Source organism: Cervus elaphus, chromosome 12 (assembly GCF_910594005.1).
Source record: "Cervus elaphus chromosome 12, mCerEla1.1, whole genome shotgun sequence".
NCBI classification, from domain to species: domain Eukaryota; kingdom Metazoa; phylum Chordata; class Mammalia; order Artiodactyla; family Cervidae; genus Cervus; species Cervus elaphus.
Genome location: NC_057826.1, coordinates 51,078,275 through 52,231,707, shown reverse-complemented (window position 1 = coordinate 52,231,707; position 1,153,433 = coordinate 51,078,275). Strand labels below are relative to the sequence as shown.

General features: G+C 41.1%; 3 protein-coding genes and 3 long non-coding RNA genes across 17 annotated transcripts; 4 read left to right on the top strand and 2 right to left on the bottom strand.

Annotated features, from left to right (window-relative positions):
• The first annotated feature begins 238,868 nt into the window (after positions 1-238,868).
• RORA (RAR related orphan receptor A) lies at positions 238,869-1,018,136 on the top strand. 8 transcript variants are annotated; one of them, XM_043918825.1, is made up of 12 exons: positions 238,912-239,130; positions 396,769-396,822; positions 821,503-821,532; positions 971,686-971,771; positions 991,717-991,858; positions 994,441-994,836; positions 1,000,952-1,001,073; positions 1,002,668-1,002,800; positions 1,004,427-1,004,534; positions 1,005,985-1,006,095; positions 1,007,039-1,007,151; positions 1,008,784-1,018,136. In XM_043918825.1, exons 1-12 carry the CDS (start codon positions 238,965-238,967, stop codon positions 1,008,946-1,008,948), a joined length of 1,626 nt encoding a protein of 541 aa, XP_043774760.1. In that variant the 5' UTR covers positions 238,912-238,964; the 3' UTR covers positions 1,008,949-1,018,136. The 8 variants fall into 8 exon arrangements, with proteins under 8 accessions (XP_043774761.1, XP_043774760.1, XP_043774762.1 ...); XM_043918827.1 differs by lacking the exon at positions 238,912-239,130 and adding an exon at positions 354,797-354,839; XM_043918826.1 differs by lacking the exon at positions 396,769-396,822 and having other exon boundaries at positions 238,869-239,130.
• Positions 296,820-307,349, bottom strand: LOC122704318. Its single transcript, XR_006343836.1, has 3 exons — positions 307,216-307,349; positions 301,960-302,044; positions 296,820-296,985 (listed from the first exon to the last, which is right to left on the bottom strand). It is a non-coding gene; the product is annotated as an uncharacterized LOC122704318 (long non-coding RNA).
• Positions 859,795-871,496, bottom strand: LOC122704316. 4 transcript variants are annotated; one of them, XR_006343835.1, is made up of 7 exons: positions 871,262-871,496; positions 869,790-870,035; positions 867,024-867,100; positions 862,733-862,837; positions 862,357-862,482; positions 861,052-861,159; positions 859,846-859,927 (listed from the first exon to the last, which is right to left on the bottom strand). It is a non-coding gene; the product is annotated as an uncharacterized LOC122704316 (long non-coding RNA). The 4 variants fall into 4 exon arrangements; XR_006343833.1 differs by lacking the exon at positions 861,052-861,159 and having other exon boundaries at positions 859,796-859,927; XR_006343832.1 differs by lacking the exons at positions 861,052-861,159; positions 862,357-862,482 and having other exon boundaries at positions 859,795-859,927.
• LOC122704319 lies at positions 989,009-990,981 on the top strand. Its single transcript, XR_006343837.1, has 2 exons — positions 989,009-989,059; positions 990,469-990,981. It is a non-coding gene; the product is annotated as an uncharacterized LOC122704319 (long non-coding RNA).
• A 4,376-nt stretch (positions 1,018,137-1,022,512) lies between the features above and the next one.
• ICE2 (interactor of little elongation complex ELL subunit 2) lies at positions 1,022,513-1,083,496 on the top strand. Of its 2 annotated transcripts, none has more exons than XM_043920413.1 (16): positions 1,022,513-1,022,814; positions 1,023,811-1,023,945; positions 1,026,036-1,026,140; positions 1,031,780-1,032,041; positions 1,032,915-1,033,034; positions 1,042,481-1,042,618; positions 1,043,226-1,043,342; positions 1,043,522-1,043,681; positions 1,044,631-1,044,812; positions 1,052,241-1,053,240; positions 1,053,932-1,054,107; positions 1,059,163-1,059,292; positions 1,075,340-1,075,424; positions 1,076,892-1,076,942; positions 1,079,397-1,079,655; positions 1,081,346-1,083,496. In XM_043920413.1, the coding sequence occupies exons 2-16, from the start codon at positions 1,023,905-1,023,907 to the stop codon at positions 1,081,466-1,081,468; spliced, it is 2,949 nt and encodes a 982-aa protein (XP_043776348.1). In that variant the 5' UTR covers positions 1,022,513-1,022,814; positions 1,023,811-1,023,904; the 3' UTR covers positions 1,081,469-1,083,496. The 2 variants fall into 2 exon arrangements, with proteins under 2 accessions (XP_043776348.1, XP_043776347.1); XM_043920412.1 differs by having other exon boundaries at positions 1,022,514-1,022,871.
• Positions 1,083,497-1,109,683: 26,187 nt separating this feature from the next.
• Positions 1,109,684-1,152,617, top strand: ANXA2 (annexin A2). The gene is made up of 13 exons (XM_043918960.1): positions 1,109,684-1,109,835; positions 1,120,813-1,120,871; positions 1,124,145-1,124,244; positions 1,137,959-1,138,053; positions 1,141,256-1,141,369; positions 1,144,480-1,144,570; positions 1,145,493-1,145,572; positions 1,146,910-1,146,969; positions 1,148,618-1,148,711; positions 1,149,275-1,149,370; positions 1,149,793-1,149,851; positions 1,151,128-1,151,250; positions 1,152,243-1,152,617. Exons 2-13 carry the CDS (start codon positions 1,120,824-1,120,826, stop codon positions 1,152,300-1,152,302), a joined length of 1,020 nt encoding a protein of 339 aa, XP_043774895.1. The 5' UTR covers positions 1,109,684-1,109,835; positions 1,120,813-1,120,823; the 3' UTR covers positions 1,152,303-1,152,617.
• Positions 1,152,618-1,153,433: the final 816 nt, after the last annotated feature.

The window sequence follows — 1,153,433 nt, the reverse complement described above, 5'->3', positions numbered from 1 at the left end:
GCTTGAGCCCCAACCCCACCCCAGAACTCCAGAGAACACTGGTACCTTGGGAGTGTACCAGTCATCCTGCCTGGAAGCAACTGGAAAATTCCTTTTTTTATCCTATTAGTCACTGACTGGAGGCCATCATCCCTCCTTGTTGAATTCTTGATCTTAAGATATCTTATCACCAAATGGGTGTGCCCTAGGTTTTTAATGACTTTTTAAAACATGATAGTATTTTTCCTTTGTTCCAGGTTTTCTTAGAATTTTATTTAGTCATGTAAATATTCTGAATTTTATAAAATGTATTGTCTGTATCTGTTAAGATGATTCTGTATCTTTTCTTCTTTAAGTTGTTAATGAAGATTAGTAGTTTTTCTTCTGCTAAACTACCCTTGCATTTCAAAGATAATCCCTTCCTAGGTAGAATATATTATTTGTCAGGATGCTCACATTCTGTTTGAAATTTATGTATCTGTTGCCATAACTAAGTTTAGCTTATTTGATATTGAGATTGTACGTGATTCATCAAATTTACAATAGAACAGTTTTTATAACATTGGGATTATCTGTGTATTAGTTTCTTGAGGCTGCCTTAACAAATTATCACGGGCTCGGTGGGTTAAAACAATAAAAATGTATTCTTTTATAGTTCTAGAAACTGGAAGCCCAACATCAAGGTGTCAGCAGGGCCATGCTCCCTACAGAGGCCCTAGGGAATAGTCTTTGTCTCCTCCAGCTTCCGATGGCTTTTGGCGCATCACTCTAGTCTGCCTCCAGGGTCACTGTCCTCCTCCTGTTCTGTCTGTGCCTCTCTGCTCTGTGTAGCTCACTTAGGACATGCTATTGGATTTAGGGTCCACCTGGATACTCTAGGACACTGCATCTCAGAAGCCTTAACTTAATTACATCTGCAAAGGTTGTTTGCTCAAATAAAGTTAGTATTCACAAGTGCCAGTAAATTGATGTGACCATAACTTTTGAGGAGGTCACCATTCAACCCACTACAGTCTGTTTCTTGAAAGTTTAGTAGGTTTCATCTCTAATATCATTCACTCCTGGAGTGTGTGTGCTGCGCTGAGCTGCTCCATTCGTGTCCAACTCTTTGTGATCCCATGGACTATAGCCCACCAGGCTCCTCTGTCCATGGGATTTCTCAAGCAAGAATACTGGAGTGGGTTGGCATTTTCTGGAGGGTGCTTTGAAGTTAAAGTTTTGAATACTGATTGAACTTCTTTAATAATTTTAGGTTGATTCATGACTTCTTCTTGTGTCTGTTTGATGCTTAATTTTTTAACCTTAAAAGATAAAGGTAACACCATACCTTTTATTTGTTCATTTCATTTATTTTCTATATCCCAAATAGAATATAATTTATTTTCTATCTCCCAAATAGAATATAATTTCAGTATAATTTTTTAACCTTAAAAGATAAGGTAGCACCATACCTTTTATTTGTTCATCTTATTTATTTTCTATCTCCCAAATAGAATATAATTTCAGTAAGAGCAGAGATTTTGATCCATTTGGATCACTATGAATCCCTAGTACCTGTGACAGTCATGAAATATTTGCTTAATGAATAAACCAAAATTTGACTAAAATTTTGTCTCTCCCATTGTTTTCTTTTCTATTAATTTCTGCTCTTTATTAATTCTTCTTTATTTTCCCTGAATTTCAGTACTTTTTCTACTTGTTTTAACTTTTTATGTTGAATACTTAAGTCATTAATTTTTTATCTTTCTTCATTTCTAATATAAGCATTAACGATAAGCATTTTTTCTCTTTGGGGAATTTTCATTGCCATTCAGTTCTAGATGTTTTATAGTTTCTTTATGATTTCCTCTTTCATCCATGAATAATTTAATAATGTGTAGATTATTTTTAGGGCTTTTAAAGTGAAACAGCCATTATTTTGCTGTTGATTTACAATTTTATTGTACTTTGGTGGAATTATGTTCCTCATAATATTAACTTGCTGAAATTGGTTGAGACCTAGTATCATGTAGACTTTGCAAACATGCCACTTTTGTGGTATGGCATTTCTGGTATTACAGATAAGGTGGATTCTTCTGTTATTGTCTGCCCTCACTAGCCACAAGTTCTATATCTGTGGATTCAATCAATTGTGGATGGAAATTCAGCTGGTTATATGTGCAGACACAGAGCCCACGAAAATGGAGGATCGGCCGTGTTCTGTTCTCCCTGAGCTGGGGCGTATGATTCTCTTTAATAACAACATTTGGTTTTCAAGCCTTATGAACGTTGCCTCTTTTTTTTTTTAGGTGTTATGTGTTTATTTTAAAGACAATAGTCATTAACTATAAATGCCATGATTTTGTCTCTAGAATAATGCAATGTGTTTTATTTAATGTTTTTTTAATTAATAAATTAATTTTAATTGGAGGATAATTACTTTACAATATTCTGATTGTTTTGCCGTACATCAACAAGGATCAGCCACAGGTATACAGGTGTCACCCCAATCTTGAACCCCTCCTCCCACCTGCCTCCCCACCCTGTCCTTCTGGGTTGTCCCAGAGCACCGGCTTTGGATGCCTTATTTCATGCATCGAATTTGCACTGGTCATCTGTTTTACACGTGGTAATGTACATGTTTCAACGCTATTCTCTCAAATCATCCCACCCTCTCCTTCTCCCACTGAGTCCAAAAGTCTGTTCTTTACCATCTGCATCTCCTTTGCTACCCTGCATGTAGGATCATCAGTACTATCTTTCTAGATTCCATATACATGCATCAATATACAGTATTTGTTTTTCTCTTTCTGACTTACTTCACTCTGTATAATCGGCTCCAGGTTCATCCACCTGGTTAGAACTGACTCAGATGCCTTCTTTTTTATAGCTGAGTAATATTCCATTGTGTATATGTACCACAACTTCCTTATCCATTCATCAGCTAATGGACATCTAGGTTGCTTCCATGTCCTAGCCATTGTAAATAGTGCTGCAATGAACATCGGAGTACATGTGTCTCTTTCAGTTCTGATTTCTTCGGGTATATGCTCAGCAGTGGAAATGCTGGGTTGTATGGGAGTTCTATTCCCAGTTTTTAAAGGAATCTCCACATTGTTCTCCATAGTGGCTATACCAGTTTGCATTCCCATCAATAGTGTAAGGGTTCCCTTTTCTCCACACCCTCTCCAGCACTTATTGTTTATAGACTTTTCAATGACAGCCAGTCTAACCAGTGTGAGATGATACCTCATAGTTGTTTTGATTTGCATTTCTCTAACAACGAGTGATATTGAGCATCTTTTCCTCTGCTTATTAGTCATCTGTATGTCTTCTTTGGAGAAATGTCTGTTTAGTTCTTTGGCCCACTTTTTGATTGGGTTGTTTGTTTTTCTGGTATTGAGCTGCAAGAGCTGCTCTTCTCCTCACATGAAGTTGTCTTCCTAGCAACATGGTGATTGTGTTGCAATCTATCAAAATCCACTGACTTTCATAAAAATATGTATTTTTGCAATATACACAAAAATTATAGTGGAATATTGCTCATCAGGCTATTCATAACAATGGTATTAGATACTACGTCAAAGTATGAAACTTATATTTTTGGAAAAAAGTATCTTAGTATTTTTTTTTAAATATTGTGAAACATCCAAAATGTTTTCCCTTACTGTGTCAGTTGAAAAAGCTCTTATAAACATTTCCTCTACTTGATAAAACTAATGAGTTAAAAGTGAAAAAAAATAGCCTTTTCAAATGTATATAATGCTCTAACTTTTGAAAAGTTTATTTTAAGCAAAAACCTTTTTTTTAAACATTCTTTTCAGGGAGAAAGAGATTTTCATTCTGAAATGAGAATTTTTAACCTAAAAGAACATTTCCTTCAATTTAAAAAATATTTTTGTCAATCTGAGAGTTACAATGAAATGTCCAAAAAATTAAACCTCAAAAATGTCAGCAGCACCTAGAAACCCAAAACGCATTGCATATTTATGTCATGTGTTATGAGATCCAAGATAGTACAGGCAAGCCTCAACTCAGAAAAAAAATGATGCATTATAGAAGTTTTCCTTCAAATAAACCAGTTTTTGGAGCTTGACCCACAGTGGTCCTCAAATAATGCTACAGAAATGGAGTGAGGTCCTAGGATAGCCTTATCCCTGATGATCTGTTAAAACCAAAGGCACTAGGAATGTAAGATAGTATTGTGTAATCACTGATAAAATTATGTTTCTAAAAGGATGTGTAGAGGTGCAGCTTGGAATGTCAGACATCCGTCTCCCCATTCAGTCAAGATATAGAGCCTCCCCTCCTCTGTCCGCCTCAGCCTCAAGCTGGCAGTGGAAGACTGCTGAGTGCAGTTATAGGAACAGAGTTTGCTTGGGAGCCTGAACCATTGCAAATGAAATACCTTTCCTAGCCCTGACTCCAATACCCTTCCCTCTTCTTACACCATTGTGTGTACTCATCATGAATTGAAGGGAAAGCACTGGACTGAAAGTAGCAATGGAAATCAGGAGAAGGGCAACTGCCTCGTGGCTGGAATCTCTCCTCTGCCCTTTCCCCCTGGTCCAGTCTTGGTTTTCAGAGCCCTCTCCCGATCAAAAGAGCCTCCCCTTGAATAGACTCCTACACTGTTCCTGGACCAGATGATTTCGAGCTCTTTGAGATTTAATTCTCTATGAGTTTACTTCTACCAGCTTGTTTTTGTGAGTCCTTGATTGCCAGATTTGTGAGAATCAGACTTTATCCAGTTCAGCCTAATGCCCTTGATTCTAGGATCTGTCCCAAGGAGAGCAGCTAGTCCAGGGTTTGGTCAAACACTGGAGTAAGTTTTCCTTCTTTAACTTGGAATGCTAATTTCTTAACCTAAAAAATAGCTCAAAATTTTGGGTGAAGTATGGATGCGCTATATTTTATTCCTAGATCCCTCTATTACCCAGGTCTGATATAAAATAGTGGTTATATTAGTTGACAAATCATTGGCTACTAGTAACAGAAAATCTGACTGCTGTTGTTTTCACAAATAGAGGTTTGTTTTTCTCAAGTAAGTAGTCCAGGGTAGACATCTGCTGGTGTTGGTTCAGCTGCTCCATCATGCCATTGGGGATCTGGGCTTTTTCGCCTCCATGCCCCATAGTGTATTGGATTTTAGGTCTCATACTTCTCAACCCTGTTCACAAATGACCACCCTAAGGTCCATTCATTCCAAGGCAGCATGCTCATCCAAACCCATCATTGCCTGCCATCCAGTATACCACAATGATCTCCAACCCATCTCTGCTTCCACTCTGCCACCACCCCCAACTCCATTCTCCATGTCACAGCCAAGATGGTCTTTCTAAAAATAAAATCAGATTCTATTTTTCCCAGTAGAATTAGAGGAAACCCAAACAAGCTGCAAGGTTCTAGGGCAGCAGTCCCCAACATTTTTGGCACCAGAGACTGATTTTGTGGAAGACAACTTTTCCACAGACCAGGAGATATGGTTTCGAGATGATTCAAGTGCATTACACTTATTGTGTGCTTTATTTCTATTATTATTGCATCAGTTCCATACAGATCATCAGGCATTAAATAACCCCCTATTCTAGGGGCTCTGATCACTGCCCCCTTTGCTCCTCATCTTCTGTCCTTCATCCTCTCTCTCTCCTTAAACTCAGTTGCCCTGCTTTCTTGCTGTTCCTCAGAAATATGCTGCTTATCATCACTCTAGGCACTTTGTACTTCCTGTTTGCATGGAATGTTTTATTGCTTCTTGTTTTCCATAACTCTGCTCGAAGACCAAATGCTCAGTGAAACCCTCCCTGACTACCCAAAATAAATTAGCTATTCCCTCTGCCCTCTCCCCACTCCCCCAGTTATTCCCTTTTTCAATTACACCATGGCTACTCCATGATTCTTGCTCCTGGTTGCAGGTCTGAATCACTTGGGAAACCTTAAAAAATACTACATTCAGTCCCTATTTCATAATTCAGGTTTAATTGGTCTGGGATGGCCCCCAAGCACTGGTATTATTTTTAAAGCATCTCACGTGATTCTCTTGTGCAGTTGTGATTGAGAATTACTGGGCCACACGGTTAAAGGTAAGAAAATGTGAACATAATTTTGGATAATACTGAATTTTTTTTCTCGATATGCCTTAACTTGATGAGGTGGAATTAGGATAATACTCATTCTTGGTATATATTCCCTATACCATCTGGTGAGTAGTTGTATTTGATTGATCCTTAAGGTAAAGATTTACTTTGTTGGAAAAAAAAATGAGAAAATACTGTTTGCTCTGTGTGTGTCTGTGTGTGTGTCTGTGTGTGCCTGCATGCATGTGCACTTTCTCAGAGTGTGGTTTCTCAGTTTAGCTTGCCCTCTACACCCCCTCCACTAACTGCATTGGAGTTGTCTGTCAGTTTTGGGGAGATGGACTGTGGAGGCAGGGACCTCAGGGGGTTCTCGGCAAGCCTGGAGCCGGCCCGAGTGGTCTATAAGAGGGAAGGCACGGGTCAGAGGCTGACAGATGGTCTTTCTGCCACACGGATGGCAGGCAGATGGCTCTGACAGTTTGGACAAGGCCACCACTTTGGGCTGCTAAGGCGGAGCTCTGAAAAGATGCTTGAAGAAGCTGCCTGTGACAATCTTCTCTCTTGCCCTGAGCAGACATTGAGCCTGAAGACTCACAGGAGGTGGGGAGGGGGAAGAGAAACCAGAAAATGAGGACGATTGAGAGACTATGGCTTGCTTGCTCTGTGAAGGCAGCTCTCTGCTCCCCTTCTCCTTCCCATCGCGGGCGTGGGGGAGAGAGCAGCTTTGGAGGCAGGACAAGAGAGGTTACGTGCACAGATGTCCTTGTGCAGTTGCCTAAGTCAGTTCTGGGTAACCTTCCAAGGGTACCAACATCTCATTCCTGTGTGCTCATAATGCTTGAATCTAACTCAAAGCATTGGCTTGTTGGGACCATACATTGGTACCATACTCAGGGTGAGGCCTGGCCCCCAGTAAGAACTCTCAGCAAGTGGGCTCTGACTTATGTAGGGTGCTAAGTCACTACAGTCATGTCTGACTCTTTGCAACCCCATGGACTAGAGCCTGCCAGGCTCCTCTGTCCATGGAATTCTCTCAGGCAAGAATACTGAAGTGGGTTGCCACTTCCTTCTCCAGGGGATCTTCCCGACCCAGGGGTCGAACCCTCATCTCTTATGTCTCCTGCAATGGCAGGCAGTTTCTTTACCACTAGCACCACCTGGGTTTAAAAGGAAGTAAACTAAATCATGGCTTCCTTATTAACACATCTGATGGCTTTACTTCTTTGTGACTCCAGTCTTCTCTCCACCATATGCTCCTATTTTCAGTTACCAATAGGGTCCACTTTTACTGAAGGAAGGTAGAGTGCCCCGAGAAGGGAGTGGCATGAAAAGTGAGAGACTAATCCCATGTTTACTGCTAATTAGTAATTACCTCTACTAATCCCATGAGGCTTCGGGGCAATACTTAAACCTCTTCAATGATTGTTTGCACCCGCCCAGTTATCTCCTCAAGGGCCCAGAAGAAGGTCTTTATGACTCTCCCACTTTGTTAAGAGACATTTGGGAATGGCCATTGTAGTAAGCACGCCTGTCCTCTTTTCCCCAAACACTGGTTTTGTAAGGCCTCTTGGCACAGAACTCCAGCAGACATTTAATTAACATAAAACACTGTATAACACCATCAAGACAGTAGCTAGATTGGGAAGCTGGCAATTCCCCAACCCTGTGTGGTCAAGTTCTCAGACTCAAGTCCGTCCTTCAACTTGCTTACAGTGGTTGGAGATGCAGGAGGTCTCTTATCCTGAGCGGTTGCCTCTGAAGTTCCTCCACCAGCCTTTTCCAGTGTGGACTTCTGGGGTAGAAGTTGGGGGCACTGCTTCACCCTCTTCTCCCACCTATCTTTTGGGACTCACCATCTCTTTTGCAGCCACTGGGTCACCCAGCTCTAGACTGGAGGACTTCTCCAAACTGTAGGTCTGGTTCAGGACTCTCATGAGCTTTGGAGTCTCATCACCTGTCCTAATTTAGGTCAGTGTGTCTTCTTCAAAGTACACTCTAAGTCCTCACTCTCTAGCTTTCCCCCTTGATGTGACCAGAGCTTGACAGCCCCTTTGGAGGCCTTCATGTCACACCTAATTTGCATACCATACCTTTTCCTCCAATTAACTGGATCATCTCCATTTTAACTCATATTACATGGAAAAAAGAATATGTTCTATTACTAGACAAAATGTAATTAAGCACTTGCTGTTTGTCCAACAACTAAAAACCAAAAGGCTGAATAAGGTGTGGTCCTTCTCACTGAAAGGATATAGTCTGATGAGATGCCTCATACATATACCTCACTTTAATGCCACAAAGAACTCTGGAAGCAGAGACAATGGGTTAAGTGCTGTGCTAGTCAAGAGTGGCATGTGGAATCAGAGGACAGAAAAGGATAGTGAAAGCAGCAGTTTTAGCCAAGTTTCTCTCATGGCCCCACCCTGCCTTCTTCCTTGCTCCAGGTGCAGGTCTCAGGGCTCACAGATGCGTGGAGTTGAATGATTGGGGGTACTGAGAAGGGCTTTCATAGAATCACCCTCTGTGGCCTGGCCTAGATCTGAGATGTCAGCATTTGAGATTTGTTTTAATTGTCATTATTTAGGGCGCCAGCACATTAAGCCTAGAATATGTCATTTAGGATTAATTTATCCTACTTTTCTCCTTTGGTTCCTCTTTGGTCATTCTTTACTCCTTCTAGGAGTGTCTGACAAACTCTGATTGGGAGGTAGAGTTGTGCATAGAGGTACTTAGGATTAGACCTACATGTGGGCAAATTGCCTTTTCTCCTTAAAAGGCCAAGAAAGGGGCTTCCCTTGTGGCTCAGCTGGTAAAGAATCCGCCTGCAATGTAGGATACCTGGCTTCCATCCCTGGGTTGGGAAGGTCCCCTGGAGAAGGGAAAGACTACCCACTCTAGTATTCTGGCCTAGAGATTTCCATGGGCTGTATAGTCCATGGGGTCGCAAAGAAATGGACACAACTGAGCAACTTTCACTTTCACTTTAGCCAAGAAAATTGCTTGATTTTCCAGAAGTTACTTGATTAGAAAACCAATGACTGGGGTGGAGGTGGGAATGGTGGGTAAGGGAGAAAACACAGCAGATGGAAGCACAAAGTCAAAGCCAGAAATAGTAGCATTTACTAAGGCCATTTCAACAACAAGGATGGACCTGGAGATTGTCATCCTAAGTGAGGTCGAAGACAAATACCATCTAATGACACACGTAGAATCTAAAATACAATACAAATGAGCTTATTTATGAAACAGAAATAGACTCACAGACATAGAAAACAAATTTATGGATATGAAAGGGGAAAGTTGGAGGGAGGATACATTAGGGGTTTGGGATTAGCAGATGTAAACTACTATAAACAAAATAAATAAAAAGCAAAGTACTACTGTATAGCACCAAGAACTATTCAATATCTTATAAGAAACTATAATGGAAAATAATATTAAAAAGTATATATATATACACACACACATATATATAACTATAACTATACATGTATATATTCCTGGAGTAAGAAATGACCCTGGAAAATTCCATGGACAGAGGAGCCTGGTGGGATACAGTCCGTGGGGTTGCAAAGATTTGGACACAACTGAGTGACTGAACATGCACATATATTATTCTTGCCTGGGAGAATCCCATGGACAGAGGAGCCTGGTGGGCTCTTCTATGTGGTTGCAAAAAGTCAGACACAACTTAGTGACTCAACCACCACTACCATATAACACACACAAATAACTGAATCACTTTGCTCTATACCAAAAATTAAGATAAAATCAACCATACTTCAATTAAGAAAAAAAAAAGGATTGAAATTCATGGGTCTAAGAGAGCATTTTATTTTGGAAATAAATATGAATGTGCTAAAAAGAAAAGAAATTGGTAGCATTGACAAAGACAGTATAATGTAGAAGGGAAATGATGACTTTGAGTTTTAGGAGTCCTGGGCCCAGGTCCTTGTGTAACTACTCACTGATTTATGGTTTTCTCTGAGCTTTAGTTCCCTCCCCTGCACTGTCTATCTTTCAGCTTTGTTTTGCAGGTCCCACTCTATACTGTTTTATAATGTCCATAGTTTGGTTAGATAAGCCAGGTTATTTGACACAGATCCTATTCCAAGTGTGATCCATGGACCAACAGCATGAACTTTACCTGGGTGCTTGTGAAAAAGGCAAACACCTGGGCCCCACCCCAGACCTAGTAAGAAATTGGACTGTATTTTAACAAGATCTAGTGATTTATTTTTGAACGTTGCAGGTTGAGAAGTCCTCATTGAGACCACTAGATCTCAAATGTGGTGGTACATTAAAAATCACTTAGGGAATGTTCAAAATACTGGAGGTCAAAATTCCTTTCCCAGAAATCCTCATGAAATTAGTATGGAGGTCAACTTAGGCATCAAGGTTTCTAAAAGCTCCCCAAGGTGATTTTCACATGAAACACATTTTGAGAATCAAGGCTCTCAACCAGTGCTTCTCAAACCATCTCTGATGAATGACCATTTTGCTTGTTAATTTCCAATCCATCTGGTTGTAAAATTAAGAAGTGTCCCAGGCCTTGAATATAGCAGGAAAGTCAAATTGGTATAAAGATGAATAAACTCTTACTCTCAATTTGTTCCTTCACTTGTCACAAACCTGTGACAGAGAGTTCCTGGGCCAACAGTGGTCTCTGGGTCATACTTGGACTGAGATACACTGCAGACTGGGCCACCGTTCACCCCAGTTAGGCAGCCAACCCCACCCACCCATTCCATCCCCTCTGATCCCTTCTTCTAGGTCTGAGGATGGAGTAGATTATTTTATTGAACACACAGTTATATGGCACTTATTTTGTACTAAGTACTGTTGTGTTTTACATGTTTCTACTAATTTTAGTATTAAACTTAATTATCATTACCCTCTTCCCTTTTGTGGGAGCAGAAATAGGCATTGGAAAGTTAACTTTGCCCAAGGTCACAGAGATGGTAGGTAGCAGAGGCAGGTTGTCCAGCTCTTAATCACTGTGCTGTCTCACTAACAGGTGCTTGTAGGAGAAAGGTCTAGTCTCCCACACACACCATACCTCATCGGTCATATGTCCTGTTCCCTTGACCCTTAAATGTTTCTGAGTCCCATCCCTCCATCTCCCTTTGTTCATCCTCTTCCCACTTGTTGCCTCCATCCAGATTCTCAACACCTCTCTCCTGCACCATTACTATAATCTCATCTCTCATCTTCAAAAGTATCCTCTGAACCTTCATCAGGTTATCTTTTTCAAATGCAAAGCTGAGCAGGTTCTAAATTCTTTAATAGATCTAAGTCAGTTAAGCTTATCTTCCTAAGTTCTGCAGAGCAGCCACTGTGCAATAGGGCGCTGCCTGTCCAGCTTCTTTCTTGTCCCTTCCCCTCCTCTCACTCCAGCCACACAGAATCAACCACAGTGGTCACGGACTTTGCCTCAGCCACTCACACATCAGGTCTTTTGTGTATTTGGTTTCCTGGATGGATGTCCTCTGTCTGAGGCTAACTCATCCTTCAAGGTGTAGCTCAAGTATTGCCTCCCCTAGCAAGTCTCTCCTGAACATCTCCTGCCAGTACCACACCACTCCTGGTGTCTTATCATTCCCTCTTCATGCTTCTCCCATCACATTTGAGACACTGTAGCCTGGTTCCTGGCTTCTGTGTTAGCATTCCTCTTGATTGTGACCTCCTTGGCTTTGTACTTTAAAACTGGTACAAATTTAGAATCTTAAAAAGTATTCACAATTTAGTTGGAGTGAATGAGTGAGTGAGTGACTGCAAGCAGAACCACTATACCTCTTTAGAGACACAACAGGCGCTCTTCTTGTTCTTTTTCTATCTTACTCCACTGTCTTGCACCCCCACTGCCCTCTGCCTTTGAATAGGAAAGCTCTGTGTCCTCATTTTGACCTTGCCAAAGCTCTTCAGACTGTCAGCTTAGGAAGTCTGCCCCTTTCTCCTGAAAGCATCAGCTGTTGGGCGGCCAGCACCAAACAGTGGTCTCACTTCCTCTTATCGCTTCCTTGCTCTCTGTGCCCTGGAGAGAATATTAAATGTTTACACAAAGTATATGCTAAAATATTCATGAATATATTCAGAAGATTTTTTTGGTTAAGTCCCCTTTGTCTGAAAATAGAACAACAAGAGACAAATAGACGAACGTCACACACAACAGTGTGGAGAGAAATACACAGTAAGCAGTTAGATGCAATCGATCACTTTGCACTAGGTTAGCTAAAGACCAGTCTTAAAACATACCTGAACGTCCAAGGAGAGACATCCCCCTGTTGTTGGAGTAGAATGCTTTTGAATGAACGTCTGCCTTTTGCCTTCAGGACCATGAGTCACAAGGTTGTTCTGCCTTTTTCCCCACCTTTTAAATATCTGTTCATTATCCCTTGAGGTGACCAGATTTTAAAGAACCTGGAGAGTTGGGTCAATCTGGATGGCTTTGCCCTGGTGCTGTGGCTTTGTGGGCTGTGGCAAGCCCCCAGGGCAGGCAGCTAAGTGTGATCATGACTGGTGCTATAAGGTAGCCTTAGAGGGAAGCAGGACTGGGCAGCCTCACTTAAACAGGAGGGAGGGTTCTCTGTCCTTTTGAGCCTCTTACCTGTGTTGCCCATCTCACTGGTGTCCACAGAGGAACTCAGTTCCTTCATTAAGACCTTCCCAGCCAGCCTGGTCCACAGGTGTGTTGCACACTTCTAGCCTCCTATGTTATCACCTTTTCTGTTCATTTCCTTCCGTCCACCCTTCCTTCCTTCTTTACCTTCCTTCCTTCTTTCATTTTTTTCCTCCCTTCCTCTGCCCATCTTTTCTTCCCTCTGTGAAGAATCATCTTATCATTGCCAAACCTGGAACAGTAGTTATGTAATAGCTATGGCACCATTTATTAAAGGGTATGGAAGTTATGCTTAAATGAGATCTATAGCTCGTTGCGCACTAAGTTACAGCTCTTTTTCTGGGGCTAATATGGTGATACAATAAAAAGATAACTGTTCTAAAGTAAAACTCAGGCTTTGGGGAATGGACTGATGTCAGACCTGGGGCCAAGTAGCCACAGTATGAGGGCTAGGTCACAAACAGAGAGGGACAAGGGTGGTGTTTTCCCCAAAGAGTGAGGATTTTTTCACTGTATTTCATCCTGGAAGGACAGTCCCAGGGCACAAAATGAGGACTTGAGAGGCAGAACTTAGGCTGACCCGAAGATGACAAATGTCCCCTTTCCCAATGCAGAACTTGCGTCAGCCCAGATTATAAGGCCAAAAGCATTTTCTTCAATGGTGAGCGAGCTGCCCCTGGCCGACCCCATAAGAGGTCATGATATTGCTGTTACAGTGCCATCAATGTCTGTGATATTGCTCTGTGTTCAGTACATCCATTTTTCTTCTGTTCACCTCTCACTTGAGGCTACCATTAGTCTCTGTGATGTGTGGAAAGCTAGGGGGATATCAGTATCCACATCTGGGGTGTGGAGTAGGGGAGGACAGAGTCCTTTCCCTGAGACAGGGCTGGGGGTGGAAGCAGCTCTGTCGTGCTCAGCAGGGCCTGGTCTCAGCAGAGCCATGGAAGCCAGTTAGTGGGTGGTGAGACAAGGAGTCCAGAGAAAGAATTTAAATGTTCACATCCTGAGCAATGAGAGGTCTAGACAAACTCTGACACAACTGTGGGCCTCTGAGGAGGCTGACTTCCAATGCAGCATCATCAGGGGCTGCACCTCCATTATTTGTGGCCAGTGTAGACTTGACCTTGGATAACAATGACTCCAGTTTGAAGGAAGACAGAACCTAACACCTGGGATAGATTCTTGGTCTTTAGGTTAGGCAGATTCCAGATCTCTTAATATTCTGCTACATTAATAATGATTTCCACAAGTTACAAAGTGTCTCTGAGAACTAGTGCATTCTCAGTAACATAGCAATTAGTATAATAAGTAAGAAGTCTCATTAGTATTAACAGAAATAAGAGCAAAAAAAGCAAAATAACTGCAGTGACTTATATGTACTGTTAGATGATCTAATGATCATGATTGCTAGTTTCTATTCCCTTATATCCAAAATGGCAGCAGAAGGACAGTGACAAGCATATCCAGTCATATTACTTTTCACAGTGTTTGTACAAATTTCACAAGCTTCAGTAGAAGGAGTCCAGGTAACTGCTGCTAATAGCCAAAATCTGTGTGAGAGGTGTCTTCTCTGCCATTGTACTTGCAAATCATACCATTTAAGCAAGTGCTTAGCTCCCATGCTAATTGTGGCACCTATTTCTAAGCCTACCTAGAGAAGCAGGCAATTTGGTACAGAAGATCTCCTATTTCAAAGGTCTAGAGGCTGAGGATACTGAGAATACCCCTGAACTCTGGAGCCTAATGACCAAGACAGCATTTCAACTTTGCTATGGCAGAAGTACAGATAATGTCTTAGGGAAGATATGGCAGAAGCATGGATAATGTTTTCTGGAAGTAGCAGCAGCAGCAGAGAAGGGAGCAGGATAGCCAGAAAGCTTCCTAGAAAAGATAGCACCTGGGCAGAATCTTGAAGGGAAAAAAGAGAGCTGAGCAAATGAAGAAGGGATAGGGTATTATGTAGGTAGGGAGATGTACTGAGTAGGGAAACAGAGATGGAAGAACTGAGTATATGCAGATGAATAATGTTTCTGGAGAATAAAATTCAAAGGATGAGGTGAGGGGAAGAGAGGGTTAGGTGTTAAAAGGAGCCAGGTCATAGAAAATCTTAAATTCCATGTTAAGGAACTAGTACTCTCATCCATAGCCAGTAACCACCAAAGCATGTTTAGCAAGGAAGGAGCATGACCAGAATGAAGTACTGAATCTAAAAAGCAACATGTGGCCTGGAAGAAACACAACTGGAAAACAAGTTAGGATAAAGCTGCTATTGTGGGGATGGGGATCGAGAGCAGGGGTCTACAACTCTTTAGGAACTAAAACAAGGACTGCATGACTGACAGAAGGTCACAGGAGCAAGGCTGGAAAACAGAGAAGGCCAGGAAGGCCTCGGAGGTCCTACCTGCCTGGAGTCAGTAAAAGTTCACTGTAAGGAGGAACTGAGGCACGGGGACTAAACTTACTTCTCAAATTTGTTAAAGGTGGTCCTTGTGCTTGGAACACCTGAACTCAAGAGGACAGCTCTCCTCTCCTCTTCCCACTACGTAAGACAAAGGAAAATAAGAAGTGGCACCTTTTTAAAATAAATTGAACCTCTGTGGTCTGTAACCTGTAAGATCACGGGCTGTGTGTTCAGAGTATCCCACACCTTCCATTTACTTTAATTTTCTTTTTTATTATTTATATATATTTGGCTGCATGCTGGGTCTTCGTTGCGGTGCACAGGCTTGTCGTTGTGCTGGCCTCTCCTATTCTGGAACACGGGCTCTAGGGCACACAGGCTCAGTAGTTGTGGTACACAGGTTTAGCTGCCCTGAGGCATGTGGGATCTTCCTGGACCAGGGATCGAACCCATGTCCCCTGCCCTGCCAGGCATTTTCTTAACCACTGGACCACCAGGGAAATCCCAAAGGTAATTTTCATCTTAATTTTTTTTTCAACACATAAGCTGCACAAGCATTTATAGGAAGGATATTATTTTATAGCCAAAACATGAGTGAAAGAAAAAGAGGAGAAAGAAGGGAAGAAAACTGAACCTGAGTCTGCTTAGAATGTTGTTATTGTTGTTCAGTTGCCAAGTCATGTCCAACTCTTTGTGATCCCATGGACTGCAGCACTCCAGGCTTGCCTGTCCTTCACTGTCTCCCAGAGTTTGCTCAAACTCATGTCCATTGAGTTGGTGATGCTATCTACTCATCTTATCCTCTGTCTCCCCCTTCTCCTCCAGCCCAAATCTTTCCCAGCATCAGAGTCTTTTCCAATGAGTCTGCTCTTTGCCTCAGGTGGTCAAAGTATTGGAGCTTCAGCTTCAGCATCAGTTCTTCCAATGAATATTCAGGGTTGATTTCCTTTAGGATTGACTGGTTTGATTCCTTGCAGTCTAAGGGACTCTCAAGAGTCTTCTCCAGCACCACAGTTTGAAAGCATCAATTCTTCAGTGCTCAGGGTTCTTTATGGTCCAAATCTCATATAATGAGGATACTACTACTTATTTTCCTAGTCATGGCCAGCCCTCTTCTAGAACCAGCTTTCCCCACTGAGCTGGCAAGCTGGCAAGCTGGTTGGTCATAGTGCAGAACAGTCAGTGGGCCACATTTTACCAGCAAACATGGTCCACTGTGCCCAAAAGGGTGAAGCTCTCTGCTCTCCTCCTGCCCTGCACCTGAGTTGTTAAGGTGAGACCACTCCCCAGAGATGTTATCTCCCTCTTTCTTTTTTTCCATGTGGTGCCCATTGATGAGTGGCTGTCTCCCTCCCTCTTCCCAGCCTCACTTTGTCCATTTTGGACCTTAAAAGTTTTTTTTTTTTAACGCATTATATCAAATTTACCACTGTATGAATGGAAATTAAGACTTTTTGTAGTTTTTATATGTTGTAATATTTCTTCAAATAAATCTCTTGTATAAAAAAAGCCCAGTGAAGCACAATGGCCTCCTAGTTGAGATTTGGGGTGTGGGCATAGAGATGGGGAGAGTGGTGGTTGCTTATGTACTTTAGTTTCAAGTCCACGCCACATGCTGCAAGAAGGGTTTTTATCAGCATTTTAGTTTGGGGGCTGGACTCTTGCACAGCTATTAATAAAGTGGCACCTTTGTTTCCATTCTGTTATTGTACCTTGTGTACATAACACTCTTGGGAAAGGGGTGTGAGGGTGGAGAGAATGGGAAAGAGTGGTTTTCAGGCCAGGATATAACTATTCCTGGGTCTCTCCGTGGTCAAAATCACAATGTTGTGGGCAAACCTGAATATCAGTTTGTAATGATTATAAAAAGGAAACCTGTCCCAGCAAGGATGAACACCACTCTGGACTTGAGGTTTCCCTTGGGGCTCAGAAGGTAAAGAATCCGCCTGCAATGCAGGAGACCCAAGGTTGGTCACTGGATTGGGAAGATCCTCTGGAGAAGGAGATGGCAACCGACTCCAGTATTCTTGCCTGGAGAATTCCATAGACAGAGGAGCCTGGTGAGCGATAGTCCATGGGGTCACAAAAGAGTCAGAAATGACTGAGCAACTAACACTCTCTGAGGTTTGGAGATGCAACTTTCCTTTGAGATCAGAGGCTATGGCCCTTTTTGATGTTTACAATTATCTGTCATTCTCCCTTTGGCCTGTAAAGTCCCAGGCCGTATGCTGCTTGATGCCATGGTCTGATTTTAAAACCATTTTACTCAAGGAAATTATGTTGGGGGATTAAAAGTGATGACCAATCTTAGCTATTTTATTAGACCTTGAATATAATAAAGGTGACCTACACAAATCCTTTGAGGAAGGAGAGCAGTAAACAGTATAAGAATAAAGAGAGACAGAGCAAGTCCATGTGTTGCCTGCCCATTATGTGCTAGGCACAGTGTTGTTATAATATTTGCATCATTTCCTTTGTTAAGAATTAATGGGTATGTGCTTTGCACTTCACACAGCACCGTATACTGACATCAAGTATACCTATTATAGTAGAGGGGAAAGCAGGGATTCTAGTGGAAAAGACTCAACTTTACATCCCAGCTCTGTACCCACTAGTGATGTGACCCTGAGCTGCTTCCTCATCTTTCTGGATATCTCCATCCTCACAGGTAAAGACTAAATAGGGGATGACGGTATCTATCATGACTGTGATAATATCTGCAAAAGAACTTTATAAACTAGAAACAGTGAAGCATTGTAGAACTCAGAGATTGTTATTTTAGGTCCTTTGTATGTGTGTGCTTGGGGGTTGGGCTGGCCCTGTGAACTGACGTCTGATGAAGACACATGTGGGGAGAGACCACGTAGAACCATGCAGTCTGCAGGGTCCTCAGAGGATTCCTATCAGTGTTTTCAGCTGAGATGAGCACTCTGGCCTTGTAAACTGGATTTTGCTAAGTCATTTAGGATTTACATGCCTGCCAAGGAGGTGCCGGAGGAGCGTAGCTTGCTGTGCTGCTCTTGTGAGTGTGAACTACACTTCTCAGGTACGACAGGGCTGGCAGGACTATTATAATATTTGGTGTGATGTTGCCTTCTATTATCACCATCTTACCCTCTCCTCTTTCCCCAAGCTGTGAGAACGGGAGAGGTGCTATATGGTTCATATGACTGGGCTGTATTTGCAGGTTTGGAGAAAAGATAGCTACATGCATTGTACCTTAATAAATTGCCTTTTGTGTTGTGAGAGTCCCTTATTCAGAGTTTGGTGGTACCGGACCACCCACACTTTACCAGAAATTGGAATATGTGTTTGGGACTCCCCCGCCCGCCCCCCCCTCCCCGCCCGCATCTTTGGTCTTCAGTAGATATTCAATACATGTTGAATAATGTTTTCTTAGATTTAGTCAGTTCACCACTCAAAGAGCTACCCAAACACTGAGGAATTGACCCCACTGTTGCAGTAAATCATCAGTCAGTAGGTATTGGCGATGCTGAGTGTGGTAGCTAATCTCAACAGAAGGCCTCAAACCAGTGGTTCTCACTCCTGTTAGCACAGTAGACTTACCTGGGGAGCTTTGGGGACAATCACAGTGCCTTGGCTTCTTCCTAGAGAGTCTGATTTAATTGATCTGGGAGGACTCTAAAAATTTATGTCTTAAGTAATTCACTGATACCGAAGGCTTGGTTTTACTTTGAGTAGAGTCGGAACATTGTCTATGAATTAGAATCACCTGGGAAACCTGGATAAGTACTGTTGCCTGGGTCCCACTCTCAGGGGTTCTGATTGTGGCCTGAGTATCAGGATTTTTCGTAAAGCTCCCTGCTTATCTCTCATGGAGCCAAGGTTGAGAACCAGTGGCTTAAGAGAAAGATAGAAGCATCCTTTCTTACAAACATACAGCTCATAATTAACACAGTCCAATTTAAATAAGATGCATAGGGTTATTCCTATACTGTTTGTTGTTTAACATTCTCTGTTGTACATTTTATTAAAATTTTTCTAATCAGATATCTCATTCTTTTGCATAAATCCTAGCCCTGAATATAATCTTAGACCTGAATAAGTTGCTTCTTTCTTAACTTAAATCTTGGTTCAGACACTTGCTGAGATGACTCATGATTTTTTCTTGGCCAGTTTGTTGTCAAAAGTCTCTGGAAATATATCCTCAACCTTCTGCCCCCTTTTTCTTGCTTCATCCATAAAGAGCCTCTGCCCGCTCTCCATATGGGTTTATAGAGCTCTTCAAAGGTTCCTTTTACTCTGCCTTTCTGAGTATGTTAGGACAATTAACTCTTCCTCTCACCTTCCAGAATTCCCTCTCTCCATCCAGCTAGGACAGATGGTTCCCAGCCATATACATTCTGGTTTCAGCTTTTAAGTTCAACCTCAAATCCTGTCTGGATTTCACTTAAGATGTAATGACTATATAGATCAATTTTGAAGAGAATTACTTTGGAAGAGAATTAATATCTTTGCTATATCAAGTGTTCCCATCTATGAAGACCATGTACTTCTTTAATTTAGATTTTTTAATGCCATTCAATAAAGTTTTATAATCTTCTCTGAAAGATCCTGAACATGTTTCATTAGATAGATTCCTAAGTTGTTAAGGCATTAACTATATCTTTTAAAAAAATTATTTGTTTCTAGTATATGATTTCCGTATATTGATTTTTTAAACCTGGCAAACTTCCTATACTTTTAATAATTCAAGTAATTTATTTGGAGAGTCCTTTGAATTTTCTAAGTATGGAAACATAATTCAGAACAAAAAAAAAAGACAGTTTTATTTCTTCATTGAAAATGATGCTGTTTCTTTTTCTTCTCTTGCTGTGTTGGTTAAGATCTCCAATAAAAATACCCAGTGGAAGTGGGAATGGAGGCATGTTTCTTTCTCCCTGTCTCAAAGGGAAACTATTCAACTGTCATCTATGTTATTTGCTGCAGATTTTTAAACAATATTTTGTAGACTTCCTTTATTAGTTAAAGGATGTTCCCTTTTTTATCTAATATGGTAAATTGCATGATTATTCTTGATTTTTCACCTTTCCCTGTGTTTGACTTCTATCACATGACATTGCAGTTCCTCCCACTTGAGGTGGCATTTCCCCATGCCCAGGGATTTTGGGCTTGACTGTGTGATTACTTTGGCCAGTAGAATGTCGGTAGAAATGTCTATGTGCCAGTTCCAAGCCTCAGTTCAGTTCAGTTCAGTCTCTCAGTCATGTCTGACTCTTTGAGACCCCATGAACCGCAGGACACCAGGCCTCCCTGTCCATCACCAACTCCCAGAATCTACTCAAACTCATGTCCATTGAGTTGGTGATGCCATCTAACCATCTCATCCTCTGTTGTCCCCTTCTCCTCCTGCCTTCAATCTTTCCCAACATCAGGGTCTTTTCAAATGAGTCAGCTCTTCGCATCAGGTGGTCAAAATATTAGAGTTTCAGCTTTAACATTAGTCCTTCCAATGAACACCCAGGACCAATCTCCCTTAGGATGGACTGGTTGGATCTCCTTGCAGTCCAAGGGACTCTCAAGAGTCTTCTCCAACACCACAATTTAAAAGCATCAATTCTTCGGCACTCAGCTTTCTTCACAGTCCAACTCTCACATCCATACACGACCACTGGAAAAACCATAGCCTTGACTAGACAGACCTTTGTTAGCAAAGTAATGTCTCTGCTTTTTAATATGCTGTCTAGGTCGGTCATAACTTTCCTTCCAAGGAGTAACCATCTTTTAATTTCATGGCTGCAATCACCATCTGCAGCGATTTTGGAGCCCAAAATAATAAAGTCAGCCACTGTTTCCACTGTTTCCCATTTGCCATGAAGTGACGGGACCGGATGCCATGATCTTAGTTTTCTGAATGTTGAACTTTAAGCCAACTATTTCACTCTCTTCTTTCACTTTCATCAAGAGGCTCTCTAATTCTCCTTCACTTTCTGCCATAAGGGTGGTGTCATCTGCATATCTGAGGTTGTTGATATTTCTCCCAGCAATCTTGATTGCAGTTGTGCTTCTTCCAGCCCAGCATTTCTCATGATGTACTCTGCATATAAGTTAAATAAGCAGGGTAAGTTAAATATACAGCCTTGATGTACTCCTTTTCCTATTTGGAACCAGTCTGTTGTTCCACGTCCAGTTCTAACTGTTGCTTCCTGACCTGCATATAGGTTTCTCAAGAGGCAGGTCAGGTGGCCTGGTATTCCCATCTCTTTCAGAATTTTCCACAGTTTATTGTGATCCACACAGTCAAAGGCTTTGGCATAGTCTAGGCATTGGGAATTAACCTGTGTTTCTATTTACTCTTTCGTTGCTTCTCCTATCACAAGAAAACACACCCACGATAGCCTATTAGTCCAAATATGGACAGACTTGAACCTACCTAAAACTCAAAACCAAGCCTAGATTAATACATATAGATTAGCCAATGAGCGGGTAACCTGGCATTTTGTTACATTGCATTATTGTGTCAGTAGTTCACCAATATAGCTATCTAATCTGCTAATAACTTTTTAAAGTCACAAATGAATTTTGAATTGTATCAAAGCTTGTCACTTTCTCTATTGAAATGAGTATTTTTTCCCTTTAATCTATTAATGTGGTGATTACATTAATTTGTTTTCCTAATGTAAATCAGTCTTGCATTTCTGGAATAAATCCTATTTGGTCATAATATATTCTAGTTTTTATGAATTTCTTGACTTGGTTGGTTAATTTTGTTTAGGACTTTTGCGTCAATGTTTATGAATGAGATTCCCTGAAACTTTCTTAATTGTCCTTGTCAATATGGGTAGCAAGGTTGCAGTAGCCTTATAGAATAAAGGATGGGTATCACTCCCTCTTTTTCTGTTCTTTGGAAGGGATCATATAAAATTGAAATAATCTTTCCTTAAATATTTCAGAACTTGCAGGTGAAGAAACTGGGCCTAAAATTTTCTTTATGGGAAGAATTTTGACTTTTACTTTAGTTTTATTTATGGCTATACAAATATTCAGGTCTATTGCTTATTGTTGAATCAATTTTAGTGATATACTTTTTCTAGGAATTTGTTGATTTTATCTAAATTATTCATAATATTTGTTTATCTATTTGATGTCTACAGAAATTATTGTGTTCTTCATTTCATTTCAGATAATGATTATGTATAGCTTTTTATTATAACTTTGATCAATCTCATCTTAAAGTTTTTTAAGCTATAATATCAGCTTTTTAAATAATAAACCTTTGACTTTGTTGTTTTTCTCTCTTGTGTGTTCTTTCTCAGTTTTATTCATTTCTATTCTTGTCTTTACTATTCTTCCCTTCTATTATATCTGCATAATTAGTACTTTTAAATTTGTTGAGAATGGCTTTATGGCTCAATATAGAGTAAATTGTTCATATTCTGTCTACCTTTAAATAATGTACAGTATGCAGTTGCTGGGTGTTGTGTCTATATTTGTCACTTAATCCAAGTCTGCTGTACAAATCTTCTTCATCTTTATCAGATTGTTGTTGTTTTTGCTATAAGTTACACCTACAATGGGGCAACTCTGGTAGCTCAGCTGGTAAAGAATCCACCTGAAATCCAACCTGGTTCAATTCCTGGTTTGGGAAGATCCTCTGAAGAAGGGATAGGCTACTCACTCCAGTATTCTTGGGCTTTCCTGATGGCTCAGTGGGTGAAGAATCCGCCTGCAATGAAGAAGAGCTGGGTTTGATCCCTGGGTTAGGAAGATCCCCTGGAGGAGGGCATGGCAATCAACTTCAATATTCTTGCCTAGAGAATTCCCATGGACAGAGGAGCCTGGAGGGCTATAGTCCATGGTGTCACAAAAAGTTGGACACAACTGAGTGACAAGCACAAGCACACCTACAATGATTGTGGATTTTTCTCTTTCTCCTGGTAGTTCTGTAAATTTTTTCTTTATATAGGCACTATGGATTTCAAATCAGTATATTTCCCTGGTTAATACAACATTTTGTCTTTATGAAGTTGTCTTCTTTATCTTTAGCGTTTTTTTTCTTTTGACTTTTGGTCCATTTGTTCTGATATTAATGTAGTTACATTTGCAGTCTTTTGATTAGAATTTGTCTGGTATGTTATTTTCCATCCTTTTACTTTTAACCATTCTGTAGTTATATGTTGTAGGTGTATATCTCGTAAATAGTATATGGTTAACTTTTTAAAATTCCTTCTGATATTTTGCCTTTTATTTGATACATTTGTCCATTCATATGTAATGAAATTGCCAATATATTTATATTTACCATCATAGTTTGTGATTTCTTTTTTACTCTCCCTTATAACTTTCTTTATCTGTTAATTATTTTTATCTTATTCAAGGTTTTTCCATGACTACTTTGAAATTTATGTTCTGTAGCCCCCTTTAGAAGCTAAAGTTAATATTTTATCCTGGGGGAAACTTTATCTTGGGGAAAGCCCCAAGATAAGAAATTTAGAAGAGTTAAACTCCGTATCTACCCACTACCTAACTTATATGTGTTTACTGTTGTTGTTATTGTCCTTAGTTGTGTCCGACTCTTACCCTGGCAAAAATGCTGGGGTGAATTGCCATTTCCTCCTCTGGGTGATCTTCCCGACCCAGAGATTAAACCTAAGTCTCCCACATTGGCAGGTGGATTCTTTACCACTGAGCCACCTGAGAAACCCATGCACTTGCTATAATGTGTTCTAATTCAGTCTTAAAGAAAAAAAACAGAACTCTCAGTAAATGTATTATTTAGGTAATGCTTGGGCTTCCCTGATGGTTCAGATGGTCCAAGAATCTGCCTGTAATGCAGGAGAGCTGGGTTCAATCCCTGCGTCAGGAAGATCTCCTGGAGAAAGAAGTGACTCCAGTAGTCTTGCCTGGAGAATCCCATAGACAGAGGAGCCTGGAAGGCTACAGTCTATGGGGTCGCAAAGAGTCAGACATGACTGAGTGACTAACACACACACACACACAGATTATAACAAGTAAATCCTGAAATCTGGGTAGTTATACTATGAAAGCATATTTCATACTCATGTTCCAGGCCATTAGGAAATATTTCTGGTTGGCTACTTTCGATGTCATCATCCAAGGATTTAGGCTCCTTCTATCCTATGGCTCCACCCTCTTTTTCATCTTTTGATCACTCTCCATTAAGTCAGCAAATGGGATAAGATATACCCAATTCTTTACCACCTTATACCAGAAGTAACCTGTATCATTTTTGCTCAAATGCTGTTGACCAAAATGCAGTCATGTGCCCATATGTAATTGTGCTTAATTCAGGCTCCTCATGAGATAATAAAAAGAACAGTGGTAACTACTTCACAGCATTTTGTGAACATAAATCTCAGTATATGGCTTAGTATCTAGTAAATGCTCAATGTGTCAGGTACTCTATTAAGTGCATAGTTTTTATCATTGGGTATAATTCTCACAGTAACTTGTAACATAGGAGCTAATTCATTCCATCATCAGATGAAGCAGCTAAAGTTTCAGATGAAGTGACTCTGTCATCTGAAAAGTAGCCTGTAGCTACTTAACTCCTACTTATTTTCTGCTCTTATTTTCACATCTAAAGTGCGCTATTTGAACGTGTATGAGCCATCTTGCATGTCTCTCTACTTGTTCCAAGTGAATTGATGCTGTTTCTCCAAAGAGATGATAACTTCCTGATGGCGTGTAACATGACTTACACTTGATTTATGATCTCCAAACTGAAAGCTCAGAATACTGAACACAGAAACGTCTTAATGCCTATTGTTGGTAATGCCCAAGACTCTTTGTTTTTTTTTTAATCTTCACAATTTTTATCATAGCTAAGCAATTAAAGCATACCCCATAAATTATGTTGATTGATGGATAAGTGTATCTTTATATGCAGGATTTGCAAAATGGCAAGGTGGCCAGAAATAGAATGGACTAGACTAACATTGAGCTACTTATGGGGTTTTGTATTTTAATTTCTTGGGCTTTACCTTTCTCATCTGTCAAATCAGATGTCTGAACTCAATATCATAAGTCTCTTTTACCTCTAAAATTCCATAATTTTGTGGAATTTGGAGATAACAAATATATTGAGTTCTTACATGATTAATTCACTTTATCCTTGCAACAAACATTGGTAAATAGCTTTTATCCCAGCTTTATAGATGAGGAAATCTGGAGTTCAGAGAGCTGAATAACTTGTATAAGGTCACACAGTTACTAAATGGAAGAACTGGAATTCATGCCTGAGTCCCATAGAAACCAGAGCACACATTCTCCCTTCTTTACCACTCAGCCTCCTAAAAACCTCTGCCTTAGCAGTAATAGAAGATTTTTATCAGATTTCTTTTAACTGCTTTTCCTCTAAATGGACTGTCTCAAGCCTAACCATGTCAGAGAAAATCCTAAGGCTGTTAGATCAGAAATCAGTCGCTGGCAGCTCCTCTTTGCAAGGTGCGTGTTTGGCTCACTTTAATTTGTCATTCATTAAGCCTGGAGGAATGGGAGGAGAGACATCTTTGACTTTGCAGGAGCCAGAAGAACAAAGTTATTACCCATACTCAATGTAAGCAGTTGGGTTTCGTTTGGGTTTGAGACTCTGGCAAAAGTTCAAAGCTTTCCATTTTCTGTGAAGCCATTGCCCATTCCTGTCAGGAGATCAGTAAATTTTGAAAGAGATTCTAGAGCTGATGGATGAGTCACAGATGCCCTGCCTCCATAGAGCCTTGCTTGCACAAATAAAATGACCAGATAAGATCCCGTGGTTTCTTTGTGCTGCATGGATGTTTGCCATCAAACATGACATAGAACTGGGCTCTTCGTGCCAATGGATGAGAGGACAGAAAATTATAAAAGGGACACTTAGAGCAGTCTCCAGCGGATCACCTGAGACTTTGGTCTGACTGTGTTTTGTGATATTGTCAAGTGTTACCAAAGAATCAAGGGTGTGTCAGGCACAGCTCAGGGGAGTAGGTAAGGATGTGAGATTTGGCCCAGACTGCCTGGGGTGGAACTCTCATTCTGCCATCTACTCATGAACTTGACCAAGTTAACTAACCCTATTAGATTAGGTTTCAGTTTCCTCATCTATAAAATAGGATGAGATCAGTAGGATGAGTATGGTAAAATAACATATATGAAGAAATTAGCACAATTCCTAGAATGCAGTAAACACTCTGTATATTGTAGAATATTTTTTTTAATGTTAAAATATGTTTTCAAAGCCTTGATTTTCTTTATCTTTTCAGCTGAGGGAACTTAGGCCCAGGCAAGTGAAATAAACAGGCCCTTCATTTCACAAGTAATGCAGAGGAAGAGGGGAACCTATGTTTCTTGACAAATGAAATATAGGTGTCAAGAAGTCTTCTCTATTTCTTTTTTTTAATTAATTTATTCTAATTGGAAGCTAATTACTTTACAATATTGTAATGGTTTTTGCCATACATTGACATGAATCAGCCATGGTGTGCATGTGTTCCCCATCCTGAACCCCCCTCCCACCTCCCTCCCCATCCCATCCCTCAGTGTCATCCCAGTGCACCAGCCCTGAGCACCCTGTCTCATGCATCAAACCAGGATTGGTGATCTATCTCACATATGATAATATACATGGTTCAATGCTATTCTCTCAAATCATCCCACACTCTCCTTCTCCCACTGAGTCCAAAAATTGGTTCTTTACATCTGCGTCTCTTTTGCTGTCTCGTATATAGGGTCATCGTTACCTTTCTAAATTCCATATATATGTGTTAATATACTGTATTGGTGTTTTTCTTTCTGACTTACTTCACTCTGTATAATAGGCTCCAGTTTCATCCACCTCATTAGAACTGATTCAAATGCATTCTTTTTAATAGCTCAATAATATTCCATTGTGTATATGTACCACAGCTTTCTTATCCATTCATCTGCCAATGGACATCTAGGTTGCTTCCATGTCCTGGCTATTGTAAACAGTGCTGCGATGAACATTGCGGTACATGTGTCTCTTTCAATTCTGATTTCCTCGGTGTGTATGTCCAGCAGTGGGATTGCTGGGTCATATGGCAGTTCTATTTCCAGTTTTTTAAGGAATCTCCACACTGTTCTCCATAGTGGCTGTACTAGTTTGCATTCCCACCAACAGTGTAAGAGGGTTCCCTTTTCTCCACACCCTCTCCAGCATTTATTGCTTGTAGATTTTTTTTATAGCAGCCATTCTGACTGGCGTGAGATGGTACCTCATTGTGGTTTTGATTTGCATTTCTCTGATAATGAGTGATGTTGAGCATCTTTTCATGTGTTTGTTAGCCATCTGTATGTATTTTGGAGAAATGTCTGTTAAGTTCTTTGGCCCATTTTTTGATTGGGTCATTTTTTTTCTCCAGAATTGAGCTGCAGGAGCTGCTTGTATATTTTTGAGATTAATTCTTTGTCAGTTGCTTTGTTTGCTATTATTTTCTCTCATTCTGAAGGCTTTCTTTTCACTTTGTTTATAGTTCCCTTCGTTGTGCAAAAGCTTTTAAGTTTAATTAGGTCCCATTTGTTTATTTTTGCTTTTATTTCCATTGCTCTGGGAGATTGGTCAGAGAGGATATCTTGCTGTGATTTATGTCAGAGAGTGTTTTGCCTATGTTCTCCTCTAGGAGTTTTGTAGTTTCTGGTCTTACATTTAGATCTTTCATTCCATTTTGAGTTTATTTTTGTGTATGATGTTAGAAAGTGTTCTAGTTTCATTCTTTTACAAGTGGTTGACCAGTTTTCCCAGCACCACTTGTTAAATAGGTTGTCTTTTTCCATTGTATATTCTTGCCTCCTTTGTCAAAGATAAGGTGTCCATAGGTTCGTGGATTTATCTCTGGGCTTTCTATTTTGTTCCATTGACCTATTTTTCTGTCTTTGTGCTAGTACCATACTGTCTTGATGACTGTAGCTTTGTAGTATAGTCTGAAATCAAGCAGATTTTCCTACAGTTCCATTCTTCTTTCTCAAGATTACTTTGACTATTCAAGGTTTTTTTTGTATTTCCATACAAATTGTGAGATTATTTGTTCTAGTTCAGTGAAAAATACCATTGGTAGCTTGACAGGGATTGTATTGAATCTATAGATTGCTTTGGGTAGTATACTCATTTTCACTATACTGATTCTTCCGATCCATGAACACGGTATACTTCTCCATCTGTATGTATCATCTTTGATTTCTTTCATCAGTGTTTTATAGTTTTCTATATATAGGTTTTTGTTTCTTTCTTTTTTTTTTTTTGTACTTACAAGCTATTTATTTTTATTTTTTATTTTTTTTATTATTATTTTTTTTTTCCAGTGGGTTTTGTCATACATTGATATGAATCAGCCATGGATTTACATGTATTCCCAATCCCGATCCCCCCTCCCACCTCCCTCTCCACCCGATTCCTCTGGGTCTTCCCAGCGCACCAGGCCTGAGCACTTGTCTCATGCATCCCACCTGGGCTGGTGATCTGTTTCACCATAGATAGTATACATGCTGTTCTTTTGAAATATCCCACCCTCACATTCTCCCACAAAGTTCAAAAGTCTGTTCTTGTATTTCTGTGTCTCTTTTTCTGTTTTGCATATAGGGTTATCGTTATCACCTTTCTAAATTCCATATATATGTGTTAGTATGCTGTAATGTTCTTTATCTTTCTGGCTTACTTCACTCTGTATAATGGGCTCCAGCTTCATCCATCTCATTAGGACTGGTTCAAATGAATTCTTTTTAATGGCTGAGTAATATTCCATGGTGTATATGTACCACAGCTTCCTTATCCATTCATCTGCTGATGGGCATCTAGGTTGCTTCCATGTCCTGGCTATTATAAACAGTGCTGCGATGAACATTGGGGTGCACGTGTCTCTTTCAGATCTGGTTTCCTCAGTGTGTATGCCCAGAAGTGGGATTGCTGGGTCATATGGCAGTTCTATTTCCAGTTTTTTAAGAAATCTCCACACTGTTTTCCATAGCGGCTGTACTAGTTTGCATTCCCACCAACAGTGTAAGAGGGTTCCCTTTTCTCCACACCCTTTCCAGCATTTATTACTTGTAGACTTTTGGATAGCAGCCATCCTGACTGGCGTGTAATGGTACCTCATTGTGGTTTTGATTTGCATTTCTCTAATAATGAGTGATGTTGAGCATCTTTTCATGTGTTTGTTAGCCATCTGTATGTCTTCTTTGGAGAAATGTCTGTTTAGTTCTTTGGCCCATTTTTTGATTGGGTCATTTATTTTTCTGGAATTGAGCTGCAGGAGTTGCTTGTATATTTTTGAGATTAATCCTTTGTCCGTTTCTTTATTTGCTATTATTTTCTCCCAATCTGAGGGCTGTCTTTTCACGTTGCTTATAGTTTCCTTTGTAGTGCAAAAGCTTTTAAGTTTCATTAGGTCCCATTTGTTTAGTTTTGCTTTTATTTCCAATATTCTGGGAGGTGGGTCATAGAGGATCTTGCTGTGATTTATGTCGGAGAGTGTTTTGCCTATGTTCTCCTCTAGGAGTTTTATAGTTTCTGGTCTTACATTTAGATCTTTAATCCATTTTGAGTTTATTTTTGTGTATGGTGTTAGAAAGTGTTCTAGTTTCATTCTTTTACAAGTGGTTGACCAGTTTTCCCAGCACCACTTGTTAAAGAGGTTGTCTTTTTTCCATTGTATATCCTTGCCTCCTTTGTCAAAGATAAGGTGTCCATAGGTTCGTGGATTTATCTCTGGGCTTTCTATTCTGTTCCATTGATCTATATTTCTGTCTTTGTGCCAGTACCATACTGTCTTGATGACTGTGGCTTTGTAGTAGAGTCTGAAGTCAGGCAGGTTGATTCCTCCAGTTCCATTCTTCTTTCTCAAGATTATTTTGGCTATTCGAGGTTTTTTGTATTTCCATACAAATTGTGAAATTATTTGTTCTAGTTCTGTGAAAAATACCGTTGGTAGCTTGATAGGGATTGCATTGAATCTATAGACTGCTTTGGGTAGAATAGCCATTTTGACAATATTGATTCTTCCAATCCATGAACACGGTATGTTTCTCCATCTGTTTGTGTCCTCTTTGATTTCTTTCATCAGTGTTTTATAGTTTTTTAATGTATAGGTCCTTTGTTTCTTTAGGTAGATATACTCCTAAGTATTTTATTCATTTTGTTGCAGTGGTGAATGGTATTGTTTCCTTAATTTCTCTTTCTGTTTTTTCATTGTTAGTATATAGGAATGCAAGGGATTTCTGTGTGTTAATTTATATCCTGCAACTTGACTATATTCATTGATTAGCTCTAGTAATTTTCTGGTAGAGTCTTTAGGGTTTTCTATATAGAGGATCATGTCATCTGCAAACAGTGAGAGTTTTACTTCTTCTTTTCCTATCTGGATTCCTTTTACTTCTTTTTCTGCTCTGATTGCTGTGGCCAGAACTTCCAACACTATGTTGAATAGTAGTGGTGAGAGTGGGCACCCTTGTCTTGTTCCTGATTTCAGGGGAAATGCCTTCAATTTTTCACCATTGAGGGTGATGCTTGCTGTGGGTTTGTCATATATAGCTTTTATTATGTTGAGGTATGTTCCTTCTATTCCTGCTTTTTGGAGAGTTTTAATCATAAATGAGTGTTGAATTTTGTCAAAGGCTTTCTCTGCATCTATTGAGATAATCATATGGTTTTTATCTTTCAATTTGTTAATGTGGTGTATTACATTGATTGATTTGCGGATATTAAAGAATCCTTGCATTCCTGGGATAAAGCCCACTTGGTCATGGTGTCTGATTTTTTTAATATGTTGTTGGATTCTGTTTGCTAGAATTTTGTTAAGGATTTTTGCATCTATGTTCATCAGTGATATTGGCCTGTAGTTTTCTTTTTTTGTGGCATCTTTGTCTGGTTTTGGAATTAGGGTGATGGTGGCCTCATAGAATGAGTTTGGAAGCTTACCTTCATCTGCAATTTTCTGGAAGAGTTTGAGTAAGATAGGTGTTAGCTCTTCTCTAAATTTTTGGTAGAATTCAGCTGTGAAGCCATCTGGTCCTGGGCTTTTGTTTGCTGGAAGATTTTTGATGACAGTTTCGATTTCCTTGCTTGTGATGGGTCTGTTAAGATCTTCTATTTCTTCCTGGTTCAGTTTTGGAAAGTTATACTTTTCTAAGAATTTGTCCATTTCATCCAAGTTGTCCATTTTATTGGCATAGAGCTGCTGGTAGTAGTCTCTTATGATCCTTTGTATTTCAGTGTTGTCTGTTGTGATCTCTCCATTTTCATTTCTAATTTTGTTAATTTGGTTTTTCTCTCTTTGTTTCTTAATGAGTCTTGCTAATGGTTTGTCAATTTTGTTTATTTTTTCAAAAAACCAGCTTTTAGCTTTGTTGATTTTTGCTATGGTCTCTTTAGTTTCTTTTGCATTTATTTCCGCCCTGATTTTTAAGATTTCTTTCCTTCTGCTAACTCTGGGGTTCTTCATTTCTTCCTTCTCTAATTGCTTTAGGTGTAGAGTTAGGTTATTTATTTGGTTTTTTTCTTGTTTCTTGATGTAAGCCTGTAATGCTATGAACCTTCCCCTTAGCACTGCTTTTACAGTGTCCCATAGGTTTTGGGTTGTTGTGTTTTCATTTTCATTCATTTCTATACATATTTTGATTTCTTTTTTGATTTCTTCTATGATTTGTTGGTTATTCAGAAGCGTGTTATTTAGCCTCCAGGTGTTTGAAGTTTTAACAATTTTTTTCCTGTAATTGAGATCTAATCTTACTGCACTGTGGTCAGAAAAGATGACTGGAATGATTTCAATTTTTTTGAATTTTCCAAGACCAGATTTATGGCCCAGGATGTGATCTATTCTGGAGAAGGTTCCGTGTGCACTTGAGAAAAAGGTGAAGTTGATTGTTTTGGGGTGAAATGTCCTATAGATATCAATTAGGTCTAGCTGGTCCATTGTGTCATTTAAGGTTTGTGTTTCCTTGTTAATTTTCTGTTTAGTTGATCTATCCATAGTTGTGAGTGGGGTATTAAAGTCTCCCACTATTATTGTGTTACTATTAATTTCCTCTTTCATACTCGTTAGCATTTGCCATACATATTGCGGTGCTCCTATGTTGGGTGCATATATATTTATAATTGTTATATCTTCTTCTTGGATTGATCCTTTGATGATTATGTAGTGTCCTTCTTTGTCTCTTTTCACAGCCTTTATTTTAAAGTCTATTTTATCTGATATGAGTATTGCGACTCCTGCTTTCTTTTGGTCTCCGTTTGCATGAAATATTTTTTTCCAGCCCTTCACTTTTAGTCTGTATGTGTCTCTTGTTTTGAGGTGGGTCTCTTGTAGACAGCATATATAGGGGTCTTGTTTTTGTATCCATTCAGCCAATCTTTGTCTTTTGGTTGGGGCATTCAACCCATTTACATTTAGGGTAATTATTGATAGGTGTGGTCCCGTTGCCATTTACTTTGTTGTTTTGGGTTCACGTTTATACAGCCTTTCTGTTTTTCCTGTCTAGAGAAGATCCTTTAGCATTTGTTGAAGAGCTGGTTTGGTGGTGCTGAATTCTCTCAGCTTTTGCTTATCTGTAAAGCTTTTGAATTCTCCTTCATATCTGAATGAGATCCTTGCTGGATACAGTAATCTAGGTTGTAGGTTATTCTCTTTCATTACTTTCAGTACGTCCTGCCATTCCCTTCTGGCCTGGAGGGTTTCTATTGATAGATCAGCTGTTATCCTTATGGGAATCCCTTTGTGTGTTATTTGTTGTTTTTCCCTTGCTGCTTTTAATATTTGTTCTTTGTGTTTGATCTTTGTTAATTTGATTAATATGTGTCTTGGGGTGTTTCGCCTTGGGTTTATCCTGTTTGGGACTCTCTGGGTTTCTTGGATTTGGGTGGCTATTTCCTTCCCCATTTTAGGGAAGTTTTCAACTATTATCTCCTCGAGTATTTTCTCATGGCCTTTCTTTTTGTCTTCTTCTTCTGGAACTCCTATGATTCGAATGTTGGGGCGTTTCACATTGTCCCAGAGGTCCCTGAGATTGTCCTCATTTCTTTTGATCCTTTTTTCTTTTTTCCTCTCTGCTTCATTTATTTCCACCATTTTATCTTCTACCTCACTTATCCTATCTTCTGCCTCCGTTATTCTACTCTTGGTTCCCTCCAAAGTGTTTTTGATCTCATTCATTGCATTATTCATTTTTAATTGACTCTTTTTTATTTCTTCCAGGTCTTTATTAAACAGTTCTTGAATCTTTTCAATCTTTGTTTCCAGGCTATTTATCTGTAACTCCATTTTGTTTTCAAGATTTTGGATCATTTTTATTATCATTATTCTAAATTCTTTTTCAGGTAGATTCCCTATCTCCTCCTCTTTTGTTTGACTTGGTGGGCATTTTTCATGTTCCTTTACCTGTTGGGTATTTCTTTGCCTTTTCATCTTGTTTAGATTGCTGTATCTGGAGTGGGCTTTCTGTATTCTGGAGGTCTGTGGTTCCTTTTTATTGTGGAGGATTAACCCAGTGGGTGGGGTTAGACAATTGGCTTGTCAAGATTTCCTGGTTAGGGGAGCTTGCGTCAGTGTTCTGGTGCGTGGAACTTGATTTCTTTTCTTTGGAGAGCAATGGAGTGCCCAGTAATGAGTTTTGAGATGGGTCTATGTGTTAGGTGTGTCCTTGGGCAGCCTGTATGTTGATGTTCAGGGCTATGTTCCTGCGTTGCTGGAGAATTTGCGTGGTATGTCTTGCTCTAAAACTTATTGGCTCTTGGGTGGTGGTTGGTTTCAGTGTAGGTATGGAGGCTTTTGGACGGTCACTTATTACTTAAAGTTCCATGTAGTCAGGAGTTTTCTGGTGTTCTCAGGTTTTGGGCTTAAGTCTCCTGCCTCTGGATTTCAGTTTTATTCTTCCTGTAGTCTCAGGACTTCTCCAACTATACAGCCCTGATAAGAAAACTTCTAGGTTAATGGCTAAAAATTCTCCCCCGTTAGGGACACCCAGAGAGGTTCACAGAGTTACATGAAGAAGAGGAGAGGGAGGAGGGAGATAGAGATGAACAGGAGGAGAAAAAGGGGGACTCAAGAGGAGAGAGACAGATCTACGCAGCTGTCTGTTCCCAGAGTGTTCTCCGTAGCCCAGTCACCTACAAGGATTCACAGAATTGGATTGGGAAGAGAAGGGGAAAGGAGGAAATAGAGGTGTTCTGAGGTAGAAAACAGAGAGTCAAGATTGGGAGAGAATAATCTTCGGTTTAAAAATAGGGCTTCTCTTCTTTTTTTTTTGTAAGGTTATAGTGTATTGAAAATGAAAATTAAGGAGTAGTAGAGGAGTACTAGAGGACTTTAAAAGAAATAAGAGAAAAAGAAAAATAGAAAATAGAAGAGAAAAAGGAAAGAAAAAAAAGAAAGAAAAAAAAAAGAAAAAAGAAAAAAAAAATTTTTTTTTCCCCCCTAACTAAAAAAATCGTAAAAGTCTCCTTTCGAAGACAATGGGCTGCTTTTCTGGGCGCCTGATGACCTCAGCTAGCGATCCGAAGTTGTTTTGCGAAGTTTGCTCTACGTTCAGTTATTCTTTTGATGAATTTGTAGGAGAGAAAGTGGTCTCCCCATCCTACTCCTCCGCCATCTTGGCTCAGGTTTTTGTTTCTTTAGGTAGGTTTATTCCTAAGTATTTTATTCTTTTCATTGCAATGGTGAATGGAATTGTTTCCTTAATTTCTCTTTCTGTTCTCTCATTGTTAATGTATAAGAATGCAAGGGATTTCTGTGTATTAATTTTATATCCTGCAATTTAACTATATTCATTGATTAACTCTAGCAATTTTCTGGTGGAGTCTCTAGGGTTTTCTATGTAGAGGACCAGGTCATGTGCAAACAGTGAGAATTTTACTTCTTCTTTTCCAGTCTGGATTCCTTTTATTTCTTTTTCTTCTCTGACTGCTGTGGCTAAAACTTCCAAAACTATGTTGAATAGTAGTGATGAGAGTGAACACCCTTGTCTTGTTCCTAACTTTTGGGGAAATGCTTTCAATTTTTCACCATTGAGGATAATGTTTGTTGTGGGTTTATCATATAGGGCTTTTATTATGTTGAGGTATATTCCTTCTACGCCTGCTTTCTGGAGGGTTTTTTTTTTTTTTTTTTTTTTAAATCATGAATGGATGTTGAATTTTGTGAAAGGCTTTCTCTGCATCTATTGAGATAAACATATGGTTTTTATCTTTCAATTTGTTAATGAGGTGTATCACATTGATTGATTTGCAAATGTTGAAGAATCCTTGCATCCCTGGGATAAAGCCCACTTGGTCATGATGTATAATCTTTTTAATATGTTGTTGGATTCTGTTTGCTAGAATTTTGTTAAGGATTTTTGCGTCTATGTTCATCAGTGATATTGGCCTGTAGTTTTCTTTTTTTGTGGCATCTTTGTCTGGTTTTGGCATTAGGGTGATGGTGGCCTCATAGAATGAGTTTGGAAGTTTACCTTCCTCTGCACTTTTCTGGAAGAGTTTGAGAAGGATAGGTGATATCTCTTCTCTAAATTTTTGGTAGAATTCAGCTGTGAAGCCGTCTGGTCCTGGGCTTTTGTTTGTTAGAAGATTTCTGATTACTGTTTCAATTTCCATGCTTGTGATGGGTCTGTTAAGTTTATCTATTTCTTCCTGAAGAAATCTCCTCTATTTCTTGATGGAACTATCTGGAGAACCTTACAGCTTCTTCTCTTCTTCTGGCCTGAGATGAACAGGAAGTGGGGGGGGGGGTTTGAAGAGCCAGATAACCCTGAGTGTCTTCAAGCTGTTGGAGGTCTCTGTCAGGCTGGGCCAGGTCACACTAGGAGCTTCTTACTCTTTGTGGAACTTGAAGTTATGACTTCATACTGGTTTGTTTCGTTATTTTGGCAGACATCTAAGCTGTAAAAAGTTTCTGAGGGAACTTTGGGAGAGAGAAAACCTCTTTTTGGTTTGTCCCTGGCCTTTAGCAGTCTGGCTAGGATTTCAGGTAGCTGACATTTTCAACCTGGAGCAGACCTAAGTGGCAAGTTGATTTTGCACTGAGAGAAATTTCCTTTAGTTGTCAAAACTTCACAGAAACTAGAAATTGTCTTAAAGTTTCACTGAAGTATCAGAGGAAATGCCATCAAAATCTAAATTTTATAAAACAACAAAAATAATATTAATGAAGAAATTTCACATGTTGGATTTGTTTTCAGACTGTCTCATTATAGCCTGAGGTGCCAATGGAGTAAAAGGTTCCTGGCTAAAAGTACTAGCTCTTTGCCATCAGATTTGATTGCAAAGAAGGGGCACCACTGATTGCCATAAAGCAGTTCTGTCTTCCTGTGAATGACCTCTCAAGCCAATATCCCCTTTACTTAAATTTAATGTTGGGGCTGCCATATAACTTCCAGAAAAAACACAAGATCTTTATTTATCAAAATGCTGTTCCCATGAACTACAAGAAATACAGTGATGCTATACATTACAACTTGTACTTTAGATTAGATTTATATAGCTTTATTAGTTGTGATATCTGTGTGTACACCAAATATATCCCTTGTGTGTGTTTTATCTGTGTTACCACAATGGTCACTGCAGATGAATTAATTATTGATTCAATAAATGAGTGTTAAGAGCTTACTATATGCCAGGCACACTTCTAATCTGCTGCTATTTTTGTTTTCTAGATAATCATGTCCCTAAAACATCTTCCACACTATCAACTGACAAGAATTGAGAGAGGACATTAAACTCATTTTAAGGAGACTTGGTAGAAATAGTCTCCCCTGAAAGCTCATGCTTCCATTTATCAAGATATGTTCCTTGAAATGATAAGAACATTATACGTCCAAAGCAAATGCCTCCTCATAAGGAGAAATCAAAGAGGACTTGCTTGTCCAAGGTAGAAACAACCAGATTTCTACTGATTAGCTGAAATTAAGGTATTCAGGTCGTGATATTAATACTGTAATTTTTCAAAAGGAACTCACTGATTCAGATATCTAAGACTGCTTTTAAGGGAATTTGATCTTCAAATGAACTGGTAAATAGTTCTTCTGTAGTGGAACTCTAACTTGTATACTGAAATATGTATCAGCTATTTAAAAAAATGATTTCTGTGTTTGATTAGATTTTAAAGTTTTTTTGAAAACAAAACTGTCAAACATTCTTTACCTTAAAAGAATACTGTGGGATAAAAGATAAATAATTGCTAAATAAAATATTCTGGCTTATCACATTATATGCTTTAAATATATGTATTAAGAATAATTAATAGAGCTTTTGTTATGTACCATGCACAGGTGCTGAATTCCTTGGATTAATAACTTCATGTAATCCTCATAATATCACAATGAAATGGATGCTACCATTATTCCTTCTTAGTAGATGATAAAAGTTAGGGATAGAGAAGATAGGTAGCTTACCCACAGTTATGTAGCTGGTCAAGTGATAAGACCAGATAAATGATAAGCTGGTCAATCTGTGTCCAGAGCCTGCCCTCTCCAGAAGCATCAGAATGGAGCAGAGGAACATGGGCCTTGCAAACAGAAAACATCTCAGGTTAGAATTCTGACTCCACCACTTACAGGCTGTGTGACCTTGGATCACACTGTATATTTAGCACTGCTATGTTGCAGACTGCTTGGCTGGTAGACAACACTATATTGATTAGGAATCATGCCAGTTGAGTCACTGTGTGGTGTGGCATACAAGATACCTATATTAACTCATCAATAGGTTAATACAGTACAGGGATGTACTGGTAAATGTGGAGCCACAAGCCCTCCAGGGAAAAGAGCTTCCTAATTGATTAGGTGGTGTTTGCCTCTTTCTGCAGTGTAAATACTCCCCTATTACTGATTTCAGGATAAGATTACTAAATGCTGAATTGGAAGGAGATTCATACAATCACATCCTCCAAGCTGATATAAGCTGGCTCCAGAACACCACTAAAGGAGACTCATTCTCGTATGCAACACCAGGTAAGCATTTAGTGCATGATTGTTCAGATCTTGGGAGTGAGTGAGAAGATCAGGATATCAGGCAAATAACAGTATGGCAATGATGCAGTTTTCTTAAATGCCTGAAAGGAGGTTCATCATAGCCTTGATATAGGGAAAAAAAAAAAAAAAACTTGGACACAACTCAGAGACAAAAAGTAGGGGATTAGGAGATACTACACTGCAGTGCTAAAGTACTCAAAACGTTCACCAGAGTGAATTTGGATCAATGAAGATTATATTTTTACTGCAATTAAGGGCCATACTGTCACGGATACATTCAACCAGTGGAATCCTGTTTTGGGTGGGCATGTAGCCTAGAAATAGAAAGAAACAGCATTTTAAACTTGGGAGGAGTAGCATAATGCTAAGCCTAGGCCAGAGAAAGATTTAGTGTTTATTGTAAAGTAAGTCAACTTGTCCTATTGGCAATACAAAGATGTTATATGGCAATTAATAATGTTAAGTGTTACACGGTAGTAAAGTGGGGCTACATAAATATTGCAAAGCTCTTAGCACAGTGCCTAGCACATATTAAGTGTTCAGTATCCATTGGCTGTAATTATTATTGTGATCAATTACAGAGTACCATATTATAGAATGATCATTAAACTTTTATAGATGATTATTGACATGAAAAGATAGTCACAGTTTATTTTAACATGAAAATGGTTTTATCGTATTTCTGGAAAATATATATAAATATAGTGTTTTTGATAATAGAGAAATGCCTGAAATTTCATAAGTGATTCTTTATGGATGGCATGATATTGCATTATTTTAATCTCTTTGTTGTGTTTGTGAAGATATGCACAATATTCTACAATGAATTTTTCTTCTTGTTATTATTATAAATGCTTTATTTAAATTAAGAAACAAAGCATGCCTGTATAAGTATTTCTTTCCTTGTTTCTTTGGAAGAAAAATCAATACTTGTTTTGTGGTTCAACACCAGACAATCTGGCAAATCTTTTCCTTGCTAGTTTTGTTGAATAGTAGATTGGTTAATATCTAGATGGAGAACTTGGATATTTCGAGTCACATACTGCCCCATGAACCTGCATGGCTAAAAAAGAGAGCAAGCCCAGAGAATGGAATATGTAGCTAGGAAAAACTTAAGGAATCACCTCAGGTCCTTTGTCTGTTTTTTATTCTTAACTATGTTAAGAATAAATATGAAGATATTTGAAGTAGATTTTAGATCACATATACAGTGTGGCAGTCTCGGTCTTTTAGTTGGCATGTTTAGCGCATTTACATTTAATAAAAGTATTAGTATATATTTAGGTTTAAATTTATCATCTTGCTATTTCTTTCCTATTTGTCCCATTTGTTATTGTTCCTTTCCTTTTTCCTGCCTTCTTTTGCTAAGAAACAATTGATTGAATTGCTTAGCAATTCCATTTTGTCTCCACTATTGGCTAATCAGCTGTATATGTCTTTTTCTCTTTTTTATTTGATTGGTTGCTCTAGGGTTTATAATATCTATTTTTATTTATATATGCATATCACAATCTAATTTATACTTCATTATGGAAGGAATCATAAGTCTCATATCCTTTCTAGAGCACAGGTAATAAGTAAGTTGATTAGAATTAAAGGGTGAGGTATAACAAAAATACAAATAATGAATCTTTATGTGAGATAGTGTATAGGTCTGCTTTTCATTGTAGGAGTATCTGAGTAGATTTTATTATTAGATATTTTATATCCTTTTGTTCTAGAGTTCTAGAGAAGCAGCACAATATAATAGAAAGAAAATGTACTTTGGAATCAGGCCATCTAAGGTTAAATATTCTGGGCCCCACTGCTTTCTGTTGTGTGACTTTAGACAGATTACTTAAAATGTGTGAACCTCTTTGCAAAAAGTGGGTAATAATACCATCCTTCAGGAAACTTATGGGGATTAAATGTCATCATATATGTAAATGCTTTAGTAGCAGTAGAGCACATGCTTAGTTAGTGGTAGTAGTTTTCAATTAGGAAAATGTGTTTGTGTTCATTTAGTTATTTTTAAATAGCTTCTTTTTGTCAAATTCATCTTGGAGTCAAAATGAATTTTTATTTCTCTTAAGTGTTCTCCACCTCCACCCCTCCACCCCCAAAATCAGGCTTCATATCTGGTTCTGACACTTCATTATTTGAAGTCAGGTAAATCACAGAACCTCAAGTCTTTGCTTCTACCTCCATGACATGGAGATAATTTTGTCATAATATTTTCAAAAAGTGATTGTGAGAATCAGTAGATACCTCTTTTAAAAATAGTGATACCAATAATACATCTTTATCAAAATAAAAGGCACTATTAAGACTTTGATGATGATGATAATGATGATAAATACTGGAGATATGGAATGTTCCCCTAATGATCTTGAAAAGTTGAGATCATGTCTAGTAATAATGGGTAGCATGTCATTACCAGATGAGGGGCATAAACAGAAAGTGCTAAAATATTTCAGGGAAAGAAGTCTGTGGACTGAAAGGATTAGAAAGTGCTTCCATCTTGGTGAAGGGGAACATGACCAGGTCATAAAGATGGGTAAAAGTCGTGTGAGTAAAGCAGAGAGAGGAAGGAGAGGCCAGGTGGAGGAGGACTACAGCCAAGGGTTGGTGTGAGCAATGTGGAAGCTGATGTGCTTATCCCAGAATGTAGATTCCACCAGTGCAATTGGAATATGGTTTTATAGTGGGAAACAGGGCCAGACCGGTCCACTAAGGCCTTGAATTCTCACTGAGGAATCAAAACATTTTTCTGTAAGCTAAGTGTTTTGGGAATGGAGGAGGATAGATATGGATTGGTACTACATGAGGGAAGGAGTGTTAAACTTAATCAGACCCCATTTTTGTCATTTCTGTTAAGGTATCTTTTAGCCATGAGTGTCATTCCATTCAACTAACATCTTGCAACTTACAAATATGTTTTGGTAAATGTAGTAATTTTCCAGGAATATGGCAAAACATTTTTATATAACCCTGTTTATCTGGAGTAGTCAACTAGTTTTAAACTAAATATGCATATTTTATATAATAAGAGAATGTTATGCAGAGAGCAGTATGTCTCTAAACAACATTTGTTCCACTTCATTGGAAACATTACATGAGCACAACACACTCTTTCAAAATTGAATATGGAACCTGAGAGTTAGAAGACATTTTTCTTTCAAGGCTACCTTCCCATAAACTCCGGGCACTGAAAATGGATTATTCCAGAACAGGGTTTGGGTTCTTATTTAAGAGACAATCCATAGGCTTTCACTTTGGCTCTTTCCAATCTGTGGCTTTTTTGTCCTGTTCTTTATTGACGAGTTTCCTCCTCATAAGGGAAAATGTGGGTAGCAAAGTTTTGCAGGTGAAGTAAAAGTTATTTTTAGCCTTTTTTTATAAGCTACTGGGGAAAAATTGCATTTCATTTACCATATGTCATAATGGCTGTAGATAGAATGGAAAACTATTGGACCTGAGGAACGTGAAAATCCAGGCCAGTAACATAAATGTTGTCAATCCCAAAACACTCAAGGACAGTACTCACTAGAATAATTATTTTACTTAAGCTATGACTAGGTTGGTTAAGTTGGCAGGCTTGAATTGAGTTGAAATTTATTTCAGTGTTAAAAAACATTCAGGCAGGCTGATGGAATTAACTAGTTATTTGACTAAATTGACTCCTAGTGTGAAGTAACTAGTCAATTTAATCAAAATGTTCCGACTGACTGTGCATACAAAGGTAAACACAGACACTTGAATGTGCTCTCCTGGCTATTCTTTATTAAATGAAATAACAAATGTTAAGAGTTTTATAAAAGATAATATGAATAGCAGATGACATAAAATGGGACAGAAAGCAAGCAGTTTCTGCCCTGGGATTAGCACTCAGAAATCTCACTCACAGAGTTTGGATCCTCTAAATATATTTGCCAGATTACTGCTTAAACTCACAATCCATACTGGGTCTTCCTGACTGTATCTGCTAGGATATTTCTGGTCATTCTCTGTAAAGCCAGAATGTTTTGAGGATCTACTCTGTTCTGTGCATGGCTTTACTCATATGAAGATTACATTTCCACTTAAAGGGAAAAAATGTACAATCAGATCATCTATAACATGCTCTAACAATGGACCAAAATATTTTCTGCCTGGAATGTATCATTGCCAAATTTTTGTGTCATGGGAAGAAAGGATAGAGGGAGGGAGGGAAGGAAGGAAAAAGAAAAGAAAGACATTGCATATTAGAGAAAAATTATCAAATGGAATTTGCATCATATAAAATTAGTAGTAAATTGAACCAGGTTAAACTACAGAAACAGCTCCCTTCTAACCTTAAGAACCTCTGGGTCTCAAAAGCAAAATCACTTCTTAGCATCCTCTTTCCTCCCTCTTTTGTAACATTTTATTAAGATGCTGTGGTACTTCTTTTTAAAGAAAAGGACAGATTTTTAAAGATGCAGGATATATTCAGTAGCATGCAGGACTCTAGAAATAGGAATTCTGAATGCTAAGCTTGAATGTTACTGTCTTTGGGGAAATGGGTTCAGATGATGAGTCCTCCTTATTGTGGAGAAAGAGAAAAGTTGAATAGTTTGAAGACTTCTTAGCAGTGAAACTTGACTCTGAAGAGTCTTTGAGGTGAGTGAAATGAATCAGAAACGTATGGATTACATTTCACTTCAAGTGCCTCAGGGCTCAGAGTGTTTGGCTAAGTACATTTTAGGTTTTTCCCAATACAGAATTGAAAAAATACGATTGCCTGAAGCAGTTTCCCAAGCCCAACTTGTACTAGGATTCAGCTCAAGGAACGTCTTGCCCCTCTTCCATTAGAAATGCAAATGATCCTCAAGCATCAAATTTTTCAGAATGCTCTCAGGGAATGCCTGGCTGATCTGCAGGAGGCGGCTCCATAGATGGCATCATTATGAGAAGAAAAGGGGAGAAGAAAGAGAAACAGAAAAAAAAAGTCCTCTCTTCAGCTATCCAGATGAGTTATCAGATTCAATAGAATCTTCTCCTTTGTGCTAAGCAATTATTTGTGTTCTTTCTAGTTGCCTCTTATTCTGATCAAAGACAATACAATTTTGGGTGAACCTCTGGGTGTGAATGAGGTCATTAGGTTGTCTCCAGGGAAGGTCACTAGAAAAATCTGGTCCAGAGGATCACACCAGAAACCTCTCAGACCCCCCAAAAGAGAAGCTAGTAGAATTGCTAAAATGAGTACAGGATACATATTTCTTCCATACTAGTAGAGCATTTATGATATTGGGGCTAGATTACAGCTGATTAACCTAGGACTCAAATAATAAAGATGATGATAATGTCAGATAATTTACTTACTATGAGTAATCTGATTTTGATCAGTTTTATGACCTCATCCCTAGACATTCTGATTTCATTTTCCGGAATAGGGTATGGATATTTAGTGTCCAGGATAGAAGATATGCACCAGAAAATGCCTTTCATGACTGTTTGGAGTAGCGCTCTTTTTGAAATTAAAAAACTTAATAGTTCAAATGTTCCTAAGCAGCAAAATGGAAAAATAAACTGTACTATTTTGTACTATGACATACAATGGAAATTCTCTGCAGCAGTATAATGGACTCTAGACACAAGTTATGAACACATAAACATGGCAGTATCTTAGAATCACATGGAGTGGATGCTCCCACTGAAACTATTCCTTTTGCCTCTGGAGACCAGATGTAGCTATCATTGCTGCCACCTCCCATCATTAAGACAAATGTCTGCTGTCCTTGAGGGGAGGCGTCTGATTGACAAGCCCGCCCCTCTTTCAAGCCTGGTAAAGCAAATCTCTGTCACTTTCAAATTCTCTAGTGGTAGGTAGAAGAAGGTCTAGATTGTGAGGTAGGAAATTCCCACAATAGAGAAAGGAAGATTGGAGGCTAGGAAACTGAAAAAAATACCAACCATTACTATAAACTCCAAGAGAAAGACATGAGACAAGAGAAGCAGGAGTGACTCAGGATACCAGTGAAGCCACTAAGTCTAAGTAAGCTATATTTGATGTTTTGAAAATGTTAGTAACACACTAGAATTTAACTTGTAGATAGTATCTTATAGGAGATAAGGAAGAGATGGGGAATTAAACATCATAAATCTTTTGTCCAATTTTGGAAAATGATAGAGATAATGATTAACTCTAAAATTGACAGAAAATTATATATTTCTATTTTTATAAATATATATATATATATATATATTTCTGTCCAAATATAACATTTAAAAATGTAAGGATGGAGGGAAAGGAGTGAATAGATAGAGCACTGAGGATTTTTAGGGCAGTGCTTTGTATAATGCCAAAATTTTGAAGACACCATTAGATGTCCAAACTCATGGAAGTATAGTGTGAAGAGTGAACCATGATGTAAAAACTATGGACTTTGGATGACTGTGATGTGATAGGGTAGTTTCATCAGTTATACCAAATGTACCACTCTGGTGGGGGATGTTGATGATGCGGGAGGCTGTGCTTGTGTGGGGGCAGGGAGTATATGGGAAATCTTTATATTTTTCCTTCAACTTTGCACCAAACTTTAAATGGAATCTTAAAAAATTGTAACAATAATTTCTTGGGGGTAATAATTAGAATGGGCCGCAAGAACAGCTTCAGAGGTGCTGCTAACATTGTATGCTAATTACATCACTGTGTAAAAATATATCAAGCTGTATGCTTGTGATAAATTTTGCTTCAATAAAGGTTTTTAAATATATTTTATGAAAGAACAATATGCATTCATATTTAAAAAAACACACATTTATGAAAGTAAAGACATAGAGTAAATAGTAATAGTAGTCTCCCTATACCTCAGACCCACAGTGTTCTATGTCCCCTACCTAGAGGCAATGCTGTAATAATTTCTTCTAAATCCTTCCTGAGATACTTTAGAATTGTGTGTATTCCTGTTTGTGTGTATGCTTGTACTTATGATATATATATATATATATATATACACACACACACACACATATATTTACATAAATATATGTTCATGTGTATTTCCCCCTCTTTTACATAATCAGTACACTATTATATTCTACATGGTGTTCTCCGTCATGCCAATTGGGTTGATAGCCCCTCGTTTTTAAGGACTACACAGAAATCATGGATTCTATTGTATGTTAGACTGTTCTGTATCCAGTCTATGGCTACTGAAAGTCATACAGCAGAGAATGTTTGTATAAATATGTCACAGTATAAATGTATGAATATATATTAGCATGCATATATGTATGAATATATGTACATATGCATGTGAAATTGCTAGATCAAATGGTAGATGTGTTTCTAATTTTGATTTCACCAAAATACTCCCTGAAAGTGTTGTATCATTTATATTTTACCAATGAGTGAAAATACTGTTCCTCCCTGTCTTTACCAGCATAATATATTGTCAGGGTTTTTCAACATAGCCAATCTGACAAATGAAAAGTGCCACTTGGTAATTTTAATTTGCCTTTATTCAACTAGCTAAATTTAGTAGTCGTTAGAGCTTTTTTCATGTGTTTAATAGTCATTTGTATTTTTTGTATATTCTGTTTTGCTCATTTTTATAGTGAGTTGTCATTTCTTTATTAGTTTTTATTATGATAAAATATACATAACATTTACCATTTTAACTATTCTTAAGTATATAATTCAGTGGCTTTGAGTGCTTTCATATTGTTATGCAACCATCAGTACTGTCTAGCTCCAGAACTTATTCATCATCCCGAGCTAAAACTCTGTACCCATTAAACAGTAACTCCCCATTTCCTTATTAATTTTATGAGTCCTTTATATATTAAGATAATCCATGATTTATCATTTAAATCCTCTTCATAACCCTCTGAAGTAGGTAGATGTTTGCTTAATTCATTCCAGTCTGACTTTTACCCTCAGTACTCAACTATATCTGTTCTTACCAAGGTTGTCAGTGACCTTCATATTGCTAGATCCTATCATCAATTTCATTTCTCTTCTTGCCCTATGAGCAGAATTTGACACAATTGATAACGTCTTACTGTAAAACTTTTTACACTAAAACTCCAAGGTGCCACAATCTCATGGTTTTGCTTTTATTTTTTTGCTACTCTATCTCAGTCTTCTTTATCAGCTTTTCTCCAAGTTTTCTTATCTTTGGAGAGGCCCAAGTATCAGTACTTAACATTGCTTCTTGTCTATCCTCACTCCTTTTGTGATTTCTTCAAGTCTTATGGCTTATGTAGCATCTGTATGCTAATGACTGCCATATTTATAACCCCACCCCAGATCTCTATCCTGAATTTCACATTTTTATGTTTAACTGCTCCTCAATATTTTTACACAAATACTTATTATTAAATACGTCAAAACTAACAAGTTCAAATTGAATTTGTAGATTATAGCTTCTAATCATAGTAGAACAACTTGGTTGGACTATCCCTCCAATAAATAGGAATTTAGCACTGTGGACAAAATATTTTTAAAACATATTTAAAAGTACTATAGAGCAAGCAATGTAGAAAGAATCTGTAGGGAAGTAATTCCTTGAAAAAATAGAAATTATTTATGGTAATGTGTACATTTTTGTGACTGTTTGCCTGAGGGCACTCCCTGATCCACATGAGGCAGAACTAGAGGAAGTAATAGGTTTGCTGAATTGAGGTGTCAGAGGACAGAGTTTTGGGCTAGCAGAATAACTTGAAAATTAAAGGTGGGAGAAATACTACAAAACAGGGGCTGCAGAGGGATCCAACCCCCAAAATATGAACATAACTCTTAGAGTCCTTGAGTAATCACTGAATTGTGAGTGTTATCTGAATATTCCAGGGGCCTTGCAGAAAGAGCATATGAAGGCTAAAAGAACTGAGAGGAAATCTCAGTGCTTCCCACGACAGGAAAGACAGTTTGGGGTTTGAGTCAACACCCTTCATAGGGAGATAATGGAATCCAAGTTTCTATAACTTGCTGCACACTGTCCAGCATTCAGTTAAAAAAAAAAAAAGAAAATACTATATAGACGAAGAGACAGAGAATTCAAACCCAGTTCAGGGAAAAAAGCAATCTGTGTAAATGACCCAGAGATTCTTCAGATGTTGAAATTAGTAGATAAGAACTTTAAAGCTGATGTTATATGTATATTTCAAGGAAATAAAGAAAGCTATATTTGTAATGAATAAACATGAGAAATCTGGCAGAGTAATTAAAACTTTAAGAGAATGCAACAATTGAAATTAAAATTCTGCAAGATGAGTTTTAAAGCATATTGCAGATGGTAGAAAAAGAGTGAATTTGATGATGGATCAGTAGAAGTTAACCAGTTTAAAAAAGAAAGAGAAGCATGTAAGCAGTTTACTTCATTAACCTATAAGAATATATCAAGCAGTGTAATATATGTATAATTGCAAACCCAAAAAGAAAGCAAAATGGTACAGAAAAAAAATTTGAAGAAATAGTGGCAGAAATTTTCTGAAACTTGGTGAAAAAAAAAAAAACACTAAAATTTCAGATCCAACAAGCTTGGTTACAATGGAAATTAGGGAATATTTTGAATTAAATGATAATAAAGCACAACATGTGAAATGTGTGAAGTACAGTTAGAACAGTGATTAGAGAGCCATCTGTGACTGTAAATGCTATTTTTAGAAAGTTTTAAAATTAATTATCCGACTTTCCACTTTAGTGAGCTAGAAAAATAAGAGCAAATTAAACCCAATGTAGTAGAATGAAAGAAATAATGAATACAGAAATGAATGAATTTGTAAATAGAGGAAGAATTTAATGTCAATTGTGTTTCTACATACTAGCAACAAATTAATATTACTCATTTATAATATCTTTCAAAAATACAGATTTAGGAATAATTTTTATGTGAAAGACTCATATTCTGCAGACCATAACTCAGAGAAATTATTGAAGACCTAAACAAATGAAGAAATATACCATATTCATGAATTAGAATACTTAATATTACAAAAATAACCTTTCTCCTCAAATTGAGCTGCAGATACTACACAATCCCAGTCAGAATCATTAGAATTCCTTATAAGAATTTAAAAGCTAATCTTAAATTTTATACAGAAATGCAAACAACCTTGATAAGCTGAAAAAAAGGAATAATAAAGTTTAAGAACTTTTATTCTCTGATCTCAAGACTTTTTTTTAATAAAACTGTATACTTTTTTTTTTTTAATAAAACTGTAGTAGGCAAGGCAGTATAGCATTAGGTATAGAAAGACAGATAGATAAGGACAAAAAGAGGACCTTAACCATTACTTCATATCAACTAAAAGATCCATTTGCAAAGAAACATAAAATCTAAAATTATAAAATCTTGGAAGAAATTATAAGAGTGTATCTTTGTTATCTAGTATCAACTTTTTCTAGGGTTGGTCAAAGATTTCTTAGAAAAGACAAGGAAAACAATTACCATAAAACATCAACAGCAGAAAAGATAAATTAGACCACATCAAAACTGACAACATTTGTTCATCATAAAAGAACATTAAGGAAATTAGCAAAGAAGCCACAGATTAAAGGGGAATGTTTTTAAAAATACATCAGGCAAAACGTACTCTACAATCAAAAGGCAAGCAAACTGATAAAATATAAATACATGAATAGACGCTTACCTAAAGAAAATCCAGGAATTATCAACAAGCACATGAAAAAGTGATAACATCATTATTCAGTAAAAAAATACAAATAAGTCCACTGTGGGGTATGCATTATCTACCTTTAAAATGGTGAAGATTTAAGAGACTATCATGCTTGTTGGTGGGGTATAAGGTTATATAACCTCTTATTTTTTAAAGGTCTGGTAATTTCTTTAAATATCTGTGACCCTATGGTCCAATAATTCCACTTCTATTCTAGTATTTACCCAAGAAATAAAAGCATATATTCACAGAGTCTTGTCTAAGACTGTTAATAGAATCTCCATCTATAATATCTCCAAACTAGGATCAGCCCAAATTTCCTTCAACAGAATGAGGATATGCAAAGAAATGCTATGGGGCAATAAAATTTGGTATATTCATATATTTATGCCATGGAATATTATTTAGCAATAAAGTAGAACAAATGAATGAATGATGCAACAACGTGGATGAATGGATCTGAGACACAATGGTGAGCAAAAGAAGCCAAAAGAGATCTAAATGGTTCCATTCATATAGGCAAAGTAATTCTATTCTGGGGAAGGAAAAAAAAAACATGGAACAGTGGTTGCCTCTGGTAACTGTGGCTCAGACAGTAAAGCGTCTGCCTACAATGCAGGAAACCTGGGTTCGATCCCTGGGTCAGAAAGAAACCCTGGAGAAGGAAATGGCAACCCACTCCAGTACTCTTGCCTGGAAAATCCCAAGGATGGAGGAGTCTGGTAGGCTACAGTCCATGGGGTCGCAAAGAGTCAGACACGACTGAGCGACTTCACTTCACTTCACTTCACTGGTAACTGAGAAGATATAAGGGGAAACTTTATTGGGTGATGGATATGTCTCATATCTTGACAGGGGTTTGGTTTACACAGCTGTATTTTTTTTTTTTTTTGGCCAAATCTCCTCAAATTATGTAGTTTAGATTTATACATTTGAGTATACATAAATTTGGGCTTCCCTAGTGGCTCAGTGGTAAATAATCTGCCTGCCAAGGCAAGAGACATGGGTTTAATCCCTGGGTGGAGAAAATCCCCTGGAGAAGGCAATGGCAACCCACTCCAGTATTCTTGCCTGGGAAATCCCATGGACAGAGGAGCCTGGTGGGCTACAGTCCCTGGGGTCATGACTTAATGACTACACAGCAAAAAAAATATGTAAATTTTAGATTAAGAAAAAATGTAAATTAATATTACACTCAAATTACTAGGTGTTCTTTTCATCCTTCTGTGTATTCCAAGCTTACATAAATGAGCAAATATGTTGAAGATAAGGAAGTTAGCTTTCTCACAGTTGGGGAGGGATTAAAATCAGGGGAAGGAAACGGCAAGTATATACGGTGCTTCTGGATTGAAATATTAGTATAAAGTCATGGCTTTTAAGGCAGGTATATAGATAAATAGATGGATAGATGAAAGAAAGAGACTGAGAAATATTTATCTATAAGACAGACTTTATATATATATATATATATATATATACACATAAATATACATGATATATACATCTCTGTGTCATAAATATTGACACATACTGCCCAGCTCTATTTGCTTAGAGAATCCAGAACCAATTGCACATCATCAGTAAGAATAAATATACCAGGTGTCCAGATATTGGTTTCTGCCCCAATACCTTTCTCTCATATACCCATATGGCTTATTCCCCTCCATCCTTCAAGTATTTTCTTATATGTCTTCTCACTGAAGCTTAAGTTGATCTATTCTATGTAAAATTGCAACTTTTCATCCAATCTACTCTTCTCATCCACCATCCTTGATTTTTGTCCACAGTGCTTTTGTATCATTCTCTAACATGCTGATTGATTAATCAATTTTATTTTCTTGCTTCCTACTAGAGCGTGAACTCCTGGAGGGCAGGGATTTTGGTTTATTGCTAATTCTCTAGCACCTAGAATGGAATCTGGCACATACTAGGTACTCAGTAAGTATTTGTTGAATAAATGAATGTCTGACCACATTATCAGAAACAAGGTTTAAATTCATGGCCAATCAGTAACAGAGGTAGAATGTGACCTTGTCTTATATTAACTGCAGGGTTCGTTACACAAAATGCCTTTATCATATGAAAGATCTGTGATGTGAAACCAAATGTGATTCTACCTTGTAAGCACTCAATCCTCTGTGGTACCTAAGGTAAATTTTGCTGGCTTCCTAGTTCAGCCCAGGATAAGGTTAGGCCAGTTAGACTAAACTCAAGGGCTATACTCAAAATCCTTTTGTTCTGAATATTCATTTAGGTTAAAAAAGAGAGACCAGGCCTTTGAGGTATGGTGGCACCTACCTAATGTCCTTACCCTGGGATTCAGATTTTCTCTGCCCCAGGAATTGCTAAGGCTTCAGGTCCTGTGTGTGTTCTTTTTTTATTTGCACACAGTTACCAATAACTGGTAAGAGAGTGTTCATGTGAAATCCTAAGAAATGTGTCCATGTAAGGGAGAAAAGGGAATGAAAGGAAAAAAGAAATGAAGAAGAAACAAAAATTAGCATCAAAAGAAACAGCTGCATGTTTGGCAACTGATGATTTTTTTTTTCTTTTTTAAATTAATTTTTTATTGAAGAATAATTGCTATATAGAACTTTGCTGTTTTCTGTCAAACCTCAACATGAATCAGGCATAGTTATACTGAAACTTTTGAAACTTCCTCCCATCTCCTTCCCAATCCCACCCCCCTAGGTTGATACAGAGCCCCTGTTTGAGTTTCTTGAGCCACAGAGCAAATTCCCGTTGACTATCTATTTTACATATTGTAATGTAAGTTTCCATGCTACTCTTTCCATATATCTCACCCTCTCCTCACCTCTCCCCATGTCCATAAGTCTATTCTCTATGTCTGTTTCTCCACTGTTGCCCTGCAAATAAATTCTTCAGTACCATTTTTCTAGATTCCGTATATATGTGTTAGAATATGGCATTTATCTTTCTCTTTCTGACTCACTTCACTCTGTATGATAGGTTCTAGGTTCATGATGATTGTTTTTTAAGAAAAAAAATATGTATACTTTATCTGATATTAGTTCCTAAAAAGGTAACTTGAAACAGCTGGATTTCTCCTTAGCAGAAGCACAAAGCTATAGACAACAGTAAGCAGCTAAAGCAACAAAAGAGGAAAAGCTCTGTCTGGACATTTTGGCTTAAAGTAATTGAAAGTTTAAAGAGGAAAAAGAGAATATGACAGTTTAGGTATCACTCAAGTCTGTCCAAATGCAAATATGTACCTAGAGGCCCAGTTCCTTTAGATTCCTCAGTCTACTAGGTTCTGAAGGGGCTGCTAATTATACAATTTATTCCTTGGTCATTGGTAGACATGTGACCCTCACCTGGCTGATCTTAATACCAAGAGCCTTTGATCATGGTGAGGGGCTTAGGAATGACCTCATGCCCTAAAGGGCAGGATTTTTTATAGATTACATGCAGAGACTAAGTGAGATAAATCTTCATTTTCTCCTGCACTTCCCAAGCTGGGATGGCATAAGCCTACCTTTATTAGTGGCTGTGGTCTCCTCTTCTTGTCAATGGAAAAAGCCTGTGGGCAGCAAAAACAAATGAAGGCAAAAGCCAGTATGAACAAAAAGAGGAAGAAATAGAGAAGCCAGGTTCACTACCTGAATTCCTGGGAGCCTTCAAAACTCTTCCTACTCCAGGACTTCCTGATCATGTGGATTGTTTCTAGCTACTTGCTGCAAAGAGAGTCCAGACAAACAGACCCACCCTTCAAAAATGCCATTTGTCTATTTGTCAAATGATTCTTGACACTATACTAAGCACTGTAAAAAGGAAAAAACTGCCATGAACCCAGTCTTTGAGAGTTGAAAACATAAAATATGCTCTTGGGAATACCAGACCACCTTACCTGCCTCCTGTGAAACCTGCATTCAGGTCAAGAAGCAACAGTTAGAACCAGACATGGAACAACAGACTGGTTCAAAATTGGGAAAGGAGTATGTCAAGTCTGTATATTGTCTCCCAGCTTATTTAACTTATATACAGAGTACATCATGAGAAATACTGGGCTGGATGAAGCACGTGCTGGAATCAAGATTGCCGGGAGAAATATCAATAATCTCAGATATGCAGATGACACCACCCTTATGGTGGAAACAAAGAGGAACTAAAGACCTTCTTGATGGTGAAAGAGGAGAGTGAAAAGTCTGACTTAAAACTCAGCATTCAAAAAACTAAGATCATGGCATCCAGTCCCATCACTTCATGGCAAATAGATGGGGAAACAATGAAAACAATGACAGACTTTATTTTTGTGGGCTCCAAAATCACAGTAGATGGTGACTGCAGCCATGAAATTAAAAGACACTTGTTCCTTGGAAGAAAAGCTATGATAAAGCTAGACAGCATATTAAAAAGCAGAGATATGACTTTTCTGCAAAAGGTCCAACAAAGTTTGACTATACTTTGTCAACAAAGTATAGTCAAAGCTATGGTTTTTCCAGTAGTCATGTATGGATCTGAGAGTTGGACCATAAAGAAGGCTGAGAGTCAAAGAACTGATGCTTTTTAACTGTGATGTTAGAAAAGACTCTTGAGAGTCCCTTAGACAGCAAACAAGTCAATGCTAAAGGAAATCAACCCTGAATATTCATTGGAAGGATTGATGCTGAAACTGAAGCTCCAATACTTTGGCCACCTGATGTGAAGAGCTGACTTGTTAGAAAAGACCCAGGTGCTGGCAAATACTGAAGGCAGGAGAAGGGGACGACAGAGGATGAGATGGTTGGATGGCATCACTGACACATGGACATGAGTTTGAGCAAGCTCTGGGAGATAGTGAAGGACAGGGAAGCCTATAGTTCATGGGATTTCAAAGAGTCGGACATGACCAAGTAACTGAACAATAACTGTTGAGATTCTAAGAATTCCCCCAATGTGGTTTAGTATACCTCGGGGTGGTTTTTCATTGAGCCATGCCTAGACATTGGTTGAACTCAGGTAGGCTCAGGAATAAGACCTGTTGATTCTCAGCAACATAGTTAGGTAAGAGAAGGAAATTGTGATGAGACCAAGTCCTGGGGAATTTCTGAACTACAGGGATGACTCTGAGCTGAGCAATCAGGAGACAAGCTAAGAGCGCTGGATTTAGGCCAGTCACAGAATCGAAGGAGATCCAATATGAGAGTGAGACAAAGGGTCAGAGTGAATGAATCTGCAAGTCATAAGAGGTAGGGGAATTACAATTCTAGGTGATTGATCCATGGGAGGGATATTGTCAGCCTGTGGCCCGAAGTGTGGGAGGAGGTACCGAGTTATATTGGTCAGAGTCCAGTGGAGTTCCAGCCTAATAGGTTGCAGTTCTTTGGGGATCTGGTTTGCCTTTTCTGTGTGGACAAGTTCCTATTAACCTATCACTCAAGGTCCATGCAAGAACCCAGAATTCAGAATTCACTGTGAGCCCTAAGTCTTCACCCAAAACAGCCTGGAGAGGATGAGTCATATGATGAGTGTAAGCTGCAGTCCTAGAAAGGGTCCAGGACAAGCCAGAAACCAAAGTTCAACATTCACTTCTAGGGGAAACCCAGAACTGGAAATGAAAGACCAGACAAAGTGATTCAAGACTGAAGAACCCAAGGAACAAAGTAGGAGACAGGAGAGGTGATGAGAACAAAGCGAATGCTTTTACGAAGGCTTCACAAAGGCAGCTGCAGTGCTCCCAAATTGTTTTTACTAATGGAATAACAAGTGGGGCATGACTTGGAGACTGAACAACAATAAGTGGGTTGTGGGAGATGGTGGACACCAAAGGCAGAACCACTGACACATGGTGAGCAAACAGTGGGCTCTGGGAAAGGCAGCGTTCAGTTGGTACACAGGTTGTTTGGGCCCCATCCTGGGTACTGTTGGGGTGGTGTAGTGAAACTATTTACTGGGCTTATAGTCATGTCCCAAGAATGGCAGGATCCTATTCTCTTATCTGCCATATTCATTCCAATAGGAGAGAGAGGTACAATGGGTCTGAGCAGACTGCCTGTACTCAAATGCTCAGTTCCCTGCTAACTATCTCTATGACTTTAAACAAGTTATTTAATCCCTACTCCTTCATTTCCTCATCTGTAAAAAGGAAAATGTCTTGATACTACTGCATAGGATTATTAGAATTGTCTCATTAATACACATTAAACACTTAAAAACTGTCCCTAACAAGTATTAAGCACTCACTTAATGTTAGCAATTATTACTATCTCTCAAGAGAGAAATGCATAGAAACAGTTAGCAAATGGGAAACCAAGGACCTCTTTGCTTTTAACTTGCATGAGTATCTAATAAGCCCAATGCAGAGCATATGATTGGAGTTTAAAATCTGAGGGGATCTTTGCTACTCCCTAAAGCTTAAATCCAAATCTTGGATCTTAACAGTGTCTGGCCTGGCTTATTATTAGAAACTAAAGCAATGACCATTGTGCTTGGGAGTGTGTGAATAAAGAAGAATCTACTTATTCACCAGCTACAGTGACAAGAAGACAGCAGAACAGGGAATGATGATGCTCCTAGTAAATGCACCTCAATGAATGCCCCAGGCTCCTCCCCAGTCATACAATAGCATATTTCCCTACCTAAACAGGAAAATGGGAGTGGGCTGGTCATAGGGAGTAGAGCTGAGTCTCTGTTGAAAGGACTGAGGCAGGTGCTTCCACACTTATCCAGCCACTCGTAATACGGATATCCAGTAATATGGATATCTACTCGTAATATGGATATCCAGCCACTCGTAATAAAGCTACTTTTAGAACCCTCAGGCTGGTGGGTCTGAGCTTATTTGAAAAATCCTGTCTCCCACTTTCAGGATTTGCTCAGGACTGGCCAGAATAAGAAGCAACACATCCCGTGCATGGCTAACTGGGCATGGTAATTGACTGAAACTTGACTCTTAACCATACTTGTATAATTTTTGAGAAGCAAAGTGTACAAACATGAGTTGATACGTCACATAATAATGAGTTTAATAATGAGTTTATACTGATTACTTTTCATTTCCATCTTTTAAAGAAGCCATTTTATTTTATTACTGGCTGACTTGATTAAAGCCGTTTAAGAGGTGTGAACAGGTTGTCTTTCAGTGCGAGGTCCTGCGGTGCTCTTTCAACAACTCCTCCCCGGCCTTCAGCGCTGCTACAGGCTGCTTTCACAGTTTCTGATGATACTGAAGGCAGTCCCCCGTGCAGGAGTTGTATAGAGATATGACATATCCTTGTGTGCACCGTAATTTAAAAGGATGAAAATACACAGAAATGTATGAGGAAATATTAAGGATATTGTACACAATTAATATTTATGTATATTATGAGATGGCGGCATCTACAAGAAGGTAGATGTTACCTGGGAAGGGTTGTTGATCCCACTTTCTCTTCATTTTTGGTATATTGGATTCTATAGATAAGATATGTGGCAAGCCTCCTATAGTGAAATATTGCTGCTAAATCTATGAGAGCAGAAATTTTGTTTTTCCTTTCTCACTTCTCTCTCACCCCAGAATAGTCTCTTCTGCTTTGGTACAGACAAATTTCACAGAATCACAGCGTTTATGGTCTGGAAGCAGTCTCTTTGCTCATCATTCTTTTTCTGATACAGATTTCCCTCCTAGAACAATGTTTCTTTTCCTTAAAATACATCCTTTAGATATTCCTTGAGTATACATCTGTTGTTGGTAAACTCCAACTTTGTTTGTCTAAAAATGTTTTTGTTTCATTTTCATTTTGGAAAGATCATTTTCCTGGGTATATATGTGTAGGTGGTTATTTTCCCTCAGAATTTTGAAAATATAATTTCACTGTATTTGAATTTTGTATTGCTGTAAGGAATCTGATGTGAGTCCAATTGTTTTTTCTTTGGAGATAATCTTTTCTAAAACACTGTTTTTTACATTTTATTTATCTTCTTTATCCTATAATTTTGTTTACAGATAGAGATTTCTTTTCTGTTTCATATTTATTATGGTTCTTCTCTCTGAGAATTTGTGATTATTATCATTTCTGAAAAATTTTTGTTATATTTCAGATATTATTCTTCCCACTTTCTCTGGTCTTTTCTTCTGGAATTTTGATTAAATATTTTCTCTTTCAACTGTCCATATTCTATTACACTTTGATCTTTCCCCTTAAATAGTAATTGCTTCAGTATACAGTATGTAAGAAGCAGTTTCCTTAGAGTTATTCTTCAGTTCACTAAGTCTCCCTATAAGTCTCCCTTTAACTCTGCCCATTCTGTTATTCAGTGCATCTATTGATTTTTAATTTTAAAAGTTATGTGAATTTTTTATTCATAGACATATTTTTATTTGATTTATCTCAAAATGTGCTTATAGTTTTCTTAATATATTGTTCCTTGATCATATTTTCAATTTCCTCCTTTACTTCTTTACATGCCAATTGTATACTCCTTCTCTGGCAGTTCCTTCCTGAAGTCCATGGAAACCTACATCTTTTGTTTGTAGTTTTGCTGAATCTTACTCATTTGAATTGGTTTCTCAAGGTTTTGTCATTTTGGTTTCTCAACTCCGATTCGTTTCAGTAATACCTGTATGAATTCTCCAAAGTTCACTTCAAGGATGATTCTTTACAGGAATAATTTGATCTTCTTTCTGCCAGGCACTTTTTCCATGATCACTGTAAGTTAATTTGGGACTGAGGCTTCCTAAGTCACCTTCATAGTATAGAAATACATGTAAACACAGAATTCTCCAGACAGACTTCTTTCCTCACAAGAGCTTACATCCAGATTAACAGGCTTCTCCTCTTCCCAGCAGAGTAATGTTTTCTACCCACCCTTTCACTGAAGTTAAACTCCCTTTAAAGCTCTTGATTCTATATAGGAGTCCTAATTTCAGCTCCTGTCTTACATAGCCCCAGGGTTTGTCTCATGTCCTCATATGCATCCTTTAAATCACACTGAGTCACGGGGACCAGAAAAGGCCCAGAGAACAGTGTCAGTCTATTATACTTGATTCCCATTCCTTACTAGTTTTTGGTCCCTAAGGATTTCCCTTACTTTGTTGTAAATGTGGCCAAACCTTTAAATGTCTTTGTTATATTTTATTCTGTGCTCCTAAGTGTTTTGAAACAGGAGAGTTTTTCAAGCTATTTAGTTCTTTTTTTTTTTTTTTTTCATTTATTTTTATTAGTTGGAGGATAATTACTTTACAATATTGTGGTGGGTTTTGTCATACATTGACATGAATCAGCCATGGATTTACATGTATTCCCCATCCTGATCCTCCCTCCCACCTCCCTCTCTACCCAATCCCTCTGGGTCTTTCTTAATAATTCCCTGATAGGAGTTGCAGGGTTAACTTAGGTTAGTCTGTTCTTTATCACAACACAACTCTTATTTCAAATGACTTGTTAAATTAGTATGTTTAAATAAATAAAATAAAAGCAGAACTTCTCTGGCTATAGCTGGGCAAGACTTCTTGGACTTTTTCTTACTGTTCATGACAGCATCTACAGTACCTGCTAGGGCTGGTAGAACTACACAGATCATATAGGACTTCTCTCTTAGACTGTGTCCATGCCACAAACTGAGATGGGTTAAGATGATAAAGTGAGGTAGGATCTCTCTATTGAGGCATTTGGCTTCCTATTTATAAATACAAATGGGACTTATACCTAAGCTTACAGTTAATGTATTTATGTGATTCTATTAAATTTAAATGCAGGTTTACCTTGATTTCTGAAATAATTATGCTGATGAAAAATTTAATGTAAATCAAACCCTCCATTCCCACTTACTTTCATTGTAGTATCAGAGCTACATTACCACGGGAAAATTAGTATGGCCCCGGGACCCAAAACTACCTTAAAGAATGCAGAGAATCTATTATAAGTACTTAATAATTGGAAAAAAAAACAATCCTTTATAATAAAATATTATCTCTTAATAAAATATTAAGCAAAAAATGGAACATCGTAAATTAGATTTTAAATGAGATATGGAAGAAGGAAGCTCCGTTTCATTAATCAAGCACTCCAGGCTTTAAAAGTTATGTTTATTATATCCACAAACCCAAGACATTCACAGAAGGCTGAGTTAAGGATGTCTTCCCTGATTGTTTCTGGTTCATACTTTTCCCAGATGTGTTAGGAGAGTTAAATGTAATGGAGTAAAAAGCTAGTCACAGACGCAGACAGGCTTAGATTTCTGTAACCAAGAATCTCTGTTGGTGTGAAGCCCCACACTTTATCTTCTGGCCACAGTTGCAGGCAATACCTTGTGGTGGCTGACTTCAGAAGTCAGATCCAGAAAGATTTGTGATCTGGAAGCTTGGAGAAGTGGACTTGGGTGGAAAGACCACATGGCTTGGAGATTTGTTTGCTTCCCCAGCAGTACAATGAGAGCAAAGGAAAAACAGGAAAGTGAGGCCCGAAAGAGGGAAGGGAAACACAACAAAGAAAAACACAAGCGGAAGATGCAAAAAACAAAGTGCCTTTACTCAAATGAGCAGTCAGATTTGAGAAAGGGCATTGGTATGTGTCTGCTGCTCTGAACTCCCTCCCCCAGTGGCCTGTGTTCTCTGCATTTTGTGGTATGTCCTGTCTTCCTTACTCAACTAAATTTCTTAAGAGTGGAGCATAAATAACAATTGTTATATTTCTGTAACACTTTGTTTATAATTAGATTCTCTCTTACATTATCTCACTTATTATTCAAATTAAGGAAGGCATTTATTAAGATCATCTCCATTTTATAACTGGTGAAACTGAGTTTCAAAAAACATTAAGAGATTTGCCCAGGATCACATAGCTAGTAAATTATAAAGCCAGGAGTCAGACCAAAGTTCTTTGACCAACTTTCCTGTATTTGTCCTCCTAAACCTATGCCCATGTCCAGTTCACCTCTGTATCATTTATCACATCTTGTGTAGGACTTCACACAGTGAAGATGCTTATTTAGTGAAGGAATAAGTGTTTCTGGAAGGAAACAAGCTTCCTGTTGAGATAAGTTGGAGGAATCTTTTGAAGCAGTCATGTTTATATTATATCATGTCTAATTTGATCTGGTTGTACTTCATCTAATATCTTATATTGTGGTTATTTGTATAGCCATGATTTTCAAAAAAATTTCCAGACCTTTCTCCCACATGGGAGGGGTCCTTTCTAAGAATACAGCCTCTTTCTGTAATAACTTACACTTTATGATCTCTTCTCTGGGCACTGCAGTTGGCTTACACCATTGGGAGTGATGATTAAACTGCTAGAACTAACTAAACCATCCACCAGAGGCCAGGACAGTGCTTGGAGTTTTAGAGGCTTCATATCATTTAATCCCCTCAAAATATCATCATTTGAGAAAGAATTATAATCAACAAGACTCAGAGACATTGCCCAGATTAAGTAATTTTCCCAAGATGATTGTACAGATAAGTGAGAAAGTGGGGATGCAAACTGAGGTTGACCTCATTTAGCAAACATTTAAGGCAAACCCACGCTCTCCTAGTAGGCTAAAATGCCAAGTACTGCCTCTAAGGAGTTTTCCTTTTTCAGTATACTGATGAGGCAGACAAGCAAAGAGATAGAGTATTGCAGTGCTGTGTGGCAAAGGCTATTTGAGAACCAAGCCTGATGTGAAGTAGGAGGGGGTTTTGAGGAATATCCAAAGAAGACTTGAGGGTCAGGAAGCCTTTGAAAAAAAGACTATCTTGAACTAACTCTAGGGATTTGAAGTTAGTAATATACAAGATAGAGCAAAGTACATTAAAGGCAGGGAATATAATATACATAATATACATGACATTTATGTATATGTTTATATTATATATATATATATATATATATGAAAGGACATTGAAACATCACAGGTTCTTTGACATGATGTCTATGCCATGGTAGTATCATAAATAATAAACAAGTGAATAGATGGATGTTTGTTCTACTCAGACAACTGTCAAGAGAGCCAGAAATTAAGAGGGTGTGTGGTCTAGTGAAGGTAAAGAAGGGAGGAAAACTTTGTGCATCAAGCTTAAAAGTTTGAATTTGATCCTGAAAATAATACAAAACCATTGGAAAATTTTTGATACAAGAGGATTGAAGGGGAGTGATATGAGATCTAAGTTTGGGAAACATCACTCTTATAGAGAGCTATGTACAGGCCATAACTGAAGAACACTGAAACTCTAAGCAAGGAAAAATTTTGGAAACTCCTGTAATAATAGCACAGGAAGATGTTGTAAGAGGCTAGACTGAAGCAGTAATAGTGAAAATGGATGGGATGGGGCTAACTTAAAAACTTAAGAGCAGAGAATCTATATAAAGTTTGGGGGAATGACTGGATTTGAAGATGACCTGCTGGTGATCTTCTCTCTTAATGAATTTAGAAGTCATGTGATTTAGGAGAGGGGAGTGGATTGTTACACTTAGTAATGAATATGTGGAATTTTAATCATGAATTAGGATGAGATCACCAGGAGACAGGAATGGAGATCCAAGGGTACAGCCCCAAGGAACACTGACTATAAGAGACAAGAAGAGCCCAAAATGAACCTGAGAGTAATAATACAGAGGAGGAGCAAAAGTAAGGAGGAGGGAGAGAAAGGTTGTTTGGAAACAAAACCCGAGAGGTGTGGTTACGCCTCTCAAATGTCAGAGAGAAAACACTTGAAACAAGGACACAAAGATGTTGTGTGGACTTCAAGACAAGGTGACTCCAGAAGGGATGACATCAGGATGAAGGCGTAAACCCCCCATGCAGAGGGTTGTAGGACAATGTGAAGAGTAGGCAGTGGTAAGCATTCTTTCAAGAAGCTTGTCTGTGGAGGGAAGAACTGACAGGGCAGTATCAGAAGGAAGATCAGATGTATGTGTTGTGAATATTTGCTCCTAGTCTGAGGCTTATTGGTCTATTTTCTGAATCATGTCTTTTGATGAGCTGACATTTTTAATTTAGATGGAGTCCAATATATCTTTTTTTCTTTTCCTTTATGGTTAGTGTTCTCTATGTTCTCTCAATGAAATCTTTACCTAGCCCCAAGGTTATTATGGTAATCTCCTCTGTTTACTTCTAGAAGTATTATAGTTTTAACTCTGTTTATATTTATGACCCATTGTCTGTTAATTCTTGTGTATAGTGGAGGTAGGCATTGAGGCTCATTTTTTCCTATGAGTATGCAATGGTTCTAGCATTCACTTTTGAAACTACTTTCTTTCCTCATTGAATTGCTTTGGTCCCTTGTCAAAATTTATTTGACTGCATAAGCATTGGTTTGTTTCTACCCTCTGTATCCTAGTTCATTAATCTGCCTGCTTATCCATTTGTCAATACTCTATTCTCTTAATTAACATATCATCTTGGCTTCAATTATTCAGTTTTTAAGTAACCAGTTAGTTCAATTGACTCACCATAATTATGGAGACCTTTGCCATTGTTTTGTTTTTTCATTCATTTGTTTTTTTCATTTATTCAATATAGATTTATGGCATGCCAACACTTTAACAGACACTGTGGTTGGAAAACAGCAATAAATTAAGTAAATGTAATTCCTATCTTAAAGAACTACCATAGTGTCCCTAGGGAGACACTTAAAGAAACAATTTTTATACATTATAATAAAAGCAATCACTTAGTCAATAAATATTTATTGAGCATATACATATTAAACTTGGCAGGGTGGGTTACTGAGCTCATGTCAAATTTCAGCTTTGCAAATGCAAGTGTGAGCTGCTTTTCCTAACCTCATGTCACCCACATACTATCTTTTCCAAGGTACACCTTCACTGCTAATTAGTTGGATCCTTCTCATTTGAACATTTTCCTACCATAATAATATGAATAGTGATACCTTATATTTGTGTGGTGCTTTCAACTTTTCAAAGTGGTTTTACATCCATGATCTTGTTTTTCTTTTTATTGTACATTTTTCCTATGAGTTAGGTAGAGAAAATATGATTAGCTTTATTTGATGGAGACAAGTAGATCACAGAAGTGTTAAGTGATTTTCTCACCATCACACAGCGAGGGCTACAAGCCTTCCCCTATTCACCCCCTCAAATCCCTTTCTGCTTCTTTCCCATTGCTCTCTCTTTTCAGCATCTTATCAGTACACACTATACCGGGAAGGCTTCCAATTTCAGGTACCACTTCTGGGATCCCAGTTAAGCTGCCACAATGGTACCTTATGCTGAAAGACTACAATAGATTGTCAGTGTTATCTTCAAGTGCTGACGGAGATTTATGAATGGGGATGGAGAAAAGAATCATGATCATTTTCACTATTACAATTGCCCGCAGAAGATGTATAAAATGTCTGACACTTTCTTCATCCTTTTTGCCAGGCATCAGCTGTCAGGGGAAGGTCGTCCCTTCCCACCCAGCTTTGAAATGAAGTGATAAATGTGTCAGAAAGCTCATGCCAGGTGCAGTCTTCAGCCTTGTAAACAGTTTTCATTGATACATTCAAGTTTGCTTTCTTTTCTTGAGCCTTCATAAAGCTGCTTGAGAAACAGCACTGTCACTGATAAATGTCTCCTTTATTGTGGGACTTTTATGGATATAGACTTATTTTTTAAAAAATTTAATTGTTTAAGTGTCTGGATATCTTGCATCTTATTTGACAATATGCTGTCCAGGGTGTCAGGGCAATTGCTTTTACATGAAGAAATGTACCCCAGAATTCTGAATTTTCATGGGCTTATTCTCTTCTTCCATCCCCCCTTCTTTTCCACCTCCAATAGCTTACAAAAAAAAAAAAAAAACCTTATCAAGTCTCTAAAGACGTGGAAATACTAAATGCATATTTTTTTAAACCAGGATTTTTAGGTCAGTTTATTTTTTTCAGTGTTTAATGCAGAAAAGGGCCCCATTTTGCATTCCCGTTGGCAATGTAGACAGAGTGAAGAGTGTGTAATTGGGATCACGGCAGGAAGTGTGCTAGGGACTGAGAAAGTTTTGCAAAATTAAACTATCTAGAGGATACAGGGAAGAAAAGGACGAATATCTCTTTGGGCAGAATACAGGATATAGGACGTGCCCACTTTTCAAGAGAAGATGAAAGGGATGCATTAGCCTATAAAATAAGAAAACAAAAAATGCTGGCAGAAACAGAACATGAAATGATCAATTTAGTCTAGGTCTCCTATTATTATTATTGTTTTGTTAAATCATATATTGTCCAACCAAGTCAAAGAGAGAGTAAAGTCGAAGCTGGATCAGAATTTTGCACCAAACGTTCATCTACAGTGCTCTGACACTCTCAGTTTCTTAGTCATCCAAACTCATCTTCTTGGGCTCCACTGATGGATAAGTCAAGAGGAGCAGAGACTAAATGATTTACCCAAGGTTATAGAGATGGAGACTGTCCAAGCAAGAAGCTAAGTCTCTTATTTATTTTTGGCTGCACTGGGTCTTCATTGCTCTGTGTGAGGGCTTCCTCTAGTTGCGGCGAGTAGGGACTACTCTCTTCTCTACGACTTGTCACCACAATGACAAGCGTGTGTGCTTCTCATTGTGGCGGCTGCTCTTGTTGCAGAGCATGGATTTCAGTAGTTGCAGCACACAGGCTCCAGGCACGCAGGCTTCAGTGGTTGTGGCATGTGAGTTTCGTTGCCCCTTGGCTTGTGGAATCTTGCCAGACTGGGGATCAAACCTGTTTCCCCTGCATTGGCAGGTGGATTCTTTACCACTGACCACCAGGGAAGTCCTAGTCTTTTTTCTTAATTGGTGTGTAATTGCTTTACAATGTTGTGTTAGTTTCTGCTGTCCAACCGTGTGAATCAGCTGTGTGTATACATGTATCCTCTCCCTCTCGAGCCTTCCTCCCACTCAGGCCGATCATCCCAGCCCTCTAGGTCATCACAGAGCTCCAAGCTGAGCTCCCTGTGCCTTACAGTGGCTCCCCACTAGCTAATTATCTTACACATGGTAGTATATTTATGTTACTGCTCGTCTCTCAATTCATCCCGGAAACTACGTCTTTTTGAGTAGTTCCTACTCTTCTCCATCCTTATCTAGTCTGTTACAGTGTCCTGACAGTTTTTCTGCTTCTGTGTTCTCATCCCTACTACCCCCATGCTTACCAAGTCTCTCCTCACTTTAAGATTTTTCATTCTCACTTTACCTCTAAGCTTTTTCATTCTAGCCTCCTCCTGTCTTATGTGTCCTGAACTCTGACCTTCAGAAACCTGGTTCTAACCATGTTCTACCCAGGCATGCCTGCTCTCCCCAGGCTGCCTCTTTCTCAGTGCCAATCAAAATCCCTATAAATCCTTATGTATTCATTTCCTGTGGCAGTGATAGCAAAGTACTGCAAACTTGGCAGTTTAAGACAATAGAAATGTATTGCCTCACAGTTCTGGAGGCTAGAAGTCCAAAATCAAGATGTCTATGGGGCCAGGCTCCCTCTGAATCTTTCCTTGACTCCTCCTTTAGGCATTCTTTGACTTGCAACTGCCTCGTTTCAATCTCTGTCTCTGTCTTCCCATGGTGCTCTCCCTGTGTGTGTCTGTTTTGACATGGCCATCTTCTTATAAGGACATGAGTCAGGTTGAATTAGGGCCCAACCTTCTCCTGTAGGACCTCATCTTAACTAATTATATCTGCAATGACTCTGCTTCCGAATAAGGTCAATGAGCTATTTCCAAATAATGTCAAATTCTTAGCTATCGAAAGTTAGACCTTCAGTGTATCTTTCTTTCTTTCTTTCTTTCTTTTTTTTTTTTTTGGTGGCACCTGGGAGTGCACTTTTCAACCTGTAACATATTCTTAAAATGACCACATCCAACGTAGCTAGTTTTAAATCCCAAGTCTCCCAATATGTAACCTCAGTCTGGTTCCAAGTGTGCAATACAGACAAGTCCAGTGATAGCACCACCATGAAGGAGAAAAGGCTGAGTCCTGAGGAGAGCATCTGCCTGAGAAGAAAGTTTATTCAAGGCCTCACAAGGCATAACACCTGGAAGGAATTGTGGTCAAGGGGACCCTAAAATTGCTGGAAAGGACTACAGACTCTCCTTTGTCCAAGACCAACCATATTCATTCCCACTTTTGGGATTGATTTATTCTGTTTCTTCCCATCCACTCTGCTTACCCTTCAAAGTCCTATCCATTCCAGAAAATTATTTGCACAGTCCAAATTTCTTGGAAGCTTCTGGACAACAACGCAATCTTCATTATTCTTATTCTCCAGCCCTCATGGGACCTGCAGCCTGCATACCATAACTTTGCACTTAACTATGTACTGCTCATCACCATTTGTACCAGATCTGACCATTCATTCTCTGTCCCCCAGAGGACTAAGACCTGGGATGAACACTTGGAACGCTGGAATTCTTTAGGGCTAGCAAAAGCTGACACACTATCTATTTCCTGACTCCTTAAACTGTGCTGAGAGGTGCCATGAGGATGGGTGTGGTGAGAGGGGATGTTAGGGGACGAGCTGCTAAGCCAGCCACTCTTGTTCAACTCATCATCCTTCTTTGATCCGTATTTTTAATTGGGGAGAGCTATATAGACATCATTTGGGTTTGAAGGAGTTCTCCAGCTAAGTAAAAGTTTGAAAGCACAAATCTAATTTAGTTTCCTCATTTTGTAGGCAACTAAACGGACATGCAGACGGACTGAATGTCCCCTCCACCACGACATAGCTAGTTTGAGAGCTAAACATTCTTTCTACTAGGAATATACCTACTTCACCTAGTATAATTCTCATAACAAACTTGGAGAACATGTTGTTATTATTTCTCTTTCAAAGTTAACAGAATTTAATACAAAATAAAATCCAGATGATTTTCTCAAACTGTGACAGTTAGCAGGGGTGGGATTATATCACCAAGTGCCTGGTCATTCCACTGAACTGCATTGTCTCAGAAGAATCAGGAACTCTTGGGGCTAAACCATGACGATCATTTAGCTGAACCAGTTTTATGATGTTTGCTGCAGACCTCTAATCGTAAACTCGTTAATGTGTCACAATGTATGACACATTAAGGGCTCAGTGAAAATTGATTTAAATTGTTGGTCATTTGGTCATATGTTATATATGAATTTTATATATTCAACTTTGTAATAAAAGTGATAATCTGTTTCTCTATATCCATGGTATGACTGGGATATAATAGGTTCTTATTTACTGCATAATCCTGCTGAAATTGTGCCATGACGAGGCTTTTAATCTATTGGTATCTTCTTTTTCTCATGTATTACATGGAAAAACTTCAGTATTCATTCAAATTCCCTCTTTTCTGTGCCTCATGATTTTCAAACATGACTGACTCCTTCTAAAAGCAACACCATAAATGCTCTTGGGAAGCTGTTTCAGTTCTTCTGTGGAAGCCCCTTTATAATCCCGGGAAGCTAAATTAGGTCACAATAACCTAAGGATCTGCAGTGGTCCTGCTTTTTGTGGCCTCAGGCAAGAGGCCTTCTCTGGTAACAAATAGGGATACCTAATCTCTCTTTCCCCCTGAACAGCATGACCCTGAACACAAGATGCTGTAGGAAGGTGGTACATAAGAAAACTGAGGAAAGGATCTTTTAAGTTTCAAGTGGCTGTTAAATATTTTACTTTTGCAAGCCTTTAAAGTTGCCACAGGTGCTAGCTGGTGTCTCTTCGTGTTAGTTATGGATGACATAAAACTGTCTGGCCAATGAAAATTTAAAGGATGCTTTCATTCTTGTCTATCCCAGGTAATAAATTCTTCTCAGCTCAGTAAGCATACAAACATTTCTGAATTCTGATGATGTACTATGTGCTGCAGTTTTTGAATACAGGGAGAGGTAGAAATTTGTCTCCAAAGCATCCATTTAGAAAAAGTGAAAGACTAGCATGAGCCCAGTGGTGTTGACTTGGAATCGGAGGTATCAGTATGAACTCATGGTTTTGTAATATATATACAAAATGATAAATACAAAAATAATTGTTACTTGAGTTATAATAATTACTTGAGTTATTAGCACTTGAATTAATAAACAGGTATGTATTTCCTACTTCTGTCCAGTGAGAGGACCTAGAAGAAATGGCATTCCAACAACCATGATCACATCTAGTGCCCAGATTTTGGTTTCTAAATACCATTCTCCAAAAAATAGGAACCTGGGCTTCTTGGAGAAGTGATTGGTTCCAGGGCTGGGGCAGGGAAAACACAAGATGAGCCTGGAATATCTGTGGTGCCATAAGTAAGAAGGATGGAGGCTTGCTGAGAAGGCAGGAAGCGCTCAGTGGCCAATCTGAACAATAAAAGATAATGTCAGCACAATTTGAACAATAAAAAACAATGCTAGCATTGGATTAGAACCCAATAAACAACTATTTGCGAGTCTATGTTAATACAATTTAAAAATCAAATAAGTAAATACATGGGGAAGAAGGGGCATTTTTCCTTACAGAAGAATTCCCATTCATCATCATTAAAAAGTGTGCCAAATATGAAATCTACATTAGAACTCCATAGTAATAATTGTTTGAGGCAAGATCCACCAATGGATGCTAGAATTAGTGGACCAAAGTTTGAGAAGAAACAGGATATTTGTATAGTCTAAAAGTATCTCACCCAAGATGTTAATTTATTATAAAGAGAAAAACGGTAACTTTACAGTGGTGTTATTCTGCAGGCATCAGGTATTATTCTGCTCACCTTTTGGTCAAGGTCAGCTTTGACACTGTGTATCCCTGGTATGGTGCACTTTGATGCACTTCGCAAAATAGCAAGATTTGGCACCTCTTGCCATAATGTATGACTTCATTCTAATCATGATATCTCATCAAATAAACAACAAATTGCAGGACAGTCTAAAAACTCACTGACCAGTACTTTTTAAAAGTGTCAAGGTCATGAAAGACAAGGGAGGTTTGAAGAATTCACAAGATTGAGGGAGGCTAAGGAGCCGTGATAACTAAATGCAACCTGGGTTCCTGGGTTGGATTCTGAAACAGAAAAAAGACTGTTAAAGGAAATACTGGTGAAATCCACATGAAGTCTGGAGTTAGTTAAATGTACTGTGCCAATGCTAATTTCCTAGTTTCAATCATTGTACAGTAATTATTTAAGATGTTAATGTTATGAAACTGGGTGAAGTGTATATGGGAGCTCCCTGTGCTATTTTTGCAACTGTTCTGAAAATATATAATTATTTCAAAATAAAAAATGTAAATGATAAGTATGCATCCAGCTAGGACATTTTCTATCACAGTGAAATTTGATTAATTGCAGCCAACTAACTGAAACCTTAAAGCATTCAAAAGCATCTTCTGTCACTTCTGTATTTAGCAAAATAAACAAATAAATAAAACCTAGCAAATAAGTTACCTATGATTTATTCAGAAATGTCAAGGGAAAGCCTGAAGTTAGTGTAGCTTCAGCATAGTCTGTAGTCCTGGATTCTTGGGTAAGTCCCATCTCAGCTCCTGATCTAGCCTCTTCCTCTCGGCGTTAGCTTACTCTCCAGTTGCTGAACTGGTTTCTGAACCCTTCAGACACTCTCTCATCTGCACTTTCTCCATGCTTTCCTCACCTGAGAACTGCTTTTCCCCTTCATTTATGCACTGGCTTTGGGATCAGCCAGAGCTTGGTGTGAATGATAGATGGGCCTGTCATAAATTAGTTATACAAGTCTAAGTGAGTTACTTAACTCTCTGAACATTAGTTTCCTCATCCATAGAACGTTGGCACAAACCCTCACCTGCCTGTATTTTAAGGTGTTGAGCTCAGTGACTGATTTCCATAGACACTCTATAATGTGAGCCCTGCAGTTGGTATTATCAGTGGAAGGTTCACATGGGTTTCCTTTCCTGCAAAGTCCTTAACTGATTAATTTATTCATGTATTCATTAAACAAAAGTCTACTGAAATCTACCCTGTGCCAGACCTTAGCGATACAGCAGTGCAGACAGGCACAGCTTCCAAAGGTTAACATGGGAGGCGTAAACAAGTCATCCCAAGGGGGAGAAGTGCTAGGAGAGGGGTTATGTTGGTTTTGAAACATGTTGTAATCTCTTTGGCTAGAATCAGTTACTCCTTTCTCTGTTTTCAGACAGCAAAGACAGATTCTTGATATTCACTGATTTTCTCTGGATAAGCAGGAGTGAGGGAAGGTAAAATTAAGATAGATTACATGTAACTATTTAAGAAACATAGACTTCTCCAGAAAACTTCATTTCAATGGAAAGCTCCACTTTCCATTCATCATGTCCTAATTAACTGAAAATTAACTTTAATTCCTTATCAGTGCTTCTCACTTGTTTTATGCATTCAACTGAAATCTCTCGGGGCCCTAGTTTGGATCAGGTACTTTGTTGGACTTCAGCCTCAATGAACTCTCTGGCCAATGGTTAACATAAGGGAACATAAATATTACAATACAGTGTGACAAGTTAAAACCCAAAGGCATGAACATTAAATTCTGCCTTGAGAGAGAGGTCAGAGAAAGCTTAACCAAGGAGGTGATACTCATCTGGGTCTAAAGTAATAGACTACTTTCTGTGAAGAAGACCAGGATATCCTTCTCTATTCTTATGTGAAAGGGTAGAGAAGGTACCACAGCACAGGGGAAAATCCCTAAATAGTCAGTAGTATGTTCCCAGACCAGTAATTTATCATTTTACTTCTGTCCCACTGGATTTTGTAGGCTAGGAGGCAAGGGCCAGCTGGGGCTCTGAGAAGGAGTACACTTGATGTTATATGCCAACTGTCCTCAGAGCTAAATTTAGGCCAGGCAGCAGTATTTATGTTCATCAAGTTTGCAGTCATTCTGGGTGATTCTATTCTTTGTTTAAGTGTTAAGTTTCTTTTGATTAATATCTGCTTATGAGTCACTTCCCAAGCTGTATCTGTTCATACTCGTCATATCTCTTTCAGTCATTTCCAAACACCTCCCTGCATCTCAGATGCCTCTCTGTTGTGGGTGTTTTTGCAGAGAGCACGTCCTGCCCCAAAGCTCAGGCTCCCATGTGTGCCACCAAATATATCGGCAACCGACCCAGAATGAGCTTAGACATTCCTGCCTAGAGGGCAGCATCAAACCCCCGGGGATGGTTGCCAGAGTTTCCATAAACCTTGTTTCCTGGAAGAGTCAGGCAGTGGGATGTGCCAGAAAGGGGGCATTTATGCTGCACCTGGAATCTTCTTCTGAGTCTACTTTTTAAGGGTATACAGCAGGGATGCTACCACTGGGGTTGTAGAAAGAGCTATAACCCTGGCGTCAGATGATCTGGATTAAGCTCCAGTTCTGTCTCTTGTTAGCCTTGTGTGTGTGTGCCCTCAGGTCCTCGGTTGTGTCCAACTCTTTGTGACCACACAGACAGTAGTCCACGAGGCTGCTCTGTCCATGAGACTTCCCAGGCAAGAAATACTGGAGTGGGTTGCCATTTCCCACTTCAGGAGATCTTCCCCAACCAGGGATCGAACCTGTGTCTTTTGCATCTCCTCCATTGGCAGGTGGGTTCTTTATCAGTATGCCATATGGGAAGCCTGTGATTTAGCTTTAACCTCTCTCAATGTCAATATCCCTTTCTGTTAAATGGGCATAATAAAAGTTGATCATGCCTTCTTCTTGTGAAAGTCTGATGAGATAATGAATGTGAAAGCTCTGTAAACCACAAAACATTGTGCAAGTTTGAGCAAGGTATTCATTCCCATGATAACCCTAAATAATTCTGAATATAATGGAATGATTCTTTGTTGACATTTTCAGATTTAAAAATTAATCACTGCCATTTTTCAGAAAGCTTATTATGGTTATCATACATTATTGGAGTAAAGAAGCTATCATTTATCTGAGTTTTTCTAGATATATGAATTTTTAATGTGTATAGTTAGTTTGTCATATACTTCAAAACCACCATCAAAATGTTAGCAAGAGATGATGCATTTATGTCCCTCCCACCATTGAAATCAGAGCAAGAAAAATACTAAGAAGGAATATCTTGTGCTAAGAACTTAGGCCCCAGGGAAGGTGGGGGAGGGAAGGACCATGCAATTTGGATCCTGGCTTATCTTGGTCACAGCTGGTTGACCTAGGCCTCAGCTCCTCATGGGAATAATGACATCTCCTTCATAGGCTAGAATGAATGTTAAACAAAATAATGCATGTGGAAAATTCTTTTCCACACCTCAGTTCAGCACCTCAGATAAACTATAGTTACTATCATTAAGTGAGAGATCTTGTATTCTTTTTTAGACTGACATGAATCAATCACATCTCTGGGCAGCGATGTGTGTCTGACAGTGTTCCGTGTTGTAACACATTAGAACATAATGGAAAAGACTATGAATTACAGTCACAATTCTTGAATTCAACTCCTCGTACCAGCTCAGTGACCTAGAGCAAGATAACCTCTCTGTGCCATGGTTTCTCTTTTCTAAAATGGAAATGATAATTGCCTCAACTTCACAGGAATATGATGAAGGGAAAATGATTAAGATAATGAATGAAAGACTTGGTGTGTAAAGGTCAATTCTTATTATTATGTATTTTGTGTGCCCCGTATTTCAAAAGAGCACTTTCTTTCATGATCAGAGTGAAGACATGACGAAGGAAACCCCTAAATACTGTTAATGGATAGCAGCCCCACCCTCTGCTGCCCACCTTAGAAGATATTTTTCTGTCATCGGGTTTATTTATGCTGGCTTTTCTTTTGGAAGAGCTTGGTCTTCCCCGTATCTCTATCTGCACCATAACTGGCTGCAACATCCAAAGGCAAGATTGGCTTTTTCTTGGAAGCCTACTGTCCTAGGAGGACACATCCTAAACTAGAAAGGCTTGTTTATAGCTTGCTTATCATGTTTTAGGAACCACTCTTGTGGATGATGGGACACTGGCCTGGGAGTTGCCAGGTTCTGACCTCAGCTTTTCCACTAACTCCACTGTGGCCTTGAGCAAGTCTTTCCAGCTCCCTAGCTCCCATGGTCCTCCAGTGTGCACTAAAGAAAAGATTCTCAGTTTAAAGAAATGTTCCAATTACCAAAATACTTCCTTTCTGCATTCTTTATGTTTAAAATGTTATTTGTAATTTCTAAAACAAAACAGAAAAAAGATGGTGGGTGTAGTTGATAGGTTATTTAGGGATCGTTTGTTTTGATGCCCATTTAGAGGCAGAATTCAAGGTGGCAGTTCTCTCTTGCTACACATTTGTGCTTCTTAAACCCCAATCTGAAAACCACTGCATTAGATGAGAGATGGAGGCTGGCAGAAGTCCCTCAGGGATGACTGATAATTGAGACACCCCCCTTCCACAAGCCCACCAAAAGGAAGGATGTTTGGGGGTTCCACCTTGCTGTTTTTCATTAGGAAGGTTTAGATTCTCAAGTGCATTGCAGAATTGTTATTTCCTGGGAACAAAGTGAACAAATACAAAATGTTTAATGAACAGCTACAAAAGTAGATTGTTGCTTTCCATTTTCCTTTCTCTTTCCTCTTGGTACCATATCCTTCATCATCTGCTTCTGCATTGATCTGTCTCCTCTTTCTCCCATCTAACTAAAAGCACCTTCCTTTGGGGCAAAGATCATAAGTTACTCCTGTCCATGTTCCTAGTGACTAGTATCTAACTGTGCACATTATAAACACTTAATAAATTCAGTTGAATGACTGATGGGTGGATGGATGAGTGCTAAGATACTTCCAGCCTGCATATTCTAAGTCCTATAGCAAAATATTGTCTAATTTACTTTTTCCATTACTTCTGGCAGAGTCTCCTAGCATATGGACAGAATTAAAGTGTAATTTATTAAATATTGACACATGTCCTTTCTCTTTCCCTTTATTCCTTCCTTCAGTCTATAGCAGCACTGGATACATGTGATTGAATAAGATGCACATAGTCCCTGCCTTCAAAGACCTTACAGTCTGGTTAAGGTGACAGATAATCACAACATACAGTGGTGATTACAACTCTAGATAGCAGGGAAGCAGAATGCATGAGGCAGAGGGAAAATGCAAGCTTCCTAAGATGGAAAACTTTGAAAGTCCAGCCAAGATCTATGTGTCTTCATTCCAAGGGTTAAAGTAAGCTATGTCATAGACTCCTCAAGTGCTTCTCCTGAGACCATCCCTACTTAAATTCATTTCTGCCAATCATACTGTCCTACTTGTACAAACTTGCTCAGGTATTCGCTTATCTCAGTAACAGATTCTTCTACCCTCTCCTCCAAGTTCTGCCATCTTATTTTTATCCTCCTAGATCACACTTCCTTCTTCATCTGACTCACCATCATATTGTTTAACTCCTTCGCTAGCCACCCTCCCTCATTTCTCTCTCCATTTTCTAGTGTTGAGATTTTCTGCTTGTATAGCTGGCCTTTCCACCACTGGCCCCGTTAGCTAATGAAAGGTACTGGATTTTAGAGAAAAAGCCTGAGCTTTGAAGATAGACAGACTTGAATTTGAAGTCTAGCTTCATTAACTAACAGTTATGTGACCTTGGGTACATGTCAGTAATGCCCAGAGAAGTCAAATAAAATGAGGAAATTGAGTTTCAGAAAAATGTCTCTTAACTGTTTTCATTCTATCTTGATCGACTCTATTCCTTTTATGATAATAGCACTGAGGATATGTTAGGTACTTTTATAAACGCCTTACATGTATTCACCCAAATTCCTTACAGTATTCCTACAAAATGAAGTCATAATCCTTATTCTCATCTCTCCTCCACCTTACATAAGAGAACACAGATGCACAGGAAGATGTGGTATGTGCCCAAGTTGCAACAGCTTGTGAAAGTCAGAAGCCTGATTTAAACATGGGCATTTCACTCCACACCATGCACTCTGGCATTCCCTTATTCCCAGTTGTATTTCTCAGTTTTCTCACCTATAAAATGAGACTAATAATACACACTTCATTTTAATAAGAATTAAATAAAGTAATGTATAGAAAGGGCTTCCCTGGTCGCTCAATGGTAAAGAATCTGTCTGCCAACGCAGAAGACACGGGTTGGATCCCTCGGTTGGGAAGATCCCCTGGAGAGAGAAATGGCAATCCACTCCAGCATTCTTGCCTGGGCAATCCCATGGACAGAGGAGCCTGGCAGGCTACCGTCTAAGGATCGCAAAAGATTTGGACTTGACTTAGTGACTAAACAATAACAACAGTGCCTAGAAAATACCTATGTTCTGCCTGCTGTGTGGATCAACTGATAAAGAATCCATCTGTAATGCAGGAGACTGGGGTTCAATTCCTGGGTCGGGAAAATCTCCTGGAGAAGGAAATGGCAACTCACTCCAGTATTCTTGCCTGGACAATCCCATGGACAGAGGAGCCTGGTGGGCTACAGTCCATGGGGTTGCAAGAGTAGGACATGACTTATTGGCTACACCACCACCACCACCACCAAACAAATGTCAGTTACAACCCCATGGACTATAGACCACCAGTCTCCTCTGTCCATGGGATTTCCCAGGCAAGAATACTGGAGTGGGTTGCCATTTCCTTCTCCAGGGATTTATTTTAAAAAAATAATGTGTTCCTTTATTTAAAAAGAATACATTCTATGATTTTATATTTGTCTTCATTTTGTTATGATATACCCACTATATTCTACCTATTCTTCATGTAGCATAAATATACAAAATATATCATGCTTTTCCTTTTATATTCTATCTTCCCTATTCAGTCATCAAGTCTTCTAACTGCTAACTCCATAGCCTTCATTTAACAAGTGATTTGCATCAGTGTAAACATGTATGTAGTTCAAGAAGGCAAATGGTACTAAAAGATTTATCCTAAAAATATCAGTACCCTGCACTCTCTGCCCCACATTTAAATTCTGCTCCTAAGAGGCAGCTACTTTCAACTTTTTCTTAGTCTTTTTCCTTGAGTTTCCCTCTGTATTTTAAAACAATATATTTATGTTCTATATACTCTGCCTGCCATGTGGCTCAGTCAGTAAAGAATCTGCCTACAATGCAGGAGACCACCTGTAATTCAGGAGACTGGGGTTCTATCCCTGGGTCGGAAAGATCTCGTGGAGAAGGAAATGGCAACCCACTCCCGTGTTCTTGCCTGGGAAATGCCATGGACAGAGGAGTGTAATGAGCTATATCCCATGGGATCTTGTGAGTAGGACATGACTCAGCAACTAAACCACCACCACCATGCTCTATATGTTGATTTTTAATTTTATTGAAAGGTGATGTTTCTATTGACATCTTATAATGGAAGATGAGGGTTTAACAACCACCACCACCACTGCCATCCACATATACAGCTGTCCCACCATTTAAATTACATCACAATTTTGAAAGAAGTAATGTCTGATCTCTATATCATTATGAACACTGAATCAGACAAATAATGTGTATATGTGTACCTTATATATCATGTATGTATACATATATAATGTGTGTATATATGTACATGTGTATGTGTGTGTGTGTGTGTGCGCACGCGCGTATGTATCAGAGCTTAACCAAGTAGTAGAGTATGATTACGTTTAGATTCTCATTCATATTCTTCTTTTTCCCAGAATTTATAATTCCCTATAGATTTCCTGGTCTCATTATTGAATCGTCTCATACAGGGAGACCTCAAACTTTAACAGAAGGGAACATGTACTCTACCTGACTCCTAGCTTCCAGTCTGGAGCATCATCCTCCCTTTTCTGTGCCTTTTGTTCCCAGGTTTGGACCTTCTCTGGTTCCATGTATTCACAGAATAGACCCCTGATTCCTTTGGGGTGGAAGGGTGATAGAGATTTGTCTGTATGGGTTCAGAGAGAGGTGAGGGTTCCTTTAAATTAGTGATTCTCAACTGGGGTTCTCAAGGGAGGGGGCAGATTTTGCACCTGAAGGGATATTTGCCAATGTCTGGAGACTGGTTTGGTTGTCACAACTGGAGAAGGGATTGCTGCTGGCATCTAGCAAATAGAGGCCAAGAATGTTACTCTACATCTTATGATGCAAGACAGCCCCCAAACAAACAATTTCTCTTGCTCCAAATGTCATAGAGCCAAGGTTGAGAAACTATGCTTTTGACAGGATTTCCAGCAGTCATCCTGTTTGCAGCCTCTCTGCTATCTCCAGAGAACTTGGCATCTCTAATTCCTGATATTTTCTGAGATATGCAGATGACACCACCCTTATGGCAGAAAGTGAAAAAGAATTAAAGAACCTCTTGATGAAAGTGAAAGAGGAGACTGAAAAAGTTGGCTTAAAGCTCAACATTCAGAAAACTAAGATCATGGCATCTGATTCCATCACTTCATGGCAAATAGATGAGGAAACAATGGAAACAGTGACAGACTTTACTTTTGGGGTGCTCCAAAATCACTGTAGATGGTGATTGCAGCCATGAAATTAAAAGACGCTTACTCCTTGGAAGAAAAGTTGTGACAAACCTAGACAGCATATTAAAAAGCAGAGACATTACTTTGCCAACAAAGATCCATCTAGTCAAAGCTATGGTTTTTCCAGTGGTCATGTATGGATGTGAGAGTTGGACTATAAAGAAAGCTGAGCACTGAAGAATTGATGCTTTTGAGCTGTGGTGTTGGAGAAGACTCTCGAGAATCCCTTGGACTGCAAGGAGATCCAACCAGTCCATCCTAAAGGAGATCAGTCCTGGGTGTTCATTGGAAGGACTGATGCTGAAGCTGAAACTACAATACTTTGGCCAGCTCATGCAAAGAGTTGGCTCATTAGAAAAGACCCTGATGCTGGAAAATATTGAGGGCAGGAAGAGAAGGGGACGACAGAGGATGAGATGCCTGGATGGCATCACCGACTCGATGGATATGGGTTTGAGTAAACTCCGGAAGTTGGTGATGGACAGGGAGGCCTGGTGTGCTGTGATTCATGGAGTCGCAAAGAATCGAACATGACTGACCAATTGAACTGAACTGAACTGAACTGAAAGACATACCAGCACCAAACCAAAGCTTCCTCTATGATACAATGCAAGAAAATACTGAATGAAAGTTGAAAAGAAAATTAGTGTATTTACTGTGTGTTTCAACATACTCAGATGTTTCCAGGTCCCATATGAGCAGCGTTAGGCCTCTGCTCCTTTGGATGGCCCTAGCCTAGTCCAAAATTCTCTTTATTCTTCAGATGATGAGTTGAAGGATGAGGGGGAAATACCCTCCCCAGCCTTCTCAGCTGGGTAACAGCAGTGCCGATGCCTACTTCCTGGTCTCCAGACCCCCAATCTGTGCTTTCTCTCCTGCACACATCTAACATCCCACCAAAGTACAAGCATTAATAAGACAGAGTTGAAAGAACTGAGTAACCAGATGTGAAGTCAAAACTTCTCTTCCCCCTCTTCCTGTCAAATATGCAGTAAGGCAGAAGGATTGTCAAATTTTCGTGCATGTATCATGGAAGCTCACTTTGTTCCCTCTTCCTTTGGACCATTTTTCAGTTAAGGGTTGTTTTCCGTTTGAAAATATGTTTTAGCTACTTTTTCACAACATTATCCACACTCTACAGAAAGAAAGCTTATTAAAAGTTAAAAGGAGCACAGAAAATAGCACTTACATGAACAAAAGAATGCATATGGTAGAAAAACTGAGAATCGTGCCTTTATTAATTAAATGACAGTATTACAGTTTCTGTTTTCATATACATTTTTAACCTGGCAGATTTAGAAATAGATACTGAACAGCCATGGACCTGAAAATATAAATCATATTTTGGCTTGGGGTTTCAAGAAAAATAAAGAGAGGAAAGCTTATATGAAGCCTAATTAATTCAATTCACTCTATCTACAATAGAAATTCTCACAAAGAAACAAAACCAAGGAAACAGTGATTCCCCCAAATTCCTAGGCTCCTTTATTTCTCCAGTCTTTATTTCCAGATGCATTTCAAGGCCAACTTCACTTCCACAATTAGGCTTATTTTTGTTAATTAGGATGCCCCATAATATGGGAGGCTAGGGAGTCAACCAGTTATTGAACATGTTTTTGTATAATGCAAGTGGATGTTTTTTGTTTTTCTCTTAATGAGGTGGAATTCATCTAAAAATGTTACTCCCTATGTATTTTACATGTCTTTCTTTATTTGCTAGTCACATCAACTGTAATAGATAAAGTGTTGACATATTAGTCATGGTTCTTACACCTCCCCAGGTCCCTTTTTATCTTCACACATGGCGCCCTCCCTGGCCAGGCAAGCAGGGCTATGCTGCTCTTTGCACAGAAGTGGCCCCTTACTGAAGAAGGTGGTCATTTGACCTGAGACAGGCCTCTCACCAGTGTCACCACCCAGTGACCTGCTGTGAAGGACTTTCTCCAACTGGGTTGATGATAATAAGCTAATTCAATCAGACTGTCTCCTTTGTCGAATTGGCATTCATAAAACAGAGCTGCAAGAGACACGCGGCAATGGAAATGCTTTGCAAGAGAAGTTGTTTGGGCCATTAGAAAGGAGTGGAGAGATTCATGGGCCTGATTCTGATAGGTTTTCCACTTCCAGGCTAATCTGCTTGTATTTTCTAGGGTGGTCCAAGGGAATTTTGTTGCCTCATTAACAAGTAGGTAATTAGAAGGCCCATTTTATAGATGAGAACACTGAGGCTGTGAGGTAGGCTATAAACGTCACTCATATAATTCAAATTCAGGCCTGTCTTTGTCCTAGTCTGGTGCTCCATTCCCACGCTGCTTCCCCAGATTCATCATCAGAGAACCCCCTAGCACAAGATCTCACACAAGTCCAAAAACATTCACAAGAAGGGACAAGAGACCTCAATGAGCCCTATCTTCAAAATACATCCTCATCTTTCTACTTCTTTCTCTCTTTTTCCCTCTCACTCCCTCAGTTCTGACCTGGTCCCCTTGTCTTACTCTTAAAACAAGTAGACCTAACTGAACTCTTAGTTCCAGCTTCTTTCTGCCCTCATCGAAGCCCTTTCCACATGGCAGCCAAAGTGATTTTCTCAGATTGATTTTTCTCATCTGCTTCAAGATGATGGACCGAATGCAGCCCCTCACCCGCTTCTCTTCCTAAATCCCATCAGGCTTAGGAATCATTGAATGCAGCACACTTATCAAGTGTTGAGAATGGGAAGAGAGTTGATTTATCCATAGCAGAGATTTTGATGATTTTCTAGAGGACAGTAATGGAGGTGGAATCAAGTTAACTGATAAACCACGGAGAAGGGAGACCCAAGTCAGAAAGGATGTAATGGGGGGGGGGGGGGCTGTTCTATGTGCAGAGCTCCAGAGTGGCTCTGGGACAGGAGGCAGTACACAGAATTCCCACTGAGGACAGAGACCTAGAGAGGAAGCCGGTCCCAATAAGTCTGTGTTGAGTGCTTCCTTGGGTCTAATGCTCAACATGGTTTTTCATTCATAAATACAGTAGGATGACCAAGGATCACCAGAACTGAGGCAGCCCAATAGCAAGAAGATGGACATACACATCCAATCACCTAGGGGGTAAAAGAGAATTCAGGAAGTGAAGCAAACTTTTAAAACATTTTTACTAGTGTCCCTGGAGAGATTTAAGAATATATTTTCCCTATAAAGCAATAATAGGCCACTATGAAAAGAAGCAGTCAAAGAACAAGAAAGAATTCATGGAAAGAAAAAATATATGTATTTGCTTGCCAGTAAATTCATTTAAAAGTGACTAAAAAACCCAAACCCGTCTAGTCAAAGCTTTGATTTTTCCAGTAGTCATGTATGGATGTGAGAGTTGGACTATAAAGAAAGCTGAGTGCCTAAGAATTGATGCTTTTGAACTGTGGTGTTAGAGAAAACTCTTGAGAGTCTCTTGGACAGTAAGGAGGTACCACCAGTCCATCCTAAGGAAATCAGTCCTGAATATTCACTGGAAGGACTGATGCTGAAGCTGAAACTCCGATACTTTGACCACCTGATGTGAAGAACTGACTCATTCGAAAAGACCCTGATGCTGGGAATGATTGAAGGCGGGAAGAGAAGAGGACGAAGGAGGACAAGATGATTGGATGGCATCACCGACTCAATGGACATGAGTTTGAGTAAACTCTGAAAGTTGGTGATGGACAGGGAGGCCTGGTGTACTGCAGTTCATGGGGTTGCAAAGAGTCAGACATGACTGAGTGACTGAACTGAACTGACTGAAAAAACATGGAGGAGTTTTTCTAAACATGGAGCAAGAAAAACAAAATGTAGAAAAAAGAGAAGGGGAAAAATATGAGATGCAGAAGATCAACCAAGAAGGGCTAAACATCCATCCAAAGAAAGAATGTTTTAGATGCCCAAAGAGAAAGCAGAAACAAAGAGAAAATATATTCTTGGAAATAAAAATAATATTAAAACTAAAGACTCAATAGATGAGATAAACTTTAGACTGGACACAGTTTAAGGAAAAACTAACGAAAGAGCAAAATGAAGAAGTACTAAACAGATGAAAAAGATGCTCAGCTTCACTAGTTATCAGGGACTTGCAGACTGAAAGAGTGGATTCTATTTCACATCTCTTTGGTTGGCAAAATTTTCAAAATCTTAAAATGCTAAGTGTGGGTAAAGATGTGAATAGAAATGGGGAATCTCATCTATTGCTGAAGAGTACAAATTGGCACCACCTCGTGATTAAATATTTAGCAAGATCAAGTGAAGATATAGATGCATAGATTCAGAAAACTGGCAATTTCACTACTTAGCATCCTAGAGGGAATTTCACACATGTGCACAGGGAGATATTTATAAGAAGGCCTATTGCAGCATTGTTTGTGGTAACTAAAAATTGAAAACAACTTTAATACACGTCAACATAGGAGATAAATTTAGATATAGCCATACTGTTGAATGCTTTAAAATACTGAAAAAGAATGAATTATCCATGTATCAACACGAATAAATCTCAAAAACTCTGTTGAAATGTGCAGTATATAAATTTGGGAAAAAATGTGCAAAGCAGTTCTATATATTGTTTAAGACATGTATGTATAGTAAAACTATGAAAGAGAATGAAAACACCAAATTCACAATGGCTTGCCTCTGGAGAGGAAGGGAGGAGAATGGTGTTAAGAAAATGTTACTCAGAGCATTTCAATATCTATAGTTTAAAAAAAAATTGTGGAAAATTTCAAACATACACAAAAAAAGAAAAAAATAGTAAAACATACCCCCATGTACCTAACACCCAGCTTCAGTGATTATCAAATAATCATCACTTGGCCAATCTTATTCATTTTCCCTCCATATGCATCCACATATTTTTCTTGAATTAAAAAAAAGTATATCAGACACCATGCTGTTTTACCCATTAATATTTTAGTAAGCACCTGTAACAAATGAGGACATATAAAAAGTATAATTACTATATCATTATTATATTTATCAAAATTATCAGTAATTTCTGTAGTGAGTTGAATAATAGTTCCCCTAAATATAGCCATGGCTTAATTTGCAGAATCTGTGTCTATGTTACCTTGCATGGCGAAAGGAACTTCACAGGTATGACGAAGTTAATGCTGTAGCAATGGGGAGAGTGTCCTTAATTATCCAGGTTAGTTGAATGGAGTCACAAGGATAAATATAAGAGGGAGGCAGAAGTGTCAGAGTAGGTGATAGGAGTAGAAAGCAGAGTGAGCTTTGAAGATGCTACACTGCTGGCTTTGGAGGTGGAGGAAGGAGACATGAGCCAAGGCATGCAGGTGGCCTCTTGAAGCTACAGAAATCAAGGAAGAGATTCTTTCCTAGAATCTCCAAAACGAACACAGCCCCACTGACCCCTTGATTTTGCCCAAGGAAAGCCATTTCAGATTTCTGATTTATAGGAGATATAAGATCATAAGTTTGTGGTAAGCCACTAAGTTTGTGAAAAGCAGCAGAAAGAGGAAACAAATGCAATTCCTTAATATCATCAAGCAATCAATAGTTAAATTTCCCAACTGTCTTGGAAATATTTCATTACATTATTTGTGCTGGTACTTCAACAAAAGAACTAATTTAGGTATCAGAAGCCAGGATTTGTTATTATATGGCTTTGGGCAAATCATTTACCTTTTAGTTTTTGTTTCTGGGTTTATATTTTAATGTTTAATGAGTATTTAATCAGCATTCCTATCATAGGGAAGAAATTACCAAATGTAAACATACTTTAAAAAGGTTAAAATACTATGTACTGATAAGGCAATTGAATCAGCCGAATGAGATTTATTGAGCAACAATTGTGCAGGATGCTTCCAAGCATAGGTAGGACACCAGTATGAAAGGGATTGATTCCTGGCCACAGAGGGTTTCCTGTCTAGTTGTGAAAAGCATCTTAATGTCGATGGAGGCCATATGAAATAGTAGGCACCCCAAGATCTGAGTCAGACAGACCTAGGTAAAAACCCAATCCAATTCCCAGCTTGGCCAGGTGCTCTTGGAAAAGTTACTTAAGCTCCAAAGACTCTTATGTCCTTCAGAGAGTTGATAGGGTGATTAAAGGAGTTAAGCCCTGTAAAGCTCTGAGCAGGTAAAAAATGCTCCAGGTGAGCTGATTTCCTTCTCAGGTATCTTAGCAGCAAGATAAGCATCACTCAGTCTAGATTCATGACTCAGCAGCATGAAACTATCTAAAGGATGTCCATGCTGAGGTTGGACAACCCAGAGAAGGTGAGACCCTTGTTAGGGGGAAGCCCCAAAAAATCAGTGACTTAATAAAGATTGTAGGATTTGACCCAAGCCTTCCCAGGTATGAACCGTGCAGATAGGGAGCCATTCCAGGTGGGAGAGGACAGGGAGGGGAGGCAGGCTCACATTAGGAGTCAGACAGCAAGGAGATGGTGTCAGTGGCAGGGGAGATATACAAAGGACAATAATGGAAGACAAGATGGGGAGGGAAGCTTGCAGTCAGATTATGGGAAGTTCTTGATTAACCCATCTTTTGTAGTCATAGCACCTACAAGGTGCCATTCATCATGAACCCTTTTCTTTCTCGCTCCTACTACTTTTTCAAAGCACCTTGAACTCGGCTTTGTCTTGCCTTTTGGAATTCTATAGCTTAAAAAATAAATAAACCTAGTACAAGCAAAATTCATAAATCCCAGACTATGGCATCGTGACAGGGCAGAGCACACGGAAGCTGCTGCCAGAAGCCATTTCACAATTCCTGCTCTGAACCTTCCATTAATCCCCACGGTTTCCATTTAATTTGGAGGCCTGTACAGAATGTCCCACTCAGAATTGCTTGCTGTCTTATTCACCTTCATCTCCAAGTTCCTGTTTGACCCTTACATCAGCATATATTACCCAGCCCCATACCCTTCATGGTTTTTTTTGAGGGGAATGACTCCAAATGAAGCCGTTCCTGGGTCATGAGCCCAAAAGAAGTTCGGTGAGCAGATACATGAAAGGGGAATTGTTTCAGTGTGAAGTGCTTGTTTCTTTTCTCCTTGCTGGTGGTAGGTTAGGAGGCTAGGAGGAAATTGTGCTGTTGGTTCAGCAAACAGAAATCCCCTGTGTATTTCAGACAGAATGACATTTAATATAGGAGAAGGACTTATCAGATCAGGGGGAGGGCTGGAAAAGTGGGCTCTAGACTGACCATGCTCCTGATGACTCCCAGAGCACTGCAGAACTGACCCGCCAAGGGAGTCGCCTCCTGTTTCCCCAATTAGGCGGCTGTCCTTGGAGCTGAGGACCACTGCAGGGTCACCAAGAGCCCTGGATAGACAGTCACAGCTATAGCTACCATCCAGTTCTATAACCGACTCCTAGCTCCACCCCTCACCAGTGTGTGATTCTGGGCCACATGTGTAATTCTCTGAGCCGCCATTTCGTCTTCTTTAAGATGGATATGAAAATCCAACCCTGATGGTGGTGGTAAATACAAAAAGAGATATGGTAGTGAACGAATCTATCCCCATGGGTTTGAGCTCTTATTGCATTTCAGTCTCTTCTTCTTTCTTCTACTAAGTGCCTCAGAGGGGAAGAAAAAAAAACATTCAGTAGGAGAGTGAAGGGCTTCCTTGGTGGCTCAGTGGTAAAGAATTCATTTGCCATCACAGGAGACATGGGTTCCATCCCTGGGTCAGGAAGATCCCATGGCAACCCACTCCAGTATTCTTGCCAGGAAAATCCCATGGACAGAGGAGCCTGGCAGGGTACAGTCCTGCTGCAGTTGCTGCTGCTAAGTCACTTCAGTCGTGTCCGACTCTGTGTGACCCCACAGATGGCAGCCCACTAGGCTTCTCCGTCCCTGGGATTCTCCAAGCAAGAACACTGGAGTGGGTTGCCATTTCCTTCTCCAATGCATGAAAGGGAAAAGTGAAAGGGAAGTCGCTCAGTCGTGTCCCACTCTTTGCGACCCCATGGACTGTAGTCCACCAGGCTCCTTTGTCCATGGGATTTTCGAGGCAAGAGTATTGGAGCAGGTTGCCATTGCCTTCTCAGGGGGTACAGTCCATGGGGTCACAAAAGAGTTGGCTACAACTGAGAGACTAAACAACAACAAGAGTGAAGTTTAAAGTTTCTGGCTGTTGACTGTGGGAAGAACATTTGAGACAATATCAAATAACAACTGAGAAAAGTTTTAACCTTGCGTTTAAAAAAGTCCACAAGGAAGTCGTCTTAGTTTTAAAAGAAAGTTATAATTCAAATGCATTGTGAAGCCAAAATCGCAGGTGAATGATGACCTTTTCCAGTGTTCTGGAGGAAAGGGTGGCCTCCTATGGACGCTGCTTTGTCATCTTTTGCCCCCATCATCTCCATCCCTTTTCTCAGCTGTACAGAGGAGCTTCTCCAGTGGAGCTCCGAGCAGCCAGTCCTAAGGCTGTGGTTGCCAGCAGCATCCCAGTGTCTATTATTAAGATATCTGCCTGCTCGTTTCTTGCCAGAACAAGTCATGGCCCATCATAATCTTCATGAGTATCTCTTCAAACATGGTCTCTTGACTTCTACTGGTGATCAATCTTCTTAATTCTCTTAACATTTCCTGGGAACTTACACAAGGCCAAACCCTAGGGTGTCTCTGGAGGAAATGAACTAGGATCACTCTTAGACTAGAGAGGGTGGCAGGCATGTTAACAAAGACAGTAATTGAATATAATGAGTGTATAAAGAGAATCAAGATCGGGGTGGTGAGAGGAGATGAGCCCTGACTCTGCCAGGGGAAGTTGGCGATGCTTTCCAGAAGGGCCTTCCCTTCATCACTTTCCCAGCAGTATCCCACTGATTCTGCTTCATCTTCCTTGGACCCTCCCTGCTTCATTTTGGGACCACTGCTCCCCACTTTGCTTCTTCCTTCCTCTCCTTCCTCACCAGTCTCCTTTGCCATCCCTTCCTCTTTGGCTGCAGCTCTAAATGTTAAGCCTCCCCAGGGCCTCTGCTAAACGCAGCTTCTTCTTTCCCTAAAGTTTGTCACCACGTGATTGAATTCACTCCCAAGGGTTTAAATGCCCACTGTGTGCTAACACACTGAACACCTCTTCTGAACTCATACGTCCAACTACCCACTTAGCCTCTCCCCTTAGAGACCTCAAGAATGTCTGGAACTTATATCCAAAACAGAACTTTTGATCCCAAAAGTCCCCCAGCCCAGGTTCTTCCATCTCAGTAATACAACCATATACACTGTCCTTTATTCTCCTAAATATCGCCTTTCTTTCCTCCCATATCCAACCCATTAGCTTGTGGGTGTTCAGACTCTAATCTTTAGCTCTAATCTCTAAATTTAGCCTGTCACGTCTGGCCTTGATTACTGTTACCCTGCCTCCACTTCTGCCCCTTCCAATCCATTCATACCGAGCAATAAACATGATCTGTGAATACTGAAAGCTGTAGAACATCAGTCATCTGCTTAAACCTTCTAGTGATTTCCTGTTGCATTTCAGGTAAAATGCAAATTCCTTCCCTTCCATGGAAGACCCAGTGTGATCTGGCCTATGTCCACATCCCCTGACTCATCTCTCACCATAATACTGGGTGGTATCAGAGAAGTTGCTTCATACCCAGGTCTGGGGATACGGGAGTGCTGACAGGACCCAGTGAGCCAGAAGAAACTTGAGCTCAGGATGAGGGGTGGGGACATGACTACCTGAGCAACAATCAGGTTCCTGACTCCCAATAGTGGTACCATCAGCACATCTGACCAGAAAGACTCAGTGGACCCCAGAGCATGATCCCCAGTCATCAAGAAGGACATGTGTCCGTTCCCAGGAGGCCAGGGCAGACCCAGAAGACAGGCACTCTGCCTCCTATGCCCTGGTACCATGGAAAGAGGAGGTGGAGGAGTATGCTTGCAATTTGAGAAAAGTACAGATGAGAAGTTTAAACTTTGAATGGATTGAACATTTAGAAAGGAGAAACTATTGTAAGTCTTAGCCACTTAAGTGGAAATGCTTTTTTTTCCTTTTGAACTCCATCACTTGGAATGGGACTCCAGAATAAGATGAAGACAATTACAGTAAGTTTTTAAAAGTTCTGTGTTTTGAACACATCTTATTTGTGTTCAAAATGATCTGACCCATTGTAGATATAAATAGAATGATATACATAGATATAAACTGGAAATAAGTCAAGCTAAATGTTAACAATAGTCATTCCTGGGATGTGAGAATAAATATTTTAATTTTTTGATATTTTTTTCTCTTTTCTTATTTTTCTGCAATGAGCATGTGTGACTCAGAATCAGAATAGCACAGTTAACAATTTTTTGAGAGTTCAAGCACTCTTCATCTGTGAAGACTTTCCTGATTCCAAAGGCAACACCTAAGAGCTCCTTCCGTGTCCACCGATAATTATCTGGCTTCCTCACAAGCTTGTGAGCTCTTCAGAGCGGGGGCAGCGTCTCTTCATCTATATATTCCCAGCACCATCTCAAGACATGCAGCCATTGGATATTTAATAAGTATTTCTTAAGAATCCACCCTGGAAGGCTCTTCCTTTTGACTGTAGATATTTCATTTTTAGAATACTTTTGTTCAATTGCTGATTTCTAATAGGAGAATAAACCCTTTGTCAGCAATTAACATTCAGTATGGATTAACTGAACAGGGCTTAGAAAAACAAGACAGTAGACTGTAAATTGGGCTTGTCAAAGAGGAAGCAGAGACAGGGTCAGGGGCCAGTATACCCCATGAATGATGTAATATGGAGGGAGGCAGGACCCAGGCTGGGGAGGTGAGGGAGGCACTTGCTTTGGGCACAGAATTTCAGAGGGCACAAAAATCTCAGTGATCAAGAAATATCGTATTTCAATACCATATTTTAAAAATCTTAATTTATGTTAAAAAATCCATGATAAGCAAAAAATGAAAATTGTTCAATAAAAATAGGATCAGTCTCACTAATTTTTCTTTTTGCCTTGGGCTATAGTGTGGCTCAGTAAAGCACTGCTACTGATTTTGTCTTGACTGAAAATTTTGGTATTTTATTCATCCTGGCATTTTTTTTTACATTAAGTTTAATTTTTAAAATAATATATGAAAATATTTATCTTGATCCTGGGGGTTTTGCCATCACCTTAAGTTTTGCCCTGAGGTGAGTACTTCACTCCCCTTCTCCTAGTACTGACCCTAGGTGATTGTCAGCCATGGGGCTGGAGGGTGGGTGTATGTGAAAAAGCCCACATTCTGGAACAGGAGAAAGGATCTTCCTGGCATAACACCAAGTGTCTCACTCTACTGGAGCTGCCAGAACATATTACCACAGACATGGGGGCTTAAACAACGAAAATGTATGTCCTTCGAGGCTAGAAGTCTGAGATCTGGGTACTGGCATGGTCAAGTTCTTGGAGAATACCCTCTTCCTGGCTTGCAGAGTCACCTTCTCCCTATGTCCCTCATAGTGTAGAGAGAGGGAGAAAGTCTTCTGATGTATCTTCTTGTGCATGCAAGAATACTAGAATGGGTAACTATTTCCTCCCCTAGGGGACCTTCCCAAACAGGGATTGAATACTCATCTCCTCTACCTGCTAACTTAGCAGGTAGATTCTTTACCACTGAGCCATTGGGGAGGTCCCAGTGTTTCTTCTTCTCTTAAGAATTAGTATCTTAATACTAATCCCATCTGTGGGTACTACCCTCATGACCTCATCTTGTTGTTGTTGTTTAGTCACTAAATTGTGTCTGACACAAACCCATGAAGTGCAGCACACCAGACTTTTCTGTTCATCACTATCTCCCTGAGTTTGCTCAAACTCAAGTCCATTGAGTCAGTGATGCCATCCAACCATCTCATCCTCTGTTGTCCTCTTCTCCTCTTGCCCTCAATTTTTCCCAGCATCAGGGTCTTTTCTAATGAATCAGCTCTTCAAATCAGGTGACCAAAATATTGGAGATTCAGCTTCAGCATCAGTTCTTCCAATGAATATTCAGGACTGATTTCCTTTTGGATGGACTGCTTGATCTCCTTGCAGTCCAAGGGACTCTCAAGAGTCTTCTCCAACACCACAGTTCAAAAACATCAATTCTTCAGCACTCAGCCTTCTTCATGGTCCAACTCTCACATCCATACATGACCACTGGAAAAACTATAGCTTTGACTATATGGACCTTTGTCAACGTGGTGATGTCTCTGCTTTTTAATACACTGTCTAGGTTTGTCATAGCTATTCTTCAAAGGAGCAAGTGTCTTTTAATTTTGTGGCTGTAGTCACTGTTCACATTGATTTCAGAGCCCAAGAGAATGAAATCTGACACTGTTTCCACTGTTTCCCCATCTATTTGCCATGAAGTGATAGGACCAGATGCCATGATCTGGTGGAACAGTAGAGTAAGACAATTGGTGTTAATGCCAGTTTTTCGAATGTTGAGTTTTAAGCCAGCTTTTTCACTCTCCTCTTTCACCTTCATCTAGAGGCTTTTTAGTTCCTCTTCAATTTCTGCCATTAAAGTGGTATCATCTATATATCTGAGGTTATTGATATTTCTCCTGGCAATCTTGATTCCAGCTTGTGACTCATCCAACCTAGCATTTCACATGATGTACTCTGCATAGAAGTTAAATAAGTAGGGTGACAATATACAGGCTTGACATACTCCTTTTCTAATTTTGAACCACTCCGTTGTTCTATGTCCAGTTCTAACTGGTGCTTCTTGTCCTGCATACACGTTTCTCAGGAGGCAGATAAGGTGGTCTGGTATTTGCATCTCATTAAGAATATTCCACAGTTTGTTGTGATCCACATAGTCAAAGGCTTTGGCATAGTCAATGAGGCAGAAGAAGATGTTTTTGGGGGGAATTCCCTTGTTTTTTCAATGATCCAACCCATGCTGCCAATTTGATCTCTGGTTCCTCTGCCTTTTCTAAATCCAGCATGTACATCTGGAAGTTCTTAGTTCACGTACTGCTGAAGCCTAGCTTGAAAGATTTTGAACACAATCTTGCTGGCATGTGAAATGAGTGCAACTGTACAGTAACTTGAACTTCCTTTGGCATTGCCTTTCTTTGGGATTGGAATGAAAACTGACCTTTTCCAGGCCTGTGGCCACTGTTTGAGTTTTCCAAATTTGCTGGAATAATGAGGGCAGCACTCTAACAGCGTCAACTTTTAAGACTTGAAATAGTTCAGTGCAATTCTATCACCTCCACTATCTTTGTTGGTAGTAATGCTTCCTAATGCCCACTTGACTTTACTCTCCAAGATGTCTGGCTCTAGGTGAGTTATCACATCATCATGGTTAACTGGGTCACTAAGAGCTTTTTTTGTACAGTTCTTCTGTGTACTCTTACCACCTTTTCTTAATCTCTTCTGCTTCTGTTAGGTCCTTACTGTTTTTATCCTTTATTGTACCTATGTTTGTGTGAAATGTTCCCTTGGTATCTACAATTTTCTTAAAGAGATCTCTAGTCTTTCCCATTCTATTGTTTTCCTCTATTTCTTTGCATTGGTCACTTAAGAAGGTTTTTTGTTTTGTTTTGTTTTGTTTTTATCTTGCCTTGCTGTTCTCTGGAACTCTGCATTCAGTTGGGTGTATCTTTCCCTTTCTCCTTTGCCTTTTGCTTCTCTTCTTTTCTCAGTGATTTGTAAGGCCTCTTCAGACAACTACTTTGTCTTCTTATATATCTTTTTCTTGGGAATGGTTTTGGTCACCACCTCCTGTACATTTTTATGAACCTTAGTCCATAGTTCTTCAGGCACCATGTCTACCAGATCTAGTCCCTTGAATCTATTCATCACCTCCACTGTATAATCATAAGGAATTTGATTTAGACCATACTAGAATGCCCTAGTGGTTTTCCCTACTTTCTTAAATTTGAGCCTGAATTTTTCAATAAGGAGTTGATGATCTAAACCACAGCCAGCTCCAGGTCTTGTTTTTGCTGTCTGTATAGAGCTTCTCCATTTTGACTGCAAAGAATATAATCAATCCGATTTTGGTACCATCTGGTGATGTGCATGTGTAGAGTCGACTTTGGTGTTGTTGGGAGAGAGTGTTTGCTATGACCAGTGCATTCTCTTGGCAAAACTTTGTTAGCCTTTGCTCTGCTTTATTTTGTACTCCAAAGCCAAACTTGCCTGTTATTCCAGGTACTTGACTTCCTACTTTTGCATTCCAGTCCCCTATGATGAAAAGAACATCTTTTTTGGTGTTAGTTCTAGGAGGTTTTGTAGGTCTTCATAGGCTTGTTCAATTTCAGCTTCTTCAGCATTAGAGATTGGATCTAGACTTGGATTACTGTGATGTTGAATGGCTTGCCTTGGAAACAAACCAAGATCATTTTGTCATTTTTGAAATTGCACCCAAGTACTGCATTTTGAACTCTTTTGTTGATTATGAGGGCTACTCCATTTCTTCTAAGGGAATTTTGCCCACAGTAGTAGATATAATGGTCATCTGAATTAAATTCCCCCATTTCAGTCCATTTTAGTTCACTGATTCTGAAAATGTCAATATTCACTCTTGTCATCCGTTTGACCACTTTCAATTTACCTTGATTCATGGACCTAACATTCCAGGTTCGTATGCCATGGTGTTTTTTACAGCATCGGACTTTACTTTCAGATACAACCACAACTGGGCACCATTTCTGCTTTGGCTCAATCTCTTCATTCTTTCTGTAGCTATTTCTTCACTCTTAATATTGGGCACCTACTGACCTGGGGGATTCATCTTTCAGTGTCATATCTTTTTGCCTTTTCATCTTGTTCATGGGGTTCTCAAGACAAGAATATAGAAGTGGTTCTCCAGTGGACCACATTTTGTCAGGCCCTAACTGGCAGGAACATGCCATTCAGCCACTCAGTGTAGCTGGATGACATTCCTGGTGCCGAGGCTGTCCCACTGCTGGTCCTTGTTGAGCATTTAAACCTTCACTGGCTGTCAGGTATCAGTCAACATGCCGCCATGGGTTGAGGCAAAGGCCCTGCTGGAGTGTCTGGGAAGGGGATCCAGGGAAGGCTGGAGCCAATGTTGGATGAAGACCATGAGCAGAGGTCGCCTTGACTTCACAGCTGCAGTTGGCTGTCCCGGAGCTAATCTGCTGCCCATGAGTCACTGTCCACTGTGGAGCTAATCAGCCACCCAAGAGCTGTTGGATTCAATCCACCGTACATTAGAGCTCGTCTAACCCCAGTTATGTTCCAAAGGCCCCACCTCCAAATACCATCCCATCGAGGGTGAGGACTGCAACGTGTAAATTTTGGAGGAACTCATTCAGTCCATAACACCAAGGGTGAGCGTTGTTTTTGACAACAATGCCCAAAATAACAACAGGGATATTAATAATATTAATAGTGTCTTAGAGCATGTCCCAGTTTCACTTCTGTTGTCTCACCTAATCATCATGAAAAGTCTTTGAGGAAGGATGAACAGGTATTATCAGTTTGTTTACAGAATGAGGGAACTTGATGAAGGCCAGTGGTATCTGACTAGTAGGGAATTCTTTGAACTCTGGGCTCCTGATTCCAAAGCAGTGTTCTGTCCACCACTCCAGTACTCTCCCTCCCTCTCCCTTGAATGCAGAAGGACATTTTACTTACTGGGTCCTTTAACCCCTGTTATCTCCTTCATGATTCTGACAACACTGTGAAGTAAGCACAACAGGAATTTTTATACCCATTTTACAGATGAGGACACTGAGTCCAAAAAAGGCATTGCCTTGGTGCAAACCATAGAGCCCCTAAGTAGGAAAGCCAGGTTTCAACCCCTGGTTCTGTGAGCATACCTCTTCCCTAGTAGAGAAGCACCCAGGTCCTCATCCCACCCCATTGTGAAGGATGAGGGGGTCCTGCCTGCTTGTTGGGCCTGTACTGCTGTGATGACAGAAGGCCTTAGAAATCCAGTAAGTGGGAGGGTTTTCCTGCCAAGGCACCACAGGGCAGCATTCGACTTCTTGGAATGATGGAATGTGCTGGCAAGCTCTTCACGTCCAGCTCCAGTCTTTGCTACAAGCCCTGTGATGTTCACAATCCTCCTGTGGGTGAGGACAGTTCCCAGGCTCACAATATGCAGATGGTTCCCAGGACAGGCTGTGGGAACCAGACTCAGTGCCCTCACTTCACCTGCATTGATCAGTTGGTAGCATGCGGGGCTTTCTGAGTCTCCCTTGTACCGTATTTTTCTCAAAACAGTAGATGGACCCCAGTCCCCTCCAGGGACTGTAAAAATGCTGCTGCTGCTAAGTTGCTTCAGTCGTGTCCGACTCTGTGCGACCCCATAGACAGCAGCCCACCAGGCTCCCCCGTCCCTGGGATTCTCCTGGCAAGAACATTGGAGTGGGTTGCCATTTCCTTCTCCAATGCATGAAAGGAAAAATTAAAAGTGAAGTCTCTCAGCCATGTCTGACTCTTAGTATCCCCATGGACTGCAGCCTACCAGGCTCCTCCGTCCATGGGATTTTCCAGGCAAGAATACTGGAGTGGGTTGCCACTGACTTCTCCAAGCACTTGGTAAATGGACCACACATCTTGAAATTCAAATATGGCGACGTGAACAAGGGAAGAGAAATCTGATCCCAGTGAAAGATACAGAACCAAAGAGGAGCCAAACGAAATCCCTTGAGGAAGAATTCAAGGAGTGCTTCATATAGAACTCAGCCCTTTGAAACTCAGGGAATCAATCACTGAAGACCTTCATCCACTTAGTAGAGTAATGATGAGTCTTTAGAAAGAAGGATGTCAGGTAAATGTGTTTGTGGCTCAGAATAAAGAATTAACTTGTGCCAAAAGGTCCAGTGGCTATAGCATTAGCTGTGAATGATTGAGGACAACAGTGTCAGAGGCTGGCAATGTGTTGGAAGCTGCCAATGGGATGAGAACCCAAGGAAAGTTTTATCTCCCTTAGAAAGCATCTATCATGTGAGTAGACTACATTAAATATGAAAATGCCAGTTACTTGCCTCTTCCTCTTCTCATTCTCCTCTTCCTTCCTCCTCTTTCTGTTCTTTTTCTCCTTTTCATTTCTTCTCTTCTTCTTCTTTCCTTCTCCTTTACATTTTTGTATGTCATATTCTTTCTCCCTTTACCTCTTATTTCTTCCCTCTTTCCCTTTGTCTCTCTCCCTCCTCTTTCTAGCTTTCTCTCTCACTGTTCATTCCTGTTTCCACTTCCGCTCCCTCTACCCTTTCCAGCTAGATTTTTCTGCTCCTAAGTGCTTTTGGCTATGTGATCTGGGGTCACCTGGTAACAGAGAAGTCTCCCTGGAAATGAAAAGATTGTACTAGAGGTTTTCTGGCACAGGAAAGGAAAGCATGTATGTTATGTTGCTTGTAAAATTTTCAAACTAGAATGTTTGTTATATAGCCATTAGAAATGATGGCCTTGAAAACTATGAAATGGCATGAAAATAGCTTATCTACTACATTGAAATGAAAATTTCAGGAGGTGAAATCATATGTGTGGCATGATTACAATTGTGTTTAAAATGCAGCCAAAATCTACGCACAAGGAAAACCTGGAGGGAAATAAACCAAAAAGTTGACAACTATCTTCTTAAAGTAGGGTGACTTTAAGTGGTTATTCTCCATGTTTTTATCCCTAACTTTTATTTAGTAAGCACACTTTGCCTTTATAGTGATAAATTAAGCAGTACAGGGAGATCAAACCAGTTAATCCTAAAGGAAATCAGCCCTGAATATTCACTGAAAGGACTGATGCTGAGCTTCTAATACTTTGGCGAGGAGTCAACTCTTTGGAAAAGACCCTCATTCTGGGAAAGACTGAGGGCAGGAGGAGAAGGGGACAGCAGGATGAGCCAGATAGCATCACCAACTCAATGGACGTGAATCTGAGCAAACTCCGGGAGACAGTGAAGGACAGAAAAGCCTGGCCTGCTGCAGTCCATGGATCACAAAGAGTTTGAACTGAACAACTAATGACTGAACAACAACAACAATGATAGTCATGTCAGAAACTTGCCATCAGGGCATGACCACTCTACAGTTTGGGGTCACACCTTGTAATGGGCAGGGCTTGGTGCCAGCTAAGGGAGATGGAGCTACTTATGAAATTTCATACCAGTCCCCACACAATGCATGGCTCCTGTAATGCCACTTGTCTTTTCAGCCTTCGGACAGGAAATTTGTACTGTACTTATTGAGTCCCCCCTACAAGGGAGCACTTATGCTGGAAGCTTCACATACCTTATCATTGCAGCCCTAAGAGAGAGGGGCTATTATCATCCCCCTTCTACACATACAGAAACTGAGACTTGGTAATTGATTCATTCATCATCCCAAAGAAACTCAGTCATAAAATAAACTTTAACTCAGTTTGGTCTGAATTCTGCATTACCCCAAATGATCTCCAGGGAATTCAAGCTTCTGAAAGAAGCAAAGGTGGAGGAAAGTTCCTCAAGGTAGTGAAAAATGAAAGAAACCAGTCAAATTTGGGCTGAGAAAGAAGCTAGCTCATTGTGTAGAGGTAAATTCCCTGAGCATTGCATGATATTAGTTATCACTACTGAGCTAGGATAACTTTTCCCTGACATCTTAGTTCAAACTGTTTATATGTGTAAGCAAACTATTAATTAGGGACCCTAAGAGTTCCACATTCAGGACACAACACCATGCACTGCGAAAGTAGATTTTTTAAAAATGTTTTTTCAATCTATATCATTAATTATGTTTACTTACTACTAAGATAACTTTGTAATATGTCATGAGGAAAATAAAGATATAATATGACATTAACTGCTCATATTTTTATTGGTGTCTGTAACTTTTTATACATGTGTGTATGTGTTTATACAGTTGCAATCATACTTTGTACACTGTTTTTGTTTGTTTTGTCCTAACAGTTGATATATGCTTTCTCATTTCCTATACGTCATAATTTTCAGTATGTACCTAATGTTTCTTGAAATGAATATGCTGCAGTTATCATTGGGCATTTAGGGTTGTTTTAATCATTAGAAATAATGCTGTTATAAATATGTTTTACATATCACTTTTTTCATGTAAATTATTACCTTAGGACAAATTTACAAGAGTCAGATTACTGGTACAAAATGTGTGAAAATAGTAATGATTCTACATATGTGTTGCTGACTTACAATCCGAAAAGGATAGGCCATTATATAGTACCTGGATCTTAGTAAGTACTTAATAAATAGTTAATGAATACATGAATAAATGTCACCAGCAACATATGTAAATATTTTTTGAATATATAAACTATTTAAGCAGAAGAGACCTATCTTTAATTTATTAAATGCATGTAATCTAGTCACATTGGTTGAAACCAGAACTTCTGAGAATCAAATGTTCTCATTTGTTTCAGTTTTTCTAAGCAAAGATTTCCAATAAGGGAATGTTCTTCATCAAACTGATTTGGCGACTTCTGCTAGGGAAAAGGGTGGAGATGAACCCCTTCACTGCATCCACTGGGACTCTGGGACTGGGTTGGAAGCCCTCAGCATTTCCAGGCTCCCTCAACTCTCCAAACTTTCCTATGGCCCCATTGTCTTCCCAGGTCTGTGATTATTTTCCCCATCCCGCAGTACCCTTTGAGTTTAAAGCTTCAGTATCACCAGGTCTCCACTCCTGATTATAGACTTGAGCAGATAGAGAGTAGATCTACCACAAACAACCCAAATGCAGACATCAGAAATGAAGGAATGCATCAGTTAGGACTCAGGATATAAGCCTCAAAACCAATATGTCAATCTGAGAAAAGCTCTAATGAAACAATCACATTATACTCACTCAAAGGGATAGAAAGCCAACAAGAACACAGAGAAGACACCAGTAATGGAATTGCCCTAAAGGCAGCAAAATCATCTGATAGTACTTCTTTGACAGATAATAGGAAAAATAATAAGGGAACTTGCAGGAACAGCAAAAGATAGCACTAAACTTGTAAACATGATAATAGAACCTAAGGCATCCATGACCTTTTCATCAGAGTCAAGAATTAGCTACAGAAGCCTTTGCATATCTGATCCAAATCCCACAAAATGTACAAACATTTGGTAGAATGCAAGAGAACAAGAGACCTGGGCAAAATAATAGGGACTTACAGCCAATGGACAAAAGAGAACCAAGCCCAACAGGGTCAGTGGTGAAGAATGTAAAACAGAAGGGTAGAGGGTGAAAATGAATGGTTCTTATGTGAGGAAAGTGTTTCTCAAGAGCAGTCCTTAAAGATACACCATCGGAAAATGACCGGTCAGAACTGAAACTGAAGGACAAAGACTCTCCTAAGTGATCATATGCAAAAATAAGAATTATGTCAGACTTCACCCATCCACATTTGGCCCAGAGCAAAGGCCCTTGGAGGGACATCCACCCAGAGCGAAGAGAAATAAAGTTTGTACACAAACAGCTTCTTGCCAAAATTATTGTTCTTGTAAGCAGAGAGGATGTTCCAAGACCCACCCACAGGATGTGAAATGATTTGTCAACAAAGTTCCACAGACACAACGATCACTTTAGGAAGCAATGAAGATTTAAAGCTCAACAGAGTATAACATTTTTTTTTCTTAAAGATATCTGCTCTGCAAATTTTGCACGTTTTGTAAGTGTTGGTAATGATAAAAAGGCCTGTGTCAAAACTAGAGGAAGAATGTTTTCAAAGGAGTTGTAATCAGCATGCCCACTGAACTTGGATTTTTTAAAATTAATATGTATTTTATCAAAGTAATAAATGCACATAGCTTGAAAGTCAAATAGTTCTAAAAGGCTTATAACAATTTCTAAGTAATTCCTTGCCCCACCACTCCACATTTTTCCAGTCTCCTTGTTTAGAGGCAACTATTTTGACTTGGGGGGGGTTATCTTTTGGCATTTAAGCATACACATTTCTAAATAATATGCACATATTACTCTCTTTGGATTAATGAATTTTAAGTATTATTTTCTATCTTTCTATTATAGATGAGGACTAAACTTCTTATCTGCTTTTCCTTCCCCATTGCATTTGGCTAAATCAGAATTCAGTATTCCTGTGCTCATGTTTCTGGCTTTGTATTGTAGAATGCATGCATGCTAAGTCACTTCAGTCAGGTCCAACTCTGTGCGACCCTACGGACTGCAGCCTGTCAGGCTCCTCTGTCTGTGGGATTCTCTAGGCAAGAATACTGGAGTAGGTTGCCTTGCCCTCTCCAGGGGATCTTCCCAACCCAGGGACTGAGACTGTGTCTTTTTCATCTCCTGCATTGCAGACAGGTTCTTTACCACTAGTACCACTTGGGAAGCTCCATACTGTAGAATACGACTCTGTATTTGCTGTCTTCCTTGCCCTTTGTCTTTTCTGGAGTGGATTGATCTGTATGTGTGAGTGTGTGTGAGTGTGTGTATTTTCATGTTACTAGTCATCTTTGCACACATTGCTAATTTCCTCCACATTTTCTCAAAGTTTTTCAGTACAACCTTCTACACGGTCAACCACAGCAAGAAATTTAAATATTTGTATTTTTTTGCTTGGGTATATCCATCTAGCATACCTTTATCCTCCTCCTATTGGAGCTAAGTGCTGTCCAGACGAGTGGAACAGTGCCATACTAGAAATTTCTTTTGGTTTTTCTCCTGAGTTGGATTTCCTGCCTTTGAGTTTTTCATGATCCTGGTTAGAAATCTAAAGTTATTCGATTCTTCTTTTGGGGTATTTTTTTATTGTCACCATCAGCTTGGAGGAACTTTTCTTTGAGGCAAACACCCTAAAATGTCACAACAGTATCCATTGGTGAGAACCCAGTCTCTTACACTGCATCCTCCAGGGACCCTTTTAATTTTAATTTGGAGATTCTTGTCCTTCAGTTATAAGAAATATTCAAATCGTATTATTATTTCCTTTCCTACATTTATTCTCTTCTGTATAGACCAACTGTTTTTTTGCACGTTGAAACAAATTGACTCTCTAATTTTAAAAATGTTTTCAAAATTTGCCTTTATTGAGTTTTTTTCATTTCTGCTATTATGTTTCTGATTTCCATGTGTGTTGTATGTGTGTGTGGAGGGAGGATGTTCTAACTGCTCCTTTTACACAGCATTCTGTTGTAGTTTTGTGGATGTACTATCTTTTCTTATTTCTGCCAATGAATGATGATGATTGATGATATGTTTGCTGTTCTCTTCTCCCTGTATAATCTACCTCTTCTGATTTGCATTGTTCTGTTTGTTTGCTTTGATCTCCATCTTCTGTGTTAGAGGCTGTCCTCACATGTTATTATGTGTCTCACATGTTATTAGGCTGTCCTCACTATCTTATTTTTTCATGATTATGGGAAATAAGGTAGTTGATTAAATGTGAGATCCGCGGTAGCATTTTGTGGATGAGCTCTTTAGGTGAACCTCTGATATGATTATTTTTCTGTGTTTTCCCTTGGGCTTGTCACATACTCCAGGGAATACTGTTCCAATACCCTGCCTGGAGGGCAAAATCTGGCTGCCAGCATCCTAAATTGAACTACAGAAGAGTGTTGAAAGTTCTTGGCATTGGGTATATGATTAACCACTCAACACCATCCACTATGCTTGTCTACGCCATGTTTGCAGGTCTTTTAAAAAATCCTTTCCAGAGAGTAAACCTTCAAACATTTCATGAAATGGGAATGGGGAAGGACTTGTCACCCAGGGATGAGGAATAGGGAAGGGAACTCCTTAAAAGAAAAATGCTTTTGACAGTCAAAAACGTTTTTGATTTTACCTTTCTACCTCTTCACTTCCAGTTCCAGAAGCCCTAGTGTTATTAGTTCCTGAGCCTTTTAAAGATTGTACAGTACACCTTTGGTTGGTTGTCAGATTTCCTTACTTCATTTTACAGTTTTATCACAGGTGCTAGATGCGTTATCACTCATCTGCTTGCTTTTCCACCTTCAAACTTTTGAATTATTGTTGCTTCTCCTGTTTTCCCTTCTTCTTAGGTTTATGTATTTTAAAACAATCTATTTGCTCTGTTTTAGTGGATTTTAAGATCAAGTTGAATTACTGTACACATTCAGGAATATGCTGTTTTCAATTTGAGCATTATAAATCTGCCATTTTTATAGGTTAAAAATGGTTGGAAATTGGCAGTTCCATATGATTCAACCTTACCTTATATGTGCCTCATTTTATATATTATTTAAAGATCTCTTTTCAAGTAGTGGGAGAAATTATGGTATATATTAATATATTCCTAAGTTGTGCTTCACCTGAAAACATGAGATCATCCTGAAAAATTGACCTGAGTATTTTTGACTACATGATACCTGCCCACATATTTACTTCCCACTTTAATTGCTTCTTTTCCCAGCAAAAGGATTTCTGTGTTCTTTGCCAGGGTTTGGTGTATTGAAATGAACAATGGTGTTGACATGAAAGGCACGAGTCTTACCTTCAGTATTTGCTCTCTATATAAAATTAGGAGTTCCCCAATCCCCAGAGTTTTCCTTAATAAATCCTTCTGTATTTGGTGTTAGACAGCACTGGTTTTACAAATTTATTAGCTGAATGACTTTGGAGAGTCTTCCTTTCTAAATAGGAGTGATAACATCATGGGAGGACTAAGTGTGACCCTGGAAGTAAAGATCTTAACATTATTACCTGGCATGCAAATAAAGGTCTTAATGTTAGGATTGTCACTGTTAATTGTTAGGAGTATTAATACATGGCAGATTATTAAGTTATACTGATCAATTACATGTTCATTTCCTCTCTCATTACCACTGCTCTAGAAATGTGAGTGTCAAATGAAACAGCATATGTAAAATTTCCACATAAATCCTATCTGTAGTTTGCCATGTATTGCAGACCATTAGTAAATATTTTTCTTTGGATAGTTAACCCAAAGGAAGCTACATGATGTTGAAAGTAAGTGCTGACTGCACCCGCCAATCAGAAAGATGTACTTTCTGTGTCTTTTGTGCCTTTCTGCAGTACCTCCCCAAAACCTCTGGGATCCAGACCAGCAGAAGTGACAAGTTAGGTGCAAACCAAAACTCTTCTAAATCCAAATGTATTTTATTTTTCAAAACTAACATTGGTGTCAAAGGATAATCCTTTCCCCTAAAACTTTTAAGGGATGTAATAATTAAGAGAAAGATAAATATTAGACTTTCTTTTCCAAATGTGAGTTTTCCTGCATATTTTTCAGATAAGACTGACCAAAACATTGTTGGTCAATGTGGCTCTTAGTTTACTACTGAGTGAAACCTACTGTGATCTTGTAAAACTATGTGAGATGTAAGCATATGAAGAAACTGTAGATGGGTCAAAGGATGGACAAATTCCCAGATTGTCTTCCCACTGATTGAGATTATTTCCATGAGAAAGTCTACAACAAGAATGTCTTTTAGCAAATGGATAGAGCAGAATCCAATAGGGAAAGGTCTTAAAAAGAGATGTACTATGAAGTATTATTGCTAGTGACTTGTTAGAAGGAAATGTCTTATAGAGTAAGAGAATAATTCAAACCATCCAATAGTCTAGTTTTAGAATTACAGAACACTATGGTTATAGACTAAGTGACTGAGCACACACATGTACACCATTATAGAATAATTGGAGTGAAGGAGCAAACTAACAGTTATTGAATACCAACTCTTCTTCTCAGCCCTCTGGGAAAGAAAACGTGGGTATTTTATCTGTTAAATAAATGAGTAAGCAGAAGGTCAAGGAGATTAAGTAATAGCCCAAGAACCCCCAGCTCTTTGTGTTGAAGTGGAACTGGAACTCAGGACTATTCAGTTCTAAGGTGTTAGCTTTTTATTCTCTGCTGTGCTTAGTTGCTCAGTCATGTTGGACTCTTTGCAACCTCATGGACTGTAGCCCACCAGGTTCCTCTGTCCATGGAGATTTTCCAGGCAAGAATACTGGAGTGGGTTGCCATGCCTTTCTCCAAGGGATCTTTCCAACCCAGGGATCAAACCCAGGTCTTATGCATTGCAGGTGGATTCTTTACCATTTGAGCCTCAGGGCCTGACATATAATTAAAGGGAAGTGATATACTTCAGGTTTCACTGCTATTTAGTAGTTAAACCAGAACTCAGGTTTCTTGACGCTTAGCTCAGTTCACCATCCTATACTCTGAATTGTCTTTTGCACAAGTCACCCCATAGACTGTCATTTCGTAGATTATTTTGCCAAGTTCATATGCGAAAATGGATTTGTCTTGGTCTCAGGCTCGATCACAGGGTTAGTAGAGAGTAGAAATGAGGCTTGCTATAACTGATGGATGAACCAAGTTCTACCCTGGTAAGAATTCACAGATGACCAGGAGCTTAATCAGCAGAGATTCTTTGTCACTTCTTGGCTTGGTCAATTAGTGGCTATTGAGAGCCATCATCTTGTTACTTCTCAGAAGATGTCTGAGAAGTAATTGAGAGGCTCCATTGTTTGTTTGACTTGACATAGAGAAAACTCATTTGTCTAAAGGAATAATCCTTTTGAGCATGATAATTCAGGCTATCATTCTCTAAATCCACTCTAGTTGTTACAGATTCCACAGGCTTGGCTATGGCAGGAGGACTTTATATGAAACCTCTGAAAGTATTTTAAAGGGACATCTTGATAGCTAATTGCTTTACTTAATGCTAAGGTGTGGGAAATTTTTCTTTTAAGTAATGGAATGTTTTTCATGCTGTGAAAGAATTGCCTTCCTAATGAGCTCCATGTTAAAATATATTGAATATCAACTCTATATGTGTACATATAAATGACAAGAAAAATTATCATCAGGAAAGTTCTTATTAACTTTCTAGAATATTCTAAGGGAAAAGAATAAATTACAGAAAATATTGAACAGACCCATGGAGATTCCTAGCAAATAGGAAGAACATATAATGAAATTGGGCTTGTTTTAATGTTCACTTTAATTTCAACCTTATTTATTGAATTGTTAAAGTTTCAGATGTAACATATATGTTTGTATGTATATTCTGTGTAAAAATTAACTGCAATGCAAGAGAGTTTGGTGAATTCTTATCTCATGGTGGAAAGATTTCAGATTTTAAACTTCTTAGAAAGGTATATGTTGAAATTCATGATTTGCCACTTAGTGGTTGTGTCATCTTTAGTGATAGATGTAAGCATTTTGAGCTATTTCTGGAATCAGGGCAATAATGCCTCCCCATGATTAAGCATCTAAGAGTTTTGGAGTTCTTAGATGAGTGCCTCACACATCGTGTAGATTGTGTTATTGCTTCCAATCCTTCACCCTTTCATGAATTCACATTCCTTGCTATGAATCTTTACAATGCTCTACTGCTGTGAACAGGAGATACTTGCTTATCTCTGGTCTTGAAGGTGGTCCTGTGATATGCTTTGGCCAACAAAATGAGGGCAGATTGAGACATGTACCAGTTCCCACCTGTGGCCTCAAGAAACCTGATATCTTTCTGCTCTGCTCCTGCTCCTCTCACACCACCATGAGAACATGCTGGATTAATCTGCTAGTCTCAGAAGTAGGATAAAAGATGTCTGGAGTGGAATTGTCCTAACAAATGTGCCCAAGCTTAGAGCAGAAGTCCCACCACTCCCCTGCCCCATTGACACATGAGTAAGTCCAACCAGGATGAACAGAGCCAGTTAGATAAGCTCAGCCTACCTTAGCCAACCCCCAGAAGCATTAATTATAGTGATATATGTCATTCATGTATTTATAAAATAAATTGTTTTAAACCACCGAGTATTTGGGTTACAGAGCAATCGCTAACTCATTCATACACTTACAATAGGTACCTAATAAGATCTTTTCTAATCAAATCCAGAGTTTAAAAACCACAGTACATGGATCTCTCAGTGACATGCCTGTTTGTACCAATTTGGCCTCCTTAACAAACTCTGTACTTGCACATCTGAGGCTACAGGCACCCTGCACATTCCCTTTAGCAGCTAAGAGTTGGTCTCCAGTCTCCTCTTTCTCTATTAGGTATCCTCAGATTTATTACTTCATACCTGGATTCTTTCTCTTGGCCCAGCTATGCTGACTAACAGCTTGGTTTCTAATTTCAATTGAGGCTGGACACTCTGACACATAATATTCAGTTTTATGCTAACAGTTTGGGGGTCTTGTCCCACTGTATCCCCATACCCAGCCCAAGCTCTGAGTTCTGACTTTTTTGTCTAGGAGGAAAGACTGAGCAAGAATTACCCACTATGATACTGGCTTAAGCAGCACTCTGTATCTCTTGTTGACTAAGCAGCATTCAGTCAATCAATCACTTGACTAAGCGATTCTTATTGTAGTGTGAGGGAACGACAAGAAATTTTGCAGAATCCTGTCAAAATCCTGCTCTTGGACAAGTGAGAGCCCAGGACACTGGAATCCCAGAAGCTTATACTGGACAGAAGTAAAGTGAGACCAGTCTTCACATTTATAGAAAACAGAAATACAGACGACTCAAGAAACAATAGTGATGGATAAAACTCAAATCAAAAGTCAAGTAGACGGTTCAACCAAAATATCGATACAAAAGACAGACCAGGAGGTGTAATCCAGGAGTAAGGTGATAACTAGGAATCCCCGTCCATGTTAGAGTGAGAAGATTTCCACTAGAGAAGGAAATGGTGCTGGAAAAGATACCTAAATTCTACATGGAGCTCCTGTCTGTGCTCAGTTGTGCGGTCGTGTCTGACTCTGTGATCCCGTGGACTGTAGCCCACCAGGCTCCTCTGTCCACGGTATTTTCCAGACAAGAATACTGGAGTGGATTACCATTTTCTTCCTCCAGAGGATCTTCCCAACTCAGGGATCAAACCCTTGTTTCCTATATTGTCAAGCAGATTCTTTACCACTGAGCCACCTGGGAAGCTAATGGAGCTCCTGAGAACTCTTTTATGGCTAGAGAAAAACTCCCTGGGTGTCACATGACAACTCTGACTGCACCTTCAATGAAATACAAGTCAACTAATCATTGTTGTCAGAAGACGTCTCATGGTTCTTGGGCTTTGCGTAAAATACACATTCAAAAAGCAGGTTTCACCCAACCACCCTTCTCCCAGTTACTTTCAATCATTCCACAGGAGAAGAGAGGAACAGAACAGTTGCCCTAACTCACGACATCCTGGGAATAGCTCAGCTTTCTCCGTTCCCAAGGAGTCCATGGGAATGGGGTAATGTCATTGACAGTGGAGAGGACTGCTATCTATATATGAAGTAAATTGTTTGTCTACCCACGTTCTACGTGTAAGCATAGAATTTTAATACAGAAGTGTGTGTGGTGTGGGAGAAAGAAAACTAGATGACTAACAAGGGATCAATCTTCCAATAGGTTGAATTCATAGAGATCTAGGTGTGGATGTAATTTCAGATGTCTAGTAAATCATATAGCCTTTAAAAATACCTTGCATCTCTGCCTGACATTGTGTCATCAGAGATTCATTTACAGGGTTAAAAGAGTACCTTAAATATTTCTCCAAGAGTACTCTATTATAATAAAGTGGTCCTTGGGAGAGATAAGAATCCACTAGTCATCTAAACTTTAGCGGCAATTAGCTTAATAGAATGAGGTTGGGATAGGCAGGCAGACCTAGTGGAATTTCGTGTGGGTATCATAAGGCCCTAAGCACCGGGCTGTGAAAATGACGGCAGGGTTGGGGCCAGGAGACAAAGAAGGAAGTAGACAAAGTGAGAGAACACACAGAAAGAGAGAAAATTTGCACATACTTAGTAGTTTGAATGTTGGAAACAACTAGAAGGAGAAAGGACAAGCCAGGGTTGTAATGCTAACATCTTTCTCACTGGATCATCTGGGGGACCACCTGAAATAATGTACATAAAGCATCTAGCACAATGCTTGACACATTAGACATCCAATAAGTAACAACTATTGTTACTTTTATTATCTTTTGTTTTCCTAAGGAGAAGCTTGTGTTCTGAAAACAAGTGCCCAGGGACAAGTCAGATCCTCAACCTCTTAACCTTATCTAAGGCCACTTTTCAATTCTTACTCTACCCAGTCCATCTGCTACCAAGCCTGCTGCCCACCTCTCATTTAAGCTCTTTCTCTTCCTTTCCATTTGGATGTACCATCAGGTTCTCTGGTCCTTCTTTCTCATCTGTTTTCTTTTCACTTCCTTTGTTCAGTGTTTACATGGACCTACCACCCTTCCTTTGAGAAGGGCATGTCAACCTACTCCAGTATTCTTGCCTGGAGAATCTCACAGACACAGGAGCCTGGCAGGTTACAGTCCATGGGGTCAAAAAGAGTCAGACACTACTGAAGTGACTTAGCACGCACACACATACACACCCTTTCTAGAATAAACCACCCTTCAGACTCTTCTCCTATATACTGTTACCCTCACACAGACCTTTTTAGTCTGTCTTGGGTTTACAGGAACACCCTTAATGAAAAGCAACTCAGACTTTTAGAAAAACTAAATGTCAGACTTCATACTGCCCCCTTAGGTAGCTGTGTGTGACCATAAGAAATTTATCTCTTAGCTTCAATTTTTTCACCTATAAAACTGGGATAACATTTCCTATCTTGTCTGTTCATTCAGCATTCAATCCATATTTATTGAACAATGATCTCAACAATAAGTACCCTATAGTGAGTAGAAAATAGGCATGATCCTTCTCTCCACAGAGCTTATAGCCCAGAGTGGGAGAAATCAGCTCAGATATGATCAAATAATATAAATAAATAGAATTCAGAGGGGGTAGAGGTAAGTGGAAAGAATTGAGAGAGTAGCATTGACATATATACACTACTATGTATAAAATAGATATCTGGTGGGAAGCTGCTATGTAGCACAGGGAGCTCAACTTGGTCCTCTGTGATGACCTAGAGAGGTGGGATGGAAGTGGGGTTGGAAGGGGTCTCAAGACAGAGGGGATATATGTATACATATGGCTGATTCATATTGTTGTACAGTAGAAACTAATACAACATTGTAAAGCAATTATTGTCCAAAAAAAATTAAAGATAAAATATCAACTGTGGCAAGTGTTATGAAGAAGGGGTGTTGGGCATAGAGTAGAAGGATTTTACGGAGCTATGGAACTGGGAAACATTAGCTTTCCCTGAGGAAGTAAAACTTGAACTAGGATTTGAAGAACTGGCATGAGTAACAGGACAAGAAGTAGGAATAAAACATTCTGGGCAAATAGTGAAAAGTTTTCAATGGTCCTATGTTTATATGGGATATCAACAAAACTTATGTTGAACTGTATGAAAAGGTGGAAGAGTTGAAGGTTTGAGAGTGTTTTTTCTTTCTAGTGGATGAATGGCAGATCCATGCATTGTATAGTTGTTAAAAACGAAAAAGAGTCTAAGACTTTACTTGGTAGCTAACAAGTTAGCCCCCATCAGTTTTATCAATGCTGGCAGAAGACATGAGACTCCTGGGACAGAGACAAGGCCTTTCTTACGCATACCAGAGCCAACAGCATGGATTTAATGCTTTCATCGGTTTTTCTCTTCCCAGTTCCTGCGAGGGGGGGTTCCTGAAGTGGCCCAGGTGAATGCACACAGTGGGTTCTCACAGCTGGGGGTGTCCAAGCTTCAGTGGGGTTTCCCAGGTGGCTCAGTGGCAGAATCTGCCTGCCAGTGCAGGAGCTGCAGGAGATGTAGATTGGATCCCTAGGTGGGGAAGATCCCCTAAAGGAGGGCATGGCAACCCACTCCAGTATTCCTGCTGGGATCATCCCATGGACAGAGGAGCCTGGAGGACTACAGTCTATGGGGTCACAAAGAATCAGACATGACTGAAGTGACTAAACACTCAAACTTAGGTAATGCAAGTCTTTCATAATGAACTCACACAAAGTTGCCATTTGCTCTGGAGGGAGACATTATCTTTATTTTGTCCATTTTGTCCAGACAAAATAAAGATAATGGACAACAAGCAAATCTGCTCCATGTTGCAGAGGTTGGCATTCCAGAAAAAGGCTGAGTGCCTCTGCTCTCAAGATGTGTAGAAACATAGGAGTACCTCTAGGAGGGAATTGACCCCCCGTGGTGCTAAACACTGGAGAAGATTCATGATGCTTTGTGGCTACCATTGGGACTGAGGATCAAACAGCACGGTGTATGCTAAGGGTAAGCGAAGAGAGGAAGTCATGGTAGTGGCTGTCTGGCCTTGGTCAATAGAAGTAGAATTATGATAGTCAGAAGTGAGTCTACCTGAAAATGATGCCTTTTCTCATATCTCTTAATAAGTGGGCAAGAAGCCTTTCTTTGAAAACTTATTATAAAAAAGCTTTGCAAACACACCAAATATCATCAGTGTGACACTAGGTAAATAAATTACCGAATATCCATGCTCTGAGGTACTATGTTAGCCATTAAAAAATAAAGTAGATATATATATGTACTGACATGAAAAATGGTACCTGGATACATTAATATGTGAAAAAAGCAAATAACAATATAATATTTATGTTATTTATATTTGTGTGAGAAACAAAAACAAAATATAAGTGTACCTGTGACTATACGTATGGCTAGGAGATGATCAGAAGTGCTAATTAACTCACCTGGGAATGTGTGTATGGGAGAGGGAGGGCCAAGTAGGGGGTTGTGACCCCCAGGGGGATCATTACATTTCATTTTATATAATTTTGTAGTGTTTGAATCTTTTACAATAAGGATGCTTTTCTAGATAACAGTGAAATGTTAGGCAATGAAATGTAAAGACAAAAAGAAGAATAACTCCACCACCCCTTATATTTGTCAAGTCCAAGTTTGTTCCACATGCACAGTTTGGGCCACAGGATACATTTCCCTTTATTACCACATAGCATTTAAACCCAGGGCTTGAATTTTGCATGTGCCCAAGTACCTTTTAACATTGCCCATGGAAGGATTGTCATTTAAAATATGTTTTGTACTGCTTTTGAAACACATTTAATCTTTTCTCCATTAATCTGCTTTCCCTAAACCTTTCCCTAATTCTTCTCAAGGATTTCCCACCTGCTGTGCAGGATATACAACAGAGTGACTCTAATCATGTTTGGAATTATTTTTATCAATTTAATCCATATTTGGCAGTTATTTCCATTCCCAAGTCTTAGACATTCTAGGCCGTATGCTGATCAACTTCTCAGTGTTACATGACATTGGCAACAGATAAGATAATAAATGGATAATTATCTTCTGAAAAATAATGTTAGCTCTTCACATAGGTTAAGCTGAGCTCTATCGACTGAGTACATTTGAGTCCTTCCAGTTATGGAAGTTCTCTCCAGCCGAAAATAATACTCTTTGACCAGGTTCTATATAGGCTGCGTCTATTTTGAAGTCCTTTTCATGCAGGCTTATGGGTTTATTGTTTTTTGATGCCTGATCCAGTTTGAGATGTTGTGTAGAAAGGGAAGGTCAAGTGTCTCATCATTTGAAATTCTACTTCCTTAGATTTGGCCAGGACTTCCCTTTTGTCCTTGAAGGAGCTGGGCATGGGGGAGCAGCTTCTCCTGGGATTTTTGACCCTGTTGGTTGCAGATGCTGAGTCTGCTGTTTCACTTTGCCCCTCAGAGCCTCTTCATTTCTACAAGACATAGCCATTGGGAGCACACGGGAAAAGCAGAGAAGCCGACATCACAGCCACCAGGCCCTGGGTGGGCCTAGGGCTGCCAGGAGACAAGGAAGACATCGTGGGGTGTGTTGTTTGATTTCTTTTGCTTGTCTGCTTATTTATTATTCTTTTATCACGAGAAGGAACCATGAGATGACACCGAGTGGTTCTGGTAGAAAGCTCTGTGTTTTGAGCCATGGGGTTTATTTCCAGTTTGAACTGCTGTGTGATTTGGACTCTGTCTTCATGGTCTCTGTACACTGTGAATTCCAGCCTTTGCCAACTGGAAACTATATCCACTAGCCTTGTTCTAATGCTGTCATAAAACACTGAAAATCCTTTATATCAGTGAGACCCCACCAGAATGAAATAATTAGTTCCTTTCTATACCCAAAGCTTTAGGGGGCACTAAAGCTGACAATGCCTCTTACCAGCTGTGTGTCTTTGGACAGATAATTAAAACTCTGAAAGCCTTGATTTCTTTGTGGCTATAAAAGGCACTTCCTTCATGAAATCGTTGTGAGAAATAAATGAGATAAAATAAGGAACCCTGAATCCACTCTACCTCTGGACTTCTCATCCTTCAAAATAATTAATGTCCTTACTGTTTAAAACGTGTCACCTGAGGATTCTTCTGCTTGCAAACAGGAGCATCCTGACCAACAGGTCACATCTGATTTTGCTGCTTCCAGTCCCAAGGGTTACCCTTAAACAAGTGTAACCTGGCCCCTCAGGCATCACCCCCGAAACAGTGACCATCCTAGGGGTTATTTTCCTTCTTCCTCTGCCTTCTGACAGTAAACATCTGGTAGCATCTGAAACTTTTCTTTTTAATTCTTAGTTTCCTGAAATCTTGCCCTGTACTTATTGCTTCAAAGAGACAAACTCTTGACTATTTCAACTATTCTACTTGGAGCCCGAATCCTGCGTGCTTACGCTATGGTTGTTTCAGATCTGCCATTTGGCCTCAAACTTCTGTCCTCAGGTTTGCTCCATGGCTACTGCTGTGACTTTCCTGGTGAGGAGCCCCTGCTGGCCATACTTGATTTCTCTGTCAGCAGTACTAAGCCTCTTGCTCCAAGCTGTATAATTTCTCCATGATTCTTCTACATGAAGAAGACACTGCCAGGGAAAAATTAAGTGATTATGTTTCTTTTCCAGTTTCTTTTTCCACTTACAAAATAATGCAATAATATAGATATATGTGTATGAAACACTGAGACCTCAGTTTTCAAAGCTTCCCATTCTTTCCTGATCAATATCAAACTTAGCTGGATATTATGTGAAATGTTCCGTGTGACCCTGAGCATGTGCTTTAAATCTCTATAATTGTTTAGAGTAGAACTTCGGCTTCCCAAGTGGTGCTATGGTAAAGAATGTGCTTGCCAATGCAGGAGACCCGGGTTCAATCCCTGTGTTGGGAAGATCCCCTGGAGAAGGAAATGGCTACCCACTTTAGTATTCTTGCCTGGAAAATTCCATGGACAGAGGAGCCTGGTGGGCTACAGTCCATGGGGTTGCAAAAGAGTCAAACATGACTGAGCACACACCCACACACGTTTCTGTGTGTGGAAATCGTGGTTCAACGCAATTGTTGAGTAAATGAATAGATTTCTCTTGACTAGTATGGTAACTACTAGCCACATATGATTTTTAAATTTAAATTCAGTATACTTTAATAAAATTTAAAATTTCATTTTTAATCACACAACTACCTTTTTAATCACACTTAACCACATTGGAAGGACTGATGCTGAAGCTGAAACTCCAATACTTTGGCCACCTGATGCGAAGAACTGACTCCTTGGAAAAGACCCTGATGCTGGGAAAGATTGAAGGCAGGAAAAGAAGGGGATGACAGAGCATGAGATGGTTGGATGGCATCACTGACTCAATGGACATGAGTTTGAGTAAGCTCTGGGAGTTGGTGATGGACAGGGAAGCCTGGAGGGCTACAGTCCATGGAGTCTCAAAGAGTTGGGCACAACTGAGCATCTGAAATGAACTGAACCACTTTTTTAAGTGTTCAATGTTTACAGTAACCTAGTAGCTACCATATTGGACAGCACAGATTATAGAACCTTTCCATCATCACAGAAAGTTATGTTACATAGTACTATTCTAGGTCTTGAAGTGTCAGATTTTAAAAACTGAGTGTGAATTTTCCAGTTATGAAAGGGATATGAGCTTAAATATGGTGATAACTTATTGACCTTCAGGGTCGCATCTCTGCTCAACATACTAACCATGTGACCTATACAAATAACTTTCTTGAACTTTAGTTATTCCAGAACTACAAAACGGTGATAAAATGCCCACTTCCCTGAGCTGTTGTAAATGAAAGTGCTTTGTAAATAAAAAATTCACATTGAACTTTGGGGGCATTGCACGAGGATGTGAAAGTGGTCACCATGTGTCTTCTGCCAGCTCTTAAAATGGGGGGACAATTTCAAGGCTGACCTTTAAAATAGGTGGGGGTAGTAATGCAGTATTGACCACAGCTCCACTAGAAACTGGAATCAGTCACATGCTATTTTTGTCAGATGCATCATATTGTCAACCTTTCCTCTCTCGACTCAGCTGCATCCAGAAACACACTGGTTGTTTGATCATATTTGAATACATTTTATCCAGAGCCACATCCTTAAAGAGCAATTCTTACCCACATTCTTACCCATCAGTGTCTGAGTAGCACAAAAGGGGGCCCTCCTTTCATTTGGTGGCTGTCACTGACCTTTCAAGACCAAATGCAAAGACTCTGTTCTGCCTTTTGATTCAGAATACAGAGGCCCACCACTCACCCTGGGATGATGCCCTGGTATAGCATCAGTGAGCTGACTCTTAAATAATCTCATCACAAACAGTGTGTAAGCCATTTGCAAAGTCCCACAATTTATGCCATTTTCCCATGGAGGAGGACATTAGAAACTCAGCCCCATTTCATTATCCATTTGAATAACTTTTTCAATTTCGAGCCTGCTGCCTAACCATGAGGGCTGAATTATGACTAGATTCCCCCTCTTGCTCTTACTCTTTCTCCTTGCCTAGTGGGAGCACTAAATAGATAAATAAAAATCACTGCAGAATAATTGTAGGTGCTGTGGGCTAGAAGCCAAACTGGGCTGATCCGCAGCCTCTGAGCCTTGTCTGTCTGGGTCTTTTTTTTTTTTTGGCCCATCATTATAGAGAATTCAATTATAATCTTTCTCCATAAGCACAGTGGAAGTTTGCATACACCAGCCCTGAGGCATTATTTATCATAATGCATTTTGAGAGTGAAAGAAAAAGAGGAAGATGTCTCTGGTTTCCCCTAAAGCTGTATTTTTCATTTGGAGACTTGGTCAAATTTTAGCATTTTTAACCCTCCCCTAAGTCCCTTTCTCATGCAAAAGCTATTTTCAGAGTATCTTCACAAAAGTGCAAGAGGATGGCTTGAATATGCAGGCAAGGCTTATTGGCATTTACTGGGAAGGGTCCCTTACAAAATGCCAAGCAAGCAAAAAGAAATTTAAGCCTGGGGATTTGTCCCTTTCTGTGTAGGATTTGGGGACTGGGGGAACATCTTAGGGAAAGTTTCTACTGAAGGGGAGACAACCATGTCTGTGGGAATCTGCTTTCTCTGATACTATAGCCTGTCCTAATAATGACAGGTATCCCTGAATGCTTCCTCTGGGCCTGGCATGATTCTGAGTGCTGAAAAGGTATTAACCCATTTAAAATTTGTAGAACTCCTTTGAGGAAGATAGTATAATTATTCTCATTTTGTAGAGGCAGACCTAGAGAGGTTTTTTTTTTTTTAACTCAGTCCAGTCATAGAACTAGTAAATGGCAAAGTTGAGACTTAAAGTCTAGATAGTCAGAGCCTGTTTCTTTATTCTTTGTTGATTTGTTGTTGTTATGTTGTTTTATTAAATACTTGCTAAGTTGTGTCTCTTTGTGACCACACGGAATGTAACCTGCCAGGCTCCTCTGTGCGTGGGATTTCTCAAGTAAGAATACAGGAGTAGGTTACTATTTCCTTCTCCAGGGGCTCTTCCTAACCCAGGGATTGAACCTGTGTCTCCTGCTTGGCAGGTGGATTCTTTACCACTTGGGAAGACCTTTATCCTTTATATATACACAAATATTTTATGTTCAAAATAAGAAGGAAATACTCAAAACTACTACAGTTAATCTTGTCTGCATCTTTTAACACAATTTAATCATAGATCAGGGGAGTGTTAAGGGGCTCCAGGGAATTTCTTGCATTTCAAACATATTCCTCCTTTCCTTTATGATGTAGGAGCTAACCAGATTCCTCCTGTAGTCAGGCTCAGTCACCCTTTCAGTAGAATAGCTCCCTTTTTTGCCTGTTGATTCACTGGCTTGAGAATCACAAAATGGCCAGGTGACAATTTCAAGTTTTAGTTTCAAAGAACCATTGCTCTGTCCCATGGGAGAAACGTTCTTCCTTCAGAAAGCTTGTCTTGCAGCAGATCCCTCACTTGTGGGAATGAGACACAAAAATGTTTCTAGCAGATCACTAATAAGAGATGGCTCAGCCATTTCCACCCCTGATTACAGTCCCACAAATCTTGTCAATGGGAGAAGCACTACCACCTATTGGTGGCTGATTTAGAGCACATACTGTCTCCTGTGGAACACTGTCCCAGCCCTGCAAGGTCTTGCTGCTCAGTTGTTACTCTGAGTTTTAAAAACCATCCCACTTTTCTACTAGGCCAGCCACTTTAGGAGGGATTGGAGGAAATATAAGACCATGAGCGTGGGCCCATTTCTGTTTCATTTGCTGTAGAATGAGTTCCTTGATCAGAAGATTGGCTGCGTAGAATGTTACAATAATGAAGAGGGCATTCCCAAGTCAATGGGTGGTGGTTTTGGTAGAAATATTGCAGGTGGGGCTTCTCCGGTGGCTCAGATGGTGAAGAATCTGCCTGCAATGCAGAAGACCTTGGTTCAACTCCTGGGTCAGGAAGATCCCCTGGAGAAGGAAATGGCAACCCACTCCAGTATTCTTGCCTGGAAAATCCCATGGGCAGAGGAGCCTGGAGGGCTGCAGTCCATAGGCTCACAAAGAGTTGGATATGACTGAGCGACTAACTCACACAGGGGAGGAAAATGTAGATTAGAGTGTCTATTCCAATGAGAACACAGCTCTGCTCCTTCCATGCTGGAAGTGTTTCAATACATACAACCAGGTAGCTGAATGACCCCCCTGGGGAAAGATGCCATACCAAGGGCTCAGCAGGCTGTTGGCAGATTGGGCATTCTGTAAGGGCAGAAGCCAGATTGCACTTCCATATTGGAAGTCCATATTACTGAACCCATACATAACCCCTGCCTTGTCACCAGAACTACATTGTGATCCCACTGGGCAAGGATTGAAGTGGCTGAGGAAGTAAACTCACTGGTGTCCACAGGACAGGTTATCTTATCTACCCAGTTAAGTTTATGATAATCCACAGTCATTCTTCAGGATATTTGCGTCTTCTGCATTGTTGAATGAGGCAGTGATAGGAATCACCATCCCTACCTTCTCCAAGTCCTTGATGGTGTTACTAACCTCCATAATCCTTCCAGAAATGTGGTGTTGGTTTTGGCTTAGTATTTTGGTGGACAGAGACAATTTCAGTGGCTTCTACTTGGACATTTTTGCCACAGTAGTTCTCACTCATTGGATAAAGGAGTCAAAATGGAGATTCTCCTAGATTGTGGTACCTCTATTCATACTATTCATTCTAAGCCTAGTTTAATAACCACATTTTCCACTACTATTAATAATCTTTATGAGAACAACCACCACAAATCTCTTTAAGGAGGCTGGATCTCCCTTGCAAATGTATTGTTCACAACCTTGGTAAAAAGAATGTGTTTATAACTCTTCAGGGGATGTGATAAGGAAATGATTGAGCAGGTCTTACCTGATAAACCCACTTGAGCACTCCAGTCTCTCTAAGATTTTAGATAACTTGTTGCTCAGTCTCTCAGTCATGTCCAACTCCTTGCAACCCCATGGACTGCAGCATGCCAGGCCTCCCTGTCCCTCACCATCTCCCAGAGTTTGCCCAAGTTCATGTCCACTGCAATGATGCCATTCAGCCATCTCATTCTCTGACGCCCTCTTCTCCTTCTGCCCTCAATCTTTCCCAGCATCAGGGACTTTTCCAGTGAGTCAGCTGTTTGCATCAGATGGCCAAAATACTGGAGCTTTAGCTTTAGCATCAGTCCTAGATAACTTACTCTGCAGCATACTAGGGAAGTTCTGGGATTTTAACTTCATTTAGTTTTGACTACCTTTAGGTGCAGGTTTCAGTTAACCAAGCAAGCAAACTGTTAAAGCCATTCCTGCCTCCTCAACCTGATACAATGAATCTGAAACCACAACCCTGAGAGTTTGCATCCTAGGTGCCTTGCTGACTTCACCCTATTCCTGGCTCCAGTAGAACTAAAGAGCAAAATACCCGCCAGGAATACCCTCCCCTCCCCAACATCCCCCCCCCCCCAACCCTGCAGTTACCTAAAATGCCGCATGCAATGAGCTTTCAGGCAAAGAAATACCTCTTTGGAAGCATTCGGAAAACTGTTATGTGGGATATAAAACATAAAGATCACTCCAGTAACACTTGGCCTTGCTGAAGGCAAATTCCTGGTCTTGCTTTCAAAATATTTAAAGCCAATGGTAAACTGAATCTAATGCTGCATCAAATTACAGGCCCATATAAACTATTTGAGAGACTGAATAAGTTTCCTCAACTAGTGGCTTTTAGAAACATGCTCTTTTTGGAGAATAAAAGCTGTTTAGGTCAGTCTCTACAATTTTTTGTACACACTGTCTGTCATAGTAGTGGTAGTTAATGCCTCAAATACTTTGCTACTTGAAGAATAGAGTTAGCACAAGTCAACAGTTCCGTGATCACCCCCAAACTTACAGCCAGATCACACAACAGGTGTAGAGGTATTTATGGTCATTCTCCCGTCTTCTCCTGAGCTTCACTTGGCATATGGGTCAGTGAACTTCTCCAAAATGAAGGTCACTAGATAAAGTTGTTGACAGGAGAGAAACCAGAAGGCGAGAGAGAACAAACTAGAAAAACAGCAGTAGTCTTGTAACTGTGGCTAATAAAGCCTTCCTGAGCAGCTCAAGATCTCAGAGCTTATCACACAGGGGAAATAGGAATGAACAAAAGCATGTCTCCTTACTTAATTCAGTCAGTGTAAGTTTGTCTCTGTACCTGATGTGTGCCAAGGAATAGGTTGTTAAGGGCTCAAGGCACCTGGGAAGGGCTACATGTATCATGTAGCTTACTTGACTAGTCTTTAAGAAAAAAAAAAAGAAAGAAAGAAATATACCAGCTAGTTAGGAAAAAACACCCTCACACTCAGGAAGAGCCAGGCATCTGACTACACAAGATAGTACGCAGTCAGCTGCTCAGTGATGTGGTCCTGATTCACTCACCGTGGGAGTCTGGAGGGGAAAGAGATTTGTCTATATATGGGGGAAACTTTGTTGAACAACGTAGGCTTGAAGTGGACACAGAATATTTCCTTTTTAAAAGAAGGATAGCTTTAATAAGGACTCAGAGAAAGAAGAAATATAGAGATAGACAAATATTTGAAGGGTCAAAGAGTGAAAAATGGATGCACTGTGAAATACCTCAATTTCTATGAGCATGACATTTTAAGACAAGGACTGATACCAACACAGCCATTAAAACAAAGTTAATCTTCAGTTTAATGTTCATAAATTAAATAATGACAGCTTTTACATTCAATGATTCTGAGGTTAGTTATCCAGGAAATATTCACCTTCCAAGAGAGAAGATGGCAAAATCTCCTACAGTTATGTACTGTTTACTGTATCCTGTACAGTATGTCCATCATCCTGATTCATAAGGACAATGTGTCCTGTGGGAATCTTGAAAGACTTAGAAACATACACATACACAAACATAGCAAGGGAACTTATTTGGTCCTAATCACACCATCCAGAGATCCCACTTCTTAGTATGTTTTCTTTGTCTTTTCACAAATGTTTACATGTGTGGTTGAAATGATCGCATTGAAATGATGCAATCTCATACTGTACATTTAAACTCATTCATTCTCCTACTCAAATGAAAACCATGTTCAATTCAGATAATGAAAAGTCCTCCAGTCACTGAAAAAAAAAAAAAAAGTTTTTATTTATTTGGCTAAAGTTTCTCTTGGGTTTAGCTGCTCCTTGACACACGGGATCCTAGTTTCCCAACCTGGGATTGAGCCCACTTCGCCTACATTAGAAGGTAGATTCTTAACCACTGGACCATCAGGGAAGGTCCCCCTCCAATCACTTTTGGTCATACAGTGGTTTGGTTCCGTAATTAACATCCAGCCCAGAGTAATAAACTTCAGTCTTTACTTGATGGCAAGCCTCCCCTGCCCGGCCCTCTAGTCTGCCCCATGCAGGTCTGCTGTCTGCTGTGGGAAAGACAACTGGTTCTTCTTTCCTCTCCCGGGGCTTCTACTTCTGTGACTTGCTCACTTGGCTTCTAATTCTACAGAGCTGAAGCATGAGAAGGGAGAAGAGGAAAGGACATAGGAGAATTCTTACTTGACTGGATGCTTAGTACTATCTGGTTGTCTTAAGTATTTAGACACCTTTTTTCTCTCAGAGCACTCCTATGGGGTCTTTTTTTTTTTTTGTGGGGAGGGGTGTTGTGCTTGGAGATCCCCTTCCCCACCCTAATGTTGGGAATTGCTCACTTGTAATCCCATGGACAGTAGTTGATGCCTTTCTCCTGGCTGATCATTTAAAATGCATTTCTGAAGTCAGGAAGAGAAAAACAAATATCATATATTAATGCGAATATATGAAATCTAGAAAAATGGTACAGATGAACCTGTTTGCAGGGCAGGAATAGAGACACAGATGTAGAGAATGGGCCTGTGGACACAGAGGGGAAGGAGAGGTGGGACCCTTGGGAGAGCAGCATTGGCATATATCCGCTACCATGTGGGAAATAAATACCTAGCAGGAAGCTCGGTGCTGTGCTTTCTGACGATCTAGCGGGGTGGGATAGGGTGTGGGAGGGAGGCCCGAGAGGGGGGAGATATATGTATATGAGTAAATTTTACAAATGCCTTCCTGAGCCTCTAAGATCTAGCAGTACATCTCCAGCTTGCTTTGCTGAGGTTCCTTTGTCCCTCCAGGTGGCCCCTCTTGGCCAGGATCTCAGGCAGTAGCTCACCAACTCTCTCTGCCACATGGCCCTCCAATCTGGCCCACAAGAAATAGAACTTCTACCCAGGACAAGAGTGAAATCAACAGCCCCTAGTCCAATTCTGCCAGCTACCTACTCCAGCTTCTGTCTCTCCAGACTTCTCAGGCATGAGTGACACACTCCAGAGGACATATGTTAAGTTCTCTAAACCATCTCATTGAAATCTCTTCCTTGGGCTGAAAAGGGGGAGAGAGAGAGAGAGAGAGATGAGCCTCATAAAACACCAGTAACTCTCTTCCTGTCTAACTAACTCCTCTTTGCATCTATAACTTCAGATTCTTTTTATACTCTTGAGGTGGATGATAGGTTGTATTGCAAGACTGTTCTGTGAACACCTTCTTTGCAGATCCTCCATGGCACTCCCATATCTATCATCTTAGGTTCACAGCTTAAACTGAGACTAATCTAGTTTTCTGTGTATGTATAAGTGGATATGTATATAAACAACATCTGGCTCCCACAAGGGAAGGGTTTGGCTGTGGCAGAGATGAGATAACTGTTCAACCACCATTTCCTCTTCTTCCTACATACACAGTTTAGACAATATTTTCCTCTCCCCTTTCACTTAAGTATTCTCGTGGGAGTGTGGCTCAGTTCTAGCCAAAAGAATATGAGTGAGTATGACGTGTACCTCTTCTAGGTCAGGCCTGTAAAAACATCCTATACAGGCACCCTCTAGACTTTTCCTTTTCCACTGGCTTTTGCAGTAGATACAACCATATTGGAAGCCACATATTAAAAATGATGGTTTTACAAATGGAAAAAGTTCGGGCCCTCAAGTTTTACAGGGAAAAATACTTCTCTCCACTGAGGAACACATACTTATGTTAGACTTTGTGAGGGGGAGAAGGAATTTCTATTGTAATAAGCCATTGAGATTTCCCAGTTGCAACTGTGAGTTTTGCCCTAACAAACCTTTTTAATGTTAGAGGGTTGAAAGTTTCTTCCTGATTTGCATGATCCCTGTATTTATTATTAAATATGTGTGATGCACTTTTGTCACAAATTTTGCAAAAAAAAAAAAAATCCAGCTTGTTGTTTGCATTTAAAATTGTCTTTATATTGAACACCTAAAACATTAAGTTTTACACAGTAGAATCTGGCAATGACTTTTTTATGGTTTGAATCTTTTGCCATTGCTTTTAGAAAGATACTCTTTTTGGTTGTTGTTGGTTTTGCTTTTTAATTTTTAATTGAGGATAATTACTTTAGAATGTTGTGTTGGTTCCTGTCATACAACAACATGAATCAGTCAAAAGCACACATATGTCCTCTCTCTCCAGAACCTCCACCCAACCCCTCACCCCACCTCTCTAGGTTGTCACAGAGCACTGAGCTGAGCTCCCTGTGCTATCTAGCAGCTTCCCACTAGATACCATTTTACACATGGTAGCGTATATATGTCACCACCACTCTCTCATTTCATCCCACCCTCTCCTTCCCTCACTGTGTCCATAGTCTGTTCTTTATGTCTGCATCCCCGTGGATCTGGAAAAATGGTACTGATAGAAAGATATCCTTGATTGTTGGCAATTGTAAATTCAATTGCTGACCTCTCCATTGATATTCTGTTCTACCCAGCAAGTCTTAGTTCCTGGTTTGGAGACTTTTCATCCGGAACTACACTAAGATTTTGAAATGGTCACTTGAAATACTGAGTGAAAAGTTCCCAGCTAAAGAGGGAAACAATATATGCTGTTGAGCCTGGTAAATAAGATTAGTCTTATAGCATTAAAGAAAAAAGTCTTGTCACAATTTACATAAGTAAAGTTCAACTTTAGAGTTTTGCAACTTTGTATCCTCATTCCCATCTCCTGCCAGACATTCAGCAATCCCAAGATAATTCCTGGATGAGTTAGGAATCTTTAAGAACTCTCATTATTCCTAGCCTTTGAGCCATGATTCATGAACCCAAATTCACCTTCTCTTGACCTATATCCTATTTGTTTAGATAACTGCAATGAAAAACAGAATCTGAATATAAGCACTCGCATCTACATTATTATCCCATATCCAAGGTGGCAAAGAATGGGAGAATTTGTGCAACTTTGGGGAGGAGACCCCTAAAATCATGCTACCTCAGGCACTCCCACTTTGTTTATGGGTAGGGCTGACCCTGAGTCAGAAGTAATTAGTGCACTTATTCAGCATCTGATTTGATCACTTCAAAAAAAAAAAAAAGCAACAACAGTCTTTTCAACGGTAAGATTTTCAGTATTGGCACACTCAGGATTTCAGTGAAATACAAGACTTTTTTTAGGGAAAATGTTGCGTGTTGAAGATGTCTGCATTCCCAATACTTAGCACAGTATCTGACATTTAAGAACCATTCAACACACATATGTTCAATGATTGAAAACTTTTACCATAGTAGGACACAGAAAGTGGCTTGGAGGTGTCAGGTACAAGCATACCTGAGAAAGAAGAGAAACTGCAGGGGAAAAAAAATCATGCTTTAGCAATATTTGTTGAACAGAGACATGAGAACTGCAGGAGATTAAAAGCTTAGAATATCAAAACAACAACAAGAAAGAATAGCAAAATGAAGCCAAAGATGTGGTCAGAAATTTCGGTACATCTGAAGAGACAAGGGCTGTCCAAGAAAATGGCACCAGCTCAAAGAACTACTGTTTGTGAAAAACCAAGAAGGAATTCCAAGGGAGAGAGAATCTAGGAGAGACAAGTATGGCAGAAAGCCACTCCCAAAAGTCTCATGGGAAAGAGGCATGTAGATCGGAGCTCCCTCTGATGATGCATTAGCTCAGTTGTTTTGTGCACCCTTAAGTCCTCATGAGGGAAGACATTGATTTATTTTTATTCACCCCCTTACTGAAACACTGTCCTGAGGACTTCCAGAGCTGGGGCAGGAAGAGGAAGAATCTAAAACACTGGAAGGAGACTCCAGATATGGGGAAAGTTGACACCATCCTCCACAAAGTGAAAAGCATAGCCAGACTCCTGACATAAGAATCACAGCCCTGAATGGGGTGAGATCTACCCTGACAATGTGTTTCATATGAAAAAGCAAGCTGTTTGTATGTGTGTAGATGCCTGGCAGATATGCTTGGCATTTAGCAAATCCTCTCCCATTATTTATTACTATCATCTCATGATTTATTAAGTCAGATTAGCATCTCAGATTAGTTTAGCAGTGAACAGGAGTAGGAGGATAAGAGGTCTGGGGAAACTTAACTCCAATAAGGAGCTAAAATACTGGATGGTTAAGGTCTAGAACAGAGGTTCTCCAAGTGTGGACATTTGGACCAGAAGCATCAGCACAACCTGTGCAGTTGTTAGAAATGAAAAAAGTCCGTAAATTTGGGACTTTTTCCTTAGAATAATTTCTCAGAACAGTTATGGTACCAAAATAAATAAACACCTTTAAGGCATGTTACAAGTATTTTTAAACTGCTTTCTAGAAGGATTATATCAATTTACATTTCTATCAGCAATTAATAAGCATTCTACTTTTCCATGACATTTACTTGAATAGTTTCATTATTTTGGTTAGCTTGGGGCAAATATACAGTACAAAAATAGAGGAATGATTTAATTCTCATTCCTGAACTGGAATTTCTTTTATCTCGTCCTTCCTTGTACTTGAAAGTAGACCATGAGTTGAGATATTGCTCATTCATTCCCATCATTAACTAGAACCAGAAACTGGAATTTTCTTATGACATTATTTGCTCAGGAGTCTGAATAAGGCACATCTGATTTAAATCACATCTATGAGTTTAGTTAATTTGGTTCTAAAAAAACTCTTAATAACAACATCACTTAGAAGGTGCTATCAAGGTATGATCCCTGAAGTGTTAAATTGAAGTTTCAGTATGAAGAGAAGAAAAAATAAGAAAAAACAGAGTAAGCCACATTCAGTCTTTATAATTGTTCATAATAATATAGACCTTTTAACTAAGCACTTTGACATCAATTATTTCATTATGCCAACACTATTATTCTAAGTCTTAAGAAGCTAAATAAATCAAAGTTTTTAGAGGTTACATGATTTGCCTAAGCTTACAGAGCTACTTATACCAGAGATTGACCAAAACCCTAGAATTTCTATTCATCCATCCATCCATTCATTGATTAAGTGAATAATATGTATTGAACATGCTATATTTCAGTGCTAAGTCCTGAGACTAGAACATTGAACAAAAATAGAGATAGAAATGGTACTTTCCCACATAAAGCTTGTTATTAGACAAAACGAAACAGACAAGAAAGCATTAAATTACATAATCAATGACATAAATTGTGTAGACTAGAAGAATCCAAAAAAGGGATAAGGCAGAGGAAAAATCTCAAAATCAAATGATAATTAATATTCTTAGAGTGTGTTATGATATCCATAAAACAAGTACAGGATGCTATGAAAAAAGGAATAGAAGATTAAGTGTAAATTCTTAAGGATTGTAACCTGAAAATCAAATTTTTTAAATCAATAAAAATATTGGAAGATACATATTTAGGGGCAATCCCATAGATCATAAAGAAAAAACAATGAGAAAGGTTGATAATCAGCCCAAGAAAAGAGAAGATAATTAGAAAATTGCTACAAGAAGCCCACCATTCAAATAATTTGATTCAATAAAAATTCACCAAATTATGACACATTTCTCCCATTTAAAATAGACTGTTGAGTGAGAGCCCAACACAATGAACAGGAAAAGGCCTACAGCATGGAATTTTCCATTGTGAATTTTAGAACACAGGGGTAGAAGACCCAAAGGTAGACAAAAGATAAACACACACAAAGTAAAAGGAACCAGGATAATTAATTGGACTTTTCGATAGCAACACTGAAAATTAGAATAAAATGGAACTTTGCTTCAAAACTCTGATTGATCATAATTTTTAACATAGAATTATATTCCTAGCTGAACTTTTAACTAAAAGGATGAAAATACAATACATATATTTTCATAATTGTAAGAATTCAAGTAGATATACACTTTCTTTAAAAGCTATTAAAGAATGTCCTTCAGCAAAATACAATTGTAAACCAAGAAAGAGAAAGTAATACAGGAAAGATTTTACTTAACACAGGAAAATGATGAAGAGGAGTCATGAGATGTCACCTGTTCAGAAAAACAAGGATTGATTAAAGCAGGACAGAAGGTTATGGGCATGAAAACTCCAGAGAAAGAAATGGAACTCTTAGATTATCTGATGTGTTTGCTTTTTGGAGAAGGTTATTAAAAAGCCAAATAACTCCTAAAAGACTATTGACTCTGTACATTTACTTCTTACATAAACAATGAAAACACTTTTAAAAGGAAGTAAACATAAGCAATGGCACCCCACTCCAGTACTCTTGCCTGGTAAATCCCATGACGGAGTAGCCTGGTGGGCTGCAGTCCATGGGGTTGCTAAGAGTCAGAAACAACTGAGTGACTTAACTTTCACTTTTCACTTTCATGCATTGGAGAAGGAAATGGCAACCCACTCCAGTATTCTTGCCTGGAGAATCCCAGGGACGGGGGAGCCTGGTGGGCTGCCGTCTATGGGGTCACACAGAGTCGGACATGACTGAAGCGACTTTGCAGCAGCAGCAGCAAACATAAGCAAATGGGCTGGATAAGTTTGCTTAGGGAAAAGGAAAAGCAGCTAAGCCTGAGACCTGAGAACATTCTGAGTCAGAGGTCAGATAAAGGGAGGAGTGGGCGTCATGGGAGCCAGAAGAGAGAGTGTAAGGGAAGGGGTGGTTGGCTACTCAGAAGCTGAACAAGATGAGACTTGAAAGCCATCCGTCTGATTTGGAAAATTGGGTATGCTCATTTCCAGCTGAAATTATTGGCCAAGTTGAAGGGGGCAAAGCCAGAATAAAGTGAGAAAAGTTAGTGTGAAGCCAATGTATGTTGCTTTTGTTTAGTCCTTTAGTTGTGTTTGACTCTTTTTGACCCCATGAACTATAGTCCACCAGGTTCCTCTGTCCGTGGGATTTCCCAGGCAAAAATGCTGGAGTGGGTTGCCATTCCCTACTCCAGGGGGTCTTCCCAACATTTCCTGCATTGGCAGGTGGATTCTTTATCACTGAGCCACCAGGAGAGGCCAATGTACGTACAGACAATTCTATTTGTCTTAGGCTGTGAACTCAAGAAATAGTATATAGAAAGAGAGTCAGTAGATGCTTTTTGTTTTGTTTTCAATAAATTCAGGAGATAATAGAGCGTGTTTGTTTAGTGGTGGGCCTGACCCAGTAAGAGAAGAAGTGATAATGTAGAAAGAGGGAAAACCAAAGTAGGACAATATTTGAGGGGATGGGAGCCCAAGTGCATGTAGAAGGAATTGGACTTTGATAGTCTGATGGGCATTTTTTCCATTCTAACCAGAGCAAAGAAGGAGAAAATGGGCCCCACTGAAGATTGCAGGTTTGGTGAAGTGAAGATGATTTTTCAATTTTATCCATGAAATGAGAAGTCATCATCTGAGACATAGGAAGGAAGGTAGGAAGTTTCAGGAGAGAAAAAGAAGGTATAAAGTTGTATTCTTAGGGAATAGGGAAGTAAGTCAACAAGAGAAAAATACAAGACCTGCTGGGCAGTTTTGAGTGCCCGTTTGAAGCTGGAGCTCATGAATTTAAAGTGGTTCTATAGCTCTCTTGTTTTTTTTCTATACACATTCAGGAGCTCAGGTACAAGTTAAGACAAGGAGAAAGTAGAGTTTACTCATTGCAGGGATCTGGTCTGGTGAATAAGGTGGAGGAAGTGAAGAGCAGAAGTTTTTGCAAGGGAAAGGTTATAGTGAGGGAATGCTAGAATCTAGACTGATGTGCAGAGGGCAATGGCTGACCTCATGGAAAAATGGGGATTGGTAGATGGGATGGCTTTGCCCCTGGGGCCTTGCAGTCTCAAGAGAAAGTAGGCATTTGAATATCAGGACACAATGTAATAATCTTGCTGGAATAGTAGTTGGAAGAATAGGGTTGCATGCTTGTCAAGAGAACCTGTGGGACTTTCCTTCAGGCTGGTGTCCAGGGCAGAGCTGAAAGTGCCAACTTCTGAGTTCCCGTATCCTTCTTTAGAGCCCTGAGAGAAAGAATTTATTTAAAGGAAGGCTGACCTAAAGTTGATTCCCAGTCTCCTCCAACTAAAATGCTGTATGTACTGTAGAAGCCAAGACATAGGCTATCAGAAAGCTAGTGTTTCAGATCCTGGGGCCGCCACTTACAGGGCTGTAAGGCTTCAGGGTAGCCGTGTAATCTTCCTGACCTTGAGAAATATTCCTGGTTTCTAATGCATTTCTTAGAGATCTGATTTTGAGTGAGTAGAATACATGTGTCCCACCATAGAGAAGAGAACATCATACATCATCCCATACATAAGTGAGAGGGTTTCATTATGTCAAACGAGGAACATCCAACCGGCCTTGCTAAATACTTATTGCAAAGAGGAAAAGCTATGGATCAATTACTCTGAAATCAGTAATTTTGGTTGACATTTCCAGTGATAACTGGGTGGTAAATACTAATCCCATAAGATGTGACCATTTAGTTGTTTTTTGCCTGTTCCTCTCACTAGCATGCTTCCTCCAGCTTCAGGGGTTTTGCACTCAGGAAGCTCTTCCCCAGATGCATTCATATTTAGAGTTTCACATTCTACAGGTTTTGTTTGAACAACCAGTTCCTTGGAGACACCTCCCTGATCAACTCTTTGCAGACCATCCCCAGCCCATCACCCTTATTCTCTCTCATAGATACAGTTCATTAGTTTTCTCCTGGCACTTGGCTGTCACCTTTTATAATTATATGCATTTATTTGTGTCAGTTATCATCACATCCCCTCTCTGTTGCCCAAGAGATGGAAGATATTAAATTTATATTGAATGGTTGAAAAATGGAGAATATTGATATCTTGGTCATGATGCCTTATTGTATGATAAAGTGGTTATGAGATTGTTGGGTTTCCCACACTAGTAATTCACCTCTATTTGGGCAGTGATTCTGTGTTTTTTTCTTTAATTTAAAAAAAAATTCTATACAATTTTAAAGGTTACTTTCCATTTTCAGTTATAACAAAATATTAGCTTTTTCTCCATGTTGTGTAATACATCCTTGAGCCTCAGCCTCAATAGTTTATATCTCCTCCGTTCCCACACCTATATTGCCTTTCCCTCCCAGTGGTACCCACTAGTTTGTTCTCTGTATCTGTGAGTCTGCTTCTTTTTTGTTATATCCACTTGGTTGTTGTATTTTTTAGATCTCACATATAAGTGATATCACACTGCATTTATCTTTCTCTGATTTATTTTACTTAACATTATGTCCTTCAAGTCCATCCATGTTGCTGCAAATGGCAAAATATTTTTTGATAGCCAATTAGTATTCTATTGTATATATGTAGCACACCCTCTTTATCCATTCATCCTTGATGGACACTCAGGTTGCTTTCAAATCTTGACAGGTGTAACTAATGCTGCTATGAGTGATCCTGAGTTTTGCTCCCAAGAGTATGCCTAGTATATGACAGGTGCCCCCAAAAATGCATTGGCTAAGTAAATAAATTGATGGATGAATAGATAAATAGGTTTCACAAATCATTTTTCTAGAAGAAATAACATTGCCCAAATATAAGTATTCTATAGATGTTTTGTTCAGATTTTCCTTTAGCCAAGTGAGATCAGTTCCAATGATCGCAAATATTTTTCAGGCTACAACTATCTCATCCTTGTTATATGAAATATTACTTAAGACCACAATCATTCGAAGGAGCACTTTTGAAGAAGAATCCTGTTCTTTCTCAGAATATTCCCTGAAGCTTATTCACCTCAGAGTGGGGCTGAGATGACTTTTATTGAGATTGTGTTCTTGTTAAACAACTGTGCCTAGCTTAGAGAGGTTTCTTGAAGGACACATAATCTTCCATTTCTCCAAGTTATCTGAGATAGAGTTTAGAATTAAACCAGAGCATCAACCCACTCCAGTATTCTCGCCTGGAGAATTCCATGGACAGAGGAGCCAGGTGGGCTACAGTCTCTGGGGTTGTAAAGAGTCGGACACGACTGAGCACACACAGCAGCAGCAGCAACCAACTGCTAGGTACTAGACAATGTTTCATTTGTCCCTGAAGGACTACATTTCTGAATTATGCTTGGTTTTGATGCATTAGCCTCCACTGGGGATCACTGTTGACATAACCCCATGGAAGTCATCCTAGGGTCTATTTTGAGTAACTGTTGAGAAAGTCATTCATTATGGTACATCATATCCCCTCTAGGAAGGGCCATAGGAGATACCCTCACATGATGTGGGTGTGAGGATAACTTTGCTTTCTTTGGAATTTTTTTTTTAATTACATGATTACTGGCTGTCCAATAGTTAAGACTTCACCTTTCAATGCAGGGGACGCAAGTTCAATCCCTGGTCAGGGAACTAAGATACCACATGCCTCATGACCAAAAAAACCAAAACATAAAGCAGAAACAACATTGTAACAAATTCAGTAAAGACTTTGAAAACGGTCCACATCAAAAAAAAACTTTTAAAAAATCACATGATCACTGTGAATTATTCAACTGACCAGATTCCCCTTTTCTTGTTGGCTCCTGGAAAGTGGCTCACTCTGAGCAGGCACACATTCCTCATGTGCTGGTTGAGAGTCTCATTCCTGGTCTCCCTTGTCTGCACCAAGAATTTTCTTCTTGTCCCCCCATTTAAACTTGTGCTTTCTTGTCCTATGTTAAATGTTCTTGAACATTTTTTCAGATTACTGAGGAAAATAAAACATGAATAAGTGAAAATTAATAATAATTTCTATCTTGCTGAGGGCTTCCCTGGTGGCTCAGATGGTAAAGAATCTGCCTGCAATGTGGGAGACCTGGGTTTGATCCCTGGATTGGGAAGATCCCCTGGAGTAGGGAATAGCAACCCACTCCAGTATTCTTGCCTAGAGAATCCCGTGGACAGAGGAGCCTGGTGGGCTGCAGTTCATCTTGCTGAACTATTATAAGAATTACCCATACACAATTTAATATATACACAATTTAAAATGTAAAAGATATTCCGTTAATGATTCTGCTGCCATTACCATTATTGCTGGTGCTGTTGGTGCTGCCCACACTCATCTTAAATTTCCTTACCTTACTAATCAAGCAGTCGCCTGTAGCTTTAAATGGACCCTGGTTGGATTATTGTATTAGTGTCTACCCTCCCGTTCTCCCACACAATTACCCTAATGGCACATACTGGATAACAGCTGGAGAGTATTAGGGATGTCAGTCTGGTTTTAATTTCATTAAGAACTTCTTGAGACTGCTTCACAGATCTGGCCACTAACCACTTAGTGAGAGAAGAGAAGGTACTGAGCTTTGAAAAGAGGTCCTGTTCAGAATCCAGGGAATAATTCGGAAGCACTGGGGGTCAGCTAGGACTTTGCTACCCAAAGTGTGCTCAGCAAGTCAGCAACATCAGCCCCACCTGGGCACTTGTATTCAGGCCTCCTCTAGACTTACTGAATCTGCGTCTGCAATTTAACAAGAGCCCCGGGTGATTTGTATGCACTTTAATGTTTGAGGAGCACTGATCTAGGACAAACTGTGAGGACGGCAGTCCGGGCAGCCTGCATTAGCAGATGGAGAGGTGCCATGCCACCAGCCCACTTGGCAGGATTTCGATGGGATTATGGGAAGCATGCGCACAGGCATCTGAAGAGCGGTTCAGATCCTCACCCTACCACTAGTGTGCTGTGTGACCTCGGACAACTGATTTCACCTTTCAGAACTCCAGTTTCTTCGTCTGTTAAATAGAAATAATCACACACACACCCCTTGGCAGTTTGCTGTGTGGATGGGATGAAATCATGTATGTTAGGATGACCCACATAGAAATCTCAAAGTATGACAGTTTCTAAGCAGTGCCATACAATGACCAGTTACAGTCTTTGCATAAAGGGCACTGGGTTTTGTGAACCATCTCTAGACCACAGGACCTCAAAGGTGGCTGTCTATGGACCAAGGGCCAGAATCACCGCAGGCACTGTCTCTAAGGGTCTAGGGTCCTCTAGACTGTGGGTCCTTTCCCCTGGGGCTTCTCTCCAAGCAAAACTTAGCCAGGACCTTCTTGCTTGATTCTCCGTTAAGGTAAGACCAACTAGGAAGGAGCAGGCCACCCTAAAGAAGAGAAATTATTAGTTCCATTTGATAAACAACAAAAGGGAAATTGGTTGACTCATACCCCACAGCCAACATTCAGAGACTTGGGGTTTGGACACAGCTTTTTCAACCCTGTGCTCTTTCTACCCGCATGATAATTATTGTGAATACATTGAGCCCACCATTATAATTGGGATTTAATTAACACCAGTTGAATAATACTCATTCTAAGGTAGGGTGTCCTCTATAATGCACACCCCAGATACATAGTCTGTTCACACAAAATAAGGGCTCTCTTGTTTAAACACTTTTGTGACTATAAATGGTGTCTCCTTAATTATAACACCCTATAATCCCACTGGCCTTGGGGCTCTAAATCGCTTTTATGGTGCTGCTAATTGCAATTAGGATCTCATCTCACATTGAATGGTCCTTGTCTGTAAGGACAGTGACCAGGGGCTTCCTGGAGTCTACTCTGTGTGATTACTTTGGTAATATTTCACCTGCATCTTCCTGGGCTAAAAAGCACCAACATTTCACATCAGAACCTTGATTTACTAACCATCTGCTCAGAAGGCTGTCATCGACAGGGATGATTTCTTACTCCCTCCAGACTGCAAGACTCTGCCAAGGTTCTAGTGAGTCAAGGCCTGACCTTGAAGGCAAAAAGCATACTGTCCCTCTGTCTTTAATTGGTTTAATTGTCTGCCTGTAAAGTTAGGCAGCAAGCCCTTCTGGTTTTTCTTGCCAAATTTCCTACATGTTGGAGATGTGACTTCAAGGCAGCCTCCTAGGGGGCTCTCTGAGGAATTTCTTCTTTATTGAGACTTTATTGTTAGGATCTTTGATACAATAATCTTTTAGTTGGAAGGAACAGATTCGCTTGATCCCCTGGGAGGGAAAAAGAAGAGATGAAAAGACATATGTGTATGCTAACCCAGGAAAAGTTGAAGTAGGTAATAGCAAAGTCACAAACTCGGCTGTCTTTGGGGAACAACTTTTTCTATCTGTCAGCTATACTTTCCTGAGGACTCTTGCTCTACTTCTTATTTCCATTGTGTTTAGTTGTGATTTCCTCTTAACTTCCTTCCACATCCTACATCATGGCTGACAGGTTGTCTACTCTGCGGGAATTCTTTTACACTCAAGCCTAACTAACTGGCAACATCCTCTCCCATCTCCAAACGGCAAAATTCCTTAAAGAGAAATCAGATAGGCCCAGATGGTTTTCACAGGTCAGGCGTTGAATTGAGTGCCTGCCCAGACTAGCCTGATGATGGCTCCCTCGTCTCCCTCTTCCCGGAGTGACCATGAGTGGGGTAGAGCCTGTAGGACCCATCATGGACTGAACATGAACTTGATATTCCAGGCACATCCTTGTCATTCCAATTCTCTGGTCCATGATTTAGTTGGGGCAGAGCGAGTATGCACAAAGTTACCTCAGCCACAAGTTGCTGTGGCTCAGTCGCTAAGTTGTGTCCGACTCTCGGCAGCCCCATGAACTGCAGCACACCAACCTTCCCTGTTCTTCACTATCTCCTAGAGTTTGCTCAAACTCATGTCCATTGAGTCAGTGATGCCATCCAACCATCTCATCTTCTGTCACCTTTTCTCCTCCTGCCCTCAATCTTTCCCAGAACCAGGGTCTTTTCCTGTGAGTCAGCATTTCACATCAGGTGGCCAAGTATTGGAGCTTCAGCTTCAGCAGCAGTCCTTTCAATGAATATTCAGGGTTGATTTCCTTTAGGATTGACTGGTTTGATCTCCTTGCTGTCCAAGGGACTCTCAAGAGGCTTCTCCAACACCCCAGCTTGAAAGCATCATTTTTTGGTGTGCAGCCTTCTTTACGGTCCAACTCTCACATCCATACATGACTACTGGAAAAACCATAGTTTTGACTATATGCACCTTTGTCAGCAAAGTGTGTCTGAGGCACAAGGAGCACCAAACACGGCAGTAAGGATGACTAGAAGAGAGAGCAAGCACCCAGAAGAAAGGTTATTGCTCAGCTCAATCCCTGGGGCACTCCAGGCCCCTCTGTTTAGACCCTCCAGGCCTGTGTCTTACTGACTTCCTGGCTCTCAGGCTTCTCCTTCTCCTTCCTCTAATTAGTCCCAACTTCTGACTCCATAAACCCAGCCTCAAAGTTTTAGTTCCCAGGTTTTGACTTGTAATTCTTGACCTCTGATGCTTGTCCTCTTATCTAACTTGTTTTCCTTTTCGTATCTTCATTTTGAAAATTCAACTTGAGGATAATATGCTATAGTGTCTACCTCAATTATGGGCATCTAGCACAGGGGTAGTTAGTGGAATGGTGCCCATAAAATAAATTGACTCTTTCCTCTAGAAATAATTTGATTGGGCCATTCACTTCATAGAATATCAAGTAGGCATCAACCTTGAGAAAAAGCATGTATGAAGAAAGATTCTAAAATAGAATATTAAAAAGAATGTGAAATTATTCTTACACTATGGATATTCTTATACAAAATATGAGATATGAGGATCAAGTGAGATGGGAATTTATGAAAGAAAAAACCTAGGGTGTTCACTTTGTACTTTTGTCTAAAAATTCTTCAGAGTTTGGGTTGCTATATTGCTTTTACATTTTGTTTAAAAGAGGGGCAGGGGTGGGATGAGAATGGTGTGAACCTCCAGAACAAGTGATCAGAGGGGGAAAGAAGTCCTTTCTAATTAACTGCCACAGTTGGACATGTGAAGTCAGCCTGCTACTCCCTCTCCATCTCTTGAAAACAGCAGAAATGTTTCGAGGTGCTTTGCCAAAAGTGATCAATAAACTTCCTTTCAGGTCTGCTTTGTCAAAGTAATGATTAAAAGGTGGAGAGTGCTGACCAGAAGTATGAAATTGAGGTTGTGGGTGGGTAATGGAATGAAGGGGGTAGAGTTTGAGGATCAGATCAAAAGAACAGAAGCACTGTGGGTAGGAAGCACCAACAGGATGAAGCAGAATGACCTTCTGGGATGAGGTGTTTGGAGGTGACTCAGATACTCAGAGAAGATAAAGTTGTGGCTGGTCTTTGGGACCCATGTCCCAGAGGCCTGCCTGTTAACCAAGATTCCAAGGTCTGGACAACTAAGTGATAGGAAGCACTCAGAGTGGGGAGGTCAGCCCTCTGGAGCTAATGTTGTCTAGCTACCAGAATTATGAAAGCAGAATTGCCCAGGCATGTGCACCACCAGGACAATTGCCCCAGGCCTCATTACATCAGGATCTCTGCACTTCAGCTTTCCAGCAGGGCACCATGGCGTCGCGTGGTCTAGCTGCCCTGCTCTGAACAGCAGTTAACACAGGGAGAATGTGTTTGTGTGGTACGTACTAATCGGGTCTCTGTTGTGTATAAGTGATGTCAGACTTCCCAGATAGGCTGCTTTTCTGTTTATCAGTGTCATCTGTCTATATTACCATGGACTTCAGGTAGAAGATTTGGGGCCTTGACTGTAACCCCTTTGCAACTTAACAGGAGATGGACAGTGGCTCTTAGGATGAGGATCTCAATAAATTTGAGTTCTATAACCCAACAGATGCCAAAGAAGCATGGATGAAAAGCAAGGTGATAGAGTCACCAGGATGTTGAACCAAGAGTCCAGGAACTATATTCTCTCAGCAGCTCTGCAGCTCACGTGTTGTTTTCATTTGGCAAATCATTTAGCATTTCAGGATCTGAATTCCTCTTCTATCTTATGGGAATAAAACTATTTCAGATTTACATTATGTTAATAATTACTTGATTCAGTCCTATGCTTTTAAACCTGTCAACCCATCCCAGGTCTCCTAGTGAGAACCCAATGATAGTGAGACCCTGAGAGTTTCTTATATGAACTACGGTCTATATCCTGAACTGTCTTATTCTGTCCAGCCTTGCTTTCTAACTGCTCATACCTCAGGTTTTCTTGGCTTCTGCTTCTCGCTTCTCATCAGTGTTGAGATGAGCTTCTTAGGGAAAAAGCCTCCGATTCCAGTATGCCCCTTTGCCATACACCCTCCTCTTGATCTTGGCATTCTTTGAGACTCTCTCCACAGCAGCTTCACCCACTGGACCCTCTCACCATTTTCACTTTATTTCACCCAAGATCCAACAATGAGAACTATATAGTCATTACTTAATGCCCTGTGATTTTATTCAGAGACCTGCCCTTAATCAGAAAGCATGTTGGTGTAAAACAGGGGCTGGGTCTTGCTTTTGCTGTTTAAGAAATATTCCATTTAATATTTCACATAATTGTCCTGACTTGGGAACATATTTTTAAAATATAAATGATAGCAACAACCAAAAACAAGCAAACAAGAATCCTGAAAGAATGAGCAAACACTACTGTAAAGTTCATTTCATGTAAAGTAAGTCCCAAAAGACATGAAAAACTATCCTGTAAACAAAAGAATTTTAGGGACACTATGTTTGAAAAATGCCATATTATGCATGAAAGCACATTAATGGCTCTGAGAAATACTACAGTAAAGAAACCTATTAAATTTGCCTAATCCAGTATTTGCCACATTAATTTGACCAAGAATCCTTTGTTCATAAACATCTATTCATGTATATCATGGCATTGGAGCTAAATGGAACATTTAGGGAAACACCCATTTAGAAAACTGAGACGTCTTTAATGGTCCATATCTATCTATCTATGTATCTATCATCTATCTATCACTATCTTCCTTTCTTCTCTATCTTTATCACATTTATCATTTAATAAACATCCAGTTGTCTGAAGATTGTAATATTTAGTGATCAGAAAAAAAGCTGATGTGGTGCTACACAAATATTGAGAATAGCTTGTGGTGATAGAATGTGTTGCTTAGAAATAACTTAATAGTTACCTGGAGGCATCAAGTCCTAGATATGTGAAGTGTATGAGACACTCTGGGGAAATGATCAAAGAAAGAAAAAGAGAAGACTTTAAGAGGCTTATAATCAAATTGGAAGAAATTATTATCATGTTACATTCAAAATAGTTTGAGGATAACTTTGACAAAACCTGTTAATACCTGAAATAATGTCTATAGAGCTAAGAAAACAGTGGTCAGAGGAAAGTGGAATTGATATAAAAAATAACTGGAATTGGATAATCAGTTAGCAATAGAACTCTGGAAGCCAGAAAACATTTGGGCAAGTCATAAAAAACTTAGCAGACCTGAGAAAACTAATTCTAAACTTGCACAGGAAATTGGCAAGAGTCTGTTTTATTTCACAGAATCTGCAAAATACTCAGGAGTTGATCCCACAGTACCTCAGGAGGTACAGAGTGGAGAAAGGATGGGGGACGTGGAAAGATTAAAATTAAAGATGCTGCGTTGGAAGTCTATGAAGCATTTAGATCTCCAGATCCCCATGCCTACTCCCAAGAGCCCAGAAGATACCCTGCCTTTGCCCCCAACAAAACACTAAAAAAGGATAAAACAGAGTCTCTGGTTTGGGAGAAGTTGACAGTTGAGGATGGGAATACCACAATGAAACTGGGCAGTTTGCAAAACATAGACATATTAAATGGAAAGAGAGCCAGTTCCCCCACCCCTACCCCAATGTTTTGGCAAATCAATAGCAGGGAAGCCAGACAGGTATGATCCAGACAGAACTTAGAAAGGGCCAGTTCTTGGGGATCTGAACAGCCCAAGAAGGGACATCGAAACAAAAAAAATAAAGCAAATTGGCAACAAAGATGCAAGACATCTAGGGAAAGCCTCTAAAGTAGAAATCAAAGGCCAAAATGAATAGAAATAAGCAACTTGAAAAAAAACAGAGATGAAACAGAAGGAAACTTTCAAAATACTATCATCAATGTCCTAAAAGATTAGACGTTACTTCAATCATGAAATAAGAACAGTGTACTATAAGAAGGATCATTCAGAGAACAACTGCCACTACCCCTTGGAAGTTAAATTTAATTAGAAGAAACAAAACAGTTGATAGGCATTTTCAAAGATTAGTGAAGGAAAATTCCTGAAAAAGACAGTAAAAACAAAGAGGAAGATAAAGTAAGAAAATTAGACAACCAGTTCAAGAAGTCCAACATCTAAAAGTTCTAAAAAGAAAGAATAATAAAAATGTGTGGAAAGAAACAATCAATAGAATAAGACAAGAAAATATTCCAGAGATGAAGAACCCAAGTTTCACATTCAAGAAAGTCAAGTGCCCAAAAATGTACACAGCAATAGACCTACACAAAGAAAATCATTCTGAAATTCCAGAACACTCAGCTCCAAGAGAAAAGCATATAAAGTTCTAGGAGGAAAAAACAGGTCACATAGGAATGGCTGTGAGGAATCAGAACAGCTTAAGACTTCTCAGAATTAACATTGGAAAGTCCTAGGCAGTTGAGCAATACCTTCCTTCGAAATTCTAAAGGACTATTGTTTCCAGTCTAGGATTCCATGAGAAGCCAAATTGTCATTCAAGGAAGAGTATAATAAACATTTTCAGTGATACAACATATCAAAATATTTACCTCATGAAAACAGAAAACATGGGATACTAGAAGCAAGTACATCCTCTGAGAGAAAAGGCTTAAAGGGAATCCCCAGGTGAAGGAAGATCCCCAGATGATGGCAGTCCATCTGGGACTAGGTGTGCGGAGCAGTCAGTCTACTTTGGAGCAGTCAGAAGTCTCCCAAAGGGACTTTTCAAAAGATAAACTTGTTAGAATACCTATTGCATCTGAATGGCCTGAAAAGAGATTTAGACAATTGCTGAGTAGTTTAGTTTGGGATTTGAATAAGTGATAAAACATAGAAACTAAGCAAATAAATAAATAAAATTATCATCATTGTTTAAGCACAAGCCACATGATGCAGGCAAGGAAAAACTGTCTCAGTTTTGAACAGCCCTTACATTGTCTTTATAATAAAACACTAGTGTAGTCATATTTAACCAAAATTACCATATGACTTCATTGAGAGGTGGAGAGATGGGAAAAGTACATGTGTATGTGTGTAGGAGCAGAGGAAGGAAAGTAAGGTAAATCCTCTTCCCTTATATTGAGAAATAAATACTTCCTACTAACCCTGAAAAATCATGAGGTAGCAATGCAAGCATATTTGCCAGAAATCTTGAGGAAAACGTCAAAATGATCAGCTGAAATTTTTTGCCCCTGGAGAGAGAAAAATGGTAGTTGTGGGGAGAGGCGCTAGGGTCCAGGGAAACTTTTTTTTGGTAGTAAATCTTAGAGAAAGCATTTTACTCTTAAACACATGTACATTTATAACACACTGTAAGAAAAAAAAAAAACATGGAAAGGTTTTACAGTTCATTTTATAAGGTTATTATTGCCTTGATACATATGAAAATGAATTTAGAGACCAATCTCAGTTACAAGCATAGATACAGAAAGCTCATATAAAATATTAACACATTTAATTTAGCAGCATTTAAAAAATAATATGCCAAATCTAAATATATTTAATCCCAGAAATCAAAAAGCAAAAACACATTAAAAATTGATCAATATAACACACTGAGTTAACAAATGAAAGGGGAAAACATGTGACCATTTAAATAGATTTAGAAAAATCACTTGATAAAATTTAATCTTTATTCAAGACATGGATCCTTAGCAAATTAAATTGTGGATGCAATTTCCTTCATATGATAATAGGTATCTAAAATCTACATCATACATTATATTTAATGAAAAATTTAGAAGCAATTCCATTAAATTGAGAAACATAGCAGGAATATTCACTATAACTACTTCTAAGATTCTAACCATTGCTTTAAGAAAAGAAAAAATCATAAGTATTGGGGGAAAAGGAGAAATGTCTTTATATATAGTGATTGTTTTAATAGGAAGTCCACCAAAATTTACGAAAAACTTTCATAATTAATATAAAACTCAGCATGATATCTGGATATGTTTTTACTATTCAAAAATCATTATTTATATATATACCAAAAATAAACTCTTGAAATGGAAACTAAATTCTTATTCAACAACAGTGACAAATCTCTGAGGCAATTAGTACTAAATCAACAAATATGTGTATTATAGTTCTGGAGAAAATTTCAATAAAAGATTTTCTGATATAATTGAAATTGTATCATCTCTATCACTTGGGTAACTCAGTATCATATATATGTCAGTTCTCATCCAATTTATAAATACAAGAATGTCAATTAAGATCCCAAGAAAGTTTTTTGAACTTGGCAATTTGATACTTAAGTTCATAAAGAAAAGAAAAATGCCTAAAGTAGCCAATACAATTTTGGAAAAAATAACAAGGCTGGGGCTGGTGGCAGTATGTGCCGTGTCAGATACCAAGATGCCTTATAACAGCATACCAAATAATATAATACATTACAGACATAAAGACAGAAAAGCAGACAAGTAAAGCAAATAGAAACAAAGCCATCAAAGATGAAAAATTGATATATAGCAGAGAGAGCATTAAAATCAAGGGGGCAGAAATGGACTATTAAAGCAGGAAGGAATTCCCTGGTGGTCCAGTGGTTAGGACTCCCAGCTTTCACTACTGACGGCCAAGACTCAGTCCCAGAAAAGTTAAAAAAAGGAAAAAACACCAATAGGATGTGGGGACAATTGGCTATCTATATGGAAAAAGATAAAATTGGAAGATTGGAACCCTATCTCACATCATACATAAATATGTTCTAGGTGGTTTAAAGACTTAATTATTGGGGGAGAGGTTCATAAAATACTCTTTATGAAAATGTAGAACATATTATGACTTGGGATAAGAAAGGATTATGTAAACAAGACATAAAATACAATTACATAAGAAATTTTAAATTCTGTTTGACGGTAGACAGAAAAATGAAGAAAACAAAGCCCAGGCTAGGTGACAGTATTTGCAATGCACATAACTTAAAAGGATTGATATCCAAAACCAGTAAAGAACTCTAGAAATAATGTCAAGCAAAAGAATGAGGAAAATGGCAAAAAAAAGTAAAAGTTCAGAAAAGAAGCACCTCAAATGAAAAATAAATAAATGTAGTAACACTTAATAACAATCTGAGGAAATGCCAAATAAGGCAATTAAAGGCCAATTCATGCCAACCAGACCTGCAAATATTAAAGAGCCTTTTGACATCAAATGTTAGCAAGATTTTATGGAAAAGAAGGCTCTCAAGAACTGCTGGTAATAACGCAAATTGATGCTGCCTCTTCTGTGGGCAATTTGAAATATCTAGAAAAGCTGAATATGTATGTGCCTTACATACATTCTAGCTTTCTCACTTTTACTATGTACCCTTGAGAAACAACAACAAATGTATCAAATGAGCCATGCAGAAAACAATGTATATCCAAGCATGGTTTGTGATAGCCAAAAACTGAGATATGATCTAAACTAACAATGGCTGTTACCCTTTGGACAGAAACTTTAAAGCCATGACGTATCTTGTGTGGCTGCATTAAATAACTCCAATATAGTAGCTCAGGAGTTTTATGGTCAGCTATTTCAGGTCTAATGTCATGTGAGCTACACATACTCTACAAACACATGAAAAGATGCTCAACATCACTCATTATTAGAGAAATGCAAATCAAAACCACAATGAGGTACCATTACACATACTCTAAAAGCAAAGCATTTCTATTCCATGTTGCAATTTGGTGATATGGCTGTGTATTCAGTCCTGTCTGATTCTTTGCAACTCTGTGGACTGTAAACCTCCAGACTCCTCTGTCCATGGGATTCTCCAGGCAAGAACACTGAATTAGGTTGCCATTTCCTCCTCCAGGGAAGCGTCTCAACCCAGGTATGGAACCTGCATCTCCTGCATTGGCAGGAGGATTCTTTACCACTGTGTTGCCAATTTGATGTGTGTGTTAATTGCTCAGTCATGTCTGACTCTTTACGACCCATGGACTATAGCCTACCATGCTCCTCTGTCCATGGAATTCTTCAGGCAAGAATACTGGAGTGGGTTGCCAGTTCCTTCTCCAGGGTATCTTCCTGGTCCAGGGATTGAACCCAGGTCTTCCACATTGCAGGCAGATTCTTTACCATCTGAGTCACCAGGGAAGCCTAATATCAAAGGGACAAAGGCATATAATCATTTAGAACAGAGCTCAGACACCTCAGTCATGACAGGTTCAAAGTTTAGTTTTGCTAATTTAACAGAAGACAAATGAATATTTTTGGGTATTAACAAGTGAAGACTGACAACTATGTCAAGCAAATATTTTTTTTATTTTATTTTATTTTTTTTTAGGTTACCTTTTTTTTTTTTAATTTCCATTTTCTTTTTTTTTTTTTTTATTAGTTGGAGGCTAATTACTTCACAACATTTCAGTGGGTTTTGTCATACATTGATATGAATCAGCCATAGATTTACACGTATTCCCCATCCCGATCCCCCCTCCCACCTCCTCTCCACCCAATTCCTCTGGGTCTTCCCAGTGCACCAGGCCCGAGCACTTGTCTCATGCATCCCACCTGGGCTGGTGATCTGTTTCACCATAGATAGTATACATGCTGTTCTTTTGAAACATCCCACCCTCACATTCTCCCACAGGGTTCAAAAGTCTGTTCTGTATTTCTGTGTCTCTTTTTCTGTTTTGCATATAGGGTTATCATTACCATCTTTCTAAATTCCATATATATGTGTTAATATACTGTAATGTTCTTTATCTTTCTGGCTTACTTCACTCTGTATAATGGGCTCCAGTTTCATCCATCTCATTAGGACTGATTCAAACGAATTCTTTTTAACAGCTGAGTAATATTCCATGGTGTATATGTACCACAGCTTCCTTATCCATTCATCTGCTGATGGGCATCTAGGTTGCTTCCATGTCCTGGCTATTATAAACAGTGCTGCAATGAACATTGGGGTGCACGTGTCTCTTTCAGATCTGGTTTCCTCAGTGTGTATGCCCAGAAGTGGGATTGCTGGTTCATATGGCAGGTCTATTTCCAGTTTTTTAACAAATCTCCACACTGTTTTCCATAGTGGCTGTACTAGTTTGCATTCCCACCAACAGTGTAAGAGGGTTCCCTTTTCTCCACACCCTCTCCAGCATTTATTACTTGTAGACTTTTGGATAGCAGCCATCCTGACTGGCGTGAGATGGTACCTCATTGTGGTTTTGATTTGCATTTCTCTGATAATGAGTGATGTTGAGCTTCTTTTCATGTGTTTGTTAGCCATCTGTATGTCTTCTTTGTAGAAATGTCTGTTTAGTTCTTTGGCCCATTTTTTGATTGGGTCATTTATTTTTCTGGAATTGAGCTTCAGGAGTTGCTTGTATATTTTTGAGATTAATCCTTTGTCTGTTTCTTCATTTGCTATTATTTTCTCCCAATCTGAGGGCTGTCTTTTCACCTTACTTATAGTTTCCTTTGTAGTGCAAAAGCTTTTAAGTTTCATTAGGTCCCATTTGTTTATTTTTGCTTTTATTTCCAATATTCTGGGAGGTGGGTGACAAAATTCAACACTCATTTATGATTAAAACTCTCCAGAAAGCAGGAATAGAAGGAACATACCTCAACATAATAAAAGCTATATATGACAAACCCACAGCAAGCATCACCCTCAATGGTGAAAAATTGAAAGCATTTCCCCTGAAATCAGGAACAAGACAAGGGTGCCCACTCTCACCACTACTCTTCAACATAGTGTTGGAAGTTTTGGCCACAGCAATCAGAGCAGAAAAAGAAGTAAAAGGAATCCAGATAGGAAAAGAAGAAGTGAAACTCTCACTGTTTGCAGATGACATGATCCTCTACATAGAAAACCGTAAAAACTCTTCCAGAAAATTACTAGAGCTAATCAATGAATATAGTAAAGTTGCAGGATATAAAATTAACACACAGAAATCCCTTGCATTCCTATATACTAACAATGAAAAAACAGAAAGAGAAATTAAGAAAACAATACCATTCACCATTGCAACAAAAAGAATAAAATACTTAGGAGTATATCTACCTAAAGAAACAAAAGACCTATACATAGAAAACTATAAAACACTGATGAAAGAAATCAAAGAGGACACAAACAGATGGAGAAACATACCGTGTTCATGAATTGGAAGAATCAATATTGTCAAAATGGCTATTCTACCCAAAGCAATCTATAGATTCAATGCAATCCCTATCAAGCTACCAACGGTATTTTTCACAGAACTAGACCAAATAATTTCACAATTTGTACGGAAATACAAAAAACCTCGAATAGCCAAAGTAATCTTGAGAAAGAAGAATGGAACTGGAGGAATCAACCTGCCTGACTTCAGACTCTACTACAAAGCCACAGTCATCAAGACAGTATGGTACTGGCACAAAGACAGAAATATAGATCAATGGAACAGAATAGAAAGCCCAGAGATAAATCCACGAACCTATGGACACCTTATCTTTGACAAAGGAGGCAAGGATATACAATGGAAAAAAGACAACCTCTTTAACAAGTGGTGCTGGGAAAACTGGTCAACCACTTGTAAAAGAATGAAACTAGAACACTTTCTAACACCATACACAAAAATAAACTCAAAATGGATTAAAGATCTAAATGTCAGACCAGAAACTATAAAACTCCTAGAGGAGAACATAGGCAAAACACTCTCCGACATAAATCACAGCAAGATCCTCAAGCAAATATTTATTTGCCAATTGCAAAAAAAAAAAAAAAAGTCTTTTAATTTTGTGCATTTGCTCTTAGTGAGCACCACAGGTTCTACAAGTGTAAATGTGGTTGCAAAGGATCGATACAGGCCGATTCCCTGATGATCAGTGGGCTCCTCTGAACAGTCCCTGGTGGCACATTCTCCTTTGAATGCTCAGTACTTTTGGCAAGAGGCACCACTTAGACCAGGCAGCTGTGCTTTGAAAAGTACTGAACATCTGTCCAAATCATGGCACAAAACCTGCCTGTCCCAAATTGACCTCATTACTCATTTATAAACATATAAATAGATGATGGGGGAAAATCATCCTTGAACTTCACAAGAGACCGTTCATTATGCACCCCATCAGCTCTACTACTGGCTTGCATTTCTGGGGAGACCTGGAGAGCTTTTCAACAGGCAGCCTTAACAAACACCACATTACCACTTTGGATGCAGCATGGACATAACAAGCCTGGAAGAAAAAAAAAAAAAAACAGTCTTTGTCCCTCCTATTCAGAGATGATTCATACATGTAACATGAACACATCATCCAGAGCACTTGTTCTTTGATGCTTATTTCCTGTTTCCTCTTTTAATGAGCAGCCCAGGTTTTCCCTGTGTGCTGTGGGCTTTGTGAGCCCCTAAATGGTTTCTAGGGAGCTGCCAGTAGCATTAGCTAGTTTGGTAAAGCATTTGGACTCTTGCCCACTTTCCACTTCACCTTCAGATGAGGAGGAACCCAGTTGAAAGCCCTGATCAGACTCTGTGCTTCCTGTAGTTTTTCTAAAAGCCCAAGGGCAGCCTGAGAAGGATGAAATGTTTCTGTTCAATTTTCAGATCAAATCCAAGTAACAGGAAATCGGTAATGCCGTTAAGGGTGAGCTGCTTCTTTGTACAAAGGATGCTTTACTTTAGAATTAATTTTTATTCTCTTTCAGATAAAGTCAATAGATCCATTAACAAGTACTAAGGCTTTTATAGATTACCTAGCACAGGCCATTTACAATAAATGGAAAAGAGTATGGACAGCCTACTTCTGAACCCTGCCTCTCTTATTTCCTATTTGGTGTGGTCCTGGACAATTAACTGAATTTCTGTAAGCCTCAGTTTTCTCATCTGCAAAATAAAAATAGTACTAGTAGCTACCTTACAGGGTTGTAAGGATTAAATGAGTTAACACATGCAAAGAGCTGAAAACCGTGTCAAGCACGCAGCAGCTGTTCAATAAACGCTGGCTACCGCGAAAGCCTAGCGCTGTGTTATACATTTGGGGCTAAAAGAAATTATAGAGTACTGCTGCTTCCCTCAAAGGTATTTAATTGAAACAGACAAGTACTATTCATATGAGATAATTAGTGCACAAAGCATTTCCTTTGTCAGCAGCATATGCTAAGGTAACTCCACAGCAGAGTGATGCAGGCTGTTAGGAAAGAAGATTGCATCTGCTCTGCCATTTCCTCCACGTGGTTCTTAAAGAGTTAACAGAAATGAGATCTGGGAGTGATGAACCCCTGAAGCAAGCCTCATAGAGGAGACAGAACTTGACCTGGGACTTGAAGTTTCAGTAAAATACACATGGATGGAAAAGGGATCTGGCAAAGCCACTTTAGAAGGAAGAACTATCTGAGAGAAGAGACAGATGGAGAGAATCTGGCATGGGAGGAGGTGATGAGGCAACCTCCAAAATGAGATTCGGGCCCCCATCACTCTTTGCAGCCCCAGCTCTGAACTGTACACCTGCAATGACTTTGTTCATTGCTTTTCCAACCAGATGTCCCTGTTTCTTTTCATGCTAGTCTCTTTCCCCCTTTTCCTCCTTTCCTTTACCCTATAGATGAGATGCCTCCAGCTCATGACTACAGTTGGAATCTTTCACTAGCTGAACAGCTTCTAGACCTTCTTGTCAAAATCTCTCTCGCTTCAACGTGGTCCCTGGTATCCATTTCCCAAAATGGTGCTCTTGTCAGAATAGAACTTACAGGAAACAGACACACTAGTCAGTGGTATTCATTGTCAGCTGCTTCATGAAGGCACGTTTTAGTAGGAAACCTACCTAAAGTTTTTGTTAGTAGTATGGCCAAGTTATTGCTTAACATCAGTCTCAAATTCTTGTATGGGATTGCTTTATTTATTTTTGGCTGTATTAAGTCTTCATTGCTGCATGCCAGCTTCTCTAGTTGTGGCGAGCGGGGGCTCCTCTCTGGTTGTGGCACTAGGGTTTCTCATTGCAGTGGCTTCTCTTGTTGTGGAGCATGGGCTCTGGTCATGTGGGCCCTCTGTAGCTGTAGCATGTGGCCTCAGTCGTTGTGGCTCCTGGGCTCTAGATCACAGGCTCAGTAGTTGTAGCACACAGACTTTTGTGCTCTGCGGCATGTGAGATCTTCCTGGACCAGGGATTTGAACCCATGTCCTCTGCATCAGCAGAAGGATTCTTAACCACTGGACCACGAAGAAAATCCTACAGGATCACTTTTAATAGATATTATTTAATAATCTCATCACCAAATCCCCAAGTAAAAGATAAATTATCTAGAAGAGAACTTTTCTCCCCCAAAATGAATATCTGAACTAGCCTGAGCTTCCTTCAAAGTTTTCTTTCCCCTAATTTCCTTTCATTGAAATTTTCATGTTTAATATGTATCTTGAGTGAAAACAAACAACAACGACAACAAAAACAACTAGATACTAGATACAGGCAAAGAGAAGAGATGGTATCACAAAGGAAAGGATGATTTCTCTCAGAGATGTCCTAAAAAATGAGCTGGCATTAGGAAACCTGGTAAACAGTGATTCTTCATCTCCAAGTGGGGCTCCTCAGAATCTGCCTCACATCATCATCTGTCATGATTTCCAAATCTAGAGCCTTTGTCACCGGCACCAATAGTAAGGCCTCTGAGTAATAGGGACATTGCTCCTGGTCTCCACTGGGCAAGGTAGATTGTATTCAAGAACTTGCTCATCCTGCAGCCTGTTCCCTGCAGGCTGGTCTGTAGTTTCCAAGCTCCAGGGCTGTGCTTTACAGGAAGCGGTAATGGGGAGAGAGGAAGCACTCCCAATGGGAAGATTTCCCATCTGAAGCCTAGGCTCTTCTTACTTCTTGACAAGGGAAAGAGGTTTTTGTTTTTGGTTTTTTCTGGAGTATAGTTGCTCTCCAATGTGTTAGTTTCTGCTGTACAACGAAGTGAGTCAGCCATATGTATACATATATCCCCTCCCTCTCGGACCTCCCTCGCCACCCCACCCCCTGGGTCATCACTGAGCTGAGCTCCCTGCGCCCTACACTAGTAGCTTCTTACTAGCTATCTGTCTTACACATGGCAGTGCGCATACGTCAACCCTAATCTCCCAAGTCATCTCACGCCCACCTCCCCACGTCCACACGACTCTTCCCCATGTCTGTGGCTCTATTCCTGCTGACAAGGGGATCATTTAAACAGTGCTCCTCTCCCCACTGTGTTGTCAAAATCTGGCCAGAGGCCTTCGAATCGAACAGAATAATTCTGTACAAATGTGTAGCAACCACTGGTTCACTCCTTGGAAATCCAGCGGCCTATGATGTACCAGTAACCAGCCTAGAGAAGAAACAAGTCCAGGCAGCAATAAAAGGGAAGCCACTCTTGCCTTTATATGTTATAAGCCAAAGAATTTTATAGACAAGGTGAAGCAAACCACAAACCTGGCCTTAAGGCAAATATGCAGGTCAAGTGACCAGACCTTGCACATAATTCTGAACTGGTCCACAGACCTCGGAAGGACTAGGTGAAGTCTCGTCTAGTCTGCAGACTGCTTGTCCATATCTTCCCATCTACAGGGACTTGTGCAGTGCCTGGCGCAGTTGAGTATTTGATAAGTTACCAGAGCTTATACATTAATGACTCAGAGCATCTGAAGTCAATGAGAAGAGTGAGAGACTGGGGAATCAGGGCGGTTGGTGGGGCTATGATCATGTCTGTTTTGTTCATCTGGGACAAGATGTGCAGCAGTTGATTTCACAGGCCAGTCTCATTCAGGCAGGAGGGAACTCAGTGGCCCATGATGTGGGGAATCTTCATTTTACTCTGGCCTTGGTTTGAATTGCATGTGCTGATGGGTTAATGTGTGTGATTCCATCAAATGGCTCCTGAATGAGCCTAGCAGAATCTGGAATATACATTTGACACAGATATTTATTCTCTATATATGTGTTACATATCTATGTATGTTTTTTATGGGGAAAATTTCTGTGGACAAATTTCAAGTTTAAAGTTCCTGACGGTCCCTGTGATTAAAATCTCATCTTATTAGCAGAGGAAGGAGGCATCAGATCTAATAAGGGATCTGATTAGAACTGAAGGGCAAAAGACATAAGAAGGAAATTTCAACACTGGAACAAGTTTCCTTTCAGAGCAGATTAATGACTTCAAGGGGGTTTGAGAGAGTCAATTTTTCAAAGGTTTTGTGGTCAAGGGAACCCATGATGTCTGTCTTCATGTCTCTGGTACACAGCGCAGCGGCTGCTACATGAAAGGTCTGAGTGAAATCTTAAGATATTAGAAATATTAATTCTGTCATCCAATCATACCACTAACTCATGAGGAAAGCAAACCCCCAGAAGACTAACTGACACCCTAAATATCTCACACTACGACAGTACCAGACAGAGCCCAGTTCTTTAAATGCCATTTCAGTGCTATTCTTGATAGAGAAGCATTTCACATTTATATTCATAATAATACTCTTGAGGGTTAGATAGACTCACATATTTAAGTGGCTTCTCGAGCTATTTCTGGAACTTCTTGAAAGAAAGGGTTGTTTCAGGACATGGTGAATTGGAACTTTGCCTTTCACCTCCTGCTTCACCATTGTACCACCTTCTCCTCCACAGCAGAGACTGACATGAAAGGATATGAGAAAGGCACACAGTTAATTCACTGCCTCCAAAAGGCTAAAGCCCCCATTAAAAGAATTGAAACTTTAGGAACTCACTTGGGAGAGGGGCTCACTTCCCAATTCACCCTTATGATTGACACACACACGGAGGAGATTCAATCGCGTATTCCACAAGCATGGATGGCATTGCTCATATCCCGAGCACTGGGCACTGTGGATGGTGCTGGAAGGATGTAAAGAAGAAAGGGGTACCAAAGCTGATGAATCCAGAGGAGAGAGAAGACAGATGCTTCCATACACAGAACAGGCACTGAGGGCCAGATAAAGCGCTGGGGAGCTCCAGAGAGGGAAAGATCCTATCTCCTAGGAGGCCATCAGAAAGTCTGCCTGGTTTTTGAAAGATGTGTAAGGATTTGCAGATGTAGTTTCAAGACTGTTCAAGGCAGAGGGGCCTGAGTGGGCTAAGGCACAGTGTTGGAAAGCTCTGAACTGTGTGTGAAATACTAAATCATCCTGTCCATAAGTGTGAGATTCATGAAGGGGAAAAAAACGCAAGCAGAGGTAAATGTTTGCGACTAATGCAAAATTATTGGGACTTTGATACAAAGTGCTTAGAGCATTTAGGGAGTCACTAATGGTTGCTAAGTAGAGCAATGCGATGATTAAGCAGTAGTGTGGCAGTGTTTTGCTGGCAGTATTGCAAAAATTTGGGTAGTGGACACTGTCAAGTTTCTGTCAAGTGCCTGAGTCCCTTAAAACCCTTTTACTATATATCTCTGGGCCCCTTTTCCTAACTTCTATAGGCTTTGCTTCTAATAGCTCACACCTGTAACTTTATTCAGAGACCTGTCTTAGGGCTACAGGAGGAACTTTGACAAAATGAGCTGAGTGCTGAAAGTGCTGGTGAATTGACATCCCTTGGGGCAGCCCTGAGCCAATGATTGACAGTGTAGAGATATGAAAGCTTGACTCCCTTGCTTCCACTCGGCAGGAAATCTGAGGCGTGATGTACATTGCCAGTTCCCTGTGGGAGCAGACAGGAGCTGGACTGTATGTGAAAGCTCATCTTTGCGTGGAGTCTTCCCCTCCCTGTCTTGCTTCCTGCTCTCCCTTCACCAGTTTCTCCAAGAAGCACTTCCTTGGTGAATTATTTGCTTATGAGTCCTCCTCTCATCTTATGGTCTGCTTCTAACGGACAAACAGGTTGAAATAGGAAGAGTGATAAGGTCAGGCCAGGTAGGAAGCCACTGTGAAACTCTAGGCAAGAGATCACAGAGACCTGTGCCAGGACAGTGGCCGTGTGATAAAGGTAGGGAAAGGAAAGGAGAAATAGTCCAGAAACAAACAGACTAGACCCTTAGGTACCTGGGTAGGAGAAATAGACGTCAAATAAGAGCCTATAATCCAATCCTACATAATAGGATTTGTTCAAAGATATGGAGAACCCTGAAAAGAAGGGCATATCTGGAAGAGGAGACTGGTTTAGTTTGGGGAGGTGCCCATGCAGTACTAGAAAGAGAATTCAGTGTGAATTCTGAGCAGCTGAAAGAAAGGGTCAGGGATGGAGATCCTATTTGGGCCATTATCGGCACCAAGCTACTCACGGAAGCCATGAACTAGGAGAAACTTCCAAAGGGAATCTGGGCTTTGTGTCCATCTATGAAGTCCCAGGGAGGAAAACATGGCAAAGTTCTTGGCCTTTGGAAAACAAGTACAACCCCAGAAGTGGGTGTGACTAAGTCTGGGATGGGTCTAAGCTGACTTCTGTCTGTTGAAAAAAACACTCAGTGAGCACCCTGCCCAGGAGGTGACCTCTACTCCTGCAGCTCCGTCTCTCAGAGATGGGTCTGGGAAGCATTCAGGGACCATGGAGAAAAGCCATGACAGTCCTGAGGATGTCGATCGAAAAGCCACATTGTCTATAAAGAGTTCACTGGGGACTTATTCATGAATCTGTTATTTTATTCTAAAGATCTTATCACAGGATGTCAAGGCTGAGAGGTCCTGAGAGATCTTTTAGTTCATTTGGCAGATGAAGAAACAGTTGCATGGTCAGGCTGGATCATGACCAGAGAACTCATGCCTCCTAAGGCCAGTGCTAGGCTTTTTCCTCACTCAAAACAGGGCATACCCCACTCCTGTGTTCTCCATCCCAGTCCTGTCCTGCCATTCATATCCTGGTCAGGGGTGGGAAACTCTCTGCATGGAGTCATTTTTCAAACGAAATGATGTAGCAACTGGAGCATCTTAGTATGTTATGGAACTATTGTTAAGGATTTACTAAGAGGAAGGATGTGAAAATGTAGAAGAGTGCTATTCAAAGGTAGCAATAATGCAAAAGGTATCTATTTTCTGGCTTTGTTCCTATATGATGATTATAGGTGGTGATTAGGATCATGAAATTAAGTGGAGCCACCAGACTTCTGCAGGACATAACACTCTTCCATCCTTTTCATTTACACTGGACTCCAAGCAACCAAATGAACATCATTTGCTTCTATTGAAGGAAAATCATGTTTAAACCAAAGCTCCTAGTTAATTAAGTCAAGTGATTGTGTCTGCCATGAAATAATCAAGCACAAACATGTACTGATCAACAAACATGGGTCACACATTGTATGAGGCTCTGCAGGTAAGAAATGAAGTACCACCCAGGCCCTCAGGAGGTCACAGTCTAGCTGAAGCCAAAACTTGTACAGAAATGACCCAAATATAGTGAAATAAGTGCTCTGATGGAGAATTATTCAAGGACAGTAATGGACAAATAGGAGTGCAGACTCTTACCAGGGAAAGACTTGATTTACAGAGAAGTTGGTGCTTGATGTAGAACTTGGATGAGTTGGAGGTGAGCCAGGTAGGAAAGGAAGGAGATAAAGGACATCATGTTGGGAAAGTCAACAACAGCAAAGGCAGGGAGGTAGGGAAGGCTTTGCTGCTTTCTACAGTTATATGGGATTTCAAAATCAGGCATCTATTGAAATGGAAGGCTAGTGGATGGCAGTGAGCAGCAGCAGTAGTGGGCAAGGTTGGAATGGGAGAAAAGTGCCAAATGACTGAGGACCCTGTAGGCCACAGTGGTTCATCGGCTTTATATACTCCAGGCCAGTAGTTCTCCAAATGTGGTGTCTGGACCAGCAGGATCACCACTACCTGGGAAATATTTAGAAATGCAAATCATCAGGCTCCGACCCAGACCTTTGAGTCAGGAATTCAAAGGGCAGGACCCAGGAATCTGTTTCTTAATAAGAACTTCAGGTGACTCTGATGGATGCCAAAGTTAGAGGACCACTAATCTAGGCACTGAGCAGAGAGAAAAAAGTTGGAAGATGATTTTATGAAGACAAAGAACCATATTCATTTACTGGGGCAAAAAGGAAGGAAGAAAGTGTTGACTGCTCTACAAAAATGCTAGCCCAATCCTCCAGGAGTGCTCAGCTAGAGCCTTCTGGGGTCCTGCCTGTGTCTTTTCAATCGAGTCCTCCTGTCTCATCAGGTAAGTAATCTTGTAGAAACAGCACCTCATTACCCTCCATCAAATGAGTAGTGAGGAAGCACTTTTCATTTAAGAGTTAGATGACTGAAAAGATTTGTCTGGGGCAATCGCAGTGGATGGCAGTGATTTAAGCTAAATTCAGTTCTGGGAGACAGCTGAGCTATGGGACAACCTGTGTAAAGTTTAGACTGAGGTGTCAGCAGGAATGTTGAACAGTGCACTCAAACCCGAAATAGCAGGAATTCAGTGCATTCCCCAATCCTCTTTCAAACCAATTTCTATATTGAATAAAATGGAAGTTTGCGCCTGACCTCTCATCTGAGGGTGACGTCAGGTGGCTCATGACTTGGTTGACTGAAAAAGCAAACAATCACACGCCACTATCACCCTCTCCCCAAAATACTAATGAAAGAAAATGGAAAAATCAGTAGAGAAGCCAAATGATTTATAAAAATCAATTTAAGCAACATGAGATAAGCAGAAAGCTTAAATTTTTAAAAATGCATCAAACAGTTCCAAATGAAATGTAAATATCTTTAAACAAGACTCTGTGTAGCCTTGGGTAATTGCACTGGGCTGATTTTGACCACAAAATCCATGATTAAAATCCAGAACGATCTCCTTGGCCAGAGACACATTATAACAGACCCAGAAGAGGTAAAAGGAGGATCTGAGCATCAATACAGTGAACAAAGGGCTTCCCAGGTGACGCAGAGGTAAAGAATCTGCCTGGCAATGCAGGAGACACAGGAGATGCAGATTCTATCCCTGGGTCAGAAAGGTCCCTTGGAGTAGGAAATGGCAACCCACTCCAGTATTCTTGCCTGGGAAATTCAATGGACAGAGAAGCCTGGTGGGCTCCAGTGGAGTTGCAAAGAGTCAAACCTGATTGAGCAACTAAGCATGCATGCATGCACACACACTGAACAAAGGCTTAGGGAGGATGAATGGACAGGCACAGAAAGAAGCTTGGTTGGTATACATGTTGTAAGTGTCCCCTTTTACCATGACGCACGCTGCCCACAACTCCCTACCCTGACAGCTACCCTGGTGCTAGTATGGAAGCCGGCAGAACACATAGTCAATAGGCAATTACAGTAATCGAATCTTGGAGGAAGCAGCACAAGTGTAAATAGCCTACTCCCAGTTGGCCTGTGATTAACGTGACAACAACTTGGATGCGATGGAAGCACGAATGCCCAGTCACTTGGAATAAAAATGGATAAAAGAGTGTCCTCCTCTATCCATCACACCCAAACTCTCAGTTAGTATCAGCTGGACAGGAAATCTAGGATGGAAGGAATAGCTGGGTACACCTTGAAATATGAAAAGCATATGTTGAGCATCTTTTCGTTCCGCCCATTTTTTGATTAGTTTGTTTTTTTATATTGAGCTGCATGAGGCATTTGTATATTTTGGACATGGTAAAGTAACTATACTCCATAAAATTTTTTTAAAAAAGAAAAACATGTGTTGGAAATACCAAATATTTGCAAAAGATCTCACATATCCATTAATGCACTCAATCCATTATGAAGCAGATGTTAACATGAGCCCTGTTTTATCCCTTTTTGACAAGAACACAGACTCTGAGTGGTTAAACAGCCTTTTCGAACAAACTGGGTAGCAGCACGTCAGATGCGAACCCATGAGTTTTCCAAACTTAGATCTTAAGTTCCTCTAACAACAAGAGTAATATAATTAACTGAGGCCGCAGGGGAGGCAAAGCGATGCATGGGTGTACAATCAAAAGAGATTAATGAAAAGCTTATTAGATCCAACCTTAGGCATTAACCATGGCCTCAAAACTCAACACTACCTCAGTTGCTATGGCTGTCGATCATATGGGTACTCACGTGTGTGGAGACTCTCCTAACCTTGGCTGCTAATGAACCCACCAAGGGAAAAAAGGCTTTTGCCTGCACATTGAGATTCAGGGGACAGTGGCAGCAAACTAAGAGACATGAAGATTTTAAATGTGGTTTGGAAAATGAGGCTTGGTGGAAAAGTTAGGAGAGCTGTTTATGACAAACATAATGGGAGAGAGTCTTCTTACCTCATTTGCCAATAGGATGGGGACTGGGAATTCCCAAGGTCTTGTTTCTAATGAAGCTAATTTTAAGTTACAGAGGAAAAATGGAGGTGATAATTACAGCCCTTGAGGATAAGATCAAGTGTATTGGAACCAGGGCTTCATGTCAGAAATTGGGGAAGAGATGGAAATGTGAGGTATTCTAAGGGGAGAAAAAGTTCTTGGCAGACAGGAAATCTCATGTTCCTGATAGAGGAGAGGCTCTAGATAAAGAAGCCAGGTGTCAGGAATAAGAAGCCCAGGGTGGGCCATGGCTCTGCAGGTGAGGAAGTATGGGGAAGCCATGGGCCAATGATGTCTCCTAAAGCCACTCTGTTTGCACCTACTCTCAGACCTCCTGCTGACACGTGACTGGAGGTGTCATCAAGGAGGGTGAGGACCTCTCCTCACCTGTGAGCTATTAGATCGAGAAGAATTCTTTCAAACTTCCAGAAGCAAGTGCTCCTAGACTCCTTAGAGAAGATGAAGGAGGCTGTGCCTGAGTCTGAGGAGGTCTGAGTACCACCTGATTTTTTTTTGCCTCTTCCATCAACCATCGCTGCCTTGAGAGGATAGTCATATAATGGCTTACAGAGATAGGAAAGACATTCTCTTCATTGGAAGGCAGCCAGTGAATGAGATGTGAAGGAGGGGGATGCCCTAATAATCTGCTTGTGATGGGGGCCAAGAGGACAAAAGCAGGACCAAGTGACAAAAGATGGCCAGGACCTGCCTTCAGTAAGGAGTGTGCTCCAAACTGGAAGCCCTTGGTTTACAAATATGATGAGTCTGGGCATCCACGTGGGAGGGCAAAGGCTAGAGAGAGTTAAATTGGCCTAACTCCTTACCCTTGAGATAAATTCGAGTTGGGAACAATTGAGAGAAAATGTCCGGTGACACTTGGGAGCTCCATGATTCCCATGTCAGGGATGTAAAGACGTGGCCAAGAGGCCAAAGAAGGGTGTTGGGAGAACAGCCGTGTTCAAAGAGGGAGTTTGAGGTGTTGGTTGAGTGTTGTGATGTAACTTCCTTTTCAGTGTCCTCTACAATGTCTTCTAGATTCTTAATTGTTGCTTTTCCACAAATGAGTTATTATTGGGGGTCAGAATCATGTAGAAAATGAACTGAGTGCTGCCAGTTGAAGGAATACAGGAGCCAGTGTTTAGGGTAACAGCCCTCTGGGTTCTACATGCACCACATCCTTTAACATTTTCACAACTCTGTGGAATAGATACTATGATCACCATTTGGAAGTGAGGAAGTTGAACCTGCAGGAGGTCTGAATATTTGCCCAAAAAGCTGAAGCAAAGCTGCACCTAAATCTTAGTGATGCTGAGGCTCACTTGCTTCATTTCTGTGTGAATTGTTGTCACATGTGATCCTCTGCGCCAGCAGCATCAGCCTCACTCTGGAACTCGTTAGAAATGAAAACCCACAGGTCCCGCTCCAGACCTACTGAAGCAGATACTGGGGATGGGACCCAGCATCTGTGCTTTAATAGGCCTTCCAGATGATTCTGTTGCTCACTCAGGGTTGAGGACCATTGATCTGCACTGCGGTGCCTCTCAGAGAGCCCACACAGCTCTTCAGGTCCGATGGGTCTTTGACTCACGGCTGGGGATGTGACAGGCCCCTTGACAGCTCCAGGTGCTTAAGTGAGCAAAGCCTGCAGAAACACAAAATCTGGTCCCTCAGTTGTAAAATGAGATACAGTGAAAGTGAAGTCACTTAGTCGTGTCCGACTCTTTGCAACCCCGTGGACTGTAGCCTACCAGGCTCCTCCGTCCGTGGGATTCTCCAGGCAAGAATACTAGAGTGGGTTACCATTTCCTTCTCCAGGGGATCTTCCCGACCCAGGAATCGAACCTGGGTCTCCCGCATTGGAGGCAGACACTTTAACCTCTGAGCCACCAGGGAAGCCCAAATGAGATACAACCAACCCCAAATCTCAGAGGAACTGATGGGATCCCATGGGTGGGAAATGTGCAGGTGTAATTACAGTTTGAAAGTCAAGGCAACAATGTTAAAAATAAATGTAACCACCTTGCTCCAGCATCACCTCGCCTCCAGGCCACCTCAGCAGTTATCTAGCTTTGGGCAGGACTGTCTGTGTTTTGTTTTGCTGTGTCTATAGACTGTCTGGAAAAATAGGGTCTGTGTGTCTTTCAGAATTGTATATATAATATGTACATATGACTCGGAAAAACACAACTCCAGACTGAGCCACAGAGAAGCAGAAAGTGTGGTGAAATGGCAGTATCTCCTGGCTTCTGAGCTCCAAATTCAAGACCAATCTTGGCAGACCATTCTCTCTGTGTTCTCTGGCAATTCACGTAACCTCTTTGAAAAGTGAGGATTATAGCAACGTCTACTTCTAATAGTTTGTCATAAGAATGAGAGATATTGCACAAGGCAATGTTTTGTAAAATGTAACATTATATGTTGTTATCATTGTTTAGAAAGAGAGTGTGTCATCCACTCTCCTACCCCAACCTTCACAGGTGTGTGCCTCATTCCTTCAAAACTCCCCTGTCCCTGGAGTCAGTGATAGACAATGGGTATTCATTTGCTAAGTGAATCCTTGTGTTCTCTGATCCCTCCGGGATAACACAATGCCCCATGTAAAACACTCTAGGGAGTGCCAGGGCAAGCCCGAGATAGAAGCCTGTTTCAATCCTGGGAGTTTCCTGCAGAGGAGACCCATTGGTTTTTAGGCCACAGAGGGGTACTTGGAAATCATGGAATCCATTCTCATCATCACCTACTGCTTTCTTTATAGATGAAGAAACAGCCCAGAAAGGGAAGTGACCTGCCCAAATAATCTGTTTCTTTATAGCCTCCATTTGAGGGGATGGTCCCCTGGAGGGTGAAAGCACCTGTCTCAGGCTGTGACATGGGGCAAACCCCTCCCCCAGGTACCAACACAGGCCATTTCTCTGGTGCATTTGTACGTGACAAAAATGTACATGACAAAAACCCAGTCCTGGCCAGGGCTTTTTCTAGTTACGTTGTGTAACTAAAGTGTCTGCTAGATTGCAAGTCAATGTAGGGGCTGGGAAAAGAAAAGAAATTTTTGAATGCAGTGCACGTAGAATGGTACTTATAATCTGTGAAAAGCAGCATGGGGATAAAAAGCATGCTAGCCTTGGGAAAACAAAGACAGCGTGAATTTAAATAGTCTTCTTCATCATCGTCATTGTCATCATTAACATTTATTGAGTTCTTACCTAGTGTCAGGTATGATGCCACATACTTTGTATGGATGATCTCATTTCATCCTTCAATGAGTCCAGTGGATTAGATTGAGTAGTTGTTGTTCAGTCGCTCAGTCGTGTCCAACTCTTTGTGACCCCATGAACGGCAGCACACCAGGCCTTCCTGTCCTTCGCCATCTTCTGGAGTTCTCTCAAACTCCATGTCAGAGTAGCACCTCCACTTTGAAGGTGAGAACTGGAGCTTAGGTAGGTAGGGCATGCTTAGGTAAGTGATTTGCCTGGGATCAAGTGAGTTTGCTGTTAACCAAGCAGTCAGACTCCAGAGCTTTAAATCATGCTGCTCTGCTTTCTGAAAGGGCCACTTCTTCCAAGGTGGCGAATTGGGCCAGATTAGTCCACCTCTCTGGTTGTTATCTGAAAACATTCCAATAGTAGTAATCCAGCAACCCCACAGGGTTGTTGTAAGAAGCAAAAAAAGAAAATAAAAATCACTTTGTTGACCTACCACATACAAAATTAATTACTATTATTGCTAGCTTACTTACAAAAAGAATAAAGGACACATTTACTGCAGGATAGCAAAAATGGGAGTAAAGGAACAAGAGTAGTACCAAAAGCCTAGGGTAAGGTGGGTTACCACAATGGAGACATGAACAAAATAGCTTGGCGAAAAGGGAAAACAAGACATTTCATAGTGTTCACTAGCTTATCGAAGAAGGAATGCATCAGGAAAGACCAACCTCTTACACTACATTCTAATTTCTCCTCTTATTACTCTGTAAAGAATACTAAACAACCCAGTAGAGACTGCTTGTGATGACTCTACAAAAATTTCAGGAAAATTTTTTGAATGACCTTATAAAAACCGAGGGCTTAATTATCATTCTAGGAAGGTGTTTCCATAAGTTAAAATATACAGCCAATGCTTGTGTAATTTTTTGCTCCCTTTATAGGGAAATAGAATCTATCTGAAAAAGAGTTTATGATTTGATCTCAGTAACATTAGAAGGATTTTCAATATAGAGCCTTTTCCTCTTGGGACATGGCTCCAAGATTTCTCTAAAACTATTCCATCTTCTACCTCTGGATATACAAATTCTTCTAGACAATTGCTGTTAGCCTTATTAAGAGAGGTGCATAGGGCAGAGAACTCTATTCAATATCCTGTGATAAACCATAATGGAAAAGAATATGAAAAAAGAATATAAGTGTAGAGCTGAATCACTTTGCCGTACAGCAGAAATTAACACAACAGTGTAAGTCATCTATGTTTCAGTGAAAGAGAGGTGCTTGTGGGACCTCATGCAGAGGAGAAAGGTCCAGCCAGTGAAGGCAGTCCAAATGTCAGCACAGGGAAGTGAGATCAGTGAGGCAGATGAGACCAGAAAGAGACAAGGTGTCAGCCCTTGTGCACCCAGGAAGCTGCCAGGTGGAAGAGGGCCTAGGCTTGGTTTCTGTAGCCACAAAGAGCAAGAAAATGAACAAGTGGAAACTATCTATAGATCCATTGGTTTTAGCACAACCTCAGGAATAGTTATTTTGCCTTAGAACTCTTGGGTGGCTTTCCTACTGAGAAGTTAACTTTTATTCTGATTTTCATGGCTATGGCATCTCTGGGGGATTGGATGAGAAAAAGGAAGCTAAACTGGAGGAAACAAAAGCATTTTCTTCGCTTTCTCCTTCTACTGTGACCTTTTGGAAATCGGCGTAGCATGGTATTGAAGGCATGGATTCTGCCGCTTATGTCCTGGATGCATCTCCCGTTTACTGAGAACAATAGTAGCACTCGGGGTAGAACTGGTTGTTTAGCTCCCACCTCAGATCCATTTCCACCCTCTCTGCTGTGCTCAGTACCCGGAGGCTGAAGTTTATGGACTCTATCACCCAGCTAAAGGCCCCCTGAGTTCCACTGGAGTTCAGCCAACAGAAAGTGGGAAGAGAAGGGTCAGGAATATGTATTGCCTTCTGATACTTCCACTCTGCCAACACTTAGTGAGATCCTAATTGGAGTAGTGGTTACAGAAGTTGACAGCCACAGCCCTCATGCCTAGATTCTAAATACACCATTACCTTCCTTGCCCTTTCCAGTTGTTGTGATGAACAGTAATGATGCCCATTTTCTTAGCCTGTGGGTTCTGTGCCATTCTTGGGTGGTTCCCTTAATCCAGATGACATTATCTGCAAGAGTAAATAGCTCTTTTACTTAACTCTCTTCACCCTTTGAATAGGCCGCCTGTTTTCTGGCAGGGACTTGCTTGATCCAGGGTTGTAGGAAAGTTAGTGCCTAACACACAGTAAGTGCTCAATAAATGTTGGCAGTTATTATGAGCAACAACAGTCCAGGCCCAAGGGAAATACAGTTTTTTCTTATCCTCATTGCCCAAGCCATCCCAGAACGTGAAGCTCTGCCTGGTGAACCATTGGGTTCAATGGTAGAAGCAGATTAGCTGAAAAACTGAGGGAGAGAGTTTATCTTAGAGGGAGCAAGTGCTGGAGCCAGAGGATGGGGGAAAGCTGTTGGGAAGGAACCCCCTGGAGCAGTGACTGGCTGAGAGAGACCCTCCGAGACCCAGGTAGGAGGAGGGCACTCTGGGCAGCTGCCCTTGTTTTCTAGGATGGGCTTCTCCCACCACTGGTTCAATGACAGTGTGACTCCTCCCTGCGGTTACTTTAAGGAACCCTAATGGGAGATAGATGAGCTCCAATATCTGTGTTTTGGAAACAGGCTGGGTGTGAGCTGGGGACCCAGGAAAGAGGATACTCCTGACACTTGTGGAAGAATTTCTAACTGTTGGAGTTGGCCCAAGAGAAACTCTGCATTTGTGGAAATGGTTCCCCACCACTAGAAGACCCACTATTTCAGGGTCAGTCAGACTCCTGGGAGCAAGCAGACAACACAAAGTGGGTAATCAGCGCAGTGTTGAACACAGAGGTTATTTGCAAGGTGCAGGCAGGTGGTAGTGGCCGGCAGCTCAGAGCAACTGCCGGCAGTGCATGTTACTTCCCAGCTCTGTCCACATTGACCAACTTCCTGTTGGGAGTTTGACATCTGCAATGATGGAACAGTCACGTCACCATACACTCATTTTAGTTTTTGGAGAGCTGGTTGAGCAGCACATCAGTGTAAGAAGCATCCCAGGGCTATTAATAGCTAAAATGTGTTACCAGTTCTAGGCTTGAGAGAATGAGTGTGTGTGTGTGTGTGTGTGTGAGCACACACGTGCACACGTGCGCTAATTGCCTCAGCTGTGTCCAACTATTTCCTACGCTGTGGACTGTAGCCTGCCAGGTTCCTCTGTTCATGGGATTCTCCAGGCAAGGATACTGGAGTGGGTTGCCATGTCCTGCTCCAGGGGATTTTCTCAAGCCAGTGATGGAACCTGCATCTCTTTTGTCTCCTACATTGGCCAGCAGGTTCTTTACCACTAGCGCCACCTGGGAAGCCCCGAAAGAATGAGGGAAGGTAGCAAATATCAGAGCCTGCAGACAGAGAGCTCTGAAGGCAAGGCCTCTGGACAGGAGCTGAGCTCTTTGGTAGAGAGACAGACGACGTGACCCATGGTTACCCCCAAGGGAAGGAACCAGGGATATACTTACCAAATTAGGCCCTCTTTACTGCATGGTTCCCATTAGCCAAACCCAATGAGAATCAGAAGGCCAGGAAGCCAGTGTCTTGATTTCATACAGACCAAGTGCCTGCAGAGGAGAATGCATTTGGAGGGTGAGCATTGGTGAGCAGATCTGGAGCAAAAACAGAAATCATGCAAGTCCCCTGATAGAGGAAATTCAAGTACTGTGTTGAGAGTGGGGATAGGGGCTTGGACCTGGAATTCTCAGCCACTTGCAACCCAAGAATCTATCATAACAGGGCAGGTTTTCCCAAGGTCCAAGAGTTCAGGCAGGTGCTGAAATGTATGAGATGAAGGGCAGGGTGCCATGGAAGGCGAAGAAGGAACTCCAGCTGGATAGAAACCAATTTGCCTGCCTCAGTCTGGTCCAACGCAGCTCGGCATCCACACTGCAGTTTGATTAAGGACCCTCCCATCTCCGGAAACACGGCCCTTGAGCACTTGGAATTCATAATGAATCCCTTTTCTTTGGCTTCTGTTATTTAGCACATTTCAGACTAGGAAAGAAACATAAACATTTCCATGCCACATCTAATACAATTATAAGGTCATTACACATTCTGTAGCGCAAAACAGCTGTTCCAAAGATTCTTATTAGAGTTTAACAGAGTTTTATTTGTTTGGGACAAAAAAGAATCTTTTAAATTATGATTTAATGAGCCTGTTAAATGTTCATCACCAAGTGGTTACTTACTAAAGCTGTGTGGAGCTTGGCTATTTGAGCTCAGAAGAGGTTAACTGAACTTTTCTCCCCGCCTCAGCCCTGCACACACACATATTCTCTCACACTCACACACACACACACACACATACACAGACACACTCACACATGTGCATGCAGGAATAAATCCACACATTTTGATCTCTTTTTTCCCAAATTATGACTCATTCTTTTGAGGACAAACTTTATACTAAATAGACCTAAACTTAAAATGTCTGTGACTGAGTGGCTTTTAAGTCAAATTCAGGAGTCTTTGTAAAAATACCTTGATTTCTAAAAATTATCTTCCCAGCACATTTGAAGAGGGATGTGTTTGCATTGCAATTTACCAAATGATAAAATGTCTGTTACCAGCACCAGTGTTGTGGGTTCTATATATATATAGGTCCTTGTGGTTTTTATATTATTTCTCACTAGATTGAGAAACTTGACATACCACCCTCTTTCCTGGGGGTTGGGGATAAGAAGGGAGAGGAAGGATTTCGCCTGATGACCTATCAGTGATCTAATACAGATGTGTCATTTTGTCAGCCTGCAATACTGTGGCAGTTAATCCACCAGCGTTTATAATAATTGCTGTACCCTGCAGAAGCCGTACTGTGACACAATGTATCCCTGGAATTCATAAGTAGGTTGTTTAAATGCAAAATAATTATTAAGCACTCATTCTTGGAATTCATCCTGAGATAAGTAGCCCTTAAGAAAATGTCTAATACAAAATGACATTTGGGTTTTAGAATATATAACCTTTTGTATTAATGGTATCCCAAGGTGTTTTACATAGTAATTGGATGGTAGTGTGGTAAGGATTTCAGTAAATGAAATGGCTCTTGGGACTGAAGTAGAGGTTTAGCTATTCTTGGATTTCAAGTTGGATTTCATTGACTATGGGGAGGTGAGGTGGAATGCCAGGCTGTTTAAAAGTAGCCCAAGGCCTTCTTAAAACTTCACTAAAAATAACAGGAAGCAGAAGGGGCCCCAGAGGTAAAGAAGCTGAACCCCTTTGTGAAAGATGGGAGACCTGGGTACAAAGATGAGTTAGTGGTCCACACAGGGCTTGAAACCAGGATCCCTAAACTGAGAGGACCTGAGGCATAATGTTTGTTTGGGGTTCACATTTCTCTCCATCTACTAGGCCCTAACTGGGTAACTCAGAACAAGTTCCTTAATATTGGTGGGACTCCATATTGTCACCCTCAAAATTATAAATAAGTCAATCTGCCAGAGTCAGGGGAGAAGTTAAAACTATATATATGTTATATATATTAGAGAAGGGCATGGCAACCCACTCCAGTATTCTTGCCTGGAGAATCCCATGGACAGAGAAGCTGGGTAGGTCCCAGACCATAGGGTCTCAGAGAGCTGGATACGACTAAAGTGACTTAGCACACACACATAACATATATACATATATATACAAATTCAGTTCCAAGAACACAGTAGATGCTTCATAATGATTTATTATTAATAATCCTTCAAAATGGACTATTATTATAAACCCGCATTGCCGTAAATCTTCCCTGCTCGAACATTTTTGGTATCGATTTGCATCACTTATCATATTAATGCTGTTATGTTTTACAATTACAAGTTATAATTAGGCAAATATGACTCATTCGACTTTCCATGTCCAAGTCTCAGCACTCCACCCGCACATCAAGAAACAAATCAAAATGCAATTAGATGCTGACGGGATGCTAAATAGAAAGTTTGTAATTTATTGTTTCATCAAAGATTACATTGTGCAAGTGGATTGATCTCGTGTCAGTCATGGACGTGTTGAGACTAGATCTACGTCAAGCATGGAGAAGATGAATGTAGATGCTAGCTCGATATGTTTGGTGGGAGAATGTCTTAAATTGCAATGGGTGGGTGTTAAAAAGTACAACCACACAGCAACAGGCTGAGAGACAGCTAGGCATATTTGAACAGACAATACTCTGCATTTCTTGTTTATTAGAATATATGTTTATATATATAAATATCCTTATGGATTGGCCACTGCCACCCACTTTAGATTTTTGGAAGTTCACATGCAATCCTCCTTCAAAAAATAAGAAATATATAATTGCTAATTTACGGAAGAAGTCACAACCAGAGGGTTCTTTGAAATGCCTCGTCTCCCTAGTGTGAGTAAAGTATGATTTGACTTGTTTTAAAATCAATTTACAAGTAAAATTTTCAGGAACACATCTGCTAGGTAAAGCAAGTCCTGCCAGGATCCTGCAATGAAAGTGACAGTGATATGTTCAGTTTTTATAATGGATAAAATTATGTGAGCAGAGAACATAATTATATATTTTAGAAACAACACAGAAATACTTATAAACCTGGGTTTTAAAAAAACACATTTTAAATTTCTAAATCAGTGTATGAAACTATTCAGTATTTACCTATTTCCCTGACTCCGTCACCACTGAGACACCTGGTGCATCATCCCACAAAAGTTATGGGAAACCTACTAATGGCCACACCCTGAAGACTGTAAGAAAAGCCGCCAAGCCTTTGCAAACTGGCGGCCTAAATTAATCCTTGGGCAGCTCTGTGGACTGGAATGTCATTATCCCCATTCTACCGATGAGGAAATTAAGGCTCTGAAAAATGAAGGCATGTATCCAAGCTCACGAGGTTGGAATTCTGAGTTGGCTTCCTACCTAGTTCTTGAAGCACACCACAGCCCCCTCCTCCTACTGCCCTGATTCATAGCAGCATCGTCTCTCACCCCAATTATCACTGCACCTCCTTTGCCAGTCTCTGCCTCCAGCTTCATTCCAGTCCATACATCACAACTCTGACCTCTCAGCTCTCTGCTCAAAACCCTAAGTGGTTTCTCATTACCCACAGATAAAGTCCAAACTCTGTCACATGTATTCAAGAATCTCTACCATCTGTTCCCCATGTACATCTGCCTCTACCCTTATTTTTGCTCCTCCCTGCTTTGCATGTTTCATTCCCAGCCACACAGTCTGACTGTAGGTCTCTGCGAATGCTACATATGTCACCTCATGGCTTGTTCCTATGTCTCTTCTCTCCCCTCCTCCCCTCTTTGTCTAGCTCCCTCCTGCTTTCCCTGGGTATCACCTCCAAGACCCTTCTCTGCCCTCCCCTATGTCCCTGGGTGGATTTTGCTGTGCCTCCTCAGGGCTTTTGTAATCCTTTGTTATGGCCCTCGAAGCATTATTCCACGGCCGTGTGGTTGCCTGGACGTGTCCCTCGAAATCAGAGACTCTGGGATCATCTTTGCCATCCCAGGCCTCACTCAGGGCCTGACCCACACTATGTTCTCAGTAAATATTTGTTGGATGGATAAATACATACATGAATGAGTAGTAAAATGTAGTCCAAGGCTTTTAAATGTAAGTCCAATTCTCTTTTTAATATGACAAAATTTAAGTAACAAAAGACAGCAAGCACCACCACCTGTGCCCACGCCTCATACTCACAGAAGATGCTCACAGACCCAACAGGCATGGGACGTACACACCCAGGACTGGAAAGAAATGGCAATAAAGGGTGCTGTTCAAGGGCTAAGGGATTCCTTGTACACCATTTCCTCAGGAGCTCCAGGGAAGTGTCCCTAGCTTCTGGAGGTGCCCAGCTGTTCCTGGCATTTCCTGATTTGTGGCTGTGTCATGCCAACCTCTGCTTCCAGGATCACATGGTCTTTCCTATGTTCCTCACATGACCTTCTTGTAAGGATACTGGTCATTGCATTTGAGGTCTATCTTGATCCAGAATGACTCATCTTAACTAACTACATCTGCAAATGCCTTATTTTTAAGTAGAGTCATTTACTATTTCATGTTTTGAGGTTCTGGTGGGCATGAATTTGTAGGGGCATCATCCAACCCAGTAACGGCGGTATCTCTCAGCCCTTTCTACAGATGGCTATGTTTACAAAGTGGTCACCAAGACCCTTGTTGAGCCCCCTCCCAAGCCCAGGTTGGAATGTCTGCAGAGCTTAGCTGAACTGGATGTCTTTCCTTTGATCCCCAGTTTTCCTGTAACAGGGATCCCAGTAAATCACACCAGACTTTCTGAATATCAACCCCTCCTTTTTCTGGACTCCAGTCAACTTCCTATTCATTTTATCTGGGTGAGACTCTGAACTACAGTGGCCTCACCCTAATTTGTCTAATGTTACCTTTCATCCTCCTACTGCTCCCTCCCAGACTGGCCCCCATATTCAGAGCCACAAGGACATATCTCCATGGATGAGCTCCCAACCCCTTCCCTGGCTTGCACACCCTGACACTTGACCTTGCCTAGGTTGCAGCTCTGATGGGTTCCCCAGTGCTGGCATTCTCTAGGCTGGCTCACCTCACATCTCATAAAAGCCCTGATTTCTAACAAACAAATATATTTTCCCTGAAGTAATTTTTTCCTTCCCAGTATTGCCCACGACTGTTACAGATCTCATTTATAAACTGAAATAGTTCAGATGACAAGTTCCAAATGTACTAACACTTTAACATCATAACCAGTGAAAAGGGAAAATGTTCGTGGTCATCTTCCTCTCTTTCAGATGTTTTCTGTCAGTCAATCTGCATGCTTCTCTATGGGGCCCCTCTGTAAAATACGTACATAGAGGCAAAGGCAGAGGATTCAGCTCTCTTTGTACAGTCATTGCCAATGTGCTCTACAGGAGACAGATGTGGGTTTCATCTTTCATTAGCACAGTACCTATACTCTTTTAAAAATGGACCTGCTTATGAATGTGAGGTATGAAATCCATCTGAATATACTCTTTGCCTAAAAAAAAAAAAAAAAAAAAAAACAGCAAATTTCACACCAGAAACTTCTTCCTGTATCAGGCAATGGGGTGAGATGAGGTTCTGACAAAAATGGTAGGTATTACATAACACCCCCGTCTTCTTACAGATGCGTGCGCAGCTTTAAAATAGAAACGGGAAAGCGGTGCATTGTCTGCAGAAGCAAACTGTTTGAGGGAGGTTAGCAACATTCCCATTGCCCACGATATGAAGGTAACAAATAAGCAGGAGATGATAAAGATCCCTGTTGGGCATCTCAGAGTGATATCAGAGGAAGGAGGCTAGCTAGCCATCATTTGGGAAACTTTCAGTGGTCAAGAAAGAGCTCTTATCACCTTGAGGGGATCAGCTTGTCCTTGAGTCAGGAGAATCTATCCCTGTGTGCAGAAGATGGTACTTTGTAAATTACACCATCTATAGTGAGATGGTTGGATGGTTTCACCCTTCTCAATGGACATGAGTTTGAGCAAACTCCAAAATCCATGGAGTCTCAGAGTCAGACACAACTGAGTGACTGAACCACAACAACAACAATAGAAAGAGTGTACTGGGTTGATATTGTCCCCTAAAATTTCATATACACCTGGAGCCTCAGGATGTGATCTTATTTGGAAATGGGTCTTTGCATATGTAATCAGTTACAATGAGGTCATACTGGATTAGAGTAAATGCTAAATCCAGTCAGTGGCTGGTGTCCTTATACAAAGCAGTTCACGTGAAGACACACAGGGACAACCAGGAGATGACAGAGTGGAGTAATCCAGCTACAAACCAAGGAATTCCAAGGATTGCTAGGACCCACCAGAAACTAGGGAGCAGCAAGGAAAGATGCTGTTCAAGGGCTAAGGGATTCCTTGTTTTAAGCACCAATTTGTGGTCATTTGTTACTGCAACCAAGGGATACTAATCTACCATCCAACCCATTTTCACAACCAGGTAAGAATAGGCTCTCTTGCTACTTCCCACCCATGCAGATACCTCCCTATGTCACACAAGTGCCCCTCTATTCACCTGTCTGCCTCTTCCATTCCTGCCCACAGGCTCTGGTTCAATGCTCTGGCATTGGCCTGTCTCCTTACCCATCAACTCTACCTTGCTCAAGGCCTCAGCCCTCATCAGGCTAAAATTAACTATTTAAAGGTGTTAAAATAGGTGTTAGCTCTGTTAGCTTTAATAGCTCTGTCAGCTGTTCAGACCGATGACTTGGACCTACTTCTGTCAATTTTGAATCCCCCCTCTAAATATCAACCTCCTGTTATTCCTCCAGAACAGCCCCTGCTCCCCCAGACTTGGGAAGGCTCTGTACTCACAAGAGACACTCATTTAATTTGTGCTAAACGTATGTTACATGTCTGGTGGGTCAACAGCCTAACAAAAGTTGTACAGCTTTTCATATAGCCCCCTGGAGCTTGCGCCAGTGGTGAAATTCAGACCCAAACACACCGTACACATGACATGCGTGTAGAAGGTGGTCTGGCATAGTGGGAAAGAGCCATTACCTCAGAGACCCAAGGTGGAGATCCAAGCTCATTGCCAGGCTTATTCAATTCTCATATTCTCTGGTCAACCTTCTCCTTCCTCCAGTCATTCATCAAGAATTAGTTGCTGAGCATCATGCAAGGATAGGAGCTGAGAATTCAGCAGTGAACAGGGTAGACAAGACCCCAGTTTTCATGGAGATAATTTTTTTTAATTAGGCTTTATTTTTTTAGTGAAGTTTTAGGTTCACAGCAAAATTGAGAGGACGACACAGAGATTCCCCATATGCCCCCTACCCCCACATATATGTAGCCTCTCCTATTTTCAACAACCCCCACTAGACCGGTACATGTGCTACAATCAATGAACCTATATTAATACATCAATATCACCCAAAGTCTATATTTTGCATTTGGGTTCATTTTTGTTGTACATTCTATAGGTTTTGATAAATGTATAATAATATGTATCTATTAAAAGCAGAGACATTACTTTGCTGACAAAAGTCTGTCTAGTCAAAGCTATGGTTTTTCTGGTAGTCATGTATGGATGTGAGAGTGGACTTATAAAGAAAGCTTATAAAAAAGAACCGAAGAATTGGTGCTTTTGAACAGTGGTGTTGGAGAAGATTCTTGAGAGTCCCTTGGGCTGCAAGGAAATCAAACCAGTCAATCCTAAAGGAAGTCAATCTTGAATATTCATTGGAAGGACTGATGCTGAAGCTGAAACTCCAATACTTTGGCCATCTGATGCAAAGAATTGACTAATTGGAAAAGACCCTGATGCTGGGAAAGATTGAAGGCTGGAGGAGAAGGGTATGACAGAGGATAAGATGGTTAGATGGCATCACCAACTTGATGGACATGAGTCTGAGTAAACTCGAGGAGTTGGTGATGGACAGGGAGGCCTGGCGTGCTGCAGTCATGGGGTCGCAAAGAGTTAGACACGACTGAGCAACTGAACTGAACTGATTATGGCATCACACAGAGTGGTTTCACTGCCTTAAAAATCCTCTGTGGTTAGCCTATTCATCCCTCCTTCTCACTAACCCTTGGAAAGCATGGATCTTTTTACCATCTCCATAGTTTTGCTGTTTCTAGAATTTCCTATAGTTGAAATATGTAGCCTTTTTAGATCAGCTTCTTTCACTTAGTAATATGCATTTGTTTCCTCTGTGACTTTTTGTGACTTGATAGCTCATTTCTTTTTAGCTTGGAATAATATTCCATTGTCTAGCTATACCACAGTTATTTATCACCAACTAAAGGACATCCTGGTTGCTTCTAAGTCTTGATGTTTATAAATAAAACTGCTATAAACATCCTTCCATGTGCAGGCTTTTGTGCGGACATAAGTTTTCAACTCTTTTGGATAAATACCAAAGACTACAATTGCTAAAGAGCTTCCCAGGTGGTGCTGGGGTAAAGAATCTGCCTGCCAGTGCAGGAGACATGGGTTCCATCCCTGGGTTGGGAAGATCCCCTGGAGAAGGGCATGGCAACCCATTCTAGTATTCTTGCCTGGAGAATCTCATGGACAGAGGAACCTGGCAGGTACAGTTCATAGGATCACAAAGAGTAGGATACAAATGAAATGACTTAGCACTCACAGTTGCTAGAATGTATGGTAAGAGTATGTTTAGCATTATAAGAAACAGTTAAACTGTCCTTCACAGTGGCTGGACCATTCCATCTTCCCACCAGCAATGAATGAGAGTTCCTGTTGCTCCATATCCTTGCCAGCATTTGGCGTTATCAATGTTCTGGATTTTGTTCATTCTAATAGATTAGTATTTCATTATTGTTTTAACTGGCACTTCTCCAGTGATGTCTCATCTTTTCATAGCAGCTAATATTTTAGCAGCTAATATTTTAGGGTTAGCAACTCAGTTCTCCTCTCTACAGAGCGCAGCATCCTCCAGAAGTTCTGTGCATCACTTTATCATTGTTGTCTCCTGCAGACTGACGGGCTTTGGAGCAGGCCCACCAACTTTCATTTTCTTATTTCCCAGAGCACTTGGCACAGGGTAGGTAGATGCTCAATGATTGTATGTGAGGTGCCTGTATGTTGAATGGTTGAAACTTTGAGCAGTGTGCTGATTCAGAGGATTCATGGCAATGGGCAGGAGCAAAAAGATATGCAGCAGCATCTGTGAAGTCATGAGCAACAGGCATGGATGCCAGTGCTGGATCAAGTGCTGCTCTCAAAGACTGCAGGTTGACTTCTGGCCAGAGCCCTCCTGGAAGTTTCCTTATTCTGCAAGTGCAACTCTTTTCCTCTGCCTGACAGGGGAATGTATTGAGCACTCCCAGATGGGCCTTTCCCCAAACAGTGCCACTGGGGCCCAAATGAATCAAGTAGAAGGAGGGTGAGCAGAGTCAGCAGCGGAAGAAAGTCTTAGCTACAAGGTCAGACCTCATTTGGAAACAAGCACGATAGAAGACAGGCAGTTTTTCTTGGATCCTTGTACAAGGAGAAGGGATATTTCCTTCCTTTGCTGGTGAATACCTTCTCACTACATGACTAAATAATACTCTTGTCAGTTCTATCTCCCATCTGAAATGAGATCCAAGAGAATTCTGGCAAAATTCTGGAACCTGGTGTTGGAAGACTCAGTTCCAGCCTTGCCACCACTCTAGACAATGCCGGTGACCTGGGACTCCTGACTTCTCTGTGCCTCAGTTTCCAGATCAAATAAAGGGGACGTGGTAAAAACTTGCCCTGGGCCTGTGGTCATGAAGCAGGATGGCAATTAACTTGGAGTGCTTTGAAAAACTGTAAAGCAGTCTACAAAAGCAAAGCATTAATGTCTCCCTCTTAGAAGCAAGTTCTTAAAGTGACCCTGGCTTCCTCAACATCCTTTCTCTTCTCCGTCTCTGCTGTAGGAAGCAGCACCTGAATAACAGGAAGAAAACAGCAGAGAATGCAGACTTGCAGGAACCAATGGCCTCTAGGAAAGGAAAGCAGCAGAGAAGCTAGAAAAATGAAGGAATCCGTAGTTCGGCACAAGGTCACTGAGGAATATCTGACCTTGTCACAGTGTTTTGTGTTATTCAAAGTGTATTCCCCACACTGTTTTATTCTCATGAGATTTGATTGACTCTTTCCAGGTCAGATGGACATTCTGTTCCTTTTGAGTGATGAACACACTGAGGCCTAAAGGGGAGAAGTGACTTGTGTGAAGTTTGTAGAAGTCTAGAGTGGAGTGGGAACATTAAAAAAAAAAAAATCTCCTAAATTCCACCCTTGAGTTTCCAATATAGCCCACCATGCTGCAGTATTGGGCAAGAGAGGACACACCTTGGTTCTACAGTCCCTGAACTGAGAAGAATCCTGGGAGACAGCTTTAGCTTCTGGAATCTTCATGAACCACTTTGAGATCATGATGAAGCTCTGTAAACCAACTTCCAGGAAATTGCTTGCCCTTCACTCGAATTCTAACATGCAATTTTAACATACAAATTCAAGGGCTTGCTTGAATATGGAGTTGAGTCTCTCTTCTAGAGTGTACTTGGAAGTATGTTCTGAGCAAAGAGGTGAAACATTTACTGACTGCTTAGGGGATAGGAAAGGGTGTCATTTTGGTTTTCTCTACTTATAATACTTCAACTAACACATACATTTCAAAAAGGAACTGGTTTAGAAAACAGGAAAATAAAAAGTAGACTTTAATCCAAGCAGCCTATCCCAAGAATTGCCAAAACTTTAAAGATACACACCCAATTTTTAAAAGGCTTCAAAGTAGACCCAAAAGGTTATTAGTTTTAGAAATTGCTTCTGTTATTACTATTTCTGCTTTAAAATTATTACTTCTTCTGCAATTTTAGTCACTTTCTTTCCAAGTCTAAAATTTTAGCAAAGTAATGCTAGATAGGGAAATTAAATGTAAAATACTGAAAATTCAAAACTTTGCTCAAGAAAGCATCAGCTGGTGGTTTAAATGGTCAAGAGCTGCTAATAAGAATAGTTCAGTCTCCTGTTTGTAAAGTGAAATCTTGACCAGTTTAGAATGAATTTCGGTTGTGTTCTTTTTCCTACAACTGAGTGTAAATTCTCACAGCCATTCCTTTAAGCCTTGAGTCCAAACATTTCTATACCATTTTATGTATAATCTAAATGTAAATTCATTTTTAGAAAAGCACTGAGGAAAATCCTAGTTCAGTGCTTCTGAGCTTCATAATCAAGTTCATTTAATGTGAGATCTTTTTACTGAGTAGATATTCTTTAAAAACTAGGTATTTAAAAACTCTTGCCCAAAGTTGGGTCATCCACTTTAATGGCTAATGTGCAGCCTCTCCAGACTCTTTCTAGGGTTTCAGTCCTTTCCCTGACACCTGGAGGCATCCCTGAAAACCTTTCCTCAAATTATCTGAAGCTGACATAATTTTTGCCCTTGAAACTTATTCCTCCCCTTCCAGTTCCTACTGAAATCAACATATCCGCCCATAAATACAGCTGACAAGCCCCTAAGATACCTTGAATGCTCCCTGTTCCCCACCCACCCCTGTTCATTCCAGCCAGTTGCCAGGTCCTAAGCTGCCCATCCATACAGCATCTCTCAACTGCCCATCATCTCCATTCTCACAGGTGCTCTCCAAGCTCCAACCTGGACCGATGTTACTAATTTTCCCACATCTGATATCTATGTGCTCTTTCTTAACGCTATGTTTTTGAACAAAGACCCACACTGAATAAATGAACAAAACAGTTCTAATCAAGTCATTCCTCTGTTCAAAACCTTCAAAAACATTCTAAGCTATGTCCAAATTTTTAAATGTGGAATTCAAGGCTCTGCAAGGGCTGGTTTCCACATACATTTGTGGGCTTCTCTTCCTGCTCCCAGTTACACACTCTAGAATCCAGCCACATTTTCCTTGTCTTCTACTCCCTCTAGACTCCAGTCACATTTCCCTGTTTTCTGTGCCATGCTTCTTTCTGCTCCACTCTTTATTAGGACAAGAGTTCAGGAGTCTCGCTGCCTAGTTTTTCAAGCTCAGCCCATTACAAGCTGTTACACTGGGCAAGGCACCTCTCTATGCCTCTTGTTTGTAACAAGCGGATAATATAATATCACAGGCACTGTGAGAATAACTTAAGTGTGTAGAACGCTTAGCAGAGTACCTAGCACACAGGAAGATAGAAATAATTGTCAACTGCTGTTATTATTCCCCCCCCCCATTTATTTTTATCCCAATTTCTATCATTTTTCAATGCCAAAATATGTCACCAATCTCTTGGAGCCTTCTCTTGTCCTCGGAGGATAATGTTTCTCCTATCAACTGTCCCAGTGCACTACTTCTCGATGATGAATATGCCATTCTCTAACTCACATTTATTTGTATCCACACATTATCTCTGCCACCAAATTGTAAATTCCTTTTAAAAGCAGGATTTATTCATTCACTTAATAGCACTTGAGGGCCTGCTATGTGCTGGGCTCTGTGTTAAGCATAAGATCAATATCTCATTCCTCTTTTTATGCTTGCCAGCAGCGAGCACAGTGAGACATAACTGGCACTTAATAAATATTTCTGTCATAAATGGATGATTATGCCCATTCAATTAATGATTTGGTAAGAACATACATGAGCTCTTCCCCCCCAAATTGTGCGAGAATGTGTAAGCCCCAGAAGTGAAACAGGCAACCTATTTTAAGAAAGTTTAAAATCCTATAATCTTAAGAGCTGCTACATTTTTAAAAATATTTTTTAAATTGATCATTTTATTTAACACAATTCCTAGGTCTTTTTAGAACTTAAAAGTATGCACAGGCTTATGAAGTATTATTCAGCAGTAAAAAGAAACAAATTAGTATTACATGCAACATATTGGATGGATCTTGAGGGCATTATGCTAAGTAAAAAAGCCAGATCTCAAAAGGTAACATTTTGTATGATTCCAGTTATGTAACATCTTCAAAATGGCAAAATTATTATCTTGTTAATGATACAATATTTGCATAGATTGTACTTCATTTAAAGTTATTTTAAAATATTTGCTATGTTTCCTGTACTGTACAATATATCCTTGTAGCTTATTCATTATTTTATACACAGTAGTTTATACCTCATAATCTTCTAACCCTATCTTGCTCCTCCCCTTTCCGTCCTCCCATTGATAAAAACTAGTTTGTTCTCTATATTTGTGACTTGTCCCTTTTTTGTTATATTCATTTATTTGTTTTATTTTCTAGATTCCATGAATAAGTAACAGCATACAATATTTGTCTTTCTCTGTCTGACTTGTTTCACTAAGCATCATACCCTCTAGTTCCATCTACATTGTTGCAAATGACAGAATTTCATTCTTTTTTTATGGCTTATATCCTGTTGTATACACACACACACAACATATTCATTATTCATTCATCTGTTGATGGACGTTTAGACTGATTCCACATATTGTTGGTTGTCGTTGTTCAGTCTCTCAGTCGTCTTCAACTCTTTGCGACCTCAGGTACTACAGAACAACAGGCTTCCCTGTCCTTCACCATCTCCCAGAACTTGCTCAAATTCACGTATATGGTGTCAATGGTGCCATCCAACAATCTCATTCTCTGCCCTTCCCCTCCTGCCCTCAATCTTTCCCAGCATCAGGGTCTTTTCAAATGAGTCAGCTCTTCATATCAGATGGCCAAAGTATTGCAGCTTCAGCTTTAGCATCAGCCCTTCCAATGAATATTCAGGATTGACTTCCTTTAGGATTGACTGGTTGGATCTCCTTGCTGTCCAAGGGACTCTCAAGAGTCTTTTCCAGCACCACAATTTAAAAGCATAATTTCTTCAGTACTCAGCCTTCTTTATGGTCCATTTCTTAAATCCATACATGACTACTGGAAAAACCATACTGTGATTGTATGGACCTTTGTCAGCAAAGTGGTGTCTACTTTTTAATACACTATTTAGGTTTGTCAAAGCTTTCCTTCCAAGGAAATTTCATGGCTGCAGTCACTGTCCACAGTGATTTGGGAGCCCAAGAAAATAAAATCTGTCATTGTTTCCACTTTATCACCATCTATTTAACATGAAGTGATTGGACCACATGCCATGGTCTTTGTTTTTAAGCCAGGCTTTTCACTCTCCTCTTTCACCCTCATCGAAAGGCTCTTTAGTTCCTCTTCACTTTCTACCATTTGAGTGGTTATCATCTGCATAGCTGAGGTTGTTGATATTTCTTCAGCAATCTTGATTCAACTTGTGATTCATCCAGCCCAGTGTTTCACATGATGCAATCTGCAAGGAAGTTAAATAAGCAGAGTGACAATATACAGCCTTGACATACTCCTTTCCAATTTTGAAGAAGTCTGTTGTTCCATGTCTGGTTCTAAATGTTGCCTCTTGACCTGCATACAGGTTTCTCAGAAGGCAGGTAGGTAGTTTGGTATCCCCATCTCTTAAGGATTTCCCACAGTTTGTTGTGATCCACACAAAGGCTTTAGTGTAATCAATGAAACAGAAGTAGTTGTATGCAAAGAATGTTCAAACTATTGTACAATTGCACTCATTTCCCATGCTAGCAAGGTAATGCTCAAAATCCTTCAAGCTAGGCTTCAGCAGTATGTGAACAGAGAACTTCCAAATATACAAGCTGAATTTGTAAAAGGCAGAGGAACCAAAGATTAAATTGCCAACATCCTCGGGATCATAGAAGAAGCAAGGGGATTCCAGAGTAGTACCTACTTCTGCTTCATCTATTTTCGTATCTTGGCTATTGTAAATAATGCTTCTGTGAACATTGCAGTGCCGGTCTCTTTTCAAATTAGGGTTTTCATTTTATTTGAATACATACTCAGGAGTGGAATGCTGTTATATGCTAGTTCTATTTTTAGTTTTATGAAGACACTCCATACTACTTTCCATGATGGCTATACTGATTTACATTCCCACCAACAGTGTACAAAGGTTCCCTTTTCTCTGCACCCTCACCAACATTTGTTATCATAGACTTTTTGATGATGGCCATTCTGACAGGTGTGAAGTGCTGTCTCATTGTGGTTTTGACTTGCATTTCTCTGATTATTAGTAATGGTGAGCATCTTTTCATGTGACTGTTGGCCATTTGTATATCTTCTTTGGAAACATGCCAGAATTATTGAGACGGAGCACAGATGAGTGGTCAGAGACTAGAGACAGTGAGAGGGAGGGGGTGGGTTTGACTGTAGAAGGATGCACAAGGGAGATCTTTGTGGTGATGTTCTGTATCTTGACTGGGGTGATGAGTGCAAGAATCTGCGCCTGTGATGAAATGACAGAGCTGCACATACACATTCCAGCACTATCAATTTCCTGGTTTCAGTGTTGTGCTATAGTTACATTACAGTGTGACCACTGGGGGAAACTGGGTAATGGATATGCTCTTCCTCTCTATATAGTCTTTGCAACTTGCTCTGAATCTGTAATTATTTCAAAATTAAACGTTAAAAAGCTATCTTGGTTTAAATTAGGAAGTTGTCTGGCTCTTCTGAGACGTTAAAAGGAATCACCAAGTTTACTAGGGACCCATAGGGCTGGGACCTCATTGGAAGCACCAGAAGCTTCATGGGAGACTCTCCTGTTAGTCCTACTGACCATCAGAGGTACTCATGTTATCACAATACTCTTCTTTGTCCCTTTCACTACTTTCTTTTGGTGCTCATTTTTCAGCTGTATACCTTCTCTTGATCCCTTTACTTTCAACTTTCTGTATGTTTTTAGGTATGTTTCTCATAAAGAGCATTTGTATTTGTTATCAATATAGTTTGAGAATCTGTGCATGTGGAGATATGTTTAATTCATTTACGTAACATATCAGTCAGCCTTTAAGTGGAAAAACAGAACCAGTAGGAGATCTATATTAGGAAATTTGTTACAAGGAATTAAATCAAATTAGATTATTAGAGCTGTTTAGGCAAGTCTGAAATTGTAGGGCAGGCTGTCAGAAAGGGCAGGCTGGAACTTTCTGGCATGAACTGAAGTTACGTCCACAGACTGAATTTCCTTTTCTTTAGAGAAGCTTTAGCTCTGCTCTCAAGACCTTTCAACTGATTGATTCGGATGATCTAAGATAATCCCTTTACTTAAAATCAACTGATTATGGACTTTAATCACATCTACAAAATACCATCATAGCATCATCTGATTAGTGTTTGAGTAGGTGGGGACTGTAGCCTAGTCAAGTTGATAAATAAAACAGGTCTTCACAAATAGTATATTGTCATCATTAATATATTTAAATTAATTCCTATGGCCTTATCTGGATTTTCTCTTTACTAGGTTTTTTTGGTTGCTACTGCTGCTTCTCTTACCCCTCCTCCCCCTCCTTCTTTTCTAATTCCCTGTCTTCTGTTGAACTGTGAGTTTTTCAATTACTTTTCACCATTTTCTAGTTTACAAGCTATAAGTTTTATTCTTTATGTGACTGCCTTTTGTGTTTTTCTAACCAAGTCTTAATCATTTTTATTTCCCCAAACAAAAGTGAGGAAAATAGAATATTCTAAATTATTTCTCAACTACTTTATCCTTAAGAAAATAATTCATGTTTTATAAGACCTTACTTTTAAACTCATATTAGTTGTTATTGCTTTTCACTGCCCAGGGTCTTTTTTTTTTTTTTATGAACATGCTTACTAATATTTTTCTCATCATCACCAGTTAGGTTCCATTTTTCCCTTCTAGATTCTCTTTCCCTCATCAGAAAGTTCTTTCAATAAGTGATGAACTCTCTTTGTATTTCTTAAAATATCTTTATTTCATCTTCACTCTTGAGTGATAATTGAGTGTAAGATTCTGGATTGGCTGTTATATTTTTCCCTTGACACTTTGGAGGCATTTTCTTTTTTCTTCCAGATTACTTTCTGACTGATGAGAAGTCCAATGTCAATTTGATTGTTTTTCCTAATAGATTACCTGTCTTATGGTGGTTTTTAAATTTGTTTTCTTTACATTTGATGTACTGCAGTTTGTCTCTGCCTCTCTGTTTTTCCTGCCCCCCCCCACGCCCCCACCCCAGTTTTCTTCCATTTGGAATTTTGTGTGTGACTTTTTAATCTGAAAACTCACTTCTTAGTAAAAACTTCTCCACCAATATATTTGCATTTACTCCTTTCCTTTTCTCCCCATCTGGGTCTTTAGACACATAATGTGTCCTGCTGTGTGTGCTGTGCTAAGTCACTCCAGTCATGTCTGACTCCTTGCGATCCTATGAACTGCAGCCCATCAGACTCCTCTGTCCATAGGATCCCCCAGGAAAGAATATTGGGTGGGTTGCATGCCCTCCTCCAGGGATCAAACCCATGTCTCTTATGTCTGCTGCATTGGCAGGTAGGTTTTTTTTTTACCACTAGCAACACATAATAGAGTTTCTTATTCTATTCTTCAAATCTCTTATTGCCTTTCTTTTTTTTAAATAATATATCTTTTGAGGTCTCCAAGTCACATTCTTAAATTCATCTTCCAATTTGTTAATTTTTGCTTTGGTCTACTCTGACATGTTCTATTGGATTTTACATCTATGATGGCAATTTTTTTATTTCTAGAATGTATGCTTATTTTCAAGTCTACTTATTCTGTTTTCATGTCTTTTTCTAACTTGAGTTCAGTTGACTCATTCATCTCTTTGATCATTTTTTAACTTAATTATTTTGAAGCTCTTTAGAAACTGCTCTGTTTTCTCTAGTATCTCAACTGAAAATTCTCTCATTTATTGTGTCTGCTGCCTGTCTCTTATGAGAGAGGGCTTCCTGATGTGCTTCATGTCTTTTTACGGTTAGCTCCTTTTCAACAGTTGTTTCCCACAGTAGCTTCTCAGTAGTGCCCTGGATTGTCAAGGTGATCTCATCCAGCACTTAAGCATTTGCCTTTAACAATACCTTCCTGACTTATCAAGTCTGGGACACTTAAAAATTGTTTTATAGTAAAATATTTCAGGCATAAAAAAAGGTATAAAGAATACTATAATTGGTAGCTATAAAGCCTTTATTCAGCTTAAGAAATAAAATATTACAAATACTTTTGAGGCCTCCATGTAGCTTCTTTCAGTGGCAATTTCCTCTCCCCACCTACCTCCAGAAATAAACACTGTGCTGAACTTGGTGATTTTCAGTCCCTCACTTGACTATATATTTCTCCAAATAATATATAGGGTTGATTTACATATTTTTAACTTTATAAAATAGTATTACACAGTATCCTTTTGCTACTTTCACCTTCAATTAAAATTTTTATCTCATTGTTTTAATGATAAATAAATCCCTAGGTTGTTTATTTTCAGTTCAGTCTTATATTCCATGACATGGGTATACTGTAATTTAATTATTCATCCTACTTGCATATTTATGTTTTTCCTATATTTTGCAGTTACCAATAATGCTACTGTCAACTTTCCTATGAAAACCAACTTCTACACACATACAAGAATTTTTCCAGAGAACATCCTCAGGAAAGGAATTGCTTGGATAGTAGAGAATCTGTATGGTCCACTTAAGAGATTTTGTCAAACCGCTCCCTGAAGTTACATATAATTTACCCTCCTGGAGAAGGAAATGGCAACCCACTCCAGTATTCTTGCCTGGAAGATTCCATGGACGGAGGAGCCTGGTAGGCTACAGTCCATGGAGTCGCGAAGAATCGGACACGACTTAGCGACTTCACGTCCACTGAAAGTAACCGTACATTTCCTAACATCTTATTTAATGTTCTATCCCATAAACCTCATAAAGGTGCCTGACCTAACAGAGTTTGTGATGGACAGGGAGGCCTGGTGTGCTGCGATTCATGGGGTCGCAAAGAGTCGGACACGACTGAGCGACTGAACTGAACTGAACTGACACTTATAAATGTCATTTCACCTGGTTCTTCACCTTTACCAATTCCTACAATTATCAGTATATTAATATTTCCTACTCTTGTGTGTTTGAAATCATATCCGCTGGTAATTTTAACTTGTGTTTTATTTCTGTAGTCCCCAATAAGAGAGCCCATCTTTTCACACTTGTACATCCGCCGTTTAGTTTCTGCCTCTTTTTTCGGTTCTTCCCCATTCTTTTTCTTCTAGATTTGGGATGCTTTCAAATTAGCAGGATGCAGATTTCCAGTGGCATACACTGGAAATATCTCCTCCCAGCCTCACTTATCTTTCACTTTTTTAACGGTGAATTTTGATTTACAGAAGTTTTCATTTTAATATAGTCCAAGCTCTCAATCTATTAGTTAAACATGTATGTTGTGTGTGTTAAGTCGCATTCAAATATTTGCAACTCCATGGACTATTACCCACCAGGCTCCTCTGTCGATGGAATTTTCCAGGCAAGAATACAGGGGTGGGTTGCCATTACCTACTCCAGAGGACCTTGTCTTCCCCACCCAGGGATCAAACCTGTGTCTCTTAAATCTCTGTTATTGGTGGGCAGGTCCTTCACCCCTAGAGCCCAGTTTAATATAGTTGTACTTATTTTGCCTAGTTAAAAATCTTTCCACACTTGAATCATAAAATATTTTCCTACTTTTTGTATAATTTTAAAGTTTTGCTATGAAATTCAGCATTTAAATCCACCTGGACTTTATTTCAAGTATGGTGTTTGATAAGACTCAATTTCATCTGTGCATACAAATAAATTATTGTGCCAGTAACTTCAATTACATTTTCATTTTTTCTAACCACTGTCCAGTTCTACCTCTATCATAGATCAAATTTGCTTCATATACAGTTTTCTTCTTGCCTTTTATTCTCTTCCATTGGTGTATCTGTCTTCTCTGTGACAATTCTACAATATTTTATTTATCATAGCCTTATAAAAATATTTGCTGCTTTGATAGAGTAAACCCCATTCAGGGCTTGCCTGACAAATCAGTTGGTAAAGAATCTGCCTGCAATGCAGGAGACCCCGGCTCAATTCCTGGGTCTGGAAGATCCCCTCGAGAAGGGATAGGCTACCCACTGCAGTATTCTTGCTCTGTTCTTGTGGCTCAGTTGGTAAAGAATCTAACCTGCAATGTGGAAGACCTGGGTTCAATTCCTGGGTTGGAAAGATCCCCTGAAGAAGGGAAAGGCTACCCACTACAGTATTGTAGCCTGGAGAATTTCATGGACTGTATAGTCCATGGGGTCGCAAAGAGTCAGACATGACTGAGTGACTTTCACAAATCCCATTCAACCTTCTTCTTCAGAGTTGCCTTAGGTATTTATGGCACATTGCTTTCCCTATAAATTTTAGGGCCAGCTCACCCAGTTCTGTCAAAGAAGAATCCATTTTTATTGGAATCACATTGAAATATTAGTGTAAATTGTGTGTTTTACTCTAATCATACTATTTAAGTATGTACAATAGTATAAATTACAATACTGCATCTTCTAAATTGTTGATACTCGAAGTGTGGTTTGTAGAGAAGCAGCATGGATACTGCCTAGGAACCTGTTAGAAATTTAGAATCTTGAGCCTCACTCCAGATCTGCTGAATCAAGATCTGCATTTTAACAAGATCCTGTGCACATTAAAGTTTGGGAAGCCCTGTTGCAATCCATAAGCAAGGGAACCCTCCCCAATTATTTAAATCTTTATAAATTTGTCCATAAATGCCTCATACCTCTTTTGTTAGGTTTACTGCTAGATACTTTGTTTTACCATCAATGACATACTCTAACTATATTCTATGGGTAGTACAGATGTAGGAATACAGTTGATGTTTGCATATTAAACTTCTGTGAGTTTTGTTTTACTGCCTTATCTGAAAATCCACTAATCATTTCTTCTACTATGTCTCATCCACTACTAAACCAATCTATTCCTTTTAATAGGTGTTATCCTTTTATGTCTAAAATGTTTATATTCCTTTTTTTTTTTTTAACAGATTCTTTGATGCGTTTTCTAATGAAATGCTCTATTTTCCCTTGGTTTTCTTGAGCATACAGTCATACTGTGGTCACTTGCGGGGCACTTTCTACTGTTATATTTTTGACTTTGTTTTTGGTCATTTGACCCTCTTTCTAGACTTCTGTGGTAATTTTTATTGAATGTTGGACATTGTCTATAACAACAAAAAATGTAGAGGCTATGGACTATGTTCTCTTTCTGTGTAGAGGATTTAATTCTTTTCTGGTAAGTGGACAGAGTACAGGCAGATCACTTTAATGAATTGAGGCTGGGCTTCAGGCTTTGTTGGAGAGAAGGGTCTCTATTTTCAATTTGCTTTTACACATAGGGCCCAGCTCTGACTCCTAGAACATACTCTTCAGGTGTCTCAATGGAAAGTCAAGCATGTTAACCAGGACTTCTCCACTTCTGTAAGTCATAGCTCCAAACTCTTTCTTTCCAAACAAAGCCTCTACTCAAGTTCTTTGGTCTCACAGAAGCTGCTGCTCTCTGCTTGGATCCTTGGCACCTTGCCCAAAGCACATATGACTTAGGAGTTGAAAACAACCCTAAAGAAAAGTACCAGGCCTGACTTCTGTATGGTTCCCACTTTGAGATCTGGACTTCTTAAGTCCTGGCCACTTAGGTCATCCAAACTGTCCAGGTCAGTGAAACCATCACAAATCTTTTACTGCTTCCTTTTACTTCTCCTTCTTGCTCCACAAATCAGCAAATTCCCTGAGGAAAACAGGATAATGTGATTATGCCCTCAGGGAGCTTATCTTCTCTTTAAGACCTTGGACTCTTACATCATGTCTATCTTGGCTGATCTCTGATGAATTCAGATAGTTGTTTTTAGTTTTTACCAGTATAATTATTCTTGAATAGTTATTATCGATAGTAGAGTTAGTTTTGTACAATTTTCCCATCATAGACACAAATAGTAGTCACTTTATACAAAATTTTTTTCACTCTATTTTCTAATTTTTTCAGTAAGCACTTGGCTCATTGGTTTTCAGTTTTTTTTTTTAACTTTTTTTCTAATAGGAGAATTTGAGATGTGATGTTTTCATATATATATCATTGTCGCTACACCCCACAAGTTTGTGTGTATATATATGTGTGTGTGTGTGTGTATATATATATATATCACTCCATTAGTACTTGGGTCTAAATATATTTAAATGACCACTATGACTTATTCCTTGACCTATGAATTCTTTGGAAGTGGGGTTTTAATTTCTCAAATATTTTGGATTGTTTATTGTTCTTTTTCTTATTGATTTCCAGGTTATTTGCACTTTGTTCAGAACTGTGATCTCTGTGGTATCATTTCTTTGGTATTTATTGGGGCTTGCTTTATGGCCTTGCTTTGTTAGATAGTATCTTGGTCAGTTTTCACAGAAAATCTAGAAATGTTTGAAAAGAATGTGTTTTCAAGAAAACATCCTATTTTAAGAATTTCATCAAATATTAAATGGAAGATTAAAAGACTGATTACATAAGTGAAAGTTCTTAAATGTTTTTAGAAATATCTATCAATAGTTAACTACTATTTTTGCCATTATCAATTCTAGTTATATGCCACAGAGAAGAAGAGTTGAGATTCCTGAAGGTTAATAAGTCCATTTCAACTCCCCTACAGCTTCAAGTATTATGCCCTGAAAAGAACAGACGCTTAGAAATTTTGAAAGGATCCATATACAGCAAAGAATCCATAGTGAAATTTATAGATTAGCTTTTTAATTGTGTTTGAAAGTTAATACATTTGAGGTATTAGGTCAGGATATTTTGTAAGGGTATTGCTCCCTAGAGTAGAATTCAGACAAATCCAAACATATTTTCAGTTATTGGTAGATACTTAAGCTTTTAATAATGGATTAAAAAAAAAAATCCTTCTCAGAATGAATGATTGTCCTTGATAGCTGAAGTGTAATAAGGCCTTAAATAATACATTAACTAATTGCTTGCTCTTTCTGGTGTTTGCTGTTAATGGTTTTTAATTGTAACATATGAATTTTAGTTCATTCACCCCCAGAAACCAGAAAAAAAAGGAAAGGTAAACATGGTGACTGTTACCAGTTCCAAGAGTCAGTGAGGTACTCTTTACGTTTCACCTTCTTAGATGATATAAATTGAATTCTCTGCATGAGACCTTCAGACAAGTTCTTTACGACAGAAACCCAAAGTGAAAAAGTTGATTGCAGCAGCTTCCCTGGGCAGAGTCTTTCTGAATGACCCACTGCCCAGCATTGTTAGAAACATACTTGTGGAATCTCAGTGTGGTTTTTGGTCCCAGTGGGATATTGTAGGCACAAGCTTTGCCAGCAGGATAAGGGGGCAATCTTAAGATTTCTCCATTATATTTATGAATCTGACCAAAACGTGGGGAACCATCAGGAAAGCTGAGGCTCTAGCCATAATTCATCTGTATTTACCAGTGCCAGTAAGTTATTTCTAGATGGAAATGTCAGAATCCTCATTACTTGGGGAGTGAAGGAGGGCTACTCACCTCCAGCCTTAACTCCACTTGTTTAATCTCCACCCTGGTAAACTCAACCAATACTCTTTTGAATCCAGCAAGTTTTCCCTTCTTCTAGTCATCCTTTGACTTGGTATTAAAACACCATCTATTTCATACCAGTCTCCTACTCAGTGATAAGCAATGCCTCCCCATTGCTTAAAGTCTAAACCCTGCCTTCAGAGCTGTCCACTGTGTGGTTCTGGCTTGGCTCTGATTCTAGTTTCTCTCTCCCATCTCTACTCCCACTGCAGATCCTTGCTCTGACAACCTAGTTTATGTAGAGTCTCAACGTGTTCTATTCATTCCCTCTTGTGTGCCTGGAGCTCCTCTTGCAAAGCCCTCAGCTTTTGAAGGGCCCCACTTGGAACAGTGTGGGATGAAGGAAATTCTTTAGCCATCCAGGTGAGCCAAGTCAATCTAGAATCACCTGCATGGGGATGGGGTGGGGGTGATGATGGTGGGGGTATACTGTCAGCTGTCACTCACATTGGCCTTCTATATCTCTTTCAAATCTAATTCAAATCTCACCTTTCTTGGTCATCTCAGTGGGTTCTCTTTTTCCTCTCAGTGATTTTTAAATCTTAGAAATTTAAGGTAAAACAGATACAAGATAAAAAAAACTTCTATATTGGAAATCAATATATCCCCAACCCAAAAAATATATCAACCCTTCCAGTGGGGGAAAAAAGTCTTTCATATCCTTACTGTTAAATTAGTTTTATGATAATATGTAAAATATACAACCATAAAATGAGGTACAAGTCCTTTCTTTTATATTATATAAAAAAATTATAAGTAAAGCAAAACTTCATAACCAAAATCAGGTTCACAGCATGTATGTCCCTTTGCTGAATTAACTGTAACAGAAAATGTCATATTGCTGAAACTAAATCAGCAACAATATGAACGTGGTTCTGAGTGCCATAGCACAAGTTCTTCTGGGTTCAACTAATAATCTGTCACTTAGCTGTGTCCTCGTGGGCAGATAACTTCTTTGCATGTCAGTGTCCTCATGTGTAAATTGGGTCAGTGACTGTATCATAAAGTTATTATGAGATCAAATATATCTGGAAAATATTTAACTATAGGACATTTGTGAAGTTTTCTGCCTAGTGTCTGACATGTCATGGGTGTTCAGAAGTTAATAACTTTTATTATCATCATTAGATTTACACAACTGTTTGTATTTTATAATTTTAAAAACCTGAGTCTTAGTTAAGTAACTGTCCTTAGGTAATGTGGTGTTGGAGAAGACTCTTGAGAGTCCCTTGGACTGAAAGGAGATCCAACCAGTCCATCCTAAAGGAGATCAGTCCTGGGTGTTCATTGGAAGTGTTGCAGGAAAGGGGACCCCTTCCAGGGCCCAAAACTGGGCTCTTGTCTAACACTTGGAAGTGAATTGTCCGAGGAGACACATGTGCTGACAAAGAGATTTTATTGGGAAAGGGCACCCAGGTGGAGATCAGTAGGGTAAGGGAACCCAGGAGAACAGCTCTGCCGAGTGGCTTGCAGGTTTTATGGTGATGGGATTAGTTTCCGGGTGGTCTTTGGCCAATCATTCTAATTCAGAGTCTTTCCTGGTGGCACCTGCATCGCTCAGCCAAGATGGATGCTAGTGAGAGAGATTCTGGGAAGTGGACAGACACGTGGTGTCTCCTTTCAACCTTTCCTGCACTCTTCCGGTTGGTGGTGGCTTATTAGTTCCGTATTCCTTACCAGGATCTCCTGTCATAAAACAACTCATGGGAATGGTTACTATAGTGCCTGGCCAGGGTGGGCGGTTTCAATCAGTGTGCTTCCCCTAACAGAAGGACTGATGTTGAAGCTGAAACTCCAATACTTTGGCCACCTGATGCAAAGAGCTGACTCATTTGAAAAGACCCTGATGCTGGGAAAGATTGAGGGCAGGAGGAGTTGGGGATGACAGAGGATGAGATGGTTGGATGGCATCACCAACTCAATGGACATGGGTTTGGGTAGACTCCGGGAGTTGGTGATGGACAGGGAAGCCTGGCGTGCTGCAGTTCATGGGGTCGCAAAGAGTCAGACACGACTGAGCGACTGAACTGAACTGAACTGAATGGAAGATTCTTTAAGTCAAAATGCTCTGGTAAGAGCCTATAGTATAGAGAAGAAGCACTGAAAATTTAGGATTCTTTATGGTCATGGGTCAACTCCATTTGGACAATAATCCAAACACTGCAGAATATAATGTTAGCATTGCAAGAATATTTCATTTCATTATTTATTTATTCTCCACCTTGTTCTGCAAAGCCTTTGCAACAGCTTGCATATGTGTAATGCAAAAACATAATAAACTGAAGGGGAAAACAAGATACAGAGAAAACAGAGACTCTAGTAAGAAAGTCAAGGTTAATATCAGTTAGGCATACTCTACATTTCAATGAAGTCACTAAAGGTAATGCAAAAATTTCCAACTTTTCAAGGAACTGAAACATAAGGGATTTTCCTCCTGTGAGTCATCAAATAGGAATACTGTTTGAAAGAGTGACCTTGATTTCCATGTTCTTGCTTAAACTCAATTGTGAGTTTCATGCAAAAGATAGCTGCCTTGTTCCCCTATGTAAGTGAGCAGTATAACGTCAAAGTTACAGTCAGCAGGAACCTATTTCTACAAGATGGCCCAGCCTGGTTTCCAGATGTGGAGGGAGGGCCACCCTTCATGAGACCTCCAGGGACAGTATCCTTTCAACTGAGCTTTAGCCAAATATTCAATAACAGATATTTTTTGGTTGATAAAGATAATAAAAGCAGCTGCATTTTGACTCCTATGGTCAAATCATCAAATGCTCTCTATTTGTTATCTCTGATACTCAAGGACTACCATTTATTTGGTGCTCTCCATGTGGTAGGTATACTCTGGTGGTTTAGATGGTAAAAAATCTGACTGTAATGCAAGAGACCTGGATTCAATTCCTGGATCGGGAAGAACCCCGGGAGAAGGGAATGGCCACCCATTCCAATATTCTTGCCTGGAGAATTCCAAGGGCAGAGAAGCCTGGTAGGTTACAGTCCATGGGGTTGCAAAGAGTCAGACATGACTGAGTGACTTAACACTTTCACTTTTTTTTTTCATGTGGTAGATATGGAACCTATGAATTGTGACTATAAATAGTTCCTGAATTTTATCCTATAACTATCCTGTTTACCATGAGGAAACCAGGACTCAGAGAGGTTATTTAACATATCCAGGGTCATTGAACTAATAAGTAACAAAGCTGGGATTCCGACCTGGGATTCAGGTTCATCTGACCACAAAGCCAATGTTCTTAACCACCATCTCATGGCTGCAGAGCATCAGTTCATCTCAGAGCTGCTGGGGGAAGACAAAAGGGCAGGATCAGGCAATTCAGTCTTGCTTTTGTGTATATGTGCATGCTAAGTCCATTCAGTTGTGTCTGACTCTGTGCGACCCTATAGACTGTAGCCTTCCAGTCGCCTCTTCCATGGGATTCTCCAGACAAGAATACTGAAGTGGGTTGCCATGCCCTCCTCCAGGGGATCTTCCTGATATGCCTAGTGGGTTTTATTATAGTAATGATTACAAACATTTATTGAGCTCTGTTATGTACCAGATGCAATGCTGAGCATTTTAATTTCAGTATCTCATTTTAACCTGTTATTGCCCTGTAAGCTAAGTCCCAATATTATTATCCCTCATTTAGTGGTGAAGAAATTATGAATTGGAAAGATTGTGTGACTTATTCAGAGTCTCAGAGGTAATGGTGCCAGAATTTAAACTCAGGTATAATATTTTTTGGAGCTGGTGTTATTATATTATATTACTGCTTGGAAGTGTACAGAGGGCAGAGAGGAAGGTATTATCATTATAGTTCTTCGTATCTCCGGAGTCATATGGCCGTGCAACTGTGGGTACTCAGAAACTGTTTGTTGACTGAACTACTGCAAACACCATCAACTGTGGGTTGATGGCTATCTGTGAAGGGTCTATATAGAAGGAGATAAAAGGCTATGTGTGCAATGATGCAGATGACAGATGATGGATGGATAGAAAGCAAGAAAGAAAGGAAGGAGGAAAAATAAATATAGGTAGATGATAGATAAAGAAATATAATGAGAGAGAGGAAGAAAAAGGTAAGTTGATAAATAGATTTTCCTGTACATCTCTACTCAAATACCCATTCTTCAGGTGTGTCACCTTCAAAGGAATTGACCACCATAATTATTGGCCAGTTTGCCAAAATAGCATACTCTTGTGGTAAGGTTAAAGAATACAGGTTTTATGTCAGTAGTTTTGAATGGGAAACCTGATCTTTTCCAAGCACAATCCAGTTTTTCGTATTTTTAAATAATGAAGTCATACGGTTAGAAAAAAAAAAAAGAAAATTACATTTAGTGTTCATTTTACCAGGAAATCAGTCTCAATTCTCCACTTCTCTTAGTAAGTATAGACCTGGCCAAGTTGTCCTCAAACACCCTCTCCCACCCCTGAATGCCAGCCGAGCTCCGGGGCAGAAGGTAACAGATTTCCAGAATGAAACCTTTCAGCACCGGCAGCCAATCACGTAGGAGTGAAGGAGGCTCTCTCCTACAACTGAAACCACCGGGGAGTTAGAACAGGAGGCAAGATAATTACCTACCTGGACAGCGGCCAGGGGAGCAGCCCGGCCTCTTGCAAAAATGCCATGGGAAATGTAATGACCACATGTGGTAAGGAGTACCTCGCTTTCTTACCTGATCTGATAAGCAAGGTCAAGGCAGGACACTGATCCCAGGGACAGAAGGGACTGGTATTTATTATTTATCCAACACCAGGCAGCCAGGCAGGTTCTGTGTGATACGGGGATAGGTCTGAGCACTGACCTTAGGGCTTAACATTTTTCTCTGAGGATCTCAATTTCTTGAGTCTAGTGTTTCCCATTTACTTAAGCTGAACCCTGACATCCAGGGGTCTCTAGTGACCTTCATGGAAGTGGGAGGCAAGGCTTCCCAACAGACTTTGGAAGTTCACCCTGACTCCTCACTCGAATTCACCTAAGCTTCTCTTCCTCTGTCCTTCCCATCTCCCTGTTGGTTATCCATCAGGACTGAACTTAGCTATCTCTTCCCTGGCCCCGGGAGTGGACGGGGAACTCCCTTGGGAGATGCATAACATTTTGAAAACATCTTCTGCCACAGCGTGCACCTCACTGAGCTGTGAACTCCTGTCTCTCTAACTGGATTGGAAGTTTCTTGCCATCAGGGACTGTTCAGAATTTTACTCAAAGGCAGGAATCCAGTACCATCTGTTCTTTTATAGCGCGCGGTCTCTGTGACGCACATGAGCTCATACACAGTTATGGTGTCTGTGTCACGTGGAAGTCTCATTGGTTTGTAGGCAGTTCGTCTAACTCTTTAGTCTTGTTCCGCCAGACAGCAGCAGTGCAGACTGAAACAGTGACTCTAGCAAGCCACGAAGGAACACCGTTTTGAACCCCAAGCCAATTCACCTCAGTGTGTAGAACCCCCATTTGTCCCCTCAGAGGGCCTGTAGGTTTCCTGCCAGGATCCTTCCAGCCTCCATACTTCTACTAGGGTCGCTTGCAACAGATTTCAGGACCAGTCAGTCACGGTGTGACTCTCCCTCACTCAGGGTATTCTCTGCCCTCTGAAAGGTAGTGCGTGGCTTGTGTATTTGGCAAGAAGTGCCAAGGAATTAGTGCCCAAGGAGTGATATGCCACCCACCAGGGCCTCACTTGGGGTTGAGTCCCAGTTACCCACCATAGTGGCTCCTTAGTGAGGCCACATAAAAAAGGGAAGTGACTTTCCTCCCTTTCCTGTTTCACTGCTCTCCTCCCGTGTTGTGCTTCCTGAGGTCACCTCTCAGTAAACTCCCTGCATACAGATCCTCATCTCAAGGTCTGTTTGCGGGAAAGCTGAACTACCCCACCTCACTCTTCCTCTTGGCGCCATCTTCATACTGTACTGAGAGTATCTGTAGCAGGACCCTCCATAGCCTTGGCCCTGCCTCCATAACTGAGCAGCCCCACCGCCCTCACACCTCACACGCCCTTCTACCAAGTATTAATAACATCGCCTTTTGAAAACTACTTATTTAATAAGTATTTATTCTAGTTTTTTAAGAAATCTAGCATGTCTTTTTAACTATGCTGTATTTTTTAGAACATGTTTATTTATTGTGACTTGTGTTTATTAATGCTCTGGTTCCAAAATTGCCTAGGTTGTGTATTTGTTTGTTCATTTTCGGCGGCGCTGGGTATTCATTGCTGCCTGCGGGCTTTCTCTGGTTGTAGTGGGTGGGGGCAATTCTCTAGTTGCAGTGCATGGGCTTATTGCAATGGCATCTCTTGCTGTGGGCATGGGCTCTAGGGCACGTGGGCTTCACTAGTTGCAGCACTCGGGCATAGTTACCCCTGAAAATTAGTTGCCCCATGACGTGTGGGATCTTCCTGAAGCAGGGATCAAACCTGTGTCCCCTGTACTGGCACGCAGATTCTTAACCACTGGACCACCAGGAAAGTTCCCAAATCACCTAGGTCTTGAGTGGTCTGTTCTAACTTTATTTTACCTCCAAGTTCTATTTTTTTTTAACAGAATATGAGAGTTTTTTTAGGAATACATGTATTATGTTACAGCATAACCATCTGTGTTTAGCAAGGTGCCTGGCATTCATAAGTTGATCAATAAATGTTTGGTGAATAAATAGACCAATGGCTGCATGAGCATTCTAGTTGTCCCACCTAACTTTGGAGAAACTACAATTTTCCTTGTGACAGAGCCTTCCATTTAAAACTAAGACGCCAATTCATGTGTCCATCAGAATTTTCAGCAATATTTTCATTATAATGATTACCTATCTTATTGGATTTAATTACTTATCATTAAGGTATAAGAAAAAACTTTTAAATGCTTAAACGAGGAGTATATTCAGATGAAAAGACCCTCTCAGAATTTAGATGTGTATAATTCACTATGTCTAGCTACATATTTATTTCTACAGAAGCACCACAACCTATAAATTGGATGGCAGCTATTTTGCTGTCTGAATGTAGGTTGCTCTTATTCCTACTATTTCTAAGTTTTAAAAAATATTTTTCACTGGCAGCATGCTATTATAAAGACTACAGTCAATTTATACAATTTAAATAAATATATTTCAGCAACAAGATTAAAATGATCCACTTAACTCCATATAGCAGTCAATTAATCAGCATGTATGGAATTGATTAAACATATTTTACTTGGAAGAAATGTACTATGAATTATGGGAGGATACACAAAAGTATAAAATGATCATAATTTAGGTTTTTCATGATTGGACTTCAGATATTCTACCCTCTTTTGCCCAGGAGTACATGAGCTGCATGTTGGGATTTGAGTCAGGTGGTACCCATAATAATCAGTATCTTCCATCTTCAAGGGGCTTTTATATACTTAGGAAGATAGACAGTTTCGGGAAGGAAAACAAATGGAGACAGCAGTGCAAGTAATACAGATCCATTTCCTTCAAAAATATGTTCCCCATGTGTCCCAAGTATTCTTTGGGAGATGAGGGGGGAGCTGAGTATGGAAGCCCTAGGATATTTCAGAACTCCACTTTTTTCACATGGGGCTTGTGCATAATATTTATTGTATTTTTTAAAAAGATCCTACTGCTGAGGGGAAAGTTCGGATCCACAAACATAATCAATTAAGAACAAAGAACTGGGAGGAGGGGCTGGAGCTAAGGCTCCCTGTGAACTCCGATTGTGGAGAAGGCCTTTTGAGGGAGAAAGAGTCTTAGGAGGGCCTTGAAGGAAGGGTGAAATTAAGATAAATGAACAGAAGGGAAAATGTTAGGCTAGTAATGAGGCCATCAATATACATACACACAAGGATGTATAGTTGAAATGAACAAGTTAATGCTGCCCTCTTCCCAAATACCAAACCCAAACCTGAAAAACTTGCTGCCTGATATATCTAAATATCCAAAGCTGAATATGTTTAACCTTAATTTTCCATTTTTAAAAAAATTTTTTTTAAAAATTCACCTTGTTTACAATTATCTGAAAGTGATGAGCAAAAAGCATAGTTTGGGGGGATCAGATGTTCCTGGGTTAAAAGCCTGCCTTTGAAATTTGTAAGTACTCAACGTCTTAAGATCTTAGCTTCCTCATTTGTAAAATGTAGAAACACCACCTAATAGGCGGTAAAATTATTCACTCTGCAGAGGGTACAACACAGTGCACACTACTTACTAACTTTTCATGTACTTTTTGAACATGAGTGAAAATAATTTAGCTTAATTTTAATGTTGTAACCAAGTTTTATATCTATAAATTTTTCACTATTCATCATCTGCTAAGTAAGAATAATATGGGCCCTCATGCTTCCTATAATGGAAAGGAGAAGAAAAATACCTCTGCAAAAAATAAAGTGCAAGATAGCATTAAGGCTAGGACTTCTCTGGTGATCCAGTGCTTAAGAATCTACCTTCCAGTGCAGAGGAGTTCAGGTTTGATCCCAGATCAGGGAACTAGGAGCCCACATGCGATTGAACAACTAAGCCTGGGTGCCATGGCTACTGAGCCCCTGCATTCCAGAGCTTACAAGCTGTAGTGAAAGATGCTGCATGATGCAACAAAGACTACAGGTATATATCTAAGATCCATCACAGCCAGATAGGTAGATAGCCTTAAGGCTGTGTGTAGAGGATCAAACAAATGACTGATTTTCCGTGCAGAAACCACCATGCTATTTTAGGCGTCTGTGCATTTGCTCATGCCATTTATTTATTTTATTTTTATTTTTTTTTGTACTTTCTTACCTTCTACTCCTTCTTGCCTAGACCAGAGATTCTCAGATGTTAATGTGTTGCCAGGAATCTAGTTAAAATGCAGATTCTGATTCCCAAGATCTGGAGTTATGCCTGGGATTTGGCATTTCCAAAAGTTTCCAAGTAATGTTTTGTTGCTGGTCTATAGACCACACTTGGAATAACTAAGACCTAGGTACATCCAAAACCCTGCCCTCGGATGAGACCTCCTGTGAGGAAGCATTTCTACCTTGACATTGTCTCAGTGTTTGGTGAAATGCTAAGCAATTAAAGGTTCAAGACAAGTCTTGTGCCATTAGTGTTGCCAGCTAAAATCCAAGGTTCTCAGTTAAATTTGAATTTCAGATAAATAACCCCCCAAATTTAGTATATTGCATGGGACATACTTATGCTAAAAAAGTATTTGTTGTTTATTTGAAATTCAAATATACCTTGGTGTTCTTTATTTTTATTTGCTAAATCTGGCAACCCTACCTACCTCCTACTGCTCCCACCTACTCCCAGCGCCTGCAATTATATTGCTGCTCCTCAGAGTTTTAAACAGACATCCCATAGCAGGTACAGTCTTTTGTCCACTGCAACATGCTAACATGGGGACACTCCTCTGGTTTTTCACTTAACCCACAAGAGGAGCTCATTGTTCACTGGGCATCTGTCTCCCTGTGAGCTCCTTGAGTGTGGACAGCATCTTCACCTGTGTCTCCCCAGTTTCAAGTAGCATGAAAGATGCACAAGAAACGCTTTCCAAATTGAAGTGAGTTAAAAGAACTCATTTTCCAACTCAGCTCCCTTGGGTGATGGCAGAAAATGACTTTGAGCAGAGAATGGAAGGCCTTGAAGCTTTGGGTTCAGAGACAGGGCTGGGGTCTAAGAAAAACACTATAATCCTCCTTTCAGCAAAGATCTTTGTTCTAAAAAGCACATATGCTTTGATTAACCCAATCATGGATTGTTTGTCTACAGATCAGAACCAAGCTGTCTCTTAATTCCAGCTAGGCTAGATATACACTCTACCATCCCCAGGATAAACTGTCCCCACCTCACCCCTCAGCATCTCTCCCAGAGGGTCCTCTGTTCATTATCTCTATCTCCCTCTTTACTTGCCCAAGGACCAAACTCACCTTTACTCCAGATGATATTATGCAATCCCTATTTTTTGCCTCTTCAGTGATCTGTAGGGGAGATTGTCCAGATATTATAGAATCTAAGCAAATTTAAGGACATGAGGACTTTAAATACTTTTGAGGGGTTTGGATAAAGTGGCCTTTACCAGTTCCATTCCATTTGCGTGTTTGAAAGCTAAACATTAAATACCCCTGAGTGTGTCCTGAGACATGTAACCCTTTCCCATCTGTGCAACATTCAGCAGCTGTGTGTCATAGATCTGAGAGCAACTCTGAAGAACCTGTCCTATGAGAGTTTCTGGCACCTAAGTATGAAGATTTAGACAGCTTATATCTGCAGTCAGGGGAATAAAGAAAGAGCCTCTGCTTATCTCTAGAACTTTCTCCATCTTTCAGACAAATGGAGCTCTGACCAGGTCATTGCATGTGACATCTCTGATGTTCAAGGAGGCTGACATAAGCATGATTGCCTCCAAAACCACACAAAGTCATGGAAGGCCCGTCACAAGCAGCAATTTCATTTTAATTCATTATTCAACATTTACTCAAGCTTAGGTTCATTTGGTATATGTAATCACTAGCAAGCCAAGTTTCTTTTATGAAAACTGAGAGTCCAAACACAGAGTAATTACTCTGCAGAGGAAAAAACCACCTTCGGTCAAATAGTGCAACTCTAAATATTGACACTGTATACTTTCTGCCCTGGGTTAACCATGTGGATCCCACTGGCCTCCCTGTGTCATGCTATCTCTGCATACAAAGAAGCAAGGTGTTAGGTATAGGAAAGTGATAGGCAGAGGTTGAAAGTCAGAACAGCAGCCCAGGAGGCAGGAGTAGAATGGTCAGGGCAGTAAGAGGCAAAAAATAAAAGTTGTGGATCACATTTACAAGTTACAGTAGCTATAGCTACTGTAATCCCCTATGCTTATCAACCCCTATGCTCGATGGACATGAGTTTGAGCAAGCTCCAGGAGTTGGTAATGGACAGGGAAACCTGGGGTGCTGCAGTTCATGGGGTCTGAAAGAGTTGGACATGACTGAGTGAACTGACCTGACTGAAGTGCTTTATATATATATATATATATATATATATATATATATAGAGAGAGAGAGAGAGAGAGAGAGAGAGAGAGAGTACTCACAAAAAGTCCTCTAGAAAGTTGCACAATACCCATTTCACCCCATCATCCCTGAGGTTTACCTGAGCAGACCATGCATATCTACAGAACAGAGATCTTCCAATCCCAGGAAATCAACCTTCAACATCCTATTGCTCTGGATATCTCTATCACCTGACCTCCCAAAGTGAATCTCTGTTAGAAATTTGCTTTGTATTTTTTTCCCCTCATAACAATATACACTGAACATACTTTCATGTCAAGAATGTTTCTGTGAGAACTCTGGATCTCTGGCTGAGCTCAGGGTGGAAGTACAGGATCCCTTGTCCCCAGGGCAGGAGTGCCCCTCAGATCATAGACAGGTAGTGACTTTGGGTGAGAACTGTCAGAGGTCTTCAAAACCAATCAATTCAGCCTTTCTTGTTTTAAGAGGTCAAACCCTAAGGGGATATCACTGTGGCAAGAGAATCCCACAGCATTTATTATTCCAAGGAAAAATTTAGTGATCATGTGCTTCAGTCTCCTTATTTTTCCAGTGAAGAAATAGTGTCGGGGATACACAAGGCATACCCAAGCCCACATACCCAGTTAACCTTCAATCTAATCTGTGCCTGGGCTCCACCAGTCTGCCACCTGGCTTATCAGGATCGTCCCCACCTGAGTCTCCCTCACTGCAGGTGGATTTTTTACTGACTGAGCCACCACGGAAGTCCTCTCTCATGAACTCAGTGGTAACTGAAGTGCCAAGCTAGTCTGAGTCTCAAAACTGCCCTGACCAAGAACCTAAAACTATGAACACCCAGCACTCACTTTCATACAGATATGAAAATTCAACCAGTAAACTCACAGCTTGAGTACTGTTTGCTCATTACTGAACAGAGGCTCCCTCTTGCCCCTTAATATCAAGTTTCCATGATACCAGCAACAGTGCTTCTCCAGTCTAGAAAGATGTAGATGCCCCTATTTCCAGGCATGTGGGGCTGTTGAAATGTATGGCTGATAAGGGAAATACCTTCTAGTAGCATAAACACCTACATATTAGAAGACATGCATGGTTGGCTCAGTGGTAAAGAATCTGTCTGCCAATGCAGGAGATGTCGGTTGGATCCCTGGGTCAGGAAGATCCCCTGGAGAGGGAAATGACAACCCATTGCAATATTCTTGCCTGGGAAATCTCATGGACAGAGGAGCCTGGCAGGCTACAGTCAATGGGGTCTCAACAAGTCAAACACAACTTAGCAACTAAACAACAACAACAATGGTTATTATCAATTAGGACGATAAAGATAATGAAATCAAACTTAAGGACATCTAAAAGTCTCATTGCCCAGATATAAACACTGCCAATATTTTGTCTAGGTGTTCTTCTAGGATGTATGTGTGTACATGTGCTTCTCTGTACTTGAATATATTTCTCTTGCAAAAGGAAGATAGAATATGTTATTGATGTTGTTTAGTCACTAAGTCATGTCCAACTCTTTGCAGTTCCATGGACTGTAGCCAGGCTTCTCTGTCCATGGGATTTCCCAGGCAAGAATACTAGAGTGGGCTGCGATTTCCTTCTTCAGGGGATCTTCCTAACCCAGGGATCCAACCCACATCTCCTGCATTGGCAGACAGATTCTTTACCACTGAGCCACCAAGGAAGCTCCAAATAGTATCATACTTACTGCTTAATCATTTTTCAATTAATAATAATAACAGATTTCTCCTTATGTCTCTAAATGAATTTTTAACCTGTTTTGGTGAATGCAGAGCATGGTATTATTACATATTCAGTAGCAAACATATATTGAGCACCTATTTTGCCCCACACAGTAATGCTTGGTACCAAGGATACAGAGTTGAATAAGACACTCAGCACCCCAAACTTCATGGAGACACACCGCAATGCAGTGTACTCAGTCTGCTTCCCAGAACCACCTGGGGCTCTGAAGGTTGAACTTGTAGGCCTGTGTAGCAGGAGCGATAGCTGTCACCCAAGATGTTGAGATAGCAGCCCGAGGACACAGGTACCAAAGGCCAGGAGATCTTTAGAACTGGTTTTGGAAAATGTGACTTTCTCACGTCTCTCCTCTTCTCACCTTCTGACCCTGTTCTTACTATAGAGTCTGATGCATATAAAAAATAAATAAATTCTTATTTATTTATACCCAGTTTGTACCCAATAAATAAATTCTTGTAGAACGTAGTGAATGCAAATTATTGTTATGTGGTATATGAATGTGTTCTCTGCTTTTAACATGTACATTTTAAGATAATTTACTCCCCCACAATGTAATGCTAGCAAGCAGAGAACAGTACACAGAAGGTACCTTGCTGTTCTTTATACTGTACGATACTAGTATTTAATATATTCTATACTCATCTGTTCTGTACTGTACTATGCTAGTATTTAATATGTGCTGTACTCACCTGTTCTGTACCATATACTATGCTAATATTTAATATGTACTATATCTGTTCTTTATACTGTACTATACTAGTATTAAATACGTACTATACTCACCTGTTATTTATGCTGTACTGTATTAGTATTTTATACTCATCTGTTCTGTACTGTACTATACTAGTATTTAACACATACTATACTCATCTATTCTGTACTATACTAAACTAGTATTTAATACGTACTATTCTCGTCTGCTCTGTACTATACTATATTAGTATTTAATACATACTATACTCATCTATTCTATTCTATACTATGCTGTGCTATAATTAGTACCATGTGAATAACTTGTCACATAATTGTACTTTTGACCTAGCAATGAGTCTACAAAAAAAAAAAACAAGAATGCTTTTTCATTCACTACCGTAGGTGGGAAGGATAACATTAGCGCCTTTAAAATATGGGAAAGTGAAGCCTGGAAACATTAGGTAAGTCACTGAATATCCTAAACTAGGAGCTATTAGAACCCGAGTCAGAATACAGGCTATTGCCTTGCTTGTTAGTTTAGCTGCAGAGCATCAGTAACAAAGCAATTAAGTTCAAGCAAAAGCAAGGCGAACATGCTGAAGTGGAGGATGGGAGACAGCAGAACCTCCTCAGTCTATGACAGCAGAGTGAGACTTTTAGAATCACAGTGTAGTGGGTTCAGATCCCAGTGCCAGCACTTACCAGCTCTGATACCATAACAAATTTCTCAGTTTCTGGGACTCAGTTTTGTCATCTTTAAGTAGGAACTTGCAGAGGTATGATGAGGATTAAGGATAATGTGTACAGAAGTGTCTTACATGGGGCCTGTATGTCATAATGCTCAATGTGTATGTGCATGCTAAGTCACGTCAGTCGTGTCCTACTCTTTGTGACCCTGTGGACTGCAGCCCACCAAGCTCCTCTGTCCATGGGATTCTCCAGGCAAGAATATGGGAGTGGGTTGCCATTTTCTACTCCAGGGGATCTTTCCAACCCAGGGATTGAACCTGTGTCTCTTATGTCTCTTGCATTGGCGGGCAGGTTCTTTACCACTAGCACCACCTGGGAAGCCCCATAGTGCTCAATAAGAAGATGCTATTGTTGAGAGCATCATCATCATTATTACTATTAATATTATTATTATTATGGCTTCTGTAAGAGGGAGGATATTCCCTTCTCCAGTCCTTTATTAGAATATTCAAAAGCTGAAGAAGTTTGGAACTGCTCATCTGCCATGGGGCTCTGTTTACATCTTGAATTACTCAAATGAAATGTAAAAACAGCTTCACTGCTTCAGAAAGTGCTCATTACTTTAATTCAAACAGCACAGAGTTCCCCTCAAAATAAATGACTCTGTCCATCTGTTTATTTCCCTCTGCTAAACTGATTTCCTGCTTTTCTTGGGCTGGTGAGAAACATTTCAAAGACAGCTGATGTAAACTAAGTAAGGAAGTCCCTGGCCCACATTACCAGTCTCTGGAGGGTCTCAGACAGCCTGGGCAGAAAGGCAGTCGTACAATATCCAGCCTATATGTTGTGATGTCCATGGTCCATAGGCATTGTCACTCAGAGGTCCACTGCAGTGAAGGATTTGTTGGGATGCCATTTTTTATACCGATTGCACTTTGTATGATCAAATATAATTTTATTTTATCTTTGTAATCCTCTAGATCATGACTGTCATAGAATACCATTTCAATCAAAATCTTGATGATAACATATCATAACTAAATGATTTTGTGTATAAAGACCAGAAAAATAAATTATATGGAATTGATACCTAATTTATTAAATGTATGTGTTAGTATCTTATTAATCTTCTAAGCACTGAAAACTCATCAAAAGACCACTCAGGCATAGGCAATTATTAAATTATCTTCAGTAATTTTCTTATTTTTAGTCAGACAAAACCCATAAATTTTCACATATTTTTCAGTTCTGTCATTATTTGTCAAAACATAATTGATTAAACTGTTCATTAGACAACTGGTGCCTTTAAATATTTGGACTTGTTATATGTGGGCCTCCACTTACATTCATGCCGCAGACCCAGCAAATGTTAGAGACAGGCCTATTCCTGAAGCATAGTGACCACAGGGATTATGTGAGTCCACATGTCTGATGGTACAAGTGCTAGACTAACCAGGAAGACCAAGAGACTTTGGCAGAATAATTGCTTCTTTTATGATTTCTACAAAGAATTGACCCTTCTAATCTTTTTTAAAACTTGAAGAATAATTGATTAACAATATTCTATTAATTTCAGGTGTAGAAACTTATATTGCCTTTCCCTCTTCCTCTCCCCACTGAAAACCACTAGCTTGTTCCCTGTATGTGTGAGTCTGTTTCTGTTTTATTATATCCACTTCTTTACTGAATTTATATCATTTCCACATATAAATGATAACATACAGTATTTGTCTTTCTCTGCCTGACTTATTTCACTAAGAATAATTCCCTCCTGTCCATCCATGTTGTTGCAAATGGCATAATTTTATTCTTTTTAATGAATTACTAGTATTTCACTGTATATATATTTATACACAACATCTTCTTTATCCATTTACCTGTCGATGGACACAGTCATTTTCATATATTGGCCATTGTAAATAATGCTACTATAAACATTGGGATGCATGTCTTTTAATTAATGATTTCATTTTCTTTGTATATATATATGCAAGAGTGAAATTGCTAGATCGTGTGGTAGTTCTCTTTTATTTTTTGAGGAACCTCTACACTGTTTATTTGTGGTCTTTTTGATGATAGTCATTCTGATAGGTGTAAGGTGATATCCCATTGGTTTTGACTTGCATTCTCTCATGATTAGCAGTATTGAGCTTGTTTTTATATGCCTGTTGGCCATCTGTATGTCTTCTTTGGGAAAACGTCCATTCAGGTTGTCTGCCCATTTTATAATCAGGTTGTTTGTTTTTATGATACTAAGTTGTATGAGCTATTTATATTTCTGTGGTCATATCATCTGCAAATATTTTCTCTCATTTAGTATGCTGTCTTTCCATTTTGCTGATGGTTATCTTTGCTGTGCAAAAACTTGTAAGTTTAATCTAAACAATAGAATTTAATAAAATCATGGAAAATATCCATGAAACTAAGAGCTGGTTCTTTGAAAAGATAAACAAAATTGATAAACCTTTAGCCAGACTCATCAAAAAAAGATAGAGATGGCCCAAATCAATAAAATCATAAATGAAAAGAAGTTACATTTGACACCAAAGAAATACAAAAATCATAAGATTTTACTATAAACAACTATATTAATAAAATAGACAACATAGAAGAAATGAGCAAATTTCTAGAATATACAATCTCCCAAGACTAAATGAGGAAGAAATAAAAAATATGTACAGACCAATTACGAGTAATGAAATTGAATCAGTAATGAAAAACAAAAATCTCCCCAAAAGCAAAAATCCAGGCTCACATAGCTTCACAGGTAAATTCTATGAAACATTTAGAGAAGTTCGGTTCAGTTGAGTGACTCAGTTGTCTCTGACTCTTTGGGACCCCATGGACTGCAGCACACCAGGCTTCCCTGTCCATCACCAATACCTGGAGCTTGCTCAAACTCATGTCCATTGAGTTGGTAACGCCATCCAACCATCTCATCCTCTGTCGTCCCTTTCTCCTCCTGCCTTCAATCTTTCCCAGCATCAGGGTCTTTTCCATTGAGTCAGTTCTTCGCATCAGGTGGCCAAAGTATTGGAGTTTCAGCTTCAGCATCAGTCTTTCTAATGAATATTCAGGACTGATTTCTTGAGGACTGACTCACTTAATCTCCTTGCAGTCCAAGGGACTCTCAAGAATCCTGTCCAACACCACAGTTCAAAAGCATCAATTCTTCAGTACTCAGCTTTCTTTATAGTCCAATACATGACTGCTGGAAAAACCATAGTTTTGATTGATCAGACCGCTGTTGGCAAAGTCAAGTCTCTGCTTTTTAATATGCTATCTAGGTTGGTCATAGCTTTTCTTCCAAGGAGAAAGCATCTTTTAATTTCATGGCTGAAGTCACCATCTGCAGTGATTTTGGAGCCCAAAAAAATAAAGTCTGACACTGTTTGCAGTATTTCTCCATCTATTTGCTATGAAGTGATGGGACCAGATGCTATGATCTTTGTTTTCTGAATGTTGAGCTTTAAGCCAACATTTTCACTCTCCTCTTTCACTTTCATCAAGAGGCTCTTTAGTTCTTCTTCACATTCTGCCGTAAGGGTGGCGTCATCTGCATATCTGAGGTTATTGATATTTCTCCCTGCAATCTTGATTCCAGCTTGTGCCTCCTCCAGCCCAGTGTTTCTCATGATGTACTCTGCATATAAATTAAATAAGCAGGGTGACAATATACAGCCTTGACGTACTCCTTTTCCTATTTGGAACCAGTCTGTTGTTCCCTGTCCAGTTCTAACTGTTGCTTCCTGACCTGCATATAGGTTTCTCAAGAGGCAGGTCAGGTGGTCTGGTATTCCATCTCTTTCAGAATTTTCCACAGTTTATTGTGATCCACACAGACAAGGGCTTTGGCATAGTCAATAAAGCAGAAATAGATGTTTTTCTGAAACACTCTTGCTTTTTCGATGATTCAGTGGATGTTGTCAATTTGATCTCTGGTTCCTCTGCCTTTTCTAAAACCAGCTTGGACATCTGGAAGTTCACGGTTCACATATTGTTGAAGCCTGGCTTGGAGAATTTTGAGCATTACTTTGCTAGTGTGTGAGAAGAGTGCAATTGTGCGGTCGTTTGAGCATTCTTTGGCATTGCCTTTCTTAGGGATTGGATGAAAACAAACCTTTTCCAGTCCTGTGGCCACTGCTGAGTTTTCCAAATTTGCTGGCATATTGAATGTAGCACTTTCACAGCATCATCTTTTAGGATTTGAAATAGCTCAACTGGAATTCCATCACCTCCACTAAGTTTGTTTGTAGTGATGCTTCCTAAAGCCCACTTGACTTCACATTGCAGGATGTCTGGCCCTAGGTGAGTTCTCACACCACTGTGATTATCTGGGTCATGAAGATCTCTTTTGTATGGTTCTTCCATGTATTCTTGCTACCTCTTCTTAATATCTTCTGCTTCTGTATTAGGTACATACCATTTCTGTCCTTTATTGAGCCCATCTTTGCATGAAATGTTCCCTTGGTATCTCAAATTTTCTTGAAGAGATCTCTAGTGTTTACCATTCTATTGTTTTCCTCTATTTCTTTGCACTGATCCCTGAGGAAGGCTTTCTGATCTCTCCTTGCTATTCTTTGCAACTCTGCATTGAAATTAATATGTGTTTCCTTTTCTCCTTTGCTTTTGGCTTCTCTTCTTTTCACAGCTATTTGTAAGGCCTCCTCAAACAGTCATTTTGCTTTTTTGCATGTCTTTTTCTTGGGGATGGTCTTGCTCCCTGTCTTCTGTACAATGTCACAAACCTCCGTCCATAGTTCATCAGGCACTCTGTATGTCAGATCTAGTCCCATAAATCTATTTCTCACTTCCACTGTGTAATTGTTAGAGATTTGATTTAGGTCATACCAGAATGGTCTGGTGGTTTTCCCTACTTTCTTCAATTTAAGTCTGAATTTGGCAATAAGGAGTTCATGATCTGAGCCACACAGTCAGCTCCTGCTCTTGTTTTTGCTGACTGTATAGAGCTTCTCCATCTTTGGCTGCAAATAATATAATCAATCTGATTTTGGTGTTGACCATCTGGTGATGTCCATGTGTAGAGTCATCTCTTGTGTTATTGGAAGAGGGTGTTTACTATGACCAGTGCATTCTCTTGACAGAACTCTATTAGCCTTTGCCCTGCTTCATTCTGTACTCTGAGGCCAAATTTGCCTGTTGCTCCAGGTGTTTCTTGACTTCCTACTTTTGCAGTCCAGTCCTCTATAATGAAAAGGACATCTTTTTTGGGTATTAATTCTAGAAGGTCTTGTAGGTCTTCATAGAATCGTTCAACTTCAGCTTCTTCAGCATTACTGGTTGGGGCATAGACTTGGATTACCGTGATATTGAATGGTTTGCCTTGGAGACGAACAGAGATCATTCTGTCATTTTTGAGACTGCATCCAAGTACTGCATTTTGGACTCTTTTGTTGACTATGAGGACTACTCCATTTCTTCTAAGGGATTCTTCTCCACAGTAGTAGATATAATGGTCATCTGAGTTAAATTCACCCATTCCAGTCCATTTTAGTTCGCTGATTCCTAAAATATCTATGTTCACTCTTGCCATCTCCTGTTTGACCACTTCCAATTTGCCTTGATTCATGGATCTAACATTCTAGGTTCCTATGCAATATTGCTCTTTACAGCATTGGACCTTGCTTCCATCACCAGTCACATCTACAACTGGGTGTCGTTTTTGCTTTGGCTCCATCTCGTCATTCTTTCTGGAGTTAGTTCTCCACTGATCTCCAGTAGCATATTGGGCACCTACCAACCTGGGGAGTTCATCTTTCAGTGTCCTATCATTTTGCCTTTTCATACTGTTCATGGGGTTCTCAAGGCAAGAATATGAAGTGGTTTGCCATTCCCTTCTCCCGTGGACCACATTCTGTCAGACTTCTCCACCATGACCCATCCATCTTGATTTTCAGGCAACCTTAAATTCAATGTCATTCTAGATATTTCCTAAATAGTTTAATAGCATGCAGATTTTCTTGTTTAAATTAGGAAAATAATTACCTAAAATCTTACTATTTCCCCAAGTCACTTGTTTTTGTTCCTTTATATGTCCCCTTAATCCATAACATTTGCACTACCAAAAAGAGCAGTATATTTTAAATTCTGACCTGTTTAGAATTTTGTATCCAATTTTTTTCTGCTTAACATTTAGTATAAGTATTTCTTCTTTATTGTTACAGAATCATCATAAATAACTACAGAAATTTTATCAATTTAGTAGACTTTATTTTATGTAATTGTTTTTCTAATGCAAGTTTTAGTTATTTTCAATTCTTCACTATTAAAAAATATTGGCAATATATTATTCTCCCTTTCTCTGACTAGTTTTATTTGGGGGACTTCTTAGCAAAACTCATAGTAATGATGGTGGTAGAATGCTATAATCCATTATGGAAAGCCCTTGGGGAAATTATGTTTTGGAATTCATAATCATTCAGACTTTAGAAAAATCATGTGATGAATATGCTGTGTATCACATAAAGCTTCCAGCAGTGTCTGAAAGCAACACCTCATAATCAGTCTCATTGGTAATTCAGTATTGAGATATATGAGTATTCACTATTTTTTTCAAAATGTTTTTTATTTTTTAGATTTTAGTATTAAGTATTACACCTGATCTATTGTTTTAGCTTTCTTCTTCAGACCACAATTATATTTATGTAGAATCTCCTTTGCCTGACTTCCATTTCAACCAGTTTCTCCCTAACCTGTTTTACTTCTTACTTAGTCTTGCTTTCATTCTCTTGGTAGTTTACCTGCCTACCTTAGTACTCTTAAATTACATTTGTATTTTGATATTATTTTGTCTTTTTCTTCTATTTCATTCCTGAGTTCCATTAACTTGTGTTTAATATTTCCTTTTTCTGTCCATTTGGGTTCTTAGCTTTTGTATTTCTGATTCAAGGTTTCCCCCTACCCATAATCTTGACTGAGGGTATTTAATTCCATTTAGAATGCTGTGTTAAAGTTTTTTTCAGATTTACGTTTCACTGGAGTAGGGGGGATTTTTCAGCAGCCGAAGAATTTTATTCACATCCTTTGACTTTTTGTAGTAACTTTGTATAGAAAGAGTATGTTTTTTTTTTTTTTATTAGTCCTATTGATTTCATGGATAGATTTTCTAGTTAGAGAACAGCTTTCTCTATCAGCTTCATCTTCTTTGGAAAGGTGTTTTCAATGATGATTTTGTTGATGGACAGAGAAGTTCACATTTAGTTTCTGTTTCATTTCTTAAGAATCCTTAATTTTTCTCTTAATTCCTACTTTTTTCATCACTGCATCGCCACTAAGGGATAACACCTTCTCTATATTTACCTACTCTCCCTCCAGAAGCACTATTTTTCCAAGGCTGATACTTCTGATTCTATAACACTCTTAAGCCCCTTCTTCCCAGCCTGGGCTTTGAATGACCAGGTCCTTATCTATGTTCAAATTTTGGCATTTATTGCTATGCTTTCCTTTTTTAAAATATGTTTTTATTTCTTTTTCTACTTTTTAAAAATTTTTGTTTATTATTTATTTTTGGTTGTGTTGGGTCTTTGTTGCTGCAAGCATGCTTTCTCTTGTTGTGGTGAGTGGGAGTTACTCTTCATTTCAGTGCAGGAGCTTCTCATTGCAGTGGCTTCTCTTTCGCAGAACACAGGTTCTAGGTGCACAGGCTTCTGTAGCTACAGCATGCAGGCTCAATAGTTGTGGTGTATAGGCTCAGGATCTGTGGATCATGGGCCCCAGAGCGAGGAGTCTTCATCAGTTGTGGTTCATCAGCTTAGCTGCTCCATGGCATGTGAAATCTTCCTGGACCAGTGATCAAACCTGTGTCCCCTGCATTGGCAGGAGGATTCTTATTCACTGTACTACCAGGGAAGTCCTGTACATTCTTTCTTGTAGGTGATTTTGTCAGATCTTCCTCTGAGTCATCCACTCTTGACTGCTTTTTTCTCACTGAATCTTTTAAGCCTTTCCTCATCCACTCTTTGCATGTACAGGCTTCAGCAGTGGATCGACAGCAAGATCTCTTGGACATTATTTTCCCACTCACAGTTAATTTGAAGGCAGTAGAGTTTTCTTTCTCCTAGCAATGCAGAAGGTGTGTTTTCTTTGGGGGTAGTTTTATTTGTTCTCTTTGTTGGTTTTATGTTTTGGGGAGAAGGAGGAAAAGAAGATTTATAATCAGATGATTACCATTGTTCTGTAAACCTGAATGTCCCACCCTATTCTTTATTTCACACTTTTGAAAGTATATCTTTTTATTTTTTATTGACCCAACAAAGAAGCCTGGTATGCTTTTTAAAGATACAATTTCACATCTCCTGAGCTCATAGCTACACCATGGAGATTGTTTAAATATTCACTCCTGAGGATAGGAAACACCTGCTAGTCAACACTGTTTTCCTTTATATAGAAGCTCCTGGCATGATTGAACATAAATTGTTTCAAAATATAATAAGGTGTTACATAGCAGAGTTATTGTTTGCTTTTGTTATTCAGTTATAATTCATTATTATTTCTAATTTACTAGCCTTATAAGACTTGTCAGCTTTCAGTACTTGAATACATTCGTACAAGTCATAAAATCTCCAAATGTTATCCCAGGCATTTCTGCCCTTCCTCAGCCCAGAAAGGGCAAACAATCTGATGGGGATGCCCCAAGGCTCATAGGCTCCAATTTTCTCTCCTCCTTCACTAAGAATTAATGATATTAATGATTGATTTTTATTAATTTTTATATTAATGATAGTAAGTATTCCTGTTGTAAATTTATTACCAGGAAAAGAGGGACATTCAATTATTATGATCAATGAACATTTCAACTCTCAAGTATATCCCTGAGAAAAGGAGAGTTAGGACCACTGAGGCTCTCAAGGGGAAGGCACTGAAGGGGCTAAAAGCAATAGCAAAAACAATAACAGCAAAAGTAATAGCAATAGCAACAGCAGTAGTACTGTCTACCGTGTTACTGTTCTAATCACAGAATTCCATCCTTTTGACAATCCTATGATTTTTAGTATAGTATAATTATTCCTGTTTTATACACAAGAAAATAGAACTGTAAAGAAGAATCACTTTTCCAAGATACTAAAGAAGTACAGACATGATGGGTATAAATTATCTTACTTAATCCTCAAATACTGTTATGAAGGATTTAGTGTGTTTTCTACTATTTGACAGGTTCCTCAGTGCCTCACTGATAAAGAATCTACCTGTAATACTGGAGAAATGGGAGACATGGGTTTGATCCCTGGGAAATGGTGATCCATTCCAATATTCTTGCCTGGGAAATCCCATGGATAGAAGAGCCTGACGGGCTACAGAGCATAGGGTTCTGAAGAGTCAGACACAACTGAGTGACTGAGCCTGTACTATTTTACAGATAAGAAAATACACACTCAGATAACAAAGTGTCCAACTTAAGAAAGTTTAGAGTAAGGTAAAAACAAAAATAACACAGAGACAAGTTAAAAAAGAAAGAAAAATTAAATGACTCATATTTTCACGCTTTTGTAGTTAGTATTCTCAATGTTTTGCTGTATTCCCTTTCAGCAAATATACAGGTGTATACATGGGATCCTACTAAGTTAATTGTTTGTAAACTGTTTTAATAACTGCATGAAAATTCCTAATGTGCAAGCATTGTTCCTGCAGTTTTCTACTGTTGATCATTTAGGTTTTCTTTTGTGTGTTGGTTTGTAAATATTGCTGTGATGAATATCATAAAGGGCAAAATTTTGCATATGCCTAATTATTTCCTTTGATTTTGATCCTAAGCGTTCATTTCATATTTAAAAGTATTGCATCTTTAAAAGATTTAATACTTAAATCACATTTCTAAAAATCTAACATGTTGCCATTTTATGTCACAGTTTTGAACTTCACTCAATACGTTGAGTTGTGTGATCACAGAACTCTATACATACTTGTGCATTCATACTAGAAATGTGTAACCATGACTAATAATATATTTCCATTGAAATAATTTTAAAAGACCTATCACTGAAAAAAGTAGGCAAACATTTATGTAGATCAGAAATACCCAAAGGCAAATGGCATCTAAAACCTTGATCTTCTATCCTGCTTCCTGAATAGAAACAGAAAAAAGGCAATCAGAGTTCATTCTAGGAGAAAGGAATCAAACACAGCTATTCATGGTTACAGATCATATTTAGTCACTATGTGAGAAAGGTTCTAGGGTAGGGCTCTCCTAGTGAACTGAGGTTGAAAAGGTTTAAGCTCTTATTACCTGGGTCTGCTGAATGACTGCGTAATTAAAGATCTAGTCCCATGGGACAAGAATTTAAGGGTTCCAAATATGAAACCTATTTCTGAATGAGGGACTGTACATTGAGGGCCTCTATGAAGACAACCAAAAAATTAAAAAAAAAACCACCCAGTGGATAAGACTGAAATCAGAGAGAAAAACATAATGAAACTTTCACACAAATGAACTTGCATATAAAAATGTCAAAGTTAATGGGGGAATTTGAGTTGTGAAAGATACCTCATCAACCAAAATAATTTGATTTTGAGGAAATGGATATAAAAAAGGACTCTGAAAGCAATTTCAAAATATATATGTTTGAGATCTATGAAGAGATTAATGAATCAATGACAATCATACATATAGTAAAGAAGTTACAGAAAACAAAGCAGCCAAATAAAAATCCTAGAGGTGAAAAATATAGCCATGGAAAGGAATAACTCATAAGACTTAGAATAAACATCTTTTGACCAACAGAGTTGAAAATAGATTTGATGACTGAAAAGATAATACTGAAGAATTTATCCAGATTACAGAATGTAGAGATAAAGAAAATAAAAAATTTGAAAGAGAATTTAGGAATTATAGATAATAGAATAAGAAATTGTAATATATTTTAGAAGTTCAAGAAAGAAAGGACAGAACTGCAGAAAGGTAGTGTTGAAGAGATATTAGCTCAAAATTTGCAGAATTAAACAAAGATTTCAGTTATCAGAGAAAAAGAACATTGACTTGCACACAGGAAAAAAAATAAAAATGTGAATGAAACTAATGAACCACAGCTTTTCTATTATGGAGTATTTCTATTATTATACATTTACATGCTTTATTTTGTTATTTTGGTCACTGTTACTGGTTTTCTTCCTCTTGAAACAGTTATAAAGTACACATTACTAAGTAATCAAAAAATACCTTGCGATATTCACAACCCAGGGATCGAGCCCAGCTCTCCCGCATTGCAGGCAGACACTTTAACCTCTGAGCCACCAGGGAAGCCCTGATATTCACAGTACAGTGAACTAAATGACAGGAATTTTTCCATACTGAACATGAAAGACTTCAGTATATAGCTGAATTTCTCCAATATTTGGCCACCAAGTACCATCCACTTAAAGGCTATTCTTTAAATCTACATAAAGCCTAGTCTTTACATCTCCAAAAAGACAACTAACTTTAGGTTAATTTTCAAAAGATTCATTATAGATTTTGTAATAAAATATTGACATTTTCCAACTAAAGCATTAACGGTATTTTTATGTCAGTCTCTTGTATGTCAAGTGTATATTGATTGCAGTCTATCACCAGCTTATCTGTACCAAGGCCACTATGAACTTCCCCAGATCTACCCAATCCCACTAAAGAGGCGACTTGCCTTACCTCCTGGCCAGAGTTGCTCTAGCCACAGTTTACTCCATTCCCCAGATTATAAAGCCTAGCTGCTGCCGGCAAGTGCATGGTTAGGGAGCGCCTGTGTATGCTGTCAGTGGACGAGAGGACTCCACACCTGTGTACTGGTTGGAGGGGACCCATGGAGGCTTTGGCCAAAGAAGAGTTGCCACTTTTTAGGTGGACCTCAAAGGCTGGAAGAGGAAAGGCAAAAGGGAACCAGTAGATAAATCTGTCAACACTTCTCCCACTTCCAACCCCCTTTACCTCCCCTACCAGGGGTTGTTCTGAGACATGTTTGTTGCATATGGCCCCAGTGAACACCTGAGATACTTCCCTAAGAATGAACAACTGAGCTGTGTTATGGAATTTAGCCACTTCAGTAATGCACTCCCTTGTATCTACTCTCTCCCCTTCCCTTAATTCCCTTTTTTCCTCACTCTTAATTCCCTGGAATTGTATTTCCCAGTGAAGTGTGAACAGATTATCTTTTTGCCTTAGGCTCTGTTTTCTAGAGAACCTGGTCTAAGAATGTATTAATATCTTGACAGATAACCTGAGCCATAGGCCATATTCTGTATCCAGTCAATTTCTCTTTTTGCTCTTTCTGTTCACTATATTAGAAAATCCAAATTTACAGTCACAGGTTGTCAGGAATGGCAGCAGGTTTTTGGTGGCTCTGACAAATGGTTCTGGATTGAATATGGACATAGAAATTATGAAGAGATTTCCCACTGAAGACTACTTTCATCATTCAGTCAGATGCTAAATCAATGAGCATATCACATTCAAAAGCCAGAAGGTTGAATATTTCAACTTGAGAGATGGCAGCAAATGGATTCCCAATTTTGCTCTCATTGCATTTGATTTTGGAAAGTATGTCTGCATATCCTTATGGTTCACATTCTTTGATGAGTGTAGAAAACCAAGTGATGGAAAATGTCAAAATCTTGGTGGTAATGTTATTTGCACCACACTCTCTTCTTTGTAAGACATCCTAACTTTTATCCTTGATATTAAAAAGCATTTTTTAAAACCTGAAATAATAGGTTTATCTTATTCAAAATGCTTAAATTATTGCTAAGAATCACTATATGATTAAAAACATAAATTCATAAAAATGGTCTTTATGAAAACTATGAGAATCATTATTTTATTTACTTTTATTAGATACATTTAATATGTTATTATGAAAATTTTTCAAACACAGAGAAAAGTTGAAAGATTTGTACTATGAAAACTCATATATTACCCAGATTCTACAGTTAACATTTTACCTTATTTGCTTTGTTATATATGTCTCTCTCTATACACACTTCTATCCATTCCTTAATTCAACTCATTTTTGATACATTTCAAAGTAAATTGCAGCAGCACATTATTAAATGGAGTTCAAAGTTTTGTATAGTTCCTTGTAAAAATGTTTTATTGTATATAATGAATATACAAATCTTTAGTATACTGTTCTATGAGTTTTGACAAATCTAAGCATCTATATTATCCAAAGCTCTATTGATACGTAGAAAAGTACCATCACTCCTGGACATTCTTCATGCCTCTTCCCAGACAGACAGTTTCTACCTCTTTCATTCAGAGACAATCAAGTTCTGATTTTTTTCGCTACAGATTAATATTGCCAGTTTTAGAGCTTCATATAAGTGAAACTATAAAGTATGCACTATGAACTGTTTTTTCCTAAGAACTTTTCCACTCAGCATAATCTTTTAAAGATTCATCAAAGCCATTGGGTACATCAGTAGTCTATTATTTTACATTGCTGTGCTCTGTTGTATTGTGTGAATATACCGTGGTTTATGTAACCATTTTCTTGTTAATGAACATCTGAGCCATTTCTAGTTAGGCAATCTTATGACTAAAGCTCCTATGAACATTCTTGTATCAATCTTCTTGTAGATATATGTTATAATTTTTCTTAGGTAAATATCTAGGAGTAAAATTTCTGGGATATTAGGTCAGTGTATATTTACTTTGATAAGAAAATACCAGACTATTTTCGCAAAATGATTGAAGCACTTTTTACAGGCTACTGACACCATGTGAGAGCCCCTGTTGCTTCAAAGCCTTGCTCACATTTGGTGGCGTCCATCTTTTTAGTTTTGCCATGTTAGCCAGTGTGTAGTGGTGGTATCTTATTATGGTCTCAACTTGTATTTTCTTGATGATGTTAACACATTCCCATGTGCTCATAGCCATTTGTGTTTCATCTTCTGTAGAATATGTGTTCAAATATTTTACTCATATTGGGTGAATTTGTTTCTTTATTATTGGATTATAGAAGTTCTTTATGTATCCCAATGCCAGTTTTCTGTTGGACACATATTTCTGTGAATGTTTTATTCTGTTCTATGTCCTGTCCATTTTCTTAATTGTGTCTACTGATGAAACAGAAGTTTTTTATTGCAATCACATCTAATATATCTTTTTCTTTAAGTTTATAGTTATCGTGTTCTGTGACCTAAGAAAATTTTGCTTACCCCCAAAATCACACAAAAGATATTGTTTTATGTTTTCTGTTGTAAGTTCTAAAATTTTACATTAAACTTATTATCTTGAATTAATTTTAAGGTACTTTTTAAGGGAAGAGTAGAGATTCATGTTTTTCTGAATGAACATCCAGTTTTTCCTTCACCATGTATTGAAAATACTTTGCTTTCTCTACTGGATTGCTTTTTCCATTTGTAAAGGAATCAGTTGACCCTCTATAGAACACTCTACCCAACAACAGCAAAATGTGCATCTTTCTCCAGTGCACAAGGAACATTTTCCAGAGTAGACCATATGCTAGGCCACAAAACTAATTTCAACAAATTTTAAAATGTTGAAATCATGCAAGGTTATATCCTCAAACCACAATGGAATGATATTATAAATCAATTTAAAATGGAATTTGGAGTTTTCAGAAATCTGTGGAAATTAAACAACAGAGTTCTGAATAATCAATGGGTTAGGGAGAAGAAACTGCAAGAAAAATTAGAAAATATTTGAGATAAATCAAAACAGAAACAGCTTTCCAAAACTTACGAGATACAGTGAAATCAGTGCTCAGTCAGAAATTTATAGCTATAAATGCATACATTAAAATAAGAGAAACCTCATTTCAGTAGTCTGACTTTCCACTTTGAGGAACTAGAAAAAGAAGAGCAAGCTAAACTCAAAACAAAAAAATAGAAATGAAATAATAGAGATTAGAGTGGGGGTAAACACTGTAGGGTCGGACACAACTGAAGTGACTTAGCAGCAGCAGCAGCAAACACTGTAGAGAATAGAAAAGCTATTCAGGAAATCTGTAAAGCCAAAAGTTGATTCTTTGAAAAAATCAACAAAATTGGCAAACCTTTATACAGGCTGAACAAGAAAGAAATAACTAAAATCAGAAATGAAAGAGGGGCTCTTACTACTGAATTTACATAAATAAAAGGATTCATAAAATTATTATGCCAATAAATTAATATGCTAATAAAGTAGATAAATGAAATAGACAAATTTCTTGGAATATACAAACTGCCCGAACTTACTCAAACAGAAATAGAAAACCTGAATAGACCAATAGCAAATAAAACGATTGACATAGTAAAAAAAAAAAAAAAAAAACTCCAACAAAGCTATGACCAGGTGATTTCACTGGTAAATTCAACCAAACCTTCAAGAAAGAACTAGCAGCAATCCTCTTCAAACTTTTCTAAAAAAAATAGAAGAGAATACATCTTAACTTATTTTATGAGGCCAGTGCTGTCCTAATACCAAAGACAGACAAACACAAATATAAAAAGAAAACTAAAGGCCATTGTCCCTTGTTAATATAAATGGAAAAATTCTCCACAAAATACTAGCAAACTGAATTCAGCAGCATATTAAAAGGATCTACACCATGACCATGTGAGATTTATTTCAGGAAATCAAGACTGGTTCAACATACAAAAGTTAATCAATACAATATGTGTCATTTTGGTAGAAACCAACACAATATTGTAAAGCAATTATCCTTCAATTGAAAATAAATAAATTTTTTAAAACAAATTAAAGGGAAAAAAAGTGATCATCTCAATAGATTCAGAAAATGTATTTGAGAAAATCCAACACCTCTTCATGATAAAAACACTAACAAACTTGGAATAGAAGGGCAATTCCTCAACTTAATGAAAGGTATCTATGAAAATCCCACAGCTAACACCATATTTAATAATGAAAGACTTCAAGCATTCCTTCCAATGCTACAAACAATTAAAAAAAATGTCAGCTCTTAACACTTCTATTCAAAATCATACTGAAGTTCTAGCCAAGGAAGTTAGGCAATAAAAATATATAAAAGACACCTATTGGAAAGGAAGAAATAAAAACAATCCGTTTGCAGATTGCATAGTCTTATATTTAGAAAATTACAAGAAATCCGGGGGAAAAATGTATTAACACTAATAAATAACTTAAGCAAAGTTGCAAGACACAAGATCCATGTAGAAAATCAGTTGTATTTCTGTATATTAGCAGGAAAACATTAAAAAATGAAGTCAAAGAAATAATTCGATTTATAATGCTATCAGAAAGAATAACCTACTTTGGTATAAGTCTAACCTTTACAGTGGAGACTATAAAATATTGCTGAAAGAAGTTATAGAAGACCTAAATAAATGAAATAATACCCATGAATTGAAAGGCATAGATTATTAAGATGGAAACACTCCTCAAATTCAGTGCATTCCCTTTCAAAATTCCAACTGCATTTTTTGCATAAATGAACAGGCCAATTTTAAAATTTATTTGGAAATATAAGGAACCCCAAGTAGCCAAAATTGTCTTGAAAAAGATTAGCAGATTCATGAAAGGGTTCACACTCCCTGATTTCAAAATTTATTATAAAGACACAGTATTAATAATAAAGACAGTGTACTATTGGCAGAAGGATAGATTTATAGAATGAATATAAGAATAAAATGAAACAGAATTTTTCATTGGAATAGAATTCCAATGAAATAGAAGAGTCTAAAAATAAACCCAGACACCTATGGCCAGTTTATTTTTGACAGTGCCAAAATCATACAGTGGAAGAAAAAATAGTTTTTTCAACAGTGTTCAGACAACTGAATATCCATGCACAAAGGATGAATTTGGAGCCCAATCTCACACCATATGCAAAAATTATCTTAAAATATTGAGGAAAAAACTAAAACTACAAAACTTTCAAAAGAAAATATGGATGTGATTCTTTATAATGTTAAATTAGGCATTGATTTCTTAAGTGGGATACTAACAACACAATCAAAATAAAAATGAGTAAGTTGGACTTCATCAGAATTTAAAACTTTGTGCAACAAAGGTCACTATCAAGAAAATAAAAGACAACCCATAGAACAAGAGAAAATACTTGCAAATCATGTGTGTTAAGGGTCAATCTAACATCCAGAGTATAAAAAGAACTCTTACAATTTAACAATTAAAAGATAAAGTGAAGTGAAGTCGCTCAGTCATGTCCGACTCTTTGCGACCCCATGGACTGTAGCCTACCAGGCTCCTCCCTCCATGGGATTCTCCAGGCAAGAGTACTGGAGTGGGGTGCCATTTTCTTCTCCAGGGGATCTTCCCAACTCAGGGATCGAACCGGTGTCTCCCTCATTCCAGGCAGACACTTTAACCTCTAAGCCACCAGGGAAGCCCTGACCACCTAGTTAAAAATTGCTCAAATAATTTGAACAGACATCTCTTCAAAGGAGGTATACAAATGGCCAATAGGCACATGAAAATATTCTCAACATCATTAGCTGTTATGGAAATGCATAGCAAAGCTACAATGAGATACCATTTCATGTCCACTAGAATGGCTGCCATCATAGTAATTTTTTAATGGAAAAATAAGAAGTATCAGCAAGAATTTGTTGAAACTAGAACTTGCATACACTGTTGCTGGAAATATAAAATGGTATAGCCATTTCCAAATGGAAAACAATTTGGTAGTTTCTCAGACAGTGAGAGTTTCTGTATGATGCAAGAATTCTTCTCTTTAGTTACAATGCAAGAGAATTGAAAATATATGTTCATATAACAGTAAATGTTTATAGCACCATTATTCATAATGGACAAACAATAGGAAAAAAACAAAATGTTCGTCACTGGATGAAAGGATTAATGAAATGTGGTATAGATGTACAGTGGAATATTATCAGCCATAAAGAAAGGAAAAAAGTACTAATATATTCTATCACATGGATGAACCTGGAAGATATTACACTAAGAGAAGCCAGGTCACTAAAGTCCACATTTCATATGATTTCATTTATATGAAACATGCAGAATAGGCCACTCCATAGAGACAGAAACTAGATTAGTGATTCCCGGGGGATAAGGGAGATGGGGACCAGGAGTGAGTGTTAACAAGTACAGGTTTTGTTTTGGAAGACTGAAAATGTTCTGCAATTAGGTATTGGTGATAGTTGCCCAATGTTGCAAAGATACCTTAAAAACCCACACAATTTAAAATTATATATTTTAAAATAAGAAATTATATGTCATGAATTTTCAGTTCAGTTCAGTCGCTCAGTCGTGTCCGACTGACTCTTTGTGACCCCATGGACTGCAGCACACCAGTGTACCCTGTCCATCACCAACTCCTGGAGCTTCCTCAAACTTATGTCCATGGAGTCAGTGATGCCATCCAACCATCACATCCTTTGTCATCCCCTTCTCCTGCCTTCAATCTTTCCCAGCATCAGGGTCTTTTCCAATGAGTTGTTCTTCCCATGAGGTGGCCAAAGGATTGGAGCTTCAGCTTCAGCATCAGCCCTTCCAATAAAATTATGTCATGAATTTTATCTCGATACAAAAAAAGGTTGTGAAAATAAAGAAAATCAGTGAAGACGTAAGTGTGGGCCTATTTCTGGGCTTTCTAGTCCATTCCATTAATCTGCTTGTTTCTTATACCAACACCACCTTATTTTGATTATTGTAGCTTTATTGTAAGCTTTGAAGTTAGAGTAAGTTTTCCAACTTTATTCTTCTTTTTCAAGATGACGTTGGATAGTTTGTGTAACCCTTGCTTTTAGTAACCCAGGTGCATGCCTTTCCATTTCACGGCAAGCATGTATCAGCACAGCACATTCTTGTACCTGCTGTCCATTTCTTAGCATAGCAAATTGAAAAAAAAATGTGCTTTCGTGGCTCTGATTTCCTTATATTCACAGAAGTCAATAGTTCCTTCAATATTTTGTCAAAGTCAAAAGGAACATCATTCACTCCCAATTGCCTTTTTTGAATAATCAGTCTGTGGATTGGTGTTCAGAGAAAAACCTTTGAGTGTCTGTGGTAATACATTTTCTTTTTAAAATTTTTATTCATTTATTACAATTTATTTTTTCATTTTTGGCTGTGCTGGGTCTTCACTGCTGCATTTAGGCTTTCTCTAGTCGCGAGCAGAGATTACTTTCTCGTTATGGTGTGCAGGCTTCTCATTATTACGGAGCATGGGCTCTAGGCACCGGGGCTTCAGTAGTTGTGACTTATGAGCTCTAGAGCATGGGGGGTCAGTAGTTGTGGCATGAGGGCTTAGTTATCCCTCACATAGACGTTCTTCCTGGACCAGGGATCAAACCTGTGTCCCTACATTGGTAGGTGGACTCACACCACTGGACCAGCAGGCAAGTCCAAGGTAGTACAATTTCTTTTGTGAGTACATGCCTGGTGTTCCATCAGTATTTACTACAATGTAGCTTTTCCAGTTTTATCTTAACTCAGAAAATGCTCTTACCTAAACTTTTGTACGTGAATTTGTTAGTGATTCACAAACAAAAGTTTATGTCATAATATGTCAGGACCTGATCTGTACACTTTAGATGGCTGGTTTTTTTCCCCCAATTGTGAGCCTTTGCTTTGTGAGAAAATAATTTTCTTTTACATCGTATGCCACTGTTGTCTTGCCATGTCCATCTTTATCCTTTGATAAAGGAATTTTTCCAATAGCTTATTCTAAGTATAATATTTGTTATATTGGGGATCACTTTATAAGCTTTTCAGGAGTGACACTTGCTCCCTGTTATGCTATAAAGAATATGACTTTGAAGGACACTTCTGTAGTTTGGGTTTCTTCTTTGCCTTTAGCAACAACAAGCATCCGTTTTGTGCTGGAAAACATTATTTTGTGTTTATTATGGAAAATCTAAATGTGTTTACTAGAGAAGTTAGTATGTTTAGAGGTTTTTTAATGTGTTTTCTATCACTATTTGAAAATTTCACATCAGACGAGACATTCAGAATTGAGAGTGAACGGCTGGCTGGCTCAACAAAATCTAATTTTCAGATTCATCACACTTCTCTCCATTATCTTTTTCTTTTTTTGAATGTATGTGAAAAACCATCACACTTTTAGCTATATGAGACTAAAATTTATTGTGTATTTAACATACAGACTCACAGTGTCTGTTTGCACTGGGACTGTTCACTAATCATGTTTTAGACGTTATTTTGAATTCTGTTTTTTCTTTTGTCACCACTCATGCGCTTCAGTCAGTGACTTCTGAATTATTGATCATTTTAATTTACTGGAAATATAATAATAGACTAACAATAATAAAAGCATATTTCATAAACAAATATGATGACATATAAGAGACACAAAAATGTTTTAGCCAATAGTAACTGTGGGTCAAGAAGATCGCCTGGAAGAAGAAATGGCAACTCACTCCAGTATTCTTGCCTGGGAAATTCTATGGACAGAGGAGCCTGGCAGGCTTCCGTCCATGGGGTTGCAAAGAGTTGGACATCACTGGGCACACACATGCACACACTCACACACACATCTGTACCAGTTACCTGAAATTAGCTACAACAGAATAATATAATTCTATTAGTGCATAACCAACATTTAAGAATATAGTGATTCAGATTATAACTCAATTTCTAGAAAATCATAATTAAGCTCATATTTCAAATGTATATTAACAGAATGTTTAAAACCTTTTTCTCTGAAACTGCAAAAGATCTGGAGAACATTTGAGAGATTACCAGAGACCAAGAAGTCCAAGACCCACCTGAGAATACTGGTTTATAGGTTGACTTCTCTATTGAGACACATAATCAAAGTGTTTAAATGTGGTAAACTCACAAGCCTGTCTTTTTTAAATGCTTCACTGATTTGTTACCCAACTTTCCTAACAATCTGTCCCCTTGCTTGTTGAACAAGCTATAGTTCTTAAATACCTCCCAGGCTGCTGAACTTCATGCGTGGCTAAACTCCTGTCCAGAAAGCTTCTATAAACTTATATTTCCTACCAGATATGTGTGAAGAGTCTGTCTCCCCAACTTTTCACCAACTCTGGGTAAAGAGAAGTTGCCTTTCATATTCTAAAGATAGCACTTAACACAAAAAATCAGATGCAGCCCAAATGACTCTTGAAGACCTTTTACATTGTTCATGAAATATGGAGAGATAGGGCCATATCTCCTGTCTCCAGTGCAATAGAGAGCTCAGGCTTATTGAGTAGAATATGGGTTAAAAAAAAATAGCTTTCATTGTGATGTTTTTCTCTCTTTATATCTATTTGCTTTCGACTATATTATTGTTTTGTGCATTGCCCTTTGTCATGTTTTAATTTGAAACTGTCATCTTTTCCTTATATTAAGGATGTGATTACCTTTGTATTATGTCTGTAGTTTGGATATGTTTCCTAATATGCCATCTCTGTGCATGGTGTAGCAAGTGTGTTATACATATGTATGTGTGTGTATGTGTGTTCTGTTTATGACCCTTTCCACTTGTAGATTAAGTATGTAACATCCTAAGGATAATCATAGAACACTTCTATTTTTCATATTTGAATTTTTAATCTTTATGAAATCCCTTTTTATATGTATAGCATGAGGTAAGCATCAAAGTTTACTTTTCCTCAAGAACTTAAACTGTTATCTCCCGGAGGGATATCGGGATATCCTTAAAAGTTCTCTGATATTTTTATATTTTCCTGTTTGGGTTTTCATACAAGACTTTCAGCTGTTAGTAATCTAAAAGATAGGGAAAAAATCAAGACATATTTTTTTCTGTAACACACTTGTGCCCAGGGCTTTTCCTTCCTCTTGGAGGAGAGTGGTGCTACTTCATTGATTTGATTACAAATAAGGCAATGGAGAAAAGAAAGCAAGCTCTTTAATCCTGTGACAAAAGATTTTATTTATCCCTCAAAATCAGTTCTTGCCTTCCTCCTTAGTAGCAGAACTCCCAATTCTTAGCTGACTACATGACCAATCAGAATAAAGACTGTTTAATTACAAACTTCCTGGAAGCTGGGAACTATCTGTTTTTTCTGAAATGTCTTTAAAGGTAGGAAGCATGACCTGTCTTCCCTCTACCTCCTTGTTGCTGGCTAGGATGTGGACATGATGGCAGGAGCTAAAGCAGTAATGTTGAACTCTGTGGCATCATGTTAGAAGAGTCCAGAGCAATCAGACAAAATTAGCCTGAGTCCCTGAATTTGTTGAGCTGGTATTTTAGTCCTGGACTGCCTGCTCCTTCTCTCCAAAACAGAATTAATGTCTAACTAGGGTAAAACATCATTGTTCTGGATTAGATTTCTTTTATATATAGCAGAACTTAATCCTAAATGACATAGAAACATAGAAGAGAGCTTATGTTTCATTCACAGGACACAGCACTGGAGCTGGAACATAGTAAACGCTCAATAAGTGCTTGTAGGAGGCACATATGTCCATTTACAGGCAAGATAATAGTGATTCTGAGAATTTCAGGAGGTTGACATATATACATTTAGTATCTTTCACAATTGGGCATGTGACTTTGAGACTTTAAAGGAAATATTATATCCTCCCAGCCGTGTTTTGCACAATAATCACCTTTCATTGGCAACTCTTTAGAAGGCCCTCTTTTGTTTGACTTTTATTTTCTAAGAATGGGTGAATCTGGGAGTGCTTGCCACCATTTTGATACATTTTTCCCTTGGCTCATACTATAAATGGGGGATGGTGAGTTATCCAGAATAGAGCCCAGCCAAGCTCTGGCACTGTGGTGACAGCTCTTTGCTAGGTTTATGCACCTATTTAATTGCAGTTACATCCTTCTCCGTTCCCTGGGGGCCCATCTTTATGGAGAAATAGGCAGTTGGCCGAGGATGTTGGAAGTGAACATTCTTTGCTAATTATTTAATTTTCGTCTGGCACAAACTAAAGCCTCTTAAGTTTAGTGAGAAATGTAAGTCAATTACCTTCTTTTGCTACCAAGGAGCCTACCACTTAGAACTCAAACAAACACACAGCTCTATTTTTGCCCTTGTCCTCCACCTCAGCCAGTGAAACTGCTTTTTTCTTTTACCTGCTGTTCATGGAATAATGAGAGTGAGCATCTCCAGCTTTCTGCTGTAGATTTGAGGCATCCGTAAAAATGGAGGGTGGACAACAGTACTGGCATCTCACACCACCATTCTTGCATGTACTCACTCCTTCCTTTATTTCATCTCCAGTTTATCAAGCACTGGCTGGGAATATAATACCCACAATAACTCAGCAAGGAAGATGTCAGGAAAGTGGGACTTAGAGAGCTGAAGTTACTCACCCAGCCCCACACAGCTAACAAGTGGCAAAGTTAGGGTTTGCAGACAGTTTGCCTAGGTTCTGATGTTGGCCCCAGACCATGGTTATGTTACCTTTACTGTTAAGAAAGTCTTTACCTTCCTTCTTTTCTTAACATCTCCTATTCACCTTTCAACACACAGCACAGGTGCTGCTTTCTCAGAAAAAAGTGAAAGGGAAAGTGTTAATTGCTCAGTCATGTCCAACTCTTTGCAACCCCATGGACTGTAGCCCACCAGGCTCCTCTGTCCATGGGATTCCCCAGGCAAGAATACTGGAGTGGGTTGTCATCGCCTCTCCAGGGGATCTTCCCAACCCAGTGATTGAACCCGTATCTCCTATATTGCAGGCAAATTCTTTACCATCTGAGCCACCAAGGAACGTGATCCCTAATGCTAGCACGGAGGCTCTCTGTGCTCCTGCAACAATCAGCATGTTTATTTTAAACACTGCATTTACTGTGTGTCATAAATGTTTATATGGATTACCTACTTTAGTTCTCACAAGCCTTCTCAAGGAGGTTACTATGTCTGTGGGCAATTTCTGAAGAGGAAGCTTGAATAAACAGAACTAAGGGTGCAAATCCAGGTCTTTTTGATTCTGGAGCCTGTGCATCATGGTGTACTGTACTACAATGAACTTATTTCTTCAGATGTCCCTCACAACTCAACGTTCCTTAAGACCAGAGACAGTTTGTATTCACTCTGTGCTCTCAGCAGGTAGCTCAGGATGACACAGAACAAGCACTAACTCACCTGATTTAAATCTCCCTTCCTCTCTGCTGGCCCTTGACTGGGTTACTGTTGTAGGAGGTGGGAATTAATTTGTGGGAATAGACATAGTTCCCCCAAAAGTGCACATACCATAAAAAAGAGAGACCTATAGATTCATCTTCCTATGGCATATACATACTCACAACTTGGCTGAACCCTTCTCCAGGTACTCCTAGATATATGACCAAAAATATCTTTCAAGGAAGTTCTCACACAGGATTGCCTCCTATAGTCTGATCATTATTAGCTGGTTTACCAAATATTTCCAGTGCTTCCTTCTGAGAATGTGTTAGGATCTCCCTCCATTGCCCCCTGAGTAAGGCGAGCCCCTGTGACTTGCCCAGGTAGTATAGATGGAGAGCCACATGTTACTTCAGGTGAACGTTTGAAGGGCCCTGACCTGATTTCTCACTGGTCCAGTGACCAGCAGTATTTGAAATGGCATTATAAGGGGTAGCTTCTTACTTCTGACGGACAATGAACAATAGGATGAGCAAGACACAGTTCTTGGTTATTATAAGCTGTTAAGACTGGATAGTTGATTGTATTCACTGTATAACAGTCTATCCTGATGGAGATACTCTTGAAAGTCTTCAGTAAGTGGTTCTTGGCATTTTTATCTTACATTGAGGAATTAGAAAGAGTCATTAAGTTGAGGCCTAACCCCCAAAACTTTAGGCCTACGAGTTTAATGACAGTCATAAAGCTGCAGAAAGTTCTGATTCAGAGAGTATGCCAGTCGTCCTTTCTCATCACCACTGGAGGCAGAGAAGGGTGAAATGAGCCCAATCTGATAGGGTCTAAATTAGATGAGCAGAAATATTCTGAAGGTCAATGGGTGGAAAGATCTTCTGGAACCTCCTTCCTTGTGCTCTTTTGAAATTAACAAACATGACACCATTGCCTGAGACTGGGTGGTGACAGTGTGCTGGGAGGGTGGGGAGAAGCTGCTGCCCTTGAGGAGAGCCTTCTGGCTTTATGATTTCATATCTTCCATCTTGGCTGGTTAGAAGATTCATTTATACATTTAACCAGATTTTTCCCAGGGAGTAAATTCCCCCCCGAGATAAATTAAACACTTTTAGGGATACAGTCAGTCTGTGAGGCCACTCGGGTCCCATTTTGTGCTTTGCAGCAGCAATTTACCAAATGGTACCCTGGTGACTTGAGGAGTGATAGCGCATCTGTAACAGGGCTTCCTTCGCATCCAGGGATGCACTCTCAGAATTCTCCCTGAAATGCATGGACAGCCTAGGGTGGAAAATGGGAAGAGCAAGGCCCCCTGGTTGCTCTTCTGTTTCCATCACACTCTCATGCTGGGCTGCTGTGTCAGTTGGAAATAAGCCAAGGTGAATGAGTGAAGGAGGGAACTCAGCTGAGTATGTGCTGGTTAGAGACACCTCCCTGGGGATCATCTCTTCCTGAGGGGCCTGCTGTACTGCCCAGGACCCCAGATACCAAGGGTTTTTCCTGGACCATGGTCCCAGAGAGATGTCGATGCTTTTGTCCTACCTTCTCTCCAGCGCCCATCAGCATATAACCCTGTTACTTTTCCTTCTTTGAGGATATGAAATTCATTTATTCATTCATTCAACAGTTACCCACTACTTACTATATTCAGCATAAAATCTTAGCTAATTGCACAGTTTCCTGATTGAGATGGATCTGGGTTTAAATCTTGGCTCTACTACATATTAGCCTCCTGTCTCTATGCCTCACTTTGAAGTGAAAGTCACTCAGTTTTGTCCAACTCTTTGTGACCCCACAGACTATACAGCCCATGGAATTCTCCAAGCCACAATACTGGAGTGGGTAGCCTTTCCTTTCTCCAGGGGATCGTCCCAACCCAGGGATCAAACCCAGGTCTCCTGCATTGCAGGAGGATTCTTTAGCAGCTGAGTCACAAAGGAAGTCCAAGAATACTGGAGTGGGTAGCCTGGCCCTTCTCCAGCGGATCTTCCTGAGCCAGGAATCGAACCAGGGTCTCCTGCTTTGCAGGTAGATTCTTTACCAACTGAGCTATCAGGGAACTTTACCCATCTGTAAAATAGGGGTAATAAAATTGCTGCCTTCAGGGCATTACAGTAAGGATTAAGTGAATAAATTTATGTAAAAGGTTTAATAGTGTTGAGCACAGAATAAATATTAATTCTTCTTACTTACCATCTTACCAGTTATTACCAGTATGTGCCAAGCTCCCCTGGTGGCTCAGTGGTAAAGAATCTGCCTGCCAATGCAGGAAACATGGGTTCAATCCCTGGATCAAGAAGATGCCCTGGAGAAGGAAATAGCAACTCACTCCAGTATTCTTGCTGGGAAATACCATGGACAGAGGAGCCTGGCAGTCTATAGTCCCTGGGGTTGCTGAAAGTTGGATATGACTGAATGATTAAACAATACCTATATGTGCCAGGCACTGAAGTACTAGGGATATAAATATAATAAGAACCTGGTTCTTACACTCAAGACACTCACAGTCTAGCGCTGTGCTTCTTGAAGTGTGGTCTGGGACCGCCAGCAGCAGCATCGCCTGGGAACTTGTTAGATAGATGAATTCTCAGACCTCCACCCAGACTTACTGAATCAGAAACTCTAGAGCCCAACAGTCTGTTTTAACAAGCCCTCCAGAGAATTCTGACCCTCACTCAGTGTGAGGGCCTCTGCTTTATATTAGAGGAGTACAGGTATCTTATATCTCCAGAGTACTTAAACTATAGAAAATGTTGTTACATGCTTTTCATGTAACAGTCCTATGAGGAGCAATGGTCATTTCCCCCATTTCCAATTGAGGAGTGGAAGGTTCTGTAGCAGAAATAGCTGGCTCACTAAGCATTTGTGCTTGAGTATCCCTCCCTCAGGAGTTGTGACCTTCCAACAATTTAGAATGACTCTCATTTAGCCTTAGCCAGTTCTGGTACTCCCATTCCCTTTTTCAGTGGTTGGTTTAGGAATGGGCTTGTGATTCAGTCTAGCCAAGAGTCATGAGTGAAAATCTATTCAGAAGTTTCTGGGGGTTGTTCTCTCTTTAAACAAACAAACAAACAAAAAACTCAGAGGACACGATGGCTCTCTTCTCCCAACTGGATATGATTCCTGGAGTAGTCATATTGTCATTAAGAGGTAGGTTGCCTGAGGCTCAAGTTGACATTCAGAAAATGCAGAGTTGGGAGATGGAAAAGCCCTTCTTGATACCACTGAGGGTGGAATTAGCCAAGCCCAGGACCATCCTATCATAAAACCTCTTGTATTATGATACATTTTTATTCTTAAGACATTTCAAGTGTGTTTTCCAGGTTTTGAAACGGAACACAACATGAAGGACCAGAGCAGGAAATAGTGGGATGTTGGGAATTGTAGGGAGGGAGATGCCACCACTCCCCCATCTACTCCCTACCTCACCCTCCTCCAGTCCTTCTCCTTCCCCTTCCCCTCAAGCAATTTGTCCAGGAAATCTGAACCATTCTAGTGGGCAGTGAAGGGAAGTCTGCTGTCATCTAAAGTTGGAAAGGGGGTCAGGGTTGTCACACATCAGCTCTGCCACCCATGTGTTGTATGATCTTGATCATGTTACTTATCTTCTCTCTGTGCTTCAGTTTCCTCAAGTATTACAGGGAATGATAGCAGTAGCTATTCATTGCATCATTATCTGAGAAATATGTATAAAGTACAGCAAGTCTGTTTAAAGAACTTCAAGGCTTAGTGCTCAGTAGCTCTTAGTTGTATAATAATATCCAATATGTGCTGATGAGGTGGATGGGGTGATGATCAAGAAGAAAGACTGGAATCTGGACCCAGATTTTTGAGTTCTTGTTTATGTCAATGAATCCACCCATCTTCCCCCTTTTCTTCTTCATTTCCCCTAGCTCAATATTTAAGGTTGGTTTTTATTTTTCATTTTATTACTGTTTGCATTAGAAAGAAAAGATCGTGTAAAGAACATGGGCATTGCAATTAAACAGACCTAGACTAAGAGTCTGTGCTTACTGAATATTAACTATGGAGCTTCTGGTCAACCCCTCTAAGAATCAGGGCTAAATTTCTCTGGAAAACAGGGATTCTATCACCCAGTTGTTGGCACTGTGATAACATAAGAGATACTCCTTGTATGGTTCAAAACATGTTGACTTTTCCCTGAAGCCACAGCCTAGCACGCATGCAGGAAAGGAGTCCAAGTTGCAACTGTGCCTTCTCTGGGACACCCCTGAGATTGAAGAGTGGCTCTATTTGCCCAAATGGGCCACGTTCAAATTAACTCAAATCCAGTGTGATCATTTGGTTAAAGCTGAGGCTGTCTGCTGACCTTATAGAATCCTATGGTTAATGTGTGGTTGACAATGAATGTAAAATATTGACCCCATTTGGGGCCACACTCATTGGGATCACATTGTGACCCATCTTAAAGGCTCTGTCTGCCCTCAAAGATCCTTCTTGCTCACAGTGAAACCCATGGTGCTCTCAAGTGACCTGTCAGCCAAATGAGAACTTGTCAGCCAGTAAAGTCTGACTTGTTGAACATGGGCCCATGAGGCAGCCTGGGGCAAAGGGGAAGGGGTGCTAAATGGGGAGATAGAGGTCCTGGGTCCTTCTTGCCTTTGACCACCAACTCTGTGAGTGACTTTGGCCAAGTCCACACTGACCTCTCTAGTTTCCTTGCTGACAATTAAGAACTCATCCTGTTCTCTGGGTCCACAGTGTTATTTCTCCATTTGATGAACTTCCTTAGCACCAGAACATTCCACCAGTAACATCTTCCATATTGAACATCTGCTTGTTTCTATCTCTTGTAACATAGCTCCCTCCAACACTGTGTCTTTTGTAGTGCCAAGAATTCTTTAAGCAATTAAATTAAATTGCAGAGGGCCCTTGGATATCATCTAGTTCATCCAATGAGAAAACTGAAACCCAGAGATGTTGAGCAACTTCTCCAAAGCCACACAGACTTTTGGCAGCTGTTTTGACTCCTACCTTCATCCTCCTGCAGTGACAGAGTGGTTTGTGCATGATGATGTATACTTTTGTGTCATTATCCTCACGGAATAAGTGTGAAAGGTAACAGCTGGTAGACCCAAGGCTTTATTTTCTTTATTATGACAACATGTCCCTGGGAAGAAAATATTTGTGGATCTAACTTTTGGATGTGAAGTAAGTGTCAAATTGAAATGTTATTGACTCTATAGTGCTTCCTACTCTGATAAATGTATCCAATATGTTTCCAGTGACTCATCTCCAGGGCGGATGTATCTTTTTTTTCTTCCTTGACACTGACATTTTTGTAGTTTAACACAGCACTCCCCACCCCAAATCTGCACATGCATCTGCAATTAGCCACAGCATTATGGAATTTCGTCCAAAAATTAATAATTTGATTGGTTATTCAAAATCTCAAGTATCTTGACAGCCAGCATTCAATTGAGGGGGAAAATAATATGCAAACCAATGATTTATCTTCTTTTTCCAACAAATGAGCCCATCTATGAGCCAGACAACATATTGAGAAATTATGGGAGGATGCTTTGCTTGATCACTGTTTCTAGATGATCTCTGAAAGATATGAAGAGTTTTCTAAAACTCAGGTTGGTCCTTAAAATATTAGCTTTCTTACACACAGTAAAAGAAAAAAAATTCAGGAAGGGGAGTACATTGCCATATTTTTATTTTCAGAGTGTCATAAAGAGGTTTAGAAAGATCCCAAAATGAAAACTGTGAAATAAAATTAGTGATGAAATAAATGACATGAGTGCTTTAAGAGTAAATATACGCTGAGACCCTTAAGTGGCTAAAACTCTGCTGGGAAGAAGCATAGTTTACAGAAGAGTAAACCTGCTGCTTTTAATTAGCCCCAGGTATCCTCTTTCCAAAATATATGGCAGAAAACAACTCCCTTAGAACAGATCTTTATAAGATCAGTTATAGGGTCCTTTATAACTTCCATGCATTTATAGAACTTTGAATGCCAGAAGGCACAAGAAGAAAGAAAGGAACAAAGAGAAGAGGGAGTGAGGGAGGTAGGGAGGAAGGAAGAGAGGAAGAAAGAAAGAAAATGTAAAACTCTCAATGTACATACATACTGAAAATATGAACATATATGAAAAGTGGGCTTCCCTCGTGGCTCAGATGGTAAAGAATATGCTTGCACTACAGGAAACGCAGGTTCAATCCCTGGGTCTGGAAGATCCGCTGAAGAAGAGAATGGCAACCCACTCCAGTATTCTTGCCTGGAGAATTCCATGGATAGAGGAGCCTGGTGGGCTACAGTCCATGGGGTCGCAAAGAGTCAGACATGACTGAGCGACTAACACACACACACAGACAGACACAGACACATGTAAAGCAAAATGTGTGTGTTATCTACGGAAGCATCCTATGCCTTGAGACTGTACATCCTACCTTCTGATAAGAGCAGGATTCTATACACCTATACACAACTTCTCCAGAAATACAGACATTAACAACTAGCACCCACACCAGTGTTTTCACTTTAATGATAGCTAAGTGACAAACAGACTCATGAGCAATTCATTAGAATTCAATGCTAAGAAAATCTCTGTGATACCTTTTTATGAATTTGACCTGAGGCTGCTCACTGGAGGGAACAGAAATTGCATCTGATACAATAATGTGCTTTAACTGTAAAAAGTTCTTAAAAGACAGGGAGTTCCCAAAATGAATAGGAAAGTGACCTCTCCAAAACAGTGGTCAAATTTTTTTCATTTGTTTTATTGATAGTATTTGGTTTAACACCAGTGTTCTCAGACTTGGCTGAGCAGAGTGGGCTGTTCTTTAGAGTCACCTGGGGAGCTTTTACCACTCCCAGCCTGAGCTGCTCCCCAAACCTATTAAATCAGAATCTCTGAGGATGGGACCCAGGCAGAAGTAATTTTTAAAATTCCCAAGTGATTACAGTGTCCAGCCAAGCTTGAGAACTTCTAGTCTACAGATAAGCCATCTCTGATGATTGAATTATTGGCCCCAGTTGTTCAGTCTCCTACAGTAAGTAGTGCTATACATTTCAGATCCTTGCCCTCGCCTCTTGGTGGGCTGAGGGTACTTCTTCACCCCTTGACTTTGGATTTGGTCATATGACTTGTTTTAGCCAATGGGCTGTTAGCCCATGTGATGCATGCATGTTAGACCTATGCTCGGTTGGGAGGCTTGGTCTCCTGTGCCCTTGCCTTTGAGCAGAGCAGGTCTCAGTCAACCATTGTCCCAAGAGCAATGAGAGATGTGTAGAACAAACCTAAACCCAGTCAGCCACCAGAAGCCAAGGCCAGTTGAACCCCGACATGACTGCAGACATAAGAAGGAGAAAGAAATGTTTGTGTCTGTAAGCCACTGATTTGCAGGGTGCTTTGTTATCCGGCATTGTTGTGAAGTAACAGATATATGTACAATTGAAAAAATTATTTAGTGAGATGGCTAACTAAATTTGGGGGGCAACTACATTTCTTTTGACATGAAATAGAGGATCAACTTAGAACTATTTTTAAAGGAAAGTTTGATCCATAATATCTACTATGATGTAGCTTTTTGGAACAGTGCTCCTGTCTTTGTCACCCTTCTGATCTGTTAAGCAGAAAATATTTCCTGCTGATTTCTTGCTTAGTTTCACACAGGCTCTCCATCTAAACATCTATCTTCACCAGGACAGAACTGGCATTCTGAATCATCAGTACCCCAGGCTACTTTAACAGGTTTTTATTCCCCCCCCCCTTTTTCTTTTTAATTTTAAAATTTAAGCTCTACCCAAGTTTTTGTGGAAAAATGGGGGAAAAAACCCTCTCTGTATAACTATGACCAACATAATGAGCCTGGTATAGATTTAGCTATGGTAAGATTCCTTATGGGGAGCAGGTAGGGGATTCTGTGGTTGTATTGGAGACATAGGCCAAGTTAAGCCCACAGAGGCATGGATGTATTCTCTCACAAGAAGAGCCCTTCTTTAGAATTCATAGTTATTTATGCATGTGCATTTACCAGTTAGGTGGTCTTTGTTTATATATTTTGGAGATTAATTATTTGTTAGTCACATCATTTGCAAATGTCTTCTCCCATTCTGTGGGTTTCCTTTGCTATGCAAAAGCTTTTGAGTGTAGAAAATTCCTACTTCTAACAAATTTCCAGGTGATGATGATGCTGCTGGCCTGGGGACCACCCTTCGAGAACCACTGACTGGAATGCACAGTATGTATCTTTGAGATATATTCTGTTTGGGACATTGCCTTGTACAGAAAAAGATTCTTACATAGTTCCTCAATGGAAAAATACCTGTATATAACATTGAGTAGGTCCACCTGGAGAACAAAAATGTAGTCAGCGGTTTCAATTCTCCTTGCAAAAAGTTCATCTATTCCCACAACCACTTCCTAAATGTGTATTTTTAGTCCTGGCTCCAGGAAAAATAACATGGAAAGCTCCTTTTTCAAAGAAGCCTTCCTTGATTTCTCCAACAGGGGACATTGTCTCTTTCTTTAAAATCCTAGCACTTGATCTGAACCTGTCCCATGGCATTTAATGCTACATAGCTTAGAATTCAGGTGCTGACTGACTTGTCTTGGTTTCTCATAGAGGATATAAAATCTACCTGATTCATCTTAGAATCTCTTACAGCATCTTTCTGTAGTGGGTGTAAAATAAGTATTTATGGCACCTAAAACCTATTAGTGGCTATCCATGTGAAGGTAGCTCAGCAGTTCAAAAGATTAAAACTTGAAATGAAAGGCCTGCACCATCCTTGCCTTGGTGCACCATCCTCCACCATCACTACAATGACCACTAGCTACATATGGCTATTTCAATTTAATTGGCATAAAATAAAATAAAAAAATCCACTTCCAATCTACAGTAATCAAGACAGTGTGGTATTGGTGAAAGAATAGACAAGCAGACCAAGAGAACATAACAGAGAGCCCAGAAAAAGACCCACATAAATTAAGTCAACTGATTTTTAAAAGAGGAGTAAAGACAATACACTGGAGAAAACAGAGTCTTTTTAATAAATGGTGCTTGAACATTTGGACATTTACATGCAAAAATAGAACCTAGACACAGACCTTACAACCTTTCATAAACATTAACTCAAAATGCATCATATTCCTAAATGCATCACACAAAACTATAAAATTCTTAGAAGGTATCAAAGGAGAAAATCTAGATGACCTTGGACACAGTGATAACTTTTTAGATATACCATCACAAGTATGATCCATGAAAGGAAGAATTGATAAACTGGATTTTATTAAAATTAATACTGAAAGATAGTGTCAAGAGAATGAGAAGACTAGCCATAGACTGGGAGGAAATACAGTATTTTTAAAAGACATATCTGATAAGAATGGTATTTAAAATATACAAATAACTTAAAAATCAACAGCAAGAAAACAAACAGCCCACTTAAAAATGGGCAAAAGATCTGAACTGATGCCTCATTAAAGAAAGTATACAGATGGCAAATAAGCATATGAAAAGATGCTCTACATCATATGTCATTAGGGACATGCAAAGTAAAACAACAAGATACCACTACAAGCCTCTTAGAATGGTCAAACTCCAGAATACCAAATACTGGAGAGGGTATAGAGAAACAAGAACTCGAATTCATTGCTGGTGGAAATGTAAAATGGTGTAACACTTTGGGAGACACTCTGGTAATTCCTTACAAAATTCAACATACTCATACCATGCATGCATATTCAGTTGATTCAGTCGTGTCCGACTCTGTGCAGCCCTGTGGACTGTAGCCTGCCAGGTTCCTCTGTCCATGGGATTCTCCAGGCAAGAATAGTAGAGTGGGTTGCCATTCCCTCCTCCAGGGAATCTTCCTTACCCAGGGATTGAACTCACAGAGTCTCCCACATCTTCTGCATGGCAGGTTAATTCTTTACTTCTCAGCCACTCGGGAAGTCCCACTCTTACCATATGGCCCAGCAGTTGGGCCCCTTGGTATTTACACAAAGGAACTGAAAACTCAAGTCCAAGCAAAAATGTCCATGTGAATGTTGAAAGCAGCTTTATTCATAATTGCCAAGACTTGGAAGAAACCAAAATGTCCTTCAGTTGGTGAATGGATAAATGAAAGTGACAGTCACTCAGTCATGTCCAACTCTTTGTGACCCCATGGACTATACAGTCCATGGAATCTTCCAGCCCAGAATACTGGAGTGGGTAGCCTTTCCCTTCTCCAGGGGATCTTCCCAACCTAGGGATTGAACTGGGGTCTCCTGCATTGCAGGCGGATTCTTTACCAACTGAGCTATGAGGGAAGCCCGTGATATATCCAGACATGGAATGCTATTCGATGCTAAAAAGACATCAGCTGTTAAACCATGAAATCACATGGAAGAAACTTAAATGCATATTACCAAGTGATAGAAGCCCATCTGAAAAGGCTACATACCCTGTGACATTTTGGAAAAGGCAAAACTATGGAGACAATAAAAAGATCAATAGTTACTAGAGGTTGGGAGGAGAGAAGGATGAATAATAAGTGGAGCACAGAGGATTTTTAGGGCAGTGAAACTACTCTGTATACTATAATGGTGGATACATATCATTAGACATTTGTCAAAACCCATGGAGTGTACAACACTAATGTAAACTAAGGACTCTGGGTGATAGTGATTTGTCAATATAAAAGTTCATTGATTATAACAAATGTACCACTCTGGTGGGGGATGTTATTGTGGGAGAGGCAGTGAGTGTGTGGGAGCAAGAAGTATATGGAAAATCTCTGTACTTCTTGCTTAATTTTGCTGATCCTAAAACTTCTCTGAAAAAAATAATCTATTTGAAAGGAAAAAAAATATTAGTTCACATTAACCATGTCTCAAGTGCTCAATAGTCACATGTGGCTAGTGCCAATCATATTGGGTAACACAAATACAGTTCTACTGGAAGGACTCCGCTAAGAATTCCCAAGTCACTTTCATCTATCTTATCTGACCCTCACCAACTCTGCTTTAAGTAGTCAAAAAAAAAAGGTAATCAAATTCATTTTATAGAAAGAAAGATGGATCTTTAGAGAAGTTAAATAAATTGCTTCATGGCAAAGTAGAGGAGCCCAATCTATAAAGTATATATGAACCATAAAAGGGTATTTAGAATCTAATATTAAATAGGTATTCAATAAATTGTACTCCTATATTTGTTGATATATTCACAGCTTCTTTATAAAAAAACAAAAATACCTCATCCACTCAGTCAACAAATACTGCAATTACCAATGTGCCAGACACAGAGCTCAGCACTGAGAATGTTCCAGGCAACAAGTGAGCCACAACGCCTGCCTTACAGTCTAGGCTTCTTTCCCCTCATGTTTTCCAAAGCCAGTCAAAGAGAGTAGTGAGCTCAATACCAGTGGGCTCACGGTGGTTCTTTCTCAAACACTGACCCAATACATCACCTCACCTCACCCCACCCAGGGGAAGCTTAGGTGTTTCAGGTTGGAAACGTCAGACTGCAGGACACCTGTTCTTAGGTTCCCTGGCAATTGCATGTGGTCAAGTACCTTTTTTTCTTATCAAAGTCCACAGCCTCAGTCTCAGAAGCGAGCAAAGGGAACATTAGCTGCTCAGGGCAGAACCCTTACTATTTCATTCCCTGAGGGAGATTATTAGCTCTTTTTGCGGTGGTCTCTAGGGCAGCTAGAGCCTTCTCATTGAATGCCAGTTAGTTTTGGTGAGCACATTACTTTCGCTGTAAAACACACTAGTTTTGCTTCTGTTTTGCTTAGCACTCAGCTTAATGCCCTGTGAAAAGCAGGAGCACAATTAACATTTTGTAAAATGACAAGATGGATGCTAACTCTTGACCCAATGGTACCCTCAGATGAAACCTAGCAATTAGTCTAGTTAAATCATTAGAATGCCTACTATGTACCGTATGTTAATATATTCCATACCACCCCTGCCCAGTAGATATATAATGTGAACCACATAGTAATTTTATGTTTTTAGTATGTTTTTAAAAGTTAAAATAGATGAAATAATTTAAATAATATACTTTATTAAACCCAGTATATCCAAACTATTGTGATTTCAACATGCAATCAATATAAAATTATTAATGAGACACTATATTTTTTGTATTCAGTTCAGTCACTCAGTCATGTCCGACTCTTTGAGACCTCATGGACTGCAGCATTCCAGGCTTCCCTGTCCATCAGCAACTCCCCGAGCTTGCTCAAACTCACGTCTATCAAGTCAGTGATGCCATCCAACCATCTCATCTTCTGTCATCCCCTTCTCCTACTGCCTTCAATATTTCAAGCACCAGGGTCTTTTCCAATGAGTTAGCTCTTGGCATCAGATGGCCAAAGTATTAGAGCTTCAGCTTCAGCATCAGTCCTTCCAATGAATATTCAGGACTGATTTCCTTTAGGATTAACTGATTGGATCACCTTGCAGTCCAAGGGACGCTCAAGAGTCTTCTCCAACACCACAGTTCAAAAGAATCAATTCTTTGGCCCTCAGCTTTCTTTATAGCTCAACTCTCACATCGATACATGACTACTGGAAAAACCGTAGTTTTGACTAGATGTACCTTTGTTGGCAAAGTAATGAATGTCTCTGCTTTTTAATATCCTGTCTAGGTTGATCATAGCTTTTCTTCCAAAGAGCAAGCGTCTTTTAATTTCAAGGCTGCCGTCACCATCTGCAGTGATTTTGGAGCCCAAGAAAATAGTCTGTCCCTGTTTCCATTGTTTCCCCATCTATTTGCCATGAAGTGATGGGACCAGATCCTATGATCTTAGTTTTTTGAATGTTTGTACTGTCTCCAAAATCCAATGTAGATTTGTAACATTTATCATATATTACAATTTGAATTAGCCGCATTTCAAGTTCTCAATACCCACATGCAGCCAGTGGTTACTGCATTGAATAGTGAAGTTTTATATAGCTTTTTAAATTAAAGATGTGTAATCAGGGCTTCCCTGGTGGCTCAGATGGTAATCTGCTTGTGATGTAGGAGACCTGGGTTCGATCCCTGGGTTGGGAAAATCCTCTGGAGAAGGGAATGACTACCTACTCCAGTATGCTGGCCTGGAGAATTCCATGGACAGAGGAGCCTGGTGAGCTACAGTCCATGGGGTCACAAAGAGTTGGACATGACTGAGTGACTAACACTAAAAAGAATAATAGCAACATTTTGAGTGGCAAGCATTTTGGAAGGATTTAGAAGGATTGTCTTATCTAACACTCCTAATAACCCTCATCTATAGCTGAGGAAATATCATCATAAAAATGGTGAGTGACATCCTTGTCCACAGTGCTAGTACATGGCAGAGTTGGGTCTTGAATTCAGGTAATCAGAGGATTTCACATCCATAACAGGATGGATTAACTGGGTGGTCTTGAGCAAGTCACTTCCCTGCATTTTGGTTTCCTCTTGTACAAAAGAGGAAGAGAGGTGGAAAGGATTATCCAGAGTGGGTGTTGCAGGCCTTCATCTTCCTTTTTATTTGCAAGCATCTGACAAGACTGGCTCTCCTCTTCCCCTCTAAGGGGACTTGAGATTTACATTGTTCCTTCTCCAGGTTGAACAAAGGGGTCTTCTTAATCTGGACTTTTCTAGTTGGGATGACTCTGACTATAAACCTACAAACCTTGCAGCAGGATGGGGGAGCCCCTACAATCAATGCCGAAGAGCTGCTACATTTTCTTTTGACTTTCTTCTATTTTGAGCATCATGTCCAGCTTCAGTTTCTTGATGCTTTGCTGAAAGGAAGGAAACTTGTTGCCTGGGCACTTGGTTTTAATTTTCTGTCTCCTTTGTTCTTAGGCATGTTGTAGAAAGCTCCCCTCTCCCAAGGAAATTCTATATATTACCATAATTTTCCTTCTCTTTCTCTCCAAGAAACGCAAAGAAAATAACTGTCAACAATTTTTTTGCATATATAAATTTTAACAGCCCATACATGTCAACTAATCTTTTACCCAGGAAAGAAAGGCTTATTTCAAGTGATTGAAAGTTGAAACACTTAGGTTTTCATTCATGTTGTGTAATGGAATCACTGTGTGGACACGCTCCCTTATGATTAAGACAATTTCTCAAATCCACTAACTCTAATGTGTGCCTACTGTGTGCAAGGGTAAACCCCTGTTTTCTAGGAATGGCTCTTCCACCAGGGAGGGTAAGGCAGATGTTCAACCAGCCACAGAACAAGGTAGACCAGGTGCCTTAAGAGGGGTGCAAAGTACTAAGTTCAAATATATAGTTTGGAGTAAATAAAAGTTGTATAGAAGAGTCCCCTCATGGACAAAGGCATGACAATCCACTCTGGAATCGACATTTTGGTTAACCCAATAGAACAGACCTTTAAAGAAATGTAGGGATTCAGTTAACAGAGAAGGCAGAAAGGACATTTCAGGAGAAGTTGTTTTGTTGCTGTTGTTTAGTCTCTAAGTCATGTCTGACTCTTTGTGACCCACTAGGCTCCTCTCTCCATGGAATTTTCCAGGCAAGAATGCTGGAGTGGGTTGCCATTCCCTTTTCCAAGGGATCTTCCAGACCAAGGGATTGAACCTGCATCTCCTGCACTGGCAGGCAGTTTCTTTACCACTGAGCCACCAAGGAAGCGGCAGAAGCAAATGTCTCTGCATGTATCCTGCATCACAAGTAGAAGGAGAGGGAAGTGGCACATGGCCTGGTCTGAGAATTACACATGGATTGCAGGAAGTATGTAAGGATGCTAGGCAGTTTCGCAGACTCCTGGTACCAGCATCCTGCTCCTAGAACACCACCCAAGGGAGACAGCGTTCATCAATCACAGCCCACACCTTCTCAACTGACCTCAGGAGTGCCTCATGAGATGAGATCAATTTGCCATCCCTGGTGCAGGGATAAGTGAGGTAGAATACCTTGTTGACTAGTCAGTGGTTAATTGGATAGGCAATAGGGAGCCATTAAAGCCTTGCAAGCAGGGGAGTGACATGGTGGGAAATGAGTGCTGTAGTTCAGGATAATGAACTTGGCAATGCTTTCTGGGATGGATTAGAATAGTTATAAGAATGAAGGCCAGTTATTTGGAAGGTTATGGTTTAGGCAAGCTATAATGTCTGGAACTGGAGTGATAATGGTAGCTAAAGATAGGAAGGGCAGATAGCACAGAGTTAGAATTGAAAGCACCTGGCAAGTCTGCTGGGCTGTGGAAAGTGAAGGGCAGAAGTGAGAGAGGGGAGTCATAGCCAACTCTCCAGGTTCCCCGTAATGACCTTGGAATAAGAAAAACATAGAGTCATCATGGTGGGGGGAGCCTGTGATTGAAACGGAGGTAGGGGAGTTCCGGTGAGTTTGGTGAGGGCAAGAGGAGTCTGCAAAGAATGGGTTTTAGGCTTCTCTCTTCTACAAAGCATAGATTTTTCTAAGCCATTGCCTCAACTCAGTAGTGCAAAGTAAAATAACCATTTTTAAGCAAACAGTACTGCCCTTTCTCAATGAACAGAATCTAAGGAAAGCTGCCATCTTTCCAAATATTTGGAAAATTGGAAAGCCTTAATTAGTAATCAGGGAAGGGACATGAGGGAAGGAAAGAAATATATTCCTAATCACTGCTTCCCCAATCCAAGTAATTTACACTTTAGTAACAATGATTGACAGTCAAGTAATGTATCTAACTCACTTTTATTTTTCCCTTGAGGAAAGCACTTGAGTTCCCAATTGTTTTAAATTGCAGAAGCAGTAATTGTTTTAGGAAGGCAGGAGAAGCGGCTTTTGGGAGCTGCAGTTTACCGCTGAGGGGAATATGGACTCTATCTTTAACTAAGGTCACTAGGGCCATATTCAGGACAGTCTTTCCTGGGTAAACAGATACTAATCTAGTCAAAGAAGAATAGCAAAGGAATCAATTAAAGGCCCAAGGCAACAGATTTCACCCAAAATGTTAATAAGCTGCTACTGGTAGCTAAAATGAGCCATAGATATTTTCTAAGCTGCTTGCATCCCAAATATAATCATCAGTGAAATTTAATAGGAAAAGTTTTTTTTTCCTCCCAAATATTTAAAAATCAATATGGGGCCATGCATGTGTTTTGACATACTTATTGTCCCAGAGGAACGTGTTCATTAAACTATGCACTTTGATATATTTGTTTACTTAGAAAAGTCAAATGTGACAAGCTGGGTCAAGCGAATCAAGAACTTTCTTAACAGGCTAATGCTAACCTGTTATAAAAGGTGTGAACGCTGCTCTGGAAATCTGTGCTTTGATGTATTGGGAAACCCACACATCTGATTTGGGGGGCAGGGAGAAGGCAATCGTGGCATTGTTTGTAGGCGCCAACAGACAGGCAAAAGCCAGGGTTCCTTGCAGAGACTGGATTAAGGTATCAAAACTGTTCACATCTCATTTACATCACTCCGAAGAGTGGACCACAGGTTTTGCTGATTAACACACAGACCATGGCAAATAGCATTGTGTATCTGAAATCAGACCAAGATCAGTAACGGTAACACAAACCATGTGTGAAGTTGGGCATATGGAGGTTCCTCTTAGGCTATTATCTAACTAGGTTTTTTTTTTTTCTCTTATTTTTGAAAAGTCTTTTTTTCCAAACCAGGAAGTTAGCAAAAAGCAAAATGTTCCCTGATTCCCTCCCCACCCCACCCCCTAAATACACATATTTATGCCATCTTCTGGTATATAACAATATTTTTTGTTGTCAAAATTTGCAAATCTTCTGAAAGAAAGGTGGGGGTATGTGTTAAAAGTGTACTGATTTCATCATTGTCTCTGCAGGCAATAGGAAATGGTAGATTGAGTTCTGAGACAAGAAAATCAAGCTACTACCACCTGAATATTTTCCACTCGTCCAATGTGTACTGTTCCTTCATACTGGAGTTTGGGATCAAAGTAACACTGCTGCAGTTCTTTGCCACCCTTGGGTTTCATTCAGCACCTACTATGTGCTGGGGAATTTCAGTGAAAGCTGGGTGTGCAGAATGATGCCTACAATGATGTGACTTATTAAAAGCTGTTAATTATCTGAATGTTATCATCCAGATGTTATTAACGCCTCTCTAGTATATCTTTTATGGATGAGACTGTACATTTAATAGCAGTAGTACCATGGGAATTGACAATTAGCAGCTACGCATGAGCGAGATGCAGTGTGGCATATTTCATCCAGCTTAGATAGCCATCGACCAAACAGGCCAAAGTTTTCTCCAGTAGAAATTGCCCTGCCAAGTGGTTTCTGGACCCTTCTCGGAGAAAACAGCGAAGAAGCTGAAAGCGACCTCTTCCAACCATACCAGAAATTGGCTCTCCGTGGCAATTCTAAACTGACACAGTTACATCAAAGCGATACGGGAAACCCACTGGACGTCCCATCCCAAAGTAAGAAGTGCCACACCCTCAGTTCTCCCACCCTCTGCCTTTCTGGGGATGTCAGCGCAGGTCGAATTCCTTTTCAGTATCTCCTCAGTCCTGGACTGGGCTGGCGGGGAGCTACCTGCGAGTCCCCAACGTGGATAACCGGATTTGTCTCTTCCCAGGCTGGCTGCTGATGGGGACGAGTTCTGCTCCCGAGAGAGTCCCAGAAGTAGGTACAGAATCAATCTCACCAATCTTAATTGCTGTCCCTGGGCCGAGGAAAGGGGAGGATTGGGGCACCGGAGGCTCTCCCTTCCTCCTCCACTCTTTTCCCCACCTCCCAAAATTGGCAGCCAGTCCTCGCCTCTCGGTCTGGGGTCTGGAGGGTGGGGAATGTGGGTGTGGGGGCCGGCTGGAGAAGCTCTCGCTAGCGCTGCCTGTGGCCAGACCCGCCTCCCATCCCCTCTCGGGCGCACACTCACGTCCACCCAGACACACTCCGCGCACTCCCTTGCGCTCTCGCTCGCCCGCCCGCCGCCGCCTGCTCTCTCCCTTTTGCTCTCCCCGGTCTCCTTCTCCCTTTTTTTTTTTTTTTTTTTTGGTACCATAGAGTTGCTCTGAAAACAGAAGATAGAGGGAGTCTCGGAGCTCGCCATCTCCAGCGATCTCTACATTGGGAAAAAACATGGAGTCAGCTCCGGCAGCCCCCGACCCCGCCGCCAGCGAGCCGGGCAGCAGCGGCTCGGACGCGGCCGCCGGCTCCAGGGAGACCCCGCTGAACCAGGAATCCGCCCGCAAGAGCGAGCCGCCCGCCCCGGTGCGCAGACAGAGCTATTCCAGCACCAGCAGAGGTAGGAGGCTGTGAGAGGGGCTGAGGAGGGGGCGGCGGGAGCCCCGGCGCGGAGCGGGGGGCGGCCGGGAGCGGGCGCCTGGGGCGCGGGGTCGGGGGCCGCGCGCGAGCCGGCCGCGGCGCCCCGAGCTCGGAGCACCCCCTTCCCCTCCCCCCTCCGCCCCCCAGAAATGTTGCAAACTTTTGCAGCCCGTTCTCGGGTTGCGGGAGGAGAGGGGGGCGGGGGAGGCGGCAGGAGGGTTGACAGCCGGCGGGCTCACCCCCTGGCTTTGATTTTTTTCTGCAAGGAGAGGAAGAAAGCCGCGTTGCTCAAATTAAATACTCTCCCCCAAAATACGGAGGACCGGAGAGTGGGGGCCCGGGAAAGAAACTTTTAAAGCGGCAGTGTCCTTTTAAGAAGGGGGAAAAAAAATCCTTTTGATGGCCATCCTCCTCCCCTTTTACCTTTTCTCCTCTTGACAGTTTCGGCCCGGGCAGCCTGCGACGTGGTGGGTTTTCGGCCCCCCGCAGAGGTGAAAGGGGCGTTAGAAGTGAGAGATCGGGGCAGCACCCCCCCGGGGGGTGGAAAGGGAGCGCTTCTGGACTTGGGGCGGGGGAGCGTCGTGGGTACCTTCCCTGGAGCACAGCCATGGATTTGGGATTTGGAGATAGGGCTGGGGGAAGCGGGGTGCGGGCGTGTGAGGTGCTCGCTAAGTTGTCTGGCGGGCGCGGCGAGGGGAGGAGCGCAAGTTTGCAGACCCGGGGTTCGCAGCCCGGCGCCCAGGCTGGCGGGGGGCGTGTGCGCGTCAGCGCGCCCGGGGCGGCGGCGGCGGTCCTGTGGGGCGCTCCACGCGCATTCGGAGTGAGCGTCTGCAAAGGCAAACAAGCAGAAAAAGAAAGATCGCAAGGCACCCAAACTTATTTCTGCCCTGGGAAATCCTTCCCTCGCTAAGCGTTTCTTCAAGAACCTGGGAATGGTCAGTGCGAGTTGAATGCTTGTTAGATAGTGCGATCGATGTCCCCCACCCCGCCCCGGGCAATTTTTCACACACTTCATTTGTAGGATCTGTGTGCGTGTGTTTGTGTTTGTTGGGGGGGGGGGTGGGGGGCGGCTCCATGACCCCTCCTTGCTCTTTTTTCTAATTAAAGTGGAGTATTGGCAAAAGCTCACCCTCTTTCCTCTTTCTTAAAGGTATGGGAACCTGATGTGCGGTTTTTCTCGGGGGGTGGGGTATTATTTGAAAACGCCCAGAGTTTATAAAGAACAGGAGGAAGCTACGGCTTTAATTACTGTTGTAAATAATGTATAAATCACGCCTGTCACTCTGGAGGAAGCCAGCTCGCACGAGCCGCCCAGGGCTGGGGGACAGAGAAGATCTCCAACCCTGGCTTGGGCACTGGCCCAGCGGGCCCCCTCCTCTTGCCACTCAGCTTCAGGCAGAGATGGGGAGAGCTGGGAGAGGCAAGTGGGGGCCCCAGAGCCCTCCTTTCCTCTCATGTTAGAGTTGGAGGTAGGAATATGGCTGATCATGTGCTGGCTGTTTTACAGTATTCCCCCCCGCCCCCCCGCCCCACCTTAGCCACACCCCCTGTCCAGGCGCTTTCCCATTCACGGAATTCGAGTACAGTAAAAGCCATCAGGATGACACACGCTAAAAACATTTAATTAAAGGCGATTTCGGAAGAGCGAACACATCAAACCGCGATTTAAGGGAGAGGGAGGGGGCAGCGAGGGTCGGGAGTACAGGAAGGGGGGGTGGGGCGGGGGGCCGGGACCTGCCGCTAGCTCTGCGAGTTTGTGTGTAGAGAGCTTTTGGCTGCAAAGAGTATATTTAGACCTGAGACGGTGGATTTGGAATGCGAGCGGGTTATGTAACAGGGTTAATCAGAAACACTGGAGAAAATCCCCTTCATGTGTTTCTGAGGCTTTTTTTTTTTTTTGGAAGAGGGGGACATAGTATGTAGGAAGCCGCACTAATTTCTGGTTTGTGCTGCCACCCCCTCTGTCTTAGCCATCCCCCTCCCGTGTGTTATTAGCATCTTCAGGTGTCATTCTTGCCAGAAGGTGTTCTTGCAAGAGATCAGGGTGGCAGGCTGCAGAACCGACTAGCAAATCCGTAACTTGCTGTTCTTGCAAATTATATAACCGATGGGGCTTTCTCCGTACCACCAGCCCCGGAGGCTCAGCAACAAGGGAAGAGGGACAAAGTGCAGATAGGATGCATCTTGTGCAACTGACCTGCTGACCCACATCCCCTTGCCCCCTAGTGGGCCACCCCCAACTCCCTCCTCTTTGAACCCACCTCTTGTCCATCCCTCCAGAGAGTTAATGGGGGGAGGGAGAGGAGGTAAGGCCCAAACACTCAACTCACATCCTGCACGCAGGCACTCGGTTATATAACAGTCTGAATGGAAAAGGAAGGTCAGAGATGGAGGCATCCTTTAGCTAACACAGCAGTAGTAATAGCTTCCAGAAATTATGTGCATTTGCAGACTTTAACCTCAGATGTACCGTCTGCTCCTCGGGGGTACCAATCTTTGTGCATGTGAGCTAGGGAGAAAAAGAGGGAATGTGTAAGTATGCTCAGTAGATGAGAGTGATTTGAAAATGGGAAATGTTTGGGTTTTCAGATGATGTAATGGAATTGGCAGAATATGCAAGTCGGCTCCCAGAGTGTAAGCAGCAAGAAAATTGGAGCTGGCATCCAGTATTAATGTTGCATAAATTACAATATCGGAAAGAAATTAACCTACACACTAGGTGATTACGCCTTTTTAATACTTAAAGCATACAGGCACACAACGCAAAAGGAAAAGCAAACACCATCACCTTAAAATCAGCATTTTCAACCTCTAGGAGGGTTGAGTGGAGTCCTTGGCCTTGGGTGAAGAGAGCCACTATCTGATCTGGGGGATGCTTTCTGGGGAGGTAGCAGGGTTAGCTTCCAGGCAGCCAGTGTTTGCAGTCTGCAGAGATTGTGGTCAGGATTCTCATGACATTGAGGTGACCTCATGAGACGTTACCTACGTAGACTTGAAGCTATTGCTGGATTCCAAACTCCTGGGAATCCACGGGTGAATGGACCGTGCACCGTTAGTGCCTGCACTTCCAAAATCAAATATGTGACTTTATAATCTGAAAGATGGCCTCCCCTTCTTTTTACAACGGGGCAGGGTATGTTAGCATTTTCAGCAGAACTGTTTTGTTTTCTGGGTGCTTTTAATGATGGCTTTTGTTGTTCAGCCCCATCTTTTCAGCCCAGTGAAAGGGAAGAAAGGCAGGAGACAACATGGGAAGTAAGAATGAAGCGGAAGAACCGCAGCGAATCTTTAATTTAACAGGCTTTCAGGGACTTCAGGGAGCCCTGAGCATTGTGACATAACTGTTGTTAAAAACCCTCTTCCAGAATCTCCTTAGTATATGCATGCCAGAAGCTTACACATTCTACCTCCCTAAAGTTATCCTCTGGGGGCTGTGTGCCACACCGCTGGTCTGGAACACCGGTGCTGCAGGTGGATGGCTGTTAGGGCAGGCTGACCTAAGGGAAAAATCGAAGCCAAAAGATGGGATTAACACTGAAAAGCTCAGTTGGGTTGAGATCGAACCCCCTGGAAGCTGAGCTTAGATTGACTTAAAATCAGTTAACAAGTTTAGTTGTAGCCCTGAGGACTTCTAGACCCACAGGAATCTTTGCCTCTCAAAGTACTTCTCCACAATTCACCACTTCAGTCTTGGCTGATTCACTTTCTGGTCGGTGCTCTTGCCTGGCAATTTCGAGCGTTTTCTAGAGATTGATTCTCAGATGAGCTTTTCTTATGTGGACCTGGCTCTCCGCAGTGAACAAATGATGCCCTGTAGTTTGAAAGAGCTACTGGCTGGGATAAAATTCTGTGCCAGGGGGATGGAATAATTATTTTTTAAACGAAGGGACTTTCATTTTCCAGTAAATTGCTCATAAAAACATTTATAATTATACCCTTTAAAAATGTAATAGAATAATTTTAGAAAATACATTTGAGGATGATTATGAAAACCTTTTCTGTTGCTTCCCCCTTCTTTCTTAAAAAGAATTGAATTATTAATCCAGAAGTCAAATCCTGAGTGGCTAAAAACATTTACAGCAGACTTTTTTTTTTAATGTTAGTCACCTGCTGGAATTTTCCAAAATCTTCTGGTGTTAAGAGGAGCCCTTGGCTTTAGAAAACATCTCTGTTTCTGAAACTGAAATATGAAGGCTGCAGGGACGGACCCCACTCACCAAGAGACATTAAGCTTGTGTTTTCAAGTCGGTAGAGCTGGGGGGGTACAGTGTATACTGCTGTTTCTACACCAGACTCCTAAGAGGGACGTAGGGAAGTACGGGATTGTTAATTGCAATAGGTAGTGCCTCCAGATGCAGATGTCTGAAGGTCTTTGGTGACAGCTGAATCATTTTTGAAAGCAAACTGACTCCTGTCCAGAGCTAGCCTTTGGACTGTGAATCAGGCAAGCCCAGGTGTTCTTCTCCACGTGCCATACTCTTTGTCACATCTGAGTTAAGATGCACAGTTTTCTCCTGATTCTTCCTTTCTTACCCTGAGGAAGTTGTGGTGTGATGTCGGAAGACTGACCAAGTTGGGTGTTGCTTAGAACCGTGTTGATGGAGTGTGGTCCATTATAGCATGTACCACTTTTTCTGAGGGTGCTCTCCCCAACCCCCACCATTTTTCCAGTCTCCTTTTAAGCTCATCTATGTATTTCTGTCTGTGGAAGCAAAATACTTAACTACATTTCAAGTATCTGGGGAGAGAGTTGCAATGTGATTGCCTCACATGCAGAATTTTTTATAGAAAATGTCACTGTTCTCAAATGTCGTATCCTCTTTGTCTTGTACAAGCCAGTGTGCAGAGACTCTGAGGTAGACAGCTTCCTTCCTCCTGGAGGGGACCCCTGACCCATTCATCCCAGATTAGAGATAGGTTCCTGTAGAGCAAGAAGAGTCTGCTTTGAAAGGCCTTCAGGTGCCAGAGCGAATACCAAGCTAGAATGTGCAGTACCTTTCTGAAAATGAAGACTGTCTTCTTTGCTGAGAATTTAAGAACAACCTCCTCTCTGCTTCTCTCTGTCTCTCCAAGATGTTCTCCCTTCCATCATTTAAAATAATTTTTTTTTTTAAATGAGGATCTGTTTTATTTTTCCCTTGGTATCTCATTCAGAAGGGCAAGTGTTGATTTGAGATGAGCTGTTAAAAACGTCCACCTATCTTATTAAGCTGTATGTTAAGAAAAGTACAATTGAATCCTTGTGAATTAATGCTTGCCCAGAACTCTCCAGATAGAGTGTTCAAGCATTGATTAAGATACAATAAACCATGATTTTTCTATAAGAGTACCAAGGCATCACTGATGAATTTGTTTTTCCGGCACAGTGAGCAGAAGCATTTTTTGTCTTTTCCTTGTCAGATGTGTTTTGAAAGTGTGCTGGTCCCCTTTCCTGCCCTGGGAAGAACACTGAGGATGTAATTGAATATTTCTTAGTTAGAGATTTGGGGATCCTTAGGGTACTGCAGTGGAAAAGGCAATGGCAACCCACTCCAGTACTCCTGCCTGGAAAATCCCATGGGCAGAGGAGCCTGGTGGGCTGCAGTCCGTGGGGTCACGAATTGTTGGACATGACTGAGCGACTTCACTTTCACGCATTAGAGAAGGAAATGGCAGCTCACTCCAGCGTTCTCGTCTGGAGAATCCCAGGGACGGCGGAGCCTGGTGGGCTGCCATCTATGGGGTCGCACAGAGTCGTACACGACTGAAGCGACTTAGCAGCAGCAGGGTACCACAGGGTCACTGTTCTGAGGATGAGTTCTGATTGTACATTATAGAACTGTAAATGGAGACGGTGTTAGAGATTGGGCTAAATCTGTCCTGATTCGAGCTTGGAAATCTTTTTTTTTTTTTTTGGTTAAATCCTCAATATCTGTCTGTTTTGTTATTTGCCTCCCTTGCTCTCTGAGTTGCAAGTGACAGAATAGAAATTCATGTCAGTTAGTTGATTCTGGTTAGTTGAGGTTTTTACTTTAAAATTTCAATCCAAGTCTGGAATGTTAATTCTTTCTCTAGAAGATGTAAACTCATTCTCAAAAATTTAGGAAAGCTATTGTATTTACAAATAAGTTATGTGCTGTATTATCATAACATGCAGTTTTCCCCTGTGTAATGGTACACAGAAATATCAGCTACTTTTGCTTCTTCCTTATATGTGTTGAAAGGGTTTCATCAACCCTGAAAGTTAGGAAATTCTAGAGTTAGAAGGAAGAGTTTCAAAAATGTCAATAAAGAGCATATAGATTTCCCCAGAGGAAGCTCTCTGTCCAAGCTTAGGCCTTTGTTCACTGGACCAGTGTGGTACCATATCATTAAGAGCTGACTTTCTCAGGGCTGTCCCACCTGACTTAGTGGTCGTCTGTAGTTATCTTGTGATATCTTTGATATCATACTGTTGAAAATTCAGCTTGGGAGTCTTGGTGTTCTTTTGTGACAGCCTTGTTGTTGTTATTACTTTGCTTTTGGAGTGAAGACATCAAGGAGATAGTCTCAAGAAATGGTTAGAAAAATGGAGTGAGGCATAAAGAAGTATAAGTGTACCATAGCCCATGGGTTAGGCAGGCTCCATTCCAGGTCTGGCTCTTACGTACATGCTAGTGTTAAAAGGAATTATAGGTAGCAATTCCCTTGTGTTGGTGGAAGAACATATTTTTTTCCCTAACATAATGTTTATGGCCTCTGCTGACACATCATTATTACAAACCGTCTCATCACATTACGTGCTGTGGCACACTGGCAGTGGCGTGGCCCTGCAGTCTCCTGGTGATTGTCTTGTCCACAGAACGCGGCCTCCGAGTCACTGTCTGTAGGGCCCACAACAATGGAGAGGACAGGTTTCACACAGTCTGAGAAGTGCTGGAGACCTCCAGGCCCTCCCAGGTAGTTGCTACACCCATGTTGCTTTCCCTTGGAGCTCAGTCTGAGGCTGAAAACAAGGAGGAATAATCAAGGTGTTGAGGATTTATAATTGCCAGCCTCCAGTCATCTCTAACAGCGTGATTGGGCATTGGAGTTTTGATCATCAATGATCATGAAGTTTTTGAAAACAATTAGGAAGTGCCTGCATCCGTGAATAGACCATGATAAATGAGGTCCTTTCTGGGTACCAGGAAGGGTACCACCCAGTACAGGATTCTCACGCCTGTGAAAGAGGCAGCACACTGTTAAAAATACCTAGCTTACTTCGGGGGAGGATTTGGCTGAATACTGATGAAGTTTATGAAATATGAATGTTGTGAAGTTGCTGTACGTAAGTGGTAGGCGTGTGTGAAAGAAGTAAGAAGCAATAAAATAGTGTATAAATGACACTCTGAAACTTGATGGACTTGTGTACGTGACAAGAATGGTGATGTTTGGTTCTGTGCCTAATGGGGGAGAATAAACTGGCTTAAAATCTGTATGTCTAACTCAATGTGGGACTAAAAATTAATACATACAGAGTCATTTGACTTATAAGTGAAGGGTGCTACTGAGCAGAAACAGACAGGTTGCAAAGAATAGAGGTGAAACGGAATGGGGGAAAAACAGGAGGGACCAACACTTGAATTTATAATAAAATATGGTAATCACTGTTTTAAATAATCCAGACTATTAATGACTAGGTAGAGAATTGCTGCTAGGTAGAGAATTCGTTATAGCCCAACAAAAAGGTATCGCTGCGAATTTTAGGTTGTGCGCGGAAATCCTCTTGATCCCCAAAGCATAAATGCATGTACCGAGAAGCAGAAATGCACACATTGTAATTTTTTCTGTCTTATCCTGATTAATTGACAGCCGACTGTATGCCTCTTTCCTGAAGGTGACTTTACAATCTCCAGACACAGACATTTCTCTCAGAAGTGGTGTGAAGGAAGGAGAACCACAGACTAAAGTGTGTTTCAGTGGGTGAAGTATTTGGGAGGAGGGAAGATAAGAGTGGTGAAACAGGGGAAGGGGGTCGTGCCTACAGAGATTAAGGATGCTGCCTTTTGGGGGCTGGGGAGTGGGGGCTGCAAACCGAGGAAGGGAATCTCTAGAGGGAAGGAGACTTACGTGCAAAAGAGAATGAAATTAGCATTGACTCTGTAATGGCTGGGAACGTGCCTTTCTAATTTTAAATTATCTTTAACAAGGACGATGAACAGAGGAAAAGTTGACACTTTGAGAAGTTATGACGAACTTGTCGAGAATGCCAATTGACAAAGGCAGGTAAGGGAATACTTGGAGCAACAGAACAAGAAACAGGTCTGAAGGGCAGGCCGATGTGCTTCCGAGTGTGTTAAGGGAATTGGCGGGCGTGTTTATTGACTCTTCTAATTAGTTTTAAAGAAATCTGAAGAAATGGACAGAGACGGAGAAGAGACGCCCTGATGGGATGCCGCCCTTCCAGGAGCAAAGAGACCTGTATCATCCCTTATGATCGATGCCAGTCATGGGGAAGAGTGACCGCTTAAAAGTTAGTGGATTTCTGAGAGTCAAATCAGAGAATAAACAAGGGTATATTTCACACGTTTAAAAACTTTTCAATAAACTGCATTGCTTTTCATTTTCACGGTACAATCATAAAGCCAGTGGATGATGGTAAGAAGGCCACAGGGACAATACAGCATGTACTCCCAGGAACGTTTGCATGACAAGGATAATATGTCTGAAAGGACAGGGCACCTGGAAGGGTGAACTGCCCATAACTCTCAATTGTGCAGGTAATGAAGCAGGGGGAAAGCAAGGCAAATGAAATTCTTTGATAATCAAAGACGATGCTCCTTTCAGTGATCATATTGGTTGACTGATGCTGACAAGGGTGAAATTGCCAGAATTGTATTTTACCATTTCTGGCACTCATGACCCAGTTTGGGTAAGCACGTTTCTACAGAAAGTGCCTCAAGATTGGTGAGCTGCTAAACTTTCTTGAGACCCCCAGGAGAATCAGTAGAACAAATGGGGTACTCCTGAGAGGACTCTAGAAAATTCTAAAGCTTGATTTCTAATCTTGAGCATGAGGGTGCATGTTCACATATATGTAGGGCTCACTCACGAGACTGCCATCGGACATGTTTTATTAGACTAAAGTCTGTTAGAACCAGGAGGGGTCTTAGGAACCATCTCATCTACCCTCTCCTCCCATTTAAACTGGCTCTCACAGAAGTCAGAATGTGCCTGAGGCCCCAGTCCTAGTAGGTAACAAGGCTGTGACTAGAACGCAGATCTTCTTCCTCCCTAGCAATGTTCCTTCCACTTGCATGCTGTGTCAAGATGCTCAGAAGTTCCAGTAAGTTCCTTTCCCCCAGGAGATGCCCCGCTCCAAGGCTATTACAATAGGTATGCAGGTTAACCCAGCCTTAGGTGGAGATACATTTGAAGGTCAGCACACTTTGTCTTGACTGTGCATCAATAGCAGAACATTCTCAGTATTATTATTTTTTAATCCCATTGGGCATTTTTATTATTCTTTAAAAATTAGCTAGTGAGCTTGTGGCTCTGCCAGTAAAGCCATTCGGGAGTATGGTGAAAATTGTGTCTGCATCTCCTGCTCTGACTTAATAGAAAGTAAAATAAGGGACATAGAGTGGGGCATCCTGTCCTTGGAGCCCTTAACCTCTCTGGAGCTGGAAGCAGCCAGCCCCAGCTGTGCAGTGGGGGAGGGCATCTCTCAGCAGCTGTCATCTTTCCTCAAGGCAGAGGGTTTGTCTGGGCCTTTTATGGGGATGCTCCTGAGCAAGTCTGTAAATGGAATACTATGTAGTCAGTAAAACTCACATGGTAGTGGAAGATGCTTGGGATCCTGTGCTTAGTGAAAAGTCACAGCTTTCATAGTAGTGTGCATGGAATGGGATCATTTTTATAAAAATGTGTGTGTGTGTGTGTTTATTAACATATGCCCAAATGTACCTAAATGATGAAATGATAAAGTGGTCATCTCTGGATAGTGGGGTTATCTATGAGTTTCTCTTTCTCTGTGCTCTTCTCTATTTTCCGAGTTTCCTGAATTAATGTGTGTATTATTTTTGTAACTGGAAAAAAAATAAATTAATTTTTTTCAAAAAGATTGTGTGTTCTGAAACTGATGCTACTTTGAGGGAACTGATTCTGAACTTAGTATATTGCAGAGAATTTCATGATGTTTCAGGATGGAGCAAGTTTTCTGGCCCAAAGAGCAGCACCTTTGATGGTTGTATTTAGCCAGGAAAACAGAGGTCATTCAGCTTGAATATGAAAACAAGTGTCCTCGTATTGGAATTCCTTGTCCCTCTAGTACAGTGTCCTTCATGTATTTATTATGAGAAAAACACAGTATATTGAAAGCCAGTACACAGATATATCACATACATCAATAAACTTTTCATATAAATTATCCATTACCTGCTCTGTTATTTTTCCTCTGTTATTTAAAGACAATACAAGTCATGAGCCATCAGATTGGTTTCACAATCTATATGGGTGGCTCCATGAAGTTGAAAACCCATGTCCTTGGCATGAGGCTGAAGCAGCCTTTCTGTGGGCCGTGGCCGGACTGTGGGAGGGAAGAAGGGATGGAGGGAGGGGAAGAAGGAGGGAGGGAGGTTTTCCATAGTCACTGATGTGGGACTCCAAGTGTTACTTTATTATAATTTCAAGGAAGAGTTAAGGGAGGGAAAATAAGGTAAATACTTGTTATTTGTAATCATTCAGGATCTTTATGCCCTTTTAGTGCATGCTCATTAACATCCTATTTCGTTTAGACATGTATCTGTCTAGTCTGGTTCAGCATATAGATTCTGGGAATCCCTTTGCTTGCAGTTTGTCATCACTGTGTACAGGCGCGAGGGTGGTATTCTTTCAATCAACAAAAATTTGCTGAGCACCTTCTCTGTGCCGGACACTGTGCTAAGTAAGCTCTGGGGAGAAAGCAATAGACAAGGGAAGTCAGAACCCCTGCCTTGCTTGATCTTAGGTTCTCCTGGTGACATCATGGTGTAGCCCTTGTCTGGGTCGCCTTTGACCAAAGACTTCTAAGGTTTCTCCTACACATCTGTCTTGACCTCAGCCTCTATTACCTTTATTCCTAGCATGGGCTGGGGCTAAAGAATCTGCCAGCAATGCAGGAGAGCCAGGTTCGATCCCTGGGTTGGGAAGATCCCCTGGAGAAGGGAATGGCAACCCACTCCAGTGTTCTTGCCTGGAGAATCCCATGGACAGAGGAGCCTGGCAGGCTACAGTCCATGGGGTTGCAAAGAGGCAGACACAACTGAGGAACTAACACTTTCACTTTCTTTTTTTGCTAGTATAGGCCCTCCTCCTCCTCTTCCTCTTCTTCCCCATCTGAGTTCCCACTTTTGATCCAATCTCCTTGCTTCCTGAGATCCTACAGTCATTCTGGCTCCTGATAAGACTCACCCTGTCTCTCTTATAGTTCTCCTTTACAATGTTCAGACACATAGATGACCTTGCTCATTCAATCAACATGTCAGATTTTCCTTTGCCAGGTTTCTTTACATTGTCTTCTAGTATTATTTCCTGGGCAAGAGTCAGGTCCTCCCAAGAAGATGAGCTCCATGGTGTATTCTTTCACACCTGCTCAACACCTTGCAAAAAGTAGGTGCTCATAAATTGTGCAGATGGTCTCCCACATTGCCCTGGAGAGCTGTTTGTCATCTCAGAAGATTCAGGTCTGCACTTCCCAGCTCTACAAGCACAGCTTCTGCTTGCTCCTACCTCCAACAGGGTCTTGGGTTTGGACCCAGCCACTCTAGTTTGTCCCACTTCTGTCTCTCTTGGATCCACCAATCCTGCCCTCTGTTGTGGCAGGTCCAGGCCTGCTCCAGTCTAGAGCAACTCAGACCGTGATGAATAGCTTACATGGTTGTTACAAGCCTGCTGGGAATGGGGCCCAGGTGTGCTAACTGTGTGACCTTTGGTAAGTTCATTCACCACTCAGTCTTTTCCTTGTGTCACCTGAAAACTGGGGATGTTAATGATGCCGGCTTCCCAAGGTGCTTGAGAAGCTCACCTATGAGGATGCCCATACAGCTTCTGGCGGGATGCCTGGCTCACACCCAGTGTCACTCTGGTGATGGTGTTGATGGCAGAGCACATCCAGAAGCAGGGCCGCTCCGGCTACCTTTCCCCATCTCCTCCGGAAGTCTGCAGCTCCTTTTGCTTCCTGTTTCTGATTGGTTGCTCTGTGAAATTAATGAGTCCCAGGACGTCAAGGGCCTTTCATTTAACTACCAGTTCTCTCTCCTGGACTGGATCCTATGCCAGTCCTTCAGTTCAGCTGCCATAGGCTAGATCCTGCCAAGTTCAGACGAATCACTTAAGTTCAAGCCCATCAGCCACTTGTTGGGTTTCCCAGGGGTTACACGCCATACTTGCAACTGAACAAGAGGAGAGTCCCACTTCTGCCTGCTTTCCTCCCCTTTGTCCTCCCTATTCCTGTGGTCCTGCTGGCTGCCCCCTCCAACCATTGAGACTGGGGGAGCACCCTCCACCCCACTGTGCTCGGGGTTCTCTCATGTCTCATTTCTCAGCACCCCATCCTTGCCTGCCCTCCCTTCCCCCGTAGTCACTTTCTCCTCCCTGCCAAAAAAATCACATTGGAGAAGCCTGTCTGCAAGGGTTCCATTCAACTTGCTCTACATTAATGCTCCACTATGGTGACCCACTGCTGAGTCTTTCACTTGTAATGTAATCTAATAATTTACATGCACTTTGCAAGCAATACTCTCTGAGACTCACAACCTGCTTGAAATCACTCTGCTGTTAACAGTATTTGAGCTGATGAGAGAGCAGCGTGAGAAAGAGTAGTTATTGGTACTACAATGATGTTGGGTAAATCTGGGAAAATAATGTTAGCACAAGATGAGGGTGTGCTGATGGATTATAATATCCTTTTTTAGAGAATCAATTAAGCTTGCTAAGGGTCTTTGATTGATTTTTGCCTTGTAATTGGACTAGGCTAGGTCAAAGTATGGTGGGGTAGAAGCGTAGGAAGCTAGAGGAAGTGAGTCAGGCATGGAATCCTGTCTTCCTGGGATGCTGTGAAAATGTTTTCGTTTTGATATACTACATGACTTTTACAGAATTAATTGGCACTGTGATTAGGTTGTTTTATTTCTTCACTCAAACATGTTGGAAGCTGATTCTAATATGCAGTAGTAATGAAAATAGAGTAATGCTGTAATAATAGTGCCATTGTAAAGTGAATTACACCATTAAGCATCTATTTTGTCTAATCTGTATTGTGATGGTGTGGGTGATACACACACATACAGACTTAGAGTAGCTGGTCCTTAAGAAGCACACTCTAGCAGAGAAGCCCCGATCCTATAATACTGAACAGTCAGGGAATGAAAATAAACCGTTGTTCAGTGAAAAAGTAAATTTTTATATCTTCAAATATACATACGTATTTACATACACATATACACACACAGGCACATACATATTGTACCAGTCAGGCAGATCAAAAAGAAAATGCATGATTAGCATTAAAGTGCTTGCTTGTGTTGCCTTTTTAACAACTTGGTTGGCTTGCCTGGGGACAGGATCAGTTATGGCTGACCAAGTCAATTATAGTATCAAGGATAGCGTTTGAAAACAAGGCTTCGTGTATTCGTTTCAACCTTTTCATCCTTATTATCATGTCTGAGAGCCTCTATTAATGGACATGTCTCAAGTTGGGGAAAAAGCATTAAGGACCCAAGAACCGCAGTCATTTTATTCTGTCATTCATCTTCCAAGAAAGAACATTGGCCAAACAGCTTCTGCCACAGCAGAAAGATAAAGACATATTTTTATGCCTTAAGTCATAAGCTAACCCTTGAGCAGAAATGAGATCTGTGAAGGCAGCCTCAGATATGGCTGCTCCCAGTGGGGCATGTGAATTTAAAAGTCCCAGGGTGAATTACTCTTCACTTTGGTTCCAGGGACTTTAGCCCTGAACCTGCAGGAGGACTGGCATCACCGGGGAAGTTTGGCAGTAAATGAGCATGGATTTCCAACTGTGTCCAGGGAGGTCCTGAAGACTTACTTGGTTCATCTCCGGACTTTGTTTCTGACTCCATGACCTCCTCTCCGTGTTTTCGTGCAGAGGCCACCTGGAAGGGATTCTGCTGGTGCTCTGCATTTCTCACCTGCCCTCACTCCATTGTTGTGCATCGGCAGCATTGTCAGTCAGCACCCCCACCTGGTGATCTGAAACCCCAGAAACTCCTCATCCGAAGAGTTGAGATTTTATGTGAGCGTGCTCAGTTGCTTCAGTTGTGTCCAACTCTGAGACCCCATGGACTGTAGCCCACCAGGCTCCTCTGTCCATGGAATTCTCCAGGCAAGAATACTGGAGTGGGTAGCCAGTCCCTTCTCAAGGGGATCTACCTGACTCAGGGACTGAACCCAGGTCTCCTGCATTTGCAGGCAGATTCTTACTGTCTGAGCCACCAGGGAATCTGAGATTTTATATGGTTTAAGATATATTTACCTTTCATTATATAATGCTTACTCTGATGATCTAACCAGTCCTTGCTAAAGGAGATCAGTCCTGGGTGTACATTGGAGGACTGATGTTGAAGCTGAAACTCCAATACTTTGGCCACCTGATGCGAAGAGCTGACTCATTTGAAAAGACCCTGATGCTGGGAAAGACTGAGGACAGGAGGAGAGGGGGACAACAGAGGATGAGATGGTTGGATGGCATCACCGACACAATGGCCATGGGTTTGGGTGGACTCCGGGAGTTGGTGATGGACAGGGAGGCCTGGCGTGCTGCAGTTCATGGGATCGCAAAGAGTCAGACATGACTGAGTGACTCAAGTGAACTGAACTGAACTGACGATCAAAGTATCGAAAGCAAATTTTCTTCGTAAATAACTGAGCATTTTCTATATCTCAGATCAACCATGTTGATTTTTAAACTCCATGAACATTTGAGGAAAAAGTATATAGCACCCATGGTTGGAATCTGGATTAAGAAAATAGTAGAGAAAGTTTACTGCAGACTTTGGTAAAAAAAAATACCAGTATCATATTGTTCCCAATAAAATGTTACAATGAAAATTACCATGGTGTTTGACAACATGTTGGTATTAATTGGTCTTGTCCGTTACTATTTCTCAGTAGCAAACACACCCTGGTTTTAGCGTTAATTAGTTACAGTCTTTATTGAAGTCACATTTTGCTGCATCAGCTCAGTTTATCTTCTCATTGGTCTCAGTTCCTGGAGGGCAGTGTTGTAGACTGTCTTGAGTCTTCTGTACATCTCTGTCTCTTATTTGGGCATTCAGTGACTGCCCTCAGGATTCTAGTGATGGTACAGTTTAGAATCAATATGTGAAAAATGAGCCAGCCAAGGCAAAACTGGGATGAGACAAGAAAATCTGATATTCTTTGAAAGCTTCAGATGTTTAAAGGTGATGCAATAAGTTGCCTTCTTTCATTGATGCATCAAGTATTAATTGACCACTTACTCTGTTCCAGATCCCCTCTTGGTCAGTGGAGGTACAGAGTTGAATGAAAGGAACTGATGAGCAGGAAAGACACATTAACTAGTAATTTCAAAAAAAATACAGAGTGCTATAATATTAAAAAAAATTATAATGCACATAAGAGGGCAAAAAGACTTCAAAAAGAATTAGGGAAAACTCACTGAGTGGGTTCATCTGCCTCATTTTTTGAAAAATGGCAAGTGATTTGCCTAGAGGGCAAAATGTGAGCATGCATTTGGGGCCAAGTTTCATGAAGTGCAGGTTCATGGGACATTTAGGTTGGGTGAGTGCAGCTGAGCCTTGCCGAAGCAAGGACCAGGAGATGAAGAAGGAGAAAGAAGGTAGGGACCCAGCTAAACTTTTTGGACCTTTTTCTAGGGCAAAATTTTGAGCAAGTGAAAAATACCTTGTTTCTTTTTGATAGAGTATTTAAGGGCTTCCCTGATGGCTCAGTCTGTAAAGAACCTGCCTGCCAATGCAGGAGACTCAGGTTCGATCCCTAGATCAAGAAGATCCACAGGAGAAGGAAATGGCTACCCACTGTAGTATTCTTGCCTGGAAAATCTCATGGATGGAGCCTGGTGGGCCACAGTCCATAGGGTTGCAAAGGGTTGGACATGACTGAGAGACTGTACACACACACACACACACACACACACACACACACACACACACACACGAGTACTTAAGCCTAAGTATGTTGAAGTTGGGGTGGAGGATTGATGGTGAGAAGGAGCCAAGTCAGGGGATCTCTGGTGATTCTGACGAGACACACTGCAGTCTGGGGCTGGAATGGGGCTCGGAGGTGGGCTCGGAGGTGAAATTGGAGGTGCGTGATAGAAGTAACGACAGCAGTGAGTCAGCCCCAGAGTTGGGTGTGATTATTGGCTGGGGTGGCTTGACGATAGAGGTTCCATTTTGGATGGACTGAGTTGGAGGTGCCGGGGACGTGTCTTCTGGGCAGCTGGAAATGTGGGTCTGGCAGGGAGTATGAGACAACATGTTAGCTGTGGAATTAAACAATCATTTAACCAGGAGGGATAGCTGGGGTGAAGATGTCATGAAGCAGCATTTTTGAAGGTGAAATTTTTACACCAGGTTTTGTTGCTGGATTTTGAAATGCAATACTGAGAAAATAAGCCTAAGGTTCAGGTGGGTATGGCTGAGAAAGTAAAGAGGAGGGATTGGTACAGTGACAGAGAAAAGTATCATAAAAAACTGGCTTTAGACTCAGAAATCCTACACAAGGCATGCACGTACACACACACACACACACACACGCACACACACATCCCCAAACCAAGAATGTCTTTAATTCAGAGTGAGGTTTTAATGTATACTGATGCTCCAGATTGCATTTGAGTTTTATCTGCTTGGGTGGTGGTCTCTTTCCCAACATGTCTAACTGATGATTGTAGATCTGTTGCCCTTTACCCCCACCTTTTAAAAACTTTCTGCACAGCCCAGGATTGATTTATCCTGTCTCTAAAGGGAATCTGCCTCACGCTTGGCAGAACCTCAAGGTTGGGAGAAATAGAATGAATAATCGCTGTGGAGAGGTCTCCACACTGCCCTGGAAGAAAGACTTCATGGGAGAAAAACTTGAAAGAAGGTCTTGAGAAAGAGCATGAGATCTTCAAAGGATGGGTCTAGTCATGGGAAACTTAAGGGAAGATAAGGGAAGATTTTTTATTTTTAAATTGACCATTAAGAGACAGAGAAATGCACAACGCAAGTATTTGTTGGTAAGGAGGTGGTGACAATGTTGATGATTCTAGTGGATTTGCTGGTCTGCATATTGATGGCACTTAGTTTGCAGGGGCCTTTCACATATTCAGTAGCCTCTGAAGGCCTTGGAAAGAAGTTGATAATGTCCCAGACTGTGGACGGACTGAAGAATAAAGAAAGTGAAAGTGAGCTGCTCAGTTGTATCTGACTCTTAGTGACCCCATGGACTGCAGCCTACCAGGCTCCTCCCATGGGATTTTCCAAGCAAGAGTACTGGAGTGGGTTGCCATTGCCTTCTCCAAAATTATAAAAGTGTTGTGTAATTAGGGAGACCTGTTGACTTGGAACAACTCCAAGGAGTGCGACAGGAGGGGGCTTAGCCTGTTGGAAGGGCCCCCTCTTCACCTTCTGATGTGGTGGCTGAGCTCCCATTGTTTTCAGTGAGCTCTAACTAAACACTTTCCCCACAGATACTCTGCTAATATGTCACATGAATTATTTGTGTTATCTCCAAGCTGTGAAATTAGAGTCCTTTCCCCACCGTGCGGTAAGTAGATTAACACGAAAGCCTGTTTTGTATGGTACGGGGGAAACCAAGCCCGTATCAGGAACTGTTTTGTGTGTGTTTGATCTGACAGTGGGGAGGCCTTGGGACGCCGGTGTCTTCTAAGACCTGAAAGCTGAGCTCTGGCTGGACTTTTCTTCAAAGAGGTTTAAATTTTATCCATTGGCACTTATGTGGGGGAAGGAAGGTTTGGAGTGGGTGATTTCTTGGATGAATCTTTTCTTGCTGCTGTTTTCTTCTCAGTCTTTTTAACTTTGCAAGAAAGCCCTTCCAGTTCTACGGGCAGACCCCGTTCAGCACGTTGGTGGCCAAACAGTTCCCTTTTGTTCAGCGAGCGTCCTATTTTGGTTTCTCTTGAAAGGTGCCCTTCGAGACAGCGGAGCCTTTCTTCCGGCTGTTTAGAATCAAGGCCTGAAGAAACCTAAACAGAAATCATTCTCAGCCCAAGCCAAGTGCCTCCTTGGCTTAGTGAGGCTAAACTCACCCACGCAAGATAAAATCTAACCAGCTGGTTACCTGAGACCCACCTTGGGGAGTTCTCCAGCTTGACTTTTCACTTGGCCACCATCCCAAGAGCCAGAGAAAACTGAGGGTCATGGCCTTTCTGTGCAGAGATGCAGGAAGAGAGTTATGGCTCCTGCTGAAGAAGCATAAGTTTGGATTATGTTTTAAAGCAAGGGTCCCTAACCTCTAGGATCTATTGCCTGATGATCTGAGATGGAGCTGATGTAATAATAATAGAAATAAAGTGCACAATAAATGTAATGTGCTTGAATCATCCCCAAACCACACCCCCCCACCCCCGCCCCGCCCTGGTCCTTAGAAGAATTGTCTTCTACAAAATCTGTCCATGGTGCCAAAATGGTTGCTGAAAGGGTCCAATGTCAGCTTTTAAATAGTTGAGGCTCTATAAGCATCCTGAGAAGAAATGGCTCAGAGGAGATCTTTATGACCACAAAACTAGTTGTCTTAGAGTGGTGTAATCTTCCCTCTTTATTACTCACGATTTCAGTGAGTTCATTTTATTCCATTTACTTTTAATTTTTTTCTCAAAGAACGCGATATCCATAACTTTAGCCCACCTTACATATTTCTATTATTCCCAGTTCTGTCTTTTTCTTTCACAAATTAGGTAAACTGTGTCACCTGAGAAAATTAGGGCATACATAGGATTTGCTAGTTTAGAGATTGTGCCGTTTGAGGTTATTTTATTTGCTCCTGTTGTAACAGGTATGGTATTGGGCTCTGTAATAGAGAATATTGTTCCTTCCCCAAAGATTCTCTGCTTTAGGGCTCACAGACCTACTTGTACAAGTACTGCCTTCAGTTTTGGAATTTTTCGACTTTAGGTATCGTCTGGGTCAGTCAGGTGGAATAGGGGAAGACTTTGGGGCTTTGTTAGACAAAGACTGGCTAGACAAGTTTGATCCCTTGGGCCGGTTTGGAGCCTTCTTGAGCCTGAGGTCATTGGTATGTTTAAATTCTGAGCTTCCACTCATACTGGTCAGCACAGTTCTGACCCTCCTCATTAACTGCATATTTTCACCTGTATTTTCAGAGAAGGAGATACCTGCCTCTCGGGGGTACCCCCAGCATCCTGGGCACATCCATCCAGCTGGTCCCAGTGAATACAGACAACTGAAAAGTGAAGTAGTTTGGAGATGGGCATCGTTTTAAGGCTAAAGTCATACATTTTAGAAAGTTAAGGACTGGTTCTGTGACAGGGAAGTTGAGCTAAATATGCAGTTCTATTTTAATTTTCACTTTATGCCAAGGCGAAAGCATTGGGAGATAAGCTATAAATGTATAAGTAAGTCACTGCAAGAATAGCCCCTTGCAAAATGCAAATTTAGGAAGGCTAAATATTTTCTCACGTACTTTAATGCACATGGATAACTAACCTCTGATCGAGTTCCTGAAAAAGGGGTGTTGTATAATCACTTCACCTTGATCACTGTAGTGAATTGTACAGAGGTCTCCACAACTGTAAAGGAAGTATTTGGTTGTCTTAGCTCAGGCTACAGTGACAAAATACCATAGACTGGGTGGCTTAAACCATGTTTATTTTCTCATGGTTCTGCGGCTAAGAAGTTCAGACCCAGGTGCTGGCAGAGTTGGTTTTTAATGAGGGCCTTCTTCCTAGATTATAGAGGGGGCATCTTTTTACAGTATCCTCACATGATGGAGAGAGAAAGTTCTGGTGTCTCTTCCTCTTCTTATAAGGGCACTAATCCCATTGAGGATGCCACCCGCATGACCTCATCTAAACCTGATTACCTCCCAGAGATCTCACTCCTAACATTATCATAGGGGGCAGCGGTTATGGCTTCAACACTTGAATTTGGAGGAGGGGGGGCACATACCTATAGCCTGTAATATTGGTTGACACTTAAAGCTTTCTAATGATTGCCAGGGTGGTCAATTTGTCTCCAAAAGTTGTTTAAAATTCTTAACTTGCTCATTTGTTTGTTTAAGCAGAACCCTATTTTTCTGTGTATGTTTTATCATAGACTGTCTCGTCCTATTCCTGTACTGTTTGAAAGCTACAGTAGGAAAGCCCAAGGTAATCAAGGCTGTGGCATCATTGTTTTAAATTAGTGTGGGTGATTTTTTTTAAATGTAATTCAACAACAAGTCCCTTCCTATTCTGCATAATTGGATCACATTTTAATTTTGTGGCAAATAAAGATCTATTTTACATTTCTATTAGAAAGACAAGTCCCTGTGGCTAGGTCTGAATTAGGATGTTTGCTGTTGGTGGTACTGAAGCAGTGAGAACTTTAGAGTGGATTCAGCTTCTAAAACACACATCTGTGACTCTTTTGGGTTAGGAAAGAATCTTCCTTCTGAAGGTCAGACACTGGCATAGGTTTCACATACAAACAAATATTGAGAAGACGAGAAAATGAAATATACAAGCACTGAAGCAAGCAGAGGATAACTAATTCATAGGTTGTCCAATATTCTCTAGCTTTCCCAAAATGTTGACCTTTGACTCAAAGCACATCTGTCTGACTGGTTATCTGTATGGTTAATGCCTTGGGAGTTTGCATGAAGCAAAATAGTGAAGATAAGTCGGGAATAGTGTACTAGACCAGTCATCAAGAGGCCTGGGTTCTCATTCTAGCTTGACTAGTAATTATGTAAGTGGTTTTGAGCAACCGGTCTTCACCACCACCACCACTTCTCACCCTCCCTAGAGCCCCAGCCCCACCTTCTTCAGGTGAGCTCTGAATGTATCTCAGGGAGGCATGAAGCTACGTGTTCCTGCCAGCGCTGAGATTCTGCAGTGTGACCTTGTGACTAAGACCCAAGTTTTAACGAAATCCAACAACAAATGTATTTTCCCTACTTTTTCCTCCCTTTTACAAACAGTTGAGGCATAATCTACATATCATAAAATTTATCCTTCTTAAGGGTAGTTGAATGATTTTTAGTAAATTTATGCAGTTGTATAACCACCTTCACAATTCAGTTGTGGAACACTTCTGTCACCCCTAAAACACCCCTCATGCCCATGTGTTGTTACTACCCCTTCCTATGGCCCAGGCTAAGGGTCATTTACCTACTTTCTGTCTCTAGAGTTTGTTTTTTCTGGATGTTTATTTAAATGCAATCATATACTATGTGGTCTTTTGTGTCTGACTTACTTTACTTAGTATCATGGTTTTGGAGTTCATCTATGTTGTAGGACATGTTGGTATCTAGGTCCTTTTTATTGCTGAATCCTATTTCATTGTATGGATATACCACATTTTGTTTATGCATTCATCAGTTTGGTAGTTTACTTTTTCTTCCGTTTTTGTCCTCTGGAACACATATTCTCAATGTGCCTTCTCACTGTAGCCTGCTCTGTATGGGGAACTAACAGATCTCTCTTAGCAAAATGCTAATTCTGTATCTCATGTCTTCTTTAGTAGCTGCTGCTGCTGCTAAGTCGCTTCAGTCGTGTACGACTCTGTGCGACCCCATAGATGGCAGCCCACCAGGCTCTTCCGTCCCTGTGATTCTCCAGGCAAGAACACTGGAGTGGGTTACCATTTCCTTCTCCAATGCATGAAAGTGAAAAGTGAAAGTGAAGTCGCTTAGTCGTGTCCTACTCTTCACAACCCCATGGACTGCAGCCTACCAGGCTCCTCCGTCCATAGGATTTTCCAGGCAAGAGTACTGGAGTGGGTTGCTGTTGCCTTCTCTGCTTCTTTAGTAGAAGAGGCCAGAATTTTGTGTTTTAAACCCCTTAAAACCTTCCAAGTCAGTGGACTGATCCTGCTGGGTCCACTGTGATTAAACAACCACATAGTGGTTTAATCACTGTGAAACTGTGATTAAACAACCACATAGTAACTATCAGTAAATGGAAAGCACTAGACCCTTCTTTGTGGTATACAACTAATATAAAGGTACGATGTCCCATTAGAGAACTTGACTCAAATGCTTTCCCAGTGACAGTCTGCTTGTTGTTTTACATGCAGGGTGATGAAATACTTGGAAACAAGAGATAAGAACACTGGCCACTATGTCACTCTCAGCATTTTTCTCTGAAAATCATCAGAATTATTATGAGCAACAAATCCAGAGAGGGAAATACTTGCAGATAAATTCATGCTTTATTCTTTAGCTATGAATCACAAAGACAACTAAGTATAATTGCAGAGGAAAGGTAGATAGAATGAGAAGATACTTGAGTTCAGTATTCAGGCTCTTAATTTCGAGAAAAAAAATGCCATAGGCTAGACAGCTCTAGAGATTTCAATATTTAGTGTTCTTTTTGTGTTGTGAGTGAAGATGGGATGTGTAGGCCATTTGGTAGCCTCTAGCTAATGAAGGGTAAGCCACTTAGTATTCTGGATGCTTCTGAAATGATTCTCCAGTTTGGAGTTTAGGTCTTGAAAAGTGGTTAATCTGTATTTCCATCTTTAGCCGTTCCCAGGTCCATTCAGTTTCATGGACTCCATCTTTGGCCAGTATGTCATGGAGGGTGGAGGGGAGAGCTACTCCCTCTGCCCTTCCCACTTCCAGTGGGGTCAGTGTGTATTGTAGCCATACTCTAGTCTGTTTCAGAAGCTGGACCCATGAGTAGTATGTGTGCATTTGCGTGCACACCTGTGCATGTGTGTATGTATTCATATGTGTATATATACACACACAGAGATTCACACACACATATATTCTTCCAACTGCATAATACTGCTCAGCCTCTGAAAGCCAGCAGCCTGATTCTGTTTTATTTAGCATGCTAATTATAAACAGTATCAGTAATATCTTTTGGAATTTAGATGTTAGACTGTTTACTATTCCCAGAGGTGGAAGTATGTTTAGAGCATCACACCCTGCCTCTTGGGTCCTGGGAAAGCTTTGCTTTGGTTGAATTCATATGATAGGTTGGTGCTGAGAAAGATAAACCAGGACGTTCTTTAGTAGACCTTAGAACCTCCCTTGTGCCGAGTCTGAGCTGTGGTAGCTGTGTGGGCAGAGAAGCCTGCCCAGGGCTGGGTGCTTCCAGACTTTCCTGAGGATGAGCAGGCCCTGGGTATATTGAGCCCAGCCCTTAAACTTCTCTCTGACTCCCTCGGAGACAAGTATTATGATCCCCCATCTTGCAGGTGAGAAGACTGAGGCCTCTGCCAGTGGCTTAGTCAGAGCCCAGAACGTGGACTCTGCCGACCACAGCTCGCCTCCCTTTCCCCTGACTGTGATAAGTGTGTCTAGACCGCAGCCCTGGGACCCCGGGGCCCTCTCCATCTCTGTTTACGTTCCTCTCCATCTGCAAAAGCAGGAGGTTGCAGTCTGGGCCGGCCGAGCTCCTTGAGTTGTGCAGTGTTCAGCCAAGTCAGCTGACCACAGCTGCCCCTAGAAACGGCTCTTTACTCTCTCTTGCCCTCTGGCTGTTCGTTGCTGTGGCAGCTTCTTCATCCTTGTGGTTGCAGGTTTTCCTTTCATTCCTTAGTATCCCGTTGCCCTTCCCAGGCCCAAGGTGGTCCTCCCAGAGAACTCCTTGCAATTTAACTCTTCCTCATTGTCCTAGCTGACTTCTGGCTGACTGGACGGAATGAAGCCCCGGTCTTGATGGAGGAATTCCTGCTTGTGATCCTGACAAGTAACTTTAACGGATTGTTGCGAGCAACCTGATTGTGGCTTGGCAGCCGCATGTGCCGTGGGCTGTGAATATTAAAGATGCTGAGTGTACCATGTGCCAGGACCCATGAACACATCCTCAGAACCCCCCCTGCTCCTTCAGCACCTTGCAGTCCCAACAGGAGCTGCCAGCAGAGAAGCTGCTGAACTTGGCATTGGCTGGGGCATGGTTTTATTCAGCTAGGCTCTTGTGGGCTTGCCGCCCCTGTTATGGAAGCTGTTCATACAAGGAAAAGTCGTAATTATTACCGTAGACCCTTCTCTGGTTCACTGCTTTTGCAAGAAGAGGAAAAACCCAGACTTAATAAAGTTAGTAAGACTTGCCTGGGCTCATATGTGATTTGTTGGTATTTTGGGGCAGGGTTTGGCCCAGTGCAGGGCAAACAACATGAGAACAGCAACGGTGCCGACCGGCACATTGAAGTTTTTAGATCGAAAAGCCTGAACAGAATGTTCAGCTGGAGATGGGGACATATTCTTTTCCTATTTTATCTCTGCCATAAGCCTCAGGGCTGATCGGAAAACACACCCACTGCAGGATGTGGATAGCCAGGATTTTATGTGTATTTCTTAGACCTGTTCATGCACAGTCTCTGGGTCTCTCCTTCCTTCTCTTCCTGCCCCATCTCACTGCCCCTCTCCCCTGCTTTCCTTCTTCCCTTTCTTTCCTTCCCTCCCTTCTTCTTTCTCAGGCTCTTTTGGGTGGAAATCTGAAAGCTGCTCCTCATATTGCTGGTGAGGAAATCGTCTTTCTCCTTATAGAACAGTGCTAACTTCCCTGACATTGACACTAGGGACTTCAGTGATTTTGCAAATGCAAATCTAATATACCACTCCCTTGCTTAAAACCTTTCCTTGAATTCCTATTGCTTTTAAAATAAAATCCAAACCCTTTACCATATCCTAAAAGGGTTCCTGTCTAGCTTTCGAGCTCATCTTGCATCTGTCTCCCCATCATCCCATTCTCCCCACACTCACCTCCATACTCTATTCTCTAGCCGTACTGAACTTTAGGGTTCAAACATGCAGTGTTTACTGCCGCTACCTTCTTTCCCTTATACCTGTATTCTGGCCATTCTATTGGTTTGCCCACTCATTCTTTCATTCAGTAAGTAATTATAGAGCCCCTTTTGGATGCCAGGTACTATTCTGAATCCTCGGGATACAACATTGCAGGCAATCTTCCCTTGTTCTCACAGAGTTTAATGTCCTCCCTTGCTAATCCCATTCATCTGATAGATCTCAGCTTGGATGTGCTTCTTCCTGGAAACTTTCCCTGACCTCTCTCCTCTGGGTTAGATATGCTTCCTTGTCCTTTTAGAGCATCTGTATTTCTCCTGTCAAAGCATTTATCACTCACCTGAATCCAGAGTTTTGAGCACTTAGAGAACAGGGAAGTTCCTTGACCAGGCTGGCACATAGTAGGTGCTCAGTAAAAACCTGTTGAAGAAATGAATGAAGGATGCATTTAACATGGAATGTTCTTAGCGAGGAAAATGTTCTCGCTGCAGTCATTTCAAGCAAAATACATTCTCCATGTTGTCAACAAGTTGGCAGTGGCCTTTGACCAACCACGCTGCTGCTGCTAAGTCGCTTCAGTCGTGTCCGACTCTGTGCGACCCCGTAGACGGCAGCCCACCAAGGCCCCCCCCGTCCCTGGGATTCTCCAGGCAAGAACACTGGAGTGGGTTGCCATTTCCTTCTCCAACCATAGGAGGCACCTATTGTGTGGAGGATGTATTGGCTGTCAGTCAAATTGTTGCTCTTTTATAGGTAATTTGTCTTACCGGTTGCTATTAAGATTTTCTCTGTCTGTGCTATTCAGCAGGGTCACCATGATATGTTTAGGCATGGATTCATGAATTCTTTCTGCTCAGGATTTGGTGTGCTTATTCATTCTGATAATTCTTTCCTTCCCTTCAGGAAAATTCTCAGACTTTGTCTCTTTTCTCTCTTTCTGAAACCCATTTCAGATGTGTGTGAGATCTCGTTTTATCTTCTGTTTCTCGTCTCTCATCTTTTATCTCTGTTTCTCTCTGTTCAGTGTTCTGGGCTGTCTCCTTGCTTTTTTTCTCTGAGTTCACTCCTCTTCTTTGTTCAATTTGTGTCTAAACTACCCATTGAATGTGGTTGTTTAATATGCATGCAAGGAAGTAATTATGGTATTACCTGTGAATACTCGTCTGTAACCATCATCCAGGTTAGGAGTGAGGTCATTGCCTGCTCCCTTGAACAGCTTCTCAGGCAATACTCTCCCAAGGCTCAATGAATGTTCTTTCAACTTTCATCATCGTAGATCAGTTTTGCTTGTACTGAGTTTTGTATGAATGGAAACATACCAGACATACCAAACACATCTTTTTGTCTCACATTCTTTGAGTTTTTGATTTTAAATGACTAATATCTGTCCCTTGCGGAAATGTTTTTAAAATTTGTCTATTTTTTGCCATAGTGGCCTGTCGCTGCATTATTTATCCTCTTTCTTCTTTTTTAACCTCTAGTAAATTCAGAGTTGCTTATTTTATAGAACCTGCTATAACATTCTGTTAAGTTCATATGGTGCTAATTTTTTTAATTTGTGTCTTATGTATAATAGATTTTTTTCTTTATGTACTTGTTGATTGCAAATTCATCTTCAATCAGAATTTTTCATCAGTGAGTCCTGAATATATGGAGCTATAGAAGTGTTCCTATCTTAACAGCACAAGAGTAGTATAAATTCAGAACCTGGATACATTTGCATATTGCATTGGTGTAAGATTTACAACTTCTTATAGGAGACTTTTTTTTGTGACCCACCTGGAACTCTCAGTAGGTGGCAAGTTTCTTTTTCACTTCCCTGGGTCAGGGGTAGAGTTTTTGTAGTGCTTATTTCATGAGTGGGAAGCATTTTATGGATCTCTGTTTTGGTAGAGATCTCAGTTCTAGCTTTTGTTCTGTCACGGGCACAAGGTGACATCTCCTGTCCCTGTGAGGGTGTTAGGACCCCGGCCTCTCTGCCCTTCCCCAGGGCGTGTGTATACAGAGCATGTGTCCCCCCACAACCCAGGCCATCATTGGATCTTGTTGCCATTGCTTTCTGGCTCTAACGTCTTTGCTTTGTGTCTGGCCTCTGTGTCTTACCCGAAGTTTTAGTCTCTGGTAAACTTGCCAAACAGAAGAGATAATTGAGACCTAGCCCAGACCTCCTGAATCTAAATCTTTAGGAGGAGGATCTAAAAACCCTGTGTGTTTCAAATGCTTCCGGTGGCTATTAAAACCAGGCAAGTAGTAGAAATATTACATATGGTTATCTCTCAGGTTCTGTTTAGTTTGTGATGTTATGGGGACCTAGTGGTCCTTTCTCTGCTTCTGTCCATTTTCCTTTCTCTTCTCTCTCATATCACTTCTCTATAAAAGTGGGCCCTAAAATGTCTAATCTGGATATTCAGGCAAAAATGAGTTGGTCTCATTCTATTTTGAGTTACATTAATCTTTCCTGGTCCGTGGCTGGAGGAGGCCCTGTGAGACAGTGGTTCACTGTTTTCTGTCTCTGTCTCATCAAAGATGTAAGGATAACCAAGTGCTGTGCAAACTTCTGAAGAACAGTGGAATTACTAAATACTTTCGTTAATTCAGAAATATTTCCTGGGAAATTTTGAGTTAATATGCAAGGTTTGAAAATCCTTGTGCAGTGAAGTACCCAGAGGACTGAATCTGACTAGAGGCAAATCACTCAATTACTGGCAGGGAATGAAATCATGTTTACAGAGAAACCTTCAGAATCCTACGCGCTCGATTCGTCTCTTTACCTCCTTTTTTCTTTTTGGCTTGCAGCATGATTGCATTATTTTGGGGGCCTGGTTCCAGATTTATCACTTAGTGAGTTATTTTACCTGCCTCTTTCCCTGAGCTTTTCCAGCCACCGTGGCTACTGTGGGGTATATATTTAAAAAAAAAAAAGTCGATAATTCTTTCCCTTTATTTTGGAGAAGTAGCAGGTTCGTGGATGTGCCAACAAATTCACTGAGACTTTGACATTCACAGCATTTAATAAGATTGGTCAACCTGGTCTGACCTTGCTTGGGCACCTGGGTCTGAAGACAATAGCTACCCATCCTTTGAGTTTGCGCTTGGTGCTTGCAAGAAAATGCCTCAGCTCCCAAAACAAAAACCCGAATGTAAATGACGAGGGTGGCATGGAAGATAATAATTGTTGTGAAGCCTTATTTAGAAAAATCATTTATTGTGCCGCTCTAGCTCTGTGAAAAAATATGTAGCTTCTTGTATTTGTTAAAACCAGCCAGTTTCTCCTTTCTGGTCTCAAAACATACTTTGCATTGTTGTTTTTTTTTTTTCCCTGGGACCGTCAATTTAATTCAGGAATGATCTAATTATGAGGCAGTGAATCTAGTCCTCTGGATGATAAGTGTTGACTACCATGGGAGAAGCCCTGGCAGATGGTTAGTTCAGAGTGAATTTACCTTGGGATCGGGGCTTTAGACTGACAGCTTTTTTCACTCAATTAAGTGCAACAACTGCCAAAAGGACAGCATTGAACTTGATGCAAATCACGACTGTCGAAGGCCTTGATAAAGTTTAAGCTGGTGCCCTGAGTCAGCCAAACTTCTTAGGGTGTTTCAAGACGCCACACTGTGAATGGAAAACAAAGCTGGGTGATGCACTACGACCCCCCTCCTTTAAAATGCAGGTATTTATTTCCTTTTCCAGGTCAGCTGCTTTATTTAGGGCCTCTATTTTGGTGTCCTGTCAGTGATTCATTAGGCATCTCCTGCAGTTGGCTTTTGCTCTGGGCCCTGCGGATCCTGCAGTGACTCTGTGTTTCCCTAAGTTAACTTATTACTATTTGGGATGCACAGTGACCCCACTCTCCACAGCCTGCCTACCCTGGATGGCTCTCTGAACACCTGAGAGGTGGGGTCCCCAAAGGAGAGAGACCTTCTCAGTGTGTAGGATGCTTCCATCCGTTGAGAAGGCCTACATAGCTTTCTAGGCCATTCCTCAGTAAGTCAGCTTAGGCCGGAAACCTTGCTTAGTGACTCTCTTGCCTGCCTTCTGCCGGGTGGCGCTCAGCAGTCGCCAGTCTTCAACCGCAATGGACAAATTTGCCTTCTGTCTGTCTCTGTCCGGCTCCCCGAAGAGTCCCCTGACTTAGTGCTCTATTTTCTGTGGTGTCCAAGGTCAGGGCCCATTAAGATGTTTTTGAGTAGTGCAGTGAGAAATTGCTTCCTGCAAGCCACGGTCTGGGGGGTGAGCCTTTCAGAAGGGCTCCTTTGCCCATTCCCACTGCCAGCACCAGGTGTTCGCTCACCCCCCAGCGTTGCCCCAGAGGTGCCCAGGTGCCCGACAGTGCCTCACAGCTTGTTCTGTGTTGTTATTTCTGTTTTACAAGCCTGGGGAATCTGAGCCTGAAATTCCTCAGTCAGGTAGATGCCGTTGTCAGCCTGTTATCAGTTTCCTGATTTACTGTGTAAGCAGTTTTGATCATCCCTGTCATATGTGATTACATTCCCCCCCACTTCCCATAACATCTTGGCGTAATTGGTTTGATAAACCCAACCTCAGTCCAGTAGTTTGGTTGGAATATACTTTCACCTTCTATCTGTGTGACTAAGATGGTTTGGAATTGCTCTGCTCGGAGAAAATCAGGCTTTGAGCACCAGGCCCTTAGCTGCAGGAGCAAAATCACCCTGGACAGGCGGTGCAGGCCTGGGAGAGCTGAGGGCTTCAGTTGAGCTTCAGGACTCGAAATGGAATTTTTCTTTCCTCCCCTGCTTGGGCCAAGAGTGGTATGTGTTTCAGTGTGTGTGTGTGTGTGTGTGTGTGTGTGTGTTCTTCAGCATCCCCAGAGAATATCCCTGTTGTATCTGTATCTGGGACTACTGGACAGATCTTTTTTTCCATATTTCATCTTTCCTAGAAGTTGGATGTGTTTGTTTTTTCATTGATTGGATACTTCCTTTGTTCTAGGAGGAATCAATGAGGAAAAGGAGCTTTCTTTTTTCTTCTTTCTTTTCTCCCCTTCAGTGGTGCTGCTCCTGAGGGCAAAGAAGGAAGAATCAGTATGCTTTGATAGTGGGGCATTTTGGGTTAATTAAGTACCTTGGTTAATTTGGGGTTAAACTGAAATACAGAAGGTACTTGGAGCTCTTTCTTACTAAAGTTAGTTCATCCTGTAGTTTAGCACCCAGCAGCGCTCTAAGGCTTCATGGAGAAGGCAGTTGTAGAATTGAGATGGGAAGAATGAGTAAGATTTGGAGAGGGAAAGATGACCAGGCAGATGAAAGAAGGGTTTTTCTGATTCTAGGGGGCACGGCAGAGGTAGGAGGACTGGAAAACCAGAGTGGGGAAAAGGACAGGCCTGCTGGCATGTGGGTGGAGGAAAAAAGAATAAAGCTGAATCATAGGAATTTGTGTAGAGAGTAAAACTTTTGATTACTTTGGGCTTTGGGCTTTGTGTTTAAGTCTGTAGGCACTTAGGAGCCATGGAAAGTTCTTGAGTGAGGAGTGACATCCTCAGAATTATGCTTCCACGAAGTAAAATATACAGCTGCAGAGAGAGTCATCTTTTCCTTTTAGAGGAAAATATAATGCAGGCCAAAGCTTTATCAATGCTTGAATAGTAATTATTTTAAAGAGTTGTTATTTTAGAATATACCTTTTTTGGGGAGAATATTTCCTTCCAGGACACAAACTTTCCTGGGAGTCATCTTTGAGGGTTTTTGCACAGTCCAGTCTTAGCAGTAGAAGCCAGGTCCCCCTCACTGGCATCTCCCACTAGCATGATTCTGCAGAATCATACTCATTCCTGAATATCCATGATCAGAATGTGTAGCCAATGCAGATGTGCATGGGACAGGGGTGGGAACGTGGATCATTCTTCAGTGGTCATTTGCCCAGTTATTTTCTTAGATCTAAATTTAAAACGGAATGGGAAGATGTTATGATGGTTTATTTCACACAAACTAGACTTAGTGCTTTTAGAAGAATCTGGCTGTGCGCTTATTCCCGGACTGCTTGTCTCTTTATTTAAGATTCTGATATGTTGCTCATCATGACTTTTTTTTCATGACATTAAATTTTAAAGTATTATATTAAAATACTATTTATCTTGATCACTAAGTTTTTTGGCCCCCTTTAAATTTTGTGCCTGAGGTGAGTCTCTTGCTTGCCCTGGCCCTGTTGACTTTACAAAACAGAATGGAAAATCTTCTCCATGCTGTGAGTTTTTTCAGCATCTCTTCCAGTCTACTCTGTCCTTGTAAAATATGCCCCTCACACCACGTGAAACAAACAATAAATAAACCGACACAGCTCTCCAGCCTCCCTTGAACTCCCTGGGGGTGTCTTGTGGCCATGGGGTCTTTCCTGGCCATAGCCCTCAGCATCAGGCTTTGAGCTGTGCAGGGCAAGAACTTCTTATCAGTGGGCACCTCTTTGTCTAGATGGAGTTCACCAAGGCTCTTTGGATGGGGTCCAGGGCAAACCCACTTCATAATGAGTTCTGCTGGGGAGTGAAGAGGCTTGCCAGCATGGTCCAGTGGATTTATCTTTTTTGACATCTTGACAGTTCCCAGTGAATGTCCTTCTCTTGGCCTCACCTGACAGAGCCCAGTTTAGAATGAGAGGTTCCCTGCAGAGTTATTCCTTGTCTGTAATGAATAAAGATCTGCCGATTTAACCAGAGGGAGAAATGATAGATTTGGAAGGGCCTCCCGGAGAGTTAACCCTCATTCTTATTTTGCATTTGACAAACATGCGGTTCAGGGAGAGGGCCCGGCTCCTTCTGAGCCCCATGGCTGGCCTCTCTGGCCCCAGCCTAGAACCCAGGCCACAGTGCCACCCCCTTCAACCTGGGCCGTGCCTTGGCCATGGTGGAGCTCTCGCCTGGGGATGGGGATCCACTTTGTTGTCACTGCAAAGCAACCTGTTATTAAAGCCTCCCCCTGATGCTAGGTTTCAGTGTCTTTCCTTCTGAACTACATCAGGCCTCCTAAGTGCCTTTATTGCCATGTAGGGGGAGAAAAAATGCAAACAGCTTGGTAATTGAACAACCATGCTCTTGTCAGCCCTCGTTGCTTTCCAAGCAGCTATTACAGGGAGCTAGCACCCTGGCATGGCACAGGCTGCCTAGGGTGGCCTTCTCCAGCTGCTCCCTAATCAGCCCTCTATGGTCCACAGGGCAGTGTGGCTTTAAATTTTTGTTGTTTCCTAAGTTCTGCTCTGGCAAGCCAGCTCTGCCTTAAACCTGCAGAGTTAAATTTACCCAGACTGACAACTGTATATGCAGGGTTTAGTTACATAACAGCAGTTGCTGCCTTTCACATCGTGCTAATCCAAACACGGGGCTCAAAGAGACCATGAAAAAGCAACCTTCCGTTTGGTGTGCTCCGTGGGTGACCGGCTTATGTGTCTTTAAATTTTTTTAAGCACTGTAACAATTATCCCATTATCCTGACTTGGGTGCCATTAGGTGACTTTTTGTAATATCTTAATTATTAGGTTAGCAGATGCTGTGTGCACATGTGCAATTTGTTAATTTATGCTGTTTGAAGTGAAATCCAGTTGTTTGCAGCATCTTTCATAATATTATGGCTAACCGAACCAGAGTGCTGCTGGAATTGTAAAGCTCCTCGCAGGGAAAATGTGCGTGTGAAGCTCCGTGTACTCTTTGATCATCGCCTCGTGTGCTCCTGTGTCACTTCCCTGTGGCCCTCACCTCCCCAGCTTTCATCTGGGAAGATCATTAGGGCCCTTGCAACCTGGAGTGGGCTGGTGGACCAGGCGTGGGGTCTTCAGGGCTGCTCCAGCCGGAGAAGGAGGCTTTTCCATCTTTAAGCAGCCTTGGCTCGTTGGGGGACTACTGGGCTGCTTGAGTTGTCACACAGAGACTCAGGGGTACTCAGGACTGGTGACACATGTTACTGCTTGGTTGATGGTCTGATCTTGCCAGATATTCAGCACAAGCTGCTCCTTAACTGTTCAAGTAAGCCCTAAATATTCACTGAAGAAATACTGCTTGTGATGCTAAATAGATGTGATTTAATGGGGCAAAAATACATGACTTTTGGGGGTCATATTTACCTTTGAATTCTGGCTTTTGGCTTACCTACAGTGTGGTCTTGAACAAGTAATTTTATGTCCTTAAGGCTCAATTTCTACAAAGCAATAGAAATATCCATCTGATAGGCATGCTGATTGGGCTTCCTTGGTGGCTCAGCTGGTAAAGAATCCACCTGCAATGCCGGAGACCCCAGTTCGATTCCTGGGTCAGGAAGATCCCCTGGAGAAGGGATGGGCTACTCATTCCAGTATTCTTGGGCTTCCCTGGTGGCTCAGTTGGTAAAGAATCTGCCTGCAATGCAGGAGACCTAAGTTCGATCTCTGGATCAGGACGATCTCCTGGAGAAGGGCATAGCAACACAAGGATTCTCCAGTATCCTTGCCTGGAGAATTCCGTGGACAGAGGAGCCTGGCGGGCTAATCCATGGGGTCCCAAAGAGTCGGACACAGCTGAGCGACTAAGCACAGCACAGGCATTGTGGTCAAGATTATAAAATGGCCAGCAATGTGCTTAGTACATATGAGATGCTCACTAATGTTCAGACTTTCCTTTTAGTTGCTCTTGGACACTCATACAGAATATAAAAGACCTCTGGGGCCTTAGGAGATTACAGTCTCATTGGAGAGGCAAAGCATTGAATGTGTACTGATTTAAATCAAGGTACCAAGTAATTGTTTGAAATCTGTCACAAATAGTCCAGGACTCATTGGCTAAGGGTTGATACAGACCTGAAGTTCACTGAGTTCAAAGGAGGGGCTAGATCACTAGTAAGTTGACGTGCAGGTGTACCTTGACGAGTCTTTGAAGGATGAAAAAAATTTGGGTAGATGGAAAGACCAGTGGAGAATGTGTGGGTGTGGGTGTGGGTGTGGTGGGTGTCATTTGACTATCAGTGGGGGCAAAGAGTGTGTGTAAATGCACAAAGATGAAGAGGCCCAAGGCTGATATGGGCGACAGAAGAATATGCTTTGTCTGGGGCTGATGATTTGAATATGGTTAAAGCGGACTAGAAGATTAGAAATATAGATCTGAACCCCACTGTGCAGAGCTCTGAATACCAAGTTAAGGAAATCAGTGCACTATCTAATGTGGTTTGGTCTGTTTAAACAGGAAAGTCAGGAGACCCCAGCACACCTCTGGGAAGCCCAACAGAGCAGTGAACCTCTAAACAGCGAGTAGACCTCTAGTGGCCGAGAAAGTTACTGCAGAACCTAATGATAAGAATCTTGTTTGACACCTAATTTTCACAAGCTTGGCTATATGGTGAATCGGAAGCAGAATGTAAATAATGTCCAGGCTGACAGCAGTGATGGCTCACAGTCTGAAAACTTGCAGAGTCAAAAGACCTATAGAAAGCAGAGAAAAAAATTATAAAGCAGCCTGGGGATCATCTAGGGATGGCATAAACCCACCTATATACCACTGCAGATCCTAACAAAATCACTGTTTTACCAGAAAAATAATACTTGATGACATAAAATAACAGCATTAACAATTTTATTACTTATAATGACAAAAAAAGACTAATTTTTTTTGACTGGCATAGGGCTAAGCATTTTACTTATTTAATTCTCTTGACACTTAAATGAGAATGATCCTGTTATTATCCTTGTGTTACAGATGTGGAGAATGGAGCTTAGAGAGGTTAATTAACTTGCCCAAGGTCACAACAGTTGGAAAATTGTTATAACCAGAATACAAACCTAGACAGTGTGGCTTTACCTACGCTTTTAACAGATACTCTCTACTTCCTAATAACCTCTAAACCTGAAGTCATGATAAAATAATATTCGGGAAACTCTTTTAATAGCACACTGAAATGTCCAGCGTTTCATCCAAAAATACTAATGGTGAAAAACTAGACTGAGTTTCCGTTATCTGTAAAATCACTTTTGTTGCTTTCTTCAACAATACGGTCTGAGAGATTATTACACGTTTTAAGTCATTGTAAGAAGTATGTGTTGCTTTGCACCTGTTCTCCCCACCCCCTACCCATGTGCATTTTCCTTTCGTCTCTGGGAACTTGGAAGGGCACGGGGTTGTACATCTCTGAACTGTATTCAACTTACCTTCTGCTCTAGAACTTGAAGCAATTTCATTAGTGCTCTCATTGATTCATGTTGGACTTCAGTGTACTTCTCACTGGCCATTCATTATGAGTCTGGCCTGGCTGCCAGGGTGAGTGAAGGGCAGCGGGAGGTGAGCTTTGTAACAGTGCACTCCTCAGGGCTGCGGAGAATTGCTATGAGGCCCCTTTCAACTAAGGCAGTTCTTGAAAACAGGGCATTAGAAGACAGGAAACCCTTCCTATGCCTCAAAGCCGTCCATTTCGGTCAGTGGCTCCAATGACTGATGGTGGTAATGGAGCGTTAAGCTGGGCATCTTGGCATTTGACACTGGCACTACTGTGCAACCTTCGGAAAATTATCAAGCCTCTCTGGTTCTTAGCAGATCTACAACTGTGAAAGTGGAGAATTAATAGATACACATGTAAAGCAATTAACAAAGTGTTTTTCACATTCAAATGGAGCTACTGTTCATACTGGTATTGATCACAATTCTTCTGAGTTCAAAGGAGAAAAAACAAACTCAGGCTAGCCAAAAAAGGAAATTAATGGGCTCATGTAACTAGAAAGTTTAAAGGGAAGATCAGGACAGCCAAAGAGTTTCTGAGTTGGCCTTTCTCTGTTCTCAGGCATTTCCTCTCCAGATCCAAGGAGAAAAGTACAACTTCTTCTCCCCCGGGACTTAGTGAAATCCTTAAAACCATGCTCATTGACTCAGGCTGGGTCATGTGACCCCAACCTGCACCCTCAACAGCCTCAAATGGAGGCTGTATGACCTTCAGCAGCTGTCCTGAGTCCTGTATCTAGCCTTGTGAACACACAGTAGAGTCTACAAATATATTATTGTGTGATGAAAGGATAGAATTTAGATAGGCTGAGCTGGGAGGAAGACAGGTCTATTTCAGGATGATACGAACAAAAATGAAAGGGGTGGGAATTGGCATCATGTGTTTTAAGATTAATCAAAAGACTTATGTTTGGAATACTTGGTTCATCCTGAGAAGGAGGGAAATATAAGGGGGGAGAGAGAATATGCTGTGGTGGGTCTTGACAGCTGGGGTTTTTGTTAATTCTCTTGGTGAGAGTTGCTGAAAGTTTCAACACTAAGGAGTTGTGATAGTAATAGTAACAACTAATATTTGCAGGCAATTCTGTACTGGCCAGTCGCTGCCATAGATACCTTGTCTGTTGGACCTCACAGCAGCCCTGGGAGGCAGGTATAGCTCTCTTTTACAGATGAGAAACTCTGTACTCTGAGATTTTAAGGGGCTTGTTAGAGCTCCGTGAGAGCCAGAGACTTGGAGCTGGGTGGTGATCTGCTCACCAACTCAATCACATATGATGGGTGAGGGACAGGGGTCGGTTTGAATGTGAACTGGGAGTCCCATGTGCCAATCATTCCCTGACTCACTGTTGAGTGCTAAGCAGAGAAAATATTTGTTGCTCAGTTGTGTTGGACTCTTGGTGATCCCGTGGACTATAGCCCACCAGTCACCTCTGTTCATGGAATTCTTCAGGCAAGAATACTGGAGTGGGTAGACATTCCCTTCTCCAGGGGATCTTTCCCTGTGTTGGAACCTGAGTCTCCCGCATTGCAGGCAGATTCTTTACTGTATGAGCCACCAGGAAGGCCACAGACTAACTCACTGCCCAACTGACTTTGAGTCTCAGCGAAGCGAGGAACCACCTTGGGTCCTGTGGGCACCTGTACTTGGGATGCTTCCAAGTAGATAAGACCAGGCTCAGCACTTATCTATGAGCCCCAGTTACTGAGCACAGTCCCCTCTATTTTGTAGCAGGTCTGCCTTTGCAGATGCATGGAGCGCCTGGGGGCCCCAGGTAGGGATAGTAGATCTGTCATCCTTTGCCTCCCATTTGGATTTTCTCTTGGACCAGGGGTCGAGTGGGCTGGAACCCTTGTAGCCTGGCTGGGAAACCGGCAATCCAGAGCAATTTGCCTGGAAGCACAAGCCAGTACAACATGTCACTTTTGAAATAAAACACATTAATTTATAGGATGACTATTTTATGATGAAGAGCAGCCTGTCTAAATGAGAGGAATTAAGGGCCAGTGGTCAGGTCCTCTGTATTATTGACACCACCCTTCTCAATAAATCACAATGGCTGAAACCACAGGTTAGCACTCACTTAAATAGCCGTGTGTTGGTTAAGGATGACCCATGCTAATCTGACCTCTGTCTGTACACAATATACTCTTTGGAGAGCTACCCCCTAAAAGCTGTGCATCTCCCTCGGCTATCACCTCAGTACCTTGTGCACCGTTAAGCAAGGCTGAAATTGAGCCTGGCCTGCAGTAGTGATCTTCATTCCAGGCAGCCTCTTCTACGAGAAGTGAAGCTTGAATGGCAATAGTCGCTGGCATTCAGACCTGATAACACTTTGCAGACCTGATTTTTAAATATTCCTATCACCACCAGGCTTCCAGAACAGAAGCCACACTCACAGAACACGGGGAAGCAGAATTCATGGATGAGCCCATTGGCAGCATGGGTCTTGCTGAAGCTGCCTTCATGGACAGAGCTGTATTTGGGGTTACGAGGGTGGGTCCTTGTGTTGGTGAATGAGTCGTGGCTGCCTGAGTGTCACTTTATTGTGTTTATTGTTTAGAGAGAGAGAGCCTAGATCAGCAGTTACTCTCTCCATTCCCCTGGAAGGGAGGGTAGAAAGGGAAGATGAATATTTTAAAGCTTGACAGCGTGTTCATCTGCACAGCTCTGGTTTTGACTAAAGTGGTTTGGACACAGTCTGAGAAATCCAGTAGCCAGCCTTTTAGTGTCCTGGTACACATCAGTGTGAGCCTGAAAGAGGCTGGGGGGTGGTGTCAAGTACCCATTTCACTTTTCAGAGCCCTAGATCAGAGTGGATCTCTCTTTTTTCTTTCTGATGATATCACGAATTTGTGAAACAGTCATGTAGGTAACAATTAAGGAGTGTGTGCTCTAGGCCCGGAGTGGTACTAGAGGCTTCCTACGTAGTGTTTCCATTCTGCTAAGGGAAGGGCTTCTGTTTCTATTTTTAGGTGAGGAAACAGAGTTTCAGGCTTTGCCCAAAGCCACAGCAGTGGGGCCAGCATTTCAACAAAGGTCTCTTCGACTCTTAAGATTATGTTCCTTCCACTATACAACACTGCTTCCCCAGTGAAAACCCAAATATACAAAATATCTCCCTGACGCATTTAGTCTTTGTTTATAGGCCATTAATTTCTCAACTGAAAGGCCAGAAACTCTAAAAATTACACTGTTATGAGCTACTGAAGAAATTGAGTGTTCGTTTTTCTAAAGAAAGTCAATAGGAAAATAGTATTCTTATATATAATATGAAAGCATTTGTGCTTTATGTAAAAGATATATGAAATTATGCATACACACACACATATATCCAAGCATTCTTTAATATACCCATTGGGTCATATATAGGTTCTTCCTTGAATTCTTTATGTAACCTATCTTTCATGGTTTTATTTTTTAGCAAAAGCATCTTCTGATATTTAAAGGTGGGCTTTACCTTATGCAGAAAATCTCTGTAAAGTTTAATCTGTTTAGTTTTCACGAGACATTATGCTTTCCGTGTACCCTGGGAAATGCTCCAGTTTAGAAAACCTAGTGAAGTTCCTTTTGTTAGTGGCCACCCTTTGCAAGGTGAGGAGGTGTGCTTCCTCAGTTTAGGTCTGAGCACACTGATGTTCTTAAAGCATGACACACTGATTTTTTTTCTTAGCCAAAGTACTAGTTGATGGAGAAAATAATTTTTTTTTATATACATGAGAATGTGCTTCAACAGGCTTTTGGAGTGAGGAGCAGATAAACTTCAAAGTGTATCATGGCCTACAAGACAACATGTATAAATCTAATTTATTCTTTTATTAAGAATTGCAAAATTTCCCATAGTATAGATACATGTTAATTTATTCATCCTTGTTGATGAATATGTATATTGTTTGCAGTGCTTTTTTTTTTTTTTTTCCTTTTTTCCTCTCATTGCAAACAATGCTGGAATAATTACAGATAATAGTTCTATGTTTAGCATTTGCAGCCCCTTTTAGGCTGTATCTCTCCTTCTTACTGGGACCTAGACATTGTGCCAGCCTCATATGGCTCCTTCTTCTACTATCCTTTGAATCATATACTATGGATCTACGAGGAGCTGGGAAGCTAGATAAGAAGGCTAGAGTACATTCTTTCTAAGACAGGACCCAAAGATGCTGAGTGAGAACCTGCAAACACAGCACCTACATATAGATGCTGTGTATTATTTATGTCTACATCCTTTTAAATTCTCTGTTATTAGACCATTAACCCTGGGAAGACAAAGTTCATCTCACATTCACTTTTGAGTCTTTTATAACATCAAGCATGGATGTAACAATTTATTCATTCAAGAAACATTTAAGTATGGCAGAAACCAATACAATATGGTAAATCAATTAACCTCCAATTAAAAATAAATTAAAAAAAGAAACATTTATGTACTGTGTTAACATTGAAGAGTCAAAGAGGAAGAAGATGTGTTTTTTATCCTCAGTTATCACTCAGTAAGTCATCAAGAGAAGCAGGGTCTCCTTACTTGTTTTCTTTCCCCAGAGCTGTATATTTTTTTCATTTTCTATTCAGTTCTAGAAAATCTGAGCCTGGGTTGGTAGTGCCTTTGGTTCTGGAAAGGCTTGTAAAATATTTCCTTTCTCAGTAAGTCCTCCAGATATTCCTTCTTAATATTGATAATGATGATAAGGCATTTTCATACTGACCTATGTTACTCATATGTTAGGAGATGATGTCCTTCTTCATTAAAACTGTTTTGAGCTGCTTGAGGGAATCTTGTAGAGAAGCATGCGCCGAGATGCCCTGTTTGCATATAAGCAGTAGGACCACTTTTACTATCTGCTCTCTTCCCATTGTGGACCCTGTGCTTTGAAAGATTTTGATCGTCTAACTACATTTAATGATCACTTCCCAATATTTGTTAATCAGACAATGGGAGGCATATATTATCAAACTAAGTAGTTGATATGGTTCCAGCCAGGAGATCTGGGTGAATCTGAGCTATTATGGCCAATGCAAATGCCCCTTTTCTATCAGCATTTTGGAAACATTCCATCCAGTTTTGTAGAACTCATTAGAACCTGGGTTCCTGGATCAGGCCCTGCTGTTGTAGAGGAAGAGCCAGCTAACCGCAACCCACAGGTCATACCCAGCCCACCCTCTGCCCTGTAAGGAATAAAGTTTTATTGACACACAGCCATGCCCATTTATTTATATATTGTCTACAAATGCTTTCAAGCTACCAGGGCAGAGTTGAACAGTTGCCACAGATACCCCAGGGTCTGCAAAGACTGAAATATCAGGGTGAGTGGAGGGATAAGTTAGGATCTTGGGATTAACATACACATACTATTGTATATAAAATAGGCAGCCAACAAGTATCTGCTGTATGCCACAGAGGACTCTACTGAGTATTCTGTAATAACCTAGGTGGGAAAAGAATCTGAAAAAGAATGGATAGATGTATAACTGAGTTACTTAGCTATACACCTGAAACTAACACAACATTGTAAATCAACTATATTCCAATAAAATTAAAAAACCATATCTGTGCTAAATTTAAAGCAACAACACTAAAATATTTATTATCTGGCACTGGACAGAAAAAGTTCTGCCATCTCTGGCCTGGTCTAGAGGAAGGCTACTGAGGTGGGTGGTATGGGAAACCTCTCAAAGCATAGGGAGCTTAGGGTTGGGCTACAGGGCAATTGGGGGAGCACTGGGAATGTGTAGGATGCTTAAAGAACAGGCACGGGGGAGAATGCACTGCCCAGAGTCTGCGAGGAACCCTTTCATGAGGCAAAGAAGGAAGGTCTGGAAGGCCTGAGGCAAAGAGCTCTGCTGTATTAGGTGCGTATCTCTGGGAGAAGCTGTTTGGGGACTGTCTTTAAATTCCTGCCTTCAGACCAGCGCAGAGCAAAGTAGAAACCCTGATAGAGTGAGACACTGGGCAGTTCTGCCTTCTCCCTCACAGGATGTTCTCCAGAGCCCCCCAGGGGGCTTCTGGGGAAGCGACCAGATAAACAGCAGCTCTTGCCAGCAGTGCAGGCTTGTAAACTTTTTCTCCTTCCTCTTTATGCCTGCGGTGATAAACATATGCTTTGAAGCATGAGATTTGATTATCCTGTCTTAGCGCTTATAAATACAAATGTGATTAATGGTCATAAAAAGCAGGTTGACAGTGTAAGACTAATTCTCCACAAAGTAGCCCCGCTCTGCTCTCTGGAAACGCTCATTTCTCTCAGGGGCACTTGGAGCAGCATGGATGGCGCAGGTCTGCCCCCGTCTTGTCCCCACCACAGCCCCTCCTCCTGCTCCTGGGGTTCCCCTCAGATGCCCCCATCCTCTCCCTCTTCCTCCTCGATTGTTGAAATTGGTGGATTTTCCCCTAGAGAGCTACCTGAGGTAAGAACCCGAGCCTCTTTGTCACGCCATTAATAGTCCGGAACTCTGCAGAAAGGCATTTGGCTGCGTCCTCTGTTCCCCACTTGGGCCTGGCTGGCCGCCTGTACATGTTGGGGAACAACACAACCTAAATCCGGACAATTTGTATTTTAGTAGCGACGGGGATCTTCGCGCTCTCCCTCTGTCATTTTGCATTAAAGACCTGCCACTAATAAAACTAATTAATAACTGCTGGCTCGGTGTGGAATAGTTGGACTTCTTAAACCTGGCAGGCTGCCACCGCTGCTTTTGAAAGAAGCACTTCATCTCTGTCATGGACAGGATGAATATTTCTCCACACTTCTAATTGGACAAAGTGCCTTTCAAACTCACTGGCATTTTGGAGAGAGCAGAGAAGTAGCTTGTGTGCTCTCTAGACACGATCACCTCTCTCGGCTGCTGCTTCTGAGGTGAGGAGCCAGTTCCTGAGGGAAGCTGACACGGAGGGGCCTGGACGTCCCTTTAGTGACTCCTTCTGACATCACCTCTGACCCCTGACCCCAGAGGGAGGAAGCTTGAAGGGCAAGCACGTGACTCAAGCTCCTCAAACCTGATAGGTGAAGGAGTGGGTAGTTCTTACATTTAGGGAGCAGCACAGTTTCCTCAGGCTTCCCTTGTGGCTCAGCTGGTAAAGAATCCTCCTGCAATGCGGGAGACTTTTGGGTTTGATCCCTGGGTTGAGAAGATCCCCTGGAGAAGGGAAAGGCTACCCACTCCAGTATTCTGGCCTGGAGAATTCCATGAACTGTATAGTCCCTGGAGTCGCAAAGAGTCAGACACAACTGAGCGACTTGCACTTTCACAGTTAACTCACAGGCGTGGAGGACCTTGTGGAAAATACTGATTTCTAGAACCCTCCCTAATCCTCTGAGTCCGAATCTGCAGAGGCCTTGCTAAAGCACTTCCATTTTTAACAAGCTTCCTGACTGTTTCTGATTCACACAGGGGCTGAGGACCACAGGTATAATCCCAGATGCTTTCATCTGCTGGTACAAGATGGTTTTTCTGTCGTTCCCCACCCCAGCACATCTTTTTAAATGACCCCCGTAGGCAGAGCGCTGTGCTGGGAGATATGAGGGAGGGAGGAGCTTACCATCTAGTCAGAGACACAACACATATGCATGTGAAAACTTCAGTGACAAGGGTTAAACAATTACATGAAACAGAAAAATTGTACCCTGGAGACAATTCATAGATGGGCTGTTCTTCATCATGTGGTGGTGGGCCAGCCACAGAGAGAGCTTTAATGTGGAGTCCTGAGTGATTCCGTGTGTTCGTGTTTTCTCCAGGGTGAAGGTTAACCAAGTGCTTTTGAACTGGGCCGCGCAGGGTGTTTAGGAGCTTATCGCTGAGAGAAAGAGAGTGGAACATCCCAGGAGAGGTGAGTGGTAGCAGAGCAGGTCTCAGTCTGAGCCTTCCAAGGAGCTTGTAATGTAAGACACCAGAGGGAGGAGGCAACTGCAGACCATCCTCTGGTGGGGCCCTCAGAGCTGCGGGAGGAGTGGAGATTTTTGCTGTGCCTGAGTCTCAAGTTGGGTGGTCTATAGGGAAACCAGTGAGGCCCCTGTCCCAGGCTGAGCAGGAGATAACAAAGGATGGGATTTGAGCCCTGTCCCTGGATGGAGGGGCGTGTTCATTCAGGTTATTGCAGTGTTTGATCGATAAGGTGAGGTTTTTGCTTGGCGGTGGGGGTCAAGGGAGAGAGACACAATGAAGAATGGAAGATTTCTCACTGAGGAGACCAGTGAGATGGCTGAGCAGCTGGCCTAACGACGAGGAGCCTTCAGAAGGCAGGAGGACAGAAGGCAGAAGGAGTGAGAGGACAAACAGAGGAAGCCCATTCACTCTGTATTCTGGGCTGGCTGAGATGAAGTTTCTGATGAGGAAATTCTGGGTAGATTTATATACTTTTTCTTTATACTATGTTGACCCTGGCATCACTGGACACCTTTTGGGTCTGGTTGCCCAAATCCATTTCCTATCCCTCTTACTGAGCATGAAGACTCACAGGGAAATAAGAAAAGATTGGATCGACAGGTCTGGAGGCTAAGTATCAGTGAGTTGGCTGTAGAGGCTCAGCCGGATCAGAGTCAGCAGATCATCCGTTCATGTCTCACACCCGTGCTGGTGTCTCCAACCTGCCAGCTTGCTGTGGTCGTGAAAAAGACCCTTGGAATGTCTTTGCAGCCCTCGTCCCCTTGTTCTGGGTAACGCCTGCATGGCCTGTGTGTCTGCCATTGCAGTAAATTCCTGGTCAAGAGTCAAGAAATGGGAATAACATTCACTCTTTGATTCAGTAAGCATTTATTGTACCGCTGACTACATACCAAGTACGGTCCTCAGAGTTGAGGGTACACGATAAATAAAGCCAAGTTACTGCTCTCAAGGAGCTCCTGTTATAGTTGGGGAGATGGATGTGTAAATAGGTAATTAACAGATTGTTATGAGTACTGAAGCAAAATTATGTACCAGGTACATAAGTACCACAGAGGTGAAAGTGATTACTTCTGAGGAGGAAGGGGTTAGTCTACAGGAAAGGCTGAGGGGTGGCCAGAGGAGGCTTACTGGAGAAGGTGATGCAAGGCACAAAGTTTGGGAGGATGACTCAACACATTTCCAAACTGAGAAGGAGGTGAAAGGCAGTCTTGTCAAAGAGCAAAGGGGATTTTGAATAGCATTTGCTTTTTAAACATTTAGTGGGTGAGGGCAGTGTACTGTATTAGATGCTGTGAAGCAAGAAGTGTGGTTTTAAATGCAGCTTGTGCATTTTAACTCATGGGATGGGGAAGACTGGGCACAATCATAAAGTACAGCAAAATGTGTGTCTCATCTCATCCAGGGGAAGCAGGTGCATTCACTCATTCATTCCTCTAGCCGACTTTCTGAGCATTTACTTTGTGAAAAACATAGGACATGGGAATGCTCTTAGCAGTGATAAAGATTCTCCCTGGGCTCTGCTCTTAAAACATCATCATTTTTTGAAGATATACAAATAACCCAGAATAAAGGAGAAGGAAAAACTTGTGCCATGTTCTTTGGAAACAAAGAGGGAAGAGTGATTGATTCTAACAAGCGGTTGAGAGGAGGGACCAGAAAGTCATCAGCTATGTCTCCTACCCAGCCATGAGCCACTTTTTTTTTCTTTAACTTTTAATATTTGAAATAATGTTTGATTTGCAGAACTGTTACAAAGATAGTACAAAGAGCTCCTGCCCGCTCCTCAACCAAAGTTAGCAACCTCCACAGCATCCCCATGCTACAGTTACCAAAACTCAGAAATGAGCATTGGCATGATGCCACCATCTAAACGACAGACTTTATTTAGATTTCACCCGGCTTTCCACCAGTCCTTTTTCTGTTCCAAAATCTAATCCAGGATCCCACATTGCATTTTATTGTCTTGTCTCCTTAGTTTCCTTCAGCAAGGACAGTTCCTTGGTTTTCCTTGTTTTTCATAATGTTGGCCCTCATGAAGAGCACTAGTCAGGTACTTTTTAGGATGATGAACCCCAGGTTGGGTGATCTGATGTTTGCTTCTGGCTAAGTGGAGGCTAGGGCTCTGGGGAAGCCTATAGCGGGGCAGTGCCCTTCCTGACACATCAGGGGAACAAGATACCACTTTGCTCCATTTCAGGGAATGTAGATCTTTGTCCTCTAGAGAAGATGAGGTCTACCGTATTCTCCACTGTAAAGTCACTCTTTTCCCGTTTGAACAGTGGACACTTTGGGGAGACACTCTGGGGCTAGACAAACAGCCCGTCTTCCTAAACATCCAGAGGTGTGGCAGCTCTTCAGCCTGGGCTCGGGCTCCCTCTCGCTGCCTCCTCGTAGGATCAGTTCTGCTGCTTCACGGTCATGGTCTGTCTTCCATCATCCCGCAGTCAGCTCGAGGGAATAAACACACATGCTATGGATGTTCCCAGGGTAGTAGTGGCAGGTGGAAAGCATTGCTTTTATTTATGTAGGGAGGAAATGGTGCTTGGGGCTAGCGATTTGTCCAAACACACATTTCCAAATGAGCATCTCTACTTCTTTGTTTGGTATGATGAAATAGTACTGTGTTGCAGGAAGGGCTGTGTTGAGGCCCTGTTTCTGACAGTCCTTAGCTGTGTGACCCCAGGGTAAGGGTTCTCTGGGCCTCAGTTTTCCCAAAGTGGATGGGTTAGATTAGTCACTTTCTGTAATGACTTTCCGCTCTGGCACTCTGGGGTTCCATAGTGAGAGTTCCCCTGGGCTAAAACTCGTAACTCTAATGAGGAAGAAAGAAAACAGATATGGAGAGGGTCCAGTTGTTAGTTAATGTTGGAGTCTCAGATAATTGAGATATCCAGTAAGGGTGGTTTGAAATCAGACTGATGAATGAGAAAGTGCTAATTTCAAAGTCCAGCACAAGGATACATATACAATTATAGAAGGGTGGTTATGAGGATGAATTACGGAGAAGGCAATGGCAACCCACTCCAGTACTCTTGCCTGGCAAATCCCATGGATGGAGGAGCCTGGTGGGCTACAGTCCATGGGGTCGCTAAGAGTCAGATACAACTGAGCAACTTCACTCTCACTTTTCACTTTCATGCACTGGAGAAGGAAATGGCAACCCACTCCAGTGTTCTTACCTGGAGAATCTCAGGGACGGCGGAGCCTGGTGGGCTGCCGTCTTTGGGGTCACACAGGGTCGGACACGGCTGAAGCGACTTAGCACCAGCAGCAGCAGCAGCATGAGGATGAATAGGCTCTTTGTGTTTCAAGACCTTTACTCTGTGTAGCTTTTCATAAGATTAGATGGCCATTAGTTACCCAATCTCAAGTTTCCGCTTAAGTGCTACTGGTTTTGCCCTCACCTTTTGGAGGCATGGAGACATCTCTTCCATATTAGATTCTGGGCAGCATCTTAATTCTTACCATATGGCCACATCCTTAAAGGTAAACATGGAAACAACCTACTTGACCCATTTCTTTGCCAATGCTAACCGTAGGCATACAAATACAAATTCTTTCTTTACTGTACTAATGAAAATGTGTGTTCTTGTGTTCTTTGCTGATGAGTATGCCACTTAAAAGGTGGTGATGAAGCCTGGTTGATTTTAGAGCATGACTTTCCAGGCTTCTTTGATGTCATATAAACATTCAAATAGTTAGATTTCCCCTCTTCTCCAGTCCTTTCCTGTTAAATGACTGTTAGTCACTTTAGCACATCTATGCCTTGTGAGTTTTTACCTTGGTTTGATTTATCTTTTGCAATACTTGCCTATGCCATTTGCAGTTTGTCTCGTTTCAGAAGGGATGAAAAGTTACACTTCCTTCCAGGAGACAGATTTTTAGGAGATGGCTTTCTTTCAGTGGGCACCTGTTCATTCTCAAACATGGCAAGACTAAGCCACCATCACTAAGACACCCATGCTGGATTTCTAGTTGGCTGGAAACAAGTGGAATTTCAAGTAATAACTTCCTTATTATTCTTTTGCCTTGTACTTAATTCTGGTAGTTGTCTTCTGCATCTGTAAGGTGACTGACTAGGGTTTATGTCAGTTTTTAAAGTGTCTACAATGTTTTGGCACCGATAGGTACTGGAACACAAAGGTCGACAGTGCATGAGCTAAGGAGACAGTGAAAATGAGGAATTTCAATAGTATGTGCTACATGCTGCCAGAGACATATGTGCAAGGTACAGAGGTTAGGCAGAGGAAGGAATTTTTAATTTGTTCTGGGAAAGAAGGAAAGGAAAACTTTTGGAGGAGGTGTTGTCTGAAGTGGATTTTGCAAGATGAAGAAGACATTTCCAGGAATAAAAATTGAGAGAGGCACATGAACACTATGGAACCCAAGAAAGTTAACTAACTGGTCCACACAGATGACCCTGTGACCTTGTGGGATCTTAGCACTTGAACCATTCAGAATGTTATGTAGTTTAATTAGTGTGTGTATGAAGTCCCCATAAACCTGTTTGGAAGGACATTGTCTCTGAATTAACAGATGATATTTTTTCCCCTGAAATGAAGAATAGGTGATGATAGGATGGATAAAGGAAATCCACTGATTGTCAGAACCCATCCCCACCATCACCTGCTCTCCTTTCCTTTGTTTGCCTTTACCTGTCTTTGAGCCATGTTTACTAGGGATATTCTGTCTTTGTTTTGGCTCTACACTTTTGTGTTCTTATCATCTTTAAAAAAAAAAAATCATGTTGTAAGCAGGTGCAGAGGCCTGAACGTGGTCATCCCAGGGTCTTTACTGGTCATATTCATATTTTGAACTCTGGAGTCTCTTGCACATTGAAAAATATTCAGAGCCCTTTAATCAGTAAATTTGCCACACATTTGTGTATTGAGAATTTACTATAAGTCAAGAATTGTGCTACTGAATCACTGTCAAACTTGTTGGTTTTGGAATTAATGAGGACCTTCAAGAACTCTTAAAAATTATTGAGGACCTTCAAGAACTTTTGTTTATGTGAATGCTACTTGATATTTGCCATATTAGAACTGGAAATGGAGAAAATTTTAACAGTATATTTATTTTTAAAAAATAAACCCATTGCATAAAGAATAACTGTTTTCCAAAACCAAAACAGAAGAATGGCATTCTTTTGTGTTTTTGTAAATAATCTCTTTTATGTCTGGCTTAATAGAAGACAGCTGGATTGTCAACTCTGCTTCTGAATTCAGTCTGTGGCCATACGCATCATGTAGCCTGTGGAAAACTCTACTTCTGGTGACAAGTATTATGATAAAAATAGTTTTGACCTCATGAGTTTCCTTGAAAGAGTCTTGGGGACCTACAAGGATCCAAGGACCACACCTGTGGGAACTGCTATGCTAAATGATGCCCTTATTCTCCCTAGAGGGGAGATGCTGAAAACTGGAGGTGTTTGAAAAGAATGAGAGGAAGCTAACTAGACTAGTGGTCTCCCATCTACCCTACCCTCCAAAAGAGAAGTCCACGGATAATTCACAAGACTGTTTTTCTGGGTTTAAGTCCACATAAGAAAAGAGACCTCCTATATTTATGTTTTCTTCGTGCCAAAGTGTATGAATGAAGGATAGTTATGGAAAAAATATTAAATAATGTGCCAGGTATATGAAAATGTTTCATCCCATCAAAAGATATTTCAAAAGTTGCATATATTCTAGGCAGTTAGCTACTCAAGGACAGTGCCATTTGTGTGATGTTTCTGCTTATCCGATGTCTCTTGGCAGTTTTCTGTTTGTCAGTTATATGTGGGGTTGTTTTCCATTTAAACTAATTCATAAATCATTTTTTTCCGTCTGGTGGTGGTGTGTTTATTGGTAAGAGGGGTATCATAGTTTGTAGTTTGTTCCTAGAGAGTATCTTTTATCTTTAGGAGTATTTTGGGGCGATGGTTTATTTTAGATGGATGGTTTAGAGTTAAATTAATCAAAATATCAAAAAGCTTTCCAATGTGCTCTAAAAGCATTTGAATAGACACAGTACTATCAGTATTTTTCAATACTTGTGGAAGAAATGGGTATACATATTCCAGATAAAATTGATATGTTTATCTGTACTGTTCAACTCATATAATGGAATTTGATCACTTTTGGATTATATTCTGAAATATTTAGGGCAGAGTATTTAAAATGTTTTAAAAGTTAACTAGAGAGAAAAGATGAAAGACTTAATTTCCTTGGACCTGAATAATTCAAGTTGAAAGCTTCTGTATTCAATTTTCCTTGACTTCTGTTGGTTGGTTTGGGATTTTTCTTGGCCTAGGATTGAATATTTTGCGTCACTTTAGGAAAGGCAGGATGTATCTAGCTTTTGAAGTAAGAACCCAGATTTATAGTTGAATGGCTTTAGAATCAAAGGATTTTGAAAAACACACATTAGGTCCATTGCTCTCTCTCTTTTTTAAAAATACCATTAACAGAGAATCAGAATATTCTAACACACTTTCCAGCGGAGCTCTTGGAAGTTTTTCTTGAGAATAGAGAAATGGAAGGAAAAATTTTTTTCTCTCTCTCTTGCTCTTTCCTTCCTCTTCTTTTTTTTTTTTTCACTTTCTATTTCTTCCTACTTTCTGCTTTTAAAAAATTTCTTTATTCTTTTCTCCTCAGATTTGCAACATTCAGAGGCCCATTAAATTGTAAAACAGTGATGTGTTGGAAACTGGGCCCTGGTGCTGACAGCAGTATTTTTCACATGGTTGTGAACATGTGTGCAACCACAAATTAGTCTTTGGTTTAATTATTTGTAGTAACAATGCAGTGATTTAAGAGTTCTCCTTGCAAAACAAAATCTGGAGTGTGCAGATCACACAAATTGCAAACATATTCAAAGATGTAAAATTTTCTCTAGGGTGAAAAACCCAAGGCTATTAGTATTTTAAAAACAGATTTCTGGAAACACAAGTCCCCACTTACCTGCTTTCCTAATTACATTCTCCACGAAGCCCTCTTTGTGCTCTCCCGGATGCTCTAACCTCAACCCAGGGCAGCAATTTCTCTTCCATTCTGCCACAGGTAGCATTATTCATGGGTGCAGAAGTGTTCTAGACTCAAACGTGAGAACTCCTTCTGTCATTTCACCGCAGGCCTGTTATACACACTGATTGGCTGTGTGGGGATTAAATCTCCTCTGTGTCTTAACCTTCAACCACCAGCATTCATCTGAGGCCAGCTCACTCTGGTCCTTTCTTGTTCACCATCCTCTTCCTCACACCTATGGGAAAAGGTCTTCCACAAACATGTGTAACAAAGAGGTCAAGACAAAGAAAGCAAAAACATTCATAACTTTTGTCCTTCTTTTGATCATATGTGAATGTCCGCCAGAAGTTCAACAGCAACCATAATAGTGTAACCATTTTTTTTTTTTTTTTTTGCCACACCATTCAGCATGTGGGATCTTAGTTTTCTGACCAGGAATTGAACCCATGGCCCAAGGAATCTTAACCACTGGGCTGCCAGGAAGTCCCATATTAACTATTTTTGTTGAGTGCTTATTGTGTGCCAGGCATCGTATTGGGCACTCCATATGTATTATCTCATTTGATTTTGAAAACATAGCTTCTATAGGGTAAGTACTATCATTTTCCCATTTTGCAGATGCAGAAGTATCAGTTCATCCAATTTCATGCCACTCAGTAAGTAGATTTTTAAACAGTAAAAATATTTTATTTTCATAGACTGCATTACTGACACTGCTAGCCATCAGATGTGCCAGGAAATGGAACCTCTCTGAAAACTCAATGAGATCAGGCGAGTTCAGGGTGGTGTAGTCATAGACTCCATATAGACCAGGTTTTCATTTTGATCCATGTAAAACTAAATGAGTTAGAACTAGCCCTGACCCCATACTGGCAGAGTTCATTACTTCAATGGCAGTGGGGTGGCCTGCAGAAGGCACACCCCATGATCAGACTGTCCACCAGTAACAGGATGTCTGAATGTATTTGTGCCCCCTCCTCGCAGTGGAGTGATGTGCATCACTGAGTAAGGAGGAACTAAATCTTGTTGACCCGGGAATATAGTCAACACATTTGCTGTGCTCACTTGCTCAGTCATGTCCGACTCTTCATGACCCTATAGACTGCAGTCTGCCACCCCCCTCAGTCCATGGGATTCTCCAAGCAAGAATACTGGAATGGGTTGCCATTTCTACTTCCGGGGGATCATCCTAACCCAGGGATCAAACCCGGGTCTCCTGCATTGCAGGTGGACTCTTTACCATCTGAGCCACTAGGGAAGCCCCCTAGTTAGCTCTATGACCTGGGCAAATGCCTAACTTCCACAGACCTCAGTTTCCCCCTCTACAAAATGAGAAGGCGAGACTGAGGATGTCTAGAATCTCCCTGGCCCTTCCATTATGTGAAACCTTGTGAGACTCAGTGCTGAACAAGGTTCCAGGTCCCCTTGAGTCCAGGGTTCTCAGCACTGAGGGCATGGCCCTTGCGGCACCTTTAGTTAGAAGTGTGCCTGAGCAGACTCAAACCTTTGCCTGATGAGTCCTGTGACCCTGGCTGGTGAGGTCCCATGATGAAGCTATGTCCTTTGAAAGAGTGTTTTCTAGCCTAGATCCAGAGTCTTTTCTTCCACTAGTATTTTGATGTCACAACTTAATACTCTGAAAAATCATAAGGATGTTTTTATTTAAAAATTAGTAGAGTAGCTAAGAACATGGGCTTTGCAGTAAGGCATATTTGAGCTCAACCTGCAGCATTGCTAACTATGCAGCTGTGGGCAAGTTATTTAACCTCCTGAATTCAGATTTCTCATCTAGAAAATGGTGATCACAATATCTCAGAGGGCTCTGATGAGGATTAGATATTATGTATATAAATACAGGCTTTGGTTCCTGGAACACAGTAGGTGCTCAATAAACGTTAGCTAGAAATCAGTAAATTCTGGCCCCCTAGGGGACAGATGCCAAGTGAAAATGTGGAGTTGGATGGCTGAGGCTTCCTGGGGTCTGGGAAGGTGCAGCTGGGCTCAGGAGATGTTTGCTCTATTTTGGGTGTGAATGAAGTGGTTGATAAAGATGACAAATGCAAACATTAAAACTTTATGTCAGAGTTTATTACGGGAAGTTTTGATCACAGTGAAATACTAGTTCCTGAGACCCATTTGTACATTATTAATCCTGGCTCACATTCTTAAGGGAAAAAATGAACCATCATTTTTTTTTTCTCTGTGTTTAATTCCTGTGTGAGCCCCTCTCCCTTCCCTTTCCTCCTTCCTCCTGTTCCTAGTATAGTAGCTACTCCTGATCTCTGGTGACAAATCAGACCTGCTAATCTTTATTAAGAACCTACTTTGGTCGCTGCCTGTGCTAAGAGCAGGGGGCAGCAAAGAAGGTTAGTGAGAACCAACTCTGTGCTTAAAGAGCTTACTGTCCACTGGGTCAGACTAGGGGGCAGCTCTCCACAGCAGAAGGCAGAATGTGAGCAGGGTGCTGTGGGGGCAGATGGGACCTGACAGCTTCTAACAGGAGACAGCAGGCAAGGTTCCCAGAGGAGGCTTGGGAGCTGAGCCTAGGAAGAAAGGGTGGCACAGGCTGGGGAATGGTCCAGAGCAAAGAACAAAGCTGAGAGAGTAGGCAGTGTGCCTTTTATTAATACATGGTGAGTTGCCCTGGAAGATGAGAGTTACCATGTCTGTGTAGAGTCATGATCAGGATGGAGATGCTGCCCAACCTTATCTGCCTTTAAAGATCTCCTGGTTCTGCTTCACATTCTCACTCCTCTCACTTCTCGTTCCAGACTCTGGATAACATGGTTCTAGAAGATGGATTTGAAGAGATAGCGAGGGCCAGGTTAAGAAGAGCCTTGAACGTCATTCAGAGTTGGGACTTGATTTGTCTTAGATCCCAGGGAAGCAGGCAGTATTTTTAACTAGCTCTTTTTGTGCAAACATAGAAGATGCACGTGGCAAATGATATGTGAATGGTTCCAGGTTAGGGATCCCTCATGGGAGGTCTGGGAGAGATAGGGGTCCACAGAGACTTCACTGGGATCTTCAAACTGTGTTAAAATGTTTCAAAAAATCTAAATCAATTTCTGCATTTATCTTTCCTAAGTTTGTAACTAGTTTATCTAGTCCTTACTTTGGTCTGTGTTAACTTTGGAACTGTGTTAACAAGGTGTGGCAGCTTGTAAGGTAAGGCCACACTGTGCAGTGGTTAAAAGCATGGAGTTCAGAGACAGAGCTGAGTTTCAGACATGTTCCACTGCCTTCCAGCTGCACGATCTCAAGCAAATTACTTCTCCTATGTGATTTTATTCCCTGCATGTAAAAAGGGAAAAACAGTAGTGCCCAGCTCAGAGTCATGGTGAGGATTCCATGAGAGAATGCATGTGCAGGACCTGACATAAAGAATTTTTTTTTTCTTTCTAAGCTCAAAACTGTTATTCATATTAATCTGTCTCATGGAAAGATAATTATATATGACGATCTGTAATTTGTCTAGTAGCAAAACTCAAGGGAAATAAAAATAACAAAGGAGCCTAGAAGGTGAAAAGCCTGGAAAGCTTCTCAAAGGGCTTGTTTGGACACAGCCTGTAGAGCGGAGAGCAAAGATGTAGCTTTTCTGAGCTCCCTGGTTTAGGATGGAAACTCCTTAGAGGACTCTCACATTCAGGCTCACACTGGAGCATGATTTATCCTGGAAATGGTTCTAACGGAAAATAATAGAAAATTACTCGCCAGGAGAAGAATCAAGGGAGAGTGTGTATTTACTTTGGGCGATTTTCCCATTGCACGGGGTTAGCCTGCCAGGAAGTTAAAAATAGTGGTGATAAGCAGTCTGTGAATTGGTCCCTCTTGGGGTGGCAAGGGTCAACAGAAAGTGGACTTGTTCCTCCGGGCTCATGAGAGCTCCACTATACCCCCCTCCAAGTCTGTCTCGAGAGCCCCTCTTGCAGCTTCTTTTGGCTGATCTCCTGCCATGTGCAGACCCTGCCTGACTTCCCCTGCCTGTCTTATCAATTCCTTGGACTCGTTCTCGGCAGCCTATGTTAAACCAGCCCGTTCTGGATGGCCTCATGCTTTAAATATGCTATTTATAACCAGTAATTTATGTTTTCATGATATTTCATGTAGCAGCTGGTCTTTGTGCCACTGTAATAAGGGAATAATGAAATACATGGTGTTTATATGGGTGGCTGTAGTGTTTGGTGTTTTGTGTATGGATTGCTGTTTTAGGAAGCATGTCAAATTGCAAAGGGTCTTTTTTTTCCCCTTAAAGATAAGCCCTAGCATGTTAAATATTCATCTGCCATGTAAGAAAACGACACCATCTTTTCGTTTCCTTCATCCTTATTTTCTCATGGAAATATATTCAGATGTCTGTGATATGTATTGTTCTCATAAAAAGCTCCTCCTTGCAACTGGTCCCCCGAGCAAAGCATAAAAAATTCTTCATCAACAGCTATTCCAAAATAGGCTGATGTGCATGACCTTCAGCCTGGAGGGTCATATCTAAATACCACCATGTATTTGCAAAGCAGAAATAGAGACACAGACACAGAGACTGTTTGTGGGGGGAGGAGGAGGGATTGGGAGATTGGGATTGACATATATACACTATTGATACTATGTATAAAATATATAACTAGTAAGAACCTACTGTATAGCACAGGGAACTCTACTTGGTGCTCTGTGGTGACCAGAATGAAAAGGAAATCCAGAAAAGAGGGGACAGATGTATACGTATAGCTGACTCACTTTACTGTACAGCAGAAATTAACACAATGTTGCAAAGCAACTGTACTCCAATGAAAATTAATAAGAAAAATAAACTAGAGGGCTGGGATGGGGTGGGAGGGGGGAGGAGGTTCAAGAAGGAGGGACATACGTATACCTATGGCTGATGCCTGTTGATATATGGCAGAAGCCGACACAATATTGTAAAGTGATTATCCTCCAATTAAAAATAAATTAATTAAAATGGAGCACACTGGAGAACTTGGCTCCCAAATTCTTCAAGCGCTGGCAAACGTGACTTTGAGATGTGGGTAAGGTGTTGAGGATCTGTGATGCCAAGAACTTCTGCCCTTTTAAGGGCATCTTCCTACTCCCCCGCTGACTCAATTCTCAAAGCTTATCCTTGGTATCTTAGGTTTCATTGTTTGGCTGAGCAGCAGAGACTGTGAGGACCTGCCCAGGCCTCTCTTCTGAAGATGATACAAACCTAAGGCTTTCAGTCAGGGCCACCTGGAGAAGTGGGGGTGGGGAGGCTGCTGATGGAGTGAGCAAGCAGTGTGCTGTGGGTCCCATCCCTTCTGCTGCATGTCTTAGTCAGGTGGCCCTAGCAGGTCTGTGAAAGTAAAAAAGTGGGAAGAGTGAATGGGGGCCAGGGAGCCCGGATCCCACAGACCTGAGCCACTTGTTCTCTCTTAAATTTACCTCCATAGCATCCAGAACAGTGTTTCTCAAAGTGTCAGCCCGGACCACCACCAGCAGCAGCAGGAGCAGCACCTGAGCGTTTATTTGAAATGCAAATTCAGACCTATTGAAGTCTGGGGGTGGGGCCCACAGTCTGGCTTCTCAGCCCCTCCAGGTGATTTTGATCCCTGTTCCTGGGAAAGAGGCGATTGTCCATCTCATCAGAATCACCTGCTCCTCAAAAAAATAACCAAGGCGCCACAGCCCACATCCCCGTGTGCTCATCGCTGGGTGGAGGGCCAAGAGGACACGAGAGAAGCCCTGACCTGCTCTCTGCCCTGAAAAAGCGTGCTGGTTGCCAGCCGGGTCGGCCTTGCAGCATTCTCAGGACCAGACGGCCTGTGAGCCAGTGAGTTACTGGGTCCTGGTGTCTGTGAAAAAGACAGGCTCTTGGGTTGGACCGAAAGGGATTCAAAGCCTCTCCTTGCCAGTTACCAGCTGAATAACCTAAGCAAACTGTGCAGGCAAGTACTACTACGAGGAGTGAAAAATAGTGATATTTAGTGGGTGCCTAGTAAACATTTTTTTTTTTTTTCAAAAAATGAAGGATGAGGGTGTGAAACCAAAGGGAGGTCTCTGGGGCCCCAGTGGTACTTACTGTGGCTTGCATTAAAATTTGACCACATGGTTCCAGTTTACCTGTGTAAGAATGAACAAGGGTTTCCCTCACTCCTGTTGAAGCTACTGTTGCTTTATAGCGATAACCGTGGCTGACATCGTGGACGTTCTTTCAGGGAGCCTGGCAGTGTGCGGGGGACTAGACATGTATTCTCTTCTTACATTTTCATAACATCCTTCTCTTACATAGAGAGGGAGGCACAATAATGACCCTGTGACAATGTTCACCTCCCAATCCCCCGGACACGTGAGTACATTACTTCACAGATGTAGTAAGTTAAGGACCTTGAAGGGGGAATTCTCCTGGATGATGTGGGTGGGCCGAGTATAATCACATGGATCTTGTAAGATGGAGGCGAGAGGTCAGAGTTAGAGAAGGGGAGTGATGTGGGAATTAGAGGGGAGGGGTGAGGAGACAGAGCATGCCCGAACACATGAGCGAGAGGGAGGCAAAAATTTGAAGATGCTACACTGTTGGCTTTGAAGATGACAGGAGCGGCCATGAGGCACACACTGCAGGTGGCCTCTTAGAAGCTGGAAAAGGGAAGAAAATGAACTGTCCCCAGTGCTTCCAGAAGGAACACAGCCTGTCAACGCCTTGCTTTGAGGACTTCTGAGCTCCAGAACTGTAAGTGATACATTTATTATGTTATTTAAGCCACTAAGTGTGTGGTCGTTTGTTCCAGCAGCCATATGAAAATAATGTAGGTAGTCTCACTACTGTGTGCATTTGACAGATGAGGAAACTGGGGATCAGAAAGACAAAGCAGCTCTCCCTGGGTCACTCAGCCAGGGAAGTGGTACGCTGGGGAATCATGCTGAAATCAGGCTCCAGAGCCCATGCTTGCCGCCCTCGTGGTACACACAGCCTCTGCAGGAGGGGGCCTCTGGCACAGTCTGACTGCCCTCTGGGCCCTCTTTTCTATTTTACTTGCTTAGTAGAGTTGGCAGGAAGGTCCACAGCAGACTCAACGCTGGGGTGAAATGAGAGGAATTTTTCTTCCCAAATATGTTGTACCGTGAATGTGAGCCATCTCTCTTTTCTAAGGTGGTTTGTAAGGAAGGCAGTTTCTGGGGGCGGTGTTGAGAGGAAAACAGGAAGGGGCTTTTGCATCCAGTGCAGATCTCTCAGATGATTCAAAAAAGAGCTCCCCCAAAGTGCTTTTTCATGAAAATGGGGACAGGGGAATATAACACTTAAGAAACACTGAAGTGAAGAAAGCCTTGTAAGACTGGAGCAAGCCTGTATGGTGCAGGTCACAGCTGAACGGTGTTGTTCATCTCCCAAATGGAGGGGGCGGAGGGAAGACACTGCCTGTCCTCTCACTTAGTAAGTTTATCCTCTGGGATCAAAGACTCAGGAGCCTGGAGAAGAGGCAGCAAAACTGCCGACCAGGAGGGAAGCTCTGGCCGGAGGAGCTTCTGGTGGAGGATGCCAAGAATAGAGGCATCGTCAGGACCCCCAAGACCCAAGCTCCAGACTGAATTTTTATATATATATATATATTTCAATTTATTTATTTTAAATGAAGGACAGTCACTTCACAAGACTGTGGTGGCCCCTGCCACGCATAATGTTCTTAATATCGAAGGCAAGGGAGAGCCAGAAAGAAGCCCAGACTGTGTTTGAAGCTGTGAACAAGGATGCAGGTGGGAAAAGGCCAGAATGGCGGTGGTTAAGGTAGAAGGCAGTGAACACTGGTGGGTCAGTTCTGTGTTGACAGCTACAGGACCTAGTTACTGGAGTCAGGCCAGCTTCTTCTTTGAGGGTCTTCTGAGGCCCTGCGAGGAAGAATACAGCATTTGCACACATTTCTCTCAGGGAAGAACTAGCAGGATAGAGTCATAGGGAGGCACAGAGAAGAATGGAGGCTGGGATGAGAAAGAAACCACTGACTGAGGTGGACAGGAAAGAAATGACTAGTTACAGAGGCTAACTCTCAGGCAGGTTCTGTGCTAGACGTCATCACTTAAATTCTCTCGTTTAGGCAGTCAGAGATGCTGAGGTGGGTGTTACACTGTTTTGTAGAATGAGGCTCACAGAGGTTCAATCATTTGCCCAAACCCAGAGAGTCCATGCCAGAACCAGGAGTGAAACTTGGTTTTGGTTTTGAGCCCAGTATATTTTCCACCACACTGCATTGACTCCTGGGGGGAATCATAAAATGCCTCATGAGTTATTTAATGACGTGGAAAGCTGTTCAAGAGATATAGCTAAGTGGATAAAGCAGGTTATGTGAGCCAGCTCATATTAACACACATTTATCCTAAAAAGATCGAGATGAGTATGTAACACAGCCTAATGTCGTCAAGTGGATACCTCAGAGTATTGAAGTTGGGGGGGGGTGATTTGTTAAAATTCTTCTTATTGAGTCTATATTTTACAGATTTTCCATGGGAAACATTTAATGTGTTGATAAATACTAACAGCTCTGAGCTTCAGTTGAAAGAATTTGATCTGAGCAAAGGTTTCCAAGTATTTTAGAGGTACCTGAAAGGGGGTGGCCTTTGGGGAGTTTCCAAGCATATCAGAAGAGCAAGAGCAAATGTCGAGAAGCAGGACATGTTAGGACTGTTTTTGTGTCTGTGTGAATGTGCAGGAACCAAGGAATCACATGCGGCTGTAGTAATATGTAATATGTATGTGTAGGGCAATAGTGGGGTTGAGTATGGGTTGTGGAATTAGTGCCACCTTGCAGGGCCTTGAATGCCAGGTTAAGATTTGAAATGCTTTGCTGAAAGTAACAGTTAAACTGTGGCAAGGAATTAAGTGGGGACTTTGTTTTGGAGGTTGCTTTTTTGGTAGAGGAAACCTGGGGGGAGCCCCCTGATCCCAGCACTGCTGGTTCTGGGTTGTGGCACACCATCACCACCTAGTGGTTGCACAGCCAAATTGCAGGGCTAGTGGTCTTAGAGCCCCGATTGTAGAAAAACTGCATCAAAAGCCAGAAATCCTAGTCAAGGTACCTGTATCTCCAAAGAATTCCAAAGGTTTATAAATATCTGTATAAGGCATGGAATATTTTAGTCTTAACCTGGGTATCTCTAATGATGTGGACACTGCTGCTTTGAGTAATTCAAAATTGTTCCAACCCAGCAGATAAAGAACATTTATATCCTCTGGAATATATGAGTATCTGGGTTCAGTTGGAAGTTGAGAACACTTGATAGTTTTGAGACTTGTTATAAAGAATAAGAAACTTTAATTCCTACCAGGTTGACATTTAAGAGACTTAACTGCTCAGTACCAAATGAGCAGTGATTTTCACAGAAGCCCTCATTTCAGCTGATTCCATTGCCTGATTAGATGTCATTGCAACAAGGACTGGATTTTGAACAGAAGAAGAGTTGGAGATGTAGCTGATGTAGTGATTTTTTTTTTTTTTATCAGTATAACCAATTTGAGACATCTTCTGGCAACTAGGACTTTCTCATTCTCTGTTGTAATTCTAAGGAGGGCTGAGCTGAAAGAGTGAGCATAGCTTGGCTCAGATAGTTGTTGTTTCAGTAAGGATGTTAGGGAAGGTGGTTGGGGAGGCATACATGTGATCAAGAAGACGTAGCAAGGAAAAAGTCTTTAGAAAGAAAAAAAAAAAAAACAGAAGACAACTATTTTGGCTTTTAGCTGGCAGAGTAGCTGTGGACAAATGCACACAGAATCTGTCTGCTTTCCATGGAGGCCTCTTTGTGTTGGGATGAGTGCTTTGCAAAGAGTCCTGAAGTCTGGGTGCCAGCTCTGGCTCCACCCCTAATGAGCTCTGTAACTGGGCAAGGTGACTTAAGGCCACGTGTTCCTTAGCTGTAAAACTTGGTTTTTTAATCCATCTCTCTCTTTTTTAATCTCATGCAGTGGTGCTGTGAAGTTCAGTCAAACAACTCTTACAAGGTGATGTAATAGTTATTGGGGATGTGCAGTTTCTTTGAAAAGGCCAAATGCTGTGTAAAGTTTACCTCTGATTCCCTCCCCATTCCTCTTCCTTTCTGCTGCTCCTGCTCCCAGTCTATGTCAGTTCTTATTTCTGCCTCTGGCCCCAGCCCTTTTCTCTAGTCAGATTCAGAAGGTGGACAGGGGAACGTTTTTCTGGCATTCCAAGTTGTCTTATTTCACCTCTTGTCCACCAATGCCTGGTCCTGTGGTGTATATCTAGTAGGAAACTGGCCAGTTTGTCAGGTCCTGAATACTGTCAGTATCAACCTTGTCTCTCTTCACCAGCTTCCTCTGTAACTTCTTAAAGGAAATGGTTCTTTAAAAAGGTTGGTAGGGCCCCAGCCCTTACTTAGCTCTAATCAGGCAGCCCGCCTTTGGTCTGTCTGACATATTGGAGTTTGGAATGGGATTTCTTTGGGGTAAAGATTCTTTGGAAAAAAGAGTCTGAAAATATCAGCATTGACCTTGGTTTAGGATAAAGACCTTGGATCATAACAAAGAGATAAAGGACTAGACTCTGAAGAGGTGGAACAGCTATAAAATGCCACAAATGCCTTGGGAATAAACAGTGGACCTGGGTAGATGTAGCTACTTCAGAATGGTTGAAGGTGGGGCTGTCATTCCAGCAAGAAATAACCCCAAAGGATGAAGGCTGGAGTTGTATATATGATCAGTTTTTCAGTTGATGGTCTTTATCTAAGGTTGGTGAAAAACTGACTTCTGTCACTGGGTCCTTGGTGTGATGTTGACCTGGAGATGCTCCTCTCCAGGTTGGAGCAGCAAGAAGGTGAAAAGAATGAAACTGCATTCTTCCTATAAGACACAAATGCTGTGTTCACAATGACAGCAGTTGATTCTTTGGGGTTTGAGAGTAGAACCTGGGAAGAGAAACTACCTCAAGGTAGGAGCTTTGGGAGTGGGGTAGGTAGTATCGGGCGCAGGGTGACTGGGGACAGAACACCTAGTCTGGCTTGGGAAAGATTCTCTGTTTTAAAACAGCATTGTATTCATTACACATGTGCACTTGGAATTGAGCGGGACTTCTTTGGGGAGCGCTCCTGTTATTTGCAACAGTCTAATTTTTCTGTTATACCTCCATACCTCTCTTTTAATAATTAAAAAAATCAAAATGTGCAGCTTTCAGAGCTTTTGAGCTCTTAAAATGAGAACCTTCTTTAGAATCTGCAGATCTGGGGCAGAGGAATAACTATTCATTTAGGCCTGATAGATTCAGTATTTGGGATTACTGTGTCAGAGGTGGAGCAAAAGTGGTTCCAGCTCTGCTCAGGAGGAGAGAGCTGTCCAGCGCAAGTTCACAGGAGCAAGGAAGGGGCTTGTAGGTATTTGAGTGAGTGCCAGGTAATATCATCATTATAAATCCCTCTTGCCTTTTCATTAAAGCAGGACCTTTCAAGGCAAGGCTGTGTTATCTAGGCTTCTGTTGTTGTTCTTGATAAAAAAGAATGATACCTAATTGTTCAGGAAAAAACAAACATTTTTCCTTTTATTCTAATGGTCCTCCACCCCCCATCCCCTTCTCCCTAATTAGTCTGAAAGAGAGCAGCTTTACCACATAGGAAAATTAGTAGCCTGGCAGCTTTTGGGGTTTGAGGACTGCTGAAAGGCAACAAATATGGGAAATATCTTTAAAAGTGCTGGTGAAACCTTTTCCTCAAAGTCAGAAAAAAGCACACATAAATACATAGTTAAGAATGGACTCCCCACATGTTTTTGATCTGAGAAGTCACTGAGCCATCTGGCTTAACATTGGCTGTTCCAGGGATAGACACGCTGCAGTAAGAGATGAAGTCTCTGATTTTGAGAGCTTGTCAGGGTTTTCCCTTGTTGTTTATTTTGGGCAGACACATGATTAAATTATCCAGAAGTTTATTGAGCCTCAGTAATCTGACTAATTTAGATCAAATTAGTCTGTGTTACCCTGGGCAAGTCACATGATTTCAACCAAGCCTTAGCTTCTCCATGTGAATCAGGGAGATAACCGCCTCTTTTTGAAAGGAAACAATACCTAAAGAGCTTATGGCAATCCTTTGCCTATGAAACGCTCTCTGAAGGATGTTGGATATGATGGTTGGCAGGCTGTGCATTGATTCAAGATGAGAAGGTGACACCAGATTTCCTGCAAGAATTCTGTATAAGTCATCTTTGTTCCAGAGCAAACCTGCAGCTCTAATTTCTCTCCTCCCTAACCAGCTACCATTGATTGTTTAGCTCAATGTGTACCAACATTTCCACACATCTGGACTCAATTTTCTCTCTTCCCTCCACAGCCCCGCTGCTCTGGGAGGAAGTATTGAGCACAAATTGTTCTTACTTTGAAGGTTAGGCTCATGCCTGAGTGTTAGTTGGTGGTGCTTTCTTGCCTTGTCTAACTGTCAGTTTCTAGAACCTTCTACATGCTCTGCCCTGAGGCCTTGATGATTTTTGGAATGATGACTTGCCCCTGAGAAGATCGTAGTAGATGCTCTGGTCTGTGGATTTTGACTTAACCCGGTGCGAACTGGAACATGAATGTTCTTGGTTTCTCCTCCAGGACCTAGGACCCTGGCCTGCTTGATTCCCATGTAACCATCTGTGCTTGGGTAAAATGATACTGAAACAACTGGTGTGTACAAGCATAGACACACAAATAAATGGAGATCCAGATACCTGCAGAAGAAGAAGCAGAATCTGGTAACCCCTCCCCCGCCCGTCCCCCTGCCCCTCTCCCCGGGAATAGACAGAGAGAAGTCCTCATGGGTAGCTATATTGGATGTGATTCTTTGGCTACCTGCAGCCACTGACACTGATTCATGGATGTGTTGACTTACCTGGGCTATATCAGGTCTCAGCACCTTGTGAGCTGTTCTGCCGTGTGCAGCGGGTGACACGCAGATGAGACGGCCCGTTCCAACCCTATTAAATGGAGCATAAGACAGTTCTACATTCTGCCAGATTCCTCAGTGATCATGGGCTTTTGTCTAGTTTTATACTGGAGAAGTATAATGAGGATTGAGTAGTTGGAAACTGGTCACAAAGTAGCTTGTATGCAGCTGAAGGAGCACTGGGCTGTGTGTCTGGAGACCTTGTTAGTGGTCTCAGCTTGTGACTATGGATAAAACACTTAACCTTCGTCTTGGACTTTGGCTTCTTTAGCTCTAAGATGAAGCTGCTGGTCTTGGTGAGCCAGCCCTTGAACTCTAATAATTTATAAAAAATTAATTTGAAATGTCAGGGCTAAAAGAACCCTGGATTACTCTCGTCTTGCCCTCACGTTGCTCAGATTTGGTGGAGTCCCTTACCAAGACCATTGCCTGTGAGCCTGGCGTGGAAGTGCCCTTGTGACTCGAGAAGCAGAAATGCTGCTGCCGGGAGGATCTCCTTCATGAACCGTCCTACACCTGAAGCTGGTCTTCAGGGTGTAGCCTGACAGGCCTTTTGCCAAGACTGGTTTCTATGAAAATACACGCAAATGTGTTCCTTTTTTTTGGCATTACCATTTTTTCACTTCGTTTGGTATAAACACCAAAGTTAGCTGTTAGAAATTATCACCATTGTAATGTGACCTAGATTCAGAGAGTCCACAAAGTGGTCACTGAACACATCTTTCTCTGGGTCTTCTGATGACCCAGGGCACATTGACATGGGGAAAACTACATGTCCATTTCAGAGCAAGTTCATTCAAGCTGTGGGAACTCGTTGTTACACTGTAGAATATTGGCATGTGTACATATGGGGGAAAAGTATATGTCCATTTCAGAACAAGTTCATTATAGTTATAGAAACTCGTTATTACACTGTAGAATATTTTGAAAACCATCCTTAATTTCTTATTATAGGCAAAATATTTGCATATTTTGCAATAGAAAGTGATAAAGTATCCTAGAAATGGCATATTAGTATATGTATAAATTTCTATTTTGTATCTATGTTCAACCTTTTATGTTAAATATTAGAGCTTATCCATTTCCCATATGATTGAAAGTAGTTCAAAAACATAATTTTCAGTGGTTGCATATATCGTCCATAATAGTTTCATAATTCATTAACTGTTGCCACAATGTATCAAAACAGCTTTTTAATTTAGACCTTGCAAAGTTTTTGTTCTAAAGTGGCCTCTGTAGGTAGGAAGACAAATGGTCTTCAGACTAATAGATTTAAGTTCATGTTGATTGTGAGAAGAAATTGCAGGTAATTAACATCTTAAAATTTTCTATTCTAGCCACAATCTAAGATGTTTAAGAATTCATAAGAACTTCTTTTGAAGATTCTATTTTTATCCTTATGTGTGACTAAACACAATAATAGAGTCAAAACAATAAAACATGAAGGAAAGATAGGAAGGAATGAAAAGTGACATTAATGGAATACAGGCTATATGGAGGCACATACATCATCTCATAAGGTTGTCATGACCAGTGAGATAAACGGTACCTTACTTCAAAGAGACAAAACTGAGCTCGAAAAGTTTTGCACTGGCCCAGGTTTATCCAGCTGGAAAGTGGCAAAACCAACATTTGAACCTAGGTCTATCAAATCCAAAATAACAAATTCTCAGGACTTTCTTGGCAGTCCAGTGGTTACGACTCCATGCTTCCACGGCAGGGAATGTGGGTTTGATCCCTGGTTTGGGAACTTAAGATTCCACATGTCAGGCAGCATGAGCAAACCACCTCTGCCCCAGAAAACAAACCAAAATCCCTTATAAAGAAACAAAATACCAAATTCTCCTAAAATGTATTAATGTGAAAGCCTGACTTGAGGTAACTGCTACCTGCTTCAGGGCCCCACATCGCTGCAAATCTGTTGGAGAAACTCAGAAAGACAGCCCCTGCTCTTGAGGATACTTGGCTCCTGAGACCCACTGGGACCTGGGAGGGTGGGGTTCACATGGGATCCAAGTAGATGCTCAGGTTCCAGCATCTCCCCTCCTTTAGCTTCAGTTGGAGCGACCCAGCTTTTCCTAGTATTGCAGACCTGGCTTCTGAGTCAGATGTCCCACCCCCTGCCCCACTTGTGCAGCTGGGCCCTCCTCAAAGCAGCAGAATTCCTGTCCTGGTGTTGGGTGAGGATATGGTTGGCTTTTCAAGCGAACTTGGCTTGAAGCAGATCTGTGCTCCCCCAGTGCAAAGTGGGCATGTTAGAGTGGTACATCCCCTGAAACATCTTCCCCAGATTTCTAATGGAAACTCCCTTCATTGAACAGATTATTGGCTGGGACTCAGTGAAAAAATTTTCTCTTTGTACTAACTCTGTATTTGTGACTTTCACATCTTCATTTATGAAGACAATTATCTTCTTAACCCCCTAAGAGTTCCCACTCAGAGATTTGTCTGTCTTGGCTATGATCAATCATGATGGCTCTAAAATAGCATGCAAGTCTGAAATGCCTCTCTTGCCACTTTTTCTTATCACCTCTGCAGTGTACTTACTTCTCCATTTATTCATCAAGCAGGTACTGAAGACCACCTCAGGACCAGGCCTGGAGCCTGACTGCCTCCTCACCACTGTCTCTTTTCTTACCATTTGTAGAATGCGGTTTTACGAGGGATTTTTTTTTTTAACCTTTATTGAAAGTACTAATAAGGATAAACTTATTTACTGAGTATTAAAGTTCAATAGTAAGACGCCATAGTGTGAAATGTTTCAACATTAAAACAACAGTGCTGTGAAAATAAATTTTAACATAGCATGAACTTGTAAATTATGAAAAAAAAAAAAAGCATCTTTCTCACCTCAGTTACTTTACATATGTTACCTTAGGCTAAAGACCTAGCAAGCTAACATCTATAAACAGGGAACTGCTTTTACTAGTATCGGTAATTAGAGGCAGGTTTATGCAGCTTTGCTGTTTTTTGTTTTAACTTGGTCTTGTCAATTCTTGTATTAGTGCTCCCTGTCACTACCATGAAAGCTTATGTGGTGTGATGCTTTAAGTTTATAAAACTCTCCCATTTAAAAAATCCATCACAACAGCTTTTGAGGTATGTACATACTAGTGTTCCCACTGTACAGACAAGGAAACTGAGGTCACCTCGCCGGTGATCACGGAGAAGGAAATGAATCATTTTCTCAGGGTCCACTACCTCCTAGTTTGATTTTTCAGAATTGGATAGGAATGGTATTTGTTGTTGTTGGGGTATACTTGTCCCCAGAGCCTCACAAATGAAAATCTCAGTAAACAAGTATTCCTGCTTGAATGCACAAATGTTTTTCATTTACAGTAGAGAGCTAAACCTCAAAAAATGAATATGGTGATAGCTAGTATTCTTTATGGACAACTGCTCAAACTAGTGAAATATACATAATATGTCGTTGCCACTGTCCGTTCAAAATACAGTGTGATTGATGTGAAGGTACATTATTACCCTCAGTATGTTGCTGGAATGGATGAATGCAACACTGAGGGGTATTTTGAAACACAATGTGAGGTTTCCTGATTAGAAATGTTCTTGAACTAAAATATCCTCTCAGTGAAAAGCTTTTTTGTGGTTACAAAAAAAGATCAGCATCTCACAGGTTACCCGATTTGCTAATTACTTAGAATTCAGATCAGGTATTTGTGGTGAAATTAGTATGCAAAAACCATCAGTTTTTGACAAGGACTTCTGATGGAAGAAAGAGAGAGCTGTAGGTGATAACGTGGTAAGAAAAAAATGGGGAGTAAATTTTCAGGGTTAAATTTTGTCGTCTAGGTTAGATGATGGCTTAATGTTTTAATCATGGTTTGCCAGAGTAGATGGATACATAGGAAAGGCAAAGCCATTTCTTTATGAGAAGGGTCTCAAAGGCTGGGACTTTTCCTTCTAAAAGACTGGTAACTGAAACTCTTAATTGGGATGAGTTACCCCCTTGCATTTCATGTAGGGAATTTGCCAGAGCTGGTTGGTTTCTAATTAACAAAGGGTAGGAGGTAGTTCTTAATGTATTGACTCAGAGGCCCTGCTTTGCCTATGTTGATTTATATATATTATCTACTGTCTGTATATTTATATGTGAGTTACTCTGTTTTCTTAAGTCTAGTTCTCAAATGACTGAGGCTGAATCCAAGGGAAAAGCCTATGATATTTGGGTCATGTGCTTCCCTTTGTAGCCTCTGTCCTTGGCTACAGGTGCTAATAAAAATATGAGTGCAGTATTAATAGTGTACTTTTTTATTGTGGTCCTCACTGCTCCATCACTGGTTCCATCCTTTAAACACAAGAGACTTTTCGCTTCAGAATGACTCACTCCTAAGAAGGAATGGAGCTCCTTTATTCTCAAGTCTTTCATCAAATATTGTTTTACCTGACATGACAGTTCTTGCAATTATCCAGATGGTGAGCTATTTCTTAGCTTCTTGGAGCCTCAGTTACTACATCTGTAAACTGGGTAGTGGGGGGAAGGGGAATAATGGCACCAACCTCAAAGGATTAGATGAGAAGTGAATCAGTGATATTTGCAAAGCACTAGAAAGGTGGCTGGTATTAATATATAGCAAGGGCCCAAAGACTGTTGATTCAAAAAAGGCAAAGATTGCTGCCCAGAAAGTAATGAGCTTCCTACCTATGTAGACATAAAACAGGTTAAAATAATGTGCCTGTGTGCAATATTATCTACCCTGGAGGGGGAATGGAAGGTTAGCATCCAATGAATGTTCCAGCTTTCCCATCCCCCACCGGTTCTCCGTAGTTGAGAATTCAGGACTTAGAAAAACATCCTGGCTGACTTCCAGGAGAGATGATCCTGCCAGGGAGGAGACTGTCAGACTTTCCTTTAAGCCACGTCAGATGAGCACGTATTCCCCTGCTGTCTGGAGGAGTGGAAAACTCCGCACTGTCACTGCAGGCACTCTGGAGATCAAGTCTGTCAGGATAGAATTGCTCATCCCCTACTCTGGATGAGGGCTTGGTCTCCTAGTCGGCCATGTGATCAGCACTCTGTTGGGGATAGTGGTCCTGCAGCTTCTCCTGAAAGGGAACTGGGGAAGCTCTACGGATCCACATGCAGCTGGAATTGGGCCTTGGCACATTCTCTCATGGATAGCCAGTGGCTCTCATGCTCTCCAGAGGTTGGGGTTTGGGTTCAACCAAGGAACATACACATACCTCCGAGGCCTGATGTTGTAGCTCTTTGCAGCTCCGTGAATTAAGGGATTTTACTGACGTGGGTCTGCAGCGTGTGGTGGTTGGCTGGTGCTGCTTTCATTTTTATCCCTTTGTCCTTCCATGCGTGCATTTACCCATCCATTTATTCAACAGTCCTTTAGTAATAGCCTACTTTGTGGCAGTCACTAGTCTTGGGCTAGTCACTATAAACACTAGTGGGACAGATCTATGTAAAATGAATCACAAGGATTTTATTTCAGCTGTGTGTGCCAGTTACTTTTCATAGTGCCTGGCTCTTGAGGGTAGGTGTGTCCCTTAAATCTTGGCTATTTGAGAGCAATTGGATAAGTATTATAATCAAGCTGCCTGCAAGGTGCTCTGAGAACCAAATATATGGTATTTGTATAGCACAAATACATGATTTTGCCCAGTATTTAACTTTACACTTTGGTTTCATATTCACTATTTTATTTGCTCTACTCAATAATTCTTAGATTAAAAAGTGTGTGTGTGTTTTTTTTTTTTTTTCCTTGATAGATGAAACACCAGGAGCTAACTGAGCTCTCCAGTATCAGACAGTGTTGGTTACTGTGACCAGGATGACCTCTCTCTTGTTTGAAGTCCCTTTTTTGCATTCATGGCATTGCTTATATCAGGCTAAAGAGCTATTTTCTCTCCCAAGAGGTGGTAAGACCCAATGTTTCCAGTGATATCATCTGTTCCCATTTGGCCAAAGTATTTGGTTTTGGTCATTTATTAATCCCATAAACATACTGAGTATATTCCATGTGCCAGGAGCTAACATAAGTCTTGTGTTTTAAGATTTACTCCATGTACCAATGTGGGGTTTTTGTGTGTGTGGGTTTGTTTTTTTGCTTGTTTGTTTCCTGAAGGTGGGAAAAGAATTCTGCCTTGAAAATTTTATTAATTGATCTTATTGACATATAGTTGATTTACAATATTACAATGTTGTGTTCATTTCTACTGTACAGCAGTGATGAGTTAACCATTACTTTGAAAATGTATTAATCGTACTATTGCTGGGGTGATTGGGAAGGGACTTGGGGCTCTGACAGTCCCCAGGTTCTTCATTAAGAACACTCTTCTTCCCATTCATTCCAGAAGACAGAGGGTGTTGAGCCAAATCTCCGCAGGTCATGGTTTACATTCTGGAAGATCGTTTTCAAAAGCAGAGCCTTGCCCTTATATAGCCTTGTTAGGGGTGATCTAGAACAAGCTTATTAAGCTCTCCTCACTCAGCTTTCTCATAATCTGTAAAGTGGAGGGGTCTGGAGGAGTCTCCAGCTCCATGGTCCTCTATAGTTCCAAGCCTTGGCTGTATTTCATGGCCCTAACCTAGAGGATGGTACATAGAATGCCGTCATTCCCAAAATTTTCCTCCTTCCCAAACTGCCTGTACCTCCTAAGGTCTCAGGCTTCCTGTTTGCTTTTCACTCCCACAGATTCCTGCTGGGCTGTTCTCTGGCGCCATCTCTCCCCATCTCTGGGGAACATAATAGACTAGACTCCATGGAGCAGCCTCTTCCATGAGCTAATTTATGACTCATGTGCTGTAGGGGGTTCAGGCCTCTGGGGGGAGAAGGGAGACTTCCCTTTGTTTCTTCCTTTTGCTTGTAAGAAACAACTCAAGGAACCTACTGTCTCTGGCAGACTCCTTTTCTACATAATATTGGACCCTTTGCAAAAATTGCAAAACAGCAACAACAAAAAAACTCTAGAATTATCCTAAACATGGTAACAAGAACAGCTATTTAAACATGTTAATACCTCTCTTGTGACTACCCCCCTTTCTTTTTTAAATCCTCTTTGCTTTGCTTTATACTCTTAAAAAAAAAATGACAAGCAACTGGCTTGTCACCCAATAAAGAGTAGGAACAGCCCTTGACTTTGAGCAGCTCATGAGATTTTTCGTCTGCAAAAGTTTTAGGGAATTTCTTCCAGAAAAGTCATGTGGCGGGTAAATGGTTGCAGCTGGATTGATACTCTGCCTATTGGAGTCCGAGGCATCAGTGGCATCTGTCTCTCTCTAATTGATCCCATTTTCCAGAACACAAAGCCTAGAAGACATACTTGCCCATTCCTACCTTGAAAATGCTAGGGTCACCCTTTACCTTGAGTGTGAGGAGAAGAAAGTCACTCTTTTGAGGTGTCAGAATCTCTGGAACTGCACCAAGTGATTGACCACATTTGCTATATCTAGACGTATCATCAGCCTTTGTCAAGTTTCTGCTGTGGTTGGATAATTAACGTTATTGGAGGAAACAATGAATTTTATCCCCCTCTCACAGCTAACTAGAGTTTGTCAAGCATCACACACAAGTGTATTTTGCTTTATCTTTCCCATTTGAATGATGTCTATTGCCCAAGAGCCTGAGGTTGTAACTCTCCAAACAGCCAGAATCCATTTAAAGAGGAAAAACCAAGCAACTGTTCTAGCTTTGCTCCTTAACTTTTCTCCCTTCTTTCTTTCATTAGAATGGAAACACTTTTGGTGTCTTAAATTGAATCTGGCTGTGTTTACAGTTTACATGACTAAAGAAGAGTTGGTTCCAATATTGAGAACCAGGAAAATGATCATGTCTGTATCATTGATTAGCCCAAAGATCTTGCCTCAGTTGACATCCCCTCCGTAACGGAGGAAGCAGAACCATCATTTTTCATATTTCTCAGTTCACTCTTTACTGTTGGACCAGTGTGTATCTTCTGCCGGAATACATGGCAGACATAATGGATGACATAACCAATGACATTTCCATGCAGGAGACACACCCATGTGGAGGCATAGATAAAGTGGGAATTTTAGCTCCTACATCACTGTATTCTTTCTCATTTGAGAATCCATATCAGAATATAGGGCTGCAAGAGGAGCTTTATTAAGTGATAGCCTTTAGTCCCTTTAATTTTTGTAGGAAACCTTAATTGAATGAAAACTTGAGAAGGTGTCCTGTTCTTAGCTACAAATAGTGAATGACACATCTGGAATGACAGGTCATCTAGAGTCACTGAGAACTATTTCTTTCCATTCCAGAGATTTTCCACTGACCTCTTGCCCAGAAGTTTGGTTGGTAATGGATCACTGTAGTGTGGTTTCTTAGTAATAGTATTTTTCACTTTGAAAACCAGGGCATGAAAAAGCTTATAGGCCTGAGAGTCAGTGCAGCCTGCCTGGTATATATTATATTAGCGATATATTAGTACCTGGCAGATGGCCTCAAGGAAATTTGGTGTAAGCATCAAGTCAGTTTATCTGTGGCTCCTTCCTGTGTTGCCCTAGGTACTGCATGAATGTGTACTCAGTCACGTCCAACTCTTTGCGACCCCATGGACTGTAGTCTACCAGGCTCCTCTGTCCATGGAATTTTTCAGGCAATAATACTGGAGGGGGTTACCATTTCTTCCTCCAGGGGAAGCAATTCCCAGGTGACACAGTGGTAAAGAATCTGCCTGCCAATGCAGGAGACACAAGAGACTCGGATTCCATCCCTGGGTCAGGAAGGTCCCCTGAGTATAATGGCTGAGACTGGCTCTCCAGCCTGGGCCTCCATGTCATTGTGTGTCCTTGCATAACACTCTGCTCCTTAGGGTTCTGAGCAATTGAAGAGGGAGCCCATGCATGAAACTCATGATCCAGAATGCACAAGGTCATTACCAATGCATGTAGCCATAGAGAAGAGTCATGGAGTTTTAGAGCCAGAAGAAAATTTAGAGCTTGTCATGCCCAAATCCCCTCATGCAAATCAATTAACAAAAATTATATAGCCAAACATTCACATCTATGCCCTGTAATTAGTAACTGGAGTTTGAGGTACTCAACAAGGTAATAAAGCCCATTAACAGTCATCAGACCCATGGAGTCTCTTTGGCACAGCTAGTGGGTTAGCAACTGCTTGCTGGATGAAGTAGTTGAAAGGAAGAAAATACTATCTCTCTGGGTGTGTTGAGCCCCATCCAGCCTGGGCCAGTCATGCCCACATGTCCTTTCCTGTAAGAATCAGCAGAATTTCCCTCATTTGTCTGAAGGTTGGAGAAGGATCAAAATCTTGAGAGACAAACCATCCCATCCCACTTAAGGAGTATACCGAGTAAGCTTATTGGAACAGGATATTAACCTGAAATGGGTTTATCATGTGATTTTCCCTGGTTCAAGGACAAACTCCTGGATTTGGTGTTAAGACCCAGCCCCTTGGGGCTCCAGCTTGCCCTTCCAGAGTCCTTTCCCACCCTACATGCCTGCTTCAGGCTGCAGGACTTCTTGTGGATCTTCCAGCCTTCTCTGCCCTCTCATGACGCTCTTTCTGACGGAACTCTGTTAGGAAGCCTTTCCTCCCGTAGTTGACTTGGCTTACTTCTGTTCCCCCTTGAAAGGCCAGTCCAGCTGTGATTTGTCTTCCCCTAAAATGTCAGGGACATCGATGACTCCTCTGTCTGTAGTGCTTTGTCCGTACCCGCCTCTTTGTTGTTGTTTAGTGGCTTAAGTCACGTCTGATTCTTTTGAAACCTCATGGATGGTAGCCCACCAGGCTCCTCTCTCCATAGGATTTCCTGGGCAAGAATACTGGAGTGGGTAACCTTTTCCTTTTCCAGGGGATCTTTCTGACCCAGGGATTGAACCCACGTCTCCTGCATTGGCAGGCAGATTCTTTACCACTGAGCCACTTGGGAAGCCCTGTTACTTCCCCTGACCGTTGCCCATTATCCTATAGTTGACTGTTCTGAGCTGATTGTTCATTTGAAACAGAAGATCAGAGAATCTTTTTCTTCTCCTCGCTTAACCTAGCAAGGCATGTAGGTCCCTAAGAAATACCTGAGTGTGCAGGACAGATGAATAGACACAGGAACTGCCTTCCTGGTTTATCTTTTATTTAAGTGTAGTAAGAGCAGGAAATCTGTCTGGTTTGTTCACTGCTGAATGATGGCCCAGCTTCTCGAATAGTAGTTAGCGCATAGTAGATTTGAATACATATTTGTTGAATGAATGAAACACAATGGAATTTTTTTTCAAAAATTTAACTGAAAAGATAGTAGATTTCTGTTCAAAAGTATGACCGATTTAGAAGAAAATATGTTAGACCTATAGTGATTCTTTTTTTCACAGTGAGTTCACATCTTTGTCATCTTTCTCAAGGACTGCCACTTGCTTCTGGTAGCTTCTTGTCATTCACAGTCAGGCAGGAGCTAATCTGTTTCTCCATGGTAGGAACTGGGGAATCTTTGAGGAAAGGGGAGTTAGGGTCACAGACTTTAGAAAAATGCCCATTTAAAAAATGTTTTTAAAAACTTTATATTGAAGTATAGTTGATTAACAATGTTGTATTAGTTTCGGGTGTGCAGCAAAGTGATCAGTTATCCATATACATGTATCTATTCTTTTTCAAATTCTTTTCCCATTTAGGTTATTGCAGAGTATTGAGCAGAGTTCTCTGTGCTACTTGTAGGTCTTTGTTGATTATCTGTTTTAAATATAGCAGAGTGTACCTGTCAATCCCAAGCTCCCCAAAAGGTTAATTTAAAATGTGTTTATAACACTGACTTCTCTACCACAGCCTTTCCTGGTTTCATTCCCTACTAGGACATTTGAGGGAGCGGGACAGCAAGTATGTGCAGTTGTGTTTAGTTTAGGTATAGAGGAGAGAAGCTACTGAGTTGCAGAAAGTGTTTGGCATAGCACTAGGATTTTCCCCAAGCTACTATGACTGACAGCTTGATGGAGAAAGATGAACAGCTATTTTCACCACCTCTAAAGCAAACTGGGCCTTCTTTACAACATGAACATGGCAAGTGGCAAGACAAGTGCAAGGCACTTGCAAGGTACATGGCAAGACAAGGCAAGAGCAAGTTAGTTGCTCATTCGTGTCCGACTCTTTGTGACCCCTGGACTGTACCCTGCCAGGTTCCTCTGTCCATGGGATTCTCCAGGCAAGAATACTGGAGTGGGTTGCTGTTTCCTTCTCCAGAAATCTTCCCCATCCAGGGATCAAACCCAGGTCTCCTGCATCACAGACAGATTCTTTATGGTCTGAGCCACCAGGGAAGCCCAACTGTCTGCAAATAGCAGACACACAGATTGGAGGGCAGTATCCTGTTTTGTTGGTTGATTTTTGCCTTGCACTGATCATAGTGCTCTGCTTACACTAAGCTATGAATAAATAGGTGTTGTATTTAAAGGAAATGCTTGTTTCATCATCAAAAAAGGTGTTAGATGTTAGATCTTGAAAACTTTCCATTTAAAAATGAAAACGATTTTGCCCAGGAAAGGGAATATTCAGTTCAAGGTGTCACAGATCTCTAGTGGCAGAATCAGAACAGTTATGCAGTACTTAGTGCTTCCCCAATGGGTCAGCAGTAAAGAATCCACCTGCAACGCAGGAGATGCAGATTTGATCCCTGGGTGGGGAAGATCCCCTGGAGGAGGGCATGGCAATCCGCTCCATTATTCTTGCCTTGGAGAATCCCATGGACAGAGGAGGAGCCTGACCTGGCTACAGTCCATAGCGTTGCAAAGAGTCAGACATGACTGAATTAACACACACACATGCAGTACTTATCCTGTGGGATTTAACTGGTGGTGTACTTGGATTGGCAGTCGTGAGATGTGTAGTCATGGGATGCTCTGTATTTTTGAATCCAGGAGTGGTTTGCTACTTTTCATTTACCTACTAAGCTTCTTTTGGTATCCAAATATCCAAATATTATGACTTGATAATTATTAGGAGCACTGTTCCATATCAGTCTTCCCAAAAGAAAGCAGAAGGCACTAATGAACACAAGGGAAATGTTTATATATTCACTTATCCCATTTGATGATGACTTACTAGGTCTACAACACTGTCTTTGGTGTCTAGTGAAAGAGCACTGAATCAGGAGTGTAAAGATCAGGGTGTAGTCCTGACTAAGGCTTAACCACTGTGCATCTTAACCAGCTTGGAGTTTGGTGTTTTCTTGTGGTTCATGGGGTCGCAAAGAGTCAGACACAACTGAGCGACTGAACTGAACTGTCAACATCAGACTTGTTGACATCACAGAATGCTGAAAGTTTCACCTCATGTGTTGTCAATTGGTATTAACTGCCCACAGTGCTGGGTTGAAAGGAAATCTGAGTCCACATTTGGATGTGGAGTAAATGAATGCTATCCATGTTTGGCCAGTGATGTCTGCTGTGGACAGTGGGTAGGAAGTTACAGCATGTGGGCAAATTAATTGTCATCCTGGGTCATGTAATCTGTCAAGTTCTAATGCCTCTATGTTGTGTCTCCATAAAGTTGTCATTGCCTTCCAAGAACTAAAAACCTCTGCAGATAAGTATAGTTGTTTACTTTAATTGAAAAGAAAACCACCAAAGGGCACCTGAAGCAATGTAATGATTACAAATTCCTAAAATTCCTACTTAAAAGTAGAAAAACAACATTTTTTTTTTTTTACAAGCACTTTTTTTTTTTTTTCCTTCAGACCATTGGCCTTAAATAGAACAAACGAAAGTGTAGTTTGCCCTGGCCAATCCTGTTTCCGTGTGTTTTGCTGAAGAGTATTGAAACTAATCCAAATGCATCAGTAGAATTCTTCCTGAGTTACTGTTTACCCTAAATGAAAGTTTAGTCATCTCTGCGTCATTTCAGTGAAAACCTTGAATCTTTAAATAAGTCACATGAAGTTTAAAAATATAAGCAAGAACCTTTTGTATATTTTGGTCTAGGAGACAGATTTTAACTCTAATTTGAAAGTGTGTTTCATTAGGGCTGTTTTCTTTTGACTGTAGGTTTAAATTAAGGTTGTTATACATAATAGTGTTAGCATGGGGATGGCTGAAGGTCATTAAATATGGACCAAATTTGAGATGATCTGTTTTTATGTACATGCTCTCTGTGTATGTTCATCTCTGTGCAAGTAACTCCAAAAGAATTATTTTTTAATTTAAAAAATGTATTTATTTTTAATTGAAGGATAATTGCTTTGCAATATAGGCTTGATTTCTTTTTGGAAGCCTGGGGTCTTCTGCTGTCATATAGAAGTTTCTCTGTAGAAGTTGTTCCTTATTTTGATGAGTTTTTGATGTATTTGTGGGGAAGCAGGCAATCTCCCTGTCTTACTCTTCTGCCATCTTCTTCCACTCTCCAAAAGAATTATTTTAAATTGTATATCCCATTTAGAAGATGGGCAGTTGATATAGATAAGCTTGAAAAGCCCAAGCAGGATCAATCATAAGGCTGGTAAATACTTCACAAGTGATTTTCTAATAGTGTATTTCTTTTACTTCTAAGAAATACGGTAGAATGCCCACCATCAGGTGTGGCTTATTGCTACATAAATTGTAGACTGCCATATGATTTCTCCAAAAATGTAAACTTTAGAGTTAATTTAGAAGGAAGATTTAGTCCTGTTTCTTCACATAAAAGGTTTTACCATGTGTGATGCTTCTAAACTCTTCAAAAGGAGTGATGGTCGTCTTAAAAGCCATGTAATGTTGGCATTAGAAGGACTGTCTTGATTCTTGTCTCTTGGTTTTCTACAAAGGTGAGGCTCTTTGCCTAAGGCTCCCTGGCTAGTTATGGCAGAGCTAGGCATCACACAAGGAACTCTTGACTTCCGGTCCAGTATCTGTTCTTAACTCAAATAGTTAAGAAAATAAAGAGGGTATAAAATAGAGCAAGTCATGTGGATATTATAGAGATGAAATGGGAGTTCTTAGTCAAAGACTCAGCCTTCCCAAGTCGATGCTTTGAAAGCTGCCCTGAAGCTCTCTCCTCTGGGATATTAGTATGTTTGATCATTTCTGATACTAAGAAATAGACAACTTTGTACTAACAGTTGTTTCACTTTCATTGTGGCTCCTTGGAAGTCCCTGGCTGATGTTTGTCTTAAATCTCAACAGTTACTGATCATTTTAAAAACAGTATGTTGACTTCTTCCTTGTGTGGAACTGATTTTCTTTATGGCATATCTTCCCTTTGCTCTAAGCTGCTTCAAACCCTCTCTGGGAGGAAATTAAAAATAAAAAAATAATTTAAAAAAGGAAATAATTTAGAGAGAAGGTATCTTTTTAGCAGCTTGAATAACTTTTAGTCATTGGTGGTGGGGTTCTTTCGATGAGACACTTACCTCAGTGAGCCCTGTGTAGGAGAGAAGGAAGCCTTTGGGGCACCCAGCCTTCAAACCAAAGATAAGTTCCCTCTGTAGATGAAGAGGGACAAGAGGGACCATGGATGGGCAAGCTGGGCACAGCGAGATGTGGAAGAAGACTGTCCAGTGGAGACTCGACCTTATAGCCCCGCAGGTCTTGAGTAACATGCACAGTCACCATAGGCCGGGAATGGGTGAGTTTCTCATGGAAACTGGTGAAGGGGTTATCATCGCTGTGAGTGATAACACACAGTCACCCAACTAGATGAAGTCCTTAACACCTGAGTTACATTAGCTTTTGTAAACTTTAGCATTTGGAATCCCCAAATGTAGCTTCTGTCCATTTGTCAGAAGTATCATCAAGGGGAACAGAGCAAGTTGCCTGATTGGAAGCCACGACAGAGCTGGCAAGGGAATCCCATCTGACAGGCACAAGGAAAGGGGTCTGAAATTGGTGCATCTAGATCAAGTGTATTGTATGCAGGGTTTGTGAGCTTCCTTTGTTTCATCAGCTTTCAAAAGGGATCATGTGGGTAGATTTTTGACCCATGTAGAAGATTACCCAGTCCTCCTTTCCTCTTGGGCTAGTAAGACTTCCTGATTTCATTATGAGTATGTAACTTTAAAGTACATAACTATTGAAGAGGCTTACAAGGACCTTGTAATAATATGGAACATTTGATCAGGGTGTTATCTGCTCTACTTTTTGACCTGAATGAATTGGCCATGAAATTGCAAGAATGCTATAAACATTATTAGGCAGTTCCTCCCACTCTTCTTTTGTTGTTCTCCTTTCTTTATGGGGGTGGTTTGAATTAATTAGGTCTTTTATTAATACTTCAGAGCAGTAGATCAATTGTATTTCATGCCTAGGCTCTGTTCCTGGAGACGAAGGGGAGCTTTTTGATAGTGAGCGAGGTGATGCAGTGACCGAGGTAGCAGGTCACCCTTTCCACGCCTTTGTAGTCTAGTGGACTGCTTTTAATATCTGGGGAAGTGAAACTGCAGGCCGGAAGTCCAGTGTTGACTTCTGAAACCTTCAGTTGGGTGTACCTTAGGCATCAGTAAGTGAACATGCGCAAAGCAGTGCTTGCCATTCACCTCCTCCTCCTCCTCCTGTTTACCTTTATCCCTGAGAGACTAGCATCACCTTCTACCTCTGTATCCTGGTCTGATATTCAGAAATGTGATGCTGCCTCTCTAAGCCTGCACTGCCACCCACCTCTCTGTCCCCGACAGCTGTACCTTGGTCCACACCTTTAGTCCCCTTCTCCCTGGATTGCTATGACAGCCTCCTCGCTGATCTCTGTATCCCCTTCACATCACTTGTCACCTTATTGCCACAGTGATGGCTCCAGGAAACAAATCAGAGACCCTGTCTCTCTTGGTTTAAAATGCTATGGAAGAAAAAAATAATAATTAAAAAAATAAAATCCCCTTGTGGCTCTCTATAACCTTCCTAATAGTGCATATTTCTTAAGGTGTTTCTGAATGAGCTGTCCTTGTTCCTGCTTCTGTTCTATTTCTCACCATTTCCTCCGTATGATATCTAGGCTTTAAGCAGCTTGAGCTTATACAGTGAAGCAAGGAGGTCAAAACTCTGGAAATTGGGGGCACACACATACACGCACACGCACACCCATGCACACACCACACACACATACCTGCACACACATTCTTGCCCACTGACTGATGGCTCCTGTTTTTGAACTGAGATCAGTGTGCCTCCACTCAGGTTACCTGGACTTAGAAACCTGAAAGCAGTGTCACCTGGTTAAGAGAACATACCTGGGTACTCTTCTTACCCTCCTTTGTAGTTTGAGTTACTGATGGAGGGCCCATGTTTCTCTTCAGTTTCATCTTTTTGTCTTTGGTCTCCAAGTCTTCTGTCTTCTGGGAGGGCTGGAGTCAGGACTTCCTGAACCAAAATCAGCCAGCGTCTAGCAAGAGCTGGAAATGCCCAGACTCCTTCTTCAGTGTCCTGTTGTACCCGTTAGGTGACCCTCCTTTTACTTCCCCAAGGGCTGGGGAGGGCGGCTGGGACTTGCTGTGCCCTGGGGACTTGGCTTCCATCAGGAGCTGGAGGAGCCAAGCCCCAGTGGACTGGCCAAGCCCCAGAGAAGGCCATATCATGGCTGCCCAGCCTAGAGGTCCCTTCAATACTCTTCTACCTCCCCGCCACCGCCATCCTCACCGTCCCCTTGGATGGTGAAAGTGTCTGCGGCTCAGGCCATGGCTTTGTGGGTGACTCATGTCAAAGTTCTGGGAAATAAAATAAGACAGCCTGAAAAGGGCCAGAATGCATGAGGCATCTGCCAAAATTGGACCTGTTTTGATGCTTGGCTTGCTCACTGCTCTCCAAGCACTCAGGGGTGGCAGAGGAAATGGAATCAATTTCGTTCCCCCGTGACTGCCCCCTACCACGAATAGCCTGGAGAGGGCTTTCTTGTGAAAACGTCTGCTTCAGCCTTCTGTTTCTGGCCTGTGTTTTATGGTCTCCCCCTACTCGGCTGCTTTTTTACTGCCTCTACCCTGACAAAGCACCAGGTTTATTCTCTTGCTCTGTGTGTCTGCCCGCTTGGGTGTCTAACCAATGTATCAGCTTCAGCTAATACATTAGAATTTGAATAAATGTATAACAGCAGGTAGCAAGTGACTGGTGACAGGGTGACATATTGACTTAATATCTTGTGTAATGTGAGATGAAGGATGTGCCTTTTGGTGTGTATTTTCATTTTAATTATTTTTTGTTGCTTTTCTTAGGCAGACACTTGTAGGCAGTTTTGAGTAATTGTCTGAAATCATTAACATGTTTATTAAATAAGGAAGCAGAGTGCATTATCTAGCGAATCAATTATGTAAATGCACAAAAAGCATAAGGAATCAGTCTTTAACTGTTGCTGAACTGCATCCATTTTCTAAATTATAGCTGAAAGTTGCTGGGTGTACGTGTACATGTATTGGGAAGAGCGGGAGTGTTTAAATCCACCCCCTCCCCCACCCTGAAAGCAGCAGCAATTAATTTATGTTTTTCTTTGGGAGGGGGCATTTCTGAGGTGCAGAAACTAGTAGGGATTTATGTAGATCCTTCGTTTCAATGACAATAGATGGTCGGCGGTGAGAAACAGCAATGTCTATTGAAGGGTCTGGGCCAAATGATAAAAAAGTGTCACTGCAGCAGAAGTGATAGTATTCCTCCTCTGGAAACAACACTATATAGTTCAAAATCCTCAGTATATACATTGAAACCAACCCATTATTCACTCTGATTGCTTATAATTAGAATCCTAAAAAGATGTGTCATTGGTTCAAGTCTAATTTTCAGTAGCATTGGCTATTTTCATTTGGGAAGCAGTTCCCTCCAGCATTCAGGAACTCGGAGTACCCACCATCCCCGAACTCTTTCAATGATCTTGACATGTAAGAATCATCCTTCATTTTGTGCCCTTCTTGTTTTGTTTTGTCTCAGAATTTGGTTCATCTCCCTTCTCTCCTCAGATTGAAATAGCTCACCCAAACATACATGGGTTTCCCTTGTTCAACCTTGAGTTTAGTGACTAACAGGAAAACAATGGTGTTGGACCCCTGCCCTTTCTCTTGGCAAAACACACTTCCTCTAACCCTTCGTCTAATGGCAGTCTGGACAGGAAGACGGGCAGAGATCCACCTACTGTGAATTCTCTTCTAGGGAAAGGTTTAGGAGCAGATGAAAGTGTACCCAAAGGAAACAGTAGGAAGATGAAGACTTGCATTCTAGGATGTGAAATTTTAGCTTCCTCAGCTAGAGAGAGATACTTACCTATTACTGTTTCTCAATTTTGTTTGAGATGAAAATCATACCACTTAAAATCATACCAACCACTTAGGATACCAGTGATTGCTTCTAAAATATTTTAAGAGGCAAAAGAAAAATACTGTGGGAGATAGAAGGATGTCGTGGAAAGAGGTGAATAGCTAGATGTCAACCGGACCTGGCCATTTTGAGTCATTTCATCTTTGTGTGCTCTGCATATCGGTAATGTGGACATGATGAGACGTAACTCATAGTGTTGTAAGAATTAAATTAGAATATATATTAGAGTGCCTATTAGCATAATTAGTGCATAGTATTTCAGTAGCTCAAGTTTGCTTTCCGAAAGTGTTATGAACGATCAGGATTTGCGTTCAGGTAGTGTAGTTTCTTATGAGAAAGTAAATAAAGCTAAAAATTTTAAACGGATTCCCTGCATATAGAAGTAAGTTTACCACAGTGATAGTAAGAGAATCCAGGTGATGTCTGACTATAGTAGCATGGAAACAAAAAGAGGGTTCTTTTAAATGTAGAAATATTTTAATATATAACAATATCTCTTTAGGTAGATACTTAAATTTCATGTTCAGATTTTCTTTTATATCATTACTTTAAAAGTAATACATATACAGGGGGGAAAAATCGGCGTAGTATCAAAAGGTATACAGTGAAACATATCTCCTCTCCTTTTGTTTCTGGATTGAATCCCCAGAAGTAACTAGGGTTCATAGGCTTTGTTCATACTTGGGATATACATATGAATCAATTGCTAAGAGCAGTTGCTAGAAGTGGAGATGCTGGGGCAAAGGATGTGTACATTTTGAATTTAGCAAGTTAGGCCGGATTTTCCTCCAAAGAAGTTTTCCGTCAGTTCAGTTCAATTGCTCAGTTGTGTCTGACTCTTAGTGACCCCATGGACTGCAGCATGCCAGGTTTCCCTGTCCATCACCAACTCCCGGAGCTTACTCAAACTCATGTCCATTGAGATGGTGATGCCATCCAACCATCACATCCTCTGTTGTACCCTTCTCCTCCCACCGTCAATCTTTCCCAGCATCAGGGTCTTTTCCAATGAGTCAGTTCCTTGCATCCGGGTGGCCAAAGTATTTTAGTTTCACCTTCAGCATCAGTCCTTCCAATGAATATTCAGGACTGATTTCCTTGAAGATTGACTGGTTTGATCTCCTTGCTGTCCAAGGGACTCTCAAGAATCTTTTCCAACACCACAGCTCAAAAACATCAATTCTTCAGCGCTCAGCTTTCTTTATGGTCCAACTCTCACATCCATACATGACTACTGGAAAAACTATAGCTTTGACTATTTGGACTTTTGTCGGCAAAGTAGTATCTCTGCTTTTTAATATGCTATTTAGGTTGGCCATAGCTTTTCTTTCAAGGAACAAGCATCTTTTAATTTCATGGCTGCAGTCACCATCTGCAGTGATTTTGGAGCCCCAGAAAATAAAGTCTGTCACTGTTTCCATTGTTTCCCCATCTATTTGCCATGAAATGATGGGACCGGATGCCATGATCTTAGTTTTTTGAATGTTGAGTTTTAAGCCAGCTTTTTCACTCTCCTCTTTTATCAAGAGGCTCTTTAGTTCTTTTTCACTGTCTGCCATAAGGCTGGTGTCATCTGCATATCTGAGTTTCTTGATATTTCACCTGGCAACCTTGATTCCAGCTTGTGCTTCATCCAGCCCAGCATTTTGCATGATGTACTCTGCATATAAGCTAAATAAGCAGAGTGACGATATACAGCTTTGATGTACTCCTTTCCCAATTTGGAACCAATCTGTTGTTCCATGCCCAGTTCTGACTGTTGCTTCTTGACCTGCATACAGGTTTCTTAGGAGGCAGGTCAGGTGGTCTGGTATTCCATCTCTTTAAGAATTTTCCACAATTTGTTGTGATCCACACTGTCAAAGGCTTTGGCATAGTCAATAAAGCAGAAATAGATGTTTTTCTGGAATTCTCCTGCTTTTTTGATGATTGGCAATTTGATCTCTGGTTTCTTTGCCTTTTCTAAATCCAGCTTGAACATCTGGAAGTTCACAGTTCCGGGACTGTTGAAGCCTGGCTTGGAGAATTTTGAGCATTACTTTGTTAGCATGTGAGATGAGTGCAATTGTGCAGTAGTTTGAGCATTGTTCGGCATGGCCTTTCTTTGGGATTGGAATGAAAAATGACCTTTTTCAGTCCTGTGGCCACTGCTGAGTTTTCCAAATTTGCTGGCATATTAAATGCAGCACTTTCACAGCATCATCTTTTAGGATTTGAAATAGCTCAGCTGGAATTCCATCACCTCCACTAGCTTTGTTCCTGTGATGCTCCCTAAGGCCCACTTGATATCGCATTCCAGGATGTCTGGCTCCAGGTGGGTGGTCACACCATTGTGGTTATCTGGGTCATAAAGATCTTTTTTGTATAGTTCTTCTGTGTATTCTTTCCACCTCTTCTTAATATCTTCAGCTTCTGTTAGGTCCATACCATTTCTGTCATTTCTGTGCTCATCTTTGCACAAGAGCTCTTGGGGTTTCCATTCCTCTCACCAGTGTTGTAAGAATATCAATACTGACCACTCTGCATTGGCTGCCATCTACTCTTTACCTCTCTGATAGGAAAAATGGTACTAATTTTAACCTTTTCTTAGTTGTGAATGAAGTTGAGTATCTTCTAGTATGTTTATTAGCCACGTCCTTTGCTTTTGGGGAACTGCATCAGCTGACGAGATCCCCCTAAGCCAGAGGTCTCTCTCCCCTACCCTGGAATATCCATATTCAGCTCTTAGTCAATAAGACTGGAGAGGCCTATCTCCTTTGCTGCCAGTTTGGTATTCCCAGCCCCTGAGCTGTACGTGGAACTAGTGGACGTCTTTGTTGGGATTTCATCACTGCCCAACTTCTTTTGCGTGGTTGTGGTTCCTTCCTTTCCCCAATGGGTGTTGATCCTCAGAACACTTTCCAGTGAGCCCCCTCACCCTATTCTCCATCTCTATCTGCTTCCTAGAGAGCCCAAAATGCAATATAATACTAACTTTATTCCATGGTCTGGGTCCTTTTCTAAAAGATTTGAAGATACTCTATTTAGGAGTAACGAGACATTTGTCTCACTTAAGAGATTTAAGTATTTTTACTTCTTTGTCATTTGCTTTTTTGTTTCTTGTTGCTGCTCTTTGCTTTTTGAACATTTCAAATGCTGATGCAAATTCATCAATTTTCTTTCCCTTTATTTTTAAATTTATGGCATTTGTTTTTTTGTCCCTTGCCTAGGAAGGCCTTCTTATGCTAAGAATATTTTTTTAATGTTCTTTTTTTGTTCTAACAACTTTATTTTTTACATTTACATTTTTGAGCCATCTGGGATTTATTTTGATGTAAGACATGAGAATGGAACCAGCAAAGTTTTTCCCCCTAGGAACTGGCTACTTGTACCCAGGATATTTACTGGGTAATCCATCATTCTCCCACATCTTTAATGCCAACTTTATTATATAATTCTATATGTATTGTCTATTCTGAACTATTCTTATCCCATTTTTCTGATTTTATTTTCTAGCAACAAACTGTTTTAATTACCTTAGCTTCACAGTATGTTTTAATACCCAGTGAGGTTAATAACGATATATTTCATGACAGTTCTTACAGGTGAGTTTTTTATGTGCATTTTAGTATTAACTTGCCAAATTTCAAAAATATTCTTACTAGCATATTTACTGGGGTTGCTTTAAATTTATAAAGTAACTTAGGAAATAACATCTTTATAGTGAGTTTTACATTTGTAAACAGTTTGTCTATTTGTCATCTTACATCTTGCTGTGGGATTTTGATGTTTTTTCTTAGGAATTCTGCACACTTTGAAATTTCTTGAAATTCTGTGTTCTCTTGTACATACTATCTTTCTTTACATTTAATTGACTTCTGTTTTTATAACAAAAGCTGTTACTTGTTATCTAATTTAATAATCATCTAGCTTAAATGTCTTTCAATGGTTTTATTCATTTTTGGTTGATTTTCTTTGATTTTCTAGATTTGTAAATGTATCATCTGCAAAAATAATATTTTTGCCTCTAGTCAACTTTAAGTGTTCGTGACTGTGTTACTTTGCTTGGACTGCCATACAAAATACTGTAGACGAAGGTGCTTAGAAAACAAATTTATATTTCTCAGTACTTGCAGCTGGGAAATCCAAGGTGAGAATGAGAAGAGGAAAAGCAGAGCTCCTGAGGATCTCTGTGTGTGAGGACTAATCTGACTTCATGAGAGCTCCACCAATAGGACCTCATTTTACTTCACCTAAAGCCACACCTGGGGGCTTAGGGCTTTATATGATTTCAGGTAGTGGCACAAACATTCTGCTCACAACAATGACTTTCTCCTAATTGCACTGGCTGGTGCTAATTGGAAAGTATAAAATTATTAATATGGAGTATTGGTAGTGGTGATTCTTGTCTCAGTGAGAGTACTGTTTATGTGCCACCGTTAAGCTTTGTTCTGGCTTTTAAAATATTTTTGTTTGCTTCTTTTTCACATTAAGAAGTGTTTTTAGGAGTGGAAGGGATAAATTAGGAGTTTGGGATGAATAGATACACACTACTATATATGAAATAAACAACAAGACCAACTGTATAACACAGGACCTATTGTATAGTATAGAGAAGTATATTCAATACCTTGTAATCTATAATGGAGAAGAATCTGAAAAAGAATAAATATATGAAAAATGCATAACAAAACCACTTTGCTACACACCTAAAGCTAATACAACATTATGAATCAACTATACTTCAGTTTAAAAAAATTATAAAGTGTTTATAGATTCCTAGTCTGTTAACACATTGGTGACTATAAGTCTTTCAGATGCTTTTTTAGTATCTGTGGAGATGATTATGTGGTTTTTCGCCTTTAACTTCTTGAATTAAGTACTATGAATTATCAAAGTAGTTTTCCTGTTCTTGAAAGAGCTTGGTATCCTTATGCTTAGTCCTATTGGGTCATGGTATGTTATTCTTTCATTGTGCTGGTGGATTCTGTTTGCTAATATTTGAGTTAATATTTTTGCATAATTACGTATAAGTTGGATCTGAATTTTCATTTTTTGGAGTATTTTGTCAGGTTTGAAATCAGTGTTTTGAAAAGATAAATTGAGAGTTTTCCTGAATATATATTTGAGTATTTTAATGTGAATCAGCATTAAACAGTTCATTGTTAGTGTCTTTTTCAGTGCATCTCTAAATATGTTTTGGGAGGAGAGTATTTGACGAGTTATAGTTAATAATTTTCAAGAAGACCCATACTATTCAAGCTGAAGAAGCAAGACGGAAGGCTAACAATTAGGTCCCTCAGTTAGCAAGAGATGCCAGAGAAGATGAGAAGTGCGTGTGTGAGTTCTATGAGAAGGTGCGGAGCTGTGGAAATCAGCCAGAACACTCTGGAAACCCACTGAAAAATCTTGGGAGATATTTAGGGTAACAACACTCAAAAAAAGCCTTTGTAAATTGGTCTGCATTGTGTGCAGTCTGAAATCATAACTCTTTATTCATGTAGTTATCCTGTAGGGAAATGAAGCGTAAGAGTTCCTTTGTGCACCCTGCTTGACAGACCCCCCCATACCCGAGCCTCCTGCCCCTCCCTCATGTAGCCCAGGACCCACCTGGCAGTACTCACCGGCCAGATGCCAGGACTGTCATTTCTCTTTCCCACGAAAACGTGCCCTTTGTGCGACAGCTCCTTACTAAGGATCTATTAGGCCAATCCAAACTCAAGTGCAGATTGGTCATGGTTTGGTTCTGTGTCTGCCAAACATGACCTGTTTGTATTTGACAGGGTGATCTGATAACATTTAAACCCAAGGAGCAGGCAGTGACCTCCCAGGTGGGCTTGCTGGGTCTTTTTGTATGTCTGATGGGACCATGTTCCCAACATCTGACTGACTATTAGGGGTAGGGTCGATCTTAGAAAGTCACATCATCGTACCATCTGATTCAGCCTCAGCAATCTTTGCTCTCCTCCAATAGATTTCTAAAATTAAAATTTTTTTCAAAAATGGCAATTTTTTCCCAGTGTTTTTTCCCCCTCTTTTTCATGCAGGACAGTGAGATTAAACTAGATCATTTTGCTGGTTTTTCAGATTTTTCTTTTGCTCTATGCTAATTCTGAGAAATTGCGTTAGACTTTATAACAGGGCAGAAGATTGCTTAATGACATGTGTATTGGCTTAAACCTGTTCCAGTCACACATAGTTCTGATAAATTCATTCCAAATTCTACATTAATTCCAAATTTAACTGATCATAAAAATTTACTTATAAATTGAAGGACATCATACATAAGACAAATCTATGCACATGGTTTCAACACCAGAAATCAATATGTACTCCTTTCTAAATTATACATCTCTATCTATATATCTGAAATGTGAATACAGCCTTTTGAGATGTGGACAGAACTCTTTGATCAGTTTTTGGCTTTAACAATGACGAGGATTTTTTTTTTTTTTTAAGGGTCCAATTTGCACTTTTCCGTTGTGATACTAACAGATAAGGGTACTGCAAATAGAATGAGAGTTTAGGATTTAGGGTTCTGAAAGGAGGTTTCTTGTGTGAAAAACAGCTTTTCTTGACAGGCTGCTTGTCAAAGTTTTCAGCAGCCTCTCTTTTCATTTATTTATCTGGTTTGAGGGAGTTAGGAAGGTGTTTGGTGTATTTTGTGCTGGCAGCTCACACGTCAAAAACACAAGACTAAAAATATTCCCCAAATATGAATATATAGTAGGGTTTTTTTTTTTGTACAGTAGTTTCTTCTTCTTCCTTTTCTCTCTTCCCCCAGAGAACCAGTGTTAAAACCCTGACCCCTGTGGAAATGCCCCTGAGGTGAACTCCTGTGTCTCTGCTCTGAATTTCCTGGGTCCCCTACCCCTGGCCCCACATTGGCTATTTTTTTTTAAATAAAGGTTTCAGGGTTCTCTATCTGACCAGCTCCACCCCTTCCCCCATGGTTTGAACAATTGCTCATCTTTCCATCTACCACTGCAGCTTAGCTTCCCTGGTTCTACTGCTTTCTATTAAAAGGTAAACTGAGGCCTATTAAATTTGAGTTGATTTGATTAAATTTATTAAATTTGAGTTGATTGATTTGATTGAAAAATAGATTCTAATTTGGTAGTGCCAAACCAGAAGTGGATAGAAGGAAAGCCTACCTGCAGGAGCCAAGAGTATAAGTACTGAAGCCAAAAAAGGCTTGAGTCACATGACTGGCTAGAGCCTCAAGCCTAGTTGGCTGTTTGTAATTGGTCGGCCTTAGCATTTTGTTTTTGTAACTTTGAGACGTTTACAGGCTCGGGTTTGATTTGCTTATGTAGGCTCTCAGGGAATTAGAGCCACTTCAGTATGAAGGCCTTCTTGTTTAATTACCACTATATAAGTCAGACAGAGAAAGACAAGTATCATATGATACTCCTTATATATGAAATCTAAAAAGAAAAAAAAGGATATGAATGAACTTATTTACAAAGCAGAAATAGACTTACAGATGTAGAAAACACATTTATGGCTGTCAAAGGAGAAAGGGATAGGGAAGGATAAATGAGGAGTTTGAAATTAAAAAATATACACTACTGTGTATAAAATAGATAACCAATAAGGCCCTATGGTATAGCACAGGGAATACTACTCAGTAACCAAATGGAAAAGAATCTAGAGAAGAAACGTATATGTGCATATATGGGTATGAACTGAATTACTTTCCTGTACAACAGAAACTAACACAACACTGTAAATCAACTCAATTTCAATAAAAAAAAAATTAAAAACCAACACCCTCAAGGCATTGTCTGAGAGTTCTGGCAGATCACCATTACTGACTGAGGGAGAGCTCACATCCGGGTGGGAACATCGTAGAATGTTTGTTGAAGATGACATTTAAACTGAATCTCTACCATGAGTAGCATTTGGACAGAGAGTTGTCAGTGAGGCACAATTATTTGAGCCGGTCTGTTAAGTACCCCTACCCGGCAACATAATTCCTAGCTTAGTTGAAAAGCACCCAGAACACAGAGGCCTTGAAGGAATCACGGTAATGCTGAAAATTTTAGGGACTCTGCTAGACCTTCTGTCTAAACATGAGACGAGTGAGCTCAGAACCAAGTTTTCTTCCTCTGTCTTTGCATCTTTTGGAAGTGAGCAGATTCTGGTCAAATGAGACAATTGACATGTAGAGGAGCAATTTTCTCTCTCAAAAAATAAGTTCGGCATTGTACATTCAGTGTACCGTGAATGTATATGCATACTGGTGGTTACATTTATAGCAGTACAACTGAGAATGTGCGAATGAAGTCTTGGGAGGTGCCAAATGGTGTCCTCCAGCATACAGCAGAACTTTCCTGGGATGAGAGGAACTTCCATTCAGGTAACAAGGCCGTTCAGTCCAGTTTTTTGAAAATAGTATTTTTAAAGAGAGCCTAGAAAAAAGCTAGAATTTGCGGGGGGGAAAAAAGCTTTTGGGGAGCATTGTTTTTCTTGTGATTTTTTTTTTTTAGGTTGTTTTCTCCCCTCAGGTCATAGGCTGCCCCTGTGTACCAGCCATTATGACAGAACAGCTGGATTTCATCAAGAGAAAAGAGAGCCAGGGGTTTACCTGAAGATCTTGCAGAATCATACTGCTAGGCTTTTTTAAGGGGATCTGCTTCCCTGGGTGAGACTATAGTCCCTTAAAGCTACAGGGCTACCACTGGGCTGCTGACTCAGGTGGTCCCTGCCTTGGTTGCCTTGATGACTTTTTCTCACCTTCAAATCAAAAATCTTTCTATTAATTTATTCATAAGTTGAGATGTTAAAATCCTCTTCTTCCTTTTTCCCCAGTCTGATTCCTTGAATAGGAATGTTTTGTGTTCCTTTATTTGTTGGTGTGTTTGTGTTTTTATTTTGTAAGGAAGTAAAGACTTGCTCTTTGTTTTTTTTTTCCCTAGGCAAATTGACCAGTTCTTCTCATCTATTAGGTTAAACAAATGTTACCCTAACTGCGTTCCATGAAACACTGGTAATCAGTGAGGGCATTAGTGTTATCCTGTGGATAATATATCCGAGTTCAGTTTAGTTTGGGGAAATACTACCTGCCTTATCTCCCCTTGGTTGCTCCTCATTGCACATTAGCATGTGAAAGCCTGACATGTTTGCAGTTAAAAGAAACAATATGTAAAATATGTGGAGTCCAGTATTTGCAGAACTTTTTTTTTTCCCCCTCAGCATGTTTTTTCACTCATAGTACATCTTAATATCCAGGGCACACAAGTGTTCCACACAATAGTCTAGACTGTGCAGAGTAAGACCTTCCCCACATCTTGTGGGAGCTTTTCTATGTGTGGTTCACAAGTTTTTTGCTGGTATAGTAGTTTGATTTTAAGGCATGAGGGGACTTGGATTCCTTGCAATATAAAAGCTCACACATTTTGCAAAAGATTTCCAAAGATCTGTGCTTAAAACAGGCAGCCATTGAAATGTGAACATTTTCAGAGTGGTCTTCTTTGCCCCAGGGAAGTAGTGACAGCCAACCCGAAGCAGTAAGTTTTCATACTGTGTAAAGTCTGCTTGCTCTGAATATTTTTATTCAGATATCATTCAGCTTACACAGAACCATCTAGCTTCATCCCACGTCTATGTGTCATTTTTTTAAAAGTACTTCTGAAAAAAGTGTCTCATGCACATAGATAATTAGTAAAAAAAAAAAAAAGTAAAAATAAATCACATTTAATTAAAAAACCCAAATGAACCTTAAGCACCAAATACATAGGTTTCTCACTTTCTTGGATTGCCAATAATTATCACCTTTGCTCTTGTCCTAATCCAAGCATGCAAATTATCATTTCTTAACCATAAAGATGAATGATACTGCAACAACATGTCGAAATAGAGATGATACTGTATTAAATTCTCCAACATAAACCAAACCCAGAAAACTCCATTATAACCATATGCTCAGGTTAGCAGCTCCTCGTATTTCTCTTTGCAGAAGAAAATTATGTTGTCCTAATGGACAATAACTTTGCAATTTATTTGTTGCTCTTTCAATATTGTTTCCCAGGAAATGGGATATTGAAAGTTATTCATTACTGTTGAGTGGATTTACTCATTGTGTGATATTTATGTCAGAATTGTAACCTGTTACTACCTATTATTTCATCATTAAATTCAGTGCATGAAAAGTATAATTTTATAGCTGTCTATTACTGTGTTAATTTAACTTAATGCAAATTGATTGTTCAGCAAGAGTGGCATTCATTTCAGACACGTTTTAAATTTTAAAAATGGTAAATATATTTGAGCTCTGTTCTGAGCATGGAGAGGAGTTGCGCTGTGTGGTGCTGGAGAGTGTCTGCATTTAGAAGGCCTAGTGTGCTGACAAGAGCAGGGTGGCTCGGCCCTGCAGTCTGATGCCTTTCAGCTGTGAGCTCAGCCAGGCTACAGGCACATGTGTCCGACTCTGTGCGACTCCATGAACCATAGCCTCTTAGACTCCTCTGTCTATGGGATTCTCCAGGCAAGGATACTGGAGTGGGTTGCCATTTCCTTCTCCAGGGGATCTTTCCCACCCAGGGATTGAACCCGGGTCTCCTGCTTTGTAGGCAGATTCTCCACTATCTGAGCCACCAGGCAAGCCCAAGAAAGGAGATATTTAATAAATGAGAACAAGTGTGTATGTGTGAGAGAGAGATAAGAATTTTGTGTGTTCCTTTAGGAAAAATCTTAAAGAAAGATCTTAAAGCGTGTTCCTTTAAGACAGTTACTATTCACAAACACAAAAGGCAGTTGGACCTCATTGTCCAGATTTGGGCCCCTTTCCTTCATTGAGAGAAAACACCTTTGAATGTTAGACCAGGAGCTACTATTGCTTCTGCATTGTATATGCTGTGGATCAAATGAGTGATCAAGAGCCTGCAGAGAAATACAACTGAACAAGTTGGTAGTATTCAGATGACAGATTTAGTGTAAATCTAGGTTTTGTTCAGGGCTTCCCTGGTAGGTCAGTGGTAAAGAATCTGCCTGCCAATGCAGGAGACACAGGTTTGATCCCTGGGTCAGGAAGATTCCCTGGAGAAGGAAACAGCTACCCACTCCAGTGTTCTTGACTGGAAATCCTATGGACGGAGGAACCTGGCAGGCTACAGTCCATGGAAGGGATCACGAAAGAGTCAGACACAACTTAACGACTAAACAACAGGTTTTGTTCAAACCTTATTTTTCATTTATACCGAGAAATGTGGATCATGTTTATCTGGGTCTGAAGAGATACACGCTCCTCCTTTTCACTAGCTTTGGTCTCTGCTCATTGGATGTTAGACCATGCCTGCTTGGCATGGGTGGATGCCTACATGGCAAATCCCAAGAAATAATCTATATGTGAAAATGCAGCCATCTTGACTTTGGCTAAAGTAAATATGACAGTTATGAACCTGATTTTAAGAGCATAAACTTGGGGAAGAGATAATATCCAGTACATGAAAGCACTGTGAATGAAGTTTCAAGTGCTTCACAAGGGCTTTGTGTTATAATAGCCATTGTTGTTGTGACCATCATACTTAATGCCAGTCTCATGTTGGTTGATCAGTACTGGTGTCTCTGAACTGTTTTCAGTTCAGTTCAGTTCAGTTGCTCAGTCATGTCCAACTCTTTGCGACCCCATGAACCGCAGCATGCCAGGCCTCCCTGTCCATTACCAACTTCTGGAGTCCACCCAAACCCATGTCCATTGAGTCTGTGATGCCATCCAACCATCTCATCCTCTGTCATCCCCTTCTCCTCCTGCCCCCAATCCCTCCCAGCATCAGGGTCTTTTCCAATGAGTCAGCTCTTCACATCAGGTGGCCAAAGTATGGGAGTTTCAGCTTCAACATCACTCCTTCCAATGAACACCCAGGACTGATCTCCTTTAGGATGGACTGGATGGATCTCCTTGCAGTCCAAGGGACTCTCAAGAGTCTCCTCCAACACCACAGTTCAAAAGCATCAATTCTTCTGTGCTCAGCTTTCTTTATAGTCCAACTCTCACATCCATACATGACCACTAGAAAAACTATAGCCTTGACTAGACGGGCCTTTGTTGGCAAAGTAATGCCTCTGCTTGGTGTCCCTTAGATTATCCACTTGTCACTTTCAGCTGTCTCTGCATTCACCACCCATGATTCCAATCGTCCTGCTTTACACTTACCTGGTCAAGTACTTGTGCATAAGGGTGTGTTGGTGTGTTGTAGCTACATGGATTTAGTATTTGGTGGTAGATTTTATTTGACTTTTTGAAATGTAGAAATAAAAGTCTGACGCTACAAATGTGAGAATAGCATCAAAGTGTGAGAAAAGCTCTCACACTTAGATATTATTCTCACACTTTGGGGAAAAAATAAGGCTTTATTGGTAGGTTGTGTCTGCACTTGCTGTAAGTGGAATGTATCATATTATTCCTCCAAAGTTATGATATAAACAGATAACAGCACAAAAGTTTTGTTAAAGCAAACATTTAACTAGTACACATGCTAGAAACAAAACCATATAAAGAAGAACAAGAACTGGTTACTGTTAGAAAAAAAGGGAAGGGAGCCTACTTTCTGTGGTTTATAAGGATTCTTGATCTTCAAGAATGGTCCTACCCTCAAGAAATGTACAGCTAAAGTGAGTTCTTCTACTGCTTAAGCACTGAAAGTCTGTATTAGATTCTGATTGAACTATTAAAATCATGGTGCCCCTGACTGAGTTCACTCCCGATTAAAAGGAAGGAAGATACTAATTTTTTAAATTATTTTTTTAACCCCTGGGTAAAGATGCTTGCTCCTTAGAAGAAAAGCTATGACCAATATAGATAGCATATTAAAAAGCAGAGGCATTACTTTGCCAACCAAGGTCTGTATAATCAAAGCTATGGTTTTACCAGTAGTCATGTATGGATGTGAGAGTTGGACCATAAAGAAAGCTGAGCACTAAAGAACTGATGCTTTTGAACTGTGGTGTTGGAGAAGACTCTTGAGAGTCCCTTGGACTGCAAGGAGATCCAACCAATCCGTCCTAAAGGAAATCAGTCCTGAATATTCATTGGAAGGACTAATGCTGAAGCTGAAGCTTCAATACTTTGGCTACCTGATGCAAAGAACTGACCCATTGGAAAAGACTCTGATGGTGAGAAAGATTGAAGGCAGGAGGAGAAAGGCACAACAGAGGATAAGAAGGTTCAATGGCATCACTGACTCGATGGATATGAGTTTAAGCAACCTTCGGAAATTGCTGATGGACAGGGAAGCCTGGAATGCTGCAGTGCATGGAATAGAAAACAGTCAGACACAACTGAGCGACTGAACTGAACTGATTGAGTTTGAACAAAAAAACATTAAACTGGTTTCATAAATAAATGTGTTCTACCTCTGTTTGGGAATTAATGTAAATAAACCACCCATCTTCTCATTTATTTACAATATCTGGTCTGAGTACCAGCTCTGATATCCTTTGACTTTATGTCTGTTCCTAAAAGTGTCCCCATCCTTAATAGCAAGCTAATTATTGACTGTGATGTTGGGAAAGATTGAGTGTAGGAGGAGCAGGGACCGGCAGAGGATGAGATGATTAGATAGCATCATTAACTCAATGGTCATGAGTTTGAGCTAACTCTGGAACATCCAGAAGGACAGGGGAGCCTGGCGTGCTGCAATTCATGGGGTCACAAAGAGTTGGACATGACTTAGTGACTGACAACAGCAATTATTGTTGTGACTTAGTGACTGACAAAAACAACAATTATTAACCAGGATTGTTAACTTTTGTACACACTTTCCAAAACCAAGGAAAGAATGGGATGATTATCTAGATACTGAAGAATAAAAACATGTTCCCCTTGATTAAACAGGTAGTTAAGGTCAAAAGAAGAATTCTTATATGCTTTTCCTAATAGACCAAATAATTGTTTAAATTTTCAACTCTATCACTCTAGGAAAAAATAACCTTACATGGTAAATTCTCTTAATCTCTCAGGACATGGGATGTTGGAAGGAACCATGTTTCTGGAGGTGATAATCAGTGAAGGATGGGAGCTGTTGAAGTGATGTATTGATGAAGGAAATTGCCTGCTCTCCTGAAGGACCGTCAAAACATAGAAACACTCCAGGTGTGATCACACCTGTCAGACACATAGTTATGTTATCTTTCTTGGGCCAAGGACAACCAGAACAGGTCTGAGTGAGGTTTGAAAACTGTGTATTTGGTTATCTAAAAATGAGATGCACATTTACCTTTTTTTAGAAATCAAACTTGAATCGTTGCATACTTGTGTATTTTTCCTACTCAGGGGACTGAGAATGGGAATTCTTGCTCAATTCCTTATGGGTTAATTATCAAGGCTAATAATTACTTAGAGCCTGCTCTGTTCCTGGTACTCTTCTAAGTGACTTATGTGTGTTCTTTTGATGCTGCCGTACGAAGCTGGCGAGGGCCTGTTTCTGTCCTCTGGCCTCATCAATGAAGAAGCAGGGTGCAGTGTTACCAGGGACCTGGTTTTCAAGCACTGTTGTAGCTGCAGGGCCCATACTCTCTGCTAACCCTAGACTAGCTGTTCTTAGATGGGAGAAGTCTTTTTTAGGCCAGCCTGACTAAGAAACTTTTGTATTAACACTATTAACCGTCAATAAGCCCTGAAAGTCCAGCAGACCATTCAGCACTTTGAGAGTGGCCTGGCCAAGCCTGTTCTCAGACTGGAAGATTTCCGAGGGAGGGAAGTAAAGTTTCAATGAGCCGTAAATGTCTAAATGAGGGTGCTAAATGTGGGTGTGAACTGAGAGTTCTAATGCTGAAGAAAAAATCTCAGGGCTGCTCACTTAGTCAACTGTGATTCCAGAAATCCATGATCTCCCTGCCTGAGCCTGCTAGGAGTCAGGAATATCATAAAAGAAACCAGCCAGTGCTTTCGATAAACTGGGCTTCCTCTTTCAGTTGGGTTTTGGTAAGATGTTCACAAGAATTTGCCTTCCTTGGTGAAAATTTCACTGTATTGTGCTGCCCTTAGAATCATTTTCATTGAACCTAGTGATAGAAAAGAAAGAAGGGTAGGTGTTAGAAAAGGTAGGACCAAGGGTTTGTGGCGTGAAGGCAAGTGTTCCCAGACTCTTGGAACTTGCAAGGAACCATTAGTAGGATGCTGTAGAAAACCAGTCCATTTCAACAAATGGCTGATTGATTTCAAGTTGCAGGAGAGCAGAGAAGGTAGGTTTACCTTCTCTGCGTCCATAGATGTAGTCCATAAATGTGACCATAGATGTAGTCATTATCTGAGAGTCCTTCCCTGGGAGCCAATGGACCTTGGGTCTGTCAGGGCTTCCTCTGGCCACTCTGACTTCTGACTCCGCCCTTTTCCTGGCTTGCATGACATCACAGCGCCTGCTGAACTTCCTCTCCCATCAGTCGGTGGCCACTTCCTGGGTTTCTTGCTTGTTACATATGCTTGTCCATTCTTCTTGCTTTGAATCATTTCTGTTTTAGTTTTGTTTCACAGTAAGATGGTTATGTAAACCTGCTGAAAGGGTAAATTTAACTCATTGTACTGTTACTATAATTATTACTGAAGTGAGAGTTAGGCAGTGCCAATTTGTGTTGCTATCCCATAGTAAAAAGGTTCAGGAAGGTGTTCAAAACTGCTTTCTCTTTATAATCCCAGCGGGCATTAGCAGTTGCGGTGCAGAACCTGATATATTATTTGATTGACAGTATTTTGCATACATACTAATAATTTGGAAAGTACTTCAAAAAAAGACAATGTGGGTTTGGGGCTAGGAAACAAAACTGTTTCTTTTATGTATTTCCTAATATTTTCAGTTTTGACGAGTTTGCCTTTTGAAGCATGCTTAGTTACTATCAAACTATTGTGTTCCCATAGTTGGAAAAAATCTAATGAAAAGCAGGCTATTTTTATTAACTGCCAGATTTCACAACAGTGGAGTGTTCCATTTTGATCCAAAGAGATATATAGCAGGATTTATTCAGTGAGTTCTTGGTATTTATAAAAGTGTCACCAGCGAAAACAGCACACATTTATACAGGTCAGTCATATAACTGTACCCGGCACATGACGGTACCAAACGTATGGACTGTGTTTCCCCCGCCAGCAGTGCGATTTGACTTTATTTATAGAACAGTAGGTAAAGCCGATGTTTGTGTTCCTTCAGTTGTTTGCATTTCTGACAGCAGTACTGTTACAGGCGAATGTATCCAAAAGCCAGAGGAAATTCTATTTATGTTTATAATCACTAAAGAACAAGTTCTTAAGTACTGCACTTCATTTTCAAAGAATTATAGCACATTGCAATTTACTTTTTATCATTCATCTTTCAACATTACTTATTGCAGTACCATGAGATTATTAAAGATAATATTAGGAAGAAGGAAAAGCCTGAACTGGAATGTTTGATGCCTATAAAACAGGAACAAAGATGATTATACTTTACTATGGGAGACAATATTTTTTAAACAGCAGCAACAGTCTAACATAGGAGACACTTTGCTGAATTGATTTTGTTTTGCCATGATGATCATTGCAAAATGATCATTATTGATCATTCAAACATCCGTTAAGATATAAAAAAATTAATAGTTTTCTTGTTGACATGTATGTATGCTAGCATTTAATGTGGTTATACTTTGGGGAAATTAAGATGAATTGAATTTCTTTTTCTGGAATGGCGTGGTTTCTGTAAACCACTCTGAATTATGCATTTCACTGAATTTCTACTTCCATTTTATACAGAGAATAGACAGTTAGTGAGCAAAGTACTTCTTTTTTAAAGGCTTGAATGCAAATCTGATTTCTCTTTTGTAAAGAGGGAGGGCAGGAAGGGGAGAGAGAGAGGCGATGGGGAATGCCCAGAGGGACATGAAGTCTGCCCATATGTTCCAGATCCTCTAGTAATCAGGATCTTAGCACCCACCCCCCAGTTCCAGTTCAGTGCTGTTTTTCCAAATGAGAACTTTTCCGTTTGCCAATGATGACATTTTACAGAACAGTAATGACACTTAGAACCATTCAGTGGCAGGAATCAGGAGTTGTGTCTGCTTTCTCTCAATAATCCCATGCTCCTTCCTTCTGACTCTGCTGTGAGCACTGGAACTTCGGCTCAGGCTGTTTGTTTGTACACTGTACAAAAGCGGGACTCGGATTTTCAAATGTTGACTTTCATTGTGTATTTAACGTATTTATATATCAAGTCTTTGGACACCATCTAACAGATAGTAAAGAATATAGCAACATTGGCTATTAATGCTATTATTTTTGTAGCATTAGTAATTTGACTCTGGTTTCTGGATTTTACAATGAATGATCAAAGCCACCCCCATGGCACCCAACACTAAACTGGCTTCCGAAGAGATTGCAGCCGTATTCCCTCCGGAGAAGCTGGAGTCACTGCCCCTACTAGTGCTGCTTCAATCTGCTAGAAGTTTCCTTGACAAAGAGTCTAGATTGACTTCTCCCACATGTGGATTGAAAACTTCAAAGACAATTATATTAACAGATAAATACACAAATAGCGGAAACATTTTGCTGAGACATGAACAGGATCTGGTCCACTGGAAAGTTATTGAAATAGGCCCAAGTAAAAGCAAAGTGGGAATGTTTGAGACTGTCGTGTTCACACCTAATGTTCAAAAGTGGTCTGACCTTGCCACTCAAGCAGAGCATGCTAATTCTTCCCCTAAAACACACTGGTGGGGTAGCTCTGAGATGATTTCTGCTGTGTGTCACTGAATACTGTAGAGGGTTTAGGTAGTGGGTGCATCCTGGGAAATATGTATATGAGCTAAAATTATTTATATGCATGGAGTATTGGGAAATCTTTTATACTGGAGACAAGAGACCTGGGTTTCATCCACTATTGATGAGCTGGGTCTTATTAATACCAGAACTACAGATGTCAGCCTGTTTTCTTTGTTGCTTCTTGAAGCCCTCACTTAGTTTTTTTTTTTTCAATTCATTTCCTAACACTTTATCATGAATATGTTGAAATATACATAAAGCTGAAAGAAATTTGTAGGGAAAAGCCATTGCACAGTAGATTTCAACAGCTGCCATGTCACCAACAACTAATGTATTGAAGATGTATGTTCCAAGTCCTGTGCTAACCCTTGATCTGTATTTTCCTCACTTAATCCTATTGGTGACATTAAAAATAAATTAAACTCCATTTTATAGATGAGGAAATCAGACTGAGAGAGATGCAATTATTTACTCAGAGTACTTTTAGGTATTAAGTGGCAAAATACACAGTTTGAACCCAAGTCTGTTAATTCTAAATTCTGCATTTAACCACCACCCTACTGCCAAAATATCTCACATTGCTAATAACAAAGCTTTCACTTTATTCTTTGATTTTCATAGTCTTGATCTTCAAAGGCATCATAAGACATTGTCCTGGTAGGTCTCCAAGTACCTTCTTTCACCTCCTTGGACCTCTTTTCCCATGTGTAAGATGAGGGGATTGTAGAGGATTTTGAAGCCTCTTCCAGCCTCTTCAGAGATCATGTAGAGACAATTACCATTCCCAATCATCAGATATTTATGTGTATATCATCACTTCCCAGACACATCTGACTTGCTGCCATCGAATGGATGAAGAAACTGTAAAATATCACGCCAGCATTATTGTAAACTAAGATTATTATGCCTCTTCTTCAGACCCATGGAAAAATAGAATTAGGCACTCAGGGTTCAAGAGGTTTCTACAGATACTATCATCTCTCCTACTCTTCATCTTCTTTCTGCTTCCTTTCCTTCCTTCTTGATAAGGGAGACATGATCAGGTCGTAAACTGTCAGAGCATTTTGGAGTTGATAAGCAGACATCTTCAACTTCCTGTTGTCTGCAAACAATATTAAGAAATTTAAAACATCTGAAACTTTGTTAGCTGGCTATGGTTTGGTTACCTGCTTAGCTGGACTCTGAGGACTTTTCAACAAAGAAGGGAGGGAGAGATGGTGGTCTTTTGTCCTTACTGTCTTCTCTGTCTTGAATCTCTGAGCTTCAGACGGATAGGATAAGAAGGTTGAATAAGGAAAGAAGGTCGAATTAGGAAAGAAGGTCGATGGAGGCATTTCTTTCTCTAATCCTTCAGGAAGCCGGTGGGGTAATCAGGTACCCAGAGTTTTTGATCCTTTGATTCATCTGCCATTCATTTTAACCCAAACTTTGCACTTTACCATTTAAAACTCTGTCATGTTTTTTTTTTCTTTTTTCTTTTCTACATGGAGGGAAGTAGAGGGAGGAGAGAACTGAGAAGGCAGCATTGACTATATACCCTATAAACACTATTGAGAGAGCAGCATTGAGTATATGTGTTATACACGCTATTGACTATGTATACACCAGGGAACCCCCAACTATATACACTACCATGTGTAAAGGGGCTTCCTATAGCCCAGATGGTAGAGAATCTGCCTGCAATTCAGGAGACCCAGGTTCAATCCCTGGGTCAGGAAGATCTCCTGGAGAAGGAAATGGCAGCCCACTCCAGTACTCTTGCCTGGAGACTTCCATGGACAAAGGAGCCTGGCAGACTACAGTCCATGGGGTCATGAAGAGTCGGATATGACTGAAGTGACCTTGCACGCACGCACACATGGCTGATTCATATGGTTGTACAGCAGAAACTAACACGATACTGTAAAACAATTATGCTCCAATTAAAAAAGAAATGAAAAAAAAAAAACCTTGTCACATTTTAGTTGTGATAAAATAAGCACACGTAAAACTGACCATTTTAGCTGCTAAAAAATTTGCAGTGCAGTGGCATTAGGTACTTTCACAGTGTTGTGCAAACATCACCACTCTAGTTCCAGAACCTTTGCACCCACCCAAACTGAAACCCTGTCCCCTTTGCAGTCACTCCCAACACTCCCATAATTCCCTCCCTCCAGCCCCTGGCAACCACTAATCTGCTTTCTCTGTGTGTTTGCTTATTCTGAACATTTCATATAAATGGAATTATATAATAAGTGGCCTTTTGTGTCTGGCTTCTTTCACTTGTCATTATTTTCTTAAAAACATGTTATCTTAAATTCCCAGGTAGTTTACTTTTTTCTTAATTTGCCCTCAGATCACACATGGTGCTTGATTTTTTAAAGCCTCTTCAGATACTTGCAGTAATCCACAGAAGAGAAAAATATCTGGGAGTGAAGACCATATCTAGAAATAGGAGATCAAATAAAGAGTAGACATATTTCCATAATGACTTGTAAAACTGCCAAATGCAGATTTTGATTTTCTGCCCAGCTGGAAAGTCATTTAGTGTTAACGAGACATGTGAATTCTTAAATTATTTAAAAAAATATTTTCAGCTATTTTAATTCAGGACACTAAATTGTTATTGTCCAAAGGATTGGGGGCATTCAAAGAAGGTAATGGGACATCAACACATGCCTGTGGTGGCCTGTGTTTCTTTGTGGGTGGCATAGAAGTTAGTGTGTAGGACTGAATGGGTGAGTCTCTTTTCCCGGCCACAGTCTGCTCATGCCCTTGGACTTCACTTATCATTTGGCGTTCTTTCTCTCAGGATGCTTTGCCAATGTTGGCTTGTGCCCTGAGAGAATATATCCCTTGTGATCTGCTTTTATTCCCCTGGAGGAAATTCAGAAAGCATTCTCCTCTCCCCTTTTCAGACAGTTACCACAGCATTCGTATGTGTTCCTGGCAGTTGAGAACCACAGAAAGAACACCTCAGCCCTTCCGTAAAGCTGGAAAGACCAAGGGAGTATATGCAACAAAATTCATTGCACACCCCAGGTTTTCTCTCTCCCAGCATCCCTGAGTTACCTAATGTAATCCACAGCCTCAGAGGCCCGTGCTCATGATATCTGTAATTAAATTCATTTGTATGGGTACCCGGGGAATTCTAGTGATGAGCCCTGTGAGTGGTTAACTACAAACAGAAGCCTGTTGGAATAACAGCATCATTTGGGGTCTTGCATGTTTCATTGAATTGATCTGGAGTTTGTGTGCTGTTGTTTTTCTTTATTTGGAAAAAAATAAAGATTAACTGGCCATCCTCAAGTCAGTTTACCATTTTTTTTCCTTAGTGTTTTTTAGGTGTACACCTGGAAGAGAAAAAAAAAAGCCACACAGCAATCATGATATAGTTCAGAGAAATAAAGAATCAATCCAACTAAAGTAGAAATGACAAGGAAGCTGACTCCTGAAATTGTTTCGGTGTGAAACCAAAAGCATTTTTCCTCCCTTTCCCCTTCCTTTTCTTTCTTTTTTTTCCTTCTGATTTAGAATCCTATGGGTAAGCCTCTTCCACTGACTGCATAATTAGGTAGATTAATTAACACCTGTCCTGTAGCTGTAAGAAGGTGCATATAGTGTAGACCTAGAGTCTACGCCAGACCACTTAAAAAGGAACTGTGGGGGTTCAACTTCTGGCCTTTAGACATTTTCATAAATTAAAAATTTTGAGAGCCAGCCTTAGTGTTCTGTCCTCACTAGAGAGCCGGACAGCTGAATGGAGTTTTGCTGGGTGATTTTCTGGATGGCCCATGTTAACGATGACAAATGAACTTGAAGACAACTGTTGAAAAATACTGGAAGCCTGAGTTCTGTAGTTGTAATGTTCTGTCAAATTAAAGAAAATCAGCCTAAATGCCAGCAGTGCAAATCTTCTAGGAGGCCACTGGAAGGAAATTCTTACATCTTCAGATAGACTGCTTATTTGTTATTGCCATTAATTGGGTATGTAAATCATGTGATGAGAGAAGAAAATCTTGGGAGGTGGAGAAATGACTGTCTATTTCTTGGGATAGGTATTTGCTGAACATTTTAAGTTAGTGAAATGACAAGTTGTTGAAACAAAGGGCGTAGAGGATGTGAAGTCACACAGGGGACATTTTCTTGTGACCCTGATTTTCCTGACTGCACACAAACTCCATCTCTTGATTCCCACCAGTTGAAATGCTGTGTTTAATTTGTTTAATAATATACATGAGGAAGACTTAATATTCCTCCTATGTCATCCTCTGAAGTGAATTGGTAATGGTGTTATTAAAGTTACTCTATCATGAGAAATAAACCAAGTCCTTTTGCTATTGGAGAAAGGCTGCCAGGCATTGTTTACCACATGCTTGGGGTCAGAGGGCAGAGTCAGAAGCACACTTGGAAGCAGTTTGAAGACTGTGACACGCTGCCTTCCAGAGAAGGTCCCTGCTGAATCTTTCCTGGGTAGGTGTCTAATATTGTAATATAATATAATTGGATTTTAATTGCATTCTGATTTTAGTGTGTGTGCTTCTGTTTGCTGCTGCAGAAGGATGATCCTCCAAATGAAATTATACAATACCTCTCCCAGGGCAATTTGTTCTCCACCAAACATATACTGGGAGAATAAAATGCATGCTGTGTTGTTTGCCTTAGTTTATTGACTTAACATCCTAAGTCACTTTATTGTTGTGTATTTTATCTTGTTTTGTGGTTCACCCCAGCTGTATAGGGCTTCCCTGGTAGCTCAGACAGTAAAGAATCTGCTTCCAATGCAGTAGACCTCGGTTTGATCCCTGGGTCAGGAAGATCCCCTGGAGAAGGGAGTGGCAACCCACTCCAGTATTCCTGCCTGGAGAATTCCATGGACAGAGGAGCCTGGTGGGCTATAGTCCATGGGGATCGTGGACAATCGGACACAAATGAATGACTTAACACGTTCACTTTCCAGCCCTACAGCCTGGTGAAGAGAGCATGGGCTTCATTGTGGTCTGTCGAGTTCCAACAGTGATTCTGCTTCTTCCCAGTCTTGAGTCCCTGGACGCAATACTTAGCTTCTTAAAATTTCAGTTTTCTTTTTTTAAACCTGTAAAATGAAGATAAGCAGTTTTTTATCAGGTGTGTGTACATGTCTGTGTGGGGGGGGGCAGGTATGATGATTAAATGAAGTAAGTCATGAAGCTTATGTACTTGGACTAGAAAGTGATTTCTATTAACAAGTAGTAACTTATTAATTACAACTCTCTGGATAATGGTAATTTTCCCATTTAAGCATTCTTCACTGTCTCCATATAGTAATTACTAAAAAAAAAAAAAAAAAAAAAGGAGGGCCTTTGTTGATTCAAAGATAGGGAAAATCAAGGTCTGACTGTTGACTGGAGGTGTGGTTAATGACAATGAAGATTAATTCCTCATAGCTTTTGAAGAGGGAGTTTCTAGAGAAAAGTGACCAGAAATCTTCCCAGCACTCATTTCACAGCTGCAAAGCTATAACTTAATGTAATATGAGACCTCAAAAAATGACACTAATACTGGTGTCAACTGGTATTACAGTATGGTTTCTCAATAGGAAATTTTGCTTTTTTGGTTTCTGTGCTACAGTTCTGTGGCTATTACAATATTCCTCACAATAAATGTGACAATTTTTCACTACCTTTTAGCTAACTGAATTTTTTAAATGTGCTAATGGCACTGATTTTATTCAAATCAAAAGCATTTGCTAGCAGAGCTTGATGGAAAACAGAAATTTTAGGTTCATCCTTGTTGGTAGTTGTGATTCAACTAGGAGGAGAAATGGGGAAGCACAGAAAAAGAAGCAAAAATTTAGCAGTATTTGCTAAAGGAGTCAGAAGCATTGTCAATTAAAAAAACTGCTCATAGAATAATTTGAACTAGTATAATAAAGCTATATTATTCTAATCTAGTTTTTATGAAAGGGAATACTTGGGATCAAATAATAACATATCCATTGTAATCTAATAAATGGAGTAGTTTGATATATAATCGAAATAAGCATGAATTCTAACAAAACTAATAGACTATGCCCTCTTGTTTGAAAACCATTCAGAATAGTGGAATGTACATATCTCGTAATCTCAACTGCTCTGCAGGAAAACAATATCAGCAGTCTTGAATTTTGTAATTTGATAATACCTCTCTACTTGTAATACCAAGAATATTACAAAACTCCATTACTTTACATATAGATGTAGAGTATTTAAAAACATCTTGGCATTTCCTCATCCTTTTTGCTCTCAAAAGGTGTGCTTTTTGCAACTATGTAATAATTGGCTTTTGATAAGAATACTAATGTTAATAAATGTAAAATATGACATTTAGTGGAGAAAAAGAAGTTTTATATTTTATAGCCAATTAATTTTCATACCACCCGTGCTATAATAATAGGAAGAGTTGATAAAGACTTTAAAAAATTTTAAGTCATTTTGATTCTCCTCCACCCTCTGGAGGAGGAAATGGCAACCTACTCCAGTATTCTTACCTGGGAAATCCCATAGACAAAGGAGCCTGGTGAGCTGTAGTCCATGGAGTGGCAAAGAGTTGGACACGACTGAGCACGTACGCAGCTCCTCTGCCAACCCAAACACACCCTTTTAGAGGTGGACTGGGGTGGACTGCGTGAGGAAAGATAACAGTGTCAGCTCCTGCTGTAGATTAGATGCTGGAAAGAAGACCTAAAGATGATAATGGAATAGAAAGGGATTATAGTCTCAGAGTCCTGTGAGGTCAGTGTGGAAGATTAGCAGTCACCTAGTGAAGTGTGATCTCCTTATCAGATGGGGAAACTGAGGCCTAGGGAGGTATACCTTGTTCTTCAGAGTTCTGAGACTCATTCACTGCAGCACCTGGGTTATGATTGAGTTTTTTAATTACTTCTAGGCCAGATTTGAAAAATAATTAGGGAAGAGTGATGCTGATTTTTTTTTTTTTAATAAAGTTAAAAACTGGTTGAACAAGTGCAGAGAATAGGTCACTTGTAGTGACCTGTGTCGGGAACTCCAGGATTTTTCCCTTTTGTGATTCTCTGGCTAGAAAGCCATGGTCAAGTTCGGCCTTCTGCTGTTAGTCTTGCTGAGCTGCTTTATGAAAAGCTGGACGTGTGCAGCCCCTCCAACCTTCACTCTTCAGGGGGCAGAGAGGGTGCTGAATCGGCATTTGAGGCAGGCAGGAGCCTCCCCCACTGCCTCCAACGTGCATGCATTTTGTTCCTGCCTGGAGGTAGACTGCAGTCAGGATCCGCATATATGGGAAACAAAACCTACCAGCATGAATTATTATAAGCTGTACCCACTGGAATATAAAAATAGTATTTTCCTAGTGTTGGCATTATCTCTGAGCCCTGATAAGGGAATGGCTTTAAGGAAAAGGAGCTGATACCTTAATGGTGGGGGTTGCCAGGCTGCATAATTGGCCAAGAGGTGGGAGCCTGGCCTTGGGGAGCAGGGAGGGAAATGTGCTTTGAAGGGAATCAGCAGAGCCCACGTGGTCCTGGCTGCTGAGGGGTAAGGAACCTTGCATGGGCTGCCAAGGGCTGTTCACGTGTACTTAAGGAAGTCTGAGGCCTGATAAGCATTTTATTTAGTAGAAAAAGAAACTTAAAGGACTCAGAAGCAGTCAGTGAATTGTCCCTGCCTTTTCCCCAGCATCCTACCTGGAGATGGCAAGTGGCTGGAAAGGTTGGCCTGGGCATGGAGGGTGTAAAAAGCTTTCTCTCTTCCTGGGTAGAGGTGGGCGGGGGGTAGGGAACATTTGATGTCAGAGGCATGCTTCAAAGTTTCACCTAGGCCAGAGTGTGGGTGCATGCTAAGTCGCTTCAGTCATGTCCGACTCTGTGCAACCCCATGGACTGCAGCCAGCCAGGTTCCTCTGTCCATGGAATTCTCTAGGCAAGAATACTGGAGTGGGTTGCCATTCTCTTCTCCAGAGGATCTTCCCGACCCAGGGATTGAACCAGCGTCTCTTAGGTCTCCTGCATTGGCAGGTGGGTTCTTTACCACTAGCGCCACCTGGGAAGCCCCTAGGCCAGAGTAGTGCTCCTCAGACTTGCCGGCTTATTACAGTTACCCTGGGAAGAGGGGAAGGGGTGGTTAAAAAATCCCATTGCTTAATGCTGCACCCCTGACCAATCAGGAGGGACTAGGGGAGGTGAAGTATCAGCAATTTTTAAAGACCACCTAGGTCCTTTCCATACGGATCTAAGTTTTAAGAGCCAGGGGACAAGAACATTCCTAATCTGTAGATAGTTTTATTTATCTGAGGCATTTGGGGGGCAGAGTGGGAATCTGCTGTTTTGAGCCATAGGAAACTCTTCAGAGGCTCTTCACCTGCAACCTAAAGTGGATTAGACACTGGTCTGCCTCAGGGGAAGGGAGAGGAGGAAGACGACACAGACAAGGCGGCTCCTACCTCCACTATTTAGGGTGGTGCTTCAGCTGTTCTGTTTTGAGGTATAGTTGTCGGTGAGTCAGTAGAAGCTCTGTCCCCAGTGCATGTGTGTGCACACCCACACAGGCAGTAACTGAGCCTTTGGTGTATTAAGAAAAATTCTCATTACCTATATAGGATGCACCCTGCCTCCCCCCATAGTAAAGCAGAGCCAGACAGGGGAGTGGAGCCCCGGGAAAGAAGTTTCATCACGAGTCGATTAAAACTCCAGCCTCCTGACCTGCAATCGTAAGTTCCTGGCCCTGGGAAATAGCTCTCTAATGGGCTTTAGGCAATAAAGCAACAAGGTTGAAATTGAGGTTACATTAAAGCCTAATTTTCTTATGAGGAAAAATGTGCAAATGAATATGAAAGCGATGTGCCTTTGTAATACAGCTTCTTGCCTCTGCCCAAACACCCTTAGCCTTTTGTCTAAGTTTTCTCAGTACAGCATGTGCCTGAAGCAACCCGAATATATTTTACACAGTAATGTGGTCTCCCTTAGCCGAGATGTGGACGGAGAGGGATGCCTTAGTTCCACTTGGGATGAATCGGACCAATGAAGACTGGTGCAGGTAGGGACGTCTGCCTACCAGCCACACACCTAACCTAAGTCCTTTTCTGGATACCAGAGGAGGATTCCAGACACCTGGCTTTAAGATCCACCCCTGACTAGCTCAGGAAAAAAAAGTCACACTGTCTGTGTGAGGGATACCCTCAGTACGGTATTTATAAGATAGCTGGGAAGGATAGAACCACATGGAATGTGAAAATTATGACTTTATTAGATCCAGTTCTGGCCGGGAAGCCAGTTTTGTAATCTTAGGCAACTCATTCCACTGCCCTGAGCCTAGTTTCCTCAGTTTTAAAGTCAGGACTTTGGGATGGACGCTTTTCACTATGTTCTAACTTTCTCTGTGTAGTCCTTATGTCTGGATTCTACAGAGACGGTGGGTGTATAGGTTTCCACATGTGTCCTTTTTCAAGTGCATCTTAGTTCTTGATGCCCCTCCTCACTGTCTGTTATCCATTGCGAAATTGTAGAAATAGAATGGGAAGTGAAGGAATAAGATGGAATGAAGGCAGCCAGAACATTTCAGCTCAAACAGCAGAGCTGGGCTTGAGAAAGAAGGAAGTTGTGTGAATGCAGGGAACTACTGAGATGTCATCTGGAAACACTGTTTATTCTCCTGCAAGCACCAGGAAAAGTGATCCAGAAATACCAAGTGAATATTTTTTCTCTTGCATGTGCTTCTTATTTCCCTGGTGTTTCCAGACTCTGTTAGCCTTTATGCTTAAGCAACCTGTCTTATATTGTCCAGGATTTCATATACACTAGGTAATATTACACTCATCACTTTAAATGCTGCAGTAATGTTCATAACCTGTGGTATGTATATGGATCCTTATTATAACTTGGGCCTTTGTGTGTGTGTGTATAAGAAGTCTTTTTTTTTTTCTTTTCTTTTGGCAGCTACATTGCTAAGGGCTTTGAGGATTTCCTTAATGCCATCACTCCATGGGTGTACGTTCTAAATTGTCATTTTCTGCTTTTGTGCAGTTTTTCCTGTTCCTGTGAGCTTCGTTAGCTGCTCTTGCAGAATATGACTCTTTGAAAGTCTAGATTGCAGGCAGCCCTAGTGTTGCCCAGAGTCTTGTTAGGAGGGTATTTCTTCTTGCCCTTGGCATGGCAGATTGGAGATTCTGGTATAGACTGAAGTTGAAATGAATTGCAGAGATGAGAGCCCCCCACCCCCCCCGACCAAAAACAAAGAGGCATGCAAGTGGCTACGGGCTTCAAGGAGCAATTTAAGCATTGCTGACTTCAGATTTACTGGTTTGCAGAAATAATTCCTATAAGCAGCTAAAAGCTCCTGTTTTAAGTTGTTAGAGCTTGAGTAAGAGAGGGTGATAGGCTCCCTGTCATTTGATGTGTATGTCATTTGATGGTATTTTCTAAATTCCGTTCAGAATAGATGCATGGATCCTTCAGAAAAATTACTCATCCCTGCACCACACAGAGCCCCCGGTTCTGCTTCTTAATGGCTGTGTGCCCTTTGACAAGAGAGTAACTTCTCTGAGCCTCAGTTTCCTCATCTGTAAAAGAGAACTCAACCTATTTATTTTACAAGGTGGTATGAAAGGATTGAAGCTAATGCTTGTTTAAAAAAGATCACTGAAAGGACCCTCAATATATTTTGTTTTTGTTAATTTCTCCCTAGCAGATAGTGAAATATAACTTTTTAATTCCTGTTAAAAAAGATTTGTGACCTTAAAATGAGGGGACTTAAAAAAAAGAAAAAAAAGTCTCCCCCAGGACAAGGATCTTCAATCCTGCTTTTGCATATTCCATTGTGACTTCACTGGGATGTGGGGATTTTAATTGTTTAGGGAGGTGTGATTTAAGACCATATAGTACACAAATCTTTAGGGTATAGTTTGAAGTTTTACGTAGGAACGCAACCATGTGCTACCACCCGTAACACCACATCGGACATTTGACATCTGTATTTTTTTCTCCTGTTGAGTCTAATGGGCAGTCAGGGCTGAGAACCACAGCCCAAGCAGATGGCCACCCACACTGGATCTGACACTAGCTTTTCCTCCCTCCTCAAAATGCCCTGTGTGTTTTCACACCCCTGGGCCCAGGCTCTTTCCTCTCATCATCTGTTTCACAAAACTCTTATTCTTCCCTGACTGGGTGCCCCCAGCAGCCACACCCTCCTCCTTTGTTGCCCCCAGCTCTTTGTGCTACAGAGCGTGTGGGTGGCGCTGGGAGCTAGGAGCTTCTTTAGCACAAAGACTGGATTTCTCTGGCTCTTCATCTCCCCAGGGCAAGCACAACAGAGCATGCGTGGAATACATGCATCAACTCTGGTACTCTCTTCTCATCCTGGCCATTCGCTTCTCAACACAAGAATTAGCAGTGATGGAGGGGGTTCAGGGGACAGGGGCAGTTAAGTCTAATTCTTCTATGTGGAAGCAGCAGTGGGGCAAGCCCTGGTCACGGGCGACTCCTGACGACATCTCTCGGAGCTGTCTTGTCTCTGGACGAGGCCATCGCTAGTCCCTGCACTTTGGTTCATTCTGCCCAGTGGCTGCCCTTCCATCTATGTTCACTGAATCTCCCCAGTTTGTGTTGATGTCTTGTCTTTACAGTGTCTTCCAAGAATCCCAACCCTCCCAGATTTCTTCTTTCTTTTAATTTTATTTCCTCTTGTATTTCAAATCCGTATCGGGGCGCTTATGACAAGCTTGTCAGGTCCACCTTCATCTCAAGTGAAAGATGAACCAAGTCTTAATGCTGTGTTCTGTCTGCCTTGGAAAGAGGTGGAGAAAAGTGTTTCACAGGTATTTGGGATGTTTATAATGTGGATTTTGTTTACTTTCTGATGTGTTTTTATGAACCAAAAAAAAAAAAAAAAAGAGAAAATCACTCTTCCCATTTTTGGCAGGAGTGTCATCCTTGAGAAGAATATGTTATTTAAGGGACTTCCCTGATGGTCCAGTGGTTAAGGCTTCGCCTTCTAATGCAGGGAATGTGGGTTTGAACCAAGACTGCGTAGCTAAGATTCCACATGCGTCAGGGCCAAAAAACAGAAACGTAAAACAGAGGCGATATTGTATCAAATTTAATGAAGACTTTAAAAGTTGTCTGGTCTACATTAAAAAAAAAATCTTCTAAAAAAAGAATATGATTTAAGAAAAATGCCATCTCCCACCATCATCACCCCTTGGGCCTGAGCGGCTTACCTTTTCTCCTTTGCAGTCTTCCCCAGTTCTTGGGGCTCTTTGCCGAAATTTCTTCATCTGTGAAATGGAGATGTAGAGTCCTTTCATTTTAAATCCTCTCTAAATACAGGTAAAATGGAGAAAATCGGCTGAAACTGGGTTTTTAAAAACCCTATTGCAAATCATATTTGGATGTTTTCCTTAACAGCCAGAGATGCCAAAGAACTCATTCATTATGCTGCTGCTTGCTATTTCTCACCATGGAAAATAATCCCAGTCCCGCTCTTTTGTGCTTTAGTTCACAAGGCCCTTTCCCAGGCTTTATCTTACACGAGCCTCACAACTGGCCTGGGATGCCAAGACAGGGCAGATCTTAAGGCTCCGTGGAGGCATCCCCTTCTTTAAAACACCCTGAAACCCTGACATTCTGCCCTCATCACCACCCACTTTTCTTCCTTATACTCTCTGCAGGTCTTGATCAACATACCCACCACATTGTAGCATTATTTGTTTGTGTGTCTCTTTCTCCCCCAGACTGTGGGCTCTTTGAAAGCAGAGACTATCTTCTGTCATCACCAATGCCCAGAGCAGGGTCTTGCTGTCAAATTTAGTATGTCTTAGTTGAATGAAATAATGAAAGAATGAATGAATAAGGTTACAGTTATCAAGTGGAAGAGAAACTAGAATCTTGGCATCCTGAGACCAAGCAATTTGAAGACATTTAACCTATTTCTTTCATATGATTTTGTGGGTGTTTTAGTGCGGAATTTTGAAAAATTTTTGGTTACAATTTGTTTATTGTTGTATTTTGTAGAATCAGTAATTTAGAAGACCTACAGTCTTATTTTGATGGTTCAAAATTTGGAATTTCAAAAGCTTCAGTTCAGTAGCTAAACTGAAATTGACTCTTTTGTCAGAAAATGAGTTTGAAAGATTCGAGTGATTTCAAAATCCATCTTCTTAATGTCTGAGAGAACCTTCCTCAAACACACTTAGCAGTCAAAGCAATTCTATAGGGTATAAACGATGAAGGGATGGCATTTCTATTTCAAATTAAAGTTTGCTAATTCTATAAATGAGAAAGGTTGAAGACTGGATGGCAAAATATTTTTAGCAGGAAAGAATTTACTCTGGTGGCACTCAGGCGTATTAGACATGTTAGACTAATGTACAACAAATTCAGCAACTGATAGGAATAGAAAGAATCTGGAGTAAGATAATGAACTCTTTCTCTGTTAGTATTTACACACTAACATGGAGAAAGGTGTGTGAATATGAACTTAACGAAATCATGGTAGATGCACAGGAGAACAGAACTTTGAATGGTTTTATTTTGGATTTACTTACTGCCATTAACAGAGTCTTTGTGCCTGCAACCTAGTGGGGTTTGATTTTGTTTTAATCTGATTTGTTGGCTGAGGCAGTTATGTTGTTTAAAAAAAAAATGTAACTTTTAGCATCCAGCTGCTCTTCTAAGAATTACCCATCTATGAAGGGAAAAAGTGGAACCATTAACATTTATGAGAAGCAGACTTAACATTATCATAAATTATACAGTAAACTATCTTGGCCTTGGATTGAAAGGTGTGTGTTTGTCTTTGAAGCTGATGTATTTTGACAGCACTCCAGGAGGCAGCTCACTCTGAATAATGGGCAAGATGAGAGCCTCAGAGGGAAGAAATCACTCCCTTTTGTGAGCGTAAGCCAGATAGGGGGTAAATGAACTTCCCCACCTGGACACAGCCCAATTTCAGAAGCACCGATCACACGAGAAGTTAGTGCTCGCAGGGACCTAGGAGCCATGTAGTTATATCTCTTCTGTTTACAAATACAGAATCTCGAGGCTCAGAAAAATCATTCTTTCAGCTTTATCCGGTGTGACAGTGGCAGAGGCCGAAATGGGGCTCACCTAGCGCCCAGAGCCCAATTCTGAATTCCCCGGGGAAACTGTATCCTCACGGGCCTCCAGGGCCTCCTTCATAGAATGAGGGCTTTGTTTGAGCTTCACTTCCCTCCAGCTGGAAAGGTCACATTGCAGTGATGCTTGTCATCAACTGGGTGACTTCTCTGTTTTACTACATCATCGTTATCAGTTCACCTCAAAGGAATGGCCGCTTGGCATGGGGTATCTAAGAATGGGGTGGTAAGGGGTGGTGCTGGTGCTGGGAGGGTTTCAAGAGAAGAGACAAAATGGGGATCCTTTTATTCTGTGGTTATCCTAGAGTTTTCTTTTCTTTAGGCCAGTGGTGCATATGGCCAACCCCTATCCTATAGTGTCTACACCTAAAATGCTACAGTCAGATACACAGTTGGGCAGTAAGTCTGATGCCTTGCTTGGAGGGGGCATCTCTCTGGGGTTCCATATTAATTCACATTTCTGTATCCACCATATTCATTGCAAAGCCATCTTATATCACACTTGAGTGATGACTGCAGACTTATCACTAGTCATCTTGCCTTTCCAATTTATCTGGCCCATTACTGCTAAAATGGTTCATTCTCCATCAAGATAGTGCTTTTGAGAAAGTGTTGAAGGACCAGCAGTGGGTAGCCTACAGAGGCATTTCACTAGTGGTAGGTCTGTATTTTACACTGAGCCACTCAACCAGTTTACCCACACATGGCTCACTCTTCTTCACCCTGCACAAGTAGCTTTCTTCTCTGCCAGCACAGAAGTGAGCTCATGATTCCCCCATCAAGGAAGCCCCTTCATTGATAACTTAATGTCCTTTTGGTTTGTGGGTGGTCCTTGTGGAATAATCACTGCGTAATTCAGTTCTGGAGTCCATGTTCCTTTGGCTTCAGAAAAGTTGTGGTGCTGAAATTGCTTCTTCCTTCCCAGGGTTCTTGGGAGCCCACTTGTCTCCCAAACCATGTGGCGCCTTAATCATGTGGTATTTTTCTTCCTATTGCACTTCTCTTGGGAGGCTGGCTTGCAGAGACTGGTACCCTCTGAGGGAAAACCAGTCCATGCATGTAGCAATGCCATCTCTCTCTAATAAAGAGAAACCTCACTTCACTCCGTAGCCACAAAAATGTGCTCTTGGCTTTGTTGAAGGGTGTCTGTTTTGGAAATTGCATGGTCAGAACCAGCAGAGCCATGGCAGGAAGCCGGGTGGTGCAGTGCATCCAGGATCAAGTGTCCTGTCTTTCAAGTCAGCCAGGCTCCCTTTAAAGCCAGCGGTTTGCCCAGAGATCTTGTGTGGGTTTTCATTTTAAATGGCACCCTTGAATGTGGCTCATATTTGCATTTCATTGGAATATCCGTTACAAAGCCTTCATAGTGGAGCACATCCCAGTTAAAGGGGCAAAATTAAAAGACTTGAAAGCCAGCTCCTTTCTGCACTCTGGAGATATGAAAGAGAGCAGTGTCTTCATGCAGCCAAGCCGGAGATGCCAAACCTGTGGGTGCTGGATCCCCGTGGACCTCAGAGTCTTCACCAGGGATGTGGGAATCTGTATACCTCCCACTACCAAACAGCACCTCCCCACTCACTGCACACACATCTTCTATAGTCTTCTTTGGGAAATAAATGTAGATGGCCTTGTAATTTATAAATATTTGAAGCACGGCTAAATAATTTATGAGCGTTCTCAATTAATGGGCTAAAATAATAACTTTAATGATTTGGAAGTTAACATCATATTTTGATGTCATGAAGGAGTCCTCACACCCTTTGGGAAAAAAGCCAGTGTCCAGAGACCCTGAGGAGTTGTCTGTGGCCATGTCCCAGTGGACATACATTGTCCAGGACTGTAAATCAGAAGGAGTGAACCTGCTAAGTGGGCTTCCTCAGTGGCTCAGTGATAAAGAATCAGCCTGCCAATGCAGGAAACACGGGTTCAATCCCTGGGTCAGGAAGATCCCTTGGAGGAGGAAATGGCAACCCACTCCAGTGTTCTTGCCTGGAGAAGCCCATGGACAGAGGAGTCTAGCAGGTTATGGTGCATGGGGTCGCAAAAGAGTTGGACATGACTTAGCAACTAAGTAACAGCAAAACCTACTTAGGCTAATTGCTGTAACTAGAGCAAGGTGTAGGGATAGTTGTCCTCACAGAAAATCCATTTATTTATATAACAAACTTCCTCCCGGGCAGTGAGGGAGGGGGTGGTTCATGAACCAGCACGTATTCAACCCTTTTATAGGTATAGCATTCTACAGAATTTTTCCTGGAGGAATCACCAGTAAGTTCTTTCAGGTGTTAGAGGTATGTGTTAATGGCTTTTTCTTTTTTTTAATCATGGCAACAACCATTATATTAAATATGGCTGTAGTAAAGAAATTGGAGAAGCCTGCCTAACAGCAGTGCATTTTCCTGCTGAAAATCATATTAATAGTGTTGTCCCCCTCCTATGACACAGACGCCAGTGGAGTCAACTATCTAGTCTTTATCCTCACCTTGTTTTTTAAAGCTGAGACTTACCTGAGCACTAAATGAGTTTGGAAATACATGCCAGCCATGGGATAAAACTGAAATCTCAGGTCTCTGTCACGTTCTCCAGAGCTCACTTGGGTTTTGGGAAGTGGTGACATTGGAGAGGCAGAACCGTGACATCAGTCTCCAGGCGTTTCAAAAAATAAAGGTCTCTCGTTGCTTCTGCGGTGAGACAGATTTTCAGTCTCTGCAGTCAAGTTTAAACCTAGAGCTCTGTTGGCCGCAACGAGAACTCTGTGGAGTGACATTTCTGTTTTAAGGGCTTCTGTGGAGACCGTCTTGCTGGCGTAGGAATTTAGCTTCATGGGGCAGGAAACGGTTTCAGGCCCTGGTGAGTAATGTTCCCCTCTTTTGGATGGAAAAACATTGAAAATCATGATTCTTGGCCATTCAAGAACAGCTATTCGTGGCTACAACGGTTAACTCTGTCTGTAGTTTTGCTTTGGCAATGAAAGCCAATTTACCACAATAACAGGAACTTTGATTTTATGGTGCTTGACATCTTAAAAGTTGCTGAAGTGTCTCCCAAATTGGTAACTGGACCAGACCTTCTTACGTGCAAGGGTCTCAAGAAAAGGTGGAGGTGTATATGTGTGTGTGTATATGAATATATATATGTGTGGATATTTTGACACTATAAATTTTAATTTTAAATGTTATGTTTGGTATTTTAATATATATAAAAATTTAAAGCAGACTCAAGAATTCCCTAGCTAGACATTTTAAGTCTCTGTCTGCAAAGTGCAGACTTGGGAATGTCTGAGCATCATAGGAACCTGCTTTAGGAAGAGCTGACTGTGTTGTTTCAGCCCAATTTTTCCCCCCCAGGATGACTGTGACCTAGGGCCACATGAGTAGCTTGGTCATTTTCACATTATTGTTCTGTTGTGCCAAAGAATGTTCTTTGTGGAAGCAAAGAGCTACCCATAGGATTCTTATGCTCTGCGTTAACTCCTGCCTGTCTTCAGGCTCCAGGTCCACATCCTGGATCCAGAAATTAGGGCCTCTATCCATCTCTTGTTCCCTACCTGCTGTTCCTGGATCTCTTCTTGCCTCTCGGGAGGCCATTGGGCTTAAGATCAAATCATCTATACACATCACATCACACTTAAATAAAAGCAAGTGCAGTGTTTCTGTACTAACTGGTAGGTTGCTGTTTTTGTTCAATTGCCAAATTGTGTCCGACTCTTTGCGACCCCATGGACTGTAGCCCTCCAGGCCCCTCTGTCCATGGGATTTCCCAGGCAAGAATTTTGGAGTGGGTTGCCATTTTCTTCTCCAGGGGATCTTCTGACCCAGGTCTCCTGCATTGGCAGGCAGATTCTTTACCACTGCGCCACCAGGGAAGCCCAACTGGTAGATAGCAGAGTATGTATAGTTTAAGGTTAGATGAATATCTATGTTTAAATAGCTGTTGGCACAACATCTCACCAGCACGAGGTGGCTACTCCGAGCGGGAGCCAGATGCAGCCAGCTCACTGGAGGTTTCAGCAGGTCACTAAGAAGAGGTAGACTGCAGTGGGAATCTTCCTAGACCTGGAGAAACCCGTGCTTGTTGCTCATCTGTTCATTCATCCTTGGGTCCACCTTACCCTTTCAAAAGAACCCCCAGGATAACTTTCTGTCCTTCATTGGAAGAGATTATTGAGTAAACCGACTAAGTCCCAGTGAGGCCCCACCCTCATCCAGTGGGAGGCACAGACTTGGGGCCCATCCGTCCCTGAGTGGCATCTGTCTCCTGCCTGCCCAGGCTGCACCCTTGCCTCCTCCATCTATCTGGGAACCATTTTCACAAGTCAGCGTCCCTGGGGGTCACTGGAAGGAACAAAGAAGATAATTCCCACCATATTCTCAACACAGAGCCCATGTCACAGTACATGTTCTATACATATTTGCCATGATTATAATTATTATTATCCTCTTTGCTTTACAGAGGCTTCAGTACTTGTTGTACCCTATATAAACCCTGTACTTCTGAACCCCAACCTTTCACTTTGCCTCAAGAGGTCTTTTCTCCCAGGTTTGGCCCTGTTCTGTCAGACTCTCCTCAAATGCCACTACCTCCAGGAAGCCTTTAAGGACTGCTCATTGCTTCCTTGTTCCAGCTGAATGTGTGCTCCCTTTCTTGCTTACTCTCTGTCCTGTTGTCTCTTTCTCCTGGGTTCTATGCCAGTTTTCCTTCCCTCAGGCAAGGTTCTCGGTCTCTCTTTGCCTTCAGTCTATAGTGGACTGATAACTTTAATAGGATAAAATTAAAAACAAAGACAATTAAAATAACACAAGCCCCCATTAACTATTAGAGTTATCAGAGGTAAAATTACACTGTCAGATCTATGTGAAAGGTTATAAAGGCTTACTCTCAGATTTTATACTTTTCCTGCTCCAGACTGGTAATGCCCAGGTTGAGGACCTGTGTGGTTCCTGGTACACCAGTGCTCTGAAAAGTGAGGGGTGACATCATCATGCAAACGCTCTGAAAAGTGCATGGTGACATCATCTCTGTCTCTGGTGGCGCTTGTTACTCAGCTGCACGTTGAATCCAGTGACCCCAACCTCCCACACCCAGCAGTAGCTGTCCATAAAGGGCACTTGGTAAATTAGTTGAATTGAATGAATGAATAAATGAATGCACAACATACATTAGTTGAATGAATGAATGGATTGTTCAGAGTATGTTTAAAACTCATAATCCTCAGGAAGAATTTGCTTAATGGCATGCCAAAGGGATTATAATTTTTTTATCTTTGCCTTTTATAAAATTCACCCATTTGCATTGCATATTAAGACTCATTCTTTTTGCTTAGTTTTTAAAATCTTCCATCTCTGATACCTAAGTGGAGATAAGGTTTGTACTTTCCCTAGAATATGGACATACTTGATAATATCCTGAGAAACAAGGCATAGATGAGAATCTTAGTAGAATACTTACCTTGTGCTTTAGTGACAGAATTTCTGAGTTTTTAATGAGTGCTAATTAGAGAACAGAAGGGAGAGATTTTATATATGTGTATATGTCTGTGTGTGTATATATATAAATATTTATTTAATATATGTAACAGACTTGACATGAATAGTCACAACTCAAGAACCATATTGAATTAACAGAGTAAAAAATTACTTTGTATTATAGTATTGCCTTCGATGACCAAATCAATGTTGAATGGAAAAATCTCCCTCCCGAGGTTTTCTCCCTCCTTGAGGAATGCACTCTGGTAATTTTCAGAGATGTGCAAAGGAACCTGTGCTCCAGTTGGCATGGATGTTCTCTGAAAATCTCACTTCCGTCTCAAAAGAAGAAACCCGGCTCAGTCGTTTCCATTAACTACCTAAAGGGACCTCTGAGATTGAGGATGCGTTTGTATACATTCTTCTCAAGAAATGACATACTGCTGTTGTTTCTTACCTTAAAAAAAAAAAACAAAAAAAAAAAACTTAAGACCTGCAAACCAGTCAACTTTCTTCATTTCTTCATTTTACTCTCTTAACTACCCCCAGTTTCACCTCCCCACAGACTCTTCAAGCCCACGATGCTCTCTGCTTCTTTCAGGTTCCATACTACACAGTCATTCAATCCACTAAAGTTTATGGGGGTTTCCTGTGTGTGAAGATGAGACACACAGAAACCAATAGCTTCATACATGCTGTTGACAGTCTGTTGCACAAGTGTTTTCAGCAGTGGTGTCTCTACAGAAAGGAGGTGCAGGGTGCAAAGAGGATGGGGACCATACGGTGGATACTGGTCCGATCGGAAAATGGATTGGTCAGGGAAGGTTGCTCCAGAGAAATGACATTGAACGTCAGACTTAAACAATGGGTGGAAATTAGCCAAGGAATGTGTTAGGGGAAGAGCATTCCAGGACTTAGAAAGGATTCTGTCCTCTAACTATAAACCCTACCAATACATGGAATTTCAAAATTATGAATAAGTTATTGCTCACTAATTGCCTCAGTTGCAGGTTTCTTATTTTCCCATAGAAAATAAATATCAAAGAAATATAGTAAGCCCAGGAGATGATAGAAGAATAAAAGGAAGTAATTCTATTAAAAAGTATAGTAAGCCACTCATTAATATAAGTGTATTTTAATACTTACTATATGACAGGCACTGTAACTGTGCAACAACCATTAGTTAGATATTATAATTGTTCCCATTTATAGATGGAGAAACAGAGGTTTGGGCAGTTGGATAACGTGCCCAAAGTCCCATAACAAATGGATGGAGCCAGGATGGGAAGGTTGGGCGGTTTGTTTTTTTTCCCAGAGTTCAGGTTTTTAATAGCTTTACTGTTCTGCATGTGCTGTAGGCAAAAAACATCTTGTATTTCTTTTTAGGTTTGTAGTTTCTAATGCAGTACTAAGTAAATCAACCCCCAATAAATGCTTACCATTTAATCAGGTTAGATTTAGTTATCCTATTGCCAAGGGGTCTTTATTTAATTGAAAACAAGATGGGCTAGAAGAGGGCTTACCGATTGAACCACGTATTGGCACAGGCAGTGAGCTATTGAGAGATTGAAACCACGGGGTTTCACGTTTCTACTTGGCCACTTTGCTTAACGCCAGAATGAGCTCCGTGGCATTTTTGTGAGAATTCTCACTTATTCTTCAAGCATTCGTTGGGTACCGGGCTTCCCAGGTGGCTCAGTGGCAAAGAATCTGCCTGACAATGCAGGAGTCGGAAGAGATGCAGGTTCGATCTCTGGATCAGTAAGATCCCTGGAGTAGGAAATGGCAACCTGCTCCAGTATCCTTGTCTGGGAAATCCCATGGACAGAGGAGCCTATCAGGCTTCATGGGGTTATAAAGAGTCAGACACGACTGAGCGACTGAGCATACACACATTCGTTGGATAACTGCGATGTGCTCCTCACTGTTCTAAAGTACCGAGAAGCCTACAGTGAATGCAGTCAGCAAACCTGCCCTTGTGGAGCTTACATCCTGATCACCTGGTGATGTATCGTGTCTGTGCTGCCTCTGATTGGTTGTCTATTTCTGTTGTTATGGTGCCACTGTTCAGTGTTTTTCACAGGCAGTATTGGTACATTCCCAATTTTTGGATAAAACAAGTCAAATGAAAGGAGCAAAAGTGGGTTTGTAGATGCTGATGGTAAATGGATCGTATGAGAAGGTGACCATGTTGGTTCTTTCCTGCTCTTCATCATTATCACTGTTGCATTCAACATGCAACACTTGGCCTTGGTTTTTAAGATAGCCAAAGGGTTCTCCTTGGGCCTTAGACTAGTATTTTGAAACTGTGCGTTTTGGTGGTAACAAAGGACTGCATACTTTTCCTGTAAATAGCCAGATAGTGAACATTTTGGGATCTGTGGGCAGTGGGGTCTTTGTTACAATTCTGTCCTTCACTGTAGCAAGAAAGCAGTCATAGATAATACAGGAACAAATGAGCACAGCTGTGTCCCAAGAAAACTTGATTTATAAAAGCAGGCATTCAGCCCACAGTTCATATTTTGACAACCCCTATTCCAGAAGAAAGTGAAAATTCTGATAGTGATGGCATCATGGATGCCATTAGCTTTTTAAGAGAAAAGAAAATGTGAGATTATAATCAAGTAACATCGACTGAGTTCAAATCCACAGGATACTTCTAGGTTTGGATTTATTCAACTCTTGATGGTCTCAGTCTTGTACTCTGCCTGACCTTCTTTCCTGATTGGTTTGAGAATAAGACCAGTACAAGGAAGATGTTTCAAGAACCCGGAAAAGGCATCTTTCCTGGAATAGAATCAGAGTTAAACTGTCCCAGGGGATTTATGTTGGTTATGAGGAAGAATTTTCAGCAGTGAAGGCTTTGCAATAGATTGAAATAGATTACTGAAGTGGGTTGTTGCTGAAACGGCTTTTCCTTCTCTAGATATTTACAATTCTAGATAGGGCCCACTCAGGCAGCTAGTCAACACGATTGTTAATCACTCAATGGTGAAAATGTCTGACTTTCTTCTTATCTGAGATCATTGGTTCCTTATCTGGGCAGAAGGCTGATGGTGGATGAACTTAATGGGTTGTATGTTCTCCCTGAACTTGGGCGATGAACTTTATAATGTTAACATCCTAGTCAGATGAGGTCTCACTAAAGTATATTAAGGGAGAGGAAGCCACTCTGAAATATAGTAAAGGAAGCATTTTCTAATGACTTTCAAGAAATGAAATTTTATTCAAGAGGCCGAAAAGTGCCACAGGGTAATGGGACCATGACCAGCAAACACCTATCCTAGATAAAAGTAAATTTAATTAACATATCAATAGTTCCTAGATCTTAGGTGCTTCCAAAGTGCTGGAGGGTGTTTGACAACTTTTTTCTTCCCTTAAGCTTTTTTGCTTTCTCTTTGAAGAACTATTTTAAACAAAGAGAACCCCTGTTCCAATCTATTTTGATCTCAAGGATGTCTGATTTAATATAATTTTCTCACGTTCCTACCAACTTGCCCAAGGTGAGGAATAATTTATTTTGTTAGAGCAAAAGAACAAAGAACTTTTGGGGAGATGGAGAATAGTGGACTTCCTTAAAAGAATACTGTAGTTCAGTACATATTGGCAAAACTGCCACTTATCATTTTTAAGCCTGTATATTCTTCTGGTCTTACTGGCACTCAGAGGCCTTTTTGAATTTGTTCAAATAGGCAGTCATGCAAAAATAGCTCATATGCTCTATCACTGGTCTCCTGTGTGTTTAGATTTGGTTGATGGGTGTATTAGGAATGAGCAGAGCAGAGGTGATTCCAGCCCATTGGATACAGTAAGTAATTACTTTAGTGATTTTGGAAACGGGGAAATACACGCCCACTTTAGAAATAAATGTAGCCAGGGCCAAGGCGGACAAATGCTGGCTGTTCAGTGACCATGCTCAGAAGATGTGTGTAGGAGGAGAGCAAGTCTTCTACAAAGACTCAGTACCTTCTTCTGGGATTATTAAGACACTAAATGAGTCTGATGAAAGTACCTAGCGCATAGCTGCTTTTCTATAATTTTCCATTCTTATCCTGTCTTTCTGCTTTTAGTTGCTCTTAGGAAGTCTTGTTGGTCAGTAGCTAAGTTGGGTCCGACTCTTTGCAACCCCATGGACTGCGGCACTTCAGGTTCCTCTGTCCTCCCCATCTCCCGAAGCTTGCTCAAATTCATGTCCATTGAGTCGGTGATGCCATCCAACCATCACATCCTCTATTGCTCCCTTCTCCTCCTGCCCTCAATCTTTCCCAGCACCAGGGTCTTTTCAATTGAGTCAGGTCTTTGCATCAGGTGGCCAAAGTATTGGAGCTTCAGCATCAGTCCTTCCAATGACTATCCAGGGTCAATTTCCTTTAGGATTGACTGGTTTGATTTCCTTGCTGAGTCTTGATAGAAAATAGGATTTTGTTGGGCACTTTGGGAAAGAAATCTTTGTAACATGAATTGCTTTGCTACCACAGACAGCATCCCTACCTCTAGGCTCTGTATGACCTCAGTGGAAATGAGCCCATATACCTGTGATGAGGGTTTCCATGTCAGCTAGTGACTATAACCCTTGATTTTCCTGGCAATGAGTTTTGTGTGTGAACTTGACTCATGTTGCTTCTACAGTATGTCAATTTTTAGGCATATGGACTTTGGTTTATGATGGTCTAACCTGAAAAATGAAGGCATTTTTTTACATTGTATAAGGGGGCTGATAGTTACATAGTATCTACTATGTCCCAGGAACTGTGTTGAATGCTTGAAAAAATGTCATTTATCTCTCACAGGGGTATGTTGGTATGACATTTTCCATTTTATAAGAGAGAAGTTCAGGGCATGGAAGTGCCATGTCCATGGTCACACAAAAAATAGTGAAGGCTGAATTTCAATCTAGGACTCTAATCCAGAGTGATGCTCTTCCCACTGGGTTAACCGCCTCCTATGTAATTACATTTTTATGGGTTGATTAGGTTTGAACAGGCAGAAGGGGAGAAAGAGATCAATTCAGACGAGGTACAGTGACCTTGGCAGGAGAAGGATATTCAAGTGATTGATAAGAAATCCACTTGAATTCCTGTGATTTGGTGAGATTACTTCAGACTTTGTGAAATGTCATGGGAGCTACTGCAAGAATAACATGATAAAATAATTAAATACTTACTGAGCACATACTATATGCCAAGTTCTGTGTTAGAGCAAATTATACATTGTTCCTGCTCTCAAGAAACTTATATTCTGGTAGGGAAGATAGAGTTTTATTTAAATAATCTTATAAATGCCATGTATAGTTACCAGCTATGGAACACACTTTAAAATAAATATATAAAACCTATGACACGGTAAATGTGAGTCGTCCCCTGGTCTGAGGAAGTGACTTTTGAGTTGATACCCAAAGGGATGAGAAAGGGTTAAGTAAGTGAGAAGAGGGCCCCAGGCAGAGGACTGGTCTGTGCAAAGGCCCTGGGGCAGATGGAACTCAACCTATTTGAAGAAGTGAGGAAGCAACCTTCTGAGTATGGTGGAAAGGAGAGTGCAATAAGATATGGAGGGAGAGATGAATAAGACCTCCGTCAGGACCTTAGAGACAATTGTAAGGCATCAGTTTTTATCCAGTTAGGCGGTTGTATGCCCCACAGGTGGCAGTGGGTGATGAGCAAGGAGATGGAGGATGAAGATAAAGGTGAAATCTGCTAGTGACTGGACCCTGATACTTCCTCTATTTCAAAAGAGAAGACTGAATGCAGAGGTGCCATCCTCCTGTTGTGTTTGCAAGCTGTTGACACATCCTGGAGAGGTTAAGAGTTTTCAACAGACTTGTCAGACTTTGTGTTCTATGGAAACTGACAGAGCCTACAGGCTGAGGGGCTAATTTTAATAGAAATAACCTAGGTGGGTTTGTTAATTTTCTGCATTCCCTCGATGACCTGTCTGCATAGCGTGAAGGTGCTTTGATGTGACTGGGAGAACAGAAGGATATTTTGTGCATAGCCAACCGTGAGAGGAATGCTGGTTTTGCAATGGAGAAGAACAGAAAGGTGGCAGGTGAGTGGTGAGAAAGGGGGGAGGGGAGGATGAGAACAGGTGTGGCTTTTCCCACCTTCCCAAATGCAGCCTTGTTCTTATGAGATACATCTTCCTTCCTGCGCAGAATTCACTTTTATGAACTCAGGGTGTTCAGAGTTTTAAGGAAATTAAATAAGCTGGTGAACTATTTTGTAATTGGCATAGTGTGAACAACATGGGAGGGGAAGAAATCCTCTTTTATTTCCTCTGGATTCGTTGAGTTGGTTATTGTTCCCCTTTCATTCTGTAAAACTTGCGGTGCTTGCAGAGGGCTTTTTAGGTCCAAGTCCCCGGGCACATTCTGCCCATGTAAATGGACGGGATGGGGTATGGCCTCTCCCCAGCATGCAAATGATCTTGGTGTTGCCTTCGTCCAGTTCTTTGCTGGCCGCGGTGTCTGGGATCTGTTCTGGGGGTGAATTGCCAGGAAAGTGAAAGCGCCATGGGAATTAGAATGGATCCCTGAGCTGCCTGCACCCACTGCCTCCGGGTCTGTAAGCTCCCCTGCAGTGGCCCGCAGAGGCTCCCTGGAGGAGGCAGAGCTGGACACCAGGGAAGGCATGGGTCAGTGCCTTAGTGGTCCTTTCTGTGTTTCTGGTGTCTTGCCAGTGCATTGCATTCAGCTGGATATGAGGGAGGACTCTGCTTCTGAGCGTCTCACCCACCCTGCAAGGGCTTGGAGAAGGCCCTCAACCTGTGGTTGACATCATGTGATGGGAAGTCATTACTCTCTCAGCCCCCAGTGTACTAGGGTGGGGGTTGGAGTGGGCAGAAAGCTCCCCTGCTTCAAGTTCTCATCCAGTTAACTCTCAATTATCCAGCAGCTGATAACCCATGCAATCATGATTCTGGCTCCCCGCTCCCTTCCCCCATGCTCATTGTCCGTCCTCCCCACCCGATTTCGCGGCCCCACCCCCTTTGGGACTGAACCGCGTGCCCCATTCTGCCTTCCTGTGTTTAGCCAGCAGGCTGTTTGCTCCTCCTCTTCCTCCTACTCCAGAGCACCCTATCTCCAATTATCCACCTAAAATTAGTGCAGGGACTTAGAAGTGAGAAAGATGTGAGGGTATTTGAATAGAAATATCATTGATAACCTATGCCAAATACACAGTAGACACTCCATAATTTTTGTCAAGCTTTAGCCCAACTGAACATTCAAAGTTAAGAGACATTGTAAGTCAGAGATCAAGTTGATTCTAAGATAGTGGAATTGGAGTGGGATTCTTGTCTTTCTGGGGCTTTTATCTGGTGGTCCCTTTTAGGAAAGCACGCAGTTCTTTATTGGGAGGAATCTGGTTTTGTAAAAAAATACTGTCACAGAGGAAAGAGCAGTCAAGCAAGGGAAAAGGTAAAAGGACTGTTTGATATTAACGGAAGGAAAAGTGGGGGGCATCTTTCAGAGTAGGAGGTGGCGCTGGAGAAGAGCAGGCTGGGGGCTTGTGAGGACGACCAGTCTGGCGTGAGGATGGAAGAGCACAGCTAGGAAGTGGTGGGTGCGCAGCAGAAAAATTTGGATCAGTCCTCCAGCGAGAAAACAAAACCGTGCTTTTGACAGTAGGGGCCGTATGAAAGGGAAACTGGATATCAAAGGATGTTTTAAGAAGAGCTTTGGATGTCAGGGGAATGGAGCAGAGGGAATAAAGAGCAGCCACTAAAAGCTTGGGAGGCCAGAGGTCCTCAGCTGTAGCCCTGACCGTGGGGGCAGCCAAGGCCAGAACTCACAGTGGGAAGCAGGGCTTTTATTTTGTTATTTTAAAGGAAGGATGTTTACAGGCCACTCCAGGAAGAGGAGAGATTAGGTTTCACTGTCCATGTGACATTGTGTAGTCAGTCATCGGCAGCACTGAGCATGTTGAGTTGGTAGGACTGAGGAAGGGGCTCCTTACCTGGAAACCCCAAGACCACTGTTGACGAGGATGAGCCCAGCTACTTTCTTTAGGGCAGCCAGGACCTGGACCAAGCCATGAGAACTTGTGACGAGGGCTGGGAGAAATGTACGTACTGCTTGTGCAGAACGAGGATCCAGACCTCGGGCTTGTTACCATGCATTCCAACAAACCTCCCATCCCAGGTGTGTGCTTGGAGGGTGGTTTGGGAGTTGGGCCTACTGCCATTGCCCCTGGTGGTCTAAGGTAGCTTTGAGAATGAATAAACCCACAGACACACACTGTCTACTTCACCTCCATATCGAATCCACCCCCCAGGACCTTGGAAGTTACTTCTTCCAACATTCACACCAAACCCACACCCCCCTCCCCACTCTGGTCCAGGCCTGGTCCCCACTGACTCCCAGCCTCTGGCTGAACTCCCATGTTTGCTGTTACTCCCCACCTCTCCCTCCACCAAGACAGAGAAGGGAGAATGTTGTTTCTGAAATGCAGGTCTGGTTCTGTCCCTCTTCTGTTTGGAAGACTTTCTTTAACCTGAGGACAAAATTAGAAACCCTTCAACAGGTTTACAGAAGCCTTGCGTAGATTTTGTTTTGTAATTTTGAAGGAACCTTGTGTTAGTCACTCAATTGTGTCCAGCTCTTTGTGACCCCATAGACTATAGCCCACCAGGCTTCTCTGTCCATGATATTCTCCAGGCAAGAATACTGGAGTAGGTAGCCATTTCTTTCTCCAGTGGATCTTCCTGACCCAGCGATCGAACCCAAGTCTCCTGCATTACAGGCAGATTCTTTATCATCTGAGCCACCAGGGAAGCCCAATTTTAAAGGAAGGAAGGTTATTTACTTGGGAAAAGGAGGAGAGAATAGATTTCCATAGTCATTCCTGCTTCACTGTCCTACTGCTAAATTATAGTCATCCTCACTTGAATGTGTCAAGCTTTTTCCAACCCAGGCCCTTTGGACATGTTGTTGCCAATGCCTAGAAAACTTTTTTCTTATCCTCTCTCCATTTTCTCTCCCCCTGCTGAATTCCTGCTCTTTCTTCCAGTCTCTGAATAGTCTTTTCCTCAGTGTCTCAAGGTGTCTTACTACCTCTACATACCCCTGCTTTTTCCTTCATATGCTTTGTCAAAGTTTGCAGTTGGATTATCATTTGTGTGATTGTTCAGTGTCTTTCTTCTCCATTAACTGTTAACATCCTAAGAGCAGGGGCCGTATCTGTTTCATTCATCTTAGTGTTTCCAGTCCACTTTCAGTGTTGATTACATCAAAGAATGAAGGATTGAATGGATACACTATAGTGGGTTGATCTGTTCCTGTTGGTAATTCCATGTAGATAAATTTAAACAGTTATTAGCTTTTAAATTTGTTCATTCTGCAAATATTTAATGAGTGGTGAGCATGTGCAAGCAAGAATAAGGCCTGCCTGCTTTTTCAAGAGGATTTGGGTGGAAGCAACTATAATAAGCTAATATTCCACACAGTAGGAGAACTGTTTCAGTAGAGTAACAGACAAGATGGCCTGAGAGTGGTCTCCTGTGCCGGGCTTCCGGGTAGACTATTAAGTATATTTTTCTGAAATTAAAGCTGCTAAGAATCCATGTACCAGGAAAGTGATTAACCATTCCCAAATCTCATCAGACAGACATTAACCTAAACTGTAAGGAGTGTAAGATAAGCTGTGATCTAGTTAATTGTAACATGAGGGCACATGTTGGTGACAGATAATGTGGTGGCTGATAAGTAACATTGAGAACAAGAGTCTGGAAGTGCAGGAGTGTGCCATCGCCCTTCACCTTCTGGGGAAGTGGGGACCCTCATTCCAAACGAATGCCTGCTCTCTGGGTACTGGGAGCCCTGCCATGGAGCAAGGGCAAGCCATTCTGCTGCTTTCGTGTGGAACCCCTGTTCTGCCAGCTTTTCAAAAATGCTCTTTCCAGTTGGGAGACATTTAAAAACTGACCCCTCATAACTAGATGTGGCAAGGAGAGGAAAGGGCTGACTTTTGCCTCTTTTAAAACTTTTTTTAACTTTTTGTATTGTATGCACCAGCTCTTTTGAATTATGCTTTATAATTTAGGGTGATTGACCACTTTATTGAGTATATTAAATGTGTTCTCTCCTTTATAGATTATGTATGACAGGAAATAATAGTATGGACTCCAAGTCCATCACTACTAGAACTCTCTTTACTAACTCTAAAAAATGACCTTTAGATAGTTACTCTGAGATTGTCCTGCAAACAGTTCCCTTCACCTAAGGGCAGAAGGCTTTGAACTTTATTTCCTGACTTGATGAGTATTTCATGATAAACCAGTTCTGGCCCATTAACTTCATTTCTCAAAACGCAGGTTTTGAGTGTTTCCTAAAGGAGTTGCCACTAAAAATGGAATGAATTCAACTTGCTAGAAATAAAAATAGATCTGAACAGGGTACACAAACTTGATGAAAATAGTTTTGGAGATTTTTTTTTTCTTTTGATAGGGGATATATGTATGTTTTACTTTCAAAGTCCTAAGTAACATTTTAATAAATAGCAACCAACATATGTCTGATTAACAACAGCCTCATGTCTGATAACTATTAAGAATGCCTGTGAAATATGAGGCTACATCTCTCATTCTCCTTCGATCTTCTCTAATTTATGTAGAAAATTAAACAAGGGAGGCAATGTTCCAAGGAAGCTCTTCTCTCTCCTGTGGGGGATCCAGTGGAGGACAAGATAGACTGTATTTTTGGAAATAATGGAATGAATTCGCCATAGCAGGTTGTTGTGTCCCTGCTGGTGCTTCCATATAGATAAATGTAAGCAGTTGTTACCTATTAAATTTGTTCATTCTACAGACAATTAATGAGTGGTATGAACAAGCCAAGAACAAGGCACTTTTCCTGTATATCTATCTATAGATTACTGTTGTTGCTTAGTCACTGTGTCCAACTCTTTTGTGATCCCATGGGCTGTAGCCCACCAGGCTCCATGGAATTTTCCAGGCAACAGTATTGGAGTGGGTTGCCATTTCCTTCTCCAGGGGATCTGTCTGACCCAGAGGTTGAACCCATTTCTCCTGCCTGGGCAGGAGGATTCTTTACCACTGAGCCACCAGGGGAGCCTATATGCACATAGATGGATGCAAAATGAATCTGCCCAGACCTGCCTGTGCTGGGAGTCTGAGAACCAGAAGCACATTGTAGAATTCCATAGTGGAAGGAATGGTATCTCAGTCAAGGAAACTCTGCAACTCCTACTTCAATTTGAATAACTTGGCAGATAGGAATGATCACTGGGGTGCACAGTATTTAGGTGTGTTCTTGAGGTTTTTAGAATGATTCTTTCATACCTTTTTAAAATCGAGAGGATATGAAAGATAAACTTTCCCAGATGTTTCAGCTAATTGCTCCTTCTAGGTAAAGAATGGCCCCATTTCTTGATCTGTCTGATGATGACTTTTCATTTAGCCCTTTCTGCCATAAACCAACCTAATTTGAAATGAAAAATTTCACTGAAGCATACATAGCCTGCAAACAAATCACAGCCGTGCACCTTTGGAAGGGTTTGGTAGAACCCGTGATTGCATTTTAAACAAAAGACTTGTGATCTTAATTCACAGTTGAAATAACAATTGCTCCTAAGTGGTACTTATTATTTTAAAAAGTTTAGACATTCCAATAACAGTAATCAAGAGGACTTATGTTTGCTTTTTAAAGCAAACACTTGCTTGGTTTAACACTTGCTAGGTTCTTTCCTGACTGTACCAGGAGGGAGGTTTTCCTCCAGTCTTCACCACATTCCCTTGTTGATACGTTTCACTGATGGTCTTTCTAGATAATCAGAGACTTAGAAGTCCTCATGGCTTGGTGTTAAGCACATATGTGCTAAGTCACTTTAGTCATGTCTGACTCTTTGCGAACCAATGGGCTGTAGCCCCCCAGGCTCCTCTGCCCATGGAATTCTCCGGGCAAGAATACTGGAGTGGCTTGCCATGCCCTTCTCCAGGGGATCTTCCTGACCCAGGGGTCAAACCCACATCTCTTACATCTCCCTCATTGGCAGGTTAGGTTGTTAAGCATTGGAGGAGTAATTCTCTTCCAAGACCAACATATCAGCTGGGGGTTAGTATAAGCAAATAGGATTTAAACCAGGCACAGGACTTTGAAGCTTAGTTCCTGGCTGCTCAGGAGATTGTTTGCCTTGGGTATCAGTTTTCTAAACTGTGAAGTAAGAATTAAAATGCCAAGGCATTTTGCACACACTGAGATGACCCTGTATTCGAGAGCTACATCAGTACCCTGGGAATGGAAGGCCAGTAGTGTGTCAGGCTTAATACTTAGTATAGTGCCTTGTGGTTTATGGTAGGTGAAGTGATTTATAGCCCAGATAGAGCTTTAAATGCATATATGTATGTGTGTGGGCATATATATATCCAGGTGAGTTACTCAAGGAAAGCTTTTATGTTTGTCTGTTCTTTCCTACTCTAGTTTAGAACTGTACTTTATCCATTTATTCTAAAGATACTTACTGAGCTCCTACTGTGTGCTCGGCACTGAGGATAAAATTGTCAACAAGACAAAGGCCCTGTCTGTTGGTATTAATCCTCCAGGCAGAGGGGAAGCATCAGTGAAAAGTCCTGGAGGCTGGATGAGCCTGGGGAGCAGGGTGGCTGCAGTGAGGGTAGGGAAGAGGGGGCAGCTGGCACTGAGCTTGGAGAAGGAAGTAAGTTGTGGGACACGCAGGCCTGGGAATTTGGGGGTGAGGGTGTGGATTATATTCCAGGTTGGTGGCAATGTCTTGCATTGACTTTGCATGCAGAAAGTCCTTGAAAGTTGGGATTTTCTAAATATCCCAACCGGACTGGCCAGAAGTCCATAGTGCCAGGACAGCAAAATAGCGGGACAAGGCAGACACCTCTCTAATTCTCCCCCATCCCTGGCTGGTCAGTCTAAACTTTCTGGATTCTGTTTCCATGTTGTTCTTCCCCAAGATCTTCCAGTCATCCTGTTGAAACTATTCCCCCTCCCATTTGCTTGTTTCTTGGCGTGGTGCTCCTCCTGTTCTGCTTTGTTTGAAAGGCGTCGTGTTGGTCTCCCCTGGGAGAGGAGGAGCCTGGAGATGCTAGACTTTATGTCATTCACTTTTTCTCTTGCATCCATTGCCGTGCATGTGTGCCTTCTTCATGGGAAATGCCCAGTAGATATCTATTGAGTTGAAATAAATCTGCATATCAGGCCAGCAAGGGCTAGTTTTCCAAAGCATTGTTTGTGCCAGAGAGAAGCGGATCTAAAACATGAGGGAAAATGTCCTGAGCCCTCACAGAATGGTTCCACTGTTTTGTCTTTGTACTTTAAGGAACTTGTTGGGTCCATAACAGAGTGTTTCATCTACTAGATGGATTTGATTGTGAGGATTGTTAACCTGGACACCTCTATTAAATTTCACTTACAGAATGAGTAAAATAAAAAGGTCTTACTCTATAGCACAGGGAACTATATTCAATATCCTGGAATGAACCATCATGGAAAAGTATATGTAGATGTATAACTGAACCACTTTTACTGTGCACCGAAAATGAATACAACATTGTAAATCATTTTTAACATTGTACTTCATTTTTAAAAAAATTCAACTTAATAGAAATTTTGAAATCCTTTTTAAAATTTGTCAAAAATTTTAAAAAAATCCATTTAGAAAGTTCCAAGCATAATACATATTTGTAAAAATTCAAACTTATAAGAAAATGCATAGGATGGAAAAATTAGAATTAACCTCTCAAATCTGCAGTATCATTTATTATTCTAGGATAATTATAGCTAAGACTTCTCTATTTATTTTTCCATTATTTTCCACATGCTATTCCATTTCCTTTGTCCGTGTCAGTAACATAGACCTGCCTCTATCAATAGACTCTATCGGTGATTGCAGAGTCTTCCCTAATGTGGGCAGATTATTTACACTTCATCCTATTGAGGGCTGTTTAGGTGGTTGCCAATTTCTTGCTATTGCAATGAACTCTTCACACATCCGACTGTGTCACTCAAACGGTCTGTTTTGCTGAGTCAAGCTAGGAGTACAGTCTCCATTTTTTTTTTTCAGCATACATTTTCTGACTACCTGCTGTGTGTCTGGCACTTTGCTTCCAGAGTTTTCCAGACCACACAAAGATAAATTAGACATTGACTGTGCTGTCAAGAAACTCATCGCCTGGTGGGGAGAGCTGACTCTCCACAAGTAATTGTACATGGTGAATGGGAGTGGAGACTAGAGGGTCTTGTGAGGTGTGCGGTTCCCTGCGTGGAGAACAGTCAGACCTGCTAGTGGGTTTCAGGAAAGGCTTTGCCAAGGAGGGGCTGGGCTTTTAAATCAGGTGAGGGGGGTGGAGGTCTGGAGAAGGGCATTTTAGGACAGAGGATAAAACAGTGGTGCAGTTGGGTTGTAGGATGTTGGGGGGGAATCTTGGGGGGATGGGGAAGAGGAGAACGTGGGGGCTGAAGAGATGCCCCGGGACCAAATTGCAGAGTGAATACCCTTACGCTAAGGGGTTTGGAGGAAACCTCTGAATCAGAAAGAATTTGGAGTTTGTTGAGCTTCTTTCTCATTCTACTGTATTCAATGCAAGTATGAAAGACGTTGCTGCATATTCAAATCCATGTTTTAGAAAGTATACTCAGCCGCTAAGTTGTGTCTGGCTCTTTGCAACCCCATGGACTGGAGCCCACCAGGCTCCTCTGTCCATGGGACTTCCCAGGCAAGAATACTGGAGTATTTCCTTCTCCAGGGGAATATTCCTCATCCAGGAATTGAACCCACATCTCCTGCTTGGCAGGCAGATTCTTTACCACTGAGCTCCCAAGAAAGACCCCTTTTAGAAAATAGTTCCCCGCTATTTCAAAGAAGCCTTGATAATAGGCCAGTTTAGGAGTAGACTTGCTGTTACCGTGGGCACTGCTTTTCAGTAGGACAGCCCTGGATTCTGGTAACCCTGCTGTCTCTCTTGCTATCCGCCACTCCCTCCTTCCTCTCCATCTGCTTAGAGTCTGCGTGCAGAGAGGGCGAGCATCTTCTCTGGATCCTACACGTAAATGGATAAGACTGGTCCCTGAGGATGTCAGCCTGCAACCTTTAGAGTGTGAAATCCATTGAAAAAGGAATCAGGCAAAGAAAATCAGAAAGAATGGGGAAAGACTGTTTAGATGGGGTGGTTTATACAATTAGTGGCCTTAATTTTTATTTCCTGGAAAGGGTTTGCGAGAGACATGAAAGGTAAATTCTCCTGTGAAGTGCTTAGAGAATTGCCACTCTATCAGTAGGGAAAGCGCAGACCAGGGCAGAAGTACTGTGAATTTAAAGCACCCTTGGTTTAAATTCCTCAGGTAAGCCCGCTAGTCATGTCTCCCCAGTGCGTGTTTATCCAGATGTCCTTTTGGGATGCGACAGGACTGATTTTTAATGACTCCGAACTGCCTTCCCTAGGCACCCAGAGGCTGCATTTCGCTGACTGTGGAAGCCCTTTGTGTTTGCTCCACGGCTGTTGTGCACGAGGAAGATCCGGCATTCATTCCCTGTCTTGAAGCCTGCCCTTGTCAGTTTCTCCATCTCTGAAATGGGGATTATAACCTCTCTCATAGGTCTGTCTCTGCTGTAACAGATAATTTTTCTTTTATTAAGAAAAATACAGATTTATGGTGTTAAAATATGCACGTCCAAAATAGCTTTCAGCGCTGTTTGGCTGCCTTTGCCTGAATTTCACCATGTCTATAAGTGAGATTCAGCATTTTCTGGTGGACTGTGAATGGATGCTACTAAATGAGCTTGTCAGTCTCTGCTAAAGATCCAAACGTCCTTGGATTCACCCCACAATGCATTGCATCGCATTGCATGCATATGCCAGGGTGCTAGATACAGGATATGACCAGTTTCAGTTTTTCCCTGAAAGCAGCAGCTCCATAAGGGACCCTGGCAGACACAGCCGCTATGCCTCAGAGCCCTATCGAGGTCCTGGGGCCTTGGGCTGTGTCTCGGCCGCAGCCTTCCCCCATGTGTGTGAGTGCCTGGGCAAGGTGCTGCCCCAGGGCTCTCAGCATCTCACCTGCAGAACCCCAGCTCCAGGACTCATCAAGAGGAACCACCTGGTGCCACTCTCACTTCTCCCACGTGTGGACAGATTTGGGGAGTTTTCCTTTGTCGTCCATGATTCATATTTCCAGACCTACTGGTGGTTATACAAGCAGCAGCCGGAAGTCTGATCCAGATGGCTTTGGAGTACATCTTGTCATTCTGAGGACCCAGATCTCTGGTGTGGAAGCTGGGCCAGTTGGGAAGTCTTCCTGAATTGAGGAGAGTACTTGGTGTCCCAGGGGGACTTCAGGGTGGGTTCATTCAGGGTCTCCGTGGGCTGCCTCCAGGGCTGAGAGAGGACAGAAAATGATGCCCCCTAGGGTCCCCCAGCCGCTACTCTGCCGTCTCAAATGAACGTTCTTGTTGCATATCTGATTTGCCTGCCGGTTATGGCCTGTGATTTTAAGGTAAGGGTTCTGCTGCTTTAAAAAATAGTGTTTAAAACCTCCAGTTTTTGTACTCTGTGATTTTGTATCCTTGCACAACCTTGGCGCTGTCTTATCTCATTCTACATGAAATTGGAAAATGCATTTGTCACCAGGGCCCAGCCCCCAGACTGAGTTGATATTTACAAAGTTGCCAGGATTCCTCAGATGGGTAGCCACTGACCTTGTTTAGTTGTATCAAAGTCTTTTGGTTTTGTATATAGCTTATTTTTAAATCATTAGTATGTGTTATGAAAAGCTCTTTATTTCCAGAAAATAAGTCTTTTAAAAGGTAATGCCTTTAAAAAAGAGAGAGAGACAAATACCCTGAAAAGTATATTTTTGGTAATAAATCCCTGTATTTAGCATCTGAAAAATTTCTGGAAACTGCCTTCTATGATCATCTCTGCACATCCCGGTCTTCCTGGCCCTTCAGACCATGTATAGCATTCTGCTACCCGACCCTTCTAGTTTCTCCCTGATGGAGCCAGCTCACTCCTACGCTCTAGACTGCTGGAAGCATTTTTCAAAAACAAGAATCTTTGCAGTGACTCCCCTGATTACAGTTTTGCCCCCAAAGGGTATTCTGTCCATCTGTGTCCTGAATTCTCTGACTCATTCAATAACCTTGATTGAGCATCCATGATGTTTCAGGCAGTGCTAGACCCTCAAGAATCAAGGCTGGTAGGGAAGGAAAAAAAAGAAAGAAAGAAAGAGCCCTCATGGAGATGTAGTGCCTCCTCCCTGGAATTCTTTTCTCTTTTCTGCTTGATGAAGTGTGGGTTTACCTTTTCAGTAACCAGCTCAGATAGCATCTCTAGTGAATTTGTCTCTTCACTTCGGCAGAAGAGCTCCTCTTTCTCATTCCTCAGGCACTTTTCACATATGTCCATTCTCAGTCTTCTACGTCACGACTATTGTAGACAGTTGTCTATTGTATGCACTACACCCCTCAGAGTGCAGCGCGTGACTTATATGTGTCACTGTATCCCCAGCATCTGGTCCAACTGGATACCTGCTAGTTGTTCAAAGCATACTTCCCATTTCTTCCTGATCTTTCCTATCTAAGCTGAAAGTAACTTATTCCTCCCCTTTATGACATGTCTCTTTCTCCATGTTTGCAAGTTATTTGTGTAACTGTTCTCTATTCCCTACTAAAACGTAAGCACCAGAGGGCTGGTCACTTGTCTAATGCATCATTGCATTCCTAATGGAGCCAACAAATAAGATATACTTGGTGCATTTGTGGATCTTATCACAGCTTGTTGGAGAGAGCTGAGGCTGTCACTGAGGAACTCCCTTTCTGAGAAAGTGAGCTGCCTTCCTTGGTTTGCCATCTAGCCAGAGGGTCATCACCTAGGGATGAGGCCTAGAAAAGCCTGGGCTCTGTACTGTTATCTATTCAAATAGACCAGACAAGGGAGTGTATGTTACATGGATTCTGCTTATACCTTGTAGTCACTTGATTAATTAGAGTGTGAGAGATTAAAATATCACTGTAAACTCAATTTGATGGTCTAGATCTTCCTGTGACTTGAAGGTGAATCTCTGCCACATAAATTTACAGGTTTGTTTCTAGGGGCAAGAGTTTACAGTACTTGGAGATCTCCTTGGAAGATACAGAAATCTCAGCATTTTGGCTCACTCACCTAAAGGAAGAGTCACCCCTTTTTCTTAGAGAAATGAAAGCCTCTTCATCCTCTGTCCTTAGGAGAAAAGGCTGGGTCTTTCCAATGAGTATTGCACCTTGAACCTGCCAAGTTCATCAGTGTTAGGTTCCCTCCTGGGCTCAAGTCCTACAGTTGGGGCTTTGGTGAAGTCAAAGCCCTGGACCATGTTGAGCTTTGGTGAAGATCTCAGGCCATCATGGGCCTCATGGGACTTGGCAATGGAAACAGGTAAGTCTGTAGTTCACCCATCACCCCACCCACCACTAAAGTCATCTCTGTTCTCTTCTGGTCTGTGAGTGTGATGGACATTGTTTTACTTTCATTCATCTCTTACCCTGCTCAAACCCTGTTTCATGGATCTCTAGACCTCTGTTGATGGTGAGTGATTGTTGACGGCACATAGTCTACTTAGAGATCTTGTGGAGCAAGAGAGCAGTCATGCCTTGCATGTTCTTCCCCTTCTCAGTTTGTTAGCTTTGGAGATGGCTGTCAAGTTGTCAGACATGATGAGGACAGCTTTGCGACAGTCACCCGCCACCCCCAGGGGTTGATGTGAAATCTGCTTTCCTCAAGAAGAGCTACAACCCTGCATGTCCAGATGATCATTCTTGCTTACTCTTGCCCTACCTGCAGTCACCACTCTACCAAGAAATGTACCATGGTTAGGCCACTCTCAGCTGCCTGTGAACCAACAGCTCAGCCATTGGTGACAGAGACAGAACTGTGTTGCTTGGCCACATCTCCAGGCTTTAGGGGATAATGCTCAGATAACCTGTGTGCCCACATCATTTGCTTGACTCATGCCCTTGATAGACCCATACCTGATGACCTCCTAGTGCTAGACCTTGCTCTGTGTCTTGGGGAAACTGAGTCCAGGATGTTGTCTAATAGCACCTAATGTATTCAAATTAAAAAGAACCCAGTAGGGCTTCCCTGGTGGTCCAGTGGTTAAGAGTTGGCCTTGTAATGCAGTGGACACTGGTTTAATCCCTTGTCCAACAAGATCCCAATGCCGAGGAGCAACTAAGCCCGTGAGCCATAACTGTGGAGCCCATGTGCTGCAACTGCTAAAGCCCGTGCCCTGGAGCCCTTGCTTCACAACAAGAGAAGCCACTGCAGTGAGAAAGTGCATACTGCAGCTAGAGAGTAGCCACCGCTTGCTGCATCTAGAGAAAGCCTGCATGCAGCAGTGGAGGCCCAGCACAGCCATAAACAAACAAATCACTAAAATTACACAACAACAACAACAAAAGCCAGTCCTTTATTTGGAAAAAAAAAAAAAACAGTCATAGGAAAGGAAGTTTCTCTTTCTCATTAAGATTGAGAAAACTACTAGAGATGGAAGAATATTGTCTTTTTTTTTTTTTTTTGTACACTTACCTCTTTGTGGGATAATAGAGAAAATATTGTAACCTCAGTCACAGGAGAGAGCTCTCAGCCATCAGTCTGACCAGAGAGTCCAAGAAAATGAAGGTAGTACTACTTCAGGAAAGAAGTCCAGGAGAACTAGGCAGCACTGTTCACAGTGAGTAAAGATGGCAGTAGGAGACTGGGTCTGGTGGTGGGGGGTGTTTTAAAGGGCAGGAGGACTGGGGGTTAAAAGTCATAGTAGGTCTGCACCTACATCATCATTCCCCTACACAATTGCCTGGCTCCCTCTGGGATGTATCTGGAGAGAGGAGCTGGGGAGAAGCCCCTGAGTCTCTAGATTGAACTCCCTTAGCACATTGCTTTGAAACCTCAGATGGTATCTGCCAACTGGAGGGAGAGAGATTCTGACTGTGGTTAGTACTCACCATTCTTTACACAATGCCAGCACCACCCAGAGCAGTTCAGAACATTTTAATTTCCTCCTAAAATGTGATTTTGTTTTGCACTGTGTAAGCCCATCAGATTGTAGAGATTTAAATAAGTGGAGAATGTTATTTAAGTGGAATCTGGTGGAAGACACACCCAGGGATCATTCTCATTCATATTTTTCCATTTCTTTTGGCAGCAATGATGTGGTATTTCTAGTTTTCATTATTATGTAGTGTTCTGGGGCATATCCTTTGTGGGTTTAGATTCCAGAGTAGCATATCTGATTTATATTTGATAAAGCAGTATTTGCCAAGTAATTTTGCTGAAAAGCAGCCACTTCAGTGAAAAGGAAAGAGCATGCTATAAAAAGAAGAGAGCATGTTATGGAGCTGCAGTCAAGTTCATTGGAATCAAAAGACGTTGGCTACCAAGAAGTCTGGAGACTGATAATTTGTTTGATTAGACTTAAATTTCTATTTTATTTCAGATTTTTTGGATAGTCTGCCAGCCTTTAAGTAAACTGAGTTCCATATTTGCTTATCACCAAGACCCTTAATCATTTCTTTCTTATAGGACTGATCACACCAAGCTAAACAATATAGGTGACTATACATCTTTTGTAACCATGGAAACAATAGTCGATGATTTATTAAACATTCTTTCTCCTAACCCCAAACAATACATTGTGTTGGCACAGGTTCCCTGGAGGATTGGCTTTTGCCTTATTTTACAGACCAACAGTAGCCTTATTTGTCTCTTGGTTTGTTTGATTGTTTGACTATGGTGTTGACTTCTTGAAACGTAAAAGCCCATCCTTGGGATCACCAGGAAGTATTTAAAAGTGTTTCTAAAAAGTATTTCAAATATAATTTTAACCTGTGCCCTTGTATTACAAATAATGAAAAAATGAACCTTTCATTCTCCTTTTGCTTCTGTTGGGTATGGAGCCATAGAAACAGTGCTTGTGGTATTAATAATGGATGGATCAACAGTACCTAGCTAGGTACTCAGCAAAGGTGTGTTGACTCTGCTTTCCTTGAAGCAGTTCTCTTTATGTGAAGTTGCATGTGGGTCAGTAGAGACCATCATGGGAACGCTCCCTAGAGTTAACCTGTTAGGCCTGTCAGACCACGGGGGCTGGGTGGGATCGATAACTCAATCCCAGAACTCTCATCCCAGAGGGCTCTGTGGTGCCCTTTGTCTGGGCACCATCGCTGAGGCCTGCCTCCGGGAAGCAGGAGCCTGCGCACCAAGCCCCAGAGCAGCCTGGGCTTCCTTCATTAAACAAGCTCTTGAATCACGCCCAGGCAAGTGGCAGTTGTAGCAGCGCTGACGGACGCCCATTTTGATGGCAATTTGGCAGGAAGTCAAACTTTGGCCCTAAAGCAGAGGTGGTGCAATTAGACAGCTGAGATGCATTCTCTAAACACACACTTTTAATTGATTTCAGCTTGTTCAGTTCACAAAGATAGAGCTCTGACACATAGCAGCCTTCTTAGAGGGGCTTATTTTTACTTTTCCTTTATTCAGCAGCGTAATTCAGCAGCAACAGAAGCAACAATAATACAGAACTCTAAAGAGCGCGTATTTGGCATGGCTTGGATACAAAAAGTATTATTAAGAACTAATGAGTGAGATAGTTAGATGTTAACCGGAAAAGCATTAATGAGCAGAAGAGAATTCTGGCATAAACATCTGTTTCTGAAGCAGATGTTACCTTGTCAATCTGCTGAAGAAAAGCCTATGGAAATGGAACAGTGGATCATTTTAGGTACGAGGAGGGACAGAGCTATGTTGGAAGGCTTTCAGACGCTGTTTTTGGCTGTTCTGAAACTCACAAATGCTGGTGTGTGTTGAGGCAGTGAATTTTGGGGGTCGTTTTGGGAGTGACAGAAGGTATCAAACAGAGGCATGTTATGTATAGAGGCAGATGACAGCGAGTTGGAGGCCGCTGATGCCTGCTTCACACTGAGAGATTGAGAATTCACATTAATTCAGTAGCCGGTCTCCTGTTCCATCTTGTGTAGTGTACCACAGTCATTCTGATATACACGTACTTGGACTCGTGGCTACTGTCGTTTTCCTGGGCTACAGACTTAAGATCTCTTCTGCCCACCTTCCCCCCTCCACCACCACCACAATTACCTAACTTTCGGCTGACTTGCTGGATAGCTTACTTCTGTAAATGACTAAATGACTGATAATGTTAACACTTTCTGAGAGGAAGCAATGAGTACATTTCAGCAGCTTTCAGTCTTTCATCCAAGAGTCAATAAATGGCAAGATTTTCAAGGATCCCCAGTGAAGGCCTGTTTTTGGGGGGTTTTTTTTGTTTTTTTCCCAGAGCCTTTAAGTGACACTGAGCTGGCAACTGACTCGTTCACATCCACCAAGAGTCAACTTGATTTGCATTACTTTCACTTAGTATCATGGAACAAATTTAGAGCTGGCATGTACTTTTAGGATCATGTCTTGGTCCAAACAATTGAATAGAATAAAAAATAACAAAGGTCCTGAAGGTAATTCACTCAGCATTACCCTGGTGAAAGAGTTAGTCCCCAGAATCCAGGCTGAGGTCGGAAGCTCTCCCCACTTCACCCCATTCTAGGGCAAAACTTCATCCTTTTCTTGCCTATTGAAAGTCAAGAATGGGGAATCTTCTCTTGAGGGAAAAGTAAGTTTTTGGGGAGAAGACCCTGGACTCACCCTATCTGGTGCTCTGAACTGGGAAGTAGGGACCAGGGCTAGTGCGAATTCTGGCCTCTGGGCAATATAATTAGAGGTTGCCTTTGCATGGTTCATTTGTTTATTTCGATCTGCCCTCAGAATGGTCATAGGCATGATAATTGGGGATTTTTTTTTTAAGCATTCATCTTTGGAAAGCTGTGTTTACCACCAGAGTGACGTGGGGTGGCCCCCACCATGGCATACTAGGACCTTGCTGCTTGTTATTGCTGGCGGGCTTCAGAGAAACCCCGCAAATCAATCCTGAGTCTAGGGACCTGAAGTCTGCAGTGACGGTTTTTACTGCAGTTGGATGGGCCTTCCTTCCTTTAAAAAAAAAAAAAAGAGGGTCACTCTAAACCTTTGAAGGATAATTTCTTGATTAGGGGGATCTTCTCCATTTGTGACTATGCCACGGCTTTCTTCCTGGGCTCCACGGGCTTCTGCCTGGAGACTGTTTAGAAGACATCCCCAAGTATGGTCTGCGTATTTAGACATCCCTTCCACCTTGCATGATGTTTATAAAAGATAGAGGTCTCAACCCTGCAGACATGATGATTCATCCCCTTTTCTCCATGTGTGTGTGTATGTGTGCGTGCGTGCGTGTTGTTCATGCCAGAAAGAGCATGAACAAAGCCATAGCTGCAGGAGACAGGATGATTTCCCAAGTTAGCAAGGGCTGTATTCTTCTGCAGACTTCCCTCTCACACAGAATTAAGGAAGGCCTTGGTGAAGAGTAGCCGCTCATCTTTAATGTTTCCCCAGAGCACAGGCATTTACTCATCATCATTAGGGGCTTTTTATTCTCCCTAAGAGAAACTGGCAAAGCTCATCTTAACAGAAAGTTCTAAATTAACTCCCCCCCCCCGCCTTTTTTTTTTTTAAATGCTTGAGGTGCTGATTCATTTGCTTGAAAGAACCTCTGCATCTGTCACATAGCTCCTGGCGAGTCAGAAGTGGGCTTTATGTTGCATTGAGGGGAGGTTTCTTTCACACCCCGTCGGTGTTCGTGCAGGGACAAGTACTGGGCTCACAGTGGATGCACATGGAGCTTGTGTTGGGTCTTAGGCACTGGGGAGGTCCCCCTAAGGGGCTGCCATTTTAAAGGTGTCACTTGTGTTCATGATTCATCGTCTCCCTGACGGCCTTTCTTTCACCTGCCTGACAATGACACAGGAAAATAGGAGATTCAAGCAATGTTGCCATGCCTTTGGGTTTTCTTTCTTAAATGACTCCTTCCATCATTATTCAGTGTTGATGGAAGAAGCTATGGATGGAATTCCTAAAAAAAAAAAACATCTTCTTTCTTGCTTTACAGGGTGGGTGTATGTCCTCCCTGGTGGCTGTGTTGTCCTTTTATAGTTTACTAGCCCATTTTGCTCTCAGGACCCAGCCGTCACCTCCCTTGACCCTTATACCAACTCCCAGAGGTATATGTTACTAACCAGACTTTGAAGGTTATGGAAATTCTAGAAGTTACTCAAGGTCACACTGTTAGTGGGTGATGAAACTAGAGCTTGAACTGAGATCTTTTTCACTGCCAAGGCCATAGTCTTCCCACATGATACAACTGTTTTCCCCCCAAACCCCTGCCACTTCATGCTACACCAGTGCTGAACTCCATGGATATTCTGGAGCACATCAGCATGGTTCTTGCACGTGGGGCTTTGTTCCTGCCTTTTCTTTCATGGGTAGCACTTGCACATGCACGCACACACACAGAGCTTTCTTTGTTTATGCTGCTGAAGCTGATCTCTCAAGTCTTGGCTCAGACATGACCTCCTGTGAGCAGAGTTGCGCAGCTCTTGTCTTGGCCCCTGCTCTTGTCCATGCAGAGCCCCCATGACACTCTGCCTCGCTCTCTGGCGGTTACAGGACTTACCATACCATGCTGTGTATATTGCCTGTACATGTGAGCGCCTTTGAGGTCAAGAACCTTTTCTCGGGGCCTAGTCCAGAACCTGGCACCTACGGGCCTTGCTAACTCACTGCAGATCTGAACTGAAGCAAGTTGATAATGGGAGATTGCAAACCTGTGTGGCATTGATAATTCAGATGGCCTGAACTTGAGGAGCTGACATAGGCTGCATCCTTGAGTGGGTCTGGAAATGGCCCACTAACACAAGACATCTGTGTCTTTCTCCTTTTCAATCACTGTGACAATCTCCACAAGCAAAGGGTTTGAAGAACTATAACATTTATGGCTCCCTGGCCATAAATTCACTGTAGAACACATAAAAAATGCCATTCCCACAGGGTTATGGCAGAGATTCAGTATAGCAAACATCTGCATGTGAGCAGTAAACCTAACCTCTGGTGTGAGGCGCTCGACTCTTATCAACATATATTAACATTAGTGACAATCAAATGTGATTATCTGAGATGGCATTTTATCTGCCAAGTGAAGACTTATGGCTTTAAAAGCCCAATTTGCCTTCCTTCTCCTATGTTGTTTTAATATGACTCGAATCACATGAAGAAATTCATGTTGAGTGTGGCTGTGCTTTATTTTTTGGTGTATCTGGCATAAGTATAAATTTTCAGTCATTAGACTGATTTAGTCTTTCAAAAGTTTGTTCAACAGCTGAGTGAATTTCAAAGCACGGTTATTTTACATTTGAAGACACTCCTAGGAATCAGGAAGAAGTTGTAGACTCTAATAATGGTGGATAGTTTTTTGATTGAACAGGTTTGTAATTAATTTATAAGATAGTTGGAGTATAAATTGCTGTCATTATTATTTTTTTTTCTATTATTTGGAGTTGGCAGAATTTTTTTCTGTAAAGGGCTAAATAGTTAATATTTTAGACTCTTCAGGTCATTATGCTCTCTCAAGTGTGCACTTGTAGACTGACAATAGACAATCCGTAAATAAGAGAATTTGTGTTCCAATAAAACTTGATTTACAAAAGTAGGCAGCAGGCTATAGCTAACCCCTGATTCAAACAAATACAGATTTTTCAAAAAGCTTTTGGGTAGTTGTGGAAACCTTTTCAGACCTTTTGGGAATGGACCTCTTATCTGACTCCCATTCTACTTGGCAATTTCTAAAGTGGCCAAATCAAGTTGTAAGTTACAGTATTAAAAGGTAAATCAAAATTTTATTCTTTATCCTAGTGTCCTGGTTCTTTTTTTTTCACCATGATTCCTAAGATTTATTTGATTTTAGTTCTACAGTTGCATAGGATGCACTCCTCATAACAGCTGCTCACTACAGCGAAAAATTGAAGAGAGGAGAGGACAAACACTGATCTGGTGGCATTACCCTGAGTTCTTTTCTTTAAGTTATCTTTTAAAGTTTTGTCTTAGCATGAGCTCTTGTATTTGAATAAGTAGAGTTTCAGATGAGCAGAAATGTTTAGGCGTCTGAATGCAGGAGCTTAGAATCAGAATTCCTCTTAGACTTAATCCTAGCATCTCTGTGCAGTGCTTTCTCCACTTCACACCAGGCTACATAATTGTAAAAATGGACATACTCTAGCAGGATGTTACAGAGACCTCATGGGTGATGGTTAGGTTGCTGTATGGCAGAAAGGTTTCTGGTTTCACCACATGAAAAGGATTGTAGAGCTAAGAGCAAGGTAAATATCTGGGAGTGTACCTTGTAATACTACTTTTTATATGCTTTGGAGTTATTTTTTATGTGTCTCCAAACAGTGAGTGAGACCACTGCATTTGCATTGACCCTTCCAGGTGACTTATGCAGCTGGCAAAAAATATGACCCAGGATAACAACTTGGCAAGTGGAGCCTATGTAATGTATTCTTATGCCTCCTCCTTTGCTATTTTAAGTTGTTCCCATCTTGTAATTTCACATGGTTTTCAAGTTGCCCTCCCAGGTGTAGTAGCCGCTGCCAGCTAAACGCTAAGCCAGTGGCACTCCTCATCCATATCTCTGCTGCTTATCTTTGCAAATAAGTGATCAAAAGTTGGGACTAAGAGAAAAACGCTAAATGTGGAAGAGACGTGTGACTTTCATCACAGGACCAAGTATTCTGCCTTTTCATGTGCCAGTCCGTGTGGTGATAGACCAGTAGAACATTTGGAAGATAGCTTGGGCCGGTGATTCCCAAAGTGTGGTCCTCAGACTTCTATATCAGTATCATTAGAAAGCATGTTAGAAATGCAAAATCTCAGGCCCTATGGCCAAACTACTAACTTAGAACCTTTGCATGTTGGCCAAGGAATCTGTCTTAATAAGGCCTCCAGCTGATTATTCGGCACAGTCAAGTTTGAGAAGTACTTGATTCACCAATCAGCTCTATCTAGTCTTTTTTTTTTTAACCGTGCCACCTGGCATGTAGGATCTTAGTTCCCTGGTCAGGAATTGAATCTGTGCCCCCTGAAGTGGAAGCATGGAGTCTTAACCACCGGACCACCAAGGAGGTCCCATCTAGCCCATTCTTATGTTTATGGAAATCGATGGCAGCAAACGTGCCACCATAAGCCAGCTAGCTGGGCATGGGGATCTGGTGATCTGATTTCTAGTCGGGCACTCTGATCAGTGACAGTGCCAGTCTCGATGAACTATGAGGAGGCCAAGGGTCCTAAAAAGAGTGATGACATGAGACCAACGTTGATGCCATGGTGGAGGGGTGCTGGAGGCCGGAAGAAATGGGAGATAAATAAACAGTTCCCTGGAACATCCTCGCTGAGCTTAGCAACAAGGGAGGAGGGAGTGAGGTGGGGCGGGAGGAGCCTGGGCTCTCCCGTTACCATCATGTCAGTGCGATCACTGGGAATTACTGTTGAGGATTAAGAGTCACTTGGGGATAATTCAGCCAGGCTGGAGAGGGAAACACACACAGACACACACGCACGCACACACACACACACACACACACAACATAAACAGATTGCTAAAACTCATGGCAGAAAACAAACAGCACAGAGGAAAAAAAATGAGTGGAACTAAAAGGGCCTGAATTTTGAATAGGTGGTAGAGGCTCCCGAATGATCTGTTTCCTAAACACTTTGGGTGAAGTTGTATACACAGTGACTAGAGCAGAGCAGCTGCTTCCCCAACTCGGTGCATTGCTCTGTTGCAGAACTCCTAGCTTCCTTCTCCTCCAGGCATCTGTTACTGAGAACACTTGAAGGTTCTGCCAAGAGAACTCAAACTGGCAAGAGACTACTTGAAATTTAGAAAATCTCTCTCTCTCTCTCTCTCTCTCTCTCTCTCTCACACACACACACACACACACACACTTCTAAAAAGATACAGCAAGTCCCAGAGAAAAGTGTGGGATGTTTCCCAATATCCAGACCTCTCTAAGAAGGGTCAAATACATTATCCTTCTCCTGTGATGACCCTTGCCCTTGAAGAAGGGACCTCAGCAAGTCTGTGCGATGCTTTTCCCAGAGGCTTTGTGATTTTTCTCTCACTTTTTGACTTTGGATCTGCACGGTTGGTCCCTAGAAGGTCTTGCCTTGCAACATGATGCACTTCTTGCAAGCATGGTTAATGGAGTCTAGAAGAATCTTGTGCTTTCCCAATGAACCTGAAAAGAGCTAAATAGACCACAGCTTTCTAAAGTAGAGGAAGGAAATAATTTGTTTGCCTTTACTGAAGTCTTAGCAGAAAATTCGAGTGGAGAAGTGGCCTAGACAATCTCTCTTGGGCCCCATCTGGGTGCGAGAGCGCCCTGAACCCTTGGGTGCCCCTCGTTTCAAGTGGCCAAAGGGAATCATCTCCGTGGTGGAAAGCCTCTTGCCCACTTCCGTCCAGCTGAGCTCCTGGCCTTGAACACTAGTAAAACCAGGAAGGGGCTTTCTGTACAGGTGACTTGGAGGCTTGTGCTGTTAATGTCCCTCTGAGCCAAACAGAAATGACTCTTGAATTATCCTTTAGTTTTGTGTTCTTTATTATGCAGCTTTTGGATTTGATCTAGAGGTCTGTGTACTCCATCTTCTCTCTGTCCTGTTTGTTGAGGCTGATGCATCTTATTTCCTGGGGGTGAGCAATCCCCATAAGGGAGAATATGCTTGGGGCGGGGGGAACTTGGCCAAGGTGTCTTTTTCTTTTTTCTCCCAATTTCCCCTTTAGCATTCGAGTGCTATAGATTCCTTTTCCAGATGAACAAACACTGCAACAGATGTGCCGTCCACAGCGTATTTGGGGGTTATTTGGGTCTGTTCAAATTGGGCTTTTCCTGCACCAGAGGATTTCATGAAATGCATGGGGTTTTTGAACATGGAGAGATTTCCAGCCTCAGACTTAGAGAGGCTAAGAAATGAACTACCCCACTCCAGAATGTCCGTGAGTGTGCACAGCTGTGTTTTGGGGAACAGCTTCAGGCCGAAGTGAAGATGAGGAACAGAGCTCCTCTTTTATCTGGTACCTTCTGGAACTAGACATTTCATAATCTTGATCTTTCTCTTTGGATTCTGCCTGGGATTTATTTTTAATTTATTTGTTTTTTAATTGGAGGAAAATTCTTTACCATGTTGTGTTGGTTTCTGCCATAAAACAAGGCAAATCAGCCATAATTATACATATAGCCCCTCCCTTTTAAGCCTCCGTCCCTCCCCCATCCCACCCCTCTAGGTCATGACAGAGCACCTAGCTGGGCTCTTTGTATTATATACCAACTTGTCAGCAGCTGTCTGTTTTACACATGATAGTGTGTATATGGGAGAAGGCAATGGCAACCTACTCCAGTACTCTAGCCTGGAGAATCCCAGGGACGGGGGAGCCTGGTGGGCTGCCGTCTACAGGGTCACACAGAGTCGGACACGACTGAAGTGACTCAGCAGCAGCAGCAGCAGTGTGTATATGTTGATGCTACTTCCTCCATTTGTCCCACTCTCTCCTTCCCCTGCTGTGTCCACAAGTCCGTCTCTACATCTGTGTCTCCGTTCCTTCCCAGGAAATAGGTTCATCAATACCATTTTTCTAGATTCCATATATATGCATTAATATACAACATTTGTTTTTCTCTGACTTACTTCACTCTGTATAATTGGCTCTAGGTTCATACACCTCACTAGAACTGACACAAGTTCATTTTTTTATGAAAGCCACCTAGATGTCCATCTACAGATGAATGGATAAAGAAGATGTGGCACATATATAGAATGGAATATTACTCTGCCTGGGATTTTGACAACATGGTCACTATGGTTGAAGCTGATTTGACCCATTGAGATGTGGAGGGGATGGGGAGAGAAGCCAGGTCAGGCCTCAGGGACGGGGTGTGAGTCCTGTCTGCCCGTTGTGGACACACAGAGAAAGGATCCCACAGTGAGCCCTCGGGTACCATGCGCAACCTTCAGACTCAGCTTTCACAGTGATTCCTCACCTTTTTGAGAGGGCTGCTTTTGTGGCCTCAGATGCTGGCTTCATGTGGAAAGCTGAAAAGGAAGGTTTTGTTTAGCATGGAGCACTGAAGATGGGGCACACGGCAGGAGTCAGGAGCCTCCCATCTAAACCTGGCTCCATGATTCTCTATGTCATCTTGGGGAATTTATTCAGCCTCCCTTCACCTCCCTTTTCTTGCTGGTCAAATGAAGAGGTTGGATTAGAATTAGTTGTTTTCTAAACTTCTTCTAATGATAATACTTTCTGACTCTTTGAGTCAGTATTAAACTGACCAAGTCAATGATTTGTCTTGAATCATTTCCCTTAGGATTCTAGAATGTCCTAGCCAAAAGAAACCTAAAGAAATCATTGATGGAGATTTATTTATAAGTACGATTTAACATTTTCAAAAACTACCTTGCTGTAACTTTCTCTGAAAGAGCAACCCCATTGACATTTGCCCTTCAATCATGATGAGGAACTGTAAAGATCTCCGTTACTACTGAGACATACAGCACTTTACAAAATTCTGTTACGTCTGATTATCACAGAGCTCTGTGAAGGGACTGTTTGTTATGCCCATGTTTCAGGAATGATTAGTAGGTGGTAAAGCTGAAATCTAAATATGGATCTTTTGGCTCCCAATTCTCTAGAATTTTAGTTATTATTCCCCAGGCTAATTCTAACTAATTATGGATTATAAATTCTGGCTACTCTGTTAATCAAGTTGGTTTTCAGCACCTGCTATGGGCCCCACTCAGTTTTCTTTGGAAAGTAAAATATAACCAACAAAAGTATGGTACACTGAGAAATGATGGAACAAATCAGTTCATCATATTCAATATCTGCAAATATATATGTATTTTTCCATCCTAAATTTGTAAATAATTTGAAAAATGACTCACCTTCCTGCCCTTTTTTTTTTTGTAAGCTGTATCTAGTTCATTTCCTTTTTCCAAATATAAATCCCTAAAGGTTAAGAGTATTCTTATTTTTAAGGCAATTTGGAACAGACAAAGTTAGCCTTTTCAGGTATTTTCATGTAGTCAGGGAAGCTCACCAAGGGAGTGGGGATAAGATGGCCCAGTGCCCTTGGGCCTTTAAAAAACATCTCATGGGGGGTAAATGCTTTGATTCCCAGCAGAGCAGGAGGTAACAAATGTGAGGCTCTCCATGGTGCTTGCCAGAAATATGTATGTTCTGTGGGACAGAACAAGGTACTTTGAAGACTGGAGAATTCATTGGCCCTGTGTTCACTTTATTGCTTTCTTCCTGTGCAAAATGTCTCTGGACCCAGAGGGAGAGGCACCGGCCAGACAGTGAGGCAAATGACAAGTTGACAAAATGGTTGTAATTCTAGAAGCTGCAGTCCTCTCCCCGTCTCTCTATGTAGGGGTGGGGATGAAGCCGAAATCTGAAACGGCTCCCAGGAGAGCAAGAAGATACTGTTACTAATGGTTGGACTGACCTGAATTCTTTCCACATTTATTTGTGCCCCACGTTGGCATAAACATCTTAACTGCATCCACATGAACACCTCTGTTGACCAATGGCGAACTGACTAAGAGAAAGTTGACCAAACCTCCTAACTCTGCCCACCATGGGCAGGAAAAGCAGCTGATGTCGTATCAGAAAGGCCTCAGAGTGACACTGTAAGTGTCTCTACTTATCCAGAGATGTAATGACACCAGGTGTGAGACAGGACAGCAGAATTTGATGCCACACTTGAGCCATGTACTTTTTATTACGGGCAGATTTGTGCAGGTTTAAACATGGTATCTATTTGTGTTCATTCATGCGTCTTCTAAACAAATGGTTGCCGAGCACCTGCTACTGTCCATTATCACACGAGGAGCTGGGAGAGAGCCCCGTGTGTGTGGTCCTGCCTTCCAGTTTCATCCACTCTGGGAGGGGATGTAGGCAGGCATGCAGGGACTCTGAGCGACAGCTGCTGAGTTACGGGTAAGCTCAGGTGCTTGGAGAGCATCAGGGATGACTCATGCCTCTTGTGATGGAGTGGGAGTTTCAGTGAGAAATGGAAAGGGAGGTTCAGGTTGGGCTGAAGGATGAATACAGGTTCACCAAGTGAAGTTTGCAGGAGGTTCAGGGATAGGGAAGGGGGAGTTGAAACCAAGCCAGAGTTCCACACCCTGGAGAAGTAAGAGAGGGAAGCTGTCAGGAACTAAGTGACTTCCTGAGCTACCTGCGATGGGACAGGACCAGCCAGCTCCCTTCTTGCCAACTTTGTGCTGCCCTTAACTTTAATAGTCCTGGCCATGTGCTGGTCATGTGCTGACCCCTTTCTACAAGACTGGCTTCCTCCTTCCTGCCCTGTCATAAGTACTGGCGTCTCCAGTTACAAATATGGACACTGAGTCAGCAAGAGTTCAAGCAACTTGCTCACAGATGCACAGGAAAGAAAGCAACAGAGCCAGGTTTTAGATCAAGTCTGACTCTGAACATGAGCTCTTAGCACCTCCATCCAGAAGTGCCCCAGCCAGAGAAAGGGAAGCCCATGAACCCGATAACCCACATTGTGTTGTCTGAGCATCTCCCCACTCCAGCCCTGAGCCTGCTCTTTGAGGATGAGAAGCAGGGTGATTCTTCAGGTAGCCCTCCTGTGCCTAGGATGGAGCAGGCACCTTTATACCTTCTCAATCAATGCTTGCTAACTGAGGGGCTGCTCTATCTCTTACCCCCCTTTCTGTCCTTCTTGTATGAGTTTGGAAGGAATTCAACAATGACATTTACACTTGGGCCTTTTTTACATAGCTCTTCTGAAACTGGGTACATGACTCATTAGTAGATGAACGAGTGAATGTAGGAGAAATTTAGCCACTGTTAAGAGACCCTTGAAATCTTCATAAACTACTTAGTAATGCAAGTGGCAATATAATTGCTTGAGAGGGAGAGAATGTATCCTGCCACTAGGGAGTTAAAGTCAGGCTTATATCAGGAAAAAAGTTAAACAGACTAGATGAACAATGTAGAACTACATCTGAGATCTGGTAATGAAATAAGTGACTTACGTCTCTTTAATTGATCTATTAATAAATTTCCATTTTATTGCTTTTTTAAAAGGTGAGTACCTTTTATATGAAAATTTGAAGACACCATCTAAATGAATTGGTGGCATCATTTTTGATGTGTAGAATTCAGAAGATCCTTCAAGGTTATTGTCTTAAAATAGTCCTGGATTATAGTTAGGTTTTTTTTTTTTTTTTTTGGTACTAGTCAGGAGGATGATGGTAATACATATGCAGTGAGTTAATAAAGCACATGGGATTTTTAATTTCATATTTGTCCCTACCACCAGAGGAACTTAGGTGAGTTATTGTCACATGGACTCAGGGTTTTCTTGTTTGCTAAATGAGGATAAAACAGCTTACCTTTTAGAATTGTGAAGTGTACAGGTAAGATGTAAAGGGCATCAAGTTCTTTGCCCAACATGTAGTAGATATGTAAGCATTTGACTGTATGAGATAGGTGAGAACACATACCCTCCAGATTGTCAGATTGTCCCCGGGCAGCACGTGCCCCATTTATGGTCATAAATAGATTATAAAAGCTTGGATGCCAAACTCAGAGTTGTGGATTCACGTCACAAGCTTACAGCTATCACTATGACTTCTGTAAACTTATTTACTCTCTCTGCACATCAGTTTTCTTCTCTTTAAAATGGGGATCATGGTTGGAGAGTTACTGTTGGGATTGATTGAGAGAAAGTGTTTAAAGCCCTTAATATGGACTCCATGCATAGTAAGTAATCAATGCTAATTTTTATCACCTACTCTTCTGATTATCCAGGGGTTGCTTTCTAGGAAGTCAGTATCACTCACTTGCTCTCGCCACTGAGGCTTATTTGCAAACAGGGTTGTACTTAAGTGTTATGAGGATGTGACCTAGCCACTCTGTGCAGAGCAGGAGTGGGGGCCCTCCCTCTAACCTCCCCTAGTGCAGGGGATGTAGGTGCAGTGAGTGGGCCGGTTTCCATGGAAGGGTAGAGGAATGGAGGAGCTACCCAGCAGGGAGTGCAAAAGGCCTTTATGGAAAAAAAAGAGATCTCTGGATGGAGTGGGATGAGAGGCTTCAGAGAAGTATTAGGCATTACTGTTTATTTAAGGGGCCTAATGGCACAGAGAAGTTAGAAAAGCACATTTTGGAAAAGGAGATTTCCTTGGAAGGTCTGCTTTCTTCCTAGATGAGCATGTAGGCATGTAGTTGGCAGGAGGTTTCTCAGTTGCTGGCACCCCTTTCCTAGTCCCTGTTGCCATGACCTTGAATGGAATGGCTGGCAAACTGGACAGTATGGGCAGAGAGTCGCTGCCTAAGTCCATAACCCTTTCTAGGTTGATGCATTCCAGAAGGAAGGAAATGATTCAGACTCCTTCAGATGTCATGTATACCTGGGATGTGGATGTGGAGAGATAGGTAAATAGTAAACAACTTAATTCAGAATTCAATTTCTTTAAACAGTGTCATCTTCTTTAGGAATCTGAATTTGCTAGGTCATCTGTAATGGGGATATCCTTCTAATATGACTTCTATTCCATTTTCTTCCCTCTCTTTCTCTCTCTCACCCCCTCCCCACTTAAAAAAATACATCTCCCTTAACCACACTGGTATCATCTACAATGAAAGATGGCTTTGACTGCAGACTGTATATATACCAAGCGGTTCTCAATTCTACCTAGCAGTGTCCTGTGCATGGTGAGCTCTCTGCAGCATTTTCTGTGTTTAAGACATTGCCTCAACAAAATCCGTTTTAGACTTTTCCTTGCCTCTCGGCTGAATTACAGTCACAGTCAATGGCCCACTTGTGTGTAGTTCAAGAAGCAATTAAGGGCTCTTTTCTTTGAACAAGCAAGGGAGGGGGTAGAGAAAAATGATCATTATTCTGATGATTCCTCTGTGTAGCTCAACAGTTCACAGATCTTTGATGCCATGAGTCTCAGCATTTAAACCCATTTCTATCACTGCCTTCTGCAGCCACTTCTGCCTGTCAGAGCGACTCCATGGAGGCCAAGGACTCGCATGTCAGTAGGTCAGAGCCACTCAATATGATGGTAGGATTGTGATTAAACACAGCTGTAACAGCTGCTTAATGATCCTCGGGATCATGATGGTATCACTGAAAATTAGGAAGCACAGTCTTTGGAGACCCCCCAAGGAAACTTGCGGTCGCCACTGCGAGCCTTTTGTTTTATTCTGGGAGAGTTATAGTCAGGACATGGTAGTATTATCTTTCAACGCCTGTCCACATGAACTTTGTCCATGTCTAGCTTCTATGTTTCTAAAGGGCAGAGACTTTTATCTAACTTCTACTGCACTGAGTCTAAAACAAAGCTGAAGAGAGAAGCTGCTTAAATGATTTTGTCAAGATGATCAGTGAATGCCCTCCTGGATGTGTCTCAAGAAGCATTTGGTGTGTGTGGCCCAATAAACCAGGCCCTTGGGAGAGACAACTCACTACATGTCAGTGGTTCTCAGGGTGGCCTCTGCATCACTTGGGAACATGTTAGATGCACATTCTTCTGCCCTACACTGAGAAACTCTGAGGCTCGGGCCTAGCAACCTGTGCACTAACCGGCTTTCCTGTAATTCTGATGCATGCTCATGTATGAGAAGCACAGGTCTGCACCCTTCCTGGCCTTAAATACCTCTGCAGACTTTCTTCTGTGCAAAGGAGACTTAGAATACCAGCAAGACTAGAAGGGTGAGAACTGAGCTTCCTAGAGACGAGGACCAACTTTGATATAGCCTTCCAGGGTGTCAACATGATGACTTCTGCCTTCGGATGTTTTAGGGCTGCCTGGAAGCCCAGTATAGTTCCACAGAACCATATAGGTGAAACTGGAGGTTTCTTGCCTTGAAGAGAATGTCTTCTTGCTTCTCCACTGGGTATGCATGTTGAGGTAGAGAAGGGCACTGATTTCTTGTTCAAAACCAGAGCAGCAGTGGTGTGAAGAGAGAGGGAGGTTTAGATGTGAAAGACTTGGGTCAAGGAACTGCCCTGCTCTGGGAGCTTGGGGACCCTGGGAAAATCCATTAACCTCACTAAATTCAGGTGGACCTGAGTTTGCTCATCTCAAAGCCAGAGCTAATTATATCTGCCCTATCTGTTTCATAGGACGTTCTGCTCAATTGAGAGACAGGTCAAGATGGGATTTCGCCCAAACTCACTCACTTCACTCAAACAGACTCCAAGATGAAGGTGCCCTGCCAGCAAAAATCAGAGTTCAGTGGGGACAGAGCACTTTGTTAGTTTATTATACAGATATATTTACATATACACATACACACACTGTAGGGCTTTTCTGGTAAGGGGTGATAAAGACAAGGCTGAATCATGTTAATCTAAGTGAGTCTTCCCATCTCCATTTTGTGGTCAGACTCCCCATCCCAATACCTACCCACCCAGCTCAGGCATGAGCAGCTGCAACCCCAAGTCTGTGACCAGTGTCAGCGTGTGAATACCAGATATAGGCAGGAACCTGAATTGAGTCTTCTCCATAGATGCCAGTAAGAGAGGGAGGTGAGCCTAGGAGGCTGTGTGAGAGGACAACAGTTTTGCCATTGTGATCATGTCCAGTGACAGCCAGGCTCTAACCCATCACACTGGGCATGCCCCCATTACAGAACCAAATTTGAATCTGCTTCTCCAACAGGCAGCAAAGCCAAGCTACTGTTGCCACGTTGTGGTGAAGGAAAATATACTATTTATTACAGGGCACCAAGCAAGGAGAATGGGCAGCTCATGCTCAAATGACCCAAACTCCCTGGTGGAAGGACTTTTAATGGAAAAGAATGTGTGTGTTTATATATATGTATGTGTGTGTATATATATATGTATAAAATGTATATATATTACATGCCAGGCACATACATGTTTGAAGAACATCTTAAGACTTCCTCTAGCTATGATTCCACAGGACCATCTCTTTTTACTAAATCAGAAGTGACATGTTACACAGTGATAGTCTATTAAGTCTCTCTTAAAACCTCCCTTCAAGGTGACTTTGAAGAGTAGAGACACTCTTAAGCCTGCTATCTGAGGTTATTGAGATATGATGGAGAGAACCTCCACCCCCCACCCCCAACCTGCTGCCCAATTCCTAAGGTTCTCAGACAGTCTCAGCTCATGGTGTCTTTGTGTCTCAGTAAATTTTTCACTCCCTAGACAAAGAGAAATAGCAACAGTTCCATATATTAATAGTTTCAACTTACTAGTAGCAGTGTCTGCTACTGATAGAGACTACCCTTGACTTTTAAAAATATCCCATGGCTTTCCTGTGAGTTAGCTGTAGGCCACAGCTTGGGAACCACAGCCTCTACCTCACCTGAAGCAAAGGAGAAGAGACTTCAACATTGAGAAGCATCCCAGGACTCTACCACCTTTATGACATTTATCTGAAATAGTCCAGTAGATAATGAGAATTTTTACCCATTCCTCATGGGAAGAAAGTTAGTTTGGTGGAAAGGTGATTTTGATAAATTATAAGCAACTGGTAGACCCGATCTGTTTCTTTAAAGATATTTCAATACCAGAATCAATCCCAGGTCAAGAATTCCTTTGGACCCATTTGTAGATGTGCTGCTTTAGTTTAGAAGCAGTGGTTTCTTTTTGGAGTAACAGAATAATTGCCTGTATCTCATGTCTATTTCCACATCCGTATCACTCATTTATACCTTTGACTACTTCAGGGCAGAGTCTGGAAAGAGTAGGTGCTCAATGTATATTTTCAAATTACATTACTCTTTTTTATGAATGACTTTTAGATCAAAGTGTGTTGGCATGACTGTGGAGGTCCTGGTGGAGCTTGCTTTGCTTCCCATGGTAATAGCAAGCAAAGGGAATGCAGAGTCTTAGCCACTGGACCGCCAGGTCTGGTGTGAAGTCGCTCAGTCATGTCTGATTCTTTGTGAGCCCATGGACTGTAGCCCACCAGGCTCTTCTATCCATGGAATTCTCCAGGCAATAATACTTCAGTGGGTTGCCATTCCCTTCTCCAAGTCCCTTAATATTTGCTTTAAGTTGGATACCTGACAAATTGGGATGAGAGCTTTTCTTGGGGCTCTCCATATGTCCGTTTCCCTTTATCCCCTAGGCCCAGTATCCTTGAAACTCCCTTGGGTTAAGAGAAGTTACTAGCCCTAACGTAAACAGTGGTGCCATTTGTAGGCAGTTCATGCCATTTGAGAAATTTGAAGCACTGACCTGTGCCCAACAGTGCTGCTAGGTGGTTGCAGCTGCAAGGCTGTGCCTAGACAACATTTAATATCCATTCCAACCCTGAGAGAGTCTAGGCATCTGAGATGTGAGCTGTTCATAATCCTACAGGGTCAGTGAATATCTTGGTTTTAAATAACAGGAGCAGTAAGGAAGCTTGTTGTGATAAATGGTGCACCTGCACACTGCCTTCAGCCTTGCCTTAGAATCAAACAAGTCTTTTAGCATATGAATCTAAGAAAGCTGTTCAGAGGGCCATTTATAGCATAGAAGCAATGGGGAAGATACCGTTTCCAGGTCTCTGCCAGTTGTAGTTCAGAGCACAGGTGATCTGCCTACTTGGTTTCAACTCCTTTTCTGCAATGAGTTAAGAAAAGATGCCTTCGATGGTGGAGAGAAGTGGATAGGAAGCCATACCTTTATAAAAGTCTTCCATTCATTTGCTGCAGAACCACTTTGGGCCTGCCCAGACGTAGATTCCTGGAACTCCAATGGAATGAAAACACTGAACATGTAACATTATTCCAAGACTTTTACTATGGTCCATACCCTGTTTTGAGGACATTATGTGTATTAACTCATTTAATCCTCAAAATAGTGTTAGAACCAAAAAGAAAGATGCTGCTTCTGTGATCTTTAGGTCCTCTTTGAGGTCATATGGTAGCCTGAGGTAGATATAGAACTTGACCCTATGTTAGTTCACAAAAATACTATTTCCAGGAGCAGAGCACACCTTATAAAGTAGATACTATTGATAAGAAAGTAAAAACAATATCACTTACTTTTTATTAATCTAAATGTGCAGAGAAAAGACCCCATCTTGTACAAAACTTCATTCAGGTTCTTTTAAGATTCAGTTCTTTATGTTAAATGGTCAGCCTTTTAGGAGGGATTTATTTGAAGGTCCTAGATGTATGTAGTTCTTGGGATGGATGATTTCTTCATCCAGCACTTAAAGTTAAAATCTTTCTACTCTAATGAATCATAGAGTAGTTTGAAATATGGAAATGTGAGTGATTTTGCTCCTATCACTGGGGTATTACCCTGTGTTCTAAAATCATATCATAAAAACATAAACTTACTACTCTAATCTTGTAGGGTTATCCATGCCAGTGTCCAGTGAGGGAACTGAGAGAAGGCGGCATGATCCAGGTAATGATATTTTTTCATGAAAAGCAAGAAATGGAAATGTTTTGGCTTTCTTTCAATAACATGTAATTTGTAATGTTCTTCCCCTCATTTATAATCCTATCTGTGTATAAATAGTAATTTGCTCTTATAAACATGTACTGTAGTAAGAGTTCTGTGGGGAGCAGTTGGTGTTCATTATCTGTGACATCATGAGCATTTAAAAAACAATAATTATAAATATCCTCTAGAGTGAAAAAAAAATAGTGGAAAGAATTGGAGAGTCTGTCTAGAGACTTTCTTATTGCTCTGTTTCGTCCTGCCTCCACCCCAATTACTTTGAGTTTGGAGTTGCTTAAATCCTACAAAACTCAATGTAGGTGTTACCTACTGCAAAGGTCGGAGAATGTTATGGTTTGAAGAACAGTATTTAGTAACATGACTTCTTTATATCTGAAATAAGTTGCTGTTGTTAATGTTGGCCTTCCAATTCTGAAATCCAAAGAATAAGCTGAGGTTCCTTTGCCTGACACAGTAAATTGTGGTTTGTTTGTTTGCTTTCCTTTGTTTTTTAAATCCAAGGATATACCAATGGAATGAAGGTTTGTATTTCTCTGAAAGGTCCGAGTTACAGGGAAACAGTTAATTCTAGTAATAGAGATTAGTCTATGAAACACAAGCAAAAGGATCCGTGTATCAAAGGCATACTTCAGTTTCATAAAACTTACAGAGTGGCATTTCAACAGAGGAGACCATTAGAGTACTAATGGGATGCTTAGAAAGGAAAGGAGCAAAATTAGAGTGGAATCTGAATATATGAACCACTTACGTTCTTAAAGTCCCATTTGTACCCAGTTTTTTGTAACTTGGAATGTATTCCCCTGTAGGAACTATATTTTGCTTGCTTTGGGGGCTCCCTAGCTAGCTTATGAAAATCTATGTTAAACATAATGTAATAACATGGTTTTTTAGAAAGTGAACCAAATTAGATATCAGGTGGCCTTGGGTTTGAGTGCAGACTGGAGCAAACTCTTTCTATGGCCTTAGGCAGGTCCCTAAACCGTTTAGTGCTTTTGCACATACATAAAACTCTAATGCTGAAACCCAGTATTGGATATAGGGTAAACATTCAACAAATGTTTGCTGAATGAGTGAACAAATGAGTAAGCCTATATTTTATTTCTGTGGGGAAAAAAATCCATCCAAAGGATGTCAGACTTTTACAGCTTCTATGGTATCACTGTGGAGATTGCAGACCAAGTACAAAACTGGAAACTTCTTAAGGCCTTTCATAGCCACTTATGTAGTGTCGAGGTCACCTCTGTGTGCCTGGTGGCTGGCTATCTAGCCCTGCCAGCTCCAGAGGCAAGGCCAAAGCTTCATGAAAACCTTAACAGTCTCCCATACGAGGAGAGGAGGCATGGAAGGGGTGTGGTGGCCATTTGTATATTTGACTCAAGAACAAGTTGCATGTTTGCAAATCAAGGACTTGGTGTTTACTTCTCCCTTTGTGAAATGTGGCAAAAGTATTAAAAAATGTCTTGATTAGAAAATATATTAAATATATATTTTGATGGGAGCAATGCATTTAAAATAATGAGAAGGAAGAAAAACACTTAAGAAAAATGAAATGCGTAGTGTTATACCCAAAAAGGAGCAAAAAGACACAAGGTACTCTAGACTTGGAGGCAGCTCATTCTGATTTTGGGAATGGACTTTCGGTTTATTTTAATGTAACCCCTGCTTTTCTAATTATAGTCATTTGTTCTCAAACAGGCACTGGTAGAAGCAGTTTTAAATCTATTTTCTATTTCAGTAGGCATACCTTCTGAAAAACCCCTAAAATTTCAAGAGGAGCTTTTTCTTCCTTTCTTTTTCTTAAGCAATTGCTGTGTTTTTTTGTTTTTTGTTTTTTTTTTGAGCTCCAAGGGCTGACAGCTGTTCTAGTCTTGCTTGGGGATTTTTTCACAATGTGGATTAATCAATGTTATGAACTGGGTCCGTGGGGTTTTGGGAATGTAATTGGTTTCAGATGACACTTTGCTAGTCAATCTGTGAAACAGCCGAATGTTGACACAGCTGAACAATTCCAGCTGTTTCCACTCGCCCCTTCCTCTTTCCTTGGACGCTGCATGCATCCTCTGCCTTTATTTGTGTCTGCCCTCTCTCATTGTGACTTTGCTAAACTAATTTGTTATCCTTTCTGAAATTTCTTTTTGCTTTTCTCTTCTTTGGGATATCAGGGCTCCCCCTTTATTATAGCCTCCACCCAATTTTATTTTGCAAAACTACTTTCTTGGCTTGCATAGTTTTTTAAGGAAATAATAGTTTTACCACTTAAGTTCGTTCCCTTTTATTTGTGGTGATCCCCTAGTTTGTTTATATAAAGGTGCAGAGCACCAATTTAGGCTTTGTACAAGTGCTTGGATTCTGTGAATATTTGGTTTCACAATTGCTTGATCAACCTTTATTTTTAATTACAAGAGACATTTCCATTGAATAAACAATACAAACCATTAGCTTCATTCAATGCATAGTGATATTTGCTACCGTATATCCTTCTGAAACTATGAGAAAAGATTCAGGTGTCGGTATTGATGCTAGAAAGATGCATGATTAGAAGGGAGGAATCCAAAAAGGACCGACCCTGAATTATGTACATTATATTAACAGTTTATATACTGTCAGGGGAAACGGTTTGTAAATTGCTTTCAGTGGTTTTTCATTATCAGACTAATTTCTCTTTGTTTTTTCAAGAGTACTTGTTTCTGCATCTTACTCAGTAGGGGAAAGTCTTTAACTATTTGGGTGCCCAATATAGTTTTGTAACTTTATATAATCTTTGTTACAATGGGCTCTAAATCCAGGGCTAAGTGAGCTAAACCAAAGAATAGGGCTGCACAGATAGATACATGTTTGAGTGTGGTCATTCCCAAAAGCTAAGACTCTTGATGAGGGTGAGGTAATTTCATTTTTCCCAGAAAGGTCTGTATTGACTGAATGAATGACTCAGGCTTACAGGACAATGGGCAGCACCTACTCTGCCTTCCTTGCAGACTTAAATGCACAGCACAATTAAATACTCCTAAATCGGAGTCAAGTCTAAGATGTCAGAACCTGGAACAATTGAGCAATTGTCATGAGAATTTGGTGAATAAATGCAATTGACATAGCACATTTTTCCAGATATGTCCTCCTCTTACAATTGTTAATGAACATGGTATCAGAGGAAACAGTCTCAAGGGTGGAGATTATCTCAGAGACAGGAAACAATGGATAGATAGAGAATGTCATTTCTTTGAATGAAGACTATAAACAGTACAGGCCTCTAGACGCTGGTCCATTTGTTCGCTTTTATGTAATCTTGTGTGTAGTGAAACTTCTGGATGTAATAGTGAAATACTGATCTGACATGAGCCACGTGTGCAGAAAAGAAGCAAAAGAGCATCTGTATAAACAAAGCACATGGAAAAAATAACTCAAATTGCACTTGGAGAGGTGAGCAGCCAGAATTATAGATGATAACCCAGCAAATGGGTTTATATGTTACTGGGGTTACATTACATGGGGTTACATGTAATGGGTTTACATGGACAGTTCTCTGAAGACTGACAAAATTGTGGTTATGGTCCAAAAGGCAGGCTGGGTGTAATTGTGGAGGGTGTTGGAATCAAAATCAAAAGCATGTCTCAGGCCATTTATACTGTGATCTGCAGCTGGACCAATATACCCTAAGAACAACCTAATGAATCCAAGAAAGGTTTGGGAAGGGATAAAGGAGCTAAGGGATTTTAGATATACTGCAAGAGCAAACAGATGTATATGGTACCCTTCATCTAAGAAGTTGAGAATGGATAGGATGAAGGTTTCTAAAATGATAGAGGTTCAGGCACTGCTCCCAAGTTGGTTTAAATATTAGAAATTTCTACAGTTCCACTTCTGTGCCAGGGAAGGGGATGGACAGATGGTGTGTTAGTTTTTCTTGCTACCTGATGACGAGGGGAAGTGCAGAAGCCTCAGTTTCGGTGGTGATGGTTGCTCAGGCACTCACATGGTCTCCCCAAAGCTACTCAAAATGAATCTTAGAGTGCTTTTCGCAGAGGGCATCACTGATGTCAAGAATCTGGGGAGGCTGTGCAAATGGCACATCACGGGGCTCCACAGTAGACCTGCAGAATCAGTATGGAGGGAGAGGGTCTGCATTTTTAACAAGCTCCCTAGGTGAATCTTGAATCCTCCAAAGTTTAAAAACCATAAAGTCTGCACTAGGATTTTAGGCTAAGCGGGAAGTACCAGGTTACAGCACAGGTGTAATGGGATATAGCTCCCCAGTTTAATATAAAGCCAATAAGAACGGGCAATGTAAATGTGCCCTTTGTATTGCCAGGTATTACAAAAATAAAGAGCTGTTCAAATATTTGGTGCTAAGAAGGTGCAGACTCAAATTACCTGGACAGCATTCCTAGGTGGAAACTGGGACTCCAAGGAATGAGAGTTGTTTTTCTTTGTGATTTGATGTGCCTTAGTGCCTTTCCTTTCGGAATGTGATTGCATAATTGTACACAGGCACTCCCTCCCTTGAGGCAGAGGGCTAATTACATAACACAGCCAATAGGCCCCATCACACTGTCCTCTAATTATGGTTTATGAAATGTACTGAGTTGACCTTTGCCATCACAGCTGCCCTGAAGGTTGACTCCAGGATATTATGGCTGGAAGGGGTTTGAGACATTATCCAGCAATAACTCTACCAAAGCTTATTCTGAAGCTAGTGGAAGGCCCAATACAGAAAGGTAGTTTAGGACCAGGACCAGAAGCTGACTTTCCCAGTGTTTTCCATAGTTTAACATCTAGGCCAACATGTTCTTACTTTATTTTGCAATTTCGTTGTTGTTTTGTTGTTGTTTAGGCACTAAATCGTGTCCAGCTCTTTTGCCATCCCATGGACTGTGGCCACCAGGCTCCTCTGTCCATGGCATTTCTCAGGCAAGAATACTGGAGTGGGTTGCCATTTCCTTCTCCAGGGGATTTTCACAGACCAGGGATCGAACCTACGCCTCCTGAATTGGCAGGTGTATTCTTTACCACTGAGCAACCAAAGAAGCAATACTGGCTTATTTTTTACTGTTCTCATAGGAAACTCAGTTTGGAATCACCTAGGATTCTTAAGTTAAAAAGGTATCATTTAATGTTCCTACTCTTTTATACTCATAATAGTTAATATTTATTGATCGCATGCCATGTGCCAGACAGTGCATTAAACACTTGATATACATTAACCATCTCAGCCTCTCAGCAGGCCCATGAAGGTGAAGATCCCCATTTTAAAGAGGAGGCTTTTGAAATATTGAAGATTTTCCAAGGACATACAACTGGTAAATAGGAGACCAAAGATTTCAATCAGGCCAGTCTGATTCCAGGTTATTATTTTATTTTACCGAACTATTAGTTGACTATGTTGATGTACAAAAATTCTCTTTTGTACAAATACAAGGCCAGGGAACATTATCTGAATTACTCTTTACAGTTAGATAATACAACATAAAGTGTGCTCAACATTTACACCAGGTTCTGAATGACACAACTTTTGCATTATCAGGTTACACTGATAGAGTGTAAATACTCTAGTGTTGTCTCATGGGGCTGTGGCTGTCTTCTCCCTGCCTCTTTCCATGCCCATCTTTCTTTTTTTTTTTTTTTTCTGCACAAAGGTTTCTTTTTATTCATAACATTATTATTTAAGTCAATAAATTTTTAAGGATTTTCACACGTCCTGATTCTTTCCACTGCCAGTCACCATAGTTCCTCCAAAGTTGTCACCTTCAAGGCAGCCCTACAAAAAGTTCTGCTCAATCCACAGCTGTGATGCCACAGCTGTTTTAGTTGCATGCCCATCTTTCTTAACAAGCTTCCTTTTTGTGAAATAAGATAACCCATGATGAAGGGACTCTTTTTTTCTGTGGACCTTGAATTTCTATTTAGGGACAATCGCAGCTCCACACGTGAAGGCATTGGATACTATACTCGTCAGTCTCTAAGGGGAGCTTTGTTGTTGGCAGCACTATTGAATGGTGTGTCGTGATTGGTGGGCTTTGCGTGGCCATCCTGGTGCTCACAGATGTGTCCCATGGGTCAGCAAGCACACCGATGAACATGTTTGATCTGAGTGCCCACTCCTGACCTTTTTACATTACGGTCTGTTTGTGGATCTTTGTCTCGGGTGAGATACCCAAGCTTTGTAAATTCTGTTGCATTCAGATGATTGTGATAAATCAGAAGAGTCCAGTATGGAAGGAGAACTCACTCGAAGTGGGATGCCTTGTTTTACTTCATCACAGGCTTTTCGAAGGGAGCGTGTCCTTGGACCTTGGTAGTCGGCGTAGAAACACTCACCCTCAAGGACGGAGACTATTTCCCTGTGGACACAGAACTCCTATCCCTGCCCTACGTATGAGGGAGATGAAAGGGGATGCCGCTGTCATCACACCAGGTGCAATGCCGTGGGGGCACCAAATGCACAACTACACACGTGAAATGCACCTACTGCCTGCAAATGCCTGGAGGCTGCTCATCAAAGAAGCAGTGGTCACAAACATGCAGAGCCTTTATCCAGGCTCTTCCCTCTGCCTGAAGTGCCCTCTTGGGTCTTCTCTATTGGGTTTACTCCTTTTTTCAACACTCTGCTCCAGGTCTCCTCCTCTGAGACCTCTCCCCTGCCTCCATCCCGGCCAGCACAGCCCCTCCCCGCTGCTCTGTGCTGACCTTGGTCAGCTTCTGCAGCATGCTGGTTTAGAGTGGTTCATATTCTTAAGCAGACCTTATTTTCAGGACTCCCAGAGGCCTCTCCAGGGGAACACCAGTCCAGGGAAATGCCCCTGGACTCCAGCCAAGGGAGCAGAAGTAATGACTTTTCTTTCTTTCATTGGTATCTGGGCCACTCGGTTGGGTATAGAGATGGGGATCATCAGCATGACTGGCTGGGAGCCACTGCATGTCTCTCCTGAGGCTTTTATCACTCAAACCTCACACCTTTTATCAGAAAGTAAAAGGGGTGCTTATTCTGATTTGTAAGTTCCGCATGAGGTGAATCAACTGTGCCGCGCCGTCGAGAAGTGGGAAGTCCGTAAGAACAGGAGGCCTTAGGGAAATAGAACTGGATCTTGAGGAAAGGATTGAGAAAGACACAAGAAGTGGGAAGCATGGCCCAAGGTTTGGCCAAACACAACAGCAGAAGTGCTGTGTGGGCAAGTGACCCTGTCCCTGTTGTTGCCGTGGCGTTACCCTGGTGCCATGTCAGGAGTTAGGAACTAAGACCCAGTGAAGAGGGGACAGTGCCCTTGGTGCAGGGTGCTGGCTTCACTTCTAGTATTTCTATGTAACTCATTAACATTTATTTATTTAGTGTTGGGCTTCCCTGATAGCTCAGTTAGTAAAGAACCTGCCTGTAGTGCAGGAGACCTGGGTTCGATTCCTGGGTTGGGAAGATCCCCTGCAGAAGGAAATGGCAACCCACTCCTGTATTCTTGCCTGGATAATCCTATGGACAGAGGAGCCTGGTGGGCTACAGTCCGTGGAGTCACAATAGTCAGACATGACTTAGCGACTGAACCACCAACAGCATTTATTGAGCACATACTGTATGCAGGGTGCTGTTGCAGTGATGCATAATGCCTTACTCTTTGTAGTCCCCTTCTGCGCAGCAGCTAAAGCAGTAGCTTAAATTTCCTTTAAACTCTTGAAATTTAGAGAAAGGCTATGTAAATTTGAATTATTTTCAATATAAGTGGGATGAATAAATCATAAAGGGCTTGTGCATAGGAAAGAACCTTAGTCAGAGAACTACATGTTAGAGTGAGGAATGAGACAAGAAGGCTGTGTACCAGGTGCCACCCACACCCAATAACATCAAGCATGCCGCCTATCCTCACACGAGAAATATGCCTGCTACCCGCACTTTGACTTCACTTCTTGCCTTGTCCTTCAATGCCAAATTCTGGGTTGGGGGCAAAAAACAGCACCTCATTCCTCATAAAGACTTTGGGGATACCTGCCTTTAAATTCAGGCTGGATATTTACATTGTCTAGGATGCTGGATTTTAGCCATTTTGCTTATTTTAATAAAAAGAGTTAGGTGATATGACCACTGATGCATCCTGTTTCTCCCATAGGCTATTGGGATGGAAAAGTGGAAACTCCAGAGACAGAGTCCCCGCTTTCCCTGAGTAGCTGAGCAGTCTCTGACCAAGGGAGGTGATAGCCACTGGGGATGGGATTTCCCCACTTCCCCCCCTGCCGTGGGTCTCAGGGTCTCCACACTGCCTCCTGTCCTGAGGAGTAGGGGAAGGCCCTTCTCAAGTGCTTGCTGTTAGGGTGGGTTGTCATGGCAACCACTTGGGACTGGGCCAGGGAGAAGGGGCTCCTACAGTGCATTGACGTAGACAGAACACCATGGGGAGGGGAAGGGGGCCAGGAGAACAGTGAGACAGGGTTCTGGATGCCAGAGGACCAGCGAACATGATCATTACGTGCTCACTTGACAGAGCATGATGCCAGCTATGGTAGGGGGGCAAGCCTGGGAAAGGTGAAATTTGCCTCTCCCTGCAAGGAATTAGTTTATAGTCTCTTCACTCACCAAGTATTTATGGGGTACCTCTCTGGAGCTATAGTCTGCAATAGATGATTTGGATTAATCAGATAATAGTAGAGACATCTGCCTCCTTCTGCCTCCGTGGAACTAATCATTGGGTGGCACTTATCAGAAGGGCATTGTTTTTTTTTCCAAATGCAGAAGGGTTTTTGATCCATCTTGTATATTTTATGGACTGGATTATTGAATGTAACCAAATCCCCTTCTCTTGATTAGAGTTATTGGCTGCTCAAACAGGAGCTTTGTGACTACTTTAATTTTTCTCTTTGATACCATCTGTCCTTGGCTCAGCTTTTCGACTGATCTCTATTAAGTTAAGTTAAGTGAAAATCGCTCAGTCGTGTCTGACTCTTTGCGACCCTGTGGACTATACGGTCCATGGAATTCTCCAGGCCAGAATACTGGAGTCGGTAGCCTTTCCCTTCTCCAGGGGATCTTCCCAACTCAGGGATCGAACCCAGGTCTCCCACATTGCAGGAGGATTCTTTCATCTGAGCCACATGGGAAGCCTTATTAGGGAGGGGACAGGTAAAGAAAATTGCGATGAAGAATCTTTTATTATATGCCATAGGTAGTAGGACATCCTGAGCCCTGATTTTCCTATGAAGGAAAGGTTTCTGTTGATAGAAATCAGAATAACATATCTCAAAGCAGATATTGAATGGAGTAAGGAAGGTAACTGCAAATTTCCGTTCCTCCAGATTCAAACATGTAATTGCTCATACAATGGTCTTGTAGTAAACTGGCACATTTGAATAACTCTTTGGTGGGTTTCTCTGGTAGCTCAGTGGTAAAGAATCCACCTGCCAATGCAGGAGTCATAGGTTCAATTCCTGATCTGGGAAGATTCCACATGCTGGGGAAAAACTAAGCCTGTGAACCACAACTACTGAGCCTGTGCTCCAGAGCCCGGGAGCCACAACTACTAAGCCCACATGCTGCCCTCGTCGAGCCCGTGCTCCGAATCGAGAGAAGCCACCACCAGGAGAAGCCCACACACAACTAGAGAGTAGCCCCCTGCTTGCTGCAACTAGAGAAAGCCTGCACAGCAATGAAGGCCCACCACAGCCAAAAATAAATGAATAAAAATGAATAACTCTTTGGCAGGCAGGGAATCAGAAAGTGAACTATCCTTCAAGGCATGAGAAATAGGATTTATAGCTGAGTCAGCGTCACTCTGAGGTATGCAGTGAACATCTTCTGAGGTCCAGGGGTTCAGGGGGCCTGCATGTTAAGTATTTCCTTCCATAGGCATGAATCTTGGTTGTTCTGACTTCCTTAAAAGAACTAGATTATCTATCTTTTCCTGCTGCCAAGGTGGAGGCACCCTTGAGGTTCAGTTACTGGCTTTTTCATCTCCTCTGTGTTCCTCCAGGAGAGGGGTGTGTCCTGATAGCCAGAACATTCATCTGCACCTTAGAAAACAAAGGATGCCCCTGGTAGACATTAGGAAGGAAGATGCAGGAGTAACTGGATATTTCTAGTCGGGAGAAGGCCCACAGTTATGAAAGAAGTCAGAGACAGCCTCTCTATCCCCAGCACCATTAGTCATGTCTATGGAGATGCTTCATCACCAGAAACTCACCTAATTTTTGACAACTTCATCATTCTCCAAAACAGAGCCTCCCTGTACTTGCTAATATTTTTTGAACATCTGAACTCTTTTGTGTCAGATGCTGTGCTTCCAAAACTTGGAACAGATGAAGGCAAGTAAGATGCAGGCCTTGTCCTTGTCTAGATTATTGTCTAACGGACAACACTGACTAATGATTATGCAAGGGGATTTATCTGGTTAAAATACAAAGTGATAGACCCTGAAGTCAGGGCCCAGTGACCATGAACTCTGTGTTTCTGTGCTGTCATTGTTCTTCTGGTCTCCTCGGTGTAGCCACCCAGTTATCCACAATTTTGTCTTCTCTTCCCAGTCTCACCCTTTGATATTCTATTCGTCTGCAACCTTTCCGACTTTCCTAAGATCACCCACCTGGCTCTCTTCTGCGACTGCCTGAACCAGGGCTTTTCTCCCACTTCCTGCATCCTGTTCCTTGATTCCTGCCCTTGGACCAACTCCCTTCACATCCATCCCAGACTTGGCAACAAGAGTAATGTGCCTTCAGATATGTCCTTCCTCCTGAACTTTCGTCCTGCACATTTAGCCATTTAGCAAATGGTTAAGAGGTGCTTAGGAGCCCTGGAAGCTCCCTGTGGCTTTGGGGATGAACTCTGAACCTTAGCCCAACCTCCTGTCTGGCCACACTGTGCCTGTCTGACCTTCATCTCACCTCTCTAAAAACAGACCCTCCAGGCAATGCTTTTTCCTTCCTCAGACCTTGTCCTCTCCTCCTCGGTTCTTGCTCTGTTTCCCACCAGGGCACCAGATCTGCGCCCCTGCTCCCCCCACTGCCACAGCCTACCCACCCACCCCCCCAAGCATGGTCCAGTTGAAATTCTCCTCTGTGAGGCCTCCCTGCCTGCTCCAGTCTTAAGGGAGCAGAACTAAAAAACAGAAAACACACTATCCAGTCAGGAACAGACCACCCTCATGTAAGAAGTGCCCATGAAACCCTTAGTACCTAAATCTGTGACTGAATCTCTCCTTAAACTTTGTTCAGAACTAATCAAGCATCCTTCAAGTTTCCCCATCCATGGTGGTCTATTTTAACTAGTGTTTTGGTTCGATCCATGAATGAAGAGAGAAATTTTCAGAACTGTAGAGTCCCAAATGTCTATTATTAGCCTAATGACTGCTCTGTCAGTGATGGATCCTGAAGGTGACCTTGAACAAAGATCAATATCTTTTGTGTGGTTTCTTCTGTGTTTCTGGTATTAAGGAAAGTGAAAGGGAAGAGAAACTGGAGGTTTCTACATGTGTGTGACTCACTGTGGCCCTTAGACACTAACTATGGGGATGCAAGAACACGAGTATCTTAGAGATGAGCATAATTATTTGTTCTTTCATTATTATATGACAGTGTTATGAGCTGATTCCAGATTTCATGTGCTTTCATTTTTCAAATGCTTCTTGACATCTGAAGAAATGCTGAAGGCACTTGCCTTCCCAACAGAAAATACTAAACATCATTCTGAAAACTGCCAGCAGAAAGATTAAGGTAGAGTGTGTAGGGGTTCGAAGTCACATGTCCATGTATTTCTGCGTTTGGGGGCTTGGCAGTCAGAAATAATGTTCTTTGTCTTTCATCCTGTCTTTCCCTTTTTTACCTAAATGTTAAAAAGCCAAGCATAATGAAGTGCATAAGATTGAAGTAGAAGTGGCTTGAAATACCTTCCTTTTGTGTGGAGGATCCGGCGAAGTTGCTTAGGCTTCCTTCCTCTTTGCTTCGCGCCTGCCGAGACTAAGGAGACCTGGCAGCTAGAGATACCCTTGGGTGTTCAGGGAGATGGTTGGAGGCAGGCGCCTTTGATGTGCTCACCTACCAAAAATGTCACATCACCACTGCTTCTGTTGTTTCACATTCAATGTGAAAGACTCGCTAAAAGGTTAATTTCCAGTCTTGTCAAGTATAGATTATTAAAGGCATTTTTGCTTTTTTGTGACATACCTGGAAAAGTCAGGGGGCACGAGGGAAGGCAGATGTAAAGGTGGAGCAGGCCAAGTGCTGTCAGAAGCCCTTTGGATGCCCACGTCAGGGGACCTTTATCTCCACACAGCAGAAGTAGTGACTGATGACTCTCTTGCAGGAGGAAACAGGAGGAGTGACTGCCTTTCTTCATGGTTGTTGTTCGTTGTTCAACCACTAAGTCCCGTCCAACTCTTTGCAGTCCCCTGGACTGCAGCACACTGGTCTTCCCAGTCCTTCACTATCTCCTGGAGTGTGTTCAACTCATGTCCATTGAAGCAGTGATGTCATCTGACCATCTCATCCTCTGTTACCCCCTTCTCCTCCTGCCCTTAATCTTTCCCAGTTTCAGGGTCTTTTCCAGTGAGTTCAGCTCTTTGCATCAGGTGGCCAAAATATTGGAGCGTCAGCATCAGTCCTTTCAATGAGTATTCAGGATTGATTTCCTTTTGGATGGACTGGTTTGATCGCCTTGCTGTCCAAGGGACCCTCAAAAGTCTTCTCCAGCCCCACAATTCAAAAGCATTGATTCTTCGGCGTTCAGCCTTCTTTATGGTCCAACTCTCACACCCGTAAATGACTCCTGGAAAAACCATAGCTTGACTAGACAGACCTTTGCTGGAAAAGTGATGTCTCTGCTTTTTAATACACTGTCTAGGTTCATCATAGATTTAGGCCTAATCTCTTAATAGGACTGGTTTTGGTAACTATTTGTCATTCTTTGTCTTTACTCTGGTGTACAGATTGCCCATATTTTTTTTAAAAAAAAGATTTTTATGTTTCTATTTGTTTTTATTTCTAGGACCGTGTTTAAATGACAAAAACACCAGATTGAAAGACGGTCCATCTGGTATCTTTGGCTTTCAGAAAAGCCAGTTTGAATCACATCATAGTTGATCCAATGGCTGGAAAACACATATTTACTCAAAATATGGTTAATTCAATGTCTCTGAGTAATCCTAGAGTTTGTTGTCTTGGATGGATCAGGCTTTAATTTCTCCCCTTCTTGTCTTCAGTTTGAGAGTCATTATGAATGATGAAAGGAACATGGGATTCAGAGAGACCCAGATAGAAGTTCTGGCTTTTCTATGTGAGATCTTTTACCCTTGGGCAAGACACTTTTTCTCTCTGAACCTTGTTTTCTTCATTTGATACAAGGCTGTTGATACCTACTATAGGATTTAGCTAAATCAGAAAACTCATATAAAAGTGTCTAATGTAGGAGCCAACAAGTTAGTAGCTTACTGTCCAAAACTGGCCTCCATTTTCTTGATTAGTTCTTTTATGTTTCTGTTTTCCTTCTTAGTATTTTTCTTTTCCTTTACTTTTTTCCCAAAGGTAGTAGGAGTATATGAATCTTTTAATGCAATTACCTTGGTAACATTAATTGAATATTTGTTGTTTGTTATAAACAGTATGATTTTCTGAGACATTGTATTTGAAGTACACTTTTTAATAACAGTGCAATTATCTTGAACTTGAAGTTTGGAGTTAGGGCTTCCATAAAGGAATACTTCCTGTCAAGAGGCATTTACTTTACTAGATACAGAAGGGAGGAAGAATGCCCTGATGTTAATTATTTAAAGCCACTTTTTCTAAAAAACATTTCCCAAACCCTAATGATTCTATTTGTTGCCTATAGACATTAGCAGTGCTATTCTACACTGTCATTGACGTGGTTCTAAAAATATAGGAGGGGATGTTCTGATGGGTGGTAATATTTCAGGATGATCCAACTTTTCTGCCTGTGTACTTTATTTAAATATTGTTTTTAAACACCAGCTAGAATCTTTGAAGCAGCCTTTTTCTTTCTGAATTTATTTTTTATGGTGGACCTAATAGTGGCCTAGCAGATGACCTGAATATCTGAAAATACTGTAAGAAGCTGAAACACCTGCATGTATTGCCAGGGACAAGGTAGGGGAGTAAGTAGGCAAAGATGTGTTCTTCGGGAAATGAAGCGATTTTCTGCTGAATAGTGTTAGGTCCTCTATAAACAGAAGCTGCAAAATAAATATTAATCCTCACAGTGGCTCTGGTCACTCAGGGAAGCCATGATTGCTTCAGGAACTGCTCTGAGGAACAATGAAGGAAAATTTGAATGAAAACCAACCCAGAAAACATACTAAAACCCACCATATTAAATTTTACTACAGAAAGGGTAAATTCAGATTTCCAGTCTTTAAGGTTTTTTGCTTTGTTTTTAATTAATTTTTATTGGATTATAGTTGCTTTTACAATGTTGTGTTAGTTTCTACTATACAGCAAAATGAATCAGCTGTCTGTGTACATATATCCACCCTTTTTTGACTTCCAATTTTTTAAAAAGAGAACTGGGAAGGAGAAGAGAAAGTTTAGGATGATCAGGGTGGCACAGATAACTGAATGAACTCAGATAAAGTGCAAGACCATGAAGACTGTGTCTCTGTGTGTGTGTGTGTGTGTTTTTAACATTGAAGTATAGTTGATTTCTCAAGCAGTCGGACACAACTGAAGTAACTCAGCGCAATGCACATAGTTGATTTACAGTGCCTCACATATACAGCAAAGTTTTTCAGTTATATGTAAGAATCTGAAAAAAAAATTTAGGTATTATTTTTCAGATATTTTTCCATTTTAGGTTATTACAAGATATGGACTATACGGTTCCCTGTGCCAAGGACCATAACTGATATGGAAGAAAGTTCATAGGCGAGTCAGCCATTACTTAACAGTACAGCCCAGAGACTTTGGCCTTTTTCATAAACAGTGCGTTGTTTGATGATATCATTTTCCCATACTTGTGCTTCAAAGTTTCTCAAAAATAGATTATTTAAAATAATTACTAAGAAATATATAAGCACTCTGGAGGGACTCTGTTGGAACACTGAGTATTGACTAGAGCCTAATTCAGAAGGGCAGCTGTTTGTTCCTTTGTTTTTAAGATTTGATTGAACGTGTTACAGTGTCGCCTTTGTTTTATGTTTCGGTTTTTTTGACCATGAAGCATGTGGGATCTTAGCTTCCCTGCTGGGTATGGAACCCATACCCTCTGCGTTGGAAGGCAAAGTCTTTACCACTGGACCATCAGGGAAGTCCCGGGGCAGCTGTTTCTTAAGTCTCGGTGGGATGAGAAAGACAAGGTCTGGGCGTTCTCATCGTGATCCCGGGCCCCTAGCCTTGTCCACATTACCCTTCGTTTCCCTCTCTGTGAGGAGACGCTAGATATCATTTGAGGCATTTCAGAAATAGAATATGGCTGTGCCAGGTGATGAAGGTGGACTCTTCTGCGTCTAAGGGAGGATAGTTGTTTAGAAAGCAGAAGTTCTTTTCAGTTGCTTTCAGGGACTCCAAGGAGACAACCCACTCGAGTATTCTCGTTTGGAAAATTCCTTGGACGGAGGAGCCTGGTAGGCCTGTAGTCCATAGGGTCTCAAAGAGTCGTGCACAAGTGAGCACACGCGCGTGCACACACAAGGAGACAACATAGCTCATGGTTATTTTTTGCTTCCTATGTTACTCTTTCTATTCCTCACCTGATAATAACACATGTCCTCTTGTCTTCAGGGGAAACTATATACATGTAAAAGCAACAATTAACTATGAAGATGCTAAGTCCATCCTAAACCTTGCCATTTGTTCATCACCATCCCTTTCGCTTTTTTTTTTTTTTTTTTGCCTTCATGCTCAACCCAAGTGGGTTTGCTTGCAACAAACTGCAGATTTCCAAGTCACACCTACCACCCAGCAGCTCTGGGATAAAAATGTCATGTCGTCTATTTTACCTTGAAAGGATTCCTTTTAAAGAAATAATTTTGCAGGAAGCAGAACAACTCAAGCAGGCTGTTCCCTACTCTCCCTTTTCTATAAGTTTTGAAATTTTTTGTAGAAGGAAACCTTCCCCAAGGATGCAGTAGGTATATTATGCTCTGGGAGTATTGAGGGCACAAATGGGATTTAAGCAGGCTCCACTGCCGTGCAGATTGAGGAGTGCCTTGAAGGAGCACATTTGTCTGAACACATGCCCGACTCTTATTCTACTTGTTTTCTGGCTGCAAAAATAACCATCAGCTGTGTTGTCTCCCCATAGCCCTTCCAAAAGGGAGAAGCAAGAATTTTGTTTCCAAGAGCCATTCTCAAAGGCGGTACATCCAGCTTTGTTGCGGGGACTCTTCCCCAGACTCAAACTTCAGAGCCACCTGTGATGGGAGATCCAGGACAGCCCTCCATGGGTCTGTCCATGTGTAACTGCCCAGGGTCTGCGTGGTGGCCATCATGAAGCTGTGTTCCCAGCAATGACGCCTCTCGCTGAGCCTTCTCTGAAGCAGAGGGGTCACCTGTGCACAGAGAATCTGTGTCCTTTTTGTCAGCGTGAGTCGGTAGGCCACCGTCGAGTCTTGGGGGGGAAGGGGGCAAAAGCCAGATTTTTGTGTCCAAAAAAGAATGTTTTCACAGCTGACAGCTGTATGCAGAGAGCAACAGTCTACTTCGATGAGCATTTTAAAATATGAGGATTTGAGATTATTGGCTTTGGATGAAAACCAAGTGATCTGGGACTAAGTGATTGAGTAATTCCAATTGCGTGTCTCTTCCTGACAACACAGGTATGATGATTCCAAGGACAAAAGCAGGGGTGATAGACCTGGATAAACCTTTGATCGTATAAAAGAAATGAATGAGCATGAATATTAAAATTATTTTTCTCTAGGATGCTTTATTTATACCATGCTACCATTTATTCCCCAAAAGACACTTTGGAAGGGGAATTAGACAAAAAGATGTTCCTTCTGTAATCCTGGACCAGATTCACAACTAGGTAAGTGGGATACAAACTGGGCATTTTTGTGCAGGGCACAGCATAACCAGCCACACACGGCACACTGTCTGGAGCTTTCATCTCTCTTCCCTATTGAGCTTTATGTACATCTTTTGTGCTTTTGTGTTGATGAACTGTACAGAGACCATCAAGAATGTCCCAGAGTAGAAACAATCAGAAAGAGAATCAGCTACCCTGTCTCAAAACACACGCCTAGAGTGTCTGGGATGGTTCCCACAGAATTGATGATGATGTGTAGAAATGGGCTGTCTTTGATCTACTGAAGCAAATCCGTTTTCAGGAACTGCAATCTGATAAATGTCATTCATCCTTCATTTCTCTCCTGGACTGATGTTTTCCTTCCTTATGGAAAACACACAGTCATAGCTTATTATCTCAGCATCATATGATACTAGAACCACTATTTGAAAGCTGTGTTAGTGCTACTGCTGCAGTTTACTGTATTTTGCAGGATGAAAAACATGCATGAAGCTTGGCCATCCAGATTTCGAGAATTCTAGCTGTGTGGTAGACTTCTTACAAGGAATCTGAAATGAAAGGGAGAGGAAAAGTATGGTTTGGCCAGAGTTTCTCCTAAACCTTAGTGAGGCTCAAAATATCTTGCCCTCTGCCACTAGGTTTGGTGGAGGAGTGGTCTCATTTTATGAAAACACTGATGCTTCTCTGCATGCGAAAGCTACATGCACATGGAACTAACAGCCAGGACCTCTGACTCTTGCCAGTCTGGAACAGTGGTCAAATCCTCACCACCTATCCTGTGTCTTTTCTCTTTCTGACTGCAGACGATAGCATTTTTGTATAGTTTAGAAAGCAAATGCTGTATACATAAGACTTTGAGGCTGTACAATCAGGAAAACAGGGTGTTGCAGCCAAATTCATATACAGGGGATGATCTTCTTTCTCCGTTGAAGGGCAGGATGGGAGTGTGTGTGTGTGCGTGTGTGTGCTGTAAATTCCTTGGTAATTTGTGCTACAAAACTGGGCTGCTCCCTGTTAGCAGGAAGTCAATCACATCCTCTGAGCTTTGCAGGGAATGGCTAATGCAGCCACAAGGAATGTTTCAAAGTCAAGATGAGGCTTCGGACTCCTTTGCATGTGGAAGTGTTGGCCAGAAGTAGCAAATGCCAGGCCTCCCAGAAGCTTTTCCAGCTCTGTTCGGGATGAGAACAGTACATGCAAGCATCACTAGGTGGCATAGCTGCCCTGGTGTATTATTCTTGTGGAGCCTAGCTTGTAACTGCGGTGGGATGCTTCGATGCTATACCTGATAGGATACCTATCCAGAGGCATCAATACAATTCATTCGGGTCAAGCAGAAGAGTCCATTAGCAGCGGATCACTGGATTGACCCCAAGTCAAAGAGAAGCTATGGTTTAGGAATCCTAAGTGTAAGCATCTGCACGCCACCATTCATCCTGCTCAGGCTGCTGCTGAAACAAAGTCACTGCGAGAGCTCAGGCTTTCTAGTTCATGACCAGTATGCCCCCCAAGACTATGTCTCTGCTTCATCCTTGCCAGCTCATACCTGACCCCCACACATACGGTATGTATGCATTCATACATATATCCTCCACTTTGAAGTGATCAGGGAGATTTTAGGAAAAACTACACGTATACATACATACGTATACACATGTGGGCTTCCCTGGTGGCTCAGACGGGAAAGAGTCCACCTGCAGTGCAAGAGACACAGGTTCAGTCCCCGAGTTGGGAAGATCCTCTGGAGAAGGGCATGGCAACCCACTCCAGTGTTCTTGCCTGGGAAATCCCATGGACAGAGGAGCCTGGCAGGCTACAGTCCGTGGGGTTGCAAAGAGTTGGACACAACTGAGTGACTAACACTTTCATTTCACATGTGTATAATCAGGTGTGTTTAGGTATGGTAATGAGCATTATGACCTTAAAAGACTCGAATCAGTATACAACAAATCCATTTGATTTGACCACTAACCCATTTCCCTGAACCACACTTTTACCATCCTTATAGTTGGGGTCAGAAAACTGCCACCACCCATGGGTCCAACCTGGCCACTGCCTGTTACGTGGTACTGGAACAGAGCCAGCCTCATTGTTCTGTTCATTGTCAGTGGCTTCTTTCACAGAAGAGCAGAGCTGAGCACTGACACAGGCACACATGATTCATAAAGCCTGAAATATTTTCTCTCCGGTCCTTGACTGAAAGCATAGCTAACTCCTGCCCTCTAGATAACAGTTTGGGAAACCCATTTCATTCCTAGGATCAATATTTCTAACAAATTTCTTTTTTTTTTTTTCCATTTATTTTTATTAGTTGGAGGCTAATTACTTTACAGTATTGTAGTGGTTTTTGCCATATATTGACATGAATCAGCCATGGATTTACATGTGTTCCCCATCCTGAACCCCCCTCCCACCTTCTAACAAATTTCTTAAGTCAACGTTAAGACACTTCCCGTGGCTAGTAAAATTTGTTTAACAACTATAGTAAATAACTTCCTTGTTGACAATGAAAGCATTTTGACAATAACATGGGACGGCACTAGGCCATTGTCTCTGTCTTTAAGGAGCTTACACACTAGGTTGGAGGGCATATATGTAAGAAAGAGCGCAAGGCACAGACCAGTGGGTGTTCTCAACAGTAAGAGGAGGCAACCTGGCATAATGGAAAGAATGCAGGAGGGTGAATCAGGGAAATGATCACAGAATTTAAGCCAAAATTTGGAGTTTAGTTTGAGCTGTAACACTTTAGCCTGTGATAACAATGCCGCTAAGTCACTTCAGTCGTGTCCGACTCTGTGCGACCCCATAGACGGCAGGCCACCAGGCTCCGCTGTCCCTGGGATCCTCCAGGCAGGAACACTGGAGTGGGTTGCTATTTCCTTCTCTGTGATAACAATAAAACCTACTTTTTATCAAGCACTTGTTATGTGCCAGGAACTCTCCCAACTGATTGACATTGTTTAAATTTCTTTTAGTATTTATCACAGTGGTATAGTGATCCCAGGTTATCATTGAGGAAACAAGGTTTCAGGTTAACTAGCTTATGAAAGCAAAGCGTATACCTAGGAAGTGATGAACAAGGACCAAATCAGGAATGTGTGACAAGTGACCACTCTGTTAGAGTGGCTATCCCATACAGATATTGCTTAACCTCAGCACTTCCCTGGGGTGGCAGTTGTCCCAACACACCTTGCTCACACACATGCTGCAGCATTCCATGTGCTTAGAGCTCTGACACTCTGCTCTGAACAACCACAAAGCAGACACCACGGCCCCTCAGGTGGGAGGAAGGTTACTGAGCAGTTAATGCAGATGGACTGCCTCTGAGTTGGGTATTAAAGGATAAAGGAAGGAAGGGAGGAATGAGGTATTTAGGGTAGGTAGAAAGTGATGGTGCCATGCGATCAACTTTGAAGGCATTAGAAAGGTTTGGGGGGAAAAACAATACATATTAGTAGTATTAAGCTACTACTTAATTAGTAGTATTAAGCTACATACACACAGTATATACGTATATATACTGATTCAAGTCTTCTAAACTTCACAACACCTACTACCATATTAAGAGCTCTGAAGAGTCCTGTAGTTAAACACTATTCACTGTGATAACCTCCAGCTTCCCTTCTTCTGTGAGCACAGAATGCCTTTTTCATAGGATGTCACTTAATTAACCTCGTATCTACCAATATGTCCTGCATGACCAGCTGGAAATGCTGAATTTCTTGGTGTTGACTCACTACAGTCAAACCCACTGTATCTTTTATTGGTAGAGTATTTGCCTTTACAGAAGTGTTACTTTCATTGGAGGCCTTGGACCTGTATGCTGACTGATTTCTACAATTCCGTATTTGTCCACCAAAAGAAGTTAGCATCTCATCCAAGACGGGCCAGATGCACTAAATCTGAATGGGAGGATGCCGGAGTAGGGGATATGGCTGTACACTCCCTGTGTTGAGCTCCAGCATTAAGTGGGAGTTCTTAGAAGCTGTGTGGTTTGATACATCTGTCTCCTTGGCTGCTATGCCAGCTTTTCATGACAGTGCTCTTCATCATCTGAAACACGTAATTGCTTTTGACGACAACAAGAGAATTGTGGCGAGAGAACTCTCCGTAGTCTCCAAAAACACTGCGTTGCCAGTATTTCAGGTCCAGTCAACTTCAGCAGATGTGGTGTTTCAGACCCAAAGGAGTATGCAAGGGGCCACCTTGGAGTGGCTGCCTCCATAGGCGTCTCTTTTCCTAGTAAGGATTTATAGATGGAGATTGATCCACCATACAAAAACATGATGGAAACTGGAAGGGGAAGTTGATGTGGAGAAAGGGGTTCAAAAGTGATTCTGTGTTTTGCAGCAGATGACCCTTGGCTGCACCTGCAGCTAGAAAAGGGTCTGGTCTCCCGTTAAGCTTCAGGATACGGTGTGTGCTGTGAGTCTTAAGTAGAAGAAACTGTAAATAGTAAGGCCAAAACTCACTCTCACCACCAGCCACTATTTAAAACCTGCGTTAGGCCTCCCACACAGATGAGAATTGTTTGAGGGGACTGTGTGGGTTTTGCTGCAGTTGACGTCAAAATCTCCTTGTGTCCTGAGCTGATGAAATTTCTAAAAGCCCGCAGATCGTCTCTGTTGAGGAGAATAACCAGAAACAGGCAGGCTGCTCAGCCCTGATGCTCCCAGGGCTTTTGGGGCAAAGGCCACTATGAGGTCTGGGATGTGGGCAAGAGGGGAGCAGCTCCCCCAAAGAAAGGGATCTTATCCTCCTCTCTGTATGACCCTTCACAGAAGGCAGAGACCCCATGTCAGAAGATGTCTCCGCCTTCCTCTGTTCCCAGGTCTGGCTGAGCTAGCGACCTCCCTGGAGGCCTGGCTGATGGGAAGGAGGAAACCAGGATGAAGTCTTCAGCTCTCATTTGCTAGGGGAACATGTGCGCTCAGACCAATGGAACTGGGTGACCTCGGAGCAAGTTCTCACAGTCTTGTGGATGACAACAAGTGGAACAGACCTGCATATGATTTAACCAGTGATACCGTCATAATCTGACTTTAAAGTGCTCTTGGTGTTATTTATTTTTTAATACAGTTTACAAGGAAGACTTCATGAAGGATGCTGATTTTAAATGCACTATGTCAGATGAAGCTCAGCTCCATTTTGAACACGTAGATCACACATTCTATTTGGATGCTGGTATCCCCTTTTAGGCCAGTGCTCATTTCCAAAGCCATGTCTACATCTCTGGTTACATAAATACATGCATCAGTTCTACTGCTTGGAGAATTTTAAAGTCCCTCATTTTGTTACCTTGAGAATAAGCATTTTGGTTAAGATGGTCCATCCTGGCAAATGGGTCTGCAAGAAATGCCAAATTAATGACTCGATTCTCTATTTATAGTTGGGGAAACCACAGCAGAAAGTTGTGGCCAACTTTACTTTTCTTTCCAAGTCTATTCAGGATATGGACAGCTATGGGGCAACAATGGAGTGGGATATTTTATGTACTATCAGACATACAAAAAAGGAAAAATATAACACTGTCATTCTTGGCAAAGAGCAATGCAGTGAAAGGAAAGCGATGCCTGTGAATTTGTCACTGGATTTTTCCTTGACCACTTTGAACACCCTCATTCTGATTTATTTCTCAAGGACACAGTGAGAGACACTCCACGGAGAGGTTCCTGTTGCCCTTTGGAGAAGGTGGGGAATGCATTGGAGGCTGTATTACAGGCTCTCTAAAGGAACTTCTGTGATCTTACTGCGTTTTATTCCTTCTTGGAGAAACCCAAGCCTTGCTATTTTCCTCTTCAGAAATGAGTATAGAGTGAGAAAAGTAGTCTTCCTCTGGAAATCCTTCAGAAGTCAGGGGGCAGAAGTCTATCCCCTGATCATCCTGGGTTATTTCCTAGTCCTGTGGGGGGCAGATTCTGGAGGGGGACCCAGGCCATGGCCACATGCCTCTCTGTGAAGAGAGGGTTCAGATTGTGGACATGAGGATATAGAGAACCCCTTGACGCCTGGCATCATAGAAGATCCTCCCTGCTGCCAGGTCAAGGTCACATGGTGCCACTTTACAGCAGGCTGGAGACCACTCCTTCTAGAATCTAAAGAGAAAATCCTGACAACTTCATACCGCAGGTGGCTACAGTATGGCTGGCTGCCCTACTGAAGGAAGAAATTAAGGACTTTGTGTCTTCTGGGTGTGTGTGTATGTGTGTGTGTGCTCAGCCATGTCCTTCCTTTGTAACCCTGTGGACTGTAGCCCACCAGGCTCGTCTGTCCATGGAAATTTCCAGGCAAGAATACTGGAGTGAGTCACCTAAACTGAGTCCATCTGACTGCCCCAGCACTCTCATCAGACCCAGATACCGTTTGAAGTAAAAGATGCCCTCAAAGAAGAGAGGTCCTTGAGCTGGAAAATGCCGACTCCACCTTGATCAGATGTGCTGTCTGGCAAGAAGCTGGCTCTGAATGCCCCAGAGGGTCTTTGTTTTTCATCAGAGCAGCTCAAAGTCAGAGGAACCCAGAAGCGTTCACACTGATGAGGCCGTTCCTTCCTTCCCTGCTCAGAGTTCACGGATCCTGCTGGAGTCCTTGCTAGGAGCAATTCTGGCTGCTTTTCTGTGGTGCCAATACTGGAGCCTGGTACATAATACTTCACCCAGGCCAAGTGGGGTTGGTTGGTTTTCTTAAAAAGATATTGAAACTTGAAACACGACTGGCAAAGGAACCCTGCTGCTTGGTGTTGGGAGGTGGGGAACACCTTCCGTTCACCATGAACACCTTGGCTGCACCTCTCTGGCTTCCTCTCGCTCAGGCAGGCTGAACTCCAAGCTGCACCAGTGTGGTGGCAGACAAGCTGGCTATGATGCACGTTCTGTGTGCCCAAATCCGCCTTCCCCCTCACACGAGGCTTATCTCTAATCGAAACCTACAGGCTGTATCCCACCACCTGCTCTGGGGAGCCCATCCCCTAGGACAGTTGTCAGAGCTAAGAAAGAGCAGATGATGCTTTACAGAAAGGGGAGGGAAGAAAGGTGGGACTGCAGGAGTGCTGGCCCTATTTGTATGCCCTCTGGCCACACATGGACTGCTCTTCCTCCTCTGGCTCACTAACAGGGAGATGTTTTTAAAAGACACTGCTTTATATTGCCCCACCTCCATTTTCTCTGTCTCTCCCCATCATCTATTTGCAGCTTCTGATGGCATTTTCAGGACCTCATTTTTTTTTTCTCTCAAGGTCTCTTTTTCTTCATCTTTTGCCTTGTTCCCCGATTTCTTAGTCTCTGCTCTTTTTTCTGTCTATCCACCACCTGCCCCAGACTTCTGTTTTTCTGGCCTGAGGGTGGCTGGGTGGGGAGTTGCGGATGTCTGGGAGTGAATGCCAGGAGACAGAGACAATAGTTGTGACTTTTGTTCTCCGCAGGCCATGACGTCCCTTTCCCTGAGCATTTGCTTCTGATTTAGAAAAATCAGCTTTACGAGTGTATGTTTTTATAACTAACGTGATCAGACATTCCAGTTGCGTTGAGGATTTTAGGTCTAGGAAAGGAATGAAGTGCCGAGTTGGGATGCAGAGCAATCCTTTGTCAGTTCTCTGCTTGGCCAAACACTGTTGTGTGCCCTGTGCCGTGGGGCCTGCCTTGCCCTGTCCTCTTACTCTGCTCCACCTCCCCTCTCTAAGGCCTTCTCTGTGCTTCCCCTTGGATGCTCTGGGTACCTTGAGAGGCCCGGAGAAGCAACCTTCACTGTTTGGTTCCTTTAAGTCCTCCTCTTCTGATCTCTGCTTTCTTGCTTCTGTGAAGTTATTGAGAGCTGGCCCTTAGCTTCTCAGTACTGTGCTTACCATTTATCTAGGAGGTCTGTTTACAGTCTTGATGCCAAACCATAGAGTCTGGTGAGAGATCCAGGATCCTGAATTTCTGACCAGCTCCTTGGACCTAGGGATGTAGAGACAACAGGTTTTCTCAAGACCTGATACTATGCGCCTGCTAAAAAGAAAGGTGATTAATCTGACAAGGGTATCAATATTAATGAGCTAAAGAGAAAGCCAGGAGAGGACCTTCCCTTCTCCACCAAGTGTTCTCTGTGCAGCTACTTCCTAGAGATAGCTCATTTCCTCATTTAACTAATATTTCTCAAGTGCCTACTGAGTTCCGAGCAATGTTCTAGGCCCTAGGGCACTGCTTCTCAAACTCTAAAGTTCATGCAAATTACCTGGGGAATCTTGTTAAAATGCAGATTCTGATTCAATAAGTCAGTTGTTGTTGTTGTTCTGTCGCTCAATCATGTCTGACTCTTTGCAACCCCATGGACTGCAGCATGCCAGGCTTCCCTGTCTTTCATCCAGAGCTTGTTCAAACTCATGTCCATTGAGTTGGTGATGTCATCCAACCATCTAGTCCTCTGTCATCACATGGATCACATGGATCACAGCCTTGTCTAACTCATGAGCCATGCCGTGTAGGGCCACCCAAGATGGATGGGTCATGATGGAGAGTTCTGACAAAATGTGGGCCACTGGAGAAGGGAATGGCAAACCACCTCAGCATTCTTGCCTGGAGAACCCCATGGACAGTATGAAGAGGCAGTAGGTCAAGAGGTGGGACTTAAGATTCTTTGTTTCTGACAAGCTCCCAGTTGATGTTGATGTTGCTGTTCCATGGAGCACATCACAGCTGATAAGGGTCTAGACCAGTGCTTTTCATAGGAAACATAGCCTGAGCTACAAATATTAGCCACATGTTGTTGTTTAGTAGCTAAGTTGTGTCCAACTCTTTTTACCCCATGAACTGTAGCCTGCCAGGCTCTTCTGTCCATGGGATTTCCCAGGCAACAATACTGGAGGGGATTGCCTTTCCCTTCTCCAGGGGATCTTCCTGACTCAGGGATCAAACCCATGTTTCCTACCTTGCCAGTGAATTCTTTACTGCTGAGCCCCCAGGGAGGCCTGATTAGCCACATAGGCAATTTAAAATTTTTTCATGGCCATGTTAAAAAAAAAAAAAGGTGAAATGGATTTTGAAGGACTGTGTTGCTTAACCCAGTGTGTTCAAAATACTGTCATTTCAGCAAGTAATCAGCATAAACGTTGTTGAGAGACACACATGAAGCCTTCAAAAGCAGCTGTGGGTTTTGCACATCTTGAGCACATTTCAGGTGGAAGTAGCCACATTCCAAGTACTCGAGTTCACATGCGGCATTTGGCTCTTGTGTGACCCAGGGCAGGTCCAGGCACTGCTCTCATCACTGGGGAGCACAGCACAGTGACTCTGAGAAAGGCAGATGGTGCCACCATTGGGTCAGAACTCCACTTCCAGGGCTATGTGATCTCCTTTCATGAGGAGCAGCCTCAGTGGTATGAATCATAGACCAGCTCATTTCCCATCCCCATGTGAATGAGTGAAATAGAAATCTCAGTGCACAAGTCCATTGTCCTCCTATCAGAGAACACTCACTGATTTTGGGTGGATGGGATTTCCTTCCCTCTCACCTGGTAAGCCCATCCTGCTCCATTAAAATGGAGTCTCCTCAAACCGCTGCTGAGTTAAGGGGACGGGAGAAGCTGGGGCCGCATTCTGACTCTGTCCAGGTTTGTATCTGATGTCCAGGTTTTTTTAATTTATTATTTTTTTATTTTTTATTTTATTTATTTGGGTGTGTTGGGTCTTATTTGCAGCACATGGGATCTTCGTTGCATTGGGCAGGATCTTTCGCTGCAGTGCATGGACTCTCTAGTTGTGATAAATAGGCTCAGTAGTTGTGGCTTGAGGGCTTTGTTGCTCCCTGGCATGTGGAGTCTTAGTTCCCTGACTAGGGATCGAGCCTGTGTACCCTGCGTTGCAAGGCAGATTCTTAACCACTGGACCACCAGGAAAGTTCCTGCTGTCCAATTTTTTGAACACAGATTTACTCTGGGTACCAGATTCTACCTTGTGCACCACTGTAGGTCGTCTTGACGCCCTGGCCCGTGTGGTAAAAACGTGAGATGAGAGCACAATGCACAGTGCTCATGAGTCCCCACTCCACCTCCTGGTTCCGCCAGTCAGAGCAGAAGGAGCAGGTTGGAGGACATTTAAATAGAATCTTTACCTTGCTCACCTCCTGCCCTCTTCTATATTCCCCATACCCAGTGCTCTGCTTCTATAGTGTTTTGAAGGGACTTTATCCTTGGTGGCAATGCCCTGGGATGTGGCCAGTATGGCTGCTCTGGGAGACACCTGTGTCACAGGCGTGAACCTAGAACATGATGCATTTCCATGGTTAGGTTGAGTTTTCTCAGGCCCTGTGCCTGGTGCTTGACTTTAAATGCCTCTATTTGATTAAAATAAATTCTGAAATCAGGTTTAAGGGCTGGTGCAATGATAGCAATTAGTGTTTATACAGCACTTTTTGATTTATGTAACTTTTTAACCTTCTCTCATTTTTACAAAGTTCTTGACAGGTAAGTGTATACCTTGATTATGTGTGTTAAGTCACTTCAGTTGTGTCTGACTCTTTGTGACCCTATGGACTGTAAGTGGCCAGCTCCTCTGTCCGTGGCATTTCCCAGGCAAGAATACTGGAGTGGGTTGCCATTTCCTTCTCCAATACCTTGATTATAGTTGTAAATAGCATGAAAGAGATGAAAAGTCTACGTAACCTTGCTCTTGCTTAGTTCTACATTTTCCTGCTCGTTATGCGTACCAAATGCCTGATTCTTTCTTGCATTGTTTTAGAAAGGGAGAATCTGGGTGTCTTCGCCTGGTGTTTTCATTTTTAAAATGGCCCATGAGAACATTAAAAACTTTACACATCAGAATTCATTCAGGCAGGCAAAAATGAGGTAGTAAAGGGTTTGGCTGATAACTTCCACAGAGGCAGGCTTGGGAGGGATGGTGTGAAGGGTGAAGAGCTGGTGGGAAAGCTTCTACAGAGCAGCCTCAAGTCCGTGCACCGGCACCATCCGCTATTGAGTTATCACGGCGTCTGCTCAGCCAGCTAAGTACAAATTAATCTCTCGTGGCTGACCAATTACGCACAGCCTTTTGTGAGCAAACAAGTTAAAAGAAACGCGTTAGGTAAAGCAAGGGCTAGCAGTTCTTGTAGTGAGAGAATGGGTGGGTCTGCAGTGTCAGAAGGCATTTGATTTCACAGCTGTCATCCAGCTAAGCTTATCAGAAGGTCTGAAATTGACTATATCACATCGCGTTTGTGGACACATATTCATTACTTGGGTAAATACACACCCTTGTGCACGTGGGACGGTGCCAGATTACAACTGTAGTCCTTGGATAATTATTAATAGCACGCCCTTTCACTCTCAGATGCGTCTTGGATTGGACAATGAATTATATGGTTCCTTTAATTACAACCACATAGGATGTCTCTATGTATAATAAAGAACACATGATTTATAATATTGGCAGAGTCTTAATAGGGCTCTGGTTAAGCTTTGCCTTTTGTTTGTTTTCTCCAGAAATATAAATCAATGTTGTATCCAGGAAAAAATCTGGCCTTTGGAAAAAGCCAACCTAGACCCTATTATAGAGTGATGGTGTGTGGTAATTAAGGCACAGGGTCCAAAGCTGACCATCTGGATTCCAATCCCAGCTCCGTCACTTACCAGCTGTGACTACTTGGGCAAGTTACTTAACCTCTCTGTGTTTATTCTCTGACCCATAAAAAGGATATAGAGGTACCTACCTTATACGGTTGAAATGAGGATCAGAGGAGTTAATAATTAATGTACATGAAACAATGACTGATGTTAACTAAGCCCTTAGTAAATATTTGCTATTACTTTAGTCTCAACTTTACTGTTCTTCAGCAGTTTGGCCATGGGGATGGAGCTCTCTGGACCATGGTTCCCTGTAAAGTGAGCTTACTGATTTCTACCTCTTGGAAACACAGTGAGAATCCACTGGGATCAGGTGTGTGAAGAGTTTACTGTGGTACCCAGTTGTCAATGGACATCCTTTTCCCTAATGGGATGAGAAGAATCTCTGATAACTCATGGAGCTCATCTCTCCTCTAGTTTGCTTGTTTCTTGCAAAATTTAAAGTTGTTTTCAGTGACGTCAGACTGTGAAGCCCATAAGTAAATGTCCCGAGGGTTGTCTCTGTTATCTGAATGATGTAGAGAGAGCATGAGCCTGGGAGTGATTGCAATGGAGGTAGTAAAGAGAGTTTTGAAAGTTACCTGAATTTTTACAGGTTTTTTAGATCACCAACTGCTAAATACCCTTTGGAGTTTCAGCTTTACCATTAGTCCTTTCAATGAATATTCAGGACTGATTTCCTTTAGGATGGACTGGATGAACCTCCTTGCTGTCCAAGGGAATCTCAAGAATCTTCTTCAACATTACAGTTCAAAATCATCCATTCTTTGGTGCTCAGCTTTCTTTATAGTCAAACTCACACATCCATTCATGACTACTGGAAAGACCATAGCTTTGACTAGATAAATATTTGTTGGCAAAGTAATGTCTCTGCTTTTTAATATGCTGTCTAAGTTGGTTGTAACTTTTCTTCCAAGGAACAGGAACCTTTTAATTTCATGGCTGCAATCACCATCTGCAGTGATTTTGAAGCCCAAAAAAATAAAGTCTCTCACTGTTTCCATTGTTTCCCCATCTATTTGCCATGAAGTGATGGGACCAGATGCCATGATCTTAGTTTTCTGAATGTTGAGTTTTAAGCCAACTCTTTCACTCTCTTTCACTTTCATCAAGAGGCTCTTTAGTTCTTCTTCGCTTTCTACCATAAGGGTGGTGTCATCTGCATCTCTAAGTTTATTGATATTTCTCCCAGCAATCGTGATTCCAGCTTTTGTTTCATCCAGCCCAGCGTTTCTCATGATGTACTCTGCATATAAGTTAAATAAGCAGGGTGACAATATACAGCCTTGATGTACTCCTTTTCCTGTTTGGAACAGTCTGTTGTTTCGTGTCCAGTTCTAACTGTTGCTTCTTGACCTGCATACAGATTTCTCAGGAGGCAGGTAAGGCAGTGTGGTATTCCCATCTCTTTAAGACTTTTCCAGAGTTTGTTGTGATACACACAGTCAAAGGCTTTGGTGTAGTCAATAAAGCAAAAGTAGATGTTTTTCTGGAACTCTCTTGCTTTTTGATGATCCAATTTGATCTCTGGCTATTTGATCTCTGGTTCCTCTGCCTTTTCTAAATCCAGCTTGAAGTTCATGGTTCACATACTGTTGAAACCTGGCTTGGAGAATTTTGAGCATCACTTTACTAATGTATGAGATGAGTGCAATTGTACAGTAGTTTGAACATTCTTTGGCATTGCCTTTCTTTGGGATTGGAATGAAAACTGACCTTTTCCAGTCCTGTGGCCACTGCCGAGTTTTCCAAATTTGTTGGCATATTGAGTACAGCACTTTCACAGCATCATCTTTTAGGATTTGGAATAGCTCAGCTGGAATTCCATCACTTCCACTAGCTTTGTTGTAGTGATGCTTCCTAAGGCCCACTTAACTTCACATTCCAGGATGTCTGGCTTTAGGTGAGTGATCACACCATCGTGGTTATCAGGGTCATGAACTTTTTTGTATAGTTCTTCTGTGTATTCTTGCCACCTCTTCTTAATATCTTCTGCTTCTATTATGTCCATACCCTTTCTGTCCTTTATTGAGCCCATCTTTGCATGAAATGTTCCCTTGGTATCTCTAATTTTCTTGAAGAGATCTCTAGTCTTTCCCATGCTATTGTTTTTCTCTATTTCTTTGCACTGATCACTGAGAGAGGCTTTCTTATCCCTCCTTGCTATTCTTTGGAACTCTGCATTCAAATGGAATATCTTTCCTTTTCTCCTTTGCCTTTCACTTCTCTTCTTTTCACAGCTATTTGTAAGGCCTCTTCAGACAACCATTTTGCCTTTTTGCATTTCTTTTTCTTGGGGGTAGTCTTGATCCCTGCCTGCTGTACAATGTCACAAATCTCCATCCATAGTTCTTCAGGCACTCTATCTATCAGATCTAATCCCTTGAATCTACTTGTCACTTCCACTGTATAATTGTAAGGGATTTGATTTAGGTCATACCTGAATGGTCTAGTAGTTTTCTGTACTTTCTTCAATTTAAGTCTGAATTTGGCAATAAGGAGTTCATTATCTGAGCCACAGTCAGCTCCCAGTCTTGTTTTTACTGACTGTCTTGGGCTTCTCCATATTTGACTGCAAAGAATATAATCAGTCTGATTTTGGTATTGACCATCTGGTGATGTGCATGCGTAATAGTCTTCTCTTGTGTTGTTGGAAGAGGGTGTTTGCTATGACCAGTGCATTCTCTTGGCAAAACTCTGTTAGCCTTTGCCCTGCTTCATTCTGTACTCCAAGGCCAAGTTTGCCTGTTAGTCCATGTATTTCTTGAGTTCCTTGCATTCCAGTCCCTAGAATGAAAAGAACATCTTTTTTTGATGTTAGTTCTAGAAGGTCTTGTAGGTCTTCATAGAACCGTTCAACTTCAGCTTCTTCAGCGTTACTGGCCGGGGCATAGACTTGGATTACTGTGATATTGAATGGTTTACCTTGGAAACGAACAGAGATCATTCTGTCGTTTTTGAGATGGCATCCAAGTACTGCATTTTGGACTCTTTTGTTGACTATGATGACTACTTCATTTCATCGATGGGATTCTTGCCCACAGTAGTAGATATAATGGTCTTCTGAGCTTAATCCACCCATTTCAGTCCATTTTAGTTTGCTATTTCCTAAAATGTTGATGTTCACTCTTGCCATCTCCTGTTTGACCACTTCGAATTTGCCTTGATTCATGGACCTAACATTCCAGGTTCTATGCAATATTGCTCTTTACAGCATCAGAATTTACTTCCTTCACTGGATCCATCCACAACTGGATGTTGTTTTTGCTTTGGCTCCATCTCTTCATTCTTTCTGGAGTTATTTCTCCACTGATCACCAGTAGCTTATTGGGCACCTACCGACCTGGGGAGTCCTATCTTTTTTGCCTTTTCACATTGTTCATGTGGTTCTCAAGGCAAGAATACTGAAGTGGTTTGCCATTCCCTTCTCTACGGGACCAAGTTTTGTCAGAACTCTCCACCATGACCTGTCTGTCTTGGGTGGCCCTACAGGGCATGGCTCATAGTTTCATTGCATTAGCCAAGGCTGTGGTCCATGTGATCAGATTGGTTAGTTTTCTGTGATTGTGGTTTCCATTCTATCTGCCTTATGATGGAGAAGGATAAGAGGCTTATGGAAGCTTCCTGATGGGAGAGACTTACTGAGGGGGAAACTGGGGCTTGTTCTGATGGGCAGGGCCATGCTCAGTAAGTCTTTTTTTTTTTTTTTTTTTTTTTTAGTTGGAGGCTAATTACTTCACAACATTTCAGTGGGTTTTGTCATACATTGATATGAATCAGCCATAGATTTACACGTAAATAAGTAAGTCTTTAATCCAATTTTCTGTTGATGGGTGGGGCTGTGTTCTCTCCCTGTTATTTGACCTGAGGCCAAAAATGGTGGAGGTAATGAAGATAATGGTGACCTACTTCAAAAGGTCCCATGCATGCACTACTACACTCAGTGCCCCAAACCCTGCAGCAGGCCACCACCAACCCATGCGTCTGCCAGAGACTCCTGGACACTCATGGGCAATTCTGGGTAAGTCTCTTGTGGAGTCATTGCTCCTTTCTCCTGGGTCCTGGTGCACACAAGGTTTTGTTTGTGCCCTCCAAGAGTCTGTTTCCCAGTCCTGTGTAAGTTCTGGGGGCTCTATGGTGGTGTTAATGGTGACCTCTTCCAAAAGGGCTTATGTCATACCCAGGTCTACTGCACCCAGAGCCCCTGCCCCTGCAGCAGTCCAGTGCTGACCCATACCTCCACAGGAGACACTCAAACACAGTTAAGTCATAACAAAAATGAAACAAGCTCAAGACTGCAAAGAACAATCTATATGATAGATTGCATTACAAAGGAGGGCATGTTTAAAATATTGCATTTCCTTTTGGTTTCTGTAGGATAAACAGCACCTAACTAAGAGTTTCATCAGTCAGAATAACCTTTGAGAAAATGAGTAGTCATTGATTGATATGATAAACTTGATTTTTAAAACTAGCTTTATTCACTCAATATCCAGACAAGTGACTTTTTACTTACTGCACATCATCCAGTCATCTTTCATTTGATTTATTTATTCAACGAAGACTTATTGAGTGTTTACTCTGTGCCAGGCAGTCTGCCATGTTCAGAGGGTGCAAGTGTGAAAAAAAGCTGTGTCTGTCCTCACAGGGTGTACCATCTACCTAGTGTACACACAACATACTTGTCATTGGCACACACTCCTGAAACATGAACTGTCTTGAAACACACACGTGAAAGACAAAGACTGAACTAAGAAGGAAATTCAGGGAAGGAATTACTGAACTAGAAATAAACAAACATCTTATATCAGTTTTGCAAGAGGATAAAGCAGGAATTTTGAGACCAGATCAGGCAAACAGACTAAAGAAATGCAACAGCCCTTTCACGTTAAAGTTACCACATGAGTCTTGTTCTAATTAGTGGTCTCATACCTAGCCTGAACCCATATCTGCATTGCTTTTCCACCTCATTTGACTTAGATTTTGATGGGATGAATTAGTGCCTCATATACCATCTACCTAGTTAAGAGAATGCCTGTGTGTGTGTGTGTGTGTGCGTGTGTGTGCTCAGTCATGTGAGACTCTTTGTGACACCACAGACAATAGCCTGCCAGGCTCCTCAGTCCATGGGATTTTCCCAGCAAGAATACTGGAGTGGGTTGCCGTTTCCTCCTCAGGGGCTCTTCCCAACTCAGGGATTGTACCCACATCTCCTGCATTGTGGACAGATTCTTTACCATCTGAGCCACCAGGGAAGCCCAAGATAATGCCTACTTATAACAAATAGAAAATGGTTATAGATGGATAAAAGCTTGTGATCAGAGGCAATTAAACTTGTATTCTTCTGATACAAGTGATACAAGTCATGAAGTTGAAAATGTCTGGGAAGAAATGTGCATGAAAAGTCATCATCAAAATAATCACCCAAATCTGCTGCCAGATATCATTAGTTACTGACATTTTCCAGGATGGTTGAAGAGGAAGTTCATTGGTATTACCTGGCCCCTTGATGAAAAGGTGGTTCCTGGGCCCAGCCCCCTCCCCCTCCAACTAAATGAGGATTTCTAGAGGAAGGGTCTGGGGATCTTTAGTTTTAACAACTTTGGTAGATTCCCATGCATATTGAAGCTTGAGAACCATTAAGTTAATCCATTTTACCAAGAAAGAATGTAAGCATAAACCTCAGAAAATTGTCTCCCTGAGGAATGGGCACAGCAATAATACAGTAGGAAAGAAAAAAAAAAAGAAAACTAATAAAGCATCTCTTTGAGAAAATACAGAAGAATCTTGGAATAGTTGAGAATTTCACGATGAAATCTATATTTACAAAGAATCGCTGAACCAAATATCTTGCAGGTTTTCGAGAAGTCCAAGATAACTTTGCTGTTTGAGGTTGACAAGAGTCCAAATATATTTGCCAGAAGCAGACTGGGCCCCTCAAATTTAACCCAGCATTTTTAAGGAAATGCAATCCATGTGTTCATGATAGTCCTGCCTGAAATTCATCAAAATGTCATTTTTGTAACAATGATTTGGTAGCCCTGTAGTATTTCAACATCTTTTGTTCCCTGCTTAGAAACTGGAAGTAGCCTTTGGCCAAGAACTAACTAACCCCAAACAGAGAGGCTTGAGATGATTCCAAAACACAAGCCCCACAAGTATCCTGTGAGCCTCCTGCAGGCTCTGGGCACTCTATTTAGAGCTGGAAGCTCACCTTCAAATATCCCACTTGCCTTACAAAAGAAGGCATTTAATAATAGCAGCCTGACATCCTGAAAGAGCATTGGGCTGGGAAAAAGCGCATGTTTTCTCTCTTGGGTTTTCCACCAATTAGCTGTGTGGCTTTGGGCAGATATGTTAACCTCTCTGGTCCTCTGTCTTTTCAGGTTTAAATGAGAGGATTCAACTCTATGACCTTTGGGGCTAAAGTACTTTTCTGTCTTAAGTATTATAACCATTACTGAAACTGCTGCCTAGAAGCTTCCACCATCAGTGTATTTTGGTTGCCCTATCTGTTTATTGCCTTTGCAAACACAATGCAGCGCTGTGTCTTTGGCTTCCTGCCAGGGAAGACAAGCCAATTTGATCGTGTTGCTCCTGGATGTCAAAACATTCTCGTCTGACCACGGCACAGAAGAAGTTTGTCGAAAGTGTGACTGACTGACATGATGACTGATTGGTTGATAACGGCAGCTGACAGTGATTGATTGAGTGTAAAATTATCTGCTCTCATTACTTCTGAAATTGAATTCAGATTGGTTCTATTGGAGGGTTTCCATGGAGACCATAACCTGCTGTAGCAGTTGTTTGTGGATGTGGTGGCTTATTGTGATCAATACCTGTTTCCTGTGCTGGTCTGAAGAAATTATTAGTGATTGTAGTCAGGTAGAAAGATGCAACCATCTATAAGGGGGAAAAAAAAAAAACCTGTCAGGTTTTATTGCTACATAAAATGTGGGCTTTGTTTAGGGTTATGCTTTGGCCAACTAGTAGGTGATACCTTCACTAATTCACTTCTCTTGAATTGTTATTAGAGGATTTGCTTTTGAAAAAGAATTACAGGATTTTTTTTCCCTTTGAAGAAGATGGAATAGTAGATAAGTGTTCATATTCATTTTTTAAAATGTGATATAGTAACAACAAACATTTAATCAAATCACACTCATGTGACTACAGAGACAGGACTGGTCCCTCAGGCTTTTCCTGGGTTGTTTCTGTGAATGAAAAAGTCATTAAACTGTTTCGTAGACTTGCCTTATTGATCTCTTAGAATGGCATGCTACGTCTGCTCTTAAGGAAAGCCTTTCCTAACTGCCCCCATCAGAGTTAATTACTGCTTCCTCTCTGCTCATGTGGCATTCTTCCATCTTGTGTTACAGTGTTCATCTTGAACCTTACAACTACATCCCCTTCACACTCTAGATTATGATTTCCTTGAGGACAGGTTCGTGTTCTTTTTTCTCTTTATATCATCCTCAGCATCTCATGGAGTTCCTGATACATCACAGGGGCTCAATAAATGCTAGTTGAACTGAATGAACTGGGTTTGCTTTGCAAGTTCATCTCTTTTGAGACCAGTGTTTAACAGGATTTCCATACCGTGAGGTGATGGAGCCTGTGCCTGGTGGTTCGGTGGCTTTGTTTCCTATCCCGTAGCTGTGTCTGTGCCAGAGAGGGTTGCTAGGAAATCTTGTGTTGTAAGAGGTTCATATTATACCTAAAGCTTTCCATATACATGTGTATTTTTTTTTTTCTTTTTTGTTGTGTTAGGTCTTAGCTGCAGTGTGCGGGCTTCTATCTAGTTGTGGCACATGGCCTCCAGAGTGCAGTCTCTGTAGTTGGGGCCCACAGACTTAGTTGCCCTAAGGCGTGTTGGATCTTAATTCCACAACTAGGGATAGAACCTGTGTCCCCTGCATGGGAAGGCAGGTTCTTAACCAATGGGCCACAAGGAAAGTTCCCGTGAATAATTTAATGATTTGCTACAGCTTGTAGAACAGCACTGATCATACTGAGATGATAATGGGAGGATACCTAATAAGGATCAAATTTTATGCTTAGCCATATTTGTTTATTGTTTCTACTGGACTCTGCTTCGACTTACCCTCTCCCCCCACATTTGGCTCATTGGTTGAATGTACCTTTGGAGGAATCCACTATTAAGAGCAACTAAGGTATTGGAACATTTACCTCGTGCCTGGGGTTACGCTTAGTCCTTGACATCTTTTCCATTTATTTCTCACAGCTATCATTGTCCCATTTTGAAGAGAAAAGAACTAAAACACAGAATGGTTAAGTAATTTTTCTAAGGTTACACAGCCTGGAAGTGGTAAAGCCTAGGGTCTGGCTCCAAACCCTGCTCTTGAAATTTACCATGTTGTGTCTTGGTAAAAGAGCTTCAGCATTTAGTTTCTCAACCACCTGCATCAAAATATACAGAATCACATAGAGTAATCCTACCAAGGTCAAAATCACCTCCCATGTTTGTTAAAAAAACAAATAACTCCAGATCTGCTGATTCAGACTCTTTTGACTAAGGCCAGTGAATCTGCACTAAGATGTTTTATTCTGTTCTAAACTTTAGGAGCTTCGATACTAGTTTGTGTTCTTGTTTTGAGAGGAGGAGGGACAAGAGATTTCAATACCACAACTTTATGAATCTCTGCTCTAAGGTAGATACACTCCTTGAGACTTGGAAATGAAAGACAAGACTCTAGGGTTTTTTGTTTCTTTGTACTGCTTAACTCTAGAAATAACCATCAGTGATAACATGAAAACATTTTTAAAGAGAATTTCCAGACTTTTCTGATAAAATGAGTTTTTAATGGAACAGTCTGAGAACTCATTCAAGGCATTCATTAAAAGTCATGTCCTAGTTAAGACTTGACTAGTGAAGGACTAGTTAAAGACTTGTCCTAGTTAAGGGCTCAGCCAATGGCGTTAGCACTGCAGGGAGTATCAAGGGGCACATTCCACAAGAATCCTTAGGCAATATGCCCATGACTTACCCTTGAACTTGTTGGCCTTCCCATAGATCTTCCTGAAGTACACATCCAGTTTTGTACTCTTTCCCTCGCTGTAGTAAATGCAAATGGAGAAGTAAATGGCAACCCACTCCAGTGTTCTTGCCTGGAGAATCCCAGGGACAGAGGAGCCTGGTGGGCTGCCATCTATGAAGTCACACAGACACGACTGAGCGACTTAGCAGCAGCAGCAGTAAATGCAAACCAACGGCAGTATGTCGCATCCAGTAGTAGCAAGACAAAGCTCTACCTCTTCTAGAGGGCTCTTGATCTTTGCTTTATTTCTGCTGATGCTCTTCTGTGTCTCACCCATGTCAAGCCACCTTTCCTATCTTTCTAGCAGAGTTCTGCCCTCTTAGCAAGAATTCTCCCTGCCAGGTGCGGCATCCAAGGAGAAAGCATCCCTACCTGAAAGTTTTAAGAGGCTTATATCTCTGGGATTAATTCAGTCCCTGCTTTCTGTTGCTAGTTACCTTTCTGTGCCTGATTTCATAAACTACTCTGAAGAGCAGAGACTGTTTCTTTTAAGTTCTTCTATTTTTTACCCTGTCCCTCACCCCAGGAGCAGGCACGGCCGTCACCACATGCCAAGGCTGCCATTACCTCTTGTTTATTTCTTTCTCCCATGCCCCCGTTTTATTGAGATATAAGTGACACACACACTGTGTAAGTTTAAAGTATACAACTTAATAATATAAATATAATAATATTTATATTGCTGAAGGAAATGGCAACCCATTCCAGTATTCTTGCCTGGGAAATGCTATGGGCAGAGGAGCCATGGGTTGCAAAGAGCTGGACATGACTGAGTGAGCACACCGATATTGCTGAATGATCACCACAGTAGGTGTAGTTGACATCAATTACCTCACATACTTAGTAGCATTTCCTTTTTTTTTTTTTTTTTGCAGGTTGGAGGTATTTTCTGCCTTCTACTATTAGAATATTTATAAGACAAATGAATGCTTATAGGTTAATGGATTTTCCCCATCTCTCCTTCCCCAACTTTTGCTTCCCCGGTCTCTTAGAAATGCTTCTGTTCTTGTATGTGTAGCCACCTTCTGTGGGTAGAGTCATAATCCTATCTTGATGCACTCAGTACGGGAATTTTGTACGTTATCTAAACTATTTTTTAATGGTGTCTTCTAGTGATTCAGACAGCTGTCATTCAGCTTACCTTCTGTGGCCTTTCAAGGTGACCAGGAGACCTCTGTTTTGTTCCAGGAGCTAGTCATAGTTGAAAAGCCTCCAGGTGGTTGGCCACAGGGGTCCAGCGACCTCCTCGTTGTCCAGGGAGGCTTCTGGCGACCTCAGCTGTGTGATTCAGGCTGGATTCTTAGGACTCTTAAGTGAAATGGTCGGAAAATGACTTAATGTATTTTGCCACATGAAGCACATTTAACTGCCACTTGATTCTTTGTACTCTTTGGCTTAAGAACTCGCCTACCATTGTGTGGGGAAGTAAAAAATTCCTTTTTATTTTATTCAGTTTAAAAAAAAAAAAAAGGAAAGGAGAGAAAAAAGTCTAGGCACTGTCAAAATATTTGCTTAATCTTGCAGATTTGGGAAGTTGTGTAGCTGCTTGCTCTGACAGACCAGAACAATGGTCATTAAATGAAAAGCAGATGCAATAAAGTGCGCAGTAAAAGCCTTCTATTATGGGCTGTAAGGGGAAAAAAAAGAGTTGTTAACAGAACACAGTAAGCGTTATGGAATAAATCAGAACAAAACCATTCCCAATTACTGTACAAAGATAATTAAAGTCTACAACGCTAATTAAGGTCTGTTTATATCTATTTCTGTTTGTGTACAAACATATGCACATAGTTAAATATTTTCGATTGTTTTTTATGCGATACTAACTTCAGAGTTGAATCGCTCTGAATTTAACTTTTGTTTTCATATCACCAGGAAGTACGGTCTCCAGAAATTGAAACTACAGCTTTCCCTCCTTGATTTTACTTTATTTTTCTTGGCTAACTTAAGAAAATTCTTCAAATATATAACACTACTTCCTTGAGTGTGTTTTTTTGGGTCTGCTCTGTTTTAGGTGGGATCAGCTAGGTTTCCCTACCACTATCACCACCATTTTTCAAAGAAAATGAATTTTTCTTTGAACTTGACCCATATGCCAAATTATATTCACACGTGAGCGTTCCATAAGATTACAAAATGTCCTTTGGATATGAATCTCAAGAAGACTCAAACTTGAAGAATGAGAAATTGATAAATAATCCTCCCTACTGGCAATTCCCCAGGGTTTTCTTCACAGGCTATAAATATCACATAAATATTCCCTGAAATGTAAGCTGTAATTTTTTGGATGGATGTCAATGCTTTTTAAGAGGGAACAACAATGAGCTATAATTATCATTCAAAAGTGATCAGCTAAACAATTGGAAAGGCAGTAGCTTTCAACGAAGGTCCAGGAATAGCCTCTGTATATACTGTACTTGACTCAACCTTGGGAATTAGGAAGAAACTTAATTCCAACTGGATGTTGCTATTCTTTTGAAAATCACCTGATACCAACCAACAGATTACCAATCATGTTTTTCAAAGAAAACAATTTCTTCTTCACTTTCTCTTTCCCTTTCTTTCACTCCTTACAAATTCACCTACTTTATGTTTTTTCCCCCTAAGTTGCAGTCCACCCAAGATTTAATATAGTTGCAATCTTAGTACAGTTCTTCCTTCTAAGACTAAACAAAACAAGAAGGACTTGTCAGTGTTTCAGAACTGTACCAGTCTTTAAAGAGCAGTGGCCAGCCTTCATTCTCGACCAGCACTGTCCAACAGAATTATTATACAAGTGACATAGATAACTTTACACTTTCTAGTAGTCATATTTTAAGAAAGCAAAAAGAAGCAGAGGAAATTAATTTCGATAATATGTTTTAACAATATATTTTACATTTTTTTTTTCATACTTAGTCTTTGAAGTCCAGTGTGTATTTCACACTTGGAGCACATCTCAGTTTGGACTTGCCTCATCTCACAAGTTTATTAGCTCTATGGATTAATGGTGAGCACATTGAACAGCACAACTGTAAATGATGCCTGGAGAGGACCCGGTGTTAAATTCACAGAGTCTGGAACTTTGAGTGTCTTATTTAGATGGAGCTACTTCTTTAGGTCAGTTTGGAGATAATGGAAGAATCAACCCCTGCTTCTCCCTTGGCTGACGATGGAGTTGGAGAAAAGTATATGGCAGGAGGTCTTGTAGATTTGGAGGGTCCAACTGGTAGCATAACTTGTTTTTGTTGGAGCATAAAGCTATCCATTTGGGGCTCTAGAGTTCTACTTGTATGAGAGTCTTCTCTTATTGGGCTTATGTTCTGATTAGGAATGAGCTAGGTCTTAACTAGAAGGATCACATTGGGAGGAATTACTTCTCGCCAAACAATCTCAGAACAGAAGAAACATGAGAATTACAGGAAAGTTCAGCACTGCTCTCTCCTATTTTCCTGAGGCTACTCCTGCTGTATCAAAGACTCTGGTTGCCTTGTCTTGTACCCATAGCCTAGAGCCTAAACCTATTCCCAGCTTAGTGATAAACACACACAGAGTCCTTGGGATGGAGCCAACAGAGTGAGGACTTGGAAAATTGAAGAGTCCTCTGTTTGAACAGCTGGGTGACTTGAAGCAAATTGCAGATCTGAATCTGTTTCCGACTCTATAAAACAGCAAAGAGAGTGCCTACCTTGCAGAGTTGTTTGAGGAGTAAATACTACAAAGTGTATAAAGCACCTGGCTGAGTGTCTGACACATAGTAGGCAGTCAATAAATGATAGCTATCATTGCACTATATTGTATAACTATGAAGTGTTTGTGTGGACATAATAAATGGTGCCATATTGAGTTACTGTCCCAAGCTGCTGCTGTGACCCTGTGCAGGAAGATTCCTTGTATGTCTCTATAGTCCATGAATGAAAACTAGGTTCTCTAGTTTATGATCTGTATGAAGGTACTTCTTACTGAAGTTAGGGCAGGAATCTGTAGATATCTGGACTATGTTAGAAAACTAAGTGTTAAACTCCTATCTCTCTTCATTTTTTCAGAATGATTTCAAACTGTGAGTGTAAAATGTCTCAAACATGTATACTTGGTCCAGCCTGAGTGTATTACTTTGTGATCAAACTCCTTGTGGTCGTCATCTGAAAAGATAGGACAGGCATGCTTTGGTCTACTCTTGTTTACCAAATATAGATGAAATTCTGGGTTTTTACTTTTCAGGGGCTTCGGGTTTACTTGGAAACCAACTTTCAATTTTTTGTGTTCTCTAAAGGTTGCAAGTTAGCAAAATCTTCAACCGACTCCTCCTCTGGGCCGGAGAGACATGATTTGCAGGACTCTCTTTCATTTGCTGGGAGAGGGAGATGAGGGTCTTTATCATTCTGATCAAAACCCTTTTCTTTAGATGACTTTGGTGCTACATTTTATAGCTTCTTTTATGATCCATAAAAGTGGTGACCGCAACTGGGTAAATGTGATGTGAGCCACTTGGAAAGCTTCTCTTTGTAATTCCAGTAGCTTCAAGTGCCCTGCATGTAATTTTGCAGACCAGTCAATTTACTGAAGTGTTCTTCGTGGGCAGAGCATATGCTGAATTTGACGTATGTCGCTTACGTAAAATGTAATCCCTTTCATGGTGTACTTCTCTTGTGACACAAAAAGACACTGTTTCAAAGGCAAGCCTTTTCTGATAATTGGTGATTAAATGACTGTTCTTGGCAGGATGAATGGGAGGGACAAATCTCCTTGAACTCTTCAGAAGGGAGGGCACTAATATTGAGAACAAAATTGTGAACATCTTTATCTGTTATACAGAAACATCTGTATGTAATACTTTACATAAGAAGGTTCTAGAACTATTTCTGTGGTTCCACACTCGTGCTCTCACACCCTGGATTGTGAAGGAACAGTAATAGTAAACTGTTGTCTAAATCTTTTTTCTCCTTGCTGACATACGTGGACATATGCATGGATATAACTTACGGAGGTATCTCTGGGAATTTTTTTGATATGGAAATAAAATCATACTACACATATTTTTTATTTTTTCAATTTCATAGTACATCATGTACACACCTAAAATTCAGTAGATCCAGTTCTATCTTTCACCTCTAATTTGTTAAGATCTTTAACAGCCTCCTATATGTAAATTTAAAACATATGTATTAGTATTACATATTACATATTAGTATTAGTTCAAAAAATGTATCGAAGCTAAAACAAAAAGAGAATGGAAATAGACCATTCTGTAGACCAGAAAGGAAATAACTGAAATAAGCTAATTGGATGCATTGTGTTTTGCGAACATTATAGATCTTAGGTGAAGATGTTTCAAAGTAAAGTTACACTTTACCTGAAGGCTAGTGAGATCTGGAGAAGGAAGAATATAAATTACACTGTTATAACCATCTCATTTCAGTGAATTTGATATTTAGAGAAAATTTGTTTATATCATAGTTTCAGCTGGCTAAACAACTTGGGATTTCATGTTTTTATGCAACTGTTTCTCCTGACCATTCTTTCCCATTGCCCAAAAACCGTCAAGAGATTAATAATTGGTAAATAGACCTGGTTTGGTTTAGAAACTATTTATTGAATAGTTACTAAATCAAACAGTTTTGGTTTTGAAGTAAGTGTTTGGATAATGTTTTACAAAACCTGTGGAATGATTTGTTCAAATGAAATACATGTGTATATACATGAATACATACATATGTATATACTCGTATTGAATTTTACTGCCTTGTGAGTTTTAAACTGTCTTTCCTAACATCTTTTACAATTGTTAGTTTGAGTTTCCCTCAAAACTGAAGAAGAGACAGCTTAAAATATAGTTTGTTGTTAGAAATAAATGTGTTTTCTAAGTTGTATATACATGTCACGTAAGGCAGGGGTCCCCAAACTCTGGGATCTAATGCCTGATGATCTGAGGTGGAGCTGATGTAATAATAATAGAAATAAAGTGCACAATAAATGTAAATGTGCTTGAATCATCCCGAAATATCCCCCCACCCCCACCACCCACCACTCTTATTCATGGAAAAACAGTCTTCCTTGAAACTGGCCCCTGGTGCCGAAAAGGTTGGGGACCATTAGCTTAAGGAATAAGTTTAAAATGATTTATTTTCAGAGTCCTTGAATGTGGTTCAAAGGTATGTTGCTTTGTCTATAATCACCATTTTGATAATGAGCCCCAAACCTGCCTAGCAATCTCATTCTCCTGCTTATCAAGTCTTCTCAAACTTCCTTCTCAGGATCCATACACCACTGATTGTCCTTTCTCTTCTGTAATCTTGTCTCAAATGCATCATGCCCACTGGCATACAAGAAAGTAGCAAGACTAGTACAAAGAACTTAATTTTCCTCTGAATCATTTGAAAAGTTTCCAACCTCTTGCCCTACTACCCTGGAATACTTTAGTATATATAATCCCTGTATTGCAAGGGACTGCATATCTATGATAATAACCATCAAAACCAGGAAATTAGCACTGATACAGTACAATCTTCAAGTCCATCAACCCCATTAAGTTTCACCGGTTATCCCAATCCTTTCAATATATGTAAATATATGTGTATATAAATAAAATATAAATAGTATAATAAATTGTCTCTTTATAGCAAAAGTTTGCACTACCAAATCATTTATTACATTTAGTTGTTATGTGTCTCTGGTTTCCTTTCGTGTGGAACAGTTTCTCAATCTTTCTTGACTTTCATGACCTTAACACAGTTGGAGATTATAGGTTGGTTGGGGCTTCCCTGGTAGCTCTTTACAGTTGGTAAGGAATCTGCCTGCAATGCAGGAGACCCCGGTTTGATTCCTGGGTCGGGAAGATCCACTGAAGAAGGGATAGGCTACTCACTCCAGTATTCTTAGGCTTCCCTTGTGGCTCAGTTGGTAAAGAATCCACCTGCAGTGCAGGAGACTTGGGTTCAATCCCTGGGTTGGGGAGATTCCCTGGAGAAGGGAAAGGCTACTCACTCCAATATTCTGGCCTGGAGAATTCCATGGACTGTATAGTCCATGGGGTGGCAAAGGGTTGGACACAACTGAGTGACTTTACAAAAAAGATCTTCATGACCCAGATAACCATGATGGTGTGATCACTCACCTAGAGCCAGACATCCTGGAATGCGAAGTCAAGTGGGCCTTAGAAAGCATCACTATGAACAAAGCTAGAAGAGGTGATGGAATTCCAGTTGAGCTGTTTCAAATCCTAAAAGATGATGCTGTGAAAGTGCTGCACTCAACATGTCAGCAAATTTGGAAAACTCAGCAGTGGCCACAGGACTGGAAAAGGTCAGTTTTCATTCCAGTCGCAAAGAAAGGCAATGCCAAAGAATGTTCAAACTACCACATGATTACACTCATCTCACACAGCAGCAAAGTAATGCTCAAAATTCTCCAAGCCAGCCTTCAACAGTATCTGAACCACGAACTTGCAGATGTTCACACTGGATTTAGAAAAGGCAGAGGAACCAGAGATCAAATTGCCAACATCCATCGGATCATCAAAAAAGCAAGAGAGTTCTAGAAAAACATCTACTTCTGCTTTATTGACTATGCCAAAGCCTTTGACTGTGTGGATCACAACAAACTCTGGAAAAGTCTTAAAGAGATGGGCATACCAGACCACCTGACCTGCCTCCTGAGAAATCTGTATACAGGTCAAGAAGCAACAATTAGAACTGGACTTGGAACAACAGACTGGTTCCAAATTGGGAAAGGAGTACGTCAAGGCTGTATATTGTAACCCTGCTTATTTAACTTACAGACAGAGTACATCATGAGAAATGCTGGGCTGGATGAAGCACAAGCTGGAATCATGATTGCTGGGATAAATATCAATAACCTCAGATACACAGATGATAGCACTCTCATGGCAGAAAGCAAAGAAGAACTAAAGAACCCCTTGATGAAAGTGAAAGAGGAGAGTGAAAAAGTTGGCTTAAAACTCAACATTCAGAAAACTGAGATCATGGCATGTAGTCCCATCACTTCATGGCCAATAGATGGGGAAACAATGGAAACAGTGACAGACTTTATTTTTTGGGGGCTCCAAAATCACTGCAGATGGTGACTACAGTCATGATGCTTGCTCCTTGGAAGAAAAGTTATGACCAACCTAGACAGCATATTAAAAAGCAGAGACATTACTTTGCCAACTAAGTTCTGTCTAGTCAAAGCTATGGTTTTTCCAATAGTCATATGTGGATGTGAGAGTTGGACTATAAAGAAAGCTGAGCGCCAAAGAATTGATGCTTTTGAACTGTGTTGTTGGAGAAGACTCTTGAGAGACCCTTGGACTGCAAGGAGATCCAACCAGTCCATCCTAAAGGAAATCAGTCCTGAATATTCATTGGAAGAACTGATGCTGAAGCTGAAACTCCAATACTTTGGCCACCTGATGGGAAGAACTGACTCATTGGAAAAGACCCTGATGCTGGGAACGATGGAAGGTAGGGGAGAAGGGGATGACAGAGGATGAAATGGTTGAATGGGCTTAACCGACTCGATGGACATGAGTTTGAGTAAGCTCCAGGAGTTGGTGATGGACAGGGAAGCCTGGTGTGCTGTGGTCCATGGGGTCACAAAAATTCAGACTTAACTGAACTGGACTGAGCAACTGAACTGAACTAAGTGATTTTCACTTCACTTATTTCACTAGTTCATAGAATGACACTTACCTTGGGTTTGTCTTACAATTAGATTCCAGTTATGTGGGAAGTATCAGCCTATTAAGTGTTGAAATTCCTCAAAGCTCAGTGTCAGGCCTTCTCATCTTTTCCTTGAGCCATGTTCATACACATGCATTGTTCTACTTATCCCTCTCTTATGTTGCTCACAAATGCACATCTCAAGCTTAACATTCGCCAGTGAGTTGTAGAATCCTAGAACCATTCTCTCCCTAGTTTCTTCTCTTAGTTACTAAATACCAATCTACCACCTTGTCCTTTTGATTGACTATCTTAAACATCTTGCTAATCTGTACATTGCATCCTTCAGTACCCTCTCCACTTGCCATGGACGCTTAATAGCCTCTTAACTGGTTTGTGCATATGTACCATACTTACTCCTCTCTGGCCCCCTGCAGTGTATTCTCCTTACTTTAGCTCAAGTGATCTTTTAAGAATGTGAATTTGATTGTGTCATACCCCTTGCTCTATTTAAAACCTTCTAATAGTATCCCAGTGTGCTTAGGACAGACTAAGATGAACTTGGCTGGTGGATCCTGTGTGGACTGGTCATGTCTAATCCTCCCTGCTCTGGTCACGCTGGTCTTCTTCCTGTTTTTCTGAGCATGCTTTCCATGCTTCCACCAAATGCAGCCCCTTTGCTTCCCCACTCATCATCTTTTCAGCCTTCCAATATTTTAAAATAGCTTTATTGAGATAAAATTCACATACTATACAACAAACACACTTGAAGTGTAAAATTCTGTGTTTTTTTAGTATATTCTCAGAGTTCTGCAACCATCACCACTGTCTAATTTCAGAATATTTTCATCACCCTCCAAAATAAATCTTATACCTGTTAGTAAGTACTCCTCCTTCATACCCACTCAGACTTACTCTTTACTCTGCCCACTGATCTATTTTTTGTCACTTTAGATGCTCCATTCTGGACATTTGAAATAAGTGGAATTCTACAGCACGTTATGTTTTATGACTGGCCTCTTTCACTTAGCATAAAGTTCATCCATGTTGTAGTATGAAGCACTTCTTTATTCCTTCATACAATTGAATAATATTCTAGTAAGTGGATACATGGGGCTTCCCTGGTGGCTCGGCATTAAAGAATCCACCCGTCAATTCAGGGGACTTGGGCTCGATCCATGGGTCAGGAAGATCCCCTTGAGAAGAGAATGGCAACCCACTCCAGTATTCCTGCCTGAAAAAATCCAATGGACAGAGGAGCTTACTGCATACAGTCCATGGGATCACAAAGAGTCTAACATATTTTATCCATCAATTGATGGACACTGGGGCCGTTCCTCAAATCTTGAATTGAGCATCCCTTTTTCAGAGCATTTCCCAGATCTGTGGAGGCATGCTGATCATGCTGGATTTGATTTCACTGCACTGTTTCTGTCTTCTTGCTGGTGTCTCTCATAGCTCCAGCTTTACATTTGTTTGCACACTTCTTGGGCTAATGGGATGCTGTTCTTTTCACTATAAACTAGAGGAGCTAGGGATCATATCTGTTCGGGCTCACTAAGTTTTCCCAACTGCTAACACAGGGCCGTGCACACAGTAGGAGCTCATTAGATACTTGTTCAATAAATAAATCCTAATTCTGCTCATTGAAACAAGATTGCATCTGGCAGTGGAGATATTTGAGCCATTTGTATGAATTTCCCTGGCATGGCCTCTATTGTGCTTTAGATGAGAAGGGCCCGCCATAAACCATTCTGTTCTTCTTCTTGCCTCCAGCAGGCCTTTACTCAATTGTATTTCTTAATAGAATTCAGCATTTATTGTATGTATTTATTTGAATTAAGTTGCAAAAATATGGAAGTAACCATGACAGGCAGAAGCAGAGAAGCGTGCAGAAGTTAATGCATTGCTAGGCACTCATAGAGCTGGAGTGGCCTAGGTAACTAGCAGATGGGAAGAGAAAAGAAATTATTACTGGGGCAGGCTTCTGTCAGTTGTCTGGGGGATTTTTTTTTTTTTTTTTTTATAGTGAGTCTCCTCTTTGTCACTAGAATGTGGGAAATAGTTTATGGTCAGTGTTTTGCTTGAATGGCATTTTGCTGGAATGACGGTAGCTACCTCCTTTCCCAAATTGCTTCCTGAATTCCTGGGTTAGGTGCTGTGAGCTTCAGGTGTGAATGTTAATTTCATTGTCTCAACCACCTTGTGAGACAGGGGCTACAGTTAACCATTTTACAGACGAGTAAACTGAGGCTTTGAGAGAAAAAGTAATTTGGGCTTTATCCCACAGTTCTTCTAATATCAAATCTCATGTTAACGTACATAGTTTTAGACACAGCCTGTTCATTTTGGCAGATTTGGGGTCTCCTTTTAACTATAGATTTTCAAGTAGAGAATTAAAGTTGAATATTGAAAGTTATTAAGGATTATGTGTTAGTCGCTCAGTCGTGTTTGATTCTTTGTGATCTGATGCCATCTGAAGTCTGCCAGGTCCTTCTGTCCATGGGATTCTCTGGGCAAGGATAATGGAGTGGGTTGCCATTTCCTTCTCCAGTGGATCTTCCAGTCCCAGGGATCAAACCTGGGTCTCCTGTATTGCAGGCAAATTCTTTGCTGTCTGAGTTACCAGGGAAGTCCCATTAAGGATTATGGCTGAATTTAAGAATCTTTGTTGTAACAAAGGAAATAGCTTGCACTCTGGAGTTACATGGATCTGGATTTAACTTCCACTTCTATGCTTTTTTAGTTTAACATGGCATTTACTTTCCCTGAACCCCAGTTTCCTAATTTTAAAAGTGAGAATAATTATTATCAATTGCAATAGGATACCTAAGGATTAAACAAAACAAACAAAACTCCAAGCCAATGCCTAACACAAAGTAGGTGCTTAAAAAGAAAAAGGAAAAAAAAAAAAGGCCACTTCTTCTTTTATTTCTTTTACTACTTCTATATTTACATACAAATGAATTCCTTTAGCATAAGGTTTTCCCAGTCCTTCCAGTTAATACTTTTTCATGCCAAGACAGCAAAGAAATTATCTGCTGAACAGTTAATATGTTTATTAGAATCTTGCATTCTCATCTTAAATATTTCTTCTCATTCATTTCACCCTGAATATAAATTCAACTAATGCTATTTGAGCACAGAAGTGCGTGTGGTAGTAATGGTGCTTTGCCCACACTGGACTCATATTCCAACAAAGGATACACACACACACACAAACACACACAAAGGCATTTATAGTTTAACCAAATACAGCTCACTTACTATGACAAATGCCATTGAAGCTGCATGGGGACATTTGACCACAGTTTTTTGTTCACCGGTGGCTTAGACAGTAAAGAATCTGCCTACAATGCAGGAGACCTGGGTTCAATTCCTGGATCAGGAAGATTCCCTGGAGAAGGGAATGGCAACCCACTCTAGTATTCTTGCCTGGAGAATCCCATGGACAGAGGATCCTGGGGGACTACCATTCATGGGGTCACAAAGAGTCGGACTCAACTGAGCAACTAACACTTTGTAGGCCAGAAGGCTTTCTAAGCTTACTTCTGATGGAGTTAAAACTCAAGGGCCTCTGGGAGCCAGTGAAAATCCTCACCTCTTACTTAAATGTAATTTCAAGGGAGAGGAAGTGCCACGTGTTTTGTGAGGCCAAGTCTTTATTGGGTGTAAAGGACAGCATTGCTCAGATGTACCCCCTAGCAATTCCTATAGGAACACAAAGTCATCAGTCATAGGTACTTCCTGTGCCTGGTTTTTAAGAGTTGAAAACAGAAATGGACTAAGGACAAATTTGGAGGCCAGCTAGAAAATTTTAGTTCTATTGATAGACATTTCTCACTACTTTGTTGTGAAATAGAGTTTGCAAGGCTGGCAACTGACTTATTTCATGACTTATTTCACTCTTCATAGGGCAAGTATATTAAATATGACATAAACCAACTGGCTTCATGGATGGTAATTCATGGAATAGTGTCAAATATTGAGGGCGAGAGAGACAGGGAGATGAAGTATACTCGATTTTCTTAGGAGTCAGTTTGCTCTTAAATACCCAAATACCCAAAGTGTAAATACATTTTCACAATTCCTTTGTATAAAAATCTAACAGAATGGCTACTGTTGTAATTGTGCTGCTTCTAGCAATTCGCCAGCAGAATACATCCCGAAATAGCAGATACACAATGCAGCATATGCTTTAGTGAATCTCATAATCTCATGAACTCCTTCGCTGCTGGGTTGGTAAATGACACAGCTTTCATGGTGAACTTTATAAAATTTGGAGCCTTATGAATCAGACGGGAAAAAAAACAAAAGTGGACACTTTGAACAATGATGGATGAGTTGCTAGGGAGTAAAATTAAATGGTTGATAATAATTGTGGTAGCTCACAAAGACTGATGTTATTTACAAAAGCTACATTTTGCATGTAATCAGATGTCTATTCCCATGAGCTGGGTCATAATTCATATTCCACTTTAATGTTCGTGGAAAATGTGCTTCTCTCTGTGTATGTATTATTTTTAGGATGTTATGTTTCCTTGGTGCATACACAATGAGCCTGAAATCCTTTAGGAATGTGTTTAATTTGAAAGTTTTATCCTCTGGGTCTGGTTAATTCAAATACACGGCAAGGAGCATTACTGTGGGGCCTGAAAGAACGTGGGCATGGTGAATTGTGCGCACAAAGACAGCCCCATCCAGTCTTGCTGCCGCTCGTCTGGTAAAAGGCGACCCCCCTCCCATGTTGCCCACACTTCTTTGGTAAAAGGTAGTAGGGAGAGTTTTTTCCCTTCAAACTTTTTTCTGCATCTATTCATTTAATTTTTCTGCACTAATTCTTTATCTTAATAAGCTTCGTTTACGCTGGGCCAGATTTCTCTGCTTTTAAACTCAGAACCATTCTCTGGTGGCTCTTTTGAGTTTAAAACGTTCAGCCCAGGGACTTCTCATAAATGTGTGTCTTCTGCTCCATAGCTCTGGGCTGTCCTGTGGTCTCCGCTATATGCTTTAGTCACAGAGATGATGTGAACCACATTTTCCTCTCTAGAAGTTGTGAAGAATGCTAAGACTCAAGGGCTCTCGCTCTCAGAAATGAGCAGGGCTTGCCCCACCACCTCAGAGATGATGAGCCTGCATCGTGTCATCACAGAACTGTGCAACCTGGGAATCTGGCCTGGCTGCCCTTCAAGAGGATGAGTGGCTCTCTGGGAGCTGAAAGGTCTCTCAGGCAACACATTTCCACAGGGCTCAGTGATACCCTGTCTGACATATGGACAGAGACGAGTCTTATGAGAAGTCTGAGGAGAAACCAGGTCTTGTGCTGCTCTGTGGTGCTATGCTGAGGAAGTGATTAGAATGTTCCAGAGTAACCACAGTCCAGCGTGGGCTCGTCATCTTGTACACAATGGGGCTTTAGCATCACAGAAACCTGGGTCTGAGTCCTGGCTGCTGGAATTATGAGATGGGTAATCTGGGCCTGGACCAAGACTTTGGAGATCTTAAACACCAAAAAGGAGCTAATGCAAAAACATGGAATGTGAAAAAGCAAAACAAAACAAAATGTTCAACCAGAATCTATCTGGAAATGAAGCAGATTTCTGCTTTTTCCCAAGGTGATTGCCACCTGAATGATTTTTTTCAGAATATGAAGTTATTTTCCCCCAGGTTTTGCCTGTGACTCTGCTAGGCTGGTGTCCTCAACTGGGATCCAAACATGTGGGATTACTGCCTTCCTCTCTAGGGGTTGTGTGTATTAAAAAATCAGCAGTATGTTATGAACTTTGTGCAGTGCCAGGCATGCACACAATCAATTTTCTTTCTCATGCCTCTACCTTTTCCCCCCATAAACTCTTTAGAGACCAGTTTAATGGGCCCCCAGTGCAGTATAACTGGGCCTTGAACTGAACTTAGGTAGGAGAGCACCATGATTGTACACATCAGTGTATTCACACTGGCTGCTTTAATTTTCTTCTCCAGCACCTGAGAGTTACCTACTGATGAAGTTAAGTGTGGTGAGCTCTCCCATCCTGTGTACAGTCTTGAAACTTCCCTGGCAGTCTAGTGGTTAAGACTCCACACTTCCAATGTAGGGGGCATGGGTTCAATCCCTGGTCAGAGAACTAAGCTCCCACATGCCACTCAATGCAACCAAAATAATAATTAATAATAATAATAATACTTCCCCAGTGGCTCAGTGGTAAAGAATCTTCCTGTGATGCAGGAGTCCCGGGTTCGATCCCTGGGTTGGGAAGATCCCCTGGAGAAGGGAATGGCAACTCACTCCAGTATTCTTGCCTGGAGAATTCCATGGACAAAGGAGCCTGGCGGGCTATAGTTCATGGGGTCTCATAAAGAGTCGGACACGACTGAGCAACTAACACTACTTTCACTTTTCACCAATTCTTAGTGCTGGATGTCAATTTAAATGTGGCTTTTGTTCAGTTCACTTTTAAGGCCTTGTGAAATGGAATTCCCTAAGTGAATTGTGTGTTTACAGACGTCTTGCTGAGTCTACAGCAGATGTCAGCACAATGTGTCTGTGTGAGTACCACTAATGATACTGGCATGAAAACAGAGATGGTCCTCTGACACTTGAGCTCATCAAAGCATTGGGGAAATTGTATTGCCCTTCAGCTCAAGCCCAGGGGCCACATAGCCAGTCTTCACTTATCTTGTTACAGTATCTTAGCATGTAACACGATTACCACTCACATTTCTACTGAAATACATTTGTTCACACAGATTAATTAATGTGTCTGTTAATTAATGGTTGCCAAAATTTTTAGAATATCTGCATCAGGCATTTTATGTACATTAGTTCATATAAAATGCCTTAGTTCATGCAGTGGTTGCCAACACCCTGTAGGGTAAGTGTCTTCGTGTTATCGTTCGTGTTATCGTGAATTTATAGAAAGGGACACTGAGGCAACAAACTGGTGAAGTAAGTTATTCCAAGTCTTAGGTCCCACAGGTGGTTGACATGGTATTTGAATACAGGCAATCTGACTATAGAGCCTATACCTCACCCTCTCCTCTTAGCCGCCACCCTGTGGCCCTTTGCGTAAGCGAATCCTGCGGCATTCTAAGGTTCCCTCAGATCAGCAAATGGCTGATGAACCAAGAGCACTTTCTCTGCACAGAACGTCATACAAAGCCTCCTAGGGGAATGCACACACCGTGCACATCTAGCCACTGCCCACAGACCTCACTGCGCAAATATTATGTCCACAGGCACGCTTCTGGAGGTTAAAACCCCGGGGTGGGGGGAGATGTTCGCATACCCTGGTTTGCCCAGAACAGCATGACTTCCTGGTGTCATTGTTCCTTGTGCTCCCATTTGCTTTCACACATGCCCTGCTCCGAATGACATCATTGCCTCAGCCATTAGAAATAACCTCTGAGAGCTGAAGGAGCGAAAGTGTGTAGCTGGTGAGGAGGACTGCATGCAAAATACTCTCGATGGGGAAGGTTGTCCTTAAGCCGTCCTTGCAGGGCAGCCAGGAGTGTGGAATCTGGAATCAGCCTGCCTGCTTTAAATACCTCTCTGCCTCAGTATCCTCACCTGTGAGCTGGGTGTAATAATACTTTTATCTTATGGTGACTGTGAAAACTTAAAGCTAATACTATAAAGTGTTTGAACCAGGGTTAAAGCCTAGCTTACTAAATATTCTTACTAGAGCCAGGGCTTTCTAAATATTCACTGTAACTGTTGTAGACAGGTTCAGGCAGGAAGATTTTTTGAGTTAGGCAGTGACATCTAGAGTGCATTTAGGGAAGTCTACTGATTGGCTGCTCAAAGCCATTCACAAAGCTCCTTCGCCCTTTCCAGCCCCCTGCTATCGAGGCTCCACAGTAGAATTCACCTTCCCAGCCTCTTCTGTAACTGTGTGACTCAGTTATGGCCAGGGAGGCAAGAGAGGAGACTGCCTGTGCAGATCTTTCCTGCTTTGGACCATGAGTGTGGACTTGATGCTTGAAGCTGCAGCTGTCATTTCTTCTCCGTGAGAGAAAGACCAAGGGAATTACTGCCTATGGCCTAGAGCCCTGACATTGTAGAACCTCTGACACAAAGTATAAAGCTTTCTGCCTCAAGACTTCATCAAGTGAAAAACAAAAATAAATGCTAATTTGTTTAGGTCACTGTCAATTGGATTTTTATACTTACAACTAAGTTCATCATGATGGATAGCGACCAAGAAATAACCTAATTTGTAACAAGAATCAGTTACCATTGGGTAGCTAGAGAAGATGGGGAGGGGCACAAAAATGTCCTCAGAAAATTACAGAGCACTTGAAGGTTTCTTAGCTTGAGAATAATGTGACTTGAGTTATGTTTTAGGAAGGTAATTCTGACTCCATGGTCTATGATGGATTAGAACAGAGCCTCCAAAATCAAATTGTGCACCAAGATGCCCTGAGAAACTTTTCAAAATGCAGACTGAGGGGGCTTTTGTTGACATTGTGAATCAGAAGCTTTAAGGGTGGAGGTTTGGGAAATACCTTACTTGGAGGAGGGAGACTTTGGTGGTGGTATAGCAGGATGGCATCATTATTTTCTATAAGTCAAAAGAAAAGTGCCAGGTTCCTATTTTAGAGATGGAAGAATAGAGACTGAGTGGCGTGGAGACAGCGTCCGAAGCCAAATCGTGAAGAGGCAGCAGCTTGGAATGAGGATCCTGGTTCATCTTTGTCTAGGGCTTGTGCACGTCCCACTGGTACGGGGCTCACTTCTGAGTCAGAGGGCTCTTTCATCGTGGCCTCAGGTGGGAAGGTCTGAATGTGAATGGTGGGAGAGAGGATGGGTTGTAAGTGACACATGAGAGGAGATCCACGGAGGTGATACTTGCAAGCTGACCTAATGCGGGAGCCGCAAGAGGAGAGAACCAAAAAGGCTTTGTGAGGCATTTTGCACTCACGCATCTCAGGGAGTGGTAGCCCCAAAGGGATCTGGAAGGAAGAGGCAGCATTCAGAGCTGATTTCACAGGCTCTTCACAGAAGGATGTTCTCTGGGGGTGTTCAGCTGATGCCTGGAAATGTGCATAGGGAACTCCTCAGAGAAGTTAGCCATTCCTCTTGATGGTTAAAGTCATCAGAAAGATGGTGAAGGATGCAGGGGAAGGAGGAGAGGGCAGAGGTCAGGAAGTTGGCCACGGGTGTGTACTTGGAGTCAAGCAGGAATCAGAAGATGTTTGAGGAGAAAGGACCCTGGAGGGTGCTGTGCTGTGGAAGTGGCGGGGATGAAGAGGGGATGAAGGCACAAGGTGATTGACAGGCTGCTGGAGAGGACACCTTTGGGAAGCTCCTGAAGAAGGGAGCTCATCATCAGAGTGAAGAGCATGAGTGCATCTTGCTTCATGGGAGATGGGTGGGACACTGGATCACTCAGTTCCAGCTCCTCCCCATGGCTCATCCCAGAACGGCCTCTGTGTCTTCTGAGCATCCATAGCAGTTGTCATTTGAACCAAGCCATTCAGCACAAAGACTGAATCTTCCATTGGTTTCTTATCTTGTCTCTTAAAATCTCACAGATTGTTAGGACAGTAATGTTTACTACATACTTGATAACTGAGTGATAAAAGCAACCGGGAATTAGTCCACCAAATGGCAGAGGAACCCAGGGGAAGACGTTTTTCCTCTTTAAAGAAAGGGCATGATGAAGGACGGACATGGGGAAATTTCTGTTCCTTTAAAATGTGAGAAGCACAGCCTGAGAACAAATGGGGTTATCATGACAATGTTAGAAATTTGGGGCGAGTGATGCCGGCAATATCAATTTCAGAAGAGCCGTGCTGGAGCGAGCAGTGTGTAATGTATTCCGCTGGGCATGTTCCGTGGAGCTATGAAGCCAGTGCAATTCTTGTGCCTCGCAGCAACTGGGTCCTTTTGTATTAGAGAGCTTTGGAGATGTTAAGAGCATTTGGGGATCTTAGCAGAACTAAAAAAGATCTTTCCTTTCAGAGGGCGTATTAGATAAGATGGAAGAAAACTCAGAGGGGAATAGAGCAGGATAAGCTCTGCTTGCTTTAAGCCCTTCAGTCTGGGCACAGAGGTCTAGATTCAGTACTGAGCCATTTCAGGTCCCTCTGATGCCAAGGGCACAGGTTAATCAGTTCAGATACATGCACATGTGATGTGTGAATTGGCACATATAGACATATATATGTACTAATGAGCAGTAAGTGTATGAGTAGATCTGTGTTAGTACATCATATATACATATATGTTCGTATGTCTTATAAACATCTTTACTTTGAGGTTAGTATATTCATCTGTATATCTGTATTTGCCCGTAGGTATGTATATGTATATACATGTGTAGCCGTACACATACATAGGCATGATATGAGCTTAGTATATACATGCGTGGGGATCAATAAATACTCATGGATGAAAATACATATATGTGTATACAAGTAATATATGTTATGTATTTTCTTCACTACACACACACAAGTCCATTCACAGTTTGGAGCCCTGTGACATCTTACATTTATGAAGTACTTTCAATTCGTTTTCAAACTCTTTTAGCATCTCTTTTCCCTTCTTTGAATTCCTAAAGCAATCCTGGAAGTCAATGGGAAGAGAAAAGTCCCTTAAAAGAGAGAATAACCTCTCAGCTGCTATGTGGCCCCTGAGCCATTGGAGTACATAGAACAAGTTACAGTCAGAATGCATCAGGGGACCCAGGAAGCTGTGACTTTAACCCCAATCCACATGGCTGAGGAATCAGAAGATGGGACCTCTCTGAGTTTGTGAGCAGCCTGGATTCAGAGACAAATATAAACACATTCAATTTTATCACTTTCTTACTATGCACTGAGAATTATAAGGGGTTCACAAAGTATCACAGAGGAGAGTTTTAGTGGGAGGGATCCATTGTAATGAATAGAAAAGGAAGTTGAATAGTTTAACCACTTTTCTGTAACAACATTTGTAGAGGCTGGAAAAAGGCTTATTCCCTCCAGAATGGAATATGTGAGCTTCAGTACTATGTTTATTTCCTTTACCAACCCTCTTACCCCATAGGTAAAAGGTCAGCTCCTGCCCCACCCCAGTCGGAATGCTCAACATAGAGAATAAGCAGAGCTGGAATTCATAAGGTTTTACTGTACCAGCAATTAGGAAGGAATGCACACGTGTTTGTCTCTGGGAAGGTTAGAAATGGAAATAAATGCAAAAATATGCTTTTCTGGCAAGTCATCATTTTTAATACGAAGACGGAAAGCACAGACAGCTTTGTTTTGCTTTTTTGGGGGGGAGGGTGTTGCTATTGATTTTCTGCTTCCTGGTTTTTGCTAGAAAGTTATTCCTTTCCCACCCACTCCACACGCCCTCTCCCAAGCTGAAATGTCTGTCCAAAATCATCCTTTTAAGTGCTCAGTCTTAGAAAAGGGAGAAAAAGAATTGTGGTTTAAAATATATATGTACATCTTTTTTTTAAGCTTGCAAACTGGGATTTCTAGACTCAATTTGTGTTCTTGAGACATTGGAGTCAAGTTTATATATAGTTTTTGATGTAGGACCTAATTAGGCTCTCAGCATATCTTAATACTTTCTGCTACATCTGCATTAAAGATAACATTGCATATATTTGCATTTCATTTACATTAAAAAGTTAGCCATGCTGTATATAACAATCACTTTAACCAAGTACCATTGACAGCAAATATTTTGAATAAGCATGTGAAAATAAGCATGTGAAAATCCATGTCTACCCAAAGCCTGTCCTGGATTCTGTCACATCTCTCTTATTTGGAACTTGTTTGTGTGTAACACATTCCAACAGAGCCCTTGAGGTTAAGCCAGCAAATAAGGACATGGGAATCAAAAGGATCCAATGTATGTGATCTACTCAAATAGGAAAAGAAAGGCTCTGCTGTTACTCTTTTTGTTGCTATTTATAATTTTATCCGTGGTAATAATAATGGTGTGATTTTTTTTATATATGCTTTAAAAGAAAGGGGATAACCTTGAAATAAAAGTGTTCATTCATTTCTTTTTTCATTCATGTGTGTTTGGATGAGTCTATATGGGGCAACCTTATTTTCAGGTCTCTTAATGAATCTCAGGTTTATCTGGGCCATTTTACTTTAAAAAATATCTTTTACCAGGGGACTGCTCTGCCAGTTTCTTCAGAATGAGCTGCTTCTTGACTTATGTCCTGGGCTACCAGGCACATTTCCTGTGTTTCAACCTGCCCAGTGGTGCATCTCCCAAGTATGTCATACTGGGCCCTTCTTTCCTTCTTATGGGTCCCGAGGCCTCTGGACAGACTCTCTGGAGTGTGGGTTATCGACATCAAGTGATGATGTGCATAGCTTCTGATGTGTAGGCTCTTCTGTAATGAGGGGACCCAGAGCTTGTCCTGCAGAACACACACTTTCCAGGGAATGTTCTTCAAAAATGGTTCTAACCAAACATGTCTGAATTGTTACCTACTTTTACCTCTTCTTGGAGAGCCACAATGCCTAGAGTAAAAATCTTGCTGAATATTCCTTAAGTTGATGTTTCCCAAATCTTTGGGACCATGGAAGCCTTTGTTGACATGTCACCTATTCACCCTAGGAACCCAGTTTCCTGCAGTGATTTTGGAAATTGCGTATATATTTCTTATATTATTGGATTGGCCAAAAAGTTCATTTGGGTTTTTCTATAACATAGGGGCTTCTTGGTGGTTCAGATGGTAAAGAATCTGCCTGCAATGAGGGAGACCTGGGTTTGATCCCTGGGTGGGGAAGATCCCCTGGAGAAGGGAACAGCAACCAGCTCCAGTATTCTTGCCTGGAGAATTCCATGGACAGAGGAGCCTGGCCAGCTATAGTCCATGGGGTCACAAAGAGTCAGACATGACTGAGCGACTAACGCTTTCCACTTTCATAAAATTGTTACAGGAATATCCAAATGAACTTTTTGGTCAACCCAATATCACATCTGATTCCCTCAAGAACCCTCTGAGCCAAAGTGCCACGGTTGTATCATCTTAAGAGGTGAGAACGCTGAGACCTAGAGAGCTTAAATAACGTACTTCACATTATGCTGCTAATAAGAGAGAGAGGTGAGACTTAAAACCAAGTCAGTGCTCTTACTTGCTACCCTGTCTGTGATCTCTCACTAAGCCCAGCCCTGTTCTTTGTCCAAGCGACCACTGCTAGTTCCTGCAGTCATTTCTCAGGTATCATGACTCAAGTCTCATTATCTCAGCCCATCTGCCCATAGTTTATCCATATCCCATGTATTTAATAACTGTGTTCACACTCCTGAACACAGATACCCAGATGGATGCTGAGGTCTTAGGAGTTAGGCAAAACATCACCTCCTTTGTCCTGGACCCTTTAATTCAAATAATGCAGCCTAAGACCAGTGACTCTGTTGTTGTTATTCAGCTATTCAGTCATGTCTGACTCTTTGTGACCCCATGGACTGTAGTCCACCAAGTTCCTCTGTCCATGGGATTTTCCAGGCAAGAATCCTAAGAGTAATGGGTTGCCATTTCCTTTTCCAATGGCTCTGTCACAAGTGTATACTTATTTTGTGTCATTTGGCACATATTCTCAGAATTGGATAGTATCTGCCCATGTATGTGGCTGATTTTAAAAAGCTGCTGTTTGTGATATGCAGCAAGTCTGTCAACCTCTTTAAGCCTCAGTTTTCTGATGAGTAAAGCATGAATAATGATAGAACGGGCCTCTTGGAGCTGTGGGGGTGAGAGATGAGCAGGTGAAGTTCTCACACATGTGCCTTGTACTTAATAACTATTCAATCATTATTGACCAGCGTAATCAGTATTGTTGTTATTAGAAAATTAGAAGTTGCAGTTGAGCAAAAAGACTTCCTTCCAAACATTTTTCTGTGCATTTCAACAAAATTAATGTTTCTTAAAATTTTTTGCATTAATATCACTTTATAGGAGCGGCTTTGTCAACACCTTTAAAATGATTCCCACAATGCTGATTTAGGCATTTTCATAGGCGTTTTTAGCTGGTTTCCAAAGTCGCAAAACTCTGAGGGGGGAAGAAAAAAACACAACTAATCCTCAGTTGGCAGGCAAGTCCCCCTCCTCAAATCCTCAGATTAAAATAGAATCTGCCGCCAGGGCTTTCCTTGTCTGCTGTGATTGAGATCTGTCTCAGGCGGTGAGGCATCCAGTACCTGGGCATGGCAAATACATTCTTTAGAGATAGAATTTGCAACTTTAATATTTATCGATAGGCTCACTAATTCTCTTGATGATGGTAATTAATGAGGTGCTTATATCTTATTTTGCGGTAGTTTAACAAGCTCCAGGCTAGTGGGGGAGATCTGGTGCTGGCTGTAAATGCTGGGAATCAAAGATGCTGGAGGAAAATGCAGAAAATGGAGCAGAAAAATTAAGGTTTTAGTAGATAAAATGTCTCAGATTAAAACAATCCCAAAACAAACCTTAGAAAGACAGCGGCATTTAAAAACTTGTGAGAGCTTTCTGGAGAAAAAAGTCACATGTTTCCCATTCATTTCTCCCCCCAATCCTACTGCTCATTTTGGCCACCCACATGTCCTTCTTCCCCTTTGGTCTGGTCTGTGTTAGCAGTGTGAAGTGAAAAATTGAGAAGAAAACATATTTTACTTCTTAAGGCTCTGTTACAGCCGAACTGTTTTGTCATATTGGGTTTTCAATAATTGTACCAAATCTACACTTAACTTTTACCTTAGACAGCTAGCCTTATAACCCTAGTTAACCTGTGTTTTCTCTTGTTCTTTCATCCTTTGGAAATAAGGTTCACAGAACACAAATTCCAAAAGGCATAAATTCTAACTCCTCAGAAGACAGAAAGAGAAGTCAGAGTGACCTCAATAAATCAAAAGCAAGTTGAAGTTCAATAGGAACAAATGTAAGGCAGGATTCTTATGTCCAGTAAATGGACTCACAAATTTAAAGTTGTGTGAGTGCTACTGTGGCAGAGAGGTCAGCGATGTGTTGAAGACATTCATAGTGTTGTCCTGGAACCTACTGTGTGCCAGGCATCCTTCATAAGTCAGTTTTATTTACAAATACACTGTTATCATCTCTATAATAAGTCTCCAAGCCCCATATAATTTTGTTCTCTCATTTTCTAGCTGTGGAAGCTAAGGTTGAGAGAGGTTAAATCATTTGCTGAAGTGTTCACAGTTCATGAATGACTTAACAGGTTTTGAACTGTGCTCTTTCTACTTGACCAAGAGCGCTTCATTACAGAGCAGTTATTTAAAAAGCCAACCCAGTTCTTGGCTGTATTAACTTGAATTTCACTTGAGAACCAGATAATAACCTTTCCAGTATACTATACATTAATTAAAATTTATAAGAAAAATGAACACGGGAAACTGGAGCAAGTCCAAAAATACCCCACCCAGGAACAAAGGCAGTGAAAGAAATTTAAACTTGACCTAATAGGAAAAGACTGGAGGTGGCTGGGACTGCTTAGCTTGGAAGAATGCAGCCACAGAATGAGTGGCACAGTAATTGCCTATAAACCCTGAAAAGGCAGTAATAAAAGATTTACATTTTACATAAATATCACAGTTTACAAAGCTCTTCCAGATCAGTCATTTTATTGGTTTCTCACAGCAGTCTTCCAGAGCAGGAGTCGGCATACTTTTTCTGTAAAAAAAGGTCAGATGGTTAAATATGTTTGGCTTTGCAGACCGTGTGATCTCTGTCACACCTTGTCACCTCTGCTGTAATAGCACAGGGAAGCAGCCATGGGCAGTTCCTAAACACATGGTCATGACTGTGAGCCAATAAAACTTTATTTATAAAAAGAGGTGGCAGAGCAGACGTAGCTCTCAGGCTATATAGTTCCCTATATCACGGGGATGTATTATTGTTCCCATCATACAGATGAGGAAATTGAGGCCTGCAAATGACTTGTCTAACACAATTCAGTGAGTAAACAATGGCCCTGGAAAGAGGATTCCATTTCCTTGGCTCACAGTTTGGTGTCCAATGCTCTAAATTGAAGACGTGATTCCAGCAAGATTTCAGAAAGGTTTGTCATCCCGAGATACTGTTTGCTTATGATGGTGATTAACATTTGGAGCCAACTCATCAGGATGTTCGGTGACTACCTGGTGTAGTGAAAGTTTTTGCTGAGTTCTTGAGAAGCAGTATCTCGTCAAAAAACATTTTCTGGCTTTACCTGAAATTTTCATTAAAGCAGTTCCTTAAGGATCTTCCTGAGACATGTAAATTTCATTTGAATTATAGCATTCCTGTATCTGTGAGAGAAAATACATTAGGTGGCTTACAAATTCCTTTGGTTATCACGTTGGCACTGAATCTTAGCTAGTTAAGGGGTGGATTGAGAGAGAAAAAGGCAACAGGACAAGTTAGTATTTTAGTTTTGGGATTCAGGGTGGGGAGGAAGATTGTCAACAGAAATTCTTATCCTGGGCCTTCCCTGATGGATCTGGGGTTAAGAATCTGCCTTGCAACGCAGGGGACATGGATTTGAGCCCTGGTTCGGGAGCTGAGGTCCCACATGCTGCTGAGCTACTAAGCCAGTGCGCCGCGACTACTGAGACCTAGCTCCATAACTAGAGAGAGTCTGTGCTGCAATAAAAGATCCACATAACTCAGTGAAGATCCTGCATGGCACAACTAGACCCAACTAAATAAATAAATACCCAAATAAATAAGTAAATTTTTTTTAAAAGAAATTCTTATACCAATGTGGGTGTCTGATAGGAATGAATGGAGAAAGCATTAATATCTGCTAAAGCATGGTATTAATATCTTCCAGTACATTTTCTTCCAGTACATGTTCTAAGGGCTGTGCTTGAATGAATTCATTTAATTCTCCAAACAGTTCTGTGACATAGATGCTGTCTTATGTCCATTTTAGAGGTAGGGAAGCTGAGGCCCAGAGGCTCACAATAAGTATGGTGGAGGTATCACATTACAGCCAAGTTTCCTCTAATTGTCTAGTTGGGGAATCAGTGGCTTTACACTGAGAAGCTTGGACTGCCTACCTGGGCTTTCCATGCAGTTGGCTGGATGAGGTCATCTTTCAGCCTTTCTGTAGCTTTGATAGAGATGTAAATTGAGGTAAGCTGTGGAGAAAATGGAGGGCACATTCTCTAGGAGTTAATGCATCATTCCTGGCAAGGCATGAACTCTAGCTTAAGAATGTTTCCTCTTGTTTGCTGAAAGAATCCTTAAGTGGGCACTTGTAGCAGGCTTGGTTAAACCTACCCTGCTTGGGGTTAAACCCTCATAAATCAGAAGAGCTCAAGTGACCTGGGTAAATGCAAGGTACCCAGCACTGGCTGGAGTAATTCAATCTACTTTATAAGTGTCAGGTCGCTAATACTTCTTTAAAACCTTTTTGGGGGGTATGTATGGGAAAGCTTTCGCAGATACACTTTCAGTAAAAGTATTTTCCCAATATCTCCCTTGAGAAAATAGAAGGGAATGTCACTTCTGTTTCCTCTTTAGATTGGAGTTTCTATTTGAAACCACTCGTCTAGCACACAGCATAGAAAAGATTTATATATTTAAAAATAAACAACAAATGCAAAATGTCTTATTATTATCTTAGTCCTGACATCCTTAGTTTGGGGATGTCATTATTATTAGAATTTCTTTTCAAATTTCCATCTTTCTCTTAGGATCCTGGAACTTTAATACCTGTACAAAGTGAGAGAAACAGATTGAATAATGAGATAATGAATGCTAATAAAGGAAGAGATAAAGCTCTGAATGGTGAGAAGACAAGTAAGTGAATAGGAAATGGAGAGAGAAAAGAAAGGCTAAGAAGCCAGATGTGTATGCAGTGGAATCAGGCAAGAGGAAGAATGCCATATTTGGAAATCAGAAGATCTGTTTCTGATTCCCAGATCTGCCCCTTCCTTGCCTGCATGACCTTTGACTTGTCTCTTGACCTTCATCAAACTCCTTTTCCTTCACATGGGAATCATCATGCAAGCCTCAGAGTGTTGAAGTGACATGATGGGGTGGAGGTGCTTGGTTTAATCAAGAAGATGAATGAAATCTAAGTCAGGGTCTTGAAATAATAGCAAATAATAGCAAATCAGAGCCAGGCTCATAATGTACACATCTCAAGGAGTCAATTCATTTCATTGCTCCCAGTCAGCAGTCCTCATTTCCCGGCTCTGAAAAGTCATGGATCATTCTTTTTGTTTGCTGTGCGTTACACAGTAGCCGTGTGCAACTGGGTCCTAGTATTACCAGGTCACTAGTTTTCACCAGGATTTTACAAGCCAGGAATATGGTCTAGAGTGTGAACCAGCATATAGATGGACACTAAAGGGAACATTTCAGTGCTTCAAGAACCTTTTCAATGGGGCTCAAGATGACTACTCAAAACAGAACCTCTCCATGATAGGATTAGATTCAGGCTCTAGTCTGCCTTAAAAAATTCTCTATAGAAGTGATCCAAAATTCTTTCAACCCTAGGCTCTTCCTCCCCAAAGCTAGGGATTTTCATAAGCTAGATATAAATTTAATTCTTCTCTCCCAGTGTCTTTTCATTTTAACTCACCATCTGACAGGGAATAGTTAGTATATAACCCAAAGCATATGTGGTAAGCTTGTTCCTCTCTGGCTAAATATGAGTTTAATAAAAAATAGCAGTTAAACATATGTTAAAAATGAAGCAGTGCAGTTGGGGGCAAAGACTAAAAGGCGACACAACTGTTTATTAGTTGTGTTTTTCATTTTCATGTTCAGAGAATTTTAAACCCTCATTTTTTTCAAGCTGTGGCCAGATCTGCATAGTTATGTTTTTTGTCTTTATTTCCTACTAATAAATACTAGACTGTCAGTGTTGAAGTCCATGTCCAAAACTTTGAATGTTGATTACTAAATTAATGAATTAGGATACTTCTATGTACCAATTGTCTGAGTTAACTCAGACAATAATGTCAGGACTTATAGTGTTTACCTCAAGAGAGAGCTTTGGCATTATGTACAGAAATCAAGTAAAGAAAGTGTTAAGTGATCCTGGCTCCTGGACTGCAGTTGAAGATTGGTAAGATCAAAACATAGTCAGGACAAATCAGATGTTTCTGTTTCTCATTGTTGTTAACAGTTTTATTAAGACAATCCATCTGACTTGAAATCAGTGTTTAGTCTTGACCTGAAAAGTGAAAACTCATTTGCCAGGTTTTCTTTTCTGTGTCATCAGGATGAATCAAGGCAGAAATGTCTTTTATCATGAAGTATCCATCTACACAAACTCTGCCTGTTTAAGAAGAGGACTGTGCTCATGTTGTGGCTGTTTCTTTCATTGTAGTGAAATGAGGGCTTCAAGCTTTAGCCTTTCATTGTGGTATGATTTTTCCCTATAGGAAATTTTTGGTCTGTGTTTATGACATCAGCAGCACCTCTCTGTATCCATCCTTCCATCCTGATGGACTGCTTTATAGAGAATGAGGTGATAGCAGGACAGAGAAGGGAATGGAGAATACTGAGTTAAGGTTGTTCTTCCAAAAATGTTGGCATAGAAAAGCGTTTAAGACTCAAAGTGATGAATCAGTCATGGTGTATGCTATTCTTTTGGACTGTACTCTAATTTGCTATTCAGAGCAGTTATGCACAGCAGTAGACAGGTGTCCTTTTGAACTCCAATGTAGAGATAGGAAAACCAAGACTCTGAAAGGCTAAGATGGTGAGAGATAGGACCTGATTCTCTCACACACACACCCCCCACCCCATCTCTTTAATTGTGTTGAGTGAGTAATTTCCTATTGCAGAAGTTTCCCCTAGTCATAGTTGGCAGAGAGTAGGAAAGGCCATGTGTGCATCCCGCTAAATGTTCTATGTTGTTTGTCTCCACGTTTTCTTGAGGGTAGGTGCATGCATGCAACTTCCTAAATAACGTAGTATGCTTTTGTGGAATTGTTGCCTAATAAAGTCAAGGATAAAGCATATGAGCAAAAGAGAATTCCATCAGCATGCTGATTTTTTCCATAGGATTTTTTCCATTCCCCAAAATGATAAATACTAATTACTTGACTATTACTTTAAGTCACAGGTGGGAAACTTTCATTCTATGAATCAGATTTATCCCACCATCAAGGAGCTCCCCAGTGTTAGATGTCGCCCTTGGCCTCAGAGCTGCCTCATGCTTGTTTATGTACTCTAAACACCTGCTTCATGGGAGAGGCAATCAACATCTGGCCTGTGGCAACAGAGGGGGTAAGGCCAGATCTCTTGAGAGGACAAAATCGAGTGTTTTCTTTAGCCCCTAAAACCCAGTAAAATGAATGTCATTCTCTTGGGTCTCATAGAGGAAAAAGGATAGCTGTAAAATGAAGTAGATTGAATTTCACTTCTTTTTCAGTCATTTACCCCAATAAAGAATTTTGAAACTTACAAATAGCTGAGAAAAGAAGAGAAGCTAAAGGAAAAGGAGAAAAGGAAAGATATACCCATTTGAATACAGAGTTCCAAAGAATAGCAAGGAGAGATAAGAAAGCCTACCTCAGTGATCAGTGCAAAGAAGTAGAGGAAAACGATAGAATGGGAAAGACTAGAGATCTCTTCAAGAAAATTAGAGATCCCAAGGGAACATTTCATGCAAATATGGACACAATAAAGGACAGAAATGGTATGGGCCTCACAGAAAGTGAAAGTGAAGTCGCTCAGTCGTGTCTGACTCTTTGCAACCCCGTGGACTGTAGGTCACAGGCTCCTCTGTCCATGGGATTTCCCAGGCAAGAATACTGGAGTGGGTTGCCATTTCCTTCTCCAGGGTATCTTCCTGACCCAGGGATCGAACCCGGGTCTCCTGCATTGCAGGCAGATGCTTTAACCTCTGAGCCACCAGGGAAGCCAACATTTGTTGGATCATCGAAAAAGCAAGAGAATTGTGGGAAAACATCAAATTCTGCTTTATTGACTGTGCCAAAGCCTTTGACTGTGTGGATCACAGCAAGACTGTGAACAGTCTTAAAGAGATGGAATACCAGACCAGCTCATCTGCCTCCTGAGAAATCTGTATGCAGGTCAAGAAGCAACAGTTAGAACTGAACTTGGAACAACAGACTGGTTACAAATTGGGAAAGGAGTACATCAAGGCTGTACATTGTCAGCCTGCTTATTTAACTTATAGGCAGAGTACAGCATGTGAAATGCTAGGCTGGATGAAGCACAAGCTGGAATCAAGATTTTAGGGAGAAATATAAATAATCTCAGATATAGAGATGATACCACCCTTATAGCAGAAAGTAAAGAAGAACTAAAGAACCTCTTGATGAAAGTGAAAGAGGAGAGTGAAAAAGCTGGCTTAAAACTCAACATTCAGAAAAGATCATGGCATCTGGTCCCATCACTTCATGGCAAATAGATGGGGAAACAGTAGAAACAGTGAGAGACTTTATTTTGAGGGGGCTCCAAAATCCCTGCAGATGGTGACTGCAGCCATGAAATTAAAAGAAGCTTGCTCTTTGGAAGAAAAGCTATGACCAACCTAGACAGCATATTAAAAAGCAGAGACATCACTTTGCCAAGAAAGGTCCATTTAGTCAAAGCTATGGTTTTTCCAGTAGTCATATATGGATGTGAGATTTGGACTATAAAGAAAGCTGAGCACTAAAGAATTGATGCTTTTGAACTGTGGTGTTGGAGAAGACTCTTGAGAATCCCTTGGACTGTAAGGAGATCCAACCATCCATCCTAAAGGAAATCAGTCCTGAATATTCATTGGAAGAACTGATACTGAACCTGAAACTCCAATACTTTGGCCACCTGATGGGAAGAACTGACTCATTGGAAAAGACCCTGATGCTGGGAAAGATTGAAGGCAGGAGGAGAAGGGGACGACAGAGGATGAGATGGTTGGATGGCATCACTAACTTGATGGACATGAGTTTGAGTAAGCTCTGGGAGTCAGTGATGGACAGGGAAGCCTGGCATGCTACAGTCCATGGGGTCACAAAGAGTCAGACATGACTGAGTGACTGAACTGAACTAATCTGAAACTTACCATTAACATTTTTTTCATCTTAGATTTAAATAGTTGAAAAGGATATAATTATAAATATTGACTTTTTTTTCAGTAAAGTGGTTTGATCATCTTTGAAAATCGTTCAGTGAAATCTAAATAATGTTTACAGTGAATATTCACCATCATTCATTTTTAAAAATATACAAATAAGCTATTCTTTAGCAGGCAAAAATTTCATATCTTTTTTAAAACTTGTATTTTATATTTTTTATATTTTTTATATTTTTTAAAACTTGTATACTATATTTCCCCTGTGATATTTTATCCTGTTATATATTTTTATGCTTAAAAGTCTTTTATTGATACTGCCATTATAATCCTCTGCAATAAGCATGTGTAAAAATAAATTTAAATTTAGAAGTTCTATGATCAAAAGCTGTAAGTAATTAAAGGTATTCCAGACTGATTATTGCAATGACTTTTAGTACCAAGTTGATGAAAATAACATAAGTGTATTCAATATTTTGATAATTATTAAATACACAGAGTAAAAATTTATTGAAAATGTCTTTCTTAATTAATGAGATGAATGAGACTTTACTTCCAATTAGTTTATCCTATGGATGAATATTGGGCTTCCTTGGTGGCTCAGGTGGATGAATATTATTTATTGCTTAAAAGGCTCAACATCAGTTCTATTCCTAGTTTTGGTTTTTATGATGTAAGTTGTGAGAAACATTGTCTACATATTATGTGATGGCACAGATGGAATTCTGTGAGATCAATATCATTTCTATCTTTAACTCCTAAATTAGCCCAAACCAAACCCAAAACAAACCATCCCCAGCAGTGACGTTTAGTCATCTCTCAGTTGGTTAGGTCTTGTTTGATTTTTGTTAAAAACAAAGAATTAGTGGGCACCTGGCTTCAAAAAGCATTTGTTAAACGTTAAACTTTCTTAGTGTATACCCCAAAATGTTATTAGAAAGGTATTACTACAACATTAAATGACTAAAAATTATATTCTTTAATTACACTTTCACTTAGTAATACGCTGCTTAACTTTATCTACTTAGAAACTGTTGGTAATTTTAAAATGTTGCTAATTTCAATAAACCTTAGCCTGACAAACAATATTTTTATATAATTATGGTAAAAAATGCTTTTTATCACATTCTATAAATACACATTCATCAAGCCTTGGATCAGCAGATTTACTTCATTCAATGCATAGATAATATACCCTAATTATCTGTCCTCATTATTTAATCAGCCAGCCAAGTCAGATTTATTTTGTGTCAGAAAAAATCTGACTTCATTTTTCAATGAACATGTTTCTCGATACATTAATAGGCATCTCTGTGATAACCACACCTCTTCTGAACTCAGATTTCGACTGAGAATTTGACTAAAATGTAGCTCTGTGAGGATAGGGTTTTTTTTTTTAATATTTTTTATTGGAGTATAGTTGACTTACAATATGTGTCCCTTTCTGCTCTATGGCAAAGTGATTCAGTTATACGTATATATACGTATACACATATAACACACATATACTTGTTTTAGATTCTTTTCCCATAAAAGTCATTACAGAGTATTGAATAGAGTGTACTATAAAGTAAGTCCTTATTCTTATATTTTTTTTTTAATTTTTTTTTTTAATTTATTTTTTTTGGTCATACATTGATATGAATCAGCCATAGATTTACACGTATTCCCCATCCCGATCCCCCCTCCCACCTCCCTCTCCACCCGATTCCTCTGGGTCTTCCCAGTGCATCAGGCCCGAGCACTTGTCTCATGCATCCCACCTGGGCTGGTGATCTGTTTCACCATAGATAGTATACATGCTGTTCTTTTGAAATATCCCACCCTCACATTCTCCCACAGAGTTCAAAAGCCTGTTCTGTATTTCTGTGTCTCTTTTTCCGTTTTGCATATAGGGTTATCGTTACCATCTTTCTAAATTCCATATATATGTGTTAGTATGCTGTAATGTTATCTTTCTGGCTTACTTCACTCTGTATAAGGGGTTCCAGTTTCATCCATCTCATTAGGACTGATTCAAATGAATTCTTTTTAACGGCTGAGTAATATTCCATGGTGTATATGTACCACAGCTTCCTTATCCATTCGTCTGCTGATGGGCATCTAGGTTGCTTCCATGTCCTGGCTATTATAAACAGTGCTGCGATGAACATTGGGGTGCACGTGTCTCTTTCAGATCTGGTTTCCTCAGTGTGTATGCCCAGAAGTGGGATTGCTGGGTCATATGGCAGTTCTATTTCCAGTTTTTTAAGAAATCTCCACACTGTTTTCCATAGCGGCTGTACTAGTTTGCATTCCCACCAACAGTGTAAGAGGGTTCCCTTTTCTCCACACCCTCTCCAGCATTTATTGCTTGTAGACTTTTGGATAGCAGCCATCCTGACTGGCGAGTAATGGTACCTCATTGTGGTTTTGATTTGCATTTCTCTAATAATGAGTGATGTTGAGCATCTTTTCATGTGTTTGTTAGCCATCTGTATGTCTTCTTTGGAGAAATGTCTGTTTAGTTCTTTGGCCCATGTTTTGATTGGGTCATTTATTTTTCTGGAATTGAGCTGCAGGAGTTGCTTGTATATTTTTGAGATTAATCCTTTGTCTGTTTCTTCATTTGCTATTATTTTCTCCCCATCTGAGGGCTGTCTTTTCACCTTACTTATAGTTTCCTTTGTAGTGCAAAAGCTTTTAAGTTTCATTAGGTCCCATTTGTTTAGTTTTGCTTTTATTTCCAATATTCTGGGAGGTGGGTCATAGAGGATCTTGCTGTGATTTATGTCGGAGAGTGTTTTGCCTATGTTCTCCTCTAGGAGTTTTATAGTTTCTGGTCTTACATTTAGATCTTTAATCCATTTTGAGTTTATTTTTGTGTATGGTGTTAGAAAGTGTTCTAGTTTCATTCTTTTACAAGTGGTTGACCAGTTTTCCCAGCACCACTTGTTGAAGAGGTTGTCTTTTTTCCATTGTATATCCTTGCCTCCTTTGTCAAAGATAAGGTGTCCATAGGTTCGTGGATTTATCTCTGGGCTTTCTATTCTGTTCCATTGATCTATATTTCTGTCTTTGTGCCAGTACCATACTGTCTTGATGACTGTGGCTTTGTAGTAGAGTCTGAAGTCAGGCAGGTTGATTCCTCCAGTTCTTATATTTTTGAGGGAATAATTATGCAATAAATATCTGCAGAGAAGGAGAGTGATTGAGAGAGAGAGAGAGATTTGAGAGATACTGAAATTGAGGAATGGGGCTGGGGAACCCTGAGCTTGTGGCCTGGCTATGAGAAGTCTGTGCAGCCATCCATAGTCCTCACTGACTTCCTAGGCTCTCGTGGGCTGTCTGTGCTGTGTGTGTTAGTCGCTCAGTTGTGTCACTCTTTGCAACCCCATGGACTGTAGCCTTCCAGTCTCTTCTGTCCATGGGGATTCTCCAGGCCAGAACACTGGATTGGGTTGCCATGCCCTCCTCCAGGGGATCTTCTCAACCCAGGTATTGAACCCAGGTCTTCTGCATTACAGGCAGATTCTTTACTGTCTGAGCCAACAGGGAAGCCCAAGAATATTGGAGTGGGTAACCTATCCCTTCTCCAGGGGAACTTCCCAACCCAAGAATCGAACTGGGGTCTCCTGATTTGTAGGTGGATTTTTACCAACTGAGCTACCAGGAAGCCCAGTGGGCTGTCTACTTCTTTACAAAAACCCAGAACCCTACCCACCTTGGTTTTGTCAGTCACCTTGATGATAGGAGGCTTACTTTTAACCCATGTATCAAGTTGGTCCTTTCCAGGGCCCTCCAGTGCTGTTCATGGCTCCGGGCAGGGTGGCACAGAAGATTTGCGATGGATGAGAGTGATGTCTTTCTGCTGCAGAGTAGAAGGAGGTGAAGGAGAAGTAAGGGGTCTGGTGAGTCTACTGGAATGAACTCCTCAACACAGGTGAGCTCAGACAAATTGAGCCAGGAATCTTAGAGAAATAAAGATTCTGGAAGTTAATTCTCTTAAAACCATTTGTCCACATCCTTCCTGGAAGGATATTTGTAATACTTCTTTTGTATACATTTCCTAGTTTGAAGACCACTGTAAAACAGAAAGAAATAATCTTTAAAACACCAAGGACTATAATTCACAGAAGGCTGGAATTTTGGAGGAGAAAGATAGGTCAGTTGAATCTAACCAACTTTGATAATCAGGCATTTTTCAGGCAGGGTATATTTCCCTTTGATTTTGAGACAGTGGTCTTTCATAGGACAATGACAACTATGTATTAGGCATAGCTTGGAGAATACCACTTCTAGAATTGGTATGTTGCAGTCAGGCTAGAGAAAGGGGAAATAGTGTTTATTGAACCGATATTATGTGGGATGCCTGAGCAGATTTATTTCTTACTTTACATTAGAGAGCTAAGTGACCTTGCCCAGGGCACATGGTCAGTAAGTGGCTGCCTGGCTCCAGAGTCCATCTGGGAAAGAGTCTGTTTGCTATTTCCTGGCTCTTCTTGAGTCTTCCTGAGTCTCAAGGAGTCAGACAATTATAGTCAGAATATCATCTCGGAAGGAGAGCTCATTTCATTTTTTTCCTAGTTGCAAAAGAAATACATGCTCATTGTAGAAATCATGAAAACCGCAGAAAAGCACAAAGCAGTCATCAAAAATCCTACCTCTCAGAGATGACTGTGTATATTTTAGAGTGGATGTATTCCCAAGGAAGGTCACATGTTCCCAAACTTACACATGGGCGTTGTCATGGCAGAGAGTACGCTTGTGTGGTTGAGATCAGCCCCCACTTGAGTTTAAGCTTCCCTTTCCTGTTTACCAGTTTCTTTATCTATGAAAAGGAGATAATAGTACATACATACTCCATGGGATTGTTGGAAGTGTTACAGGAAGTGATGCAGCTGTCCTTAGCTGAATGCTTAGCACTCAGTAAGCAGGATGGTTGGTAGGATGGGTGCATAGGTAGATAGGTAGATAGCTTTCTTTTAGACTTTTTCCCACTTTGGTTAGTAACATTTCCTGAACAGTTTTTTCATTTCATTTGTTATTATTGCTCTAAGTATGACTCTTAATCACGTCCATTGTACACATATAACACAATTGACTTAACCGGTTGTCAGCCGTTGGTGTCTTGGATTATTTCCAACCATTTTCTATTCTAAACAATGATGGGATGAACAACTTACAGAATATGACTGATGCAATTACCTGCTAAAAGTCTGATTGCTACACTGAAATCCACACATTTAAGGCAGTTCCAACATGTTGCCTAATTTAACTTCAGAAAATTCCACTAATTTATATTCCCACTCTAAATAGACATGAGAGTGTCTGTTTGTATAAACTCTCACCAACATCGGTATTATCTTTCTTTTTCATCTTTGCTAATTGGATAAGTTTAAAAAAGTGTAACATATTTTAGTTTGCATTTCTTTGATTATAAGTGAGGTTTGACATTCTTTTTTTATTTCTTTGGACTTAAAAAACAAATCTGACACCGAGAATGCGTGCAGGTGTTTGTTCTTATGATGCTTACTGTTATTTCCTCCCAAGTTGTATCATCTCTTTTCTGCAGGAGGCATAAAATTAAAGTTCAGCTTTCCTGGAGCGGGTGTGTATGCATAAGAGGTTTAATCAATAACTGACAGAGGAAGTTGGGTTCAGAGTGCCCACCCCCCACCAGGTCTCTGTGGATTCTTTCTCTTGATTCTGGCTGCTGCTTCTCTGACAGGTGTACTTCTTAGCTCCGGGGACCTGGACCAGACAGCCCTCAGCTCTCACACTGCCTGGTGTATCTTGGGACTCTGGATGTTGCAAAAATACATATGGTCTGGAGAATGCAAAAGGTCATAGGCTTATTTTTAGATAGGAAGAATAGACTCCATTTTAAGCATAAAGAATCCTTTAATAGGACATGCCCTCTTACTGTGTTGTTTGAATTCTGGTATTAGTCTCGGTCTTCATCTCTCCCCCTTCCCACCCTGCCTGCCCCTGCCTCTCTTCCTCTCCCCCTTTCCCTTTCTCTGCCTTTCTTTCCAGCAAATTACACTTACCCATGACAAGAAGTGCTGTCAGTAAAGAAAGCAAACACATAACAAGGAATTTAAATAATAGACCAAAAAAAAGTCCTAAACCTGGAAAGATCTTGTTTGCAAATTGACAGGGTAAGAAGGGTTTTTCTTGCTTTGCAGAGTTGAAACCTCATCTCCTCTGAGCTCCCTTCACTCTGGGAGCTGAAACCTGTGAAAGAATTCCCTCTTGCTTCAGACCCTCCATGTTGGGATATTGGTTTCTTTCCCCCCTCCCCTCAAAAACTTTTATTTTTGACCTCAAGAAAACATGTCTCATCTTTTGAGAGGTTGAGAGAGAGACTTTCAGCCTGAGTCTGTATGAGAGAGAGCCGGAGACAGAGATGGGGAGATGGAGAAACCTCAGCCAGAGCAAGGCCTGGGCCTTTCTCCTACCAACTCCTCTGTTCATTTCCTTCCCACCAGGGACAGAGGCTGGACCTTGTCAGCCACAGCTGGGGTGAACTGAAACTATTATCCGTACCTTTTCTCACATTTCAGCCATTTCTTTCTTCTTCTAAAAGCAATCTGGGATAAGGATAAAGTCTTCCTCAGAGCTGGCTCTTTTCTCCTCCACCTCCCATGGTGACATTGTTTTGCATTTTGTAGTTGAAAGGACATGAAATAAACTTTAAAACTTGCCTGATTCCATAATAATCAGGGGCCTCATAGATACACACCAGTCCACATGGTCAGTAGGACCACGCTCAGCATATGAAGGCACCAAAGATAAATCTAGTTTGTCTTTGAATTTCAAAAGTTTGCATCTCCCAGATGGAACCCTCAAGTGGGCCTGCCTTCATATATATTCAATACCAGCACCAACGGGATCCTAATTAATGAGTTTGTTAATTCTCCTTGCCAGCTGGGGACAAAAACTATTGTCTGGTCTCTAGCCATTGTGTATGTGTGTGTGAATATGGAATCTCCAGATTTCAAATCACAGTATCAGCATATTATATAATCTTTTCTATCCCTTAAGATATTTTTTTAAGGGTAGATATTCTTTCTTATAATGGTTAATCATCAGAAACAACCTTTTTTAAAGGCTACCTGCTATATAGCTTTTCACAATGGACATGCAATGATCGATGTTAGATAGTTACGTCCTTGTATTTTCAAGCTACTTACAGAAAACCCATTTTGTGACATTGGTAAGCACAAGATATTTATATTCCCTGGCTGGGTGCATCCAATAACTCGTTTTCAAATTGGAGCATCAGCTCCAAGGATGAAAGGATCTCTTCTCAGAGTTTAAACCCTACAGTGACATCATTCATGAGAATGATTTGCTTGCAGAGATTAGCTCTCTGACTAGATGATGCTTTAGATAAAGTAAGAAGTGGGCTGACTAGTTCCTAAATTACAGATGGGCTGTGCTCAGAAACTCTAAGGTATTTTTTCAATATGATACAAGTCCTTTAATCTCTCTGCATGGCATTGTTTTAGCACTAAGCAAGGCTCCTCAAAGCCCAAGATTAAATTAGGAGAAATCCCCCTGCTGCTTCTATTGAATTGAGTTAATATAATGAGTTTATTGTTAAATTAAACAAAATGAAACTTGCCATGTGGAAGAAATACAGCTGAGATCGCAGTGGGATGTTTTTCCTTCCTACCTTGCTTTTGTGTTACTTAGGGGTGGTTTATAGGATCAGAGGCTACAACTCCAACACACTGATGCACCTTTCCCTGGGAGAGGAAAGCTGAGAGATAAAGTTGGCACATGAAGCTGAATGCGGCTTTAAGCTTTCAGGATGCTAAAATGTGGTACCCAGCCTTCCTACACTGAACTCCTCCTTAGTAGGTGCAGCTGCCCCTGTAATGTGGACACGGCTTCTGTGTCCCTCCCCTTGCTTCTATTAAAAAACAAGGGTGAAACCAGATGCCCCACCTCAGCAGCCCAGCAGACAGAGGACCTTCTTAATCAGCAGCCACCTTCCCAGCTGCCTCTCCTGCCCATTGGCTGCCACTTCCGGCTACCTTCTGTTTGATGTTTGCTGTCTCCGTCATATAACCCATGCCCTTTTCTCTTGTTCATTTGATCTGACTCTTGCCTGGATCTATGCATGGCTTGTCCTTCTTGTCATTCTGTTCTTGATTAAATGTCACCTCTTCAAAGAGCTATTTTTCCCTTTACTATGTAGAAGTAGCCCCTCAGTCACACTCTGTCATATTCCCTGGGCTTCTTTATGTCATATCTTATGCTACAGAGCATATCTTCATGGTTAGCTAGTGTGTTCACAGCTGCTCACCCCTCCCGTCTCCCCTGGTAGAATGAAAACTCTTATCAGGTGCAGGCCATGATGGCGCCACCCCCTGTACCCAATGTCTAGAACACAGTAAGTAGTCGGTAGATACTTAAGGAGAGGGTGACTTCTCAGTCTGTTTATGTGACCCAGAACAGGCTTCTTGACCTCTGAACTTTAGATCCCTCACTTAAGATGTGGAGATAATAAATGCCCATCTCCCCATGGTACTATGAGATTAAATCCATTCCAAGTAAACTGGCCCAGGACAACAACTGATACATTCTAGTGTCATTCTTTGGGCTCTAAAATTTCAGCTCCAAATGCTTTTTCTTGGAGAAAGAGAAACAGAAACCCCCCTTTCTCTTGCCTCTTGGAGACCAATCCTTATTCAGCCAACAATCATATTGTTAACTGGTTGCTGTTCCCAAATGGGAAGTTGAGCTCCAAGTTGAGGTATTAATGACTTTTCTATTGCAAACTCTTCTTTTCCCACAAGGATTTGTAATTCATTTTTCAAAAGCATCATTTCCTCAAACAGATCATGGATCAGAAAGTATCATCTGAATCACAGCAATGACTGAAACAGTGATGGGTGGGCAGTGAAAAGGCAGCCCAGAACCAGAATGATGGGAGGATACTCAAGAAACTGTTGGCTCAGACACCTGTTATTTAGTAAGGAAATTTAAAATGAAGAATCGTCAGCAACCTACTTGATAGTCTTTATTAACCTTCTCATTTGAGACAAGGTTTTTTTTATTTTCATTTTTAGGTTATTTTTAATTAAGCAATTCTCTTGAATCTCAACCTGAAAAGAATATATATGGATAATTGAATCACTTGTTGTACGCTTGAAACTAATACAACATTGCAATTACACTTAAATTTTCTTAAAAATAATGATCAAATTTTACATTGTGAATATATATGCTGTTATACCAATGAACCCTCAAAGCTGTAGGACACCATTTTTTAAGATATCTATTACAAGTTATTGCAGTGATCAATGCAAAGAAATAGAGAAAAACAATAGAATGGGAAATACTAGAGATCTCTTCAAGAAAATTAGAGATACCAAGGGAATATTTCATGCAAAGATGAGCACAATAAGGGACAGAAATGGTATGGGCCTCACAGAAGCAGAAGATATTAAGAAGAGGTGGCAAGAATACACAGAAGAACTATACAAAAAAGATCTTCATGACCCTGATAAACATGATGGTGTGATCACTCACCTAGAGCCAGATATCCTGGAATGTGAAGTCAAATGGGCCTTAAGAAGCATCACTGTGAACAAAGCTAGTGGAGGTGATGGAATTCCAGATGAGTTATTTCAAATCCTGAAAGATGATGCTGTGAAAGTGCTGTACTCATTATACCAGCAAATCTGGAAAACTCAGTAGTGGCCAGAGGACTGGAAAAGGTCAGTTTTCATTCCAGTCCCAAAGAAAGGCATTACCAAAGAATGTTCAAACTCCCGAACAATTACACTCGTCTCACATGCTTGCAAAGTAATGCTCAGAATTCTCAAAGCCAGGCTTCAACAGTATGTTCAAGCTGGATTTAGAAAAGGCAGAGGAACCAGAGATCAAACTGCCAACATTTGTTGGATCATCGAAAAAGCAAGAGAGTTCCAGAAAAACATCTAATTCTGCTTTATTGACTGTGCCAAAGCCTTTGACTGTGTGGATCACAACTAACTCTGGAAAACTCTTAAAGAGATGGGAATACCAGACCACCTGACCTGCCTCCTGAGAAAACTGCATGCAGATCAAGAAACAACAATTAGAACTGGACTTGGAACAACAGACTGGTTCCAAATTGGGAAAGGAGTACATCAAGGCTGTACATTGCCACCCTGCTTATTTAACTTATATGCAGGGTATAGCATGCGAAATGCTGGGCTGGATGAAGCACACGCTGGAATCAAGATTGCCAGGAGAAATATCAATAACCTCAGATATGTAGATGACATCACCCTATGGCAGAAAATAAAGAAGAACTAAAGAACCTCTTGATGAAAGTGAAAAAGGAGAGTGAAAAAGCTGGCTTAAACTCAACATTCAGAAAACTAAGTTCATGGCATCTGGTCCCATCACTTCATGGCAAATAAATGGGGAAACAGTGAGAGAATTTATTTTGAGGGGCTCCAAAATCACTGCAGTCATGAAATTAAAAGACTTGCTTGCTCCTTGGAAGAAAAGTTATGACCAACCTAGACAGCATATTAAAGAGCATAGACATTACTTTGCCAACAGAGGTCCGTCTAGTCAAAGCTATGGTTTTTCCAGTAGTCATGTATGGATGTGAGTGAGTTGGACTATAAAGAAAGCTGAATGCTGAAGAATTGATGCTTTTGAACTGTGGTGTTGGAGAAGACTCTTGAGAGTCTCTTGGACTTCAAGGAGATCCAACCTGTCAATCCTAAAGGAAATCTGTCCTGAATGTTCATTTGAAGGACTGATGTTGAAGCCTAAACTCCATTACTTTGGCCACCTGATGGGAAGAACTGACTCCTTGGAAAAATCCCTGATGCTGGGAAAGATTGAAGGTAGGGGAGAAGGGGATGACAGAGGATGAGATGGTTGGATGGCATCACCGACGTGATGAACATGACTTTGAGTAGACTCTGGGAGTTAGTGATGGAGAGAGAGGCCTGGCATGCTGCAGTCCATGGGGTCACAAAGAGTTGGACACAACTAAGTAACTGAACTGAACTGATAACAAGTTAAATAAATAAAATATTCTCTTAAACTGGTAGGGGTCTTAGAAACCATTTTCTGCAAGCTTAATGCCTTACAGATGAGGAAACTGAGGCCTGTAGAGAGCAAGCTGTTTATCTGCAGTGTCCTCACTTATTTGTGACCAATGGAGCCAGCCAGACCTCCTAATTGCATGACTCACCACTTTCCCATTGGCTGGCTCTCTTCCCCAAATGCCCATCTGAATTTCTCTTGATTTCACTTAATTTTCCAAAAGTCTGTTAAGAAGTCAGCCATGTACATGATGATAGTCAAGTAGCCTGTTTTTTAAAAAAATATTTTTAATTGAAGGATAACTGCTTTAGAATAATGTGTTAGTTTCTGCCACACAACAGCATGAATCAGTCATAGGTATACATATGTCTTCTCCCTCCCGCCCCTTCCCATAGCATCCCACCTCTCTACATTGTCAGAGCTCTAGTTTGAGTTCCCTGAGTCATACAACAAATTCCCACTGGCTGTTTGACATATGGTAGTGTATGTGTCCATGCTACTCCCTCCATTCTTTTCTTCTGAAAACCACCCTAATTCCACTAATCTGTTCTCACTGGATCTGTTTTCCACCTAGTTAGCCATCTAACTCTGCCTGCCAGTATATCCTCTCTTCTCCCTCTGCCCCTCCTGTTCCCAAAATTCAGCCTCTACACCAGAGCTGAATAGAAATGCAGAGACAGAGTTTTGGCTGAAGTAGGAAAAAATAGCTTTGTTGCTTTGCCAGGCAAAGAGGGCCACAGCAGGCTAATGCCCTGAAAACGCTATGTCCCACCTGGAGGGTGTAGTAAAGAGTCTTACAGTATTCAACGAGCAGGGTGTGATCAACTTGTGGGCATTCTTCTGATTGGTTGGTGGTGAGGTTAATCGTAAGTCAGCCTCATCAACCTTCTGGTTCCAAAGGGTCTGAGGTCTATGTGCTTGTGGGCAGCAAACAGTTAACTTCTTCAACCTGGTGGGAGTTTGTCTCTGCAAAACAGTTCAAAGGACTTGGCTCAAAATATTATCTATAGTCCTTGAGGAAGAACTAAATGTTCTTGACTTTGTTTAATGGCCAAAGTATTATTATTTTGTCTTGCTTAACTGTTTTCCTTTCTACAGTCTCTCACTTCTCTGATTTAAATCTGTTCTCTGACTAAAGTTTTCCTATAGACAAAAGTCAAGCAGAGAACATGGGTGTGGGGGCCTGTTCTGGAAAGGCCTCATAGAGTCCTGCTCAGTTACACTCCATAGAGGGCAGTGGCCAGCCATCACCTCCCCCTGATCTCCTGAGTGTTCTCCTTTAAGCCTCTGATCCTGGACATCTGTTATCCTCAGACTTCTCTCACCAGCATGATTGTCAGCTTCAGTCATAGAATATTTACTTTGCATCCGATGGCATTTCTAGCCTCGCTGCCTCTCATCTTTTACTAGTTGGCTGGTCAGTAAGATGGTGTCTTCTCAACCTTAAAATTTGTGTATTTATTGCCTTAAAATGTTAATCTTGAGTAAACCTGTATAAAACACATGTAAAACTGATTGAAGTATGATTTAGTAGAATGAACATTTTTATTTAATGTAACGAACATTTAAAAAAAATTCTTGCCATCGTCATCAAGAAGGACTAAACATCAAATGTATTTTCCAAAAAGATCTTCTTTAGCTAATAATTAAAAAAAAAAGCCCTAAATGCTAAGTATATCCTATAATTTTACATCTGTTAAGTGATTCGAACTGTGAAACATTCATGCTAAAAAAGTTTGCCTTTCCAGCTGTTGCTATGCTCTAAACATTGAACGTTACTGAACAGGAAGTCTTCCTTGTGGCCTCAAAGTAGTTCTCACTGTTAGGATGCCTTTGAGGAGGGATGAGGAGCAGATTCTTTTTTTTTTTTTTGCCTGCAGTTCAGCTGTTTTCATTTTCTTTTAACATATTAAGTCTGTTTAGAATTTGTCCCCAGAGTCTGATGTAATTCTAAATGGCCACAAGCTGGTTTTCATGGTCCTCTGTTAAAAAAGGGTGGACTCCACTTTGAAGCTAGCAGAAAAAACAAGAAGCCAGCAGCAAAATCCCTTCCTCCTCCTCTTGTCACATCCCCAGTCAAAGGCTCCATGGGTCTTTTTGAAAGCTGAGCCCCCAGCCTACACAAATACTTGAAGCCACCGTAGGACTGGGGCCAAGGAGAGGTGGGGAGCAGAGGTGGTTTGAGCGTGAACAGCTTGTGTGAGGACAGGTGTGTACATAGCCTCCTGTATTATGAAGAGCATGTCTAAGATACAACACACCTGCTCCTTTTGAATATGTGAAGATTTTCCCCTGTGAAATGGGGATTATAAAAATTTGGCTTCAAAGGTAAACTAATATCCATGAATTAAGAGCTACCAGGAGAAAGATTTCAGCTCTGTGTTGTGGAAGGAATCCTCAGAGAGTCTGGGTTGCCAGTGGTGGGAAGGACCTTAGCAGTTGAAGCTCCCCATTACTTTTAGAAGAACTCCCACGTTTAAGTGCTCCAGGAAACCTCCCACAGCAGTGTTTTAAGGTCCCACCAACAGGAAGATGAATCTTTCCATCCAACAGTGTGGATATTTAACTACCCTACAAACAGCTATTACTCAAATTTGTTTTCTATGTCAGATGTCCAAGTAAGATTTAATTTCAAAAGAAATTCTGCTAGGAAAAAAAAAAAAAACTGCTCAGAATCCACTGCGCCTTGTAATTACTCAGCTCCTTTCTTGTTCTGGGGTGCTGTCACTACAGTATTATCCAGGATAGTTGGACATTGGATTCTAGGTCCCCAAAACAAGTACTGTCTCTGGTGGGTTCACTTTTGTGTATGGGTAGCAAGTTACCCATCTTCATTGTGGCTAGTGGGGATCTGACCATCTTACCGGCATCTGTTCGTTGCTACTCACTCTCTTTAGGAGCATTATCTTGAAGACATGAGCAAGAGTATTTTTTTTCCTGTTAAACATAAGAATTGGCTTCCATGAGATTATGATTCTTTTACCTTTTCATGGGCATTTCTTAGAGCTACAGAGAAAAGGATGACTTGGCAATCAGTGAAGTAAAGTTAAAGGATAACACTGGGCTCCAAACAGGAGAAAAACGTGGGTTTATGGTGATAAAATTGCTCTTGGGAATCATTGTTCTAGGGATGGGATATCAGCAAACATGAACTAGAGCTTTAAAAAGCTCTAACTATTATAGAGAAGATATACATGGGTGCTTTCTAAGAAGGATAAATGTGAGTAGTTGAGTATAGCACTAGACTCTCTTAATTTTAAGAACGTAGTTTATTTGAGAAACAACCTCTCTCAGGGGAAAAATATTTTTCTGAAGCTGTTTTAAAATATTAGTACAAATATTATGTTTTGGAGAGTTGATAGATATAAATACCATACTTGCTTTAAAATGTTATTAAAGGACAGCATACTTGCTTTAAAGTGTTATTAAAGGACAGCATTTAAAACAGGAATCATGAAAAACTAGACAGAGAAACAGACTTGAGAGTCAGAAGATCCATGTTTGGCAGAAAATGATGATGTGTTCTTGGGAAAATTGCTTTCCTTCTCTGAGCCTCAATTTCTATGTTGATTAATGAGGGAATCAGACCATATAACATAGTGCCTTTTCACCTCTTTTTTTAAAATTTCTTTTTAATTGGAGGATAATTGCTTTCCAATGTTGTGTTGGTTTCTGAAACACATCAACATGAATCAGCTATAGGTATACACATGTCCCCTCCCTCTTGAAACTTCCTCCCACCTCCCACCCCATCCCACCCCTCAAGGTCGTCATAGAGCCCCAGGCTGAGCTCTCTACTCTATAGGGCAACTTCCCATTAGTATCTGTTTTACATATAGTAATGTACTTCACCTCTTAGATTTTTTTATTCTCTTACTGGATTAAACAAGTGTTTTCATTTCATCTAAAAATCAATAATAGTTCAAACAGACACATTTTGTTTTTCTGTCCTCCACTCTACTAGCCAGTGTTCCCTACATCAAGGTTTTTGAGACCAACCAAGTCAACCTTCACTTTCAGGTTATAAGAATAGCAGTAACTAGTCAGTTCATATGTAACGTGCGACATAATCATTTCTCCCTGTAAAAATAAATCTTTCAGAACTACTCTGGATTGTTACAAGCTCCTAAAAAGTATTTAAGGGTCGTATAGGAATTATTTTTGTTTTTTTTGGAAGTATTCCATTATATAAAGGATAACTGATGAAGTGACACAGTGTATGTTTTACCTGTGCATTTTTGCACAGTGGCAGCTGCTTCAGTAGGCTGGTATAGCTGTAGACACAGAACTGGAACGTGAGCCCTTACGTTTTAAATTTTTATGTGGGTATAATTAAAACAAAATGCACAGATCTTAATTATTCAGTTCAGTGAGTTTTGACAGTTATTTATGCTCATGTAACCACCACTCAAAATAAGATCTAGAACATTTCCATCCCTCTAGAAACTTCACTTAGATGAGCACTTCTTTTAGTATCTTAGTTCCTAATTTTTGACCTTTTTTTTTAATTATCAAATAGACCATGAATAAGAATCACAGGAAAAATGGACAGCTTAATAAGGAACTTGGACTGCTCCTTACAATAATACTCTTTTTGTCTTGAACTTGATTCAAAGTAGTAACTGGTTTTCTTGAGCTGAACGGTCAGATGTATTTTCATGTTCATATTCCACGTGGGGACATAATGTATACATCAATGTGTGTGGCATACTCTTTGGTCTCAGTGACCATTCCCGGAGCGGCCTTCACTATCCTGTGGGGAAACCCCAGGGTGTTCTGCCTGGGTGTCCACAGATTGCAGTTTGACGTGGTGATCTGAAAAGGAATAGGGGCTTCTTTGGTGGCTCAGATGGAGAAGGCAATGGCACCCCACTCTAGTACGCTTGCCTGGAAAATCCTATGGACGGAGGAGCTTGATAGGCTGCAGTCCATGGGGTTGCGAAGAGTCGGATACGACTGAGCGACTTCACTTTCACTTTTCACTTTCATGCATTGGAGAAGGAAATGGCAACCCACTCCAGTGTTTTTGCCTGGAGAATCCCAGGGACGGCAGAGCCTGGTGGGCTACCGTCTATGGGGTCGCACAGAGTCAGACACAACTGAATCGACTTAGCAGCAGCAGCAGCAGCAGTGGTGGCTCAGAGAGTAAAGAATCCGCATTCAATACAGGAGAACTGGGGTCGATCTCTTGGTGGGGAAGGTCCCCTGGAGAATGGAATGACTACCTGCTCCAGTGTTCTTGCCTGGAGAATCCCATGGACAGAGGAGCATCAGGCATTTTTCTAGAGGCCTTGAGTTGTGTCATCAGATGTGCACTCAGATGCCTTGGGACAAGAGTCCTGGTGTTGCAGGCTTTTTGCTGAATGAGCTGGAAGAAACCTCTGCAGGTTGAAAGGAGAGCTTGTCAGTTAGGGGAGGATGTTGGAGGCGGGGCAGGGTAACAAACAGAGGAAGAGCCCTCCCTCAATGTCACCTTGGCCAGAACCTGGAGCCCAGAGGTGGAAGGGGGTGCTGCTGAGTTCCTGGAGTCCAGGAGGACACGCTCTGGCCAAGAATCTCCCAGCAGTGTCTCCAGAAGACCTGCCACACCTAAGGCAGCCCCTCATGTATCTGAGCCTCTGCCCGGATGGCTAACAACCAGCTCAGATTGGCTGATTTTTCCACATTTGTCAGGGAGCCAGCTGCACTGGCTCAGCTGAGCATCTGCAGAAAGGAAGCAGAGAACCAGGGGAAAAAAAAAAAGCTTTTAAGTCATTATTCTTATTCATTTCCCTATTCTCTGCCCCACCCCCTCACAGTCTCTACTGCCATGCCTCTTTCTTCTTCTTCTTCTTTTTTTAAAAATCTTTTTATAACAATCTTTCCCTTTATGTGGCGAGAGCCCTTGGCATCCGTCCAGTGACCTGTCTGTAGAGAGATACTCCTCCCTTATAATTAGGCCTTTGTTACACCACTTCCTGATTTCCTTCTCTTTCTTTCCTTTTTAAAGCTTCTGGCCCTTGACACCCCAATGCCCCAGTGGAATAACCACACTTGTTAAAACGAAGGGTCTTCAAAAGGGTGATAAAGTTGGCTTCCTCCAGGAGGCCTGTGAGTTCATTCAGGCCCGTGGTTACAATAGACAAGGGCATGGAAGGACCCAAAGTAAGACGTGTGTTGAGATGTCTTCATTTCCGTCACCACCTCACCTGCAGAGCTCGCCCTGCATCCCAGCCCCTATTCTTGAGCCTATTCATTTCTGGATAGCAGTTTCTCTATTTCATCAATCCTGGGTTAAAATCATACAGCTTTCTGGGGAGGAGGATGGGATTTCTTGTTGTCAAATACCCCTGGGAAGACGCGGGCCTGTGTGCTCAGTCACTTCAGTTGTGTCTGACTCTGTGTGACCCTATGGACTGTAGCATGCCAGGCTCTTCCACCCATAGGATTCTCTAGGCAAGAATACCGGAGTGGGTTGCCATTGCCCTCCTCCAGGGGATCTTCCCAACTTGGAAAGAAAGGATTAAACCCCAAAGAGGTAGAGAAAGCCAGTGATGGAGGACACAGGTGAACGCAGCTAGACCCCATTGTCCTGTGGCTCATGGTCGGAGGAGAAGGGACACACTTTGATTAAGCTCAAGAAGGGGGGGTCTAGATCTGATTATTTACACAAATGCTTGGTTGTATTCCATTAAGTACTTTTAGGGAAAATTGTATTAGGGTATGTGTAGTAATAGCTGCCGCATTTTAGGGGACTTAGAGTGTAAAAGCTTGGAAATCTCACATTGACTGAAGTCTTCAGAATATAAAGAAGAAATTATGAGAGGTTTTAGTCCTTTTGCATCAGGATTGGTGGTGTTCCATTCTGTTCCCTTTGTTTTGAAATCTGTGGCTCAAAAGCAAGTAAATGCCAAACAGCCTAGACAACCACACTTGGTGATCACTCTTTCTTAAAGGTGGCTTTTATAAATGAAAAGCTTGGACATGATATTGGATTTTTGTTTGTCCTCAGATTGATTTCCTCATTAACCCAAAGTGTCAGCCAAATAACACTTGGTGGGCTTAAATACAGTGAAAGATAAAACTAAAGTTTTATTTCCCCTTTTATGGATTTTAGAGTTTTGGGGTATGGATGTATTTCATTTTCCTTTGAAAATTATATGTCTAGTGGAACATTATAGGAAAAAGTGGATTTTCTTTTTGGTGGAGGGAGGTGTGGTGAACAGAGATCCACCCCCCACCAAGTTGTCTTTATAACCAGCCTCCTAGTAGAACTGTTTATAGATGTGCAGTTAAAGAATACCAAATAATCTACTTGATGGCTTAAGAGGTTGAAGTTACGTCTCTTGGACAAGCTTGGATTGGGCTGATTGAAAGTTAAATGGGGTATTGATTGTAAAGGCATGTCTAAAACATTGAAGCTAGATCCCAGGTTTGTAACTTGCTTTGTAAGTTACTTAGCCAGTCTTTGAAAGGGTATCATTAATACCTTCCTTACAATAATTTGGTGAAGATTAATGAGATTCTGTATATGAAGTTCCTGGTGGGATGCTAGAAGAATGCACAAATGAGCTATTTTTCAAAGACTTGCAGTGTGCTTTCTCAAGTTAGAAAACTTACCACTTACCACTTATCCAAGTAACAGCTGAGCTTAACAATGAGAAACCATAGGTAACCAACTTCTATCTACATTGTTAGATATCCAGTGCCAAAGACAGGTAAGTTGTATAGAAGAGTGTGCCCATTCCTTCCATTTCAGAATATTCTGGTGACTAATGAAGAGGGTGTGGGTGGGTGAGATACCTTCAGTCTGTGGACTACTTGTTTTCTGCTGAAGCACTTGGAGGTTTTGAGTCCAAGAGAGCCTTCTATAAGCACAGTGGAATGGTATTTTAAGTATCAGCTAAGTACCCAAACCAGCCCAAAGTAAACTTTCTTATAGTCCAGACTGATTTTTGACTTGCTTACCATCTCTAGTATTTCTTTCTGTGAAACAGGGCATTCTGATTTCTAAACAGAAATTGTTTACCTGCATCTCCACAACCTATGGGGGTGGTTCTCTGACAAGTTCCATGGTGACACGGACTCTCATTGTAAGTTTGAAGTTTGAAATTGTATATGAAGTTTGACAACAGATGGATAGGTGCTCATGGGAATAAACTTGAACCTTCTCAACAATAGAGGCTGCAGGAGAGAGGAGTCATCCCACTGTAGTTCCCCAACATGATCTAGACTGAATCCTACTTGCTAACTGGGGGACAAAGGATTTCTAACTATCTTTGTTCCTCTTCTTGAAAAAAAATATAGCTTAAATTTTTAATTTAAAGTATGTTTTTAAAAAAAATTTTAAAAATTCGGGCAGTGCTATTGCAACACACAACATCTTAGTTCCCTGACCAGGGATCGAACCCAGGCCCCCTGCGTTGGGAGCACAAAGTCTTAACCACCAAATCACCAGGGAAGTTCCTGTTCCTATCCTTTTATATGAGTTATTCATTAGTTGAAAGTGTGTTGTGTCAGTTAGGACCCACCCTATGTGAGTTGTAGTGGCAGACTTTTAATGCACAGGTAATGGAGAGCTTTAATCCTCTGGAAAATGAAGGAAATGCAGGTACCTAGATTCCCCTCCATGAATGCCAGTGCTGCTTCAACTATGATCCCTGGATGGTCAACATCTCTTGGAACTTGTTAGAAATGTAAATTCTAGAGCTTCCTGCCAAACCCCCTAAATCAGAAACTCGGGTGATAGGACCCAATCTGCTAAGGGAGTCTGGTGGATATTTGATTTTGAGGGTTACTGGTTTAAGAATTCAATTGAATTCTTGTCTCTACTGCAGTCTTTGGGTCAAGGGATGTCTCTGGAAAGTAGGGTAAGGAGAGTTCTATGGCAAGGTGAGGGGCTTAGTAAACATTTATGATTTTTATTAGGAATTTATTTCTAAATGTGGGGATGCCAGATAAAATCTAAGATGCCCAGTTAAATTTGAACTAAAAATAAATAAACTTTTAGTATACATATGTCCCATTTAATGTCCTGTGTTTTTATTTGTTAAATCTGACAACTCTGTCTGAAAGTAAAGTTAGGTTGTGTAGGAACTTGACAGACCCCATCTCAAACAAGTGATCAAGGTTAACTTTACCACTGGTAAATCATGTTAATATTATGTGTTGCCTGATAAGTCGTGATTAGAAGGGCACTTTGCCCCTTGAACTATTTTTCTTCAAGCTTGATTACTTCAGTTTAATCATTAGAAAACATCAGATACACCCAAATTGAGAGACTCATCAAAAGTATCAAAGTCATGAAAAACAACAATTGAGAGACTGTCAATAATTTAGGGAAAAAAAAAAAAGAAAAAAGGCATGGATGACTAAATTCAGTGTGGGATTCTGGAAAGAAAAAAAAAGACGTTAATGGAAAAACTGGCAAAATGTGAATGAAGTCTGAAGCTTAGCTAATAGTAATATACTAATATTGATTTCTTAATTTTGAGAAATGTGCTGTGGTTATATATGAGGTTAACACTAGGGTAAGCTGGGTGAAGGGTTTATGGGATTTCTCTGTACAGTGGGTCCTCCTTATTCAAGGGTTCCACCTCCATAGACTCAAGTCCGAATCTATGGATGTGGAAACTATGGCTATAGATGGCCACCTGTGCTATTCCATTTTATTTAAAGGACTTGAGTGTCTGGGGAGTTTTGTATCTATAGGGGGTTCTTCAATGAATCCTCTATGGATACCAGGAGACAACTAAGCTATTTTTGCAATTCTTCTGTAGATCTAACATTATTTCAAACTGAAAGTTTTGTGCATTTTTTTTTAATTGGATTGGGTATACATTAAACAGCCTTGTGAATACCACCTTCCCTTTTTATTTTTCTTATGGAAACAAATATTTTACTTAAATGTTGAACTATGTGGGAACATTTAGATGAATTACTAACACGTGGGACATGGCTCATCCAACACCCTTGGGGCCAAAAATGTTACAGTGGTTGTAAATCTGCCAGAGCAAATGTAGTCTTTTCCATGAATGTCTAATGTGTTTTTTCCTGGACATTCATGGGAATCCATATCTACTGTTGTGGTTTATTCACCCTGAGTGACTGAGATGGATTGTTGGGCAGGAGGAGAGGGACAGTGGGGGTGACTTTATAAGAGGATATTGCAAAAGGATGGCTACTCAGGTATCTTGATTGTTCTGGAAAATTCTGTTTATTTTCCAAGTTTAGAATTATATATGCAAAGTTTAGTCTGTGTAAGCCCCCGAGCTTGGGGATGAGACAGTAAATTTTTCAGTTGAAGAGAAACCTTGCAAGAAATCAGCGCCATCTTGCAAATTGTTGACCAGTTTGTTCTAGAATTAGTGGTTTCAAATAAAAACCTTCTGGTGGGTAGTGCCTCTACTTGTAGGCATTTGGAGTCAGGCTGTGAATTTAGTTTATTCTCTGCCTCATCCACCCCCATCTCCCTGCCAAGTAGTTACTGCCTTTCCTTGCATGGGGAGGTACATGAAATGGTAAGTCCCCAAACCACAAGGACTGTGGTATCTTCTTCCTAGAAGCTGAGATGCTCATAGCCCTGCCCACAACAAAAGGCCTAAGGACTGCAGTTAGCATCTCTGTGGAAGTTTAGGTTAACTTCATCCCTAGCTCAGTTCTTAAGCAGAAATGAGTATGGCCTATCATTGATTAGAATGCTCTCCCAAGACAAGTCTCATTTTCAAACTCTTCACCATCATTCCAAACCCAAGGGCTTTGTCAGTGCCATTTCCTCCAGCAACAATCCATTTTTCTTCCCTGTTTGATACTCTTGTGCTTCTTAGTAAAATATTTAGAAGCATATATTATATTAATAATAGTTAGATTGGTATATGATCTTTTTAACTTAACATTGGTTCATATCTGCCTCTACAAGGACTTAATTTTATTTACTCACTTATCATAATTCTCTAATTTTATAATGTTAGACAATAATTTATTAATATTAAATGTTTAATATTTATTAGTAATGTATTCCAGTTCTTGTTGTTTGTTTCTACCTTTTTATCATTTTAAATAACACTGGGACTTCTATTTTTAAAACAGTACTATTAATACTTCTAATTTTTTTTTCATCTTTTGAGTCATTTTTATTAGGAAAAACTCTTAGGTTTAATATTATTGGACACAAAATTCTTAAAACTTTTAGGATTTTTTTATGTATATTGCCTGTCAGTTTAATCTTTGCATGACTGAAATGTCCTCTGTTATAGTCAATAATCCACGCCCATCACTTCCCTGACCACCCACACTGAGACTCCCCTCACCCAGTCTTTAGTTTCTAAATAAGTTCTACCTACTTCTTGGTTCTGTCTATAGTGTTTCTTTCCTTCATTTATTCATTCATCCAACAAATAGTCCTACTTGCTTTAATGTTGTTATATTTTGATCTTTGGTTTTTGTCTGTCTAGAAGTCAACTTGATACAGGAAGTTTGGCTCTCTTTCCACTTGCTTCTAGGAAGAAGAACGAGATGGTTATTTATTTTCTCCTAGGTATAATTGATGTCTTCTCAACAGGGTCAACATTTGTTTTTAAATGTTTTATTTTTGCAGTAAGCATCCAATAGTTACTGAAAAAATGAAAGTGAATAAAATTTGTTCTTCCTAGTCTGAAAGAAACAGTTTTCTGTTGTTTTAGTTAATATATAGATAAAGATGACATAGGATTTGAAGACACAGAACTGGACATGGAACACAGATTGGTTCCAAATTGGGAAAGGAGTACATCAAGGCTGTATATTGTCACCCTGCTTATTTAACTTACATGCAGAGTACATCATGAGAAACCCTGGGCTGGATGAAGCACAAGCTGGAATCAAGATTACTGGGAGAAATATCTATAACCTCAGATATGCAGATGACACCACCCTATGGCAGAAAGCAAAGAACTAAAGAGCCTCTTGATGAAAGTGAAAGAGGAAAGTGAAAAAGTTGGCTTAAAACTCAACATTCAGAAAACTAAGACCATGGCATCCAATCCCATCACTTCATTTCAAATAGATGGGGAACCAATGGAAACAGTGAGAGACTTTATTTTTGGGGGCTCCAAAATCACTGCAGATGGTGACTGCAGCCATGAAATTAAAAGATGCTTGCTCCTTGGAAGAAAAGCTATGACCAATCTAGACAGCATATTAAAAAGCAGAGACATTACTTTGCCAACAGAGGTCCATCTAGTCAAAGCTATGGTTTTTTCAGTAGTCATGTATGGATGTGAGATTTGTACTATAAAGAAAGCTGAGCGTTGAAGAATTGTTGCTTTTGAACTGTGGTGTTGGAGAAGACTCTTGAGAGTCCCTTGGACTGCAAGGAGATCCAACCAGTCCATCCTAAAGGAAATCAGTCCTGAATATTCATTGGAAGAACTGATGCTGAAGCTGCAATTCCAATACTTTGGCCACCTGATGGGAAGAACTGACTCCTTGGAAAAGACCCTGATGCTGGGAAAGATTGAAGGCAGGAGGAAAAGGGGACAACAGAGGATGAGATGAGATGGTTGTATGGCATCACCGACTCAATGGACTTGAGTTTGAGTGAACTCCGGGAGTTGGTGATGGACAGGGAGGCCTGGCGTGCTGTAGTCCATGAAGTCACAAAGAGTCGTACACAACCGAGTGACTGAACTGAACTGAACTCCCTTTTTTGTTGTTGTTCAATTGCTCAATCCTGTCTGACTTTTTGTGACCCTACGGACTTCAGCATGCCAGGCTTCCCTGTCCTTCCCCATCTCCTAGATAGCCTCACTTTAGCTAAGTAGATCTAAGGTTTATAATTGATTTCTGCCTGTGCTGAGTTTTGAGATTCCATTTACTTTAACTCCTTTACAACATCTAGTGCTTGGTACTCTCAAGTGTTGAACTGGTGCCTGATAAAATAATGGTCCAAGTTAGAAGTGTTTGCTTTATTGGAAGCCTAGGAAACTTTCTTGTGCTCTTGGTGGGTGTCCAGGTGCAGGTGCTGTATGTTCATACATCAGAGGGTATAACTTTGTAATTACATACATGGGTATATTACACATAGCTTCCCTGGTGACTCAGTGATAAAGAATTCACCTGCAATGCAGGAGACCCGGTTTCAATCCCTAGGTCAGGAAGATCCCCTGGAGAAGGAAATGGCAACCTACTTCAGTATTCTTGCCTGGGAAATCTCATGGACAGAGGAGTCTGAGAGGCTACAGTTCATGGGGTTGCAAAAGAGTCAGACATGACTTAGTGACTAAACAACAGTTATTAGTACACATATTTTAAACTGTTTGTTGCTTCATTCAGAGAACCCAAAATCTTTCAGAGTTCACTGTCTTACAAGTTTTTCTCAGGATAAATGTGGTTACTGTTTGATCAGCCTTTTCTTATCCAGGAATAATAGGCTTTGAAGGAGTTACTCTATTTCTTGACGCTGTATACAACTCTACATTGTATTTTGTTTTTTATTGTTTCCTCAGTTTACTACAAACAACACCAGAGTAGAAATTTTACTCATTTTCTACCTCTTAATGACTGAGTTACTGCCCAGTCATAATGTGAGACAAGTGTAATTATACCTTAAAACAATGGCTAATAAAAATAAAAATCACATGCAAGGCTTCCTAATTCCAAAATATCTTAATACTTTTATACTATTAATTGTCAAATTAAGATTTTATTTATTGTCTCATTAAGCCCTCTGAGTACATAAAGGCTGCGTTAGGGTATAGTGGTAGCTTTTTAAGATAAAGGTTATATTTGATCTAATAAGATAAAGTATATTGCTATTGATTTGCCTAGGAAACAAAAAGCTCAAATCTAGCGGGAACTGAATGAAACTACTAGTTCCATGAGTTCAAGTTAGTGTTATTAATCATATGACTTCAGGGTGTTTTGAGTTGAGGTTAAAAGTTAGTCATAGTCTACAAAATAACTCTTCAGTAAATTTTTAGCCCAAGAAATCCTAGATTTAGTGGATGGACTATAGAGTTGACAACCAGGTTGACCTGGGTCCTGGTCCTGGTTTCACCAATAACAGCTTGAATGACCCTGAGCAGGGTACCTATTTTCTCTCAGACTCAGTCTCCCCATCTTAAAGTGGCTTCAGAAACAGTTCTACTCCTAGATCTACACTCAAGATAAACAACAACATATGTCCTCCTGCAGTATTATATGTGAATGTCTATGGAAGCATCATTTATAGTAGTCAGAAAGTTGAAATAATCTAAATGTCAATCATCTGATAAATGGATAACAAATGTGCAACTTAATATGTATATATATATATATACTAATATAATACATGTTCATTCGCTCAGTCGTGTCTGACCCTTTGCAGCCTCATAGACTGTAACCCACTGGGATCCTCTGTCTGTGGAATTTTTCAGGCAAGAATATTGGAGTGGGTTGCCATTTCCTCCTCCAGAGGATCTTCCTGACCCAGGGATCGAACCCATACCCCCTCGGCTCTTGCATTGGCAGCTAGATTCTTTACCACTGTGCCACCTGAGAAGCCCTCAATAATGTACATACACACACACACATGTTTTATACATACACACACACACACATATATATACACACACACACGCAATGGAAAATTATTCCATATAAAAGAATGAATTACATGCTGCAACTTGAATTAACCTCAAACACTCCACCAAAGAAAGAAGCCATACCCATAAGTTCACAAATGATATGATTTATTTTTTATGAATTTCCAGGATAGACCAGTCCATAAAAATAGAAAGCAGATTAGTGATGAGGAGAGAGAAGAGTGGCAATGATTGCCTAAGATGTTTCAGGGTATTTTTCAGGAGTGATGAAAATGTTTTAAAACTAGAGAGAGGGATGGTTGCCCAACATTGTGAGTATACTAAATGCCACTGAATTGTACACTGTAAAGTGCTTAATTGTATGCTGTGTGGATTGCACCTCTAAAAATAACACCATAAGGATACCTCTCACTCTGAAGGTTATTAGAATTTAGGTAGGGTGACATGTGCACGTAAGCACTCAAAAAAATACCCAGTTCTTTTTTCTACCTTTATTGTTGTCCATCCCTCCCTCTTTCTGGGTGATGATTCATTCTTTGGTGGAAAAGAAGAGTGAGATGATAGTATTTTCAACTGAGAGTGAGTAGAAATGATGAGGGAGGGATGCAAATATTGGTCTCTGTGCACTTGGAGTAGGTCAATAGAGGGCAGCCCTTTACGATGTTGTGTCTATTAAAACACATGTGTACCTTGTCTAGAGTGTTTCAGCTGGCCTTTAAGCACTACCCCATACAGAGATGGGGAAGGATGCAGACATCTGCGGTGTTAACACTTCATCTCAGGCAGGCATTTGCCAAAGAAGCAGAGAGTCATAGTTCTAATAGTTTAGCAACAGGATTTGCCGTGGTCGATGGGCTGTTTGTCAGCGAGGCAAGTGTTCTGCCTTTGGCTATGACTTTTATATATTCTTTCCAACAGAGGCAGAACAACAGAACAACAAAAATCCCCAAACAGTACACTTACTTATCGAAAAATAGGCATTTCCTGAGCCGAATGAAGGTAATTGCCTTTTGACCCATGAGGTTATGGGTCCGTTTCTAGAAGCATCAAATGTAACTCCCCTGCCATTAACATGCTGTGACTGATGGCAGGTATGTTTGCTTGGTTTTTCCACCCCAAGGGAAATTAATATTTCCATCTGATTTTAGAAATAGGTGATCTATCATTTGCCATCAGTATCTGCTCTCTCCTGAGCACTGTTTGACCCCACTAGACCTGCTTAGGGGTTCTGCCTGCAACCTTGATCTTGCTCTTCTCAGTTAGTTGCCCCATGAAATGTGGTTTGCTAACTGCCTGGGTCTTTAGCATTGTACATCTTCGTGCTGATGTTCCATGCAGTGGCAGGAGTGAAAGAGAGCTGGAGTGGGTATGCACTTCTCAACAACAAGGAGGACAGCAACTAAAGATGCCATGAAGAGAAGAATGCAACTGGGCTAGGGGAATGAATGCAGCCCAGCTAATCAGTCATTCAGAATTTGTACTTGAGTATCTACTGTATGGAAAACACTTGCTATGATTAAAGAGGACTTGAGCTCAAGGCCAGAGAGGCTCACTGCTAGCTGCATGACCTCCAAGAGGTCTGCACTCTGGGCCTCAGTTTCCTCATCTGTAAACAAGGGGTAAAAATACCTTCTTTTCAGGACTCTTTGGAGAATTAAATGAAAGCAGTCCAGTTCAGTTCAGTTCAGTTACTCAGTCGTGTCCAACTCTTTGCAACCCCATGGACTGCAGCAGGCCAGGCCTCCCTGTCCATCACCAACTCCCAGAGCTTGCTCAAACTCATGTCCATTGAGTCGGTGATGTGATCCAATCATCTCATCCTCTGTTGTCCCCTTCTCCTCCTGCCCTCAATCTTTCCCAGCATCAGGGTCTTTTCCAATGAGTCAGTTCTTCACATCAGGTGGTTAATGTATTGGGGTTTCAGCTTCACCATCAGTCCTTCCAATGAATACCCAGGACTGATCTCCTTTAGGATGGACTGGATGGATCTCCTTGCAGTCCAAGGGTCTCTCAAGAGTCTTCTCCAACACCACAGTTCAAAAGCATCAATTCTTCGGCCTCAGCTTTTTTTACAGTCCAACACTCACATCCATACGTGACTACTGAAAAAACCATAGCTTTGACTAGATGGACTTCTGTTGGCAAAGTAGTATCTCTGCTTTTTAATATGCTGTCTAGGTTGGTCATAACTTTTCTTCCAAGGAGCAAGCGTCTTTTAATTTCATGGCTTCAGTCACCATCTGCAGTGATTTTGGAGCCCCCAAAAATAAAGTCTTTCACTGTTTCCATTTTTTTCCTATCTATTTGCCATGAAGTGATGGGATTGGATGCTATGATCTTAGTTTTCTGAATGTTGAGTTTTAAGCCAACTTTTTCACTCTCCTCTTTCACATTCATCAAGAGGTTCTTTAGTTCTTCTTCACTTTCTGCCATAAGGGTGGTGTCATCTACATACCTGAGATTATTGATATTTCTCCCAGTAATCTTGATTCCAGCTTGTGCTTCATCCAGTACAGCATTTCACATGATGTATTCTGCATATGAGTTAAGTAAGCAAGGTGAAAACAGTTTGGTACCTATCAGAAGCAAGCATCCCATTAAGGGGATACTCAGCATAATGGACTCTCTGCTTCGATGCTGTCATCGTCCTCAAGGATTCTTAGGGAGCTAAGGCCAAAACTGCTTAACTATTGCACCATTGTATAAGTGTGAAGGATGTGGCTCTGATTGTTGTGTTTGAGTGTTCATGAGAAAAGACCATCAGCCAAATAGATGGCTGCAATAATAAGTTATAATACACACCATATTTTGCACCTCAAATCCTTATACCTCACAATGGTCCAGAATTTTATAGTTATGAGTCTATCACTCAGATTGAGTAATTTGCCCACGTCTGACCTGGCCAACCTCAAAGCCCATGATTTTCTTACCACCAGTAGTGTTTTAGAAAGAAATCTTTGTAGACGAGGTTGAGCATGAGTTGAACCTGGAAGAATGAATACACTTGTATATATTGCGAGTGTATCTTGGGTAACCATGATGGGAAAGACCATCCTCAGGCAAGGAGGAACAGCTGGGATAAAGGCCTGGAGAAGGAGAATGACATCACCCAACAATAAAGATAAAATCCATGTGGAGTGGGAGGAAAGAATGAGGCCTTGCAACGCCAAGTCTTCAGTCTTATAATGTGTTCTGAGCATCAATTTCCCCAGCTGACCACAGCATGTTGCCAGCATCATGCCATCCGTTTCATGTGATTATAGTCTTTCCATAAAGAGCCTTGTTTGACTTCTGCCAAAGAAACATTTGACTTTTCTAAACCTCAGAAGTAACCTGATCCAAAGTGCTTCAATCCCCCAATCTGAGGATTGTGCTAAATGCAAGTCTCAATAACTTTAGGTACTTCTCTATGTCCCCTAAATGGAGACAGAGTCAATATTTCAAGGAAAAAATGGAAATTGGTGTGGGCTTATGCCTCAACCAGACCCTTGTGCCAATAGCTTGGAAAGCAGCCATCCTGTGTTTAGGGACAAATATACATCAATAATAATTACAATGTGTGATGGACTTGATGATCTAAGCCCTTTCAGAGCCTTTTGAAGACTCAAGGTTTATGTATTGCTGGGCAAAGTGAACCTGAACAGAAGACTTCACCCTGCCCCTAACAGCCTTGTATTGCCACCTGGTGATCCCAGGTTTGAAGTTCCATTATCCAGTGACAATTGCCAGCTTCTTGTCATCAGCCTTGACTAGTTGATGAGAAGACCTTAAATTGTTCAGGAATGTGAAAAAGCAAGTAGCTGGAAACGGATGATTTGCAATGTCAAGTTTTAGTGAGAGAAGCCTACACAAGGAACTGTCATGGGTTAGAAATTTGGTGATTTCAATGCCTTTAAGTCCCAATCCAGGGTCCTGTGTCCTAGTCCTGCCTACGTCTGTCTTACACTGGGCCCCCTGGGAAGTCTTAGCTTCTCATGGACTGGAACTCTTCATCTCTAAGTGACTTGATTTGGCTTAGCCATGGTATAGTCCTGTTCCAATAGGCTTCATGTGCTATAGAGGTTTTAATTTAAAATTTTATGTAAATTCTTGATTTTAAATAACTCCTTGATTTAAGAAAACATATCAGGCTGAGCCCCTTGTCTAGCTTTTAGCACAAGATTAATTTTTCATACATGAGCCCAAACACTGTCTTTATATGTTTTCAAATAGAAGGATGACTTTTGAAAATAAAGGTACTGAAGTTTAAGATGGGTTTAGTTTTTCTTAATTTGATCAAATATTCTGATTACTTTCAGTGCCAAACATTTTAATTTAGTTTTTCTTTCTCTTAGTCAGAAGCAAGCTCTTCTATTTAATTTTGAAAATGAGAAGACATTTAATTCACGTTTTCTCCTTCACTCAAAGATTCTACCAATCATACTATTTATATTCTAAATCCCTTCTTTAAGGAACTTCAAAGCCAAGAAGGAAATGAAAAGATTTTAATCCACTTCCTGATCTTAGTCATCATAATGGAAAGGGGTGCCTATATTAAGAAAAGAGAGATGCAAAACCTTAGGAGAATTTATAGGCCTTTTATTTCCTAATTTTAGGCAACTCAATCCTGGGATTTTCTCCTATTCTTCACCTATAATTTGTTACAATTTAAAGTGCTGCTTGCTCCATAAATCCTGCTCAAACCACTAGAGTCCATAGTGATCACTCTGTTCCTCCAACATGAACAGAGTTCCTCTACTCTGTTCCTCCAATCTACTATTTACATATACTATGTACTATGTAGTACATTTGCTATATAGATTTGCTATATAGTGTTATGTACTATATAGCAGATGTCACTCAAACCTTTCATTTCCCAAACCAAGTAATATAGATTGTCTAAATTAGTATTTCTTAAGCTTTCTATAGTGAAGGATTTGTTTCTCCCTTCCTCTAATTTATTGCAGAGAATTAGTTTTTCTTTTCTTTTAAACTCCCCAGTTGCTACCCAAAGCACTTCTGTTGGGCCCTGAACTATTTATAAATGTGGCTTTATACACTCACGCACATTTTGGCCTCAGTTTTCTCCCCAGTGACAACCTCTTGTGTTTGAGGTTTTAAAATCCTTCTCTGACTCTTTGAGATCAACCATCTCTGTCTAGGAGTAAGTGTAGACATAGGAATTTCATTTAACAAAATTTTGGTTTACATTTTGGGTCCTTATTAAAGTTATCTCCTACATTTATGACTCAAAAAATTACACTATAAAAATGAATTACCAGAAAAAGGAAATAAAAAGACATGTAAAATATAAAAACCTAGATTTATTATTACCAAATTCCTTAATCAACACTTTTCATTTTTGAAGGGATCTATCACATTCTCAAAATGTTGTAAGTTTCTAAACAACTCTCTCAAGTTCTACATTTATCTTATCTCGAACTGATAGTGACAAGCTTATAGATAAGCTCTGAACCATGAACTATACTTTGTATGAGTAGCACTGGTTATTACATGCAATATCTTATTATTTTTGCATGTGTTACATTCTGCAATGTGTAAATTACTTTGTGGACAAACCTTACATACTTCTCCAGTAAGACTTGTAAGTAGATAATTGTTAGTAGTAATTATAAAAATGAGGATAGTGTAACTCAAATTCTTAAAAATAATTAAAATAATTAGTAATACTATCAGTAATATCAATGAATTGCTATTATTATCATTGTTCTTTTTTAAAACAAAAATCTTTTTAGAACTGTTTTCAACCTCTATTTTTTAATATTATACTCCAGATGTTCAATTGTTTAAAGCTAGATTTTCTCATTAAAAAATAGGAAAACCTTTCTTTTCACTGGAAAATATTTTAAATGATTATGAATAAACATTTGGTTTTAACACAATACTGTTAAATACAGGGTGCTTTGTTATGCTGACAACTGACATTTGTTTTTAGAAAAGGCTATGGAATACCATTCTTGCTTAAAATCTTATAATACTAAGTTGTATTTAATATCCCTCCCCCATCTGTTCCTTGAACTAAATATATAATAACGTCTATGGGCAAAAACTTACAGTCTTTCTGATTTTGGAAAATAGTCTTAGAGTTTAATCATCAATGGTTCTCTACCCTCTTTTGCTTCCCTCTAACAAACTTTGAAAACAACTCAGGGGAGCCTGTAATCACCCTAGTTATTGTCCATAAGGGATGCTTGTAGACCAGGCATAGACCACAGTGTCCTGGGCAAGCTGGATATATGGCCATCTAAGCAGAGATGACATTTACTTCCAGGCACAGGCTGGATACTCAAAAAATCCTTGGAGTGGGAGGGAAGATTGCTTCCAAGGTAATAACTGTGCTGCTGGTGCTGCGTCTGCAGCAGGCGGTGGTGCTGACCCGTGTGGCTTCCTCTCCCCAGCAGCAAGAATTACTGGCTTCTGTGGAGCCCCTTGTAATCCCAGCTTACTGGGGCCGGGATTTCCATGGATGCCAGGAAGAGGGGGGGTCTTCTAAGGGCTGCAGTGTGCCTGTTGAGAGTCTCCTATGGTGGTCACCTCTTTTCCTGTTCTGCATCTAAATGGGTCTTTGGGCTTCGCCTGGGCTGCTTTGCTAATGTTTCTCTCTCCATCATCAGCTGTCATGCGTGCGAGCATCCATGTGGTCAGATCAAACTGGCAAATTTGAACTGTGCCTGTAGATGTGGGCCTGGGCGGCTCAGACACAAGCAGAATGGTTGGGTATGAAAAATCTGTCTTCATTTAACTCTAGGCTGATCTGCATTTGTCTGGAGACTCTGAGATTATTTCATCTGACTCCCTCATTTTATAAATGAGGAAACTGAGGCTCAGAAATGGTCAAGGTTTTTCCATTTGATAGCCCTTCTACTGGAGTAGGAATTGATCTCTATCTTTTCAGCTTCCATTTTACTGGGGTTGGAGAGTTGGATTCTTAAAAAGAGAAGAATTTGCAGAAGTGTTGGGTGAAGATCCAGAGGGTCCAAGGCATGGAGTCCTTAAGCGGATTTTGCTGTCCTGGGAGTCAGGTAGCTGAGGATGCTAATCTCCCTGCCCATCCCCCACCCTCCCCCTCCATGCCACCCAAGCTCCCACCTGGCCCATCCCAGGCTTAGAGCCACAGCTCAGCAACCTCATTAGTGGAATGGCAATCCGCTCTGGCCTCCCTGGGCTGGGTGGTGGATTAATTGCTCAGTGATCAGAAGGTACCTTAAAGAAGGAAGGGATTACATGAATCCTTCCAACTGATCCCATCACCCCGGCTAACCCCTGCTCAGGGGTGGAGAAGGGGCGGGCAGGCATTGTGGGAGTCAAAGGCCTCTGAAAAGGCCCCACCCCAGAAAACCTCTCAGACTGTAGGCCCCAACTGTTGACTGAAAGTGGGAAGTGAAATAGGTTTGTGTGTGTGTCTGTCAGTGGTGGCAGAAACTGTGAATTAAGAGGGGACACATGCCAGCCATGGAACCATCAGGGAACTATGTTGGAGGCCACATATTTGGCACCCTGCCTGGCACTGTCTTTGTTATTTACAACCATTCCCTTTTTTAATCCTCTGAGTTTTTAGACATAGGCATTCTCCTCCCTGCTTCCTAGATGAGAGAAAGTTTGCCCCAGAAACCAGCTTAGCCTGGTTACAAAGGTGTTTCATCACGGGTGACCCATGTTCCATATACTCTTTGTACCCAGAATGTGGCCCCACATGTTTGTTTCAGTGCTCTTCATAGTGCGTTGTGGGACCAGCTTTTCTTAATTGTCATTTGAGTACAGCGAACTGGAAATGAGCTCCTTTGGGAAGTTCTGTAAGAATTTGTTGAAAGGGATTTCCTGGTGGTCATCCAGTGGCTAAGACTCTATGCTCCCAATGCAGGGGACCCAAGTTTGATCCCTGGTCAGGGAACTAGATCCCACATGCCACACTAAGATCTGGTACAGCTAAATAAATAAATAAGCTATTAAAAAAATGGTTTATTGACGAGCCCAGGAAGATGCTGTGACCATGGCAAAACTTAGCCTGGGAAGAGACTTGACAGGCCAGGTGATGTAGGAACAGGAATCCGCTGCTTGGTTTGCTCACTTCCTCTTTCCTGACCTGACTTAACGTCTGCCTGTCTTTGCTACTCTATGCTGTGATGAGTTGCATTGTCGAGGCCTCATTGCTCCTTGCCCAGATCAGGGTATCAGCTTCCAAGAGGCACCCACAGGCAGTATGTACACTCACCCTGCCCTATCCCCTTCCTCCCTCCCCTCTCCCCACAGAGTGACACTCCCCTTGTTGAAATCCTGCTGGTCTCCCCCACCCCACACTCTCCCCCACAGGTGGATTCAGGGCTGTCTGCAGGCTCTGGCTCACCTCTATGACCTGCTCTCTCCAGGCCCAATACCCATTCAGCCAGCACAGCCTCACACCACCACCTGCACCTGGCCCCGACAGGTCGGCCTTTCCTGTCCTCTTCCTATTCTAGGGGAGCCGCCTCCCCTTATCCACAGGCTGAATCCTGGCAAATCTCAAATTACCTTCGAGATTCCCTTCCTCCAGGAAAATGTTCCTAGTGCCTTGGACCTCTCAGCCCTGGTCTAAGAGGGGTTGTCCATATGATGAGACATTCTATTTAAGTCACATAATGCTGCTGTTAATCCAAGGCACCTTGGAGGCCTGGTTTGTGATTTCTTCCCACCCGTGTCCTTGCACAGAACCTGGAACAGAGACCAGGCTCAATGCATGTGGAGTAAATGAGGTCTTTGCATATATACATGCTAAGTCGCTTCAGTTGTGTCTGACTCTGTGCGACCCTATGGACAGCAGCCCAACAGCCTCCTCTGTCCACAGGATTCTGTAGGCAAGAATACTGGAGTGAGTTGCCATTTCCTTCTCCAAATGAGGTCTTTAGAAGGCTAAGTTTCTCACATATTTTGACTCTCAAGGGTCTTGATAACTCAGAAACCACAAAGGTAAAGCACAGAGTGAATAACTTCCCTGCTACCCAATGGAGGCAGTAACATTTCCCTTGGTAGGACATAGCCTTCTGTCCCCAATCTCCTGGTGGCTGTATAAAGAGGAGAGGTTTGAGACTTGTCTGGTGGTCCAGTGGTTAAGAATCCATGTTCCAGCGCAGGAGACACAGGTTCAGTCCCTGGTCAGGGGACTAAGATCCCATGCACCACAACTCGAGAAAGGCCATGCACCACAACAAAAACCCAGGGCAACCTAAAAATGGGGAGGGGGTGGAGAGAGATGAATAAGGCAGACATTTTCCCTAGTTTATAGACAAGGAACTCGAGAGGTGAAGCAGGTTGATCCACATAAGCTGGCAAAGGGGAGCTGGTGAGAAAGCTGCTCTGGGGTTTTCAGGTATGGATTCTGTTGGCACACTACCCACCATACTTCCCTAATAGCCTGAAAGGATATGAAACCCAAGCTCATTCAAGGTTTCCGAGGTGAGTCATGGGGACCTGATGCTCCTTCCATGGGGGATCAGGCCATGGGCATCATCCTCCCAGGCTGTCCACAGACTTTCTCCAAAAGGATCTTCATCTGGGTCACTTAGTCCTCTGACTCAAGGAGAAGCCTGTTAGCTAAAGGAAATCAATGAAAGGTAGTGTGAAATGCAGGGTTCTGCAGGTAGGGATGGGAGGAGTAAGTCCCCTGTACCATGGCTCCTGTGGCTGATTGCTGAGATTGATTCCATACAAAAGGGTCTCTCTCTTGATTGGCCAGAGGCAGCATCTCATATCTGTAAGGCACAGGCACAGGATGGAGAGGAGGCAGGAAGCTGGACTGAGTGGCCAATGGTTCCCAGTCCCTCAGAGCCAAGGTGACTTTGCTCTCTGTTCTTCCTGAGGCCTGGCCCTGACAGGGTCGCCCCCTCTCCGGGCCTGACTACAAGGGTCTTAAGGGCAACTTCTGTTGTAAGCAGAAGAATGTTAACAGCTGGGACATGCCGGTCCGTCAGAGGTCACTGATGTTACAAGTTTCAGAGTGAACATTATTTAGTAGAAGGTGAGACAGAAGAACTGCAGGCTGTGCTTTGAGGCTGCACACTTGGAAAATCAGAGCATTTTCAGAGCAGCAGGCTGAGGCTGCCCACCCTCTGCCGCTCGTCCCTTATAGGCAGTGGCAGTTCACAGAGATACCACTCTGAGTAAAACTGGGCAGGTGGCCAGGAAAAGTCAGCGGCCCCTGAAACTGGAGGTAGGAGCTTTTATCCTGCTCTTCTACCAATGAGCTGTGTCACCTTAGGCAAGTAACTTAACCTCTCTGGGCCATACTGTTGTATGGACTGGAGAGAGGGCTCTCACAGATCTCCCTTGGACATTCAGTAAACCTGTGATTCTAGAATTCTCTCATGTTTTGTCATCTTCCACATTCCTTTCCAGAACGTTCCTGATGGCTCTCTCACACCTCCACCCACTGAGACGAGGCGGGTAGGGCTTTAATTTATGTCCTCCCTTTGCCCAGCTGCTCCAACTGCCTCTACTTTTGAGTTCTAATCCCAGATTTCCTATGAGTCATGTGATGATTTTAGCAAAGCTGCCTCCATTTTTAATTCTTTTTAATCTATGAAAACAGGGCCTCATCTATTATCTGAAGAAAGATGAGGATTCTTGAGAAAGCTGGTTAGATATGGTAGAGAATCCTCAGGTCAGAGGATAATGATCATGATTGTAATAACAATAATGGCAAGAACAACAAACATTAAGAGAACTTACCTTGTGCCTGGCCCTAGGCTGCTGAGGTGTTAACGTGTTTTACCACATTTGCACCTCCACAAAAAACCCTCGTAAATTAGGTGATATTATTTCTGCTTTACAGATGAGGAAACTGGGTTGAGAGAGGTTATTAAATGATTTTTTTGGAGTCACACAACTCATAACTTTCAGAGCAGCATTTGAACCCTGGCTAAACACTCTGGCCTTCTTTCCCCAAAGACTAGCTAGAGAAATTCTGAACTGTGATTTTAAAGTAGTGAGACTAAATGCACACACACACAGCCATACTCATGGCCAATAGGGAAATTTATGTAAGTGAATGCATTCTAAACAACACTATCACCTTATTGGGTCAGTTTACGTACTTGTTCCAACAATGTCACACATGATTGGTTAGGATTCTTTCTCCTAGAGGGATAGGATACTTCATGTGCTGCACACGTGTACAGTGTTTTCATATCATGGCCACAATCTGCTTTTTTATTCCTTGTGCTCACATCTTTTCACCAGTTTTGACTCCAAGTGATCTTTGGCTGTTTCCAACAGGCAAATTCCATCTACTTTTAAAGGAAAGATGTGCCACCATTCAGCCAATCTATCTGGCTATATGCTTTCCCACTCTTCCAGTGGCTTGCAAAATATTTTAACAGTGAAACTATTTTTTATTTCCAATGGAATCTTAAAAAAAAAAAATAATTGTTGAGGCAGATAAAAGCAGAGCATCTGTGTTTGAAGCATCAATAGAGGCATGATCCCTGTCCACTCTTCTCTCCTGCCCTTCTACTTCTCATTCTTGGCCTAGAGGGTACCGTCAAGGAGGTTTCAGGTTCCAGAGAACCCAGTTTGTAAACCACTGCCCTGGCACAGGCTGTCCAGTGGTGGGAAGGACAATGCCAAGAGCTCCAAGCCTCCTTGCTGGCCCAGTGTGAGCAAGTCCTGTCTATGAACTGAAATAGCATACAGGTCTCTCCTGAAAATTCTTACCTAAGGCTGCAAGAAAGGAGAATGTGGCTCCTTGGTGAAAGAGTCTTCGGGGTCTTTAATCCACCGTTCATATTTGTGGAAGAGGTTTCAGAGGTTTGCAGAAATGCTTTAAAGAAGGAAGAAGAGGGAGCTTGCTGGCTATAAATAGAAAAGCTAGTTCTGAGGTCAAGAATGATAAAAGAGGAGAGAAAATTGAAGAATTGCAATGGAACAGGGAAAAGAATCACAAAGATACTGAGAAAAAGCATAGAGAGTGGGGATTTCCAGCAGTAAGCGGAAAGCCCAGCATGTCTCAACCCCAGGCTGGATGGTGGATGTCCACTGCCTCTGGCAATGTATCCAGCCTCCCACTGAAGTTAGGGGCTCTCAAAGTCGGGAGGGGGAAGTGCAGACCTGCTTCCTGCTGGGCCTTGGGGGGCACCAACAGGGATCCCTTTCATAAGGACAGATCTAAATAGGGCTTATACTCAAAAGTCTCTCAATCCTGGAGGAAATCGGGAATCAATGGTAAGATACACACACACACGGAGTATTACAGATTGGAAGAGCAGCCTTGCGTGAAAATAACCTGAGCCAAAGCTAGAAAGTCTAACGCGTGACTTCCTTTTAATGCTTAAATATGAACTTCGGGCAAAATTTTGCACTCTAAAGATTTTTATCTCATCAAACTTTATTTTGACTCCTGCATCTTAACTTAGTTCAACTAAAAAAAAAAAAATTGAAAGTTACTTCTTTGTTTATACCCCCAGAGGACGTATAAAGTTATAACCATGGTTTTTCTAACATGAGTCACTTGCTGTAAGTCATGTTTGCTTGCGGCTCAGGAATTTTTCTGTCCTCCCATCTGAATGTCAGTGTAGCCCAGCAAGGCATTTCTACTTTTGCTTAGTTGGTTTAAAGTTGCTTTCACTTTACAGTGTTATTATCTAGTATCTCAGACCAACACACAGGGGGAATAAAATTCTCTTTAACAGACAAAGCAAAAAAGAAAAAAGACCTCTATTAGTTTGCAGGCCTTGAACTAGTTACTAGGAAGCTGGGGGAGGACTTTGTAACCATATGAATATAAGAAAATTGAGGGAGTGTATGGAAGGTTGTCTCATCATAGGATTTACTCTCTTTCTCCTTAGGCCAAAGCCTTGAGACAGGTTTCAAACCATGGTGAATCAGACCCTTTACTATGGATGGAATTTGAAACAACTCCTGACCTAGGGCAGCAGTGGGCAGCCTTTCACTCTTGGATTTGGACCTGAGGCAGTGCTTTGCTGTATTCTATATCACTGGGCCTAGTACATTGCTGGCACACAGTAGGGGCCTGCTTAGACAGTGTTTGTGGGACTGACCTGATTGTAGACAAAGGCAGGGGAGTGGGAATTTGCCAGTTGTGGCTGAGGATGAGTCAAGGAATACAAATAACTCAAAGGCAGTACTGTGCTAAGTACTTGATGTTGTCTTCTTATTTAAACTTCATCAGACCTCCAGGAGGTAGGACCATTAGTATCTTTTTTTTTTTTTTTTTTTAAGGTGGGAAACAGACTTAGGTCAGATAAGTTTGCTGGGGCTACCAAAACAAAACACCATAGAATGGGTGACTTAACAGGAATTTATTTTCTCACATTTCAGGAGGCTTAGCATCCAAGATCAAGGTGCCATCAGGGTAGATTTCATTCGGAGGCTTCTTCTGTGGCTCACAGATGGCAGTCATCTTACTGAAGGCTCACATGGCCTTCTTTTTGTGCAGGAGCATTGTTGGGAGTGGGCAGGTGGGAGACAGCAAGGTCTGTTCCTGTAAGGATACTGTCTCCTAGGATCAGGGTCCCACCCCTGGGACTGCATTTAACTTTACTTCCTTGGAGGCTCCAAGTCTAAATACAGCTACCCTGCAGGTGGAGGCTTCAACATAAGAGTCTGGGGTCAGTGTGGGGACCATTCAGTCCATAGTAAGTAACGAGCTCAAGGTTGCGTTAAGATGTGTCAGAGCAGGAACTCAGACCCCTTTGCCTAAAGTCTGTGCTCTTAACTGCAGGGCAGCACTTCCATGATGTATGGGCTTACAGCCTCATGTACACAGAGGGATAGAACATCACTGGATTTTTTTATTGTTGTTTTAATGAGACTTTTATCTATTTACTTATTAATTTTGGCCACACTGCAGTGTGCAGGATCTTAGTTCCTCAACCAAGGATCGAACCTGCATTGGAAGCACAGAGTCTTTTTTTTTTTATTTTTTTTATTTTTTTTTTTCCAGTGGGTTTTGTCATACATTGATATGAATCAGCCATGGATTCACATGTGTCTTAACCACTAGACACCCAGGGAAGTCCTAGGATCTCACTGTTGGAAAGGATGATGATGGGATAGTCTGGGCCCAAATGAACCCTAAATCTCTTGCCACTCCACCCCATCTCCATCCTGCCCACCAGTCACGCTGAAACCTTGCAGTTCCCTGAGGCTGTGTTCCTTCTCTTCAGTTCTCTGAATATGAAACTTTGCTCTATCTACAGAAGTGGTTCTCAACCTTGGCCACACATTAGAACTGACTGGCAAGATTTAGAAAAACCAGGAATCAGAGCCAGATTAAAAGGTTCCCACTGGGCTCAAACAAATAATGACAGGAACAGTATAACCTACGGAACAAAATAAGAAACCGTGGGTTCATGCTGATGTAAATTACCTTAATGAGTACATTAAAAGTTTAATGATAAATAGGGTATTTGCATAATTGACTGATGAATTACAAAATGAAAATGAGTAAATTGACAGAGGAGAAGCCTAGCAGTCACCCCCTTAAGCAAGAGACGAAAGTGAACATTATCAATATTGGGACAAAGAGAAGCCAGGTACTACCTTGTAGGTTATAATAAGAAGGCACCACATCACGACTGTGATTGCCCTGTCAAAGGTATATAACCTGGGTCCCATCATGAGAAAACATCAGACAAACCAAAACTAAGTGATATTTCTACAAAATAACTGGCTTGTCATCTTTAAAAGTGTCAAAGGTTTGAATGTTCAGGAAAGACTGAGAACTTTTGGCAGAATAAAGGCGACTAAATAGAAACATGACAACTAAAGGCAACATGTAATCTGAACTAGATTCTTTTGCAATTAAAAATGTTGGGGGTGGAGAACTTTCCTGATGTTCCAGTAGTTAAGAATTCCCCTTGCAGTTCAGGGAACACTGGTTCAATTCCTGATCTGGAGCTGATATTCCACAACTAGCGAGCCTGGAAGCCGCAACTACATAGTACATGGCCCTGCAACAAAAGAGCCCTCATGCTGCCACTAAGGCCCTGAGGCAGCCAAATAAGTAAATATTAAAACATTTATTTTGAACATTTGGCAAAGCTTGAATGATCATAATATATCCATGTGGATTTTTATATATCTGTATGTATATTGATTTGTAAATATGTAGGAGAGTGTTCTTGTTTGGAAGGAAAATATGCACTCTATAGAAGGGGAGATGGGACACCAAATCACCAATTCTTTCCAAATTGTTCAGTAAAAAAAAAAAAAGCTATTTGTACCATAATTGTAACTTTTCTGTAAGTTTGAAATTCTTAAAATACAAATGCTCAAAATCCCTGATGTCCAATTTGGATACCAAACTGATTAGGATACTCTCTAGGGAGGAGACCCAAGCGTTCAGTAGTTGTTGAAATTCCTGGTGGTTCCACTGTGAACCCAGGCTGAGAACTGCTGGCCTTTCCCAAAGTACAGTTCCTGAACTGACAGAATTAGAGTCAGTGGGAAGCTTGTTAGAAACACAGACTCTTTGGTCCCACTCCAAACCTCCTAAATTCAAAAATCCAAGGGTAGGGCCCAGCAATCTCTACCTGAATAAGCTCTCCAAGTGGATTTGGTTCATGGTTAAGTTTAAGAACTGTTGGTTAGGAATCTTCCTCACTCTCCTGTGCATACTTGCTGCCAGTTATTTGTCCAGAGTCAGGTCAGATCTTCATCAGATCCCACGCTTGGGGCTACCTCCCTATTCTAGTGTGCAATTAGAAATCATCTGTTGACACGCTTGTCACCCCCGCCAGAGCTGGTTCAAGCCTCATTCACACAGTCGCTGGCATAGAGTAGGCACCAATGCATGCTTAGTTAATTGAAGCTGATCAACTAAACGGACGGACCAGCCGTGATGGTTCATGGGGTTCCCGTGGGCCACATTTACTTCCATTGGCATGCCCTTTAGAAGCATGCTGTGTTGTGTCTCAAGTTGTCTGGTGATGGGAATTTGATGAGGGGCTCTATGGAGGCAGGGAACATGGGAAGCATTTGAAACCGCATTCAGAAGCACCTCTGCCTTTAAGGGAGCTGGTTCTGAAGCCTTTTACTAAAAAGGTGCCTGAGAGCTGCTGGACTCGCTAATTAAACCAGATGGACTGCATGATAGCTGATTAGATTCCTGACTTACCGATCTTCCTCCTATTTACTCGAATAAATATGTTCATGAGCCAGAAACCATCTCATTCAGGAAAAGCACCTCACTGAATATTTTTAGAAAATTAAACTTTTATGGATGACCCAGCCTGTGAGCAGCTAAAATGCCAAAGTCTGTTTCCTGTGGCACTCGGATGGTTGAGCTTTCAGCAGGGGAACCATGAACGAGTTTGTTTCTGCAAATGTGTGCCAGAATAACAGCAACAACAAATTACAGACCCATCCATCACATGGATGGAGCTGGGAGCATGTCACAGTGATCGACATAACCAGGGACTCGGGTCCTTCTTTGCTGTGACTGCCGCTGACTCTTCTAGCTCCATTTGGTGGTGTCACATCTTGTGGATGCTGATTCCCAATTCCCTTGGCTGTCTTGATGGGAAATTTTGGGGTGGGGGTGATGAAGTAGATGCGGCAATGAACACATGATACATTAAAACATGTATTTACAAATACATGCATATAAATATAGCTACGTCTGCCCATGCATAAAAACATATGTATATTTATATCAATAATTACATGTTATTTTGAAAAATCTACTCAAAATATACTCACATAGCAAGGACCTTAAGTAATGATGGGGCTAATTCTTCACTTGAATTCCTGCTATGGATTGGGATCCATCTGCATGTGTAGGTGGCCAAAATTGAACCCATGGAAGGTCATTTTGTGTAATCTATTGCTTTAGAGTATTTCCAGGATAATTCTGCTGAGATGGCAGAAGAGTGAGTGAAATATTCTGAAGATATGACCTGGGATATATGGACCTGAAGAACATCATGGTGGCTGAGAGGACAGACCTTAGTTCTAAGTGCCCGTTTGACCTTGATGCGGTGAAAATTGGTGCTAAGCTGAGCTGACTTCCTTGGTGAACTATATAATCAGAATGCTATTCACTCACACTCAAAGCGTATTTTTGCCTGCCTGATGGAGTGCTAGAATGTGTTTACTTCCATGGCTGAGGCAACATATTTACAAGTTTTCAGGCTTAACAACCATACCGAAGTATTTCCTCTTATACTGAAAACCAACATTAAAGTTGTTTCGTAAAGGCAAGATGAGTTTCAGGGAGGTCAGAGGAATGTAATTCCCAGTGTGGAACTTTCTGGTCCTTTTATTCATTTGTCTCGTATTTAATACATTCTTATTGTGTCGCAGATACTGTTATAGGGGTAAATAGTGGTTAATAAGACAGTCACAATCTCTTCTCTCATGAAACTTACAAATTTTTTTGTTTAATTTTTATTTTGTATTGGAGTACAGTTGATTTATTGTGTTGTGTTTCAGGTGTATAGCAAAGTGATTCAGTTATGTTGTTTAGTTGCTAAGTTGTGTCCAACTATTTTGCCACCCTATGGATTATAGCACACCAGTCTCTTTTGTCTGTGGGGTCTCCCAGGCAAGAATGTTGGTGTGGGTAGTCATTTCCTTCTTCAGGGGATCTTCCCAACCCAGGAATCGAACCTATGTCCCCTGCATTGCAGGTGAATTCTTCACCACTAAGCCCCCAGGAAGTCCCAATTCAGTTATACGTATACATACATCTGTTTTTTTCAGATTCTTTTACCATATAGGTTATTACAGAGTATTGAGTAGAGTTTCCTGTGCTACATAGTAGGTCCTTGTTGATAATCTATTTTATATATAGTTGTGTGTGTGTGTTAACCCCAGACTCCCAGTTTATCTCTCCCCTCCCACCTTTTCCCTTTAATAATCATATTTGTTTTCTATGTCTATGAGTCTGTTTCTGTCTTGTAAATAAGTTCATTTGTGTAATTTTTTAGATTCCACTTGTAAGTGATATCATATGACATTTGTCTTTCTCTGACTTCACTTAGTATGATAATCTCTAGGACCTTCCATGTTGATGCAAAAGCCATCATTCATTCTTTGTATGGCTGAGTAATAGTCCATTGTATATATGTACCACATCTTTATCCATTCATCTGTTGATGGACATTTAGGTTGCTTCCTTGTCTAAGCTGTTGTAAACAGTGCTGCATTGAACATTGGGGTGCATATATCTTTTCAAATTGTGGTTTTCCTGGAGCTTATAATTTTTGTTAACTCACTGTTAAGTTTTGTGAAAATGGAAATGAATGATGTTGGTAGAATTTGCAAACTAACTGAGGAACTAAATACTGTCCTCCAGAAACCCATCAGAAAGCCATCTCTACAGAAGATTGTTATGGGTCAAATTGTGTTACCGCCCCACCTCAAAAAAATCCATATGTTGAAATGATCCCTAGTACTTCAGAATGAGATATTACTTGGAGATAGGGTCTTTAAAGAAGTACTGAGGTTAAAAAGAGATGATTATAATGGGCTCTCATCCAGCATGACTGGTATCCTTATAAAAAGAAGTGTGGACATGGATAACATCGCAGGAAGACAATGTGGAAACAGAGAAGATGGCCATCTGCAAGCCAGGGAGAGAGGCCTGGAACAGTTCCATACTTCACAGCTCTCAGGCAGAACCAATGCCACCAACACCTTGACAGCAGATAGTTCTTCTAGCATCCAGATAGTAAATATCTATTGTTCAAACTGCCCAGTCTGCAGTACTTTGTTACAGCAGCTCTAACAAGCTAGTACAAATATATTAACTGCTAAAATGTGGACAAGGAATGGACCAGCCTGCTCAAGCAGCACCAAATAAGGTTTTTAGTAAGAAGGGAGGATAATGTTTCAGGGGGATAAAAAGAGAAATCAGTTCTTGAAAAAAAAATAAAAAGCTCTTGCAAACAGAGAAATCAAGATGCAACTCTCGTTGCATCCTGATAACATCATCAATGTGAAAGAGGCTTCTTTTGCCTTCTCCAGAGGGCACCTTCCCCTGATGTCATGTTTATTGAATTGTCTTGTTTTACAACAAAGGGAAATGGCTTCGTGTTAGGCTCGCTCCTTCTTTCGTTCAGACATGTTCAATTCGTGCCGGATAAGACTGGCTTTGTCTCTTGTGATTACGCACTTAGATGTTTCCTTAATGCTCGGACTTAAGAGTTTAAGCCCAGTGGGCAGAGACCATTGCTGATTCTGCATTTGGATTTGTGCCTGACCACTCAGAACAACATCAAGACACATACTCGGTGGTGAGAAAGCAGTACAACTGAGAAGAGGGTGGTATACTGCCATGCTTTTTTCTATTATCGGGATGCTGAGACAGGGTGTTGAAAATTAAAGCTGGGAAGGAAGAGTGGAGAATGTGCTCAAAGATGTGTGAAGTCAAACACTGCAAATACTTGTGGACATGGTACTGCACTGATGCTCAAAGGACACAGAAATTGGTGCAGTTACAAGAGGTCCCTGTGTCGGTCCTGCTGGCCTGGAAAGCTGACTTCATGGAGGTCTTTCAGGCATCCATGTGAAAGGTTCTGAGTGCCTTTAGCACTATCTGAGAAGTCCATTGTCTCTCACTGAATAATAACATGGCTCATCTTCCTTCACGTCTTGAACCGCCCTCCCAGTGGTCATCAGGAAGTCCCATGCAAAGGTGTGAGGAGTTGTTCTGATCTGAGAGGGGTGGATGCCAACATGACCATCCCATCACCTCTTGCTCTCCTGAGTTACATTTGCTAATTACTTCACTGTCTCCCCCCAGATGGCAAACACTCACTTACAGGGACCCTCCCTTAGCTCTTTCAGTATCTTTAGAGTCTAGTCTATGCCCAGTTCCTAGTTGGTGCTCAAATGTTTGCTACAAGGAGAGGAGGAGGAAGAGAAGCTTTCTCTGTTTGGTCTGAAGAACACGCTTGCAGCATAATTAACATGGTTTAAATCTGTGTAATTTATGGTTCCCAAGAGTCTCCTACAAGACCTTGACCTGCTCCCCCACCCTCTTGTAAGTGCTTCACCCAGAGGTGACTCAGGTGTGTTTCCAAAGCTAGTTCTCCCACAACAGCACCTTCACTATCCTTTGCCTGTAGGGCTGCAGCGCGTGGAGGCAGAGACCAATGTTCCCCCCTCGTTTCTCCTGCTTCACTCAGAAACTGGCCGGCGAACTACTCAGGGCATTTTACTCTGTACCAGCGGGACCCCACACTCCAACTCCTGCTGGCTGTACTGACCCGGCTTGCCAAAAGGCGCCACTGCCTTCCTTTCACTCTTCAGGCCCCAGCAGTTTTTCTTAGCTCTTTTATTGTAGTTTCAGGACTCAGGGCTCACATTTGAGGCCACAGGGAATGGAGCTAGATGAAAGCTCTGAATGATGTCTTTCCCCTTGGGCCCTGGCCCTGGCCCTTGACTGTGGCTGTCAAGGCTCATTCCCTCAGGAAACTCCCAGGGCCTTCTGCACACACAGGCCCCCACCCTCCCTTCCACCTGCTAAACCTGCGTCCTGGGATCAGTGCCAGTGGGACTCAAGCTGGGATCCCTGCTTCCAGAAGAGAGCAGACCAGTCTTCCTCAGCTAGAAGCTATACCTCTTCTTGCCCAGGAGGGCGTATTAATGCCACAGTTGCCAAAAACAATCCATATGAGCTCCAGAAGGGCTTCAGCAGGGTAGGAAGGCCATGTCGGCCGGGAACCTGATAGACTTCTATTTGAAACTAGATGGTACCACTTCCAAACTTTGTAATCAGGACTCATTACTAGGATTTTATGGGCAGCGTTTCCCAGTCTATTAAATGGGATCATTCCCACCCCATGGGGCTCTAAGAGGTTACTATGAGTGAAATGTGAGATGAGGATATGATGTTGCTGGCAAATAAGAGGTGCTAAATTCATCTTGCTTTTCTAGTCTTTCCATTCCCTCAAGTCAGGAGTGAGGAATAATTTATATATATACATATATATATAGATAGATAGATAGATATAGATATAGATATATATAGGCCATACCAAGTGGCATGAGTGATTTTAGTTCCCTGATCAGGGGTTGAATCCATGCCTCCTGCATTGGGAGCATGGAGGCTTAACCACCAGACCAGCAGGGAAGTTTCTGATATAAATCTTTTGATTTTAAACCACCCACTGATGAACCTCCCCTTGAATATCCTAGCAGCAGGGTTGGGAAAGGATCCCCATCCCCCAGCAGCTGAGACACATATGTGTCTGAGCTTCTTAGTGGTAACCAGGACCGAGGTCCACACCCGCCCATCAGAACCTCCCAGAATGTGCTGGCAGAGCTAACTGGGCCATTCCTGCTGAGTTCTGTAGTGTTCAGAAGAACTCTTTCATTAAGATGCTCAGAAAGGTTTTGGATGAAGTTGAGGGAAGCACCATGAGCACAGTGGGCTGAGCAGGGAGAAGAAGGATGGGAGGAGATGCTTACAAGTAAATGAAACCTCTTCTTCACCAGTTGACCACCGCCAGGAGGCCAAGGGGCTGAAAAACAGAGGACGCCAGTTTCCTGTCCACCACCAGCCAGAAACAATTAATACCTTTACATCTAAGGGAAATTGATGGAAACTTCTTGAGCTTCCCTCCCAACTTGCTCTTTTCTCTTTTTTAATTATTTTATTTTGGCTGTGCCCTGCCGCACGTGAGATCTTAGTTCCCTAACCATTGGGAGCATGGAGTCTGAACCACTAGACCACAGGGGAAGTCCCCTATCTCGGCCCCTTTCAACCATTTGCTCCCTCTGCCCTCATCACTGCTACTTCTGCAGAGGGAACAGTGCCTCCGACCCCACGCCCCTCGCCTACTCTCTGAAGCGCCCATGTCCCGTGTCAGACAAGCAGAGTAGACCTTCTCACTGCTGTGCATTAGGGCACAAAGAGCACAGCCTTTAGAATCAGAGCTGACCACTTTTATCGGCTCTTCTATTACCGTCTGAAAGCTTCCCTTTCTTCCAAGTTTAAATAGAGATAGTCACATCCACCTTACAAATTTGGGAGTGAAATGAGATGGTGTATGTATGGCATCTGAGTATATGGCGTGTAGTACAATGGCTATTTCTAGGTGTCGTGGTGGTGGAATGTATGGCAGTTGTTAGATGCGTTTATTCATACCAAGAATACTGTCTCCCTAGCTTTCAAAACCCTATCTTTTTCATGACCACAGATGGCATTACCTCCATACCATCTTCCTCATCTTCTCTAACCGTTTCATTTCTTCTGAATTCACACTTACTTTCTACCACTTCTTTGGCCTTTATCTCTTGCTTCCAGTTCTGAGCAAGTCTTATATTTTCCCTGTTTGACTGTAAGCACCTCCAGACAGAGACCCTTCTAATAAGTCATCCTTTTAATAAATGGTAGAGTACAGGCCTCCTGGCAGCTGTGAATATCAGTGAATAGCAACAGCCCTGTTTGGACAGTTGGACGTGTTAAGGCTGCCGAGTGTTCATTTCATGATGTACAAGAAACTGTACTAGTGTGTCCAGGACCATTCACAAATGGCTAAGATAAAGTCCAATAGTGGGAGAGCCTCAAAGAGAACTCCAAGGGCTGGATTTCCCTGGTGGTCCAGTGGTTAAGAGTCCACCTGCCAATGCAGGGGACACAGGTTCGATCCCTGCTCCAGGAAGATCCCACATGTCAAGGAGCAACTAAGCCTGTGCGTGCACTACAGCTACTGGGCTTGCGTGCCCTAAAGCCCATGCTCCACAGCTAGAGAAGCCACCGTATTGAGAAGCCCTTGCACCACTAGAGAGTAGCCCCCACTCACTGCAAGTAGAAAAAGCCATGAAGACCTAGCACAGCCAAAAACAAATTAAAAAAAAAAAATCCTCTAAGGGCCCTGTTAAGGGACTGCTCTCAAAAAAAAGGCCTCCTCCTTTGATCTGTTTCTTTGGAGACCAGGTGATTATAATTTAAGATGGGTTTGGGAATTTCCATGCTGCCGGAGACACCATCTGAGAACCTTCCCAGCACTTGGTTCTGACAGCAAATGCTGAAGCGGAAAAAATATTTCCATCCATCTGCAGTAATCTCTTGTTTCTCTAGCAGTTAGAGAGAGGGGGTGGGGGAAAATAAATTAAAGGCTACATCAGATGGGGAAAAAAAAAAAAAGGAGCTGAAAAGCCAGGCTGCTGCCAGGCCATTTTTTAAGCAGGTACCGGAAATGCCAAACTTTTGTGGCTATTGGGTGGAGGTGCTGGGAATATAATCATTTGAACTGTGATAATTGAAGGCATTAAAGAAGAAAAGCCCAACTGAAAAACTTCCAGAAAAGCAAAGGCTTTCAGAATTCAAAGCAAGCCACTCACACCCTTCTGCCTCACAGCCGCAGCCGCAGTCAAAGAAAAAGCCGCACCAGGTCCGGACTGGGGCCACTTTCCAGGTCCCAAAAGAATCCACACATCTGTGGCCGTGCTCTGTGCCAAACAAAATTCTAGCTCCACCACCTTTCCCCATCCTTATGTGCAGACCTGCCATGTTTGTGTGTCTAAGCTGGTCCACGTGGTGCCTGTATCACTTACTGCTTTCAGGCTGGGACCCCAGGGAGCAGAAACCTGCTGAGGGCTTTGCGCTTTCCTTAGGTTATACAATCTGTGTCTTGTTACCCTGCCTGTCAACTTAGCTGGAGCTTGTGTTGGCTTGAGCTGGCGGTTCTCAGTGCTCCTGGAGGTAGGCCAGGCTAACAACATATATCTGAGGATTAAACCATTAAAACCATAATGGCTTCTTCCCCCTCCGGCCTTCTCCTTGCTTTTGGACCATTCAGAGCCAGAGACGTCTCAGAAAGGGAAGAGGCTCCTGCCCATTCATATCCTAGGCCAGATCTAAAGTAGCAGCTCAGATGCTTCATGGTGACACAGAAGTGTTTGCTTTAGAGGATTGGCACTCGACTTTGAAGTGTCCATCATGTATATCGTCGAGTGATAAACATCTTCTCCTTGTTAGCTTCTATTTCTTTGCTGTGGATGTTGGCTCACAGGACCTGGTATGTCTATGTTGTGGGAACGGGGAGATTGAGCAAGGTGGTTTAGGGCCTCCAAAAGGCCATCACAGAACTCACCTGTGAACAGGTTTCTTTTAGAATGTGATATACCCTGTACCGCATTCTGTACAGGGCCTTATAGCAGATGTAGACCTAATACTTTGCCTGATTCCTGACTTCAAAAGGCTCACGGTCAGATCAGGAGCCATTCACACACATGGTGAGTGAAAGTGTAGCAAATCGGAGGAAGACAGACTGAACTCTGTGAGTGTGCTTCATGAAGGAGGTGGGATCTGTGCTTGATCTTAAAGGATTGGTCAGATTTGGAGAAAATGACAAGATAAGCATAGTCTCTTCACTTAAGAGTGATGACTGGAGAGAGATTGCTTGGTCTTTAATTCCAGCTATACATCTGCCTAACTGTGTGACCTCAGGCAAGTTACTTGCTCTCTTCATCCCTCAGTTTCCCTAACTGTAAAAAATGATAATAATATTGGGTTGGCCAAAAAGTTCATTGGTATTTTCACATAAGATATTACGGAGAGACTCAATCAAACTTTTTGGCCAACCCAATAGTAACCGTCTCAAAGGATACCTTTGAGGATTGCCTGAATTAACACCTGGAAAGCACAGAACTTCACAGCAGTGATAATGATGGTGAGATAAAGCTTGTTTGAGAGCAAAGAGCAGAACTGTGGAGAGTGAGGGGAATGCATTTCAAGCAGAAGGAATCAAGTGAAGCCAGGCTTTGGCGGGGGAGGGGGGGGGCGGGCATCAGAGTCACCCAGAGGAGTGAGCACTTTGTGCAATAGGAAAGGAGAAAGTGTTTTTAGATGCTGTGTGTGTTCATGTGTGTGCATGCCAGGGTGTGGCAGGGTGGTAATGGATTTTAAGGGAAAGCTAGAGTGTCAGCAGTTTATCTTCCCTGGCCATTTAAATCTCCAGTCCCTGCCCTCTTCATTAGATCACCTGGACAGGCCTCTAGTCAGACGTCCCAGTGACTCAAACCTTCAACCAGACCATTTTCAGAATGGTGCTTTATTTTTAATCAGGTACATAAATATGTGAGTTAAATCAGTACATACTTAAAGTGCTACATCATCTCTAGCCCTGCTTCCGACAAGAGTCACCCAGCATTGAGGATGGCTTCAGGAGGACAGGGAAAATGAAAATGAAAAGCACTTTTGCTTCCAGAGGCTCCCTTGGCCATGGGAATTTTATAAGAGTAATACTTTTATTAAATATATCAGCCATAGGCTGATGATGTTATGATAAAGTCTATCTACTCATCTCTATGGAATCATCATCTTGGAGTGGGAGGGGGTCCCAAAACTAGTCTCTGTAGCAGTGAGCAGGGGGATATAAAACCAGGTGGATCCATCAGCTGGGAAGAAGTATCTAAAACCTCAAGTCTTAGTTTCAGGAAATGTTTTCCTCGTTCCACAGAAAGTCCTGCTTCCATGTAGTTTGGGGACTTCAGAGGACAGTTTTACAGTCCCTCTTGGCTGCTGGAGAGTCTAGAGGTGCTGAACTTTTTCTCCTGTGCCGAGCTCCCTGCCTCCCGTTTCCAATCTGAGCCATGGGCAATGCTGAGGCCTTAGGTGCAAGATGGAAGAGGAACTGAGAGAGATGTTCACAGATCATGTGTCTCTACCATAAACCTCCATGGCAAAAATGAAGCCTTCTCTCGAGGATCATGGGATCCAGTGTCACAGGGAACCTCCAGGAGCATTTAATTCAATATTTCTAAAAATGTGTCCCACCGGTTTCCCAAAATGTTTAAAGGTGTCACGTATCACGGTCCACTAAATTTGGACATGGTGACTTGAAGAACAATAACAGGTCTGTTTGCATCTGGAATTTCAGAATCTTCAATAAATTACCATTAGCATTGTGATGGGCTTCCCAGGTGGCGCTAGTGGTAAAGAACCCACCTGCCAATGCAGGAGACATAAGAGACCTGGGTTTGATCCCTAGATTGGGAAGATCCCCTGGAGGAGGGCATGGCAGCCCACTCCAGTATTCTTGCCTGGAGAATCTCAAGAACAGAGGAGACTGGCAGACTATACAATCCATGAGGTCACAAAGAGTCAGATACGACTGAAGCGACTTGACGCTGGTACTGGCCTTAGCACTGTGATACTCTTAGAAAGGGATGTAAATATTAGCCCCATTTATGGGGTTTTGTTGTTGTTGTGTGTGTGTGTATGTGTGCGTTTTTGGTAAAGAAACCCTTTTTGTCAAGTCTCCTAGAAATATCTCCCAGCATTTGTGTTCTGTCGCACTTAGGGACACTCTGATTTTGTTGAATACTTTTTGTTGACAGATGAAGAAATGTAAGCAAAATCACTATCAAGTTTTTGGTCGAAGTAAGACTCAAGCCCAGCTCTCCTAAGCCTCTTCTTCAGAGTTCCAAAATTCAAATTAGGCAGGCTAAGCCACCCACTTTAACTGCCATTGTCTGAATGTTTCAGGGAAACAATGTTTTTTAAAAATATTTTCTTTGACCTCTTTGGGGTTTTTTCTATTTCTGTTCCTCACTCTGTGTATCACACAGAGACAAACAGTCACAGAATAGCTAATAGAGTCCTCTGTCCAGCAGACATAAAGGGAAAGAGGAGGAACACTGAATTACTATTCCTTCTGCACAATAGTGCCCAATAGGAATGGCTGTAGTATGCAGGCTAGTAATCCTGGTGTTTGAAGTTTCCAAAATATGGCACATAATTAGTTTTGGAACGTGTCCATGGGATCTATTAGCAGGTACAGGTCTAGTAGATGTGCCAATATGCAGACTTTGGCAGTGTCTGAAGACTTGTGATAATTTGTTTTATTGGGAGAGAATCTAGCCCACATGACCCAGAAAGTGAGAGCCGTTCCCTGTCTTGGGTCTTGCCAACCCCTCAAGAGTGTGCCTGCGCCAAGTTGCTACGCAAACCTGTCGAGCCGACGTCAAGCATTGTGTCATACCCTGACCAACAGTCAGGAAGCTTATTCCCACATGGTACATTTTCCAAGGGATACATATTTGTGGACATAAGCTAAGGTAGATTTTCTTAATGATGACAGTGGCCAACATTATTGCTTAGTTATCCATCACCATACTAAGCATTTAACATATGTTTTATCTCATTTACTCTCACAACAACCATTACAAAATCCTGGCTGTGTGACCTTGAATAAGATGTTTATTCCTCTGTGGTTCAGTTTTCTCTGGGGAGAGGTGGGTTTGGGAAGAGTTAAGTACTCTAAGGTATCACTGAATGAACATCTGTGTCACACTAAGCATATACTAAGCAATTAATAAATAGTTGTATATTGGGGCAGAATTTATATCATGTAGGTTATTATAAAATCCCACTTCCTTCTTTCCCCACCTCTTGCCAAGGCAATTAGGCCACAGTAATATTTTCGACAGTCATATATTTTGGTAAAGAGGCCGTGGACCACATTAGCCTGCTAAATCCAGAATGACTCCCCAGGGCCGCTTCTTATCAGAATGAAATGGAATTTGATCTCCATACATGTGAAGGTTCAGGTAATTTGAGTCTGATGTTTAATCCAGGATGAACATTCTTTGTGTGAAAGCTCTGCCAGCACCATTTTCGGAAAATTAATATTTATATCAAACATCTTCTATAATGAGAGAGGAACCTTTGGCCACCAATATTCTAGCTCAGATTTTAGATTTGTATGCTCCCATAGTCAGGTTTCTGAATAATTTATTTATGCAATTTGAGAAATAAAGCAGATGAATGTTTTCAAAGGAGACATTGAATCAAAGTTGATCACTAATTCTTCCCTTCTGGTTCAGGAAAATAAAAGAAGACGATTCTGATATCAAACATACCTCACAGGTAATTTTGACTATTAGTTATGTTTACAAAGCTCCTTATAAGACAAACCATGAAAAGTAGGTGACATAATGTGTTTATATTTTGAGACCAGGTATTTATATTTGAGGGAAAAAATGTAGCGGTTCACTGGGCTAAGTGGTTTTCTTTTGCAGAATAGTTTTTACCTTTTGTTTGCATCCTTCCCTTTTCTCTCCTACCAGCCCCCCCTCATCATTTTCTTTCCATCTACCTAACTTTTAAAACTAAGATGAGATATCACCTCCTCCAGGAAGTTTTCTCTTCTCCATTTGGGCCAAGGGGCCTTTCACCATTTTAACACTGAGCTCTTTGCTTACCTGTATCTCATCCATGAGTAGAATAATTAATATCTGAGTGTGCCTGCCCCACTGAACTGCAGTCCCCTTGGGGCCTGAGCAAGTTGTCCTTTCCATCTCCATTTAGCAGACACAAAGGCTAGCACATAGTAGGTCTTCCATAAGTGTCTACTTGAACTACAACAAATCCTGGGACATCGGGTCTCACCACTGCACTGATGGGAGAAAGAACTGAGGAATCACATGGTGTTATAGACCTGATGGGGCTCTAGGTACAGAGGCCCTCTGCCTCCTACAGCTTCTTCCCTCTTCCTGGAAGAAAGGTAACAGGCACAATGGTGTCTGCACCTGCCTTTCTTGGCAAAGTTCCTAAATGGGGGTGTTATGAGGATGTTAATCTTTCCAACAAGATTGCAGGCTGCCTTCACATTTTTAAAGTGATCTTGGAGTCCCCAAGGTGTCTACTTCAGCCATCGGCACATTGTAATAATACCTTATTTGAATTCATATCCTAGTGTAATCGTTTGTCATTTTACATGTCTGTCTCCTCTGCACCCTTAGGGTTTTTAGATCACCAGTGTTCAGCATGGAGCTTGGCACTCAGCAGATGTACTGCCACAAGCTGTGAATGAATGAATGAATGTATTTGCATCACACCTGATAGACTGTGTAGTACATTCCCTTCAAATGTCATTTGACTTCACATAGCAACACTATGATTGTGACAGGACTAGAGTTACTGTCCCGTTTCATAGCAGAAGGCCACCCCAAAGATGAGAGAACTTCTCATATCTTGTCAATGATAGAGGGCAGAACCAGGACTCACACCCAGGCCTTCAGAGGCTTGAGCCATGGACTCCACCCCGAACTCACAGTGTGTATGTAGGTGTGTGTGCGTGTGCTCATTCGTGTCCAACTCTGTGGACTGTAGCCTGCCACCCCAGTGGACTGTAGCCCACCAGGCCCCTCTGTCCATGGGATTCTCCAGATAAGAATACTGGGGCAGGTTGCCATGCCCTCCTCCAGGGGATCTTCCCGACCCAGGGATTGAACCCATATCCTTTTCATCTCCTGCACTGGCAAATGAGTTCTTTATCACTTGTACCACCTGGGAAGCCCCCTAACTCACAACCTGCTCTACTATTTATAGCAGACTAGATGTGATGATATTGAATACACATCTTTGAAAGTAGACTAGTAGTTATAATTTGCTGAATACAGGCTCTCAGTTGGGGATGCTGGGTAGTGGTGATGGTTGCACAACAGTGTACTTAATGCCACTGAACTGTTTACTTAAATATAGGTAACATATTAAATATTGTTTTGTATATTCTACCACAAAACTTTTTTAAAATAAATAAGCTGAAGCAGTTGGAGTTCATAGCCCAAACTCTTTTTTTTTTTTTAAAGATTTATTTTTGCCTGTGTTCAGTCTGCTTTGCTTTTCTGTAATTGGTGCGAGCTGGAACTACTCCAGTCTTCTTTGCTTTTCTGTAGTTGCAATGAGCTGGGACTACTCTCTAGTTTCAGTGCATGGGCTTCTCATGCCGTGGCTTCTCTTGTTGCAGAGCATAGGCTCCTGGGTGTGCGGGCTTCAGGCGTTGTGGTTCCTAGGCTCTAGAGTGCAGGTTCAGTGGTTGTGGTACATAGGCTTACCTGTTCCACGGCACGGGGCATCATCCCAGACCAGGGATTGAACCTGTGCCCCCTGGCATTAGCAGGAGGATTCTTTACCACTTGAGGCACCAGGAAAGCCTCCAAAGCCCAAACTCTCAATCACTCTGCCATACTGTCTCCCCTGAAAGACCTTTTTTTTTTTTTGCCTAAATTGTCATTGTGTCCTAACAAATCAACACCTTGTGAACAGTTATGACCTTGAGCAAATGATCTAACTTACCTGGGCCTCTGCTTCTTGATTTGTAAAAGGAAGAAATTAATATCTACCTTTTGGAATTGCTATGAGAATAAAATGGTAATACGTGAAAAATATGCTTTGTAAGCAGGAAAGCATTATACAAATGAAAGTTATTATTGCCCAGTGGAAAAAAGCAACAAGCTATTGTAATAATAATTCAATTGAATAAGCATTTATCGAGTTCATACTGTGGGCAAGGCATGATCAAAATGAGAGAAATACTTCTATTCATCCCTGCACATAATGCTATTAAATTTCTAGGGAGAGACACTACTTTCTCTGCTTCTTTTTGTGACAAACCTGCTGGTGAAATTATCTAACAGGAAAGAAAACAAAACTAGGTAAAGCAATCTTGTTTAAAATTGTGCCAGCGATTACAACGTTGTTTATGATTTTCTGTTTTCAATAATACACCATCCCGCTTAAAAGCTTGCCTACCATTATTGCAATTTCAGACATCATCTGGCCCCTCCAGAGAGCGTACATATGTAAACTGTCCTTTACTCAGTGGAATAAACAAAAACGGATAACTAAAGACATGTTAGAATGCTGCAGAGAAGAACCAAAGAGGCTTTGGGACATCAGGATTGGAAGTCAGACTGCTTCGCTGCCTCTGATTCTTCCTTCGGTTCCATCCTGGCTCTATGGCCTTGAGTGACACACTTCACTGGTTGAGCCTCCATTTCTTCACCAGCAAAACACAGCAGTTGAAACTTTATAAAAAACAGCTCATAAATTTTTTTATACTGTACAGATCTGAATTTGTGTTCACTGTTGAATTCCTGAAAATATTTAGCAGCTTTTTGAAAATATTTGCACGATATATATGTTCTGTATATCAAAACTCCAATACTTTGGCCACCTGATGCGAAGAGCTGACTCATTGGAACAGATGCTGATGCTGGGAAAGACTGAAGGCAGGAGGAGAAGGGGACGACTGTGGATGAGATGGTTGGATGGCATCGCTGACTCAATGGACGTGAGTTTGAGCAAATCCCGGAAGATGGTGAAAGACAGGGAAGCATGGCATTCTTCAGTCCATGGGGTTGCAAAGAGTTGGACATGACTTAGTGGCTGGACAACAACAACAAAGTATGTTATATATGGTAACAGTACAACTAACAGTTAATATGTATTAAGCACCTACTTTGTAGCCATAGTATGCTGAAGGTTTTACATGTAAAATACTATAATGTTTGTAGTTCTTCATCTGAAATTTCAATAATCTGAAATAATACATGTAAGTGAAATCATCTTTAGAGAAACAGAAAACCCACATAAATGTCAACACAAGAAATAACTAGAGAAAAATATCCAGTTTTCTTTCATAACTACCTTGAATTAAACTCTGCCAATTCCTGGATGGGTGGTGAGAGAAAGGGTGGCCCTGTCTTCAAGGAGCTCACCGTTCAGCTCAGAGTGTGATGAGAGCTGATTAATACCCACACGGTGTTTGAGGGACTCCAGAGAAATAATTAGTTCTGCCTGGGCTCATAGAATGTGTTAAAGAAAAAGTGGTGTTTCTCCTTCCACATGGAGGTTGAATAGGATTTCCCCTTGAAGTTTTTGGCTGCAGGCTGTTTTCACTCTTGTTAAATCCAGCAGAAACCCCATATAAGCCCATAGGTGATGGATACCAGATTCACTGGGGACCAAATCATAACCTTCCTCCCAAAACATATTTCAACCAAACAAAAGCCTTCACCATCCACATCTAAGGAGAATGGGAGTCCTGCCCTTACGTTTATGGAAAGTTTCCCTTTGAGTATATCCAGAGACTCTTTAAGATTTAACCTCTAGCCTGCAGAGCTTGAAACTATTCAGAAAGTTTCCGTAGCCTTAAAAGATTCTTTTCATCCCTTTTGCAAAACCGGTGTTTGTGACACATAACAGATGGTATGAAATTGAAGCTTTATCAGTTGACTTCACTTAGAAACCAAGTGCAGATAAAGATGTAAGGAGGCTGCAGAGTGGAAAATATAATGCTGGTGATTTGTAGGAGTGTGTCAATGCCTTTTCTAACACCCCAACATGGGGTCTGCAGCCAGACTCCAGGTACTGAGGAGGGGGTTAGAAAGCATTCTCTTCCCCTGTCCCCAGTGTCCTGCAGGGAGAATTCAACTCCAGGGTTCAGACGAGGTCTCAGCGATGAGAACAGGAGTGGAGCCATCTCTGCATTGATGCCCCATGTTCTCATTCAGAGCAGCTGCTCTAGTGATCAGGTTGCGAGCTATGTGGCCTTCTCCTGAGTGGGATGATTGTTGTTGTTTAGCTGCTAAGTCTTGTCCAACTCTTTGTGACCCCATGGACTGTAGCCTGCCAGGCTCCTCTGACCATGGAATCCTCCAGGCGAGAATACTGGAGTGGATTGGCTTTCCCTCCTCCAGAGGATCTTCCCAACACAGGGACTGAACCAGTGTCTCCTGTACTGGCAGGCGGATTCTTTACCACTGAGCCACCTAGGAAGCCCTGGTGTAGTGATACCAGGTGCTGAAGTGAAGCTGTGAGGAAATGCTGTTTGGGCAGTTTATTTTTGCAGGTTGAGTTTTTTTCCCCTTTAGCTCTAGACTGAGAGGTTTTATCTCTGCGAGGCAGTGCTGATAAGCAGCCTGACTTGAGAAGCCAAGCAAGATTTGGACTGGGAACTGACAACATTTTCATTGTGGATAGGAGAGACAATTTGGCTGGCCTGGGAATCACGTGGGGTTCAACTGCCTCCTCACATGAGGCTCAACTGCCTCCCCACATGAGGCTGTGAGCTTTTTGGAGAGAGAAACCATGGCTTAGGTGGATGTGTACTCCTGGACATAGCAGAGGGTCTGGCGCATGCTAGTGGCTTTGGAGCTGTCTGTGAAGGAGAGAATGAGTGGCTGGCCACACCGTCATGTTGTACGCCATCACTGTGGTTCACCTTAGGAAGATATTCCTATTTCTTCTCCTCATTCACTGCTTGTGCCCAGTCACACAGACATGTCCGATTCTTTGCAACCCCATGGACTGTAGCCCACCAGGCTACTCTGTTCATGGGATTCTCCCGGCAAGAATACTGGAGTGCATTGCCACTTTCCTCCTTCAGGAGATCTTCTTGACCCAGGAATCAAACCCACATCTCCTGCATTGGTAGGCATATTCTTTACCACTGAGCCACCAGGGAAGCCCTGAATCAGTGGTACTTATTGGGTAGGTTCCCTGTGCTAAAAAGTAAATTCTCATCAGTTATCTATTTTATACATAATATCAATAGTGTCTATATGTCAATCTCAATCTCCAGTTCATCCTACCCTCTCTTTTCCCTCGTGGTATCCATATGTTTGATCTCTACCTCTGTCCCTATTTCTGCTTTGTCTCATGTCTCACTAAAAGCTTGGAATAGGGCCATATTTTTGTATTCCACATGGGGGTTACATAGGGGTGGAGGGATGGCAAAAATCTGGAGCTAGAATTGGAAAATCCAAGTATGTGACCTGGTTCTGGCCCCTTGATGTTTGTATGATCTTGGTGAAGCCACTTCTCTCTTCCTCAGTTTTCCCAGCTTTAAAATAGGAATAAACAATGCTTGTCACAGTGCGGTCGTAAGGAAAACATGCAGTTGCATGTGTTAAAATGTCTGGCATGAATTAAGTGTTGTGTTGTTGTTGTTGTTGTTCTTATTTATCCCCGTCAGAGGCTGGCACTAGCTGGGAGCTTCATCTCTTTTTACTTACTCTTTGTTGAGTGACTGAGGAAATGAACCATGGAGAACGTTTTTCCTTCCAGAAGTAAGCCCTATAACTCATTTATAAATGTTGGCATCTTGGAGGGGGAGAGAGAGAAAAAGAAAAAGATTTTGTTTCTTTGGAATAGATGTGTGCTAGGTTGCTTCAGTTGTGTCTGACTCTTTGCGATCCTATGGACTACAGCCCACCAGGCCCCTCTGTCTACAGGATTCTGCAGAAAAGAATACGGGAGTGGGTTGCCATGTCCTCCTCTAGCGAATCTTCCCAACCCAGGGGTCAAACTCACGTCTCTTATGTGATAGATGATGCCTTGCATTTGCATCACCAGAAAAAGAAAAATTTCCATTCAATTTTCTTTTCCTTCTTTAACTCCTATATCTTGTATTTCTTGGGTCATGTTTGCCTGGGAATAAAAAATAGGGTCACCAAATCATTGTGTTCCCACCCATTCTGGAAAAACTTTAATCCCTCCCCTTCCTAAATGATCTTTTAAGTAAGTTGGGAGTCTCCGGATATATCTCAGGTGACCTAGTCATCTTGGCTGCCTTCGTGTTCCTTGTGGTCTTTCAGTGGTGACACCTTCTGAATCTACTGATGCTAAAAACAGCAGATTAGTTGAAAGCATCATCTACTGCCAGAGATGCCCATGAGTGGCCAAGGGGATGGGTAGCTGCTCCCTGTTGAGAGCGTTGATGACACTTCCAGTGCCTACAGAAAGCTGCCCCAGGGTCCCCGAGACCCTGTGTCCTGTCTGTTCAAGGTGCCATCAGTGCTGCAGCTCCCCCAATACCCTCACTTAGGTACCAGCTCCCTCTGCTGAGGTGGACGCAGCAAAGCAGCCAGAATGCCCTGATCCCGAGAGGCCCTGCCCGTGCGTGGTCTTTGCTCGTTTTTCTTTCATTTTGTTTTTCCTCACTCATGCAATTGTGGCCATTCTCCCATGAAGCACAGGACAGTTGGGGCCAGAGATGCTGTGGTCCACTCAGTCACCCCTCCCTCAGATCCTGGCCCATTCTCTGACTCAGATACATGCACTTTGATTCACTCTCTCCTTAGAATGCATGTTCTTCCTGGAGGCTCCTTGGTCTCGCTTGTGCAGACCTCACACTGAATGTCATAGTGTGGGGGAGTCCAGACTTACCTGAAGTTTAGGGTAAACCTGATGACTGGAGGTGGGAACCCTGCCACACCCCTGACCTTCAAAGTGCCCAGCTTCCCGGAGAACTCATTACCACCATTCAGTTCAGTTCAGTTCAGTTCAGTCGCTCAGTTGTGTCCAACTCTTTGTGACCCCGTGAACCGCAGCATGCTAGGCCTCCCTGTCCATCACCAACTCCCGGAGTCCACCCACACCCCTGTCCATTGAGTTGGTGATGCCATCCAACCATCTCATCCTCCGTTATCCCCTTCTCCTCCTGCCCTCAATCTTTCCCAGCATCAGGGTCTTTTCAAATGAGTCAGCTCTTCACATTAGGTGGCACCTTTAGGATGGACTGGTTGGATCTCCTTGCAGTCCAAGGGACTCTCAAGAGTCTTCTCCAACACCACAGTTCAAAAGCATCAATTCTTTGGCACTCAGCTTTCTTTACAGTCCAACTCTTAACATCCATACATGACCACTGGAGAAACCATAGCCTTGACTAGACGGACCTTTGTTGGCAAAGTAATGCCTCTGCTTTTTAATATGCTATCTAGGTTGGTCATTACTTTCCTTCCAAGGAGTAACCATCTTTAATTTCATGGCTGCAATCACCATCTGCAGTGACTCTGGAGCCCAGAAAAATAAAGTCAGCCACTGTTTCCACTGCTTCCCCATCTATTTGCCATGAAGTGATGGAACCGGATGCCATGATCTTCGTTTCCTGAATGTTGAGCTTCAGGCCAACTTTTTCACTCTCCTCTTTCACTTTCATCAAGAGGCTCTTTAGTTCTTCTTCATTTTCTGCCATAAGGGTGGTGTCATCTGCATATCTGAGGTTATTGATATTTCTCCTGGCAATCTTGATTCCAGCTTGTGCTTCCTCCAGCCCAGCGTTTCTCATGATGTGCTCTGCACCATTACCTGGGGAAAAGTGCAGGTAGCAGACACCATTCGTCTCATGGGTTGAGAGTTGAGTTGAGAGCCTGGTTTGCTTCTGGCTTTTCAGGCCAGTTAGGTGACTTTAGATGGTCCTAGGCTTTCCCAAAAGTGTGGGTGACCTCATTATTTCAGATATTACCATTTGTTCTATAATAGACAAGCGTATACCCTGACGTGAGCTGTCTTGGGTTTGCCAAGGTGGTGCCCCTTGCCTGAACCAATTATTTTCCCTTCTCCAAAACATAGTTGTGTCTCTATTCCTTTATTTCTAATACCACTTCTTAATGGAATGTCTTTTTTGCATGTTGGGACATTGGTGAATGGAAGGAATTTGGAGAAAGAATCCTTTCTCTCCCCTATCATTGAGAAGCCTTATTCCTTCTAACAAGCTGTTTTTGGCAGATGTAGAGTTGTAGCCTGGAGAACTTCCTCCGTCCCCTCACCTTCTTGTCTGCAGCAGCCACCATATAACAGTGGTATTTCCCACTACAAGAGCTCAAGCAAGCTCTGTCTCCTGGATGTGAGCCAGGTGCCTGTGCTGGCCAGTTAGTACCACCCACCTGCTTGCAAGAAGCCTGCGTTCTGCTCTGTCCCCATGTCAGCCTGGCAGCACCTAGCTCCTTTCAGCAGGAACCTTGGAATCCAGATATTTCCCTTGCAAAAGAGACATGAGAGTTCCTGCCCACCACCCCCACCGCCCCATGACATCAGTGGTTGATAAGATCATGAGTTTGGATCTTCAAAGAAAATGGGGAGGGAAATGATCTTTTATAGACTGTCTGTCCATTCCAACCCCAAATTTCTGAATTTGCTGGGAATGTTCAGGATAGGCCCCCTCCCCCCACCCTCTGCTCTTAAGGCAAGCAGCTCCTGGCTTGTTCCATTCTAAAAACAAAGTGAGCTGTTGGCTTTTGCTGTTGTTGTTAAGTCCTCTTGGTTTTGCTCATCTCTAGCACCTATTACATCTTCTCGCTTTGGACCCTGTAGACACTCTGATATGACTGTATCCTCTGCCTGCTGCTAAACCCAGGTCACTGTTGGTGGGAATTTAGACTCTGCCGGTCCTGTGGCATCTGGGCCACAGGCCTGGTGTTCAGTTTTAACTGGCACTCTTGTTGCTGATGTGTATCAGGTCTCCTTTGGAAGCAATCACTGGAAGGGGTTTCCTGCCCTCTGGGACTACAGAAAGAAGCAGTGAGGAATTTGGGATGATGCTGCTTACCATTCACACACTGGGGACTTTTCTTCATGCAACCGTGTCCATTAAGCAGTTTGTGCAATGTCTCTAGTGCCAGGTTCACTCAGGCTGGCTGGATTTTGAGCAGGCACTCTGGACCTAGATGCATGTGAGAATCGCCTGGGGACTTTGAAATAATTCTGAGCCCTAAGCCTCATTTCAGACCAGTTAAGTCAGGCTCCCAGGGTCCAGGAGTGGGATAGGCTGGGCTTCAGGAGTTTTTAAAGCTCCCCAGGTACTTCCCATGTTCAGCCCGTGTTGCACTTCTTCAGTTTATGGGATTTCTCTCATGGTTGGATGACCTTGTGTGAGTGTGTGTGGTTTTCCCTTCACAGTGATGGTCAGCTGACAGAACGTGGCAAAGGCCACTGTTTTATGCTTTGTTTAGCTAACAGGGATGATGTATTTATCCTCATGTTACAGACCCTCTTGCCTGGCCCCCTAGATGGCCAGCTGAGGTTGAAAGATATCCTACTTGGAGAAGAGGACTCATGCAGGTCCTCCCTGGCCTGAGACTCTTGGTCTTTTTTATTTTGTATTGGAGTATGGCTGATTAACAATGTTATGATAGTTTCAGGTGAACATTGAAGGGGGTCATCCATACATATACATGTATCTCCTCTCCCCAAACTCCCTTCCCATCCAGGCTACCACACAGCATTGAGCAAAGTTCTATGTGCTATACAGTAGGGCCTTATTGGTTATCCATCTTGATTATAGCAGTGTGTATATATCCATCCCAAACTCCCTAGCTATCCCTTTCCCCCAACAATCATAAGTTCATTCTCTAAGTTGAGACCCTCAGTCTTACCCTCATATAAGTCCAGTCCTCTAAAACAGTAGCTGAACCTTTACACTGAAAACATTACCATCCCAGAACTCCAATCAAATAAAATCCCTTTTTAAGGGTGACCTTGATTACAGCGAAGAGCATGAGCATCTCGGAAGAGTGACTGCAAGAGCCAGAATAAGATAGAATAGAATCACAAGTGAAGTTCGTTAAGTTAATTTGATCGGTGAAATATAGAAGAAAAAAAAAAGTGAAAAATGAAACTCTAAGCCTGGCAGTCCACTTTTAAAGTGTCTTGCAGAACTTGGCAGCCTGGGTTTCCCTACAACATCATTGCAAAATCACCTCTCTGAATTACTAACCAGTCTCAAAATAAGAAGATGCATAGCTTCTTGGACATAGACTTGAACTTGATGCCAGCAAAGATGGATACAAGTACCCTGTCTCAGTTTTCTTGGTTTAGGTGAACGAATTGCAGAAGAGAGTGCGTGGTAAAAATTGGAAGTTGTTCTTCAACCATCCTGCAAGGTTAAAAAGGAGAATCTAATAAATTTGACCTCCAGTGAGCTGCTGTTTCAACTGTAACAGAGTTTTGTGGGCTCCGTGATATCACTAGCCTTGTTTGTTCCATAATGGGTAAGAGCAGCAAGGGCCAGGCTTGAAGTGGTGAGATTTTACCTCTTTTTCTCTCTTGTGATGCTCAGCTGCCTATGTCCTCCCCATCCCCATCCCCATCCTAGGGTCTGTCTGTCTTCACATTTTTGCACATAAACCTAAAGGTGAAAGATAATGTTTCAGGGAAAGATAGGGAGATCCAAGTTAAAGAGAAAACAGAATGTTGGTAGATATATGCACATAACAGTCACACAGTGTTCTAGTAGCTGGGTTTCAAGCATCATTGGTAACAGAAAATTTCTTTTATGCGATCATCTTATGAACTGATTACAGGTCACTCATGAATGGTTGCTCACAGGAACACATGCCTGAGGCTATATCGTTAATGGGAAGTGAAGTGCAAGACATGAGAAGCCTAAACACACACCTTTTTATCCATGGACAAATAATTGCAAAATATCTTGCTTAACACACACAATGAGACTTGTAAATAGAAATGTAAACAGAATCTTGGTTCTCAAATTTGAAAATAAGCAGAGAGAAGAGCATTGAATTTGGATTTGGTCTGACATGGGTGTAAGCTTTGCTGCTTACCAACTGAGTTGCTTTTGACTTGGGACATGAACTCACTAGGACTCAGTGTCCAAATTAGTTGTATGGTTTGAAATATCTACTGTATTTAGAGTATCAAACATCAATGGGGAAGGGGGCACTTCCCAGGTGTCTCAGACAGTAAAGAATCCACTTGCAATGCAGGAGACGCAGGTTTGATCCCTGAGTCCAGACGATACCCTGGAGAAGGAAATGGCAACCCTCTCCAGTATTCTTGCCTAAAAAATCCCATGGGCAGAGGAGCCTGGTGGGTCACAGTCAATTTAGCAACTAAAGCAATAGGAACAGATTACTTTTACAGTTAGCTATGCATTTTGCTAATATGTTAGTTTGTGGCCAGATCTATTAAGTGGGGGGAAGAAAACAACATTTTCAGAAAATTAAGAAGAATCTTCTTAAGATATTATGGATTAAGTTTCAGTCAACTCTATAGAAAGGAGGGCTTGCTTGAAAACTTAGCAGGTTTTATGACAAAGGAAATTTGTCTGCTCCCTGAACTGGTGGATGAAGCAAAGATCAGCAATGAACTTTGTAAAAGCTGTGCTTTTGAAAACCATTTTCTTGCAAATAACTGCAATCAGGTTCGCCTGTCTTTTCAAGGGCAAATATTTAAAGCCCTTCCTTACCTGCAGAATCTTTGAAGAGATGAAAAAGTGATAAGAGGGGGATCTTGGGTTTCTGATGCTAATGTGCTTAATGACTCATAATTTCATAAAAAGTGAGATTAAAAAAATATTCCTTGTCTTGAGACCTGGAAGATTTCTTGAACTGCAAAGTAAGCACTCACCCAGGAACTAAAAATAAGGGAGATAAGTCACTGGAGATCTTCCACGAACCCCTCTTGGTAAGAACATAATAGAAACTGGCCACAGGAGGGAAGTCAGATCGGGAGTGTCTCATTTTTAGGGTCCACTGTGAACTGAAGCACTGATAATCATCCTTCCAAGTCCTGTAGGCTATCTACTCTATTCGACAAAATGCCCACATTGAAACCAGCCAGATTTAGTTAAGGGGCAAGGAGCGGAGGATTACAAGAGCTAGATGACACAACTCTGCCATTTTTAAGTTTTAACGCCATTATGTCCAAATCGTCATTTTTGAAGACAAGGAACCTGAGGTCCAGGAAGATTAAGCCACAACCACTGGTTATTAATCACTCCATCATTTTAGTGCCCTTTATTGTTTTTTAACTTTTAATTTTATATTGAGGTATAGCTGGTTAACAATGTTGTGTTATTTTCAGGTGGATATCAAAGGGATACAGCCATGCATATACATGTATCCATTCTCCACCAAATTCCCATTCTATCCAGGTTGCCAAATAACATTGAACAGAGTTCCCTGTGCTGTACAGAAGGCCCTTATTAGGTCAGTTCAGTTGCTCAGTCGTATCCGATTATGTGACCCCATGAACTGCAACACGCCAGGTCTCCCTGTCCATCACCAACTCCCGGAGTTTCTTCAAGCTCAAGCCCATTGAGTTGGTGTTGCCATCCAACCATCTCATCCACTGTCATCCCCTTCTCCTACTGCCTTCAATCTTTTCCAGCATCGGGGTCTTTTCCAATGAGTAAGTTCTTCCCATCGGGTGGCCAAAGTATTGGAGTTTCAGCTTCAACATCAGTCCTTCCAATGAATATTCAGGAATGATCTCCTTTAGAATGGACTGGTTGGATCTCCTTGATCTACTCTCAAGAGTCTTCTTCAACACCACAGTTTAAAAGCATCAATTCTTTGGTGCTCAGCTTTCTTTATAGTCAAACTCTCACATACATACATGACCACTGGAAAAACCATACCTTTGACTAGATGGACATTTGTTGGCAAAGTAATGTCTCTGCTATCTAGGTTGGTTGATATGCTATCTAGGTTGGTCATAACTTTTCTTCCAAGGAGCAAGCATCTTTTAATATCATGGCTGCAGTCACCATCTGCAGTGATTTTGGAGCTCCAAAAACTAAAGTCTGTAACTTTTTCCACTGTTTCCCCATCTATTCACCATGAAGTGATGGGACCAGATGCCATGATCTTAGTTTTCTGAATGTTGAGCTTTAAGCCAATTTTTTCACTCTCTTCTTTCACTTTCATCAAGAGGCTCTTTATTTCTTCTTCGCTTTCTGCCATCAGGGTGGTATTACCTACAATGATATTTCTCCCAGCAATCTTGATTCCAGCTTGTGCTTCATCCAGCCCATCGTTTCTCATGATGTACTCTGCATATAAGTTAAATAAGCAGGGTGACAATACACAGCCTTGATGTACTCCTTTTTCTATTTGGAGCCAGTCTGTTGTTCCATGTCCAGTTCTAACTGTTGCTCCCTGACCTGCCTACAGATTTCTCAAGAGGCAAGTCAGGTGGTCTGGTATTCCCATCTCTTTAAGACTTTTCCAGAGTTTGTTGTGATCCACACAGTCAAAGGCTCTGGCATAGTCAATAAAGCAGAAATAGATGTTTTTGTCAAACTCTCTTGCTTTTTCAGTGATCCAACAGATGTAGGCAATTTGGTCTCTGTTTCCTCTGCCTTTTGTAAATCCAGCTTGAACATCTGAAAGTTCACAGTTCACGTACTGTTGAAGCCTGGCTTGGAGAATATTAAGAATTACTTTACTAGTGTGTGAGATGAGTGCAATTGTGTGGTAGTTTGAGCATTCTTTGACATTGCCTTTCTTTGGGATTGGAATGAAAACTGACCTTTTCCAGTCCTGTGGCCACTGCTGAGTTTTCCAAATTTGCTGGCATATTGAGTGCAGCACTTTCACAGCATCATCTTCTAGGATTTGAAATAGCTCAACTGGAATTCCATCACCTCCACTAGCTTTGTTCATAGTGATGCTTCCTAAGGCCCACTTGACTTCGCATTCCAAGATGTCTGGCTCTAGGTAGGTGATCACACCATTGTGATTATCTGGGTCATGAAGAACTTTATTGTATAGTTCTTCTGTGTATTCTTGCCATCTCTTCTTAATATCTTCTGCTTCTGTTAGGTCATACCCTTTCTGTCATTTATTGTGCCCATCTTTGCATGAAATATTCCCTTGGTATCTCTAATTTTTTTGAAAGATATCTCTAGACTTTCCCATTCTGTTTTTTTCCCTCTATTTATTTTCACTGATCACTGAAGAAGGCTTTCTTATCTCTCCTTACTATTCTTTGGAACTCTGCATTCAGATGGGTATATCTTTCCTTTTCTCCTTTGCCTTTCACTTTTCTTTTCACAGCTATTTGTAAGGCCTCCTCAGACAGCCATTTTGCCTTTTTGCATTTCTTTTCCTTGGGGATGGTCTTGATTCCTGCCTCCTATACAGTGTCAGGAACCTCTGTCCGTAGTTCTTCAGGTAATCTATCAGATCTAATCCCTTGAATCTATTTGTCACTTCCACTGTATAATCATAAGGGATTTGATTTAGGTCATACCTGAATGATCTAATGGTTTTCCTTACTTTCTTCAATTTAAGTCTGAATTCGGCAATAAGGAGTTCATGGTCTGTGCCACAGTCAGTTCCCGGTCTTGTTTCTGCTGGCTGTATAGAACTCCATCTCTGGCTGCAAAGAATATAATCAATCAGATTTTGGTATTGACCATCGGTGATGTCCATGTGTAGAGTCTTGTGTTGTTGTAAGAGGGCGTTTGGTATGACCAGCGCTTTCTCTTGGCAAAACTCGGTTAGCCTTTGCCCTGTTTCGTTCTGTACTCCAAGGCCAAATTTGCCTGTTGCTCCAGGTATTTCTTGACCTACTTTGTGTTCCATTCCTCTATAATAAAAGGAACATCTTTAGAGGGTGTTAGTTCTGGAAGGTTCTTGTAGGTCTTCATAGAACTGTTCAACTTCAGCTTCTTCAGCATTACTGGTTGGGGCATAAGACTTGAATTACTGTAATATTGAATGGTTTGCCTTGGAAACGAACAGAGATCATTCTGCTATTTTCGAGACTGAATCCAAGTACTGCATTTCGGACTCTTTTGTTGACTATGATGGCTACTCCATTTCTTCTTCTATATCTACTTCTTGCCCACAGTAGTAGATATATAATGGTCATCTGAGTTAAATTCACCCATTCCTTATTGGTTACCCATTTAAAATATAGCAGTGTGTATGTGTCCATCCCAAACTCCCTAACTATCCCTTCCCCCCATCCTTCCCCGCTGGCAGTCATAAGTTTGTTCTCTAAGTCTGTGAATCTGTTTCTGTTTAGTGTCTTTTAGACCCAGCTTGTATTAACCAGAAGTTGAGCTGAAACTTACCAAACTTTGCTGTCACAGTGGTGGTCTATGTAGTTTATCATCATACAATAGAGATTATGAAGTGCTTGTTCTTTACAATGTTCAGGCCCACAAGTTGACTTATTCATTTCTGCCTAATGAGTATAACTCACTTTCCTATACAATACCAATGCTTGCTTCTTGCTTTTTTTTGAAGTATAGTTGATTTACAATGTTATAGTAGTTTCAGATGTACAGTGTAATGATTTAATATTTTTATAGATTGTACTCCTTTTATGGCTTCCCTTGTAGTTCAGCTGGTAAAAAATCTGCCTGCAATGTGGGAAACCTGGGTTTGACCTCTGGGTTGGGAAGACCCCCTGGAGAAGGGAAAGGCTACCCACTCCAGTGTTCTGGCCTGGAGAATTCCGTGGACTGTATGGTCCATGGGGTTGCAAGAAGTCAGACAAGACTCAGCGACTTTCACTTTCACTTTCATACTCCTTTTAAAGGTATTATAAAATATTGGCTATATCCCCTTGCTGTCCTTGTTGCGTATTTATTTTATACATATTTATCAGTACTTCTTAATGCCTTTTCCTATCTTGTCTCTTCCTGCTTCCTTCTCCCCATTAGTAACCATTGGTTTGTTCTCTATATCTGTGAGTCTCTATTAAATTCATTCATTTTATTTTTTAGATTCCACATGTAATTGATAACATACAGTGCTTGTCTTCATTTGTCTGACATTTCACTTAGCATAATACCCTCTAGGTCTATTCATATTTTTGCAAACTGAAACATTTCAGACTTCTTGATGGCTGAGTAATATTCCATCATGTATATATGTACCACATCTTCCTTATCCATTATTATGTTGATGGACACTTAGTTGTATCTGTGTCTTGGCAATTGTAAATAATGTTGCTGTGAACACTGGTACACAATTTTCAAATTAGTGATTTTGTTTTCTCCAGATATATAGCCAGGGGTGAAATTCTTGGATCATATGATAGTTCTATTTTTAGTTTTTTTGAGGAACCTCTATAATATTTTCTATAGTGGCTGCACCAATTTACATTTTCACCAACGGTGTACTAGGATTCCCTTTTTAAAACACCCTTTTGCCATTTATTATTTGTGGTCTTTTCAGTAATGGACATTCTGATAGGTGTGAGGTGATATCTCACTGTGGTTTTGATTTGCGTTTCTCTGATGATTTAGTGATGTTGAAAATTTTTTTGTGTACCTATTGGCCATCTGTATGTCTTCTTTGGGAAAAAAAAGTCTCTTCAGGTCTTCTGCCCATTTCTTAATTGGATTTTTTTTATTCAGTTGAATGAGCTTTTTATTTTGGATATTTATCCCTTATCAAATACCACTTCTCTCTTGTTGGGCTTCTGTCACATAGGAAGAAAAGTCAGTGCCCTTTCTCTTATTCAGCAATGTTTGCTTGTGGGTTTTGTTTTGCCATATTTCCATTTATTAAGGTCATATTTATATACAATATAATTCACCAATTTGAAGTGTATAATTTGATGAGTTTCTATAATTGTATATAGTCTTGTAACTTCCACCAAAATCAATATAGAGAACAGTTCTCTTATCCTAAAAAAGCTCCCTTGGGCCCACTTTCTCTTAAGTCCCTCTCCCTACCCCTGGCCACTGGCAACCACAGATCTGCTTTCTCTCACTATGGTTTTGTTTTTTTCCTAGAATTTCTTAGAAGTGAAGTCCTATAGAATATAGTTGTTTGTGTTCAATTTCTTTCTCTTAGAATAATGTTTATGAGATTCATCCATGTCATTTTGTGCATTTATATTTCATTTCTTTTGATTGCTAGAATGGTGTTCCATCTCATACAGTATATAAGGTATACAATTGGTTCTTTTCTTCACCAGTTGATGGCCATTTGGGTTGCTTCCAGTTGGAGGCTAGGCGGAATAATCTTTGTCAACAGTTTTATTCTTGACTTCTCCTAGTCACTTAATACTTGACCCAGTTTCTAATTTTTATGATCTTAGATTGTTTGCCTTTACTATCACAGTCAAAGATTTTCAAAAAATGCTGATGGGGTGGAGGTGTTTCCCCTGATGCTCCAACTTGCCACTTGGGAAGCGATCTTCTATTCATCTCAAAGCACCAGTGCCAAGGCCCAAAATTGACACGATGGCCTATTTAGTGAGCTATAATGCAATTTACCATCGTGACAGGCCTTTGGGGACATGACAGAGTGCAACAAAATGTGGTATTCAATATTTATAGTAGATAGAGTTGAGTGGGTTTTTATCTTGCCTTGTAGAAAAATGCACACACTTTGTTTTTCACTCATTTTAAGTGCTCAGGGAGGGGGAAGTGGGAAAACCAGTGGGCGATACCGTGCCAGGCTGGTGTAGCCGACTTGGAACAAGCTGGGATGAGTTAGTGCTTAGACCTAACAGGAGAGACTCTTCTGAAAAATGTGCTGTCCCCCTGTTATAATTCACTGTAATGAGCAGGGAACAAAAGGTTGTGAAGGAGAGAGGTGACTGATGGCCGACACGGCCGCCCCGTGCTGCAGCTGGCACGGCTCCCGCTGGTGAAAAGCATAATATATTATTGCTCCAGGTCGCAGAGTGGTAAATGAACACTTACAGCCGCTGTGGCAACTGGATTGATTATCACAGCTACCCCAGGACCAGCCTGGCCTGGCGTTACAAGTGAGCACGTGCACTCCTGCCAGGCTGCAGTCAGAAGAGTGCCTCAAAGGCAGTTTGTACAAACTGAAATCTCTGATTGTTGCAAATCCCTCCTTTCTTGCACCCCTGTCCAGTGGGGAATTGGGGTCACGCTGGCCCAGATGGTTGGGTCCCTCAGACTACAGAGAGGCGGGACTGTCTTGTCCAGAGAGTGCCTGTTTCATTGTGAGTATAGGGTCACTGTTGGATACAGTCAAATCAATGAGATCAATGAATCTGTGAGTGGAATACCAGGTCACGGGAAAGGTGGGAATGAGGATGCAGAGACCAATGATGGGTATCATTGGCAGCTGGGATGCCTAGGCAGGATGTCGGAAAGAAGGAAAGGAGAAGAGTGGGATATAGTAGGTTAACTCAGAGACACTTGATTCACCATTGACAGTGACTGGACTTTTACCTGTTGCTGAGAGCATGTCGCATGAGTAAGCTTGGTGTGTTTAATGATCAGGGGATGGACCAGTTCCTTTTCTCTTAATCTACAGATACTGGTAGGAATTTACACAAAAATCTCCAATTTTTCCAATAGCAAAGGGAAGGGAGAAATCCATGGCCCCACTGGCAGATCTAGTCAGAATCGTAATAACATTCTAAATTATTTTTTCCCAGTGTTTCATTGGGGGAAAATTTGGTTAGCCAATAAGTTCTTTCATTTTTTACAATCCAGTGGCTTTGGTAGCTCTTAGTTGTCTTTATCGTCATTCGAAACAATTTTGTTAAATTGTGTTCTGACAGTTGTCATATCAGCATGCATTTTAAAGGAAACATCAAAATTGGTAAATTTTTGTGTAGCCATTTAAATATTGAAGATGGAAGATAAAAGCAACATTTTGGGCATACTATATTTTATTATTGCCAGAAAGGTAAAAACGCAACTGAATGAAAAAAAAAAAAAAAAAGTGTGTGGTATATGGAGAAGGTGCTGTGACTGACTGAATGTGACAAAAGTGGTTTGCAGAGTTGCATGCTAGAAATTTCTTGCTGGATGATGTTCCATGGTCAGGTAGACCAGTTGAAGTTGATACTGATTAAGTAAAGACTAGACATCTCTTCAAGAAAATTAGAGATATCAAGGGAATATTTCACACAAAGATGGGTTCGATAAAGGACAGAAATGGTATGGACCTAACAGAAGCAGAAGATATCAAGAAGAGGTGGCAAGAATACACAGAAGAACTGTACAAAAAAGATCTTCATGACCCAGATAATCACAATGGTGTGATCACTCACCTAGAGCCAGACATCCTGGAATGTGAAGTCAAGTGGGCCTTAGAAAGCATCACTATGAACAAAGCTAGTGGAGGTGATGGAATTCCAGTTGAGCTATTTCAAATCCTAGAAGATGATGCTGTGAAAGTGCTGCACTCAATATGCCAGCAAATTTGGAAAACTCAGCAGTGGCCACAGGACTGGAAAAGGTCAGTTTTCATTCCAATCCCAAAGAAAGGCAATGCCAAAGAATGCTCAAACTACCACACAATTGCACTCATCTCACACACTAGTAAAGTAATGCTCAAAATTCTCCAAGCCAGGCTTCAGCAATACGTGAACTGAGAACTTCCAGATGTTCAAGCTGGTTTTAGAAAAGGCAGAGGAACCAGAGATCAAATTGCCAACATCTGCTGGATCATCAAAAAAGCAAGAGAGTTTGAGAAAAACATCTATTTCTGCTCTATTGACTGTGCCATAGCCTTCAACTGTGTGGATCACAATAAACTCTGGAAAATTCTGAAAGAGATGGGAATACCAGACCACCTGACTTGCCTCTTGAGAAACCTGTATGCAGGTCAGGGAGCAACAGTTAGAACTGGACATGGAACAACAGACTGGTTCCAAATAGGAAAAGGAGTACGTCAAGGCTGTATATTGCCACCCTGCTTATTTAACTTATATGCAGAGTACATCATGAGAAACCCTCGGCTGGAAGAAGCACAAGCTGGAATCAAGATTGCCAGGAGAAATATCAATAACCTCAGATATGCAGATGACACCACCCTTATGACAGAGAGTGAAGAGGAACTAAAAAGCCTCTTGATGAAAGTGAAAGAGGAAAGTGAAAAAATTGGCTTAAAGCTCAACATTCAGAAAACTAAGATCATGGCATCTAGTCCCATCACTTCATGGGAAATAGATGGGGAGACAGTGGAAACAGTGTCAGAGTTTACTTTTTTGGGCTCCAAAATCACTGCGGATGGTGACTGCAGCCATGAAATTAAAAGACGCTTATTCCTTGGAAGGAAAGTGATGACCAACCTATATAGCATATTAAAAAGCAGAGACATTACTTTGCCAACAAGGTCTGTCTGGTGAAGGCTATGGTTTTTCCAGTGGTCAGGTATGGATGTGAGAGTTGGACTGTGAAGAAAGCTGAGTGCCAAAAAATTGATGCTTTTGAACTGTGGTGTTGGAGAAGACTCTTGAGAATCCCTCGGACTGCAAGGAGATCCAACCAGTGCATCCTAAAGGAGATCAGTCCTGGATGTTCATTGGAAGGACTGATGCTGAAGCTGAAACTCCAGCACTTTGGCTACCTCATGCAAAGAGTTGACTCATTGGAAAAAGCCCTGATGCTGGGAGGGATTGGGGGCAGGAGGAGAAGAGGATGACAGAGGATGAGATGGTTGGATGGCATCAACAACTCAAAGGGCATGAGTTTGAGTAAACTCCGGGAGTTGGTGATGGACAGGGAGGCCTGGCTTGCTGCGATTCATGGAGTCACAAAGAATCGGACATGACTGAGAGACTGAACTGAACTGAACTGGTTTAGACATTAATTGAGATCAATCAACGTTATACCATGCAGGAGATAGCTGACATGCTCAAAATATCCTAAACAAGCATTGAGAATCATTTGCACCAGCTTGGTCATGTTAATCACTTTGATGTTTGGGTTCCGCATAAGGTAAGCTAAACATAAGGAAACGTTCCCTTTTTAAAATTAATCTTGCAGGTAATGAAAAGTATCCACTTTGTACATAATGTGGAGCAGAAGAGATTGTGGGGTAAGTGAAATGAGCCACCACCAACCACACCAAAGCCAGTCTTCATCCAAAGAAGATGATGTGTATTTGGTGGCATTGGAAGGTAGTTCTTTATTATGAGCTCCTTCCAGAAAACCAAATGATTAATTCCAACAAGTACTGTTCCCAATTAGACCAACTGAAGACAGCACTTGACAAAAAGTGTCTGAAATTAATCAACAGACCACACATTATCTTCCATCAGGATAACACAAGACTGCATGTTTCTCTGATGACCAGGGAAAAACTATTACAGCTTGGCTGGGAAGTTCTGATTCCTCCACCATATTCACCAGACACTGCCCCTTTGGATTTCCATTTATTTCAGTTTTTATAAAATTCTCTTAATGGAAAAAAAAAACTTCAATTTCCTGGAAATCTGTAAAAGGCACCTGAAACAATTCTTTGCTCAGAAAGATAAAAAGTTTTGGGAAGGTGGATTTATGAAATTGCTTCAAAAATGACAGAAGGTGGTGGAACAAAACGGTGAATATGTTGTTCAATAAAGTTCTTGGTAAAAATGAAAACAATTTTTTTTTATTTTTACTTAAAAACCAAAGGAAGTTTTTGGCCAATCCAAATATTTAAAGTGTTACAGTGAATTATTCCCTCTTTTGGTCTGTGTAAATTGATCTAAATAGGTACCTGATGAGGGAAGGTGGGATACATTAACTTTCTCTTTTGAATGGCAGAAGATTTACCCTTTGGAATTTAAATGTAAAGGTTTTTTAATTCTTTGCACATGACCTCTAAGCTGGACCATCCACAATGGCCACCACCTTCTCTAGCACCATGTTTGAACCTAGCATCTGAGCTTCCATTGTAGGAGCCTAATAGCATAGTAATAATGATCTTTATTAGTTATGGGAGATGGCATGATATAGTTAAATTAGACAAGTATTTCTCAAATTTTTCTTCATTATTGCCTCCCAAGGAGCCTTTTTAGAGATTGTTTTTCCTAATTGCCTTCCCCATGGAATGTTAATACTACAGATACACAGTATTTTTCTTTACATGTTGTATGTATATCTATGCTGAATACATTGAAAAATAAGATTTTTTTTTTGCCCTTAAGAACCAATTTTTCAACCCTGCTGAAAATGCATGAGTTAGAAAAACTTGGGTTCTTATTTCACTTCTGCCAGTTCTTTTCCTCTAAGCCTTACCTTCTTCCTCACCAGCAATGGAGATTATCAGTGTCTACTTAATTGGAGTTTTTGGCACATAAGAGGAGATCAAGAAATGTTAGTTATCATCACTGCTATTATTATTTTTGCTCATATGTTTTCACATATAGTATCTTCATTGATTCTGATTGTAAACTTCTTGAGATTTGTGGATTTATATCAATTATAGCTATCATCTCTACTTTGCTGATAATAAATAGCACAGATGGATGGTCAGAGTGGTTTGTTGACCAGCTCAAGGTCATGAAGATAGTAACACTGGTTGGGAGTGGTGGGGGAGGCTGAGACTTGAGCCCCGGTGTCATGGTTCACACCTCTCTGGTTCAGGAATCTCTCTGCTGCTCCTTGCTGACTGTGGTGCTAGTAGACTCGATTGTGTTAATGAAGACCCAGGTTGAAGTTCAGGGAGTTGAAGGAATCACCCCTAAGAATAGGCTCTAAGGACCAGTCATTTTTAAGTATAGAAAACTATTATCAAGGCTTTGAACCAACTGGTTACACCCAGTTTCAGGAAATCTGTGATAAGCTTTTCCTGTACTGCCTGGTAACACATGGCTTTAATGAGGCAGGATTTCCTCTATCTTGGAAGAACTTGCCTCTCCAACTGGATAAGGGTGAGTCCTTTCTCCCCAAGATGAAAGCTTTATGAAATGAACAGTGAGAATCACCTGGAGAGAAAATACTCTTGAGCATCTCCCATGTTCAAGCTCTGTGCTGACCATCAGAGAATGCCTACACTGGGCCCGGTGAGCTTCTGAGCTCAGCCAAAGGCTTTGTAGCAGAAGGAGGCAGTCAGTTCTGGTGTCAGATCTTGGGTTTTCATCCCAGCTTGGCCACTTGCCATGGGTGTGCCTCAGTTTCCATATCCATAATTCAACAAAAAGAACTCCATACACTGCCTGGAACACAGTAGTAGGTAAATGCTTACGATAACAATCCGAAAAATAATAAAAGACATACAACCCTCCCATCACAGAATGTAAGGTCTAACACTCCTTTTATCTGATAATCATGCCTCATCTCAACCCAGTGCTTTCTGTTTGTTAAAGTGATATCACTTGAGTGGTTTCAGAAAAAAAGTCCTTGGCATCTGGAAATTCCCCCCATCTTCTCCTGCCCCATCAAAATGCCTGTCTCATACATTTCACCAGCCCAATTTTTCTACCTAGCTAAGAGGTGTTTAATCCTCTGCACTAGAAAAAGAGGACAAATGAAGACAAGGGCTTGTTTCTTGACTGCTGCCACCACCTGGTCGAGGGCAGAGCAGTCCGTATCGGTTCCTCCACACAGTTGCTCTTGGGGCTGAATAGAGCAGCTGTGATCTGTATTTGAGATGCTTGATGGTAGCGAGGGTGACCTGGAGGATGCTGAGGCAAACGTTCCCACTTCTGAAGCTATGGAGGCTCAATGCCTGAAGGGTATATAAGGATGCCCTCTGCTTCCTCATCCAGAATGTCTCTGGAAATGTACCTTTGTTCTGCTCATCACACCAGATCTCTGCAGACAAGCCATTCTACACACCAGGCTACCCTGAGAATGGGGTGAGAGTAAAACCTAGTTTGTTCCAGCTCAGGGAGGGCTATTGGGAGAAGCCAGAGGAAATGCAAGGCAAGTGATGTTGCTCCCAGAGATGTGTTTTCCCTTTCCTCAGAAGGTCTTCCTCCAGTGCCATAGATCCCACAGGGACATCCATTAGGCTTGAAACAGGCATAGGTGTCTTTCTGCTGGAACTTCACATGGAGACTCTGATGACTTCTCTCATGTATGGACTTCCCCATGGCTGTGTTAACCCTGGTGAACACTGAGGCTGGATGACTGCAGGGAAGGCCAGTGGGGAAAGCTTTGGAGGGGATCCAGAAACTTCAGCTGGTGATGAATTCAACATCAAGCTCAGTTCATTCAACTCAAGGAGATTTGGGTTCAGACTCACTTTGCAATGATCGTCTTCCATCCACAGCCAACAAGAATGTTGTCCAGAAAGTCAAAGCTGAATATCCTTGGGGAAGAAGACATACCTTAGGAATGACCTGCCTGCTCTCATAGGATTGCATTTTGCTGGTCATTTGTATATCTAGCTGCTGAAGGCCACCCCCTCCAAGGCAGTGAGGGCTGAAGCTACCAGTGTGAGTCTGATGTTTTATTTATCTATACTGGTAGCTTTATGTATGGTGTTTTTCCTCTGTTTGGGCCTGAAGGCTGGTTAAGCAAAAGGCGGGAAACATAAATAAGTAATAGACAGAGAGGGCTGTCCATTTATAGACTTTCAAAGATGACCTGGTTTTCTGTTCCGATGCAGGCATTAGGCTGCATTAAAGTAATATGCATCTGTGGATGTTTTTGCCGGTGCACTTGATGGTGATAATCAGGAGAGACATATTCATGTTCTATTTTTGCAATAAAAATTAAGAAACCTCAGGCCCCACTAGGGGCCCTTGCTGGCAGGGTGGGCACTGGGGGCCTGAACGGTCCATTTTCCTCAGATTGTGTGGGATCATTGTGTTCCTTTCTGCTCTTCTCCAGTTTCTGGTTATTATTAAACAACCCTCTGTGAGGGATTAACTCTGGCTTTCCTCCCAGCCAGGAGATGTCTACACAAAGCCAGAATATCCAGCCAATGGCAGGCAAACGGGTTATTTGGTGGAATGCAGGAACAAATAACTGGTTGGCAAGCCAGTTCTTCACTTTCTGCTGGCTTCCCTTGGCATGGAAGCAGCCTCCTATAGTACATGGTGTCAATGCTTATGCGTGTCCCTTTATCCATTCATTCAGAAAATATTTCCTGAGGGCTCACTGTGGGATTCATTATTTCTAAAATGGGGATAATAATAGTACCTATTGCATAGAATTATGTGGATTAAATGAATTAATATGGGCAAAGTGTGTAGAGAACAGTGCCTGGCACACAGTTAGAGCTTTGTCAGTAGAAGCTTGGCTGGGAAGTTGGAGTTTTATTTATAAGGAAGAGGCAGTGAAGCCAATGGTCTCAGCAGGTGTGGGCTTCCAAAAGGTGGTTTCTGTGGCAGAGGAGGGGGCCCATCTTCATGGGGCAGAACCTGGAAGCAGAGTTGTTTAGTCACAAACTCGTGTCCAACTCTTTTACGACCCCAGTCTGTAGCCCGCCAGGTTCCTCTGTCCGTGGAATTTCCCAGGCAAGAATACTGGAGTGGGTTGCCATTTCCTTCTCCAGGGGATCTTCCCAACCCAGGGATCAAACCCATATCTCCCGCATTGGCAGACAGACCATCATTTAACTCTTGCCCAACCTCTGATATCTGTCACTTGCCTTTCTGGGCCTAGAGCAATGGTTCTCAAAGCGTGGTCCCTGCACCTTGAACGTCAGCATCACCTAGGAACTGGTTAGAAATGCAGAGTCCCAGGCATCAATCCACAGCTACTGAATCAGAGGTTCTAGAGTTTTGGTCCAGCAGCCTATTTTTAGCAATACCCACCCAGTGACTGACTTTTGCTGAAGTTTGGGAACATTGGTCTTTTGAGGGCAAGTGCAAAGGAGAGCTTTAGAAATTCTTTCTTCCCTCACCTGCCCCCACCACACACACAAATTTGGATGCCCTTGGGCCAAGTGTACAGGCTTTGGAGAGGGTCTCCATGCACTAGGCAGGCCAGTCTCCTTGTTAACTGGTCACACAGAAGCAGGAGCCTTGTTAACACAGATCAAGGCCACCCAGGAACACAGCAAAACCAAGCCTCTGATCGCCATCTGGCTTGCTGCCAGGAGGGCACTGTGACCCCTGTTGATCCATGTGGTGCGGAGGTGGAGTGGGGCTCTGCTAAGTAGGTATTTCTTTACCAGGAAGACTGTCATCTCCAAGACTCCAGTGAACTTCTCATCATATTGAGAAACGAGGGAGTCCAGGTGCTCTGGGCCATTTCAGAGCAGATGAGGCTTCTGGCTCTCAGGAGTCTGTGTGCACACACCCAGAGGCATTGCAAAGCCAACAGAATGGATCGCATCAAGGCTTCTGCTTTTCCCATATGAAAAGCACGTAACTGGGTATGCCTTCTATTATGGGTGTATGGCTACGTATGGAACAAAGTACCACAGTGTAGATAATTTTAGAACCCTCATCTGCATCTTCTAAATTCATTCATTTGCTAATTAGTACAAATTGTGAATGTGGGCATAATGGGAAATAGGAATAGGGTATCCTCCCTCCTGGGCTTTCCAGGTGGCTCAGTGGTGAAAAATCCACCTGCCATGCAGGAGACATAAGAGATACAGGTCAGGAAGATATCCCTTGGAGAAGGAAATAGCAACCACGCCAGTATTCTTGCCTGGAAATCCCATGAACTCAGGAGCCTGGTGAGCTACAGTCCATGGGGTCACAATGAGTTGGACATAACTGAGCGACTCAGCAACAATGATAATTTCCTCCCTCCTCACTCCCATCATTTCCTAAGGATCATATGCCATCCAGGAGGAGATGTAAGTCATTCATACAAAGGCTGGCAGTTTAGGACTAGGTGCTGTGGGCCGATAGGAAAGTACCAACACTGTGTGGAGTGAGATCAAAGGGGCTGCATGAAAAATGACGGGGAAAGGTGTGTGGGGGAGGAAGTGGCCTTTGACCTCAGCCTTGAAGGGTGGGCAAAATTTCAAGAGGCAGAGAGAAGACATTTCAAGTTAAAGGACCTGCACAGCACAACGGATGGGAAGGTCAGTTGCTTGAGAGAAGAGTGAGTGTCCGGTTTTCCCAAAACATAGGTTACAGGTAGACTCAGAGAGAAAGAGGAGATGTGAAGGATAGATGGGAATTTGAACATCGAGCCAGGAAGTTTGGACATTATTCCACTGGTAATCTGTGGAAAGTTTGAGTTGGATATTGGTGTGATTGTCATGGTGCTGAAGAACAATTGAACTGATGATTAAATTCAGATGGGCAGAACTTGAGGCTTCCAATGAGTGTCTTGCCCAGGGTCCTCACCCTAGGAACTTAGAACTAAGTATTTTGTGTCCACCAGTTCATGACTTCAGGAGGCAACCTGGAAGCCCTTGGTAAGAAGGAAAATTGAACTTTTATCTGTCTGTCTATTTACTTATTTAGGCCACATCACTCGACATGTGGGATCTTAGTTCCCAGACTAAGGATCAAACCCTCAACCACTGCATTTGAAGCGCAGAGTCTTAGCCGCTGAACCTCCAGGGGAGTCCCTAGAGTGAGCTTTTAAATTAAAAGGTCACCTGATGTAGAAAGCCATCAAAATTCAAGTTGGGCTTGATATAGAAAGCCCAACTCTCCAAGAGAAGGGCCACTGAGTAATGTCAGCTGCCATCCTGGTCACTTGTCAGAAAGAGAGTCCATCCTTCTGTAGGTGAACACCAGAGGTCCTCAGTATTTCAGCCAAGCCCAGAGCATCTCAACCATGACAGGGAGCCTTGGCACAGGGACCATGGGCTTGGTCCTGACTCAGAGGAGTCGAACCACCTGTTGAGTCATTTACAGGAGCTGTGGTTTCCTGGGAGGCTTCCCAGCCAGGTCTCACCCCGCCAAACGACTGGTAGCTTGTGAGATCAGAAAGGAGCCGCGTGTCACTCTACCGTGGCTTCAGGCAAACACACGTTGCATCTCTTGAGCTGTTGCATGGAAATTGTTCCTTGTGCTTCATAGAGAAACTTGGCACTCGGCAGTGACAGATAAACAGATGGGAACTTCTTTACATACTTACTCACCTGTTGGGTGTTTTTTCTTAAGGTGGTCTCAGTTTCCCCAACCATGACTGAACAATTCCCAATGAACAGTTGTGACTGCAGAAAGAATTGATGGTTCCTAATGGTTTCTCTCTAGGAAGATCCAGAATGCCCCACGTTTTACAAAGATCTGCCTTCCTCTGCATACCACATGCCTGAGGCTCCTGGTAGGGATAGAACTGGGCCCAAGTTCGCTCATTGCCCCTCTGTTTCTTACATCTGTATTTACTGCCTCTCAAGTGACTCTGCCTTTTCCTGTTTCCTTTTAGTTATAACCTTAAAGTTTCAAATACTGGGTTGACCAAAAAGTTCATTCAGGTTTTCTCATGAGAATTTATGAAAAACCCAAACAAACATTTTGGCCAACCCAGTACTGTGAAATCTTGCCATTCAGAGGGCCCCATGATTTATTTTTCAGGGTGATTTCAAAGACATTGATACTGCTGTCTTATTCCAAAGACGAGATGCCCATCTGCTGTTGGATCTTTGTTTTTTTTTTTTTTGGAAAATATCTCTTGATTCAGTATCGTTCTACAGATTGCTTTTAGGATTCAGGATGAGAACAGGTCCCAGGGGTTAATTCTTGATCCTAGTTGCCAGCAGGTATTAAGCTGGGGTGCCAAGCCAATACAGTGGCTTAACACTGAGCTGATGTTGATCAAGTGAGTATTTAGCTGGAGATCTCGGCCAGATGTTTGGGCTCTAATCTGTTACCCTCACAAGGCAGCAGGGCTCTTACAAGGGAGAAGGCTGAGAGTTTCCCCTTCTTTTCCTGCCATTTCATTTGGTGGCCTGGGGCCTCTAGGGAGCTCTCCTGTAGGAAACCTTCTCTCTCCGCTGCAGGGAGAGGCAGTTTTGACCCAGCACAAGCTACTCGGGAGCCCAAAGTGTTGGCATCAGGCACACACTCTTGCTACCAGTGCCTGTTTTCTGGAGGCAAAGTAAAGCCACTCGATGAAAAGAAAGGAGAATTGAATGCCGGAGACTTGAAAGACACCAGGAGCCTGGGAGCTTGGCAGAGCAAGACTTTAGCCAGCTAGAGCCAGGCATCTCCTCTCCCCAGCTCTTGCCCTGTAGCTACGAGCCTGGGTGCTGCCTTCCCAGGGAGACAGGTGTGAGTTAGGAAAAGCACTTGAGCAGGGAGGGGATGTCTAGTTGTGGTCTATGGGTCACCCTTTCCTCCCCTTGTGGAAAGGGAGCCCTGTGCCTCTGGCCAGCGGGCAGCCCACCTCTGGAGGCCTCCTCCCTGATGGGACCTGGCTGGCCCCACTTACTGTAAGGCCTGACCCTTTCTGCAGCAGCAGTCAGATACACCCTTCACTCTCCCGGGTAGAGTTTTCTCATGGGTTCACAGTTCCTCTTCACACCCTTGACCTCTCCCCCGTCCATATGGCTTTTACTGAAAGTGAGTGTTAGTCACTCAGTTGTGTCCGACTCTTTATAACCCCCATAGACTGTAGCCCACCAGGCTCCTCTGTCCATGGAAATCTCCAGATAAGAATACTGGAGTGGGTTGCCATTTCTTTCTTCGAGGGATCTTCCTGACCCAGGAATCGAATCCAGGTCTCCTGCATTAGCAGGCAGATTCTTTACTGTCTGAGCCACCTGGGAAGCCTACATGGCTTTTATACCCCCCTCCTTTACACACACACACACACACATACACACATACACACAGGGTGCGTCCCTCTCACATCCCTATAAAGGGAGAACACCTGTGTTCTTTCACCATCAGGAATCAGAGCAGTTTCTGCTTTTCAGGGACCATTTGTCTATCCGACGGGCAGCCTTAAGGAAGACGCAGGGAACCTCACTTCAGTCAGTATGAGGCTCTTTCATCTTAGTCCATCCTGGTTGTGTCACCACCAGCATCAGCTGCCGGGCGAGGCCCTGGGACTTAGAGAGGACCCTCTGTCTCCATAGGTCACCCAGTCTTGACAGGCTTGCGGGGAACAGGTGAGGACAGTCACTTAGGCTGGTGTGACTGTATAGGTGGGACCCATCTCAACATGGCAGAGACAGTAAGCGCCCTGCCTTGGACACTTCAAGGAGGGAATTTAGTCTGAGTTCTCTCTGTGAATTGGGCACCATTGCCTGATAGGTGTCTGGTTCATCCCATCGTGGAAAAGGCAGGGCTCCTGTCCAAGTGCTTACAACATGAACCAGCGGGGGGCTAGGCTCCTGGCCCCATGCTTCTGTCAGTGTTTTCTGTTACAACCCCAGGGCTGTTCAGAGCATTGATCACTGTGCCATCTGCTGTTGGGTCACTTGCGTGTTTATCTTTTCTCCTGTATTGGGAAGGGAAGGACCACGTGCTAAGAGACCAAGACTGTCTCATCTAAAAGGCTCCCCCCTCACCCCCACATAGCAAGTGCCTAAGGGATTGGATTGCTCTGACCCTCCATCTGTGTAGACCTCGGGAATGGAGGATGGAGGAGCTTAAGTGACTACATGGGGCACCCCCCAGGAGTTTGCAGTATTTTATTAGCTGGCAAATCAGGGGGAGTGGGAGGAAACTCGTATAGTGGGTCTTGTATGAATGGTGAATTTTCAGTTTGTACCTGCTCTTCAGAATTCAAATATGCAGAGTGATGGACTGGAGCCGTTCTGTCCAATAGGGGGGCCACTGGCCACATGTGGCCACTTAAATGTCAAATAATTAAAATTAAACCAAATGAAGCAATTCTCCTCTCACACTCGCCGTGTTTCAGGTGCTTGGGAGCCACAGGTTGACTCTTGGCTATAGCATTAGCACAGACAATGAACAGTCCTGTCACTGCAGAACTTTCTAATGGATGGCCCTGGAGATGCCGAGCCACATTTCTTGATCCAACATGTACACCAAACATCATATGCATCTGAGTTATGTGAAGGCAAAAGGAGAGGAGAGTTTATCAAAATATAAATTCCTGGATTCCTCCCTAGACTTCCTGAATCAGGATCTCTAGAAGATGGGGACACTGGGAGTCTGTATTTTAACAAGCACTCCCAGACGGCTCTTCTGCAAACTCACATTTCCGCGCTCTGAGGGAAACCAGAAGTTGACTAGCAAAGGCGGGAAGCTTCCTGGCGGGGGCATTCTGAGATCTGAGATGTCTCACAGTGCTCTGCACTCCCTTGTTAGATTTCCCTGCCCAAGACTTCCCAGCGTTTGTGACCAGAGCTTCCAGGCTGGCAGCTAAGGGTGCCCTCTCAGAAAAGTCCTGGCTCTGCTTCCTCAAAACAGTAAATAATGAAGAAAGAGGCTGTGCAAGAATTATCTCCTTCGCTCCTCTTGCAGAACCAGGACGATGGAAATAACCTCGGTGTTCCCCTTGAGCATGTTTGAATCACAAGTATTACCTTCTCTCTCAAATAAATTTATTTCCTACTGCCTTCATCCCAACAAAGACCAGCCCGTGATGAATACCAGACTTCATAGCTTATTTGTCAAAGCAGTACACCTGTGAGGATTCCTGTGGAAGATAAATTTTGGTTGGGGGGAGGTGGAGGGCTGGAGGAGGAGGGACCTGGCCAGGAATAAATCTTAACATGTTGCACCAGACGGGTGAATGAGCGTTTGCCTAGCGAGGCTCGCCCTCCTGACAAGGTATGATAAATTACCCTCTTTGTTGACACCTTCATTGGGTTATTTATGGCTCATTAATTGAACCGAAAAGGGGCCTTGTAGACCCAGCAGGGGCACCTTACAATACTCCTCCAGTGGACCCAGCTCAAAGCGGAGAACAAAGGAGAAAAGAGGGGGAGGGCTGTACTAATGTTTCTGCTCCTTGGCTAGAGATGCTCTTCACCAAAGAATTCAAGATTTGTTTTTGAGAGCTCAGGTGAACCTCTCTGGGGATAGTTAGCTGGGTACCTCATGCTCAGACTGTGCTGTTGTCTGGCAACTTCGAGAAAAGAGAAAGGCTGTGCTGACAGCTCTGTGCGTGGTGGCCCACCTTGCTCGTCTGGGAAGACCATACAGGGGAGACCCTTAGAGGAGCTGGACACTGGCCTCGCTCATTCATGAACTTGCTGTGCTACCTTGGGAAGGTCACTCAGTTTCTCTGGCTTCAGATTCGTCCCTTGTGAAGTGAGGGTATCAGATGGCGTGATCTCAGAGGTTTTTCTTTTCAGTTCTAAGAAAACAAAGAACAGTTTGCCCTTCACTTCCTTTGGTATTGGTTTAACCCCTCCTTGTCTGGTTATTAATTAGTTTATTCATTTGGCAAATCATTTTTGCTGAGATCCTGCCATGTATTTTGTTCCAAGGGGGATGTGGGCATACTGGGTGTGTATGGTTTTGCCATCGGCCTCCATGGGTTTTCAGTCTAGAAATTTGTTTGTGTTTTCAACAACTGGTTAGCACATAAACACTAATTTAATCCCTAAGTAAAGTACTTACTAGGCTTCCTGTAAATGCTGTGAAATGCTGAGGAGCCTGCACTTTGTCCTGAAGGCCAGGAGGAACATTTGTAGAGATTTATTCAGAGGAGAGAGATGATCAAATCAGTATTTTATGGAGATCCTCTGGTGCCAGGACGCAGGAGTCTGGGCGAGGAAAAACCTGCTAGATGACTATTGCAATACTGTCAGCAAGAGGAAATATGGGCTTGAAGCAAAGGCCTGACTGTAAGGGAGGTGAGAGAGCATAGATAGGAGTAGGAGCTAGAAGACCTGAGTTCTAATCCAGTCTCTGTCAACATCCACCTTGAGTTCTTTTCTCCAAAATGTGTGTACTGCTCTGTAACATGAGGACATTGGACTGGATGGTCTCTCATGGATCTGACATTCTGTAAGGAATGGGTTTTCTGTATGTTGGAAGTGGAGAGGGGTGAAGGTGCAGGGTCAGTATTAACAATTGATAGAAGTACTTTTAATAATAATGGTTGGAATATTCATCAGCTGCATCCTGCTGAGAATGTAGATGGACCATGATAAATGCACATTGCAGTGGATAGATGAGTAGGTTCTTTGCCTCCATTCCACAATTCACCCAGAAGGCTCCCTTAGGACTTGTACAAAAATAGGGGTTTGTAAAACCCTTGTTCAGCTTCAGGAATTGCAAAGTAGGCAGCTGGAAGGGGGAAGGCCTTGGAAGAACTGATGCACGCCTGCCCAGTACTTTAGTTAAGTGAGAAGGATGAGCGTGACTAGTACCTACAGCTTTAGAAATCCATGTCAACTGTTTGGAGAGAGATCTCCACTCTTTCTTTTTCTTTTCCAAGGTTGCCAGTGAAATTCTTTCTTATTCCAAAATGAAAATTATTATTTTTCTAGTATTAAGAAAGAACATATTCATAGTAAAGAGTTCAAGCAGTTGGAAGGAAGGAAGGGAGGAGAAAAGGACGAAGAAGTACAGTGTAAGATTTTTTTGAAGATGCTTACTTCAATTTTTATTTATTTTTTTTTTGGCAGTGCCACAGGGCATGTGGGCTCTTAATTCCCCAACCAGGAATCTAACCCGTGCCCCCTGCAGTGGGAGCATGGATTCTTAACCACTAGACTGCTAGGGAAGTCCCACAGAGTAAACTTTAGTGCAACTCTCAAGATCTAGGTGATTAGTTAACATTTCTGAGAGAATCTTTTTAGTTATCTCTCCATGTATAATAATCTAGATGCCTTTATATGTATGAGCTCTATCACATAAACTCTTTTATTCACTCATTATATCTTATATGCATCTTTTATGATGTATTTTTGCATCATCCTTCTAGGATGCATAGTATTTCATCAGTAAATCATAATGTATTCAGCTGACATATCAGTATTAATGGACACTTCGGTTGCTTTCAATTTTTCTTTTATAAATAAGACTAAGGAGCAGCCATGTACATGTACTTTTGTGCACTTGTAAAAATTTCTCCTACAAATGAAGCCAGAAAGCAAAGTGTATGCACATTTTGAAGTTTTTACATAGTTTTGCTATGTATTGCCAAACACGCTCTCTGCAAAGATTTATCAATGCACTTTAAATGTAATTTAGTGTTTTGTGTCACTGGCAAACCAGGGTGCCAAGGGTTGGGTTGGGGCAGGATGGAGTCAGGGAGAAGTATGTGGTTTGCCCAGTAAGTTTTCTGAGCCCTGCCAAATCCATAAGCCTGATGGAAATCTGAGACTTTGCCAAGGGCTCATGGAAGGTTCTAGAGAGTCAAGGTAACAACTGATACCAGGCCAGGTAGGGTGCTTTCTCGATTCTTCTCCAAGGTAGCTAACCCTGGATCTTGGGATATTTGGTCTTTGAATAGCCATGTGTCACTACACAGAGAAGCTATAAGAGATGCACATGTAGAGAGGCCTCCAACAGCAAAATGTGTACCTGTCTGAAATACTCCCTCTTCTGGGCCCCTGTGCAATGTTTACTGGTCCCTGATCGGACAGCCCTCTGTCCTGGGTGCTCAAAGCAGTCCTGGTTAAATACATTCCATCGCTGCCTTCGGGGTGCCCCCGTGTATGGCACAGAATGCAGGCCAGATTTGGCTTCAACATGTCTGGTCATCCCTTGACACCACGTGATAAGCTATAGCAGAATTCCCCAAACACTGTTGCCATTTGTGACAAGCATGGAGTTTCTATCTGTTTATTCATGGCTTGTTCATCCAACAAATATCACTAAGAACTCAGGTTATTACAGGCACTGAGCAGAACACAAAAGCAAACAAGAACTTACAGGTCCGTGGTGTTTTGAGTGAGGAGGAATCCTGACATGTATCAGGCCCACCCCCCTCATAGTCCTCCTGAGGAAACTGAGGCCCAGAAAAAGGAAGTGCTCCACTTCCAATGGCCCGTCTGCTAGTTACTGCCCCAGTTGGTGTGAAGGGCTGCTCCTAAGGTGTGGAGGGGCTGGGCCAAAATTCCACGTGGGCCCCTCTGGGGCAAGGATGGCCTAACTCCCCTGTGAGGCTAACCAGTCCTACAGGGCCATAGTCTTTATGACTAAGCCCTACAGACATGGTGGCGTTGTTCTGTGGGATCTGGGAGGTGCAGGGGCAACAGAGAAGTGCTTTGTGGCTCCTGACAATGTGCGTAACTTGACCTCTCTCCACTGGCCTTGCTGGGCCAGCCGTCTACTGTAGGCTTGAGTGTGGGAGCATTTAAAACACTCATTTGGAAGTTGATCCTATTTAGAGGGGCTGGATAGCCTGAAGGTGACTCAGTTTGAGCTGGGAGATGCTCCATCACTGAGCAAACGACAACTTTCAAAAGAATGCTACTGAAGGAGCATGCTACAATTAAGGCTGCAGCTAGGATCAACCTGCCAAGATGCGATACAGAAGTGCTTTCTCAATGGTTAGATTACCTTTCAGTTCTGTTCAGTCACTCAGTCGTGTCTGACTCTTTGCAACCCCATGGACTGCAGCATGCCAGGCTTCTCTGTCCATCACCAACTCCCAGAGTTTGCTCAGACTCATGTCCATAGAGTCGGTGATGCCATCCAACCATCTCATCCTCTGTCGTCCCCTTCTCCTCCCTCCTTCAGTCTTTCCCAGCATCAGGATCTTTTCAAATGAGTCAGTTCTTCACATCAGGTGGCCAAAGTATTGTAGTTTCAGCTTCAGCATCAGTCCTTCCAATGAATATTCAGGACTGATTTCCTTTAGGATGGATTGGTTGGATCTAATCTAACTGGTTCAATTACCTTTGAATCCTTGAAAACAGTAACCTATCTTTCCAAGAATCACTCCTCATATCTCTGTGATCATTAGTTTACAAAGTATTTTCCCCACATTAGCTGGTTCCTTCTTTACACGGCCCTGTGTGTTAGCAATTCACTAATTTATTTCATTGTGTATTTATGCTTTTAGGACTCTGAATGAATCAGTGAGTGACTTGTCCAAGAGCTAACGAGACACAGAGTTGGATTGGAGACTAGGTTTTCTTTTTTCCAATTCTTTTCTTTTTGCAGAACTGCCCTTGGTGTTTCCTGGGTTGGTACACAGACCAGTTAGGTGAATGGACCAGTTAGGTGAATGGTTAGTTGAGAGGGTCAGCAGGGAAAGAGGCCTCTCTACCTGGAGATCTGAAAGTGGGCTAGGAAAGACCTTTTGCCTTCAAAATTTGTCTTTACCATGAAACAGTCAATCCTTTGTATCTTAGATGCTTTCTATTATTAAGAATTCCTTTTTAAAATGTAACTCTCCACTTCAGCAAATTAAAAATGCAACCATATAATAGAACTGCATGCCTTCTATTCTACTGGAATTAGAATGAAACAGAATAGAATAGAATTTGTATCCCATTAGAAATAAAATAGAATTCAGTAAAACACAGTAGGTAAAATATGATTATGGGCATGTAAGAAATATACACACTTAAAAATGTATAAAAAATAAGAGGCTCTCATTTCAAAGGCCTCTGTATGTGGACAGTATATGGCAGCTTTAGTATTCTTCTTTATTCTAATCTTCATTTTTATGTTTTTATAGCAAGAGCCTATATTAATAGTAGTGTCATAATAGTTTTTAAAAATTAGGAGAAGACTACTTCCAGTTGTATGTTTAATTTTCAACAAGTAGAAAAGACTGGAATAAAGATAACTGAATACCTCCCTTTCATTCTCCCAGGACCCATTTTGGTCACACCCTAAGCCTCAGAGAAGTTATCAGCTAACACTTTCAGGAGATGATTAGTTGGCCAGCTAAGAGCCAGAGTTATCTTGTGGAATGGGATAGTACGCAGAAGGTCTGGGATGGATGGCAGGAGAGGAAAGTTAGTACCTAAGTGGGTTTCATCACTTGGAAAGATTTCAATGGGCTGACCCTTCCTGTGCTCACTTCCGCCTGTGCTCACCTCCTGAAATTCAGTGGCCTGTGCCTGCACCTACAGATGGCTAGGCCTCACAGTTCTGTGGACACAAGCCAGACATGGACTAAGCAGGGGTAAGGAGGCTTCTTCGTCCCTACTCAGCTCAGCCTCCAGAGAGAGCAGCTTAGTTAAAGCCTGATGAGTACACGGCACGCCATGAGTGAGTTAGGTGGGATGGTTCCTCCTGGCCATCCTGGATGGGCTTGTTTAGTGTATCATCTGTGCTGGGAACACAACTGGGACAGAAGCTCTAGGGCGACCAGCAAACAGAGTTGGGCTGCTATGGGGGTATCTGAAAAGCATCAGAGTTTTGCCCAGCAATTAGGCCTCAGATATAAATTAATAAATGGGTCAACACAGCACAATAGTAAGTAAAGTAAGTACATTCTAGAACTGGAGACTCTTTTAGAGTTGGAAGAGATCCTAGGAATTGCTGAAAGTCCATGAAAGGTAGTAGTTTGCTCTGGGTCACCAAAAGGGTCAGAGGCAGAGATAAGGCTAGACTGCAGGCCCCCAGCTCCCAGTACAGAGCCTGTCCCATGGGCTCTGCTCATTCCCGTTCACTCATTTATCTCGCACACATTTGTTTGGGGGCCTCTGTTGTGCTGGACACTGTACTGGGGTAGGGAATCCACAGATGGATGAAATGGGGGTCTTTTCCTCAGGGCACTCATGATTTAGTGGGAGGAGACATAAACATGAGCTGGTGATTTCATAAAATACAGTAAAATGCCTCCTTGAAAGGAAGGACCTTCAGATGCATGCAGTCCAGGGGACAATCTTTTTTTTTTTAAGGAATCAACTTGAGACTTCACCTTCCAATGCAGAAGGTGCAGATTTGATCCCTGGTTGGGGAGCTAAGATTTCACATGCCTCGTGGCCAAATACATTAATTAAGCAGAAGCAGTATTGTAACAAATTTAATAAAGACTTTAAAAATGGTCTACATCAAAAAAAAAAATCAAGAAATATTTAGTTGAGACCAGATGCCACACCTGCTTGTCTTCCAGGGAATATCCTGTACAGTGTATTGTGTGACGGCAAGAGCTGCTCTCCCATTTGTTGTCACAGTCTTGTGTTAGAGGGTCTTTCCTTTGCTTCAGTGTTAGATCTGGTTCTGACAGTGACAGCATCCATTCGTGGTTCTAAAAAATCCAGAAGAGTGCTATAGACAGAAACTAGGGCTGTTTTTAGGAGCTTTCATCCTATTTTTCCCCCCACAAAAGACTTCTGTGATTGGTGGGCACATGTCAGAGACATTGCTCTTGTGATTTGTTAAGAGATTGAATGAAACAGTGAAAAAAAAATTACACATCACTATATCTCAGTTTTTGGAGAAGGAAATGGCAACCCACTCCAGTATTCTTGCCTGGAAAATCCCATGGACTGAGGATCCTGGTAGGCTACAGTCCATGGGGTCGCAAAGAGTCAGACACGACTGGGCGACTTCACTTCACTTCACTTCATATCTCATTTGGGTTGAGTTGATCGAATCAGTTATGAATGGTTATATGGTTAGGTGCAATGGTAGTAGCAGTACTTAGTGATAATAATATCATGGTGATGTTTTTAAAAAGAGTTATTTTTAGAGGTACAAAGTGATGTATACATGTTGTTCAGTCGCCAAGTAATGTCCGATTCTTTGCGACCCCGTGGACTGCAGCACGCCAGGCTTCCCAGTCCCCCCACCATCTCCTGGAGTTTGCCCAGGTTCAAGTCCAATGCCTTGGTGATGGCATCCAGCCATCTCATCCTCTGATGCCCTCTTCTCCTTCTACCTTCAATCATTCCCAGCATCAGGGTCTTTTCCAATGAGTTAGCTCTTGGCATCGGGTGGCCAAAGTATTGGAGCTTCACCTTCAGCATCAGTCCTTCCAATGAGTATTCAGGGTTGATTTCCTTTAAGATCGACTGGTTTGATCTCCTTGCTGTACAAAGGACTCTCAAGAGTCTTCCCAGTACCACAGTTGGAAAACAGCAATTCTTCGGCACTCTGCCCTTTTTATGGTCAAGTTCTCACAACCATATGTGACTACTGGAAAGACTTTGCTATGCGGACCTTTGTCAGCAAAGTGATGCCTTTGGTTTTCAACACACTGTCTAGGTTTCTTATAGTTTTCCTATCAAGAAGCAACTGTCTTCTGATTTCATGGCTGCAGTCACCATCTGCAGCGATTTTAAGAGCCCAAGAAGAGGAAATCTGTCACTGCTTCCTCCTTTTCACCTTCTATCTGCCATGAAGTGATGGGTCTGGATGTCATGACATTATTTTTTTTTAATATTTAGTTTTAATCTGGCTTTTTCACTCTCCTCCTTCACCCTTATCAAGAGGTTCTTTAATTCCTCTTTACTCTCTGCCATTAGAGTGGTGTCATGCACGTATCTGGGGTTGTTGGTATTTCTTCTGGCAATCTTGATTCCAGCTTGTAACTCATCCAGCCCAGCATTTCTCTTGATATTCTCTGCATATAAGTTATATAAACAGTGTGACAGTAAACAGCCTTGTGGTACTCCTTTCTCAATCCTGAACAAGTCAGTTGTTCCATGCAAGGTTCTAACTGTTGCTTCTTGACCAGCATACAGGTTTCTGAGGAGACAGGTAGGATGGTCTGGTATTCCCATCTCTTTTAAGAGTTTTCCACAGTTTGTTATGATCCACGCAAAGGCTTTCAGTTCAGTTCAGTTCAGTCACTCAGTCATGTCCAACTCTTTGCGACCCCATGAACCGCAGCATGCCAGGCCTCCCTGTCCATCACCAACTCCTGGAGTCCACACAAATCCATGTCCATTGTGTCGGTGATGCCATCCAACCATCTTATCCTCTGTCCTCCCCTTCTCCTCCTGCCCTCAATCTCTCCCAGCATCAGGGTCTTTCAAACGAGTCAGCTCTTCGCATCAGGTGGCCAAAGTATTGGAGTTTCAGCTTCAACATCAGTCCTTCCAAAGAACACCCAGGACTGATCTCCTTTAGGATGGACTGGTTGGATCTCCTTGCAGTCTAAGGGACTCCAAGATTTTGGAGCAGTCTAAGGGACTCTCAAGAGTCTCCTCCAATACCACAGTTCAAAAGCATCAATTCTTCTGCACTCAGCTTTCTTTGTAGTCCAACTCTCACATCCAAACATGACTACTGGAAAAACCATAGCCTTGACTAGACGGACCTTTGTTGACAAAGTAATGTCTCTGCTTTTTAATATGCTATATAGGTTGGTCATCACTTTCCTTCCAAGGAGTAAGCGTCTTTTAATTTCATGGCTGCAATTACCATCTGCAGTGATTTTGGAGCCCAGAAAAATAAAGTCAGCCACTGTTTCCACTGTTTCCCCATCTATTTGCCATGAAATGATGGGACTGGATGCCATGATCTTAGATTTCTGAATGTTGAGCTTTAAGCCAACTTTTTCACTCTCCTCTTTCACTTTCATCAAAAGGTTCTTTAGTTCTTCTTCACTTTCTGCCATAAGGGTGGTGTTATCTGCATATCTGAGGTTATTGATATTTCTCCTGGCAATCTTGATTCCAACTTGTGCTTCCTCCAGCCCAGCGTTTCTCATGATGTACTCTGCATATAAGTTAAATAAGCAGGGTGACAATGTACAGCCTTGACGTACTCCTTTTCCTATTTGGAACCAGTCTGTTATTCCATGTCCAATTCTAACTGTTGCTTCCTGGCCTGCATACAGGTTTCTCAAGAGGCAGGTCAGGTGGTCTGGTATTCCCCATCTCTTTCAGAATTTTCCAGTTTATTGTGATCCACACAGTTAAAGGCTTTGGCATAGTCAATAAAGCAGAAATAAATGTTTTTCTGGAACTCTCTTGCTTTTTCGATGATCCAGCGGATGTTGGCAATTTGATCTCTGGTTCCTCTGCCTTTTCTAAAACCCGCTTGAACATCTGGAAGTTCACGGTTCACATATTGCTGAAGCCTGGCTTGGAGAATTTTGAGCATTACTTTACTAGCGTGTGAGATATTGTGTGGTAGTTTGAGCATTCTTTGGCATTGCCTTTCTTAGGGATTGGAATGAAAACTGACCTTTTCCAGTCCTGTGGCCACTGCTGAGTTTTCCAAATTTGCTGGCATATTCAGTGCAGCACTTTCACAGCATCGTCTTCTAGGATTTGAAATAGCTCAACTGGAATTCCATCACCTCCACTAGCTTTGTTCATAGTGATGCTTTCTAAGGCCCACTTGACTTCGCATTCCAGGATGTCTGGCTCTAGGTTGGTGATCACACCATTGTGATTATCTGGGTCATGAAGATCTTTTTTGTATAGTTCTTCTGTGTATTCTTCCCACCTCCTCTTAATATCTTCTGCTTCTGTTAGGTCCATACCATTTCTGTCCTTTACTGAGCCCATCTTTGCATGAAATGTTCCCTTGGTATCTCTAATTTTCTTGAAGAGATCTTTAGTCTTTCCCATTCTATTGTTTTCCTCTATTTCTTTGCATTGATCACTGAGGAAGGCTTTCTTATCATAGTCAATTTAACAGGAGATATTTTTCTAGAATTCCCTTGTTTTTTCTACATCTGGAAAATGTTGACAATTTGATCTCCGGTTTTTCTGCCTTTTCTAACCCCAGCTTGGACATCTGTTAAGTTTTTGGTTCATATAATGGTAAAGCCTAACAGGCAGGATTTTGAGCATAACCTTTGTAGCATGGAAGATGAATGCAATTGTCTGGTGTTTTGAAAATTCTTTAGTACTGCTCTTCTTGGGAACTGGGAAGAGAATCGACCTTTTCCAGTCCTGTGGCCACAGCTGGGTTTTCCAAATTTGCTGCCATATTGAGTGCAACACTTTGACAGCATCATCTTTTAGAATTTTAAATAGCTCTGCTGGAATTCCATTGCTGTTGGAGTATATTTATTTAAAATATACTTTGAGTTTTTAATGGCTGGGGAGACACATTTAGGTAAAACAAAATTGGCCATAAGTTGATAAGTATTAAGGTTGGATGATGGGTCCATAGGGGGTTGTTATATTATTCTCTTTAGATTTCTGTGTATTCAATAATTTTCTGTTAAAAAGCATTTAAATAGTGAATGTAATTGAGCAGCTAACATTTGTCAAGTTCAGGGCTGGTTGTTTCATATGCAGCCTCTTATTATATTCTTACATCTCTGTAAGTGGGTTGTATTACGCTGATTTCTCAGATGAAAAAGCTGTAGCATAAAGGAAAAGTGAATTCCACAAGTCACACAGCACGTGGCAGAGCTGGGAATTGAACCCTGATCTTTTTCTTTAACTTTTATTTGAAGTATAACACACAGAGAGAGATGTGCACAAATCATATTTGTACATCTCAATGACTTTTTATGTGACCACATCAAATAACCTAGACCAACATGAAAAAAGTGAAATAGCAGCAGCATCCCCAAAGCCAGCTGGTGACCTTGCCCATCACAATCCCTCCTCGGAGGTCACCACTGTCTTGACTTCTAGCACCCTTGATGAGTTTTGCATGCATTTTGAACTTGATGTGAGTGGAATCATGCTCTTTTATGTGTGACTCCTTTTTCCTAACAGTATGTGGGTTAAATTTATCCGTGGTGATGCCTCAAATGGGTCTTTCCCTTTCATTGCTATATATTTCATGGTAGAAATATGTCAGAATTCATCTGTTCCATTATTGATAGAATTGGGAGTATTTCCACTTTGGAGTTATCATGAGTAGTTGATTTATGAACATTGTGATGTATGTCCCTGGGTGGACAGAAGGATGAATTTTTGTTGGGTGGGTTTTTTCCTTAAATGAAAAGGGGAATGACAGGAGCACAGGGACACACATGTGAACCAGGAGCTCCAGTTTTTTCTATCACCCATTTCTGTCTAAATAAACAAAGAAATTAGCTATTTTATATATATATATATATTATATATAATTATATATATATAATTAGTTCCATAAGACTGGGGATTAACATAAGGTCCTGAAAGGCTCTGAAGGAGAACCAGGATTGAGCTTTGAACCTGAAATATTCTGGTCCAGCATTGCTGAATCCCAAGTCCCAATTCAGGCCTACAGGGCTTCATGAATCTTCCTTGAAATAAGTTTAATGCAAAAGAAGCACTGCTCTGAAGTGTCCTGCATCTGTGATTTAACATAATTCCTGTCATTTTATAATAGGGTACCAAAAATCATATAACAGAAATATGGATACTCCTATCTAAACCATCAACAAAAGAAACAAATTTTTCATAAGATAAAAATTTTAATAAAATCCATCTTGACATTCTTGAAGATTTGCATACTTAAAGATTTGCCAATATTCTAACAATGGTTAGAATGGTTAGAATATTATTTTAATAATATTCTATTTCATTTGGAAGGATGAAAAATAGCTATTGTATTAATAATAGCCCGTGGTTAACTATGAACCCCAGAAACAGGCTTTTCCCCTTGGTTTGCTGGGTCATCCTTATCTTTCACATCTGTAGCTCCCAAACTGTTCTTCCTGGGAGTCCAGTTTAGGTACTGGGAAAGCTTGCTGGCCTTAGGCCTGAGAGAGATCTAAAATGGGTGCCTACTATTGACAATTCTAGGTGACAGTGATTATCTGAGGATGAGTGATGCAGTAGAAATTGTGAATGTCATATACACATGAGGATGGGTTTCAGCCCCTATGTCTATTTATTCTTTGACCTTGAAAATATTAGTTCCGTATCTCTGCTTCCTTATCTGTCAAAGTATGGATGATGATGTCAATTTTAGAGAAAAATAAAGCTCCAATACATTGGCCACCTGATGTGAAGAGTCAACTCACTGGAAAAAATCTGATGGGAAGGATTGAGGGCAGGAGGAGAAGGGGGCAACCGAGGATGAGATGGTTGAATGGTATCACCACCTCAATGGAGATGAGTTTGAGCAAACTCTGGGAGATGGTAAAGGACAGCGAAGTCTAGCGTGTGCTGCCATACACAGGGTCACAAAGAGTCGAACATAACTTAGCAACTGAACAACAACAACAAACTAGAAAGGTGATAGAGGGGGATGATAAAAGGATACATATTGATAGTTGGATAGCTAGGTTCCACATATAGCACCAGGCATGCTGCAGTCATCCAGGATATGTCAGCTGCTTTTCTTTGCTGTTAGTAAAGTATGTTTCAGGTTATTATAGGCCTGTCTTCAAACTGCACACCTCCAAGATTCTCCAGGATATAGTGTCCTCAGTATAATGGTTAGTGGGGCAAGATGGTGCTTCTGGCTGAGAAAGGGAACCAGCCTCTTCCGCCTAATGTTCCTTTTCATGAAAACTGAGCTTTCCTCCTCTTGCACGTTGTATATCCATGGCGCTAGAGTGGGTGCAATCCTTTGCAACATGGCTTTAAATTCTGTAAGATTTAGTTCTTTCAGCATTGAACTCCAACGTTTAAGATTATTACTTGTTTATTTGTATTTATGACTGGTTAATGGCTGCACCTCCATCTGGAAATTTTATAATGAAAACATAGGTACAGAAAGATCAAAACAATTTACCTGATGTAAAAGCGGGTATCAAGTGAAAGAGAAGGAGAGAAAAGGATCATGAAAACTCCTTCCTGAGGAAAAATTGAGCAAATGAGCCCAAAGTATAGCCTTCAGCCTTCTAGCAGCCAGGAGAAAAGGGGCATTGTTGTGGACTGTGGAGTTCTGTTATCTTGGTTATCTCAGGGTGGGAGGCATTTCACATCAGGAGGAACAAATGTCTCTCTGCTCTTGGCCCCTGGAAGGATTTGATGCAGGAGTCTTTATGTAAGGTTATTTTAAAAGGCAAGGGAAAAGAAAAAAAAGATCCCAGAGCAGCTTTTAGGATGGCTGCAGAGACACACCCCATCCGGCCATTATTTATATTAGTCTAAGAATATCTGACAACATCCACAGCTCCTCCCTCACAACAGAGTTGCATTATGGAAGATCACTTGGCGGGTGACACATGTGCATTCCTGGCCTGGCTCTTCCATTCATCTGCTGGGTGACTTGGGCCCATAAGTTCACCCCTTCAGGGGCCTAGGTTTCTCTCCTGTTCAATGAACTCCCCTTGCAGTTCTAAGGGCCAGTGTTTATCTTATTCTACATGTGCTGAGCAGAGAACCATCTGAAGTTTCTCCTCCCCTTGCCCCCATCTTACAAACAATAAGCACAGCTTCAGAACTACCAGGGAATATAGAGGAAGAGAAAGGGGGACACTGGTCGAGAAAACCAGCCCTGGGATCATTTTTGTTTTCTGCGGGAGAGGAGAGGGGTGATACATGTCCAGTAGAGTTTATGTAAGCTGCATGCTTTCTCATAGCATCTCGTGTATATGGAATCCACCATCTCCTCTCCTTCTGGCCTCCTTTCTCCAGCTTCCATTCTGCTCGTGGAGCAGATGACCAGGACTTCTGTGCCCCTTAGCCCAAGCGTAGGGTCTCTGACTTTCCTCACTCACTCCTTCACAAGTCACAAATCGGTATTTCCTTCCCATGCCCAGGTTCAACAGATGCAGAGACGGACCTGGTACAGTTCAGTGCTTGCACCCTTCACTAAAGCTCACACATCTCTTTCTGCTCCCTCCCTGTCACCAGAGCACCCCAGACATGCCCACAAACAGGATGAACCTGCAGAACTGCAGAAGTCTACCAGAAGAAGAAGAAAATAATTCTTGTATCTCTGAGGTTCCTGCTTTTTCTGTCATTTGGGAATGCAAACATAAAGTCCCTTCCAATTAACAACCTTTCTTATGAGGCCTCAACTACTCATGTCATGAGTGAGTAATTCCAAGGTAGCGAGTTGTTGATAAACACACACCTCCAAAGTGCCTAGTTTCTACTTGGCAATTCCGATCATAATTACCTTGAAATTATATAACTGCAAATTATCCTGCCATGTGAGTGGTGTAAATAAGTATGTTCCTGCTCTGCAATAATAAATTTGAATGACATGACTAGTTAATTAATAGCCATTGGAAATTCACTGATGGCCTACCAAAACAATAAATTTCTCCTCAAGGCGGGGAAGAAGGTATTTGGAGTTTGTTCCATTTGGTTTAATGAAGGCCTCCATGCAGGCATGGATAGTCCCTGCTCTTTCTTTTCTCTTGGTCCCTGCTGTTTGAATTGGGAAAGTGAACCTCTGTTGAGTTGGCAGCAAGGGTTCCTTAGACTGAAAGCAGAACTCTGGCCCTAAAGGTGATGAGGCCAGGCTTTGTCATGGCCTTTGTGATCGGGGACAGTGCTTAATCCCTCTGAGCCTCAGTTTCCTCCTCTATGAAATGAGAGGGAGGCCAGATGATGGGGACCTCGTGTGGTTGTCACAAGGATTAGATGGTTACACACACAGAGGGTGCTATAAGCCCACAAACCTCTCCAGGGTTAGCTGCTATCCCTGACCAAGACAAGGAGGAGAGCCCTGCTTCACAGGCTATATGTCTTCCGTCCTCCCAGGGCCGAGTCTGATTCAGCTGGGTGTGAAGCGCTGTCACAGCAGAGACTCGGTCACGCTTTGTCACTTGACGGTGGCAGATGGAACCTAGCTCTGAACTTTTGCCATTTTCCAAAAGGAGATTATAACTCCATTCCCATCAGGAAATAAGGGGCGTGACTTGAGATGCGTGAGAGGAACGGATTACACCTAAAGAAATTTAACTCTGGAGAGATTACGTTCTCAGCCTTGCCTTTAGCTGAGAAATCAGCCAAGAGTGGACAGTCTAGTAACAACTCTGGCTGGCTGTGCAACAGGAGGGCTCCTGCCTAGCAGCCGGAGCTACCCCGTTGCCAACTTTTCTGAATCTCTCTCAGCTCACTCTTCCTATGGGTGCCTCACTCAGGCAGGAAAATCCCCTGGGGGAGGAAGGGGGATGGCACCCAGCAATTTCCAAGGAGTGTCCACACTAGACTCAGAGGACTTTCAAATACAATTTGGCCAAGAAAGGACAATTTTCCTTAAGACAGAAAATGAATGCCACTGCTTGGCTTGCTCTTTGATGCGTGTGAGGGCTGCACCTTGACAAATAGAAAGCTGCTTTTGGGAGATGATAGATTTATATTCCAAAGTACTGCCTAACTTGTAACCATAGTAACAAACAAAGCTATTACATAAAATGGCTTCACCATGTGAAAGCAATAATTATATTAACCAGATGGGAGGAAAAAGGAGAAGGAAGTCTGATCAATGTGGAAGGCACCAGTAAATTGGATTGAAAATGCATGACATTTTCCTAAATTACATCTCTTTGGGGGAGGGGGCGGGAGCCCAAGAATGAGGAGCCATGATCAAGTTGGGAGCAGGCCCCACCAGGTGGCAGCATGCAGAAGTTGTTGAAGCAACTCCTCTGTTGATGGTTTTTGGGCTCCAGAAGCCAGCTTAATACTTCTGCAAGGCTTGATTTTGAAGCACCAACCCCTCCCATCACCAATTCCGTGGGGAATTTCCCTGTCAACGCTAACAATATGGAAATGGCCCAAATTAGACTTTATTAAAGAGCATGTTGGTTGAGAAATATGCTAGTTGCAGTAAGCAATGTGAGCTAAATAGAATATCAGCGTGATCTGATGAGGCCTAGAGTCTGTGATATAAGTCAGGGCTCCCCGTGGACTTAACTCCTGAGTTTCTACCCAGATCACTCCCTCTAAATGCCTGGTGCTCAAATGAATCTGTATATTAGAATCATTCAGGACACTTTAAAAAGGACTGGTACCTGGGTCCCACCCTCACCCTTTCTGATTTCATTGTATGTGGTATATCTTGGGCATTGGGATTTTTAAAAATCCTCCAACTGATTTAAATGAGGTTTGTATGAGTCAGATGGATGGGAGGCTATTTATTAAGATGGAGGTGATGCTAACTAGTCACAGTTGGCAACTTTGGGAGCAAAAGAAGTCGGAAACTTTCTCATGAACTGCGCTCACTTTAGCCAAGTGGGTAGGCCTCTGTTTAATTATTCTTGCTAGAAAACACCAGTTAAAGAGCACAGAAAGTGTCATCCCGATGTATCAGACTGTTTGCACATTTGTTGTAGACTGTCAAGGACCCTTCCCTTGTTTGCCAGAAATCTCAGTGAAGGTGTCTCCTGTAAAATCCCTGGCCAGTCAAAGCTGTTCCTTTTCAGGGGTGGGAAGATTACACAACACAGGTACATCTCAGGGAATCTAAGTATCTAGCTAGATCTTGTGTAACTGGACCCAGTCAGTCACACAACACATACAGGACAGCCCTGGGAAAAAATGTGAAATAGGCAAAACTGCCTTTTCTTCCCTGGCTCCTCCCTTTCCTATCCCTTCCCCTCCCCTAGGACTTCACCCAGGGGATTTTGAACCTTCTCTCCTTTCACTCAATTTTCGATGTGACCTTTTGGTGAATGAAATAATGGATTAATCAGAGAAAGAAACTCCCCCACCCCTTCATGTGTAGAGCACTCATTCTGTGATAGACGGCACACTTAGAGCTCTATCTCATTCAGTTTTCACACAAGTGTATAGAAGCCAGTATTAGCTCCATTTTATAAAAGAAGAAACCAAGGCTTAAAGAGGTTAAATACCTTGGACTGGGTCCCATAGCTAGCAAGTGTTAGAATGGGACTTGAATCCACATCTGTGTGAGCTGGAACATTTAATCCTACCTTAAGCTGCTTCCTTCTCTGCTTCTCAGAGCTAGAGGTTTCTTCTTGCTTCTCTGTCCAATAGGGAGCCACTAGCCATGTGTGGCTATTTAAATTTAAATCTAAATTAGTTAAGATTGTATAAATTGAATATTAGTTAAAATTATATAAATTATATAAAATTAAAACGTCAGCTCCCAGACTTGTGGACACAGTTGGGGAAGGAGAAGGTGTGGCAAATTGAGAGAGTACCATTGAAACATATACTTTAACCTTTGTGAAACAGATAGCCAGTGGGGATTTGCTGTGTAACGCAGGAAGTTCAAACCAGGGACTCTGTGATAACCTAGAGGAGTGGGTTGGAATGGGAGGTGGGAAGGAGGTTCAAGAGGGAGGAGACATATGTACATCTGTGGCTGATTCATGTTGATGTATGGAAGAAACCAACACACTATTGTAAAGCAATTATCCTCCAATTAAAAATAAATAAAATGTCAGTTCCTAAATCACACTGACCACATTCAAATGCTTAGTATGTATGTACAGATAGATAAATAGATATAGATAACCAGTGACTACTATATTGAGCAGTGCAGAAAGCAGAGTATTTATGTCACCATAGAAAATTCTACAATGCTTAGGAATTACCTGTCAAGTCTTTTCAATTGACAGATGAGGAACTAAGGGCCAGGGAGTAAAAGTGACTTGCCTCAGCCCTCCCTTGCCTCAACCCTGCTCCTACCAGTGGTCAAGCAGGGGCTAGAACCTAGCTTCCTGATGCTCACCCCTCGCAGTCTTCACACTAGACTTAAACATGCTACTCAAAACCAGTCTTGGACGTTGAATAGAGGAAGTCAGCACAACCTGGGAGGCTGTGTGTTGGCTGTGCTGGGTGGCCAGGGTAACCATAGGGAGGAGATTTTGCACCCTGCCTTTTGAAAGTGGAGAAGGAACTCCTGAAGCCCCCAGTGTTATTGCTGCTAAGGTTGAATCACAAGGGTCTGTGTAAATAGACAGGAAACATCTCTGCACTCCGTGATCCGTCAGTGAAACCAGTGCTGCCTAAGCACTTCCTCCAGGGCCAGTGCTGGGTAGGTGTGTGTCTTCCCTCGGATGTCTGGGCTATAGTCAGACAACTTCTCTGTCAAGTGTCAATGCTGGGACTTACCTGGAGATCCAGTGGTTAAGACTCTGAACTTCCAATGCCAGGGACACAGGTTCAATCCCTGCTCAGGGAACTAAGATCCTATATGCTGCATGGCAAAAAATAAATAAAAGATCATCATAGATCACTCATAATTTTTAAAAAATGAATAAGAATCTAAAAAGAAAAGAAGAGTATTAATGCTTGTAATCCGCGATGCAGCTCAGGAAACATGTGGTATTGCTTCTCATGGTCCAAACTGAGGAGGACAGGCTCCAATTATGAGTAGGACATGTCCCTGTCCTGTGGGATTCCAGATCTAGAGGAACTTTAGGGCCTGATACATGGTGAACTGGAGAGAGCCTCAGCTTTAGAGTCAACAAATCTGTGTGCAAATTCTAACATGGCCACTTTCTAGTGGATGCCCTTGTGTAGGATATATAGTCTCTTTGACCTTTCCCTCCTCAATGATATAGTCACAATGGCCATAACCAGGCAGTAGTTTCTATTATTAGAACTGACATGAGAAATGGGGTCTGTGGCCAGATACCTGTCTCAAAGTAGGTGCCAAAGAAGCCTTAGTTCCCTTCCCTCCCTTCCTGCTTCTTTCTGGCTATCCCACTAGCCCCCAGAATCCTCTGACATTTCTTCATTCAAAAGGTGGATACTCACTTTAGGATGTCTGAGATTTTACTGCATTGTTTTTCTAAATGGTGGTACTCCCAGGCCTTGGTTTGCATGGATTTGCTAATTTCCCATTTGTTAACATACTCGTGGATTGCTTCCTAGACAAGTGAGATGGTCAATGGAAAATTCATTCCATCACACTTATGTTTTTAGAGCACAGAGGAGCAAAATATACACATTTTGTGGGGAAAGAGGCCAGCCAGACTATAAAATATTCTTTCATATCCCCAGTACCTACTCAGTGCTTTCTGTGTTCTGGGTACTGTGGTAAGCATGGGGGGTGCGATAACTGGACATGAGAGACAAAATTAAAATCGTGAAGGCGATTCCACAAGACACAGATGGGAAGCTCACCCTTATATTGCTTGTTGTGGATAAAACTCTGACTGTAGATGTTTGTAAGGAGGCATGTTTGCCTTATTCTTCCAAATCTGGGAAGACTGTAAATGTCTTCTCTTTCACTAGGACTCTGCACACCCTGACTTTCCCAATGGCAAGTACTTCTGGAAAACTCCTTTCCCAGAGCCTGCAGTCCTTTTTCTTGGAATCTAACACTGCCCTTTATGTTTGATGTTTCTTGAGTCCAAAAAAATTTCTTAATTCACAAAATTATCACACAATATTCCCTGGTCATGTAAAGTCTGGCAAATTAGCACAGCTGCCTGAAGAAGGAAATAATTACTTGGCATGTGAGCCCCTGTTTGTCTTCATGATCCTTTCCTCATCAGTTGAGTGCAGAACACCTTTGGAGTGTCTTTTATGTACCAGATATAGTATTAGACACCAGGGTTGAAAAGGACATGGTCCTCTTCCTGTAAGATTCACCATGCGGAAGGATGACAGACACCAAATAGAAACACTTGATCCATCAGCCCAAGTTCCACAGGAAGGGATGACACTGGGGAAAGAAGTGGTCAGTTGTTAGGGCTTGCAGAACAGTGAGATGGAAGGACAGACAAGAGGAAGAAAGAAGACTCTCAAAAGAGAGAATAGCATGTATAAAGGCTGTATATACCTTTTGTTCGGACTCTCTTAAACAGACTCCCACTCCACAACTGTAACTTTGAACCTAAACAGTCAATCTAAAGTGTTTAAGTAGGTTCTATACTTAACCAAACTCACACTCACACTCATTCTTTACCCATGTCTGCTGCTAACCAATGGCAGCAAAACAGAGCGGTATCTTCGTTCTAGCATTTGCCTTAAAACAGGGCTACCTTTCTGTCTTGCTCCTGACTCACAGTGAAACAGAAAGACCTGGAATGAGGTAGGTCATTGATTCGGTCTCCTGAGAGAAAGGACAGTGTGACCTGTCACGTTGTGGGCAGGAGAGGGGGATGGTGTGTAGTTGGGCTGATAGTCTCTGAGAAGTGTAGAAACAGCCAGAGGACCTGGCAACCAGAAGGGAATGCCGTGATGGCAGCCAGTTTCCTCCACGCCTTCCCAGGAGTGGTGGGTGTAGGAAGCTGGGATGGAGGGGCTGATCACGTGCTTCTTCCCCTGCTTCTGGCAACCAGAGATGTGACCAAGAGCTCCCTGTAACTTTCCAAGGAGTGGGTGTGGAGGCTGTGGAAGTGATGGTGGGCCAGGAATACCTCCTTGAGTCTGAGTACTGAGTGGCTGGGCTCTGAGCTCACCTCAAATCCCAATACACAGGAACCATAAAAAGAGGGCAGATTTTTTAAAGCCTTGATGCAGTGTTCCAGTGAGACCTAACTGAAGCAGTTGTTCATAAGAATAAATCCTTGAGTTCGCAGGACAAAAGGAAATACTCTTTGTTATGGGAAAGAAGTAGACATTTTCGAAGCACAATTTCTTCAAACTTGTTTCTAAAACTAGATTCTGGTGATGGTTATACTAATGATTTACTAAAAATCACTGGACACTCGCAGTATGTGGGATTTATGGTATGTAGTTTTATCTCAGTAAATCTGCTTAATTTTTTAAAAAAGATCTAACAAATTTTAACAAATCCAACCTGTTAATAGGTCCTCCAACCAGTTCGCTAGTGCCTAGAACGTTCAATAGGCATTGCCTTAAGCAAAATAATGCAGTCAGTGGACTGCCTTGAGTGTTCCTAGGAACCTTGTTCTGCCCCGTTCCCACCCCTGTGATCTCTCCCCACATCAGTTGACTGAGACCCTCTTCTTGGATCTCCACACCTCTTGTTTCCACGCCCCCTCCCCCGCCCCCACCAAATTGCTAAGTATTTTACTTATTCATTAGTGAATGAGTCCATTGCCCTGAATTGATTCTTCAATATATTTGTACTTCATGCCTGTCTCTCATTGTAGAATGATTATTTTTAGATCCCCATTCGAGGGATTTAAAGCCTTAGGGGAAGGGCTAGAAGAGAGTTAAAGAAGAGGTTGTTTCTCATAAGAACCTGGAAACTACACCAGGAAGGCAGCCTTGTGTTTTGTCTACAAATAAAATCAACAGACCAAGTGTGATGAAAGATTGGGTTGGTCCGATGTTCTCGGACTTGGCCATGTAAGTGGCCTTGGGAGTAGAGGGTATGCTGCAGGACTGGTCCAGCCATTTCATCCATCCATCAGTGAAGCAGAAACAGCCAGGTACTGCCATAGCTAGCTGTAGTCATACAAGGGTGATTTATGTTGGTAGAGTGGGGCTTGGACTGCTAAATAGTGACATGACTAACAGGATGGGGATGCCTTTAATTAGTTATTATGGTGTCACACTTTTTAACCTTTAAAAGCATCGCATGTGTACCAAGGTAGAAGCGTTGTGATTCCCTGCAGAGAAAATCGGTTGTGGAACTAGCCAATCTAGGTTTGTCCCGCCTTTGTTGTTCTCTAGCTGTGTGACTTAGATGGGCCACCTAACCCCTCTGAGTCTCAGCACTCTCATCTCTAAAATGCAGCTGTACCCCCAAATACACAGGGCTGTTTTGAGGCAGGTGGTATTCACCTGTTTACAGATATTACAAGGAGTAATTGAAGTCGAAAAACAGCATTTCTACAAGTTAAAACGCTCTACAAGTAGAGAATATTATTGTTTACTCAATCTTTCAGATCAATTTCAGAAAAAGATAATGTAGATGAATGAGTGAGTGAGTGAAGTCGCTCAGTCGTGTCCGACTCTTTGCGACCCCATGGATGGTAGCCCACTAGGCTCCTCCATCCATGGAATTTTCTAGGCAAGAGTACTGGAGTGGGTTGCCATTTCCTTCTCCAGGGGATCTTTATTACCAATCTATCTGATGGCAAAGCAGGACATTCATAGCTAAGTGATTTGTCTACCCAGGATTAATAGTCACATCTCTTGCTAGAAACATGAGCCTTTCTGGATGGCAACATTTTTAAGATTCAGGGTTAGTTTCCACTGTGATTCAGGGAATCTAGACGGGGGACGTCAACACTGACATTTCGGAACCCTTCCAATTAGTCTCAAGAGTTCAAATAGCGCTCTGTTCAATACAACCCGGAGTGTAATCGTTTGTTGGTAATAACCTAGCCCTTGTTTAGCTTCATAGATCCGACTTTGAACCTGGACATCCCATGGACAAAAACATCAGTTGCTTTTTATTGGCATGTTGGGTGGAATGGCTCCACACAGCTAGGAAACAATTTTATTTTCCCCTTTGCAACTCAATTATAAGGCTGAAGGGCACATATAGATTTTTCTGTGGGAAGCAAAGGGCTTTCAGGCTTACTTTATTGGTAGATTTCTGCATCACCTCCATGGTGAAGGGTTAGCTGCTTTTAAGAGGCAGAAATGCCCAGACTGAAACAAAGAAGGGAAGAATAGTGATATATTCCAGTTCGCCTTGTGAAAAAGAGGGAGGTATTCTAAATCTTGGCCTTTCACTCCTGAGGCCCTTTTCTTTCCTGAGGTTCCATGAATGAAACCAGAAACCCTGCCCAGGGCCCAGGATGGTGGTAAGAACTCTGAATTAGGAGCCAGAGCCCTGGCCAGAGCACTCTCCCAGCTCCAACACATGCTGAATTCAGAACCTTCAACTTCTGTTCCTCGGTTTCTGCCTCTACGAAATGCAGGAAGTGGACCAGCTGCTTTATACATGCCCCCCTGATAAATATCCTGTGACTGTATTTTCTACAGATTTTCTAAGAGTACCTCTGTTTTTATGTGTGAGAGGATTAAATACTGTGATAAAGTTTTCAAGAAGATGGAAAAGCAGGAATAAATTTTGGCCCTGGGATTCCTGCTCACGTGGACTTTGTCTACTAGCCCACTGTAGGTACAAAGGAGCTGCTCTCCAGTGCCTTGACTCCTGAGGCTTAGGGCTTGGTGAGAGACTCTTCTTCTCTTTCTGATATTTTTTTATTAATTATTCAAATCCCAGAAATGCCCAGATGCCTGAGTGCAGCTCAGCTGAGAGTCCACGGCTGAGGCTGGCAGATGCGTCCAGCTTGGTGTCTGGAACAGACAGAGCAGGTGGAATATTGGGAACCAGTGTCCTTGCAGTGATAACATTTGCAGTCAGTTTTCCAGCCCAGTAGAACTGTCGATGGCTGGCATGACTTCTCGGGACATGTTTCGACCTGCCCTGAGAACAGTGGTGTGAGTGGACCCCTCCCCCACCCCTCCCGGAGGTCAGGATGTCAGGCACCTCATCCACCGCGGGCAGAACAGACTGGAAAGGACATCCAGTCCAAGGGGGACATCGTTTCTCCCCTGCACTGGGTTGTTTGTCTACAGCAACCGTAGAACTCTCTGTAAAACATAAAATACCGGAAAATAGTTCTCATCTCCAACACCAAGCAGAGCATAATGGCCCCAGTACTGTGGCATTTGGCACAATATTCATTTGGCAGAACCACATGGTCTTGTGTGGGTAATAAGCTTGATAATCAGTCTGCATTGCTGGGGCAGTGATGAGGGGAGGGTTGAGAGGGGGATAGAATGGGAGAGAGACCACTCTGGAAATGAATGTTTAATCCAAAGTATTATTGTTGGAATCTCTGGAGAAAATGGCTTCTGAATATACAGAGTTTTCAATGCAGTTTAAAAACGGAATGACTTCTGGTTTTTCCATTTATTGTCGCTTCCCCAAGCTTATTTTTAGTAGCGCTAATAGTGCCGCCTACCCCTGTACTCATTTGCTACAGATTTTAAAATTTGGTATTATCCTGTCTCTCTAGAGGTGCCTTCTATTTCTAAAACATTAGTACCATGGAGGGGGGAAAATAGGGCATTTCTGAGAAAAAGGAGCCTGGGATATTTGCATTCCATTTTGATTAGTATTTTTGCTTCTCGCAGTTCATTCTGAATCAAGGGAAAGCATATTTAAATGGAGATAAATTGATGCCAAGGATCTCTGGACACCAAAGTCCCCTCTATGCCTGACACACGAACAACACAGTTAACTCAGGCATGAGTGTCCCCTCAGAGCTGGGCTGATGGTGTCTCTGATGCAAGGGCTTCACTGAGATGGAACAGGGTGAGCTTTGGGCCAGAAAAAAACCACATGAGCATGTGGCCTGTGTGCTTCTGGGTGGGAATGAGGAGTACAGGCTTAGAGGCCAGCACCAGGCATTTCTAAATGGAAGAAGTCAAGAAACTGCTATCATAGCAGGACCCTCGATACATATTGTGCTCCCAGGAATAGGATTCTGACAATAGAGTCTGCTGCTGAAAAATTACAAGACTTCCAGTCGAGGTTGCAGACCTCAGTGGCTTTGCAAAGACCTCTTCACAAACTGGGCAGCTTTGCCCAGTTACACATGGGAACTAGAGGGAGTGCAGCCTATATTCTCTCTCCCTATTGGCTCCTGGAGTGGTTGATTATTTCTCAAAGTTACCTAACAATGTGCATCCTCAGCTCAGCATGCCTCCTTTTATAAAGCAATGGTTTTGTGACCACATGGTTATCTGGGTTCTTACAGGGACAGTACAGGGCAAGTTTTGAGAAAATAATGCTGTTAGATTTCTGTGTGTGGCCTCTCCTAGCTCAAGGAATTCACCATTAGCCTAAAATGATAGATCTGCAAGGGACCAAGAGAGGTTTTATCTAATTCATTGTTACGAGCTTCCCAACTGGCTCAGTGGTAAGTAATCTGTCTGCCAAGGCAAGAGAGGAAGGTTGGATCCCTGGGTCGGGAAGATCCCCTGGGGAAGAAAACCCACTCCAGTATTCTTGCCTGGAGAATTACATGGATAGAGGAGCTTGGCAGGCTGTAGTTGATGGGGTTGCAAAGTGTCAAACATGACTGTATGACTGAGCATATTACATAGTTAAGGTCCCTGAGCCCAGAGAGAGGACCTCTGGCTGAAAGTCTTGTACAGATGTCCTGCATGGGTTAACAGGCTATGTTTCTGGGCTCTTCTATTACTGAGTTGAGTGATAAGTCATATGGATCCTGTTCAGGCCCTAGCCCAATGAGGCTCTCTGCCTTGGAGTGGGAAGGTTCCTTTTCTATTAGGGTTGGAGTAGGCAAGTAATGAAACCAAAGCTGATATTGACATTAGCACAAGCGTTTTTTGGTGGCCAAAGAAGGGAGAAGCAGAAATAAGTTCACAGATCAACACCTCACCCACCCAGCAAGAGGGATTTAATTTTAAAGAGAAAAGACAAAGCGGGAGGAGTGAGGCCAAGGATGGGGAGGTGTCTGCCTTAGTCTACCGGGAAGGGGCAGGGTTTTTTCTGACCAATCCTTCTTTGGTCCTTAATGTCTTAACATGGACACTGGTAGATGTGTCATATTTAATACGCTAATGTAGTCAAATCAATGAGACTGAGGGTTTGTGGAAGTTCCTTGCCGTCTTGGTCCCAGCTGGTTCCATCTAGGATTTTGTTGTTTATAGCTTCCTATATTATCTCTGGACCCTTTAACTTGAAGACTGATGTTAACTGTTACTTGAAGTTGAGTGAGTGGGGTGGCAGGTTTTGAGCAAGGACACTCCTGCTAAAGGTAGGGGTGGGAGGAGAGTTGATGGTTTTTGAGCAAAGACCTGGAGGAGCTCTGCCAACACCTCCCCTGGTTCTTGAAGAAGACAGAAAGACTGCTGTGATGTGCATTTAGAGAGTCAGAGATTCCACGAACCCCCATGACTGGGTCTTCCCTCTCCTTTGAAGCTCTGGCATGCTGAGTATCCCCGAGTCAGTTGCTTTACCTCTCTCTGCTTCATTTACCAAGTGTGTAAAATGCTGGTGTTGCTGGTGATGGTGATGATTATCAGTCCCTTCCATAGTGGTTAAAGAAGGACCTTTAGAGTCAGAAACTGGGGTTCAAATTCTGGCACTTCATTATTCCAGATGCTTGGAGCATTTGGAGTCATGCTCTCTGAGCCTCAATTTCCTTGATTTTAAAATAGAGGTAATAATTCCTAATTCATAAAGTTGTTGTGAGAATTAAATGATAAAATATATATGTAAAACTTTTGGCCTGTGCTCAATAAATGGCACTAATAATAATAATACATTTCAAAGATGTAGGTAGAAGTCCTTAAAAAATCCTAATGAGTGGTAGAAATATTAGTTGTTATTAACCAAAGTGACCATAGCATCCATCCCAAGCTCCTGTCAAGTAAGATTTCTGCATATCTAGCAGCTAGATCAGCCCAAAGCTAAGACAGCTTAAACCACTTGTTTGCCTCTGACACGGTCTGGCTATTTCTGACATGGCCAAAGAGACCACAGAGGGCATTAAGCTGCAGAAGAGAAACTACAAACACGATTTCCAAGAGGAAGAGATTTCCTATAATGGTCAGGACCACCTCCCCGCCAGTTTGATTTCCTGCGCAGATGAGTATGTTGAAAAGATTGATGTGGGCATGACCTTCAGACCCTGTTTGGAAATTACACGTACAAATGGTACTTTAATGGTACATGTGGCAGTCGGGGGGTTGTGTTAATTACATTTGAATAGCGAGCTGGTGATAACTCACTAGCTCAGCCTCTGGTAGTTAATTTTGTTACATCCAGGGGAAAATTCTGTTGGGGTCTATGAGTAGCTGTGGTGCAATTAGGCGGCCAGAAGGTTTTTGTCGGCACAGTTGCTATTGATTAGTATTTACTTTTAAAAGGGTAAAAGCTATTCCCTCACACCAGAGCTGCCTAATCTGTCAGGGACGAAGCTACACATTTCAGGCTTGCATTCACAGGCTTTTTCATATATTATGAGCCCTCCCCCCACTCCAAAAGAGTCCAATATAAAAATTTTCCCAACTGGTGTTAATGATTCACAAATAAAAGACATATACCACAGCCAAGATCTCATTAAAAGAGGGAAGTCTTTTTGTAGATTTGCTTATTTATTTATGAAACGCCTCTGAAATATTTATAAACGCTTCCCTGATATTTGTCTGAAAATACGTTTTAGGGCTTCTTTCGGTGGAAGGCAGGGGGAAGGGGAGAAGAGAGGAGAGGATGTTGGTGGAAGAAAGAGAGGTGATTTGGCCCAGTTCCTTCTGTAGCAATGGATGCGCCAGGGTATACAAATGTGTCACTAGGGGGTGCCCCAGGAACCAGCAGACTAACCGGCTCAGCACAGGTGACCCGCTCTCTTGGATCTCTTAAAGAGAAGCAATGACAGTCACGAGCACTGTGTTTAATTTTCCTGACAGAACCGGGGCAGATACGGACGCTCTGGAGGCCTTTATCACTTCCTTCACTTTTAGAGCTATTTATTAATTGAAATAATAGTTATGCTACCCCTTGCCTCAGACCTACTTTCATCTGTTTAGCAGTTGCTTTCTACGAAATACAAAAGAGCTCAGCGATGACACCGGTGTCTTAATTAACCATTGAACACCTTCTAGAGCAGCTGTCACAACTCTTGTCACTTGAAAGAAAGCACAGTGGTTCCTGTTTAAACACACACACACACACATACACATATACAGCGGTGGGGGGGGGGGAGTTGATCTAATGAGCTGTGTTTGACGTGCGTGAAGAATTACATTTTTTATCATCATGCTTTGCACTCACAGAGCAATGCAAATTAGGGAATCTCAGGCCACTGTGAAAGAAACCTGTGAATTTACTTTTCTCCCTGCCTTTCAGAAAAAGATCATGTTGCACAGTGGCTCAGGGAAGTGGTCCAAGATCAGAGATGATAACAGGGCTAAGCTTTTGTGTCAGTTAAAAAAAGAGGAGGGGCTGATGTAAACTTATGTAACCACAATGTTTCCAAGCCTTTCCAGCCCTGGGGTATGAATGAATCTCATTAACATCAAGATCAGAGCCTCAAGCCCTCACCTGTTAGCGCAGGTAATACAATCCCTTACAAAACTCATCCCAACCTCAGCATTTCTTTGAGTTCCCAAAGGGGTGTTTTATGTCTGTTGAGGAATTAGCCTAGGCTTCCACAGTTGACTAGACTGCTTGCTATTCCAAGTTCCACTAGTGTCATCACCATTGTCTTAGCCCACCCGAAACCACACCACTCTTATTTTTCTTGAGTGTTACTTATGGGCTTCTGTTTCTTCTCATGATTAACTGCTGGCCCAGGCTACTAACCTGTTTAGATCTTTCATTACCATGACAATTAAATAGCAGTCTGTGTTGAAGTGAGGAATATTTCTGTCTCTGGGCTCATGTAGGAGCACATCACCTTAGTAAAGTAGTTTGAGCCCCGAGTGTTCTGGAAATTGATGAGAGAATTCTTTCAGTTCATACACATAGCCCGTTTCTCTTCAAAGTATATACAACTCCTGGGAAGCAGGGCTGGGTGGGTTTAAACACCAGCCACCATCATGGAGGGCTTCCCTGATAGCTCAGTTGAAAAAGAATCTGCCTGCAATGCAGGCGACCCCGATTCGATTCCTGGATCAGGAAGATCCGCTGGAGAAGGGATAGGCTACCCACTCCAGTTTTCTTGGGCTTCCCTGGTGGCTCAGCTGGTAAAGAATCCCCGGCAATGTGGGAGACCTGGGTTCGATCCTGGGTTGGGAAGATCCCCTGGAGAAGGAAAAGGCTACCCACTCCAGTGTTTTGGCCTGGAGAATTCCATGGACTATGTGGAATCACAAAGAGTCGGACAGGACTGAATGACTTTCGCTTTTCACCATCATGGAGGGGGGAGCATCTTCCCATCTGACTCTCAGAACTGTGGCCAAGTCTAATTAGCCCTGTCAGATTTTCCCTTGATGACCCTTGTTTTTCATCCCCATCTCCTGACCTTCATCCCTGCTCTCTTCTTCAAGCCATCATATTTGTAGGTACACATCTGAATCTCCAATGTTCCTAAAGATCAAGTACGCCTCCCCTCTTGAGGAAGCTCCTTAACCCTCATGCAAATTAATACTTACAGGAAAGACTTGTCTGACACCACATACCATGTATCTGCAGCTCCATCCTGTCCCAGCAAGGACCTCCAGATCATAAAGATAAACCTAGTAAGAAAAGAAGCTCTTGGGAAAATCCAGAGTGAATCTTGGGATGGGTAAATGTGCAGATGGCATAATGATTGACTCATTTCAAATATATTACTACAAGTTACGTAGGTAGCCAGGACATGGACACCAAGTAACTGGTCTGAAAATTCCTCAAGAGCCAAACAAATGCTGTTCCTGACACTGGGCTTCAAGTCCAGACTTGGCACATAATCTGAGAATGCCAGGAACATCATGGCAACCCAAGAGTTGTTATTATTGGCCACTTGTTTTTCAAAACAAATAAGATACTTGATTAACACTATATGTGAATGCCAAATGCACCTCTGCAGGCTTATTGAATCAACGGACCAGGAAAGCATTTTATAGCAGGAGTTTGCCCTGGAAATGCTAACATGTTACAAGGTAGTGTATTTGTTTCTACCTCATATAAATCACCTTAGATGAACTTGGAGGCTGGTCCTCTTCTATTTTTCCTACTTCCAAAATCAGGGTCCCTGGGAAGATCATCACCTCTGTAATAACAACTGCATTTCTGTTTCTTTCTTTCTATGTGTCCTTGTCTGTGAATTCACATTGGGATAACATGGTGCATTCTGAACGGCGAGTCTCTGATTTTTCCACCTTGAGTTGCACAGTGCTTGGAGAAGGAGTTGGTGGAATGGAATAGTTTTTGCCAGTTGAATTTCAAAATGAAACAGAGCTTTGACAGTGGGTACCAAGTCCTATGCCTTGGGGCCTCAGGCACCTGAGGAGGCCTTGGTCCTAGCTCTAGTAGACAGAGCTAGGACTCTGAGGCCCCTGATGCTCAATGGGCAGGATGATTCCAGAAGGCATTTATATATCTATCTTATAGGCAAATAGGCCAATAGGGTCCCACACATGTGTTCATCACTAGGAGCAGTGGGTCCTGGTCGTCTCTGCCAAGGGTATCCCCAGGAAGACAGTGTTACTTAATTTACTTTAAAGTTGCAGGGAGGAGAGTCTGGAGGTGGGTTTTTCTTGCTTCTTGTGTAATAAGCCTCCGCTTCCAGTGACCTGGTTCATTCCTCAGGACAGAGTCTATGCTGTCTTCTCCTGGGGCCCTCCAGAACAACGAAGAGACCTACTGGGCCTCCACTTGGTGCCTCATGAACAGTGGTCCCCTTGACTCTCCCCTGGGCTGCAGGGATCAGCCATCGAGGTCAGGATGGTTCCCCGCACACACCTTAGGAGGACCAGGATTCACCCCCTCTGTGAAATGCTTCGGGTTAGCCTACTTCCTCACCACAGTGCTCTTTTTAGTGTTTTTTATTTTATTTTATTTTATTTTATTTTATTTTATGTGTCTAAGAGAGATCTTTTACTAGCAGCTAATAAATTTGGACATATGGATCTCTCCCTTTCAGCAAAGAGCATGTCCCTCCATTCAGAGCTTTCTGCAAGCAGGTATAGAAGGGAAGGAAACCCCTCTGCCTGGGAGTGAGCTGATAATTCTCCCCTCCCTGAACTCAAGGACCTCACTCCTCCCCATGGGGGTCTCGGTAACAGGGAAATCAGCCAGCATTATGATGCAGGGTTTTTCCTCTTAGCCTTCACTGAGCACATGCAGCATTACATTCTGCCCCACCGCACCTCTCCTTACCACTGTCTCCCTGAACAGGTTTTTAAGCCATCATACAGCTCCATAGACATGCCTACAACACAGCCTTGGAGAGAGTCTAAATGGGAGCGGGGCTAGCCCTGTTGCTTCCTGAGGCCTGGATTCTAGATGCTGAAGAATGTAGGTGCCAGCAGAGTTGTTGGGTATTGAGCTGTTTTCACACGTGAAAGGAGATTCTCTTCCTTCACCTCAAATGACCTTACAGGAAGCTGATCCACAGAGCCCACAAATTCCCACTAGTGGGGAGGATCATCTGGTAAACTTTGCGTTGCTCTATGTTTTTTAAGGTAAGTCAGCATTTGCGATCAAGATTTTGCTGTTGTCATTTAGTCACTCAGTCATGTCCAACTCTCTGTGATCCCATGGACTGTGGCCTGCCAGGCTCCTCTGTCCATGGGATTTTCCAGCCAAAATACTGGAGTAGGTTGCCATTCCTTCTCCAGGGAATCTTCCCAACCCAGGGATCAAACTTGCATCTCTTGTATTGGCAGGTGGATTCTTTACCACTGAGACACCAGGGAAGCCCCAAGATAAGTAGATGTTTATCCTGTTCAAAGGCCCAGAACCTTCACTGCACAATCTGGTGACCATATGACACAAGTCAGATATCTTTGAATAGGTGAAATATTAGAGGCTAAAATGTGCAATAGAAATACAGAACTCCATTGTAACAAGTCTTATTACTGTTTATTTATAATGTTGTCTAATTTGTTTCTTATGGTACAGCAACAGATGAGAAGAATCTGATTTGATTACTTTTTTGGTTCCCAGACAATGAGCCAAGGCACCCCAGGCATAGCAGCAAACTTGAAAGAGTGCTGGGAAATGCTTTGAATAGTTGAGGAAAATATATCAATTCCTGACATCTGTCAGACAGCGTGGGAACTACTAGCTCAAGGTGGTTCATAGTTTCACTATTGGAATGTATGACATTCTTCTCAGTGATGTCATACCTTTGCAAAGCTAGGGTTTGGGCAGTTTTGCTGTCATGTAAAGCAGCACCACGTGGTACAATGTGGAGCAGGAAATGAGGGCGGGGGTTTCCAGGCTAGTGCCCATGTTTGAAAATTTGTGAAGTGTCCACCAGGCACATGTGTCTCCTTAGTATTAATAGATATTTGTGATTATTTCACAATGAAATGAAATATTATTTTCTTTACATTTATTGGATTTATTCTTTTTCTGAAAAACTACTAAATTGTTAGGACGTAAATACTTATTAACTTATTTGGATCTAATTAGTTAATAAACTCAACTGTTGGGCCTTTCTTTTTAACTTGGCGTGTTATAAAAAATTCTGATCCATTAATCATGAAACAAGAATGTTTTGGGGGACTTCTGGGTCAGGCAGTACAAAAGGTAAATAATCAATGTTTGTTATTGAATAAATGACAAGAAGTATTTAATATGTGTCCATTATGTGACCTCAAAGCTAAATGCATGACTTCAAAGCTAAATGTATACACACACACATGAGATCTCTCTGCTCAAAGGATTTGGGGGGACAGGGATAATTTTATAGTTGTAGTGTGTGCCATGGCCAGGTACTATACATATAATCCTATTGTATTTGTATGAAAACCTATGAGGAAGGCCATATGGTCTGCATTTTATGGCTTGTGAGATAGTTTCAAGAATAAGATTCTTTTCCCAAATCAAATGTTGGTAGTGAATATGTCGGCTGGTATCTGACTTAGTTCTATTTGATTTTGAAGAGTATCCAGTCTGTTGTACAAGTGTTCTGGACTATACGACGGCAGTAATGAAATATTCCATGTGTTTCCACATAGATGAAAAAGATGACATTTTTAATAATTTTAATTTTATATTGGAGCTTGGTTGATTAACAATGTTAGTTTCTGGTATACAGCGTGATTCAGTTATACATATACATGTCCATTTTTAAGACTTCCGTGACAATCCAAGTGACTCTGTACTCTTGAACTGCTGTTGTTTATATTTTCCTGTGTTGATCATTTTATGAGCATACTTAATTCTGTTCGTGAGTATACATTTTAATTCTTTCTTCTTTCCCTAATGATGTGAATTAACCATTTCACTTTGAAACTTTCCATTTGGCAGACCATAAATGACCCTTTTAATCTTGGACTTCGTAAGTTATACCCAACAAAGTTAAAAAGCACCAAATGATCCCAGTTGTATTATGGTTGTGAAGTTGCGTGATGTTCAAGCTTAACCCACATCAACTAAACCAGCACAGAGAAGAATTCCATTCAGGCTGATGGGAAAGGGCATCTCCAGGAAACAGTGAGAATAACTCTGTGGAAAATTTGCTTCCCTGATCTTTACATAAAGAGAGTCAGGCTGGAAGGTGGAGGCTAGCAGACCCTAGGCCTCCCCTGCTATCCTCTGTTGAGTGGACTATTGTGTTAGTCACTCAGTCGTGTCCAACTCTTTGTGACCCCATGGACTGTAGCCCGCTAGGCTCCTCCATCCATGGGATTCTCCAGGCAAGAAAACTGGAGTGGGTTACCATTCCCTTCTCCATATTGGCTGGATTAGGGAGCCCTTAATAGCATCTCAAAAAAAGAGTTTGACTTTGTGGCCTGACATTTGTATAATGGATATTCTGTACACACATTTCCCAGACTTTGTTGATTCAGAGATTACACAAACTCCTCCTGATAAAGCTGTATGTAATCTGGGTTTACTTAGCCGTTTGTTTAGTTTGAAGTGTGGAGGGTTTTGGAAAGTGGGTTGCTACTTGCACTGAAATGACTTTTTGCTGACGTCCCTACCTGGTGAAATGGCAAGAGGTGGTATGAGTAGATGGTCAAGCACTGGGTCAGATATCTATCAACTGAAGTAGAAAAGAGCGCCATCAGAGAAGCATGGCTAAAGCTGCCAGGGTATGCTTGCTCAGGAAACTCCCTGTCTGGCTTACTTACCTTTCATTACTAACTTTTTACCCAGTCACTCTACTGGATTTCCCCTTTTTCCCCCTCAGAAAGTTAGTGATCATGTCATTTCTAATCCACATTTGTGCATGGCAATCAGATAAGAACTGTGAAGGTACCATGTCCATATTGGGACATATGCTTTGAGTGACTGCGTGATGATCTGCTTTCAACCAGCCCAGGTGGCTGAATGCAGAGTTCTCTGTTTTCTGTGTTGAGGACTTCCGAATATGATGTGTTTGTATTCACATCTCCATGATCTTGTCTGTGAGATCCTAAAGCTGGTTAGATGAACATGAGGTGGGAAAATAGTGTTTTTGAAATATGTTTGCATTTGGCTGACCTCTCAAGTCCAGGCAGGGTTTCTCTTGTACTGTGGACAACCTGTGATAGCCTGGAGATGAAATGCTGCGTATTGTTCTCCTAAGTAGGATGTGGGTCACCCCTGATCCTTGTATTATTAACAATGGTGTGAGGATAAGTCGCTGCCCATGGGGACTCTTTGCTAAATGTTTCTAGGGCATTTCTACCATGGTCTCGTCCATCAGTAAGCCAATGATCGTGGCTTGTCCTCCCCCTCCCAATCTCCTATGCCCTCCTATCAGATCCCTGAAAACTATATGCTGCGTAAAACTTCTTTACATTAATTTTGAACAGTTGTTTTAGTAGCACTTCCCCATCCAACCCCCTGTTATATTTCTCAAAATGTATTATTGCCTTATTTTCTGAGGAATTTCTGACTGCTTCCATTTTAACCACAGAGGACCTGAGCCACACAGAGATTCACCAGTTCTGTCTACTCCTATTCCTTAAGCCCAAGTTTCCAGGAAACAGAATCCCTCCAAAGCCTAAAGACCATCCTGGCCCTCTCCCACATATGTTTTGGAGTCACTGGAACTCAATTTGAATGCATTCTGTCACTTACTAATATGAACAAGAAATAGAGCTTCCTTTTCTAATCTTATAGTTTCTTGACTCCTACTTAAGACCCATCTTCAACATTGTTCATCCAGGATAAGAAGGATGTAGGGGTGGAGGGGAAACATCAAATCCTTTCTCTAACTTAGTAGAGATACTTTAGCCACCTGATGCAAAGAATTGACTCATTTGAAAAGACCCTGATGCTGGGAAAGATTGAAAGTGGGAGGAGAAGGGGCAACAGAGGATGAGATGGTTGGATGGCATCACCAACTCAAAGGACATGAGTTTGAGTAAACTCTGGGAGTTGGTGATGGACAGGGAGGCCTGGCGCGCTGCAGTCTATGGGATCACAAAGAGTCAGACACGACTGAATGACTGAACTGAACTGAACTTAGTATGGGCCTTGTCTGTTCTTTTCACAGAGAGATCTTCATCTCTCTCTTATGGGCAGTTTTGCTTTCCCAGAGGCATGACTTTGTGATTAAGATGAGACTCAAGAATATTGAGGTGAATGAATCAAGATGTGAGACTAACAATTGTCAGCTCTTATGGCGTGGAGGTGGTTCCATGGTAAAGAATCCTCCTGCCAACGCAGGAGCCTCAGGACATGTGGGTTCAACCCCTGGGTTGGGAAGATCCCCTGGAGGGGGAAATGGCAATCCACTCCAGCATTCTTGCCTGGAGAATTCCATGGACAGAGGAGCCTGGTGGGCTACAGTCTATAGGATTGCAGAGAGTCGGACATGACTGAGTGACTGAGCATGCACATACACAAGCATTATCTGTGTACATACACATTATCTGTAGACGGGCATGGTGATATATCCAGGTGCATCTCTGTCATTTAAACTTTGCCTTTTCAATAAACATGCAATTTCATAGTGACATAATGAAAACAATCACGTAAATAAAATTCATAAGTCATTTGGAAAACAAGTGCTTCAATTCAGGGCTCAGAAATGTGTATTTAACTACAGCAGATCTACCCACTGGGTGAGGAGCATAAAAACAGATTCTTCCCTGAAGAATGGTATATCAGGCTGCTGGAAACTCATCCTCACCCACCCCATCCACCCCCCTACCCCACCCCCCAACTCAGCCAACATAGGCTTTCGTGGTCTCTGGACATGTGACCAAGATTATTGGGTCAGGCTTTCCTGTACATATCCATCTAGCAGTCATGCCCCCTCCACACAAGAGAAAGATCTGCGGCAACCCTTTAGTTTTATCGTTAGTGAAGAGGAGATGGATGTGTACATCCTGATTACTCATTAATCCCAAAGGCAAAGATCTCGCGATGTCATTTTTGAGATAACATATGCAAAACCCTTGTATGTAATCAAGTTAGGGCAGAACTGGAGTGAAACTTGTAAAACTGTGGGTAGTGCTGGCAATCAGCTGAGAACGGGGTAGGCAGAAGGCTGTCTTCTCTCCTCTGCGGCTATTTACTCAGCTCTGAAGTCTGCTCTCTCGAGTGACTAAGACTCTTCCTATGTCCACTGCTGTTGGTTAGTTAAACAACTCACACACACACACCGGAGTGGCCCCCTCCTGGAGCTCCCATTCCAGAATGTGCTCTGTTTCTGTTACCTCTGGTCAACCTCAGGAGGATAATCTACCCTGACCTCACTCCCCCCACCCAACTGGCCCCTGGAATTCACATTAGTGAGCGCTGTCCGGGGGGCAGACCCCACGCAGAGTGCTCTTCCTGTCTCTTTATTCCTGGCCATAGGTATTATTTTTCCCCTTTTATAAATGATAAAACTGAGCCTCTTAGAGATGAAGTAACTTGCCCAAGACTGCTGGATGCCAACTCAGGTCTGTATAATCCCAAGCCTAAATTCTCTTGGCTTTGCCACCAAAATAAAAGACTTGCTAAATTCTCTATAGTCTTACTGATTCAATAGATTAAATAGGTTCTCTTGGAATAATTTAATATGAAAAGGATAGTCCCGGGCACTAAAATTGTAAAGGATTTCAGTGGCAAAATTTTAGGTACAAGGTGGATTGGGATGGGAACAATTTGGGGACTATCTTTGGTCACCTCCTCACATACACTATGCTGAGGGATGGCTGAGCATGTTAATGCCTCAAAACAGGTTTGTAACTAAGATTTGCCATTTGGATGTCAGGAAAAGTATTTTTGCATGGCAGATGGATGTTGTTAAGGGATCCAATGGTAGAAATGAGAAATCTGAAACATAGTCTGTATCCAAAGGAGTGAAATGAGTCCTGACTCACACAGGGAGCATTTTGCAAGTGTGTTAGCTTTCCATTGATTGGTACCAGTGACATCTAGATGCATTAGCTCTGAGAGCTGATATGAGAACAAAGATTTGGTCAGAAAAAATGGAGAATAACCATCTAAGAGGCAGATAGGAAAATGGCTTTGCCTGGTCCCCCTCTTGTGGGGATAAATGCCAGTGTTTCTAAGAGCTTATGGTGTAAGTACATCTTTTCTACACACCAGCTTAATGAAAGAGACAGACCTCCATAATCCAGCGATAGGAGCTCCAGAGCAGACTGTTCAGAAATAGAACACAAGTCCTGGTGATGGTTTAGAGAGAGTAAATAAGAAGACCCTTTACTGATAGAATTAAAATGTGTGCTCTTCATAGGCTACCATTGGAAAACATATAGTGTTATCAGGGTTTGCCTTTTTCTAATTAAAAAAATAAGTAATCAGCTACCCATGTTCAAAAATGAAATTTAAATTTCAGCTCTTGCCCTTACCAAACAAATTGAGCGGTTAAACCTTAAGGAAGGAGTCCAAAATGAAAAAAAAAGATAAAAAAGATAGAGTAGGAGTATTAGCTTCTAATAGCCCTATATTAATTTTTCTCAGGGAAATTGCCAAGAAAAGAAAAGACTGCACTTGAACATGTGTGTTGTATGGGCAAGCCTCTGAAACACAGTGCCTGTAATGATTTATTTCCAGCCACTGACTCTGCCGTGAATGACAGAGTTATTTTATTTTATTTTTTAAAGAAGAAGTCTCAGCCTTAGGAAACCGTGCTTCCAGAAGATGCCAAACTATTGAAAGAGCCGTTCGGAGAGGAGGGTGGGGGCAGGGGAAGTATATTTTCTAAGATTTTCCGATACTAAAACCCATTTACGACTGTTGAGAAAAATCTCTCTGACGGAGGATTTAGCTCTCACTAATCCTTAAGTGACTTGTTTTGACAGAGCCTTTATAGGAGATTTTCTCAGTAACTTTGGTTTGCTCTGAAGGAGCAATTACTGATTTGTCCTCCAGCACCATCTTTTTTTTTTTTTTCTCTACCTTTTCCTGTTTAATGTGTGCCAGTTAATGAACTTCATGTATGTTCCAAAATAGCAAGAGGATCCGATCAGAAGTGTTTACTGTAGAAATTCAGGAACCAGGAACGTTTGGATTTTCTCGGATCTTCCTTTCCCTTTCTGGCCTCTGGGTATCAAGGACCTGGGTTTCATTTCGTGTGTCATGTGGCCTCCTCAGCAGATTCTTTGACTCGGGCTGGTGGAAATCAAGCCCTGCTTTCTATTTACACTGCACTTTCTTGACATAAATATATTTTCTGCTGGCTTGAGAAGCAGGCACGGGGACCCCAGGTTTTTAAGCCTCCTGGTGTTTGCTTTTGCTAAGAGGGGCATTATCTTTTTAGAGGTTACTCACGAAGCTGGAGCGCTCACCTCCTGTAAAAGGGACTGCTGGATGCTGATGCTAAGACAGTGGGACCCTCACACCCATGTGCTGGGGTTTCTCACCCGCCTGCTGCACCTGTGAATGGATTTTTAAATTCCACCTCGAATCCTATCTTCAACTTTGTAATGAAGTCCAGCCCCAATGGAGGCCTGAGGGGGTCTTTCCAGCCCAGAGGTGCTCTGAGTGTGCTCTCAGACCAGCAGCAGCAGGGTATCCTAAGAACTTGTTAGCAATGCAGATTCTCAGGCCCCACCCCAGACCTGAATCAGAAAGGCAAGGGGCGAGGGGCTTGGCAATCTGACTTTTAACACACTCCCTTGGTGATTCTGATGTAGACTGACATTGAGAGGCAATATTTTCCAGTCCCATTCCCATCTTATTTTTGGGGAAAAAACTACTAAAGCAGAGGTCCCCAACCTTTTTGGCACCAGGGACCAATTTGTAGAAGACAGTTTTTCCATGGACCAGAGAGAAGGGATGGCTTTGGGATGATTCAGGTGTAGCACATTTACTGTGCACGGGGCTTCCCTTGTGACTCAGCTGGTAAAGAATCCGCCTGCAATGCGGGAGACCTGGGTTCAATCCCTGGGTTGGGAAGATTCCCCTGGAGAAGGGAAAGGCTACCCACTCCAGTATTCTGGCCTGGAGAATTCCATGGACTGTATAGTCCATGGGGTCGCAAAGAGTCAGACATGACTGAGTAACTTTCACTTTCACTTTATTTGTATTTTTATTATATCAGCTCTACCTCAGCTCATCAGATATTAGATCCTGGAGGTTGGGGACACCTGCACTAAGGAACCATGCTCCAAAAGAACTACCACCTTCTGCCTCAGAAATCCCCAGATTTATGACCCCACACTCCATTTTGGCTTGTAACTTCCAAAACTTCCTCTTACACAGTTAGGTGCCTGGTCCTAATTTATGACTGGGTTCACTCTAATTTTTTTTTTCTCTTAATTTCTGTAAACCACACCAATGATGGGATTGCTGATTGGGTGTGGCAGGTGAGATTTATGTTTTCGAGCAAGTGTACAAAACTCCAGACAAGGATTAACATACAGAGTTTAAATTACTCTTGATACTTTTTGGAAAGTTGCCAGCTTTAATCCTCTTGTCAAGAAGCTTCTGTGCTAGAAAAAATGATCACCAAAATGGCTTTGCCAACTTTACGGTAGAAGTCAGCCATGAGAGCTCTTTACAGGGAGAGCTGTCTCTGTGTCCATGTGGTCGACAGACAGAGAGAGAGTTTTTACGGAAGGTAGGCAGCCGTGACATTGTCTTTTGAGGAGAAAAGCATGGTGGGCCACCTCTTGGAGTTGGACGTAGAGTCCTCCTATAGGACCCAGGCGTCCCCATGGCCATTTGGGTGGATTATGGGAAAGACCCTGGATAGGGACCTGGGAGAGCTAGGTCCGGATCCCGCTTCTCTCTTCACAAATTGTGTAACCTTGGGCAAATCCCTTGGCATGTCTGACTTTTAGTTGTCTCTGTTGTAAAATGCTTGTGTGCTAAGTCGCTTCAGCCGTGTCCAACTCTTTGTGACCCTATAAACTGTAGCCCATCAGGTTCCTCTGTCCATGGGCTTCTCTAGGCAAAAATACTAGAGTTACCGTGTCCTCCTCCAGGGGATCTTCCCCACCCAAGGATCAAATCCATGTCTCTTATGTCTCCTGCATTGGCAGGTAGGCTCTTTACCACTAGCACCACCTGGGAAGCCCCATTTGTAAAATAGAGGAGGTTATAGCAGGTGACCTCTGAGGTCCTTTCATCCTTAATATTTATGATTTGGGGATCTCATCTCCCACCTGCCTCCTTGTGCCATCCTTCCGCTGAGGCACAGGTACAGTTGAATGTATTGATCGTTCAGAAGTTCTCTTGCCCTCTTCTCCTTCCTCCAAGCCCCCCTTCCCTTCTGAGCCTCTTTCTTACAGGACTTGGAAAAAAAAAAAAGAGATTCAAAAGCATCTTCTCTTTTCAGCCAAATTTAACTGCAGACTGGCTGCTTTGATTTCTTGTGCAGAAATAAGGTGGGCACCCAGAGGTAATAGCGCCTGAGTCAGGGGAGGGGATTAGTTGTCCAGAAACCCTTCAGAGAAACTTGAAATGAGAACGTGTAATGCCCTCTTCCCTCTGAAAAAAATCAGGGCTCCCAGCTTAATCCCATTTCCTCTTGCCCTGTCCTCTGAGGAAACTGAGTTGCTAAAAACACAGCAAAGTGAGACAGAGGACACAGTTGCTGATTGCTGGTGAGCATCCCGGGATAGGGGGTCAAGGAGGATGTCCTGTTGTCATCTCTCCCTTGCCATCATCTCTCACTTGCTTTCAGTGCTGGGAATTCACCCATCTTTGCTCAGAGCCGTGTCCTCAGGTAACCTGGTGAAGCAGGTCATTGATGTTAAAGCGTGTCGCGGGGGGACATCCTGGTGATTTCTCTCTAGCCTAGTTTGCCAAAATGAAGTTGAAAGGTTAGATGATCCTTTGCCAAGTTGAGTCATACTGGGGGAGTTCATCTCTAATCACAGACCCTCACGGAAGCAGGGACGGTGGGAGAGGGGATGGGCAGGTGAGCGACTAGCATTTCTCACCATTTAACATCTCAGGAAAGTGAATTATTGAATCACGAGATGGTCCAGCTAAATTTAAGTACAGTGGTAACATGAAAACCCCTTGTCAGACTGAGAGCATGCCAGCTTTCCTTCCCTTGTGCCTTGTAACCTCCTGAAACTGGAACCCGCTGGAAAATTCCTTCCTTCCTTCCATGGTAAGACAGGGAAGGAGTTTATCAAATGAAACCATTCCAAGTATATTTCTTTCTCAGGAAAGTTTCGGGTTGCAGAGTGAGGAGTGAAAGATGAAGTTGAAAAGGTGACTTCAGCTTTCTCCACTTTCTTGCCTGACACCAGGGACTGCATTATTTTGATGGCGTATTTGTGTTATCGGGAGAGTCAGCTCAGAAGTCTTCATTTTAACTTGGGTAACAGGCACTGGCAGTGCCAACAGCACTGATTAGAGAAGAGCATGAAGACAGGGACTTGCGGAGGATTAGGCAGGAGAAAGCACTGTAAGACACAGAGGTTCAGGTGAGGGGTGTCTAAGCAAAACTGCCAAACCTCTAAGCTTTGCCTCATGGCTCCATCACTATGTAATCCTCGTCCTCTGGGAATAGCTAAGGATCTGTTAAGAGTTTCAATATCCCAGCCTTAGAATTTGGGGGAAACTTATCACTGAAAAGAAGTACTTGGTAAGGAATCACAAGACTTTGTGTTAACCAAGCAGGTATTTCACATCTTTCAGACTCAGGAGACTTCATCTGGCAAATGAGATGCTGCTGTAGATCAGAAACGACAAATTGTGGCCCATGCTCCCAAGTGGCAGTTATCCTTAAGTAAGTGCAGTGTTCTTTCCAAATGAGTCCAGATGAAGCCTCACAGTCCTTCCGAACACAGTGCTCAAGTCAGCCATGACCCTTTCAGAATTCACAATTTTCACATGAAAACTCTTTGCCCTCTTCCTTAGGCAGAAGCTGGGAAATTAGCATGATGTCATCAGAGCGTGAGGGTGTGGTACTTAACCCAACCTAAAATTTGGGGGACCAAGGAAGGCTTCCAGGAGGAGGTAACTCTGCAGCTAAATCTTCAAGAATGAGAGAGATTATTAGGAGAAGGGAGCGAGAGCTAGCTGCCTAGGTGCCGAGTACGGAAGGAACACAGGCAAGAATGGAGATGAGCACAGAGACTGCTGCATTTTTAATGTGGTGGCATATAAAATGTCACACAGGGGACAGCAAGAGATGAGGCTGGAAAAACAGGCAGACAGTGGTTTACGGGGGGTCTTGGAGGCCAGGCTCTGGTGGTGTGCTTTCACTGACCTGCTCCTCTAGTCCTTCACCCTCCTGCCTTGCCCCCCACTTGGCAGCTGCTAGTTTCTGAGCCTGTGTCTCTCTGCATCCGTCTCTTGTTGCCCGTCATTCATCCCTGACTACGACTCTCTGTGGCTAACTTTGTTCCTCTTATGACCTTCACCCATGTGTCCCAACCAGGTGCTGACCTCTTGACCCGAGGCGTGCCCCGGACGCTTGTTTGTTCTTCCACACTCTGGGCAGCTCCCCATCCAGTTTCTCTGCTTTGTATGTACATCTTATTCTCTGCTGCCCCCTCACACTCTCCTGCTGTGCACACACATGCACACACACACACGCACACTCAGACCCCAGATCTGAAGCTTACATCAAGGGTGCTTGGGAAATATTACATAATGACCGCTTCCTTCAGATAGAGTTTGGGCTGGTTAGAAAAGGAAAAATGGGCTCATTTGCAGGATCGTATCAGCTCACCCATGGAAAAGGGTCTTTTGAGGCTCTAATGGGCAGGCGGCTGATTCTGACAGCAGAATTCTGGGTCCTTGATCTTCCCAAGACATCGCCCCCCTGTTTTGAACATTAGCGGTGGTGTGGGTTCTTCCCATGGAGAACTGTGAATCCTATTCAGCCGCCTCCTTATGATTTGGACACGAACAGGGAGCTTTCTCTGTCTACTTAATTCCCTTTGAAAGCTTTCTCGTCCCACTATTGGGCACTTCAGAGAGAGCACTGCATTAATATCTTCTGCTCTGGTTTCAACTTGGTATGGTTTTGTGATCTTAAAATAGATGGAATTACCACGGCAAGCATTGTTCTGCCTTGAACTTAAAGTCTCAAGAGCAAGTCCTTCTAAAAAAGTTAATCCTTTTCTTATTTGCAAGGATTCTGGACTGCAGTTTACAAAGAAATATGCTAAATTATTTATAATCCAGGATTATTGCAATGCCCAAGATTTCTGTGCAAAACATCATGACTCCACTAAACTGGCACAAGCAGAACAGCCCTTGGCCCCACCTCATGACAGCTGCTCTCTGCAGTCCCCACGAAGGGGGCCCGGAGCATGCGAGGGTGGCCTCGGAAACACATGTTGTTTGAACGTTACCTTCCGTGGCTCACACGCTCAGGATTCTGCAGCTGAGCCCTCTGGGGCAAAGAGAAAAGCTGAAATGGTGTGGACAAGTGATATTCCAAGTGTAATTTCTTTCTTGTTTAAGATCTGTACCCTGTGTCCTTCTGAGAGGAGTTAGGACGGTCGACAGTTAAAGAGTGACATTAGATTAGACATATTTTAGAAACATGCAGTGTTCTAGGCCGACCTCTACTAAAACTTGGAGAAAACTCCTTGAGCTCCCAATTTTCCCAAATATAAACTAAGGGGGTTAAGATAAATCATCACAAAAGGGCCTTCCCTCTAACATCAGATGACTTAAAACAAGTGCTGAGGGACTTCCCTGGTGGTCCAGGGGTTAAAAATCCACCTTGCATTGCAGGGAATGCAGGTTCCCTCCCTGGTCAGGGAACTAAGGTCCCACATGCCACGGAGCAGCTAAGCCCATGTGTTGCAACTATTGAGCCTGTGTGTGCACCTGTGTGTGCACCCTAATGAAAGATCCATGTGACACAACAAAGACCTTGTGTGCCACGACTAAGACCCAACACAGCCAAATAAATAAATACATATTTCAAAAGAAACGAGTATTGATCTGATACAGGAACACTTAACACGTATGGCACAGACAACTGGAAAATAAGACAATGACCTCTGAATTTCTTATTAGAGAAATATGGAGCCTGAGAACTATAAAGGAGGCTGCTGTGAGCAGTGAGCCTTCTGGAGTATATGCACATATGTATAATACTCTTCCCTCTCTTTTCAAAGTTGGGAAATACTTAATGCTCTTTTAGAATCTCTTTATAACTTGCCCCCAGGTTTCAGAAGTAATCTGACATTTTGAAGGCATTCTTACATCTGTTGCCATGCGCAGGGTTGTCAAGTTTCCCATTTCCAGCAGTAGAGCATTTCAGATTCGACATATGAGTTCCACCTGGTATAAATTTAACTCTGCCAACGGGCAAAGGTGAAGGGGGGCAAGGTAGAAGCTGGGCGTTCCCCAGTTTGGGTCTGTTGCCCTTTAACATTTTAAATCCAAGGATTCTGCATCTTTGCCTGCAAGGCAGGCCAAATGTAAATTCCAGGGAGGACTTAGTGTCTCTCAAACTTCTTCCCCTGCATAGCCCTGCTCTCATTCCAGCTCACCGTGAGGCTTGTGACTCTGGTCTCTCCCGTGGTCACTGTCCCCAACTGTTCAGCCTTTCCCTTTATGCACCCTTGCATATTGTTCGCTCCCGAGTAAATGTGTGTCCCAGTGCCCATAAGGAAGTCTGCAGAGCAAGGAGACCTAGTTCACTGGGATTCTGGGAGAAATTGAACCAAGGAATGTCAGATGCCTAAGATGCTCTCTGTCCTGTGGGTTTTTCAGAAAAGTTGGCTTCTTTCCATTCCTCCTCCCCTCCTTTTCTTTCTCTCTAAGCACTAGCTTCCTTCTCAGCAAAAGGATGCTCTAGAAAACTATCTTTCTTTTTTTAACAGTCTGCCGTTCAACAAACATTTAGGGAGCATCTCTCTCTGTTGGAACCGTGCAGAATGCTGGCAGCGCGGTCCTGGAGGACCTAGTCCCACCATCAGGAGCTGCTAGTCTGGTGGGAAGTAGGGCCAGGATGATGGCCGGGGAAATACAGGATGCTTGTGGGGCTCTGGGAGCAGACCTAACTCCAAACCAGGTGCTGGGGCTTGGCAATGAAGAGTCAGAAAGGGGCCTCAGAGGCGGCCTCCTTCATCTTAGGCTTCCCTCATGGTATCAGCATCTTCTAAGCTCCAGGGATTCTCAGAGCACTGCAGACACACTTTCTTCCAGCAGTGAAGGCCCATTCTCTGCTCCCACCCTCCTGCCTCTTGGAGCAGAAGGCACGTGATGGTCCAATCCGGTCTCTCTGCCTGTCCCCTCAGGGCAGGAGTCCTGCTGCCAAGTCAGGAAAAACTTGCAAAGTGGCATGCTCATATCACAGGGAGCTAGGGCAGCTTTAGTCTCTGCTCCTGGAACTGACAGGCACCCACCTGGAATCTTAAAGGGGAAGAGAGTCTGTGGGGAGCCAGAAACAGCAGTGCTGGATGGAGCTGCAGGCAAAAGATGCCACCGACCACCCTGTGCCTAGAAATGCCATGTGTAGGTGGGGCTGGCGGTTTCTGTTACCTGGGGGACTGGTCTGATTTTCTTCAGTAGAGGAAAATTGACCATGAGCTGCTGACCCCAAGAAGATCATTGTATTTGAGTGTGCCCATGTACACCTGGCCACACGCCTTCCTCTGCCTGCCTGCCCTGGCTCCCACCCCATGTAACACATGATGTTCTCTCCTCCACACTGAAAGAACTTGCTAGTAAAGCTACTCCAGAGGTCAGTGCCATCGGGACCAGATCCACTGTCCTGCTGGCCTTGTGTCAGCTCAGTCCAATGCCCCTGGGGGGGGGGGCATCCTTGGGGCTGAAATGCCCACCTCGAGTGAATAGAGCAAGAGTCACATGAAACAGCAACAGCAAAACCAGACCCGCATGCTCAGATGAAAGGCTGTGAATCCAGGCAGTGAAGCAGCCATGTGCATGAGGCTGGGAGAGGAACAGCAGGGCTAGAGAGAAGCGATCCTGGGTTCCTTCCCATCCGCAGGCTGGGTTATCTCAGGATACCTTTTGTTGGCTGAGGATGGCCAATTTTCAGTTTATCCTTGTTTTGGTTCTTACTAGCCTTCTTTTCAGATGTCCATGATTAGACCATACGAAGTACTCTGTGAAGGGCTTCACTGGTGGCTCAGATGGTAAAGAATCTGCCAGCAATGCAGGAGACCTGGGTTCGATTCCTGGGTCTGGAAGATCCCTGAAAGAAAGAAAGGGCAACTCACTCCAACGTTCTTTCCTGGCGAATCCTATGGACTGTGGAACCTGGCGGGCTACAGTCTATGGGGTTGCAAAGAGTTGGACACGACTGAGTGACTAAGTACATGCACCTGTGAAGGGAGAGGTGAGGAATCTGGTTGTTCTTGGGTGAAATGCAACATCATCACTGGGACCTTGGTGTCATCTCTTACTCATCACTACAGAGAGACCCAGGTCGTGGTGTGGTACCTCTTTGAAGACAGCCCATACTAGTAGTTTGGAACAGCCAATGTTTCATGCTAGTACTATGTCTTGTGTCAGAGAGAGTGGGCTCTTTTTCAAAATGTCTTTGCTACCCAAATGACAAATAACCACAAATGTATAACATGAAGACAAAAATAATAGATGTCCCCAGAGTTACATCGACTGTGAATAAAAAGGTACTTTTTTCCCCTACCCATCTTGTACTCCTGCTTCTTGGCCTTTTCATTCTCTTTCTGCTTACTCCTCTCCTCTTGTCTCTCATATGTAGAACACTTTGGTTTACCGGACTCAGGTTTCATCCTGGTATGGGTCTCCAGTAATACTGAGACTTCTGAAATTCCTGTAAAGACCCAGTTTGGTTTCCTTTTATCATGAACCAGCCATGCACCCTAGTGACAGCATGACAGTCAGAGTAGGAACAAGAGAATGTCTTCACAACTGACCAAATAACTAGATCCCTTCAGGCCAGGAAGGGTTGCAAATCTGATATACTTTACATCTCTCTTAAAAGATCACAGACGTCAGAGAGGTACTTAAAACCTTTTTTTCTCTAATTCCAGCAACTGGTCTCTCTCAGCTCCGGCAAAAGAAAGTGTCTTGCTCACACAGAAGCCAGCTCTCTTCTGACCTGTCTTGGTTTTCATTTGTGATAACCTGATGAAGAGCAAATCACTTCCAGAAGCAATTAAAAAAAACTATCAAGGAAGGCAATCGTGTGGTCCAGGAGAAAAAGAGAGAGTCACAGATGATGCTATTTTAATGGGCTGTTAGGTTTAAATATGGTGACCACGAATCTTGTCTTTACAATTGCAAGCATTTTAATGTTTTTAGTTGTCACCTAAGTCTGTGCCGCAAACACTTAGCAGGTGTGCCAAACCATTTCAGAAATAGTCCTGGTTGTCTAGGAAGAAGTCGTAGCTATAAAATGCATTCATTGCTCAACCCAGATAAGGACACAGTCATTTCAGTAACATCTTAAGTTCTTTTTTAAGGTTTTTCATCTTTTCATCATACTTATAATTGTTTATGCAGAGAGGGTTGCTTTTTTCATTACTGTTGACCCACCTCAGATGGAGATCAAAGCTGTGTAGATTGATTAAGCCAATGGGTTGACATTTTTGCAGGAGAAATAGAAATCCATGGTTGTAACTGGGTGGCCCTTGGCAAGCAGACTCTATAAGGAGTTTAACATAAGCAAGTGTAAGGAAAGCACAACAGGAACCACCCAGGCATGGCGTTGGGGCCTTTCATGTGGGATATTTCTACACTTGGTCATTGGCAAAAGACATTCCACATTGCCTTTGAGACCTAGTTTTACCTTAACCCTCCTGTGTTGTGGAGTGAAATGCAATAATAGATACAGAGGGGTGCTGATTTGCTCATTTTTGTCTAATCTTACTAAAACCCCTATCAGGACCTTCTAGTTCTTTTTCTTAACATCTCAATTCTCAGCTCTCCTCTGCATCTTTCTTTTTCTTTTTCTTTTTTTTGTTTTCTGCTGTCTCTGCATCTGATTTGGTTTTTAGATGCTCTGCCTTCTATTAGAAAATTACGTTGTCTGATTTTGTTGGGGAAATGCCTATATAACCAGGTCTTGTCTCTTTCACTTTAAGGACCTTCTATGTACCAGAGGGGCTTCTTTGAAAGATCCCCTAAGTTTGCTAATATTCTAACAGTGAGTCAGGCTGAGATAGAAACAAGACAAAAAGCCGGGCAGTCATTCATCAGGAAAAATCAGAATGTCCAGGAAATGAGGTGGCAGAAAACATAGCTGAGATTTGAAGAACGGAGGCAAGGGGAAGCAAGATGGTGCAGAGGTCTCAGCCTCTGGAAACTTCTGCTGTGAGTAAGCTGCTGTGCTTCGTGTGTTATAGTTGCCTTCTTATATAACAGCATAATGACAAGTAGGTGTAATCATTCCTGTTTTACAGATGAGGAAGTTGAAGATTAAAATGGTAAATGATTTGCCTGAGTCATACTACCAGGCAAGTGAGAATGCTAAAACTTAAGCCAAGGCAGACACTGCATCACATTCAGTAAAGAGCACAGATATGTTTTATCTTTTATTTCAGATAGGTAGGTAGGTAGATAAATACATACAGTGATTTCTTTTTGAGGCAAAGCTAACATTGAAGTTGGATAAACAGGACCACCCATTTGCCTGGACCAGACTATCTCTCACTGTATACATGCTACCTCAAAACTTTGGACTTATAAACATAACCATTTTATAAATAAGATATACATATATATCATATGAAATATTACCCAGTCATTTAAAAAATGAAATAATGCCACTTGCAGCAAGTGGATCGACCTAGAAATTATCATACTAAGCAAAATAAGCCAGAAAGAGAAAGACAAATACCATATAATATTGCTTATATGTGGAATCTAAAATATGATACAAATGAACTTATCTACAAAACAGAAACAGACTAAGAGACATAGAGAACAGACTTGTGGTTGCCAAGGGGGCTGGTGGTGGGAGAGGGATAGATTGGGAGCTTGGGATTAGCAGAGGCAAACTATTATGTATAGAATGGATAATCAACAAGGTCCTATCATATAGCATAGAGAACTATATTCAATATCCTGTGTAAACCATAATGGAAAAGAATATGAAAAAGAGTCACTTTGTTGTGCTGCAGAAATTAAAACAACATTGTAAATCAACCGTGTTTCAAAAATTCTTTAAAAAAAAATCACAACCATTTTATCCCACCTCGCAATTTTGGTGGGGGGTGCGGTTAGGAATTCAGGCAATACTCGGCTGTTACTCTTCTGTTCCACATGACATCTATTGGAGTCATTGGTTGGTTTTCACCTGAAGCCAGGCTTGTCTGAAGAATCCAAAGTAGATTTACTTGTGTGTCCAGTAACTTGGAAGGGACAGCTGGAAGCCATGGGCTTAGCTGACCCCCCTCAACCCTTTTCATGTGTTCTTAAGTCATCTCCATATGGTCCTACCGTAGAGTACCAGGGACTTCTTCCATGGCACTTCAGGGCTCTGAGACGGCATGGTGAAAACTACTATCCTCTTATAGGCTGAGCCCCAAGCAGGTATCAATAGCATCACTTCTGCTGTAATCTGTCAATAAGACCATCACAAACCAGCCCAGATTTAAGGAGAGAGGAAATTGAGCCCACTTGTTACTGGAGAAAATGCCAAAGAATATACTGCCATCTTTAATCTAGGGAGTAGTCAAACATGTCCCTTTCCATGGAGTCTGGTGAAAAGCCTCCTTCTTAAGACAGAGCTTGCTGTGGGTCAAACTATAAAGAAAATAGCACTCATTTTTGTAGCCTATTATCCTTTCTGTGACTCCATGCTTTCTCTCACCCTTCCACCATGTCCCTAAAATGTGCACTTAAGAAAGATGAGACACTCATGACCCACATGCACTTTTGGGGGCCATTTTCATCCTGAGTTGTATCTCTAATAGGAGAATGAAAGGAGTTTTCTCTTGTTAAAGAAATGCATTGCTTCTCAAAGTTTTGGGGGGAAAAAGAAGACAAGAGAGAACAGGTTTGGGCAAAGGGCCTTTGACAGAGCCAGTAACTGCAGACCACTCCGATAATTGCTGATTCTACCCTAAGACAGTGGTGGCTGTGTCCACTCAGTTTTGTAAGCTTTGCACATTCTCCTTGTCTCTCTCTCTTTCTCTCTGTATCCCTCTTTCTTCACTCTTATTTTTTTTACTCCATCACCATACACACATGTGGGTTTATATTTTAAGATTTGTTTATTTTCTTCAGTCACCCAACCAGGAGAATCACAAGTAGTCAAATACATAACATCACCATTATTTTTTCTACCTAGGTGACATAAGGATCCAGCCATTCCAATAAAGGGGCAGATGACATTTTTCAGGGTTGCAGTCCCAATGAGGCATTTGTGAAAAGGGAAAAAAAAAAAAAAAAAACTTCTACAAAAGATGTGAGAACTATATTCATGGGTCTGGGTTAATGTTGGTCTTTTTAGGTTGTCCCAGAAGCTAGCCTCTCATGTCTGTGTCATTTTCTTCTTCTTCTCTCTCTCTCTTTGGGATACTTTTTTCTGTTCTATTTTGAGCCCCACAGCACAGCTCTTTTATTCCATTTGTCAGCCACAGACGCACATCCAGTTGAAAAGCATTCCCGGCCTCCACCGCCACAATGCCTCTGATCCTGTGGCCACTGGAGCCTCTGACCACACGAGTCTGTTGATTTGTGGCTTCTCTGTTGTTTTAGTTCTTGGTGTTACCAGTGGGAGAAAAGCTCAAATAAGGGAGGAATGCTGGAAGAGTAAACCAGTGCTGACCAAGGGGTGCTGCCCATCTAGTCGGGTACACACAATCCCCGTATTTTGAATTCATGGTGGCTGTATCATGGTGTCCCTCAGGTGCGTCATGGAATCGGCTTCCCAAGTGCCGAATGGTCTTTCCAATGACCTTTTCTACTGCCTTCTTTTTTCCCCCTTTTGTCCTTAAGTTTTACTACATTCTTTTACTTTGTGTATAAACAAAACAATCTAAATACTATAGGGATGTACTATCCAATATGATAAAGATAATTAACATTGCTGTACATTATATGTGAAAGTTGTTAAGAGAGTAAATGCTCAGAGTTCTCATCACAAGGAAACAAATATTTCTATTTCTTTAATATATCTATAATGAGATGATGGATATTCACTAAACCTATTGTGGTAATCACTTCATGATGTGTATAAGTCAAATCATTATGCTGTATACCTTCAACTTGTACAGTGCTATTTCAGTCATATCCCAATAAAACTGGGGGGAAAAGAGAAAAAGTAAAATAAGACAGTATTTTTATATTTTACAAAACAGTCTCTCTCTCTCTCTCTCTGTGTCTATATATATACATATTTCTGTTTGTAAAAGTAGCACAGGCTCATTGGAGAATCTTTGAAAAATATAAAAAAAATTTAAAAAGATTCTGGTTATCTTTAATACTGTCATTGACTGGTAATCATATTCATTGATGCATTGCAATCATTCCACAATAGTGATTACTTACCTATTGTATGAATTGCTTTGAATACCAGTAATGCAGAAGGAATCAAAAGGGCAGGATCCTTGGACTCACAGACTTCAGTTTTTTTAAGTTTATTTATTTATTTTTCGCTGTGCTGGATCTTCATTGCTGCACAGACTTTCCTCTAGGTGCAGTGAGCGGGGGCTACTCCAGTTACGTTGCACAGGCTTCTCATTGTGGTGGTTTCTCTTGTTGCGGAGCATAGGCTCTAGGACATGCAGGCTTCAGTAGCTGCAGTTTCCAGGCTCTTGAGCACAGGCTCAATAGTTGTGATGCATGGGCTTGGTTGCTCTACTGTATGTGGGTCTCAGATCAGGAATCAAACCCGTGTCTCCTGCATTGGTAGGCAGATTCTTCACCACTTTACCATCAGGGAAGCCCCCAGACTTTAGTTTAACGGAAATACGAACACTGAAGTAATAACCTGATTTTTAGCAACTGTGTGACATTTCATAATTTTCATATCTTTAGTTAGTTCAGTCACTCAGTTGTGTCCGACTCTGTGACCCTGTGGACTGCAGCACACCAGGCCTCCCTGTCCAATACCAACTCCTGGAGTTTACTCATATCTTTGGGGTCAGATTAACACTTTTTTAGTAATTTATATATTTTGTTAAGCCCAAATAGAATTTATAAATCATGTTATTAGATATTTGGATTATCCCCAGTGTTTTGTTATTAATATTATAAATAACACTTCATTTCATATTCTTGTACATAAAATATTTGAAACTCTTTCTTTCCTTGGCATACATTTCTTAAGAGATGATCACTAGGTGAAAGACTGACATTTTAAAAGACTCTGAACACATGTTATCAGTTTGTCTTCCAGAAGAGTCACCACTTGACAATCTTGTAATGTTGGTCTTGCTATATCCTTGCCAGCAATAAACATTAAACAGTGGAGTGAAATCTGCATTTTATATAGTTTTTCAAAATGAAAACAGTTTCTCATTCTCTTGACTTATAAAAGCAGTTAATACTTGTAAAAGCAAAAATAACAAAATGGAAAAAAAAAAAAGACGACAAATAAATCCAAGCTGGACATATCAGAACGAAGAATAAAAATCAGTACCGTCCTAATCAGAGGTAATCCCAGATTGCATTTCGTTATGTGTCCTTCCAGATTTTCTTTTTTTATTTTCCTGAGATTACTGGCCGTTTTAAGAGTAAGTCCTTTTAGAATAAACATACTCTAGGGAAAACAGAGAATCCCTGACCTGGGTACCATGCTTGGCTGTGCTACTTAGCTGGCTGAGTTCTGGGAAGATCCTAACACCCTTCCCCTTCCTTGAGCTTCAGCATCTTCATCTGTGAAATGAGATTGGCCTCACAGATTTTTATTGCTATGTTTCTTTTAGGCCAGGGATTCTCAACTTCAGTGATGTTGACATTTTAGGCAGGATAATCCTTTGTTGCAGGGGCCGCCCTGTGCCTTTTGGGATGTTAAGCAGCATTGTGCCTCTCCTCACTAGACGCCAGTGGTTACTACTACCCCCCAGTCGTATCAACTGTCTCCAGACAATGCCAAGTGCACCCTGGGGGACAAAACTGCTCCCGATAGAGAAGCTAAAAAATACTGTGACTCCATAACTACTGCATTTTAATGGCTACTACAAAACAAAACTTTGAGTGGGAGCCAGGCTGCTTTGTAGCGGGAGACAGTAAAGATGGTAGATATGGAAACAGCAGGGCTGATGGAGGAGGAAGCACCGCTGGGTACTGGCCCCGACAGCATGCTGGGGACAGTTCCAGAACACGTACACATGAGGACAATGCTCTGAGACACATTTAAAGTCTCAGGTGCCCACTCATGGTCAGCAGGTAGGAAAACAAATTTCTTTTGGAGTCCTTATATTAGACGCCAACAAGGTGATGAATTATTGAATGGGTCCTTTTTCTATAAACATAGTTATCATCTTTCTTCTTCATCCATCCCGTGGTGAACAAGGGGAGGCAGAAATGGGGAAGCATTTTGCAAAGAGCTTCGAATGTTCCCTCCCTTTGTGAATGGCTCCCTGGTTTGAGGTGTTATTTCCTTCCCGAGTGGTCTCTGCCTCAAGGACGACTTTTAATGCCGCTATTGTTCAAAAGAAGAGTCACCCTGTTTTCTAACACTTTCTCTTTCACTGGCTGTCTTTTTTATTTTGATGGTAAAAGGAAGCCCAGGGGTTTATTAAAAGGTGGGAGCACAGTGGCTTTGAAATATGCTTTGAGCCTCAGCTGTAATGGCCAACCTAGTAGTAGAAATAGCATCCTGCTTTTCGAAGTAATGGTGTTGAGCTTTACTGAATGTTAGAGCAGTGTTTCATCCAGTGGGTGGAACTTGAGGAGAGTGGAACGTGTTGAGAACAGCCTTCTGGAGCAATGATGGGGCAGCAGTGGGTCCTGCCAGGACTGGTCAGCCTGTGTCTGTCTGGACCCTCTGGTCGAGTGAGGGACCTCTCTCCAGCAGACAGAGCCCCAGTTGGTATGCCCAGGAGGGACACCGTGTAGGAGACCCCAGGAGTTCAGGATCTCAGGTGTACGAGAGGCAAGTGCAGCCAAAAAGGCAGAGGCCAGGTTGACAGTGATAAAGTTGCACCATGAGTCTGAAGGTCATGATGAAGAGTCTGTAAGACTCATTGTGAGAAAGGCAGGATACAGGGAGGACAAGGTTCACGACTCAGTCTCATAATTAATGTTATCTGTTGTGGTTATTTGTTTAGATCACTATTCAGAGTATGCTCTGAAAAAACTTTCGGGGGTTCACGGAACAAACCTCAAGGTTGAAACAGGATTGGAAGATGGTGGCTGAGGCATCGAATGGTCAGGGGAATGGCAGTATGTTTTGTGTATTAGTACTTGCCTCAATTTTCATTTAAAGAAAGAAATCCCATAATAAAGGTTAAAAAGTTAAACCCATTGGCAGATTTTTATATTTCTGGTTTTCTCAAAGTAGACACATATTAAGTTAATCATTTTATTCCAGAATTTTAATGTCTTTAAAAACCAAACCATTCATTTATACCTTATCCCCTTTTACAGAGCCTTTGAGCTAGTCTACCACATTTCTACAAGCTGAAAATGGTAAAAGTGGGTTGAATCAAATGAAATTGTTAAATTCATTCACTTTTGACCTACAAAAGTGATGGTAGCTTTAACCTAATAGAAGTAATTGTTGAGAGATGAGGGTCAAGGAAATGTGAAGAGAAGGATACCACACCGATGCCAAGAAGAGGAGGGAGAGGGAGACAGACCTACAAGCTTGCTAGTCATTGAGTCTTAAATGCTCCTGGGAACCAAGGAGTAAAATGAGATGTAGTTGGTTAGGTGAAAGTATTTCAGTCTCAGAGGGTGGCAGACTTGCTCCTTACACTTTTATGTAAAAGAAATTTTATGTACAGGCCCTCTTAGGGGACCCATGGCTTAATGAAGTAGATTATTTCTTCAAAGCATGCTAACAGGAAATACAAATGTACTTTTCATAAATCTCCTTCTTCTAATGACTCAGATGATACCACATTCATGATGCTAGCTTCATATTTGTTTTTAAAGGAAATAGGATTCTAGAATGGCACATAGAGGTGAAAGGTTTATGTTTGTGTCTTTTTTGACAAGTGGTGAAAAAGGAGAATTTTTTTGCTTCTGTTAAACAACATTTAAGAGCATTTCCTCTTAGTGTATGAGGGATTTCAATAACCCTGACTCCAAGTCCCACTTGTATCAGTCTGTTAGAGAAACATTTTTTGATGTCCTCTTATGTCTAGTAACCAATCAGTGATGTCACTTCATGTTGTCTTAAAGCAAGTGCTTACAATTTGTTTCTATATTCCAAATAACTGATTGTGGGAACCAAATGCTATTTTGTAGGAAAATGCTTCAAGTTATATAAACAATGTATTTGTACGATGATCAGGTTGTGACTAAGTAGATGCTTGGTATGTCATCTATTGACTTTGGATAATTGTCTGCTTTTTCTTCTCAAATAACACTAATGGCTAGTATTTCTGAGCATTCACTGTGTGGCAGACTCTGTTGTAAGGATTTTACATTCATCATCTCTTGAACTCTACCTGACATTCCCATGTAGAAGGTACTAAAATTGTTCCCATGCTATTAATACACAAACGGAAGTTCCGGAAGCCTGAAAACAAAACAAAACAAAACAAACAGGCAAAGACCTTCCCAAGGCTACCTAGCAACTAGCAAAGCCAGACTGTATACTCAGCACTGTGGTCCACACAACTCTTGCTCATCATCGTATATTCCAGGACATAGAGGACTGTTCTTTGCTGCTGCTTGTGGCTCAGCTGGTAAAGAATCCACCTACAATGCAAGAAACTGGGTTTGACCCCTGGATCAGGAAGATCCCTTGGAGAAGGGAATGGCTACTGACTCCAGTATTCTTGCCCGGAAAATCCCATGGACAGAGGAGGCTGGTGGGCTACAGTTCATGGGGTTATGAGAGAGTCAGACACGACTGAGTGACTGAACCACCACCACCACTGGAGGTTACACATGCATTTCTAACACGTGGGAACAGCTTGACCTTGTCACACAGAACCTTGAGCAGTAGAGGGACTGAAGGTTCCCTCAGAGCATGACTCCAAAAGCCAGAAGGATCATTGGAGGTGTTTGTGTCCTGCTCTGAAACCAGCTCCAGCTGATGGGTGGCTGAGTTGGGGCTTGAAGAGCAGGTAGGTCCATGGTAGAGGTCTGGGGGGTCTAGAATCCCAGGAGCTCAAATGAAGGAAAGGAAGACTAATGATGGTAGGACAAGGCCCCAGTTATGGATACCTAGAGGGAGGACTGCACAGTGGAAATTTTCCTTTAACCAACCCACTGCAGAAACTTGCGGAAAAGGACCTCACTTCTGGGCATGAGTTACTTCATCTGGAAAGATAAGCAGAGTAGGTCACTATAGTGATGCTGCTTGTGATAGCTGATGCTTCTTTGTGGCCAGGATTTCAGACAGAGGAACTCGGGGTTTAGCCACAAAGCTAAATGAACAGGATACACATGGAAGGAAGAACAGAGCTGCCTACCAAAGCACGGGCTTTCAGGAATCAGGACTGGCCTCAGCAAGTGGCCAGGACTCAGACGCCGGATGCCAAGCAGGCAGACCCACGAAGGAGCAAGGCAGTTCTAACACATCTTGAGTTTCCAAGCTCTGAATTTCCTCCCTTCTGAGTCACACCGGCCACCAGCACGGACATGCTGAATCTGCAGCTCTAGCCATGTCCCGAGAGGGTGAGTGCTAGACAGAAAGTCACTTTGTCCTCCTTAAAATGGGAAATTTTTCTTAGCTTAATTTAGGCTCCACACTAGATTCTTCACCAGCCCAAACTTACTTCAGCGGATTCTGTTTTGAAAGTTTGTGTACTGTGGTGAGCTATTAGATATTTCTAGCATTTTAGACGTTTAGTTTGCATTGACTAGAAATGAATCTAAATCAGGTCTCATTAGAGCATGACTAGTGTATGATTTAGGCAGTTTACCATTATCCACAAAGAGAAGAAATTGTGGGTACACTCAGGCATAATTCTGTAGCATAAACGTGGAGTCTCTCTTTTAGCGGTTTGACTGCTGGATTTTATTTATCTTACTCGCACTTCTGAAATAGTAAGCATCAGGAACCAGGCAGTAGGACCTCAAATTGTTAATGAATTTTTAGACCTCAGAATGAATAAATGACTTTAAATGTGAACTTTGGTATTTTTATTTTAAAAATTCTTGGTTATTTCTTGGATTCAGAAGAGACACTGGCTTTTTGATAATATATTGTCAGAAAATATTTACTGAATTCTACTCTGGGCCCAGGCCTGGGCAAGGCACTGGGGAAAGATACCAAAGAGATAGAATATATGGGCTGCTCTAAAACAAAGTTCCCGTGGGCTCAAGTTTCAAAAGAGAAATCTAATCAGTAGTTACTTTGTGAAGCCATCTGCTAGCAGGAAGTCACTGTCCAGTGACATTTGATACAGTAATGGTAACAGTGATGGTAATGATGAAGGATAATATCTACCATGATTTTTTAAAACTAACAGCTTTATTGAGATATAAATCACATATCATAAATTTTTATCCTAACAAATTCTGCAATTCAGTGATATAGTCAGAGCGCAATGAGTTCAAATGAGTTCAAAATGCTTGCATCACCCCCAAAAAGAAACCTAGTAACTACTAGAAGTCACTTCCCATGTTCTCTCTCTCTAGCTCCTAGCAGCCACTCTCATCTACTTTTTGCCTGAATGGATTTACCTATTCTAAACATTTCATGTGAGTGAAATTAATAGGACATTCCACCCTAGAGGGATGGGAATGGGAGCAGGAGAGGCTCAAGGGGGAACCTTGACTCTTTTCTCTCAGTAGCCTGTTTATGAGGCTTATCTGTGATACATGCGCATTCTTTTTTGTTGCCTAATACCATTCCATTGGATGGATATGCCACATTTTGTTTATCCATCCATCAGTTGATGGACATTTGGGTTTTATTTCCATTTTTTTACTATTATGAATAAAATTGCTATAAATATAGACATAAAGCTTTTTGTATGGACATGTGTTTTCAGTTCTCTTGGTTTGACACCTAGCAGTGGAAAGGCTGGATCACATGGTAACTAACATTTTGAGAAACTGCCATACTGTTTTCCAAAGTAGATGCACTGTTTTATAATCTTGCCAGAAATGTTTGAGAGTTTCAGTTTCTCCACATCCCCTCCAACAGTTATTACTATCTGTCATTTTGATTTTAGTCTTAGTGAATGCAAAAGATATATCTCATTGTGGTTCTGATTTACATAATCATTAGTGAAGCTGAGTGTCTTTTTATGTGCTTATTGGCCTTTAGTGATCTCCTTTGGAGAAATGTATGTTTAAATCCTTTGCCCATTTTTATCTTTTTATATATTTTTTAATTTTTTATACTTATTGACTGTGCTAGGTCTTCATTGCTGCGAGTAGGCTTTCTCTAGTTGCAGCGAGCGAGGGCTACTCTGTAGTTGTTGGGTGTGGGCTTCTCACTGTGGTGACTTCTTGTTGCAAAGCACAGGCTGTAGGACATGTGGGCTTCGATAGTTGCAGCCTGAGGGCTCAGTAGTTGTGGCTCCTGGGCCCCAGAGTACAGACTCAGTAGTTGTGGTATACAGGGTTAGTTGTGGCATACAGGCTTAGTTGCCCCATGGTACATGGGGTCTTCCCAGACCAGGGATCAAACCCATGTCTCCTGCATTGGCAGGCAGATTCTTTACCACTGAGCCAAAATGGGAAGCCCTTTTGCCCATTTTTAAATTGAGTTGTTTGGTTTTTTATTGTAGAGTTGTCAGAGTTCTTCATATATTGTGGATACAAATCCCTTTCTGATCTATGACTTTCCAAAATTCTCTCCCATTCAGTGAATTATCTTTTCACTTTCTTGATTGTGTCCTTTGAAGCACATATACTTGCAGTTTTGATGGAGTCCCATTTTGTCTGTTTTGTTTTGGTTTTATTTTTCCTTTGTCATTTGGGCTTTTTGTATCAAATTTAAGGGACCATTGCTTAATCCAAAATCATAAAGATTTACTGTCATATTTTCTTCTAAAAGTTTTATAATTATAGCTTTTATAGTTAGGTCTATGATTCATTTTGAGTTAATTTTTATACACAGCATGAGGTAGAGGTCTAGCTTAATTCTTTTATATGTAGATACCCAGTTGTTTTAGAATTGTTGTTGACAGGACAGTTCTTTGTTGAATTGGCTTAGAATCCTTGTCTAAACCTTGATTGTTTTTTACTCATCAACTAGGTATCTTAGATCACATCAAAAGAATCCCATTCCCTGTCTTTGGAGAACTTGTTATCTCCAGGGGAGAAGGCCTGCAAAAAAAAGTCATAACACTCATTCATTCTGCATCATAATAGTATTCTTACAAAATAGCAGCCCTATGCTGGACCCTGGGGAGACTTGGATATATAAGATAGATAAGTGTACCACAATGAAGCAGGTGAAGAAAAACACAAGGTTTAAGTTCATAGGGCCACCTTAGGTCCCAAGAGGTTCTAGAATCTGTATTGGTGTTTATGCATACTTAGCCTGGCAGGTGCTTGCCTGTTTTCTTGCCCTAGTGAACTACTTCTCACCCTCAGATTCAGACACCATTTCTTCTAAAAGATTTTCATCAATATCCTGAGAGTTATAAATACCTCTTTAATAGCACTTAGCAAATAGAATTGTACCAAGGCATCTATCAGTCTCACTCATCCTTGAGGAAAGAAACATGTTTTTACAACATCATTGACCTGGTAATTCTCAAGAAGATGTCTCATATGTATATATTAAACAAATGAATATTTGAATCCCAAATGCCAGATGGAGTTCCTCTTTTAAAACTTCCTAGAAATAGTAATTTATGGATCTTCCAGGTGATCTCAGAAAAGGAAGTAACAAAAATCTCAACAAATACAATATATTGTGTCACTAGTGGACTGAAATCATGTGACTCTCTCACATTGCCTTGATCTGATAACAAATGTTTTAAAAATAGGTGAGAGGATGGTATGCAGGGGCACCAGGGCAGTGATGTAGAGGACTTCCAAAGAGAACATTGTCTTTGGCCTGGGAAGAAAGACTTTAAAATAGAATAAAACCTAGTATGGCCCGGATGTCTCAAGTCAGCAAAATCATTTGTCAAAAGGATCATTCTACCAACTCTAAAAGTGCGGTGGTCTTCTAGCCCCTTCTACTTCCTGTCAGAACCCACAAATGATAGATCCCAGAAAGCAGCAACCTCAGAAAAAAACACTTTTTTTTTTTTGGTACACCAACCTCAGGAAGTTAATTTTCTGTACTCTAACTGTCACATTCACAATTAATTAGTTTAAGGTTCCTTGAGAGAATATTTATGCTGTTGTGACTGATTTATTTGAAATAGTAGAAATACGTGGGCCTTCAGAAGGGTATAGTGGTACAAAAACCTTGGCTCTCAGAGCTCTAGATTTTTTTCTTTCCCTGAGGATAACTTACATTAAATACACTGAACAACTGTGGTCTTCAAAGGAAGCTTTTGGAGAATCTGATCCTTAAATGAAACAAGCAAAAGGTTGAAAATAATTATCATGAAAAGTAATATTTTGAAGGGCTCATTGGGTGGTCCCCTTTAGCATGCCACCAGGTGGACGAAGCCAAAACATTTAACCTCATCCAGGCATTCTGGTCCACAGTGAGTCTGCTGAAGGCCTGGCTTCATTCATGCAATTCGAGGAATTGGGTTCTCTTGCCCACCTTAGGCCTCTACTGCAGAGTTTATCCTCTGAATGACCATGGGTAATTTCCACTGGTAGTGTCACCATTGGATGTATTGATGGCAGCATTGATTTTCTAACACACAGGTTTGGATTGGGCCTATTTCCCCCAAATCCTTCTCTATATATCAGAGGAAAGGCCTAAAATTAAATGGAAATCGACCTGAGTGAGTCCTGCTACCATTTGTAGCATTTCCAGTTTTCATTACTCATGGATAGTGTGGTTTTAGGTAGGGTCTTGACTTTGGAGAAATAGTGCCTGGATTTCCACTGGGACTGTGATACTCACTATGGGACCTTTTGCAAGTCATGTCACCAGCCTGAACTTAGTGTTTCTGTTGTTACCATTATTGCCATTGTTGTTCTGTTGAATAACTAGAGTTTGTTGTTAGTTTCTTGTGCGTCATGTGCTCATATAAATGTTTACCTGGATCATCTCAAGAGCCTCCTGAGGAGTAGGTGTTATTCTCCTTTTCCTTTTATCAGTGAGAAAAAATGAGGCCCAGAGGAGTTAAATCACCTCTGGTAAATGGAAAAGACAGGATTTGAACACTGCCAGGCTGACCCCAAAGACCCCACACTTAACCATGATGCTACCACATGAGAGGAAATGAAGCTTAAAATAAGTGAATATCATTTTTGAACTCTAAATTTCTGTAATTCTATAAACCATTCCATAGAGTCTGTAATGCTGTTTAGTTTCAGTGATTTATAAGCAATTTCACAAACTGGAACAAAAGTTGTAAACTGCAGCCCACAGGCCAAACCAGGCCCCCTGCCTGTCTGTGTTAATAAAATTTTATCGGAACACATCCACATTCACTCATTTACATATTGTCTATGGCCGCTTGGGTACTGCAATGGCATGTATTTGAGTATTGCAAAAGACAGTCTGGGTACAAATTCAAAATATTTACCCTTCTGACCCTTTACAGAGAATTTGGCTGAACCTTATACTGGAATGCAAGTCTATAAAGCTGGGGACTTTATTATGTTTGCTGCTGTATTCCCGGCAGCTAGAACAATGCTTGATACATAGTAGGTGCTTGACAAATAGTTTTGAAAAAAATGAGGTAAAATCTTTTGTTTGTAACTTCTTCTACTTTGCCCTAGACACAGCTTCAGTCGGCAAATAAACAGAATTTTCATATAAGCTATCCCCTAAAGACTAAAACCTATAAAATTTAATATTCAAATATATGAATTTTATGAGTAGTGAACTCGTAAGATGAGATTTTTTTTATCAATTTTCCTGAGTATTTACTGAAGGCTGGGAAACTCTAGATGTAAAATACGCGGTTGGTTTAGGTTTTTCTACCACCTCCACTTCAGGACCTGATGCTTTGGCTTGCTAAAATTAGCATTGATTAACACTGACATGGAAAACTAGTTTGTTTTAGGTGGAATCCCTGTAAAGCTAATTGGTAAGTGATATGTCTAGAATAGACAGACTTCTTTGCATTTGATATTTACCCCTTCTTTTGTGAATTACTCTGCAAAAAATAAATTCCCTGGTATTTTACACGTGTCAGTTACCTGCAAAATTTGTTTGTTTGTATTATGTGGGGATGTTACGAACAGCAGTTGGTATCTCTAGTTGTAGGTTTAATAGCGCTAATACAGGTAATTGGAGGTGGGAGTTGTTCAGGGGAAGGTACTTTACATTCCAGAGAAAACTTAGAAACTTAATAGCTACAGTGGCTTTCTTCCCTGCCCCCCTGCCCAGTCCTTACAGTCATTTATCTTTGCAGTGAATTAATTAATTTCCTTTCATTGTCAGGTACTTAGTCATAAAATGTTGTCATTCTCATGTCATTCTGCGAAATGCTCTGAACATAGTGTTAGTATATCTGAACTATATCAGCTCATTTCTGGTCACAGGAGCATATTTGGAAATGATTCCAGTAGAAATAACATGTAACATTCAATACCAAGTTCTTCTGGCCTCAGAAGTATGTGGAATTTTTCTAGAGAATAGATCTAAGTGACTTGACCATTTTATTCACTGATATATTTATCCCCATAACCTAGTTTGTGCTGAATATGTGGCTAAATGATTAGGATACTAGAAACACACAGATCCTTTACCCTTAGAAGATTGCACGTGGTGTGAAAGATGGTTGGAAGACAGTGAGAAAACTGGATGAATAGTTTAATCAAAGATTAGGAGGAGGTACCAGCAGATGTTGGAGGAGGGGAGAAATCAGAGAAGAAACTTTTAGGACTGGACACTTGATGTGAAACCTGAAAACCAAGAGAGAAAAATGGAAAAGCCTATGAGACCACAAATAAAGGATTATGAAAGATGGGAAAGAAAGAAAAGATGAAGGGTATTCTTAAGAGAAAGTGGAGAAGGGCATTCCAGGGAAAAGGATAGCAGGTGAAGGGCCCATAGCATTGAACACTTGAGAAACAGCAAATGGGAGATAATGGCTGGGTGTAAGAAGGAGAGAACAGGAGGTGAGCAGGGGAGAAGGACCTTGGGGTCTTGTGAAGCAGTTGCGCTTGACAGTCTAGGTGGGGGGCACCCTGAAAGAATGACTGGGTGGATGTCCTGCCAGAGGGAAAGAACTGACTTGTTGGAATGACAATTCAACAAGCAGTGCTGCTAGAGTTTGGGGCAGCAGGCGTCCCCCTGCCTGTGAAAGAACCACCTCTTTCATCACTAGATAGTGGGGTGATTTCACTCTGGAGTCTCAGAGCTTCTAGGAGCTGGTAAAGAAAACCTTTGCTGCTGTCACTGCCCTGCTTTGCCCTTGGCCGCTGAATCCCCTCTGTGCGCCTTGAAGCTGCTCTGGTGTCTTCTCTTGGGGACCATTTGAAAACTTGCTCTTGGACAGCTTCCAGAGTTGAGATCAAACAGTTTCCTCTCTATACATTTTCCCATCGTGTCTCTAAATGTTGCACGGTGGCTTGTTCAGACTACCTTTCCAGTCTGTTGTGGTTTTAGGTTTTCAGCGAATCCTCTGAAGCATCTTCGCATTTGTTCCTCATGGTGCCCCTGTGACAGATGCAGAACCTCTCAGAGGTGATTGCTACAGGAGGTTACGTGGCTGCTCCAGGGTCATCACTCTAATTATAGGTATTCCTGAGCCTTTGACACAGAGTCCCTGTCTCCCAAGCTGGGGTGCTGTCTGCTCTGTCACACTTGCCTGAGAGATTCCCTCAGAGCCACTGACTTATTCTCCAAAGTATAGGTTCATCCTTCACAGTAACAAACTGTTCATTTTAGAATAATTTTAGATTTACACAGAGCAGCAGAGAGTTCCTGTATACCCTTCACCCCGTTTCCTCTATTGTTCGCGTCATAATAATGATTCACTTGTTAAAATTCAGAAATTAACACTAGCATATTACTATTAACCAAAGTCCAGACTTGATTTGAATTTCTTTGGTTTATATGTTAATGTCCTTCTTCTACTCCAGGATCCAATATAGGGTATCTCATTGCACTTACACATTTATTTACTTCATTGCATCCTTAATATTTTTAATTATATGTGATTGTGGTTTATGGAAACTGACTATTCTGCATAAGAGGCTTTAAACCTGGTGAGACTAGAGAGAGACATTTCTATAGAAGGAAGAGGTTTTCCTTTTTAAGTAGTAATACCTTTGTGATATAGGTGCTACATTTCCTTCATGAACTTTCCTAGGGTGAACGGTTTTAGCAAGGCAAACAAAAGTTGGGTGAGTCAAAATCTGACATAGTGATATGGCAGGTATTATAGGTTTGGCTAGCCATGACCTCTTGAAACAGATGGTGCTCGTAAAATACTTCACACCTCACATAGATGTAGTCTTCTAGTCCCACAAGCAATGCTTTGCTTGCTAGGTCACGTAGTACACCTTGAGCTTGTAAGCTGAACTCCAAATTTAACAGGAAAGTTACCAAATACTTCTTAAGTGCCTTGAAGAGTTTGGCCTCCAAACATATGCTTTGGTGTGGTTGATAAAAAAAAATCTTTGATCTGCAGCAGGAATGTAATTTGGGAAAACGTGCACAACGTCTGTTGCCTGAATCTCTCCAACCACCTTCTTCCCTAGACCTGTTGTGCACTGGAGCCCCTTCTAATTACCACCTCCCAGACTTCTTCTGATGTGCCGCTTCCAAAAGTTCTCACTTTGGAGTAGAAAGGGTCTGGCTATATTTCCACAGACTAGTAAAGCCTCTGCTTCTCAAATTTTCTGACAAACGTGTCAGGTATGTCTTATGACAGGACTAGTGGAGTAACTGAAAGAGTTAAGTTGTTCAAAAAATGCTTCTTGGCAGAAGAGCACATTGATTGTCTTAGAAAAGAGTGACATGAGGCTGTGTCTCCCACGAGGGTCAGAGTCTGGCATGTTCTACTGTCACAGGGACAGATAATCTGCTGTATCGATGATGCATCTCTGACTAGTGAAGATGAGGACTGAGCTAGCCCAGTATGCAGGGAAGCACTGAGAACCAGAACACTCAGTGAGGAGGAAGAAACTCCGGTCATTGCCAGGTCTTGTGCTTTTGTGACAACAGGCAGGTCTCTAAGCAAAAGTGTTTGAGCATTACCACACACATAATCATCAACTGCCTGCCTCATGCCGCAGTAAAGAATATTTTTTTGCCTTTGGGACATTGACGTCTCCTGGCAGAAGATCCCTCTGCTCCCATCATTGTTGCCACTGCACCACCACCACCACCTTCCCGTGTCCCATGTCCAGGTTCTTTTGATTCATCAAGGACCAGCATCTGAGCTCCCTCTTTTATGCAAGCTGGGGATCCCTGTAAAGAATAAACTCATCATTGCCTCCTCTAACATCCCCCACATCTCTGCCTGTGGCTCTTAGATGCACTTCTCTCTCCAGTTATATAAGTAGGCAGCTAATTCCTCCTCATTTAGTACAATTAATTTGCACACAGGATTTATGTTTAACTCACCTTTGTATATCCCCACAGCACTTAGCATACTGCTGGGCACATAACAGCCATTCAATAAATATCTCACTAAATAGCACCTGGTTTCTGTAGCCAGTTCTGCTGATAACAGAAGAACCCTAGCCTTACTCATCACCTTATGAGTGAAATCATAAATAAGAAGAAATCCTGGCCAGGGGTCTGATGGAATTCTAATACCATGGTTGCAAAAATCACTTCATAGAGATCTTTTCTTTGGCCTAATCAACCATGATGAGTTTTCAGCAGCAGGTGAGAAAAGATAAATAGGCAGAGGAAGAATGATAGAGTGTCCTAAAGTCATTTTGTCTTGCCATGACTGGGAGCTCTGAGTCCATCACTGTGTCCTAGCTTAGTTGTCTTCACTCTCCAGGTTGTGGGGAGGGGAGCACGGAAGGATGGGGTGGAAAGATAACACACTCAAAAGCCAGAGGGGCCCAGAGGAGGATGATACACTGTCAGGACCAGTGTTTTCCATGGTTCAATGTCACCTATGCCATTTCTTATCCATTTTGTGGTTTTTCAGGAAGGGGGTAACTAAGAGTTTCCTGCTTATCCTTTGAGATTTATTCCCACCCTCTCTTACCTCCATCTGAAGACTGGAGAATTTCCTTTATAAGAGCTTTTGGAGAGCCCTAACCTGGATTACCTGGAGAAGGAAATGGCAACCCACTCCAGTATTCTTGCCTGGAAAATCCCATGGATGGAGAAGCCTGGTAGGCTACAGTCCACAGGGTCGCAAAGAGTCGGACACGACTGAGTGACTTCACTTACTTACTTACTAACTTAGATTAGGTGAGGTAGTTTGAGACTTTTAACAAATATTTATAGCACCTATCATGTGGCTGGACAAGGTTTGTTATCAGACCTGCCCATTCATATTTCAAGAAGCTTTACCAACAAGAAATTGCCAGTCCTGTTTCCAACCAAAGGACTGACTGAGCGAGGAGTATGAAATTCAAAGCCATCCTTCATGACTGGGATTGCCATTTCTTGTCCATTTAGATGCACATACACTTGGACCATCTACATTGTACACTACTGGGATGACCCCTATAGCTCCAACCTCTAAAACAGACTCTCCTTCTGGGGTTTTCACGGAAAAGAAAAGTCTATCTTTAAAATCATGAAGTCAGTGCCTGGCTTTTGCATCTCTGGAGAATTCCCCATCAATTCATTCTCCCCCATTCAGGTACCTGACAACTTCTTAGACAAAGGTCAATGGGAAATGGTTACCATGGTTGCATTGGATCCTGCCATTTTCATGGTCATTTCAGCCAAAATTCTGGGAACTGAGCATTTGAGTTCTTTTTCTTAGATGTGGTACATTTTCTGAAGGACACCACCATCAAAATCCAGGTATCCCCTGCTTTTCAAAAGTTCAGCTTCTGCCAGTTAATTTTTACATAAGACCTGTATCCACTAGCCAGAAGAAATCCAAAGAGGATTTTTACTATTATAGAAAAGGGTGAAAAGTGAAAAAATATGTTCCATGTTTGTTTTGCAGTGGATCTTACAGAGGTAGTGTGTACCCCTGAGCACCAAGGGTGTCCCCGCCAAGCTCCTTCCCCAGGAACTATACTCAGCATCTTGGGCTTCCTCTGGTGACTCAGCTGGTAAAGAACCCACCTGCCAATGCAAGAGACACAAGAGATGTGGGTTCAATCCCAGGGTTGGGAAGATCCCCTAGAGAAGGAAATGGCAACCTGCTCCAGTATTCTTGCCTGGAAAATTACATGGACAGGGGAGCCTGGTGGGCTACACAGGCCATAGCACATAACTGAGTATACACACATGCATACTCAGCGTCTTAGCATCAGGCTGCCATAGCTTCTAACTGTGAGCATCTGTGCTTTCCCTCAATTTATTTTCCCTACCCATTAGCAAGATGCGTCCTAAGGTGATTGCTTCTTCACTTTACATCATTTCAGTTTTCTAAAGGTTTCATAGGAATACTACTTTCAAATAGTGGGGGAAACCTTGACGGTACAATAACGGGGTTACATAATGGGGTGATGCAGTGTGAAGTTGGCAGTAATGAAATCGGAACGTCCATCATGCTCGGCATGAAGCCTATGCATCCAGACGGCTTCATAGGTTGAAGCGTGGGGTCTGTGCCTTCCCAGAAATAATCGGGTTACCAGACTGTGTGTGGCAGGCCACGGAGAAAACAGCTCTTCCCTTAACAGTTAGACAGCAAGCCATGAAGCACTGTCCGATATTTCCTCCACTTTTTTCTTCCTGGGTACTTTTCCCTGGAAAATGCTTTCATATCCAATTGATAAGGTCCCAAATGAAATTTACACATGAAAGAAGAAAGAATACCTTATAAAATGACCCCAGAATCTTTTTTTTCTTTTCCCAATGCCCTTACACTGCCTCTGAATGAACAGATTTGAAATCCGAGTATCATGAACTTTGGATTGGAAAGAAGCCTAAAAGTTACCTCCTCCAGCCCCTCATCCAGCCCCTCATCTGCTGTGGAAATCCTCACAGTAGCCACACTGGCAGGGTTGGTCCACGACTCCATGTCTGAGCTTCTTCTGATGACTGCAAGCTTGCTAACCCAACAGAACGGTTGAGTTTGGAAGTGAACGTAGGCTAATAAAACGGCTTTCGGTGCATGAGTCCTCTTTAATAATAACTGCTGCTTTTTTCAAGGGCTCGCTGTATGTGTCAGACGCTGTGCCAAGAGCCAGAGTGCTTGACATGCGCTAACTCCTACGCTATTCACAACAACCTCAAAGGGAGATACTATTATTCCCACTTTATAGATAGATACTGGAGCTCAGTAAGCTGGCTGAAGCACTTACCCAGTTTTTTCACAGATACTTCCCGTGACGGGAACCATGCATCTCTTCTCTAAGCAGCTCTGACTCTCGGAAAGTCCTTTTTCATGAGCTGTGTCTCCCCGTAAATCAAGCAGTATGTATTTACTGCGTATTTGTTGAATTTCAGGCATGATGCCCCCATTTCAGAGTTGAAGAAGCAGCAGGTTTTACTTATCTATTTATTTATATTTTACTTCATTTTAGGGAATATTGGAGCAAACTTAAAAGGAAACTCCTGATATACAGCTGTGGCAAAACATAAAAGAAATCAGAGCTAGTACAAATAAAATTAAAAGCTATCATGACCAAGTTAAGAATATACTATACAGATCACATGGAACAAAAAAGATGATTCCAGTTCATTTCCTCTTTGACCTGGACTTCTTGGCTACCAAAACAAAAGGAGAGACACTATTGTCAATTCACAACTTTTATTAACAAAATAATCATTGAATTGGGATAGTTGTATTCCTGAAATTAAATAGTGAAAGAAATCTAGCTCCTAGGATTTCACATAGGAAGCATTGAGAGAACTGATTTAACTTCTCAGCAGAATTTCTGTAGGATATGCATTAATATACTTCATGTGGTCATTTTTGCAGCATCCTTTGTTAAAACACAAGAGTAGAATATTAAAATAAAAGTGGCAAACAGGGCAATAAAGGTCATGTGTGTAGCCTGTGGCCTTCTGTCCATTTCACCTCACCCCTCCCCCCACCCCCAGCCAAAAACATGAAATATTGTCTCTATCAAAAGGATCTTCATTATAAATCTCAGATTTTGAAACATATAGACATGTCTAAGTCCTAGACTATAAATGTTTAGGGTGTAGAGAGCCAGAACTCTCTTAAGGTTCAGAAAGACAACTTATCACTGAGGGCTGAGCCTTAAAGGGATGCGATGGATTGGCCTTTGCCCTGAGGTGGACAGAACAAGCATTGGGAAGAAGATGGATGAAAGATGAGTCAGCCTGAACGTGGCTGATTTGATTTCTTTCTTTTACTTAAGCTGTGTTGTGCTTCACTTTCCTGTGTCCATGGAGGATACTCTACCTTGGCACCAACTGGGAAGTGAAACTGCAGGGCATTCGTAGGCTGTGGCCAAGGAGCCATCAGCAATCCCATTACCAATGCTTAGAGTGAGTCTCCTAAGGCAAATTTGGCTCCAAGCAGCAATCACAGCTCTGTTTTCATAAAGTAATTTCACTTGTTTGCCCCAGTTAATATTCATAAGCCCAGGTCTACCAGCTCCTACTTATCAGAGCACAAAGATAATAGAATAATGGGATATTCCAGCTGAAAGAGACCTTGGAAATCATCTCATTCAACCTCCTCACTTGACAGGTGAGGAAACAGAAGTGTGAGGAAGTGGAGGGCAAGGTTGCACCTTGACAGACTGGCTGGAACCCAGTTTCTCTGACAACTAGCCCTGTACAGGGTTCATCAGGTCTGTCTGACATCTTCCTTCCTCATCTCTGAGAACCGAAGTGTGGTGGAAAAAGCACCGGACTAGGCAGTAGGAAAACTAAGATTGAAACACACCTCCATTCATTTTATCCTGAGTTTCTCTAGCCTCTTATTTTCTCCCCACAACAGCAAGTTCATTGTGAAAGTGGATGCCTCATATTGTTCCCAAAGGAAGAGATGAGATAAGGCAAAGTGTCCACAGTAATGGTAGCATCATGGTCCTTTTTAAAAATAATTTATTTTATTGAAGTATAGTTGATTTATGATGTGTTAATTTCGGATGTACAGCAGAGTGACTCAGTTATACACATATACTTTCTTTTTCATATTCTTTTCCATTGTAGTTTATCATAGTATTTTTTAAAAATACTTTATTTATTTATTTACTTTTGGCTGTGCTGGGTCTTCATTGCTGTGAGGGTTTTTCTCTAGCTGTGGCGAGTAGGGGCTACTCTCTAGTCAGGGTATGCGGGCTTCTCATTGCCGTGGCTTCTCTTGTTGCAAAGCACAGGCTCTAGGGCATGTGGGCTCAATAGTTGCTGCTCCTGGGCTCTAGAGCACAGGCTAAATAAATGTGGTAAACGGGCTCAGTTGCTCTGCGGCATGTGGGATCGTCCTGGATCAGGGGTCGAACCCATCTCTCCTACTTTGGCAGCTGGATTCTTTACCACTCAGCCACCAAGGAGGCTCTTATCATAGAATATTGAATACAATTCCTTGTGCTATACAGCAGGGCCTTGTTGTTTATCCATTCTATATACAATGGTTTGCACTGCTAATTCCAAACTCCTAATCCACCCCTCCGCTATTTCCACCCCGTTTGGCAACCACAAATCTGTTCTCTGTCTGTGGGTCTGCATCTATTTCCTAGATAAGTTCATTTGTGTCCTATTTTAGATTCTACATTTAAGAGATATCATATATTTGTTGTTATTTTTCTGTCTTCATTTAGTATAATGGTCATTTTGAATGAGCCCAAATTTGGGACAGACCCTGTGCTGGCGGTACTTCATGGTCTGTGACTTTGAACACATGTTCTAGCCTCAGTAACCCTAGTCTTCACTAGACTGTTGCAATTACTGAGTGAGTAAAGTATACCAAGTACAAGGCCTAGCACCAGGATGCTCTTATTGTTCCCCTGCTTCCCTCCTTCCTGATAGATCACGTAAGTCCATGTGTATCTCCAAGGTACATGGATCATTCAGAACTCCATGTAGTCAGAATGTGGAGTGGTCTGATGTTCCTAAGTTACTTACCTATTTCCACCGAGTAAATCAACCTGCGGGTCTGAATTCCATTTCTCTTCAACTATCCAAACATCCATTTTCACCTACATGGAACCTTCTACTGGCCCAGGGACAAATAAATCACATTTTGAGTGGTCCCAGGACAATTCAGCTTTATAGAAAAAGAAAGGTTGGCAACATGAAGGACATTTGCTGTGTTGGGCTGTCACCGGGTCCCCATTGGAACCATGAAAAATTATGGCCAATAAAATAACATTTTTCAAAATGTGGCACTATCCTTCAATTTATCTTGGGCAATAAATGGATTTTGAAGAGAATATTTGAGAGAAATTCATTCTTCAAGCACTGAATAACACATCATAAATGAATTGCTTTATTAATTTATAATAGGATCATTGTTTTTTCTCAACAGTCATCTTCACAAACTCTGGTGTAAATTTTTTTTTCTTTTAAATCATCTGAAGATACTATCACATGTACCACCCCTAGCTTGCCACCCAATTCTCTCTACCTCCTCCTACAAATACAAAACTGATTCTGATTGGTTGGCATGCCAAATCTTCTGGCTATCCTTTTGTGATAATGAAGAAAACAAAAGGGGCTCACATTGATTGTGACTGAGTGCCAGGTAGTATTTTAAACAGTTTAACTATATTATTTTATTTAATCTTCCCAGAAATCCAGTAGTGAATTTGCCGTTATTATGCCAGTTTTACATATAAGGAAACTGAGGCAGAGACTCCTTTCCTAAAACAACAACAACAACAAAAAAACCTCATCCCCATCTGTGAAGTTTAATGAGTACAGATTTCATAGACCATATTTGCTTAAATCAGCATATGTTTCAGTGCTGCTTCTTTTGTTTAACTCAAAATGTAACTATCCTCTTTAACTGTTCCCAAGTCTAAGTAGTGAAGAGGAGAGAAAAATTCAGTACTGACACCTATTGAATTAAGACCAACAAAACAACATCTTTGGAAGGGAATTCTTCTGCTCTTTTTTTTTTTTTTTTTTGATAAATTATCCCTTTGGGTTACTTGCCTATATTGTAGCCATAAGATGACCTCACTGTAATGCATACCTGTGTTTTGATTGTTTTGCTCATGGCAAGTCAGAGCACTGGGATACCAGCCCTGGTTCTGTCACTGTCTGTACCATATCAGGAAGGTCACTTGATCTTTCTGAATCAGTTTTCTCAATTGTGAGAAATTCACCCTATGACCCAACGTTTCCAGAGGTTTCCATTGACCAAAGGGGTTGACCCAAGGAGCTGTTGACAGACTCACCATGAAGATGATGAGGGGAAAGCTAACCATCGTTAATGCACAGTCATTGACCTACAAAAACTTAGCCTTGCATTGAAAGCTGTCTGAAGGGAGAAGCAGTATAATTGGACTGCCGAATGGAAAAAGCCTGTATGAAAGCTTAATAATAACAATAACCAAAAAAAAAAAAAAAGGCAGTCTTGAGGCATCACGACACTAGAAGCTCATTAAGATCTCTGTCCCAGCTATTACACTCCTAATTGAACAGTTACACAAATAGATGTATAATATAGTCATGACTCTAATTAAGGCTCCGACCTCAGAATCTAGTAACAAACCCATACAGTTCATGCACCCCCCTTTAAAAAGTTGTTCTGGGCAAGCTTGCAGAAGAGAAACTGTTCTATTGTGACTTCACTAAAATGACATGAAAACTCATACAAGCGCCTCTTTTTGTTTCTTCTGCTACTGCAAAACACACCTGTCACTCTCCACTTCATTCCTTCAGTGGCTTGTGTTTCTTTGGCAGGAGAGGATGTGGTTTCAACTCCAGTGGTGCCTTGGTACCTGCCATATTGCTTTCAACATTTTCCTACAGTGCCCTCCTCCCACGGTGTGTTGGTCCTTAAGACTGTGGATCTGAGAGATCCTTGTCCTCCGAAGCAAATCTCTCTCCTTATTGGATAATTGACTTTCTTGTCTGTTATTAGTTTTGCTTTCTCTTGCCCACTTTTCTTTGCCAATGTATACATCCCATTGTTAATGTTAACAGATAAACAGTTTGGAGGTTGTTCTGTTTGTTCTGTTTTGGCTGTGCCGTGCGGCATGTGGGATCTTAGTTCTTGACTAGGAATTTAACCCATGCTCCCTGCAGTGGAAGTGAGAAGTCCTAACCACTGGACTGCCAGTGAAGTCCCTGATAAACAGTTTTGAATGTCTCTTTACTTTTCCCTCTTCCCTCTTATCCTGACCTTTACAAGGAAGAGGAATTCCAGGACCCATAGGAGGGAACCTCGGGGAGAGTAAAAACCAAATACTGCCTTTGAATAATGGAGAGTCCACAGGCTTAGAAAATTCCCAAAGAGGTTAAATATTTGTACACAAAAGATATTCATAAAATGCTCAGTTCCTGTCTCTGGGTTGGTCACTTTCCATGTTAATGGAAGCTGGGATAGTCACCAACTGGAACCAAGATAAAATCTAGAGTGAAAATAATTTAAAATTAACCACCTCCATGAATTATTATCTTTCCCATCCTAAAACTATGGAACTGTTTTTAGGGCAGCTTAGGGTACCTGTTGAGGAGAGCTCAGAGACCTAGAATTCCTCTAGATCCTTCTGTCTTAAATCTGAGTGCCGTTTCCTTCTGCAGCACTACTAGACTATGGAGGGTCTAATACTCCAGGATGCATGCTGTCAAATTATATAAAACAGAAGGCAGTTTAGAAAGATGATCCATTCCTAGGAATTAAAAAAAAAAAAAGATCTCCAACACTTTTTAAGTGAGGAATAGCTGCCTTTTGTTGCCTGGGAGCATGGTATAAGAGAGTTCTCATCTCAACCCTGCACATAGTAGCCAGGTCACATTATAGCAAGCCATCAGCTACTCAGGGTGACTCTGAGAGCCAGATGAATAAACACTTATAGAAAGTGCTCTTCACTAGAAAGGTGGCTTACCAATGTAGGTGGTTGAGTCTACAAACATACCCAGCTCCTCTACTGGGAGTTGATTTACAAACATTAAGAGGAAAATTGGGGCTTCCTTGGTTGCTCAGTCAGTAAAGAATCTGCCTGTCCACAATGCAGGAGGCATAGATTCTATCCCTGGGTCAGGAAGATCCCCTGGAGGAGGACATGGCAACCCACTTTGGTATTCTTGCCTGGGAAAAACCACGGACAGAGGAACCTGGCGGGCTACAGTCCATGGGGTCACAAGAGTCAGACACGACTTAGTGACTAAACCACCACCACCACATATTTCTGAGCTGTGTGATTGGCATTAAGCTACCTTTGTTATGAATAGTTGGCCTCTTTATCAGCTCTGATGTGCATGTGATTTCCTCGCAAATTTTCAATTCCAGTAACTTAGCAGCAGCAGCAGCAGCAAGCATGCAGCATTGTGGAATGGTGTCTTTGGGATCTAGTTTTATTGTTGGCATTCTTGGTTACAACTGAAAGTCTTTTTTCAGGGACTCAAGCTGGAGCATGATTGTTAAGGATATCCCTAAAGACTGCACTCATCATTCTTAAAGGACTTTTCCCTCTACATTATTGGCTGATGAATCTGTTTCACTCCCAGGTGGGACATGAAGGGCTCAAGGAGGATTTCCTGCCCCAAACCTAGCACAATTTTTGGTACCTGGTCACTGGATCTTTGAAAAGAGAAAGGCAGTGATGGATAAAAAAGGGCGGGGAGTCCTGGACTGAATCTTAAATGCCCGAAACTTCCCCTAGAACACAGGGAGTGCCCCAAAAATGTACATTGAATTGATAGCTTTGATAAATGTAGCAGATATTTTAGAATTTTTGTAGTTAAATAATCCTTAGTAAGGGCTTCCCTGGTGGCTCCATTAGTAAAGAATCTACATGCCAAGCAGGAGATGCAGGTTCAATCCCTGGGAGGGGGCAGATCCCCTGGAGAAGGAAATGGCAACCCACTCCATTATTCTTGCCTGGGAAATCCCATGGACAGAGGAGCCTGGTGGGCTGCAATCCATGGGGTCACAAGAGTCAGATACAACTTAACGGCTGAACAACAACAATCCTTAGTAGCATGTCACAGTTAGGGGAATTTAAGAGAGAAAGCTAAAGACTTTGGCTTTACTTTTCAGATTTCATCAATATCTCCATATTTCATGGAGCCATAGCTAGGGGTTGCCATATCTTGAACCATAGGTGGGCTATCATCTCCTGGGGCAGAAGGCACTGCTTAGGCTGTTAACAGTCTGTCAAACAGTCCCACTATTTTTGAGGGACAGTATAATTCATGTGTATTTATGCTGGACTTGGGGTCAAATAGCCTCTATTTTCCTCACATAGTTTGACTTGAAGGTGTGTATTATTGAAAGCTTGAGGTTTGGCATAGTCTCAAAGGTGTCAAGTTTCTCTCGCAACTTTTGACTTTTGATGCTACAATTAGATTTTCCATTGATGAGCAAATAATGCATCTGCTGTTAGAGAAATCACTATATTCTCTTGGACTGGGTTGTACGGCAGACTGTAACCGGTGATCAACACATTTAGAATGGTTTGAGAACACAGATTTGGTTTCAGTCCCCAGCTAAAGGTTTGGATGGTTCTCTGACTCATCTGATCTCGATCCGGACCATTGAATTTGCAACTCAAAAGCTCGAAACCCCAAGAGCAAAGACTCTTAACATTTCTGGTCATGCCAGCTTCCCATCAGGCCAGCCACAGTTCAACGAAATGTCCTCAGGCTTTTTGGCACATCCAGTTCTGTTCCAGGTCCAGGTTGTGGTTTCTTTGAAAGTAGTAGGTGTAGGTGGTAGGTACGTGGAAACTGGCCGCTGAGTTCTACAGAGTTCACGGCAGGGAGCCACTGCAGGGCTAGGAGAAAGGGCTGGAGGGTTTGCTTTCCCTTAACCGTTGGTTGTATCCTCTTGGGAGAGAGAGAACTTCATCAGGAATAATTGATTGCCTCAAGTAAATTCCAGGATCACTGATTAAGTGTTCCCCACCCCATTCCATCCAGCGTCTTAAACTTGAACACGGCCATGTATTAGAATTACCCAGGTATCTTGTTCAGTGGAAGATTCTGATTTCCCTGGTCTGGGTGGAGCCTGAGACTCCTCTTCTCACAAGGTCCAGGTAACGCTGATTCTGCTGGACCATAACCATTTTGAGAAGCAAAGCCCCACCTGTGAAGCGCTATGCCACATGTAGAGAATACAGACGTGACTAGAAGAGGAAGACAAAGCTATTACCTTTAGGCAACCTCATGGTGGCTGAAGACTGGTGGGTGGACAGTATTCACTCAACAGGTACTCAGGGCAGAAGCTGAGTTGAATGGAGTCCAGGTAGGCTCTAAACTTGGCCTTGGAGGTGAACAGAAGATGAACAGGTAGGGAAACCAGAAGAGAGTATCTCAGGGAGAAATAAGAGCCTGGGTAAGAGGAGAGACCTAATACAAGCTTGTCATCTGCCTGCAAAGAAGACATCTAAAATAGTGCCCAGTTCATTCCCAGGCCCCGTGCGGGGGAGGCGGGGCGGGGGGCCAGGGAATGAAGCCTATGAAAGCATAGAACATTCCTGTGGCAAGTAAGCAATCACTCACATCTAGGAGCACCAGGCCTTCTTTTTGCTGCACAGTATAATTAGAGCATTTGAGACGTGGAACCGGGAGAAGCACCAAGCTGAGGGGATTGTGAGCCAGCCAAAGCTATGAAAAAGTCCTGCAGTTCCATTCTCAGCACTGTTTACAACCTTGCTGTTATTTCTTGTGTATTGACCAAACTGAGGTTTTGCTTTTATTTTTTTTTTTTGGTGTTTTTATTCCTTCCTTCCTTCTTAACCTCTCACCTGCCTCCCTTCCATCCTCATCTGAAAACTCAGAGGGAAACTCAGGCAGAGTGTACCATTTCCCCAGGATTTTCCCTCTGCTTTCTGCTGCCCATCTCTGCTTCACTCCAGTCCCACTCTGGAATTCCTCCCAGAAATGAGAACCGTTTGCATTGCACGTATTTGCAGGTCTCTTCTCATACATGAACTCCTATCAAACTCTCTGATCTGATGGGGAGAGACCAAGCATTGCAATCCCACGATTTTTTGCACAGAAAAAAATCTCACCTGATTTTTCTCTTTCAAGGCATATGTCTGGCGTGCCTGTCTGCTAACCAGCAGCGTGGCCCAGAATGTACCTTGCCATACAAGTAACAGCAACAGTTTGCTTAGAAATGTACACAAGTCTCATTTTCAAGCCTTGCACTGGCAAGTAATTAGTGAAGGAACTAGCATTCTCATCCCCATTTAATAGGTGAAAAAACTGAGGCCCAGGAAGCCACAGTTCCTAAGTGGTGATTCCTAAGAAGCTAAGGTGAGCTTCTTAGATCATTCTGCAGTCCATCCTGCCTTCACTTCATTTCTCTGGGCCTTATTTTCTCTCCTGTGAAATAGATAACACTGTGTGTGATCTGTGAGACCCCTTCCCAGCTGTAATAGGCTGTGATCATGCCACTGAGTTTCAGAAACCGGAGTTCTTCACTGCCAGCTTCTATTTAGTGCTAATCATTTTGTTTAATTATGTTTAACTCCAAGTGTGTTTTACTGCAGCTGTCAACACACTTCAGTTGTTGCACTGATGAAGTCGCTAGCTGCATGATAGCACCTGTGTGCCATTTTGTAGGGCGTATTCAGCAGCCAGGCAGGCCTTCTCCTTGGCTGCATGCTACCATGTTCTGTCCTGATGCCAGCTTAGTTTCTCTGTTTACACTGGAAAGCAACAGGCTTACCTTCAGCTACAAATTCCCGGAAAGCGTCGTGGGTAACCTTTGGCTGAATGTAAACTGCTGGTTTTATTCCAAAGCCCGGCAGGTTGTGTCGATGGGATACTCAAGGTGAAGAGAGCAAAGACATATATGGCATATTACTTCCATGTTGCAGGCATGAGCAAAGAGAATTTCAGTCTCCGACTTCTCCATGATCACCCCTCCCCCTATGGTTGAAATCTCTGCTCATTCTTTCCCTTCAAGCCTCATGGGTGCCACCTTGTCTAGAAAGCTTTCCCCAACATGTTCTGTCTGCAGTCACACTTCCTTTGTATGTCCTTGAATTTCCATTTGCCAGAGCCCTTGCCCCACTGTAATGAAAATGTATTTCATTATTTTTCTGACTGAGAGCACCAGCCATATGTCATTTACCCCTGGGTGTTTTCCCACAAAATGTTTATTGAGTGAAGAGTGAACAAATGGATGAAATCATCACATTCTCAGTGTTCACCCCTCTAGTGTTCAGGTGAGGAATATGATTTTTCTTTGTCTTTCTGATGCCCTTCCATTTTTCCTCCTCCTTTCTCTTCTGGCAGATTTGCAAAATGTTTATCCAGTCACTTGATCTCTGCTCTGAGCTTTCTCCCAAGCTTCTCTATGGCCAGAACAGCATCCCTTTTCCCTCTGTTTTCTTACTGCGTACACTCCCCTGATGGGCCAGGCTCTCTGTCCTCCACCTCTGAAATGATACCTCAGTCTCTGTCATTTCACCACGTGTTCTCTGATTGGCCAGAAAAGAGACAATGCTTTCTCTGTTACCCTGTTTGAAGTAAAACATACAATTTCCAGGACTAGTCTGTCTTCACACTCTACAGAATACTCTGTTCTTTCCCACTGATCCATCTACAATGTACATGTGTATTTTTCAAGCTGTTAAAATTACTGATTTATTTTCATCCGTGGCTTTTCTAAAATCTGGCTTTTTTCAATTAACATTTTGGTATAGTCTAGGGACCTTTTCAGTTCTGGAACACAAATTTTAAAGTCAATAGCTCTGCAAATCGGGGATGGCTCTCCATTTAAGGGATCTGCTACCAGAGCTTCTATCTTAACAGGTGACTTGTTGGTCAAAGGGAGACCTGGTCAATGTGAATACATAGGGTGTTGTTGCTGGGGAGAGAGAGTTGAAAGAGAAATAAAATAGCAGTGAGAGGTACCTGGAGTTCTTCCTCCTTAAGATGCAAAACCTATCAGGCCACTTAATTGTGGCCTCAAGTGTGCCAAGAAGAGAATCATACCAAGTTTTTCTCATTATCTCCCCTAATTTCCTCCTCAACTTGATGGGCTTCTTGAATTGGTGGTGATGATCTTCAGACCTGTTAATGGCTGTGGTTGACAAGGAGGGATCAAGTAGCCATATTTACCTTCAGTGGGTTTAAGGATCTCTTGATATTGCTAAAAAATTTAGATTCCCAGGCCCTTCATCAGGATTCCTGATTCAGTATACTTGGAATAAGGCCAGAAATATGCAGTTTAGTTTTTGCACTTCAAATTTAATATAGGAACCATTTTTTTTTATTTTTTAATTGAAGAATAATTGCTTTACAGAATTTTGTTGTTTTCTGTCAAACCTCAACATGAATCAGCCATAGTTATGCATATGTCCCTTCCCTCTTGAACCTCTGTCCCATCTCCCTCCCCACCCCACCCCTCTAGGTTGATACAAAGCCCCTGTTTGAGTTCCCTGAGACATACTGCAAATTCCCATTGGCTATTTATTTTACATATGATAATGTAAGTTTCCATGTTACTTTCCCCATGCATCTCTCCCTATCTTCCCCTCTCCCAGTGTCCGTTAAGTCTGTTCTCTATACATGTTTCTCCACTGCTGCCCTGCAAATAAGTTCTTTGGTATTATCCTCCTAGATTCCCTATATATGTCTTAGTATACGATATTTCTCTTCCTCTTTATGACTTACTTCACTCTGTATAAGTCTCCAGTTTCATCCACTCATTAGAACTGACTCAAATGAGTTCCTTTTTGTGGCTGAGTAATATTCCATTGTGTATATGTACCACAACTTCTTTATCCATTCATCTGTCAATGGACATCTAGGTTGCTTCCATGTTCTAGCTATTGGAAATAGTGCCTCAGTGAACATTGGAGTACATGTGTCTTTTCAATTTTGATTTCCTGAGGGTATATGCCTAGAAGTGGGATTGCTGGGTCATAAGGTGGTTTTATTCCTAGTTTTTTAGGGAATCTCCATAAGGAATCTTCCATAGTGGCTGTATCAATTTATAGTCCCGCCAACAATACAAGAGGGTTCCCTTTTCTCCACAGCCTCTCCAGAATTTATTGTTTGTTGACTTTTTGATGATGGCCACTCTGACCAGTGTGAGGTGATATCTCACTGTTGTTTTGATTTGCATTTCTCTAATAATGAGCAATATTGAGCATCTTTTCATGTGTTTGTTAGCCATCTATATGTCTACTTTGGAGAAATATCTGTTTAGGTATTTTTCCCACTTTTTCATTGGGTTAGGAACCAATTTTTTAATAAGCCAGCATTTCAGAAGAATGAGCAGTAAAATGTAAGACAGCACATTTGTTCCCAAAACTAGAGTTACATTGTACCTGCATGATGGGAGAACCATGGCAGCATCAACTCAAACATAATTCAGCATCAATTTCTGCCGGTGCCCCCCTTCATAATTATATCACTAAGTCTAACCACTTCCACCAGGTGGAATTCTACTGCACTGATTCTTAACTTTTGGGGGGATGAGAAAGATAAGGGATCCATACATGTCGAGTAAAAAGTCTTGCCGATGATAAGCACTATTTATCTCCTCCATATGGCTTCCTGTAGCTATAGACAGAAGAAGCACCAAGGAATGAATCAGAAGTAATGGAGGCGCCTAGACAATCTGTCATGTGGTTTCCATATTACCATAAAGTTGATCCTAAATTTTCACAGCCTGGCTAGACTGTCTCTGTCTCTCTAGTTGGCAACATGAAAGGCCAGGAGACATCTCATTCCTTTGATACCCAGTGCTCCAGGGAGCTTGAAAGAATAAACTTTTCCCGCATGTTACCAAATAGCTGTGTCTACCAGTGAATTATATGCAGGTCAATAAAGCAGCATTGTCAGTGTGGTCAGTCACACAGATGAACGTGATCTGAAGCTCTGCCCCACTCACGCCTGAGTCAGCTACTTTTGGATTACTATGCTAGGCTCAAAACTTCTACAAGCATCTTTTTCAGATGTATTTACCAGTGTCAGGCTCAGAACTTTAGAAAGAAAATTCTGGTTTCTATGTTGGGTAATTCTCTATGTTTGTGAGTGTCGCTGATACTACAATTGATTTCCTTCTGGTAAGAAAGGGGGAAGATATTTTAAATGACCCCACTCTTGTTCCTGCTTTATTCTGTATACTTTGCAGCTTTGAACATCAGATTCTTCACTACAGGATGAGCTGAAAAATGCCAAACATCTTTAGCTAGGGCATACTTGGAGGGACCAGTATTACATCCTAATGTTACTGTGTTTTTATGGATGAGCATCAGTGTTTGTTATTTGTATGTTTCTGTTGCTAGGAAGCTTAGCTGAAGGGCTGCAGGTTGCTAATTTTGTTTCTGATACCCATCCACCAAAGGCCACATTAAGTCGTATCTCATATACCTGTTATGTGCCTTGATTTATTTTTCTTCTTGTGTTTTATGTATCATCCCACCTAAATAGTTGTGTGTGTAGCATTTCCTAGATTCCATTTAATCATCAACAACAGAAAATTCCTCTCTCCTAATTTATGTCTAATATAGAAAAGCAGCCTTACCTCAGAGTATATGAATTACCTCAGCAGGGACATTATCATTAGCTAATAATAATGACAACTATTATTTGTGTTTGTATTGTACCTGATAATGTATAAAGGACATTTCCATCATTGAATCTTCACTAGGGCCTTAAGCTGTAGATATTTAGATCATTCCAACTTTCCAGATGCAAAAACTGGATTCACAGGAATGATAAAAGATTATATAAATTTCCTATCAAATGTGGACAGTAATTGAGATTTCAATATCTGTCTGACTCCAAGTCCAGTGTCCTTCCAGTTCATTCCGCATTTAAATTCCTGGAATTTTTCCAATGGGATAGGGGTATCGTTGCCCATTCTGGGCCACAGTGATTGGACTCTTGTCAGAAGCACATGGCAAATGCCCTGCACTATTGTATCAAAACCTAACCAGATACACTGTGAACTTGTTGCCACACCAAGGTGCCTCCCAAGATGTTTTAATCATTACTTCCTCCTTTTTTGATATCTTCTTGTTGGCAATCGTTTAGCCATTTGCTACACTACCCAATTAAGTCGGCAGTCTTGTAGTCTTTTGTAGAATGTGGAAACTTCTCGTTTTATGCCTTGTGACTCTGCTTCATGGAACTGACTAGAGAGATGGTGGAAAAGGTTACAGTCACTCCATTTCTCTATTATCATCTTCTCCTCAGAGTTTATCACTAATTTTGGTGTCAGAGCTGTAGTCATTTTGAGGGCTTATGAAAGCCAACACACTCCCCAGAAATGCAGACAGCCCCCCCCTGACCTTTGCGGCTGGAGATGATGGCCAAGGCGGAGGCACAGTGACCTTTAGGCCCCGAGTGGGTGGCAGCACTTTCTTTTCTGTGACATTCGTGTTGCTTTTTCCTCTTCGTGCTGGTTTTAATTGGAAGCATGTACAGTGTGAATCTGCCTGGCTCCCTCCACGCACACACCCTGAGTGCTGAGAGACTGTGTGTGGCTGGCTCTTGTCATAAAGGAGTGCTCTCAGTGCTAAGCTGGGGACATTACTGATTGCCACCATTAGAGACACAGAAGATATTATGGACGACCTTTCAAGGGGAAATGCTGTTTGTAGAACAGGGCCTTTGTACCACCTGGCCCAGTCCACACTTCTTTCTCATAGTCTTTTTACCCTTATGGTCCCAGGAGATGAATCTGACACTGTGATTTTTTTCTTTTACTATTAATTAATTAACTAGGCTGCACTGTGTCTTAATTGTGCATGTGGGATCATTGATCTTCGTTGTAGCACGTGGGACTTTTTAGTTGCATCACATGGGAACTTTTAGTTGCGGCATATAGGATCTAGTTCCCTGACCAGGAATCGAACCCAGGCCCCCTGCACTGGGAATGTGGCAGCTTAGCCCCTGGATCACCAAGGAAGTCTCGGATAACTTTTTCAATCAGCATATATTTTTGGCCTTCAACTCTTATTATTCAAGGGGAGCCACGGTTACTTAAGCCTCTTTTTCAAGTCCCATCTCAGTTTTGTGTCCTCCTCAAAGCTGGTTGCTCATCTAGCACCATCATTCCCGCTCTGGGCTCCAGACAGCTCAGTCCAGACCAAACATCCTGTCATCTCTTCCATTTAGTTTTTTATGACTTTCTGACTCTGTCATGTTCCCAAATGACTTTCTGCATGTTCATTTTGTTTCCTGATTTTTTTTTTTTCTTTACTATTTATCAAAGAGAAGCTGGCAACCAGAATTTCCTAAGCAACTACTATGGGCTGATCCCGTGTCTGGTACTTTATACATGGTTTCATTGAGTCCTCACAGCACTCCTGGGAGTTGTGTGCTGAGTATTTTATAAATGAGAGACGGGAAGTTATACCCAGTATGCCTGTTATAAACTTGTCAGGGGTCCCACCCTGCTTGTCAGCAGGGGAGCCAGGCTGCTGACAGCTCTAGGTACCAAACACCAGAGCCTGCGTGGGGATGGGTGGGGGAAGCTCAAAGCGTAAAACAGTTGGCTCCTGGAGGACCCCAAACATGAGTTACATTACCCTTGTATCATGGACTCCACAGTGCCGGGCACGTGGTGGGTGTTCTGTAAGGACGGTATTCTTTTATTATTATTATTTTATTATTTTTAATTGGAGGATAATTGCGTTACAATGTTGTGCTGGTTTCTGCTGCACAATATAAAGTGAGTCAGCCGTTAATGTACATATTCCCTCCCTCTTGAGTCTCCCACCAGCCCCCCATCCCACCCCTCTAGGTGATCGCAGAGCACCGAGCTGAGGTCCCTGTGCTATACGGCAGGCCCCCACTAATATGTCTTACACATGGCAGTGCACGTATGCCAATGCTATCTTCCAATTCGTCCCACCTTCTCCTTCCCCTACTGTGTCCACAAGTCCATTCTCTACTACTGCGTCTCTTTTCCTGCCCTGGGAATAGGTTCTTAAAGGTGATTTTATGGCTGAATGACATAGAGACAGGCTGCCCACTGAGCTTCAAGTAGTTGGGCTGGGGGTTCCTCTGACAGGGCCTCACAGAGACTGAAATCAGAAAAATGCCACCATGAGGCCATGATGTTGATCTTTCAGCAGTTCACTCAGCAAACACAGTGTTGGCCCAGGCTGGACTCTGGGGAGACATAATGGGAGATGTGGCAGAGACTGGCCCTCAGGGAGCTGAGACGTTATCAGGATAAAAATAAATGGGAAAAAAAAAAAAGAACCACTTCCCTTTCTTCAGAACTGTCCAGTGATCCAGTAGAGAGGTTCTCAGAACTTCTATCTGGTTGGCACAGTGACTGTTTTGACAAAAGTTCAAAGGAGAGAGGAAAACTGTTGTGGGGAAGAAAAATCACTCGCTCGCTCTCTCTCTGTCTCTGTCTCTGTCTCTCTCTCTCTCTCTCTCACACACACACACACACACACACACCCAGAGCTATCAGCCAAAGCCACTGAATTGTCTTTAATAAAGGAAAGCTTGCAGAATGCCAACTCCAGGAGGTGGTGAAGGACAGGATACTTTGGCGTGCTGTAGTCCATGGAGTCGTAAAGAGTCGGACATGACCTAGCAACTGAACAACAACAGCACCAAAAGGAAAACTTGCAGAATGCCAAAATTTCCTTCCTCCCCCTACTGGATCTTGCTTTTTATTTTCAGAAAACTCTGAGTAGAAAACAGTGGTTCTCTCTTACTTTGAGTTGTGTGATTGGACACTGGGACCAAAACTCCCTAACACCCAGGTACCTTAAACATGCCCCCCACCCCCCCGCCAGCCCTCGTCTCCAAGGACAGGGCTGCTAACCCTCCCACCTGCTCACCCTCATGCCCAGAGACCCTTCTGCATCAGGAATTGAGCAATCCTGCCTTCTTCCTCGGGGGCAAGAGGAGCAGCATTTCCCAAGTGGCTGGATTGACGCTTAAAATTGTCAAAGGGAATGACAAGTTGCCAACATTTTGGAAGAACACTGTGCTTTTATATTCTGCCGACTTTTGAAATCCAGCTCCTGCTCATAAATCGTCATGTAACCATGTCAAGGATTAGGTAGGGTTTTTATATTTGTATGTGTGTGCGCACTGTTTTTCCTGATGATTCAAGCAGTGAGGCTGGCAGGGAGGCTTGGTCCACCTCGCAGAGCACTGAACAAGAGACCTGACAACAGCAATATGTTACTTCTTTTGTTTGTACCGTATCTTCACACCCACTCCCTGGGCAACAGCCTGAATGAAGTGGGCCCTGGTGCTTTGTGTGGGGGAGAAAGAATGAAAATAATGGCCATTCAGGCAAAAGAAAGCTTCTCAGTGCTTTTCAGAAAGCAGTCTTGTTTTCATTGTTGCCCCTGTGTTCACATAATGGCCTCATCCTTGTCCTTCATTGAAACACACCCAAAGCCAGGAAAACATCTCCCCTGCACACAATAAATGTGTGCTCTTAAAGTGATCAACAAGGAAGGCGTGGGCCTGGGAGGGTGTCAGACTGGGTGTCTAGAGGGGTGTGAAGACGGCCTTCCTTCTCAGGGTGAAGGCAGTGGACGGGTGACTCTGGATGGCCTGCAAAGCTTATTTGGAAACTAACTTCCATCTGGCAGGACCTAGAGAAAGAGAAATACATGACTTTTACATCTTTGTGCATATTGGCCAGGCCCTTACTATGCCCCAAGCATGGTGCTGCATGTATTTTATGCATCTTATAATCCTCACAAAACTGTATGAGAAAGATATTATTACTAGCATTTTCCATATGAGGACCCTAAAAGCCTAGTTCCACTTCTCTGGTAAGTGGCAGAATCAGAATTTGAATCTAGATATCACGTGACCCTGTGTTTCCCAGATGGTGCTAGTGGTGAAGAATCTGCTTGCCATTGCAGTAGACATGGGTTCAATCCCTGGGTCAGGAAGATCCCCTGGAAAAGCAACCCACTCCAGTATTCTTGCCTGGAGCATCCCAGGGACAGAGGAGCCTGGTGGGCTACAGTCCATGGGGTCACAAAGAGTGAGACATGACTGAAGCACCTTAGCACACAGACGTACCATCTGGCCCTATACAGTGACCTTTTCAACACCACGCTAGCATTCTCAGAACCATTTCTCCCAGCCTTGCAAATTACAGAGGGTGAGGCCAGGATGACAGTGGAGATTTTAGAAAGGGTTACTTTGAGAACCTTGAGCGGACTGTGCCAAATTTACTTGACAGCTCGTCTTTAGGCTAGGGATGTGGGGAACTGCATACAGTGGTATCAATCCATCAGGTGTACGAGAGGCAGAATGAGTGAGGACATCAGCCTAGTTCAGATCTGGGTATTCTATAACCAGACCACTGAACACAGACTTTTTTCACTGTGCATCCCTCAGCACTGGTGTTCTGAGATCTTAGCTCTCCCCCATGTTCATTCTCATTAAATTAGTCCTGGACTGAAATATCATCCCAGTCCTCCTGGAAGTATGGTTCTCTGCTCCTGCATCTCTCCAGGAAGCCCTCTTTGCATGAGTTCTGGTAGATGCTTTTTTCTGTTTGTCTCAATGACAGGAAATCCACTGGAGCCACAGGGACTGTTAAGACCCCACTTTGCAGCCCTGAAGAGATTCTTGGCATTTGCGTGCATCAGGCCTCATGCCCCCTCCTGAGAACATCATCAATCTACGAATATTTTCATATCCAGCTGGAATCCCACCTCCTCAACAAGGCCCTGCTTGTATATAGCCGCATTCCGGGACATTGTGATGTTGTTCAGTTGCTAAGTCACGTCGGACTCTTTGTAACCCCATGCACTGCAGTGTGCCGGGCTTCCCTGTCCTTCACTATCTCTCAGAGTTTGCTCAAGCTTGAGTCCACTGAGTCGGTGATGGCATCCAGCCATCTCATCCTCTGTCACCCCCTTTCCTTTTAGTGGAAATTACCCTGATGCTGGAAAAGATTGACGGCAGGAGGAAAAGGGGGCGAAAGAGGACATTACAGTTATAGCTTGAAATTGGTCATAGTAAGAGTCTTTACACCACAGAAATTGGCAAGCACTACAGATCAGGACTTTGTTGTTGTCATGATTATTCTTTTGATAGCTGATTTGCCAGCACACCGCTGTACATACCTAATACCTCATCAGTCATTTGACCCCGACAGTTCGGCATCCCCCTGCTGGTCATTACTTTATCATGTGCCCGTGTGTGTCTCTTACAGAGACTGTAGGAGAAATAGGATCACTAGGTTCTTTGTGTGTCTGCAGTACCATCATGATACCATATGAAAGGTAAGCACTCTTCAGTGTCTATTGATATTCTTCATTTCACCTGCTTGGGTACAATTTTTCTCTAAAAATTTTCAGATGTTATCCATTTGGTTGAAAAAAAAATCTTCCCTGTAGCCAGTATCTCTCATTTATTGACTGATTCATCCACCAACCATTTATTCACACCAAGGAGCAGAGACTGTGTGTCAGGCACTAGTTCACAAGGCAGAATCACAGAAAAAGCAAGAGAATTCCAGAAGAACGTGTACTTCTGCTTCATTGGCTACACTAAAGCCTTTGACTGTGTGGATCACAACAAACTGTAGAAAATTCTTAAAGAAATGGTAATATCAGACCACCTTACCTGCCTCCTAGAAAATCTGAATGCAGGTCAAGAAGCAACAGTTAGAACCAAACATGGAACAATGGACTGATTCCAAATTGGGAAAGGTGTACATCAAGGTTGTGTATTGTCACCTTGCTTATTTAACTCAATATGCAGAGTACACCATGCTAATGCCGGGCTGGATAAAGCACAAGCTGGAATCAAGTTTGCAGGGAGAAATATCAATAACCTCAGATATGCAGATGACAACACCCTTATGGCAGAAAGCAAAGAGGAACTACAGAGCCTCTTGATGAAAGTGAAAGAGGAGAGTGAAAAAGCTGGCTTAGAACTCAGCATTCAAAAACAAAGATAATGGCATCCAGCCCCATCACTTCATGGCAAATAGATGGGGAAACAATGGAGATAGTGAGAGACTGTATTTTCTTGGGCTCCAAAATCGCTGCAGGTGGTAACCATAACCATGAAATTAAAAGACACTTGCTCCTTGGAAGAAAACCTGTGACAAACCTAGACAGCATATTAAAAAGCGGAGACATTAATTTACCAACAAAGGTCTGTATAGTCAAAGCTATGGTTTTTCCAGTAGTCATGTATGGATGTGAGAGTTGAAACACAAAGAAAGCTGAGCACTGAAGAATTGATACTTTTGAACTGTGGTGTTTGAGAAGACTCCAAGAGTCGCTTGGACAGCAAGGAGATCAAACCAGTCAATCCTAAAAGAAATCAGTCCTGAATATTCATTGGAAGGACTGATGCTGAAGCTCCAATACTTTGGCCACCTGATGTGAAGAACTGACTCATTTGAAAAGACCCTGATGCTGGGAAAGATTGAAGGCAGGAGGAGAAGGGCACGACAGAGGATGAGATGGTTGGATGGCATCACCGACTCGATGGACATGAGTTTGAGCAAGCTCCGGGAGTTGGTGATGGACAGGGAAGCCTGGTGTGCTGCAGTCCATAGGGTCACAAAGAATTGGATATGGCTGAGTGGCTGAACTGAACTGAAATGGTATGTAAAGAATAACCTGGAAGGATGGAATGGAGGAGCTGGGGGCTGGGTAGTGCATAGTCTCAGATGAGGATGCGTATTAGCTTCCTGTTGCTACTGTAACCAATTACCGTAATTATTTTGGCTTCAAACAGTGGAAATTCACTGTCTTATTATTCTAGAGGTCAGAGGTCTAAAGTGGGTTGGCAGGTTTGTGTTCCTTCTGGCGACTCTAGGGAGGACTCCATTTCTGGCTTTTTCCATCTTCTGAAGGCTGCCCGCATTCCTTGGCTCCAGACCTGCAAGTGTCTGACCTCTTTTGTGTCATCACATTGCCTTCTTTGACTCTCTCTTTTGCCTTCTTCTTTTCCTTGTAAGGACCCCTGTGATGATTTTGGGTCTGCTCAGATAATCTGAGGTATCTGATTAACTTAATTGTATCTGAAAATTCTCTTGTGCCTTGTAAGATAGCATAACAACAGGTTCCAGGGAGTGGGACATGGACCTCTTTGGGGAGCCATTATCCTGCCTACCACAGGAAGGAAGGGAAGGCCTCTCTGAGGAGGTGACATTTGAGATGAGGCCCAGATGAGAAAAACATATGAGGGAAAGGATCTGAGATAGAGAGAACAGCCTGCAAAGCCCTTGAGCCTGGTGAAAGCCTGGAGAGTCTTGAGAACAACAGCATGACTGAAGGGAGCCCCCAGAGGGCAGCTGGGGAGGCAGGCAGAGCCCATGTAGCTTAGCATCGTCCCCCTCATAGGTGGGAGCATGGTCTGCCTTCTCAGTGCGACGAGGAGCTGAGAGCTGTGTTTTCCACTGGGTGAATATGTACTTGAATGGAAACAAGTTTTTCGGTCATTGCCTAGAGTGGTGCTGTCCAGGAGAAATATAACGCAAGCCACATTTGTAATTTTGAATATTCTCATAGCCATTTTAAAAAGTGAAAAGAAACAGAGGAAATTAATCTTAATAATCTTAATAAAACATTTAACCCAATACACCCAAAATGTTAACATCCCCCACATGTAAGCAATATAAAAAAAAAATACTGACATGTTTTGCATTGTTTTTTTTCAAGTACTATGTGATCAACATATCGGTGTGTGTTTTATGTTTACAACACTGCTCCGTTTGGACTCGCCACGTTGTAACTGCTCAGCAGCCATCTGTCGTGACCATTTTTGGCAGTGCACATCCAGACGGGGTCTTCAGGGTCCTGTGCAAAGTCTACCCCAGCACTGTTTGGAAGAGTGGTCGACAGGGAAGTGTCACAGAAATTATAGGGCCTGTGTCATGCCTGTTAACCATCCCAAACTTCAGGGGCTCTGAGTAGACCTTGGGAAGCAAAGGATGGATTTGCAGATTCTGGAAAGGAGTATGTCTCTTGGTGGGGCTGGCAGGGCTCAGTCCCAGACCTGAAGTGAGCTCCTGCCTCTTGGAGCCTCCAAGGAACACCTGTCTGTATCCATATGATCGGTGTTAAGGTTCACCTTGCTACCCACACCTCATATGTTTAATACCTTGAAGAGTTTTAGCAAAAGTCAGACCTCTCCAATTTCATTATAGACAGAGCCATTTATTCATCTTACTATACCAATATTACTGGGAACAAGGGCAGAGGTCAAGAACAGGAAAAAAATCAATGGAGCAAAGAAAGGATGTCAGCTGTGAGGGCAAGAACTCTCTAAGGCACTTCCAAGCTATGACCCATGCTCTCTTGTGCTCCTCTGGTGACCCCCCCTCCCCCCGCCAATACTAACTATAAAAGTCCAGCCTGAAAGGTTTAGTACCAACAGAACATCATGTACATTCATTTAGATTTTTGCAGTGATGTTAAATTAAACAGGTTTGTGAAACAGAAAATAAAGATCTGAATTAAACATATAGGTCATGGTGGTTTATGTAAAGGCCAACTTATGAGAACCATTCAGTACGGTACAAGACAATAGAAATAACAGCAGCGTTTATTAGAATATCCTATGTAGAGCCAGCTATCTGTACGACACGCTGGGCTTTCAGAAGGGCTGGTGCTGAGTTCCCTTCTGATGATGCATTTGGTGGACTAGCATCTGGACCCTCACATCTGGTCTATGAAAAGGCAGACCCATCAGAAAGCAGCTTGGCCATTTTGACATGGAGTGACAAAAACCCTAATGTGCAAGGACAAAGGTGGCTTCAGTAAGTGCTTTGGGGCTTTAGAGCATCAGTCAAATTACCAGTGTCTCTAATTATTGTGCCTGCAATCTGGAGCAAGCTTTAGCTGCCTTCCAAAACAGGGTGGAATGTTTCCCTCTGACGCACATTAGCACAAGTCCTCCTTGGATGGGTTTTCCGAAATGATGAGGACATAGGGCTGTGGGGGAAAACCGTGTTGCCTTGAAAATCAGTTGTGATCTTTGCAGACAATCAGCTGGCTAACAAGCATTTATCCAGCGCATAAGATGTGTGCACTCTGGAGAAATTTCAGAAGTAGAAGGTCCCTACTTTCCACAGGCTTAAGACCTGGTTGGAAGAAAGTGACCACTCAATGAGAAATTCAACAGTATGTGGTGCCAGCGTGGTGCACAGGTTCAGACTCAGGCCTGTGAATCAGGAGATCCGAGTTCTGCCCCTGACTCAGCCACTTACAAGTGTTACTGCCTTAGTCTGGTCATCATGTAGCAGGGGCAATAACTACTGGATCACTCAAGAGTAATTGCCTGGGAATAAATCACCAACTCTGGACCTACAGATCCTCTTCTCGACATCAGAAGAGTTTGAATGGATTATAATGATGGTGATAATATTAATAGCTCTATTTAATAAGGTCTAACTTTGTGCTCATGAAAAAAAACAAAAGTTAAAGTGCTATGTACTTTTCAGGAATTAACTCATATTTCGTAAAGGAGACTTAACTGGGAGAAAGTTTCTGTTATTCCCATTTATATATGAGAAAGCTGAGACGTGGGCTAAGTAACTTACCCCAACGGGCTGATGCAGAGCTGGGATTCAGTAGCGACTCCTTGAGCCTGTAAAGCTTGGGGTCTAAATGCCCTGAAGCCCATCCCAGCTGGCACATTCTTTAGTTGTGGGAGCCTTCCCAAACATTCAAAGATTACTTAGGGAACTGGAGAAGAGTGAAGTCTGTTAAAGGAAACCATGTTGCCATAAAACACGGACCAAGTATTAGTAGAGCTTCAAAGAGGAGAAAGACCATCATCATCTGTTCCTCGGAGAATTCAGACTTAACTACGTCAGGATCCCAGGATATCAGCATCCTGATCCGTCCACGCTGGTATCTCAGTTTGCGTTCATGGGCCACTGGCCATTCAACGGGCAAGTCACACACCAGAAAGGGACTTCGAGGCTGCTGCATGACAACAACCTCACCTTTGCAACCTTTTCGTTTTACACCCATCTCAGCCACAGGTGGGGGAGCTGTGAATTTCACTTCAGCCATCATGTGTAGTGAGGACACACACACGCACACAGATTGTCACCCACAAAGTCTTCACTTTGAGACAAGGGTGGGTTCAGCTTCCTCTGCTTACACAACCCATGCCGCCTGAGGACACTTGGGTTTAGATGGCGTGTTGGCCACAAGCTGTTTCGTTATGTGTTGCCTGGTCCCCTCGGCTTCCTGCGCCTTCTCTTGAACAGATAGTTCATCTCCTTATCTCCGAGAGTTGTTTCCCCAAGTGTAGCCCCAGAGTCAGTAGCTTTGATACCATCGAGGCAAGAAGGTATTAAACCACCTTTTGTGTAATCGTTTTAGTTGTATTTTTTTCATATCTGCTTCATGAAAAGATGATGTGGTTAGATTTGAGCTAGGCCTTGCCGAGGATATCGTGTGTGCTTGGGGTTACCCACATCATCATGTGACTCACCTTCTTCTGCAGCGTGGTGATCTTATCTTCTTTTCTGCACTCTGCCACCAAGCACCAGCTTCTCTCAGCTTTTGTGTGTGTGTGTGTTCATACACACATGTGCATTCATGTGTGCATGTATATATGCTCATGGCAGCAACTTGTAAAATGATGCTTTACCATTCCTTTATAATAAGGCTTTTACTATACTCGTAGTAGGGGGGAGAAAGACACCTTCATTGGCTTTTCCACTTAGGAATTTGAAGCAAAATTTTGCTTAAGCAGACACATTTCTATTTAATTTAAATTGGTAATTCTGCTGTTCCTTCTGTGTGCTAGGAACTGAACTGGCTACTTAAGGTACAAAAATACATATGACTGTCCTTGTGAGATCATCTACGGAAAGAGAATGCATTATCAAACAGCTAAAATTTGACCCAGCAGGGGCCAGGGAGGTGCCAAGAATGGCGTCGTGAGGGAAGACAGTTGAGGGGAATGAGAGGGAAAGGACCAGGGGTCTCTATGAAAAAGAGTGGGGGGATTCACTCAGTGGCCCTGTGAGGATGCCCCTCCCTCCATCTCCCTGGGGCAGAACAACAGGGGGTGGGAGTCAGAACCCCACCTCCTGCCTGAGTGATCCTTGAGTTTGGAAATTTGGGGAGCACACCCTAGGAAGGGAGCTTCCTAAAAGAAGCAGGAGATGAAAAAAGAGGGCAGAGTGAGAAGGAGGTGGCAGCCCCAGGACTGTGTGGAGGACGGGTACACCAGAGGCTGAACCTAGCGGAAGGGCTGTGGTGAGAGGTGGTTATGAGCAGGGGTTTTAATATCATTGTGTGCTAAGTTGCTTCAGTTGTGTCTAACTTTTTGAAACCCCAGGAACTGTAGCCCCTAAAGCTCCTCTGTCCATGGGATTGTCCAGGCAGGAATCCTGGAGTGGGTTGCCATACCTTCCTCCAAGAGATCTTCCCAACCCAGGAATTGAACCTGCGTCTCTTATGTCTCCTGCATTGGCGGGCGAGTTCTTTACCATTAGCACCACCTGGGAAGCCCCTTTAGTATCATAAGAACTGGGCTGAAATACTGAAGCCGCCACTGACTCAATGTATAGCCTTCTGTAGTTTCTTCATCTCTGCCGGCCTCATTCTCTCATCTGTGAAGTGAATGTAAAAGGGCTTCATAGGACTCTCCTGAGAACACACTCAGATGAAGTGCTTAATGCCGTTTCGGGAGTGTAGAAGTGTCCCATAAACGGTAGCTTAAAAAACAACAACAACAACCAAAAAACCTCTTGTTTTTAGTGCCTAGAAAAGTAAGTTCGGGCCAGAATGTAGAGTCTCCTGTCTGCCAAGGCAAGGAATTTGGACACTGTCCTGCAGCCTATGGGTAGCTAGTGAAGGTCCTCCCAGCAGGGAATGGCATTAAAAGAAGCTGGTGTTTGGGGAACTCTCCACTCGTCATCAATGTGGGGTGGATTGGAAGAAGGAAGGAATGTTGGTAAGGAGTCTCTGTCAGTGTCCAAGCACCGTGGATGAGGGCCCAGAGAGGAGGTAGGGGGAATGGAATGGAAAAAGCAGAAACAAGCGCTTTAAAAAGGAAGGTGAAATGTGGGAAGGAGGTTCAAGAGGGAGGGGACACACGTGTACCTATGGCTGTAAGGCAGAAACCAGCACAACACTGTGAAGCAGTTTTGTTGTTTTTCAGTCGCTAAGTCGTGTCCGACTCTTTCCTACCCCATGGACTGCAGCACTCAGGCTTCCTTTTCCTTCACTGTCTCCTGGAGTTTGCTCAAACTCATGTCCATTGAGTCAGTGATGCCATCCAACCATCTCATCCTCTGTCACCCCCTTCTTCTCTTGCCCTCAGTCTTTCCCAGCATCAGGGTCTTTTCCAATGAGTTGGCTCTTTGCATCAGGTGGCCATAGTATTGGAGCTTCAGCTTCAGCATGAGTCCTTCCAATGAATATTCAGGATTAATTTCCTTTAAGATGGACTGGTTTGATCTCCTTGCTGTCCAAGGGACTCTCAAGAGTCTTTTCCAGCACTGCATTTCTAAAGAATCAATTCTTCAGTGCTCAGCCTTCTTATGGTCCAACTCTCACATCTATACATAACTTCTGGAAAAACATAGCTTCGACTATACAGACTTTTGTTGGCAAAGTGATGTCTCTGCTTTTTTAATACATTATCTAGGTTTGTCATAGCTATTCTTCCAAGGGGCAAGTATCTTTTTATTTCATGGCTACAGTCACTGTCTGCATTGATTTTGGAGCCCAAGAAAATGAAATCTGACATTGTTTTCACGTTTTCCCCATTTATTTGCCATGAAGTGATAGGACCGGATGCCATGATCTTAGTTTTTGAAAGTTGAGTTTTAAGCCAGCTTTTTCATTCTCCTCTTTCACCTTCAACAAGAGGCTCTTTAGTTCCTCTTCACTTTCTGCCATTAAAGTGGTATCATCTGCATACCTGAAGTTGTTGATATTTCTTCTGGCAGTCTTGATTCCAGCTTGTGATTTATCCAGTCTGGCATTTCCCATGATGTAATCTGCATATAAGTTAAATAAGCAGGGTGATAGTATACAGCCTTGACGTACTCTTTTCCCAATTTTGAACCTGTCCATTGTATGTTCAGTTATCCTCCAATTAAAACTTAAAAAACAAAGGAAGGTGGCTTAGAAGTGAGGGATGGGAGTTCAGCCTTCAGACAGTAGAGTAGGATAAAGGAGGGATCCAAGTTTGTTTTAAGGCTGTAGCTTTGTAACAAACCGAGGTGTGAAGGGAAGAAGAATGACACTTTGCTGTCCTGGAGCAGGGCTGCTATGGGGGCAGGGGAAAAGGGACCCTGGTCTTGGAGCCCCAAGGGCATCTTTGGCACCTTGATTGGCTTGTACATTTGTGTTCTGCTTGTCCAGAAAGAGGTTGAGATGGTTTTATACCCTGAGGGAGTAGGTGGTTTACACTATCCTCATAAGTAAAATGGAGAAGGAAATGGCAACCCCCTCCAGTACTCTTGCCTGGAGAATCCCGTGGAGGGAGGAGCCTGGTAGGCTACAGTCCATGGGGTCGCAAAGAGTCGGACACAACTGAGCGACTTCACTTTCTTTCTTTCATAAGTAAAAAGGAACTGAATCACCAGGGGGAAAAGGACATAGGAAATAGAGGGGAATGATGGGACATGGAGAATGAGATAGAAATGACTGACAAGTGAGGGGTAGTGTTGAGTCCCAAAATGTTGACTCTTTGGCCTTAGAAATAAGCATTTCTCATCTCCCTTTCTGAGGGAAGAATCCCTCCCAAAAGGGACAGAAAAACCAGGTCCTTTGACCTCTTTTCTAACTTCCAGAGTAACAGTGGGATATCTCTCAACCACATTTTAAATCTTCCTTTTCTTTGCAAGGGAGGAAGCAACAGCAGGTGCTTCTTCTGCAGCACCAGTACAGCTCCCAGGAAAGGATGAGAGGGAGGGAGGGAGGGAAGGAAGAGATGAGAAAGAGCCTCAAAAAGGAAAAAAGAGGAAGATCATGACCCATCACCAGTAGGCACTGCCCGCTGACCTGCCGGTTGGATGGCAGTGACTGCCACAGAGCCATCCAGCTTGTGACTTTGCTTCCTCTTTCTCTCTCTCTTTAGTAGCACAGAATCACTCAGCCCTCGATTCCTCGGGGTTTCACAACCTAAGAGGTCTGGGAGGGCACCTTGCACTGCCTGAGTCTCCGCGAGTGTTCAGAGCAGACACAAAATGTATGGAGTCTCTAGACAAGCGGCCTTTCTGTGGATGGGATCCGCCTCTGGGAGGCCGGGGGAAAAAACAAAAACAAGTTGTTTCCTGCAGTTTTCTGCTGCAGTTGCTAACAGAGAGTCACTCGACACTTGGTAAGTGCCGTGAATGTTTTTACTTTCAGCGCCCAAATTTCTCTGGCTTCCGGGAGCTATTGTTGTCGAGGAAGGAGGTGGTAAGATCATCCCCTCCCCCCCCCATGTGGTGTGACAGTGCAGAGATGGTTATCTGCACACCCAAGTTGGTGTTGCTTTTTTGGGGGGTGACAGCTTTCGAAAAACCATCCACTAGGCTCCAGCCAGCCAGGCTTCAAGATCAGTTACCACGGTGTGAAAAGGCAGGTGGCTTTGTCAGACAGGATGCGGGCCGCCGATGCAGGCTTTGGGAGATGGTGAGCGCATCCTCTCCCATTACAGACCAGAGTCCAGACCCACTGATTCCCGGGATGTGAAGAGAGAAGGGCTGGGTGAGGAGCTGTGCTGGTTAACATAGACTTCCTTACTGTCTCTGCTCTGTCAGTCTGGCCATGGCTGGACTTGTGTAGGGTCCCTTTCTAGAGAGGAAAGAGCTTAGCCATCATCTAGCTCTCATGATCCTCTTCTTAGTGGGACCCCTGAGGCTCAGAGTAGGGAACTAGCTTTGCCAAGGTCAAGCCATGGCCACTTAGAGCTGGAATAGGATGTAAGGTACTGTGGCTCCAAATCCAGTGTTCAGAGACTTCTCAGTTAAGTGCAGAGAGTCAGGCTTTGCAGCCAGGTGCACCTGGACCAAATACAGCCTCAGAACCTGGGAGATTTTGTCTTTTCCCAGCACCATACTGAGCCCTCTGCACCCCTCCCCCCAAACAAGAGACCATGAGATGCCGAGGACATCTGGACAGGAGGACAAGACACCTAGGGCCAGTGAGTCACAGGGAAGAGGACTCCCTCTTCCCTCTGCCCCCATGAACAAACCCTCCTAGGCTCGAATGGACCACCCCAGAATTGGGCGGCCTGAAGAAACCAAGGTGGACCCCAGGTTAAGGTAGCCGTTGGCATCGTGAATGCTCAGCAAAGTAGGGCTCAACCTGCAAGCAGTTCTCACTGCTGCTGCAGACCCAGGCCTTCCTCTGCCCACTGAGAGCTGTCTCAGGGCAGCTCCACAGGCTGAGCCCCCTGCCCATCATCACAGCTCCCGTCTCTTGGGTGATCCTTCTGTGAGGAGGTCTCTCTGGCCTGACCCTGCTCCAGCGTACTAAGCACAATAGAATGTGACTCTCAGTTCTTCCGGTCTAGGCATCCTCCGCCTCCATTTACCTTTTCAAATGCATTCATTGAATTCTGCACACAGCAAAAATGTGACAGCACCTCTTAGTTGCCAGCCTCCATATTAGAGATGATTGGTGATACAGAGACTTACATAGCCACCCCCATATAACATTTTTTCTCCAGCACTTCTAAAGCTTCTAAGTGAGCCAGGATGGGTCTGCTTTGTCTCACAGCTTGCAGCAAGGTGGCGAGAGGCAGGGGTCATTTTCCTTGTATGCTGTAGAGCACTTGACTCTTGTAGGTGGCAATCTCATGGAATACCATGCATGGTGCTTCCCAGAGTTGAGAAATTGTACTGATTAGGCGTCCTTTATGCCACATGTGCTGTGTGGATGTGTGATGATGGTGCAGTGGCTGAGTGTGTGGTCCCCAGAGGCAAGCTGTTCTAGACTTTCTACCCTCTATAAACTGTGTGGCCTTGGATCAGTTACTTAATCTGAGTTCCAAGAAGATAATAATTGTATATTTCAGCATAATCTGATAAATTCAATGAAAAATACAAGTAAAGAGATTATTATTCAGTGAGACACATAAAGGGTAGAGTTTCCCTGGTGGCTCAGTGGTAAAGAATGTGCCTGTCAATGCAGGAGATGCAGGTTCAATCCCTGGGTCAGGAAGCTCCCTTGGAGAAGAAAATGGCAACCCACTCCAGAATTCTTGACTGGAAAATCCTATGGACAGAGGAGCCTGGTGGGCTACAGTTCATGAGGTCACAAAGAATCGGATACAACTTAGCAACTGAGCACATATGCACACACATAAAGGGTCAATGCCTAGTAGCAGTTATTACTGTCATTACCATTAATGTAATTACTGCTTGGTCTTATTGTCATTATGTTCATTAAAGGTAGGCTATACTATGCTGGCAATGCCCAATACATAAGCACTAAATAAAAATGTGTTGAATGGATGTTTTTCAAGGATGATCAGGTGGAAATCCAAATGTCCTCTTGTGTGAAAAAGAAAATTACTCAGGGGAACTGAATCAGAAACAGAAGACACTCAGCTTTTTAATGTGGTTTTGGTTAAACTGTGCTCCCTGGGAACTGAAAGTAGAAAGAGAAATCTTGACCTGGTCATACTTGGGGCACCTACAAATATGAGACAGCTGTATCTGGTTGGGTGGGTTGGTTTTGACTGCCAGCATGCTTCTTTACTAAAGGAATCTTCCAGAAGGAAAGGCTTTTGGTCTGTGGTATTTAGGCTGGATTTCGCCCTGCTCAGAGACAGGGCAGCAGCCCTGGACCACAGGAGTCTGACTCCACAGTCAACATGGGGCACCTGTCAGCCCTCCTGCTTGGAGAGCATACTATGGTTAGTGGGGTAGATGCGAGGATATTCCTTGTCCCCATGCCAGACATCAGCATGTTTAGGAAGAGCTGGTTAGTTTTTTCCATTTTGTTGCAGATATTTGGTGTGCTGCAGACACAGCCAAGGTAAAAATCCCACACCCAGGGACTGCCTCGGTCAATCTGTGTTCAGGGGCAAAATCAGGATGAGAATCTAGGCCGCATACCGGCCAGGCCAGGCTTAAATCAGCAGGCAGGCATCAGGCCTGAGCTTGTGGGGTGGACTGCACCTGTTTCCTAGGGCTGTTGGTAGATGAAACTTACTGAGTGTGGTTTCAGAGGAGCAGCATGCTAAGGAAAAGGATGGCATTAGGGTAGTCAGGTAGGTAGAGGGCCCAGATTATCCACAGCCTATGAAGGCTCGAGAGGACCTCAAAGATCAATATAGGCAAGAATGGAATCTCTGTTCAAAGAAGAGCTGGGACACCAAACCTTGAAAGTTCTGGAGAACCAGCAGTGCTCTACCCCACAGCATATGGCTGAGTTTCTTGGTTTATAAGGTCCCTTCCAAAGCATTCATGGGCACTTCCTCTGCCAACCTGCATGCCAGGGAACAGGGATGTAAAGATGAGGAAGATAGCCCATCCATGAGGGAGATAGCCCATCCTTCAAGATACACCTTTACAATATCAAGTGCCCGCATGCAAAATGAACAGGTAGCTGCCTCCAGAGGCTTCCAGATATCCAGGATTTGAGCAACATGAGAAGAAACAATCAGATGCTAACTTGATAGGTGGGGCCCTTTGTGATTTCAAAGAAAATGGAGATAATGAAGACTTTGCCCCCACTTAACTCTTTAGAGGAGTAGATGGTATGCTGTCTCCAACTTTGTGGTTCACATGGAAACCACAGGCAAGGCTCCAGACTGTCATGAGACTTGACTTGGAGCAGGTGCATCTCTGCACTCCAGACTGCTTCCCATGGAAGGAGGTGGCTCATTCCTTTTTGTTTTTCACATGTTGAACTTGTAGTACCTGCTATCAAGCCTGTATTGACGTGAACAGGGAGGGGTGGGGTTGGCTGTGTGTAGTGCCCATTGATAGATATACGTGCGTCCTCCTCATTGCATAATTATCAGAGCCCCACCTTTGGATGAGCTTGCATTAGCCAAGCTCCATCCTGTATCTAAAATATCCTCAGTCAAGTAGTCTTTACTTTTTTTTCTTCTAATCACTTTCTTTTCCTATTATAATGCAATGATCAAAAAATAGAAAATATGAAATAGAAAACAAACAAGAAAGAAATGGGCTTTGTGACATGGAAGATGGGAAGATAAGATTTCTGGGCTCTAGCCCAGGATCTACCTCTAACCAACCAGTCATTTCACTGTCGTGGTCCCCATTCAGGGAGGCTGGGGAGAGGGGAAAAGACAAGGTTGAGCTGGGTCATCAAAAAAGCAAGAGAGTTCCAGAAAAACATCTATTTCAGCTTTATTGACTATGCCAAAGCCTTCGACTGTGTGGATCACAATAAACTGTGGAAAATTCTGAAAGAGATGGGAATACCAGACCACCTGACCTGCCTCTTGAGAAACCTGTCAGGAAGCAACAGTTAGAACTGGACATGGAACAACAGACTGGTTCCAAATAGGAAAAGGAGTATGTCAAGGCTGTATATTGTCACCCTGCTTATTTAACTTATATGCAGAGTACACCATGAGAAACGCTGGTCTGGAAGAAGCACAAGCTGGAATCAAGATTGCCAGGAGAAATATCAATAACCTCAGATATGCAGATGACACCACCCTTATGGCAGAAAGTGAAGAAGAACTAAAGAGCCTCTTGATGAAAGTGAAAGAGGAGAGGGAAAAAGTTGACTTAAAGCTCAATATTCAGAAAACTAAGATCATGACATCAGGTCCCATCACTTCATGGGAAATAGATGGGGAAACAGTGGAAACAGTGTCAGACTTTATTTTGGGGGGCTCCAAAATCACTGCAGATGGTGATTGCAGCCATGAAATTAAAAAACGCTTACTCCTTCGAAGGAAAGTTATGACCAACCTAGACAGCATATTAAAAAGCAGAGGCATTACTTTGCCAACAAAGGTTCGTCTAGTCAAGGCTATGGTTTTTCCAGTAGTCATGTATGGATGTGAGAGTTGGACTATAAAGAAAGCTGAGCACAGAAGAATTGATGCATTTGAACTGTGGTGTTGGAGAAGACTCTTGAGAGTCCTTTGGACTGCAAGGAGATCCAACCAGTCCATCCTAAAGGAGATCAGTCCTGGGTGTTCATTGGAAGGACTGATGTTGAAGCTGAAATTCCAATACTTTGGCCCTCTGATGTGAAGAGCTGACTCATTTGAAAAGACCCTGATGCTGGGAAAGATTGAGGGCAGGAGGAGAAGGGGACAACAGAGAATGAGATGGTTGGATGACATCACCGACTCAATGGACATGGGTTTGGGTGGACTCTGGGAGTTGGTGATGGACAGGGAGGCCTGCTGTGCTGCGGTTCATGGGGTCGCAAAGAGTCAGACACGACTGAGCAACTGAACTGAACTGAACTGAACTACTGTATATAGAATAGATAAACAATAAGGCCCTTTAATGGAAAATAATCTGAAAAATAATATATTTCATGGAAGGATGGGTACAATAAAGGAGCAAAACAGTATGGACCTAACATAAGCAGAAGATATTTAGAAGAGGTGGAAAGAATACACAGAATAACTATACAAAATATATCTTAATGATTCAGATAATGACCTGACTCAGACAATACGATGGTGTGACCACTCACCTGGAGCCAAACATCCTGGAGTGTGAAGACAAGATGGCCTTAGGAAACATGACTATGAACAAAACAAAGCTAGTGGAGGTGATGGAGTTCCAGCTGAGCTATTTACAAACCTAAAGGATGATGCTGTTAAAGTGCTGCACTCAATATGCCAGCAAATTTGGAACACTCAGCAGTGGCCACAGGACTGGAAAAGGTCAGTTTTCATTCCAATCACAAAGGCACTGCGAAAGAACATTCAAACTACCACACAATTGCACTCATTTCACAAGCTAACAAGGTAATGCTTAAAATTCTCCAAGCTAGGCTTCAACAGTACATGACCCAAGAACTTCCAGATGTTCAAGTTGGATTTAGAGAAGGCAGAGGAACCAGAGATCAAATTACCAACATCCATTGGATCACAGAAAAAGCAAGAGAATTTCAGAAAAACATGTGCTACATTGACTACACTAAAACCTTTAACTATGTGGATCACAGCAAACTGTAGAAAATCCTTAAAGAGATGGGAATTCCAGACCATCTCACCTGTCCCCTGAGAAACCTGTATGCAGGTCAAGAAACAACAGTTAGAACTGGACATGGAACAACGGACGGGTTCCAAATTGCAAAATGAATACATCAAGGCTTCATACTGTCACCTGCTTATCTAACTTACATGCAGAGTACTTCATACAAAACGCTGGGCTGGAGGAAGCACAAGCTGGAATCATGACTGCTGGGAGAAATATCAATAACCTCAGATATGCAGATGACACCACCCTTATGGCAGAAAGTGAAGAGGAACTAAAGAGCCTCTTGATGAAGGTGAAAGAGGAGTGTGAAAAAGCTGATTTAAAACTCAACATTCAAGAAATTAAGATCATGGCATCCAGTCCCATCACTTTGTGGCCAATAGATGGGAAAACAATGGAACAGTGAGAGGCTTTATTTTGTTTGGCTCCAAGATCACTGCAGATGGTGATTGCAACCATGAAATTAAAAGACGCTTGCTCCTTGGAAGAAAACCTGTGACCAACCTACATAGCATATTAAAAAGCGGAGACATTACTAACAAAGGTCCATCTTGTAAAAGCTATGGTTTTTCCAGTAGTCATGTATGGATGTGAGAGTTGGACCATAAAGAAGGCTGAGCCTTAAAGAATTGATGGTTTTAAACTGTAATGTTGGGGAAGACTCTTGAGAGTCCCTTGGACAGCAAGGAGATCAAACCAGTCAATCCCAAAGGAAATCAACCTTGAGTATTCATTGGAAGGACTGATGCTGAAGCTGAAGCTCCAATACTTTGGCCACCTGATGCAAAGAGCCGACTCATTAGAAAAGACCCTGAGGCTGGGGAAGATTGAAGGCAGGAGGAGAGAATGACGGAGGATGAGATGGTTGGATGGCATCACCGACTCAAATGGCATGAGCTTGGGCAAGCTCCGGGAGAGAGTGAAGGACAAGGAACCCTGAGTGCTGCAGTTCATGGGGTTGCACATGGTTGAGTGACTGAACAAAAGCATGTATGTATAACTGAATCACTTTGGTGTATACCTGAAACTAACGCAACATTGTAAATTAACTATATACTTCAATTTTAAAAACAGTTAAAAAAGAAATAAAGTACAAAAGAAAGAAGAAAAATATACCCATGGATGGACATAACTGAAATAGAGCATTGTAGTAATTAAAGATAGTCCAAGTTTAAAATGCAAATACACCACTGAGGAATTAGCGAAAGAAGGTAGGAGTCAGGAGACCTGGGATCTGGTTCCACCCCATCACCACCTCCTCTCTGACCCTCAGACTCCTCATCTGTAAAATAGGGATGATAACCAATTAAAATTACAGGTTTTCATAATTAAATGTGTGTGAAAATGTTTTGTTGTGTGAAGTGTATTGGACACAGGTTTCTTTTATGGGTAACTTATCTTGCGGGGGAAGACTTCACTTTCAGGTGTGTTTCAGGCCCCTGGAGGACCAATCAGAGAGCTGATGATCTTCCTGCAGGTTATGTTGTTGAAACCTTATTTGATCCACAAGGTTGTTGCTTACCCTCTCCACTTTACAAACATCAGAAACATTATATGATTGACTGATAGAACACCAGCAACCCTTAGAGATATTGTACCACAGCCCAGGGCTATACTTTCCATTTTTATTAAAATTCTTATTAACTCATAGCCCAAGAGCTTTTAAGCCAAGCCTGATCCCCTTTAGGGCCCCTTGATTTGATCAGAGCAATTTGTGTGCAGTGTTCTGGTCCTGCTTTGTGGAAAGATAGTGCAGACAGCAGTCATGTGATGTTATTCTGAAGATACTGGAGTCTTCTCTCCATCTGAAACCACCTTCCCTTACAGGGCTACTCCCACCCTAGCCATAGAGACATACTTGAGTTCCACGGTGACAAGTCTACCCCGAGTTTAAGACCTCCTCTCTCTTTGAAATTCTAAATATTTCTAGGAAAAAGAACTATCAGTCATTTATAGCTTAGTGATGCTGAGTTGGTAGGCTTCTATTTTGAATGCCAAGAGGGCTCTGTGGAGGGGGGAATCATGCAAAAATAAGGGTCCCTGTGGAAAATATGCCTTGACAAAATACAAGAGGAAAAGGGGATCAGGAAGGAGAATTTGCACCATTGGATCAGCTCATAGCCTCATTGAGAGGGAGTTATGTCTAGGATGCACTTGTCCATCTTTGTGGCCAACAGATGGCTTTCTCTCAACAGATGAGCTGAAGCTCTGTATGTGTCTGTGATGGGGTCAGGTCCATCTTCTGAGCTGTTAGAAGAAGCAGCATCTCTCTTCTTCTGCCTCAGGCTTTGTGGTGATTTTTATCCTTCAGTTGCTGTTTGCTGAAGAGGCCTCCCTGAATTACTCACATTTATCTTGCCATTAATAGGTAGTCTTAAACTTAATGTCATCACCTTGGTAATCTGCAAAGCTATACAGCACCTGAAAATAGCAGCTCGTTTTTGCAGCTTGCTGAGTAGAAGTCATTTCTTTCCTGACATAAAATGTGTCTGGGCCCCATTTGATTTTTTCTCGTGTCATGTTGAGGTAAGGGACACACAGAATTGAGGCTGAGGAGGGAGGTGTCATTGTTCATAGAAACCAACCTCTTATCACTAGATTGTGCACTGTATTGCCATGAACTAATTAGTAATGTGGCTTTTTAAAACCTCTCACAATGGCAGACTTGGTCTGACGTCTCAGTTTGATATATGCCCAGCATTTCATGACTTTTTTGCATTTTGAGGGAGTAGATGACCAGGAAAAGCTTTATTTTGTAATATTTAAGGAACTGTTACATTTACCTTTTTCCCCCTCCTGTATTGATTTCATGGAGATTCATGGAATTGTCACTTACTCTGTCCCTGGCACTATGATAAGTGTGTTAGGGATATCTGGTGAATATTAGAGAGAGGGCCAGTTCTCAAGAACAGTTACCATGGTTATGGTGCTTGATGATCGATGAACGAGTCTCACAGTATTTAATCTCAAAACAGCATAGTATAATAGGAAGAGGAGGTATTATAATCACTGTCACCTTACAAATGAGGAAACTGTCACTCAAGATCTCCTGTGTAGCAGTGCTGGAACTCAAATTTGAACCTAGATCTTCTAAACCCTAAGCCATATTCTCAACCATATTGCCTCTCTGGATATTAGAATCTTCCCAAGAGATAGAACCTAAACATGTAAATAAGATAAATGACTATTCAAAGAAGCCTGTGGTTAATTATCATAGATGTGGTAATGACAGGTGTTGCCAGAATCCACAAAAAGGACAAAATCATCATGGTAGCCCAAAATGGTAGAAGAGATGGATGGGGCTTGGTGGGTTGGATGAGCTGGAGAGAAAGTAGTAGAGACCTTTAGCAAGATAGAAGCAGGTTGTGTCTCACATAAACATCTGAGCTGGTATGGCAGTTGTGCTCCATGAGGTTGGCAGAGACCCAGCTCCTTCTGCCATTCCAAGGGTTTCCCTTCTTCTCCATGTCCAAGATGGCTCACCACCTGGCCCATGCTCCAGGAAATAGGCTGAAAGAAGTGGTCATGGGGAGATAATGGTCAAATATTCCACTTTTTCCAGGAACTAGAGTTTTCAGGATTTTCAGTGCTAAAACCAGGAAGTCCCTGGAAAATGAGAGGAGTTGTCCTGCTAGTTTGAGGGCCCAACCTGAAAGTCACAAGCTTCATCTTTGGTTACATACCATTGGCTAGAACGTAGTCACATAGTCACACCTAGCTGCAAGTGAGACTGGTAAATAAAGATTTTTATTTGGGGTGACCCTGTGCCCAGTTAAAGTCTTCATACCTACAAAGGAAGGGGATTGTTGATATTTGAGCCATAACTAGTTCTATGTACCGTTAACAAAGAAAAATTTTTATTGGCAGAAGAGAATAGTGTTAGTAAAGATCAACAAGCATTTGTGTGACTTCTGGTGCTGTATCCATAATGGTAGTTTGGCAAGTACTGTCCCAGGAGTCAGGCTGTGAGCTTTATGTACATCCTACCGTATTAGCTGGAACTTTTTTTCTTTTCCCAATCCAGGAGGCATAGCTGTGAGTGATGTTTTATAGGGATAACTTTGGACCCTATTTGTTTATTTTTTTTTTAAGTATTAATAGGTCACAAATGTTTCTTGTAATACCCTCACAATGATTGCAACACACAATGTGGCCGGACGTGGAAATTCAGATGCACTCAGGCATGTCCTCAGGATGGTTTTGAGTTCAGGAGTCATGAAATGACATGATGAGAAAGTACTGGAGAAGGATTCATCTGAAGGGATGGTGTGTCTCTTTCCTTAATCCCTAAATAACTAAATGAGGTGAGGACAAGCACGTGGATCTAGAGTTTTGTATTTAAATGTTATCAGAGGTATGTAACTGCATGTTTCTAGAAGACTCCACTGTAGGAAATGGAGTGCTTGCCTCAACCCTGCCCTCTGGAGAGGACTATCCCTTTAGAAAAAGGTGTGCCCAACACTATTTGGAGATGGATATCAGTCCTAAAGCTGATGTGTCGGGGATAGGGTGGGGACCATGGTTCACAGGTGCGGCCAATGAATGGGGAGGTCACTTACTTCCACCCTGCCAGACATGTCCTGGCTATATTGGGGTTGGTTTTCCACGTAAACCCCTCCTAATTAGAGTTTCAGATTCGCTTTACAAAAACTCAAACTACAAGCCAAGGAAGATTGGATTGGGGTGAGATGGGACCTAAGGAATGAAAACACCTATGGCCACATTAGGAAGCCAGTCATTCAGTGAAAGAGAACCCAGGACAGAACTTATTCAGGACTTCCCTGAATAAGGGAAGTCAAGGCCCTTGACTAAGTCTGGTCAAGGCCCTTCATTATCTCTTCCATCCTCATAGCCTCACCTGTATTCCCAGTCTCACACTGATGATACAGGCCTATGATGAACTGTGTGTCAACTTAAAATTATGTTTTTCTCTTCTTGATACCTTAAGATAACTTTTTAAAGCAAAATCACTTTGTGGTAGAGAACAAAAATATTTCTGTGCCTAAAATGAGGTGTGGTCCCTCCTGCCTAAGTAAATCTTGAGTGCTTGAGTGTTTTCTGAACCAACTAGACTATTGCCATGTGTTTCTCATCATGCTCTATGCCTATTTTCTTGTGTACCCTGGAGCCTCTAACTTGAAGAGAATAAACATTCCAAAGGCATTAGCGTGCTGGTATAAATTAGTAACTTTGAGGAGGGGAAAAGCTGAAGATGAGATCCAGCCATACTTGCAACAGCTTTACTTGCCTGGAAGTATTTGTCATTTTGTAAAGATTTTCAGTCCACATCAGCCGCTAAGATGGTTACAGAAGCCTGGGAACAATTTTGATTGTGCAGTGATTCAGGGAGTTATTAAGGACAATAAATCTGCATTAGTTAAGAACTGAAGAGCTGTAATGTAATATTATGTAGCCATTAAGTGTAACATTTTCAAAGAAATTTAATGGTGTGGTAAAATGCTCATGATAGAACATTCAGTGGAAAAAATCAAGATCTAAAACTGCATCTGCAACATGATTCCAGTTTCGTTGATTTGCACATGTAGAAAAAAAGACTAGAAAGAAATTCTTCACAGTGTTACCATATTGGTGAGATTATCAACAACTTGTTTTGTCCTTGAAATGATCGATCTTTTCCACGTTGTCTAAGCAAGCAGCTATTCTTTTTGTTTTAGTGCAATACATACCACATTTGTCACTATAAAGAGCTATATTTATTTTTTTAAAGAATAAAGGCAAAAATGCCATTGAATAAATATATGAAGAGATTTGTGAAAGTAGATAATTTTCTGCAAAAATCCTGGGTGAATTATTGACTCTGCTTTTGAATGAGTTCTAACACAAAACTCATGTGCTCAGTGGAATACTTCAATTTTTTTCATTCATTCTCTTCTTCATTCATCTGTTTGTAAACTGTTTATTATGCTCCCACTATATGCCAGGCACAGTGCTAAACTAGTCAGGTCTTGGTCCCACCCTTGAGAAGCCAAACATATGGTCAGGACATGTTAACTACTGTTAATACAGAGATAGCATGTGCCTTGTCTTACAATGTTGTGCATAAGGTATGAGTTTGCTGAAAGAATTAATTGGGAAGCCAAGTGGGAATTAACTGATGGTTCAGTTAATAAACAGAGCAAGAGTTTGTCTCCAGCGCTGACCTTTCCTTCAGGAATTTTCTGAAACTTTGTGAACTTTCTCCCATCTCCTTGTAGGAATCTTAAGTGTCTGGCCCTACCCTTTCTGTTAATTGCTTCATAAAATGACAAAGTCTCATGGAAGAACTGACCAGTTCTTTCCATGTGCTGTCCTGGCGAGCTTGTACTGATTAAAGAATGGATGACTCTGGAAGGAGTCAGAGCTGGAGGCCTCCAGATGCAGTTTCTCCCCAGTTATTGCAGGGTTCCTCTCGGGTGAGAACTCAAGCCAGAGATAGGAGTGGACCATGATTTTTGGCAGAATTGGGCCCCGCAGGGGATAGAAGTTAGTATCCGTCCAATGTGATGGTGGAAGCTCTTGAAAATGCCCTTCTGTTACCCCCACTGTCTCCTGATCACTGATGCAACAACCAAGGACAGCATCTTCCACTCCAGTGAGGGATAGAGTTTAACAGGTCAGTGCCCCAGGAAGCAGCGACCCACTGAATTCCATCAGCCCTAAGGTTTAAAGAAATGCCAAGGGAGACTAACACTTCCTGCTGTGAAACTCCCTGGGGCGTATCCTGTCTCCGGCCTGGCAATAATCCAAGTAAGCAAAGGTGAGGCCTGAACCAGGTTGGGACAGAAGAACAACATCCCCTCCCTGCACCATTCTCACTAAATGCTCTGCCTGACTGGCTCTCTTGCTCACTGGGACACCCCACCCCCAGCCCTGCCACCCCAGGGAGACACCACCCCCCCTCCCTCCTCACCACCCCCTCTCAGGGCTTTCAATTCTACAGAAAGTCTTAGCGGGAGGGGGATTCCTAATACTGTCTTTGCGTGACTCCTGGAAAATCCTTAAATGATCTAAGTAAATGAGTAACTCTTTGGATATCACAAGATGAAAGTAAATGAGTTGCCCAGGGACCATAATGAATGCAGATGAATTCTGTACCTTTGCACAGGTTTGAGAGAGACGAGAGGAGCTTCCGGTGGCAAGACGTTGTCTGAAGATGAGAGAGAATCAAAATCAATGGGAATCAGGAAGAAGAGAGGAAAGGAGAGTGTTAAGTCGTAGTCCTTGGAGAAGCTATTAACCAAGACTTGACTTTTATTACTTTATTCCTAAGGTTATAAAAAAAAAATATCCTGGGTGATTTCTGCCAAGTGCCTCCCAAGAGCTTTCTCTTCAAGGGTCCCATGTCTCCTGTGGTTCTGGACCAGGGTAGGGAGTGCATCCATTTGCTGTGCAGGAGGATGTAGGTACCAGAATACCCCTGCCCCCCGCCTACTGTGGTTGATTCCAGATTTGACAATCACTGGAGAGTGTCTCCACCTCCCCTTCCACTGTCGACCTCTTAGACTCTGTTTCCTTCTGGGACCCCAACCCAAGCTTTCCCTTCCCAGAATTGACCACCACATCCGCAGGACCACCTTCCTGTCTTACCTGCCTCTTCCTCTTCTGTCTCCAGGCTGAGGTCTGGAGTCAAGGCTTAGAGGGCAGGGAAGTGAATCTCTGCCCATCTGTGCTCCCTACTCCTCACACTGCGCATGCTCCTCTCTGACTGTCTGCTCTGTTCTCAGCTCCCTCTCCACCTCCTTCTCCTCCTTCAGGAAGCCTCTGCACTCTTCCTTTCCCCACCGCTCTTGATGTCCCCTGTGCTTCACCCTCATGCTGCCCTACAAGGACATGCCCACATAGTTGGTAGTCGTTTGTCTCTGAAATGTACACACTTCCTTCTTACTTCATCCAGTTCTTCCTGAGCACCTAACACCTGGCATCCAGTGTACCAGGGGTTCCAAACCTGAAGGAGAGGCTGTGTGTGTCTGGCTGCTTATAACACATCGGCTACTATGGAGTTTTCTGACTGCTATAATACTACTGACTGCTATAAAGAAGGCTTTAAGAATCCCGACCGGAAACAGCAGTCATAAGAAACAGTCCATATCTGGGGAGCAGACAACCACGGATGAAACTGGCCTGTTCTCTGGGACCCACACAGGCATTTCCTTCCTCCACCTGGATTCCTTCAAGACCCCTGTCTCCCAGGAGGCAGCTCGGTGTCCCCCACATCATTTTAGTGGGAAGGTGGAGTCTTGGCCTCCAAACTGGTCCCTGAACACACTTCGCTGTGGAAGCCTCGCCAGGAAGGGTGGTTTGGGGAGACCTTCAGGATTGCACTCCAAGTGCCTTATGGTTGAAACACACTTATTTAGACTGACTTTGGGGAATATAACCACCCTTCACAATTCTGCATTTCTGGGGAAAAGCTTCCAAATAATAAATGAACAAATGAGTTCATTTGGGATTTTATATACACCAGACATTTTCTTACCAGCCCTAGATCCTTCAAAACTCTCAGTCTCTCAAGGCTCCCTTTCTGTAACCTAACTCATCTTTCAAAGTCATTTATGTCAAGGTGTTATTGGGTTAAAATGTTCCTTTCTTAAGTAATAAGCTTTTTAGCAGAGACTTCTGGTAGACTAATGCCTTAACTCTAGAAAAGATTTCTTCACTCTGTAATGAAGGGGAGCTCAGACAGACAGTAAGGCAAGTTGGTAATAGAAACATTTAAGGCACTCTGAAATCACATATTTTGAGTCTGGTGCCCAGTATATGTAAGCACAGCATTACTACTGTTTTCCAGTTAGGTTTACTGTTACACTTTATAGGATCCTTGACGTTATATCTCTACCACAGGGAGGGGGAGGGGAGGGCATTGGTCTACCCAATAAGATCCATCTAATTCCAAAATATAATTGGAAGTTGTAAAGATTCTGAACTGAGGTTGCACACCTTTCCTTTCTGTGGTTGGTCAGGGCTTGGGAACTAAAGCTAAACACAATAAATAATCTACAGTTTGAAATTTGATAGGAAGAAAAAAAAAGAAAGTATGTCTTTAAAAAAGAGAGAGCAGGTAAAATAATGTCCCCAGGCCAGGAAAGTACCAGTCATTTTCAGATAAATTATACCCTCCTCCTCCTCCATGGGAAAAAAAAAAAAATCATACTCAGACTTAACTGTCCCTTTGGCACTTTTGTCAAATGAGTTTTAGTAGCAGGAGCTGCTAAAAATATAAGCCAATTTCTTTCTTCATTTAAATCAAGTGCTTAAAAAAAGTGTAGCACCTAGAACTGGTGCAGGGCTCAGCATAGCAGCAGCTGGTCTGCCAGAGTCCCTGAATAGTCCTCAGTGACAGCCAGCACCCTCTCAGAGATCAGGGGAGGCAGTGGCCGGGCTGGACATTGCCCCTTGGTGTGGGGGCTATGAGCACACGGGACCCAAGTTGGAACGGTGCCTTTGGGTACGTACTGACGAGGGTTGATACAGGAGGTACTCTCAAGAATGCTTTGTTGTTTGGACATTCATAAGTCCTTTCCCCAATCTGCTCTCCCTCTCTCCCTCCCTCCCCCTCCTCCTTCTTCTCCCTGTCCTTCGCTCTCCCTTCCTTCCCTTTCTTCTTTCCTTCCTTCCATTCTTCCTTCGTTTCTTCCTTCTAAAAATACAAGAACATTTACAGATATCAAGCATGTGCCAGTACTTGTATAGAGATAGGATAGGACTTTGAATGAATGAATGAGACTGAGTCCCTACTCTCAGGGAGGGTGGGACCCACCACATCCCCAAGCAGTGTTCTGTTCCCATAGGGCTTTTATCTTAGTTGTGTTTGGAAAGGCATCTAATCAACTGGCCCTGCCTATAAGGTGAGAACCAGTAGAGGCTTAAATTGCTTTCAGCGTTACTTGCCTTTAAGAGAAGACTCTTAACAATGCAAAGCCTTTGAAGACCAAAGTAATATATGTATCGTGGTAAAATATCAGGAATTGCATTAGGGAGGAGGGGTGTGTTCTTCAGTGGGGAGACTCTTCATGTTGTCTTTTGTGGCAGTTGCTATGCCCAAGAATCATATAAATTAGATCTAGAGAACTTCCCCGGTGGTCCAGTGGTTAAGACATCACCTTCCAATGGTGCAGGTTAGAGAGCTGGTTGGGGAGCTAAGATCCCACATGCCTCGCAGCCAAAAAAACAAACCATAAAACAGAAGCAGTATAGTAAAAAATTCAGTAAAGACTGAAACTGGTCCATATTAAAAAAAAAATCTTAATAAAATAAATTAGATCTAAATTATGCATATCAAAGATCATCTTAAATTCACATTTTGGGGCGGGAGGGGGTGACTGGAGCTATAGGGTGAGGAAGAAGGCCTACTCGGAGCTGACTGTGGATTATGCTAGGAGTTCTCCAGCCTTGGGACTTATAAACAAGGCCACCTTGAATCAGACCCCTTAATGGAGTTCCAGTGATTTGAACAAACCTCCTGAACGAGCTCTGAGATAGTTTGTCATAGTTCAAATTCTGGTGTCTAATGAATAATGAACATAGTTATTAGTGTCACAGTGACTTCCGTAGAAAAGCTTCATTTTACTACTCTTATCCAAGCCGACTTTCCTATGCAGTCATTGCGTTAACACCTTCCGTGTATATGGAGGGTGCAGATTTAGAAGTACCTACACGTGTGCTAGAAGCAGTGATGGATTGTGGTAAGCCACCCCTGCTATGCTTTCTTCCAGTTCTACTTGGTAACATGGCACAGAAATTTAGAAAGCTACCCAGCTATCCCTATTATCATGGCACCAGTGGGTAGGTGGTTGATAAGGAAAGGGAGGGAGGAAGTCAACTGATTCCAATTAAGATTAACTCTGTAACCTTGGAGAAGGAAATGGCAACTCATTCCAGTATTCTTGCCTAGAGAATCCTGTGGATGGAGGAGCCTGGTGGGCTGCTGTCCATAGCATCACCCAGAGTCGGACACACCTGAAGCGACTTAGCATGCATACATGCATTGGAGAAGGAAATGGCAACCCACTCCAGTATTCTTGCCTGGAGAATCCCAGGGACAGAGGAGCCTTGGTGGGCTGCCGTCTATGGGGTCGCACAGAGTCGGACATTACTGAAGCAATTTAGCAGGAGCAGCAGGAGCTGTAACGTTTTGTTCCTTACAATGAAGCCCTAGGCCCCTGAATTCATCCCCAAGTATCAACACAGACAGCTCTAAAAGTTCTGGGCTATCCTGTCCTATTTTAATCTATTCAGACCTTTATTGGCGTTGTCTTAAAATTTTATTTATTTATTTATTCTTGTCTGTGCTGGGTCTTCATTGCTATACAGACTTTCTCTAGTTGGCAGTGCACAAGCTTCTCATTGTGGTAGTTGCTTGCAGAGCATAGGCTCTAGGGCAAGCGGGCTTCAGTATGGTGATATTTTGTATTCCATCACTGAAGATACCTCTGTGACCTTTTCCATAAGTATCAGGTTATTTTGTCCTTAACCACCTGCTCTCGTGTCCCTTAGCCGAGTTGCAGTTCATTTTGAACGGTCTTTTGGTTAAGTATATAGATCTAAACAACAGATTACATGGGTTTGAGATTGAATAGCAATTCTTATATGTCAGGCACAGTCTGAAATTTTATATAAATTACCTCAGTTCATCTTCACAGTAACAAGTAAGGTACTACTATTATTATCACAGTACAAGCAAGGTACTATTATTATCTCCATTTTTACAGATGGGGAAACTGAGGCAATGGGAGGTTATGTAATTTTTCCAAGGTCATACCTCTATTAAGTGGCAGAGCTGAGATTTGAATCCAGCCAGTCTGCTTCAATCACTACTAGTTCACTGAGATTTGAAAAACATTTTATTATTAAATGTAATACCACAGTTACCAGAACTTTAGGATCCCTTTTACAAAGGATTATGTGTCTGAAAAGAGCCAGTTGGCCTCTGTCAGCAAAATGGTATTTAATGCTCATAGAGATAATTGTTCCTCCTCACTTGAACCCCCAAACCCCATCCAAGAACAAAGTTTATCTTGACCTCATAGATTAAGCCTGTTCTCCATGCAATGCTAGGGAGAAATGCTGACTAGGTTAACTTCCAAAAGCCTGGTGGAGTCCAGAATATTTCCACATCCCAGACCTCTTCCTCCTCCCCAAAGTCCCCCTGATTATGCCAGCCGGTCCTGTGTCCTCTCTCTCTGTATCTCTTTTCTTGAATCTTCCCTGAACCTGAATTGGGGCAGCTGATCGGACCAGCACTCATATTTATCAGCATTCGACAGGTCTGAATATTGGAAATCACACTTCACTACTTACTAACTTATATTATCCTCTTTATAATTCCACATCAATAAACTCTGCTTTCATAACAGTTTAAAGGCCTTGAACCATGTCTTAAATGTAGTTTTTTTTTTTTCACAAAGGGCTTATTAATATGCTGGATGCCCCAAAGCAACAGTTAATAAATAGCCAGGCACCTGACCTGAAGCATCAGTAGTGACTAAGGCAAAGCCAGTGTCTTTCGGCCAAGAAACTTTTGCCAAGATAGTGTCTTTTGGCCAAAGTTTTTACATCAATTTCTTTTTTTTCCTTGTCAATATCAGTTCTTTACTTTTTTTGTCTTTTCATTTTCATGGTAGATGTTTTAAAAAAAGCCTGCTCCTTGAGTTGAACTCGCTTGCTTATTTCTGGAGGAGATAACCATGTTACACATGCTTTTGTTCTACCCAATAACGCTAGAGCAATTAAATCTGAAATAATGAAAAAATTCAATAGTACCTCTGTCTTCATTCACTCACTGAATCTGTATTTGTTGGATTCTCCTGCTGTGTGCCAAGCACTCTGAGTAATGCAACAGGCATGGTTAGAACCTCCATTCATCAAGGCTACTGTCTGGAGTAGAGGAGGGTAGGCAAAGCCGTTAAATGAATGAAAGCATGACCTCACATCATGCTGAGTGGCATGAAAGCTAACAGTAAAGCATGATGAGAGAAAATAATGGACGGCACCTAATGAAGAATCCAGATTTTTAACAAGTTGCCAAGTAATGTTGCTGGTTTGGGGCCTACCCTCTAAGATCACTACCCTAGGATTATATATTACGGGTGGATTACCTTATGGATTAGCTCAGAATGTATTAGAATCACCTGGAAGCCTTTAAAAAATAATGATGCAAAAAAAAAAATAATAATGATGCTTGATCTTTGTCGATGTCTCCATTGTTGCCTGAAAAACAGGTTCAGTAGTACCATCTTTCTAGTTTCCATATATATGCATTAATATATGACATTTGTTTTTCTCTTTCTGACTTCCTTGACTCTTATAATCAGCTCTAGGTTCACAACAATGGAGACACAGACATAGAGAACAAACTTACAGACATGGGTGAGGGGTGATGAAGAAGGAGAGGGTAGAATGGATGGAGAGAGTAATATGAAGCATGTACACCACCATGTGTAAAAGAAATAACCAATGGGGGAAAAAAAATAATGATGCCTGGCCCCATCCCCAGAGATTTTGTTATCATTGATCTGGGTTGGGGTCTGGGTATCTGCATTTTCCAAAGCACCTAATGTACATGAGGATAAAGAACCACTGATGCTAGATGGCCTCAGGGAGGGTGAATGTTGCTTGCCGAGTGCTGGCTAGGGTACACATCCTTAGTTACTTGCAGCACAAATGCTGACTCACTCACTCACCGGTCAGTCTACTGGTAGGGAGTTCCGCCTTCTTCCAGGGTAGCTCTCACAAATCCCCAGTTGCAATGTGATTCGGTAATCCTACCCACCTGTCATATGAAAGAATTGGAGCTTGATGAACTTGCTTGCCGTGAATTTGAGCTCCAGCGTGGAGTGTTTCTGATAAACTTGAGTCATGGACAGTTGGACTCACTTTCCTACACTGAGAAGCCCAGGCCAAGCGGGTGGTGGGGAATGGGCTGACTCGCCGGCAGTCCTGTGACAGTGCAGCTAGAGTCAGGAGACCCACGTTCACTTCCAGCTCTGCCTTGACGAGGTGGAGACTTTGGCAGGTCATCTGACTCCTTGGGATACAGCTTCTTCATTTGCAAAATGAGGGCATTAAACTAGGAGGTCACCGGGCATTTTTATTTTTTTTAATGATCAGATTCTAGCAGTGCTAGTTGTGAAAGGAAACATGAAACTGAAGCTTCATTTCCTCCTCGATAAAATCAAAGTTGGACTTGTGACTTCAAAGACTATTGTCAGTTTGAGTATGGCAATTCTAATAATGACAATAGCTGACATTGAAAGAGCGCTTCTTTTTTTCTATGAATTTATTTTTTATTTATTTTTGATTGAAGGATAATTGCTTTACAATATTGTGTTGGTTTCTTCCATACATCAACATGAATCAGACATAGGTGTACATACGTCCCCTCCCTCTTGATCTTGCCTCCCACCTCCCACCCCATCCCGCCCCTCTAGGTTGTCACAGAGCACCAGTTTGAGCTCCCTGAGTCATAAACTAATTCCCACTGGCTGTCTATTTTACATAGAGTTGTTGTTGTTGTTGTTCAGTTGCTCAGTTGTGTCCGACTCTGCAACCCCATGGGCTGCAGCACGCCAGGCTTCCCTGTCCTTCATATAGTAGTGTATATATTTTCATGCTACTCTCTCCATTCGTCTCACCCTCTCCACCACCCCCATGTCCACAAGTCTCTTCTCTTTGTCTGTGCCTCCATTGCTGCCCTGCAAATAGGTCCATCAGTACCATCTTTCTAGATTCCATATATATGCTTTAATATACACCATTTCCTTTTCTCTTTCTGACTTACTTTGCTCTGTATAATAGGCTCTAGGTTCATCACTGCATTAAACTGACTCATATATGTTCCTTTTTATGGCTAAATAATATTCCATTGTATATATGTACCACAGCTTCTTTATCAATTCATCTATCGATGGACATCTAGAGTGCTTCCACGTCCTAGTTATTGTAAATAGTACTGCAGTGAACACTGAGGTACATGTGTCTTTTTCAGTTATGGTTTCCTCAGGGTATGTGCCCAGTAGTGGGATTATTGGATCATATGGTAGCTTTATTCCTGGTTTTTTAGGAATCTCCACACTATTCTCCATAATGGTTTTATCCATTTACATTCCCACCAGCAGTGCAAAAGGGTTCAATTTTCTCCATACTCTCTCCAGTGTTTATTGTTTGTAGACTTTTTGATGATAGCCATTCTAGCTAGTGTGAGGTGATCTCATTGTAGTTTTGATTTGCATTTCTCTACTAATGAGTGATGTTGAGCATCTTTTCCTGTGTTTATTAGAAAGAGCATTTCTTTATACCAGTTGTAAGAAATTTGCGTTATCTCATTTAATCCTTATAACCAAACAATGAGATAAATTCTGGTGTTACCATCCCCACTTCATAGATGAAGAAACTGAGGAATGGGAAAGCTAGGTAACTTGCCCAGGCTCACACAGAGAGTGGGCGATAAGAGTCGTACCCTGCCCCCAGCCATCTCATCCACAGCTGGCGGACCCTCATCACCACACTGCTCTGACCCTCAGTTTTTCCAGCATAAAATCAGAGTTTGGACTAAATGGCCTCAAAGTTCCTTTTAGCTCCAAATACAGTGCTTCTGTGGCTGCTTCCTTTTGCTCACTTTTTTAATTTACTCAGCAGACTTTGAATGAACTCTTACTATGAAACTCAGGAGTCAGACTGTTGGGATTCTGATCCTAACCTGACCACTTACTAGCTGTGTTACTTGGGTCAAGTTACCTAAATTCTTTGGCCTTGCTGGCTCATTTGTTCATGTGGAATTCATGAGAGCGCTGCTCTTGGAGAGTTGCTGTGAGGATAAGGTGGCATGTGGCCTGAAAGCACCGAGCACAGGGCCTGCCTGGTAGTAAGCGCTCAGCAAATGTTGCCCTTAGTATCAAGAGGTCCCGTACTCATGCAACGATGAGTAAGCTACAGCCCTGGGCATCAGAGAGCCCACAGCCTATGTAGAGATAGACACACAGATAATTGTAGTATGATATGAAATGATAGAAGTTTGTCCCAAGCCTTTGGGGAATGCAGTAGAGGGAGCTATTATTTCTAGGTCAGGGGTAAATGTGGTGAGTTGCCAGTCATGTGGACCTATTCAGGACACTTTGTTGATGAGAGAAAGACTAGTGAGCCCCACTTTTCTGGGGGGCCAAAGGTTTTGGGAACCCCGGGCACTAGGATCTGGGTAGCTCAAGGAATGAAGCACAGAGGCTAGGAGTTCCTGATCCAAGGAGATCCAGACCATGCTGATCAGAGGAGCAAGTTAAGAGTCAGCCTGAAGGTGATGGGCAGGCTACCGGAAGCAGGGAGACACAGAAGGAAGTTGCAGCAAGGTGGGGTGTTGCCTAGAAGTGGAGCACATACCACCTCCAATAACTGGAAAGCTTGGAGGCATTGTGGGCGTCTTCAGTGGAAGGTAGATCCATTGTATAGCCAACCAGCCAGCTTCTGGAATCTTCTTTGGGGCTGGTGGGAGGAGCCAATCTTGGCCAAGGCTGGAGGCCCTGCAGAGGGGACTATGTAACTGGAACACCTGGCTGAAGTGAGATGTACGCTGATAATGGGGTAGCTGCTGATCTGGTCATGCTAATGTCCAGAAAGTCTAAACTGTCCAGGCAGCAGAGCTGGGGTGGGCTGGGGGGTGGAGACTGAAAATCAGCTGTCTCCTTTTCAGATCTTTGGACCACATCCAGCATCCTTCAGAGCAAGGCCTGGGAATGTGCCTTTTCATAAGCTTCCCTCACCATCATTCTCACGTCTGTAAACTACCTCTTTGCTTTGAGACACACATTGTGGAGGAAAGCTCAGAAAGGAAAAACTGAGACAAGGCCAGCGGGTAGTGGAGTTGGGACCTCCAGATGTGCCGTTTTCACAGCTTAGGGGAAACCTGTGTTGTTTTCCTCTGCGTTTCCTGTAAGACCTGTACACCTGCCCCCTCCCCCTCGGCCCTCCACCCCCATGCTAATTCTCAGTGAGAAAGCTCCAGGCCAGAAGAATCACATTTAGCTCAAAAATCATTAAAAAAAAAAAGTTTAACAGGAAAGAGAGTGCACCTTCTTGACCTCAAATCTTAAACTCCCTTCAAGCAACGTAGGCCTCATTCTCACCAGCTCTTTTCCTGAGTGTGAAGCATTTAATCAAGGGTTTGCTTTCTGTGAGACCTCTGGCTCGCTCAGAGCTGGGGCGGGTTGGGGGGCGGGGGCGGGTTCTGTCTTTCCTCAGCTCTTCTCAGCCCCTGGAAGGCCAGCTCCTAATACTGTCTGGTCTTTTATAACTTAAGGGAGCTAGCATGTAGTTTTGATGGGCAGTGTTTACCTATCTCTGGGAAGGGGGAAAAAAAAAAGGCCACTGAAAGAACACATGCTGGAACCTGTGTGAGCAAAGAGGAAGCCTATAAATTCCCTGAGCCACCCTCAGGTCCCTGGAAGGCAGAAGGCAGCGTCCTGACTTGTAGCATCACTTGTCAGCTTGTCCCAAACAACAAGTTTCCCAATTGCAAGATAGCAGGATAGCTTCAGACTTCTGTGGCCCAGGAGAGGACGGAGCTGTGTGAAGTGGTGCGTGCGCGCGCACACACACACACACACACACTTTTTAAGTTGTCAGGAAGTGGAGGGCTTGTGTAAGAGAGTTTTCCTTCCAGGTTACCCTTGAGTGTTCACAGGAGTGGAATCACCATCCCAGAGGCAGGCAGGATGCTTCTAGCACATCCTCTCCACAGGGAACCTCCCCCCTGCCTCATTTGGGGTACAGGGTCCTCACTCTGAGGCAGATAGAGAGGCATGATGTGAGCTGCACCTGCAAAAAGATGACTGTTTCCTGGGTGCATCCTGCATGACCCCAGTCCCTGGATGATAGTGTTCCCAAAGCTCTCAGAAGCCCTTTACTGGAATTCAGCGTCCAGCTGGCCCGCACTCCCAGGGAAGACGGAGGCGGCTTGCACTGCCTGCCTTTCACTCCACAGACAAGCCCCAGCCTCCGAAGGGCACCGGCAGCCGCCCAGACGCTGTGGAAATTTCTCTAGGGAAATCTCACAAGCCTGTAAGAAACTTGACCTCATTTGCATTTTCTGATTGAATCACAGATAGGTTTTGGTTCTCGTTCTTCCCTTTACAAAGACAGGCCCAGGAAGGAAGAAAGGCAAAGTTACCTAGTATTTTCAGGAGAAATGTGTTATTATTGATGATCAGCTTGGTTCTCTTACGGAAGGTATTTATAAGCCTCAACTCACTTCATAGCAGATATGTATCTGTATCGTGTTATTTAAAATAATCTTTCTTTCTTTTGCATTATTGTTTCATGAAAAGTTCAACAACATCAGAGCAGTCTCTTGAAGGATTTATTAGTTAACTGCATCTCCGTCCTCAAGATGGTAGTGATGGAGTTTCTTTCAAGGACCACAGTTCCTGTAATAGCATAAATCAAAGACAAGACAGTTGCTTGTTCTATGCAAGACTTTTGTTTTTAATCTTGTTCCCTAAAGGGAGGGGAAATTTAGACCTCGAAAACCAGAGACTGCAACCAAGTTATTTAGATGTCAGTAAGCAAATGGACTTCCAGCATCTATTAATTGGTGTCACAGAGCCTTTCAAAAGGCAAACAGTGGTGAAGGGTATATTCTGTTGGGCTTTATTGAGTTCGCTTTGCAGAAGTGCATAAGCATGGTTGTGTCTGCCAGGCCCAAACCGTGGCAGAAAATAGTGCTGTGATGAGGAATTAACAACGTGCTTATTGGACCTACGTATGCAAAGGGACTCAGAGACATGTACCTAATAAAAGGAGAGACAAACCAAGAGCCAAGGAAAATCAGTTCAACTCATTTTCCTTCTGATGAAAGAAAATAGAAATCTTTTATTCTTTTTTGTTTTCATGCTAACATAAGAAATCACTCTTCAAAGTGTAACATTTAACATGTAAGTGGATGCTAAGTTTTGGTGTTTTTTTTTTTTCCTTTTTGGTTATGTTACCCCTTTCTCTTTTGCATCTCAAAGAGAAGGGACACTTGCGGGTCCTAGAGTCCCAGAGAAAAAATGCTCTATCAGTGGAGTGGGCATCTTGCTCTTTTAAGTGGATGGGACTCACCCACTTTTGGGTTTCATGCTGGGCTTTGCCACTTATTAAGCTGTGTGACCTTGAGCAGGGCACTCTACCTCTCTGAACGTTTCTGCCTTCTTCTGTTACCTTTGGCAATCATTGCTGTCTAATAACGTGAGTGAAATAATAAAGGAGATAATGTACATTAAGTATGCTAGCAGGTTCCCCCTTCCCTCCCCATTCTCTTGTATGGAGAGTTATTCCTGAAAAAGAAAATTTATTTAAGGATGGTTATCATCTAATCTTCGCAGATTAGAATCCATGTGCTGGTCCCCTACTTTCATGTCAGATCGTCCCCTCCCAGATATTCCTCTTCCTTGTTCTTCATCCTTCCCACTTGCAATATGTCTCTCCTTTAAGGAAGTTACTCCTCCTTTCCTTTTCTCCCTCTTTTACCCATTTTCCTTACCCATGATTGGGGAAGAGTAGGAAAGGAGAAGGGTAGAGTCAGAGCATTAAATATAAGTGAACAGAAGAGGAAAGAGAGTGACACTCTATTCTCTCACACATTCAACAAATACTGATGAAGCACCTACTGTGCGCAGATTCCGAGCATAAGATCAGCATGCTTTGTGCTCCCACTCAGTTTCGTGGGCAAACATGGAATTCAACAGGAAAGTGCGATCCTCACTGCCAAGCATTTTACCCAGGAAACAAAGGCTGCGGTGGGACACTGGGGAGAACTGGGGAAGGAGGACCCCTCCACCTGAGAGCTGGAAGTAAGGACAGGGAAGAAGGAGTTGGCAGAGGCTGCAGAATAGCTTGTTAAAGGACCGGAGAGAGAGAGAGAGAGATCCTGCTGTGTTTGGAGAAGGAAAACATCAGGATGGAGGTGCTGAGCACGCAAGGGAGGATGTCTAGAGATGAAGTCGGGGCGCAATCAGGGTACCACTTGAAAGGAGTGCACGCCTCGGGGAGGCGTTTAGGTTGGACTCTGAGAGCGGGGGGAAATCATGGAAATAAATTGGGGGGCAGCAATGATTGGATTTGTGATACGGGAACCTTGCTCTGGCTGCAGGGGAAGGCTGGGCCTGCTGATCTGGGCTCTGCGCCTATCTTTTCAGTGCTGGGTTGGGCCCTCGGAGTTGCCAGGCCCTCACTTTGAAAGCCGGCCGCCTTGTGAAAGTTAAGTGCTTTCAGAGGTCCAACGAATTGAAATCAAAAAAGGTCCCCCTTGGCCAGGCTCTTTTAAGGACTCTTCTGAGGGTTTGAACTGTCTAGTTTTGAAATGTGAGACAAACCATAATCACCGGGCAATGCTCCCTTGTTTTGCCAGGGAGAGACATTTATAGGTATTAAACTAGATCCAGAAGGCCTCTAATACAGTTCCTTAAATGCAATAATAACACAGAATTATTAGGGGGAACTATTATTATTATTCCAAGTAATAACATAATTTTGTACCCATGGAGGGCATCCAAAGTGCTGAAAGAAATGAGCATTGGTTAATTAAGCCTCGCCACTCCTTCATGAGTTGGGCGAAGTATCATTAGATTCCTTTATAGAGGAGTCAACTGAAACGCTGTTGGCTTAGTTGACTTCCTTGAAGTTAAACTGTGGGGAGAGAAGTTGGGGAATTTTACATTTTAGCAACCCCTTTCACTCTACATGACCCACTTCTGCACACAGAGTCAGATTTTCCCAGTGCCTAAGCAAAGAATACCCCTTAAGGGTTGGGAGAAGCTTTGGGGAGAAGCACTCAGATCCCATCCTGCTAACTCTACCCCCTGCTCCTCCACATTCATGGGCTTTCTGCACACAGAGAAACAGATTCATTGCCACGCCAAAGGCAGCACTTTGCAAGAGACTCACAGCATGGGTCAGGTCAGAATTGGTGAACAAAGGACTTCCCTGGTGGTCCAGTGGTTAAGAATCTGCCTGGCAATGCAGGGAATGCAAATTCAGTCCCTCCTCGGGGAACTAAGACCCCACATGCAGAGGGGCAGTCAAACTCAACTGCTGAACCCTCGAGGTAAAACTAAGACCCATTGCAGCCAGATCAATTAATTAAAAAGAAATGGTGTACAAAGTCCAATAGCATAGAGAGGGGGTGGGAGAATAGAAAGGTCATGCGTGGGGGCTTTGTGTTATGGTGACAGGAGTATTTGTTGTTCAGTCCCTCAATTGTGTCCGACTCTTTATGACTCCATGGGCTGCAGCATGCCAGGCTTCCCTGTCCTTCACTATCTCCCAGAGTTTGCTCAAACTCATGACCTTTGAGTTAGTAATGTCATCTAACCATCTCATCTTCTATTGCCCCCTTCTCCTCCTGCCCTCAATCTTTCCCAGCATCAGGGTCTTTTTTAGTAAACTGGCTCTTCGCTTCAGATGGCCAAAGTATTAGAGCTTCAGTATCAGTCCTTCCAATAAATATTCAGGGTTGATTTTCTTTAGGATTGACTGATTTGATCTCCTTGCTCTCCAAGGGACTCTCAAGAGTCTTCTCCAGCACCACAGTTCAAAAGCATCAATTCTTCGGCATTCAGCCTTCTTTATGGTCCAGCTCTCACATCCGTACATGACTACTAGAAAAACCATAGCTTTGATTATACTCAACTTTGTTGGCAAAGTGATGTTTCTGCTTTTAATATACTATCTAGGTTTGTCATAACTTTCCTTTCAGGGAGCAAGCATCTTTTAATTTCATGGCTGCAGTCACAAACTCCAGAAATTTGTAAGTGTCTACTGATGCAGCCTCTTTCTACTCTTCCACCCATTTTCTTCAGCTCTGGTCCCCTGCCTCCAAAATTCTAGAATTCAAGCTTAGGAAAGACACCTAATGGGACTATACTGGGCACCTTAGGAAGCTCTGTCCTCTCTTCCAGATTGTTTATTTTTTCGTTCCATGAACCTTTCACTCATGTCAGCAAATACACTGGACCCTAAAGATGCAAAGCCAGGAAAAGGCTTGATTCCTACCTTCAGAAAATCAAAGACTTAACTAAAGGAGAAAAAGATGCCATACACCCTCTCTGTCCCGCCCACCTCCACCCAAAGTCAACAATATGAATATATATGTGGTTTGTGCTCAGGACAGAAGAGGCGTGTGCAAGGTGCCTTGGAAGACTGACTGACTCTGCCTGGGGAACTTGGGGAAGATTTAGGGGGAAGGGAGCAGCGTGTGAACCAGCAGTAGCCAGATGAGAGTATTGGGCTAAGAACTAAGAGAAGGTCCTCAGTACGGAAGGAGCAGACTGGACAAGGACATGAAGACATGAGACTGTGTGGGATGTGGGGACCATTTAAATACTTCAGTCTTTGTTGCGCAAAATGATCCCTTTGGACCGGAAGAATTCAATTAATCCCTAATTATATAGTCTCTCCTAATTTTTTATAGATTGTTTTATGAAATGCAGTAGGCCTCTTTATCCAGATGAATTCTGAATTACTTAAGTTCAAAGACCTTATTTACCTCTGTAGCACAGAATAAGGTTTGTCCAGCAACTAAGACACAGAAAGGAAGAGTCAAAGTTAGACATGAGCGAGAAGACCCAGGCTCCAAGATCACTTCCAGCAGCAACTTACTGAGTGACCTTGAATGTGGTGCTTCCATTCTCTTTCACTTTCTGATATGTAAAATTATGATAATTCTGCTACTTAGTTCTCAGATGATTTTGATGATAAAATAAGGCATCAGAGATAAAACTGCTTTGTGTAAACTATGACACGTTATACAAAATATTGTTTTCCTTAGGTCTGACCTAATAATTATTGTAAAGATATAATTTTCTCATTTCTTTTCTTCCTATTCCCTCAATTGTCATCCACTGGAATCTTTACGTTCAGCCACAGGGCAGAACTGGTGGGATGAAGGGCAAGGGATATAGTGGTGTAGGGCTCATTTTGAAGACCAGATTTTAGTCAGCAAATTCCAGACCCACTCACCTCTAGAGATGGAGCTCCAACTATATTGTCTGCCTAGGTTCTCACCATCTTGAGTACTAATCACAAAGGTTTCAGCTTTTTGGCCCCTATGGGATTCCATGGGACTTGAACAAAGAGGTTGGCAGTCCACAGTACATAAACGTGAGTATTCAGTGAAGAGACAGAAAAGTGTTCCCTGGAGAAAGCAGCTGGCTGTCCAGATAGATCTCCACAAAGGGAGTGGCTTGCATGAAGCTCTCTACTCACCACCCTGTCTCTCATTCTGGGTACATAGGCTATAGTTTTTCCAAGTCTCCCCAAGTTAGGTTGTGGCCAAAAGACTGAGTTTTGGCAAACAGAACATTAGTGGATTCAGTACAAGTTCTCAAGCAAGGCATTGCCGAATTGATGTGTCTTTTCTATCTCCCTTCCCTCCTGTGGGGACCCAGGAGACCATGTGCTCCAGACAGTAGAGAAGCAAGATAGGGAAGGACTGCTGATACATGTCAGACTTGGTGGAATCAAGAAATAAAGCTTTTTCTGTTAAGCTACTGAGATGTAAGATTTCTTTGTTACCCCAGAGCCCAACTTTTTTGTCAGTACAGCAGAAATGCCTTGGTTATTGTCACCATAGTTCAGACTCTGGCAGTATCCTTTTTAAATATAATAGCAGGACATACCTCTGGATGCTGTTGATCCATCCGATGTGCACATTCCACCAGTCATATCCTACTAGGGTTCTGACCTGAGACCTTGTTTTACCTGACTGTATTTCTTCTTGAACTTAACAGGTACTAAATTTATAATTTACCCATCACATAACACTATGATTTCTCTTATATCACTGAGGGGTGAAAGAGTGTCTCATTGTCAAGTCATAGTTACATATAATGCATATTTATTAATTTTATTCCAAAGTCCTTAAAACTATGGGATAATAATGATTAGAATTAGCTAACATCTACTGAGGTTTTTTTCTGTGTATCAGTCACTAGGAAAAGTGACTCTATCTATATTTCCATTTAGTTTTCCTAATAAACTTACAGAAGTGGTATTGTTGCTTCTATTTTACAGATGGGGAAACCAAAGCATAGGGAGGTTAATCAATTTTTCAAGGTCATATAGAGGGAAGCAGAAATTCAAATGTAGCCAGTGTGATGCCAGGGGCCATGTTCCTCAGCACACTTTTCCACAGTTTGTACAATTCTTCAAATTAAGGAATTCTATGCCTTAATTAAATTTGGGGGCTTGGGGTTTTTTAAAGGTAGGGAATAGCCATTCTAGAATTAAAATAATGGACATGCAAATGATTCAACTTTCGTAAATAACCTGAGAAGGAAAATTGTCCATTGCCCCAGAGACAGTAAATAAAATTGACATTGTTTGGTCTTGGCTGGCTTTGCACATTGCTCACCATGGATTAATAGCCAAGTAGATATTTGAAAGGCTCCAATTACAAATCCACTGGGCAGGACCAGGCCTACAGATAGGTACTAGGCAGAAATGAGAGCTGAAATATGGACAATAGTAAATGACGCAAAGGGAACTGTCAGTTTTCCAGTGGATTAAGAGTCCTTTACAAATAATGTTATTATATTGTTGGTCCAAAGTATATTTGACTATTTTACTATGTCAAAGACAGAATAAAGGAGATTAAACAAAAGGGTTATAGATAACAGGTTAAACACACATATTTAATTCTATCCTATCCTCAAAATCCACTAGGATGATTTGCAAAGAGCCTTTTTAAAGGGTAACCCACAAGACCACATTCTATTGTGAGAATATTCTACATGTGAGAATATATCAGTAACTATTTTGGAGACTGGAAAGCCAATGGAATACAGGTCACTGATTTACCAGATAAGAAAGCTGAATCCCAATCCAGTAATGGGGAAAATCTAGAACATCACTGAACTCACTGCCACAAAGGTCCAAGAATTGATGGCACCAGTTATGTCTGAAAGTGGTGTTGAACATGGATTAACAATAGAATGTTGTTTAAAAAATCTGTTTAAGTAGCAATTTGATCCTAAATTCCCTCTGAGAAACTGCCCCACTCCTCTGAGCTAAATCATTCTTTGGATATGCATACTGGTGGTCTCTCGAGTTGGACCACCATGCACAAGCAGTGGAGTTAAGGGTACATTTATCTATTTAATTGGAGACTCCCTGCTTTCCTCCCCTAACTTGGTTCCAAACAGGGGCAGCCAGATGTGTACCTCCTAGTAGGAGCTGGAAACTTTGCTGAAACACTGAACAAACTGACTTTGGAGTTCCCCCGAGGAAATGGGCCAATCAGTTATTGTAACGGTGAATAAACCTCTCTCGTGCACCCCAAATCATACTCAGCTTTTTAATACCCCAGTCTTTAATATAAGTAGATAACCAAAAATTACCAAGCATTTGAGGAAAGCATCTGATATGAAAGACAGAGAGGATTTTGTTCGTTTGTTTTTAAAGTAACAAATTAGAAGAAACAAACATGGGGGGGGGGGAACTGGAAGGAAAATACTCCTGTTTTTAACACACACAGAGAAATAAATGGAGATATGACATCCATGAAAGAAGAATAGAATGGTCTTAAAAAGAAGGAATGCTCAAAAATAAAAGGAAACTATTAACAAATTAAAAATGTAAGAATATAAATGAAAAACAAGGGGAATAGGGGGATGGAAAGGGTAAAATAATTCGAGATGATTCAGCAAATTTTCAAGTGAGGGACACAAGTTTTCTGTCAAGTCTTTTGAATTCCTATTATAATGGATGAAGTTAAATCCATACTAAAGCAGGATTATGATGAAATTTCAGAACGCCAAAGACAAGAAGACCCTTGGTTCTCAAAGAGAAACAGCAGGTTTCCTATAAAGGATCTAGAATTAGACTCATATTAGTCTTCTGAACAGCAATTTTGGAAACTAAAAGATGATGGAGGAAAGTTTTTAAAATTCTAGGGGAAAAAGATTTCCCATGTAGAATTCTGTATCTCGCCAAACTATCAGTTATATGTGAGGTTAGATGAAAACATTGTCAGACATATGAGATCTCCAAAATTTTACCTCTCACACACCCTCTCTCAGGAGACTATTGAAGGAAGCTCTCTCAAAATGAGAACATCAGTTAAGAGAGCCACAGACTCTAAGAAACAAGGAAGCCAACAAAATAGAGAATGAAGAGTTCCAGGATCAGGGCAAGAGAAATCACGGGACAGTAGTTGTGCAACAGCCCAGAGCAGCACTAGTCCAGGTGAGAGTTGCTCAGAGGCTCCTGGAGAAATCATTTCAAGAAGGTGAAATTGACAGAATTCCTGATGTGTTTGAATGTACTGACACTTGCACAACTAGAGGAGAGTTAGGGGTTGAATAAGTAATCAGTAGGTAGAAAATTAAGCAAACCAGTTCATGATTAACTCCAGAGAAACATAATATTGTACAGAAAAGGAAGATGACTCATTGGGTACAATAGAACCTAGCAGTGTGTAGCATTTTCACTGTCGTTACACTGGAAGCACAGAATACTGATCCATTCAAACTGTGATAGAACTCCATTGGTAGCATGCGGGACAGGAAGTGTGCATGTGTGTGGTAGGGGTGGGAGTGGTTGAAAGAAAGCACAAACCTCATCTTCCATAGTGAAAGGTCAATAGATAAAGCCTAAAACTGAAAAGTTGGGAAGAAGTTACATAAACATGTTATTTAGAGATATGGAGGGAAATATCTAAAGAGCAGCTAAAGGAGTTGAAAGTGGTTGCTCTTGGGGCATGGAGAAATGGAGGAAGAAAACCATTGGGTTTTCTAGAATTATCTTTTTCAATAATATGCAGATATAACTTTCCACCATGAATTTTTTCAAACACAGAATGAAAATTCCCCGTGCACATTTCCACTGATGGTTGTTGATTAGACTGCTATTACCATACAGTTTACCAACCCAAATATAATGTCAGCTTGGTCATTCCAAGGAGGCATGGAATGAGTTTTGAAATTTAGAGCTGAAAAACATTGTTTTCTAGATAGGAACCTTTCTCCAAAGAAGGCAAGTAACTTGTCCAAGGGCCCCCAGCTCAGACCAGACCAAAACTGAAACCAAGCCCTCACACTTGGCCCAGTATTCTTTCCTCGATACCCTCAAGACTCCACTTTTCTCCTTTTCGTGCGTGAGAGGGTGCTCCGTTGGTGGCAGGGACCCGTGATGACAGTGGAGGAAGTGAGCCCTGACTCCCATCCCAGCTCTGCTCCTGACCTGCTCGTCTTTAACTTCACTCAATATGTTTTCATCTGTGAAATGGGGATAATAATACCTGTGTTGGCCATTTGGCAACATTGTTGTAGGGATCAAAGGAGAGCATAGCGATAAAAGCATTTTATGAAACTGTAAAGACTTTCCAGATACTGGGAGGTGCTGTTATTCTCATGACCGTCTCCTTGGGTGAGGCGACAATGAAGGTGATCTAAAAGTTCCCATTAGTAGTACTGATGAGCAACTCCTGGTGAACGAAAAGGATGGCATTCCAAAAGGAATGGCAAGAGAAGTTTGAAATGTTCCTTTCCTCTCTGGCTCAGAATTAGTCTGGTGCTGCTGCTGTGCCCAGAAATAAGCTTGCAGTCAGAGCGTGGGTGCACTGGACGATTTTTGATCCAGCCAGACACTAGAATATGGACTTGCCTCTTGCCCTGACGGTTTTGTTTTTGTTTTTTTAAAACCCCTTGCGGTTTTTTTCCCCTCTTGAGTTCCTGCCAAGAAGTCAGAGGCAGAAGAGTTAAACTCCTCTGACAGTGTCGACTTTCCTACTGAAAGGAAAAATTTCAAAGTGGCACATCACTGCCTACAATGCTTATTAGAGATGCCGCGGTGGCCTTGGCTGGAGAACTGCAGGGGGAGGCAGGCCTTGCAAACAGTTCCCAGGCACTGAGCCCTGCAGTCCGCCCTGACATTCCTGGGGGCGGAGCAGGCGTGGAGGAAGAGAACTCCAGGTTCCAGAGGAGACAGATCCTGAACACCTAAAACGTGTACCTTTGCCACTCGTGCTGACAATCTGGTCCTGAACAATAAGGAGAGGAAACAATGCTGTATTAGACAATAACACGTTTATCTGGCAGAGATGGAAACTGATACCAAGTTAAGTGACTGTCTCAAGTCCCTCATCTGGTCAGAGGCAAAACCAGGACTGAAATGCCAGCTTCTTCCCCATCCTCCTTAATGGTGCAGCCAGCAGTTTGCCAAAGAGGGACACTCCAGGCTCCAGAATGTTCAGTAATATACAGGAAAGGCAGACCTGCCGTGAAATCTCAATTTAATAATACAATGAAAGTCGATGAACTCAGATCAAATGGCAAGTGCTTCATTTTCTATTTAAGTGCTCAGTATCTTAGGACAACCCCATGAGTTGGGTCCTGTTGTTATTCCAAGCTACAGATAGGAAAACAGGCTGAGAGAGGATCAATGTTTCCCAAGGTTGCATCCCTAGTAAGGAGTTGTACTCGGCTCAAAGCCAGTGCCTTCTGCCTGCTCACTCTTCCTTCTGGGTGCACTGTCTGAGTGTATCTCCCAAGTCACAGAGCGGGTGACTGTGTTCTGTTTGTGGCAATAAGGCGCTCGTTCCCTCTCTCTTCCCTCTTCTGTGGCTGAGTTCCGCAGCCCTGTTGCATTGTTGTTTGTGGTTTCAGTGACACGGTTTTATTTGGGCTGTTGTCAGAGTGATCGGTGTGGTGAAGTCACCCTCTGGCAGGTGTTGCCTTGCCTGTCAGTGGAGAGTGGCGTCATGGTCAGAGGGGACTGGCCACGTGAGGAGGAGGGAGAGCAGAGAGGAGCCTGGGAGCACTCAGGGTGCACACTGGGGACGTGACTGGTGGAAGCACTGATTCATCTCCCTGGATGTGCTCGGGACTGGGTCCCTGGGATTCTCACAGTTTGCACGCCCTCCACAAAGCTGGTGCCTTTAAAAACTGTGCCTGGGAAGTCGTTTCCCCCGGGTTTACTTGGGCCATGAGGAAATCGTTTTTTTAAACTACGTGTTTATAGAGGCCATTAAAAAAGAACAATGAATAAATTTGGATTTTAGGCTTCTTCTGTTGAAGAGACGATTTTAATGTAAAACCTGTGATCACAGGCTTATTAAGAGGAGTAAACTGAGCCAGGATCTCCGAATTTACAATTCAAATGCATAAACCCTGGCCAGAATGAGAGGGGACTAGTTTTTCTGTGTGGCTCCTGCAATCAGTCATTTAATCTCATGCATATGTAATTTTATAGTCACACCTCTCTCATTTGTGGAAATTCGAAAACATTTGTAATCCCACTTGACTATAGGTGATCATAATCACCAGGGGAGCTTAAGCAATCAAACTTACTAAACCACATTTTAAAGGACCCTGGTACTTGAACTTGCTCCCTTCAACACTTATGGAAATAGCACTCATTTGGAAGTCAGATGGCCCTGGGATCAGATTCAAATTCTGCTATTCCTTGTGAGATCTTGGGCAAGGTACCTCTCAGTGTCTCAGTTTCCTCACCTGTCAAATGGGAAGGATTAATGCAGGCCTCCTTAGGCTATTTGGAGCATTAAAAGAGATAGTTGTATTAAAAAATGATGAGGTGATCCCTAAGACAGAGCAAACCCGTCTTGAATGCTTGCTAGTATTAACACCAGCTCCTGCTAATGTTTTGTCTGTTCTGAAATATGTGGAGAAAAGAGATAGCAAAACATGAGGCAGGGCGGAGGGGAGGAGAGCAAGAAAAACAAATAATAAAGTGGAGTTAGAAAAGGAGAAAACCAAATAAAGTTTTCCCAACCCAGATGTGTAAAAACCAATTCTTCAGATTATGGGTCAGAAACTTACAGTCATCTCCACCTCATCTATTTTGGGGTAGCTGGAGAAAATAATTACATTGTAGGGGTTGCAGATAGGAATAAATAATTGACTGTAGTAATAAACAACTACTTTCTCATGAATTAGAGCCGTGCAGTGTCAGTGAAGGACCTTGGAGATCTTTTATTTTATGACTAGAGATCCTGAGGCTCAGAAAGATGACAGTGAGCTGAGCAACAGGACCCACAAGAGCAGCAGCACCAGGACCCACACATCCCGACACCCACTCTGGTGTCCTTTCCAGTCTGTGATGCTGCCTTACGGGGTCCACATCCCTCCATCACGCTCCTTTTCAGTTCCCTGTCTTTTTTTAGAGCAAAAATTTTAAAGCTGACACATGTGTTGTCTGTCCTTTGGGGTGGAATTGTTGACCGTCTCATGGTAGATACCTTCCTTGGACAAAGAACGTGAGGAGACTGAACAAGTCAACTAGACAGGACTCTTGGGCCACTGACTTCTTCCTCTTCAGCTGGAGTAAAGAGGTCCCGATGTTCCTCCCTGCCCTGGGCTGTGCACAGTGGGTCCCCAGGGGCTGTTACTCAGGACGTCCGGATGAGGGGGAAGATTTCAGCCAACCCGAGTGCTAATTTGAGGCATGAATTAATGCACACCTGAACAGGTGACATTATCCAAATGATAAATTGCTATAGCACAGACCATTGTGTTCATAAGGGTGATTTATGGCCCAGGTTTGGAAATGAACAGAGAAAGAAATATTTAAGTGTAGCCATTTAAAACCCAAGCGTAGGTGGAGGGCTGTCTTTTAAAAATTGAGGTGTCTTTCCTCTGTCAGATTTGTCCGTATTAATCAAAATCGAGTGGAGTGACTTTGTACATTTTTTTAAACAGGAAAAAAAAGCATTTATGTTTTAAATAGAACATAGAAGGCTCTTTGTTATTGTTTTATTTTTTTTTTCCAGAACATAGAACCCAGAATGAAACCTCCAGGAATCTGTACACATTTTCTTTACTTAGGCCTTCTCTCATTGTCTTGCTTTGGAGGCTGAGCAGAAAATGAAAACCTTAATTGATTTCCTGCCTTATTGAATCTGGGCAAAGGATTTCATATCTGTAGACACAGAAATATCTGAAAAAGACAAAAATGGTTTGTCAACAACAAGTGAATATCGTTTCAAAATTTTAGAAGAGTGGAAGAGATAGGCCACCAGGCTGATTCCACCCCAACACACACACACACACACACACAGTATCTTGGATAGGCATGGTTTTTCTTTCTGAAAATGCAAGCCAGACACTTGAACAACTTGTCTTTTGCTTAGCCCCTAAAGGGGTAAAAGAGAGATGGGCCTCATGAAATATTTAGGATTTCCACCAGGCAGAATCTCAGAGGACGAATGAAATTAACCCCTTTACAGGGCCAAGAGCCCTCGGTCAAGCTAGAAATAATGATAAGATTTTTTTAATCCCTACCATCTACTTTTTCTTCTACCTCTTACCCACCTCCAAATGGTCCTCACAACAGCCTTTGAGTTGGGAACGCTTAATCATCTTTTCAAGTGGGGAAACAGTGGACAGAGGAGTGAGACTTGGCTGGTGACCAGGAGACCTGTCCTTGGGAGTGCCAGGGCGCAGATTCAGGTCGGCCTGACTCCAGCCCTTGTGTTGTTTCAAATTCTCTCTACTTATAGAAATGCTTCTCCTTCTCTACTTCCCCACCCCCACGCCACTCCTACCAGCCATCATAAAAGAGCTTTGGGTCCATTGCCCAGTAATTTCCCCCGGAGCCAGCCAAGGTAGCTCTCTCAGCCTTCCTTTCTACATCTGTAACATCAGTAATTCATTCCCTACCTAGTGAACATAGTTGTTAGGTCTAATAAAAGGGGACAGATATACATGAAAACAGCTTTTTACACGGCAATACATCACCACATCATCATTTTCTTCTGTGAAACAGTTAAGGAATTATCCCACACTAGCAGGCTTATATTTTAGGAGGAAATGCTGAAAACTAAAAAGCTCATGAACGATGATGCAACTCATCTGAGATGGTGAGTGTACTTTGCAAGGGTCTGCTCACAGACTCCACACGGTGGCGAGCTGCTTCTCTGGGCTTTGGGCAGCCACATCAGGGCATTTGAGGCCAGAGAGCTCCATGTCTTTATAACATTATGCATTAAAGTCATCTGTAAAATAAAGAGACATTCCAAATAGCCCTTATGTTTTTCATTTTTTCATTTTGGCATGGGGACACAGAGCAATTTTCCAGAATGTTTTAAGTAGGAAAAAATGGTCATTCTCAAGACAGCCGTTCTGTATTCCTGAGCCTCTGGGTTGTATTCACATTCTGAAATATCTGAGCCACTAATGTCTGTGTTCCTTTAAATGGGCTGTTTCTTTTATTAAAACAAATGAAGGCAGAATTTGTTCCTTATATAATATTCCTACCTCTGAGCCCTATGGGCAGGGAGGGTTCGGAACGTGGAATAAAGCTGTTGGAACAGATTGGGAGAAGGAGGAGGAGGCCACTACTGAGAAGAATGCTTCTGTAGTTCCTAATTGATCCTTTCCACCCAAGTCCTCCAGGTGTTCACGAGTTTTATCTGGCAACTATGGGATTAAATGCTTTCATAGGGTCTGTGCAGGCAAGGGCCATCCCTAAGGATTGGCAGTAACGTGCCCCACTTCTGTGCTGGCTGTCCTTGATAATAATGCTTTATATTTTATATATTGCTTTGGCTGAAAAAGTTCATTTGGATTTTTTCATAAGATGTTACAGAAAAACCCAAACCAACTTTTTGGCCAACCCCATACATAACATGTGCCGTTTTAAGGTCCCCTCTCTTCAAAGTTTTCAGTGGTTAACTTCAGTAAACATGAAATGATCAATTACTGTGTGCCAGGCACTGTGAAAAGTACTGGCAGTGCAGCCTCAAAGTGGCCCCCTGCCCTTGAGAAGGTCATAGAATGACAGAAGTTGCAGGGACCAGATCTCTAAGCAACTCTATGCAGCCCAGCATAGTTAATGCTGGAATCAAGACAGCAGTGATGGGAAGGACCCCAAAGAGCAAAGCCCTCTTCTTCTGAAGCAGCAGAAGGAGCGGAGGCATGAGAACTGGGTTCTGGAGGATGAATAGGAGTTCAACAGGGGATTACCCTCTAAGTTAGGCAGAGGAAGTATTGTTTATTAGTTAATAGCAAGGAAACCTACACTCAGAGAAAGTCACTTGCTCCCTGAGGTCATAGAGAGCAGGTTGCTGTATGTGATTGCCTTCTCTCAGCCAGGCATCCTTCCTCTCACAGCCCTGTCCTACACTTAAAACAATTCTCTTTTTAGCATCAAAAGAAATGAGAAATGATGTGAAATCTTCTCCACTTCCTTGTGGGTTTATAAGGTTGTTACTTTCCACCAGAGCTGAGTCAGAGACACTATTACCAAAGAGAAATGTCATTTTAACTTAGTCTTCCTGGCATTTCTTTCTCTGCTTCATAACCAGATCCTAAAGTTTGTCATCCTGTTGTTGAGAACTTACAGAGGGTATGCTGTGGGAAGGGGCCGAGAGGTGCTGGAAATGGCTGCGTTATATGCGACAGCTTGTCATTCTTCCTGTGTTTATTTAACAAATATTTTTGGAAGACCTATTATCAGTAGTTTGCTATTAAGTGTTTAATAATTGGCTCTCTGGGTGGGTGGGGGCAGGGAAGTCCTGATCTTCAGTGCCTGCCAATTTCTGTGGTGTAAACACTCCCATTGTAATCGGTTTCAGGCAACTAGTATAAATATTCTTGCAGGCAACATTGAGAGGAATTAGGCAGAATTGGTGCAGACCCTTGTCCAGGTACTAGAGATAGACTAGTGCATGTAACAGACATGATTCCTGTCCCCATAAGAAATCAGAACCTCTATCATTGGGAAGATGAGATATGGACAATATTTTCCACTTGATCCTAGCGATCATTTTAAAGAGAAAGCCAGAGTCAGAGGTACTGAAAGACAGAGATGAAAAGACTGAGATATTCCTTATACACATCTTGATAGATTCCAAAATCCTTCGGCCATCTGTCTATTCCCACGTCCCTCCATCCTTATCTGCCTCTCTGCAATGGCAGTCCCAGCACATGGGTATTGAAAAGAACATCAGATGGCAGAGGGACATGCAGAAAGGACAAAGACAAGTGTGTTACTTCTCGGTGCATTTTAGCATGAAAGCATCACAATAAACTTAGTAGTTCAGGGGTGGGATCTTCTTAGCATAAGACCTTGTTTCCTTTAGAGATTCAGAACTCCCCTCCACAATGTTTTTGGACCAAAGTAAATTAGAAATAAAGTCACTGTGAACCAATCAGCAGGAGAGCTATGATGTTTTGAAAGGATACCCATCTCACTCTCACTCTGATACAGAACACATGTAACCTTCAGTTATCCAGGTCTTGAACCTTATCAGTGCCCCAGACTCCTTATGGTAATATTTTAGCCAAACAGAAGAAACTTCTTATCGGTGTGTGATTGAGAAGATGTACCTTTGCTGAAATGTCACCGCTGAGGATGGATTCCTTTGACTGATGGCAGTACCCCTAGTTAACCAATACCCACGAAAACTTTGCTTTGCTAGGATCAGGTGTTGACACCTTAGGATAAACTAGTTTACTCAGATAATACATAGAAGCATAATTAGCTGAGAATAAACTTTGAAAAGAGAAGGAATAAGTCAAAGCAGGGCTCCAGGGAAGAGTATAAAGGAGTGAATACTTGAGCTACCAGGGTCCTGGGGAGGGAGGAAGGGGATGAAGAGTCTTGTTGGAGGGAAAATCTCCGCCCTCTCACTAAGAACCAGCAGAGTACATGTTAGCCTGCTCTCCGATAACTCAGGATTCTCACTTCAAACATGAATAACCACACCACACTGGGGTACCCTAATGTCCCCAGGTCTTTAAAATAAAACATCTTTTATTATTTTTTTTTGAGAACTTTCTAGGTGCCTTTGTTATCTTGTTACATAAATTATCTCACTTTCACAATAACCCTGGTATGTCAATATACCTATCCCCACTCTAAAATGGGGCTGTCTTGTTCATTAAGAGAAAGAAACTAGTGGTCAGAGAGTGGGAGTAACTTACCCAAGACTGCACAGCAAATAAGTTGCAAAGTCTGGCCTTCAGACTTGGGTCTGCATGACTCCTAAGTTTGTACTCTGTCAGGCCACCTGTTCAGGTAGGTCAGGTTTGCTGGCTCCAGGCTATTCGATTTCTGATTACTTCCGCTTGCTCCAAGTCTTGGATCTTCCTCCTTCGGTGGTCAGGAGTCACCTTTGCTGCAGTCAGGGTGTCTGGCCTGTGGGGCTTCCTCTTGCCCTTCTCAGAAGCCAGTGTTTGGTTTTAGGAACCAGATAACCAAGTTTGTGGTTTCTCTATGAAATAAGAGTCCATGAATTCTGAATAGCACCCTAAGGGCTTCTCCAGATTTAAGTATTTGATCTTTGAGACATACCTTGAGCAGGCTTTTTTTTTTTTCCCTAACTTGTTTTCTGTTTTCTTGCTATTTTCTAAATAAATGAAATTATGAAGTATTGCATCTTATTGGTAGAATATTCCTTATATATTTTGATGTATCCTTTGGAGGTACACTCTCGGTTAAATGTGTGTGTATGTCTATAGGAAGAAGAGGAAGAAGAAACAGCTCATGAACATACCAACTTGTTTAGTGCTCATTGGTTTAGTGACTGTTGCCAGGTAAAACTTTTGTAATATGTGTCTCCTTCATGCCAGAATTCAAGCTCCATTGATCAAAGCAGCCACCCTCCTAGTTGAACTGGGGCTGGTCTATGACACAGCTCCCCAACAGTGATGACTGTATTCATGTTTTTGATACCCGGTTGATTTTAAAGGCTTCAGTATCCACACCCAAGTGTCAACCTACCCCCTGGAAAAAGTCTGGAACGTTAGTAGAACAGATTTCTATAGGCAAGTCCCTTCTTCCTTCACCTGTCTGGGTGCCTCCACGACCTCAAGTGGAGGAGGAAGATGTGGCTAGACACAGGTGATGGTTTGATGGGCAGGCACATCCAGATCCATGTCCAGATGACTGATTCTCCCCCTCAACCACGTGCTAGTCTTGGCAGAGGCCAAAGTGTGCTGCTGCCTTGCAAGTGACATCTATGTCCTTGGCTCTGCCAGTACAGAGTTAATATCTCATACGCAGAGTACGAGGAGGCTTACATAACTCATTCAGTCTCATCTCATGGGTGTTTTTCTGTAAACTCTGCCAGAACTAATTTCACGGTTTTAAAACAACTCATGGTACCAAAAGAATGTGTAATGAGCTGCCAGGAGATATGATCGTTCCCTGTTTGTAAGGAAAAGACCTGTATCTCCTTGGGACTTATTAGGAATAATTTCTCAATTAAACCAACAACACAGGTCCTTGGGAGAGCAGTCATGGTGTGGCAGAGATGGTTTTTGAAGGTTCTCCCTCTATTGGAGCTCTAGAACCTCCCCTTCCACCCAGCTCATCACCATCTTTGTCTGGTTTTCTTTCTTTCTTCTTAATTTATTGTGGTACATGACATACAAAATTTACCACATTAGCCATTTTAAACTGCACAGCTCAGTGGCATTTAGCATATTCACAGATTGTGCTGTCATCACCACTATCTAGTTCATAATGTTTTCATCACCCCGAGAGGAGCCCCCTTCCCGAACTAAACAGTCATTCCCAGTTCCCAGCCCTTGGCAGCTACTAATGTGCTTTTGATGTCTATATATTTACCTATTTGAGATCTTCACGTAAATGGAATCATCTGTTATGCAGCCTTCTATGTCTGGCCTCTTTCACTTAGCGTCCATCCATCTTGCAAGTTGTATCTGTTTTTTATTCCTTTTTTGTGGCTGAATAATATTCTATTGTATGGATACACCACATTTTGTTTATTCATTCATTCATTGATAGAGGGTTAAAGTTGTTTCCACCATTTGCCAAGTGCGAGTTGGGCTGCTATGAAGATTTATATACAAGTTTTTGTTTGAACACCTGCTTTCAGTTCTTCCCAGTATACATTTGGGATTGGACCTGGGATTGCTGAGCTATATGATAATACTATGTTTAACCTTTTGAGGAACTGCCAAACTGTTTTCCAAAATGGCTGTACCATTTTACATCCTCACCAGCAATGTGTGAGGGCTCCAATTATTCTCCATTTTGCCAACACTCTTTATTTTCTTTTTTCTTTTTCTATTTATTTGCCATCCTAGTGGGTGTAAAATGGTATTTGGGTTTCTCCGGAAGGGATTTATTTCTCAAAACAGTTTGTTTTTTCAGTGCTAAAAAGCTTGTACAGGCCAAATCACTGCCATTGCCCAGCCCAGCCTTTCCCACTGAGTCCTCATCACGTCTCTAAGTTTAGAATCCAGCTCTTGCATTTAGGAGAATCTAGAGAGTCACCTCTAAGATTGCAGTGTGCACCAGAACTTCCAAGAGCTGCTTAGTTTTGTGTCCTTCTGCTGTCTTGGGAGTCCCTTTGAGCTGAAATAGTCTGTGTATACCTCCAGAGCTAGCCTGTCACCCTCTCAATAATCCAGAGAGCCAGGCAGCCTTGTTCCAGCACACAGAATGAGATGGAGACAGAACCACAGCCAGACCCTGGCTCACTCCTCATGCAGGCTTCTTTCCACTCTGTCATGAACCAAGATTCATTTCACACTTCCTGTTTGGAGGATGCAGAGGTTAGAAAAATATTGCAGTGATGCTGATAATATTTATATAGGCTTTAAACATTCTGATACAGTAATCCTGGGATATAGGCCAGATGTTTGGTAGTACTGTTCCCATTTTAAAGCTGCAGAAACTAAGGCACAGGGCCATTTTGGTCATTGTCCAGAGCTATCTCTACTGTAATAAGTTGCTGTAAATAATGTCCCGTGGTGATCGAGCCTGTGAGGTACCTTTGCCTTGAGTGGGACTGGAGGAAAAGGAAGGATGAGGGTGTAGATGAGAGGAGTTGGCGTACTTAGGGAGTATCATAAAGAAAGTCTCCTCTGACTTGTGAGGTTGGCAAGTAAACCTGTTGTTTCTGGCTGGCTCATTGAGGAGAGAGGGAAGGGAAGAAACTGTTTAAAGTTGTAAACTTAAGAGTTCAGTGGCTGCTCCACATCCTTCCCTCTTGATTGCACCCTTAGATGCCCATACACCACCACGGTACCATGCTGTGCCCAGCAGAAATAAGGTCAAGAACTGAGCCTGCTTCCCTCTAGGAGCTTATAGTCTAAACCACTGTCAAGCTTTGAACCCCCTCCAAAATACTCTCCTGGGGCTTGGCCGCTTTTTCTGAGACAGTTTTTAAGAAGAAGAGTGTGAAAGCAATTTACATATCACAAGCCACTCATCTAGGAGCTGAGGTTTTATCGCTGCCGCTACCGTTGTTTCGTGGTGAGTAGAGCAGTAAAGTGATCACTGCTGCCAGCCTGCACATGGTGAATACCCTACGCTGAGCACCATTGTCTTGGAGGCACCGTGGTGAATTCTCTCTATTCCTGTCCTCACTCGCAGCCTCTTCGCCTAGGTTAGTTCCGTAGATATAAGGATTCTTTGTCTTCATTCCTGAGCCGGAAGACACCAAGTGGGTGGTGACTGTGGATAGCTGCCATCACCCAAAAATGTCCATGCCTGAATGGTGCCTTGCTGTTTGCTAAGTGGCTTCAGTCGTGTGACCTCATGGACCTCCAGGCTCCTCTGTCCCTGGGATTCTCCAGGCAAGAATATTGGAGTGAGTTGCCACACCTTCCTCCAGGGGATCTTCCTAACCCAAGGATCAAACCCTGGGTCTCTTGAGTCTCCTGCATTGGCAAGTGGATTCTTTACCACTGTGCCAGCTGGAAAGCCTGAAATGATGCTAGATAAATAAATTATGATGCTCTAGCAGTATTTTCTTGAGGCTTTTATGTGGTTGGCAAGCGGTGGGAGGTGGTGTTGCATTTTAGAAACTGAGGTCCAGAATTTGGTTTCAGACAAACATATCTGAGAACAGTCCCACCGCCTCATGTTTCCTACATGTGCTTGGGTGAAGATCTGGAAGTTGAAAGACAAAACTCCAGGCCTAATTCACTGCTTTGGTCAGTGAATTCAAGGATATGGGCAGATGGGTCAAAGCACTCATCTAAACAGAAAACAGGAAAGAAAGCCAGTTGTTTTCTGCTCAAATTCTGATTCATTGGTGACTCTGCACTGTCAAAAATGAAACAGTGGCTCATGGCTTAGAAGATTCTAGTTTTTGTTTTGAAAATATATTGGGTTTTACTGTCAGAAACCCATAGGCAGTTTATAGCAACTACAGTGACTCAGTTGCCTTTGACATCAGTGGAGATTTGGATATGGGAAAGCAGACTTTAGCTTACTGGTTATATACCCAGATTTTTTCCCCTATGGCTTTCATGTTGTCTTTCCCCAAAGGACAGCATTAAAGTAGGTGTAATGGTCCTGAAGCGGCAACTTTCAAATATGTCTACAAGCCCTTCAAAACACAAGTGATATGTTTACCACACGATGGGCCACGGGTTGGGAAGTTGGAACAAATTAAAAAAGAAAAATTTAACCTGGGATGTATGCAGAGGAGGGAGAAAGGGCTTATCAAGAATGCTGCAAAATAAGCAGAAAATTATTCAGCATTTCTCTGCTCTATTCATTAAAGCCATGGTGTTAGGCTTTGAAATTTTCTGTTTTAGTCAGGCCTTTATTTCATTTATACCAGTATTTGTAAATAATTATATTAACATGACATTTTAAGTAGAGCTGTTGCCAAACAGCAGGTTATTCACAGTGACTATTTTCTGGGGGAGAAAAGAAACAGCTGAACACACCATGCTCAACAGAATTTCACAGCTACTGCCGGTCAAGGGATGGAATTATTCTATCTTTCTTCTACCACCTTAGAGGGCCAGCCTGGACCCAGGTCCTCAAAGAAGCCATTCTAGAGTACACTCAGTCGAGAACCTTCCAAGGCTGGCTTACTCCGGCAGAGTGTTAGAGGCACTGAGGCGGGAGGGAATGGTCCCCCTGCTTAAATGTCACAGAGCATCGTAACTGTGGAAGGTCACCCCAGAGGCAACCTGCCAGAATGTGGTGGCCAGTAAGCCTTGGAGTCTGGCCTGGCTTCAGTCTGCCTCTGTGGCAAATCACCAGGGAGCTCTCTGAATGCCCACAGGTTCACCCCCCAGTGAGGCAGGGACGCACTGATGTTTAATTAACTGTTCCTAGTCCTTGGGGCCTTGCTACTCACTGCTTCACACTCAGACTGGACCTGTGCAGTGAACTTTTGCGCTCAGCTGAGCACATGCTGATGTGGTTTAATGTAGTTCCTCCAGTGTTCCAAGATGACCAAGAAACAGGCTTCCAGTGTCGCTATGTTGCAAATGTGAAAGAGGATCTGACAGCTGGGATCATCGAACCACCTTACCTTTATCTGTTTAAGGCTGTACCGTATGCAGCACATATGTACTGTGGACTTAACCTCATCTGATTACTTGAGCAACAGGGGTACCTTTGGGGTTATTTTTGAACTAGGCATAGAAGGATTTGGTGTGTCTAAGAAGCTGCTGAGGTTCATACTACCTTGGGTAAATTTTGTGAGTTCATCTTATCATTAACAAAAGTTACCTTAACTATAATAATGAAAATATAAATAATAATTAGTAAAAATGAAGTCGAGAATATTATTAATATACTGCTCCAGTTTACTATAGAATCACTGTATGTACAAGCTGAAAAACACTTCTGAGATTTAGTCCATCTTTTTGTTTTATAAATGGAAAAGCAAATGCACAGGTAAGTTCACTTTTTGCCTAAGATCACAGAGCTAGGTAACAAAACCAAGTTTTCTTTACTTTTTTTGAAAGGAAAGGGATTCTTTAGGGGCAGGAAAAAGAATTTATAGGATTTATACATTCTGTTGGGGGCTTCCCTGGTAGCTCAGACATTAAAGCGTCTGCCTACAATGCAGAAAACCCAGTTTCGATCCCTGGGTCGGGAAGATCCCCTGTAGAGAGAAACGGCAACCCACTCCAGTATTCATGCCTGGAAAATCCATGGACCGAGGAGCCTGGTGGGCTACAGTCCATGGGGTCGCAAAGAATCGGACACGACTGAGTGACTTCACTTCACTTCATACATTCTGTTTAGAGGTTACATGCCATTTATCATCCAGTAAAATATGATTATATGGAATACGTTTGCTTAACACTGAAAATATGAATAACTGGGTACATGAAAATTTTTTTCTTCAGTGGTCCTCATTCTTTCTTGTAGATCTATTTACCATTACTTGTCATTTCCCTTCAAACTAAGGAACTTCTTTAACATTCCTTTTAATGCTGGTTTCCTGGTAATGAATCTCTGAGTTTTAGTTTATCTTAAAATGACTTTATTTTGCCTTTACTCCTGAATATATAGTTCTGAATTTTTTTTTTCTTTATTTTAATGAGGTCATTCCATCATCATTTGGACGTTGTTGTTTTTAGAGAAAAGCTGGCTATTATTCATTTTGTTGTTTCTTTTGAATATAATGTCTGTTTTTCTCTGGTTGCTTTCAGAATTCTCTCTTTATTCTTTGGATTTCAAAGAAAATTGACTATGTTTGACAAAGTATGGGGTTGTATGGGTTTATCCTGCTTGGGATGTGTTGAGCTTTTTGAAGCTATAAGTTGATATCTTTCACCACATTTAGGAAGTTTTCAGCCATTCTTTCCAATATATTTTCTACTCATTATCTCTCTCCTATCCTTCCAGGACTTCAATTTCATGTATGTTAAACTGTTTGCTGGTCTCTGAGATTTTACTCACTTTTCTGCAATTTTTTCCTCTCTGTTCTTAAAGAATGTATACTTTCTATTGATCCATATTCAAGTACACTGACTCTCCTGCCATCTTCAATCTCCTGTTAAGCTCATACGTGATTTTTTTTTTTTCATTGTAGTCATTTTTCTTTTTAATTCTAGGATTTCCGTCTGGTTTGCTGTCAGTTTCTGTTTGTCACTAAGGTTGCACATCTGTTCATGCATTATGTGTATATATACATGTGTATTTTTTCAATTCTTTGAACATACTTTATGTTCTTACCTATTGAATGCACTCTCTGAATATTCTTGGGGTTGGTATCTATTGACTCCTTTTCTTATGTTTTCTTGAGTATGGGTTAAAGTTTACTCTTTCTTTGCATGTCCAGTGACTTTGATTAGATAATATACAATCACATGTTACAGAGACTCTAAATTCTGTTATGTTCCTCTGAAGAGTGTGTCTGTTTTTAAAGCAGCCAGTTAACTTGACCAACTCCAGCTTTGTCTTCCTTGTGGTCAGCAACAGCTAACCCTTTTCTTTTCCTTAATCCTTCAGTTGTTGCTTTTGTACTGAATCCCTTGTGATCTTCCCCATGCATTCAAAGTTTAGCAGTCAGCCAAGAATTTGGGCAGATTTTATACATAGGTGTTGTGACTTGTTCTTCTGCAGTTCCCACCCTTCCAGAATTGGTCCCCTAACTTTTTAGTTTCTCTCCAAACCCTGATTGTATCTCTAACAGTTTAAGCTCTGCAGAGTCAAAAACTAACTAGGGTATGTTTTTAGGCAAAAATCTACAAATACATAAATTTTACCAAGTGGAGGCCCTATCTTTCTGGGTAAAGACTCTTTTCCAGTTTCTGTTTGCTTTTGGTTGTACTCCATTGTCTTCAAATAATTTTTTAAAATTATTTTGTATAGATAGTTTCATTGTTATCTGTGGAAAGATTAGTAGATAATTACCAAAAGCCAATATTCTTTATATTTAGATTTAGATTTTTCAAAGCACTTTGGCTCAGTATCACAGTTCTGTGATGCAAAAGTCATGTTATTAAGTCCATCCTATAGTTGAGGAAACAGATTCAGGGAGTTTAAGTGACTTGTCCAAGTTCATACAGCTGATTATGCCTGAACCAGGCCTGGCACCCAGAGCCCATGACCTTGGCCTGGGTTCAGTCCACAGTCGGTCTTATGCACATTTGAGTCTAAATGGGGCAGACTTTTCTTAAAAAGCTCCTATTGAATTCTTATCCCACTAAAAACCACTGAATACAGAAATGCCAGTCCATCATTTTGAAGATTTTTGGTCCAAAGGAAGGATCTAGGCCCTCTATGAGTTAGACATCTCTGAGAAAGTGTGCTGTGCTGGTGTTGAAAGCAAAAAAAAAAAAACCCTGTGTAATTCTAGAACCAACTGATAGCTACAAGCCCCAGCATGCATGATTGTGAAACTGAAGCCAGCCCAGAAGTTTCTTTAGGGGGAGCCATGTACAACCATAGCATGAATGTTGTGTGTTGCATATGCATGACTATCTACTAAAATTCTTAGTGTTGCAAAGCTGAAAACTCAACCTACATTGGCCCGTATGGTTGGGAAGGTATTCTGCTCTTCTCTCTCATGGCAGCTTGATGCAAAGTGGATATCTTCAGGTTGAAACTCACAGGAGGACAAGAGTTGGTCTGAAACTGGGATTTACATAGATGTTTCAAAGTAAATCTAGTCTCCTCTACTCTCCAGGTTTCAGACACTTGTTTTCCACACCCTCAGTCAGTCCTGAATCTTTTTCAAGCTGTGATGCCACATCATGTCCAAATCTAATTCCAGCTTCCTCAAGAAAGTAGAGTTCTCTGCTAACCCTACCAACCAGCCCCACCCTGTTCCCCCAATCCACTCCTAACATCACCAAGGTTCTCAAAGTGTGCTCTTAGAAAATCCGCGGTAAGATGACGGGTCTGTGGATCTTGGTACAGATGTAACTAGTTCACTGTAGTGTATTATATACGTAAAAGTTGCTATGAGAGTTGAGTTTTAATGTTCTCACCATGACAGTAACAACAAAATGGAATTATGTGAGGTAAAGATGAATTAATTAACTTTAATAAAAATGTAGCAGTAGGTACGTGTATCAAATTATTATGTTGTATACCTTAAGTTTCCACAAATGTTATGTGTCAGTTATATCCCAATTAAGGCAGGGGATGGATGGAGAAAAATCATGGTTAGGCATACACATTTGAAATGCAGGTTCTCAGGCCCCACTCCAGTTATAAAAAAAAAAAATTACTTAATTACAACCAGTGAGAGAAATAGATATAAGAAATGGATTATTAAAATTCACTGTGATAAGTGCAATGTGGACCCTCTTCTAGGTATTCTTTTGAGGAAGGATGATCAAGGAAGACTTCCTGGAGGAGGTGATGCCTGAGCTTGACTGTGAAGTTGGGAAAGGAATATACTTTTAGAGAAATAGCTTGAGCACAGTTACAGAAGTAAGATATATCATAGTGTGTGGGGGGGGTGGGGAGGGCTCTGATAATAGAATGGTACACAGATCTCCATTTCCAGGGAGCTGTGTGGACTCTGTGGGGCTGTGTCCCCAAAACACAGCTGATCCTCCAGATCCTGGAGCCCAACTGACCCCTCTACTTGACCTTCAGGAGACTTCCTGGTTGACCCCATCAGTAATTGTTCAAGGAAAAAGAGCCTTTGTACCCCTTACTTTCTCTCCCTCTTCCCTCTAACACTTCTCGACTGTCAGCCTTGCAAATCAATATTTCATTTTGAAGAGCCTTGTTTGATGCCAGTTCTGCTTATTTGCTTCGCAGCCACTGTGGGTAACGCTTTGTAGGTCTGTCAGTATGTAAATTAAACCAAGCATAGATAGCTTTGTGTTGCTTAATGTTCAGCTGATAAAAATTAATGTGGTGTGAAATGAGCATTTTATCTGACTGCAGATACAGTGACGGAGTTAATTAGACAGGCAGAGGGAAAATGTTATTAAGCGAGTTGGGGGCCTTGCTCCTCGAAGGGGGCCTCGACCCTCAGCCAGCAGGCCTGGCTGGGCCTCGGGTGTGGCCAGGCTGCCTGGGCTGAGGCAGGCTCGGCGTGGCGAGGCAGGAAGGCTGCCCTCTCTGAGCAATCAGCCCCACGGTGCTGATGACAGTGTGGATCCTGCCTGGGGAGGAGGGGAGGGCGGCACAGGCCAAGCCAGGCCAGCTGCTTCCAGCTCACTGCAGAACGCGTGCATCAGCATTTGCTGAGCTGGCATCTTCTCTGTGCAACATCGCTGCCATTGGTGGAGAAAGGAGTTTCGTTCTTAAGCAAGGAAGAGCATGATGAAGGGCCAGGCAGTGAGTGCCCCACGCAGCCGTCGAATGGGGCAGTGAGGAACCCCCGACCTCTGTCTCCCATGTCTTGAACTCCGCTCTCCTGGCCTTTGCACATGCGATGCCCTCTGGTGGGGAAGTGTTTCCCCCTCCCCAACTATGCAAGTAGCACATCCTGTTATGATGATCTGCCTCCCCCGCTACACTGCACACTCACTGAGGTTTCTTGCTCATCATGGTGACCACAGTACTGAACACTGTACTGACATACACAGATATTTCATGAACGTTCAAGGAATAAATGCATGCACGTGAGGTTCTCTCTGCTCCGTCTCTCTGCCTGAGCTTCCAGCCCCTCGGCCTCGTACACCCTTGAGCATCCATCCCATCTCAGCTGAGTGCCACATCCTTGGCAGAGCTTCTCCCATCTCCCAGATGAGACCGGCTCCCCAGGTAGACTCTGCTGAGACACTTCATACTTTCCCTTCACATGTGCTTCTGTGCTCAGTTGTGTCTGACTCTTTGACCCCATGGACTCTAGCCTGCCAGGCTTCTCTGTCCTTGGAATTTCCCAGGCAAGAATATTGCAGTGGGTTGCCATTTCCTTCTCCAGGCGATCTTCCCAACCCAGGGATCGAACCCACATCTCCTGTATCTCCTACATTGGTAGGTGGATGCTTTACCACTGAGCCACCAGGGCAGACCCCTTTCCCTTCATAGGACTCCCCAAATGTGGGGTTAACTTTTTGTGTGCTTTCCCAGCCCTACTGGACTGTGAGCTCTGTGAGGGTAGGGACAGGGCTGTTTCATCACCACTGTACCCCAGAAAGGTTGGAAGTCAACGGATGAATGACTCAGCGATGGTCTTTCTGATGCCTGGTAAATTTCTAGTCTTTCATCAATACCTTGTTTCAGGAAAGTTTCCCAGGCACTCTTGGCAGAGTTTCTTCTTTCTCTGAGTCCCCACAGTACCTTGCATATAACAGCAAAAGGCGTGCCAAGGGGCAGCTGTAAGAGGTGGTTTCTGTGCCCTTCTAACCAATTAGGGTATAGCTCCTTGAGAGCAGTTGTGAGGTTTTATTCAGCTTTGCATTCTGAGTGCTTTGCACAGTGCGTTGTCAGTGCTCCACACAGGACAGTAGAATTAGTGAAAACAACTGTACGTATCACTTGGTTAGACAGGCAGCGTCTTTTTTATTAATTAATTGATTGATTGATTTTTTGGCTGGGTTGGGTCCTGGTGCTGAGTGGGCTTTCTCTAGCTGCAGTGTGTGGGATTCCCTTTGTGATGGCTTCCCTTATCTCAGAGCGCAGCGCTTCAGCTCTAGAGTGCAGGCTGAGTAGTTGATGCACATGGCCTTAGTTGCCTCGCGGCATGTGGGATCTTCCCAGACCAGTGATTGAACCCTTGTCCCTTGAATTGGCAGGTGAATTCTTAATCACGAGCCCCCAGGGAAGTCCGATAGGCAGTATCCTATCTAACCAGTCAGGAGATGAACAGATTCTTAACCAATATTGTAGCTCTCCCGACTCCACCCCTTGCGAAGGGACATCCAGAAAGGATGACTGGCCATGGCCATCCCTTCTCAGTGGTGGCTGTAGCTGGGGTGCAGTGTTGTGCAGAAATGCCACATTTAGAGGATTCTTCCTGATTCCACATTTTCTTGTGAAGAGGGAATCTTTCTAAATAAGAACGGGACTTGAGCAGTGTTTAATCCTGTGACAGCCACATCAGTCTCTTGGCTGGGCCAGGGTGCGCCCACATGATGCATAACAGGACCTTCCATTCTGGTACCCCCCTGTGGTGACCCAACACTTCTCCCACTTGTCGCATTAGGTCTCATGGGATGAGCCTACACCTACCTTCCAACGTTCAGTGACTAGTAGTCGGCTTGCTAATTTACCTCTCTGCTCCTCCTTTGTCACTCAGTCACGTCTGATTCTTTGTGACCCCATGGACTGTAGCCCATCAAGTTCCTCTGTCTGTGGAATTCTCCAGGCAAGAATACTGGAGTGGGTAGCCGTTCCCTTCTCCGGAGGATCTTCCCGACCAGGGATTGAACCTGGGTCTCGGACATTGCAGGCAGATTCTTTACCATCTGAGCCACCACGGGATGACATTGCCTTTGGAGAGCTATGGACTGGAAATCTTGACTATCTTCAGAAACCACTGATTCAGTTTCACTCACATCCCACCCAGTGGTTCTCAAGTCATTTTATCCTGAGCAAAGCCATAGTTCCTGCTCTCTGGTCACATGGAACTCTCCACCCTCCTGCCCCTAAGATTGCTAAATGGTTATCACACTTGAGACGCCAAGAGGGAACTGCCCCCAGTGAGGGCTGGATCCGGTCTGGTGAGAATCAGGTAGAGAAGAGGCTTCCTGTTTGTTTGCCCAGCGCAGTTGAAACAGGGTCTAAGAACCATTAGAGAAACAGAGGAGCTCAGGGCAGAAGGGTGGTTTGCTTTTGAGACGAACCTGCCCCCTCACTCACGGCCTCTGGTCCTCTGTCATCACAAGGTCACTCAGTATCGCTGCTGACATCCAACCACCATCCTCCTCGGGAAGCCCTGGTGGCAGGAGGGTGGTCTCCCCCAGCTCCCTGCTGTATCCCCCTCTCTCTGTCTGTCACTGAGCCGTGCCCCCAACTTGGCTAAATCCCCCTCCTGCTACACAAGCCATATCTCACCTAAGAAGATCGCTTCCATCATCTTTTTCTAGGAAGGTCCAAGACTATAGACGTTTCAACCTCTAAATCAACATTTCCATTTGCAAGGCATTTTCATTTCTCTTATCTGTTTTTATCGTCTGGCCGTTCAGCAAAGGGCACGCTGATCTAGTTACCATTTGACACATGGGGAATGGAGGAAGAAAAAGGTATTAGGGTTTGTCCAAGCAGTAGGCATCATCTGGAACACACCTGGGTTCACTGATGCCACCGCAGGGATGCTGTTTACATTTGAAGAGCTTCTCTCCAGCTACCGAAACCACCTAGGCCTGGAACCAGAACTTTCAAGTTGTTCCACAGGGTGCCTTGCAAAGACAGGTCATTAAAAAGGGATTTTGGTGAGGTTGTCAGGGATGCATTTATTCCATTCATCAGGACTTACATATCACTGGCACCTGCCATGTTAAGATAGGAAGCAAAGACAGGCAGTCTCTGTTCTGCCAAGCTTACAGTCTTGTGGGGGAAATGGAATTCATCAGACTGAAACCAAATAATTGTAAAATAACAACAGCAACAAGTACTATAAAGGATACATCGTGGAAGAATATATAACAGGAGATTTGTCCCAGCATGAGAGGGAGGAATGCTTCCCTGAGAAGAGCATGATGGGAAACACAAATAGGGCTGAACCAGGCAAAGGAGGTGTCCTGTGCAAAGGCCCTGTGGCAAGGTAAAGAACGTGTGTTCAAGGAACAGGTTGAAGACTGCTGAGGCTGGAGCCCAGGAATGCAAGAAAGAGCAGCATGAGATGCAGCTGAAGAGATGGGTGAGGGGTCTTACTGAAGCTTCCAATGCTACAATGGACCTAATATCTAATGTTTCTCTGTGCTACATGTGATATAATCTTCCAATGAATTTTTTAAAAATAACACATGGCAGTTCCAACACTCTCATTGCCCCTTCATGCCTCACATGTTCAGTCGCTCCGTTGTATCTGACTCTTTGGGACCCCCATGGACTGCAGCACACCAGGCTTCCCTGTCCTCCACCATCTCCCAGAGTTTGCCCAATCTCATGCATTGAGTCAGCGATGCCATCCAACCATCTCGTCCTCTGTTGTCCCCTCTTCCTCCTGCCTTCAATCTTTCCCAGCCTCACTTATCAGCCATTAAAATTCAAATCCTTCCTCTATTTATTTAAAACATTTATCACTGGAAAGGGGAGGCTTAAGGTTCTTTGTTTGCATCAGTGACTTCAGGAAGAAAGCACACAAGTTTCAAGCCCTCACAAGTCCCCAGGCTGGAGTCTCCAATAGACTCGTTTGAAGATAAGGACCAAAGCTGTTAGAAAGATGCTCACTTGTGTTTAAGTTTCAAGTGCGTGAAACTAGACATTGAAACTGTTCATTCAAAATTCCTATGTTCAAGCAGACACAGAACAATCATTTCAGAAGCTCTGTAATGAATGTGCAAGTGGGTGCAGGTTATCTTGTCAAACACAATAATCATGAGTCAATGTGAGCGGATGCTGCTTCTATTTGATTTTGTCTTTTACTGGAGCTCCCTGACAACTGCCCCTGACCCTCTACCTTGCCTGGTAGGTGGGGGGATCTGCCCATTGCTTTGGGGTCCCCTCTGGCCAGCGCTGAGGTTGGGATGACATGGGAAGGTGAGAAGCATCCGATCCGGGTATAAGATAGTGAGAGCTGGAGCTGGAGAGGGTCATTAGCTGCTTAATCCCACAGCCGTTAAGTCGCAGAACAGGGTTCAGATGGGGTCTGCTGAACCCACACCAGAAGTTTTCTTCTCGGTTTCACAGCTGGTCTTCAGATTTCACCCACTCTGTCTGTCGAGCTACAGACTGCATTTGACAGTGGTATACTTGATGCGGTGTTAGTTACCAACAACACAACGCAGTGGTTCCCGAGCAAAGATGCTTACAACCCAGAAGGACAGACACAAGCTGTGATGAAAGCAAAGCTTATGAGAGTCATACAGCACACGGAAGAGTCAACGCAGGACCAGAACTTTTCACTGAACTGTTTGGTGTGGCCTAATGAGAATGTCCAGAATCTCCATTTCCTTACTGAATGGGAATTCAAGGTCAATGTGTGGGATTAAGTAGTTTGATTTCACTAATTTTTTGAGGGCCAAGGAGGTTTCCCAGGGGCCACTAGTGGTAAAGAACCTGCCTGCCTTTGCAGGAGACATAAGAGACATGGGTTTGATCTCTGAGTCAGAAGGATCCCCTGTAGGAGGGCATAGCAACCCACTCCAGTATTCTTGCCTGGGAAATCCCTTGAACAGAGGAGCCTGGTGGGCTATGGTCCATAGGGTTGCAGAAAGTCAGACTGAGGCAACTTAGCGCATGCACGCACACACACACATATTCTACCACAAAGGAGGACAAACAACGAAAAAAAAAATTTACCCATCTATAGTCACTGTCTTTTCTCAAAAGGATGGAGTTTTAACACCAAAAAACTGGAAAGGGCATTATCTTAGAGTAAGAATTTTTTTTCTTTTTTTTTACTTTGTATTTAGCATCATGAAAACTCATTTTCCCCAGTTGGATACAGACCAATGAAAACTAAAGCATAGACCTGCCTACACTGTTTACTGGCAGTCCCAGGAAGCTACTGATCCATAGTAAAGGCATGGCTGCACTTGCTTTGACTGGAAATCGTTGTGTTAAACCACTTGTGGGACTGGTTTATTATCATGGATAGAGATTTACTTCTTTGCCTGTCTATGAGCAGTCATGTAAACCTGAGTTCCCTTAATATCAGGATAGATAAGAGACAGATTTGTCCATGTAGAGGTTCTGAAACCCTGGCGTTGAGAGTTTTCTTAGGCTTCCTCCAAGGGTGCTTCCAGGACCTGAATGGATGCAAGCTAATATGACTGTTATAGGGAGAGTGGGCTCCATTTCAGCACCTTTCTAAGTCATCCTATTTGGAATAAATGGAAGAGGTCCTGTACAAAGAAGAGACTCCAAGGCCAAATACCAGACTTAGACAAGAGAGTAAAAGATACAATGTGTTAAGCCTTCCCCCACCATAGAGGTGACTGTTTATATTTCAGTATTTTCATTTGGGAGATCCTTAGCATTATAAAAGCCCATTTGTACCAGAAAATAATCGTCCGAGAGGCCTCCCACTGCATTTTCTATAATGCTCTCCACTTATTTTATATATTAAAAACTGATAAAGAAAAACATTCGAGTAAATCCTATCATCCTCATGATATTAAATCTTAAATTTTTCCCTTGTGCCTTTTGGAGTTTAATAGTTGCGTAATATTCCATCATCAGTACCCCATAATTTGTTAAGCCATCCCCAATTACCCAACATTAGGCTCCTTCTGGAATTTTGTGTGTATGTGTGTGATTAGATTTGATCATTAGAGACAGCGCTTCAGTTTGTATAGCTTTCTGCTTCTTTCAGATTATTTCTTTCGTATACATTCCCAGGAGAAGGATTACTGGGTCAGAGGAAGCATATCTCTATGATTCCTGTTACACATTGCCTTAGTTCTTTCAAGAAGAATTATGCTGATTTGACTCAGTGCCTATAGCATTTGAGTCTATCAGTTCCACTGCAGCCTGACCAGCGTTAGGGCATTATTTAGTAAGACTAAAATGCTACCTTTTCAAAGTTGCTTTAATTTGCATTTTTTATTACTGGCAGGGATGAACATTTTCCTATATGCTCACTTATCAAATGCCATTCATTAAAAATGTTTTAGGGCCACATGTGGGTGTGGGAGCTATGAATGGGAAACCACTTCTGAGAGCTGGAGGGCAGATGACAGCTATGGATAAATAAAACTTGCATTGATTTCTATGATATGGAGTGACTACATAGCATATGACCACTTTGCCAATTTAAAAAAAAAAAAATCAATGGTTTTAACTTTTGTGTAACCCAAAAATAAGTCGCCAAAGTGAGTACTTATTTGTTTCTTCTGTTGTCCTTATTGAAAAGTTTCAGGGGACTTCTGGAGGGCCTTTCATGTTCCAATCTTTCAATCTTTCCAGTTTGTCCACATTAAGACTTTAGAAGCAAAAGAATAAATGCAAAGCTTATGACAAAGTACACTTCCCTTAGCTGTAGTTGGGCATTAATTTTCACACGTTCTTCAGCATCGGATTCGGTCTACCAAAAACCAGTCATACAACAGGGCATTTTTAAAATTTTATTTATTTCTAATTGAAAGATCATTGCTTTATAACATTCGTTTCATTTCTGCCATACATCAAGATGAATCAGCCATAGATGTACTATACATCCCCTCCTTCTTGAACCTCCCTCCCATCTCCTACCCCATCCCACCCTGCTAGAATGTTACAGAGCCCTGGTTTGAGTTCCCTGAGTGATACAGCAAATTCCCACTGGCTATCTGTTTTCCATGTGGTAGTGTATATGCTTCCATGCTACTCTCTCCGTTTGTCACCCTCTCCTTCCTCCCCCACCCCGTCCGCCTGTGTCCGTGTATCCAACAGGGCATATTTTAAGGCTAAATAAGCTCACTACTTGAGAGAGCCTGAGCCCCTTCACTGTGCCAGTCTCTCCACCCACAGCCATCCAGGCTCAAATGGGCAAGATTCAAAGATGACAGAATTAAATGGGAAACAAACTGGAGGGGACCCTACAGTTCCAAACACTGAAGTCTTGAGAAGCTTTCACAGTCTGTTTTCTTAACATTACACTAATAATGTCTTTCCTGCTCACCCGCCCCATCTCCCTCTCCAGGGAGGCACTCAGCCCAATGGTTATATAACTGACTTGACACCACAGCCAAGGTACAGGAGCGCAGGAGCTCGGCTCACTGAACCACAGCAAAGGCGTGCGTTGGTCTCCCCTAGACTTGCCAGTGAGCAGTGCAGTTAGAGGATAAATAGATGACTTCAAGTTACAGATCATCAGTTGCATCTAACGCTGTGGCCAGGCCGGCACTCTGAGCTGCTGAAACATGGGTAAGCAAGCCAGGCAGAGTCCCACCCTGGGGAACTGAGGTAAATGACTCTCAGGTACTCCGCTCAGCCCAGCATGAGGACTCCGGGCTGGCTGTGTATTTTCTCCACCGAGAGAGGGGTACAAAGGCCTTGCTGACCATCATACTGCCGGGTCTGTTTGAATGGGCAAGTTCAAGGGGAAGGAGATTCCTTAACACCAGTCTTGAAAGCTGCAGGCACCCAAGATGCTGAGTTGGCTCTGATGTGGAACAGTGCTGATGTAACAAGAGAAAAGGATGTGCTCAAATTTCCCCACCCCACTCCAAAACAGCCAGCCCAAATGAGCACCCCATGCCCGTCCCAGAGACCCCCATACCTTCTGTACTTCTGAAGCAGAATAAGATGGAGATATAAATTTGGCCTGCTGCATCAGAAAGACCCTTACAGATTTTATGACCTTGAAGAAGTTACTTAAGCCCTCTAAGTCTCAGGCTCCTCATCTGTAAAATGGGTACAATAATAGAACCTGCCTAATGAGATTGTCGAGAGGATGAAATGAGATATGGAACTTGAAAGATTACGTGACCCATGAGAGGAGACAGATAAAAGCCAGTTTTTATCATAGCACTTTTCTTGTTGCTTCGTCGCTAAGTCATGTTACGATTATGCTCACGGTTACGGTAAGCTCATTTCTGACTCTTTTGTGACCCCATGGACTAGCCCGCCAGGCTCCTCTGTCCATGGGATTTCCCAGGCAAGAATACTGGAGTGGGTTGCCATTTTTTTTCACCAGGGGATCTTTCCAACCCAGGGATCAAACCCACATCTCCTGCACTGGCAGGGGGATTATTTACCACTGAGCCACCAGGGAAGCCCAGCACTTATTTTACCCACTCCCTCACTAGACTGGCTGACCCTATCACGTGGAGATTGTATTTGTTCCATCCCAGTACTGCTGGGATCAAGCCCATTTCCAAGCACACAGTGGACCGTCCATAAGCGTGGTGCTTACATAGCTGTGTGGATGCAAGCTGCCTGAGGAAACCAAGCCCCACAGGGCACAGATGCAGCCACATGGGTCTCGTTTCATTTTGTTTTTTTAAATAACTTTTCATCTTAAATTATTTTGGAGTCAGTCATATAAGCTCTCATTCTGCTCATCTATCAAGCAAATAGTTTCTTTTGAGTCCATTTAAATGAAAATAAGCATGAAGGATTTCTTATTTTAAAATAGTTTCTCACATGAAGCGTCAAATAAAACCAAATTACTAATGGAACAGTGATGCAATTTAGAGGCAATTACCCAAAGAACCCCCCCAAAACAATTATTTCTTGTTGTTGTTACTGTGTTATTTTGTATTGAAATATAGTTGATTTACAATGTTGTATTAGTTTCAGGTGTACTGCACAGTGATTCAGTTATTTTTTTCCTGATTATATTCATTATAAGTTACTATAGGATACTGAGTGTTATTCCCTGTGCTATATAGTAAATCTTTTTTACTTATCTATTTTATGTGTAGTAGTTTGTTAATCCGAAATTCCTAATTTGTCCCTCCCTCTCCTGTTTCCCCTTTGGTTACGGTAAGCTCATTTCCTATGTCAGTGAGGCCATTTCTGTTTTGTGTATACATTCATTTGTATTATTTTTTAGATTCCACATGGAAGTGGCTGCCCAATTCTTTTTAAAGGAATATCTCTCTTGTTTATTCCCTGGCAGGAGATAACTCACATGTAGGTGTTCATAGTCTACACTGTACTCCCTAGACCAGCCCAGCGGTTCCCGGACTTGTCTGCACAGCAGAATTACAAAGGCAGCTTAACAACAAAAAAAATCCCTCTGTCTAGTCTTACTCCTGGAGAAGCTTATTCAGTAGGACTGAAATAGACATGAGAGTTTACAAAAGTCCTCCAGATGGTTCTGATAAGCAGCCAGGGTTGAGATCCACTAGGCTAAAGTTTCCCACTCCCAGCATGGTAGTAAAGAAATTTCTTTCCCTCTGTTTTCCCTTAAATTTCCATATTCATTATGGCTCATCTAAAGCTCTTCTTCCTACCATCTCCCCATGGAACAGACACGTTTCACGGGTGTTCTGTGAAGGATGACTGTTGTTGCTTCTGAAGGTACTTTTGTGAGATGTATGAAGATTTGCCAGAAACCTCCAAGTGCTTTGGAAAATATGTATCCACATGTTTTTGATGAGGGAATGCTGAAATCTTAGTATCACCACCCTCTGTGAGGCAAAACCCCTTGGTGCTTATGAACTAGAAAGATAATTCTTCCCAGGACTCAGTTAACTATTTCACAACGTTTTGTCAACAGAAAGACTGTCGGTGCTCATCAGTGTAAGGCAAGGCATGGAGGAGATGTGGAACCATGTCAGGGTCATCAGAAGCTCTGACAGCTGGGGCTATCTTGTGGAAAACCTTGTATGGCTTCCCACAAAGTGACCACCAGCTTGGTCTTTGTAAAGGAGATGTAGATGACCAAGATTAGCCAAAAGGTTCATATAGTGAAAGGTTATAAAATGTGTTAACCCGTTTCTCTGTATTCTTCCTAACTATGTATGTACCTACCTACCTACCTACCTATCTGGGCTTCCCAGGTGGCGTCAGTGGTAAAGAGCCTGCCTGCCAATGCAGGAGACATGAGACACAAGTTCGATCTCTGGGTTGAGAAAATACCCTGGAGAAGGGACTGGCTACCCACTCCAGTATTCTTGCCTGGAGAATCCCATGGATAGAGGAGACTGGTGGGCTGCAGTCCATAGATTCGCAGAGTTGGACATGACTGAAGCAACCAAGCACTCACGCACCCACTTATCTGCTTGTGCCAAATGGCATTTCCCTTATATAATCCAGCCCCTGGCTTACACCTCCCTAGGCTGCAGGTCCAAGGTGCGGTGAGCAACCTGGGTTGAACACGACTTCCACAGCAGAGCTAGGCTAATAAAACTCAGGGAGTCTTATTAGAGGGAAGTGTGGACAAGCTTTGTCATTTAAATGACCCATTGGTGAGACTTTGATCTGAGTTTCTTTGAGTTGTGTTGGAGGAAGGCAGTCCATTCTGGCCAGAAAACTAAGGGCAGAAATCGGTAGTAGCCATGCTGAGCTGAGAGTTGCTATTCTGACCAAGGCAGGAGATCGGCTGAGCTAGGCTCAGATGCCTGAGCCTGGGACAGGGTTTTCATCAATTTCTGTGAATGAGAAAAGTCATGCATGCCCTTACTATGCACAAGGATCCAAGCTGCTCATGCCTTTACTGATGAGTCTACCTTGACTTGCAGCAGGTCAGTCATACTCTCCACTCTAAATGTTCTCATCTATAAAATGGGGCTAGTAGTTTATACCTCACATGGTGTTGGCAGGGGAACCGATTAATTAATGTTTACCCTCTACTTTGAACTTGAAAAGGATTCCCTCGAAGTTGTTATTAAGCCTATATCATTTTTACTTTGAGTTCTGGGGTGTGTCCAAACTGAAACTCAAAGCACACTTCACAATCCACTGAGCCCCCAAAGGGGAGGCAGAATGTAATGAAATTAAGACAAATTCCCTGAAAACGGCTACCCTTTGACCATTAGATGCTGTGTTCTTTCTAAGGCTCTAAGTTAGGAACCCTGAAGCAAAAGGAGAAGAATAGCCACCTTCCATGCAAAGAAGCAGACAGCAGTTCTTAGAACTGAGGAATGAGAAATCGGGGGTTGGGGGGAGGATTTTATTCTTTGGTAAAGGGAGTTGGTTCTCAGAAAATTTTGTTCTCAGCCCCTCTGCCATCATTAAGTCCCTGAGGAAACCAGACAGTCTGCCAGGCAGAGGCTTTACACATAAGGCATTAAAGCATACTCAGTATAATTTAATTTCTAGCTCTTCTAATTTATCTTGTTGTCACTCACCAGCCAAATAGTGAAATATAGACACTGGTCTACAACCAGGTAGTTGGGTTGTGCTATGGGGCTAGATTTGATGCCAAAGTAACACGTGACAGAGAGCACATTCATGGGCAGTGGCTCTTAGGAGCTGGGGATGTTTAACCCTTCTGTCAGAATAGGGGCAGGAAGAGGAATCCTTTTGCGTGGGAACAAAATCTTACCATATCCCATTAGAGAATTTTCCTAAACCATGAAGTTCACAAGCCCATGCTTGGCTCTTCAGTAAGCAAGATCAAAAATTATTAGCCACATTGATCACTGAGCACTGACCATTCCCACCTAATACAGTTTGGGATATTTGTTTCTTACAACTACCTGTGGTGTGCGTCAATAGCAGGCTGCACAGTTGCATTCGACTTTCCTTGCCGAAGGCGCTGGCTTGAGTTTTAAGCCAATCGAGTCTACACAGCAGCTTGTATTGACTGTTGGATTAAACAGCAAATCGATTTGGTTTTCTGGGTTCAATATTCATGGGTGCAGGCGAACACGGAGATCCTCCAGATGTGCTTTTGTAAGACAGTGGTAAACCCACTCACATTGCTGTGATGCTCTGTAAGCCGTTTGAAAGAGCGTGGGCACGCCCCTGGCTCAGCAGTTCCGTAAGCCCCTTGACTATTGGCAATGGACTCGTCCTCTGTGCTCATGAGATTGCTGTTGGATTCTCGGCTCTCAAAGTGCCGATTAAGAGGTGAACGCTGGACTCAGCTGCGCCAGGGGCTCTCAGCACCTGGCCTCTCTGAGTAAATGTGTGCTCTGCTGAGTAAGGAGGTCTACATGAACGTGAAGTCCCCTCATCCACTGTGATGAGGGGAGGGGATGCAGCTTTAATTTCTCACCCATGAATGATCACATTTAGATAGTAGGCTATTTTAGCATCTTAGTATCCAGTGGGACTGGGTAGGGTTATGTCATCTTAGGACTAGAGGTGATTAAGTGAGCACTCATTAAATATTTACATTGAATCAAGCTAAATGTGGATGGAGAAACTGAGGCCCAGAGAGGAAGAGTGACTTGTCTCTGGTCACAGCTGGTTTGTGTCAAGCTGGGTCTTCAATGAGGGTCTCCCTATACCTAGGCTAGTGAATTTTCTATATCATGAGGCTTCTCCTGATGAAGAAGGAGATTTTTCTGTGTTTAGCTCAGGCATATGTGTTTCCTCCTGAGTTAATGTTCTGGGTTTGTTTGTTTGTTTGCTTTTTCAGCTTTTCACTTAAGGAATTGGAACATGGTATACATTTTTAGAGAGGACTAAATTATGCCAGTGCTTATACTTTGTTTTTGTTTTGAGTGGTCTTGTTTTTGCTACCGTCTTAAATGGGCTCCAGTGTTTTAGCGTGAAGAACTGTGTTTAAGAACAACATTCATTCATTCATTGATGTAGTAAATATTTACTCACCACATACTATTAACCAGGCACAATTCTAGGTACTAGGAATAGATCAACAACACTGACAAATATCCATGCCTTTGAGTTGCTTCTATTCCTATAGAGAGAAGACAATTAGCAAAATCTATAAGAAATAATTAAATGATACAGTTGTGTTAGAAAGTTTTAAGAGCTAAGGGAAGGAGGAAAAAGAACAGATAAAGGGGAGGCAAATTGCTGGTTTAAGTACGGTGCTGAGAATAGACCATCAATCCAGAGACAGTGATTTCACTGCTCTTGATGTTGCCTTTGGACAGTGGTTGGTACAGATAATGATTCAGAGGATTTACAATACCTCTACTCTCCCAACTAGATCTGGACCCCAAACTTTGAGAACCCAGACCTTTTCTCTGTCTTTTGCATCCATGGCTTGATTGCAAACCTTTAGGCTGGGGATCTAAGCTCTGCTGTCCCGGTTTGGTTTGCTTAATTTAAAAGGAGCAGGGAAAACACATGTATTTCAAGAAAGCGGGGTTGTGATTTATGTAATACTCCCTCCTTTCTTTCTACCCAGCACTCACTCAACTCTAAGCTTGTGTTCCTAGTTCCTCAGCCCTTCACTCTCCACCTGGCATCCACTGGCATCTCCAAAGGCCAGGACAGAGTTGCCCTACTCTATTTACTTCCTCCTAAAGACTTTGTTAGGAGATTACCTAGCCAGCCGTCTGACAGACCCATTTACTATGAAGGGGAAGCGATAATACACTGTAACACTTCCCTCCTGAGTGATATTTGCATTTGAACAATAATGACAGTAGCAAACACATACATCCCTTTTGATGTAGGCCAGGTAGTGTTCTCAGCGTTTTAGAATACTAAATCGTTTAACACTCAAAACATATGAGAAAGAGATTCTAATTGTCCTCATTTTGCCCTTAATGAAACCAAGGCACAGCATAACTTGCCCCAAATCACACTGCTTTTAAGTAGTGGAGCTGAAATTTAAGCCCCTGAAGTTCAGGCTTTCTCACTGCCTTAATCTAGGAAGGTAAATAGAATTCAAATGCCATGTCAACTCCAGTGGATTGGTGGTGACTGCTTCAAGTATGAGGAATGAGAAAGAGTTCTGTGATTGATTAGCAATGCCTCCCATGGGTTCAGGGTGGTGGAATTCATGGTGTTAATTCCTTAATTCAGAGGAATACTGGAGTCAGGCCCAGGGCATGGCCAGTGAGGGAGGTGCTTAAGGGCCAGTCCCTATTAAATCATATTGCAAAGTCAACTGTCTAATTTACCAGCTGAATTTGATTCTGTTCTCTTATTGTGGACTTTTTTTTTTTTTGCCCGTGAGTGTGGGGTTGGAAATGCAGAGGACACAACATGAAGTGCATCTATGGAAAGTGTCAAGGGGAGGAGAGCAGAACAGTGACCTGGAAGGTGTGAGTTTGGGGGCTGGGAAGATGTTCGCTCCTGCAAGCTGGTTTTGAGTCCCTCCACCTCAAGCTTGTTGATGATCACAATATCCTGGGTGCTGTTTGAACTAACTTCTCACTGAGCTAGCAAAATGCCTTCCCCTTCAACAAAGTTTCAGGTTCCCATCGAATCACCGATAAGGACTAAGCCACAGAATTTGAGGTTGAACTAGTTCACACACCGGCATTGCTGACATCTGCAAATCTGACGCCTCCCCTCAGCACTTGGGTATGGAGAAGATGGAGTCAGAGTTGAACTCCAATGCAGGCAACATTTTCCCTGTGACATGGTACTCCATAATGTCCCAACCGTGAAAGAACATGACATGGATGCTGCATGAGATCATTCTTCTATGTCAGTAACTTTAAACCTAAGGAGGTTTGATGTCCCATAAGCATATTCATCTTTCTATGTTTATTCAATTAAACCCTCCATGAATCTGCAACAACATGCTGTTCATTAATAGGAAAAGAGACTACTGGGCCCCCAGGGAATATGTTGGCTCAGATCTGTTCCAAGGTAGGCACAAATGAAGTGTGTGTGTGTGTGTGTGTGCGTGCACGTGTGTGCTTATGTACACAAATGCCTTGAGTAGGGGTAATAAGGGAGGGATGAAGAGCAGAGAGGGAAAGTAGGAAAAGAGGTCTTTGAGCTAGGACAGAAATATCCAAGAGGAATTTTTAATCAGAACTAAATCTAAGTACTCCTTGTGGAGTGCCTCACAAGATGTTGGTTTTTAGATAGGGAGAAAAACAAACATGTAATTTTAGTGTCTCCATAGGAAGAAGACTGCAGATCTGTTAGGAGAACCCCTAATGTAAATTTGAAAATAGCTTACATATAGGAAAATCAGGTTTTTTGGTGGTTTTTTTTTTTTTTTCTTCTTCTTCTTTTAGCAACATTAACATAGTCAAACAGCAGAAGAGAGAATTCTATTAACGAAGTCAGTCTCATCAAGTTAAAGCCTAGTAATACTGCCATCAGGGCTCGGTAGGGAATCTAATCATTTGCAGCTCAGACCAGAATAACATGGAAATCCCATTCGTTTAGAGTCATGTTACTGCAGATGCCGAAGGCAGATCCAGGAAGTACAAGTGAAGGGAGTTTAAGAGAGAAGGATTGAAAGAAGAGGGGAAAGATATTTTGGCAACCATGTGATTCATAGATGAGAAACCTTAGAGGTGTGGGGTGTCTCAGACCCCACTGTTTCAGGACAACACACTTTATTCAGAGAAGGTTACAGTAATAGACTCAAAATATCAGTCATAAAGGAAGTTGAGGAAATGTGTTGAGTAATCATGAATTGATACTACAATTACCCTAAATTTTCAAGTTTCCAGTTAAAGCCAATAGTTGTTTTGTAACAGAATCTAAGGAACATGGCTATCATGTGGGTTTAAGAGAGAGAGAGCTTCGTCCTCAATTCTTATGCTCTGCTTCAGGATGAAAACAGGATTACCGTGGGGGGGTGGGGGGTGCAGACTAGAACACTTAGAGGCCATAAATGACTTCTGTCCATTCAGAAATACTATTGATAGTTGTGGCCTATCTCAGGACTTCAGTGTAAAGAAAGAGGAAAGCTGTGAGATATTTGAGTCACGTTCACAGGGGTACATCCATTGGAACTCTCAAGTGCTGCTAAGGCTAGTGACTGGTGGCTCCTCAGGTCAGTAAGCAAAGGAAAGAAATGAGGGAGTGACTTTCTCTTTTCCAGGAGTAAACTCTCCTAAGAAGCAGGAATGCCAAAAACCATGTGAGGAGGAGTCTTTAGAAAGGTGTGTTTGGTGGAGGATCCAAGGAGGCTAGCCTCCTAGGATCCTCCTGAGATCTCTGGTGTCAGCTTTTCAAAATTAGCAGTTTCCAGTAATGGCTCCTAAATGAAGGCATTCTCAGATGAAGACATCATGAAAGGGGGCAGTGCATCTGAGGAAGAAAAGTAAGGCTGACCTTGACAATGATAAGCACTACACAGACTCATCTGACCCATGTACTCTGAGAAAAAGCTGATTCATCTGAGCAGTAACAGGATTAGGTTCCCTGGTGTATAAAGCAGGGGATTGCCCTGTTAGGAATCTCAAAAGCCATGGTCACAGGTATCAGCCAGCTTCTCAGATTGGAGTCAGGCCAGAGGTACATGCTATCATGAAAGGGCCTTTGAGCTGTGTCCCACCTTAGTGGCCTTCCATGGCTGCTGAACGTGCCTGATATATGCCTCCCCAGATAGCTACACAACATTTCATAAACAATTACTATCGTAAACCTAAGAGAAAGGATGTAAAATAGGCACAGCTATCATCTTTTAAAAATTAATTAATTTATTATTTTTGGCTGTGGTGAGTCTTAGTTGTGGTGCCCTGACTCTTTGTCATGATGCGGGCTTCTCTCTAATTGTGGACTCAGTAGTTGGCAGTAAGTGGACTTCGTTGCCCCATGGCATGTGGGATCTTAGTTCCCCGACCAGGAATTGAACCTGTGCCTCCTGCAATGGGAAGGCAGATTCTTAACCGCTGGACCACCAGAGAAGTCCCTATCATCAAGTTTTTATTACACACCACACAAATGCCTGAGCACACCAATAAAAAGAAATATAAAAAAAAAAAAGCCTTCTTGGCTGCTGCACTGGGGAAGTCTCCATATCTAGACAGGGTAGTGTCAAGTCCAGTGGGGCGGATGTCTCTTAATGTTTGCAGAGGCGAGACTGACCTGTTCTTCCTTGACTCCTTAAGCTCTTATCAATTCAACGGCCAGAGGTTGGCCTTGTTGGCCTTTTATTTAACTACGTTTGCTCCTTCGTGACCAGTTTTGAAATGCTTGTTAGCGATGGCATTTTTTTTTTTCCTTCAAAAGACAGAGGCAATGGGTGGGAGAGAACTCCAGCCACTCTGCCCTGCCCTGCCCTCCACCGCCCACCCCTGAGGGGCGCCCGTGACCCTGGGGCCCTGCAGAACACTGTCTGAGAGGCTCTAGCAGGACAGAAAAGCTGACTGCCTGAGTTCCTGAGCTTCTCTTGACTCTGCTGCTGCAGTGTAAACTGCAGATTGTTTCTCATTTCTCTTTCTTCAAGCTAAAGAGTTTTCTTACTCTTCCTTGAAAATATTATTTCTTTTTCTTGATTTCCACCTCTCTTTTGTAACCAGATCTTAACAGATACCCTGTTATTATTTAGTGAAGCAGATTTCAAAGTGAGTTGATAGAGTAGATACAGTTCATTGTAGTCATGTAACTTATGAAGTTGATACCTGTGGTTATGTAAGAGAATATTTCTATTCTTAAGACCCTGAAGTATTTAGGGCTCAAGAACCATGCTGTATACATGTAATCCTCAGACAGTTTATAGCACAAAGTATGTGTATCCATTTAGAAAAAGAGAGAGGAGGGAAAAAAATGTTTAAGCAAGTCACTGTGAATAATAAAGTCAAAACTGTGTGGATCAGAATATCATTCCTCAGACCAAAATTCACCATAGACATTTAGAGCCAAGAGCCCACCCGAAAGCCTATGGCTTTCTGTGCTGCAGCTTGCATAGACCTGTCATGATGGATCAAGGCTTCTTTATTCCCCCTGAAACTTTAGGTGCAAATGAGCGGTCGGGGTGGTTTTCAGAGAGCAATGAAGAGCCCCTTCCTCAGAGGCTAGGAGAGTCTGGATCTCCTATTTTAGTCCAAGGAAACTAAATGGCACTCACAACCCCAAATATTCAGTGATTCACCCCACGGTAATAGAGCAGCCTTGGAAAACTCCCTAGAGGGATTAATCTTAATCGGCAATTAAGATAAAGTCAGGGCACATGCTAATCCAGGGCTTAATCGAATACGTTTTAATGTGCTGCTGTGGTGTGGATGTGAGACTAGATTTCCACTCACTGAGCCTGGAATGTGGGCATGAGGAGCGGGTACACAGCGGACGGACAGCCTGCCCATCCAGTGGCTACAGGAGGTTTTGTGAGAGCACTGGGCCATCTTGGCTTAGCTACCCCGTGGGTTGTTCGCCCTGCTGTATGGCTCCCAGGTAAAAATCCGTCTGTCTTTGCAGCAAGGAAACCAGAGCAAAAAGGGAAAGCAAGTTCCTAACAAGGTGTGCGGATCACCTGTTGTCTGACTACCCTGTTCCAAGAGCCCTGGTTCTTGATATGATTAATGGCTCCCACGAGGTGTGGTGACCAATAGGCATACAAAGAAAAGCAGAATCGAAAAGTGAAAACAAAATAGCTTTCCAAGAACGTTAAAGCCAGCATTATTGTTGTGTTCTTCCTAGAATTTCCTTCTCTGAGTATTTCTAAATCCAGACCATCGTGCGATCTAGTTTGTGAGTGTAAATTCCCAGGGACCGTCACATAGGACCCCGGCGTAGCCTGGCACACGCTGTCTAGCTGGCTTTCTCTCCACTTGTGTTATTTTTAGGACACATCTTGTCAGTCATGATGTGAAGCTATAATGCTGGCATTAAGTTGAAAATCCTCTTGAGAAACCAAAACATCCAGGTTAAACAGTACACACTTTAAAGCAGTTTATTTTGTGTTCTTATCCTCATCACTAAATGCACTCCAGACATCCTGCTACCTGTCTTTCTCCAAGATCATATGTATCCTCAGGACCTGGGAGGCAGGTGGGTACCAAGACCTTCTCCCGGATGAGGCATCTGACGTTGGAAGACGGAGTTTTGCATTACTTACTTGTGTGTCCATGAGTAAATCCGTGAAATGGATCTGGCCGTGAAACTGTTCATCATGCCTGTTGCTGAATGCCTGTGCGAGGGCTCCCACTGTGGCCAGTGGCTCATACTGTGGAGAAGGTGCTATGCCTCCCCTCCATGCAAGAAACCACGCAAACCAGAAGCTGCAGGAGGGATGGACTCTGTGACAGTCAGCAGTCACTTTTGAAACCACTAGGTATCTGGGGATCACTGACCACAAAGCCTAGGGCTGGACCCTATGAAGTATACAAAAAGGTGTAAGGTAAGGCTGCTTTCACCCAGGAGCTTGTACCTTCGTAGAAAGAGTGCAACATACAGGGGAAATGATTACTCAGGCTCCTCGCGTGTAAGAGCACCAGTGTATGGTCCAGAGAGAAAGTTGAATCTAAATGCGGCAAGAGGTTACTTTTGGCTGGGTGTTCCGGGAAGGCTTCTCGGAAGAGGTACCTTTGAATAATCCAGGGAGAGAGAAGGAAAGGAGGCTTTCCAGATGGAAAAATAACCCAAACTCAGACGCTGGTAAATGGAGCACAGGAGGAGGGAGGAGAGGTCGGATATAGAAGAAAAGAAGGCAGAGAGAAAAGAGTCAGAGTCAGCGTATGAAGGAAAGGCTTAGAAGTCCTTGTTTAAGAGTTGAGGCCTGTCTTCTTACACACTGCAGATAGGGGTGTCAGATTTAGAAAAACACACAAAGCAAAACAGAGCATCTAGTTAGATTTCGATTTTAGGGGAACAGAGAATAATTCTTACGTCTCAAATACTGCATGGGACATACTTATAGAGAAATTCTTCATTATTTATCTAAAATTCAGGGGTAAGTGGTATCCTGTATCTTACCAGGTCACCCTGTTTTGAAATAGAAGAACCTCATGAGGATAAATCTCTTCCAAAATGAAGTCTAAAAATCAAATATAAAGACCTGAGGTATTATGAAACCGTCCTCATCATATATGTTTCTTTATGGGAAAGCTCAGTGGAAATATCAAGCCCCATCTAAGGGACTCCCTATAGGTGAAATGCATGAATTAACTGGTTATAAGGTAATTACCTGGTTATAAGATGTGCCTTAACATTTACCATGAATTCAATAGTATCACCAATGAAGAATTTGACCCTATGAAGGCTGATTAATGTCGAGCTGGGACTGGGCTTTGAAAACATCATTTCTGACAAACCCCCAATTTCTAGGCTTTCTCCACCTGCCTGTGTGTGCTGGAAAGTTAAGTAAAAAGGAGATCTGATGTAATAGTGAAAGTGAAAATCGCTCAGTCGTGTCTGACTCTTTGGGACCCCATGGACTATAACCTGATAAGCTCCTCTGTCCATGGAATTCTCCAGGCAAGAATACTGGAGTGGGTTGCCATTCCCTTCTGCAGGGGATTTTCCCAATCCAGGGATTGAACCCAGGTCTCCTGCATTGCAGGCAAATTGTTTAAGCTTGACGTAAAAAGGCATGATAGGAAATTAATATTGGACCGCTACAATTTTCAGTTTTCATTAAAATCTTTTTTTTTCTCCAAGAACATGTCATCTATTTCTTGAACATCTGTAGTTTTAAGAATATTAATGGGCAGCATTCAGAAACAAAACATCCCTTAACGGAGGTATAAGCTGTGCCTTTTAAAATGACTTTTCTTCCGTACCCTGGTACCACTGTAATGAACACTCCTACCCAATCAAAATAGGAAAACAAAATTGGAGCTGTGTCAGCATCTTGGCTGCAAATAAAACTCAAAACAGGTTATAGCACATGCTAGGAATACAAAATAAGGTTAGAAATAATGCTTCAGCTGTGAGTTCTTCAGGCTGTGGAAATAACAGCGCATAATTTAGTAGAGGGGAACTAGGGAGTCAGCATACACAGGAAAAATGAAAGAAGCTTGAAAAATGCAGGGGGTAGGAAACAGTAGGAAGAGATTTGAGGGGGACACTGGGTGGTTTATTATTAGAGGAGAAGAAGGAGAAAGACCTACTAGCCTCTTCAGAGAAGGCCCAGGAGGATAGAGGCTGGACTGTTTGTGGTTTTTGTTTTTTAATAATTTTATTTATTTATTGGCTATTCTGAGTCTTCGTTGCTGCGTGCAGGTTTTTTCTCTAGTTGCGACAAGTGGGGGCTGCTCTTGAGTTGTAGTGTGAGGGCTTCTCATTGCGGTGACTTCTGTTGTTGCAGAGCACAGACGTCAGGGCTCAGGCTTCAGTCATCATGGTGCATGGGCTGAGTTGCTCCGCAGCATGTGGCATCTTCCCAGACCAGGGATCAAACCTATGTCTCCTGCATTGGCAGGTGAATTCTTTATCACTGAGCCACCAGGGAAGCCTGATGGTTGAGTTCTATATAAACTGCTCATAGTAAGTTTTCAAGATGGTTCTCAATGGGCCTCAGATTTCAGAGGATCAAGCCGGTTATGTTAGGGTTTGGACCATCAATATCTGCCTAGAAAGACCAGAAAGAAACAATTTACTTCTGTTACCTGGTGGCTGGTACATTCAAGGGATGTTAATTCTGTTAGTCTAAGATCATCCCCTAAATACTAACCAAATATTGGTCTACATATTCAGATGTCAGCTCACCATTTCAACAGAATAGATTTTTTTGTTTCTTTTTACAAACTTCTCAAGATATCACTGGTCCAGATTCCTCTCTCCCCAACTTCCATCCTTTAAGAGCACCTGATCCTGGTGAATAAGGAAGAAACAAAATAGTTAACAGGTTTTCTGCTTCACACTGTACTTGCAAAGAGCTTATCGAGACAGTTATCTTAAATAGCAGTTTACACATTTACTTTCATTCTAACTCAAAGAGTATTTTGCATAACAAATATTGATCATGGAAGCTAATTTCCCTTTGTACTTTTACTCCCGGCACTAAATTTTTACTAAAACAGTAAAAATCTGTTACTAAGGGAAAATAATGGACTTTCTTTGCCCTCCCTTAACACTAGGAAAAATAATTCAAAAAATGTGATCTGTGCCATATACCAATCCACCATACATCCAGTGATACAGAAGGCATCAGTGGCCAGGTAATGATGTTGGTCGTAATTCCTCAGGCTCTGTTCACGTTATAGGAATAACCACACCGGCAGTGCACATTCAGTGAAGCTTTGCTCAGGCCGAGGAACAAAAACATGCTGATTACAACTCCCTTCAGTGTGCTACTGCCTCTCCTCTGTATCCTCTCTTGAAATAATCCTTCTGTGAGAAGACATGTTTCGCACCTTTAATAATTCATTGCCAGAGTCAACTCTTCCCTCTTGCCTGGTCATTCCTTTCTCATTGTCTACATGTGATGAGTTCATTAGAGAGAATACAAATCCGTTTTATAAGGCCAGCCTTCCTGCTTTGTCTGTGTGCCTGCTCTTAAATTTACCACTTACTTACAAGTCAGGCACGAGATGGAGTTCAAGCTTTGGGCTCTGGTTTGGTTTATTCCATGTTTATGCTATTCTGTAAGTTATTTAATGAGGCCTTTAGTGGTTTGCTGTCAAGACAATTATTTTACATGTTCAGAGATAGTATGGGAGTAGAGACTAAAATTGGGAAGGTCAGTTGAAGCCAATGATTTGGAGGGAAATCTGTCTATTCAGAGTTGCCCATACCCTGTGGGAGATCAAGATGTTTGGCCAGCCCTCAGCTCACACCTGGCCACACCTGCCATCCTTTCATGTATCTTCACAGGCTCTTGGTAGCATCGGTCATTTCCTGACTGAGTTTACAGCTGTGTCATGATCCTGCAGTGCACATAGTCCAGTTTCTCATTATCCATATGATACCCAGCAAGTTTCTAACGTGTTTTCATTCTGAAGCCACTTGATAAACTTATCTGGGTATTGAAAGTAGTGCTTGTATGCAGCTATCTGACACCAGGAGAGTGAGTGGCAGTCTTGTTAAGTGTTGAGTGTGGAGGATAAGTCAGCATTCAGTGATGGGGCAGGAGAATACAAACTAAAGCACACATGAAATGTACTGTTGACCCTTCCAAGTTAATTTCACTTCCCCAGTGAGACATGGACAGGTGTATGGTTCAGCTCACTCCATTCCATAGACCACCCTGAGTTGAGTACTTACCACATATCAAGCACCTGTGCTAGGCATGTGGGGTGCAGGGATGAATGTAATATGATCCTGCTCTTAAGGACCTGGCAGTCACCCAAGAGGAGACTTTGACCTTCTACCGTAAGACAGTGAAAAAATAAGAATGGAGGCTGTAAGAGCTCCAAGGTTCAGAATGACGGACTCAGGGTTTCATGAAAACCTTCACAGAGGAGCTGACAGTTAAACTGGGTTTTGCAAGGTGGGGAGGAATTTCCAAGTCCAGAAGGAAAGGTAAGAAGAGAGTATTCAAGGCAGAGGAAAAAGGCTATGCAAAGGCAGGAAGAGAGAACATGATATGGACTATCTGGGATACAGTGAGAAGTTAAGTGTGGCTGAGCCCTGAGTGAGAATGGGAGAGGAGAGGGTGGGTCCAAGAGCTCTTGGTACACCCTTCCCAGGAAGTGTGCATTGCTCATTGGAAAGGATGCTTCAAAACTAATAGCTCTAGTTCCAACAGCCAGCTCTGTACTCATCAGCTGTGTGAAATACTGCAAATTACTTAAGAGCAGGGAGCCTCAATTTTCCCTTGTGCAAAATGAGTATTAGAATCCTGTGTGTTGTGTGTTTTAGTTGCTCAGTCGTGTCCGCCTCTTTGCAACCCCATGGACTGAGGCCTGCCAGGCTCCCTCTGTCCATGGAATTCTCCAGGCAAGAATACTGGAGTAGGTTGCCATTTCCTTCTCCAGAGGATCTTCCCAATCCAGGGGTTGAGCCTGGTCTCCTGCATTGCAGGCAGATTATTTGCCACTGAGCCACCAGGGAAGCCATTATTAGAATCCTAGCCTTGTCGATGTGTCGGGACAATTAAATGAGATGACATCTCTTTAGCATCTGCTGGTATTTCCCAAATATGCCAGTTATCATTATCTGCCTTTGTGTGTGTCCTTACCACAGGTCACCAACTCAAAAGGCCAGTGGCCCAGCGGGTAACATAAAGATAACAAGGCAGCCGTGTCTAAGGTGCTTAATGTCATCTGTCGTTCACCTGAGTTGAGAAAGAACATCTAAAACAGGCCACATGCAGGTAGAAAGCCCCATGCAATCACGTCTTCCAATTTTCCAGGAGAAGCTGGAAGTACAGACATCTAACTAAAATTTCCCAACTTTCTTATATATATTGGCTACTAATCCGAATTTAAAACACAGTGCAGGCAAAACAACTCTGTGGGCCATCCATGACCTGTGGGCTGCCAGTTTATGGCCTTTGATGTCCGTCTCCTCTCTCCCATCACATTACAGGCTCCTACAGGGTGAGGGCTGTGGCTGTTAATGATTTGTATCATGGCTGGCTCATGGCGGATGCTCCATGGCTGGAGAGCTCTGAGCGGAGCCACATACAGACATGGGCACCGGGGTGAGGAAAAGCCAGCCAACAAGTGAGGTGTTCAAAAGTGCAGAATTCAAAGGGTGACCCAGTGCCATAGCACAAGCCCGGGAATGAAAAACTTTTAAAACTCGGCCCCAGCAAGAAGCTCCTGGGAGAGAAGCAGATCCTTGGGAAAAAAAAAAAATGCAGTCTGTGAAGGGCAAAGTTTGACCATCTATTAAACAGCAAGTTACAATAGGCGAGTGTGGAGATCAGAGGAGCCGGGATTAATGTACACACATCTATACAGGGAACTTTGATGCTTTCAAATGCCTGCTCGCCATCTGAAAATCAGGCAGCAGGCATCGCCTACATATTTCACAGCAGTCTACCTGTCTGGGTGTTTGGGCTTGACAGCGGGAAGCTCTTTGAAATGAGGCTCAGGCATTTCAAACACTTCTGCTTGAATATCCAGTTTGTATATTCTGCTGATGGCTTTTTAAATTTTTTTATCTTTTTTTTTTTTTTACTAATTTTGGACTTGCTTATGAAGTCGGAAGTCTGCAAAAGAACAAATTACAAAGCTAAGATGCCTTGTGTCATGTCAGTAATCAAATACAGACTCCCATGCTCACATACAATCCTGGGTAACGAGGAAGGAAAAGAAGTTTTATTCACAGATCAGAGCTGTTTTCAACAACAGTCCGGTTTAAAAAGTGCCAAATGTTTGAACCATTTGACTCCTGCCCAGATAATTTCATAATGGTTTAGGCAGGGATGTTTATGACTTTCGATGAGTAATAAATAATTTAGAAGCCACTCATTAAAACCTTCTAAATTACAGACACTGCAGGCAAACCCTTCTTTTAAGAAGGAAAGGATGACCTGAAAATTGGTCCCCTGTCTCTTGCCTCCTTGCCTTTGATTCTCTTTTGTTTTCTTCTTTTTCTTACTAGCAGAGTAAAATACCAGCATTAGAAGGTTTACAGCCCCATGGCATAGGTGGAAGTGAAGCTGGGACACACTAACCTAGTGAGATTCTGGGGGGAAAGCTGAAGATTTTAATCTTGATTCTCAGATGCACTCATGCCTTGTTCATCCCCTTGAAATGGAGGGGCTGATGTCCTGGCTGAGAAGGAGAACCTGATGATTTGCATAAGCGGGGTTCTGTGACTCAGGTTTTCAAAGCTGCTACACTGGAGACCAAAAAAAAAAAAAAAAGATCCTTGTCCACATCATGATGGAGGTGTGGTGGCTTGGCTCTGTCTTCTGCCACCACATTGTAAGGCCTTGATTGTGGGGTGTGGGAATCTTGCACAAGACCTAGCCAAGCCAGAGAGGATTAGTTTTAATTTCATTCAAAAACTGTAAGTAGGAGAAAAGGTTGTCAGTACCCTAGGGCAATACCTAGGAACTGGTACAAGTAGGTATGAGTTTGGAGAAAGACAGGAAGACTGTGATTCTGAGGTGAGCTCAAGTTCTCCCAGGCCAAAATCAGTGGGTACCCATGGAACTAATTTTCAATGGGTTCAGTGGGGAATCTCGGGAGCAGGGACCCATAGATCTCAAAGGTACAAAACCAAACTGTAAACTTGATTCTCCTATTTTCCAATAGCCTGTTTCAGCAAGAGAGAGAGAACGGAATTAGAAATATGCTGTAGATTGGAGGGTCTTCCCATTCTTTGCCTAATGTAAGCATTTGATTTCCACTGCTTTGCCAACCATATTGAAATGTAACATCCACATGCCCATTCAGATAGAATCAAGACTACACAGGATGCTGTTTTTGGCAGTAATGATCTCTAGGCTGCCCTCCATTCACTGAGGCAAGACATCAAGAGGGCACACTTCTGGTTCCAGGCAGAGAAGTCATCTCAGCTACATGATGAACACATTTTTTAAGATGTCCCTTTTATGGTTTCTCAAATGACAAGGCATTTTAAGCAAAACATGATAAGGGGACACGTTCGTAAAGTAATGTGGTTGGGAAGGAAGGTATATTAAGTGAGCAGGAGTGTCAAAGCAGAGCTTTATCAATGAGTGGGATTTCCTGTAAGTCAAAAGATAAATGAATTAGTAACTCAGAGTAATTAAAAAAAAATACATATCTAGATGAAAGCTTGGATAAGTTTGATCCCTTTCAGCCAATGAAGTATGATCTCTAATTAGATTTCCACGTAGACGGTGCAGGCTTGGAGTACATTTCTGAATCTAGTTGACCTTTTCAGCTGGAGAAGTCAAATGATTTCCATTCCATGCTCTTTAATTCTGGAGGAATTTCTAATTTGTTGCCAGAGATAAAGACTCACTCCAAACAGGAAAAAAGTTTTAAATAGTCCAGAGGCTCATTTATAAAATATTAAAATCTCAGAGTTGGGAGAACCCTAAGAGATCACTTTATTCATTCCCTGTGTTTTACTGAAAATAAAACAGAGGACTGGAGAAAGTCAAAGACAGCCAAGGTCACTCAGGGACGTAGGACCCAGGACTAGAACCCACATCTCCTGCTCTGGACCCCAGACTCCCTGAGAGGGCTGGTTTCTCATCTGCCTGCCAGCCTTTCTAGAGTCGTCTTTATTGTTACAAATCAAAGCTCCCTCTCAGAACTCCAGCATCAGGCCTGCTTTTGGGAAACTTACACGGGCCGACACCTACCCTCTTGCCTTTCTAATTTCTTTTGGAAATTCTCTATTCTCTCACCTTATTAATGTTAAAACAAAACGGGTTCTTTTATTGCCACAGGCAGCAGGAAAGTGAACTTCTTGATGGAAGGAAGTGTCTTCCCTAGTGAGAGCAAGTAAATTAGTTCTGAGGTCCTCTCACTCACTGTAACTGTAATGAGAGAGACACCAGCCCTTCTTCATTAATGAGATGCCAATCACAAAGGGAGCAGCCTCGGAGAGCCTTTGGGGAGGGGGGTGGCTGGGAGAGAGTGGTGATTGGCACTGGAACCAGAAGATAGAGAGCAGAACAGAAAAGCCTCCCACAGTGAGAAACACACATGGATGATCTAGAATTGGAGGGGCAGGTCCAGAGGGAGCTGGCAGTGTTCCTGAATGGGCCCATCAGTGAAGCTTATTGGAAACAACTCTGAAATGGAGCAGGAGAACCAGGGAGCTACCATCTGACCTGTGTCCTCACACGGGCTTCCCGAGGCAAGGTTGTGATCACATTAAGCGTGTCCCACATGAGGACCCATAGTATTGGTGCCAATTGGGGTTGGTTAATAATGGAAGGTTGGCAGCAGCGTATCTTGTCCCTCTGCCTCAGGCCTTTTCAAGAGTTTAACATACTCTGTAACCTCCTAAACTTTGAGAAAGAAACTTTCTAAAAGAAATCTAAGGATGGGACTTCCCTGGTGGTCCACTGAATAAAACTTCACCTTCCAATGCAGGAAGTGCAGGTTCAATCCCTGGTCAGGAAACTGAGGTCCCACATGCCTCCAGGCCCAATAGCCAGAACATAAAACAGAAGCAGTATTGTAACAAATTCAATGAAAACTTTAAAAATACTTATTAAAAAATAAAGCTAAAGAGAAGGAGTTTGATACTGAGGAAGTCTCTTGGTCTTCCTTGCATGAAATAATTTCCCTGGTAGGAGACCCTAGTTTGTTTTTTGTGGTTTTTTTTTTTTTGGTTGTACTGGGTCTTCATTGCTGTTCACAGGCTTTCTCTAGTTGTGGCGAGTGGGAGCCGCTCTTCATTGCAGTACGCAGGATTCTCATTGCAGTGGCTTCTCTTATTGCGGAACATGGGCTCTAGGGTGTGTGGGCTTCAGAGAACAGGCTCTAGAGTATAGGCTCAGTAGTTGAGGCCCATGAGGTTAATTGCTCCATGGCATGTGGAATCTTCCCGGACCAGGGATCAAATGCAGGCTCTGCCCTGCATTGGCAGACAGATTCCTAACCACCGCGTCATCATCAGAAAACTCCAAGACCCCAGATTTAAATTTGCCTGAAGACCAATTAATCCAGGGCAGAGGATGCATGTAAGTCCTATCTGTTCATCTCTCACTATCAAAAGATGCTTTGGGAGTAAGTCCTGCCCCTGGCAAGACAATGCTCTCTTTCCCCCTTAGCTACCCAGAACAGCACTTAACCACATTGTCAAGACAGGTTGCAGAAAATATCTGCGCAAGTCTGTAGGCTGCTTTTGCTTTGGTAGATTAGTAAAATTCTGTGTGTTTCGGAAATGAATAGAACTTCCATTTGGAATTAAGTGTCTTTTTTTTTCTCCAGTTGTTTTTTTTTCCTCAAAACATTTATTTTTTATGAATATGGGTCTCTCTGAAGGTTAAGAGACTTTTAGCACTCAAAACAACTTAATAAAATGGCTGAGCACACAATTAGGCATGCTTATGTCCTTCAAGAATCAGGTAGCGGAAGTTCTAATTGGCAAAGCAGCATCTTGAATGTCATTTTCTAAACCCATTAGACCATGTCTAACAGAGAGAGAGGGGAAGCAGCAGCGCTTTACAAAACACCGATAGTGTCTCTCTTGGAGACACAATTTTAGTGTAGCAGTTAGCTGGTATTGAATTTGTAGATGTTGCAAAAAACACAGCTACAAAGCCACAATCACTTCAAGAAAAAGGACATTTGTTTAGATCATGTGCAGGCTGACCTACTCATAGTAATAGGAGTAAATACGTATGCTAGCAAGCTGGAGACCCGCTCCAGTATTCTTGCCTAGAAAATCCCATGGACAGAGGAGCCTGGTGGGCTGCTGTCCATAGGGTCGCAGAGTCAGACACTACTGAAACGACTTAGCATGCATGCATGCATGCATTGGAGAAGGAAATGCAACCCACTCCAGTATTCTTGCCTAGAGAATCCCAGGGACAGAGGAGCCTGGTGGGCTGCCGTCTATGGGGTCACACAGAGTCGGACACGACTGAAGCGACTTAGCAGCAGCTGGAGACACTTATTCATTCCGTGTGTGTGTGCACGCGTGCACACATTTCACACGATCTTTAAATATGTTTAGATGCAGTAACATGTACTCCTTTGGCTAAATTCTTGGTAATCTTTCTCAGTAGATTAGGTAAAACCTGAGCTTGTCATGTCACAGAAGCACAACCACCTATGTCTTGAGTTATTCAGGCCTGGTGTGATCACGAGGTTATGATACCATCACCTCAAGGTCTGACTGCTTTGGGTCTACTGCCATTAAATTTTAAATTAAGAAGGACTGGAATTTTTCAGTAGATCCATGTCAGAAAGCCTCCTAGAGATTTTATTTTGCCTGGAATCCCCTCATTTCGTTTATTAGCCTTTTGGAAAATCTGATGAGACTCACCTAAAAATTCCATCCTTCTTTGTTGAAGGCCAACAGAAGGAATCCATGGAAAATAAAGATACATAAAGCCAACTATGTTTTATTTGTGAAAGTTTGTTTCTGCTAGAAGCCTGTTTTCAGAAACTTGCTTTCTAAAATCTTATGTATGTATTTTTGTCTTCTTAAGTTTTAGACACCTGGGCTTTTTAAAGATAAAATCCTCGCAGATGTTTTGAATTAATGTGTTTTCAAAAGTGCCCATGAACTTGATTTCCAAGGACTAGATTTTTTTTTTTCTTCATTACCAGCCACCGTGATTTTCAAGAAGGGAGAAACTCAACTTGTGATTGATTTGAATGCGATAGAATCATGTTTTCCTGGGTTTTAGGAACATCTGAAACTAAGCAAAGCACCAGTGTATCACCTGACTCTGTTTATTTAAAAAATAATCTTGTCAGCTTTGTCAAACCAAATTTCTTATATAGTGATTTGAATTGTAATTAGAGGCCTAAGTAGAAGGTTATGGGAGAAGAGTGGAAGTCTGTCCAAAAAGTGATTCCTAGGAAAATGCGAAGATTTCAGTTTGACCTACTCAGGCATTCTGTAGAATGGGTATTTCTCCAAGCTGATAAATGAACCAGTTTTGTGGAGAATAGAAGCATTATAGTCTTGGCAAGAGCTTTAAAGTAGAAAAGGCCTAGGATAGAACATATTTTTTAATATCATAAGAGAATATCACCCAGCACTTTCTTAACTAGCACTTCTAGTGAACTGGCTCTTCCACACATTCACCAGAAAATAATTGATGTTTGTAATGCTGACCCTCAGGCACTACAGGATCCCAAAGTGCCTTTTGAATCATCAAAGAATGATTCATTGCGTTCTGGGTGGTTTTCTTGTTGAGCGTATTTTATTGTATATTAATCCCTTTGAAAATTGCTAACACACCTATGGCAGGTACCAGGGGTGTGCAGTGAAGAGCACGCAGCCACAGTTGGCGAGAGGGACGTCTCTTTGGTGTGCAGGCTGAGTGCCACCCTCACATCCTCCATCCCACTCCTTCAGAGGAGGGGATACTGTCCAGGGAATCTGCTGAAATTGGTCTCTGTTAAAGTTTCCATTCAACTCCCCCCTCTCCACCCCCAACTCCTTTTCCTCTGAACAGCTTACTGGCTGGAGCCCACATGTAAGTGGGATTCCATGTTCCCACCCCTGCCCATGCCCAAAAGGAGAAGGGCCAGAGACTTGGGGCAGCATGAATTCAGCTAACCAGAAGAAAGTGCTGACATTTGACGACTTTCTGTCTACAAAAAGAGTGGTTTCGAATGGCCAATTTCTGTGATTATGAATATCAGGTGCCTATTTGTAGTCGTGTCTGTGTGTGTAGATATGCATATATCATTCAGCTACTCAGAAGATGCAATTAACAAGAGCCCTAAAGTTCTACCAAAGCATACCATTTGCTGCCCCCTGGTTGGTTAAGCAAACGGTTGTTCCTTCTGTGCTGTTCTGTGGCCATTCCAGGAATAGAACCCCAGCGTGTCACAGCACTGCTGTGTATCAGGTGAAAACGGCCTTCCTATTTCTTGGTATGCTCGGTTTATATTTTAATGCTGTTTACCAATGGAATACTCTATAAATATTCATATAGTGGCTGTACAAAAGAAAGGCTCTGAAGAGCTCTTTATTAACAATCTCCCTCAAGTCAGGGTAACTATGGCAGAGAGGGCTTTATTCCATCCTCGTGAAGTCCTTGCACAAAAACAGCACTACCCTTTTTACACATAACGTTGGGGTGACATGGGAGTTACCAGCTAAATTCACAGCTGAAAGTGTCGGCTAATGAATTATTCCAATAAATTAACAGACCTAGGGAATCCTTTTTCAGTCCCCATACCCGTGCTCCCTCATTAGCAAATACTCTGAATGTAGGAGCCAAATCAGTGAGGGGTCCAGAAAATGTTTAGCCCACATTCACCTCCTCCACCATCCCCCTATCCCAACAAGGTCTGAATTTTATTTTAACATCAATTATCAATTGATATTAGTTAGAAAAACATTCTTCCAAAGGGCAGTTTGGAACATTTAAAAAAAAAAAAATTAAGAAAACTCAGAACTCATAATGAAGCAAACTGAAACTTAAAAAAAAAAAAACATTATTTTGGGTGTTACAAATTGAAAACTATGAAAAAAATAGTCCAAATTCATGCATTAAAATTTTTTAAATACTGAGAAACTATTGAGCAATTGACTAGTAAGTCTCAAATACTCTCACTGATCTTTGTACCAAAGAAATGAAAACAAAAATGACAAATTATTTGGTATTTCCTTGATGGGAGGAAAATAATGGTAATATTTTTCGCTTGTCATTGTTATCAGAGATGGTAGTCCATATCTTACTTTCAGCCAGATAGGCTTAGCTGGCAGGATAATATTTGGGGAAATTCTAGGGAGAAGGAAGAATGAAGCCAGCAGCCCCTGGGATCCACAGGGCAGCATTTGGCATGCACTTCTTCGAGGCCTCCCCAGAAGTGGTTAATCAGAGAGCAGGAACGATGTCAGATTACATTAGAGGCAGATTTCTCTCTGTTCATGGGCAAATCTGAGACGGCCAGTCTTTCAGGTCTGGAGCTGCGGTTGCACGCAGAATGTGATCCTCAAAATGAAATGCCAGTGTTTAATCCTTCCAGCTACCCAGCTTCCTCATTATCCCCTTGTGGGAATTGTGGTTGCTACTGACTTAAAGCTGTCCCCCCGCCCCTCTGCTTGGTGATGCATTAATTGCTAGAGGTGGCCCTGAGGTTCACCTCAGCCTGGACTCCAGTGGAGGGTCTTATCATGAGAATTCAATTCGTCTCAAGATGAAATCTAGTAGAATGCATGTTTAAACCTGGAAGCGCACAGTGCTGTGTATATATTTATGTGTGATGTGATGTTCACTCAAACACAGTCTGGACTGGCCTCTGTGGGTCAGGGCTCTCAGCCTGTTCCCTCGGGCTCTCCTTGGGGAATATTTCTTAGCAGAGCACATTTTTGTTACATGAGGCCATAGCTACATGTGGCCACTGAATCAACCATTTTACGTCAGTTAGTTCTTTCCAGTTGTCCTAATGACATTTCATTGAGCATTAGATTGGATTAGAATAGGTTGATGTAGTTCAACTTAATCAAGGTGTAGGAAGAAAAGAAAAAAAAAACAAGCAAACAAATAAACAAAAAGTACTGCATTGTAAATCTAGAGAATTTTTCCAACCTCAGCTCAGTTACTGACTCAAATCTCTTGACCTCTCTGAATCTTGTTTTTGTTTTGAGATTTTTTTTGATCCATAAAATGATAATCTAGCCTATCTTATCAATCTTTCAGGGTTTTTATGAAGATAAATGAGTTGGTAGATGTGAAAACTCTTTAATCCATTTGAGTGATCAGCCTGAATTTCATAGAGCTAATTGGTATATAGTGCTATTGAAGTGAATTTGAGGATGGCTTTGCAGAGAACTTCTGTGCCAATTAGAAAGCAATCTCTTAATATGTACCAGCGGCAGTAAGGAAATGAGAGTCAATTAGATCCCTTGGACCCACTTGATCACCACCACTTTAAAGATAAGCAAAAAATAGCTCAGAGAGTCATGGTAAATTCCTTGCATTAGCTGTTACTAAAAGAAATGAAAAGGAGAATTCCCACTCCCTAATTGTGTTTGCAAACAGAAAAGTCTAAATAGTTCGAACAAGCCATGGTGAGTGGACAGGATGTCCTGGAATGACACTCTAGGTGTGAATAAATCACTGGAACGGATGGCATCCGCCCAAGAGTTTTGAAGGAACTCAAGGGTGAAATTGTGGAACTGTTGGCCAAAATGTGTAGCTTGTTACAAACGGGTACTGTGCTCCAGACCTGGCAAATTGCCACCGAAAGTCTGAAAGCAGAGAAGGACAAATAGGTGAGTCTCACTTTTATACCTGGCAAGCTGGTAGGGACTGTCTGAGTGGATAGTGTCACTGAATACATGCTTATCATGACACAAAGCGTTTATTGAGTGGTTACCTTCCCCCAGGCATAGGGCTGGATGATGGAGGTGAACAAACGAAGGTATCTAGGAGGCAGTGTGCAAGGGGGTCGGAAAACTCTAGTGCTGCAGACATAGATATGGGAAGTCATTGGCATATAGATTGGAGAAGTAGCTTTCCTCTGGAGAACAACTTCTATCAGTTAGCAGAGCCTCCCTGGAGGGCCGTGCACACTAGGACTAGACATGTTTTAAAAAGTGAACTGAGATCCACTAGTAATGTCTGCCTGGGCAGATACTGTGCTCTGTATTTTCCATCTCCATATAGATGGGTGTTGGAATTATGAGGGTGACTGTGGTGACCCAAGGAAAGTGTGAAAAAGGAGAAGAGGATGGAAAGGAACGCGTGAAGGAATAAGCAAGCACAGGAGACTGAAGCAGATCATCATTTGCTCATCTGTTCCTTTATTCAACAAGTAACTACTGAACTCTTTTTATGTACCAAACACCATTTTACATGCTGGAGTCACATCCAGGGAGCAGGCAATGCTTTGTTCCAAAACAAATAAACATTAGACAGTAATAAATACTGAGATTCAGAAGAGGGTGATGTGGTGGAGAGGGATTAGATGGGCACTTTATCAAGGTTGGTCAGCTTGTGGAAGAGCCAAGAGCTGAACTACAGGACTCAGACAGCCACATGAAGAACTAGGTGAAGAGCATTCCAAGTGACAGAAACAGCTAGTGCAGAGGCCCTGAGGCAGAGGGGAGAGCAGAAGAGTATTCTTCCCTGAAGTGTGTCTTTTAAGTTAGCAACTCAAGGGGAAGGCAGGACTAAGGAGGAGTTTTCCTGATGCTGCTTACGGTTGGGTGGCTGGCTGTTTAGAACAGGGAAACTTGATAATGTTTGCAGACTGAGGAAAAGAAGAAAGTAGAATGGGAAAAGTTGACTATACAGGACAGAGAAAGGATGATAGATGGTGCTGAGGAGGACATTCATCTTGAGAAGCAGCATGGATGATAAACGCAGAAATGGATAAAAAGAGTTCAGAACAGCATTCTCTAACAATTTTTAAACTTGTGAATTCACTAAGAATATATATTATTTGGAAAAATTTTAATCATCTGATCATTTCACATGCAATGCAAAATTAAATGATTTAATGTTTTAAAATATATGTGTCACTTTAGATCTGTATGTATTAAAGATTTTATTACAAAATTAACTGAAGATAATATTTGCTAATATTCATGGTTATAATAATAAATTCTGAATGAATTCCATCTAACAAGTGATGCACATGGTTTAATTTACTTTAATTATGTAAGAAATGACAATTTATAAAACATACATTAAAATGACATCTAATAGTGTGCTTAGTTGGAAAACCAAATAAATCTTAAATTGTGACTTGAAATTTAAGTGTGTATCATCACATCAAATATTGACAAAAACAGACAAATCTACTTTTCTAAGTCATGTTTGGAAACTTTGCATTTTGGGTAAAAGAAAATCTGGTTTATTTTTATTCTTTATCTCTTTTATTTCTAAATAGTGAAATAAAGATTTTTGGTCATTATTGTTAAGCACTTATATACAGATAATTGAAACTGAACTGGATATAATACCAAATTTCCTTTTATTAATATGTTTTAAAAATGATAGATTTCAGTGGGTTATATGAGAGATCAATCAAATATAATTCTGAAATCTGGTGAAGAACAGCCTAAAGTATATTTACAGAATTTCTACCCTATGTATGCTCTTTTTAAACTTTTCAAATTTTTGCTTCAGAATTCTTCTATTTACCTTTACCTAAGCAGTTATAGGTAAAAGTTAGACAAGTTAATCAAGTTAATAACTAACAACAACAACAAAACAAAAAACCATTTTAAATAAATACAATTTAAAATTGCCACAGTGGCTAGTGATTTTCAGCTCAGCACTCTGTAGTGGGGACTTGGGATGGGGGCCTTTCCTGGTGGCTCATGGGTAAAGAATCCACCTGCAATGCAGGAGACATGGGTTTGATCCCTGGGTCAGGAAGATCCTGGAGAAGGAAATGGCAACCCACTCCAGTATTCTTGCCAGAGAAATCCCATGGACAGAGGAGGCTGGTGGGTTATAGTCCATGGGGTCACAAAGAGTCAGACACGTCTGAGCTTTTTCAGATATTTAAGTAAAAATTACAATACCTGCCATCATTACCTAAAATGCCATGAACACTTCTGGAGCAACTCTTGAGCTCTGAGTTCCCTCCCACTGGAGAACATCACATAGGAGGAGAAGCTGGGGACATTGAGGGCTGATGAGCTCCAAGAGGGTGGAGAATTTGCTTTGTTTGCTGCAGCATGTCCAACCTGGGATGGTGCCTGGCACAGAATAGGCACTTAACAAAGATTTCCTACAAAGTGAATGGGCAGATGAATGAATGTGTGGCGAAGAAGAAGGCCATGCCCTCTCTGGAGGTGGGGAACGCTGTGGGTGAGGGAGCTTGAGAAACAGGGAGAAAGAAGAGATAGAACCAGCAGGGGATGGGGTAGCAGACAGTTTCCAAAGCAAATGCACCATCCATAGATAGTAATTTATCCCAGACTATGTCTTGCATGCCTACTGTGTATTTGGACTTGTGAAAGATGCTATAGAATTCAGTGATAAGAAATACTCAGCCTTTGCCTTCCAGAAGCTCTTTGGGTTTATGGGGGTAATGAGACAGATCTCCATTCTAGACTGTGGACACACTATATAGTTCCACAAACGTCAGGGGTGAAGCAGAGTGTTCTGATGAAAACAGTGAAACTGATTCCTCAAGAATCAGGAAGTTAGGGGACTTCCCTGCTGGTCCAGTGGCTAAGACTCCGCATTCTCAATGCAAGGGGCCTGGGTTTGATCCCTGATCAGGAAATTGGATCCCACATGCTGCAACTAAGAGTTCGCCTGCCGCAACTAGAAGATCCTACCTGCCACAAACCAAGCAGAAAGTCATTTGATGTCTCTGACTCCAGTCTCTTCATCTATATAAGAAGAGATTTGAACTGGATCTCCACTAAGGTGCCTGCCCAGTAAAACTGACAGTCAGAGTAGGGGGATGTTGGTGCTGGCAGAGTAATTGTAGAAGTGTGTCTTCAAGGACATGGGAGTGAACTGATCTTGGAGAATGGGGAAGGGTTGTAGAAGTGGGGTGGCAAGCATTTCGGCAAAAGGACTAGCAATTAACTCAGCCACAAAGGGTAAAATGGTACAAAAATCTTTCCAAAAACCATATTATGAATTCGTTAGGAGAAGAGAGGTATGAACAACGAGGATCAAGTTATATAATGGATTCTGTGCTAAAGCTGAAATTAGCACAAGTCTCTTTGTTGTAATATATGATTGCTTATATACAGGAACCACAAGGTTAGAATGATCTAATTGGAATAGTACCAACTTTCGAACTCCCATATACTGATATTAAGAGTAGTCTTACAAAAGAGCTAAGTGAAAGAATGCATGATGAAATCTACATGTTAATGAATGGTGATGATGTTAATAAAAGATGAAGGGAAATGTTGCAAATTTTTACAAGATGGAAAAAAGCAGCAAGTGATATTCAAAGTGGACAAGTATAAAAATACTCCATGTTGTAGTTCATACATGGATTTCTACCTAGACACAGAATGCCATGGAAACCCAAAAGACTGACACAAACAGACAGCGTCCAGAAATCTACTGAAGCCCAAACTGGAAACATCAACTTCCACCTGTACATTCCCACTGAAAGGAGGTTGGTGATGGAAGGCAGGGGGTGGCAAGGGAGTAGCCCTTGACCAGTATTCCTGTTCTAAGACAGCTTTAGGTCCAATTTTGGCAGATTGTGTAACCTTGGTCTCCTCATCCATGTAATGGGAATAATAACACTGTGACAAGGATTAAATGAGACTATTGAAATGATTTGCCTTAAAACAAATGAAGAGCTAGATTTGCTGGAATAAAGCAACCAAAATTTTTACATTTGTGGTGTCTGTCTAGTACTTGCATAAACACAGTTAAAATAATTCTTTGTATGTGCAGAATGCTTTAGAGTTTATCAGATTCCAACAGTATAAAGGGACCTAGCGGAGCTTTATATTCAGAAATCCAGGTTTGAATTCCAATCTAGCCAGTATGACTTGGCATAGAGTTACTTAAAGTATCCAGGCTCCCTTTCCTCCTTCGTAAAGTAAGAATGGTGATCCCTCCCCTGGTAGGGTAGTCATGAGATTTAAAAACAATCATGGATGAAGGGTGATGAGGTGGGTGGCCGCCCACATAGTGCACAGTGACTCTTCATTGTCGCACTTTGTTAGTACATGAGCTCCTAGGGCTGAGACAATGTCAAATGGTATTCCCAGTGGCCAGTACAGTTCTTGAGTCAAAATTGGTGTTCAATCAGTATTTGTTGAATGGATGGATGAGCGGCATGAACGGATGGGTGAACACCAACTCTGTAATAGAGACGCTTTCCTAGGTAAGACAAGATGAGGCTCAGAGACTTTAAACGACCGCCCAAGGGTTAGTGTCAGAACTGAAATCTACAAGCCAGGCATCTGCTGTAAACCTCTGGCCTTGTGTGAGATCATGGACTATAGTGCTCTGAGCTGTTATTGCCTCTCTTTTAGAAAAGTGGAGACAATACTGTTTGCCTCTGCTTTTTCCTTTCTCTCTTTTTGTTGTGTTTTGTTTCAATCAGAGCTCACGGGGTGAAAAATTCAAGTCAACTTAATTTTTTTTTTCTTGAAAAGGGGCCAAAAGAAAAAAAAAATTATAAACACTATATCAAATATCTTCGGTTTTGACAGTCCTTGGTTGGCAGGATGTAGCCCAAGAAAATAATCTTCACCGAAAGGTACAGTTTGTTTCTTTCACCTGCAGACGGAAATGTGTGTTTGGAAGGCTGATTCATCCAATGGCCCTGGTGCCAGGCCTGGGACCAGCACTTTTCATTATTTGCTCTGTTCCTCTTTCGTTTACAAGGTCAGCGTCGATGTTTTGGTTGTTTTCCCAACAGTGCTCTACTGACCGACTTCGCTCTAATCCCTTGATGTCACTTAAATAAACTCGAGGCGGGTGGGGGTGGGGGGAGCGATTTGAGAACGCCAATGATTTCCTGCCCCTGTTGTTCTCGGCAGCAAATTAATTTGATGCTGTTATGTAAGTGTAATCATCCTCTCTAATCACATCACAGGATTGGGAACTGCCAGAAATAACAGAAGGGAACATTCGAGGTATCAAAGGGGAGCCACTAAAATAGATTGTTTATTTAGGTACCAAATTGAAACGCTATTATTGGGAGATGGAAAACAACCCTTGCCACACTTTCTTTTCACACGTCCCTGCGTTTTACATACTGTATTTGTCAGCGTGCATCATCCAGAAGTAAAAGGAGATATGAAATCAGAGCTTCTGGTTGTGCCATGGGGGAAGGAGAGGCAGAGTAACAGAGGTCTCTGATCATCAGTGGGTTTTTGTTGATGCCTGAAATTTGGGTTAAGTTTATGCTGTTCTAAGAGGTTTCTGTCTTTGCCTGAGGTTCTTCCTTTATGTCTACCTCACTCTCTTATTTTCTCCCAACCTGTCCCATTGCCTGTCTCCCCAGTTTTTTTTTAGCAAGTCAGAGAACCTCCACCTAATTCCAGTGACCCTTCTTCAACTCCTTGGTGGTACCCACCCACTCTGCGGAGGAGCCACAGGAGATGTACTGCATATTTCAGCTTGCCTATCTTTTAACATTCTCTGTCCATCCTTTCTCCTTCCTAGACTCTCACCAGCTCCTACCTGGACATAGAGTCCTAGACTCAAGAGAGAGAGAGTCCCATTCTTATTTCAGAATGTGTTTCTCAGGAAGGTCTAGGTGACACCAGATGAGTGGCTTGGGGTCCTATTTTGAACTTCAGCTCTGCCCTTCTCCTGGGGTAGATTATTGCTTCTGAGCCTCAGTTTCCTCACCTGTAAGACGGGATAGCAACACCCAGCTCTGTCTGTCGCTGTGAGGATGCAAGGAGGTGACATCTATGGAAACCCAGCACATGGTGATCATGGATGCCAGCTCTGCAGTCAGAATCCACAGTCAGACTTTGAGAGTTGAGTCCCAGCAAAACCCTCTCCCAGCCAGTGACTGTGGTCAAGGTACTGACTTCCTCATGCCCCAGCATCCCCATCTGGGAAGCAGATTACTGATAACACTGACCAGAATAGCAGCGGGTTAAATAAGATTGCATATTTTAAATGCTTGGCAGAGCGCCTGGCTTCCTAAGTGTTGGTTTATCAGCATTATTATCATTCTCATTATTGTTATTTATTGTTAGAATAGCAAAACCTAATTAAATAAAAATAATAATCATAATGATGATCCATTTCCTGCTCTCCCCAGTTCTTATTCCCACCATTTATCTTCACGCAACTGCAAATCGCTCCTGATGTTATTTGCCATAAGTCATGGGGACATGACAGCCAAGCTGAAGGGGGTGAACAGTTGAACACGTGGAGAGGGTGTGGGGAGGGATGCCCGCCGTGGGGAGGAAAAGCACGCCCAGCCAGAGGAGCTTAGAAGACGTTCCCCTTGGGGCCTCTGCCGGCAGCTTCTCCCGGCCCTCCTGGTCTCTGCATTCCTCTGCCTTGTTCCACGTTCAGTTTCTCTGCTGTCTTTCTTCTCTGCTTGGATCACTACTGCTCTGAGATGCCCTCCACCCACAAAGCCCTCACATCAGAGTGGAGTCATTCCTTTATCCTAGTATAATAGAAGTATGCCAACCTGGGAAATGGGATGCTCAAGTAGGGTAGCTGTGAAGACTGTATGAACTAATGAGTGTAAAGCATTCAACACATCGAAAGGCTTTGATTAATATTAGCTATTATTGTTATTGGTGTTATTTAGATTTCCATCTTTACATGCCTAAAATTGTGGGGCAGGTTTTCTCTCTGTCATACTCCTGGTAAAGGAGACACTGTATAAATTTTCCAACAAATACCCTGAGACATTAACCTGGACAGGTCTAGTTCATACCCATTTGGCCCAAAAAGGTTATTAATTAGGTGACCATAAACTGTATTTTCCCTCTTTTAGATAGTGTAAAAATAGTCTTGAAATTAATCTCCAATGGTTCAGAATTTGAATACATATATACATTCAAATATTTGAACATATATTCAACATTGAATATATATATTCAGCATTTGAATATGTGATATATATATATCATAACTCACCACCATAGAATATTAGTTAGCAAAATAACAATCATTTACAGAAATCTTATTAATTTCCATTTCATCCATTCTTAGAACAATTTACAGTAATTCAGTCTGGATCAAGCTACATTAATTTTTACATCTATGTTTTATAGAAATAATTTGCTCAAAAAATTAATGGTGCAAATGAAATCATGGGGAACAAACTAAAGTTTTTGTTGCTATTGTTGTTGTAGTCACTAAGTTGTGTCCGATTCTTGTGATCCCACCAGGCTTCTCTGTCCATGGGATTTCCCAAGGCAAGAATACTGGAGTGGGTTGCCATTCCCTTCTCCAGGGAATCTTCCTAACTCAGGGATTGAACCGGCATCTCCTGCATTGGCAAGCAAAGTCTTTACCACTGAGCCACCAGGGAAGCCCACTAAACTTTTTAAAGACAGCAAATATTTTCTTTTTTTTTTATTTTTTTATTTTTTTATTTTTTTTAATTTTTTTATTAGTTGGAGGCTAATTACTTCACAACATTTCAGTGGGTTTTGTCATACATTGATATATACGAAAATAAAACTTGTGATTAATACATGGATGTTGTTCACTGAATACATAGAGCAATGTTTCTCAAAATTCCATCCCAGAAAGAATCATGGGGAGAGAAAGTCCAAAAGTCCTGAACTACGCCCAAAACTTCTGAATAAGGATGCTGGGGGAAAGGGACAGGAAACCTAGGAATGTGCATTTTAACAGATTCCTTGAGTGATGATTCCTAGGTTTACTGAAGTGTAATATCAGCTGTTATTTAGAATATTGACAAATCACTCATATCTTAACTGAAGTATCACAGGAAATTCTTTTTAGCAGTTGAATAGAGCTCCTCTGTTTTCTTGCTGGAAAACAGCAGAACTTCTCTTTAAAAGATTTCAGAATTCATACTTTTCTTGTGCAGACTTATCTTCCCCCATAATGAAGAGGTGTTATGAAAATAGACCCAATTTCCCACAATCAATGCCAGACTTCCTATGTTAAAACCCTCTGACAGTCAGAAAATCTAAAACATTGATGGTAAGATTGGGATTCAAGAAGATTATGAGGCAAGGAGAAGAACTAGGCTGTGATGCTGGGAGGCCTGGAAAGAAAATCAGGATAGAATATGGCAAAGACTTGGTTACTGAATCAGGAGATACTCAGTCACATGGGACAGGTCAGGAGCCCAGTAATGGGAATGAAGGTTGGCAAAGAGCCTGCCTTGATTCCAGCTACTGCACAATCCATCCAACCAAAAGATGTGAAACCTTAGCATATCTAAGAATGACATGAGGAGAGGAATATTCTTACTCTATTTGTATATGACTTTTTGAAAGCAGATTGCTTTTTCAATATTTGGATCCCATTCCTTTGTTAATAAAATAACCCCTATGTCTATAAGAAGCAAATCTATGGTTACCAAAGGGGAGAGGGAGAGGGAAGGGACAAATTAGAGGAGTATGGGATTACAAATGCAAACTACTATAAATAAAATAGATAAGCAACAAGGATTTACTATGTATCACGGGTATTTATATCCAATATCTTATAAAAACCTATAATGAAATATTATCAGAAAAAATAATTAAATGACTATGCTGACTATGACTATGGTTTCAGGTACACCTGCAACCAGCACAATATTATAAATCAGCTGTATTTTAATTTTAAAAAATCCCTAATGTCTGAAGGTCTTGGTTTATATCTCCTTAGATCTATATTAATTACACCAATATTGAATTGGGACTATTTTTTTCACCCATTTCTATATACAGTGTATTGTGTAAACACGTCCATGTGCAATCACACACACATTTCAATCCAGATATGTATATAACTTAATTTAATCTAGGCTTTGACTCAAAACTGAATCTTAATCTTTTTTATAATGGCAAAGAATGTACAGCAAATGCAAAATTCACCTAGTGGTCAATTTTATGCCCCTGTTTGCCGGAGATTAAGATCATGGGGTGAGCAAGTTTGCTTGTAACTAAAGCACGGACTCTTGGCTATTTGCAACATTTTAAACTTTAACAAGTGAGTGATGCAATATAAATGATGCTTTAAACATTTATGCATTGGGCGGGAATCTATATTAATTATAAAACAAAGGGCCAAGTCCTAGAAACAAAGAAGCATTAGTTTTTTCTTCCTGAGTTGCTTTGCTAAGAATTAGATCCCTAAAGAAAAGGCATATAAACAGGAAAGGTTCTGTCTACTTACCAATACTTGATTTGTGTCTTACCTGGGAACGCAGGACGACTCATCCAAGAAGTTCCCGTGGCCTGTTTACATAGTCTGTTCTCTGCCTTGCTTGTGTTCTGCAGTCATCACACGTTGTGCATCTGAGAATGCTTCTCTCTGTACACAGCACTCCTTCTCAGGGTCCCTATGGTAAAGCCTCACATATTCTTTTTTTAACCATTAATTTTTTTATTGGAGGATAATCACTTACAATATCATATATGTTTCTGCCATACATCAACATGAATCAGGCATAGGCATACATGTGTCCCCTCCCTCCCGAGCTCTCTTCCCATCTCCCTCCCCATCCCGCCCCTCTAGGTCGTCACAGAGCACTGGGTTGAGCTCCCTGGGTCACATAGTATATCCCCACCCACTTACATATGTAATGTGTCTGTTTCCATGCTCTTCTCTCGATTTGTTCTGCACTTTCCTTCCCCCACTGTGTCCACAAGGCTGTTCTCTATGTCTGTGTCTCCGTTGCTGCCCTGCAAGTAGGTTCATCGGTACCGTCTTTCTAGATTCCATACGCATGTGTAAATATACAATATTTGTCTTTCTCTTTCTGACTTACTTCACTCTCTATAGGAGGCTGTATGTTCACCCACCTCATTCACTTCAGTTCAGTTCAGTCGCTCAGTCGTGTCCGACTCTTTGCGACCCCATGAATCACAGCACGCCAGGCCTCTCTGTCCATTACCAACACCCAGAGTCTACCCAAACCCATGCCCGTCGAGTCAGAGATGCCATCCAGCCATCTCATCCTCTGTTGTCCCCTTCTCCTCCTGCCCCCAATCCTTCCCAGCATCAGGGTCTTTTCCAATGAGTCAACTCTTCGCATGAGGTGGCCAAAGTACTGGAGTTTCAGCTTCAGCATCAGTCCTTCCAACAAACACCCAGGACTGATCTCCTTTAAGATGGACTGGTTGGATCTCCTTGCAGTCCAAGGGACTCTCAAGAGTCTTCTCCAAGACCATAGTTCAAAAGCATCAATTTTTCAGTGCTCAGCTTTCTTCACAGTCTAACTCTCATATCCATACATGACCACTGGAAAAACCATAGCCTTGACCAGATGGACCTTTGTTGGCAACTCATTAGGACTGACTCAAATGCATTCTTTTTTATAGCTGAGTAATATTCCATTGTATAATGTACCACAGTTTCTGTATCCATTCATCTTAATGGAAATCTAGGTTGCTTCCATGTCCTAGCTATTGTGCCGTAATGAACATTGGGATATATGTGTTTCTTTCAATTATGGTTTTCTCAGGGTATATGCCTAGTAATAGAAATGTTGGGTTGTATGGTAGTTCTATTACTAGTTTTTCAAGGAATCTCTGTACTGTTGTCCGTAGTGGCTGTGTCAATTTACATTCCCAGCAACAGTGCAAGAAGGTTCCCTTTTCTCCTCATCCTCTCCAGCATTTATCATCTGTAGATTTTTTGATGATGACCATTCTGACCCATATGAGGTGATACCTCATCAACCATTTTTTAATTGAAATATAGTTAATTTATGATGTTGTATTAGTCTCAGGTATACAGCAAAGTGATTCAGTTATACATATTTTTTTCAGATTCTTTTCCATTATAGGTTATTGCAATATACTGAATATAGTTCCCTGTGCTATGCACTAGGTCCTTGTTGTTTATCTATTTTATATATAGCAGTTAATATTACTATAGTAGAAGTCTGTTAATCCCAAACTCATAATTTATCTCCCCTCCACCCGTCTATCCCCTTTGGAAACCATAAATTGGTTTTCTTGTCTGTGAGTCTATTTTTGTCTTGTAAATAAGTTCATCTGTAGCATTTTTAGATTCCGCATATACGTGATATCATATGGTATTTCTCCTTCTCTGTCTGACTTACCTTACTTAGCGTGATCACCTCTAGATATGTTCGTGTTGCTGCAGATGGCATTCAGTTGTTCAGTCACTCAGTTGTGTCTGACTCTTTGCAACCTCATGGACTGCAGCATGCCAGGCTTCCCTGTCCATCACCATCTCCCAGAGTTTGCTCAAACTCATGTCCATTGAGTCAGTGATGCCATCCAACCATCTCATCCTCTGTCATCCCCTTCTCCTCCCACCCTTCAACCTTTCCCAGCATCAGGGCCTTTTCAAATGAGTCAGTTCTTCACATCAGGTGGCGAAAGTATTGGAGTTTCAGCTTTAACATCAGTCCTTCCAATGAATAATCAGGAATGATCTCCTTTTGGATGGACTGGTTGGATCTCCTTGCAGTCCAAAGGACTCTCAAGAGTCTTCTCCAACACCACAGTTCAAAAGCATCAATTCTTTGGCAAATAGCATTACTTCATTCTTTTTTTATGACGGAGTAGTATTCCATTGTGTATATATACCACATCTTTTTTATCCATTCATCTGTTGATGGAGTTCTAGATGCTTCCATGTCTTGGCTATTGTGAAAAGGGCTGCTATGAATATTAGGGTGCATGTATATTTTCAAATTAGAGTTTTCTGAAATATATGTCCAGGAGTGGGGTTGCTGAGGCATATGGTAACAAGTCTTATCTCTTCTGAAGTCCTGAGTCAAAAGAGGCAGCCTGAACTGTAGGAAGTTTATAAAATGTCTCTGGAAGGTGATTGGTGTGTGTTAGCCTTTTGCTCTCTATGTAAAATAGTTGTTAGTATTACTATTTCTCTATTTAACAGGCCAAGGTTGAATAAAAAGGTGTGGATTATTTCCAGCCTGTTCTTTAAGTTTCCTCCACTTCGCATCATTCAAACTCTGTACCACAGGGAAAGCAGATTCCTCCTTACACTACTATCTCTTGAGAACATTCTACCACTTCTCTGAAGTTGGTGGATGAAGAGTTTTGAATATTCCCATCTCCTAATTTACAATCTCTCTCTCAACAGCTTACATTGGTTCCCAGGAATCTGACTTTTTTTTGGACTCTCCCGTGGTGGTTAATACATGGTTACCCTCTGGAAGGTGGACCCTACTCAGCTGTTCTCACCTCAGTGGAAATTTCTTTGTTGGTTTCTTAGAGAAGAAAACTCCTAAGTAAGTTTTAAGTTGAGCAAGGGCCTTCTCCCAACCTGGGATGCTGCCAAGCTTTCAGACAGGGTCCCTAGTGGGGAAACAAGGGGAACACAAGGGGATGACAGGGGGCTGTGAAAACAAATGGTCACCAGTTCACAGTTCAGCCTGAGGCTGACACTAACTAGAGTCGATGAGTGAGGTTGTACTCACTAGTTTATTAAGAGTCATCTGATAGGGAATTCAACTCCTCCTCACTGAAAACAAAGACCCTAATTCCACAGGTTTCACTAAAGTAGGCAGCCAACAATATGAAGTTAAAATAATAATCTGAATTATTTTTGTAAAACCACCAAGGGAGAGAGATTTTTATGACTATGGATTTGAGATGGTGTGTGCAGATTTAAGTGTCCATTAATTGTACCAGCGTGTGTTTCATCTTGTCTGTCCACACGTAGACTTAGTGGGCAATAGTCACACACAATGAACCGAAGCCTGGAATCTTTACCTCTTCCGGAAAGTCAGTGGAAGCTTCTGTCTCCTTGAATTTCTCTTTCGAAAGGTTTCCGTTTACTCTTGGGAAATACTTGCAGGAGTCTGGATCATTGATCACAGGTAGTTTAAGGTCAGAATGTTTTCTCTCACTCCTTTTCCAACTTTCCACCATGTTTATACAGAGAGTTCTAAAGACTAGAATTTATGAAGCTCAAGGCTCATAAACCACTCTCAACCCACCGTATAGTTGTAAGCTGTGACATACACATCTGTGAGACATACCTACCATGTTCAGCATCTGCAAAGCTACAACTGAGCGGCAAGCTGGAAAATCAAGCCTCCATTCATTAAAAAAATATATAAAATAAAATAAAGGCATAAGGCCCACCACCCTGACAGCTGGCAGCCTCTATTTTTCCAGCTGGGTTTTAGCTTAACACCTTTGGTGATGTTGTCCTCCAAAAGGATGTGTTTGTGCTTTTCACATCTGACTTTTCAATTTCGAAAAATGGAGCCCAGAGACTCTGTTGGACACATACTTATAAATCCATGAAGGCTTAGCCTACAGAAGCCACAGGAAATACTATGATATTTTGAAAAAGGTCGAGTTTCATAGATTCTGTAAGGCACTCAGCAGGTTGTAATTATTTTCTTTTATTTAAAAACCCTCCAGATATTTTTTTTTTCCAGAGGGTCTCTGCAATTGAGGGCAACAGACATTTTTTTCATACTGTACATTCTTTTTGGCCAAGTGCTGGAAATACACAGGAAATCAAGTGGTTTTGGAAGATCCAGCAGAGGCCGGGCCAAGGCATGAAGTCACCGAAACAAAATGGGAAATCTCCAGATCAGCAGCATCAGGTTTTGGCTGCCTCCATCCCCCTCCTTGTGCAGGAAGGAAAAAATGAAGCAGGTGAAGACACTGATCTGTTGTGTTCTAACAGAAACCAAATGTCACCGTGTCCACAGGCCCGACTCAGCAGCTGGAATCGTTCAAGGGTTTTAGACGCAGGCCGACAAGACAGATGCGTTGAGGCGGCCAGGAAAGTGGAATGAGTTGCCTGTGTCTTAATTCAAGGTCTTGGTGCCGCTCTGGGCCGTGATTCCTGCTGGTCTGGCCCAGGGAGAGGGCAGAACCGGCCAGGCCGAGTCCAAGGAAAGCAGGCCAGCTCCTTGTCGCACCAGCCGCTGGGCTGCCTCTCAGGAAAATCCATTGCAAGGCCTCTTGCCTCAAACCAAGGAGGGAATGGGCCAGGTCTTTGGTCTCAGCTACTAAAAACAAAAAGGCAGGATCAGATTCTGAGACAGCAGGTAGACATGTGTCTGGCTTCTCTTCCATAGGGAGGTGCAGCTCCTGGGAGGGATGGGAGCATATGGGGAAGAGACCTCCATGGGAGGCGGGCCCTCAGCGCCCGCCAAGCCCTTGCCTCTGCGGTTGGATGACATTCTCTTGGAATCCTGGAAAGCAGAGAAAACTCCCCCTGGAAACATACTTAGATTGTGCAAGGTCCTCCCTCATCGCTGTCTCATTCATTCTTTGTGGCTGCTTTGTGCCGAGGAGGGTTAACTTTGAGCAGAAAGGGGGAGAACTTCAGCCAGCATGAATGAAGTACTCCCAGGACAAGTCACAGAATGGCCTTTCAGAGAGAGCTGTCCATTGAGATGAGAGCCAGACGGTGAAGTCACCGTCAGCATAGGGCGCGGTGGCCAGGCATAGACTGGACTCAACAGAATGCTGGCCTGGGCCCATGACGCCCTCCAGCATTTCCATTTAATCAGCGGTAGAGGCCCTGGGTGAGATGAGGTAAGGAAGTTCTGAAGTTCCTAGTAGATTTCCTAGGACTGAATATATTCCTCCCTGGCTCCCAAGTCAGAGGAGATACCAGGAAGGGGTAGAGAGCACTTGCTAATAGCCCTGGGCAGAGTCAGTTCTGGAATCATTCCAGTTACCATGGTTTTTCTTTTTTATAATTTTGTTTGTTTATTGTTTTTTTCATTTTTGTCTCTCCTGAGTCCTCATTGCTGTGCATGGGCTTTCTCTAGTTGTGGCAAGCAGGGGCTGCTCTTCCTTGCGCTGCACCAGCTCCTCATTGCTGTGACTTCTCTTGTTGCAGAGCACGGGCTCTAGGTGCAGGCTCAGTAGTTGTGGCATGTGGACTTAGTTGCTCCACAGCATGTGGAATCTTCCTGGACCAGGGATCAAACCCTTGTCTCCTTGACAGGTAGATTCGTATCCACTGTGCCACCAGAGAATCCCCCAGCCACCATTGTTCTTGTGAGTTACAGTAAGTGGCTGAATACTGTGTTGTCCAGGAGGCCATACCACGTGATGATTTGGGTAGCTCTTTACAGTCCACAGAACACACTCGTATATACTTTCTCGTTTGAACTTCGCAGAAGCCCATGGTGCAGGCATACGTCACCATCATTGCCCACAGAGTACTTTCGAGGATACTGAACTCGGGGAGTGGTGTGTCCTGAGCCACGTGGCTAGAAAGAAGGTGGACCAGGACTCAAATTCAGCTTCCTCCCTCACAGCTTTTCAAATGGTGGCAAGATGCCTCCTGGGATGTATAGCTCAGATCAGCTCCATGGATATGGATCCCTGCCCACTAGAAACTGAGAGCTCAAAGCGAACGACACAAGTTTTTATAAGTTACCCATATAAGACTAAGCTGCCTAGTGTCCCTTGTGTCAGCACAGCATCACTTCCAAAGAAGCACGCATTGACTTCCAATAAGGAGTTTTAAACCAATTTTTATCTTTTTTACATTTTTTCAGAAAATGTTAAAGATTCCATCTATAGCAAGATTTTCTGAAATAGCTCTTTGTTGTTGTTCAGTCCCTAAGTCACGTCCAACTCTTTGCAACCCCATGGACTGCAGCACGCCAGGCTTCCCTGTCCTTCACCATCTCCTAGAGTTTGCTCAAACTCATGTCCATTGAGTCAGTGATGCCATCCAACCATCTCATCCTCTGTCACCCCCTTCTCCTTCTGTCTTCAGTCTTTCCCACCATGAGGGTCTTTTCCAATGAGTTGGCTCTTCGCATCAGGTGGCCAAAGTATTGGAAATATCTCTTTATTTTCCCAAAATGCTATCCATCACAATATGACAGCTGCCTCAATCACTTCCCCTCCTCAAAAGAAAAAAAAATCTTCAGGCTTTTTCTCAAGCCCAGTGTATTCTGATTCTTAACCTTCCCTCACCTGTCTCTTTTCTTCCAAATCTACTATTTCTGATTCCATGAGTCTGGTTTCTCCAGGATGACCAGTTAGTCTCAGCACCTTCTAGGCTCCTTCATCCCCAGTCAATTACTCTGATCGGAACAAGAAGGCCCAGGAACAAATTGGGTGAATTCTGTCTTCTCCCTGGAGGGCAGGAGGGAGACCGACCCTGTGATTCTTTTATTATCCTGGTCACATATGCATATGACAAAGAGAGGGTGACCTCAGACATTCAAGGCAATGTATCAGTTGTGCCTGGCAGATCCTCACACTAGATTTAGACTTAGACTCATGCTTTCTGATATTGGGAAGAAAGACTGAAAGATTTGCTCACCAGGCCTGCTTGTATTTCTTCTGTCAACCTCAGTTACTCTTTACTCAAACCAATGTTTCCCCCTTTGATAGACTCATCAGTGTCTATAAGCAAAGGAATAACAGGATTGAACTTCACTCCTCTTTCAGTTCACAGTAGGTATCTTACTTCCATTCACTGGTTTTTTTTTCTTACCATTTATTTTTATTTATTTATTTGTCTGTGCCAGGTCTTAGTTGTGGAAGATTTAAGACCTTCTAGTTGCAGTATGTGGAATCTTTAGTTGTGCATGTGGGATCTAGTTCCCTGACCAGGGATTGAACCCAGACCTCCTGCATTGAAAGTGCAGAGTCTTAGCCACTGGACCACCGGGGAAGTTTCCACTCACTGTTTTCTTAATGACAATTCTAGTCAAGCTTGAAGTTTCCGCTTAAGCATAAAAATGATCTTTTCATGGTTGGCATGTAAATAGGACCAATTAATGAGTAGCTACTTACTCTTTGCTATGTTAATTAGCTTCATTTTTGTCTATGTCCTAGAGGCAATATCCACCAAGAGGAAATGCATTTATGGAAAGAAGTCTATTGTGTAAAAAGTTATTTCTGTATAGTGGGTTTGTGTGTTTTGTTTTGTTTTTTGCATTCTTCAGATAAGTTTCTGCATCTACATATCTGTTTAAGTATGAACATCTGACATTTTTATGATGGATAAAACATTAACATTACTTTCATTTTTTAAAAAGAATAACAGCATTTACTGGCTGTGACAGAGAAGGGATAATCTGGGAAATTGGTGGTGGCTGGAGATACATATATATATATATATATATATATATTCCCCTCCCCCTCCCCCCCTCCACCACCCAGTTGGGACCATGGGAATCATTTACATTTCTCCCTAATCAATCTAGAGTGGCTTCCTGGAGGAGGTCAGATTGCAGGAGTTACATAAATGTTGTGAGAGAAACTTTTGTTCAGTTGGGAGGGAAGGCCGAGTTCTGACAAAACTTGGCAAGGGATGACATGTTGGTTCCCAAGGAGATTTGCACAGTTAGTGTGAGGCATGTTGGGAGTAGAGTGTCAGCCGTGGCCTTACAGGAAGTGGGGAAAAGCAGACAAAGAAAGTAAGGTTGCCAAGCCCTCCCACATAAATAAAGAAGAGGTGAGGAGGGTAAGACAGGCCCTGAGACTATGAAGATAAGAATGGAGGGAGAGGGCTGGAGCCCCACAGCCAAATCCTTGGAACCCATTAAGTCGGTGAAGCTTGGCTCCCAGGTCTCTGCAGAGAATTTTCAATCTGATCTTATCCTCCGCCTCATTCTATTCCTTGGAGACTCTCGCCCCAAGGAGGTATTTTCCCATTTCACTTTGCCCTGATCCTGGTTATTATAGCCTGTAGAAGGAAAGCCTGAAGCCGGTGGCCTCATGCAAGCTGTTGTTATGAGACAGAGAGGAAACTGTCTTATTCCTTTTCTGGGAGGGAGAAACACAGACGCACAGACAGCTCCTCCAAGGTAAAGGACAGCTCAAGGTCATAGGACAGAGAAGCCACTGCTCCTGAGGACACTGTCCTGGGAAGTCTGTCCTGCATGGTGTGAAGCTTCTGGCTGTAAGTGGAATTTGAGTTCATTTGTCCACTGAACTGTCTCTTCTTGTCACACATGATTTGCTCATGGTCAGTGTTGTATAGGTTTAGTTAGCTGAGGCATTTGGAGAGGACCTTGGGACATCTCCAGCAGTTCATCATATACTGACCCAGAGCTGAGATCAACCATTTCATCTGTTTTTAAAAATTTTTGGCCTACTGCACGGCATGCAGGATCTTAGACCTTAGTTCACCGACCAGGGGTCAAACTTGTACCCTCTGCACTGAAAGTACAGAGTCTTCACCACTGAACTGCCAGGGAAGTCTCTTGTGCATTCCTTCTAAAACACACCATTTCCGCTGCCCGCGCAGGACACTTGGGGCTTATATTTTATAGGTACTGAACACCACACAGGAAATAGAGATGATCTGCGTGAATAGCCTCAAAAGGGACCACAGCTTCTTTGCTCAAGCTCTGGGCTGAGTCTGGTAGGTCAACCAACTTGAGGATCTCTTTTGAAGAGAAAGGAGAACTGGCTTCTTTCACAAGTCACTGAGTCTTGTGTATATATGTAACTATATCACTTTTAAAAATAAATTAACTGAGACCTGAGAGATTTATGACTGAAGAGTCACCATTGCCATTATTTTATTATAATTTGTACAGAGAGGAAAAAGCCTTCATAAGGTGGTATCGGGTGCTCCTCCATGGGAACATGGAATGCTCATGTTTGGCACACATGCTCTCAAAGCCATTACTGTTATTTACTACTCTAGGAGACCCTTCTTTCGGGGACAGCCTGGCTTTTGACACAGCTCAACATTGTCCTGGGTGCCTTTAACAACAGCTTAGGCTCCAGTTCACATCCAGGGCTGTGAATGGTGCTGGCAGACCCAATTGTGTGTCTGCAAATGAGCTGGAGCTTTTGCAATTTCAGTGGGACAGGCCAAGTTCATGGACTGTTCAGTTCTCACTTTGTGGGCAACAGGCTGTGCTGCTTTATTTGGCTGTTTTTGTGTGAGATGATTTTTGATTGGGAGGGGGATGGTTCAAGAAGGACAGCCAGCACTTTGTTTGGGTTTCTAGAATCCTTTGGGAATGAAATCGTTGAACCAGTGACTGAGAAAGAATTTGGAGGCCTTTGCTGCCATGGGCTGATAGTAACTTTAAAAATGGAAGGAACAAAGGGAGTGATCATCTCGGGTATCCTTCCCAGTCTCACTCAGCCTTTTTCTCTCTTTTTTAATAGAGGAGAGGGGAAAAGAGGTAGTGTCTGGGGGCAAAGGACACAGCTCTCTCTTCAACTGGATCATCCATTAAGACCCAGGGGCAAGTTGAAGGTTTTTTGCAGGAGAAAGAAAAGGGTTAACATGGGGAAACAAGCATGAGAAGTGCACTGCCTCTGTGAAGAGCAGATTTTTAAAAAAAAAGGAAGAAAGAAATTGTGTCCATCCTCAATTCTTTGGAGGGCACAGCTCCAAGAGGCAAGCAGCAAATGTTCCGGATGGAAACCTCAGAGTGAAGGAAGGTTGGCTCCTGATCTGCACCTGAGGCAGGTTAGGGCTCCCCTGGACTTATTGGAGGTGGGGCCTTGGGAGAAGTTAACTTTCCTCTAGACTGAGCTGATCCACAGAAAATCTCCCTTGAAGTATTCTGTTTTAAAATTTTTATTTTTAAAAACCTTTTTATTTAGCTTGTTTTGGCTGTGCTGGGTCTTCACTGTGGCGGGAGGGCTCGCTCTGGTTGTGGGGTACGGGCTTCTCTTGGCGGGGCCTCTCTTGTTGTGGAGCCTGGGCTCTAGAGCACAGGCTCAGGTGTTGTGGCACGCCGGCTCGGTTGCCTCATGCGGCATCCTCCCAGACCAGGGATCAAACCTGTGTCCCCTGCATTAGCATGCAGATTCTTAACCACTTGGACCACCAGAAAAGTCCTCCCAAACTGTTTTTTAATCTTGAAGTATTTCTTTTTAAAATAGGATCAAGCCATTTGATAAGCTTTGACATATGTATGTGTAAAGCCCTTTAAATCTACGTAGTTTGTTGTATGTCAGTTATACAAAAAACCTGTCTAGTTACTTTTTAATAAAAGAGGTTAAAACAACATGTAAAACATCTCCCTCTTTCACCTCTGGGCTCTTATTTCTGATACTTTGGAAACCCCAGAACTGCATCTTCCCTTTAGCATCCCAGGGAAATCTTTGCATGGGCAATTTCTCCAGTAGACACAGGGCATAGACCGTGCAGTGGGTTGAATTGTGTCCCCTCAGAATCCTTAATCTCTAGCACCTGAGAATGTGACCTTCGAAAATAGGGTCACATTCATAGTGATTAGTTAAGATGAGGTCATATTGGAGTACGGTGGTCCTCTAACCTGACACGATTAGTGTCCTTTATGGGATAGATAGTTTCTACCACCTAGGTCTGGATTTGAGTTTAATATGTTTCAAAGAATAAAAGTGGATTTAGAAATAAGACTACCAAAAATAGGGCACAGATTATCTACATGTTAACATGTAGAAATGTGTCGTAACAATGATAAGAAATTTTGAGGTGCTATAATTAATAGCTTGATATTCAATAGACTTTTTGTTAAAATTGTTCTTTATACAGCATTATTTTGTATGTATGCATAATAATAGCCATTTGCAATCGCCAATAAATAGATTGTTTAAATGAACAAATTAGATAATTCACATAAGCTGACTTTACAGAAGGAAGTTTTTGTTTGTTTTTAGGAAGTTTTATTTTTATATGTTGAAAGTGATAATCAATTCATATACAATTTTTAAGTAATATACAAGAAGTAGATGGACTGTGGGACACTTTTCCTATAGAATTAAAGTGATCTACAGATCAAAAAAAAAAGGGGGGGCGGAGTTTGAAAATAGATATGCACACAGGGAGGACACAGAGTGAGGATTAAAATTCTATTGTCACAAGCCTAGGCAGCACGATAACCTAGGAGAGGGGCCTGGACCACTGCCTTCCCTAACACCTCCAAAGGGAGCACAGCCCTGCTGACAACTTGATCTTGGACTTCTAGCTTCCAGATCTCTAAGATAGTAGATGTTTTTCCTTTGCATTTTTTTAAATTGGAGGATAATTACTTTACAATATTGTGATAGTTTTTTCCATACATCAATGTGAATTGGCCACAGGTATACATGTGTCTCCTCCCTCTTGAATCCCCCTCCCGCCTTCCCCCCGCCCCCTCCCTTTAGGTGGTCATACATCAAACTCCCACTGGCTATCTGTTTTATTTATGGTAGTGTATATGCTTCAGTGCTATTCTCTCAAATCATCCCACCCTCTCTTTCCCCTATTGTGTCCAAAATTCTGTTCTTTTTGTCTTTGTCTCCTTTGCTGCCTTGCATGTAGGATCCTCGGTACTATCTAAGATAGTAAATTTCTGATGCTTAAGTCACCTACTTTGCAGAACTTTGTTACAGCAGCCCTAGGAAGCTACTGACAGGCATGCAATACTTTTAAGGATCCAATAAAATGTTTAAATTTTGAGTGACTGTGATAATAAATATATAATAATGAAACCCAGCCTGGGTTATATTTGTCTTTATACCAATTGAGTCCTCAAATATAATTACAAATTTGCTGTTGTTGTTGAGGAAAGGGCTTGTGAAAATAAAAGCACTAGGGGCCCACCAGCGATGTGATGCAGCCCTGAGGCCTGGCATTGATTTGGAAAAGGAGTTGAATTGAGAGGTCTCTCCACTGCTAGAGAGAAGCCCTGGAATTTGTGGCTGGGGAGGGAGTTGGCCCAGGTACTGAGGGGAAAAAAAAAAAAGATCAAACGTCCAATAGCTTGTGTAACTGTGTTGCAAAATATTCCTGAAGCTTTGCTGCTCTGTCCCTCCTCCTTACCTCCAGCATATTGAGCTGTTTTCACTTTTGATTTCTGTGGAAAGAGAGACTCTGGAATGTCTCCATTTGGTAGACTGTCTTCGTGCCGATACTTTTGTGCTGAAGCACAAAGTGAAACAATCCACCACGGTCTCAGCTGGTCCCCTATGGATGGCTTGCCTCACGAAAATGAGAAGGTAGGGCTTAAAATTAAGTCTGGCCTCCCTCCTTCAGCTCCCAATAGGTCTTTCTTTTCAACTGTCTCTTTTCATTCACTTTTAAAGCTATATGACTTATTTATGACCCAATCCAGTGGAAATAATATGCACTTAACTTGCACTTGTAACTGTTATCCTATTAATTACTCAGTTAAAATCCATAAAAGTGGAGGGCTGTCACTGAAGTCTTGGCTAAAATCCTCACAAAGGGGAACAGCTCTTGACAAATTCATTAATTAGGTTGTGGTACGACATATTTGTCTTCTTGGGAGTCAAATAGCCTGAGCTTCCACAAGCCTGGTGGCCTATGAAAATGTCTCCCATCCTCTCCGGCTGACAGTTCACACAAACTGTGAAATTAAAGTGAGTATTTCTTCCTGACAAGCAGCGATAAACAGAAGAAACTTGGGTCAAACAAAAGGTGATTCTGCACTGATGAGCGATATGCACACTTGAACCTCCCTACTCCCAGTCCGGACACCGGTGGTTCTCAAACTGTACTGAGCATCACAGTCACCTGGTGGGCATGTTGAAAGCACCACTGGCTGGGCCCCACCCCCAGAATTTCTGATTCAGTAGGTCTGAGAGAGGGCCTGAGAATTTGCATGTCTCCCTAGTTCCCAGGTGATGCAGATGCTGCTGTCATAGGGGCCATACTTTGAGAAGCCCTGGTCTAGACCTCAGCCTTCAATTGGTCTTTGTGGCTAATAGATGGAAGAGAACAGCATCCCACAGTTCATAGTGAACAGAATGCATTTTTAACATAGAAATGGGCTGCCTAAGGTCATGGAATCTTCTTTCCTGGAAATTGGAGTGGACACCATCACTTTCCTAAAAGGGACGTCATGTAGTTTAGCTACAAGACATGAATAACATGATGGTACCCTGCTCCCAGTCCATGCGAACTGCTCCCTTCCTCATTACCCCATTAGCATCCTCTCTAGTGATATATCAGAGAAGGCAATGGCACCCCACTCCAATACTCTTGCCTGGAAAATCCCATGGATGGAGGAGCCTGGTGGGCTGCAATCCATGGGGTCGCTAAGAGTCGGACACAACTGAGCAACTTCACTTTCACTTTTCACTTTCATTCATTGGAGAAGGAAATGGCAACCCACTCTGCTGTTCTTGCCTGGAGGATCCCGGGGATGGGGGAGCCTGATGGGCTGCCATCTGTGGGGTCGCACAGAGTCGGACACGACTGAAGTGACTTAGCAGCAGCAGCTAATGATATGTAACTGTTAAATGATTATAGCAGGGTGGTCCAGGATCAAAGCATTGCAGGGGTTCAGGTGTGAAAATATACTTGGTTGCTGAGAAACTAGGAACAGCTACATCATGGGGTGGAGGTCTAAGAAAAGGTACAGAGGGTAGAAGTGGGAAGGATCAATTAATGAAGATTTAACAAGACTCTGTCTTCTGCAGTGGAGAAATTGAAAGAACCTTAAGTCTCCCTGCCTTGTATTCATTGAGCACTTTTGCTGGGCACGTTTCTGTACTGGGTAGCTGGAGAATGCCAAGGTGATTAATCCAGGGGAGCTGGTGTTCTCCTGGGGGAGAGTGAGTCAGGCCCACAAATTATACACTGTAGACAGTGCCACAAAAGCAGACTCACAATTCCTCAAAGATGCTCCGGAAATCATCATACTGCAATTGTAATTAGCTTTCAGGAGGGGAAAAAAAAAGAATATCAGATAGAGTGTGTCTAAATCAGAGAATATCAAATTAGAGATCATGGACTGAGAAATGGAAGCCAAAGTCTTCAGCTGAATGCTGGCATATGCACAGGTCTTCCTCTGGGAGGAGAAGTCCTTTTTCTAATATCACTAAGTGCCAAAGGGCCCCTCTTCTCAATGCCTTTCAGAGAGAGAGACAGAAGAGGTTGTGCTTTGAGATTTTTTTCCTTGATAAATCTGACCTCTTCTCATGCTGCTGGCACCTGTCATCCGCCTTAGGTCCCTATAACCAGCTGACAGTGCAAAGATGAAAGCTCTTAGCACAACCAGGAAGTACTATTCCAGGATACTTTGGGACCAGGGGGAAAGGCAGAAGATTGAATCTGGGCCCTATACTTAACCAGCAGTGAACTGACATCCCTGTTCACTCCCTCTAGCCCCCACAACCAGCACAACTCTTCCCCCAGACTCAGTCCTTGCATCTGATAGCATCTGTTTGATTCCTCTATGATAGCATCCGTTTGATCCCTGGGTGACTTCTTAGAGGTGATGAGGGAGCAAGATAATTAGGAATGTTAAAAGCTGAAATGTGATAGATGATGCCCTGGTGTGAAGGGCATGGATACATCTCATCTACTTTGTGTTTACAATCCGAAATAGAACGTTCAGTTGGGTATGGACAGTCAAGTCAGTACATCTTTCTCTGATGGTGAATAATCAACCTTCCTATTGGTGATTTTGCTGCTTGCGTTTTTTCCATCCCAAATGGAAGTGATAAATTGAATTTTAATCTTAAAAAATGCCAACTCTTGTCTTGGTTATTCTGCTTTGCTTTTATTTCCTGCCAAACCTCCTTGTTAAATTTTACTTACTGAGCAAAGCTCATCTCTTCCATGGAACTTTCTCCTGCCACGTTCCAGTTCACATGAGCCTTCTCCAAACACAAATGTTTCAGTACTGAACTTCTGAGTACCTTATCTCTTCTGGAAGCCAAAGTGGTACCTGCCTTTCTATTTTCCCTAAGAGTACTTAGCACTATTCTACAGTTGGTAAGCACTCAGTAGTGTAGCTGTTTTGCTTTGTTTTTGACTAAATGGCATTAATCTCTATCTCTAAATAACAAATTAGTCAGGTAGGTGTTAAGTGTGATATACTTTCCCAGACATAGATTAGAATGATGTCTGCCACAGATTCAATAACACTAACTGGTCTCTCTCTTCTTCAAAGAGCTACAGAAATAGTGTTTGGCAATATTATATAAAAAAAAAAAAACAACCTTTTATAAAGCAAGCTATGTTTAGTTAGGGGTCAGATGATGCTTTGTTCAGTGAAAGACATTTCACAGATGTCTTTTATCGTAAGCAACAAATCTTTCTGTGTTGGTGAACATTTCTGAAGCTGATGTCCTGTGACCCAGGGTGGAGGTTCAGCCTTTGTTCTGTGATATATTTGCCTTCTCTTGAATTGCAGGCTCAGTGACTCAGCTTCTTTCTGTCTTCTACAGAGATATCAGTGACTGTTTTTTTTTTTTTTTTTTTTTTTTGCTCTCTGATGCTTTATACCTCACACGGATTTGCTTTTGTAAACTGCATGGCTAAGGTGCACACCTGAAATAACACCATTAAATAACTCTTTTATACCCAACTGTGCTGCCCACAGTTGTCTACAAGTCAAGTCTGAGCGCACATAGCAAAGAACATAATACAAGTAGTATAGAAACACACACCAGAGTGATATATTGGATTGCAAGAAAACAATTTAGTTAGCCATTGTTAAAAGCATCACAGAAATTTGTAGCCCCACCTGAAAGTGGCCACAGGGTTACCATGATGTTATACATAGAGCTGAATGGCCTTTTGGAAGAGTGCACTAGACCTTTCTGAAATGTGGTACCAAGGTGTGGGTCTCTCTTAAATCACAGAAGCCTATTTTTCTTTAAGTGTCTAAAAATGGAGGAGACCCTCCCTCCTCCCAAGCATATGGAGAGATCAGGTGTCCAGAATATTAACAATAGGTCATTACCTTAGTGATTCTCTCCTCTTGGCCATGATCACCTTTCAGCCCTCTAGGCTCAAAGACTTGTCTTTGCAATATTCAGAGATGTGAAGACAGATCCAAACCCCACAAGCTCTCAAACTGATGTATAAAACCAGAATGTTCCTGTGTTTATGTAAATCAGAGATTCCTCCAGCTATTTCTTCAGTGGAGCTCCAAAGATGCAGTAGTTGACTTGTGTATTAGGCAGTTGCTCTCAAACTTTATCATGCATCAGAATCACTGAGAGAGCTTGTTAAAACACAAACTGCTGGGCCCCACCCACAGACTTTCTGATTTAGTAGGGCTGGGTGGGACCCAAGTTTGAATGTCTAACAAATTCCCAGGGGATGCTGATGCTGCTGGCTTAAGGATCAAGCTTGGAAACACTGGTTAGGGGTCATATTGAACAAACAATAGCTTTATTTAAGCGTTGATAATCATGAAGCACAGAGAGATGCTAATAAGGCTCAAGAACAGGGGCTGGTTGAAGATTCAACAGAGTCACATCTCCTGTATCCACCTCATTCTCCCTTTTTCTCTCCTTCTCCCCCTCTGCTTTCCTCTCTTCTCTTCTTCATTCTCCTCTCAATTCCCCTCTCTCTTCCTCTTTTCCCTCCTTCCTTCTGTGCATCCCTTCCTCCCTTCGTTCATCTACCCCTCCACCTCTCCCTCTCCCTCTGTCTCCTAACTCCAATACTCGTATGTGTGCATGTAGTTGAATACACATAAATTAGGCAGCCAAACTTATTTCCTTGCCACTTGCAACAACCGATTGTGGTCTTCAGCCTGAAAAGTCCCTAGAAGTGCATTGCCCAAGCTTGTCTCCATAACTTTCCTTTCTCGCTGCTTCCGTGGCCAGACTTGATGGTCATACCTTCTTTTGATGTATTTCTAAATTCAAGCAGGTATCAAATTTTGTTTCCAGAAAGACCTGTATAGGGTAACTGCATATCTCTGCCATGACTATGTGGGATCATAGAGTTTAACCTTTCAGGTCATGTTCTTTTTACCTTCCTAGACTCTCTTGGGAGATACCTCTGTAATCCCCAAGTGTTAGCAACATTACTCTTTGCACTTTAGTTCAAGTTTAAAGATTTCCTGTATTGAAATGTTTTCTTTCTTGGGAAACTCACTGTGATTCTGATTACCCTTGAGTAGACTCAGCATTAATGTGACTTGGCTTGGGCTTTACTTGCCCGTGAAGCCTTAACCATATGCTGATCATACCTAGAAGACCTATGTTTGGCATTTATTTTTTCCTCTTTCTCATTTCAATACAGTGCCCTGTATATGGTGCTACAATTGGCAGTTTTACTAAGTCAGATCACCCCAAGAAAGCAGAAAGAAAAAAGATTGAGAAACAAGTAGGGGAGGAGGTTGAAAAGGACATTGACTAATGTATTTCCTTATTTAGCTCTATTTCCAAATTTAGGGAGCCCTTAAGAAGCATAATTGAGTCTCCTACTTATAAAAGTTCTGAGCCAGAATTCCTCCAGAGGAACAGGCTAATACCATCTTGCCAATAAAGGGGCCAATGGCAGAGCAGCTGTGTGCTTATTTTCCACACAGTCCCCGGGGCTTGGTGTTGATGACACTGTCCCTTTAGAAGAAGGTGATTTCTATCAAAAGAGAGCCATTTTTGTTGAGAAGGAAAAGAAGATGATGGGGAGGGGCAACATCTGAGTCTGCTTCTCTGGGAGCTGGCGATAGGACAAGGACAGTGTGTGGATGTGTGAGTGAGCAGGTGTGTGAGTAAATGTGGCTGTGCGTGTGTGCCTGTGTTTTCGTGTGTACATGTGTGTGAGAGTGTATGTGGGTGTCTGTGTGTATGTGTCAGTGAGTGTGTGAATAGATGTGAGTGGATGTCTGTGTGAATGCATGTGTATGTGTGTGGATATGTGAGTGTGTGAGCATATGTGGATGTGTGTGTGTGTGTGTGTTTCCATGTGTATGTGTGTGGATGTATTTGTAGGTGGCTGTGTGTATGTATGAAAGAGACAAGGAGATTGTTTATCTCATCTTAAACAGGCAACATACCTCCCTCTGCTGTGATGGACAAAACTAGTCAAATCAGGTGAAGTCTTTTTACTTGCTGAATTTTTTTTTTTTTTTTGACTGGGACAGTTTCTGCCCTGAACCTCCAAGAAGGCTTCCTTAGATGTGATGGAGATTCTTCATGTGCACTGGGTGCAGGAAGTCAGTTACTGGTTAAGGCTTCAGCACAGAGAAGAAAGCTTCAGCCTGACTACGGAGTAGGCAGCCAGCTTCACCACGTCTCCACAATCTGGAAGGTGCTGGCTTATTCTCACCTCCCAGTCCATCCCACATTACCCAACAACTGGGCACTCACATGCCCTTCCTGTCAGATTCCATTTCTGCCTTCCTTGATGATTGCCATATTTTAAAACACACTATCATCATTTTAGATAAGAGATCCTTTGACAATATCTAATTCACAGGCAGTGGGGGGCAATGTATACGTAGAAGCTGCACTGTCCAAGTGAAATGTTTTATGGCAAACTTTTTGTTAATTCTCAAGACCTCTTGGACAAAGTGTCTGCTGGGGATGTGTTTTATTCTATTGTATGCTTGATTTGGGTGATCATTCAACTCGGTACCTGCTAAACACGTTGGATGTTCTCTTGGGCTCTAGGGAGATGCAGTCTTTTCCCACACAGAGCTTCCAGTCTGGTGGGGAAGGATCCCAGTTCATTAGCTCAAAGATCTCTTTGTCCTGGGATGTGTCCTCTGGAGATGCTTGGCTGACAAAAATCCAAACAACAACTTTAAGCTTATGCCATTACTCCATAGACAGAGGAGACTGGTGGGCTGCAGTCCACGGGGTCATAAAGAGTGAGACATGACTGAGCATGCAGGCACGCACGCAAACAGTTACTGTCTACTTGTGAAATTCAAGCCCGTGGTTGGTCTTAATGGAGCCAACGACTCCCATGACTGTATGACAAACTGGCTTTCGTTTGGGGCACCAACTAGAGTCACTGGGTAGTAGTTACCTGGAGCACTGAGTCCAGAAGAAATCTGACAAGTCCCGGTTCAGTGGAAAAGAAGGCCGCAGTAGATTAGTGATGGCATATTCACTGTATTTCTCCACCTCTCCTCTGTTCTAGTCCACAAAGGAAAGTCACCACCTTCATAAGAGTCTCTTTTTATTTGTTTGGTGAAATTAACTTTTGCTTATAAGCGTTGGGACCCATCTGTAGGCAAGAGACTGACATTTCAGCTAATTTGGAAATCCTACTATTTTTATTTTTGTTTTTTTTTTTCTTTAGTCACATCCCCTCTCTCTTGTTTCTGCCCCTCCTCAGTTTTAGAATTCTCTCCCACCAGAAACATTCAGCATTTTCAGATTGAATCATGCTTCCTGGGAAGGAAAGCACCCAACCAAGTGGTAGCTCATTCGGAAAACATGGATGTTTAAAGAGAATGTTCAGAGTTAGCCATGTTTAGACCAAAGGAATGAATTTCTATTGGTGAAATTCAGGTGTATTATTTGGAGGTTTGGGGCATGGCCCTTTCCTTGACACGTGTTCAGATGACCATATTCATCATCGCTAATAGCTGTTCACCCTAAATGGCCCATCAGAGTTCTCAGGTCTCTTGAGGTAAAAATGATGGACTGATTTGCTATTTGCTTCACCACTTGCTACTCCTTAACCTTAATATATGTCAGATTATTGTCAAGAAGCAATGTAAATACTGTTCTTTCTGTCAAAAAAGTATTCCTTTCCTACATAAAGTAGCTGACTGCTGAGACACAACAGTTTAGACTTTAACATGCCTTTCAATTTATTCCAAGTAATATTATACAGCAGTAGAAAGAATGATGCAAATATAGATATATCAGCTTGGAAACCAATCTGTGATATACCATTAAGTAAAACAAGAAAATTACAAAACAATGTGCAAAGAAAAATATAAGTGAACACTTACACATATATGTGTACATATATATATATATATATATATATATATATATTTAAGCCTATATTTAAAGCCTATAAAGTACCCTGGAAAATTTTATATTAAAAGCTTTTAGCTTAGGGACTTCTCTGGTGGTCCAGTGGCTAAGACTCCACCCTCCCAATGCAGGGGGTCAGGATTCAATCCCTCCCTGGCTGGGGAACTACATCCCACATGCCCCAACTAAGACACGGCACAGCCAGATAAATAAATTAAAACAAAACCAAGCTGTACCTTAGAAGAGAGAAGAGGTATTAGGGAATGTGTGGGGAAATGGATGGAGTCTTTTGATTTTTTATTTCTACATCTGACTGTATTTTTTAGCTTTTACTGACAGCATGTGTTACCTCTATATTTTAAGGAAAGAATGATTGAAATTAATTGGAAGAGGACAGCAAAAGAAATCAGGCCATAAAAAGTTAAGGTCATTGGACCAAATACAGTTATTCAGGGTGAGGAGAATGGCATTTCCTATTGTCCTTGATAACACTAAACTTTCCAGCTGCTGACGATCAGCTTCCAGGGTCCTGTACACACACATGAAATGAGCAAGGAAAGCCATCTTCCTTTATCATGAGGAAGGCTTTCTAGCATCTTCTGCTTTAGGCCGTCTCCTGTGGTCAGCTGAAGGAAGATAAGATGCTGGGGGCCTCGTTTGGAACTGCTGACTATTTTTAAATGATATCAAGGTCTACTTTCTAAAAACTGATTCCCCCACACTAGCTATTTACTCTTGTTTGTGACTTTACTTATTTTTTTCCTTCTACAACAAGAGAGAAATGTAAGGAGTAACAGGTCATGACAAGGGCCACTTTGATTTAGGGCTTTAGTGTTACTACCCCCAAGAGATGGAACCAGCAACGCAGGAAATGAGCAGTTTTCTTAATGTTGACACTGAACCTTTTGTCAGCAACTAGCCTTAAAGCAGAGAGGGGAATTATCCAATGGAAAACATTATATTATTATCCCTACTGCTGACTGTATAAAGTGTAGGTTGAATTAAATGCATAGTTAGAGGAAGAAGTAAACAAATGACTATGTTACATTATTGCAATCCCACTGGGATGGATTCAGTGCCATTTGTTGGCACAGTAGGGCAAACCTACTCAAGGCACTATAGACAGGACTCCTATCAAAAAGATTCCCTGCACGTGACTAAAGTTCCCACCTATGATTCAATTATATGATTGTCTTCAAATGTGTTTGTATAACTCAGACAGCTTTGTATTACATAATACAGATAACACAGTAAATCTGCTACAGTTCAGTTTTAACAATGAACAAAAGGGAAGCTCAGAGAAATAAAAGGGTTTGTCCAGGTCACTATAGTGAGTAATTAATGTAAGATTTGAACCCAGACTCCTGACCCTACTCTCTCCAACTCTTCTCACTCACCAAAAGAGTTTTCTTTTGGTTTAGGAATCATCTGCAGAAGACTTTGTAAAATATATATTGTTAGAGGTTGGAATAAGGAAAGTGACCGAGAGATTGAGCCTTCCTAGTTAATGTGTTGTCCTCTTCATTGGCATTTGTGAGTCTCCTTAGTGATGAAGTTGTGATGAAGCAGAACAGAGGCAGGAGGCATCCAGAGTATGGGGTGGAGTGTAGGGACCTGGAAAGGATGCCAAAGTGGAAGACTGCATCCCAAAGACAGGGACACTGAAAAGTGAGAGGAAAAGATCAGCACCAGCTTCAGCTCTTTCTATGGGCTTCCAGCTCCTATTGCTAGTATTAATTAAATATAGAATAAATACCCCACCAAAGAAAGTTGTAAATATCCCATCTATGGAGACAATAGTGTCACTTTCTGTCCAGATGGAATAATTAAAGAGGAGACCTCTGCCAAATGAGATGAATAATATTTTATGTTTATCTAGCAACTTCACTGAGGCTTCCCAGGTGGCTCAGAGATAAATAATCTGCCTGTGATGCAGGCGACTCAGGTTTGATCTCTGGGTCAGGAAGATCCCCTGGAGAATGGAATGGCAACTCACTCCAGTATTCTTGCCTGGGAAATCCCATGGACAGAAGAACCTGGCGGGCTACAGTCCATGGGGTCACAAAAGAGACACAACTTAGGGACTAGACAACAAAAGCAACCTCAAATTTATTTTTTTTTAATCTTCACGTCTCTTGTAATTATATGTAAGTGTGAATTTGCAATTTGATTATATGTAAGTGTGAATTGTTCCCTCCCAATCACACTCTAAGCTTTCTGAGATCAGGATCTATGCCTGCCTCATCTTTACGTATTGAGAAATGACTAGAGCTCAGCATGGACTTGTTGAATTAATGAATACAGCGAAGATGTCAACACAGATCTTTTTTTTTTTTTAACACAGATCTTTTTAACTCTCTTTAGTGTATTATATTTGTATGTGCATTGTACTTATAAATATTAAAAAGTGGGAGACTCATAATCTATTCTTCATTGTTAATCTGCTTATTCAACTTTGTGAGTGAATTGTGTGTCTCTATAGGTGTTTTGCACAAAACAAATGATGATTTATTTAGCAGTGACATTTTAAAGTGCAAATGAACCAATATCCTATATTTGTATTAACAAACTATAACTTGCTGCTCAACAAAATATATAATCACATGGGAGTAGCATAGTCCCTGCACAAGCAGGGACAATATAATTTCTATTTCATATTGCCTAGATCCCAGGGCAGTGGACATATTAGAGATCATTAATCAGTATTATTGAATGGTAAGAGAACATTTGTCTCTCAGTTATGGATTTGAGTTTAAAAAACAAAAACAAGGAAGCATCTTCTTATCATGTTAAATTATACATAAAGAATAATCACCCAGATGGAAAGTAGAAGTAAGATTTTAGTTCCCATAACATGCAAGAAAAAAATGGAAAAATTCCTTTGGCATGCATTCTGTTGATAAAGAGGAAAAACACTGGGCTCAGTGTTCCACAGACCTTGTTTTCCTAATCTCTGGTTAAAGCGGGGAGGCAGACTGTTGTGAGCAAGCAGACCTTTCAAACCCATTTACTGTGTTTGGAGGGAGGAGGGGAAGGCTGGTCCAGGAGGACATTCAAAGATGGGATGGATACCTTCTCGGTGAAGTGACTGTCAGGAGCCCTGTGAACCTCTGCTAGGGTTTCACTTGGCAGTCAGGTGCCCCATTGAAACTACTCCCTGGGGATCTCATGGGATCTGAGATCCTGCTCCTTCTCTTACTGGGTGGGATGAGAGCACTGGCCAGTTCATGTGAGGACAGGGACAGATTCTTTTCCTTTTCATGCCTTAAGAAAAAGAAAAAAAAAAAAAAAAGGCCCAAACAACCTATCCAGGCCTTTTTCCTTTGCAGCACTGATTTCAGCTGTCTTTCCTTGGCATCTTTCTTCCCAAGGATCCCCACACACCTGAAGCATAGATCTGTCTGCCGTGCTTCCCTGCTCTCTTTTGCTCTTGAACTAGTTGACAGCTTGGGGCTTTGGTTCATAAGGGATCAGCTGTCAAAGACAAGGAATGTAAGGCTCTTGAGTTTGGATGGGATTTGGGCAGAGTCTGTCTGAATCCTTGCTTTTGTCTGGAAATGTTAAGAACAATTGCAGCAATGTGTGCCCAGTGGCCTAGGAGTGGAGGTACATCCAAGCAGGGGTCTGTGAGCTCAGGAAGGTATGCTGGGAATCCAGTGGGTTTGCACCGTCAGGATTCCAAGCCCTAGTAAAGGCTCAATGAGCACAGGGAAGCAATTACAAGGAAGAGGCTGGACGGAGAGTTGCGCTTGGGGCTATTCCTGCCAAAAAAGCAATGGGCTGAGTTCAACTGAGCAGGGGAGTTAGCTGAGGGCAGAAATATTTCTTTCTGGTTGTGGACGTGTAATCGTCAGGCTCGCAGGGGAGGAAAGGTGGCCAAGCCGCGAGGGCTGCTGTTTGTGAGGCGTTCACCAGAGTTTGCGATCCAAACAGTTGTGGATGTGAAAGTTATTACTGCTCAAAAAACACTTTATATCAGGGTTAATTATAAGGAGATTCTGGAGTATAATTAGTGTTCTTTCTATGGAGGATTAAGGGGCTCTCCTAAATGGCCTTTTTGATTGCCTTCTTCCCTTTTTTAATTTCCTCCTTGTCCTTTTTGATTATCTACCCCACGACCCTCAGGGCTCCTCAATGTAATACAATTAAAATAACATTTTTGTGTTAGAGGGTTTTATTTTATGAGCTATTAACCCCCTCCTTGCCTGCAGTCTGGTTGCGTCTGCCACACACCGCTGTCTCCAGACACCTGGTGTGTCTGCCCCGTAGGAGGGAGGCAAGGAGGCTGGGGACCAATTTTGCTGGGTCTTTCCAGACCCGATTGGATGCTGACTTTTGGATGGCAATGGAAGGTGAAGGGAGGCCTTCTGGGTTGGCTGGCCTGGATGCAAGTCTGCAACTGGGTAATCAGACTTTGTCCCCAGTCTGTTCCACACGGCACTGGGGCATATTGCCTTGCCTACAGTAGGTGCTCAAAACCGGGCTATGGAAGACCTGTTGAGGACCATTTGCCATCTTTGTTTTTACAATTGTATTGTGACTAGGGACTTAGACCTTTCCACTTCTCTTCCCCATTGGTCCTGAACTCATCCATTTATTAGCCTCGCCAGCTGAAGGAGGATTCTAGCTGGTGCATGCATTTCAGATGGAGGTGACTCTGCGAAGCTTTATAAAGGAAAAAGTATAATTGTGGAGTCAGATAAACTTGGAATCATATACCAGCCCGCCACTATGTGACCTCGGCTGAGTTACTTCAATTCTCTGAATCTCATTATAATCATAGGTAGAAGGAAAGGGGCATTATGTCAATATTTGGGGGTTGTTGGGATTATTAAAAGAAATCAAAGTGAAATCAAGTATAAAAAACATGTAGCCCAGTGCCAATCTTATGCGGCCATTCAATAAATGTTGAAAACCCACTACCACCACCACCACCCTCATCTTCTGCCTTTCTTGCCATTCATATTTGACCAGAACTTCTGCAGTTCTGCTGGTATCTGCTCCATAGAACCTCCTTCCACTTCACTTACAAATACCCAGGAGTGGAGGATATTTCTATTCAGTTTATTTGAGGGATATAACCTTTTATGACATTGCATGGACTTTCCCAAACCACCACAGAATCAATACTTGAGTGACTAAACTATGTAGCAAGGCACAAGTTACAGTGGTCTCTTGTCAAGAAGTTTCCACAGGAGACCAGCAACATGGGACCATGACAACATGAGGGTTAAATAATAATTGAACACAAGAGTCTATATCTCTAAGTAAAACATGATTAATTGTTATGTAAAGTAGCCCAGGAAATAAGAGCATAGACGATAAGAGAGAGGAAAGACTAAGTCAGAACAGGAGAGGAAAGTCTTTGGTGCTGGTGGCGTTGCTTTAAAATGAATCGAGGTGGGGGCAGTGCAGGAGAAGATGTTGAAATGCCTGAACTCATAAGATAATTAAAAGTGCCCATTCCAATTTTTAATATGGTGCTTTTGAATATACTAAGTTAGATTGAAATCAAGTCAATTTTATAATCACTAATCAAGAAGACCTTTTCTCCTTGCAAAATATACTTCTCTGTGTTTGATAAAACCTGGGTGCATGAGCTTTACAGCTCACAGATTAATAGTTGTTTAATTTTAGAAGCAGCACCTAAAGAGGTAGAACTATCCAAATAAAGTAGGTGAAGCTCCCGACGGTTGCCATCATAAATGGACCAGTGTGAGAGGGTGGGGGCCCAGATCTGGATGCCTCTCTCTGGGAGGGCTGTACAGTGTTTGTGGCAACGTGATGGAGGCTTCATGCACTCATCAACCCACACCAGCTTTAATTAAACAGCTGCTATGGCTCCTGTATGCTGTCAGGCACTGACACCCTGAAAGTGAGGACAACACAGTCCATGTTCTTAAAGGAGCTCACCCTCCAGAGACACAAGTGCTCAGGTGTGGAAACCTCCTGCTAACCCAGCCACAGGGTCAGGAAGGGTCACAGAGAGAATGAGGCCAGTATTCAAGAAGGCCCCAAGGCTAGCTGGGCCCCAGTTTAGGAATCCTAGTGTCAAATCTAGGGTGAGTCAGATCAGGAAGCACGGGGCTTATGTTCTATCAGGAGACCTGGAAAGCTCGTGAACCTGAGTAAGCCATAAGGAGCCCTTCCACAAGCAAAGTGTGCAGGTGTGAGTCCTGGCTTCACACCTCCTGGCACATTACATCAATTCTCTGTGCTTCATCTTCCTCATCTGTGAAATAGTAATAATATTCATGACAGGCTCACGTGATTATCATGAAGGAAAATGAGAAAATGTTTATAAAGTCCTTAGAATGATGCCTGGCCTGTTGGACTCCTCAATAAACATTACCCGTAATAATAAAAATTACTATCGTTGTTGTCGATATTGTGTGATTGAATAGGGCAGTTGTATTTTTTTTTAAGAATTTAAATCTCTTTATTTCCTTAGAGGCATTGAGATGGCTTATAATAGTACAGACAGTACACAAGATAAAATTTCAGTGAATAAATCAGGGTGGAAAGAAAATGTGGGTAAAATAATAAAATGAAGCCAGAGGTGAAGTGTACAAATTGCATGCTGTCAGATCTTGCTAAGCTTTGAGAGGATGAACACCTTTACCTAAGCATATAGTCTCTCTATGACAAGGTCAAGAGGTCCAGAGTTAGTTGTGCTACACAGATAGACCTCTTAGTCTCTGGGATGGTGGAGGAGAACCCTGCAAATCTACACATTCTCCAAGCTATCGCTTTCATCTCACTCTTCTGAGGACTGAGGCCTTACTGTGCTCCATCTTATAGTCCCTAGTCCTCACACAGGATCTTGTGCATAGTAAGCACTCCTTAAATACTTCTTGATTTGTTACTTGAATGGATAGATGCATGGATGCATGGATGGTGTTGAAGACTGGCTTGCCTTGAGCCATCACTCTGAGCCTGATAACATCTCAGGAGTTTTTGTTTTTTTTCTAGACATATATACATTTATTATTTTGTTTTACAATATTGGCCATGCCTTAAGGCATGTAGGATCTTAGTTCCCCAACCAGAGATCAGACCCATGCCCTCTGCAGTGGAAGTCTGGAGTCTTACCCACTGGACACTAGGGAATCACCCTGTCAGGAGTCTATACCACATTAATTTGATGTATGAAAATCTCCAGAAAGAATTATTTGTTTAGAATCTGCCATCTGTTTTGTTTAGAGAGATTCAAATCTTTTCAAGTCATCTTTCAAATTATGTCATTGGGAAAGTGCTCAACTAGTCCAACCTACCTTCTTTTGCCTTGCTCTTCCCTTCTCCTGACTTCTCAAAGAAAATGGCTGTGTGTGTGTGTGTGTGTGTGTGTGTAAATGGTTTGGGAGGCTCACATTTATCTATCTCTACCAGTTCTAAGTTACAAATGGTCTTTATTTTTCTCTTTTCAGTCAATCCTTCGACCTATTTACTCATCCAAACCAAGGGCAGCTGCTATTGTTGAAGTAAAAGCCCATGTATTAAGCCATATGTAGCTGCTTAACTGTTAAATTTTTAATAAAATCTAGCCTTGGCCCTATCTTTGGCTTCCTTCCTTAGATAAGGAGATCTGTAGCCTAAGAAAACTTCTATGTTTTATTATGATTATTGGAAAAAGTGAAGTTCCATTATCTCCACACCCTTAAAGATCTCAGGAGCTTGAGGACAGAGAATCCAATCATCCAGAGTTTTTTTTTCAACTAGACTTGTTCCATCTTTGCAAAGATCTGGTGAGACAAACTCAGTAGTCCGTGGTAACATGTTCATGGGCAGGAATCCTGTGGCTCCAGGTCTCACTGCATCCTGATCACCTCTCTGGGAAGTGTTCTCACTGTTTGTGAGACATGGAGAGAGAAGGGTGAAAAATGGGAAGGAGGACCCTGGGGTCTGATGTTGGGCATCATTGATGCAGAACAAGAAAGTCTGCATCCACCAAGGATGTGGTCTTCCTTTCCTGTATTCTTCTGGGATGACAGCAGGACCTGGCCACCCAGGAATGACAAGAGTCCAGCCTTGCTGGAGGGATCCAGTGTGTAGAGAGTGCAGGCCAACAAGGAAATGAGTCCAGGGAAGTCAGCTGAACCACAGAGAGCAGGTGGAGGTGATACCCTAGGTGGGCAGGGCCCAGAGTCCAAGAGGTCCGGCAGTGACAGGAGTAAAAGTGAGCTACGAACTCTGATTCTTCAGAAGGCAGTTTCCTTCTGGTGTCGTCAGCCTCTTGCATGTGGGTCCAGGTCCCTTCAAGGTTAATCAGAATCAGAAGTTCAGAGAACTGCAGGTGAGTCCTCTATAGGAATAAGGCAGGACAGAAACACTCGATTTGTTTAGACACATGTATTAAGTTCTAAGAAATAATGTAGCAGATGACGGGAGAGAGCTACCATTTCAGCTTCACCTCAGTTTGCTGGGTTCTCTGATTTCATTTCCACTTCAGTTTGCTCACTGCAGCAGTAACTCAGTTCTTCAATGACAGGTGATTTCAGTATGTTGGTAACAGAGAAATTTTCTTGAAATTTAGGACTTTAGAAAATAAATGGTATTTGGCAAACTAAAAGAGAATAAAGTCAATAGTAAACAGTGATATCATGAGCTATTCTTTGATAGGTTTTTCAGTAGGAAAGGTATTTGTATAATGTAGCCAGTGTGATCATGTAGACTCTGGGTTAAATCCATGACCAAATGATTTACTAAACAAACAAATAGAGATGTATAGCTTATTTAAACAATTGATGTGTTTCTAAAGAGCTGGTTGTATATTTTCTATAGTGATTTCTTCCTTAAAATAAATCACCGGCATGTAAGGAATGACCCCTAAAGAATGAAGCTCTGTTAGTGTGGCGGGGTCAGTTGCTTCTCACAGAGATGTCTCTTTGCTAAAATCATCTTTGCTTGAACTACAAAGGATTTTGTCTTTTTGTTTTAATCAAGAAGACCTATTCTGCTTCATCTGTTATAGTGTTTTTTAATTCATAAATGTTTCCTGTATCTAGTTTCTTTTAAATAGCCTCATATATAGAGAGCAGAAATAAAATTTCTAGCAATTATTTTTTCAACGGAAGGCACTTAAAAAATAGCTATTTACCAAGTTCTTTGAAGATACCCAGGTCTGCCTTCCCCATGACACATTTTACTATGACTTACATACAGTAGTACTCAACAAATCTGATTTCTATGAGTAAATAACTTACTGAAATAATGTACATAAGAATGCATAAATAAGAGCGTTATTGTAATGGAAGCAGACCCTTGCTCTCCTCGGAGAGGTACTTGGCTATTGTGGTTTCAATTTCCTCTTATCCTCTTATCTGTTGGTGAATCAGAACTTACACCAGGCAAATTTATTTGTCTAGCTCTTGAGACCATATGTAAAATAACACAATAGTATTTTGATAGTGCAAAATTTTGTTCACTGGGACTGTCCGCTCCCCGGCGATCAGTCCATTTTAATGAGGTTATTTTTCTGTGCAAGCTGATCTCTCTGAGACACGGAGTCAAAGAACCCGTGGCCTCTTTTTCTCTCTTCTGCCCCTGACTCATTCTGTGACCTTCAAAACGAACACAGCGCTACCCCAGGAAAGGTGGTTGTATTGGTTGCAGTTGAGAACGGAGGTTTCTGCGTTTCTCTGGCTGTTTGATTGATGATGTGTGATGCAGGGAAGGAAACAGCGTCCAGGGAGACTCGGGTGTGGGGGCGGAGGGAGTGGGCTCAGGAGCACCACAAAGTTCTCCCGGCTGAACTGAGAGGCAGCTGGGGGTTTTGGTTAAATTGTGTTTGAAAGCCTTAGAGTCCCCCAGACGAACTATGGCAAATTGAAACGCAAGAAGCACTGTTAGAAGTCATACCCGCAAACTCTGGGAAATTACAGCCGACAGTTATTAGTCATCCTTACGGGCAATAGAGACTGTTGTTTAAAAAAAATTCAAATCTGATGCTATGAGTAAAGAGCTGTTCTTTCCTAGGCCGGATAATAATATTGCCAGGATCGATTTAAGAAATTAATAGGAGACCTTGCTCTGGGCTGCCAGAAAGCTTCCTTTCTTGTCAAGTTCAGCCAGCACACAGGTGTTTTTCATTGCATTGGGAACCATCAATACATAGAATTTCAAGGTACTTACTTATTTAGGCAAAAAATGTAGGCACTAAGGGGGATCGTTAAATTTGCTACTGAGAAAGATGATTGGTCCCATTCAGATGTTTTTGACTGGGGAGTCTGGATTTTTTGATTTCTGACTTAGATCTAGTTGATTATCTTTTGTACCTGTCTGTTTACTTTAAATTTAGCAACCCAGATAGGACCCTTGTTTACCATCTAGCTCTGGGGTAGCAGGGTTTAGGCCAGCATTATAGTGGGAAGGACATGGATGTGGGATGCTTTTCCCGTGTCCCAGAGAGGGCATGGAAGCAAGGTCATTGCCTAAAGATTCACAGTAGTGCACACAGAGGGGAATGAATTCTAGGTTCGTGCTTCTTGGTTAGTCCATATATCTCCCTTCAAAAATGCTTCCGCCATCCAATATTTTGGACAGAAACTGGGAGAGGAAAAAAATAAAGGAAGGAGCGTTTGTAGACCAACAGCACTCCAACAAGGTGGTCTGTCCTGCATTAGGTAACAAAGCTATGCCCCATACATTCAGAGCCATCTCTCTGCTCTTTCCCACCATATGACACAGCTATCTGACCTGTGAACATCCACCCCACCCCCAAACCAACGCTGCCAGTACCCAACCAACCCTTGAAGCAGGAATCTGCAAGGTGAATTTCCTAACAAGCTGACTTTTCAAAGGTTTTTCAGCTCTTGAAAACATGAAAGCCGTGTTTAAAAATTTAAGGGTCTGATATGTACCAGTTCTGTGGAGCAGCAGCAGGACGTAGCTCTTTGCAGTGCCACGATTCCCCAAACCCCAACTCTTTAAATTAAGATGTTTGTGACAGCTGCTTGGGCTTAATGGAATGCACGTAGGATTGGCCATTAATTATTGCTCTTGGGTTCTTGCACTTACTCCCTGTGTTTCACCACAAAAGATGGTATTATTGTGTAAACTATTTTTAGTGCTTTTTAAAGAAACCCTCTCTATTTGGGGGGCTTCCCTGGTGGCTCAGACAGTAAAGAATCTGCCTGCAATTAGGGAGACCTGGGTTCATTCCATGGGTTGGGAAAATCCCATGGAGAAGGGAACGGCTACCCACTCCAGTATTTGGGGGTGGATTTTTTTTTAACTTTTATTGTAAAAATGTCCCCTCATACTCAAGAGTTGAAAGACAATGCGGTGCTCCAGTGGACCCATCGTACAATTTCAATAGCCATCAACATGGTACCAGGGTTGTTTCATCAACTCCCCCACCCCAAAAACACACATATACTTTTTAATTTTGCTGGAATATTTTAATGAGAATCCAAGACATCAGGTCATTTCACTAATAAATAGTTCAAGGTAGACATTTCTCTTAAATTATATATGTATATGTATATCCATAAAGCCATTATCAAATGAAAGAAAATTAATAATTCCTGAATGTTGTATAATTTTGAGTCCATTTTCAAATTTACAAGAAGTTAACCAAGCAAGAAAAGCAGTGGATCATAACTGAGTGGTTTGCATGATGTGTTTAGCAGCTTTAATTTTGTTAACCATCATCTAAAAGTGCCACACACACACACACACGTACACATACACCAGTACAAACACACGTGCATATGTACACATACATGCACATAAATGTGCATCTGTGCACACATACACAAAAACACATGTGCACATGTACACATATACACACATAGACACACAAATACACATAGACACACATAGACACGTACACACACTGCTGATCATTTTTTTTAAAGCTCAAGAAAAGTCAGTCCTTGAACTCTGACTTCCACACTTCACTTTCAGAAGGGATCCGGAGCCTGTATTAAACAGAAATTTTGCCTTGGTGATGACTTAGTGCCCTGTGACTATTGTGGAAATTCCTCAGCTTTGTGACAGACATTATTTTATTGCGATAAATATTTGTACAGTTCTTTCTGATGTTCATCAGTGACCAGCACGTGGTCTTGGTGTGCTTTTGAGAGATCCCTTGTCCACATATTAATGACTTCCCCACCTGCTGTCTGCCAAGTTGTGTGCTTTGGGTTAGAAGGAGGTCAAGACATGGATGTTTAGATGAATTTCCCGCAACCCAAGCTTTGTGTATTAAGTTCTCACTCTTCCACTGGGGCCCTGGTTATCTTTTTAAAGCCTGTTTGCAACATAGTGACAATTTCGACAGGAAAGTCAAACTTAGAAAACCACCACTATTCATCTGAATGTGCTTAAACCCAAGACTTTCATTCACATCCAGTCAGAAAACCCTCTTCTAAAGTGGTTTTTCCTATTCAATTTGGAAACCCAACTTTTTTTTCATTTACTGGGCTACTTTTATAAGTGGGGATCCCCTGTTTTTAGGTGAATATCTTTACTTCTCCGCTGTCATGCTCACCTTAAGTTCCAGAGCAAGAGAAAAGCATTTAGAAAATTGACAGGCAGAGTGGCTGCATCTGAATGTCACATCAAGGATGAGGTGAGAAACTTGAGCACTCTAGAAAGATTCTTCCATTGGTGACTGATGGATGAGCAAGATAAATATATTTTCTTAGTCATGTTCAGACCACCGTTTATTTCTTCCTGTATATCAAACTAGTTTTTAATTATGCTGATTTTGCCATGTTGACCTACCTTCACTGATAGGAAGCTCCCAGCTAGAGGACATTAAATACTGGAATTCAGATGCAACATTTTGATCAGTTATCCAAAGCTTTCCTATGTGAAATACCTGAAAGCTGGCTACATTTGGAAGCTTCCTCTGGATATTTGATTCAGTGTCTACCACAGACTAGGAGCTTAATAATAATGTGTTAATTAAATCATTGATGAGATCCAAAGATGCCAATTTAGGAGTAATGACAGAAGTTAAAGCAGGATGAAGGTTTTATGCTTACTGCTAGGAAAGGAAGATTGTACCTTTATTTCCACCCACCTTGTCTTCCAACTTCCAGTGTCATGAGCAGGAGTTAGTAGCATGCTATAGGTGTTACAGACCCCATCTTCTCTTCAAGTCTGCACTACTAGGCCATGCATGAAGCACTGATTTGATTCTGGGCATGACACTTTAAACGAAGGAGGATAGGAGCCTGATATTTGTTGAACTCTTAATTTGTGCAAGGCACTGTGCTTGAGTTTGTACATTTCCTCATTTATTCACAATAACAAGTGCATGGGTGAGTGTCTTTAGCCTCATAATACAGATGTGGCTCAGAGATGAGAATTGTCTGGCCAGTAAAGGGTGTTGCTGAAACTTCAAACCCAAGTCTTGCATGCTCTTTTCCTTGTGCCAGTGTGATTGACTGCCTCCTTTAGGTTACTAACTGCAAGTACATTCAGAAGAGAGGGAAGGAAGATGGTACTGAGGAGGTCTGGCAAGGAGGGAAGATTCACAGGGAACATAGTAGTTCATAGAAGCCTGATCTTCTGTAATTGTGTGTGGCCTGTTTCCAGCCCTGGTGAGAACAATGTTAAGTGGACTTCATCTAGAATTGTGTTTCCCAAAGTTAAGTCCATGGACTAGAAGTTGTGGCATCACCTAGGAACTTGTAAGAAGTGTGGAATCTCAGAGCCTACTCTAGACCTACTGAATCAGAATCAGCATTTTTAACAAGATCTCCAGGCAATTCGTATGTGCATTAAACTTTGAGAAGCACTAGCCTAGAGGCTTATGGGAAATGATAATTAAAGATGCTGACTGAGTAGTTCTAGTGTAGCGTAAGATCATTTCTGGGTAAAGGCGATTCTCCTGCATTAGCCTGAGAGGGAGAATCATAATTTTTTTATTAAAAAAAAAAAAGTGTAGCAGAATTTATTCCAACTGTGAATCTCTAGATTGGTGGCTTGAACTAGGAAACAAGTCTGTCTTTCCTCCAGCATTTAGGTTGCTTTTGGACTACTAAACCAGGAGTATGTGTGTCCCCTTGCACACATGGAATTTGAAAAAGCTAGCCTTTTAACTTGTTAGAAACTTGTTGGGTACTGTTTGCAGGGTTAATGGAAACTCAATTGTGCTTTCATTATATTCCCTTTCTAAAAATATAGTTTGGGTTTTGTTGTTTTTCAGCATGGAGACCAATTTGCACAGTTTGTGTGAATGCAAGCCTTAAGGAATAAATAAAATTGTGGTTTTCATAGCTTGGTTTGCCCAGGTTGCTTCTATTCTCCTTAGACAATCTCAAAGTTAGCCCCCTTCAGAAGGCTAAGATCTTTGGAAAAATGAAACAAGAGTTTACCACCCACCTGTGGCCAGGAAAATTTTCAAGGTAGTTAGCAAAGGAAAAAGATGTTTTGCATCTTTTTAAATGTGCCACATCACGTTGTTTGTTCTCAGTATTCAGTGTTTTCAAACTTTCATCACAAGTGAAATTTTTTTTGCATTGTATTTGCTCGTTTCCTCCTAGCTGTGTCTTGTATATCAGATTCCTGCTCCTGGTAGGTAGGTCTTTTTGTGGAAATGATTATACACTGGAGGCATGGCCAAGGTTTGGCATCACAGAACCTACTAGAGAAGATTTGGGATGTGTTACAGAGCTGTGGAAGCTGATCCTGTCTTGCAAAAAAGAGTGAGAGTTAGAATCTTGCAAGGCTAACATTTTCCAATAGCATAGTCAGTCAAGCCAACTACCAGAGGTAGCCTGTAAAATGAAAAACTCATTTGATGGGAAGTCACATGATGTGCATTCTAGCCCCACCCTTGCCTCTAAACAGTTAAGAGATTTGGGTCCTCTTTCTTTAACTCTCAAGGGTTGGCTCTGGCACTTCTACAGAAAAAGAGCTGGTACAACCTCTTCTGGCCTTGGAATTTCAGGATTCCATTATTCAGTCTACAAAATAAGGAGACTTGCTTTAAGTGCAGCAGTAGGCTCATCGGGTGATCTCTTTTTCTATCTGGTCACAATTCTCATCAGTATATTGTCAAACTGGGAAGGCAGAAGTCCATTTTGACAATTCTCTAGCCAGGAAGAATAATCCTTTAAACAAGAAAGAGAATTGCCCTTGGGGTTCTGCAGGGTCCAGTTTTGAGAAGTAAGGGCACCTCACTCACTCAAGATGGTTGCAGAACTGTATTATTCTGTGAAATCCTAACCTGAGAAGCTCCAGGTCAGTGGTCTACTAGCTGGCAGCTATTCCCGTATATTGTAAATCCTATTGTAAGGTGTGTGTCTGAGAAATCTAGTGCTTTCTTTAGAAAACTAAAATAATAGCAGTTACTCCTATTGAGCACTTCCCGTATAAAAGCTGGCAGAATCAGGGACTGATGTTAACTCTCCTTTACTGACATAGAGACTGAGGCATGGAGATGTTCGCTTGCTTACCTATAGTGATCGTCTCTGACTCTTTGCAACCCCATGGACTATAGCCCGCCAGACTCCTCTGTCCATGAAATTTTCTAGGCGAGAATACTGGGGTGGATAGCCATTCCCTTCTCCCAGGGATCTTTCTGACCCAGATCTCCTGCACTGCAGGCAGATTCTTTATCATCTGAGCCACCAGGGAAGCCTTTTACTTACCTAAGCCCACCCTTACCTGAGTGTGGTGACTAGGATTTGAACACAGACAGAATGAGAACATTATATCATCTCCCTCTTATGGGATTGCTCCTAAGGACATCTACTACTTGGTTGGGGAAAAGAGAAAATTGAATAGAGTGGAGTATATGGGGAAGTATATTTTAGGGTGGGTTTTTTTTTTTTGGAAGTTTGGATCTTTCCCTCCTCATTGCTGCTGTGCAGTGTCAGTTTCACAAAACTCTTCAAATACCCATTCAGTCCTCTCTGAGAACTGGGAACGCTGACAGTAGGAACCAGGAATTTTAAGTACAGAGTTAAACATTCCCTTTGTCTTTTTGCCAAACTGATAAAAGGCGCCATTGGTTTTCTTAGTGGGTAAAGAGGGGTAGGAGGAGGCAAGAAGCCATTTCTTTGAACCAGACAACCTCTTGAGCCTCCTTGCTGTGGTCGGAGGAATGAGTCTCCTGCTCCTGGGTGGCCAGGTGGCCTAATAAAAGGTGGAATTCCTGGGCTTCTCTGGCATGGATTGTTGGCTTTAGCACATTCATTTTCTTGTAGAAGATGACTGTATTAATGACTATAATCTTCCTACCTAATTTAGAACAATATAGTGTGATCATTTACAGTTACAATTTAGTGCCAGTGAAACCTTGGCCACAGTCTGAAAAAAGTAAAAGAAATGAAAAAACATTTGCATTGCTGATTAATGTAACCTTAACTGTGGTTGTTTTTTGTTTTTTGTTTTTTTTCTTTACTGAGGTTCAAAGTATCCACCCTCACTGTTGAATAGAGGTCCAATATTCTGGAACATAGAGATTTTGCACTTCCTAGACTGAAGGACAGGATTTCCAGGTACATGTAAATGTTAATACATAGATAGATATTCCACCTTTTCTTGAATGTAGCAAGATGGCAACAGAAAGCCTATATTCCATCATCATGCAGTTACATTATATAGTTGATCTGAATTATACACTATATATTTTTCTTAAAGGAAATATATGAATGATTACTTATTGGAACATTCTTCAATTTTTTAAATGTGCTAAACAGCCATTTTAATCCAAATAGAACATCTAGGAAACCACTAGTATGTCACCTCTGGAGTAAATCTTCCTCCCTAAACCAACACAAGGATGTTTTCAACATATCCTGTTTAGAGTGTGAGTTCCATTTGAAAATATCAGCCATTTTTTTCTAAGATAACAAACATCACTTCTAATATTCATAGAAGAAAAATATATCATTGTTGACATTTCAGATTTCATGTCTAAAAGAGAAAAAAAAATCCATGTATTATTAGATTACCTATAACAAAATAGTGTTATTGTACTGTTGGAGGAAAAAAAGAGAATTGAAACTGCTGCTACTATAATTTATAGCATCTTGAGAGTGAGTGTGGGAAGGCTGAGGAATTTGGCCTTTCATTATTATCTAATTTGTTTCAGTAAAAGTGTTTTAAATTTTGGGATTTTTTAGTAGGTCTTGAATGCAAAAGTGTGTTGCTGAATGGTTTTGAAAACCCTTGAACACTAGTCTGAAATTGGAGAAGGAAATGGCAACCCATTCCAGTATTTCTACCTGGAGAATCCCATGTCCATGGGGTCGCAAATAGTCAGACATAACTAAGTGACATTTTAATCTGAAATTAAACCATCTGCCCTAGAGGAAGTATCATCTCCCCATAGACCTTAAATTAACGGGTCTCAGGACCAGGGGAGACTACAAGGTCAAAAACAGTGAGAGGGAATAAGGAATGAATGGGAACAAAACCAAACCCACCACTAGGGGTGCTTGTCACAAGATGAAGTGTTAGACTCATTGGTGTCTGACTCTTTGCGACCCCATGGATCATAGCCCGCCAGGCTCCTCTGTCCATGGGATTCTCCTGGCAAGAACACTGGAGTGTTCCTTTCTTCAGGGGATCTTCCCAACCCAGGGATCAAACCCAGGTTTCCCAGATTGCAGACATATTCTTTACCATCTGAGCAATTAGGGAAGCCCTCTCACAAGATGGGCAGTCCTCAATCTAACTCCCTTTTCAACATAGAATAGATCCCTAAAAATAAACCTTTCTGGTTCATGGTGTGTGTGTTCATGGAAGGCAGGACACAGTAATGGGGAAGAGTCACCTTATATTACCCCTTCTTTCTCTTGGCTTCTAACTAACCACTGCCTCAAGCTGTCCATCTTCTTGAGTACTGTAGGCAACTTTTTGACATTTATTCATTATACATTCATTTATTTAATAAATATGTATTGATTGCCGGCTCTATGCTGGCAGTTGTTTGGGCAAAAAGAAGTTGGCAGTGAGGAGAGAAAGAAACGTAGTCCCAGCCCTGTAGAAGCATGCCTTTAGAAGTAGGAGTGAGAAATGTACATTCATGACTAATTCCAGGTGAAAGAAGAGATGCATGGACTTCGAGGGCATGGAGGCTGTGTTGGGAGCTGCACATAGAGAGGGCAGCAGTGACCCATTGTTATGAGGCATTACAGAAGCAATGCCTCTCTATTCTGAGATCAGTTTGCCTAAACTGAGCTGCAGGGGAAAAGAGAGGCTGGGCAAGCCCTGACACCGTGGGGTAGCAGGAACTCTGGGCTTCTAGACTCAGTGCACCTCTCCCTAGCCGTGGGACTGACTACACAAGAAGCTGCCTTCCCCATTGCCTTGGTTGGTTTGCCACCTTTAAGTGATAGGACTGGAGTAGCCATCACTGAGGTCCCTTTCTGCTGTAGGGGCTTCTGGTCTTGACTGCTTTTGTGCAGGGCAAAGGTTGGCTGGGGTTTATCATGCTGGGCCTGCCCTCCCTCTTCTCCGGTCTGGGACCAGTAGACCGTGGAGCCATCATGCCTGTCCCACTGTTCAGGGGGAACTTTGGCCACAACGAGAGTATGAGTAAATATGCCAAGTGAAGGCTACCTAGCCATTAACAGCCAACGCCTCGTCTTATAGTTCTTGCCTTGGTAGAGACTTAAATGTCTCCTATACCACATCCTAATTGGATATCTAATTACAGTCTGCTTGAGTATTTACAGTAGAAGGTTATCTGTTCTGTTTTTGTTTTGTTTTGCTTTGTTTACTTTTTATTTTATATTATAGTGTAGCCAATTAACAATGTTGTGAAGAGTTTCAGGTAGACAGCAAAGGGACTCAGCCATACATATATGTGTATCCATTCTCCCCCAAACTCCCCTCCCATCCAGACTGCCACATAACATTGAGCATAATTCCCTGTGCTATGTTATCTGTTCTATTGTTTGATATAGATCATTCCTAGGGTAAGGAGGAATCCTTCTCTCCAAGTCCAAGTGCAAGGCAAGACGGGGGCTTTGTCCAAAGTGGCAGAGCCTGGCTTAGAATCTAGTCTCCACCTTACCAAGTCTCCAACCCCAAAGTGTGCCTGAGACATAAAATCAAGGTTAAAAACTCCACTTAACCCAACACTTGATATTTAAGTACTTCTTCCCTTCACATCAAAACCCTCAGGCCCCACCCTCTAGCCATGGTCATGGCCTCATTTGCATCATGCAAAAAGGCGGATGGTCTAAAGAAAGGCAATGAAATTTGGAATCCACAGGCATGAGTTTGAGGCCCTGGTCTGTTACTTCATAGCTAGGAGATTTTAGGAAGTTATCTTGCCTCTTTGGATTTCTAAATCTGTAAAATGAGAGTAGTAATAATGATTTCTCAGTGATGTAGAATTAAATGAGATCCATACGTAAAATACTTGATGCGCAGTAGAAACCCAGGTAATAGTAGTGGCTGTTAATTACTGCTGCTTAAGAAACTTAAATATAGTTAGTTCAAAGAGGAGTATGCATGTAGTTTGTTAAGCACAAGGAGGAAAGTTTATAGTATATTATATTGTAGGATCCTACCACTGAGCTTTCTGCAGTAAGTTTGGAAGTAGGATGACCTGGAGAGAGGGACTGCAGCTCAGTGGTTTCTTGACGCCTCTGTGGTTCTCCCCATCCTCGTGGATTTCAGGAACTGTTGATGTTGTGTGTCTACTGCTCACACACCCTTTGCTGGCTGCACTGACACCACATCAAGCCTGTTTCCCTGCATGGCCTGTGTTGTTCAGGGTCTGCAGTGAAGCCGGCTGTGTGGGATGGGATTTTACCGTATCATCAGTACTTGTTTTCAGCCTGACCCCTGGATGCCCTGCTAGCGGACAGATCTCCTGATTCACTTCCTCTCAGAATTCTCCTGCATAAACAAGTCTAAGCGGTAAGATGTAAATAATTCTAACTCGAATACCAAACAGACTTGGCCACCGTGTGGCTGCTATACCCTGGTGGGAACAGGGAGGGCGAAAGTGTAGAGAGAGGAACGGGCCTGGGAGGGAGGGGAAGATGTCAGAATTTCTATGGAGCATCTGGGGAGCTGAGGGAAAGTATTTTTATCCAGATAGTATGGAAAATTCCTTCCTGGCCCTTTATATAATAGAAGCTATTTCTAAATGTTCCTCCCACCCACCTTGGGACACACACAGGCATAAAATGACAAAGAAGCTCAGCTCCTAATGCGGAGCCACAGTGGAATGCTACTTGAATGAGAAGTTGGTGACATTTTGATATTTAAAGGAAGGTAGGCACCGCAGACATGTGGACACGGGTGGGGAAGGGGAGGGTGGGATGAACCGCAAGAGTCACATCGACATATATACACTCAGTTCAGTTCGGTTCCATCGCTCAGTCATGTCCAACTCTTTGTGACCCCATGGACTGCAGCACACCAGGCCTCTCGGTCCATCACCAACTCCTAGAGCTTACTCAAGCTCATGTCCATTGAGTTGGTGATGCCATCCAACCATCTCATCCTCTGCTGTCCCCTTCTCCTCCCACCTTCAATCTTTCCCAGCATCAGGGCCTTTTCAAATGAGTCGGCTCTTCACATCAGGTGGCCAAAGTATTGGAGTATATATACACTATCATGTATTGGTAGTATATACACTATCAAGTGTAAAATAGATAGTAAGAAGCTGCTATATAGCACAGGGGGCTCATCTCAGTGCTCTGCGATGCAGAGGGGTGGGATGGAGGTGAGTAGGACAGGCTCAAGAGGAAGGGGATATATGTATACATATTGTTGGTTCGTATTGTTGTACAGTGGAAACTAACACAACATTGTAAAGCAATTATACTTCTCCCCTTTTTTTAATGAAGGTAGATGCCTAGGAAAGTTCCAGTTGGGCAGTAGACACAGATCAAACAGAAGGATCCTCTGTGGCCAAAGTGCTGTAGGGAGGTTCAGAGGGCCCAATAGATACTCTCTTTTCCTACCAGAGCCTAAACTTGAAGCCTTAGTCCAAGGAGCCAAGTTTCTTTGCCAGGAACATGTTGAGCAAACATCCATAATCATGTGTGCAAGTTGGTGATGACATGAAATCAGTATGTATGCAATTAGTTTTACGTAAATCTTACAGGGCTCCTGAGATCATCAGGATGAGGGGCAGATCTGGGAGCCCAGTGTCAAAGAGGAGATAGAATAAATTTGAAGGGATGGAGTGATATTCTAGGCTGGAGAATGGCATGTGTATAAGCTAAGAACTGGATACAAGGTGGGAATTCAATGAAAGAAGAAAGAGTTGTTGGAGGAAGTAGCCAAGGAGAATCTTAAAAGAGGATTGATGTGGGAGTGAGAAAAGGAGGTGGTCCTAGGGGACCACAAGAATAACTTCAAGTAGAAGATCATGGATGCTTAAAGGGAATTATTCTTGCTTTCTGAGGGGCAGATTAGAGTCAGTGAGTTAACTCAGGGATTAGGGGAAAGGTCTTCCCTTTGTAATAGCCAGCAATAAACTAGTTTGTCATTCTGAATTGCTTCGCCAGGTACCCAGTTCAGCACTAGCAAACCAAGACCCACAGATGCCCACAAAAACTGAGGGCTGTCAATCACCTGGTTAAGTTCCAAAGTTGAGCAAAGTGATATCTTTCCTCAGAACACACCCTGTATCTGTTTGCCAAACAAATGACATTGTTAGTATCTCAAACACACACACACACACACACACACAAAAACAAGTAACAACATCTCCTGAGCTAGGTAAGAATCAGAAACTATTTATTATAACAATGTGTCAAAAAATGTAGTTCACATCAGAGGCAAGTAGTTTATTAATTGGAATTTTCTCTTGGGGGTTTTTCCTTTTTTGAAAGTGATTTTAGCTGAGGCCTAACTCTCTAGAGAACTTGGCCCTAGAAGAGTTTGAAGCTGAGAAAGTGCTACTCAGGCTGTTGTTTTCAGGCTTGCTCCAACTTTGTTGAAGCACCATCTTCAGTGCATCAGTTGTTGATCAACACGCTGGTATAGGCTTCTATCTCCAGGGAGGTTGTATAATGATGAGAAGATGGATCCTGCCCATAGAATTTTTACAAATGAGATGGTCCTTAAGGCAACAGAGCCAACACATTCTCTCTCAGGACTCCCAGGATCAGATCCCTCTCAATTCAAGAGATGCAGACTTGTGGCATGGTTCCTATTGATTTAGTAGAGAATACCAAACCCATCATTCAAGCCCCCTGACCCCTTCTTCCCAAAGGCACCTTGCCCCAAAATACCATACACAAACACACATTGCAGAAGGCCATGGACACCAGCATGATCCACTACACCTAAAAAGACAGTGAGAGGCAAAAACAGGCACACAGCCAGTGCACTATTTAAGAGTCCTGTGTGAAGCAGTGCATAGAAAGATTGAGCTATCCACACCATCAGTGGGATCCAAGTCTGCCTTCTGAGGAAACCACCAGGTTAAAAGTCAGGAAATGTGGATATTTCCACTGGCAGCCCCATTAAAGCTCAGACCACATGAGCACTCTGTGCGGAAGGGCAAATCATCCTGTAGAACTGTCCTGTCTTGTTGTTCATTTAGCAACAGTATCAAACTTGATTCTTTTTTTCAATGAGTTGATGAGGTGTTTCGAGATCATGCAGAGCGTGTGTGTGCTGAGTTGCTCAGTCATGTCCAACTCCTTGCGGCCCCATGGACTGTAGCCCTCTAGGCTCCTCTGTTCATGAAATTTTCCAGGCAAGAATACTAGAGTGGGTTGTCATTTCCTACCCCAGGGGATCTTCCCAACCCAGGGATAGAACCTGCGTGTCTTGCGTCTCCTGCATTGGCAGCCGGATTCTTTACCACTGCACCACCTGGGAAGCCCTTAGCCTAAATTACTAGGTGTGTGCTCTTTTTACCGCTCTTGGTCCAGTTCCATTTCCTAAACTGAGACACGCTGATGATGTTGATAAACCTTCACTATACTAGCCACCTCCCTTCCACCTGGGACCCTAGAGGATTAGTTAGATTGTATCTCTAACATACTTCATGCTCCTTAGAGAAAGCTTCTACATAAAAGCAAAGTGTTATTATTTCTAAGAGGGATGATACTTATTAGCTCCTTGTAGGATCATTAAGCAAATAGATTATGCTTCCCTTTAGAGGAATTATCTCCCAGTTTTCCTAATCCTTAATGGTCTCCAGAATGGAATATATACTCATAGAAAAATAAAAAGCAAGTTGGTTGGTGAAAGAAAATGGGGTGGGTTCCTAGCCATAACTCAAGAAGCTTGTTTTAAGGACTTAGTTCCCAAAGAAAATAGACACTACTATCACCTTCCCTCTGATCTTATAAAATGCCCTTGTCTCTTTCATAACAATTCTATGGTAAAGATAGCTCTGCATTTCTCTGTATGTTCATTTTAAAGCCTTTTGACCCTTAAAATTGTTGAATCCTTTGATTAAGTCACATTGTAGTTGAGTAACTGCTTAGAAGTCATAGGGTCATCATGGCGCTCATACTTGTATTGATATCTTACAAATTAATAATGTGAGTTATGAGTAGAATTTTTTAGATCCAAACTCCAGTCCACAGAAATTTCAGGAAAGACTCAAATCAGTCTCCATTTTTCTATTCACCTCATTTTCCAGATTGTGTCAAAATGCCTTATTCGGCATTTATACAAGCCCAGCCTTCTCATGAAACCAGTTTGACGTGCCCTGTGTGTTGGATAACTTACTGCAGTGAGGTGCAAACTGCCTAGATTTCTTCATTATGTATGTAGGGAACTGCTCACTTTTTTCTTTTTCTTCTCTTTCTTCCTTTTGTCTGGCAAGAAAATTCCATGGTGAGAATAAGAATCTCGCTGGAGGCAAGCAAAACAAAGCACAAAGTGGGAAACAAGACCAAAAAAAAAGGGAGAGGCACCTTAAAGTAAGTTGTTGAGTGAATTTTAGAGAAGAAAACCCACAGCCAGTATCTGTAGTGCCTCTGTGAGCCCTGGGGAGCATCCAGCCCCCAGCATCACAGGTAGAAGCTCATGCAAATCAGATCTTAATCCATTAAACTCATTCACAGGAACATGTAATGTAGGTCAGTGTGGAGAGTAATGTGGCGTCGTGTGCAAGCTCATTCACTATGTAGAATGATATGAGTCAGGGGCGTTCAGTGTGGAAGATCTGAAGCCAGTATATTGTAATCCAAAAGGTAACCGTGGGATGAACTGAATCAGTAGCCATTAAGGCCTGCTGTAAAGTGTCTCTAACACAGCATGCTGTGAACTGGCACCCATCCGACCTAGATTATGCATTTGAAGCACTCACAACTTCAGTTCTATCTCCTCATTCTTTCCAGTGCCATTTATGGCCATGTTTTTCAAGTGTCTATCTTTTCCATTTATTTTCTTTTCTGAGAAAGTTAATGCTTCTCTGAGTGATTTAAGCAAAACTCAGTCAGCTTCTGTGGACAGTAAAGGCAGGGAGAAAGGAGACAACAGAAACCTTTGCCTGAGAGAGCTCGGGTGATTGTTTTTATTTTTGCATCTCAGTCTCCTCAACCGCACCCTCTAGGAGTGTGCCTTCAGCATCTTCAGGGAGCCACCCAGGCGGTCTGACAACAGGCTTTGTGGGTTGTGTCTGCTCTTAGGATGGGTGTGATGAAAGGAGTGCGGCCACATCCTCCTTTCTTCGTAACCACAGCCTGATATAGCTCCTCCCACAACTCCTCTCCAACCCAAAACCATGAAAAAGCACCCAAAAAAAGCCAAAATATAGACACTTTGGAGAAATCCTTGACTTTAAGCTTTGCCTATTCAAGTTTGGAGCCACCCATCTTTGTCACAACTGTATTGCGGGGGGTTAAAGCATATTTTGTTAGAATCAATTTTTTAAGAGATTTTAATAAAATATCAAAATCAAATTCATTTCATTGCCCCCACTGTAGAAGTGAAACAACATTCATTATTTAAATAACAGAAAAGCTATCAAAGCAGAAAGAAGGAAAAGCACCAAACACACAGTTAAAAGTTTTATTTCCTTCTGGACCTTCCTCCTTCCTTTCTTTTCTTCCTTCTTTCCTTTTTTCTTTCTTTCTGCACAGCAAAGGAAACCATCAATACAGTGAAAAGATGACTTACCAAGTGAGAGAAGATATTTGCAAATCAAATACCCAATAAAGGGGTTAATATCCAAAATATATAAAGAAGTCATACAAGTTAAACAGCAGGAAAAGAACAACCACCGGTTTAAAAAATGAGCAGAGGAGATGAATACTCATTTTTCCCAGAGATGTACAGATGGCCACAGGCACATGAAAAGATGGTCAGTGTCACTAACTTTGCTGCTGCTGCTGCTGCTAAGTCGCTTCAGTCGTGTCCGACTCTGGGCAACCCCATAGACAGCAGCCCACCAGGCTCTCCCGTCCCTGGGATTCTCCAGGCAAGAACACTGGAGTGGGTTGCCATTTCCTTCTCCAATGCATCAAAGTGAAAAGTGAAAGTAAGTCTCTCAGTCGTGTCTGACTCTTAGCGACCCCATGGACTGCAGTCCACCAGGCTCCTCTGTCCATGGGATTCTCCAGGCAAGAGTACTGGAGTGGGTTGACATTGCCTTCTCCACACTAACTTTAGGAAAATGCAAATCAAAACCACAATGAGATGTCACCTCACACCTGTTAGAATGGCTATCATCCTTCTTTTCTTTCCTGTGAGTGCTCTTTTTTTTTTTTTCTTAAGTCCCAGGTAGAATGTTTCCAGACTCAAATATATGGATATACTGCTTTAATCAACACTCAGGGGTGAGTAAGGGTGCACCCTACATCGTCCTCTTCCACCACCTCTCCAGCACCTTCCCCACTCACATCAGTCAGAAAAGGTGTGTGATGTGAGCTGGCGTCTTCTTGGTCCCTAAAGCAACTGGAAAAAAAAGGTTAGAGTGACAGCAGCCTAATTGCCCTTAAGCGGATTAAGTCTCCTAGTTCTAGTGGTAAAACCTGCTGGTTACTGTCCTCATCTACCCTGCTCAGCATCCACTGTTGATTAATTGCAAATATCCGTGCTTCAAGACAGAGGGGTAAACACTTGTGCCCCTCTGGCGTTCACTGCACGTTCTCTGTTCATTGAGGAAAGTGGAGCCAAGTGGGAAAATGGCCAGCAATGCAGCTGGCTTTTCGATGCATGTTTCTGTAACACATCTTGGTGCTATATTTGTCAATGGACTTAGGGCCTCAGAGAACTTTCCAAGGTGAAAACCTAACATTGCTTCCATGGACATTGAGGGTAAAGCCCTTAACCCTGGGACTTAATGAGAACAAAATTAAGTGCTTCTTTAAGCAGCTTAGATTTATCTTGTCAATATAAGTGATGGGAGGCTTCTTTGTGTGCTTTCGAAAAGAGAGTGTATGTGTGTGTTAATCTAAAGCATCGTCTCCTTGCTTCATTATATCACCATCCACACTGTTCCTTTGTGATAGACAGGGTTCATCTATTCCCCTGCTCTAAACTTAATTACTTTGCAATTAATTCTTTGTTGAAAATAGCAAGGCTCCTAAACTCAGAACATCTCATTGTGAGAAAGGCTGTTTATGGATAGAGGTCAAGAGGACGTATCAGAATATTCCGCAGCTCTGCCACAGATATTTTGAATGAAAACGGCAGGAGAGAAAAAGCCCATTCCAAACGAGTTTGCCATGGAAAGTGAGGCTTCCTCCCAAATTGAGTTAAGAATTTTAAACTTAGTCTGATAGAAAGATCTCAGTGCAGTCATCTTAACAGCTCACATTTTTCTAGGGCTTGCCTTGTGGCAAAAACTAGCACATGAATTATTTTAGCTAATCCTTATAAAAATCTCCCCAGCAAGGTATTATCAACACGATCTTATAAATGACAATAATTTCTTAAGATTATACAGCTGTCCCCTAAAGGGGTTCATTTCACATGGTCGTTACTGAATAGTTTGCACACATAGGTTGTGGACACCACCATGCCAGTTTTGCAGATGAGACAAGTGAGGTTTCGAGAAATGACTTGCCTAATATGTCACAGATGGTAAGTGCTGATCCCAGCCTCAGACTCTTATTATCTGCCTGCACTCTCAGCTATGACCCTAAATTACCTCCCTCCCAAAGTCCTTGTCCTTATCCTCCACCAGCCTGGGGAGACAGTCTTTTAGGGGGTGGATCCAGTGTGTCAATTGGGTCAAATTAAGTCTTCCTTGGAAGGGACTCAGAGGAAATTGCAGAAGTGTGTACTTTGAAGAAGATGCTGCTGTCTCATGTATCCTGGGGTCTGTGAGGATCCGAGGCTGATGAATCAGTCCCTGTGGTACCCACAACCCTTTCCAAATACTACTTCATCAGTCTTCCTCCCAGACCTTGGAGGTCAGTGGTGAGCACACCAGTGACACAGTGGAGGAGGGTACCGTCTTTCTCTTGTACAAAAATGGGTACATAAGACAGGATCAGGCAAAATCAGAGCCTCTAAAGAAAGGGTCAGGCACCTCCTGTATCACATGCTATGGAGCAGGATCTGGGCACCGCTAGGGGTTTACACATGGTAAATAACAGAAGAATGTTGTTGAGTGTGTGACTGAATGAGTGCTCACAGTTATAGGGACAGAGGGGAGGCAGTACACTGGTGAGTTTTGAATATGTTTCCCACTTTACCCTACCTTTAGAGAAATCGAATCTCCAATTAAAAGTTTCTCAGTCATACCAGCTCACTTCCTCTGGGAAGATTCTTCTAACTTCTTCAGAGCCCTCTGATCCATGGTGGCTCTTGTCCAAGCCATTCTTCAGAAACTTAACATATGAAACATTGTCTTGTGTGTCAACGGCGCTTTTAGGAAGATATGGTACTCATATAGAACTGTGCATTTCTTGAAGGCATTCACTGTTTTTCCTTTAATTGTGGTGTAATGGACAGAAGGCATTCACCTTTGATTCATTCAGCAAACATCCCAGAAATATTTTCTAAGGAGTCGCCAAGTGCCAGGTGCCATGGCAGGAGCTTAAGATTCAGAAATGAAAGAAAGTCTCTTAAAAAAAAAAATAAATAAATAAATAAAAAAAAAAGAAAGTCTCTGTACTTAATGGGAAGGGGTAGTATTTTCTATCTTTGAGAGGAAGTGTGGTGGGTGATAGAGGGTACATAAGAGATGTGTTTAGACAATTAGGTAAATAAAAGATAATGTGGCATGACAGCTGCGAAAATGGTAAGCAGGGAGAAGAGAGGCAACTTTGGAGGAATTTAGAAAAAGCACCCCTGGACTTCGCTGGTTGTCCAATGGTTAAGCATCCGCCTACCGATACAGGGCACATGGGTTCGATCCCTGGTCTGGGAAGATTCCACGTGCTGCAGGGCAACTAAGCCTGTGGGCCACAACTGCTGAGCTCTAGAGCCTGTGTTCCGCAACAAGAGAAGCCACCATAATAAAAGGCCCACACACCACAACTAGAGAGTAGCCCCCATCTGCTGAAACTAGAGAAAGTCCACATGCAGCTTGAAGACCAGTGCAGCCAAAAATAATTTTTCAAAAAAGAAAAATCACCCATTCCTAGAGGTGGATACAGACCCACACCTGGGCTCATAGACTCGTGGAGGGAATATGTCCCGCCCATCCTTTAACCAGAGCCTATGAGTTGTGATCAGGCTGCACAATAAACCAAGGGCCGGTGAATGGTGAGCTGGGTGCAGGAGTCAAGCAGCAGAGTCTGAATGTGCTGGTAAACGGAGTCTGCACTGAGTCTTTGGAGGTTTTGTGGGAATTAGCCCAGGAAAGAAAAAAGGTATAGCATTCCTGGCAGAGAAAACAGAAGACCAAAAAGCTCAGAGATCTTTGAGAACATGACATACTTGGGGAGTTGTAAAGGCTGAGAAACCAGGTGCCTTTCTTCATGAAGTAACTTCCTTGAGGCCTTGGATAATACATTCTTTTAGGAAAATGTTTATTGCTGGTGAAATATTATCAGTGAAGATTCCTGACTTTTTCCTTGCTTTATCTACTAGCCTGTCCTTACACACATACACACAAAGTAGAGAATGACAAGTTTATACTCAGTTCCCACATCCCTTGGACTTCAATTCCCTGTGAATGGAGTAAAAATTGTCCCTTATGCATCATCATGTTGGCTCTGCTTCCTCCAGCTTCTGCAACACTGAAGATGTCAGGTTTGGTGGGACTGGATCAGGGTCAGCCTGCCTGCTTCCCTCCCATTACTGTAGGCTTTACTTCCCCTTAAGGAAAGCACTGCTGCTGAAGATCGTATTCTCTATTACCTCTCTGCTGGCAGTTGTCCTTGCGAGAGGGAACAATAAAGAAGAGTTGTTATATTTTAGATGCTTTTGAATAGAATGGGAAATTGTTATTCAAATCCCATTTGATGCCCAGAGTGCACATTACTTTTTCCCATGTTCTAGTTTTTTTTTTGTTTTTTTCATAAAATGTGTGCTTTCCCCAGCCACCCACCCCCTTCATGTCTCCTAATGAGCATAGTTCCCACATCTGGACAGGACAGCCCTCTCTGCAAGGTCCTTCCTGTCTCTCTGACCTCCCTGGCTTTCCTCCTGGACAAAAAGCAGATCAGCTAGCGCAATAGCATCGGGAGTGTCACAGCGTGTTCTGTGTACTGTGGGAAATCAGTGAATGGAGCCCGCTTAGCTTCTGGAATATAATTCTGATCTAAACAAACTTGGGTAAGGAGCACATGGGCCTAATTTATAGAATCAGCTCTATTTGGAAAACTACTGGTAACTATTAAAATGTCACCAGTAATTTTCGCTGGGGGCAAAAACAAAATATTCTACAGATAAGAGGGAAACTTGAAAGTTTCTAACACTGCTATAGAAAGTGTTAGACATTGGCACTACAGTTCTCTGCTTCTCCCTATGATCACCTTTTCATGCACAAATCATGTGCCCAGGCTTTCTTGGTGAAAATGAGTTTAAGAAATGAATGCTTTAAATCTTAATCTTAGCCTCATTTTCTAAGGAAGGAGTGAGCTAACTCAAATTCTATACATAAAACTTTTGGTCTAGAATTTGGATCTAAGCCTTTTGATATTCCTAACTTTTTTCCTGACATGACAGACACAGTGACATATCTCACTTGGGAGGAGAACAAAGAAAGACATAAGATAGTTGGTGTATTGTTTAGACTCAAATCTCAGGAAGTGGAGTAGAATAATTTATCTACAAGCTTAAGCTAAAGAAAAACAGTGTGTCTTATAGATAAGATTAAATAGATAAATTCCATTTAAATTTTAAAATTAGCTATAAAGAATACAATCACAATAGTAATTTTTTTTTAATATAGGCAAATGAGGACTTCCCTGGTGGTCCAGTGGCTAAGATTGTATGCTTCCAAAACAGGGGACCTGGGTTTCATCCCTGGTCAGGGAACTAGATCCTATGTGCCACAACTAAGACCCAGTGAAAAATAAATTTAAAAAAAATTTTTAATAAATAAAATTTTAAAAATAAAATATAGGCAAATATATTTTGGGGATAGACAAAGTCTTTATGGGCATATAAACAAAAACAGAAACTATAAATAAAAGACTACTATATTTGATTCTATCCCCTTAAATAAAATAAAAATTTTTAACTTGCACATGGAAAAATAATAATCCAAACAAAATAATAACCCAAACAAAGACACTTGAGAGTCCCTTGGATAGCAAGGAGATCAAGCCAGTTAATCATAAGGGAAATCAGTCCTGAATATTCATTGGAAGGGATGATGCTGCAGCTGAAGCGCCAATACTTTGGCCACCTAATGTGAAGAACTGAGTCATTTGAAAAGACCCTGATGCTGGGAAAGATTGAAGGCAGGAGGAGAAGGGGACGACAGAGGATGAGATGGTTGGATGTCATCAGCTACTCAATGGACATGAGTTTGAGCAAGCTCCAGGAGTTGGTGACGGACCGAAAAGCCTGGCGTGCTGCAGTCCATGGGGTTGCAAAGAGTCGGACACAATTGAGTGACTGAGATGAAACAAAATTTAGAAAAAGAAATAAACAATATATGATTAACTTTGCAGAATTATTATAAATTGGTAAGACTAATAATACCACAATACAAAAATAAGCAGAAATTATGAACAGGTAACTAGCAAAAGAGGAATATAAAAGCAATAATCTTAGACAAAGCAATCTCATAAGTAAACAAAGAAGTAAATTTAGAGGAGATACCTTTTTAGCCAACTGAGTATCAATTTCTTTTTGATGATGATGTTCTGTGTACTGTACTCTAGGAATTATAAATTGATGAACACTTTTCCACAGGATATCTTAATGATATATATTCATTTCTTTTTAAAAGTTAAGCTTTTAACAAGGTTCTTTTTAAAAAAAAATCATACATTAATAAAGATACATGTAACAAGGATACTTAGAGTAGAATTATTTTTAATAACAAAAAAAAGAAATGGCATAAAGGACTATGATTATTAATAAGTGGTAGAGTTAATAGGATTTTAATATTCTCCTTAAATCTTTAAAAATCTGTCCAGATATTCTACAGTAAATGTACATTACTTTTATGCTCTTAAATGATGATGGGTCTCAAGAAAATACTGGAAGGCTTTCCCAGTGACATATCAAACAGGGGCAGGTGATGGGAGTGGCTGGCCTGAGAAAGGAATATTTTGTCACTGACATTGTTTAGAATTGTCAGCCCGTGGTAAAAATCAAAAGCAAACCAGCATCTACCTGGGCTCTTTGTTTTCAAATCATCCCCACTTGCTGTGCTGGTCTGCTGCTCCTGTGGCATTCGCCCCTCCTTGGTATAGGACTGTGGCTGCTGACACTTCTGGAAAGAAAGAAGAAGGGCAGTGCATCAATTTCAGCATGTCAGGTATGTAAAAATCACGTGAGATCGGTACTTTTACCAGTTCTACAATAAAATACATAATCATTTCATGAGTACAAACACAGGAGCTTTTCCCAGCTCGCCTGGGTGATCTGACTTCAGGAGTGGAGTAGCACCACGTTCACATTGTCGCCTTTCATGTTCTGCGTGCGTGCGGAATCCCACAGGAGCCTCATTTGTCCTGTCAGACAGGAACTTCATAGGGGAGAATTGTTGGCTGACTGAGAGGTACAACTCCGCATTTCCATCCCGGAGGAACCGTGAATGAGATGCTATACAATATGAATGGCTATCCCCCTAGGCACTCTATAAATTTATCATAAAGCACTGGATTTTGCAATAACAAAAATAACCATGAAATTGGAACAAAGTGTAAAAATGAGAAATTGATGTCTCTTCATGGTCACCCTAGACCCCAGATTGTACTGAGCAGAAGGTCTGGTTGCATTCACACAAGACCAAGCCTTATTTGTTTCAGGGCAGATGGAAACTCTGCAGTGTGTGAGTGGCTCTGAACTTTCTAGTGTTGGGGAGCAGAAAGTTAAACAGGAGCCCACCAGTTTTTCTAAAGGAGGGACAACTCTGCATGTTGAGGCACGAGGACAGCTAGTTAGATGGTACCTTGTTAGCTTTTAATATCCACTGTGTAACAGATCCGTAGAAAGGTCCAATTTGGGGTTTTGGCTGTAATTAGGAGATTGGGGTGAGGGGAGGCCTCGTTTGGGCAGCCGTATAGGATCCAGAGCATCTAACTTGGAGTTCTTTGGTGTTTTTTTTCTTTTTTTGGTTGAGCTGGGTCTTCGTTGCTGAAGATGGGCCTTCTCGAGTTGTGGTGAGCTAGGGCTACTCTTCATTGTGGTGCACACACTTCTTTCCTTGTGTTGGCTTCTCTTGCTGTGGAGAACAGGCCCTGGGCTCACTGGCTTCAGTGGTAGAAGCATGCAGCTTCAGTAGTTGTGGTACATGGGCTTAGTTTCTCTCAGGCATGTAGAATCTTCCCAGACTAGGTATCAAACCCATATCCCCTGCATTGGCAGTTAGATTCTTATCCACTGTACCACCAGAGAAGTACCTAGGCTTGTGGTTTTTGGAAAAGCAGTATGTTGGGGTTTATGTAGCTCTGTAGATATTTGTTGTTGCAACTGGCCTGGCACTTAGTTATCTTTTAAGGAAGTCCTAACTAGAGGTAAAGTTTGTGATATGGAAATTGCTCAAAATCCTACAAAAAGGAATCCATCCCAGCTGGAGTTGTGTTTCATTCATTGTATCTCAGAAATCTCTCCCCCTGTTTATCATCTCAGCCAGTCAAGAGTGAGGGCTGAGCGTAAGTCTCCTTTTAGACATCAGACCCTCACTTTTGGTCCCCTGTAAAACCCTTCAGAATCTCAGGAAACAGTTTCCGTGTTTCCCAGACTAAATGCAGACTAGTTTCCCAGACTAAATTGTTTCTCTATTCTATCAGTTTAGGGAAAGGACCATCTCATACTCATTGATTTAGAAATGATTAGAAGACTGTCATACAGAGTGAAGTAAGTCAAAAAGAGAAAAACAAATATTGCATACTGTCACATATGTGTGGAATGTAGAGAAATGGTACAGATGATCTTATTTGCAAAGCAGAAATAGAGACAGATATAGAGAACAAATGTATGGGCACCAGAGCGGAAAGCAGGCGATGGGGTGGGGGATGAATTGGGAGACTGGGATTGACATGTACACACTGTTGCTGCTATGTATAAACTAGATAACTAATGAGAACCGACTTTATAGCCCAGGGAATGCTACTCAGTGCTCTGTGGTGACCTAAAAGGGAAGGAAATACAAAAGAGAGTGGATATATGTGTGCATATAGCTGATTCACCTCGCTGAAAAGCAGAAAGTAACACAACATTGTGAAGTAACTCTACTCCAATAAAAATTTATATTAAAAAAACACCTACCAAAAAATGACCAGAAGAATTGCTTTACTGTCTCCTTCAAAATATAAATGCCTCCGAGGCCATCTCCAGTTTAGGAAAATCAGGTCCTTTACTTTTGCTCTTGCTTCCCCTCAGCATTTTCTCCTGCAGCGGAAATAATGCATTTAGTCATTTTGAGACAGCGGTTTAATACATTAATGATTGTAGGTGCTGTTTCTAGAATCTTGGCTCTGCAAATGTAACCTGGTGAGAGGGTCAGTGGCAGTGAGTGAGGGTCCTGAAAAGTGAGGATTTTAGGAAGCCAGGATGCACTGCAGTGAAAGCACAAGCGTCCCCGTCATTAAAACAGATGAGGAATCCGTGCTCTGTAGCCTGTCAGAGACACACGTGGCCTTGCAGCAGGCTGAGACAGGGAGAGGGGAAAGTGAAAGGGGCATTAAAATGATACAAAATCAGAGAAATGTGGGCCTCCTGTTCTTCAGCTTCTGGAATTGGGAAGTTGATATCTAATCCGAGCCAGCCGCTTGAGGGGATTTGGCTAATAGGTAACTGAATTTTTCTGGAATGTCCTTTTTTTTTTTTTTTTGTAAGTCAGCCTAAGTGGAAAGAAAGTAGAACTCTCATCAGTGAATCAAATGGTGAGCAGGGCCAGCTGGGAGGGCCGATTCCCCCTGGATCATGTACATATCACTCCATTCCTTGGCTGTACTTCCAGTGCAGGTTAAATGAATTGTTCCCATTAGCGAGCGGATAGGGCAGTTCCTTTAGATGAAGGAGACTCTGCACTTTGAATGTCACTGTGAGGAGAAGGTAGTCCTCACAGAAAAGTTGACAGTGCCACTTGTGGCGAGATTTGACTGTCATTGTTCCAACTGTATAAAATGATGACTTACCGGAAGGCTCAGAGTTTTAGCATAATATATAATAATAATAAGACTCATGTCAGCTTAGAAGTGCTGTCGGATTTCTCTGCAGCTTGGTACTTTATCTGAGACACGGTGGTCGTAGAAGAAGTAGCACTTTGTGCCAGACACTGTCTGAGGCTGATTCATTCTGCTGTGGATGTTCCAGACTGAGTCACATTTACTCTGATTAGTCACTTTGCTTTCATTTGCTCAAACTAAAATCCTGAAAGTTTACCTGCTTCTTTAGTATGTTTTTTAGAGCCATATGGAAATCACCCTTCAGTAAGTGATACCAAACATGACTAGTGGGGAAAAAATATTAACAGTCAGGAAGATGTTAAGTTGGCTGAAAGGTTCCTGATGTCTAAGTTTAAGGCCACGTGACATACTGACATCCCACAGTGGCAACAGGGAAATGGCTTGTTTTATTTGTTCTGCAACTTTGGAAATTGAGGCACAGGCTTCACTGGTATAAATAAAGAACACTAAGATCAGTTATGTTCATCATATCACAATTGCAGGAATTATTTGGAATATTTAGATCATGCATAAGAATCTTTTAAAATGCAAAATAAAAACCAAGATGTTTGTAGGGAAAGTATATAAGCAGGAAGAAGTCCCTGTTGTATATATTCTTTGATGGCCCTAAAAAAAGTCAACAGGCCCTCAAGTGACCAACAATGCAAAAGGAATGTGCTAAGGGCTGGGCTAATTTAACATAACCTGCATTTTTCAGTGCCCTCCTCCCAAACACTTTCTGTTCTTGAATTTCATGGTGGTGAAGGGCAGTCATTGGACTTCCCTGGGGAGAAGAAATGACCTCCAGGAGCATGAATGGGGCTGATGTGAAATGGATGACCAGAATGGAATTTGGGTCACTGGTTGCGGCTTGGGCTGATACTCCCATATTGTAGGCATCTCCTCCTAAGCACCATTGAGTACAGGGATCATTGCTATCTTGCTGTATCCCCATCACCCAACTTAGTACCTGACAACATGGTCTGGGAGAGAACAATCATCCAGTCAACCAGGTTGTGCAGATGACAAGTCTGAAGCTTCATACTTGAGCAAATTCCACTTTGAGCTGAAAGATCTCTTTGTCCATATATTGTCTATTTATTAGATGTTCAAATAGTTTCACATTTTCATTTGGTTCTGGGACCAAATAAGTGACAGTTCTGAAATTAGAGATAAGAGAAGGAAATGAAAACCCACTCCAGTGTTCTTGCCTGGAGAATCCCAGGGATGGGGGAGCCTGGTGGGTGGCCGTCTATGGGGTCGCACAGAGTCGGACACGACTAAAGTGACTTAGCAGCAGCAGCAGCAGCAAAGCTGTGTCACTGGATATGGGTTGATTTCTGAACTCATAAAGGCCTTGAGAGTGCTGTTTTAATACTGTGGGTTGGAAGGGCAGAGAGCAGAGCAGAGGCCTGTATGTGGCAGGGTGGATCCCCATGCATTTGGGTAATAAAATATCCAGGGGGTCCCATCTCTCCCTCTTGCAGCAAGGAGGGCCCCAGAGACTTGGGCAAGGCTCTTCCATCTTGTTCACAGATACAGGGAGTAGAAAAAGGGGCACCCACTTGTGCAGGAGTAAACCATCTAAACTCTGGTTTATCTAATCCTAACTGCACAGAATGAGGACAGTCAGACTGTAAAGCCAGAAAGTCTAGTAGTGAAAAAGTTAGCACTGGTGTGCATATTAGGAGAACACAGGGAGCTCCTGGAGCCAGGATTCAGATGTGTGTCTCTGATGCCGTTTGCTGGATGCTTTTTGGCTTTTCATGTGGGCACGGGGGGAGCCTTAAAGGATTCGACCAGACGAAGGAATAATTGCATGGACCACTGAAAACATCACATGGCTGAGCTCTGGCCCCAGCTCTACTGTACAGAAACCAGCTGACCTTGAACATGCCCCTCCATTTTTCTGACACTGTTTTCTCGCAGAAAAATGGTTTAACAATATCCTCACTGCTTACTTCACAGAGGGAGGTGAGGGAATCAGAAGATGGGTGGAAAATCTGCTGTCCAGTGTACAAGAGTGAATACATTGTTACAACAGCAAACTGCAAGTTGCCCTTGAATAATCTTCAAATGAGTTGTGTTTTTTTTTTTAATGTAGGACTCAGAGAAGAAAAAAAAAGAGAAAAAGTCCTCATGGAGATTGCTCCATCTTGTTAAATGAGGATCAGATTGCTATTCTAGATGATGAACTGAAAATTACCTGCAGAAAGGCATACAGAACAGACTTGTGGTCCAAAAGAGGAGAGGGAGGTGGGGGAGGGTTGGGTTGGGAGTTTGGGGTTAGCAGATACAAACTATTTCATATAGAGTGGATAAACAACAAGGTCCTATTGTATAGCACAGGGAACTATAGTCAATATCCTGTCATAATCCACAACAGAAAAGAATATGAAAAAGAACACACACACACACACACATATATATATATATGAATCACTTTGCTGTATAGCAGAAATTAACACAACATTGTAAATCAAGTATACTTCAATAAAATAAATTTTTAAAAAAGAGATCCCACTTGCACAGAGGAAGGGACCACGACGAGGTCCCCACCAAGGTTGAACAAAGCTCGGGCTCAGTTGTGCTTCCTGCTTGTCAGCGTCTTGCCTCGCAAACGCATGCCATTTCCACTTGATGTTATCATGCTGAAGAGAGTTGAAAGGGACTTGGTGACAGATGCAGAGATCAAGCCCTGAGCCTTTGGAGTGGGAGCACTGACTCCAAGACCCTAGACTACCAGAGAACTAACCCTAGGGAGTACCAAATAGTGAGAACTCACACAAACGAAACTACGATTGTACTTCAATACAAGACCTGGCATCACCCAACCACCTGCACCCTGTGCAGGACTCCTCATCTAATCTAAACAACAAAGAAAACAAAAATACAAACCAAATCATCAGCAGACAGGATTACCACCTCACTCAACCTTACCCATCAGAGGAAAAACAAACAAACAAAAACTCAGCACAAATCTCACCCTATATGAAGGTTACACAAACCACTAGACCAGCCTTATGAGGACAGAAACCAAAAGGAAGAAAGAATTCAAACTTGAAGCCTGGGAAAAGGAGACCTCAAAAACAGTAAGTTAAAAAAAAAAATAATGAAACGGCAGAGAAATACTATACAAATGAAGGAACAAACTAGAGACACAGAAGTCAAAATAAATGAAGAGGAAACAGGCAAACTCCCTGAAAAAGAATCCAGAATAACGATAGTAAAGATGATCAAAAACCTTGAAAACAAAATGGAGAAAATGCAAGAATCAATTAACAAAGACCTAGAAGAATTAAAGAGTAAACATACAGAGACAATACAATCACTGAAATTAAAAATATTCCAAAAGAAATCAATAGCAGAATATCTGAAGCAGAGCAATGAATCAGTGACCTGGAAGATAAAATGGAGGAAATACCTTCTGAAGAGCAGAATAAAGTAAAAAGAATGAAAAGAACTGAGGATAGTCTCAGAGACCTCTGGGATAATATCAAATGTACCAACATTCGAATTATAGGGATCCCAGAAGAAGAAGAGAAAAAGAAAGGATATGAGAAAATTTTTGAAGAGATTATAGTTGAAAATTTCCCCAACATGGAAAAGGAAATAGTCAATCAAATCTAAGAGGAACAAAGAGTCCCATACAGAATAAACCCAAGGGGAAACATGCCAAAACACATGCTAATCAAACTAACAAAGACTAACACAAAGAATATTAAAAGCAGCAAGGGAAAAGCAATAAGTAACATACAAGGGAAACCCCATACACTTAACAGCTGATCTTTCAGCAGAAACTGCAGGCCAGAAGGGAATGGCAGGATATATTTAAAGTACTGAAAGAGAAAAATCTACAACCAAGATTACTGTACCTGGAAAGGATTTCATTCAAAATTGATGGAGAAATAAAAAGCTTTTCAGACAAGCAGAAGTTAAGAGAATTCAGTACCACCAAACCAGCTTTACAACAAAAGTTAAAGGGACTTAAATAGTCAAGAAATACCAAAGAAGAAAAAAGATCTACAAAATCAACACCAAACAATTAAGAAAATGGCAATAGAAACATATATATCAATAACCACTTTAAATGTAAATAAATTAAATGCTCCAACCAAAAGACACAGGCTGGCTGAATGGATACAAAAATAAGACCCATATATATTCTGTCTACAAGAAACCCACTTCAGACCTAAAGAAACGTATAAACTGAAAGTGAGAGGATGGAAAAATATAGTCCATGCAAAAGGGAAGCAAAAGAAAGCTGAAGTAGCAATCCTCATATCAGACAAAATAGACCTTAAAATAAAGATGATTACAAGAGATAAGGAAGGACGCTACATAATGATCAAGGCATCAATCCAAGAGGAAGACATAACAATTGTAAATATCTATGCACCCAACATAGGAGCACCTCAATACATAAGACAAACACTAACAGACTTAAAAGAAGAAATTGACAGTAACACACTAATAGTAGGAGACTTTAACACCCCACTCACGCCAATGGACAGATCATCAAAACAGAAAATTAATAAGGAAACACAAGTCTTAAATGATACATCAGATGAGATGGATCTCATTGATACCTTCAGGACATTCCATCCAAATGCAGAAGGATACACCTTCTTCTCAAGTGTGCATGGAACATTCTCCAGGATAGACCACATCTTGGGTCACAAATCAAACCTCAGTAAATTTAAGAAAATTGAAATCATATCAAGCATCTTTTCTGACCACAATGCTATGAAACTAGATATCAATTGCAAGGAAAAAACTGTAAGAAACACAAACACATGGAGATTAAACAACATGTTTCTAAATAACCAACAGTTTACTGAAAAAATCAAAAGGGAAAGTCAAAAAATTTTCTAGAAACAAATGACAATGAAAACAAGACAATTCAAAACCTGTGGGATGCAGCAAAAGCAGTTCTAAGAGGGAAGTTTATAGCAATACAATCCTACCTCAAGAAACAAGAAAAACATCACATAGACAACCTAACTTTACACCTAAAACAACTGGAAAAAAGAACAATAACAACAAAAAATTAGCAGAAGGAAAGAAATCATAAAGATCCAAGCAAAAATAAATGAAAAAGAAAGAAACAAGAGTAAAGATTAACAAAACTAAAAGCTGGTTCTTTGAGAAGATAAACAAAATTGACAAACCTTTAGCCAGACTCATCAAGAAAAAAGAGAGAAGAATCAAATCAATCAAATTAGAAACAAAAAAGAAGAGGTTACAACAGACAATGCAGCAATACAAAGGATTATAAGAGACTATTATGAACAACTATATGGCAATAAAATGGATAACCTGGAAGAAATGGACAGATTCTTAGAAAAGTTCAATCTTCCAAGACTGAACCAAGAAAAAATAGAAATTATGAACAACCCAATTACAAGCACTGAAATTGAAGCTGTGATCAAAAATCTCCCAAAAAATAAAAGCCCAGGACCAGATGGCTTCACAGGAGAATTCTATCAAACATTTAGAGAAGAGTTAATGCCTATCCTTCTAAAACTCTTTCAAAAAATTGCAGAGGAAGAAACACTTCTAAACTCATTCTACAAGGCCACCATCACCCTGATACCAAAACCAGACAAAGACAACACAAAAAAAGAAAACTACAGGCCAATATCACTAATGAACATAGATGCAAAAATCCTCAACAAAATTTTAGCAAACAGAATTCAGCAGCACATCAAAAAACTCATACACCATGATCAAGTTGGGTTTATTCCAGGAATGCAAGGATTCTTCAATATATGCAAATCAATCAGTGTGATATGCCATATTAACAAAGTGAAAGATAAAAATCATATGGTGATCTCAATAGATGCAGAAAAAAGCCTTTGACAAAATTCAGCACCCATTTATGGTTAAAGCTCTTCAAAAAATGGGCATAGAAGGAACCTACTTCAACATAGTAAAGACCATATATGATAAGCCTACAGCAAACATTATTCTCGATGGTGAAAAACTGAAAGCATCCCCACTAAGATCAGGAACAAGACAAGGGTGTCCACTTTCACCACTATTATTCAACATAGTTTTGGAAGTCCTAGCTACAGCAGTCAGAGAAGAAAAAGTAATAAAAGGAATCCAGATCAGAAAAGAAGAAATGCTCTCACTGTTTGGAGATGACATGATACTGTACATAGAAGACCCTAAAGATAGTATCAGAAAATTGCTAGAACTAATCAGTGAATTTAGCAAATTTGCAGGATACAAAATCAATACACAGAAATCACTTGCATATCTATATACTAGCAATGAAAAGTCAGAAAGAGAAATTAAGGAATCAATCCCTTTCACCATTGCAACAAGTAATTAATTATATAGGAATAAACTTAACTAAGTAGACAAAAGAACTGTACACAGAAAATTATAAGACACTAATGAAAGAAATAAAAGACAACATAAACAGATGGAGAGATATTCCATGTTCCTGGGTAGGAAGAATCAATATTGTGAAAATAACTATACTACCAAACACAATCTACAGATTCAGTGTGATCCTATCAAATTACCAATGGCATTTTTCACAGAACTAGAACAAAAAATTTCACAATTCATATGGAAACACAAAAGACCCCCAATAGCCAAAGCAGTCATGAGAAAGAATGGAGCGGGATGAATCAACCTTCCTGACTTTGGATTATACTACAAAGCTACAGACATTAAGACATTATGGTACTGGCAGATAAACAGAAATATAGACCAATGGAAACAGATAGAAAGCCCGGAAATAAACCCATGCACTTATAGGTACCTTGTTTGTTGACAAAGGAAGCAATAATGTACAATGGGCAAAGACAGCCTCTTCAATAAATGGTGCTGGGAAAACTGGACAGCTACATGTAAAACAATGAAATTAGAACACTTCCTAACACCATATACAAAGATAAACTCAAAATGGATTAAAGAGCTAAATGTAAGACCAGAAACTATAAAACTCTTAGAGGAAAACATAGGCAGAACGCTCGATGACGTATATCAAAGCAAGATCCTCTATGACCCACCTCCTAGAGTAACGGAAATAAAAACAAAAGTAAGCAAGTGGAACCTGATTAAACTTAAAAGCTTTTGCACAGAAAAGGAAACTATAAGCAAGGTGAAAAGACAACCATCAGAATGGGAGAAAATAATAGCAAATGAAACAACTGACAAAGGATTAATTTCCAAAATATACAAGCAGCTCATACAACTCAATGCCAGAAAAGCAAACAACTCAAACAAAAAGTGGAAACAAGACCTAAACAGACATTTCCCCAAAGAAGACATACAGATAACCAACAAACACATGAAAAGATGCTCAACATTGCTCATTATTAGAGAAATGCAAATCAAAACTACAATGAGATATCACCTCACACCAGTCAGAATGGCCATCATTGAAAAGTCTACAAACAAGAAATGCTGAAGAGGGTGTGGAGAAAAGGGAAAGCTCTTGACACTGTTGGTGGGAATATAGATTGATACAACCACTATGGAAGATGGTATGGAGATTCCTTAAAAAGCTAGGAATAAAACCACCATATGACCTGGCAATCCCACTCCTAGGCATATACCCTAAGAAAACCAAAATTGAAGAAGACACATGTATTCCACTGTTCATTGCAGCACTATTTACAATAGCTAGAACATGAAAGCAACCTAGATGTCCATCAACAGATGAATGGATAAAGAAGTTGTGGTACATATACACAGTGGAATATTACTCAGTCATAAAAAGGAATGCCTCTGAGTCAGTTCTGATGAGATGGGTGAACCTAGAACCTATTAAACAGAGTGAAGTGTGTCAGAAAGAGAAAGATAAATATTGTATTCTAACACATATATACGGAATCTAGAAGAATGGTACTGAAGAACTTATATACAGGGCAGCAATGGAGAAACAGGCATAGAGAATAGGCTTATGGACATGGGAGAGGGGAGAAGAGGGTGAGATGTATGGGAAAAGTAACATGGAAACTTACATTATCATATGTAAAATAGATAGCCAACGGGAATTTGCTGTATGGCTAAGGAAACCCAAACAGGGTCTCTGTATCAACCTAGAGAGGTGGGATGGGGCAGGAGATGGGAGGGATGTTCGAAAGGGAGGGGATATGTGTATACCTATGGCTGATTCATGTTGAGGTTTGACAGAAAACAACAAAATTATGTAAAGCATTTATCCTTCAATTACAAAAAGAAAAAGAAACTACTTACAGAGAGACTGAACTGCAAGTTGGAGACATCCATTTACCTTAAAAGAACCACTTAATAGGGTTGCCAGGATTTCTCAGGTTTTTTGTTTGGGGTCATCAACCAAGAGACTTCTGATTCTATTTAAGTCTCTGTGTAGTTTAGCTGGCCAGCTTTGAAGGGTGGGCTGCTATCATATGCCACCAATGGGACTCCTTATCCAGCCAACAAAATGTGGCCTGCTGAGGACAAAGGGATGGTGAGGTTCAAAGTTAGGTCTCCTGGTTTATGTCCTACTGAGTGCTTCCTTCATGTGGCTTAATGCATTCCGATATTACCTCATCAACCAATGAGGGTATGTTCCTACAAAGTATCATGGTTGAGAATGTCATGATTGGAAAAACTAAGACCTCATTGTAAATGAGAAAGAGGAGGAATAAAAGTGATGGCATATTCCTTTTCATAAGAACATAAATTAATAACTCAGTAAATAACTAAATATCCTGCAGGTATCTGCTCTCCAAAGCGTGAAACCTGCTCTAGTAACACTTTCTTTACCTGCTGAGGAAATATGACTGCTACATATCCATCTGCACAGGCAGAGTCACTCACAAACTCTGTGTGAGGGAGACAGAGCCACTGTTTAAAGTTTTCCATCAATAAGGACTGTTTTATTATGGATACTTCAAACATGCATAAAGAGAGGCAACAGTGCAATGAACTCTGGTACACCCAACACTCAGATTTAACACTTAAGATTTTGCCACACTTGCTTTATCTGTCCCTTTTTTCTTTGCTGAAGCATTTTAAATCAAATTTCAGACATTGTATCATATCTCCCCTACATATTTCATATTCAGTAGCAACTAAATGCCTGGTGCACCCATGTTCCCCCTTGTTTCCTTTTCAAGGCCACTCAGAAAGGTTTTGTGATATTTTGTTGTGTGTTCTGGACCTGCTGTGTAGTGCAAACTGGTTTTTCCCTTTCTATACTACTCCCATAGACATGCCCTGGACCTTATGGTCCAGGAAGATATGAATCAAGAAATGAGGCTGCATTATTTAAGAAGAATGCCTCCAAACTCACATATAAAATAATAATAATACAAGGATTTGAACTTAGGGATATACAAATATAAAACAGAACTATCTTTTTTTTAAACCAGTTAACTAGTGTGATTTTATTTTCTTTGCTTTTTTCATTTTTTATCAGCGAATACTTTACAATGTTGCATTGGTTTCTGCTGCACAACAATGGGAATCAGCCATAACCGGACATTTATCCCCTCCCTCCTGAGCTCACTTCCCACTCCTCGCCATCCCATCCTTCTAGGTCATCACAGAGCACCAGGCTGGGCTCCCTGTGTTATATAGCTCCTTCCCAAAACAGAACTATCTTTGGAAAAAAAAAAACTAAGCTGGGCAAAGAGTCTTTTGCCAAGTTGCTATTTCTTCTTAATCCCAGCATAATTCAGTGGTGGTAGCATCCTGGCTTTTATTTTTAAGTCACTTAAATAGAAGGGATATTGTTAAACCCAGCCTCTAAGCTGTTGTATCTGAGGACCCTGAGTACTGAAATCATTGCTTCCACAATAGCTTCCTCCATCTTGGCAGTGGGAGAGTTAAACTGTTAGCCACACAAACCCTTACTTCTTACTGTAGCATATGGCTAAGTGGGAATTTTTCTGTAGGTTCTTTATTATCCCACAGCCAATGTGAGATTAGCTTTACAAGTTGGGTTATAACCTTTACAGTTTCTATGTCGGGATCCGTTAACAAGATCATAAAGATCTTGCTAACAGATGAGGCCGACGTGCCCCGTGTTCAGCTCCGGTAATGACCAAATTGATTTTATCAGAGGTGTTTAAAAGGGCCATTTTAACTTTGCTATTGATTGCCTGACCTCTGCTGTGGGTGCTGGGGTCGGTATGTGTTCTCTCCCCATCTCACTCTTTGTATGGAGCCTTCCGGTTTCTCCTCACCTGCGCAAAACCTTTCCTGTGCTTTTAAACCATCTCGTTTAGCACTTGCCTCACCATCTGTATTCCCCTTGGGCCCTCTGTACGTTTCTGAAGGACTAAGCTTTGGGGTCACAGTTGGTAAACTAGACACATGGCTTTTGGGAGCCATCTTCATTCACTGAACAAATTTTCTCAAGATCCTCCTTTGTGCCAAGGACCCTTATAAGCACTTAAAAGCGCAGTGATAAATCAAGAACACGAAGTTCCTGCCTGCAAGAACTGGCATTGTTGGAAAGGCACCTGACAATCATTTGATATACTGTCAGAAGAGAAATACTGTGAAGAAAACTAAAGCAAAGTGAAGAGTGGGGCAGGGAACACGACTCTGGATTAGCTGGTCAGGGGGCATCCTGGGAGGAAGTGGCCTGTGAGCGGAGACAGGAGTGGTTGTGACAGAGGAATCAGGAGCAAAACTGAACTGGGCAGGGGGAGTCATAAGCACAAAGGACTTAAGACCAGAGCACGCTCAGTGCTTTAGAGAAAAATCCAAGGCCAGTGTAGAGGAGTGACCTAGGCCAGGCAGAGGGCAGAGGACGTGAGGTGGAGAACCAGGTGGGCTGGGTCCTGGAGGACCTCATGAGCCATGGAAGGAATTCGAGCAGGAGACCGACGTGCTCTTATTCATAGCTGAAAAAGTCAGTCTGGCCTTAGTGACACTTCTCAGTGATGCTGGGGGTACTGCTGAAGTGGCTGGTGTGACTGTGGGTAGGCTCAGAGGCTGCAGAGCTGAGCACTGTTCTCTGTTCTGCTTCTCATTGGTCGGTTGACTTGGAACCCATCACCTAATAGCTCTCAGGCCCTAATGTTTCTGAGTCCTTATCCAGGGAGAGATACAGTTTCTTGAAACTCTTCTGGATCTAAAATTTGGTGGTTCTAAACTGTAAACAAGAGTTACTTCATAATCAGATGTATTTTTTAGGATAAAGCCTAAAAACTGCTGTAGCAAAGAGACCCAAGAAAACAGTGGCATCTGTGAGGTAGAGATTTGTTTCTCTCATCTGTGGGATTTGAACCAGTGGAGGCTGCTAGGGAAGCCCAGCTCATGAGCTCCAGTGTCCTGCCTCCAAAGATGACCCTTCCCCATGGTTGGAGTTGGGTCATGGTCTCATGCAGGTTCCAGTCCATGGGAAGAGAGAGAGAGGAGATCTGGGCAAGCAGCTTCCTTCATTTCCTTTTAAGTGACATGGGAGTTACACATCCAGTTCTTGGGGAGAACCTAGTATGGTGGCTGTGCCAGCCCAAAGGGACTCTGGGAAATGCAGTCTCTAACTGGCCCTCTGTTCACCCATCTGAAATGCACCTGCTGTGGAAGATAGCAGAATGGGTTTGAAGGGGTAGCAGGAAAACTGCCCTATCTTGTTTTAGAAAAATCCAGCGTATTGTCATGATTCCTTAAACTCTTAAAATTTTGTGGACCCTTGTATTAATTCCTGGAGCTTCTGTAACCAACTGGCACAAACCAGGTGGCTTAAAACAGCAGAAATGTATTCTGTCACAGGGTTGCTAAAAGTCCAAAATTAGCAGGGTCATGCTACCTCTGAAGGCTCTAGAGAAGAATTTCTGGAAGCTTCTGTCCTAGCTTCTGGTAGTTGCTGGCAATCCTTAGCATTCTTTGGCTTGTAGTTACATCACTTCCATCTCTGCCTCCATCTTCACATGACCTTCTCTGTGTGTCTTCTGAGTCACTGGATCCAAATCCCCCTCTTTCTCTTTTTAAATATATATGTGTGTGTGTGTATGTGTGTGTGTGTGTGTATATATATATATATATATATATTTGACTACACTGGGTCTTAGTTGTAGATCTTCAATCCTTCTTGCAGTTTGTGGGATCTAGTTTCCTGACCAGGGATATAACCCAGGCTCCCCTGCATCGTGACTGTAGAGTCTTAGCCATGAGACCACCAGGGAAGTCCTCTCCTTTCTCTTATAAAGATAGCAGTCACTAGAGTGAAGGACCACCTTAATCCAATATGACCTCATCTTGATTACATCTGTGTAAGGACCTGATTTCCAAATAAGGTCACATTCACATATTAGGACTTGACCATATCTTCTTGGGAGATATAACTCAAGTCATTACAACCTTCTTAAGACTAGGAGGAAAAAAGAGATGGAAGAAAGAGGGAAAGATGGAGGGAGGAGGGTTGGGTGAAAAATTTAGCAGAGAAGAGCTGTGTTTACTGAGATTGAACAAATTATAACAAAGTATATCAGTCTCAAAAAGAACCCATAGTTTATTCTGAAGCTCAGTGCCACCTTAATGCCTCAATCCAAGGTCATATAGGCCCTTTCTCCTCTCCTCTTCTATGGGGTCATTCCAGTGCATTGGTGTAAGATACCTAGTTTAGGTAATGGAATTCAGGAACCATCGACAACTCTCAGCTTTGTGGTGTGTATACTTTTGTTGACCATAGAAGCCCCACAAAGAAGATATTCTTACCTTCACCCCACAGATATTAAAACTGAAGCTCAGACTAAGAAACTTGCCTAAAGTGAAATGACTTCACTGATGATGGTGAAGCCAGTCTCGCAACCTATGTCCTTCTGTTGTCAAAGATCAATCACATTACACGGTGTTTGAATCCCAGAGACTCTCAGGTCATAGTGACGAAAGGGCCGCCTCTTATCTTGAGGAATTTGTGAACAGTGTCTGAGGTCACACCTGCTCTGCAGAGATCTCCACAAACCTATGGGGGGCCTGAGTGTTACAATGTGCTACTAGCAGAGTCAGATACCCTTGGTCATCAGGATAAACAAAATCTCTATTAAGTAGCTAAAGGATGCTTGTTTGCCCAGGAGTCAAGATTTGTTCAAGATCAGAGTCCAAATTTCTCACTGCATTCTAGAACATTATGTAAAATAAACTGAACTTAAAAATCTTATTTTTCAGAACTTCATCAGCATATTGATTGGTGATTTGATTACTACTTTACCAAGTCCAAATGACCCTTTAAAAAATAAGTTTATTTATTTGTTTGGCTGTGTTGGGGCTTAGTTGCTGCTCGTCCTGTGGAATCTTAGTTCCTTGACCAAGCATCAACCCAGCCTCCCCTGCATTGCAAGGTGGATTCTTAACCATTGGACCACCAGGGAAGTCCCTCATCTGATCCTTGAACAGCATGAGTTTGAAGTGCAGGTCCACTTACAGGTGGATATTTTTCAATAGTAAAGACTGCAGTATTATGCAGTCCAGTGTTGGGTGAAACCATGGATGTGGAGGAAGCACAGAAATGGAGGGCCAGCAGGGCCAACTATTAGTTTTATGTGGTTTAACCCTGAGTTATTCAAGGGTCAAATGTACTATGAGACTGCCCATCACCATGGGGCCTCCTATAGTTGCCAGCTATGCCATCACACATACATTAAAGGCTGCAGATAGAATTTCCTGGAATGTATAATACAATTAGTAGTTGCCATAAGAAACTTGGCCTCCTACTGGTCTCAGAGAGGTGATGTTTGTGATACTAAAAACCAGTTTTGTCACATTTCCATTCATAGTTTCTTTGTAATGTTGACTTTTCTTTATTATTAAAATTTTATTTGTAAGGCTTTACTATAGATATTTTAGGAAAGTATAAATAATAAAGATTAAATAATAATTTTGTAATTTATCCACTCAAAAATAACCAGTGTCATTAATTTTGTGTATATTTTTAAGTTTTTCTCTTAAGACATCTTTCTATGTAATTAAGTTTTCACTATTTTAATGATGGTAGGGTATTTCATTATGTAAACACACATTTTTAAAAATTTAGCTCATCGTCTGCTATTGACATTTGAGTGGTTCCCCCCTTGTGTTTTACTAATAGAAACAATGTGTGGTGAAAATCCATAATTACTTCCTAAGCCTACATTTCCAGTAGTTGAACTGCCAGATGAAAAAGAAAAAAAAAAAAATCCCTTGTTTCAGAGATGAGGAAACTGAGGCTCAAGAGAGATTAAGTATTTTGGCCAAACTCACACACCTGGAAGGTGACAGAGCTTGACCTGAGATCCAGTTTTCTTGACTCTAAATCTCATATGGGAAAAGAGTTTCTGCATCTACTGAAATAATGATCACACTCTCCCAGGTCTGTGAATGCAAAGTATATGCCCTGGTGGCTACTGTCTCTCCTTGAATTGTCACCTAGCAGTGATCAATCCAGACAAACTGCCAAAAATTGTCCTCAGAGGAGAAGAGAAAAGCTATATAGATAGTTGACTTAATTGGACTTTTCATCTTTCTTCAAGATGATAATAATGTTGACATTTTTCAAAACCTTTACAGACTCTTGGTATCCTATACATTCAGGAATAACTGAAGCCATCTCTCCATTTCTGAATATTCATTTGATATCCTCATTGAGTTCTGGAGTTTTTAGTTCTGAGAGTAGAGCTCATTTCCTCCAGATTTAGAACCAAATTCTCCTTGTTTCCACTTCATTAGATTCTCTCTCCTTTCCAGGTGAGTCAGCACACAAGTGAACATGTGGAATTGTTTCCTCTTTTGACATAACCAATATACCCTTGCTCTATCCACACTTCTTACATTAGTAGCAAACTTTGGTTTGGGGTGGCTGCCGACCAGGTGAGATTTCTTCGATCATTACTTGCCTTGACCTGATACGCTGACCACAAAACATGGTCCATGAAATATTATTATGTTGAGTATACAAAGGCATACGTAATATATGAGAAGTATCCATGTACAAGGACATAATATATGAGAAGCCTGACTTGTTTGGGGGCCCCAACTTCATCATCTTTGATGAAGAAGCAACCAACTAGCTCTGGTAGCTTCGATTGTGGGCTTTAAAGCTGTAGCCATGAGTTTGACAGCATCCAGACTAGTTTCCTACAGACTGTACAAGTCAGTACCTGCCCTGTTAGTGGCAAAAATAAGCAATTTCAACAGATTTCAGAGACATATAAGTAAAGCATTTGCTGGAAAAGCATGGTAAAAGCTGCTGAATTTTACCTGAGTTGGATCATTCACTTATAGGCTGCTGCTGCTGCTAAGTCGTGTCAGTCGTGGCCGACTCTGTGCGACTTCATAGACGGCAGCCCACCAGGCTCCGCTGTCCCTGGGATTCTCCAGACAAGAACACTGGAGTGGGTTGCCATTTCCTTCTCCAATGCATGAAAGTGAAAAGTGAAAGTGAAGTTGCTCAGTCATGTCCGACCCCATGGACTGCAGCCGACCAGGCTCCTCCGTCCATGGGATTTTCCTGCCAAGAGTACTGGAGTGGGGTCACTTATAAGCTAAAACTACTCAATTTCAGAAGGCTCAACTGTAAGTGTTAACAGTTGTCCATTCATATCTCTGCCTAGAGCTCCAAGATCAAATTTAAGTCATCCAAGTAATATCTAATGGGTAGCTCCATTTTCAGGATGGAGACCTGATAAAAGGAAATAAGTTTGAAAGAATAAAGATTCTTATTATTCTTACTATCCATTAGTAATGATCATACATTTGGCACCAGCAAGCCATAAGAGGAGAAATTACCCTCCTTAGGTATGGGCTTTTCATAATGCACTGAATAATCATCTCAAAGAGAGAAGATGGATTTCCCAAATACATTTAGTCTCAAAATTTCTTTCTAGGATAGACGATGGTCTCTTTATGTTACTTTCGCTGGGGTACCAGGAATAAGGTTTTGTCCTTGGAACTGTTTTGTCAAAGATAAAGGCAGGGCTTGAAAGTGAGTATAGCTCTGGCCTGCCTGCCCAAAATTAAAAGATATTTCCGGGCACATATGTCAGGAAATATGACCTAGAGATGGAGGGCAATAATAAGATTTTTTTTTTTAATTCAAAAAACAGAAAAAAAATTCTCTTATTCATTCCCATAATTATTTTTCAAACTAAACTGTAAGTTTGTGTGTGTGTGTATGTGTATTGTAAAATGTACCTTGATTGGTAAAAGAGCCTAAGTTTTATTATCGAAATTACTCAACCTAGGCTCAAATCTAACAGAAAAGAAACTTCACATTAAAGTATTATTTATTATCATAATTAGTATTGCTGATGATTTTAGAGGCTTTTTAATGCAATTACAAAATGTTTGACTGTCGTAACATTGCTAATGCTTTGTTGCCTTCCTCATGTTGTCCTTGGTCCCCACAACCCTGGCGCATAATTTATTTCTCTTTTGAGTGAACCCTAAGCATTAGTGTCCATTAAGAAATTTTAAAACAAAGTCCAGAGATTACTTGGAGCACTTTCAGTAATATGTACTGATTATCATTAATAGCTCTTTTGTCCTAGGCAAGGACGTTGTTTTGTAACATCATTTTGTTTGGCCAAGACCTTCTCGGGCTGTGTTCCTGATCTGAATCCCATGTTGATTCTGCCCTCCGCAGTGTGGAGTGGAGCGAGCTCACAGGACAAGTCAGAATGGGGGACAGTGGGGCCAGATGCCAGCACAAAGTGATATGTTTTCTTTATGAAACAATTGTTAACCATTCAAAAAAATAAAATCCTACATGCTGGGCTTTGTTTCTTATTTCGTGTTCTTATGCTACGTATAGATCGCTGTTTCAGCTACCAGCTCCTTACGATGAGGAAGTGAAAGATAAGTACAGGAGGGAGCAGGCGGACCCAGACGATCTCAACCTTATCACAATGCTTGTTGATAACATGGCAGAAGGGAGCCCTAATTTTCCAGATTGTATTTGAAAGTTCTGCCCAAGCTCTCAAATATTTATTTACCAGATTATCCACCCATTAAACAGCAGTGCTCTAATGGGTATCGCCTGAGTCCCCCCACCCCGCAGGGATTGTTCTGTTTATCCAGTGCAGAGTATCTGCAGTTAAAAACATCTTTAGTAGGAAAGAGGCACTATACTGTATGTCCCATGTAAATTACATTATTTAAGTCTTACTATAAACCTAGCACTGAGAATTTTATTCCCATTTTATGGATAAGAAAACAGAGGTTCAAGAGAGGTTAAGCCATTTTCCCAAGACCACAGCTTGAACAATGGGCATCTTATTTAATGCAGGCATCTCGTGAGGAGGGAGAATGAATCTTGCAAAGGCCTTTATGTTTGGAGCCCTCCTTTTCTAGAAACAAAACCAAGAGTCAGTGTGCTGGGGTCACTGCAGACACATGAGACAAGCTGGCCCAGTGAAAATTTTATTAATATCTTTCAGCACCTCTTTTCCTCCCCACCATACACAGCCACTTGAAATAGGGAAACATTGATATATTTAAAAATAAAAAGAAGAAAAGACAAATTCCACAATATCTTAAGTTTTTTTAAATTGGAGTATAGTTGATTTACAATGTTGTGTTAGTTTCAATTATACAGCAAAGTGATTCCAGATATGTATAGATATATGTAGATATACATATATATTCTTTTCAAATTATTTTCTATTATAGGTTATTTCAAGATATTGAGTATAGTTCCCTGTGCTAAACAGTAGGTCCTTGTTATTTATCTCATTTATATATGATAGCATATCTGTTATTTCAGCTATTTTTTGTTGTGTTTGCCTTTCTTTTTGTTTTTTATTCTAACACATACCTTATCAATGTTGCGAATATCTCTATCTCAACAATTGTTATCTCATCATGAGGGAGGGCAAGAGAAGGTATGTGGGCTAAATATTAGCAAAGAGACAAAGGGGCATCTTTGTAGCTAGGAATTCATCCAGCGTGCAGGGCCTCTGGAAATGCCACTATGGAAATTGGTATGGCTGGAGAGAAGGAAAGATGTCATTTCTTACCAAAAAAAAAAAAAAAAAGTTAAACTTGGTACTCGTACCATTGCCTGAAAACCAAGAGACAATAAGAAGTCCATTGAGGAAGTTAATTGGTCAAAGACCTGGCACCAATGGGATATATCAGATTCCATTCCTCGAGTGCGCTGCTCCATGATAACTGTAACTCTGAAACTACTGATAACCGTGACAGTGATGAATTTGTGGCATTTTCATGACATTTCCTTTTCTTCACTCTGAAGTATGGTCAGCTAAATAGAGTCAAGGAATCTTGCTGTATTAAAAGTTCTAGTTTGGGGAGAGTTGTTGCGGAGATTTTTTTTGCCCTTAGTTTTAAGGATATTAATTGGCAATTTAAAATCGTTATCACACTGTTAAGTTAGAAATTACTCTAAAGCATTACCTGGGGATCTCTCTCTTTCTCTCTCTCTCTCTCACACACACACAGACACACACACATACACACACACAGACATATATATATAAAATGAGCTGGGTAAGATTATAAGGAGTCTCACAATTTTATCAAAAGGTACCATTTTTCTCTAGCCCAGATAATTTTAAAATATCATCCAAAAGAAGTGTATCTTTTCCTTATATAACCTTTTGTGGATACTGCCTTCTTTCTTCTTTGGTTTTTAAAGGTAAAAAGAAGAAAAGTTTCAGGGGGTTGCCTTTGATTGTGAGCTCCATTAGATTTTTTTCACAGTGAGAAATAGACCTGGCAGCCTGTTGCATAGAGGAAGTTTGGTTTGATAGCTTGAAAGCAGGGCAAGGAGTCACTGATCAAGACACTAGAAGGGAAATCGAGAAACCGTGTAGTTCAGCTGTCTCATTCTGCAGATGAGAAAACCAAGCCCCAGAGAAGTTAAATGACTTTCCCAAATCATCCAGTGAGGTCACTTTTGGCTCAGGGTGTGTGAGTGGTCTGTGTTTAGAAAGTTAGTTCCAGCCATCCCTCTTCCACAACTCATGAAGTCCCAATCTCTGTTGAGTGCATGCCTCTTCAGATCTCTGGGGAAGGAGATTGCTGTCACTTCCAGACATTGGGAAGTGGATCAAAACCTTCACAACATCAGGACTTGGTTTGACATGCTTTGGGGGTGCTGATCCAAGTCCTTTGTCCACGCAGGCCAACTGCCCATGTGCAAGTATCTTCTGTTGATTTTAAAGAGTAAAATCCAATGGAGTTTGGGGTCTAGAATAAGCATCCACTTACTTCTAAAAACTTGGTTCTCTGTCTTATGCTCTCCTCCATCAGATACAAACTTTGAAGTCAGAGTCCTTGATCTGATAACCAGTATGAAACCCAGGATATCATGAGTAGCTAAGGCGTAACTTTTGGTAGAACATTCTAATTCATCTTTGTTAGAGTAAGACTGTATGGGTTCCCCATCTTTTATCAAAGTTAATAATTAATATTTGTATCACATTTCCCACTTTGTAAAGCTCTTTACACATTTTTATTTCATTTTTATTTTCACAACAGCCTTTTGAGTATTATTATGATTATGTACAATTGTAGAGACTGGAGAAGTGAAGTGACTTGCCCAGGGTCTCTGCCAAAAGAAAAAAAGTGAATGGACTAAGAACATAAGTTCAGGTCAGCTGGACTCCAAATCCAGTTATCTTAAAAGCTACCTTGGGACTTTTCTGGTGGTCCAGTGGTTCAGAATCTGCCTAGGGGACTTAGGTTCGATCCCTGGTCTAGGAACTATCTCACATGCCACAGGGCAATGATGGCTATGCACCACAGCTACAAAGCCTCTACATTCTGGAACCTATGGACCCAGCTAGAGAGAAGCCCATATGCCACAGCGAAAGGTCCCACAAACCACAACTAAGACCCAATGCAGCCGAAAATGAATAAATAAATTTTTTTAAGTTGCCTTTAAAAAGTCTGTTCTTTTTCACTTCTGGGTTGAATTAGAGCTGTTTTTCTCTTAAACACTCATAATTTATCTTTAGAAAACCCAACTATCCTGGAATTCTTGACTGAGTCACTGCTGGGAGCGTTAGGTTTGAATAAGGCTTACCCCTTCCACCTGAGAACAAAGATGGGCAGCGTAGATGGCCTTGATCTCAGGGATGATAAGCTCTATAGCGAGAAAGACAGGGGTCTTGCAGCCTCTGAGGAAATGACAAGAAAGCAAAATGGAAGACCAGCCAACCCATTTAAGGGAGAGGGGGATGAAGAAATGGCTGCTGGTCAGAAACCAGGGTACACAGGCCTCTCAAGTACTTCTTTCACCCAAGCACTGGTGGGGCTTCCTGACTTAGCTAAGGCTGGGGGACAGGGCCCTGTGCATTTAAATTATTTATAGAGAGGGTTGCTGAGTGATGTGCTTTGAGAGTAAATCTTTTTTTTTTTTTAAATATTTATTCTTTTTAGAGGCACTAGCCATACCAAGGGTTTTCTATTTTTCATTGAAGTATAATTGATGTACAGTATTATATGAGTTACAGTTGTACAAATAACAGTTCACATTTTGGAAGGTTTGCAATTATTATAAAATGTTGGCTATATTCCCTGTGTTGTACAGTATATCCTTATAGCTTATTTTACACATAATAGTTTGTACCTCTTAATCCACTACCACTATCTTGTCTCTCCCCACTTCCCTCTCTCCACTCATAACCACCAGTTTGTTCTCTATATCTGTAAGTCTATTTCTTTTTTGTTATGTTCACTAGTTTCATTGTATTTTTTAGACTCTGCAAATGAGTGATAACAGCATTTGCCTGTCTGATTTATTTCACTGAACATAACACCATCCAAGTCCATCGAAGTAGTTGCAAATGGCAAAATTTAAGTCTTTTCATGCCTGAGTAATATGCCACTGGATATATATAGATAGATAGATAGATATAGACATATAGATATATATATATAGATATATACCACAGTTTCTATATCCATTCATCTGTTGATGGAAACTTAGGTTGCTTCCAAATCTTGGCAGTTGTAAATAATGCTGCTGTGAACATTAGGGTGCATGTATTTTTTTGAATTTTATATATATATGTGTGTATATACATATACATATACATATATACACACACATATATATATACACATATATATGTATATATATATATATATAAACCCAGGTGTGGAATTGCTGGGTCACATGGTAGTTCTATTTTTAGTTTTTTGGAAAACCTCTATACTGTTTTCCCCAGTGGCTGCAGCAATTACATTTCTACCAACTGTGTACAAAGGTTCCTTTTTCTCCACATCCTCACCAATATTTGTTATTTGTATTCTTTTTGATGATAGCCATTCTGACCAGTGTGATGTTATATCTCACTGTGGGTTTGATGTGCATTTCCCTGATGGTTAGCAATTTTGAGCATCCTTTCATGTGCCTGTTGGCCACGTGTGCCTGCCTCTCCTCTTTGGGAAAATGTCTATTCAGGGCTTCTGCCCATATTTTAATCAAGTTGTTTGCTTTTTTGATGTTGAATTATATGAGCTGTTTACATATGTTAGATATTAACCCCTTATCAGTCATATCATTTGCAATTTTTTTTTCCCATTAGGTATGTTGCCTTTTCATTTTGTTGATGGTTTCCTTTCCTGTGCAAAAGCTTTTAAGTTTAATTAGGTCCCATTTGTTTAGTTTTGCTTTTATTTCCTTTTCTTTAGGAGACAGAGCTGAAAAGAATATTGCTACAATTTATGTTAAAGAGTGTTCTGCCTACGTTTTCCTCTAGAAGTTTTATGGTTTCCAGTATTATACTTATGTCTTTAATCCATCTTGAGTTTTAGTATATATGTTAGATAATGTTCTGGTTTCATTCTTTTACATGTAGCTGTCCAGTTTTCCCAGCAATGCTTATGGAAGAGACTATCTTTTCCCCATTGTATATTATTGCTTCCTCTGTCGTAGATTCATTCACCATAGTGTGTGGGTTTATTTCTGAGCTTTTTATCCTATCCCACTGATCTGTGTATATTTTGTGTGTGTGCCTTTACCATATTGTTATGATAACTGTAGCTTTATACTATATTCTGAAATCACAGAGCATGATTCCTCCAATTCCAATTTTCTTTCTCAAGGTTTGGCTATTTCAGTCTTTTGTGTTTCTGTATAAGTTTCTAAATTATTTGTTCTAGTTCTATGAAAAATGCCATTGGTATTTTGATAGGGATTGCACTAAATCTGTAGATTGCCTTGGTGCCGGACCTGCCGGCAAAACGAACAGGTCGAGGACGCAATCACCAGAGCACCTGAGAAATAAAAGACTCGGAAAGATGGGGTTGAGAGGGACGGAGTCAGCTTGTGACTGATTCCGACGACTTTATTGAGGGGTAACATACATATATATGCTAACAGGACTCACCAAATTTTAGATCAAAGACATGCATACGTGCAGAACTGCAGACACTAGTTTTAGCTCAGGAGTTTTATCTCAACTCTAGTAGAGCATGGCACCAGCGTCTTACAATCAGTTAAAGACTACCTAGATATAAACCATTCACAGGAGCCCGATAATCTTATCAGAGTCAGGAGAATGGGCAAATGGTGGCTGCAGCAATTTCCTTGAGGGAGGTGAGAAAGGCCAATTTGCACTTTAATAAATCAGGGGTGGCGGGACAGAGAGGGACCTCTTAGATCTCTCTCAGGGCCGAGAAGGGGCCTGAGCAGTCAGGCCGGCTCCCCGCACCTTGGGTAGTATGATCATTTTAACAATATTATTTTTTCCAGTCCAAGAACATCATATATCTTTCCGTCATTTTGTGTCATCTTCAATATCTTTCATCAGTATCTTACAGTTTTCAAGTACCAGTCTTTTACCTCCTTCAGTCAGTTCAGTCACTCAGTCATGTCCGACTCTTTGCGACCCCATGAGTCACAGCACGCCAGGCCTCCCTGTCCATCACCAACTCCCAGAGTTTACTCAAACTCATGTCCATTGAGTCGGTGATGCCATCCAGCCATCTCATCCTCTGTTGTCCCCTTCTCCTCCTGCCCCCAATCCCTCCCAGCATCAGGGTCTTTTCCAATGAGTCAACTCTGCACATGAGGTGACCAAAGTACTGGAGTTTCAGCTTCAGCATCAGTCCTTCCAATGAACACCCAGGACTCATCTCCTTTAGGATGGACTGGTTGGATCTCCTTGCATTCCAAGGAACTCTTAAGAGTCTTCTCCAACACCACAATTCAAAAACATCAATTTTTCAGCTCTCAGCTTTCTTCATAGTCCAACTCTCACATCCATACATGACTACTGGAAAAACCATAGCCTTAACTAGACGGACCTTTGTTGGCAAAGTAATGTCTCTGCTTTTTAATATGCTATCTAGATTGGTCATAACTTTCCTTCCAAGGAGTAAGCATCTTTTAATTTCATGGCTGCAATCACCATCTGCAGTGATTTTGGAGCCCAAAAAAATAAAGTCTGACACTGTTTCCACTGTTTCCCTATCTATTTCCCATGAAGTGATGGGACCAGATGCCATGATTTTAGTTTTCTGAATGTTGAGCCTTAAGCCAACTTTTTCACTCTCCTCTTTCACTTTCATCAAGAGGTTTTACCTCCTTAGATAGCTTTAAATACATACCATGGATTCACTTCCCACCAGATATTAAGTTTCCACAGAAAACTTCTTATTGTCTTCCTTAAACTTTCCAGAGTTGACACATTTGTGCAATGAAAAGGACATTTTCTCCTTTATTTTCCCCCCACTTCTGTGGAGTCAGTTACTCTGAAGTACTGGAGCTTCTATAGAGAAAAGACTACCATAAGACATTAGAGTAATCACAGTTATTTTTAAGGAAATGAGAAGTAAGGAATTCCATGAAATTTTCTGATTGTTTCATTAAGTTTGTCTTTTATGTGTTCAAATTGTTTCAGTTCATTTTCCTTTCCTATGAAAACAGAATTTTGACTTCATAATGGCTCTTAAGTTAAAAAAAGAAAAAGAAAATTAAGTGTTATACACAGTTGTCTCTATAAATAGGAGTTTTAATGCATTTTAAAAGATATTACTTATGTGAGAGGGATGTGTTTTTTAAGCCTTTCTCCATAAAATTATATCTACTAATTTATTGGTATATTTTTCCTTGCCATAATGAATATAATTTACTTTTTTAAAATTTTTTTAACATTTTACTTATATAAGTTAGGGTTGCCAGATAAAGTATAGGATGCTCAGTTACATTTTAATTTCACATAAATTATTAGTGTCTGAAATTTGAATGTAATTGGGAATCCTGTATTGTTTCTGCTAAATCTGGCAGCTCTTGTATAGATATATTCCCTAGTTATTTATACTGATCACTAATTGGCAGCTTTTTAAAAAAAAAAAAAAAAAGAGGCTGAGTTTGTGCTGTTGCAGAAGTCATACTTTCTTCTGGAGACAGATATGAGAAGTTTTAGATCCATGCTATTCTGATCGCAAAGACCAAGCAGTTTTCCTGGAAAGATTTTCAAAATCTATTATCATTATAATCGTCATGAAAATATTTGATGAGAACACTGCATCACACTGTATAATAAATTTAAGTAGAAAAGTCAAAGCAGTGGTATTTTCATCAGGCCTTTGGATGTCAGGAAAAATTGTTCCACACTCAGCGAATATAGATAGGTGCGTTTGGGGCTGTGTTAAATCCAATTGTGTGAAGGTTCTGAATAATCAGGAGTGACAGCATAAGCACTTTCTCTTCAAAGTGATTTTTACAGAAAGCATTATTTCCTAAGGAAAGTACACATATAGCTCTCATAATGCTGAAAGAGCACTAATATATCAATTTATTGGTGCTGGTATCATGAGCTGGAGTTGCAAATGGTATTCAGATTTTCAATTTGACTCCCTGTTGCTGTTGGGAGAAGTTCCCTTCCCATGAAAATGTTCATTTCAAAAACTCCTAAAACCCTTTGGTTAGTTCCTATGTGAGAGAGTCTTTAAGACTCTTTGCAGAGGGTTTTAACTTCACTCTCCAAAGCCAACTCAAACATGATGAAAAACAATAGTTTCGTTTTCCTCAATAAAAAGGGGGGAAAAAAGAATTTGAGTTGGGCTATGTAATTTCAGCTTCCCTAAATAAGTCCTTTGGAAAGTTGTGGGGGGAGCAAGTGTGTGATTTTGGTCTTGGCGTACAACTTTGGCACTAACTTTTTTTTTTTTTTATGTCTACCACGGATTTTCACAACAGATTTCTTCCCTGTATGATATGTCCCATAGCTAAGTAATAGGTCTGATGTGGGTGCCAAATTTTTCAATGAGGTTACTTTCTAGAGGAGGGTTAAATAGTTCTCTTAATAACTTGAAAGAAAAAACACATTCATGGTTTACCGCATTTCTTAGTCACAGGCTAAATGTTTTCAAGAGTTTTATGACTTTGAGCCTATTTAGTCTTAAGAATATCCCCCAAGAAGAATGAAGCATACAGAATATATAAGTGGAACACTTCTGAAATGTCAGTAGCACTGTTTTCATTGAAGGATGCGTTCACATTATCTTTCTGAGGTCCTCATGTGCCAAATCTTGCCCAGCTCCATTCCTCACCTGCTCTTTGTGAAGCAGCTTGGAAGCCTCAGGGGTGCTGACTCATGAATCCCTCATGTCTTCATGTGGTTTCTGTGCGTTGCGCTGCCATTTGCAGAAGTAGCATTCATCCCCCTTCTGACTTTAATGAGTACGGACAGAGAGGTGCATTTTGTGGATGTATTTTCCCTCCCCATTAAATGTAATGCTTCATGTAAGCAGCAAGAGTCATTTTCATTAAAAAGTGAACATGAAATCAATGGCCAGAGCAAATTAATTGCTCCATGGCTCGGTTCACTCTTGTCTGAGTAAGTTGGCATCACTCTCTTAAATCTTTCCCTTAAATTTTTCCCACTCTACTTATAGATGTGATCATCTTCCCTATTTAAAATAAAAAATAAGAGTCTTCCCTCATTCTGTTTAATGACTGTCTATGATGCTATTTTATTTTATTTTTGCCACAAAATCTCTTAAGCCAGTAGGCAATGCTTGCTGGCCCCATGGTTAATGATTTCATTATTCTGGGGTAGATCCCATGATGTTGTAGGTGAAATGAGAACTCATCTTCCTTCTCCATCCCCATCTGAACAAAATGTATTTCAGAGTACACTGGGAATGATGTATGTTCTAAGAAATACACATAGGCTGCTTTCTCACCTTTGTCTTTGTTTCTTCTCTTCTAGGTATCTCAGTAACAAAGAAGACACATACATGTAAGTAATGCATCTTTTTTTCTTGTCCAAAGTTTTCTGCAGAATTGGAATTCGCATATGTCTGGCTGCTGTGGCCCTTCCAAGTATAAACTAATGTTTCAACTGTGATCCATGGTCAGTACAGGTCGTACTTCTCTACCTGTAGTGGTTGGAAGTGGTACATCTCCACCTGTTTGTACTGAGTGTGTGTTAAAGAGGGTCTAGGCATAGTGTGATACATTCTAGCAATTCGAGGCATTCATCTTTAGAAAAACCATACAATCTAGCCAGGAGGATCAATTAATTACTTACTGGTCACCCTTACTCTGGATCCTTCTTAGAGGAGTTGGTATGTTTCCAGGAAACATCACCTTGATTTCTTTTAAACTTGGGTTTCCTTTTCCTCACCATTCACGATGTAGGTCGTTTTGTACTTGTGTCTGTGGAGCAGAGATACTGACCAGGATGCTGCCGGTTGACCCTGAGTGTGGCCTTTGTGGGCCCTGGTAAATCGCATGGGTAGTTTGATGTGGAAACGTGTGCTGAATTTATCCTCTGTATTCATTCCCACCTCTCAGGTTCAACTGCTTTCATCAATTGCCTTCATTCGAACTCCACCATAAGTTTGCAAACTCACGTCAATGTAAAGTGTTGTGATTTGCATTCTGAGCAAATTTGACTGTGCCTTGAACCTCAGGATGAAATCAATACGTCATTGATGGCAGGCAGTCAACTTTCGCTGTACTCGACCAGCATATTATTTAGACTTTGAATTAAGAGTGTCATTAGAATTTGATAACTATTTCAGACCACAGATACGTGCTACCTATGAGATATGTTTGGGCATCCTTCTAAGGCAAGCAATGGAGATACTTATGGCACAATTTAGGGCCAACAGAGATGTGTCCCCCAATTTTTCCTATGTATGCTTTGAAAAGTTTTGATTTTATGTGAACCATTTGGAGGGGAAAAAAATCTGTGTACCATCAAAGTAGTTTATCTTGTGCCTCGGTTGATTCTTAAAACCTGCTCTTGGATTTGTCTGTCTGTCTATCTGTATTTGTAGAAAACAAATATAAAAAGCAAAAAAAAACAAAAGCCAACAACCCCACCCAGTCTGATGGTTGCCTGACTCTTAGGTCCCAGTCCTGCAGTCTCTCCACGTGGCTCTCGCTCCAGTGGAATGTTAGTTTGAGGATAGAGGGAAGTTCAGGCCCGTAATGGACACATGCTCAGGACAGCACCTCATCTCTCAATGCACAGTTCCAGCTGGCTGTCCCTCCACCAGGATAGTCTGTGGCCCTTAGTTTTTTGGGGGTTGTTTTGTCGTCGTCGTCGTCGTTGTTCTTGCTGTTGTCGGTGCATAATTGAGCTCATGATGACTGAGAGATTGACAGTGCAGGAGACTGAAGTCCTCTGTATATCCGCAGGGCAGGCATGGTACAGAGCGCTTCCTTGCACAGCCTTGCCCATGAGCTCGTCCCTGGCCTGGTGGGACCCACTCTAGAGGTGGTAAGTAATTCAGTCTTTCTGCTAGCTCAGTCCTGGGCCTCTCCCGAACAGGGGCGGATGATTGTGCCTACTATTGATGGCGGTTTGGGGTATGGACTCCTGGCCACCTGGCAATATACAGAAAGCCGCTGACTGTTTGCATTATGACTTGGCTCCTGGATAAGCGAACAAAACCACTAGTTCAACTCCATTGGATTCAATGACTAGGACAGAGAGCAGAGATGTTACTTAACATACAGACCATCTATCCATAAGGACCTTCAAGGAACTGTCATCCCTAAGGATAATTTCATTGGCCTGTTGCAGAAATAATAACCTGTGGTTGGACTGAAATTCATGGAAGGATTTGGATGACAGCAAGAGAGTGGTAGCTAATGAGAAAAGGTGGCACTTCAGGCAATGTAACAGGTTGGTCTTTCAATGGAGGCTTACTGAACTCTATCAGATATACCTGCTTGAAAACAAAATCAAGATTTAGCCAGAGTGGGTAGATTTTGAGTGCCTTTCTAACTATGAAAATCAGCAGGAAAATTCTTAGGGATTAAGCATAATGTAAATGTAGAAAGATTTAATACTTCCTTTATTGTGTAGCTTAGATATTACATTTATAAGAACAATTTAGATTAGAAATCATCTTGGTTTTTTTGGTTGATGTTTACTTTCATTATGTGGGGACAGGGCCCAAAATAAAATGTCCCAATGACAAGCTGGGAAGAACAGCATCTGAATAGAGAGTTGACACAAAACTTTGCACATGTCAAGGAGAAATTAAACTGTCCAAGTTGCATGTTAGTGAAAGTCTTCTATGGCACTTAAACATGGAGATTGTTTTTGTCACTAAGCTTAGCAGACAGGCCATCATATTTCTGATCTTAGTGTCTCTACAGGCCCTGCAAGTTGTGAGGAGGAGGAAAACAAATCAGTTCTTCCTCTAATAACCATCACCCAAATGACTTCTTTAGCATCTGTCTGATTTTTCTTGAAAACTGAACTTTCCCAACTTGCTGATCAGTTTTCTTAAGATATTAAATTCCAGCTCCTCCTAAATCATCTTGACATCTATTCTTCAAAAAGTTTCACTCTTAGGGAAGTGTGTGAATTCATTTTTCGGACTGTCTCGAGACTTCTACTTTTAGCCAGGGTTTGGCAAACTTTGGTCAAGGCTTGACTACATAATCACCCACAGCTGAAGTCACCTCCCATTAGCAGTTTCAACCTGAATTTCCTAACTGCCCTCACAAAGAGATTGTTCCACTTACAAATTAACATGTACAGCTGCAGAATATATTATCAGACCTGAGTGTCAGCTCACAGGTACACCAGTCAGAGGTGCAAGAACTACAGAATGAACTTGAATAGTTGTGACACTTGATAGCATTTTAGGCCACCTTGTTATCTGGAAAGTACAGGTATTGCTTCTTTAAAAAAGAAAAGTGTTTGGGGTGAGTTAAGCCATAAATTCCCAGGAAAAGAGATCTGACTGTTAGCCTCACAGAAATCCATAAGCTTGGTCTTTGGAGACCACTGATTCTCCTCAGTTCCTGGGACAGCAGCATCAGTGTCATTAGCCTTACTTGGCAGGTGAGGAAAGGCCAAGTTTGGGGGCTTCTGCTATGAAGTCATCATGACAGATCAAGGAATTCTTATGCTTGCGATGTTCTTCACTTGTCAACAGGAAACGTTCCTGATGGGTTTTGATGTGTGAACATAAAACGGAGCTTTTATTTGTGGGATAGGGGTGTCCTCGAGAAATTTTACCATGGTGTAGAATTTAATTTTCACGGTTGATTATATAGCACCTGTATTTGTTTGGACACTTCCAAGATTGCTTTAGCTTTGATGATTCACAAGTTTGTTCTGGTCTCTTTCCTGCTGAGATAGTACTGTGTGGATAAATATGTTTTTTCTTGGAACCCACTGCTGTCTTGGTTTTTATTATTTGCCAAGGACAACTGTTCATTTGCTCCTGACTTCTTAATCTAATTCTGCATGGGTAGTTCTGCATTCACTAAAATGTTAGAAGATGACATATATGGAGATGAAAAAGTGAAAAATATGACAGATAATAATCTTAGCTATTTCCAGCTACTAGGGAGTTTACCATCATTGTCGTCATCTTAGGGAATATAGCATCTAATCACCACAGCGTAGACCAGAGAGATACCTGGTTGGCTCCTGGATTGCCTCCAGAGTGTCAATAGACCATCATCACTTCCTCCTGTTCTCATCCTTGTTTATATTCTTTATTCTTTTTTTAGAGTTTTTTGTTTATTGAAGTATAGTTGAGTCACAATAATGTGTTATTTCAGGTGTATAGCACAGAGTGATTCAGATAGATAGATAGGGAGGTAGGTAGATAGATCTTTTTCAGATTCTTATCCCTGATACATTATTATAAAATATTGAGTACAGTTCCCTACTCTGTGCTATATAGTAGGTTCTTGTTGGTTATCTATTTTACATATAGTAGTGTATATATATTAACCCCAACACCCTAATTTATATTCCTAAATCATATCCCTTGTATTTCTTGTTTAAGTCTCTTCTCCTTGCTTTCTTCCACACTCAGGGACTTCCAGACACGCAAAAACTACAAGTTACTCCGTAAGCAATCAAGAAAATTTGTCAGTGTAGTCCCACTGACTGTCAGTTTTCCCTAGTAAATAAAAATAGAATATGCTTCTGAACCTTCTGGAACTTTTCATTTTAACCCAAATAACCATCAAAACTGAATTTAGTACATTTGCAAATGTTTGGTTGCATTAGGCTAACACCTAAGATAGAAAATTAAAGCACTGTATTATTTATAAATAGATTTTAGTTCTTAGAAGTAAAAATATTTTAGTACAAATCAGAATATTTCTTTGAGAACTAACCCTTTTGTATCTTTAAAGAAAAAAAAACTATTTACTATGATCATTTAAAGCAAACTTGGTTAATGTATTCACTACTTACCCCTAGAGACTTGGCTTTAAATTTGACTTAGAGAAAATTAGTTTTGAGGCCTCAACCTCCGCTCTATGGATATTTGCTGATATCGCAAAGTGAACCCACCAGTTTGTCATGGTTGTTGCTGTTTACTCAGGAGGTCCGAGAACTAGACTCGCCTTATTTTCTTGTTTTCTTTTCCTTTCCTTGAGGCCATTCCTTTTGGTTGTAGACTCTTAGCAACCCCAAACTTGGGGCTCACCCACAGTGTTTTCACAGTCCAGGAAAACTCAAGAACCATTCTTGGCAAAGTGAATGGAAGGTGCTTTGGTTGTATAGTTAATTGGTTGCTGTGACAACCAGTGTGAGTCATGGTGTGACTCACGGCAATTATAATTTCAATTGCTGGCTGGATGTTTCATTAGGACAGACCTGAGAAGAAGCCACACTGAAGTTCTTTCAGTCGGCTTTCATCCAGCTCTCATCCACCCATTGACCAACAGCCACAAACTAGTGCTCACTAGTTGCCAGAAGTTTCATTTCTTAGCTTGCTGAGACCACTAGCCATCCCAGACACTAAGTTTGCTGCCGATGGAGCATGACCAAAATACAAGTGCTGGCCTCTTTAGAGGGCTGCTCAATGGACAATTGTTTATTAAGGATTTACTATGTACTGACAGATTCTTTGACCCCAAGAGCTTACACACTTAGTTCAAGGTTGGGACTGCAGGAAAGTGGGAACACATAATCACAGAAAATAATCTGAAAATACAAAGGCTAAGTGTACAGTTTCCCAAAGTTTCAGCTCACAACTGGAAAGCAGATTAAGCCAGAAAAGTGAAAGAGGAGAAAAGAATTAGAGAGACCTCCAGGATTCTGCCATTGTGACCCAAGCATACAGTAGCAATGAAGGGAGCGGTGAATATTTACCCCTGGATGCTAAAAACGACTTTTGCTCCTCCTCCTGTCCCCCTATTCTCACCCAGAGGAATCCCTACTTTGTTCCTTCAAGATCAGTTAATCCAAGGAAGTAAAAATCCCCCAAACCATCTGGAGATGTTTGCCTTGTTTAGACTCAGCCTGTCTGTCTAGAGCCAAGCTCTTTGAACTATACAGGATTCCTCTGTCTCATCGTATTAAGATATAAATGGATCACATTTGGCCCTGCCAGTCAGTTCTTCCAAGGTAGGAGATTTGCATAGTCGAAAAATCCACCATTCATGGTGGGGATCTGTGAATTCCATTAAAAATCTGAATCTTTAGCTAAGTGTTTCCATCAGAGCATCCAACTGGTTCATATTTGCTGTTTATGGACCTCAGATTTGTGAACTGAATTTGGACAAAAAGTATTTGTATTCTCATTTCAGAACATAGGTTCAAAAGGGTGAATTGAGATGAGGAATAGCTCTTTTAACGTCCATGATCACAAGACTTCCCTGGTGATCCAGTGGTTAAGACTCTGTGCTTCCAATGCAGGGGATGTGGGTTTGATCCCTGGTCAGGGAACTAAGATTTCACATGCCACGTGGCATGGCCAAAAAAAAAAAATTATGACCAGTACTAGAAAATAAAAATGCTTAGCCTACCAAGTACTGGTGTCTACTTGATGGATTTGTTGTATATTTAATGAAACTCTTGTACATGATTGGGCTGATTGTTAAAGAAGAGCTGTATATCTTTTCAGGATTTTGTGTTACTTCAAGTTCAATAATAATAGTAATAACAGTGGTGATAGGAACGGTGAAAGTTCCAGTAGGTGCTATGGTAGCAACAGGAGCTATCACTTACTAAGCAGTTCTGATATTCCAGGCATTATGTTCGATGCTTTATATGAATTATCTCATTTAATCTTCTCATTGGCCCCATGAGCTTTGTTCTACTTGTACCCCTAAGTTGAGATGAGAAAATTTGTCTGAGAGATCAGTCACTTAACTTAGAGAAGTGAGACAACTTGCAAACTCATTCATCTAGCTGGAAATGGGCAGAGCTGGGACTCAGAGTAGATTGATTCCTTGCACACACAGGAGTGCCACATTGTTATCTCCAATATCGACACTGGGTAATCACCACCGAGCACTTGCTAAGTGCTAGATGCTTTTCTAAACCTTTTGTATGTGTTATTTCATTCCATCTTTCCCGTAATCTTGTGAGGGAGGTATTGCTACTATCCCTCCTCTACAGGTGAAAACTGAGGCCCAGGGTTCTACAACCAGCTGGTGTGTGGTTTAAGCCAGGGTTTAAGCCAACCCACAGAACCACAGAATGAAGTAAAGAACTTCATTCCTTAGAGCGATCGTTCCACTCAAAAATATAGGAAGAAAGTCAAGTGTAATAGTCACTCCTACAATCGACTCAGATTTTCTTTTACTTTACAACTGTTTTACCTATAAAGACTTCTAACCTTGGTGAACCAACTGATTACAAGAAAAGGGTATGTTATTCCCACGATATGAAAAAGTTCATTTAAACCAATTGAACTAAAATGATCATTACTTATCTTTCTTCAAAGAAAACTGAGTTCAATTATTATTGCACATGTTTGGGTATTCTGTTTATGAACCAAGTCTGTTTGATGACTAATAATATAAATACATTATTACTTATTTTTTAACAACCTAATCTCATTCATCAAAGAACAAACCTCCATTTAACACCACTATTCATACACCTCAACTGATTCCATGATAGAATGATAGTTAAAATTGGTTATTTTTGCTTCTAAGATAGTCATGCTCCTTGCACTAGTAGTAATATGTATTTCTGACAGCAGGAACCTGTTTTCCACTGCAACAAAACCTTTAACAGTTATTTTTGGCATTTATAAGAAAATTGCACATTAGCATTCTTTTGTCAGATCAACTTGATAATTCATGTATAACTATCATTGCCACCAAGAGGTAGAATAATTCAGGATACTGTGGTTTCCCTAAACCTAACCAAAAACAAACAAAACCATGAAAGCTAAAAGTTCCTTAGGGAACTGAAATGTATATCAAAGGAATGCACAGGAGAATTAAACATCTGGATTTCAAGTACGCTTGAGAGTACCTGAATTTCGGGTTGGGTTTGCAGTTATACCAGCTTCTCTCTTTATTGAGATCTGCACCCAAAGGACTAAAAAGAAGCAGATATATTATCAAAGTGTCTGAAATATGGAGAAAGTTACCATCTACATGAACTTTATGAATTACACAAAAAATTGCACACTAGGTCTATCAAATACACTTGCAGGAAGTTAGTGAATTCAAAGTCACATGGTCCTTTTGATTATAATTGATGTCCATAGCTGCACAAATGATGACTAAGTTTTTCATTTCCACGCTATTCAATTACCCTTTTTCCTGTGACTGCTAGAGTTTCCTCACAGTTCTCCACCCACTTCACCTCTACCTCTGGGTACACATTATTCCTATGTAGGACTGATAGCTCTTTTTGTCTTGTTTTGCTTTGTTGAAATTGTAGGCATGGATTTTAGCCCCGCATGTCTTAAATGTTTAACCTTCAAGCATACATTAGAGGGCATATTGAAGAAAAGAGCAGAAACGGCAAGAATGTGCAAGATTCAGGTTTGGATTCAGAGAGACTTAATCCATACGTCTTTTACTTTAATCATCCTGTTTTGGAGAAGAGAAGGAGGAGACTCTGTGGTGATGATCCAGATACCTGTGATCCTGGAACCTAAGGAGGGAAGGCTAGAAAGCAGACCACAACCCTGTACCAAATGCAGGTGGTCAGGAGTCAGAAAGATTTTATTAGCTTAATATTCCAAACACCTACTCTGTGTGTGGCAGTGTGTTAAGCACAGCATAAAACAGAAAGTTTAACTCTTAATCCTCACTCTCCAATAGTTTAGTCTACATCTGAGTAGAAAGGACACTTGAGGAACTTTCAGTAATGAAGAAGTTGCAGAAGAATGCAGGGCTGTGATTCAATCAGATTGTCTGTCTGAGTGGGCAACCCAAGCGGGGAGCTGAACTGGATCAGCTGGAAGAGTGGTGAGTAGCTGGAAGATCAGCTGGAAGGTAGACTGATGGAGGACTTGGGGTGGGTGGTTGTATAAACCTATCCGACTAGAATAGAGTATTAACAAGAAAAAGAGAGGATGTGAAGAACAGAGATAAGATTTTGGCTTTATCTCATAACCAGTGAGAAGCCACGAAATGGGTGTGAAAAGCACAGTGACCTGTAAACAATGTTTTTATTGCTGCCATTTATTGAGTATCATAGGAATCATACATTCCGTACTTCAGTCCCTTTTCTGAACTCCAACAAAATTCTTAGCCTCAGATGGAGGTTCTTTTCTGGTCTTTCCTCTGATCACCTGTGTAAAAAAAGTGCTTATTGAGCAGGAAAGATTTAGTCCAAAAAGAGAAGGCTGTTCTAATTATTAAAGAAAAAGTGTTTCATTTTTTTTCTCTCCATCTTCCCAGTTTGAAGGTCTAATTTTAAGACCAATGCTTGCCATTTCATTAAAATCAGAGGAATGAAGCAAACAGTGAAAAATACATACACACTTTGAATTATGTGGCTACTGTTTCTTTTTGCTTTCTTTCATTCCTGCTGCTAATTGGCTGAGGCAACTGTAATATACCAAGAGCCTGTATCTTTCCAACCCTTTTCAACTCAGCCACATAGAGCTTTCTAAAAATTTGAACCCTACATTCCCAATCTTGCTCACTCCTTACATAGACAAAGTAAACAGCCTTATTATTTTTCATAAGCACAAAGAATTATTTCCCTCACATGACTGCACAGTACAGTTCAAAGCTAGCTAATGATATGTCCTTTTCTCTTTGTTGTTCTTTCTTCATTTCCCAAGAATGAGTTTCTATTGTTTCACTTAACGCTCAGGTTCAGATGTAGCATTCTATTGGCTGCACATTCAGAAAAGTCTTCAGTATATAATGAACCATCTCACGGTAATTTATCTGTCTCTCTTCACCGTGTCTTTTTGCATCGACAAAACTGAAAATTCACTTTCCCTCACCATGTTGGGGCATCGAGATAATTGATTGTTACCAGTCTCTGCTGTTCGTAGACAGGATAACACCAGTGCCTCTAGAGAACAGGTGAAAACTAAACTCTGTCCCCCGAGGCCAATGAAATAGCTGTTTGGTCCCTTGTGTGAAACTTCCTAATAACTTAACTGGGCAGCCTCTGGGTCCCTGGAGGCCTTCTCCACAAGAGTATTCCCTCTCTTTGTTAAGATTGCTTATTAAAAATGATTTTATAATGAAGTTGCCTCAAATAGCAGCTCTTTTCCTGGTTGTCCTTGAAGCTGTGGTGAAGAATCTCAGAGACAACTGTCTAGGGTTTTCCTCCTTGTTAAAAACTTCTCTCTCACCACTGTTACTCTTGATTTTTAAGGAGATAAAGTCTAACTGACACAAGTCCCTCTCCGGTTGATTATGTCGCTTAAAATCCTGTGCAAGGCATTATTGCTAGTTGAGCTTGTCATTCAGGCTCAGACATCGAATTGATCAACATGGATGGAAGATATTTAAGTCTGTGGTGGGAGCAAGGCTGTCGGGTTTCCCTTGGAAAACCGCAGCGAAGGAATGTGACTGCTAACTCTGCCCCAACGCCATAAAAACCATGATGTCTAATTATCTTATTTCTTTGGTCCTAGGTGTCTATCTGCAGACTAACCACTTTCCTGCCCCCAAGGGACTGTCGTGAGGGGAATCAAAATAAAAAATTACTGTTGCTTTCTTTGCTACCCATGTACTGTATAAATTCAAAGACTTTATGTAAATGTAGGCTATTAGGAGAAAAATCACTTGTTGGTGGTTCACATCATCAGCTTGGCTTTCTGGCTTGAAAGAGCTTTGATGAACTGGTATATGTCATGTGAGGAATGATAATGCAGTTGTCAGGAAGGCTCACCATAGGAAATGTGTTCCTCAGACTTGGTCTCCCAGTGGCCAGGTGCTCAGGAAACAACAGACCGTATAAAGCTGTTAGTGACAGATTCCTCTTGGAATATTTTTCTAACTTTAAGGCTTGTCAGGCAGTGAATCTGCAGAGCAGGGTACTCAAGATGCAGCTTGGCACCCTTCTCACTTTGCTATGTGAATAGAGTAGAGCGCCAATAATAAGGACTGTTGTGACTCTCTTAGTGGAGATGTCAGTCTTCTGGTGCTAGGATCATGTGCTAAGAGCATGCCATGGCTGGGATTTCCCTGGTGGTCCAGTACTTAAGAAGCTGCCTGGCAATCCAGGGGAGGTGGGTTTGATCCCTGGTCAAGGAATTGAGATCCCACACGCCACAGAGTAACTGAGCCCACACTCCACAAGTACAGATCTCATGCGCCACAACTAGAGTCCTTGTATCACAATGGAAGGTCCAGTTTGCTGCAACTAAGACCCCATGCAGCCAAATACATGAATAAATAAATATTTTTTAAAAAAAGAAGAAAGAACGTGCCTTGGCTGAATTCTGTTCTCTGAGACCAGATAGATTAGAAAATACAACCTTTACATTCAGTAGTTTGTACTCCCTCCTCTCCCAAAGAAAAAGAAAAACTATGTCTTGCGCTGGGATTCCACTGTCAGCAGGATCTTATTCCACCTCCTTAACTTTGGGGGCACTCTGTTGCCTGAGGAATCGAAACTTTAGTATGGGAAACAAAGCCCTTCACAATCTGGTGTTAATCTTTGCACTGCTCGATCCCTGACTTCTGTGCTGGAAGTTTTTGCCGCTATCCATGACTAGTTCTTAGATGACTCTGTGCATGGGTATACCTCAGTGCCTTTGATTCTGTTGCACCTTGTTTGTCCAGGAATGGCCTTTACTGAATTCTATTCCTATGGAAGTCTTACTGTTCCACCAAAGGCCAATGCAAATAGCAACATCTGTGCAAGGCCTTCTCTGATCCCACCTTGCTAAATTAATTTAACAGCTCCTCTGCTCCCAGGGGACATTGTTAAGGTGACAGTATAGAAAATATATTGTAAATTAGTTGTAGTTCTGTAGCTTTTTCTCACTAGATATGCTTTAATTATCCTGGTATATCTTGGCCTTAGCAGAGTTATTGGTATTTACCATGTGCTCCATTGATTTCTGTAGACTTTTTATATTTTTTTTAAAGATTTTTTTTTTTGGTGTGGATCATTTTTTAGAGTCTTTATTGAATTTGTTACAATATTGTTTCTGTTTTATGTTTTGGATTTTTTTGACGCCAAAGCACGTGGGATCTTAGCTCCCCAACCAGGGATCAAACCCACACTCCTTGCATTGGAAGGTGAAGTCTTAACCACTGGACTGCAAGCAAAGTCCTTTCTGTAGACTTTAGAGGGGTGTGTGTGTGTGTGTGTGTGTGTGTGTGTGTACATACAATTTTACACCACTCTTCTTGCACATTTGACTATAGGAAAAAATAATCTTTTCCTTGTTAACAGCTATAAGAAAGAACAGATATTTATTATTTGAAATGATACTGTGAGATTTGTACTATATTATTTTGGAAACCAATATTAGAACTCAAAGGGCTTCTTAATGTCTGACAATTTACTAGATGTATTCTGAGTCTCAGTTTCAAGACTGCTTGCTTTATTTTTTTTAATAATTGATCAAATTGCTCTGTTTTATTTTCTTTTAATTTTTTAAATTGAAGTATAGTTGATTTATATGACTGCTGGCTTTGAAGTTTCAGTGAGGAGTTTGTAAGATTTAAGCCAGAATCTCATCCAGAAAATTTTAAAATATTCATATAGTATCTAAAGATGGAGAGTGTGTTATTTTTTGGAGTGACCTTTTTGACACTGTTCGTTTGCATTATCCACACAAGATGTTATAAACCAGATCATCAAATCTATAGAGTAAAAAGGAAAGAGACGTTTTCAGTTACCATTGGCATCTACTGAAATGCAAAGGAGAAAACTACCTACTAGAAAAGAGAATTGGCTGATCTTCCCAAGAATGGAGAGTATGTTATATCAAGAGAAATATCCTGGATTTGTCTGGTCTCTAGAGGAAAAAGTGATCTTGATTTGTTAAACAATTTAGGAAGTAAGTGTTCTGATAATCCTAGATTACTTACTGAATCTTACGTTAATTCTGGAAAGAAATGACATTTATTTTTCAAGGTCAGAACATGTGAGATTGCTATGTCTGTCTGGTCTGGAATGTTTAAATATGTTTCCTTAACTTAGCAGGGACCATTGATTTCAAAACCGTTGTCCACTTTGTAAGTAGCTGCACACAACCATGATTTCTGTCTGCTATTCCTTGGAACCCCTATTTTTCAAGGTTTATGTGCAGCTTCCTCCCCAGTTTTGTTTGTAACTTTTACTTGAGACAAAACATCAGGAGCAAGATTATCCCCTGCAGTATCAATTCCTTGAGTGGAAACCTTGCTTATAAATGAAAGGATGAGATGTGACCCAATAAAAGAATCTATTTTAATTTTAATTTATTTCCTGATGGCCTTTTCTGCCTCCTTAGGCGATGACCTAACCAATTCCACCTTAACACTGATTTTTTTCTTTCTTCCAAGGTCAAAAAGCACTTTGGGATGATTATACTCAGAAAATGAAGGTTCTTTGCCTCTAATGTAAAGTCCATCCCTTCATATGAAATCTACATCCTAGTTTTCTCAGCTTCACAATAATTCTTCTTTTGTTATGCGTCTGTTAACAAGCTGAGTGACAACAGGACGGACCTAGGAGATTTTTAGGGACTTGAAGTTGTTTTTTCATAGAAGTATCATCTCTAGTAGCCTCTTTCATCCCTTTTCTTTCTCAGATGGGAGGGTTTGTTTGTTTGTTTTTAATTGGAGGATAATTTAATTGGAGGATAATTGTGATGGTTTTTGTCATACATCAACATGAATCAGCCACAGGTATACATGTGTTCCCCCATCCTGAACCCCCCTCCCACCTCCCTTCCCACCCTATCCCTCTGAGTTGTCCCAGAGCACCGACTTTGGGTACCCTGCTTCATGCATCAAACTTGCACTGGTAGATGGGGGTTTTTAATAACACAGGCAGAGGGACTATCTTCATTTCATGCTGCAATTTCACACAGCAAAGTGCAATCAAAGTAGAAACTGTCCTAAAAGGCAACTGAACCTATGGTTTTCCAGACTGGAAAAGGAAAAAGTGTTATGCCTTCATGCATACATACCACCATCCCCTCTGCCAAAAAAATAAAAAAGTTCTGACTGTTCTGACTGATACCTCTAAATCAAAGAACTTTCCATGGCCTGATTTGTGGAAGTTACCTAATCCCGTGTATAATTGGGGTGATTTGAGAGATGGGAAAATGTTCTCATTTTCATTATGGGAGCCACTGGGGGACAGTATCACTTAAAAGACTATGTTTTTATTGCCCTAAATTGCTTTACCTGAGATTCTATTGATGTGCTTCTCTTAAGTTAGATTTCTAATGAATAAAATGACCAATATGGGTCCCATTCTTACGGATTCTCCTAGTGCTTAAGCTCCTCTTTAATGGCTGATCTGTTCCAGAGCCTCACTTACAGGGAAGAATTCTGAACAGTTGGGTTAACTTCTAACCCAAGAGAGAAGAGCCAACTTCTAACATTCTGCATATAGCCTAAGCATCTACATACTGTCCATCATTTGCCTGTATTCATACAAGAGTAAAACCCCATGATGAAATTTGATCACCATTATGATCAGATCACCATATGATCACCATTAAGTTAGCTCACCTCAAAATGCCAGACTTAGGAAACTTCTGGAACCAACCATCGGCATCAAGATGAGGCTGGGATAACTTCACACTGAATAAGTGAAGTTCTACCCTATTCGCATCTGAAATTCATCACTGTTCCCAACTTGTCACTCCACTAAGGTATCCTTAAAGAAATGAATATCTTAGATTGGGTTCCCTAGAGAATAGACTCAGAGACACTGAGATTTATATACAGAAACCTGATTGGGGAATACTCTTAGGAACAACAGCTATGAGGGGTGAAGGAAGCTGGATTGGGCAGGAGAAATTGAACTGCCATGTAGCTGCAACCGGAGTTCAGCAGACACCACAGACAGATCAGAAGCAGGCGTACAGTTTTTGAGAGATATCCTAGACTGAGGCAAAGGGACTGGATATTTTACCCTAAATCAGCTAGCCACTGGATGCCAGCTGCCCCCAGGGAAAAGCATCATCTTGGGCAAGGCAGCTCCGGTTAGCTAAAGACAAGGCTCAGAAAACAACTCAGCTGTGAGCCACTGGCAGGCAACACTCTGGGCCCCAGGGGAAATAAGGGCCTCCATCCTGCAGGGAGGAATCTGGGTGGCACACCATAGCATTTGCAGGGGAGCCAAAATGGACATTAAATTTTGTGAAAACATGTTTTCTTTATTTAAAATGACACACATTTTATTGCTTAGCTAGGATTTAAACTAATAAAATAAATGCTTGGCCTCAGCATTATGGTATACCAGAACTGCAAATGCTAAAGAAAAAAATATATTTTTTTTTCTGTTGAATAAGGTTCTTCATTAGAATTTCTGGTCCTCGATATGTGCATTATAAATCATGTGTGTGCAACTCCACATAATGCATTATTTTTCCACACATGGACATTCCAGAGAGTTAACACATTTTTCTCAATTAAAAAAAATAGATAACACATTTCCAACTCTTTGGGCTCATGTGAAACGTATTCACATATGAACAAGAAGATGCCTACTTAACACGGGTTACGTGTTACTTTTCAGATTTTGACAGTCTGCTACTGTTTTATAATTGAGATACAGTATCTGAAATATTTTGCAGGGCCATTTTATGTACATAACGTCTCTCTTTTTTTGTAGTTTATGGGGCTTCACCCTCATTTTGCCTTTTAGCAACTACTTGCCAAATAAACTCCAGAATTAGGCTGGAGATTAATGGTAGCTGTCAGTGATGAGAACCATGATGAGCCAATAATCCCAGCCCCCAACTGCTGTTGTAGAGGAAAGTTTCTCACTAGTGATCAGTGGTCAAGTACAGAATGAATTTTAGTTTCATTCCTTAAAATCTCAACATAACCTCTGATGTAGTGAAATTTGACTTCAATTCTACTCCTGAGAGACTCCCAATCTGAGAAAAATCAATCCAAATTGTCTTCATGGAGTATTAAAAATGGGAGGGAAAATCTAAGTGTTTCCACTCTTTTCACCTTGGTTCAAGATACACACCCCCCACCCCACCCCCACCGCTGCAACACAACCCCCCGCATTCCAAAGCCCCAGCTTTGTCTTTATGTTTTTCTGAGATTTCCACAGATCAACACCCCTGTTGCCTCCAGAACACAGAAGCTCAAAACACCTTGCAGATCTGAACAAGAGCTTTCCAGTTTCACAGATGCTGAAGCTACCAACAAATTCCCTAACCTGTCGAGTTCAGATGGAGTCAGGGTTTATCTCAATCGCATTCAGTCTTCATTCCTTTCCACGGTTCAGTTTCTGTGCCTCTGCCTTGGAAAAGAGGGCCCCTTTCAGGTTAATAGTGAAGTTAATTCAGATTATTCTGTCCCTTATCCAAAGAGAATTAATAGATAGGAGCCACCCCTTACCTTGTCTAAAAGTGTCCATGGTTCCAAGAGGTCCTACCTGGGAAAATGCCCAGCCATCATGTTGGAAATCCTTGTGTCTGAGGTCTTGTGAAAGGAATTCTGAAGCTGCCCATGAATGTCAATGGCAGCCTGATCAGTCTGCCCAGGGTATTACCATAATAATTACAAAGTCCTGACAGATGGCAGCTTTTCAAGTGGCAAAATCACTGGGAGGACAGTCTCTTGTAACTGACACTGGGGAGAGTCTCATATATGCTATATCAAGTAACCCATCTAAATTTGGCATTTCACAGATTGTGTCTGACCCAAATCATCCCATTGCATGAGCTGTGTACCCACGCCACTTCTTTGCAATACAAGTTGATAGTGCAATTCACAGTGATTTTTTTTAATATATATATAAAGTTAGCTAATGAGCTGAAATGTAAAGTAATTGCTATTTTCAATGGACAGGATGAATCTGCTCCTTAACTTTTTCCTGGAAAAAAGTAGCTCCATATATATATATATATATATATATATATAGCCAGAATCTGAGAGTGATTCACATTACTGTCAATTACACGCCCTTATTATGTATTACAACCACCAGGCAGCTGTCCAGGAAAACACAAGTCTGAAAATGCTTCTGTTTTAAGAAAATTAAATTCATGGTTGCTCCTCATGTGGACATGTGCAGCATCAGGCCAGAAGCTTCTACTTTCTTGCCAAGAAAAGGGATAGAGCCTTGTCTACTTCACCTGGATTGAACAGCCACTCTGACATCCTTGATACCAATGCCCAGCGGCAGGGCTTAGTTTGGGTTTCTAAATAGACATGCTTGTTTGTTTGTTTCAGTTGTTCTAAAACACAGACTTGTGTTATAAAGCAGTGTTTCTAGTTATGTGTCACAGCAGTGCCTGTGTGTTACCAGAAAAGTCAGAGTCCATGACAGTTGAGAGCTCTTCTCCCTATTTAAAAGCTGGCCTCTTTGTGGCTATGTTTCTTCAAATGTCTCTTTTTTAAAAGATAGATGAAGCTACAAATGAAAACACTACATTTGCCATTGGGCCGCTGTACAGTTTAGGGCATTGAGCTTTTATATGGGTAAAATAAAGGCCCAGGACGGTGGAGCCTGGCGGGCTGCTGTCTATGGGGTCGCACAGAGTCGAACAAGACTGAAGCGATTTAGGACCTGGCAGCAGCAGAAGGGTTTATCAAACGGATTCCTCCTGCGAATGTTATAAATTTAACAAAATATCTTTAAAGCATGCAGTTAAAGTTGCCCAAATTGTTTATGCGTTAGAGAAAGCTGTGAGAATTCCTTGATATCTTTCCAGTAGTGAGTCTTTAACTACATTTGTATCTGATTCATAGAATAGGGCATTTCAAATAATGAAATATTTAGTAGCAATGAAAGCAGCCTTCACATTATCTGTGACCAAATACACTGTGTCTAAGTCATGTAAGCGCCTAAAAGAAATAGTTGAAAGACAAAGGATTGTGAGTTGGGCACAATCAGTTTCACTTCTGCCTTTGTTGAGATGCTGATTCAAGCTAAAACAGAAAAATAATTCTTTTAGATGGTTGATGAAGTTTGAATATGAACTGGTAGTTTAGATGATGTTAAAAGATTTTTTTTTAATTTATTTATTTATTTTTTCAGTGGGTTTTGTCATACATTGACATGAATCAGCAATAGATTTACACGTATTCCCCATCCCGATCCCCCCTCCCACCTCCCTCTCCACCCGATTCCTCTGGGTCTTCCCAGTGCACCAGGCCTGAGCACTTGTCTCATGCATCCCACCTGGGCTGGTGACCTGTTTCACCATAGATAGTATACATGCTGTTCTTTCGCAACATCCCACCCTCACCTTCTCCCACAGAGAAAAGATTTTTAAAATAATGTTGTCAGGTAAAATAATGGCCTGGCAGGGTTTTTTGTTTGTTTGGTTTTGTTTTTCTTTAATCTCTATCAGAGATGAATACTAGAAATTTTATGGGTAAAATGACAAGATATCTAAGATTTACTTTAAATTGCTCCAGAAAAAAAGTAAACTGGGGATAGATGAAATCAGAGTAACCAAATGTTTACCAGGGAGGAGAGGAGGAGTACATGAAGGTGTATTATACTATTCCAATTTTTAATAAACTGAAAATGTTTTAATAGATTACTTTTTTTTTTCACCTTCTTGTCTGGGACTTATAAGAAGATGATTTTTACATTGGAGATTTGATCACCTTGGAAAATTAAGGAGAAAGAAGTGACACTGATGAGCTTGTCAAATTCAGAAAGTTGATAATAATCTCTTAAAATCCATGCATTGCTATAAAAATTCTACATGAATTGTTATCATGCCTGTAAGAAAAATGGCCTTTTGTCTTTAGGCTCCCACGCCTTCACTTTAGGTAGGGAAAAGATACAAGTGTTATACTGCTCTATTTAAAATGGATAACCAACAAGGTCCTGTTTTATAGCACAGGGAACTCGGCTCAATGTTAAGTGGCAGCCTGGATGGAAGGGTAGTTTGGGGGAGAATGGATACATGTATATGTATGGCTGAGTCCCTTTGCTATTCACCTGAAACTATCGCAACATTGTTAATCAACTATACCCCAAAACAAAATAAAAAGTTTAAAAAAGAAAAAGATATGAGTGTTAGTTGCTCTGTTTATAAACCTTTTCTATGGTCATAATGCCCAGATTTGAAAATTGAATGGATCAGAGTGTTTATTTGTTGGTCTCCCCTCCTGTATTTGAGATGTGGACAGTTTCTCAGGGAGTTAGAAAACGTCTTGTTCAAAGTCAGTTCCAGTTGCTTTTACAGAAGTGGAAGCAAGACTGGAACCCTTGGAAACCAGTACCCTTTTCGACTCTTATCATGCTGCCTCAATCTTGTCCTTAAAAATACTCATTAACAATCTAGTCTCTGGGGATCAAAGCAGTTTTCTAAATCCAGACCAGTGACTATGTGTCAGATGTTCATTCTGGGTAGTGTGGCCCCAAATTATCTTTTCTTTTATTGAACACCATTTTCAAGTTGTATGATAAGTCCCAGAAGTGATAATGTTTAATTCTGTTCTTGTTAATGCTTTGCAGCAGGTTTGTGGCCTGTTCTTCCTCCTCTGGCTTTTCAGACTTTCCGTCAGGAACAGGTCAATATACTCAAACAACAATCCAGGCTGACAGGAAGATACACTTAGCCTAGTGGTTCCACAGCATCCTCAGCCTCTGGTACAAGGCCTCTCCCAAGGCCTTTTGTAATTTAAGCTGAAATTCCAAATATCGCATTTGAAATAGCAGTGTTTTTCTCTAACTGGAAAAATGGATCCTGTTTAGCATTTGTGGCCAAATTCTTTTCAGCACAAACTTCCCTGCTAAATTTCCTCTTCTTTGCATTGTACATAAGAGCAGCTCATTGGGGTAAAGGAGAGGATCAGACTGGCATGTATAAAATAATGTTTACCCAATATTTTCAAGAGTTTTAAAAAAAGCAACCTTCTAATTCCTAAAAACATAATTATATAAATAGATGGGAAAATAGAAATATAGATAGATGTTAGTATTATCTATAGACAGACCAGCCACAGGGTTTGTGTTTTCATTCAAGAATTGTCCTGCAGTTACTGACCTCCTATGTGTAGAAAGTACTGGAGACAGAGAAAGAAAACACTGAATCTTTATTACTACCTCCACTCCCCCTTTTTTTTTTTTTTTTGGAGGAGGCAGGGGTGCGGAGACAGAGAAGTACACAAATCTAAGTGTTTTGGAGACAAGTGCTACAAAGAAAACAGATGACATAGGACTCCCCCCCGCCTCCACCCCACTCAGAACTGGGGTCTCCTGGAAATCAGTTGGGATGAAGATGTAGCTAAGTAATGTTTCAGAGCATGAAGGAAGGTGAAGGGAAAACAGAACATTCCAGGCAGAGGTAGATGAGCGTTCGGTGCACAAACATGGCTATTTGTCTTGTCCATGGGATACTTCATCCTGAGGATTTGAAAAATTCATTTCAACTTTTCCTTTTTTCCCCTCAAATTATGCCTACTAAAAGAATCTACTTCACTTTTTAGAACTCAACATAACGATCCTGTAGAAGAGTCTATCTTTGGACAAATGAAAACACAGGAATGCTTGGTTTCCATGACAGGCTCCCAAGAAGTTTTTAAAGGGTCCCTCCTCTAGCTCAGCATCTCAAGAATTGGCTTGTGGAAAGAGGAAGGTTTGTTCCTTTTTCAGGCCTTTGAGTGCAACATAATCTGACAGAGGAGTAACTCCTCTAGTCCTTCGGGGGGTGGGGGGGGGGGGGGCGCGGAAATCAGCTTCCCTTGGTTTTGCTCATGGAAATGTGGTCTGTCCCATTATCCAGAGCTGCTTGTGGATCCCTCACTGATCGTTGTCATGGAGAGGGCCTCTTTCCTCTGGAGGGGTTGGCAGAAGCATCATTAGTTACAGTAAGACCCCCTGAGATGCCCATGTCCAAAATGAGAGGAGAAGGAGGGGAAGATGAGGAGGAGGAAGTGGGGGAGGGGGAGAGAATGAAAAATAGAAAATGCACAGGTAGCACTGGCACTCACCCAGGGACTTTTTTCATGAGCTGCCCTCCAAGCTGGCAATCCGTAGACAAGACCTTTTACTTTGTTCAGGAAACTCTGGAGATTTGTGGTTTCTAATATTCACGGTACCATGTGCCAACCCACACAGCCAATTCTGCAAGCAACTAGTGCTGTGGACACATGACCCATATGTCTCATAAATCCCACTGTTCAGCGGCCTTTCTTTTCTTCTAATTATACCTAAAAGAGAGTCTCTAGTGGGTAATAATCTCTCTTTGCTAATACTTTGTAGTTGGGTTCCAAACCAAGAGCTTTCCTCTATCACAGCTTGAGTGTGTTATTTTTATTTTGAAACCAGCCATGACTACTCAGGAGGAGAGACTGTTTTGGCCTCCTTGGGTGGTGGTCAGTGGATTTATCCTTTACCCTTCCTTCCTTTTTGACCCAGTGCCTTCTTTGGTTTGGCTTTCCTGGATAGATGGGAGACACCTGCCCAGAAGACCTCATCCAGTGTGTGTTGTGTGGTCTGGCTCTGTCGTTTGCTTTTTCAAATCAGATACCCAAGTATGGTCTGTTGTGAAATCCTTAACTAAGATATAGTCCACAGACTTGATTTCAAGGAATCTTGAGTAAAGGAAGAATTTCACTATTTCACAAGTTTAATTACTATTATACAAAAAGCTTGGGGAAAAAAAAAAAAAACTTTCAGGGGTCAGTGACTTAATAGTTCCTTTTGAATCTATACCACTTTTATCAAGCTTATCTCTGTTTATTTTGTGTCATAATTTTAGATATAGATGTGTTATCTCCCCTGCTAAACTATAAACACCTTGAAAGCAAGATTGCTCTCTATTTATTTTTATGTGCTTCAAATCCATTGTCCCATCATCGAATGACTCGAGGCAGACGGATGTACATATTGGATTCAGGACTCAGAAGGCCTGGGCCCCATGGCCAGGGTGATCTGAGAAATGCCCCCAGGGCCTCAGTTTTCCTCATCTGGGAAGTGAAGAAGCAGGACTGGGTGATTCCCCAAGGCTTCTCCCTTCCTAAATTATCATCTTCAGAGTCAGCCAGATCTTCAGTTGGAAGAACTGGAGTTATTTTTAGTCTTTATCATTTATTATTTTTCTCTCCCTATATTTCAAAAGTGAATCATCTAAATTTCTCTAGTTTGGTAGAAGGTATTGATTTTACCTCTATGATAAATCTAAAAGAATCCTGAATGAGAAGTTACTGTAAATCACTAATATGATCGTTAAGTATTAAATTCCTTAGAGGAACTATTCTACAATCAGCCAGAATGGTTTAATTCATTTTTCTTTAGATTATAAGACTTGTAAAAACTGAACAGGTGAGAGGGTCCCAGAAAAGCTGGGGTACAGTATTATGGTCTGCAGCCCCTGTGGCCAAAGTATACATGGCATGTTGGGGTGTCTGTGTGTGTGTGTGTGTGTGTGTGAGATTAGAAGGTCCCCTCCTTTGCTCTTCTTTAGTTTATACGGGTAAAATCTGGTGGAAATGACATGCAAACAGGTAGAGCATGCAGAGGTGGTGGGAAATTGATGTCTGCTGTAGAAGGCTTTGGGAAAGGGGTTGGGGCAGGGGTTCAGGGTCACATTTATACACTGGCTGTAAATGTTATTCATTCTACAATTTTCTTCCTGAGAGCCTACTGTGTACTAGACTTTCTTCAAGGTTCTAGTATTTGTATTATACAGTGTAGACACTGCCTCTTCTTCCTCCCTGTCTTCCTGGGGCTTTGAGTCCTTCAAAGCACTAAATAAGTTTTCTTTCTTCCTTTCTTTTGGCCATGCTGCACAACATGTGGAATCTTAGTTCCCTGACCAAGGATCGAGCCTGCACTCCCTGCATTGGAAGCCTCGCGTCTTAACCACTAGCCAGCCAGGGAAGTCCTAAGTAGGTTTTCTTAAAGCAATTGACCTTTAAAGGCTGCTTATCATGCTCCATGGCCTCCTGAACCTGCTCCCAGGAAAGAGCTTGCTAGCTCTGAAAAGCTAATACAAAACTGCCTAAACTCTGAGGTCTTGTCATAGATAACTGGGTAATCATCCGCCCGGCTGAGCTTAAAGAACTGTTCTTCTAGTCCTTAGAAATAGGGGAATTTTTTAAGTCCTCTTTTTATTTGTTTATTTGCTTTTATTTATTTTTTAATTGAAGGATAACTACTTGACAGAATTTTGTTGTTTTCAGCCAAATATCAACATGAATCACCAGCCACAGGTATACATATGTCCTCTCCAGAAACAGGGAAATTTTAAACCAAAAAAATGTTGCCACGAACTGGATATCTCATTCGCATGACTTCCTTCACTTACATTTTCAATTCATTCAGTTAATATTCATTTATGAGTCCAGATTATATGCCAAGCACTATGCTAGACATAAGACATGCAATAAATGATAGCCAAGTTTATTAGTTTCCTATTGCTTGTATAGCATATCACCACAAGCCATAAGCATGTGACTTAACACATACTCATTAAAGTTCTGGAATTCAAAGGTCTAAAATCAATTTCAGTGGTCAAAATCAGACTGTTGGCAGGGTTAGCTCCTTCTTGAGGCTCCAGGGGAAGTCTACTTCCTGACCCTTCCAGCTTTAGAGCTACCTATGTTCCGGGCCGTATGACCCCTTTCTCCATCTTCATGACCAGCAAAGAGCACCTTCCAGTGCCTTTCTCTCTGTTGCTCGGCTTCCATGGTCATTGTGCCGTCTGTATCTCTGACCCTCTCACCTACCTCTTAGAAGGAACCTTGTGATTACATTGGGCCCACGAAGGTAATCCAGAATGATCGCCCTATCTCAAGATCCTTAACTTAATCACATGTGCAAAGTCCCATTCGCATCTAAAATAACACAGTCACAGGCTTTGGAGATTAAGATGTGGACAGTTCTCCGGGAGGGAGGGCCATTTTTCAGCCTTGTGCAACAAAGTACACAGCATTTCTAACCTCAGAGACCTTAGGTTCTAGTTGCCTAGCAAAGGGAAATGGAGAACGTTTTTCATGTGTTTGCTTACTTGTCTGCCTGTTTGTTTTGATGCTTTATTCCAGTCACATAGTTTCAGTGGAATACATTTGGAAAATAAAATGTAGAGAAAATATGTCTGTTAAATTCAAATTGTGTCAAGTTTTAAAATAAATCTTCCTCTTAGAAAACTCTGCCTTGAAGACCAAACGTTAACGGTACCATCGAATATTTTAGAGTATAAATCTTAACTGTCACATTATCCATATTTCCACGTGAAAAGATTGGAATCTTGATTTGCAAAGGAAGGAAAGATGATTGTTCCATCCTTAGCCAGTGAGAAACTTTGGTCAATGAGTCTTTATTCCATGGCATCTTTGATTAAGATGATAGACCTTCTAAACCCCAGCTATCCACAGAGGCAGCATCCGTGGCAGAGGAAGAAGCTGCGCCTGCATCTTCAGTGTTGGCTGCAGAGGTAGGGGTCTCCAGGCAGAACTGATGCCCCCATTGGGATTTTAATTGTCCCTAAAAGTAAAGTACTTTGTAGCTTTCAAAGTTTGAATGTGAAAAATGATGTCTTTGGGTATCTGAAGCATGAATTATGACATTAGGAAATAAGAGAACTGACTTGGAGGGGGAGGAATCTGGCCATAAATAGCAAGGAATAGTAATAAGACATCAGAGACAAACGTGAAACAAGGTGCTCAAACAGAGCCCGAGAGGCAGATATAGTCAGACTCTGTACTGAAAAGCTGGACAGTGCCATGAAACCTCAGAGGCACTGTCGTGGGCTCACCTTCCACCTCTATCACCTCCTTGGGGAGTATGGCTGTGGGCAGGCCGTGTAACCTTTCTGAGCTTCATCTGTTAAACGGGGATGACAGCACCTAGTCAAATAACATCGTGTGGGTACAAGCACCTGCTTCCTCAGGGCCTGGCTGATCAATGTGTGATCGTTGTGTAACCATTATTTTGTGATGAGGGGGAGGCTGGCTTAGTCCTCCTCTCTTCCCCTGTTGTATGGTATCCTTTATCTTTTGTGGCCCTCCTCCAGATTAAGGCTGCCCTTGACATTCCCTTTAGCCACCATTTGTAAGATCCACTTATGATTCACTTCCTATCCTGGATATGTTCATACACACACCCAAGCACAGGTCCACACTCTCCCAGAGGATGACCCTGTCTCTATGACTCATACCTGACAGCCAGTTTTCTAAGCAAACTCAAGAACTGGAACAAGGGTTTTTGTCTTTGCCCAATCTGGTGGGATTTGTCTGTGGGCTCATAGGTCATTTCTCCTAGCAAGCTAAAACATTCACTTTCAGAGTGGTTCATCACCTATAGAAATGAAAGCCCATGGTGTAACATCTCAGGTGAAAAACTCAGTGTCACTCAGGTCGGGCTTGCTGGCTGAACCCTGGTGATTACAGAATGAACTCTGTTGTTGGATACCTGCGTGAGCGTCCAAGTCTGTCATCACTTTTATTGGCAGGTGCCATGGGCTCAGACAGTGTGAGGGCAGGATAGGAGAACACTGCTGGGCTAGTCCAAGAGAGAAACACAGTGGAGAGAAAGAGAGCAAGAGGCAGCGGACAGAATTTTGACTCTTCTAAAAATGGAACTATTTGTATAGTGGGAAGTAATTAAAATGTATGGCCATGTGGTTTGTGTTAAATGTTAAGTGTTTCAAAATGGTTAAATACGTTCTGTGCCCTCTATGGAAATGTGCTTCTCTATGAACTCAGTGGAGGGGGAAAACCATGGGAGGGATTAGTTTTCTAGAAGGAAAATGAAAGGGAGAAAAAAATAATGTCATTTTACTTTGATTCTCCACTGGGGATTTTGAGAGGATTTATCTCAGCTTTTCTGGAAAGATGCATATACAAATTGTAGAATTGTTGAATTTCAGGATTAGCAGGGAAATTCTCAGTAGCCACTCTCAGCTCCCACGTCTACCCAGAATGTTCCACCCAGCATCCAGGTTAAGCACAAAGCTTGCAAGTGATGATGTTTACTTCTTCATCTCTTTTCACAGCAGCCCATTCTATTTTTGAGCCAATCTGGTTTTTAGCAGGTCCTTTTGTTTACTAACCAGGAAATCTGTCTCCCTACAACTGCTCCCTATTGGCCCTAGTCATACCTTTCTTGGCTTCTCTGGTGGCTCAGCAGTAAAGAATCCACCTTCCAATGCAGGAGACTTGGGTTCGATCCCTGGATCAGGAAGATCTCCTATAGAAGAAAGTGGCAACCCACTCCAGTATTCTTGCCTGGGAAATCCCATGGGCAGAGAAGCCTGGCGGGCAACAGTCCACAGGGTTGCAGACAGTAGGATATGACTGAGCAACTAAACCGCAGCAGCATACGTTTCTTATACCATCAATTACCTTTGATAATTTTACGATTGGAAAAACTGGGCCTAAGATGGCTTAAGTAACTTATGCATTATTTCCTGGCTACAAATGGCAGACAAGGATTAAATCCAGCTCTGTCTCACTGCCAGTCTCCTATTTTTTTCCATATGTCACCTAGCCTTTCAGTCTAGGTAAGAGAAAGGCACCCTGCTGGCTCACAGAAAGGACACATGCTAAGGACGGAAGGAGACCTAAGTTCCAAGGAGGGAGGGATGAACCGGTGAGTGGAACGGTGATCAGGAACTCTGATCAGGGCTACACTTTCTTATGCCTGGTCAACTGTGGTTATCTCTGTGTAGCTCACATCCAGCTATTGACAGCTCTCCACCTGGTGACACCTTAATGGCCCATGAAATTCTAGCCCTCAGGGCTCAAGCCTGATATTTATGGTTCCCCACATAAACCTAAAGTGGATTGTAAATTTATCTCTCTCAGATTTAGGTGACTAAAATGGCTGTTGGAAATTCTGGAAGGGATAGTCAACTTTATGGACATGTTGTACCGTTGTTAAAAAAGATTAGGGTGGGAGGAGGGTGCCTCCTGGGGTGGGAGCCTTCTCATGTACTTGAGGGTATTGATATCATGGGAGAAGGGAGTCCAGGTAGGGGGTACACATCAATGTCCTACTGTAAAAGAATTTCAGAGGTTGTATTACCAAAATATATTCTTCCTTAATGAAAAGGGGGGAGTTTTTCAGCCTAGGTAGGAAGTTTTTTCTAAATTCCAGAGTAAGCCAAGTGGCTAATTACATAGTGAGGCATGTATGGGGTGAGAGATACCTAAACAGAACCACTATGTTTGTGGAAGATTCTTTTTTTTTTTTTACTTTATTTTATTCAAGTGTAGATGATTTACAATGGTGTGTTAATTTCTACTATATAGTTAGTACAGTGATTCAGTTGTATACGTACACACACACACATACATATATATATACATTGTTTTTCATATCTTTTCCCTTCTAATTTATCACAGAATACTGAATATAGTTCCCTGTGCTATACAGTAGGATCTTTTTCTTTATCCATTCATATAATAGTTTGTACCTGCTAGTCCCAGACTCCCAATACATCCCTCCCTCACCCCACCTCCCTCTTGGCAACCACCAGCCTCTTCTCCATGTCTGTGATTCTGTTTCTGTTTTGTAAATAAGCTCAACTGTGTCATGTTTTAGATTCCACATATAAGTAATATCACATTGTATGAATCTTTCTCTGTCTGATTTACGTCACTTAGTGTGATAATCTCTAGGTCCATCTATGTGGCTGCAAGTGGCATTATTTTGTTCTTTTTTATGGTTGAATAGTATTCCATTGTATATGTGTACCACATCTTCTTTATCCATTCATCTGCTGATGAATATTTAGGCTGTTTCTATGTCTAGGCTACTGTGAATAGTGCTGCTATGAACATTGGGGTGCATGTATCTTTTCAAATTGTAGTTTTGTTTGACTATATGCTTAGGAATAGGATTGCTGGGTCATGTGGCAACTCTGTTTTTAGTTTTTTTGAAGAACCTCCATACTGTTCTCCATAGTAGCTGCACCAATTTACATTCCTATCAACAATGTAGGAGGGTTTCCTTTTCTCCACACCTTCTCCAGCATTTGTTATTTGTAGATTTTGTTTTTTTCTTAATGATGGACATTCTTAACTAGTGAGAGGTGGAACCTTATTGTAGTTTTGTTTTGCATTTCTCTTATAATTAGTGACAATGAGCATCTTTTCACATGTATGTTGGCCATCTGTATGTCTGTGAAAGACTCATTCTTGCTGCCATGTGGATAAACCTTACTGAGACCTTCTCCAGAGCAACATGGGTATTTATGTGATTTTAGGTTTGCTTCTCCTTCAGACTTGACTCTTCTGAAGATAGCAGCTTTTTAATCTCTTGCATCTCTGATGTTAAGTTGCACCATTTGGAGAATGGGACTTAAATTTTACCACCAAGTTCCAACATACAGATTCTAAGAAGAAATCTCTGTATATTTCCATGAAAAGGTGGGGACATAGTAACAATGACCAAAGTGTCAACATTTCCCTCTGTCTTGTGCCTACTCCCCAGTCAAAACGCTTTTCTAGTTCTCCAAAAGTTTCTCTCTCTTCCCAAGAATAACATGCTTTGTTAGGAAGGATGCAATTAGGAGCTGATGTAGCGTGTTGGAAAGACCTCAGACATTAGAGGCAGAAAGCCCCAGGTGTGAATCTTAGCTTTTCTACATGTTTATCGTGTGACTTTGGGAATCTTCAAGCCTCAATTTCCTAATCCATCAAATGGGGGTTAAAAACACTACCCAAAGCATGAATGATGCCAAGAACTAAAAGGTAATAGGTTTATAAAATAAGAATATTGTTTGCAAGGGGTTGGCATCATTTCTCTTTTATTCTAGAAGATCATTTGCTTGAAAATTCAACTGTCTACCAAATCCTCCTTCCCAGGGACCAGCAGAAAATTGCAAGTTCTTTCTGAATGGAAACCTCACTGAGGGTTCCACAAATAGCCTCTGTCATCTCCTGGTTTCATCCCACAAGAAGAGACGGTCTCCTCACAGGCACGTTCACACCATGAGAAAGCCTTCTTGCTCTCACTCTCACTGTGTGTGTGTGTGTGTGTGTGTGTGTGTGTGTGTGTGTAATTTCTCTCTCCGGTTTTTGAGATATCTTCACCTCAAGGACAGAGTGGTGGTTTGGAAATAAATTCAAATCCGCATGCCTCCCCTCCCCCACGCTGGGGTTGGGATGCTCAGACCTTCTTCTCTGAAGATACTTTGTGAGTAACCTGAAGTTGGAATGCCCTCCTGAGGTCAGTGTATAAAAGCAAGCAGCATAAATAGGAACTGAGACTGAAGTAAGCACCAGTGTTCTTGAACAACTTCAGTAGAGAAAGGCTTGTTTGATCCTCTCTAAACTTCCTGAAACTGAGCTGAATATTTGTTTGTTTTTTGGTGTGCTTAGAGCTCAGCTTTTTTTTTTTTTTTAATGCCTCGTAGTGCCTGGCTGTTGGTTTCTCTGTTTAAAAAGAAAGTGCCTTTTCTCAGTAATGATGCTCGCATTCTGAACTCCGCGATACCCACTTCTAACGGCTACTTCATCATAAAGATAAAGTTCTGCTAACTCTCAGGTCCCAACAGATAAAGGATGTGGCCAGTTTACCCTGACTCGTGCTTACCTCCTGGAGTGTGTCATTCCGGGGCACTCACCTAAAAGCGTGTGAACAGAAAGTTTCTCGATTTATTTTCACATTGAAGATTGGATCCCACAAGGGGAAAACAACATAAATGACTATGCAAAAATGACCAAATGGCATTCTGACCTTTCATGTGCCAGAGAAATAAAGGCCAGGTTGAGATGAGTTTATGATTCTCTTGCTTTTTGAGGAACCTACTGGTAATTAGTACTATTGTTTATCATTTTAGTATTCACTGGAACCTCAAGGCCACAGATGCTCAATCTAGATTAGACAAACAGCTCAAGAAAACACCCTGGGGCAAAGTAGGGGGCTCATTTGCAGAAGATAGCGATGGAGGCAAGCCCTTCCTTTTGCCCTCCTTTCTAGTAGATGTGTATCGACATCATAAAAACCAAAATATGATGTCAAGCTGACAACTCCTAAGGCAGAATGTTCTGAAGCTGAAAGAGCTCGTACGTGGCATGTCAGGGCTAAGGTGCTTGGCAGGGCTTTCGGATACATGTAGAGTCTTTTTCTACACCTTGTCTCCAAAATGCTAATGTCCCCAGGTTTCTGGGTATCACAGGGCCCCTCAAAGTGTGTCACTTAAGGCCGTGACAGCAGTGGTCAGATCTCCTGCCTGTGGCCTGTGAACACAGGGGAAATTTGCCAGGTGTCAGATGCAAGAATCTTATATGCCATTTTTTTTTTCCTGGAAGCAACTGGAAACCAACTGAGTGACACTTAAGTCCTTCACCTGCTGCATTACTGTAGCCAGTGGGTGTGAGCCAAAGTGGTGCTAAGAAGGGCCCTCATCTGAACAGCCGCAAGAGTTATGGACTCTGGCTTGGAGCAGAACGTTATACTATGTTCAGAGTCATGGCAACTTGAACTTGGCAGCCGTATCTACTTCTGAGATTACGAGTGCCTCACAATCAAGTGCACCTGTGACGAGAGTTGACCTCAGAGTGGGATGTAGATTGAGAAACCTCTCTTTTATAACTAACAATTCATTTGAACTCCTTTAACAGCTAGATGCTAAAGTAGCCGTTTAAGTGTTGGAATTGCCTGACTCTGCTTTCCATCCTCCATTTCTTGAATGTAAGATATATATGTAGAATCACCGAGAGTTCCTCTCCTCCCAAAAAGAGAGGAGGTTCTTAGAACTAAAAGTATGTTTCCAGAGTGTCTTTTGTTTCCATCATCCAAGTATGTAAAATGAACCTTATTTGAAACTGAGAATCCTCCGTGAAGTTTAAGTGCCCCATGCAAAAGAGCTGTTTTTCAGAGGATTGTTAAAACCATATTTTGCAGCAGACATGTTTCAACATATTTGCCATTCTCAGAACATGCTACATTTCCTCTCATGTGTCATGATTAGCTGGTTTCTATGTTTATCTATAGCATGTGATATTTTTCTATAATAGTGCTTCAGTAGAAATTTTTACCCTAGGCATATGGGAGACCAGTTACAATGCTTTGGCTTGAAAAACAATTTAATATTTTCAATAGCCACATTTTCCTAAGAAGATGATCTATGGGTACCCAAGGTTAAAATTCCAAAAATTATTTTTGCATTTTCTTTTTTTTTGAATTTTTATTGGAGTATAGTTGATTTACAATGTTCTGTAATTGATATACAATGATTTACAATTGATTTACAATTGATTTACAATGTTCTGTTAATTTCAGGTGTATAGCAAAGTGAATAGTTATACATATATATATATCTTCACTCTTTTTTAAATTATTTTCCCATATAGGCCATTTTAGAGTATTGAGTAGAGTTCCCTGTTCTATACAGTAGGTTCTTAAGGTGACTGTAAGTTTGTTTCTATGTCTGTGACTCTGTTTCTGTTTTGTGAATAAGTTAATTTGTATCATTTTTTCTTAGACTTCACATAGAAATGACATTTATGACAAATATGACATTTGTCTTTCTCTCTCTGACTTACTTAGTATGAAAATCTCTAGGCCCATCCATGTTGCTGCAAATGGCATTATTTTGTTCTTTTTCTTTTTTTTTCATTTTCTTCAAGTGATCTTAAATACATCTGAGAAATTGTATTAACAATCCAATATCGATGTAGTTAGGCTATATATCATATTCTACAAACAGCAACCTTCTTTAATATGTGTGTATATATTTAAGGTAGCATATGGTTTACTGCATATCAAACTTCCTATTTATCCTGACCTTCTTCAGGACTGTATTTGGAAGACACCTTCATAGTCCCTTGCATACACATAGGACACTGTCTTGCTTTCCGAAGTGTCTTCTCTCCCGTTCTCCCCGTCCTCCCTCAGTTAGCCTCCTGTCAAGTTAGCCAATCAAAGTCAACATTCCATCTTCCCCTTTGGCCCAGGTTCTCTCTTCTCCTTATATAAGCCTTGGTGGCCCCACAGCCACTAGCGCACCTGGCCGGGCACCTGCAATAGCTGTCCCATTCTTCTACCTCCTCACCTGATCCCTATGGTTGACCCACCTGCCTCCTTGGGAGTGAGGCCAGGGATTCTGAAGACAGCCAGGGTACACAGGAGGCGCTATGTAAATAACAGGCATCTTCTGGCCTGACCCCTGGAGAAGGAAATGGCAACCCACTCCAGTACTCTTGCCTGGAAAAATCCCATGGATTGAGATGCCTGGAGGGCTACAGGCCATGGGGTCTCAAGAGAGCCGGACATGACTGAGCACACATCCTATCCTCTCCTATCCTATCCTTCCGGCCTGATTTTTTTCTCAACAACAAACACTGCATGTGAAGTTTGTTTGGGGTATATAACTTTGGAATATTTTCTTCTTTCTCAACAGTTTTGGTCTTTGAATATCCCTAGTACAGCAATGGCCTCTGTGATTAAAACACACAAAAAAATGCAACAGGAATAAGTTTTTCAAGGCAGTAACTCAATCCATTGTTTTGGTTTGTCTTAGTGTCTCTCCTGCCTTCTCACTGTTGCCTCGGGATCAGTTGTTCTTTTGCTCAATCGTTCAGCAAAAAAAAAAAAAAAACTGGCAATGAGGCTTCAGGCTCTGGCAGCGATGGGAACTGTGACTCTACTGAGGTCTCCAAGTGCTCAGAAGAGAGGTGGGCATTTACGAAGCCAGGCACAGTTGGGGGTTCACCTGTGCAAGGCTTCACAAGCCCCTGTGTCTTCTGGCTCAGGGACCAGCCCCTACAGATTCATTCACAAACTCTTGTGTACTATCGCTGAACCTTGTTTCTAAGAGTGGTTTGAGAGTGCGGGGACTGAGATTAAAATTTAAGGCATCATAATACATCTGAGGGGCTTCCCAAGTGGCTCAGTGGTGAAGAACCCACCTGCGAATGCAGGAGATGCAGGTTCAATTCCTGGGTCTAGAAGATCCGCTGGAGGAGGAAATGGCAACCCACTCCAGTATGCTTGCCTGGGAAAGCCCATGGACAGAGGAGCCTGGCAGGCTACAGTCCTTGGGGTCACAGAGAGTAGGACATGACTTAGCAACTAAACAACAACAATACATGTAAGCATAAAGGAAACATACAGAAGGTCCTTGGAGTCAGGAAAACTGAGGCTAGTAGGTAGCAAACTATACACATGAAGTTAACAGTAAGGGTCACAGAATGTACTGGAATAGAAGAAATAAGTATGAGGTCCATGCCCCAACCAGTACCAAGGGAGTCATTTAGGATGAGAATAGTAGTCACAGTTTTTGCTAGACTCTTCTTCCAGGTCATCAACATTTCCTACCACAGCCTACTGAGCCCAAAAATAAATATGGGGAGAAAAATCCTTTGCATGTATGAAGCACTTTGTATTTTCTGCCTCCTTCTCAATCCTTAATTAAGCTTTGCAGCCACCCTGTGAAGCCAGTCATTACCACAGGGTGAGGAAAGGGAGGCCCACAAGAGCTATGTGACTTGCCCAAGCATACGAGCTAGACAGGCCAGGCAGGGTGAGACTTCACAGTTTCTGATGCCCACACCCCATGTGCAATCCAGCCTCGTCACCCTGGGTCTTGGCTCAGGGAATAAACAAACAAGTGACTATTACATTGCTTTTACTTCTGGGAGCAATAGGTTCTTATTCAAAATAGGAGCAAGGGGCAAGACAAATGGCATCTAATAGCAAAGAGATGGAAGAGAGAGAGTGGTACCACCACTCTCTTTAGGGGCTTGGAGTTCTGCTCTTTCTTAAGTTGTTTGTCCACTTGTAAGATTCCCTTTCTTACTTACATCACCAGGTTTTATTCTGTAAATGACTCATATGTCTTGCTGGGCTGTGAGGATTCAAAAGTGGTATCATGTGGTCTACTTGGTTGTACATAGGTTCGATTCTATGTGATATCATGTCATATATGGTGTACTAGAGAAAGATAATGTGTGGAGAGATATGGAAATTCAGAGGAAGAAAATGTCCCTCCATGGGGATCAGGGAAGGCTTCACAGATAAGTGATATTTAAATAGAATCTAAAAAGATGAGTAGGTGTGTGCTAGTTGGAAACAAGGGAAAAGAGCATTTGGGCAACTATGGTAGAGGTTTGATAAATCATGACTTCAGAATCCACCCCCAGATTCAAATCATGTTCCCTACTACCTACAGTCTAAAACTGAAATAGTAAGCTCAGATCCCAACTGTGATGTCAAATAAGCTCTCTCTGCCCTTTGAGACATCTCTCGATGCACTTTCCCTAGGCCACATGGAAAGCCAAGACCTTGTCGGATCTCTGAAAATTCTAAGGTTTGAAAGCATAAGAGAGAGGCACCAGGGCTGTTTTCATGGGCACCTCTGGTGCTGAATTTCTGCTTTTTACTGATGCACTTCAGTTTATACAATGCCATTTAGGTACATATATGTGGACATATTTTTGTATGTATATACACACACATATATATATATCACATGCACATATATATACATTGAGAGCATATTAAAAAGCAGAGACATTACTTTGCCAACAAAGGTCCGTATAGTCAAAGCTATGGTTTTTCCAGTAGTCATGTATGGATGTAAGAGTTGGACTATAAAGAACGCTGAGCACTGAAGAATTGATGCTATTGAACTGTGGTGTTGGAGAAGACTCTTGAGAATCCCTTGGACTGCAAGGAGATCCGAGTCCATCCTAAAGGAAATCAGTCCTGAATATTCACTGAAAGGACTGATACTGAAGCTGAAACTCCAATACTTTGGCCACCGGATGCGAAGAACTGACTCACCTGAAAAGACCCTGATGCTGGGAAAGATTGAAGGCAGGAGGAGAAGGGGATGACAGAGGATGAGACGGTTGGATGGCATCGCCGACTCAATGGACATGAGTTTGAGTAAACTCTGGTAGTTGGTGATGGACAGGGAGACCTGGTGTGCTGCGGTTCATGGGGTCACAAAGAGTCAGACACAACTGAGTGACTGAACTGAACTGTACTGGTATGTGAATATGTATATAAAATCCATCCCTTAATTGATTAAAAATCTATTTTACTGGGGTATGGAGAAGATATTGAGTACCAAGTAACAGATTTCTTTCATAGAAACACAGGTAACTTCAAATTGACCCTTAGTGACCTTGTTATTGAAGCCTTCCAGTAGCTGAAACACTGTAGTTTTTTTTCACTTTAGCCATTTGTCACATGTCCTTTTCTCTCACCCCTTTGTCCTTTTTCCCACTCCGTATCTCTGCCTCTCTCTTACCCTGAGATCCCTCGTTATTTCTTTCCTCCAACTCTCTCCTCCTGTACTCCACAGTCCTGCTCAGTTCAGTGAAGTTCTCTCTCTAGGTTCTTATTGCCCTCCTTGTCAAGGTCATGGCTTATCAGTGGATTCTTCCTAAACAAAGACATTCCCTTTCCTAAGAGAAAGTTTGAATTATAGTGTTTATAATTTCCATCATCTATGACTCACCATATCTACACAAAGCATGGTCCCTGGCAATAAGTGGTCAGCCAATACATTTGCTCTATGAATTGATTAATCAATTAAATAGTACTTTGAAAAGGTCTGTCTTATCCTAGTGTTTGACTGTACTGTCCTTCTGCCCTGAATGCTAGATACAAGGAAGCTTTGCTGTTACAGTAAGACAGGCCCATTGACTGCCCACTGCATGGTACTGTCCACCCATCATGGAAGCCTGGCTGCCTAAATATCCCAAAGGCCAAGTCTGTTCAACAAAATGGTTATTTGGTCAGGCCTGCGAAAGAGCCAAGTGTGGAAGGACACACACCCGCTGAAGTACAGGGTTTGTGTCTCAGGAAAGAGGAAGAAAGAAGCATGGGAATAGGAAAGCACAGCAGTAGCATTTTTTTCTTTAAAGAAGAGATCAACTAGCCGTTGTGACATCTTGGGAATAAGGATTTGCATTCACCAAGTTGCTGCATTTTTGTAAGTTTTAGATATTTTGTAGTTTTTTTTTTTTTAAGTCTATCACTGTAAAAGGAAAAAAAAAAAAAATCCCATATCAAAGATGGCAACTGAAAATGAAGTTGCCTTTGCTAACAAAGAGACATTTCAAAATATGATGCTTTTCCAAAAGAGAGGCCCGTAGCCCCCCAAAACAGGATACTGCTTCCACAGAATGTTATCAGCAAGAGGCAAAAACCTCATTTCACAAAAGAAATCTTTGTTGCTGGTAGTCTTTGTCCTTTACCACTGTCATGTGATTACATCATTACAGGCCCGTGATAAAGACTCCCATACCTGTCCACTGAGTGTTCCCAATTCTTAAAAATCCTTGATGAGGGGCTTCCCTGGTGGTCCAGAGGTTAGAAATCTGCCTTTCAATGCAGGGGATACCGGTTCAATCCATTTTCCAGGAAAATCCCACATGCCAAGGGGAAACTGAACCCGTGTGCTTCAACCACTGAGCCCACATGCCCTACAGCCCATGCTCCACAACAAGAGAAGCCACTGCCCACGGCAACCATAGAGCAGCTCTCCTCACTGCAACTAGAGCAACTAGAGAAAGCCCATGCAGCACTGAAGAGCCAGTGCAGCCAAAAATAAAAATAAATATATATTTTTTAAAACTCTTGGTAAAATCATCCTCTCCTCCCTCCCTCATCTGCCATCTACAGGGAACCTTGCAAAGGGCTCTACGGAATTTTCTCAAACTAGTCCTGTCCCCAAGTCATTTTCAAAGCAGTGTGAAACTAGGTTTTCAAAATGAATCATTTAAGGAAAAAAAAAAAAAAAAATTCCTGATGGCTTCCCATGTTATTCTAGTAACTTCCCAGGAAGGTGAGAGAAACATACAGACATTCACACAGCCGCTTTGGTTACTAATAAGTCTCAGAGAAGCCCATGTCAGGAGATTCTGTCCAAGTGGCCACACACTGTCCTGAACCTTCCTTCTCAGTTTTTTGTTTGTTTGTTTGTTTTTTCCCATTCTAGAAGAGTCAGCAGATGATTTGACACCTTTTTGTTTAGCTGCTAAAAGCAAGAGAGTGACTTCCCTCAGGGCTACCTCTGTGGGTTCCAAAAATACAATGGGTTCATTTTCATGCTAAGTGTGCAAAGGCTCGTGGGGGTTGCTAATGAAAGGCAAGGAAAGAAAGGAAGGAGAAAAGAGGGGTCAGACTGGGGGATGTCCCTGATGGGGGCAGAGGGTCAGCTTCTGCCTAGAATTACCATCCCCCTCCCCCCCCCAACCCCCCCCAACCACGGCAGAAGAGAGAGGTAAAGCCCAACAGATAGCTCTTAAGCTGAAAATTAAAAGGCGATCTAATTCAACCCTTAAACTCTTCAGCCTGATCTTCTATCCCTAAACCCAGGGTTATTTTTGGAACACACACTATTGTTCACCAAGAAGAGGAGTCGCCTGCTTCAGCCTTCCAGATAAGAAATCTCTTGGGTAGGAAAAATAGCCAGTAACTTATTTCCAGGTCAGAAAGTAAAACTGTGGGTCTATGAGATTCTAGCTTTACTTTTGAAATTCAAAATCTCCTGGGCCTAAATTATTAGCCATAACAGACTCATCATGTTCTCAACATTACATACTAGAAAGAACACTGTATGATGCAAATCACACCATATCAGGCCCAACTAGTCAGCCAGGAATTTGTGAAATGAGCTCCAGGAGAACTTGCCCATCTATAATTAGAAGAATTTTTGTAGGGCACTGCTGATAGTGGTCTGCCTGTCTAAAAGTTAAACATCCAGTGGTGGTACCTGTTCACTGTATTTCTAAGCAGGCCCTTGGGCAGACTGACTGTTAGAGAGTCCCTCCATGGTTATTGTTGTTCAGTGGCTAAGTAGTGTCCAACTCTTTGCAACCCCATGAACTGCAGCATGCCAGGGTTTCCTGTCCTCTATCTCCTTGAGTTTGCTCAAACTTCTGTCCGTTGAGTCAGTGATGCCATCCAACCATCTCATCCTCTGTCGCCCCCTTCCCCTCAGTCTTTCCCAGAACAGGGTCTTTTCCAAAGAATCAGCTTTTCACATCAGGTGGCCAAAGTATTGGATCTTCAGCATCAGTCCTTCCAATGCATATCCAGGGTTGATTTCCTTTAGGATTGACTGACCATCAATCCTCCATTGATGGCACCAAAGTCTGCCTCCCAGTAGCTTCTACTCATCAGTTCTAGACTTGTCCCAGGGCATGTACAGCATAGCATCTTTTCATTAGAAACCTTCAAATATTTGACAACTATCAGACTTGGGTTCAATTAGGCCTCATTTCAATTAGTCCTTCCTGTTTTCTTCCCCTACCAGAGTTTCTAGCTCCTTCCCTAGGATTAATCCAGTTTGCACAGTGTCCCCCTTACAACCCAGCCCCAGAAGTGGAATGAATAACTCCCTGAACTGAACAAGTATGCCAGGCATGCAGCCTGTGCTCACCTGGGCCGTTTCCTTTAGCAGATTTGACATGCTGTAGAATCATATTCCCTTTCAAGATCTGTGGACTATAGATATGCTAAGCAAACTGTAAATAGGATTGTTGGGGAAACGTTAATGCTACTGAAAGAAACATAGCTTTTAAATAGTAGTTTAAGAGGATCCCTTCATATACAAATACTTGACATGCAAACTATAAGTCCTTCCAAACTTTTCATTAAAGCTCATACCCAAAATGCTTTGACTGGGTAAACCTAATATGAATAACTATATGTTGGGTATGTGACAATTTCCTAACTACATTTCTTTAAAATTATTCTGTTATTCTGTCTTGCTGTTCAAGGAAACATAGACTCATTAGAAACAGAAAGACACAGAAAGACTGTCAAATCCAGTCACAAACTTTTAGGAAGATATTATTACCCCATTTTACATATTTATTCAGAATTCATTCACCACATGCTGACTGAGTATTCTGGGCATATTTGGAGGTAAAAAGTATAGTCCTCTTCTTTCATGAAGTTTACATCCCTAGTGGGGAAATCAGAGAAGCCAAATTTAAAATAATTTCATGTAGTGATAAGTGTTATGAAAAAACAAAATGAAATAGGGCTGTGATAGAGTCTTGACCAGGGAAGACAAATTTTAGAAGGGAACACATGACCTAACTGTTGAGAAGGTTTCAGCCACAACAGAATACGGAAGGAACTTCTTCCAAGCTATGGAAACAGCACATACAAAGGGCCTGAGGTACAAATAAATATGATGTGTTCTCAGGAGTTAAATTAGGCCAATAGAGCTGGAAAATATTAATAAAAGAAGAAAGTGATGGCAGATGACATCAAAGAGGAAAGAGGTAGAAAGGGCCAGATCTCATGGAGCCTCGAAGGCTGTGATGAGGTCTGGATGTTATTCTCAGTAAGAACTCATTGGAGGGTTTCAGGTAGGAGAATGGCATGATTTAACATGCAGTTTTTGAAAGTTCTCCCTGCCTGTTCTGCAATGATGGATTGTACAGGGTTTAGAAATAAAGAGCAAGTTGATAGAAAGCTGTTGACAATTGGCCTTGGTGAGAGAGACTTGTACTAGCTTGGTAGCCATGGGGTTGGGAAAAAAGGGACAAATTCTGGATATACTTTAAAGGCAGAAGCAGTAGGATTTGATAAGAGAAAAACAAGCTTTTTTTCTTTTCAGGGAAGCTTAAATTATTTGCCTCAGTTGGGATAAGGAGGCAGGCACCAACAGAAGTTAAGCGATTAGTAGTACCATCTAATTTTTAAAACAAGTTATTGGTGTATAATTGCTTCACGATGTTGTACTCATTTCTGCTGCACAACAAAGTGAATCAGCTATATGTATACCTATAACTGCTCCCTCTTAAGCGTCTCCCCCACCTTCCCCCCAGCATCGAAGCCCTCTAGGTCATCACGGAGCACTGAGCTGAGCTCCCTGTTCTATACAGCCCCTTCCTGCTAGGCATCTATATTACATATGCCTTGTACTTTAACCCTGGTAAGACCATGAGATATTATTTTACCTAATATTTTATGTATTAGGACTCTGAAGCTCAGAGAAGTTAAGTAACTCCAAATCAAACAAAAGTTTAGATTAAGCCAAGATTTAAACTCAGGACCATCTGACACCATATTTCATACCTTCATCCCCTTTTCCCACATGGCTTGCAAAGCAGTACTAGAGGAGGAACTTGAACACAGACTCCAGGGGAAGCACTCCTTCTGTACATCTTTTCTTCCAAGTTATCACTGTTTAATGAGGTTTTAAGCCAATACCATCATTTGCTTTACATCCTCCCCCATAGTGTGTCCTTATATATTTAACCAAAACCTAGATTCCTTTCTCCCCAGAACACCCAGGTCAGGGTGAGATCTTCTCTATGCATTTTAACGACCACAGACGTAAGCCGTGTGCCAGCTTCTCTTCCAGAGGAGCTGTAGCTGGAAGTTGCTTGTGCAACCTGATGACAACTCATCTATATTTAGCAGAAAAAGTGGTGGCAAGGATTTGTCCGGCTCAATTTTTTTTACACTTTCAATGTTCAGAATCTCACAGACTGCGTCCTGAAAGGCACATTGGCCCTGACAGTATCTGAGTTGAAAGAAGATACTGAGTTATCCATCTCCCTGGGTTATCCATTAGAAGCCTCGTTCCAAAAAATTACTTGAACATCCTCGGTAGAGCAAACACCTTACATGCCCAACACTCCCCATGCCCCCAAAATGAAGAGCTACTGGTTCTGTGGGTGTTTTGATGGCTTTTAAGCGTGATTCTAAGACAGGAAGACAAGCATAAAATGTTTAAGGGGGAAAGGGACTATTACCTAGTTGTTTATGTGTTGAAGAGATATGTACGGCACTTGATTTTTATTTCTTTTTAATGTGGCATGGAAAAGAAATACCAAGTGCAGCTTATAGTTTAAGAACAAAGATAAACTTGCTTTGGGGGGCAGGGGGCGGGTGTGTGAAAAAATTACACCAGGTATTCTGAAGTGCTTACAACAACTAAATGATTGCCACCACAGAGGCTGACTAGCACTTATGCTTAAAGTGACTAATTTTAGGCTGAAGCACAGTTTTAAGTTTTCTTGAGGGAGACAAAACCAGATATCATATATTGTCTGTGACTCTGACCCCCATCACTGTTGGTCAACCAGAGAGAATTATCTACTAATGAAAAGGCAGAACAATTAAGCGCTAAGAAAAGAGGAAAGTAGAGACCATTAAAGAAAAATGGAAAATTTTAAGACAGTAAAAGAGCACCAATTGCATCACAAAAAGGGAAATTACAAGGAAAGTAAATTGTAGCGGGTCAGTGTTTACTGATAGTCTTCTACTCTTTAACATGCAAGATGTATCAATCCTTGGTTGTCAAGAGAAAAAAAAAGCTACTGCAAAAGATATACAGCTTTAGATATAGAAATTTTAAGAGGTAGTTTTTCATACCTTCTTCCAGTCCCAAACCTCATTTTGGGTTAAATCTTATTCAGAGGAAAAGCACTTGGTTTAGAAATGTCCTTTCTCATTTTCACAAAATCTGTTCTAATGAGATGAGTTTTAGTGTTGCTGTGTCTGTTAAGAAAAGAGGTAAAGAAACATAAAATATACTTTTGGTACTATTGTACTTTTTGGGACTAAGGCTTCCAGTACTGTATTTTCAGAAGTTAATTAACAGACCATTATGAAGGGGGAAAAAAATTATGTAATTTGAGGGGAAATGAAAATGTAATGAAATTAAAGAAGAAAAAAAGCCAACTATAACTCTGTCATCCTAAGATACTTACTGTTAAGCCTTAAAAACAAAAAATTACTTGGCACATACCTTATAGAAACCTAGCAGGACCATCAGGCTTTCTCTCATTTTTCATTTTGTGACAGTTTCTGGCAATTTTCTGCAGATACATGGGTTGAAATCTTTACTGGTGCCCTAGAAGCAGAGATGATCTTTCAACATTAAACGTCTTAATCTCCTCAGTGGAAATTTTCTTCTCTTGAGATGAATAAAAAAATGCGTAATTCTTCTTCTACAAATTACTATTACTATGACTGTCAAGAAACTAAGAAAGTCCTTTCTGATATTCTGTGTCATAGCAGGAACTAATACTGTATCTTTTTCACCTAAGACCCAAAACTATAAAGGCAGCGATTGTCTTTCTCCAGTAATTTGAAACAATCTTCTTTGTGCATCATCTTGGCCACCTTTTAAGTGGAAAGAGTATAATGCAAAAGATAAAAGAACCTCAAAAAAGAAGAATTAGGGGTGGAGAAACTACTGGTAAGAGAATAAGCAAAGAAATCAGTAGAAAACCCTGAAATGCAATCTTGCATTTTTAAGAATAGTCTTGAATACGTGTATAGAGAATACATATAAAAACTGTGGGGAAAACAGTAAGTGGTGCCAGGATGTGAGTTTATTAGGAAAAAAAGGAATTTTTCCTCATGCCATGTAACAAATTAAGTTCTAGGTAGATTTAAGAAATACTATTTTTGGAAAATTTATTAAATAATTAGAAGAATGTTATTTCTGCATATTTATCTAGTCTAGATGGATAAAGTTTTTATATACACTAAAGCAATGGAAGAAATATCAGGGTAAAAGGCCAATAAATTAGAATACAGAGAAATATAAAATTTCTGTACCTCAAAAATAATCATAACAAAATCAGAAGGCAAAGGCAAATTGGTAAGAAGATGTATTTTTTTTTTCAAAACTTGAGACACAAAGAAAGCTAATAACTGGTTTATAAAGTGTTATAGTAAATCAATGAGAAAATGGACAAAGATCATGAACTGATCATTCACAGATGAGAAAATACAAATAGCTAATTATATACTAAACAATTCTCAGCCTCACCAGCGAATACAAAGTTAAGTAACAGGGACATGACAAAATAGCAAAGATTTTTAAATGACATTAATCAATCCAGTCAGAGCTTTAGGAAGACATTAATGTATGGTATTAATGTAAATTGTTATAACCTTCCTGGTAATATGTACTAGAGACCAGAAAAATGATATTCTTTGATCCCATCTTGCTGCTTCTAGTAGATTGTCCTAAGGAGATCATTTGAAGTGCTAAGATTTGTACACACACACAAAATATTTATTTAAGTATACCCGAGATGTCTAATATTAGGAAAATTATCAATAAATTTTGATATACTCATATGATAGAAAATGATATTGCCATTAGAATAATATTTAAAGAATGAACAATAGCATGAGAAAAACATTTTTGATTGATTGAACAAAAACATGGTATGTGAAATTCTGTGTAAGGAATGCTCAGCTATGTGAAGAAAAAAAAAGAGCCTAGGAAAAAATACTGGAACCATTCCTAAATGTGGCTGCATGTGACTAATAAGATTTAGTCATGTTTGTGCATGCTTTTTGAAACTTCTGTATACATTCCAAACTTTCTACCATGTATATGTCTTAATTTTAGGAAGGAGAAATTGAACCTGAATGGGCTTCAGAGTATGCTACCCAAAACTTGCTTAAAGCAAAAGGCTTATTTTGAACTGAAAACCACTGAGAAAAAGCAAGCACAAGACAAGCCCTGTGACCTCCCCATTACTACCAGGAAGAACAGGCTGATTCTTAACCACCAGAGACAACTCTAGACTCTTAACCAGCCTAGAAACTGCACCAGAGGAATCTACATAACAAACTTTGCTAAAACAATCTTTATTTTCCATTGGTTCCCCCTTGTATTGACCTTCCTACTGTTTACCACCCTTGGAAATCTAAAACCCTTCTCCTTGGCATTGCCACTTCTCTATAAATTTATTGTTCTTTCCTAAGATGCATAGAATGTTTAGAATGCTTTTCAGATGGCAATAATGGTAAAGAACCCACCTGCCAATGCAGGGGACGGAAGTGACAAGGGTTTGATCCCTGGATTGGGAAGATCCCCTGGAGTAGGAAATGGCAACCTACTCTAGTATTCTTGCCTGGGGAACCCACAGAGGAGCATGGTGGGTTTATAGTCCATGGGGTCACACAGAGTCAGACACAACTGAAGCAGCCGAGCGCACACACACACAAGATGCCACAGAACCTCGACTTGGAACCATTCCTTTGAGTTTCTCATCACTGAGTATCCTATGTGTAGAGTTCAGAAACTTGTTTTCCTCTCATTCATCTTTTATCATTCTTTTTTTTCCCCATCTTTTATCATTCTAATTTGCAGAACCCCAAACAGGAACGAAGGTGGGTAGAGGAAAAATAATTATTTTCTTCCTCTATAAATTATTATAATAATTTTAAAAAGAATCAATGGTAGGCATCTTTCTTCAGCAATCTTAGGTTGTGTTCTGCTTGAGAGTAGAGACCACTGGATACTTCAGATCCGTTAAGGTACTTTAGCTATCGTGAGTCAGTTTCCTCCAAAGGGCAGATTGCTAGGTGATTTGTAAGGTGGCTACTTTCCCTTCTTCTCCTCCCTCAAGGTTTAGTTTCCTCTTCTCTTTCACCCACACTTGATCTAAATAAAAGCCAGGGAATATGAGCAGGACACCACCCCCCCACACACACCTTTCCAAGAGTTGCAAGATGGGGTAGTTTCCATCTGTCCTTTCCAGTCTGAGAAGAGAGACTTGAAAGGAATAAAACACAGATTTCCTGCACAGTGAAAAGGAGTGGTCTCTGTAAGGACCTGGGTGAACTTCTCTGCCCACCTGGTAGACCATTTCTAAATACGCATAAACATGCTTCACCGGGGAGTTCATTTGAGAAACAGGCAGAGGGAACGTTTAACCTAAAAAATTTTATTTTGGTGTTTTAAAATGGTGACTCTTTAAGTGATAAACCCTGTGATCACTATCGCTATTAACAGCATTACAATCACAGCAAGAGCCGGATCTGAAAATGAAGGAACTGAAAAGGCACTCAGTCATACCAGAGTTGACTTGGGCAGAGGAAGGGAGATAAACAGGCTCAGTATTTTTCTCCAGACAAGTTCAAAGTGAGTTGGTTTTTTTTTTTTTAGTTGAAATTAAAAGCAAAATGCAGATTGTACTTTGTCCATCTTGTTTACTCTAATAATTTTAAGCATGTTTCTTTCTGAGGAAATGGAGGGCCAAGTCTCTGATTCATTTCTATGAGACCACACAGCATCCCTGAATGAAAGTATCGCTGTCCAAGAAGCCTTAGATGTTTTTGGAAAGCTTTTTAGCTGGTTCTTTTCCCTTTAAATCTTGTTGTTGTATTCTAATTGCAGAAAGCATATTTTAAATGGATAGGGGCAAATGTAATTACAAATCTAAGTACACAGATTTGGGGTGTCTGGCCAGGAAAAAAAATGTCAGTGATTACAACTTCCTCCAGTTTGATTATATTATTCATTGTGGCTGTGTTTTCTTTATATCTAGAACCCAGGAATTAGGAAAATCTAGCTTCTTCATCTAATTTTCTTTGGATTCAGAGCTCTCTTTTTTCCCCTCTTGCCAACAACAACAACCACCAAAAACATCTTATTTGAGTCAGGACTAAAAGACATGATTCACCACCTTCCACTGCAGGGAATGCAGGTTCGATCCTGGTCGGGGAGCTAAGATCCCACGTGGCGCAGGGCAACTAAGCCCACATGCCACAACTAGAGAAGCAATACAGTGAAGACTCAACACAGCCAAAACACACACACACACACACACACACGCACACACACAGAGTTCATTTGTTAAAAAAATATGATATTAAAAAAAAAAAAACACAATTCAGCCATATGCCACCATCACCCTAAGATTTCATATTCACTCCCCTGAAAATAAATAAAAATAGCACATTATCCTCACACTTGGTGGTTAGGAAGAGAAATACATGGGAAGGGTGTAAAGTAACAGCTCTCCTTACATTGCAACGTGAGGGCCACGGTTATTTGAACCCCTCCACCTGCCCTGAGGCAGCCCCCTTGTGCAGAGTCCCGGCCGAAGCAGCTTGGCCCAGGTGACAGAAAACATTCAAAAGAAGTAGAGAGCCGAGCCGGCCACACTCCATGGGTGTCATTAGCTCACTTGTTGTGTAGGAGGGAACGATGTCTGAAGGGCTGTGCGCTTGCTAACCAAAATGATCATCGCTTAGAAACAGCAAGAAGTTAGATGTTTATCAAGTACCTGGAACCAGAGCTGCCTTTCTGTGAAACATCAGTGTGAAATCCAAGCCAAAATCTCGCACTTCTATTTGGCTGAGCCTGAAAGAAGTCATCATGTCAGAATTAGTAAGGCAAATAACAAAGAGAGGGGAATGAAAACAAGCCGATGTGGAAAAGGCCTGGGAGGAAAATGCCTGCGCTACAGTAATTGCAGAAGAGCTGAGATTGAGAGGCTAAAAAAAAAAAAAAAAAAGTTGGGTGCATTTCTCTCAGAAAGACAAATGTCTCAAATAAGGAAGGGGTACTGAGTTTCTCAGGTAGGCCAGGAAGAAGACGGTGGTTAACAGGGTAAGCTTAAGTGTAGGCTTCCCTGATAGCTCCGTTGGTAAAGGATCCTCTGCAATGCAGGAGACCCTGGTTCAATTCCTGGATCAGGAAGATCCGCTGGAGAACGGGTAGGCTACCCACTCCAGTATTCTGGCCTAGAGAATTCGTGGACTGTATAGTCCATGGGGTTGCAAAGAATCGGACACGACTGAGCGACTTTCACTTTCAATTATGAGGTGATGCTTAAAATTCAGATTGAAATTAGTTTCGATAGAAGTGCATGTGTTTTTTATCTTTGGTTTTTACTTAATATGAAAGTAATAAACAATTATTTTACTTATGAAAGTGCTGTCATCACAGGAAAATATAATGCATAAAAGGCCCTCAATCCCACTGCCCTACAGCAGAAATTATCATTTGTTAAAATGAGGGGTAAAAATATTTTTCATGTGATTTGTAGTATATGTTTTAAAATAAAGCTATGGATAGTTATAAAGTGAGAAATATTTTTATGATAATATCAATTTTATCAAGTGGATATGTAGAATCAAAAGACACCAAATAACCCTATAACTAGGAAAATAAAAGTGTATCAAAATATTTTAAAAGTTGGGGGTATTCTTCATGTTTTTAAACATATGCTAATGTATATTTCAGTGTGTGTGTGTTGTGAGTTCAGTGCCTACTACTTTGACTCCAAGAGACCCTAAAAAGTTTCCAAATTTCTAGCCATGGGGAGAAGGAAAGAATATCTGAAGATCATTGGTAAATAATACTTTGGATCTCTCTGTGGCTTATGAAACTGAATTTCAGTCCTATTTAAAGAAAAGTTCCTGTGGCAAGAAGTCTTCATATGTGTTTCTCAGGCAGAAGAAGGACAGAAAAAAATTACCCACAAGACTTGGATTGGGCAATTAATGGTTTCTACTAATTACTCAGCAATTTCAGGCAATTCTCCATGTTCATACCGTCCCTGTCCTTTGTGTAAAATGGGAAGGGTGATGGAAACTCTGAACTTGGGGACTCCGTCTCCCAGCACTGCTACCAACTACACCTGCCTTTGGGCCAACTCTTCTCAGTCAGGGTCACCACTCTGCTAGCTCACGGGAGCCAGGAGGCTTCATTACCTGTGGTTTCAAAGACCTCTGAACTCTCTTAGGAAGGGAAGCTGTTGAAGTTCAGTGTCATATTATCCATTTCCTGAAGCATTCATTTTAGAGAGAAAGAGAATGGAAGAGCACATACAGTGTGCTATGCTCCAAAGGAAATTTAGAAAAGGATTTTCTATACCTTTTAATTTGAGAAAATGCTTCCTGGTTTGAGAAAAGTTACAACAGACTCCCGTACAAATAAGATGCTTCTCAGAAATTAAATCTTAAATTAGCTATTAATTTAAGGTCGTCGAAATCCAAACTGACTGTGTTCACCTTTTCTTTCCTTTACTAAAAGTTGTTCTGTGATTACCCCCATTAGCCCAAACCTGTATGATGTGCAGCATCCCTGCAGGTTTTATGCTCCTATGGCATACCTGGTACCACACTGCAACAAAGTTTCCACAAAACTAAGGATGGGTTCATTGGAAGCCTGCCAAATTTATTTAAGAACTTTTATTCTTCTAAGAGTGCATCTTTCCTACTTTGGAAATATCCAAATGTTATTTTCTTTTATGAATTAATGGTCATTGAAGATGGCAGTTGTGGTATTTTTAACATTCTTATTTGATCAAAGTTAAACTTGGCAACCATATATTGATCTTCTCACAATTTCACAATTTCCTTTTCTTTTTACATTTTACTGCTCTGCAAAATCCAAACTCTGGAAAACATCAGTCTGTGACTAATTCTGTCTATATGGTAATGGGGAGAATGCAGATAATCACCATTTTCAATCCGAAGTATCAAATTCCTCCCCTACTAAAACATGAGCCTCAGCTGATGGTAAGTAGGACACCCAATGTGCTTGAATTGTGTATTTCTCTCCACCCTCTAATGGGGTTCCTAAAATTAAGCCACTGAAAGGCCAAAAAAGGAGGAAGCAGGGGCAAAAATTATCTGAATAATCAATAAACTGGCTAAGCAATGGACCCAGTGTTGATGAATAAAAGTCTGTCCTATGCAGTGTTTGGAACATACTTACATTAAAAATTTATTCAAATTTATTTTGATTCAAGTCTAACTGAACATTCTGTATTTTGTCTGGCAACCCCACACCCAATGCTATCTGACCCTTTAGAAAATACATAGGAAGTGAAATCTGACTTTAAGTAGCCCATACCTATAAATGACAATGAAATACATCTAAGTGGCTACTAATGACATAATCTTATGGTTGTCTTTATGTTGTCTAGTTTTCCTATCTAAATGTGAAATATTTAGATGACTGGGTTTTTTATAAAACACAACAACCTTCAGTTTAATGCAGAGGAGCGTAAAACACCTTAACTTGCCGCCAACTGGCTTACCTTGCGAATGAGCTGACAACCGATGTTTACAGGCAGGTCCTGCCAAGTCACCTCAGCTACCCACCTCCAAGCTGACAGTTCAGGTGCTGCAGAGCAATTCCCTTCAACCCACGTAATGTTTCAGGATCTGAAAGTTTGTATGTGGCAAGAGAAGCAGAAAGCCAGGATCCTGCGAGGTGCTCTTCCATTCAGCACACAGCCGACATGCTTGTTCTTTGTTTCCTGTCTTGCCCTCTGATGTTAACGCTGATACAAAGTTAGAAACACTACCTTTGGAAATAATGTCATTTGCAGCAACATGGATAACCTAGAGATTATCACACTAAGTGTACTAAGTCAGACAAAGAAAGACAAATAACGTAAGATATCACTTATATGGGGAATCTTAAAAAAAAAAAAGGATACCAGTAAACTAATATGCAAAACAAAAATAGATCCATAGACATAAAAAACACCCTTATAGTTAGCAAAGGGGAAAGGGGAGAGAAGGATAAGTTAGGAATTTGGGGTTAACATATACATATTACAGTATATAAAATACATAACCAACAAAGACCTACTATATAGCATACAGAATTTTACTCAGTATTTTGTAACAACCTGTAAGGGAAAAGAATCTGAAAAACATATATATATATATATATGAAAAAGAAATAAATATACTTATATATTTATATATATATATCTGAATCACATATATATCTGATATATATATATATATATATATATATATGAATTACTGAGCTGTATGCCTGCAATTAACACAACATTGTAAATCAACTACAGTTAAACAATAAATTTAAAAGAATTAAACTCTACCTTTTTTCATCAGACTACCTGGCAAATGTGGAGTTCCCCACCTTACCTTGAAACAAAAGTAAAAATAAAACTGTCCAGTAGTGCTAGTAACCTGCCTGGTAATATCTGCAGGGAAATTTACTTTCCATCTGCAAAGTTGATGCCTATTTTCTGTTAGGGAAATGACTTGATACAAGCTGGAGATTGGCAGGAAAGCAAGAGTCCCATTTAAACGAATGTGAATGTGAAGAGTGCTTTGTTTTGTTTTTTTCCCCTGGCCACCTCAAGGCTGCTCTAAAAGTAACGTATGGGGGGCGGCGGGGGCCGAGGGGGGACTATATAGTGAACAGTGTTTGCTATATTTGAATATATTCAAACGAATGGAAAGTGAAACCCAAAATGTAGAATCAGAGGCAGTTTTCTGGTCAGTCTCCAGGTGGGTTGCTGAGGACTGGGATAAGAAAGGTGAATTAAATGGTCCCATCCTGGGACCCAAAGCCATCTACCAGGTGAGTCTGGGCAGGTCATGTTGTCCTCTGGACATTAGTTTCTTTCCTTCTCAAATGAAGGCGTTGCAGCAGTTAACACTTGCATTCCTTTCTACCCCTGATCTAAGGTGGTACAGAGGAGAGGAGAAATTCCTACAAGTCAGTGAACAGGACTCATCTGCTTACCTTCTGGGGGTTCGAAGGCTGTCGATTTAAAATGGCAAAGACATGTTGCTTGATCTCGTGTTCTGACCTTCAGATGTAGAAGTGCAGCCACTCTTCATGCCTTCCTCTGCCCACTCCTACCTTTTCGGAGGAAGATTGGTTGTGTTCTTGGTCCTCCCAGGGACCCCACGAGCTCTGTCACCAACAGTCCCTCTGGACTTCCAAACACACAGATCATCATTATCTTTCTTTTTCAGGGCTGTTACTTGGGTTGGATGAGAAATAGGCAGAGTTCAACCATTGTAATTATTTATATAGGTATACAGAGATGACACATACTGCTTTAGTTTCTAAATCATACTGTGGACTCAGAGTCTCTTTGCCATATACTTTCTAGTCCCTTTCCCACTGGGCTTGTTCCAGTCAGAATCTATGAAACACTGCCCTTTGATCAGCATTTGAAAATTGAACTCATATGAGAATGTGTATACTTTTCAAGGTAATCAGCATATATTCCAATTCTGTCCTTTGTAACCATGTAGACAACATGGTGGAAATCATCCAAGATTTCAGTGAAATCCTTTCCATCCTGAGTCCAGATGCTCACTGATTTCCTCATGCTTCCACAGATGGCTGTCCTTTACTAATACTAAATCCTAGAGCAAAAATCACAAGTCTTCATCTTCCATATTATATTTCTCACTAGGGAGCATTGATGTGAGTCCCCTGTTTTTCCCTTTGGGCTCCTTGGATTTATACCAACACCAGAGCAGTTAAACCAGGCACTCCATTCGCCTTCCAGGAACTTCTGTGTTATTCTCATTGGTGGGGTGCATTCTCAACTTGGACATACATTCCCATAGCCCCCAGCCCCCCCTTGACCCCACTTTTTCCTGACCCTCCACTTTTTCACTGTGAAATCTTGTTGGCCTTCCCAAGATGGAAAATCACTGGATGGCCTCTACCTCTTTGCAGCCCACACCTATTACACTGCTGGCATTTGCCCAAATTATGCCACCCCTTCAGGATCACCTGACACCACTGTGATCAGTCTCATGAGCTGGCAGCATCCCACTGCCTACCCAGGTATTGCTCCATCCCAGTGCCTCTCAGGGCTCATGGATTTTCTCACTGTCTCATGTCTTGACTGACTCATCCAACATCAACCCTTTATCGATTCAGCATGATAACTTGAGTGCTTCTCTCTGTGGGTCATGTGCTCTGCCAGAGAGAATTAAAAAATGCAGTCCTTGTCCTCAAGGAGCTTAGAGTCCAGCGAGAGAGACAGACAGTAAAGAAATAATCATTATACATTATACAAAAGCTGTGAAGGAAACAATTGCTGAGAGAGATTGGTGAAGCCTATTTTTAAATTGTTATTTACTTGTTTGCTTTTGGCTGCACTGGGACTTCGTTGTTTTGCGCAGGCTTTCTCTGGTTGCGGTGAGCAGAGGCTGCTCTTCATTGTGGTGGCTTCTCTTGTTGAGGAAGGAGCTCGGGCCCTAGGTGCTCGGGCTTCCGTAGTTGCAGCACACAGACTTGGAGCATATCTTTGATCATGTGGTCTGCAGTGAGAAGCCAGCGTGAGAGGAGAGGGGTTGGCAATGTCTTCCAGACCTTGGGCCCAGCAGGTAAGCTGACCATAAGGCAGGGGGGAGCTATGGCGTGTTTGAGAACTGAAAAGGGCCTCTCTAAATCCTCCCTGCTTTTCCAGTCCCTTCTTTCAGAGGCGTTGCTGGCTTCACCCACTCAGGCTGATTAATCCATCTGCTGAGCTACCACAGGTAATTCTCTGTGGCTCTCCTTCTTGAACACATGCTATCTTTTGTAACTGAACTGTGTGGAAGATCTTTACAAGACTTGGGTTCCATACTTCATCTCTCCAAGAGCATTGATCAAGATTCCATTTATAGGTACCGTGCTAAAGAAACAGCTGAATTTTAGTCAGTTCATTCACCATGAAATCAAAAGCCTGGTCTGTGGTAGGTGATATATTCTAGATATTTTGCTTAGAAATAAAGAAACCCCAGTCTAACCATGAGGAAAACATTGCTACTGCTACTACTAAGTCACTTCAGTCGTGTCCGACTCTGTGCGACCCCATCCCTGAGATTCTCCAGGCAAGAACACTGGAGTGGGTTGCCATTTCCTTCTCCAATACATAAAAGTGAAAAGTGAAAGTGAAGTCGCTCAGTCTTGTCTGACTCTTCGCGAGCCCATGGCCTGCAGCCTACCAAGCTCCTCCATCCATGGGGTTTTCCAGGCAAGAGTACTGGAGTGAGGTGCCATTGCCTTCTCCGAGGAAAACATTACAGAACCCCAAATTGAACAACATTCTATAACACACATGACCAATATGCCTCAAAATGGTCAAAGTCAGGGCTTCCCTGGGGGCTCGGTGGTAAAGAATCCACCTGTCAATGCAGGAGACAGGTTTGGCCCCTGGGCCGGGAAGATCCCACAGCCTCAGGGTAACTAAGCCCTTGCGCCACAAGTGCTGAACTTGTGCTTGAGAGCTGGGGAGCCACAACTACAGAGCCAATATGCTGCAGGTACTGAAACCCAAATGTTCTAGAGCCTGTGCTCTGCAAGAAAAGAAGCAACCACAGTGAGAAGCTGGTGTACCTCAACGAGAGAGTAGCTCCCGCTCACCGCAACTAGAAAAAAGGCCACGAGGCAGTGAAGACCCAGCACAACCAAATAAATAATTTTTTTTAATTGTCAAGGTCATCAAAAACAAGAAAAGTTCAAGAAACTGTCACAGACCAGAAGAGGCTAAGGAGACGACTAAATGTGATGTGGTGCTTGGATGGCATCTAGAATAGGAAAGATCATTAGGGGAGAAACTAGTAAAATCTGAATAAACTATGAAAATCAGTTATTAGCAACAACCCAGGAACTTCCCTGGTGCTCCACTGGCTAAGACTCTGTGTTCCCAATGCTGGGGTCTCAAGTTCCATCCCTGGTCAGGAAACTAGATCCCACATGCCACAACTAAGAGTTTGCATGCTACAACTAAATATCCTGCATGCCTCAATGAAGATCAAAGATCCTGCATGCTGCAACTAAGACCGGGCACAGCCAAATAAATAAATATAAATAAGTAAAAAACATTTAAAAAAAATAGTAACAACCTATTGTTGATTCCTTAGTTATAGCAAATATACCATCATAAAGCCAGATGTTAACGATAGGGGAAACCAGGCAAGGGGTATAAAACAACTCTCTGTATTATCTTTGTGTCTTTTTTATAAATCTAAGATTCTTCTAAAATAGTTTATTTAAATTCAAAATAAATAATCAAGACATGGAACCTGTCTTCTGTGAGTTTACACTAGAGTCAAGAAAAAACACTTTTAAATAAACACTTGCAATATAGCACAATAAGAGTAATAATAAAATTATGTACCGAATACAGAAGTAGCCCAAATGCAGCCATGATTGTCACTAAGAATTTAAGGACTGATTCACTGGGGAGGGAAATGCCTGGAGCTGGGTTTTGAAGGATTTTTGGAGGTTGAAGAATGTAGAAGACAGCCTGGAAAGGTCAGCATGGAATCCTTTCAAGCAGTTTGGCATCAACAGAAGAGAAATAAGGGAGAAAAGCGAAGAGCACCACTTGGGTATTTGCTGAGCAGTTTTGGTAGAACCGTTGGTAACCTCATTATTGGTGGCTCAGGCTTGATCATTATTGTCCAGCAGAATTCCCTCCCATTGCTCTCCACCCAACCGTGCTGGCCATCTGCTTGGTCATCTTGGACTTTGAAGTTCACGGGACCAAGTTTCGGGAGGTGGATGGAAAACCAGGAAAAGACAAGAGTGCAGAGAAGCACAGGAGCTGTAACATAGGGACTGAGACAAGAGCTCAGTGGTCAGGCATGGTTATTATCTCCTAACTGGCCAGGCCAGAATGTCTGCCACCCCCATGACTGCAGGTCCAGGAGACAGAGGGTGAGTCCACGGAGAGCAAGGGCTTTGCGCTTTGTTGGTGCTGCACCCCCAGTGTCCCTGTGGCTGGTTAGAGGTCAGTTCTCAGAAAAACATTTGCTGAGTGAAAGAAAAGGCTGATCCCCAAGCCCTCAGCCACAGGGAAATGAAGCAGAATGGGAGCCTGGCCTGGGACAGCCCACCCTCGAGTCTGGAAGTGGCTGACCTCCAGTGGGGATGGCTTCTCAAGTCATCTCTCATGAGGCCAGAACAGGTGGTCCAAGAAGAAGAGGCAGTTAGGAGGCAGCTGAAGCACAGAGGAGAACTGTGGGTGGAGAAGGGTGTCAAAGGACCATGCTCAAAGGACTTAAGAAACAAGATGAGTGAGTGAGCCCAGTAGCTAGTGAATAAACCAACTGGTGTCAGAGAAGAGAAGCAAACAGACAGGCAGGAGCCACGGCCCTGAGAGATGCTGTGCTGCCCAGGGCAGTGAGACTGGGGCAGCGGCAGATTTTCCATTTGCAAGGGCCCCATGGCTCCATGGTACCAAGGACCTGTACAATGACCTGTAAAGTGGAGGTAATTACACCGACAGCATCATGGTTTGTGGTGGGATTGAAGCAACGTTATCTGCACAAAGCTCCTAGCACAATGCTTGGCACCTAAGTGTTCCATATTTATTTTTGAGATCATTATTATTTTATTGTTCTTCTTAGATTCTCAGGAGAACAGAAATCTTATCACTCCACCTACAGCCTTGAGATGAGCATCCCCTAGCCTAGTGTGTCTTTGTTCCAAGGCTGACCCTCCTGCATTGAGCTGTGGGTAACCAGGGAAGTCAGGTGTTGAGAGAGCTCTGAAAATACATCTTACCCGGCCCCACCCCCAGAAAATGGTACTTTGTCATTTAATCAGTGGTTTCACACACATTAACACTGTTTATTTAATTGTTTTTAAAGGGTACGTGATACAATATTTGAAAGCATGTAAAGCAGAGGTGTGTTCATGCTTGGTCACTTCGGTTGTGTCTGAATCTTTTCGACCCTTTGGAACATAGCCCACCAGGCTCCTCTGTGCATGAGATTGCAAAAATAGGGGAGTGGGTGGCCATTTCTTACTCTAGGGGAACTTCCTGACCCAGGGATCGAACCCATGTCCCTTACATCTCTTGCATTGGCAGGTGGGTTCTTTACCACTAGCGCCACCTGGGAAGCCCTTCAAGCAGAGGTAAGCCCTATCTTTTAGCCAGCTATCAGTTTCTTATGCAATCTGTTAGAAATAATCCATTCTATGAATATATGAGCATGATGAATCCAAACATATGTATTCAAATATATTTATACACACACAAACATACACTGTTCTACATACTGGTTCTTCTCAATTAACACTATATATATATGTGTGTTTTTTTTTAATTGTCTGTACTGGGTTTTAGTTGTAGCATGCAAGTTCTTAGATTCAGCACACAGGATCTAGTTCCCTGACCAGAGATCAAACCTGTGCCCCCTGCATTGGGAGCACAGTGTCTTAACTATTGGACCACCAGATCAATGAACACTACATCTTTAGAGCTAATTCTGTAGAGTCCATACAGAACTGCATTATTCTTTTTAACGACTGGGTAATACTCCATTTATGGATATACCAAAAGTTACCTAATCCTTTACTAATCAACTTTTAAGTTGTTTCAGACTTGACTGATACAAACAGCACTGCTGCAAATAGCTTCAAGAATATGCCACTTTGTATATATGCAAATAGATGTACTTGATAAATCCCTGGATGTGGAGTTGTTAAGATAATGGGAAAGATGCATGTGTAATGTCAGTGAATACTGCCAAGGGGTCCTCCATAGAGATTTTACCAGTTTACATGCCCACCAAGAATGTATGTGACTGCCTATTGCCCTACACCCTCACCAACCAGAATGCATATGGTTTTTTGTTGTTGTTGTTATTTTTTTTAAAGGATCTGGTTTTGTAGCAAATATAAACATATGAGCAAAAGCCTTTTGCCCAGCTTTTTTTTTCCTGAAGGCCAGTCTGTCCCTCTGAATGTCTCTCTCCCCTCTGCTCCTGTACAGATATGTACATGACACAAAGCCTTGCCCTCTCCCTTGTTTGACTTTAAAAACTTTGATTCTTGCTTTTTCATATTGTAATAGGTTTTCATCTTTGGTGGTTTCCATTTGCAAAAAAAAAAAAAAAAGAAAGGTAATTCTTGGGTGAGTATTTTCACTGAGTACCACAGTCCTCAATGCAGAGGGTCTCTTAATCTTTGCAGAAACAATTACTGCTGCCAGTATGTCAGGACCCATTTCTTCATTAATTTTTCCAAAGACCTGTTAATACTGAGGGGATGGATACTGGGGCCAGTAATGCCCAGTAATTCACAGTATTTACAGAGTTTCTTTGTCTGAGATCTCAAAGTACCTGACAACAGTAAATCATCATTCCCTTGGCTCTCTCAAAAGCATCTTTGAACCTAGACGGATAATGCAGAGAAATGAAAACCCTGCTTTCTAGCCATATTGTTTGAAAGGTGACCCAGAAGAGAATGCAAATGGATCAGCATAGTTTCTACCATAGCAGCAAATAACTTTGGTTGCTCTAATTTTTCTTTTCTTTTTTTTTTTTTTTTACCTTTTTCTAGATGCTTTCCCAGTGAATTGTCTGTGTATAAGCAACAAATAGAAAAGTGTCTCTTCCATGCATGTGGTAAATAAGTTAAATGATATCCAGGAGTGAGTTCCTGGATGCAAGCAGACATATGGCCTGAAGGCCACTCACATTCTCACAGGTCTGAGTCTCTGCTCATCTTTTCTATCTGAGAAAATGTAAATACAACAGAACACAACTTCCATGGCCCAGGAAAAGAAAGGAAGAAGGGAGACAGGGCAGAGGGTGGAAAAAAAGGGAGGCACACAAGCAGAGGGGAAGGTCTAATTTGGATCCGATGTTTTCATCCCATGTTGGACTGTCAGAAAGCCCAGTGCTGCCTCATGCATATCTGATCCCACCGGAGAGTAACTATCTTCATAGATATTTGCCTCACTCCACCCTAGTCCTCCCTACATTTTCCCTACCCCATAGTCTCCACAATCTCCATATTCTACACATATTACGCACAGAATATCAACCACAGAGCAAGTATCTTAGTGAGAAAATGTTAGCAAGTAGCATCTCGTATTTCAGATACAGAAACCAAGGCACAGAGAAGCTGTAATTTATTTAGTGACAGAGATTCAGTGTTAGACACACATATACCAAACTACATCTACCAGATCAGGAATTATCCATGCATAGGGTTGATTTTTAAAAATTATATACAAAAAACACTGAAGAATGAAATGAAAGTAAACATTACTGCAGTTCCACTGCCCCAACCAAGCATACTGCTTTCATCCCCTCTCCATGTCCTCTGAAGTTCTGAGTCTACATGCACATAAACTAGTAACTAGAACCTTGAGAGTATAAAATTGTGGGCAAGAGCCCAGGCACTGGAGCCTGGCCACTTGTGCTTATATATCCAATTCCACTGTTTGAGTAGCTGGGCCTTAGCTCAGTACCCACCTCATGGAGCTATTGTGGAGAACCAATGAAATATCCATATTAAGTAGTTAGCAAAGTGCCTAGAATATAGTCTGCTTCTGGTATAAGTCAGCTGCTGATGCTGCTGGCATTTATATTATTATAAAATTTTGCTTTCTGCTTTTTAAAATATATTGAAAGCAAGTATAGAAAAAATTGTTTGATAGATCACAAACCCTTACTAATCTGATTGCCCACTCCTGGTGGCACTACTTCCTTGAGGTTCCTGGGGATGGGGGGGTTCCACTGCAGAGGAACAGGCAGCATCTTTTAGGCCCTTTCCTTCAAGACCCTCTGCAGACCACACCTGCTATGGGCTTCACCGCTGTCCTGACCCTCTCACCCTTCAAGTCTCAAAGGTTTTAAGAAAAAAGAATAGAGTGGGAATATTGCACATCAACTATACATCAATTTTAAAAAAAGAACAGGGTGGGGGAGTGAAGAGGTAACCACAGAAGATGCTGCACTCCTCAGAGTTCCCAAAGCCTAGGTGGCTCGCTGCATTCATCTGGCCTAGGTGTTCTGATTATTGCCTTTCAGAATGGTGGTAATGAAAGACATTATCATTCTGGTAGTTTTCAAACAAATTGAGTATGTTTTGTACTTTACATTTTTTTTTAGCTTTTTGTATTGCTGTAATTTCAAATTTATAGAAATTTGCAAGTATAGCACAAGTACTCTTTATCCAGGTTTATCAGTTGTTAATATTTTGTCCTACTTGCTTTATCAGTCTCATTCTCGGTCTCTCTCTCTCTGCCCCTCACCATACACAAATGTGTGGATATGTATATATATACATATATATTATGCATATATATGTGTGTATATATATTACATACATGTATATATATATAGAGAGAGAGATGGGGAGGAAGAAGACATTTCCCTTTACTCTTTCTCAGTGTGGATTTCCCAGGAATATGGTCTCTCTCTTCTGTGACCACAGTACAATGATCATAATCAGAGAATGTAATGTTGATACAAGACTTTCCTCCAACCTCCAATCCAGTTTTTGTATTTTTAAAGCTTCCCTTGAAAAAGCAGGTATGGGACAAAGATGATAAATGTATATCACAGCCTAATTAGGCCACTTGTTCACCTGGTGACCTTCTCGCCAGAGTCATTCTTCAAAGCCCCAGCTCTAACAAGGCTCCCCTGAAAGCCTTTGTGTCTTCTCTCCCATCTGGCAGAAAAAAACCTCTGCCGGGCAGCTCTCTGTGCAGAGATAGCCCTTCTAACACACAGCTACCATTTATACTGTCTGTCCACACCGGACTGTGAGCTTCTCAGGGTTCCCAGGGCCCCTTGCGTAACTGACAGATCGCCGGTGCTTAGGAAAGGTTTGTTAAAAAAATGTATGAGCAACTTCTATGTCCTGGCTGTTGTAAATAGCACTGCAGTGAACACTGGGGGTTCCTGTGTCTTTTTGAATTATGGTTTTCTCAGGGTGTATGCCCAGTGGGATAGAGGTTGGAGGAGGTCCAAGAGGGAGGGGATATATGTATACATACATCTGATCACCTTCACTGTACAGCAGGAACTAACACAACATTGTAAAGCAACTATATCCCAATTAAAAAAAAAAGAATGATCACATAGACAGAATGGAAGCCTCAGGTTAGTTGAACTTGATAAAGAGTTAGATTGTTTCTTTAAATCTATATGCTGAAAATTCAGCGGTACACAATACAGGAGGTAAGATTATACATCCATTTTAGGAACATCTTGGGGCAGGCAGAAAAAAAAAAAAAAAACATACAGGGGATCTTGGCTCCTGCCTTCCGGCCACTCCCTCAAACTCTCTTCTCCTCCCTCTGCTCCAAAATACAGTAACTGCTTAAAAGAATACAGTTATGTGCCGGAGACGTGTATAGACTAGACTCTCAGAAGAGCCTTGCCTGTGAGCGTAAGAAACGCAGCCCAGGCTTTCAGCACTTGGCAGCCCCGGGCGCTCCTCGGTTCCTGCCACGTTAGCACGCAGTAACTTTCCGCCGGCTCCAGGCGGGCGGCGAGGCGGGGGCGGGGCTCCGAGCTGTCCCCTCGCGGCGCAGCCACCACCGGCGGGCGCCAGGGTGCTCCGCGGCCGCTCTTCCCCGGGCTAACCCGAAAAGCCACATGTCCCTATCCAGGGAGCGCTCCAGCCGAGTTTGTGGCGGAACCTGGGAACTTCCAGAGCCCTTGAACTGGAACGTGGAGCTCACTGTGTTCCCTGGAGCTGCTCTTTCTGGAAGGCGCTGTCACCCACCAACCCTGGCAGCTGCTCCATGCTGATTTAGATGTCTGAAAACAAAGACCGTGGTTGAGTTCAACCTTTATTGAGCAGGACTAGGGTAGGTTTGGGTATTGGGATGGTATTTCATGTTCATGTAACAAATGCCTGTGTGGCAGTTTGCTGCATGCCTGTCACATGTTCTAAACAGTTTACAAACATGAACTCATTTAATCCTCATGACAGCCTATGAAGTCTGTTAGTATTGTTATTTCAATTTGGGGCCATGCAGAAAGGTCAAGTAACATAGAGGGTGGGACTGGGTTTCTGCCCTTTTTTAAACTAATACTGCAATATTTTTTTCCCTTTCATATAGTCTACGTTGTTTTTTACTTACCTACTTTTCCATTTGGCAATGATCTCATCCACATTGTTGTTTGGATCAGTCTATAAATATGCATTAATACTTCCCATGCTCTCCAGAGAAGTCTGAAGAACATTCCTCCCTCTAAGTACAGTAGAATTTGGTTAGGGAGGTGAAACATCTACACTTTAGCAACAAAAGGAGAAGGTGAGAGATGGTGACCTTGAGAGCTTCCAGGAGTTGAAAGTAGGAGAGTGTCCTCTTAGGACAGGAATGGTTGGAAAAGGCCTTAGAGAAGGTGGATGGAACTCTTTGAAAATTAGATCACCTTTAGATAAATGGAACCAAAAAGATCAGCCTTGTATGGGCAATAGCTTCCTGGGCTTTGAGGCCTGAAAATACAGGCAAAGATGTTATATACCTTGTGCAGAGGTGTCTCAAGTAATGTCTTTGGTTCTACAGCTGAAAATTATAAAGCCCTAAAGTCTTGGGTAGTTTGCTTGTTCTGCCATCTCATGAACCCTAGTGATGGTTTAGGATGCCTGACCCTTGTGCTCCAATCTGTCATGACTCATATGGTGAAGTGATAATATAGAGAAGCATGGGGGAGTGTGGAAATACAGCTTAAATGTAGACAGATTTCAACTCAAGGAGACCCGTGAAGAAGGAAAGTAATTAATGTGCTTAAATTTACAGGATTGTGAGTTTCTCAATTCCCTTTTACATTATGGTATTCTTATGCAGTAAAATTTAATTTTTTTAGCAATTAAAGCAAAAAAATATTTTTCAAACCCACTAATTACAAATGCTCCCCAAAGGAGTCATCATGATACATTATCTGTAATACGGGATAGCCGTAGTGGTAGCCCCAAGATATTTTACACAAAAATTGGTCAAAAAAAGCTGAAATGACTGCTGAAGTGCAAGACTCTAAATTCAATCCTCTATCATCAGAGTAATCAGAACTCGCTTTTGTCTCCAAAGAAGGATAATCTACTGAAGAAGATGTGTCAGTTTTTGTCATGATTTTATTACCATAATCATGCTTTAAATCAAAGAAGCCATGACTGTGTGTTGAATTCTGGAGAGTGTGCTTTTCATTATGAAACGTTACAGTAAGCAACTTATGTTGGACATGATTGCAATTAGAGTGTAGTGAACTACAAGAAGGGACGATCCGTGTAGGATACATCCATGTGAAGTCCTTTGCCAGGAACAAGTTTTAACCTTTGTACAGCTATTGAGGGAAAGGTTCCAGTATTCCCTGTGAGAATATCTGTCAAGTTTTCATTTGAACAGGGAACACCTAATTTATGTTTTCGAAGACCACTCCCTTCTTAAGCTGAGCACCTTTGGGCGTGTATCAGCAGGAGGTGTTGGGAAAGATAAATATATATATATGTGTGTGTATATATACCAGCTTCAACCCCAGCAGATTAGCGAGATTTGGAGAAATGGGCAAGACAGAAAAAAGAAATTTTTTTTTTCAAAGAAATTGTCCTTTTGTGTCTCATTTAAGTAAATTTTGAGAACTGATATTTGGAGGGTTATTCTGGGTGGGGGATGGGGGGCTGGTGAGGAAAGGATTGTGTTTCAAAAATAAAATTCACAAGAAAGATGACTTTTCTCTTGAAATGGGAAAGTAAATTATTTTTATTTTTGTCACCACAGTATGAAGAACATATTACCTATGTGTCCTAACTTTTATAAAGCTCTTTTATGGACAATAAATATGTGGAGAAAGTTGTATCCACCTAATATTATAATAAGTCAAAGCTTGGTAGGGTCAAATACAGCATGAGTAGGAACCCTGCCTCCTAATGTTTTAATCCAATCACTCAACATTTGACATGCAGTTCCACCTTCACTGGTCCAAGTAACCACTAATGGAAATTACTTGGAAAAACAAATTCCAGAAAGTTCCAAAAAGGAAAACTTTAATTTTCCTTGGTCCTGGCAACTATTTACATGGCATTTATATTGTATTAGGTATTATAAGAAAGCTAGAGATGATTTAAAGTATACAGGAGGATATGCATAGAATATATGCAAATACCATGCCATATTATGTAACGGACTTGAGCATCCTCAGATTTTGGTATCTGTGGGGGTCCTTGAACCAATCCCCCATGGATACTAAGGGACAGGTGTATTTATTGGACAAGGCTGTGTGCCAGTTGCTGGAGTGTACACAACAGGACACACTTCAGAAAGTGTATATGTATGTGTGTAAGTGCTCTGTGTCAGCAAGTACTCTTGAGTGTTTGTGGGAGGCTATATGGGTAGATGAGAGGCAGAAAGGGGAGGGAACATGGCAGAGGTCCTCTCTTGGACTTGGTCAAAGTTGGGAGAGGCTGGAGTCCTGATACCCAGGCATTGCTCCATCACTATTTCTGAGCGTGGCGTTGCCATCACATTCTTGGAGTCCCCATTTACATATGCCTCACCTCCCGGAACATAATGGGGAAGATCCAGCCAAGCTAAATGGTCAAGAAAAGAAAACATATGTGGTAATAATTAGAAGGATATTTAACAACTTATCTGTGGTCTATAGTTGTCCTGTCCCAACCGGATCATTAAAAATTGCCCTCAGATACAAACCCCAGTCACTTCTCTATGACTTAATAGTTTTGAGAATCAGAGTTTGACTTACCATCATCACTCTTAAGAGCGCAACACCCTTTCCAGGAATCTCTCATTCCCAGCTGCACACAGGGCTACCCCAGTCTCTAACACAGTAGCACCCTACCTCTGAAACAGCTCTGCCCCAAGTTAAGCCTAGCAACTGTTGTCAAGGACCAGAGGAAGCCAGGCTTTCTGCCCTCCATGGCGCAGGTTTGAAGACTTAATGAAGACTGGGCTATGGAGAAGCTCACAGTTACAGGTTTTTCTGGGTGAGTGTATATATTATTTTTTTTTTTTGCTTTATTCTCTCTTCCTGAGTAATAGGGCTTGTCGCCCACTGTGTTATGAAACCGTTAGAGGCATCAGAATTGGCACATGACAGCTCTGCTGTGAGTCCCTCTGAGGGAGCCTGTGGACAGGGTATTCTCTGAGAGGGCTTCTCACTGTCACTGTTCTACTTCTTGCTGAGTGGCTACCTCAGACTTTGCTACCCTTCGAGACTGTACAGGGTTCACCTTTTGCTTCTGTATTTCTCAGGTAAAAGTAGAGGCCCTACGTTTCACTGGTGCCAGGTGTAAATTTTGCCTTGATTAGTGAACAAGCACTTATTGGGAACCCACTGGATCCCCCACACTGCATGATTGATCAGCAATTGTGCTCAGTCATGTCTGACTCTCTGCAACCCCATGGACTGTAGTCCACTAGGCTTCTCTGTCCACAGGATTTTCTAGGCGAGAACCCTGGAGTGGGTTGCCATTTCCTTATGAGCAACAAAAATGGCATGCCTTGTGTGCCTAGCACAGCACAGTGGGCTCCGAGACTTTGCACCGAGTCAGACAGAGACAGTCCCCGTTCTAACGGGTTCACCAGCAAAGACTACGTATAAGCCCTGCCTTTGATAAGTTATGCTAAGATTAAAAGGAAAAGATCATGGGGCTGTTAGTGGTTTTTGTTTTCTGGTTTTTGATGTTGTTGTTTGTTTTAAAGCATTTCTGTATTCCAGAAGTTTTCATGAAATGCATTGTCTTTTTTAAATGAAGCTTGTCTTTCACAGTAAGAGCATTTCCATCAAAACTTCTTTAAGTTATTCTCGCAGAGAACTGCTCAGAGGTGTGTGCATGACCTGGGCTGAAAACAAGGGGCTTTCTACAGCCTTGTTGTGGACTTGGCACACCTTTGGGCGAGCCAGACTCACTCTGGATCTGCCCCAGGCATAGAATGGTGTGGTCATTTTTACTTGTACAAAGTACAAGATTGTTCAGGGAAAATCAGTTTGCTTTTACCTGACAGGCTTCCTTTTTCCAAGCTCTTTTCCTGGAACTTCTTTCTGACATATTTGGGGTCTGTTTTGGTTCTAAGATCAGAATCTCTTAAACCCTGTGACCACGGGAATTCCTTGAGACTTCCCCTCAACACTCCTCTGGGGCTCTTCCAGACTCTTGATTTCTCTCTGAACCTTTCTGAGGATGACATGGATGTTTTCCAGTGTTTGGTAAACAGCAGATATGGGTAAAGCAATGAATAGAAGTCAAAATTTCTCAATCATCGCCAACCAGCAACACCCCTGGTGCAATGGGGAGGGTACCGGGCAGGTGTGAGAGACAGATTTTAGTAGACAAGAAGGGGACAGAAAGGGGAGAGCAGATGCACGTGCTAGCGTCTGTCTCATACTCCCTGAAGACACGTCACCACACCACCCTGGAGAGATGCACACCCTTATGGGGTTTGATCACCACTTGTATTTAATTAGCACTCTCAAGTCACATGTTCTCGAATTGACCTTACTCTTGTTGATTCCCCAAACCACAGCTACACATATGTGAATGTGTATATGCACCCATGCATGAAACAGGAGAGAAAGTGTGTTATGTACATAAGTGTGTCTGTATTTACAAAACTTTCTGTATTTTCTAATCCTGTTCCTACTGCATCTTACGAGTCGAACGGAGTTGCATTGGCTTCCCCTGGAGCAGTGGCACTTTGGGGATAAAGTAAATTCAGCTCACCTGAATAAGACATATCCAGATAGGCATGCTTCTAGGTTAGGGCTTCCCTGGTGGCTCAGACAATAAAGAATTTGCCTGTGATAATGGAGACCTGGGTTCAATTCCTGGGTTGGGAAGATCCCCTGGAGTAGGGAATGTCAATCCACTGCAGTATTCTTGCCTGGAGAATTCCATAGACAGAGGTACAGTCCAGGGCGTCGCAAAGAGTCGGACACAACTGAGTGACTAACACTTACTTTACCTACACTTTTGCTTCTGGGTTGCCCACATGTGAAGGAGTGAGATGGAGAGTGAGAAAACAGACACCCCCCACCCCCTTTCAAAGCAGCCCTGTTACCATTGGTCCACCAGGTTCCAGGCAGCTAAGGGTTTTCACGGCAGCGGGGCCTCGTCAGTCCTTCTCTGCTCATTAACAAAAGGACTTGTCATCTGGAGAACTGGTTGCCATGTGTTTGTTGTTAGGAGTTCAGGACAAACAGGTTCAGCAACCCACAAAGGGTTTTCTGGCAAACAGAAAACATCAACAGTTTCCGTATGAGCTGTGCTGGGACGGAGCAGCCGCCCCTGGCAGACCCTGGCTCTTGTGTGGTCACGTTCTTCCTCTGCCCACCAGGCTCTGCCTGTCGTGGGTTTTACTGGTACACTCACAGGGCGTCACTAGCCTTCTGTGCCCCAGCTGCTGACGGAGCCTCAGGTAGAGTCACCTGCCGGCTCCCAGCTCAGAGTCCTCATCGCACGAGACTTAGGGGAGCACCTTCCCTTCCTTTCTCATTGTATACATGTTGCAAGGTGCAGGCAAGAGATACGGGCTGGGGTGTTATTCTTTCCTCTTACCAGCCTCCCCGAGGAGATAGGCAGACCTCCAGGACTTAGAAGCAATCTTTGTCGGGGCTCAGTAGAGAACAGAAGCCACCCCGTGCCCCTTTATCTGTATCCCCTGACCCCAAGCGTAGTGTATTACAGGATTCAAAATACAGGAATCAGAGCGATCAGCTCAGCCAAGTGCTCCAGCTCTAAGATGAACGAAAGAGCATTAGGACTTTCGAGTGTGGATAATGGCAACTAATCCACCACCGCGTTCGTGGAAGCAGAGTGGGGGCCTGCAGGCTGGCACTCCCTCTTTCCAGTGGCAGCTCTTAAAGCATGGCTTCCTTCCAGAGAAAATTGTACTGGTCCCTCCTTGGGCATAGAAACCTGGATGGAGACACAACCTTACCTTACTAATTTGCCTATTATCTCAGGGTGGGAGTTCTTTTTTTTTTCTCATCCATATAGTGAGAATAGGTATGTAATTTACTATGTTGCACTCATTTTATATGTATGTGGGTGTGTATGTGTGTTTGTGTGTGTAATCATATTTAAAGCTCATGGTAACTATTAAGTATAACTATGAATATTAATTGAGGAAGCTGAGTTTCACATGTTAAGCAACTTGCCCAACCCACATAGCTAGTGAGTGGTAGAGGTGGGCTTGAACCAAGCTGCTTCTGTCAAGCCCTGAAGCCTTGTCCTTCCTGCTGTGCCAGGCTCCCCCATACCTCCCAGAGTTTGTAGGACCAAAGGTAGACACAATGCCTTTGTAAGCCAGGGTGTCAGTGAGCTATACTCTTTTTTTTTTTTTTTTTTTGGCTGTGCCATGAGGCATGTGGGATCTTAGTTTCCTGATCTGGAATTAAACCTGCACTCCCCTATTGGAAGTGCGGACTACCAGGGAAGTGCCAATGTGAACTATATTCTAAACTCTTGAATACTTGGGGCCTTCTCAAGAGGTATTGAGCTCATCAATGCACTTTAACTGGGAAGTGTTAGTCACTCAGTCATATCCAACTCTTTGTGACCCCATGGACTGTAGCCATGCTCTTCTGACCATGGTATTCTCCAGGCAAGAATACTGGAGTGGGTTGCCATTCCCTTCTTCAGGAATGCACTTTATGGGTGCCTCTTTTCTTCAAAAGTATACATACACACCCCCAAAATAATCAATGCTTTAATGTTCCTCACTGTATTACTTGCCTTCCCTCTACAACTTTTCATTTCTATTTTCCACCCACTCGACCTCTAAATATAGACCATTTTCTCTAAGTCTGCTCCCCTCAGCAGGTGGCCATCCTCCAAAATTGTCCTTCCTTCCTCTTCCTCAGCTTGATCAACACTCACATTCAGTCTGTGCTCTTAGGAGGAAAACATTCCATGAAGCTAAACTTGATTTTAGTTCTACTTCTGAGATACTTACCTTTTGACCAGATAGCCTACCAACCTAAACAGACACCCAATTTTCCACCTAAACATCTAACTTCATTATATGGATGATAAAACATACAGGAGAAAAAATGTACCCATTTTTTTCACTCATCTACCAAAAATATTTCCAGTTTTACTCTTTCATGTTTTATCATATACATATAGGTCACTTTTATGTTTTTGTAATTATAGTATAGATTCTTAGTGGTATTACTTTTTTCCTATATAATTTCCCCATATCAGGCTTCACCTGTCTGAAGGAAAGGCTAATGGAAGTTACAGAGGCAAATTTTTTTGTCCCCCTAGTGCTGCCTTTTCATAAGTTATCAACGTGGAAATTTGAAGGTGCTCCTTTAATAAACAGTAAAAATAAAGGGAAAATATCCTTCTCTTTGGCACCCTCTTTTCAGGTCTGTTTAATGACCCTGAAAGTGCAAGTGAAAGTGTTAGTCACTCAGTCATGTCTGACTGACCGTGACCCCACGGGTTGTAGCCTGCCAGGCTCCTCTGTCCATGGGATACTCGAGGCAAGAATACAGGAGTGGGTTGCCATTTCATATTTGAGATGTTATGATTAACATACTCTCTTCCATACTCACGAATCTGATCTTTTCAAAGTTCAGAAAGAGACAATCATTGAACACCATGTCCCTGACACCCTGGTGGGCACATTGTAGTGAGTTGAGTTTCAGCCACACAGCAACCCTAGGGGGAAAGTACTGTTGCTCTCATTTACAGATGAGGAAACCAAGGTTCGGAAAGATGGCTCCCTGCCCTGCTGACAAGTGACAGGACAAGATTCAAAGCTCTTTTCAACGTGCCACCTGACTTTCCTCTTGGAAAAATCTTCACTAAAAAAGTGTCATTCCGTGTCACTTTCCAAGGCATACGAGAGGAAAGGCAAGGAAGAAAAGGAAATGGACAAGGTTTTACAGTCAGTAACACATACATATATTACAGGCACACAGAGAATATGAAACAAATGTAAACGTACTCAAAAATTATGAGAGAGGTAGCTGTAGTGATACATGTTAACAGGAGACCTATTACTCATAATTGATTTTACTAATATTTTAGCATCTGACCTGTTTCTCTTAATTGAATTGAAATATCTTATGCAACACATTTGTTTTACTGACTTTGGAAAGATATAATCACCTTCACCTGCACTTTTCTTTTTAAAATAGAGGTCTTTTAAAAAATAGTAATTTCTGAACAGTGGCCTTAAACATAAGTAAAATGTAATTAGAGTTTTCTTCGCTACAAAATGCCTAGAAAATTGTGATGATTTTGTTTTAAAGGGAAAAAAAATAAAGAAGCGGCATTTTGCACAATGATCAGTGAGGTCACCCTGAACGAAAATAAAATCTGTCCATTAAATTCTTCCTAAGAATCACAGATCGAGTCACTCGGGAGTCATTACTCTGCCCTGTTTAACTTAGTCGAAATTAGTCATTCCAAAGCCCTTAAAATATAAACTAATTTTTTACCACCGGGAACAGGATAAATCAGAGAAACACAGAGAGATTCTTATGGGAGCAGGGGCGTCTCAGATCTCGGCTTCTGGGGACAGATGGCTTGCTCTGCTAAACTGCGAAGAATGCCAGTCGTCCGGGCTTGCTAATTCCTGGGCCTGGAATATACCAAGGATGAGAACTGAAGAACGTATCGGGAGATTGTTCGCTAAAGCAGGTAAAAAATGATGGCTCTCACCTCAGGCTTCCACGGGGCTCACCTCCACCAATCTCTGCCTGGGGTTAGTTGAGACTTGGAGAAACTTGCCAGCATTAGGGGTGGTTCATTTTTGTTTTTCAAGTTGGCAGGTCTTGTCTTGGAAAAGAAACTGAATTGGTATACCAGGTTGAATGGATTGTAAGGTGACTGAGCGTTGGGTGAGAGCAGAAGGGGGAGAAAAAGACAAGTGAAAAAGGGAAAAAAATTTTTTTTGAGAACTTGCAAGAAAGAGGTCTTGCTGGCCAACAGTGGCCCTGGGTTGACATCTGTTGTACGTTAGTTTCAAGTGTGGCTGTTTCTTAGTGCATGATCTCAGAACTTCAGTGATAGCATCCAAGGGAAAATTACAAAATGAGCTTGAGGAAACATTTTTCTGGGTTCCTTCTCCCTGTGCCCAACAGGGAAAGAGCGGAGAGAAGCCCTGACTAGTCTAACTTGAGGCCACCCATTGGCTGGTAGGACTAGGATGAAACATGAGCACCTTTAATGTGGGGTTGAAAAACGGAATGCCAGGAAGTTAAAAGGACTTAGGGGAAAATGTCCTTTGGCCTTCCGCTGCATGACAGGATTCTGAAGTGACAGCTAGTGAGCAGAGTAGACTCAGTTAGTCCAGTCAGAGGAAAAAAGCAGCTAAACCAGAGGACCAACATCAGTAATATCTTTGAGTACAGTGATGAAAGAGTGAGGATGGCTCTGCCAGAAAGGCGGGCCTCTTCATCAGGTTTCCCAAAGCAGTTTGCGTCTCTGGGAGGCTGTCGGAGGAAAAGAGCCCTGTCTGTTGGCTAGTATTTATTGAGCACCTACTAGGTGCTCAGACGACTCTAAACCCATCGTGCAAAGAAGACTCCATCCTTCTTTATTGTTGCTGAGCTTAAGATTGTTTGAGGTGGAGACAGGTGGTGATTTTATTTTCTTCTGGGACAAAGAAAGTAAAATGTTGAATGGAATAATAACAAGAAACATGTTTTCATATCGATAGGAATCCAGTAGTGTACAAACACCAGAATCTTTGAGGACAGTTAAAGATATGCTGAACTGAATCCCCTTTTCCCTCCTTCTGTGCCCTTTTCTCATGCTGATTCAGTGCTGGATGCCTGATGGGGTATGGAATCAACAGCCAAAAGGAATGGAAGCAATCAGAACCAGGCTCCAGCCACTCCTGTTCTAGAGACTTGCTTGGAGATCTTTTGCAAGATTGAACCCATTCAGGAGTAAAGAATTCTCTGTTCCCCACTGCCTATGTAATGATACCCAGCCTGACAAAGTGAAGATAATCAAGTGGGAAGGCTTGGTTTATTTCCCTTCGTATGCAGATCTCCTTTGACTTATCCCTTCTAAGGAATATCTCCTCCCTCCCTTTGGTCCAAAATTAGGTTAATGGTTAGCACACGGAAAACCACTAGCTCATAAACTTTAGATAACATGATTTCTTAGCTTTACTACAAATACATATGTCCCTTTTGATCATCTGAAGATTTTGTACCTTACATGAACCAAAACTCTTTCGATCCAGAGGTGTTAGAGACAATTATCTGCATAAAAACAGAATAATTTTTAAGTCTATATATCTTCACAGTGAAATTTATATGCACTATATTTGAGTGAAATTGACACTTTTTTATTCGGATGTTTGCCCTCGATAGGACACAGTCTTCAAGAGTCTCTCTGATTCTTTCATTTTCTCTTCTACTCTGTCTCTTTCTGATCTGTGTGTGATTGCTCAATTGTGCTGTTTCTGTCATTGCCTACTTAGTAACAGCAATGGGAAATGAGCCATAAAAGTGATAACCCATTGTATTTTTTTTTTTAATTCTGCTGGTCTCATAAAAAACTACCAGTCACTTATTTCATCTCACTTATGGTCGATCAGTCCTGCATTTTTCACCTCCTTACCGTGGGTTTCTTTGTGCTGTGGTTCCCAGCCATGGCCTGCTTCCTGCTGAATTAAACTGCAACCCAGACAAAACCAAAGAGCATATCTCTCCCAAGTTCACTCAGAAGGTCGCCCCTGGTGAGATGGACATTGCGGATCTGCTGCAAGGATTAGAGGCTGCTTTGATAAAACCCGCGTCTGTTCTCTGCTCCGGGTCCTCAGAGTGGAAGATCGGATAGATTGCCATTGCCTTGCATTATTTAAGAGTTTTGATGAGCAGCTCCCATCAAAATTCCCCACAGACTCTGGACCATGTGTGTGTGTGTGTGTGTGTTAAACACCACTTTAGAATGATTGAGATGTTCAAAAGGACATTGCCGTGTGAGCTCTTAGCAGGGCTCACGTTCCATTAGGTTGTCCTTCCTTGAGGCCTCTTAGTGGCCCTTCTGTTCTATTTGATGGCAAATTCTGTTCATTCCAGATTGTATTCAATCCCTTTAGCAGCTTCAAACAGCTCATTTGTGCTGCAGTTTTAGCATTTGGGTGCTGATCGCACCAGTCCCTGAACTTTTGTTATTTTCCACGCCTTTGATGGTTTTCCTCCGTTCTTCTGTTTTCGTTGGTTTCCACTTTCATCTCTGCTGTCTGTTCCGCGATGGTGTTATCTATTCATCCGAGCGAGTCCGGTCATTCAGCCCTCTGAGGAAAAGGCCATTTCCTCCCCTCTCTGGCCTGGCTGCCCCAGTGGGTGGTCCATGATTTATGCCTTTCATCACACCACTGTGGAGACCCCTCTTTGGGCAACCACTTTGGTGATAGGATAAGGATGAGTATATCATGATCTCGTTTTTATCAACCTCTTCTCTGTCTTCCCATTTTTAGTCGACACGCAGAGGTTTCTGTTATGGCCGGTATCTTTATAAATGGCTTCAGCTCTGATCATTGCAAATGATGAAAGTCAGACCACCTCATTTCCATCTCTGGACTTTCCATGGATGTGTATTTATTGTCTCTTCCTAGAGTGTGGTCAAATGATCAGAACATTGAATAGGAATGAGACCTTGAGGATTTTATTTCTGGGTCTGGCTGTATCTGTATCTCTACTCGAGACTTTCACACTAGAACTGCCACACTTTTGTTCTGTCTATAATCCTTGCCACAAATAAATATCACCTGTTATTTTGCCAAATTAAAATTTTAACATTTTATTTCAAAAGCCCTGCCATCAAATAATATAACTTTTAAAGGTGACTTATTATGGTTCTTTGATAAACTAATTTAGTATTTTATGCCAAACAAAGGCTGGTAAGAGCAAGACTATGGGCCGGAGCAGAGATGTCAAATGAGTACCCTTTCAGTGTGGAAGGAATTTTGGAATTAATCATAAGAATCACTCCCTTATGCTATTGGAAAGCACATGTAATACAGCCTGTCTGGACCACCCCCTTCCCAACTTGAGTAGATAAAATATTAAAAAGTACCAGAAAAGTTTAAGTTGATTAATGGAAAAAAGATATATAAAAAATGAGATATAACTTCAAAGTATGCTAGTCTTAACTTCGAGGCCATTGTAGTAATCGGTATTGGGGCCCCTTGCAAGCGCTTTGTATATCTCTATCACTCAGAAAGGGCTAGAAATTATGAAACAACAATCATATGATCAGACTTGATTTATAACCTGCATCATATGAGCTAGTTTTCTGTGGATTGTCATGAGGTCCAATAATTAACATTTAATTGGTGATTTATTGGTGGCATATTGTTGAAGAGCCATGTAAATTGTCTCTTGTGGCAGGAGTAAATAGATAACACAAAAAACGTAATAACCAAAAGGAAGATATATGACCAAAGTTTTCTGAAAAAATACGACAGCCTCATGTTTCACTTTCAGAAATACTACAGTGGAAATTTTCCTTACACTTGCCAATCTGAGTTTCTCAGGATGTAAATTCCTAAAGAATAAGAAATTGGTTCTCAATATCCAGCCTGTAGCAAAACTGATTGAGCACTGGACCAAGAGTCAGAAACCCAGGCTGAAGTCTCAGTTCTCCCTTTCTCCACGTCCCAGGCTAAGCTGGGAAACCTCTGCAAGCTTCAGCCACCCCATCCGCGAGTGAGCGTGTTGACCCTGCCTGCTGTCTTTCCCCAGACATTGGTGAGTGCCCAGTGGTAGCCTTTAAGCTGCGTTCTCATTAACAACAGCAATAGTGATGAAGGTAATAATACATTTAATAGCATTTTAAAGGTGGCCATGGTGATTTTAATGCAGAAAGCATTATTTTGGAGCCTGGACAATAGATGGAGTGAAAGCAGCAGAAATCCGAAAGTACAGTCTTGGCCTGAGCAGCGGCTCCCTTTTCCTCCAGCCAGCCTGGAGCGAAGAGAATTCATCTCGGCACCTTCGGATCCTGCATTGTGGAGTCTGCACAATGTGGATGTAGCTGGCAGGTGTAGAGGCAGCAGTTTCCATGACTCCAATAAATTAACGAGTGTTCACGGATGTTTTGCAGCTGCCCTGGAAACAGGCTTGCAGTTTTGAAAAAGAATTATCGCAGCCATGAAGAAGGGTGTTGGTGTCATGTGTGTGCATGTAAAAAGCGTCCTTTTCAAAACCTATCACTTCACCTGCCCTGAATGAAAGCAATGCCAAGTTAGGCTGAGGTGTTTTTCTTTCTTTTTTTTACCCCTCCTTGAACTTATTTGACTAACTTTTCCTTCTCCAGAATAAGGGCAGGTTAAACATTATTATATAAATAGCCTTTACTAAGATATAAATAGCAAGTATCTTAATATAATGATATATATTTAAACCTCAGCCCTGAATACTCATAATTCAAGTAAACATTTACAAAAACATTGTTGCTTTAAATATAGAGGGGGTGTTTAAATGGTTTTTATTTTATTGATATTTGGCTATGATACAATTGAATGAAATGCCGGTGTAGAACACAGTTATTCCTACTCTGGAAAGGCCTTTATTTTTCCTGCTGGCTTCAGAGTATTGCTTACTGAAACTGAAATAACCTAGACCCTAATTGTAAGGTCTTAAGTAATTAGGGTTATGATTTGAAGTATTTATATCAATACCACATTCATAGCCTTATTAGAAAATGAGATTCTACATGTAAATTAATTTTCTGGAGTCTATCTAAGTGCCTAAATTATTTCACTCTGTTCGGTGGTGGGAGAAGCCTTTCAAAATACATTATGTAAGTCCCTGGCTTCTTAGAGATCATGGGTTAATCCATTCTTAATGTTTCAAAGTCATTATAAACACCAATTATGATGGTGTGTGTAGCATGCTGTAACACAGGATGTCCTCGGAGACTTCGCAGGTGTGGTTCATTGTTTGCCCCTATGCTAAGTAGTCCCATGCTGCTATATTTTTTAGTTCTTAGGTCTAACTTTTAATCATTTTTTATCTCTTCCTTTAGTATTTACCATTTCTCCTTATTCCTATGAGCAGAACTCTCTACCCCTTTCTGCTGGGATTTTTTTTTTTTAATATATTCTGTATACTGGAAAATCAGATATCAAGGTTGTCAGAACTGTGTCTTACATAAGAGTAAATAGTCTCCGAGCAAATGCCTGAGGGGTTTTTTAAAACACAAATACAAGCTTTAGTTATTCGAATTTTAGTGGTATCTTTGTGGATCTTTCTGTTTTGTTTTCTTCCATGTTGGATTTCATAAGGTTTTCAACTGAGACCTCTCTAATTATGAAAAGTGTGATAACAATTATTTGTACTACTTTGATAGCAGTTCTAATTTAGTGACACTTAGATAAACATTTGCCTCACCTGTGGATATTCCAGAACCTGCACACTTTCTACTGGTCTTAATAACACTTCTTGGTGCATAAGCAAGAATAGGATGTTTTTAACCTTATTTTTCAAATATCTCACATAGTGTCTCCCCCACAGTCTGTTCTCAGAAAATATCTGGTGATTTACTGAGATTTAAAAATAATTTTCATGCACAAGCTACATACAAATGAAACTTTCCAAGAACTACACTTGTCTTTCATATTCTGAAAAATGCTTCAGTGCTTTTCACGCCTTAGTTTTTTGTGTTTAAAAAAAAAAATCAAAGATCAGGTTGAGCAGAAATGAAGAAAAAAAATTGTAAAGGGGCTGAAAATAGAACTCTTCATAAATATGAATTCCAAATCCATTGCCACTTTCCTATGGGATTATTTTGTTGATGGAGGAATTTGTAGCTCCTAATTAGGAACTCTTTCATTCATTCATTTGTTCCAACAATAGCATTTATCGAAGCCTGCCGGGCCCCAACAGGGATGCCCAGGCCCTCAGACACAATCTCAGGAAACAGACATTTTGGCCAGAATTTGAAGGTTGCTGTGAGTCAGAGCCCAGCAGCCATATGTTAGAAGCATTCCCCCAGTTAAAACTGACGCTTAACGTGAAACTAGCCTTGATTCCATTAGAGCGATCCCAAATATTTCATGTTCTGGGAAGAAATCTGGAGAAGCGGTGTCATAATGTTTTCCTGTTCCCTGACAAGTCACTCAGTAGCCCTGTCCAAGATCATTTAGAATAGCCTGGAAACAATCGGAAGTGATGTCTCTCTGTGGAAAATACTTGGAGGATGCCTGTCAGCAAATAATGTTTTAAACTCTAGGTTTAATTTAGGCCTGTGGTTAGGTTACTTATAAGAATGTACGTGTTGAAAAAAAATGTCATCGCCAAGAAAATTACTATGAATCTAATTTAGGAAACAATGAAAGTTTCATAGAAAATGGTGATTATTGATTCTGAGGCTTTACTATCTGTTCTGCTTTGTAATCAAAACACAGAGTTACATCTCTCCCTCCCTACCATTAACTTGCTTTGCCAGTGAGTCATCATGCTTTGTATCCACTAAAGACCAATAATCTTAAATAGTGTCACTTAATCATATCTGATCATCATGATTTTGTAAGGCAATCCTCTGTATAAATTTTGAGTGATGTAACCATCGTATTGTTTATGCAATTTCTTTGCAACAGGACTTGAACATTTAGTTTATTTTGTTACCCTTAGTTACACACACAAAAAGGATTGTGATAATTTTATAGAAATGATTGATTTTTATTGCCTTGAAGTCTTAAGGGACATAATAGATCTTTGTAAGAAAACATTTCAGGCAGAATCATTATATGCTTACATTTAAATTTAATTCTTTGTTTTTTCAGTAGTGTTTGAAAGAGAAAAAATCTTGTTGGCAAAGAATATGAACACTGTGTTATTGAAGAGTGACTTTCAAACATTCAGAAAATATTTTTGAAACGTAGCAGGTATATCATCAGTTCATATGAAGATATATTCATAGTATATAGTATACATAACCTTTGATCCTGAAGAGTGTGGCTTGATGAAGTGCCAAAACTTCTACTTCTAAAGTGAAAAATCGTTTTCACTGTTGAAGTCCCCTGAATTCATAAAACTAATTACATGAAGAGTTGGTAGTATGTGGATGGCACTGTTCATAGTAGTCATCAGTATATTTTATTTTGCTCATATAGTTATAAAAGTCTAGTTGTGGTTCATAAAACACTCCAATCCAGTGACTATTGGATACCAACAGTGTGCCAGATACTAATGTTTTCATGTTTATTGTCTGACTTTAAAGCTTTAATATTTTTATATATTTATACGGGTATTGTTTTTTCCAGTTTTACAGGTGAGAAAAATGAAGCTCTAGGTTTATAAGTAACTTGTCACCAGTCACACAACCAAGAGGTATTAGAACTAGGATGGGAAGACAGATTTTCCAACTCTAATTCTAGTTCTCTTTTTACCATATTTGCTGCTTTGAAAGAAGCATTCATGTATTCAACAAATATTTATCCAACATGTACCAGGCACTGTGCTAAATCTTCATGTTGCAGGAGATACAAAGGTAAATCCTTGCCTCTTAGAATGTAAAGTCCAGTGAAAAAGACAGAAAAGAGAACAAATGATTATAAAATAACAAAAACAACACAATGTGAAGAATCAGGTTTTTAGAAAGGAAAGTATAGGATGCCAGTGGGAGCCCGGAGCTCATCTGATGGAGGCTAACAGTTTGGACATGATATCCTGGAAGTTTGTGACATTTAAACTGAGACTATAGGATGGCAAGACAGATTAGATTAGATAGAGATAGATAGATAGAGTTAATTGATATTATTGGCAGGTTCTATATTTGCATATTTGCCTACTCACCAAAATTTATTTATAACTCCAAAATCAATATGTGCTGCCCTTAACATTACTCAGCCATGAAAAAGAATGAAATAATGCCATTTGAAGCAACGTGAATGGACCTAGAAAATATTATACTTAGCAAAGTAAGTCAGAGAAAAATTAATATTTAATGATTTCTCTTATATGTGAAATCTAAATAAAACAAATGAAACTAAATACAAAACAGAAAGAGAGTCACATAGAAAGCAAACTCTCCCAAAGAGGAAAGGGCTGGGGGGTTTAGAGGTGTGGAGTTAACAGATACACACTATTATACATAAAATAGATAAGCAATAGGGATTTACTCTATAGCACAGGGAACTACATTCAATATCTTGGAATAACCTATCATGGAATAATAATCTGAAATAATGTATAACTGAATTACTTTGCTGCATACCTGAAACTAACACAGTATTATAAATCAACTATACAGTAAATCAACTATACTTCAACTATTAAAAAAAAAATACTGCCTTTACTCACACTTACGCAAGCACAGAGCATCCTGACACACATGTTCCCAGCTGAGATCAGATGAGGCAACGCTCTGCCTTCTTGTTTCAGCTCTCATCCTGTAAACAAGTGTCCCGTTTTTACAGTCTTCTCAGTGCCACATTTTTCTCATTTGTCTGCTTTTTGTCGGTGATACTACTGTTTAAAGTGGACCCCAAGCATAGTGCTGAAGTGCTGGCTACTGTTCCCATTGTGATGTGCCCTACAGAGAAAATACACGCTTGATAAGCTTTGTCCATTGCTGTTGCACGTGGGTTCAATGTTAATGAATTAACAGAAAATGTCAAATAAGATGTCTTTAAGTAGAAGCATAAAAAAATAAGGTTATATCTTGATCAACTGACAAAAATGTTACAAGCACAGACTCATAGGAACCTCACCCCATATTTCTCCTAGAGAAAATTATTCAGTATTCACTAATTCAGTGATCCCAGGAACTTTATACAACATAACTACCTCAGATAACAAGATAGATAAATATCTGCCAACACCAAGTGCTAATGAGGATCTGAAGCAACTGGAACTCTCATATTGCTAATAAGGAACGCAGAAATGGTGCTGCCATTCTGGAAAACCATTTGACATTTCTTTTTAATATTTCCTTGTTTTTTATTTCTTTTTTGCTGCACCTGGTCTTAGTTGCAGCACACAGGCTTCTCTCTAGTTGTGGCACTGGGGCTTAGCAGCTGTGGTGTGTGGGCTTAGGTGCCCTGAGGCATGTGGGATCTTAGATCCCTAGTCAGGGATCAAACTCACATTCCCTGCATTGGAAGGCGGATTCTTAACCACTTGATCACTAGGGAAGGCCCTGGCATTTCTTATAATTAAACTTCTATAGCCCATATAATCTAAAAGTCCCATAACTAGATATTTATCCAAGTAAAATAAAACCTTACATTCACACAAAAACCTGTACACGAGCTGCTTTATTTGTGATTGCTAAGAAATGGATTCAATGTAAATGTTCTTCAATTAGGAAATGAATAAACTGCAGAATGGAATACCACTCAACTATAGAAAGTAGCAAATTATTGATTTATTCATGGAATGTATGTGAAATGTATTGTGCTGAGTAAAGAAACCAGAGTCAAGGGCTACGTTAATATATTTTTCCATTTAAATGATATCTTTTAAGGGCAAAAATATAGGGACAGAAGACAGATATGTGGTTACCAGGGTTTGGAGAGGGGAAATAAGTTGACAACAGAAGGGCACAAAAGAATTTGGGAGGTAAGGGCGATGGAATTCTTTCATATCTTGAGTGTGTTGGTCATTATGAAATTAAAACCCTTTGTCAAATTCATAGAACTATACACTAAGAAGAGTGACTTTTACTGTATGTAAGTTATATTTTGATAAGAAATGAAATAAAAACATATCTAAAGGATGAATTTTGATCTAAATATAGTTCTTCTAGTTTGCCAAGGTAACATCAGAAAATACTATTAAAGCCTGTGTTTTACTAGGTTCTTGTTGATAGAACACTATGAGTATAAAACAAATATGATGTAGAAATTTATGTTACACTATAAATTGAGCAGTGGATGCTGTGAACATATAAAATATGTTTTTCTTTCTGTTCTTTCATAATGCTCAAATTTAATGAAGTTCTTACTGGTTTATAGGAAATAGTTCCTTACTATATTTTGGCAAGTGGTGAATTCTGTAAAGTATAGTATAACTCTCCCTAGAGAACGAAATGGCAACCCACTCCAGTATTCTTTCTGGAGAACCCAATGGACAGAGGAGCCTGGTGGTCTACAGTCTATGGGGTTGCAAAGTGTCGGACACAACTGAGCGACTAAACAACAATACTATAGCTCTAATATACATGTTATTCATAGGAGAACAAAACTTCCATTTAACTTAAAGTACCCAGTGATATGGCATATTGCTGGGAGCGATCGGCGGCAGGAGGAGAGAGGGACGACAGAGGATGAGATGGCTGGATGGCATCACCGACTTGATGGACGTGAGTTTGAGTAAACTCCGGGAGTTGGTGATGGACAGGGAAGCCTGGCGTGCTGCGATTCATGGGGTCGCAAAAGAGTCGGATACGACTGAGCGACTGAACTGACTGACTGAACTGATGGCATATTGACCCTGGGGTAGGAAAGAAAACACAACAAAAGAAAAAAAATGTAATATCATTTTTCTTGCTTATATATGATTCTTTAATGATAGGCACCTGGAGAAGGAGATGGCAACCCACTCCAGTATCTTTGCCTGGGAAATCCCATGGACAGAGGAACATGGTGGGCTACAGTCCATGGGGTCACAAAAGAGTCAGTCATGACTTAGCGGCTGAACAACATCTGCAATGATAGGCAACGGTCACACATGGAAACTGTTTAGCAGCTTATGGTCCTGGAAGCAGGATGCATGACGTCTTTGAGTGTCTCCCAATTCTGATGTGTCTTTTTTGAAATCTTTCCTTGTTTACAGTGGCTGTGCCACATTATCTCTGTTATATTTCAAGAACCAAAGATGTGGTAAAGTAAAAAAGAAAATACTCTATATTACTTAAGATGTGTTGCTAAAACATCCTGAAGCTGTATATGTACTATGTCTCTATACAGATAACGAGGCCATGCATGACTGTAGTCACTTAGTAAATGTAGACAATGATTTATTCAAAGTGTATTGAAAACTAAGTAGCTCTGCTTAAGATTATTATGCTGCATAAACCATTTGTTTGGTGATTAAAGTAGGTGCAGGAAATGCTATATTATATCACATGTTACAAAAATTATTTATAAAAAGAGTAGCCTTGATACAGTTTGGAAAAGTAAAATCAGTAACTATCTCTATCTTGTGCTTTTCCTGTAGAAGAGCATGAAGTCCAAAATTATTATTTTTTGTGTGTGTCTCCAGCAGATTTGTTATTTTGTCTGAAATCTTTTGGAAATGCCAGCTTTGGCTTTTTTAAGTTGTTAGTTTTCTTCTGTTCCTGTGTCCCATTCCTTTGCCAATATTTAGAGTTGTTTACTTTTTCCAAAAGAGGATAGAATTCCCCTCAAGAGTTAAGTTAATGTGTAGCAAGTGTTTCTTAAATGGACAAATGACAAGATTGTTTTCAAACAGGATAATTGCAACCGTGTACAGTATGTTTCTTCATTAGTAAGTAATTAAATAATTTACTAAATTGTGCAATAATTCATAATGGCACATGCTAACCCTGCTCAATTACAGGAGCTAGTGATAAAAGAAGTTCTTGTACACATGCCTACATTTTATTAGTCAATTTTAATTTCTGAAGAAGTCAGCTTGTCTTTTTCAAAATACTGAGTAGTGCACAGTTCAAGGAAAATTCAGAAAATGTTTGAGAGTCATAACATATTGGTTAAGAGTACACACCCCAGATTCCATTCACATGGATTTTTCTTATGGTTCCTGTGTTCTTAGACAAGTTACTTAATTTATCTGTCAGTTTCCTCAAAAGAGAGTTTTGAGTGAATTCAATGTGAAAAAGTGCCTGCTAAAGAATGAGTTCCAAAGAATTGTGAACCAACAGGCGACGTAAAAGCAAGAGCCTCAGTGTGATATAATTATTGGAAAGCCATTTTGATTTCAGAAAATCATCTTTGGGGGGCACAAGGTTTAACTGGATACTCAAAATCTCATGTGAATTTTGGAACCTCTGAATGGAATATCTAATTTAATCAAGCTCCACCTTACAAAATGTAGGAATCTTTTTTTTTAATTCAAGAGAAAAGTATAGAATTTTAATATGAATCTAACATATTTAGAAGAGTTAATATTTTTTTAACGAAAGTAGAAAAACACCCTCAAGTCTGTTCTTGTTTCAGTCCTCACAGCGTGCTTCCGCAGTGCAGGACTAGAGATAAATAATAAGTGTACTTCTGAGTGCAGCGAACAGACTCCTGACCTGACATTGCCAGCCCAGTAAATTCCATCCTATGAGCTGAAGCTCGAATGTGAGCCTCCAAACCACTATTGACATGTGGCACAACTGTCTGAAATGTCAATAGTTATAAAATGAGTATTTCATAATGCAGAATAATTGATTACTTTGCTTGACTGAACAGGAACATATTTTCTCTGTGAAAGCAAAATAATGCCAGCCTTTGCTCCTGGAACATTCCTAGCTGCGAGACTCAGATTTCCCAGTGAAGCCCACGTTACACTGTGGTCCTTGATCATGCATGACAAAAATAGGGAAAACCATCTGTAACTGCTTATCTTCTCTCCATTATTTGAGATATATATATGTCTATATTTAAGAGAGTTCTTAAAAAATATGGCCTCTACACGAAGCATCTGTATTAATAGAACTGTCTCAGATCATTTTCAGAACTGAAATGGATGAGATACGAAATCAAATAACATTCAATTTATCTTGTTCCTCTTAAAATGCTCTGCTTAGCTTTTCGCTCTGATGAAATAACACCCATTTCCAGTTTTATTCTTCCCCGCTGTGCTGTGATGTGGAACTCTTTTGCTCTATGTGTTTTATTAAGTGTAATTTAACTTTATGACTATCAAACCAACTATTAATCCTTAGAATAAGACTATGAAATAGGCAAGCTGTAAAGAGATTTATTTTTGAAAGTGCGATTCCTGTCTCCTGCCCTCAATTCTTTTTTCAGAACTTGTTCTCTGAACGTATACAGTATAGTTTGCAAAGCTCTGTACTAGGCACTTTGAAGGAAAGCAAAAGGAACACCTACAGCCTACATTTTGAGCTTTCTTCCCCTCCTTATCTATATGTACTTCATGTTACTCTAAACCATCATGTTTTCTTAAGTAAAACATGCATGATTTCTGTCTCTATGTTCTTATGTGTGTTCTGCTCTCCTTCTTAGATGGCCTTTATTCCTTTTTTGTCTACTAGAATCTGATTAGTCTTCAAAGTCTAGTTTAAGTGGTACCTCCTCCATGAAGTCCTTCTGCTCATAAAGTTTAAGATTAACCCTGCACAAAGTAACCTATTTTACTCTTGGCCCACATAGCACCTGGCTTAGAGTATGCGTCACATATTCTACCTTACAATATAAGCATTGCATTCATTTTCCTACTAGATTGCAAGCTCCTTGAGGGAAGGTCTGACATTTTAATCTTTTTTCCTTTCCTCTCCATGTCCCAGCACAATGTAATGCACAGATGTTTATCGTTGTTCATTGGGTGGGAACTTGCATTCTTATAGGAAACAAGATATAAAAAAAGCTTGCAGTCTTATAGAAAATGGTGCATAAAAAGAGGTCCCTTATGCCAAGGGGTAATTTAATTTTTATTCATCTTTATATTTCCAATACTTAGCAGGTGCATAATAAATACTTATTACACACATGTGCATTCACACACACACACATTTCCAAGCTTATCAAAAGTACTTGCTGATAATCATTTCAACATATCCTTATTAAGGTCAATAATTTTTTACCAGGCACATGGTCTGTGTGCATAACAATATGGGGTGATGATAGTATTTCCTCTTGTAACCCTACTAAGAGATAATCACTTTGCCCTTTCTAAATTTTTTCATTTACTCCTTCCAATGTCCCTATAAGGCTCTACTATCCTATTTCACATATGAGGAAACAAAGGTTTGCTCAAGCTCACTCAGGTAGTGAGTAGGATAAAGGTTGGTTTGGAGCCCAGTTTAATCTAATGCCAGAGCTCATGGTATCGTTCTTCAGGGTTCAGTGAAACAAGGAAGGCTCCTTGGAGAAGGAGGTCACCGTGGCATAGTAGAGATGAAAGGGATGAAGGTGTTTCTGAGGAGGAGCTGGGACCTGGTCCTGAAAATAGTCATGGGGTATCTGAGCTGCAGGAGCCCTTTGAAGTCTTTCCTATTCCTTCATTCTACATTCAGGGGCCTGACAGCCTGAGGAGGGAGATGACTTGCCCAGGGTGACATAGAACACTAAGTAGCAAGTGTGAAAATTGAACCCAGGGCTCCTAGTTCTGAGTTGGCTTCTACTGCCTATATTCCTTTAACTAAAAGAAAAATCTGAAGTTCCTGCACTCCTTACAGTAGCTAAGACACGGAAACAACTGAACTGTCCATCAACAGACGAATGGATAAAGATGACATGGCCCGTATATATAATGGAATACTACTCAGCCATAAAAAAGGGAATAATGCCATCTGCAGCAATGTGGATGGGCCTAGAGATTATCATACTAAGTGAAGTAAATCAGACAGAGAAAGACAAATATCATACAATATCATTTATGTGTGGAATCTAAAATATGAAACAGATGAACTTATCTATGAAACCAGAAGACTCACAGATGTAGAGAACAGATGTGTGGTTGCCAAGGGGCAGGAGAGGGTGGAGGGATGGATTGGGAGTTTGGGATTAGCAGATACAAACTGTTATACATAGAAGACAAACAACAGGGCCCTACTGTATAGCACAGGGAACTATATTCAATATCCTATAATAAACCAAATAGAAAAAAATATGAAAAAGAATATATACACACACACACACATATATATATAACTGTGTCACTTTGCTGTAATGGAGAAATTAACATGCTGTAAATCAACTATACTTTAATAAAATAATTTTTTAAACAGACTCATCATTTGCTGAATGCCTGTCCCACTGCCAGATGTAGGAGCAGGGTGAAGATATCCCATGGGAACACAGTTATGGCAGTCCCTCTGGCTTGTGATATGAGTCATCTCCCTTGCTGCTCTGAGCAGGTGTGTGTGTAGTGAGGCATCTGCCACCTACCTATTCTGTGGAGGTTGCTTAGGTCTGAATGCCTGTGAACTTTACCCTTTCCCTCCTTGTGATGGTTACAAAACACCTGTCAGTTCTTGAGTTTCCTAATAGATATGTGAGACACGTGGTTCATAGAATCTCAGAATCCCTTCACTGTTGTCTCCATTCAGCCAAATCCTTCACTTCCAACATCCTATCACCCTAACCGCCACACTAATGACTTAGAGCCATTCATTAACCGTGAGAGGTGAAGCACTGTGCAAACATCTTTTCAGCAGGCGGCCGGACACTGCCTTTCTTTAGGGAAGTTTGAACTCAGGGAACTGACTTCTGTATAGAGTTTTCAGAGCAAGGTCACCTGATTAGGAAGCTTCTCAAGAACAGAGCTTGTTTCATTCTTGTTTGAGTCTCTAGTAAAGGGCCAGTCGTATAATAAGTATTCAGTAAATGTGCTTGATGATGTGAAATATAAGAAATATATATGTGTGTGTGAGTGTGTTTATAAAATTGAAGATGTCTCTTGCCATCAAAATACCATTAATTTCACTATTTTCATGGACTATGTATGTGTACATGTACATTTAAATCTGGCATCTATATTTGCATTAAAATCATGAATAAAACAGGTTATATTAATCTGATCACCTCTCTTCCTTAACACACACAAAGAAAGAGACCCCTCTGTCACCTTGGTGTCCAGGTCTTATCAACATTATTCCATTTATAAATGTTTCTTTATGAGACACTTTCAGACTCAAAATTAAGCAAGGCTATAATCTATTATAGGGAAGTTTGTGTCTACTCTTTAGTTTCCCAAGTAATCTTACTTAGAACTCTCTAGGTCTCAGACCTAGAGACCAGGGTCTCAAACTCTCAGACCTTGTTTGTATGTAGGAGACCTGGTCCCCTAGCTTTATGTTGGCCCAAACGGCTCAGCTCCTGCAGATCACAGTGCCATGGAGGCTAAGGATTCAGCTGAATCAAGCTGCCCAGGACCATATTAACCTTTCACTGATCCCTTTCTTGTTCAGCTAGAAAGAAGTTAATTGAATTAGCAAGCTGCCACACACTGGAGAGAGAGAACCAGGACCTGGGCGAGACAGAACCTCAGAGTCAAAATGTAGCTTCCCTCTCGTGTGCATCAGCCAACTTTGAAAACATCGCTACTTGGCGATTCGGGATAAGTTTGTCAGCCCGTCATTTTGCCATTCTCCCCAGTAGCACTCCAGGTGTGAATCAATGTGGTGTACCATGAGATCAGATTCTGTTTGGCAGAAAGTCAAATGTACTTTTCTAAAGTCAAGTATCATTTCCTTATGTAACTTCTGAAAATGGGAAGATAGGCACTAATTTACTGATTATACTCCAGCCTAGACTCCTGCAGAAATCCAGCAAGCTTTCCTCATGGGCATTTTGGGATAACTTGCCATCAGTCATGTCCTTCCACTTCCTGGCTAAGTGACAGATCCAATGTGAAACCCAGTACATAGGGACACCACATGGAGCTGTCTATAGAGGATTCTGAGTTGAATTACATGTTTTTTCAAGTATGCAATATGCCTTCTTTTTCTGAGGTTAGCCAACAGAAATATTTGACTTGAGATATTCATGTATGATATAATCCCATTCATGGTAAAGAGTTCTCATCTTGTTTAATTACCTTCCTGTAATCAATTTTTTTATGCTTTTTTTTTCCTTCAGAACACTTGGTAAAAATTTTTCAAATGGAAAAAGTAAACTACTTAACACTGTTTTACCCTCATAGTTGGTACTCCAGGCGTGTGTGTTTTATGGAAACCAAATAATTATTCCTGTATTTTAATATTTCGCTGGGAAAAGTTTGCACCGAAATGTGCTTCCTTTTTGGCTTCATTATGGAAGTACTGAAGGGTAATACAGATCCTTTCATTCCTGACTGATTTACTTGGTTGAGGACTTGTAACTCTGTAGAAAAGTTGTATTTCAAGAGGGTTTTTAAAGAAAAAGAAACCTCTCATATTTACCTTTGAAGTTTCATGAGAGTTTTATGTTAATATAAACACTAATATACTCTGGGTTAAAAGTTGTGTTGAAAATGAAAAAATGCATTTAATAGAGGCATGTATTACAAATAGCATCTAGCCACACAGGAAGGTTACTGTGACTTAATATCTGAAATTCTGTTGTTCATTAGTTGTATGGTGAGAATGAAATACATTTCTAAAGGGCAAGGTCGGTGTTACTTTATCATGGAAATGTCTTTGTTGAATAAAAGTATAAATATTTCAAGTTTAAGTATTATGACATTATATTTCTATTGGGGACATATGTATAGGATGAATGATTCTTCTCCTTGTAATTGCAGGAGCATATGTCATGTTACATGTCATTCCCGATTACTGATTTCATTTGAAATGGTCTGGAAATAAATACCGATTACTAGTAATGTAAGACTATTTACCTTGGAGTCAGATGTCTGACAGGCAGGCTGGAGCTAATGGATTTAGTCATTTTCAAAGCATTATTTTCTAAAGCAGGATGCTGTTTTAAAGTAACACTGAATTTTCAGAGTCGTTTATCTGGATTCATTTGCAGTGAGTATGGAAAAACTTCCCTAGGAGTATGCAGTCTCTGATGTTTTTCCATCCTTTAACAGTACAAAGGAAAGAAAACTGTACCCAGACCTACCAATAGGACAGCTCAGCATTACCTGTCCTTAGTAAAGTCAGTAGGACAAGGGAAATCAAGAGCCACATATGAAGGACAGTATCCATATAACTGAGGGGCGTTGCCTCACTGGGAGATGCAGTTGCATCATGGGAACATGGTGTGATTTAATTTCATCACTGTAAACATCACAGTGGGTATGGTTGATTCATTTGAAATTCTTCTCCACTTCGCTATGGCTGGACAGCTGAGTTAACATGGGTAGGTCTTGGCTTCACACTGTTATGATTTCTGATTTTTGTGGTTTTATTAGGGGGAAAAAACTGTTAGGATAACTTTAGCTGAAATCAAACTTTTATAAAGGTATGGCTTGATTTAAGGTATCATGAATTTTTTTAACCTTTTAAATTGGAGCGCTCTGTAAATTTTGCCTTGAAGGGGGGTTGGGGGGTGGGAGAGGTATAAATCTTAGTTTTTGCAGTGCTGATTGTCTGCATGTGTTTTAAATTATGTCCCAACTCAGCGGCAAGGACAACTCAGCTATATGGGAGAAAATGTTAGGACTCTTCTTGCTTAATTACCATGAATGCAACAACTAATAACCATCTAATATCTGAGTTGTAAATGGAAACATAGACCATCAGAAAAGAAAGCAGAGTTGAAATTGTGTGAAGGAACAGTAGTAAGTAGCGATCGTGGCTTTTGATAATTTTTTCTGCTATGCTAAATACTGTTGACAAGCCTGCTGAAATTTTAAATAATGTGGTCTCTGGGTATGTAGCATCTGAAGTTCATAGTAAAGAGATTCATCTGATAATAATATCATGATTTAAGTTTCCATAAGGCCAGTTAAAAGGATTAAGCTTTAAAGTTTGGAGGGAATTAAGCCTTAGTTGCAAGTTAAAATTCACAAAGTTGACCTTTAGAGGTTGCTTGGTTATTTGGTGGTGGTGGTGGTGGTGGTGATTTTATGTTTTTCTCCTGTCTAAAGTACCGAAACATCTCACTTTTAGAATGTGAAAACTAGAACCTTTTCCACTTGTAGATGGGTTCTCTGGAGAGAATGGTGGATATGGAAGAGCCTGGGAAATTAGTGGCTCATATCGGCTGGCAACTGGAGTATATTTAGGTGATTCACATACAGTTGTCTGTTCTCCTTCCAGGTATCGGTGGTCCTGCAGAAAGGGAGAGGTGTAAACCAGGACCTTAAATGTTGGTGGGATGAGAAATAACAGTGTCTCGGTGGGCGGAATTCCCTTTTCTCAGGCCGAGTCTCCCAGGAAAGACTGAGGAAACGATTACTCCTGGAACAGTCAGGGTGACTCCGTTCTCCACCGCCCCGGAGGGGGCTCTACCTTCCGAATAAAACTGGGGTGATCTGAGAAGTTGGAAGTGAGGGAGACTATAGCCCACCCCTCGCCCCCGCCAGACCGAACAAACCCTGCTTTTCCGCCAAGGAGTTGGCGCTTTTGTCACCCCTGGAAGGGCCGGGAAGGGAGCGGGAAAGTAGCGTCAGGTTGCGCCCTTCTTGCCCAAGGGGTCGGAGGAGAAAGTAGATGCGCGATCAGAAGGGCGCTGGGCGCAGAGAGCGCCCGGGAGGCCACAGGTGCCCTGGGAAGCCGGCAGAAGGCTGGGGGTCCGGATGCGGGCCGGGGGTGCCAGAGGGCAGCGCCAGCCGGGGTGCGCCCGGGAGCCGCGGCCGCTCACCTGCCCGCGGGGGCGGGGCGGGGCGCGGTGCCGGGGCGCGCCGCCTCCCGCCGCCCGCCTCCCGCCCGGGGAGGAAGTGGAGGGGCGCGGTGTAAACAGAGCGGCGGCCGTGATGTCAGCCGGTCACATGGAGCCTCTTATGGCTCGGGATGGCTCTCGGCGGGCGGGCAGCTGCTGCAGCTGCTGCTGTGGCTCGGGCGGCGGCGGCGCGGCGGCGGCAGAGGGGGCTCCGGGGTCGGACCATCCGCTCTCCCTGCGCTCTCCTCACCGCGGCTTAAATGATGTATTTTGTGATCGCAGCGATGAAAGGTGAGCCCGGGCGCCCCACCGGGGCCGGGTGGGCTGGCTGCTCCGGGGGGCGGGGAGGCGGGCGTGCAGGGGGAGGGGTGGGCGCGCCTGCCCGAGCGCACGTACTGCCCGAGGCTGGCCGCGGGAACCCCGCCAGGGTTTTTTGGGCCCCTGCAGCGGCGCCCCCTGAGCCGGGTCACGGGATCTGCCTGCCTCCTGTCGGGGCAAAGGCGCAGGGGCTGAACGCCCCCCACCCCCAACTTCTGTCCCCTCTGGCTCCTGTCAGTCGCCCGGGTCCTCCTGGCACCCGGCGGGGCTCCCGGAAGAAAGTTTGCTGGGAGTCGCCGCGCTTCTGGCAGGGAGGGGAGGGTCTGAGGAGCTAGGAGGGAGCCGGGGGCGCCCGCGACGGGTCCCCAGGGCCCGCACCCCGGACAGCTCTGGCCTGCGTAGAGAAGGCGCCGCGGCCAGGCCCGGCCGAGCGTGCGCGCGGGTGCGGTGTCATCCCCGGGGACTGGTCAGCGCCCCGGGCCTTGGGCCCTCCCCTCCTCTGCGGCCGGGCAGCCCCGAGCGGCCGGTCCGCGCTGCGTGCCCGCCCGGGCCACTTCCGAAAGCGCCCAGGCCCTAGCGAGACGGGCTTCTGGAACGTGCCAGGACTCCCTCGGGGGCCGCCCGCAGCCGCAGCGCACCCCGACTTGATACTTTTGGGTTGTGGATGGATGTGGGGAAGCAACTTCACCCCCCACAGGATTCGCGGGCAGTGGTGGAGGTTAGACGGCGGCGAGGAGCCGGCGGGCGCAGATTAGTAGTGGTCAAGACTCAGTCGAGCCTCCTCGCCTGGCCTCCGGCCCGGATCAGAAGTCCTTAGCCGGGCTGGTGGCCGGATGGCAGGGGGCACTGGCTGGAGAGAGGACTGGCTTCAGGTCCCCCTAGGTGAGGAGGAAAGAAACCGTGGCAAGTCAGGGAAGTTTCTAATGAGAAAGCCAAAGTTTGGAGATGTGCAGGAAGTCGCCTGCGCGGTCGGGAGAAGCCGAGACAAGCCAACAGCCCGAGAGAAACTCAGCCCGCACCCCGCCGCCCGCTGGTGCGCCAGCAGGTTCTTCGGGGTGGTTAATCTGCCCGAGTGGCTTCGCAGACCCGGCCGCTGGGAGCGGGGATTTAGAGCCCCATCTGTTTGCGGCGGACCGGGCTCCCTTAACGCGCCGCAGTTTCTCAGACCTAGACAGTCCTGCGGGGTCTGCGCGTCAAAGTGGGCGCGGGGCGCTCGTTAAACGTTTGCTAAGGTGGAGGTTTTGTTGCAATCCTGGATGAAGGAAACAGGTTCGGTATCTGGCCTAGGTTTACTTTCGGATCACCGAGCTTTGCCTTTCTTCACTAGAGATTGGGTGGCATCTCCTTTATTAATTATTAACAGGCCGAAACGTACTGGACGCTAAGATGAGCTGCTTGAGATGAAATCTTCTTATCCGACGTGCCCAGAGCAAAATTTTTGTCCTTTCTCCGGTGGTTTGAGGGAAATGGAATTTAATCATTTTTAGAATATGCAACGGATAAAGGGAAAGGGAGGAGACCTCCCTGTGATCCACGTTCTTAAGCCTGAAGTTTTTTTTTTCCCCCTTCCCAAAATGATTTTAAGATTTTCTTACCGACTTTTTCTGTAGAAGTGTATGCTCCTCCCCTCCCTCTCAAAAAAAAACTTTTATGCTATTTCCTGCAGTTCATTAATCCTGTAAAACGATTCAGACAGCCGCCTTTGTAGTTAAGACATTATTCTCCTTTTTTTTTTTTTTTCTTTACGGCATGAAATAGATTCAGGGGAGGTGTTAATCCTAGTCCTTATCTATTTTATTTGATATAATTGGTGTCGATTGGGGAAGGGTAAGAAGCAGAGACTGTTTCCCCTAATGAACAGTAACCACCAAACAATTAATAATGAAAGTGCGTTTTAATATTTTAACTTAATTTTGATGTTTCTAAGTACTTAGGCTTTTGCTTTTGTAGTTCTAGTACAAAATGAAGCTCCATACTATCACTTACTGATTATTATCACCGGAATCACACCACCGTATCCCCCCAGAGCTCTAGCCCACACATTTGTCTTGGAGTGACCTCTGGCTGCCAGAAGATAATAGATTCAGAGTATTGTGCTTTGGGAAAAGTGGCTCAGATACACTGGCAATGCAGTTTTTCTATAAGCTCAGCTGGAGGGGGGGAGGCGGGGGAAAGGGGGCGATGCATCTAGACAATTAGAATATTTCATTCCAAGTATCATAATATCCTGTGTCTTAATAGGGTTATCTTGCTCTGATGCATATTTAAATTGAAGAAAAATCGTTTCTGGGAAAATAAGGAATGCTGTAAATATTTCCATATCAGATTTAAGGGGGGGTGGGGTAGGGAAGAGGACAGCGGAAACTGGCCCAGAATCATATTAAATACTTCCCTGCTGCCTCTCAGTTTTAATAGTTAAATTGGTTCCATATGGAAGGGAGTTTGTATAATTAGATTTTTTTCATACGAAACAGAAACACTCTTTACAATATAGCTTTTCAGTATGTGTATGCATGTAGCAAGGGGAGGGTAGAACAAGCCACCACAGAAGAGAGACATTCGCTTTGTTGGCTGATTTACTGATGTTTTTTAAACATCATTAAATCAGGCCTTTTGAACTCACGAAAGAAGAAAATCCTTCCTCTGCGTTCGTTGTCAAATAAGTTTAGGCTTAAAGTGGATTCATGCTTAGAAGTAATAAATCTTCATTGGAGCAACTCTAGGCTCATCTTTCAGTTTTGTTTTTGTTTAATTAACAACAGAATTCCAATACCATTTGGATGGCTTCTTGGGCAAACGGAGAGAGCCAGCGATAACATTTATAATCAGGGGAGCACTCGTTCTGCTCATCACAAAAGTGCTTTGGCCAAATGTCAGGTGGCAGCCAGTGCTGAAAGGAAATGCGGGTGCCTCATCAGTTTCAGTAGATTATGCCCCCTTGGCTTCCTAGGAGCCCTCAGCCAGTGTTCATGTCAATGGAGTTAGGAGAGTGAAGGGAGGCTCAAGGGGAATGTCTGTCCCATAATAGACTGTCCCGTGTGCACAACCCATGCGCAAGCACAAGGCGCGATACTACTCTGAAAATGCTGTATATGTGGGTGACTAGGGGTGTTTCCAACTCTAATAAATGTGATTTTATAGTTTTGAAGAATGTGGATTTTTCTCTTTCCCAAATGAAGTTTGAATTTATCCCTCATCTTATTTTAAGCACTGTGTCAGTAGTATATCCCTCAGCTGGGACTTTTGTTCCACTTTCATGACCTTTGATGGGTAGGATTGGGAGAGGGTAATGGCTGGATCTTGGAAAGAGAAAACCCAAATGGCTATTCCAGTGAGCAGAGTGCTTAGCAGGAAAGGAGAGGTCACTTTTATAGACAAGGGGGATCTCTGAGTTCATTTGCCCATGGGTGATAGAGGGAATTCAGACCGTCTATGAAGTTGGGAATATTTTAGAAGCACCGTTTTCATGAGCAGCCTCTTGATTTCGTATATTTCAGTCACATCACTTGAAATGCAAAGCAATATCATACTCAAGTAAACCACTTTGCCCTCGATTTGAATTGAGTACTGTATAATTTATTTAATGCTGCCCAGTTATAAAATGATATAGTATTTAATAGACTTAGTCCTTTAAATATGTCTATGTACATATATATTTAAATATATATGTAATTTAAATGTTAGGGTTTTTTACTATCTAGTAAATATATAAGTAAATATATTAATAGTTCTTACCAGACTTCTCTTTCTCCCTCCCAGTCAAGTGAATCACAATAAAATGGGTGAGATCAGCAAGTAGATAATTGCAGAGCATCTGCAATAGCACCCAGCTATTTGTAATTTGTTCTGGGGCACCTAAAAAAATAACATTTACAAATGACCTTTTATGGGAGAAAAAGTTACTGAATGGATAGATAGATCTGCAGAGGTAGAGTTCAATTATCTTAAAATTTTTCTTAAGTTATTTTAGTGATCAATAAAACCCCTTGGGGAAAAGGAAGGTGGAATGATTTGGGAGATTAGGGTTGAGATACACACACACACACACACACACACACACACACACACACACACACACACACACACACACACACACACACACACACACACACGTACACATACTATTGATACTATGTATAATATAGATAACTAGCAAGAACCTACTATATAGCACAGGGAACTCTACTTAATGCTCTCCCATGACCTAAACGGGAAGGAAATCCAAAAAACCATGGGGATGTATATAAACCTATAGCTGATTCACTTTGCTATACAGCAGAAACTACCACAACTTTGTAAAACAACTGTATTCCAATTTTAAAAAAGAAGAATAAAAAATAATAAAAGTAACATTTAGGAACAAATCTAGAAATACTTCATTGTAGAAATGTTTTCTGCATGGATTCTAGATTTTCAGTGTTTATTAATAAGAAATCAAGCCTACCTTAACCTATATATTTTATATTTATTAACTTTATAAATCATAATTAGATGCTCGGAGTTAGCAGCTGCACTGTATTTCTATTTCTCTGCTTTAAAAATAATAATTTGGAGACGTCCACCAGTGACAACACAGGTGTGAATTCACGTTTGATATTATCTCAGAGACCACATATTGACCCATTGATGAATGATTTACTCATTCTTTCTCCCCCCTCTAGCTCCTCCACTAAGGATACCTCCCTTTCACACCAGCCTTTGAGGCATGGACTTAGAGATTTGCAGTCAGAGCTTTCTGTATCTGTCATATCATCTATAACATGATGGAACATGGTTTTTCATTGTCAAAGCACTATATCCAGCGATAAAAGGTCTAAACTGACAATAGCGTATATTAGCCAACAGGCAAAATATTAATACAAGAAAGCAGTTGAAATCTTTTGTTTCTAGATTTTCTTTTTCTAAGTGACATTTGTTAGCCCTCATCATTATTATAAGGAGGTAACCCAATAACTTTAAAATCTTTCTATAAGAAGTAATGTCGGGTAGGGTGGGGAGGGTGTATACCTATGGCTGATTCATGTTGAGGTTTGACAAAAAACAACAAAATTCTGTAAAGCAATTATCCTTCAATTAACAAATAGATAAAATTTTAAAAAGGAATGTCAAACCTATTCCCTAGGTTTGCCAGCAGTTTGATTTTTTGCTTTTGATTTCATTGCCTCTGAAATTTATGAGGCATTTCATAAATAAATAGAGGGAGGATGTTAATCTATATTTGTTTTTTGCTTTATGGCTTACATTCTTGTCTCATTTAATCCTCCCTAAAAAGTCATTGACTCTGTCCTGGTTTTTAGTTGAAGAAACTGAGGCTAACAAAGGTTATGTGTTATAGCCAAACTCTTCCAGCTGGTACATGGTGAAGCAAGGACTAGAGTCCTAATTTCTACTGTCTTCATGCTGCCTCTCCTGGAGGAAGCTGTGAAAATGTCCTGGATGTAACTTTGTCTCTAGTTAGTAGAAATTATAACTCTGGCATTTATAAGGAAAAAAAATAGATTCAATTATGTAATGCTTTGCTGAGCTTAATATCTTTAAATTACTATTTAATAAAATCAATTTGCTACAAATGGGGTTATTCTTATTTGGTTACCATTAGTCCTCTTCATCCACGATTTTCATTAAGTCTGCATGTTGTAAGAGGATCTGGGTGAAATGCAAGCATTATTTTCCTAAAAAATACGGAATACTGTGATACACAGCTAACCTGTGTAACCTATCTCCATCATGGTAGAATCAAGCTGGAGATTTATCTATACATACACATATCTTTAGGCAAAGGAAGCATTCACAGATACATCTTAATATCCCTTTATGGAGTAGAAAGCTCTTGATTCCTTGGGCTTGGGAGTGCTGTCCTGGTTGTTTCCGTGACAGTTAAGGGGCATGATCATGGATGTAATCTTGAGAAATCTGTTGTCTTTTAGGAAACCAGAGTCAAAGTTTCCGAGTAGATAGATCTGCAAAAGCTCATTTCTCACTTGATTGGGGTTTATTTCTCTGGCAACTGGATTGAGCTGTCTGCCTGAAAGCAGACAAGCATCATCTCATAGAGTCCTGGGAGGAGCAGAAACCTAAAATGTCATTTCGATACACACCCTATTGGCATTCAGTTCCTCTCTGCAGCCTTCCTGCCAATAATTGTCTGGTTTTGCTTGAACACCTCCTGTGATGGGGAGCTCACTATCACTAGAGGAAGCTTATTCCATCTTGAATATGAAAATTCTTTTTATATCAAGTGTAGCTCTCTCTTTTGTACTTTTAATCCTTTGATTCTATTCTGATTCTTTCTTTGGGGGTAATACACAACACATTTAATCCATCTTTCATATGAAAGAAAGATTGTCAGTTATCTGAAGACTGAGTATGAAACACACCCACACTACGTTCTCAGTCTCTGCTTTCCCTCTCCACTCCATTCTGTTCACAGTCAGCCTTCCAGCATCCTTGGTTAGCTTCTTCCTCAAACACATTTCAGTTGGTCTAGAATTTCTTAAAATTTTTATACCAAGTTTTCGTACCACAACCCGAATCCTAGTTGTGATATGACTGACTCAGCACTTAACCCACTAGGTAGTAAAGAGGAAAGATTTTAAATTTTGTTTTAATTTATTTGAGATACATGAGCTAGGCTGTATCTTTGGACCATGTCATGAATGGCCTTTGTGATGCCACTGTAATTTTTGGAAGTGGACTTTTAACCTGCTTAGAAATACTTTTAGATGAGCTGAAGTTGATATTAAATATCCAAGAAAATCAAGGATATTGAAAAAATAAAGGAACATTTGGAGCATTTCTGAGGTGTTTTTCCTCCAGTGTCAGAGCTGAGATGAGGCTGCCCTCTAGTGGGTACTTTCCCATGGAACGCTGAAAGCGGTAATGGTGCCAATGAATTTCCCATCAGGCTAGTGGAGAAGGTCAAAGGTTGAAGTTATTTTCTCGATTGCTGTGGGGCATTCTACATCCGATTCAAAAGTGTAATATACCATTGTGCATGGTTAATAGAAATGTATCTGTAGTAGAGATAATAAATTTTTAAAATTTTCTTGAAGAAAGTAAGGGAATATTTTTTAAAAACTTAAGATAGATTAAAGTTGATTTATAAAATTCTATTTGGCTTCATACTAAGTGTAAATATTTAAGTGGTGTTTGGTTTGTAAGTAAACAATTATTACGACTTTTGTGGTAATCCTTTAAAAAAAAAAGAATTTCAAACTTAATTCTATTCCCCAACCATTAAATATTTTTTTAAAATAGAGATTGTCAGTCATCTTGATCAGAGAAATCCAGCATTTTCCTTTTTTAAGTCTAAAGCTTTGGGAGTTTTTCGTTGGTTTTCAAAAAAGGGAGACAGAAAGAAGTCAACTACTATAGCTCTTTTTGGCAATAAAACTGTTTATCAGTGGATGCAAATCTATTAACCTGTTTTGTTTCTGAAGATTTAGTGCTATAGCATCCTGCTCACCTAAGTATACACAATTTGCCAAAGAAATTGAGCAGTTTATTACACAGGTTTATATAACATTATATCACATATGCATTAAAACACTGCACGAAGTAGAGGTAAGCATTCATTTGTGTCATTTTTAGGATAAATAGATAATACAAATGAAATGTGTGCTTAGATTTCTGTGGTCTGCTGAGTGTGAAACAGTTATGAAACAATTCGGTTTCTGTATCGGAATCAAAGAAATAAGTATTGATTTTGCTATTTCCTTAAATATCATTTGTCACTGATGGCTTTGGGAAGAGAGGAGAATGCAAGTTTATGTGAATTTTGCATTGCTCAAGTAGTCGAGGTTTCTGAGCTGAACCGTGATAACCACGGTGATAGCAATGACAGATAATCACCAGGATTTTAAAGGATGACAGTGCTGGCTTGTTCCTACTGGAAAGATGAAATTTCATCTTTACGTGAAAAAGAAGGAAGGGAATTTTTTTTAAAAAGCCAGGAAAACATACCGTTTAAACTTTTTCATCATAGAAATAAGGTAGTGGTTCAGAAGTGAAGACTTGTGGTTAAGTCTCAGATCTGGTCTTGAAGCAGACCGTTTTTCAAACTGCGCCACCCAGAAGTGTGATTCTTTCACCACATGAGAAATATCCTCTTTTTCACAGAATGTTATTTTCATTTTTCAGTCATTGGGTTTTTTATTTTTATCTTCTTTTCTTTATCTCATGTCATATCTTCAGTAGAACTCTGGATATAAATAACAAACTGAATTGATCTCAACAAATATTTATGAAGTGCCTACTGTGTGCTGCGTTATTCAGGTACCACCCGTGTGATTTCATAAGAGAACAAAGACACCTCCCTCCCCATCTTAAGCCATGAATCAGCATTTAAAGACACGTACTGAGCAACTGGCAGCCGTGCTTAACCAGGGAAAGCTCTCTAAGACTACTGAGCTTATAGGTTTGTAGTTTCTGTGAGCTCCACGCCATTTAAAACAAAGACTTTGCAACATGCAATGAAACATTAATGTAACTGGATAAAGTTAGTCCTTCAGTTTACATGTGAACATGATTTCCTTCCAAATAAGCCACAGAGTAGCTCTAAAATCCTGCCTAAGCAGTGGCTCTGAAACTTTGGAGAGCAACCCATAACCCGGAGAGTTACAAAGGCAGATTCCTGGGGAGACCCTGATTCCATCAGCCTGGTCTCAGCTGGGCAGGTGAGTTTTTAAAAGGTGTCTCAGGTTTTGCCAATTCAGATGGTTCTTGCTCTCTCTGCAAAACTTCCCTCTTGCTGTCAGAGTACAGTTGGGCCGTGGAGTCCTCCAACCCTTCCGTGGTTCTCACATATCATCAGTCTTCACAGTTAGCTGAGAAACATTTAAAAAATAAATGCCCAGTCTACATCACTACCTGCCTGGTTCTGATTCTGATGGTCTTGGCTGAGGCCAAGGAATTTGAACTTTGTAAAAGCTCCCCTTGGGGACTGAGGATCTGACATGTTTGGGAACCGCTGCTCTGGTCTCACCCTCCCCTCGCCATCGTGAGGGAAGGATACTTAGAAGGTCAGGGATATTAAGGTAAGCAGACACTTTCCTTTTGAGGCCACTAAAGTCTCCTTTCAGAGTGGAAGAGGTGCCCACTATGAGTAATTTCTGCCATAGTGTGCATGTTATTAACACATCTGAGATACTCTTATTACTTCTGGCTTTTCTATCAACTAGTGGGTAGGAACAAGTGGTCAGACTCCCAGTCTGTTCCCTGAAATGGCCCGAAGAAGAGAGGACCATATTCCTCTTCTGCAGAAATCTTGCTCAGGGTTTCCATCAGAAAGATGAAACCAGTTTCTCTGGCTTTCTAGCCCTGGGTGAGCCACCGGGCTGGGGCTCGCCACCGTGGTGACCACTCAGTGGGGGCAGGCTGAGGACTGTGCTACAGAAGTCACGGCGGACTCCAGTGGAAACAGTGATGACTTTTTTCTATGTTGCTTTTTTTTCCAGCAACAAGTACAGGTTTTAGAGCCCTGAAAGTTTGCAAATGTTTCCTATTTACAAGATGGTGTTTCTGAAGCCCTGAGCACCCTGCTTGTATCTGCCAGTGCCCAGGCTCTAGAAGGGCAAAATCTGAATGTCAAAGGCACAACCCTGCCTTCTTGCAACTTAGATTCTAGTCTGGTGAGATAGATACAAGTGGAACTGTGCTGGGTGAGCGGGGGAAGGCCGACCCCCTTCCGCACCAACTCCAGCCTGCTCCTTCTTTGGAAAATATAGGCACCATAGCCTGTCATGTGGCAGACATGACGCTGTGGGAGCGACGCCGAGCAGAGCAATGTTCATCTGTGGTCTTGTGAGTGTATGTTCTGACGGAAAGAGGCACATGATACCTCTCTCTCTCTTTAGTCGCTCAGTCGTGTCCAACTCTTGCGACCCCATGGACTGTATGTAGCCTGCCAGGCTCCTCTGTCCATGGAATTCTCCAGGCAAGAATACTGGAGTGGGTTGCCATTTCCTTCTCCAGGGGATCTTCTCCACCCAGGAATCAAACCTGGGTCTCCTGCATTGCAGGCAGATCCTTTACCAACTGAGCTGTGAGGGAAGCCCAGATGAAACCTAAGTAAACATAAATGAACTAGAGAAATACAGATCGTGACAACAGCATGGCCAACACAGAAAGTGGAATGGATTAGAATTGCTTATGGCCTAATGGATGAACAGGAGGCAACAAAATCCGAGATTTTTTTTTTTTTTTCTAACAGGTGGTGAGCGTTCTGCCATAACCCAGGAGGGAATCTAGAGGTCATCTGTTCTCTTAGTACTCAGCCTTGTCTGAACATTAGACTTGTCTAGAGAGCTTTATGAAAAATACGAGCCCAGGCTCCACTCCTGGAAGCTCTTGATTTTATTGGTCTGAGGTGGGTCTCAAATATTGATAATGTATTAAAAAAACTGTCCAGATGACTGCGGTGGAGAAACCTCCAAGGTCCAACACCCTTACTTATCGTGTGAGTCATCCGTCCCAGCACAGGGCAGCAGCGTTGGATAGGGGAAACCACCACCCCCACCCCGTAGGGTTCGGGTGGACACATGGATTCTCTTCCCAAGTCAGCTACTCAATACTTGTCAGAATAGCTCAACTGCTCACTTTGCCCTTTTGTAAAGTTGGGGAAATTTGATAGCCATCAAGAGCTTTTCCAACTCTCCCATTCTGTGGAAATGTTTCCTAAAATAAGAAAAGGGTGACGTTTATTGTCCATAACAATTCCCTTCTGGTTTCCTTATTCCTTGTCTTTTATCTCCTCATTGCTAGGGGTGCCTCCATCAGCTGATCAGCTCCTTTGGGGAGTGAAAATTTAAGGTAGAAAGAAGTGATTGCTTTTTGCGATTATTTAACTAAGTTTAAGAATGAACAAACTTTCATTAATATTAATGCCCAGACTTAGTTCTGGTAAATTACAGTCATATATTATCAAATTCTAGCCAAAAGCCTTTTCCATTTTTGATGGTTGAGTTAAAACCAAGGAGGTTGGGATAGAGAGACTGCTTAAAAATGGAAAGCCTGGAATAGTCTTAACCATTGCATACCGCAGAAATTTTATTCCTTCCCAAAGATTCCAGGCCAGAAATCCAAAGACACTGGGTCTTCTCCGTATATTGTTTGCATTTTTTTTTTTTAACAAGCAGAAACCGTGTATCTCCTGTGTTGCCAGCTTATAAAAGAGAACTATGGAATGAAAGTCTGTCATTGAAAAATATCATTGTACTTCCTCATCTGTGACCCTGTATCTCTAAAACTTGGGTTTCATTGAAACATTTATTCAGAAAGATCGCAGTTCATTATAAACCAGCATGGTATGATGTAAGCACCTTAACTTATTTCCTTTTTGTGTGGAATCTCCCAGTGGGGTTTGATAATATTAGGCAGTTGCACAAGTGATAAAGGAGTTTGAAAAGTAAATCTCATAGGAGCTGGCACTTGAAATTAGAGCCGTGCCTTTTTCAAGAGTGTTTTTGTTTTTTTTTTTTTTAGAATAAGCGCATTGCCTATTTTGCATGTATATATTTAAGAAATTGGACACCCAATAATATACATCCATTTATTCTCCTAAAACAGAAAATTATGGAACACCATCTTCCTGTAACTGAAGTTGTATCCATAATAGCAAGCACCTTCTGAAAAATGATACCATTTAACAAAATAATTGGCAGAAATCTATTTCAAAAGCAATGTTTCTATCACAAGCATAATCATGTAGAACAGAAGTGTTTTTGTTTCCACCACTACGGAGAAACAAAGTCGTTTAATATGAGTTAAGATGTCTCAAAGTTTTGGCAGACTTTCTAAGCCCCCTGCTGCTGTTGCATTCAGAATCTCTTTTAGAAGTTTCCATGTGATTTCAATGGCTGCTTAGGGGAAATATTGGCTAAACTCCTCATTTTGACTGTTAAGATGGCTTGAGTGTTTTCAGAATGTTTTCATTTGCTAGAAATATGTTTTGCACTCAGGCTTCTCTTGTTGAAGAAGGTTGGTTACCAGCCATCTGATGACGCCTCAGGGTGTTTACAGAAAATGTGGGTGCTGTAGTTATATTTGAGCACAGCCCTCCCCCAACAAAGATAGTGTGGTAATCAGCAGAAATGGGAAAACATGTACTTAAGGATTGATGCTTGTAAAGAGGTGCCATAAAGAAACATGGTTGTTCAGATGTAAGACATGACTGACAGCTCTCCTTGTAGGCATGCTAGTAACAATAAAGTCTAGAAGTTCAACATCAAAGCGATCACAGCTTACTCCACCAGTGACTTGCACATCAAAGAGGGAGCGCAAGACAAAGGAAGTGCACAGAGGTGTGTTTCTGCCTGGTAGCCAGATGTGCACGGGGAGCTCCCAGAGCTCCTCTCTTGAATGCAAAATGATTTTTTTTGCCGATCATAGTTTTCATCTCATAAATGACCAGGAATGTGAAAGGAGGGCAAATGAGCGTTGTAATTGCTCCCCATCACTCTAAGTTTGGTTAGGAGAAACTCATCGCCGGAGAGATTGGTCCCTTTGGTTTCCTTAAAGAGCAAATTCCGTACCGACATGGGCAGCTCTGACTTCGCCTAATAGGGTCGGGGGAATTATTCACAAGATAAGAGAATACAAATTGGATACATTTCAGGTTGGTTGTTTTGAATTATGCTTGACAAAAAGCTGGACCTAAGTTTCTGGAGTTCTCTCTGTCTCTTAAATTTTTTCAACATTCGCCTTGTGGGTGGATTTTTGCTGAATCAGGTGTGCGTTACCTAACAGGTGTGTGTGATAATGAAATTTAGACCTGTTAAACCGGCTCTTCATTAATCACCAGATCTGTACCTCAATCTCTAAAGCCAATGGTGTGTCCTCCAGAATACCAAAAGTAGAACAGGAAGAAGAGTCTAGATTTGATTCCCCCCTCCTTGTTATTAAATTGAAAATAAAATTAACTATGCAAGCATTATGGGTATTTTGAAATAATATGCTTTTTTTTTTGCTTGCCTTTGAAATCTGGAGTTCTTTTATCGTTCATCTTCAGTAATTTACTCATTTTTAAATGCTGTTGAAAAATAGTAGTGCTCTGTAATCATTAATAAATACAAAGCAGCTTTCTCAAGGCTCTAGGGAGACCTAATAAACACAACTGTGTTACTAATTGATGCTATACGGAGCTGACAAAAGTAGTGCATCGGTAAACAGAAGTTAGAAAGCAAGAAGTTAAAGAACTATAGGGGATTATGTAGACATCAAGGGTTGGAAATTATAATAAGGCCTCTTTAGGGGAGCATTAATTTGCATGTGGCTGAATTAGGACACCCAATTATTTCTGAGGACACTATGAAGAGCTCATCCAAAATATCCCCAAAGTGAAAGGTTTGGGTGGTTTGGGAGTTAGATGGGATAGAGAGGGGACTGAGCATGTCATATTTCCTATAACTCACCATAGTTTTCCCAGTAGCTTGTTGGAGTAGCTTTCTTTGTCAGGGAGAAAAATGCTGATGAACTCAAGAGTACTGCTGTTTCTTTGTTCTATACACACAATTTATGTTGGATTGCCACAATGGAATTTTTTTTAAGCGGGGAGCGCAGGAATGTGGAGACAGAAATAAACCTTTTAAATCTTCTTTCTGTGAACCCCACAAGGACATGAGCATTGAGCGGATTAGAGAGTGGATTTATACCGATGCTATCCTCTACAGCAGTGGTCCTCCACGTGTGATCCGGGTACCCCTGGGGGTCCCCAAGGTCTTTTCAGAGGTTCCAAGAGATTAAAACTCTTTGCATAATAACACTAAGACATTATTTGCCCTTTTGGCTGTACTGGCCATTTGCATTGATAGTGCCAAGACAGGGTAAAACTCTTGGTGCCTTTGCAGGAATCAAGTCATTTTCACTATTACTATGGACTCTGGTAACAAAACATTACCAAGTTCATTTGAGGCTGTCCTGATGAAGCAGTAAAAATTATTAAGCTTATTAAATTTTGACCCTTGAGTACAAGTCTTTTTGACGAAATGGGAGGTACACAGAAAGCACAGAGAGCGCTTCTGCTCCTCACCGAAGAAGGATGTTGTTCTCCGGGAAAAGTACTTGTGCCACTATTTGAGTTACGAGCTGAGCCCGGACTTCCCTGGTGGCCCAGTGGTTAAGACTCCACCTTGCCAATGCCAGGAGATCGGGTTCAGTCTCTGCTCCAGGAACTAGGATCCCACATGCTCTTTTGGTACAGCCAAAAGATTTTTAAAAAAAGAAAAGCTGAACTCACTGCCTTTTTGGTGGAATGCCATTTTCTTAAGGGCTTCCCTGATAGCTCAGTTGATGAAGAATCCGCCTGCAATGCAGGCGACCCCGGGCCATTTTCTTATTAGAACAACTGACTAGAGTTCTCTGACTTACATACATGTCCTACATTTTCTCAAAAATGAATCAAGTAAGCCCATAATTTTAAAAAAAAATGTTTGTTGTTTAGTCTTTAAGTTACATCTGACTCTTTTGCAATTCCATGGCCTGTAACCCGCTTGGCTCCTGTGTCCATGGGATTTTCCAGGCAAGAATACTGGAGTGGGTTGCCAGTTCCTCTTCAGGGGATCTTCCCGACCCAGGGATCAAACCCATATCTCTTACATTGGCAGACAGATTCTTTACCACTGAACCACCAGGGAAGACCTCAAGAAAATGTTGCCAGTATCTGTTACCAGTAGATATAAACTTTCAGGCGAATATTCAAATTTTGTAACACCTTTATCCAACACCATGAACTTCACAGTATCCCGATATATAGAGTTTTCTGTTAATGTAGGTGGTGATATCAATAAATGTGATTATTGGATATAATTCCATTTGGTAATGAAATTAGGTAATGCAACATGTCAGCATCTAAAAGAGCCATGTAACTCATTTATCTAATACTGATACTTTCACAGGCTTCCCTGGTAGCTCAGATGGTAAAGAATCCAAAGGACCAATGCATGCTATTATAAAAATATGGATGGATGTAAAAGATCATTCACAGTACAAAGTATACCAATGTATTGGAATTTAATAGAAGGTATAGAAAATTACTGATATAGTTTCAGGTTCCATATTTCAACTAACCTTTAAGAAACTGCCACTTGTTGAGTTTTGGTATAGTATCAAAGCAGAAAATCCAGAGTTACCTGAAAAGACTATTAAAATGCTCCTCCCTTTTCCACCTTCATATCTGTGTGAGGGCAGATTTTCTTCATCTACTTCAATGAAAAGAACACAACAAATCCAGTGCAGAAGCAGATATGAGAATATACCTGGGTTATTTAAGCCAGAAATTAAAGATACAAAAATAATGGCATTTTTTACTAACCTTTTGTTTGGTAAATATCTATTTTTCATAAAAATACCTTGTGTCAATATGTAATGAGTTTATTATTATTATTTTCAAATTAATTATAGATACATATTGTTCAGTGTTTTCAGTTTTAATTTCTTATATGGTATTGATATTTAGCCCACATAAACAAAAGCTCTTATAAGAGCATGAAATAATCCAGAGTTTGAAAACTGTTCTCTACAATTTAAGAGGCATAAAAGATTTTGTGACAAAGCACAAAGTAACAATAGAGATGGACTTTATATTTAGGCAGAATTTAGCAGACAATTCCCAGATTATGTATCAAACAAAGCACTTTCAAATGTAAGTTCAAGAACAAATTTTCTAATCCCCATTTCTTTATAATATTTTCCTCTTTGTTGGTTGTGGACAGCCATTGCTTATGGTGGCCTTTTTGTTCTTTCACTCTCTTTTTTGTTTTAATAAAAAATATGCAAAAAAAAATTTTGTACAACGAGTACAACTTTGGAAGGATCTCAAGTCCTGGTAGATATGAGATGTTTTTCATTAATATGAGTGCTTTGGAGAATTTTAATTGCTGTTTGTAGAGGTGGAAAACTCGCAAGATTCTGCCACCTCTCAAGTGATGTGTACCTTCCTTTGAGGTTCACCAGTCCCATAGATCCTCTCCAAGAGAGAAGAGTTCTGCCCAAATAGCCATTGGCACCTAGAGTGTGAAAAGAAGGCTGAGCCTTCAACTGACTTCAGATGCACTTGGCAGAATCAGTTCCATTATACTGATGAACTATAGGAAAGTCCGACCTTCCCTGAAACTTCTTGTGAAAAATAATTAGAAAGCAATGCCCAAATGCTTGTTCTTAATTTTATAATCATGGCCTTTTGTTGCTGGGCCATCGGCCTCTTTGTTGTTATCAAATAAGGGGCACACAGTTCTTGGCTCCATTTGGTTTCCTTTCAGCAGATGGTCAGTTGACTAGGAGCAAAGGCATTTTGACAGATCTGCATTGCCAGGGTCTTTCTTCTCACTCCTGCAGCTAAGAGAGGAATTGGTGCCTCTAGAGCCAGCTCAGTGTCAGAGTATTCAGAACCCCTCACTCCCATCATGGTTTTATTAACCAGTTAAAGGTTAAGCTGAAACATGTGTAAATAGAGGTTCTGCAATGGTCCAGAGCGAGCCTGGCCAGGAGAAAGATCACCTCATTTCCTCTTGGATCTACTCAAAATCAGGAGGGCTGAGGAGAGCAGGAGAGAAAGGTGACCTCGCTTCAGAACAACACACAGTGATAATGTGAGGGAAGGATGGGAGTGGAGAGGAAGGAAACGAAGATAGCATCCTGTCTTCCTTAGAAAAGCTGTGGGGAAGGCCAAGTCCTCACCTCTGTCAGAAGGGTTAGAGATTCAACTGCAGGCCTACTCATGGTTGCAGAGAAAACAAAATTGCCTCCAAATCTCTGAGATAATTAATTCTCTCGGAAGTAAAATGGCCCTTCATAGACATTGTATTTTATTCAATTTCTAACATTTTCCTCCTAACAACTTAAAATCATAAATTTTATATGTTTAGCTTTGCATTAGTCAGTAGTTTTGACCCAGGCGTAGAAAAACTAAAAACCCCAAAAGGCATTTTTTTTCTTTACTTGATCTGAGAGTGTTTACTGTGAAAATTCATCAAGCTTACATTTGTGAGTCGGGCCTATTTCTGTGTATGTTGCACTTCGATAAAAAGCTTACTAAAAGGTGGGGGCATTCTAGTACCCTTTTGTAAATAAAACGCTCACAGTACTGAAAATATTCTCGAGACTCTAAGCTTTGGGATTTTTCACTGACTTAATGCACGTTTTGTTTATTCTCAATTCCTTCATACCACCACCTCATAAATAGAAGACTGAATCTTCTGATGCAAGAAGAACTAATGGCATTTGTAGGCTTCAACTACGTGTACAGAGTCATAACTATTATCACAGTAGCAACTTTACATTGTTCTTTCCTTTTCTTTTTTTCTAATGTTGGCTTTTGAATGATCCAGGAGGAAGATAGGAGGAGAAAGTGAATCAGTTGATACTTCGCTAAAGGGTCTGGCTTTAGGTAAGGATGGGCTGAGCCCACTGGCTGTGTTTTCAAAGTTTATCATCTCTTTTCTCAGTGCTCCCGATGGTCACCTAGCTTAGCAGCCAAGGGCAAAGTTGCCCCTGCCCTCCAGAACTTAAAGACTAGCGGTGCCTCTTTCCAGACCACCTCCTCTTCCCTCTCCTTAAACTCAGTGTTTCCTCTTGGATCCCATTCTCTCCCAGGTCTTCCAGGTGATATGAGGGAAACAAATAAAGAAAGAATATAAGAAATTTGGCATAAGTATAAGACCGTGGATGGATTTGGAAATTTTTCCAAGTAGAAAGTTTAAGTCCCAGGAATACTGCATGCCATGCCAGCTGAAAGATCTTAGGCAAATCATATAACCTCTCTAAACCTCAGTTGTTATTTTTTAAAGCTGGCAGACAATTGCTTTCCAATGTTGGGTTGGTTTCTGCCATACAAAAGCAAGAATCAGCATAAGTGTACGTATATACCCCCTCCCTCCTGAGCCTCCCTCCCAACCCCACCCCTCTAGCTCATTACAGAGTTCCAGACTGGGCCCACTGTGTTATGTAGCAGCTTCCCATTAGCTCTCTACTTTACACATATACCTCAATTATATCAACTGTAAAATTAAAGAATAATAACATGAACCTCATGGGTTTTGAAAAGTAGAAAGTAACACATCCAAGGTGCTTTCTACAATGTTTCACTATAAGAGGTGCTTGGCCCATCGTAGGCAGTGAACAAACATTATGATAAATAATACCATCCACATCATATTCACATGGGGGAATGGGACACACATAAATTTAAAGTCAGGGCAATGACTTCATCCCATCTGATCTCAGCTGACGCACGCTGGCATTTTAACAGGGGCCTTTGCTTGTGCCCAAAGACGTGAGTTATGTGAGCTGGTCAGATAGGGGCTAATGGAAGTCAAACTCTAATGGTATTTCTCATCATACAGCCTAAGAGGTTTTAAATTCTACACCAAGCAAGCCCTGCCACTGTGAACAGTAGTACATGTCCTCGGCCTGCCTTTTTTTAAAGTGGTTCCTCTGTGCCAAGCTGTATGAAATGGATTCCCACATTTCATGCCCCTGTGAGCCTTTCATGCCCCTTGGAGGCAGGGCAGCCTATCCACAACCACAGAAGCAGCACGCAGCAGCCCCTGGAGGTCAGGCCTATCTGACTCCTGAGCCCATGCACTGAACCTCCTTGCTTCTCTGACCCAACAGCACGGCACAAGGGGGTCTCACAGAGATACGTGGTTCCAGACTCTGGACTTGGGTTGCCAGCAAACTGGGCTTGTGAGCTCCTTCAGAGCACTTTGGTGGAGTGGCAGGTAGGCAAAATTTGCACAGGTATCATTGAGCATCTACTGTGTGGCAGTACAAAGCGCTTGAAGCAGAGAGAAGGGATGATGGAGTCCCTGCCTTCAAGGGGCTCACAGGCCAGTGAGAACCCAAGGTGGAAATAAAATCGTGATACAGTATAATTGCCAGATTGGAGTAATGGTGGGGGGGCGGTTGTTGGAAGCACACAGGAGCAGCCAGAATCAGACTGAGTCAGGAGCAGCTTAGCTGAGCTGTAAAGCGAAGGAAGCTATTTCCAACAAAGGGTAGAGCTTGTGAAAATTCTCAAAGGCAATACAGCGAGGGAGGTGAGTTTGGGGGCAGCAGGTACTTGAGTGGCCTGCAGGGACTGCAGGAGACGAAGCAGCTAGAGGAGGTGGTGGGGTTCAGACCATGAAAGGCCCCAACTGTCGCTCTGAGGGGGTTGTTCTCTTAAAACAGGTGATGGTAAACCACGGAGGGAGGTCACCCAGCATTTTTAAGGCACATGGAATCACTAGGAAGAATCAGATGTTCTCAGTATCCTCCTTTCTCTTAATCATTTCCGTGAAGGGAAAAAAAAAAAAAACCACTTTTCGGATGTAGCAAAAGACACTTCTATGGTACAATTTGGGTTTCTGTGCAGGCACTTCACCTCTCATGAGCTGTTGATATATGAAAGGCATCTGCCACAAGACTCCTTCGGTGGATTTTTGCGCTTTGCTTGTTAGAAATTGATTCGGGGACTTCATTATGATGTCGCCAAGATGAATGGGGCAGCAGTGTTTGCGCTGCCGGGAGGAGGGAAAACAAGGTTCTGTGGTGCTACAGTTCAATCACGCTGCTTACAGAAGTAGAGCCATGAAAGGATGGAGGAGCGTGTCTTTGATACTGGAAACCCTGTAGCCCTGTTGGTGCTACAAGCGAATGCTTAAATTAAAGGTTGGAGCCCGCTTTCAAGTATTGACTAGCAAGCAAAAAGCTCAGCCCACACGCGTGCACCTACTCAAGCTTGTTAAAATAAAAATCCACTGTCGGCTAGGCTCGTGTCACAGCCAGCGTAATTATGACATGGAAGCCTGCTGTTTGAATTCAAGAGGCTGGAGCACACGTTTATTTAAAGATACACTTGGTAATCGAATCCGTGTTAGTCAGGACTTAGGCCCAAACTGTGAAGCAGTAAATACCATTGCCAGCTGCCTCTCAGGTTGGTTCTCCTTCATGGATTCAAGATCAACACTTGGCACCAGGCAGACACATCCAGAAGAGAGGAATTTGACTCCCTGACCTGAAAACGGGTTACTGACCTCTCTCAGCTCTCATCTGCCAGTGGGGATAATAACCTCCCCCTCAGTGGATTGTTTTGAGGACTAAATGAGATAATACCTTTATGGTGCTTGGCCCATCCCTGAGTGCTTCATAATATAGTGTCTCTTTAAGGTGACTCAATGTATATATTTATTGACATAGTTGATTTGCAATGTTATGTTGATGTCTGCTCTATAGCAAAGTGATTCACTTAGACGTATATCCTTTTATAAAAGTACTCTTCTTATCCATTATGGTTTAGCTGGTGCCAGCGGTAGAGAATCCACCCGCCAATGCAAGAGGTGCAAGGGATGTGGGTTTGATCCCTGGCTCAGGAAGATCCCCTGGATAGGAAATGGCAACCCACTCCAGTGTTCTTGCCTGAAAAATTCCATGGACAGAGGAGCCTTGCGGGCTACAGTCCACGGGGTCACAAAGAGTCGGACACAACTGAACTCAGATGCAATGGTTTTGTCTCAGGGTATTCAATACAGTTCCCTGTGCTATACCATAGGACCTTGTTGTTTATCCATAATGTAATTTAATTTTACTGTTTATAGATTTTCTTAAACAATGGGCAGGAGCATGACTTACATGCCACCCTTTTTTTTCTGGCTACCGTTGATAAAAGTAGAATAGTCCAGCTGTCTGTAGTAGCTATGGGCTTATTAAATTCTTTGAGTTAGACTTCCTACATTTCTGGTGGTTAGATAACATGCTCACATTATCCAAGTGTTTGGGAAAGCCATGGTAGAAATCTGCAAATGTGAGGTATCATGCCCATTTTGTGATTGGTTTCTCGTGGGTTCTTCCCCTCGTCATACAAATTTCAGAGTAATTCTCCCCGCTTGCCCTGTATGAGCCGTGTGAAATGCAGGCCAGCATCTTCTCCAACCACTGAATCCACTTTAAACCCACTTTATACTGAGTTGCTTTCTGCATTTAAGGCTACTCAGGTTTGCTATGTCATTTAATCATTACATTCAGATTATGGGTACTGAGAAACAGAGGAGAGTACACTTAGCATCTTTTCTGCAGAATCTATGGAATCTCATGCATGGAATTTAGAGCTGAAGCCTCCTTCTCCCCATCTCAGAGTGTTGGAATTTATGACCCTTGCAGCATGCTCTGGTATATGTAAGTTAGGGCATTATTCTATTTATATAACTCACACTCTGCCATTTTGCATGGATTATTACATTTTAATGAGAAAAGCAGTGAGGTCAGTTTAGGAGTTGGCGTAGTGTTCTGATGAGTTTTGATAACTCCCCAGATGGGAGCAGAATTCTGATTGTGGAAAGTGACATAGCTAAAAACAACAGTCCCTTGGCTAGTCGGGCATTTTATAGGATATTTGACACATAGCAACTTCAAAAATCATCTAGTCCAATCTGTACTTTACACAGCAAGTCCTTGGGAGATGAAATGCCCTGCCCAGGGTAAGCTAGTGGCAGGTTAAGTAGACTCAGCACCTCCTTACTTCTCTTCTAGAATTGTTTTTACTGTTTGTGTTTCATTAAGAGATCTGCGAAGAGTTTACTGGAAATAATCTTATATCAGAAAGGGCTGTATGAGTGATGTGATAGGTCTGTTTAACTCTTTAGTAACAAGGCCACTCATTTTTATCAAAATGCCCGTTTGTGTCATTATTTGTATTTTCATAGAAAAGGAACAAAAATTAATTCCAGCTAACAGCAGCATCACAGAGAAGCCCTGGGCTTTCATTTAGTTTTAAAAAGACAGAAAAACACAGGAAACCGCTTCAAATACACCATCACAATGAGTTCAGACTGTGTCAGAGAAGCCCGCAGAACTCTGTCCCTTCCTGCTGAGTACTGTGAAAATCTATCCTCATTGTTTGCTGTGGTCTCCTGGCAAGGGGCACATCGAAATTCCTCCCCAAGGGGGGGGAAAAATAATAGCAGGAACAGTAAATAACAACCCTTGGATAATACAGATGGGTAAACATTTCCAGCATTGATTATATAAAATACTGTTGACAAGCCACGAGCAGGCAAAATAAGGAGAGAGTGGAAAAGATGACTTTTATCTGCCATTCAACTCTGGGCTTAGGAGGCAGGAGCGAAACAGAGCAAAAGACGTGATTAACATGGTAATGTACATCATCACACGCGTGGGATCACAAGAGGGTCCTGAGCCTGAGTGTTATCTGATCTGGGCCGCTCCTGTTACTCCAGAGGAAACAGAAACTCGAAAAGGTTAAGTGGCTGGCCCAGCCTCATACACTTCACAGCAAAGCCAATTTTGGAACCCTGGTCTCCTGCCTGTCAGTCCAGTGTTCCAACAACTGTAGCATGACCCCCTAATTGAATCTATGACAGGAGTGGCATCAGGGGTACAAGATGAGGCTCATAGAAATTTCTCTAAATAGATAGATGTTTTAAAATCATCTCCAAAGGGCAAAAACTTGTTAATTTGATATTGCTTAAAACCGTAAGCTGTCATCAGATCCAGAAAGGAAGGAACTTTTCATGTCTAGTTATGCAACAAATACTTCCTGAGTGCCTGTGCGGTGTTTGTGTGACCTGTGGTCCAGGCTCAGTTATCTTCTCTCTCTTCTCAGAAGGGGAGCACTGGATCTGTCCACTTCACCTCCCTTCTGTCTAAGGATGTCATGCTCACATCGTCTCACTGTCCTCTACATTTTCCTATCCTTTTAATCTAGTCTCTAAATGTCAGCCTCTGTTCTCTTCTTTTCTAGCCAGTGTGGGTTTCTCCTGTTTCTCTTACTCTCCACTCGCTGACGTATTTGCATCACTTTAGCTGCAGTTAATATCTGCTAAATCAAACCATATTGGATTGAATAGCTTCTATTGATTTGTGCATAAAAGGATGCTTCAGCTGGCCAGCCCTGCTCTCTGTCCCTTCTTTGTCACCAGTAGGTTTAACTTACTCAAAACCCTCCTTGTCCTTGTCCCTCTGTTACCCCTGTATTGTTCATCCTCCTCCTGTTCAAGCCGGCTCATCCTTTTGGACTGTCGTTACTATCAACATGATATCTGTTTGCGGAGGTGCCTGAGATTTCATTTACTTATTATTTACTGAATGAGAAGACCAATTGTCATTTTTCTTTGCTGTTGTCCAGTTTTTACTTTTACCCATCACCCCTCCCTAAATTATCATGAGGACCAGAATCCTTATTGTCATGAGTTAAACCATATTGAGTATCTATTCCCTATTTGTAAAGGGCAGACTTGAATTATGTAAAATATGAGCCTTTGGTTTCTTTTGAGAAGGAGGGCACAATGAGCAAGCCACTTTCATCGATTAATTTAATTCAACCAATTTTCTCTGTATAATACCTCTCCCCAGAGAGAAATTAGATTAGATTCTATATGCCAAAAGAAGGAAGTGTGAAAAGCACTAACCACAAAAATTTGATTTTGTAAGTCATATCATCAGCTTATTTTACACTCTATTTTATACTCCAGGAAATGTCATAATCTTAGTATTTTTTTTCTTAGTTCAGAACCAATCCAACCTGAAATCCATGCACACGTGCATGCTAAGGTTGCTTAAGTCATGTCTGACTCTTCGTGACTCTGTGGACCACAGCCTGCCAGCCTCCTCTGTCTATGGCATTTCCCAGGCAAGAATACTGGAGTGGGTTGCCATGCCCTCCTCCAGGGTTCTTTCCAAACCAGGGATCGAACCCTCATCCCTTATGTCTCCTGCATTGGCAAACAGGTTCTCTACCAGTAGCACCACCTGGGAAATCCATGTGAAAAATATAAAAACTCTCCCATCAACTTTTACCTACTTCTTGGCTTTGTCATTCAAAAGTTGCCCACTCTTCCACCATGCAAAAGAAGCTCTTCTTTTTTATGTATCCTGGGGAAGCATGCAAAATCACCCTGACAGGTTGCTTATAGGAGGATAAGGCTTAGATGCAAGGTAAACTTATATTCCCAGAAAAATGAAGGATGCTCTCAGATAAGTGAGCTCTGTGTCGGAGGCCTTAGATTTGGAGGACGGGGAGGCCCTGGAAGTGGTCAAATGTGTTCCAAGATCGTACCTGGCCTCTCCCAGGAGTTAACACAGCAAGCTCTGCCCTCCCTGGTCACACCCAGTGTGGACTCGCCACTACCTTGTTGGGGTGAAGAGGCATCCTCTGTCCTCAGAGGCTTTCTAACACTTGGCCAGGGTATATGAATGGAGAGGTTTGGGTCTTCAGAGTAAATCATGTCAGTTCTGTCTTCTTTCCCTCAACGATCCCAGTAATAAAGAGCATAGAAGGAGGAGCCGTCACTGCTGCATCACCTCCTGGAGATGTTTGAAGGTTCTCGAAGGTAGGAGGGGCCCTAGGGGCCAATTTTGGCATCACTAGCTGAGGCTGCCTGGCTGTTCTGCCTCCCAGTGGTTGGGGCAAGCTTTATTTCTGCAGAACAGAAGGGTGCACAGAGGCAGAAGCTCCAGCAGGAGGTACAGGGCATCATCCTATCCCTTTCCAGCAGAGCACTACTCCTCTGTGCGTGTGTTCTGAGTTGCTTCAGTCTTGTCAGATGCTGAGCAACCCTGTGGACTGGAGCTCACCAGGCTCCTCTGTCCATGGGATTCTCTCGGCAAGAATACCAGAGTGGGTTGTCATACCCTCCTCCAGGGAATCTTCCCAACTCCTATATCCAGAACCTATTTTCCTGGAAACTTTCTTCCCTCCAGAGCAACAGTTTTCAGCAGGGAGCGATTCTAACTCCTTGGGGACATTTATGAATGTCTGGAGACTCGTTTGATTATCATAGCTGGAGAGTACTACTAGCATCCAGTGGGTGGAGGCCAGGGATGCTGCTGAACATTCCACCATGTCCAGGGCAGCTTCCCAAAATAAATAATTATCCAGCCCTAAATGTCAATAGTGCTGAGGTTGAGAAATCCTGCCACAGAGCATGTCCTTTACCCTCTGTTCACTGTGGGCCCCTCACACATGACATCTGCCTTTTCAGCCCAAGTACATTTTATTTTAAAGTATCTATCTTCCCTTTTAAATTAAGGTATAAATGGAAAACCTCACTGGCAGGAGGAACCCCAAAGAACTCAGAGATCATCGATGTAAATTAACTCATTAAAGTCAGTTCATGCTGCTTGCAGTGGTAGAAAGACATGTGCTGTTGAGAGAGGACATCTCTTTAAAAGAAAGGCACAGATTCAAACGCTCACTGCCCCTGGGCAGGTGATATGAGGGTGGCACAGAGAAGAGGCACCTGGGCCACTGGACAGCACATGTGCCATCTGGAGCAAGCCACCTCCCTTGGCTCTGACCACCTGTCCGCATTTAGAATAACTAGTCCACCATTGCCAGGTCTTTTGCTTTTTTCAAGAAAAACTGGAGATCTGGGCTTTTATTGAAATTCCCCAGCTATTAACTTTTGAAAACAAATTTTAAAACTCATAAACTTTATGCCATTGAACACAGAGCAGATGAGACAGAATCTCTTCTAATACGTGGATCTGAAGAGGCTGCCCACTCGCTCCATTCGAAAACTCTCAGTGACTTAGAAAATAAGTTCATATTCTTTTGCAACGTGTTCAAGCCCCCTTAAGATTAGGTCTCACCAACCTGGCTACCTAATTTCCAGACATTAGCTTGTCTCCACCCTTACTTAGAACACACAACACATGCATATGTGGGGACCTCAACCTGGCTTTTTCCTCACTCCCATCTCAACTTTCTTTGTCTATTGAACTGTGATATTCATTACTCATTGCCCAGATCAAGTGACAAAGAATCTTCCTGAATTCTCTCAAAAAAAAAAATCTGGTTTGGTGTTTTATGTTATCATGATCTTTACAACTTACCGTGTATTCATCTAGTCATCTCTCCATTTCAAGAAATATATAAGACTTGGAGACTAGGAACTCAACTTTATTTATTGTTCTCTCCTGCATGTAAACTTAGCTTTCAGTAAATTTAAATCACCTTCCTCTTAACCATCCACCAATATGCATTGTGACTAATACAGCAGTTTCTGTCAAACTGGCAAACTTTCTCTCTTCCCTTCCTATGACCAGCTTTCCCCCCAAATTAAAATAACATTCAGATAATGTTATTAATGGCAATAAGGGAATTGTGAAATTTTTGCATCATCTAAGACCTTTTATTAAGAGAAAAAAATATAAAACTTCAGAGATGAGTAATACTTATTAAACATTTGAAATAGCATTAAAATGGTGTTTTTACATAGTTAAGTATTTGCGTCTATACTTAGACATATAAATTACTATTCTTTGAACTTGAAGTGGATTTTGAACTGTACTTTTCATAATTATAATAATCATACAGTTTATTTATATATAGTTGGGCTATATAGACATTAACCAATTAATTCTTGATCATATTGCCTAATAAGAAGACTTTCCTTGGTACCCTATTTTTAGAGTGTGTATAGGAGCATATGTTAATTATAGACCTCTGTTATTAACTTTGCATTATATTACCCAAATGCTTACTTAACAGTTTACCAACATCAAGGGGATAGGTGGGCAGGAAACTTATATCAGTCTTAACTTCTGTTTTCAAGCCAGAAGGCAAGTGGTGTTTATAAATAGATCAAATACCTGGCCTGAATTCAAGGACAATTTATTTTCTTTAAGTGTTTGAGTGGTTGTTCAAAGGGATGTGTTGACTTTCTCAATTCAGGTCACATCACAATTATCTAATTTTTCTTTAAAAACAGGAATGATGGATATATGTGTTCGAGCCAAATTGAGTTTTATTATAATCCTGGTTCTGTGTAGATGATACAGTTAATATTAAGTCATCCCCATTCAGTTATGCTTTCAGAAGTTTCAGTTGCCTGCTGCCTATCACTTTAAAAAACTACCTTTATTATTAATTTTAACATGAAACAGATTCATTTGGGGAAAATCCATTATGAAGGAGACAGAGTTGTTTGTTGAATAACATAGGCTCAGGCTCAAGGCTAAATATAAATATGGTACAAATGGGAAGATATTGGACAAATGCAGTATATTTCATTCAGCAGTGATGTATTCCAAATGCCTAATGAACACATAAAAATAGATTTGCATATAGCATGCACACTGTGAGTCACATTTGCAAAATTATTTTTGCCACTTCTACCGCTGTCTGAAACCAATCCTGTTTGAATAGCAACAGTTCTTGAGCTTCTGGTTATAAGAAACAGCTCCTTTAAAAAGAAAAAGATCAATGTCTTTTCTGTGGGATTTACCTTTATGGAAGAATTCTTGGGAATCTACCAGTTTTATCAACTTTGATTGTAGTATCCTCTGTGAAACCTCTGTACCCCTTGAAATCAGTCCATATGGGAAGAAGACAGTGTTCTTCAGAGTGCTGGAGGATGAATGCAGAGGCTAAGGTTTCTGGGAACACTTGGTCTCTTTGCTAAGATACTGGTGGAACACAATAGATAATATCCATTGAGCTCATGGTGAGGACACTGCTTGCCCATAGCAGTCTGTAAGCAATTGGTTGTGGCACTGAAATTAAAAGCCCCAAAGATTGAAACAAAAATGTATAATGATGCTATTATTGCCCTGGTTGTAGGGTTTTAACTCAGGTGTCATTTGGGTATCGAGTGATTTAAATATCAGTATTTGTAGGTTCTGCTATAATTTCCTGAGAGTAGCCATTATTTTACTTTGAGAAAACTATTTAATCTAGAATCCTCTCTGGTTCCCATTCTCCCACATATATTTGAACAGTCCATCTGTTGAAAGTTCAGCAAGTGGAAGATAACTTGCTCCCGCGGGCCCCTGTCTTTCATGATTAGAGGATTGTCCTAATGAGACCAAAAGATCAGATTTATGTCAGCCCAGGAGACTTCAAACAAAAGAAAGCAATTTGTTTGCAGGCCTCCATTGTACTCCTAACCCTAGCAAGCTCTCTCCTAAGTGGAAGTAAAAGAAACTGGATGAGAGAGTGTGGCTGATTCTCTGCAAGTTATCACCCCTGCAAGTTAAAAACCAGCTCCGGAAGAAGATCCTAGTTGGAGGGCCGGCTGTGATACTACGTTAGGATAAAGTCAGCAACAGTGACAACACTTCTGAGTAAATGTAGTAAATCTTCTCTATCTTTCAGGCCCTGGCCTCAGTAGTCCACATACCTGGTTACATTTCACTTTTAACAGCTCCCTACGTAGGAACCGTGGTTACTTCCCTCTTACAGATGAGGGGAGCTGAGGATTGGAGAGGTCAGAGTGACTCGCATGAGGCGACATGGTGCAAGGGATCTGTGAACTAGGATTTGCATTTGGGTGTCTGACCCCTAAGCCTCTCAAGCGTGTCTCCATAGCCGTGCTGTGAGCTGACTGTAAGCATACACATTTCTCAACAGTCAGAGTCATTGTCCGGACACATAATTCACAGGCTAAAGCAAAGAAGTGTGTGGTGACAAACAGGATTAAGTTAGAAGGCTGGTGGGGGGTTGCACATGAGAAGACAAATGAAGGCTGGATGCAAGGCCATGAAATACCATGAGAGTGTTTCACCCAATCCTGAGGGCCATGATCCCTGCTGAATAAATATATAGGCCATTGTTATAAATGTCTCTGTGGCTTCTCTGGTGGCTCAGCTGGTAAAGAATCTGCCTGCAATGCAGGACACCCGAGTTCAATCCTTGGGTTGGGAAGATCCCCTGGAGAAGGGAATGGCTACCCATTTCAGTATTCTTGCCTGCGAAATCCCATGGACAGAGGAGCTTGGCGGGCTACGGTCCATGGGGGGTCTCAAAAAGTGGGACACAACTGCGCAGCTAACACTTTCACTTTACCAATGTGGGTATCCACCATATTGGAATCAATTTCCCAGTGACAACTCAGAGTGAACCACAGTGAATTAAAACCCACATTCTCTGATAAGCAATGTCTGTGATGTCGCTACACAGGAAAAGCCATGATTTGAACTTCTGGAAAGCCAATTTCCTACATTTACTCAGAGTCCTTTGTCCCACAAGCACTGTACTATCTCATTTTGTTTTTAGAACACCATGAAATGAAGGGAGTGGTAAGACCCCTGTAAGTCAAATTTTTAAAACTTAAAAAAAAGAGCTCTGCAGGCTATATCCCTCTTAATTTGTTCATTTTTCTTTTTTACTTTTCCACTTTTTCTACATTTTTCCCTAGGCTATGGGATATGGTAAAGAGGAAAAAAAAAATGTATGAAAATATCAATTAAAAAACTCTCTTTATGATGTGCTATTTGTATTTACAAAGAATTTTTGAGAAAAACCTTGCATATTGGTAATACTTTTCATCTGCATCATTCTTTGAAATGCATGAATTAAAGGTGTTGTCAAAAAAAAAAAAAAAAAGATCCCCATGCTACACATGAAGAAACTGAAGCTTAAGGAAATTTTCCTAAGATCTATTTATATAAGTGGGAAAACAGAAATCCTGTGATCTTCAGCACTACCATAAGATGGAAAATATACACAGGGGCTAAAATAAAATCTCATGAAACTTTCCTATCAAACTCTTAAGGTAGATTTCATTTTATTTTTAATGAAATATAGTTGCTTTACAATGTGTTAGTTTCTGCTGTATGGCAAAGTAAATCAGCTGTATGCTTATGTCTATCCCATCTCTTTTGGATTTCCTTCCCATTTAGGTCACCACAGAAAGCAGACTTTATTTTGAAGTGAAATGAGATACCTTCTAAATCAAAGCCTATTTAATATCTTCTGTCCATTAGAATAAATGTACACTTAAGCCAAAATACAGGGAGTGTAATCCCACGTGGAAAATGGCAGGCGTATCCATTTAGGCAGAGAAGCAAAAAGGGCTGGGAAGTTGTCTGGCATACCTGGTATTTGCAGAGTCAGCATCTTGCACATAGTAGGTGTTCAGCAAGTATTGTGTTTTTTTTCCAGTAATGGAATTTTGTCTGAATGTTTGAATACTCGCCTCATTTTGGGTTTGCTTTGGTAGACTGCCTCTGTGTTCATTTTGGGAGAATTTCAACTTCTATGGATATAGCTTTGGATTTATATTTACTTTCCTTCTGTTTTACTTGACCCTTTAAAAAAAAATACTTTGGTATTTTACACTTTGGAATCTATGGAAGGAAGTCCAAAACCTCGGGAGCCATCTTGTGGTTAAAGCACCTTCCTTAAGTTTTCCTGGATCTACAACACTGTGTGAAATTATTGTATTCATTTCAGAGTTAAAGAGTTTAAAATTTTCTTTATCACTTTTTATCACAATTGCAATTGTGTCAATTATTTATGAATATTTGTGTTTTCTAATATTCAAGAAGTTCAAATTAAAATTGTGTGTATGGGAGCACTCATATGTTAAAATATCACCATCACAATGTATATGTGAAGATATATGCATAAAGGCATGCACATATTTAAAACCTTGATTATCTCTAGGAGTGAAGACTGTGAAAACATTTTTTTAATACTTTATTTTCTAAATTCTTTTCAGTAAATTCTTTTAAGTAAATTCTTTTCAGTAAAAATAAGCCTGCATAAATTTTAAATAGGAAAAAAGATTTAGTCTAAAATTACAGTTAAATATTAGCAGCTGCTGCTAAGGGCAAATCCACAAATTGCCCAAGCAGCCACATTAGAGGGAAGATAACTACTTGAATACAGTTATTAAGCATACACATTTAAAAAATGGAATGGCAGCTCAGGTTCTGTGTTCATAAAATATTAAGGGTGTGACTGGGGCAACTTGACCCTGGTTAGAGCACATGATTTTTGATTGTTTCAAAAAGCACTCTTGAAAACAAAAAGAAACCCAAAGAAAAGAAAAACAGTTTTTCAAGTACTCCTGTTACTCTGTGTTTTTAAGTGATGAGATTTTAACAGAGGAGAAGGGGGCAACAGGGAATGAGATGGTTGGATGGCATCATCAACTCAATGGACATGAGTTTGAGCAGACTCCAGGAGATAGTGAAGGACAGGGAAGGCTATCGTGCTGTGGTTCTTGGGGTCGCAAAGAGTTGGACTTGACTGAGCAACTAACAAGCATAATCATTTTCAACCTAAATTTCCTTCAGAAGTGAGTCAGATTCTCTAGAGAGATTTAAATTTAATATAGTCTCATAGGAAACATAAAGACTTGCTCCTGATAAACTTCTTGCTTTGCTATATATGAATGACAGATGATTGGTTGACAGATGATGGTTCAAAATGGAATCAAACCACACATTCAAATCATTCATAGACTTCTTGTTATAACTTAAGTGAGCACTTTACAAATATCAACAATAGTAGCTTTTGACTATGTTGTTGTTATTGTTCAGTCAGTAGGTTGTGTCTGACTCTTTGCCACCCATGGACTGCAACATGCCAGGCTCCCCTGTCCTTCATTATCTCCTGGAGTTTGCTCAGATTCATGTCCATTGAGTCAGTAATGCTATCTATAACAAAGGAAAAAAGACAGTAGCCAGAATTTATAAAGTCTATATATTTGGCTTGGAATATTTGGGGAGAGCATAAAATTTGTCTTGCTAAAGTAATATCAAATCAATTTGCTGTTTCTTAAAACATATCTACTTGAAGGCATTGAGAAGTGTCTGAAAAACTTTCATAAACTGAATGAGCTTTCTATAATTATCAGGCCTTAATGCCAGTAACAGAAGGTGAGTGTTACATTCTCTGCACACACTTTCTCTGGGTAGCTTGTAGAACATGGTCTTACAATAACTTTGCCTTCCTGCTATCGCAGTACTTCGCCTATGGTAAATCTGTCCTTTTGCAACCTCATCTATCAGGAACTATCTGAGAACTTAGGCAGTAAGCAAACAGGCCTTTGGTTGCCAAAACAGAGTCCCAAAGTTCAAGCTCGACAGCTCATGAGCTTGACTCAGAGGAAATCCCTGTAGACCTAATACATCCTATTTATAACTGGTTTTTATATGAGTCCTCTGACAGGTTTGATTATCTGGTAGGGTTCCAAGCACATAGATAATTCTAAGAGGAAATATTAATTATAAGTAGAAAGAAAGCCTCATAACACGTAGTATATGTCTATGGATAGAAGAAAAAAAACTGGTAAAGAACAAGAAACTAAGGGACATATAAAAGGGACAAGAGACTAAGGCATTTAGCTTTGGGGCAAAATGTCACATAAACGGTCTTAAGAGTATTACAGCGTATAATTTTGTACTGTTTTGAAAAGTTTCTAATAAGTTTGAAAATAAGTTTTGTAATGACACTTCATCATCAGGAAAGAGCAAATTATATTCTAAATATTCTAAGAAGAAGAGACATATATCATGATTTTAGAAATGTTTCATAACAAAGATTTAGGATAACTACCCCCTTTGTTTGTATGTGTTTGCTTGGATAAAACCCCAACTATTAGAAAATTTAACTATCCCAAATTACTCAGTAAGGCTCCAATCATCTGAGATTCGTTGCTGTTTGCTCTGGTGATGCTCTAAAATACATAATGTTCACAAAGGTTTCGGCAGTTAGGAGAATTTACTTCATAGCATTCTTTGAGAGGACTATCTAGAGAGTGACTTCTGTTTGTTTCTGATTTGTAAGATGTTTCTCTCGTAGCTCAAAGGAACATGTTCCCGATGAATGGTGGGCTTGACACATGGGAGGATGGAGGACAGAATTTCCTGTGTTTATCCTCCCATCCCAGAGCTTGTAACAGTTGACTCTGGTTATTTAAACTCAAGCAAGGCTGAGCTTGTACTTCATTACATAATAGTACAAAGTAACTTAGCCAAAACACAGTGTTCACCATCCTGGCCCTTCCTGTCATGTAACCATGACCTCTGATGTTTGCTGCTTCCAAATGAAGGCCAAACCACATCTTACACATCCTCTTCTAGGGCCAAAAAGCCCCACTGTCTAGTTCCCAGGTAACCATGACTGTTGTGTGCAATTTAGATCTTACTTAAGGAAGTGGGTTAATTTTAGGTATGACTCTAGAGGAGTAAGGCAGATTCTTCCACAACAACTTGAAGTTTAGCCTTCACAGAATCAGAATACTGGCCAGAAAGAATACAAGTAACAGAAAAATTTTCCCGCCAGCAAGAAGCAGGAGGAATTTCATTAGTACAAAAGGAGAAAAAGACATCCAGTGACAGTGGAATTAAATCAGAAAGTTCAGTTCAGTTCAGTCTCTCAGTCGTGTCCGACTCTGAAATCCCATGAACTGTATCATGCCAGGCTTCCCTGTCCATCAACAACTCCTGGAATTTACTCAAACTTGTGTCCATTGAGCCAGTGATGCCATCTTCTGTCATCCTCTTCTCCTGCCATCTTCAATCTTTCCCACCATCAGGGTCTTTTCAAATGAGTCAGTTCTTCACATCAGGTGACTAAAGTATTGGCGTTTCAGCTTCAGCATCTGTCCTTCCAATGAATATTTGGGAATGATTTCCCTTAGGATGGACTGGTTGGATCTCCTTGCAGTCCAAGGGACTCTCAAGAGTCTTCTCCAACACCACAGTTCAAAAGCATCAATTCTTCAGCACTCAGCTTTCTTTATAGTCCAACTCTCACATCCATACCTGACTACTGGAAAATATATATGGACCTTTGTTGGTAATGTCTCTGCTTTTTAATATGCTGTCCAGGTTTGTCATAGCTTTTCTTCCAAGGAGCAAACGTCTTTTAATTTATGGCTGCAGTCACCATCTGCAGTGATTTTGGAGCCCAAGAAAATAAAATCAGAAATTTGGAGTTGACTGTTTAAAGGGGTACTATGGGGTATTTGGAAAAGTAGTATGTCAAGGCTGTATATTGTCACCCTGCTTATTTAACTTACATGCAGAGTACATCATGAGAAACACTGGGCTGGAAGAAGCACAAGCTGAAATCAAGATTGCCGGGAGAAATATCAATAACCTCAGACATGCAGATGACGCCACCCTTATGGCAGAAAGTGAAGAGGGACTAAAAAGCCTCTTGATGAAAGTGAAAGAGGAGAGTGAAAAAGTTGGCTTAAGGCTCAACATTCAGAAAACTAAGATCATGGCATCTGGTCCCATCACTTCATGGCAAATAGATGGGGAAACAGTGGAAGCAATGTCAGACTTTATTTTTTGGGGCTCCAGAATCACTGCAGATGGTGATTACAGTCATGAAATTAAAAGACGCTTACTTCTTAGAAGGAAAGTTATGACCAACCTAGATAGCATATTAAAAAGCAGAGACATTACTTTGGCAACAAAGGTCCGTCTAGTCAAGGCTATGATTTTCCAATGGTCATGTATGGATGTGAGAGTTGGACTGTGAAGAAAGCTGAGCGCCGAAGAATTGATGCTTTTGAACTGTGGTGTTGGAGAAGACTCTTGAGAGTCCCTTGGACTGCAAGGAGATCCAACCAGTCCATCCTAAAGGAGATCAGTCCTGGGTGTTCATTGGAAGGATTGATGCTGAAGCTGAAACTCCAATACTTTGGTCACCTCATGTGCAGAGTTGACTCATTGGAAAAGACCCTGATGCTGGGAGGGACTGGGGGCAGGAGGAGAAGGGGACAACAGAGGATGAAATGGCTGGATGGCATTACTGACTCAATGGACATGAGTTTGAGTAAACTCTGGGAGTTGGTGACGGACAGGGAGGCCTGGCGTGCTGCAATTCATGGGGTCGCAAAGAGTCAGACACGACTGAGCGACTGAACTGAACTGATGGGGTATTTATTGCTGTTCAAGCATTTGGGGATGCTCAGACATTTGGAGATGTTGCAGAAATGTATGTTTCAACATGACAAAAACTGGTTAAAACCAACTAGGTCTAAGACGACAGAAGATTCAATTTACAGTAGACCTTGAGCTTCATTATACACTCGTTGTAATACCTTAGCATAGGCTGAATGACACCCCACCAGCACCATGACAGTTCTGAAGCCAACCATAAAAGGTGAAAAGTGGGCAGTGGCCCAATTCCTGGAAATGTCCACTCCTCCAAAATAGTTGAAATCATCCTCCCATTCGTCAGCCTGTGAAATTACCCAGCCCATAAAAACTAACCACACCATATTCCAGAGCTTCTTGTCTTCTGTGAGGGCCCACACTCTGTCTGTGGGGTGTGATTCTCTCTAAATAAATCCACTTCTTACTTTAAAAAAAAAAAAAAGGAAGGAAATACATGTTCCAATAAGTCTGTTCCTTGTCGTTTACTGTTGAATTAGTGTGGACATACAAATGTTCCTGGAGGGAAGAAGGGAAGGTAACATATTCATAAAAGGAAGATAAGGAAGTTCACACTGGATCCATGAATGGTGGAGGGAAACATCTCTTTTATATATAAGGTTCCTTCATTTTAGAAGGCTTTTTGGAGGAAGTACAGTTTGAATCAAACTTGGAGTCTCCAGTAGAACCTGGAATGATGGCTAGCAAAGGGAAAGCATGAAGTCCCAGGTGTAGAGGACCTCTGTGAATGGCCAGTGGGTTCGTGGCTGCTGACTTTGATGGGCCCACAGCACTTTCACCTGCCCTACCTTCTCAGAGTGTGAGGAGTAGTCAATGGTACTCTCTTCACCTACAGAATAAACAGAACTAGGGAGATCACCTACATCCTCAGAGTAGGAAAAAGTTTCCCTAAAATACTTAGCTGAGTTTTACAAAACGTGTTTTCAGATAACTACCTTAGTTCTCTATGTTTCTATGATGAGCTTGTGAAAGAGAAGGGGCATGTGATAAGGTAAGGATCAATGGTTTAAGATCAGAAGTTATCACTGAGGCCAGATTTCTTTCTCCCTGTTCCTATTCATAAAACTATCCACAGCACCTTCAGTTTTGTTTGTTTGTTTAGTATAGTTGCTTTACAATGTTGTTAGTTTCTGCTGTAAAACAAAGTAGATCAGTCACATGTATACATATATCCCTTCTCTCTTGAGCCTCCCTCCCACCCCCCCAACCCCTTTATGTCATTACATAGCACCAAGTTGAAGATGAAACAAACTGAGTTTTTTGTCTTGAGGATAGATTTCATTTGGAGAAGACTAGGGAATGTACGTGGCACTAGTGGTAAAGAACCTGCCTGCCATTGCAGGAGATGTAAGAGATATGGGTTCAATCCCTGGATTGGGAAGATCCCCTGGAGAAGGGCATGGCAATCTACTACAGTATTCTTGTCTGGAGAATCCCGTCGACCAAGGAGCCTGGTGGACAACAGTCCATAGGGCTGCAAAGAGTTGGGCACAACTAAATCAACTTAGCATGCACACACACACACACACACACACACACACACACACACACACACACACACACACACACACACACACACACACACACACACACACACACACACACACACACACACACACACACACACACACACACACACACACACACACACACACAGAGGCAATGCAGAGCACCACCCACCCCACCCCGCCACCCACAAACAATTGGATAGGTCTGAAGGAGAGAGAGCATGGAATAAAGATGAGAAGCACCCAAGAGGTATCCCATTTTTTTCTCCGAAATACTCATCTGAGATGCCAGATTCTCTAAAAGCATCCATTACGGTTAATGGGAAACCCTCTGTCATCTGTGCTTTTTGGGAACGTAGACAAGCTCCTGTTTCAAGTTGGGGAGATTTGTGTAAGAGAAAGAAATAGCAGAAAATAGGTCAACAAAGTCAAGTGACCTACAGATGGGTGTTTCGAGATGTGTAAGCTGTGGTTCCACAGTCACTACCCAGATTCACTGAAAGTAAAGGCCGGAAGTGGGAAGATGTTCTCTGGGCATGATGGAAAAGAGGGTTTATCATTTTTCTTTCAAGTAACTACTGCTTGAAACATTTTGTTTTAAGTTTCTTCAAAGTCATTTTGCTCAACAGATGACAGTCTTTCTTAGAAAAGCAGTAGAAGAAAATGTCAAGTGATATGAGTGTTCTCTGGTCTTCCCTCTCTTCCCACCTGTGAACACAGTTCTTTTTTCCTTTATTGGCCCCATTCTGCTTGAAGATCACAACGTCGTGCAATCACTTCTCATTTCAAACAGGAACCTAATACCAAACAGAATTTAAACATAGCCACTCATTCTTTTCAACAAGGCTGTGTTGGCAATTATGAAACAGGGCAGACGTTGGCAAGCGCTTTCGGAATAATTATAGGGTTCCTCGAGTAGTACAGTATAAATAATTGTGGGTTTAAAAGCGTTATTGTGAGCAGCAATTTATACTAAAATTTATATTTGCTCCTTGAAACCAATATACGTCAAGAGTGCCTCACCACCACCCCCACCTCTCCACCTTGAGATCTCAAGGGCTTTGGAACCTTTTGATTCCATTGCACTTTTAACTCAGCAAGGCAACTGCAAGGCACGTCTGGGCTGCAGTAAATAGGGGTAGGAGTAATGTACTTAATAAGTGGGTATGAATGAAGTAATGAAACTCTTCTAGCTCTGGCCACCCGCTGTGCTCCCAGGGTACTGACATGCAGAAAGGCCATTTTGGTACCGAGAGAAGCTACGAAAGTGCAGTGGTATCACTTTTGCCTGGCAAGTAGGGCACAGCGAAGAAGATTATCACCTCTTCTTTGGCTGACGGTGGTGTGGAAGCAAGGCACAGAGGACTGAGACACAGGAAACTCACGAAGATAATACAGCTCTAAAATAGCCACAGATATTTATTTAAGTATCTGTTTTCCTCTCTGTGGAAACTTTCATTTTATCCTATGGCACTGTAAAGATGGGTAGGGATATCAGGAAAGTAGGGGTGGGGCTGGGACAGGGATGGGGAAAAGTCTGGGTGATGGAGGGAGCTGTTTGTTAGGGTGAATGCTCAATAGAGGCCTTTCTTTTCCAACCAGGTGACTGTCTGTGGCATCTTCTTGTCTCTCTCTTGATCCCAGTGGCTTCTCTTATCCAGTCTGAAAACTCCCCTGAGATGTTCACATCCTGAATGTTTCTCACCAAAGTAGCTAGTGTCCTCGGATAGTGTGGTTTTTGTTTCAATTGCCGTTCCTGGCTTCTGCTCTCTAAAACCCTTTTAAACCATATTTTCCATTATCGTTCAGTGCTGCCTTTGGTATTTAAATCAGCCTTTCAATGGGTCATTAGCTCTGTAATTAATTTCAGCTATTTTTAAATGGTGCCTTGGTTATTAAAGAGCTGCCATATTCTCAATAGCCTTGTCTTTCTTAGAGCATCCCTAAGCACTAGCTGATCTTTCTTTTTTTTAGTGCCAAAAATATGGTAATTTTTTTTCTTCTTTCAAATTTATTCTTCATTGGTAGGAAGAGTCAAGCTTTTTGAATGAGGACAGAAAATACTTAACTGTTACACTTCTGTGTGACAAACTTGGGCTTTTATTTTTTGTTCACATGGTCTCAACAGATAACCATCAAGGACTTCCTGGAGGCCAGGCCCTGCCTTATGTATTTTTTTGCCTGCATTTTAAAAATCAAAATTGGTAAATCACAGAATTTGAATAGAAAGTGATTTCATGGAGAAGCAGTGACTGTAACAAAATCATTTTAGCTAGTTAGTTACAGAGCTAGAGTTAGAACCCAGACCACCTGACTCTTAACCCTGTCTTTCTGTTTCTTTATGCTTTGTTATATAATATTAATGTAGCTGTTACTCTGTGACACTAGAAGAGGCTTACCACTTCTAATATTAGCACCAACAAGCCTGGCCCCACACCTTTGGCAGACGTCACATCACAATCAGAGCACGGTTCATCACAACCAACATCCCAAGCATCCACTAGAAATCCATCTGACTTGGGAAAATGAGCTGAAGCCCACTTGCTGCCTTGACCTTATAGTAATCCCAGGGTAAAGCAGTAACGCCTGGTTCAGAAAGGCAGATGGAGGTTGACTTTGATTATTGGGTATTATCTGAGATCAGATAAAGAGACCAACAGCTCATGTAGTAATAGTAATAGGGCTACCAGTGTGTAGCAGGCATTGAGATAGTCATTTACATATCTTCTTACATTGAGCCTTCTAACAACCTTGTGAAGTCATTACTACTACCTCTGAGGTACAGATTACACAATGGAGGACGGGAGGTTAAATAACTTGCCTGTGGTCACTGAGTTAATAAGTGGCCTGCTCAGCTTTTGGGTCCAGATTTCTATCTCTAAAGCTACTTCTTGCCCTCTGACAGCCCACACAGGCCATCCATGTGCTGACCACCTGTGAACCAGCCTATGATATTAGAGAAGTATTACTACACTTCTCATCCTTAGAGTCCTCCTTGCCTCCCCACCCCTAACCCTGGCCTTTTTTTTTAATCCTGTAAGTTCCTTTGACAACTTTGGGTGGCAAATGTAGTAAATGTAGTTCAGAAAAGAATCACTTGCTTTCCCCAAGTGATTTATGTTTGTTTTGTTTTTATGATAAATTAGGAATTCTTTCATTTATTTTGGTTCTCTTCTTGTTTCCATGAAGGAAATGCCTAGAACTGTCTAGGATAGCTTTAACAACCCTTTCATTCCCTCTAGAAGCAGGAGATGAAATTCTCTAATCTGTTCATTTCTATGTGTGTCAAGCATGAAACTAGGCACTAGGGGTACTGGATGAGGAGGAAAGACTGGTCCCTGTTGTGTATACCTTTCATTCTCAACATATGGAGAGTGGAGACAGCTAATAATTACCTAGCCTTCCAGGGAGTGGTAAAGGCGAGTTAAGTTTCTGTATCTCTAGGTACGTCTACCGGAGAAGGCAATGGCACCCCACTCCAGTACTCTTGCCTGGAAAATCCCATGGATGGAGGAGCCTGGTGGGCTGCAGTCCATGGGATCGGTAAGACTCGGACACAACTGAGCGACTTCACTTTCACTTTTCACTTTCATGCATTGGAGAAGGAAATGGCAACCCACTCCAGTGTTCTTGCCTGGAGAATCCCAGGGATGGGGGAGCCTGGTGGGCTGCCGTCTATGGGGTCGCACAGAGTCGGACACGACTGAGCGACTCAGCAGCAGCAGCAGCAGGTACATCTACAGTGCATGGTGGCCAGGACTGAGACTGGGAGAAAATGTCCAGTGGACACAGTTTTCTTTCAATATAATTTTCCTCTTTGATAAGACCATAATTTTTTTCAATCTGCCAGGACCTTCTCCCCCTCGATAACTCTTTCCACCCCCAGCTGCCTGCTGTTGTGCCTGTGATTCCAAAGCCCTCTGCATCTCCCTTCCCACCACCGTGAACCATGACCTGTCCTGCGTTTCATGTCATCAAGGTCAGGCCTACTGTGGCTGCCAAGACCTCCACCAGCCACTCTGATAAGTTAACCTCTGCTCACTTCTCCCAAGTGAGTGATTTCTGTTGATACCGCTTCTGTTTTTTCATCTGTGAAATGAGGAGGTAAGGGTCAACCTAGTGGGAAGGATGGCTGGAGACTGAGAAGATGTGGATAGGAAATCTCTCCTGTGTCTCTCACCAACTTGGGAATCTCCGGACAGTCGCTGTACCTCTCTGAGCCCAAGTTGTCTTGGCTAAAAAGTCAGGGGTGTGACTGGGTGATCTCAGAGGTCTTTACAGGCCTGGAATTCTGTCTGAAAGGTTAAATTTAATTCCTTAGAGCACACTAAACAAAACAAAAACTATGATTCACAAGAGGAGAATCATACTTTTATTGTCTAATCCAGAGAAAGAGTTTCAGACAAGGAAGGTTGCCGGTGAGGTGTAATTACAAGGGCAGTAAGAGAAATTATTCAAGGTTTTCTAACTTTCCTTCCAGAGGAAGGAAATGTTAGTATGGAACAGTTAGTATGATGGACTCTTATGGAGACTGTTAATGAAATGAGAACAGAGATGACTTTTCATATACCCAAATCATCTTTAATATCTTAAACCTTAGAAATAGTAGGTTTTAATTAAGTCTGTCACATCTGCTGACCATGATGTAGGAACTGAGCAGAGACCAGAAGGAGCCAAACCATCAGAATCACTTGTGTAAATGCCTGGCTTCCACTTCCTTGGTATCTGTCATTTTACTCCACATTGAGGTCAGTGTGGTAAGGCTCTTATGCAGTATTTATTTCCTTTTGCTTAAAAGATATGAGATTATCAAGGCAAAGGGCAAGGGCACTGAATCACTCTTACCAGTAATTTCCAAATGCTGAAGATAAATGTTCATCGATCTATTCTACAAAGGTGTATTAATGTTTATACATGCCTTGTGTAGCTATAGTTGTCACTCAATCGATATCACTATGGAACCCTGAGACATCTTGTAGAAATCTGAAAGATGCAACTTGATTCATAGCTGTCTTATCTTCTTCTAAAGGTGTTGGTTTGGTGTGATAAAGAATAAGTGGTCCACACAGCACATCTTTTGCACAAACTAAATTGGCAGAAAGAGCAGCAAAACCATTGTGGTTCTGCACAGTGCTCCTCTTGTTTTCTGTAAGTGTGGTAATGATTTCACACAGCTGAAAACTTATTTTTATAAGCCTGTGTTTGGTATAATATTAAGTTGTGAGTTCAGCCATTAAACTGTTATTGTTTCAGAATGAAGACAGCGCTATTTAGATTCCTTCATCTCTTTTGAGAGTCACCATTTACATGATAATATTTACCTCCATTTACATCTTTTTTCTGACTATCCTTAAGGAAAACAAATGATGTCAAGAAAGATTCTTTTCCAGTGAAAGTTTATTATATGCCTACAGTAACTTTAATCTCCTTAATGTTCAGATGAAGAGGATTGATAACTGATAACATGTCTATTGATATTTTCCAGATATGATTCTATAGCCCAAAACAATTTTTTATGTCTTTTTGATGAGCACTATAGGAAGAAACTATTGATACATAGATTATAAATTTTGCCTAGTCCATGATGCCTTCCTTGTTTCTTAAATTAATTCATGGGCAATGCGTGGAGGGGTGGGAATAACAAAAGCAAAATACACTGATGATATGATAGTGAATACCACTTCCTAACACTCTCAAGCCTCAGAAAATAAGTTTATTTTCTTCTCTCTTGTGCCCAACTTGATTGCATAGAGGAAAAAAAATAGGTGGCAACTGTTTTTTAATGTACTGTTAAATCCCCCCTATACAACATGCTTAATTCCTCATTCCTCATAACTTTGAGATGAAGCATCATGTTTTTGTTGCTTATTTACAATATACTCAGGCAACAGACACTGTACATAAAAGATACTATACATCATCAACCATATCAAGAATGCCAGAGTTTTCTGCTATGATCAATAAGACTATGCAACCATACTTACTAAGAAGTTCAATGGGAACAATTTAAAGCGACCAGATATCCTGGTATTTGATAAAATCTGATTTTTATCCACTAAATTATTTTGAACCAACCCTATGTACCTTCTTTTTTTCTTTTTCTGCACTGCACAGCTTGTGGGATCTTATTTCCCCAACTAGGGATCGAATCTGTGCCCCTTGCAGTGGAAGCATGGAGTCCTAACCACTGGACTGACAAGGAATTCCCATCCTGTGCACCTTTAAATGTAGTATTTATACTTCTTGCCTTTCAAAGTTTGAGGATTTCATCACTCACTCTCAGTATTTCTCAGAAAGGAACATGTTCTCTCATGGAAATTATTGAGTAACTTCAGCAAATTCAGGCCACCTGTTCATTGAAGAGTGTTATATTGTTCGAGTACCTAGACTGGATTGCCCAAAGATTCTCTTTTGGAAAAGTACCAGCACAATGTCCAAAATACCAGAGAGTGGAAAGTCATGGTCTGGATGGGGAGTGACTGTTGTGTTCATGGAGACAGTGTTTTCGCATGGCTGACATTAATGACAACCCAGTGCTATGCACTCACTGAATGTTTTCATTTCAGAAGAGAATCAAAACCACTGAGTACTTTCAAGTCGTCTTCTTTTACTGTGAAACCAGAAACCATGCCGATGGCGACTTCCAGTAATAATCTGGGTCCCTGCTGCAGGCTGTATTGAACCCCTCGTCATATAATTTTCTAATTTGTGTGTAGGTAGTTGTTGCAAACAACTTAGTTTATTTCAGAACATGACATCAGAAAGCATATTTTAATGCAGCAGTGATGGGTCATGAAATCAAAATTTCCACAAAGTCCGCACGAATTGAACAGTAACTTAAGGAGGAGGAAGTAGGCGACTCAGAAGTTCCTCCCAAAGTCATTTAGATTATTAGGTAATGAGGCTGATTTTATTTTAACAAATGTACTAGAAGGTATGCTTCCACGTGAACTTTGCCCCTTCAGAGCAGTCGACCGGGGAGGCTAAACCTCTGTGCCAAAAACACTGTCACGGCCAAAAACTAATATGTGATTTCTTTTCTGGAACCACTTTCCATTCCTCTGGCAAAGTTTGAATATTCTCCATAGTGACCATTGTTCCTCTGAAAAAGCACATTTTATTTTTAAAAACAGCCAGTAGTTACTGGGATGAATAAAGAGACCAAGCCAGACTGTGCACCTTTAAAAAAAAAAAAAGCGACTCTTAAGTGACAAGTTGTCTTTCTCATCCCGTTGGCAATAAGAGCAGTTGCCAAAGGAGTTCAAAGTGGTCTGTGATAATGATAGCATAATACTTTGACTATCAGTCCTCATTCTAGGCTGGTGCCAGTGACTTTGCTGGAAGAAAACATTGGTGGCTAATTGTCTTCTTCCAAAAAATTAATATGTAGCTAATGGTCCAAAGGGGCTTCCCATGTGGCTCAATGGTAAAGAATCTGCTTGCCAATGCAGGAGACACAGGAGACAGGGGTTCAGTCCCTGGGTTGGGAAGATCCGCTGGAGTAGGAAATGGCAGCCCAATGCAGTATTCTCGCCTGAAAAATCCCATGGACAGAGGAGCCTTGTGGGGCTCACCACTGAGCACGCACACATGATGGTCACAATAGAAACAAAGGGTGGTCAAAAGCCATCCTCTGTCACAGCACGGGAGCACCTCCACACATCCAGTGTGTGTCCGTTGTCCCGACAACCGCCTCACCTCGATCGCACATGTTTTCATTTGTGTCAGAATTACTATTCCACAGACTAACACAGCTGGATAGCAAGCAGCGAGGGTGGGAAGCCGAATGGAGGGAAAATAGAAGGGAAACTCCTGCCTGGGAAGACCTCAGAATGATGATTCCCACTGTCATAACCCGATGGTGATCACAGAATTCTGACTGCAGCACCAGTTGAGAAATCACTAAGAGGAAGCAGAGTTAGGTTCTCAAGCACTGTGGAGCCGCTTGGCGCTTTTCCTGCTAGGCAGTGCAGAGCTCCCTGGTTCCGGGCTGGGCGAACCTCACCTCCTTACTCAGCATGGGCTTCAGGACAAGAGCACCCTGGGGAATTTGATGGAAAATGGGAGGTTTGGCAATGACGTTTTCTCCATGAGAAGTCCTACCCATATTTTGTCTTGTTTCACAGTTCAGTGTTTGGGAGTATAAAAATGGACTTTCTTCAAGTTTCTTTTTTGTAAGGTTTCTCAAATGCTACTTACTGGATAATATGTAGAACTGTTACTGATTTTCTTGTCCCTGTGCCTTTCACCCAGGGATTGTTTTGACTTGTTGCAGATGGAGGAAAATAGCCACAGGGGCATGAAATATGGCAGCAATCCTAGACGAACTGTTCATTCTTACATCTACCCCTTGTGATCTCAGACCCTTTGGCCCTCTAAGCCCACTGCTAAAGTCTTTGTGGCTCATCTCCCCACTCCCACCCCCACCCCCATTTAGCAATTATTCTCTCCACAGACTGGCCAAACATTAATTCAAATAACAATGAATACAAATTTTAATCCCTAGAATGTTAAAATACATCATGTTGCCTATTTTAACTTGTGCCTTTAAAAGCAGTTGAAATGGGGGCCTGTAGATTAAGAGGTCAGAGAACCAAGCTACAGTGCAAATAGGGATGGGTCAGAGAGAGCACATTGCAAATGTACAGATCTTGGGTGTGTTAAATGTATTAAGCACTAATGATCTGAATCATGAAAAAAACTGGAAGAATTTGTTTCTTTGAATTCATTGATATCACTGATATCAAGATATTTGAAGAGCCTTTGGTTACAGTTAAAATAAAAAACAAAAAATGTTCTGCTGAAAAAGGTTAAAAAAAGAGGTAAAATAAAATACATCATGAGTTCAGGGAGTTCATTAGTTGACCTTCAGGGTTTTCAGCATTTTCCTGTATCATCCTCTCTTACCTCCCCATCTCTCGGTTTTAGCTAAATAGAACATGGGCCTGGTAAAGTCAGTAGGGCTGGAGAAGCAACATAGCTATTTATCAGGTTAGGAGAGGAGTGAAGAAGTGTGGTGTCTGGTGGGGCTGAGGGTTCCCCAACCCTTTGACCCTTTGACATAGGTTAGACCAAAGGCAGCTTTCAGAGAAAAGGCAGCTTTTCAGAGTTTGAAAGACTGCTTTCAGGGTTTGGTTTTCTCCATTTTAGTCTCTTCCTGAAAGCCCCTTTAAGGAAAGCCCCTGGAATGACACAACATAAAAGTCACTCAGACCTTTTATAATCATTGCTCTCATTCACTATGCCTGAGAACTCCCTGCCTTATAGATAGCATTATGTTTTTGCAAAGTGCACTGAACTTTGATACAGGTTCTCAAAGAATATTTGTAAAATTATGCCCTGAGAAAACATTCTTTGAAATGAATTAGTAATGTCCAGAAGTCAAGAAGGAAAGGAATGAGGAAAGAAAGGAAAATAATAAATTCACTTTAAAATGAACTGTCCTGTCTAATTGGGCAATGAAGTGTTCCCTCTTGAGCACCATTTAGCTTAATAGACCAAAAGATGGGAAAGGATTGCTCTTTCATAGATGAAGTAATTCACTCTAAAGAAACATTTGGATATTTCTCTGGTAGAGTTACCTGCTTTGGTAAATTATCAGTTCATCTTGTCTAACTGACAACTCAAAAAGCTAATTCCAAGAACAGGAAATTGACTTTAATAGAAAAGTTGTTTGTTTATTTTAGAGAGTGGGGATGGGTAAGGACCTGGTCAAGCTTATACTTGTGACATATTTTCAAAATATTTTAAACAAATAATAATTCCTCATAAGTGCTAGCCATCTTTCTGATTATTGGTGGTTATGTTTGAGGTGTGACTGATTTTTTAAACAAAGTTACCAAGGATATGCACCTGAAAAAATCCTGTCCCATTCAGAATTTCAATTTGAACATCTGTGCACTTATGCAAATGATTTTTTTTCTAAGCCTTAATTTTTTTGAGCTCTATATTTTTGGGAATTGCTTTCAGTGACTTGTTGTTTAGTCACTAAGTCACGTCCGCCTCTTTTGCAGCCCCATAGGCTGTAGCCCGCCAGGCTTCTCTGTCCATGGAATTTCCCAGGCAAGACTACTTGAGGGGGTTGCCATCTCCTTCTTCAGGGGATCTTCTCAACCCAGGGATCGAACCCGCGTCTCCTGTCCTGGCAGGATTCTGTACCAGTGAGCCACCAGGGAAGCCTATGACTGCTTTCAGTCCCTTTAAATAACAAGAAAGGCAAGATCAGGGCAGGAAATGGTAAGTAGTTAGGTTGATTTTCCTTCAGCACTAGACTACATCTCACAGGGAAGTCTCTTTTTGTCTGATGAGTACATTTTGATGTTACAGCCAGACCTTGCTTCCGAAGTTACTTCTCTGTGTCCTGATGGTCCCTGACATGGCATTGGACTTAGTCCTTGACTAAGAAAATTGTTACTGGGAAGCATATAGCTTGAGGTCCTAAAATGCTTCACTGATAGAGATAGTTTTGTTTTGAAAAATAAGTAACAATGGGAAGTCGATGTGCATTACTGATGTCATATAGTCTTTGCCTCTAAGGATTTAAAGCAAAAGCACACCTATTGTGGCCTTCCATAAAAGGAGATCAAACCAGTCAGTCCTAAAGGAAATCAACCCCAAATATTCATTGGAAGGACTAAATACTTTGGAAGTACATTGGAAGTACATTGGAAGCTCCAATACTTTGGCCACTTGATACAGAGCCAACTCACTGAAAAAGACCCTGATGCTGAAAAAGATTGAAGGGGACGATAGCGAATGAGATGGTTGGATGGCATCACCGATTCAATGGAGCTGAGTTTGAGCAAACTCTGGGAGACAGTGAAGGACAGGGAAGCCTGGTGTGCTGCAGTCCATGGAGTCAGTCACAAAGAGTCAGATGTAGCTTAGCAACTGAACAACAACAATGAAAGAGAGAGAAAAATTAAAGCATCCTAGTTCTGCCCTGGGACATTCAATTGAAATTGTTTACTATGAAGGGAAAAAAATATTTTCCATCCACATCGTGTTTGCATTTTGTTGTCCTGTCTCTTCTGTATGATAGGTGCGATATTGAAAGGAATTCTCTTTGATTGATAGTAATAAACCTTATTAAAAAATAAATAATAAGGCCAGAAAAAGAGGGGCAGGTGTATAGAAGCAGAGTGTTCTAGCTCCAGTGGGTATTCTGCCAGAGCTTTTACTCTGGACCTTGGTGAGAACATTTCAGCGCACTCCCTTTCCTGAACCAAATGCCATTAACATGGACAAACTAGTTGCCAGATGGAGTTCTCTTCCACATTCTGTGTCTACTTCTCCTGACACCTTAGATGACACCTGCCGGGTTTTGCCATTTAAGATGTCCCAACTGTTAGGGAAACAAGGGTTCAACTCACTCTTAAGTCGTCATATCGCCGTGAAATATAGCAGGACAGGATCTGGAAGATTATCCAGTACAACACTGCACCTTGAGGCAGGGGATATCCACATTGTTCCCTAAGAGGGAAGCTGAGCCCTGGAGAAGAGGTTCAGAAACTTTCACACATATCTGGTAAGTTTCGCAGCCTCCTAACCCAGCAGCTGTGTCCTTTCCTCTGCTTCCCATCTCTTCGTGACGCCAGCCTTGCTGTGGGCTTTCCCTAGAAGGTGGGGGAGCTGCTTGATCCCAATGGTTTCTTTCCACCACATTTTGTACCTGCTTGGTGTTACATCTCATATGAGGCCTCTGCAGTAGAAATAACGCTGCTGAACTCACTGTCTGTATCTGAAAAGGAATATAATGACCTATCCCTCTTCTGCTCACTCCTGCAATTCCAGGAGCAGCCCTTGCCAAATGCTACTGTCCTTGAAAGATAGATGATGATGATGATGATGACGACAATAGCTAATATTTTTTAAGCACTTAGTACGTACTATGCACTTGGTCTTCCCTGGCAGCTCAGCTGGTAAGGAATCGGCCTGCAAGGTGGGAGACCCGGTTCAATTTCTGGGTTGGGAGGATCCCCTGGAGAACGGATAGGCTACCCACTCCAGTATTCATGGGCTTCCCTGGTGGCTCAGATGGTAAAGAATCCACCTTCAATACAGGAGACCTGGGTTTGACCCCTGGGTTGGGAAGATCCCCTGGAGGAGGGCATGGCAACCCACTCCAGTGTTCTTGCCTGGAGAATCTCCATGGACAGAGGAGCCTGGTGGGCTACAGTCCATGGGGTCACCAAGAGTCAGACAGGACTGAGCGACTAAGCACACGTGTATTATGCACTTACTCTATGAGCACTGGTTACCCTGTAATAAGGATGTGTGTGTCTAGGCGGTGCTCGGCTGTGTCTGACTCTGCGACCCCGTGGACTATAGCGCGTCCAGCCCCTCTGTGCATGGGATTTCCCAGGCAAGCATACTGGAGCTGGTTGCCATTTCCTTCTCCAGGGAATCTTCCCAACCCAGGGGTCGAACCTGTATCTCCTGCATTGCAGGCGGATTCTTTACTGCTGAGCCATCAGGGAAACCCAGTAAGGAGGTAGGGCTCATTTTAAAGGTGAGGAAAATAGAGCACAGAGAGATTTTAAAAAGCCGCCCAGGTTCACAAAGCTAGTAAGTAACAGGGCAGGAATTCAATCCCATCCTCTAGAGTTTGCAAAGTGAGCCTCTCCACTTTACTTTCAAGATGAGACTTTTCTTTCTTCTCCCTTTACATGTAAATCCATGGCTGATTCATGTCAATGTATGACAAAAACCACTACAATATTGTAAAGTAATTAGCCTCCAACTAATAAAAATAAATGAAAAAAAAGTCAACTCAACCCAGCAATGTTTTACTTGCACATAATAGCTACTCAGTAATAAATTAAGTAATGAATTTGTAAAAAAATAAAAAATAAATTTAAAAAAAAGAGGGGGGTTGGTTCGCTGCCATCCTTAATTCATATACAGGAAAGCTGATGTAACAAGATGAAGTGTGCTTGTGGCTTCTATGTACCGTCTTGGCCTGCCTGGTGGTGCAGGTTCCCAGCTAGTGATGGTGAAACTTATAGCTGGAGAGACCCCCATGTGTGAGCGTGTGGAATGTGTGTATGTGTGTGTGTGTGTGTGTGTGTATTATGATGATTTAAGATGGTAGCAACCAATGGCATTAAAAAGGACCTGCTATTCTGAGCTCTGGCTCTGACAGTGAGATGTGCCTGTAGCAGCTGTTAGCAATCAGTATGTTTCTATCTGATGTGAAATGTGCTGCCATTGCTTGTGAAGTAGATTTCAAAACCTTGCCGTTCCAAAGTACCAAAGTGTGTGAATGGTACATTTTTACTGCAAATTAGAAAGATTCACATATGCCAACGATAGTGTCATCATGCTCACTCAGGCTCTTTTAAATGACAGAGACACACATTGCTAAGTGCTGGCTAGCTGATAGGAGTCTGTGCAGGACAGTCATAAAATGTCATCTGAAATGTTTGTCTGCAGGCAAAAGAAGCTCCTTGGATTAGAGGAGCAGAAACTGAAAATGGAATAGGAAGGAGAGTGCTGTGAACCTTATCTTGCTATCTTTTAACGGCTGTGAAAAGATTCTTACCCCACCCCTAGTGTATGACTTACGTAAAAATAGATAGTTTCAAAGTAAACCCCCAAGATATACATTTTTTTTTTCTTGCAGAGATATGTGACATTTATTAGGTGTTATGGTCTGGGAATTGATGCTTAGATGTCAGACCTTCTTAAAATAAATCTAATGATCTCTAAGCTTGGTCTGGAGCCTCTATTTTCCTCCTGTCTCACGACCGCTTAATATCCTCAAGGTTCTGCTGCCTTTTTCTGTATTTCCCTTTCCAGTGAGGAAAGAGCTACACGCTCCTGCTTTCTCCCCTTGGGAACAGACATAAAAAACAACTGTGCTTCAGCTATCAATGCGTATTGTTATCTATTGTCTAAGTGATGTTATATATTATAACTAAGAATGGAAAAAAAAAAAAAAGAATGGAAATGTTTCTTTAATAAGCAAGTTTAAAGAACATGCATTTAGATAGTCAGAAAAAAATTCCTTGGGGTCTTTGTCTGGCTGAGTGGATTGTCTTAGAGGAACATTATAAAAGAGAATTTTTTAAAGAAAAATTACCATTGGCCTGTAATCCAGAAATACAGCACTGCTGTATTCAGAGGCTTAGAACTTGCCGTATCTGTTGCTTAGATGCTATTGGCTAGATTCTGGAAATTGGAGGTGGAAACCTAGTAGAATTTGTCTTCTAGGAATTGGTCACTAATCCTTCAAGATCCTAAAGTCTTAAAATGATTAGTATGACAACATCTACACTTCTGCTTCTGGCAAGTCTAAATAATTTGCTTGTGATTTTTAATAAAAACCAGAGCCTTCCTTGATCTCTTGCCCAGAACTCCATTCTCCCTGTTAATTCTATGGTGACTTTGTAAAGTGGGAAACAGTGCAAAGGTCGAGTAGGGGTCCAGGCTGTGAGGGAAGGGTCTTAACCATCGTCACCCACTGAAATGATCTGTAGAGCACATTTTTGGTGTCCCCAGTCTGTGTTTCTGTGGCTATGCGTGTGTTATCATCTTAGCCTTCAATGGCTTAATATAGAGGAAAGCAAATGTATTTTCAAGGTTTAAAGTTACAAGTTATTTCCTTTTTTTTTTTTTTTGCCATGAATCCAAACAATTTCTTAGGGAATATTTCTTAAACAACATGATCTAATATCCAGTGAACAGTAACTGATCTTCACCAAAACCAGGCTAATGGAAAGAAACAATAGGTTCCTTTGCCTGATGATCTGTGATGACTTAACCTGGATTCTTGTTATTTCTACCTACTTCTGCACATCTTCAGCGGGTTATAGCACTCTTAAGGAGTCAGAGAAATTGTGCAGTTGGAATTTGCACTCAGTTGCTGACTTTTTAGGCAGGAGATTTTGGCCCTTTAAAGAGGATTCTGAGACAAACAGAATGTTTTGATTGATTTATTCAGGGAACTGTGATGCTATGTGCTAAGCATGCAATGGACCAGACTCATAAGAAATCATATAGAACAAATAGATTTCTGTGGGGCTTCCCAGGTTAGTCTGGTGGTAAAGAACCTACCTATAATGCAGGAAACATAAGAGACGCAGGTTCGATCCCTGGGTCGGGAAGATTCCCCCTAGAGGAGGAAATGGCAACCCACTCTAGTATTCTTGCCTGGAGAATCTCATGGACAGAGGAGCCTGGTGGGCTAGTCCATAGAGTCATAAAGAGTCTGACACAACTGAAGCAACTTAGCACACACATACTGTGTCAATGGATTTTTCTGTCTTTGAACTAGTGATTGAATCACCAGGTTTGTTCATTTTTATAACATTTCGATTATCCACTGAAAAATAAAATCTTGCAAATTGAATTACCAAAATCATAGAATGACTATAATTTGAGGTGTGCATAGGCACGTACAAAGTTAAGAGGGCTGTAAAATAAAGTGCTTATCTCTTGGGCTTAGGTGTGAGAATTTTGAGGTAATGGTGTAAGGTAAGGTCATTTCATAAAACGCAGTTAGAGTAATTTTGATGTTTTTGGTAAAGCAGAAACTAGATAAGATCTACAGATTTGCTTTGGTTTTAAAGATGTTCTTTTCTGTTGTTGTCAAAAACAGACCTTGAATGATGAAAGCAAAGAGCTGACCCCATTGCTCTCAACTGTGAGCAAAGGAAGACGTAACCTAAATGTGGCACAATTGCTCTTGTTAAGGGGAAAAAAGGAATTGGTATCTAGAGTGAGGTTGATCGCTGGAAAAGATTAGCTGCAGTTCTGTGAGTCAGATGACACTTTTTTTTTGGTCTAGTATTATCCAGAATTATATAAGGGACATATGTCTATTGTCAGAATAAAAGTTTTTAAGAAATTCTCTTGATCATAGTCTAACCTGTTAGTAAGATAAGATGGATTCTTTTTCTTGCTGATATTAAATGACTTAACCCACACTGAGAAACTTAAGAGAAGGATTTTGATTAGATATATCTTATCTCAAGGTCCTAGAAACTCTCTAACAACTTTATATTGAAAAAATGTAGTTAATTCTAGAATCTTAGAGGGGCATTATCTCAACTGAGAATAATTAGCTGAATGGCCAGTTACCTTTGTCTTCATCCTTGATTTCACATAACTCCACAAATCCTCAAAAACAAGTATATTCCGTTGTTCACAAAAGTGATGGAGATTAGATTAGGAAAGACCCCAAAAAAGAGAAAAATATTTGTGTTGCTGATTTTAACAGCATCATCTTTTGTTGGGTGAGAATTTATTCAGTATTTGACCTCCTGGATAAGTAAAATTAGGAAGCAATTTCTCTTACTGTTCAATTATTTTGTCCAAAGTTTTAGTTGGTCACCAATAATTACCAAAAAAAATAAAGAGTATGCTGCCTTAAATTGAGATCTTCTGTGCATGGCTGTGTAGTAGGAGAATTCAAGAGAGAGAACTTGGTCTAAAAATCAAAGCCATCCACTGATCTTGTATATGAAAAATCTGTTTCTTCTCCAATTTGACATAATTTCCCTGTCTAGGGATAAAAGTACCCGTTTGGATTTGGCTTTTAGCAAAGACACATGTGCATCAGGGAATGCGAGTCAGTTTCTCTGGAAGGCTTAATCCAGCAGAGATAGAAACATATCACAAAGGATTAGTACTCAGTCCCCGTTGTCAGAACTACCTGCATATTCACAGAAAGCCACATGACAGCATGTGCCTGTCTTCCTCATTCTTCAGAGATTTCCTGCATACACGGCTCAGCTTTCTCTGAATTCATATGGGGCCTTCTGGCCCAGAGTTTTAACTCTTAAGTGCCTAAGTTTTACTTGCTAAAGACTGAAGGAAAGAGTTACTGTTTCAAAACTCTGATTTTGTCATATTTTAAATTTCGTTTGCAAATGCTTGATCTGTTGGAGAGTTTGAAGTATGTTTATGTGTAAGTATTTGGCAAGTATATGTAACACTTTTATTTTTAAAAATGATTTTTAAAAAGCTGTTACATTTTCAGCAGAAACCACAATCAAGTTAAAGCTTTTAAGAAGTGGCTTTAAATAGTACAAAAGGTATAGAACTTCGGTGGGGTGGGGGAAGGTGAAGTAAGGTACAGGACTTTTTTTTTTTTTTTTTACATGGCTGTAATTTAACAGGGTCCTTTGAGTCAGACTTCCCTGGTGGCTTAGACGGTAAAGAATCTGCCTGCAATGCAGGACACCTGGGATCGATCCCTGGGTTAGGAAGATCCCTTGGAGAAGGGAATGGCTACCCACTCCAATATTCTTGCCTGGAGAATTCCATAGACAGAGGAGCCTTGGCAGGCTACAGTCCATGGGGTTGCAAAGAGTTGGACAGGACTGAGCGACTAACACTTGAGTCAGACATAAACTTAATACCGAGGATCAGAATGTCAGAGGGGAAACTCCAGTACTTTGGCCACCTCATGCGAAGAGTTGACTCATTGGAAAAGACCCTGATGCTGGGAGGGCTTTGGGCAGGAGGAGGAGGGGAAGACAGAGGATGAGATGGCTGGATGGCATCACCGACTCGATGGGCATGAGTTTGAGTAAACTCCAGGAGTTGGTGATGGACAGGGAGGCCTGGCGTGCTGCGATTCATGGGGTCGCAAAGAGTCGGACACGACTGAGCGACTGAACTGAACTGAACTGAACATGTATGTTTGTTGTGTATAAAATGTAGAAATCATGCCATTTCCATGATCCCTCTGCAAGACAGCCCAAGTCCTAGTGAAAGGCTTAGTTCAGTGACTTTGCCTGTGACACTGTTAGAAGTGACTTCCCCATCTATATGTCTGTCAATCTGAGACAAAGATAGTGACATTTGAATTCATTAGTCACCTCGGGGCTTCCCAGGTGGTGCTAGTTGTAAAGAACCCGCCTGCCAATGCAGAAGACTTAAGGAGAAGTGGGTTCGATCCCTGGGTCGGGAAGATTCCTGGAGGAGGGCATGGCAGCCCACTCCAGTATTCTTGCCTTGGAGAATCCCCATGGACAGAGGAGCCTGGTGGACTACAGTCCATAGGGTCACAAAGAATCTGACACAACTGAAGCAACTTACACACACATACTCAATCCCTCAGGAAGGCATTTTGAAAACCAACAATTAAAGAAAAACTTTAAGTGAGTCTAGTTAGCAGATGAAAATTACAGTTCTTTGGATTTTTCTTTACTGTCTTTGTGGCAGAGCCTGTTGTGGGTAGTGAGGGAGCTGCGTCCTGGTCCTTGCCAAGGATGGTATGCCAAGCTTCCTAAAGCGTCCCATTTATATAGGTCTTTTCATCTTCAAAGAGTTTTGTGAGCATTCATTTACCACCACCTGCCTGGGAGGTAGGAGTTATTCCCATTTTATAGATGGAGGAAGTAGAGATGTAAGCGACTTGCTTGAGACCACCCAGGGAGTTGAGGGTCAGAGGGAAATGCAGGATTGCCAATTCCATTTCTTAGCTGGGTCAACCTCCACTCTTACTCTCTCGTGGCATTTTCCGTTGAGAGCCCCAGATTGATGATGACATAAACCTAAAGGCATCAAATAATTCTGAGGAAGAGACACCAAGCTTTATTTTTTTTTTCCCCCTCTTTGGTGGCTGCCTCTACAATTAAATCCTGAGAAATCTAGACATAGAGAAGAAACCATTTAACCCTCCTGAGGTTCATTTTCCACATGTGCAGAATGGGGCTTAATAAGACCCATCTGCCTACTTCAGAGTTGCTATGAACACCAAAACCAAAAGAAGCCAATGAGGACAAAAACTTTAAAAACTGTTACAGAACTCTGCAAATATCAAGCATTACCGTTGCTGCCAGAAATGACCACAAGACAGCTTGACGAAAGGGGTAGGACTTTTCTAATTAGGGGAGTCATTGCTTTGGTGATATTCAACTAGGATCAAGTAATATAATAAAGAAAATCCAAAAATCAGTGGAAGAAAAGACTATACCAGGGACTATACTATAATACTATACCAGTATTATCTTTAGTATATATTTAGTAGACAAAATGGCAGAACAAGTTGATTATTAGTTTGCAGGGTATGTAATTGGAACTCAGCCCTCCTCATCCAGGAGGACTATTGACCATGCCTGGCCTGGGAAACAAATGCATGCTATTCTCCAAGCCCAGTTCAGGGTGACAGAATATGCCAGACTGTTCGAAGCCCACAGTCTATTCTCTCCGCCCATGAAGCTGTGTTGCGAGCTCTCTGCAAACCCTGATGGTGGCCTGGGCCCTTGGGCAACAACAGTGAGAGAGTGGAGAGAGAAAAAGTCTTCCTTACTCCAGGCTACTCCAGCCACTCTGCCCCAGGGCTCACAAGCAGGTGAATTTCAGCTCCTACTTCTGCCCCCTCAGCCGGGCACCATCAGACAGACCTTAGAGACCCTAAAACTAGTGATGCCAGACCAGAGGGGGCCACAAAACTGTAGAAGTCAGGAGTCACCAAAGTCGCTCCAGGGAACCAGGTGAAGACTCCCTATTCCCCCCACAGCTGGCCTTGACATGCAAGCCAGACTGCCATCCAGGCAGCTGCTGAAGCCTTTAATACCCCAGCAGTTTTAAACAGGGGATAAAATAAAGTGACTAATCCATAAAGGACTCAGGCCATTTTTGCTGAAAATAAAATCAAATGCCTTAGGGTTTTTCTTTAATCTTTATTGGTTTTTCTGCTTACAAAAGTAATACATGTTGGTAGTAAAAAAATTTCAAACATTAGAGGAATATGTAACATAGCAGGTGAAAAGTCCTCCATATCCTCAGCCTTCCAGGAAAAATACTGTCAACAGATTGGTGTAAAACTACTTTTTTTTTTTAAAGCAGCAGTTCTTGACAGTTTTTGCAAGACACACACAATTGCTTGGCATTCATATATGTGACATACTGTGATGGGTATACCCAAGGTTTGCCCATTTCCTAGCAAGGCTAGCAGTAATCCCACCCTGTTCAGCCCAATTCAAGAAAGTATATGGTTATGCAAGTGAGCTAGAGTGAAAGATATTATTGGGATAAGCTTAGGTCTGTATTAGTTTATTTTTTATATGAGCCATTAAAATCTTTGTTGTTTTTTTTTTTGCTATTATTAGCAATGAAGGCCTTGTGACACATCCCACATTGATTGCAACATGCTGCTGTGTTGTACCAAACAGTTAAGTGCCAATGTTGTAAAGGATTTCTGCGGTAGCTGGTATGAACTGCCTGTCATATTATTTGGAGGATAAGCTGCTTTTCTCTATCCTCACTTTGGAAAGAGCTTAAAGTCTGCAGAAAAGAATTTCATTTCGCTATAAGGCAGGATTTCTTATCAACAATAGCAATAATAATAACTGTGTTTTGAGTGCCAACTCTTTCTAAGAATTGTGTGGTATGCATATATATGGAATACATATATAAAATGGTCGTATGTACTGTGTCATTTAGACATTATACCATTGACTCTTCAAATAGGAAACTGAGACTGAAAGGTAGGTGAAGTAACTTTCCTGGTCTTAAGAAGTGTTCAGCATTGGTATTGGTCATCCTGAGGTCCAAAAACTCTACTTGGTATTTTATAAAATTGAGAAGAATGGTCTCAGAAGGTTGATGATTATTTCCAGTTATAAACTAGAAAGACATCTTGACGTCAGTTCTCAGTCGTATTAAGTTTAACTAGATTACCTATGGAATGTCTTTTGATCCTCGGTTAATGGTTTCTTACCAGGAGCAGTTTGTCCTGATGTTCGAAGGTATTGGAGACATTCGACTTGACTGTGCAGTATGAGGAAGGGGCAGGCCCAAGGGGGTGCAAGACTTTGAGCTAGAGAAAAAGACAAAATGTGTCCACCTTCCAGCCTTTCCTCTTCCTAGCTCTCTGACGTTGGGCAAGTTATCTAGCCTCTCTGAGCTTCAGTTTTGTCGCCTAAAAAAATACAGATGATGATCGCAATGATACCACCTACATTGTAGGGTTGTTAGAACAGCAGATTAGATAATGCCTGACATGTTATAAACCTGAATATTTGTAGATATTATTGATTACTATCTATCCATTTAGATTATTGTTGAGAGATCACTCTTCACCCACATATTGAAGTGATGGATACAACTCTTGTGCAATACATTTTTTTTTAATTTTTTGTATTTTTTAATTCTTGGGGAGAATGGGCATTTTTCTCTGGACCAAGATAACACCAGAAATAAGTCTGAGAAACAGGTCTGGTGTTGAGAACACCAGTGTCTTGTTATCTTCTATAATGAAAAGTAGAAAGCAAACTTTTTTCAGAGGTGCAGTGCTAAATGACAGCCCAGCCTAAGGACCACTTGGCTAATTAGCACACCTGCATTCCAGAATTTCCTGACGCCCCGTTGCCACTTGTTGTTAGCTCCTTGAAAACTGCAGAAATTTGCCTGTGCAGGTGTGGAGAGCTGCTTGAATTATTTAGGGTGCATGAAAGAGCAAATTATTTAGGCAATAGAGCTGAAAATGTGGGCAAATTAGAATTTTTCATAGCAAGATTGTTCATTGTTAAGCCAATTCATGATTATATGTGTGCGTCTTGCTTCAGCTATTCCATGCTACACAATAAACTCTCTTTGCTGCAGTGAATATGGATGTGGACTAATTTAATCAATATACTTGTGACAGTAGTGGTGTCTGACAGATTTCATCCTTTGAAATACTGGCTGAGTTAATATGTGCAGTATATATATGGGCCAAGACTCATAATTTTTGTTACAAGAAGATTATTTTGAAAAGACGCAACATTGCCTGTTAGAAAATGGAAAAGCCTGAGGGATGGAAAGCGAAGGGCAGGGAGATTTTTGTCCTGTTCCCTCTTATTGGTCTGAAAATGCTAATTCGTGAAGCTGAACTGCTTTCCTTTTGAAAAATTTGTGAGGCATTGACTATTTTTTTTTTCCTCTTTGATACATCTGAATTCTGTACCTTGACTCAAAAAGGTAGAAGGAGGTGGGTTTTTTTGTGCATTGTTGGATTGAATGGAAGATTGAGTAAGTGCCCTGCTCTGATCTGCAAATGTTTGCTTTCTGGAAAGATCAACACATGTGATCAGATCACTTTCAGAGAATTTGCTTTTTGGGGCAAGTGGATTTTAGTCATTTCCTAAAGAACACTTGCAGTTGAAATTGTCTTCTGAGCTACGAGAGCCACCCAAAGAGGTAGGCTAGAAGAATAGTTTAACCCGATGAATTAAAATATCAGAACCTGGCTTTGGTGAACCTTCCCATCACCTCATCACAAGATTCCTAGGGAAGCTTTTTCTAATCTGGAATCTTTGGCCAACACTGCCCACTGGAGCCAAGCACAAACACAGTGCAGGGACCAAAGGTCTAGGCAGTTCGCCCCTCGCTTGACAGTGCAGGTCAGTCTACAGTGAGTCCATTCATAGGAAGCATCTTGGCTTCCATGAAGTCTTGTAAAATATGTCTCAGCTAGAGTGCCCTCCAGATCTGAAAGACCCTGAGAGCTACAGCAAGACTGAAGAGCAAGAGTTTGGGAGCCTGACTTACACTAATGGTCCTTTGAGGTAACAGCACCGAACTCTGGATTTATACCACAGTGACTTTCCCACCCCCACTCCCAACCTCTTCCCAGCCTGGTTGAGAGCCATTCCAAGGGTAGAAGTTCTGGGTTGGGGTGTCAATCCCAGGGGCACCCCCATCATGAGCAGACACTTTGCTGCCAGGCTTCCAGACCACTTTCAAGATTCCAGGAGCCATTAGTAGGCATTTTGGTCACTGCCTTAATCAGCATCATGTCACCTCTCTTAGATCATCCACTAGCAGTCCAGGCAGTGAGCAACTGTACACCATTTTCCATTTGATCCAGATACATATAGTTCTACTCAGTGTTCCCTATCTGGCCTGCCTGGTGCTTTTCCTCTCTTATAAAGGACTAAATAGGTATGCTTGATCTCCCCATTGCTAAGATGAAATGACAATAACCCTTAGGCTTCCTTGGTGGTCAATGGTTAAGAATTCCCTTGCCAATGCAAGGGATATGGGTTCAATCCCTGGCCCGGGAAGATCCCACATGACTCCAGGCAGCTAAGCCCATGCGCCACAACTCCTGAGCCCATGTGCTGCAACTACTGAAGCCCATGCTCCACAACAAAAGAAGCCATCACAGTGGAAAGCCCGCAGGCCAAAATGAAAAACAGCCCCCTCTCACCACAATGCAGCTCACAACAATGAAGACCCATTGCTAGAGAAAGCCAGCACAAAGCCATGAAGACCCAGTGCAGTCAAAGATAGATAAATAAACAATTATTTTAAAAAAGAAAATAACTCTTGAAAGGCCTGAGTTTAGTGCTAGTATTGCTTTTCACTTTGATGCTGACTTAAACTATATAGACTAACAAGATTTGTCTAATTTTTTTTAACACAGTTTGAGGTGAGGTATAAGCAGAACAGCTGAGTACCTGTCTTCCTTATTTCTTATATCAGTTGAATTTAATAGATGGGGCTTCCCTGGTGGCTCTGATGGTAAATAATTTGCTTGCAATGCAGGAGACCCAGGTTCGATCCCATCCCCTGGAGGGGGAAATAGCAACCCACTCCAATATTCTTGCCTGGGAAACAACCATTGTCAGAGGAGCCTGGTAGGCTACAGTCCATGAGGTTGCGAAGAGTCAGACATGACTGAATGATGAACACTTTCAAGTACTTTGTGTTGTCTATTTATTCTCTTCCTGAGGGTTTGGAATGGGGGAGGCTGGTTCTCGTTACAGACTAGTTCATTCACATAGGAGAATCCAGGCATTAACTTTCAGTTGATACCACCTTTCAGGCTTTTTCTACTACCACTTGGCTTTTGTCTCAAAAAAACACTGGGCAAAACCATCTCTCTCTAGAGCTGCAAATGATCTGTGGCATAAAATTTTGCCTCTACCATACCATATAGTAAAAATATTGGAGAAGCCATAATTGTGTAACATTACTAGAGTTTAGATTTAACAAAGAATTCTCTTTGAAGAAATAAAGCTAGTCTCCAAGATGAGGAGGCCAACTTAAAGATGATCTTTTTGTTGAGTGTGATCTTATAACATATTAAGCTGCATAATTCCAAATAGACGTATTAGTGTACAAAGACACCATTACTGGGGTATTAGAAGGCCTTGGGATTATGGCAAGAAAAAAAAAATGTGAGATTTTGAACAGTCTCTAACTCTGGACAATGAAACTCAGTATGTCAACACTAAAAGTGGTTGATAGGAAAAGGACTCACTAAAAGACCCTGCAGTACTTGTAGTCCCCTTGAAAGGAAGTTAACGGGAACACATCATGTATAATGAGGTTAAGTCCAGTAATGTGTGCTCTTTCAAAGTATCGAATATAACATTACATCAGATCTAGGGTAAGTGGTTGTGGAAATTATCCTGGATATGATGTGATATGACATTGGAAGAAATTGGGCTCAATATGACATTGGACTCTGTGTACGTGTGTTAGTTACATCATGCAATATCAACACATTCCATAGACCAGTCATTGCTTTGTGTGAGGCATGGCACTAGGTAGGGTCTTTATGAAAATGAAATATACTTGGGCACTTGGAATTTGTGTTCATGTGTGTGACTTAGTAGATAATCTAACATATCCAATAGTGAAAACCGTGGAAATAAATTTACTGTAATGGCGTGTTTCGGGTAAACTGGTGAATGTTACCATGCTGTATATTTAGCCTAGTGTTGATTCTTTATTTCACATATAAATTATATTTAAGAGGTGGTCCAAGTACTTTGTTTTGCCTAATTATTCTATTCCTTAGGTTATTTTTTAATCCTTAATTATGCTCTTTCCAACTCTGCTCAAGATAAAATATGTTTGCTTAGAAATGTGCTTTATCATATTTGGGAACTTTGGTGTAATCTATATTAATTATTTGGTTATTCTTCCAGTATGAGACATCTTTAAGTAATCAGTTAGATAGAAACACATGCATGCTGTACCAGAAAATCAATTTTCAGCGTAAAAAACTCAGAAGTTATATATTCCATTTGTCCAGATTCATCACTATTAAATTCTGATAGGATATTAATGTTATGGTTGAAAGGTTTTGATCATACACAAGTGGACTAATTTTTAACACATGGCAAGTCCATTAATTAAAAAAAGATGAGTAAGGAATTCTTACCAACATATGTAACTTATTAATATCTTGAATTGAATCGTTTTCCTAAGTAGTCTTAACTTTTTGGAGTCTATTTTTCTTCACCCGCCAAGCTACAATGCTCTAGCCAACACAGATTTATGACCTTTTAAAAATAATGATGGAAAATGAGATCGGAGGAAACATTTTAGTATCTGCTTTGCTCTGAGGCCTAAACTGCGAACTCTCCAGTTCTTGAAGGCTTTGAAATGCTGATTCCAGTCTTCTTGTGGGTTCTTAAACACCTTCTCAAATGACCCATTTTAATAACCCGAAAGCTATTATATAACGAGCAGCCATAATTTAGTCCAGGGCTCTAGGGGGACCCTCACAGTTCAGCAATGAATAGTTAATGCAGTATAATGTTTAGCAGGTTATTAGTTTTCACGATACAAATGCTGATCAGGGAACGCTTTTATAAGGTGTTTAAAAGAAAATGTAATTAACTGGTTGCGTGCTTCTGTTGCAGCTCAAATTGAAATTATTCCATGCAAGATCTGTGGAGACAAATCATCAGGAATCCATTACGGTGTCATTACATGTGAAGGCTGCAAGGTAAGCCTTTTTAATTGTTGTTGTTGTTTCTATTAATGTTCAGGGCAAGGGTATCTTTGTGACTTTTATTTTTTACTTCTACAATGCCTAAAAATTCAACCCCTTGGCATTTTGAGTGATGAGAAGCAACAGGACGAAATAAGCATTGGGGTGTTCATTATAATGAAGGAAGTTTTATATATAGATATATGTGTGTATACACAAACACAGACACACACCTATAAAATGCCTCCCATCAAAATAATGGGAGGCTGGAGAGAAGTGTTTTGAGTGTGGCTCATTTGTCACTTCCAATCCCAGCACTGATATCTCTCTGGTTGTCTTCTTTCAAAAAAGAGATGACTCCAGACTTCCATAATGTCCCTGTTATAAGCTTTATAAGAAGGTGTTTCTGAGAAGTTTAATGGGAATGCAGTTGAAAATCTTTTTGCTGGCACACAGATGTTGACACATCTAGTCAAACTGTGGCAAGGTTTTTGGGAAGAAGTGAGTTCTGGTCCCAGGGCCACCACTTGTTCCTGTTGTTTTAGGCACGTCTTCATCTTTTAGTGACTCTGTTTCTTCATCCATAAAGTGACATTCCTCCTGTCTTTTAGAACTATTCCAAGAATAGAAATAAAAACTATAAATAAAAGTCCTTATAAGCTGAAAAGTGCTATTTAAATCTAATAGTCTTCTTGCTGTTGTTGCTTTTTTAATCATTACTGATGCTGATCACAGGGCAACATGAACAGTGCATGCATAACGTGGGAATGGAAAATAGAGATGTTTCTCCTAATCATTCAAGACCCCTGAACCTAGATTGCCTCTGTTATTCAAATTTCAATTTATTAAGATTTAAATCCTCCTGCTTATCTTGAAAGGGCCTGGAGACAGCTTGCTTACAGGATTAAACAGTGCAGAATAAACAGGAGAGAAGCTGTTTAGACGCGCAGGAGGCCTCTGAGATCGTTGCTTGCTACTGAACCAGGCCTGGATTAGCCCTAAAGCGTTCGGAGGCGGAAGCAAAAAAATAAAATCCATATATATGGTTAGCTTCCCTTAGTGAAATTAGAAAATACAATGTCATAAAATGCAAGACCACCTTCACACACAAATAACTACTGAAAGACTTAATAGAAATTTCCCTCGTAGCATCCTTATGTCTTTGTTTTACTGTTAATCATTCGTGGTAACATTTACCACTTTGTAAGTGTACAAATGCTTCATATTGATCTCATCTTGGGGAAGCTTGAGATTTCTGCACACCGACTACATACTTTTTTTTTTTAATTCACTCATCTTTAGAAATAGAGAACTTTTTACTCAAAGGAAACGGAATTATTCATCTCTGTGGTAACCCTCAAGACCTCAAGGTTCTGTATTAGCAAGGAAAATAAATTATTTCCTCAATTTGCCCCCCCTCCAAATTAATTACTGAATTAAAATTAAAACAAATGAAATCAGCTGCCTGGCCTATGTTACCCCAAGCTGTAAGGAAGAGAGGGATCTGTCTGTGACAGCTGTCATTTCATTGATTTTTGAGGTTAATTTGGCTAATGTGACTGGACAGTTGTCAGACGTCATCCTCACCCACTCTGTGTTTGCACCTTCTTGTCCATTGTAGGGGATGGCATAGCCTCTTTTTTTCTCTTTTTTTTTTCCTGTTTTTAATTGGAGGATAATTGCTTGGCATGGCCTTTCATGATGAAAGGTGTATAGCCAGCAGTGCTCCTTACCAGGAGTTCCAAGCAGACTGGATTTTTGTGCACTGCTTATCACCTAGGTGTTTTCTTGAGTTGACAGGGTCCCAAGCATTAACCACAGGTACCTTTGTGCTGTTCACAAAGCTGCTGACTCTGTCTCTGTCTTTCAGTAATGCCACACATAGTTTAATGTGGCAAATTGAATTGGATACAGAACCTAGGAATGGCATCCAGGGCAGGGCCAGGGAGAGGGCCCGGGCTACTTCATAGGAAACACCCCAGCAGTTCTGAAGATTAACGACATGCTATTCAAAAAGATTTGAATTGATTCCCTGAGTACCACTGTTTACAGAGGCAGAAACAATGTGTGTTTTCTTTGTTTATTTATGACAAAAATGAAAGTGATAAGAAAGCAAAGGGCAGCTATTACTTCCCTGTTGTCATTTTCCTAGATTCCCTTCCAGATCTTGTGCAGCCTCAGTGCCAAAGTGTTTTTGGTTATCTGCAGTTTCTCATCACTATTGACTTTATACAATGGAAATATCAAAAACAATTAAAACTTAATTTTATTAACAGATTGGGCCTATGCCCAGTCTAGGATCTATACAATGGTATGTGTTTATATTTGATGCATGTAGTATTTGCTCTGCACCATAGTTTCTGCCTCAATTAACCTCCTTTTAATTAAAGTATAGTTGATTTACAGTGTCATGGTAGTTTCAGATATACAGCACAGTTATTCAGAATCTTTTCCAGACTAATTTCCCTTAAGTGTGTGTTAGTTGCTCAGTCGTATCCAACTCTTTGCAGCCCTATGGACTATAGCCCACCAAGCTCCTTTGTCCATGGGATTTTCAGGCAATAATACTGGAGTTGGTTGCCATTTCCTTCTCCAGGGGATCTGCCCAACCCAGGGATCGAACCTGGGTCCCCCACATTGCAGGCAGATTACTTAACATCCGAGTATAATCCCCTAGTCTATACAGTGGGTCTTTGTTGGTTATCTATTTTATATATGGTGGTATGTACATGACAACTAACATTTCCATCTCTAGTCGTGATGAAGTCAAGAGGTTTCTACTTTTGCCAACGGTGTTAATGATTTATCATATTCTAACCAGATGAAGGTGGTTGTATCGTGACAGATTGTCAATAATTTATCTCTGTGATAGAATCATCAGATTTAAGGAAAATTTCTGATTAGACTTCCCTGGTGGCTCAGATGGTAAAGCATCTGCCTACAATGCAGGAAACCCGGGTTCAATCCCTGGATTGGGAAGATCCTCTGGAGAAGGAAATGGCAACCCACTCCAGTACTCTTGCCTGGAAAATCCCATAGACAGAGGAGTGTGGTAGGCTACATGCCATGGGGTCACAAAGAATCAGACACGACTGAGCAACTTCACTTTCACTTTTCTGATTAGATATATAGATAGATATCTAATAAGAGAAAAAAAAGTGACTCAGTCTTTGTCTGAAAAAAAATGACTTTGTGAATGTATTTTAAATTGCACTTTAAAAGCAACAGCCTGAAGCCACAAGAAATCATAGAACCTGTATATAGTCACTGAAACGATTCTGTCTTCACCACATACTTGCTCAGGTAAGCATTACACGTGAACAGCCCAAGTGGATGTTTTGGTAGCTCTTTTTCTGGTTCCTGAGTATTCCCAGTTCACTCTAAGTCCCTTTGACTGTATGCAGAGAGACAGCATAGTGTCAGACTTACGTTCTGATTCTTGAACCAGACTGCCTGGGTTCAAGTCAGAGTTGTGCTATTTACCAGTTTGAGCAGCTCCCCAACCTCTCTGTGCCTCTGTTGTTGCAGACGTTTAGGTAAAGCACTCACAAGAGTGCTGGTGTAAGAAGCACTCACTGAGTATTGGTTCTGGTTGTTATTCTTGGGCAAGCCTGAGTAATGTGCTCTGTACAGGCAGACACTATTTCCAGGACATCTGTGGGTCCAGTCTTGATTTTGTGACCATTCGTAATTTGATATGCAGCTCTGCCAGTAAAAACAACAAAAATACAAGCACCCCCTTGGGTGCTTTATAAACACTATAAGGAATCTAAGGACACAGGAGACGAGATTGGGTGCACTCAGGGTGGTGTGGCTATAGACATGGCAGTTTAGTGATTAAGATTCCATGCTTCCATTGCAGAGAACTCGGGTTCGATCCCTGGTTGGGGAACTAAGGTCTAAGGTCCCATGTGCTGCAGGGCAACGAAGCCCAACTACTGAGGCTACGAGCTCAAGAGCCCGTGCTCTGCAGCTGGGAAAGCCCCTGAGTGGCCAAACTATAGAAATCCTACCTGCCACAGCAAAGATGCAGCACAGTCAAAAACAAAGAAAAAGAAAGATGACGGAATCCTTCCTTCATGCAGCTAGCTCACAGTCTACTTGTGGAGATGAGACATTTGTAGCATATGAAGAACGCAATACCAGGGTGAGGCCACAGTCTGAGATGTGACCCACGAATCACACGTCCACTAGGCAGCCAGAGCCTAAAAATGGGCAAGTCTTGGTTGTATTCTAGGGACAGGATGTAGTAACCTGGTTTGACAAGAGCAGCGGGGTACTTTCTCTAGACAGTGGAAGATAAGGTTAGACAGGTATGCTATCCCAAATTTTTAAGAACTCTGTTATGCCAAGGTTTTTATTATAAAAATATTGTCCTTATTCTTTGGAAATAATGAAGGAACAATGTATTAGCACTGGGCAAGCCCTGAATATTGCATTTCAGAAGACTGTTGAATCCAGGCCTAGAAGGGCTTAGCTCTGTCAGAAAAGATGTTTCTGAGCTTTTGGAACAGAAAGTAGTCCCAGCCCTGGGTGCGCACCAGCAGGGAGTGTCATGTAGGCTGGGCATGCTTGCCAGGGAGGAGGGGCCAGCTCATGGAGCATGGAGACAGAGGAGAAGGCCAGAAATAAAATGAGAAACTGCTTTCAGGGTTCCGGTTGACTCTTCAAAGTGAATACAAATGCTGAAGTGTTTATGGTTGAGGCTTTCTTTTGAGATATGGCTTCCCTGGTAGCTCAGCTTTTTAAGAATCTGCCTGCAATGCAGGAAATCCCGGTGTGATTCCTGAGTTGGGAAGATCCACTGGAGAAGGGATAGGCTACCCCCTCCAGTATTCTTGGCTTTCCTAGTGGCTCAGCTGGTAAAGAATCCACCCGCAATGGGGGAGACCAGGGGTCGATCCCTGGGTTGGGAAGATACCCTGGAGAAGGGAATGGCTACACACTCCAGTATTCTGGCCTGGAGAATTCCATGGATATAGTTCCATGTGGTCGCAAAGAGTCAGACATGACTGACTTTCACTTTCTTTTTCACTTTTCTTCTGAATCATGGTTCTGTTTATCATCCGACTTCAGTTCTTACCTTCAGTATTAGATACAGTGGTTGCTTAGGGGATAATGATGAAACATTTATCTCAAGATTAAAACACACACACACACAGTTTTTCATCCATATTCTTTTAGTCTTTGGGGCTCTACCATAACTTTTCCCCCCAGTTTTATTGAAAAATAATTAGCATATGCTACTGTATAAATTTAAGGCATTCAGCATGATGGTATGATTTACATATCTTGTGAAATGGTTATCAAAATAATTTCAGCTAACATTCATTTTCTCGTACACATATGATGCTTGAACAACTTGAGTTTGAACTGCGTGGGTCCACTGACTTATACTCACACAGATTTTTTTCAATAAATAATACTGAGAAAAAAAAATACTGAGGAGAAATTGTAAATAAATATGAATTTCTTTTTAATGTTATCTTTTCATATTTGATGTCTACTGTTGGTAATGCATATAACATCTCCTGTATTGTATATGACAATATGGATGTAGATGCTGACAGACAATTCATCTTGAAAACAGAGGACATAAACTTATAGTATTGATAAATACAATAGAGGACTGTCAGTATATTTTCTCCTCCCTTTGATTTTTTAATAACATTTTCTTTTCTTTAGCTTATTTTATTGTAAGAATATGTTGTATAGCTCATACAACATACAAAATTTTTATTAACTATTTATGTTATTAGTAGTTCAGTTTGCAGGGAGTCAAAAGTTAAACTTGGATTTTTGACTAAATGGGGGTTTACAACCCCTAACCCTTGCATTGTTCAAAGGTTAACTGCAGATACAATAAAAAAAAAAAAAAGAGAAAACTTTTTCTCTTTGTGATGAAAACTCTTAGGATTTATTCTCATATCAACTTTCCTACATATCATATGGTAGTGTTAACTATGATTATCATTCAACTATGATTTCTTTTTTAAATTTTGAATGCTTTTGTCCATCATGGATTTTTTTTTTTTTTTTTTTGGCGCCAGTTTTAATTTTTATTTAGTTTTTGGCCATGCCATGCGGCATACAGAATCTTAGTTCCCCAACCAGTGTTTAAAACCCATGGTCCCTACAGTGGAAGCATGGAGTCTTAACCACTGCACTGCCAGGGATGTCCCTAACTTCTTAAATAATATTGTACAGTTGAGTATTTCAGTTAGTAAATTGATTTCTGATTACATTTAAGACCCTTTACCTTGTGCTAAGTCTAAGAATAGAGTCCATGCATGTGTCAAATATTTATTCATTAATACATACATTTAAGATGATGTCTTATGAAAAGCTTTCTCTTCCACCCAGGAAAGGGAGAACTTGGAATTTTTTTTGCTTTGCATTGACAAATACTCTCTCTGAAATTAGCAAGTCTTTTCAGAGATATCCCAGAACACATAAATCAGTACTTTTTTTTTTTTTCTGTTAAAGAGTTAAAGCATTTTCTGGAGTTGTTTATGTTTTAGGTTAAAAACACATATCCACAAATGTTCCTTTTAGGCCCAAATTGTTCTTCTTTTTTAAGAGTTCTAATATTTTCATTTCAGTTGTAAAATTTCACTCACCCTGGGTCAATCTTGTCCACTTTTCAGCATTAGTACATTTATGCTCAACATTTTTACTTCAGTACTTTATAGCACTTGGCCCCAGTGTTAGAGCTAGTCATTTAAAATGAAAATTAGATTTGGCTGTTATTACATCCTGTGACATCAGAGTTTCATTTCTGTTATAGACAGGTGGTAAGAACAAATTTTTTATTTAGCAAAATCTTCCAGGCCTGTGATGAAATAAATGCACAAGTGGTTGGATGTGTTAAACCCCAATTTGCATCAAGATGATTTGGATATTTGAGGGGTTTTTTTGTTTTATGATTTTTTTTTTTTTTCGGTTTCTTTGGTTTGGTCTTAATCATGCCTCTGCCCATAGAAAATGCTGGGCTTGTGAACTTGTGGTGCCTAGGGTGTACCATGGCGTCTGGCTCAGAGTAGGACTTCTCATGCCTGCTTGGGAATCACTATTGCTGAATGTGTCACTGGGATTGGATCTGAGCATGGCAGATCACCAGATGTATGGCAAAACAGACATCTCCTCTTACCAAATATGACACATGAGGTCAGTTTTAATCAGAGAGTATTTGCACATACAATTCTACAGGGAGTTCAGTCACTATTGAACGGGAAAGTAGTTGAGAAGATCCATCTTGCCATGATTTATTGCTACCAGCTGCCTGAGTGTGGGGCCATACCAGCTCACTTTGGCAAATGATGTTTCCTGTTTTGCTTTGTGTTTTTCTAAAGAACAAATTTCCTTTTTCTTTTGCTTCCTTTTGGAATGTTATTCCTGCCTCCCCCCACTTTAGTTTTATCACTTCTTCTGCCTCTTCCTTTCTTTGATTTTAATCTATGCATGCCCTCTCTTTTCCCCTCAGTAAAATTAAGTTGCCAGTTATATTCTTTCTTAATTTTAAATCCTTAACTTTCAAGCCCACGTTTATCCAAAGATATGTCTTCTTGCTCACCCCCATACTTCTGAACATTCCAACAGGAAGTTCCCAAAATAAATAAAACTGAAATCGAATTCATACCTTTCTAGCTAGGATTCTCAGCTCTTCTCAGGCTCAGGAGTGAAATGAGAGGGATTCCCACTTCCATAGTCTCCCAGATCCCAACATTTCAGTTGGCTTGGAAAATACAATAATCCACTCAGGCATATGAGCATTCACAATAAATCATAGAGTTATGAATAAATCTTGGTTGTCAAAAGCAAATGTGTAGCCGTTCCAACGCGTCTGCCATTAGAATTCAGCAAGGCAGCTGTCAGCTGTTTTCTTGTAATTAAACAGCCAATGAGCAGCTAATTAAGACATATGTGTATACAGAAGTGGAAGTGGGTATGTTAATGAACTGTAGGAATCAATTCATTAAGTGAAAATTGTCAAAAGACCAAACATCAGATCAGCATTTCAGCCTATGCCTCCCTGGGAAGGAGCCCCGAGCAGGAGGGGAGCCCCTGAGAGCCAGAACCCCACCCCAGCACCTTCCCAGCCACACTTACAGGTCTCTGCCACTAAGGCCCACTTGGGGGCAAAGATATTAATAACTCCAATAGGAAATGTCACGTCTATTTCAAAGTCTTTTATTAAGGAGACCTAGCAAAGGAAAGTTGTTTTCCTACTTGTGTAAACCTAGTATTTGATACCCTATAAAATGCCATCTCCCTCAGCTCATGTCTGAACCATTATGTGGAACTTTGTACAACTGAAAAGTGAGGCTTTTTTGCCTGTTTGTTGTTTATCTGTTTTTGTTTGGTCTGCCCTGATCTTTGTATGCATGTCTTCTGGGTAGTGTATTAAGAAGTCTCTGGCCTTTGGGTTTAGATGTTCCCAGAGTTCAAGAATTCAAATCTTGGCTCCTCTCCTTCAACTGCTGTGTGTCTTTGAAAAGATGGTTTAACCTCTCTGAACTGGAATTTTCTCATTTGTAAATAGACATAAAAATACCTGCTTTGTAAAGTTGTTGTGAATTGCACATGAATCATGTTTTTGAAGTGTCCTCCACGGTGCTTGGTATACAAGAGGAGCTCGCCATGTGGTTGTTACCACGGTTTTTTATCGCTGGCATCATTTTTCCTCTGGTCCTTCATTCCACAAGTGTTTGTTGACTGCTGCAAGTACTAGGCTATGCAATAACCCATTCAGGAGATGGCAGGTGTGGGGACCTGAGAAAATTGTGATGAAGATAGAGAAAAGCAGATGGATCTGCGGAATATAAAGATGACCAGAAACAGCCTAATTTGGTGACTGCATGGATATGGATGGGGAGGGAGCAGGAAAGCCCATTTTTCTGCTTTGAATATCTGGGTTAAGGGTGGAACCCTTGCCTGAGCAAGGAAACACTGGAGGAAAAGAGACTGGGAAAATGATCAGTGGGTCAGGAAGTGTTCTATTCGGAATGAAGATAAAGCCATTCAGTATGTATTGAATGAATAAACAATAAGGTCCTACTGTATAGCACAAAGGAAATCTATATTCAGAATCCTATGATAGGGCTTCCCTGGTGTCTCAGTGGTAAAGAATCCATCTGCCAACACAGGACATGGGTCCAATCCCTGATCCAGAAGATCCCACATGCCGCAGAGCAAGTAAGCCTGTGCGCCGCAACTCTCGAGTCTGCGCCCTGGAGCCCAGCAGCCACAACTACTGAAGCCCACACGCCCGAGAGCCTGTGCTCCACAACAAGAGAAGCCACTGCAGTGAAAAGCCCACACTCCACAACTAGAGTAACCCCTACTTGCCACAACTAGAGAAAAGCCCACTCAGCAGTGAAGACCCAGCACAGGCAAAAATAATAAATAAATATATTTTAAAAATATATCCTATGATAAACATAATAGAAAAGAACATAAAAAAGAAGGCATATATAACTGAATCACTTTGCTATACAGCAGAAATTAGCATATTGTAAATCAACTATAGTTTAATTTTTAAAAAAGATAAAGCCATTCAGCTAAAGTTTCTGGAGAAGGTTTGTATATGTGTGTGTTGGTGGTGGGGGTGATGGGGCTGTGGAAGGCCAAGCCACAGCTCTGGGTATGTGCCAATCCAAAATAGGGAGGAGCCACTCAGACAGCCTGTTGGAAAGCTGAGCATCCAGCAAGGACTGGGCTCAGTCCAGTCACCTGCTGGTCAGTTTTTAACAATCAACTCTCTGGAACACAGTGTCTATACATATGTACATAACTTTTGTATGTATGTCACTGATACGATTTCATACAATTTACAAGTAGTGCAACTGACAATACATCATTATGAACAGAATATATAATATATGAAATGAAAGTGAAAGTGTTGGACTCTCAGTTGTGTCCGACTCTTTGCGACCCCTTGGACTGTAGCCCGCCAAGCTCCTCCCTCCATGGGATTTCCCAGGCAAGAATAATATAGTGGGCAGCCATTCCCTTCTCCAGGGGATCGTCCCATCCCAGGGATCGAACCCAGGTCTCCTACATTATAGGCAGATTCTTTACCATCTGAGCCACCCATATAATATATAGTATATATTATATATGTGATGTATAGTATGTATGTAGACAGATGATTCTCACTGAATACATTCATTGATTTTTGCTGAACTCTTATATCCACACTTGTGGTTGTGGTTGATGAAAGACTGTAGTGTCAGCGTGATTTTTCATTTACAATAATGAATAAGAAGAAAGTGAAACAAGGAAGAGCATGTTTTGGAACTTCTCTCATTCGTCAGTAATGATGTGAGCAACTACTTTCTGAATCAGATAATAGTTTTTAAAGATTGGAAGGATCGATCTTCACATTTTTTGTGCTCCTCACAATGTGATGGCTATAAACATTACATACTTTTAAATTGAACCTGCATTGTTCCATTTTCTTCATCACTTTTTAAAAAAAAATTATTGAAATACAGTTGATTTACAAGGTTGTGTTAGTTTCAGATGTACAGCGAAGTGATTAAGTTATACGTATACATATATTCATTCTTTTTCAGATTTTTTACCTTATATGGATTATTACAGAATAGTGAGTATAGTTTCCTGTGCTATACAGTAGGTCCTTGTTGGTTATTTTATATATGGTGGTAGTGGTTTAGTCACTAAGTTGTGTCTGATTCTTTGCAATCCCATGGACTGCAGCCCACCAGACTCCTCTGTGCATGGTGGGATTTCCCACGCACAAATTCTGGAGTGAGTAGCCATTTCCCTCTCCAGGGGATCTTGCGACCCAGAGATTGAACCCACATCTCCTGCTTGGCAGGTGGATTCTTATCACTGAGCCACCTGGGAAGCCCATTTTATATATAGTAGTGCAATGGCAACCCACTCCAGTGTTCTTGCCTGGAGAATCCCAGGGACGGGGGAGCCTGGTGGGCTGCCGTCTGTGGGGTCGCACAGAGTCGGACACGACTGAAGTGACTTAGCAGTAGCAGCAGCAGCATGTATATGTCATAAGTTAAAGTTTTATAATGGTTATGTTTAACAGTTGGTTCACAGAATTCCTGAAATTTTGACATTCAGCTCTTGCAACCCAGTATCAGCCTTCTCCCATACCCATGGCCTCTGTCCCCAAGCTGGGGAACTCCAATCTAACGGGATCAATGAAAATTTTCAGAGTATACAGCCAGATTTTTTTTTTTTAATAGCAATAGGGTCTTCCCTGGCTAAGACTCTGCACTCCCAATGCAGGGGACCCAGGTTCGATCCCTGGTCGGGGAACTATGTCCCACAATGATACACCTAGAGATCCCACAGTAAAGATAGAAGATCTTGCATGCAACAACTAAGATCTGGCACAGCCAAATAATTTTTTTAATTAGGCAATAGATTTTCCAAGGAACAGAGGCAGAAGTTAGAAATAAAACTCAACAAAAGGCACTTTGAAAGGCCTGGTGAAATAAGGCAGGAAACACTGGCAAATTCTCTTTGAGGCAGTGGAAATGGAGGCGGAAGGTTGATGAATGTGAGAAAGTCAAGACTGAGTAACAGGGGTTTTGTTAGCCCAACACTGCAGGAGAGATGCTTATGTGGAAGGCACTACACTTAAAATGAGGACGCTGGAGTTCAAGTCCCAGCAATGACACGAAGCCACGGGACAGCCTTGGACATGTCACTTAGCTTTCTCAGCTTCATTTTTGTTGTCTGCAAAGTCAGAGAGCTAGAGTAGATCCCTGATTCTTAACAAAGGGAAGGCAGCAGAGTCTTCAGGAAGCTTTGTTAAAATGTTTACCATACAGAATGACGTGTCTTCTTTTTTGATCTATAAAAATGTTGTAGATCACATTGTTCAAACTAGCATGTATGTCAGTGACTATACCCTCAAACCTTCTGGTTCAGAAGATCTCAGGTGTATTTTTTAAAAGTTCCACGGGTGATTCTGATACACGTTCAGTTGGAGAACTACCGAGTCGAGTAATCTCAACTTCCTTTCATCTCTAAAGGCTGTGTGCATATTCTCATTTACTGTTTGCAATGACTGCATGTGAGTTTGCTGCCACGAGGTGGTGGTAGCGTCCCACAGTCACACCGTGTACCGGTCTCCTACCCTGCATTTCACCATGGTGGCCCTCTGCTCCAACCCACCGCGTGTGTAATGGCACATCTCCATGTACCTTGACAGCCGTAAACAGTGAACTTTTAAGAAAGCCAAAGAAGTCATTCATTAGCTCAGCTTTTAGAAGTGGAACTCCACCATTGCATATTTAACATCTGTCCCAGCTTCTGTGCTTTCTTCCTTACACATACATCCTCTGTTCCTCCCCAAAACTCCAAGCGCGGCCTTGTGCTGTCACGGCTGTGTGGCTTCCAGCGTCCCTAGAACCGGGGTCCCAGCATCATTTCTCAGTGGGACCCTCTCCAGGTCCCACTGTCAGTCAAGATCTGGCTTCTACATTTGTGAGCAGGCTTCTCTCTTTATGAAGGAAGACACATACCATACTTTCTCCCTTTCTTCCTTCTTGCTCTTCTAATCTTTCTCCTCTTATATGCTCATTCGCTTTAAATACTTTATCAGTTTAACTGCCCAAATCCTCTGAGAAACCCCAAGGATATACTGAGATGAAGAGCTTTTATTTTTTTGTTTATCGGCCATGCCTTGTGACATGTGGCATTCTTGTTCCCTGATCAAGGATCGAACCCAAGTGCCTTGCATTGAAAGTTCGGAATCTTAACCACTGTACCACCAGGGAAATCCCTGTAGAGTTGTGTTTTGTTTTGTTTTGTTTTTAAAGGGGAGACAAGGGGCAGGAAAGGAACACCAAGCCCTCGTTGTATCTGAAAGGCAAAGTTTGGTGTGTCTGATACACCTAGGCTTACCCTTTCCCTCCATCCGTGGCTCTCACCTTGTAAACCTGCCTGACCCCTCCCCTTTGGGATTTGATAGCTAGCCTTGTGGGCTGTCAGCTTAGTCCAAAAGAAAGGTTTCTTCTGTGGTTCTTAGCGCTGCCACTCCCTGAACTTTGCACAGGCACTTGCTCAGATGATTCAGTGAGAAGCAAATGGGGTTGTAAAGAGTAAGGTGTGTCTATTTGCACATTTGCTTTCCCCAAGCCCTTCAGAGCCGAGACATCTACACAAGTGGAGTCCTTTTTCAGATATTGGTTCCAGCCTCAGCACCATTGCTCCAAGAGGGTGTGGAAAGCCTCGTGGATTTGTCTTGCAAATAGATGGCATAATTTCTCAGACATCTTTAAAGATAGTGACTGGGTCCTTGGACTCAGTTTGTGTTGTTATTGTTTTGTTTTCTAAATGAGCCAAAGTAATTTAGAAACAAGTAAGGTGAATTAAAGAGGACGTAACCCTCCTGGTGAGAAATGAGGGAAAATCATGAAATGGTGAAACTGACTTTCTCGTGTGAATATCCCACATCAGGAGGTGGCTATAGAAGAGGAGTTTATTAAATGCCTGGGCAGTGACAGCATGGCCAGCTAAAGGGGTTAACCGGGAGGAAAACTAGTTTCAGAACAGATCAGTCTTGCCCCTTTATCATGCATACCTTGTGTCTTGACACTGCTTCCTTTAATGGTCACCTTCTATAAGAACCCCCAAGTGGGAATCCTTTTTGACACGCAAAAGAAGCAGAAGAACAACAAAAGGGATAAAAGTGTGAGTTCTGGAATTAAACCACCTGAATTCAGATCCTGACTTTATCCCACGCTGGGCGAGGGGGGTGGGGGGGGGGGTTGGATTCTGAGCTAGTGCCTCTAAGCTTCAGGTTCTTTGACCTAAAAACCAGGAAAATGATAGTGCCTGCCTCATGCTGCCCTTGTCAAAATTAAAGCCTCTTACACAGAATGAAGTAAGTCAGGAAGAGAAAAACAAATGTCATATATTAATCATATATATGGAACCTAAAAAATGGTACTGATGAGCCTATTTGCAGGGCGGGAATGGAGACACAGACGTGGAGAGGGGACTTGTGGACGCAGCGGGGGAAGGAGCAGGGCATGGACTGAGAGAGCAGCGTTGACGTGTGTACACTACCACCTGTGAAACAGACAGCTGGGGGAAGCTGCCTTTGCCCCAGGTTGCGGAGCCCAGCCTGGCACTCTCTGATGACCTAGAGGGGTGGGCTGGCAGGGCGAGGGAGGCTTCAGAGGGAGAGGATACGCGTATACTCAAAGACTGATTCATGTTGTTGTACGGCAGAAACCAACACAACGTTATAAAGCAATTATCCTCCAATTAATCTAAAAAAATTAAATGATGGAATCCATATAAAGCACAGGGTGACAAGCAAATAATACACATGTTTTAACGCTACCTGGGATTGGTTTTAATCAGATAGGGTAAGACACCTAAGACACAAACATGACCGCCATGAAGGGAGAGAAATTGGTTATAACATAGGTTCCTAGAAATAGGAGGCATAACATGCCACACAGGGGACCACAATGAGAAGCCGTGTCAGTCAGAGGCAGAGAGAGGGAGAGGAAAACCTAGGAGGAGGTGACTGGTCTAGTCTCTGGATTGGTTGGTCTTCATGTGAAAAGTATGCTCCCAGGCAAGTTGTTTGCTACTTCTAGAAACTAGGTAGCCCTGGGAAGTACAATCTCCTCTGAGTTAGCAAGACCTCAAGATGTCAAAGCATTAAAAATACAGTGTAAATAGATATGATTAGAAGACTTCTGTGGCAGACCAGTGGTTAAGACTTCGCCTTCCAATGCACAGAACGTTGAGTTCAATCCCTGGTCAGGGAGCTAAGACCCCACATGCCTCATGGCCAAAAACACAGAACACAAACAACAGAAGCAATATTGTAACAAATGAAGTAAAGACTTTAAAAATGGTCCACATTAAAAAAAAATATTTAAAATAATGCATTCATTAAGGTCTCTCCTTCCATCATCATCATATCTTCCCCAGTATCATTATCATTATTCCCTCTCAGGGTTCCCTTTTAGCAGAGCAAACTGGTGGTTGTATATGGCTTCTGTGCTAACATTTTGGAACTTGATTAGTGGTAGTTTGATGTTCACTTAAGTTTAATGTGTAAAAACTAAAGAGTAGCCTTTTTTCCCTTTGATAATGACCCAAGCATTATTCAAGAGTGGTGTCTAGACGTGTATTTCTTAGTTTTTAAGAAAGTGGAGACATTGTAAAGGATCCTAAGAATGCTAAAGGTACAAAAGAACCTAGAAAGAAAGGTGGCAGATACCGTGATTTGGTCTGTAGAGGAGGCCCTGGGAGATAATGGTGCAGGCTGTATGTACTGGCTCCATTCAAAGAACAAGAGAGAGCGTGACATTCTTCATATTCAGTGATTAGGGAACAAACTGGAGCAGACTCTTTATGACGCAGACTCTTTTCTTTCCTATTTTCACAAAAGGAAACGCAAATAATTTGTGATCCTAAATCCCTGCGTAGGTCCAACTCTCACATCTATACATGACTACGGAAAAAACCATAGCTTTGATTAATGGGCCTCTGTCAGCAAGTAATGTCTCTGCTTTTTAATATGCTGTCTAGGTCTGTCATAGCTTTTCTTCCAAGGAGTGTCTTTTCATTTCATGGCTACAGTAACCATCCACAGTGATTTTGGAGCCCAAGACAGTAAAGGTTCTCACTGTTTCCATTGTTTCCCCATCTATTTGCCATGAAGTAATGAGACTGGATGCCATGATCTTCGTTTTTTGAATATTGAGTTTTAAGCCAGCTTTTTCACTCTCCTCTTTCACCTTCATCAAGATGTTCTTTGGTTCCTCTTCACTTTCTGCCATTAGGCTGGTGTCATTTGCATATTTGAGGTTATTGATATTTCTCCCAGCAATCTTGATTCCAGCTTGTGCTTTATCCAGCCCGGCATTTTGCATGATGTACTCTGCATATAAGTTAAATAAGCAGGGTGACGATATACAGCCTTAGATGTACTCCTTTCCCAGTTTGGAACCAGTCCATTGTTCCATGTCCAGTTCTAACTGTTGCTTCTTGACAAGGATACAGGTTTTGTAGGAGGCAGGTAAAGTAGTCTGATATTCCCAGCTCTTGAAGGATTTTCCACAGTTTGTTGTGATCTACACAGTGAAAGGCTTTAGCATAGTCAATGAAGCAGAAGTAGATGTTTTTTCTGGAATTCTCTTGATTTTTCTGTGACCCAGAAGATGTTGGCAATTTGATCTCTGGTTCCTCTGCCATTTGTAAAACCAGCCTGTACATCTGGAAGTTCTCGGTTCATGTATTGTTGAAGCCTAACTTGGAGTATTTTAAGCATTACTTTGCTAGCATGTGAGATGAGTAGTTATGTGGTAGTTTGAACATTCTTTGGGATTGGAATGAAAACTGACCTTTTCCAGTTCTGTGGCCACTGCTGAGTTTTCCAAATTTGCTGGCATGTTGAGTACAGCACTTTCACAGCATCATCTTTTAGGATTTGAAATAGCTCAGCTGGAATTCCATCACCTCCACTAGCTTTGTTTGTAGTGATGCTTCTTAAAACCCACTTGACTTTGCACTCCAAGATGTCTGTCTCTAGGTGAGTGATCACACCATCATGGTTATCCACGTCATTAATATCTTTTTTGTGTCGATGTTCTGTGTATTCTTGCCACCTCGTCTTAATATCTTCTGCTTCTGTTAGGTCCATACTGTTTCTGTCCTTTATTGTGCCCATCTTTGCATGAAATGTTCCCTTGGTATCTCTCATTTTCTTGAAGAGATCTGTAGTCTTTCCCATTCTATCGTTTTCCTCTATATCTTTGCATTGTGCATTTAGGAAGGCTTTCTTATCTCCTTACTGTTCTTTGGAACTCTGCATTCAGATGGGTATGTCTTTCCTTTTCTCCTTTGCCTTTCACTACTTTTCTCAGCTATTTGTAAGGCCTCCTCAGACAACCATTTTGCCTTTTTGCATTCCTTTTTCTTGGGGATGGTTTTGATCACCGCCTCCTGTACAATGTTATGAACCTCTGTACATAGTTCTTCAGGCACTCTGTCTATCAGATCTAATCCCTTGAATCTGTTTGTCACTTCCACTTCCATAAAGAAGGCTGAGCGCCGAAGAATTGATGCTTTCGAACTGTGGTGTTAGAGAAGACTCTTGAGAGTACCCTGGACTGCAAGGAGATCAAACCAGTCAATCCTGAATATTCATTGAAAGGACTGATCCTGAAACTGAAACTCCCATGCTTTGGCCATCTGATGCGAAGAGCCAACTCATTGCAAAAGACTCTGATGCTGAGAAAGATTGAAGGCAGGAGGAGAAGGGGATGACAGAGGACGAGATGGTTAGATGGCAATACCTACTCAATTGACATGAGTTTGAGCAAGCTCTGGGAGATGGTGAAGGGCAAGGAAGCCTGGTGTGCTGCAGTCCGTGGGGTCACAAAGAGTTGGGCGTGACCGAGCAATTGATCAAACAAGCCCCTGCAGTGACAGCAAACACGGAGTGGTATAGTCTCAAGAAAGAATGAAATATCTTTCGGCCTTGGCAGAGGTTATATGTCTTTGAATCAACTGAATACATAGACACGTGACATCTTGGTATCTCTTTCTAAGGATCATCTGCCTCTGTTACTGTTTATATTTTCTTGAAGTCTATTAAGTGCCAAAGAAAGTTTTACTTCTCACTTTCTTGTCACAGAGAAAAGAAACACAGTAAGGGAAAAAAAGAAAAACAGCTTTAGATATTTTGAGAAAAGAGGGATTGCCTCACAGAAGAGATCAGACTTGATATCAGGAAAATTTGAAGTACAACAGAGAGACAGATTGAGATCCTGGGTCCCTAACCTTGCCCACGTTGGTCAGTGAATAGCTTGGTAGACATCAGAGAGTTGGTAAGAGGTCAGTGCCTGCCCCTCCCATCCTTGGTTGGTCTCCAAAAGGAAAGAACTGGGAACTGAGGTTATATCCATCATAACCATGACTTAATCCACAGAGTCCCCAGCTGTCAGGGAAGAAAGCAGATGTAGTGAATAGTTCTTCCTGAGTAGCTCATATACCTTTCCACTCACATATTATAGACAAATCAAAAAGCACAGATAAACAAAAGAAAAAGATCAGCATTTGTTTTCATTTGAGGGCATAATTTTCCAAAGGTTTCTTCTGTGTTAAATATATGGATTTTCCTTCCAAAATTGGATTATATTGTTTAGTTCTTTAGCTGGTTTTTTTTTTTATTCAGCAGTACATTTCTATCACCACCTTACGTCAATAGTTGTACTTCTGAAATACCATTTTTAGTGGTTGCTGAATATACAGATATCCAACATGACTCTTCCAGTTCACTACTGTTGGACATTTAGCATCTTTATAAATTTGTCTTACCTTAAAGATAGTGCTGTGATGAACATCCATGTAGGTAAATCCTTGTACCTTTCTTATCATTCCTTTAAAATATATTCCTTAAAAAGTAATTTCTAGTTAGTGGATAAGCATGTTTTTTAAGGATTTTAGTATAACTGCCAAGTTGGCCTCCAGAAAAATCTGGTGAGAGAGTACTCTTATCAGTTTGCCCAGCACTCGGTCATTCCATCCATTTGTCAGAGTTTCACCTCACCCTTCGGTACTGGTGTCCCCTGGGTCATGGCCAACCATCTTTGCCATTAAAGATTTGAAGATGATAATAGACCTTTGTAACCTTCATGGTTCTGCTTCATAGAAATGACTCTGGTTACCTTCTTTTTTTTTTTTTCAGAATACATTCCTAGTTTGCAAAACCACTGATGGATAAGTCAACTATCAAGCAATAACCAGAAACAAACCCCACATACATTTGTAAAACAAGGAATGTGCTTGTATAAATAACAAGTTTCTATTATATAGCCCAGGAAACTATATTCTATACCTTGTAATAACCTATGATGGAAAAGAATCTGAAAAAAAGTATATATAACTGAGTTACTTTGCTGTACACCAGAAACGAATACAACATTGTAAATCAACCTTACTTTAGCTTTTTAAAATGTGCTTCTAAATAACATATGGATTAAAAAAGAGATCTATTGAAAACTAGACCATGTTTCATATTGAATAATCATGAAAATACTATATACCAAAACTCATGGGTTGCTACCAAAATGTAACTAAAAGGAACACTGACAGCTTTAAGAAAAGACTAAGCAATGAACATTAATGAGCTAGAAAGAATCTAGCTCAAGGAGTTAGCAAAAATGAATGAATCAATGAATAAATGAGTAAATGAATGAAATCCTTGAGGTCAGTACTCCTTATGCATCTTATTACACCTTCTCATTTACAAAACAATGCTTAACAAATACGTGGGACTTGATGAACATCAGATTGGATTTGTTCAATCTGAAAGTCCATGATTCTGAAAAGATGGTTTTTCCAAACTCTCAAGGGTAGAGTATTCCCAGTCTGATTGATCTGCCAAGATAATCCACCCACGTGTCATTTAACTTCTTGGAGCAGTAGATAGTGACTTTGGGGAATGAAAGATACCTAAAGAGTGGTGGATTTATGTGGTCTGGTTGAGACTGCCACAGTCCACTTAGGTTAGCGTGAGGCTGCACTTTCTCGTCTCGGGACATACAGAGAAACATTCTGTGTTTATTCTACTAAAAATGTTTTGGAGATGAAGGTTAAAGATGAGTGCCTTTGTACCATTGTTATTAAGCATATAGCTTTCAATCATCAGAAGCCAAGAACAGGGCCTGGTCCTTTTCCTTCTACATAGGCAAATGTCTGTTGCAATTAAAGAAAGTTTTGCATGTGTAAGGGACAGAGGATTGGGCTCTGGGGACCCATTTTACTCAAGGAAAAAGAAGTGACTTTAATTTCATTAATGGTTTCCAGGATGATTGTGCTACAAGTTTAATTCTCCATTAAATATTCATGCCGACGGGCGCTTCCTTTCCTGCCTTTAGTATCATTCAGCTCAAGCTGACACTAACCTGTTTTCTATTTCATAACTGAATCACAGGGCTTTTTCAGGAGAAGTCAGCAAAGCAATGCCACCTACTCCTGTCCTCGTCAAAAGAACTGTTTGATTGATCGAACCAGTAGAAACCGCTGCCAGCACTGTCGATTACAGAAATGCCTTGCCGTGGGGATGTCTCGAGATGGTGAGCTCTCGCGGCCTATGCTGCATAATAGCACAGGGTTGTGAAAGTACCTTCTGAAGCCTGGACCCAAGTCTGCCAGAATATGTCCCCTCTGTCCCTCACCACCCCCTCCAGTCTTCCCTCTTCTGGCATCCCCGTGGGTATCACAGCAGTTACTTCCTCGTCTAGAAACCATCCAGGTCAGCTCACTGGCTGATGCAGGGCAGGATGGGGGGGCGGGTGGGGGCATGGAGAAGAAATGTCTATGTGGTCAGAACACCTTCAGGTTTTTGATGTTTAAGACATTGCAGGTGGATGAATTGATGGGAGGTAAGGTGTCACCTGAGGGTCTGAAAAAGGATGCCTTCTAGAAGCATATTTTTTTCCCCATAGAAAACACAAGGCAGAGCTAATTGTTATGCGCTTTATACTAGTCAGCTTATTGGCAGTTGGGATGAATTAGCTTTTATGCTAACTGGATCCAAAGTCAAATATTTGTACATCCAGTATGTGTGAAAATAGTGCAAAGCAGGCCTCAATGACAAATGTTCTTTTCATTAAAACAAGCTATTTTAACAGTTGCAAAAAAGTTTAGGATCTTCCTGGAAAACTGTCTTCAGTGCACTGAATAATCAACACCAGATTTCAAGGCTATTCTTATATAAGAAAATTGGGCTGATAGTACAATGGATACAGTTTAAGGACTTTTCTGAATATACTGGCTGGTTGGCTCCCTTGAGAGATCCCTCTGAAGGAAACATCACTTGCAGTGGAGTTTCAGCCCCTGGAAAAATAACTTCAGGCTGCTAGGCAGGTGTTCTGAAGGTCTGCTTTCCCTAGAATCAGAAGTTCTCGGGCCTGTGGACCTACCCAGGCACAAGTTGTACACAGGATTGCCTCTTAGAATTTGTAGAACCAAAGGGAAGTTTTGCGGATCGGAAGATACAAGTCATAAAACTTACACCGTAGCCTCAGAAATTCCTGTGATATGCAACTCTACAGACTTCAGCTTCCAGTGGCCCTGAACTCACACAACTAGGTTTATCTCTTATGAATCTGTAAGTTAAAAAATCACAGATGGGAGTGCATTTTCTCAAGACCTAATCCAGGGTCTTGAGATTTTAGAAAGGGTCTCCCTGGTGGCTTAGCAGCAAAGCATCTACCTGCCAATGCAGGAGACATGGATTCAACTCCTGGTTCCAGAAGATCCCCTAGAGGAGGAAATGGCAACCCACTCCAGTATTCTTGCCTGGGAAATCTCATGGACAGAGGAGGCTGGCAGGCTACAGTCCACGGGGTAGCAGAAGAGTCGGACATGACTTAGCGACTAAACAATGACAGAGTTAGGCCTGAAATTCATAGCACACATCAGCCTGACTGCTATCTAACCAGTCCCACCCAATTTGTCACCTGAGCCATGGATGCTGGAAGTTGCCCAGAATCCTGCTCACTTGTTTCCTCTTTGCAAAAGGAAACCACATCCTCCTTGGCAGGAAAAGGATCTCACAAGTTGGGCTGGGCACTGGTTCCCAACTTCACTTCCATCTACCCTGCCTCCTACCCCAAGCCTCACAGAATTTTGCTGATGGTCAAATGGGTGAATTCATCTACCCAGCTGGGTGTAAATTTAACCATAATCAGGAGACCTAAGTCCCTCCACCAGAGGCTTTATCTCTACCTACTTAGGCTGAGAAATAAATGGGTTAGTGGAGGAGTTCAGACCAGGAAATCACAGGATTTTTTTTTCTCTCAGTTATCTGGATGTTTCAAGAGAAATCATTTGAAATGCTAAATGAACTGGAATGTTACTCCAGTCACTGTTCCACTTTAAATATGAGGACACATGGCACAGAGAAGGGCTGCAAACAAATTCTCCTGGCAGGGATTTTCCCCAGAGCCTACCATTTCCAAAATCCTAATATTCTTTTTTACTTGAGGCTCAATGAGAATAGCAGAAAGTATCCTTTTAAGATGGGTCCAAGGATTTCAAAGGGGCCACATGACCCAGGAGCAGGCAAGGGGTAGACTCAGAGATGTAATCCAGGGAATTGCAAATGCTTCATGCAGTCTGTTGAGCTTGCTCTGGGAAGCCCCAGATTTGGCTATTTGATCAGAAAGAAACTCATCTAAACGTATGGATTAGTGAAATGAATGCATGTGGAGGTTTGACTGCTTGTGTCCAGATGTAGACCGGTGAGTTTGCGCATCCCTGTGCTCGGGTCTGAACACTAAGAAAAGAAGTGTCTAGACCAACTGCCTGGGTCAAGAGGGAACAAGCCCATCACACCACAGTTCAGTAGCTCCCACTGAGCATAGGGTTATGTGACAGCATGAAAACAAAGGTGATCATTGCTCTAGGTCTCTTCTGCCAGCCCTGGGTCTGTTTCTGAAACTTAGCTCCTCCAGGATATGTCTGTGTTGTCAGGGATGTGGAGCAAGCCTATGTGAGGTAGGACCGTTTTCACCTCTGGATCATGTCCTTATTTGGTGGTTGGTTTTTGATTAAAATTATCTGCAACTTCAGAGGAAGTCCTAAAGCATACCAGAGAGGATCATGGAGAAAAACATATTGTACATGGTGTGGCTTGGCTTTTTTCTTCCAGCTGTAAAATTTGGCCGCATGTCGAAAAAGCAGAGAGACAGCTTGTACGCGGAAGTACAGAAACACCGGATGCAGCAGCAGCAGCGAGACCACCAACAGCAGCCTGGAGAAGCCGAGCCGCTGACTCCCACCTATAACATCTCGGCCAACGGGCTCACGGAGCTTCACGATGACCTCAGCAACTACATCGACGGGCACACCCCCGAGGGCAGCAAGGCAGACTCTGCCGTCAGCAGCTTCTATCTGGACATACAGCCTTCCCCGGACCAGTCAGGTCTTGATATCAATGGAATCAAACCAGAACCCATATGTGACTACACACCAGCGTCAGGCTTCTTCCCCTACTGCTCTTTCACCAATGGAGAGACTTCCCCAACTGTGTCCATGGCAGAACTAGGTAATGGCTTCTGTGTTTCCATTGGGATGTACTACTCATGCCCTTTGAAGGAAATGGGATATGTCTGACTTTCCTCTGCTAATTTATGGTATTAAAATGGTGCATCTAGGGACTTCCCTGGTTGTCCATGGTAAGACTCTGTGTTTCCAATGCAAGGGGTACTGGTTTGTTGCTTGGTCAGGGAACTAAGATCCCACATGCTCCACAGCGAAAAAAAAAAAAAAGAGAGAGAGATGCATCTAGAAGGGCAATTCACCTTTACCATTGGGAAAGTGAAAGTGATAGTTGCTCAGTCTTGTCCAACTCTTTGTGACCGCATGGACTATAGCCCTCCAGGCTCCTTTGTCCATGGAAGTCCCCAGGCAAGAATACTGGAGCAGGTAGTCATTCCCTTCCCCAGGGGATCTTCCTAACCCAGGGATTGAATCCAGGTCTTCTGCACTGCAGGCAGATTCTGTACCATCTGAGCCAGCAGGGTAGTCTCCCTTGGAAGTACTTCATAATTCCTACCTTTCCCCTTGCTTTTGACTCTCCACTGTCTCCCATCACATATCCAAGAAACTGATTGACCTCTTAGCTTCAGAGCTGAGACAACATGAACTTAAAGTGGTCTTAAATTCCATAGAAAACTGTAAGCTCAGGGAATGGCCCCACCAACTCCATTGCTTTCAATATGTTCTAAGTATTGCTTTATACTGAAAGTTATAGAAATGGCAACCCACCAACTTAACCTGGCCCATAGGCATGGTTTTTAATCAGTGCAGAGCTTTACAATTTTTGACTTAGTTGCTGAAAATTTAAGCCTGGAGGGTTCCATCTGCAAGTTCAGATTTTCAGTTTCTTGTGGGAGGGGGGAGAAATGATCTAATTATATTAGATCAGTATTTGTAAATGTCAACAACTAACTGGTTCCAGTCAGGGCCTCCCACCTTTCAATGGGTCCATCCCACTCAGCATTTATATCACTGCCCAGTCCCAATATGCATCTAACCTTTGCAACTGTGATGTAGTCTATAAACATTAAAGGGAAATTGGCTTCTTTACTTTCCAAAATTTTGGTGATGGATGTTAATGACAAAACTGATACATTTCATAGAAGACTCACCATGCAAAAAAAAAAAAAACCCTGTCATTTCCTCATTCCTGTGACATTGGTGCTTCTTGGGAGATGTGACCTAGAAATGTTAGCACAGACAATGGAAAGCTTTTCATTTCAAGGGAGTCATGTTATAACATCCTCTGTTATATTTAATCGATTTTTAAGTACAGCACTATTATTAGAGAAACTTTGATAAGGACCTTTGCTGTTTGCGAATTTGATCTGTTTCACCCCGTGGTTCCTCATACAAGGTCATAATCCTCTGGGATATTTCAATTAGTTGCTGTGGGGGTGACTAAGTTAAGACCAGGAGAGAAGGAAGACTTCACATGGAAAAGAACCAGCAGGTTCTGACTTGAGCACAGATGTCCTTGGTTCACAGAAATAACGGTTGTGTTCTTTAGATGGTTTCCTCTACCTCTGTACCCCACAAAACAGTTTTTAAGTGAAATTTATATTTCCAGTAAAATCTTTCTCCAAATATAACAAATTGAATGTTCTTTACGGTTTTTACACAAGCACCTTTTTATGGGTCTAAATTTAAATCCTCAAGAGCAGGGACATTTTAAGCCTGGTCTTTAACCACTGCACAGCATTAAAGGTGTAGCACAGCTCTTTTGATTAACAGAGAAACCTCTGAACTAGAAGCCAAGCTGAGCAGAGGTAGGTTTGATTTTTTTTTTTTTTTCTTGAACTAGAACAAAAACCTTCCGTTTTTGTCAGGAGATCTTGGTTGGCTGAACCTTAAGCAGAGCTGTAATGAAAGTAAAATTTTCAGAAATGAATAAGGATTTGATTGAAAGCTGACATGATATCGTGAAAGATGACCTGGCTCACTTTAGGTGTGCTTCGACTTTATGATAAATACCAGTGAATCTCTCCTGTTTGCTTGTTGGATGTTCAATCCGGAGATAACCCACACAGCTTGGCCTGTGTGTGGCCCTTGAACATGGCACTTGGGCTGCAAGTGCACTCAGTTTCCCCAGCCCCTCTTCCCTGACCAATCTCTTTCCTCTTCCTTAGCTGTCACCTCCCAGTGAGCCTGGGAGCCCTGTGCTGTCATCCAGTCTCCACTTTCTTCTAAACTAGGGACTGTTCACATGTATTGTGGCATTTTCCACAATGAATAAAATTAAGTCGTCATCAGGATTTTCCGCAAACCCAAAACTAAACAAGAATTTATCTGGAAAAAGGATGTAATGGGGCTCTGATTTTCTGTCCCATTTACATGTGCAAAATAGTTTGAGGGCTTAAGAGTGTCTTAAAAATGGTCAAAGACTTTGCTAATGCCTCTGTAAAGCTCTCTGAAATTCCCTGACATTTCCTTTAGGGTTTAAGTCCCTGCTCTTTTTTTAACTAATGACTTCATTTTAGGCTAAATTTTGTCATTAGATTTGAAACAAATGAAACCATTTGTGCAACTGGAAAATAAATTATAAATTAACATATCCTAAGATCAATTCTTTCCTTAATAGTATCTACACTCCATTACTTTTAGTGAAATATATCTGACTTCCTGGCTGTGAAATTTTGCCCTTTATGTATTGGGTGGGCCAAAAAGTTTGTTTAGGTTTTTCTGTAACATGTTATGGAAAAGCCCAAACAAACTTTTTGGCCCACCCAATACACTTAGTACCTGAATTACATACTCCAGATAAACAATCTATGTTCATTTTTTTTTAAAAGTTAACTTGGGAATTCACTGGCGTGCCAGTGGTTAGGACGTGGTGCTTTCACTGCCATGGGTCCTTGGTTCCATCCCTGGTTAGGGGATCTAGTTTCAAGTTTCATTTAGGTGATCCTGGCTCTGTTTTCACACAAACAAATCTGACTAGGGAACCAAGATTCAACAAGTCAACTGGTGTAGCAAAAAAAAAAGAAAAAGAAATTAAAAATAAAACAGCTAATTGCACTTATTACTATAATTACTAAGGCCTTCTATGAGAGACAACTGATATGTTGGGCAAAGAATGAGACAAGAAGTCAGCTTATATGGGTGGTTCTAGCTTTGCTGTAGGTTGTACAACCTAGTATAAGTCACATTACCTCTGTAAGGTGTAAACTCCCTACCCATGGAATATAAAGATTCAGAGCATAGATTCTGGAGCTTTTGTATATGTTTGAATCACTGTCCACTTGCCAGCTATGACACCTTGAAAAGTCACTTAACCTCACTGTGGCTTGGTTTTTTCATCTGTAAAATGGGGTAATTAGTACAATTGTCATTAGTATCTTTCCTCCTAGAATTGTTGTCATAAAGACTAAGGAAAATATATATATATATATGTGTGTGTGTGTATGTATATATATATATATGACTGTGTATATGTATGTGTGTATGTATATGCGAGCATAGCACATAGTAAACTCTACCTCAGTGTCAACTTTTATCATCATTGTTAATGTTATTATCTACAAAGTGAGGAGAGTTTGGACCAGATAACATTTAAAGTTCCATCCCACTATGAAAATCTGTGACTTAGAAGTCAGGATTTTCTATCTGAAGTATCTAGACCTTGGCTCTACTGATGCACGGTCAGGGTTGAGGAACTGAGCTGATTTGCTTGTCACAAAACAAGTTATCCAACTGAGCTCAGACCAGAAAGCAGGTCTCGTAACTCTTAGTTCCAAGGTATTTCACTATACCAGACTGTTTGTCTGAGAGACTGCACTAACTGCTTAGCTTTTACTCCATCTGAGCATTTTCTTCTCTGCTGAAATAGAGACTTAAAAATAGGAAAGTGTCTAAAATCTTACACTTGCCAAATCAAAGATGAATTTTGACCAAAGGCAGCTCGTGAGAATGCAGCCACTGCCCTCTCCTGGTCATGGAATATTACGTCATTTGTTACTGCTTCTGAGAGCCGGACTCAAACAGGGAGGGCTGACAGGTTTTAGGATGAAATGAAACAAGACGATGCTGGACCATGTGAACTAGAAAGAAACAGGATCTGGAAGCTAATACCGAGAGCCTCTTCCCATTCTTCTCCTTCCAGGATTCTCCCAGCTTCCCCATTATTTTTGTCTTTACTCCCCAGTTCTCTTCACAAGCATCACTGATTCTAAGACAAATAATTTACTGGTTTCTCCCTCTTTCTCTCTCTCAGTTTGTCTCTTTCTTTCCTTTATTTTTTTCTTTCAATCTATGTTTTATTGTTTATGATGTTTCCTTATGTTGTTTTCATGTCTGTGTGTTGCCAAGGAGGGTTGTTGAGGTTTACTGTGTTTCAGTTTCTCTAGGGAGATTCTAGTTTCAAGCTTCATTTACGTGATCCTGGCTCTGTTTTCACACAAACAAATCTGATTCTGTTTGAGGAAAGCAGTAACAAATTTCTAAATAAATAGTCTTATTAGTGTTGCTAAGTTTGCGCTTGGGACCATTGTTTTAAGTAACTTTCTTATTATATATTCAAGATGCAAGGAGGCGATCACTTTGGGGTATGATTTTGTATTCTTGGAATCTTATCAATTTTTCTTTAGAATACTTCTTTTTTTAGCCACACCCACAGCTTGCAGGATCTTAGTTCCCCAACCGGGGATTGAACCCACACCTGTTGCGATGGAAGCCTGGAATCCTAACCACTGGGCCACCAGGGAATTTCCTTAAAATACTTCTTTAATTGTCCTTCCCTTCCATAACAATTATTAGCAACTTATTTCAAGCTGTTAGTCCCTTACATCTAGATTTCAGCGGCCTTCTAATTGGTCCTCCAACCTCTCCATCCTTCAGTCCACCAGTGGCAGAACTACATGTTCTGTTTCCCCAAGTACAATGTTCATTATGTCAGCTCCTCCTTGAGAATCCCACTGACTCCTTTTGTCAATCAAGTCCATACTCAGTCTCCACATTCAGATCCTTCAGGATTTGGACTCTTACCTACCAATATTCCTGTTTTGAACCATCACTTTATCAAATCTTCCTATCTCCTACAAATGTCATGTTTGTTCTTTCAGTTACCATCCCTCGAATGTGGAACTGGCCCACTGCCTCACACCACTGGCCTCTGCCTACCAAAACCTCCCCATTCTTCAGGATCCAGTGCAAATGTTCCTCGTCTGCCTAGAAGCATCGCCTAATTTCGCTCATCTCTCCCTTCCCTGATAGCATCTATTACCTTTGTTTTTCTTTCTCTTCTCATATAATTCAACCTCATGCTTTATTGTCTAATGTCTTAAATTGACCTTTCTGTGTGTCTGTATATGTTCACCAGATTATAAGTTCCTTGAGAAATTATTTGGCCTCTATTTCCTTAATGTCTTCAAAATCCTTACACTTCAGTATGAGAACAAATGTTTTACGTAACAGATGCTGTGTTATCCTCTCTATTCTGAGTGCTCAACTCCTTTAATTCTCACAGAAGCCCTATGAAATAGGTACTGTTTTCTCCTTTTACAGATCAGGAGACTGAAGCAGAGAGGTGAAGTAACTTACCTAAGATCACAGAACTACTGAACAGCAGAGCTGAAATTCCAACCCAGTCAATCTGGCTGCAAAGTCCAGCTCTTAACCACCACACTATATATAGCGACTGGGTAGGCTTTCAGCAATGCTTGTTCTGAATTTTTCAGGAAAAACAAACACCACACATAATTGTTGTCATAAAAAAATACCATTTGCTAATTTTTCAAGAATAATCCCCCCCATAAATGTATGTGGCAGATGTATCTTCATAAAAATGCCAAGTAGAGATTGTGTCAGTCATTTTTCACACTTGTCTAGGTCGATATTTGCTCACACCCAGACACTAGTGTAAGGCACAGAAGAAGGTCAGATTAGCAGGCTCTTTGAAAGCATGCAGTCTTATTGTTAAATGTTGCCTTTGCCTGTCCTTCTTCCTGCTCTAAAACACAGCATAGTTCCAGAGTACTTACTTCAATATGTCAAGATAATTAAACCTGGTTCAGCCTGTTGCTTTATACTTGTTACATTTTAAATTGAATAACTGAGTAGGGAAAACACTGATTATCCAAAGAAGAATGGCTTTTCATGTCGTGATCTCCTGTTTTTCTCCTTAGAACACCTTGCACAGAATATATCTAAATCACATCTGGAAACTTGCCAATACTTGAGAGAAGAGCTCCAGCAGATAACGTGGCAGACCTTTCTGCAGGAGGAGATTGAGAATTATCAAAACAAGGTAGGCTCTGAACAGTTTTACCTAAGATTGAGGCAACGCTGGGACATGTAGAAAATGTGAATACAAACAGACCAAAAAATGAATGTCTTTCATCAGATAGCAGATTTCTATTTAATAATCTTTCTTCCAGAACTGATTATGTTCCTGGGGCTTTGTTGCCTTACTGAAATGTCACTGTACGAAATTTCAGAAATAGCAGAGATTCTGTTGTTCTGATAACTGTACCCGTTTGTCCCATCACTTATCTACGGGGGGGCTAGATTAAGTTGCTTCCAAAAGCCTCAGTGAGTTGGGATTTTTCCCGTTATCACAATGGGAGATTTCACAGTCTAGAAGTTGACGTAAAATAATGTTAGCCTCATGGTTTCAGAGGTTAAAAAGAAAGAGTTTAGAGAATATGTGTTAAAAGAAAAAAAAAAAAAGATTTGGAAGCTATGATCCTAACTCCAGCCTCAATCTAGCAATATGAGGCTGACAAGTAGTGCTGCTGGCACTCATTTTTTTTCTATAAAACACACTGCTCAGGGCAGGGCTGGAGAAGGGGGACATTTAATTATCCATTCTGCCCTTAGTAAAAGAAAATGCTTCGATTTCCACCCCACCCCTCGCCCCCAAATCATGGAAATGCTGGCTTAGGAAGTACCGTGGAGATTATCGAGGTTAATCCTCCTCTTCATTTAACGTACAAGGAAGCTAACATCCCTTAGTGTATGGCTGGAGATTGAAAACATCAGGACTAGACCATGAGCCCTGGCTCCTAATTCAGTATTTCTCCCACCCTCTTATATTGGTGAAAACAGCCTTAAACTAAGATTGGGAAAGTAAGTGAGCAGCAACACGGACCCAGGTTAGCCAGTAACTAAATTGGAGAGTGGCTATATAAAAAGGAATTAAGCACGACAGGTTGGGAAATAGCAGCATATCACCTTGTTTGCCTTTGAGATAACACCGGCAGCCACAGTTACAATGGGAAGCAGGAAAGCATTAAACAGCCACAAGGTGTGCAAAATAGGACTCAGAGCCAGAAATGCTGGGGTTTAAATCCCGGCTGCAGTACCTCCTGGCTGTGAAACCTCTTTGAGTGTTTGTGTTCATTTATGGCAAGTGAAAAAACGTTCTTGTGAAAGTGAAATGAGACAAGGATGTCAGAAAGCACCCAGCTCATAGCAGGCGCACAGAAAATGTAACTGACTCCGCCTTTCTTGTCTTCCTCAAGTAAAGTGGTATGAAATTCCCTGAGGCTAAGTAATTGCTTAAAAGGAGATTCTACTTTCCCGCTCTCTGTGGCCCAGGGTTAAAGCAGTGGCATGCGTGACTTTCCTCACATGGGTTTTCATCTTCTGCTGCATATATGCCCATAATATCTGCCCCCTGCCCTTTGCTAACAAGATGGCAAGAGAGGAATTGAAGGAGACGAGAAAGAACTTGGAAGCAATCAGTGTAACCCAAGTAACTGGCCAACTGTTTATTCTTAAATCCTCTAGCTTTTGGGAATCTATTTCCAAAGAAGGATTGTACACAATAGGAAAACTTAGAACAACTGTGTCAAGGATATGGGTAACTGTGGATGTTAATGTATTTCTCTCTTCAACAGCAGCGGGAGGTGATGTGGCAATTGTGTGCCATCAAAATTACAGAAGCTATACAATATGTGGTGGAGTTTGCCAAACGCATTGATGGATTTATGGAACTATGTCAAAACGATCAAATTGTGCTTCTCAAAGCAGGTATGTGCTTTGCAAGTGAATTTTGAGATCTCTTCCTAACCTGCTTTCACCAGCTTATTAAAGAAATGCTTGGTAAGGAAGGTGTCACGAACAGTTTTTCTCCAAATGATAATAGCTCAGGTTTCACTTTGCAGAAACTAAGGAATTTTTTTTAAAATGTTTGAGTTTTTTGAAGGAAACATTCCCTCCATTTTGCTTCTTCTCTCTGTGAAAAGATTAATTTGAGGTGGGAATGCAAACTAGTACAGCCACTATGGAGAACAGTGTGGAGATTCCTTACAAAACTGGAAATAGAACTGCCATATGACCCAGCAATCCCACTTCTGGGCATACACACTGAGGAAACCAGATCTGAAAGAGACACGTGCACCCCAATATTCATCGCAGCACTGTTTATAATAGCCAGGACATGGAAGCAACCTAGATGCCCATCAGCAGACGAATGGATAAGGAAGCTGTGGTACATATATACCATGGAATATTACTCAGCCGCTAAAAAGAATTCATTTGAATCAGTTCTAATGAGATGGATGAAACTGGAGCCCATTATACAGAGTGAAGTAAGCCAGAAAGATAAAGAACATTACAGCATACTAACGCATATATATGGAATTTAGAAAGATGGTAATGATAACCCTATATGCAAAACAGAAAAAGAGACACAGATGTACAGAACAGACTTTTGGACTTGGTGGGAGAAGGCGAGGGTGGGATGTTTTGAGAGAACAGCATGTATATTATCTAAAGTGAAACAGATCACCAGCCCAGGTGGGATGCATGAGACAAGTGCTCGGGCCTGGTGCACTGGGAAGACCCAGAGGAATCGTGTGGAGAGGGAGGTGGGAGGGGGAATAGGGATGGGGAATACATGTAAATCCATGGCTGATTAATGTCAATGTATGACAAAACCCACTACAATATTGTAAAGTAATTAGCCTCCAACTAATAAAAATAAATGAAAAAAAATTATTAAAAAAAAAAAAGATTAATTTGAAAGACACCTGCATTCCCCAGCCCTAACCATCACCTGTGTTTGGTTTCTGCGCCCCAGGCCCTCAGGAGGTTTTGATAAGTTGTTAGGAAGATGGCTGTTTATGGAATTCAGAGAGATATCCCTGGCTTTTTGTTTGTTTGTTTGTTTTAATAACAGGAGTCTATGTGTTTCTGGGCTTCCCAGGTGGCTCAATGATAAAGAATCCGCATGTCAGTATAGGAGACCCAGTAGTCACTGGTTCCATTCCTGGGTCAGGAAGATCTCCTGGAGTATGAAAATGACAACCTGTTCCAGTATTCTTGCCTGAAACATTCCATGGACAGAGGAGCCTGGAGGGCTGCAGTCCATGGGGTTGCAAAGAGTCAGACACAACTGAGCACGCACGCATACTTGTGTTTGTAGCAACTCCAAGACTGGATTATTGCAGGACACAATCTCTCTTACGTAATACAGGCCTTAGCTTAGGCAGAAGTCTTTAATTACTCTAGTGAACTGTGCCCTTTTAAATAAAGAGATAAGGTGACTGCGTGCCCTTGGGCTAAGCCCAGCCCTGTTGACTCAGAAAGGGGTCTCTAAGGTCAAAATCTACTCACCAAGACAGAATAACCCATTCCATTTCTGCCTTTGCTCAGGTTCTCTAGAGGTGGTATTTATCAGAATGTGCCGTGCCTTTGACTCTCAGAACAATACCGTGTACTTCGATGGGAAATATGCTAGCCCCGATGTCTTCAAATCCTTAGGTAAGAAAATGTCTTCAAATCAGGGCTAGGGGAAAAGTTGGGAGTTGGGTGATAGCTCTTGAACAAAATGGAAATCGTGGGTTTTTTTGGATATAAGAGTTAAAGGATGTTATACACTAATGCATACCTGTGTTAATAATACTTTCTAATTAATTACCATAGAAAATTGACAGCTTTGTGTCCATATGACATGTAAAGGTCTAGAGTTTCATTTTATCTATTTGGTATATTCTTCCAGTTCCCTTCCAGATTTTAAGAACCAGGTTTCCAGGGGATATGTTATTCAGTAAACTGGAGGATATGATTTACTACATAAATCAAGCAAAGATCTGAAAGTCTGCCCTTCCATACCCCTCAAATAACAATATTAATGAGATATCAAAGAAAGAAAGTGTAGTTAAGTGAAACTATGGCATATACCTTAGAAATAAATTATTTTAGATGTCTATAATTTAAATAAAGTGAGATAAAGTCATTAAAATTGGGATAGTATCCAAGATATATTGTTAAATGATTTCAAAAACAAGTAAATGGCATATATACTTGAGAATATATATTTAAGAGGTATATATACTTGAGAATAGCCCACTGACATTTAATTATATGCACATAATATGGAAATCTGAAAGAACAGACACCAAACTTAACCAGTTTTGGGGGGTGGATTTTTATTTTGTGGAACTTTCACATTCTGTGTTTTCAGTTCTATAATAATTATAATGGTTTTACTACCATAAAGTGTCATTTGTTTTCATTTTTAAGCATGTTGTTTTAACACGCTTGTTTGTTTTAAGGAAAACAAAAAATGAGTGAAATTAGCATCTCAGACTATAGCTGTTAGGCTCTGTTGGTTAAGAGTGTGGGCCCTGAAGTTAGGCATCTAGCTTTGAATCTCACGCTGTTACTTCCTATCTGTGGAATCTTGAGTACATTCCTTTTCTTCCCAAGTTTGTTTCCTTGTCTTTACAGTGGGGATAGTAACAATAATACTTTCTTCATAGGGCTGTTGTAGTATTGATAGAATGCCCAAAGAATCCTCTCAGAGCAGCACCTAACGTAGTAATCACCTAATAAAAGTTCACTGTCAATGGTACTTCCCTGGCAATCCAGTCGTTAAGGCGCTGTGCTTCCTCTGCAGGGGATACTGATTAAATCCATGGTCAGAGAACTAAGATCCCACATGCCATGTGGTGTGATCAATAAAAGAATACATGTATATATCTTAAATTACAATATTTTTTAAAGTTTCCTCTCATTGTGAATGATGATATTGGTAGTAATGGTGATGGTGGCTAAACTGGTTTTTTCTTTTAAGGTTTGAAAGTATTACACTACAAGAAATGTTATTAGTATTCTCTCTGATCTTCAACTACTAGATCTCTCTTCACTTTTTTCCATCTTTTTTTCTAGGATAATAACTAAAATCCTAACCTGTCTTTAATTTTGGCAGGTTGTGAAGACTTTATTAGCTTTGTATTTGAATTTGGAAAGAGTTTATGTTCTATGCACCTGACTGAAGATGAAATTGCGTTATTTTCTGCATTTGTCCTGATGTCAGCAGGTAAGGTAACCAAATACAATGGTTTTTAAATTGTCCAGGTAAAGAATTTTTACAAGTACACAACTTATAATGGCTATAGTATATTCAGGGGGATACAAAGAGAGACTGCCACCCTTGTTAAAATCCAATTTTTCGCTTTTTCAGGTAACAATCCCTCTGATACACACATTTGTACATGTACTATTTTAAGAAGACCTCATGCCATTCTGATAAACTCTTAAGAAATGAGAATTGTATAAAATCCTGTCTACAATTAACCTCCTAATAACAAGAGAAATGCTGTGGCAGAGTAGGCTTGCCCTCCTTAAACACCAATCTCCAAAATAATGTGGTGTTTAAAACCTTCTCCTTTTTCTTAAAGTCCATTTGGATGTCATCTACAAGTTTATTTGAATTTAATCTCTGTTTTTAACCAGTACTGCCTCTTGGTGATAACCACTTTTGAAAATTTGCTATCTTCTTTTTGGAATTCTTAGTCATAAAGACTCTGTCCTAAACTAACAGCCCTTAATTAATTTGGCTTTCTCTTGACAATTTTAGTTGCCGTGTACTCTTAAGACAATTTTCATATTTTTTGGAATGGCTGGGAGAATTGATATGAGTATTTCCTTCAGAAATGTAACTTTCAGAAAGTGCTGAGGGGCTGTGGTGGTTGCATTTGCACTTGTTTGAGCATGGTTTTAGATTTAAATGACTCTCTTTTTGGAAGAGGAGGACCCTCCTTCCCTTCAGATGTCGGTAAAAATGGAAAGGCTTAGCACTCTGTTTTGTTTCATGGATTAGTTTTCTTCTTTAGGAGCAAATTTTGAATGAGGGGTGAAAGTGGCCTAATAGTCCCTGACTCTGTATTGTGTTGTAATGATCTATATCTAAGAGTCAGGAGGAATTGGGTGTTCTGACACCAATTGGAAGAATACTAAGGAGTCTGGTTTTTCACACTTAGATCGTTCATGGCTGCAGGAAAAGGTAAAAATCGAAAAGCTGCAACAGAAAATTCAGCTAGCTCTTCAACATGTCCTACAGAAGAATCACCGAGAAGATGGAATACTAACAAAGGTGAGAGCCAAAGGTTTCCAACTAACACAGCTGATTACCCCTTGCCAGTGATCACACCAATCATGTTTGTAAGTCATCCCACCAGACCCCAGAATCCTCAGTAAGTGGCAAGCTACTGAAAAGAAAGAATTATCTCCATTTCAGAAAATTTTCTTGTGCCAAAATTCAGGTTAAGATCTATTTATTATCATTGGTTATAAAGTGTCCTGGAATAATGGAGCAATGATTGAATTTTTTTTAAAGCACTAATCATTCTGAAACCCTCCCCCAACTATTCCATAAGAGATGGGCAGAAAGCAGAGTTAATGTTCCACACTGATATAAACTAGAGAACTTAGAATTTAAATCTTGGAATTTAGAAGAAGGAAGTGATGAAGGACTAAAGCAACCAGAGTAGCCATCTATTTTAGTTTTAGTTCTATTTCCATTAAATTCATTAATAATCAACAGTAAATGACTTTTGTATTTTCTTCATCAATTTCTCATTACTACCCTGTATGCAAAACATAAGATTTCATTTGTGCTTATTATCTTTCACAATAAAGATATAATTAGGATGGCAATTTAAAATAGGCTAATATCCTTTGGTGCTGGTGCTAGTAGTATGTATTTAGTCTTAGAAAAATCAGCCCTGTTCTTTCTTGGATTATTTTATTTGTTTTATTGTTATCAGATGATGATTTGAAAGGTTTGGGGGTTTCTTCCTGTTTACTTTCATTCTTTTCTCCTGATAGCTAGGCAAGGTCAGAAAGGAGAAGTTGGGGGTTAATTGCAATTTGTTTTTGATTTTGCATCTATTAAATGAGACACTGAGGCAGGAATGGGAAATGGAAGAACCACCCTTCTCCATCTTCTTGCCCCAGTGCCAGGATACCACTAGGGTCTTTGATTATAGAGAGCACCTAACACATAACACATGGTCAAGATCGATGCTCTGGTGAAACATTTCTTAGGATGATTCTGAGTTGGATATTTTGTGCTGTACAGTGCTGTAGAGTTTAAAAAGCATTTGTGCAAGTCATGCTACTGTCCTCAGCAGGTAAATAGTCAGTGCTGAGACTCTACCAGTCCTGTTAACTTATTTTTTTTTTCAAACCAAGGCCTTTTGCTCAGACCCAGAATTGCTTTGTTCTAGGCAGAGCTCTTTCTAGCGAAGAAACTTGTCGTTGGAGTTGGCTAGTATTCCTTTTGCATAAAATATCTAAAGATGGCTTTGCCTGTAGTAGCAGTGACTTTGTCTACCCGTGGCTGCCCCTTGGCCCGCTTCTCTGTTCTCTCTCACCACATCTCTTCCTTTTCCCCCGGGGTAGAAGGCAGGGTTCAGCATGATAGAGCAGAAAGCATGTTGGAATAGGAGGAGGAAGTAAGAGACTTGAGTTCTTTTGCTTATGATCATCTTTTTGGGTTACAAATTATTGAAGACAATATTTGTCTTCAAAATCATATTTAACATACACCTGGTATTCTATGAGTATATCATTTATTTTTACCATCCCTCTATTACTAGATGTTTAAGCTGTTTCAAGTGTGTTTCATCTTCGTAAACAGCATTGTGACGATTGTCCAGATTCCCTGATTTTTGATTCTTGCATCTCTTCTCTCCTAACCCCGTGTCCTTTCTTCCACTTACAGCTAATATGCAAGGTGTCTACATTAAGAGCCTTATGTGGACGGCATACAGAAAAGCTAATGGCGTTTAAAGCAATATACCCAGACATTGTGCGACTTCATTTTCCTCCATTATACAAGGAGTTGTTCACTTCAGAATTTGAGCCAGCCATGCAGATTGATGGGTAAATGTATCACCTAAGCACTTCTAGAATGTCTGAAGTCCAAACAATGAAAAGCAAACAAATCAATTAACCGAGACACTTTATATGGCCCTGCACAGACCTGGAGCGCCAACACACTGCACATCCTTTGGTGATCGGGGTCAGGCAAAGGAGGGGAAACAATGAAAACAAATAAAAGTTGAACTTGTTTTTCTCATGCATATGATTTCCATTATGCCTACAGATATGGACCCTTTTTCTGTCTCGACTTCTTGATCGTTGACCTCTGTTTACAACAGAAGGCGGGTACTAAAGTTGGAAGATGTCCTTTTCTTGTAGCTCACTGCCCACAGACTTTCTACAGAGTCACCCATCTGTCGGTAACCACAGAGGGTCCAGCACTAATCGGTGACTGGTGTGCATAGCGGAGGTTGCGGCATTACTTTGCACAACTTGCTCTTTGTCTCATGAAGGAAGTTTTTATTTTTTTCACCGATTATTGCCAGTCAGCAGGATGGCACGAAAAGGGTCCATGGCACTAGCAACAATAGCATTATAATATATTACAGGGTAAATGGGCATGAAGACTATATATAGCTAAAAAGAGATATTGTTTATATATTGTTTTAATTAATATAAAATGTAGTTACTGGAGTAGCTTTTCCTGTTGAATTGATAAGGCACTTTCATTTTGCACCTTTTTTCTTTAAATTAAATGCTAGCGTGTTCACTGTCGTGTCGCATGTGCACCAGAAACACAAGTTTAACTGAGAAGGCTTGGAAGGTACGTCGGGAGGTATTTATGCTGCTGTTTACACAATTATTTTTAAAAGACTGGCTGGTCATATCTAGAAATCATGCTGTTGGATTAATTTTTTTTTTTTTACATGTGAATTTGGAATTAGACACAGAACTCTCCCTAAATTGTACTTTGCTTTTGGATAAGTTTAAGGATAGATGTGTTTATGCTTCATACAAAGTTGAGTGATTCGGGTAGACTTACACCCTCATGCACAGTATTTTTCAAAAGCTTTTGAACATGCCACCTCATGGAGATTGGGGGGTGGGGGGGGGCTGCTCATTTTACATAGTTGAGTAGACTCAGTCTCAACTTGGAATTCTTAGGCTTTAAGAACAGATCAGTAACCAGAATATTTATCAGAATCTAGCTTTTAGTAGAAGGACCCAAAGATTTTGTCTGGAGCAAACACACACTCCCCATGTGTGAAGACATGAAGCATTTGGTTCGTGAATGTTTATGTTCTTGGTATCATCTAGGAACCCTGAGACTTTCAGAGTGAATGGTTTCTAGACTAACTGCCTCTCCATGGTGTCATTCTAGAACACTCTTCTCCATATTTCACAGTCAGTGGACAGGAGGGCAAAGGAAACATACGATGTTGAACTAGTTTCTCTTATTTAAATGTTGACTATTGTTAAGTCTTTAAAGTGAAGTCGATGCAAGCTGCAAACATTTTCTTTTGTATTTATCTTCACTAGAAAACTGTGGACTGTAATTTATTTTATTAAATCTTTAGAAGACAGTTTGGCTTTTGTATTCAGGTGAGAAATATTGAGTTGTTTTTGTTTAATTTTGTGTATGTGTGTGTTTTTTGTTTTTTACATAATTCCCAGTGGTGGGGAGGGGAAAGGAACAGTCTGATAAGGCAAGTGTGCATATTCTAAAATAAGTGACCTTTGGTAATATAGGTGTTTAGATGATTTTAGTCACACTTGGAGTGGGATTCAAACTCCTGGCCTAACATCAAAGACCATGTCTATAGAGAAGAGAGAACATCTTCCCATAGTGTAAAGGTGAGCGTTTCCTAGCACCCTTTTACAGGGAAGAAAGGATCTCCTCTACCACCAGGGTTTCTTCCCCCATCCTCCAATCTTCTGCAGGAATTCAACTCCTGCTGGGTCACCCAGAGCCCTCCACTCTGTTTTTAACTCCACTGACTTTCTGACTTGTTTCCTGAGGGACTTGGAAAAGGGGAAGGAACTATTCACACAGAAGTGTGTATGAAGCCTAAATAACATCTTTTAACAAAAGGTTTTTTTTCAAAAATACAGTAAGGGTTTAGCATAAGTAGAAGATGAGAATAGTATTTACTTAAATTTCTTACAAGCATATAAAACTTTATGTGACTTTATATAGAGAGGTAACAGTCAAAGTATAGTATTTATATTTGGGCAAGAAGGATTAAATCAAATTTTTAATTTAAATAAACATAGTTCCTTGAAAAATCAATAGTATTTATACTCTGAATAGAGTACCAACTTTAGTTCAGTTATTTATTCATCCTCCCCACCCCGTTGTTTCTCCTTTTGGGAAGAAACGGTGTGTTTTATTTTGGTTTGGGTTTGTTTTTGCTTTTTTGTCATTTTGATTCACTAAATTTGGGGATGATTTTATTAAAGTCTGTTAACTTCTTTTTAACCAAAGCTTTCTGAATATGACCAGCCTCAGGTGCTAGCGCATTAAAGAGCAACTAAACCTAATTCCAGTGTCCATTTGTGAAATGATGAGAGCTAATTGGACTTCTCTGAGGGTGAGAGAGAATACAATGTTGAACATAAATTTCTTTTCCCAGAAAGGATTTTGCATGTAACTAATGCAAAAAAAAAAAAAAAGCTCTAATCTCAGTAAGTCACTCCATGGTGACATTGCTTTTGGAGTAAACCAAGATACATTGACATGATGCTGCTACTAGGTCTTTGTGAAAGAAAAACAGGGTGTGGACTTTAAGACGAAGTACATCGACAGTGTAGGAACAGAGTCGTAGAGGCGTGCTCGGTGAAATAAGGGAACAACTATTATACGGATCGAAGTTGGGATCTGAAGTTAAACAATTTTTGTTGAAAAAATATGAAATGCAGAGAAGGATGTGAAAAACTTTGTATTTTTAATTTCTTCCTTATTATAGAAATACCTGTGTGATGACACAAAATACTTGGTGATATAGAACAATTATTCTTAATCGTTCTTGTAATTAAAATTGCCTAAACATAAATGTCCAATAGTCTTTTAAAGATTGGAATCACATCATTGTTATCCTGACTGCTATAATGCCTCTTATACAATTTTTAAACGTATGGTAAATAAGGCTTTTGCACAAAGCCTGAATACCTTCGGTGACAGTGGTGTCCAAATGGTTGCATTGTGTTGTGAAGAAACTGGCCTTGGTCACAATGAAATCAAAAGTGCAGATGAAAGTGCTTTTGGGGGCAGTTTGCAAATTGTGGTTAAAGCTATGGATTTTTTTTTTAAGTGTTCAGCATCCTAATTTGCTTTAAAGGTGTGGATTTTTTTTTAAGTCTTCAGCATCCTAATTCACCCTTTCTAACTTAAAGAAAACATTACTTAAGACACTGCTTCTAAGTTTGGTTGTTCTTTATAGTGTGGATATTCAGATCTCTGTGAGCGTATGGGGATGGGCTGAGGGTCAGGTGAGGAGGGAGTGTGTGAGTGTGTGTGTGTGCGTGCGCGCATGTGGTTTTTGTATGTATGATGTGTATGTGTCGGACCGCTTCTAGGCTACTAAGTGTCAATGGAAAAGAAAATGTATTCAAAATACTTAAATCAAAACTAGAAGATGGAAAAAAAAAGATTTATTCTATACAAAGCCTTGTCTGGACCACTTTAGAGAGACTTCTATTTTTTTAACCCTTCTATAAATATTTGATGGCACTTGAAATATTCCTGCAATAAAATGTGATTTGTGTAAAGAAAAAAAAGATTTTGTAATGTGAAACAAAGAAAGAAAGTAATGTAATTTTCTAAAAAAAGAAATACAAACAAACAAACTTTGTATTATTTTCTTGATGGAATTTGTCTATCTGTCTTTGGAGAACTTTTTATTTCATTGAATGTGCCATAGTAGAAATACGTGTTTTTAGTTTTAGACTTAAGGAATAGCTGTTTGTGTTCCGACATTCCAAAATGCAAAACAACCTAGTAAACTCTTTAATGAAAAGGTTTAAGTAGGATGTAAGCGTCTCTCGTTGTTGCTTTTTTGCACATGTTCTTCATTCCTCTCTAGTGCAATATGTACATAGAGCACTTCCAGGTGTACTTTGATCCCTCAGGGAAAATTACATATTTGTACAGTTTTTTTGGGTTTTGTTTCTTGTTTTTTTTTTTTTTTTTGCCTTTTGTTTTTGGCTAAGGAATGTCGATTGAATCACTTGTTATTGTTGAGGGGCAGCCAGATAATAATCCTAAAGCCACTGTTTCCAACATTGATTGTTTAAATCATGTGTCCTTCCAATGCTATTATTTGAAGATAATAATAAAAAATTATTTTCTGACAGTTCTTTGTGCTGATTGGTGGGAAAAAAAAAATGGGTAAATAAGCACCTTACGATTGACTTAACTGTGAATGACAATCCATCTTGATATCAATAATAGAAGCCCTATCATTTTGGAGTTCGGGTTATAAGAAACAAACAATGCGCTCAGGGATCTTCTAAAACTCTTAAAACAGGGTGGCCAGTACTACTGGGACAAAATTGTGTTTTGTATTGTTAATAATTATGGTAATACTATCCCTCCAAGGCACAAGTGAACTGTGTAGAAGTGCGTGTGTGTAAACCTCACTATTGTTCATTTTGTTTTGTTCAAAATGTATATGTTCTTCGGTCTTATGTGCTTAAAAACATTGAATAACTTCCAGAGCAGTATAAAGTGATGCCAGTATGTTCAAAAGATAAACTAATAGGTCATAATCAACCAAGAGCATCATTCAAAGTACAATCCTGCATACTTCACTCACTGTTTCTCTAATAATTAAAATATTATTGATAGATTTTATTTATAGCATTATATATTAAAAGGTATTTCAAATTCTACATAGTATGGATAAAAATTTTAGAAGCAGTCGTGAGATAAGAGCCCTGCCCATCAGCGCAGTGAGAGAGGTAAAAGTTGAAACTTTTTTTTTTTTCAAATACCAGCAAGTAACTCCTTTTTTCACTGTGTTCTCCTCTAGAAACAAACAAAAAAATTCCTTTTGGGGGATTTTAACTGTCTTCTACTTCCACATTTGTCATCTGTTGAGTTAATATAAGAGCAAATGGCTATAAAGACAAACAAAACCCACCAATGTAACAGCAACATGAGCCAGCTTTTAGGGTAACATTTTGTGTTTTTGAAACATTTTGAAAGTAATTATTTCAATATGTTACTTTCCATAACCTCAGTGAACCTCAGTGTAATTGTTCTCTTTGATTCTTCCACACCTAGAGTACACTTTCAGAAGAAGCTTTACGGTGTTTTCTTATCCCCAAGGAAAAGCAAAATTTAGGATAACTTTCCATGTTGTTTAGATAAAAAAGAAACCATCACCTTGTTTTGATGATAAAGACTATGAAAACTGGCAGAAATCTCTCTCTCCCCATATACATATACATATATATATGTATATACACACACATACACGTACACACACAGAAGTTATTGACATACATATTATACCATTTAGTTCCCAGTTCTTACAAAGATATGATACAGCAGAAGCCCATAAAAACAACTTTATCCTATAGATCAGGGTATATGCCCATAAATGCAGTTGCAACAGTACATTATCTATTACTAACAGTCCATGATACACATCTTCATTGTATTTCCAAAACACTGGTATTATTAAAGAGATTGCACCAGATTTGATGAAAGAGACTTTCCTACTATTGTTTATTCTTAAGATAAGGCTGGCAAGCACTATCTTTACAAAGTAGTTGGTTTCGCTTCTGGGTCTGTTTGCTTATTTGTGTAAGTGAGCTCATTTTTGTCAGGCTCTCAGTACAGTTTTTAAAATAATCCAGAAGCCTGGCTTCATGCTAAGAAGATATTGTAGATGGAGGGGATCTCCATGTTTAAGCAGACCCTCAGAACTTAGAGCAATAAATACGTTCAGTCATTTATTTATTTATAAATGAATGACAGAATATTCAGTCCAAATAGAAACAATGCCTTTTCAGCAATGCAACATAACATGGAGTCTTGTGTTAAGAAGGTGAATATGAGAATTTTAAGGAGATGCCTAGAAAATCCATATTTGCTGTTGACATTTAGTGTTTGCCACAACGAACATCACACCTCTTTTTCTGTTTCCCTTCTAAGAACTGATGAAAGATAGCTTCCTATTAGCTTTGACATGCTGCATGTGCCATTATGTTGTTCTCCAAGGGCAACTAAGTTCTTTGCAGTGTTCGTGTGTGATTCTTTTCTCCTCATTATTACTTTAACATGGATGAATAGTATTCCTACGAACTTGGTTATCATTGAACAGATTGCATATGTAAATGCAGATAATTCTTGAGCAATATAGTGAATATGATTTCACACACACACAAATCTATATGTACTGTACACATCTTCCTGAATCTAAGACTCTCTTCTTAGCCACAATGGTTTGAAATCTCATATAAAACAGTGGTAAATTTTTAAACATTAGGACATTAGCTGGCTGCTTCTTTAAATGTACCTGTATTGTCTGCCTGCTCCTTTTGTGGAGATGTGTTTTTGTATTGGATGTTTGGGCCAATGGGAGGCTTCAAGCAACAACATATTTTCCCAGTTTAAATATATTTAACATACGACAAACCCCAGACAAGGCTTTTAATATGTATAAAGAACTGCAGTGTTAGGTGGTTTATTTGCAAACCGTTTTCAATGTTGTCCATTTTTATGGCACCTTTAACAATATTCTTGTTTCCAAAGTACAAAAAAAAAATAGGTTAAATAATCTAGCCATAACTGAATGTCAAGCAATAAAACAAATGACTTTTGTGCATAGACTTAAAAAAATACAAATTTTAGACATCTGCATGTAAATGCAATCTCTTGTTTACTGCTTTCTTCAACTTGAGCAATTGATTCCTTATTTACTATTAACTTAAGAACTTGTAATGGCCTGTAAACATTTTCTCTCTTACTCTTCTTTCAAATTTACCTTTGTCCCTGCTTTTGAGTCATAATATTTAATGTTGTTCTGCACATCTCTATACAGTTAACTTTTTGGCTTTCATTCTGTATAGATAAGAAAATGTTATATTATAAACAGCCTACTCAGTGCAAATATTTATCTGTTTATCAAATCCACAATATGCTGTATAATACTGGTTTTACTATATAATCTATTTTAGACATAGCTGTTTAGAACTAGAGTGTGCTATTTTTGTGTTTTTCTGATGTGTGGTGCTAGATAAGTTACTTTTGTGAACAACAACAACAAAAAACCCTTTTATTCCTAGACAATACCACCTTTGGGTCTTGTTAATTTCACTGAGTATAACTATATATTTGTATATATATACATATATATATATCTACCTGTGCCCAACGGCAGCTGTATCAGAGTGCTGGATTTGGGACATGCTTTTCTCTTTAAATACATAATATCATGATATAAATTATTCTAGAGTGTATTTAATTAGGATAAAATTACTTCCTTAGTATGGATATTTGACATCTATAGGGTGAATTTGTTTATAAATATGGATATATGAAAATGTATTAGCATTTACTTTATGTTTGCTACTTGGCTTTATACCATATCTCCTAAGCTGAAAAATAATTTGCCAGGCCTTCAAGATCCTAAAGAAACACTCTAGTTTAATGGAGTATTATTTTTTTTCTTACTAAGGCACCTTATTATTGGCACCTGACAGAGTTGTGTACTTAGCTCCTATAATAGATAATACACATTTATATAAAATGTCCTTGTTGGCTTGATGGCAGAATAAACCTTTCCCCTCCTACCTGAGCCATGAGAAGTATAGAGACATCCGCTATCATGGCAGAACATGGGCAATAAAGCAGCTTTGACAAGGGATGTTCTGTGTTAACTTGACCTCAACCAGTTCCATGAACTGCGTGAAGGACCTTCATTTAAAAGTCATTTAATAATGAGCTTAGTTAATTCTTTCACCTGTTCTCCCAAGACCTATTGGCTTTCTTAAAAAAAAAAAAAAATCCACGTATATCAAATATCTAACTAAGGATGTAGTTAACCTTATTAAATATTGATTAGAATTGTTCTGTAATATTACTGAATTTGTAAGATCTTTAGCAAAGATTTTTGAGCAATTTATAAATATAGAGCAAATGTTTCTGTTTACTGCACTTTTTGTAATTGAAGGTGATAAATTCTCAAGCCATGGTTATTGGCTTCCATGCACTGAATATTTACCCACAATTCTAGACATTTTCCATTTTTATGGAAGAGTTGCTGTTACCTTAATTATAAATGCAATCATGTGGTTAATGAGAGCTAATGCTAATAGTTAACCTTTTAAAGTGAATTGGCTACAGTTTAGGGAGAAATCTCTTTGAATACAAATCATTTCATTCCTTATTGCTTCGCTTAGAAAGGGATTGAAACTTTTTTTTTTTTAGCACCATTTCGTGTCCTAAGGTTCCTAAGGATAGAGATAGTATCTCTTTGTGTCTGCACAGTGGCCAGCACATGTCAGCATTTGATAATTGTTAAATGACAACAAGCGTGCCCCAATTCCAACTTTTTTCCTGGGTTGTTTTGGTAAATTTATAAAGTATGCCAAGCCTTATGGTTAATACTTTCTTCTACAACCAAGTTTTAAAGCCACATTTTCAAAGACCACATGAAATGCTGATTCTAATTGTGTGTAGGTCTTGAGGATTAAGCACACAAATTTCACAAAACTCTGTGAGTAACAAACTCAGCCTTCTGTAAATATACATGCAAGTTCAGAAACAGTAATACTGTACCTATAAATATGCGCTGTCTGTTTTGTGTACAGTATGTAAAAACTCCTTTTCTGCCACACTAAAAATGCAAGCCATTTATGGGAATCCTAAAAAATAGTATTGTACTAAAACTTTGCTAATGATCTTTATTAGAGGATCATCCAACTTTTCACTGACATTGGGTTTTCTTTTCAATTCACTCTTACAGTAGTCTGCTTATTTCCAGCCGTTTGTTATTTTATTGAGTCCTCAATTTAAAAAAAAAATATTTTGATTCATTTTGTAAATACAAGCTGTAAAAAAGAGAGATTTAATGTTGTCTTTTAAATACTCCGATTTTCATTCTAATATGAATGTTGTTATATTGTACTTAGAAACTGTACCTTTAATATTACATTACCTTTATTAAAAGTGCATTGAACACATCAATTTTAGATGTGCTTTATGTACTGTTATCCTATAATAAAATTTCAGCTTCTAATGGACCACTTGCCTCATTTTTCTTTCTTTTTCTTGGTTCTTGAGTTACATGTACAGTTTTCTAGCTTGTCTCAATAGAATGGAGTAGGACAACCTTGCTACTCAAAGTGGGTCCATAGACCTGTGGCACTGGCATCACTCATGACCTTGACCTTGTCAGAAATGCAAAAACCTAGGCACTATCCCAGACCTACTAAAATGGGATGTGTACTTTCACAAAATCCCCAGGTGATTGGTTTTCATATTAACATTTGAGAAGCACTGGTCTATAAGGTAGTACTTTAAAAAAATATAATTCGTCTCTATTTTGCAGGGAACAAAACATATACAAGGATCGAGCTACCCTTTGATCAGAAAAGGCAAAGGAAATTTCAACTTGTGAGGAAACGTCTATTGGTTGATAGTAGCTGCCAGAATTGCAGAAATGAGGATTCTCAAAGGAGTGCCATGACTGATCGGTGATATCTACCCTGAATGTAGGAGGGCAGAAAACCTGAACTCACACCACACTTTGTCATCTTTGCTTTAGAAATCATTAAAGGAGAATGTCAGAATGATACCACAGGCTTTAAGGATGCCAAAGACTTTTTAAAAATCTGACTTTACCTGGGCTATCATTGTACCATCCCAGCCTGGCCCCTTCTCTTGAGTAGATCAGATAGGAGTAAACCAATAGAGTTAACTTCAGCTAAATATCACATAATTTTAATGATGCAGAGCCTCATCATAAATTATTTTCAAAGTAATCTCAAGGACACTGACATTATAAAATATTTGGAAGTCAGACTGAAGTCAGACTAAAGGCAACTGAGTTGGGCTTTTGCTCCACCCACATTCCTAAGCATCTCTTGCACTTAGTAAAATAAATATTTGAAATGATCCCCAAAGTCACTGCATTTAACAAACATCATGAATCACATTAATGGATCCCCAGTTGTCTGGAGGCAAACCTAAACAGCCAAGAGTGGCAGAAGCCTCTTGCTAGATTAACAGCCACTTTTTCCTTTTCCTGCACCATCAGTTGTGAGCTTGTTTTCCTGATGTCATTTATCTATGATTAAGGAGTTAACAAAAGTCTTTGTGTGTTTACTATGATTCTGGATTTTTTTCTCTTTTGGAGGGGAAATATTGACTCTAGTAAGATATAGTCATGTCTCAGTAATCCATTTGTTACTTATCTGCCTAATAGATTTCTCAAACAGTATTTTTAATTCCAGAATGATTTCTTTGTAGGGGAAAAGATGGTTCAACTGTGACTTGTTCTTTGCCTACAGAACAAAATTAATTTTAGCCTCCCTCACAGTTAATTACAATAGTCACCCCCTAACAAGTCTCACATCTATCTTTTACCATTCTTTCTTTACTGTTTCCATAAAATACACATTGTATTCTAAAGACAAATACTTATTTAGTTGTCCTACTTGGAATTATTTCTGCTATTATTACCTTCACTCTGTGGGATAGTTAGGGTCTACCTATAAATAACTAGTATCCATGGAGTGAATGTGGAGGGGAAAAAAAAAAAATTCTGAGAAATTGGTGCAACCAATGTGGAAAACAGTATGGAGGTTGAAAAAAAAAAAAAACCTAAAAATAGAGTTTCCATGTGATTCAGCAATCTCACTCCTGGGCAAATATCCAGAGGAAACAAATTCAAAAAGATAGCACTATTTACAATAGCCAAGGCAAGGAAGCAACCTAAATCTCTCTCCTTTGACAGACAGAGGAATGGATAAAGATGATGTTGTACATACATACAGTGGACTCAGCCATTTTAAAAAAGAGAATGAAATAATGCCATTTGGAGCAACATGGTTGAACCTAGAGATTATTGTATTAAGTGAAATAAGTCAGAAAGAGAAAAGCAGATACCATGTGTAACACTTAAATGAGGAATCTAAAATATACAAATGAACTTATTTACAAAATATAAACAGGCTCACAGTCATAGAGAATGAACTTATGGTTACCAAAAAGGAAAGGGGATAGGGAGGGATAAATTAGGAGTTTAGGATTAGCAGTTAAAAACTATTATGTGTATCAATCAATAAATAGCAGGATCCTATGGAATAGCACAGAGAATTATATTCAAAATCCTGTGATAACCTAGAAAGTAACACAACATTTTAAATCAACTATACTTCAAATTTTAAAAATTAAAAAAAAAATTGGCATTCAAATGAACAGTTAATTCTGGGTCTTATTTTAGCCCAGAGATCATCTTATAAAGAATCCAATAAAATATACTTCAAAACTATTATCTTCTGAATAGAAAAATTTGAATACTTTAGTCATTCTGTTCTGACAGCATTTCTTTGGCTTTTCAGGAGTAATGATAATTCCTCCTCACTTGAAGTACCGTTTATTGCTGAAAAGCCTAATTAGAACAAACTACTATTGGCAACAGTATTTCTCCCATTAGTTTCTGAATCAATTACTAGATTGAAACATCTTTGCTAGGGGGCTATTTCTGGATTCTCACTTTGAAAAGACCTTATGGATAATTGTAAATTCCAGAAGAAATTCCCTGAGTGAAGTAGTTAGCAGCTTCACTTCATGGCCAAGTTCATCCCAGATCAAGCAAAGGAAGCTTGTTAGCTGAGGGGTAGGAAAATAACATGGTACTGATTTTAAAAAAAGAAAAAAAAAATAGATGACCTTGCACATTTCTCTATCTTGATTTGGTTGACAAGAAGAAATACACATAACAAGTCTGATAACTTCACTTCGCCAGGTACTTGTATTTTAAAGTTCTTTTTGAAATTGTAGTCCACTGAACCATTTTATAAACTCAAAATGAGTAACTACTCTTGTAAATTCTTTCAAAAGGAAATTGGCTTCTTGTACAACTTACAAGTTTATTTCTCAGTTTTCGCAAAAATGGAAATAAAATCTTTCTTCTGCTTGAATATCCACAGAATAAAATGGAACAATCACTTTGAAAAACATTTGGCAGTGTTTTCAAAAGTCGAACACAAATTTACCATACAACCCAACAATTCTATTTCTATGTATCTGCCCAAGGGAAATGAAAACACAAATTTCACACAAAGACTTGTATACAATCATTCATATCAAGATAACTCATAATAACCGGAAAGTGGGAACCATCTAACATTCATTGTGTTGACAGGATAAACAAAATGGGTATATACATAAATGTGCTACCATTTAGCAACAAACCAATTACTAATACTTGCTACAACATGGATGATCCTCAAAAATGGATGATCTACTAGGAGAAAAGAATCCCGATGCAAAAGACTATCTACTGTATAATTCTATTTATCTGAAGCATCCAGAAAAGGCAAGTCTGTAGAATTATGAAGCTGCTTAGTGTTTGGCCAGAGATAGAGATGGGAAGAGAGATTAACTGAAAAGGAGCACACAGGATTTCTCAGGGCGATGGAGATGTTCTAAAACTTGGTAGTGTTGAGAGTTGCACAGCTGTGCACTTACTAAAAATCAGTGAATAACTGAAGTAAATTTTATGGAACATGGATTACACCTCAATAAAAACTGTTTTATACACACACACACACCGTGTTTTCCCTATAACTCAAAGAACAAGTCCAAAGTTCTAAATTCTTTAGCATGGTAGGAAGACCCTCTTAGGCCCCTCCCTTTTCCCCGTCTAAGGGCCTTCACTTCCCCAACACAGTGATACAGTAGCGTTCTCCTCCCGGCACCATACAATACTGTTTCATACTTACGTAGTCTTCACACCCCCAAAACCACAGCCCCTTTATCCAATGAACTCCTACTAGTCCCACAAGACCCAGCTAAATGAAACTTCTTCTCTGAAGTAGCCTCTAAATTGTCAGAATGAGTTCCCTCCTCATTGGGTTCCCATAGTATCTATAATGTGTGTGTGTGTGTGTGTATGTGTGTGCACACACACGCCACTGAAATAAACACACACAACATGAGAGCTCTGAGTTTCGATTTTATTCAGGGACTTACTGAAGAGTATAACCCAGGAGACTGCCTCTCAGCTCTGAGGAACCAAAGAGGTAAGGGGACAGGTCAGTATACATGTGGTATTCTGGAAGGGAGATGTAACCAAGCAAACCTTCTTGGTATAAAAGGTTGCTGCTAGTCAAGAAAAACAGACAGCTTAATGGTTGTAGCGCTTTTCTAAGTATAGGAAAATGCATTTAATCCTCTCAAAAAACTGCTGAATAGGTGCTCCACGCTCACACACACGTGCTCACAATATCTCTATTTTATTGATGAGTCAGTTAAGACACTTGAGTAAAGTCACAACAAAGTCTGGGTATGTCCAGTACTGTACTTGTCACCTGTCCTCCTTCCAACTTACCATACCCTCAAGGTGGAGGAGTTTCTAGGACAATATGCAGCCCGGAGAAGGAAATGGCAACCCACTCCAGTATTCTTGCCTGGAGAATCCAAGGGACAGAGGAGCCTGGTGTGCTCCGTCTATGGGGTCGCACAGAGTCGGACACGACTGAAGCGACTTAGCAGCAGCAGCCCCTCAAGCGAGTGTCCAGCAAATCCTGTCTCAGCTTCCAGGGCAGACTACCAGGAGTCTGGGGACCTGGAGAGGGCCCCGCCCACTGCGTCACTGGTGACGCCATCACGCAGGGTCGAGGCGGCGCCGCCGCGTCCTTTAAATAAGGCCTTCCCAGGGAGTGCGCGGGCGAGAGAGGAGTCGGGTGGAGGGTGTGTTTTTGTTCCGGGGGGGTCGCGGTCTGGGCCAGAGCCGCCGCGGACCACGAGGTGGGCAGCAAGGCAGCTTTGTGACGGAGACGCGGTGGGGAGGGCGCGCTCGGGAGAGTCGGGAGGCGGGAACATGGCGGCCCGTTGGCCGTGCCGGGACCCTGAATAGCTGGTGCTAGCGCAGACCTGTTCTCCGGCTTTGCTGGCCGTTTTCTTAGCTCCCTGAAACCTTGCTTCTCCTTTGGTTCCCTTTCCCTCAGCCTTCCTTGTGTCTTCCTCGGCTCTCTCGCCCCAGCCTCTCTCCGGGCAAAAGTGTGGAAGGTGGGTTCAGTAGGAACAGGTGAGGCCCGTCCGTTACTGAGAGATAGACTCTAGCATTTGGCTGCGTTGCCCACAAACTCTATCTGTACGCACACGATGACAGGAGACGCACTGAACTTGGAGTGTTGATGTTCAGACCAGATTTGTAGTGCTAGTGATTCCTCTTCGTGATCCCGTTAAATGCCACTTAGGTTATCTAGACCTCAGTCTGCGCAAAAGTGAGGTTCTGTTTGAAAGATTCTTGATATACAGAGCTTCTGCCCTTCGTCGCTCCCCAGAATTTATCGTTGGGAAGGTGGAAGCATGATTTATTTTGGCAGTAAGGGAGTCGGGGCAGGAGGCTGAGTGAAGATATACATCCCGTGCCCTAACGGGATTTAGTATATGAGCAGTGAGAATGCCAATGTGTTTCTGTCTTATTTCGCGAAGTTCTTGGAATTAAGTTAAATGGAGAAGGACTGATCCTGTGTCAGCTTCGCGGTTCCGCCTCAAAGACCTTGGAAACAGCCATCTGTCTGCTTTTTTTCTGTTTTTTTTTGTTGTTGTTGTTTGTTTGTTTTTTAAGTGTCTGTGTCGGGTGAGGGTAGGTGTTAGGAACAGGTTCTTGCCTCATCTGAGTTAACAGTATCTGGCCCGCCAGTCACCTGATTTTGTTCTTGATCTTTGGTTTTTCCTCAGTTGAGTGCAAATTCTGGAGAAATCCTCTTTTTTTAAGAGCCTGCACTGCCAGGCAGCAGAATTGTGAACTAGAGTGAAGGAGAAATCTAGGAATATGAACTCCATGATGGCCATGGGTGAACCAAGGTTGAACTGGTGAGTTACATCTGTTTGTAATCCACTAAAGTGGACTGAGGGCCTTTCCAGGTGGCTCCGCTGTAAAGAATTCGCCTACCAATTTAGGAGACACAGGTGCAGTCCCTGGGTCAGGAAGATTCCCTGGAGAAGGAGATGGCAACCTGCTCTAGTATTCTTACCTGGAAAATGCCAGGGACAGAGGAGATTGGCAGGCTGCTGTCCATGGGGGTCTTGAAGAGTCGGATACAACTGAGGGACTGACTAGGCACCTACGAAACGAGATTGAAGTGGGTCTGGTGACTAGATTAGGAAAGGAGGGTATCTGGCCTGAAGAGATCTGGAGGAAACAAGAGGATAAGTTCAGTAGCTTAAGAGTTTACAATTCTCATCCACACCTACTGAGCAGTTTTGAGTTACCTTTGACTGTACTTCCTCTCCTAAAGTGATGACATTTCAGCACTTGGATTGCATCTGTGTATAAGTCCATCCTGTATTTATTGTTGGTCTTAGTGAAGGAGAGATACTGGAATATTCTTGTATTCAAGAACCTAGCCCATATCTGTACAAGGAATAGACCTTCTTTAAGAATTGACAAGCTTTTTTTGTAATATTGGAATCTATATCAAGTGATAATGTAAATGCATAGACTATTTTAGAAGTGTATGAGAGCATCCCAAATAAAGGACTCTATTTAAAGTAATATAGTGGCAATAGAAATCTAATGTATGTGCTGCTTTAGGTCAATTTGACACACATTTACTGAACATCTATACTAGTGAAGGAGTTTGCTAGCAGAGGAGAATATAAAAGTTACAAGAGATAACAATGATAGCTAAGATAGCACCTGACTCAAAGATTCAATCAGTATGTTTTCTAGTATAATGTAGATGATGATATTGTGTATAATGATGTAATATTCATATTACTTCACTAGCAATCATATTACAATATAGAAATGTTATCGAAGTAACATGCTATACACCTTCAATTTACAAAGTGTAAAATGTCAAATTTATCAGATAAAGTCAGTATGTGCTTAATAAGTACATGCTTATTGCAAACAGTGCTCTCTTACTCCAAGGAGCTCACAATCCCTGGGCCTGTGACTTTGTTTTTGTATGTTATGCAAAAATTTTAGAATTTAATGAGATGTCACAAATACATAGCAAGTAATAAGAAACTACCCTGGTGTATAGCAAATAAGATTTTTTAATTTTATTGTTTGTACATTAATCATTGTTTTTTAGATAAACACCTTTAAAAATAGAAATGAATATGGGGCAAATATGCTAGAATTTCCCATTTTAGGAATGGCCAGCTGCAGGTGCTATTTGATTAGATTGTTCTGTTGTAAGTTCCTAGAGATATGCTCATTTATGCTTCTTGCTATAAAGAATATGTTCAAATGCAACACAGATGCTGTTCTATACCGTTGATATTGTGAAACCAAGTGTGGTTCAGGGCCTTTGCATTGCCTTTGCAATGTATTATAGACCTTGGAACTGTTCTTTTCTATAGAATCCTACTAATTTTTGTCCTCCCTAGATTAATGGGTCTCAGTGTATTTAATTTATAAATTGTTTCCTTAAACCAGCATTTATTTGACACTTACTAGATGGAAAGCCTTGACTACAGTATGTTAGTCTGTAAGTTACAGTATGGAAAATCGTATATGACCTTACAAGTGGTTTTAGCAGAGGCACACTATTGATCACATTTGCCAAGTAAACAAAAATAATTGGATAATCAGTCTTTGTAGTGTTTTTTGGCCGAGCACAATAGTGAATGAGACAAAAATAAGTTGGGAAGCATTTTCTTTGAGCAATCAAACAGCTTAATGTTATGCCACAGAGCCTAAAATGAGTACTAAAGGAAAAAACAAGGCTGATTATTGAAATTGGAGAATTTCAGAATGGGCCTAGCTTAAAAACTATACAAGAAGTAAAACATCTAAACTCTGGTATGGGAAGTTAAAACATTAAGAAGTGATTTTCTGGGAAAGGAGAGGTCGGGGACTTGTAGTTTTAAATTGCAGTTGTACCATTATGCTTGTTAATCTTGCCTGATATTTCAGTTGTCAAATCCAAGTAAATTACTTTGTTTTTCAGGGATGTTTCACCAAAAAATGGTCTTAAGACGTTTTTTTCTCGAGAAAATTATAAAGATCATTCCATGGCTCCAAGTTTAAAAGAACTATGTATTTTATCTAGCAGGTAATATGCTTATTTATTTGGTTATTTATATACATATTTGATATTTTTCTGATACTTGAAGTTTTATATCTACCTGTCTATATCCACTGTGAAACATTTGAATTATAGGAATGTAAAAATTAGAAAATAGAAGAACTTAGTATCCCCAAAAGACCACTCTTTGATGTATATATGTAACATCTTTTAAGACCTTTCTCTACACATGAACAGATACATATTAAAAATGGGGGGAGTTCCCTGGATGTCCAATGATTAGGACTTCATGCTTTCACTGCTGAGGGCCCAGGTTCAATCCCTGGTCAGCGAACAAGCCATGCAGTATGCGGCCCAAAAAAGAGGGATGTAGGTTGGAAATCACACTATAAATACTATAAACACTATAAAACTTTTGCAATTTGGTTTTTTCATTTAACATAATACTTTAGGTATTTTGTGCCCCTATATTATCTCAGTCTTCTTAATGGCTGCATATTACTTTACTATACAGAGATACTTTTAATTCTTTTCGCCAGTTCTACATTGTAAAATGTTTGTGCAGTTTTAACAGTAACATTTATAAATTTCTTGTAATTATTTCTATAAGATAAATTTATAGAAATTGAATTATTTGGGCAGATACTATAAACATTTTATATTTTATTAGATACCACCAAATTGCCACAGATTTCATGCCACCAAATTTCTGGTATGAGAATGTGTGTTGTGACAGTAATAATTTCCCCTTCTCACTGCTTGCCTGCTTATAACAGCTCTTCTTTCCTTTGTGATTGGCTGCATCTACTCTGTTGTGGATGAATCTTAAAACTGAGTCATGAAGTTTACTAGAAAGAAATGATAATATGCCAGATGAAGAATTGGGGAGCTCCCCTAGGAGAGCTCAATGTTTACTTTCATCTTTTCTCCACTTCTTTTGCAATGGAGAAACATACTTCCACCCTCTGCATGGAATGGGACCCCATCTTTTCCACTTTTTCAGTGCCCTGTCAATTAGCATCCCCTGTTACTCCCACTTCGCTAGCTCTCTTGTTTTTGGGTGGGGGGCACTTTGGTCAAGTGGCACAAACTTGCAGGATCTTGGTTCTTCAACCAGGGATCAAACCAGTGCCCCCTACAGTGGAAGCTCAGTCCTAACTGCTAGACCATCAGGGAATTCCCTCGTTCTTCTCTCTCGATCAGTATTTAAGCATGCTCAAGTTTGTCCTGTCTCAATCCCTGAATTTCACCTTCCCTCCTGGGTAGTGTTACCTCTCCTCTCATTTGTCCTTAGACTTCTTTGTACTTGTATATGCTTGCCGGGGGGACATGAGGGAGAAGAAAGCTGTAAGACCTACAGAAAACAGCTAACAAGATAGCATTACCAAAAATTACTTTAAATGGACTAAATGCTTCAGTCAAAAGACAGATTTGGAGCATCTATTTGAGAAACAGAATGGGGGGAAAAAGAAGAACACCTTCCCTTTACTGCACATCCCATTGCACTTGCTTTCACTGAACATCTCACTATGATCTGATCTGTCTCCTACCCTCACTAGGCTGTTAAAACTACTCCTGTAAAGATAATGAGCTATTTTCTATGGAGGTATCTCACTCACCTCTAATTTTCCTCCTAGTTTTCTGGTGATTGTGGTATTTCTAGTGGAATCAACTCATTACTACCACTGATATTCATTTAGGCTGTTTTCATTCCCTTGCTATTAGAAACAGTGAGCATCCTTTCTATATACTTGCTGGTATAAGAATAAGTCCCTATGAGAGGAAGATGTGTGTGTGATTTTAAATTTTATAGATATTGCCAGATTGCCATTAAAAACATTAAACAAATCCTTTTTTGATTCCATCAGATAAATAGGTAAGTTCAAATAAAGGCAAGCAGAAGTTGTATTAATGAGACATTTTCAGAACTGCTTAAAAAAGGCAGTTTCAGGAGCAACATTTCTTGCCGAAGTGCATAATTATTTTCTTTGCAAGTATCAACTACAAAAGGTTAAGACTATAAATTCTTTATCAGTGTGCATCTATGAATATTTTTCAGAAGCTATTTCTATTATCCAGCTTGTACCACTTCTTGGAGATAACTAACTTCTTAAAGCTTGTTATCAGTTAAACAGTTGCCTTTGTTTATTTGAATCAAAGAATGCCTACCAATATTCATGTCCTGAGATTTAGTGCACATATATCTTTACTCTTAAAAAAAATTTAAAAACTCACTTTTATTAACTTTTATTTCAGCCTCATCTTTCCAGACTAAAAATTTCCAGTATTAGTCTTGTTCATTCTGCTTCTTAAATATTTTATGATTCTTTGTGAATCTGGTTCTATTCAGCATATCCCAAGTGTGGGTTATAGTCTGAAATACGTAAAGAAGAGGACATATTACTGGAAGCTGAGTACACTTAACTCCTAAAATCTTTTTTTCTTATAGTAAGAATGAATTTTCAGACTATATTTAATTACCAGTTTTCTTGATAAAAAAAAAAACTAGAAAGAATGTAAATTTATTAGCCCTAATTTTGCAATTTTTTATTTTCTATAAATAACATATTTGAGAAAGTATTAATACCTCTGTTTATGCTACTTTCAACGTGAGGTTTTTAATTCAATCCTTCTCCCTCCACTAAAAGATAAAAATTTTGCCTTTTAAAAAATTAGTTTCAAAAAAAAAATTAGTTTCTGGTTATAGATATTTATAACTGAGTTTTAAGGCAGCAAAAGGGAAAGTAGCTTCAAATACAAAAAAAGAAGAAAAAAATTTTTTAACATGTTTAATGTACATAAGTAAATCAAATTCAGTGGGTACAGGTAGACTTGAGATGGGAGCTAGAAGCACCATTTCCAAATGCTACTTAAAGAAGCTACCCAAACCAGGAGACTTTAAAGTACAGGAAGCAAAAAGTTTTGAATTCTGCCTTTTTTTCATAGAAGCTTAAGGTAAAATAGGAGAGTGGGTAGTTGACAAAATGAAGGATGAAAACTTCAAACTATCAACTTAAATTAAATATAATGCTGTAAATGTGGATAGAGAAACCCTGTCAGATGCTTTTGGCTTGCTCCCTGATGAAGATTTTGACAGCACTGCACACAGAAATGATCTTGATGCGCTGCCATTTCATTCTTTGCTGAATGTAGCCAATTTAAACTGCTAGAATTTCTTGACATTCCTACTCTGGCATATCTGAGTCAGCATCTTGTTGCTGCAGCAGCTTAATTAAATTTGCCAGTTTGTGCCACAAGGACAGACATGTTCTCATATTCAGAGAGACAGCTGTGAAGCAGTATTGTTAAGAGTTGCGGACACAATACTGTTAGGTTTGAATAGCTCTCAAGACATTTTCTAGTGAGAAATCAATTTGCTGTATTACATTTCTCCCAAGATCAGCAGTTAATATTCATTTTGTTAACCTAAAATATGCTTATTTTTTATGCAGTTATTGGAGAAACTTTAGTAGCTAAGTATGTCTTCACCTGTATTATTTTCAGAGCCAATCTAAGCATCCTTATTTTAATTTCCAATATTCTTTTTCTGTTCACTAACCTGCCCTCTTGATTAGTTTTCCATACAGAGTTTAGTTCTAAAAGAGTAGTCTTGAATATTTTGCTTACTGGGGGGCCTTTTAAGTCTTTTTTTTTAAAGAATTTTGAAATTTTTACCGTGTTTATTCTAGTATTTTAAAGGTGATCTAAAACACATTAGTGGTAGTTTTAGATGGGGTTTGACTCACCCTTCATCCAGACACAGATGTTGGTAATCCTCAGACTTATGAGGCTGAAACTTTCCTACTTTGCATGACAAATGTTAATAAGAAATAAGACACCTCTTTGCTATGAATTAAAATTCATAGATATTAGTAGCCACAGACATAATACTTTAAAATAATGCTTTACAAAAAAAAATAAAAATAAAAAAATAAAATAATGCTTTACATAAATGTGAAATAAAAGGAAAATCATTTTTGTCGTGTACTATAGTAGATGCTACTGCACTAGAAGATTTAATGAAGTAGTCAGATGCACCAGCTAACATGAATAAAATTGGATTTAAGATAAACTATATCACAAAAAAATCATAAAAGTAAAATTTATTGCTGGATAATAATAATGATACAGTAATAATAACAGACCACACTTATTTGTATATGAGAAGGGAAAGTTTGAAATGACTTCTGAATGTTGTGCAGGACACTACCACACATTATAAAAATCTAGTGTTCTTGACCTCTAAATGCCTTCTATTCTTCTGTTTTGGGAAAACCCAGATACATGCACAGGCTTCCAGAATGCTCTGAGGGTTAATACTGTTAGATTGAGAATCATTGCTCTGGATATTTCTTTCCCCTCCGCTTTCTTCCTCTTAATCCCTGATTTTCATATCCTTAGGATTCTCTCCAATCACCTATTCAATATGTTCAGTTTGGAAACCCTAGGTCTCCATAGTCACATTGTATTGATGTACGTATTTACTTCTGTTTCTTCCCCATTCATTTGTCTGATCCACTTGATTATAAAATCCTAGAGAGTAGAGACTTACCACACTCAGCGTTAGTTGTGTGGCTGTATGTCTACTACCCAGCATAGGGCTGGCATATGGTAGTAGACACTCAAAATAAATACTAATGAATGGAGGAATGAGGAATGAATCAGCAGACATTCATCCTTTCATTAGTTTCCCTTCCTTTTGGTTATTGTTGTTTAGTTTGGAACCAAATCATAGGGTACGATTACTGTGGTGGAAATTAAAGTTGCAGAGGCTAAGAGAATGTAGTTTTGTGTGTGTACTTTAAGACTCTTATGAAAAGTGTAGATTATAACACTGAATAGCAGTAACAGAGACAGAATATGTACCAGGTAAGAAATTTGTGTTAATGTACCTTAACTGGGATAATAAGGTGATTTTTTTTTCAATTGGGGGTGGCGTTTTGTAAACAAATACGGTAACAGGTTCTCTAGCTACTCGCTACTTTTTCCTCTAGTGCATTTCACTATAGATAGGCCAAGACTTCCTGTATGCATACAAGACATTTCGATCGACTCAGCCATGTGCATGAGTGGTAGAGGATTATACAACTTTTTTCAAACAACCATTGCTTCCATAGAGTATATCCACACGGTGTTCAAGCTTTCTTTTTAACTCTTGAGATAATAAATGCAGGGGAAACCTGAAAATTTAGAATTTCAATGAATTTGTGAACTGCAGGTTTATGACCTCATCCTATCCTGTTCCTAGTGGCTTTTGTTCAGTACATTAACTGATATATCTTATTGAAGAATTTGAGTATTAAAAAGCAACTTGCATTGTAATAAAATGTGAATCCAAAATACCTGCATATATAATTGGCAGGAGTGATTAACTCTTCTTCAGTAAAGGAGAGAAACTTCCAAACTGAATAACTTGTTTAAGAATATGCCTCTTCCTCTCCATCAGGTAATTGAAGGTAGACTTGTGATATGATACTATCCTGCAGAATACTTAATTTATACTAAATGGCTAAATATCAAAATGCAGGTGGCAGAGTTAGATAATAATCCAGAGTTTAGTCTGTTAATCACTCTATATTCTCCCTGGTGATTGAGAATCATGAAGTTTCATGATAGTAATCTTCTTATGAAAAGCACATATTTGTAAACTGTATTTTTTTTTCCAGACGTATAGGAGAAAATTTGAATGCCTCAGCAGGTTCTGTAGGAAATGAGCCGACAGTTAATTCAGCAGCTCAAGCAAAGGAAAAAGTTAAAACCACAGTTGGAATGGTTCTTCTTCCAAAACCAAGAGTTCCTTATCCTCGTTTCTCTCGTTTCTCCCAGAGAGAACAGAGAAATTATGTGGATTTATTGGTTAAATATGCAAAAGTCCCTGCAAATTCCAAAACTGTTGGAATAAATAAAAATGACTACTTGCAGTACTTGGTATGTATTCTATTCTTCAGCTTCCATAAAAAATATTTAAAAGTTAGAAAGTATTTTAAATTTGCTTTTTAGGTACAATAAATATCATTAATAAAAATTAAAAATAAAAGGAATTTAACTGACAATATTAATGCTTTAATTCATAGTTAAGGCATTTTGCTCTAGTTCTGAGTATATTTCACCCTAGTTCATGTTGAGTACTAGTAGTAGAACTTTACCTTGAATCACTTTAAAATTTTTGTGTAATTATTAAGTAATTTCTGAATTCTCAATTATGTGTTGCTGTGTTGAACATCACTGTTGCAAACTCATTGTTCATATCTGTGATCACTTCCTTGAGATAAATTCTTAGAACTATAATTACCAGATGAAAAACTATACATGTTCTTAAGGCTTTGAGCTGCAGTTACACATGAGCAAATCGTTCTGCAGTAATTTTAAACCAGTTTGTATGTACCACTATTGTACAAAGGTTTTTCCAGAATATCTTCACTAATACTGAACATATGGGAAAAAATGGCAATCTTTTGCTTTATATTATAGTGGTTACTAATGAAAATAAGCACTTTGCATGTGTTTATAAACCATTTCTAATTCTTGTTTTGTAACTTGCCTGTTCATATGTGTGCTTATTTTTCCATTTGAGTGTTTGTCCCTTTTTATGTTAATTCAGAACATTTTATTAAATTAATTTATTAATTTCTGATTGTAGTGTTAGTCATCAGCTTTTCTCTTTTTGCAGTTATCTGTGATTTCTGCTTTGGAAATGATCATTTAAGTTCAAATTATTAGTGCAGTGATTGAGAAGTGATTGTTTTTAACCAGGTGTCTTATTCCAAGATATGTCTATTTTTTTTTTTTTGTCAAAATCAGGATATGAAAAAACACGTGAATGAAGAAGTTACAGAATTCCTAAAATTTTTGCAGAATTCTGCAAAGAAATGTGCCCAGGACTATAATATGCTTTCTGACGATGCTCATCTCTTCACAGAGGTAAAGAAAAATCACATTTATTTAAGCTGCCAAGTGATAGGCAATAGCAGCATTTTAAAATGTGTGATGATTTTCCAAAAGTATGTATTAATGTTATCAAATTAGAGACCAAATTGTATATAGGTCTTTTATTCATCATGTATTTAAGTGATGGAAATACTAGAAATAATAACACCTCAAAATCAGACACTGCTTTTAATGCTCTAGCTACTGTATTTGAATTGTATTTTACTCATATGGGTGATCTGATGTGATGAACTGATTTGCCTTGTGAGAGAATGGGATTTAAGGAGTTATCTTAGTCCTTAAAAATCTGAATGATCCTTTAGAACTGAGTCATAAATTTGTGTTCACTATCCTCATGGTAAACAGCCACCAGATGATAAATTTCATCAGATAATTTTTTTCTTATTAAATTATTCATGCAGATTTGTTAGCAAAAAAAAAAAAAAGCATGTAAATTGCTCTGCCTTGCAACCTCCCATCATTTAGTGGACATAGTAAAAATTTAGAGTTGTAGTATTCATCTAGAAACATCAACCCCAGTCTGAATTATTTTTAAGCCTTTAAAGCTAGTCTCTGTACAAATCAGTGTGATAAACTTAATAGTATTGAACTCTACACTTAAAAATGGTTAAGATGTAGATTTTAAGGGTATTTTACCACTTTTATAAAATAAGCATGTTTATTAACAAAGTACATTATTTGATAGCTAGCAATCAGCTTTAAGTCTTTTTACCCAGATTGACTTAGCAGCACATTGTCTTGTTACGTTTTACATCTCACCCCAAAGACTCACTGATATTTATCTAATTTTTTATTGTTTTCAAATTTTAATTTTATGCTATGAAATGTAATGTACCTATGGAAAAGTATTTAGAGCAAATATATATATATAGCTTTCCAACAAATAATTTTATAGTGAACACCTTTGTGACTCTTCCAAGTCAAGAAGTAAAACCATTAACCTGGAAGCCCTCTGTGTTACCCCCCTAAATAATGTTTCCCTTGTTGAAGAAATAATCACTGTTCCAAGTGACTGGTTTGATAATTTCCATGCCTTAAAAAAATTTTTTTTGGTCGTTCAGGCTTTCTTTTGTCTGTTTTTAAATTTTATGTGAATTCTTTTTTTTTTTCAATATTTATGTATGTATTTATCTGGCTGCGTTGAGTCTTAGTTGTGGCACATGGGATCTCTGTTGTGTCATGTGGGATCCTTCCTGGCAGGGCATAGACTCTCTAGTTGTGGCATTTAGGCTCCAGAGAGTGCTGACCTCTCTAGTTGCGGCGTGTAGGCTTGGTTTCTCCGTGGCCTGTGGGATCTTATTTCTCTGGCTAGGGATCAAACCCACATACCCTGCATTGCAAGGTGTTTTCTTAACCAGTGGACCACCTGGGGAGTCCCCGCTTTTGTACTATGTGAACAGAATTCTTGTTTTACTCAATAGTATGTTAGTGAGTTTCATGTATATGTATGTGTGTAGTTGTATTTCATTCATTTTCATTTCTGTACATTATGAATGCACATAAATAGTTTATTCTGCTGATCAAAATTTGGGCTGTTTGTACAGACAGAATAGACTTACGGACTTGGGGAGAGGGGAGGAGAGGGTGAGATGTATGGAAAGAGTAACATGGAAACATACATTACCATATGTAAAATAGACAGCCAATGGGAATTTGATGTACGGCTCAGGAAACTCAAACAGGGGCTCTGTATCAGCCTAGAGGGGTGGGACAGGGAGGGAGATAGGAGGGAAGCTCAAAAGGCAGCCATAGGTATATGTATACCTATGACTGATTCATGTTGTGGTTTGCCAGAAAACAACAAAATTCTCTAAAGCAGTTATCCTTCAATTAAAAAATAAATAAATTTTTAAAAATTGGGACTGTTTCTAGATTTGCACTATTCAAGGCAGTGCCCCTGTGAAAATTGTCATACATGTCTCTTGGTGTACATGTGCACACATTTCTACTGGATATATGATTAGGAATGAAATTGTGGGTATAGAATAGGCACATCTTCAACTTCAATAGATAATGTTAGACTGTTTTCCAAACTGGTTATGCCACTTTACATTCTACCCATCAGGTTTTGAGAAGATTTTACTCCATATTCTCAGCAAATTGATACTTAGTCATGTTAATTTTAATCACACTAGAGGATGGGGTGCTATGTACAAAAGACTGTATACGTTTTCATATGTCTTTTGGTCATTTCTTGTGAATTGATTGTTCAGGGGTTTCCCTTTATTCTGCTGGATTTTCCCTTTTTGTTGCTGATCTGTGGGAGTTTTTTGAATATTCTAAATGCAGAAGTTTTATGACTTGTATAGTAGTCCCTCCTTAAACTCAGTTTCACTTACTTTCCTCAGTTTCAGTTATCCACGAGTGGAAAATTGCAGAAATATCATATTGACATATCATTTTGAGTAGCATGATGAACTCTCTCAGCTTCCTGCTTCAGCCCACCTGGGATGTGAATCATCCTTTTGTCTAGCCTCTCCCACCCATGAGTCTCTCTGTAAACCCCTCGGTTATCAGATGACCATTGAGGTGTCACAGTGCTTGTGTTCAAGTCACCCTTACTTAGCTTGATAATAACCCAGTAGTGCCAGTGTAGTGACGCTGGTGATTTGGGTAAGTCACAAAGAAGCCACAGAGTGTTTCCTTTAGGTAAAAGGTGAAATTTCTCAACTTAGTAAGGAAAGAACAAAAATCACATGCTGCAGTTGCTAAGATTTACATCAGAAACGAATCTTCTATCCATGAAATTATAATGAAGGAAAAAGAAATTTGTATTCCATTTTGTTGTCCCACCTCAAACTGCCCAAGTTACATCTGCAGTGCTTAGTTAAGACTGAAGAGACCTTGATTTTGTAAGATATTTTGAGGGCAGAGGCCACATGCACATAACTTATTACAGTATCACTATAATTGTTCTGTTTTTATTTTATTGTTTTTAGTCTCTTACTGTGCCTAATTTTTAAATTAGATTTATCATAGATATATAAATGGATTGAAATGATATTTGGTTTTACCTACGATTTCAGACATCCACTGAGAGTCTTGGAGTATATCCCCCCTGGATAAAGGGAACTACTGTATACATAGGAAGTTTTTTCCTTTACCTGATAAAACAGTTTCTTTTAATCTGCAAGTTACCCCTTCATATTTTTTTTCCCTTTAACTATCTTTTCAAGAACCTGGATCATTTGACCTGTAGACTTTCCTACAGTCTGGATTTTGATAATTATATATTCATAATAATCCTCAGTATGTTCCTCTCTGCTCTGTATTTCTTAGAAATTGTCAGCTGGATCCAAAACTTGATCAGAATTATAGTCTTGCCAAAGGGATTGAACATATAGATGGTGGTATATTCTTTAATCAGGTGACACATAATGTCTGATTTTGAGATGTTAGGAGCTATTGAGGTTTAATGCCTGGATTCATTGATTCACTTGGTCTGCAAAATTATAAGATTCTAATTGCATCATTTATTTTTATTCACTAGTTGGAATAATTTTATAAAGATATTTTTCCTCGTCTACTGTTTGGCTTCCCATTTCATGTAGCAAAAAAAAATGCTAGCTTCTTTATCAGTTTTCAAGAACATAATTGGCCCCATCTTACTTTACAATGGTGATCACTGTTTTTTGAAAAATATCATTGAATAATGAAGATAAGTATATTTGATGGGTTTTAGTCCACTGCAATTATCCTTTTTGAAACTCAGATAATACCAGCTTTGAACAGTGATGGGTTCTTCATACTGGCTTTGAGTCACTCTAGTAGTCTTTGAGGCTTGTTTTGTAGAATACCTGACCAAGCCCTGGAATCAAGAATCTCCTAGAGCCTTAGTTTGTAGTGGTATTTCAAGACTACAGTCTGGGCACTGGGGATGCTCACTGCACCTAGGTTAATCAGTGTTTCTGAGAGCATTTCAGTTTATGGAGATAGAAAAAGTATATTTTAAAGAAAAAAATGGACTTCCCAGGTGGTCCTCTGGCTAAGACTCCATGCTCCCAGTGCAGGGGGCCTGGGTTCAGTCCCTAATGAGGGAACTATATCCCCCATGCCACAACTAAGACCCGGCACAGCCAAATAAATAAAAGTTTTTAAAACTTTTTATTTTGTATTGGTTTATAGCCAGTTAACAATGTTGTGATAGTCTTAGGTGAACAGTGAAGGGACTCAGCCATACATGTACATGTATCCATTCTCCCCCAAACTCCTCTCTCATCCATGCTGCCACCTAACATTGAGCAGAGTTCCATGTGCATGTTCTTGTTGGTTATCCATTTTAAATAGATCAGTGTGTACATGACCATACCAAACTGCCTAACTGTTCCCTACCCCCAGCAACCGTAAGTTTATTTTGTAAGTCTGTGAGTTTCTTTCTGTTTTTTAAGTAAGTTCATTTGTATCATTTCCTTTCAGATTCCACATATAAGGGATGTCATGTGATATTTCTCCTTCTCTGTCTGACCTATTTCACTCAGTATAACTCTTTCTAGATCCATCCATGTTGCTGCAAATGGCACTCTTTCATTCTTTTTAATGGATGAGTAATAGTATTCCATCATATATGTGCACCACATCTTCTTTATCCACTCCTCTGTCAGTGGACGTTTAGGTTGCTTCCATGTCTTGGCTGCTGTAAACAGTGCTTGCAGTGAACATCGGGGTGCATGTATCCTTTCAAACTGTGCGTTTTCTCTGGATGTATGCCCAGGAATGTGATTGTAGGGTCATATGATAATCCTGTCTCTCTTTCAAACCAACCTGCATTATTATTTCATATGGGCAATATTTGTCTTCATTTAACTACAAATTTGGACCTTTTTTCTACCTTTCCATCTCCTCTTACTTTTCACATATACATTCTGAGATCCTCTTCATTATTTCTAAAATGCTTTATGCTCTAGATGTTCCTTTCGTGAAGATCTCCTGGTGGTGAACAGTCTTCTTTTTTGTTTACCCAGAAATATTTTTACTTTGTTCTCATTTTAATAAGATAGCTTTAGTCCATACATGGTTCTAAGTTGACAGTTTGATTTATTTCTCAGTGTTTGATGATATAATTCTCCTGTTTCTGACTCATGTATTTTTATTGAAACATGTATTGTTTAATTGTCAGTTTCTTTTAGGGAATCTGTCTTTTCTTTCTGACTGCTCTTTATTTTTGATGTGTTACAGTTTCATTACAATGTATTTTAAAAAAAGAAAATCCTACTTGGTTCATTGTGTCTCTTGTATCTGTATATTTAAATTCATAATTAAGTCTTTAAAATTCTCAACCATTTTCAATTAATTGCTTCTTTTTCATTTTCTCAAGTCTCTTTCTGGGATTCCCAAACTTACTAAGTTTCAGTCTGTCTTATATTTCTCTTTTTTTGGTATAACAAATTTTACCATTTTAACCATTTTTAAGGATCGTTCAGTAGCATTGAATACTTGAACACTGTTGTGAATAGATTTTCATCATTCATTCCCAGACTTTTCCATCTCCTCAAACTGAAACTATATTCGTTAAATAACTTATCATTTGCCTTCCACCCAGTCCCTTACAACCGCCTTTCTACTTTTTATTTCTATGAATTTAACTTCACTAGGTACCTTATATAAGTGGAGTCATTGCAGTGTTTGTCCTTTTGTGATTGGTTTATTTTCCTTAGCATAATGTCTTCAGAATTCAACCATTTTGTAGCTTGTGTGAGAATTTCCTTACCTTTTTTAAAAATTCATTTTAATTATGGTAAAATACAAATAACATTATATTTACTGGCTTAACCATTTTTTAAATGTGCAGTTCTATAGTATTAAATACATTCATATTTTTGTATGGCCAATCTCCAGAACTCTTTTCATCCTGTAAAACTGAGACTATCCCTGTTTCTGAACTGTTTCTATTCACAACACTTCTGAAACCATTTATGTGGGATTTTTCCCTCATACCAACCGATTCTCCAGCTCGAGACACTGAGTGTAGGGTTTCCCTGACTCACCCCTGCCTTGAGTTCAATAATTAGGTAGAATGGCTTAGAGAATACTTGCTATTTCCAGTTTAATATAAAGAATACAACTGAGGAACAGCCAAATGGAAGAGAAAGATGCATAATGCAAGTTGTGAGGAAGAGGCAGGGAGCTTACATGCCCTTTCCAAGCACACTACCCTCCCAGACCTCCCTGTCTTCAACCCAGAGGCTCTCTGGATCCCATTCTTGAGATTGTTGAGGGGGCTTCTATGGAGATTACTTAGTGGCATGCTTGATCAAATCATTGGCTGCTTGTGACTAGCTGCCTCTGGGCCTTTTGTCATCTCATTAGCATAAAGAAGACATTCTTATCACTTAGGAGATTCCAAGAGCTTTAGGAGTTATGTGTCAGGAATAAGGAACAAACACAAACTAGTTCTTATTGTATCACACACCATTTACTTTCTGTCTCTAAATTTGTCTGCTATAGATACCCCCATATAAGTGGAATCATAGTATTTGTCTTTTTGTGATTGACTTACTTTACTTACCATGATGTCTTCAAGATTCATCCAGCTGTAGTGTGTGGCAGAACTTCCTTTCTAAGGCTGCATATTCCATTGTATGTATATGGACATTTTCTTTATCCATTCATCCATTGATGGAAACTTGATTTGCATCTGTTGTGAATACTGCTGCTGTGAATGTGGGTATACAGATATCTATCAAGATCTCTGCTTCTCAAGCATTAAATGTAGCACTGTCCTGTTCAGCTGCCTACCTAATCTTAGAACTCGTTGAGACATGCTCTCAAGCCTCTTCATGTATTTCTTACTGCTCACTGCTCCTGTTTTTCTTCATTCCAGGTATTTGGAGTTTGTTTATTTAGTTATGGTTCTTGGAAATTCTTCTCACTTTTACCAAGCCCAGCAATGTGTGAAAATTGCTAGTTGTAACCTAGCCAGCATCTAGTGTTATTTGAATAGGAGTGCTGTTCAAGATACTACTTTAGCATATCGCCAGAAGTAGTGTCTGTTAAATGTTAAGCTTGAAACATGTATGAAAATGTATTTTCTCTCTCTGGAGCATAGTCATTTTCATCTTTCTTCGTAATGATGTGTACATGTATGTGTTTTTGGTGTTTTTAATTTTCAAGATACTTTGAGTGTTAAATAATATTCGTGGGTGGGTGATAGGGATCAGCATGAATCTCTTAAACTCATTTGTTCACTCTTAGTTGTTTTTCCAACGTAAGTAAATTACTAATTAAAATTTTTAAATTAAATATTTTAAATAAGATCTTTTGGTTACTTAATACCTACCAGCTGTGAAATACCTTTAAAACTATGTAATATATCTGAGTATAAGTATAAAACTGTCATAGATTTACACTGAATTTTTCTCTTGCCATGATTACGGAGTAAACTTACTTAACGAGCACTGTGATATTCAACAGAGTTTTACCAAGAAAGATGTTAAGATAAATATCGAATCAGGATAATCTGTATGTCACATAGTTCTTATATATTGCTTTCTTTTGCATGTTCAGATTTTTGTAATAACTACTTTAGGACAGGAATGTTAGGGGTGAAAGTTGACTAATATTATAAATGAGGAACAAAGATATTATGCAAATATGAGTTTGCAGTTAACTAGGTTTTTTGTGTTGTTGTTGTTGTTAACATTTATTTGGCTGCGCCTGTCTTAGTTGTAGCATGTAGGATCTCGTTCCCTGACCAGTGATCAAACCCAGACTCCCTGCTTTGGGAGCACATACTCTCAGCCACTGGACAACCAGGGAAGTCCCTTGACTCGGGTTGTTAAAAACAAACAGAACTTCCCCATGTTATCCTACATGTGCCTTAATTGCAAGTAGTGTGTGTGTGTGTTAATTGCTCAGTCACGTTCAACTCTTGCGACCCCATGAACTGGAGCCTGTCAGGCTCCTCTGTCCCTAGAATTCTCCAGGGAGAATTCTCCAAGGAGTGGGTAGCCATTCCCTTCTCCAGGAAATCTTCCCAACCCAGGGATCAAACCCAGGTCTCCTGGATTGCAGGCAGATTCTTTACCATCTGAGCCACCGGTGAAGCCCAGTTGCAGATAATATCCTGAATTAAATATCATAGTCATTATTAAAAAGCGTAGAATTGAGGGGAAAATTGTGAAAGATAGCAGGGAGAGAGGATTAAAGAAGAGAAAAAGAAACTGTATGAAAATTGGAGTAATGATACTGATTTGTAATGACACATTTTATAAATGTCTGAAGGGAAAGGGGATATAAAATATAAAAGTATACTTATTGCTAAAAGCTTTTGTGATATAAACTATATTCTAACAGGTTCAGATTAAAGTTCATTGAGAGAAGAAGAAAAAACACATCCATTTGGTCCTCCATATCTGCCAGCTCTGCGTCAGTTTATATGGATGGCTGATGGTACTATATACCATTTTATATGAGCCATTTGAGCATCCTCAGATTTTGGTGTCCATGGGCAATTCCATAGATACCAAGAGACACTTGTATCTTAGAAGATAATGTAGTGTGTATGGTTTTACATTATAAGTCCCCTACCCCCTCCAAAATTGCTGTGCTTCTTTGAGTTATTTACATGTCATCACAGGTGGCATAGATCCTATTTAGGTGAAACAGTGAATTTTCCTTCCTCATTACATTTCCTTGTAAGTCATTAATATTTTGAGAACATTTTGGAGAGAAGAAAATACAAATTAGTTATAACCTTTCTCATTTAGTTTTTAGATTGAAGATTAGAATAACCTGTAAAATAACTACTTCATTAATTCATTGTGCTTGGGACTCTTTTTAGGGTATTAAACTTATTTCTAATCATTCATGTAGCTGATTTTATTGCCACAAAGTGTGAAAATTTTCACCTGTCTCTATTTCTTTGACAGTTTCTTAAATAGCATAGAAAATATGTCTTCTCTAACTTTAAATTCTAGGGCTTCCTTGATAGCTCAGTTGTTAAAGAATACGCCTACGATACAGGAGACCCTAGTTCAATTCCTGGGTTGGGAAGATCCACTGAAGAAGGGATACGCTACCAACTCCAGTATTCTTGGGCCTCCCTTGTGGTTCAGCTGGTAAAGAATCTGCCTGCAATGTGAGAGACCTGGGTTGGATCTTTGGATTGGGAAGATCCCCTGGAGAAGGGAAAAGCTACCCACTCCAGTATTCTGGCCTGGAGAATTCTAATACAATTGCTATTTTTAGTATTATTAAACATCATTTTTTAAAGAAATTAAGCTAAAAAGAATTGTTGTGAAAAATAAGAGTTTGAGTCAAATAAAGAATATACAGTATGCCTGAGTTATTAGAAGTTCAGTTAATGAATGAGGCTCATATTTGAAGTAAATAATTATATAGTCATATGTAACTAAATTATTTTTGTTGCATTGTTAGAGAAGTACAATGAAAATGAATTTCTCTTAATTTTTAATTTTTAGCAAATTTTAAAAGCTTGTATTGAACAAGTGAAAAACTATCCAGAGTTCTATACTCTCCATGAAGTCACCAGCTTAATGGGATTCTTCCCATTCAGAATAGAGATGGGATTCAAGTTAGAAAAAACTCTTCTCGCATTGGTAAGGTTTGCCATATGAAAATAAAAATAAATATATTTTTGTCTGAAATATCATCTATATTTCAATAGAAACATAATTTAATTATATTTCAGTATTTATGCTTAAATTTTGAGCAGTAGCAAGATGTCATTTTTAAAATATGCAATATAAATGTGTCCCCTTTTATTGTATGGCTACAAGTATTTGATGTTTTAAAAGTTATTACTACCAACTTTATTTCTTGATTTTCTTAGTTTCCATCTTTTTTAATGTTCCTGAATACAAGCAAAAAGCCCCTTTAAAGGATTTTACTCACAATTATATTGGAAGTATGTGTGTGGCGAAGATATCTTCTCTTACACCCGGTTATGACTTGTACTGAATAAAATAAGAGGTTAGAATTTAAAGTGACAGAGAAAATTCCATGGCATCCTTATCTTGGATCCTTTTTTTAAAAACACATATATGGTGATTGTTAAGTAAAAACATGAAAATCTTGTCTTAAGAAGGCTCTAAATTTGATAATTTACATTTAGTAGAATGAAGAATTTTAAGTTTAATGAAAAGATACCTCAGGAAAAAATACGTCAAGATTTCTCTATAAAACATTCATTTTTTTCTTATTTAGGGAAGTGTAAAATATGTGAAAACAGTATTTCCTTCAATGCCTGCAAAGTTGCAGCTGTCGAAAGATACCATACCAGCCGTTGAAACACCAGAACAAATAGCTGCAGCTATGCATTATGTAAGTAGTAAGATGGTTTTGGATCTTCCTTAAAACTTTATGAGGTAATCTTCTTTACCTCATAAAGTTCATGTAAACTGATTGTTCTAAAGTACCCTTTCTTAATTTCTCCTTTCTCATGACTTAGTCAAAGTTTCCAATAAGTATAATCAAGTAACAAGTTTTATGTTGTTTTTCAGGACATTAGTAAAGACCCAAATGCAGAGAAGCTTGTTGCAAGATACCACCCTCAGATAGCTTTAACTAGTCAATCATTATTTACCTTATTAAATAATCATGGACCAAGCTACAAGGAACAGTGGGAAATTCCAGTGTGTATTCAAGTAATACCTGTTGCAGGTGTGTGATTTGCCATGTCAAGTAACGCTCTCAAAAGAGTCCAAACAGTTCTCTTTCAGCTCTCTAAATACAGGTGGTCATTTGTCAAATACAAAAAGCTTAAGTTTTGATTTAAGGAGGATGTATACTTGACAATTATGTTCAGGAGAACTTTTTAATATATAGTGCTGCTCTAGAATTGACTCTCATAAGTGAGTTATTAGATCTACAGGACCTGTATGCATGCTAGGTTTGTGAGAAGTAGAAAAAAAATTATAATTTAGGGTGGCCAGAAACATATGAAATGGGAAAGGTTGTTCTTTCACTGAAATGAATGCAATATTTTATTAGACAGCCTCAAATGGATTAGTTTCCAGGGCTTGTTTACTTACCAATTATTGGAATTCAGATTTAAAGTAAGTCTATACTTAAAAACGTTAAGATAATTTCTCTCTTGACGGTAAAATTAGTATTTGAACATGAATTCTGTATAAAATATTATTTCCCTTCTGTTTTTGTTCATATTTAATAGATTTTTGTATCTTCTAGAATTAATATTCTTATATATAATAGCACAATTCTAGTAAATGAAGAACTATGTCTAAAAATAAAACTACAGATTAGTGTTAAATATGATATATTCTCTGGTAACCATTTTATCACAAGTATAACTCAAGAGTAACTGAGTAATAATGACAGTAAAAGCATAATATTAATAATGAACAACAGAAAACCCTCTAAAAACTTGTTAGAAACAGAACATATTTTTTTGCCAGTAAGAATCTCTTGCCCTTAGATCTCTAAGAGTCTTTCAATTTCTTCATGTTCAAGGCACGTGTATGGGACGTGTGCTTCCACTTTCCTATCCTGTGTCTCTTTGTTTAGTAATTCTTCTGTTGTACATCCTATATTGTTTTATTTTTATATGACTACTACAAACTAATCACTCCCATTCTTTTTCTGTTTTAAGGTTCAAAACCAGTTAAAGTAATTTATATTAATTCACCACTTCCCCAAAAGAAAATGACAATGAGAGAGAGAAATCAAATCTTCCATGAAGTTCCCTTAAAATTCATGATGTCCAAAAATACATCTGTTCCAGTGTCTGCAGTATTTATGGACAAGCCAGAAGAATATATATCTGAAATGGATGTATGTAACACTTTCTTTTTTTTTGCCTTAAGAGAATGTACTTGTTTATCCTTTTAAAGTGTAATGTTTTACTACAAGTCTCTAAATCTGGTAATTAGATTAAAACTTAAAATTGAACCCCTGGTGGATCTAGACTTTAGACAGCTAATTTAACCTCCTTCAGCCTCAGTTTTCTTCTATTATGGAAGAAAGATGATAATACCTGCTTCATAAAATTACTGTCAGGATTAAATTTGATACTTATACATAAAATGTTGAGCACAGTCTTTAGTAGTATTTATTATATACTAAGAGCTCAGTAATGGCGGTCATTGTGGTAATGGTTTTATTTAATTGGTTTCATTAGTATTCAATAGTTTTTAGGTATGAAAAGGATCAGATGAGTTTGATTGATGCAGAAAGTATTTAGCCGAATTGTTAATCCTTATTAGTATATACTTATTATCTGTGTGACCCTAGGCAAACTACATAATCTATCTGTGTCTAGTTTGCTGTCTGTAACATGGATATCATGATAACCTGGGCTTCCCAAGTGACTCAGTGATAAAGAATCTGCCTGCCGCTGCAGGAGACACAGGTTCCATCCCTGAGCAGGAAAGATCCTCTGGAGGAGAAAATGGCATCCCACTCCAGTATTCTTCCCAGGATAATCCCATGAACAGAAGAGCCTGGCGGGCTACAGTCTATGGTGTCAAAAAAGAATCAGACACAACTGAGCATGTAGGCACACATAATGATAACCTAACTCGTAGAATTATTTGAGATTAAATGAGTTAATGCATCTAAAGCATTTAGAACAGTGCTTCGCGTTTTATAAATACTAACCTTTATTATTTTGTGTATTGTAAAATATTTTCCCGTGATTATTAGAGTAAGACATTCTATTTTACAAAACTTTTATTTATCTATCCCACAAATATTTATTGAGCAGATACTATTGCATGCACTAAGGATACAACAGCAAATAAAAATGAAGTCTCTTTTTTCTCAGAATTTACATCAGTGTCAGGACACATAATTGAAACAGTATCAAAAACAAATATTAATAAATGCTATTCAGAAAAATGGAGCAGGTTAGGGAAGAGAGATGAGAATAGGATTCATGATCAGGGATGCTTTTCCAAGGAGAGGAAATATGAAAAAGGACTTGAATAAAATGAGAGTGCAAACCAGATTAGAAAATAAAATAGGAAAATGTTGTTCTTATTTACACATAAGAATTCATACTATTTTAAGAATATTGACCTTTTGTTTTTCATGTTGGCCTATATTTTTTGGTTTACTATTTGCCTTTCAATGTTTTTGTGATGTGTATGTCATAAAGCACTTCCAACTTTTCTTAAGTTTTTATAGGTTGTTTTCTGTTTTGTTTTACATTTTAAAATCTACTTAAAGCTTACATTGGTGTGAGATGAATGTCAGTAAATAACAAGTACTATGAAAAAAATGAAGTAGGTTAAGAGGGATAAAAAATGACGGAGTAACTTCTTTCAGTAATGGCAGGCCAGATAATTTGGACCATCCATTACTGATGTCAACTGAAAAACACTGTACATATTATATAAATTTATTTCTTAGAATCATCAAAGACCTAACAAAATAAGGGAAACTTATAGGACTGAGATAGTAAAGAAAACTGGAATCCAGGTTGGTAAGCCTGTCACGTAGGGTAATTTTTGCCCTAATGATATTTGCCAGTTCTGAAGAGGCAACAGAAAATCTGCTTTTTGGCAGCATCACAGGACCAGTCACTTTTCCACCATGAGCTTGGACTCTGCAGGGCTGTACCCCAGGAGTAAGGATGAACCAGAAATAAATCTGCTTTCTCATAGATTGTATCCTGGGTTTTCAGGCCTTGAACTTGGATTCAGATGCTTTTGGATTGCTGGTATCTCTAGATACCTAGCAAAAGCGAGTGGAAATAATTCTTAGAGGAACAGAATAACATTTTGAGCTTCATATTATTTCTACAAATAACTTTCAAATATAGCATCCAGAAAGCATTTAAAGATAACTAGACACTGAAGGAGACTGGATACTCTGAGCAAGAACCATCACAAACAATGATTTGAAAAAGAACTAAGTTAAAAAAATTTTAATGAAAAATATATCAAGTACAGTTAAGAATTCTGTAAAGATGGTTATTAGCACATTAGATAAAACTGATAAGAGAATTAATAAACTGAAGTTGGGTCTGAAATAACTATTTGTAATGAAACAAACAACAAAAAGAAAATATGAAAAAAAGAAAATATGGAGAATAGGGCACAAGGTACAGAGAATATAGTGAGAATGTCCAGCATTTGTATACTTTCACCCAGAAGGAAGGTTTAAAGGGATAAGGGGACAAAACCATACTTGAAGACAAAAACTCCTCTTAAAAGCCACCAAAGAACCAAAAGGCGCATTGCCTGTAAAGGACTGAGCGTTAGACTGGCAAATAACTTCTAAACAGCAACGATGGAAGCCAGGAGACTTGTTGGGACAGTATATTGTGGTGGGAGAAAACAGCCAGTGAAATATCCTTAAATAATAAAAAATTAAAAATATTTTCAGGCATTAATAAAAACTGCTTTTGCTACTTGCAGACCCTCTCTAATGGATGTTCTTCGTTGTGGTGGTTAGTTGCTAAGTCATGTCCAACTCTTTGCAACCCTCTGGACTGTAGCCCTCAAGGCTCCTCTGTCCATGTGATTTCCCAAGCAAGAATACTACAGTGGGTTGCCATTTCCTTCTCTGAGGGATCTTCCCAACCCAGGGATCGAACCCACGTCTGTTGCATTGGCAGGCAGATTCTTTACCACTGAGCCACCAAGGAAGCCTGGATATTCTTTAAGCACAAGGAAAAAGAATCCCAGATGGAAAGAGGATGGTGAAAGATGTAAGAATAAAAAAAGTGAAGATAATGTGGATGGACTCTAATTTGTAGGTGAGTGCAGGGACACTTAGGACCTCAACATAGTTCTGAGATGACCTGGGTCCTAAGAACTCGAGAAACTAACCAACCAAAGTTCCTTCCAAGACAGAAGACTTCACTCAGGAAAAATCATTAGTGGTAAAGTCTGTATTGAGCAGAACAAGGACATTAAAGGTAAAGGAAAAATAAGTTTTCAGACAGTTGTAGTAGAAGGGAATAGAGGCAGCAGATATTAGAATGTACTAAAGATTTTATATGCACACGAACACAAACCAACCTTCATGCGTGCATACACATCTAGTGGTGACGCTGAGACGTGGCCTTAGAGCCATGAGTCTCTGAATGCTGTCCTGGGACAGTCCCACACAGAATTGTTCTACAGGTAACAATCTGAGCAGATAAACCCATCTCAATTAAACATGAGAAACAAAAGGATTGTTGATGGAAGTTCTTACAAAGTTATTAGAGGAAAAAAAAGATGATTGCTGTAACATTTCTACAGTCAAAAATAGAAAGAAAGATGTACCAACAGAACAGAGGAAAGCTAATATGTTCATCCTTTGCCCTAGAATTCTCGCTTCTAGCAATGTAGCTCAAAGATACACTAAGAAAAGAATGAAATATTTGTGCAGGATATTCGCTGCAGCTCTAAGGTATTTATTGGAAACAGTCCTCATGTCCCTTAATGGGGTATTTATTAAATAAACTGTACATCTTCAGTGGCCTACTATGCAGCTATTACAGGCACACATTGCTTACTGTGCTGTTTTGGGTTTTTACAAGTTGTAGGTTTCTGGTAACCCTACATCAGGCAGGTCACTCATCGCCATTTTCCAACAGCATTTTCTCACTTCATGTCACTGTGACATGTTTTGGTAATTCTCGAGTATTTCAAAATGGTTATATTTGTTATGGTGATCTGTGATTTTTTATGTTACTATTACAGCTTGCTGAAGGCGCAGATGATAGCACTTTTTAGCAGTGAAGTATTTCATGATTAAGATGTGTATACTTTTAAAGACATAATGTCATTGCACACTTAATAGACTATAATGTAAATATATCTTTATATGCGCTGGGAAACAAAGAAAATTTGTGTGAGTCACTTTTTTTGTGATATTTGCTTTATTGGGGTGGTTTAGAACTGAAATATACAATATCTCCAAGGTATGCCTATAAAAAGAATCAGAAAGCTTTAGGTATGCAACTATAATATGATATCTAATATATATTAAGTGAAAATGGTCACTCAGATAATTTAGTGACTAAAAATTTATATCATGTTCAGAAAGAATTGCCAAAAAATCTTTAATTTCATTTAATAATCATATTGTTAATAATGATATTGCTGTTCTTATTTTGAACATATTAGTATGATAAAACGCATAAGTACTTATTTTTGTATTAGATACCAAGAATTGTAGCATAGGAGGTACAAATGCCAATCAAAGAAGCAAAAATCTTACAATAATACTGGAATTGTGTAAAAAAGATGCTGGAAGGTTTTCCTGTTGGCCAGAGATGTGTTAGCTTGACTGTCACAAAAAACAACTCTGTGGTACATGGAAACATATGAAATATGTTAAAATCCGTGAATTAAAAATAATATCTTTTTAAAAGACTGTTAGTCACCTTCAGAGGATGCTAGTGTATCAAGTCATTATTCTGAAAACTTTTAAAATTTCAAATATCTGTCTTTTCCAGTACAAACTATTTCATGGTAATGCTAGAATTTTACTGTCACCATTTTGCAGCTTCTAAGTGAATGTGAAAATGTTAGTCACTCAGTCGAATTCGACTCTGCAGTCCCATGGGCTGTAGCCCACAAGCATTCCTCTGTCCCTGGAAGAATACTTTCTCTAGGGAAGAATACTGGAGTGGGTCGTCATTCCCTTCTCCAGGGGATCTTCCTGACCCAGGAATTGAACACGGGTCTCCTGGATTGCAGGCATATTCTTTACCTTCTGAGCCACCAGAGAAGACCTTGCAACTCCTAATGAAATAGTAAATCTAGGCAGTGATCATCATCAGTGACTGCTAAAATCATTAAAAGATCAGGAAAGAATTTTGATAGAATAGGTTGTTGACACTTGATGAAGCAATGGAGCAATTGTAGTATCACAAGAAGAAAGATAAAAAACATCATTAGCCTCCTGATTGAAGTGGGAGGTATACATTACCACATACAACATTCGAAGATTTTTTTTAAATGTGCCTGAATCTGATCAAGCTACTAGATCATTTAATAGGAAATGTAGGGGAAGCATGTGTTAAATGATATCATAGGGATGCAAAATCCAGAATATGGAAAATTCCACAGGATAACTGATCTAGTTTCTTCTACAAATATCTGGTGGATATGGGAATTGGAAGAGAGTAAGGGAGAGGTTTTTGACAAAGAAAATTGAGAGAAATCAACCAAATGCAGAGTCAGGATCTTGGTGGAATCCTTATTCCAATAAACAGTTGTAAAAAGAAATGTATCTATCAGACTAGAAAATTTTAACACCGATTAGGTATTTCATGACATTAAGGAAGTGTTAATTTTATTGATATAATTAATATGTTTAACAGAAGAATCCTTTTATAAGCACATATTTACAGGTAAATACCATTTTTAATTTTACCCAAATTTGTTCTGTCAGGGGTGAGAACATTGTTTTTCAGTTCATTAATTTTGGTTTTATATTTATGAAATTTTATTATTTTGAATATATTATTCTTTACCTATTTCTTGAAAAGGCTATGAATGATACTTCTGATTTTTAATATTCACTGTTCTCATTTTTGTTACTTTTTAAATAATCAGTAATTATCACTCTAATTTCTTCTTTTACCTAACAATTTGGGCAGTTTTAAATTTCCAAGTGCTTGCATTTATTATTGTTTGTTGACTTTTTCCTTAATGATTTCTAATTTTATTTCCTTCTAAACAGTCAGACCTTAGTAGATTCTGCTTTGTACTCTATTGATATTTTCTTTGTGTATTAATTTGTAGTCCGTCTTTGGAAATACCGCTTCGATCCTTGGGCAGGGAAAGGTATATCTTTGTAGTCTATGTGTCTGTTTTCAGTCATTCATGTACCTGATTCAGTTATTAAATATTCATACTTTCTACATCCCTTTCTTTACTTACTTTGAAACAGTGTATCATTGACCAAGTACAGTTGTTTCTTTCAAATTTTTCTTTTATTTTTCAGTTTTGACAATTTTATTTGGCATGTCACAAATCATTATCTATTCATCATGGATTTCATCCTTTTTCTTTTAGGTTTTTTTTTTTTTAATTCAGTCGAGCCATGTGGCTTGTGGAATGTTAGTTCTCTGACCAGTGATTGAACCCATGCCCTTGGCAGTGATAGTACAGAGTCCTAACCCCTGGACTGTCCGGGAATTTCCTGGACTTCATCTTTTTTTCAACATAGGATTCCTTTTTCTATCCAATGCTTTTTGCATTGACTTTTCTCTAACACTTAATATTGTTAGTCCTTCTTTCTTTCTTTCTTGATGTCATGTCCCATTGTTTCTCCTTGAATCTTTTTGTGTAAGAATGCCTCACGTAAACAGTGTATAGCTTTATTTTATTTTTTTTACTAAAAGTGGTATTATTTAGTGACAAACTGCTATGATTGACTATACCAAGAAATTTTCTATATATAATTGCACTTTTAATGCTTAGAACAAACCTAAGATGATGACCCTTTTATCATTATTTTACTGATGAGGAAATTGAGTTTCAGAGAGGTAATTTACACAGATCTTTTTTACTGCCTGAGGCTGTCAGAATATTTTTCTCTTAAATCCTAAGCTATAAGACAATTTCATGGTGTTTATCTAAAATACTCTGCCAGACTGAGGAGAGATTTTGCTACTTGACAAGACAGTTTATTCCTGAATAAATTAAAACTGTCTGGAGTTCTTCCATGACTAAAACAATACGTTAAAAACTATAACCTTCAATGGCTTCATGTCCCAAGATACAGTAAAACCATTTCCTATCCATTTTTCCTCATACTTTTGAGAGCTCTTTTCCCTGAGTGAATGTGTGAAGAAAGGTACTGATTGATGTTAGAGGCTGGTGACTCTTCCACAGTTGCATTCGTTTCCTTAGAGTGGCAAGAGGCTTTTCTCCTAGTCACCTAAGTCCCTGCAAGAGCATATAAAATGGGTGTGAAGGGAAATCCACTGCCTTCCTGTTTGGCCTCACATTTCTTCTTTGAGGTGCTACCTGTTTTTGATTAGTGGGAATACCTCTTGAGATGTAGTAGTTCACAAGTATTTCCCGTTTCCTATCGTATAGCAACTTGGAAAATTTTTCTGTGTTTCGTCAACATTTCATTGGGAAGATGAGGGTAATCGTTGCTAATACTTTGTCAAAGCAAGAACCTTTCAAAGCCATTTGACTTTTCTTTCTCCTTTTAAAGAGTATGAACTATGTTTGTGATGGGTCACTGATAGGTGAGGGGTGGCCTAGAATTGTTGCTAATAGTTTGCCAATATATTTTCTTAAGATATCTTATGAAGTTAACGAGTGCCGAAAAATTGAGACCCGAGAAAATTTGGATCTGGAGTTTGATGATGATGTCACAGAACTTGAAACTTTTGGAGCAACCACCACCAAACCATCAAAGTCACCAAGTCCAGCAAGTACCTCCACAGTACCCACCATGACAGATACGCTCACAGCCCCCAGCATAGCAGACACATCTGAGGCACCAACTTCACCAGACATTTCTGCTCATTCTAGAAGTTTATCTCAGATTCTGATGGAACAGTTGCAGAAGGAGAAACAGCTGGTGACTGGTATGATAGACAGTGGCCCTGAAGAGTCCAAAAATAAAGATGATCAGAGAGTTATACCATGTGGTGAGAAGGTAACAAATTCTGACAAGTCTTTGGTGCAAGATAGTGACTTGAAAACATCTGATCCCTTACAATTAGAAAGTTCTATGGAAATTGAAACCTCTAATAAAAATGATATGGCCACTGAAATGGAGAGTGTTGATGAAAGAGTAAATGTTCTAGAGAACACAGACAATAATTCAAAGGAAAAGACTGTTACATCAGAAGCAGCTAATGCTGAAGATGTAGTTCTTGACAGTAGTGATACAGATGAAGACTGTTTAATCATTGATATGGAGTGTCAAAATAATAGTAATGGAAAGACAGCTGAAGTGGGTTCTAATTTAAGTTCTAAACCAGCTAGTCTAAATTCTTCCTCAGGACAGACTTCTGCAGGAAACCAGACCAATAGTACTTGTAGTCCTGAAGAGTCATGTGTTTTAAAAAAACCTATCAAACGAGTATATAAAAAATTTGATCCAGTTGGGGAAATTTTAAAAATGCAGGATGAACTCTTAAAACCAATTTCCAGAAAAATACCTGAATTGCCCTTAATGAATTCAGAAAATTCTAAACAGCCTCCTCTTTCTGAGCAACCCTCTGCTCCGTCAGATGCCTCTAGCTGGTCGAAGTCTATCTGGCCTTCTGCCTTTCAGAAGCCAAAAGGACGTAAGTAAATATTTACAAAGAATTTTATATTAACTGCTTTGCCTGTTCCTTGTCCTTAGGTTATTTCCCCCTCATTCCCCTCTTTTCTCTTTGTAATAATGTCTATGATCTTTACATAGTCACTGATGGTTCATTTTAATTGGAAAATGAACTATCATTGACTGTAAAACCCTTCACTCCAAAAATGCACTGACAGTTGTATGGATTTTTGTAACCTATGTTTATTCAACATTTACAATGGCCAATAAGCTATAGATAATACGGTTTGCTGAAATGATGAAGGGGAAGTGTGTCAAAAATCATGATAAATATGTATTAATATAAATTTACTTATTCTTGTTGTTAGACTGCAGTTTTGTACTTTTTCATTTTGTAAAATAGATATTAGGCTGCACCTCAGGTCTGTCTCTATTATGAAGAACACTACTTTTTAAAACTTTTCTTCTTTTTTACTTTGTATGTTGTCTCACTGATATATTTGTCAGTGAGGGTAGTAGGGTAAAAGGAAGAGAACCTTAAAGCTTTGATTTCAGCTCTTGCTGGAGTTGCAATTAAAGTAAACAGAAATGCTAATACTGTAATGGTCAGAGGAAATAGAAAGCTGGTAGTTCAATAGTTTTATCTTGGATTATGATGGATAAAGGGCTAATGTAGTTTAAAATAAAAATGATGAATATAATTATTTTTAAAGGATTGCCATATGAACTTCAGGACTATGTTGAAGATACATCAGAATATGTAGCTCCTCAGGAAGGAAATTTTGTTTATAAGCTGTTTAGCCTGCAAGACCTGTTGTTACTTGTGCGATGCAGCGTCCAGAGGATAGAGACCAGACCACGTTCTAAGAAACGGAAGAAAATCAGAAGAGTAAGTTGTTACTTGGGGAGTTAAGATATCATAGCATAAGTAGGTGGGCAGCAAATATTGAACATGCCGTTGTAATGAAGTTTGATTTTAAGTTATGGATCATTCTTACAGTAGTTTTTTCAGGTTGAGATTTTTTAGTAAAATACTGAAAACACTTTTAATAAAGTTTAGTTGAATGTAATAATCATGAGTGCTGATAACATTCTTGCGTGGACTATATATAAACTTTGTGGAAAACGGCACCATTATAGACTTGACCTAGACTGGCACATATGTTCCAGCTTTCTCTGTGAATTTGGATTTTCCTTTATTGGCCCCTTCCTTTCTTTCTTTGAGAATCTTTTTGAGTTATTTTAGAAGTTTGCATTTTGAAAGGTGGGCTTTCATGCACATTTGAAGATGTCTTCCCAGGCTTGATAGAAGATTAAATGTCTTCTTTTCTTTTTCCTCTATTGTTTCTTTGGGGCTTTGATATATTTTCCTTAGTTAAAGTTTTTGCTACAGTTTGAGTAATTGGTTCTTTTTGCAGTTTGTTATATTTGATATTTTAAGTTCTCTTTGAGGTTAGTTTGATTTTTGTGTGTGTAACCAATGAATTTAGGTAAAGAGGAGCTTTTATGCTATAAATGATTATGTAAGAAATAAGTCTCTCCTTTGTTTCCTAATAAGATTTTTTCTGTTTTGTCCATTTTATCATAGTTCACTTTTTCTTCCTTTCTTTTCCTTTCCTTATGTCTTCCTTCCTTCCTTCTTACCTTCCCCCCTCCTTTCTTCCTCCTGCTTTCCTTTCTTCCTTTCTTTTTTCCCTCCCTCCCTCCCTCCCTTTTTATTATTTTTTTAATGTTTTTGGCCATCCTATGAGGCATGTGGGTTGTTAGTTCCCCAACCAGGGATTGAACCCACACCCCCTACATTGGAAGTCCCAGCTCCTTCCTTTTCTGATGTTCTCTATTTCTTGCTGTTTAACCTGCCACCCATTAAGAATCATGAGTGACCACTGTAGAATGTCAGTGTGTTTGGGGCTAAGAAACTGTGATGTTCCAGCATTGACCCTTGTGGATCAAGTCCCTGACTACTACTTTTATCATATTAAGGTGTAACTGAATTTAAAAAAGAAGAAGAAGAAAAGAAAAGTTCTGATAATTGGTATTCATCACTGGTTCAGACTTGAAATTTTAGAAACCAACTCGTTTTGAATGAAACATATGGTAGAGAGTTTTTTAAAAGAGAACATTAGGGAATGACAAAATGCTATAGGTCTGATTTTAGTCTCCTTTTTGATAAATACAAGTATTCTCTGTATTAGAAGATTTTATTTCCTAATTTTTTCCTGTCTCATCTATACTTAACTGTGATTAAGTTCGTGGCTATAGCATGCACATCTTAAATACATATAGTGTCAGTGCTTTGGATTGTATTTTCAAGATTTTATTTCATTCATTCTTACCTGCTATCTGATTATTTGGAGGCTAACATCATTTCTGTGAGCCCATACCACTATGTATTGATCTACCAGCTTATAACACTTAGAAATTATTGATGGGCAGGATCTCTTAAGTAAGCCTAGGAATATTTTGGACCCTGATTTAATTGTTCAATGAGATAAGCTGTTAAGGACATTGTCATTCACTTAACCACAGTGAAATTTATAAAACCTTATAGGAGAGTATTCACTCCTCGTCAAAATATATCAAAACCACCAGGTCCCAAAGAATAGCTAAATAGGAGCCTTCTGTTTCTGATTATGTCAGACCCTTAGTATAATTTTAAAATTTTCAGCAAATACTTATTTTATCTATCATTATATGTAATAGTTTAGTACACATATTTTAAATTCCTTAGTAGAATATGTTCCCTTCGGAATCATCTCCTAGTCATCTGTATTTCTCAAATGTTTTGTTCCATAGAAACTCAATAAATAAATATTGAATAAGTGAGAAAAAATTGAGGCATGAGGAGAGAGGAGGGTGTTAGGGAAGGGAAATTGAGGCACTAGTTGAAATTTTGAAGTGGTAGTGTTTAAACTCCAATTAGGTAAGAATACATCCTCATTAACATTTCCTCCTTTAAAACCTACTGGTTTAGATCAAGTTTAAAATACTCAGAAGTCTCTTCAACTTCTTCAGCTTCTATCCAAGAACCTCGTTTCTTCTTTGTTTTTCCTTTGGTTCTTCAGTTCTCTGTTACTGTAGCTGAGATTTTAGTTTCCAGTGTCATTTATTTTTTCTCATCAAGATTCTGCTTAATCTTGTACAACAGAGGGGAACCTAGAACAGCGGCCACTCTCAAGTGATGAAAAAGAGGCTCATTTGGAACACAAGATGAAGCTATAACTTACTGAGTTCTGCATGTAGTTATGAAATCCAGACCAAATACCTCTAAATGATTTAATATTATATTATTGTCTGTCTCAGTTAACCAAATTTCCTATGAGTTATATTCTGAAGTGATTAAAAAACTTAGATCCAGTTATCTTGAAGTTTATATTGGCATTCTTGGTCCAGAGAAAAGTATCCTGAAGGTGCTTGAATCTTAGGGAACAACAGAAATGTACCTATTGGGATACTAGCTATGTCACTATCCTAGTGACAGGATACTAGCCATGAAATATTTCGGAATGTATGGAAAAATTTGAAAGGTTTACAAAGGTTGGAAGACAAAAGACCAAGAGAAGCTTTTACTTAGAAGTGAACAACTAAGGGATAAAGAAAACAGTAAGTTTAATTTATATAATTTGGAAACTTTGTACTTAAAATTTCACTTTAATTTTGGAGTACTGAGATAAAATATTCAGACTTTTCCTTCCCTTGGCTTCCTGGAGATGGCAGTAGAATACATAAATTAATACCAGATTCAAGACTTAGTTTTATAGATATGACAGTATAATCAAAGAAAATTCCCCAGAGTACTTTCTTCAGAAAGAGTAATGTTTTTTAATTTGAAAAGAAATCTTGAGTTAATTCTATTACCTATTCATGATCCAAAAGAGGATCTTCTTTCTCAATTATTCGTTTTCCAACTCTGCTGGGAACTGGTGATGTGTCCTTGAGCACGTATCTTAACCCTTTGAGCCTTCATTTCTTTATCTCTGGGTTTTATTTGCAACTATAAGCAACCATAAATGCAGATTACCAATTGCTGAAGAATTATGATACAATTAAGTGATGTTAGCAAGGCAGCCCACTCCAATATTCTTGCCTGGAGAATCCCACGGACACAGGAACCTGGCAGGTTAGAGTCTATAGGGCTGCAAAAAGTCAGCCGCAACTGAAGCGACTTAGCACACAGCAATAATATTATCCTAATCATAATTTTTTTTTAAATTAAGGTGACACTGTAGGGAGCTTAGTACTCAAACTTTGGGCCCAGAAACAACAGCTTGTTAAACATGTATAGACTTGGTTTTCACCTCAGATTCTGCATTTATTTTAAAATAGTTATTCACATGCACATTGAAATTTAAGAAGCACTGCTATTGTAAAACTATTATTAGTTTTACAATATTCAAAGGTAATAATGAGCCAAAGTTATTGTTCATAGAAATTTTACTGGATTTGAATTATTCTTAACACCACCATTATGTTAGGCCCACTAAATTTGCCAGTTAATAAAAATCGGTCATTCTGAATCATTTATGAAGTAGTTTCAAGTATAAAAGTGAAAGACAGCTTAGTATAATTTCAGAAGTTGTTGTTCAGTTGCTAAGTCATGTCCGATTCTTTGCAACCCCATGGACTGTAGCCCACCAGGCTCTTCTGTCCATAGGATTTCTCAAGCAAGAATATTGGAGTGGGTTGCCATTTCCTCCTCCGGGGAATCCTTCTGACCCAGGAATCAAACCTGCATTGCCTGCATCTCCTGTGTTGGCAGGCAGATTCTTACCACTGAGCCACCTGGGAAGCCCCAGGGAAGCCCCGTCTCACAAGTACTAACTGGCTATATAAGTTCCTTCAATCATGTGTTTTTCCCTCTGCAGCTAGAAATGAAGAGACTGCTATTAAGATTAGAATTTTCTTTGACAGAAGTGAGTTAATATGAGCACAGTGAACATGACTAGCGTTATGTTATGTTACAGGCATGGATTTCCTTACATCTCATTTAGACTAGTCATAAGTATAGTCATTTTGCTTAATCTGTACAGTCCTGACCAATAAATGCTAAATGGCTAATTTGTCAAATACGTAGTGTCTGGAATAAAGTCTTTTGTATTAATGAAGAGAGCAACATCCATGTGTACTAATGTAAGTATTAGTGCTCATACATTCGTAGAATGAAAACAAGCTGCTCAGGGTATTTAAGCCTAAGACAATGTGACTAATGGTTTAAATGGGCAAAAAAAAATCATACTTTTTTTTAACCCTCTTGAGAATTATTAGTATGTATTACAGTCATGACTTCCCAGCTTGTAGTTTTTGAACCTTTGGGCAATTATGTAACCCAGGCTTTATTCCAAGAATTCTGTCAGTCATGTTCAGTGACAGAAATAAAATATATTATGTATGAAGAGGTATGATTGAAGGTATGTATGAAGAGTTATGAATAGGTTGATTTTGGTTGGGGGTAGGGGAGGCTCTCGGAGAAGGCAATGGCACCCCACTCCAGTACTCTTGCCTGGAAAATCCCATGGATGGAGGAGCCTGGTAGGCTGCAGTCCATGGGGTCGCTAAGAGTCAGACACGACTGAGTGACTTCACTTTCACACATTGGAGAAGGAAATGGCAACCCACTCCAGTGTTTTTGCCTGGAGAATCCCAGGGACGCGGGGAGCCTGGTGGGCTGCCGTCTATGGGATCACACAGAGTTGGACACGACTGAAGTGACTTAGCAGCAGCAGCAGCAGGGGAGGCTCTTGGTTCATAATCTCTTTTTTATCCACCACTGCCCATGTCTACTAAGGGTTCTATCCATATTTCTGCCTGCATCCACCTGTATTTGAAAGGATGAAATAAGATTACCTGAAAACATTTTGAAAAGTGGCAAAGTTATATAGGCAAATGTATTTACTGTTAATGGTAAATTAATAAAGCTTTATAAGAGTATAACCTTGAATTGCAGCAATTTCCAGTTTATGTACTACCAAAAGTGGAATATCAAGCTTGTTATGGAGTTGAAGCTCTGACTGAAAGTGAACTCTGTCGCTTATGGACTGAAAGTTTATTGCATTCCAACTCCTCATTTTATGTTGGTAAGTTAAACAAGAGGCTTTGTTCTCCTTTTTAATTCCTTTGTAAATATACATAGTTTAATTCATCTGTAAATTCTGTACTTTTAATTTTCAGTTTTCTATGTATTAGTATTTCTTTCTATTAAAACATTTCTACTGCTGAGTTAAATAGCAGAGTGTTAGTAGTGATTATCATATGTTTTGATTTCTCTCTTATTCCCTTATTAGTTGTATATGAATGTCAGTATAGTCAGTTTATTTTTAAAATATTTAGGAGTGTAATGAAAAAATATAGATGTGTTTTCTAACAAGCTTCTTTTAAAAGTAATGTATAATTGGTTTTAAAATATATTTTTTGAAATATTCTTAAATTTGTGACTTTATTTTTTTTTTTTTTGTGACTTTATTTTTTAAATCTCACATATTATCTTGATGAAATAGTTTATTTATGGAGAAGGAAATGGCAGCCCACTCCAGTAATCTTGCCTGGAAAATCCCATGGACGGAGGAGCCTGGTAGGCTGCAGTCCATGGGGTCGCAAAGAGTCGGACACGACTGAGTTGACTTCAAACTAAGGAGGAAATGAAAGATTAAGAACTACATGGGGATGTCAATGTTCAGCTTTGCCGTATAAAGAATTTGCAAGTTGCTACTCCCCATCTCACAACAAGGGAAAAAAAAAAATGAAATAGTTTATTTACTTTGCTTTGTTTTTTGTTAGGGGAATAGTTAGGCAGGATCTTAATTTGTGTTGACTGGTTTAATGTACAGTTAACATACTTCATACAAAGGATTACTTGATAATCATTATTGATATTGTTCCATTCCATTGGAATGCTTACTCCTATACTTCTCAATTCATCCCTTATATTTCACTGCATGCCAGCCATCTCAAGCTGCCCTTCCTTCATGTGATTTCCTTCCTTTGATATCTCAATGCATTGCCTTTTTTTTTAACCACTTTTACAGTTTGTTGCTTTCTACTTAATTGTTGTTTTTTTAAAGTCTGTCCTATCTTCCCATTGGGCTTCTCTTGTGGCTCAGCTGGTAAAGAATCCACCTGCAATGCGGGAAACCCGGGTTCGATCCCTGGGTTGGGAAGACCCCCTGGAGAAGGGAAGGGTTACCCACCCCTGTTTTCTGGCCTAAAGAATTCCATGGATTGTATTGTCCATGGGATTGCAAAGAGTCAGACACGACTGAGCGACTTTCACTTCACTGTCTTCCCAGTAGACAATAACTGGTTTAAAGTCAGAGTCTGATGAAACTTTATATTCTTGTAGTACTTAGCATAATTTCTGGTATGTAATTAAGTGTTTATAAGTGTGCTTTTCTTGGTTGATCCAAAAATAGGTCACTCACTTGAAAACCTTTTCTGTATTTTGGTTAATCAATAATTTGTCTTCATGTTTGGTGAGAGTGTTAATAAGATCATTGATTCACTCTCTCTACTTAACCCCAAAAGGAAATAGCTAAAGATTGTTGGTGCTCTAGCCTCTTTCTGCCTCTTCATACACACTGCCAGAAGTTTGTTGTTGTAGTTTTCAGTCAACAACCACAATTTCAGTGTTCCTCCAAAGACCTGTTGCCATGAAACCCACTAACAGTCTTCATGTAAACTACTTGAAAACAATTTTCAGCCACGTCTGTGTTAGGAGGGGACCAAACAAAAACTTAACTATTGAAATCCTTTTTAAGTACTAACAAAGAATAGACATTCTTGACTTAAATATTTAAGTTTTTTTTTTAATGTAAAGTTTAACAAATAAAACTACCGTCATTTATATCTATGTGATTTACTTCATCAAAACTGCAATAGTCACCCCTTAATTGCAGTTTTACTCTGTGGCTTCAGTTATCTTCAACTAGTCAACCATGGTCTGAAATAGTAAATGAAAGATTCCAGAAATAAGCAAATCGTAAGTTTTAAAAAGCACACCAAAAATAAAAATAAAAAGCACACCATTTTGTATCGTGCCTGGGATGTGAATCACCCCTTTTCTAGTCTCTCCAGCCCATGTCACTTTGTAGTATCCCAGCTATCAGTGCTTATCTTCAAGTAACCCTTTTTTTACTTAACAGCCCCAAAGTGCAAGAGTATGTGATGCTGGCAATTTAGATATGCTTAGGAGAAACTGCAGACTGCTTCCTTTAAGTGAAAAGGTGAAAGTTTTCAGCTTTCTTTTCTTAATTAGGAAAGAAAATTTATAAGCTGTGTGGCAAAGATCTGTGGTCAGAACAAATCTTCTATCTTGAAGTTATGAAGGATAAAGAACATATGTTTGTTTTGCTGTCAGACTGCAAAACAAACCTCAAACCGCAAAGGTTATTGTCACAGAGCAGATAAGTATTAGTTAAAATGGAAAAGGCATTCAATTTGTAAGATATTTTTATAGGGAGGGAGGGAGAGACACACCACGTTCAGAAATCTTTTATTATAGTATATTATTAAAATTGGTCTATCTTATAATTGTTAAACTCTTACTTTTATACATTTAACTTTATTATAGGTATGTATGTGTAGAAAAAAACAGTATATTTAAAGTTTGGTACTATCAGTTTTAGGCATCTACTGGGGGGCTCTTAGATTGTGTCACTTGTGGATAAGGGGGGACTACTGTACTCTGTAAAGTCATAAGTAATCATTGCCTTACGTGCTGTTTATCATCAGTGAATCCTATCTACTGATAGGCCATTCATTTTGATGTAATGAGGTGGTGTATTTAGTGTCTTTGGCAACTGTTTGGTGAGAAACTTATGCTGTATTCTTATATGGTGTGTTTGCTTTGTTTGGGTTTTTTGTTTTTTATGGGGTGAATGTTTCAAAATACTATTTTAAAAACATCTGTGAGTTTTGAGGTTTTTTACAATTTTATTTTATTACTCTCTTAATTTAAGAGAAATGTTGCAACAGGCAGTGAGTTGAGGAGAATGGACTCCTAAATAAGGTTTTGCTGCAGTTACTTTCAGGAAATAAGATAAAAACAGAAAGTAATAGTTTGTCCTCGTGGTGTCTGGAATGACTGAATATAATTAAAATAAGTTATATATCAGGTATGACTCTAAAGTACCACATGTGACTCATTACTTAGTCTCTTTATTTTGTAGTTCTACCTTGCATTGTGTAGACTTAGTGGTTTTAGTTTTAAAGAAGAGTCCTATCTACAGATGGTCAAGAGGTAAAAGATGTGTACAAAATATTATTTAGTAAATCTCTCTTCAAAATTATTTATTATTTCCCTTTGACATGTAAATAAAGGCTAATTGAACATTGTTTTTACCTGTATGATGCTTTGCTAGATATGAGTTACAGTATACACTTCATGGCAAATAGATGGGGAAAAAATGAAAACAGTGACAGATTTCATTTTCTTGGGCTCCAAAATCACTGCAGATGGTGACTGCAGCCACAAAATTGAAAGATGCCTGCTCCTTGGAAGAAAAGCTATGACAAACCTAGACAGCATATTAAAAAGCAGAGACATCACTTTGTCAACAAAAGTCTTTAAAGTCAAAGCTGCTGTTTTTCTAGTAGTCACGTACATATATGAGAGTTGGATCATAAAGAAGGCTGAGCGCTGAAGAATTGATGCTTTGAACTGTGATGTCAGAAAAGACTCTTGAGAGTCCCTTGGACTGCAAGGAGATCAAACCAGTCAATCCTAAAGGAAATCAACCCTGAATATTCATTGGAAGGACTGATGCTGGGAAAAATTGAGGACAAGAGAAGAGGGTGACAGAGGATGATATGGTTGGATTGGCATCACTGATTCAATGGACATGAGTTTGAGCAAACTCCAGCAGATAGTGAAGTACAAGGAAGCCTGGCATGCTGCAGTTCATGGGGTCACAAAGCGTTGGACTCGGCTTAGCAACTGAACAATACACTTGAAATTAGTAATGTCTTTCTTTTCAGGTGTTCTGTTTTTTATTCTGTGTCAGTCTTCTTGTCCTTTTAGTTTCTGTTCCTCTTAGGCTCCCAGTATAACAGCTCTTAGGGTATTGCTGTGTATTTTGTTTTGTTCTCTCCTTTCACTTCCTTATGTATCTACCACTCTCAAACCAAATTATAATATAATGCACTTGAAATACTCCAAAATTTTCCTTAGAAACTGTATATGTGTGTTGTGTATATATACATGTATACGTGTATTTTTCTATATATAAAGTTAATACAGCAGTATTTCTAATTGTCATTAATGAAGTGTGTGATGGAGGTCAAGGACTACTAACCCATTATTACTAATCCTCACTATTCTGTAAAATAAGTGTTGTCTGTCTTTGTTTCACAGATGAGGAAACTGAGGCTTATTGAGTTCATTGCTCAAGATTACAATTTGTGGGAAATCCGGGATTTATATCCATGTGTTTTCTGATTCCACAGCCTGTGCTTTTCCATTATAATGGAATGTAGAAATCATGCTGAATGTGTGAGTCAGATATGTATATGAGTACTTCATACTTTACAATTTTCTTTTTACTTTGGGTAAAATCATGTAAGCTTGTGAGTCCTCAGCTTTTTCATCTGTAGATAATGGACATAATAATATTTTGTTCAGGGAATTCTCTGGCAGTCCAGTGGTTACAACTCAGTGCTTTCACTGCCATGGCCCTGTGTTCAATCCCTGATTGAGGAAAAGATACTGCAAGCCGCACAGTGCAGTCAAAAAGTAATAATAATATTTTGTTGAATCTACCTCAGGGACTCTATACACAAATCCTTTTTCTTACAACGATTATGTAATTTTTGTTGTTGTTCAATTGCTCAGTCATGTCTGACTCTTTGTGACCCCATGGACTGCAGCATGCCAGACTTCCCTGTCCTTCATAATATAATGCCCTAAAAGTACACTTCTCCTTAATGAAAATAAATACCACAAGACAATGAAGTTATAATTCATATATTTTTGTACTGAGAAAAAAATAGCTATTAACCTAAAATTTAGATAAAAATATGACAATAAAAAAGGATTTCTTAACCAAAGATTAAAAGTAGGCTAAAACAACAACAACAAAAAACTGAGAACTTCTCTATATTTATGCATAATTTTCAAAAAGATCTACATAGCACTACTTTTGTCCTAAAATATTGTCAGTTGTAACATATACCTTTGCTTTGATATTTTTCTTTCCTATATGTTATTTTTAAGTATAACATACATTCAGAAAAGTGAAAAGAAAAGAACCTCCCAGGTGGTAAAGAACGCACCTGCCAATGCAGGAGAAAAGTGAAAAATGTACAGCTCAAGGAATTACGTAACAAAGTCTGCACCTCTATAACTCACACCCAGATCAAGAAGCTGAGTCAGAGACCCATCTTGTGCCGCTTCCCAATATAGCCTTCTTCCTCTTCTCCGTTAGTAAGCAGTGTCCCACCTTCTAACGTAATCATTTGGTTTTCGCCAGCTCTGTACGGATGGAATCATAAAGTTCTTTCATTTGTACCTTCTTTTGCTTCATAGTTTTTGAAGTTTATGTTGTATATAATGATATTTTTCTTTTTGACATTTTCCTTTTTAAGAACATACCACCATTTATTTGTGCATTTAACTTTGGGAGCCTGTTTCGGTTGTTTCTATGTTCATGCAGCTGTGAACATAAGTGTCTGTCAGAGCAATGTGTATGTATTGCTATTGGGCACATACCTGAGAGTGGAATTACTGGGTCGTAGCTTAAGCTACATTATCTTCAGTTAGATAATTCCAGAAAGCCTTCTAAAATGATTATACCAATATACACTTAAATCAGCAGTATGTGAGGGTTATATCTTCTCCACATCCTTGCCCACACTTGGCATTATCAGTTTAATTTTAGTCACGCTGGTGGGTATGTATTATTAACATCTCATTATTGTTTTAATTTGCTTTTCCTTGGTTATTTATGAAGTTGGACACTTTTTCATGTGATTAATAATCATTTGGATGTTCACCTTTTGTGAATTGCGTATTCAAACCTCTTTCACTGTCGTCAAGTTTTTATTTGCGTGTTAGTTCTTTGTTGGTTTTAAATGTTACAAGTAATTTTCTCCTGCTCTTGCCTTTTCAGTCTCTTAATGGTATCTTTTGGATTCAATAAAAACCAATATTTAGCCATTTTCTTTATGATTAGTGTTGTTTTTTTGCCTGGTTTAGCAAGTCTTCCTTACAGCAGCGTCATGAATATAATATCTTCTGGAAACCTTTCTAAAATTATTTTTACATTTCCAGATACATAGTTTATATGGTATTTATTTTTGCATGGAATATTAAGGTTTTTTTTTTCCAGTTTTCAGCACCATTTATTGAAAAAGACTATCTGTTCTCTGCTGTCCCATTTTACTTGAGTTATATACATGAATCTAAGCTGGACTCCCTGTTTCTTTATCCTGTTTTAATTACTCTAGTTAGGGTAATTACTCTAGGTAGACAGTTAGCACTGTCTTAATTACTTTAGCTTTATAAAATCTTTTACTGTTTGGTGAAGCAAATCTTGTCAGCTTTTGTTTTAAATTAACTTTTATTGGAGTATCTTGGATTTGCAGTGTTGCTTCAGGTGTGCAGCATAGTGAATCAATTATACAGACACATGTATCCACTCTTTTTTAGATTCTTTTTCCATATAGGTCATTACAGAGTATGGAGTGAGTAGAGGTCCGTGTCAGCTTGTTTTTCTTCAAGAATTTCTTAGCTGTTCTTGGTTCTTTGCATTTACAGACTTTGGGATCAGCTTATCAGTTTCAGCCAACAGCAACAGGAAGATTGGGCTTTTTGTTAGGATGTGCATTAACTCAGTCAATGTGGAACAGATTGACAGCTTTATAATAACAAACCCTTCAATCTGTAAACTTTAGTTGGATATTCTTCTATTTATATCTTTAATTTCTATTAATATTTTTATGATTTTCTTTGTAAAGTTCTTGTGCATCTTTTGTTAAATATTTTTGTTGGTGGCTGATATATTATTATAAATGATATTTCTGAAATTTTATCTTATATTTATAGGCTGTTACTGATAATACAGGATTTATTTGCATATTAATTTTGTATGTTGATCTTGTATCTTAGTAACTTGGCTAAGCTCATTCTAATAATTTATATTTTCAAGTTAAACAATTATGTTCTCCGCAAATAATGACCATCTTACTTCTTCTTTACAATCATTATACTTTTTTATTCCTTGCTACCTTTGCCTGGAATTCAAATAGAAGGTAAATAATGGATGTCCTTGCCTGTGTCTGATCTTAAGAGGAGATTTTCAACATTTCACCATTTTATGTAGTGTTTTGTATGGGTGTTTGTGTATGCCTTTTGTTTGAAGAAAGAAGTTCCTTTCTATGCTTAGTTAAGAATTTTAATAATGAACGGATTAAAAAAGAAATTTATCAGATATTTTCTCTGTATTTATTGAGATTATATGATGGTATGACTTTTTTATTCTACCAATGTGATGAATCATATTAATTAATTTTAAAATGTTAATCCAAACTTGTGTTCCTGCCATAATTCAAGCTTGCTCATGATATATTACTCTTTTTAAATACTGGTGAAAGTGTTAGTCACTTAGTCATGTCCAACTCTTTGCGACCCCATGCCTCTGTCCAAAAATTGGTAGATTCAATTTATTAATATTTATCTTGACATTTGTGTTTATAAGTGAGATTGACCTGTAAGTTTCCTTGTGAGGTATTGGTATTAAGATTAAGTTTATGTCTTAAATGATTTGGGATCTATTTCTTCTTTTTCTGTTATCTGGTAGAATTTCTGTAAAAATCAGTGTTATTTCTTACTTAGATGTTTGGTAAAATTGACATGTGAAGCTTGCGGGCCTTGAGTTTTCTTTTTGAGGAGTTTCTAATTATCAGTTCAATGTTTGCTCTTTTTAAATTGAAGTATAGTTGATTTACAGTGTTGCATTAATATCTGTTGTAGAGCAAGATGATTCAGTTATACTACATATATATATATATATATATATACACACACATTCTTTTTGTATTATTTTCCATTATATTTTAATCATGGGATGCTGAATATAATTCCTTGTGCTGTACAGTAAGACATTGTTGTTTATCCATCCTGTATATAGTAACTTACATCTGCTAACCCCAGACTCCCAATCTGCCCCTCCCCACTGCATATTTCCTGGCTTTGTTCTGTTGAAAAGTCAGCTGTTTATCCATTTATGCTGCTTTGCAAGTAATATGTTTCTTTTCTTTGTCAGACTTTAAATTGATCTCTCCCCCTTTCAACAGTTGTCCTACATTGTAGCTATGTTAAACTATGTTAGTCTTTTGTTGTTGTAAATATTCCTTTTTATATGTTGTTCATTTTATAACATATTGCTCCTTGGTATGTGATTTGATGATCTTTACCAGTTTGGGAAAATTCTCTGTCATTATCTCACCAAACATCACTTCCTCCTCATTTGCTTTCTCTTCTAGGATCTAGGTTGTAGTGTTACATCTTACTGTGTTCTGAACATCCCTTACGTGCTCTTATGTATTTACCCTCCTTTTGACTCTTCATGCATGATTCTCAGTATTTTCTTCTAGTTTACTGATTTCCTCTTCAACTATCCCTAATACACTATTTCACCCATCACCTGAGTCCTTAATTTCGTTTACTATATTTTTTAGTTCTAGACTTTTCATTTGGTTCTTTTCCCACATTTCTGTAGAAATTCTTTTGTATAGTTTCTGCAAAAAGTCTCAATTATGTCTTAGGCACAGTGAATACATCTTAGGTGTATTAGGCAAAATTGCTTTAAAGTCTGTATCTAATACCTCTGTTATCTAGAGTCTTTGCAAGTCTTTTCTATTATTTGTGTGTGTGTTAATTTTGTAAGGCTTCCATAACAAAGTACCACAATAGATACTTCTTGTTTCACAAGTCTGAAGGCTGAAAGTTTAAAATAAAGGTTTTAAAAGGTCATGCTCCTTCTGAAACCTATAAGAGAGAATTCTTTGTTGCCCCTTTTTCCTTTTGGTGTTTGCCAGCAATCCTTGGCATTCCTGGCTTGTAGATCTATCATTTTCATCTCTGTCTCTGTCATCATGCAGGATCTTTTTTCCTGTATGTCTCTATCCTCTTCCTATAAGGACACCATTCATATTGAATTAAAGGTTCACCCATCATAGCTAATTACATCTACAACAATTCTATTTCCAAGGAAAGTCACTTTCTGAGGGAGTAGGAATTTAGGGTTTCAATGTATCTTTTTCCAGGGACACTTCATTCCCTGCCATGTTGTTTTTCTCTCTTCTTGTTTATTCCGTGTTTCTTCATTGTATGTCAGAATATTCTTTATCAGGGGCCAGAAAATTGTATATGAAAAATTCTGGACATCATGTCAAAGCTACAATGTTGTCTTCCTATATTACTTTTGACTACACTAGCAATCTGGATTCACTGTAATCCAATTACAGGGAGTTAGGTGGTTTGAAGCCTGGCTTTGCACCCTAGAAAGGCCAGTATGTTTCCCACTTACTGCTGGGATGTTGCCATTCATGGTCTGACATTGCCAGTCTTTGGAAAAGTCTGCTTGCAAGGCTGGCTCTCTGCTAGCATCTGGGAACTTGGCTAGTAAACAGTTTCCTATGCTGATGTAAGACATCCATTAGCTGATAAGGAGGGCTCATTGTACCTACATTGATTGTATAAATATGGCTTATTCTGAACATCTGCTTTCTGAGTGTCTGAAATTTTTGTATGTGTTAGACAGAGGGTTGCCTGCATGATGCATCGCCCAATAGAAGCATTGAGTGTGGAGTCTTCATTAAGTTTATCTGGTACAAAAAGAAGATGTTGCTGGAGGAATTAAGTAAATCTTGTGTGACTCCAGTGAGAAAGGCCTTTTTTATTTAATTGTAGAAAAATGTTTGTACCATAAAATGTACCATTTTAACAATTCCAAGCTACAGTTCACTATACATTAAAAAAAATTATCTGTTTATTTTATGGCCGCGGAATGTGGGCTCTTAGTTCCTCGATCAGGGATCTAAGTCATGCCCCCTGCATGGAAGCACAGTGTCTTAACCACTGGATTGCTAGGGAAGTCCTACTGTACAGTTTTTAGTATATGATTTACTATGATTAAGTACATTCATAGGGCCATGTAACCATCATCACTGTCCATTTCCCGAGCTTTTTTATCATCCCAAATAGAAAGCCAGGAAAGGACTTTTGAAGATTGCATCTCATTTTCTCTGAACTTTATCCCACACTTCTTTTCCTTTTTTGGATTCTCCTTTTATTTGTATCCTTTTGCTATAATAAATCTTATGCATATGTGCCAGTGTATGTTGAAGCTATAAGTCCTTGTAGAGAAGCACTGCGCCAGGGTCCCAACTCAGTGTTTGTTTATCTAATTCACAGACCAGTTTTTGTTCTTCTAATCCTGAGAGGCTGTTAAAAACTCTAGTTCACCTCTTAGGTCTCAGTTGCTTTCTCCAGATTAACGGGTGCTCCTAAGAGAGGTGCAGCCGTCAGTGACAGACTCACATCTCCAGGTGTCTTTCTTCTGCTGGTTTTTGGCTCTGAATGTAGTCCCATTCCCTTTTTCTGGTAACCACTAACAAATTATGTAATTTAATCACTTATGGTATTTATGGCCTGTCTCTGTCTGTTTTGTTTATTGATATATCATAAGCACCCGGAACAGTATCTGACACACAGAGGTGCTCAATAAATATTTTTTAGAAAGTGAAGTTGGCTTGGATAATTGGTTGAAGGAACAGTAAAAGTCAAGGAGAAGGGACATGGTAGATAACAAACCACAGAATTTATATACTTTATTCATTTTACTGTTCCTAGATGTGTGTAAGACAAGTCATTGGAATACAAGAAGAAAATATTATAGCTTTTATTTTTTCTCTAAAGAAATGAAAAACTGAACATTATTCATGTTAAGTAAGTGGACTGACAGGTGGTCCTCTCCTTTGAATGTTGTTGTAGAGTCCTGTTACCTATAAAGTAGAATGTTTTTTATTACCTCCACATTGTACACCATCCAGGAGACAGCGTGCCCAGTCCGTTCCATATGAATGGTCACCCTCAGAGTGGTGCAGCATAGTGTCCTCGGGCTTAAGGATGACTTTGTGGCTGAAAATGAAAGATGCCGCTTATTTAAAACAGCAGCAACAACAACAAAAAGAAACCCTCATATATGCCACAGAGTCCATCAGTGGCAGGATCAGAATTTAGTCAGGTTTTTTCAATTATTTATTCATTTTTGGTTTTGCTGGGTCTTTGTTGCTGCACATGGACTTTTCTAGTTGCGGTGAGCAGGGGCGTCTCGTTGCGGAGCACAGACTCTTACACATGGGCTTCAGTAGTTGCAGCATGCAGGTTCAGCAGCTGTGGTGCACAGGCTTTAGCTACTTTGCAATATTTTGAATCCTCCCTGACCGGGGATCAAACCTGTGTCCCCTGTATTGGCAGGCAGATCTTCATTCACTGTGCCACCAGGGAAGTCCTAGTCACAATTTTTGTGTTTATAACTTTGCTGTCAACCTAAAAAGGGCTAGGAAAAAATTGTGGGGGGGGGTCAGAGATAACAAAAATGAAGCACTGTGTGTATAACAATGTTAATCAGTGTGACTGAATACAAATAATTCATTGTGTCTTAGAAGCTGGGATAAAATCTTAACCAGAAGATTTCCACGTGCTCGTGTTTCTTTCCCATGCAGTCATGCACCCTAGTCCTTTCTAAGTTGTGACCTGTGTTTTCCTCACTCAACCTTTGCTGGCCGCTCCTCCATTTAACTGTGGCATTTCATTGTCAGTTTTCCCTGCCCAGCGCTATGATCTCAAAATTTCAAAGTGCATTAGAGCTTTCTTTTTTTTTTTTTTGCATTAGATCTTTTGGAGAGAAAAGTGAGCCTAGAGTTTACATGTGTGATTGAAGATTCAGATATAGTGTTTCATACAAAACACGAGAGATAAAAATGTCACTTACTGAACTGAAGAGTATATTGATTTATAGGACTCTAGTTCAGCAGTTATCTAAATTGACTGTGTGGCAGTCATTTATAGAGCTTTTAGATTGAAGATTATTGGCCCTGACCCTAGGAGTGTCTGATTCAATAGGCCTGGATTGGAACCTAAAACTTAGCATTTGTAGTATGTTCTCAGGTGGTGCTAATGCTGCTAGTCCAGGGACCACACCTTGAATACCTTTCCTATAGCTCCTAGTCTCCTTTTCAGGTAAATAAAAATACTTGTTTTTTGGGGTACTCTTTTGCCCCCTGCTGATGCCTATGTCAGAAGCTTTCTCTATCTCCTTTATACTTTAATAAAACTTTATTATACACACACACAAAAAATACTTGTTTTTTGTTTGCCTGCTTTGCTATGAACATGTTCTTCTCCTTTAGATTGCTGTGGTCTTTTTTCCCTCTTGCCCCAAACACTAATATGTACTCCCTAAAGAAAATTCCCAAAGTCATCTTACCACGACTTCTGTATCTACTTTTCAGTTATCTAATGTATATCAATTCTGCATAGTCAACATACAAGCAGTCCTTCTTTTGTGCTATTCTGATATCCACAAAGGTCAGTTACAAAGGTATATTAACTGTAATTGTGTAAACTACCAGCTTTACTGCTGACTCTTCAGTCCACAGATCACTACATAAATAACAGACATGCATCATGACCAGTCACCAGTCATATCACTCCTTTAAGAGTCTGTTAATGTTTTTGGTCATTGTGTACCTGTTACTGAGTTTGTGCATAGAAAGCAAAATGTCTAGTTGTGTTCCCTCCTTGTCTCCCAGTGATAAACTCACATGATGTTTTTTGTAAAATTGGGCAATCAGAAGAGGGAATTGGCCAACAAAGATTAAAGCACAGTAAAGAAACAGAAGACCGTACTGCTAAAAATGGAATTTGAATTGTATATAAATGGAGTTAATAGAAGAAATAACTGGCAGTAGAAATGTTGACAGTGCTGAGGTTTAAGAGACAAGATAAGCCACCAGAGGAACTTAGTGAAAGTGAACTGACTCACATAAATAAGGAAAGTGCTTGTGGCGTAAAGGATGAAGAAATGACCCTGGCACAGTGTTTTACATTGAAGGAACTCTTTGAGATATTTCATGACCTTAAAAGTTGTGAAGTGTGACCATCCTCCACAGCATAGAAAAGGTGCTTGCTCCCTCTCATAAGTTGTAACAGGAGAAGGTGACAAGCACTATTCAGACTACTCTTAATGAGTTTTTTATAATAAAATAACACTTTAAATCTCAGTGTTTGCAATTTGTAGTCTACTAAATAAAGATTACTTTTTACTGTCTTCATTTCTCCATGCATTTATAACTGATTGGGAATTTGTAATGTTTTGACTAAAAAACCTTAAAGGTAATGGAACAATTGTAATTTTTCCCATTGATTATTAAAATTGCTTGCATAGTTTTGGCTTATGCATGATTATTTTTATCATCCCCTACTGCATGTAGAGTAGGGACTGCCTGTATATGTATGTGTGTGTGTGTATGTGTATGTATGAATTCATGCATGTATGTAAAGCCCCGATTTGTACTATCTAACCTTCCCAACCTTGACACAGTTAAAAAAGTATTTGGATACCATACTGTGATATGCAAAAGAGTCTACAGGGGTTAATGGCCAGGAAGCTATTGCCCCAAAGACTGAGGAGATAAACATCTGAATTCATTTGAGGCCCAGAGGTTAAAATGTTCCAATGTTGAGAGAATTGAAGCCCTCATAGAACTTGGTACAGTATTCTCTGTATGTTTTTGACTAACTGCATTTGACATATACTGTAATACATACTTTTCATTGAGATTGCTTTAAAAAGGTAAGAACTGTGAGTTTCCTCAAAGACACACTTAGTAAATGTCTAAACTGTTTTATTGTAGTTAATATTTATTGCCTTTTGGCAGTCTTTAAACCATTAAACTGTGTTCTTTTTATTAGAAACATCACTGTGTAATGAGTGTTAGAAATGCAGAGGTGGAAACTGAAATTTGGCACAGGAAAGAACAAGTAGGCATGGGGAAAGATTTGTTGTCTTAGAAGAAAAGTATCTGGTAAAAATGTTTCTAATTCTTTTTTATAAGCACAAAGCAGATGAAATGAAAGGGGGCAAGATAAAATATGAGATATTAAGTATTTGCAGTTTTTTTGCATTATGATTGATGTCAACTATCCAGGTCATGTGTTTTGATAACCAAATTTTGGAAGCTAAAAAAAATTAAAGTGATATTATTTTCAGCATTGCTAAGTCACTTCAGTCATGTCCGACCCTGTGCGACCCCATAGACGGCAGCCCACCAGGCTCCCCCGTCCCTGGGATTCTCAAGGCAAGAACACTGGAATGGGTTGCCCTTTCCTCCTCCAATGCGTGAAAGTGAAGTTGCTCAGTCGTGTCCGACTCTTACCGATCCCATGGACTGCAGCCTACCAGGCTCCTCTGTCCATGGGATTTTCCAGGCAAGAGTACTGGAGCGGGGTGCCCTTGCCTTCTCCGATTTTCAGCATTAGTGAGTATTATACTCTTATGCAATTGATGTTTTTGACTGGTGTAATAACATGGGTTTTGTATTAATGTGATTATATAACATTTAATATTTTGTATCACTTCCCTGGAACGTTCCAAGGCCTCAGTGTTGTGTCTCAACCTGTTTTGTTGGAGAACATGTGCAAGTGTAATCATGAAAGTTTGCTGTTTTGTTTCTTTGAATTCTAGAATTAGGTCATGTTTATAAGAAAGTAAGACTTGGAGCAGACTCTTTTGATTTTTTTTTTTTAACTGTAGGAAATCTTATCATATGCTTTAATTAAAAAGTAAGCCAGATTTTTTGAGGTTTATTGAGGTAAAACTAATAACATTTTAAGATATTTAAATAATACATCATAATGATTTGCTATATGTATATATTGTAAAAGAATTCCTCTCATCTAGTTAAATTAACAAATCCATCACCTTCAGGTATATATATATTTTTTTGATGGGAACATTTGAGTTCTACTCTTACCAAATTTCAGTTATATGGTATATTATTATCAACTAGAGTCACTGTGTTATACATTAGATCCTCAGACCTTATTCATCTTGTAGCTGAAGGTTTGTACCCTTTTAGCCCCCAACCCCTGAGAACCACTTTTCTACTTCTTTCTATGAGTTTGACTTTTATTCCCCCAGATTCCTCATATAAGTTATCATGCAGTATTCATCTTTCTCTTTCTGACTTATTTCACTTAGCATAGTGTCCTCAATGTCCTTTATGTTGTTGCAAATAGCAGTATTTCCTTTTTTCTCATGGATGAATAATATTGCATTATTTGTGTGTGTATCACACCTTTATCCTTTCATCTGTTGGTGGACACTTCGGTTATGAACATCTTGGCTATTGTGAATAATTGAGCCAAGTTTTTACCTTAACCAAATCTGTCTGAGAAATGTATTTATCATACCCAAACTATAAATTTTATTTTATCTGCTTGCTTTTATAATATTACAGTATGTGCATACATGAATGCTAAGTCGCTTCAGTCATGGCTCTTTGCGACCCTGTGGACTATAGGCCGCCAGGTTCTTCTGTCCATGGGATTCTCCAGGCAGGAATACTGGAGTGGGTTGCCATGCCCTGCTCCAGCGGATGTTCCTGACCCGGGGATCAAACCCACATCTCCTATGGCGCCTGCATTCCAGGCAGATTCTTTACTGCTGAGCCACCGGGAAGCCCAGCACCACCTGGGAAGCTCTCTAAAAACTTAATTTCCATAAAAATGCAAGTTTAATAGAAATTAGAAACCACTGTTTTAACAGTTGTTGTTCTTAAATTGTAGACTTAGAGATGATTTTTTTGATGTGTATAACCTTTTCTATGTTCAGCAAATATTTTAGAATTAATACATATTCCTTTATAATCTGACTTCTGGTGTTACTTTAAAATATAGTTTTACTTAATAAGCTTAATAAAATGTCTATTTCTCTTTTTAGAATATAAAGTTCCTTTTATAATTATGACAATTGTGTAAAAAATCTTTAAAAAATTGGATAACTTAGCTTTTTTTATTTTTAAATACAGCAATTGTTCTTTTTAAGTTTGATCTTTTATTTTAGGACATATTGATGCATTTACATCAAAGCTTTTCCTGCTTGAAGAAATTACCTCAGAAGAATTGAAAGAAAAACTTTCAGCACTCAAGTAAGAAATTTTGTGGTAGGAAATTTAAAAGCTTGTTAATATGATCATTAATTTTTCTTTATCACTAAATATTGGTTTAAATTATTTATTTTCAAGACTTTCATCCTTTTATAAATTGAGGCTTTCCTTGACCTGGTTTATGATCCATTTCACATTAATCATTTCCATCTCCAAATTAAATGTTCTAGTGGCACCAGTATTTCTACTTAAGACAAAGGAGGCTAAAACAATAGAGAGTCTTCCATCTTGGTGAACTATGGGCACACATATCTCACTTCTTTCCAGAGGTGGGAAAAAATAGGCCAGTCAGACTTTGAGCTCAGGGATATATACACTCATTCAGGTATTCTAACTTCTAAAAATTTGTTCTTCTACCAAATGTTACTGTACATCAGATTGAAATTAATTTGCGTCTCACAAGTTTCCAGGAAGAACTGGTGGTACCTTTAATCTCCATTTTATACATGAGGAAACTGGAACTTGGAGTGACTTTCCCCAGAGCACACAGCCGAGCTAGGATGACAGCTTTGGTAGTTAATATATTTGATTCATCTGAAAGGGTGGGAAATCGCCCTGACTTACATTAGTTCTGTAGTTCCAGCTTTGGGGCTTGTCATAGTTTTTGAAGGCTGTAGATTCAAGTTTGACTTCTTTGCTTATACTTAAACACCTGTTATAAGTATTACTTCTTTTGATGGGTAACTTTGTATTTACATACGTGAATAGAAAAGCTTTTCCATACATTTATGCACTGCCCACTCTACCTCTCCCAGTGAAAACCATTTTTAAATAAATAATCAAGGGAATGAATGTAGGTCTAGAAGAGATATTTAAATCAATATCTTACATTTCATTTCCTTTTATTCATTTAAAATACCTGACAATTTCTTTGAAATTCACCACCACCACCTCTAAAAGGCAAACTCTTCTGCAGATTAATTCTGCTAAAGACTTTTTAAACTTTTAAACTTTAAAAATTTTCAACTTATAAACTTATTAAAATGTTTATAGTTTGAGAGACTTTCCTGTCAGTCCAATGGTTAAGACTCCATGCTCCAGTGCAGGGGGGGTTGATCCCTGGTGGGGGAACTAGGATCCCATATGCTGCGTGGTACAGCCAAAAAAAAAACAAAAACATGTTTTTAAAAAACACGAACTCTAAAGGGAAATACATTTCTTTAAAAAAATCATAGCTTGAATATAAAATAGTGATCTCTTTACTGATCACAGCTCTGACTGACACAAGCCAAAATACTTTATGATTTTTAAGGGAAATCAGAAAATGGCAAAAATGAAGTAAATACTAAAATTCAGTCAAATTAGAAATACATTTTGATATTTGTTTTACATTATTTCATCTGTTGTTTTCTTTTGTTATTGAGACATTTCTTTTCCCAAGGAGTTAATAGTTGTTAAGAGTAAGTTTTTTTGTTCCTTAATTTTATTTGGATTTCTTCTGTTTAATAGGATTTCAAGTTTATTTAACATCCTCCAACACATTCTAAGAAAATTAAGTAGGTAAGTACTTTTTTTTTTTTTTTTTAGTACTTTTTTCATTTGAGGCATTTTTCATTGATATGTGTAATTTTCTTGGGTGAAAAAACTTTAAATACATGTTGTTAGGAATAGACAGAAAATAACCTAGAAATACAAAATTTATTCTGTTGTGTCAAAGTGGAATTGTGAAAATATAAATAAGAAGGAAATATAATAGCATCTGGCTTTACTGGGCTTATAGTTAAACATTTTTTTCTGTACAGCTATTATAATGGCTTCCTATTGCCACTGTAACAAATTGTCACAAACTTAGTGGCTTCAGACAACACAGATTTGTTCTCTTATAGTTCTGCAACTCAAAGATCTGAAATTCTCTTCACTGGACTAAACTTGTGTCAGCAGGGCTGGCTTCTCCTGGAGGCTCTTAGGAGGCAGTTGTTTCCTTGCCTAATTTTCAGCTTCTAGTGGCTAATTGTATTTCTTTTTTTTTTAATTGAAATATATATAGTTAGGGTACAATATTATGTTAGTTTCAGGTGTACTAGATAGTGATTTGATATTTGTATACATTATGAAGTGATTGCAATAAGTCTAATAACCATATATCTCCATACAAAGTTGTTCCAATAGTATTTATTCTTTATGCTGTGTGTTACATCCTTGTGACTTATTTATAATTGGAGGTTTGTACCTCCTAAGCCCCCTGCACCTGTTTCTCCACACACACACTACCCCCACCCTTTTGTTTATGTATCTGTAAGTCTATCTTAATTTTGTTTGTTTCTTTTGCTTTTCAGATTCCATATATACATAAGGTCATATGGTATTTGTCTTTTTCCGACTTATTTCACATGGCACAATACCTTCTAGATACATCCATGTTGCTGCAAATGCAAGATTTCATTTTTTTATGACTGAGTAGCATTCCATTGTACTTATATCACATTTATCTGTTCATCAGTGGACACTTAACTTGCTTCTGTATCTTGGCTCTTATAAATAATACTGCAGTGAACATCGGTGTTCATGTCTTTTTGATATATGATAAATACCCAAGAGTAGAATTGCTGGATCATATGACAGTTCAATTTTCAGTTTTTTGAGATACCTCCCTACTATTTCCCATAGTGGCTGCACTAGTTTATAATCCCACCAATAGTGTACAAGGTTTCCTTTTTCTCCACATCCTTACCAACACTTATTAATTGTCTTATTGGTGATAGCCATTCTGACAGGAGTGAGGTGGCATATCATTGTGGTTTTGATTTGCATTTCCTTGATGATTAATGGTATTGGCCATCTGTATGCCTTCTTTGGAAAAATACCTATATTTCTTAGATTGTAGTCCCTTATTCCATCTTCAAAGTACATCATTCAAATTTTTGCTTTTGTTGTTACATTGTGTCTTTAATCACGTTTACAAGCCATTGATGGGTAACGTTCACAAATTCTAGAGAGGAACAATGACTTATAAGTATGATTAGTCCTTGTTTTTAATGATAGATTGTGAGGAAGAACTGATATCCTCCATAGTACCTTTGTGCTGGAAGAGTGTTAAAAAAAAAAAAAAAGGAACACACAGTATGTCAATCATATCCTTTTAGCTCTTCATGTTGTTACACTGAATTCCTTAAAGCTTTCTAAAGAGAAAGGGTTTAATGTAGATTTGACAGAACTTACTATTGTGACAGTAGAAGATCATAATTAAGGGTATGGGGCTTTTTGGTGTTTGACTGCCTTGGTTTATATGCAGGTCCTGCACTCAGAACTTGGGTAAATTACTTGCCATCTCCAATTTTTGTTTGTCTGTAATATGGAGTTAACAATTTTATCCCTTCAAGATTTGTTGTGTAGAATTTAATGACAAAAAGGACATAAACAGTGCTACAGTTAGTTCATGATAAACGTTCAATACCTATTAACTGCTTAGGTTGCTGTTATTCTCAGGGCCTCTCGTATTGTGATTGTTCCGTTGACTGTTTCTGCCACTTTATTTTAAACTTCCCAGTGTACTGTGTCACATTCGCCTTTCTATCTCTGTTCACCTGTTAGTAGACAGAAAGTAGGTACAGTGCTTGTTTAATTAAATGTCATGTATAGGAATGTATGTATATGTTCTTACATACTTATACGTCTGTGTACTTTTCGTTACGTGTTGTCCAGGAATTAGAGAATTAGACATGTGTTTCCCATTAAATTATTGAAAACTTACAAATTGACTGACATAACAATGAAAAGAAAATAATTATATATCCAAAATTTGTAATAAGAACTAAAACTAGTTGCTGAAAAGGCATGAAAATATGAAAATAGATTAGAAGATTCTTAAATCTTATATGATCATCAGAGTATTTTTAGAGATGATGTCCCATTCCCCTAATTGTTTTTTTATTTTATTAATAGATCATGATTAAGAAAGTGCTATTGAAATTGACACAGTGAATCAGTGAGTTGAGTTTTACTGTGTGGATTTAGCTTGCAGGAGGGTTCCTACTTGTTGTCTCACGCCGCAGAAGATTCTTCACTCTTGATCTACAAAACCTCTGATGGAAAAGTTACCAGGACAGCGTACAACTTGCATAAAACGCATTGTGGCCTTCCTGGTGTGCCTTCCAGCCTCTCGGTCCCCTGGGTCCCTTTAGATCCCAGCCTCTTATTACCATATCATATCCATCATGGAAGAATACCCTGCACTTTTCCACCTAAGTCACTGGGTCCCACAGCACAACAAAAGGTAGGATCTTTTCTGAAATAAAATGTTCCACTAGGTTGTTTATTCTTAATCTGTTTCACTGACTGTGCATTTCAACCTGATGTCCGTATTTGCCATGTTAATCACAGCACCATTCTAAAAACAATGTTTATTGGAAGGATAGGTAAAGTTGTATGCTCTTGTGAACCCAGTCATTTTAGCAGAACTTTCTGTTTTTTGTAAGGTTTATGCTCAACTACAGAAACTTCTATTAGCCTGCCCAGTGAGGGCATGAGCAAGGCAACCACACAGTTAAATCCCTATGTTCCTATGAAAAGCAGTTATAATTTTTTTGCAGTTTTTATGTATACTATTTTATTTCATTAAATATTTGAGGCAATTTACAGAAGAATACATAGAATAAAATTATGGTGATGCAATTAAAAATTGATAAGTAGGATATGGGAAAATATAAAAGCAAGTGTTAGTAATTAGTGACTGCAGTGCCTTATTAAAAGTACAATAAAATGTTAAGTAAATTGTGTTTTAATGCTAAGTATTTTTTATAACTCAATATTTTAGATATAGTTAATGTTACACTCTTTATAGCATCCTTCCTAGAAATAACAGTTGAATGACATTTCTCAGAAACTTTTGTAAAACCGTGGTTAGAGATACTGTTTACTGTGTAGCTCATTCTTTATATCATGTAAGAAGTTCCAGTTCGAGTTTAATTGAAGGAAAACTTTTCTCCTCTATGAGTGAATCCGACTTTTCCTTCCCTGCTGCCAAAAATCTTTGAGTCAAAGTTATTGAGGCCTCTGTTCTCAATATTTCACTCCACAACATCTATCACTTGTATATCCTGTGGATATTTTCTGTTTTTTTTTTCCTTGCTGTATTAAATTAATCTGCAAATGCCCACAGTTCCTTTGGAGAAATAGCTAGAATGCAGATATTGAGGATTATTTTGTAATTTACAGTGGTTTTATGGTTTACAAAAGTTGTTTATGTTTTTCAGTTCTCCGCTCTTATTATTGAGAGAATCCTTTTAGAAATGACAACATCTTGTACATTGTTAACTTTGGCCAAGAGAATACATAAATGTGATTAATTAGTTGGAACAAGTAAAAGAATAGACAGAATGAGTTATTGGTATTTTAAGCCATTTTAGCTACAGTTTTTGTTAGGTATTTTTCAGTTTTCCTTTCAAACTGGAGTCTTATTTTCTCTTCCTTTCACATTTATCCTTTGTATCTTTCTTCTCTTTTGGACTCATATTTTTCTTACTCTTTGTCTCTCCATTTCATAATTTCTTCCCTGTCTTTACCATCTCTGACCTTCTTATAGTTCCTTTCCCTCCCTTCTTAGTTTTCATTTCTTCTTTTCTACTGCCCTTCAATTTCATTATTGTAAGCACATTGCTCTAAAGTTCTGTCATTCCTTCCTTTCCTCATTTAACATTTCAAACTTTTCCAAATTTAACACAAAAGAGTGATTTTCCTCTTCACTCCCCTCAGATTACTCTGAACTGTCTGCCTCCCTGATTGTTATTTGAAAATGTCATACTTTAAAACTCTGTCAGATTAAAGCTTGCTTAGAAGCAGTTAAGTGGCTGGAGGCTAAAAATATATGAAGGACAATTTGCAGGGTAATTATTCCATGTGTAAACAATAGAGTTGACTGTATTGTAAACATGTTAAACTGTCCTGTTCTTTGCTGCTTCTCCTAGATTGGTGGAACAAGAATGCCTACCCGAAGCCACAGGAATTCAGTTTCTGTGGAAACGAAAAGCCTGCCTGCTCAGCAAGTTGAAAATGAAGGAGTGGCTTCAAGTAAAAGAAAAATAACTTAAAGACTGTACCATGGAAAACAAAGAAAAACCAGTTATCACAACATTTAGTTTAGAAAAATTTGAGGGAAAATATGCCTGAAAAATCTGTAGGCAACAGGAATGTTTTTGTTTTACTGTCCTTGAGAGTTCTTAGAGTGCCTTAAAAAAACACTTTGACTATTGTGAAGCAGTGTTCCAACTCAAACGGGCTAATATGCCCTTAACACCTGAGGTTTGAGGAGACTATAGATATGTTTTAGCATTATCATGGCAGGGAAATATAGAGAGAAGAAAATATTTTTATACTCGACCTTTAGCAAAAAATTGTAAGTAGGAAAATAATTTGCTCTTTCAAGAGCAATATTTATCATTATGTATTAGATTAATCCTCGAGGAGGAAATGGCAATCCATTCCAGTATTCTTGCCTGGAGGATCCCATGGACAGGAGAACCTGGCAGGCTACAGTCCATGGGGTCGCAAAGAGTCGGACATGACTTAGCAACTACACATTAGGTTAATAATTTCAGTTGTAATGGTGGTCTATTGGGGTTTGCTCAAAAGGTTAAATCTTGCTACTGTCAGAGATAATTTTGACTTATGTAAACCCTATTTCTGACCCATCTGACAGTTCTTCTATACTGATTTAAAATGATGATTGTTGCAAGTTACAAAGTTAATACTTTTAAAAACTTTGGGGAAATTCCATTGCAGAAGCCAAAAAGGAAAATTAAAAGCTCTCTGCCTATGAAAATTCACAAGGAAGTTAACAGTTTTTTGTTGGGCAATCATCAGTTTGTTTTAAACAAAAAAAGCTTGTGGTGTAACAGGATCAGAGACTGCCTCTGTCCCTTGGCACAAATCCTGGCTAGGTGTTGAAATACACTACTAAAAACAAAGAGATGAGTGTATTTTCCAGAAAAATCTCATATTTCAACTAGGAAGACTAACGTGTGATAAAACAGAAGCTCTTTTTCCTCATCTGTACTAATTAATTTAAAATTTTCAGGATCATGAAGGTGAATTTAGGAAAGGTTCAATCATTTAATGTTATCGTAACCAACTATTTGTACTTATGAAGGGATGAACTCATTTAATTTTTGTATTCCTATTCTTTAATGTGCACTAAATATGTGCATCATTTATAAAATACAAGCTTTATAATTATAAAGGCAAAGTTTGTTTTTGGAATTTTTTATGCATTTTATATTAATATAGGAAATTAGCCCCATCAACCTTCTCAACTGTTGTAAGTAGCATTTATTTTTTTTTTAAGTAGCATTTAAATACTCTTTTTACTACCAAGTTTTGTTTTGTGTTCTTTGGTTGGTTATATAATATTTTTAATTAATGACTAGTTATTAATGAACTTGTCTTATGTATATTTTAATATATAGTTTCCTCATCCTGCCATTCCCTTTTTAAAATATTGAGCTTTGTTTCAAGTGGTTATGTTTTGTTTTTTTTTTTAACTTTTGTCACATACCCACCCATATTTCCTGAAATACTCCACTTGTGATTCATTTGGCAGTGAACCATGGGAGAGGCAGGGATTCCCTAGTAATTTGCTCTTTTAGAAAAGCTAAGCAATGATTGCTTCAGACTTCTGAATGCCAGAAAGACATGGCTTTCATTTTTTTAGTATTAGTTTTTACTTAATAAAATGTGTGATAAGAGATTTTAAAATTATCTTAGCCATTTATTAGAGTAACTCTGATAATATATATAAAGCTAGTTTTTGTTTTCCACTTGTGCTTAATCAGCTTCTTTTTTCTAATGTATATTTGAACTTGTCTTGTGTTCTTTTTATTGATTTTTAGTACTGAGAATGTATAAGCAAGAAAGTGATGTTGTCAGTATGAGCAAAGATGTTTTTAAAAAAACAAAAGCAGTCAGTGTTGGCAAGGATATGATGAGCCTGCCCCACTTACATGTCTGTGGTGAAGGTATAAACATTTCACTCAGTAAATGTTTGAGTGTATCTGTGTGCCACACAACCTAAAATTGGTCCCCATGTTTACTCTCATAAAATTCTTACTCATATATCAGAATATTTGTTTATTTTACTTATTACTATCTTTCTTCTTAAATAGACTACAAGCTATGCCAAGGTGGGGCATATTTGTTTTGTTCACTTGTGTATAACATACATAATACATAGTCACTCAGTAGATAGAAGTTGAATATATGAATAGATGAATATCTCAGTATCAAAGATAGATTTTGGTTTTCCCATGAGCTAACCTTCTAGTGGAAGACACAATACTGATCTATGTGACAAGTACCCCAAAAAAGTAATATAAGGAAGTCATCTAACCAGGACTTGATAATTAAGGAAGTCTGGATAAACCTTGAGCTGAGTCTTTAAAAATAAGTAAGAGTTATAAGGAAAGAATGAAAGGTCTTCCACACAGAAAGAAGGCAGCATATGCAGAGGTGAAAGACAGCCAGATTGTAGGCTGTGAACATGGGAGATGAGAGAAAAGGCTATAGGACAGGAACAGGCATGCTATGCTATGGCATTTGAATTTTGTCCTCTATAGTGTGGGAACTAGTAGTGATTTTTAATAAAAATAAATAACATGATCAGGTATAATTTTGAAAAAGTTCTTGTGGCATTAGTGTAGAGAATGGAATGGAGCTGGGAAAGACTGTAGGGAAATAGATAAGTTGCAAAATTATGTTATAATAATTGAAAAATGAATTAAAGTAATAAAAATAGGGTCAGGCTCAAGTGATAAGCAAAAAAAAACTGACAACTTGGTGATATAGTTGGTAGGGGGAGTAAAATATGGCTTTCAGGTTCCTCGTGGGATACTTTGTAAATACACTACTTAGAAAGTATGAAGAGGAGTGTGGAAGAGCAAGAGGAGAGCTTGCTCAACATGTTCATTCCCTTTCACCACTTGTATTCCTTGAGTTCTGGGCCGGGTGTGCTGTTATTACTGTATAATAGACTATTACCATCCCACACCAGCCAGGACCCCGAAGCAACAGAAGCCCACTGACAGATGAACAAAGAAGCTGTGGTACGTATACACAATGCAATATTACTCAGCCATAAAGGGGAACACATATGAGTCAATTCTAATGAAGTGGTTGAACCTAGAGCCTATTATACAGAGTAAAGCTAGTCAGAAAGAGAAAAATACTTTATATTAACCCATATATATGGAATCTAGAAAGGTGATACTAACGAACCTAATTGCAGGACAACAAAGGAGATGCAGATATAAAGAACAGATTTATGGACACAGTGGGGGAAGGAGAGGATGGGATGAATTGAGAGAGTAGCACTGAAACATTTATGTTACCATATGTAAAATAGATAGCCAGTGGGAATTTGCTATATGACACAGGGAGATCAAATCCAGTCCTTTGTGACACCTAGATGGGTGGGATGGGGTGGGAAGTAGGAGGGAATTTTAAGACGGAGAGGATGTAATGTATCCCTATGGCTAATTCATGTTGATATATGGCAGAAACCAACACAATATTGTAAAATAGTTATCCTCCAATTGAAAACAATTTTAAAAAAAAGAAAAAATATTAGCCCCAAACTTAGCTAGTTAAAACCGCAAATTATTTTTTTTAAAGAGTAGGTACATTTTAAGACTTTTTAAAAATTTGTTTCCTTTTGGCCCCGCTGGGTCTTCACTGCTGCACGTGGGCTTTAGGGCTGCTGTGTGGCGATGCACGGGCTTCTCCCTGCAGCGGCTGCTCTTGTTCTGAGGCACAGGCTCCAGGCTCATGGGCTTCAGTAGTTGTGGTGCAAAGGCTTAGCTGCTCCTTGGTATGTGGAATCTTCCTAGACCAGGGACTGAGCCCGTGTCCCCCTGCACTGACAGGTGGATTCCTATCCACTCTACCACCAGGCAAGTCCATAAATAATTATCTCAGACTTGGCTGTGGGTCAGGAGTTCAGATGCAGCTTACCTGGGTGCCTCAGGCTCAGGGTCTCATCAAGTTGCAGTCAAGCTGTTGGCTGGGGTTGCAGTTGTCTGAAGACTTGCATGGGGCTGGAACGTCTGCTTCCAAGAAAGCTCGCCGAGTCATGGTGGACTTCCTCAGCCTCTCACTGGTTGTCAGCTGTAACTCATCCTCACCACATGTACCTCTCCACAGGTCTATTTGAGTGTCCTCATGACGTAGCAACTGGCTTATCAGAGTGAGCAGTCCAAGACAGGGCAAGAAGGAAGCCATGGTGTATTTTATGGCTCAGTCCAAGAAGTCAAGTACTGTCAATTATGCCACATTTTCCTTGTTAGAAATAAGTCCCCAAGTCCACACGGAGGATTCACAAGGGAGGAGTATAGAAAGATTTAGTGAAGTTATTTTTAAACCTCCACGATGCCATTGAACACTTAGGCATATAGAAAGATTATGTTTAGGGTGGAGAGAAAAGAAAGGACATTTTTTTAAAATGTCATTACCAACACATTAAATCTGAGATAGATAGTGTCAAAGATAGTTGATCCTTTGAGTTTTAAACTCAAGTACAGATTTGGTGTATCTGTGGTGACTGAAATCAGAAAAAGAAGGCATAGCAAGAATGAATGAAAATGGACCATGAATGGGGTCCCAGGAAAACCATAGAACTTTAGTAACAGGAGGATTAAAGTGGCTAGTATGGAAGTCAGACTTATAATTGTTAAGGAATAAGAAACTGAGGTGGAAACAATGAAAATCTTTATTGCAAAACTTGGAAATAGTTCTGTTTGGATCTTCTTTTGCAACTACCACAAAGGAAGTTAACCTATTTCTTTTCATTTCTTTTGGATTCTCTGTTTAGAAACCATGAACATTTTAGAGATATCAGAAGGAGGCATGTGTTTAGGGTAGAGAGAGAACACTTCTTAATATTTTGCTCCCAATTTGAAGTTCTTGATGTACATGCAGGTAGAGATATTAAGATAGTTTATAGATACATGTTTATAGATATATGCAGGTACTTTTAAATCAAGTCTTAGAATATTTTATGTCAGGATTTATTGAGCTGCTCATTGAGATGTGGAAATAAAGGCTATGTATTTCATTGATCCTTCCACTTCCACTCTTGTGTTGCCTTGGCTAGTGTCCAGACTTCTTATCAGAGTACATAAGGGCAGACACATAAGCATCTATCTGGAGATTGAGGCTGATCTGCTGAGCAAAGCTTACTCAAAGTGTCGAGGCCCAGACATATATTTATAGGATGGGTCTCCAGGTTATCTCAACAAATAGGAAGATTCAGTTACCTTGGCGTATATGTTTGCTTTCTATATATGAGCTGCTGCTAGAAGTGATCAAGCAAGGACCTACCAAGGGTTGGTTTTTCTTGTTGTACAGGCATGGTTATAACCTTGCTAATCCTCTGAGGAACTGGGATTGCGAAGAGGGAGTATGAGTGTGACTTAATTGATGTTTTGAAAGTGAAGACACCTAAAGAATCTGTGGTTAGTGAGTGGAATCACTCCTTCCCCTTTCTTGAAAACGTGCATTTCTTAGAGGGGGAAAAGTTAATCTTTTCATATTCCCTGTCCCCTGTTTTGCTTACTCAGAAATACACAGCACAGGAGAGTGTGTGCGTGTTAACTTTAGGAAGCACGCTCCAGTATGGCAGCACCACGCCATTGCCGTGGGTCTCGGATCTCTCCCAAAACCTGCATTAAGGCAACATCTGCTCCATCCCGGCTTTACCAACACACAGATCAGCCTTTCTTGTCCCTACCTGCATGTTTTCACCGTGTAAAGCTATGTCGTCTTGCATTTATTAACACCTGTCAAAACTTTGTCCTCTCTCTAATTGGTTGTGCAGATTTGAGCATCATTTGGGTGTAATATACCAGTCTCTTGAGATTTAAAGATAATACTGGTTTCTGCCTTAAGGGTATTTCCTAATCTAGTTGGGAAGATGAATATACACAATTAGCTGTAACACAGAGAAGGATATTCAAGTAGCACAATAGTGACAGGAGTAAGAAAAAGGGATAATTAGAAGTAAGGCAAACTCATGGTAGGAATGACCTTTAAGCTGTGTTTGAAAAACAAATAAAATACTAATGTGGATAAAGAGGAAGAAAAGCATTAGAGCATGAGAGACATTTTTATGAAAAGAACTGATTTTAGGAAGTGGCTAATATGCTTATTTAAAAAGCATGAGGGTAAAGAATGATAAAAGTCCATATAGTCAAAGCTATGGTTTTCCCAGTAGTCATATATGGATGTGAAGGTTGGACCATAAAAAAGGCTGAATGCCAAAGAATTGATGCTTTGAAATTGTGATGTTGGAGAAGATTCTTGAGGGTCCCTTGGACAGCAAAGAGATCAAGCCAGTCAATCCTAAAGGAAATCAACCCTAAGTAATATTCATTGGAAGGACTGATGCTGAAGCTCCAACACTTTAGCCACCTCACGTAAAGAGCCGATTCATTGGAAAAGGCCCTGTTGCTGGGAAAGATTGAAGGCAAAACAAGAAGAGGGCAGCAGAGGATGAGATGGTGAGATAGCATCAATGGACTCAGTGGACATGAATTTGGGCAAACTGGGAGATAATGAAGGACAGGGAAACCTGGTGTGTTGCAGTCCATGGGGTGACAGAGTTGGACACGACTTAGCAGCTGAACAACAACATAGGATGATAAATGGAGGATGAAGTTGAGTTAAGTTAGAGCTTGGTAGTGAAAGGGATTGACTATTATTCCCAGATTGTTTGATTTGATTTTAAAAGCAATGAAGAGGGAATTCCCTGGCAGTCCAGTGGTTAGAACTCTGCACCTTCACTGCTAGGGGCTGTACTGAGATCCCACAAGCTATGCAGCATGGCCAAAATAATAATAAATTTATAAAGGGAAGAGATACTGAAGGCTTTTTGAGCAAGATGACATCTTTTGTAAGAGTTACAGTATAATGGTTTATTCAGAAAGGAGAAAGACTTCATATTATTTTATACTATGAAAATATTGGAGAATATGGATGGGGTGAAAAGACAACTAGTTATGTTTTCAACCAAATGTTGGCAGTACAATTCAGGCGTTATCCTACAGAACCTATAGACTGAAGATGTGGGTCTGCAACTTAGGAGAGAGAAACAAGAAAGTTAGTGGCCCACCTTTGGGCTGACATACTAAGAAATTGGGACATGTCTGGGACCAAGGTGGCCTTTTTTCTTTTCTTTTCTCCACTTCCCCCTTTTTTCGGGTCAAGCGGCTGGGAGTTTCGTTATATACCAAGTTAATTGAGCAAGCAAATACACGAAGAATAATGGGAAAGAGGAAAGCAAGAATAAACCCTGTGGTATTGATTTGGAATTGGAAATGAATTCATAGTACTTAATAGAGAGATGGTGAAATAGATGTGTTTGTGTACATATGCATCCATACTGCCTAATTCTGCTGATAGGGTCTAGAAGCAACAGCACTCTGGTAGTAATGAACATACCTAGCACCCGTATCCAGACCTTGGTTTCTAAGTCCCATTCGTCACTAAAAGAAACTGATGCTCCTTGGAGAAATTACTAATTCTGAGAATGGGGAAGGGAAACTATAAGATGAACCTGAAGGGCTTCCCTGGTGGTCGAGTAGTTGAGGAGCCTGCCTACCAATACAGGAGACTCCACATACTGCACCACCACTGTTGAGCCTGTGCTCTATAGCCCAAGAACTGCAACCGCAGAGCCCGCATGCTGCAACTACTGAAGTCCAGGCACCCCAGAGCCCCTGCTCCATGAGAGAAGCCTGTGTACCGCAACTAGAGAGTAGCTCCCGCTCGCCCCAACTAGAGAAACCCCGTGCAGCAATGAAGACAACTGAGCCAAAAATAAATAAAATTATATATATATATATATATATATATATAAAAAGATGAACCTGGAACATCAGCTTGTACTAGCAAGTGTGGATTGCTCACAGAATGATGGTTCCATGTCAAGAGAACACAGGAGCTAGCTTAAAGGAGTTCCCAGGTCTGGTGACATTTGAGCAGGAATTAATGATAGTAACAGATTGAAATCCTTTGAGTAAAATAGTAGTCCACAAGTTCATACTTATATGAATGAATTAAAAATGGGGCAAAAGGGAATATTCTGTAGTAGAATGTCAATATACTAGAGAGAATGATGGAATTAGAAAGCTCACCAATTTGCAACCATTACAATAATAATAAGCTAAAACCCATCAAAGAATGCTAAATGCAGTGGGTGAAAATTTGATAGCAGATGAGAATATTTGCATAATCGTAAAGAATCTCACTGCCAGATAGTTATTAATAATAAGCATAATATGCTTACTAGTTTACTTAATGCTTAAACCTTGCAGAAACTATTTTAACCAAGTGCTTAAAGTTGATATCACCAGTAATGAGACAAATCAGTAATGTGTGTTTCTGGGTGTGCACCTAAAACACATCATTTTTGTGGTTTGTTCTTGCCAATATACATAAATTATAAGGAAATACCAGGGAAACCCAAAGGCATGGTCTGTGAAGTAATTGGTCAATAATCTTAAAAAATGTCATGATGGTGCAAGAAAGAGAAACACCGGAGGGCTGTTCTCCTTAAAGATTGACCGAATGGGACTCCTAATCCTGGTTTGTATAGTCCAATAAAGGACATTATTAGAACAGTTGGCAAAATTTGAATGGAGTTTGTAGATTATATATATCTTTGTTCATTTCCTTCGATGTGGTTATGTCAGGAGCATGCCCTGTACTTAGGAAATAGACACTGAAGTATAATATGGTAATGAGACATCATGTCTACAACTTTGCCTCAAATTGGAGGGACTTGGGCAGAGAAAGGTTAACAGGGAGTCTTGGTGAAAGGTGTATAGGAGCTATATGTACTATTTCTACAGCTTCTTTATAAATTTGAGATTATTTTACTAGACAGGCGCTTTCACCAACTAAGCAACGGAGCCAGCTACATAAATTTGAGATTATTTTAGAGAAAGTTTATGGGAAAAAAAATGTATTGTTCCAGTGTTAGGTATTATAGGAAAGTCAAGAAGAATGAAGACTGAGGGGAAAAGGCTAATTAGATTTAATAATCAATCAGGCAATAGAAGTGCGTAAATGAAACGGCAGGGGTAAGGGAATTAGGGACTCCTGTTTTGAGAGTCCCAGACATGAAAATTCCTTACAATTGAACACCCTAAAAACAAAACTTTTCTGCTTTAAATTCCTACTCTGCCTATTATAATAATACAGATTTTTAATTTCAGCTGTTTACCTACATTATTCTCTTTCAAGTATTTTGTAAAAGTCCTTAAACAGATGCTCCTTGGAGGCAACAATTACGTTTGTATACATGTATGTCTAACCTAAGACCAAACTCAGGACTAGCCAGCCTCCAGATGCCCCATTGACACCTACTAAATTGTGCTGATAAGAGCCTCCACATATTCCAGCATGTAGCTAAGTTGTCTGTAACTCAGTCTTAGATCCCTTACCCACAAGGGCAAGGCTATGGGCAGCTATGAACCCTGCGCAAGAAAAGAAGTTTAAAACTTTGTATTTAGGGAATTCCCTGGCAGATCAGTGGTTAGAACTCTACACTTTCACTGTTGAGAGCCAGAGTTCGATCTCTGCTTGTGGAACTAAGATCCCACGAGGCCCATTCCCACCCCCACCCCAAAAAGAACAAATTTTTTTTTCTTTTTTTCAAATTTTTTTTTCTAATAAAAAATAAAAACTCATGTTTATTAAAGGCCATACCAGTCACCTCTCAAAAAAGACTGAAATCCCATGTTTTGGATACAGTTTTATAATACTAACTCATTTAATGTTACTATATCTCATTTAAGAGCAACAAGGTAAGTTCAGATTCAGGTTAGATATAATAGTTGGAAGATACGGTATTTAAAACCTCTTAAAAACATTCTTTCTAGCACTCAAAACTTGTTTGGACATGAATATGTAACCTGTGATTCTTTCTGTGACAGAAAAAAAAAAAAGTTTGTCAAGAGATACCCTTGTCCACCCATGTCCAGTCACTGGCATGCTGAAAAGAAACCTACTCTTTCACACAACTCTGGAAGCCATTCCAGCTGCAGGGATGTTCTCAAACATCAAGTAAACTCAATTTCTCCCCACTCTGCAAACTGGCCTTTCAACAAACTTCTACCAACCTTAGACTGCAGACACTAAACTTTAAGGTTTTTTTGATTTTAACCTGGTAGATGAGACTCTGAATAAATAGCATGTTGTGTCCAGGAACAGTCTTACTAACTGCATAATCTTCCATGAGACAATATTTAAATTTAATCCTGAAGTTTCCAACTGAAAGAAATGAGTCCAAAATAAAGTGATTACAATCTTTATTTAATTGAATGAGAAAGTAAACAATTTCTATACAAGTAAGAAATGGGATGTATTTTATGGAGTTTGTGTTTTATTTTTAACTAGTCTTGGGTTCCAACAATATGCAAACAGCAGTTTTACTAATGTGAAAAATAAATAATATAATTGAATACATTTCCCAAGTATGTCTGCTCTCTGCCCCACCAAAAGTGATGCAAATTATAGTTTTCCCAAGTGCCACAGTGGACAGCGGGAAGTAATCTCTGTCCAGTTGCAACATGCAGCCTCATAGAATTGCACAATGAGTTCTTTTGAGTTCAGGAAGAGGATAAGGGAGACTGAAATCACAGTGCATCAGGCTTGAATGTCTCTATATGTGTGCTTGTTGGGAAGCTAATAAAGCGGTAGGTCAGTTCCTAATTCAGTTTGGCTTTTTTTTAATGCTACACTCTAGTGCCTGAAAACTTTTACTCCTAAGGAGCGAGGACTGTGTAACTTACTAAGTGCCTAAGGCCAAAATGTCATTTTGCATATCAGGGAGTGCTGAGTGTGCTGTCAGCCAAGACTTCCACCTCTCAGGAGCCCCTGCTAAAGTTAATTCACATCCAGCAGTTGGGGAATTGTCAGCTGTAACTTGGAGAGGTATGAGAGGCTGCATCTTAGAAGTAACCAGTCCAGAGTTTGTTGGAAGAAGCAAGCGATGAGTGGGAAGCAGAGAGCACTGAGTGAGTCTCAGCTGTACCATTTGCTAAGGCAGTATCTCTCCCCTTTTGAGCGTGGATCTTTTCGTCTGTGAAATCCAGAATTTGATGCCTTCCCATCATATTCTACAGACTCTAGTGGCCTTCCAATAAATAATACATATATATGTATATAAAAGTTATTTTTAAACTGTAAGTCACTGTATAAATGTGAAGTATTGTCAGATCACATCAATGAGAGAGATTGTTAGAGCTGAAGTTTGAAAGGAGTTTGTCAGATGGAAAAGGAAATTTCAAGCTGAGGGACAAAGTATAATCCATGCTCTAGAGGTAGAAACATGCACCGCTTGTTGGAATGGCAGGCCTTCCAGGGTGCCTAAGACCTGGCCAGGGGTATTTATGGGGAAGGAACCCAAAGATACCTAAGAAAGTGTGCTGGGGAGCAGTTGTCAATAAAAAACCCCACGTGCCTTCTTAGAGACAGAAGCCATTGTCTTGAGATGGGGCATAATCAAAAGCTTTTTAATGAGGGTAGCAATAGAGCTGGGCAACGTGATTAAACTTCTATAATGGAAACTGTGGCTGAAATATGTCAGCCAGATTGGGAGGCGGAATGGAAACCAGGGAAATCTGAGGGCAGAGAAATCAAGGGAAGCTATTTTTTCAGCCTAAACTTGAGGCTATAGTGATCAGTCTTACTGGCGATCTGCTCACCTGTGTTTCTGTGGTACCAAATATGCCTGCCACATATGTAAGGATGTGGCTGAGCCAATGAGATTGACAGTGCAGATCTTAAGTCTCCTGGAGTTGGACATGTCAGAACTGGTGGTAATCAGCACCACAGATCCTCACCCTAGGTTAAGTCAGATGGCTGTCCTTCCTCTAGAGCTCAAAGCTATACGAAATGGGATAAAGGTTCCTTTGCAAAAGTTGTTCTTTGGGGAATTAAATTCCAGTTGTATCATTTGGAAGTGGATTCTAAATCTGGGGAAAAAACAAAGAAGTTGGTATCCTTCCAAGAAGGTCACTTAAAAAAGAATGGTTAACTCTTTAAATGTTGCTTTCACCTCGCTGGACTCTCCTTACCTTTTAATGCTTGGACTCCGGCATCTAGAAAAGAAAAAAAGAAAAAGTGAGCCCAGCAGCTGAGCCCAAGCTGAATGAAACCCAAGTTACCCTCCCTCAGAGACTTGAGCATTTGGGTAAGTAATGGCATGACCTCCTCCCCGTTTTAATGTTTGTGTGATATTTATGTTAATGTTTAAATATTTAAAATGGCTACTACATCCTTGAAAGAGAAAATTGAACTTAACCAGCTAAAAACCCATGTGGGTCTCAGGCTATGCCTCTGTCTCCTCCGCATTCCTTTTCGGTTTGGTATCAAGTGTGTGCAGGCTTCTTTTTTTTTTAAACAATACAAGGTGGATGACTTTTTTTTGTTTTAATGTTCCTAACATAAACAGACCAATTTGTTTAAAGACTAACAGAAGCAATGTCAACAATTCTGAGATGATCTCTGTTTATGAAGGATAAATAACTGCATTTCCAGGAGAATGGTCAACCTTTGTAAGGACTGACTGGTGGAGGTCTCTGAACTGATCTCTATCCACTAACTCTGTGCCTTATCCTTTTCCTCTTCAGCTGTCTGGATTTCCGTCTTAAGTTTGCTGCAGCTCTCCAGAATGCCCACATGAATACCACAGGCTATGGAAGGGAAAAGAGATTAACAGTATTGACTGAACTCATTTTGATGGAGACTTACAGGAAGATGATGTCATTCATTGGAAACTGCAGCAAACCTGACCATTCCGTTGCCTGTGGGAGTATTGGGTTTTTGAGAATTTTTTGTTGTTATATAAATACCTCATCCTCATTTATGTCATTATTGAAGATTCCATTTCAGTCCACTATATTTTTGGACATTTTCACCAAAAAAAACAGAAAGAAAGAAACCATTTTTAAATAGCATTACATAATTGTGAATATTTAGTATCTCAAGAACTCTGAAAACCTCATTGGGCTGACTTCAGACCTCATATCAGAACAATCAATTTCCTTAAAACTAGAAAGAAAAAAAAAAAAGATAGTACTCATCCATTGAACAATGTGATCAAACGAGGACCTGATCACCCCTTCATGCATTTTTAACCCCCGTCGGCAGTATCTTCTCCTGCTCTCCTTTACTCTCTGAGTCATGAGCCCTGTCTCAGAGTGACCTTTAGCTGTTCCACAAAACTTCTCTCAAGTGACTAGGATTTGCCTTGGGCTCTGAGGGAAATACTTCAGTGAAGAATTTTCAAAAATATTTCCACAGTTTTCACAATAGTGGCATTAAATAAATAGGCACCTTCTCCAGTGACTAATCCCCTGTACCTTTTTTTGTAATGGACTATTGTTGTTTTTTTAAGAATTACCAGCTATGTCTCTCTACTTTGATCCTTCACATGGATATGGAATACTTTGGTATATGTTACATTTCCTCTTTTATGATTTCACAATGACTTCAAATATTAATAGCTATGAGTAACCTTGAATGCATTGGTCTAGAGGGACTATCTCACTTCCTTTCTCTAAGGTTAACTGCTCCTAGGCTTCCCTAGTGCTTTGATTTCATTTCTGATACATTTGTGAAATTACAATTATTCATTGGCCTCCACCAGATCTTGAAATTGGAGTTACTGTGTTTTCTCCTGTCATGCATCTGCTATATACAATCTTGCCCTAGTGGATACTTCATGTTGGTTAAATGGAGTGAATTTGCCTTGATTTCTATAGTCAGATAGATTCTGGAGCTTTTTTGGGGATGTGAGTGATCAAAATCAAGTAGGCTTCTCTCTATACTACATTAATCATTTTACCACTTTTCATAGAAAAATATATGTATAAAACACTCAATAAACAAAACATGCATGTAGTTGTTACTTAAAGAAGAAAAATGGGGGCACTGGATATAGGATGGCCTCCTGGGAAAGATGAATGAGTTAGGAGTATTATGAGTCATATTTTTTTTTTTCATTCTTTGACTATCTTAACAGTTTTTCTCAGATTCCTTCCTTTTGAGCTACAGCATAACCTGAACATTAGCATTGTTTATTTTAACCCCACCCTGGTTGCTATAGTTGATGAGTCACAGAAACCAGAGAAGGGAAAGACCAGTGAAATCATCTGGTTCATCTCCAAATTAGGGAGTGGAGCACTGGGATTTGGGGAAGACTAACTTCTCATTTGAAAAAAAAGAAAAGGAAAAAACTGCAACCAGAGCTGTTTAGAGCAGCCCACCCATCTGTTTGCCTTTTGCTCCTAACACAGTCCTGAGATCCACCCTGTTAGAAAGCAATCAGGAATTCTTATCAAGGGCCCGTGGACAATCAGGTGCCAAAGTGTTAAGGAGTCAAACTGAAGTCCTGCTGCTTGAGTAATAAAGTCAGATTATGAATCTTTAAATGATTGTTTTAATGGAATCTTAAAGAATTTTAAACTCTGTTTTTAACTAGGTCTTATAAATTTAAGAGCTAGCAAGAGCCTCACTGAAGATCCAGGCTAAAATGCCTAGTTCCCAGATGCAGAGACTAAGGTGGAGATGGTAAGAGGTGGCAGGTCTGCCAAGGTCAGGAGTGCCGACTCTCAGCCCTTTTCCCTCTGTGTCACAGTGCCACGGTATCCTCCCTCACAGTACTCTCCTCCACAGTCATCTTCTTCCTGTTCGCTCCTTCTTGTCTTCTTTTTTGCACTGTTGGTTGAAGCAATGGGAGATATGATTCAGCATCTTTGTCTGCTCTTCACATCAACCAAGCCTGACCACCAGGTATCACACGTCCATTGGCCACAGAGGCAAGCGTGGCAAGACGCCACTTCAGCTCACCTGGATCTTGTCTGCCAGTCTGCCAGGCTCCTTCTCTCCTTCTATTTGCTTCTGTGTTGTTCCAGCTACATAATCTTGGTTTCATCTTTGCTTTTTGTCCTTTGAAATTTTTAAAAGATCATAATGTCCTTAGCTCTTCCCTTGATACCTAGCTTAGTTCTCTCCTAGTTTCCAACATCCTTCTATAGCATCCCTGCACCAGCTTTGGCCTCTTGGGTTGCAAAACCGGCTTCCTACTGCTTGCTCTTTGCCAGTGTCCCCTTAATAATGGGGAGGACTCTGAACCTTATCAGTGCTGATATGCCAGTGGAAGTTCCCATATCTAGTTACCTAAGTATGTTATCACAGGTTCACGTTATTAAAAATCTAAAGTCCTTTGCAACATGAGAGATATTCAACACTGGCCTGTTATTTTGATAACATCCTAACAGCTTTATTTCACTTTAAATTGATGTTTCTCAGTCACAGCTATACATTTGAATAACTTAGGGATGAAAAACATGCTGGGGTCCCATGACTCAAAGATCTGAATTAAAACAACTTTATATGAATATATTCAGTGGCACAAGGGATACGCTTCCTAATTTGGACAAAAATGGAATGCAGAGAAAGGAGGTGGCCAATTGTATTAGATAAAAAATGATCTATTGATATCCTTGTAAAGCGATGTAATTTTGTTGTTCAAAATATTTCCATTTAGAAATCCTATTGGGTCTGTTTTAATGAATAGATAAGACCTGTTTCTGTTTAGTAACATCCAAGTGCTTATATACTTTAATGTGCCTAAATCAGTTATATTTGCATATTAAAGATTGAGTTTTAGAGTTAAAAGAGAATTTGAAGATTTTCTAGCCAAAGCACCTCATTTTGTTTTCCAGGTAAGAAACAGAATCATAGATCCTGGATGATTTGTTCAAGTAAACTCAGTTAGGATCAGAACTAGGACCAGAACCTCTTCCTCCTGAGGTTGATGATTACTAGCATAGGACTCAGCAATAGAGAAGAGTCCGGCAAAGTCAGACCTTGAAAGATGGCGAGCCTGTCATGTGCCCACAATGGGTCAGGTGTGGAGTTGCAAAGATGAACGGGAAGCTCCCAGTCTGGTGGTACAACTTGATACATAAGCAGGCATGGTGCCCTGAGATAAAGTACTACAAGTAAGACAAAGGTTATCTGAATAAAGATACTACTCTACCTTCCACAAACCTTATGCCACAATATATCTTATTTATTATATCAATTTATTTAGCAAAGCTTTTTATTTCTGTATAGTATATGAACTATGTAAGCATTGGCCCTGCATAGGTTGTAATATCATAAATTATGATCAGAAGAATCAAAATCAAATGAAATTTTACTAGATGGTTTTCTTACAGATCGAGTTTTTCACAGAGTGTCCTGTGATATAACTTTTACTCTATTGTTTGTTAATTGTATTTTCTTGAATATATTTGAAAAATACTATCAAGAGGATGGAAGTTTTTCCCAAAGCCTGGCACAGACTATCATAATCCTAATGTGTCATAATCTTAATCTTCCTTTAAAGAAGGAAGCCCTCTTTTCACTAGCTATATTTATTTTTTCTATGTAAACCATGTTGACAATTATAGAAGTAACATATATTCATTGTTAGCAAAAATCAAAAAAGTAATATAAAGAAGTGTATAAAATAAAAGGTGAGCATTCTCCTTTACACATATACACCAATCTTCTTCTTTCCCAAGAGCTAGCCAGTATCAGCTTGGTGTATATCCTTCCAGTATATGTATACACATACACATATGTAAATATATAAATGTACATATATAACTATTAATATAAATACTCAAATAAAATTAGTATTATTAGTCTAATTGACTTTTTAACTCACAAATCATAAGGTCTTTAAAGTTTAAAAATAGTCAAAACACTCAAAAAAGTATCTAGTAGATATTTAATAAATATGAAAATGTTCGAGGTGTAGCTATCTCTATGTGTTTTTATACTCACTAAACATTTTATTTTATGAAGAATACTATTTTGAGCAAACTGTTATGACTAAAAGATACATTTTTTATTATAGAATTAAGATCATTCCAAACACTCAGCACCTAAATATTTGTATATATGTTGTGCAACATTCTGTGGGAAATACTGCTTGAAGGAATGATAGAGGCTGGGAGAATTTGAAATATTTATCCTCTGACTTGCCAAACCATAAACATGCAGCAAAATGTGCTGAGGTAAGAATATGCCACTATGATGACTCAGGAGGTATCCCAATATCTCAGCAATTTAATGTAAGAATCAACACGATAGGGTAGATGTTTACAGCCAAATCTGTTTTTATAGTGTTTTATATATCACTATTGTAATTTAGCATGCCAACAAGACACAGGCTACACTGACATTCTGCTTTCTCTTGTTTTACTCTATATTTTTAAAATTTTTTTAAAACATTTTATTTATTTGGCTGCACCAGATCTTAGTTGAGGCATGCAGGATCTTTGATCTTTGCTGCTGCAAGCGGGATCTAGTTCCCTGACTAGGGATTGAACCCAGGCCCCCAGCAGCGGGAGCAGGGAGTTTTAGCCACTGAATAGGCTAGCTTTAGCCTATTCTAGGGCCACCAGGGAAGTCCCTACTCTATATTTTTGAAAACTGTCCATATTGATCTATTCCAGCTTCAGTTGATAATACAGATATTTTATAATTTTAATTTAGCCTCACTGATAAGCATTTAGGGTATATCAGGCTTTTAATGCTACAATAAAAATCCTTACACACATATGTTGTGATCATATATGACACACCCTTTTTGGGATAGCTTTCTTGCAGCAAAATCACTCAGTCAAAGGGTATGAACATTTTAAAAAGTATTTAATTTATTTATTTGGCTGCTTCGGGTCTTAGTTGTGGCATGCGGGATCTTCATCGCTTCATGCGGGATCTTTCATTGCTGCGTGGAGACTCTTAAGTTGTGGTGTGTGAGCTCAGTAGCTCTGTGGCATGTGGGATCTTAGTTTCTGATCAGGGAATGAATCTGTGTCCCCTGCATTGCAAGGCAGAGTCTTAACCACTGGGCCCCCAAGACTTTTTTTTTATTTTTAAACTTTTATTTATTTTTGGCCACAGCACATGTTGGATCTTAATTCCCTGACCAGGAATCAGACCTGTGCCCCCTGCATTGGAAGCACAGAGTCTTAACCACTGGGCCACAAGGGAATTCCCTAGTATGAACATTTTAAATATTGATAGATACTCCTAAATTGCCTTCTCACTGGTAACATTTGAAAATTCCTATTTCAGCCATTTCCAGCCACTCTGGATACTAATAGCCCATTAATATTTAACAGGTAAGTTTAACTTTGAATAAGGACAAGGGAATGTGTTTGTGGAGAGAAATACAATAACAGCAGGTACTGGGTAAAAACAATGTCAGCACAACCAAAGGCCTGTCCTCAAGGAGCTCCTGCCTTGTTGCAGAGACCAGCAAATAAAAGAATAACAATACAAAGTGATAACTGAGAGAGGAGAGGGACACAAAAATATCAAGAGAAACAGATTGGAGTCAGATCTACCTGAAGGGCTTGGGAAAGGCTTCCCTTCATGAGAAAATGCTTGCTCAGAGGCTTGAGGGAAAAGAAACTCACTATCGAGGAAAGTGAGAAAGGGCATTCCTGGCAGGGAAACAGTCTGAAGAGGCATGCGTGTGATTGGCAGGGGTGCAACGTGGGAGTGAAGGGAAAGATGTGGGGAGCGAGAAGCATTTCCAGAGAGGGCTCATGTAGTCAGAACTATTTCTTAGAAAGCTTTTCTGGATGCCTTGTATAGAATGAGCTGAAACAAAAAGTACATGTTACAACTGGGAAAAAGAGGCATACATTTCCCTGAAAAAATCTCAAAACAAAACAAACTGTGGTTTGTCCACACTCAGTTCAGTCCAGTCGCTCAGTCGTGTCCGACTCTTTGCGACCCCATGAATTGCAGCACGCCAGGCCTCCCTGTCCGTCACCAACTCCCAGAGTTTACTCAAACTCATGTCCATCGAGTCAGTGATGCCATCCAGCCATCTCATCCTCTGTCGTCCCCTTCTCCTCCTTCCCTCAATCCCTCCCAGCATCAGGGTCTTTTCCAATAAGTCAACTCTTGGCATGAGGCCACACTGAAAGCATCTTAATTCAACACGAGTTTATTGAAAACTTGCCATTCAACAGGGCTAGTGCTGGAAGAACTCAAAAAGCCAGTGAAATACCCATTTTTTTTTTTTTGCAACAGTACAATACATTAGGCACTTTTTAGTACTTTGTCTAATCTTTACATTTGTCTTGCAGTATCACAAGTGAGAAAACTGAGGTTGTCAAAAAAGCAGACACAGAACAAGACTCCAGGACTGGTTCACTTCAAGCCCAATTCTTGTTCACTGACTCATTCTCTCTGATTCTCCTCTTTCTTTCCTTCCTCTTTCCTTCCTTCCTTCTCTCCCTCTCCCTCTTCCTTTCATCTTCCCTCCTCTTCTAATTTTTATCTTCAGCTAAGTTACACAAGAGAATAGTTGTACAAGGCACATATTCACAGAAGAATTCTATATAATTCTATGTAAGTTAGTGTTAAGCTTATTTGTTAGTAACAGAGACTGAATGTAAGTACTTCAAGGTATAAATTTATTTTTTTCTTTCATGTAAAAGAAATCTGGAGGAAAGCAGTCCAGGATTGAACAGATGGCTTAACAATTATCAGGAAAACAATCTCTTGACTTTTTGCCCTATGCTTTTGTTTCCATGCTCAGGTTTTTTGTTCTCTATCCTTTGTGCCTAGTTTCCATCTTCCAGTTTTTCTCAGTGCCCACAGTAACTGCAAGAGCTCCAGACATCACAGCAAGTATTAGGCAAAGGAAGCAGGGAGGAAAGGGGATTTCAGGGTAAAAGTTACTGACCAGACCAAACAAACCAAAACCCCATGTCAACTGCTGTTTTCTTTTTAAGGACGTTTTCTTGAAGCTGAAAACTGCAATCTTTTAGCTGAGTATATTGCTGCCCACATTAAAGAAAAAGGTTGCTAAAAAAAATAATCAGAATGTATATTGAGTCAGGAATTTGTATCTTCTGTGATAGCATACACACACACACACACACACAATTACTCACCCTCATCCCCAGTACTCACAATTTCTGCTCCAAGAAGCCAAATATTTTTAGCACTTACAGCTATTTCTTGTGGAGTTTCACCAATTTATTTCTGAATAACATTCCACTGTTTCTTAATTTTTCAGTTTTAAGTAGCATGTATTATGTTCTAATGAAAACAGGTCTTTTACTCCTTACCTATGATATACACACAAATGATTACATTATTTTTCTCTAATGTTGTTTATAGAATTACAATTACAGAAACATAACCGTAGCATAACATAATGTGTTATGTTTTCATTATCTTCTCACGGCGACTGTTTTTGGCTCTGTATTGCTGCATAACTAACCACCTCCAAATTTAGTTTCTTAAAACAGTCATTTGTTTTTCTTACTCATTTGCAGTTTGGACAGAACTTGATGGAAGAGGCTTATCTCTACTCCAGTTGCCATGGTCCACTTTAAAAAAAATTAATTTATTTTAATTGGAGAATAATTGATGGTTTTTGCCATACATTGACATGAATCAGCCATGGGTGCACATGTGTCCCCCACCGCCCCCCCCCACCCCATCCCTCTGGGTTGTCCCAGAGCCCCAGCTCTTGAGTGCCCTGCTTCTGGCATGGCCCACTTTTAAGATGGCTTTATGTCAGGTTGGTACTGGCTGTCCGCTGTAGACTTTGGAACCTCTCCATAGGCTGCTTGCACTCCCTCACAGAATGGTGGCTGGATTCCAAGGCACATGTCTCAAGTAAACAAAGTAGAAATGTAATCATGATCTAGCCTCGGAAGGCACACAGCATGATTTATGCTGTGTTCTGTTGGTCAGATAATTCACAACAGGTCATGAGATTCAAGGGAACTGGGCATATCCTCCTCCTCTTGAGGGGAAAGTGGTAGAATTCTAGAGGAGCACCTGGGATGGGTCATCTTTGGAGAATATAATATGTGTGTCTTAGTCCATTTGGGCTGCCACAGCAAACTGCCACAAATTCTCATAGCTCTGGAGATGGGTAAGTCCAAGATCAAGATCTGATGAGGACCCATGTGGCTTTTGGGAGTTTAGTTTCCCGAGCTGGGATTTTGAACCCAGGCCCTCAGCAGTAACAACACAGAGTCCTAACCACTGGACCAACAGGGAATTCCCTGGGCTCTTTTATAAAAGTACTAATCTCATATGAGTCTTCTGCTCTCATGACCTATTCACTTCCCCAAAGCCCCATTTCTAAATACCCTCATGTAGAGAGTTAGATTTCGAGATGTGAATCATGGGTGGGATATAAACATTCAGTTTATAGCATGCTACAACAAGTTTTTGTTTTCCCAGAGCTTTTCATTGATAGTTTTCCTTTTCAGGCTCACATTCATGGAGCTGTTAATTTCTTCTCAGTAACTTAAAACCCCTGTGGTAATTGCTTCCTCCTACTGTTTCCGAGGCACGTGTGCTAGAGCCATTAGTCCCCTTCTCCAAGCTACACTGGTTGCCCTGAATGCCTGTTGCACAGCTCTCATTCCAAGTTCTCTCCTCCCCATCATTCTGGGAATTCTGTTCACTTATTTTTGCATTGAATCCCTTGTTTTCTGAATCCACTGCTTCCTAATTTTGCTTTATTCTCTTGTTTTGGTGAAGTACACCATTCAGAAGTCTCCTGAGACTAGGGCGTATAGTGGGATGAATGGTGGTGCCCTAATGCTATGTCTACATCCTCAGTCTTATAGAATCTGTGAATATTTCCTTGTTGGGAAAAAGAGTCTCTGCAGATATAATTAAGTTACAGATCTGAAGATAAGTTACAGATGTGAAGATAGGATTATCCTCAATTATCTAGACAGCATATTATAAAGCAGAGACATTACTTTGCCAACAACAAAGGTCCGTCTAGTCAAGGCTATAGTTTTTCCAGTAGTCATGTATCGATGTGAGAGTTGGACTATCAAGAAAGCTGAGTGCCGAAGAATTGATGCTTTTGAACTGTGATGTTGGAGAAGACTCTTGAGAGTCCCTTGGACTGCAAGGATATCCAACCAGTCCATCCTGAAGGAAATCAGTCCTGAATGTTCATCGGAAGGACTGATGTTGAAGCTGAAACTCCAATACTTTGGCCACCTGATATGAAGAGCTGATTCATTTGAAAAGACCCTGATGCTGGCAAAGATTGAAGGCAGGAGGAGAAGGGGAAGACAGAGGGTGAGATGGTTGAACGGCATCACCGATTCAATGGACATGAGTTTGAGTAAACTCTGGGAGTTGGTGATGGACAGGAAGGCCTGGAGTGCTGCACTCCATGGGGTTGCAAAGAGTCAGACATGACTAAGCGACTGAACTGAACTGAATCTAGGTTGATCCTAAATCCAATGAGAAGTGTTCTTCTGAAAGAAGAGGAGAAGACACAGGAACAGAGAAGAGGGCCTTGAGAAGTTGGAGGAAGAGATTAGAGTGATGTAGCCACAAGGAATGACTGGAGCCACCAGAAGCTGGAAGAGACAAGAAGAGTTCTGCCTTAGCGCCTCCGGAGGGAGTGTGGCCCTGCAGATACCTCAGTTTCACACTTCTGGCTTCCAGAACTGCAAGAGAATACTTTTCTGTTCTTTTAAGCCACCAGATTGTTGCAATTTGTTCATGGCAGTCTTAGGAAATTAACACAGGACACATAGGCATAAACAATATTTTTGGAAAATGTTAATGATACATGCATTCTTTTTTAATTTATGTATTTTTGGTTATGCTAGGTCTTTGGTGCTGTGTGCACGCTTTCTTAGTTGTGGTGAGCTGGGGCTACTCTTTGTTGTGGTGCTCAGACTTCTCATTGCAGTAGCTTCTCTTGTGAAGCATGGACTCCAGGTGCATGGGCTTCAGTAGTTGTGGTACATGGGCTTAGTTGTTCCACTGCATTTGGAATCTTCCTCCACCAGGGATCTAACTTATGTTGCCTACATTGACAGGTGGATTCTTATCCACTGTGCCACCAGGGAAGTCCATTCTTGATTTATAGTTTGGCTGGGTATAGAATTCTAGTTGCAAAATAATGATTTTTTTTTGGTATTTATCTTTCCTGATACATTTATAAGTTAGCATTCTTCTCTAATTAAGAACTTCTCCTGTCCACTCCTGTATTTTCTATTTTACTACTAGACTATTCAATGTGTATCATCAGTTCCTATCACTATTCAATATGATGCTCAAATTACCCCCAATTTTAACCAGTGAGAACTCCTTTAAATCGTCTCTTGTGTCTTTTTTATTTTTTACCATCAGTCATTATGGACAAAGCTCACCACGGATTTTCTCTGTTCCACCTCTGGATTCAGCCATTGCTTTAAGAACTGGTTTATTTACTGGGAATAATATTTGGAAACTAAGATCTAAGTTTTGAATATCATGTCAGTCTTCTTTGTTACCCTTCATAAATGAGTTGTTTTTTAATTCCTCTGAAATCTTTTAGGATCTTTCCCCTGGCCCCACTCAGTGTTCTGAAATTTCACAATAATGTGTCTTGGGTTTGTTTTCCCATTACTTGTGGTTTTTCCAATCTAAAGCCTCATAGCCTCCAGTCCTAGAAAATTGTCCTCAGTTATTTCTTGGTGATGTTCCCCCCTTCATTTTCCCTATTTTCCTTTATAGAACTCTGATATTCTGATATCTGATATATCTGATATCTGAATATTCTGATATTCTGGATATCAGGTTTTCCAAATAGGTATTTTTCCTCTTCTGACCATGTCTTCAAATATAATACATTATTATATACTGATTGCATATAACAAGTTTCAAGGTAAGAACAGCTTTATGGTTAGTGAAACTCTAAACCATATAATGCAGAGGACTTAGAGATAGCCTGCTTCTTACTGAAGCAGTGGTGGTGTGTGAGAGATGGCATGGTGGAAAAAGCAGTGGCTTGAAAGGCAGACGTAGGATACCCTTAGTTCTGCCACTTACTAGTTTAAGGATTGTGGTGGATTGTATGCAAAAGTGGTTGCCAACAACTCCTTCCACTCATGTAAACATATATCACTCCCTTTATGAAAAGGTGGAAATTATTTCCCCTTCCCTTGAATCTGGGTTATACCACTTCCCTTGATCCATGGGATGCAGGGAAGTGCCACTGTTTCACTTCTGGGCCTGGTAGCTTCCACTTTCACTCCTTTGAAGGTCAGTAACTACTCTGCTGGATGGAGGGAGGCCCTTATGGGTCTTCCAGCCTCATTTGAGTCTCCCTAAACAATGCTAAATAGACCAGAGATGAGCTGATTCCATGAACTCTGCCCTTTATAGAATCAGAACAAATACATTCGTTGCTGTTCGAAGTTCCTAATATTTGGAAGTGGGCTTATTTCCTAGTAACAGGAGACTGAAACAGAAATTAGAATGTGGACATGAAGTGTTGCTGTAAGAAAAACCTAAAATATGTGACATGGACTTTACTTCCAGACAGTAACTGGAGAGGAGACTGTTACTAGAGTTTGGAAAAGTGGTAAGGATATTGCCATGGAAGTTTGGAAAAAAAGGCAGCCCAGATTATGTGTTGGCAGAATGTTTAATGTTACTGTTGCCTGTGGTAACACAAGTGATAGAAAATGTGCCTAATGAACTTGTGAATCTAGCCAAGGAGATTTCCAGGCAGAGTGCTAAAAATGCCAGTGGTCTTCTTTTAGCTGTGTATGATAAAGTAAAAAACAAAAAGCACTAAGTAAACATATGTTTGGTTTTTAAGCAAAATTCTAGCCAATGAAAGATTTGGAAAATAAGAACTGGCCCCGGGATAAAGATCAAATCATGTGTGGTCGCAAAATCTTTTTTTTTTTTTTCAAAAATTTTTATTTATTTATCTATTTTTTACTGCACTGGGTCTTTGTTGCTTTGCACAGTCTTTCCCTAGTTGTGACAAGTGGGGGCTTCTTTTTGTGGCAATGCATGAGCTTTTCATTGCAGTGTCTTCTCTTGCTGCAGAGCACAGGCTTCAGTAGTTGTGGTTTGCAGGCTCAGTAGTTGCGGCTCAGAGGCTCTAAAGTGCAAGCTTAGGAGTTATGGTGCACAGGCTTAGCTGTTCCAGGCATGAGGGACCTTCCCAGACCAGGGATGGAACCCAGATTCCCTGCATTGGCAGGCAGATTCCCATCCACTGTGCCACCAGAAAAGTCCCTTTTCTTTAAGATTCCAGAAAGATTTAATGTGTTACTTTGAAGGCCATCTCAGGGCTTCTAAGAATCTTAAGTACATTGTTCTAACTTGACAAACTCAAAGTAAGAGAGATCTTTTTTAGAAAGGATAATATGAATAATCAATGTGAATTTTGGAGCATTTGGATGTTAAGCTTCATTAAAATTTACAGAAATTCCTCAAAGGTTTTGAGAAAAATTCCACTGGATATAAATTTTGGAGCACGGAATGAACCTCAATAAGATGTATAGAAAGCCCACAGAATTTTAAATATAATCATATTAATGAAAGGACGCCAGGTTGGATACAGAAACAGTTCAAAAATGAAAAGAAGTTTCTGGGCCTTCGAGTCTCTACTAGCATGAAGCAGATTGAGAGAACTACTCAGGAACAAACATGGACCATTCTGAAGGAAAAGGAAAGACATCTGAGAGAGTGGAATCAAGAGGCAAAACCAAAGACTGATCAGATGACAGATTAAAGTGAAGATCAGCAAACTACAGCCCACAAAACCAATCCAGCCTGTTTTGGGGTAGCCCACAAGCTAAGAGGCCTGGCAGCTCCAGCTTTTGCTTCTTGAGAGCTGGCTGCCATGACTATCCTGGTGTAGAGGAGGACCTGGCAGATGACAGTCCAAGGGACAGAGAGATTCAGTCTGCTCCCAGGCATTCCAGCAACCCCAGCAAAGGCACCAGACAAATGAGTGAAATGCCTTTCCATCCTGCAACCCCAGTTGAGCAGCCCCACCCAACATTACAGAGAAGAGACTAGCTGTCCCGTGAGTCCTGTCCACATTGCAAAATCATGAGCAAACGGTTTTATTTATGTTTGAACCACTAAGTTTTGGTGGTAATTTGTTAAACTGCAATAAGTAACTTGTGTGCATTTTTTCATCTCCGGCCTGGGCAGGAGACTTTCTTTGGGCTCCAGTTTCTACATCTATAAAAATCAAGGACTGGATAAGTAGCCTGTTAAGGCCCCCCTCTGCTCTAACATTCTATTATTGGGAGAATAATTCTATTGTTTACTTTTAGTGAGTGCCTATCACTGCTAGCTAGGCACAATTAGTAGTGCTGAGGTGCAGCAGATGAAGTGTGAACAAAATAAAGTCAAGGCTTTGGAGGACAGAATGCACAGCAGCAGAGACATAATCTGAGATTTGTTGTTGTAAACATTCTTCCAACCATGAGGGGAAATGAAAAAAAAAAAAGGATCTTTGCACAGAGTTTCAAGAGCTCAATTCAACTGGCAGAACTGGCCCCACATTCCTCAGAAAGAGCAATCCATGACCTGCAACAGCTTTCTCTTTATGAAAACACCAGTGTGAAGTTCTGCAGTATGAAGCAGACTCTGGCTATTGAACAGATCTGTATGTTTGGATTTGCTAGAGGCCCTAGATAAGCAAAAACATTCTTTTGGATACTTGGCTCCTAGGTATTCCACATGATTTGAATTAAATCTTATCTTCTGTAGAGTGCCTATCACAGCACAACTGGGAATCAGAGGCTGTACAACCAGCCGGGAGAACAGAAGGGAGACAGAATCCAGCCCACCATTATTGTCAGTCTATGGTCTCTTTCTGTTCCAAAATATTCAGGGAGTAGGCAGAAAAACACAATTTCTGGTTGTAAAGCTTTCAGCCTGAATTGAGGAGCTATAAATGTTAATGGGCTTCCCTGATGGCTCAGTGGTAAAGAATCGCCTGCCAATTAAGGAGAGGCAGGTTTGATCTTTGGGTGGGGAAGAACCCCTGGAGAAGGAAATGGCAATCCACTTCAGTATTCTTGCTTAAGAATCCCATGGACAGAGGAACCTGGAGGACTACAGTTCGTGGGGTAGTAAAGAGTCAGATAGGCCTTAGCAACTGAACACAAATGTAAATCAGAGATTGTGTCAACAGAAATGCTTTATTTTCTATTTGTCCTTCTGATGGTGTCTATCATGTTTCATTATGAGTGGAAGAAACGGGTAACAGTGAGCTCTGGGCTGAGTGTTTAGAGACCCCATTTGTGGTCTGGACTTGACTGAGCTTGGCAATGATGTCTTGGCCTCACCATTTCTTAATTCCCAGGAATGAAATGACGCTCAACTGGAAAGTAAAAACAGAGCTTAAGGGAGACAGGAGATTAAAACACAGAAGCATCAGGAGAAAGAGCTACCAAAGGTGTGTGAAAGGAAAGAATTCAGAGGTGCAGAGGGAGATTTTGGGGATTCTTAGCAAAACTTTTCGGCTACTTTGAGGTGTGAGTACAGTATTTTCACAATCACACACAAAATCATGTTTGCGTGCTTGTTGCCACGGTGGTTCATAGAAGCAGAGAATGAAAAAAAAAAAAAAAAAAAAACGGGAGAAATAGCAAAACCAAGCCAGGGAGCTGAGGTTGGGGGGCGGGGGGCGGGCGGGAAGCCAGTTAGGAAAGAAGGAAGGGAGGAACTTCTTTGTTGGAACTCGAGGTTCAAAGCCACTGGTCCCACCCAGCCTGGGACTGCCTGCCACGAGGACGCGCACAGCTGCCCGACACGCGGGAGGCCCGGCGTCTCGGGAGGTTTGGGGAAAGGGCGCCTCCCCGGGCTGGAGGTGGGGGATCTTGCTCCTGGCTTCGGCCTCCCACCCGCTACCCAACAGCCACAGTGGCTCCCTGTGTACCAGCGCGCCCCAAGGCGAAGGAATCCTTTGCCCGCCAGGACACTGCGGAACTCCCTCCCAGCGCTCCTCCCGGGAATGGCCGGTCAGAGGTTAAGCTAATATGTTTGCAGATGGTAACCGGGGGCTGGATGCCAACGGCCCAGCTCAGGGGAATCACGATTTATGTTTCTTGGAACTAATCTTCCTTACACTGCATCGACGCCTTAAAAAAAAAAAAATGACTTAACCAACCTCGTAGTCGACTAAAGTCTTTCAACTGTACTGATATGAACCTGAGGCAGGGCTGAGAACTCGACGTGGCACTGGAGAAGCAGAGAAAGGGAGGAAAAAAGAGGCCGCTAATAGGCCTCGGGGAAGTCTCAGCGCGCTTCACCGGAGGGCAGGGCCGTGGGCGCGGGGCCACTCCCCCTGGCGCGGCCCAGGGAATGTTCCAGGGCGAGGCGGCCCTGGCGGGCGCGCGGGGCGGGACGGGTGAGTCACCCCCAAGTCCGGGTGCGAGCAGGGGAAGGGGCGAGGGAAGGCGGGGCGGGGCGGGCCTCCAGTGCTCCGCGAGGATGTGGTGACTATAAAAGCCCCACCCAGGCCAGCCGGCTCCGTTCTGATTCTGGGGACGCTCGAAGCGCACTGCGCCCGGCCCAGGTAAGCGACGCCCCGCCCGCCCTTCCGCTACAGCCCGAGGCCGCCGAGCTAGCGGGGGTTGCGGAGAGGCAGGGAAGAAGTCAGCCTTGCAAAGGAAGCTCTGGCGACGGGGACCGGGGAGAGGGCCGGAGGGGTGGTCTGCCCTAGGGGCTCGGCGGGGAGGGTGCCTAGTGGCGAGGAGGTCTGGGCAGGAGTGAGGGGCGCCGGGTGTGTTTCGGCGTGGGGGGTGCCAGGCAGAAGGAGGGGTCGGGCATCCCTCCTGAGTGCTCGTAGGAAGCCAGACGAGGTGGCGCCGGGGAGAGGAGCAGAGGGAGGCCCCACATTCCAGACGCGCCAGGCGATGAGGGGGGCTGGGTGTGGCCACCCTAGGATCCCCGGGTCGGGAGGAGAGCAGACGATGCGGCAGCCTCCACACTGAACACGAGCCTCACGGCCATCTAGAAAGTGATCCCCATCTGTTGCAAGTTAACTTGACTTGAAACAAATGTGCATTTGTGGAACTTGTGCCAACCAGCAGGAGGGAAGCAGCTGGACGGACGATAAGGGGTAGGGGTTTTTAGCGGCGACCTCCTGCCCCTACAGAACAGAACAGAACGGAAGAACCTCAGCTCCTTCTCCTTTGTCTAGATTATCCTGTAGGAGAGCACTTCTGATTTACGTGTATCTGGAGAGTTTCCAACTTGCTTGACCACTTTTGCTTGAGGAAGGAAGTGTCCCCCGTGGTTCTGTGGGCAGAGTTGTCACTGACTTACTGGCGCAGATGCGACAATGAGTCAAAGACAGAGGCTACAGAACAGGGCGTGGCCCCCTAGGCCTCTCCTTGTAGCTCTGTGAGATCGGTCCTGGCGCCTGGTGTGGAGGGCTGTTTTCCATCAAGGCACGGTTAAGACGGTGGAAAGTGGGCATCTATTTCCTTATCGATGAAAGTGGTTTAAGAATTGCCCCTGAGGGTTATTATCAAAGGTTCCAAAAAACATGTCCATTCAAAAATAAATTTGTAAAGCACCCTGAAAGCATTGTGTCATACCAAAGCAGTATCATTCTTTTTGTATTAAGATTTGCCATTTTAAAGCTATAGGAAGGTATTCTCAATTTGTGTATAAAAGAGCAGTACCCTCATAGGGGCTTACTGGGTCTTTATCCAAAACCATAAGGTCATGGAGTCCAGGGTTCTGGACCCTTGAGCTCATACTGACTGTTTTGATAGGTTCTATCCAAAACGTACCATACTGTGCCTGTCCCGAACTTGGTCATTTGGGATGTAGAAGGCACTTCTATAGAAAGTACTGATAGTACAGGCCCAGCTTGGGGGTTGGGAGTGGTGGGAAGTAGGAGGGAAGATGGGAGGAGGGTGAGGGAAGATGTGTAGGTAAGAAGAAAAAAATCACTGAAATATTTTACTGGAAGTCTTCTTAGTTTTAATGCTGGCCTTGATCACATTATTGTAATTGTAATTATGTCCTTATCACCATCTCTACTTTTCTCTGTGTTCCTCCTGCCTCCTTGGAGATCCTCTTCCCTGACATATTGCAAAAGCCCAACCATGCTTATCCAGTTCTGGTGCATTCCCCCATCCCTCCTCCTTCATTGTACTTATACCCAGCTGGAGAGTAGCAGATTGAATCAGTATTTGTTAATATTCAGTATTAGGAATGTTGATGGTCCTAAAATCCTTAGCAACTCAGGGGAGTTGTGTTATTTAAAAAATAGCAAGGCACCTTTTTGAACCTAAATATCCGTAATTTACAACATTTGAGGCTATGGAATCAGAGAGCCACGTAATATCCAGGCAGTGTGAAGGAAGATCTCATATGAGGCTAGGTTTCAGTGTTCTTATTGGTCAGGGGCGTTTAAGACCACTGTCTGTGCAACTCTCCTCCCTTCTAACTCCATCTGCTATCTCAAAGGTTAAGTCCGTGCTTTCCCCAGAAATAAATTGCATCTGCCATGGAAGGGTGTGACCCATCAAGCTAAATTTTTTTAGTTGGAGTTTTATGATAGGGGGACTGCCTGGATTTTGTGATTTCCTGTAGTACCAAATGGCTTGCCTGTTGTAAATGCTCAGGAAGTACTGCTGACTCACTGGCTTTGATCATGAACTTGGTTTGGGACTGGGGTGTCAATATTCAACATCCTCTGTCTTTGAGCTATTAAAAATACTGTATCAATTGATGTCTGCAGTCATGGCCATTAGTTTCCTGACTGATTTCTAATTTAAGTATTTTTCCTGGCAAGGTAGATATCCTCCTCCAATTGTTATTGATTTTGGGGTTTGTAGGCTCTTCCTGCACCGATGGGCCTAGAATCTGGCCTTTGTCCTTCCTTTGTGTGGGGCTGTGGGCCTGCTGAGGCATCTTACAGACTGGGTATGCCAGATGAACGTCCCAGGCTCTCCTGGGCTGCCTTAAACATCTCTTCATTCAACAATATTTATTAAACATCTACTATGTTCCACTCAGATGTTCCATCTACTGTGTTTCGCTATGGCTTCCCTGGTGGCTCAGATTATAAAGACTCTGCCTGCAATGCAGGAGATCTGGGTTCAATCCCTGGATCGGGAAGATCCCCTGGAGAAGGAAATGGCAACCCACTCCAGTAGTCTTGCCTAAGAATCCCATGGACAGAGGAGCTTGGTGGGCTACAGTCCACGGGGTCGCAAAGAGTCGGACATGACTGAGCAGCTAACACTTCATTTTCACTTCATGTTCCACTCACTAGTATCAGCACTTAGGGATACAGCAGTGAACAAAACAGACCAAAAGAAAACAAAGCACCACTCTGCTCCTTAGGTTTTAAATCTAGTGAGGAGAAAAACAAAAATGAGTGAATTGTATAGGCAGTAATTGATTGTGAACTTTACGTTTTCCCGAATTAATATTAGCTTCCGAACTTGACTGGGGCTCATTTCCCCTTTCATCCAGCTGTTCCAGAGACCTGAGCTTCAGGTTTAACCTGCTCGACAATGTGTTGTTGCAGGTTATCATGACTTAACCTGCCTTTTGGATTTGACTGTGAGAACAGAAATGGAATGCTTTTTTTTTTTTTTTTTTGCATACGGGAATCCACCTCCTTTTTTTCCTCCCCTGGTGCCACACCCTATTCTCATTGTAGGCTATATCAGAGGACAGCAGTCTCTGAATAAAACTCGTTCACCCACCAACTCGTTCACCGTCAGGTCTCTTCTTCCTCCCCCAGTTGCCAGATGCGGCCCGCATCTACTTAGCTGGGGAGCAGGTCAGCAGAAGGGGTCAGGAGGTGCCCAGGCTTGTCCTTCTCAGTGGGTCCACTGGGATGACCTCCAAAGCTCTCTCGTAAGGTACAGCCTGAAGCTTTTTAAACCGTCTTAGTTCAGTCTTGTCAAGAGAGAAGTCAGTAGCATACAAGTGGTCTGAGTTATCCTCCCAGGCTTGGTTCGGAAAGTTCTGAGTCAAGGGAGTGTCTGTCACATGGACTCCCTGCCCTGTGTCTCCTGCCACACCCGTCTCCACACTCCCAGCTCAGAGGAAATCAGAGTCCCAAGGCCACTTGCAAATCCTTACTCCCTCCTGCCTCCTTTCCCACTTTGCTTGCCATGGCAGATGTAGGTTACTTTTCCACATTGTCCTGTGGACAGAGCTAGGTCCCAGGGGGCCCTGATGGTATAACGGTGGTATAAGTGAGGGGCTGTGGGAGTTGGGAAGAGCTGCAGATCATGAGAGAGAGTCTGTCCCCTGAACGGATCTACCCGGCGCTACAAAGATGTGAATGGAGGCTGGGGATTGATGCCGCCAGCTCTGTGTGTGTGGAACTAGAACTGCATTTGAGATGTTCAGTCTGAGGAAGAGAAAGAAAATTGAGAAAGGAGAGTGTATTGGAAAAGAAGGGGAAAAGGACAGAATGTGGGAAGACCCAGTGTGTGTAAACCATGCCAAAATGTTAGTGAATACCTCCAGTGTGCTGAGCACTGTGCTCAGACCTATGGGGAAATGGCAGTGAATAAGACGGAACCCCTAGGGGTGAATTGAGTGGAACTGACTTTATACTCTCAGCTCTGATACTTCACAGATACGCCAAGAGAGACAGGAACCCAGAGCAGGGAGAGCTGCAGGAGAAAGTTAACAGTAATTTTTGTACCCTGAAGTTGCATGAGGATGTCAGCTGATCCACACTGAGCATTCCCAGTACTGGGGACTTGAAAAACCCAGACATGGAGGTCACGGAATAGCACTGAGTGTGTTTGGAGAATTACCAATCCAATCTGACTTTGGTGCTGAGTGTGTGTACGTGTGTGTGTGTATGTGTTTTATTTAAGGCAAAGTAGGTAGAGTCCAGATTGTGGAAAATCTTGAATGCTGTGTAGACTTTTTACTGTAAGCAGCAGGGCCCCACTGGAAATGTAATATGTGGGCCGTAAAACACTGAAATTGAGTTGTAGATTCAAAGACCTCGATTTCTCAACCCTGAGAGTGCTTGGAGCCAAGTGACATCATTCTTCTGCATGTCTCTTTCCACCTACTCTAACCCTGCATCAGGAGCTTGACTGAGAGGCTCTGAGCTCGAGGCTGCATTGTGTCTGAAGTTAGCAAACAAATATTGATTCAGATCAGGCAGCAAAAGGGACAGGCCAGAGCAAGTGCTGCTGTGTCCATCCTGCTCTGTTTGAGCAAGGCCACTGGGCAGAATTCCAGGATTTCTCAGGAATGACTTGCGCCTGTGACTCAGACATTAATCAAGACCATAAAAACCAAGGAGAAAACTGGGTGCTTTCAGAAAGGTTCTGTTAAATAAAAATGGTTTGGGGAAGGGGTGGAGAGTGGAGTATAGTGGGAGCTCCACCTCTTCCCCCCCACTCATGCATTGTTTTTTTTTTCCCTTGCTTTTGATTTAAAATTTCAGTCTGGTCCTGTAGACATAGGACTGCAAACAAAGGCTTGGTGGGGAATCCCAGCCCTCCACCCCCTCACCCTCACCCTTTTTTTTTTTTTAATTTTAAAAATCGTTTGTATCATCCAGTTCCTGATTGATTCATCATGGTTGCTAGGGATGTGTTTTGCGGTAACACATCAACACTCCACATTTTCAAAGTGGGTGTGCCCGCGAAACTGCTGGGTTATACTCACGTTGTGTTGTGCAGATGAGCCTGTTGCAGTGTGTTTTTGTTTGTTTGTACAAATTGCTATTTGGGCTTTCTGGATCTGGTTCTTCATAATTCATATCAGTAGAACTTGTTTTTATTATTTAAAATGCTCACTTCTGGTTTTCTTTGTTTGTTTGTTTTCCACCTTTTTGCAAGCTTTGTTTTACTTTTTACTGGGTGGGGGTTAGGGGAGAGTTTAAGGCTGTTTTACTTGTATGACTTGTTGCAACTCTGTTGTGGAAGTGAAGCATTGAAGTACAGTATAATCTTTTTTTTTTTTTTAAGATAAACCCTTAAATTATCCTTAAAATAGTCTTTATGTTCGACGTAAGTTGCCTGTTTTCCAGCAGCTGCACAGCTTTCTTGAACATCTAGCTTTGCACTCTAAAATCTTTGGTAGTCAGGCAATTAACAGCCTCATTTATTAATATTTTCAAGGCCAGAGGAAACCATTCTGTTCCCTTCATTAGGGTGGGGTGTCTGAGTTCCCTTCCCAGTGATGAGTTATTTCAAGCCAGTTTGAAATGGGTGTGGCTCTTTCAGTCAGTCTCCTTGTACCCCTCTGGTTATTTTCTTAAAAAACTTCACCTGATAAAGGTAATTTTAACAGTCTTGTCTAGTCACCCAGCCCTTCTCTGTTATGTGGAGGTACTCATCAACAGATGGAATTTGCTGATTTTTTTTTTTTTCTTTCCTGCAAGTTGAAACCAGTTGGAGATCTGGGTGAGGCTGTAGTGTTGGAAAGAGTGATACAATTTTCATGTTCCATAGAGAGATCTGCCAGAAAAGAAGTGGTGGTTCTGCTTATAATGGGCTTATGAATTTTTCACTGTAATGAGTGGTCAGTAGGGGTGGAATTGTACCCTATGGTATGGACAGTTACCTTCCTAACAATAGGTACACCATGGCAGAGCTATTGTTTCAGTAAGAAAATTCACCCTCCAGAGCAAATACTGTGAATGGATACTGTGAGTATTGGGGTCAAATCCCTTTCCACAGCCACAGTTAAATATGCACCATCCAGAAACTTACCTCTCAGGCCCCCACATGCCACCGCATTAGACGTGGCTGGTTTTAAACCTGGCCTCGTGTCTTCACACCCCCGGAATACTCACCCGCACCTCATCTCCTCTGACTTTCCCCTGTTGTTCTATCTTGAGCCTTCCAGAGTGAGTGATTGCCCTTCTCAAACTAGTGGGTATGTCACCTCTCAGATATTTAGCTAGCGTCATGCATGCTGCTCTTATCTTTCTCTTCTCTTATCTTTCTCTTGGAATGAAGACCCACTGTGGTGAAGTTGAAAGGGCCCTTGAGTCTGAGGACCTGGACCTGGGCCCCTGCCTCCCTCATTAGCTGGGTGACCTGGTCTTGTCTTCCTAGGCCGAGAAAGGAAGAGAGTTGGAAGGTCCTGCAGAAGTGCAGTCGGTGTTACATAGTTTTGTGTGTGTCTGTCTCAGCTTTTAATGAGGAGCAGGCTGAGAGAGAGAGAGTGTGTGTGTGTGTGTGTTAGGGGCTTGTTGATTGATTTCCTGGGTGTCACCAGTGTTTGTAACCTACAGTAGCCCTGCCAAGACTTTCTCTTTCCACTTTCAAGGGTAGCAGCAACCTGACATCTTTTCATTAATCAAATGCACTATATTAAGCTAATGTTTTAACAAATATTATGAGTGGCAAAGCCGACTGTTTCTTCTGGAGATTAATTAGTCATCTGCAAAATGACTTTGCATTGCCAGTAGATTGGATGTAGTGAAGAGACCAGGATATGGGGAAGAAATAAACGGATTGGTGGTAGTGAAGAACTGAGGGCCATGTTTATTTCTAAGGTGAAAATGTCTTTGCTGTTAAGCTTGCATGAAGTAGGAGGTATTTATATGGATGCAGAAGGACACTTGCATGGAGAAATAGCAAGCTTCATGGATCTTGTTTTTTGGTTATTGTGATATTCTTTTTCTGCAGAATGCTTGTAAAGAGTAACATATCAATGTTAACTATGCAAAATATCAATTCATTGTTTCTGAAAGTTTATTTAGCATCTAAAGTGTGAAGAGCCCTCTTAAATCTGTTGGGGAACTGGGACTCTGTCCAGCAGATGACCGTTTTGTTGAATTGTACTGTGTAGTTGCCATTTGAATATGTGATGCATGGCAGGAACTCAGGATACTGTTTCACGGCAAGTAAGTTGAGTGGCCTCAGAAAGTGTTTCTGACACCGAAAGGTGGGAGACAGGGTTGCGGGGAGGGGGCTGCAACCGCTCTATTGAAGCATGTGCCAAAGTGCTAGTGACTTGAGAAGTGGGCAGAGTCTGTGACTGGGAGAAGATGAGGGGAAGACAGTGAGATAGGAGACACGAGTCAAGATGCTGTGGATTACAGCAGTTACGGTACGTGTGAGGAGAAGCAAGGAACAATTTGGCTCAAGTCCACTTTGTTTTTTCTTCTTTTTGAGGGGGCTGTGCCGATTCTTCCTGGTACCATGCAGGCTTCAATAGTTGTAGCATGTGGTCATCTCTAGTTGTGGTGTGTGTGCTTAGATGCCCCCCGACGTGTAGGATCTTAGTTCCCTGACCAGGGATTGAACCCACAACTGCTGCATTGAAAGATGGGTTCTTAAGTAACTGTTGGACCACCAGGGAAGTCCTTCAAGTCCACCTTTGCTAGGGAATAGATAGCAGGCTGGATGGAGCTGGAGTAAGAGAACATCACAGAAGGATGGATAGTGAACTGTTGTGACAAGATAAAATAGAGGAATGTAGTTGATGGTGGCGTGAAAGGGCCACTGAGTTGGTGAAAGAGCAGGACGACTATGGATGGGCAGGGAAGTCTGTGGGCCTTTTAAAATCCTGATTTTCTGTGTCAGTGTGATGTGGGCGTGAGAAGGATTAGTTGAATCACATGTCCTGTGGTTGGTACAGCACCAAGGGATCCATCTAGGGCATGGTGAAGCAGCTGTCTCCCAGGCTGGTGCTCAGAGCCGGAAAGGCAACTTGGAAGAACTACCTGGCAGAACCTCACCTGCCTCTGTGGCTGCGGATTCCTGAATATCAGAACTGATGTGAAGTGCCTGGTCTAATAAATCCATCCAGAAACAGTTCTGATTTACTGGTCTTCTTTTTGTTTTGGCATTTTTATTTCTTAGCTGCTTACAGTGAGGCCTAGAATTCCACAAGGCAGAGGATAACAGTTTATCCCTCACTGCAGACCTAGTCCAGTTCTGACTGAGCCCCATGAGTGAGAGTCAAGGCCAGGTGGCCCATGTCCTAGGGGATCCACCTCCGCTTTGGTGAATCTCAGCAGGATACTGAGGTGACCCTATAAAATGTTTCTTGGCCCAAGGTGAAGTTGGGAATTATTAGATTTTACATTCTTCTCTCACACTAAGTCTTCCAAACCTGGTGTACATTACTCTTACTTAAGCACATCTCAGTTTGGACTGAGCACCCTTCAATGTTTGATAGCCGGTGGCTATCAAATGGTTATCCGTGTCTGGTAGCCATGTGGTTGGTGGCTAGTATATTGGACAGTCTGTGCTGTGTGCTGTATTTAGTCACTCCATTGTGTCCGACTCTTTGCGACCCCATGGACGGCAGCACGCCAGGCTTCTCTGTCTATAGGGATTCTCCAGGCAAGAATACTGGAGTGGGTATTCATTTTCCTACTCCAGGGGGTCTTCCCAACCCAGGGATCAAACCCAGGTCTCCTGCATTGCAGGCAGATTCTTTACCAAACTGAGCTACCAGGGAAGCCCTTGGACAGGCTAGCTACTCTTAAAGAAAGTAGACTTTTGAGGGCGGTTTTAGGTTCACAGAAAAATTGAGTGCAAAGTAGAGAGTTTGTATGTATTTCCAGCACCCCCTCTACACACACAGCCTCATTAACTCTCAAGATTCCCCACCAGAGCAGTACATTTGTTTTCATTGCTGAACCTACATTGACACATCGTTATCACTCAAATCCCATAGTTTATATTAGGCTTCACTCTTGGCGTTGTAAATTCTATGGGTTTTCACAGACGTATAATAACATGTATCCACTGTTAGAGTATCACGGCCCTAAAAGTCTCTGCTCCGCCAGTTCTTCCCTCCCTCCTTACCCTCTAGTCCCTGGCAACCACTTAGCCTTTTACTGTCTCCATGGTTGTGCCTTTTCATGAATGGCATATAACTGGAATCATACAATATGTAGCCTTTTCACACTGACTTTTTCAGTTAGTAATATGCATTTGTTACTTCCGTGTCTGTTCACAACTTGATAGCTCATTTCTTTTTAGTGCTGAATAATACTACATTATCTGGAGGTACCACAGTTTATTTATGGAGGACAACTTTACAAATCAGGACTATATCCCAGCAGTGGGGTATATTGCAGGGATTGGGTGTATGTGTGATAGTGTCTGAGAGTTGTGGGAATGGAGGAGTTGGAATAGCTGTGACTTTCTCTTTTGCCATGCTTAAAAAGTTTCTATAAGCATCAGTTGAGAGAGAAGAGTTGGTGTAGGACAGAGTTCATTGTGAAAGTCTTGCAGAAATATTTCCATAACCACAAATAAAGGCAAATCCTCTTCTCTTACTTTCTTATAACTCACTCCCCACAGAGCCTGGAATCTGCCTAGTCCAGAGCCTTCTGATAAATGAAAAAATGTCTGTGTCAAAATACTCCCTCCAAGCCAGTTGTATGAAAACATGTAAACTAAGCAAACGATTGGAAGAAAACAGAAAGCTGAATTGCATGGGCACTATTTCTTGATCACAGAACATTAAGCAAAAAGAGCAGGGACTCCCCGGGTGGTCCAGTGGCTAAGACTCTGTACTCCCAATGCAGGGGGCCCAGGTTCTCTCCCTGTTCAGTGAACTAGATCTCACATGCTGCAGCTGAAGATTCTGCTTTCCTCAGGATCGGGAGGATCCTGGTGCCATGACTGGGACCTGGTGCAAATGTATAAAAACATAAAAATAACAATAAAAGAGCAAAACAGAAGTTGCTGTAGTTCAGAGGTCATGCCCACTATTTGAGGACACAGCTCCGCTCTATTTTCTTTATTTTGGGGAGGCTGCTGCTGAATGACCTGTCTTGTCTCAGCTGAGGTAAATTTCCTGCCAGTCGAGCACTTTTTTTGGCAGGGGTTGGTGCATCAATTCCGAGAACTGTGATCGCAAAGCTGGAAAGCCAATTCATCAGGCTGTGGTATCACTGCCTGGTTAAGTGTATTAACTGGAAGATGACATCATTTCAGCCATTTTGAATCTTAAAATACAAGGATTACTCTTTCATAAGATGAGTTAACATCAGAAGATATGTCCATTGTCTTTCTCATCAACAGTTTAATATCTTCTAATACCTCTTACATTGGTGAGCTAAGAGAATCATTAGGGGTAGTAATAAAGGGCTCTATTTAGGAATGAGCCACCATGAAAAGGCCGCTGATTTCAGTTCACATCCATAGTTTTCAGACCCTTTGCAATATATTAAATTACTGGTGAAAAATACCGAAGTAATGGCTAGTTTGACAAGATTGCCGTTTTTTAGGAAAACCAAAAGATTCAGTCTTATCCTGTTTGGACAAGTTGCACTGCTGTTGGGAAGCATTTTGTTTTTTGTATTTACAAGTCAGTCATCCCAAGTTCTCTTTAAGCAGAGCAGGAACAAAACTAGCTAGTTCTGTAGTCCATCCCAAACAGTGCAAACCATCTCTCAGCTTTAATTTTCTCAGTCACAAGATGAGAATTGCATCTATTTGCAAATATTACTCTAATATCACCAGATGAAATGGTCCAAGAAGTAGAGATTAGTATAATGAATTACTGTGCTTCAGGGGAAAGGAAAGTCTCTTCATAATAAGGACTTTTTGTTGTACTTTTTTTCCAGCTTCTTTCAAAATGTCTACCGTTCATGAAATTCTGTGCAAGCTCAGTTTGGAGGGTGATGTAAGTATATCATTTTCATTTGGTGTAATTTTTAATGGTTGGGCATCTTTGGGTAACTGCCCCTTCTTTTCCTTGTGCATCTAAAGAAAATGAGGACAGAATTAAGATACTCGTTCCTCTCTTGGTTCCTGTCTTCCCCATTACTTTAGCTATTCCTAGTAGTTCAATTTGAAAGAAATGTTATGGCTTCAGAAACTGTTTTGGTGTCAGATCAAAATTGGGCATACACTAGTGACTTTGATGTGCCTGGAACTTTATCTTGCTATATACTTAACATGCCAGTGATAGTACTTGTTATGATGACACAGAACTTTTAGCATCATGCCCTCAGATTTTATTAATGGCTGCATCAAGCTGCAGCCATATTGAAAATGATCTTGCATGTTTTGGAAAAACTTTTCTCTAAAACCGCTAGAATTTTTTTAAACTAAATAATAAAAGTATTCTATATTCTAATTCATCATGATGCCTTTTTTGCTTTGGTTACCAGGGAGCTCAGCATTGTATTTGTCTTTCACAGGAACCTAGAAATTCTGATGCATTTGGTTTTTTGTTTGTTTGTTTTATGGTCAAAAATTTTGAAAGCTATATGCAAAATTGTAAGTCATTGCAAATGCTTTTAGAATAAAGTAGAATATAAGTTGTGAATGTGTAAATTACCTAGTAATACCATACATCATCCAGGTCATCTTGGCAGAACTGGCTTTTACAGAAACTCAGCAGTGACACTGGTCTGTAGGCATATCTTACAGATATTTCAAAATATGCTGTCACTAAAAAAAAAAAAAAAATATGCTGTCACTGAAATTAAAATACAAAGCACTCAAGTGGGTCAACAGCAGCCTGGGTCATGAGGAACAGAATCCTCCGTCCCTGGTGCTTACCAATAAACTGTTCCAATGATGTCAGTGGTGTAAGCACAAGTTGTATGGCGTATAAGCCTACGTGGTTTTCATCTTTCCTCTTGGACCTTGTGCATGCTGTTGCTGGCAACCATACAAGTGGCACATTGAGGTCCAGACAAGTCTAAGAGCTAAATAAATTTTTTCTTAATGGAGTAGATCATTAATTCGTTTTTAGTATCAGGTTTCATAAGAGGGCTTTTCATGTGGCCTTTGAAGTTCCTCAGGTATGATGTGTTTCTTGGTGGGCAGAGATGGGACTGCAACAGAAAACGTCATGTATGCTTCAGTACCTTGAGGGAAGAGAAACATTACTTTTGCCTTCTTAATTGATATTCAGATAAATGGATTTTACAGATGATTGCTTCAATTGCCCGTTTAATTTTATTTCCAGAGGTAAAAGTATGCAAAACTTTTCCGTACTCACTGTTGTTTTTGAAATGAGATGACATAGCACCTGCTATATGAAGCCACATTTCATATGGCTCCATGACTAGACTGCCTGCCTTTGTAAATAATGGTTGGAATTGTTAATAAATAAGAAAATGTGTTCCCATGGATTTCTTTACTTATTTTGTAGCCACTCTAACATATATAGTAAGTATTTCAAAATAATACTTTGTCCTTACCTTTTCTTGGTTGTGTGCTCTATTTCCACTGAGTTAATCTTTCCAGTAAGTTTAGTGAAATTATAATGAAAACACGTTGATAATACACTATGTTTCAGTTATATATATTAGCTGGATTTACTGCTTAGCCAAGATGATCACAAGTTAGTTTGAAATATTTTGTCCAGTCATGAACTTAGATTTGTGGGTTTGTCCTGGGAGACATTTGAAAGGATGGCATCTTAGTTGTTTACCTGTGCAACCTCACTGCTATTAATAATACATGCTGGGATGCCTTGTAACATGATGTGTGTGTGTGGGAAGGTAAGTCAGGGTGACTCAGTCTCTCACTCTTTCCAGAAACTGAGCCATGACAAAGTCATGTATGATGGGAAGTGTATTCTGGGAGGGGATAGGATGGGGGAGCCTTGATGCTGAAGGTGGTGGATAGCTCCACCACCTTTTAGCCAGCCTAAAGAACATTGTCAGTGCTGTTTAGTCTGTCCTTTGCTTTCAGACTGGATAGCAAGGGGGAATAAAGCTGCAAGAGCATTTCAAAGGAGAAAAGTTAACACTTTGGAAAGGAGAACTGATGTAAAACCGTGCTGTTACCTCAGTCTAGGGTGGGTCCCTCAGATCAAGAACAGTGTCAAGAACAGCTTTCCAGGGCTTTGAAAAGCACTGGAAAGCAAGAGTGAGTGCATGGTCTAAAAGACAGAAAAACAAAATTCTAGGAAGAGTAGTTGGTGGAAGGGATTGTGTGAAAGACAGCAGAGAGGTTTTATGATGATGGCCATTCTGACTGGTGTGAAGTGATATCTCATTGCAGTTATGATTTGTATTTCTCTAATAATTAGCAATGTTGAACATCTTTTCATGTGCCTCTTGGCCATCTGTATGTCTTGTCTGGAGAAATATGTATACATTGGGAACTCGGCTCAATGTTATGTGACATTGAGTAGAGCTCAGTGAGCCTGGATAGGAGGGGAATTTGGAGGAGAGTGGATACATGTCATGTATGGCTGAGTCGCTTTGCTGTGCCGCCTGCAACTATCATAACATTGTTACTTGGCTATACACCCAGTATAAAGTAAAAAGTTAAAAAAAAAGAAGAAAAGACAGCAGAAGGGAGGGTAGAGAGAGGAGAGAAAAGAGGAAGAACTTGGTCAATATGTAGAGGATGTGGGCCACATGGCCTGACCACCTTGGTGCCACGGCTGTGGCCAAAGTAGGGAGTAGGAGGAAGATGCTTCCCTCACTTGCCTGATGGTCAGAGACAAGCAGGCAGGCACTCTGCATTTGCTTTCTAAAGAACTGTGATACAGGCCCAGTGGAAATTCATGTGCCTGTAGCAAAAACTTGGCGAAACACACTTGTCATTCAGGCATTTCCACATTTCCAGCTTGTTTCAGATTGTTGCCAGCCTGGTTTTGTGCTCTTCAAAGCCTTCCCCAGAGAAACAGGTGGTTTCAAGTGCCCAGCTTTGCGTTGTCTACTTTGAGCTTGCACACAAAGTAAGATGAAAAGTAAAAATAGATTTATCAAATTCTTAACTAGTTGAGCCTTTGAAGAATTCTCATTGGAAACAAGGAAGTTTTATATCCTATGTGTGATGGCGTGTTAATACTTACAAGTTCCCTGGCCTAAGGATGATGTGAATTGCTAAAAAACAAAACAATAGGAGAAAAAGCTTTAGTAATTGACATTTCAACAAAAGGATTTTAAATGTGTATGACTTCAGTGTGTTTGCCTTTTAACCTCAGCACTCCACACCTCCAAGTGCATACGGGTCAGTCAAAGCATACACTAACTTTGATGCTGAGCGGGATGCTCTGAACATTGAAACAGCCATCAAGACCAAAGGTAAGCCATATGTTTATCCTCTTGTCAGACTCTCATAAAAATGTTATCAGTCTCTGTCTTTCATCCTCATACACTGGTCATTTGAAATTGTCATCGAGCTTAAATGAAGTGATCCAAACCTACCCCATCCCATCCTTCCCTTCTTCCTTCCACCTTCCTCCCTCCCTCCTCCTCTAGGAGAGAAGAAGAGGATTTAAAGCATGAGAAATTAACCGAATGGCATAGTGACATGGAAATAGGCTTATATCTCAGGGCCAGGAGGCCTGATCCCCTGAGTGTGTGCTTTGGGCTCAGAGGCTTCAGCCTCTGAGGAAGGAATTGGAAGAATTGGAATTGGAAGGAAGAAATTGGTCATGGTGATCCCTAAGGGCCTCTTTTTGGTCCTAAGTCCCCTTGAATTTCATCACTTTTGTTGGAAAATTGCTGGGTACATTTTGCTGCTTTGCTCTTAGATTGATCTAATGAGCAAAAAATCCAGGCTTTTTTTTTTTTTAACTCCATAAGTTTTGTCACTCCTTAGGCCTGGAGCTCAGTTTTAAAGAGCTGTCTGTATGACTGGATGACTGTATTTCCTAGAGTTCCAGGATGAGTAAGAGAGGACCAGGAGGCATAAAAGCTTCCGTTCTGAAATAAAGCAGATGAAGCATTTTGCGGGTAGAGTTGAGCAAGGACCTGTTCAGGTCATTTTGCTGTTTTCTGTATCTACAAAAGCCTGTGACCAGACTTTCAGGCTTCCGTTGATGAAGCATGTACCTCTGGGGTTGCTCCATCCCTGGATCCCTGGACACACTGCGATGATTGTAGTGATGCTTGTGATTCACCACACTCTTTCCCCGCTTTGGACAAAGCACTTCTTTACATGCAAAGCTTGTGAGACACAGATGTGATCCAGCAGCTATTCTGATTGCTGGTTCATCCCCTGCTCACGAGCTGCAGGACATTAGGATGATGGAATGTTTTTGCTTGTTGACACACCCCAACAGTTCACATACAGATCACTGCAGACTAGGGACCTCAGTCAGGGTAACCTGGGGGGCCTAAAACTGGGATGACCATATGTCCCCGTTTTGCCTTCATATTTACTGATTGTGCCCCTTTGCACCCTCAGAACTGTTGTATTTTGCAGGATAAATTGCATAGTCACCTTTCCTAAAACCCTTGGAAAAACTGGATACTGTGTTTCCAGGGCTAAGAAGGAATGTAGAAAGATCCTTTAGGTCCTGTGGTTCTGATGCGACATACGCTTGCATCATCAGCCTCAAAGCAACCTTAGTTTCCATGAGGACACTGTGGGCACATCTGGCCTGGCCGACTAACTAACCTTCAAAAAGCCATCTCTTGGTGCTTTTAAATGACCATACTTGTCAAAGGCCAGGCTGGGAAGTCAGGAAGTCACTGATCAGGAAGTGAAACTAAAATCTGCAGGTATTATCTCCCTGCAGTCAGTTCTACTTGGTGGAACCTGGTGGATGAGAGCATATGTGTTTGTGGTTTCAAATCTAATTTATTAACTGCAGACTCTGGGAAAACATTTAGCTTCCTTAAGCCTGAACTTCCTTACTATAAAGGGGGAGCTAATAAAAGTTCCCACCTCACTTGTTGTGAAGTATGAAGCATGTAGCGTGGTGCCTGCCATATAGACAACTCAGAGTATGTTACCTTAACACACACACGCAGTCCGCTCTCCTATAAACTTACCCCGTCTCACTATTTGGATGTGCCTATATTCCTAGGGTTTCCCAACAAGCCATTGTAGAGATACAATCGAAGTTTTAACAGCTCACTCATCTGACAAAGATGGTGCCTTTTACAAGCTTGAGACAAAGGCTGCTTTTATCCCTGCATGAGAAAGCTTTTAGTGCACTGGAATGTAGATTGCACAAGTGAACTCTGGTAACAGCTGAAGCTCCCAGGGTAATAAAAATACCTTCAGGCCCTTTCTGAGTTAGTAGAAAAATACTCAAGTTTCTAAGCAGAAATGTCTGGAGAGCTATAAGATTTGGATTCCTACATTCCGGTTTGGTCAAATGCAGCTGACATCACCATTATCAGGGTTGCAGGAGCTCCTTATTGAGTGCTGCTCATTATGGGCTGGCATGGCACCTAGCACTTCAGGAACATTATTCCTGGGTGAACTTTGGATTAATCCTCTCATACTAGGTGCTGTCATCCCCAGTTTATGGAGGACACAATTGAGGATTAACATGCTCCAGGTCTCCTGACTGTGGTTCAGACTGGGATTTGAATGTGACTCGGTCCAGCCCCAAGGCTGTGTTCTCACGCACCCTAATGTTACGCCACCTGCTTGGCAGGACCAGACTTCTTACTTTGCCATAAGTTGTGTTCAGGCATGAGACCATTTTCCATCTGTGATTCTAGAGATGGCAGATATATGTCATATTTGCAGGTCCAGCTTTTGGTCCCCTGTCGTCTTCTTTCCCAAACTTAATGCCCAGTGAGTCCCACTTAGGACTGCTTTTTATTTACTTATTTTTGGTGCCTAGTGGTTTAATTTTCCTAAATCTGTTGACCCTTTAAAATAGTTTCTAAAAATAAAATAAAATAAAATAGTTTCTAGATTGTTGGTGTATTTAGAACCTTAAATTCTTCTAGGACACTCCTGAGAGGAAAGACTGTGATACCCATACAGAGCTCAGTGATGTAGCAAAGATGTTATTGGCAGTATTGGTCATGATGGTGACAAAACCCAGGTCTCTCTTCTAGCTGGGGAGTGACTTAGTAAATTATAATAACTCTCTGTAGAATATCTGTAGAATGTCACCACAATATGAAAAGTAAAGTTTATTAACAGTTGTTTTACATTGCTATTGAGATAACATTCACATCTCATACAGTTCACCTATAGAAAATGTACAATTCAGTGTTTGTTTTTTTTCCTAGTATAGTCATAGACTTGTGCAACCATCCTTGCAATCAATTTTGCAACACTCCTTTTAACATGAATTTCACCTTAGATTTGTCAGTTTTATAAAAAATGGACATAAAATAGTAAATACAGGGAATTCCCTGGTGGTTCAATGGTTAGGATTCCATGCTTCTGCTTCAGGGGCTTGAGTTCAACCCCTGGTCAGGGAACTAAGATCTCACAAGACTCATAGTTAAGCTCCCTCTCCCCAAAATAGTATATACAGTGTGATCACACCACAACAATTTTTTTTGTCAGAAAGAAAAAATAAGGCATTATTCTGTGTGTATATACATATATATATATATATATATATAATTCAATATATTCTGTATTTTCCAATTTCTCTATGATGACATATTACCTTTGTAACGGGAAGCAATAAACCAAATTAAAAACAAATGAGGTTATTACAATTGATTCCTGAACAACATGGGTTTGAACTACACTTACATGGATATTTTTCAATAGTAAGTACTACACAATCAGAGGTTGGTTAGATGCATGGGTGTGAAATCAGTTATGTGGAGGGTTGACTATAAGTTATATGTGGATTTTCCACTGTGGGGAGGGTCAGCATCCTAAATCCCTGAGTTGTTCAAGGGTCAGCTATAGTTGAGAAAGTCACATCCTTTTTTTTTTTTTTCTCCTTCTTGATCTTTTTAGATATTAACACTACTTTTTTTAAAAAATGAGCTAATTAAGATCTTACCTTCCCTTTTAGAATGCCTTTCACTTTAAATGTAATTAAGAAGCTTGTGCCACGCCTTAGCCAGCTTCCACCTCAAACCCTTTTCCAGAACACAGTGCAAATTAATTGGTGCTTCCTTGATAGCAAAGGAAACAAAGGGTAAACCTCCAATGCTGATAGAAACAAAAGCCAAAAAGGACCATGACAAGGTGACTCTCTGTGGCCTCCCTCTCAGATGGTGTAGCCCGCGTGTGTGTGCATACTTGCGTGTGTGTGTGTGTGCCAAATGTAGAGCTTGCTGGGCATTACGTGTACTGCTAACATACATCGACCGTCCTGTCATCTGAGCGGTCTAAGGAAGAAGGGCTGCAAGCCGGTCACCTGTGGCTGAGGGTTACTCACTGCTGTTAAACACGAGAACTGTGAACTGGGGCAAGCCTGCAGTGGGGAGGGTGAGGAGGGCCAGGCCTGGCTGAGATCTGTAGGGTGGGGCTGCATAGACTGGTCAGAAGGCCTCGAAGTAGCTCTCATCCCTTCCTTCCCCTCTGCCCTTACAATCTCTCATCTGGGCTGCGAGGGCGTCTGTCTTTATTTCTAAAGAGCCTCCTTGCCTCATTCATGACCGATTCTCTGTCTAGCCTCATCTCCAGGCTACTTCATGCCCCACACAGAGCCTTTGCTCTCTCAGGAGCATGCAGCCCTCCTCTAGTGGGAGTGTTACCCCACTTCTATCATCTGGGCAGTTCCCATTTATCTCTCTTTCTCTCGGCAAACTTTTTTTGGCCATGCCACGTGGCATGTGGGATCTTAGTTTCCCAGCCAGGAATTGAACCTTCCTACCCACCACCCCCTGATTTGAAGTGAGGAGTCTTAACTACTAGACCGACAGTGAAGTCCCCCTACTCATCTCTTGACTTGAGCCAATGCACAGCCTCTTCTCCAAGCTTTCTCTTAGCAGGAAGGCAGAATCAATTATTCCTTGACTGTGTCTCGTAATACTTTTCATCTCATTTATAGCTCTTGTCACATTGTATTAAAGTTATTTATCTACGGATTTGTCTCCTCCTACCAGCATGTGAGCTCATTGAGGGTGAGGGCTTCACTTCATTAACCTTTTCTGACACCCAGGCCACTGGGATCATGTGAGAACGTACGTATTTAACCTGAATAGTAGTGAAAATGTACACAGATACCAGAGCTTAAAGGTGAGTGTGGACACGTGGCTGGCAAGATAAGGCAGCAAAAGACAGATCCGGAATCTGGACCATATCCACAAAGGATTAACAGTCCCCTAGAGAGGTTTGATCCTTTTTTCCAAAGTGAATTTAGCTCATGCCTTGGAAGTCTGCTTTGTTTCTGGTTTTAAGGGGTCTCAGTATTCTGTGTATCTCACCTCAACCAATTGCATGATTGTTTTGTGTATGTTCTGGCTTGAGGTAGACTCTGCAATTACTTACCTCAATTAATGTCTAGTTAGAAACTGAATAAAGTCGTGCAAAAGTAGTAATATTGCTTAATTAACAAGAGGTTGCTGAGACTTAAATCTTGTAGGAGTCTCTTGGTCTAGATTGGCCTTGGGTTAAATATATACTGTGGAGTGTACAACACAGCTGTGAGTGGTTTACCATATGGGTCCAAATAACTAGAAAGGAAAGTCAGCTAAATTAGAAAAGGATGAATCTAGACTCCATAAAATAGATTGTAATTAGAAGCAGCACAACCCGAGAGTTAGAGTAAGTGCCAATAAATTGGTACAGCTTTGGTCTCTCTTTCTCTGGAAGGGGAGGGTAATGAGTTGCCCTATTATCATTGCCAGTTTTGATTTTAGCTGTATTTGTGTTCTCCGGAAGGGTTGCAATAGCGGGTGTTTTTCCCCCACTTCTTATTAGCACAAGTATAGAAGCATAAGTGCTGCAAGTTTTTGCACTTTTTTTTTTTCCTTATACTTTTAAAATGGAACTGCTTAAGTTTTCCAGCATGGGTAGAAGACTAACATCCCATGGCAGTGGGAAGCAAGCCAGGATGTGTGTTTTGCATTTCACCTGCATACCTGTTTAGGTATATTCATTCAGTTGAGATAGCAATTAGGAATATATTTTCTTGAATATGCTGGGAGGGGCAGATTGGCTGGGAAAAGTAGCCTCTTTTGGCTTTGGAGGTGGGGGCCCAAACCAAGAACCCCCAAGTTTGAGTGCGAGCCAGCTTGTGGGAAAGGCCTTTGTGACTCACGTAGCCCGGGGCCTTCTCACCATCCTGGAAGTTGAACAGAAGGGAACACAACCTTCCCGTTGAAGACTTTCTCTTTGTGTTCAAGTTTACTCTAGACTGAGTTCTCATCTTACAGCACCGCTGGGAACAGAGTGACCAGTGCTGAGTCATAGCCACCTTTATTCCGGGCACAGATTTTCTGATTTTCCTCAAGAAGATCATTGTCTACTCAGGTATGTAGAGGCCACACTCAAGCTAAGGAGCCTGTGAAACCTGGGTAAAGGAGTCCCTGGTGCCTTTCTCATTGTAGGCCTTGGCTGTTGTCGCCTGCCTCTCAGTTCGTTCTTTTGTAAAAAACCGTTACCTCTTGTCCATTGAGGAAATCAAATACCAGTGACACCCAGGGACCATGGAAGTCACTGCATTCTTATCTGGTGTCTGCAGTACTGGGGCAATAAATAGTAACTTCTCTGTCAGCTGAGTTCAGGGTGAGTGTGGCAGTTTCTCTTGCATCTGTTCAGATGTTTTACTTTCTGACTCAGGAGGCTGATAGAGCGACAGGGCACAAATTGCTGCTTGCATTTTATGCACGATCCTTCATTTGCAGTTTTATTTGATTTGGATCTTGAACAGTGGCCCTTGTGCTTTTCTGCTGGTCCTGTAGTATCGCAGAAATATAATTATGCACAGAAGGCCGGCAGGGTTCTAGATTATTAAAGAATCCAGTGGGATTACCAAAGAGAGGATGCTTAAATCCTTTCTAAGGGACTCAGCTGAGGTGAGACCAGAGCAGAGTGGAAATAGAAGAAATTTAATTTCTCAGCCAAACCTCCTCCTTAGAGGTAGTTAGCTAAACTGTGCTTTCTCTGAATCAGGCCAGGTAGCACCGTGTCAGATGGTAGGAAGGTTACTTTGGGCAATGGTGTGTGTGTGTGTGCACGCACGCATGCATGCACGTGCTTCCCTGTCCCTAAAATCACTCTTGTTGGCACTTTAGGTTCCCTCCGAGTTATGAATGGCTATTTTCAGAAGAGGGTCTTCTAGCTCTTGCTCTTAAAAAAACCTCAGTGGGGTTATCTCATCAGTGGTTGGGCATTGTTACTGTGTGGCAAATGTCATCTAAAGATTATCTGATGGTTGTACCTTTGTATGTTCTGAACAGTAAGTCCAGTTCTGTAGACAAATAGACGCATTACTGTCTCAGATGCTTTTTAGGAACAAGATGGAGGAGTGTCGTGTAAAAAAGCACCAAAGTATAATTTCAGAAAGGTACAAATGTGACTCATTAGAGTATACAGGATACTCACGTGATACAGAATAAACACATGTCAAACATTAATTCGTTGAGATAGGGCTGGTTCAAAGGAAATTTGAGAGGCTGGTTGTTTATAAGTACTGAGAAAAGAAGGTTAGAAGAAGTTTACTGGGCTGGATACAAGACCATTCATGAATTTGAGGGCACTGAAGCCATAATCTTGGAAACTGTCCTTTCTACTGGACCAAAATCTACAAGTGAACACCTAACACACAGAGCCTGTGCTATAATCAGTGATGAGTAGCCAGGCGAGTGAGAGCAAGCCCTGGAGAAACAGTCTTGGAGGGCAGGTAGCCACACTTAGGGGACATGTTCCCTTCCTCTTGCCTCGTGTTTTAGTTCTGGATAGTTTTCTCTAACAGGAAGCAGAACAGCCCAATGCAGCTCTTTAATCCTGACTTGAACCCCAGCCCTGCAGATGACTTCCTTGTGTGACCTGGGGTGAGCCCTTGCGTTGTGAGCATTGGTTTCCTCATCAGGTGCAGTAGAGGTGACCATAACACCCCTCACACACCGACGTGGTGACAATTGCAATAGAGAGTGGTTTGTACAGATTACCTCGTAAAATGTCTGGCACATTGTAGGTATTCAGTGAATAGTTGATACTGTTTTAATAAAACCCATGGGTCCGTGGCCTTCCTCTCCCAGTGGCCTTCCTTTGACCTTGTTCCAAGGTTTGATACTGATATGCCCAGTAACCTAAGCCAAGTCCTGGTTTTTCCTCTGATCTAGATAAGGAGCAAATCTGGGCAGTTTTCCTTTATTTTCTAACCAGTCAGCCCTGCCCTGAGGGCCTCCTGAGTCCTTTATCAAGCAGAATGAAATCTATTCTCTCTGTGCAACCATTGTGTCTTGGCAGATGTGAGTCAGCATCCTGTTCAGAATGGCCTCTTGGTTCCTTGCCATGGTCAGTAAGGATACACATTTTCTATGGAATGCCACGTGTGGAGCAGGCCTGGGGTTTTACCCGCAGAGAGGAGGAGACTCCAGGAGGCCCACGTTGTGGGTTTGGATTCAGCCATTATTTTAGACTGCAAGTGTTCTTTGTTTTAAAACCATGACTGGTGGTTTAGGAGACCCACGACCCCCGAGTTTTCTGTGTGAACCCTGCTGTCACTGGGCCCTTCCCGCGGTGTCACTTGCCAGAACTGTGGCTTCAGGTGACTGACACTTAGATCAGGGACTGCTTTTCCAGATGCCCTAGCTCAGAGTGGACTATTTTTATAGTTAGCTGAGAAGATTGGCCGGCCATTTTCATTCAAGGAATAAATGCTTAAAAACTTCTGTGTTGTTTTCTCTCAGGGGCCAAATAAATGTGTGTCTTAGATCCTCACCAGTCTTAAAAATTTTAACTTCTATTAGTGCTGAAAAGACATTTGATGTCTGTTGACAGAGGACTGGATAAAGTAGATGTGGTACACATATAGGATAGGATATTACTCAGCCATAAAAAAGAATGAAATAATGCCATTTGTGGCATCAATGATGGACCTAGAGATTATCATACTAAGTAAAGTAAGTCAGAGAAGGACAAATATCATATGATATCACTTATATGTGGAATCTAAAAGTATGATACAAATGAATTTATTTGTAAAACAGACTAACAGGTTTCAAAAATAAACTTATATTTAGCAAAGGGGAAAGGTTGGGGGGAGGGATAAATTAGGAGGCTAGGATTAACATATACCCACTACTATACATAAAATAGATAACCAAGAAGGACCTACTGTGTAGCACAGGGAACTCAATTCTGTAATAACCTATATGGGGAAAGAATCTGAAAAAGAGTAGATAGATGTACATGTATAATGGAATCTCTTTGCTATACATTGAAACTAGCACAACATTGTAAATCGCCTATATTCCAATATAAAATAAAAATTAAATTGAAAAAACATTTTAAAGAAGTCTGAATCACAGAATTTACTGTGTTTGCACCCACGTTCTGTGGGATCGCCCATCCGTGTGACTGTTTCCCAGGGTGAGGCTTTGCTCACATTACTTTGTGACCGTCCATATCCAACACAAGAGGAATGGGAAGAGGAAAGACGCGTTATTCAAGTTTCTTGTTTTCTTTATGCTTTTGCTTCACTCACACAGTTTATTTTCGAGCTGGGCTCCTTCTCTTGGCAAACACTCCCCTTCACACGGGCACAAAAGAACAGATCCAGAGTGGCAGAGGCACCCGCGCCGGGATTAACTTTGTTCAGTGTAGAGGTTTCCTGGAGTGCTGGTACTCGCTGTGTATTTTTTGACGGTGATTGTGCTGTCATAGGTAGCTGAGTGTTCGGCCATCATCCTTCAGCTGCATCCTGGGCAGAAGTGATGAGTCACCGGATGACCCTTGCAGCTTCAACCTGGACTGAACCATTTTCCACAGGAATTACCATCTTACCAATTACGATAGCAGGTCGAGAGGAAGCAGCGGTGTTCTGAAGATAAGATGGTCAAATCCCACTGGCAGATGTGTGCATTCCGCTGTTCCAACGTACGATATGCCTTAAGTGACTTTGACTCAACCATTGATCCTAGACCCTGTGATTTTTTTTCCTCTTTCTAGTTCAATTTGAAACTTGAAGACAAAGGTAGAGGAGAAACAGCTGATGTAGGTCAGGGTCTCAGAAGGAGGAGGGGCTTCCACTGGTAGACAATTTTCAGTTGTCTCTACAGTTGCTGGTATTAGCATTTGTGTACTGTATCAGATCCTTCACTGGTCAGGGGTCCCAGCATGCTCGATACTGCATCACAGCAGGCTGTTTGCGTGATAAATAATTTAGGTAAAATACACTGAGACGCCTTCAGGCTATAGCCATTGCTGTCTCCCAGGTGAGATTCAGGTTAATCACCCAGGCTCTTTATGGGGAGTTCCAATAATTGGATTGGATTCTGACTGTTGGCTAAACGCTAAGCTGCTGTGAACAGAAAGTTTCATTGTTTGATTGCTAAGAGAGGTTTCATCGATCAAGAGCATGGGGCTGCACTGAAGTTTGTGGAATGAACTTTCTTCATGTGTTATTTCTTACCTGGGTTTTTGAACAAAGGAAAGCATTTTTTTCCCTAAGATTGTAGCTGACCCTGCACCTCACAGAAGCAATTGGTCAGTTCAGTCAATTCAATTCAGTTCAGTCGCTCAGTCGTGTCAGACTGTTTGCAACCCCATGGACTGCAGCACATCAGGCCTTCCTGTCCATCACCAACTCCCAGAGTTCACTCAAACTCATGTCCATCGAGTAGGTGATGCCATCCAACCATCTCATCCTCTGTCGTCCCCTTCTCCTCCTGCCTTCAATCTTTCCCAGCATCAGGGTCTTCAATGAGTCAGTTCTTCGCATCAGGTGGCCAAAGTATTAGAGTTTCAACTTCAACATCAGTCCTTCCCGTGAATATTCAGGACTGATTTCCTTCAGGATGGACTGGTTGGGTCTCCTTGCTGTTCAAGGGACTCTCAAGAGTCTTCTCCAACACACAGTTCAAAAGCATCGATTTTTCAGCGCTCACCTTTCTTTATAGTCCAACTCTCACATCCATACCTGACTACTGGAAAAACCATAGCCTTGACTAGAGTGACCTTTGTTGGCGAAGTAATGTCTCTGCTTTCTAATATGTTGTCTAGGTTGGTCATAACTTTTCTTCCAAGGAGTAAGCTTCTTTTAATTTCATGGCTGCAGTCACCATCTGCAGTGATTTTGGAGCCCCCAAAATTAAAGTCTTTCACTGTTTCCACTGTTTTCCCATCTATTTGCTATGAAGTGATGGGACCAGATGCCATGATCTTAGTTTTCTGAATGCTGAGCTTTAAGCCAACTTTTTCACTCTCCTCTTTCACTTTCATCAAGAGGCTCTTTAGTTCTTCTTCATTTTCTGCCATAAAGGTGGTGTTATCTGCATATCTGAGGTTATTGATGTGCAAAAACAACACTCAGTTGTGGGTGTAACTGGTGATGGAAGCAACATCCGATGCTCCGATGCTGTAAAGAGCAGAATTGCATTGGAACCTGGAATGTTAGGTCCATGAGTCAAGGTAAATTGGAAGTGGTCAAACAGGAGATGGCAAGAGTGAACATTGACATTTTAGGAATCAGTGAACTAAAATAGACTAGAATGGACAAATTTAACTCAGATGACCATTATATCTACTACTGTGGGCAAGAATCCCTTTGAAAAAATGGAGTAGCCCTCATAGTCAACAAAAGAGTCCAAAATACAGTACTTGGATGCAATCTCAAAAACGACAGAATGATTTCTGTTCATCTCCAAGGCAAACCATTCAATATCACGGTAATCCAAGTCTATGCCCCAACCACTAATTCTCATGCAGGTATAGAGACCGGGACCCCAGGAAGGCAGATGTTTCCCTGGGTAACAGTAGCTGAAGCCTCAGCTTCCCCACCTGTAAACTAGGAAGAGAAATAACCACCCTGCCACGTTGTTGTTGTGAAGGTTACGTAAGATGGTTTGCGTTAGGATGTTTTAGAAAGCAAAGAGAATGATACAGATACAGTTCCTGACTATCATGAGTATCGTGTTTTATTCTAACTAAAGTATTTAGAACCACACTAGGAGTCTCGTGAGGTGAAATCACTAGTTGACTCTAAATCAGTGGTTTTATGCCATTCACTGTATGTATTTTTAAAAAATACCCTTTTTATGCTCATCATGGTGAATTTGGAAACTCTAGACAATTGAAAGGATGAAAACTTGAAATTATCTATAATCCTATCACTATTAGAATTGAACACAACACTGTAAATCAGCTATACTCTAATAGAAATTTTAAAAAATTTATTTTTGGTTTAAAGAGGTTTTTATGTTTTCTTACACACGAGCATTCATTTTACAAAAATCAGGTTAGATTAGGCATACTGTTTTGCAACCCATTTTTTTCCTTAACAGTATATTGTGAACATTTTTTCATGTCAGTTAATACTGAATATCATCATTTAAAATGTCTATATAGTACCCCATTATATGAACAAAAACATTTATTTAATCAGTTATTAGATATTTCCCTGTTTATTTATTATATGTGGTGCTGAAATAAGCATCTTTGAAATAATTTCATATTCAGCAGTTGGGTTTCTACATTGACACTGGCTAAAGGTATAAATGCAGTTAAGGTAACTGACTAACACTGGTATGTTGTTTAGTTGCTAAGTTGCATCCTAACTTTTGCCACCCCGTGGACTACAGCCCCCTGGCTCCTCTGTCCTTGGGATTTCCCAGGCAGGAATGGCAACCAGAGTGGGTTGCCCTTTCCTTCTCCAGGGCATCTTCCTGACACGGGAATAGGACCCATGCCTCCTGTATTGGCAGGCAGATTCTTATTGCTGAGCCACCTGGGAAGCCCTAACATGGGCATAAAATTGCTTAAAAATGAGTATATAAATACAAAAATAAATCTTATTTATTTTTATACCCAGAAATTCTAACTTTCTGCTTTTGATCTTTCTAAGACACTTGAGAGTTTAGAGTATCTTCTCTGTCAGTCTGCTCATGACCTCTGCCTCAGAGCATGACAGTTTTGACCTTGACAACTCCTGATTTCCTTTAGGCCAGGATGTTTGCAATTCATGTATGACCCTGTAGGCTTAACCACTGTGCTCTCTCTCACTCAGAAATTACCTATCCTATTATGGCAAAGGCTCTTTCTTTTATTAAACAAAGTTCATCATCAGTCAGGAGAAAGACCTTTCACTTCCCGAATTTTTTAAATTGTGCTCTCTTCAGTTAAATGGCATGTTAGGAGTATTTCTGATGTAAAATTGGAAACTTTCAGATACCAGAAGGCATTGCTTATCTTTGTAAATACACATGTTTCAATTAAAATAGGTACTAAAATATTTTGGTGGCACTTCAAAGCTCCCAATTTAGATTTAATTTAGATTAAAACACTTACTCTTTTTAATAAAGTTATAAAATTGATTATTAAAATTGCCTATTGAAGATTAAAAGCAGTGGAACGTTTATTTTCCTTACAAAACAATTTGGTCTTCGGTAAGTAGGATTGTATTAATCAATTACGCTATTAAAATACAACTGCCATATTAAATCTGACTCATTTGTCATGACAGTTTCTATAATTATAGAAATTATACCTAGCTCTTATATAGCCATAATCCTGCAATAAATATAAATAATTGTCTCTATTAATTCAGGTCGCAGTTACTGTCTATTAAATCCCCAGTTAAGTGGCAATTCGGGGACCTTCATTTAAAATCCTTCTAAATCTTTGTTGTTCATTTGACTGCCAGAACCCCACAAATGCACCTCCTACTGTTGATTTCAGAAAGCAATTTATGAGTAATATAGTTTTTTTTTTTAATACAGATATTTTAGAGGTCCAATTGGACTTGAGGTTTGAGACTTTCAGGAAAAAAAAGAGGATGTACATGTTGCGTGGAGGGTGCTGACAGAAAAAAAGAGAACAAATCTTAATGTCTTGGTATTTCAGTTTAGAGAACAATACATATATATATATCAGGTTTAAAAAAAAATGCTTAAACCCTTCTTTGTAAGCCCAAAGGACTAGAGCATATGGTTGAATAACTCTTCACAACTTGTATCTTTGTAGGTGTGGATGAGGTCACCATCGTCAACATCCTGACCAACCGCAGCAATGAGCAGAGACAGGATATTGCCTTCGCCTACCAGAGGAGGACCAAGAAGGTACGCAGGCTCAGGGCTGTAGGGCATTGCTTGTCGAATTTCAGTTCCTCAGGCATTAGTTTTTCGTTTCATGAGTTCTGGCTCTTACCAGCAAGCGCCTTCGGGACCCCTCGGGGATCCAAAAATTTCCCCTTACATCCTTGTAAGAGTCACAGCTCACACATGTGTGGCCCCGGGGTGCTTGGAGCTCATTCATAAAGACCACAGCATCTTCCAAAGCCAGAGCATGTAGAGGCAACAGTTCTGGAAATAGAAATAGAAAGGCTGGGGAGAAGCAGCAGCAGGTATCGTTTACTGAATGCTTACTTTGTGCTGGGAATGCACTTCTCTATATGTAGCCACTCATTTCATCTTCATGAGTTCTGCTGGCTCTTGATAAAATGTTTTTAATTTAATCTTAGGACACTAACCTCTATTGAGTATTGATCCTGACATGCACCTCTCATTAAGGTAAAAAAAAATATTCACTTGAGTTCTTAAGACCTTTGGAACCACCAGGATTTAGTTAGTGTAGTTTATTTGGTCTCCAGGCTATCTTCCACATGCCATGCTGCCATTGCTGAAAGGGTCTTCTCTGGTTTTTTTCACTTGCTTGTCCACTAGCAGTTAAGGATCAGCCCAGCACTTGTTCATCCTTTATTTTGTCGCAGTGTTAGGAAATTTTATTTTTAAGGACAAGCTGCTTTATTTTTAACTTCTTGCTATTAAAAGCATTTGATTTATTCTTGGACAGTGCTGTAAGCATGGCTTCCCGCAGCTCCCGTTTTATAGTTTTCACTCATAGTCACAGTGGAGGTGAGCTGAAAGGATTCTAGAAAAGTGTTCATACACTTGGGGTGACATGACCCCCAGGGTCCAGGGAGTTGCAGGTCAAGCCCAAACCCAACCTCTCAAATAGTTGGAAAGGACATAAATAGGAAAGTATGTGGTTTCTTTCCTCTCATATGCAATAAAGCTGTTCTTCCACCTAGACTTATGCTAACCTACTGTAGTGAGGCATGGAAGGGAGTGTTTATTTCTCTACTTTCCCCAAAGGATCTGTGAACTGGTAGAGCTGAGTTCAGTTGGAGCAGAAGGCCCAACTGTTTGGACAAAATGCCCAACTCTTTGGACAAAATGTAATTGCTCCTTCAGCTGTTGCTTACAGGGCGTGATCTTCAAACACAGTTGGGTGTGAACACACAAGTGTACATTGAATCATAGAAGCCTGGATCTCAATTTCAGATGAGATAGATGGAGAACCAAGCTCTTACATACCCTGCTGGAGGGAAGATACTACAGAATCATGCTGGGTTTGGTGACGTCACAAGCTTTGCTGTGGGCTGGGGTCAACTCACTGTCCTACTGATTTCTTGATGTCTGTCAGCCTTGGACTAAGGAGAGTTGTCCTTATTTTAAAGTGACATACATAAAATACTTAAGATAACTTTCTGCACACTTATTTTTGTTTTATTTTTCCCACACTGTGCGGCATGTGGGATCTTAGTTCCCCGAACCTGTGCCCCCTTCATTGGGAGCATGGAGTCTTAACCAATGGACTTTCAGGGAAGTCCCTTGAGATACTTTCTGAAGGAAATCCTCAAAGCAGAACTGTATTGTTTGCATAATAATGGGGAAAGCCCTGTATTGTAGTCTTTAACAATAGGGACCCAGTCTGCCTGGGTGAGAGGCAAGCAGGGGCACAGCTAGTAGAAGTGGACAGGCGCTGGGACAGAGGATTGATTTTAATGTTTCTTTCATGTCTGAGCAGATGCCAGGTTTCTCTGTACAAGGAATGGTCGTATTTTATTTGTCAAACATATCTGGAGTTTCTGTAGAGTGCAAAGCCCTGTGCTTGACAGTGTGAGAAGCAGGAAGTTGACCGCCCATGAGAAGTTTATTATAGAAGTGGAAGAAGTCAGTAGGTGCCCAGATGCTATTTGAGATCTGAACAGAGAACGGATGGAGGGAAGACTAAATTTGGAATTACCTAACCTCAAGGTTCCAAGTTAGAAAATTGATGCTATAATTGGAAGGAGTAGCTTTGAAAGTCCCCTCCTAAGTGCTAGGTGTTACTAGGACTTGGGGAAGCCGGAGAAAGTAGGTGATGAAAGGGTTGGTCCAGACGATCTCTAAGACCCATCTCAGTCCTCGACGTTTGTGAATGATTTAAGAAGATTCTCTGAAGCAGGCTGCCATCACCTCTTAGAGCCTGCATGCACCTCTAGAGGCTAAACATCATAGATGCCATGGGTGCTGCTAGAGAGCAGGGGAGGAAGAAAGAAGGGACAGAAGAAGAGGGAAAAAGTGAAAAGAAAGAACAAAAATTACTTTAACAAGAGAGTTCAGCCATCACTCTGCTCCTGGTTTGTAGGAAGTTTAATCCCTGAAGAAGCATCTGTAAAAGCCACATCGAATTGGGATATCTGTCTGCATGTGTGTTGCTGACTCAGGCCTCTGACTTGAAATCAGTCAGTGGATTTTTTATGGTGACAGTGGAACCTTTAAGAAACAGTACACACACACACACACACACACACACACACACACACACACACAGAAACAGTACACAATGGGGAAGTTAAGAAGTGAATGGGGGGACTTTATCCTCACTACCTCTGTCAACACCATTCCAACTTGGCATGGAAAACAGGTTCTCTTAATAGGTGAAGTGTTTTGCATAGGAAAACTTGATGAGCCTGCTTCCAGCCACGTGGTAGCCTCTGGTATCAACTGGAGACTTTCTGGAGCCCCCTCTGGCACAGTTGCACAAAGTCTCTTACAGGAAGTTATCAGCAGGCCTCGAGGGCTCTGCTTCCCTGGCAGCTCCCTACTCTGACCGCCTCCTTCTTAGCAAGCCCTCGACCCTGGAAAGGGCCCTGCCCTCTGTAGGCTGAATGACGGGTGAGTGTAAGCAAGTTGTGATGAAAGGCATTCACTCATAGCTTTTTGAGGCTGTGTGCTGCTCTGGTTTCATTTTATTTATGGGGGAGAAGGCAAAATCAACTTGGATATCATCAGAGCAAAGTCTGATCTTCCAGTTTCTGACCTTTGGGTCTGGCCAAAGGGAATGCAGTTGAAGAATACCTTGACCCGACACCCCAGAGTTGTCAAAGAACCACAACCTGCTTTACAAACATAGGCCTCTATGTTGTCTTATTAGTTTTAAAGGGACCATCGGTTAACAACCAACTTTTCCATGTTCTCGCCCGTTTTTCTGAAGGAACTTGCATCAGCCCTGAAGTCAGCCTTGTCCGGCCACCTGGAGACAGTGATTTTGGGCCTATTGAAAACACCTGCTCAGTATGATGCTTCCGAGCTGAAAGCATCCATGAAGGTAAACACGTGTAAGATGCAATCTCTGTCAAATCCGCCATTAATATTTGTGAATTACAGCTTTCTGAGTATAATTAGGTGATTTTCGGTTTTGTTGAATTCTCATTTGGAGTCATTTTGGGGGAATGAACTGAAGCTTTAAGTCTCAGGATTTGTACCAAAAATATTTCAATTACTTTTTTTAAGACTGTAAAGAAATTTCATGATGCAGAGAAGTCAGTTACCAGCTGCTACTGCTTGGCACCTGGGCAATTGGAATACCATTTGGAAAAACTACTTCCTTGATTACACTTCCTCCTTAAAAAAGATTTATTATGACATTAAGGCAAAAGTAAAACTCATAGCTTTTGTTAAGTGAAGCTTAACAGAAATCTGCTGATGCTTTTTTGGTTGTTTCTTCTTCTGACCTTCTCCTTGCTGGTCCCATTGTTTGATTCAAATTTTTGGCAAAATCAGAATATCACTGTGGATATTAAGGGCGATTTCAGATCATGAATGGTTCCTGTGTTTTCAAAGCACATACTACTGAGTGTTGTTTGTATTTTTGCAGTTATTTTGAACATGGATTTTAAGGTTAAAGTAGATAGTAAAAATTCTAGGTTGCAAGTGCCCCTGTATTTTATGTGTACCTAAAACATTAAGTGTTATATAAATGTAATAGATACAGAAACATAAACGCATGTTACAGCAAAGCATAGAATCCTTTTCATAAGGTGCCTGTGACACTTTGAATAATGTGTCACTGCCCTCTGCTGGTAAAGCTGGTTAAAGCCTCAGTATAGAGGGAAAAGCTTCAGTTCTGATGTTTCATTCTAAGTCTGAGTGTGTTTTCTGTGATGCCACCATTTCTGAATTAATGGAGAGACAGACCTGTAAGCCTGTCACTAGCTAATGTTACAGTTCAGTTGTCATCACTTTTCCCACAGAACACTTCGAAAGGGAGGCAGCCTCCCAGCCAGGCATTTCCAGGCCCCAGAAGTTGATAGCTCAGGACTGCTATTTGCTCTGAAATCAGTTTTCCGGCTTAAGTCTAAGCTGTGCTCAGTTTATTTGAGCAGACTTGCTCTGAGTTATCTAAGTAGACTATGTTGTAGGGAAGGTGTAATTAAGAATAAGATGTCAACAACACCTAAAGGCCCTGCTTGGTAAAAAGAACACTGAAAACACTCAGTCTTGGGACCTTTGGAGCTGTGGATGAACCAGCCTCTCCTAGATTTCTTCTGACCATCATCACTTCAGATCAGTTTATCTTATTTTCTCCAAGAATTCATTTAGCTGTGATTTGTATAATTTTACTTGTATCTGTTACTAGGTATTAGTGACCTGAAATAGACCTGTAAGAGCTGTCCATCACCATTGTAATCTCTGTAACTGGGTCCAATGAAAGGTGCTTTGACTGCTGGATCTTTGACCTTGGGCCAGCTCGTCCATTAGCTATCACAGCTGAGTACCCTTCTGAAATCCATAAAGCTCCGAGTGACATTAACTGAACAATGCTTAAAAAAAATCTGTTTTGACTTCTGGCAATACCACTGGCAATATCTGCCATATGTTACAGTAGACATTGCCCTTGTGGTGGGAGCTGTGGACAGTCTGTGGAGAGCTTGGGCCAAGTTTGAAATTGCCAAGGTCACTTTTAAATATAGAGAAAAAACACTGTCAGAATTTTCCTATATTAAAATGGGCATATCAGTGATGTAAGAAAACAAATCTATGTTGCTATACCTGTTTTATATTTCAACAATGTTAAGAAATAACATTTCTTCCAATGCATAAGTTATTTTTTAGACTATATTTACATTCAAGATTGACAAACTGCCCCTTAAAATATCTGAAGATGCTTGGTAGTGTATAATATTTATATAGAATGTTGTATAGACCTTTTGCTAAGGGAAGGAATTTTGGTTTTGCAAGCACCTCTACAAATCATGATTAAAAACTCTGGGAGAAGAGGCCTTGGCTCATAGATTAGATTGAGGAATAAAATTCAGAATTAACTATTAACCTGAGGCTTAGCTCATATTATACAAACCACTTTTTTAGGGGCATATAAACTCTAATAAGTTTAATTAATAGCTGACACACTTTTCATGTGGATAAGTAAGTTTCTTATTGTATTAACACCTTATAATTGATTTACATTTTAAACAGTTGTAATTCTGCTTAGTTCAAAGTGATATTTCCATATTCGGAAAGATGAGTATTAGAGAATCCTGATTATTAAATCTTGACTTTGATCATGAAGCCAGCTTTGAAATACATGTTTCATTGAGTCCTTTCAAGCTATCTGGCATGCCAGCCCAAAAGTGTATATATTAAATTTGAATACATCACCCATCAAATTCTCATTCCTTAATAAAGTGTTGGTGTCTAGGTTTATTTGGCACTTCATTATTTCCTTTTGCTTCTCTAAAATGCCTGAAGAGTGCATAGTAATCAAGCAAAAATGGAAGTACAAGAATGAAATTTTTAACATTAACCCAGTTTTACATTTCAAAGAGGTAAAGCTAAAAATTTTATCTTATCTATACCTTTCCCTCATAAAAGACTTATTTCAATCTAACAATGCTGGCCGCCAGCGACAGCCCAAAATCTCTATATTCCTTTATTTTAAATTAATGAGCAGAATTCTGTAATAAAGAAGATTTGTCTATGAAAATAATGGCAGATTATTAGAGGAGTTGAAAAATAAAGAAACATAGGGAGGAGATGAAGTTATTCATTTTATAAACCCATCACCAAAAAGGGCTGTATTTTAACATTTTGGTGTATTCCATTACTGTCTCTTCCCATTTCACTATATGTTTATATATAGTGGGGAAATATATATATATGTGTATATATATATACATATGTGTATATAGTTGAGCTAAAAAAAAACATGCCAGTTAAACCATCCTTTATTCTAGTGAAGCTTTTTTTTTTTTTTTTTAAGGAATAGAATATAACATTACCTTGTGTCAAGGAATCAGTACACATCCCTCAGGTGGAATGCAGAAAGGGGCGCATTGCAGACCAAGCCCGTGCGTGCAGTTTACCTGATTGAGTTCAGAGAAGTGGGCTAGTGGCCAGGGGGTTTCCCTGCTAATGTCTGTGCTGCCTGGTTCCCAGGGGCTAGGGACTGATGAGGACTCTCTCATTGAGATCATCTGCTCAAGGACCAACCAGGAGCTGCAGGAAATCAACAGAGTCTACAAGGAAAGTGAGTAGCCTCAGGTCCATGGTTTCCCACTCCACCTTGTTTCTGGGACCACTCTCCTGGCCCCCTGGTCTGGTGTTCAGGATAGGATCCCTGGATTACGTATGTAGAAACACCTGCCCTCTGGACTGTCCAGGAGTTTGCTGTGACCAGGTCACTCTCCTCCATCTCCTGATGGCCTGGGTGTTGTGATTACATCCCCCTAGAACTAGTGCAAAAGGATATACAGGAGGGAAAGCAGAGACTATGAAACAAAAGAGATCTGATGGGGAGAAGTAGAAAGTATCCCCCATGGATTTCATGTACTGAGTGCTGTCCAGTTTCTGCTGAGGAGATTCCCAGACTTGACTCCGGATCATTGTTTCAGGAGGCAGGAGGACCCATGTGCACCAAGCAGTGTAGGAGGCCAGAGGTGGAGTAGATGATGCAGCTTACCTGATATGCGGTACTTCATTTCAACATAGGTGTTATTTTGAGTAGTAAAATACAAATTCATTCAAAAGTACCCTTTAATTCTTACTAGTTTTTTGCCATTGTGCATTTTCTCAATCAGTAGATAAAAAGCACAATTGTGTGTGTATGTGTGTGTGTATAGTCCTCCAAATATTTTGATGTTCTAAATAAGTATAATGAAGAAGTTTGGGAAATAGTATTTTAGCTAGACAGGAGGTCCCTGATCAAAGGTGAGCTTGAGGATCCCCTGTCTGATCCTGCTATGTGTATCCCGTGTCACTGATAATAATATAATAATACTAGTTCTGATTTTATGAGGGTAAAATTCCTTCTTGAGAATCCACCCTCATTTTTAGGGGTATATCCACGCTGCCACAGATTTCTGCTTTTCAGAGGCTTAGTGGGCAGGGGATGGGTGGGGTGGCTGGCTGCGTAGGCAGGAAGTGTTAAACCAGATGTATTGTCTTCCAAGTGTACAAGACCGATCTGGAGAAGGACATCGTTTCCGACACATCTGGCGACTTCCGCAAGCTGATGGTCGCCCTCGCGAAGGTTGGTTTCCGGTTTGTTTCTTTGCCCTTGCTTCCTCCCAGAGCAAGTTGCATACCTCATTTTATACTCGGGAGCGAATTAGCTCAGTCTCTGGGCCTGCATCAGCAATCCCAGCTGTATTTTGACAGTGGGTTTGCACTGTCAACTGCAGAGTTGTCAGTTTTGTTTAATAGGATTTCTTATCCTGCAAAACCGTATGGGCAGGTGGACTTTGGGGCCAGAGGAGGAAGAGGCAGCTCTTAGCTCCTGGCCTGGATTTCTGTGCCAGCCTTGTGACTCGGGGAAAGTCATTTTGCCTCTCTCTGTCATCACATAGGGCCCAGTGGGAAGTGACCCTCTTGTTTCTTTCACCTGTTATCACTTCTTAAGGGATGGTTTGCCCAGGTAGTGGTTTGCCTGGAGAGAAGATCTTTACTTGTTTGCCAAGGTTGACACATTAATTGTAGATGAAAGGCATTTCCCTTCTGAGTTCTGACCCATGTGCAGTTTAATGCCTATGAGCACTGCAAGGGAAGAGGAATTTCACCCAGGAACCCTGAAGACAAGTGGGCACGCTCCATCCTGGCCCCCACACCTCCATTGCTGTCACAGCTCCATACCGCCCTCCCTAGCTCCCTTCTCTACCACCTGCCCTGGGTACAGCCACCCACCCATCATTTTGAAATCCACTTGTACCGTTTTACTCCCCTGTCAAAACTCATTTCTTCTGTATCAAATACAAACTCTCAACTGCCTTCAGGCATCCTCTGTACCCTGGCCCTCCCTTAGTCTTCCTCCCTAGGCTTTTCCCCTGCTCACCTCACTCCTCTGAGCCGTTCCTCTTGCGTGGAGGGGCTTTCTCCCGTTCCCCCGTACCACCCTCATCTGACGCATCCTTTGGGTTTACCTCAGCTGTAGTCCATTGTCCACAGACTTTGCTGATGATGCTACTTGACAGATTTCTGCCTTCTTTTGCATTTCACATCTACTTAGAGCCACAGATACTGTGTTGCTTTACTATTTATCCCATCCTTATTTCTCCTTCTGGATTGTGTGTTCTCCGAGGGAAGGAATTTAAATATCATTACCTTTTTGGGGGGTGGACAGAGGGTGGATTCTATAAGGTGCTTAGCCCAGGAATGGGTACCACAGAGGGTACAGCCCCCCACTTCACTACCTCAATCATTGTAAAATCCTTGGTCTTGCCTAGACTTTTAAGTGAAGAAGAATTTTCAGAGGGTGTCCATTCAGTAAATAGTGGCTTACATGAGTTGGGGAGAAATCAACATTTTCGTTTTTAAAATGTACATAGATATACATTTGATGTTCGTTCTTTCTTTCATTTTTTTTTTTTTTAGGGTCGGAGAGCAGAGGATGGCTCTGTCATTGATTATGAACTGATTGACCAGGACGCCAGGGTCAGTGCCAAGCTTCTTGGTTTGATGTTTGGTTTCCTAGTCTCTGGATAGTCAATGTAGTCATCTGTCCTGTGTAACAAAATTCCCTTGAAACTCAGTGGCATAGAACCACAAGCATGTATTATCCCTCAGTGTCTGCGGGTCAGGCACTGGGAAGTGGCTTGGCTGGGTGGTTCTGGCTCAGGGCTTCTCATGAGGCTGGAGACAAATTGTTGGCCAGGGCTGCATCCTCTGAGGGCCTGACTGCGTCAGGAGGCTTCCCGGATGACCCACCCACGTGACTGTGACAGGAGGCCTCGGTCTCTTTCCACATGGGCCTCGCTAAGGGGCTGAGTGTTCCCACAGCATGACAGCAGGCTCTCCCAGAGGGAGTGCTCCGAGAGAGACAGTGTCCGGAGGAAGCCAGGTGCCATTTAGGATGTGATCTCAAGAGTCACACGCTGTCACTTCTGTCATACTCTGTTCATTAGAGGCAAGTCCCTAGGTCTAGCCTCCAGACAGCAGAAGAGGAGGTAGGCTCCATGTTTAGGAGGGAGAAATGTCAAAGAACCTGTGGACTTCATTTTCACTTTCTGGGAGCCATAGTTATAAGACCTTGTAATGCTGGTGTTAGTTACAGGATCGGCATCTGACTCACATCTGCTCGTCCAAGCTTTGCTTTGTATGGAGGAACCAGTTTCCGCAGGGTGGGCTACACTGTACGCATTGGTGTGCAGTTGCTCCAAATGAACCCTAATAAAGCACACAGCACGCAACAGCGGAAGGAGATGGTAGCGGCGTGGCCAGGGACAGGGAAGCTCACGGCCCTGGTGGCGGGGGAGAAGATGAAGGAGGCAGAGGTCTTCCTTTCTGGCCAAATAGAAGTCCTGCTGCTTCCCATCCCATAGTCACTGAGAACTAGTTGGGGAGCTGATGCAGATCACTATGAACTGCCTGCCTTTCCCAGAGGGTCGACAGCTGTCTCGACGTATTTCACAGGAGCTGACGAACAAGGTTAATTTTAATTCGTTTTAGTTTTAAAATTCAGTATAGTTCACACAGCACTTTTAGCAGGAGGTAGAAAAGGCTTTTTAATAAAGAAATGGAAGTTAGGCTTTGCAGCACCAAGATAGTGAACGGTCACTCAATGAGTATTGTCTCCTGCGTAAGCCTTTTTCCCTCCTTCCTTGACATTCTTAACATTACTTGTAGCCCCTAAATTTTCTAGAAACTGAGAATGTGGTTGAAGCAGCTTTTTTCCCCAGCTACATCATTTTCTCAGTCTCTAAGAAGCCCGGGGTGGGTGCCTGGCCTGCAGCTGTCTTCAGCAGATGGAAGGCGCTAGTGAGCGTTGGCTTGTCCTTCTGTAGATGAGTAGAAGCTCTTGGTTCTTCCCTCGGCGTTCAGGGAAGACTGGCTCAGCATCAGCCTCACAAACAACCTAGTCTCATACTGCAGGTCTGCCTCGGGAAGACTGCTCTTGATCAAGACTTTGACTTTGATCAAGAAAAGCGCACACTTTTCCTGCGCCTGCAGTGCCATCCTCCTTTCTCATTTGGCATTTTGAACGCGTAGATTTGGTTGGTGGTTGTTTTTTCGCATGATGTGTTTTTAATGACCTTGCTCTCTGGATTGTGGTGTTTACTTTCCTGGCTGGTTGTGCTCATAGGATCTCTATGATGCTGGTGTGAAGAGGAAAGGAACTGATGTTCCCAAGTGGATCAGCATCATGACCGAGCGGAGCGTGTGCCACCTCCAGAAAGGTGGGTGCTGCTCTGGGGAGGTCTTAGAGTCCCGGGGCCTGAATGAGGGGCCCTCTCAGTTGGGCCATTGCTGACAGGTGTCTGTGTAGAGGCTTGGGTCTGCCAGAACAGAGTTCATTCTCCACTCTGTACCCATTCCTCACCAAATCCATTCAACCTTCTCTCCCATTTTGGATCCTTTTTTTTCCCCCTAAATATTTTCCATGTTTAGTGCCTGTTTGGTGGGCTGCCTCTTCTTGTCTAGGTCATTTTATCTTGCCATATTTTTTTAAATAAGGGACTTGGCTGGGTGCCACATACTGTTTCTTGTAGCTTAAATAAAATGGGTTCCACTCTATAGAGATGAAGATGGTCAAAATACATGCCCTGGGCTGTGCCATTCAGGACGGATGCATGGTAGGGCTGTCCCAGGGCAACTGGAGCAGTGTTGGCCCTGGTTCACAAGGCACTCCCTAACCCCTAGAATGCTGTGATCATCCGTGTGTGTGTGATGTGTAACTGTGTGGGTAACCATTGACAGCTCTCTTATTGGCTCTGTTACAATAATTGCTGCTCTTCTTTAGTATTTGAAAGGTACAAGAGCTACAGCCCTTATGACATGCTGGAGAGCATCAAGAAGGAGGTCAAAGGAGACCTGGAAAATGCCTTTCTGAATCTGGGTAAGCAAGTGTGCACCCCTTCCACGCCCCGGCCCCGCCACTGCCCCATCCTAGCGGACGTCAGCTTTCAGTCCACTGTGCTGAAGCAGAAAAGTAACGAATGACCATCCTGATCATTCAAGTGGCTTTGGGAAGTGTGACTTCTTTACGTGTTGTAGGTAGTTTCATAATCTTCACCGTATGAATTTAAGATGCAGGACTGAAGAAGGGCTTACGTTGGTAAAATGGAGAGCTGCCCAGGCAGAATAAGATAACCAGCGAAAGGGCTCTCTCCTTGGGGGGCACGCACATATATGCATCGGTTTCTGTGGCCCTCAGGCTCCCCTGGTTTAAAAGCACTCAGGGCTTTAGAGGATCCCTGGTTTTCCCTGAGTATTTCCCATTGTGCAGCCCGTTTGCTGACCCTTTTCTTCTCCCCGCAGTCCAGTGCATTCAGAACAAGCCCCTGTATTTTGCTGACAGACTGTATGACTCCATGAAGGTAAGAGCAGCCGGCCGAGAGGTCCACGTTTCCACACTAGGCTTTCCTTTCTTTGTGGCCCAAAGTCTCCTTAACTAGTGGATGGCAGAAGAGACCCCATTGTCGAGGTGACCACGCTGGTCAGCTATGCTCGCCCCTGACAGATGGAGACCCACAGTCCAGTGGTTTTCAGTCTTCTGCCTCTCCCAGCGACTTAGTGCGTTTTTGTGGACAGGTAGAAAACAAAGTGTCACAGGACAGAAAATGCCAGATGGTGATCACATTAGATTCCTGCTCAGAGTTCTCAGCGATTCCCTCCTGGTGCCGCAGACTAAGGATGGGCGAGGAAGAGAGAGGTTATTAAGCAACCACTGTGCAGTAGGCATTGCACTGCTGACTTCATCTTTAATCATTGCTGAAAAACCTACGGGGCTTGTGTGGCCATCTTCTTTCTAGAGGAGGAGAATGGAGCTTGGAAAGCTCTTGGCTTGCTTGAGGTTGCATAGCCAGACTTGAACCTTGGATCTGTATGAGTCCAAAGCCAGCCCTGCGATTTTCCCTTCAGTGGCCGTCTCTTCCCACAGCCCCATCCCCTTTTCCACTTGTCACATGTGCCTCATGCTTTCCGGCTTCCAAGCCCTTGCCGCCTTTTCCTGGGCCACCCTCTTATCTACACGGCCTCTCTTCCCTTTCCCCGTAGGTTCCATGTCACATTTGACCTGTTCTCTGGTATAAGATTCTGGAAGTCAACTCAGTGGTCCTTATTGTTTGTGCCATTCCTGATGGCACAGAGCTGTGGTGAACGTGGTTACATGTGCTCCCCGAGCCCCCAGGAGCCAGGAGCTTTGTGTTACACGTGTGAACGCTCATGCTTTAACTCTGAGCCCTGCAGTAGTTAGTGCTCAGGTCACGTTTGTTAAATGCATGGTGTGCAGGGGTTTGTGCCACTGGTGTGTTTGGAATTCCAAGATGCTCATTGTTCTTTAGGGAGCAGTTTCACTGTTATTGTAATCTCTTAGGGCACCATCAAGAACCTAGATCAGTTCCATGAGCAAGAGAACCGACTAGACTTTTTTTTTTTTTTTTTTCCGACTAGACTTTTTTTTAAAATTTTTTTTATTTTTTTTTTTCTGGGCAGCAGGCAGGATGTTAGTTCCCCAGTCAGGGATTGAACCCCTGCCCCCTGAGTTGGGAACTTGGCCTCTTACCCACTGGATCACCAAGTCCCCGCTAGACTCCTTTTTAATGATTAACACTGTTGGTGAATTGTAACTTGGAGTGTGCATTTGGTTTTCAGGGCAAGGGCACTCGCGACAAGGTGTTGATTAGAATCATGGTCTCGCGCAGTGAAGTGGACATGTTGAAAATTAGATCTGAATTCAAGAAGAAGTACGGGAAGTCCCTCTACTACTACATTCAGGTAAGGCCCCCCGGCCGTCAGGGGGCTGGGGTCCCAGGCAGGTGTCTGGCAGAACAATGGCAACATGGTGGTTTTCTGTTTCCTAACTCCCCAGGGAAGAGATGCTACTCATCAAATATCAGGGGTTTATTCTCAAAGTGCTATTACGATGTGTCCTGGAAAGTTAAAGAATCAGGCAAATATTTTATATTTCCCATACCTATTCTACTGTGATAGTTGGCGTTCATGACAGTGATCCTGTAAGACTTGCTGACATCCTGAAAAGACTTCAGTCGATTCAAACTGCATTTTATTATATTTCCATTTCTTGAAACTCCTCTGTGATAAGCCTGGGCCACATTTCCTCACCCAGAACCTCCGTCTCTTCCCCTGGTCTAGCCTGTCCCCGTTTTGGAGGGATGGAGCATCCTTTTATAAGAACCGATTGCAGTCACCGTGGTCCCTCCCACTTTGTTTAGTTCAGATGTATGCTGCAAACCCCTTTTTCTGAAAATGTCAAAGGCATGTCAGTGGTCACCAGGGATGAATTCAGAGCTGAGTTCACTACAACTAGGTTTCACAGGGCATATGTTTAAAATTCTGGGGCCATTTAGGCTCTAAGTAATTATTTCCTTAATCTATCAGCTTCTTCCCATGTGACGTTAAAAGTCCACAAAACAAAACAGGGAGACAGGAAGGGGCCTCATGTGTCTTTTCTAGAAGGGTGCAGGCCAGGGAGAAAGAGGGTGGTGTCTGCAGGACCTCAGTGCAGGAGGAGCAGACCAGGTTCTGTCCTCTGGTCACTTACCATGTTAATCCCCAGAACCCCCTGTTCTCTACGCTTGTGGCAGTAATCCCCCTGGACCACTCTCTGAGGATCCTCTGGTGGTCTGGGGGCATCTGGGCAGGTCCCACAGGGCCTTCATGTGCCGTGGGCCTGCTTCTCTGTTCCGGCAGAATTTGGATCTTTCTCCTGACCCAGAATTTCTTTTTTTCTCCTCGGCCATTTATAGCAAGACACCAAGGGCGACTACCAGAAAGCGCTGCTGTACCTGTGTGGTGGGGATGACTGAACCCCTGCGATGGCCCGAGCGTCCAGGACGGCTGCTGCGTGCTCCAGCTAACGGTTCTCCACAATCAGCTTGCAGCTAACAGCCCCCTGTGCCCATCCCTGGGAGGATGACATTAGCGCTGCCCACCCCACCCGCTCTTTTGTTAGTTTAGTTTCCTACGCATTACCTGGCTTTCCCGGCTAGTCCCTCTTTATAGCCAAAGAAATGAACATTCCAAGGATTTGGAAGTGAAATCTATGATGTGAAACACTTTGCCTCTCGAGTACTGTGTCATAAACAGGTGAATAAACTGAATTTTTACTTTAGGAACAGGTACTTGTGGACCTTGCTCTCAATTAATTGTTTCAAAATCAAGACATGCTTCAGGGTTGTCTTATTCAGCTGGTAAGGCTGTCCCCTCAAGGAAGAAAGCTCTTGAAAGGAGCTGTCCGATATGGTAGCTACTATCCAGATGTGGCTGTTAACATTTACGTTCACTTAAATGAAATAATTTAAAAATTCAATTCCTCAGTCATGCTATCAACATTTCAAATAATCAGTGTCCACATGTGGTTAGCACCTAGTGTATTGAACAGCACAGGCAGCATAACAAAAGTGGATGGGTGCACTTCTCATTATAAACAGAAGGTTGTATTGGGCATCTGTTTACCCAAGGGATTTATAGTACCTTTGGGAGAAATCCCAGGATGACCCCCTTCATCTCTGCTCATCTTTATACAGTTGAAAACCAGTATCTGCAGGGGCCTCAAACTGGGAAAAGGGGTGGGATGGTGTGTTCACCAAATACTGCAAATGTTCCCAGAAGAGTCAGAGGAATAAACAACATCCTGTCCCAACCTCGAGGGCTCACGTGTCAGTGAGTCAGGCTACAGCATTCTTGTCCAGGTAGTGTAACACAAGTGGACAGGGGCACAGAGAAGAAAGCAGTTTTCCTGGGAGGATTGAGAAGGATGACCCAGAGAAGGAGACATTCCAACCTCACCCTGAAATCTAAGGGAGAGCATTACAGCTGGGAGGAAGCTCTCCACACACTTCACATGGTCTTAATCATGGAGGAGAGCTAATCCTTACACCTGGTTCACATTTCAAAAGGCACAAAGGGTCAGTGCAGTGAAAATTACGTCCCTCCTA

Bases quoted from the DNA above. Each gene is read 5' to 3' on its own strand.
- ICE2 (XM_043920413.1), top strand. From the start codon at position 1,023,905: ATGAACTCCATGATGGCCATGGGTGAACCAAGGTTGAACTG. The intron at 1,026,141-1,031,779 runs GTAATATGCTTA...TTTTTTTTCCAG, and splicing joins CTATGTATTTTATCTAGCAG to ACGTATAGGAGAAAATTTGA. The intron at 1,032,042-1,032,914 runs GTATGTATTCTA...TGTCAAAATCAG, and splicing joins ATGACTACTTGCAGTACTTG to GATATGAAAAAACACGTGAA.
- RORA (XM_043918824.1), top strand. From the start codon at position 909,721: ATGTCAGCCGGTCACATGGAGCCTCTTATGGCTCGGGATGGCTCTCGG. The intron at 971,772-991,716 runs GTAAGCCTTTTT...ACTGAATCACAG, and splicing joins TTACATGTGAAGGCTGCAAG to GGCTTTTTCAGGAGAAGTCA. The intron at 1,004,535-1,005,984 runs GTAAGAAAATGT...TAATTTTGGCAG, and splicing joins CGATGTCTTCAAATCCTTAG to GTTGTGAAGACTTTATTAGC.
- ANXA2 (XM_043918960.1), top strand. From the start codon at position 1,120,824: ATGTCTACCGTTCATGAAATTCTGTGCAAGCTCAGTTTGGAGGGTGAT. The intron at 1,124,245-1,137,958 runs GTAAGCCATATG...GTATCTTTGTAG, and splicing joins AACAGCCATCAAGACCAAAG to GTGTGGATGAGGTCACCATC. The intron at 1,141,370-1,144,479 runs GTAAACACGTGT...CCTGGTTCCCAG, and splicing joins AGCTGAAAGCATCCATGAAG to GGGCTAGGGACTGATGAGGA.